Source organism: Apis cerana, linkage group LG12 (assembly GCF_029169275.1).
Source record: "Apis cerana isolate GH-2021 linkage group LG12, AcerK_1.0, whole genome shotgun sequence".
Lineage (NCBI taxonomy): Eukaryota > Metazoa > Arthropoda > Insecta > Hymenoptera > Apidae > Apis > Apis cerana.
In genome coordinates this window covers 9,894,140-10,867,856 of record NC_083863.1, presented here as the reverse complement: position 1 = coordinate 10,867,856, position 973,717 = coordinate 9,894,140, and the positions used below count along the sequence as shown (strand labels likewise).

The following is a 973,717-nucleotide window of genomic DNA, read 5'->3' as shown; positions in this document are numbered from 1 at the left end:
GTTTATCTATAAAAAATTGTATTATATCAAATTAGTTTTCGCATCTTCTCATTGAAATTATATTTGAAATATATTTAGAAGAAAATAATTGAATTGAGAAAATAATTGAGATTTATTTATATAAATGATATATTGTATATATATCATAGTCAAGATTATTACGCAGTAGAAATGAAGGACTTCATTTACATTCTTAACATGATATGGTGAATAAGTATTTATGACTATATGAATTTATTTTATTTTTTTAAATGTTATTGTTACATTTATATATTATCAAATTTATATTATATTACTAAAAATATTAATTTTATTAAATTTAGATTTATCTAAATTTTATTAGATTTTTTATTAGATTTTTATTAAATTTTATATTAGATTTATTTAAATATTTTAATAATTAATACTTTTTAACTTAATCAAAGTTCTTTTAAATTTTTCGACCTTCGATAAACCTTATTAAAATTATGTGCATAATTATCTGTATTAATTTGAATAATGATTAACTTCAGAAATATACTATCATTGTATAAATATGTTATAGTATATTATACTGTACATTATACTATATTATGTTAAATATTTTTATTTATTACAAGAAATGAAATAATAAATTAATAAATATTTAAATATTTATTACATAGTATATCAATTGAAATGTATTAGCGCAAATTAGTTCTTATAATACATATCTCAGATAATATATATCTTGATTTATGTATTTTATTTTCTTGTTTATCATATAACATTATTCTGCAATTTTATATATGATATTTTTATATGTGTGTGTATATATATATATATATATGTATGTTTTATTTTTCTATTTTTTTACATAATATTTGTTTTTCTATAAAGTGTAATTTCATAGTTTTTCATTGTTAAAAAAATTTAATTTATAAAATTTTAAATCGCATAATAATCGCATATATAATGAGAAATAAATAATAGTAATTAAAAAAAATTATGCTAGATTTGCTAAATCATCTAATATATTACAAAATTTCCATTGAATGGTATTGTATCATTACATCAAGACAGAAAATTACTTTATTTCATGATAAATATATGTATGTATGGTTTATATAACTAATTAATAATATAGAATTATAGACATGATAATAACTTATTGTATAAAGATAAAGATAAAATATCTTTATCTTTATCGAAAACATCTAAAATATTTGTTTACACATTAAAAAAAATATATTTTATTAATCATTTTACACACAATGATTTGACACATAATTGAAGCTAATGATGTTAATTTTTTAAACAAACGATATTTTTTTAAACAAACGAAAGCAAAGAATTAATAATTCACGAATTATTTAATATTTTTTCATCACCATGTTTTTAATTTAATTAATCTTAGAATTCTTAGAAATTGAACGTAGATCATGTATCTGTTCGGACATATCGAATGGTTTTTTTGTTACTCGATATATATTGTATTGACAGATTTGATTTAAGGTCAAGAAAACTGTATAATTCTATCTTGCGCATGTTTCGTTAAATTTTAATAAAATTTTAATATTTCATTTCCTTCGATATTTTTTGTTTATCAAAATCCATTGCACAATAAATTTATTTTAGAGTTAGTTTATGATAGCGTCAAGCGGTTTACATCGATTCAAGAGAAAGAAGGAAACGACAGGTATGAAAAGAGCGTCGGTAATAGGAAATGGAGACGGTAGGTAAAGTATGCAACTCATTTCCTGTTTCTCAGATGGTTCTTTTAATACTCCATAGATGGCAGAAAAGAAACGTTTGAAATTAAACTTTATTAACTATATATTTAAATATTAGAACGAACACATACAATAATATGATTTTAATTTTGAAAAAGACGAAACGATAAATAAATAATTGCAAATATCAATATACATATATATATATACATATATATATTTTACCAAGAAATCGAAATATTAATTAATATTTTGATAAATACAGCAATAATTATTTCATTGATAAGGATAATAGGATGATATATTTAAATAACAAACAAAATAATATTTCAATTCTATTCACTATTCACTTATCATTTAATTTGAAAAAAATTTCTCATAGTTTAAAAGTTTATCTAATTAATTTTTTTCCTCTTACGATAGTATTTATAACATTCATATTTATAGAATCGAAAATAGAACCAAGTAATCTTCCATTAAAGATATATCTGCTTGTCCGATCTTCTCCCGAACTCTTCAACCATATATTGGAGAAGAATCGTTTATTAAAAGTAATTTTTTTCTCTTTCTTTCTTTCTTTCTTTCTTTTCTTCCAAATCAAAACCGTTTCCCCGATCGGATACGAATTCTTCTCCATGGACCAAGATGAAGAAAGAGGCAAGGTATCGCGGCCCGGTCTCATGAATTAGGCATCGGACAAGTTAATGAAAGTTTTCCCGGCCCATTACGGCTAATAATAGAGCAGACCGCCGCTGTCTTCTGCTCGACTCTCGGGCACCGTCGATGGAATCCCGAAACCGTGATTCCTCCGTATATCCGCAGGACTCGTCCGTTGATGGACAGAGACGGAGCGAAATAAAATTGCCAACTTAAATAACTCGCGGTTGATTATAATTTTCGACGGTCCCGGGGCCTGTGCGCAAATACTTTACGACCGTACTCGGCATACGGAATAAGGTGATACACGTAAATTATAGTTATTTCGAGTCTCGACCTATTACAAGCATGCGTAATAGGCGCGACCGATGCGTGTAATTATTATGCTAAAGTTTGGTACCGCTGGTGATCGCTTTCTCGCTTTCCTCGCCCGTTTCACGTGCCACATTCGACTCGTTCGTATTTACATGATTCTCGCATAAATAACTATCACCGGGGTAAACGATGCACGGATCGAATCATTTTTTTCGCAAATTCTCGCGGAACGAAATATGGATTCGAAAGTGGATGACTCGTTGAATTTCGAGAGAGAAAAATGATAATATACTATAAATATATTAATTGGATTTTTGTATTTTATCGTTATCTCGATAAAAAAATCTTGATAAAATCATTATATTTTATTAAATTGTTATCGAAATTATGTTTTTATCGGGCGATATTTTGCGATAAAATTCTCATTTGTATCAATGTCGATGTACTTGTTGTACATTTGTAGATTAGATCGTGCATTGTGCGTCTTATATCTCGAATGCATGGCATTTCGCCGTGTACATCGAGAACGTAGAAAATTGAATCGGAATTCGGATCGATACGCGACAGAAAGTTCGCTTATCTTCCATCCGGAGTCGACGATGGACCATTGCATCGGATAGAAGCGGACGATTTAATCGTACGTTCGACGATTTATTTAAAAAAAAAAAAAAAAAGAAATACCTTTATGAACGGGAAACACCGCAAACTAAATATTCCCTTTCTAAAATTTATCATCTTATCTTACAACTCTTTTCGATTTTTACTGCTATAATTATTTGCCGGATATCTCGATAAATTTTCAACGGCAAAAATAATATATCGAAGAAGAATTAACTAGCTTTCGCTATGGAAAGAAAATCTGTAGTAACGCATCAGGCGGAGCGACAAAGTTTTCTCTGCAACTAGATTTTCGTGTAGACGAGATGCTCGGATTGGCTGAACTGTTTCGCAGGAAAGGGGAAAAACGAAACCGGAAGCGGTGAATTCGGAATCCGCTCGAAATTGCCGCCAGCTCATTCGTCTGCGCGCCAGACGAATGGAATTTCCGCCTCGAAGTTTAGTTTTGCTTGTTTTTCAAGGACGAGTCTCGAAGGAAGAAACTGGAGGAAAGAATGCGCTCAAACTCGAGACATCAATTTTGCGAAATCGATATATTTCTCTGCATACTCTCCGCGTAATAAAATAGAAATTCGTTATTCATATGTTCATGCAAAAATCAAAAATTCGATTATTCCGAGAAATCTTCGAAACTTTTAAATTTAAAGATACAAGTGTTGAAAAATAATCGATGAATCCAGAAAGTTTTATAAAAAAAAAAAGATCTATAGCATAATTAATATCATGACGGCTAATATTTTTGATTATGATGGCAAAAACACGTTTAATCCCCAAACCAAAGAAAAAGAGAGTTTTTAGTAATATGAGATTGGTCGGTCGAGTATTAAATTTCAATATTGCTATCCTATAAAAAACGAGTAATATGATTGATCGTGCTTGTCTCCCGTTGTATTAAAATACGAATAATTTTATGGAAATTGATTTTACACGACGAAACTGAACGTTTCGCCGAGATTAAAAATTTTTTTTGAGCAGAATCTAAAAAACTATGGGAACGATCGATTTTAAACTTTGTAAGGGCAAACCTTACATCCCTTTGAACAGAAATCTATAATTTTTCTTTGATACGATCCAACGCTGACCTTTATCCTTTAAATAATAGTAAGTGTCGTATGGATCACTGGTGACCCGCGTTGTCTATTCGAAGTAGAAGTATATTCCAATCACGTTCACGGCAACAACGAAGCGAAGTAATCGCTCGACACTTGGTTGAGAAGCGGCGAAAGGAAAGAGAGAGAGAGAGAGAAAAAATTTACTTAAATTATTCTCCAAAATTTCATGGATCGTCGAAAGCTTTCACGATTCCTCCGCTCGAATTGAAATCAAATTCAAGCGCAAGCGCGGAGCATCAACAGTCCCAACCGATCCTGTTGGGAAAATACACGAGGTCCGAGTCTCGAATTAGCGCGCGCGTTTCTATTCCACGCGAAACGCACGATGCCGTGCAATGCGTACGCAATTTCTCATTGTCCAACTCTGACCCGGTCCCTTCTTTCCCCTTCCTTCCTCTTCTCTTCCATTATTACTCGCGCCACTAAATTCTTTCTATCGCTCTCGTATCTCTCCTTGGATTGTTGGTCATTGTATCAAGGGGTTCACAGCGTCCCTCTCCGATACCCTTTCGAACCTCGACGAGGGTCCTCCGACGGATTTATGATAGAAAATACACGCGATAAAACACCGGTACAAACACAATCACGAAAATACGAGCGCTCAGAAATTATGCGGAAACAGGCCACCGGTCGCCGTTTAAATTAAATGGCTTGTCTCCAATTGCCGAGCTTCTATTCCTATGTCGGCTCTTCGAAAGAGGAATGCAATCGTTATTATATATATATAATATATATATATACTGTGAAATCGATTCCCACGAAAAATATATAATCGTGCGAAATTCGTGAAAAACGAATCAAAGTCGAACATGGAAATCCACGCGTGGATCCTTCCTTTCGTTCCGTTGTCCCCGTTCGTCTCGAGACAGGGGTAAATACGATCGGTGAATTTATAACGTAAAATACACGCAATAAAATCGAGGGTACCAGGCTCGAGAAACACCAATACTCACGCGATAAAACAGCCCCGGGTGGCGTACTTACTCACTTCCATCACGACCACCCTATTTTTTTCAACCGTGCCAGTTCGTCCTTTAACCCATCGCCACGATTTAAATATTATCTTGTAAAGGGGATGGGTTTAATACATTTATAATTGTACACGGGAGTGTCAGGGCGGGGCTGGGTCATTGGTCGGACATCAGTGACCCTTTTGGATGACCTCAGGAAGGGTCATCGTCCATCGCGTCTTGTAACCTTTTTCCTTCTTTCCTTCCTTCTTTCTTTCTTTCTTTCTTTTTTTTTTTTTTTGAAACTAGGGGACCTCGATCACTTCACTTGGAAACTACCGAGTCGATCGAGCGAAATTTAGGGCACGGGCCTTACCGGTTTCTCAGTTCCTTCCCTTCCTCTCTGGAAAGGAAGACGCCAGGCCAAAGGGCTGTTTTGCGCGACGTTCCTCGGGATGGTCATCGGGAGAGAGAGGAGGGGGGGTGATGTGTCAAACGAACTGACGTGTCCTGATGTTATTAGGGATTATTCCGGATGAGTGGCCCGTCCGATGATGATGAACTTTTCCCTTTCGACTAGCCTGACGTTTAACCGATGCGCGCTTTTTTAAAATTTCCTTAACTCGCGATCAAGAGTTAAAGAGAACCGATCTCGCCCCCAACGACGAACAAATCGAAAAACTATCCGACAGATTTTAATCTCTCGGACGGACACGGCCCGATCGTGTGACGAATTCATCCAGTGTCTCGTATCCTAGTCTCCTAGAAATATTCGTTGGTCGAAAGCAGAAAACATCTCGAATTTCATGGGCGCGATTATCTACGCCATAGTTCTCGAACGAATTCACGGGACATTTAAGTGGTGCGGTGGAAGCGTCTCACGAGAAATGTATTCGTATGTATTCCCCCTCCACGCCCCGGCCATTCGCACACGTTGGAAGCAGTCCAAGCGTTTTAATTTCGGAAGACGTTGCAATATAACGGTTCCTAGCGAAATTGAAACGCGCAACCCCTACGTCGCCAGCCCTCGCCGGTGCCCGTTCTCGTACACGGCCATCACGGACCCTTTCTAATTGTTTGGGAGGCCAACGACGACGGCCACGACCACGAGGCTGCCATGCGCTGCCATGCCTCTCTCGCGTATCGCATACATTACGCATGAATTTCGCCTCTGTCCGTTCCTCCTTCTGCGGGACATCGGCCGTGTCAGCCCCGAGTTATTAGCATCCCCTCTTACCACACCCTTCGCCCCTACGTTCCTCCACTTTCACCTCCCTCCGATTCGTCCTTCGACCACCTTTCTCTTTTTCCGTTTCGTCCAGCCTTCGATCCTCCCATTCTCTCGCGACAGTCAGAGAAACGTCCTGCTTCTTCAGAAATTATTGAAAGCGAGCAGGTGATTGGAAAATTTTCAAACAAAAGGGGAAAGTTGGGGAATTTCGAAGCAAGTCGTAAAAAGAAATAAAATGTGCATGAATTGGAAGACTGCGGGAAGGAAGGGGGAGGGAGAAGGAAATGGAAAATGGCCGAGTTCCCGCAAATTTGACCGTTCTTTCGGGTGCAACGCTGCTTATATTATTAGCGTCCTTCGCGTACCCCCGTGTGTCGGTGCCATTACGCTCGTCCACCTTGGACCCCGTGCATTGTTCTTCTAATTTATGCCAAGGTGGGTCTAGCCTCCGCTCTTCCATCTCCGCTCGCCTTCCCTCTCTCCCCTCCCCTCCCCCGTTCCCCGTCCTTTCCATTTCTATTTCACTCGTACGGTGCACCGGTGAATTATGGAGTCCGTGCTACTAAATCTTCGGGGCTAATTGAATTATTGCTTGAATCTCTACAATACTGCGCTTGGCCTTCCAGGATAAAAAAAGAAAGAAGAGGGAGGGGGAGGAGGGGGGAGAGAATAAATGGTAGAGAAGAAATCCTTCCTACTTTTCTACCTTTCGTTTTCTTATTGCCCGATCATCCACCGAGGGACGACCTTGTTTTTTTTTTTTTTTTTTTTTTAAGTTACTTATATAAATTCATATATGAAAGAATACGTGGGGAATACGATGGGAACGAGAAACAAAGTTTTTATCAATCCGTATATCGCATATCGTATACAAGACAAATATAGATATTTTGGCGAAGTAGCAACGAGAAGTAGAAACGGAGACGAGGAGTGTTCGAGGATTGTGCAAAATGCAAATAAATTATTCAATTTTCGAGAATCAAATATTCGGGTGAGGTTGTTGGCCTTTTCAAAAAAGCGAGAATACAAGTGGACTGGTTCCACGAGTCGAAAGGTTTATAAAGTCAAGCTTTCAAGAGTTTTTTTAGGCAGAACAAATTTCAAATCTTTTTATAGCTCCGACGTGGGCGATAATATTCAACTGTTTCTTTTTTTCGTCGATCTTGGTAATAATTTATAATCCACTGTTTACAATTGATTTATAATAATGATGAAGTATTAAAGCAACAAATCATTGGCGAGGAATATTTTTTCTTTTTTTTTTTTTCGATTTATAAACGAATTGCAGAAAAAGAGAAAAAATTCCAATATATGTTTCGTCTCGAAAACTACTCGATTTACGAAAAAAAAAAGAAATCAGAATAAGAAAAGTTCACTCGAGTTTAATCGCATTGATCGAAAATCGCGAAAAGGAGAAGAGACAGGTTTCGGTTTCAGAAAAGTAATTCGAATCGATGGCGAGATTTTACGAAATTGGTCACGATGGTCAACTATAAAGTTTTTAAAATAGAGAAAATAGGATTTTTCTCGAGATAGAAGTTGGAGCAGCGAGTCGATCGAAAGTAACGATGGCGTCTATCGTAATAATAGAGCGATGTAGCGACGGGCCGTTCGATAATTAACGAAGAAGATGGAAGAGCACGGGATTCTTTGTAAATGACTAGCTTCGAATTTTCAAAATCATAGGAAAAGACCGACTTCCACGAAAGCGTATGATTTATAATCGATACCGTAGGATATTCGTCGGGGGCACGCATGAATAATGCGACGATGACACGCCGGTATTAATATGATAATTCGTTTTATTCGAGGCACCCGCTCCCATGATTTCCACGCCGGCGATCGGCGGATTTCAGCCGGCCGAGGAGGACCGTCGGCACCTATTAAAAGCCGATACAACGGCCGAAAGATGAAAGAAAGAGAGAGGAAAAAAAAGAGAAAAAAAAAAGAAAGAAGGAATACACAGAAGAAGAAACGAAAGAGGAATCTAGACGCGGACCGATCAATTCTCGAATATATTCCTCTTTCTCACTGTCGTTCGCGAATCCGTACATTGTAATTACGACATAATAACTCGTTGCTGGACGAAAGCGGAATCGTTAATTTCTCTTTCCAAGAATTTGGGAGAACGTTCAAAAAATCTTTCCTTGAGAATCGACCAACTCCTCGCGTTCCATGTCATTCTCGTAACCATTCGATTATGCCTTCTCGCTTCTATATCTTGGAAATTTATCAATTTTTCCCCCCTTTCTTTATCGTACGATTTAATACGATATTTTTTTCAAAATCCTTTGAGCCGATCCGAATTAGGGAAATGAATGAACGAATCGAGAAAGAGGCAGAGAGAGAAAGAGAGAGAGAGGCTTAAATGCCCGTTACAAATGCTCGTTACGTAATATCTGATCTACAAATCAAGCGAAAGGTGGTGGCTCTTTATTAACAGACTGCAACGTATACCCAGGCGATCCTTCTTTCGGAGCTGCCGCCGGCCCAGGGACGGTCTTAAATTAATATTCAAATCTGTATCAACGAATGCCCGGCTGAATTCTGGCCAACGGCCTAGAACCATTGTCACCATTGTCCAATTTCACGTGTGTCCCCGGCGCTCTCCGCTGTCCTTCCTGGATCGTCCGAGGATTCGACTCCGATTCAATTCCCCCTCGCGCTTTCCTACCCTTCTCTCACAATCTACCGGTCGAACAATCCTTTTCCGTACCATTTTTTCCCTTCTTCGAGCAACGAACACGATTGGTCGAGCCGTACAACTCACCTAATTATTCCGACCTACCTTCGAAGCTAAGAACGATCGCCAAGCACGAGATCTAACTCTTTTCGCTTCTGCTTGCAAATGGCGATGTTGAATCGTAACGTTATGGACATTTTTCTCATTTTTCGTTCATTGGTATGCCACGTTTCTAAACGATTTGAATCTTTTGTCTTTACTCGCGGGATAACGATCACCGTTCATAAAAATCATTTTTATAAGCGTCGTGCAGCGCGAGTCGAACATCGTCGTCGAGATCCTTGAACTCGTGCGCGTTCCATCGTTGACATTTCGCATCGACCTACTTTTATTCCGTAGATCCGTGACGCGATATCGTCCAATCTGAAAATCTTCCAAATTTCCACGCTGCTTGGTCGCGGTTACTGCCGTTTGAACCTACGACGATATATCTCGTTGAAAAAAAAAAGAAAGAAAGAAAAAGGAAAAGAAAAAAGAAGAAAAGAGCAGCGCGAAAAGAAGCAAAAAAGGAAAAGGAAAAAAAAGAATAGAAAGGAGAATGAGAAGAGAATAAAGAAATAGGAGAAAAACTGCTTTTATTGCACTCCAGTAAATATTCCCATGGCTCCATTTATGGTCAAATTGCGGACAAATGACCGCGTGCTGTCGAAAATCGTAGAAAGAAGCGAGGAGGGGAGCGAGAAAACATAAAGAAGAAAACAGATAGAGGGACGAAGAGAAAAAAAAAAGTGTCGTTGCTCCAAGTCAGGTTACGAATTTGGTGAAAACGAGAGCCGCGGATAGAAAGTTTTGGGGTGCAGTGGCGAATAGAAAACGGCGCGTAGACGAGTATTGTCCCCGCGACGAGTGGAATCGTGAAATACGATCGGCTTTTAGTAAAATGAGACGAAAATATAGGGTGTCGGCTCGCCTCTATCTTGCCCCTCGCATTTCCTCCTCCCGTTCCTGCGTCGCTGCGTCGTTTCCACCTCTGCTCCTCCGCGGGACAATGCGGAACAGGCCATGAAATGACCATGACGATTCGCCTTTTCCGCAAATCCATTTTCGTCTCTATCGCGATCGAGTCTTTCATCTCTCCGTTTTCTGTCAGCTTTCTTGCAACACGTTTATCAGGGGATTTATGGGGGAAAGTATTTATTTGCCGATAAACCCTCGGCGTGTACGCCCCATTCTCTCATCTCGTTTTCACGCGCCACCTCGAGTTTTTGATTTTTCCGTATTCCTGGCGTGAAGCGCCATTTCACCGATATAGCGGCGAAACGAATCGTATCACGTCCCCGTTGAATGTCCTGCGAGATCACTGTTCGGATTCCCTGCTTGCTACGAACGAGATTGAAACTTCTTCCCGGGGAACAGATTCTTGCAAAACGTGTTGCACTATTATCCATCTACGAAGGAAAATTTTTTGGAATGATAAATGTATCGAACGAAAGGATGGATCGTTTCGATTCTGATAAAATAATAATTGGAAAAAAGTGTCGATCAATTCGCTCGGAAGTATCTCGATGGACGCACTGGAAAAGAATCTATTTAAGAGGCAAATTGATGGTCGAGAGACGTAGCGATGAATGGATCTGTCTTTTTTTCTTTTTTTTTTTTTTTCTTCAGATATCATTACACTAAAGGGGCAGATGCAGCGGGAATAGAAACAGCAGCATCCCTCTTAACCACCACCCTTCGCGGAACCACCACAAGAAGCGAGAAGACCCTTCGTTTTCAGGCATCCCTCCAAGCAGAATGGAGCCAGAACAATCTTCCCTTTATAAGAGACATACGAGGCCATTCGAATCCTGGGAACCGTTTTTTTTCTCTTCTTTCTTTATTTATTTTCACCTTTCCTTCCTTCCTTCCTTCCTTCTTTCCTTCCTTCCTTCCTTTCTTCCTTCCTTCCTTTCCACCGACTCGTTCCGACGTTTCTGACACGTCTCTGTCTTTCGACGAGCAATTATTTTCGCAGCTTGGCGTCCTCTTACACCAGCCAGGAGACAATGCATCGTCAGCATTCAGCGGAAGAGGAAAACGTGCCAACTAGAAGAGAAGTTTGCAGCTGTCCCCGAACTTTCATCGGGGGAAAAATCATCGAAAAATTGTTCGGATAAAAGTGCACGATAATTCTATTATCTCTTTTACAAAGAGAGAGAGAAAGAGAGACAGAAACAAAATACATAACACCCTCGTTAACTAATTCCGACTGATTCGAATAACGAATTAAAACGTCCACTCATAATCACAGAGTTGCGCGGCATCGAGCGGTATCGCATAAAAAATTCATCCCTTATCGAAGGAGGACGGGGCGGAGGGAGGGTAGTGGCGGGAGCAACAAGTGCACACTCTCCGCGGCCGGTCGTTTCTTTTTATCTCGCGGCTGTTTGGCCGGCGATGCATGGTGGATGCATCGCGGCGCCGAAGCCTCTGGTCCCCGGACGGTCGGGAGGACGAGTCGAACGAAGGCGAGGTATGCTAATGCCTCTCATAAACCTCCGCAACAGGTTCATTTCTCGGAGGCGCGGTGGGCCGGGCGAAAATCCACCAAGAAATGTATCCGCACGTACGGCGATCGTTTGTCACACGGACACCTGAAAAATCTGACGGGGGCCGGCAAGGATTCGTTCGGTTAACGAGCAACAACCTATGCGGGATCGAATTCTGCGCGTGCATTATTCGACGCGTGAAACGTTGCTAATCATCGATCCGAACGTATCTCGTATCTCGAGATTGAAATTTTTCCTTCCTCGAGAAGTATTCGAGTTTGGTCGGAGCGAAGAGTTAATCGAAATCCTTGGGGCCGCTGAGAAGAGGGTAAGCCGATGCGTCCTCCAAGAGTTCACGTATCTCGATCGAGAGGATCGAGAGATCGAGCTCGGTGGAATCGGAAACGGATACCCTCGGAGAACGAACCCTTTCCGCGTTCGAGATACTTGGACTAATCTGGCAATCAATCTTGGTAGGTAGGTAGGTAGGCGCAGCCAGAAGCCAACAGCTGCGTTGGCTGAAAAAGGAGGAAGATCACTCCCTTGCAGCATCCCGTTCCAAGTAAACGTAGCCACGATTTTCCCACCCTGTCGGTTTCGCACATCTGTTTACGTTTAATCGTTTCCTCGCTCTTATCGAAACATTCCTCCTCTCTCGGATTCTTTTCGGAGCCGTAAATCCCGCCGCGTTTGCCATCCCTGATGTTAATCATGCACGAGGAAACTTTGTTACTTGTTTGCGAGCTCGCGGTCGAGGTAATTTACGCGATATTTGCAGTCGTAAGTTCGGTTTTATTACTTGTTTGGAAAGCCGTTTGGACCCCTATCAACCGTGCCCTGCCACGACCCGTGCGGCCAGCGACGGATTACACGCTCGTGTCTCACGGGTCAAGATCATCGTACGACCATTAGCCGCGCTCGTCACCTCGTAATCCGTCGACACATGACCCCGGCTGACCGGAAGGACTTCCTACCGGACTTCCATCGGGAAGAAACACGCCTGTTAAATTCCTGTTCTACCACCTCGTGACAAACTAATTACAATCCCGCGTACAAGGATTATTCCTACGAATAATCCATTCCTCTTATCTTTCCTCTATCTTCACCTCTACTTCGCCGATACGCCCCAACGATTCCAACGATATTTATCGCTTTCCCTCGAACACGATGCGGGATATAACGTTTCCTCGCTACGAAAGAAGAAACCTGCCAAGATTCGTTGTCCACGAGAGGACGGTTCGGTTCCCAGGTTCGGCCTATCTGAAAATTCGATCGAGAACCAGTCGTATTAAAAATCATTTGCCGTACGTACGAGGACAGAATAGCGGAGCTGGGCCTCATTAACCGGACTGATCGTCTCGTAATCCGTTGACACGCGAGCCGGTCGAAGCTCGAGCGAGAGTGCGTGCCGATCCGGCCAACCTTTCACCCTTCCAACGAGTCGTCCACGCGATCGTGGATGACCCTTGCCCGATCCCGACCCGCGAGGAAACGACCGTTGACAAAGTTTCCATCCATCGCCTCATCTTGACGTGGAGTAGACCTGGCCGGGAAACCGGTGAATCAGGAATCACCGCGCGTTCCAGTTTCCTGTTGGACGGCAACCTGCGCGCGGCTCGCGTGCTCGGCCCCCCTCGTATCGTTCATCCTCTCGAAAAACGGGATCGTTGCTGATTTTCTCGTTTCCGGCCCGGCATTCTGACCGACCGGCTCGTCCGATTATTCGCGTCCCTCGACTTCGTTGACCCGTGGCTCCCACGGGGATGACCCCTAACTCCTCCTCTTTCTCGTGCCAACCGCTTCTACATCTTAACCCGCCGACGATTCCATACCATTCGATCGAACGTAAAGATCGCCACGCGATTATGAACAAGGATCAGGATTTGTCAAGGATCGATTAAACGTTGAAAAAATTGAAACGATTTCGTGGAACGATATCTCGATCCTGAAAAATTCCCGCGGATTTTCCCATAAGTATGGATTTGCATAGGTCGCGGCGGATGGATAACCCGTGAAAAAGTGAAACGTTCTTCTTTCGTCCCGGAAGGATTCGATTTGACGAGCGAAGAATTCCAGAAACCAGGTGAGATGGTGACCGCGATGGCGGGGTCCCGTGCGTGGATACCAGTTTGAATTAAGAGGGCTCCTTAAGCCGGTGACACATGAACAGGATCCTCGAGGCAGGACCCTCGTCCTTCGTGTAGATCCATAGATATATATATTACGACTTATGAGAGCCGAATCCTCGATTTTTACCCTACGAGAATTTTGTTTCTCCATTCTCTCTCTATTTGTTATTCTAATGTCCCCCTTATCTATATCGAATAATTTCGAACGTTGTACGCTCTCGTCGTCGTCCTTGGAATTCTAAGAAAAAAAGTTCTAAAAAATGAAACGAAATACGACGAGACCGAACAATTGCGTACAAATTAGAATTACGCGGAACTCTGCTATCTACGATAATAATTGAAATTCAAATTTCGAATGTTCGCAATTTAAAAAGTCTATTGAGCCAGCTACGAAGAAGAAGAAGAAATAAGTATTCTTGCTCGAACAAAAAACGCAATCGGCCTATGATTTCGTGCGGAGAACCGGATGAAAATAATCTTCTTGCGAATCGTTGGATCGGCCGAGTTCCGCGTAAAGGGTTCCATGCTGTCAGAGGACGCAACGTGTTTCGACCGATTCCCGTTTCTTTTCCTGGGAGGTTGGAATCCGTGAAACGATATCCTAATGGGACCGTGACAGGGACCTGTCCCGGTGGTCAGAGGTCCAGATGACGAACCGGAAATCGGGTCACAGGGGTCGGAATGCGATCGAGTGGACGAACCTGGTTTCGAAACGAGTCAATTCTCCTCGACGTTCGACCTTTGCTCCCAGGATATAAAGGATCGATTCTTCGCAACGGGAAGGAAACGCGTTGCCTCCACCTGTTTCGACCTGTGTCGATACCTGTCCGCTTCTTCAACACCGATCTTCTTCCGATCTTCTCAAAATTTTCCTTCTTCCATCTTTCCTATTTATTATTTATTATAACCGAATAAAAACCGGCGCGTTAATATAAACCATTCGATGATTATTATCAAAGCGTAGGATTACGCGGAGGATCGGAACGGAGAACGAAAACCGAGAGAGAAAGTAATCGATCCATCGATACACCGGCCGAAATCCTTTATCTTTCGATGAAAGGGGAAATAATAGAAGTGGTGGAAGAAAGAAAAGAGGAGAGAGAGGGAGACTATTCATGCGTTTGTTTAAAGATCCGGCCCCACCGAGTTTTCACCGATCTCCCTCCTCGTCGAAGGAAAACACGCTGGGAATCGTTCAGGTAAAGATGAGCCGGCGAATCGTTTCTGTTGTCGGTCCTCCTATCTCCGGTACAATGGCGTCCCGTCGTCGTCTCGTATTCTCGTCGGCCTAATATTTCTCTCGAAACACAACGGCGGCGTAACGCGATGAACCAAGAGGAGAGGAGAGAAGGAAAGAAAGAGATGGAGGGAGCAGATACACGACGGCAGGAAAATATCTCGCGACGGTCCCCGGAAGAAATATATCCCTAACCGTCTCCCATTCTGCGATCCTGCACAGTTGAGACGAGGAGGGTTCGACGTTGGTTCGACGACGATCGGCCAAGTTATTTGGACGAAAAGGGGTGCAACGGAGCGAGTGGCACCTTAACCGCGTGGATCGGAAAGAAAGGAAGAAAGAGAGAGAGGGAGAGAGAGAGTCGAAAGGTGCTCGACGAAACACCGGGAAACACGGAGAAGAGGGATCGGAGAAGGAGAAGTAGGCTGCGGTATTGGGCGCACGGAAGGGGTGACACGTCGCACGGATGCTGTGGGAATGTTCTCACAGAAGAGAAGAGATCACCTGTACCCATTACCTCCTTACCCCCCAGCGATCGGTGTCATCTGCCGCGTCCCCTTGCCTCGCGGCGGAAGAATTCTCGCAAAAATGTCGCGTTCGAATTTTTTTCCTCGAAATGAAGCGATGTCGGTCGATCGGTTGGAAGGGAAATGCGGTCGGGGAGGGGGAAGGCCGGACGAAAGTTGGCCGGATCGCGGGGAAATGGCGCGAAATCTATCTCGGAGACGGAGAGATAACCTGGCGCATTTTCTCTCGGGCGAAAGAGCACGGAGGCACCCCTCCGTGCGAGCTTGTATCCCTTTTAATTTTAATTTCCTACCGAAATCCCTTTCCTTATAAGCGCGGCGGGGCCAGTCAATGAGACGGTGAGACGAGAGAAAAAATGCGGACGGACGAGGGAAGAAGAGGGAAGAAGAGGGAAGAAGAGAGAAGCAGCCTCCGCTTTTCCACGCACATCATCCCTTTTACATTTTAATTTCTCCCCTTTCGCGTCGGCCTTTCAAAGCCTTCTGTCCTCCCTCTCCCTCTCTTCCTTTCTCCTCCCTTCCTTCCCTTCTTCGACTAGGTGATGGCATCCCTTTAACATTATAATGCTCCCTCTCTGCTCTCCCATCTTTCTCTGCCTCGCCATCTCTCTTTCTTACGACGGTGTTCCACCCCTTCGTTATGGTGTAACGTACCGATTTATGGGTTACCAAGCGAATTCTAAGGAAATGTTATGCCACCGACCTGGAATCGATGCGGAACCGTTGGAAACGATCCTCCTCGTGGACGTGGAACGGCCGCGTTTACTCAATTTCCTGGCCCTTTCCGGGGCAACCGTTTAACCTAGATTAAATTAACAACGAAAGTAACTGGTCCGTGTTTAAGCGTTGCGTAACGAGCATATTTCTAACGCCCCGAATTACGAAATTCGTGTCTTCCGTTCCGGCGAATTTTGCCCCCTTCGAAACAGCTACCGCTTTCATCCCTAATCCTGCCTACCTCGCATTCCGGTTAATTTTATCCTCTTCTTTTCTCCCCGTAATAATTCCTATTAATTAAATTGCTTTAAAAAAGAAAAAGAACGAAGAAGAAAGAAAAAGATATAGGAAGAAAGGAAAGGAACGTTTCATATTCTGCCGGGCCGAAGCGTTTTTCCAAACCGTTTCCAGCATCCCGTCGACATCGTGGAAGGAAAACAATCGTTCTTAATTTATTGGATCGTTCTTATAGCGAAAAGATAGGTTCTCGAGTCGGTGTCGGATCGGTAATTATAAATTCGTTGGCACGTTTCCCTCTGCGGAGGGAATGGAAGGACACGGTCCCCCGGAAGTCACGAAATCGTAGTTGCATCGGGAACGAAATTCCCGGAAAAGGTGGCGGTGGCGTCGGGCGGAGAGGTGGGGAACGGTTGAAAACGCTTGGAAACGTTTCCTCGGGCCGCATTCGTCCAGGATTATCGAATACCTGAGGGATTTCGTATCGATCAGATGAGAAAGAGTCCGTCCGAGGGAATGTGTGCCGAACGAGGGCCGGCATATATTAACGGCCCTCCCCGGACGGAAATTGGATTAAACCGATGGAATTATCGACGATGGATTTTGCATACTCCTCGGCGCGGCAACGCTTTCGCAACGCGCAATTCCTTTTGTGCCACGCAACACTCGAGTTTTCCTCCTCTTTCAAAGAAAGAAACGGATTCTCCATTGTCGATTCTTTGTCGACCCTTCCAAGCGAGACGAGAGACCGACCGCTGTCGAGGATATTATCCGGTTACACCGTGCCGCGTACATCTTCTCGTCTCTCCCTCGACGCACGCGTATTCGCAGCGCGAAAAGCATGGAAAAGTTGTAATTGAATTTTCGATTCCAAATATATATATATATATATATATATATTGTAGAACGAATCGAATTTAATTTCGATTTCACTTTCGGTCTCGAAGTTAAATTAGAACGGTAAAACTTCTTCCCGGCGAGAAGAATGGCTGTTAAATAATTGGCCGAAAGAAAGTTGGAAGAGGTCGAAATTTAATTCCCTTAATGAGAACTGTAATTTTTAACGCGGTAGAGCGATACGCGTTAAAAAATCAACCATTCGTCTCGCCATTCGTCGCGGAACAATTCTTCTGAAAATTCATTGGTTGAAAAGCAACCAACTTTCCTTCGTAGAACTTTGCTCGCACCGGATACTCTCCTAAATCACCGGTGAAACTTGGAGGCAAACTGCAGCTTGAACTTCGCCCAACGCCTCGAACTTAAACCTCGCCGACTTCGAAAAGGACTTCGATAAACAGATTATACCCCCTTTCGAATCGAGAACGCGCGCGATTTTTCAAAGTTCGAGGTGTGCGTCGTTTCGATACTCGTGTAAATGTTGCGCGTCGACTCGACGTGCAACAGGGGAGGAGGGAGAATAGTTGGGAAGGGTAGAGGAGCGCAAAAAAAGATTCGTGATTAATGCGCCGCTTGACGGACTCCTGTCTCGTCGAGGGTCAGAGAAACGTGCGAAAGACGCAAACACGTCTGCGGTGCGCCGCGCGATTTATTTCCAGCTGGAAAAATACTACTCTTGACCACGTGTCGAATACAAGGAGAGGATACAGCGACAACGGAATTTATTTGCCACGCGTCCCGCGATGATTGATCTGCTCTGCTCGAAACACTGGGAACGTCGTCGCTTCTCTTTCGCATCGAGAGCAATTTTCCACGAATTTTAAATCCTAATTCTTAATTCGAACGGGACGAAGAAGAATTTTTTCCCTTCCCCTGTTCGATTCGTGTACGCTACGTTAGAATTTGAATTAAATATTGAATCTCGAATATCCAAGCGACGATTATCGGATTATTCGAGCATCGACGAGCGTACGAGCGGTGGAGGAAATTTTCAATAACGATCGAAGAATGGTGTGAATAGCGGCGGTACTCGTCATCTTCACCATTCGAGGAACAAGTTGCCTCGTGATATCCGGTTACTTGGCATAAATTGCAAGTTACGAAGAGGGAGGAGGAGGAGGAGAAGGTGGGAAGGACACGTGAGCGGGATTAGCGCAGTGACCACGCGTACGGAAGGGCGAGGAAGGGGAAGAAAGAAGAAGGAAACGATTGAAAGTTCACCCGACGTGTCTCCGTTGCGAATCTTCGGATTAAGACGAGCTGACGAGGCACGTGCTAGATCTCCCGAATGCCGTTGCTGCTCCAACTCGAGTGACCATTGGTCATTGTCGCAGGAGGGAACACAAAAGGAAAAGAACCGGTTACCTCCCGTCAAGAAGAATCGCGGCACGTGCTGGCCACCGTGGTCCAGAGATCGTTTGAAACGAGCTGATTCCGAATAATACCGAGTGGTAATATCGAGCAGCACCTGTTCATTTGGAAAGATCGCGTCGTTGATCATCAAGGAAAAGGAAAGGAGGAGAATAGAGAAGAAAAAGAAAGAGTCCAACTCCGCGTAGAAATAAAAGATCACTTTCAACGACGAGATTCGAAATGGAATCATTTTGGAGCGAACGAAAAGTTCGCGCTCAACTTTCGACGTGGAGAAAAATCCGTTGGTCGGTCACGGCTGGAAATTCCTATAATTTGCATATTATCCGTTACGACGGTTGCTCGCCTTTTCCTCTCGCAACAGCTTTAAAGGCTGCTTCTCTCTCTCTCTCTCTCACCATTTGCTCGGTCATCAGAGTCGACTATAGGTCCGCCGATTCGCTACATATTCTGAAAGGGCATCCAACGTACCCCCGTATCCCTGTCGTTTGACCGCGAGCGTTTGCTGCGAGCACGTGCTGGAATCACGCTTACACGCACCTTCGTACGTGCACGCACATCCACATCCTATGCGTTTTACCTGCAAACAATAGAAAAATTTTGGCCGGCGGCCGGTGCGGCATCGACCTGCCAACCGAAATCGGATAGGATCGGGCAACGCCCAGATCGTGACCCATGGTCCTCGATGTAAAACACCTTCCCGCCGGTGGACGATCGAGGGGAAGGGGTAGCACCGAATTCAATCCCATCGTGGACGACGTCGCTGCCGGATGCGAGCGGTTTCTTTCGTTCCACGCTGCACTCCTTCGCCGTATTTCCCTAACGTCGATTCACGCCTGTCACGCGTCCTGTCGTCCTTCCGCGCGGAGTCCAACAGTTGTCGCGAATTAATTGGACGAGGAGGGGGCGGCGTCGGATGCGAAGAATCGAAAAACGGAGTGGAGATTTTTCGAACGAGTCCAGGCGCGCAATGACGACGAGGCGGAAAGTTGAAAGTTGTTGGACCGTGACCCTCGCGCGTACGCTACGCTCGAGAATGTGAAAAGTACGAGCACACGGGAGGAGCGTTCCACGATTAATCAGGATTAGGCGCAAACAACCGACCCTTAACCTCGCGCTGTCCACCGTTCGCGCGATGACCATCAGTCATCCGTGTCCCTCTCTCGCCGTGCACGATCCTCATCCCTTCCTCCGCGCCAGCCTTCGCGAGGGCCTACAAGCCGGACGATCATTACCGTGTCATTAACTTTGACGACCGTGTAATCGTGACAGGCCACAGGTCAGGGGGTGAACGACGTACCCAAGCCGAGGTCACGTCGGTAAGGTCACGGTACCACGTGGACGCGGTCCTCCACCTCGATCCTTAGTCCTTAGAAATTAATCGACCTCCCCTCGAGGATCCAAGCCGTTTGCTCGGCAAAGTTCCCAAGTCGACTCGAGTAACTCCGAGTTTTCGCCCATCCACGCCCACGCGAATCCCCTTCGATCGGATAAGCGAGGTTCTCCTCCAAAATTTCGACAAATTGATTCGATCGATTCTAACAGCAAGTCCCCCTCTCTGCCCAGTTTCAACCGTTCTTACGTTTCTCGCCCCCTTTCTCGTTTCCAGCGCAAAGCTGAGTCGTGAACGCGAACCCGCTCTCCCCTTCGTTTCCGCGCGACGACACGGTGGAAAAGAATCTCGGTGGAGGATTAAAGCGTAATCCCCTTTTATAAATTCTCGCGCCTGGAGACGCTCGTCTCGTGGTTTATTACGAAAAGTGTTGGCAGGCGGAGAGAGAGAAAGAGAGGCTGTTTAACAATGCAGACACGGCGGTGGTCGCATTCACACGGGGCAGCGCGGACGCGAGATGACGCAGGTCATCATCTCACGGAGGCTTTCCCCCTCTCCCCCTTGAATGAAACACACCGGACCAGAAGACGTAATACGTGGAAGAAGAAAAGAGAGGTATTGTCCTAGAGGGACGTTGGGCGCCAGGTGGCCAGGATCAGGGCCATTACCTCGATGGATTAATTGCCATGCAAAAACTCACGATGGCTAACGGAATGATAGGAGTGTGTCCGTCTTCGACCGGGTCCGTCCGCGTCCAGGTCGCTTTTTGCCCGCTGTCAAGGAGACCAGCATAAGTTATCGGGATGATTAAACAGGGGATCGTCGCCGTGATGCGTCGCGAAACTCGAAGGGGACGCGTACAGTATATATATCTACGATGCGTGGAAAAAGGGTTCCGGTGGAGATGCCGCTACCCTTAAGTTAAGATGCTGACGGAAAATATTCTTCGTGGGATTATTCTTCTCCCTTCGAATCGTTCCGTTTCCATCGGCTACGTTGTCGTAACGATCGTCTCTTTGTTCGAGGTCGAGGATTCGTCCCAGGGGATATAATTAAACTAGATATTAACTTCTGGAATGGGAAGATAAACCGGTTACTTTTGCGTTCAATTACATCTTAGGTGTTCCCTTATCGATACACACACGTAAAATTCAACCTTTCAACGAAAAATTTTCAAGCTTATTCTCCAAAATCCAAGGCTTCTCAAAAATCAAACTTTTACATTTAGTTTCATCACATACCGAAATTCTCGTTTGTGAATAAACGAGCGAACCTGTAAATTTTTCTTTTTTCGCACAGCTCCTTCCAGCAGGCCTATAATACGGATACATCGCTTTAAAGCGGCGAAGGGTGAGAGTGAATGTTCGGAGGGTGGTTGCCACGGCGGTGGCCGTGAGGCAGCAGCGTAGGCGGCTGGGTTTTTGGGGGTTGGTGATTCTAAGAGGTCCGGCTCTCACACGCGTGGGCCTCGTTTCGCCTTCCATCTCCCTCTCTCCCTCTCTCTCTCTCTCTCTCTCTCCCCATCTCCCTCTCCCTCTCTCCCTTTCTCCTTCTCTTCGTTCCGTTCGCTACGAGGGTTGAGGAAGGGGGTGAAAAAGGGGGGGTCGGTGGCGGCTCTGGTCCAGGGGGCGCCAGTATTGATCTCGCAGCCCACTCCTCCGCTTCGACCACCGTTGAAGGAAGGCGGAGGCGGTTGAAAGGGTGGGTAAGATGTCAGCATGCGTACATACAAAGTAGCCCAACGCTCGTCCTGCTAGCCGGCCGTGTACGCGGTATCTCGTACGTTGTCTCCCTTAAATAAGTTATCCGGCGCACGGTGTGGTGCATGGATCACGCCGATGAGGAGGAAGGAGCCAGTCGTTTAAACGTAATCCCCGAATTTATAGGCTCGGGTATGTCGATTCGTAGATCCGTCCCATCGTCTTCTTTGCAAAAGCAAGCGTAATCCTTTCGCGTTTCGACGATCGCGCTGACCGAATCGAGCCAGGTACGGTCGAGAAAAAGGATTCTCTTCCAGGATTCTGACTGTTCGATACCGTAATTTCATTCGCACGGACGACGCACCGTGAGAATAATCAACGGCAATTCTCTCCCATTAATTTCTCTCCTCCTCGACCGACCCGATGACACGGTCCAACATTCGAACGTTCGTCATTCCGATCGGACTCGCCCCCACGATCGAGTTATCGTTTTATCCGTGGAAAGGGATGATTTACACGGTTGCGCGTGCACCTTTCCGTGCGCGATAATTTCGCCGTTAATACGCGATACGCGCGTCGAAGCGGATAGGACGGGAATAGGAACGGTGTGAACGGTGCGAAACGGAGGATAAGGAAGGAGGAAAGGACAAAGGCGGGCGTCAAGGACACGGCCTCGTAATTATCTCGTCGGAGGGACGCGGTCGAGCTCGCGATGTTCATTAGTGTTGGGACGGGGCGCGAGTTTTCCTCGTTACGGCGATGCGGCCACGCACGTACACACGCGCGTGGTACACAAGCGTGAATAATGTAAGGAAAGCCGGGCAAAAGGGATACAGGGCCGGAGAGGAGGGGGGAGAAAAAAGCCAATAAGGGCTTTGTCCAACGGGGTGGCTCGAGTGCACAAGATGTTGTGCCCCTCCGCCGCGCCGCTCGACCACCCCCGCTCGAAAGGGGGGAATGTTTCCCCCAAGAAAAAATTATTTTTTATTCACCCGCTGAAAAGTCTTTATCTTCCTCTCTGTCGCGTTTCTTTCGTACTTTGTTTCTTCTTCTTTTTTCCTTCTTTGTTTCTTTCCTCCTTTTTACTCCTCTTTTAACCTGACAACAGGCAAGCGCGCGGAGAAGCACGCGAGCGTGAATAATGAAAAGGAGAGAGAGAGAGAGAGGGAAAGAAGTTGAGGGATGATGCGAGGTGAAAAACCGATAAGGGCTGCGCGCGTGCGAGTTCTTTGTGGGTTGTCTCTGCGTGCGAAGAACAAGGATCTTTTTTAGTACGTGAAAAGTCTTTCCCTTTTTGTGCTCTGTTCGGCAGTACGCGGTTACGAGCGACGCGAGAATAGAAAAAATAGGCGATCATCCTCTCCACGGATCGATAAAGTCGTTTCCTATTCTCCAACATTTTTGACTCGTTAAGATGATTTTTTTCTTCCTTCGAACGACGAGGAGAAATTTCGACCGACCACGCGAGACAAGGCGAGGCAAACTTGTCGAAACAAAAGATATTATATCCTCGGCGGATAGCTGGATATCAAATAATTAAAGTCGTGGCCAACTGGCGACCGTTTCCCCGCGATCCGTTCAACCGCGTCATTTAAATTACTTTAATTAAACATCTCGCAACTTCTCCTTGCTCGAGGTCAGGCACAACGATCGGGAAACTTCCCCTCCCCCGTGGTTTCTCGCGTTAAACCGAATCCGGTTAAATTCCCCTCCTCCCCCGGCCGAGCGATTCAGCGGCCACGAACGGCCAACGAGCCACACCGATCCAATAATCGTCGTTCCAATCGTATCAATTTGCCGATCCTCTCGCTCAAGATCGATTTCTCGAGTTCTCGAAACTCGCTCGATCGATTTTATATCGCACCCTCCCTTTATTTCACCCCCTTCGCCCGCGAGGCGGCCTACTATCCTGCCTACCCGCAGCTCTGTGCACCTACCAGAGCGGAGGGAGGAAGGGGGCAAGTTGTCGAAAATCACGACACTGCGTGGCCACCACGCGTCCCGTTCACGTATCACGCGAGGCGCGCGTGGACGTAGCAGATAAACGTACGCGTAGCGTTGGCGAGTCGGCCACTTGCGCGCAAACTTGGCTCTGCAAAGCAATTTACGTGGCAGCGTCTCTCCTTCGGAAGGACCAAGGGTGGCGGGATATAGGCGTGTGTCGGGGATGCGAAGGGCGCGAAGGGAGCGTAGTACGAGACGGCACTGGAGCATTGTAATTCAAGTAATGTAAGCTTTATGCAAAATACATGTTAGTTAGGAGTGCAGGAGATAGAGCCACCTCCCAACTCCCCGACCCTTGCCCGTCTTTGCGCCGCTCTCTGTCTTACCTACCACCCTTCCCTGCTCACCCTCCTCTTCCCTCCCTCTCTCTCCATTCCGCGCGCTCGCCTTCCTTCTCCCTCCTCCCTCCTCCTCCGGGATATACCTCGGACGCCGCGGCTACTATCACGCGCGCGCGCACACGCCACCACCTCCAGCCACGTTTCGGTGTAATTTATGTGCGGATATACGACGAGGACGAGGCTCGGTGCACGAAGGACCACCTACGCGTACGCGCGCGTGTGCGCGGATGCGCGCTCGACGCTCGCTTTATGCAAAAGTGTACGTTACCTGGATACGTGTAAGGGTAAGTGCGTAAGGGCGTACGCACACCCTCCGCTCCCTTTTCACCCCCGCCTTCCTTTCGTCTTTTCTCCTCTCCACCCTAAACCATCCTTGACCAAGGGGTGGACGAGACATTGGCGTAGCTCGGCCGTTCGAGGGCTCCATTTCCTTTTTCTCCTCTCTCTCTCTCTCTCTTCCTTTTCTCTTCGCTCTCGAATCTCGATTCGATCTTCGTTCCGTGGGAACAACGTCGTTTGAATAAGGAACGTCCTATTTTAAAGTTAATTCGTCGTGCGGATTGAATTGGAAATCGGGAATAGGGGAGGGGAGGAGGGAGACGATTCGACGGATTCGCTTTTGCGAGTTGTAGGAGCGTCGTAATTATTCGAACGGGCGAGCAATTTGAGGTCTCGGAATTTTTTGGAAACCAAGTCTCCAGTTTTACGCCAATGCGCGCGACGAACGAGTCCAAGGGTGTCGACCGGACGTGGAAGCCAAAGGGGTGGTCCGGTCCTTCGTTCACGTGGCGCACGCGAGAAATCCACGGAGGCTGCCGAAAAAACGGACGCGCACCCTCTCAGAACTTCGTAAATAATCTGGAAGGCGAGCATCCCCACCCGGTCGACAACTCTACGATTCTGGAAAATCGATTCTGGAAACGAGGGGACGAACGAAATAGCTTTCTTTCTTCTTTCTTTCTTTTCGTTATCCGAAAATTTTAAAACCTCAAATTTCTGAAGTCGTCGCGACGTGTCGTTACGTTACGTTTTGCGCGAACAAGCGATTCGAAAGCGCGGCGTAGTGTCGCTTAACGACGCTTTGCACAATCGGGTGTCGCGTCGAACAACGATCGCACGAAATTTGAAAAAGAACGATGCAACAACAACACCGTTATCAGCGCGAGCGTGGACTCGGATCGAATTAATAAGAGGAACGGGACGGTACGGTAATCCATACACGGCTATAAATGATTAACGCGTTGGTCGAGTGACCGGGCGGCAGTCGTTTATCCCCTTTCTATGACGCGGCTCGTATCTATATCAACGGTCTTACGGCTATATCTACATCCATAAGATCCCGCATCTAATTTGCATGGGGCTTAAGCCGAGCTCCGTGGCCCCTAAGATCGTGGAAACGACTTTCGACCATGGGGGCCGGTGGGCCAAGCGGCCACGGGGGTAGTACGTATATACGCCGTAGAGAGCTACGGGCAGTTCTGACCCCCTCGGTGAACAGAAATTACCCCCTTATCTCCCACCGGCAAGGCCGGCACCATATACTGAATCCTAATGCTCAATCTCAAGATAAACGGGGCCAAACCGCTACCGCCACCCCCGTCCCAGACACCCCCCCTGCGAATCGAGAGGGGATAGCTTCGCGTCCCCTTCTCTTATTCGATAAAGCTCGCGATCGAGCTAGAAATTGATAATCCGATTGCTGGAAACGCCACCGTTTCGATTAATCGCTTCTCACCGACAGACGTGAGAGAACGTGATTTCGATCTTTCTCGCGTTAAAAGATGAAAGGCTCGTTCCCTTTGGAGCCTCTGGTCTTCCCGCCCAGCGGACAGGGAGTAAAGATAAGGGAGGAATTTTAACGTTAGGATAGATGGGAAATTAGAGGAGTCGCGATTCCGTGAATTCCGGACGAATCGAGCGCTCGATAACCGGAACGAACGGTGATTTCGAGTGCGGAAACGACGATCGAAGTAGAAATTGATAACGCGAATTACGCGGAACGTTGAATGTTAAATTGGGACGCGGTGATAGACACGCCGCGCGCGATAATGGTGGACGATGTTCGAGTATAATACATTACGGAGATGATAGTGCAATTACGCGAATGTAATATTATGCTCTGAATTATTACATCATAAGTACGTCAAGCTTGTAATATACGCAGTAATAACAGTTACGATGTATACACGGTATACATGCTAACGTTTCCATTAAATTATTCATCGAATAATCAGTAGAACAATATTATCCCGGAATTATAATTTTATTATTAGAGCCAATTAAGTTGTACAAAATCACCAAAGGGTTACAAGCTGTATTACATATTCAATTAAGAATCGAGTTAGGAGAAGATTTATATTATAATTATCAACGGAGATAATTATGTGATCCGTTGCGTTAACTTTTTCCTCTCCTTCTCCTTTCTTTTTTCTTCTAATTTCATTTTTAACGTCATTTAGATAAATTATACGAATCGAATAATTCTATCGCTGCGCGATGAAGCAAAAATGAAATTGACGCGTGATAACGCTCGCTCGATAATTTAAATCACACGATGCGCCACACCGAGATAAAATTAATCTCGAGGAATATTCTCGATAGCGTGGACCGATACGAACCAATTAAAATTCTTGGAAACGTGGAGGAGCATCGGCGAGTTTTCGAATTTTCGAAGGCAAGGGTGATCCGGCCAGGGTTGAACCGTTCTAAACACGTGGAAGACGAAAAAGAGGGGAGGGGAGAGAGAGAGAGAGAGAGAGAAAGGGATCGTTGCCGTCACCCGGAAATTTCGGAGAATCACCGATCGATGCAGGAGAACCATCCCCTGGAAATTTCTGGAACGGACAACGGTCGGATATTCCATAAGATTAAAGCTCGCGTGACGATTCGTCCACATCTCTCGGCGATCGTCTTTCTCCTTCATCTTCCTCGAGTGGAAAGAAAAAAATCAATCGTCCTCCGATCTCCTCTCCTCTCTTCTTCCGTTCCTTCTTCTTCGAGACCGTAGCCGTAGTCGAAATTGTCCTTAAACTAGACTCGCGCGTGAAATCTAGCGTATCCCCTCCCCAACTCGATCCAGCGCAGAGGGCGGCGTAAAATCCAGAAAACCCATATAACGGTGGCATGCAATTACGGAGTGGTGGAGGGGCGCGCTCGCGCGGCCATCAACGGGTCCAGACCGAAGCTCCCTCGCACGCATACGAATCACCCGCGCGCACACATCAGCCGTTCCGTGGCAGCACGTGCACGGACGCGGGCGCACACTCGCTCGCCGGCCGACGCGCGTAGAATGTAATTAAGATAAATTAGCGTTAAGGGGAATTGGGTTGAAGCTGGAGGGTGGCGGGTGGGGGCCGAAAGGGTGGACGAAACGCGGTCGTGTGTTGGTGCGCCTTCTCGTTTGCGCGAACGGCGACGAAGAGACAGGTGGAAGGGGGGCGGAGAGTGGAATAAAGAGGGCGAGAGGGAAGCGTGTGTAGGTCTGTGTACGTGGACGAGGCGTGGGTCGTGTAGGAGGTCCGCGCAAGTAAGCTTCGGTCGGCGTTACGGCACGCTGGAAGCTTAATGATGCATGCCGCCGGCGCCAAACGAGCATTCACTGATAAAGCGATGACCAGGGGCGAGAAGAAGGGGACACGAAACTCTTTCCGTACCGAGCCCGGACCAAGGTTATCGGGTGGGCTATCGATCGGTTGCATCCGGCCAGTTGCATGTTTCGCCGATAACTCTCCTCGAGCTTGCGCGACTTTCTAAATTATGACGCCGCCGAGTCGTTTAGGGATCGTTAAACCGATCGTTTCTTTTTTTTTCGCGCCAACCTCCCGCCCTTCTCCCCCCAGAACAGAGCACGACACCATTTTTTCCCGGCCACGAAATTTCCAAATTCAATCCGCAACGAGATTGCGCGTCGCTCGAATACTCTTCTTGTTCTTCTTCTTCTTCTTCTCATCGGGGGCGAAGCGATGACGCGCAACTTTTTAATCTTCGCGCTGTCGATTCGAAAATATTTCAACGTAGCAGGGATATTTCTCCGTCATAAATCAAACGTGTTTCACGTTGGCAAAAAAGAGCGGGAAAGCGGGGAGGGAAGGGGGTCGGTATATCGCGAGTCGAACGTTCCAACAACCCCTTCGACCCCGTGGAAAATTCGGCGGCTTTTGCTGGAAGACGATGGTGAAAAAGCACAGAGCCGGGGAAACGTAAACACGAGGGAAGGGAGCGTGGGAGGAGAAATGACGCAATTACAGCTGCATACCAAAGCGATATCTAGTAGTGCGTTCTCCACGAGGTTTGGACAGCGAGAAGGAACAACGCCCGGGGGATGCTGCCTCTGATGGACGTTTCCGATACGAGGTTGAGAGGACGAGAGAGAGAGAGAGAGAGAGAAATGGATAGGGACAGTAGCAGACGAAGGAGACCCGACCGAGAGAATGAGAGAAAGCGGTTGTTCCCTAGTTTCTCCGGCTATTATATTATTTAATTAATTAAGTTCGCAAGACCCTCGGTAACCCGTTCGCGTGATTAATAACATTGTACGGGCGTAGTAGCGCTATTAGCCCGACCTTGGTTTGTGGATTTACGTTGTTCCACATCTATATATCACGTTCCTGGCCATCGAATAGATCCGGTCCGCGTCAAACGCAGCATACGAGCTTGCGATCGTCGTAGTTCCTCGCCTCGTAGAGTACTCCGGATCCGATGAGCCGGGATCTCGGGATAATATCGCGCTACGTTAGAGAGATTTGTTGTTGCTCGAATCGACGATTCGTGATTCTTAGCATTCGTGGAGGAGGAACGGAGGAAAGAACGTGCGTGAACGTAGAAACGAAACGATTCATTGTTCGAAACGGGTTCGGTTTATCAGCTCGTAGACGAAATTTTCTTTTATTGATGGGGGACGAGTTAAGTGCTCGTTAAAGACTCGTTTTTATCTCGGTCTCGGGGATAAAACTGTTATCTTCGCGTGAGAAAAAAAAAAAAGGAAGAGCTTACTACTTTCACACCCTTTTTGTTCGAAAAAGATCCGTTAGTTTCGGTCGGACGAAGAAGAAAAAAAAAAAATACTTTTAAAAATTATTTCCTCGCTCGATACCGATTTAAAGTCACTCGTTCGAAACCCCTATATTCGACTCTTTTCGTTTCCATTCCTTCCCTTATTCCCTTATTATTTTTATCCAACTATACGAATCGTCCGATGGATTAATTTCTTTATCTTTCTTTTTTTTTTTTCCGTTGAATTTTGAACGGAAAGAATCGAACTATTACGCGATTATGGAAATCGATGCACGAAACGTCTATTTAACAAGAAGAGAAGAGGCTTCGTCGTAATCGGTTGCTCGAGCAGGGACGACAGGGAACGAGGGGATGGAAGAGAAAATTTGGGAAAAATGCAAATGCGGTCCACACGTCGAATCGTAAAAGAGGGCGCGAAATCCTGGCGGAGTTGTTCTTATCGCGGACAGGTCTGAAGTCCAGCCGGTCGTTTCGCCCGAGATAAGCCACGTCCATTTGCAATATCTAATCTCGTTGTGGACGGCGCCTAAAGAGTCCCAGGACGGTTCTTCTCTCCGTTTCGACTCGCTTCGTTCCTGTTAATATATAACAAGAAAGACCATCGCCGATTCTTTCATTTCCACGTGGGGGAGGGAAACGTGGCTAAGGGGATAAGGGGGAGAGGGGGGAAGGGGAGATGGAAAATCGTGAAAGGTTTTCCGCTACGAAATTGCAAAATGACATTTCATCGTTTATCCCGTTCAAGCATCGTTAAATCCGACGGTTTTTCCGTCTTTCGATAAGCATAATTTTTACAATTACGTAGGTTACGTGAAGAGGGATAGGGAGCGAATTGAAAGAAACCTTCTGCCCTGCGACAAAGGAAAAAGTGGAACATAAGCTGCTCGAGTTTTACCGGTAAATAACCCTCTCCTACAGGTTTCATTCTCCTTTTTCTGGCGTATCTTAAATCAGAAGGCGGCGTTCGTGCGCCGACCTATCCCAAAGTAGCAACGACAGCAGCTCATCACCCCCACCTCTCCTTCCTCGGGAGAGGAGCCCAGTCAGAAAAATGCCGAAACACGGCGGTCGGTCCCCCTTCTACCCATCCCCCGAATCCGAGGCCACCCCCGTACGTCGGCCCTCGTCGACGACAGGCTTGCTTAGGGTCGTTGACATGCACCCTCGTAAAGAGAGGAGATGCACAACCCGCATCCTCGTAAGCGGATACCGGCGAAACGTTTGCATTATTCCGGGATCGGCCCCCTCTTTAAATTAACTCTTCGGCTCGTGCGTTAACTCGATGCCGGTGCTGATTGGCAAAAGTAATCCACCGATACGATTTCTATCGCCGTCTTCGAGTCAACAACTTTTTCCCCTCCGAGGAGATGTCTTTTCGTAAAAGTGCAATTTCTTTTCTTTCTTATTCGTCAATTTCCGAATCTATCCGATCTGAAAATCGTGGAAAGAGAGAGAAAGAGAGTATAACGGAAGAAAGAGACGGATATTCGATCGGGAAGATGATGGAGATAATTTTAATCGCGATGGATATTTGTTCTATTTTTTCGTTCCTAACGTCATCGGCCCGTTAAACGCACGTCCTTTCTGCCCCCGATAACCATTTGGAAAAGTTTCGAAACGGCGAAAAATCGTTTCACCCCGCAGGATCGGTTCACCTGCAAAAATAGCTCGATCATCGCCCATTGTTGGGAGCGCACCCTCCTATGAAAATTTCGTCGTCGGAGCGCTGAACGGTGCGATGCAGCGGATGCATCATTTACTATGCTACGAAAATACAACGACGACGCAACGTTTCGCATTGATGCGCGTCATCGACCACGATGAACCGAAAGAGGAAGAAAGAGTAATTAAAAAGGAGCAACGAGGCGAGAATTTTGAATTTTTCACCTCCGATTCCGTTCCGATTCGTAAACGATTTTTCGAAAACGGAAAACGATTGGAACGCGATCGAAAGGATAAATGAATTATTTCGGAGGAAAAATAAGAATGAGGGAAAATGGTGGACGAGGAAATGGTGAAGGAGGAAGTCACGGATGAGTCGAAGAACGCGTTTAAAATTCGCGAATAGGGCGTCGTTCGGCGGCGATGCAGGAAAGGAAAATGGAAAAGAAAGAAAAAAAGAACGTCATTGCGATAAATCATCTCGCTCGACAGGCATTGAGCATTCCCGCGGAAGATTTTCTCACACTTGGCACGAGCCAATCAGAGGGCCGAATTCCGTCGGCAACCCCGAAACGTCGGCCAATCCCATCACGTTGCACGATGATCGATGACCGATGAAATTACCGATTGTCGCCGACATCACGATCGCTCCTCTTATTTTTTCTTTCTTTCTTTCTTTCTTTCTTTCTTTCTCCCCTTCTCTCTCTCTCTCTTTCGTTTTCTTCCTTCCTCTCCGTGCTTTTCCTCCCCATCGTACTATTATTAATCGAAACGCGTTGAGCATCGAGATTACCAATCGAACGACGGTATGTAGACGGTGAATATCGCGGAAGAAGAGAATCGATGGTTAGATAGCCAGTACTGTAAATTAATTAATCCTCTAAACGCGCTCGCAATTAGTCGGGCCGACGGAACGACGAATATTGGAGGATTCCTGGAAAGCGTGGATCCGTGAATACCGTTTGGCGAATTAATCTGGAAATTGCGGTAATAAAGCAATCGATACCTGGTCGAGGAGGGTTGGAACAAGCGTCCGAGTGGTGGAAATACGAGCGTATACCGTTTTCTACCTGGATTCTGGCACAATGGAGGAACGGCGACGACGACGACGACGACGACGTCGCGATGCACTTGTTCGAGCTTTTCGAGCCGACAGAGGTGTTCGTTCAGTGGCACTGGGTATACAACATTGTTCGTGGAAACAAAGGGACTCACCACCTCCCTGCCGCTTGCTCGCCTTCACCCACGGGGCGTTCGACCACCCCTCTGCAGCGCGCCAACAAGTGCACTTGTCCTTTCTTATCGCCATTGCACCACGGCAAATTATGATTGCCCTAATTTCTTTTCACTCACGGCTGCCACGTCCTTGGCTGCGATACGCGCCGTTCCAACAGCCTGTGCGAGTGAAGGGTGCCGACACACGGGGAGATAAGCCTGTTTCTTTCTTTAGACGAGTAATTTATCTCGCCGATTCGTTTACAATCACATTTCGATTCCAGAGACATGAAAATTTCGCACCGAGCGGAGTATAATATATTTTTCCGGCCGCTCGTTTGTCGTCAGCCATCCGGACGATTTGTCATCATTGTTGTCGTCGCCGACTGAGTACCGTTATACTTTCATTTTCCTATTTTCCTGTTTATTTATTTATTCATTCGCTTTCTCCCTTTCTTTTCGCAAAGTAATTAAGTTTCCCTTCTGCTAAACGGTAAAAACAAACTATTAAGGACATAAGAATTAGTCATAAATCCATTCTTAGCGTCGTTCCATCGTTAGGATTTATAGGTCCGGAAACGGACAAAAGGAGCGCATGTAAATTTACGAGGCTATTAAAGGTAAAATTCCAAACATTTTAGTCACTAAATTTAACTGTCTATTTTCCATCCTCGTTGTTTCTAATTGTTATCGACACGGGGGGACGAGAAAAGTATTGTCAGAAGAGGAAAGAAAAGCACGGGCCTCGATGACCGCGTCACAAGGGCGCGAACAAAGGATTTTTGCGGCTCGTTTCTCGTGGCATTTCGTGTTTCCGAGAGGCGAAACCTCGTGGAAAAGAGAAAAGAGAGAGGCTCGGCGTCTCTCGGCTAGGCAGAAAAAGAAGGAACGAGCGCGACCAAGAAGAAGAAGAAATCGAACAGCGCCCGGCCATGCCGGATCGACGACGCATCGAAAATTAATGTGAATACCACGAAACTGGTCTCCGCGGCATTCGCCCGCGGGAACGGTATTTCTGTATTTACTAATAGTATCGATGATATTTCTTCCTTTTTCTCTCTCTCTCTCTCTCTCTCTCTCTCCTCCTCTCTCCCCCCTCGTTCCTTATCCGTTCCTTTCTTCTTCGACATCGATAAGATCTTCGGCGGAACACGACGAACGAAAATTATAGGTTTTCGCGGTTTGAATTATTTCTCGACGTAGTGACGGCTCGACAAGAAGAATGGCCAGGAATTTTCGTGTTTGTGGAACGGAGAGTTTGACGTCCGTTTCGGGGAACGGACGCTCGTTAATTGGCGAAGAAAATAGTGGATTGATCGTATTGGAAAATACGATCAACGATTGGTTGATTATCGTCGTTGAAAAAAAAAAAAAGAAGAAGAAAAAAAAGAAAAGGTGTAACACGGTGTAAGCGCTATGTAGAAGCGAATCGAAACGGAGGAAGGGGATTAATTGCGTTAATTAACGAGTTACAACAGCAATTATCGATTACGCAATTCTTGCGAAAAAAAAAGTGAAGGAACACCGATCCAGACATCGTTGACAAATTAAAATCGCGGCCGGCGTATCTCGAGGAGCAAAATAATCTCGACCGATTAAAATATTAAACGTTGCAGAACGTCCAGTCGAATTCTCATTAAAACTTTTACGATGTCTTCGTTCCGTTCGATTAAAATTCGATTTAATCGTATCGATCGTGTTGGAAACCGGTATCGCGGAGCGCAATAACGACGACACGTTGCGAGAATAAACGGAATAAATCGTCGTGCATACGTACGCGCATACGTATCCATCCGCCCGCGCGCCGATGCGATCGATTATCAAGGTCACCGACGTGTTCGCCGCCGGATTCGCAATTTTCACGATCGATTCGATACGCCCTCGAAACTCTCGCGGCCCGCGCCTCCTAAATTCCTGGAAAACTCCAAGTTCGTGCGAACGAACTTTAATTGTGCCGTCGAGTTGCTCGAAACAAAAGGACCTCGCCGTTCCTCGCATCCCCGTCATCCGCTCCTCTCCTCCTCGCGTTATCCTGCCTCGCCTCTCTCGCTGCGAAAACGCGAGGGGGCTGAGGGGAGTAGGAGAAAGAGAAAGGGCGAGGGGGAGAGGCGGAGAGGTGGGGGGAGAGAGAGGACGAGACGGGGGAGAAGCGAAAGAGCGTCCAAGGTTAAGGCAAATCACGCCGCGGGATGACGTCACGATGCAGTTAGACTAGTTTTAGTTTTAGTTCGGGGTCCAAGCTGTCTCGCTCCCTCTCCCTCGATGCCCCCCCCCCTCTCTCTCTCTCTCTCGTTCCCCGTCTCCGTTGCACAGCGCCCGAGATCGCGCTTCTCTTTCTCCACCGTTCTGCGGCCAGACTGGACAAAGGATGTTGTGGGAACCGTGGTGCCGGCGAGTCTCTCGCGGCTCTGTATCTCGCGAGGAGGCGAGCTCGAGCCGAGGATGGGGGAGGGGGGAAGATAAAAAAGAAACGCGAGGAAAAAACGTGCGCGCGGAGTAGGTGGGCGAGGGCGGAGGGGGGAGGGAGGGGCGTCGTTTGGATTTTTTCCGGCGGAGGTTTTTTTCGATTCGGTCGGCTTGTTTCTCTTAATTAACTCTCGATCGTTGTTGGAGACGGCGAAAAAACGGATCGCGTTTGACCTTGAGCTGTCAGAGCCGCTTTGATTAACTGGCGCGTTCGTTATTAACCGTGGCGGCATGGCGCGGCCGGCGGCATCGGGCCGGGGGAGATATTTTATGCGCTCGCGGGACGCGCGTGACGTAACAAGCGCCCCGTGTGCGCTTTCAAAACTGCGGTCTCGCGAAAAAAAGGGGGAAACCTCGAGGAGGAGAGGTCTGGAGAGGTGTTGTTCGCCAGCGATCGAAACGAGACGAGGCAAAAATTGGGACGAGGTTCGCTACGTTTGGGGAAGGGAGAAGGACGTGGCGTAACGGAAACGCGGTTCACGCGGATCGCCCATCCGTGCCCTCGGTTAAAAGGAATTCGATTCTTCGAAACGGAGGTTTCCAAGGATTAAACGTATACGGAGAAGAGGGATTAACCAGTTTATCGATCGAATTCCGAACACGAGGGGAGAAAGATTTAAAATAATATGCGCGTAATACCTTTGCGAGGCAAAGGTGAAATAAAGCGGAGATTTCGGAAAAAGAAAAGAAAGAGAGGAAACGACGAGTTTCGAAAGCGTTGGCTATCGTCGCATCACCTTGGTAAAAATGAACTCCCTCGAATTCCAATTCCTGGAAATTCCATTTCTAACGTCGTTTTGAAGCTCGCGCTCTCCGTTTGGAAGGAAAGAAGGAAGGAAGAAGGGAAGAAAAAGGATGAAAAAGGGAAAAAATTGGAATCGTTTGGAAGACACGTGCCTCGAGAGTCCCGGTAGGAGTCGTTGGCCTTCTAATGCAGTAGAAAACTATAAGGTCCGTGCGATCGTCGAATGTAACCCGGCAATCATACGGTGGTCCAATTACCATAAGAAGGGCTCTAATTTCACACAATGCCCCCTTTTTTCCCCTATACCGTTCCCTCTGTCCGCGGGCCACGGTTGCTCCTCCGTGGATGCCGGACGGAGTTGCACGTGGTCGACAATGGCACCCAAGGGTCGAGCGCCGATCGACTTTCACGATTTCTCAATAAGTTTTCAATAGCCACGAGGATCGTCCCCTTCGTCTCCCCCCTTTCTCTCTCGCTCTCTCTCCGCACGAGTCGCGTACCGTGAACGAGAAAAATTTGATACGGACACGGGGTGGGGCGCAGGAAGACCCGAAGGAGTCCTTGGAGCATCGTCTTTGAAGCGATCCGTTTTTCGTCAGGTGTGGTGGTTCAGGTTCCCGCCCGATTCCTCGCTTCGTCTCGCTCCCATTTTTTCCATTTCTCCCCGTTTCTCAGTCTGCGGAATATCGATGTCCGGCCGACCGACCCGATCGTTCGTCGCGTTCGTCCCAGGTACACGTATACGTGCTCTACCGGTTTTTACATCTCGAATAATTTTCAAAAGAAGAACCAGGAGGCAGGGGGGGGGCAACCTAATACCCGAACGAACACGTGAAATACGCGGTGACCAGTTGTCGAGAACCGGTAAATCGGAACGAGTGATCAACGGCGCGAAAGGAAACGCGTATGTGGAAATTAGGCGCAAGAGAAAGTTCAGCAAAGCAAAATGTTACACGATATTGTATATCGAGTTCGATGATATACGGGGGCCGCTAAAATAAACGCTAAGCCGGTAAAAAGAAACGAGGAGAAGGACGACATTGGGGTGCGGGACATAATAGCGAGGCGCGTAAAAGCATTTACCCCGTTCCGAAAAGAAAAAAAGCAGGAGAAGAAAAAAGAAGAAGGAAGGAAAGGAGAGAGAGAGAGAGAGAGGAGGAGGGGGAGAGGAAAGGACGATAAAAGAGGGGAAGAGTGGGAGGCGAGGGGAGAGAGTAGGGTGGAGGATGGCAGGAAGAAGGGATTGTTACGGTGGAAGGACGGGAAAGGTGGGCGCATTTTGTCCGCGGGGGTGGGCGATTAAAATTTCAATTCGTTTTCCGCGCGAACTGAGTCAGCCCTTCCTTCGCCCTTCCTCCCATCTCGCGTCCGTCTTCTCTCCTCTTATAAAGCTTCATCCACGGCGGGCCAACGGCGGCTCGACGGGACTGCAGAGGACCCACTTTGTTATAATTTCCTTTAATGACGAAGGCTCCTGCCACCCTTCCCTCTGTCTACTTCCTCTTTCCGCTCCCGCGTACACCTCCCCCCGTTTGCCGCCGCTGCGGAATATTTTTATCGCTTGCCCCCGTCTAGATGGCCGCGACGCCACGGAATTCGAGGAGGGGCTGGAAAATCTCTGGCCGAGCTCGAATTCGATCTCTCGATCGTTCTACCCGAGCAACTTTCCAACTTCTCTTCGTCTCGGGCATAGGAGAGAGGATAATGCACCGTCCTCGTTGCCTTAATTCCAATAATACAGATTTTGGAGGGAGAAAATGAGTATGCAAACGAACGGATTTTGATAAAAATATCGGAGAGCAGGGTTGTTAATAAAATTTCGGAAATGTCGTGCGCGCGGAATTCAGCGCGGAAGCGAGCTCATCGATATGCATGACGTTGGAGCGAAGGATCCGACATTGCCATGCTCCTCCCCCTTCTTCGTTCGTCCGCCGCGTACTCGCGAGAAAAATGCTCCATCCCGGGGAAAACAATTCCTCGGCCGTGGTATGGGATGGATGGAAAGGTGGAGATGCACGTCGTCGCACGTGTTACGACGAGGAAATCTCCTCCCTCGTCTCGGAGGATCTAGGTGAGGCGAGGCGGGGTACGGGTTGGACAGGGTAGGATTTCCTTAATAAAATGGGGCGCAAACGCCACGCCAGCGAATATCTAGCTGATAGTGATTCGGTCAGCTCGGCGTCCACCTCGAAAATGCCGAGCGGAAGCAAGAGGGGGTTGCTAGGATGAAATTCGTGGGAGGGTTGGTGTTGCTTAGGCCGATTCCATCTATCCCGTTTCCTCGCTCGGTTATGAGCAGCTGGATTTTCAACGGATCCGTTCGCCAATGATCGATACGGATCGTCGATTCGTCGAGGAAACCTGCCCTCTTTCTCTGTCCGCTTCTTTTCTTTCTCCTTCGACCATTCTCGCAATCGATCGAACATCGTACACCCAACCAGAAAAATATTAAGGAAAAAAGGGAAAGAAAACAATCGCAGTTTTGCAGTCGTCGAGGGTGAGAGGTCGCGTGAACGCGATACGAAAGGTAAAAATATCGGGAGGAAGCGAATTTAGTTGGATCGTTTAAAGGACACGGCAAACATGCAGAAAAGTCGAATTTCGAGGGTCGAGGAGATGCGGTTTTCCTGGCAGAAAGGCGAGAAGATTTCCACGAGGGTGACCATCCCCTTCTGTCAAGTTAGCGTTATCCAAATCTAACACGTAGTCCAGAGATGCAGGGGCGCTCGTGATAACGTTAGTATGGAAATTATTGTTCGTGGTTCCACGCGTATGTACCGTGGTGTGTGTTGGTGCGCCTGAGAGCACGGTCGGAGGGTGAGAATGTCTCGAGTCGATAACTCCCAAGCTCTCTGAAAATGCGCGTTAGCTTTAGAACGCTTTAGTACAATTTGTTTCGACGATCCTTGGAAAATTGTTGGACGAAAAATCGAGTCCGTGATTAAGACTTTCTTCCTTCTCTAAAATTATCTTTGCCTTTCTCTACCGTATTCTATTCTATTTTTGCAATTACTCGTATAATAGCTGGAAAGAAAATTCCCCTCGTCTTGGATAATTTGTTTCCACACTCTATTGTTCTTTATTTTGTTTCACTTCTCCATAAAGAATATTTTCCAACGTTGTAAAAGAAAACTTTTGCATCGAGAATGTTAATAAGTTTCCTCAATCGTAAGAAGTTATTGTGGAAAGGAATAAAAACTTTTTCAATGAATAAGTTTCGATAAAAGTTTTTAACAGAGTTAAGAAAATGAAGTAGAACTCTTCTCGGACACGATTGTTGTATTTCGATTGACATTACGGCCGCTTTACGTGTCAAAGGTAGGGGATCGACGATAAGTTTGTTCGAAAATTGACGTCGCTGCTCGTTCTCGGATGCAATCTTTGAGGCGGTGCCGAGCGTTTTGCCACGCGTTTCCAGCCACGTAGATCGCGTTATTTTTGTCCAAGTCCATCTTCCAGAAGCTCTTCTCTTCTCGCGCCGATAGAACGTGCGCGAAATACAAAAGCGAGCAACGACCGAATCGACGAGATCGGTAACGAATATTCGAATAAATTTATAAGTGAAAAAAATTTCGACGAGTAAATAAAATTTATTCCGCGCGTTCGAGCGTGTATCGTTAAAAGATTCGAAATATTTTTCGAACGTTCGAAAGAAAAGATAATATTGTTTCGTAATAAATCACATCGATCCGGCGAAGGAAATAAATCTTCCTCTTATCGAACCAGAGGCAAGCCAAGCCGATGATGGAGAAAAGATCATTCCATCTTCGTTCCGGATAGACCATGTTTACCAAGGCTCAACGATATTTACCTTTCTTTCGACAGCTTCTCGTGTCGCGTGTGATCGAGGGATGTATTATTCAAATCTTGTATACTTGGTCCCATTATGTATAAACACGATAACAAACTCGATGTGCAGCGACTAGGATCCGAATCGGTATATACGGAAAGTGAGGATTTCGAAGCGAGGAAAATGATAAATAATCGCCCAAAAGTAAGGTTGGAACGATCGGAAAAGGATCGCGTGGAACGACAACCGTCGAGATGGTTCGGTATCGCGGCGCTGCTCGTCCGCGCACTCATGAATGATTTCGTTGGAAAAGAAAATTGAAACCCAGAATTAATTACGTTGCACGGTTAAGGCGGCCACAATGGGTCGCAATAAAACATCCAAGTACAAAGTAGAACAATAAGGACCAAGTACAAAGGCGCGTCGTACAATTAGATTTGTGAACAATTTCCACTTTCCGCTTGCGTCACCAACCCCCCTCCCCACCAAATCCTCCACTCGCGGCTTTTACCCTCCTCGTGCGCCGCGACTCGCAACCCCCCACTTACGTCACCTAAACTCCCAGTTTCGCCATTCGTTCGCCTAACCTAACGCTTCCCACCGTGTCTTTCGAGATTATTTCGAAATAGCCTCTCCTCTCGCTTTTAAAAACTCGATTACGCGATTCTCGATAATAATCCAAGTCGATTACCGCCCATATAACTTCCCCTCCCCTATTATCGGTTCGACGCAACGATTCCACGTATTCGTCCCGTTACAAAAACTTATAATTTCCTCGATTCCGAGTTTTCCTGTCGTGTACTTACCTAACAACCGCCGATTTTTATTACCCCTTATTGAGCCCGTGTTAAATTACGATTCGCGCGCGCGCGCGTATAACATTGTTCGTTTATCCGGCCCTCCAGCAATTCCTTTGCCAAGGAAATACGAAATAACCGGCCAATTTAGCTTTGCTTTCCGATACTTGCCGTGTAATTCGACGACGATTGCGGTATCGTAAAATAAAGAAAACGAAAAGAAAACATGGTCGATATTGTTTGGATATATCGGTATTTCAACCGAGAAATAATAAAAGTTTCGGCCATAACGAGTTTCAACGAATAAAACAATTAAAAGAAACTATTTGTTTCAAGTTAACACATTTTTACGACGATTGGATTATCGCAGCTTAAAATATCCGAGTAAACTATAGGCAATTTGTACAGGTATTATTTATAACGTAAATTAACACGCATATCCGCTCTTCGACAAACCAATTATTCACTTTCTTATTACTCGATCGGGATCTCCTCCGCTTCGTCCAAACCCTCTCCTGTTTCCTTTTCGCAACATTTTTCGTATCTGCAAGTATTAAACAACTAACGTTACGTAACAAACAGGGCGAACAGGGCGTTCCGTCCAATTGAATCGAGATGAAAGGAAGCGCGATCGCGATCGACGTTTATCCATCGTGACAGCACGTGGCCACACACACGGCCCGAATTTCTGTCTCGCGTCAGGTGATCGCGGTGCAACGTAATAAACGTATTCATAAATGGAATAAATTGGCGCGATGAAAAAAGGAGAAGAAGAAGAAGAGACGAGAGAGAGAGAGAGAAGGGAGGGGGGAGACGAATCGTGGATCGCATAGACTGTACCAGAGGATAGCGACTGGCAAAGGGTATCGGGGAAGAGGAGGTTGTCGCATTCGGTATGCAAAGTGCACGGGCCACGGGGACCCGCTTCGTCGCGTGGAAAAAAAAAGGAAGAAAAAAAAAAGGTATGATAAAAAAATGCAAGGTTACCCACATTTTTTTTTATTCTCCCGAGCAGCTCCGTGGCCGTGTGCGGGGTACAATCCGATCCAGGGGGATAGGGGAGGTTGCGAGATGGAAGAGAGGAGAGGAGGAGAGCATAGAGTTTGGTTATCGGTGAATAATACCGACGCACTTTTCACGCAGACACCTACGGGCGGCCGACTCGTGCCCGCTTTGAACCTGTTAAGCGGGTAATTCCTTGAGACAAAACGCCCTCCCGTGCCGCCAATTCGACGTGAGCTACGACGCGTACGCGATTTTAACACGAAGGGAACTGGCTGTGATATACGAGCCTAGCTGGATCCTCTTCAAGCGAACGAATAAATAAATCGTTTGCTTGGAAAATTATCGAAGCTTGGCAAATAGAAATTTGTAAATGTCGGGAATAATTATCGGAATCGTTGGTACGCGTTGATGCGTGTTTTCACCTCACGTTGGAGTTTTCAAGTTTCGACGGACACTGTGAGTTTTATTTATAAAATAAAAAATGTTTTCGAACGAGAAACCAAAAGAGTAACTCGTAACGTCTTTTTCGGTTAACAGGTTAATAGGAAGTTAACTGCGTTTACGGTGAATTGGGTCGGTTGACCTTTCTCCGAGGGAATGAATTTTTTTTTTCCTTTCGATGAAAGAAAGAAGTCACGTTACGGGCGTTAGAAGGGCAAAAAAAAAAAAACGCAATCAACATCGATAAAACTTGTAGAAAAAAACTTGTATTACGTATATAGTTGTTGAAAAACGAGACACGAGTTTCAACAACTCGAAAAATATCACGAATATTTTCTAAGAAATTTTCAAAGAAGCGTGGTTCGCATAATAAAGAAGGAATTAAAAAATATTTTTCGACATTTCAAAAACTTACTTTATCTTTTTTTTTTTTCTTTATGATTTTTAATGCTGCACAATTATTTGCCAAGCTCCGTGATAGTTCATAAATTTTCAAAAGATAATTAAAGTGTCCATGCAATGTTTTGAAAAAAACCGACACAAGCAATTAAATTATCCCGCAATATAAAATTCAAATGACTATAAATTACGGACTTATAAGCCCGAATACGTGCTAGGCCATTTTCAACCTTTAGTCACGAGGAATATTTTCTAGAAAGAAAAAAAAAAAGAAATTATTCCAACCGAAGAATTTCAGAACAAAATGAAAGTTCCGTCTAAGTTAGGTTTCGTCTAAAATTTCCCGCTCTAAGGACATCGTCAAGGACACGTCGCGTCGGGGCAAAGGCAAATTTCGGTACGATGAAACCAACTACGACCGAGGTGTAGTTCTCGATCCCGTGGATGCGAGGAAAATTAAAGTAGCGAGAAAAAACGAAGCGCGGGAAAGAGAAAATGATCGTCGACGAAGATTCCATCGAAAAAGAGCGGTAGAGTTCCGAAAAATTTCTTCGGATAAAGTTTCGCGTGTAAGGACAGCGTCGAGGATACGAAACGCGCAAGGATTCTTGTGCCATGCGCAACTCTCTTCGTCCTCTTTCCTCTTCCCTCGATTGGCGAGCAAGAGAATCGAAGAGGAAGAAGAAGAAGAAGAAGAACAACTGGTGAGGTTTGAGTGGGACAGAGGGAAAGAAGAGGAAGAAGAAGAAGAAAAACGGACGGTGTTAGAAGAACGAGGAGAAGAATCGAATGGGAGAAACAAGAGACGAAGAGAAGAAGAAGCATTCGGTATCCCACAGGATTCGTAGTCCTTTTAGACGAAAAGATGAGATGGTCGGATGAAGAGAGTGAGTGAGTGAGAGAGAAAGAGAGAGAGAGAGAGAGAGAGAGAGAGAGAGTGAGAGAGTGAGAGAGGAAAGGAGAACGTGAAGCGTCGGATGGTCACAGAAGAGCGGAGGGGCAAGGAAGATCTGGTGGGGGCAAGAAGCGCTCGACGTCTCAAATTTGGTTGGCTGTCTCGAGTTATTCGCCTCTTCGTCGGATAACTTGTCCTTTTTGCCTTCTTTCTCTCTCGCTCGTCTATGAGCTACATCGTTGCGGGAAGAGGGAGCTTTGGTCGACGGCTAAAAGTGGGAAAGGGAGAATACCGTTAGAGAGACAAGGTGAAGTATAGCGGCGGGATCGTGGAAGGGAAAAGGAAGAGGCGAGATTAGAGAGCGAGAAAAGGAAGGAAGATGAGTGGATCGAACGGAGAAAGGTGTTATTCTCGTAAACCGTAGAAGAGGGAGGTGGGGAGAGCTTGGAATAGACAGAGAGATAGAGAGAGAGAGAGAGAGAGAGAGAGAGAGATGGAAGACGAATCGGAGAGAAAATTGGAAAGAGAGAGTAGGATCGGGCGTAGTAACGTTAAGAAGGAAGAGGGAGGGAAACGGTTGGAGAGCGAGAGAGTACGCAGAGTGTGAGGAATAGAGGGAGAGAATGAGAGAGAGAGAAAGAGCATCATTCGCGGCGTAGAGGCGCAGAAGAAGAGAGGGGAAGAAGTCGGCATCGAGGAGAGAGAGTCGAGATGGTGGAAGAGGTAGTATGCGAGCTAGCACGGTATAGAGGGGATGGCAGAGAAGGCTTGGAAAGCAGGGAGAGAGAGCAGTGCCTTGGCGCGAGCCCGAGGATTCGAACGAAACTCCGAAATTCCAACCGACAGAACAGTACCGACGGTCATACGACGCGGTTCTGGAGAGTGTGTGAATAGATTAGAGTGAAAGAGAGAGAAAGAGGGAGAGGGAGAGAGAAGGAGTGAACGAGTGGCGGAAGGGAGGGGCGAGGAGTAAAAGGAGGGAGATACACGAGGTTGAGGACGATCTCCCAGCTATTTACAATCGCAGTTCGAAGGATAAACCAACCAACCGTTCGTCTCTTGCCCGCGTGTTGCACACACACGAGCGCACACACATACTCGTTTCATCTTTTCCAGATTTCGATGAATTTCGATGATAGTACGAAATTCTCGATGCTCCGTATCTATTTATCGTGACCGTGCGACGTGATCGAACGACCGTGCGGTACTATTACTGCTGCTATTTTAGCATGAACAAAAAAGTGAAACCGTGAAGATAATGGACGTATTATTGTATCAGTGAAGAGAGTGAAAAGTGATCGATCGTGATATGACCAATGATTCGAGGACGAGGAGTTACGATTGTTATCGTTGGACCGTGTGAATTCGATCTTCGAGGAATCATCGATAATTACCGTAGTATCGGGGACGAGTGATCGGGGACGAAATCGAACGATCGCGGACCTAAACGATGTAAATCGTACGCGTACTATTTATTTTTTTTTTTTTCCGTTCTTTTATTTTCCTTCGATCGAAAGTGAATTTCCTGTACGAGTATTTCCTCCGCCGAGAAGATTCTCAACATTCGGAGACGGACAGCGTCGGTGGACGCGCACTGGAACTGAAAGGGGGAAGCCGGTTCGTGATCGCGTCTTGGAACAAGCATCGAAGCTAATACGATTGTCGTAGTGGTGGTGGTGGTGGTGGTGGTGGTTGCGGTGGTGGTCGTCGTCTTTGTCGTCGTCAGCGTATCGTCGAGGCGAGGACGACGATGCCGCACACAGTGATACGATCGGAGTCGCACCAGCTGGAGCGATCGAGATTGATCTCGACCTTCTTCTTACCTGGCGTACGTGTCAACATATGATAAATGTAGAACACGCTGTACTCCGCTTTTTTTCCTTTTTCTTTCTTTTCTTTTCGTTCGGCCTCCCACTCTCGTAAAAAAAAACCGTCCTCCCTGCAAAAGTGCTTTGCTCGCTAGCTCACGTGACTCCTGTTTTCGCGCGTCTTCTTTCTCGAGTCATCATCGTCCATGTGCGGACCGCGAGGAAACCTGTATCGACGCTCGTCGACGGTTGAAAGGAGGGAGACGCGAGACGTCGCGACTTGACGACGCGTTTCTAAGCCACGTTCGACCACCTCGTTCGACCATCTCTTTTCCAGCGTTAATAATAATAAAAGATCGAGAAAGTGAACGACGAGAGAACGAAATACCGCGATATCAGGAGAACAGACTGTTATCAGAACTTGGCGCGCGCGCGAGCGCGTGTACGCGCGCGTGTTGTGCTATATGTATGTGTATATATATTTATGTATATGTTTATATATATATATATATATATACACGGCATTTTCGATTCAGTGAAACACGGTGTGGTACACGGACAGTGCGCGGTCCACCGATAGAGAGAGAGAGAGAGGGGGGAAGAGGGGGGAGGGAAAGAGAGTGAGAGTGAGAGTGAGAGAGAAACAAAGACGAAGCTTTCTTATTCGGAAAACGAAAGAAAGAAAAGCGTCTGAAAGCGACACGAAAGCGCATGGAGTAGAGGAACGAGGGACAATATGAGTGAAATGACGAGTGTCGAACAACAACAGCAACAACAACAACAATACGTAGGTGGCAGTTCTAATCCGGAGCATCATTGCAAGGATTGCGGTCTTTATTTCGAAAGCGACAAAAGTCTGGAAGTGCACCTGCGATACCATCAGGAGAACCTGCTAAGTCAGTGGGCGAACCAGGCGCAGCAAGAGGAGAGTAACAACAACAACAGTAAGGCTGGTAATCATAATAGTCACGTGGGTGTTAAACGCGATAGCGTGACCGCACCGGCGGACTCGAGCGAATCTTCCTCGAGACCGCCCTCCCAAGATCCTACGTCTTCTCAACAACCGACGCAACAACAGCAGCAGCAGCAGCAGCAGCAACAACAGCAGCAGCAGCAGCAGCAGCAACAAACTCACCACCAACAACAACAGACCTCTGGTCCGAGTTATAATCATTTTCAAACGCCGATGTTCGGCGAGACGAATTACTTTATGCAGAACGATCAGGCCTACATCTTGCCCCATCCCCATTACGCATCACCGCCCAGAGAGGATACGCAAAACAGTGGTGGGGGTGGGGGCAGTGGCGGTGGAAGTTATTCGCGTTACCATCCGTACCAACATCAACAACATTTTCAACCGGAACGCACCAGTTCCGTAAGTTCCACCAGCCCGAGGAGCCCCCCTCTGCAATGTGACAAGTGCGGTGCGGTGTACGAGGACGCGAATCAATTGGGTGAACACGTGAGGACAAGCCATTCCAACTCGCCCGCCTCGTATCCCGGACAACATCAACAATATCAACAGTTGGGTAATAGTCCTCAGCAACAAAATCAAGCACAAATGCATCCGTCGCCACCGCAGCCCAACCAACAGCAGCAGCAGCAACAACAATCGGGTTACGATTACAACGGTGGGCAACCAGTGAAATTGGACGTGAAGCAAGAACCGGACGAACAGGCAGAAATTCTCGATTTGGATTCGCACAAGGTGCAGACTCACAGATACGAGGAAGAGTTGATGAGACTTCATCAGCAACAGCAACAGGAGTTGCACATGCAGATGCATCAGCAGCAGGTGATGCATCAACAGCATCAGCAGCAGCAACGCAGCGGATCGCATTCGGTGAGTTCCATGCTGGGTTGGCCAACGGCCGCGCAATCCCACGATTATCACGGGTTGTCGTCGATGGGTCCGATGGAAGGCGTCTCGCCGCTCTCCGATCAGAGTCAATTCATACGGGGGCAACACATGGGCGTGGAACCACCGCGGCATCCGGGGTCCCCCATTATCACGAGCACGCAACCGATGCCGGGCCACCAGATACCCGGCGGTCTATTGCAACAACCGCCCAAACCCCCCCCTTTGGCCAATCAATCGTGGAAAAGTAACGAGGCGCGGCGGCCAAAGACCTACAACTGCACCGCGTGCAACAAGTGGTTCACCAGCTCGGGCCATCTGAAGAGGCACTACAACACCACGTTGCACAAGAACGCGGTGAAACAGAGCAATCAACCGGACCCGGCCAACTTGCCGATCAGCGCTCATCACCACCCTGGTAGGGACACCCATTCCGGTGGCAGGACCGGAGGACCGCCATCTAGATCGCCGGAGTTATCCTCTTCCGGGAGTCCCCCAAACTTGATGGCAGGTCCCTCGGGCGAGGCGGCGAGGGGCCTGCTCCACACGCCCACCAGTCTCTACAGCAACAGCAGCAACAACAACAATTCCAACAACAGCAGCAGCAGCAGCAGCAGCGAATCTGCGGCGGCGGCGGCGGCGGCGGCGGTTCTAACCCAACAATCGGGTTCGGCGGTGCACTTGGGCTCAACAATGGTACCGCCGCTCAATTCTCCGGTCCAATCCCCGTTGGCGGGCCACCATCAGCAACAAATGGGTTCCCCGTCCTCTCAGCTGGGCCATCAGCAGCAGCAGCAACTTCATCACCTGCCAATGGGTTCGCCGTCGGGCCACCAACTTCCGGCCCACCATCCCATGACTTCTCCCATATCGCCCATGCATCCACCGCCGGCACCCCACCTGAATTCCCCTTCGCCAATGGGCTCGTCCCACCCGCACCACCACATGAGTTCTCCATCTCCCATAACGCCGGCCTCGGTCCACCCAGCAATGGCTTCGCCCACAGCGATGGGGGGTACTACGATGCCTCATCAGCCGTACCCAAACGCCTTGCCCCCCCACGTTATAACTACTACCAACATCCCGGGCCTGCTGGAGTCTATCACCATCCAGCTAACTACTACTGGTAATGAGATGGACGAGTTACCGCTCTCCGGCCAGTCTCAACACCAGCACGAGCAACATCACCAGCAGCAACACAACCAACAGTTGCAGCAGCAGCAGCAGCAACAGCAACAGAATCATCATCACCAGCAGCAGCAATCTCAGGATGTTTTACCCGGTTTCGGGACCTTTAGCAATCATCAAAGGCCCCTTCCGAGCTTCACTCAGTTCAACGTGACCGGGTTTCTGATCGGCCAAAATCAAGCGCAGGCCGTTAACGTGGGGGGGCTGAATTCGGAGGAGAACGTGTCTCCTCAGGAACGATCGTTCGAATCGCCCGAATCGAATTTCATCCCGTATAGAACCTCGACGCCTCGATACGAATCCTTGGCCAATATGGATTCGCAAGCGGTGGACATGCAACCGAACACGGACGGTATGATCATCAAACAGTACCAATTTCAAACCCATCATCATTTGCCGCACTCGCTTCACCAGCCCCGGGACCATCACGAGGCGAACAACAATCTGCCGAGCAATAACTCGATGATTCAAGGGAAGGAGGAGTTGAATCCGAACGTCGGCAGACAATTCGAGAAGAGCAGCTCGTACAAAACGAAGGGCGGTACCGTGATCACCAAGGAACATCAGGTGACCAGTACCAACACCGGCTCGCACTACATTTCCCAGGACGGCTTTCACAAGTGCATCGAATGCGACAAGGTATTCAACAAGGCTTGCTACCTGACGCAACACAACAAGAGCTTCCACTCTGGTGACAAGCCGTTCAAATGCAATCAGTGCGGTAAGAGGTTCCCCCTCGAGTACCTGCACGCGGAGCACCTGCAGAAGCACGCCGGTGACAAGCCGTACAAGTGCGAGATATGTCCCAAACAGTTCAACCACAAAACTGACCTTAGGCGGCATTTGTGCCTCCACACCGGCGAAAAGCCGTACGCCTGTGATAATTGCGGCAAGGGATTCATCAGGAAGGACCACATGATGAAGCACCTCGAGACGCACAAAAAGAAAAACAACCACAACGTCCATCTTAGGGCGTGATTCGAGAGCAATTTCAAACGTCGAGCATCGTGGACGGACCCCGTTACCCGATGATCTTCGCCCCCGTCGTCGTCGTCGTCGTCTTCGTCGTCGTCGTCGCTATCGATCGGAAAAAGGTGAGATCATCGAACCACGACAGGCTCCACAATCGTGCGTGATACAACGAGAAACCGTTCCATCGTTGCGATTTCTCCAATCCTTCCATCGTGTTTAAATTCGATCGGAGACACTCGATCCGGGATTCGAGTTCACATCCGTTCGACCGTGATCAAATTTTTTAATTTATCCTCGTAGATTTTTTCGATTCTTTTTTCTTTTTTTTTTTCTTTTATTTTCTTTTCTTTTTTTTTTTTTCCTTTCTTTTTCCCCTTCCGGATATCGACCAAACAATCGTACATACTCGTGCGTTATTTGATTCGACGAGAGAAACGAGATCTGTTCGTTGTGCCGTTGTTCCTCAATCTTACCGTTTTTTCTTTTTTTTTTTTTTTCTTTTTATTTTTTAATATCTTGTTCGTATACACAGATAATGATATCGTCGGGTATACGATAAGATCTTACAGAGTCCCTTTTCGAGTGACAACGGTACTCGTCGAAAGGATATTGATTTTTCTTTTGCTCAATTTATTTCTTCTCGAATCGGGATAGAGATTTACCACGTTTCAACGCATGAACGTTGGTACAATGGATTCGTAAGAAAGATAGATGGCGAAATTTTCGCGTTTTGCATTATCGAGATTAATTGAAAAAAATATCTAAAATTTCAAAAAAAAAAATAAAAGAAAGAATAAAGCATGGAACGTTGCGATACACGGAGTCGATCGTGAAATAATCGACCAGAGATTTGTTCTCTCACCGATTGCTCGACTCGTTGGATCGCTGTTTCCACTCTGACAAAATGGAGTCCGGTAAGCATGTTTTCGAACTTACGATTCTCTCGAGAAAAGTCGAGTATTCTCAAATGATAATTGCGAAAGTGAAAAAAGAAGAAGAAGAAGAAGAAGAAGAAGAAGAAGAAGAAGATAAAAAGAAAAAAAAATAGAAAAGAAACGCGCAATGGAGATTTCTGATGCGACGTCGAACCTTCGAAGCTTATCAATTGTACAAAATATGTTAAATGTATAGGCGTACAATTAATCTATAATTATTATTATCACTGTAATTATTGAATTTAATTGAATATCGTTTAGAAAGTGATTACGAAACTTATACATAATACTCGTATTTTATAGCGCATATAGCATACTTTTATGAAAGGAGAGAAAAAAAGTAAAATGATCGATAAATACATGTTCGCGAAAAGACGCGACGATGAGAAACGTAAGCAATTTTCACGAGTCCACCAGTGAAAATTATTCACCGATCGATATTTTAATCGTTGTTCATTCGATTTGTACTTCTTTTACATTCTTTTATTTTTATTTTTATTTTTTTTTACCGAGAAATTTCTTTATTTAGCTAAAAAGCGATCGAGAGAATGTAAAAGATTTTTTGTTCACCATTCTATGAGAAGTCTCTGCGTTTAACTTTGTTTCTCGCTGCATTTTTTTTTCTTCCGTTTTTTAACATTCCTCTTATTTTCGCATACATTCCAATTTGACGACGTGAACAATTATCATTGGGGATTCGTTTTCGCGACACCATCGCGTCTTTTCAATTTTTCTAAAACGTTAAGATATAATATATCTTATAATAATAAGTTTCAAATTGTACGTTGCCCGGAATGAATCTTGCTCGTGTCGTTCCGTTATAGTGAAATGCAAATTGTTTTACTTGCAATTCTGACTAGATATTTTCGAACAAATCCTTTCGTTATATGTACATGTATTATAATAATATATACATATATATATACACACACACACACACATATATATGTATGTATGTATTATTTATAATATCTTGCGAACAAAAGAGATATTCTCGTTTTTTTTATTTCACAAAATTTTATAGCATCATAGCAAGATTTCTACGAATGACTCGACCACGGTATTTCGTATTTCTTCGATTATTAAATCGTGGCGAAATTTTGTGGAGCGTGCCGCCTCTAATTGCGCGGTACCCGTCGCATACGATCAATTAATCCTCGATTAATTGCTCGTGGAGCGCAAAACGAGCCAATCACCGAGGATAGGATCGAGTCTCTTCTCTCTCGCGACACGAGCGAATTTCCCTTCGAGCTACGCACAGCTCGTTACACTTACACGTACACGTCACACAAATCATACATATGCACGTGTATATGTATATGTATATGTATATATATATATATATATATATATACATATATATACATATATATGTATGTATATACAGATACACGATACGACGAATAAATAACGACCTCGCCATAACGAAATTTACGTCGTGTTTACGCGTAATTATTTCTGTTGATCATCGCTTAATCGATCGCCGGATTCGATCTTAGGCAACTCTAATAGTTGATCGTATACCGTTACGTATTTAAATTTCGTTCTCTTGTTCCCGATTGTTATTGTTACGAGAACGATATTATATTACATTTTCTATTTCCTTTTTCTCTCGTGTTTCTCTAGATCATTGATAGAATCATTTCGGTTCATAATAATTTGTTTCTTCCTCCCATACTGAACTGCTGTATCGTTATTCGTATACAGGATAATTACATACGTATATTATTCGGAGATCGAAGGAGATCGAAAAAGAAAATTAGAAGGATCGAATGGAGAAATGAATATTTTCCTATCATCAGTTAAACATTCGAGAATTTCGTAGCGTTTAAGTATACAGTATTATTTTTATCGTTGTTACTTTAATTCGTCAGAATTCGAGTATCCTCGCGTCGATTCTGTTTCTCGCAGTATACGATTTGTTTCGTATAGAAATTAAATTTTGCTCGCTCGGAGACTCGATCGCTGTCACTTACACGTACATACAATACACGCACACATGAACACAGAATATTCATAAATATACACTATGACGTCCTTTTGCCAGTTTTCATTTTGTAGGTATTTCGTATTTAATGAAAAAGAAAAGAAAAAGAAAAAAAAATTGACGAAGAAATAATAAAGTGGAAGCGAGAGAAAAAAAAGACGATAAATTATATAGCACTCTTGCCATTTTTACTACGTAATATGACACCCAGAACAGACTACCTCAGAGTTCAGGAATTTAACGATGAATGAAAGAAAGAAAGAAAGAAAAGATGAAAGAGCCAATGCAATAATAATAATGTTATTAAAGAAATGAAATGTAGCTGAACGCGCCATCCGTGCGGGCGGAACGACGTACTAACTTCTTAGTTTTCTCCTACGTTTTTCACCTTGAATCTGAAAAATAAGTAATTTCTATTATGTTAAATTAACGTCGATAATAGAAAATTCTTATTCGTGATTTATTATAATTTATATATATATATATACATAATTCTCGAATTGGCCAGTAATAATATCAACAACGACGTAACAAATTGCAGAAGAATCTCTTTCTTCTTTTGCCGCAAAGTTCCTCGAGTCGCCCGCCGATCGTATGAGCGCGTTAATAGAGCATTATACATATAGATTCTAATATAAACGAGATAAAGGGGAGCGAGAAGAGAGATAGGGGCAAAAAATAGGAGACGAAGAGGAAGATTTAGTAGAGATCAATGTACGTTTTTAGAGACATATCAAACAGTATTACTGTACACTCAGTTTTATTATAAATATAAAGTTGAAAGAAAAAGGGAGAAGGAATGGGAAGGGAGGAATGAAGTCGAGAGAGATGGATACGATGAGAACGCGTTGGTGAAATTATTAGATCGTGATCGAGTTATTACTATACATATTTCCGATGTCATATCATTGTATTCGTATTGCGAATGTGTTTCAGCGAAATGATAAATAAATAAATGCGTTTAAGTACAGGCGTGATATAAAGAATAAGAGAGATTAACGATGAGAAGAATAAAGAAAAGAGATGAAACAGTTTTCCAATTTTTGTTTTTTTTCTTTTTTTTTTTTTTTTTGTTTGTCTAATAATAAGCGATAAACGGACAAAAAGCGATAAAGAGAAAGGATAAAATAAATCGTAACGAAATCTAACATAATGGGCATTTATCGATAAAATACGAATATAATATGACGATTTTTTGAGGCGACGACGAAATGATGAAGTAAATTTTTGTAAATTTGTTTTTAAACGACGAAACGCGTTTCTCTTCTTTTTATTATTATTACTATTATATTGTATTACTATTAATATTATTATTATTATTATTATTATTATTATTATTATTATTATTATTATTATTATTATTATTATTAAAAAAGAATGCGCGTCGTTTGTATTTTATATTCGATCCGCGAATTTAGGTACGTTTTATAGATATGTTTGTAATTATAAAATAATTGTTCCGGCACGCAAAGTGCAAAATTATTATATCTATATTATATATATATATATGCATATATATATAAATATAATATATATATATATGTATATACATATACATACAGTACCAAAATGTCGTTGGTTGTGCCAAAAAAAAAAAAATGGAAAAAAGGAAGAAAGACGAAATGTAGATCCTTGTGTGCTTCCCCTCACGTGTGATTCTAATTTTGCGGGCATTTCACTGAAGAAGAAGAAGAGAAAAATAAATTAAAGGAAAGAAAATTTAAAAAAAAAGAAAGAGTTATATGAAATAATAAAGAAAAAAAAAGAGAGAGAAAGAAAGGATTATTAAATAAGAATTCACCAGCGAGAATGGGAGCGCGTATAAGTGATGAACAGCGGGAAAGGTACAGGATGCGTGTGCGTGCGTGAGAGACGATGATCAAATGGAAGAGAGGAAGCGGAGTATAGAGAAAGAAAGAAAGGGAAAGCGAAAAGAATTCTCTTATCCGATAATAACCAGGCATTTCCGTACATACCTATTCCTCGTTTTGTGCCATAATAAACGTACTTCAATAAAAATTGTAAGCGGTGGTTAAAATAGGTGAAAGAAAAAAAAAGGAGAAAGAAAGAGAGAAGAATGTCGCGTACAAGTACGTATCCGTGTGCTTCATGTGTTATACGTGTGTACTCGTGTCTTGCTCGCTCGTATGCAAAGTGTATAAAAGAAAGAGATAGAGAGATAGAGTGAGCGAGCGAGCGAGCGAGCGAGTGAGGTTTATATGCTATATGTATGTATATACACATATATATGTATATATGTATATATCTGTATGTGTATATATATATAGAAATATTACGTGCGATGGATAGAGCGGAAAAGAGAGAGGAAAAACCGAGAATGGGAATAATCGTGCGACGATGCATGGCCGTTCGAAAAGGATTGCGAGCAAAAAGTACGACGTGAAAGCGAAAATGTCGAGGCATAGTAGTAGTAGTAGTAGGCGTACGACGCGCCTCGAACGTGTGACGAAACGCGATTTCTGTTCCTCCTTTTTTTTTCTTTTATTTTCTACACGCTTTTCTTTCTCCTATTTTGCGATAACAACCAATGTCTAAGACGTAAGACGGAATATAGCTAGACAGAAATGTTAGGAATATAAAATACAGAAAGAAAGAAAGAGAGAGAGAGAGAGAAAGAGAGAGAGAGAGAGAGAGAATTTGTGAAAACGAAGAAAAATATAATTAACGACTTGTATTATTTTATACGCGTTTAATTTTGTTTTTATAAATATATTTTATTTCTGAACATATACGCACAAGATTCGTTATTTTTTTTATCTCGTTTCATCAGTTTCCATTTTCGTATCCTAAATTTCTTTTTTCTTTTTACTCGTCGTTCGCGGTACCGAGCCAGCAAAACACATTCCAAACATGCAACGGACCGAGCATTTTTTCGATTCTCGGTACCGAAATTCGCGCTCGCGTAAGGATAATCGTGTCAATTTTGCTTTTTCGATGATCGTTGCGCGTCGATGCACGATGTATCCTCGGTTCCCTTATCGGTCAATTTTCGTTAATGGTAGAGAGTTGCACGGGCGTGCGTGATTCCGCGAAATATGCCGTTCACGCATCATCACTCCGTTTCGCCCGCGCGTCCACGCCCCCAACCCCCTCGTGTAATATTCCTCCCCCGACGCCAGCCTCTCGTCGCGCACTGGTAACCTTGGGCATTCTGTAATTTAGTAAATTGTTGCGGACTCGGCGCAAGGAAACGCTCGATTCGCGAACGCCCGCTCGAGATATCCTCTTCCCCTCGATCGAGACCACGATTTTACCAAATTTCTTCCAGTTCCCCCGAGGCCTCTCTCGAGGGAGAATCGAAAGGGAGGAGAAGTATCACGCGCGCATATCCGGGACAGGCATCGTCCAACTTTGGAACAAGGATAATCGGGAAATGTCGATCGCGAATCGAAAGTTACGCGGAGCTGCGATCGATACAACACGAGCGATTCGATCTCGTGGACGTGTTCCTGTTCCATGCTCTTATCGCAGGGGGAACGGGATTTTAGTTTCGACCGAGAATTTGTTCCGCGTCTACGCGGCGAGTCCCATCATTGTTAGATTTAGGCAACATCTACCTGATGACGAAGCAATATATTGAATGCGATCTATCTACGATTTATTAAGATGGCGGGGATGTAAGTGAGAAAGAGAGAGAGAGAAAGAGAGAGAGAGAGAGCGAGAGAGAACGAGAGAGAGAAGGAAAAGGGGCGAAATGAAGGAGAAAAGAAAGGAAGGAAGTTTTTTTTGATAGGCGAAGGAATAGGTTCGGAAAGGAAGATAAATCGGAAATAAAAAAAAAAATAATGTTAGGTGTAGTCCACTATATTGTACTATGCGTCTCCTAGCTAAATTTTTATGTTTTCTAATTCGTTGTGAACGAATGTTTTTTCGTATAAATATATAAATAAATGAATCTATGACGAATGAATGAAAATATATATATATATATATATATATATATTATATATATATTTAAATTTTAGGATATTTTTAATTGTAAGTGGTAAGCTGATCAACGAGCTGCGTGGCGGCCGCGATTTATTACCTCGCGCCCGCGCACGCATCGATTTACTCGGTTACCTTTTCAACGTTGGCGCGCGATCGATCAGACAATCGAGATCATATTCATGTATCCAGAGAGATGCATCTTCAAAATTCTACGCCAGCACTCCGATCATCGGCGCGTCAAATAAAAAGTCTAAATATTTCTCTTCCGTTTTCTCGATTTTATCGATTTACAAAAATTGCTGATATTTAGAAAGAAAAAGAAGAAAAAGAAAAATAAAAAAAAAGGAACATCGTCTCTTCGCGATAGAGATCTCAAGTTTTTGAGGCGAAATTTTTACACGCTGATAATTGGAGTTTCGCGTGGAATTAACAAAACGTAGAAAGTGATGCGATGCTACGACACCGATAAGATATACATAATAGCTCGTTAACGGAGAACATCACCGAAACCCATCCAATCCCGATTCAAAAAGAAATCGGTCCGTGCGAATGGGAGAGAGAGAGAGAGAGCGCGAGAGCGAGAGCGAGAGAGAGAGAGAGAGAGAGAGAGGAAAAAAGGGAAAGAAGAAAAAAAGAAATTTTAAAAAATAGGCGAAACGAAGTGCTTACCCCGATTCTACCGTCGGTTTATTTATATAATACGTATAATTGTCGTTCCAGTAAGGAGCTCACTGCCGCCACGAAAGAAGGGAAATAATAATAACGATGATACAGAGGAAACGATAGAAAAGAACGAAAAAACGATCGACTTATGTAGCCGCGCGTAAAGATTCGCACACAGACACACGTCTCTGTGTACGTGTCCGATACCGTGTTATTTACGTATTCGACGAATGCCATACACAAGTACCTCATGATACAAAACACATGTACAAATGTTCATACGTTTTCAAAATATTAGCTAATTAATAAATAATTAATATCCGGACTAGGATTATCTCGCTTTCTTCATTATGGAATCTATCTATATCCTATCCTGTTTATTCCGTCAAAATATTCGTATGCGATAATTGCAAGGGATTAGAGAGAGAGAGAGAGAGAGAATTGAAAATTAGTAGGAATAAAATCGGAAGGTTCCAAGACATTCGTTCCAAAATGGTCCGCGTGAGAAAATAATTTCCCCCGACAAATTACGGGAAACGACAATCTCCGCGATTTAATACGGAAACTTTACTCATTGTGCGGTAGGATATGTGCTCCCCACACAGGTTCGCTACATACGGCCGATTGTTCTCTCATGGAAGGATGGTAAAAGCGGCGGTGGTAAGTACGTAATTTACACGAACGAGATCGAGAACGCACCTGTTCTTACGTATCTCCCCACCCCTTCGACTCCTTTTTTCCCCCCTCCGCGACACGTGGAAAATCGCCATCGTTTCCAGCCCTCCCCTTATTACCTGCAAATTGCATAATCACACATAATCGGATGGACGATAAAGAAATCTCGTCCGTTTTCCCGATGCGCGTAACTCTCTCGATGGAGAAGAAAAAGAAACGAAAGAAAGAAAGAAAAAAGAAGAGGAGGAGCGAGGAGAAGAGAGAAAGAAAAGGAAAAAAAAGGAGGAATAAGTTTATCCCCCCTCGCATCCTGTGATAAATAGCAAGATTACGAGTCTACGTGTCGGCCAATGAACGATGCCCTCGCTCCGTGGACCATATGTTCCTCCAAGGCTGTGAGACCCTCGACCTGAACTTGGGCCACGCTTCGCGCGCCTAACCCCGGACTCAGCCTTTAACAATTCGCCTGATTATCCGGTGAAATATATAAAACATATTTTTCACGCGGAACGAGATTAAAGAGTGAAATGGCGAAAGATTGCCGTTCATATTTCGGTATCATTCACGGGAATGTTTCATACATTTGTGTTTATTAACCCGGCGACGCAACGAAGAGAGAGAGAGAGAGAGAGAGTGAGGAAGGGGATAACGATTATGAAAGAATACGAGCATTGTGCGAGCCCGCGCCGCGTAATTTTATTACGGTGTTTCAAGCTCGCGGCGATCCACCCCTTTGCCACGACTACCACGAGACCTCGAGAAGGGGAAATTCACCAAGGTTCCGTGTACCGGTGAGTTATTTTTAAATTACCGCCTTGCGCGCGACCAAAGGGGATAAAATCTTCGTTGGATGGATTAATGAAGAGGTATGATATATTGCGTGCGAATTTTACAGCTAATTTTTCCTAATAAAACGTTTCTCTCGCGCTAGATTTCTCCAGAAATCTCTCCGACATTGGCGAGCGAATTAAAAATACGATAATCTCAATTTTCTATTTTTAAACGACGAAAAGAGGAAGCGATAGAGATAAAAGGATAAATGAACGATGCATCGAAAATATGGAAGCAACGATGAGCGGAGATATGGATGGAAATTGTGGTGCGTCGTCGAGGATTTTTTCCCACAGCGAAGACAGCTGTCGTAATGAGTTGCATCCTCACGTCTGTTTTCCTCGCCATGGTTTTATCTATCCATTCAGCTTCCTCCGCGCAGTCGCTGCATTTTTTCGGAACACGACGCGTATACCCTTACGTGACAATGCACCTTCTCCCTTCCTCCTTTATCTCGAAAAAGGCAAGAGGGAACCCCGACGAAATTTGAGAAACGAGCCGTAGGAAGGCATAAATCGTGCCGATAACGCGGATAATAGGTAGCTCGATCGGCATCCGCGATTTCAACTGCTCGCGACCTTCTCTTTCTCCTTCTTACTCGAATCTTCTTACTTCTTTTCCCTGTGGAAGAATAGGTATTCCTGGTAGTAGGGGCCAACTGATCGCCACGATCCACTAATTTTCCCGCTAATTTCGCGTAGCGCTTCGATCTTTTCCCTTTCCTTTTTTTCTCATTTCAACAGTTTTTTCAACGAAACGTTCGAACAGAACAGGATGCGAAGATATCGAAAAGCTTAGAAGCTCGAAATTCGAAACAAGGTCGGAGAACAACCGTAATGGATTCTAGATGAGATTTCGAAATTTATTTGCTTCCTAATATTTTGAGAAGGTCGTTTTAAAATTGACGATTTCGAGAAATATTCGTCGTCGTTGACATGCCGTTGGACCGTCGAACGTCGAGAAAGTTTTCGATGAATCACTGAGCGATTATAAGTTGACCCAAGGTTGAGGTAGGTCCCGCACAAAGAAACTTTCGGCGCGAACAACTTGGCGAAATTCTTCCGGCGATACTTTCGGAGCAAAGATGAAATTAAGGCACCCCTGCTGCTATTATTGTGTCCCGTCTTCGATCTGATCGCCTTATGCCACTTCATCTCGAGACGACTTATCACGAGAGGAAGGGAAACTTGGTTTGCCCACGATTCCATCCGAAAATTCGATTTCGATCCCTTCAATTTTTTTTTCCTTCTCTCTTAAATAATCGTACACCCAAGAAACAAGCGCCTCGACGAAAGGTGTTCCAGAATTCGAACGCTTTATTTACATTTAAATTTATCGCGCTTTAAATCCAGATAAAAAACATTTTATATCGTTTTTTTCTCGCTATTTACACGGAAATTTATTGTAGTTCAAACACAATAAAATTCCTATTACGATATTATCTACCTCGCTTGGTTATCTATGATAGCGAACCAATTTTACGTTCGAGTCATTTGTTCGACACGATTTATATTCCGTTCGAGTAAAAGAAAAATATATACACGTTAAAAGCGTTAAAATCGAATCCCAGTCGAGGAACGATCGCTATGAGTCAATGGAATACACCGAGAAACTCTCGGTCGACGAATCGTCATCTCGGAGGATAAATGAAAACGTTGAAAAAAAATTCCTTCGAAAGAGGAGGAGGAGGAGGAGGAGGAGACGATGAATTTTTCCACTCGAAAGCCTCGCGGTTCCAAACAAACACCTCGCGAGAAATTTATCTGTTCTATGCGGCCAAGGTCGAGGAACTCTCCCGCAAGAAAAGGCAGCGACGATCGATCGAGCTTATCGCGCCGAGCGTATTTATTATCATCGTTACTTAATCTTATCTCGAGGCGGGGCCGATCGCTCGTAAATCATTCCGTTTTTCGTGATTCGTCATCGTTCCGTTCGGTGCGGAACGGATACGAAACGGCTCGGCCGATGCACATGTCGCTCGATTTTCCAACGAAGCTGGAAGGCCTTTCCAATTTTCACGGCTGGTCGTGAGTCAGATGGTCGGCCCGTGAAAGGATTTTAGCGGCCGTTTGCGTAACGCTTACACAAGTACAAATAATACAGCGATTATCGTTCGATTGTTCGTCGGAGAGAAGGCCGGTGAAAGCGGCGGAGAAAGTTTGAGATAAGTGGCCGTTTGTAACGTTTCGTCGGCCGCTTTTGATTTCTTCGGGGTAAGAGGATCGCCGAGTTTACAAGGTCATCCAATAATAGACACGAAAATTACGTTTTCTTAAATACGATTTTCACGTTTTTTCCGTACGAGAAGAAAAAAAAGTCTTCTCTTCGCGTATTCCGCGGAGTGTTTTCGCAGAGATGTGGAATTTTATCGACGAGATCGTTATAAAATGAGAACATTAAAATGCACCGCTTCGAGAAAAATATCAGATTTTTTTTCGAATTTATTTAATCGAAGTATGGCTAATGAAGCAGTAATTGTAAGATTATACATAAAATACAAAAAGTTAATCTTTGTGTTCGGGATAATATCGTTGAATTAATTATGAATTTATCCTTATGAATGAAACATTAATCGCGTGATTGCGTATATTAGCGAAAGAATTAAATTTAATTGCATCTGATCGAATACATAATTGTAGATCGATCGACGTGAAATTACGAAATGATTAGGAAAACATTTCGACAAACGATGTAACAATTTTACAAAACATACGACCCGATAATATAAATATATCGAGTGCAGTTACATCGTACCGTTTTCTCGTAATCGATTGATATTAAAAACTTTCTCTCGAAATCGTGACAGATAACGAAAATCCTCTTATCGATTGAAATTGCAGACGATTCGTTTGGTGGCGAGAATTTAAGCAAAGCTCGTTAGCAGCCTCTGCTGCACTCTCGTCGAGGAACTGCGCTCCGCAAAGAAATGGCGCAAAGAGATTGCAGCGACTTTCGCAAGGTCCTTGAACAATGCGGGTCCGGCGGTGCATCCGTGGCCCCAGAGATTGGGAGAGAGCGATGGTCGCGCTGTTCGTGAGCAAACAAAGTCTCGGTCGTGGACGTCGGCGTCTGTGCACATAGACGCCGAATACGAAGGGCCCAAGCCGGTAGTAGCATCTGCCTGTCCGCGTAGCTCCGTAGTTTGCGCTTCCCAGGCTCCGTCAGATGCACCTGGTCCTCTCCCTGGTGCCGGTGCATTTGCCTTCTCCCCACTTCTCTAGCCGAACAGAGACATGCTCTCGTGAACCTGAATAGCGCGATCCTGCTACGGCCCTGCTGGCCGGCTCAATGCCGACGAGCCGAGTTCTACAGGCCCTGTCCAAATTTATCTGCTCGCTCGTCAACCGAATGCTTCCACATTTTCTACACGATCGTCCCGAAACGGAACCAACGAATCAAAGTTACGAAGGATCGATACAATTTCCGTCGCTTTTCCGGAGAACGGTTTCTTAATTTCTTTTTCCCCTTCTTTTATTAAAGAACCTATTACCAATATATCGACATACCAAGATGGGTGGAACAACGTAGAGGAGAAAATTATCAGGTAAGTAAATTTTTTTTTTTTTCCTTTAAATCGTAAGATATATATATATAGTGAAATGTGGTCTGCGTCTTCGAAGTTTCGTAACATTTCATTTTCGAAGGAGAAAATGCGAGATATTGTACAAGTACGCGCGGCTGGGCAACACATGGTCGAAAAATGTTAGCGTCGCGAGTTCCTCGAATTCTGACTTTAATGAGCGTTCTTTTGGCAAGAACGGAAGCCGACGAAACACGAGATGTCGAAATTTCACAATGACGTAACGTGATACTCGACTTTCAAAAATCTAGTCGTATTTAAACGTATTATTACACTCTCCTTCGCTACTCGAGATATTTAAATTAAACGCTTCGATCATCGTTTCGATATCGATACGTAATGAAAAGAAAAAAGATCGATCGGATCCACGATGAGTTGTGCGTGTCACTCGGTTACCCCGAAGAATCCAACAAAAGGGAGAGAAATCACCCCGGATCGTCAGATTTATTTAATACAGCGGCGAGTGGAGGTGGCGTGTGGGGTGGCACAGCGGTGCAAGTGTTGGGAGGTGGGGCTTGGGATGGCTGCAACCTGTTGAGTCAGACAATATCGCGTTTTTACTAATGCCACATCGCCGTCCCAGCCCGAGGATTCGAGGGGGTGGCTACATTTTTCCCCGTACGGGGATCCTGAAACGAAATTTTCGTTGTTATCATCAACCTCGAGATCGTTAAATCCACATTCTTGCATTTTTATCCATCCTGTGCTATAGAACGCGAAACCTGGAACGAAAGTCGATTTTGCAGAATTTCACCGGTGACTCTTTGGCAAATCCTCTTTCCGCGTCACCGATGCCCTCTCGAACGAGGTCGAACCGCCCTCAAACAATTCTTTTTTTTTCTTCTTCTTCTTCTTTTTCTTGTCTCTCGCTCGCGCAAATACGACATCGGTGTCGTTACGAAAGCGGCGTGCCATGTGTAATCCACAAGACCTGACGAGAGCGAAAATCCCAATCAGCTGCTCGCCAGATCCTCGAGCAAACAAGGGATACCTTCGACAATGGAATTGTGTGTCGGCCGTGCGTGTGCACGTTGTACATCGTAATGCGACACACGTGTGTTCTTGCCCGTATGGTACACACGCGCGCGCGAGTTTGCCCGTTTCCTCGAATCTCTTATTTTTCGCGCGGTTTCCGGAAATAATTCTTTCCTAGAATTAATATTTTCTTTTTTCTTTCTTTTTTTTTTTTTTCACCTTCATATATTCGTATTTCTTCCCGTGTAAAGCAAACACTTCCGTTGAATTTTTCGATATATCCTTATTTTTAAAATTCGTTACCGTCTCGATAACCGACAACGGTTTTTCCCACTTGATTAGAACCCTCTAAAGTGTCTATTATTACTCGAGAAGAATCTATTTCAACCACGCTAAATTCTATATAAACCCCTTCCTCTAAAAATCTTTCGAGATTACACAGTTAAAAAGCCTATTCCTTTCCTCACCCTTTCCTCGAGAGCACAAATCGTGCGAAAAAGAGGGCCATTTACCGCAAAACTTGCTCTCTTTTCTACGAAAATTTACCCTATCGATCCTCGATTCTCGCGACCCTCGCCGATTTAACCTTCATATTGCGCACCTATCGCTTAAAGAGGGTTTCAACCCTTTCCTAGATTGATCGAAACCCTCTAGCTAGCGATATTTCACGTGTACCTTTTCCACGATAATTCGCCTTCTAAATCATTATTATACCTGTATCAAAAGGTAGTGAAAATTTCACGATTTCCCTTTTTTAACCGAAATCTCGTATCATGACATGGGATTTTTCATTGAAGAACGGGGAGAGAAATAATAATAAGAGAGACTGATTTTGATTGATCGCAATAAATTTTATCAATCTTTTTTAATTATCGAAAAAATTAATAATAATAAGTTTTGAATTTCTCCGCGGAAGATTAAAAAAAGAAAAAAATCGTTTCTTCCTTAATATCCCCTATCCCTCTCGTCTCCCTCGTCCCCCTCCTTACAAATAGCTATACAGAGAAGCGGGAGAAGCGTTTTTCCTCTCCTTTAGGAAATCCAACTCTTGCCTACGTCTCCCAACGAGTTCCCACGGAATCCTTTCTAGCGTTTTCACGTTAAAATACGTTTCGAGCGTGATGTGTCGCGCGCACACGTGTTCCTGGTGCAGGGGCCTGGTCTCGCCCGGTTAAAGGAATCCGTTTCGAGCCACGGAAGCCACGGAAAAAAGGCTTGCACGCATTGTGAGGGGTAGGGGTTGGACAAGAGGAGATCCATTTTGCGGGCAAATCTTGACGGACGTGGAAACGACGGGTTCGTGTTTGACGATTCCTGTTTCCACATCAATTCCAAGGGAATTTTCTGGAAAAACATGGGATACGTTGATCGCGATCATCTTCTTATCCTATTGAATTTTATGAATACATAGAAATATAAAAAATATATTGCAATTGAACGTTTCCATAATTATTTTTTTAAGGATAACTAAAGTTTAACTTTTCTTCCGTTGTAAAACGTAAAATGAAACGAGTTAAATTTTTGGACGATTTCATCGTGATGTTAAGGCGAATTGTTATTTAGGACATGTACGAGTAATTTGTAACTTATCAAGATTTCGAGAGACTTCCTGGATAAGATACGATCATCCCAAGTTCTCGTAATAAAACGTTATTTTGTCAAATTACTCGTAAAATTTGTTTCTCGCATCTGCTACTACTATTTAATTTTTTTTTTCTTTCATAATCTTATCCCTCGTATATTTTTACATTTTACGTTACATTTTTCCTACTATACATTATTCGTGTTTCCATAAGAACACGAACTGGACACGTTGATGGAACATTAAATTCCGTCGAACGAATTTTTTCGTTCTCATTGTAAAAGCTGGGAGCAAAGCGACAAAGGTAAATCTCGCCGCCCTCGAAAATTTAAGGTGACAGTTGCTGCGGCATACGGTGTTCGCAACCCCCTGAAATCATCGAACCGGAAGGGGGTGTCTCCAAGGGCGGAGGCAGGACGCAAGTGCACAGAATCCCGAGGTCAGGTCCTCGGGATTCCTCATTCATAAACGCACTTCATGCTTCTTCCTCCTCTCTTCTGTCCCTTTTGCCGATCTATGGACAGGATATCCTCCGTTCGCTTGAATCGATGACCTACATCCCACGAAAATTCTCTCTTCTATTTCGCTCTCCAGGAGTTCATGGGAACGAGGAACAACTTAATCGAAATTTCTTTTTGATCGATGTTCTTTATTGCTCGATTTAACACACTCGGGAAAGTTTTCGTTTAATCAAATATTTTTAAACGGTTGTGCTTTGTAATTTCGAAAATATTAGATATGTAATATCGATGTTAATATTATGTAGTATTTAAATATTTAAATACTTTTAAGTATTTACGATAAATTTAAATTTTTTAATTTTCTTGAAATGAATATTTGAAACAAGAAATACAATTTACAGTTCAATTTTTTTATCATTTATAATTTACGTAATGATACAATCATTTTTAGAATAAATCAGTTGACATATGAGAATCGACATTAAAAAGAACCATATTTTAAAATTTAAATTATATTTTAATACATATATTAAATATTAAGCATCTTTATATTTATTAAAAATTGTAAAACAATTTTCGAGATCTATTTTACGCTTTGCAATCCTGTTCAAATATGCCGCGTAAAATGAAAGAGTAAGAGATTACGTGAATATGGCCGCGCGAGCGAGGCGTGAATATAGCTGTGTAACGAGATCAAAAATCAGTTGGACAATGCGTAATGAGTGTTGCGTTAAGCAGTGTTTATTAAATATATAGCGTCTAAGATATTTTCGTTGGAAAGTACTATTCTAATAACCTACAGAATGTCAATATTTGCGAACGAGAAACAGTTTTAACCGTCGCGTCTTTCCACGGACAATAATAAATTATACGAAGGCTGACGCAATTCGCGTTGTACGATCGAACGGAGAAGAACGCTTATGGCGAACGCGTCGCGATACAAAGTGTCCATCGACATGACTGGTGCAGTGGCCGTGGTTTATCGACAAGCTGTCGGTCCAACCCCAAGACAACGTCGAAAGTGCAAACCTCCTTTCTGTTCTACGTGGCCTGACGAACTTGTTCTACGCGGTAATACGGGTGAGTAGAAGTTTTGTTCTCAAGTTTGCACGTCGACATCGATAATATCGTTCCATGTTCCATGGCGTCGTATCATATCGTCCACGTGTGTTATTCATTTTGCGCGAGGCAATAGATTAACGATCGAATCGAATAATTATAATACGCGTTTAATCCAACAACTTTTTTGTGCTGTAAAAAAGATTTTATGCGAATTCTCTATGTATTTCACGAGTTGATTCCATCTTACATATATCGAACGTTCGAGACAGCTGTCTTCGACAAACAAAATTTTTTTTATCTCAATGGCGATCAAATAAAATACAAAATATATTTGCTTACTCGTATCCATATACTCGTATCCTATAAAATGCAACTAAAAATTTGAAAGAATAAACATGGCGTAAATAATCTATTACTATATATAAGACTGTTTGTTCTCGAACTTTCGATTCTTTTCGATTCTTACGAATTATATACTATCTATTATACGTATTATTATTATTTTAACAATACATAGTGGTATATATAACGGGATATATAACGGAACTTGCCATAAAACTTGCATTTTCGCAAATATATGAACAAATATAATATTATAATTCGAAATAAATATTTCAAGTTCTGTTAAATGCATTGTACGAATCCAGGTATACTATTCGGCTTGTCTTTGTTCTCGAATGTTCTGGAATGTTCTCGAATGGAACGAGAGAAAGTATTTCGGAACAATACAATACAAATTGTTGACTAATTTTTTTTTAATTGTATTTATGTAAATTTAATTACACAACATTTTTGAAGAAAAATTGTTCACAAATAAAAAATTGTTCGTAAATTATTTCTCGATATATTATAACGAAATTCATATTTACTCGTTTACATTTTGAAATATATCCACGTTTAATTATATCTCGCATATATCGATTATCATTTTTTTTACTTGACTCGAATGAAACAAAAAATGTAAAATATTGGCTAATATTCAAATTCAATCAACGAGAAGATCAAATTTACGCAAACTTGTGCGTTTCTAACAGATCATGCATCATCTTCGTTTTCCGTTCACGCACGAAAAATTTATCTTACGAGAAGCAATCGATTCTACTCTTTCCGTCAAAAGGATAGTGTCGCGACAGCTTTCTCGTTTATTCTCGTCGATTAACCGACGCTGTTCTCGTAACACGCCATGATCCGCGGAATATTTGGGACGTCGTTGCTTATCGACAAGCTGTCTATCCAACACGAGCGACCAGAAGCAAGGAAGTCCTTCCAATTGATCAACATTAACGGAAGGAAGGTCCGAGGTTTATGTTAAGGAGGCGAATCGACCTCGTTCAACCTTACCGACCCAAAAGAGGCGCATACACCGTACGAGCGTGTGTGACGACTAACGTCGACCGACCTTTTTGTCACCGTGCTTCTGGTCGCGTGCCGGACCGGAATTCGTCTCTGTTGCACCACCAGATCTTCCCCCTTTTTTCCTGCAACAAGATGGACAGGTCGAACCTGCGTGCAAAGTAGGGTCAATCGTGGATTAACCTGGTTACCAACCAAGCTGGGGACAATGAAGGAAATGACGACAGGTACAGGTGTTTTCTGGATTTCTGTAAAAACCATCTGGACGATCTTTCAAGCAGATGACATCCATTTTTTTTTTAAATATTCATCATTCAATTCATACTTATTATAATATTTTACGATATACATTTTTGAAAGTTTGTGACTGAAAACATTTTGCATTCAAATTAAGGATATATTCATTCCCATGAATGGAACAAAATCAACTTGATAATCTTGGGATAGATATATTAAATTTCTTCCACCCACATTTTCGTTATATTTTCATCCACTTTATCACTTGATAAATCGTTCAACGGACAAGAGAAAATAAAGTGGGAGAATCAATCATGTCGATCGAGTCGAGGTCCCCGTATTCTCGCAGGTGTCGCGCGAAATTGCGAAGCGGGTAGAATTTCCAGGTGCAAACAGCTCTCCGTTCAGACATTTCTATTTAATTCGAGAAATAACATTCCGAATGCGCGCTCGGTCATCGACGATATCTAAATTACAAGTGTAATTCCTAAAAGATAACGATCTTCGGAGGCCATCTCGTTGCTACCACTCTTGGTAATTGCTCCCGCTTGTCCTCTTTTTCACTGCGAGCAAACCTTGTACACGTAGCGAATATTCATCGGATTATTAAAGAAGAAAAAGAGAAGAGGGATAGTGGGCGATCATTGGGATAAAGGAGACAAAATTCTCCGTTTCTCGTTTCTTGGGAAAATACGAGTCCTTCCAACTTTTGGTGAAAACTTGGCTTGGTTATTCAGTGTAATTTACGCCGTGGCATAAAATTTACGAGGGCCTGGTAAAATCAGTTTTATTGACGCGCTTCTCGAAAATTCTTGGGCAATAAAGCAATTAAAATCCTTGAAACGTCCTCTCTACTGCGTTTATATTTTGCATTGCATTGTGCACTTACCGGAAAATGACAAGGATGCAATTGAACGTTCTATACACACAGATGGTACAATCGGGGCCTAGAGAGGATTGTAAAAGTACACGAATTGATGGCCGTAACTGTCTTGGTTTACCTAACGGAATATTATACGACTAATTGTCATAAGATGATTTATTAAATATACCTTTGAATAAAGAAGAATAAAGTAACATTGGAGCAAATTTGTTTAGAAAGTTTGTCAAGGGGACGAAGACGAAACTTAAGACGATGATTTACGGAACACTGATTTACTGAACACTGATTTACGGATATTGTAAAGCATGACTAAATTTTTATTATCAGAGATATTGGAATTTTAAGAGATTGGTAATTTGTAGGAATATCGAATTTATTGCCGTAAACGTTATTGCGATTTGAATGGGATAATAATAAATTAAACGTCAAGTACGAGTATATTTGAATCTATCCTTTATAAGCTATAAAATAAATGGAAAACAATTACGTTTTAAAATTTTGTTGGGCATAAAGATGAATAATCGCGTTAACGAATGCGACGAGTAATTCGTTGCAGGTGTTATATCATATCATCGGGCAACGTATAAAATTTGAAATAACACGCTGGATGGAATCGAGACGGAAGGAATAATCCCAAAAGAACAGGCATATATTTCGTTCGAACGGAATAAAACCGGTCGTTACCGATTTTCGTGGCATAAAAAGGGAATCTTTAATCCCGGCTCTGCGACCGATTTATTTTCATCGGGAAATCGTATCGTCTCCGCGAACGAATAAGAGAGGGAAACGTTACGCTAACAAACGTTAATTCGTGCCCTCACCGTCGACGTATCGAATTATTGTGGCTTTCAAGAGATTCTCCCTCCCCTCCCCGTGTCCCGTACACTTAGGCCAATCGTGAATCAAATCGCATTAGCCTCGCAGATGCATATTCATGGGAAACGTATGGCAGATTACACAGGTTTCGTTGCACCCCGCCTACCGAAGAGGGGTGTTTTGCATCCCTCGAAAAGGGGTTCCGAGCATATTTATCCGAGGCAAAACGACGTCGTAAACGCTCACGATATTCGTTACTTTCGACCTTCCTCCTCTTTATTCGCCCCGTCTTACGATTTTCACGTTCGCGCCTCTCTCTCTCTCTCTCTCTCGGTTTCCATCCGCCGTACTTTGTCATCGTTCGCGTTCCAACGGATGGAATTTGATCGACTTGCGAGCCCCTCGAGCGTTCCTCGTGACGAGACCAACGAGCTTTTTCGTCTCTTCCCGGGTGAAATCGTTTCTACGGTGATGTAACGGTTTCAAGGGATCCTCGTGAAATTTGACAGCGCGCTAATCGTGCTATCAGCCGAATCAAAGTTGTTCGGAATGATTTGGAGGAAGGAGGTTTTATAATTCAACTTTTCCGATTTTCCATAATTTTTAACTCGTGTCGAGACCATCGCCTCGTGCTTCGGAGATCGTGTTCGCGAACAGTCGCAACGCCGAGCGTAGAATTAGTCACGAAATCCAGTTGGCAGTAGGAAAAAGTTGAATCGTTGCTCGTTTCGAGGGAGAAAAGAATCTCGCGGCTGGAGAAGGAATCTAGCCGAGGGAATAAAAGGGACGGAGGGGGTCGGATGATTATCCGAAGTTCATCGGTCCTCTTCACGAACTCGTGAGCCTGCTAAGCCACGCATTAGAAACATCCAGGCGGAGTTATTCAGGTCGTGCGACTCGTTTTCTCTCGGTTCGCGCGCGCCGATTTCTCCTCCAGCGCACGCGTGCGTATATTTAGACCTGTAGGTGTTCGTAAACCGGGTGTGCGTGTGTGCGACCGCCTCGTCTGATCGTGAATGCCGGCCGAGGATTATAGGGTGCGAGTGTGACGAGTTCCTCGAGGACTATCCTCCTCCTCCTCCGCCTTCTTCTCCTTCTCTTTCTTCTTCTTCTTCTTCGCGCATCGAGTCCTTACGACCGTCGGTTACGCGAACATTGTGTCACCGATGGGATTATCCCTGCTCCCTTTTTCCGGGATGGGGACGTGTTACACGACTTGGAAGGTTAGCAGCGCGAATCATTCACGAGGAGGAAGAGGTTAAAGATCCTGGCGGTCGATGGGAGTTGACGATCGATTTTTTTTTTCTTTTTTCGTATTCTGCAGGAGTCGAGATGTGACGAGATTCGATGAGGATCTTCTCGTGTATTATACTTTACGAATTAGGTCGAAGACTTTTACTTTGTACCGTGGAGAATTTCTTTTCCTGGACAAGGATACGATGTTCGGGGAACTCTAGCGCGAGGCGAATCCATAAAGGGTGAAAAAAGAAAAAACAAAAAGCAAAGAAAAAAAAGAAGGAAAATTTTACGGGGTTCCGGATAGACCGAGTGGAATCTTTGAACAGTGCCTGAAATAATATTTCCGCTAAAACAATAAAGATTTGGAAGGGCCGTACGAACAATGGACTCGGCCGTCTACCTGCGGGATTTTCGTGAGGATTTCTCGCGTCCGAAACGAGGCACGAGCTTTCAGGAAACGGTAATGCGATTAGTCGTGGAGCGCAAAGTGAGGTGTGCCGGACAACCGTTTGTTCTTCGACATAATTGTTAATTCCCTGCGAATGTTATTTGTTCGCTCGAAGGGAAAGAGAAGAGGGAAGCATTTTCCATGTTTTACAGCCACTGTATTAATGCCATTTGTTGGATTAAGTCCAGCCGATCGATCGGACATTTGGGAGTAAACCGTTTTCCCGTTTATCGCGTCCCGTTAATTAGGTGTCTCGAATGCTACAAATTATCGCTCGCGAGATTGTGTCTCAACCCCTCGAGACAAACGATATTTCGATATTTTCGGTATTCTCTATCGATCACGGTCGTTATCGAACAGAGGTAATTGATATTTTTCAAGATTGGAATGCTCTCAATTGAAGGAAAAATTCCGTTACGTGAGCAATTTCGTTCGTAAATTTTGAATAGCTTGCCCGGTACGAAACGAGCGTCCGTGTGTTGTTTCTTTGGGCCAACGTGCACGCGTGTTCGAGCGGACACGTGATATCGGTTGAACAGAATTTCGTAGATTCGAGGCGGAGAGATTCTTTTTGTTTAAAAATTCCGAGCACGTGGTCGAGATGTTGGCCGTTGAGAAACACGAGGAACGTTGCTGGCTCATGGCTGATGGCACACAGCGGTGGACGATCTAGGATAAAACTAGCGAAAAAGGAAACGACTTCCCGCGGTGCGTGGAACAATGGTGCAGAGGTTGGCCGTGAATCGAAGATCTTGAAGTATTTACGATGTCGAGTCCGGACACTGGAGCGCGACACGAGATTATCGATGCTTGCAGCCGAAAGACGGGCGGAGTGCGAGAAACGCGGGAGGATGCGGAGAAATCGCGGACGATGGTTAAAAAACGGGGCGAGAAAGCGTGTCGGAGCGAAGGAAATTTTAAAAATGGAGTGCAACTTGGAAGAGATTGAATTTCCGAGCGAGAAAGATTAATAGTCGGTAGCAAATTTTTCTCTCTCCAAGGATTTGGATGTTTTCGTTTTCTCGGAAAGGAGTATCGTTGGAAAATTTGTAAAGTGAATCGACACTTTGGAAATTTTCGCCGGAGGAATGGGGAAAAATTGGTGGAAATGAGGAGTCGTTGAGAGGAAGGACGAGCGTCGTGAGGATTTAGCGAGGAATTAACGGTGTTGGAAGGACGAGAGAGGGGGGAAGAGGGAAGAAGGAACGGTTGAAAGAAACGCTTATGTACAAAGAATCTCTCTTGGGATACTAATGAAGCCAGCCCTTAATGAATCCATACCACCGGGTTCTTGAAGATTTCGAGATAACGCTGATGGATACTCTCGCGCCAGGAACTCTTGCACAAACGGAGATTACCTTCCTCCCGCCAGGACTTTCTCCGCTGGCGGCGTGTTGGGACAGTGTCGCTTTGAGAGGAGCGCGAACCGGGATTCTCGAAGAACTTTGCGTGCATCTTTTTGCATACCGAAGCACGCGTCGATAGATTTACGACCGACTCTGGTCCGGCAATTATCACTTGTCACGAATTAACGGGGGAAAATCTCTCCCCGGTTCCCCGTAGCGAGAGATCTCTTCTTTCCCGGCGAAACAATTTGACCCCTAATTAAGTCACCATGTACCGACCTTTGAATAAGGAGGGAACAAAAGAACTCGAGGACGGTTAATTATTTCGCGTATTGACTCGTCCCGCCGGAAATTTTGCCGAATTACGTGAATTTTTAGACCACGAAACGTGACCGTTTTATTGCCGCGAGGTTTCCAAGCCAGTATTCTTAAACGTGGAAAAAATTACGAAACGAATGCGAGGAAACAAGTTGGTTAAGATCTCGTTTACCAAGTTCCATTCGTCGCGAAGGTGTTTTAAAAAAATAGATTTCCCCTCCCCCGATTCGAGCGAGAAACAACGATCGAAACTACTCGTCCCGTTTTCTGGAATTAAAAATAAGGAAAAGCGGTTGGAACGGGCGAGCAGCACCGCTTTAATAGATCGATACGAGGGGGAAATTCGCGTAAATTGGACGACGCGGTTCTTACGAAAGGCGAATTCGGCTGCGCTCGGCCCCGCTCGCTACACGACGCGGCCATGGATCCAATTACGCGATCGAGGACGATCGACGTGGAACGATCGACGACCGGGGATGAACGTCAAACGAGGAGGAGGAGGAGGGGGAGGAGAGAAGAAGTCTACCGGCAACTCTTGCCATCCGCCTCGCCGACCGTCTCTCTGTTATTTGCCGAGCTATCATCGGGAGAAGTTTCGCGGAGGCAGCCCTCTCTGCCTGGCTACGAGATTGCTAGCCTTCCGCGCGGCGTAATTACCAAAAATCAAGCAAAACGACCGAAAAGCCATCACCGTGCTTCGACGCTGTTTCTGCAATTTTGGCGCGGGGCCATTGACACGCACGCGGGGCCTCTTCGCCCGTTTGTCTTCGAGGCGCTGCTCTCTCTCTCTCTGTCTCTCTCTGTCTCGATTCCTCCACGGCCACGGAGATCCCGTGAACCGAGCGGAAAATACGTGGGAAGGAAAGGAATTCTCGGTGGTTGGTGGATTCGTTCGTTAACCTGTTGACTGGCCAAATTCTTTCGGATACGGAATTTATAAATTGACAGTATCGATTAAACGTTATTCGATTTTAGGTTAATTCGTTCGGTTCGAGTTTTATTTATTTGATTAATCATTTTTCTTTCTTTCCTTTTTTTTTTTTTTCAATAAAAATTTTACGCAAATACTCGCACGACGTATTTCAACGACTCCCTTTGCAACAATTTTTCCAAAAATTGTGGATGGCTGTGTTTCATCGGGATCGTTCTTGCGACCGTCCGGCTCGCAAAAATTCGCCGCACTCGGTAGAGATCGTGGCCATTCTCCAATCCGAAAGAAATTACCCTGTCACCCTGCGAAGCGCCATAAATCGCCTGGAAGGAGCCAATTAAGCGGGAGAACGAGTCGGGGGGGAACAGGTCTCGCGGAAGGCGAAAGTGAGGCTCGCGCGATCGCCGACCGGCGGAGAAAAACGCGCGGCAGAGTAAACAACGGAAAAGTGGAATGGCCCGAGACAAAGAGGAAGGCGCGAGCGTGCGCCTTCCCTCCCCCCCTGGACCAACCACAAAGCGGCTCACATGGACAAAGAAGAGGTTCGCTACGGAAACGTGCATGTATATACATACGTATACATATAGACGTACACACGACACACTTGTATACCGTTGTTTCTTTCGAGCGAAAGATGGAGAAAGATAGTTGGCCAGCTATGCGAGTGTTGTGGAAGGAAGGAGGGAGGGAGAGAGAGAGAGGAAGGCAAAAAGCAAAAGGGAGAGAAAGAAGCGGAAAGAGCGCGAAGGAAGAGGAACGACAACGGTTTTCATCCTTGAAAAAGGTTTCGGCTTAGCCTTTTGCCACCCCCTCCTGACCTCGGTGCAGCCCTTCTCCGGCAAATTTTCTAACGTTTGCCACCCGCTGCGTCCCTTCTTGCTTCACGGACAATGCTTGTCCGACCGTTCACCACGACAATCGCACGGGAATCGTGACGGTTTTACCGTCGCTGGAAATCCATGCCGAATCTACCGGCTGCATTCATCCGGCTACGTTTTCCTCTATCTGCCTTTTCGCATCTCCTCTGCCCCTCTCCACCGGCTCCAACTGCAACAGGGTGCGCTTTCACGGACAACGGCGTGTACTTCTTCTCTTTCGGCTCTGCTCGCTTCGTGTTACGAAGACATTTTTTCTTTTTTTCTTCTTTCTTTCTTTCTTCTTCTTTTTTTTTTGAAACGAGAAAAGCGAGGTGGAAACTTTTTCATCTCCGACGCTAAACTCGAACGAATAGCCGTAATCCATTTTTGGCTGATTCTCTGGTTGGCCGAATTGGGCGGCGTTACACCGTTCTCGTTTCAAAAATCGCTACGAGCAACTCCTCGGGGTCCGTGCGTCGTTCGTAAATATTAATTCGAATCCTGACCATATTCGGCGGGACACAAAACGCGAATCCTCCGCGTTTCCCCATCGGAATTGACTCCGTTACACGAAAGCACGTTTGTGGGGGTAGGTGGTGGCAAACAAATCCCGGGATCGTGGCACTCTTGGGACACTGTCCCCTATTCTCGTCCGTGTACGCGACGATTCCGGTCCCCTTGATTTTATCCCTTTTTCTTTTTTTTCTTCCTTTTTTTCTTTTTTCCCCTTTCCTCCGGAATACAAGGCTCGTTGATCCTGGACACGGTATAAATAATTCTTCGAACGAGATCCCGATGAATCACCTTCAAAGGAATTTCGTCGTGACAGCGTCGAAATAAATTTCGCGAGCACTCGCAATTTTCGTAATTGTCGGCTAAGTTGAGCATTCGTTCCACGTTATTTCTTTTTTTATTTTTTTTTTTTGTAGAACTATATCGACAAGTTTGCACGATCGATGTAACTGCGTTGAGGACTAATCACTTGTAACTAGTACATACAATAACGCAGCGATGATAACGCTGGAAGGTTCCGCTGGTGGCGAGATAATAAGAATAAATCACGCGGAGGTCGAGCAGCACGTGGTTGCGGGGTTGGTAATCGCGATTTCGGGAAAACCGGGCCACCGCAATTGCGGCCAGTTTTCCCCGCAATAAAAGCGGAGCGGAGAGCGAAAGGGAAAACTAGAAGAAGGGGGATAGAAGAGCGAGGAAGAGAGAGAGAAAGGGAAAGAGTAGGCGCACGGTGAGTGCACGCGTTGAGCGAGCACGTCGTGCAGTGAGCACAATGCACGCGTAGTGAAAAAAACGGGGAGGGTTGGTCGAGGGGTGGGTAAAGGTGGCAGCCGCTATTTTTCTTGGCCGAGAGCAGAAATATGTGTGCATCGTCGCAATTAGTTGCGCCCCACGAAAAAGGAGAAGGTCGAATCGCCGGCGGACGAGCAGGAAGCCGCTGTTAATCTTTGCGCCTCGTAATGGTGGCAAGTAACGCCTCTCCTCGCGGGAAAAGTGCGCTTACTTGCACCGGTTCCCTGCCTCTGCTCGCCTAAAAAATTTCCGTATCGCTCGTATCAGGGTCGAAGATTAATCGTGCTCGCTTTCCTTTTCGATTTCGATCAACCCTGTTTAAATCCTGACAATTTACGGATTGATCGGATCCAACGGAATTCGATCCGCTCGGTGATTCGTGGTGGAAAAAAATTTGTCCGATTTCAGCTTCGACCATAGAAAAATCGCAAATGTCGAGTGATTTCGGAAAAATTCGCAACGGAGAATGGAAAATCTGGATTGGAACTCGATGAACCGAACTCTAATCCCTGCCTACCACCTGAACAAACACCGGTCACCGTGGTTCTCCTCTGTCAAAGAAGATTAATGATTGGGTGGAATTTCTCGGTGGTCGTGGCGACTCGTAAGACTCGAGAGAAAGCGAAGAAACTCGGAGGGTAAAAAGTAATCGTGCGCATTGTCGTTCGTTAAATTAATTCGCGAGAATTAATTCATCTTGATAGGAACTTTTAGGGCGCTCGTTTCATCATATCGAAGCGAAAACGAATCGAAAATTTCAATATAGGATAATAATAGGAAAGACGGTATTTATATTCGACGAGAGTTTTCGAAAATGTAAATTCGGAGTGGAGCGACGCTTTCGTAGATTGGAAGCTCGCCGAGTTATTCGACGTAGAGGAAGAGTCCAGGCTTGGAAGGCGGACGTAGTGTGTGGCTATCGATCACCGGTCCACCCCTGTGGGCGATGGTCTCCTCCTAGCAAATTCTCTCTTCGTCTCTCGTTCTTCTTCCTCCCTCTCGTCCCTCTCGACCTCCTCCTCTCTCTCTCTCTCTCTTATCCTCATCCCCTCGAGTTACACCGAATTTACCTAACATAGGCGCGGTAGATCCCTCTTCCTCTTGTTCCTCTGTCCGTCTCGCCTCGATGCTCGTCTCTTCCGTTCTCTGCCCTTCTCTGCTTCGCTCCCCTGGTGCCAACGTCTCCATAGCCCTGGACCCTTTGAGAGCTCTCCTCGAGGAGGCCTAGAGAGGCTGGGTACGAGGGAACAGAGAGAGAGAGAGAGAGGGAGCTTGTTATGGACGTGATGGACCCTTGGTTGTTCGTCGTACATCTGGGCAAGTAGAACGGGTGGGAAGGGGAAGAGAAGCTTTTAGAGCTTGGAATATTCACGAGGCCATGGCTTGGACAAGCGAAACACATCTCTCGATATCTGCTCCTTCTTTCGTCGTCACGCCCTGAAATCAAATCGGCCGAGGCGAAGACACGGCCAACTCGATCCCCGAATCGTTCCCGTTCCGTGGACGCGTATAATGGAACCCGATGATAGACCGCCGGAATCTATCGGAAGCGACGAAATATTGTTTCTGGTCGTTCAACCTTGGCGTGGATAGTCGTCGGTCAGTTTGGTGAGGGGGGCATGATTCTCGTCAGGGTTGGGAGGATGATTATAGGTTTATCCTAGGCCGGCTTTCGTTCGTCCGTGCCGCATCGAGTCTGGATCGAATTCGATACGATCTCCTTACCGTTTAGAGTTATTGATAATCGTCCACGCTAAATTTAAAAAAACGAACTTCTCCTTCTTCTTCTTCTTCTTCTTCTTCTTCTTCTTCTTCTTCTCTTAGAGCAATGGAGGTAAAAAACGAAGTGCACGATTATCCACGATTTATACATCTATGATGGGATACGTGGGATGAATTGTTAATTCGATCGCCGCGAGATTTAAAGGGCACGTTTAATTATAATTGCGAGATCACCGCTTAAAGTTATATAGTTGAGCCTCGTCGAATCGAATGTTTGAACTTGGAGGAGGGCAGAATTTGCGCGTCCACGGACGCCTTTTGATTTGGTATTCAGGATACGTTGTCCTCCATGGCGCGGAGCATTGCCTACCAGCAGGAATAGCAAGGTCCTGGAAGGACTTCCTCGGCAATCAGCGATGGTCCGACGTCCGTGTTTGTCTTCGCGCGTGATTGGCGCCTTGCTTTGCCGCTTCTGTTTGGTCCAACGTTAAGGTGCCTCGGCATTTCGCTCTACTGTTTATTGACATTTAACTTCGGTAACGAGCGTACGCAGAGCCGACATCGTTACGAGATTACTCGGGGAACTCGCTCGAGACATTTATACGAGCGTCCTCGATCTTCCAGGAAAAAAGAAACGCGTTAACGTTCGCTTAAATATCTCGTGTCTGATAAGCTCGGGATCTCTCTTACGATCAAAGCCGAATCGTCGTTACGCAGGAATTAAACGAAGCAATAATTTCCTCGTTGTTTCAACATTTTCGACTCAGGAATGAATAGTCGAGAAGGAGAATTCCTTCTCCCACGTTTTCGGAAACCGAATTCAAGAATATTCCTCCTTTGCGCGTGTACGTGTCCACTTTTTATCCTCGAGTGTGTTTGCCGCGTGTACACACGCTGATGCGTGAGCTCGTGCGATACGAGGTCCTGTAGGAATTCAGTGGCGGGCGTAAATTCTCTGCCTTCCACCCTGCTCACCCCTGCTCACTCCGTCCACGCGCTGGCTCCCCTTGGATGGACTCTAAAGTCCACCCCCTTAGCTGCCCCCCATATCTCTCGCTCTTTTTCCTCCTCCGTCTCTGCCCTCCCCTGCCTCCGGTCCACGTTTCCTCTGACCATCGTCGCTGCCGCCTCCAGCGACAACATTCTGCAGCCGGACAAGGGGTGGCCGCCATCCCTTGGAGAGAGGACGCGCGAGGACAGTGACGCTCAAGCTCGAGTAATAACCGATCGTTCTCCCGCGATAAGGAACGTTTCTTTTTTTATCGTCCGCTCCTTTTTTTTTTTTTTGCCGCGTTACTACCCTGCACGCGACATTACTTCGGCTTTATCGCTTTTAATCGGTCGGCGAGCGGGGAGAAAGCGCGAGAGGATCGAGGTGCGGTGTCGATGCAGGTCGAAGAAAGCTCGGGCTCGGAGGGATTGCTTTCATGGGGAACTAGGTGGAAGTGTTACTCGGCTATCTTTCCCAATCGATATATATTCACGTTGCTCGAGTAAGCGCGTTATTAATTTTTACGTCGAGGAGGGTGGAATTTATGCGTGACGGCTTGGAACAAAGGAATATTACTTTGAAATTTAACGCGACGTGGAAGGAATATACGATATCTCCGAGGATAGAACACGCGTGTTCTTGGAACGAAAATTCAAATCGCACTGTCGCTCGTATGTGTCCGAAAAAAATATTCACGATTAACATTAATGATAATATCGGTGAAATTAGAGGAACGTATATTCCGATTTCGTACTTCCGTTTCAATTTCCTACCCTTTTTCGCTGGTTCGAGGAAAGATCGGGAAAATTAGAATCTTAATGGGAATAAACGGAGAACGTAATCTCGTCGCCCTATCGGTGCTTACAGATTCGACGCGCGTACGCGCGGAGAACATCCTGAACCCGTGGTAAGTGGCGTATGGAGATATCCAAAGGGGGTTGGAAAGCTCGAATGGTTTGCGAGGGTGGTTGTGAAGGGTGGTACTGTGTCAGAGAAGGGTGAAGCAGGTGGATGGATACGATGGTGAAGGAGGAGGACGGAAGACGACGCGGAAAAACTGGGAAGGAAGGGGGGAGGGGGAAGAAAAGAGGGTCGAGCGAGAGGAGGAAGTAGAAAAGGATCGGAGTCAGGGAAGATAAAAGCAAAGAGTGAGAGTGAAGGACGGGAAAGAGGGAGAGAAAAAGAGGGTAAATTAGATGGGGTTGAGAAACGTGGACTTGGAAGATGCTTCTCCATCCATCCCCCTGTTTTCACTCGCTTCCATTCTCTCGATGCTTTTCCTTTTTCTCACACTCCTCTCTCTCTCTCTCTCTCCCTTTCTCCTTTCTCTCCCCTATTCAAAATACGTCGATATCGCGACGGATTTTTCGAGTCGTGAAAAAAAAAAAAAAACACGCGAACAAAAGTCGTTGGAACAATTGTTAAAGAAAATTAAATGGTCTCACTTTCGATATTTCTTTGAAATATGAATTTCGAATCGGCAATCGATCGGACTCGATCTCAAATCTTCCAAACGATAGATGCCCTCTCTTTCTCCCTCTCCCCCGTTATATTTCTGTTGGAAGAGGAGAACGGGCAGCCGTTCGAAGGACGCCTCTGCTCGCGGGCTAATTCCACGGTTGAGCGACAGCCGGCTAATTTTTGCTCGGGGCCAATTCCGGCCGCGTCCTTGGTCGCGTTGTTGCCGCTTTAATAATGCAGCGCGTCACTGTGTCAGTGTGCCAATCCCTCTGCCCCCTCCCCCGTCCTCCGTTCGTGACAACTGACAGGCCGTCGCGCCTTTCCGCTTTGCAAGATTTTTATTAGGGGGGCGCGGCGCTGCGCGATATTATCCCGGCTGGCCGGTTACTCATTTTCATCATCGACGAAACGAGGTGGGGTGGTCCGGGACCCGAGCGTTGCGGGGAGGGGGATCATTCAGAGGCCTCGCCGCCACCCCGTGAATTATTCCTAAGGTGACTTTGGAACGCCTGCACCCACGTCTTTATCGCGCCGACGTTGGCGATTTTTAATTGCTTCGCCTCTTTTAAAATTCCGTTGCCAAACGTATCGTGGAAACGTAGAAACGCGCGCTTTCGTTCGTATTCGAGTGTGTTACTTCTCTCCCTCTTCTTTTTTTTTTTTTTCTTCACTTGTAAATCTTCTCGCTAGAAGAATTTCGGGAACGGGAATTGACAATTTAAAAAAAATGTGGGGTGGTAAAATTGGGACTTTTTTTTTGAACGCGCCTCGAGTTAATCGTCGGGGCACGTAAATTAAATCTTTTATAATTTTTTCCTTTTCTCCTTTTTGTAGCCACTAACGTATTATAATAGAGCCGCAATTAACACGCTATCCCCGTGCCCCCCTCCTCTCCCGGCTGCCTTCCTAGCTGCGAAAATTCTGAATTTATTTATCTCACGACTAAGCTCCGAAGTAAGACAGGCTGAGCGCTCCGTTGTTTGGTCAAGACAAAGGAAACGTTCATTAAGAAAACGCCATTAGGAGTGAACTTCTTTGTCTTTGTCCTCCTCTTCTTCTTCGTCTCCTTCTAGTTCTTTATCTTTCGTCCCTCCCCCCTTTCGTTCGTCCGTTCGTTCGACTATTCTCCGAGCTAATCTGTCAGATGAAAACGAAAATGCCTCCATACTAATTAAACGAAATTCTACAGTGATTCCCTCGCAAGATATATCGCGCTCTCACCCCTCTTTCTCTCCTCCTAACGAACTTCCTCCTCGATCCGAATTCTTTCCTTTTTTTTGTTCCAACGTGAAAAAAACCATTGTCCGGCTAATCGTGGAGAATAACGGACGAGATAAACGCGGGAAATGATCCGTTTCCGAATAAGCGTTCCGTGGGATGGATGGAAACGAAGAACGGATAGAGAGATACGAAGGCGGATTTGGCGTTGCGACCGCGTTCCCAAGGATGGAAGGAAGGATCCGCAGCAGATATTCACGCTCGAATCCTGAAGAAACCGTGTTGCCGCGGCGAACTCGATCGAGCCATAATTTACAACGTGGACGTACCGGCCGGAACGTTATCGCCCGATTCTGATCAGCGGCCACAGACTTCGACCCCGCGATACAAAAAACCGTTCCGAGATCTCGTCGAACGCGGTCGAGTAATGAGGGCCTATCGAAAGCCAAAGAGCAAAGACGCGAGATCCGAGAGCGCGTTGCACGTGTTTTCTGATCACTCATTAGTTGGCTGCGTGATTTTCGAGAGAGGGAGAGAGACAGAGAGAGAGAGACGTTATTATCCGAAGAGAGAAAGGGGTTGCGATGTTTTGCCCGCTTCTTCTCACCCACGCGTGCTCCCCAACTGTGGGGAACGGGTTTTTGAAACTTACTTCGTAAACTCGCGCCCCCCTCGTTGTTTGTCGCCAACTTCCGCCTCGCCTCTCCTTCTCCTTTTCGATATCAAAAATCGCTTCAACTCGATCGGCCGCTTCGCCGGCAAACTTGCAAAGCTTGCCCCGCGTTTGTTCTTCCCCGAGCAAAAATTTAGAGATCATTCGTTAGCGTTCAGCTCGGTTCTCCCCCCTGTGATGTTGTTGTTCGGTGATCGATCATCCGTCCATCCGGCAAGAGAGGAGAGAAGAGGGAGAGGGGAAAAACAGAGGGGCAGGTGAGAGTTTCCTCCTCGCCGTTTCTACCTGGACGTCGTCGTTTCTACCGTGCTAGTTGAAGCAAGTGCACGAGCCGCGTTTTTCGAAAAATTGTTTGGCGAAACCCCGACGTGGCAATGTTCCCAGCGGGAGAACTACTCTCCTTCTCTGTTCCGGGCTACGGGAGTAACGCGAGAAGCGGACACGCCTCTTTCCCTCTTTAACAGATCTCGCTCCAAGATAGCCCGACCTGGTTAAATTCATTTTCAGGGGACCTCGCGTAATTAACGTCTTCTTCCATTTGTCTTCTCCCCGCTCGTAGCCCCTTAGATACGTTGGAAAAACAGCTTTCCAGCTCGCTGCGATTCCTTTACACTCGGAACCAAGAGGTTTCTTTCTCTCGGTTCGAAACGAAGCAATCGTTAAGTCGTTTATTCCATATCGGGGTGGAACGATAACTGCCCTCGCCTTTGCTAAAAAGATGGTGCTTCGATTAGCATTCTTTCGTTTCGTGGTGATTTCGATTGCACTCGAGTGACGCTAAATAAATAAATTTGTTTTAAACAAGGGAATCGTAGTAAAAGTGTGGACGCGTACGAGCTCGTACGAATTCTTAGAATCGACACAATTTTCGAAGCGAAATAATAAGAATAAGAATGAATGAAAAGAAGGGAAATAATTTGCCGTTCGTGCGCGAAATCGCGAAGCAACTTTGGATCGTGTTTTTTTAATATAATTACAGGCCGAATGAAACTCATATTCGAGGTAAAAAGGTGTTTCGTTATTTATCGACGGGCAACATGTCATCCGACAGCACGGTGTAATTAACGTTCCAGACTAATTCGGATCCCATTGTCGGGAGCCGAGGCAGCGTCGGCCAAAGATAGATAATTTCCGTGTTTTGTTGTTGTGCCTTCTTTTTCTTTTTCTTTTTTTTTCAACCGTCTATGGAACACGGGGGTGGAGCACCGTGGACTGACGTTGACTGACGTTCAACAGACGTTTCCCATTATTTTGAATAGTAGAAAATCGACGAATCTTGGGAGCAACACGTCGCCGATGAATACACACCGCCACTTCCACGAAACGTTTCCAGTCTGTGAAACGTAAGACTCTCGTCATTGTGCGCTAATATTTTCTCGGAAATTCCGTAAGGAGATCGAACGAAACGATCCGAGAAAGTGGCACGGAATTTCGAATCGAAAATAACAGGATCTCTCTCGTTGTGTTATTTTAAATCGAATATTTACGCGACGAACAATACGAAATTGATCGAGATGGATAAATCATTTAACGTCGAAGAAGGGCGGGAGAAGGGCGAAAAGGATGAAAAGAGCCAAAAATATTCGAGCACCTCGTTTCGTCGAGAATATCTTGCTTAAAATCCTTCTGTCCTTAACGACAGCCGAATTTCTTTGAGAGAGTCGGTGGCAAAGAATATCAAGGCTGTCATTTATTTTTCAGCAGTGTTTGACCAACAGTTCGCAATCTCGAGAGCGAATCTAACAGGACACCGTCGCTGACTCTGGCTCTTCCGTCCCGTTTCGCGGGCCGAGGAGGAGAGAAGCAGAAGCAGCAGCAGCGGGCTGAATTGGCCCGCTTCTTTTTCACCCCTTCGGCCCCTGCCAACACCGGCGCCCTCTTTTTTCCCCAAAATAAACTCGAAGCCGCGCTTCCGTCTACCGTGGAACAGGACTCTCTAGGCGGTACATATATTTCTTCTATTGTCTAGCCCCGGAGTTTCCTATTGTTTCTAGAAATTTATCGCTTCACGGGAAGTTTGGCCACGCAGAAGCGGGTGCTTTCATCTTGAGCTAACGACCGAAGGAGAGAGAAAGAGAGAGAGAGAGTGTGCGCGCGCGAATGTATTGGACGATGAAGAGGGGAAGAGATATAGATTCAAAGCGGAGGCGATAATTAGTACTTCTACGAAATTATTTATGCCTGAAATAAATCAAGGGAAAGCTTAATTGCTTCCCTCTTTGCGCGTTCTCTCTCCTTCCACCTCGCCCCTTTTCTTTTTCTTTCTTTGTTCTCACCTTCTCTCTCTTCTTCTTTTCCCCGATTCCATCCAATTCGGATTCAAAACATTTATCGAATCATCCTGCTTCTCGTTACAATTTCTTTCGAAATATCGGCAGCAGAGAAATTTAATCGAAAACTCGATTAATAGTAAATAATTCGTTGTAAGATGAAAAAAATGTTGTCGCGTCTATCGTGAAAATTCATCGAAAGGGGAAGATGAACGGTCAATTTACGTTGGAACGATTTTATTCCGAAAACCGTAGGGAAGATGAGGAGAGTTTCTCGTGGCGCGGTCCATTCGTGGAGCAGTGACGGAAGAGAATTTGAAAAGCGTTGGCCGTGAGCGGAGGAGCGGGGGCTGGGGGCTGGAGGAGGGTGGAGAGTGGATAAGAAGCCGTGGTGGAAGCTTAGAAGGTGGGGCGGCGGGGAGAGAGGATCGAAGGCTTTGGCAACAGGTTTCACCCCCGTGGAAAGCCGCCATCTTTCGCTTCGTACGTGCTTTTCGAAAAACGTTCGCTTTTCTACCGAGAGAAGAGGAGCGTAAGGCCTCGCTCTTTTTCTCCTTCCCCCTCTCCTCCCCTCCATTCCTCCTCTTTTCCTCTCCGCGCGTCTCAACCGTCTTTTTCTCCTCTCCTTCGTCTTCTTCTCCCTCCTCTCCTCCACTCTTCTCCTCTCCCTCTTTCTCTCTCTCTCTCTCTCCCCCCTTGGCTCCGCGTGGATGAACGAGAAGAGGATTCGTTTCTGTGTTTTGCGGGAAACCGGTTTCTTTCCTACGTTAAATTACAAGACGGCTCTTCAACTTTTCTTCCCCGGGGCTCGTTATTTCTCCTTCTTCCGAAGTTTATAGGAGGCAACGTTTTATTTACATTGTAGCCGGGTTACTTCGAAATCGAAAGTCGTCGGTGGAAACGCAGGAGTCGTAAACACGCGCGCGTCTTTTTAATATCGTTCCAGCATTTCTTGAAATGTAATTGTCTTATTCCTCACCACCACCACCACCACCATCCCTTCGTTCACATGGAGGAAGGGATAAGCGCGCGAGACGCAGCTTTTTTCTTTTTTTTTTTTTATTCCCCATTTCGATGGGTAATTCGCCGTGGAGGGATTTCACGGGGCACCGCGACGGAGGAATGTAGCGTTTCGAAGGGGGCGAGAACGATCGTCGAATCGTTTAAGGAACGATTTAAGGAATTCCGCTTCTTTCGTTCCTTCGTTCGTTCCTCGATATCGTTTTCAAATGTAAAAAGCAAAATCGACGATCTTATTATCGACGTCAACAAACCGGTCAAAATGTTACGAAGAGAGATAGAGAGAGAGAGAGAGAGAAAGAGAGACTATCGTTATCGGCTCTATCTTCTTTCTCATTAACGAAAATTGGGAAAGTGTGAATCCGGACGGATAACGTTAACGGCAAGAGGAGATAACAATTTTGTTTTCTTTTCTTTTTTCTTTCTTTTCGCCGTCCAGAATGCTTTTACCAAGTGAGAAGACCACCCGGCCCGCGTCTTTTTTTTCTTTTCGCAGCCAGCAGGATACACCCCTTTAAAGCGAATTTTCGGAAAAACCAGAAGAGAGAGACGAGAAGGGAGGGAAGGTGCGCGAGGGAGAAGGATGGCGAAAAGTGAATCGATGCCGACATGGTGGAAGCCTCGGTTACAAGATCGTAACTCAGCCACTTTAGAGTTTCTCGGTTCCGTGGCACGCCATTAGGCGTCCTCTTCAGAAAAATAAATCTTCCCTTCTAGGAATTCCACGTTCTAGACTCGAGAAACCTAGGTCCGGGGCCGGCGAGGCATACGCATAACGAGTCGACACCCCCGCGTCGAGGAAAATGGACTCGTCCAGTGGGGGTGGTCACCCCTATCCCCTCCTCCTCGCATTTTTCCCTCGCTTTTCGACACCGCTTGCACGCCTCCTCTCCCGTGAGTCCACCTCGTCCCTGAAACCGTTCGAAACGCCGATCAACGCGTTCCAGAATTCGACTCGAATTTCTCGAGGATTGTTCGATTCGGAGAGGGAAAAAGCCACGAAGCGGAATTGACGAAATTTCGATCGGATCGTAACGGACGCGGAGGAAGCAAGGAGATCGCGGGAGAAGAGAAGAAACGCGGCGGAGGAAATCCGGAAGGAGAGGAGCGGGAAGGAAGGGAAAGAGAAGAGTCCGGGTGCGTGGCTGTCATCGAAAGATATCCCGTCACGATTGCGAGTCACGGGAGAACGAATCCGCGTTTTAAAAGGGAGAGATGAGCGGAGCAGATACGAACGGGGACGAAGAAAAGCGATGGTGAATCGTGGTCCTCGAATTCTCCTCGCGGACAAAACGTCTCTCCTCCTTCGATCTCTTCGCCTCGTGGTGGAAAATTTGAAAAATAGCCTGCTCCCCCCCCTCCCTTTGCCCGCCATTTAGAACGCTGTACCGTCGTTCGTTTCACCTTGTACCGTCGGAGCAAATTTTCGACCGACTAGGCCTCCTACCTAGGTGAATGGACGTGGCGGAGTTCGCACAATCGACGCATTGTAGCGTGTTCCTGGGAGAGAGAGAGAGAGAGAGCACGACGCATCCACGGGAATAATATTTACTTCCGGCCGCCAGACATCCGCCCCATGCCTTGCAAAACCTTCTCTCGAAGAGTAACTCGAAACCTGACGATTTTTCCCGCCTCGTTTCGCGACAGGGTGTCTCCGAGGCGGTGAAGGCGGTGAAGGAAGAAGAAGGGAAAAAAAGAAGAAATTGTTGCTTTCGCATCATCGACGCGGCGTTCCTCGAGGAACCGAATAAGGGAAGAAATTACACGTTATGCGTTTAATCGAATTGGAAGAATCGAAAGGGTATGCGACATGTGCCGCAAATTACGGCGGCGATGAGTTCCTTTTTCTTTTTTTCCTCCCCTTCATTTTCTCGGGGAGCGAACGAACCCTTTTCCTCGAACCTGTTGTGCGGCAACGTCGACGGGGCGCGCGCGCCGATTGTCGGCTTTTCCTTTGTGGCTCGGCAACCGTTTTCGTTGGGGAAAACGCGAATCGAATGAATTCGAGTTGCACCGTAATTTAGAGTTGAAATTTAATCGCGGAGAGTTGAACGATGGTGCAGGCGATGGCGAAACGCTCGCCGATTCGTCGCGCGATTCCGAAATTTATTTTCTCGCTTCTCGTTTGAACTCGATGAATAACGCGAGATAGCAGCGCTGCTTCCTCCAGAGGGGAGAGAGAGAAAAGGAATAATCGTTTCGCGGAATCCGTAGAATCTGTAGAAACGTTGGCAAACGTTTTCACGAGAAGCGAAGATATCGATTTCGCAACGGAGTAGGATAATTAGGCGACCTTGATCGAACGGGGGAGGGGTAAAGGAGGGAAGACGGATGGAGAATGGAGGGGAGGAAGAAAGGAGGTGGTAAATACGAGAGACGAAGATACGTTTCAGTAAGGCTCATTTACCGTTGGCCTGTTGCAAAAAGCATTGATGATCCCTCGAGGCACAAGGAGCAATGATAGAGAGCAACGGATAAGTGGAATCCGAGTTGCAAAACGTTGCGGTGCATGAAGAGGCATTACCAACCGCTCGCAAATTACTACGCGGGGGTAATCATAATGCGATCGTAATGCAACGTCGATGACTTGATTTCGAGCGTGAGCCCGCTCCGTTGCGAGATAAACCGTGACCATTACGCGAAATTAACGATTATCGAGGGGTGATTCGTAATTATCGTCCGCGGTAATATTCCAATCCGTGGATAAATTTTTCGAGTCGACGTTGGATACGATGGCCGATGGTTGGTGGTGGGACGCCGGTGGGAATTTGAACGAGGAAACAAGCGAGATTCGAGATTCGCGACGGCATTTATTTCCTTGGATCCGAAAGGGAGCCTGTAATGCGCTCGATACGACGCTTATCGTGCTAACAATTCACCACGAATTCGCGCGCGGATATAAAGAATAACCGTGCTCTTTCTTGGCTGGATTTCTTAGAAATTAGTACTCGCAATTTATCTTCCGCCTCGTCTCCATTCCGAGTCCTCTTTTTTTCTTGGAAATTTGTGCAGGCAGGAAAACTCGATGGTTTCGGGAAGCATGGAAAATAACAATGGCCGGGAAGCTCGAGGAGAACATAAATTGTAGTCACCACGTGTTGTTTGTGGGCGAACGTTTTCAGGATGGTTAGTAAGGTTGGCCGAAGCGAAGAAAAGGAGACGAAAGATCTCGTGGAAGGAAACGAGAGGGCGAAAGAATTGAAAGAAAGAAGCGGAGACCTTGGAAGGCCCGCGTGCACCTATACAAACAGGCCCTGCTGAAAAGCAAATATTTTGTTGTGATGCAAGAATTCACAACATTAATAGAGGGCCCTCGCGATGTGCAGCCTATCGGGCCGATTAGAATCCGTACAGGAAATGAACTTTTTCGCGCGTTTCAAATAATATCGATGGTAATAAATTGAAAGGAAAAATAATAATAATTCTAATCCTTACCGAGAATCTCCCACGTCTTTGATTCTTGTAATTCTGTTCTACGAAAGTATAGAAAAAATAGGAAGGGAATTTACAAGTTTAAAATATTTTTCTTTTTTCTTTCTTCTTTCTTCTCTTTTTTTCTTCTTTATATTCGACCGTTTCGCGTTCGGACGTGTTTGATCATTCTGCTCGATGGAACGAAACGCCTGAAATTCCTCTACCATTATGCCAGAAACGACGACAATGGAGGATTGTTGCAGCGCTTGCAACATTCGACAATAGGTCAACTATCCTAGTCACCCGCGACGAGGCGCCAGAATTCGGCTCAGAATCGTCGAACGTTCCTCGTTGAATGTTCCTTGGAAAATTGTACCTTTCAGGTAGCTACGAGAAACGATAAATTTCTTCTCTCCCAGTCTCTCTTAAACTTTTTTTTTTCTTCGAGGAACGTGCAGAAATCCAAGTTTGTTTGGAAATTTTTCAAGAAAATATCCTCTTATCCATCTTATCGTTGAATAATTCTTCTTCTCTCTCTCTCTCTCTTAGTGGTTTCTGGGGAATTGTAAAAGATGACAAAGCTCGATAGAGGCTAATCAGCTGAGGAATGCATCAGTACGAACAGGTTCCGAATATTCATTAGACGGTCCAACTGATTTGACGGCGATTTAATTACGGCCCTCCGTAGGTTTAATTAATTTAGTCGATGGCTCGACAACGATTATAGCTGCATCGTGTTTCACCACGCATTTCCAAACGATTTATTCCGCAACGTTTCGACGCAATATTTTCTTCTTCTTCTTCTTAACAATGATTCTTTAACCGATGTCGATGTTTTTGAAAAGTTTCACGAAACGGGTACTAATCAAACGTAAACGGATAGAAACAAATAATCCAATACCATTAGCGAAAACGATTCCCTTACATCGGCACGATTTACTTTCACACATTAATACACGATGCTCAAGAAGTTTTTCTAACGAGTCGCGTCCACATCTTAATTAAATAAAACAATAGAAGATAATCTAACATCTACTCTCCAAAAGGTTCGCGAGAGATATATAATAATCAAGCACAACAAAGTAAAGCATCGTTTCAACGAGCGTATCAAATTTTTATAGAATCGACGCGAGCTCTCTCGAAAGCAATCGAACTGGAACGAAGAGGGAGAGAAAGAGGAGAGGAGAGAAAAGAAAAGAAGAGGAAGACGCGATTAAAAAGGAACGTAATAAATTTCTCTGATCCCGAAAGCTCGGTTAACACCGCGCGATGCGTGGTTGGAGGGGAGGGGAAAAAGAGAGGTGGAAAGAGGAAAAGCGAATTATTCCGTGGTATCGCGGAACGCGTAGCACGAGGAGCAGTCTCGCTAATTTCCCCGGCAGCTGTTAATTAAATAAAACGGTGGAGAATAGCGGGCGCGTAGCAAAGCGGAGACTAACTTGCCGAAATGATTCCGTTCCCATGGGGAAGCCGGCTCGTTTAACAAAGCAGGACTTATTCGGTTTACTGCATGCGTAGTAAATGCACCGGGGGTGCCGGTGCAACCTGTTGCGGGCACCGGTGTAAAGATGTCGTAAATGCGCGGTAATAACGCGAAATACGCGTGGTGGAGTGTCGTTAGCAGTTTGGAGCACGGCGCGCTACAGCCTCGCGCGCGCACACCGAGCTACACACATTTTTGTCCCCGCGTTTCACCGGCGTCGATTACGCTTACGAATTGCCGCCGATCTCTCCACCCCGAAATGGAGTTATCAACGCTCCTATCCACTCTTTGTTTTTCTCGTCTCTTCTTCCTCTCTGTTCCTTCTCTCGCGTCCAACTTGATCATCGAAACGGCACCATACCGAAAAATGCCTCGTATTTTTGTCCGATTCTTCTAGAAATTCGTGTAGCCGCGCCAAGATTTTAATCGCCGTCCCCTCACCCGACTGACTCGGCGAGATGGAACGTGAGACTACACGCTCGCGTTCCGAAAATTCGTCGTGGGATATTCCCACAGAGGAGGCCCCCATCGAGATTTCGACAATTAAAACGCGTACATCTTTGACGATTGTTCCACAGAAGATCGAGATAACTCCTTTCTTTTGATTTAAACGCGAGGGGTAAATTTATTTAAACTTTTATACGAGGATTTACGCGAGAGAAGCAAAAAGGAGAAGAGAAATTTAATCGTTGAGCGTTTGATCCGAGAGAGAATGCAATGCGCGCGTACGTAGCGAAGTGATTCGAGATCGGAGGTTTAATTAGTTTCGCAAAACGATCACCACGTGTTTTCCACGATAGTTGAATTCCATCCCGCTTCTCCCATTCCTTCGTTTCCGCTGTTCCAAACGATTTTAAAATTAACCGTGGCCGTGAAAACCGTCGCCGATATTAACGCGCGCACGAGAGGCGATTCCCTTCTTTCTTTCTTTTATTCTTCTTCTTCTTCTTTCACGAGTCATAAAGTAAAATTTAAAGCTTCGATAAAACCCGAGCCAGGAATAATCCAGCGTCACCGAAGGCTGGTGGCCGAGGCCTCGGAAACCCGGCCGGTGGTGGAAGTTGATCGAGGCGGTGATCAATGTACGAATTGTTGTCAATTCTGTCGACTGTGAATAGGCGCGGGGGAGAAGGGGGAGGAGAGTACGCGTAGCTCGAGGAAAAAGATGAAGCAAACGAGGCAGAAGAAGAAGATTTTTTGAAGATAAAACTGTGGGGGAGTAACAAGGGGAACAAGGGAAGAAAAATAAAAAGAGGAGGAAGAATAAGAGAGGGAGGGAGGGAGAGTGAGGGAGAGAGAGAGATCTGAAAAGGGTGCCGCGTGCACGCGGAGAGAACGCATTATATATGCGATCAAAGAGGGCAAGAGACGCGAGTACACGAGAACATGTGGGACAATGGCTGTCACCTCATTCACGTCAAGTGAGCTCGAGGACTACCAACTTCAGCCCCGTCGTTCGTCGTTCCGTAGTAGGCAGAAGAAGAAGAAGAACCTGGCCACGGATCAAATTGCATCTCGATTCGTGCATCGACTTTTCTTTTTTTAACGCTCGCCTTGTCTTCCTCTCCTCCTCCCCCTCCTCCTTCTGTTCCTCCTTCGTCCCTCTTCGACCATCCTCTTTCTCTCTAATCGTGCCTCCTCCTTCCCTCCCCTCCCCTCTCCACACACTGTACATCGCGAGAAGATCCGGTCAGCCGTAGAAATGAAACGGGTTCCGCGAGAGGAAGCAAAAGATCGTGGAGCCGATTCCGTGGCGATTTCGCGCGGAGGCCGCATCTTCGTTTCCGGTAGAACGGGCAGGATCGAGGCGATCACGACGTCCCCTTGGCGAGAACGATCGAGTCCGAGGCGATAGCGAGAAAACGCGAGTCCGCGACGATACGCGGGAAATTAGGTATTAAATCGGTGATATTGCCCTTTCTTTTTTCTCCCCTTACTAATAATTATCCAGTAACGGGATCGGATTCGATTTCGAAGATGATTAGATCGATGGAAGAAAATTGATTTCGTTCCTCGATTTTTATATACGCGATATCCACGTATCGACGTGGATGTTTGTTTCGTTTTTTTCTTTTTGAGAAGGTAAAAAAATGGATGAATAACATTCGTGGATACATTTACGATGTGTGTTAATATCGGGAGGAAATTAATTTTTTGTCGTGCATAGTAGTTTAGAAGTGTAATTAGAACGAATAGATTTTCATGATCGCGATCGCAGGATCGATTAAGTCGATAACCCGTTGTCGGGAAAGGAGTGGCGGTCATCTCGATGCGGTCAATAAATATGCAAAGTGCGGGTTAATTTAAAACCTAGGTACGCTGCATGTTACGGTATAATTAACGACGCAATAAAACTCCATTTATCCAAATTTACGGCGGTGGCTCCATCCTCTCTATCCCATCTATATAATTTCTTGTTCCTGCAAGCCACGATACAAATTGACAAAATTGTAAAATGGGTTTGACATCGTATCCATTTATTTCCAGTTTCTAAACTAAACGTTTTACCCAAGACTTTCGATTTTAATGGTGATTCATCGCGGTGATTAATCTATGATCTTTGAAAATTAGGTAAAAAAAGAAAAAAAAGGAAAAAAGAAGAAGAAGAAGAATTGGAAAGGAATTTGAACGCGATCGACAAGGCTGGCTGCGACGAGAAAGAAAGAAATCTCGCGGCTGCATTAGATTTCGATTATCCGTTGGTCAAGCTCGTTCACCTTGCACTTTTTCTTCTTCTGCGGGCCACGCCGCGAGTCGGAACACGTTCCTGGAACGCCTATTCATCGTGCCGGATTTTTCAACGGTCCAAAAGCAAACAAGAACGCGAATCCCCTCAATCAGTCCCGATTCAGATTTCCAGTTCCAGGCGGCGGCCTTCTTGCTTTTCCATCTTGCTTATTTCTAAACGGTTCGATCCTTAATAAAGACGTATCGATTTAGATGCGATTTAAACGAATGTATCGAGAGTATCGATCCTCCTTTCTTGGTTATTTCATTTTAAAATTGATGAATCGTGGAAGAAATTTGAGAATTTTTTATAACAACGCGATGAAACCGAGCGATAAAACAAAACTCGATCGGGATAAAATCGACTACGAGGAAAGTATGGAGAATTATCCGGTGCAAAAGTTATTTCGTGGGGATAATTGTTGGTGGACGGAGGAATGTGAAAGCTCGTTTTAACCCCTTGACTTATACCGCCATCTTCAGCGTAAGCGTCCTAACTAACGTTTCAAAACTTTCACGGAATAACGAATTTTTATTTTCTCTCTCGAAACATCGAGTTTAATATCGTATTCCTAATTTGTAAAAAAAGAAAAAGAAAGACAGAAGCAAGTATAGACGTAACAGCGTCGTATGTAGACGTAAAATTAGATTGCGACGCGAGCACGAAAAGTTGCGATGAAAGATGTTCAACAACTCGATGATTAGATAAAATTGATTAATTTGATCAAAAAGCGTATTCGTTACTTAATTCCACACTTTTCCAACAATCGGTAATTAAGCATATCTATCCAGGAATTTATTTTCTAGCAAGATATTTTCACTTCGATCGTTGCGCTATATTTTCAATCACCAATTATTCTTAGAGAGTAGTATTATTTCTCGTCCTTCTTGCGATCCTCGTATATCGATAAAATGGCGGCCCGCGAAAGGAATATGGAAAGAAATTTTCACGCGAGGAGAAGAGAAGAGAAGAGAAAGGAGAAGTGGTGGAGGTGGCGTCCGCCGAATTCCATCGGATCTCAGCTGCGATCGGTAACTCTCTGTATAACGTCATATACCGCGTGGCGCAAAAAAGGAAGCGCACAAGCGACGAAAACTGGTTTCGCTCTCTGAGTCACCGTCTATAATGACGAGCCTCCTGAAACTCGCAGGAGATTCACTCGTTGGTCTTCGAAAAGTTTTCGTAGTGGATTAGAAGGGCCGTGGTGGATGTAGGCAACGAGACTGTGAAAAGAAGACACGGGGAAACACGGCTAATAAACGCGGCCACGTTTCCTGTCGTTAACGTGTCGAATCTTGTCAGCCTGTCCCACCGATTCGTATATTTCAATATCGGAAATACCATCTCCGCCGATTTTTTCTTCTCTCTCTCTCTCTTTCTCATGAGATCATTCTCTCATTCTCATGAGAGAACGAATATCTGGGAACGAAGGAATATCGTGACACTGCTCCTTCCATTTGCCTTTTCTCGTTACGGAATATTTCATCATGTAAAGTATATATATATATATATTCGAATAAATTATAGATAATAAAATAAGACTCGCACGAGGCAGCAGCGAATGTATGAAACGATCCTGATAATTATACGTTCGATCGACGATATCTTTTAACGATACTTTAACTGCACACGATTTTTAAGACAATATCAAAGAAGGTAAAGATGATACCTTTCTATACACCGGGTATTATATCATTATTATTATCCTCTCCCAAGGATAAACATCCACAAACGTCCCCTTATTATTAGCAACGAAAGCTTGAAAACTAGCTTTCACATTCCCTTGGAACACGCACGATTCGTTTCAACGCTCCTATTCAACGTTTATTCGACAAATTCTCTATCCCTTCGATATGCCCCGAAGATCGGGGGGTCCGTTTCTTCTAATGTAATGGAGGGTACAAGATCGGGCGGATCCTTGAAAATCTCGATTAGCCGGACGGGGAAATTGCCGCGAGAAATTTCTATTCGGGTGGAATATTCATTTGGAGGTGGGGGAGGGGTAACGGTGAATCATGCCGATGTCAGAGGGAGCACCGGTAACTGGATACCGGACGAGACTCGTTCGAATTACTCTGGGAAATGAGCGACTCGTCGAATGGATAGGATCTTTCCACGAGGCCAGTTCGAATTTCGTGTCTATTGGCCGAGCGCGTTCAACCGCCTCGATCCGTCGACTTTTCTTTTATAAAGCGTTCACCATTCTCCGAATGGCGCCCGTTATGCCTCGGTAACGCGGATCACGGGTCCCACATCGTGCGAGTCCCGAAAGGTCCCGTTATCCCTTTCCACATCATCCCTTTCTTCGTCCCTTTCGAACCATCAGCCTTTCCACCCCCTCCCCCTCCTCCACATTCCTCCACTGTTTTCGAAACATCTCGATCCGATCCTCTCTTCCTTGGACTTCCATGGAATGGACGGATAGATGGATTACCGAGCGAATTTAAATAAACCGAGCCGAGGGAAAATATGTACAAGATACGTAGTTCTGATTTTCTGGAAAGTTCTCGAGTTGGTTAGAAAAATAATGACAACTAAAGGAGAAAAAAAGTTTCTCCGCTTATTTATTTATCCTTTTTTTTTTCCTTTTTTGGAAAATCCGGTTCAATCTCGCGGATATCTTTGAAAGGATCTCGATTTATGTATTAATTTTACGATTGTAAATGCGTGTTCCGAGCCGAGCTGGAAATTGAAATACCTATAAAATTAAGCGCAAGATCGTTTAAAAGCCTGTACACGGCCATTACTACAAACTTTCAGTTGAAATAACGTCGCGGTCTCATTAATGGGATTGCGACTAATTGAAAGGAAAACCAGTTTTAGATTTCAGATCGTCGTTTTAATCACGATTCGGGCTACGTTCAAGTATCGTGTTCCTTTCCCCTTTGCCTCCAGCCTTGTCAAAAATAATTTTCGTTTAAATTAATAAATATTAATAAAGGTACGCGTACGTTCCTTTACGTTCCTTTACGTAAATCAATTACGATCGACCCTTAAATAAAAAAAAAAGAAAAAAAAAAAAAGAAAAGAAAGAAGGAATAAAGAAAGAACGAAGGGAATAAAATAAATCACTTTTTATCAAAAGTCTATTACCGCTATTAACTTGGACGTGGTGGCGGAGCACGCAAAGCGAAACTCGAAACGAAATTTCATATTCAAATAGATTCAAAGTATCGTCGATTATTCATCGTTCATCGAGGATCCATCGATCGTGGCAACGTTGTCGCGTGATCGACGAGGAAACCCCCCCTCCCCCTCCTCGCCAGGCCACCTACGATTTATCCGAGGAAGGAATATATTTAGAAGGATAGCACGCCGCGAGGTTGGCCACGCGATAATTTCATTTTCGAGGCCCTCCGCGCCGGATATTAGAAAATCCCTCCTAAGCAGGGACATTAAGGGTACGATGCACCTGAGAGAAAATTATCGATAATGGGTCGCTCGTTTTCTCTCATTCGTTACATGTTATCGTGAGGATAATAACAGTACCGTGGCTGGTAATAGCAATGGCAGGACGTCAGGATGTTTACCTTATCCTTGGAACTGGCCTCGCAACAGATACGCCATTTGATGTACCAACAATTAATACGTGGATACGTACGCGTGCAACTCCCTTGTCGTTAAGTTGTTACCGAATATTAATCATTGTTATTCTCTCACTTACTTCGTAAACCCGTGCACGTCACTTACCTTGTCACGGTTAATAACGAAATATTGGCCGACACGTGTAATTTCAACGTTCAACAGATGCATCATCGGCGAGGATGCTCGTTAGAAAACTTGGATTCGAAACGCGTATCGACGTGCAGATCTCCAGATTTCCGTTCCGCGTATTCAACTACGTTACGGAGGGGGGACGAACCCCCCTCGATTAGAAGTTTCGTTCCACGTATCGCGTGTAGACGGACAGTTGCTCCACGGTTAATCATTATCATTATACCGTACGGTTAGAAATATTTAAGGAATATCGGAATACGACGATCCACGGCCAACTTTCCTCGCAATTTTGTTCGCTCGATCCGAACGAAACTGCGTAGAAATTCGAGCGGATACGTGGAATTTTAAAACGAAGCATTTTCAAAAAATGCTAGAATCGAAATCGTCCTGTATATACTCTGCAAATTTAAATTCTCGTCCTGTCTCGTGCATCGTGGATAGAGACGAGAGAGAAAGAGGGAGGGGGAGAAAGAAAGATCCTTTGCCGAGAAATCGTGCGAAAGTTTAGCCGGCTACGGCATAAACACGTCGTTACGGATTACAAGGAGGAACCGATTTCACGAGTATCCTGCCTAATCGTGGGGTGTTCCTCGTGATTCATGAATAAAATATACGGGCACCGGCCACTCGAGTACGAGTATCCGGGCTAAGTGCCCTTCTAGGAGAGGACTATTAACTGATACATCATAAACTGTCGTTTATGGCGTCATCGGCGCATTATTCACGAGAGAGGAGCGGAGGCCGAGACAATGGCACGGCGCTTAACAGGTGTAATGAATCGCTTTAATGAATCCTTGGTTGCGATATTTATGAAGGCAAACGTGAGAATCTCGCGCGAGTATAGCTGTAACGTATTATATAGATGACACGATACATGGGGGATACATGGAAAGTTAACGCGGAGCGATAAACTTTGGAATTATTAAATTAATTTGAAAGGAAGTTTCGACGACAACGATGTATCACTCGGATGACGTACCGTATTAAGAGACTATCGATTACCACGAGTCACGATGCGACTCGGCTCTTTTGATTTGCGCAATGACGTTTCGCAAACGTTTATACGAGGAGAGGAGATGGCAGATTGGGATGCATAAGTGTCCGGTTTACGACGTTGCGAGGAAAACGTTGTTACCGTAATGACTGTAATATTATGACACCGAGGTATGGCAAGATCGTGTTTATCAGCGATCTGCGGTTGTACACCGGTAAACGAGCGCGCACAATCTCGCCAACGATCGTGTGCGTGCTACACGGACGATCGCGATTAAATCGCGCACAATGTAAACCATTTAGATCACTTTTTCCCTCGGTGATTAAAAGTAATCAGCAGGTTCGTCGTGACGATAGAATTTTTTTCTTTCTTTCCCTCTACCCCGCGAACGAGTCCATTATCCCCATCTTTTTATCTCGTTTTCCTTTTCTCCCCTATCTTTCCACCTTCTCTCTCTTTTTTCTTTTCTTTTCTTTTTTTTTTTTTATTTGTTTTAGGAATTTGCTCGTCGAGCGAATCTAATCTATCCGTTTGCGGCGACGCGTTGTTGTTTGCATAGATAAACTTGCTCGATAATCGTTTCATTATCGTTGCCTATCGACTCGTTCGTTTGCCAACCGAATTATCATCCCGTACTCGACCACAATTACGCGCTTCCTCCACAAAATTTTGCCGAACAAAAATTCTTTATCTAGTTTTCGATGATCGAACGCGCCCGATAAAAGAAAAGAAAAGCGGATATCACACGGAGAGAAATTGATAAGCCGATAAAAGGAGAAACGGATCCCTCTCCCTCGTGGAAGGTTAGGTAGCATCGTCTCAGGTACCTCGGGCAAAGTCGCATTCCAGCTGTGTGCGCGGCATCCCGATTTTCGCGTGCAGAACACTCCCTCGTCCCTGTGGGTTGCGAAACTGTGTGGTAGGAGAGGAGGAGGCGGTCGCCCCGTGGCACGTGGCGGCGGCGGCGGCCACGTATTTCAATAATAGCAGGAATTAAAGTCGAGTGGGGCTGGTGTTGGTGGGGTTCGTTTGGCCGACCACCCGTTCCGTTTTCTTCCTCCTTTCCATCCTTTACCCACTGCCCTTTTCCCCGTCTTCGTCTCGGAGCCGCCTCCGTCCTTTTTTCTCTCCCCTCCTTTTTCTTCCTCCTCTTCTTCCCTTCTTCCGGGACACAATCGGATTCTAACGCGTGCCCATCGCGACACCTTTTACCTCGCTTTCTTGCGGACATCAGCCGCGTTCCTCTTCCTCCTCCTCCGCTCCTTTCAGCCCCCTGCCATCATCCAGGGGATCCAGGTAACAGTTCTGCTTCCTCCTCCAGCCTCCTGATTATGCCACGGACCATCTCGGACACGATGGTTAAACCGCCACCTACCCCGTGCCGTTTCGTTGCTTCGCTTTACTCTCAGGTAGCCGTGAGATTTTTATTGCGACAGGTTCACCCATTGATCCGCTTCTCCACGACCGTTCCTCTTCTTCTTTTCTTTTTCATTCATTCTTTTTTTCCCCTCTTTCTTTTCCCTTTTTTTCCCTTTTCTTCTTTCCTTTTCGCGAGATTAGTCCTCGTCGATGCGACGGGACAGCGCGATGGGAATCGCGTCCCCTCCACGACTTTATTCCTTATATCGGCCGCACAACTTTCTCGTTCGACCCGAAACGAGGAGCGGAGCGAGTTTATCGCAACAGGTTGCATCGGCCGCCGTCTATTGACCCTGGTAATTCCAACTCCAATCGGCTCGAGAGCAATAACGCGAAACTCGGATCCCAAAACCTTTGTCCGAGTCCGTTTCGAGTATTGTTCGGGCGAGGATCTCCCTTTGAAGATGAGCAGAGGGCTGTGGACGCAGTTGATCAACGTTTCGACGTCGAAAGCAATGATATATTAACGATTCCTCCTCGATCGTCCCGTGAAATATGTACGTACAAACAGTTTTGCTCTTATATATATATTTTGGGAACGAACGGACGGTTGTATCTCGAGCCCCGAATTTCCCGAGAGACGTTGTCGGCGGAGAAAGAAGAAAAATGAGGATTGGCAAGGATCGAGGGATCGATGGAAAGATTTGTCGGGACGGGCGGCGTCATATTCTTATCGCATTCCTGTAATGACTCGGAATCCGACGTGTCGCGATACGCGCAACATTCGGTTGGCGAGTGAAAGGGAGAGCAAGGGGGAGGAGGAGAGGAGGCGGGGTGTGTTCTGTTGGCGGAAGAAAAATTGAACGGGCGCCTCGGAGCTTGTTCCAGGAATTGAATCAAACAAGTGTTACCACCCTCTTCGAGTATAATATATCTTCCAACATTTCTGCGGAGGGACCGAGACGGATAGCTGCTGGCCTGTTCCAGGATATATACCTGATCCCGCCTAGAGATCTACGTTCGTTTCGAGATTTTCTTCTCTCTTCCTTTTTCTCTTTTCGCACGAGAACTCGTGTTCGTGGATGAACCTGGCTCTCGACATCGACACTCTCTACGACGACGTTAAAGACTATGTCACGAAGGGCGAACAACCCCGTCGACTCGCTGGAACGGAATGGTTGCTCGAATCGAGTTTGCGCGACAAACCGCGGCGTGAGACGATGATCATCGCCGCCTCTCTCGCGATCTCTCTCTCGAAGAAGAAGAAGAAAAGAAAGAAAAAGGAAGCAACCGAACGTGTCGCGGTCCCGCTCCGTTGACAAGCATTACCCTTTCACGCGATCATCTTTGACTGACAAACCAATTATTCGCCACTCAACGCTGACGAGGCCAACTATTTTATCAATCACCGCCGCGGGACCTCCTCGTGGGCAGAAGAACGAGACGAGAGATGCGGCGTTGGAGGAGGGGGAGGACGGAGAAAGAGAGAGAGAGAGAAAAGAAGCGCGGGTGTTCCCGGAGAGAGAGCTATAATAGCACGAAACATAATCCCCGGGTGAATCTAACGAGTCCTTCCTCCCCGTCTAAGAGCGAGCCGGGCGAACGAGGAAGGGACGCGTGCAGCGGCGGGCCGGGAGAGAAGGACAGGGCGAGAAAGGGGAATCCGGTAAGGTCGAACGGGGAGAGAGAAAGAGAGAGGGGCGTGGATGGTTTTTCAGGTGTGAGAGATGAGGGGCGCGGGGGAGGAAGGAGGATGGTTGATGGAGCGAAAGATCGAAAGCGAGGGAGGGGAGGGGGAGGGAGAGGGGGAAGCGGTTCGGCGCCTCTCCGATCATTCTTCAGTCTAGCGCAACGACTCATCGGCTTTTTTTGCCGCCGTGGCTCCGAGGAGACGTTCAAATTGCTCTAATGGCGGACCAAAGAGGAAAGTTATGCCCGACAGGTACTTATCTTTTTCCCGAGTTGCTGTGTCTTTCGGTGCTCTCGTGTCGGTCGCTGCGCTTCGTTCGACGACAACTGTCTTATCGATGGAATCGTGGGTGGGTGGGGGGGGGACAAGGCGGATCGTGCGATCCTCGAGAGATACGTCTAGGTTCGAGGGAGAGAACTTTGTTTACCGCTTCCTAGCCCGCTAGGAACGGGGAGGAGAGGAAGTTGTTCCCGCTACGGGAAGGAGAGGAAGAAAGAAAGAAAAATCCCCCGAGACGAGGGGTTAAAACGAGGAATGGAATTTCTGTTATTCCAAATATTTGATTCGTTCGTTCTCGAACGAAGGGTTGGGCGGAGGAACACGTTTAAGATGGATCGTCGTAACTAAATAAAAAGGCGGAGGGATTCGCGACAGTTACCGAATGATTTCGGATCGGGGGATGTTTGGCCGGCTGCGAATCGAAGTTACTGCGCGTAACTGAAAATTGAGAGATAACAAAAGAAGAGAGTGGGCCGGGTTGTGTAATTACGGGCTGGTTGGAGCGCGCGCTTATTATATTTGCCGTAATTGCCGAGGTCCCGATTCAATTTGATCGCAGTCGTAATCTCGCTAGACGGACTAATTGCCTTTGCCGCGTATCTGAATTCGTGTATCTCTGGCAAACGCGCGAAATTGCCCCCAAGGGGGAAACGGGGACCACCGGTTTCAACCTGTGTGTGGAGCGCGCCCCTTCTTTCAAAAAAAAAAAAAAAAAAGAAAAGGAAAGAAAGAGGAAAAAACGTTTCTCCACGATGTTGTCGAACGACGTTGCTCGTGATGTGTGGGTAGAGCGAGAGGGGAGAGGTTGAGAGTTGCTTCCCCCTCCCCCAACTTATAATCCCATACCCCGGCGTCGTCATTATGTCTACATCGTGGGTATGCGAGCGGAGCTCCATTATCTCGTTTACGTCACGAAGACATTGCTCGCGTTCGTGGCCAGCGCAATTCAGAAAATCACTAAGAAATAATAAGTCAGCCTGGTGGATCCCTGCCACGGTGCACGCCCGCTCCGCGATCTTCTTCTTCCTATCCTTCCCGATAGTAATTACCCCGAGACGTGTACGCGGATCCCCATCGTCTTCCACCGTGGATCACGACGAGTCTTCTTCTTCTTCTTCTTCTTCTTCTTCATCTTCTTCGTCTTTTTCTTCTTCTTATTCTTCTTCTTCCACCCCCGATACGTTTCGCTAGTTTCTAGAAATTGGGCGAAATTGAAATAAACTTGTGATAAAGAATGCTCTCCGGTTTGAGCGTTGGAGCGTTACGGTGGTGGCTAGATACGGTAGCGTCAATGGTGGTGCTGGTTCTTATTGCGGTTTCGGAGAAATCGACTCCACTTGTGGTTTTGCTGATCGAAGAGAGAGGAGGAGGAGGAGAGAGAAAGAGAGAGTGGTAAGATTCACAGTTGCGTTTTATCCGAAACTGCGATTCGCAGTTTGCCCGATCCTTCTAATCTGTCCGAGCACAAAAAGAAAACGTTGCGAGTAATTGCAATTAATCGTGGTATTGCATCAGGATGTAAAAAAATTCTAGACTTAACCAGTTTAGAAAACGCTACGACATGGTGTATTGGTTGCAACAGCGATTATTAATTTTTTTATAGGAATTATGAACCAAGGTTTCAAAATTTGGGTTTCCAATTATTCAACGGCCGACCTACTTTTCCATTGCGTCATTCCTCCTCGTTTCGCAAAACGTTTCCCCGTTCCATTTCGATTCTTTTTATGTAGCTTCTGTCAAAATTCGCGATAAGATTCCTCTCGTGAAAAGAAAAATCTTCGAGAGGAGGAATAATGGTCGTTAGATGGACGTTTTCTTTTTTTTTTTTTTTTTCTCTCTCCCCTCTTTCCTTTTACGATCGTCACGTCCGGCATCGCGGGAAGAAAAAGAATCTGTGGCATATAGGTGGGGCACTATAAATGGGTCACTGTCGCTTTCAATTAGCCGCAAAACGTCGCGAGAAGACGATGGCTTCTTCACACGTTTGCCGACGACATCTCAGACGGGCAAAAAGCAAACGACCCTCCGCAAAATCTTGTCTTCTTACTTCCATCTCTTCCTTCCGTCTTTCTCGCTTCTTTCCCATCTCCATTAAAAGACCTTTGCCCTCCTTCCTCAATGGATCTCCAAGTTTGAGAAAGGTCGGTCAAACTCGTGGCTTCGGCTTCCCTCCTTGCTTAACGATATCTCGTTAAGCTGTCGTACTCGTTCGACGATCGATGTTGCTTTCTCGATTGATTTTCATTTTCGGAGATTCGGCACTTTTTTCTTTTCTTTTTTTTTAACTTGTAAAATTTTCGAGAATTTCGAGAACAGAGGTAACGGTGTTGGAAAAACGAAAGAGGACGAATCTTCTTGAAATTCCGCAAAGGCGGAATGATTTTTTTTTTCTCGCGACGTATATTCCTTTCGATCTTCTTCGCGATTCCGTTGACCCGATATGTCGAAACGTGTTTACCCTATGAGAACACGCGAAACACGTATACGGAGGCTGCGAAGAAATTGTTCGATCGTGATCGATCACGACTTTATTGGAAGTCTCGACTATTCCTATTTCTCATTAATAATCTTCAGTTTCTTTCTCCAGGCTTGAATCAATTAAATACAAATTTGAGACGACTTCTCGAGAATATAAATAGTAGTAAAGAAATAAAACGTTGTTTAACGGCAACGTGTATTTTACGATAGGACGAAATAATAACCGTAATTAACTATTCGGATGTGTCTATTCACGAGTAAACGATTCTAATTTATCATTATATGCAAATGTTTCACGAGCCGTTTCGAGAGTAATTCACCGGCTCGTTCCTTTCGAAAGAAACGGATGGATGAACGAATCAAGGACGGGTTAAGATTGACGAAGCGCCACGAATATAATCCCACGACTCGAGGCCTCCGGTAGAAACCGACCTGGGTCAACGGGTTTCAATAGTATCTCGGCCTACGCTCCAATCTTTATCGTTATTTTTCTTCTCGCGCTTGTACCCAACTCCTCCTATCGTAATTTCTTTCCGCGTTTAATCCGTATCTTTCGACCTTCCCTCTTCCGTTTCATTCTCACCAACGTCGATTAACTTATTATACGCTCGTTACTCCATGCTCCGTCGTAAAACTGAGGCAAAAAAATGGTAGAGGAGGCGACGAAGAGCGCAGAAGGAGCAACCACGTAATCCAGCCGTATCCGAGTGAAACTGGAAGAAGAAACTGGAAGAATTTTCTTCGTTTCCTGCCACTTGAAATCGTCGACGAACGATCGAACTAGGAGAATCGGTCTTTTTCTCGAAACAGCCTCAACGAGAGCAACGGACAACTCTCTCTCTCTCTCTCTCTCTCAATCGTTTCCTAAACGTAACGATTTAACAACACCCCAATTACTATCCCCCGTGGGCGTGGGGTGAGTAAAGAGGGCAAAAAGGTGGGTCTCCTCCGCGCCAGCGTATACGCCATCGTTGCTCGAGGAGAGAGATACACTTTTTGTGGGTTTCTAGGCCGGTAAGGAGCGAATGAATGAACACGGCTCTTCGTAATCCATTCATGCTTCAAGAGGGTACACTTCTCCTCTTCCTCCTTCTCCTCCATCTTGAGGGAGATCGGCGAGGGGAGCGGGAACGGGGAGGGGGGGAGAGAGAGAGAAAGAGAGATAGTCGGAGACCCTTCATCTCCTCGGGATCCTTCCTTGTAACTCTCGCTGTTATATTTTGTTTGTCCGCTTCCGAAGAACCCTCCTTCCTCCACCTTCTCTTTCTTACTCCACCTCCGCCTCCATCTCCATCATCCCTCTCCTCCTTCCCCTCCTTTTCTCCCCTCGTGTCAGACCTCACTTAGACCCCGGGATCTGGGTCAGATTACATGTATACAACTTGTTGAGGCATCAACGAGCGAGTGGTGGGCCGTCGTAAGGGTACAGGGGAGAAGAGAAGACGGCGTCGAGAAAACGAGCAATTGGCAAATCGAATTACCCGTTCATCGCCACCCCGAAACCACTTTTTCTTTCCTCGGGATCCCCGAGTCATTCGCATTCCTTCTCGCGAGCCGACTTGGGACGAGGAGTGGGGAGAATTCGTAATCGGACCGGTAAGATCGAATCGAGCTTTTCGATTCGCTCGATCGTGATCCGAGACTATTCTTCTCCCTATGTGTGTATCGTAGGGGAAAATAGTTTTGGAAAATGGTTTCGACACGGCTGTAAGTTTCTTTTTCTCTGATTTTCTGATTAATGAAAGAGATAGGGGGAGGGGTATTTTTGAGTATTTTATTCGACTCGTGTCGTGTCGCGTTTAATGGTTCGTTGATTTTCGGAGTTTGAAAAAAGAATTGGGGCTTATCGCTTCGCTGTAGGATTTCGTATTGTCGAAGAAATCGAAGATATCGAAGATCACACGATATTTTTCCTTCGATCGAGGGGGAAACGAAGGTATAAAAAATTCGAGATTAATTTCGAAATTTCGGAAAAATGAAGCGTTGAGATTTTCGTTATACCGATCTTCCTTTCCTTCGGATTATTATAGAAAAGAGAGAAAGAAAGAAAGAAAGAAAGAAAGAAAGAAAAGAAGAAAGGAAGGAAGAAAAACGATGGCCCGTAAAGTTTCGAAGAATCGTTATTATTATAGCGGCGGCGTGCATTTGTCTCGGTACATTTGTCTTCATATTTCCTCGCGTAAATTTCCTCGAGCTTTCTCGTTCTCGAGCGTTTTAACGAATAACAGTATATCAATGGACGCGACTCGTTTATCAAATCAATTAATTTGGAATATTGCCGAGGGGGCCGCAGTTTCGACCGGTCGTCGTTATCTTATAATAAAACATCTCGCATTTTGCGGTGAAATATTTCCCGGCCCGCGGTGATTAATTTAGTGCGAATAAAAAAAATGACAAAGGTTTATTTTAGCCACCGCGCCGCGACGTGCTTTATCGGTACGTTGATCGGGCTGGGTTACCAGCCGAGTTCTGGTGCAACTTGGAGAACGGCATTCCATCGATTTCGTTGCAGCTGCTCGATCGTGAATGTGTCCCCTAAACCGAATAACCGAGCGATAGATGGATTTGTCGAAAAATTCCCTTCCAACTTTTATCCTTATAATTCTTATTTGTTAATTTAATCGCGTTTCTTATACATGTGCGTATGTATATTTTACAACGCGACGATTATTCGTTGATTATTCTCTTGTTGTTTTTCTTTCTTTCTTTCTTTTTTTTTTTTTTAAACCAAGCGGGATAAAAACAAGTTTACACAAATACTTCATCCCACGAAAATTATAGTATTCGCTTCCATTGGAACACGTTTAAACAAATTTAATTCTGGGACACGCCACGATCAAGATTAAATTATACAGCTGCCGGCTGACTTAACTAACTCTACATCTTACAGATACAATATTCGTAACGGAGTTTCTTAGAAGCGATGACTGTTACTTTACAGCGGACGAGAAGTTGTCCGGGGCTTATGCAACAGGCTGTTTTATTATATATATATATACGTGTGTATCACGCTCTTTAAAACGGTGTAATGGAGAAATGGAAAAATCGAATCACGAATTACACACGCACGAAGCGACAAGATTCTAATGAAATCTAACGTTGCAGTTTAAAAGGCGGAAACGCGCGTGGCACGGTTCCCAGACTCGTCCAATTAATATTCGGCAAAGCGGGCAATTAGCGAAATTATTAATAAAAATCGTAATGAAGCTAAATCAGCGGTGATAGAAGCCTTCCTGTGCGGTCGTCGGTGGGCCATTGTGCGACCGTGATGCACCGTTTAATAATCGGCAACGTCTTTCGAATTGTATGTCAATTGGCTACAATAATAAAATTCGTCGATGGCGTCGAGACGAGGCTGCCACGCCGCGTTCGTTCTCCAAAGTCGATTAAAGTACGTCTTAATTAAAAGACCGTCGATCGACCGTCCATCCGTTTCGAGCAAACTCTCCTCGCCTCGAATCAATTTCCGAACGATCGTCGTCCACGGAACGCGCTTTCTTCCCGCTGGAACTACGAAAGTAGCGATTTTTCTTCGCGTTTGCTTCGGAAAAAAAAAAAGAGGAAGAAAGAAAATGGGAGAATCGGCGAAAGAAAAGGGTGGAAAAGCGTGGTGGTTGGCAGGAGTGGGAGGTGGGCGAAGCGGGAAGGAGGATAATTTCGGGCGACGACGTCGGGACGGAGAGTAATTGGCGGAAGGAAGGACTGGATGCAGAGCAGAGGGAAGAAGGACGCGGAATGCAAAATGGGAAGAGTATTGGGTGCACGGAACGAACGAGACCACGCACAACTAAGATTATATTCTCATTAACTCGATCTCGGCGGGGAAATCATCGGGACGGAATGGAAATTGCTCGTGGGATTGAATATTCGACGCTCTTCTTTCGTATCGAACGAGCAGAAGGATCCTTGGATATTCCCTCGGATGTCGATCCTCTCAATTTCCTCGAATAAGACGGATGAGACTGTTTTTTCTCCACGAGAATTGGCGAAAGCTGGGGGGAGGGGGGGAATCATTTTTATTCCGCGTTCCGGGATAATATTTTCTTCCATATATATATATATACACATCGTTAAAGTATTACAATTATGGAGATAATATTTCCGATGAAGAGATTTTTAATGAATCCTAAGGAAAAAAAAAATTCCATTTAATCAAACGTGTTATAAATATACAAGGTATACAACAGGTTTCGTTCGATTGTTGGAAATATACGAACGCAAAATTTGTAGGAAAAATATTTACCTCGAAACGGATCGATTGATTTTTACCCTGAAAGAAAAAGGAAAGGAGTAGAATTATTTAAAGTTTAACAATTCCAAGTAGGATTCTAAACGATGCAGTTTTTCTATTCGAAGGTATCGAATATAGTTTCGCAGAGAAGAAGTGGGTAGAACTCGTAGAAACGCCTTTTTACCGGGAAGTCATCGAGTTCGTTTTCCACTTGGATGCCACGGTTCCCGAGATTGATGGAACGGGGCTCGGTGACAGGAAAATTGAAATCCCTCTCCTCCCCCTCACCGTCTTAAAAGAATATATATACGTACACGTGTATAAAAACGGCGTCTGGAGTTGCAGAAATTCTTCCAAGCGGTCGGATCTGCTCGAGATAAATGATGGCGCGAGAAGGAGTCATTTCGAGAGCGGATTGCATTTCGCGGAAGCTTCGCGAATCACGCATAGTTAAATACCGGACTCGCCCACGTTTCCTCTTTCCCTTTCTCCTCTCGAGAGAAATTATATTCGATTTCAGCTCGATCGAACAAGAATCCCCCTGTGAAATCGACGACTCCCCCGTACGCATAATGCGTACGATTCTTTGGACGATGTTCCTTCGGAACACGTGCCTCCTCCTCCTCCTCCTCCCGTCGCGTGACATCACGAGCGAGATAAACTGGCGGAAACCAGCTGCGAACTCGGTGAATCGGAATTCCTCTCCAAACAGCGACGCGTGTATATATATATATATATAGCAAAATTAACGAGATTTGGGAGGAGTTAAGAGAAAAATGAAGCGAGTGGAAGAAGAAGAAGAAGAAGAAGAAGAAGAGTGGAAGGCGAACGAGACAAAACTCGATGGACTATGGACGGATGAGAAACGGATATATAGGGGGAAGGGAAGGGAAGAGGGAAGGAGAAGGAGAAGAAGGTGGTAGGGAGAGAGGGAAGGGTGGAGGGGGAGAGGAAGCGAGGAGGCGCCGCGAAATTGGCAGTCTAATAAAAGAAGCCCAGGGACGAATCGACTGCAGTGGATCGATCCCGAGACTGCATTTTCATCGTGATAACGATCGCTCATCAAGGATATACCTCTACTACTTCTTTTATCTCCTCTATTCCACCCCCTCCGCCCATTCTCCGATCCTTTAAAGCGATGATCATTTTAAAGTATCGCGCTACGTCGTTCCATCTTTCCCCTTCCTCCTCTTCTTCGTTTCCTCCTCACCCTCCCTCTTCTCTTCCCCACCAAATACTTTGTACTTTTATTCTCGTTCTCGGGACTCGAGCTCCGTTTTTTTTAACGGTAGACGCGGACTCTTTTTCTTTTTTCCGATTCTATCGAACCGATAATTAAACCTTCGCCAAAAGGATCGGCACGCGAGGATCCGATTTTGTCACGCGATCGCGTCTAAGTTCTTCTCTTCGCTTTGAAGGAAACGAGGAAACGAGGAAGACTCAGCGACGTTATATGAAAAAAAGTAAATGCGCGAGGACAGATACGTGGTATCTGTACGCGTGTCCCGGGATAAATCGTGATTCCTGACTGGATGGGAAAACGGGAGTGGAACGCGGTTGCCGAGCAAAAGGTTGTTCGCGTCGGACAAAGTTTGAAAAGTTCTGAACGAATGGTCCGGAATTGTTGTCCGGTGTCTGTCGTGGGGGTAATCGAGCGAGGGGGGGAAGGGGGGAGGACTGAGGCACTTAAAGGAGCGGGATATGGGCGATATCTTAATTTGGAACTGTGTCGTCGCGTGGTTGGAGCGTTGGGTCGGGTGAGGCGAGATAGATCCACGTTGGAACCGGTTAAAACGCGACACGCTGAAAACTTTGATCTTTAATTTCGTATCGAGGTAATGAACGCCGGAGCGCGAACGTCCGCGGAACCCGTGAGCGAGAGAGCAATCCCGGTCCAGTTTTATCGGAGCTTGGAGCGATTCTAATGGCCCGTAAAGGAAAAAGAGTTCGATACCGAGACGGGGAGAGATCCGGATGGGAGAGGAGGGAGGGGAGAGAAGCGGAGAGAAAGAGATACGAAATCTACGGGAGATACTTTATATACGGTGGTGGAGGAATCGCGGCGATCGGTTGCGGTCGAATTAAAACCGATCGAGAAAACGTCGTTAGTTTTCTAATAACGAGACGGATAAAGTCTCTCGATTTCTCGTTTTATTTAGGGATAAGGAATGGGCGGAACGTGACTTGGATTATTCCTGGGTAGCGAGACTCCCAGCGCACCCAGTTTATGTTAATCCCTCGGTTCGACAACTTTTATCTATTTTTTTTTTTTTCTTTCCTTTTTAGTTGAAGCGAGAACTATGGTAATTCCTTACGTTTCTTACGTGGTTGAAAGGCCGATCATTCAGAATTTAATAAATGGGTCCGATATTACAGTTTAATACGATAAACGGACCATTATTTTCATCCTTATGAAGTTCTTGGAAATATTCACGACCCGTGATACGAGAGAGAGAGAGAGAAAGAGAGAGGAGGAGAGGTTCATCGGATCCAAGAAAGCGAGATAATGGAAGGAAACCGTACTGATAAAAGTGTCAGCGTTTGAATCGAGACTTATCACTTGGCTTTTTTTAATTGGGCCGTTATCTTGGTTAACAGTGTCCTTTGTTGGTCTTCGATTCTTTGGCAACTCGCGCGATACAACTGCTTTCGTTGTCCGCGTGATCGATAGAGACTTAATTTGTCCTCGTAAACTCTTGTTCCCGGATTAAAATATTTCCTGTATTGCCTGTCGCGAACAAAATCATCCGAGATATAATACCTATCGACGCAATTCTTTAAACGAAACTTTAACAATTATTTTCTAAAACGATAATAATTGTAAATTAAAATTAAAATTCGAAAGAGAATATACACTTTCTCTCTCTCTCTCTCTCTCCAATCCGGCAATCGTTAAACAAACAAGCGCTATCGAGTTTTACGAGCAACCACGTGCCCCGCGAGCGACCCATTCGCCATAATGGTGATTCGATTGAACGAACTGGTTCGATAATTTCCAAGGAATCGAACAAATCTGCCGCGCGGTTGCTCGAAACGGCCACGAAACGCAATAACACGCGAAATATCTTTTTTCCCCATTCTCTTTCTCTTTAACGCGCGCGGCATCCGACACGCCGATTTCCTCTCTCCGTTCTTCCTCCTTTTATTCGCTCTTCCGTCTCTTCCACTCTTCTAATCGTAGAACGGACGATGAAGAAGAGTAGGGAGGGGGGAGGGGGAAGAAAAAGAAAAAGAAGAAGAAGAAAAAGAAGACGAAGAAAGGAGGAGGCGTCACGATCTCATCAACGACCAACAAAGTCGTCTTTGTCTTTTCAGACTCGCGCGATTGGACGTGGCCGATGTTCTCGCGTTATCCGGCCGCGTCTCGATCGAGTAAACACGCTAATCGATTTCAAGGATGAGGTAAGGAGAGTGGAAACGGGCTGGAGAAAAAGAGGAAAAAAAATGAAGAAAAGGAAATGTAGATCGGGAGGAAGAAAGGGAATAATCGTTTCTCGAGGAAAGAATTGGAGAATCGAGAGTGGAGGAAAGAAACTCGTTCGAGGAATGAAAGATTTTGTTTTGAATTATCGTTATTATTACGGCTGTGAAAGATGGAAATTTGGGCAGGCGAAAATAATTTTTGGTGTTTGAATTCCTTTGGAAAAAAAAAAAAAAAGAAAGAAATTCACTATCTTCTTAATAGATAATAGGTAGATGGTTTCACATCCATTGAATCGCGGAGAGAAGAAGAATAATGGACACTTTTATACCCTTGTTGTAAGTCCTTTCCCCGGTCGAATCGCGGAAGTAAAAAGACGGTCGAGAACTAGAAATTCGCTTAATCATTGTATTCGCGTAATTACCGTGTCATAAGCGAATGTTCCCCCGCGTCGTTATTTCCCTTTATAGAACGATGTCCCTCCTTTTTCTTGATCCTCGTGTCCGGTTACCTCATCGAGTCATTACTTTTTTTCTTTTTTTCATTTTTTTTTTTTTTTGTTTTCACTCGGTCGCGGTTACCGAACGGAGCAAAGTACTCGCTAAAATACCCACTTAACTCGATCGTTTTTCGTCTTCGAATCGTTACCTATTACAATCCTCCCTCCGTCCTCCCCCGCCCGCCCCGATCTATTCTATCCTACGCACAATGAATTCTCTCCGCTCCGAAATTCTATCTTCTCGAGGGAGAGGAGGGGAGGGATTTCGAGGAGGATACATACACGGCGCAAAATTGTCGTGGTCGAAACGATTGTCGGTGGAAGCAAGGAGAGAAGCAAGGAGAGGTCGATTCCTCTGCGGCGAGGATGTCCGCGACGAAATCGGCGGTTAGGAACGGCCATGAACCATTTTCGCCCTACGAAGGAGCAGCGCACACAGCACAGACAAAATAAAAATGCGAGGAGGAGCAGGGACCAGGCGTTGAAGAGGAAAGGAGGGGGAGGGAAGGAGGAGGAGGAGGAAGGGAAGACACTAGAGGGAAAGGAAGAGAGAAGAGAAGAGGAGGGACGAGAAGAGGAGAGAAGCTGGCCAACTTCTCTCACCCGGTTTGGACTGGCTTGGCCTTCCAAGGGGCCAGCCTAGATTCGAGATTCTCATCTCTTGTGCTCGGTCCACCGCGAGACGAAACTCGTACGCTTCTTCTTCTTCTTCTTCGCCCGCGTGTTTTGGCTCTTCTTCTTTCTTTGGACGAGAGGAGAGGAGGACGATGGGTGAAGCGCTCTCTCTGTCTCGTTGCCGGGGGCCAGTCGCGATTTATTAGGCGAGCTAATTAATAGGCTAACTGGGCGCGGTCGCGAGAGTGTGCGTACACGTTGGTGTGCGTTTCGTGGAAATGAAGGGAACGATTCGCGATTTATTACCGCGCGAGAGATTCATGGTTTCGGCCGGCCCTGGACCCGAAAGCTTTCCTCCGCCGCGATCTTCCCGTCTTTTTTCACCGGAGGAAGAAATGGAGGCTAATGGCATCGACGCGATCGTGGCGCAGGAATTCCTTTAATTCGGATCTTCCCGCGATCGGGGATCGATCCTTCACGGCCCGGATTCCTTTCTGCTTGGTCGCCGCGCTCCTTACCGCCATAATTCCACGTTTCGATACCGCTCGACCGTCACGATCACATTTTTTTCCACCAAAAAGATCGAATTCACAATTTTGGTACATCGAACGTCGTCGAATCGTCGTTGCGTCTTTCCTTTCTTTCCCGCGTGTTTATTTATTTAATTTGCGGTTACATGGAGGAGGGGGGGAGGTATATATTCGAAAATATTTAATATAACATGATTGGTTCGTGGTTCATTTCGAGCACAATGTATCTCGATATAACAAGAAGCCAAGACTTCAAATTGAAATTTCTACGCTCTTTGGAATTATTGAAATATCGTGTTTTCAAATCATTCCGTAAACACAGACTGGACGAATAATCGAATTTCTTTTTTTTCTCTCTTCTTTTTTTCTCAATTAACTTTCCATCCAAGTTCTTCCAACGCCCGTTTTCATTACACCCCCCTCCCCCCCCTTGAAACGGAAACATTTTTCATTCGGAATCGGAAAGAACAATTAACGACCCTCCATTGTTCGAGTACACGAATTTCGAGCGATTCCCGAACAAAGCTCGCGCAGATTAATTCCGCGTTTCCGTTCTCTGTCGCCTTTCACCGTTCCTCTGCCTCGCGTCGCGATACATCAGTCGCACGCTGCTGCAATTCAACGTGAAATCCAAGCCGTCGTTCGCACCTTCGCCATCCTCCTCGGCCACCTCCTTCCTCTCAACGCCGTTTCTCCCACTCCTTTCCGGCCTCGATCTTCCGTTTCCTTCCGTTTCGATCTCGCCGCTCTCGATCCTCCTACACCCCGCGCGCCTCATCGCGATCCGTATGGTGTTGCGAGTCGTTTCCGGGCTGGAACCCTCCTCCGTCCCTTCTCCGATCTCCACCCCAACGTTTCCGGACATCTCGCCACGGACGCATCTCGCCGCGTCGCGGAGATCGAGCCTCGATGATCGTACCTCGCCTCTCGGACCTGGAAAAGAAGAAGAAGAGGGTCGATGAAACGAGGAGAACGAGGAGAACGAAGGAATTTGAACTGGAATAATTAACAACACGCTCTTCGTTTCGACTTCGTTTTACCGGATTAGCGATTATTCGAACGCTTAACGCCTCGACTAATTCTTTCTTTCTCTTTTTCTCGGCCAATCATCGCAACGAGTCGAATTTCCGGTTGCAAATTTTCGAGCGGCGGGATCTCGCGGAAAACGGATTCCTTTTTACGCATTGGCGAATAGCAGGAATGCCGATGAATAAACGTTGGCCGGAACGGCGGACTTTGAATTGACCTTCGACAACGTTCTTGCTGCATTCTTCGAGGGTTGGAGCTGCTCCTTTCGTGCATTCCAACAACTCCTCTCCCCTTGCGCGCCCTCCGCCGCGCTTCCTCCACCGCCTCCTCTTCCTTCCACCGCCTCCTCGTTCCAACTCCTCCACTGTCCCCGTCTCGCCACCGATCGCCGACGAGCCGACCCTCTCCTCGCCATCGTCGTCCCCGATGTTTCCCACACCCCTGGATCGCGCGCTCGCCTGCGATTCGATCAACGGGATCGGCGATTCTGGCAGCTGCAGAGAGACGATCGTCAAGAACGGCGGCCTCTCCTTCCGGATCCTCTCCAACCACGACCTATAACTGTTTCGTTCGACATATATATATATATCTTGGAATGGGAATTAGACGGGTTTCCGGGTTGGAAAATTGAATTTCATTTTCAGGGATCGGGTTGACGATTAACGAACGTCTGATTCGAATCGACGAGGATATCCTTGCGATATCGGGCGCGAGATTCGTACCTTCTTTGGTCGGAAGGAGGGAGGATTAAAAGTTGGATCGATTAAAAATCGGGGGGGAGAGGAGCGAAGTTAACGAGTTTGAAATTATCTCGGAAAATATCCCCGGTTTAATGGAATAACGGAGGAAAAGACGGGAGGAGAAGGAGGGGGAAAGCGAAATATCGGTGATGGCGGTGATGGTGGTGGTGGCGTGCAGGCGTGGTTTGGCGCGTCCGAAAGCGGCCGATAAATGGGGCACGATAACGAGAGCAGCGTTAAGCAGCGACGAGGAAGAAGAAAGAATTCTTTGGTAGAGGCGGTCGCCTGTGGATTCACGGGAAACGAGAGCACGTTCTAAACTCGCAATAAACTCGGGGTAACCTTGCCCGGATCTCGAGCTGGTCCGGGGTCAGCCCTCGAAATATAATACCACGCTGGTTCGTGTTCGTTCTCTCGAAACGAAGCGAAAAAAAGACCGATTCCCGGAGTTGCGAGCGTTTGGAACAATGAGAGGACGCGTCCTTCTAGGGTTATGGGCGAGAGGGAGAACGAGACGAAGGGGGGAGGGGGGAGAGAGACGGAACGTCGAAAGATAATGACGTTCGGATAGACGTTCGTGCTTTCGATGCGATAGCTGGTTTAATAACGTTATAATGCCGGTTGGTGAGGGTACGATCGCCTTCGAGGCTTTATTAAGTCGCGCGGCACCGTCGATCCTTCCTTCCTTCCTTCCTTCCTTCCTTCCTTCCTTCTGTTCCGACAGTTAAATTTTAGTGCGTTTAATTACGGGTTCCTACGTCACGTTAACGGGTTCCCGCGCAGTTCCTCGGGATATATCCTTGAGAGGAGAGGAGCACGGCAGAGGAGCTCGCACTAGGTCGAAATTAATCGCCTAGGAAATCTTGCCCCTCTCCTCCCGCCTTCTCTCTCCGCCCCCTCCAAAATCGTATGTTTCGCGATCGTAGGAACGGGGGAGGAGATCTCGTCTGCCTGGAAAATCGTCGATAATCGTGGACAAAGCAGTGGATTGTTTAGGAAGAGCGTAGGAAAACTTTTTCGAGTGCTCGAGTGACGAGGTGGTTGGTTGTCTGCCGGGGGAGGAAATTGCAGGCGCGTAAGAGAAAATACCTGGAGAATCTTCTGGAGGAGGGCGCGTAACCGGTGGTGGTAGGATGACAGATACGGCGTGGCGGAGACTGCGACCTTGAACTCGAGGCTTCCCTCGCGCTCCTGGGGTCCTCGAGAGTGAGGCGCCGAATGTACAGTCCCGGCACCTCCTCCGCGAGCTGATGTCTTCTCCTGTACGAAGCCACGGTGACTGGTCCGTCCGATTCTCACCATCGATCATCCATCCGACGTCCTTCTCCTCTTTCCCCAACTCTCTCTCTCTCTCTCTCCCTCTCCCTCCCTCTCCTCCCCTCCCACCTTTTCCTTCTCCTCTTTCTACCTCTCCGCGGCGAGAAGCATCGAGGTTGAACTCGAATATCGACCTTGAACCATGATCTCGAGCCGCGTCTCAATACGATCGCAAAGGTGGACGGTGGTGGTGGAACGTCGGTGAGTTTCCTACAGCATTGTTGCAACGAACGGAGCGCTAATGGGGGACGTCGTTGGATCGTTCGTCTGGATCGTGAAACGAGATTTCGTTTACCGACCGTTGGCTGTTGCGTCGGATCCGGCTGTGGCGACGATACGTCCAAGGATTATCGATCGTCGGACGGTGGACGTGTATCCAAGTATCGTTCGGAAATTGAAGGCGATCGGGGGGAGGAACCTATGGGCAGCAATTGCGAGAGCGCGGTTGCGATTAAATTGTCTTAGCGGGTTGCGAAAGGCCGAAGCTAAACCGTTCCAACGCCGGAGATCGGAGATTTCGCGCGCAGCGATCAACGACGGCCGCTTTTGCGCCTCAGATCCGCGATACCGACGCGAGCAGAAATTACAGCAACCGATCGCTACCACCGAATAAGGCAACGCGTGTCGAATCGGAGAGCGTTACGGGTTATTGGCGACGGAGAGGGGTGATTGCTTCACTCGCGAAAGTCAAACGCGGGGTTAAAGATCCCCTCGCGATGTATGCCACCTCGAAATGTAATTCTAGAACTCATCGTCGATCCATCAGCGCGCGGGAATCGTTCGAAATCACGGGCTCGTCGACGAAACGATCGATTTTCGGGTAATTGGGGATCAGCGGGTGGTCCGATTTCGGGCATCGTGGCAACGCATTAAAAGCGTTGTTCAGCGGGCTCCTCCTGCGTTCCTCGGATAAATTAGCTCTCCCGATTGTAACCTGGTGTCAGCTACTTGCCACCAGGGATCCGTCCGACCGGTCGTCTCACTTTTGAACGGATCCCTCCCCTCCTTCTCGCGATTCTCGATCACCGAAATTCGTATCACCGTTGATTCGATAAGGATGCACGCGCGCGCATTAATCGGCGGAGGGACGTTAATGGCGATAAAATTGGTGATTAACGGGAGCGCGGGCAGCTATGTTAATGGGTCCCGGAGGGAATTTCGTTGTTCGGTAGCCGGCGATATCGGAACCGCGTTCAGCTTTTAATTACCGCGCGCTCGGGCTTCGTTGAACGCGATTATCGCCCTGCTCCCGGTTTATTTGCTCCTTCGTCCATCTTCCTCCACTCGCCGCAATTCTTCCTCGCTCGAGTCGAAATTTGAATAATCGTTGGTGGTTGCGATACGATGGCTCTCGTTTCGAGAGGGAAAGAAGAAGAAGAAGAAGAAGAAATTTTTCGAACGATTCTGCCGTGTAATCGCGATTCCCTGTGTACGAGGAATTGGACAGGGAAGCGAAGTACCCGAGGCGTTGCGAGGCTGAAACAATGTATTGCGAAAAGCGAAAGGAACGGTCGGCGATGGAGAAACGTAACGGTTCGGGACCGGGGCCGATGGAGATTAAGAGGCGATTAAAATTCATGGCGTGTCAGCCGGTATAATTCGATTTCGTAGGTGTTGGTGCAGATCGAGTTACCCGACTGATTTCTTTCTCGAGGAGGAGAAACGCGCGAAACATGGACGAGTCGAGAGGAAGAGAGAGAGGAAGGTTCGCGGGGACAAATCCCTGCGCGACGTCGATTAAAATTGAAACGCGGCTCTCATTATCGATTCGTCACGAGCCGAGGAGCAGCGCGGATTCCTTTTGGATCGTGTTACGCGCGATCCGATCGTTTCCTTGGCCCAAGGACGCCCCGCGGACGATGATAATGCGAGATGATCGTTCCGTCGATGCAGACCCCGTGGCTGCTACTTCGCTCGAACGTTTGAAAGCCGATTCCGTGTGCTGATCGCCGCGCCGATGAATCGAACGGAGGCGACCGTGGTAGCCACCGATTTCGTTTCGTCGAACGAAGAAGCGAGGAAATGCTGGAGAAGGGAAACAAAAGAGCCAATCGAAAGAGAGACGCCGAACAACGAGGGATCTCTATTTTCTCGCTCTGCTTGGAAATAAAATTTGCACGTTTTATTCTCGAAAATTTCTCGCAAACCGATAAGAATTAGCTTTTGCAAGGCTTCGTTTCGATCGAAATTGCCACGAGATGCTCCTTCCCTAAGAAGCTCCTCCTCCGCTCTGTTATCTCTCGTCCCGCAGCAAGATCGATAAACGAATCGAATACGAATAATACGTTGGAGAATCGAAGGAGAGCGAGAATCGTGAAAAAAATCGGCCGGTCCGAGAGATCGATCCTAGTGGGTGGACCTTCTAAGGAGCGCCGATTCGCAAAAAGGACGCGTGAAACGAAAAACGCGGCCTCGCGAGTGTGGAGGAACGAGGATCGAGAGGATCGCCGCCACGAATAGAACGGCTGTACACCGGCGGAAAGCAGAGGAACGGGATAGGAAACAGAGGGGGATACTCCCCGATCTCTTCGCGGAATATGTTTACATTAAAGGCGCGGCTCGAGAAAAAAGGCCGGACGAACCGCAAACTGCTTAACGAGTCCTTCCACCTCTCCCCACTTTTTCCCTCCTTGCTACCACGTATACACCAAGTTGCATCCATATACGAGTTCTCGAGATAGCGATAGATTCGAGTCGCGGCAAAAAACGAAGCGAATTTCGCGAAAAATCGATCCACGATTCGTTCTCGAATTTCTCGAATCCACTATGAAAAAAATTGGCGATAGAGGACACGCATAAGCAACCGGTAGTGGCCGGTTTTTTCGCGTGGACGAGTTAAACGGCGCGGCCGTGTGTCCACCAGCCGTGTGGGTGCGATTCACCACCGCTTCGGGGCGAATTTTAATTTTCACGAGCCGGGTGCCCTTCCTTCCTGTGTATTGTCATTAGAGAGAGGCCAACGACGGCCGGCAAGGGGGAAAAGTCAGGCCACGAATTATGGGCGAGTAAGGGTGGGCGAGAGGAAGAGAGAGAGAGAGAGAGACATCCACGGTGTTATTAGATTTCTTGCAAATTACTCGCGCGTCCCATTAACGAGTCCCATCTGTCTGGATTACGAGAGGCGAGCACGGCCGAGCTCTCTCCGCCCTCCTCTCACCCCGCCGACCGATTTAAAGCGTTACTCTCTCGTCGCTGCTCCACTCGTTTCCTTCCTCCTTCTTTCTTCGTCTCCTTTTTCTCCCATCGCCCACTAGATATCGCAAGCTGCTGCGAAACGGTACGAATGGATCGAACCATGTCTACCGGTGTGTCGTTAATTCTTCTCCCATCTTTTTTCCGTTTCTCTTTCTTTCTTTCTTTCTTTCTTTTTAATGCGTGTTCGGGATTCGTCACGGATAAGGATAGATTTGCGCCTCGTACAAATTGGATTTATTCGTACATCATTTCTCGTAATATACGATGACCGATGATACGATAACGAGTTGGATATATCATGGAATTAATGTAACGATAACATCTTTGGCCGATTTTAATTTTAACGGGGGGATGTAAAGAGAAGATTACAAGAGGAATGATTGCGTTGGGCTGCTACGAACTCTGCGAAATTTCCAAAAGATAATATCGATGAAGTGGTCGCGAAAAGAGAGAGGGAGTGAATTGATAAATTAATCGTGCTATCGTGATACACGTAGACCCGAAAGAAAAGAAAAAAGAAGAAAAAGAAGAAGAAGAAGAAGAAAAAAGCACAGCACCGTGTCTCGTTGAGGGGGCGCGAATTAAGGCGGATTCGCAGAGAGCGTGGTCACTCTTAGGGGACCACCCAGAGCGCGACGGTTCAAGGTATCGCGATATCGTATCGATCTTTCCCCCGTGGCCTGAAACACACACACACACACACACACGGCGCGGGGTGTAGAAAAAAACAAGGCAATTTCCGAAAGGAAACACGTGAAATCGATAGCCGCGCCGGGTTCGAGCGTGTGGCCGGGACTTGCCATTCTCTCTCTCTCTCTTTCTCTCTGTCCCTCTCTGTCTCTCCGTATGTGTCGAGGAGAAAAGTCACGAGCGGATCAGGCCGTGGAAGAATTGGAAAAGTGGAAATAGCCTCGATGAAATTGCTAAGTCGAAATGGCCTTCCTTGAAAAAGTTTCGCAGACGGCCGTTGTCGTGGACTCTTCGATTTTATCGGGCCGTGTGGCGAATGGCTGTGGTAACGGCCTCGAGGTGAACGTGGAGGGAAAATTCGGGAAACAAATGTGTTATCGACAGTAGTCCACCGCGTTCAACGTATCGACGTTAACGGGGAAACGATTATTCGAGCGAGAAACGCGCTTCGAACCGAGCTATCTCTCCGTATCTTCGATGTAGAGGAATAGTTTGCTAAACTCTATCCCCGTAATTACGTAACGTAGCGTCGTCGATTCGTTCCGTGATAAATATTTCCCCGGTTTCTCGGATCGGAGATTTTATTCCCGATCCGGGCCGATACTTTCGGGGCCGCCCCGACCATGTAATTTTGATTCGTTATTCCGCGAAACTCGAGGAACTCGACGGTAATTGGCCAAATTGCCAATCCTGCCAATCAATCGTTAAATATCAAAGATAGAGGCCGGCCTCGCTTTTGTCTTTTTCCGTATCTCTCTTTCTCCTTCTCCCTCTTTCTCTTCCTGTCCGTACGCGTGTAGTACGAAAGTACGCGAGCGCGAATGCACGCCACGCTTGTCCACGTATTGTACACGCGCGTATAATGAATTTGGAATAGGACTCTCGCATGCCTTGTACGATTGTGATAAATCGGCTTTGCGATCACAGCTGCCAATTTCGTGGAAACGGATTTCTTCGGGACAGGTGATGAAAGAGGACGGGGAATATCGGCGAATGGAAGCGGTGCAACGGATGCACGTTTGACGGCTCCTGCTAGCTTTTTGAACGATGGTGTTTCTGCGAGATCGGCTGAAAAGAAAAAAAGAAAAAAAAGAAATGATCGATGGCTCGACGCTCATTCTCTCGTGTAGCGCGAGCAATTTGCCGAGTGCACGATAACACGGTGATGGAAGGACAACTGCTCCGGTTTATTTAAATGTTTTTATGGTTTCTTTTTTTTTTTTTTATTATTATCTAACGTGACGCGAGGCGTGATGATTCAATCGTACTTTTTTAATCCTGGCAGGATCTCGAAAAAAAGATAGAATTTCGTGGAACGATATATTTATCGAGGTTTACGCAACGGAGAATAGTAATTGATACTTCTCTTTTTAAATTTGCCCCCCGGTATATTTTGGCCGATTTACAACGCGATATTTTCGCAGCGCAGCTGTAGCGAACGTAAAACGAATGCGAAATTTCAACGCCTCCGATTTGCTCTGCCCGCGCTTCGCTATCTAGACGGCCACACGTAAGGAAACAAAGTTATATCTTTAATAGGTCGAGAGAAAATAGTTTGTGATACGTTATACGAGCCACCTTGCGTACTATGAATTAAACGAGACTCAGAGGAGCGAGGAAAGAGGGATGCGGAAGGAAGGGGGAGGCGTACTAAAATAAAGATTCCGCTAGATTTTCCTCGTGTTTTACGGAACGAATTTTGAAATCACAGCGCTACGTTAAAATGAAATCGTATCCTACGCGATTACGAAGGATATTTTATAGGGAGTAAGAGCATCGGTAAATTTTTCTGAATTGTCATCGAAGGAGAAAAATATGACGAAAATGCTCAAGGAATGGCCACCGGAGTGGTGGTCTGCCCAGTCGAATCGTGTTTCGTTCTCTCGGCCGTAGCTCGGGCGCGACGAATAAATATGCGGACGAAATTTCCGGGAAATAAAAAAGAGGCGGCGGCGGTCGATGCGAAACGCCGACGACGCCAGTCAGCTTACGCAACGCGATTTGTCCCGATATTTCTGCGTCGCTCCGGCTCGGCCCGTTCTTTGTTCCGAGCATCGCGCACACAAACACGCGCGCGCGCGTGCATACGCGTTCGCAATACACGGAACGCGGATGGATGGAGAGAGAGGGAGGCCGACTTCGTCGAGTTTTAATTTATATATATAGTAGAGAGGCCTGACGATTCCTCCTCACGTTCCCGTTTCTCGGTCCGCGGCAACATTTCGCGGTGAAATCGAATCGAATCGGGTTGCGAGATTCCGTCGGTTCTCAATTTCTCGGGAATCCACAGACACTGTTGTTGAAATGATAAATCGCTCGATCGAAAAATCCCTGGCCAGGGACCGAAACGATCGAAAAATTTTGCGCGGCCAGCCACCATTATTATACCCTTTGCCCAGTCTAATTGTCGGTCGCGATCGAAATCTCGTTTCCAAATTTTTCTCGCGCGCTATAATTTTAAAACGATGATGGTTTTTTTTTCTCTTTTCTCCCTTTCTCTCTCTCCTCCCACGAGCTGCCAACGTATTATCCGCAAAACGGGTTGGTCGTAAATAAAATTACATCGGATAGTAGGGGAAGTGTAGTAGGAAGGAAAAATAGGTAACGGGATTTCGAAAATATACAAGAGCGGAGAAGTTTGCGTACCTGACTTTGGGTGTACACCGACGAACCGGGAATTTAGCAAAACGTGATAAGAAACAATCTGTGGAGGAGATAAAAAATAGGGTTGCGTCTCGAGTCACGTCTGAGCACGAACTGGCGTGTTCCACCTTTAGCGCTCGGCCAACCCTCGCGGGGGTTGCTATCGTATAGAATGTTCCTTGTGTGCACACCTCTGAGCATTTCGATATATCCCTACTATATTTTCGCGTGCACGACTACGTACGAACGCGACGCGTTGACGCTATTTATGCCTCTATAATATTGTTGGAAAATAGGGAAACGAACAATATTTTCCCTGAACTTGCCAGAAATATTTTTCTCTCCGTGCTCGTGTTCGATCCAATCCCCTTATCTCTCTACGATAAATATTTTCCAATTAAAATGTTTCTTCCTTATACTTAGGACGAAGGGGGAGAAAGGATCGATCGCGATAAACGCGATTCACCCCCATCGTACTTTTCCAGACGAAGAAATCGTCGCATGGGGCGGTTATGGTTTTACTTTACGAGAACTTTACCGTGTCGTCGACCGTAAAGCCGTCCAGGAGACGTCGCGGAAGTTGAGAGGGAGAGAGAGAGAGACTTTTCCCCACTCCCCCCCAATACCCTGCCGAAACGATAATAATTAGCGCAATTAGGGGTGCACCGAGCGCGCACGCGCGATGCCGTGTCACCCTATAAACTCGCACCAATAATTTACACAGTTCTTACGTAGACCCGTGTTCCATAAAGGATCTCTCGCTGGCTTAACAACATGCTCGAGATCTTGGGCGAGGGAGGGGGGCGAATAGCCGCGAGGAATCGTTAATTGCCTCGCGGAATTATCCGCCTCCTCCTGTGTCGTACGTTTTAAGAGGAGAAGTTTCCCCGCACGTTAAACGCGCACAGAGATGGACGGATTGAATAGAATTTCCTGAATTTCTCTCGTCCCAGATTGCTCGAAATATAACCGCGCGACTTCTCTCGACGAGGATGTTAACGGATTAAAAAGGGGGAAAGAAGGAGAGAAAGAAAGGGAAGGGAGAGAAATTGGGATGGATGAAGCACGGTTTCGCGCACACCCTGCGTTACAACGTTGCGCAAATCCCTGTCTGTGGAAATGCAACTTAATTGCGAGGTATCTTTTTTTTTTTCGGCACGACGACGACGACGACGACGACGAAGAAGAAGGAGAAAGGCGGAAAAAAGCGGGTCCATCGGCGTGGTGGGGTTGGTTGGTTGGTTGGTTGGTTTTCGAAGCGGGCCGCGCCTCTCGTTAAGATTTCATCCGGCGAGTTGGCCAAGTATACGGAGCGGTATTGTGCGAGCGGGGGTGGTTGGCGGGGTCGTGCTCGCCGAGTGAAGGTCCTTGTACGGCTGTCGGCCAGGGTATTATATATGTATGTATACGTATGTATGTATGTACGATATTATGATACCCCGACCGGGTAGACGTTGTAATTTCGAAACTGGAGGGTAACTATTGTCCCGCGCCGTCTGTTTGTAAAGTTAAGATGAACCGGCGGCGGCGAAACGAGAGTCACGTTACGTACTAAAGTACGTTTTTACCTTGAAGCTTATTCGTTAGAAAGGGGTTAATTACGATTATGACGTTGCTGCGCGGGATCCTCCGAATTATTCGCGCAATTTTAAGGATACTCGTCGGGGGACACGGAACCAACGACCCTCCAACGACCGGAGAGGAGGGGATCTGAAAAGAAATGTCGCGAAAAGGTGGATCATCGATAATTTTCTTCTTCGCGTGGGGGAGGGGGGATTGGATAGCGAATAAATTAATTGGAGATTTTCGAAACGTAAAAAAAAAAAGAAAGACGATCGAGAGTAACGATCGTTGATAATCGAGGCGAAGGATCGGTCGTGTGAAAAAAGCGAAATAACGCCATTTTCCCACAAGATCGAACGGATTCGTAGCTCGATCTCCCGCGGCTATTAAATTCGTGGCGAGTTAAAAGGCGGAGGGATGGAGGAGGAGGAGGAGGAGGAAAAGTATATCGGAGACCAGTGTTATCATCGATCGTGGCACGGCGAAGTTTAACTCGGCTTAAATTACCGAACAAGATCGATATAAGCGACGCGAGCCAATTTACGTGGCGGCAAGTGGCGCGATTCGCGCGCGATAATTGCTCGCGAACTGGCAAACGCTCTCTCTCTCTCTCTCTCTTCGTTTTCCATCCTATCTATCTCTCTATCCACGTTTACCGGATACACGTGCTTTCTCTCAGCCGTGCTTGCTCGCGAGCTTTTCCCTCGTCCATCGCTCACGTGCCTTGTTTCACCGATTGCTCATTCTGCTCACAATAACAGGCCTCAAAAACTGGAGCCTGGCACGGAGAAGCTCCGTAACCCGAATTACATTGTTTCGAAAGGTGATTTCTAGGAGGTGGTAGGAATAAATCGGCTGTGATTTCGACGTGCACGTTTCAGAAAATCCTTACGCCCTTTCCAGTGTCCCCGTAATCCCGATAATTGATAAACGGTACGTACGAGGAGGGCGAGGGAAGGGGGAAAAATTTCCAGAAGCGCGTTCTCGAAATACGACCCACCGCGACGATTTCGATAAACCGATAAAACGCTACCGTAATAAATAATACATTCCGCTTTTTTACAATAGCCGGTTTCTTCGGTTCTTTAAAAACGGCGAAGAAAAAAAAAAAAAAGAAAAAGAACGAAAAGAACGGCTGACGAAAAATCACCTGCCATCGAATCGGCGATAAATAAAACGAGTCGTCGGTATATATGGGAAGAGGAATCGTAAATTAAATCCCACCGAACTTTACGGTCTTTACGTCTTTTGTTTATGATAAGATTAATAACAACGGGCCGATTCCCAGTGTGATTCTAAACGGCGTGATTAGAACGTCGGTCGCTTATCTGGCAAACAACCGTTCCGATTGGTCGTAAATCACGCGAAAACGGCGTCTCGCGATCACGGTTGAGAGTGTTGTGTTGGCAACAAATTCGCCCGTGGTTCGAGCTCGAATCGCGTGCCCGAGCACCGCCGTAACGGAAGAGCGAAAAATTCGATCGAGACGCGAGTTCACGAGGCAAGTTTTCGGCCTTGCTTCGATTCGGACGGTCGTTAAAAGCGGATCACGGATGGCGGGAGTGGGTTCGCTTCGCGCGATCGAAAGAGATAAAGGTTTTGGATGCGCGGTTCTCGATCGGTGACAGTGTTTACGAAATGTGGTCGTTTGTTCGATAAACTCGATGATATTGTTCGGCGAGCGTGTAAATACATTGGGGATCGAAAGCGGTCGTCCTTGCTCGATTTGCTCGATCTTAATCTCGCATTAGCTTATCTTTCGTTTCGTTCCGTTTCCTTTCGTTTCTCTCTTATTGCGCGATCGATTTTTTAGTCCTTCTTTTTATTTCTTCTTAATCTCGATCGAAATTTCTTCTATTTGTATTGTATCGGCCTATACTGCTAATTTAAGAAATTATTCCGTGATGCGTGTGTAACCAAAAATAATTTTATACTTATGAAATCGAAAACATTTAAATGCTTCGCGACTAATGCGGCTAATTCGTATGCACGGGCTGACGTTCGCGAGACTCTGAAAAAAAGAAAAGAAGAGGAAAAAGAGAGAGAAAGAGAGAGAGAGAGAGAAAAAACAAAAGATCCCACACAGCGAAGTCGTACAAAACGTTTCGTTTTTCGGCATATCTACCGATGTATAAACTTTATATCGGTTTAAGAATCGATTCGAGATTCAGATTTTGAAAGTGTTGGCTGCGAGGAGGAGAAGGCGAAGAGGAGAAAAAATGGAAGAAGAGGAGAAGCCTGTGTGTGTGTGTGTGTGTGGGAAGGGTGAATTGCGTCACCTGCTACGGGATGGCAACTGATTTACATGTACGCGGCAACATTTGCTGTCACATCAATTTTAATTATTCGGCCGAGTCTCTTAAGCAGTTCGGAACCATTCCTCTTGTTTGTCCCGGTACGGCACCGAAAGGCTCGAACGAGCAGTCGTAAAAATCGTTGTGTTGGCCGGCTGGCCGAGCGTTTCACGTGAAACTACGCGCCTATTAAAATCGGATTCTCGGAACGCGTTCTACTAACGAACGCCTCGACTGATCTCTGTGGCATAAACTGTTTTTAATAACGCCGGCAATTATCGCGTACGAGAGAGAAACGGGCCGATGTGGATATAACCAGAACCGAAAAGAACGTTTCCTTAAGCGGTTGAATTATTCGCCGGAACGAACGTTTCTTTCTTTTACTTTCCACGTATCCTCTTCTTCTTTTTTTTTCTTCTTCTTCCTCCTCTTCCTCCTCTCCTCTTCCTCCTCTTCAGCACGGTGTTGTTCCCTTTATTTTCCTTTCTTTTTCTCTTTCCCTCCTCCTCCTCCCCCCTTCCCTTTCCTTTTCCTTTTCATCTCAGATGTATAAAATAAATAATCGTTTCTCTCGATATAGGTTTGGACGAGTCGCGCGAGAAAGAAACCGGCATTAAGACGTCGAGAGGTTACGTATACTATGCGCGAGTTTGTGTTGGGCGAACGTTGTTTCTCGTTTTATGTTATACGTCCCCCTAGGCTTGTCAATGCGCACCCAGTCGAAAGAGAGAAATACGATTATTAAATATGACGATAATGACGCTCGATGTGGTTCGTTTTTTCTGAGACTGGTTTTCTGAAATGGCATTAAAGATAGAGAAAGATTATGCAGATGTAGCCACGACGGAATCTTTTCGTTTCTTGTATTTGTATTATTGGATGCTACGTATAAATTAGATTGCTTACGCTCTTGAGGAATATTCGTGAAATCGATATTGTCGGTTCGAAGAAGAAAAATAATAATAATAATAATAATAATAAAGTCCGACCACACTCGTTCGCTTCGATACACTTTTATTTATTTATACGCGAAATTAGATATCGATAAAGGAATCGATATATATATATACATATATATTCCAATCGGTTTATAATTAATAAATATAAACGCGTAACATAAAGCGAAACAAATTTTGCGTCGGGAGGCACAACTTTTACGAGCAATCACACGTAAACTTGTAATTAAACTTGGGAGATTTTATCGCGAAATAAAATTTTATTTGCACGTATAACGTGCCGTTACTCGGTTCGGAATTAATTACAGGATTTTTTCTTAAAAGCGATTTCACATGTATGATTCTTCTTCTTTTTCTCTCTCTCTCTCTTTCTCTCTCTTTTATTAGATGAAATTATTTTTACGCGTATTTATCTATCTCGTTTAATATTCCTGTTTCTGATCGAACGAGTTTGAACGGGAACGAGAAAATTATTTTGTTTTCCAGGGAAATAGAAAAAAGGGGAGTGAAAAGAGAACAATTCGAGACGCGTACAACTATTTTCCCGCAATTGAGAAGCGTGCCCGCGTTTCGTGTATCGATACCTTTTCACAGCTCTGTATTGAAGTCACGTGGTGAACGGTCTTGTTATCAGCGAACCACTCCCCTTTTCCCTTCCCTGCGATATTCCTCTTCCAATAACGCAGCCTTCCAATCCCCTGACCTTGTGCACACATTCGCATACAGTCGAGCGCGTGTGCCAAGGCTGGCAACGACACGACGGGGGAAGATTTTTTGGACCCTTCGCAAAACAATTATTCTTGCTTTCACGCTTCGGATTGAAAAATTTTTTCACCGGATCACTTTTATCATCCTTCCTTCCTTCCTTCCCCTGTTTCCTTTTTTCTTTCTTTTCTTTTTCTTTAAATTAACTCCGTAAAACAAATCCATCCACACTCCATCACATTTTTTAACGAAATTGCCCCGGAAACGTTCTACGAATTCGATGGAAGAAAAGAAAAGTTACGGTTAATCGCGCACGATCGGATTAAAATAAACTCGTTGGGGGCGGCACAGTGCGGCGCGTTTCGAAACGAATGGACAAAGATCTCTGTGGTCCAGCGACACAAGAAAGGAAGGGAGGAAGGGAGGTATCGAATGGAATCGCTCGATACAGCGGGGACAATGGCGTAGAAACACGTAGAATTGGATTATATATATATATATATAATCAGGGATGAATTTATACGTAGTAGGGGCGGGGCATTTATTGGATGGTGAGGAGGGTGGCGCGGAATTACGGGCTTCCGGCCGTGGGACGGCTCGCTTTTTCATTTATACGCCGGTAAACGAGCGGCCGTTATCGGCCGACACCTTGGACGCCTCTCAAGAATTTACTGCGTGCCGAAGGGGATGACGCTCGTGTAACGATTACTCGGGATAATTTGGTACACGGCTAAGCGATTCTTTTCTGGATGATGCATTCCCGAACGCTCATCGACGGATTTCCAATTAATTTCAATTTTCTTGCTCAAGGATGCGTGGACAGTGGATGAAAGTTTCCGTGTTTTAATAATCGTCGGAGATGACACTCTCCCCCGGTTTTTCCAACGGACGATAATAATTTTCTTTGGACAAGCGACTCGTCTTTATTCGATTCGTCTCGCGAAAATTCACCACGATAGAAACACGAGGAGTGGTGTTTGGAGAAGAGAAGAGAGAGAGGGAGAGGGAAGAGAGGAAAGAGGAGAAACAAAAGAATAAGGCAATATCGAATACGGCAACGTGACTCCTCCACGTCTCCCTTTAATTTACCTCTGTTCGATCGAGACCGGGGTCTCTCCCTACGAAAGTTAGCCAAGCAAACAGACCTACCCCAATTTATAAAACAAATCAATTCGCTTTGTGGCGCGCGACAAAGCGGGCGCTCGCCGCGTGATTATTAAAACCCTCCGCACGGGAATTTCACGTGCCAGCGAACGAGAGGCTCGCTTCGAAAAAGTTTTCGCGCTAAGCTATACAGAAAACGCCCCGTCCCGAACGGCCAGTCGAACCGCACCACGACGTTCCAGTTGACCACGTGTGGAACGGAAAGAGGAGAGAGAGAGAGAGAGAGCTGGTTGCTCGGTGTCGACGAAGCTCGACAGTGGACGCTTTTGATCTATCGAGAATTCGAAAAGGGCGAAGGGAGAGAGACCCGTTAAAACGTATCACAAAGGCCCTCGCCGCTCCCCCTTTTTCTCTCGCGGGGTATATTATACGTATACCTCCGCGAACCATCCGCAAAAAGAGAAAAGAGCGGAAGCACGAGCCGGCAATATACTCGATCGGATTGGCTCATTGAATTTTAAAATCTCAAATAGAGTTAACGCAGACATCAGAGAGAGCCACTCGGAGGCGGCTGCCTCGAGAGAGAGAGAGAGAAAGGGAGAGCTCGCGTCCTCCGCCATTGCTCGCGCGTTTTTCGAGTCCTTTGAGCGAGGTAAATTCCTCGAACGAGAAATTCGCGGCAGTTAGAAAGCTCCACTCGTGGTGTCGTCCACCACGGTTGGCCGGCGCTCGCGCAAATTACGCCTCCGTTTGATCCGCGGGTGTTTGCCAATTTTCTTCGTTTTTACGCGCAACCACCGACAACGACCCCCCCGCCTACTTTTTCAAAAAAGTAGCGCCGGTTAATTAATTTAGCCGGTCGACCGGTCGCCGATATTAAGCCAGCTACAGGCCATCGTAATTTCCGCGTTCGTAACGGGCTCGTTTCTACCGTTTATCGATTAACCGGCGGCCGCCTGCGATATTATTAGGTCATCTCGACGATCTCGCTTGGATTAAAACGGATCGGTGTAGGAGGTCGAAGACGATCGCTCGATTTTTCTCACTCTTTCTCGTGATTCGATGGATTTAATAATCGGTTAAAAATACGTGGTTCTCTGCTCGTGGATTCCGCGGGTTGTTGTCTCGTTTTCACGCGTTCCACCGCCGTTTACCTCCTCTTCAACAGTTACCAAACTGTGGCGAAAAGTTGATCGCTTTATGGAGATACGACTGGGATTATCCCGCTACCCTTTTTCCGCGGGGGCGGTAAACCGAGGGAGGGTTTAAGTTTCCCGATCCAAAGTTTGCTCGCCGTCTTATCGAGCGGTTAAAAGGAGAATTTCTTCCGATTCGATCGTCCCCCCCATCGTAGCAGGTCCAGTAATCGTGTATTTGTAACTAATTTCTGTTTGCGTTGGTAGAAACTAAGGGAGTCAAAGATTCACACACAACTTTCAACATTTCCTCACGAGATTCTCTCAATGAAATTTATTCTCGTAAATTCATAATGCAAGGAAAAAGAAATTGAATCGAAGTCTCCACCATTTATCTCGACAGCTCAATCGTTCGATAGATGCCACAAATCTTCCTGCACTTCGTTTTGCCCCCACGAATATCGCATCGTCCCCATCGAATTCTCGAGACGCAATTAACAACGATCTAGCATGTAAGATGCGTTAAACACGATCCATCCATCCAAAGATTCTATCGAAACCGTTCAGAATCTCCCGCATACCCTCCTGCATTACCCGATCCGGAAACGCGTTTATCCTTGGGGTAGGTCCTTCCGCAAGTTTCTTCCTTCAAGGACGAACGGGCCTAGGGTTGCCCTAATTCGTCATAACGTTTCTCCCTTTTCTTTCTTTTTTTCCTCTCCGTTATCTGGCGAACGCGAACAGCTTTATCGGCTGTTAAACAGTCGTTTCCTTGAGAGAGCAGCGGGCGACAGAAAGCGAGCCATTCACCGGAGAAAGATAAAAATGGATAAAAAAAGAAGAGGAAGGGAGAGAGAGAGAGAAAGGCTAGACGCGTAAAGAACGCGTACGCCGGATTTTTACGAGGCGATTAAACGCGTCGACCGCTAATTGCTTTTTTTTTTCTTTTTTTTTTTTTTTACGATCGTCTGGCCGATCGTGACGATTTAGCAGGATTTCGTGTGTCACGATCGTAAAAAAAAAATCCGTGACAGAAGCTCTCGACCTGTGTATCGAATATATGGAGGCGTTCCACGATACATGTATATTTTATACGTATGCGGAGATGGAATATAAGAAAGATACAGAGACGAAGGGATCGGTTACTTTGTGGCTAACGTTTGATAGTGAGGGAGGGAAAAAAAAAGGCGATCGCGTAAGTTACGTAAGCGGCACGTTCGAAAAAAAAAAATGACTCGATCGGTTTTTATGCGTTCGTTAGGGACGACGTCGTTAGCCGCCTTTCATTAGGAAATAACGAAAGTAGGAGGAAATGATCGAACACCGGTTCCGAGATTACATTGTACGCTTTTACGATCGACACAGTGGAATATCATTAGACGTTATTCTTTCAGCACGAGCTCTGCCAGGTTTTATCTCCTCGCGAGGGGGGGGATATAATTGGAAATCGGCCTTTGCCCTTCGTCGTTCCTCCTTTCTTCCAAGACTATATACCGGATCTCTTTGTGCGAGCTCGATTCAGTCGGTTTAAGATCGAAGGATGAAACCTCTTTTTTTTTCTTCCTCTCTCTTTTTCCCTTTTTCTGGAAAGTTTTCTTTTCTTCGCCACGTTGCATCGCATTGCATCTCCTTTCCTAATCCGCTGTTTGTTTCCGAGGAGGAACAATGATACGGATTTAACGGGGTTCCCAATAGGTTTCTAGGTTGAAGAGAAAGGGGAGGGGGAAATAATCGAGAAATGTTTGGCGTGGAGGGAAGTAGTAGCGGGTCGGTCCGAAAGTATCGCGGAGAGGAGCATCGTGGAATTTTTGTTGGGATCGTAATCCACTCTGGAAACACGATTCTCCACCGTGTTTCCCGCTAAAAGAATCGCTTCTTTGAAAGTTGCAGGCTTCTCTCGAAGCGTAACAAGCGACTCGAGGCCGGGGACAATGTCCCCGATGTCTTTAACTTCCGTCCTTCGGGGAAAACTTTCTCGGAAAGGGACGACGATGCAACGACGAGCCTCTTTCTTTCGTGGCTATTCACGGTACGATGCGACACTTCAACTTTCTATAAATCGTCCATTCAAACTATCCAACCGGCCAACGAGGAAGAAATTTATTAAAGATGCGCGCAACTTTTACTTTTCCCTCCCGACCCCGTCGTCATCCCCCTTTCGAGTCCCTCGCCGAATATTTCCAAATAATTTTTCCTCGAAATCGTGACCGGGGGAGGGCTCGAGTTGGAAATCGGCAGTGGGTGAAAATTGCGATTTTTCGGGGAAAAAATTTGGCGAGGGGGACAGCAGGTGACAGTGGCGCTCTCTGGCGTGGCTCTCGCCAATCGATACGAGGGTTCGAGGGGGTAGAGAGGTATCTTGGAGATGGGGGATTAGGGTGCGGCGACGTGCAGAGGCCAGAGAAAAGCCCGAGAAACGTGGCGCGACGAGGGAGGGAGGGAGGGAGGGAGAGTGAAGGAAGAAGGTGGAAGAAGGAAGGTTGGATCATTGGAATCGTTGGCGGGGGTTGCACGAGGGGGGGTAGAGAGGAGAGAGGGTTGGACGCAAAGAGGGTCGATTCAGCGCTGCTGGACCAAGGTCCACTCTCACTTGTCAGGAGGGAGAAGACGCGGATACGGGGCGGGGGTGGGGGCGGGTGAAGGGTGCGAGAGATGAAGAGGGCTGCTGCGGAGGACACGAGTGAGAGCGAATCGAGAGCGAGAGTGAGACTGGGTTGACGGGTAGTCGAAGGGGTGAGACGCCAAAGGGTTCTCCCTCTCTCTCTTCTCCTCGGTCCTCCACCCTTGCCTGCTTTCTCTCTCGGTTAGCTCGCGCTCTCCTACACGGAGAAAGTGAACAGTGGTAGCCAACCGGTGGTTCCTGTTGGAGGAAAGGAACGCGGAGGAACGAGGCTCCTTCGACGATTCCTTCCTCGCGTACGCGTGCTTTGCGGATGCTCGTAGACCGCTTTCTTTCCGAGGATAAATTTGTAACCGCGACGAGGGGGGAAGAGAATTGGGACGACTCGCCTTTCGCCTTTCAGGGTGACAACTGACCTAGTTTATTCAGTTTCGAGCTGTCTTTCTCGCCCAGCTTTGTCGCAGCTAAGCGAGTTATCGAGGGGATCTCATTGTTTCGCAAACTCGATGCCACCAAGTTTATCGCTTCGAGGTTTAAGCGGCTGAACATCGATCCGTTAAGGAAGCGTTGAAACGGAATTTTTGCGAGCCTCTCTACGTCGAATATCTGCGCTGTTTTCTCTCGAACGTAAGAAACGTCCGAAAACGCGACAGCAAATTTCCAAGATCAAGGTGATCGGGAGGTGGAATTTTTCCAAATAATTTCGTGATTCGATGAAAAGACGAAGAGTTTTGTTAAAGTGTGTGCCTCGAAAATCTATCCCGAATAATAGGATTCGTAATTCTCTCGAAGCCGTTCCAAGAATCTTGAGGAGCGAGAGGAAAAGAAGTTTCGAGTTTAGAAACGAACGAATTTAACGCGTGGTGGACGCGCGTTAATCTTCGCCATTAATCTTCGTTACACGCCTAGTCGGAAGGTTAAATATCGCGGAACAAGCGGTTGATTAAATTTGTACGTATGACGAGGAATCGCGAGAGATCGCGTGTAATTAAGTTTGCATGCGTTTAAAGGGTTCGTGGCGTTAATTTCGCGCGAGATCTCGATTACGAACGAAATACTATATCATTAACCGATTGTCGATATTTCCCTTCTTTTTTCCCCCTTTCTTTTCTTTTTTCTCCGCCCATTTCCCGCGTCCCGTTTAATTATTTCCAACACGCCAGCGAATTCCGGCTCTCGATCGAGGCCTCGCATATGGAAATCGCCGCAGTTCTTCGTCCACTCGGTTTCCGGCCCGCGTTCCCGCTCGTGTTTTAAAAATTCCACCAACAGGAGAATACGCAATTACCATCCCCGTGTCGGACATGCGAGCGTTCTTATCCAGATTTTCCTTTCTCCTTTCCCCCTCCTTTTTATTCATATATCTTGTAATGGCACATTGTACATCGAAAAACTGGATATTTGCTCGATGAAGAAAATAACGTGTCTCGTCATTTTTCCCCGTAAATAATTACTCGTTCGTATTCATATTTTTATTCGAAGCTCTCCCTTCTCCGGGAGATCGGAACGCGATCGACCGTTCTTTCACGGTATTATCCACGAACGATTTCGGTTCCAGTCTGCGCCGTGGTTAATTGGATATCTCGGCTCGTGATCGGCCGGTAATGCTTGGGTAGCCTGGCCCGGTAGTTTGCAACGGTAATTCTTATTACAATGTGTACACATCGTGTTGCCGCGACGATAATTAGGGCGGCGTTAAATTATTACTTTTCCACGCACGCCTGGAAATACGCTTCCATTTTCTCCTCCTCTCCATCCCCTTCTTTTCTTCCACCGTTCGAATATGGAGGGGAATTAATAATACGATAATGCGGTTTTACTTTCGGTTGCTCCAACTTCCGTAATTCTTATCTTGGAGAATCGATATCTCCGTGAAATCGAATGACATCGTACGTGCGTTTAACATAATAAAAAAGTAGATTGGATTCTTTTTTATTCCACGGATTCGCGTTGAAATCGTGCAAATTCGTAGGGGTCGAATAGCCGGTAAAATTAACGAAACGACTCGAGTATTTTCGTTTCGTTCCGAATATTATCCAGAAAGTGGGCGAGGTAAGTTCGGGATAAAAGGAACGGGGGATGATGGGGGAGAAGACGTTTCCATCGCTGGAATGGCCGGTTGAAATTCCGGAATAGAAGCGGCAACGGAGGGGGGAGGAAGACGATAGATGTAGAGGTTGCGGAGACCCTATATAGAGTTCCAAGAAAAACAAAGTGGACCAGGGTGGGTGTTCTTTAAGGAAGAGGGAACTCGCCCCTTTGGAAGTATCGCGATAGATAAAATGGATCGGACTTGGAATGATAATTAAGCTCGCGACCGGATCAAATTCAATGGAGAATCGAGAACCGAGCAAGACCACCGCCACCCCTCCTTCCTCGCTCGTGTCGAGATGAATTTTAAATCGAAGTCGAGAGTTCGATCCTCGAAGCACCATCGAACGGAGAGGAGGACCGTTATCACTCCACCACGTGGAGACGTACAATCTTTTCCAACTTTCGCTCTCCCCATACTCCGCTACACCCCATATTTCTCCGTCAACCCGCCCCAGAAAGTACTCGAAAATGAAATTCGAATTATTTAAAAAGAAAAAAATTATTAAAAAAAGGAAGCGCCATTTCACAAATTCAAAAGAGGATGGATGGAGCCGGACAAGAAGCCGTTCCTCGTCTCTCGCGTTCCACCGATGGCCGCGATGTGGTGGCGGTTTGGAGGGGAGGAGGACGGGGGTGAACAAAGAAAATTCCTCCCCGGTTATCATAGTAACGCGTCGTTGGTCGTGAATCCGAAAGGAGGGAGCGTTCGAGGGATCGGAAAAAGACGAGCATGCAAATGAACCGACCGGTTGAATTTTCTCGGCGGCCCGCTACTGCTACGTGCCGGCCCCCTCCCCCCGCCTGCGTGTGCTTTCCTGCTACGTGTATTTGTAAATACAGGGTGTGCGAGCACGTTTCTCTTTCTCGGCGTGCTCGTTTACGGCCACGTATCCACCGAGGGATGGAGAGAGAGAGACCACGGGTCCATCCTTCTTCCAGCGCGAGACGAAACTAAGGGGAAATTGACCAGTGCACAGTGGTTCTCCATTCTTTCGCGCGAACTTTCCTTTCCTATCGCTGGAAGCGAGAACGTGGAGTAACAATTTCTTTTTTCTGTTTCTTACGGAGGATGGAGAAGGAAAGGAAAAGGAACCGATCGCAAATTCGTTTTTTCCAAACCGAGTTGGAAAGAATTTCAATTTGTCCTCCATCGGAGAAGGAAGACTCGAGCTTCCTTTTCGACGGATTAAAAAACACGGTCGAAATAACATTCCATGGGTCCCCCTCCCCCCGATTGTAACGAACGGTTTAATTAGGTTGGAGCAACGAGCGTTAATCGCGGCGTGGTTTTTAATTCTCGTTTCAGTGAAAATAGAAATTAACAGGAGCGCGGCACGAGCCCGTTTCATATTTTCCCACCACGAGTCGCGCACCTCCTCGTTACCCCTGTCATCACCGGCCCTCTTTATTGTTCTTCGAAACAAAGGATGAATTGTAAATTAGCACGCACTGCCGCTCGTTTCCTATGTTTTCGCACGCACGGATCGCGACCGGGTGTTGTTCAAATTAATCGAATCAAAATATTTATTTTCCACGACCGATTCCCCCGTCGCTTCAACCGAACGCCGAGTAAAACCGATTTGACCAAGAAAAGAAAGGCGATTACACGAGCTCGTTATTCTAAAAATTGAGCGTCGTTCGTTATGAATCTCGCGTACGATCGGTACGAATGCAAAGAAGAAGAAGAAAAAAGGAAAAGGGAAGCGAGAGAAGAATATTGTACGAAAGCGTCGTTCGCGCCACTTCTACTTTCCAATTAAGGTAATGGAAGCGGGGATATATTTTTATTGTCCTGCGTGCACGCAGGCATTTCCACGCTCATCGAGCAGAGGGATGGTACGATGAAGGGGTGGAAGATGGTTTGGGGTGGATTGAATCGTTCCGTTTACACGGTACTCGCTGCGCCGAAGTCGTAATCGTTATTCTCGCGGATTTGTTGCGGCCAACCGAGCGGAATGCACGTCTTTTTCGTTCCCTTGCTCGCGCCTTTCTAAACGCGTAAAACGAACGGTACCGACTCTTTGCAACGCTAGGTCCTCCTTCTGTCCGTTCGGCGAAGAGATACAAAGATTTATGATATACGTAGAGAGAGATCGGATTCGACTGGGAGGAATCTCGCCTCTCCTCACTTTCGATTTCACGGTCTTTCGCAAAAAAAAAAGAGAGAGATTCGTCTCCAGGAATAGTCGCTTAAAAAAAAAAGGAAAAAAGGAATAACACGTGATCGTGGACGAACCGCCACCGCATTTTGGAAGAATAAACAGCGACGCGCGGAGACACATGGGAGGGGGAAAAAAAATGGTTTTCCAACGAAAAACCTTGGCGTCTCCAGACAAGCGGATGCAAATGGAAGAGAAGGGGAGAGAAGGTGGGACGCTAGCTGGCAGAGTTGGCCGGCCAAGAGGTCGTGGAAGAGGGGTTGAAAGGAGGAGAAAAGAGGTGGAGCAGCGGAGAGGGCGAGGGTGGCAGGAGGAGGGAAAGGGATGCCGTAGGAGGGTTGATATCGGCTAGAAGGTGAGCTTCGGAACGCAATGTCCGGCCTGGTCCAGCCGGCAGAGATGCGAGTATTGATCTAGGCTCAGACCTAACCCACCCTCCTCGGCCACCTCCAACCGCCTCCTTTCGCCTCCACCATCTCCGAGCTCGTCGTGAAGCCAGCCCTGTTCCGTTCCTAGGGGTCGTCGCCGAGAGAAAAAGGGATGGAAACGCGGGGCGAAGTCTGAACGGTGGAGGAGGAGGAGGAGGAGGAGGGTGGCGGAGAGGGTATACGGGGGATGGGGGCTGGAGGCTCGAAGGAGGACCTCGAAGTCCGGCTTGCCGAGCTGCTGCCCCTTCAGCTACGCACGTTCACTCTCACCTCCTCCACCTCCGATCTCCTCTTCCTCTTACATTAGACACGCTGCAGTGGTGCTCAGTTTTTGGGGAAGGATCGAGGGAAATTCGTTCGGCAATTTTGTTCGTGGCGATCGAGGATCGGGACAGATCGATGTGCGGCGGTTTCTAACGCTTTATCGAAGGGAAGGGGGGGAGGGAGAGGATCGAAAATGCGTCGTCGACAGGGAAAAGGGAAGGAGAGAAGAGCAAGTTGGGCGAGTCGTAAAGAGAAATAATACGTTTCGCGTGTATATCGCGTGGAGATTGCGTTGAAACAATAGGAGGAAAGAAATAAAAGGAATAGCGTGTAAAGGGAATGAATAATGGGGATTTGAAATATGGCGTGTTGTGGATTTCCACGCTACACCTGTATGTATGTAGAAGAGCGTATCCGTCTCGACGTATATCTGGTTACGCTCTTTTCGTAATATTGCGCCAGGCGATTGATTAACCGAGGAAAATTTCGACGATGCTTTTCACCCAACCAATCGCCATCGATCGGATAATGAATTTTCTTTCGAACTCGAACAATGATATCCCGAAGCAATGATCGTTTAAAAAAATTTTATAATGAAATTCGTCATCTCTCGAGTCGATGGTAGGAATTTAATTTAAGAAAGGGGGAGGAGAAAAGAGAGAGAGAGGAAAAAGGAATGGAAAAACGGGTCACATCGGGGGAGCGTAGAATTGAAAATCGGAGGTTCTTGGTCGATTCTCACGGCCGTTCGTGCCATTTAATGAATAAATGGCGAGTTTCCTTGGAGGTGGTGGAAAGGGGTGAAAATCGAAGGCAGCCACGCCCTGGCTGGAAGAAAGAGGAACAAAAGGAAAAATCGCGCGGGCTCTCGCCGGCCGATTGCTCCGCGACCCATTGAATCCGGAAGTCGCCACTCGAGAGGGAAGAGAGAGAGAGAGAGAGAGAGGTGCGCGTTTCGAGCGTATCAAGGCCAAGGTTTATTAGCGTCGGATCAGTTTCAGAAGCCAGGCTTAGGTGTCAAGTGGTCGCAAGTGGTCTGAAGTGGTGCTCGTAAAACGCGAATATAAACGACGGACGGCCGGTCGAAAGTGTTGCCGTCTGCTGCGGCGGCGGCTCCGCTTTTGCCTCACTTTGTCCTTTGCTCCTTTGCTCGCGCTGCTCCATTCCCGCCAACTTTTTCCCACCACCACCACCACCGCCACCACCGCTATATTTAGTCTGTCAACACGTAGATAGATCGAAGATGCGAGAGCGAGAACGCGTAACGCGTTTCCCTTCCCTTCCCTTTCCGAATTTTGCCTCGCCACTTAACTACCTAACGTAATGAAACCGCGACAATGAGAATATTTTCGTATTTAGGTCAAACGCGTCAAAGGCTGTGAAATATTGGCCGACGGTAAGGAAATTAATCGATGGTATAGTTTCCGTCACCACCGTCACCAGCAACACTATCTCTTAAATCGATATAACGGAGGAGTGTACGTACGTACTTACGTGCGAGCAGTCCGATAACGCTTGGTCGGATAGCACAGCGGATAGAAAGAACGGCGGACGGCTGGAAGGCGATGGAAAATTCATGGCCGACGCACGGTTTGGAATACCGTTTCCAACGGCCGTTCATTATCGAGGGTGGAAGAGGAAGAGCTCCCCTTCTGCTCGAGCGATTTCGGTAGCCGAGTGGACGCGGCCGATGCCACCACGATTTTCGCAATAATTTCAACAGTTGCGGCGCGGAGAGAACTCGAAACCGGTATCCGAGCGTGGAACTTGAAGAGGTCAGTGGCAAGGGTTGGCGTGGAGGAACGCCGGCACGATAACGTCGCACGGAGTTACTCGAATCCCAATAAATCCAAACGCCCCCCCGTCTACCGAGCCCAACCCCACGCACCCTACCCCCCAGTGCCCGAGGAGGCCTGCACAACGCCTCTCTCCGAGATTAGTATTAATTTATAGCGTTGGAAGATAGGATAGAGCAGTGGCGCGGTGGCCTCGTGTGCCGGTGGTTGGACGGCGGTGGAGGGTGGAAAGTGAAATTTCGTGGCTACGGGAACGTGGTGGATGCCGTGCCATTTCCATTTTCCACGCTGATAATTGGAAACCGGCCGGCCAACTTTCGTCGCTATGTAAATTGTGCGTTGCTCCTATCTATTCCGATCTCGAGAGAGGGAGGCGGGCTAATGAGCCGACCTTTTCCTACCCCTCTTCTCCACCATTTTTCTTACATTTCTCCAAATGCGACAAACTTGGAATTGAACGCGAGGACATCCGTTTACCACCAGTAGTGGAATTTTTGCTAGTTAGGACTGCGATTTAACACTTGTGACGTTGATACCTCTTCTCGATCGAAAGATACGCGAAAAGATTAAGATCCCCCTCGTCGAACCAACTTTATCGTTCTTACGGCGTTATCTTATTATGGGGAGGACGGTTAGTGGTAACGCAGAGTGAGGGTGAAAAATGAAGAAGAGACCTACCCCACGAAGGATCATCGGTCATCGCCCAAAATATCGCTCCCTCTCTCTTCTCTCGCTCGCGATATAGGACTGTAATGAATCCGTCGCCTCTCCAAGGGATTTCATTTCCCGGCTTGTCAGTGATTTTTATGAAATTTAACGACGATTTTTAACGTATATCGAGATAGACGCGTCGATTGAGATGAAGAAAAAGAAGGAAAACTTTCTTTTCTCTTTTTCTTCGCGAGAGACCGATAACGACGAGAGAAAATGATTATCCCGCGAGTTTCGCCAGTCCGCCGGCCAGAAATTATTTATACGCCAACCGTTTCCAACTTTCACCGCGGGAATTATCGAACAATTTACCCCGTTAAATTTTCATCTCCTTTTCCACCCCTTTCCACCCCTCTCCCTCGCCATCTTCTTTTTTTCAATAACGATCTCTCGTAAAAAATCATCCACTCCGAAATTCAGCGGATGCGATAAAATCCCTCACATATACGCTACACGTGGACGAGGTATCTATCGAGTGGGCGACGTTACGGGAATTGAAATCAACCCCGACCTTCTCCACTCCTCTCGTCTCTCGGCGACGACCCGAGAAGAAGCTCGCGAGGGACGGACGGACTGCCTGTTCTCGAGGAAGGAAGGACGGAAGGGCGGAAGGAAGAAAGGAAGGAAGAAAGGAAGGAAGGAAGGAAGGAAGGAAGGAAGGAGGGAAGGAAGGAGTCGAACGCCGCCGTCGACCCAGTCCCAAAGAATTTGACCCACATCATATCGCTCGTTTTTGCCTTCGCCTCCTTCACCTTCCTCCGCTTCCTTCCCTCCCGGGACTATTATCTTAATCCCATACATCCTCTTTAAGAGGCGTTTCGCCTCTCCAGCCAACCCACTCTTACTTCCGTGTTTCCCGACCAACGCCGTCTTTCCTTCTTCCTTTTTCCATCCGATTAATTCCTTCTTCCTCTTTGTCTTAATAGCGGTGAAAGGATAAACCATTTTCTCGCCATTGTTAATTTTTCTTTTTCCCCCCCTCAGGTTGCCGATCATCTCCAGTCCGCCCTTCTCCCGATCGGTCCAAAATCGACGAGGATGACTGCAAAAAGAAAAGAGGAAAGGAAGGAAGATATCGGAATCCCTCGAAATGAAGCGACGATGCGGTGAAGAAAAGAGGAATGGCGGAGAAAAACCCGAGATGTAGAAATCCCGTTACCATAAAGGCTACGAAATTGGAAGCCGTAGCAGCAGTTTGGAAGGGAGAGAATAGCGCGGGAACAAAGATCGTGTTCCAGCCGGGTTGTCCTACTTGAAGAATATTCTTAAACTTGGGTGGGCGCACGTGCTACGAACTCTCATAAATTAGAGATGCTCGATCGGCCAATTAATACGATGTTTCCAGTGGCGTACGATCGGCGGAGGATCTCGGAGGAGAAAGCGTGGAGAGGAAGGAGAGTGTATCGGGCGTCTGGGGATCGAAATCGAGGGAGGACTGAAACGGTTGGCGCGCGGGGCCCGATTGGCAGGAATGGAGAGAGGGACGAAAATTATTGGTCAAATACTGAGAAAGCGGCAGCGCGTACGTACATCAGACGCGTGACGCCGCTGGCATAAATTAAATTAGCATAATTTCGAGTTGTCGAGCAACAAAGTGAAAAATGCCGCGACACGCCGTGGGAACAACCTGGTCTCGATACGATTTCGATTACCTTTCGATTACTCGCGAATTACCCCGGGACACGTGAAATTGATTCGATTAGCGGATTCAACTTGTCTTCGAATCGAGAGAACGATTATAGGTCGTATATGTAGAATGGAGCTGGTCGACGAACCGTGCCTCCTCCACGATCGCTGCTGCATTTTCGTTGCAGGGAAAAAGAGAATTTGCCAGATTGATGAGAACGATAAATGCAAGTGTGCCCGTTGAAGGATATTTGCGATCAGTGGAAAGATTATTATTGTTAATTAAAGAATGTGTGATATGAATTATTATATGTGCAATTTGTAAATCTTTTGCCTTATTTATATACGAATAAATATTATGTAACTTAGTTATGTAACTTCGTAAGTTTACGCATTACGTATATGTCAGGCGTATTCTGATAATGTTAATCTTTTCTGGAAATGTATATGAAGCTTAAATCGTTTTTAAATCGTCACTTTTAAACGGAATTGTATATATCTCGATGCAGCAATGTAATAAAAAATTATTAAATCATTTGTAACGGCAGAGATCAATTTTGGAAGATATTCAAGTATTTTTTGATATCTTCCAAGTTAATTATTTTTCGATATGTATGATTTAATACTTTTTTTTCCTTTTTTTATAGAGAATTTTGAGCTGCATCGAATGATGAATTGAAAAATGTATGGTTCCGCGTGGAAAAACAAATTTGATCGTCACAAATCTTTTTATACGTGTACGTATGAAAAAATTAATTGTATCAAAACATACCTATCTCGAAATCGTGTGATTTCTCTCCAGAATATTTTTGTAATATTGTAAAAATCAATCAAATAAAAACATTCAATAGAAATAATGGAAGCAACGAAGGTAAGTATAGTTAGGAAAAATGTTAAAAAGGAGAAAAATGTTAAAAAAAACATACAATATTGTAAAAAGTAGAAGCTGCAAAGATAAGTATACTTAGAATTAAGGAAAATATTAAAAAAAAATAAAATATTGTAAGAAAGTAGAAACCGTAGAAGGTAAGTATACTTAGAAATAAGGAAACAAGTTAAAACGATGAAATTTCAAACTTCAGAAATTTGACGTTATTTCTAAGAATTTTGAAAATTTTAGGAATTTGACGTCCAAGAATTGTCACGAAAAAAATGTAAATAAACATTGAAAATGTAAATAAACAAAGCAATGTTTGTAAACAAAAGAAAATTCTAAGAATTTGACGTCATTTTCAAAAATTGTCAAATTTTGTTTTTAGATTTAAATCTATTTATCTTTATATACTTTCCTTTTATATCTTGATAGACTTGTTGATAGACTTCCAAAAAAAATATTTTTTCACCACTTTACTTAATACTCATTATATTTACCTGTTTCGTACCTTTACATAGTTGATCCTTAGTTATCATTTTTTAAAAGTACTGAAAAAAGAAGAATAAAAAAAAAATATATGTATATAGTATTTATATAATATTATATAATAAAAATCATAAAGAATAATGTTTATTTTTGCTCTATTATTCCATTTTACTCTATCTTACGTTTCCGCTTTAATAATTTTTATATTATAATTTATTATTTTTCGTTTTCGAATTATATTCGAATTGTCAAATACATATTGCCGATAAGTTAGAGATCGATTAAAAAATTTCCGCGATCAACGCCATCTCGCGTTTGGATCATCGAAGCTTCGACTCGTTACTAGCATAGCAGGACATGCAAGGAGGTATGCGAAGTCGTAGACGAGGAAAGCACTATTGTGCGAGAAGGATAGAGAGCATCCCCCACCATTACGGAAACGATACATGGAATATTAATTAATTACTCGTTTTCTACATATAATTTCTATACTTTTAAGATCGCATTTGGAAGCTAGAACTCCAAACAACTTTCTAATGTCAATTTTAATGTAAAATTCTTTGTCATTAATTAATTATTAATGATTAATACGTCATATGTTCTAATACATTGCGGACGCCATATTGAAAATTGATTAATTACTCGTTTTCTATGCAAAATTTCTATACTTTTAAAATCGTATCTTAAAGGTAGAACTTCAAACAAGTTTTTCGTATCAATTTTAATCTAAAATCCTTTGCATTTATTTATTAACGAATATCCTGCAGATTTTCTCACTCGATAACCAAATTATAAACAATTAATTTATTCAATTAAACAATTGCAAAATTATAAATAAAATATATATACGAATATAAAGGAGAAAGTAACGTTTCAAATATTTATATATTCAGGAATAAACGTTAATAAAAAATTAATGAAAAATCTTACGTATTAATAACGTTGATACGATACAACGCGTTAATCGTTAATAAATAATTTATGGAAACGAATTTTACATTAAAATTGATACGAGAAACTTGTTTGAAGTTCTAGCTTTAAGATACGATTTTAAAAGTATAAAAATTTTGCATAGAAAACGAGTAATTAATAAATTTTCTATATTTCATATTTTCGATGTATTAGAACGCGCGACACACTAATTGTTAATCGTTAATAATTAATTAATGACAAAGAGTTTTATATTATAATTGATATTAGAAACTTGCTTGAAGCTTTAGCTTCAAAATGCAATCTTAAAAGTACAGAAATTTTGATTAAAAAACGAATAATTAATGAATTTTCAATATGGACGCCTTCGATATATTATAACATATGACGCAATAATCGATAACCGTTAATAAATTAAATTAAGATAAAAAATTTATGTTCAAATTGATAAAAGAAAGTTGTCTGAAGCTCTAGCTTCGAGATTCAAGCTTAAAAGTACCGAAATTTTAAATAGAAAACGAGTAATTAATGATTTTTTCATGTATCGTTTTCGTAGTGGTGGGAGACGCTCTCTATCCTTCTCGCGCAATAGTGCTTTCCTTGTCTACGACTTCGCATACCTCCTTGCATGTCCTGCTATGCTAGTAACGAGTCGAAGCTTCGGTGATCCAAACGCGAGATGGCGCTGATCGCGGAAACTATTTAATCGATATCTACCTTATCGGTAATACCTATTTCGTTAACAATTGGTATACAATTCGAAAAAGAAACGCGATACATTAATTATAATTTAAAAATTACTAATATATATGAGTATACAGAAAATGAATAATAAAAAAAAGGTGGAACATTTACAGAATATTTACACGTTTTAAATATATTTACAAAAATATATTTGTAAGAACACGTATTGTTTAAATTACTTTTTAAAATTATTTTCTTTTCGATGTATTGGTTTCTTTAAAAATTTACGTGTTCTCGACGAAGAAAGATTTCGAAACATTATATTTGAAAATTTCAATGCAATCAAATGCGATTATATTTAAATTTCAAATCTGTACCGTACAGATCCACCATTGTTGTCTGTAACACTATATAATTACGATTTAATTAATAATTAAGACAATCAAGATTCTATAAATTTGTATTTATAATTGTATAATTAACACATATAAATTATACTTACAAATTCGAATTTCATGAGAAAAGGAACGTGGGAAAAGGAAAAGAATAACATTTCAACGAAATTCATTACGAATTCGATCTCAATCGCGTATATATATATATATACGCGCAAGGACTTTTTAAAAAATATCTTCGTACCGATTTTTATTCGTGTCCAAGTTAGAAAAATTAAAAAGTTGTTGGCGATCTCACGATTTTCCGTCTCCAAGGTAGAAACATGTCAATTGCTATTATCTACGAGGCACGTATAAAACGCGTATAAAGCGTATAAAATAACCGGTATCCACGAGGATGATCCCTTTAGTACAGACTTGCCTCTGAATCTTAATTTCGAACGTCTGGTATCGAGCGATCGTAAAACCGATCCCGGTCCCAGAAGAGCGCAACGAGCGATTGGCCCGGCAGGAATATCGGGGGCTTCCCTCCACGCAAACTTATGCTTATTTCCCGTCGACGGAACTTTCGACGATCAAACTTAATTGACTGGCCGTCGGATAGACAAACTCGTTGGTGAAGTCAATAAAATGGGCCAAAACGAGAAGAAGAAGAAGAAAAAGAAGCTTGGTGGCCGCATCTTCAAACTTCCTTCTCCTTTCAACTTCGAGTTTTCCTCGCCTTTTAATGGGGACACACGTTTCGAGACGAATTTTTCGAACTCCTCTTTCGGAACATTGGAACAGAATTCGAGGATTATTTAAACGTTTTATGGAAGGATTAATTCTGAATAATTCCGTGAAAAAGATCGGGGAAGGAAAAATTTTTTTTCTTTCTTTCTTTCGTTTGGAGCGATATTCCGAACGATAGTTTCGAGTATATCGAAGCTGTATAATATTTGTGGCTGATGCGAACAGAATTGGCGAAATAATTTATATATGTATAAAACGAAGGAGATTCGCGTGAATTCGCGGAATATTTTCGAGGATGTTCTCACTGGCTAGCAACGTTAATTCTATTCTAATAAACTATCGATGGATTTTTTTTTGTTTATTTTTTCCACAAACGAAAATGTTCGCTGAGTGGAAATCCAGTTCGATACGAATTCGGACGAAACGATAAAAATTCAAGTTCAAGTTGAGAGCTAAAAAAAAAAAATGTCGAACGAAGAAGATGGAAACAGTTGCTCGCTGAAGTAACTTCCTTCTGCCATGCCTCTCCTCCTCGTTCTTCTAATTCGCTAACGATTTCGCGGCCGAGGGCACATCACCGGGACAAGCGATTACGAGTTTAAGGTAGCCGACAACTGGAGGAGCGTTGGCGGCGGCGGCGAGCTCCACTCCTCGTAAAATTATCCGTAATAAAATCGTGATTTACGCCCGTGTTCCTGGAAACCAGACCGCTCGAAACGTTCCACTATCCCGCTCTCGGTTCCTCTAACCGTGTCTCACCCGTTTTATCTGTCCGCGCTCGTGCTCCTGCCTCGGGATACCTTGCACCATCTCCATTCCCCCATTCCACGCTCATCTCGCAACACACTTTGACCTTTCCGTGCTTCGCCTTATTTTCCACCGACCCGAAACCGGACCAATCGAATCCTACGTCTCTTCGACTTTCTTCCTTTCATCGATCCTCCACCAACCTTCCTCCTCTCTCTTTCGTCGCGATACGACGCCTTTACAAAAATTGTAAAAACTCCGTCGACGTGTATGCACGCGAAAGTTTGATAGGAGAAGAAGAAGGTTCGAGTAGGAAATTTTTCCAACGCGCATCAAATTCGAAACGGTTGTGACGCGTAAAAGTCGGGCGACGGTTTCATATCGTGATGCTTGTAAAAGGCGGAGGGGTGCGTGGAATTGGAAGGGGAAGCGCGAGAGGGAGAGAGAGGGAAATTTTCGGGTTGCGATAGAGGGAAAGAAGAAGAGCAGGGTTCTCCCCTAGCGGGAGAAGGCTCGAGGGTCGCGTAAACGCAAAGTAGAACGCACGACTCCCATAAGTCGTAAAAGGAGGCTATAAAATTGTGGCCCCCGCGCCCACGGGCGGCCACTCGCCAATTTCATATATTTACGTCAATCTTCTCTCGAGTTATGAAACGGCATAGGCGAGGGTAACGCGTGCTCCACGCTTGCGAAACCGTGAAACTCTGAAAAAAAGGAGGATCGCTTATCGCGCGCATGCCTGTAATTGCCGCGTAACGTGATTCCTTTATAAACTCGAATTTCCTTCCAAGCGAACGCATCCACTCTTTCTCGATGGCTCGAACGGGTTTTTAAACGACGATGATTACCGTCATCCTGTTTCTTCGACGCGTCGAATTATATTAAGCTATTGATATCATCCCGTGAGAACGCGTACGTATACCGTATATTTATTTATATCGAATCCGTACCGCGACTTTCCAATCTCGTTTCTTCGTACCGATTTCAAAACATTCTTTCTTATATATTTTTGAAACGGCGGTATCGTTATTCGTTGTTATATCGTTCTTCCGTGCAGCTGGATAATTCGCGTAATAACTCGGTATCGCACGGGAAGAGGGGGAGAGGGGGATGGAATTTTTTTCCCTTCAGAAAATTTCCAACCAGATAAGATAAACTGATTTCGCGGGGCGAGATTGAAAATACGAAGCGTCGAAACGTGGAAAATAGGCGTTTAATTTTTTTTTTTTCCTTCTTTTTTATCGGATATCAGGGGACGATATTACGTTATATACGAGCATATACGAGGATCGGCTTTATGCAAAGGAAATTCAATAGGCGAACAGTTTATGCGTACTTGCACGATGTGGTCCCCGCTGTGCACCACGGGAATATTAAAAAGAGAGGCTTTTTTATCGGACCGCTTTATGAACGGCAACGGTTTTATCACTTGCGCTCGCTGGAAACTCTTCAACCCCGCCTCCCCTCCCCCTGATTCGGTATCTCGAAAGCGCAGTGTGAAAATGAGCGGAACAAAACGAGTGTTGTTTCGCTCGTGTCGAGATGAGATACGATTACGGGTATTTGTTCGGCGTGTGAAGGATATGAAAAAGAAGAAGAAGAAGAAAAACAAGTCGACGATCATTGAAATATACCAAAAATTTATTTACATAAAAACATGAATATAATACCTATAATATTTCAACTGCTGCTTGCATTTTCTCCGCTTTTCCACTCGGTGTCAATATATTCAAAAAAACAATCGGCGTCGAGATAGATCTTGTCCAAAATTAATCGGTATTGCCGCATTCTTTTTTAAACAGTCGATTCGACAATTCATCGAACGAAAGTTATAAAGGTTAACGGAGGTGAAGAGAGGGAGGAAGAGAGAAAGAGAGAGAGAAAAAGTAGAAAATAGCGAGAAAAGAGGATTAAACGGGTCTAACCCTTTAAGGATATTGTATCTTAAGAGAAACGCAGTAATCGATGAGATGCAAACAGAATTCCGTTCGTCGGCCGAACGATCAAATCGGATCAAATCGAACGAAACGCAGTGGAGCCCCTGGATTCCCTTTTATTTCCTTTCTCTCCCTTCCCTTTTTCTCCTTCTCTCGCCTCCGTTATTTCCTCCCTTCCATCCCTTCCTTCGATACGATCCATACGTGCGCGCGACAAGAACGAGAAAAAAAGAAAAATCGCTTCCTTCCTGTCGTCATAAATAGCGCGTTTATATTATCAAAATCGGTGGAGCACGGTCGATTCGTCATTTTCATTCCATCATCTTTCGCCATCAACTTTTTCTCGTGTTCGTTACAATATTTACAAAAAAAAAAAAAAAATAGAATATTAGGTAGGATACACGATTAATTGAAACATTTTATCGTTCACTCGTCGATGGATGATACATCGTCGATCGACGTTTCGACAATTTTTCATTTTCAAAAATTCGAAATTAACCATTATCCATCCCTAAGAATTTTCTCTCCAATTGCACTCGACCCTTTCACCTCGAAAGCAAGGGAATTTCGATTTTCCAGTCGATCGTCGATCGTCAGATATTCAAAAATTCTTAATGACCATAGTTTGGTTCCACGTCGCCACGTCGTTGTAGTAATTTTTCGACGCGAAATTATAGAGAAGATAAATCACGTGGATAATCACGTTCACGTAACAACACGGTGACGATCGTTGTCGAGATCGGCGCTCGATCAAATCAGCGTTTATCAGGGGTAAGGAAAGGATCAAGCACGCGATCTAGCACGCTAAAGCTACCTGCCCTCTTTTTCCCACACGCTTCCTCTCTTTCGTTCCATCTCTTTTCTTCTTTCCTTCGCGTTTATTTAGCTCGATTAAGCTGGTTCCTTAAAATGTACGGGTATAAAAAGGAGTTGTTCGCTTCGCCGATTCCTATAAAACGATTCTTACGAAAACTGGGACCACGTGGCGCTCGTTCCTTCTTCGCGGGAATTGTTCCAAGAAATTTTCGTAACGCTAAAACGATAAAAAGAAGAGGCGAAAATTAAATAAACTCTGTAACCCAAACATCTGGCAATTATTTTCTATTCTAATCTTAAGAGTCTTAAGATTTTATATATAGGAAAAAAAAAAAAAAAGAAAAAAGAGATAAACTAAAAATATAAACTTAAAAAAACATGGTTTTCATTTCTACATACTTTTATTAAATATTTGTACTCTACTTTCGAATCACAATTATGTACAAAATTAAAATAAATAAATCAAACCTTACAAATAATACAAATATGTAAAAAACGTGTCGCTTTAATCGTATGGGTTACAGAATATAATTCGTTATTGATAAAAATTCTCTCGTCTTGGGATATTTGCCCAAAAGTGCAAGTAAGTAGTTTCCAAATTATAGATATATTTAAAAAAGTAATGAGAAAAGAAAAATAGCGGTTTGTAGAGTTCCTCTTAAGAATTAAAAAATAATAATAATAATAATAAATCCTTTTCATATAGGTATATCGAACTAAAATTATATCGCTTATTTATTCCTATAGCGGTTTCGAAGAAATATCTTGGAAAATATAAGAAACTAAAAATTTATTCTTTCCTTTTTTCTTCATCTATTTTCAACAATCGATCGATTCCAATCCATCCAATTCGAAACGCGAAAATTCACATTTCAAAATCAATTCTTCGTCCCTTCACGTAATCACAAATAACATCGAAATAAAATATTTTTGATCTACTATTTTTTTTTCTTTTTTTTCCCCCTCTTCCTCAATCTCGAGCAACCGCGTCGAAGAAGAATTCATTCCACGTGGCACTAGTCGAGTGATCGAACATATCGTCTTGGACGCGAAAAAAATCGGCCAAGATATATTCTTATAGAAATCTTTCGTACGTACGTAAGAAAGACACGGACAGTGAATAATCTATCGCCGGTTAATACCGATACAATTACGTCTCAAAAAGAAGACGAATATCGTTACTCGATATTATTGGTTCAGTTCAATTGGACCTTGTTCACGGGATTCTCGAAATCGAGAATCGATATCCTAAATTCTCTCATTCCTTACGAATTATGCGGAAAAATCGAATAATACGATTTGGTTGTGTTGTCGCGTGTCGGTGTTGGAACGATTAGGAAAAAAAGCTCACCAGGAGAGGCACTGGATACACGCGTAAAAAATTCTCCCTTTGTCATCTAGCTCCCGTATCAAAATTGATTAGTAGAAAATATCTTCGTCGCTTCTTTCCGTGATATATATCGTTTAAATGTCTCGTAAAAAGCTTGCAAACTCCTCGACGAAACTCCTTCCCTCTCTATCCTTTGTATACAATTTTATTCCATTGCTTCTTTTTTTTCCTTTTTTCTTTTTTTCTTTTTTTTTTTCCTTTTTTTCTTTTTTTTCTTACTCGAATACGCTTAACTTTCCAAGTTAAAAGATGGAAAAAGGAGTAACGCACTCTGTGAAATTCCGTTTGGAGATGGCTCCGATTGATATAAGTTCGATATAAAAAAGTACGGTCAACGAGAGGCCTTCAGTCGTTGCTGAAAGACTTTGTATCGTCGAAATTCCTCGTATTGCTCTTAATCGATACGAATATAAAATGACGTAATGTCCGCCTGTCTGACACGGTTCATCGATCAGGAGTAGATGAGAACGGTGCGCACTCTGAGTAGAAAAGTCGATAGACGCTCTCTGATATCGAAGATTCGAGTTTGAGATCGAACGTGGATTATTATACCGTGGACTCGCGAGAATAATTGGGTTAAAAATATTCGAGCGAAACTACTATACGTTAAAATCCCAAATGATTACCGATTCGGTACAAATCGATCTATGAATTCTATGAAAGATCACTCTGATACGTGTATCGAATAAAAAGAGGGAAAGGAAAAAACACCATTCGATCGCATACCAAATCACGCTGACAATATTCGTAGATGGGATCACATGGATCTCGCACAGTCGGTACAGAAAATGTTAAACCAAGTGGTACAATTCGGATACAATTTCAAAGTCCACGCGTCTTCCTTCCACGCGTCGATCGAAATTATCGAAAAGCCTTCGGAGAGACTCCGGTTAAACGAGAGTCACGTTTCGATTTTTTTTTTGATCTACGATAATTTAGCTACTAGGATTTCGGAAGCAGCGAAACGGGAACGAAGATGAGAAATGAAAAACGGTAGGAACGAGATATGTCGAGTCGTGGAGTGAAAATTTTGTTTGTAAAGAGTCGAGAATAAGAAAGTCGCGTTTCGTCGAAAAAATTTAGCGTATTCGTAATCGTGTATGCGTGTACGCGTTCGTATAGCAGAGCCTCGACGAAGAGCGAATAGGACTCGCGTCCGTGGCGTCCCCACTGTCGAATGGATTATGCTTTATCGTGCTACACGTCGTACAGAGGATATTATTTCGTAATATCGTACGATATCGATCTAAACATACAGCATCAAAAAGTCGATATATCGATATAAACGCTCATACGTGTTTCCACTTATATACATACACACTTATGTACGAGTACGTTTGAAAAAAAAAAAAAAAAGGAAACGCAATACGTGTCATCTTGCGTGTGTTCTCGTGCGAACGAACGAGGAGTGTGTCTTTCTTCGTGTGTCTGAGAAGCAATCCTCTTCCCCCGAATAAACAAAATCTTCCTTGTCCCGATTTTATTATTCCTTTTTTAGCCGCGTCGCGATACAATTGTTCGTAATTGGAACAACGCAAAGAGGAAAAAGAAAAAAAATCGTCCTTCCATCTTAGTCAACGCGAATTTGCTTTATCTGCGTCAGCGAGCATCAGAGATACTTAGCTAAGCCTTAGTTAACTCTGGATTATAAACTTGCACACAGAGATACGACCACGGTTCTCGTGCATTTTTTTTTTCTTTTTTTTATACTTCTTTCTTTTCTTAGTTTAATCGTTTAAATTCGATTGCCTCGAAACCGAGAGGATCGCATCCCGGATCGACCGGACGGTCGGTAAAGAAATCGGTCGGAATCAATCGTCTCGGTCGTTTCCAAAACGGGAGACAAAACGAAATTAGCAGCTTAAGATTTATTATATCACATCGTCAATATGTGCGGCAGTATTTACTTCTCAAACGCCCTGAATAAATTTGACCGGTCGTCGAGAAGAAGAACTCGGCGCTGAGAATCGATGTCTCACATCGAAAACTCGTTGATAATTTTAACCTGCAGCTCCGATTATATCAAACTTGTCGCTATATATATATATATATATATAAAAAAAAAAAAAGAAAAAGAAGGAAAAAGAAAATTCTCCTATATGTTCGAGCCTCGGGACTCGACGCACGTGATCATCGTGATCATCGGTTTCGATTGGCAGTATCGACCGCGAGACGCTTTCGGCCGCGAGATCTTAAAATGTACACAAACGTATTTTAATCCTAGAGAGACGACGACGGGGTGGCTGCGGGCGTTTAATCGCCGAGCGAGCACCGAGAAAAGGATCGTTTCAAGGCGGTTCCAGAAGCAGCCGATTTCCATGCAAAAACGTGGCGGCGAACAACACGCAAAAGCCGAACCTCCCCTCTCTCAAGGACGAGGATAATCGTGGCCCAACTCCTCCGCTTTTCCCTTCGCCTCGCCTCGTCGCCCTCGTTTCCCTCGGAGGACGCGTCACAGACTCGAACGGTTTAGGACCTCGAAAAGCACAGGTGACCGAAATCACAGAGAGAGAGAGAGAGAAGAAAGCGCCCTTCCCGCCTCACCCTTAGCCCTTCCACCAGCTGCACAAACAGCAAAACCATCGCCTCTCGGGATGGGGCTGGAGTATCTGCTATTGTCAGTGCATCGCCCTGGTGGTGGTCAAGTGGGTGGTCTCCGCCCTTTTGGGCGGCGGGGGTGGCGGCCTTCGTTTACTCGCGATCGCGTTCACGATGTTGATGCTGCGATTCTCGTCGGCGAACCTGACGCTCGACTGGCGGGCGGGGCTCGACGCATATTCGACGGGGGCGTGCGGGTCCGTCGCGTACACGTTCTCGTACAGATTGTCGGCCCCGTAGTGTTCCTGAACCCAGTTCGACACGTTCGTTTCCCTGTAATCGGCGACGGCGGGCGGCGGGTCGCGGAAGCCGAGCACCTCGTGGGGGGTCGTGGTCGAATCGAGCTTGCACTTCTGCGCCACCTGCCACTTCTTCCTCATCACTCTCTGAAGATCCTTGAGGAAATCGCCGGGCGGCGCCTGATCGGACGCGGCCAGCTTCTTGGGGGACGTGAGCCTCGTGCTGTCCGACCTCCTGGGCGGCATCGGTTTCCTCTGCGGCAAAGCGGGGCTCCCCGGCTCCTGTTGAGGGGGAAGGTTGAACGTGATCTTCTTGCCGGTGCCGGTTTTCGACTTGGGCGACGTGGGCGGCTCTTGAATGGTGACCCTGCGTTGAGGCTGGGGGCTGGAGGCAGCTTTCAACTCCGCCAGGTAAGGGGGGGCCGCGTAATGGCCGGCCGACCCCTGCTTCATGGCGCTTCGCCTCACCGTGTCCATGTTCGGATTCGGCCTGATCGGCTGGATCGTGTTGTGCTGCTGGTGGCCGCCGTACATCGACTCTATCTTCGAGTTCTGTCTGCTCAGGCTCGACCCGTTCCCGTGCTGTTGCTGTTGGGAGCCGTAGGCTGGCGGGGGGACGAACGGAGGGGGCGAGGCGAAGTTCGGCGAGGTTGGGGCGTAGGTCGGTGTGCTGGCGCTCGAGCCTGGGTAGGAACTGTGCGGCGACGACACCGAATTCACGGCGTTCTGCAGGTTCTGCGAAGCGTAGCTCTGGCTGTTCTGCATCGTCGAGTTGCCGCTCGGACTCGGATACATCTGTTGCTGGTTGCTCGACGACGGCCTGGACGACGAGGCGTGGGTCGGTGTACCTTCCGGTGTCATCGACGACGAGCTCGAGGACGTGGACTGTTTCGGCCTTGCCCGACGAATCGTCCCCGTCTCGCCGACCAGAGGGCTCGGGGGTGGCGGAAGGGACGCCAAACTCAGCGAGGAACCGGTGAGCTCCGGGGTGTTGCACACCGGCAGTTCGCCAGGCGCCGGAGGAGGTGGCAGAGAATCCAGCGAGAGATTCGATCTGAACATCTCTGGCGGAGGTGGGGGGAGCGGCTCGTTATCGGACTCTGCCTCCTCCGTGACTCTGGACGGTGAGGGCGGCGGTGGTAACGAGGTGATCGAGTCCATCTGGAAAAATGCATCGAAATTACGATCGGGGATCGGTTAAACGCGCTATCCCGTCGATATACCAACCATGCACGATGGTATAGGACTGGTCGGTGTTTTCGATTCCTGATTATCCGATCTGTTGTACCCCATGGGGCTCGCTCTTTCTCTGACCGGTGTGCCGGGTGGTACAGGGCTGACGGGGGTCGCGTTACCGGATCTATGATGTCTCTTCAATGTTCCGGACCCGTCCGAGTCGGTGCCGCTCCTTCTTCGACTGTGCCTTCTTGTCAACGTGCCGGAGCCCGAGCTGGTCGGACTGGGACACGAATCTGGCTCGTCGCGAACCGTCTCGCCCACCTCCTTCAATTGTCTCGTGATCGACGTTAGGGGCAATTTCGGATTCATCGAGGGTTTCCTCTTTATCGTGCCCGTTGGAAACTCGCCACATTCGAAGGCTACCTATACCGCGGGAAAGTGAAACGAAAAGGTAAGGGATCGAGATGGTTAAAGTTCGGGTAAACGAACTTGGTGTTTGTTTTACCTCGCAACTACTGGGTGCTCCGTCCGACAGGCATCCGCTGGAACTCGAGCTACTCGCTCTGCTCAGTCTACCGTCGTTATTATAACTCTGTCGTTGCTCGGAATTGTAACTTTGCCTCTGGCCCTCGTACTGTCTAGCGTTAGCCACTTCCGCGTTGTGCCTCGAATTTTCCGTGAATTGGCGAGCGTTGTCGTTGGTGGTGTTGTACTGAGTTTGATTCTGGGTCGGGGGGGCGATCGAGCTAACCGAACACGACCTCGCGTGGGCCAGCATATCGAGATCCTCCTGAGCGAGCTCGTCGACCAGTGTCCTGTAATTTTCCATCAACTGCCTTCCGTACTTGGCCACTCTGATTCCAACCATCCACCGTTCCAGAGACGCGTTGTCCTCCGCGCAAAGGAATTTGATGTACTTGGTCGATTTCGGCTGCTGCAGCCTCGGATGTTTCACAGCGAAACAAAAATCTGTCGGGGCTTTGTATTTCTTTTTCCACCCGATACCGTAGTAAATTTGGTTCACGTCGAACGTGGCCAGGCAAACGAGGTCGCGAGCGGTACGAGCCTTTTCCTTCGGCCAATAGTAGAGGCCGGATGCTCGAAGAATAAAATGATATCTCTTCCATCCCTTCTTGCTATCAGATTTCAGATACAATGGTCCCTCCACCTAAACGACCAAACATTACTCCGTTATTCCCCTTTTAATTCTCATTTCTTTTCCTTTCTTTATGAACGAATCACTGTAAGATGGATCGCCAGTGCGATCAATCGAAAACATTCCAACTTTTAATTACCTCCGGCACGCCAACGTTACTGCTTGAAAAGAATTCCTCGAGGAGAATATTGCGCGAGTGATCGTCGTATTCGCCGCAACTTCTGTCGGACAGACCCAGAAGAAATCTCTCTGGAGTGAGGAAGAGTTGGGTCTTTTCCGGCCTCTCGACGAAGAGCAGCTTATTTTTCGAGTCTCTGGTCCACAGTAAAAGATTTTCCACCAGCAATTCGTGATCTTCGTATACCCTTTCTAAAAGAAAAAAGAAAGAAAAAAGGAAATCAGAGACTGAAAAATCGTCCGCGAACGATTTCGATTTGTTTTCGATCGAAAAGAAAGATCATATTCACCCATGAAAAGGTCGGGCAAATGCTCGACCACCGTCCACTTCGGATCCATCGGCACGTGATTCTTATCGGCCAGAAGCCTGCACACGTGTGCCACGCTCATTCCTTCGTCCACGAGCAAGCTTTTCCCACTCCCGTCCAAGGTGAACGCTTTGATGAACAGCTTCTGAACGCTGGCTTCGCGCATCTTCTCCAACGCCAACCGGATCTTCTCTGCCTTGACTCGGCTCGCCGCGTCTTTCCATGCGAAAAATTGACAGCGTTAAAACACCACCACATATTTCCTGGTTGAAAAATGTGGAAAACTTACCCATGAGTTGGTGAGATTGCTGCTGGGGACCCGTGTGCATGGCGGTCTGAGGCGGTTTGTGCCCGGAACCGCTGCTGCTCGCGGAACTCTCACTGGACAACATCGACACCGTGTCCGAGAACGCGCTGTCATTGTCGGGACTGTCGGTGCGCATAGCTGAAAACGAATACTCGACATTGGTCGGACGAAGGATCTTACGAAGGAAGAAATAATAGAAAATTCAAGAGAAATTTCTTTCGCTTCGCATCATCTGTGCACACATCGAAAGAGGTTCGTTGAGAGGTTATAAGAGAGGAAACTCGAAGCGTAGATATCAAACAATATTCGACTCGTTCCATTCCATCATTCGGATGCATAATCGAGACAAATTTCTAGAAAGGAAAAAAGAAAGGAAATCGTACGTACCTCCTTCGTTTTTGCCGATATCGGTATTGTCGCCAGCGGTGATTCTAGTGCTGTTAGGTCGGCCCTGTCTCTGCGAGTCGGGTGCAGGCGTGGAAGCGATGTCGCCATCGCAGCGGCGCTCCAGAGCGCACAACTCGCCAAGGATGGCGTCCAGATCGACATCCTGGGAATCTGCAACAAGAGATAGGACGAGTGAGACGGGGATTAATCGCAGCGCGAAAACAAAGCGATAAAACGATGAAAAGAGGAAAGAAGAGAAGTATGGAAAGATATCGAGAGCTAAGAGAAGGAGCGTGTTGGACGATCACGATCGTCGTAATGGGGGAAACTGCTAATGGACACGAATTATCAACGATCCAGCGACGAAACCAGTTCCGCGCTAATTACCCGCACGATTGTACGGTCATCTGGTAACCGCACGCAGAGCTCCTTCGTTCTGTGTTCCACGAATGCGAAACGAGGCCTCCGACCGCGGACTCGTGTACCTGACCTCGTGCAACACCGAGGCGAAAGTCCTTGGCTCGCCAACGAACCAACGGTTTTAATTGCGACCGTAGATCGTTTACTCGTAAACCGGTCGATGCCTGTTTTCGGAATCCCTTCCCCGGTCCTCGGTGTAAATCTATCTTTTCACCCGACTCGCATTCGATCCGAGACGAGTAACGAATTAGATCTCTATCCGTTTCGGATTCTATTTCCACGATAATTTCGAATCGAAATATAATGACGAGACCAAAGTTGCGAGCAATCCTCTTCCGGGGCCGAACATTCCTCTCGCGGCGCGATAATTATCGCGGGATCCTTTCCCGTATACGCGATAATATCGACTTCGTTAAGATAATTAACGAAATTAGTTCGGTTAGTAGAGGGATTTTTCAACCCGGAGAAAATTGTTCGAACGAATTATGCAATCGTTGCTGTTACGAGCTACTATCCTCGTGAGTAAAGAAAGAAGAAGAAAAAAAAAGGAAGAGGAAGAAAAATAATATCGAAGAAACGAAATAACAAATAATTTTGATCGATATCTACGGCGTTGCTTCTAAGAAGAAACGTTCCCCGAGATTATTTTATCGTTCATCGACTGTTGCCCTCCTTTCATAACAGAGCTCGCAATTAGCGAATAACAGTGTTCAGAATGAAATTCTCGCCAAGAGTTACGAAGGCGTGAGACATTCCATCGCGAACCTCCTAAGGGCGGGACGTGCGTAGCATCTCTCTCTCTCCAAAATCCTTTCTAAAACAGTTTTCCTCTTCTAAAAACTGCTACCGGCGATATCCTTAAACTATGGAGACTATAATAGAACATGGTGCGAGATGTAAGATGCGACACGCTTTATCAAGGTGATCAATTACTCGCGAATTAGTGTCAAGATCGTTTCCAATTCGGATCGTACGCGAGTTAATCTTGGAGAGAGAGATGATACGTAGCGGGGATATATATATAAATTGTATTTAATATTCATTCGTTTTACCAACTTGTACGAACGTCTGTCGTTTCCCTCTTTCCTCGAACAAAAGACGAACTTATTCACGGGTGGAACGCGTATCAGAGTTAAGAGAAATGAAAGATGGAGTGAATGAATGACGAAGTCAACGCGGAATGCGACGATATCTCGTTCAGGATTGTCTAGCCACGTCGACGACGATAGGAAACCCAAGAAACTCGGGCCAACGTTATCAATCGGATTCTTCGCTTTGAATTTCCAACCTGCTGACATTTAATTCAGCAGAAAAGGAGCTCGACGTTGGTTACTTCGTTATAATGTGTACGATACGCGTGCAAACTGGACGTTATCCGTCGGGATTCGACTCTATCGAACGAAATATCGTCTCGTATTATCTCGAACTGACTTTTCCTCCTCTCGATCTTTTGGATTTGGAAGGTCGATTAAACGAGATACAGGAAGAAGAAGAAAAAACGGGATAAAAGGAAGCAAATGACGCGGTGAGAAGCGAAACCGTGACAATAGATAAGACACAATAGGGTAATGATAGGAGAAACGACCTTGAGCAGCCAAATCTTCGACCGGCTGGCTATAATTAGAACGAACAATAAGAGCTCGCTAATCACCGATTGTTAGTCCAAGAGCGAAACCATTCAGTAGTTTCGGAACAGTCATCTGCTTAACAATGAGCTCTAATCTGGCCGAGCTTAACTTCTCGATCGGTCAGAGAGAACCGACGCTTTTCAACCCACCGACCGACCGATCATTACAATGAACGGAACGGAAGTCCAGCAAAACGTGAAATTCCCTGGAAATCCAATCTTTTTTCAATGATAATACTTTATCGTCCCGTCTTTCGATAATATTTTTATCCTATCTTTTTTGATCGCGTCGAATTTTTTTTTATTAATTATTATCTCGAACGAGTATCGTTAAAGTCTACGTTCGTTTAGACAACAAGTATATCATTCACGATTACTATGAACGTAGTATTATACGTATTTTTGTAATTGAAAATTAAATAATTTATCAGTAACGAGTTTGGTAATTTAATTGATAATTGAATTTAATTCAACAATTCGAATATTTGCGAGCGAGAGCGTAAACCACCAGGATATCGAATGAATAAAATTAAGCAAATATTTTCAGAAATCTAAATCCTCCGTTGATCGTCAGATTACCGGTAATTTCAGAGATTCGCGAAGCTAAACATATTCGAAATTCTAGTCGATAATATATATATATATATATATCGAATTGCGTGCTCGAAAGCCATCGACAAAACGGGGGTGCATAATTTACCTTTCGATGATTATCGATCGGTATGCGTACACAAATACGAAAGCGAGACACGTATTCGTTGTATATATTTTATCGCAAAACATCTACATCATTATTGTTTGTTCCAATTCGTAATTGCAATTTTTCTTTCTTTCTTTCCTCGATAAATCGCGGGAAAGGCGATCGAGCGGAGATTCAAAGCCGATCGATGCAGCTCGTTTCAAACGAAACCGAAACCGACGACGAGCACGATGCACTTTCCACGTTTACAAACGATGAAATAACCTCGGCTACGCCTCGTGCGCCTCGTAAACTCGCGAATAAGCCAACGGATTACCGTTAGCCACGCGTCTACCACCGCCTCAATGCCGTCCAATGGGACACGAGAAACGTCCAATTTGTATTCCCGATCCACATCCGACACAGAGGTGATGCACGTGCGTTTTCGAGCCGCGTTAATGCCCAACCACGTTCACGCGCGATCCTCCTCCACGATACGACACGTACTATCTGTCCTCGCGATGTTCTCCTCCCCGTCCACCAGACGAGGAAACTATAAAATTTTTAGGGAGTCCGGGGGCGAAACGCGTCACCTATTCAACGTGTGTGAACGAGCCGAGCCGAGTTTAGTCAGTCTGTGCACACTTTCTTCGTTGAATAACGAAGAAGGAGGATGCTCTATTCGTTTTCCAATACGGAAAACACCTTTTTTGGAGAACCTTTTTTTTTACTGAGAGAATTAATTTGATTGGACAAAGAAGAATGGATCTTAAAGATTTGGAGAAGAAAAGATACGAAATATTCACTTGCTGCGTTCATCGTGAAAAAAAGTTTAAACACGTTGGATAAAAGAGTAATAAATAATGGGTCCCGAGTGACGACTACGGGTTTAAATACGAATAACAAATTGGTATTTCTAAGGCGTGGTTACTGTTGATTAAACAACGATGATTAATTGTACCGATAAGTAGTGGTTTTATATTTGTAATATGTATTACGATGAACATTATTCGAATTCCATTCAAGGCAAATAATTTCAATATGATTTCAATATGATCGCAATATAAATACCGATAATCCGGTTGGACGAAAGGTACCCATCCATCGGTCGAATATCGGCAGCGGGGCGTTGAGAAGCGATCTGATCGCGGCAAAATGATGGAATGGACGAGCGAGAGAAAGAGAAGAAAACGCTTATTCTTATCGCAACGAAAGCGATCTCGATGAGAATTCGTTCGAAGCCTACTTTCTATCTGCTTTCTCGCGACACTGCATTATCACGCGGTCGAATCCGAGTCTGCGTACCTAAAAGCTTCCTCTACTCCGGCTGGGACGTTCCTTCTTAGATCTTAGACATCGCTAATTGGATACCTTTGCTGCACGTACCTTTGCTGGCAAGATAACCCAATATACTCTCGTTGCTTCCGAAATTCGCGAGCATGTTCGAGAATATCACGACGGGGATCTCTCGCCAATCGATAATCAATCAGCATCCAACAGCACAACTAACAACGACACATTATTATCCTCGTGAAATTTCGGCAGCAAAATTTCGTATCAACACTTCAGGTGACTCGTAACTCTATGTATACAAACATTCCCCTCCGACGATTTCCGACGATTTGGAAAATTCGGGCGAACGAGATCACACTCACAAAACTCGCGACGTAATATCAAATTCACGAGCCACTCGAATATATTTCGCGTCCGCGTAATTCGATCGGATCGGGAATCGGATCGAGGAAGGAACGATCGAGAGGAGCGATTAATGAATCGCGAGGCGTGGGACAGGTAGGACACGAAAAAGAGGGATCATTGGGCGAGATAACGCGGCAGGAGACGGGGAGATACGCGACACGAACGCATGTTTACCGCGCGTGCGACGGCGCTCGACTAAAGGCCTTAAGGTGAACACACTTGCCTCTTGCCTCGAGAGTTTTCCACGCGGACGCGCTCCACGCTTGCGTGTAGGTGTACCTCGTACGTGGTTATGTCTCCAAAGCGGTAAAGAGGGTTGGACGTGCACGGGGAATTACGCAAACGTCCATTAGACTGGCTATTAGCGTTAAAAATTATTTCACGCGATCATCGGCCTGAGAAGAGCAGAGAGAGAGAGAGAGAGAGAGAGAGAGAGAGAGAGAGAGAGAGAGAAGAAAGGAGAACGGGAGGAGGGATGAGAATGAAATTCGAATGGAAATTCGGGAAATGTGATTTTCAATGGAGGAAATAGAGGAGTTTTTTTTTCTTTTTTTCTTTCGACAACGATCGATATTGTTACGTTTAATTCGAGTGGAGAACGATATCGTTACTTAACCGGTATAAATCTTGCGCTTTAACGCGTTTCATCGTGTCATAATTCGTATTGTATTCGCTGATTAAATGCATAATAATCCACAAATGTGAAAGTGCTAATACGTTTTATAGCCGGCATAAAACGTAACAAGCCGTGAAAGCTTGTTGTAAGATAACCGCCTCATTAAGCGCATTATGTTGTATCGATCACTCCGATTCGAATGAAACCGATCTTGAAAGAGGAGCCGATATCACGCTTAATATATATATATACATATTTGAGAATTGCGAACGAATATTGGAAAATCTTTCCTTCCGAAACGATGAAAAGTATCTTTAAACGAAGTTAGTTCGAATCGGGATGCCTCGTGCTTTCGTAATTAACAAAACTTTCTACATCGAATATATATATATCTTATCTCCGTCCCTTAATATTCTCCACACTCTATACAAACACCACGAGACTCAATTTCCTAATTACTTCAACCGCCACCCACGCCGTTCCTCTTCCAACGTAAACGACAAATCGTGTCAAACGTTAAAGTAGTACTCTGCCAATCCCCAACATCTGCAACATCGAAAGGTTCATCGTTTCATCGATGATCAAGCGAAACATCGATTCGAGAATCGGTTGAGGATTTTCGATCGAACAACGAACAACAACGCGATCGAATCGAATCGAATCGAGTCGAAAAACACTGGGAGGGGAAAAAATACGGTTCGATATGGATCGAATTGCGTTGTGGGACACGAGTGCCTTCCGTTCGTTGGCACGGACAGCCAGACGGGGAGGAGGAGAGAGAGAAAGAGTTCACGGACCGAGGAGAAGATTCGTATTGATCGAAGTGTGGGCGCCAAACGGCCGATTTGATAAATTACAATCGACGCCAGCGCTCGTGGATCGGTCTTCTCCTTTTTGCAACTAATTTGCGTTGTAATTCTTGTCGCCCAAGTACGAGCTGTGTGGAGAGGGGGAGCAACAAGGGATGGACGGGGTGATTAATGCGGTTCGATACGGTTTATCGTCGCGTCGCTTTATGTCCGAGACTGAGCTTCTTCCCCTTTCTCGTCACAACTGAATTCGAAGCGGCGATATCGACGATTTTAACGTTGCGGTTTACGTAACATCCGTCTCTCCTCTCCAATTGAACGAAATTGGAACCGCGCGAGATTCTTTTAAAAGCCGTCTATAATTTTTCACGCGAATCGAATTCGATTCTTTTCTTATTTTTTGTTTTTTTTTTTTATCTCTGACTTGTTTCAAGATCCCCCTGCAAAATTTCGTGGAATTTCTGTTCTCGAATTTTATCACGGATGATAAGATGCCAATCGTTATCGAGACTTTTGTTAACCTTCTTTTCTTTATTTTCCTTTCTTTTTTTTTCTTTTTTGTTTTTTTCGTTCTTCCCCTCGACAACGTACGGCGAGCGGAGGCGCGATTGCGATCGAGGCAAGGTTCGTTAACCCCTGTCGATTATGCGAATACGCAAAGCGAGCGATAAACGCGTAACCCAGATTAATCGAAACCGCATAAATCATTCTTGCCTAGACTTTTGACGATCAATATTTTTCTTCTCCGCGTTCGTTCGTTATCTCTGGCGAAAAGAAAATGGACGCTTTTCCACGGGTGGCGTCAGACTCGACCGATCGCGTCTGACCCCTGAGATCCTTCGTTAATATATTATGGAAACGATACCGCGATATTTTTCACGCAAATTTGTTACATCCTATCAGCCGCCTTTCATTCGAATCTAAATAGTACGAGCTGATTGTATTCGTCTGAATTATGTCTGGCTGATAACGTCCAATTGAAAAAAAAAAAAAAGAAAGCTTGTACGATTCGATAATTTATTAATGGAATTACAAAATTGTAATGGAATTGTAAACTCGAACAACTCGTAATTTTTGATCCGTCGGATTAATCGAAGCGTTCGAAAAATCCCACGTATCGTATTATCTGCTACGTCAGTATTACGAATCGTAAAAGAAGAAAGAAAAATAATACGACTCTTCGTTTCCCGTTAAGTTTACGCAACACCTTATTCGCAAGAATAGAAAAGTATCGACGATTTAACGAATAGATAATTAGTTAAAATTAATCACTCGGCGTAGAGTATAACTGTTCTCCAGAGAGGAGGAAAGAAACGGGCGAAATAAACGCACACACTGGAGTGCACTCCAACGAGCGTAAAATAATTTTTCCATCTTTTTATCGAGCCTGAACGATTGTGAATTTCACGCCGCAGCTGCGTCGTATTTGACCAATTGTGCCGCGGAAAACCGGTCTTTGCAAAACGTTATCTCCCCGAAAGCGATTAATTCGAGCCGAAAGATTCGTTCGATCGAGTTGCGAAATTTCGCAATGACCGTATCTAAGCCTAATTTTTAACTCGAATTTTATCACCCCGCATTTCGCTTCTTGATTCTCTCGTTAAACGTAACTGCTCCACTCTGATTACAAAGAAAAATCACAATATTACAATTACCCTCCGGTTCTCAGAATCACTTTGTCAATACACGAAACTTAAACAGTAAGAAGCATCGTAGAACGATTACGTACATCGTTCGTCGACGTCAATTATACCGCGCGATACAGCGACCACAAAAGAAATCACGATGCGGGATCCAGGAAGCGTAGGACGGAGATTAACGGATCCAACGAACGGATTCTATCAAAATTTCTAATTCGCCGGCTCGTGGAGAAGAATCGTCGACGCGCGTGCGTTCCCACGAATCGCGCGATATTTACACAAGCGTCATAAGCGGTCGAAAAGAGGCTCGCGCGCCACGAATCGAACAATGTCGAGCGTGCTTCAGCCAACAGCGAACAAAGGGACACTTTTCGCATTTACTCTTTCCATCCCTCTTCCCGATTAATTATTCGCCCGATTTCGTTCTCCACAGGAGGGAAATTTCCACCTATATGGATATCCTATATATATATATCCGTTTCATCGCTTTCCTCGCTGCTCCCTCTGCCTTATTACCATTCAAACCATTGAGCCAGACGAGCCACGCGATAATTCGAACAGGTCGATCGTTCCGCATAGATAGGAACGGAAATGTGCTCCGGCTTCCACGTAATTAACGTTTCGATACTGTTATCGGTTTGCGAGCGGGAAGCTTTACCCGGCTGGAAACAGGCAGAAGAGTGGACTTTCCTTCGAAGCAAGGATTTGAGCGTTATCAGATTTTCGTCCGATCTGTGGCCAATGGCTGGCCAGATAAGGAAACGGGGACACGTTGAAACGAGGCGCGCGTAAGGTACGGTTCGATTTGATTCGCAAAGTGACAAAGTGCGCGCTGACGCAGCCATATTTTTCGCCAATGACAATCTCCCTATCGGGCTTAATTGCTAGCTGATACACGTTCGAGGCGAACGACCGAGGAGCCTTGCCTATCGCAATTTGCAGCTTCTGGGATTGATCCTCCCCGTGGCCTTATCGAGGACGCTGCAACTAACGACGAGAAAAAGGTAAGAAAGCCGAGAGAAGAAACGCCTCGACGGGCTTAAAGTTTATTAAGAATGAGATTCAAGAGGAATGTAAAGAGGATAGCTTTCGACATAAATAAATAGTGTTCGATGAATGAAAATCTTACGTGCTATCGCAGGAAAGAAAGTTGAAAAGTTGAAAAAAGGAAGAGCGAATCGACAGCGAAGGTGTTGTGACCTTTGATCGTGTGCACGTGACCGACACTTTTGTTTAATTAACTAATGAGCCCCACCCCGCGTCACGAATGACCCCAAGTTTTTATTAACACTGTCGTGCGAGCACAAATGCACCCTTCCTCGACTAGTAGTACGTTGCGTGTCCACGCATGATCGCCGATCTCGACGAGCCTAACCCCGACTTCCATCGACAACAATAAGCAAGAATAAATCGTGCGTACGCTAGTGTACTTTCCAACAATCGTTTCTTTCGCGATTTTATACGAAATATCGACGCTTTTGAATTTTTACATTTACTCGCCTCTACTCCTTTTTATTCTTTCCTTAAAATTGGAAAGAAATAGAATTTTGCTGCGAATACCAGGCGACAAAATTAGCTCGATTTAGGCGACTTACCTCGAGGAAACGAGGAATTTTTTCGCGCGATTAAACGCCTCGTCAGCACGGGGGATCGTATCTCGCGAGGAAAGTATGTAATTAGGTTAAACGCGACGGTAAGAGAGGCTCAAGTCGCTGTTGTGCGCGAAAACACGGGAGGCTACCGTCAAATAATGATGACAATCGGTTTAATAAAGTCGTTTTCTTTCTTCGTCACCTACCGCATTAACGCGATCGAATAAATTCTTGGGACGATATATCATCCATAAATAAACGAAGGGCTTTAATCGCGAATTAAAGGGAGTAAATTCGCGCGAAAATGTTAATTAATAACGATTAAAACGTGATCTCGACATTCTTCAACTTCTAATGCGTTTTTTCTTCGTTTCGAGTTGGATTATAAATAAACACGCGGGGAAACGTCCCTCTACGTTTTTCATTTCTCAATTTTAAGCATTACTCGATTGTTCATCGCGTGCCAACGGCTTCAACCCCCAAAACTTTGAAGAATAAATTCATTCCCCCTCCCGAGTAAGTAAGTAAGTAAGTAAGAAAACTGCGTTTCAGAATTGTAATAAAATTTAGGGGGGAGAGGAAGGGGTGAATTATACGGTGGAGGGATTGACAGTGAAATAAACTCGCGACGTTATCCGTCAGAAGAGGAGGATGGAACCTAATACGACCGGTTCGGTCTCGTGGCCTCCGGCAATTTCTGCCTCAACCTTTCCCACAGGATGCTCGTTCTCGGCTAAGAAGAAACAATTTGTCAAAGGGAATAAATTAGGAGAGGAGATTTCCCTTCGAGCGCGATCAAGATAGTTTGAAAGTGGCGTAAAAGTGTTTGCCAACCGTTTTCCCCGCGAACGAATTCGATTTTTCGCCCTTTTCAATCCGTATCGTCCGGATGCGTTAAATTTTTCCAATTCTAATTTTCATCGTGCACTCGAGAACTCGTTAAAATTTCATTATTTTCTCCGTTAATCATGTTCCTTGTACACGAACTATAAGAGGGAAGAGAGCAAGTTTCCATGACGGTTAATAAAATTATATTAGGCGAACAAAGGACGACGATCGAATGATTGATCTCCATTTACCTGCTTTATTATCGAATCGTTTTCCATTCGGTCAACGAAACTTGAAATTTGCATCGATATTAGCTCTATATTTTATCCATATTCCTTTTTGTTTTGCGAGTAAATTTTATTAGGGGGAGGGAGAGTATAAAAAGAATTTTCCATCATATTTGCGCATATATACAAATACAGAATGTTGCACGAGTCGATTATTTTGCAAATTTTCGCGCAGGCTATCGAAATTTTATCCCGATTTTACTTGTAAAACGAAATGAAGCTATTATTGCATCGATAAAAGCGAGGAGCAATCGCGACGATTCCTCTCACAAGAGCTAGGTAAACGATAAAGAGCACGCATTACCACGAAGAGAATATCGAATCGCGAAAAAGACAAGAAACGTATCGCGCTTGTTGTAACGAACATCCCTAAAAAAAACTTTCCTAAAAACGATTCGTTAAACCCGTGATCCGTGAACCGTGTCTACCATCCATCAATTGGATTAAACAATAAATTTTCCGGCGTCACGAGGGTGTTCGAACACGTTCCAAGAGAGCAGCGAGAGGAAATAAAATGCCGAAACGATGCGAATTGCGCGTATTTGGCCGGGCGATAACGGCGGTAACGAGCCGTAGAAATTCCACGTAGCCACCGGCCGAGCGTTATATCCGGGAGGAGGAAAATGGCCGCGGATCGAAACGACGCTCTCCCCCACCTCCCCGGAGCTATTTTAATGCGTCGCGAGATGATTGATTAAATTTCTGCGAGGCCGCGTCTCTGTAATTGAATGCGAGCTGCTCCCGATTTTTCCGCCGAGCCAACTCTGCCCTCGAGAGACGCAATCCCCCGTCAAGATACCGGATCGCGGTGGACGACCGAGCGTGCAATTTCGCCGGTGCACGCGTCTCATCGTTCTCTTCGATCGAAGAAGAGAGTTGCTTCTGCGACCGTTCCAAGCCAGCGCAAAGTGCACTACCCGAGCTGAGTTGGCTCGTTCAAATACGCGACGTAACGAAATAAGAAGCGGCTGATTCGCGAGGGGGATCGAGGGGGGCGAGTTTGAAGAAGAAATGAAGAGGGAAATAGAAAAAAGTATTTGTTGCCGAGTTACGCGACCCGTAAATATAAATAGAGAAGGTCGTAACTGCGCCCTATAACGCATCGCATTCCTGGAACGGAGGAACAAATAAGAAGAATTAATTTTTTATATTATACTTCCTTGAATTTCGTCAAGTTGCCAATTTCGTCCCTCCCACTGTCTCGTCTAGAGTTGAACGTAACAGTCATTAGAGTTGTTTGAGCACGCGTTCGGCTTCCTTCGAGCGCGCCTCTTTTGTGTTTTCCCTGCTCTTTCACCGCGCGTTTATTTTGTCGGTGGGGGACAAAGAAGAACGCGGTTGTTTCTTAAATAATTTGAAAAGTTGTATGTATATTTGTCGTTCGCGACAAGGCCGAATTCATCCTTCGATGAAACGTTTCAAAGGTTGTAAAATGAATTCTCTCGTGAATTAATTCAAACGTGTTCCACTCGGGCGTAAAATAATTTTAATTTCAGATAAGTTAGTTGCAAATAATTATACGTTCCAACGATGACATAATATATATATATATATACATATATCTTCACCAGTGTACAACAATTTAATTAGAAATCCACTTTAAAATGTTTTACGGTAATGAAAACGAGTTCAATTTCATCGAGCGTAATTTAAACGATGGTTTAAAAGCGAAACGTTGATCGAATTGGTTCGAGAATGTTTCGTGCGAAATTCGCTTCGTCTTCCCCTTTGACGTGGGCGCGAATGAAAGTCGAAGAAATAATTAACGGAAAAGTGTGGGCGAGAGAGGCGCGGAGAAGCGAAAAGGACGGCAACGAGGATAAAAGGAAGGGATTAAAAGAGATTATTGCATCGTATTAACGACACTACCGTGGTAATTTCGATTTCAACGTTGAACGCGCATTAATTAACAAGCAGAAGCGATTTTTTTTTTATTTCGTTAAATTACTTGATATTTTAACGCTTATTTGCCGATATCCATCGACTTTGTATCACTTTCCAACGCTTTCCCCATAAATTAAACGAACTTTTAACGAGTGATCGCGTTTTCGAAGTTTCGTTTCGATTATACTTTCGATTAACCGTTGCAACGAAGAAACGAAACAACAACTAAAGCGTAGTACGCTTCCTTTCTCGATTGTCTCGATCGAAACTCGAAAATGGATCCGTGAACAAAAATTTTTGAACAAGATTCGCAAAACAGAGAAGAAAGCGTTATTTCACGAAACGACGACAAATTAGCATTAAACGATCGGAAAGAGTTCGAGTCCCCGGGCGAGGGATCGAAGCGAAGTTTTTTCAGATTATCGAGGCGGTCGCGTCGCAGCACCATCGAGCATAAATCCGCTGATACGAGCGGGGATTTTTTTTCTCTCTCGAGCCATCGAGGAGAGAGGTTGTTGGAGCTAGTTCAAAAGATTGGAGATAAAGCATGCGGTGTAGGTGCGAGGAGAGTGTGGGTTGTTGGTGCAGTTGCAGCTGCCGTTGCCGCAGAATCGCCGCAGGGGACGAAGGGGGCTGGACGTGACCGGTGACTCGAGACACGACCCGACCACGGATCACGTTCGACGAGCGTCCAATTTTCTACGCTTGACCCCGCTTCACGGAGGACCATCGCTCGGAAATGGGAATGTTTTCATCGCTTTTCGATTCACCCTGCGTCCTTTCCTTCCCTGTCGCCGTTGGAATAACAACAAAACACAGGGGAAAGGGAGGAATTAATAACGAGCGAGGCGTACGACAGGTTTTGTTCGAAGGAAAGTAATTTACACTTATTCCCCGAATATATCTCCTCGAATTTTTTTTCTCTGCAACTGAGAAGAAGAAACACGATCGAATCCGGATCGCTTCGAGTTCCCCGATAAACGCGACAAAACGCGACGCCTGATCGAATCTTCCACCCACGTTTGTCTCGCCATGAGATGCCGCAAGGCACAAGGTGCGGAAATTTCTCTTTACGCGTTCCCCCGATCGTAGAAAAACTCATTTACCGTCGACTCGATTCCACATCTGAACAATGTGTCGAGCCGCTATTCGATTTAATCAGAGAGGGGGTAAGATCGACGGAACGATCCACATCCTCGTTTCCCTCGTTTCGCCGAGGAAAAACACGCCACGATCTCGCGGGGATGAAACGCCCCTTTTGTCCACGCTGTTCGTTTATTCACGAAGCACAAAATGGAAGAGGGTGAAGAACGTTGGAAAAACTGTCCTACATACGGGGGACACGAATCGGATATAGACGCGGCTGCAACTTTCACGAGGGTGAACAAAATGAGGAGAAAGAACTTTTGACTTTTTTCTTCTTCTTCTTTTTTTTCTTCTTTTCTCGAGGAAGAACGTAAAGTGACGGATACGGAAATTGCGCGATACGTCGCGTGTCTATCACCGTGTATAAGGTTTAGGAAAAAAGATAGCTCACCTTCCAGATTCGCCATGGAGAACCTATAGCTGTCGATCCTCGGCGTGTTGATGTCCGAGTTGAAAGGCCTGAGGGTCGCTGAGCTCACATTGTCCAGACCCTGGAACAACATCAATTCATCGTGACGTTAGCGGGTGAATCGATTTTTATTTGGGCTTGAATGCGGTAGTAGCTCGGCCGATCGATAATTCGGATTTATTCTCGACGCGTGCGAGATTACAATTTTTCCCTTCTTTTCTCGTTCCTCGGCCAGCTCTCAGCTGTTTCCGGTACAGAAATAAATCATTTACCAGAGCGTCGATAATCGAGCACGTTCCACGAAGGAAACAGCACCACTCCCCACCCCTTGCAACTAAACCAGAGAGGCGCGGACGCGAGCTGAATTCGTCGTTTCTCGCACGAACCGCCGATATTTCTCGCCGCAACCCGGTAATCCGCTCGAGATCCTTTTACGGCCAGACTCGGCTGGAAATGCGATTTGCGCGAAACCGTGGTGTGGCTCACTCAATTTCCTACGATGATGCCTTCCCCCCCCTGTCCTTCGATCGATCAATTCCACGCCAAGCTTCTCTGAAATTTCAAGATTTGGGCCACTTCGAGAAAGGATTTTGTTCGAAGCGAAATGGAAAATCGTCGTTGATGTGGAAGATTGCTTGTCCGACTTTCGTTTCGCAGACTGCAACGATAACGTTCCTGTTCTCCGCGAAACTTGCCTCTTAAAGGGACGTGTTTGCGCAGAGGTGAAGTGTGCACGCTTCCGTTATAACGGTGGCGTCGCTTTAACGGTGCTCTCCATTTCGAAAATAACCTTTTCATCGTATCGAATACGAACAAGAGCTGCAACTGATGATCGCACCTCGTCAAAATGTCGCGATCTCTAATAAAAGAATTTTTATCGAATCATCCGATATCGGAATTCTATCGCGGGAAAATAGTTTAAAATCTTCTTCTTCTTCCTCCTCCTCCTCCTCTCTTTGGCGGTGGCGCACAGCCAGCGGACTTCCGCGTTTTCAACCATTAGCCGTAAATAATGCGAGAACCGAGTCGGTCGCTCGGTCGCTCCATGTGTGTGTGCACGTACCCGTTCCACGGCGGTTAATCAAGCAACAGCTCCACACGGTGGACACACAATGCCTTCGGCTTCGACCAACCTAAACATACACGCGTCTATACACATATACGCGCGTACACAGAGCAGAGAGGCGAAACGTTCTAACGGATAGGAGAAAACTGGGCACAGCCGTGTTGTGTGTACTCCGTGTGTACACGTTTCGCTACGCCTGATAGATCGCCTCCTCTCCGTCCCTCGCCCCTGTTCGACCACGTGACCGGAGGGCAGGCACACGGGATCTCACGCGGGACTGTGTGTGTATCGGCGATTCTTCGATGGCTGGCTCAACGGTCGAGGCGGGGTAAGTTGCAAACTGATGGGGTGAAACGGTAGCGTTGCTCGTCCAATGCTTCGTGACGGCTTTACCGAGCGATAACGATACGTGAAAGAGATTTTTTTCGCACCAGGGGATCAGGGGATTTCAGACAGGTCGATGATGCGTAGGTTTTTCTTCTCTCTCTCTCTCTCTCTCGATTATTTGCCCAGCCAACGAACCGATGGTTAAAGCTTTTCTCCATTTTCGCCATCTTCGATTTCGAGTTTGCCGATCGATTAGTTCGTCCGGCGGAAGCAACGTCGATCTTCGCTTCGAATATCGCGAGTAATAAGTGAGAAATTTTAAAAAGAGATTTCTTCAATAAATAAGGAAAAGTGTGAAACGAAATATTGCGTAAAGGGGGGGAGGCGGTGTTGTCGCGCGCGTGTAAAGTGGCGATAAAACGCGAAAAAGCTGTTGCGTTTCACAGGTGGAGAAAAAATTGTTCATTTTCGAGTTCAGCCAAGTGCATCGAGGCCCGATAAATCGCAAGAGCTTAAGCTTACCCGGGGAAAGAGAGGGACGCGCGTTACATCGATGGCTTCTCCAGGCGTGGGTGTGAATGTGGTGAACGACCCGGTAACCACCATTCGGCCAACAGGCACAACAATTAGATCCGACCGGATAACCCGACTCTTCCTGTAACGCGAAACTCGTCCACGGTTATAGCGTTGCTCGTATCTCGCGCGCCATTGTCACGGATATTTAGCGGATGTTATTGAAGTTCGCGCGGCCAGATGACCGCGAGGCGATAGGCCGGGGAGGCCAGCAAATTTCTACGCTCGTTGAGGGGTTAATCGGTCCGCCAACGATCCTCGGAACGAGCGCGTGGGAGTGAAGAAGAATTGGAATCGACTCGATCTTATATCCTCGAGGAATCGAGTTTCTCCGAGTAGGGAGGAGGATACGGAGTTGGTGAGTTTAATTTATACCGATTTCAAGCGCCGATATCCGCGTACACCCAATATCGATCGATTTATTCCTCGAGTGGGACGTATCAAACTGGGTCAAAACCTATGACGATCGTTTCTTATCTTTTCTCTTCCTTTCTTCCCCGAAAATTTCGCGAGCAGGGAGGGGGTAGGCACGTTGACGACGAGATATGAAACCGCATAAACGGTCACGACGAGGAGGAAGACGCTGGAAGCGTTCTCGAGAGGGAAGGCAGAAAAAAACTCCCTCGAGACGTTCTCCACCGATGATGAAATAATTTGTGCGCGCTCGCCCTTACATTTTTCATGGCCACGGGCTCTCTTCCGGGCGGCGGAACGGCCGAGTGAAAAGAGCAGAAAAGCTCGCACTAGCCGAGTGTCGGTTTACCCGTGCAAAGAGCGAGTTTACTCTCGACTCGAGCCGACTACGCTTTCTGGCCCTTTCACGCTGCCCTCTCGAGGACTCGCGCTTTCTCCCCGCGAAAAACCCAAAGGAGAGAGGAAAAAAGGAAGAAAGAAAGAAAGAAAGACCGGCTTGCCGCCAATTTATTCCCCTCTTTATCGCCGAGCGATAAAAACTCGCTTCGAACTTTTCGATTTAACCGAAAGCAATAACCATCCGAGATTAGTTCTCTCTCTCTCTCTCTCTCTCTCTCTCTCTCTCTCTCTCTCTCTCTCTCTCTCTCTCTCTCTCTTTCGACTCGAGCGAGAAACTTTTCACGGTCTTGAGAGGGAAACATTAGGGAAACAGCGTGAAAAAATGGTCGGGAAGAAGGTTTAAAAAAGTTTGAAGGGTATACTTTGCGTAAACTCGCGTTGCCAAGATGGTGGCAAGAATTCTTTTTTTCGTTTTCCAATCCTATCGACTCCCGTAAAGATATCCGATAAAACAAAAATTTTTCATTTTCGAATGAGAATTTCGAAGAAAATCGTGGCGACTTTGACCATTTCCATCGAAGCTTATGAAAAAAGAGGGTTCTTCTCTCCTAAATCTTGGTCGCGTGAAAGATGAAGAAATTCCGAGTTTATTGGCCCGATTTTTTCTTTTTTTAGGCCGGATTAAGGGGTTGGAATGAGGATAAATAGGAGTCACGTTTCGGGGAAAGTCGGGGACGAACTCGATGTCGCTCGAATTCGGGTACAAAGAGGGGGGAAAAAGTAGCACGAGTTCGCTTAATCCTCTTCTTGGCTCCGGATACGAAGAGATTGGCTCCTCTCGCGCGAGAAAGATACGTGATTTGTCTCCGTCCCGAAGAATCGCCGAAGAATCAGCCTTTCCCCTCCGATGGAACGAGCACGTCTCGTGCCAAAACGTTGTTTCCACGAATCACCGAATTTATTACAGCGACGGTATAACGCCGAGTACTTCGACAGGCGATTAAGTTAAAAATATATACGAAAGATATTTTTTAATCGCGATAAAATTTGGATTTGGTGCGTAAGCTTGTTAAAACGTCGTACAACAAAATAACTCGAATCCTTTAAAAACTTTTCAGTTAAGATTCTTAAGATATCGTAGATGGGAAATGGAAGAACAGTGTTAAAAAGATGGATTGGCTAGAAAATTGGAAAAAACTTTGTTGGGAACAGGAATATAACGAGAAAATGTCTCGTTCATTCAGGCCATGTTTCCGCGAGATGGTCACGCGTTACACGTAACGTTGGCGTTTTAAACGCGGAAACCGGTTAGGGAAGTGTATAATCGTACACGCGTTCACGGAGAGCCTATAGAGGAAATCGAGTTACAATTTCTAGGAACCCGTTCCACCTGAGAGAGCTCGCTTAACCCGACTTCTCCTACTAATACATGCATAATTTCGTCTTCCATTCTCTTCGCTATTCCTCTCCTATCGCGCGTATCCCTTTATCCCGGCGCGTTATTGTTCTCGGCTCGGGGCAAGAAGCCGATCCGGCCGACCGAACGGAATACTCACGTCCTCCTGCGCCTTGTTGTGGCTTTTCCATCGGAAAAACCTGTCCATTTGGCGGCCTTTGCCTCGTTCACATCTTCCAACGATAATTGCCTCTTCGTCCTCTTCGGTCGTTCACAAAAATCGGTCGGACGGGCGAATAATAATCCACGACGGTTATTCCCGACATAGCGAGCGAAAGAGATGGAAGAGATCGATCTTGGAAAGTTTCGACGTCGATCGACTTGAGATTACAGAAACGAGAAACGAGATCTTCCCCGCTTCGAGTCGATCTTGGATCCCTCCTCGACCGAGGCTAGGAAGGATAGGAGAGGATGATACGAGGAGGAGGAGGGTAGAACACCGTGTCGCTCTTGAACCTGGCCGAGGGACCGTTTATTAGCAACGATGGTCATCGCGGGGAACGGTCATGGGCCTTCGTTCTCAACAACGTTCAACCTCCTCTCGAGCGAGGACCGGCCTAATGAAATCATCGGTCCGCTCGAATTTCCTCCCGCGCCGCCGGCCTGTGCGATTTCCGGTGATGGGACAGCCCGTACAGGAATCGATCACTCGATTTCACTTCGACGTATAATCCAACCTGATTCCTCCTTCCGAATCTAAGAGAGGGAAACTGCCGACAGCATCGTTTTCGCCGACCGATCCACTCGAGATCGCACAAGTTTTCGTAAGAAAAAAACGTTTTCTACTAGAATTCTTCGTTCGCCAATTTTCTTTTTTTTTTTTTCACCGTCGACGCGAGGAGACGTTCGACGAAATCGGAGAGGAGATCTCGAGAAAGGACATGGGACGATCGAGATTCGAGGTTCGAAGCGGAGGAGCGGCGACTACTGGCGTGGTATTGCGAACACTGGATGGTGATCCGCGAGGGATTCAACGTGGAGCCGGTCGCCTCTTCGTCCCTCGCCCTCTCGATTCCCTCGAACCGACTCGAGAGGAGATGCAGCTATCCATCCCTCTTTCTCTTCCTGCTTTCCCCTTTGCTTCCCTCTGCGTCCAGCACGCGCATGTGCGGCTATCGATTCCGCCTGCTCCCGCAGGAACACAGGACTACGCCGATGCTTTTCCCTGCGCAATGCCGCGAGGAAATCGTCCTGCTCGACTGCCCTGTCGGGGACGGGATAAGAAGAATACGGGAACCGAATGGGGGGGTCGAAACAGGCGAATTTTATATTTTGCATTTGTTTGTCTTCCGTAGTTTACTTTTGCCTTTTTTATTCGTATAATTTCAGTAGCGTAGAATGGTTTTGTACTTAATTTCTTCGCTGCGAGAAAGGATGAAAAACTTTTGCGATTTATCGTTTACGAAGGAAAATGAATATCGAAACGAAGGATCGTTAATCATGTTTTTCAATTCGCCACGCGCGTCCCGAGCCTGCTGATTAAACTGAGCTTAATTAAAAGGATTTAACGAACGCCGCGTTCCGACTTTGGACGAATTTAATTAAAGATGGGGCCGCATCGATGCACCGATGCATCCAGCACACCTCGCTATATAATCTCTCGTGCACGATTTTCCCTGTGGCGAGGGAAAATTTGTCTCTATAAATCCTGTCGCATTCGAAACAAATCGTAATTAAAGGGGACACTTGCGACCTCGTTCGAATTTTAATAGAATTTTGTCGTCCAAAGAGTACAAGGACATCGAAACTCGAGACCAAACTTTTTCACCTCAAAGGATAGTCCAAATTAAAAATTACTTTGCAGATTCTTTGGAAACTCGTCTTAAATTTACCAAACTATTCGACCACATCGTATCATAATTCGAGCGACGAAACGCGGAAGAACGAGACGCGAGCTCGGGACGGAACCGCCTCTTTCGAATTTTCCTTTTGATCGTATTCATCGATTCGACACCGTTCACTCGTTTCTACGACCCCAGCTGCACTCGATGCGAGCAACCCTCGAGGCACCGCCATAACAATTCACGGGGGTCGAATTACCCCCCCGGAGAACGTGGAGGTCGACGGGATTCGGGGATTGGACCGGCAGATGCATTCATTCAGGTGCCGCATTCGAACTCGTTCGTGCGTTCACGCACCTACACACGAACCTGCGTAACCGAGGGGGTGGTTGCGACAACCCTCCGTCATAGATCGCCCGTGTCCAGTCTTTCCCCCTCCCCCGTTTCGAGTGGAAAAATTCCGATCTCGAAACAACTCGATAACTCCTTTCGATCGACCTTTTCCCTTTTCCATTCTTTTCATTCTATCATGCCTGTTGAATCCCTTCCATCCGAAAGGAAATCGGGCAAGAAAAATAGAGGAACCCTCTCGTATCCGAAAATTCGTTAAGATTTTCCAGGAAGGGAACATTGTTTCGCATACATGCGTTGGATAAATACCTGATTCTGTCTCTAAATATTTTTTTCTCGCAAAAGTAAAAGGAATCCGACCGTTTTCCTCCACCGCGTATATATCCTTTCTCTCGCCGTTTTCGCGCGAAAATTTTTTCTCGTCTAGGATATTTTTCAATTAACGCGAGTGGCTGGCTGGTAGGCTCGGAAGGGTTCGAAGAAAAAGAAAGGAAGCGCGAGCAAACACAGGCTTGTTCCTCGGCTAATGCGTCCCGTAGCCTTGACCCGAAGCCGCGTTTACACGAAAAGTCTAAAGTCACAGGCAAATGGATCGATCGGCGGAGCACGCTCAAACATACTCGAGGGGCGCGCTCTTTGCTCCGACTTGCTCTCCTCTCTCTAACAACCGCCTCTTTGGCTTCCATTATCGTCGTAACGCCGGGAACACGATCCAAAGGTACCTATTACCGTGTGTACACACCGGCCACACACGCGCACACCGTATAATCTCACCGCGGTTGTGGTTCAACCCCAATTAGAGTTTTCGAGTAATGGAGACAGTCGGTCGTGGCGAGTGAAACGCGCGGCTAAACGCATCGATCACATCCGTTCCCGGAGATAATCACGCTGCAATGTTCCAGAACAATCTTGATACCGCGTATAAATTACATCGTGGAATAATTCCCTCGTACAAATTTCGATCGATCGGAAAAGGATTAAATAATTGCTTCCTAATCGCCACTTTTTCTACCTCCGATTTTTCTTTTTTTTTTTTTACAATTTCGTCCTATCGAAGATAATTTTTATATTCAATTCAAGCAAGATTTATCGCTCGATCGAGGTCTGGGAAACAGGAATAAACGAAATCGAATTCTACCTTCTCTTTTCGAATAATGAATCCAATCCTTTATTTTTATTTATCGGAATCTATCGAAGAAACTCGTCCCTCTCTCGATATCGTCTCCCCTCGATAATCTGTCGCAATTTATCTTGCAGAGCGCGTATCGCGAAATCGGAAAACTGAAAATCGATTCGTTTATTTCGAAGTCGTCGTCTGCGTATGCACCGCAAAACGTCCACAAGAAATATCAGAAACTGCAAGGAGCGAGATACGGAGGCAAATATAATTATAGACTCGTTGCCGAGGCGGTAGAAATCGCCCGAGGAGGAACACTCGTTGGTTTCTAAGGAGAGGCATAAGTTTAATTCTGACTCGAAAACAAGTAGAGGAGGACTGGCTTGCTTCGATGCTCTCTCCACAGCGAGAAGAGATGTTTTGCAACTTGAACGCATCCACGCTGCGAGAAAAATTGGATCATCTACGTTGAGGAGCGAGTTTCATCTCGTGAATAAAAATGACGAAACGGAAGATGGACCGAGATTAACACCTCTACTGAGATTATTCTTAGTGGGAAAATTCAATTTTTCATTCCATCGGCGGTTTATCCGCCGCGAGGCGGATCCGTCACTCGCAGAAAAGTCGAAAGACGGGAGACGGGACGATATTTCGTACCAATATCCAATACGAAAAGCAAAGAAGATTCGTGTTGGCCGTCGATTCGACGACGAAGAAAAATATTCGGGAGGAATAAACATGGGCTGTCGGCTAAGCTTCCATATCTGGTGCACGAAAATGCATTCGAGAGCGAAGCACTCGAGCGACAATGCACGCGGCACTAGAGACTTGCGCATGTCCGCGCGATGTCATCGCTCCTTTCTGTCGTCAATGACGAGATATCGACTCGTCTCTCTCTCTCTCTCTCTTTGTCTCTCGTGTCTCTTTGCTTTCAGAGAATGAAAGGCACGGCCGGAAATTAATTGGACGTGAAACGAGAGGATTGAACGCGTTGGAAAAGTTCGACTATCTTTTTTTTCTTCTTCTTTTCTCTTTTGGTTAGGAAAAAAGGGCGAAAGAATGGAGGGAACTATGGACAAGCTCGAGACGTGAGTTGGAAAGGTGAGCAAATTTGGTGAACTTGATATAACAACGGCGCTTTATTGCGCGCCATCTCGATTTTCTACTCGAGATTAATTGCTAAAACTTCGTTTCATATTTGATATTCAGCGAGAAACGCGTTTCCTCCAATTTCCATTTGCCACAGTTTGCTCGCAGAAATTTTGCAACCAGCTGTTGTCCCTGCCTATTCTAGATTCTAAGCGCGATAGGACGTATCGCTCAGCGAGGACGCCCGGAAACGAGAACTCCTTTAAAGTTGGCCGCGTATCGTGCGATTCTTCGAGGGAACGAGGAACATCCTGCCGGAGTAAAATGATAAATTAGACCCCGGTGTGTCTAGGTCCCTAAAAACCGCCGCCCTAACGTCCCCCTCCCCTGCACCTTCCTCCTCTCGCCGCGTTTCAACGAGGGCACCCGCACAAATTTTCGACCACGCGCGAACGAAAACGATTTGCTGCCAAGATATAGCCCTCTTCAATGTCGTTCGGATGGAGAAGAATGGCATTAATTTGTTTCAGACGGAGAGTAGTAATTTCGATAAATAGTCGTAGAAATCGAGGAGGAAGTCGAAACGAGAAAACTGACGAGGAATCGTCACACGGTTGACAAATTAGATTGGCGGCTTCTATCCAGAATGGCTCAAACTACCAGCCTAATATTCACCCTGGAATCGACGTTCGCGAGGGTGCTATGATTAATTGTCACCGCCCTTGGACCATTCGTATTCGAGGCGAAACCCTTTGCCGTTGTGCAACCGGCTAAAAGCGCGTGAATGGAGGAACGCTGTTTGCGAAGTCAGGCGCGTGCAAATCTTCTCCGAGAGGGAGAGAGGGAGAGAGGGAGGGAGAGAGGGAGAGAGGGAGGGAGAAGTTGTCAAGATTGGCGGATACAGTTTGTCAGGACGAAAATATCCATCGTTCTTCCGATAAATTATCGGAAGCTTGTTTGCACGGAATTATCTCTGCCTTCCTACGAAAACAACGGCACGTTTGTTTCAGATTTTACGGCATCGGGCCTCGTTCGATAAACCGCAGCCTCCTCCTCTCTTTCGAACCTCTCTCGAGCGTACGTGCCCTATCGTTCGTCCGCGTATTGCCCATTCACACGACTTTCCCCGACTTTTGATAAATCGACGTTGGATAGAAGCGGTGCTCCATGGACGCACGGATGAATTTTAAGAGAGGGGGGAGGGAAGAGTTCGAACACGTGCGCACCCCTTTATCCAAATTCACGAAATATAAGCGTAGAATCATTCCTTTGCGGATTACGCTGCCTCGTTCACCGCATTTCCCACAGCAAAACTGGCTCAAAGGGAATGGCTAAAAGGCGATCCTCCCATTTCCTTCTTCCTTTCCCTCGATATCTCGGTGTCGTTGTTTTTCCAACGTTATGTTTTTTCTTTTCTTTCTTTTCTTTTTCTCTTTTCTTTTCGGGCCCCGCGTCTTGGCATCGGCGCTCGCCCGTCCATTAGCATTATTAAGGGTGGTTTCGACATCCTTCCTCTCCCTGGCGCGGTTGAAAGTATCGCGGACTCGCTTATTGAAATCAGATCCGATATCCGCGAAATCGAAATCGAGAGGAGGAGAAATTATATATAAAGTTATCGCGGAGTGTATATCGATAGAGGACCACGATAGATAGCGAGAATCGAAAAGTTATCGAGGAGAACGCGACAATGCCGAGAAAACTTTTTCTCGCCTTGTAAGAAACCTCTCTCTCTCTCTCTCTCTCTTCCTCCTCGTTCTCTTTTCTGCTTCTTATCGACGCGATACCGCGTTTTATTGATATTTCTCGAGTGGCTGGCATTATCGAGCAGGCATTATCGAAAGGAGGAAATGCAATACTCGGAGAAAATACACCGAATTGGAGCCGCGCGAAACAAGTTCCTCTCTTCTGTTCAGATTTATCGATACAACTGAAAAGTGGAAGAGTTTTACAGAAACACCCTTCTTTATCGATCCAACGATGGTAAATTCGGAGCTGAGAACACGATTAAGATCCATCCGAGCGCGTTCTCTCCGCTCTGCTCGGCGCAGATGTCGGCGTGGCCGCCACGCGGTTACGCAACAACCGGTCGCTTGTATAACAACAATGAGCAGCACGCGTGCACGCGCTTTTCCCGAGGTTAATAATAGCACCGCGCTCTAAAAACCGCGCGCGCTCCACGAGCTAGGCGCTCGACCCGTCCACCTCTACGATCGTCCATTGTCTCGTTGAAAAATTTCTCCTTGCACGAGCCTCGACTAATCGTGCGAGGAGAAGCAGAAACGAGGAGGACGCGTCGTCGAGACGATTACTGACGATTGGTTGAGAGCCAGGGAAAGAAGAAAAGGAAAAAAAGAGGAAGAGAGTTTTTTCTACATCGTCCATTTTCACGGTCGATGACAAATTTCGAGGCGACGACGAGCAAACAGGATGCTGCTTATCTCCACCGTCGCGATAAACGCGATGCGCACGCGAGCCGTGTACGCATCATTTTTCCAACGATCGTTCGATACGGGAATAACCGGTGGTGGTTCGGGACTACTACTTCCTGTCGTCGCTTCCTCTCTCTCTCTCTCTTTCCATCTCTCTCACGATCGATCGATGACGGATCGCAAGGTTTTACGCCGATCGTATCTCCAGGTGTTCTTAATTATCGATCAGCCCCTTCTTACACGCTACAGGTTTCCTATAAAATCGATCTTGGTTACGAGTAACACGAGTCGCTTTACGCTACTTGTAACGTTCGAGGCAATAGGTAAGAACAATTGAATTATCCTCTGACAGATACACTTAATCTTTTTCGCAATGCGTTTTTACCAATTCGGAACAAGGCACGTTGGGAATCGTTTCTGCAAGGAGGCCGGGTGATCGAAGCTTCGGTTCGAACGGGAGAGAAACGGGCCCATTACAGCGCTAATTACGCTGCGGTTAATCGTTTTATAAAATTCGCGAAACCGGTTAACGGCGTTTATACGCTCGTTCGTTACTTATCGTTCGCGAGCAAAAACACTCGCGTTCTGCGCCACGATGCGTCACTTCCTCCTGCATCGAGAGATCCGTTATCTCGGTTGATTAACGCCCGGATTATTCGTTGCGGCGTCCGTCTTCGTGACGACGAGCGACCAGAAATGGATTTCCAACCACCGGGGGAAGGGGACTTCGAACCCAAGGAAAATCCCTCTCTATTTTTCCACGTTTTTTCATCTTCTCCCGCCGTTCCACTTGGCACGGCATCAACGTCGTTCGGAAAAACTGAGGAGAAAATGAACGGGAACAGGCCTGTTTTCCCGATACATCATCACCCGCGACGAGACAACCGAGACGAGTCGACAGGGGTTGGAAATAACGCGCGTACGAGCAGGTTTTCGGTTTTTCCGATTCGGGTTATATTCGGTGCACCAACGGGATGCTCGATAGACTTTTAATCGACCACGCCCTCGTCTCATTGTGCGACCCAGTAATTGGAAACCGTGCTGTTTATTCGCGTTATTGCCAACAGAGGGGGAGGGGAGGGGGCAGAGAGGTGGTATGTCGAGGATTTGGAACAGGATCGATCGGAATATACCTGCTGTGCGCGTTTCACGGGGAGGGGGTTGGTATCGCCGAATCGAATCGAGACTTCGCAGGTTTCAATTTCGATTCAAATCCTAATTTTAGATTGAGGTGGAAGAATTTGGTTGCTCTTCGGGAAGGATGAAATCCTCGAAAAATGCTTCGTTTTAAAAGAGCAAAGGGAAATGATCGAGTGTAGTGGCTCGAGTGAGCGCGTATTTTTTTATGCAAACAGATTTTAATTATTATTACAGACGTCAGAAGTCTGGCAATTAATCTCACGTTGCTCGCGTAACGAGAGATTAATTGCGATGATTCCGTATAATTAACGAACTTTCCTGTGTAATCGACGAGATGACCATCGCTCGGCGAGATTTAATTTCTTCATTATTCGGGGCGAAGGATGATCGTGATTCCCCTCCATCCATCTTGCGAACAAATTTCTCGACGCACGAAAAAAAGAAAATTAAAAGCAACTCCTCTTGACTCGTACGAGTTTAACACGCGAGAATAAAATTGGATTTTTAATCGTTTCGCGTCGAATTCGAAAACGACTGGTTATCGGCTGGTTTGCGAGTTGAACTCGTTGGCCGAAATGAAAACGTTGATAATTGCGAAACGAGCGCGAACACGCGCAGAAAACGGTTCGCCGCAATTTCTCGTCAGGAGGACTGCTAGGACGGCAATTGGACGATATTGGTCCGCCACCGGGGCAAAATTGGATCGTTTCAAGGAAGTGGACACTTCAGCAACGTTCCAATTCGTTGGTAATTGAGCGACGAGAGGGCAAATCTCGTCTTCCCTGGCTCGCGTATTACGCCACCGCGCCGCTTCCGGGTCGAAAGACACGCACCAACGTGCAACTCTGGCAAACGAATGGAAATTTACGATTCCCTGTCGCGGATATCGTGCCGCGCGAAATTCCAACTCTTACATTTTTAGATTCGCAAACTCGTATTATACGTATTTTGAAAAGGAAATGCTTTTCCACTTGGAAGCGTGCGTCGTATCGTACGGCGAATAGTTTCGAATCGATTCGAAAGATAAATCACAGGAGATTGGGAGGCGAAAGTTAAACAAACGGGAGCGTGGACACGCCGATTCGACAAATTCTAATTCCCGTGAAAAGCGCGGGACAAAGCGACTGAATCGAGGCTCAACGCATTCAACCGAATTTCCATTCGACCGCGCCACGCGAATCCACGTATAAATTCGTTCGTATCCGTGTCGTTTCCCCTTCGAGAGACCATTTTTATTTTTCCTCCTCCCCTCTCCTTCCCACCTTTTCCACCGCTAATTTTTCCAAAATTTTTTCTTCTTCTTCTTCTTCCGTTTCCGGTTTTCGGGTTGTGTCGAAGTTGGATCCAAAAGTTGATCCAAAATTTAACGAAAGAGAAAAAAGAAATATTCGTCGCGCGAAAGGATTTCGGGCGATTCGATTTTGCGAAAGGTTTTTCAAGAAGACAAAGAAAGCGAGCAACACAGGAGGAGGATTCCTTTTCGCCTCGACTGCAGCTGCAACGTGCTTCCGCTCGTTAAGCACGTCCCGTGGCATTTCCACGCATCCCAATCGTACATCGTGGCCCGCCAGTTTAAATATAGCCGGCCGCAGCCTTCCTCCAACGGTATCCCCCCCCGGTGTTTCGCCGATTAGAACTTCCCTTAACGGTCTCGAAATGAGAGAGTCGCGACGGGAAGAAGAAAAGGCGTTTCCTTCACGGAATTTTGGAAATCGCCGCTGAGAAATAAAAGGTTTTAGATCAGGGGAGGGGATAAACTCGATGACTCACGATTCGAGTAAAAAATCCACGAGGATACCTTGAAAAGTATCCCAGGTTATTCGCGAATCGATCGCTGCTCGAGGGAAACAAAATCTACTAGAGATTCCCCTCTCCCTTTTTTCGGTGATCGTCGTAACAAAACGAGGATCCACGTGTCCCTCGTCGTTTCCCACGCACGAGTACGCACGAGTCCGTGAGGATAAATCAAAGGTACGAAAATATCGATGGGATCAAGTTTGTTCAGGGGTAGACCTCGCTTTTCTCGTTTCTTTCGAGAAAAATCGATCGCAAATTAACTCCCTTTCGTTTCGTTTTAAAATTTCGTTACGACCCACACTTTGGAAAGCGATCACCGTTTGGAAAGTCGGTTGGTGCGCTCGCCAAGTGGATTATTCGTTTCATCCGTCACTCGGGGCAAAATATTATTTCGATGGTCGATTATTAATAGATCGAACTCGGATTCGGCGGTGAACTGCTCGAGGTTCAAGTATCATCCTCTATTTTCGTCCACTGCGTGTCTCTGCACGCCCACCAACCAGCCAACCAACCAACCAGGCCCTGACCGTCAAAGAAAAGCATCGTCGCATCGCAAAAGCCGCTGGACGTCCGCCGTTTTTTCGCGCGAAACAAGAGAAAATGGAGTGGAAAACCACGACGTTTCCAATAATAGTCGAACGCCGGCCACTATTTATAGATCGCAGTCGGTGCCCCCGGACCTGGCTGCATTCCGCAAACACGACGACCGTCTCGACACCGCACCACCACCACCTTTCCAAGCTCCAACGTATTCTTGGCCACCAATGATTCAAGTATAACGGAATTCGCTCATTCATTCGTGCCCGCACTATTGACACGGCTCTATATAATTTCTGCCAAGATTCTACCTTTTGGGGGATCGTCGAGACGGATTCAAACGTTCCTTCGATTCGTATAATTTCTAAGCAAATATACACACGTATATAAAATATTCATCGTAGTTGAAGTTCAAGGGGAGACTCTTCAAAGAAGATTCCAATGTTTGACGATGTTGACGAATCGACCCTCCTCGGCAGATTTTCGCGAATAACGTTCGATAAACCATCGAAAAAGGCCGACTGTCGTGAACAAAGAAGAGAAGAAACTTTCGAATCTACACACGATTCGAAATCCTATTTGCGAGAGGATCCGTGAAAACGTTGCAAAGTCGGGGAAAAAAAGGAAAAAAAAGAAAAATACAGGAGGAGTTTCAGATGGAGCAATTTCAGCCAGTGGTTGACCATGGGGATTTGGACGAAGAACGGAGAGAAGGCTCTAACTGGAGAGTGGAGGGAACGAAATGACAGAAAAACCGATACACTCTGACAAAGAGAATGGAACAAAAGGTGGCCATGGGGAGGAGTGTATTGGCGGAGGGATCACGAACTTGGCAAGGATCGCGAGAAGGATTTGTCGGGTTTGATTCTCGAGAACAAACTGGTGGAACAAAGAGCATTCAAGAAGGTAGAAAGCGAGAAAGATCTTCTTTCTTTCGAAGGAAATCGTTCCGATAATTCCCTTCGACTTGTTCCTATAAAAGGAACGTCTTTATCGAGCTCTTCTTAACCGTGCAATTCCACGATCGAGGAAGGGGACGAGAACGAGAATAATTTGCCGAGATGAAATTAATTATACGGGAAAATGTTGATCGACGATGTCATCGTATACACGTTTCCAACGAGCAACACGAATTTTTGAAATGTGAACGAAACATGTGCGAACCGCACTGTAAATAGAAACGTTCTCAAGACGTTCGATGCACTCGAGGGCACGAGACGGTTTTTATTGCCTCTTCAAGGGTGAAACCCTCGCTATATATTTTACAGAGGCCAAAAGGACCGCGTGCATAAACGACCCGCCCATCGTGTCCAATCCTTGCTACCCGAAAGACTAATTCCTCTTTCTTTCGAAATGAGATTCCTAAATAGGCAAACGTTCGAAACGAAAGAGCAGCCGTTCGTCGTTGCGTTAGATTGGAAACGGAACCGAAATAAAAAAAAGTTCATCGATGAGTCAAATTACCGAATTAAATAAACCCTCCCTTTTCCTCTCCCCCGGTATACTCGATACAAACGACCCGAATTGCAACGCTTAAATAATCGACTCGTTGAAAAATTGAAGGGAACGACTTTGCAGACGATCGGCACGAACCTACCAATTTAACCAAACATTCGAATCACTTGGCCGCAACACGTCCGATCCAGTCAAACGTGTAATAACAACGAAATAACTGCACGGCGGTACGAGTTTTTTGCTCCATCTCGCGACATTTTTACACGCAACGACGCATGCACGCAGAGCGTAGCATAAAAAGACGCGAAATTTGAGGCGATAATTTTTAGAAGAATACGCGCGATCCGTGTTTTCACGCTACGAGAGCGGTGCTCGATCGCCGTTTATTACGAGTATTCGTGTCGATCGATAAGCATCGATCGGTTATTGGCCCGTGTCGTTGATCGCGTCGTCCTTGCGGCGAATCAGATACAGGAAAAAGGAGGTTCGAGATCGATCGAACGAATATCGGAGAGAAAGCGGGAGTGGCAAAGGTGTTAAAATAATTGCGCGAAACGCGGGCGACACGCTGTTAATCGAGGCGATTCGATCGCGACAAGCCCGATTATTAGCCGGAACGGCAGAGCCCCAACTTTCTCCGCGCCTCGATCGCACGACCGAAATTTCTCATTCCGATGCCGCGTGTGATCGTCGCGCGACAATGAGCTCGCGCCGGAGGAAACGGCCGCCGTCTCGCCGAGCGGAAGTGACTCGAGACCGAGTCGCGTCGCGGCCTTTTGTTTACAAAAACCACCTTCCCATTATCGCCGTCTCACGCCGTCTCCTCTCGCTCCTTATCATTTCTCCACTTATCGTTGCTCTCCTATAAATAAATTATATGCGAGTATAATCGCGATCGATCGTTTATCGAAATATTAACGAAAAAAAGGAAAAGAATAACTTTGACACCCTTCGATACTAGAAAGAATTCCAAAGAATCTAATTCTAATTCTAAAGAAAGTACCGCGAAATAAATGTACGAGGTAATAACAATTAATAATTGCGCGCGTAAAACGATTGATTTACGAGGCGAGGGGCCCTCCGTGCGAGCCCACTAATAATATTATTGCGGGCCGTCGTTCATTTCGGTGGCGGTGGCACTTCTTACGAGCCCCATAAAACCCGATATATCCTCTCGCTGGTCATTTCTCATTCCACGTGGAGACAACCGTCTCTCCTTTTTCCCTGCCCTCGTCTCGTTTTCGAGGACTCGCGTAGACCGTGGCTGCGAGTTTATTTAAACGCCCACCGTCGCCCGATATTTTTATATACCGAGGCGTGGCAGCACCTTCGCCCTCTTTCTTCGTCCTTTCTTCGTGCGCCCTTACGCGAGGGGAGGGGAAGGGAACGGCCGAGGTAGCCATTTGTTGTAACTTATCGTACCGATACGCGTTTCGCTGTTTGCGTTCTTGGCCTACGCCCACGCAACCACCACGTTTCCCTCCTGTTTCCCTCCTTTCGCTCTCTTGCTTTTCCTTCTCCCCTCTCTCTCACTGCTGCGCCTCGACAACCACTCTCCACTCGTGTCAATATTTTTCGTGGCCGAGAGGGATGATGTTCCAGGTTTTTCATGCGATCGCCGCACAATAGCGCTTTAATTGCGCTCCTTTGCCTCGAGGGGGACGAAGGGGAATAACGAAGGCGAATTAGTTTAGGCTGTTTGGGTTTCTGTGGCCTCTCTTTGGATTTCGAGGTAATAATAACAAGCCTCGATTGCGACCGTTTCTTTTCACGCGATTCCACGCGCCATTTATTCATTCATCATATTCCTCCTCTTATTCGATCCGCGTAAACGCGTTCTCCCGTGCAAATGGAACTCGATCGAACCAAAGTTAAAGATCATCTCTCGAAAAAAAACGTAGTCAATCTCCACCCAGAAGTGATGAAAAAAAAGGCGACGAGATAAATTAGATTAATTGTTATCCTATCGACTCGAGGCATCGATCCGTGCAAGGATGGCGGGAAATCTACCCCTCGCATCGGCGAAATTTAAATTCGCCGCTTAATCCGGATGCGGGGATGCAAGGATAACGCTCATTATCCGAATTTATTTTCGAGAGAGCGGAGGGGTGGCGCGAAAGGGGGTTGTGCGTGCAGAGGAAGGCAATTTATGCGGAGGCACGCGCCACGCCGGCGCGCATACAATTTACCAAATTTCCGGAAGCGGCTGTCGTAAACCTTGCGCCTCGTCCCCGCGCGATCGACACGCCGCAAAACCGTCCCGACGATTCGTTCCGCCTCGCGGAAACCAGATGATCGCGATAAACTCGCCCCACCCTTCCCCTCGCCCTAATGCTAACTTTTAATTGGGAGACTTACTTTCAGGTGCGCGTGAACCAACCGGTGCACGTAGTGTTTCGTCAAACTGCAACTTTTTTCTCTCTCCACCCGATTCCGTTGTCGAGCGTGGAAAAGGTTCGGGTGTAATGGGATAAGAAGAATATTTCGATAAAAAAAGGGTGGAAACATAATCGTGGCTGGGCATAATATACTTTTACAAAATTTCGATCGTCGACAAATCGTTTAAAATGTTCACGAGCTGTATCCACGCGTGTGGAGGAACTATATCGGATATCTTTTTTTTTTTAAGGATCGAAAGGCTAGGATCATTCGTAGAAGCGATAAGGATATTGATAAAAAAAGGAAAAAGACGGTAATCAGACACCATCTCGGTTAATAATCTTCTCCGTTTGATTCGGCGGAAATGATTTCTCTCTGTCTCGCCCCCGGGGTTGTTGCTTTTGTTACGAGCCCCTAAAACCGTCTAATCCGAACACAAAGTATTAGATTTTACGAGGCAATCCGGGGGACAATGGCGGCACGGAACCGACGCAACATCGAGCTGTATCGTAGAAGCGGTGGCACGAATGAATCGTGAAATAAAAGCACCGGGATACCTCGCGATATCTTCTCCAACCCTCCATCCCATTCCTCTTTTCCTTCCTTTTTCTTCGAAATAATTGCCGGCAGACTCGATTTTCTCAATCAACCCCACCCCTCGCGGCGAAATCTCGACGAGCAACGAAATTCTCGAAATTATTACCAAACTTTTTCCGCCTGTCCATCGTTAAAACCCAAACTTCTCCCCCACGATAAAATATCGGCCGATAAAATCGCGACGACGAGGGGTGCGAGCGATTAAGCAAAGTTACTCGACCAACTCGACCGTTCCTCGAAGGTAGGCGCAAACGGTGCCTCGTGCAACGAACCGGAATTCCCAAGTTTCCCCTCCGACGTTTCTCTGCCTGGTTCGCTCGATCGAACGAAATTTAATCCCGATCGTGTCGGGATATCGCGTTGGAAGAAATTATCGGGAGGCGAGCGGAAACGTGGAATCGATGATCAAACCCATGCAAATTCGATCGTGGAATGGAAGACGCGATTTCCAAGTCTAGTCGAAGCGGGAGACCACTGTACACCGTTGGAGTTAGGAAATATCATATATACGGGGGCAGAGGACGGTTAAGAGCGTGGTCGAATTGGAAAGTCGATGCCAGCTGTGCTGGCGTCTCGTTCGTCATCGTTGCCTAGAGAAGAAGCTACCAATGCGGGATTAAATGCAAGACACGAAAGCAATTTGCCGCGGCAGCTGCTCGACATCTGCGGATTGCATTCTGCTCGCAACCTTCGCGATCTAAGCACGAATAGTTCTAATGCGGACGATCCCGAGTTCTCCCTCTCTCTCTCCTCTACCTTCCCTGATCACGTTCGCGCAGATTACACGGCTCCGACCTCGTCCACTCGGTTTACCTGTAAATAGAAAGCTCCCCTCGGCGAGGAACCGATTCTCGAAATAGGAGGGACGTTGGTCGTTCACCTAAACACATTTTTAAACGAATCGATTTAATCTTGAATCGTAGAGGATCGTAGACGATCGGAAGATTCGATTTCGATCGATATATTTCGATGATTGTTTTCATTTTTTCTTTTTCTTTTGAAAGAGATAAAAACCAGGGAACGTGAAATAGATCGAATTTGTTCGAGGAATCTAAAGAAACGATCTTGATTATTTATAGATGTTGGAAATAAGTCGATTAAGACAGTTTAAGATAACACGAGAAACATTGGCGAAGTGGTGCAGACTATCTTTTGAAATCTTCCAATTCGAATATTAATTATTCACGAATATATTTGGAAAATGTTAAAAGGAGATTGTTTGTTCATATTGGAATGCTATTAAGAGCTCGCGTAAGGAATGTTTTAATGGAGCGTGAAGAGGAAGTTGGAACGCGTGTAGAAACTCGGAGATTGAGCCGAGAGTGTTCTTAGGAATATAAAGCATTCTAGAACGAGTTTTCTTTGAAAAAAAGAAAGAAAGAAAGAAAGAAAATACTCCATTGGACTTTAATTCTCGCTCGTAATAAAAAAAGAAAAAGAAAAAAACGCTGGAACAGAAGAAAATAGGTGGAGAAACAATTTCAACGTGTCGGAGAGCTCGTGACAAGTCATCCGGAAACCTCGACTTCATCTCGAAGTGATCACTCCATAAAGGGAACGCGGTTCAAACCCTCGAAAAGCGAAGGAAACGGGATACGTCGATGAGACTGTCTCGTCGTCGAAAATAAAAGCGACTGCGCACGATTTAGAACGGTGCGACGATAAAAATAAGTGCAGTCGGAGCATCTCTGAATTACCCATCATCGATAACGGATCGAGTAGCACTGGCTAAATTTACACGCCGTACCGACACTCGTGAATGGAAAATAAAACGTAGCTCAGAGGATTATTCAACTTACTTAATTGGAGAATTATTCCTGAAAAATTGGAGCAGTGAAGTATCCCTATAATCCTTCGCGAAAAGTTGAAACGATCGCGTGAGAAAAAGGAAAAAATTCAGGGAGAGGGAAAGACTTATTCATCGGCGTTGAATAACGAAATACGGGGAACGCTGGTTCGTGGCATTCTACGCGCGAGCGGAATGGAAAGCGAAAGCAGCTGAATCACACCCGTTTCGACCCGTATTCGTTTCTATCTAAGCGCCGAGATCTTCTTGGAAAAGCCACGGAACTATTTCGGATCCGTATTTGCAAACATACGTTTACCACGATCGTTCGTTCGCTCGTACGAAAATCGAAAGAGAAAGGGGCGAACGAGAAAGGACAACGAAACGATTTAAAGGTTTACAAGGTATATCCCGGAGAATATTTCGTGGCTTCGAGTCGTAAATTTCTTCGAAGCTATATCGGGATAATCTTCGTGACACCGAGAAGCCACCTTCGAGAGAGAACTTTCCCATACCTGATTTCCCAAGTGTTCCCCCGACTGAAAGGGAGAGACACTAATTTTTTTAAGTTTCTATGTCGACATCGAAGAGGCGTCGATTGACGAGGAAAAAGAAAAAGGAGAAGAGCTTCCCGGAGCGAGTCGTTGGAAGCTTTAAAATTTCGAAATCCAAGGTGGAAAAGTTTCTAGACCGGCGACACGACCACGTTCGTGAGAGGAAACGAAGGATGAAAAGGCGAAGAAACTGAAAGGAGCTCTAAGGTTACGTGCGGTCACGGTCAGACGATCGTCGCGAACGTGCTTGGTCACGTAAAGCTTTTCGTCCACGGATTTGTGGGGCTTTCGCGTGCCAGCCCACGGTTAATATGCCCCTTATATGCGCGTTGACTTCTTCGTAACTCTCCTCGTGCATCTCCATTTCTTTTCTTTCTTTTAATCCCCGAATAAAAATACACATTTCTGCGACATTCCCGAATTTCTTCTAATTTTCCAAGTTTCTCCCCGCGACGAAAATCACAAAAATATAATTCTAAACAAAAAAAGCCCTGATCCTATAAATATAGGTTTCCAAAGCGAGAAAAAGGACACTTCCTAACTCTCACCCTCTCTCTCTCTCTCTCTCCCTTTTCCACCACCACCTTGCGTGAAAAGAACGAAAAGATCGATCCTCAGCCGTTCGTATCCCCTTCGCAGGGATGCAAAAAAGCGATCGTTCCCCTATCGCGAAACCGGGTAACAGGTTGGCGATAGGGATCCCTTGATCAGCAGTTGGATCAGGGGAGGGGAATAATCGGTTGGCCATTGGTGAGAATCGCAATGAACAATGAGAAACGATCGTGACCGCGTTCCGCTCGATTAATCCGAGTGTCGTGCGTTTCCGTGTGAGAAACCACTCTTTCGAGAAGCGAGCGAATCGCGGGACGAAAGAACGCGACGAGTCTCTAATCCTCGCATTGTCTCTCCATCCGTGTCTTCTCCGCGTTTCCTCCTCTCCTCGCAAATCCCTCCTTCGTCGAGTGCCAAGATTCCGATCCTCTGTCTCTCTCTCTTACGATTGCTATTATTCAGAGAATCGATATCTCTTTCCTCGCTCGCGAAGCATTATTTATAAAAAGGGATCGATGAATTTTTCTCGCTGGATATATATCGCGCGGAAGAAAGGATGTTAGGGAGCTTGGATCGATGGGTTCAGTGATCCAGAGGTTGGGATAGAGAGGAGTTGGGACGAAAGGAGAGCAGAAGGAAAGAGAATAAGTGGCAGCGGTCCGTCCGCGAGCCCATTAGAGACACACGCGGTGAGCAACGAGCCTCGGCTCTCGTTTGCCCCGTTCGCACGAGATACGAAGACGATGGGAAAGGAACTACTTCCGATATATTTCGAAAAGGGAGAAAAGGACACGATGGTTGATTTAAATCGAGCAGCGGAGGGGTCGAGTTGATCCAACTCCTGTCCAATTTGGAGGAGCGGGCGTGTGTCTTAACGTCCGTTCGCAACCGTTACACGCCGGGGCGGTTGAACGCTGCGTGGTGTCGTAATCCAGCGGCGACATTCTGCGGCTACGTCTCGCGTTACGATACCCCCTCGTGTAGCCGGGCCACGACAATAAGAAAGCGGATACCCTCGGTGGTTTCACCTTATCTGCGCGACGCTTCGCGACCCTCCACCACCCCTCCGCAACCTCGAGTACCAAGGCACCTCGTTAGATGCGGGACCTAACACGCAGGGGAAGCGGACACGAAACTTTTTACCGCGACTCCTGTTTACGAGCGTGCCGCGCCTTATCGGAGAATCCACTTAGGAAATATCGCTAGCGTCGACCTACTATTACCCTCCTAAACGTCCCTCCCGAATCCTGTGACGGGTAATCGAACGAGAAGGGAATCGAGAGGAGAAATCACGCGCCGGCGAGCGACAAATGGAACGACTTGGTGGAAGGTTTCCGTCGACGATCGTAAAGGGGATCGTGTCTACGAAGGTGAGTTAAAATGGTGGCGAAAGAAACTCGAGAGGAGTTTTATAGAGAAGAATTCGTGGTTTTGGAAATACGGTTTTTTCAAGGGAAGACTTCCTTCGGTTCTTTCTTCCGCCGCGAGAGAGAATAGGCAAGTTGAAACGCAAGGTTCTTAGCATGGGGACTCCTCCAGTCTGGCGCCAAGCAATAATAACCATTCGCCCACGCCGAGATCCTCCTCTCTGCTCGGCCGAGGTTTTTGCACCGACCCGCTCTTCCACTCGCGCGATCCTCTCCAACTTCGCTCTCTGACAAAAAACTGCACCGGGTCTGGAGAATCGATACCGCGCCGGCTCGCGTTTGGCAAATCGTTCCCAACGGCCGACGTGTCTGCTCGTCGCGTTACGTCCACTTCGATTCGTCCGACATTCCTCCCCGTATGAATTTCAAACGCGAGCCTCTGAACCGAAAATCCAAATCCGAATTGGAAAACTATATACGTACGCGATATTCAACGTTCCGAGCGTCAAATATTTCGAAATCGTTTCCTCCATTCGATTCGCGTGTATTAAAGGCGAAAGATTAAGAATTGTATCTGAAGTGAAACAAGTACAAAGAGAATAAAAATAAAGGAAAAAATAAATCACGAAAGCGAACGAAAGATATTAAATAAGCGCTTTCAGGAAGCTCGTTGTAAATTGACGGGGGCTGGTAATCGAGATAACCAGCCTGAAATAATTTCAACCTGGAAATAATTTCTCCGTGGCGTTCGATCGAATCAACGATGATAAGAGATAACCTGCTGAATTGTGAGAGTGGAAACCCACCCCTCCGTACGCAATAATGATCGTCCGAAAGCGCGTATCGGGCTCGGCACACGCCCCAAAGAGGCGCATAAATCCACGCTATTCCTCCATCTTTGAAGGGACGGTTGATAATCTAGTTTCGACATCGAAACTCGTTCCACGGTGTTGCACGGCAGATGCCAACTTTTCCAGATGCCTCCCCTTCCCTTTCTCGCGACATCGGGGGCAAGACGAACGAAAATAATGGGATTAACTCGCGCTGAGCGATGACGACACCGCGTGATCGACGACCTCCCCCGCACGTGTGAACGGAAACCAAATATCTTTTTTTCTTTTCTATTTATCCCCCCCGTTTCTAATCCGACGATTCGAATTCCAGCCGGACGAAAGAGAAAAAAGAAATGGGATGTAGGATAGTTTTTGCAGCGAATGCTCCGAGAGATATTAGTTCAATATGGCGATAGAGAGACGACGAGTGGAAACTTTTTTACAAGCGATGCTTCTCTGTCGAATCGCTTCGACCCGACTAGCTACGTTCAAGTGGCACTCTTCCTGGTGAAAAGTGAACGCTATTTCGAAATTCTTTCTCCTCTGGGATGGAAAATTATTCCGATACCCGACATTTTATTCCGTTTATTCCAAGAATCGGGAAAACGAATCGCGAAACGTTTCATTCCGCCTTCCTACCGTTCGAATAATACAGATTCAACTAGCTAAATGGATTCGAGGGGATTCGGTTAATGGGGCACTAACTATAACTTTAGCTCGGATAAATGGACCCGGTATAAATGGAATTCTACCGTACTACTCCTCCTCTCTCGCAACGTAACGAGAATTTAACGTTCTACGTTTAACGTTCTGCCGACCTCTCTATCCGTCTATCTGATAGAATCCAACATCGACGTCGATAAGTCCGGAGAACCTTTCCCCAAAACCTAAACCTAAACCGTCGTCGAAAGAAGGAGACAAAAGTTTTCGTCCTCGTACACACGGATTAGCCAAAATTATCTCTCCCTTCACCGTCCTCTCATCTCCGCAAACAGAATTAGACCCGTCGCGTTAACTTTCAAAGCGATCCGCTCGTCCGTGACGATCATCTCCCCGACTCACCACCATGACTCGAATATTATCATCGATAGCAATGGAGGGACAACAATGACGCACCAACGACACCTGAACGCGTCTGTCTGACTCCGACTATACTTTTCTCTTTCTTTTTTCCTGCGCCCTGTCGACGAGGATTATGATAATGCCCGTCCTCTCCTCGTTCCGTTTGATCCGCGAGGGAGAGGTATGGGGTGGGTTGCCGGCACGAGACAGCCGAAAAACAGGGGTGGTGGCACCCGGTGACTCATGCTTCATCCCCCACGAGGCGAGAGAGGGGCGAGGGTGGACGGGCACGGCGACTGGTCGCCAACATCCCCCTCCGTTCCGCTCTGCGCCCGCACCACCCACCCCGCCTATGGATCTCCTCTTTGCGATTGAAATTATATTTCCCTCTATCTCCGGCCATTCGCGTCCCGGGACCTCGATGCTCGTCGCTTTCGCGAAAATCATTTTAACTAACCGACTCTCCTCCGCCACCGTCCCGAGTTGAATACGGATTGCGATTGTATCCCTTCGCGTTTGAAGTTTCGAGGGCCAGATTTTTAGGTAGATACGTCGCGCGCTGATCGATGCATCGACTCGGAAAAATATCCTCTACCAATCTTTCTACGTATTCCACGTATTAATAGATACTCGTTCGAGTACACTCTCGTTTTTCTTTTCTTTTTCTTTTTTTTTTTTTTTTTCGTCTGGAACGTTTCCCCTCCTGGACTAGACACGAAACCACCCGCGACAGACCACGATCGAAAAGTGCGATCGAGAGTAAAAGGAAAACATCGGCAGCGCATGATCAACCGAGACGAGATTCATAAATTATTGTAGCAATTCGACATGATAAAAAAGAAAAAAAAGCAGAGCTATAAATCCCGGACACCAATTTGCGGACGGAAGAGGTGTGGAGAATGAGAGCGTGTATCTTCGAAATCGCGAGAGGATCGATGCGTCCACCTCTCGCTTCGACTTTGACTAACAAATTTCGGGAGCAAGACGGCCCTCGGCCACGCAGCTGTCGCTGAATCATCCTGGCCCTTCGGCCTTCGAGCCACGACGGCGTTGCCAAGGTTTCGGGCCGGCTTCCAACCACTTTTATCGTTTCCTCTTATCGAGCTCGGGTCTAGGAAGAAAAAACGGGGGGGCTCGCGCCGGCCATGATACTGAACAGAGGCTACCGAAGGCTCACGTGACTTCCGTCTTCGCTTGCCGGTACACGGCCCTCCGATAACGGCCGCCGCGTCCATTCTGATCCTCCATACTTATCCGCCGCCTTATGGCCACACAACGCGCACCCACGAAAACACGAGACAGATAACGCGGCTAATAACCGTAATCTCGTAACACGATTTTTTTCCCTTCCCTCCTCCAGTGTCGTTTCGATGTCACGGGCGGAAGTTCCAAGGACGACGTTGCCGATCAATCAGCCCCTGCTCCTCTCCTCTCTTTCTCTCCTTTTTATTCTCGAGCAGGATATCTCGGGAATCATCTTTGGAAAACAATCCGAGGGAAATATTCGAAATAGGAGCGCGTATTGTTTCGTGTTTGGCGTATCAGCTCTCACGCAGATATGCAGATATCCGTTAGATCGAGGCTCCCCCTCCTCTGCGTTTAAACCGTACCCTGCATGTTATATCGATGTTTGGTGGGCCGCGTTTAAAACGTTTAATATCGCGCGTTTGACAACACGGCGGTGCGTGTGCACGGCGCCGATCGAGGCTCGGGGGCTTCAGGGCCGTAATTCAAGCAGCCACTTCAGAGGCAACAAAACGGCCGCAACAATGGCGGTAACTGTAGATTCGAGGTAACTTTACACTCGAGTCCATTTTCTCGTTGCCCGGTTAAGCCCGCTGCAACGTTCGCGCCCTGTCGAGAAGGCCGGGTCGAGAAAAGAGGGGGTCGATCGCGACACGTGTTCGAATTTCCCTTAACGGCCGCCGCTTCTCCACTCTGGCCCACCCCGCGTGCCAATTACCAGGGACTGGTAACTCGAGATACCGGCGAGTCTCGTCGCCCTCGATCAAACCGAATCACGATGCTCTCTCGCGAGTTAAGGAAGTATCGTGGGACGTGAGATTTTGCGCGGAAACGGTCGCGTTATATCCCACCAGCGTGCATTTCCTCCCTAAGTACATATGATGGTGATATATGACGGTAAACGGCTTTATCTCGAGTCGAGAGGTTATTGTACACTCGAGCAGTGTAGAGGAATAAATATCGTGTTTTTTGAGAAAACAGTTTCACAAGAGTGGAGAAATTTAGAGAGCGAATAAACATTTTAACAATAATATTGCACGAGTTCGAGTTAGATCCGTCAAGCGTTTAAAGAGAGAGAGAGAGAAGCATCTTCCGCTGAAAATGATAACAATTACAGGCGCGCCTCGCCGGAAGGAAGCGTCGTAATAACTTCTTACTTGGCGCAGCCTCGTAAAGATTAAAAAGGGGACGGGAGAGGAGGGAGAGGGCGGGGTGGGGGAAGGGTCAAGGTGAGATAAAGCAAAATTAATGGCAGACCTAAATCCCCGTCTGTGGATCTCCTCACGAGCTTGCCTCACGGCCGGAAGAAAGAAGCTCGGTTGAATTTACGTGGCCGTGGGCCAACGTAACACGAGCATCGTTAATTTAAATTATTATCGGACATGGATTCACGACACGAAACCGCCCGCGACGATCACTACGAGCAAATGCGCGTGAAATAGAATCGAGTTAGCCGAGGTATACTACGCGCCGTGTGTATGCGTTTTCTACGCGACGATCTATGGGCGAAAGATTGAAGATCAATGACGCAGCGTATAAAGCGCTGTGTGTAACTTGTACGTTATCGAGAATTAGAATCCGTATTGTAATATCGTGTCTGTGTCGACTTGGAGGAAAGTTTATTACGATAGAGATTAAAAAAGTTAAAATCCAGGTATCGATAAATATTCGTTTACCCAAATATCGTTCAACGTTTTACAAACGAGATATTACGAAGAGGATTAAATTAAATTTTAACGAAGAAGATTAACGTTTAATCTTCGATCTTTCGCGTTATTGTATCGTATTTTCCTACGAAACTCCATTGAAATCGATACGTAACGTCCCCTGTAAATATTTCCCTCGCAAGTTTCTCGAGAGGAACGAGATCGGCGTAAAGATCGGAACAAACTTTCGAAACGTTCTCGGTGCGTGGCGACGCGTTAAATTAACATGCATACTTTTCCATTAATAACATATCCTGGATACGAGAGTCGGTGACACTCGTTTCAAACCATACGCGATTACGCAATCGAAAATTGACGATTTTGCGATTAATCTCGGATTTCCTTCGTGCTCGTCAATCGTTATTATACGAATTAGGAAAAAATTATTGCTAGAAACTTGAACGAATGAATGAATCATCGCGTAATAGTTGGCTGAAACAATGGCAATATTTCCTCGTTGCGAAACTTTTTACTCCTCGAATAAGTTCTCTCGCTGTATGATTTGCAAACATGGAGAATGCCTTTCACGATTTATCAGTGACCTGAACGAGTTACTCGAACTCTAAATTATCCTATCTTCTAATCGCACAAAAAGCGAAAATCTTTTCGAGGATTCTTCTAACGAACTGTATTATAGCGGAGAAATTAGAATTGTAAAAGAGTAATCTCAAGGTTGAAATTTACGAATAAAATGATACGTAATTTGACTCGAAACGAACGGTAATGTAAGTGGCAATAACCACGCGAATCACGTACCATGCCCTCGTCTATCGAGGTGTCTTCCTCGAAGTAGGACTCGTCGGGCTCATCCGGTGTCAGAGCGGTAGGAGTTTCCGGTGACTCCTCCTTAATGTCCTGCCTTCTCATCCAATCCATCTTCAAATCCCTTTCGAGCCTCTGAGCGACCGGTCAAGCTGATGCTTCTTCTCGATCCTATTCCTTACCCGTTTCGACGCGAGATCACATGTCTCCCTTGAAATCGATCGGATATCACAACAGCGAAGGAAACAACCGCAATACTCGTGTGTGCGTGCGTGCGTATCGAAAACAGAGACACTCAACTGTAACCGCTTCTTCTTAACGTTTATCACGAGCCACGATTCGATTATACGGAAGAGACTCCACCAGAGACTACCGCTGACATTTGCCAAATGTCAAAGTTTTTCCGATCGATCGTGTAATATATTCCTGGAATTAACGAGATGTCGAAATTTCGATGTGATACCGGGACCACGAATGCACGTGCACCAATCGCGTATGCTCCGAAGAAATCTTACTTGGAAAAAATTTGTTCACTGGATATCTCACTGGGGATGAAAATGACTTCGTTGGAGAAAAATATCGATACGATTTTTGGAAAAGTTTGAAAGTTTTCCGAAATTTCGTTCACCGACATTGACGACGAATAATCCGATCGATAGTCACGATCTTACACGATAGTCACGAGGAAAACTGGCTCGATCTTGGTACACGACACTCTCCTGTCGAGAGGAAAAACTTACACGCTATACGGTTCGATATCGAGAAGAGAGCGCGTCGTTAATACACACAGCGTACCGGCGAAGAGATGATTGCGAGCGAGAGATGGACGCGCGCGCAGTCTCGCATGTGCACACGAGCGAACCACGGCGGCGGTGCAGCTGCAACTGTGTGTGCAAGCCGGGAATGCTGGAGGTGGTATGGAGGCGGCTCAGTGGGCGCACTCTGTCTCGTCCCTGCTCTTTCCCTTCCACGCTCACACTCTCTCTTTCTCTTGTCCAGACGTGCTTCATCTGCCCTCTCCCTCTCTTTTCCACGGACAGGGAACACTAATACTTTCTCTCTTGTACCCTCGAAAGCTCCGTTTGTCGCTCACTCTCGCTCTTTTCACTGAATCGTCCGCCGCTCTTCCGTCTCTCTCGCACTCTTCACCTTTTCACTACCTCTCTCTCGTCGTTCTTTCCCCGTTACTCACAACCGCATCGTATCTTCCATCCTTCTTCGATGATTCAGTCAGACCTACCGTTTATCTTCCTCTCGTTCAACCTTCTCTCTCCCTTTAATTTCTTCTTTCTCCTCCTCGTAGTTTCGTCATCCCATCTTGGTTCCACTCTAGAACTCTCCCCGCAACTCTCTAGTACCCTCTCAGTTCTCTGTACGTTAGCCTCTATCGCGCTACCTTTACGCCATCTTCCTCCCACCCTTTGTTAGCCTCCTGTTTTCCCTCTTCGTTTCGTTCGCCTCGTTCGTTTCTCTTTCTTTGCCAACTCTATCTCACTCTATCTTTCTTTCGTCGCATATATTATATATGCGCTCTTTATACGTATTTCGTTACAGCTTCTCTCGTCGCTTTAGCTCGACTCTATTTCTCCACCATCCTCGACTTCCTTCTTTCTTCCGCCGCTATTCTCCCAAGCATTTCTCGGCTTGACCTCTCTTTTCTTCGTTCATCGTGACTTTCTTCTTTCCGCAAATTCCGACGAAAAAATGGCCAACTATCATGCGTAATTGGGCAAAGACGAGAAAAAGAGAAACGAGATAGGGTAGAGAAGTATGAGAAAGAAAGAAAAGAAACATAGCCAAGGGTGGCCAGAAATAGTTCTCTCTTTCTGTCTCGCTTCTTAGTCCGTATGCACTGTCTTTGTTCAAGAGCAGCATCCCTGTTCCGTTTCTCTTCCTCCCGCTCTTGTCCTTCATCCGCCCCCACCAGGAACTGTCCATCTCTGTTCAACTCGATCCGTTCCTCCCTCTCTCCAGTTCCATGACCCCTTCCCTTTCGCGTGGAGTCGCTACGAGTTCAGGGACGATCCGTTTTCAGTCGAGACCCTGGATCTAACGCCCCGAGGGATACCAGAAATAGCGACTTTCTTCTAGCGCCAGGGATTTCATCTTTTTATGCTTGCGCGTTACGGGATTCGGGATGTAGATTTGTGGAGCGTTACAAATTGCCGATAAGAAAGAATCATTCAAAGATCTTTTTAACGAGGAACAATCTCGTCGAAGGGATAAGACAACTGAAATTCCATTAGTTTATTAGTATTAAGTAGTATATTAAGTACTTCGTTGATTTGTTGGAAACAAAGTTTTTTCGTTAAGTTGATAAAGGCATTTCTGAATTTAGCGATAAAGCAAAAATGTTATCCGTTATAAAATAGATAAATAGTCTACGATAATAAACGACGATAAGACGATTCGAATAATCGATAATTTGGAACACCCTACAACTTCGTGAAATATTACGTAAGCCACGTCTCTGAAAATTACGCATCGTTGAACCGCAATGAATCACGATACATCCCTGGGCTAGGTACCATCGAGGAAGAAAGAGGAGCGATGAAAATGGCAAGTATGTCACGATAAGAACGACAAGGAGAAGAGGAGCAAACCTCCTGGATGCTAGAGCACTTGAAGAAGCGGAATACTTTAGAAAAAGATGGGCATAACTTATAGGACGAGAAAGAATGACCCTCAGTACCGTAACAAGCAAACGAATGGCAAAAAATTCAACTAAAATATCGCACGTCCGTTACCGCATTACTTACGTGTATCTCCGCTCACTTGTTAAATACAAACGTAATAAACGTAATAAACGTATTGAACAAATGATCTCCTTATACGTTTAAAGAATACTTTTATCAAAATTTCATTTAAGAATGATTTTCTTACTTTGATTTCATAATTATCTATAAACGATATTATACGATCAATCAAATAATTATTTTAAACGATGTTAACTAACCTCTACTTCGTTGCTATATCGTTCCAAACGATATCTTCGAGAAACGATATCTTCTAAACACGGAAATCGAATTCTTAATCAACTGGAATTGGCCGACACTCACAAAAACTTTGTACATTCATTTATATTTTCGTTCGTAAAACATTTCTGTATAAAAAATAACGATACAACGACAAAATTGTTACAAAATTCGATTATAAAATCGAAACTAAATGACAAGAGCGCAGCGCCACCAGTTAAGGCGGCACTGGCGCGAACCACGAGAGAAAGAGACAGACGCAGGAGAGACACGTGATGCTGGAACGTGTGTTAGTCATGGGTTGCCCATGGCAACCCACGCGGCTAATGTACGCGGGTACAGGCCGTACTCGTTCAGGACAACGCTGCCTGTACACGTACGGGAAAAGCGTACGTATAGTATACGTAACTCTGTAGGTTGTACTACGCGTACTACTACCCGCTTGTACAATGGAAAACGGGAGGTCAGGTTCGTGTGCGTCCACACACGTGGCCGAGTTAATTGATTTCGCCTCCGCGTTCGTTGCCACGATGTTGCTATTCGATCGAAGCACGCAATGAAACCGCGTTATCGTCGTCTACGTGCGCCACGTCGCGACATCCTGACCATCGAATGGAGATCTTTCGGTCACAACCCTCTATGTAAAGAGGTCGGCGAATGAAACACATATACAATATCGAGTCTGGCATTGAACTGGAAAACGATGCTCACGTTCTCATGCTTCCCGTGTATTTGCTCGTTTCTTTTTTTTTTTTTTTTCGAATCGTTCGACCGTGATGACGGTATGCCATTGGACGTTGCCAATATCGAAATATCAATCGTGGCATCGATTTCATTATGTATTCCGCCGCTTTTTCCAATATATATTTCGATTTTGTGCATATTTATTTATCCTTCGTGACAAAAGGACGAGAATAATTTCGTCGAATGATTCGAATTATCGCAAATTGTTATCCTCGTGCTCGACTCAAAATTATCAAATCAATCGAGATCCGAAAAAGAATTCTCCTCTTCTCCAATTTGCGCGAATGTTCCATTTTTCCTTTGTCCATCGGCCTTCATACCGTGATGTACGTGATCGCGTACCCAATTAGGAATAATTATCCGTGTCCAAAGAATTCGAACTCTGTTTTAACGCGCGAAGAATTCGGGCTAGCCAGCGAGAATGCAATCGTACCGGCATGGCAGTTGCATCCTGGCACAATCGTATTGTGCGCACCAATTAACAGCGCTCATGCCGTAATCCGGGATATCGTGGTGCATGCAAAACGCATTCTACCAGCCCCGCATTCTCGCCGCTATCTGGACACGAACGATCGTTATCGCTTGATTATCGGTCGATGGTAATAGCGGTTTTTCGAGAACCGCGTCAGGAAGAAGGCCCTCGATAATTCAGCTTACTACGATCGTTTCCAGAAAACGAGGATCGTTTCTCTGATTACGTAATGCGCTTATTAAATCGTTTAATGCCGGGAAGGGAGAAAGGGGGGATGCTCGATTATCGCGTTTCGAAAATCGAGGTCGAGATGGATTTCAAACAATCCTCTTTAATTGCATAATTTCAAGTTTTTATATCTTTATATTTTGGAATAATTCGTCTCGAACAAGAATACGGATAATACTTCGGTTAATTGGAATCTTAATCGTTGCACGAGTATTTTTCATTAAAGCACGTGTGCGAAATAGTCGCAAGATCGCAATCTGGTAAAAACTTTTTATCCTTCGCATTTTCATAATTCTTAACGAACCCGATATTATTAATTATTTAATACGAGGTACACGCAATTAGGGAGAAAAGAATAGAATGCGCTCGATTCGACGATTTTAGATCAGATTAAGCGGAAGAAACGTATCTTCTCAACGTTGTTAAGTTAGATTTCACGCTCAATACGTTACGTTTCCCCGAATCTCATGTATTTTTCATTCCTTTATTCGCCTCTATGTTCCTCTTTCCGTTATACTTATATATAAAAACTGGGATACGAAAAAATTTCACCAAGCTACGCTAAATCTAACTCGCAACATTCGCAACATCATCCCTTCACGCCGCACCATCTATCGCCAAACTGTATAAATTCTCACGATACTCCATCCAATTCCCATCTCTATCAACGTACACCAAATCAATCGTTGTCCAATCATCCGAGCCGATCCAATTCTCACCGATCGCGTCTCTCTCTAAAATCTCGCCTCTCCAAAAAAGAAAAGAAAGAAAAGAAAAAAAAATTATTCCCCTTCTCCGACGAGAGGCGGGGAACGCTATCTCGTCGTTGGAATTATTCTGGAAAGTCCAACAACCAGGCCACAGAGAGGGAAGCGCGCGCATGTGTAAAGGAGGCCCGGCACACCGACGAGGGAGCCGGGCGGATCTCGACGAAGAAAGGAAACGCGGAGCGAGACGCGAGGCGAGCAATTGTGCATTAAATTGAAACAGGCCACGAGCGAAGCGTTCCCGTGGCATTATGCCCGCCGTCCGTCCTATGCGGTTCGCGCGCGTCGATACGCGTAAGTCATGATTGCCGGTGCGCCGTTCACGGTACACGACATGCTTGCCCATTAAACCCCACCAACGCGACGAACCAGGGACGAGTTGAATGCACCTAGAGAAGCCCGAGACCCCTCGCCGTTCCGACCGGAGAGGAACTTCAGCCTTCGCCACGCGCGGGAGTTTGCGAGAAATTCGGACGAGAATTCGGCGGCAACAACGCGTCCAAATATCCTCATCGTTCTCCGTCGCGCGCATCTTTCTCCCCCCTCTTCGTCCCCCTTTTCCAGCGACCACTCTCGTCAGCTTGAATCGCGCTTGTACCACTTCTCAGCCGGGTCGCTTCCTAGCTTCTTCTCGCTTTCGATGCCGAGGGTACCGTTCTCGCGAGCGACCAATGCACACCGTCCTCGCGATCCAGCCAATATGGCGGACTAGCTAGGCGCTGGGAGCGGGAACACGGAGATCGGAATTTTTCGGATCATTTTGGGATCAGGGTTCGAAGGTTATTCGAATCTTGACGGTTACTTCGACCGACGAGGAATATTCCGAATACCGAGCGCGACGAATTTAAACGTTCTACTGGACTGGGGGAGCGGGGGAAAAAAGGAGAAAATTGCAGACATTGATAAATGCCACGAATTCGTGGCGCTGTCGCGAACGAAAAGTTAAGTGGTTAATTTTTAACATGGCCTCGGCGTCTGTTCCGTGGAAGCAGGCAAGCATGGTCAGAGTTTCGGACCTTTGAAGTTGCCTCGGCTGACGCAAGAGGCAAAAGTTCATCTCGGAAGATTTACATCTCCCGGCTGCGGAAAGGGGCAAGGTATGAAGCAAGCGCGAGAGAAAGAGGAAGGTGGTGGAGAGAGAAATATAAACGTCGCACCGAGGCCGAAAGGGTCCCTGAGAAGCGGAGAGACTATCCCACGGCAGGACCTTTTAACTCGTCGTTTTGGGATCTGCTCGCAACTGTCGATTCGTTCATCTGGTTGGATCGAGAAATTGGGGAAAAAAATATGTTTCGCACGAAATGATGTTACGTTCTTCGTCGAGAACACCCGGTTTTTTCTTTTTCGTTATTTTCGTTATCCGTTTAACGGAGATATCGATCCAACCGAACCCGGAATGGTTCGATCGTTTTGGAGAATTCCGCAGCAAAGCGAAGCGCGTTTCGTCGACGTTGTCGTTCGGATTAAGTGGAGTACAGTGGCCGGCCACGCCCAGTGAAATGCGCATGTGGGCCCGATTTAACCTCTCCTAGAATCGTCATATTCGCCCTCCAACCTTTGCACGATCCTAATGGAGTTACACCATTGTTTCTCGCGACCGAGTTTCCTCGTAACAACGTTCTTCCGCCATTTTTAATCACTCTTCTGACTTAAAGAGCGACCAGTTTGTGAAACGAATCTGTTGGAATGCGGATAAATCGTCGCGTGTAACACTTTAAAATAAAAAAAAAAAGTATTAATTATACAAATAGGCGTTTAATTAATGCAAGGAAGAAAAGTTGAAATTGGAAATATATAGGTGTGGAATTAAAAAAGTCCGCAGAGTATCCAATTCGAAAAGGAAGATTAAAATTTTTGATACGCAAAATGTCTAGGCTAACGAGGATGTAACGCAAGAAGAAGCGCCGGTATCGCTTTCAGAGTCTCTGTCCCGTTTCTGGATAAAGTAACGTTCTTGGAAACTAGGCGACGCCAATAGTCGAGGGGAATTCCTTTCAACGATCCGAGAAGAGAACAGCCGCCACTTACTAGCATCGGCTCTAATTAGCGGTAATTAGAAGAAGCTTCGCGGACGGCGCCACAAATTGAAACCGGCGTAAACCAATCCGGAGGAGGCAAAGAACGCTCCAACGGATCGAATCGAGTCAAACGAATCGTATTCTCGCCAATAAAATTGCGCTCTAATGCGACGTCCATCGTCATTTTTACTTTTCTCTTCTTTCTCTTTTTCTTTCTTCTCAAATTTCTCCCTTCTATTCAACTACGTCAACGATGATCGATAAAATAAAGTAAAAGTAAATAATATATATATATATATATATTTATAAAACTAATAAAAGTTATTGCAAATAATAAAGACTCGTATGTAGGAAATTGAACAATACGTTTGATTTCACCAATTGTTAACTGTAAATTGCTTTCTGGTCTTCCGTTAAGAATCACAGTATCAGCAAACTTTCTAATAAAAGAGTAAAGCTCAATAAGTCAGGATGACTTTCTAAAACCTTTCAACCTGTTCCTCCTCTTCCTCAACCGGAGCTGCGCGCAAACGATTCCATCCATCGCGAAGCCACGACCGAGTCTAAAATCAATTTACGTAGCGCTAATTGCCCGAAAAATAACCCTATCCCGAATTCTCCAACAATTTTCTTCACGATCGAACGACAAAAGAATCCTCGTTTTTCCCTCCTTGTTTTCCACACTCGCAAAAAAAAAAAAAGAAAAAAAAAACAAACGAAAGAAGCGTCCGTTCGAGAAGCGTAATCGCGCAATTCTCGACTCGCGCAATCGAGCCACGGTATCGCGTTATCGACCGAGAAGAAAACCGGCGAGTTAAACCGTGGTTTAACGACACCGAGATAACGAAATATAGGGCGCGACGATACAAGTTCTTTGAACCGAGAGAGCTACTCCTTCGGCGTCCTCTCGTCACCACCGCTTATACAACGATTTCGCCGCGATTGCGCAATTTTCGTGGGAATTTTTCATCGTCGAGACCCATCGATGGAAGGTTACGGGAAGGAAAGCGGGTATCTGAAAGGCGGTTCGGATCGACGGCATCTGGTAGCAGTTACGGTAGGATTAGCAAGCTGCCTCCCATCCTTAGATAGATAGAAATAGCATCTAGAAATATTCCTGTTATTAACTTTCCATTAACAAGATGCGCGAGTTAATCCATCATTGATACTCGGTTTTGTATTCGTTGGATAGAAACAACAATTCTTCCTCTTTTCCAGGAAAAATATCAATTAGTCCCCGCTTATCATGGTTCGCGCGTGTTTTAATAACGCGTATATCGGTGTTTTCCCGTCGTGTTAATTTCGAGGAATCGAAGGTGGACGCTTCGACTCGGAACGAGTCGTAACAGGTCCTTAAGACGGACGACAAGAGGGCACAAATCGGACCTGCACGGTGCGCAGGAATGCGTCGAGATATTTCGCGAGTCCTGGAGTGGGGGAGGGAGATGGAATTCCAACGAGAGAAGACCAAGCCGAAGAAGAAGAAGAAGAAGAAGAAGAAGAAGGGACGAGCAAAAAGGGAGGGGAACAAAAGCGCGCAAAAGGGAACGAAGCGGGCTGACCGGGTACACAAATTGCCAACCGAGATGAAATCGCTTCTTCTCTCATCCCCGTTTCATCCCCTCGAGGGGTGAAAAAAATCTGCCCTCTCCTCCTCGATCGGCGTCGCTCGCCAACACGGACTCGAATCTAATTTCCTGCTTCTCGCGCGTTCCCGATCAAACGAGGTATTGAAAACTCGCTCCGAATGAATAGTGAAAGGCCGGTGGTGATTACTCGGCAACGAAGGACGTTGAAAAAGTACCACGGCAATTATAGAAATCGAGTCGAGATCGTTTTTACGCGCGTTACCGGCGTTGTCGAGGAAGAGAGGCAAAGCGCGAGGTGAAACCAACGGCTGTGAACGCGTCGATCCGAGAGAAGGAGATCGCGGACAACTGGAACGACAAATTTTCACGCCGTATTACACTTTGGTGTTTTTACGAACAATCAGAATCTAACGTTTCTCCTAACGATCGATCTCGATATGTGCACAATCTCTATCGCGTTGTTACGCATAAGAAGTAGCGAGAAAAATCGTTCTTCGATCCAGAGTTATTTCATAAAACAGGAAAGAGAAATGGCAATGCGTGGAAACAACGCTCGGATTAATAGCTCGAGCCGGGGGCGAACGATACCTGGACAAAGGGAGCCGAGGTGGTCGGTCCCCGGGAGCGCGGGCAAAGATTTGTTCCAGTAAAAAAGACTCATCCGGCGAAGAATCCCGGTTTTACAGCGTTAGAAAGGCCGATCCAGATCGCGTCCCCTCGACGTCATCCCTTTCTCGGGTAATTCTCTCAAGTGGACAAAGAAAGAGGACGGCTCGCTTTCTCATTATCTTAAAAACTCTTCTCCGCGATGTTCCACGACACAAACCAAACCTTCTCCTAACGATCTCCTCCCCGTTTCGCTATCCGTCCAGATTGGGCCCGCGGATTCTGTCCCGGCGACGAAAAGCCCTCGAGAATCCGTCCGGAAAAAGAGGTCGGGACGACAAAGGATTTCTAATGGAAGACCGAGCAGCACCCGGAGGAGGCCTTATAAGGCCAACATCTCGAGAAGGTGGCTCGCGTGCTTCCTTCTGCTCTCTCTCTTTCCCTCTCACGAGTATCTCGTGGCGACTTCTGCGAGCGGTCGCAGGCGCCTCTGTGGCCGGATTTAGACCGTAAAAGAAAGACCGAGGAGGAGTTTCGGAAAGGCGAGGACAAAGAGGATGATCGTGACCGGCCCCCCTCGATCCACCGATCGATACCATCCAACGTGTCCCCAACGTGATCGGGGGAATTCGTTCTTGGAAGAATGTGTCGAATCTCTGCACGATGCCTCCATTTTCGTTATATGCTCCTAGATAAGTTAATCTCGAGCCTCGAATTTCCTCTTCTGAGGGGCAAATTTTCGTATTAGTTTAATTATTGTACTTTTAGATCGGCTTCAGACGCGGTAATGGAAGAACATGTTGTTGCGATTAAATTGCACAATTAAACAGGTGTCTCCTGTAACTGGCGGCAAAACAGGTGCAACAAGATATTAAAATCGCATCAAGAGGGTATTATCCTAGTCGCGCGATTAGCCGAATCGAGAAATCGATCCTCGCCATCCTGCTTTCGAATCCGCTCCGAGCGCGGACGCTGTTCGGTGTCGTAAATTATGCAACGCCCGCTGGACTGTATCATCGCGTGCATACGGCACGAAGCATTCGGATTCGCGTGTTCGAAAGACGATTGGAGAGTCGTCGAGGAAGAATCGATTGGGCCGGCTCCCCCTCGTTACGGGGCAAAATGTGCCGCACGATCGAATTTTTCGTTTCGCTCTTCGAGAGAATCAGGGGAATCGAGTAAATTTGAAACTTTTTCGCGAGCGACAGAATTATTCTTGAAACACGACGAGCTTTATATTAGACGAGATGTTTTTGAGCGGTGATTTTACTAAATTTATCTAATCTTCTCGGGGATTAGCAGCTGCGTTACATGGTCGAAATCGTTTGTCCGTGTTCAAACAGCTGCTTCGAAACGCGAATACAAATTACATTCGGTAATAACGAAATTATTATCGAAATCGATTTTCTCGATCGATCGATATTCGACGTGAGAAGGAAAGGAGAAGACGGAAAACGAGATAAGGTCGATCTTTCTCGTTCTTTGTTTCGATCTCTCGAGCCGGAAAGGACAACGAAACGGCAATCGGCCATATCTCTTTTCTCGAGAGTCCTTGGCCGATATCGCGATATTTATCGCGAGGACAGGAAAATACGTAAACCGCTGCGAGATCGTTTATGGCTTACCATGTGCAGAAGATCCCTGAGATGAGGGGAACGAGCCGCCACCCTCGAGGACTTTGTTCTCCGGACCGTGACCAGGCTACCTTCCTTCGCCGACAGGATTCTAGGCATCGTGTTCGATCTCACCAATCGATACTCATCCCCTGGATGCCTTCTCTTCTTCCTGAACGTGCCGCACAACATGTTCCTTACGCGTTCGCGTACTCCTTTATATTCGTTTATACAACACGAGAAGAAATGCAGAGAGAGAGAGAGAGAGAAGAAAAGAAAAAAGTAGGTAAAATAATCACTGGTCGAGGACTATCATCGATCCTTTAATTCGTAATAAAATCCGTTTTCACCGAGAAGAATCCTTCGCCTTTCGAGACAATTCTCCCGGGACACGAACCGTTCACCTCCTCCGCCTCTGGCAACTGTCTCAACGGGTTCTTAACGCCTGTGCCGCAGCGAACTGGTCCTCGAACGAATTCACGCTCCCTTCAACCGGTCGCGAACGCGTTGACTGTTACGCTCCTGGGATTCCTACGTTCCATCCGCACGGCCACGTTCACACGGAGAGATACACACCGGGAAACCGAATATTTTTTCTCGCTCGCTACACCAGCATGGCGCCGCGCACGGATTCCTGCATCTATTTAACTCCGGCTCCGCTCCGCGGCTTAACCTCAACCCTCTTCTCGCCTCTTTTACTTCTCTTCCTCTGCTCCTCTGAATCGTCCTCCCTCCGCTTTCGGCATCTCTTTGCACCCACTCTCTCTCTCTCTCTCCCTTCCTCTCTTCTCCTCCGTCAACCTCTCCCACTCTATCACGGCACCCACGTACTAATTAACAGCCAACGACGCGTACGCGACGTGCACGTCCCGCTCCACGAGCGATTGTGACGCGGGATCGAGGTGATCGACCGGTAAAAGGAACTGGTCGGATCGGATCTCCGGGATCGGGCCGTGGCGATCGTTCGCTGGCACGCGCTTTTAAAACGGTAGGCCTCGTCGCGACGCTCGTCCCGACTTCGATCGATTCATCCTCTGGAAAGACGTTGGCCACGGGATCGAGGCTTCCCCCGTTCGCCTCTTCTTCGCTTCTCGAGCTCGGGAGATGTTCTCTTCTTTCCTTTTTTCCTTTACGACAACTCCGGATTCGGCGATTCCCTCCGCGAGCGAACGAGAGGATTCGTATCGAGAGCGGCTGCGACGTGGTTCACCAGCCGCTGTCGCGGATCGGTAGTTGGTTAATTAACGGAAATCTCAGGCAGCTCGAGTCGCAGTGAGAGCCGAGAGTCGACTGAAGGCATAAGGCTCCGGTTGTGGTCGTCGAAGGAACCCCACCACGTTGATTTCAACAACACCCGGCACCCAGCCCGACCGGACGACCTGGTCGCGTGGCGCTCGGCACAGATACGCAGTGTTTCTCAAAATCCTCTCCTTTTCGTTCCTCCCGTACCCTCGATCCCCCAACACCGATCTGTAACCGTATTTCGAAACCGCCTCTTTTTCAACTTTTGTAAACACGTAAGAAACGTCGCTTCTTCTACCAACTTTTTTTCTTCTTCTTCTTCTTCTTCTTCGGCCTATTTTCGAAATACATTTTCGCGCAACGTTAAACGATTCTTTATTCGATTTTATCTTACGGAAAAAAAATTTTAGAAATGATTGATTTTATTTCTTTTTTTTTTTGATTCGTTATGTCAGCCAAGTTCAAAGTTCTTTCTTCTTCTTTCGGTAGAGGATACACGGCTCGTTCCACTTCCTTTGGGAACATGTGTTGCATAACAGAACGGTCCGTAGGAGGCACACCTATAGATGAGATAACTTTGAAGGACTCGTTCTATGCGATACAAGATAAAAAAGACGAGGAAGTATCACGATCCGGGTGACCCAGTTCGAGCTCTTGAATTTCAGAATCGTCGTTCCATCGTCGTTCCAAGGATCTATTGTGGCGACCGTCGCGCACGATTCAATTTTTCAATCATGCATTTTCAACATCACGCACAAATTCAACTTGTAAACTTTTAAATCCTCTCCCTCCCTTCTTCTTTTTCTTTCCAATAACATTTATCGCGAATAAATATTTCCCTCGAAATTAATCATGCCAAACGTCGTACTCGAACGAATGTAGGTTAACGTTGATACAACCGATACCACTGTACATCTGTCAGCCTTGCGTAATCTTGTTGAATATCGTTATTGATTTCAGCGTTCGAGCGTTCGCTTTTTTTTTACACTCCTGAATATCTGTGGTTTCGAAACCGAAGAGACGGCCGTTTCTCGCGTATTATTTCTGTATTTGTACTTCCTACCTCCGAAGATCGCCGGAAATCGACCGTTTCCTCGAAGATTCTTCGAATCGCTTCGTTCGACACGTCATCTCCGCATTAATTTTCTACATACATGACTCTATTCCATCGCACGCTCTCGTTTTTCTTTTGCACGTGAACCAATTAGTCCTCTAGATTTAGTTAAACGAGACTTCTACTCCTCGCAGATAATAAAAAATCTACCGTCGTATAAATAACTTTCGGAATAAACAAAAGGAATCGAGCGAAATTCGAGACTGATATCGTAAATTAAGGAAAGTATCCTTCCAGCACGCGTCGTGTAACCCCGTACCAGGTAACTAGCACCGTTCCTTCCAGCCAAATAACGAGGCAACGAGTGTCGATCGTTCGAACGGTTTACCTCGATTCTTCTCCTGCAATTTTTCAACCGTAAAGGGTTGACCACCATCGCGCCTTGGCGACTCACCATCGCTAATAAAACGACCCAGTGTCCAGTGAATTTGCATCAGAATCGGAATAATAACAACGAAGCGGGACACGCGACGAGGGTGTTTCGCGTCCCTCCGCGTAATTTTCATCGTGAGTCATCGCGACTCCTATTGGAAACAGAAACGGCAGTGGCCGCCATCTTGAATTCAGCAGTGTAAATCTGATCGAACGCGCGGTTAGGGCTAATTGAATTTCAGCCGCTGGAAACCGAAGAGGTGTTCAATTTTAATTATCGGATAGGATTATCGGATCGGAGCTGGCCACTTTCCTGTGTTTCGAGGAGCGTCGTGTTAATTAATCCATTAATCCAGGTCTTGAACAATCGGTCTTGAAGCGACCGGTGGAAACTTCTAAATTGAGTTTTCAGCGTAACGAAGCCGGGGAGGGGGGAGGTGGGTCGAGGAGGTGGTCGTTGCACTTTCTTCGACTCTGCTAAAAGGTAAATCGGGTAGCTATTGGTGAGACGCGATAAAGAGAACAATAGAAGGTCAGCCAGCTTGTTGAAGAATGAAAGTTGAAATATACTTCTGCATTACTTTCCATGCTATGTATCCTTTTTGTTTTATATGCGCACATATATATATTTTTCAACGTTTGAAATGAATTATTACTACTTCTCATTCGACGAATCGCAATTCACTTTCTCGGGGGAACAATCGTGCAAGAGACAGCGTTGGCTCTCCGTTCGTAAGGGAATCGTAAAGATGGATTCGAAAGGATCGAGCATTCCGAATAATCTCTCAGAATAATTAAAATCGGTAGCTTCGAAAATCTGATCTAAGGAGGCTGGTTACCCACTTTTCTAAAATCACAGGGGAGAGGAGGTGCAGCAATTATGAGAAAACGAGGCCGTGATTGTTCGTTCTTAATTGTCATTGGTAATTGCAGCTTCTCTTCTTAACCGTGACGATTGTTACGGCAACGATTGTTAGGATTCGTAATGACGAGTATTGGAACGAGTGCGCGGAACTAATTGCGCCGAGTGATGATTCATCGTAAATTTTAAAAAGTTCGATTCGACTCGATTCCGTGCAACACGGTATTGAAATTAAAGTTTCGAGCGAGATAACGTGTATATACTTTTTCGATGTATACGTCATCGCCAGTGATTAAAGCGATCGCTTTAAAAACATCGCTTTCGAGGATCGAGGTGAGAAATTTGAGAATCTCTGAGTTGGTGCAGGTTTTACCTGAGGGATATACGCATGCGCCGCGACCGACAGATGTTTCCTCCTCGCCAACTGTTGCACACCGCTGCGACGAGAGGCGAGGCTGCATCTGATTTACCAAAGAAAGAAAGAAGGAAAGAAAGAAAAGGAAGGAAGGAAAGAAGAAGAAGAAGACGAGAGAAGAAAGGAGGAAAAATCCATCTTTCTGTCACTCCTTTGCTCCGCTTTATCCACTCCTTGGAGTCCTTGGGAGCAGAGAGAGAAAGAAAGAGCGAGGCTCTCTTCGTCGAATCGATAAAAAAAGGATCCCAACACCCGCGCAGGAGGGTGGACCATCCCTATTTAAAAGAACGCAACCCTTATGTCGTTAAACCTCTCGATCGACCCTGGCGATAAACGAGTTGGTACGGAGACAAGACCTAACCCAACACTGCCGGCCAAAAACTTTCAAGATTTATCACGCGTCCAATTTATCCCCCTACTTTCGATCCTTCGATGCTTTTACCGTCCGTCCATCGTCCATAATTTCTCCCAGACCCCTTTACGAGACGGTTGAGCGTACGTCGAGATTATACAACGTAAGTCGATCTCCTCGATCAAGTGAAAAACAAAAGAAAAAAAAAAAGGTGAGAAACTTCCTTCTCCATCCTTCATCCTTCTTCAAAAACTTCCTACTTTCCCCTTGTTAACCTCGTTCGAAGTCGATAGAAACGATAGACGGATTTAATTAAAATTACGCGTAATCCAGCGCGCCGAAAGTTTGGACCGATCAAAAGCGAGAGATATTGGAGGAGCACTCGGAGGAGACTCGTCTCGAAGTCCCTCGGGACGAAGGAGGAACGGAATGGAGGAGACGAGAGGAGGACAGGTTTGGAGGACTCGTTAGAAGTTGCCACGTCGGCAGACAGCATCATCGGTATCGGAACGAGTCACGAACCACCTGCCTCTGTCCGTCGTCTCTCGCCCTTGCGCGATTCGCGTTACGACCGCTCGTACAGATTTATCGCGCACGGAATATCGAGTGGCGAGGGTATCCGGCGGTCCTTATTACGGCTTATTAAGCGGCAGTAAACCGCATATCCATGATCCAGGAACCGGTCACGAGCGAGAAGCAAATCTCCGGTATCACCTGCCTTCCTCTCCCTCTCTCCTTTCCTCCTTTTCCCCCCTCCCCTTTTCTCCGTCGCGAGTTGGCTACTAGCTATTTCAAGAAAGAAGGAAAAGGAAAAAGACTATTCGTCCCCCTTCATATAGATTTTCTTCCGAGCGGATGGAGAGATGGATTGATCGCTTTCACGAGAAACAAAATATTCAGGTTGTCGACGAGTTTATTGCCGGGCCCGTTATCATAAGGTAACAGAGCTGCTCGATGACCCGTTATGTATGAGAAACACGTAGTAGCAACGTGTACATCGGTATCGTAAAAGTTTCTCCTCTAGATTTTTATTTTTATTTTTTTATTTTTTTTCTAGAACGCGGCGAAAGTAGAAGACATTTTTGAAGAAATCGAGAATTGAATGAAAATATGTATTGTATATTAGAAGGAATTTTTTTTCGATTTAAACGAAAACGAGCGACAATAAGAACCGGATTTAAAACGCATCCTCTTCTCGCGCATTGCCTCTCACTTGCATTACCAATTACGTTACACGATACAACCTACTTCCATTTATAGCGCATACACGTATACGTAATCTCACGAGCAGATCCATGAAACCGATAGTGACAAACGTAAGCGCAAACTCGTCGTATCACCTCCTCGGATCTCACGAAAAAAAAAAAAGAACCTCCTCGTCATAACTCGATCCAATACCTGCCAAAGCATGCACACGCGTCTTATCGATGATCGGATTTTCGCCAAGATTTTGCTAATTCTGGCGTGTAATCCCGTTCGATACGTGCATATATATATATATATATATAGATCATCGACGATGTTCAACTCCCACCTTTTCATCCCGGACACCTTTTCCCTTCCTCCTTGCCTCGTGCTGGACCTTCCATCCCCCTCGGCCGTATTCTTCTCGCTCGTAAAAGATCCTGTTCCTGTTGGTCGACCGTGTGCCACGTCCGAATCTCGGCCTTCGTCGAGGGGGAGGCGATTGCTTAACGACGCCAACCACCTGCCCCGGTGAAGAGGAACACGTGCTGCAGCTACGAGGCAGCTGCAACCCAAACGACGACGTATACGCGCAGGAGACGGGACAGGCTTCCCCTATTCCCGAGGTGTTGAGAGTGTTTGGGCCTCGGGGATACAGATATCCGAGGATGAGCGCGCGCCTCGCTTCTCGAACCTTCCTCCTCGATTGCTCGTTTCTACGTTAGAGGAGGATTGGTAGACAATTGGTTTGACTCGACAAAAATATCGACAACAAGCTTCGAATTCAAAATGTTGCATCCTAATTTAACGGATAATTTAACGTAGTTCTTGGGATTTTTAATAAGGTAGGGAGATAGAGAATTTCGACGGTAGTAATTCCAGTTTGCTTCGGAACAGATCTGGAAAAAGATTAGGAGAGGAGCGCAACAGATGGTGGACGCGTGACTGATGATGCTAGATACGAGTTTTCCTTTCGTTTTCCTTTCCTGTCGATTCGTATTCTTCTTCCATTTGAAAATTTTCGTATCAGGGAAATTGGTTCAGTTACTTTATCCGCGATTAGTAAATTATCACTAGTCTATTTTCGACTTTGTCTTGCACGAGGCCACTGTGCCGTAGACAAAGAATAAGTTCATTCATCGCCTCTTATCCCAAGTTGAAGAAAAATATTCCAAGTGGCATTGATTTCGCGTGATCGAGGCGAAGTGATAACGATTCGGTCGAGGAAAACAGAAGCTTGTTCGAGAGGATCGGTTTACGAGAGGGTACGAGGGAAGCAGAGGAAGAAGCAGCTGCCTCTGGGCACGTGGATCGAACAGCTACCTGACCTATTCCGTTCGCTATTTCGTCTTCTTTTTCCACGATTTTTCTTCCTGTTCCTTTCACGCACGACACGGGACGAAAATTAACAAAGAGAATCTATCGTTTCGAAAACCAGGTGTACACCACCGGCGATGCTCCAACTTGTTCTTTTCAATTTTCGATAATGGACAATCGTGCACCATTTATATTTCGTTAACGAGCTTTTCGAGTTGAGAAGAATCGTTTTTATTCTCACCAACCGATATTGAAAAATTGTAGTTCCTTTTTCCATCAAACATTTTTTTAGCGCGGGCTTCGAAATTTATCCGGTTTCTCGTTTCATGTTCGATATAAATTAAATCAATTCGATTAATTTCCTACTGAGAAATATCCCTTCCCCGAGAGAGAGAGCGGTTCTAAGAAATTTTTCGTTCATCAATGAAATCATAGGGAATTACAACCGGATATAGTAATATCGACGGACAAAGGTTCTCGTCGATTAACAATGCTAAGAAGAGCCGCACGGATGCGGATACAACGAAGCCCGCATACTAATAGCCGCCGGAAGTCCTCCGACATTTGTCTATTTTACGCTGCACGTATATAATACCTCGTCGTTTCGTATAACGCGATTCTTGCCTTTATTATGTCAAGGACTGAACCAACGTCGAAGGACAATTGCGAATGTAATTATTTCTAATTAATGATCCATTACGAGCGCATAAGAATGCATACGACGAGGAACAACAATCGTGTACGTTAATAGGAATAATCCGAGATCTGAGAAATATGATAATTGATTTCTCGAAAATCAATCGAATAAATTTTACTACGTCGAAGGGATGATATTAAACAAATTTAAAATTTTTTAAATAGATCCGTTCAAAATTTAGGATATTGTAAAAAAAAGATATTACTATCGTTTTAAAATTAATTTAAATATCTTTAGTATTTTTTTAGTGACGTCTCTCGCTCAACTCGCTGCATTCGCGCCACGCGTATTTGAATTCCGAAGGTTGTGAACGTAACTTTGAAACTTTACTGGTGATGGATAAAACAGGGAACTGCATCAAGTCGGTAATATACTCGACGAAGATAATTCGATACACGCGAATCAAATTCGAGCTTAAAATATTAGATCGCGCTGAAAGGAAAGGAAAATTGTAAATCGTAAGATAAATTTCCTTCAAAAAAGGAAATGTTTCGTTAAATAATCTTTCTCTATCTTTGTTACGTTTAAAAAATTAAATTAATTAGAAGCAAACATGCGAGGAGATACGTCCCGATATATCTCGCCACGATGCAGATATTAATATTTTCATTGAAAATGTTTATTCAACGTAACGACACGATAAAAGTGAATAATAATGAGAGAGAAAAGTCTAATCTTTTTCTCAACGATAAATGTAACAACAATGTTATCTGGTGTATGCCAATTAAGAATTGTATTCATCATCAAGAGGACAAATTAACATCGTTGCAGTTTCATCTGCATTCTCGGAATTCAATTGTGCAATTCGCCGCTCTAGAGAGAAATCTTATACGTGACGTGTAACAAAACCACGGAGCGAGAGATAGAACCATTGTCCACCGTATATAATTCGGTTTAACCGTCTCTACAATTTCGATTTACCGAGAAGAAACGCGAATGAAAAAAAAAAAAAAGACACGATATTTTCCAAATAATAATCGTTCTCGCAAATTTTAGAATACAATTTTAGTATACAGAAAAGCAAAACGGTTTCAACGATTCGACTATTAATCAAAGAAACGAAGAGAGCAAGCGACAATATCGAGCCGTTGACCGACTCCGTTGATCGATCGAGCTGATATCCGAGGAGAAAAGTATGTTGAAAAAAAAATAAGGAAAAAATCTTTGCCTCGCCGAGATTTCTAACGATAGAATCGCGTGTACTCCAATATTTGCGAATAGGCCCCGTCGAGGTCACCGACCACCACGCTGCAACGTATCCATTCCGCGTTGGCAGGTTATCGATCCGTGCACAGGCGCCTTGACCGACCTCCGATGCATCGCCAAGTGCAAGTGCAAAAGCTCTCTCACCTTTCCGCTCTCGGACAGGAAGGATCCGGCGCGCGCATCGCGCTAGACAGATAATCGAACACCTTCCCGTACGTACGCACGAATTCTCGTCGAGCGTTTGCTGCACGCGCAACGCTATCTTTCCTTAACTTTACGCGATTGATACACGTTCGTTGATATCTCTTCTTTTTTTTTTTTACAAGCTTTCGATATTTTTTTTTTTTTCCACGTTATCTACGTAGAGCAGCACGTAAGAAAGTCGAACCGTCATTATTGCGGATATGCGCACGAAACACGAACGGACTTGATTAAATTGACGCCTCGACATACTTTCCTGCACTTTCGATCGGACTATTTGTTTCGTTCGATAACGTTGCTTTCATTGTCTAAACTTTCACCGATATTAGGTCGTTGATTTTCGACGAAATTGTTACTCCTTGTTTATACATAACAATTGTGGAAATTTTTTTGTATGTAATTTTAATTGTATTTTATAATCGGCCGTTCAAAAAAGTTAACGAATACAATCCCAATTCTGCTAATGCCTTAATCATATTCCGAACAGTTGACGCAGGGTTATAATTAATTAATCTTGTAACATCGAAACCCGAACGGTTAATGCACATGTCACGCTAGACGCACTTTACGCTGCTCCATTACGTTTCATTATCATTTTATCCGCCCCCCCTAATCCCCTAGTCCCTGGTACAACTTATATGCTCGTTTACCCTTACGCGCAAAATCCCGCCACGTTATTTAACCTTCCGATAAGAGGGTAAATTCGGTAAATTCGAAGAATGACCGAGAGTAAAAGCATCATCGATATCGATTTCCCTCCGGCGGCGGTTCCAAGTCCAAGTACAAGCACGGAAATTGTTTCGGTCATTGGCCGCTACTTGAAAACGTTTAATCCATCCTCTGTGTAGCGAACTCTTCCACCGCGCGTCATCGCCTTCGAGACACGGTCGAGCGGTTCTCTCTCTTTCCTACTGCTGATTCTCACGCGTCGTTTACTCCGACCAAATTCCCCCTAATTTCCACGTTAAATTATTTTAATCACGCGCGATGATCTTCGAGCTGCGAATTTTTTTCGAGCACGATGAATTACTTGGAAAAAGGGGTTCCGATCGGAGTTTCCTCCACTTTTTTACGGATTAAACGAATAATTCGAAGAAAATAAGAAGGAAAGAACGATGCAAAGAGCGGGGCGGAGATGGAAATGGTTGGAAAGTCGGGGAACGAAGTTGGTCGGGCAAAGTTCGAGTCGCGATCGCGTCAATTGTCGACAATTTGTCGCTCTGCGGCCTTCGTTGTACTCTCGAGAACTTGGAGCCGCTCGGTCGGTTATCGACCACGCGGTGAAGATCGATTCGTCGCGCTCAAAGAACGAGATTGAAATCTCGTTTTCATTGCGCCTATGAGACTTGTATCCACGCCCGTGTGGATACGTAGTCGAGAGGCCCGTGTAAGCTTCGCTTCGAATTCAAGGGAACGAGCTTCTCCAAGTAGAAACTAGAAAATGGAAAAGTTAGAAACTTGGCCTTTCGTAGAAGTAGAAACGACCACTCGTTTTCTTTTCCCTTCGTCACGACCGGCCCTACCGACGAATTATTTAGATTACACGTCAATTGACACCAATTGACCGGCGTGCTTCGACCACAATGTGAACCAGCCGAGGCGAAGGCAAACTATTCCCCACATCGATCTTCGTGACCATCGACATTTCGTCAAATCTTAATCTTTTCCACGATTGAGTAGCGATCATCGCGCAATTAGCAAGACAAAAACTCACCACGGTCAGGCTGTCCAACTCGCCGAGCCATTCGTTCAAAAGTTGTTCCGGGTCTGTCTCGTTGTCGCTGTCCTCGCCTTCCTCCTCGTACCGCTCCATGATGTCCGTGTCCTTAATCCAGCTTACGACCGTAATCTACGCGACTCTCCTTATCCTCTGCAAACACACAAACCCGATTTAATTCCAAATTTGATCAAACGTTACGGCAAGTTTGAACGAAACGTGTTCCGGAAACCTTCCTCTCCGAAAGCTTCTTACTTTCCTGCGCCGTACACACATACGCTGTGTCCCCTGATAATGGAAACGGATGCATTTCAGCCAATAATTCTCAGCTAAAACCACTCCACTCGCGCGAAAGAAGCCCTTTACACCACCTTCGCTCTCATTGAACGGCGCAACGACACTCGGCGCGATACAATCGAAACCGCTTTGTCGAACGAAAGAAACGGGATTGGACGATTGGGGAGCGGGACTCGAAATGGAATTCGAACCCCTGATTTCGCACCACCCCTCGAAAATCCCCGCTAATGGGCCCTGCTGTGCGCAAATTGCACCGATGAGCGACAGCCGTCCGGACGCGGATACATTATGAAACGCGACTCGTCTCGCAGAAGATACGTCGCATAATGCAGGGGGATACGCTGGAGGAGAGTCGAATTCGAGAGCATCGAGGCGATTTTTTTCAGTTTCACACTTTTGCCAGTTTCGTAATTAAACGGTGAGACGAAATTTTCCAGCGATCGGAGCAGTGTGAATACGGGGAGTGGAAAGTGAAGGTAGACGCGCGGTCGTGTCCCACTTTAGGACGAGGCAGGCATGAAAAATGAAATACGAAGGAAGCGAGCTGGGAAGCCGGTAGCGAAGGCATAAATGCGTGACGCTGACACACGCCTACCAAAGGCAAACATTGAAAAAAACAGGTTGTGGCGCCCAGAAGAGGAGCGTGACGCACTCGTCCCTCGTTAGTCACCGTCTTCCTAGGGGCACGACAACACGAGCTCCACGAGGAAAGAAAACTTGGTAAAGAAAAGTTGTTGAACTCCGGCCAAGTGGTTCATTGCCAAACTTAGCTCGTCGCCAACGTTCGAGGAACACTCTTCCCTTTTACCCTTCCCTTTCACTGGCAGACGAAAATCGCGCGCGAAAATCGACACCTTCGAGAATCGACCCACTTTCGAGCAGGCAGCGAGAAACGGCTTAACACACTTAGATTTTAGAACTGGTGGAAACAACGCGTGCCCGTTTTCACGGCAATCGCAGAGGAAATTGTCCGAGTTTCTTCCTCGTCCTCGAACAAAGAGAAACAAAGAGAAGAATCGAGTTTTAACGCGAATCGATGCAACGAATGAATCAACGTGACGCCGCATCGATGCGACAATTCGACTCTCGTTGAAATCTCGCGCAAATCCTGTCAACAAAATATACCTGTATGCTTCGTTACGTCATGATACGTGCGATCACGATCCACCGTCTCGCGTCGCGCGACACGTGCCACGACGTATTTGCAATAAAAAATACGGCTGATTTTTCTGAATATTTACCATCGAAATTCGTGGGAAAGAATACGTCGTGCGAATTGTCTAAACGATGCGGGGCAAAGTGTCGAAAGAGAAAAAGGGGAAGAAGAAGAGAGAAAAAATCTCTCTCTCTTTCTCTCTGCGTTGAAGAACGGTTGGTGGAAATTTGCGCGCGAAAGGGTTTTCAACGAATTTCCCGGCAGTATTGCAAATAACGCGTTTCACGATGACGAACGAAAGGGAAGAGCGGGGTGTTGGCGCGTCTCGTGACTCGGTGGTTCGCGCGTGATAATAAACACCGGAAGCAGGGAGGAAAAATGCCAGCAGGGAAAAAAACTTTCTTGTGTGGACGAGGATCAAAGTGTAGCTCGTTGCGAACGAGCGTGCAATCTCGGAGGGGAGGGGAGGAGAGGGGGGGAAAACTCAAAGCTTGGTCGTCGACATGTTCGTGGAAACGTGAAACCGGGTAGTACACATATCTCGCAAACCTTATCCATTTCGGCGAAAAATAAGTATAGAAAACGCGGTAGCGTTTTGTTACTCGTTTGCCTCATATTTTTCAACCGTCCAAGTGGCAGAGCTCTGTTCGTTCGAACCGGGAAAGAATTTTAAGCTCGCCAGAGTGGAAAATACAAAGAATTTCTTTAGAATGCGACTCCCCTCTCCTCGAGCTTTGCGCGAATTTCTTCTCGGGACGATGATTTTATCTCCAAGCGAGAAAAAAACATTCGAATTCGAACACAAAAGATTGGAGCGAGAATCGTCGCGTCGAGGATAGGCTTTTAAGAAGGTTTTTTACGATTGTATATATATATATATATATCTCGTAGATTCAATATCAATAATTTTATTTCAATCTGGTGTTTTTTAAAATTTCTTGATAATGCGTGTTATTTGCTGGAGACAAAAGACGAGGAAGAAATCTCATCCTGTTAATACCGTCCAGTTTGAACAGAACAATTTGCAATAAAAAGTCAATGAACAACAACTACTCCATCTTCATTCTTCGAAGAAACGTATCCCCGAGAAATTCACGTCTCGGTTCATCGCTGACTAACTGTACGCCTTTTTTACGAGGTATTATAGCAACAAGGTCAGCGAGTCAGCGTCACGGCAATCAATTTCTTCCGCTTTAAGGAGCTACACGTCCGATGCAAATCGTGTCTTCTTTCGTCAAACATCTTCGATAAACGTCGCTCCAACGAATCTGACGAATCTTTCTAAAAACTCGTCGTCTAAAATTCCCGTTTCTTTCGCTGGAACGGAACTTGATCACGGCCGCGCGCTCGAAAAAAGAATATCTCCAACGGGATATTTCGATCGGATGGACGACAACGGGCCATCTCTCCTCTCCGCCGCGAGCATGGAAACGGACGAGAGTTTGTTTTTTTTCCGCCGTTCTTCACCTTCTAAACGACCACTTCAGACATCGATCGCGAAGGTGGGGCTCGTTAGCCGCGAAGTGACACCAAACTCGAGCCAAGCGAGGCTCCAAACTTCCAAGCCTGTGTTTAATTCTTAATTGGCGGCGCGCAAAATTCCACCGATCTTCATCGATTAAACTAAATTTACTCAAAGTGATAACGTATCCTCCTCGAGTGAAGTTGCAACGGCGTACAAGTTTGGAATGGCAAGGTAAGGTAAAACCGATTGGATTATTTCTAACCACTTCAACTATATATATATATATAAACTAATCCAATTATATCTTATGCGAATTATACAGTAAGAACTGTACCGATTATCTCCAACAATAACAATTACAATTACAAATTCGCACGCGATAAATTCGATCGACAATGAACGTTAAGCGTACCGTTGGTCGGTATAGGGGACAGATATTTCCCGTTCGACGAGACGAACGTAAATCTCGAGCGAATCGAGAGAACGCGTCGTCGTGTACGGATATGCAAAGTTGGCGCGGAATAGCGGCGAATTAACCGCAGAAATCGATTTACTTGGGGCGGGGTTAAGTAACATTTTATGTAGGCTCGTTTCGCGGAGAGGCCGCGTTTAAAAGCTCGATTGTAAATCAAGCGGAAGAGAGCCCACGCCGTGTGCCCTTCCCGCTTCTCTAATTAACGACCGATTAACGGAGTCGTGATAAATTCTTACTCCTTGCGGAGGACGCGCACCGCCAACTGTCGTTTCGTAATCGACGGGAGGCGGTCGATATGGCTGGTTTACTCGCGCAAGTAAGACGCGATTCCGACGACGTACGAAAGGAATCGAGTCTTTCGCCTCGCTTAATCGCGAAAACTCGTCGCTGAATACTCGATTCGACGCACGAGGCAACGACGGAGCAAGAATTTTTGCGCGATATCCGTCCTCTGTTCGTTCGAAAACAGGGGAAAGGAGGGGGAGGAGAAGGGTTTGGGTGAAATTGGCGAAAAACGGGTCGGAATTTATCGGACCTCGTGGCGCAATTACTTGAAATACCACGAACGATCCGAACGATCTACGGAATCCGTTTGCAAAGCGAATGACAAATGGATCTGACGTAATTCACCGAGACGATCGCCGCTCATTGAGATTCCGTCCTGGTCGCCTTCTTCGCTCGCTTTTGTCTCTGAAATTTTCCGCGTTACGTAAACAAAACTGTTAAAAGGGCAATCGTCCGGGAATTTCAATCCGTCCCCGAAATATCGGGCAAATCGACCGATCGAATCCGACGAATTAGTAAAAAAAAAAAAATGTACGCGAAACAATGGAAATCTGCGGCGAGAAATGCGTCACCGTTGCACGCGGATACGAATCCAAGATCAGAGTTCGCCACGAACAGCGACGATCCTGCATTTTTTGATAATTCGATGAATCACGCGATACGGTCAGCGATGCAGACGTATCGCTGTGCACAGCGAAGTAAGTCGATATAACGCTAAATCGTCCACGAGTTAAAACGAGACCTTGCGCGATCCACGGTTTTACGTAACGCGGCTTAGAGAAGAGAAAAGAAAGGAGAAGAGGTGGGATATATTTTCTTCGCGCACAGATGCGCGACTCTGTCATCGATAAATATAAGCGCGTCGTTACGTTACGCGTAAAGAGGGGGGGTGTTTCTCGCGTTCGGTAGCTATGGATATATCGTGCGAGGAATGAAAAATTAATTTCTAGCCTCTTTGTAGCCTGTTTCAATACTTTATACGCGACCTATTAGACCTTACGTTAAATACGAATATTAAACGTGCACGGAAAGAAAACGCGCAGTTTTTCTCCCTCTCTCTCTCTCGACATCGTATTGTTTCGTTATCGAGAATATACCGATGATGGGTCGGATAATTTGCAATAAAGTATCGGCAAAATTGAATTCAACGCGAAACTCTTCGACTTTTCCCTTTCGACCCGTTCGCTTCACGATATTCTTCCCTCGCGCAACGTTCAAACGTTGAAAGCAACGCGTTAATAAAAAAGAAGGAAAAGGAAAAAACTAATAATTGAAGCATACACTCGAGAGCGCGATATTAGAACCGCTTTCCTTTTTTACCGCGAAAAAAGAAAAAGAAAAATAACTCCCACGCGACCTTTCGCTATCGAGTTGTTTTTTCGCGCCACACCGTGTCGCGTTTAATATTCAGAGGGGAGGGGGGTATCCACGTAGATAGCATCGTCGTATTTCAACCGAGGCTTGCTCGCCAATCGTAAATAACCAAAGTCTCGAATAACAAATTGCACGTTGCAACAAAATTTAATTTACAACCGGTGTGCGTCGGCAATAAGCCTCGATTTTCTTCCGTTCGGTTCGAAGCGTATCTCCATTGAAACGAGGATTATCGAGAGGCGGTTCTCTTCACGCGCCTTCCCGTCAGAACGGAACGCTATTGCATTCCACGACGAGTGCGTGCAATCCTGAGTCGCAGGACGTTGGTAATTACAGACACCGGAATGAGAGAAACGAGTTTATCGCAAAGCTGCCGTGGGTGTCCTTGCAAGGTTTTATTATACGACTCGGGTGTCGTAGAACGGCCGATCGCGAGTATTTTATCAACACGCGCGCGTAGTGTAAATTTTCTGCTCGTTACGTTACGGTATCGCGATATCAGAGATACGCGAAAGGGAATGTTAAAACAATCGTTATCGAAGCGAGGCGACGAAGGAATGCGTCATAGCTGCTGCTGCTGCTGCTGTTGCCCTTGTCCTCGAATTAACCCGGTTACGCGCAAGCGGAATTTTCGCAAAAAGTCGATTCGATGAATGCCGTCGAGTCGTATATCGTGTGTGTATATATATATATATATATACGAAGAGGAAGGAAAGAATCGCTCCTTGCAAGGTTTTGTCGCGAAACCATTCGGTGAAATCGTGCGACGCATAGAACGGAACATAGGCCGAGAGATATCGATTGCCCGATTAATAATGTAACGACCTGGCGAGGGAGGCTTACTACTACATCCAGTGGTTCGTTATGTAAGTATTATACTTGGTTTTTCGAAGAAGAAACGGCATCGATTTAAAATCGGCGAAGAAAAAGTGCAGGTGGAAAGAATATTCGAGTTTTTTTTTTAAATTCGAAATGTATCGACGAAACGCACGTCGAGAAGATGTTTCTCCGTTTATTTTTTTAGTTGTGCATATACATGACGTATGGCACGTCAAACGGAATGATGAAACTTCAAAGGAAAAAAAATCGTATTCGAAGGGACTAATTTAATAGGAGGGGTAGAGGCGGCCGATGCGCCTTTCGGGTACACGAAATATGAACGGCTTTCTGGCTCGAACATGCCTCCTAGGCATAACAGTGTTAAAATACGATTTAATAGCCTCCTCTTCTTGTTCCGTGAAATTTAACGCAACACAATATCAATTATGGAAATGCACGTTTCGACTATATAATAATCATTTTACGCTTATGGAACTTAATTTATTTTCCGACGTTTTGCGTCTTCGTGCATACATATATATATATATATTCCGGCAACGCTTCGAATTTTCTAAACGGTCTAAACAAAGATTTTCCAGGACAAAGCAGAAAGCAGCATGCTTGTTGAAAGCCGCGCATCGTTTCATTACGCGGCGCGAAAACACGCGACGTTATCGATTTTCGTGTCTCATCCTCCTGCATCCAAATGCGTTTCGATGAACGGTATTCGCTCGGCGAAACGAGATTTTCGAAAGCTATTTCTGCCAAACCGAAATAAAACTTTAAAAGTGGTCCTCAAAATGTTGAAATACGCGTTTTAAAATTGTTCTGAAAAATCCCGCGTATCCTCTCTCTTATTTTAATGAATGCGACACATACCGCAAAACCCGTCAAAGCGTTTCCACGCGAAAGCAAACACGACGATATCGAGTGCGTGTTGCTTTTTAATTTAATCTCTCTCTCTCTCTCTCTCTGCTCGAAATACGCATCGCAACGCGTAACGATCTAATTTCCACTCTCCTTCAACTTTTCAAACTTTCAAATTATAAAATTTCACGCCAACTCGTTAATTCGCCTAGAAAGTCCGTCCACTTTTGCTCTCCTTTTGTTTTTCAACTCTTCCCACTCCTTTTCTCCACCCCACTTGGGTCGAAAATAGATCGAAATCAAGGATCGAGCGAGGAGGATCGAAGAACCCCATTTGATCGACGTTTCCCTTTCGTAGACGTAAAATCGACTTTCTCCAAATAAGAAGCGGCACCGGTAACGAACGATTACACCGGCGATCGGTAATTACCTCGGTAGCTCGGAATCGTTTGTTCGACATGTGTTCCTGCATCGCTCGTTCGCGCGAAACTTGATCGTGCGTGAAGCCGCCAATTTACACGGTATTCAGTGGCAAGTATCCCGTTTCAACGAAGAGTTACTCGCGAAGAAATCGATCCGCCCAGGGAAGGAAGGAGGCAGAAAATCGCTCGAGACGCATCACGGTCACGGTCGAGACCGGATCATCCCCGGCCGAGAATTCCTCGAGACGCCGCCCTTTTCGAAAATTTCGTTTGGAGCGACAAGAGAAGGAAAGAAACACCTTCGACTATCCGCTTCCAATCGGATCGGTTAAAATCTAATTAAGGACGACGATTCGCGAAAGGAGAACGGAACGAGGATAATCCAATGAATACGGGGAGGGAGGAGAGAAAATCAAAGAGCAATGATTTCTCTCGTGGCCGAGTCTCGAGGCAAGAGTGTAGCGAACCGATCGGTTTCGATCTTCCGGCCCCGTTTCTAACGTGTGTCGTGCACACGCACGCCCGGTGACCGCAAACTCGAAATCCATCGGATCAACGAGACGACAGCATTGATCGCTGTTAACGTCCACTTCGCTTTGACGAGCAATTGGCCGTGATTGACGCAGAGAGAGAGAGATTACGTCCAGATATCTCGCGCCATCTCCCAAGGAAATTTGCTCTTCGTGTCGAAAAATAAGCCTGGCCTGTTTACTCGACAAAACTCGAGAGAGATATCCGGGAGATAATCCTGATGTATGCACGCGATCCGGGAAAAGTTAGGAGAAAGGCAAGGTCCGAATCCTTCCCTCCGTGTTTACCAGGATTCCGCTTCCTTAAATCGCCATATTTGCGATTCGTTCCGCATCCCGGCAAGGTAATCCGAAGCCCGATACCGACGGGAGATCGATGGTTGGAAGGCATCCACCAACGTGTGCGTGCAGCCTCGACGTTTCGACCGGCAAATAAAGTCAACCGATATCGATTCCTATCGATCTCAGCATCCGCGTACGCACACGCTCGCATTTATTATACGCGTAGATTGAATTGCACGCGTGCCCACCTGGCATCGATATTATTATTCCCACACGCTGACAACGGCGCCCTTTCAAATCTCTTGTATCGTGACTTCCCTTCTTCTCTTTTCTTTTTTTTTTTTTTTCTTTCCAGAAGCGTAGAAAAACGAATCATCGATCCGAGCCCCGCGCTTGGATATCTCGTTTTATCGAAACGGCTAGATACGGTTGTTAGATCGATCTAGGTTGGAACGATAAGTCCAAACCGCGTGGAAATTCCCTTCAACAAGGAGCGTTGGCAAACAAGCCTGAATCGCGTCCATTGGGAGAATTTCAAGCTTGTTTGTCCTCGGTTTTCTTGCCTCCCTCTAAGAGGGAGCGGATAACGAGAGACGAATCCATCCTTCACGGAGGATATATATCGACGAGGCGAGGGGGGAGGGACGGATGAAAGCGATACAAGAGCGTTCCAAGCCTTCCCCTCCTGGATTACTTGGACAACTTCCGTGTGAAACATGAAACGAAGACGGAGGTTTAATAATTGCGATCGCGTTGTGCGTGCCGCGATAGCGGGGTTAGAAAAGTGAAAAGAGAAAACGAGGTTCGAAACTAATCTCGCCGTCTCTCGGGGGATGCGACCACCCGATTCTCCGTCGATCCTACGATTTTACCCACAATTTACTCTTCCTTCCTCGCTCCAATCGCTCGCACGCTTTTTCCCTTCGAAGGGCCGCAAAGCTGCGACAAAAGATCGTCCGCGGAGTCGCGTTCCGGGTGAAAGTTTCGCCCGATGAAAAGACGAGGCGAGGTTCACGGTGGGTGGTTATAACGGTAATAAGCTGCGATTTCAAGAGTTAATTTACTTTTCGTAATCCATGTGAACCGTTCTCGCGGGGAATCCGTCGGAGGAGAAGTATTCGGTCGGAAAGTGTCAAGTTTGGAAGCGAGGTTAAAAATCGTTGAAAAATCGGGTAGAAAGATAGTAAAAAAAAGTAGATGGACGAATCGATTCCAGCCATTTTTCGTTCCCAACGATTCCGCAAACGGATTATCACCACTTCTTGTATACCTGTATATATATATATACATATATATATTTATACTTTATAAATTTATCACGCGTTTTCGAATTTAAATCGCGTTTCAAACCACTTTGACGATTCGTTTCATGGATGTTCATAATTTTCCCGGGTCGTTTTACGCCAAAGCCCACGATTCCGTCGTAAATATAAAGCGATACATCGATAAAAACGATTATTCGAGGCATGGCAGGCCTCGAGATTTCGACGGGTTCTCGATCGAGTCGGGCCCCGGAATATATATCGCGATCTCCGATCTGCCCACGTGGCGGACGTCAACGTCTCAATAAGAAGGCACAAGTTGGCGATGCGTGGCCCGACCAGCGTAAGCCGGTAAAAATAAACGAAAGGAAAGGAACCGGGGCCATTCCGCACAACCATTTCTGGCCGAGATGCGACGCGAGAACGCAGCTACTCGTTCGAATAAACGGTCGTGTACGTTGCCCGTGGCGATACTAAATATAATAACACCTCTTCGATTTCGTGCCACGTTCGAACAGCTACCGCCGTACGTGTTTACCAACGAGAATCGGACGATTGCCATTTGCTCGAGACGTCGTCCAATAGTAAATAAACACGAGGGGGGAAGAGACGCGTGACCGAATTTTGCGCGATTCAATTCTAACAGCGGTTAAATCGATTCGAATAATTCTCTCTACGTTGGCGGATCCTTTCGTAATCTCGTTCTTTTCTCCTCTTTTTTCCCCCCTTTCGTTCGAATAAATCGTTCCAATATCCATTCTCTCGGATACACACGATTCGAAACGTGAATTATAACGGATCGAATCGCGGAGAGATAGCTTGCCCGCTGATCGATGTTCCTTCCAAGGAAAAGATAGGATAATTTTATTTTTGAGAATAACGAAATCGACCGGACGGTGTTAAACCGATCCGAGCGCAGCTGTCGTTTATAATTCGAGCGGCCATTGTCGCGCGAAATTCCGCGCGATCGCCTCGTTAAAATATTTGCCTACGCGCCGAACGGAGGAATCGAGTTTTCATCGACAGAGACATCGCGACCCGATCGAGTCATCCGTTAGCGTCACTCGGAATCCTCCGACCGCTCATAATATCCGACATCGAACGATCGTCACGCGATGCACGAGCATCCGTCAACGAAACTCGAGTCGTCGCGAGCCACGGACATCGATCATCGATCTAACGAACCACGGATGTTTCTCGTCCCGTCCTTTTACACGCTCACGAATTTACATCCGCTCGACAAAAATTATCAAAGCGACCAAACACGCAGCTCCATCTCTATTTATACCACTCGAATAGTCCCCCTCCCCTTCCTCCCACGGTCGATCCGTCGATTACGAACCGGATACGCATGTGTCCCGTGTTTCTTCTTCCCCCTTTCTTCTTTTTCTTTTCTTTTTTTCCACCAGACACCAGTTCGAGTACATAAGACTCGAACGTTGTCGGATCCTCCCTTACGCGCGCCGCCTGCTGGGTCGCTGACTCGAGCGCCGAAAACAAGAGGAAAAAGAGGAGCGCGACCGGGTTATGAATGGAAATATGTTTTTAACGGTTCCAAAGTTGGCATCGTCGCTCCGTCTGGCGTTCGAGGGCCATCCCCTGTCTCTCGCGCTCTCTCTGTCTGTACCGAGCCACCCAGTCATTACAAAGGGAAACGAGTAATTTGAATAAATCAAACCACGTTTAATCACGCTCCCGCGTAACCCGTGGTCTCGTTTATTCCGCTCATCTTCCCTTTTTCCACTTACAATCCACCGGGATTATAGGAGGAGATATCACGAGATCTTGTTATCTTCTTCGACAAATTTCGCAACATTCCACCATCCTTGTCGTTCCCTTTGTGTATATATATAAGCCTCCTTTCTCTCTCGAGATCATCCTCCGTGGAGGTTAAACGCATCGACGAAAGGCGTTTCGAGGTCCTTTCTTCGAGGATCGAATCTAACGCGAAATTCTATTCCCAGGAAAACGAGTCTCTCGCTTCCCCCTTTCTATCTACGAAACGAATTCGTGGTACGAAGCGCAACGTTAACAGAATGTCCGAACAGAAGAGGAGTAAACAGGAAGGTGGGGAAATTTTCATTCATCGCGCCTCGTTATTTTGCCGCGTGGTCGAACGGATCGCGTTCCAAAATTCGTTCACGAGGAGGAGGAGATGGACGATCCACGTTTTTCGATGTAGAAGCTAAGGGGAATTTTGCGCGCAATCTCATTCAACTTTCCCTGCTGGGTTGATAAGCCCATGTATCCAGCGAATGAATGCCCCGACTGTTCCACAATAACGCGTGTACACCATGCTCGAGGTGACGTCAAATATCGTCGGCCGTATCGCGTCTCGTATTTTTGTCGCGAATAACGTTTGAAAGAAGACGAGCATCCTGTTTCGCGTATTCGATTTCATATTCCGCGCCATCTTTCTTTCCCTCCTCCTTCGATATAATCGGTTGGGACGAAATCGTTTTATTCACGATTCTCAGCTACCTTTATCCAGTTTTTAATTAAGTTCATATCTCTCCCCTTCCACGCACGTTGCGCCTGCCGATCCATTGTTGTCGTATCGCAAGGAATTAGTTCTCGCTCGTCTATCTTCCAATCTCGAGAATCGCCTCAACGATGACTCATTGGAGGATTGGAGGACATCGATCCACGCCCACGCATCGATTCTTCGCAAAATATCCCGGCTTTTCTATATATCACGCTATAATCAAAATCGAATCGACTCGAGTATTTGGAAAATTATTTTACAAACCGCGGCAGGAAATGGAAATTTTTATTTATTCCGCCACGATAACCAAAGATCGTGACGTTTTTAATCGATACATTTCCAGTCAACTGGTTCGTGCAAAAATTCCAAACGCAACGTTATATATATATGAAACATGTAAAATACGTATATATCCACTACGATGGAATATGAAAGATTTCAAAGTTGCACAATCGAGCTACTCCGTGTCAAAGTTTTCAGAGGGAGGAGTTGGGTGAAGAGAGACGCGAGTATTTTCTCGCGAAACTGAAACGAAGAAACGCACGGACGGGTCGAGAGCGCGAGTGGGTCGTGAATGAACGATTGTGACGATGCGGCTTGTAACCACCGTGCGCACAATCGTGCGTGGCTCGCCCGTAATATCGCGACTCACTGAATTCTTTGTTCGTGCAACTTCGTTCTGATCGATGACGAGGACAAGTTGCGATTGGATCGCGCGAAAAGAGGCGAAGCCGTTCCATTCGAATTCGAATCCGACACGCGAAAAATCATGGATGGACGAGAGGGATCGATTCGGTATTTCGGTCGGCTATCGCAAAAATCCTACGTCTACACTACGTTTCCCCGAGAGGACGTCAAGAGAAAAGGAAAAAAGGAGAGAATCGGCTCGCGAAGGAGGCGAGGACAGCGCGCCAGACGAAAAACGAAGAGGCGAGACAGGCGTGGAGGACAGAATACGGGAATAGCCAACTCGTACGTGGACGACTGCCGCGCTTAAAGTACCGACAGTTTCTCCGCTTCTAAATATAGCACGATTTCGATCGGACTCGACGTCGAGCATCCGCTCTCGCCCTACCCTTTTTCCTTTTTTTCTCTCTCATTCTTACCGATCATTGTATTCAATGGAATACAAAAATGGCCAAGACTCGTTTCAATAAAATTCGTTTTCCAATTCTCTACGTACGTTTTCGAGGAAAATTTGTTCGAATGGATCGAAATCGGTTGCAGAGCGACGAAGAGAACTGGTAAACGCGGCGGTAAGGCGTAAAGTGCATCGACCCTCGGATCGATATTTCTATTAGCCGGTGTATCAACGACTAGTTTCGAATCCTCCTTCCCCTGATAGATGTTTCGCTTTGGGTGCTGCGTTCGCACGAATGGGCTCGTCGCGTGCCGAGTGCTCCAGATCGCCTCTTCCACGCGCGAAAATTAAGGAACAAGAGAAAACCACCTTCCCTCGACATTACCGAATTATCCGCGAGAGTCGTGATCGCGACACTTTGCGGTTTCTTCGACTTTGCTCGAAAGCGGAAAACGCGGAAAGGTCGATTAACCGAGTTCCTGGTTTATCCCGGAATATTGATTTACTTACTTACTTACTTACTTACTTACCCACCACGTGGGAACGTTGGAGAACTCGTTAAGAGAATATTGATTTACTGCGAATTAGAAATTCTCTACCAGATCTACCGGATCGGTGAAAGTTTACGCAAGTTTCCCGAGGTTGACGAGCGAACTTCGTTTCGGCAAAAGGAACAAACTCTCCCTTTTCCGATTCATTTATTAGATCGAAACGTTTAATCGGAACGTTGGATAGGTGTCGAATCGGAGCGGGTTGCAGATGGATTACGCGGTGAATCCTGTTCCATCCCGTATCAGGTGGAAGCCGAGCTCGATGCACGCGTGATACACCTTGTGCGCAGGGGCGCACGGGAAATCTAGATATATAGGTATGCGTATGGAGGAAATGGCGTGGCTCGGTCGATGGGATTACTCGAGGGCACCGATCTCTCTCTCTCTCTCTCTCTCTCCTCTATATACTCGACAAAGCTGGGCGCGCGTGTGTGTACACGTGCACCGTAGCGGAATGGTACACAGTTTGGAGCGCTGTTGCGTCCTCGACGAAGCGAGAAGGATCATCGAGGCGAGTCGATTCCGTTTCACGCGGGTCTGAATAACGCCGATCCAGAGAGATAGATCGATATAAGCGAGGCTCGTTTCGATCGAAAAGGTCACGAGTCCGAGGCGTATTCCCTGTGGATCGTGGAGAAACAAGTCGAGATGGGATCGATTGAGATCTTTTCGAGACGTTTCGAGGGACGATTCGACGGGGAAAGTTGGAGAAATCGTTTCGAATTACGAAACCGCGCGGGTATTATCGAGTCGTAAGCACGGTGAGACAGTTTTAGCTGGATAAAGTTTTTCCTCGGGGTGGTCAAAGTTGAACAACACTCTTCCACGCGTTTATTTTTCCTTTTCTATCGATCGATCTTTTACTCTCGGACGCTCTCATTCCCCGGTTGACTCCCAAAGGAAGTAACGATGATCGTTTGATTCGATGGTTCGTTTGTAATTTCCTTGAAACTATTGCTGTTTATCTGGAATCATCAATTGCCCGTCCAAAGCGATAATTTCGAAGCGATATCTACGATTCTTCTTCGAAATATCGGTCGAAAAAGCAAAAGTTGAGGAGGGAATTCCGATCGGCGTCGAAGCGAATCGGCGACACGAGGCGGAAAGACGCGCACACGTGCTTTCTGCGAGCGGAAGTCGATTGGAACGTGAGCCGCGAACTCTCCCTCGTTGGTATCGAGCTCTGCCTGCTTACAAGGTGCAGAAAACGGCCCCAACGAGCTTCCACGTGTGCGTATGCGAAAGGAATCGCGAGGAGGAGAAACGGAAGAGCGAACTTTGTTTCCGGTTCGATCTGCGAGACGCCGATCACGACGACCACGCGACCATTTTAATACTCGATAAGTATCCCTTTCAACCGTTGCGACAACGAGTTATTTTTCCATCTTTCGATATCTAATCTCTCTCGATTCTATCGCGAGAAACGACGGCTTTTTTCATTCTGTTCGGATCGTCGAGGAGGGCCGTTTCGAATATCCGTAAACCGCGAAACAATTACTCGTTCCTTTCTCTTTAATGCTCCAACATTGTCCCGCGTTATACACATCGTGTTAAGATTGTAAAATTTGATTTGCAACGACAGTCCAGTCACGACGCGGCCAGGAAACAATCGCTATACTTTCGAGCGTTATTGAGCGCTGTGAAACGTGACCGAACGATGATGCAGTCTGTTTAGGCAGCACTCGATAACACGGTCGAACGGAGCAACGATCATAGCTCGAGCCAAGCTAAAAATTACCTTCCAACGAAAATTGCAATTTTATTCCATCGATCGATCGATTTCTTCCATCGAAACGAGCGAAAAGATCACTATTATCAAGTATTTATTTGCTTTTTCTCTACGCTAAGTATCGACAAAAAAAGTACAGTTTAAATCTGATTAATTATTTAACGAATAATTTATCTTCTTTAGAATCGAGCAACGTATGCAGAATTACTCGCTCGTACGAAATTATTCCACGAGATTAAAATATCTTAACTTTGGTGTGGATTCGTGTTAATTTCTCGTCGTGATTTTTGTCCTTTGTTCGATCAGAAGTGGAATGTAAAGAAAAAATATAAGTGGTAAAGCGATGAATTCGAACGATTCCTCGAATTGTTTTGGCTCGATTTGGAAACGAGCGAGATGCCCCCTCTTACACTCGATCAATGTTTGGTAAGATTCCTGGCCATATTTGGCTGCCATACGTGGCCCCTTTACGGGGTCCCGTGACGCAAGAAATCCGGCCGTATCCTCGTCCACGACCCCGTGACCAAGCTTTTTCACTCCAACGTACAATCGAGTCGAGGGGATTATTCCCATACGCGAGGAGCGACGATCCACGGATCGCCTCGATCCGATCAATTAAAAATGGCGAGACGGGCCTCGTATAATAAAACTCGAGACACCCACTTGCCCTCCTCCTTCTTTCCCGTCTCGATCCGCTCGTCCAACGCGATCCTCTCTCAGTAATGGAAATTCAAAGATTTCGCGAGGAATCCTCCGTCATTCCGAAATTTATTATCTCGTCTCGAGCGAGGATTCAGGTTCACCTTTGCTCGAAATTCCACGATTTTTGAAAGAAGAAAGATGAAGCGTATATATATCCTGGATCCATAAAAATTGTATTCAAAGAAGATTATTATTGCTGAATTTATTTGAATTAATTGCAACAGCAACGCGAGTATTCAGATTCTATGGAATCGCGTCTTGGAAAGAAGAAGAAATGGACGAAACGTGTATACATCCTGGATCCATAAAAATTGTATTTAAAGGAGATTATTATTGATGAAAATATCGACAATTTATCCGAATTAATTGCAACAGCAACTTATATTCAGATTTGGTCGAAATTCGAGGATTTTATGGAATCGCGTTTCGAAAGAAAGCTTGTTCGCGTATATCCTATAAAAATTATATTCAAAGATGATTATTATCGACGAAAATTGCGAGGAATATCGGCGAATTCATTTGGATTAATTGCGCGGAGCGAGTGCAAGGCGAGATAGGAGAGGCGAAGATCCCTCACGCGAGGCCGTGCACACGATCGATGCGTGCACGGTATTTCGTACACGGTACATAACGGTTCATCCTTCTCGTCGTTCTCCGTTCCCTCGTCCACCCTTCGCCTTCGTGTCTTCCTTCGTTCTCCGCTCGTTTGTCCAACATCGTTCACCGCTATTGCTCCTACATAACTCGTACACGACGTGAACGGGCGGAGAGAATCGAGAATCCCTCCCGGTGTATATCCCTCGCCAGCCCCTCGCCACCACCAGCCAATGACCCACTTTGCGCTTCGTCCGTTCGTCCTCACACCACTCTTCCTCCACAGGGAAAATCTTCCATGATACGAAGATGTCTGCCCTTTCCGCCTTGAGACGCCTCGTGTCCTCGCCTTTCTTATGGGAATATCGATGGAGCAATTCCGACGGAGAACGACGTCGGGTGTGATAAAAAAGGCGTGGAACACGTCGAAACGTGTGAAACAGCTTGTGCATACAGTCGAGTGGAATTAGAGAGTCGGGTGGAATACCGAGAAAACTTGGCCTTAGAGGAAATCGTTCGAAAATATTGGAATCTTTTTACTTCCCAACATTTCTCCCCGCATAAATACAATCAAATCTCCCGCTTCTCCCATTATTCGCGTGGAATTTGACGCGGCTTCGAGCAGGAGGAAAAAGAATCGCTTCGAATCCATCTTCTGTTATCTCGTTAAAACCAATCCTTTCGAGTAGATTCGCGAAAACGAAGACGCAACGAGGAATTCTCGAAGGACAATTTCTATGGGGACGATCCCGTAAAAATTGGATCACGAAAGTGGAGATCCGTTTCGAAATTCACGGGGAACGTGGTAATTAGAGCTCGTTACGACGCCACGTCGCGGATTGACGCGAGGGAGAAAAGTTGCCCGATACTCGCTTCGGATCGTTTAACGCCAAGGATGAGAGCGCACCAATTCGACTTGCAAATATGTTTCGCGTTTACGCCCCCTCCCTCGATTCTTCCTCCTCCAACGAATTTTTAAAATATTCGAAAAAGAATCTTCTAAAACGCTCGTTTTAACCATCGTTACAACTCGAGTCTCTCTCCGGAGATGATTTATCTTTCGTCGACTTGATCTCGATGGATTTGCGAACAGTCGAAGAGCACCGACTCGAGAAACGACGAAGCGCTATTATTCTCGCGTGGCCGGGGACTGTTTGACGTCAGATCAGTGCAAACAGATCGGGAACAATGGCACGCGCTATCGCGAGACAAGCGCATAATCTCGCCTGCCGAGAAACACGGCCTCTCCAAGTGCAAACTGCAAGTGCAACGCGGACAACGGTTCGCGAAAGAAATTCCGAATAATGGAATAATCGAGGCTCCCGCAAACAGACGGGTTCATCGGGTGCTAATAAAACCGGTACCCGAGACTCCTCCAACCCCGTCCACGACAAAATCACTCGAATAACCGTCGCTTTCAAAAGTTTCCAACGAAGAATTAACATCTTAAATCGAAGGGTATCGAATGGAGAATAGTTTGAAAGATTTACATAGAAGGAAAGATTTTTCATCGAGAGACGAATGAGCCGATCCCACGAGCGACGAAAAACAAACGTTCCGTGATTCTCGAGTATAAAACGCTAATTCTTGAACGCTCTCTTAATCCCAGCCGGCCGAGGATTAATGAAACATTTCGGTGCTCGTTCGAGAAGCGCATTTGTCATGCGAAAAAAAAGGTGGGAGGGGAAGGAAGGACCGGTGGACGTGCAAGAAACATCTCAAGAATTTATACACTTGACGTTGTAAACGAACGGGCTGTTCAACTTTGCGACTTAAGAACTTGAAAAATGAATACTTTGACCCGACGAAATGAACCATCGTGTACGCGATTCGTGGATGAGAGGAAACTTGGAGTAAAATGAAAAAAAAAGAAAAAAAATTGTTACTTATATAGTATAAACTTTCTAAAATCCAAGGCTAATATTTTGTTGAGATTCGAAGATAAATAAATCACGCGCCGTCATCCATTTCCGATACCATTTCCTATCCCCGTCGATATATCACGGTAAAGCATGGGTGAAAGAATTCCCTTTTCATTTTTACGAAACTTTGTCACGAATCTACAAATCACGGGACACGCAACAAGTCCGTGATACAAGGGATCCTCCGGTCACTGTGTGAGAAAGTATCCACGATGCAGGACCACCCTGTTCTCGAAAATTCGAAACGAGTTCCTAGCTTCCCGGCAGGTATCATAAATAACCGTGCCGTGGTCACACCCACGCGAGAAGATTCAAGACCCTCCATGTTTTCTAACCTCCTAAATGTCCAAAGGCCAATTTGGACGCGATTCCACCCGGTGGATTCGTTCCCCCAATTCGTTCTCCAATCTCTAAGAAAATCTTTTCTCTTTCATCCGTCCTCCATTCCATCCAATTTCGCTCCATTTCGAAGGAAAGAGAAGGAACATGGTAGATCGATTCAGTATTTTCCTTCTCCACGTGTACGTAACGGTGGAGGATACGTTACGTAGTCGAATCGTAATATTTTCGAAAACGATGCGAACTTGATTAATTGAACGGATTAAAAAAGAAAAGATATATTCGAAAACGGAAAGAACGTCGTTACCTCGGATAAAACGGGCAATTTAATTGTCGATTTAAGAGGATCACGGATCTGCGTTGTATCGCGAAGTAATCTTTTGCACGCTGGATACGTATCGCGACGAAAGGAGAGGCACAAAGTCTCATTAAGGCGAAGGATCGGTAATGGAACAGGGTCATTGTGCCGAAGAAACACTGGCAACCTGCGTCTAATCGTCGTACACCGACCAACCATTACCAACTGCAAACGTGACTTTCACTAATAATCAGTCACGGAGCTTATTCAAAATATCCTCTCGATTTACATTTCTCCGAGAGCAGATGCAAACCAATTTTTTCCCCATAAGCGGAGACGGAAATTTAACTTTATCCAATTACGATTCGCAACGAGATCGTTTAAAAATTGTAAACGCATTCGCGGGAAAAACTCAACGTCTCGATTTCGCCATGCCAAATAAACGGAAGCCTCGGAGAACAATGCGCGTCTAATACGCACGCGATTAATAAGAAAAACGGTAAAGAAACTCGAGAGGAGCATTGCTGCATCCGCGACACATCGAGTCGGAGAGAGAGATAAGCGGGCCGTGCATTATGCATGCGATTGTAAGGGCGTGAAGGATGGCGAATTACCATCGGCCCAAGGACGAAATAAAACTCGTGTTACCTGTCGTCGATAAGGAGGAAAAGTCCGCGGCGCGAATTTCGATTTTACGAGCGTCGATTACGATTTATGCGAAGGGAATAGCTTCCTTCCGACACCGTGGACCGATTCGACGACGTAGAATTCGCGTACGTTGTTCCAAGCGTGTATACGGATAGATTTATTGTATACGGAGAGAATAAAAGATTTTGGAAATATTCCGTTCGAACGTTTCAATTTCCGAAAATACTTATTTCTCGACTTCGAAAAGGAGATTTATGAAACCTTTATTTCCTTTAAATTTATCGACGCGAATAATTAGCGCATTAGGTTTGAAATGCGGCACGCGTGACCCACTCCTAGCTTCCGGTTAATTTCCCTCACGCGACGCAATTTAATTCCACGCGTATCTTTGCAACGATAAAACGTCGTATTGGACGCGTTGATAAATTTTTCGTACACAATTCGCGATACATCCATTCCAAACATCTAATTTGTGAAAAGTCACGAAACTCGTACAAAGCTCGTATAAGAATTAACCCAAACTTAACGTATAAGATTAACTTTTACCGCTACTTCCAGAATCCGGAAGAGATTGACACGATCGCGAAGATTTATGCGATAAGAAGATCAAGGAAGATCGAATTCCGACACAAGCCACGCATATCGACATCGAGCGAAAATGGCAGGGGATTTAAAGGGGGTCGCGTGCACCGAGTTGATCTCTTTTCTATTCCCGGCAACGTAGGAATCACGTGTCAAAGTGTCGTTAACATCAACTTCTTCCTGAATTCGCAAATTAAGTCGTTGACATCGTAACATCGCTCGTTACGAGCCGAGCTCTTATCGACACGAACCGGCTATAAATCACAAGACGATCCCCGCAATCTAAATAAACCATCGATCGACGACCTGTATATCGCTCGCGATAACACCGGGATCTTTCTCCACCGGGTTTTTAATCTCCGCTTTACTTACATCGCTTGTATCTTTTTAACGAACAAGAAGAAGAAAAAAGGAAAGAAGGATTTAAAAAACGCGGGAAAGGCAAACGGCGCGGGATAAATCGGGAGGAGGCAAAGCGGCGAGGCGTGCAACGAGGCGAAAGAACGGAAAAGTCGGGTTGTTGGCGTTAATTAAAAGCAATCAGGCCCGAATCCAGGAGGTATCCGTACGCTTGTGCAATTATAATTAGTCAATTTGTTTGGAATGGGCAGCGGCGGTGAACACGAGCCGCGTGACGCAACGTAGATGGTAATGAGGACCAAATACCTGGCATACACGTTTATACACGCTCTAGCCAAGGGAGTCATTAGAGGCGTGGGTACACGTAATGTTCAATAACGCGGTTACGGCTGTACATTATATTTCGTATGCAATTTGCATTTTACGATGACGCCTCTCCCACAAAACTTTCAGCCCCCCACTTCTTTCAAATATCGCCGTATGAAAATTCATTCTAACGATCATGCCAACCTTATCTCATCGAGACACGTCGAGCAGTGCGCAAAATGCTCCGTTTAAATATCCTTGTTAAAACACGCGAGATATTTCACGCGTGTTTTCTCAAGATTGCGAGGACACAGGTTTTTCTTTTTCTCGTTGCGCGCACCTATCTCGTTCCCATCATAGAAAGTTAGTATCATCGGTACGATATCGTTTAAAGCAATTTTTTTGAAAATTCGTCCATGCTCGACATATCAAAAGCAATAACGAGAATACTTTAATTATGCATAACATTTGCGCGAACGACAGTTCTCTATATGTGTGCAAAATACGTACCTTTATCTTTAATTAAGCAACCTTGTTCTTGTTATTATTATTATAATACGATAATACTCCGTATCTCGGAATCCCTTTTCAACGAAAATTCTTTGAAAAGTGAGCTCCTCGTGTTTGGCCGTCCTCGACGCGGCTCTCGTTAAACCGGTCGATAGAAATGAGATAAGATATCCCGTTTTCTACGGTCCTGTCGACAATGCAGTTCCGTTGCATCGCGAAAACATAAATAGAGTGCACGCTCGAGCGGGGAAATGAGGCACTTTGGCCAGCCGTACGAAACCAATTTCGTATATACCACCGGTTGAAACGAGACCGCCACTCGAAAACCGGGAAACGTTCTCGTCCGCGCGTGCAATTACGAGGCAAAGGATAGCGAAAAAGGAAAGGGATGAGCGAGAAGAAGGCGAAAATCGCAAGGGAAATTTCGACTCGGCCGAATCGTGGTCGATCGATGCCGATTTTATTTCGTCGAAAACTGTTTAAAAACTGTTTCGGTCGAGAAACGTTCGACGTTCGACTTTATCGTTGCTCCAACTCGACTCGTGATTTTACGATCGCGCATCGATCGGAGAAAGTAAAGGAACGTTCGTTGCTCCGCAGTTTGAAAATTAGATTACTCCTCCTTGCCCCGATATCTACGTTTACGTAACACGCAGTGTGAATTCGAAATAACTTGGATTCGAGTTAAATAGGCGAATCGGGGAAAATGTTTAAACGATAAATCGGTTGAAAAATCTCCAAGTCTGAGGTGAAAAAACGGAGCGTAGGAAAGGTGTCCTCTTGGACGGACAAACGGGGGAATCCTTGGGTCGCCGCGTATCTGAAAATCAATAGCCGCGCTTCGGCGTGACAGGCGGCCGTGTGCAACAATGTGCAACAACTCGAGGCGTTGTACCATTGACCTTTCGCGAATCGAAACGGAATGAACGACTCGACTCGACGCACAGGGTTCGAGAACGCTGTACGAATGATCGCCTCGGCCGACCGCTGATTATCGTGGGACGGTATGCGAACTATCAATTGTAAAACTAGCTCGCAGAGCGGCAGAGAGAGAGAGAGAAAGAGAGAGCGCACGTGTCATCTCCCTTCTACGTTCAGAAAGATCAATCGTGGATCGGTTGGCAAAAAAAGAAGACGTAATGGAAGACAATGGGCGGGCCAAACGAGGCTAATCTGGGAAGAAATCGGTCGACCAACGCCATTAACTCCCTTATCCCTGAGATCAGAGTGTTAGGGCAAGATTGACAAATTGATTTTCGATTTAATGCATCGCCAGATGCTTGCGTGCCTTCCACTCGGCCGTTATACAAATATTGATAGTTTTGGATATTAAAAGAAAGGGGGAGGCTGGACATATCCCATCTTCCCCGCGAAAACACCGTCGAAATTTATTATCGACGTTGAAACGCAGCGCACGGGGATAATATGTTATAATCCACGTGAAGGCGCAGCAAAAAATCTTGCAATTCCGTCCAATGGAATCCAATCATCGACTCCTCGCTAACACGCTCTCGTAAAACTGTGCCCGATGATTAACACGGATCAATGTTAACCGGCTTACGATTTTCGTACGCTTATTAAGACGAGAACGTCTGTTTACCGGTGCCACCGACCGCTACACCGATCACGAGAACAGGATTATTAACTGCGGTCGACTCGGTTTCCCGCACCTCCTCCTCCTACCGTATCTCTCCGGTGCATGTGCGCAAGAAAGCAAACAAACCGCGAGAAGAAGGCTTGCTTCGAGATACACTTCCGTGCTATCTTACGGAATTACGGAGCTTCGAGAACCCGTTCCACCGTAAAGCTCGCGTTCCGAATAAATTCGTAGCCTCCTCGATGAGGCGATATTCCGAGAACCCGACAACGCGGATCAACCGACCAATTATCGACAAACGCGCTGATCTAAAATCCATTTGTACGATTATTAACGTTTCGCGGAATTTGTAAATTAATTTACACGTCGGGTGGGAATTTCCTCGACAATCTGCGATATAAAGAAGAAGGGAAGAGGGAGTTAATTGGATTAATTAAGCGAGAGTGAGCCACGTAACGTTTGTTCGAGCGTGGAACGGACAGATAGCCGTCACGACGCCGCTTGTAAAATGTAAATGGTTTTCGTCAAACGGGCACGGTGTCACGATTCCAATTCTTCGACGCGCACGAGGTTAGGCATTCTCTGGACGCCATTTATCCGACGCAAGCTTCGAAACAGCAACGCTTTCCCACGCGGCGCCGCTTGGCACGAGGTTCGTCGGTGGTGCACTCGATCGTTGCGAACCGAAAACTGTCTACGTGCCTGACCCGCGGTAATTTTAAGTTGACACCACGCGCGTTCCCAAACCCCGTTTACAAATATAGATCGTCCGATAAAACGCACAGCTACAGCCTTTCGCATTTTCAACGTACTCTCGAAACCGTGTTTTCCTCGAAAAGAGAAGGGTTCCATGTCGCCAAGTAATAATAACCAGCTCGGCTGCGCGTTAATGACGATTCCCTTTCGATTCCCAGTGGTGGCTGGCGGTGGTGACGATCGACGAAGCGGCAGCAACGGACAGGAATCAGCGGCGGGGGGTGGAGCTGGGTACGACGAGCTGCTGCTGCATTATCGCGTTAGCGTAACTTCATTAATTATACGAGGCTAAGGGGCAGAGGGGCAAAGGGGCCAAGTTATTTCATCGAGGATACGCGCCTCGCCTCGATCCAATATCCCTCCGATCGCTTTGCCTCCGATCCGGCGGACAGCCAACCCGCTCGATACTTCCGATACCGTTGTAATTCCCTCTCCCCCTCCCTCTCCCTCCCTTGAAATCGCTTCCCTCGTGTTTCTTAGGGACCGGGAGAGAGGAGAGGTGAAACGAGGAAATAAAACTGAAATTCCACAGGAATTCCTTCCATCACGTTCCTCAGTTTTTCAACCAAGGAGGAAGCCAAGGGAGGGGAGAGGATCGATGGGTGGAATGATTCGATCTTTCTCTCCTCCTCCTCCTCCTCCTCTTTCGTCCCACGTACTTTTCATTCATTTGAATTTTAAAGGAAGAATCATCATCGAGCGACACAGAGTGGAGAAGCGGAGAAAGTAGCCTGGTTCGTCAAAAAAGATCTCTCCAAGCGCGAAAAAAGACCCACTCTCATCGTTCACCCTCTCCCTCGCGAAGAGAAGAGAAACGACGGTCGAAAAGCGTGCAAAGTCAGCGTTTAAATACGGATCGCGTCGCGAGAGGGAGACAATCCGTTCGAAACGAAACTCAAATTTCCGCTCAAATGATCGCTCGAGAACGATCGTCCCCTTTCGACCGCTCCAATTATTCGAACGCGCCTTAAACGCGGCTTCTGAGCGTTTCCTCGAGAGGACGGCGAAGCTCCTCGTTGCCCCGCGTATCGCAAACCCCCCTCGCGGCCTTCCCGTCAACGAGACCGCTCCTTCACTCGAAAAGCCTCTCCTCTCCTCTGCCCTCCTCCTCAGACCCACGAAGGGGAAAATGGACGGCGGCGAACGGACAGACGGAGAAACACGCGAGGTCTGAAAAAAAGCCGGGAGAGTCACTTCGTAGACGTAGACGCGCAAATCACGCGCGTACAGTCAACAAACTCTTTCAAACCCTCCGGGGCAGGGACTCTTGCAACCCTTTGACATGCAGATACACGCGCGACACCCAACCGATATTTCACGGGCCCCCGCTTCGATGTGCTCGATCCTGTCCCGGCGAAAATTTCGACCAGGCGATTGATTTCGCGAGGGAACGATCGAGTTCTTTCTTTTTTTTTTTTGAAGATCGGGTAAACGTGCGAACGAAACGTTTGATCCTTTCGATTGGAAATAATATGGGCAATATTTCAACGCATCTCGGCACGAAACACTCGCGCGATTTTCTCGTTCGCACGGTCGCTGCATTATGTAATAGCACGCTTACGCGCGTCGTTGGAATAACTATTCGAGAGAAATTTACCGCTTTTACCCGTGGTCGCGATAAAATTTTGAGAGATCCGCGCGTATGAAGCGTAAAAAAGGGAGAAAAAAAATGGTAAAAACGTGACGGGAATTTCGAAACGATGAAAATGTTTCTTGCGACCTTGTAAATAATAAAGTTATATTCGTTTCGAAAGGATTTCTCTCTCTCTCTCTCTTCGAAACAAAGATTACAACGTTCGCAACAATCGTAAGCGATATCGGAAGGAAAAATTGGCGTAATTTTACTTCCAAGTGGACAGCAACGACTGAAACCCATTTTCTGCAACCGCTCGCACGGAAAGGTAGGTTGGCCGTATTAAAGCGACAGACATACGTGGGCAAACGTGAAATCTTTATGTTAGAACCGTGGGACGTATCGAGCGATAAACGGTAAACGAGGAAACAAAATTTCGCAGCCAGCCGCGATTAAGTCGACTTTTTCTAACGATACACCGACCATTTTTGCATATCGTGGAGAGATACCAATATCGTAGTTGCCTCTTAGACATCTATAATAAATAAGAATTTTACGCGAAAATATATGTTCTAGAAAAAAGAAAAAAGAAACAAGCTCAGACCCGCTCTACTGCTTAATTCTTATTTTTTACGACTGTACGTGAAACTCTCGCGTTATTTTACCACTCGTAAAAGTTGAATCAAATCCTAATAAAATTCTGAAATTGTTCAATATTTTATTCGTTCCATTATTTTATCGCGCGTAAAAACATTCGATTAAATTCTTGATCGATTCCCGCGCGAGAAATTCGCTGGCGACAACAATTTCCAAAAATTTAACCAAATTTTTTTCCTCGCTTCGAACGAAATCGCGAGACCTTCAACCGCCATAATCATTGTTCGCTTTCCAGACGATCTTTCGCGGGAATAACAACGGAGGAAAAAGAAGACGAGGAAACGATCGTAAAATTCAGGTCGTTTTCCGGACCAGGTTCTCCATAAAACGGAGATGAAAATTGCGAGATCCGAAAGAACGATCGACAGAGCTTAAAGCGAGCGAGCCGATTAAGAGGATCGTAATTATAGACGTGCATTTCGAGAACTGCTCTTTGAACGTTACGAGAGAATCGAGATAAATTGGCCGATTACGATCCATAAATTTACGGGCAATCACATTTTTCCGTATTAGTTTTAATCCTTTCCGATCAAAAATTCCCAATTGAAAAAACGTTTGCCCAAGAAGATTAGGATTTCGAAGCCAACGCCTAAGAAACTTCTCTTTCTTCTTCTTCTTCGAAACGAAAACGGAAAGGACGAGAAACGAGCACGGTTGGATCTCGTTCGAAGAGAGTTAATCGCGCTTTCAACGACTTATTAGCATTGATTCGCGGGACATGAGCGGGGTTTTAAACGGCTACGCTCGCGGCATCGAGAAGGGAGAGCAAGTTTTCCTCCTTAGGAGGCGTCTTAGCAGTCATCCTCGGGGTTCGCGTCGTTTCAAAAGCTAACGCGTTTACACCTCTTTGATAGCGGCGACGAAAAAAGGCTGCTCCGAGAGAGAGAGAGAGAGAGAGACTACCCATCTCGAGATAAAACGTCGGCAACCAAATCCCTCCCACTAACCTTCTTTAATTGCCAACCCCCGGCGAAATCCCCGGTTTCTAGCCTCAATTTTCACGTGGAAAGCCTCTCCCCCCAAGCGCCTCTCTGCCTCTATTTACGTCGTTGGCGAATATTTTCGCAGTTGCGTGGCCTCTCGCGATAGAATATCGGGGAACAATGGCGTAAAATAATCGGGGCGATGCGATGCGATACGTGCATCCCTGTTGCGCAGGGAACAGAGGTGGAAAGCATCGAGAGGCGAAAGAGAAAGTAGAGACAGACGAGAGATTAAAGTCTTTCCACGGACAACGTTCCGGTACCGCTTTGGGTCGTCGTAAGTAATTCACGGCGGAGCAGCGTCTGAAAGCACTCCGTTAAAACGTGTACTCCTCCCCCCTACGAGAGAATGAAACTTCAATCGCGTGCACGGGGGCTCTTTCTCTCTCTCTCTTGCTCGACGGCGCTCCCTTCGATTCGAAAGCTCGGCGAAGGTAATTGGTTGAAAGGGAAGAAAGCGCTCGAAAGCCCGCATTCTCGTTGCCGCTCGATTTGTGGGTATAATCGTTTTAATTAAGCTTGATTATCTGCCTCCCCGTGCGCAACGAAAGGAAATCAAAAGGCTTCCTTTGTTGGCCGAAATATTCCCGTTCCCTGGCCTCTCTCAACCAAACGGTGAACTCCGACAAGGACAACACCACGGATGAGTTTCTCTCGAAACAACGCTACGATAAAAATGATTCTAAAACTGTTTTACGTTTCAACGAATCGTTACGGAATCAACTTTCCCGATATCCTTTGATATCCGAATATGCAAAGAGAGAGGGCAAAAAGGCTTTGATAAAGTATTATTTTGTTCCTTCTCCCCTTCGTTCCTATTCACGCGCAATTTTGTTGAAATCTTCTGCCTCGAACTCGATCTCCAACGGTAAACGTATCTCGTAACGTCACTCGTACTTTCGAAAATCCAATTTTCTTCCATTTCATCCTTCGTCCCGACTGAAATCACATATATCGACTTTAAGAATAGGAGGACGGAGCAAAGAGAAATTCACGCTGTCCCGTCTCTTCTCTCTCGAATTTTTCTCAGCGAAACACTTCTCGCTTTCAACAACTTTCAACTTTGAACGCACGCGTCTGCTGTTGCATTAGCGAAACCGCATTAGCGTAACATCGTGGCACGAATATATCCGTGGATCTGAAAAATATGCGGGCACGTTTGCAATTCGTTTGCTCGAAACGCGCGGAAAATCTCGAGAGGAAGGAAAAAGTGAAGATAAAGGTGTCGAAAAACTCGCGGTGGATGCAGCCTCCGTCCATTGATAAGACTTTAAGTACGAAGAATATAAGGCTGGAGAACGAAACGCTACCGTAAACGGAAGCCACGTGGCCAAACAAACCGATGGAAATATTTATTCGCGACGTCGGGTCTTTTGTCGACGCGACAAAGTTTGCACGTGTTCGCTCGGTAACGCAACGCTCGCGGCTTGGAAAATCGGAGAACCGGGTCGAGGAGAGGTTAGATCGCGGCGGATGTTATGAATTTTTTCCATTTCCTTCAACGTGTATATTATCTTGGTATTAACAGGCGAAGAGAACAGTGCTTCCGAGAAGATGTGGTTTACGGTTTCTTTTACCTCCAACGTTGTAAACTTTAATCTTTAAATATAGCCAACTAATAACAAATCGGACGGAGCTTGATGTATTTCAAATAATATGTCGAACATCGAGGAGGGGGAAAGGAGGAAAGGGGGATCGAGTGGAAAAATACAAATGCCGATAATTCCTCGGGTCGCGTTCTTGTCCCTCCTCTCCGTTTCCGCGTGCAGCGATCAAAAGCGTTTTTCGCGTGGTTTCAAGCGGGACGAAAACGCAGGGAAACGAACGAGCTTTCCGCAGCTTTGTTTCCAGTTGCTCCGTTTGAAAAGACGGAGCGCCGCCGGTTCGAGCTCGAGGATCGGCTCAGACGGCAATTACGCGCGTTCGATGTAATCGGTGCGAGAAACGAGACGATACCAGCAACGTTTAATCGTTCCGAAGAAGAGGGACGCCTCCTCCCATCCCAACTTCCATTCCTCTCTCGTGTCGTGTGACGAAACAGAAATCGATCCTCCTAATTTTTTGACTCGGAGATTCGAATAAAAAGACGAAAAGTGGCGTGGAAGAAGGCGCTAACGGATGATCGACTTCTCCCTTTGTCATCTCTTATCGGCGATCCTGGCCGACTTCTCGTCGGTGTGTATACATACCTCGGAGAAAAGGAGCTTCTTGGTTGCGCGTTCTCCCGTTCGAAAAGAAGGGGGGAGGACGTAAAGAGAGAAAGGGTGGGCTCGGCTGTCCTTCTTCCTTTCTCTCCTCTCACAATGGGGGCGTTCCGCCGAGTTATCGATCGTTTTCGCGTTCCTGAGCCGCAGGAACAGGCCTCGAAAGAGGCACGACTTCGATTCGTGACTCCGCCATCGAAATCGATCTTTTCGAGGAGCGACACGTCGATCCGGACCCAACGCCGTTTCTGGAACGGCTATACGCGTACCACCGTACGCGCCCTCTCCTCTAATAATAGATCGGTTTCTACATTAACGAACTTCCGTGAACTCGCCATTAAAGGAAACGAGGAAACCGGAAAGTCGAAGTGTGGCGTAAATATAGACGGCGGCTACCGGAACAGCTGTGAAAACTCTCCGACCACGCTTCGACAGCTCGCGGACGAGTAGTTCTACGGGAAATTCCACGAAATTCGACTTTTTCCTTCTGCTTCTCTTTTCGTCTTTTGCCCACGCAAACGTAAAATAAATGAATTGCCCGATGGATTCGAGCATTGTTATCGGCCTCTCTTTTATTTAAGAGAAAGTATTATGGAAATGAAAGTGTCACGATTGCGCGAAATTGTACGTATAAAGAGGAGAGAGAAAGAGAGAAGGGGCGTGGAGAAAAGAAGTAAATTGAAAGTAAGCGGTCGGAAGAACGCAGAATTTGCAGTGGTTCGAGGCACTCGAGGCAGGTCGCGAGTAGCTGGGAAGAATCACAACGCGTCTATTTAAGGAACATTAAATAAAACGCGCAGCAACGAGGTTCGTAAACGGAACCGTTTCTCATGGTCCGCTCGCTGCGCAGCCGATAACGTAATTTCACACGGCGATATCACGCGTCAATTTCAAGCTTCAATTCCGAGCAATCATTGTGTAACGGTAATTTTGTCTAATGCTCGCCATTACCGGCAGCAGCCAGACAGGAACAAGCCCGGCTACAACTTCGTGTAAACCGTCAAACCGTTAATATCGTCCCTCGAGAGAGAGAGAGCCTGTAAATTATATCCGCGACGAAGACAGGAAAGCGAGGAACATTCGAAACACGTGCTGCGGATTGTAATTTAGAAGAAGGAAGAGATCCTTTCCAACGGAACAACGATCTTGGAGAAAGGATTAGAAGGAGGATTCGAGACGAAGGAGAAAAAAGAAAAAATCATTCCTCCTCTAATCGCACGCGTTACAACGTTCCACTGTATCTCCGTATTGCTTATCGCGATAAGGAAAGTCTCCAAGGTTCGCGACACATTGGAAAGAGCTTCGGTGGAAAGAATCGGATCGTATCTCGCAAGCATCGCAGTGGTGCACCAGCGCGACAATCTGTACGAATTCTCCACGGTCGAGCGTGACGAGCCATTAAGAATCGCGGAGACGGAGCCCGATTCGCTGTTCACGTGCCTCGAGCGGGGCCGTGAAATTTTCACGCCTTGGAGGACCGACTCGGCGTAAAAGGCCGCAGTTCGAATCGTATCTCGTCCGATCCCGGCACAGCGCGAGCACGAAAAGGAGCGGCGAGACGTTGAATCAAATGGAAGAAGAAAGAGGAAGGAAGGAAGGAAGGAAGGAAAAAGCAGAGAAGGAAGGGTATAACGGGACGGGCGAAATGCACGCAGTCGGAAAGGCACGATGGAAGCCGTCGACGAAAAGGGAAGCGGGCGTATATCGCGAAGCAAAGTGCGTGCGTGCGTGCGTGCAGCCTCGGTACAATTAATGAGAGGATCGCGTGTGCGAGTTCTCGAACGTCGGAAGGGCGCAGCTCGAGTGCACCACCTCTGTGGAAAACAGTGGAGGCACGCGTCGCAGTCTACCTGTGTCACGCCTGCGTGCATCGACTGCATAGGTGCACGCATGTTCCACGCCGTGCAGGGGGTTGCGCCGGTGCATGATTTACAAAGTGTTTACCGGATCCGTCCAGACCACCCCCCACGAAAACCGGTGACGTTTGTAATTATTCCAATCTGCCCTGTCACTTCTCCAACTCCCTTGCCCTTCGTTAAACCCTCCTACGTAGAAACGACACAACTTTTTCCAACGACAAATTTCGGTAAAATTTACGGTAAGAGCGTCACTTGTTCTCGCAGAGTTTGCTATCTCGTTTGAACGAGGTGTTTCGAGTTCAGGATTCTCGCCTCATTCTATTACCGAGTTGTAAATAAACGAATAAATGGTGTAACGATTTTTCCGTTTAACGCGAATTAAAATTATCTTACGAAATTGTGAAATTGTTCAGTGGAAAATGCAATTGCGCGATACTCGTCTCTCTCTTTCTCTCTCTCTGGGTTGAACGTTAAAATTCAAAGTCGTTAAAATAATTATAACCGAGCACCGTGGATACCTTCCAGGATTTACGAGCCTACCACCCAACAGCCACGCGAACAAAATTCTCCACGTTTTAATTTACGGTGAGCATTTTGTTTTAATGGAAGGTTGATTAACAGTGGAGGGTTGTAATAACTCCTGCTGTTGAATAAAAAATGGTGCACACACAGATTTTTCTCGCCTTTCAACAAACAACCACCACCCGTGCACAATCGTGAAAATCGCGTCGCGCATCGGGCGACATTGCAATTCGACTCTCACGCGTTTCCCTCCGTCCATACTTTTCACAAAAATTCTTTCAACCTTCCTTTCATTCTCATCCCCCGTGTTATATTTCTTACGCCCGCAACGCGTCTCCGTTTATTAAAATTCCTTTAAAACTTTCTCCCTTATTATTATTCCTCGAAACGAAGAGAATCTCTCCTCCCGCCCGGATTAATAAAATTCGAAAAGAAGAAGAAGAGAAGAGGAGAAAGAAGACGGCGCGAGAATCCTTTCTTCCTTTCTCTCTTTGAAACGAATTATTTATCAATCGCCGATATCCAAGAGCGAGGACACGTCTTGCGACCCCCTCGGGCATCCCTGGTCCGAGCAAGGGTTGGATACGAACAGGGGGACAAGGGGACTAGCGCGTAAGTGAGTACGAACCGCTGTGAAGGGTGCGAAGATAAACCCTGTAAACACTCGCGATAAAGCTCTCTCCCCGAAGAGACCAGCGAGAGAGGAGATCCAAGAAAAGACGAGTCCCCACGATCCATTGTTCCGCGATTAAAAGCCGTCGAAAAAACGGAGGAAAAAGGAAAAGCAAAATGGAAAGGAGAAACTGAATCGCGGAATGAAAAGCTGCTCGTGCTCCTCTCTGCCGAGGAGAGCGTTGGAGAGCGTTCGATCGAATCCAAGATTTGGTAGGAAGAGATCTTGGAAGGTGAACGAGAAGGAGAACAGTAGATTACGGATCTAGTTTGTTATAACTGAGATCATGTTCGAGAACGCGATCGTTATCGACGATAATGCATCGGCTCGGTTCAAACGCGAGGTTTATCGTCGCGATAAAAAAGCAACGTTCTACCGTCGCTAAATATTTGCGTATGACTCGCCCCTTCGTAAATCTGCATTCGCGAAGCGTACGAGATAAAATTGAATTCTATACGCCGTTGTTCGACTCGTTTCGGCTCCTTCTTCTTGGCGACGAACGATAAAAGAAAATCGTCGTTCGCATCGATACGCGTTCAAAATGAAACGTCTCCGCTTTCTTCCTTTCCGACGGCTTATTTGACCGAGTGTGGGGTCTGCCACTCGTTCCAATTTCAGCCTTTCCATACGTAATGCGCACGTTAGACTAATTACAGAGAGAAAGGTATTGTCGCAGGGGTCCGGCTAGTAGTGGACCAAGCCTTTGAATCGCAACACTGTGGACCGAGGGGGAGCTGAAAGGAACGTTTGCGCTTGTATTTTTCTTTTTTTTTCTCGGACCTCTACTCGAACGGCCCGACTCAGCGTCGTTAATTTTTACGATAAAAAGCCGTTGGATACCCGTTTCGTAAAACGGTAAAACGAACCGTGTATAGAAAAACTTCCGTTTATAAAAAAAGAAACCTCGTGTTTTTCTCGTCGCTGGAAATTCTCGTAAATGACGTTCAGTTCGAAGATAATAAAGAGATAACGAGAATAATTCCGTTGTCACGATTCCTAAGAACTTATATCACTTTTTATCTAATTACGTGCGACAGAGGATCAACCGATTAAAATTGTCCGGAATAGTCGAACAATCCAAACAAGAGTTGCTTCGCGCTTTGTGCGCTCGAAATTATGATGGAAGCATCAACATTGGCCCGAATAAAGAGGCCTGGCGCTAGAGTCGATTGGCTGATAACGTCCTCTGATATTCGAAGTCGGCAAATTTGCAGAAAGCGTAAGAGAGGAAGAAACCGGTCGCGGTGTTTTGACAATGCAGTGGAGAGGAGGAAAGGAGGAGACAAGAGGGAGGATAGAAAAGCGGGAACCACTTTACGACTTATTTTTCATTATTTTTATTTTTCTCCGTCTGGAAAAAGGGGTGCTGCGTTGATCCGGCACGCGGGTGCGCGAAGAGGCTGCACGTCCCCTTCTTCGTCTTCTTCGCCGTCTTCGTCCTCGAGAGTATGCCCTTTCTCCAGAATCCACCTGCGTGCGGGAGGAAAGAGGGGAGGGAGAGAGATAAAGGAAGAGAGGAAGCTCTATTAATAGGCGACGCACTTATACTTCGAAAAGCGGCGCGGCTTTATTGAAGCTCGGCGAATATCGGAGTTCCGTTCCGTGGGATGGCTAAGGGGATCGAAATGCGCGAAGAAAAAGAGAGCCGGGGGAAAGAATGAGGGGAGAAGGAGGAAAAGGAAAGAAAAGAATGGAAAAGGAGAGAAGATAAGGGGAGGGAGAAAAAGCGGACCTACGGTTGAAGACCTCATCGATCGACTCGCTGCGCCGGCTCAATATCCTTGAAAAGCGCAACGCGCCAACGTAATTGCGATGGAGGTCATGAACAAGGTCAATAACCACGTACAATCCCCGCTGAAATACTTTCTATCGAATGTGCAAGTTGGCGGAGTCACGGATTCGTGGATGAATTTTAACGAGGCGCGACGATTCCGATCGAACGGGATATCGAATCGTGGAAAACGTTTCTACGGATTCGTACGATGAATATCGCCCGGTCGTGCGAGTTAAAATTTTTTCACCGTTTGATATACGGGCTAAGCCGGTCGATATCTCGTTCCAGACAAATGGAAAATGGTACAAATCCGTGGGAAAATCGGTGAACGGATGGCGCAAACCGTCACGACGAAAAGTTGATCGAGCTTTTTCCTTATTTTCGTTCCTTTCCCGAATATATTTCAAGAACGTAATGGCGGAATGAAAGGGGAGCGCAACACCTCGAGATCAACACCGCTTAAATTGATACGAGACGTTGATGCAGCGATAGTATTCGCGGCGCGAAAAGATCCATCTGCGCTGTCATCGCCGTGGAATAACGTTACGGAATACTAAGAAATCTCGAGCGAGACGATCGACGAAGAGTAAGTGGAAGGAGAAAGGGAAAGAAACGAGTGTCGCTAACTCCACTAATTCACCACTCGAGTGACCGTTCTCGAGACAAGAGTCTACTCTCACTCGGTATACCTCTACATAAATATGCTTCTGTTCGCTCTCGCAGAGCACGAGAGAAACGAAATAAACGAGCGAAAATACGAACAGAGAGAGGATTCGTGCTTCCCTCTCGCTTAACCGGTCACCACTAACCTATTGTTCTCGCCTTCGACGCGTTCCTCGCGACGTACAATTTAACGAGCGTTTTGTAATTCCAACGTCTCTCATCTCGTTTCGCTCTCTATCACTCCGTTTCAGAGCAGGCACACCGACAATGAACAATTACGAAAAGATACGCGAGTGAAATCGCAAAAATCGCGAAGGGATTGTAATTATTGCGAATCGTTGCTCGAGGGAGGGAGGTTCGAACAAGTGATTTCGAAAGATCGGTCGATAACGCAGCACGGAATAAACTCGAATGGTTAAAATATGGAAATGAGAGTAGCGGATATTCGATATTTGAATAAAGAGTATTGACTTGATTCGATAAATTAACGCGCATCGAGGAGTGGAAGGAATATTTTATGGTTTGCGTGAGTTTCGGCAATAATGGAAAAAGAAAGGATTCGAGTAATGACGCGGATGTTAAAGAACGATCAGCGAAACGAAAACAAGTATCGTATCTTTATCGTATGATTTTAAAGCTACATCAAGTTTATATTTATGTCTTAAAATTTTCGATAAACGCGAAATGCTAATATTTAATATACGTATTAAGCCATCGTTAAAGTCTGTTGACGCATAATCTTGTCATTTCTATGCCCATACGTATCTATAATCATCATCATTATTATCGTAATTAAACGCGAATGCGCCAGACATGGAGGAGAAGCTACGACGTATCGTTTCCGCTTCCGGTAAATGCGAACACGACCCAAGTTTACCATCACACGCTAGAAATCTATCTTCAACCGTGAATTGATAAGCAACGGTACTCGACACGGTTCGACTGATAAGACCAGATTACTAGTTGCCGCGATATACGAGCGTCTGGTGTCGTCTACGTTAACCTTGCTCTTCCACGTTAACCTCGTTTGCTTCATGGAAACTGGTTGAACCGAATCCATCTTCGAATCGAGAGAATCTTATTATGCGTAGCAATGTCTATTATGTATACGTAACGAACGCAAGCCGCATTATTTGGCCAATTTTTGCGCGAAATATTATAAATAGAAAATATATTATGGGTAGATTTTTAAATAAATATCGTATAAAATAATAAAGATAATAAAGATAATAAAGATAATAAGTATCGATGTGGATTTCAAAATTAGTGATAATCGAAAAAATTCTTGCGATAATTTTCGATTGGAAACGTAGATGCGAAACGAATTAACGTTAACCTTGCCCGTCCGCGTTAACCTTGTTCGGTTTGCTCGAATCGAGCGTGCCCGCTCGCCCACGTAGCCGGTAAGAGCCGTGAAAGTGATGTTACGAATACTTGCTTATATGCGTTCGTAATTGCCGGCAAAATTTGGAGCGGAATATTTCCGAATCGTCCACGTTATCTTTTCCTTAACACGACCGATTAACAACAAACCTTATGCTCGAAGTCAATGACCACACCTGTAGCGTTTGGCAACGCTGCGGGTGTGGACTCCACACGGATGTCCGTATAACGGAGAATGAAAAGAAAGGAAAAAAAGAAGAAGAGACTCGAAAACCACATATGAGGCACATATGAGGCTCGGAAATAAAGATATCCGCGAGAAATCCGCTCCACCGAGCCTGGGCATCTGTCCCTTCGATATTTTCCACATCATTGAACATACGTCATCCGATGATAGTATTTTACTCATGTCACGTCGCCCTCGTGTTCCGGAATATATGTGCTAATATCTATAGCGGGAGAAATTATACCGATTGTTCTCGCTAATCGTTCCTAATGTTCGAATCGAATCGTGTAAATGGCATTGCGTGACATTCCTGGTAAGAAATTCCAAGAGAAAATAGCGAAATGTCACTTTTTAAAACCGGAATATCGTGTCCCTCCGATTGATCCAACGATAAAAATGCCAAGGATAGCGTGCAACTTTAGGGATAATTGAAAACGCGATTTGAAATATTGCTACGTGTGAGAACTTACCGAAACGATATTTCGTGTTCTCTCTCTGTTGTCTGACGATTCCGGCGAATCCACGAGATTTCGCGAGGACGAAGAATTCTGTCACACAAGCGTCACCCACTCTGTCAATCACGCCGCTAATTTTCTTACGACCGAACGGTCGAAGGAAAAGAGACAAGTTTTCCCGGTTCACTACGAATGCACTCGTATATTCGAACACGTATCTCGAGGGCTGCGCGATACGATGGGCCTCGGGCCGCCATGCACCGACTGTCGAGACTGCGGCCGCTTGTCTCGCGCATGTCTTCATCGAACGCGCGCGCATCTCCCGTTTCGAACGACCCGTGGAATGCTGGGAATTCGTAGCCACTGCCACCTCTCGGTGTAGAGTCAAACTTTTGTACAATCTATATTGCCAAGCTATGATATTGCAGTCTACGTTTCTCAATATCGATTATTGATAATAGAAAATGAATACAAAATTATATCGTTTTATTAAATATTAAATAATTTTAAATAATAAAATTTAAACAATTTTTCGTATAAATCCAATCTATTAAAAATCTGAAGAGTTTTCGTCTCGAAAATTGATAAAAATTAAATACACGATTTACAAATAAATCAATATCAAACAACTCAATTCTACGATATCTAAACATAAAAAGAATTGTCTATAAATCCCATTTATTTGAAAATTATATAACGAAGAAGTAATAGGACAACATAGGAGCAGGATATGAAAATTTCAAGTTGTAATGGTTCGCATCGCGTATTATATTCCTAATTCCTAAAAAGAAATAAGAGTTTTCCTTTTTTTTTTTTTTATAATATAATTTAACGATATAATCTTTTGCTCCTATGAAGAATCCTGAAACAAACTTAAACAACGTTAAAACAACCTACCTATTTAAAAAGCTAATTTCATATCTCTACACATGCACTATAAAGAAAAATTAAATATCGTTTATAAACCTGCTTATCGAAAATCTAAAACATTCTTTTCACAATCCTATATACTAATGACATTGATAATTTTTGATACGACATAAATCATTATAGTAAAAAAATCTAAAGAATGTATCTAGTACTAGAATGTACTAGATAGCTAATAAAATAAAAGCTAAAATCAAGAATTTGGTTATTTAAAACAAAATGCTAGAAAGTTTAGTGAGGATAAGCCTTTCAATAAGAAGAGTAACAAAACATTAAACGCATTTATAAATCCTACCTATCAGAAAGCTAAATGATTTTTGTATGAAAACTGAAAAATATATCTAATGAGGAAAAAAGAATAAAATGTTGTTTCTCTTCCATTTTGTCGAAGAATTCCTGAAACAGATTATACAATGCGATTACTAAAACTCAATAACAGAAAATAATTTTCCTTTCTTCTATCACTTTTCTTCTATTTATTTTCTTCGATTCCTACCTGCAACAAACTCAATTATTAACTGAATTAGTAATAAAAAAAAATAATTTATATTTTAAAAAAAAGAAATTAACAAAATATAATTTGTTAATTTGTTAATTCATAATTTTCATAAAATCATCATAATTTGAAAGACAATTGATCAACAAGGAAAAAATTTATTTTTTTGACAGTATTCAAACACTCTCACATAAGGGGATGCTGAAAAAAAAAAAAAAAGAAAGATAGCCAGAAGGGCTACCGAAATAATTATCCACTCAATGTAAACCCGAACAAACCGTGAGTGGAATATTTTTTTCCGTTTCGCAACAATATACTAACAATATACTGTACAATATACTAACTAAATTCACAAACGAAAACACGAGGAGTGCTTTGTTATGCAATATGCAATTCGGAAGCATACACCTGCAATAAGTTTTAACTATTTACGAAACTCTAATTAAGCTATTTTATGCACTCACATTTTATTATACGCAACACTAATAACGAAAGATTGCAGCCATATCGAAAACTGCCGTCGTACAATCACCCTTGTGCAACTCTTTTAATTGCAATAGGTGATTAGGAACAGAAACATATTTCCACTGTCCAAGTGGAAGAAATATGGGCAATTTGTAAACGTTCCTTTAAAAAACAATTTATAAGTGATTTTAAAGTGGATTTAATGCAAAATTTACTATTATATATTATAAATGAAAAGATACCGTCAATCGCAACACTACAAAATAAATTCAAGTTAAAATAAAAAAATAAATAAATAAAAGACTAATTCTTTTGATCAAAGTAATCAAAAGAATCGCGATATTTCTTATAACGCAACACTAATTCAAAATCGCGATGCCCATGACAATTTGATCCGTGGTGGGCCGGCATGCAAATCGGCCAAACATAGATATAATATTTACTACGTTTATTACTAAAACGAGCACAGTGATAAAATAGTAACAATGACTTCCCGTTCTTTGGAGCCAAAAAAGACCCAAAAAATGAGAAGCCATTCGTTGCAGCCCTCTTCGCGACAGTTTGTCGGGCCTCTTCGGTCTTCCTCCTTCGGGCGCGATGCCCGCTGAAACTTAAATCTAGGCTCGAGATTCACTAATCACGAAAAAAAAATAAAAATAAAAAATTATCTCGAAAGCTAAGCGCAACGTTCGTTTCGAACTTCACTTCGCGAGCGCGACTACGAAACTCGAAAAATCGATCAGCGAAGCCGAGGAAAGCCGACGTGAGGCATCGTTGTTCATTCCTCTCGGCTTTACCCTCGATTTTTCAAATTTGATTTCCTGAAACAGGTTGCCACGCGAGAACGCGCCTACCCGACTTGAGAGACTGTGACAACCTGCCCGGCCCTACCTACTTATAATTAAACAGACGCACCAGAAGTATACTACCTAGCCTACCTAACCCTATATTTAAAAAATGGCAAAACAGGCACACCAACACATTCATTCTACGATTCTCACGCATAACGCTCGGGCGCGAAAAAGCCTACACTAGGGAAAACGTCCCGGGACGCCTCCGACACCCGAGCTTGGCACACAACTCGCACACTCTAACTTTACGTACCATTTTCCTGAAATCGACTGACGAGTGGCTAGCGACCTTTGCGTGATATGCGATAGACGAGCGTTATATATCTTTAATTTTAAGAAAAAAACTTATTTGTTAACGAAAGAATAAAATAATTTTAGGACGATATTTTTGATAATTTGAAAATAAGAATTGTGATACTGAATATAAATCGTATTATGGAATGACATGGAAGGAAACGACGCAAATCCACAGCCTAACCATACGCACACAATGTGGAAAATACGTCGTGCACGATACACTAACGCATCGTCAGTCGCTAAGAAATTGTTATAAACTTATTAACTAAGGTCATCGTGCCCATCGCCTTTCTCTCACTCAAGTAACACCTGGGCACGTGAGTGAGATCCTGACAATGAACACGGAAAGGATTAAACCTGAAAATCCTGGGCTAAAAAGATAAATTAATATAAATATTTTGTGTCTAACGAGCTAATGAATATTCTATATTCTCATCTTATCTGAAACTCTTTGTACTTTATACTTTATTAATGCAATGAATTATTTAAATTTTAAACTTTTATAAAAACAATTAAATGGAACATATCTATCAAAAAAATTAAAATTAAAATGTAATAAAATAATTGACTCAAATTGAAATTTTAATATGAATGAAAATACCCTCAGGTGATTCTTTCATCAAAGCATATTTTCCAAAATATGAAGGAAGTATTCAAAACTTGTAGCTTTGATTTCAAAATCTACCTGTCGCGAAGTGTCTTCTTGTATATGAAATTTAATGTAGTTTCGAATGAGAGGAAAATTATTAATTTTTATTATCTCGAAAATCAAATAAGTAGTCTAAAATATTACTGTAAAAGAAAAAATAACATTAAGAATAATTTATTATAATGTTATTTATTATTTATTCGAATTCCTATCTAATTTGTACATATTCATATATTTAGATATTGTACATTTGTACATATTTATATTGAATAGAATATTACAATAATTTAAATTTATATAATTAATTTTGAAAATTACTAATATTTAAAAACACGATGTACAAGAAGACCTAGCCTGAACTAAAAAAATAAATCATACAAAAAAAATGTTACTATTCATGAGTATGATAAATACCCACGATCACTGTGCTCGTACAAAATTCTACGTATACAACCAGTCACTCGTGTCGATTTGAACTTTTCATTCTACGACATAATTGAGTAACCGGAGGAATCAAAATGCATGCGACTCACCATTAGATGTGATGATATTGTCGTAGATATTATCCCATGTAAACTCATCAAAGTCGTCATCAAATAAAAAAAGACTGTAATAAAAAATGAAATATTATAACTTACAACGAAGTATATGTAATGATTATTTAAATTGAAATAAAAAAAATAATTTACCTCTTCGCGTGATGGATGATTGTTTTATCCTCTTGAAACACTAACTTTAATATATATACAAAACGAATATTTAAATTAAGAAAAAAAAAAATTAAAAAAATATTGTCGAGATCATTTAAATTATAATCGGCGAACAAACACTGATTCTAATTTCACGAGTGATTATTATAATTACATTAGAACAGCTATATTCTAAAAAATACATAAAATTACGAAGCAAAACACTGACTCTATCAACCGCATTGCACGCGATTACAAATATTTTCTGAAAATAAAAAATGAGATGATAAAAAAAGAAGGAAAATTAATATTTTTCTTCTTTAATCAAACGTTTATTTGAAAAGCTATTATTCATAAAAATTACTTTTCATAGAAAAATATATTAAAAATTGACTTTATTTGAGATAAAAAAAATAATTTAATAAAAATAGTTTAATATTTTTTAATATGCAATTTGTTTAATTTCTTGTATTTCCATTCTACTCAATTTTAATGTATTATGATAAATGATTATGAATTACTTAATGATGAATAAAAATAAAATGTACTTATTTCTGATATAACAAAATAAATGTTACCATTTCATTATGAGGATTCACTATTAGACTGATCATTGTGTCAAATGTTCATTCCGGCATCCATATTGGAATCTTTTTCCCGCCTTATTCCATCACACAAAAGATAATCTTTAAAACCTTGAAAAATAAATATATAAAATTAAAACTGATTGTATTAAATCAAAGCCATAACTAAGTTCAAATTTTATTTTCGGATATAATAAATTCGAAATAATACAAATATCTATAACTTTAATAATCATATAGGTTAAAAAAAAAAGAAATTATTTCCCAAAAGATTATTATTTATAATAATATTTAATGAATAATTAAATGATCGCGTAATAGTAATGCAAAAAATAAAAAAATAGTTATGGAAATAATGTATTATACAATAAATTATTCACGTACCTGATCGAATTGTCGATATTTTCAACCGCAAAATGACAGTCTGCGCCTCGATCGCTATAATATTACAAATTGGGGAAGGGATATATTCGGCGACAAGTCGAAACATGTCGAATATAACACGAACACAAACCGCCAATTTTTTCGAAAGCCTGTGATAAGAAATATTTTCAAACTTGAGCATAATATCAAAACAAATACAGAAATATAAGAAATTTTAGCAAAATATAAAAACAAAAACATTGATACACGAACATTAACGTAATATACGCATTAAAGAATATGTAAAAATATATAATATATATAAAATAAAATTAATTATACAATTAATTATAAAATTATTTATACAATTTGACTCCTTGTTCATTTATAAATAGAGATATAAAAGAAATTTACATATTAATAATTTAGTAATTAGAATTTTTTAAATAAGTAAAATCTTACCATTTTCTACGTCGTAAATATTTCTTTATATCCTGTATCATAACCTATAGCTTAGAAGTCAGATCATTAAACGATAATCTGCACAAATAGAAATCAAAATCATAAAAAAATATATAAAATTAAAATAATATTAATATAATAATTGAAATCAAATCTAAAATTTATGATACAAACTACCGATAATAATCGTAATTATTAAATAGACGAAAATTTATAAAACAATAAAAAAAAGTGCAAAAAATTAATTAATTTTACTATAATAATGCTTAATAAAAGGCTAAACGAACTGTTATTAATTAAATAAAAGTAAAAGTTTATAAATCATACCTCAGATATTAATACGCAGAAATTCCACCAGTATAACACATCCTCACTCCATGACTTTTAACAGCAGACTGACGCCATTCACTCTGATTCGTTTAGCCGCTGGGCCTTAGAACGCACTTGATTGGCTAGCACTATATGCTTCCTCATTTTGAAACCGCGCGAAAATTGAAATATTGTATAATATAAATTATGAATCTTATTGAAAAAATATATCAATTAAAAGTATAATAAAAATAAATTATTAAAATTAATGTAATATAAAAATTAAATTTACAAAAAATTAAAACATAATAAAGAAATTTAATAAATATATTTTTATAAATATAGATTTACATTTCTATTAATTTTTGTATTTAATAATTTTAATTCTTATGATTCGCTATTATTACAATTTCTATTATCCTAATAGTATTATTAGTCTTATTCTATTTTAAATATGATTTTAATATAATTTTAAATATTAAATATCGATAATGTCGCATGTGAATGGTAACAGTAACTTACATAATGTAATCTTCGAATTAATTCAAATATATATTGGAGATAAATCTTTTCTATACTTCGTATTATAAATTTATTGTGTTATGGATTTTTTTATAGAATAATTTTTATAGAATAATATTTTTTTAAAGAAAATCAATTACTGATAAGGTAGAAAATTAATAATTCATTAATCTACATTCGGCAATTAATCAATCGACAATGATATTAAAAGAACAAGTACTATAAAATATATAAAAAAAAATTAAATTAACTTTCAGATCCATCTATAATTTGAAGAAAAAGATCTTCATTAATTTTAAAAATAAATTTATGTATTTTTAATTATATTTTTTTTTATATTTTAAATATCTCATTATATGTATTATTCATTCTCCAATGTTTACAATTAAAACAATTTCTTACATTTTTAATGAAAAGATTATATCATAGAAAAAAAATATACATCTAAGATACATATTATCAATCCTAATTAAATAGTCAGAAACATCGTTACCCTCCGTATACCAAGATATTTATAACTGTGTGAGTGTTGAAGAAATATACATCCAAACATCATAAAATATACGATCCGACGAACGACTCTCACCCGAGACAGTCGTGGTTTTACCTTGGTAGATCGCACACGCGTTTCTCTCTGACCATACCAATATCGAAATTTTTTGTGTAAGAAACGAAAAGTTTATAATTATATATGTATAATTTTTCATATTTAATACATTTATATTTTAATTTTAATGTAATTCACACATATTATTAAAAAATTTCTTCAGATAATAATAAAGCAATTCATTCAGTATATTTCTTCTATGACAATTATATTATTTCATTTCTTCATTCGATTTATTAACTGTCAATTGTATTATCAAATAAATTGATTAATCGATACGTGTTTAACTCGTATAGCTATTTTATAACGATAATATCCATGATAATAGCTACAACCGATGAATTTAATATTTTCTGAAACATAAATAACTGATTAATAATTTTCGAGATAAAAAAATAATGATTGTAAAAAAATTAATTTATTATTATCGATTTCGAATAAAATTTCCATCATTATTTATCTTCTTTTTTACATTATGTGAACAGGTAAATACTTATGTTTTAACTATCTTAGACGATTTCTTCGCTCTGTTATGAAATGGCACAATATCGAATTCTAATTTTTTGTTTGTTGAGCTGTATATACTTTTTTGAGCATGTCACGACTGATGAACTAATAGTAAAAATAAAAAATGGTACTTTATCGGGTTTGACTTTGAAAACTAGAAAGGGCAGAGAAATTGCTGCCTTTCGGGGTATACCATATGCGCTTCCACCTCTTGAAAAATTAAGATTTGAGGTAAGTTAAATAATATAGTTATATAATATAATAATATAATATTAATAATATAATAATATAATATTTCCAAAATTAAAAATTTTTATTAATTTTAATAAAATATAGAGAAACATATATATATATATAATATATATATATACACATATATATATATATATATATATATATATATATATATATACATATATATATAATATAAAAACAAAAATAAATTTTTTAGTCAATAATCATCTGATTATTTAAAAATTATTACAAAATGTTTATAGCAGAAAAGTTAGCAGGATAAATTTAAGAAGTTTTCTAGATATGTGTAGTTTTATATATATATTACATTACATTATATTATATAAAATAATTATATAATAATTATATAAAAGATTTCCTAATGTCACGATTTTTTCTTTGTCCATAATTCTGTAAAAATCATGTAAAAAATATAAATTATTCATTTTGTAATTTAAAAAGGCAATTATGGAAACAATTAGAATTAGAATTAGTATTAGTATTTCAAGTTTGGATATTTCAAATTATGTTATAAGAAAATTCATACTTGCTTTTAAATTGTGATTAAGATCTTACAGAATTCTTAAAATTCGACTTCTACATATTAAATGTAAATTAATGCAGGTCAAATAAATTATTCCATTTTTTTTTACCTAGAAATAGAAAACCTGTTTTTATAAATGATACAACTTTATATTAGATTATGAAACATCAGATGAATATATCAAACAACTTCTGGTGAACATATTTCATACGTTCCTAATAACTTCAGTTTTTTTTCTCCAGAGTAATAATTTTTATTGAAAATATTGATTTTTAACTTATTATTTATGTAGTATATATTCATATATCATGATTTATATTGATTAATTATGGATATATTTATAGTTATATCCATTTTTCATTCTTTCAATCACATAATCAGAAAAACTTAATAATCGAAAAATATATTAATTAGTAAACTTAAAACTTATGTTATTTATTTATATAGCCACCGAAACCTGCAGCAGCCTGGAATGATGTGCGATCAGCTAAAGAAGACGCCAACATATGCATACAAAGGAATATTTACATTTATCAAGAAGAGATCGTTGGTGACGAAGATTGCCTCTATTTGAATGTCTATACGCCAAAATTACCTACTGAGAATGATAAATTAAAGGGTCGATATCCGGTTATGATTTGGTTTCATGGTTGTGGATGGATTTGTGGTGCTGGTCATTCGGAATTTTATAATCCCAAATTTTTATTAGATCATGATCTAGTTCTCGTGACAGTAAATTATAGGTTAGAAATTTTCACATTTAATTAAAAAAATAAGACAAAGAAAATTATTTACCATTATTTTTCATAGACTCGGACCTTTGGGATTTTTGAGTACGGAAGATACTGTATGTCCTGGAAATAATGGATTGAAAGATCAATCTTTGTCCATTCGTTGGGTACACGAAAACATCGTCGCTTTTGGTGGTGATCCAAATAGCATAACCATTTTTGGAGAAAGCGCGGGTGGCGCTAGTGTACATTATCATATGATAAGTAATTTGACAAAAGGTAAGTAATTTTTAATTGAATGAATTATGTAAATTTGAAATTTACAAAATTTGTAAAAAATAAGATAGGTAGATTTTCGATACATGTAAATTCGATACATATTATAAATAATTATTTCGTACTATAAAATTTAACGCTATAATAAAAATTACGTTAATAAATCATAAAATGTGCAGTTTAATTATTCAGAAAAAAAAAAATTATTAGAAAAAAAGAAATTAAAACGATCGTTTCCATAAAATTCGAATAGGATATACAAAAGTTTAAAATTGGTTCTAGGTCATTGTTATTACAAACAGATAAAAATAATTGATGTTTTAAAGATACCATTATATGGTAATAATAAAACGCTTTTGACAAGTTTAAAATTATGCAATGAAAAATATACAATAATTGAAAATGACTAAAGTGTTTTTTAACGTTTTTATGACATAATCTGTGTTATTTTTTATATATTATAATTGTTTGAAATTGAACAAAGTTTTATAAAAAATTTCAATCAAGTATAATAAAACGATAAAAATGTTCGCATATTATTCCCAGAAACGTTTTGAATTCAAAATTACTATATCGAGAGAAAACGTAGTCTGTAAATGACACTCAAGGTTGAGAATGAAGAAATGATAGAAAAAAAATCCTAATTATGAATCCTAGAATAATCTCATAATCTATGAAATCTTATAATCGTTGGTTGATTGTGTAATACGTTTCATAATTATGGCATACAAATTAAAACAGGACTTATCCATCGAGCAATCTCTCAAAGTGGTAACGGCCATTGTTTATGGACTTTAACTCGACCAGGTTTAGCAAAAAAAAAGGCCACCAAGGTTGCTGAACTTTTGGGTTGTCCTTCGAAAGATTCAAAACAGCTTGTCGACTGTCTGCGGAAGAAGAAAGCCACTGACATCATCGCGACCGATCGTGCTTTCCAAGTAAGTTCAATTATCCTCTTCCTCGTTATTTTTCATTATAAAATTTCAATAAATAGATATATTATTCTTAACAATATTTTATATAAGTATAAAATTATAGAAGATTAAAAATATTATATTTGAATCTGTTGTTAATACATCTTTGAAAAAGTATTAAAAATTAAAAATATTTAAAATGTTCAATTCATCCTTCCAAAAAAACATTTAAGTTTTTAATTAGATAAGAAGTAAAAAATCACGAAAGAATTCAAGAAAAAAACATAGAGAAATACGATTTATATATAATTATAATTTATCTTTCATGATTAATCACTTTTTAATATTTGATTTGGTTATAATTATCATCTAATCGTATAATAGATATATTATGATATTCGTTTATCTGTATTTGCATTATATTTTTCGGTATGCAGCTCTATCAGTTATCTTATTCACTCGAGATTGCAAATTGTTTATAAATAATTGTTTGATAATCGTTTTTAATAACACTTAATTTGCATTCGTACATATGAATTGATAATATTAACAGATATTTATGCTGTTTCTACTATACTCTTCATTTTTTATTTTATAACTAATAATTATATTTTGTCTAAATGATAAATTTTTAAAAATCAAGAAAAATTAATGAAATATTAATCATTTTTTTCAATTTTTATTTTCACTGTAATCTAATGGAAATATATATCTAATGAAATCTAGATTAATAAGTCTATATTGTATATATTGTTTGCCTGTTACTTAACACACATCTTTGATATTGAATAATCTATTCTATGATCATGTTTATAAATTAATTCTTATATAAGTATCTTGATAATTGGAACGAATAAAAATAATAGTCATAAATAGTATGATTTCATAATGTATAATAGTATTATAGAAATATCTATTGTATAGTATTATAGAATATCATTTTTTTTTTTGTTAGTTGTGCAGATGTTTTCAGAATCTTGAATAAATTTTCTAAAACAAATAAATTTAATAGCTTTAGCTAAGTACAAATTAAACTCGACAGACTCGATTACTGGTATTATTAATAAAAGATTTCTATTAATTTTAAATATCTTTACATTTTTTTATTTTTTTGTAAAATTAAAAATGAAATTATATCATCGATAGTATTATTTGTAAAAGTTAATGTGCCAATATCTCTGAAAAATAATTTTTTTCGATCAGATTTATCAGGAATTTTATTTATCGGGAATTAGAATAACATGTTATTTATGCATAGTTAAGAGGTCCAACTTCTGGAAAAACCTGTTTCGCGCATTCGTGAATATATTATATCTATTCGTGCGTGAACTTCATGATTCCAACGAAAATCAATATTATAGGAAAATCTTATCGATTAAATGTGCGTCTTTAATCAAGGTATAAATGGAAAGTAAAGAATTTCCGTTATAGAATAGAAACAGTTTCAGAGTAAAGAAGTGTGTCATGTAACAGTTGGAAGAGAAAGTAGACAAATAAAACGATAAATCGACTACATTGTACCGAAGAATATTTATCTTTACTTAGATGCAAGTGTTGAGTGTATTTTGAAATATATTTGAAAATTGAATGAATCGAATTCATAATTGAAACTTTGAAATCGAAAAAATATGATTTCTCTTTCCTAAGGAAATATATAATTTTTTTCTTATATACGATGAAAAAACTTAGCTCGAAACTAAATTAAATTTTTTGCTCTGTATATGTTAGATATTTGGTTATTGTCCAATGATACCCTTCAGACCGGTAATTGAACCTGTTCATCCTGGTGCTTTTTTAACCGAAGATCCAGTAATTTCTTCGAAACACGGCCGCGTGTTAGATATACCATGGATGACAGGAATTACATCCCAAGAAGGTTCCCTCGTAGCACCAGGTATCTAAAATTAAAAACAAGATTAATTTCTCAGTTACATGATTCGTCCTTACGTTTATGATTATTATTTGTCTTCGTTTAATTATATCATTATTAATACGAATCATTACATTAATTATAAATCTATCTTTTTTGTCAGCATTATATGGAAGAAACAACGGAGCTTTGATTAAAAAATTGAACGAAGATTTCTTAAACATTGCTCCAATAACGTTATTATACGGGGATACGTGCTCCAAAGATGAACAGAAACGGGTGACTTCCGAAATACGGAAATTCTATTTCGACGATGGCCCAATCGATAATTCAACGCGATTCAAAGTGATCGATGTGAGTACACATTCGTTAAAAAAAATTAGAATTTTATATCTTTCTAATTTATATTGTATTATTGCTATTGCTCTCTTTTAATACATTCGTTACCGGGATCGTTGACACGTGGAAGTAAGTATTTATGTACATTTTTCCTTTGCGTGTCGAAGGACATCGATCGCGTTTCGATTTAAAATAAGATAGAAGAAATAGCGGTGGACTATATAGCCTATTCGATTGGCGCAATTCAATTTTCATTTTAACAGAATTAATGCAATATCTACGAGAAATCGTACATTATTTTATAGATGTACAGTGACGCCTGGTTCAATCACGCAGCTTACACTTCTGTGCGTAATTATCTCGCGAAACAATCTTCTCCCGTGTATTATTATTATCTCGCGTACAAAGGAAGCGCGTCGTTCAGTATGATATTTGGCGATCCTAACAACGATTACGGTGTATCGCACGCGGATGAACTTCAATATTTGTTCCCTGTCGGTGAACAATTGTTCAAGAACATTTCATTGAGCAAGCAAGATCACAAAATGGTGGATATTATCACAAATCTTTGGTACAACTTCGCAAAATTTGGGTGAGTAAAGTTTCATTCTATTCGTTCAAAATTGAATTCGTTCACCAAACGAACGATTCATTTTCAGCAATCCTACACCCGAAGTGTCACAAGATATACCCATTAAATGGAAACCCGTGAGAACTCAGGCCCTAGAATATCTTCATATAGGGCAAGATAACATTAAAATGTCGGAAAATCTTATCTCAGAGAGAATGAAATTTTGGGAAAGTTTGCCGATACGATCGGATTTGGATGATGGCCGGTCAAAATATCAAGGAAAAGACGAATTATAAAAAAAATGTTAAAAAACTGCGTTATGATTGTCATGCGTGAAAATTTAATTCGCACAGAAAAATGGATAAATGGTGTCGTCTCCTCGATTATTATATGTTAACAAATGAACTTCAATTTAAAAGAAAAAAAAAAAAGAAAGAAAAGAAAGTATATGATACGATACGAATCGAATCCACGAAAAACGTGAAATATTCATCGTATGAAATGCTGTTGACAATTCCATTCGAACACATGTATAAATTATATATATTATTTATATGTATAAATGTATATATCTTTACATTCATAATCGCATGATTGCATCATACAAGGTTAAAAAAAAAAAGATATTATTCATTTTTTGCACTGTAATCTTAGTATGTTTATAGTTGAAAGGATTATATTTCTATATCTTCACTGAAGCATTGTTTGCCAGCACGTTCGATCGCGAAATGTAAATGATATCGATAAAAATGTCAAGATAAAAAAGAATTAGTGTTATGTATATTAGACATTTAAATAATATAAATATGCATACCTATGTATATTTTTATTTTTAATATACCACATGTATTCTCTTTTTCTTTTTTTTTGGAGAGTCGATCTTTTGTTTCAAGTCTAACTTAATTTTTTCTTCAGATATCATTCTCGCTTCCAAGACATGAGCCGATATTTTTAAGATTGGTATTATTTTTAACATCATGTGAGCTATGGAATAATTTTCCGGATGACAACTTTCAAAAATTTCGAATCTAATATTCTGCAGGGATAAGTTCTTATACGGTATTTCATCGATAATATCAAAATTCAATCTTTTAGCTGTAAACATCAGAGATATATGGATTATTTATATAAATCGACGACACGAACATCGTCAATTACATCTTAAATGATAAATCTTAATTGATAAATATGAAAGATAAAAAGAAATATACCGATCGTTTGAGCAGCACTCGAAGTGAATTGACCGAAAATAATGGACGTAAAGTTACTCACTCGAGTAATGCAAGAGCGAAGTAACGCGGTACCAACGCCACGCCTCTGATGATCAGGCTTTACGCAAATGATATCAATGTGCACAGATTTATTTATATATATCGATTCTATGAATCGAGATTTGGCAAAAGCGTAATTTTTCAAGCTCATCACGTGACACAGTGTCTCTCCTTGCTATAAATGAGAGATCATCGTTAATTTTTTTCTTTCTTTTTACGAATGTATATTGAAAAATTTTAACAATTTAAACAATCGTAAGTTTCGGAAATAAGATTATAAAAATAATCTTATTCCATGATGTATCTGGTGAAATCTTTGATATTTGATATACGTACCCCTTTCTTAATTATCCAATTAAATTTTTTGAACAGAGAAGCAATGAGCACACCGACGAGTTCGTTGCTTCCTTCCCTAATTGCACAGAAACCAATCATGCCTTCCATCTGTTTGAAGACCATGTTCATGAACGTCTTCATAGACGTTGCATCGTCGCACAATTTGATACATTTGAACAATGGTTCCGAATTAGAGTAGTAAGCCTGAAACATGTTTAATTTCAATATATTTGTCAATTTGAATCATCGTGAATAATACCTTTGAAATGCTCCCTCAAATGTTTTACAATAATTAAACATAATTATTTCTGTCTATGATAACGAATAGAATTTAAATGATAAACGATTGTATGGAAATTTATAGATATTCTAAAAATATCTAAAAAATATCTATCATCTTTTAAACTGTAATAAACTGTATTTCGTTCAGCGATGTACTAGTACAAAATGCAACGCCTGCATAAATTTGTTTAACTGAAGATCAACGATTCTGTAACCGTTCGACATTCTTTCCCACACTATAGGTGCATCTCCATTGATAAAATCGTCCGGTGGTCGTGACTTCTTGATCGCTGCAATACGAAGACTTAAAGCAAAAAAATCGCTATCCTTAATAGAACTCCTTCTGCGAACCCATCTGCTTTTGAACATGTTTCACCAAAATTGTGTTAACGCCGCTTAATATTCTGTAATTTAAAAATGCCCCAGTGATCCAATTTCGATGAATAATTTACGTATAATTTTTAATATAACACTTTTAAAATTTCGACTCGGATCTTAACTTTGAAGTTGTTTTCCGATCAAAAAATCGATTAAGCTCTCGAAATTTTCTGTACAGACATATTCAGAATTTACGTAAGATATTATAAAATTTTTCCGTTATTATAAAAAATATCATGTTTTTAGCATTTTTTAACGTGACTCGTAAATCATTTTTTATGCCTAATCCTTAAAACGTTCGAGATGGATTTCATCGACGAGAAAGATGAATTAGCGTTAGAGGCGGAGACACGACTCAAGGCTCCCCTCGAATGGGAATCAACGGCCAAATGCAAAATAATAGACCTAAAGGAGTCACAGTACGACGAAGCTTTACGTCTGATCAAAGTTTAGCCACGAAATCGCGAAATAACGTCGTGCAAACATTTCGATTAACTTTTTCCAACATTTTTTTTTAACCGCTCGATTATCCATTCCGCGTAACAAAATTGTAGACATTGTAAAATTGTAGATCTAAACTTCCACAGCATCACTTTTTCCGGGAGGAGCCTATGTGCAAAGCGTCCTCGTTGCTCGAGGATTCAACGTCCGTGGACAATTACCTGGAACTTATAAGAACTTGGATGAATGATACAACGAGCATAGTCGCCCTCAGTATTAAATCTGGTCGCGTTATCGGAGTTGCTGTTACGAGAGTCAACAGCAAGACCGAGAAAACGGATACTTATCAACGTGTTCAGGTATTATTGCGATCGATATCGATATTATTAATTTGTTAAACGCGTCACGTCATTGCTTCCACGAGGGTGAAAAATAAATTTATTAGATATTGGGTAAATTGTGAATAAGAATTGTAGATTAACGAATATGTATATAGATTACAACGAGGTCACGTATGAGTTTTGTAGGTGTTAAAGGGAGAAACTCTACGCAAGATCATGCATTTGCAAAACACACTCATGCAGCAAACGAACGCACATGAAAAGTTCAAATATTCGAAATATTTCTGTATATACATTTTATGCGTGCATCCATCTTATCAAGAGAAAAGTGTCGAGGTCGCGCTTTTGAACGCTTGCGTTCATGTAGCATTGAGTTTAAAAATGCCAGCGATCGGTGGTATTTTCACTTGTGGTATAAGCCAAACAAGAGCAAGAAGTGTCGGTTTTCAACTTCTCTCGGAAATTCGTTACAGTTTGTGGCTTGTTAACGAACAAGTTGTATTCGATGATCCAGGAAGAGGAAATTATTCGGCTGCTTTGATGGGCAAGCTGTTAAAAGAAGAGAATTTAAAACATTACAAATTATCGTCCGTCGATACCGATACGAAATAATAAAAAAAAAAAAAATTATTAAAAATAGGTCATTCATACGTAAAATTTTGAATAAGCCATCGATGAAAATTTATATTCCCGTTCTTTTGTTTTATTAACGATAACTATTTTTTTATGTTTTTATTTCAAACAAAATATAGGCTCGTGATATAACGTAGACGTATCGCTCGATACATTTTTCTGGAACAATTTTAACAATAGTCTCAACGTAAGATATAACATTTATGACGATAAATTCACATTAAATTTTGCGAATGATGTTAAAAATCTACGAATCATCTTTTTTATATTTACAAAAGACAGAAGATCTACAATACCGATACATGACATGTCTGTTTACATCGAACAACTATGAACGATGATTCCTAGATGGCGGTGACGGTAAACTCAAACATACTGCTATCATTTTCCGAGAATTTCCCGAGAGTCCTCTTTGGACACCCTTTCTTCATTTACCCCCACCCTTATGTTACTTTCGAATTCAGTACGAGGGATCGAGAGTTCACCCCACGTGAAGGGTGGCTTTGTGGAATGGAGTTTCACCCTATAGGATGGGGGAAACCATAATGCCGCCCAGGCAAAGACGCGCCATTTTGTAAATCAAAGGACCAAAGGGACACGGTGAAAATTCTCGAATTTCCGGAACATTTTCAGTAGCATCTTTTATCCTTTTAACGTTAAACTAATTTAAATTCGTTATAAAAATTAGTTAAAAGATTCAGCTGAATTAACACTACATCGGAGAAAAAAATCAAAATTCTTTCGTATTTTTAAGAGATCACATTATTTCGATATAATATATCATTTTTATAAAATTCAAATATTACAAGTACAAAAACAATCTTATTTTATTTCCAAAAAATCTTCATAATTTTATTAAAGAATGACTATGAAAAAAAAGTTTAAAAACTATATTCATATTTAATTTTTGCAATTAAAACACATATTATTTTTATATAGTTTTTTATGTACTCTCTGATATTTTATTGTTTTAATATTAATATACACATATTTTATACATTTAATAATTAATTTTATAAATATATCGAAACTTTTATCGTTGTATAAAATGAAATAAGAATAATAAATTTGTAACTTTTTTAAAGAATATGCATTGTTACTAAAAGATTATTATTTTAATTTATTTTTAGATTTTTTTAAAGAAGAAATGCGGATTTGTAAAGAGCTATAAATAACAAAGAAAAAAAATATTGTTTTCAGTGAAATCACGAAATAAACGATTTCGGTTTCTGACGAAATATTTATCTTCCTATTTTCAGACGCGCTTATCTAACTATTCTTCGCTATTATACGAATATTTTGTAGCAGATCGCTTACATAATTACGAAGCTTCGATTTACCATTATCATCCACTTTTACAGTGTTTTCTTATCATTAACATTACAATCTTGCTTTATCTGAAATGAAATAATAACCGAATCTATCGAACCAATTTCTCGTGCTTCTTTTCTTCGTTCCGAATCTTTATAAAATAATAGAAACTTGTAATATAAAAATGCAAAAATACAAATATACAATATAAATCTATTAAAGACGAGTTAAAATATAAAGAAACACGATTAACAAATAATATTTCAAAACTATATTTAATATAGATACGATGCACGCGTCTGATATGTGTTTTTTTGTCTTCCTATAATTTAAAATCAAATTAAATACAATCGTAATTAAATATAACGTGATAATTTTATAGTTTTATCAAGTATTTATAATAATCAAACAATTATAAATTGTATTATTCGTATTTCTTCATCCCATCCAGTGGCGCCGTCTACAGTTCGCAACTTTGCGAATCGTGGTTTCGCTACCGCCATTTTCTTTAGCCATACCATTAATCTTTTTCAAAATTTTTTATATCTGAATCAAGCATAAATATCCTATAATTTTTATATTTCATGAATCATATTTTTTAAAATTATTTATTCGCGTGAATTTGCAATTAAAATTCTTAATTCATTAAAAATTCATCATTTTTACAAATTTCTTTTACAATTTAAATTCAATTAGCCTAAAATACATATTTGATATAGTGAATTTTTTAACGAAATATCGATATCTTTTTTTATATATATATATATAAAATAGTATTTTGCAAATATAAATATTTCTCGAAGCTGTAAAAATAATCAAACACTCGAGTTCAAAATATTTCAAAGATTTAACGAATAATCCTAAAATATCATAATATTTTATTATCATGTTTTATTATTTTTTAATAATAACAAATAAAGATCACAAGTTTTGAAACGAAGAAAGAAATACACATTGAAATTTCTCCCATTAAAAGATATTAAATAAATTTAAGATATATTAAATATTATTTATTCTCTAAATCTTATAATTATATGTATATATATTTTTTACAATTTCGTTGTATTCGTGAATAATTGCTAAATATTTTATTTGACTTATTAAAAAATTCCAAAGAGAATCTCACACTTCAATTCGAAGAAAGAACATGATTCCATCGACAATGAAGGTTAACTAAGGGCTCGTAGCCTTCGGTTATTAAGACTCATTTAAGTAACACTCTAAAACTTCTTCGTTGAAACTTTTTCCAATCATAGACGCAGAAAATAAAACTGTTCGATATCGTATCTCGCGTAAAAATTTCACAAAATTGATACTTTATAAAAGTATTCAAACGAAAACGAAAATTAATCGTTTTATATATATACGAATTTTAAAAATAAAAAATTAAAATATAATGTATATAATAAATAATATAATTACCATAAAAAACAAACAAAATTAACGACTATATTTTTTTTTATATATTCTAAAATTTCTTTCGTTTCCGATCTGTCCTATTTTCATAAGATACCAATTTAAAGGAAAGAATAAGAACGTTAAAAAAGGATATTTTATGAAATAAATTTGTATCCACATTTCCATATTTACGTTCATTTTAGATTTCACGTCGCGTAATATTTTTTCTTCTTCTTTTCCTGGCTGAAAAATGTCAGCCTCTCTTCCATCAATAGGAAAGCAGTTCTTTCGCTTTTAAGTCTATCCCACAACGTCTACGTTTTCGTTCTTACTTCGAATCAGTCCTTCTTTAGCGCTTTGAAGAAGCAAACGCGTAAAAATTGGTCTGAACCTACAAAGGCAACTCGAGGCGTTGCCACTGGCAACCGATAAAATTGTAGAAGACCCTCTTGATCCCTTTTCGAAGAAACTTTGCTCGAATTTTTGCCGATCGTACGAATTATTCCTCGTCTTCGACGAGCTTATTAGAAGAAATCGTGAAATCAAAAATATAAATTTAACATCAAACCTTCTTCTGCCGAATACATCTCGTAAATCGTTCTCAACCGTAGGGATCCAAAAGGTTTCGAATATACGGTGTAAATTAAATTTAAAATTTTTTTTTTTTTTACAGCGAACGTTCAATTTTAAAAGTGATCGGAATAAAAGGAGAAACTTTATTAAATTTCTTAGAGAGAAAATGAATTTATGGATAGTGGAAAATTATTCATAAAATTTTATATAAGATAATAATAGAAAAACAATTGGTTGGGATTGAACAGCCATGTAATAATAATGTCTTCTTTCAAAATTATAGCACGTGCTATGTTATAGACTATAATTAATAACTTGAATAACTTTGTCCAAAATATAAATATAAATAAAATACGATAGGAATCATACGCGTAAACGTAGCAGTTTGCTGCAAAACGAGATAAAGAAGGTCACAAACTGCAATGGAAATAAAATCCATTGTTCGTGGCCGCTTTTGAGAGACATGAGCCACGATTTCCGGGAGCGAAAAGGAGGGGGGGCAACGACCCTTCGCATTGGGTCGAGAAAATATAAGCGAGGTCGATATTGAGAACACGAGGAACGAGAAAAGAGGGGAACGACCCCCAAAAAGCCCTAATGCGCTCCATGAGTTTTCCAGGAGGCATGCCGCCATGGAAATCGTGAACGTCGATACGTTAAAGAATTAAAATAACCGTTTCCATAAATCTCTCATTTCCATCCATCTTTTTTCCCCAAAAAGTTAGCTTGATTTGATTTAAAAAAAAAAAAACTCGCGTACTTCACCTTTATTTTCTTTCTTTTTCTTTTAAGCTAAATAAAAATCCATCACAATATCCTCGATCATAAATGTCTTGAAATTGAATAAACAAATAAAAATTATTACACGGTGAACAAGGATATAAAATTTCATAATTTAATTTTCAAAATCTAGAGAGGATAGTAAAAAATACGAATACGATGCTCTAACAGAAGAACGATATCGATCGGTTTTCAATATTTTTTTCTCACGAGGCCGTCTATATATCCGTAGAAGTTAGGACGAAAGTCGAGGACAAACTTCTCTATTGATATAGTCAAATGAATTTTCTCATCGATGCCGAATCAAAGCTCCCTTCGAGCAATGACCCAAATCCGAAAGGGGGTAACGACCCCGAGAAAGCAAGGGAATCGCCCCCTGGTCGAATCCGTTTGTTCGCCGCTCCTACTCTATTTTTTTTTCTCCTCCTTCTTTTTTCCTTTTCTTTTTTTCTTTTCTCCTTTTTCTCTTCTTTTTCTCTCTTTTCTCTTTTTTTTCTCCCTTTTCTCTTTTTTCTTTTTTTTGTTTTTATTTTTTTTTTGTTTTCGATTGCAAATGGCGACCCGCTCTTTGAATTTCGATTCTTATTTGTGTGCGCACGGCCGATGGAAACCGGGCCGTTGTCCTTGCGAAGCCGGGTACCAACCTCGCCCGGTGAACGAAGCACGTGCAACCTTCTCTATTCCATCTTCCGTCCTAGGTTTTTACCTACGATACGTGTGTTTAAGTGTGTATTCAGGGCCGTACGCTAATTATACGAAGGGACTGTCCCATCCTCCCTCTGCTTTCCCCGAAAATACACACGTGCACGCTCGCAACGCACGCGTTTCGAGAGTTTCAGCGGTGTGGATAACGCTGCGCGGACTGCCTAATGGGAAAAAGATATACGACAAAATCGATTTTTCTGCTGGTTGACGGCTCGAATACGGTGGATACGTATTCGGTAAAATGTGGAAAAAAGAAGAAGAAAAAACTCGGGAAGTTATGCGGTTAGACAATGGCATCCGAAGAATTTTTAAAGTGAAAGTTTCAGACCGAAATTTGAACGTAGAGAGAGAAAGAGAGAGTTATTTCTCGTCATATTTCTAATTATTAGAAAATTTCCGATTCGAAAATTTATTCCTACTCCGTGAGATTGAAAGATTCGAGGCATTCAACGGTTGATACGCTCCTGGAAGGAGCAAAAATACGCTTGTATTGGAGCGTTTCTATCGCATGAATGATGGCATACATGTGCAAGTACCTAATGCCTATGAAACGAGAGAAGATCTCGTTAGCCATTCAGCTGTGCCTTACACGTCCATTCAACCCCCTTACCAATACCACAAGGAAAAAAAAAAATTCTTCGTCGCCTATGAAAACTACTTCCGGATGGAAACTAACTTGTCGAACCATTTCGAGCGATGAATAACACTTGGAATGCTTCTTACGTGTATTTCGTTTCCGTAAATGAACCACGGTTATAAATATCGAGAGAGAGAGAGAGAAAGAGAGAGAGAATAAATAGTGCAGCGTAAATAGTTTTCAACGAGTCGGAATTTCCGAGTGAAAATTTGTTAAAATTTCAGGTTTGAATAGGGAACGGAAAAACGGATCGAAGCGGAGGATCGAAGGCTGGAAAATTTTCTAGGAATTGCCTCTCTCGTGAATTTCGTTGGAAAGAGAACAGTTTCCTTGCAACGGAAAGGGACTGGCAGGTATAAAAATTCTTACGGGTGAAAAAAATTTCCCGGGACAAAAGTAAACTTGGGTCAGAAAATTCTTGGCTGACCTGAGGAAGGTTTAAAAATTCTGTACAAGGCCAACGTATATCTACGACACCACCCTAGAGTGCTGTTAGGTCGGATACGCACAAGCGTCTATACACGCCCAATGAGTCCTGAACATGCCGACTTCTAGGAATCCATAGGCGTAGGACTAGCCCGCCTAGCTGAACTTTTGCCTGGTCTATGAATACTATCCGTGAACAGAAGTCGTCAAACAAAATAAACTTTATTTTTCAACATCGTGCAAACATTCGACCAATGATTTTTTTAGAATATCGTTGGTCGATTAGTGACATTACGCGATATTCGACGACAACCGAAAATCTATATTATTTCATAGAAATTGTAACGGATAATAGAAAATTTTACTATCCACAGAATGGACAAATAGAGGAATAATGGTAGAAAATTTTAAATGGAATAATATTTCAAGTGAATATTTATTTTTATTTTTGTAATCGAAACAAATTGAAGTTTATATTATTCGTAAAAATTGTTTTGCATATTTTGCATCGTTGATTACAAGTTTAATAGAATGATACTATATTGTTGAAATTAATACTATTATACGATATACGTTATTTTATTAAATAATATTATTGATAAACAGATGCATCGAATTATATTTTTATATTATAAATTTTAAACAATGTTACTTTCTTTTTATCGAATGCACGCTTATCGAATATTTCGTATTGAAAAATATAGGACAAATAATTCTTTCGATGTTATTATTTGTATAATAAAAAGAATTACATTCCTTTAATTTATCAAACTCTGAAATAATATTCCGTCCATTTGAAAAATATAAATTTTCTCGATGATTTTTAAGAAAACGGGTAAAAATACGAAAGAGTAAAAAGATAAATACGTTATAATCACTGTAAAGAATGCAATATTGAATTATACATTATATTTCTGTCTTTAAAATACTGCAACACTACACGTACAAATAGATAAATTTTTAAATATATTGTAATGAAACGTAACGTTTCGATTTAGAATTAGAAAGGGTGGGTAATTTTTGAAGATAATAATTTTAAATATTTTCAAAGATCCTAAATAATTTACCGAACGATAACGAAAAAGAAGAAGAAATCCACGGAACAAACACAGTAATCTCACGCAAGATGTTGAAAAGAAGATTCTGGAGGTTGGGTTCGCAAGATGCGCGCTACCGGAAGCGGATTATCATTTTCCGGCTGGAATTTTCGTGGCGCAAAAAGAAAAGGGGGAGAGATTGTAAGGGCGCAGAAGAGGGAGCGGTGTACGCGGTGGGGAAAAAATTTTTTTCTCGGTATTGGAAAGGGGGAGAAGGGAGAAAGGAGACATAAATAAAAGCATCCCTCTAGCGAAGCCCTCGTGCGACAGGGTGGCCAGGAGGGTCACGTTTGCCGCGCTTTTTCGACACGGGCCACATCGCGAAATCTAATTGGTCAATCGAGAAACAGCCATCTTTTGAATGGGCGTAGCCGCTCGTTAATACAGGGTGACTCACCCCTGCCTAGCGGAAGGCCTATGCCTCCCGTCCACTAACCTTCTCCCTTAACCTATCCCCTCTCTCTCTCTCTCGCCCTCTCTTCCTCCAACCACCATCCTGCGCTCACCCTTTTCTTTCTCTGCGCACGATTTTCTTTCTCTCCCCAACCCTCGCGCCCTTCTTTCTCCTCCTTCTTCTCCTTTCCCTCCCTACGTCACGTACTTTCTCTTTATCTTCCTCCCTCCACCCCGCCGACTCGTCCCGCTTCCTACCACTTACCCACTTGCAACCACCAGCTTTCCCCTCTTCCCGTCCGTTTCCGTCTATACCTTCGTCCCTTTCTATTTTTACGCCCGATATCTCTCCCCTCTCCACGCTTTCCGAGTTCACCCTCGTGAAACTTTTACGGTGCCACTACTCTTCCCGCGTCGAACCATCGACGCGACCCTGATCGCCCGCAAAGCCTTCCAACCCAGATCGTACCCGGAACAACTTTCCTTTTCCTAGCTTTATACAACGTATATATCTTACACGAGAGAAGGAAAGTTTTTGAAGAGAATACGTCGTGGTCGATTCTCGAGACCGGTATAAGGTCGCTCCAATCGAGCCAGCTTCTTCTTCTTCTTCTTCTTCTTCTTCTTCTACGACGAAGAAAGGAAAGGACAACTTTTACTTTCACCGTTATCCGACCTTTTGTTTCCCCGAGATCTTGAACCGCAGCCTTCAATTATCATCTTATTTCTCCTTCTTAAAGAGGAGAAATTTTTCCTTCCTTACGATTTGAACGGTGAAAAACAATACGAGAAGAATACGCGCTTTGGAAAATGGCATAACGTCGATTTCTTTCTACGAAATTAAATATAGCGCGAATAATACGAACATTTCTTCTATCTCGCGTGATGAGATTATTTAATTTAGAGAATGAATTTCGAATTTACTTCACACGTAGAATTTTGGTATAAATTCTGGAAGGAATAATATTAACGAATACGAATATATCAAAATAACGTGCAAAGTTTCGATATTAACGCGCAAAGCGAATGGCGTACCAATGTCGATTGCAGTTCTCGCTGCATCGTTGCTAAAATGCATTACCCCTCTCTCGTGTGGTATCCCACCATCGCAGTGCAGTGTCTCTCCCACACGGCGTCAAGTATGCGATGCACGATGCAAGACTTGGCGTGCGGCATGCGTAAATGTGCATTGCCAGTGCCCCACCATAAACAGTTCCGCCAATAGACGTCTGCCATGGATCCGTAATGAAGTCCGTCGATCAACCGCGCGTTATTTTCAATTTCATAACGCGTAAACAGGAATCTTTTAACTTTTGCAATGGCAAACGGGAGGAAATTGACAAGATCGAGGGAGAATTAAAATTGTTATATTATACAAGAGAAATTGTTGTTTTCGTTTCAAAATATATTCCGTGAAAAACAAATAAATAAAATAATCGACGTAGCTTTCACGATATGGTAAATTTCAAGGGTTACAATTGTTTCTAAATCTATAAAAAAATAATCCAACTTCGATGTTTAAAACGATAGTTTCTCAATAAATTTCGTTATTACTGCAATAGCTGGTTTGTTGCTCCAAAGATCAGATTTTAAGCTTCAAATAATAAGCTTAAAATATTAATAAAATACTCGACTAAAAATTGAATAGTATTCGGAGAAAATAAAATAATAAAAAGATTGCTTAAAAATATACTTTATATTCAAGAAAGATAAACCTTACGTATTTTTCTCTTTATTATTTCTAATATTTAGGGAGATTTTTTTTTCGAAAATTAGAAAAAATAGAGAAATCCAGCCTTGAAATAGCGTTCTATTCAGTGCTTGAAAATACCGTACGAATGTCTCATGGCGGTTGAAAGCTGCAGTTCTCGACCATGCAAAGTGCATTACCCCCCACTTGAATGCATCACCCCTCCACCAATGTATCTATCCCCTCCAAAAGAGTCCATCACCGTGCGGAGGATGTCTCTTGTTGGCTCCCCTCGTCACTGCGAGTGCATACAATAAAGCGATGCAACGATGCACACCGTGGATTCGACGACAAAAGAGGGGGATGCAACGGCCGTTCCTCCTCTAACTGTTTCTTTCTCAATGAAAATTCGAAAGAAAGAGCAAAAGAGGAGTTACATCTGCGACCGCACCTCCTGTGTTTGCCATTCCATCTTTTTCATCCATTTATAAATATTTATACACAGATTTTTTTATGTTAAAATTAATTTTTGAACTTTTGTCTAAAAAAAAATCTTTTATTCGAATCTTTAACGAGATCGGTATCGAATTGATCGTGATTCAATAGAAATAATAAAATAATCGTCTATGTTGTACGTTATCGAGATTTTCATCCAATATCCATATATATATATAATATTGCTTAGAATCGTGAAAATATTAAAATTCTTTCTCAAAGTGAATTCTCAAATCAATATTGCAAAAATGTAATTTCGAAGAAAAGAAAGAAAAGTTGGAGATTAAAAAAAAATAAAATTCCTATAACGATTGTAAAGATGAAAAAGATATCTAATAAATATAGATATATTTTAATATTGTAAATCGCGAAATGCGTAGATATATTAAATTTCCTCCCTCACTGGCAGCATATTTTAAAGATATTAATTCTTTACTTTATATCTACCGTTTCAAATAAATTTTTAATAAACTCGTATCCTCTGATAATATCCGTTACGCATTCAATATTCCATATAAAAATTTAATTAGTCCAAATATGTTAAAGTTGAAAAGAAGGGAAAATATATCTGCACAAAGTTCGCGAGTTTGCGAATTTTCGACCGCCATTTATACGCTGGGCCCTTTTGCCAAGGTTGGTGCTCGAACCTGCCCCTTCAGCTACCATATGTGCACGTACGTGTCTACATATAGGTACGCGCGTACATGAGCAACATGGTTGGACACGTGTGTTTGTAATCCACGCCATTTTCAACCGAATCCGAAATTTTCTTCGAATAATTGATCATCGTGAGCCAATCCACGAATATTTTTTTATACGAATAGGCGAGGAAATAACCAAAGATTCCCAATAATCGTCGTAATTACCAAATAATTTCTATCGATCTAACGTTTTATACGTGAACGAATTTAACTTAATGTCACGAATGCCTGATAACAAATTATAGAAAATTATAGATGCGGTTGGGAACGTTAAATTATCTTCTGTTGCTGTGTCATTATGTTCCCGGGAACAACGTCCTGGGAAAGGAGTAACATCTTTTGGTGACCGTTAGAATCCTAATTCCAGCACATCAAACGATTGTCCTATTTTAACGCAGCGTAACCGCAAGAGACATCGTTATTATACTTTCCTATTCTCCATCTGCTGGAATAACTATATGCTAATCTAAGGGACAGGTAACCGTCGAAAACAATAGGCACGATCCTAATAAAATCTGCAAACGATTATATATCATGATAATAACATTGATAACTATTGTACGATAAACCTGGCAATAAACGACACCACAAAATCAACGACTCGAAAATAAACGATTATTATTTTCCCACCGTTTAACCATATTGCGCTATGAATGAAAAAGACTGGTGTTTAATTTCATTATTATTAGATTCATTTAATTACCTATTTTTTTATATACTCGAGAATATAACGTAAGAAAAAGAATATCATTATTGCAGTTTATAAAAAATATCTATAAGAAATAAATAATACGATCCTAAGAAGATCGGAAAAACCGGAATTCTCTTAATAATCCATTCTTCGAATGCACCTTCGTGTTTAGGTATAGAGACCTAAGCATAATCAATGGCAAAGATCCTTGAAGCAACGAGCAATATAAGAAAGGATAATCCGTAAGAAAAGTTATGCCGAAGGAAAATGAAAGAGATGTCGGTGAAAAAAACTACTCTCCTGGTTACCCTTGGATATTGTCATCGCAGGATCCATCCGTGAGATCAGTTTTTTTTTGTGGCACGCTAACTTTTTTCCTATTTCACGGCGGGATAATGGATTCCTCGATCCTTTGGATACGCTCGTTACCACGGCATTCGTAACAGCTGCAGCTGCCAGGCCAGAGACCGTGATAACTAGAAAATCTTGCCTGCGACTAGTCTGGAGGAAATCGGTGAAAAAAAAACAGAAACCCAAGAGAGAAGAGGACAGGGATTGGAAAAGGGAAATACGATCCTTACGCCTTCTGGACTAACAGAATTTTCTTGCCGCCGACTAACCTACGAAACGTTACACAAAAACACGAAAGCGGATAAGAAATAAAATGAGAAGAATTGAGAAATAAAGTGTCATTTGTATTCCGCAAACTCTGTTGTTAAATTAATTTTAAGAAAGCGTGAATGTGATTGATGGAAAAATTAGGAATAAAAAAAGAATGGATTAGAAATATATATTTTCATAATATTATTATTCTTTGTTGAAATATATCTCTGAAATAAGCATCGATTCAAATTTTGAATTTGCAAAATTATACGTCGATTTCTCTAATATTATTAACTGGATAGATAATGAAAAGATTCTCTATTTACTCTAAACGTCTCAAATATCTCTCATTCGATTCGACAAAAACATTTTCACATTTATATAAAAGAGAGATGGCGTGCATTGTCCCAATTTTTACCGCGTCGAGTCGAGCCTCTTTTATTTCTCAACCTTAATATATAAATCTTATTCCACGGAACGCTTGTTTTCTGCTGTTCACGGAATAATTCCCTGTATTACGCGACCGACACGATACTTTCGAAAATTTGATTCGGTGAAAGAAATAGGTGAAAGGCGAAAGGAGAAGAGTCTGAATTTTGGCCACGAAACGCATATAATGACCGTGTACAGCTCGTATTTCATCCGATTATTCGTACGTGCAGGGCGATTTACTGCTCGGGGAATAGTTTTCTAGGCCAACAAGCTAGAGTCGCTAGAGAAATAAGAAGGGGCACGAGGATCGTTTCGAAAATGGGGGGGGAAAGGAGAGGGAAACAGGGGGAGGCCATCCGGGGCAATGCCAGCTGCGCTACCGTAACATAACGAGGTCTAAACGCGGGCGCCTTCTACCAATAGGAACCAACTGTTCATTAGGCTGTTGGTACAGGCTGCTCCAAATTGTCTACGAGAAGGACTGACTGCGAGGGTGTAGCGAAACGTCGAGAGATTAGATCTTGGCCAGGACGAAAACTCCAAACTTTCGTCCTCCGAATCGATTGCACGAAACCGATAGAATGATACAACACGAAGAAACATCACCAAGTTGATCTCTTCTTTATAAGAATTACACTTAACTGAATAGATAAAATAATATTAATTTATCGAAGACAGATTTATCTAGGATCTTATCTAGGATGCTAGATAAGATAGAATAGAAAAAAATCGTTTATAATGTGATGGAGTATATTGAATATATTACGGTTTGAAGATGATATACTTGCTTCCTTGAAAATAAATTAAGGTGCGTAAGATTTTATTTCCAATTTGCGAAAACCTGAATATTATTTGATTCTAAAAATATGTGAATAAATTTTTTAACTAGGAAGATGTCTTATTTGACACATCTATTTAAAAATACTAAGATATTTTAATGTATTATGAAATAATATTTAGATAATTTAATTTGCAATTTAAACAAGAAAGAAATGAACGATCATTATTGCAACATAAACAGAATTGTAAATTGTATCCAAATTTTTTTTAGTCACGAAAAAAAACCCTAGCGAAAAATACGGAACTTTCACTTGTAAACTGTTATAGAAACCGCAACTGCTGTGCTGGCAAGTAAGAGATCTCCTAAATCCTAACTTATCGACTGTTATAATGTGATGGTAATTTATTCTAAACTTGATAAAATATATTTATAATATAAATTTAAAATGTATCAATTAATTGTTTTTCTTTGCGATCGCCATACTTATAAGTATAAACTTATTATTTACAAGATAATATAATATTTTATAAATTTATTATAATATTTATAGCTTTTATAATATAATATTTTATAGCTTTTATGTATATTTGTTTTACTTTTATTTGTAATAATCTCCATCACAATTTTTTTAACATAGAATAAAAAATTGTTTTCATATAAATCATAATTCAATATAAACTATATTTAAATTTAGGATACATTGTCAATATTTCTATTGTAAAAATTATATTTTTCAAGAAAAATAATGAAAGAAAATATACAAATAAGAATGTACACCTTATAAATTTGTATTTTTGACATAGATAAAGAAACAACGAGAACATAACGTTGAATATTTTACGTTAAACGTTTCTAACAGCAAAATATAAATTGATTTTATTTCACAGATCTTTCCGAGATTTTTCACAATTTGCAATATTTTTTCCATTAAAAATATCTTCTATTTTTCAATCCATCATATGGAAATATATGACAGGTGACAGATGCAGATTGCATTTTCTCAATCGAAGTGAAATCATATGTACATCCCGTAACAGCTGCAAATCCAAGATAGTATAAAGCAATTTTCCAATTCATTTTTCGTTATTTTCTCTTTACCTTTTTCTCTCGCTTTCATTAATAGGAAATCAAAAACGAAATGAGTATATGCTGTTATAATAAAGAAATGGCAATTAATGGCAACCTGTACTTATACACCGGAGAGACAAGAAACAAATTATGGTCAATCCATTTAGAATAGAACATTACCCAGTACGGTGGAGTCTATGTATTTATTTATTTCATATAATCAAAAAGAGTTCTAATTTTCTAACATTCTAATTTTCACGTAAAAAAAAGGTTTTTACACGAAAAACTATATATTAGATCATATTACAAAAGAAAACCACAAAGGAAGTTTAAAAAAACGTATATCAAGTAAACACCATAAAAAATTGGGTAAAGTTACGAAGTGAGAATAGAAAAAATTATAAGAATTAATACGATGTTTGATGAATCATCTTTGTATATTCAGATTTCAGAAATTTTTCATTTCATTGATTTTTCATAAATTATTTACATTAGTCATATTCGATTAATATGTCTCTTATGAATAATCTAATAATAATTTAAAAACTGCATAATCGAATCATACGGGGAAAGTGCAAAAGTAAAACGATAAAAAGAAATAAACGGTAACTTAAATACCCATCATATGCAAGTATTAAAAACAAAAATAAATATAATTAGAAGGTATTAATAATGATTATGAAAAATCTGACAAATATTTCCCATATATTTGTGTTTTCTACGCAAGTTAGAAGAGCGTTTATAATATCCTGTGGCTAAGTTTTCTTTCCATACGTTTCTAAGGACGCCCCCATTAAACGGTGGACAGGGGTAATCGAATAGTTCTAAGCTACCGGAGGGTCGGAATAGGCGTTCTAAAATTGGGAGGGGTACGTAGGGGAACACGAAAACCGGATGGCACGCCGAAATGTAGTCGACTATATTCTGAATTCATCCTCCATTTCGGAACATAATTTTTATTTCGATAAGAATTTAACATTTCCATTGATTTATTTGTGATCAATTATAACTAAAACTATAACCGAAGTTGTAGCGATTCATCAATTTATTTATCATACCTTCTTATTGTTTCCATTAAATTTTCATTAAATTATCAAAACACGTACATTCATTACGCGTATATTTTTCTTCATATGTAAATAATTTTCGGAAAAATATGTATATATGAAATTTCATTCGGATAAAAAGATCAATGATTGATTTTAATTAAATATATGGATATTTTCATACGTGTTACGTGTACGTCTTTTTCTTACACGTTTTGCATCCAATAATCACAAAAATAGCAGTTCTAGCCAATTAATCGTTACTCGAAGGCAGGTGAATAGAAGCAACATGGACGCAGTTTCTTCCTTTTCCAACCTCTTACCCTGAGCACCCTGACCCTGGGCACATAGGCAGCTGTCTCTCTCCACCCCTTTATGGGCATGGCACTGCTCTAACGTAAGAACGGATTTGTCTATCCCTGCTCGGTGTGCAGTAGTATCGCAAGACCATTGAGAATCATCTTCATAATATTTTTAAATCTACTTTTCTCCGCTATAATAAAATCTTTCAATTACATTCCAATAATAACGAATGTAATTATCATTTGATACGAAATATGAATAAAATATAATGATTCTAAATTTTACATTATTTATTTAAAAGATACGAAAAATTATTTTTTATACTTTTGAAAATGAATAAAAATGTTTCATAATAATTTGACGTAAAATGGGAGAGGAAAATTTAAAATGCCGATCATATCTCACATATATGATGTATTAAAAACATCTGTTTCTTCGTTTGTTACTTAATTTAATTTATATTTCCATACTTTTTAAATCTATTTCCAACGTATTTTATAAATGTCACGATTTTTTTTACTTTACTTTTAACTGTCGCTACATCTTTATACGAACAAGTTTGATGTATACACGATTAAACATTATCGTTCAAATTAAATTTGTATTTGAATTTTAATACCGAATTATTCATCGAAATCTTTGGGATACTAGTATATTAAGCAAGTAAATAACGAAACGTTTGCAACAAGAATAGAGGCAACTGTTACCCAAGTAGTCGAAGGTTACAAATAGTTCCAGAGAAATCAGCTAACCGTCTATATAAATGCAAATTGAACGCGAAGATACGTATCTTCGATTCATTCGGTGGTCTCATCATTCCCAGCGGCGCTTAGCGGGGAAAAAAATACCCGATAGATCGGTACAACAATCTTTCAAGTATGAATACCAACGGCAACGCAGGAGCAAGGAACTCGTTAACCGTGCTACCGTTCGCCGAAAACACCCGGTACATTCTTGCAGGAATCGAACGCACGCTATAGCCAGAAAGAGTAAGGAAACGAAGGCGGGAAGGCGGGAGAAAGAGAAGGCGAGGGCGCGCTAGCGCGCCACGACGCTCACACGCGTGTATATATCTACGCGTACGTGCGTTTTCTACTCGCGTACACGCATGCTCGTGTGCGTGCACGCAACCTGAATGAAGGAGCGTGCGACGAGCGAGCACGCATGCACGTGAAAGCGAGCGTGCACGCAGACAAGCACATTGCCGGCTGCGAAAACCGGCGTGCGAAAATTGACCAATCCGGAGCAGAGGCGGGAGTCGGTGGGGCAGCCACGTGGTGCCGTAGCGGCCAATGAAAGGCAAGGCGCTCGCGAATTTCGAGTCGGTTTCCCGCTTAGCGCTCATGAGCTTCTAGTTGCTAGAGCAAGACAGACGGGAAGAGGGAAAAAAAAAAAAAAAGAGTGAGAAAGTGCACGCACAAGCAAGGAGAGACGGGAAGGTTATACGGTTGGTAAAAAGGAGCGAGGAAGAAGGAGCAAGGAAAAAAAAAGAGAAGAGTGACGAGTTTGCATCGCATTGCCCCCCCAGGACACGCGAAAGAGCGAAGGAGAGAAAAGAGAAAGAGGAAGAGAGAAAGGGCGAAGAGCGGTGAGAAAGAGAGAGAGAAGGAAAATGCCGAATGAGAGTGCCCCTCAGACGTCGCGCCGTAGTCTAGCCAAAGAGACAAGAGCCTGGTAGGAAGGTGCGTCGTCGTCGTCGCAACGAGAGGAGAGGAAAGAAAGAGAAAGAGAGAGAGAAAGAGAGAGAGAGGAGTCGCTTGGCACACGGTGAATCGTCAAGAGAACGGTCAACGCGCGTCCCTTAACCTTAAAAAAGTTGAAGAGTCGTTTCTGAGAAGACACGGTCGTCGTGGTAGTCCGCCTGATCGGTCGTCGCAGTCATCCACGTCGGTTTGAATGATCGAGCTGGCTCGAGAGACATCCATTGCCACCGGAAACACGCCAAGTCTGTATACTACCGGTGCCGAGTCGACGTGACAGAGAGTCGTTGTACCTCGAAGCGAGCGGGAAATAGACAGCGGTTCCAGAGGAAAGGAAGAAAGGAGAAAACAAAAGACAGTACAGCCAAGAACGCTTGGAAGATCGTTCAAGAAGTTACGAAAAACCTCCTGTGTTCCTTTCGTTTTTTGGTGTGCAAGCGCGAAAAATCACGCCGAGTATCACGCGAGAAAGACAATCGTGTTCGCCGAGACGTTAAGATAATAACCAAAAAAATAAGAGTAAAATCAGGCCACGGAAAAGACCCTGACGAAAGCGCGCTCTCGTGTTTCTTCCTGCATGATAACAGGATTCAACGTGTCGTCGTCGTCGTCCTCGTCGTCGTCGTCGTCGTCATCGTCTGCGTCGCATACGTGTATTCGTTCTCTGCCGGGAATAGTTACGATCTTCGACGTGTCGAAAACGTGCGGTGATCGTGTCATTCTCGAGTTTGTCTACGGATTTCATCGGTGTATCTCCTTTCGGGTCTCGTGGTGCGAAATAATCGGTTTTTTTACCGTTTTCGCGTCGTGATCATCCTCGTTGACGTGTTGTGGACAACATCGTCAGCGACCTCTTCGTCTAGCTGCGTGCTACTGGGCTGCAAATTTTTCAAGCCACGTGGCCGAGACGTATCTCGGCATAATTAACATCATTACGTCCAAGAGCGAACCAACCACTATGTCGAAGCTCTACGTGGGCAATCTACCGTCGGATTGTAATGAGAGTGCCCTCCGGCAACTCTTTCAGGATCATAATTTGTCGTGTACAACAATCTTGGTGAAACGAGGCGGATACGCATTCGTTGATTGCACGGATCAGTCTGTGGCCGATCGTGCAATCGACAAACTTAACGGTGAGTTTAGAATCAATAGACGAGATAATATTGGATAGATCGCTTTCCTATGCTTTTACGTTTGAGTTCCTATCGGCTGTTGCTACGCTGATACGGAACGTCTTGTAAAATACGCTGCGTTTTACTATGCCAATACATCGCTACGTTTACTGCGATTGCTATTATCACAGGCTCTGCTGTCACGTTCCACGACTGAACGAAGAAGAACCTTCGCAAGGAGCAATACACGCAACTTGGACACTTCATTACTAATGTAAAAATCGCTTTTATCGCTTTACATAATGTTATAATTTAGGTATGGCCATTACAATCTGCAGACAAGAAAACGAACTTATTTTGTACAAAGTTTTTTTGTATTTACGCGTGCAACAAGTTTTGTTCACCTGTACATTCATATTGTCACGCTTTTACATGCTTTTTCGATTAGTTTGTAAGATTTTACGAGTAGAAATATATATAAACATTTGCACGCTTGTATATATGCTTTACACAATTTGCTGCTTACATTTATTTTCCTATCTCGATCGAATGATCGGTATCCTGTACATAATCAACCCTGTCCAACCTATGCAATTATTTATATTTATGCGCAGACTGTATTTTTATTATAACCTAAATGTATAAATAATGGACAACTTCATTGTGTCATTCAGTGGATCGATCGTCAATTATATTCGCTGACGAAAGGACTATCGCAATGCATTATTGATTGTTTAATATTTTCTATTTACTTTGATCATTTTAATCACAAAATGATATCAAAATTCAAGAAATTTAATCACTTTATTTAATTCTTTTTAAAGAAAGAGAAATATTTATGAATGATCGCTTTAAACGAACAACCACTGTGAATTTGTCTATCAGTTTGAGAACCTCTGGGCGCGACCTCGAAAATGCGTCCGTCGAAAAAATACATATTCCCATTTTGATCGAATACTACATATAGGAATATATTGGTGCAATTTACATTTTTGGATGTTTTCACGTCATACAGAACGAAATGTTATTTTTCTCTGTTTAATTATACGAAGCTTTTCATCTAGCCAATCGTGTTTTTCAAATTCTCCTTGAAAACAGCGCGAGAGATCGGAACTACTCTGCTCGTGTCGTGTGGAAAACTTATCCACGTGGTGGAGAGGCGCACGCATCGGCAAGATGGCGGAGCTTTATACCGGCAAGGTCACGCGTGTGGGTTTCGCCTTTGAGATAAGTTTCTGATAATCGCTTGTGTCGTGGCCAACATACTGTCGTTGATCGATACGATAAACAGCTTCATTTTATACTTGGCAATAGTAATTTGAGTATTCAAAAAGAATTAAGATACAATCGCGCGATTGATAACAAACCGCTTAATCGTGACTGATTAGAATTCAATTATCACCAACGAATATTGAAATTTCATTTCGGCATAGTCGACAATCTGTGACCAAAATTATAAGTACTACGTGTAAATTAAATTTTTTACTCGATCATCGATCTTATTTGTCGTAAAGATGTAATAAAGTTACCAATGATCGATTAAAGCCATTAAGGAATGCATTAGTCAACGCGACTACTCTTTTTTTCGTGCGATTCATTAATAATTTCGAAATAATTAATAAAGGCAAACAAAACAAAATTGTCGATCTTACGTATTTTTCGTAAAACGATTATTCTTTCATAAATCCTGACCCTCCGTACTGAATTTTCACTTTGTCTCGAAAAGTTAGATCGATATTTGACTAGAGACGACTCACGCCTGAACGTTGGTGATTCTCCCGCCCAAAAAACGTGGTCAAGGTCGCGTTTGTACGCGTGACGTATGGTTCCCCACTGGTTATAATGCGAGGTTAAAATCTACATCGTGAAATACCGCCAACTTTATTTCAACGTATCCATAGAAATCGGTTAGTCACACTCATCATGTACGACGACCATGCCAATCGAGTAAATCCAGATCGTAAATTTGGTAGATGATATCGTAAATGACATGCGCATTCGTACATTACGATTCATTTCGACGTTTATCGATCATTGACACTTGTATATCATTTCAATTTTTTCTACAGGTTAATAACATTAAAGAAATAGAAAAATATAAAAGAATCGTGTTATAATATTTTGAAGAATTATTTTAAATCATTCTGTTGCCTATTGACAAGATTATTTGTAATCACACGTAATTTGTTTTTTTGCAATTCATGTAATAAATATCCGTAAGACAATTGTCGCGTTCAAACTCTTTTACGTAATGTTCGTTTTACGTTCGATAAATTGATTTTGACGAGAAGTTATCAATGACAACAAACGAATATTTATTTATATCGTAAAACGATTTGATTCCATCGAATTAAAACAAAAGAGAAGAGAATTGAACGACGAGATAAAAGATTCTTGAGATATTCCACTCTAATTCTCAGGAAGTATGAGATACGAGCAGTTGGGAAAATTTGGAATATAATGGCAGTCAAAAATGTAGCAAAGAATGGTCGGCTTGCTTAGAAGCCGGGTTGCAAGAAAGAGGCGCGACACGAACATTGGAACGATTCATAGGGAATAGTTTCTCCCTCTATTTCGTTAGCAGAAGGTTCAGTCGTTGCTCTGCAACAGAGGTACATATGTATGCGGGGCTGATCCTTGGATACAATACCGTGTGCGGAGAACGTTACCTCTGACTGAGTACAGAACTAGTTTGGTGGGTTGTGTTACGTTTTAGACTAACTAAGGCTAGTCGCGGTTAAACTACATCAGACTATGAACATCGATATTAATTCACCGAGCCACTATAGCTTATTCGCTATTTAATGCCTTCATTTTGTTTGTGAACCATGGGAACCATTGTGCCTTATTATCGCTTTCCAATGAAAAAGCTATTAACTGAATAAAATATCTTAAAGGGTCGTCATGAATATTTTTTTTCTGTTAAAAAATTTTGTCTCGGAACGAGATCTTTGTAAGAAATAATATACTTTTTTTCAAGTATAGAATCAAACGATAAGATGAAGTTTTATTTTTCAAGTTGAAATTTAAAGAATCATTCAGTATTTAATTTACACAAATTAAAAGAGAATAAAGTATTTAAAGTATATTTTTAATCTCGGGTATCCATTCGTTCATGACTCGGTCAGCTTGATTTGTCGCGTGCCTGCTCGAGACCACCTGCCCTCGAAAAAAGTTACCTGTTAACCGGTAACCGACACTGATGGAACTTTACGATTCGGTTTCTCCTCGGGCATGATAAATTTAAGGGTTGATAATAATATCGGTTCAAACTAAAGGAAAATAATTCTACGTTAACATATTCGATTTTATTACGATAAAGAAAATTTTTCTAAATCGTGTCAAAAGTTAAACGCTCTTGTTATCCGTTTTCCGAATCGCGTTTTTATCGTGCAAAAAAAATATGCATACACATAGATAAAAATGTGTTCGAAAAAAATAATTATAACGAATAATACATCGTTATTTGAATTCTTTGCAAGCGAACGTTAAAAATTATTCGAATAACTTAAATTAATCATCCACATTGAAATCCAATATATCTCGGTGATATACAATGAACCTTATGCCAACTATTATCAGTTGGTATCTGTTCCTACTATCAATGACTGCGAAGTCCAAAACTTTATCTCAACCGTAGAGCGGTTGAAATAGAACTAGGTTTTACTCATTTCTCGAAATTTATATACAACGTTATATTTACTTTTCACAAATTTATCCTTTCGATATTATAGAAATTTTTCGCTTTTTTCTTTTTTTTTTCTTCTCTTTTTTGACTATAATTGATAATTAATATAAAAACCGTATATAATTATCTTACAAAGATTTAGAAGTTTTTTTATAATTGTGATTTTACAAGAGACTCTAAATGAACTCCTGTCCCAATGAAACGGAAAATTAAAGATCCTTCTCGTTCCATTTCCTTCATTTTATCGCATAAATTGGAAATTTGATCGTTAACCGTGTATCAAGTTGAGAACAACGGCGAAAAAGAACTGGATTTAACACCGACACAAATGTACGGCTTAAGCGCAAAAAGTGCTTGCGCGTCTGCAAGGAGGAAGTGCTATCTTTAGAGCGGCGAAAAGAGAGTGTGCGATGTCTTCTCGTCTTCTTTTTCGTCTAGCCATCCGCTTTCATTAAATGAATGTGTATGGTCTTCGAACCGGGAGCTAGAAAGCCATTGTGAAATTTCGACATACTCGATACTACCTCGAAATGAATGAAACTTCTGTATCAGTCACGTTTTATTTCGCAAGCCGCAAATCAGTGGCTTGACGACCGATAAAATCCTCCGTTGCATCGCAAAATTATTCGACCGAATTGATCGCAAGTTTTAATTCGCGCTTCGAAGATACGAGTTATTTTAAAGAAGAATTTCGAAGAATTATCGAAACGATTAATTTACATTGTCGGTGGAGGGGGGGATCGGTCAAATTAAAAGCCTTTCGTCGAACAGATTTATTACGTTCCACAATATCGAAAGGAAATTAATGAGATTATACTGGAAAGAATTGATAGCGGCGAGACATCTCTATATGAAATTATCCCTGGACCACAGTCTCTATTTTGAGTGTTTCTATATCGGCTTCGTCGACAATTCTCTATTTCTTTCTTGGCCTCCCACGCGGCAACCTTTTTTCTTTTTTCTATCTATATATTGTCTTCGTCTTTCGTGGCCTCTGTTCGCTCGAGGAACCTTTGAAGACACGTGTTTGTTTTAGATACCCGGCCGTTGACTTCCCGGCAAATAACCGTGTTACCACTGTTACTCCGAACGAAACCGTTCTCAACGAAATCTTTCTTATTATAACACTCACACATTAGATATCTCGTTGGCAGGAACTGTACGTTTCAACGTTTTTCCCTTGTATTTTATCCAGTGGAAAAAATAGGTGTGCTACATTTTATCGCATCCTATCGTTATCAGACACCGAGTTTTTCTATACGATCATCACGTCCCTAATCCGCTTATATAATCTCTGTTTCCAACGAAACACGTTCGTTCGCCTCATTCGAATAAAGTTTTTGAAAAAAGATTCGATATGCATTCGAGAAGATTCGATCGAAAAATTCGGATCGGGAAATTTTTCAAAGGGTGATCGATTATAGAGAATTTTTCGAGATAGCGCACAATTTTGTTCAATGAAAAGATTTAAAAGCAAAAGTTTTTTTAAGAAAAAAAAAAATTGTATTGATTACGGAATGCTCGATAACGAGTAAAGTTCGTTGAACTTAGAAATTTTTTAAGAGTAAGATCCATTAACTTCTCGTAACGAAATGAACTTCGACGTTAAAATTTATCAAGAGAGAAGAAAGTTCATTGATCAGAGAATTCTTGATGATAAAAAAAAAAGGAAAAAAAAAAAATTCATTTAACGAGAAAAATCTGAATAAAAAAGACTTTTTGAGGCATATTTTGTATTCGACAAATTGCCAAGTGATTTTTATCTTTCCCTCGTTCACGTAACTGAAATCTTTATGACGAAATAGGAAAAAAGAAGAGAAAGACGAGCGACGTCTGCCGCCAGTTGCGGTGGCAGTGAATCCTCTTGGCCCCACGTGCGCGTAATTGTCAGGTACGAAGAGAGAAATCCGAATCTTTCGACAGGTGTCAATGAACCGGGCAACGACGTATCCATCGAAGGATAAGCGAGAAAGATAGAAGGGAAGGAGGATGAGCGGGTCGAGAGAGAGAGAGAAGAGGCACGAACAGCTCATTCGCACCTGCCTCCGTATACTATATGGAGGCTCACGGTGATTTCGCATTTCGTCAACGCGATTTGGTGAAACTGATTCTCTTCCACGAATTAAGAACAACCCCAACGCCGAGAAAGTTCTACTTAAAATGATAAAAATATAAAACATCGTTGAACGATTGCAAAAACACGGATTGTCGTTTACATCGTATCGTAAAAAATTCTCCGCGGCGTTTCATAATTTCTAATTCTCTATTTAACAATCGAATCGGTAAGACGAATCGTTCAATATACCGCGCGTATTACGAGGCAGCATATTTACACGGGAATAATAAGGATGAAAAGATAGAGAAACGTGGCAACTCGTGGTAGAAAAATTGCATCGGCATGGCGCCATTAATCTCCAAACGAGCGGATATTATTTTAATTCTCAAGCCTTGGACCGAGTCTCTTCCGAGAAACGCCGCCCTTTGTCCCGGTCGGCTCCACGAAAGAAAAGTGACCGAGTGATTTAATCTACGAACGAAGACGGAGACCCTGGACTCTTTCTGCTTCTCGCTGTTCCCTGTGCCTCTTCTTTTCTTTCCATTCCCGCGTTTCTTTTTTGTCTATCGAACGTCTATGTTCGAATTCAACGATTCCCATCAACGACCATTTGCTGCGAGGAAAATCGAAATCACGACTCGTCCACGAATTTCTATTCTCGCGATGCGGATGAATAAAATTATATGCAAGTATATAGAGATATATCGGCTATTGTGCTACTGCGTTAAAACGAAGGCGCCAACAGATATAGATACGGCGTTCACGCATTCGAAAGTGTGCGTGTGTTGGTTCATCTTACACGGGGATTTATGAAATGCTCTCGACCACTTTATACAAACGTGAAACTCTGAACTTTGTCCATATGTTAGATAAAACTCGTTATCGTGAGTTGGCGCGCTATAACGTTTGCTATTATTGACGTACACTATACAAGTAACCTCGCAATATCCTCAAATTGAAATCTAAAGATACCATTATTCGCGTACGAATATTTAACCAACGGACAGTTAAGTTGATCGAACGATAAATATAAATCGAGATCAAAGATTATCGTCAATCGTCAATTGAGAACGATTAATTACAATTATTTGTTAGTATATTTATAGTATACTTCAAACTTTTTAATTATTTTTTAGCAATAATTCGATGACGCCCGATCAGCCAACCGCAATCGTTATATTTTACGCGTCGATAAGATATTGCAGGATTGACAGTGTACGCATAATTTTTCTCCGATTCGATGTAACAATTATATTTTCGATTCCTGCAAATCTGTATTGATCCGCCTGTCTCGTTTGAGGTTAATTGTGCATTTCCAGGAACAAACTTTCACGATTCATTCATTTATGCATTGTCCGAACGAAATTGTTTTGTACATTGATTAATCGAGACTCACGAGGCAATTATTATTATTTCTTTTTTTTTCAACACAATCGATTATGGCGAGACAAAAATTAATTGAACGAGATGGTTTTTTTTCCCCTCGTTGCACGTATCTTGTCTTCTATGTAATAAAATTTATATGTATTCCTGATAGAAATTTTTAAATAAATTCAAATTAATTTAACGAATATTTCGTAAACTAGCGTTCAAAAAATCAATTGTCCATAATTTAGAAATTCCATATCGTCAAGATTTGCACAATGATTAGATATTTCAAATAGGAATAGGTCTTATAAATTTTTGCAACAGACGATACGTAGGTGATAGATATAGATGAGAATTCGAAAGTATCGATAAAGATATCGCGAACGTGATGACACGAGTAATTCCGAGATACAAAGTGATACGGTGAAAAACGCATTGGGAGTAAGATTTTGCGCGGTTTGGCGCGGTTTCTACGGATTCTCAGTCAGGACCTATCTTAACGTGCGTGGGCCCATTCGCTTCATTCGGCAAACTAACCTACCCGTCTAAGTAATCCATTGTGCTTCTCGTGCTCTCTTTGTGTGGCCGCTCTCACGCTGAGAGCACGGCACAAGGGTGTGCGAGAAAGAGCAAGGAAGGAGAGAGTCGTTGGCGCGAGCAAGAGGCGGCTATGGTGCGAGCGGGATAGAGGGAGGGGGTGGAACAGGGGGCGAAAGAGAGAGAAATATGCCACAAGGCCAACCGAGTCCGAAGCAATTTTTGCTTTACTCTTTACCAGGCCGAAAACGAGCGTGGATTCGACCGACTAACTGCTCCAATTTTATTTACCGCATCGTGTCAAACCTTATCGACATCTTTTCGCGATATCCATATGGTCACGTGTGTGATTACGTTCTGTATTATTTGAAACTACCATCGATCCCGTTCTCCTTTTACGAGGTTAATAAATTTTACGCGAAAATCGTCTCGTCTATATATTATTTATCTTCTATCTTTTATATTTATAAAAAGGAATATCAATCGAGCTATTAGCGCGATATTTCTATGAAGATGAACGTTTGATTGCTTTTTTTCTTTTTTTGCTTCGTCTTCGTTCTTTTTCTCCTTTTTTTTTTTTTTTTTAACACGAAGTTGAGATTAATACGAATCCGGATGTATATCTTACGTTTAATGATGTCATTATGATTAGAAAAGGTTTCGATGCATGTTAAATTTCAAATAATATTCAATAGTATCTTCATCAATGAAAAAACACGTGACTCATATGATCGCTCTATGTAATTCAGTACTGATTCTTCATGATATTCGTCATGAATTCGTATATATCTCGATGGAAGATTTTTTATTTGGAATCATGCAAACTTTATTTTTAAATAATCCACTTTTATCGATGTACAATATTTTTTATCTCCAAAGCAATTGCGATATTTGACTTTCGATGATCGACTGGCGTCAATATCTATGTCAATATTTATCGAAACAAATTAATTTCAACGAATAATATCCAATGATTTATTGGTGTTTTCAAGAAATCGAAAAATATCAATTCGTTGGAAATATTAATCGGCAAATTATCCGATAGATCCGCACGATTTTGAGCCGTGATTCACGAATTCGTAAACGATTTCCGTGGGACTGAACTAGCGAGTTGTAACTCAATAGTAATTTATGTACCTAGCCGTGCCAACCGCCGTGTCCAAGGCATCGGTATTCAGCATCGGCCTGGAATGCGCAACAGGAACCTGTTCTCATTCCCATTCCCATTCCCGCTCTGCGCTACCCAAATATTTTATTACTTCCCCATGGAGCCGATGTTCTCTCTTTCTCTCTCACACCTCTTTTTCTAGCTCTCTTTATCTCTATCTCTCTTCCCTTTTTTTTCCTTTCTCCCTTCCTCTTTAACCGGCGCAAGAAACTCTTCGCTGTTATGTCATCCTGTAAGGTTCGCCTTATCGTTGTAACGATGTTTCTAACATTAAAGTTACTTTTCGAGACTTCAACGTCAAAAATTCATGGCCTGTCTAAAATCGATGATCTCCCTTCCGGCAATTATCGAAGTATTCGTCGAAGGAATATATTCCACAATCAGTCCACGCCGAAGAATCGTTCTGGTGTATCGAGTGCCGAGATATGAAAACGCTGTATTAGCAGCTCAGATATAACGAGATTTACGTTACCTACCTCGATGAAGCTATCGGGTATCGAAGTGAACGCATTCTATTAATAATACGCGAGTTATAAATAAACGTTGATAACCGATAAAATTCGAGACAGTTTAAGATCGTTCTTATTCCACGATTCGTATGTGTATATATATATATATATATTCTCAATCTTCTTTTTCTCAATTTCATTACATCGCGTAAATCGAAAGATTCTCATTCACGAAGATAACACTGACGAAACGTACGTTTTTTTTGAACGCAATCGTTTTTGGAAACCGTTCATCGTGAGGCAGAAATTGACGAGATTTGAGTTAAGAACCGGTAAAGTGTATCAAGAAAGAGGGACAAAGAAGAGAAACGGAATGAGAAGGGAAGGTAAGCGAGAGAAAAAGGGAGAAGGAAGGAGAGAGAGAAAGAATGAATATATATTAGGTGGGTTGCGCGACGACCTCCGGATAGCTCTCCTAAGCTCGCTCTTGCTCGCTTCAGCTTCACCTACCTGGCAGTTTCGTTGTAGGCAACAGCAGTGAAGATGGTGGAACGGGAGGGAGGAGGTAGGAGCACTAAAGAGACCTTGAAGGCTTGCTAGCCGGGTGCCGGCTAGTACTGACCCACTATAAAGGCACTTGCTATCCTGCTCGTTCAACAGGACAATCTACTATTACTCTCTCCCTCGGGAGAGCCTGCTAACCTACTCTCTTACCCACATACACCGACTCGATCCGAAAACTTGCTTCTAGACCCTGGCTACGCTTAGTTCAAACAGCTTGTTTCTCTCTCCCTCCCTCTATTTCGTCTTTTCCCTGTCCTTTTTCACTCGTGCACCGTCTCTATCTCGTATTCTCTCGTTCTTTCTTTCACTTTGTCGTCCCTCGTACGCTGCCTTCTCTATCTCATTTCCACTCCCTCTTTTCTGCTCCCTTCTCGCTGCCGTTCTAATACCACCACGGCTACACCCCTCGTTCTCTCGCTATTTCGCTTCCTCTCGCTCGCTCTCTTTCTCCTTTTTTCTTCTAAGTTGCTCTCTCTACTCCCTCGTGCACCAATGTGTTCGTGCACCACGAACACACGCCCAATCTACGGAGCACGCGGTGTACACGTGGGGCAAACCCCTGAAAAATCTGTGTGTGACTAGGCAAGACGCGCGTATCCTTCTCTATGTATGGGAGTGCTCGTTATGTGTGTCTCTCTTATGCATGAATTTCACCGGTACTTAGAAAGAAAGAGAGAGGTTCGAGCGTGTATCGTGTACAAGTATGCGTGTGTTTGTAGGGAGTACCACCTAGCATAGCAACTGCTGTTTCTGCATTTCTTAGCAGCGCGCCCCATGCGAGATGCCGGTATATTTTAGGCGTATAACGGGTGTCCCGTTTTCGAGACGAATGCCTGTGTTTTCCTGGGCCAATTATCGATCGTTCGATTCAATCACGTATTTGTTAATTCTAAATAATAAGAGCTAATATAGTTGCATCGATCGATAACTCGAAAAGTTTCATTTTATTGAGGTAATTTTTATATTTAGAGCAAAAATATGTTGCAAACGTTTAAAGAAATTAAAGTATAATACAAACGGATATGAATCTTCTTCAAAAATATTAAAGCATTTTTGTAAATTTCGAAATGGTCATAATTATTACAGAGATACGTTAAAGTCATTCGGTAAGATGACGTTGTAATTCATCGTAATAGACTTCTATGTGACAAACAAGTGAAATCATGCGTAAAAGCAACGTCGAATTTAACGCAGCATAAGATTCAAATTAAAACCTCGTCAAACTCTACCTCCCCTCCTTCTTCTTCTCACCTTGTCGCGAATTGGCTTTCGCATGAAACCTGTTGTACTCGGGCCAAACACTCGTCCATGGAAACACTTACGAATATTATTGCTACAGAGTAAGATGAAGGGAGACTTGACACGGGACCATACTAAGTAGCCATTTAAGCGTTACTTCCTTCTTTTCTTTTTTTCCCTATCTGTTTCTGCCTCTTTTCATTTTCAAGTACTCGGAGAAGATACCGTAACGCTATCTTCCTCTCACCGTTTTACGTTTAATACACGCATTTTTAATTCATTCGAATTCCCAAGCTAGTCTACCCGGTAGGTTATGTTATATACCCTCATTGTATATACCAAGCATTCTACTGCATTTAATAGACTCCTCGCGAACACAATTCCGCCACTCGCCACACGCCATTGTACCCCGCAAGAGAGATCTACCCGGTTTTTCTGAAGCAGACTCGGCTCATTCAAAAAAATACCACTCCGCGCACGAAAATGCGAAGCGCCGAGATTGTTATCGATGTCCGTCGACGATCTGTGACGAGCATCAAGAAGCCTGCCAGTACTTTTGACGCAAACCGACTGTAACTAATATGTGAACAGGAGAGAACCTCTCCATTTTCGAACGACTTCTAAATAACTTATCGAATCAAACGTTTTCTCTCTAACCTATAAAGTATGTAAAAAATCCAAAAACCTACTTCAAATACATACGTTTTATTACGTATATGCCATTGTATATACCGTAAACCATAGTTTGGATTTAGTATCAAAAAAGTGTAGAATAACGTGTATTGCTTTTTAAATTATTTTATATTAATCATTACTTGTAAGTTAATTGTAAAAAGAAATATCATTTTTACTTACTTTGTTAGTAATTCCATTTCAAAGGACAATTCCATTCCAAAGGATCATTCCATTAATCATGATTTCGTTTTCTCTATCTCTATATCTTCTTTTTTCATTTTCTATAACAATATAACAATATAAAACACATAATCATTATTTTTTCAACTAAACATACCTTATATAAATAAGAATACGTTTTCATGAAAATATTATACTTATAATAATTTTTCGAATCACTATAATTAATTCTATTTCTAATCATTATCAAAAATAGAAGCAAAAATTATCATTAATGATTCTTTGAATTAAATTCGCATATGTAACTATAATTTAGGTTATGAAATTACACAGTCTCGAAAATAAAACTAAATGAAATATTTCAGTACATTTCTTTTCGAAACAGAAAAACAAAAAAAAGTGTATTGCGTGGATTATATTTAGAAGCCTTGACTCTTACCGACAAACTGTTTACATCCTTACGACGACCTTGCTTTACGAAACAAAGAATATTTTCGCTATCGAATCGAATTGAACACTGAAAACACTTTTTCCTTCACTCACTTCCTTCTGAACACTTTTAACATTGATTAATATTGGAACAATAGGACAAATTATTAATTAAATAAAGTCTATTATCAAATCCAAACGCAAGTAACCTGCAAACACCTCGTCATCGATGCGTTAACCGGCGTAACTGACTATTTTCGAAAGATATGCGCGCGCATCTAGTTATTAGGCAGAGTACGCATAGAAAATTAATTGTCGTCTAAAATTTTAAATCGTGAAAATGATAAAATTTATTTTTTTTATATGATCAACGTTCGATTTTATATAGGGTAAATGAAAACGGTCATTTTGGATAGTGGACAAAAACGGTTTCGTAAATTTTTTGTAATATATACACTTAGAAAGAGGAACTGGTTAGAGAAAATTAGATGGGTCTAACTGGTAGAAGACACCTGGCGCCTAGGAAAGGAAATATTTGTGTATGCATGTATATGTATGTTCAGACCCTCGGACCGTGTCGAAAAATTCGCTAGCACGAGATTCTGACCACGGATACGTTCACATAACCTCTTGATCCTGATTAGAATATGAGTAAGATACGTGATAGTTTTAGATCAGTTGCAGCAATTTTTACATGTGCAAATCAAAACCCGGAAGCAACCGCCAAATTCTACTTTTCGAAACCGGTGCTCCGTATATTTTTCCATGAGAAAATCTCCCATCAGTCGTTGTTAGACCGGAGTTAGATTTTAAATGAACCATAGCTAACAGGTTGTTCGTGTTGACCCAATTCTATTATTTTCATGATGCTATGAGAAAATTCTAACCGTACCATAGATTAGGTTATGTTACCTTTAAGTTTCTATACTTTCTTTATTTCTTTTTTGCAATATGTAAAATATATATATTGCTAAATTTGAAAATATCTTTTGAGAATAACGATATTAATTAACGATCAGTAAACATTTGTTTTTTTTTGTCTGTTTTAGGATATACGTATCTCGGATCAGCCCTTGTTGTGGAGCCATCTGTAGCCAGTGGACCTAAGAAACGGTGAGTTTTGAATTTTTTCACGTAGAATCATGTGTGATGTTTATGCTACGCAATCTTATTAATTACAAATTAAACTCCTGTACAATCCAGTATTCGTTATTTGATTAATCAACAATATTCTCGACTAAATATTTCGGCGATAAGAAGCTTTGCTTTATACACATATTAGACTACTTTGTATGCAAATATATACTTATTAAATAAATTAGCCACGAAGCATCGTACTGCTGTTATAATTAAAACTTACTCGACCGGTGAATATTGTTAACCGCCATTCTTTAAACGATCATAAATTTGCTAAGCATACAGGAAACGCCTGCCGAATTACACTTACTTACACATACATTATGTATCAAATATATATCCAAAAAGTTATTCAACTCGTCAAGTCCCAGCAGTGAGCAAACTTGTTCTTACGTGTTAATAGTCCATTTGTCTTCGAAAAATTTTATGTAATCGCTTACACAAACTTCAGCAGGGGTTATTAACCCTAGGCAATTTCTCGATCAAAAGAGAGATCACGCGTAATGCTGGCATAACGAGGTGCATAATTGGCCGCACGCGAGTAAATGCGCGCGAGCGCGCAAACACGAGAGTTTGAACTCGTGCCGAACGTGTCCAAGCAAAAATCGTCGAGGATTATCCACAGTGGAACTCATTCTTGTCATAGAATTTTGAATAATTTTGTCGGATACAAAGGAATCGCGCTTCACAAAATAAACAAAGATGGCCAATTATTTCGCTCGATAAAAATTTGCCCAAAAAAAATCCGATTCTCAATTGTTGTTTAAATTTCTCGCAAAATTGTTTCAACGCGATTGGCTCGATGGATAGCGATATATAGCATAAACGTTGCAATTTTAGTAATATCGTTTTTTATCTATGCATGCCAATTCGTAGAATACAAATTACATTTGCACTGTTTTTTCGCATGCTGCCGCAACATATCGCACACATATGGATCGCTGGTACGTATTGTCACTATTATATGCAGATTGCATTTTTCGTTATACGCACTACATTTGTTAATAAACAATTTTCTCGATTAAAGTATACATCGATAAATCGTTGTTCAAGAGGATGAACAAAATTAGAATTAAATTGTATATATCTTGTTGGATTTTTGTTTTATACAGGACTTTCATATCGTTGAACGATTACTTTGAAATCAATAAATTTTTATTCATCGACTTCGTTTTATTGTTCGTATCGATGAGCGTCCGAAGTTAACTCGTAATCGTAATATCGTCGTAAAAAGGGTCATTTCGTCTATTATTAATTACCAATAATTAAGATTATGCTTTTTTTGTTCGAAAACTTTTTTGAAATTCTACTAGAAATTTGTTTGGGAGCCTCTGCACATCGAGCCTCGATGGTGAAGCAGGCGTTCGAAAAAAATGTGGCACCTGCCTTCTCCTTACGAGCGCCGAACTGAGCCCAGGCTGCTCGCTCGTGCCACAACTGCAATCTGTTATTTCACCATCCCCCAACCTCGTTCCTTTCTCTGTTTCTCTTCTCGGTTACTCATACCACCGATTTCTCTTGCCACAAGAAACCTTATTGACGATAGGAACGTGCAAAGGTATAAACCGAGAATTTGTTACTGGTCGTAATGATACTCGACATGAGATAAGATCGAATAAATGCAACGTGCAATGTGTAATGAACCGTACGTGCGAGAACTTTTAATTTGGCTGTCTCGTTGCATTGATATCGTTAAAATGAAAAGGAAATTTTCAAGTTTAACAGCGGTAATTATTGGAAATTAAAATTTCTTCGTAGATATATGGAATAAAAATTAACGTATATCGTGTAGATTTACATGTATTAATTCCCAATCGCGGCAGAGGTGAAACAATTTCGAATCGAGTTATTTTTAATTTTAATAACGAAGCAATGATATTTATTATCCTATAAAATATATCTAAAATACGGATCGAAATCGAATATATCTATCATCTACCTGATACCCGTAAAGAATATAAACGGATAATTAAAATATTTCCGATAAAATGTCGATTGTTTGTAGAAAAGATAAAATCTGATGGGAAATTTAACGCTTCTAATACACGTTGACGTAAATACGCGATGCGCCATATGCAACGAGTGGTTTTGTTTTGGGGTTCGTCACAGGTAAAGGGTTAAATTAGGGTGACGAATATAACCGTTGTAATAAACGAAATCTTTTTTCATGATAGTTAGCAAAGAGATTAGGCGGGGAGATGGTTGGCCGACAATAGACAGATCGGGAATTCAGAGGGACGAGTATCACTTCCGAGTTGTCCTCTTTACGCTGCTCGAAAACTCGCGTATCAGCTTCCAGCAGCGAGTGTTGGCCTCCCATTTTTGATGTTTAAGACCGATGCATGGCTAAACATTCATTTCCATATAAGCCGATATGTTTCAAATGTAAAGCACTCTTGTACGATGGATACAGTGACACGAAGAAGAAAGGGCGAGAAAAGATGGAGAAAGAAAAAGGAAGACGGTGAAGAGAAACGAACTGGTACGAGCGGAAACTAGTTTAAGGCCTGAGGGGTCTCACCCCTTAGGAATCCTTACAATAATTCCATGGGATCCACCGCGTTTCTGATTCTATTTCCTTTAACTGGCTCTATCGGCCTCTTTGTGTTAAGCTCGCCAATGTGTGACGTTTCTCTCTAGCTTCGCGAGTGTGAGAACCGAATGGAAAATTCGTAACGAATAATGCCAATTATATCGACCTACGATTCTATCTCTCTTCTATTTTCGCCACTTTTATCTCCACATTTAAAGATACACCGCTCTCTTTGCCATCGTCGTCTACTTATCCTCGAACAAACACGGAGAAACGTAATGTAAAAAGTTTTTTCGCAAAATGCATTTCATTTCGATGCACTCGGGTGAATTATTTTTAGATTGTTTCGTTGTCACATCTGTGGCTTTCAATACTTTTTGTCCTGCGTAGCTGCTCTCAAGATTCGGAATTCATGCACATGCTTAATTCCACGACCGCAAAAGCTATTTTAGATGAAAGGAAATGCACTTTGCGGTGCATCCGCATAATGTTGGCACGTGCATCGTAGCTTGTTCGATTGTCATATGCAAACTTGCGTTGCGGTAAACCGGCTCCAATGCAATCGCGTTCGATTTCGTTGTAAAAATGTACCTTCATTCTTTCTCTTTCTCCTAAGAAGAACGAAAGATCGAGTACCAATATCAATGACGATCTAATCCATTTTGATCCAAAATTCGACGAATGAAAATGATCCTCTCTTTCTCTCTCTCTCTCTATATATATAATTTATTTTACGCTACAAAAGATTCGAGTGTCAAGTGCATTATTACGTAACACGCAGCGCACGTGAACGCACGTTTTTCCACTTGCACTCACGGAACTGCACTTTTCCCATTTGCATAACAAGGCCACTGCACCTCGCACCTCGTATCAAGTCAGTCAGGTTGTACGATAGGAAGGGTGCATAGGGGTAAGTTAGACCCCTGCAGCCGGTGCTGACTCGACCGTGAGTGAATGCACTTTGTTTGCATTTCCTGTATCCCCAAGTGCCGCCGTTTCTCTATATCACTTGTCCCCTCGATTTCATAAACCGCAAACAAATGTTCGCACCGTGGATGCGTGGGGAAAAAAACTGGCACGGGAGTCGGCCGAGGATGCATCATCTTTCCGTTCGATGCGTTGCACTCTTTCCTCTTCTCCTTCCCTCTCTCCTCCTCTCTCTCTCTCTATGCATTTCTCTCTCCCTCCCTGTTCGAGTGAATCGTTGCACTCGGCGCGTGCCAACCTCGTGCCCTTCTCCGGTGGTGTGCCCCCTCCCTCGCCTTGCATTTAATTCCTTCCTCTCCTCGCCCTCCACCCCTTTCATCTCCCCACCTTCCTCCACTCACCACCTCCCACCCAACCCCGTTGCCCTCTCCCCCTCGTAAGCCGACATCCCACCCCACCCCCTCTGGGTCGCGGTGCATCTTGCATGCACTTGTTGCGTCAATGCACAGCCGGCTGCTTCGGCACGCAGGCGCAACTCGAGTTTCTCCATGTCGTTGATACTTTTTTTTTTTTTTATCAGGGCGAAGGGACGGTGCGTGTGCCATGCATTTCAAACGCGATTATTACGAGGGACAGTTACTACGGAGATTAATGCAATGGTATATCCAAATAATACGTTTAATTAATTAAATTACCGAGATCCCTCCGTGGTCAGCTTATTTGCACGAATGCTCGTTCCCTCCGTTAAAGAAATAGAATGCGAATCTACAAATTAGAGTAGAGAGCACGCAATGTAACAATGTGACTAATGTGACGTTTCAAATGCACACAATGTTAATTCTTTCCAAATTATTTCCCTTATTTTTTTTTTTCTTTACATATGTATATATGTTTTTTTTATATAACGTGTTAAATAGAATTTCATAATTACGATTAGGAAATGGATTAATCGTATATTTAATTACATACAAAGTGTTGTGCGTATATATTTTGTAAGATACAATTTAATAAATGTTTTTAATAATGGTTTTTTACATTGTTGCACCGATACTTCAAAACATATGTTATTAGAGTAAGAATTATAGATGAAACAGGGCGAAGCAACGCGGCATGAATGAAAGTAAAAACTCGGTCTGGCGGCGAAAGTGTTAATCCTTGGTTGAATTAGGCTCGTTACGAGTAGTAGGGTGGGTTTGTAATGCCCTTCCTGCACTTGTTGCATCCATGTCGAATGCAATCGGCGCACCACGCAAGCGCCATTCGTCAGGGCAGACTTTACCAACTTTCTTCAACATTCGAAATCGAGCTAATGAATTAAGCTTTATCCAATCCAGATGTTTTTAAACTTTTACATCGCTCGAGTTCCTTTTTTTTACAAATTTCGAAATGCCCCTACGTTTTTTTCCCTATCCTAGAAAATTTCTCGTGCAACGAGATAAACTGGTAGACGAACTCAGAAAACTGGATCATCGCCTTTTTCCCCCCTCTCCTCGCTTCTGCCTTTCTTCGAGTCCAGTTGCAGAGATCTTTCTGTAAGAAGCAACTACTAGTGGCTTCGTACGTCGGAAGAGTAAAAAACAAAACGATGCAACGGACCCGCCCGGTAGGATCCTTCCGATGTTTGCTTAAAGTATCTTCCTACGAGCCTCGAGGGACGATATCCTGATGAGGAGAAGCTCGATACGCGCCCTCGTGCAGCTGCGTTCACACAAGAAACTAACGCGGCTTCCCTCGGCCGGTTATCTTTCTAAAATTATTTTACAAATAGACATCCGGTTGATCCTTAAAACAGATTCCGTGTTCGTTTTCAAGTCGTGCATCGAATGTACGTACATTTTCGAGTCGTATAATTTTTTCTTTCTCTCGAAATGGATCATTTTTTCTTTTTTTTTTTTTTTTTTTGAGAATTCGTAAAATTCGATATTTTCAATCATAGTCACTTCGAGTCTGATATTATATGATTAAATTTAAGTAACGTGCAAATGACGTGATAAATCAGTACGAATTGTAACCGAGAAATTTGCGTGGAAGGATCCTTTAAAGCAAGAAGTTTCAATCGAAATTACCGATCAGCTGCTTCGGGCTGTCAGTCGCGGAAAGTAATTTACCTTCTCAAGTAATATGCCGGAAACGAAAATGTAATTATCACCCTCTTACGAGCCGATTAATCATCCAATTGCTCGTCTAATGAAAATTGCCGACTAATTCGAATATGTCTTTCGACAATGCTCTAAATATTTTAAGACTCGAATTCGTTTCGTGCTCGTATTCACGAATTCAATAAATCGTGATTGCGCATTTCTTTTTTTTTATTTTTAATACTCCAAACGACGAGCGGTTAAAAGTAAAACAGCCGTTTTCGATCTCAATTAATATTCCCAAAGTGGGAAGGGACGGTAATGAAATCTGCAATGCCGCGATTAAAACGAGTGAATTATGTTTTTTTCAGGATATTAAATCTTGCACGGTTTTATCTCGAATGTTGATGCAGGTCGTTCCCCTTGTTAATACCTATTAATCATCGTGAAAGAAAAGGGCACGTTAAGAACATTAAGTCAAGATGCACACGACAGTCTCGCCCGTGACGATAGCTTTCTTTTTCAGCAAAAAAGTGGAGGCGGTTAGGGTTGCTTTTTCTTTTCTTTTTTCTTTTTTTCTTTCTTTTTTTTACGGCCGACCGTTTTCATCGCATGATTCCTTATCATCCGTAGATCCAGAGATGAGCAGAGATCGTCACGGTAAAAAAAAGAAAATTACACGGGTATGCGCGTGTACAGACTTGGCACAATCCGCAGGTGTAAAGGGCCTCGGTTAATTATCTCGAAATTGAGGCACGCTGACGTGCAATAATTGTTATATACCCCTCTCGGTGTATACGCGCCCCGTGTTCCTCCGCTGTTTTCACTTCCCCTTGCGCCCGTCCACTTTCTCGCCGTTCCAACGTCAATGGTTCCGCTTTAAGGCGTTACAAGCAGAACAGCCGATCGTAAAATCTTGGACGATGTTGTGGAAGATGCGATTTTTGTTGCCGAATGCAGCTGCCTACCGAAGACACGCCCAATCCTTAATCTCGAATTGTTCTACCGGAACCGGATTCATTTTCGTGGCCCGTGCATGGATCGCGTCAATTTACGAAACGAATTCGTCGATTTTCCCGATTTTCCATTTCGATCGAAACGCAGTCGAATGTACAATCCAGAATTGATCCTTAGAGTAATTGCTTAGAAGCGACCGACGGGTTATAAAAAAATTGAAGGAATAAAAATCTCTCGATGGACGTGAAACGAAAGCGAGAATACCGTATCGAGGGGATTCGATTCTTGACAAATTGAAAATTGGCACAGTAGCCGGCACGGGGATGGCATAAAGGTGATTTTAACGGCGATGCCTCTTAATTGGCGTGACCGAGGCAAAAGGATGCCGTGAAAAAGAAACCCCCAAGAATATGCACGGATCACGGAAGACACTGCACCTGGCCAACCGACCGGTCAGATCGGTATCTTGGCGACGCGGTTATTATTAATTCTTTTTTCGTCCTCTTACAGATAGACTACGATTAATATGCATGTCGCGAAGGCCTCCAATTATCCGCGGTACCAAACTTTTTTCTTGTTGTCAATGTCGCGAACGCTCCGCCTCTCTTACGTCATAGTTTCATTTTTTCTATATATCTACAAAGAACGGAGAGATGAAAAGACGAATCGAAAGTTCAAAGAGAAAAAAAAATTCCTTATATTTTAGAAACGAGCAATTACTCAGCGAAAAAAAATAATCGATCATCGAATTTCCAAGCTATTTTGATACTTTAAGCGTGTAATATAAGCAATTTATAATTTTTAACTTAATCGTCTGTATGAGGAAAAATATTAATGAAAATAAGATTATCCTTATCCTTAATATGTATCCTAATTATATATCTTATCCTAAATTATATCCTTATTATCCCGTATCCTTACCTATCTTACAGCTTCCCATTTCCTTGTTTTAGGGGTAGCGGCGACGCCCTACCAGAATCTTCAGTTGGCCAAGTTGGCAGTGGTTGGAGGTGAGTCACTTTTCCCAGCCTTTCTACTTTGCTCACTGACCTGTAAGACACATATTTCCTGCCACTAAAAGTTTTACGAAAAGTATTTTCACGAAAAAAAAACGCAACGAGAAATACGTATATATATATACATATTTTTTTTAATTATTTTAATTATTATTTTAACATTTCATTATCGTATAAAATTTTAATTAGTTTAACGAAATAATAACGTAACGAAGAGCTAAATGGAATACCGTTATAAGTTAAAGTAACAACATGCAATTCGTTTCTATGCATTTATGTTAAGCGCGTTAAATTTAATCGTATGTCGTAAGGTTATTGATTTCGGTTCTTTTCCTCTACACCAAACAAAAACTTGTAAATCCAACGATCACGAGTCTCGCGAATAAGACGAAATAATGAAATTATCGGATTACACGTTCATTTGTTAACAATGAAATTTATAATAATCGTAAATTAATAAAATTTTCGCTATTATAATACTACTCGAATAATTAAATCATTAATATTTCATCGTAATATTTTATTATTATACGGAATAACAGTAATTTAATTTATCCTCGGATCACTCGATATTTAAACTAAGTAAACAAATCGCTCTAGCAACTTTTTATCACTAAATAATATTCTTTTTCCATTGGATTTTCTTTACCGTAAAACAGTATTTGATAGCAGCAGCTTTGAAAGCTTTCCCAGCTTGTCCTGAGACATCCGGGCTCCTGGTGCGAAAATTCTTCAAGGGTGCGTGGCCACTATTGATTCCAGGGATCCGCCACCCTTACGCACCCTCGCATTTCTCTTTCCCTCTCTCTTTTCCCCTTTACCCTCTCTGTCCCCACCTAAACTCTCCCTTTCCCCCTTGCACACCCGTCGTCTTCTATACTCCCCTTAGAGGACCCTTTCCTCCTGGCCCGAATTACGTCGCTCCTCCTTGCTTTCCTTCCATCGGGTGATCCACCCTGGAGGGGTAAAAGCCGCTCTCGTTCGTTCCCTTCGTCTCGGATCGCTCGTTTCCACGGCCGTCCCAGTTATTAAACTACCCACTCCACGATTTTATGGAATCACGTGGATGACATTGCCATTCGAAATTACGTTGATAACAGGGGCCAAGTAATTATGTTTGGACATTCGTTTATCATCCCGTTCACGTAATCGTTCAAAAAACCCGATACCCTATATACGATTCACTCGATAGTTTAAACATTTCGATCGACCATTGCAATCGTTCTTCTCTAAAGATTCGAACCTTATTTATTTCTTTATTTTTTTCCAATTATAATCGAGATAGAACGATTCCATAGAAGGACAAAATTCTAATCAAATTTTTACGCGGCCGAAAACTGTTTACTGATCCTACGCCACGCTCTGGCCACGCTTCATTGATACCGATATTTACGAGCCGTGCAACTATTAATTATCTTTAAACACCGCCTTAACCTATCCCAATCATCGTTACGTAGAAGAACAAAGAGCCGCCATAAGGTTCACGATCGAGTCTATATTTTCGTTTCTATATGAACCGAATTCGATGATGGTTCCTTTCTTGTAAGTTCATATTTATTGAATTCTTCTCTACGGTTTAATCAAGAAAATTTATGCACAGTAGTGATTAGTTGAAGTATGTTACGAAAGGCATTATTTCGTTCCTCGTTATTTCAATTTATTATTGTCGTATTGAGTTGACGAACACGTTTTATGTAATATCGAATCTGCAAGTGACAAACTTAGTAGTGCAGGCATAACAATTTGGTAGGACAGTGAAGGAAAAATGAAGTTACGAATCGTATAGGATGGTTCTAAGAAACTGTGATGTGAATTTACGTTTGACGAAGAGGATAATCGATTGATCGATTGATTTTAACGAATTAGTTAATGGAGACTAGGTGAAAAAAAAAGTACACACGCTGGTTTTAAAACGACATCGTTTTTTTCTATCGTCGTGAAACGCGATCGTGAAACTTGAAAACATTAGGTGAATGAATTATTAATATAGAAATACGTATTGTACGATTTCGAAAAATGTGTAAAATTTTATTTATAAATAAAATTGTTTTGGAGAGATGGACAATTGGATTTTTCATGTCGAGAGGAGGAATATTTCTATCACTTGTTAAGTTACCTCGTGTAATAAAAATTCATAGTGAAACCACGCGACCATACAGCGTACTCAAAATTCAAGTTCGATCCGGTATTATAATAATGGTTGTCCACTTGTTTATAATGGATCAACGTTTCTTCGGTTGCGACCACTCCCCTCACGAAGTTCTATTCTTTTTTTTTTTTTTTTATTCTTTAACCCCCTTTGCGTAATTCGGTGATTTGTAATCATCATTTGTTTTCTTCTGGTAGATCATGGCACAAGTTGTACAGGTGTGCCATTTAAATCAAATCCCAGTAGAACTTGTCTCAAAAATTATGATGTTATGCATAACTATTTCGATGCTAGGTCATTGCACGAATAATTATGTTTATATTTCGGGATATGTGAATTTATAAAACACTTGTATTACATCATTTTTTTCGTTTTTACATTTCTATTTCTTATTTTTCAAATATTTCAACATAATTATATCGTATTATTTTATATTCTTATTAATTTTTCGATATATTCGAATGAAGAATTAGAAACGTTATTAGAATACGTTCAAATGCAAAAGATGTTTGCAAAAAATTTAAATGTCATACGATTGATTAGAATCATGTAAGATAAATAATTGATAATTTTCCCATATTTAAAAATATACAGGAAAATTCTTAATGATCAAAGTTTCGTTAGAGTCAAATTCAATTACGAATAGAATTAAAATTGTTGTCAATATGAAATCTTAATTGCTTTATGGTTATGAATTGATGCGTACGATGCATAAAAGGTATATTTTAACAAGGGGCGTATCAGGATTGCTTTCAGTCTTGAAAGGGCATAACGAAACGTAATTATGGCAGGCGTTTGAACGCATCAAAAATTCAAGTGCTATCCAGCTATGATTCTGTGAATGATAAATCTAGTTCAAGGATAACACCCTCGTCATTGCCAAAGATAATGACGATGAAACGTGAGCGCAGAAAAGCCACGAATACCCATGGTCGACCTGCACCCATATACCTGCAGGCATGCACAAAAGAAAGGCGAATCCTTCCTTTCTACCTGGCCGAACAAAGAGACCTCCGTAACGGAATCAATCCTGTAGTTCCACGGAGAACTAGGAATCCGTATTTTGTTGTTCATTGATTTTGCCTTTTTTGTACTTCCAACGTTCGGTAAAACTCTATGCGTAGATTCTTCTGTACTTTACCGATCCGATCGCTAATGAAACGTAAGCCAAACGCACGTGAAATAACGTACAGCTATGTCTTTTAAAAAGTCACGGTGGTTGGGCACTTGTAATCTCCCCCTTTTCAGCTTCACAAGTTGATCAGAGAAGTGCTCTTGATGCCGTAGAGCCTAAGGGTGAAGCGTTACATTTCTTAGTTATTTACCAAGTGATATGAAGCAAATATTGAAAATTAGAATTTTCTAATTCCAAGTTTTATTAGATTATAATTTATTTTTAAATTGCTCTTATTTTGCTATTAAATTATATTTCTATATATCTAATTTAATGTATAATATTAATATTTATTTAAATTGTTTATTTTTCTGATAAATGAAAAAATATATGTACCGTAATATGTATATGAAAAAGCGCATGATAATGTAAAGAAAATTAGAAAAAAATATTAGTTCGACTCGACTTTTATCTCCTCTAATAGCTCTACATTGTTCGCAAAATTGTCATAAATAAAGGAGAATGAGAATGGAGCGACAAGTTTTAGTGGAAAAATAACTTTTAGTATTTACCGGCGTCCATCAGATGGCGCCTCTGTACACGAACAACGTGGTGCACCAATCATGGTATAATACGACAGAATGAATACTCGTTTAATAATTCGATGGAATATATCGGATGTACCTTTAGTCAAACTGAAGAATTCGTCTTAAATATGGCGATAGAAAAAACGATCGAAGCAACATGGTGTTCACGCGAAGAAAATGTTCCGGCTTTGATATACCCACGCAGGATAGTCGAGAACTTTTTCCTATTCACCCTTCTCTCGAGTCTCACACGCCGGTACGATGCTATGTCTTTGGTGGGGACGAACAGCGAAGCTTCCCCTTGAACTGGGGAGGGAGAAACAGTTAGTGGAGGGGAGGGAACCTAGTCGAGGGTGGGGGTATATTGGGCGCGGCCTAGGACGGCCGCGCACCGCGTTGTTATAAAAATAATATCAGTGTTCCCAGCGCGCGTTCTGGATAGATATCCTGGCCGATATAACCGCCGTCAGCGTAGCACGCTGCTCTTAGACGTGTGTGTTTTCTCTTCCGTATTCCCGTTTGCGTTCGCGCTTCCGATAGGTGTACGGAAAACTCGGACGAGAATCTCTCTGTTTCAACGCGCATTTATGCCCCATTGATCGTCGCGCATTCGACGCGATCGCAAGCAACGTTGATCGAAACGCCCGGCAAAAACCGAGAAAGGGGTGGTGGAGAACGAAAGGGAGGAAAAGACAAAGGGAGAAAGAGAAAGAAAGAGGGAAAGAGGAAGAAAGAGTAACTGGAGAACAGAGAGAGGACGCACCCACGTATACGTGCGAAGTTAAGGCCAGTGTCATTTACGAATATATTGAAACGCGGTCGCACGGAACGGAAGCCGGGTATCGTGTCATTTCGTATTCGACAGAGTAAAATAGAGCACCGTTACCTTTATTATACGACCGATTAATCCACGTGCGTTTGAAATATACATATATATATAATATAATATATATATATAAATATATATTATATATATATATATATATATATGTGTTACATACGAAAAAAGGACCAACGTAATTCTGCAGAGACGTATTTTTTTTTTCTACCGGCGTTTCTAACCCGTTGTGTCATCGCGTAAAACGGTGTTCATCATTCTCCGAGAGAGAGCAGTAGCGGGAACCGGATAACGCACGGTCCCGGAATCGTCTTAAACGACCAATCACGTACAAGCTCTCGGCTGTCTCCTCCATTTAGTTAGTAAAAGTGCTCGTGCGTCTTCGATACGTGGAGGGATTTCTTCGTTGGTTAGAGAAAGAGAGGAGAAGTGAAGGCAGCGTGCGAGAGAGAAGGACGAAGTGGTGGAAAGAGCAAGGGGAGGAGGACACTACGGTAGTAGAAAACCGAGGAGCAAGGAGGCAAGGAGGAAAGTACAAAACTGCTCCACCCGCGCGAGTTTCCACGGTGGTTGTTGAGAGAACGAGACGAACGAGACACTTCTTTGAAAGGAAGTTGCAAGCGTTATTACGTGGATTGTTTTTTACTTATTTCGGTTTTTTATTTTTATTTGTCACATCGTCTCGCAAGATCTTTAATAATCGTTACATCGTGTTACGCGTAATCGTGTGTTATTATCGAAAAAAAAGTGAAAGAAGCATCGTGTTCAACGAAAGACACGAGAAGCGTTATTGTAGAAAGAAAAAGAGGGAGAAACCCGCGAAAGAATACGAAATCAAGAAAATAAGAGAGGACGCTATTGTACGGACAACCGAAAAAGAATTTGTATCGGTCTTTGTCACGTACATCGTCGTGTGTCCTATTTTCATCCTTTTTTTTTTGCACTCCTCTCTTTCATTCGTGCTCGTTCGGTCGCACGAAGAAATCAGCCAGTGTTTAGTGCCAGTGTTTGTCTACCTCAGTCGATTAGCGGCAGCTAACGGCGAAAAGCTGCATTAAAAGATATTTAGAAGAAAAGAAATATATATATCTATATATACATATATAATATATAATATATATTATATTGAACAGTGCTAAAAACCACGTCGAGTATTGTTGTAAATAATTCATCAGTTTTTGTGTGAAATTTACAACGAACATTAAGAAAAAAAATCATGTCCCTGGATAAATTTGCGGAAGGTGGAATGTTACAAAAAGAAATGGAGCGATTGGAAATCGAGGAGAAAAACGGCGATGCGACAAGGTAAATTTATCATTCTCTATTTACGAATCTTTGTATCGTGTTTCCAGTGAGGTTAGAAATTCGTTGACACTATTCACCGATCAGGCTCTGCGCTGTAACTTTTCGCGCCTTTTCTTATCGATTCAACTTACCCATTTTTTTCATTTATTTTTCTTTGTTTTATATTCGTGTAATTAGCATAAGGGCTTTAGCCATTACTTACTTTAATATTTTGCGGAAATATATTTAATCAGTGAAAATTATTTTTTATTCTCGATTATTCCTAAAATTTTTAGTATCCATTCTAATGACATTGTTCAACACATATTATTGGAAAAGATCGTTATTTGATATTTTTAAATGTTGGAAACTTCATAGTGCGTTCGTTGTAAACTCGTTTTTGGGAATAGATTAGTAATAACACACATGAACGAATATTAGAATCCTTCTAACGGTTCTTCATGTCAACAGAACATTACCAACACTTATACATGCCACATATACATATATATACGCATATGAACGAAACAAATTTTTGAAAAACAATGAAATATTAACGGTTTTACGTAGGTACTATCTTTTGTGCAATTTATTATATGATACGAGAAAGTTTTTATTTATTTCATTCTCTGTTGTTGTTACATAAGATTTTAAAATCATGTTCAATGGTAATTAAATTACGTAATACTTAATTTTTCCGTAAGCTTCTTCGATCATGTGATTTACGTTATGTTCTTACTGTTTCTATGATCTTTCTTTTTCTAAATATTTTGTTCATTGTAAATATATTTTTTTCATGGCCTTCCTATATCTCTGGTTTCGTGTATTGTAATCCGATTGACTAACTAAGCTTAGAACATTGACTTCCGGTATACATACTTCATTTCGTGCGTGACAAGTATGAAATTACTTTAATTCTTCCTATAAACTTGTTGACCATGGCTACAAAAGATTTAGATTTTTTAGATTTCTATTTATTTCTAAGAAATTAAGATTTTAAAACGAAAATTTGTGGCTGAGCGTGTCATATTAGTTTTATCAAAGTTGAAACTTTCGTAATAGCTGATTCATTTCGTAAAATATCTTCATATTAGTAGTAGTATACAAGTATACAACTTTACAAGTTGAACTATTTTGACTTGTTTTTCTAGAATTTTATATCGATATTAATAAAAATAAAATAAATTTCCAATTGGTTCATAAATAAATGTAAATTAAATATTTTCAATGTTTTTATTGTTACTATTTTTTATATAAATAATATGCTTTTTTTCTTTTCTGATTCAACTTCCTGATTCAACATTGTGCAACTATCGTACCACTTTCATTTTTTCCTATTGTTGAAATATAGCCTTGATATCGCACGTGGCACAGCTTTGCGATCGTCCCTGAAATTCGGCTGGTTTCGGCGTCAACATGGCGGGAAATGAAAATTCAACGTTAACGCTTATTTAACTTCGCCGGGAAGCGTCTCGAGCGTTGTAATTAATTCAGTTGCCTGTCCGCGATATGCCCGCAACGATATGCTAGAACATTTGTCGCATAGTAGTAGTAATTTAATATGTCATTGTTTCGAAATAAAATTCATTGTAAAAATAAAATATTTCTCATCAATTGAAGTTCATTTAGAATGATATATTATTGCTAAAAATTCTCAATCTTCTTTAGAAAAGATAAATAATTTTTACAATAGAAAAAATTTTTTATTTTAAAAATTATTTTAAATACGTGTAATATTAGAACGATGAATCATTAAACTAGAAAAGACGAACAGATTGGTAATTTTTTTAAAAATCACGAGTAAATAGATGCGAAAATATGGATCACCGAACTGTAATATTATAGTAGTGATTCACCCGAAAGAGGCACACGATAAAGGTCGGCCGAAAGAAATGTCCACGTGGACACTCTTTAGACACACTATGTTGTAGATACAATTTACGCGTCACAATAATACCAACATACCGTGGCATAAAAATAGGGTAGCCATCGGAGAAAATATTTTACAGGAAACGAGAAAACATATTGTTACGCTCAATTATACGGGAATTTTTTTTCCGAGACCATAAATAGCTCGGAATAAAGGTATAATCGTTTTGTGGAGAAGTGGCAACTTTTTTCGTTCTATTTTCGTGACTATAATATATGAGCCATGTCAGAAAAACAAATCGAAAATAAAACCGAATAAGGAAATTCGAAAATATTTTAGAACGTTATTACATAATATGATTTAGCTTTTTTTCCTAAGATAAATTTTTATTTTCTTTTAAAATTTCCATTTCGCTAGGAAATACATCGTTACGATGGTGATAATATTACAACATCGATAATATAAATGTATAGGTTAGGTTGTAGAATCATATTCGGTTTATTCGATGTTCGTCGGTAAAGATAATTTATATCCAAATTATGAAGACGATTTATCACAAGCAATAGAATTTAAAGATGAAAAAACGAAATCCGAATTTTGCATCGATACTGTAAAATTAATACAAATACACAGAATATGTGGGCACTTTTTCCCGCTTGATATACTCTTAAAGACACGTGGAATTTCAGTATTCGATTTGAACTTACCTAAAACTTTCCATACACAGAGAGAGGTGCGTGCGTTTCTCCGCCTCCTATATGTTTCCGCCACTTCTCGACCTCGTATAACGATCATAGTTTGTCATTGGTGTATACTTGCATGGTTAAGAATATAATCGCTAGTTAAAATCATTCTATCTTCTATCAATTTGATCATTCGATTAATTCATCTTTGGCTGTTTCTTCTTCTTCAGTAATAAATTGACTTTGTGAAACACGTTAACATTTTTTATTTGAACAATATTTAATACATTATAATCGAATTTTAGTAAAATTTTTCGTAACTTTCAAGCATACGTTAGTTTTAATGTTGGCAGCATTGCTATTATAATACCATAGATACATTATATATCGATATTCGACGTTTATTTTAATTATAACCTAGTCTAACAGCGTTTTTTTATAATAAGATTGTTTTCAAGTGAAAGTGTGTCAACAATAATTACGAATTTTAGTCTTTTTAGTATTATAAGACAACGATTAACATATATTTTTGTTAGATAACGAAACATAAATGAACTATTGCGTCGAATGGTGTATTAGATCGCCACGTTACAAACTAACAAACGTATTATTTCTTTGAAAATATACTTTGGAAAAGATATTTATAATGATAGTTATACGATAAGTGAATATATATATATAATTGAAGAATGTTAAATCAATGATTAAATAGTAAAAAAAAAAGATTTGACATTACGATAAACGATATTACATATCCCACGAAATACGCGCGAGCGTTGTACGTGGCTCTATCTTTTGGTGAAAACGCGCATCAAACTTTTTCCATATCGGTAACGTAGGTGACTGTATACACGAAATTTTAGTGGAAAACTCGATTGGATCAAATGATATGTTACAAAGAGAAATTCATTTAAAATCATTTATATCTCAGTTGATTAATATCTTGAAAAATCAAAAATTTAAAGTAAAATCTTTCCGATAGAATTGTATTTTACTTAATAAATTAATTAAATTTTAATAATTTATAATAAATACTTATTTTTCGTTTTCGAGAAAAATTTCACAAAACTTTCCAATGTATCATTTTTTCTACTAATTTTCATTTCACGTTTCACAAATAGAATTGTAGAATTTTTTTAGAGAAATTTTTAGCAATTTTTAACAATTGCCAATATTCCCGAAAGATTTTCCTTTCCTTTTCAAATATCGACCATAAGCAAGCAAAGATAGGTTGGAGAATAAACTCAGGCCTGTCGGCCATCGATTTCTCAAAAGTTTTCATTTGTCCATGTCAAAAATTTCCGTTCGGGAAATTTCGAACAAAAGGTTCAGGTATATTTTGTCTGCATTGTTAGAACATCTGCGTCAATTTGATTGTATTTTGAAAGGCCTGAGCCGATTTCTAGGAAGATTGGAATTAGTTCCTTAGTACTTTTCTCTACCTGAGTTTCAAATCCCTGAATACGCTCAAAAACATGTCAGCTTTTGATCGAAGTGTTGCAATGCCATTCGTTTCGAAGAAACGTTTTCCTTCTATTCGCATTAATTTTATTATTCATAATTTTTTTGTTCAAATTTTCTTTTTCAAATTTTTGGATATACATCAAAATGTAATAAGATATATTCTAATATCGATATAATATTCGAAAGCAATCTCGAAAGATTACGTTAAAAATTTACGATTTTTTAATATTAAATCAGTTCTCTAAAATGATTATATTAAACTTCATAAATAACACGAAGAATTTATAAAATAGAAGCTTTTCTTTTTCGTTAAAATAAGTAATAAATCAAAGCGTATATTATGCAAACAATTTAAAACGATAAATAAATAGTATATAGCGAAAAAATGAATAAATTTAATTATTTATTTTTTACGCACGAAAAAATACGTCAAATGATTACGCGTAATACGAACTGAAATTTTTTTTAAATGAACTTATTTACGAAATTAAACATCGTTATGTATAAAATTCACGATAAATTGTACGTTCGTTATTTTAAGATGATCGATTAATTTTTAAAAAATGGAAAAAATTTTCAAATTTTGCACGGAAATCGATCGAATTTTATATTTTTATACGAGAAACAAGACACGAAAGGAAGAAATCGTAGCGTAGAAATGGCTGGCGCTTTCTACAGGGTAGACGGCCGCCATTTGCAAACCAGCCTTCACTGCCACGCACATTCATTAGCATACAAGTTGATAATACCAGTCGAACCACCGTAATATTACGACATCTTTCACCACGTTCGGCAACGTTTATTTTCCCCATCAACATCAATTTAACACCATTTTTAACATCAATTCCACCTTGCCATCTTTTTTTAAAGCTCGGTGTTAGATCGAATTTAAAAAAAAATCTCTATAGTTAATTTACAATTAATTTATATTATTTGTATAATTTAAATAAAAAACGAAACGAGTATTACTTCAACAAGTGTACACATTGTTGATTACAATTTTAAATAAAATAATTGAATAACGTACACCGAATGTGTGATAAAAATTGATGCGATGAAATATTATTAAATTTAAAAATATTACATGTTCTTTAAAATTATGGAGAACGTTGTTTTAAAATATTCACGATAATTAAATATATATATATATATATATATATATACATACTCGTGGAATGGAAATACCTCATCGACTGCATAATTTCAAATTGGAGCGTCTTTAAATAGCGTTCTCCAACCGAAGTGATCGATTCGATTATTTTTCAAATTATGTAATAGACACTTATATAATCCAGGTTACGGGCCCGTCCGGCATATTATCGTAAAACGTGCAAAATTTATTTGGTGTCCTCGTTCGCAAACAAGCATTCGCTGACTACGAATCGTAGAGGCGCGTATTAGCCTCGCGATAATTGTGGAATTCTCCCGGGTCAGCTCGTTCCAAGTTCTTTGCACTCTCTCTTTCTCTCTCTGTCCTCGTCTCGTTGGTGGCACCGTTGAGCAGTACACCTCGTGAAAAGAAAAGGCGGGAAGAAAAAATAAAAGGAGGAGGGACAATCGGTAGCTCGTGTCGTTCCTTCGGCCCGTCTTTCGTCATCGCGTTCATTCTTGGAACAGCAAACGAATCCAGTAAAGAAGCTGCCAGAGTCAGCGGTTTCTTCCGGTGTTAACGGTCCCCTTATCTCACCTCGACGAGAATAAACGGACCAAAGTTGCGTTTAATTTCTAGTCCTGTTAAAAACTGTCGTAAAAAATACCGACTTATCGATTCGTAATAAAAAGAATACGCGTTTAATTGCTCGCCAATTAAAATATTTTCATTAGCCGATCGAATCTGTCGGATAAGATGTAACGATTAGTTCAATGCCGAGACCTCTCCCTTTCCCGTTAACGCTATTATTATTTAAATTCATCGCGTGTAATTAAAAGTTGTATCTTTCAATCATTTAGCATATATAATACATCATTTAATTCATGAAAAGTTGAAACGCACGATATCGAGATTTTAAAAATCTGTTTGAAAAGTTAATCGTTTTTACGAGACCAGGCATCGAAGCCCATTGTTGTTAATTAATCTTTTCAAAAGATCGAGGTAAGGGAATAATGTATAATTACTGTATATCCATACGCGTATAACGTGTAATATAACTTTCATTTGCATCTTAAACAAACAACTGATTTAATCATATATAATATACTGAAATTAAGAGATGTTCCGCCATTATTTGTCGTTCATTTACCATAAATAAGTGGCGAACATCGTGTGGCGAAACACGATAGATTCGTGGCAAAAATTAATTAGCAACGATCGATCATTCGAACGAGAATAACTCGTGAAACTCGATTCAATGCTACTTCCCTATTAACAAAATTAACCAAGACATCGATCGGTTAAAACCGCACGCTGTTCTTCACGATTGATCCCTTAATTAATCGGGGAAAAGGAAGGAAGGATTGGAGAGCGCGGTTCAAGCGGTATTTGTCAGCGACGAATACTCGGTGCACGCGACGACAAACCGATCGCAGAGTTCGCATTTTCGATCGTCTTCCTCGTTTCTCGTGGTCGCGAACGAAGGTCACGCGAACTTACGTGAAAAAGGAGCGCGCGTATCTGGCTTTCGGGATCGAGGCGGGAGCATCATTTATTCAACATCGAGTCGAGCCGCTTCTCGTTGGGTTACGTGCACGTTTCGAGACGTCGTAAAGAAAGAAACGCGACGTGGAAGCAATGCGAGAAAAAAGAGGGGAAGAACGACAAGGGAAAACGAGCGAGTTAACCGCCTGCCTTCTACGATGTGCTCGCGTTCCCTCCTTTATTATCCTTCCCTGATTCAGGATTAATGGGATAGATTCCGTGGAAGGAAATCGACATCGCGTGGAAAACCGGTGGGTTGGATTTTTCTTCCTCGAAAACACGGTCGAAGCGATCACCTCGGTTTACGCGGGGACCACGTTTTCCTTGCTAAGCTCGGAAGGAGGCTCGGCCTCTCCATAATTCGGTTATCCCCGATGAAACCACGAACCCTTAAAAGCACTCCCTCGCTTTTAGCGTTCGGCTCCGGGGGGGTATATATACAAATAAGAAAAATCGCCTCTAAATCGGTTAGCCTATCGATTCGCGTAGCCATGTTTTACACTTTGAGACTCGAAATCCGATCAGCCCCCTCCTCCCCCTCCCCGGCAAACGACCACCGGTCAAGATGACGCGTCTCGTGTTTCACGGACAAATATCATCGTCCCTAAAACCGAGTCACGAATACCTGTGCGCAGGCAATAACGAGAGCGAGAAAGGGTCGAAGAGTGGAAACGGAGGGAGGAGGAGGAGGGGTTGGCGGAGGGGAAGCAAATGGAGAGGCACTCGATGAAATAATACGATGGAAAGAAGGGGTTGTTGATGCGCTCGAAGAGCAAGAGGAGAGATAGGCGGAGGAGAATGGCGAGAAACGCCTCGAGTCTCGGGCCCCGTTACGAAATTTTAATTAAATTTCATAATCTGGAGACGACGTTCGTGTCGTCCCATCGCATTGTACCGGCACGGGACTTAAGCTTTTGTCGGTGGAAACGACGAAACGCGGGACCCGTTGTCGTCGTTCTCCGCCTCTCGTCATATCCTCCCCCCTGACGCGGAATATGTTGATGTTGCACTCGCCTCTTCCCGTAGAATCGCGCGATGAATGTACTCGCGTGGTACGTTTAATTAATCCCTGACTGGTGTACCGGCGGCGCCGAGACGCCGTTTTTTCCCACCCCTGCACGCGTCACCTCGAGCCCACCACCACCACCACCACCCTTCCACTCAAAATAGCCGCATTCCCTAAATTCGATTAAAACTATATAATCGACGGCAATGCCGTGGGATAAAAAGAGATTGAAAGGAGAATGGGAGGATCGAGCGAAGAGATCGCGATACAGTTCTCATTTATCTCTCGCGCGAGAGGTTTTTTCCCCCCCTCCTCCCTCCCCCATCGCGCTTATTTTCCACCAAGTGCACGGTTATTATCTTTTTTTCTATGCCTCGGTAGAAATTGAATTTTGCGTTTAATGGATTTTTCCCGATTTTACCACGAGACTGTCGTCGCGTGGTATTCGGGAAATGAAGTCGACGCGGCGAACGTCGATGTTTCGAGCCTGATTCTTCCCTCTCTCCCTTTCTCCCTCATTTTTCATCCAAGATTAAACCGCGTTAATTCACGCGGAGAAATTTTTCCCCATATTTATAAACTCTCGATCGGATCGGAATGTACCGCCAATACGAACTTTTCCGTCGAACTTGCTCCTTCGAAATCGGGATAAATCGGGCGCAGAACATCGATTCTTCTCGATTCCGTTCCGCTGCCGGAACGAAAAGTGTCCTGAGAGCGCGCAAGATATCGGGGATATATCGCAGGTGTTCGGTGGTCGCGATCGTAGCGCAAGGTGCGAGATCCTCTCTTACCTAGTCGTTATGCCGGGAGGCTTTAAACCCGAAAACCTTCGCTTCTCCCTGCCTCTAAGCTCTAAACCGTGCCTTTCTCTCTCCCCTCCCCCTCTGCTTTTCGCTTCTTTGGCCCTTGACGGCAGTTTCGCGTAAAATTTGCGTGAAACTTCGATGATGCCGCGACCTACAGGCGTGTGCTTCGCCCACGCACCTTCCCAAAGTATTGATTACTTTCTGCCTGTGAGAAGGAAGGGTCGGGAACGAGGGGAGATAGAGAGGAGAAGGAAGAGGAAGCGGTAGAGGAGATGGAGAAGGTCGGAGGGAGTAGAACCGGAGTAGAAGGGGTTCTGTCTCTCTCTCTGTCTCTCTCTCGTCCCTCGCTCATTCTCTCTTCCATACACCCACATATATATATATATATATATATTTATCTCGCTCGCTCACACTCCTTTCCTTCTCGCACTCGCGCTCACTCCTCCACTTTTCCCTCCTCTCTCTCTCTTTCTCTCCCTCCCCAACTCGTCACTCGTTCTATCCGAGGGCTGCACCTTCTTCTCCTTTTCACTTCCACTTTCGTAAATCATCTCGCTCCCGCCTTCGCCGGTCCTTTCATTTCGCCAGAAGCTACCTACATACCATCGGACGCGACAATCATCGTCTCCTCGGGTGTAGACAGAAACGCGTGGCCAACTCGTATCCATAACTCGTTAAGAAGAAGGTCGAAAGGATCGCGGGTTGATCGATGGTTTTTCGTTTCGGGGAAATGTCTGCTTCTCCCCCCTCTTAGGGGCGAGAATTCGTTCGCATCGATGCTCGTTTAATCGAGTATCGTTTGGGGACCAACGTTATCCCCATTATTATACCGATCGTCGCACTCGTCGCTGCCTTTTTTGCGTCGATCGATCAAGAAGGATTTTTTTTCCCACGAATATATGATTTTTGATCGCGCGTAGGAGGATACGTTCGGATGGAGAAAGCAGGTGTTCCATCTGTGTGATAGCTCGGTTGTACGATAGCGACGGGATGGTTAGTAGTTGGTCGAGTAGCGGCGGCCAGGATGTAAGGAGAGCCGACCGACTTTCCAAGGACGTAAATCGGAGTGTTTTGGGGCCGGGATCGGCGCGGCGCTACTTCTCAAACGGGGCGAAACTCTTTAATTTCGCATCGCCATAAATAATTTGACCGCAGACCCGTCGCTTTCCTGGAACCGGGCCTCGCTCTTCCCAGACGCCTCCTGCGATCCTCCTGCTTCGATCGCTTAACTCGATCTCCATCGTACCGTGGTGCCATTTTCTTCCACGATGGAACAACCGCGCCGATTCCAGATAAAAAACTCTTCGATCGGACCCGTTACTCGAAAAATATTATTACTCGAAACGCGATTAAATCGTAAAGGAAAGAAACGGTCGTTGGCCGAGCGTGTTCTCTCGAGAATATTTTAAACTCGAATATTAATGGACGGAATGTTCAATCTAATCCGGGGGGGTAAATCGTCCGCCCATATCTAGGTCAAAAGTGAACGTCGATCGACGTGTCACGTTAGAAAACGCCGTTTCCAAAGTGTTTCGTTCTCGATCGCTAAAGATATTACGAATCCGGATCCGAGTGCTCGATCGATTATTAATCGCTCCGACTTTTCCAAATTCCAGTTCACCTGCATAATGAACGAGAATTTTCTCACACGGACACGGAATCGGAATTTTAACCGTGCTCGATAAACGCTCGTTGAATATTTCGAATCGTTCCTCGAAATACGGGAACGGTGATTCGATTAAAATTTATCTCTCTCTTTCTCTCTCTCCCTCTCCCCCTCTCTTCGACTTCGAAAAGAGGATTTCTTCGAAGCGAGAAGAAGGACGAGCGCGTCTCGCTCGATCCAATTTGAGTATCGTTTGCCTTCTATTCTCGATCGAGGAAACTCGTGGGTGGAAAGAAGAAAGGAAAGGCCGGCCTTTTATTATCGATCGGGGAACCGCGCGAAAATATTTTCACAAGCGGGAGAAAGGAAGGAGCGAAAGGCAGACAGAGGCGCGCGGGCTGGCACGAAATGACGGACCCATCTTCGTTATCAGTGTACACGCCGTCAATTTTCGTAGGCGCGAATCGGGCAGCCGTGTAATCACTTTACGTAGTACTAACTTTCGTAGTCTCGCCGAATCGATCCGTGTTCGGTTGCCTCCAACGAACCGGCATCGTTAATCCGACGTTATGCCGCAGCCAAACCCGTGACCCGTTCTCCTTCGACCATGTCCTATCTCGAAACGCGACCCGATCTTTCTTTCTTTCTTTCCTCCTCTCTCTCTTTTCTCACCTTTCCAACCGTCATCCCCCTTTTTTTCCTCCTTGCTTCAGGTAAGACACAGACCGATTCCTCTCGCCTCCCGATTTTTACCATATATCGCGTGACTCCGTTCGATTAACCCATTGACAGATTTCACCTTCACCAGTTATCCACGAGAAATATAAAATACCTGTGTTTAACGTGGAATTTTTTCTCCCTCCCTTCTCGTAAACGCATTCTCGTATCGAAAATTGAATTTGTCGACGGATCGTTATTAGCGAACGAAGTGGATGTATGGTAAGATTTCGAGCAACGATTTCTCAAAGGAATTATACACGCGATGATCTGAAACGTTGCGTTTTATATTCGGTCGAAAGGGGCCGCGCGACCCCCGCTCGATTAGGGTCGATCGAGGTAAGATCGAGCCAGCTGTAAGCGGGGATTATTCCGGGAACAGGGAAAAAGGAAACGGCTCGCGTATTTATTAATCGATCGAATTGGGACACACACGGACCAGGTAGCATTTTACGAAACTGGACGGGACCGATCGCTTCCCACCTGTCGCGCTATCTCCATAGTTGTTCGTCCCTTTCGATCTCTTCTTTAAAAGTAAATTTTCGACGCGATTTCTTCTTTTTCTCTCTCTCTTTCTCTTTTTCAGATCGATCTCTATAGTAGTCGTATCACCGGGAAAGGAATAATTTTTTTCCAATACTAAAGTCAACATGGGATTGGATAGTGGAAGTAAATTCAATTATCGATTTCTACAATCGTTGACAAATAAAAAAATTCCTCTGACGTAGAATTACGTTTTTTTTTCCCCCCTTTTTTTATCGCGAACGTTTGTAAATAGATAAAACATCGATCCGGACACGGTTACACGGCGATAGCTATCCGAGAATGAATCGTGTCGATTCCAATCACGTATCTATCTCGATTACAGATCCGTATCGTCTTGTTATTTCGACATATTTTCGTCATACCGTCCACGTGGCCACTCGTCGAGTTTAAGAGGCACGGATGGATACAACCGGTATTTGCGTGACTGTGACAGGATAAAACGCGGAGGGGGTTATGGAAGGAAGCATCAGGCGTGTCTTTCAAAATGAAGTCTCTCTCTTTTATTATGGCAGAGCAAACAAATTCTTTCAATCGTGGCCTCTTCGCTATCATCTCCCTTTGAGATTAAATGTAGCCATCCAGTTCAGCCCTCCCCCTCGTTCGATTCACTTTTTTTCGAGTATTTAAGTACAGTCCGGGATAAAAAGTTCCCGCGAAAATCTCTCTCTCTCTCTCTCTTTACGACGAGGAATTCCGCCTTACACGCGTCCTCGTCACATTCGTCCTTGTTCTGTGAACGGTGAAAATTTTTATAATCTTGGCCGATCGCGCGAAAAAGTTGAAAGAAGGTTGAAATGGCGGAATATTCGGCGGATTTCCCATCTTGCTCCAACGTATATAAATCCTCTCGATCCGTTATTCAACTGTCTCTCTCTCCCTCTCTCTCTCGTCATTATCCTCGCGCCTCATGTCCTTTCTCGTTCGACCGTCTCCGTCCGACGTGCGCTCATCGATGGTCACGCGAGCTCGAACACGTAAGATTTTTAGCGGTTAAGCGGGGAGAAGGAGCGTGTGTCCGGCATCGATGCCGAAACAACCCGGAGAGAGCGTCGTTCTCCCCGGTTTGTACTCTGGCCTTGAAATTTCCCTCTCGGTCTCCACCCTCCTTGCCTCTCGCGTCGTCTCGTGGAAAATACGCAAGAATGGTGGTGCAAATGGGAGGGGAGGGGAGGGAGAAAGAGGAAGATAGGAGGGAAAGAGGAGACGGAGATAGAGGGAGTTGTGGAAAGCAATGGGCAGCGAGTGCGAGGCTGCTCGCGATAAGTTTGCACAGAGAGCGAGAGTGCGTAGAAAGAGAAAGCAGAGGAGCGATGGTTTCGCTCGTGCGGGGAAAGAGAAAGGAGGAGGAGGAGGTTTGTCTCTCTCTCTCTCTGTTTCTCTCGAGGGGGTAGGGTCGAAGGGCGAAGAAGAGACGAAAGGGAGGTGGTGTGTGGGGTGGATAGAGGGGTGGAGGGAGGGAGGAGATCACCGGCGACGCCGGCTCGAGCGTAGTCGGGCGTAGTGGGAGGATATATAGGGGAAGAGAGGGGGTGGGAGCGGCGTTGGACGAGTAAGAGGGTTGGAATGGAAGTCGTGAAAGTCCAGAATAGGGATGGAGGAGCGACGAAAGGGGCGCCACGTGCTACGGGAGAGGGTCGTTCATCCCCGGGTCAAGGTTACCCTCCTCGCGGACCTCACCCTCGCGACTGCCAGCATCGTGCCATTTACCCTCAGCATCGCGGTTGCAGCTACCATCGATCCTTATTTCGCTTTTTCTTCCCTCCCCCTGCCCACCACCTTTCGCCAACAAACTCTTCCGCGATTGTTTCGCCCGCCTTTCTTACTCTCGATCCCAAACTTTCCTTCCTTCCTTCCTTCCTTCCTTCCTTTTCACGCCCTCTTAGTAGAACATCCCCCCTCCTCCCCCTTTGTATTCCTGGGTCAAGGTTGTTCTCCGGTAGATCTCCGATCGCTTGACCAACTGTCTTTCTCTCTTTTTCTCTCCCTCCCTCTTCCTCCTTCTCCTTCCTCTTACGCGTTCTTGTTTCGAGAAGAGGCATCTGTCGTTCCTCGCGTGGCTACGGTATTCAGAGCGTTTCTCGATCGAGTCGAGGAATATCGATTGAATCGATATTAAAAGGCAGCCGTGGCTAATTCTGACTATAGCTGAGAAACGTTTGCGGTGCGTTGGAGGAGCTCTCGTTTCCCGGGCTTTAAGCTCTTTCTCTCTCTCTCGCTCCCTCTCTCTCTCTCTCCGTCGACGACCGCCCGTCTCGTTAGGCGGCGGGGATTATTAAATTCGCGTGCGCCAGGTCCGGCCGACTTTTATCAACAAATGCATATGACGTGCATGAATGCACTTTGCGATTCATTAATCTGATGGAAGACCACTCGTGATCCTGAATGTACTCCCACTGGCCCTGGGCGTTTACCCCGGGCTCGCCTCGGCTGCAACTCTTTTTATCGATCCTTGTGCACAGACCGATACTTCCGCGCCTTTCATCAGCCAATCAGGCTTCTACTACGCCTCTGACGTCGAAATAAAAATTGCCGATACCGCCGCTGTCGTCAAGACTGCCGGCCCACCGCGAAAATTCATCCGAGAAACTCGTCGAGGTCATCTTCTTGCTTATCGATCCCCTCTCTCTCTCTTTCTCTTTTCCTCTCCTTCGATTTATCGTCCCGTAATTTTCCTTTTTTTATTGGTGGGAAAGGAGAGGGAAAAAAAGGAAAATACGTTGCTATCGATCACGAAACGTGGCACGTGAGTCTCTTGCTGGTAATCGTATTGTGGTTTCCGTGTGAGACGCGTTTCGCGTCGAGCAAACCATGAGTAATTCAGGCGACGTTCGATGCGCCAGCTCCCTGTCGAAAAATATATCGAACATTCTTCCGTCTTATTCCTCCTTCCTTTCTCCAATGTTTCTTATCGAAACAGTATTGTTTGTAATCTTCTTGCTTCTCCTCTTAATGCGTCCACCTTCTTAGAAAATCTAACTGTTCCAACTGTGTGCTCGTTACACGTGCGCTTGATCGTTCGCGCCTGATTATTCGTCTCTCTCTCTCTCGCTCGCTCGAGACATGGCGGTGACGATTATGCGAGAGAAATATAGGTGTATATTCGAGGTTGGCGGAGCTGCCAACAGTGGCGGGGATAATGCTCGATAAGGGTGCAGTGCAAGAATGAAATTTCTTGACGGAAACCATAAAACGACGTTACCCCAGAAATCGCATCGCCGCCACCTCTGTTTCATTCCTGGCCAATAAAACGGAGAGCGTTCTGGCACCGGTGTGTGTTGTATCCCCCTCGTAAAATATCGAAATTTTCTCTCCGTTGCTCCGCTCTTTGACACCGGGCTGGCTCGATTCCTTTCCCTTATCCCCTACACCGATACGCGCGGCCATGCCGTTAAAACAGGAGGAGGAGGAGGATTAAACGTTAATCAAGTCGTAAATATGTATGTACATATACATCAGTTCGAAGAGGAGGAAGAGAGAAAGCGAAATTTTAAAGCGAAAAGAACGCTGTATCACGAAGAAACGTTATCCGAGATACCTTCTCTCTCTCTCTGTTTTTTATTCGTTTTGTTGCGTTATATACTCGAGTAGTTTTCGCGTTTTCGTCGCTGTGTAGATAAATCAGGATGGGAAATCCAGCCGGGGGAGAGGGGCAAAATAGTGACAAAGAATGGTATTGTATCGCTTTGGCAAATTTGTCTTGTGTTCCGTGACGTTAGGGATTCGTCGTCGTCGTCGTCGTCGTCGTCGTGGTCGTCGCAATTCTGCCTTCCTTCCGGTATCGTGTCAATTTGAATGCATTCACTTCGGCATGACGCATAATTCGCGAAAGACCGGGGAAGGAAGAAGGCTGTGCGTAGGGTAGGATCGCCATAAACTCTCGTTCTCTCTTATTTATCACCCTCTGTATGTACCATTCCTTCGCTCATCCGCTCGACAAACCTACCCATTGTGGGGTACGGGGAGGAAAAGGAAAAGAGGGAGGAAGTTAAGAATGCATTTCGCGTTTCGTCTGGCCACAATTCTCCTCGTATACACAGCGATTAAACCCGAACCCAATACAGACTTATTAAAAGAGCAAGACCATCTTTTCCCGCCGGTTTTATAGCGCATTGAAATTCAACGAAACGCGCCCTCCGTCTATCGATCTATACTCTCGCGTAAAATCGGGCCGTGTTATTTTCGCGCGACCGCTTTTTTAACCGATATTCCGGTGTATACGTATATATATATATCTCGCAATTTTAATTTCCCCATAAAAATTTCTATTGGAAATATTTTTAATCGTTGATTAAAAAAATATATATACGCGTATAAAAATCTTCCCAGCGATATACGTTCGTTTCGTTGGGGAAAAATATTTTGCAAATTCTAATAAATTTCCTTTTTTCGTTTATTTTTCTCGAAACGTTGGCAAATTGGAAACGTTAGCGGGGAGGGGAAGAGTCAGTTGGATATTTAACGTAGCATAAGCATAAGCACTTCCGAAAAAGAACGAACGGATCTCTATTCCACCCCTGAATATATATGCACTTGGCATTTGTCTACCCACGCTTGATGCCTTGGCGATGTTTATGCGATTCACCGATGCAAAGGTGGAGAGAAGGAGGAGAGAAGTAAGAGGGAACCGTGGGCGGGGGTGGAAGGGGACGAGGGTGGAAGAATCGTCTCCCTTCTGAAATAATGTCGAGTATACCGAACGCAGGAACGTAACCAAGGGAGTGCGCCCGCTTATTGCCTTAAATTGCTAATTGGGCTTAGGACCGACGCTGCCTTTCCACAGCGACGCTCTCTCTCTTCCTCCGTCTCTCTCCTTCTCTCGAACCCTCCTCCTCCTCCACTTGGCTCGTCGCTCCTTTTCCATTCTCCGCATAGATCCCCGAGTTCGACTTCCTCGATGCCTATTGTCGATGTCAGACCCTTTGCCTCCTCCCTGTTGCAGCGGCTCGAGGGAAGGAGTAAGAAGAAAAAGTCTGGGCGAAGGAACAGGGGCGCCAGTTACGAGAGAGAGATTAACGCACCCCGGTTCTCTTCTCCCCTGTAGAAACAGCATTTACCCCCATTGTTTTCTCATCTCTAAAAATTTAACAGGATCGACGCATGATGCCTTTTCAAATCTGCTCGCGGGACTCCTTTCCTCCCTCCACCTACGCAAATCGGGGTGGCCGGAATTACGACACTTGCGAGTCATTTTTTTTCTTTTCTTCTTCCTCCTCCACCTCGTCCTCCTCCTTTCTTCCTTTTCTTTTCTTTCCTTTTCTTTTCGTTACCATACAGACAGTTTTACCGAAACAATTTCGGAACGTCGGTGTATGGAAATTTCTGAAAGGCATTCACGAATTCTTCGAGGATGCAGAATGAATTCGAGGGCTCGCATTGAGCGCGTGACAATGTTGTACGTTGTATCGCGTCGCGTTTCTATCAAAAGCGCGTCATATGTCATGTGTGGCGTGTCGTTATTTTCCTAAGTCTCGGTCTCGAACCGTGTTGCGGGCCGAATGGAAGCGCGGACCGTTGTGACAGGTAAAAAAAAAAAGGGAAAAAAGGAGGGAGGGGGGAAAAAAGCAAAAAGTAATCGCGTGGTTTCGCCAACCGATTCCTCGACTCACCTGCCGGTTGGATAACGCGATGGACATACTCACCAACAGTTTGTTCTTTATCGTATTATCGTACACCCAACCGTATACGTATCCAACGTAGACTAATCTTGATATTAGTTCTGCCTCGCCACGGAGATACTCGTTTCGTAATGCGTTTCGTTGTGCTTTAAAAACAAATATAAAAGGAGAGAAGGAAGAGAATTAACATTAATGGACCTCATACTCCACACTTGAATAGAGAGAGAGAGAGAGAAGAAAGGAATGCGAGGAGAATGGCAATTTTCGAGAAGCAATAATACAGTCTAATTATAATCTCGGTAAAAATTAAGAATCATGAGCGGTGAGCGCGGCAGAAAGTCTCGATCGTTCCATTTTTGGGAGTAAAAATCGGCGATAATGCATGGAAAGCTGTATCGATTGTAAACAGGAGGAGAAAAAATGTTGAAACGATCCGACAATCATAGGTGTCTGCTGGCCACGTGGCAGCTGCTTCAACAGCTGTTACCACCCCGATGCATCAGAAGGTGCGCCACTTTTTTTTCTTTTCGGTGCTGATTTTTAATGTCGCGATATCACGCGCGGAACGCGGCTCGCTCGCTCGCGTGCACGCTCTTTGCCCCGCTTGCAAAAAGGAAGACGCACCGCCATGAGCCCCACAGCCTTTTGGACTAAATTATCTCCTATTCATCTTCATTCATAATTTTTGCACCGATTGACAGCTACGTAATCGTTAAACCACGATTTCTGTGCGGAGAACCTATCTCTTTCTCTGATGAAATTGTTAATTTCCTCTCACGAGACTATTATTTATTGATCAATCGTTGTTCAATACAGTGTTCTTTGATTCTAATCCTACTTTTGTAATATTATTTACATTTGTGTAGCGTTCCGTTATCTTTCCGTTGTGGAAAATTCTTGTTTGCCTTCAGTTCATCGAATAACGAGGATAATTTTTGTGTAATGCATTTTTTAATATCTATTTTCATTAATTTATTCTGTTCGTTAAGAAGGGAAAATCTGCGATGATATGATCGAAATTGTACATAATAAATGAATGAAAGTAGTTAGCGAAATATCCAATTCACGCGCAAACTTCGTATAACGCGTATTCGATACAATCGGGAAATTAATTATAGAAGAACTCTCAACGAGTGTCCGTGGACGACGCGTGCTCGCCGACCGTTCGTTTTTACGTACAAATAAAATTGTTCGTGCAACGCGTGTTTTTCTGTCCACGTTTTTCCCCTTTTTTCGCCAGGGAGCCGTACGCATGGTCGAGCCGGCATGAGTCCGGGATATTGATTAATTAGGAAAAATTCATGTTGAATGGTTCGCCAACTTGTAAAACGAAAGAAAAAGGGCCGAAAAAAAATTCGTACACGGATGAAGGGTATATTCATATGTTGCCGATTTTTCGATGGATTCATCGAATGTTTACGCACGACAGAATGAAAAAGATATTTCCGTTTCTCTTTCGGCCACCGCCCTTTCGTACGTGCGATATACTTTTGAATCTGTTTAAATCTTTAAAGTATCGCGTTAAATAAATGACGCAAAATAAATATTGATATATTTGTAGCAATTCGTTGAGTATTATATTGTACGAGTATATATCGTGCGAACAAAAAGATATATAACGGAATGAATCACGCGATCTAATTTAATTTCAATTCAATTTCAGCGTGGATTTTTTTATCGTAAAGCGTGTGTTAAAATCCATATGCATTCATAGACTGTAATTTCGTATTATCTAAAAAGAATTGAAAAATCATGACAAAATTGAGGCAAAATCGTTGCATTATTTTTTGCTTCGTTTGGTTCGATCGTGCGCATTTTGTTCCCAGTGGCACGCTTCCAGCTATTGGCTCGGTTCGACCGATTCCTCCCGCGATTTTACTTTCAAATTGACGATTACGCTAGACCTCTTGAAGTTTCGATAACGATGAATTATCGATACAGACCGACGGTGAGACCTCTTTACAGTGTTCTTTCGTTCGTCCACCTCCGCGAAGCGATTAAAACTTATTAAAAATATCATCGTCATTATATCTTCAAATTCGGCTCTTGATAAAACTACTTACATCGATGTATTTACATCAAGGTTCTTCCTAAACGATCGAAAAAAAATCTATTTTTATATCCATTGTCAAAATGTTCAGAAAGTATTAAACTCGAATAGTTTGTTGTTCGATCATTATATGTATCATTTAAATCAATTTTTTGTAATTTTTCTTTTGTCGTTTATTTTAATTGAGAAAATTACGAAAAAAATAATATAACGAAAATGAAAGATTGTCGATATATTCTATCGAATACGATTATTCCGAAACGTAAAATCTTTTTCGATTCGTATATTATCTAGCGTCGAAATTAAGCTGAATTATCGAAAAAGCTAAAAATATACATCTATTACGATCATATAGAGATAATAGTTAGGAAGCAAAAGGAAACAAATTCTGCAAACTCGCCGCGCTATGAATTCGCGTACATTATAATCTTTTGCCTTAACGCGGTTCGTGTTTCTCCGGATATCTTCGTGCAACTTCGATTTCCGCGCTGATTGAGCGTGGCGCTCGGGTCGACCGGCTCGTCTCGCGTTCGCAGTTCGCGGCGGGACGTGAGACGGTGTGTCGTGAAGAATTATTTTTTTCACTCAATCTGTCGCGAATAAGTAACGTTTGTAATTTTCATCTTTGTATTGTTCTTTCGATTTCTGTATGTGATTACGCGTCGATGTCTTTTTCGTTTAACACGCGACAACGTGTCGAAATTTAGCGGAACTGATCGTAAAAGTGATTCCAGAGTTTGCTTCTGGCTTCGTCATATTACGGACACGTGGTATCACTAAAATCATATAATATATATACAGCACAAGTCGGATAGACTTTATTCGTCGTTGATATTTATCTATTTTTCCGGCTGTGTATCTCGATTACGTGTTCGATCGACGTGCTGAGCCATTGTAGAAAATTTCCGTGCGTTCCACTTCCACATGTGTATAACTGGCAGAACGCAAGTAAAACGCCAAATATATTTTCTTTTGTCGTATGGAATCAACTTTTACTACATTGTTCATGATTAATCCATACGTTGAAAATCCATTTGTGAAAAAAAAGTGTGAAAAAGTTCCATTTCGATCTTTGGATGTCATTGATCGATCCTGGTGACTACTTTTACATATATTCTGCCGTATCATTTTTGAACAGTTTGTAATTTTTATGGTGGTAACACGATACCAAAAGCCACGCGGTTTAGACGAAATTCTTCGGATCGCGGACAAAGTTATAACTCGCGTGACCGGCGTGTGTTCTCCATCATCCCGAAACTTAGGTTCAATTTTGCCGATACAAGACGAGCGCAAGAACAATTTCTCAAGCATAATCTTCGTACGTATTTTCGTGTTGTTCACGCACACAGTGCTCCTTAATTACATATAAACTTCGTGATTAGTTTGTTTCTTCTGTACTCGCTCAAACGTTTGCCAACGTGGTTTTGTATAATCTTAACCTTCTCTCGGAGTGTGTGTGTTGTATGTTTTTATGTGAATTGTGTTACGCTGACTTTGTGTATCTATTACGACTATCGTATATGAGCAAAAGAAGGTTAACTATCGAAGGAACAAATATCTGCGAAACAAAAGGGAAAAATTCAGTGTGGTTTTTCGGTATGCTGGTGCCAACGAGTGTCGTTGTTGCGTCGCTAACAAACGGGGACAATGCTATTGGCTGACTACCAATAAGTCAACGACGAACCTCGCCATATCTGCAAATTCACAGCACCGTTGCTCGTGTAAGTGTTCGACTTGTTTACATCCGTTTTCGTTTTCTTTACATATATGACTATAGATATACTGGATCGTTGTATTCCATCATACTCGTTGAAATTAAAAGCGCATTCGTTTTGTTGAAATCACATACATCTGCTAATATAATAACATATATACATATACAATAGCTTTCCAACATTCCTTTCTATATTGCGCGATGTTTTTCAAATATATACGAAAGAAAAATATCGTATAATATATCGTGTCGAAACATTACGAAACTGTGAAAAATATTGCGAATACATATATCTGAAAAATCGATATTGAGTAATATTTTTAAAATCAAATTTAATTTATTTTGATGAAAGAATTATTCTTTCGATTGCGTAACTTTTCATAATTTTAAAGCCGCTTTAATCATGAATAAACTGGAAATCATGTCACCGGTCTTAGCCGCGCCGATGTTAACGGCCAAAGCGAAATGAAATTACGAATCGATGTTCCGGTGACGCCACTGACTATCCGCTGCTATCTTCAAGTCGTTCTAAACGACTCTAAGATATCCGCGCCCTTACCTGGGATTTAGGTCACTTTTGCAAGTTTCGTAATCAACAAGTCGGAAAACTAGGTATTTCTGTATTTAACTATGTGGTTCCATCTTTTGCATAAAATTCACTTTACATTAAAAAATCAAAGACTAAGATAATATGATAATTATATTTTATGTACATTTTAAAGAATTTTTTTTTTCTTTTACCTGTTTTTTCACATTCTGTATACTTGAATTTATTGCATCTATTTATGTAAATTAGAAATTATTTTTTATTTATACACATACAATGTTTTATTTATACACATTAAATAGTTTCATTCAGAATTGCGTCAACATTTCTTTTTACAGATCTTTTATCCTTTCTTCTTAAATGTAATTTTTATTCATTTATCATTCTAGTGCCAATAAATTTTTATACCAGAATTCGTATTAATTACGAATACAGGAAGAATAATACTTTCACTTCAAATTTTGTGCCCTTGAAAGTGTTTCAAAAGATTTCTTTCCACATTTGCATCCCATAAATGTTAAAGTGGTCCGATATATCCATACGAACGAACTTCTCATTGCATTCCTTTTACTATTGACAATTGATTTTAAGGGACACTTGTTGCTGAAGTGAAAGGCATGTTTGCAAAGGTTCCCGTCACGAGATCTAGATTTAGATTTCTTCATTATGACCGAATGTTTAAAGCGCGTTTATTTCACGAAATAATTTCTCAATATAATTTCTTCGAATTGGTAAAAACTGATTCATCTTCCGATATGATTAAGTTCCAATATTTACAGTTTAAAGAGGAATCATCGTAATTATGATCGTTTTATTATTTTTCAATAATTTCTGCATATTTTAATATGATCGTCTGGCGGACGAAAGAAAAAAAACCTGTCGCCAAGTCGAAATGGCTAGATCGCATATACATATGTAGAGCGTGGCTTTGACGGTGAGAGAACTCGAGAACCGTCCTTCGAGTTCGTTCGTCGCTCTCGCTTTCAAATGATTCAGCATAATCTCGAGAGAAATCGGTGCAATCGTGCCTGCCGTGCATCATTCCGCGTCCTTTAGGCAAATACTTCACGTTTCCAAGGAAATTTTCTACCCGATTCAACGACACCGACGCGACGATAGATCATTCTCTCGCTTTGTTATCGCTTGTACGATCTATCCTACTCCTCTTTCTCTTTCTCTTAATCAAGATTCTTTTTCATGTAGGGCTGTTTTCCTTCTACTTGTCCCCTTGGTTTCCTTCCTTCGTCGCCATTTACATCTCGATTCCTCTCGACCCGTCCTTTTTTCGCTCACGCCTTCTCGAACGCCGACTCGACTCATATTCACCCGTTTGTTTCGCATTTTCACGCTCACATTGAACTCTCCTCCTCTCCCGTTGGCGTTCCCCGACGGCTGGTACATGTAAGTTGCAGACCAACTTGCTAATTCGTCGCGCAGAAATATCTCGAGCCCGTCTGCGGCCACGGCACTCCTCACGGATCGTTATTGTGAATTTCGTCGTCCTAGAATAAACTTCTCTCTCGGCTTAGCGCTGGACCGAACGAGGAAAAGAGAGCGTCGCGACGGCGATGTGCGTGTCCTTTGCTCCACCACCACCATCACTACCACTTCTTCCTTCTGCTCCTCCCTTTTTCGACTGTCGGTCTTTCAATGTCCGTATTAGCGTCTCTCTTGCCCGCCGGTTCGGCTCGTTTCGTTCAGAATTATTGAAGCGGCGACTGAATGAATTCGACCAACTAGAATTTTACTACACACGTTCCTCTTACCGGAGATATCGCGGTGGGGTATTTAGGATGTTATAAAATGAGGTAATTACCCGTGAAAAATAATAATTGTTTCTTCTTACATTTTTCTCCAGAGTTTTACTCTCAAACGTATTCAATCTTCTTCATGCTTGAACAATGAACATGTTATGTTTTCTTAACATATTTGAAGGAACAATAACAGAAGAAATGTTATTTAGTTTTTGAAACATTGAAATTTATTTACTAATCGATATTACTTTTTTTCTTTACATAAAGATAGATACGTACATAATATATATATACATATGTCATATATATCATAACATCATAATTCGCGCGAAATTTCAAATTTCATTATAGATAATTTATTTAAGAATTTACAATAGAATATTCATTAAATATTAATATATTCCAAAAATAAATTCAATCCTCTGTTGCATATAAAACGAATCTCATTAAAAAAATACGTATACTTTTTTATTGAGTATGAATATTCAGAAACAAAGCAAAAATTATCTCCCACCTAAAGTTAGAAAAAAATTTACATTTTGCAACATTTTATCATTATACTTATCTATCGTTTAATACTCACGCAATATATACAATAATACTTATACAAATATAATATACATATATCGACATTACGACAATACATATATTGATGGAACAAATCAAATTGGACAATAATTTTGACCAGTCTAAAATCGATTCGTGAATGCGATAGACAGAGCATACAGCAGCAGGGAGCTGGGTTTCTTCCAAGAAACGAAAGACATTGACATACGCGCGTAGAACGTCGGCGGATATGCAAAGAGGAAATTATCACTGGCTACCTGGAAGTGGCAGTGACTCGTTGCGTATGTGGGAAATCCCCCTAAGGATCGTTATTCCTCCCCTTCTTTTGCATTGCAGAAAAGCAGATCGTTCTGGTAACAACGGCACGATAAAAGGGCCAATGGTGCCTCCGTGGTATGATTACGTCAGTGGTCGCCGGTCTGCATAGCTCCGCGGTGAAATTGACGATGATTCGTCGCCGTTCCCGCGCGTTGACTCACCGTACCTTTCCTCTCTTTCTCCTCCACGCCTCTTCTCTCTTCTCTCGTCCCATTTCGTCCTTCTCTCTTCTGTTTCTTTTCCTCACCTCCTCACTCCCGAACCCCTTCTCGCGGCATGTGGTTCTTTGTCCTTTTTTATCGTCTTCTTCTTCCACGAACCGGCCGGAAATCGTTGTCGCGTTCCCGAGCGCGCGCGCGGTTGTCGACGCCGTTAAGAGCGCCACGTGTGCCTAGACGCTCTTGCACTCGGTTAAAAGGTAGCGAACGTAATTCTATACAACTGTAATTGATGCTCTTCCGCGCGACAATTTATCGATACTTCATCTTTCACGGACGATCAGGTAAATAATTATGCACGACGAAACTTCTTCTCCCTCTCTTCTTTCTCGCATAAAGAAGAAAATTCATACGAATCTTATCTGACTTTTTCCTTTTCTACTACTCGCTACTTCCTTCCTTTTCTTGTTCTCTGTTGTGCGTCACTTATGCGTAATATGAATTGCTAAGCGTGTTGTTCGATTCTCGAGTATACACTCGATATACACTTGAATGACAAATACATTGGTTTCAAATTTGTCCGTATAACCTCGTATGCCTTTTTCTTCCATGTTTCTTTTAGAGAGTGTATGCGCGCGCGCATTAATTTCTCGTCGAGCCGTGTAATCGCTGGCGTCGCTTCGACGTCTCGAGAGAACGCCGCCTCGATGGAACCTGGATCGCGTTAACGATTCCCTTCGCTTTTATCGTGTATAACAACCTTTCGAAACGAAAATACCCGAACGGGGCTCGCGTTACAAGATCGCGCCGCTATTTAATCATTGTGGCTCGGCCTGGATATACACCCGTACAACGTATTGCATTGCATCGAGTCGCTTTTCTGCTCTGCTTCCACGATGTTTACGGGGCTCGATATATATCTAACGGCGAGTATCGATGCAGATAACATTGTTGTAAAGAAAAATGCCAACGAGAGTTTGGGGATTGATCGTAATTCTAGAAAGCTCGGCAAATATTTAACGAGGAGAAAATGAAAAACGAGAGAAACGGAGAGAGATGGTACCTGGCCAAGTGTCCATCGGGCTTTGGACAGGTGTTTAAAGAGACTCGAACGTAAGCAAGTTTATGAACGGGCTGGATATTAACGTGTACTAACTCGAGACCAACCTTCGTGACAATTCTCGATATTATTGAGTACAAATAAAAGCCTCCTTTTGTTACAGTCGGTAGTCGCGCGGAGAACTTGAATGTAAAGTTAAAAATAAAATGACCGTTTAGCAGTTTGTATATCGAGGCCAGTCGCTATAATAGCGACACCACGTGCCGGAATAGGGATTCCGGCATTAACCGGGACAAAGTCAATTGAAATTCTGCCGCATAATACTCGAACGGTCGATTCGTTTTTGTTTAATTCCTGGCCCGTTTCACTCGTTCCACACTCTCCCTCGCAGCCGCGAATTTCTATGTCAGTTGTACAACACACGTAGATTTCTCTCCCCCCCCGGAATACGGGAAATTCGTGAAATTCTTTCGTGCAATATGAATATAGAGTAAAAACTTTGAAAAAGGTAACGACAAGATACAAAATATTTAAAAAGTAATCATATAATATCGTTACGATAGATCGGTATAAATTATTCTCATCAAACGAGTGAAAATATTATTTATATAACATTTGTGTATTATTTATAAAATATCTTCATAGAGTTGATAGTTTTGTAAAATATTTGAATTTTTTTTTTTTTTTTTTTTTCTAAGAGAACGGTGTTAAAGTTGACTAATGATTTATATTATTCGTAACACGTTGGATGACATTTTTTCGAACGTGCTTCGTAGCGATAAGGATTTGTATATAGGATGCGAATTAAAAACAAAGAAAAGTAAGAAATATGAGAGGAAAGCTTTTCGTGTCGATAAAATTTACGATATATTACGACTTTTTACGAAAAGTGTTGGTTGAAAATTCGATGAACAGCGAATATATGAATGGAAGTGTGGTAGTAATGCAAGATAACGCGTATAATGTTCTTTGGAAGATTTTCTTGGAAAGCTCTAAATAGAGTACCATGAACGCGATAGTATATACTTTCTTGCGATTAAACGCGAGACGCGAGTGTAATCATCGAAATTGGGACGAGTTGTTGCTCCACGAGATTGGAGGCTGATTTTAACGTTAAGTTTTACAGTTTATAACTGTACATTGAGAAAACGAAGCAAGGCCGAATCGTATAATCACGAGACATTAAACATAATTTCACCGTGATGTTCATCGAGAATCGTATCGCTTTATCGACGATACGTACTTACTCACATATCTACACTCACGAACGCTTCAATCTAACTAGTTCAATCTCTTTGCGTTACGAGGCAAGAGAAAAAATACTTGGAACAATGAAGATATTCCAATGAGTAACGTATATACGTTATAGTACTCGGCTATAAACAGACTTCATAAGCACTATGCACTACTTGCAAAATCTAGATCATATTGTTCATCTATAACGCGTAATCTATTTTACGGTTTACGTATTATATTGAATTAAATGGAATAATTTATAGACATAGCCGCAAAGCATGTCGTAAATGGCGCAAATAGTTACGCGAGCAGGAAGGTGTAACACCGTCTTTATACGCGGCATCGTTCTCAATGGACTCGAATACATTCTCACGCAGTCAGAGTTCGTAGCTCCAGAACCGTGACTCATAATTTCCAATACGCCTACCGACTACCACGTTGCATTTCGAATTACGTACGCGTCGATCGGTGACACGGCGCTATTTTCTCATCGTTCCCTCCTTCCGAATAGCTCTCGCGATAATTGTTCGCAAACAAATATAACGTCGTCGTCGTAAAACGAACAAGCCTTGTTACCAGCTGTTGGAATTCTCACGATACGCCAACACCTTTCCTCGCGGATTTATTTCCAATATGCGGCCGTGTGTTCACGTGGGCTCGCGTGAACGACAGAAAATCGACGGAAGAGTAGATAAGGGTGAAACGTATTACGCGATGAAATTGAAAAGTATCGCACCGATTACGCCGCTTCCGCCCGATAAACTCGGCTCGAGTTAGTTTCTTTATCGAACAGTTTTTCCATCGTTAAGGAACGCGTTATCGGTGGACCTCCTCCATCTTTTTCTACCAACTTGTTGACTCGACGTCGCAGCCACGATTGCGACGACGATGTCGGTGGCTCTGGTCGGCCCACGCGGCTTTGCAGGCGCCAACACAATCGTGCCACTAGCTTTCTCGACTAGTTAGCTCGTACAATTGCACGGGCATCGTTGCAGCCTGCAATTCAGTCTGCCTCGGACTTCGGGCGTCACTGCCGTATCACGCTGTGCGTATTCTTCGCGTTGGATATATATCGGTGTCGACGAATCGTTATTCCTTTTATTAATTCGTGTTCGATAACAGCGAATTGTATGTATTTACAGTGTCGAGTATAGATGTCGTTGGATTTAACAAATTTCTTATTGTTCCGTTTCTTCTTTTTCGATTCATAAATTTTCTCCCGTCGTCTCATTCATTGTAAATAAAGAATAATATCCGTTTAATAACGGGCTGATCGATCGTTTTTGATATTTTATCGCGATAAATGTACGGAAATGTAAATATACGATCTGTAACGTTGGTCGAGAAAACAAGAGTGGTATATAAAATATTGTGCACATTGGTCTTTATCGTGGCTGCATTTGCAATTGCGTGCCGTAACGGTTAAAAAATTACTATCGGAAAAATTTGTCTGCTGACTTGTGACTAGACACAAATTCTTATCGAATGTACCTATTGCTCGCGTGTTATATTCGCATGAATGTCTTGTACAATCGATCTTTGAGTTCATTCTGGCAATAACGTTATTGCAGATTACAGCGATACTAAACGACCTTACCGGAATTATTACCTTATCGTTTCGTTTCTTAGATTAAACATATATATATATATGGCTATAATAAAGATTCCATCAATAATTATAAAACGTAGGAAAATATCAAATTATGTTTTTTCGTTACTTCTCTCTATCATTATATTTTTAATCCTCCTCGTTTCAATTTTATATTCGTATCTCGAATGGAAATATTAAGAATGCAAGATTTTTATTAATTTACTATTTGTGGTTTTTTCTCTCTCCCCCTTCTTTTTTTAATTACATTACATATTTTAATTACATTAATTTTTTATTAAATAACATCAATTCAAAAATAGCATTGCATCTTCAGTTTGAAAAATTGAAGAAAACGTTTTACGAGATATGCAGCGTAATGTATAAACGATGAGCAACGTTCACACCCGCAGTATGTCAATATTAACAAGCTTCCGCGAGAATCTTATCTTCTTCGTCGACAACGAAATGCATCGCTCCTCGTATCGCTTTTCAATACAGCACGATATCTATTTCGCTTCGTATCGTATATTCGAATGCTCGAAAACTTTGGAAAGTATCGTAAATCTTCTCCCCGTTATCGGGGATACTTTTTATTTCCTATATTATGATCGATATCTATCGAATCGTACACGTAAACGGGTAGAGTTTTAAAATAACTGGCGAAGCGAAGCCAGTTAACTCGACGAAAATTAAGTCAACCTTACGCTAATCCTGTCAAAGTACACAACTTACGTTACACCTCGCGGTCCTCTTTTTCTTAAAATTTACCACACTTTTGAGATCGAGGTCGGGTCCGTATGATCGAACGTATAATAGAAAGAAAGAAAGAAAGAAAAAAGAGATAAAAATACTGTTTACGATGCAATTAAGATTATAGCCACGGCGATCGAATACAATAGATCGAATTGATAGGTCTAAAAATCCATTAAGAACTGCCGATGAAATTCTAAAATTGAACGACTATCTCGCTAATTCTCGGTTACATCCGATTTACCAAACCGAATATCCCGTCGAAATACGAAGAGAAAGCGGTACAGTCCCCTCGAAGCCCGGCGAGTTCACTGTTTCCGGCTTAAACACCGCGAAAAATCGGCGAAATTGTCATCATCTGGCGCCATTCACGGAGCCGAGGCATCGTATACACGTGCGTGGCATGCACACGCACGCGTAACAGAGAAGGCGGTACACGTGCCACGCACCCGTACACAGGTACATATGCACGCACGTTACACCGAATCGAGACGCGAACTTCCCTTCTAACGCTCACACATGAATGGGAAAGAGGTACTCGTGGCCAGAAAAAAAGAGGCATCAACCAGACCTCGTGTGTACGTGAATGTTGGCTGGCTTCTCTGCAAGCTTGGCCGGTGTTCGCGTACACGTATACGCGCGTGATACATCGGTGTTGGAATAGGATCGCGCGCGGCGAACGAGCGCGTTTGTGCGGTCGGTCGGCTGTGTGCAACATACGTGGTGTGCTGCAACCTTTATTCGGCGCGGCTGCAGTTTTACCTCCTACACGTTTTTGTCGCGAATCGTGCGCATACTGTATATGTAAAGCCACGCTGCTGGCACGTACATGCCACTTTCCCTTTTCAAAATCGATTTTGGCGCCGTGCGCCCCGCCGGCTCAGTCAACGACGTCGACGCTTCTCCCGCCAGGGCTGTACGTATTCCGCTCTGCGCCACTCTTCTTCTTTCGAGTCTTTTTTTTTTTTTTTTATTTATCCTAGTTTATCCCTTGCGTGCATTAGAATCGAAGCGAGCAACGTTCGATACTCGAATTATCATCGATACTTCGTAGTGTTGGATTTTGTAATTATAGTAATGTGTGCTTTCGATAATTGAAAAATGTTGTGTTACATTTCCATTTTCCATCGTCCAAAAGTCAGAAGCGAGAGTGATGAGAATTAGATTAAATAAGTGGAGAATTTTTATAATGGAGGAAAATTGCACGCGTCATCGATATCGAAAGGCAACCGATAAAAGCGCAGCTATTTGGATATAGATCACACAAGTACAGTCTGGTAAAACGTATAAATACAAGTAATGAACCATAAAACTCGCAAGGGATGATTACTCGGCGTAATTCCCGGTGCATCTGTAAAAATGAGAAAAGAGAGAGAGAAGAGAGAGAGAGAAACGGGCACACGCACCATTCGCGCGCTAATTACCCCCGCGTAAATGTGTTCCATTTTTACGGGACTAGCGGCGCGTAACGAGTCCCAATTCCCTTCACAATTAACTGCACCGCATTACGACCCTCGAACTTTTCGTCAACTACCCCTTCCCTTCGCTTCCACCGACCTTCCACCCCCTCCCTTCACCCCTTGTCCCGTTTTCGGCCTTCCGCTTCCTCCAGAAGACACCGTCCGAGTCTATTGGCTCGTTAAACGAAAAAAAAAAAAAGAAAGAAAAAAAGAAAGAAAGAAAGAGAGAAAAAAGGAAAGAGTAAGGAAAAAGAGAGTTGGAAAAAAAGGTGTCTTAGGCGAGATCAAAAGCTCTTCCACGGGGGTGACCCGTGGTCTGCGGTGGTCGCGCGTCCATCCCTGTCGGTATGTGCCTCGGGCTTAGAAAAGGCCCTCCTCCTCCTCCTCCTCCTCCACTTCCCTCCCCTATCTTCCCCTTTCTCCTCTATCTCTCTCTATCCTTCTGCTCTCCTGCCCTTCTCGCGTGTCTCTTACCCTTTCTCCGTCGCTCCGCTGCCCGTACGAAAATACCGCCTTTCGTTAAAGGTGAACGGACGAAATCGCGAGTTACACGTGCGTGCAAGATCCGACGAGGGTGATGCGTCGGCGGGTGTTCAGGACCTGTGGGGGGAGGGAGGATAGGAGAGACAGGGCAGGCCGGTGGTCAGGAAGGGTGGCGAGGGAAAGAGGAGCAAAAAGGGTTGAGGGTGGTGGAGGAGGTGGTGGCGGTGTGTGCTACTACCCGTAGCCTCGTCGAAGAGAGATAGTAGTGGGGGGAGTGGCGGCGGTGGAGGAGAGACGAGCCGCGGTGGCCAGACGAAAGCAGCGATATCAACGTTTCCCTCGCGCGCATATACGCCGGGTGCCGCCGAAAATCCCCAAAAGCACACGAAACAAAGGCCTACCTCTCCGTTCTAACCCTCCGCTGCCACCCCCGCCCTCTACTCCTCCCTTGCACCCGTAACCTGCACCCGATACACGCGTGCACACCGGCCTTCTATGTACGAACAGAGGAGACGTAACATGGACTTTTCTCGGTCGGACGTGTTGTGCGCTCTCCGTAGGCGCGAGCACGTGCACGGCCCGAGAGCTCGCTTCGACGAGCCTCGATGAGAGAGAGAGAGAGAGAGAGAAGTCTTTATCGGGCGTGCAAGAACGCGTTGTATACTCCACGGTAATTGTTTGGTTAAGGTTCTTCGGGGGCTGAAATTAGTTCCGTCACGTGCGTCACCCTCTCACCTTTTGTGTGGTCGTTCAAACCGGCCATCCAACGGTGTAAGATTTTACGCCGATTCCCGATTTATCCGGTTCCACTATCTTTCTTATATACGTATATACGCGAGTTGCCATACGATTTTTAAACGATTTTTACCTTCGCGTGGAATTTTATACATCTTGTTGCGAAATAATTGGATAGTTTTCTTTTTTTTTTTTATACAGATTATCCTTGAACAGTGTTCGACGGTGAAATTTTTTTCGCGAATCAATCGTAGTGAAATGCGATGGTTATCGACAAACGGCGGCTTGGTTGCTAATGAAATGTAAATGGAACAAATATGAAATTATAGAAACACGAGGATACGTGTAATTACGTAAATCGATTATCTTGGTAAATTACGGACAGGGCGCTTTCGCAATTGTCGATCGAAGAATTCGAATTTCGCAATGTTGCGACAATCTTTTTTTCCCTCCCCGAACGGAGAATAGCAGGTGTTGGAGCGCGTTCAACGGCACGTAAAAATTCCCTCGGCGAGTGTTGCGATTGTTATTTTACGATTCGAGATCCCGATTTACGCGATTATCGGGCATCTTCATCGGGCCGTAATAATTGGCCGAGCGCGAGCTAGGTCGGTCGGTACGTTTTCTTCAAGGTTAGTCGAAAGCCCTGGCGCTGAGTGGGTCGGTGAGCTGAAAAATCGATACGTACGAAAGTGAGAGTCTCAGCCGTTCCACCCTCCTTTTTCTTCTTCACGTTCCACGTCCTCTTCTTACTTGCCATTTGGTTCATTCATGTTGCTTGCGTCGCGCAGTGCCGTGATTCGTCTAATTTCGCCATTTTTTTTCACCCCTTTAAATTCGGCCGGGCGCAGGAATTCGCGGATGCGGATCCTTGAAAAGAGGGGAAACGAAACGAAACGAAACGAAAAGGGGTAAGAATTTATCGCGAGGATACATTACGATGATTTGTGAATTTTGCCGGGAATTACGTTTTAAAAAGAAGACAGACGGATCGAAGAGGCGTATTTGGTATTTAGATAGGGGTACGACGGAGTTTGTTTTTGATTCACGATGCCTTTCATGTCGCGTTCTGTCCCCCCCTCGTGAAGGGAGAAAATAAATTCGACGACGAGATGTTGAACGAAAGAAAGAAAGAAAGAGAGAACGTCAACAGGGACATCCGCACATGTGGGATCTTGGTCGAAAACATCATCCAGAATAAATAATTGTACACTCTTGTTAATATTTCGATATATTTGAATCGTTTCTGAAAAATTCTTCTCTACACGGCGAATTAAAATATCGACGACGATAAAATTATCCTCCCAACAACACTTGACATTTATTTTATGATAATGAAATACCGTTTACATCGATACACTATTAAACGATGAGTTAATATATATCTAGTGTGTTGGTATTCCGTTAAAAAAAAAAAAGCGGAAGATTTCCATAGGTTCTCAGATCTATTTATCAGATATGCGTCGATATTTTGTAAGATTCGTTCGTATAACGATTTCGACGTGTATACGTTCGTGTTGACTCATCGTACGCTTTTTCCTCCTCGAGTTGCTTTTTGTTTAGCAGGCGCCATCCTCTTTGACGTTCTCGAGCCGATACCAAGAAATTCTTGACCCACATCTCGCGTTATACGTTCTGCGTGACCTACGCTGCATCTTTAGAAATCGATGCCGCTTATTTTTCTTTTCTTCCCCTCTCTTGATTTCTTTAAATAACAAAAGAATAGATTATTATTTAAACTTTACTTTAACTTGCTAACCTGATTGTTTCTCGTTCGCGATTCCTCTACGTTTATTGAAATTGCTTTAATTCGCGTCAACTTTTTACTCGTAAATATGAGAGTGAAAAAGAGGAGAGAATTTTTAATGTAAACGTTTGTAATGTAAAATTTACAATTGATCTCGCGCGATTAGTCGCAGTTGGAAGTAACTATTATTAATTCAAGGTTCTAAATTTTGTTTACAGTACTTCATCCTCAAAGGTAATCGTGAACAACTTCCCAGCTCAGGCCAGAATAGAAGATATCGAAGCTTTATTTTCGAACTGTGGACAAGTGCAGTCCGTTGAAAAGTTATCCTCCCGAGACCCGAACACTCAAACCGTCCTAATCAGTTATGAGACGCAGGAACAAGCACAACAGTAAGTTTTACACTCTCAGTTAGTTTTTTTCAAACTTCTCCTTGTTATTACACCTAGAAATTCGTTACACATGCAGTGCAGGTGTCCCGTGTTGCAATCGTATAACGATTCTTTCTCTCCTCCAGGGCTGTGAACCAATTTAATGGCCACGAATACGAAGGTAGCCCACTAAAAGTGGAAATGTCTACGGTGGAGAACCGACGAAGAGGCCGCAGCCAGCGAAGCGGCGTAGCTTATTCCGGAGTTTCGGGTTCTGGGCGGCAAGCAGATTTCCCGCTTCGTATTCTTGTTCAGTCGGAAATGGTAGGAGCCATAATTGGTCGTCAAGGATCAACCATACGTCAGATCACTCAGATGACGCGCGCACGAGTAGATGTTCATCGAAAGGACAGTCTTGGCGCAGCAGAGAAAGCCATCACTATCTACGGTAATCCAGAGAATTGTACCAACGCCTGCAAGAAAATCATGGAAGTGACGCAGCAAGAGGCTTACGGTTTGAGTAAAGGGTAAGCGGGTTGGATTAGCGGCTTTTCTAAAAATAAACTACCTTGTCTCGCACGAGAACAATACGAGATCGGAATATTTCTACATTGGTGTGCATTTTTACGTGTCGACAGTGAGATATCATTAAGGATCCTCGCGCACAACAATTTGATCGGCCGAATCATCGGAAAGGGTGGCACTACCATTAAGAAGATCATGCAAGACACCGACACCAAAATAACCGTAAGCAGTATCAACGATATCAACAATTTCAATCTCGAACGCATCATCACGGTGAAAGGCAGCATCGATAATATGAGCAAAGCCGAATCAATGATCTCCAACAAATTGCGTCAAAGTTACGAGAACGACTTGCAGGCGATGGCTGTAAGTATCGCAAGCGTTAGGATCAGAAATGAAAGATGAAGAGAAGAGGAAAATTTGCGTTTATGTTAAATTTTACGAATAATAACGACGTTAATAACGATGTTATACAGCCCCAGAGTTTGATGTTCCCGGGACTCCATCCTATGGCGATGATGTCCACTGCTGGTATGGGATACAGTTCACGTGGTCCTGGTTTATACGGTTCTGGCCCAGCTCCCTATCCGTATCAGGCTAGTTTGCCGACTCAACAGGGTATTCCGATAGGCGATACCCAAGAAACTGCTTTCCTTTATATTCCAAATACCAGCGTAGGTGCCATCATAGGAAGCAAGGGTTCTCATATCAGGAACATTATCAGATTCTCCGGCGCCAGTGTGAAAATCGCACCTATCGAGCAGGATAAACCTGTGGATCAACAAAACGACAGGAAAGTAACCATCGTCGGGTCTCCTGAATCTCAGTGGAAGGTAAGCTTTACCTAGGCAATAGGTAAACGTAGAAATAATTTATATTCGTCAAAAATCTAAAAACTTTCGAAAAATCGAGGAATATTTAATTAAGAAAAGAAAAAAAAGAGTGAAAAAAGTTTCTCTCATATATGAAAATATCGTGTCTATGATACAGCCACCTCGTGGCTCAATTGGTTAAAGGCCAAGATACAAACGCCAAAGTTCCTCGTTCGAATCCCAGTGTCTCGTACGAGTATTTTTCTTTCGATTTTATCGTCATTTTATGCGAAGAAATAGAAATAGAGAATGGAGATCGGGTTTATACATGTATATATATATGAACCTGCTTTCATTTGGGAAGGTGCCGTCTCTCATAAGCATCCTCTTGAATAAGCAGGAAGATCAAAAAACGAAGGGTTACCCGTACCAATGACATGTTTCCATAAATGCATGTACAAGTTGGTCCCGTTACAACCTTCGACATTTTTTTTCCGTTTAAAAAATAACGTTATTCTTACGTTCGATTCTTGCGTTTAGAGATTATTACGTTATTCGTTCGTTTTCAGGCTCAATACTTAATATTCGAGAAAATGCGCGAGGAAGGATTCGTAGCCGGGACGGAGGACGTCCGATTAACAATCGAAATTCTCGTACCGAGTACTCAAGTTGGCCGAATCATTGGCAAGGGTGGACAAAATGTTAGAGAATTGCAACGTGTAACTGGAAGTATCATAAAGCTATCGGAGCAACAATCTACATCTCCTTCAGCCGACGAAGAGGCCACCGTCCAAATAATTGGCCCCTTCTTCTCTGTTCAGGTATATCAAGCGTTTCCATTAAATATACACGACGTTTCTTTTACCAACGTGAACGCGTGCGATCAGTCGGCGATATAAATAAACGTCAAATTTTTTCACTCGTTCTCTGGTTCACAGTCGGCACAGAGAAGAATTCGCGCCATGGTTCTACAATCCTCTGGTGCACCTGGAGCAGGTGTTGCTGGCTCACGCGCTGGTCGTGGTAGCAGCCAAGAAGCTTCACGTTCTCGAAGAGACGGCAGTGCCACGTCTCAACAAGGCGGTACAACGACGCAACAACATCCAACTCAGCAACAATCGAGCACTTCGCCCTCCAGCCAACAACAGCCACAAAATCAGTAACATCACTGAAACTTACCTGACGCCGACCAAAACGCCTCTCGGAATCCGTTTTAATCGCCGGGGTGGCCTCGTCGCTTTGACATTCTCTCGTCAAGAGGGCTACGTGCGACCTCCTTCTCGCGGGCTATGTATCCTTCGATGTGCATAACACGGGGGGCACATCACGAAAACTATTAGTTCAAAATGTCATACAATATACACGCAATAGGATTCGATAATCTTCAAAATCATATAAGTTTGATTCAGAACGGTAAGAGGGGATACGATCGATGGCGCGTTTCTTTTCTTGTTTTTGGTTTTTTTTTCCCCCTTTTTTTTTCTTTTTATTTAAGTTTGGGTACGCGAGTTCATATATCGTAAGTCTTTTGTCGCTATTTTTCGAGAATGTACGAAACATAGAGCGTCGTTTTTTTTTTTTAGATAGATTTTTGTAACAGAATATGCTATAAATTATTGACTTATTGCCATTGATCGTGACACTCGGCTTACATCGCTATTAATAAAGAGTCGAACGGCTCGGGATACACAGCTCTGAGGTAAAAGCGATGCAGGGTACCGCGTTGAATCAGACGGAAGTGCACGTCAGCTAATGAAACCGCATCACGCGAGACGAGGTGAGAAAACGAAAAATTCCTGCCTATTCGAAGCAGGAATTAAGTTATAATCAATTCTTCCGTCGAAAAGATACACAGGCCGTTCGCTCACTTCTTTCTACGCGAATTGCGACATGTTTCGTTGCGAGTTCGCTTTTATCAAGAGATAAAGCGACGGGTGATACTCAAACGAAGCGATTTCGCAGCATTAACGAAACCACCTCGTCGATGAAATAGGATACGACGATAAGAAAAAAAAAAAATAAGCATACACAACCTTATTACCTCATTCATTACGGTTAAAGATTTAATATGATAATGAAAAGTGAAACGAGAGAAAGGATAAAAATCAACTAATCTAAAAAAAAAAAAAAGAAGTCTACCTAATATTAAAGTTATAATAATATACAGAGAAGTTAAGTAACGATTACACAATTACGTTATACATGTTACTACAACTATTATTATTACTACTACTATTACTACTATTACTACTACTACCACTACTACTACCACTACTACTATTACTACTACTATTACTACTATTACTATTACTACTACTACTACTACTACTACCACCACTACTACTGCTATTAACTACTACTTCTACTACGTATTCTATACAGGAAAGCGATTTTTTTTAAAAGAAAGAAAATAATTACTCTAGGTACAGTTTTTTTTATACCACAACGCAGAGAGACATTAATTAACGAGACTTAATTATTGAAAAAAAAAAAAATGTGAACGAAACGTGACACGTTCTATAGTTAGACATAAGCCGGCAAGTTTTCATGGCAGACGCCCTCATCCCCGGCCCCTCTCGTGCCTGTAATACCAAAGAAGCGATTATGAGTTTTTGCGTATTAGTGAAGTGAAAATGCGTGGCACACACATGGTCGTGTCGAACGCTCAACTCGCCTCAAGTTCCTTGCAAGAGCCAAGAAGAGCGAGAGGGGTCAACAGACTCGACAGAGACAGAGATTCGCGTCTGCGGGGAATCGACGAGTGGTTATTGACGGCAAATGGAAGGACACTGACGAAAAGTGGCATCCTTCGTCATCGAGTCGCTTTTTTCAAAAGTGATTTGGAAAGAAGAATCGTATAAAAAAATCAAACATGTTTCGAGGGAAAATAAACGGGGAGAGAGAACGAAAGAACGGAGAGGAAAATACGTTCGATATTGTGAAACGTGAAACGAACGCTACGTTTCGTGCTACGAGAAGGATGTTCCACACAAAGGGGGGGAAAAAAACTAAGAGAGAGAGAGCGAGAGCGAGAGAGAGAGAGAGAGAGCGAGAGAGAGGAGAGAATGAAAAAGCGACCGTACGAAAAAGCGAGAAAAACCGCGAGCCAAGAGGGAACAGAGAAGAAGAAGTTTTTAAGATGAAGAAGAAAAAAAAAAGAGAGCCACAAAACTTTTTCAGGGATTTTTACTTTACCATGAGTGTAATAATGTGTGAGTGTGCGTGTGTTGAATAATACTATTAATTGATAAGTAATTACTGATTAGGCATATTATGGCAAAAGAGGCGCCAGATAAGGTTAGAAATTGGGAATAATTCGAGAGGAAAATAACATATATATGGAAAAGAAAGACAGAAAAAGTGCTGGGGGTGGAAGAGTGATATTTGACGAGAAAAAGGCATCGTTTTATTATTTCAAGTCGCTCTTCGCCTTGTTGTGCGAGCGTGGATATTGTCCAGCGAGTATTTATCGACACGAACGCATGCTGACTTTATGAAACCCTATCGACGATCTTTCCAAATTTTGTCATTTTTCTTCGTTTCTCTATTTATTGCCCTAATATACAATAGTGTATATATATATATATATTATATATTTTATATATATATGCTATGATTAAAAAAAAATTTTTTTTTAAAGTAGAGAAACGAATAAGAATTACAGAATTTACGAAAGATCGTCGATAGACTTGCATCAAATTCACGTACGTCGCTTACATAACTGCGATATCCATACATAGACACGCGTAAACGTTATTACTTCGTTCGCAGAAACTCGCGGCGATATCACGTTTCTTGCACGGCGCGTACTATCGATCACGATAATTCTGATCATTTTTTTTTTTTTTTTTTTCGAACGGGGATGAACATTTTGCGTATTGCTGAGAAAAAATTTTTTTTTTTTTTAGTAGAAGAATTCAAATTTTTAATACTTTCAACATTTGGGGAAGCGAGAGGCGAGAGAGAAGAAGTACGCTCGCCTTGAGAGCAAAGAATATTCGTGACCGATTGCGCGTGAATCGTAATCCTTAGGTTCTGATTTATGAAGGGCAAAAAAAAAAGAGAGAAAAAAAGAAAAAAAAAGAAAAAGAAAAACCACACGAAAGCGAAGGGAATCTAAAAAATTTCGAGGATACGATAGTTCGCACGTGCAACGTACGGGCGGGAAGCGTTTTCACTCGAAAGGGAGAAAAATCGATCGCGTAGGAGATCTTTTCTAAAAATGGGAAAAATGAGAGGACGGATAATGGTTCAAGACTATTTAGAACGGTGAAGTGAATTTGCACTATTTATCGAAAGAGACTCGAGGAACTGATCGACGAATACGGCTAGCTCCGTTTCGATGATCTGTATAAACATGACCAAAAAAAGGAGTGATAAATTAACGGATTGACGAGATGCACGGTCATGTGCCACGAGGGATATTCACGATATCGGTTCATTTTTCAACTTGTTTTTTAGGTAATTGCATACGCAGGCTCTCTATATTATCGTTCTAAGATTCGATTCGATCTCTTCGAATCGAAGTAATTCATCAAATTCGGCTAACGATAGACTTGGCGCGTTAAATGATCCCTTTTCTCCGAAGCTGGCTTATTTCCTCTCGAAATCTCGTGGCACATCATCGATGCTTCAATTGGTACGTCGAATCTCGGTCGCCAGGTTCGCGTACAGCGACGAAAACGATAATCCCTTCCGGTTGATCGGAATTGATCGGAAGACAAGGGTCATCGACCGTCGGTTCACCTCACGGCATTTGGTATGCGTTTAGTACAAAAATACACGAGTTTAACGTGGGTAGAAAGGGAATACAATTTTACGAAAAGGGGGAAAAAAAAAGAAAAAAGGAAAAAAAAAAAGAAAAAACGTGTATATTGAACGGAAGGGAAATGATATATATAGATATATATATATACACACACAAACACATATATATATATATCGCGTGTTAGGATTTTTGTTTATCGAGTGGAAGGCAAAATACGCGTAACGAACGAAGAAACGAACTTGTGCGCATGGGAATATATCATCGATATAATATGGGTAACGTGAAAAATTGGACGATGGAGGAGAGAGAAAAAAAAAAAGGATTTGTATTTGCAAGGGAAGAACGAAGGGGATGAACACAGGCGGAGGTGGAAGTTTTATATGCCACCGCTGCCGGGCTTCGTTTCCCTTGCCTTTTTCTTTTTCGCTGCATCTCGAGGAGTGCCGGGAAGATTGAATAGAAAAAAAAAAAAAAAAAAAAGAAAAAAGAGGAAGAGAGAAGAGATTAAAAGGAAATAAAAGTAAATAGATAAGAAAGAAAGAAATTGACCGAAGATAGAAGGGAAAAGATTAACGCCGGATTTGAACGGAAGGGGGGGGTAAAAGAAAAAAAGGATGAAGACGAAACGAGAAGAGAAGAAGTGACGCGAGTGAGTATGAAATGAGGGAAATGAAGATAAAAAAGGACGATGAGAAATAAGATGTGAGAAAGAGAAAATGAATCTAAGAGTAATAAGTTTATTTTTGATACATTGTTGGGGAGATCTAAGTGAATCTTTCTTTTTCAATTTTTTTGTTAGATGTTTTTAATAACTTAATGAATTTTAACGATATTAATAAATAAAAAAAAAAAATGCGAGGCGTGAAGAGAGAAGGCGAAGACATTTTTTAAATAGAGATATAAGGAGATATAAGAGAAAGGTGGAGTAAGAAGAGAAGCGGAGTGTTTTTCGTAAAAAAAAAAAAAAGAAGAAAAAAAAAGAAAAAAAAAGTATGTAACTTAACGGATGAAAAGGGAAAGAAAGAGAGAGAGAGAGAGAAAGAGATAGAGTAAGAAATAAAATAAAGATAAGAATGAAAAAAAGTGATGAAAGATTTAAAAAAAAAAAAGGGCACGGCGCGCAGCTTTTTGCGCTGTGCGCGTCTGTCGCTCGAAAGAGGAGTTAAAGGAGATTTTAGTCCGATAAATTGTATAATATATTTAATATATTTGGGAAAAACGGTGGTGCCAGGTCCGCTAGGCGAGTAAACGGATATTTCGATGACGTGCAACAAAGGCGATCGGGCTCGCAGTTTTATGTGACGCGATTTCCGTCTTTGTCGCTTCCTGAAAAGCCTTTTTCGCCCGCAGGCCTACGCTTCCGTATTTATTTATCAAGCGTAAATATTTAAAGACACAAGAGTGAAAATAACGTTTTGTAAAAAAAAAAAAAGAAAAAAAGAAGAATGAAACGAAGAAGAAGAAGAAGAAGAGGAAGAAAAAGATGAAAAGAATGCAGAGAAAAACGACGAAAGTGCCAAGAAACTGAAATACGCAAACAAACAGAAAAAGGAAAAAAATATGTCAATATGCACACAGTAGTAAGAACACCAAGATCACCGAACACCCAGTTTCATTGAAGATATATCATCATTGGAAACCGTAGATGGTAGATTCACCGAATAAAACAATAGGACGAAAAAAGGGAAGATAAGAAAAAGACACAAGTAAGAAGAAACGTTCGACAGCCTCGATTAATAATTATCGAAAATAATAAAAAAAAAAATAAGGATAATTCGAGAGTAGAGATTTGCTTTACTTATCAAGATCATTTACGCTACTTCGAGATCACTTGACGCTCCTTTTTCCTGAAACGATGCACCCTTAGTGAGAAGAGAACACGTTTGGAAATAATTAATTTTTCGGTCGAAACAACGAATCAAAATTTTTTCACGCGAATTTTTCCATGGCCGATCGCACACGGAAAAAACATCAGAGAAAATGAAAATGATATGCAAAAAACGTACAGAGAAGCACGACGCTGACCGAGAGATACAATCGCTCTTTTTACAGGATTTTCGTTGTTGCGCCGCGCGAAACGATCTTCGACCCCAACAACGAAAAACATCGCCCCCCACCCCTTTTTGGAATATCTCTTTGTAAGGAAAAAAGAAGAAAGAAGAAGAAGAGAAAACGAACAAAAAAAAGGAAGAAAACAAGAAAGAATGAAAGTTCGTGATCCGCAATCAGCCCCGCACGTGAATTGTTTTTTTTTTTTTTTTTACACCTTTCACTCGTTCATTGATCTTTGATTCATTTTTTCGTTGCGCAAATTTTCGGAACGAAATTTCAACGAGACTAGAAGACTAAAGAAGAAGAAAACTATACTATATAATAAGAAGAAAAGCGAGAAGATTCGAAGACTCAGTAGTGTAGAAACTGAAAAAAGAAAAAAAAAGAAAGAAAGAAAGAAAGAAGAAAGAAAAGAAAAAGAATACAATTCTTTGACTTCGTTGCTCGTCCATAGTTCTTGCACTCCGTTTCAACGAAATATAAATTCGAGGATTCGAATGGATTTTACGACAAAACGAGCATAAAAACTGGAAAAAATCATCACACGCCAACGGACCAACGATTCAAACACTCGTCACAAGAAAAAGAAGATAGAATGGAGATGAAAGTTCATTTTTCGGCCGATTCCTCAGCATTTAGCACTTCTCAAACGCCGTGAAGGAAGAGAAAGGAAGAGTATGATAGAGAGAAATTTGAAGGATGCGAGATAAAAAAAATAATAATAATAATAAAAAAAAAAGAACCGTTCGCACGCTCGGGAGAATGTACAAATCAAACAAAGTAACAAAATGAAAAAAAAAAAAAGAAAAAAAAAGAAAAAAAAATGAAAATGAAGATTGAATAGAAATTATTAATATAAATAATAACTTAAAGAAGAGAGAAAAGAAGATTTTTAACGTTATAAATTATTATGTGCGTGAATTAAGAGGCGAGAAGTAACTTAATCTACTATTGGTTAAGAATACCAACAAAACAAATGTACAAAATCGATTTATCGCTAAATCTAAATGTTAGTATTCTAGAATATTTTACCGTGAGAAAAAATCGTGCTTATCGATTTAGAATTGAGGAAATTTAAAGTAAGCTCGGCGCTTAAGTTAAGGATTTTTCATATATCCAGCGAGACTAAAAACTAGGAAACGACGATAGAAACGGAACGGGGGAAAAGACAAAAAAATAAGGAATAAAAGAAAAGGCAAATAAGAGATCGTATCAAGCATCGGGTATCTATCAAGTAATTTTGTCGACAAAACAAAGAGAACAAATTTTTTTATCAAAGCGTGAAATGTGCGTAATTTTCAATTATCATATATATATATACAAGCCTCGACGATATAAACGAAGATATAGAAGAAACAAAAATTTAAAAGAAAAAAGGGGGGAAGAAAGAAGAAAAAAAAAAAAAATAAAGTTTCTTTTCTTTTTTTGTACGAACGTCCAATGTCGTTGTCGACGTATCATCGACGACTCTTGTTAAGCTTTATCAACTTTTTATCACTATCTTCATATTGACTATTTATACGACGAAAACAACGGTCTTTTTGTAGTTTTTTACGGAAGATTTTTTGAAAATAAGTGCTCTTCCACGAGGAACTATCTGTAGCACAGGCTCGTGCAGGCACAGAAAGCACGAATCCCCGGGCATAACGCATACAGTACAGTACAGTACGGGAAATACCACGAGACGAAAATTCGGAGAAACCGGCACGACGATGGACAAACGATGAGAACTTTCAGCGAAGCTACATCACTGTAGTAGAAAAGTAAAAAAGCGAAAAAACAAAAGAGAAAAAAGCAAACCGAGAAAGGAAACAGAAGAGGAGAAGAAACGCGTCTAACGCGTAACAGCTACGCGATTCGCGAGCAAACTTTCGATAAAATGGCAAAAGACGTAATGAAAGAGAAAAATGCAAAAAAAAGAGAAGAAGAAGAAGAAGAAAAGAAGAAAAGGAAGGAAGAAGAAAACAAACTCTCCGAAAGAGAAGCGAAGAAAACAGACGATTCACCGCCATCACGCGATCAAATGGCCGTAACTTCATGCAAAAATCTTCCATTTCCGCGCACGTTTAGATCATCATCGCATATTACAGCAAGGACACCTCTCTCATACGATTCGATCTACCCATAGTTGAAGGATCAGCATATCCGCTCGACGCCAAACGAGCCGAAATGCAATACGCATATCCACATAAATACACGTGTACTCTCGACCGATGTAAACAAAAAGAAAGAAAGAAAGAGAGAAAGAAAGAAGAAAAGGGAAAAAAAACGAAAGGCACTCGCGTTTTTTCAGCGATCCACAGTAACGTCGTTGCGATGAAAAAAAAATTTGGAAACAATTTTTGGAGGAGAGGGAAAAAAAAAAAGGAAAAGTGAGAAATTCACTCATGTTTTATATGCATCGGTTATATACAAAAACACAAATACGGACACGATCGTTGGAGAATGCTTGACGGTCGAACACAGAGCGACACACTCGATGACTTTCACAGTCGATCTTCAGAAGACAATCACAGCTCAATCAATCCTTCCAGTTTTTGCTTTTCAATGCTTTACCCCGTCGTCGATGTCTACGCAACGCAACAACATCCGTCGTATATCGCGCATATTCGATTCACTCGCTCGTACACCCGAGAAATCATCCATCTTTTTTCGAACAAGAATTTACGAGACAGTACGACACACCAACCATCGTTCTCTTTTTTGGGCATTGCTCGACTGTCTTCGATCCACACAAACGATAACATTGATATAATCAGGGTGGTTTATACGCCGATACGTCAGCTTAAACGTTATTACATATATTAAGCGTATTACGGGGGAAAGAAGAAGAGGAAGAAGAAGAAGAAAAAGAAAACAATACCGAGAAGAGATCGGGTTCGCCACGCGATTCGATTCGATTCGTCATCGATCTATACACGATCTTATAATACTATATATATATACACAGATACATATATATATATATACATATATATACACCAATATATATTTATATATATTATATGAAATATATATACATATGTACGTACAGGCGAACAACGCGGCTCGCTCCCGCGCAAGAGACCTTCAACAATAGTAACAGATGGATTATATAAAAGCGACTATGGGGTGGGAGAAAAAAAGGAGAAACAGAAAAGAAATATCGAAATATCGCGACATCGTGTCGATTCTTCGCCCCCGTCGTTGCGAACGACTCACATCTCAAGATTACACGGCACTTCATATTTCTTTATAAATAATAATAATAATAATAATAATAATAATAATAATAATAATAATAATAATAATAATAATAATAATAAGGATAATAAGGATAATAATAATAAGAATAAGAGTAATAATAATAAGAATAATAATAAGAATAATAATAATAATAGTGATAAATGAATAGTAATAGCGATAAGGGATATAGAATTATCGAGCGGGAACGACTTGAAGATTAATCGTTGTGCGTTGCACCGATCACAAGCAAAGATTATTATTATTGTCGTTTCGTCGCGAGGGAAGACGAGATCGCGCGCGCGTATAATAGTTAAAAAGAAGTTAGAGAAAATGCATAATCGGGAGAAAAAGCATCGCGAGAGAGAAACAAAAAAAAAAAAGGTGGTAGATTATTTTGGGCTTTAGTATTAATATTTCGAGATAGCCGAAGTTAAGTACGACAGTTGGAAAATTGATTTTAGTAGGATCGCGAATTAGACCGCCGGATGGAGTGATGGAGGAGGAGGAGAGGAGGAGGAGAGGCTGGTTTTATAGGGAAATTTGGTTGTGTCGGTTTTGGTTCTCGTTTCGTCGTCCCGTTTCTCGTTTCGTTTCGCGGGGTTCAAAGTTCACTTCCGCTCGATCGACTGGCATCGATCGATCGATCGCAATTTCGCCCGTGTCGAACGAGAGCCGGGACGAGGAGCGGCGGTCATCCCCGTCGTCGCGTGGAACGCACGCGAGAACTCGAGATTGGAATCAGGATTGGTGAATCGAGAAGCGTATTTTTCTGAAAATACCGAATACGCGGCGGTAAACGAGGGCCTTATTGTATACAGTTGGGCATTGTTGTTAACGTGACAGGTTTCAAGTGATATCGCTAAACAGATAGATATATCGGGTATAGTAAGCTTTCCTTTTTTTTTTAAGGCGTGGTATACGTAAATTGGACGATAAAAAAAATGAGGCATGAGAAAAAAAAATTGGTGAGAAAGTCGAGCGAAAGGGAATTAAATAGTAGAGAGTGAGCGCGTGAATGCGAGAAGAGTATGGTTGATGAATCGAACTGCTTGAATCTTCGATAGACGGAGATGAACATGATCCAACAGAGTGATCTTGAGCAGTGTTCAGAAAGCGAGCGAGAGAGAGGGAGAGAAAGAGAGAGGCAAGTTTTGAGAATACGTGGATACACGTTTTTTTTTCGAACGAGTCTTAATATATTATCTATTATTAATCCTATTGTTGCCAATAATGGGCATTATGAAGAGAGAAAACCGCGCGGGTATGTAACTTATTCTCTATGCATTTACACTCCCCTCAATCCCCCCCAAGAAGACCTTGTATACATATATAGTAACACATATTATACACTATACACTTGTTGTACATAGATATATATTATATGTAAAGCTTAAACTTATTAACGAAACAGATTTAGTCGATGTGTACCGGATAGAAGAAGGATTATACAAACCCGTAAAATATCCGTTTGCCGCGTATGTGTGATAAGAGCGAATGAAGTTTTTTCTTCTTTTTTTTTTCCTATTTTTTTTTTTTCTTTTTCTTTCCTTTCTCAAAATGAGCGCCATCACGATGCCGCAGTTTTTTTTTTCTTTTTAAATACGGAAAAATAAAGGAAAAGAGAGTTTACAAACACATACATACACACACACACACATATACACACGCCGTGTGCCGTATATGGGTAACACGAGACCACGTACAACGTTCACACCGTTTCGTCACTCTCGTCTCGTACCTTTTGCTGCAGAAAGTTCAACGATTATTAATTATCTATGCACACGTACACACGCACGCGAATCGTTATCATCGATCATCGTAGTCGCGAGAACCGATTCGATCTGTTTATTATATATATATATACATATATCGAGGCTTGGTTCGATCGATCTTCATCCCGATGGGATGGAAGCGCACACACTGCCCAATTGATATCGTTACATAAGAGAAAATGCTTACTTTGCCGTTTAAATGGGACGAAAAATTGCGAGACGCCAAGGTGTGTAACGAGGCGTTACGAAGCATGGGAGAGAGAGAGAGAAAAAGAAGAAAAAAGAAAAGAAAAAAAAGTACGATCGAACGACTCGTGTTCGTCGTCTCTATATATCTGATTTGAGTCTCGTTAAAAAAAAAGATAATTGCCGTATTCGGCAATAACGATACTTGCATTACCTCTTATGGATATATATATATCGTCACACTGCCAACGAGACGAGACAGCAGCGGCTCGGCGAAACATACTTTCTCATAATCGTTTAAGTATCCACGCTAAAGAAGAAAAAATAAAAAAGTAAAAAAAAAAAAATAATAATAATAATAAATAATAATAATAATAATAAGCGGAATATATCAATTTATATAGTCGGTGTGCCGTCGTTTATATCGAGATGCTCTCTCCTGCGAAATCGAGGCGACGATCGAGGTTAACATCGAGTTTTGGGGGATACACGATCGGTCGTCGCGAGTGTCGAGACGAGATGAGTAATACTAAAACCCAAAATAGCCGTTTTCGGGAGTTCGACCGATCGGAGAAAGTCACACACGAGAAACGGAGAGAAGAGGCACGTAAGGCGAGAGAGAAACAAAGAGAGATAGATAGAAAGAGAGAGTGAGAAAGAGAGAGAGAGGAAGAAACGATAGAAGATTAATAAAAAGAAGAAGGGAGTTTGTTTTTCATTCATTCGCTACCTCATGAGTTATTTACCGTGTTTTTTTACTTAATCTAGTGGGGAAACAAAGACGAAACGAAGCGGAAGAAATAGAGAAAGATACACAGGAAGAACATTGAAGAGAGAAAAGAAAAAATGCAGGAAAATATGTTTTAAAAAAAAAAAAAAGAAAAAAAAGAAAAAAAAAGAAAAAAAAATTGAGATTGATTCAATATACATAGTTGTTCGCGTTTTCCTTTTTTTTAACATCGAGCAATTTTATATAGACGAAATCGTTTTTTGTGAGGATAAAATTAATAACACGTAACGACAATGCACGCGTCTTTAGAGAATAAGTATTGTTCGCGAATCCTGTAAGAAGATCAATTTTTTTTTTCTCGCTATTATTACATTGATTCTTTCTAATAAATTCTTCTTTATCTCCGTTGACTCGTTTCGCGTTCTTTTGTTAGCGCGATCATTTTTTTTTTATTTTTATTTTTATTTTTTTTTTTTATTATTATTACCATTTATTATTATACCAATTATTTGATTGTACGAAATGTTTATGCACGTTCTTCGTTTTTCTGTTCGGTTCACACGTTTGTTTCGCACGATTGCCACGTTCGTGAATGTTGTTCTGTTTACCCGTTCGCTGATACATTTTATAACATTTTATATACGTATATAGATATATAATAGATATTTAATGCATTTATATGTCTTTTTTTTTTTTTGTTACAAATGGGATAAAAGGAAAGCGTATACACACGTAACACACACATAACACACATACGCACACGCATAGCAGAAGTTTCATAGAATAATACATATTGCAGAACATCAGCCTCTCTCTATATACACGTGTCCGGAGAGAAATTCCAATAAACGCGGAGCACAAAGCCATTAAAATTAGAACGAATTGGTTATCGACGTTATATTGCCGGTTATATTAATTCTTTTTTTTTTTTTTTTTTTTTTTCTCATCATAAAAGATGACGGGAAAAAGGCAACAAACGCTTTTGGGTCAGGTCAACATTCGCGACAAGAAGTCGATACGCACGTTGTACATACATTCTATGCATATATACCTTCTGTATCATACGTATGGAAGCACAATGTGTGTCCGAGCCGAAACAGTTCTGACGACGAGTTTTGAATTAAAGGAGAAAAATTACGAGAACGAATTTTTCTTTCCTTTTTTTTTTTCCTCCGTCACTTTTTGTGCTATCTTTTCGGAAACTAACTCGACGCGTTCGAAAAACAACGTGTTGCAAACACGATCGCGGGACCATACCGATTAGCCAAACGGTTAATTATGGGAAAAGACTATCATTCTTATATATATATATATATATAACGATTTAACGATGTTCCTATCCGGAAATCGTTCTTTCCGGTTCCCCTCATTGATCGATTGGATCAATTTAACGCCCCCTTTATATGCTTTTTTTTAGAACTGTTTCGATTTGGAACCCTGTGCCACGTATTATTCTTTCTTTCTTACGAAATCTTACCCGCGAAGCTCGATGGTAACAAACGATTTATCGAAGACACGTGTAAAAAAAATGCAAAGCAAACTAAGCGCAAATTCAGCATGATGATTGGAAAAATCGATACGGTATCGAGAACACAGGAATCGGCAAGAACACAATTGAAAGAAAGAAGGAAAGGATGATGAGAAGCGCACACGACAACGACGAGGAAAGCGCGGAAGCACGAGTGTTACAATGTCTTTTCGCCGATCGAGAAACAGGCGAGAGATGGAAATTCAGGGATACTCAGGATCGTGCGAACTCGTGGCCCATCGAGCTGAATCGTCGGAAAGTAATACATCCGCACGTATATTTTACACACGTATCGACCCGCAAATGGACTTCCGAATGACATTTTTCACGACAAGAGAAAAGTACAAGTAGTTTGCTTGGAAACGCAACGAGTGACCGGACTCGGAAGGATGAATGAAACGGACGAGTATACACGCTAGTCCGACATGGTTCCCTGCTCATGGAGGAGAAATCAAACGAAATTTTTTGGACACGAAGAAATGAAAAGAAAAAGAAAAAAAAAATGTAAAACTCATTTGGGAAACATTCGTTTCAACACGTGGTGGTAGTGCAGAAAAACACACGCGCGACATAGATAACAATGTGCTGTAACAATGGGCAAAATATATATATATATATATATATATACACGCACACGAGTGACGATCGAACGAGAAGGGCTGACGACAAACTGGACGGGCAAAAAAAAAAAAAAAGAAAAAAAAAGGAAAAAATAGAAAATAGAACCGAAAATAACGAAATCATTATCACTTCAACAGCAAAGAAGAGGACAGCTTTCGTTTTATATACACATATATATTATATATACATATATTCTATATTGTAGAATATAGGGAAGAAAAATGGATTGTATGAAATTACAAAAAATAAATAAAAAAAAAAAAAAAAGAAAAAAATAATAAAAAAAACAAAAGGACTCACAAGATGAAAAAAGAAGGGAAATATAAAATCAGGTCACGACCCTCAGCACGACGCTAGGGATGACCGTGCAGAATAATAATGTTCTACTTCACTTTATCGAAATACACGAAACGCAAAAGGAGAAGAAAACGGACTTACCTATCTTTACGCATACCGCAACACACACACGCATACTATATACGTACATTATATATATATATAGATATATGAATATACGTAAATTATTATACGCACGCCGAGGATGGTACGTGGGATCTTTTGAATGAGAAAGAAGCGAGGAAAATAGAAGAACCTATGAAAGGACGTTGACGAAGGACAAGTGTGGGATATAAAGTGAAAAGTGGGGAAAAAAAAGAAAAAAAAAAAAGAGACATCCATGTAATTTGTGAACAATGATTGCATGTATAACGAACTAAATAATAATCGTAACGGGATTACTTAATCATAATTGAAAATAGAACGGCAACACACGCCGTTTCATTTTTCTGTTTCCTTTTTTTTTTTTTTTTCGTCGCGAAACCGATCGCAAAAGAAAATACGATATAATACGAAGTATCTTCGAATCAACGATATTCAACGGAAGATTGAGAGAACGACGATTTTTTTTTTTTGAAGGGAAGGAAAATATATAATTGCGAAATATTGCTGAATAATAAGGGACAAGTGGAAAAGATGTTACTTGGAAGTTAACACGTGCTTGAAAAGAAAGAAGAAAACACTATTTTCCTGATATAAATGATAAATAATATAGAGGTTGCGCATTGCCGACGGAGACAACCTCCGCGCTTGCATTTTTTTTTTTTTGCTTCGCACTCGCTACTTTGGGTATAATAATGACTTTTTTGTTTTAATTTTTGTGCTACCGCGGGGCTCGTCGATCCACTCGTCGCTCTCGCTCGTTTCGATCTTGCGTTTATCTAGTTCTTTTCACCAGCTTCGAGAACGAAGGGGTAAGGAAAAATGGTGGGGAAAAATATCGAGTGAAAAGAAGAGACACGAAAGAAGAAAAGTGAGAGGAAGATGAAGAGGAGCAAATAAGTTTTACCGTAATTAAGGACGAGAGACGTGACGAAGGCGAGCCCTGTGATTACTATAATTTCACCGTAATTAATTCATTTTTTGTCTACTTTAGTTTACTTTAATTGCTACTATTCTATTATTAAAGAAAAACTTCTATATAATCACTTACACACTATCGAATACTTTACTTATTATCGCTACTATTACTACTACTACTACTATTACTACTACTACTACTACTACTACTACTACTACTACTACGCTACTACTACACACTACTATTATTATTACCTAATATCTACTACAGCCTGTATTTTTGTGTCTTGGATTTGATCATTTTTATTCTTTTTTTTCTTTTTTTTATTTTTTTATTTTCTTTTTTTTTTTTTTTTTACTACTTTCGTGAATTCCGTGTAAAACACAAATGAAAAGGAAAACTCGTTCTTTTTTTCTTGATCCGAGGAACTCGTTCCGATGATGCCTACCAGGATAAAGATTTCATAATTTTTTTCCGTTCATTCTAATTTCTTTCCCCTCACTCCTCTTTTTGCAATAATCAAATAGAATACCGTCGAATCATAGGGTGTTTATTTTTTCGTCGTACATTTTGTTTCTTTTTTTTTTTTTTTTTTAAATTCGATTACGGGAAGGAAATACATTGTTCGGATACGTACGAACGTAAGAACGATTGTTGATAAAACTTTGGTTTGGCGACGGACGAGAGATCTAAAAAGAAGGGAAAAAACGAGGGAATGAATTAATAAGATATGGCGTATAATAATCTTAATGTTTATAATAATAGTAATAATAATGAGGGAAAAAAAAAAGAAAATACTAATTCTAATTATAACGATAAAACGCTGATCGCAATTTTTTTTTTTTTTAAGCAATTAATAATAGAAACTCGCGAATTCGAAGTGAGAAAAATGTATTTGTCGAAAGGACGATAAAACGAAGAAAAAACGGCCTGCGCGATCGAGGAAAAAAAAGTTCATGAAATTAATTAATAGAAGAAAGAGAAAAAGAAAGGAAGGGAAGAATGAAATGGAATGAAGTACCGATTGACAGGCACGAATTTCCTCGATCGAGGGAACAAACGCGTGTTTCTTCTTTCTGGTTTTCGACTATTGTAACGATCAACAAATTTTTTCGTGTGTCGTCACGGTTTCAGTTTTTTTTTTCCTCGGGATGATCTTTACTCTTTTTTTTTTCTTTTTTTTTTTTTTTGGTGTTGTTCGATGTTTTATCATTATTATTATTATTATCGTCTTACTATTTTTTTTAAGCTCCTTTTTCCCCGAATTTTCTTTGATTTTTTTTCTTTTTACTTATTATGGTCTTTGGTAGAATCGATAAATTCTGTTATTCTCTTTTTATGGTTTTTTTGTAACTCGTTGGAAATCGCGAACTCCTTTCGGATTCACCTTTACACGCATACACGTACACACACGCGTGCGCGCGCCATGACGCGCTATCCCCCCCCTCTTCATACATACACACACACACACACATTATACACACATGCGCGCGCGCGCGCGCGTTACACGAACACTTTTACGAAGCGTATTAAGGGAAACATATTTTCGATCTTTCGAAAGAGAAATCTATGGTGTTTTTAGTGGATAATATTTAAAGTTTAACTACATACTATATGGATAATCATTAAGTACACGAAGCATAGAGATAAAATACATAGACATGTAAGGCAGGAAAAAAAAAAGTATATATTTTAGCGGGCCGCTTCCCTCCAGATGCTAAATTTCTGCATTCGGCGGTTGGCCGAGTGGTCATCGTGTGAAGAAAAATGAAGAAGAAAAAAGAAGGAAGAAACGAAATGGTGTGTCTTGTTTTCCGAAAATCGATCGATCCGATTAATTGATTAATTGATAATTAAAAAGAAGAGGGAAATTGTTGAAATGAAATTTTCGGGGCGCTTTTTTGTGTTCGACGAAGAGATCACAAGAGGTTGAAAAGAGAAAAAAAAGGAAATTGAAAATATAGAAGAGGAGAAGATGGATAAAAAAGAAAAAGGAAGGAGGAGCTGCGTTTCTCGTTTTTTTCTGGAGGGGGAGCACCCGCTAGCGAGTTTGGATTAAAATTAGTAGGTGAACGTGAGGAATTGCCCTGTATCATTGAAAACGCAAAGAGAGACGATTCGAAAAATAAAAAACCGGACTAAAAAAAATTTGACGAAACGAAAGAAGCAAAGAACGAACGAAAGAAAGAGTGGAGAAGAGGGAAATCATAAAATGGGAAAAGGGAAAGAAAGAAAGTTTCTTTTTTTTCGACACCAGGATGTAACCAGATGATGAAAAGCCGTGCGTGTAAACAGAATTATATATGAAAGGGAAGCTGAAATTCTGTTTTTGTTTTCCGCACAGATCACAGATTTTTGTAACGAGACGCGTATCTTTATTTCTCGATCGAATCCATCAGCACACGTACTTGCATATATGATTACTTGAAAAATGATACATAGACGCAACAACAACAACAACAACAATAACAACAACATCGTCAGTATACGTATGTACGTACGTAATTATATTGTACACATATGGAAAATAGAACCGTCGCGCATGCAAGAAAAACGGGAAATGGTATATATAAAACAGTAACGAAGGATATGATACGAAAAGAAGAAAGGAAACAAAGAGACCGATTCTCTCCGCCTGTAATAAGTGTTTAAGAGTTTATTAACGAACCAGATTTACCATAGAAAAGCTATATTATATATATCGATATATATATAAATATATATATATAGATTATTCTATATATTTACACCGTAATAACGTCATATATATTTTGTCAGTTTTTTCTTTGTTTTTTAAGCTATATAAAAGAGGAATATCGCAGTGGAAAAAAAAAAAAGAAAGAGAGATAAATAGGTTTAAATACGAGAAAAAGAGAGATTAAAATGTTAAATAGAAAAGAAAGACGCAAGATTAAGTAGCGTGGAGAAAGCTTGCAGTGAGAAGTTGATGAAAAGAGGATAGAAATCGTAAATAATTATAGTAATAATAATGGAAACCGGATGGCATTTAAAGGTACCTATTAATTAAATAACAATTATTATTAATAATAGTAAGGTTTTTAACGTTCTAATGCAAGAGTGTCCATGCATCAAGAGTCTTTCTCCGATCTTTTTTTCTGATCCTTTTATTTTATTTATTTATTTAATTTTTTTTTTTTTTTTCATATTTTCTTTTCCGGCCGAACTGCCGATGTGTGTCCTCTACGTGGATTTTAACGAGATTTTTTTATTCCTAATCTTTCAATCTTTTAACGTACAAATAAAGGGGGAAAGGATTATATAAATTCACTCAAACTGATCTCAACGGAACTGGAAATATAATCGAATACGTCTGTAAAAAATCTGAGGATAGGAACGCATGGGCGGTGGTAATCCATCGAGAAGTCAACTTGCAACCTTTTAATTATTTTTTCCTCGATTACTTGTACGTTAAAAGACGAAACGACGAGGAGATATTTCGTTAAAATCTTTGCAGAAGACTCGTAAATAGTTTCACCTTTATTTTTTCCCCTCTCTTCTCTCTCTCTCTTTCTCTTTCTCTTTCTCTTTCTCTTTCTCTTTCTCTCTCTCCTTATCATCCAAAACAACAGTACTCTTTTTACATTTGACACCTACGCCGCATCTACGAAGCGTGACATTGATATACAAATCATAAGTGCAATAGTTGTTACAATAGAACCCATGGGATTTTTTAACAAGGCGTGGCCGCTGGTTGGCCGACCTCGACGTCACGGGCGTCCAGACAAATCACTGCCGTCGTCAACCCCTTAATAATATTATATTTCCTTTTTCGTCTCGCGATCCTTCTCTCCTCCCTATCTCGTTTTTTTCTTCTTTTTCTTTCTTTTCGTTTCTTTTCTTTCTTTCTTTTTTTTTTTTACTTCTTTATTTTTCTTTTTCTCTTTCCCTCTTTCCCCCCTCCCCCCTCACTCTCTCGTCTCCTCCCACTTTTCTAAGCCACGTTTAGAGGGACGCGAGACTTGGGCCTTATGAACGTTTCGAATCGCGGATGGGGACGATAATAAACGGGACGACGTTCGACGCTCGACGCCCGCGACGAGAGTGGCCGTCGCGGCGCGCCCCAACACAAGACTACCTCGCAAATTTCAGAGCTACAAAGCAGATATTAACCGTACCTCAATTACACGCATATACGATAGAACGCAGAGAAAAAAATAAGAAATAAAACTAAAGCCAGCGACAAGAACATAGAGAATGATTATGAAACAGATTAAAAAAAAAAAAAGAAAAAAAGAGAAAAAAAAATATGAGATAACGAATACGATGAACGAGATAATGAAGGAAACAACAGTCGTGTATAGGAAAGAATATTTATAGATTTATACGAGCCGTGTTTCAGTTACCGGAAAATATATATTTTTCTCTCATCTTTTCTTCCTTTTTTATTTGTGTAAATCGGTATATTATATAGATGATACGATATTTTTGCTATACGTATTAAACGTATACGCACGTTGACAGAGGCACCTATATTTTCTTACTTTCATTTCAAAATCATCATGTAAATTGATCGTTTGCACGACGTATATCGGATGAACGACGCATCGCGTCGTTTGACACGCGCACACAAGAAATTTCGATCGATCGATCGAGAGGTGATCGCCGTCAGCACAACACAATCTTCGAACGATCTCTCTTTATTTATTATATATATATATATATATAAAAAACTTTTCGTTTCATCATCAATTAAATATCAATAGTTATAAAAGTGCATATATGTATACATATATATATATATATAAAATGCGGCGATACAATCGTGATCGATCGATCCGATCGATGGATCACACAAAGTTTACGGTTTTCGTTCGATCTGTTTCGTTTCCTTCACTCGTTTCGGATAAGACGTGGACGAGTTCGAAAGCAACAGTGGAGACACGATATATATAATATTATACATACTCTTCGATGGTTAATAATAATATTAATAATAATATTAATAATAATATTAATAATAATAATAATAGAATGAAAAAGAAGAAGAAGAAGAAGAAGAAGAAAATCGCGCGAGAGAGTAACATCGCAGACAGTTATGATGAATCCAGCAGAAAAAAAAAAGGAATAATGTGTCCCCAAACCCCATCCACAGAACCTCCTCCCCCCTCCCCTTTCATACAATAGGAAATAGTTGAACGTGAAATAGCGATGATAAAAACAATTATGAAATAGAATTATTGTGTTCGCGAGCTCTGTCGAGGCGAGAGCCCTCCAATGTCGAAGAAACAAGCGAGCTCCATTCTTTATTTTTTTTTCGCGACTCTTGCTCGTTCATCTTCGACTGAGCCCTCTCCCTTATGAATGTATATAGTGTGAAGTATAGCTGGAATTCCCCGTTTCTCGACGATCTTTTCCCTTCGTTCGAGTCTTCCGCTTCGAATCGGTGTTCCCCTTTCTCCCCTTTAAACCCCTCCCCCTCCCTCCCTCCTCCCCCCTCCCTTCCCTCCCTCCCACAATATTTTTTTACCGAGAAGTTATTATATATAGAGAATCGAGAATATCTTACACCTGTTGAGAATTGATCCTCGAGTATCTCGTGTCTCGGGAACCTGTCGAGATCCTGTCGGATATTGGATAAGGGCGAACGAGAAAGATACTAAACGTTCTTCGATCGTTCGAAATAACAGAGAGTTATATAAGGAACAAGTGGAAATGTTTGGAAGAGGCGAGAATAGTATTTTACTTCGAAACGGAGATATAGTATTTTTCGTCGTTTGTTCCTATTGTTGATTAACGCGCGTGTCACTGCCACAACCATCGAAAAATCGCTTCGACAGCAATAAAAGAAAAAAAATTAATATCCGTAGACACGACGGGTTCTCGTAATACGATTTACACGAGGTATAAAGATATTATATTGTAATTGTATTGTAAAGCTGCTCGTGACGATGAAGTTGGGATTATTATCGTAGATGCACAATTATACGTTACGAATGTTGAAAAGGAAGCAACGAGAAAATGGGAACGTTGGACGGAGAGGTGGCGGCCTCGAGATTTCTTTTTTCTGTTGTGGTCCATCGTCGAAGCGGAAGAGATCGGCGAGAAATGAGGAACGATGGTCGTCAGAGCCGACAAACCTGTTATATTTCGTCACGTCGAATTGCCCGAGAGCGTCTCGAGGATAGTTGAAATTTAGAAGCGCGAATAATTATATTATTTGCGGCATGTTTTAACGAAACATGAATAAAATTTCGTTTCCCTTCTTTTCGACTCGTGACTCGTCTCGGGCTCGACGGGCGATGATTTGTTATTATACCGAAATCTGTTAGTTTTTTGTCCTACATATTAGCGTTAAAAATAGAATGGGAATAGTAGAAATGCCGTTGTGTTGTTTTTTTGTCTCTTTTCTTTTTTTTTTCTTTTTTCTTTTTTCTTTCTTTTTTTTTCTTTTTTTTTTTTTTCATATGTAATAAAAACGAAGAAGAAAAAGTATACGTAATTAAGAATCATTAGGAATTTCATCATGGATATAAATGCGGATAATTTACGAAAATGGAAGAAAAAACGAAACGATTAAAAAAAAAAAAAGAATAATTAAACAAAGCAAAGAAATCCGATTTTGAATAAAAAGGTAACGAGAAAAGTTGAGAAAACGAAAAAAATGGATAATGTTAATTCGATTCGCGTAAATGGTTGAAAAGATACAGGAAAAATCGGGCGAGACGCCGATGTACGCGCGTCTTTTTCATTTTGTAACGCTCACGCGCCAGCTGACGTCGCTTTTCTTTTTTTTTTTTTTTCGAATAAACGCGCGAGCAAACGTCCTGTTTTGTTCGTGCCATCAAAATTCGGAGGAAAAGAGAGGAGAGAGAAAAATAAATAAACGAGCAAAAAAAAAAAAAGAAAAGGAAAGAAAAGAAAAAATTGCGAGGTGAAAAGTCGCTTTTAGCCTGCTTGCTTTTCGCAAAAGAAGAAAGGAATAGAAATAAAAAAAAAAAAAAGGAAAAGAAAAAATACGTATATCATTCGCTTCCTTCCCTTCGTCTCTGAGCAAAATTGATCGTTCTTTGATTAATATGTTATTCCTATTATTATTAGTACTCTATCTAACTATTATTATATATTGCTTATTATTCGTATTCTTATTATTCTTATGGTATTAATTAATTAAGAAAGTTCAACGGGGAACGAAGAATGGCGAAAAGTGGACGTTAAAGCGCGCGCGTGAGCGAAGATGCACCGTGATCATCAGCGAGCGACACGCTCGACGAGAACAATTCCTCACAGAGAGAAGATAAAATAAGAAAAAAAAAACGTAAATAAAATAAAATAAAGTAATATTATATATATAGAGAGAGAAAGGGAAATAATAATAATAACGATGAATTGAAAGAAAAAGACCGACAAACGATAAACGCAGCGAGATTTACCGATTTACTTAATCGCAAAATTTTATGTAACTTTAAAAATAAAATTCTATTTGAATGTAAGTGCGTTAAACAAGGAGAACGGTATAGGAATATTATTATTATTGTAAAATGAGTGGATTAAAAAAAAAGCTAAAAAAAAAAAAAGGATAATGTCAAAAAGGAAGAAAACGAAAAAGCGAGACACACACTTCACGAATAGATTTTTCAAGAAGGTATAAGGATTTTCTTCATTCGTTTTTTCTTTCTTTTTTTTTCAGTTTGACATATATATAAACATATATATATTTGTGCGTTTTGATGCTGTAAAGAAATCGAAGGCAAACCGAAGAGCATAGAAAACAAAAAAAAAAAAAGAACGAAATATGTTCTTCAAGTTCAGAGAAAATAGCTTAAATGGGTTTCACGAAAGTCAGGAAACAAAAAAAAAAGCAAGGAGATGGAAAAAAAGAGCAAAGAGTAGCTAGTGCAAAGTTTCGCTGAGATCGTATTTCAAATTCGAGAAGAAAATCGTTTTAAAAAAAAAGAAAAAAAGAGAAAAAATAGAAACGATTATCCTTCTTCCAAAATTCTTTCATACTAATTTTTCGATGTATCGATCGAATTGTCAATTTTGAAACATAATTCCTGTGGTCCAAGAACGATAAAAAAAAAATTTCATATTCTTTTCCTACGATCCTCATTCTCATCTTTTTTTCGCACTTTATCGAAATAATTTTCGACGATCGATGATTCATCCGTGATTTTCCATCGATCATTTCCCCTGTTTTCTCCACGTTTTTTTCCATTCACGAAAAATCTTCTATCTTGAATTTCTTGTTTGTCCTCTCCCATTTTTTTTCCACTCCATACCTTTCAATTCCGCTATCCGTCTCTGTCTTTGTTTTAGTTCACGGACGAAAAAGGAAAAAGAAAAAAAAAAGAAAAGAAAAAAAGAGAAAAGAAAAGGAAAGAAACAAAAATAAACAAAATCGCACTCGGAGCTATTTTTTTCCCCTCCGCAACTATGTAAAATAATCGAGACAGTTTTTTTTTTTTTTTTTTTTTTACCATTATACATATTCCGGACAGTGAAACGACAGAAGAAGAAAATGAAAAAAAAAGAAGTGACAGTTGTCTCTTTTGGGTTGAACAATTTTTTACATGCATACACACGCAGAAACACACGAGGACAAGGAAATAATTAGAGATCAATCTATAATGAATTTATGTGTAACGTTCAATTGAGGATTGTATGTAATTGTATATATATATATATATGAGTACAATGCAGTCCATGAGTTAAGATACATTCTCCTTTTTCTACCATGAAAGAATAAATTATTCTAGTTAATAAAAAAAAAAAAATAGTGTGCGTTAGTGTCTCTTTTTTTTCTTTGATGCCAATCTTCCCGATAATCATCCATATAAAGTAATTTTATTTATCGTCGCAGACGCCCATACACTGTGTAAACGAATTTTATTGTTGTGATGTGAGAATAAACGTTTCAGAAATTCAGAGGGTTTTGCTGAAATAAACCGTAAATACGCGTTGCCTATATCGTATAATCTCTATCAATATTCCATAAGTTTCTTATCCACAAAAGTAAATATTTCGAAGATAATATTCTTTCGCATATCTCGAAAATATATATATATATATATTTAGTTTCAGAAAATGCTAACGTTTTAATCTATCGGCAAAGACTCGAAGATTTCTTTTTTAGAAAAAAAAAAAAAAAAAAAAAGAAGAAAGAGAAAATATAATTATTTCGCAATTAGAAAGAGCAACGTTTCGTTCTACTTCTATTATTACTGGAACATTCTTATTTCTATATATATGTACATTGTTTAAGATTGCGATTTAAGACTTAACAGAATTACATCGTAATTTACACAACCGATGCGAAGAATTGACTAGACTTTACGTAAAATTTTCAAACTTTCGTCTGATCGGCATTTTCTCTTTGAACCGAGATTCGAGATTCGAGAAAGAGAGAGAGAGAGAGAGAAGAAGAAAGGACGATCGATCGAAAGTACAATTATCTTTGAAATGATGGTCGGTATAAACTGGTTAGCCGTTTGAGAAGCGTTATATCGACCGAGTCGAATTGGCGTTATGTCGGTCTGAGAGCGCTGACCATGTCGCCCAACAATCGTTCCACGCTAACATCCCCTACTGTCGGTTTGAACAGCAACTCCTGAAGGGTTGATCGGCAGAGTGCTCGCGCAGAGGGTAACAACAGTAAAAGTCGTCCAACTCTTCGCGCATCCCTTTCGCAAAACACGGCTACCGTCTGCTCCTGCAACGCCGTTATTCGTCCCGGTTCGCAGAGCCCTCGCGACTCTTAGGAAAGAAGACATACGACATATTTCATTTCCCGTATAAGAATATCTCCTACGGTTATTAATCAATGCAATCGATTATCTTACCCCCTTTGAAAAGAACTATAGCCTTGAGGCAAGCGTATTCCGAATGATCGACCCTGAGGAGAGCGCATTTTGCCAATAATTCCCTCAATTTCCTCGCTTCGTCGACCAGCGTTTCCTTTCTTTCGGATGATAAATCGTTCGGTACGAGAGTGGCCTCCTCCACGGGGAAGTTCCATTGCGCGGCGGTGAGCACGAAAAGCTCGCTCCAAGATTCTTCCAGTAGGATAGTCTGGTCTCTGTAGGGCAGCTTGAAGAATGAATTATTTGTAACGTAAGTACCGAGAGACGGTAAGGGATCAATGTTAGTTTTTATTTTCTTTATCGATTAATAAAAATTACTTGCAAAAAGGAATGAATACTTCTTGCCCATCTGACAGCAAAGAAGAGCAATTTCGCTGCGAATTCGTAGATATTTTCCGTGGGCAGGATGGAGAAGCTGGAGATATATTCGGTCGATCCGGAATTAGCAATGGACGGTGTTAATCGAGCGCTTGCCAACTCCTCTGCAAGACGAACGCGTTCGGCGATCGATCGGTCAAATGAATCGTGCGTTTAACTAATTGAGAATCGTGCTTACCCTTCGGTTCGATTCTAGCGTCGATCGATCCAGCTTCCTCCGAGCTCGTCACTTCGTCCTCTTTCGCGGCGTTCACTGTCAACGATTCCGTTGTCGGTGAACGGGGTAAAAAGTGTGCTGCGAAATAGGTAAATAATTATATTTCAATAATTTCATTTCGCTTCGAAATTGGTTTCGTTGCTTACCGACCGACGGGGTGAAAGCCGACATGGTCGGCTTGAAAGGGAACAGCGCAGGATACAGAAGAGGATGGTAAGGGTTGCTCGCTGCGTGATAAACGTGTGGAATTCCAGGATATAATCCCGAGGGACCTCTCCTTGCGGCTGCAACCAGGGACGATGTATTTCGTGGAGCTCTTTCGTGTTGCACCGCTGTGAGTATCATAGTTTCTTAATAATTCACAATCGATTATGCAGACGGACGAGTTGCGGTCGAGCGTTTGATGGGAAAGGATGGAATTGTAAAAACTTTCTCCTTTGAAAAGAATTAACCCTCCCTTGCTCGATGTTTCTATATATATATATATATATATATATATATATATATATATCGAAGCAAAATCAGCTCTTCTCCCCTTTCGAATTATTTTATCTTCCTTTTTTTTTCTTTTTTTTTTTTTTTCGTTCGACAAGGATAATCAAACTCGCCAGAAGCGCAGACCACCACTAATGGCACCTTTTCTACCCTCCCTCGCTAATTGATATCTCCGTGCAATCAAGTGTTTGGATTATCGGGTCGGGCTGGAAGTGTTTACAAAACCTGTGAACGTCAGGCTGCTCGTGACACCGCTCGAGGCGAGGCTAACTTTCCGGATTCTGGCGTGAGCAAGCGCGAATATAGAATTTCATGTGGGTGCGAGCACCCCTTTTTTTCTCCCTCTCTCTCTTTCCCCCTTCGAGTACTCTTTCTACTCCTTTTTTTTTCGGGGAACGTCTCCGTGCATTGTAATGTCTGTGTGTTGGCTACGAATACTCGTTTGTTGTGCGCGCGTGTGGGTATGAATAGATACGTAACATCAAAAAATGGGGAACGTATCGAGGTTTCTGTCATCCCCAAGCTTTCTGACAGACGAGACGTTGTCGAACTTGGAGAGTTCAACAATGTCGATGCCGAGTTTGGACAGGGAATATCTCCTCGTTCGACTCGTGTATTTATAAACGATGACGATATTTTTTTTCAAAGTTGCGTCGGTTAATATTGTCGTTGTGCGAAAGATGTGATAAAATTCGCGTTTAAGAATAAAAGCTTAATCACCGTTGAAACGAAGCGTACCATCTCGTTTCATGTTGACCTGAAGGCACTTGGTAAATCGACATGCCTGGCATTGATTACGACGAGAAACGTCCACGATGCAACGTCCGTTCTCCTTACAAACGTAATCGAGGTTTCTGCACAATCGAATCGAATATTAGTTAGAGCTTGATTACAATTTATCTTCTATCAACATCGATTTATAATGAAAAATGGTAGAATAATGCTTCCAAAAAAAAAAAATGATTCTTTCTCTGTTAATAAATTATTCATATATATTCTCGAACGAATTTTTAAATCGACAGCAAATTAATTACCTTGCATACCTGCGGATCGACCGCTTGAAGAAGCCGCGACATCCGTCGCAACTCGGGACTCCATAATGCTTTCCGGACGCTTTATCACCGCAAACTTTGCACAAACTTTCACCCCGGCTGTTGTCTTCCATTTTTTGTCCTGAAACCTGGCCATCAAAATGCAATTATCCAAGGAAATTACTCGAGCCGCGTGAAATTACAAAACCGTTGCTTTCTAATTCTTCTTAACTAATTTCCTTTACCAACCGGATCAAAGGATTATTCTCGCGAAATAATTAACCTAGAGCTTTCGCTATTACCCGTCATTTTCAGTGGCGCAACGCGATACGGTTATCGTGATTCCTCCATTCGGTTCCAAGGAAGTTATAGCCGTCATTGCATATTGCAATATGTAATGAGAAGTTCGACGATTATATTAAACGTCGTTCGATGCTCGCGGCTTATTGACTTCAAGTTCAACCACTATTAAAAACGCTTTAGTTTTTTATTCTTCTCGAACAAGACCTGTTCGAGATCTCCCCTCTCAGAAACAACGGTCTCTGGAAAAACGTGAAACGCGCGCGAACAGAGTTTCGAGGAAAAGGTGGGGAAAGGTGAAATATCCTCCGACACTTCCATTGACTTTTGCAAACCCCTTTTGCCTGTTCTCCACCTCTTCTGGTTCTCCATATCCCTCGATTCGAGGGAGAGAGAGAGAGAGAGAGAAAGAGCGTGCTCCCTCTTGAATCGAGGCCCTCGGCTCTTTCTCGTTGGAACGGAACGGCTGGCCACCTGTAGGGTTCCCAGGCTCAATAATGCATCGGTGACGTGGAGCATTCGCCCAGCCTCGTCGGTGGTAAACCACCTCGAGGAGGAGAGAGTCCTCCTCCTGGTGGATGATGCCACGGTGGATTCGCCGCACCCTCCCGAACCACCAGTCTCACTGGTCATTACCGCCATCAACCCTCGAGGAGAGATCTCTTGCCTGTCGACTGACTTCTTAATGGTGGTGGTCGCGTGTGAGCGTTAACCTGCCATAATATTTTTATTTCACGGGATAACCACCTTCCCGGTGCATACGACGGAAGCGTTATTATCGTTACACGTCAGGGAACGGAGGAGGATCTTTGCTTCCTCCGGTATCGAAATGATAGAGCTGATAGCGAGTCGAATTCTCGAGTTCGTTCAATAAAAGGCGGTATTACACATGGCACGGATTATTCGCCTCTGTTTGCACGAATCTATCTATCGTGTTTACGCACGCGTGTGCAACATATGTCGCACTGTTACGCGGGTGGACACGAGCAATCTGGTAACTCGATGCAAATGCGCCAGGAATTCCAATTACTCTCGTGATTGGGATAAATTTTTAAATATTTTAATAAAGATAGCGAAGATTGTTCGAAGGGGGTTTAAATGTGTAAGAAAAGTGTATATATGGGAAAGTTTAGGACAATTCGGAAGACAGGGTGGCATTATTCTTGAAAGTAGAAACTTATGCGAACCCATCGATCACGAGAAGTTTGATAAGCTTGTCACAGCTTGAGATGCAAACTGTGCCTAATGTCGGCTCAATGACTTTTCGATAGTTCCGTGCGGTGACGAAAGTTTCGTTGCGCGTCCTCCGAAAATTCTATGCAAATTTTTTTCCTCGTCACGTCATGTGCCTTCTTTCGCATAAAAAATGCTGATGGATCGATCAGATACGGATCAGATATTGTCCTCTGACAAAATTTAAATTTAAATAATAGTTTCCTTTTCTTTCCTTTCTTTCCTTATTAACGCGATTTATAATTTAATTGCGAATCGTTCCTCTCAAATTTACATAGGGTATATATACGATTATGAAATATCGAAATTTGCAAGTAAGTATCGTTTTTCAATCTTTCGAAGAATCGAACGATCGAGAGAGCGTAAGAAATTTGGATTCGCAATGATCGATCGAACCGATTCTTCGGAATCATCGCACATCCTTTCGTTCGGTTAATCACGCCGATGTCGTACATTGTTCGAGGAATAATGGAAGGAATGAAAGAGGGTTGATTGAGAAAAAAAGCACGTGACGTTAGCTGAGTAACGTTCATCTCGATCTTCCGTCCGTTGCGTTCAAAATTGTCGAGGATACAATTTTTTCCTATGCACAACACGCTCGAGTTTTCGTCAATCAGATGATTTTCTTCTCGATCGATAAATAATAATCCCAATGTCCACGGTATTTAAACCGTGAGTACTTAATTACAGAGGTTCGTCGATGAATTCTCCTTCGTGGCGGGTCGTTTTTTCTTCCACTTCCCTTGTCGGGGGGCTTTTCATCAATTTTTAAGGAGTATTCCGTGGTATAAACGTGGTCGTTAGCCCGTGCCACCCTTGACGTGACTTTTGTTGTCCGAAAGGGTCGACTGCAATTAGAAGCTTTTGAATAATTAATCTCTGCGCTGCAGTCGTAATGATAGCACAGGTATCGCGTTACGCCACCTCATTTCCCTATTGAGCAACAATTTCGTCAATTTTCAAGTGACTTCGAGGGATATATCCTCTTTGCACGCAACGATATAACAACGATGTTAATAGCGTTTACGAGCTATCTGGAAGCTAAAAATTCAACATCTATCGCTTCGTACTCGTTCAAATATATCTTTGTGAAACGAAACAATTTTCCAAACGTGTTCGCCCCCGATTGAAAAGAATTTCTCTTCTCGAGAAAATCGACGAAACGTCGAATCTGACTCTTAAACCGACTTCAATTTAACTGGTAACCACCACCGTCACAGGATTAGTTTCGGTCGTGCACGTGCGCGTTTCACACGATTGGCAGTGATTGCGTGATTCGGTTGCATATGCCGTGCACGACACTTGGCCAACGTGTAAAGCTTCCAGGAGACCAATGATTTCGCGTAACAGATGCTTTTTCTTTTTTCTCTTTCTTTTTTTCGTTGTGCACGCGCGCCAATTATTTAAATTCTTCTTGTAAATGGAAAGACACATGTATCGTGATAATATTTATATGGATTTACACGAGAGAAACTTGTGCCTTTTTTAATTAAAGGTTAGTGGGAGGGAAAAATAAAGGAACATGAGAAAATTTAAACGGTTCAACCGATTAAGATTAAAAAAGGAGGCGGGCTTATACGGCATCGATATTCGAATTATTACCCGAAAAATAAATAAAGTAAAAAAAAAAAAAAAACGACATCGGTTGTAATTGGCAAAACCTGTAATAATTTTGGCAAAACATGGCTCGCAACGCATATAATTTGTAATATTTTATTACACGGTTTATACGTATATAGAGGAGGGGCAGAGATAAGTGGTACAAGTTGAAGCGGTACGTTAAATTTCCTTCAATGGATATCGATACGTTTTTCAAATGTATTACGCATGAAATATAACGAAATATCGCCAGAAAGTTCGTGCTTCCGACGTCACAGAACTATAAATATATATATATGAAACATGTGCGAATATCTTTTAACATATGTGTGAACGCAACAGCAGCCATTACGCGACAAAGAGGCGATCCGTGAACGAACAATTACACGCCTCAACGCCGGAAAAAGGGGTTTACAGGTGTGTTTACACGCGAATAATCAACTAACTGTCGGGAAAAAAACCCATATGTTTCGATTAATTGTTCTTCGAACGGAATACGTAGAGAGTTGGAAAATTTATTAGAATCTTAATTTTAATAAGATTAAGCGTGGAAAGATTAAAATTTATATCTTTTTACAATAGAATTATTTGAATCGATCTTGAATCGAATAAAGCGAAATAAAATAGAATAATAAATAGCGAAAAATTAAAATTAATTAACCCCTTACCTGTACAGGAAAATAAATTCTTCCAATTTTCACTAACGAATCACAGATTCCTGGGCTGCCGATATTTTAACTTTTATCGATGGATAGATAGTCCTCGATAAATCGGGATTCACAACCGAATCTTCGATAGTTTTCCTTCGCCTTTTGCAATTTCGAAACTAGGAACGGTAGCCATCTTGTTTCGCAAGAAAACAAGACGTTTCATTGAACTGGTACTGCTTCTCTATACCCAATAAATATTCCTCTATTCGATTTTTTAATTTTATCGCAAAAATATAATGCTCGAACAATTTAGAAGAATGAAAAACGAGAAAACGAACCGCAAAATTCTTAAATTACCAATGAATCCATATTACCCCAAAGTTTCCCCTATTAATTCCAAATCTAGCAACAAGGCAACGACTTTTAAACAATTTTTACAAACTTTTAATTACCCATATCGATCAATCGTACCAGTCGTAAACACCACGAAACCAACGAAATATACCGTTTATTGTTTCAGGATGTAAGGCAAACCAAACGACCAAACTTTTTTATCGATCCATCCATCCATCGATCCACGTTCCGAAACAACGATTCTTTTCCGATCGAAAAACGTTGGCTCGGCGATCGCGAATCGACGTTGCCGCGGATAAACGAGAAATCGAAGCGAGCAACTTTTCTTTATCGCGGCGAGGACTTGGTCGTGGTGGGTGCACGAGGTGTACGCGTGATTTATGGCTCGCCGTTCCTGTACCCTGGTGCAGGGGTGGCCAGGACGCGTCGCCTTTGATCGCCTTCGCGTCTGAATACGCCCAATCGAGATATCGCTCGGCCGGGGGTTGCTAAGGGCCGCAGACGATTGGTCGACAGGCGGGGCGTACCTTTCCAAGCTCGCGGTGGTTGTGTGCAGCCCCGGAGGGTCGCAACCCCTTTGGCGGAGGGAAAGCCCCGCCGCCTGAAAGTCAACTCGTCAACCCGTTTTCTCCCCCCGTAATCGGGGGGGAGGGAAAAAACTGCTCGAAGCGGAGGACCAGAGGCTCTTGTGCGCTCCATCGACTTCGTCCTCGATATTCCAGTGTATCCCCGTCCTCCCCCCGGGCTCTGTTTGAGGAATTCGTGTCGCACGGCTAAGGTGTATTTGACGGGAGATGAGATCATGGAGTAGGAGGGGAGGGGAGGGGGAGGGTTCAAATGCCCCTCCAGACGATTTAGAGAGTACTTTCATATTTTCCTGCGGTAGGGGTATTAATGGACGTTGTGATCCGATATTTCGTATCCTCTGTGTTTTATTAAAACGTTAGCCAAGACGGGTATATAAGGGGAAAAAGGGAGAAGAAAGAAATTCGCGTCCTTCGATACCGATCACTCGAGTTGGATATAGGCTCTGACGAGAGGTAATAAATTTCTTAATTAATTAATTTCTGTCTATCTATGAGATTCTACGAGGCTTTGATTCATTTCAGCTTTCAGAAAAAAACGATAGCCGGTAAGATAGTTAGTAACACAGTTGCACGTTTCACACGGTGCCGGGTTGGATTACCTAGAGATGACCGTAATAACCAGCACCCTATCCTTGAATAATTTATTTATTGTTACTTGGAAATCATCTTCATCTCCCGTATCGCATCTACGACTAACGATCGTTAATTCGTGCCGTTTCGTAAGAAAATTTCTGCAATGTTCAAAGATCGTAACGTTACTTTTCCAACGTGTTTTTTTACAAAAAAAAATATATTTTCTCACGAATATATTTTTGCTTCGATCGTAAGATTCGAAAAAAAGCGGAGATGTGTCATTTGATAAGGAATAAAGTTTAAAGTTTAGAGGGGGGGAAAAGGGAGAAAGGGATATTATATGGGAGAAGTTAATTTCTAGCGCGTGTTGGCGCGATTCTGTTGGGGGTAAAGTAAGCGGTCTGCACTTGATAGGTCGAAGGATCCGTAGGATTGTGAAGCACCTCCTCGACGTGGCAGGAGCAGAAAATCGCGTTGAAGTGGTAACGGTCGGGCTAATGGTTCGGAGACGATATTTTGTTAAACAAGGAAACCTTTTATCCCCCATACCATTTCTTGGACGAGCGCTTGGGGACAGGGGCGGCTTCGTTTCGAGAAAGAACTCGCCTTCCATTCACCCTCGTAGTTACCCTCTGGTACACCACGAGTGTCATTAGACGTGTTTACGTACTTTATTTTTTCTCCAAACATCGATTACCAATTAAAGTTCTTATTGAATCAACAAACGGTTTCTATTCATAGAAACTACTAGGTATACGAATTTTCCCCCGACAATCTTTTACCTCGTTAATGGACCGATTAATCCTCCAATTTTATTCAATTTCGAAATAGATTTAATCGATCTGTAAATATGCTGTACACTGGTTAAATTCGAATTTTTCGAAAAGATATCGATACATTTTCCGAGGAGTGCCGACTGATTTATTCACGACACGCAGCAAGGCGAAGCGTTCGATTCGAAGCGAAAAAGAAAAAAGAGAAGAAGGGCCGCGATAAAAGCGGCCCTGCACCGTCACTTTGGTTTTCTTGTCACCAGAAAAGAACGAGCTGAAAGTGTGAACCGCCGACCACCACGACAAGATACCACCTGCCTTTTCCCACGGTTTGCCACGCATATACCGCCATTCTCGCGAATTCCTACGATCCCTTCTACTCCCGAATCATTTCTCACTATCTTCAGCCCTTCTCAGATGCGAATCGATATGGCTCGCGTAACATCCAACCAAACTCCTGTGGAGTTTCGTTCCTAGTAAGCCTCCGCTGACAAGTTAATTCACTCTGTTACGACGAGACGAGCAAATGACGCGTAGGGATTCGATAGGAATCGTGCTGCGAATAAAACGTGTCATTTTTAACCTCTTCGTGAGATGGGATTTTGAGAATGTTATCAATCGCTTTTCTTATACTTCGTTTATACTTTTTTCATTTAAATCTGCGAATTTATCTTTTTTATAATTCTACATAATTTTACAGTATCGCGAACATTACGTTGTAATGACGAGATAATATTTTTAGGAATATGTGCACGCTGAAAAAAAATTTGTGTTTGTTTTAAGTGTTAATTGTTTAAATTGTTCGTGAAAAAGTTGGAAAGTAATGATTTTCACGTGAAAACGGAAAATAAAAAAAATAATGGTTCCGGCCGGGATCGAACCGGCGACCTTCTGCGTGTAAAGCAGACGTGATAACCGCTACACCACGGAACCTGTGTGAATGTATTTTCTATCCTATCGTAAATCAATTACAATATTAATTCATTTCGATGAATATTATTCTATTAGTTATCGATAATATATCGATAATTTCGGAAATATAAAGGAAAATCTTTTTAAAATAACGAGCAAAATCAGATATTATTATATGATTCAAGTAAATATATTAGTCATAATGTGATACACCATTCACTCGTGTGTATAACGCGATTACGTAATATACGCTTAAAATAGAAACTGATAAAAATGATGCGTGAAAGATACGTATCTTCGAATGATTTATATTCATTATTTCAATTCAATTGAAAAGAATCTCATATGTATGTTATTGCGTTTTATTTATAAACATGAGAAAATATACATCACGTACTCATGGCAGTGATTACAGTATTAATAGTACATATCGTATAAATAACAATGTTAAATCTCTTATTTTCTATTTTTTCGAACATTATTCTATATTCGAAAAAGAAATAATGGTACTTGATGTAAGTAAGTACGTGATAAGACGAATAAACGTTCTCAGTATTGTACACCTTAGTAAAAAATACATGCATTAAAAAAATAAATTGAGATGATTAATAAATTATCTGCTAATTATGGCAACGTGTTAGAACATCCGGAAGACAAGATAACGAAAAAACAATTATCGTATAATATACAATCGCGCTTCAGTCTTGCCTATAAAAGTTTGATGATTTGATTTATTTGAAACAAATTGGGCCAACCGTGAAACCGAATGCCTGATGAGGTAATCCATAATCGATAGGATAAAAATCCACCAATGGTAACTGTTGCAATTTTTTACTCTGAATTAAGAGCACCGTTTCACCTTTGTTCTTACGCGTTTTGCAATTGTCCATTACGATTTGTGGCTTGATACCGGTGTATGAAAATTCATCCTCGTTCGCACCCAGCAATCGTATGGAGGAATTATAGTTAAAATTCAAAATATTGTACCAGGCAACACTGTTAATGCAAGTGTAAGTGAAATTTTGATAAGCTTCTTGGCTCAGTAAACGCAGAAAATTTAATTGCACTACTCCAATAGCTTCGTATGTGATCTATAACGACATATTTCCTTTTCTTAAAATTATTTCTTATAACGAATAATATAATACGATTAAATAAATGTAAAACTCACTTTAAATCCCCCGCGTAAATTCGAATACCAATCAGTTTTATTATTTTCCTTTCTCCACGGTATATTTGGCATTTGAGTTGTATGAATATCTGGATACACACACGTTTCGCCCATATTCGTCATATTGCAATAAACGTATACGGAATCGTCGGCCATTCCTAAATTTGGATCGATCCAATACCAACCTATTTTTCACAACACGATTTCGTAAGTTTTCGAACGATCGATACGAACGATAAGAAATCTTCGAGGAAAAAAGTACCAACCATCGTGGAAATGGGGATGACCGTAAAACAAATCTTTACAAGTTCTCGCAGGATTTTCTCTACTTCCAATTGGTTTACGTATTCGATCCAATTCTTGCCTCATAGCGTATATAGAACTGTACATATCCAAGAATTTAGGACCTAATTCCTCTTCAACGTGCTCGTCTTTGTTCGAACTTTCCGAATTTTTCTCCTCTTCATCCTTATTGTCCCTAGAAATATTTATTTATAATATTTACGATATTGCAATAATATTTTTAAACATTTCAGATATTGAAAATAATTTGATTCTGCTTTACGTTTCAGTCGAAATATCGCGTCTCCTGCGCAAAAGTTGTTCTTTCGTGAACAACAATTCCGGAGGAATCATTGGTTGCTCCGCAGGTGGTCCAGGAGGACCTGGAGGACCCGGAGGACCAGTTTCACCTTTTGGTCCATCGTTTCCAGCACTACCTTTGGGTCCTATCAGTCCCTCCATTCCAGGAAGTCCTGGAGGTCCATCGTTTCCCTTGAATCCCATCGAACCTGACGGCCCCTGGTTACCCTTGGGACCTTCGGATCCCGGAACACCTCGTGGTCCTTGTTCCCCCTTTTCCCCCTCTTCTCCTTTCATACCGGCATCTCCTAATTCTCCTCGATGTCCTTTGAGTCCTCGTTTACCTCTGTCACCCTTTGGGCCCTTGGGCCCAATCGGCCCAACTTTTCCTGGGGCGCCAATGGCTCCCGCCATCCCGGGGGGACCATTTTCTCCAGCAAGCCCTGGAAGCCCTCTTACACCTGGCAAACCAAATGGTCCAGGAAGACCTTGAGGCCCTATAGATCCCGGAGTTCCCTGTGCACCAGGAGGACCCATGTCTCCTTTTTCTCCTGGCGGACCCGGACTTCCTTGCACTCCCGCTGGTCCCTCAGATCCCTAAATCATTTACGTGATCACGATTTTGAATATCGATTATTACTTATAGATAATCGTATAATTTTATACTTGTTTTCCAGGAGGGCCAGGTAGTCCCTCTTTTCCTGGAGGCCCAATCTCTCCCGGTGGTCCAGGATCTCCAGGTTTGCCATCCTCACCGTCTTTTCCAGAATCCCCTTTCACACCAATTAAACCGGGTTCTCCTGGTGATCCAGGGAAACCAGGAGGTCCTGCATTGCCCTTTGGTCCCTCTGGACCGTTTATACCGCGTTCACCGGGCGGCCCTGGAGGACCACTCTTTCCTTCTTCTCCTTTCGGACCGGGAGGACCTCTTTCACCTGGTTTTCCTTCTGGACCTATCAAGCCTGGCAATCCTGGCGTTCCAGCTTCTCCCTTTTGTCCTTGAAGACCTTCCGGCCCTGGGGGACCTTGCAAACCTTCGCTTCCCTTTGGACCCCTTGGACCTTGCACACCTGGACTTCCAGCGGGTCCTACGGGGCCAATTAATCCCGCATCCCCCACTTCTCCTTTTAATCCTTGCGAACCGGGCAATCCTTGCGGTCCTACAGGACCAGGAGGCCCTGATGCTCCGACAGGACCATCTTCTCCTTTTGCTCCTTGTCTTCCAATTTCTCCTGGTGGCCCTTTTTCACCTGGCAAACCGATAGCCCCAGGTTCCCCGCGAATTCCTTGTATTCCAACCGGTCCTGAAGGACCCTACGAAGAATGAAAAACAAAAAAGATTAAATTAGTCTTTAGAATCGGAAGTTGTACTCACCGTTTCCCCTTGAGATCCTTTAAATCCTTTTTCCCCGGGTGGTCCAATATCTCCTTTGTCACCGTCTTCTCCTGGAACTCCAACAGGACCGGGAGAACCTGGCAAGCCACGTTGCCCTGGTAAACCATCTCGTCCAATAGGGCCGATCGGTCCAGCTTCACCCTGATCAATTATTTATTAATTTATAAATTGTTTTATTTCAAGTTATCCCGGAGTTTATTCATATTGTGTCATCGTATATATACCCTGTCTCCTTTCAAACCAATTGGTCCTGGAGGTCCTTTTGATCCTTGGCTTCCCTGAGGACCGGGTTCACCATCTTTTCCAGGCTCACCTTGAACACCTTTATCGCCTGATGGACCCGGAAGACCCGGTGGTCCTATCTCTCCTTTTATACCTGGCATTCCCTGTTTCAAAAAACGAATTAAATTTATAAACACGATATTCCATAGTTCAACTTTGATAAAATTTTTTAACAAGGATTAAATCAAAAATGAACCGGTAAACCACTTAGCCCTCGCTCGCCAGGAAATCCTGGTAAACCACCAGAACCGGGTGGACCCTCTTTTCCAGGAAGACCAGGTGGTCCTTGTGGTCCTTCTTTTCCTTGCTGCCCTGGAGGACCCAATTCTCCAGGTAATCCTGGATTTCCTGGACTTCCAGGTTCTCCTGGTTGGCCTGGTTCACCAGCCGGTCCTTGCGGCCCAATAACGCCAGGCGCGCCTGGAGGACCTGGCGGTCCAGAATCTCCCACTGGCCCTCGTTCTCCAGGAGGACCGAGAATACCATCTTTTCCATTAAGACCAATTTGGCCAGGAGCTCCTACAAATCCACGAGGTCCTTCGATGCCTGGTGGGCCAGGTTCTCCTTGTAATCCCGGGGGACCTGGTTGTCCAGTGTCACCCTTCGGCCCTGGCAATCCTTCAGCTCCTCTTCTACCACGAGCACCTCTAAATCCCTTCGCGAACAATAGAAACAATAAATATATAACAATTTATGTACATTTGATCTTTCGTAAATATATTTTCTTACGTACTCTGGGACCTGGTTCACCACGTTCCCCTTGTGCACCATTAGTACCCTAAAATAATAAATTTCGTTGTATTATAATTATTGATTACGTTTCGTATTCTCTTTTTTACCCTTTCTCCTTTATCCCCATTAGGACCTTCTCTTCCAGATTGACCTTTATCACCTTTCTCCCCAGGATTTCCTGGATATCCAACAAAACCTGGGGGACCAGTTTTTCCTTTCTCGCCTGGCGGTCCAATCAGTCCACTTTCACCACGCGGCCCTTCGAAACCTTTAGGCCCTTCCAATCCTTCCAGTCCAGGAATTCCTTGCGGACCTGATAATCCAGGCTCCCCTTTCGCGCCAACGTCACCTTTCTCCCCTTCCACACCCTTTTCACCCTTTTCTCCGCGTTCACCAGGCGATCCACGCTTTCCTTCGTCACCTTTAATACCACGAATCCCTGGAAAACCTATCGGGCCTTGCGAACCTTGCAGACCTTGTTCACCCTTCGTCCCAGGAATACCTGGATTTCCAGGATGACCAGGCGATCCGTCTGCTCCTGACAGGCCAGGAATTCCAGGCTTTCCTTGTGGCCCCTAATAACATATTACAACTTGTGTTAATAGAATTTAAATAATTAAGGGAACGTTCAGAAGAAATTACATCTCCAAAGAGACTTACCACTAAGCCAGTCGGACCGAGAAGACCTTGAGGTCCTGGTGGACCTACAGCTCCCATTGGACCCGGAGAGCCTGGCGAGCCTGGAGGACCAGGTGGTCCAGTATTGCCCTTTGCTCCTGGCGGACCTTCGCTTCCAGGAATACCAGGATTTCCTGGTAATCCGGGAAAACCTCGTGGCCCTATAAATCCTCTTGGACCCTAAAACGATTTCAATTAAAATTAAATCTTGGCGTTTATACGATTGTGCCACTTTACGATATGTTTGATTACCATTTCACCGGGTAAACCTGGCAAACCTGGTGGACCATCGTCACCCTGCATCCCCTCGTGACCTGGCAAACCTTGTTCACCGGTAGCACCCACAGCTCCTCTCTCCCCTTTATCTCCTGGCAATCCAGGCAATCCAGGCACACCTTGCTCTCCTTTCATCCCCGGTGCTCCGCTTAAACCTCGTTCCCCGTCTCTACCAGGTCGACCTCGTCTACCCTCCCTACCAGTGTTTCCAGGAATACCTATATATAATTTTTCAATGAATTCTCTTTTTTCTAAATAATTTATTCTGACCACTTGAGCTGTTTAAACTCACCTCTTTCTCCACGAGGGCCAGGCTCGCCAATTTCGCCGGGTTCTCCTTTCTGGCCTTGAGGTCCTGGAGGTCCTTCCGGTCCAGAAATACCCGTCAGACCCATAGGACCCTCGCTACCTCTCATAGCTATCATATGCTGCGAAAGCATTTGCCTCAAAGCTTCCAACTGAGCATCCGGTCCCTTCTCATTACCTTGCTGATTCAATGTCGGTATTATGAACACGTTTCCTGGTGAACCAGGTACACCGGGTAAACCTGCCAACCCATCTCTTCCCGGCTCCCCCTTTTTACCGGATGGCCCGGCCACACCTGGCGGCCCTGGAAATCCTCGTGGTCCAGGTGGACCCCTGTTGTTATAATAAGTCGAGCCGTAGTACGATCCTTCCGAAGAAGACTCCGTGTATTTCAATCCGTCCCGAATTTTTCCGATTAAATTATTATCGGAAATTTCAGGAATTTGCGGAGGTGTCGTTTCATAACGATCTACCGTTGTTCCGTCAATGTTGTCGGGAAACACCTAGGAAATTAAAGAAAATCTTCAAAATTAATCAATCTTCGTATCATGTGTGTTCATTTTCCATATTATTTTTTCGTTCTTTCTTTCTTTTTTTTCAATTAACAGCAATGATCAACTCACGGCACTTTGATTACGAAGATAGGTGTCCGTGGTTGATCTCGAAGCATGCATTGATGCATTCACAGGCCTGTAATTGTAATCCTCGTTTTCTTCGATCCATACGTTCTCTTCCTCACTTCCGTTCTCATCATCCGTCTTTTTTGGATTCTCATTCTCCTCGTTATACGAAACATTTAGTTTAGATATTGTAGACGACGTTCTGCCATAAGTTTGAGACGAGTTTAAATTATTGTAATTCGTTTCGTAATACGATCTAGTAGTTGAGAATGCTTCACCCGCGTAGCTGGAACTTCGGATCGTTTGACTCGCGCCCTCGTAATAAGTAGAGGAGGTGGTACGAATCATGGGGCTATAATTACGCAAGTTCGTGAATCTATGTCTCGTATGATTCCTACAGTCAGCTGCGAAAATCGTGCAGATTTCGTAAGCCGCATCTGGAATCGGGGCAATCTTCAGCATCTCCAAGCCACCCTATAAACGATTGGAAAAATAATTTACGATAAATTACGAGTTAAACGGTGAGTATTCTTCGTTCACCGACCAAATACATATCGCCATCGACGATCTGTTGGCCAATGATTACGATGCCATTGATGTCGATCCTTTCGTCAAGATTTCTTCGCAGCTCTTTCGAAATTTGCCGAGTACAGTCAAGAATCAGAGTGACCGTGTTCCCTTTAACACTGATTCCTAAACGGTGCCATTTGCCATCGGAAATATCAATCCCGAACGATATTGCTTTGCCTTCGTCATCCTGAGTTGTGCTATAGTAAAGAATGACGTCATTGCCCAATGATAACACCAACTGTTCCTCACCACTGTCGTTGTAGATGGCAAACAGTGTGGCAACTGGATATCCTAATTTTGCGATCGTTGAATAAACGTTATTACTAAGATAAAAATTATTACAATGTATGTGAATTGGTGGGAGGCTACCTTACCGATTTTTGGCTTGGCAACGACTAAAATGGAAAAATCGCGTGGTATGCCAGCGGGGAACAGGGTGTTCGTATCGATCGTGAGGAGCGCGCTTTCCGCGATGTCGTACGCGATCGTGTCATTTCTGTGACAACGGTTTTGGGTTATTGTCACTCCAATGCGCTCCTGTTGCATTCCAATACCATCAACCAGATCCACGATATCTTTTTCTGAAATTATAAGAAATAATTCGTAATTCAGGTGTTTATCGTGATGTGATAAAATACGATAAAAGAAAGAAAAGAATGATTTCTCAAAAATATTTCTTTATAAATATTCTAGGAATATTTCCATAATTAATTGTTCAATCTAACTAAACTTTAACAATTAATTTAATCATAAAAAAAATTTACATCCCGGAAGGCCACAAATCTTTAAAAGCTTACGAAAGATTTTATTAAAAAAAGCGAGATGTAATCAAATAAGCATAAATTTAGAATAGTACAACGAACAACCCAATAACCTCTGGAAACCCAATAACCCTTGAACCCAAAAGACGTAACTCATCGCGTTACGCCGAACGTTTAAACCAGTTTCATTAAGAAGTCCTCTTTTCCAGAGTAGAACACGCAGTTTTGCATGCTATGGACAGTGGCTCAATTAATGTAATAGGGATCACTTAAAAAGACAAACTAGTTGTAAGACAAACGGACATCGTTACGGAATTGTAGAATGCATATCACACACATATATATATATATATGAAACAGTTTAACCCGTACAATTTGGATCTTAAACAATCGAACAATGTAATAAAGTAGAAAACGCGTATGATTATCGAGCTGATTGAATTAAAAGGAAAGAAGAATTAAAAAAGTAATAATGATAGGAATTACCCATATCCTGTAAGATAATATCGGCTATTATCGGGTATAAACCTAGTATTACGAGGAAACAAACTGGCCAAGAAACGGAGTGGATTTTGCGAGGCAATCGCAGTGTTCTCCATTGCTGCTTCACGTGGTCTCGCCGCATGCTACCCTTTCTTCGTCAAATCATGATTTTCACAGGGAACTTCTTCCGATACGGATCACTGTAGAAAAGGAGGCGCACTAAAACCGGTGCAAGATGCACGACCAACCGATAGATCGTACACGAACTCGAGAAGGAGCGAGAAATTTATCCGAATGTAATCGTCGTGCACGATGCAGTCACCCTTTCAGTCGCGTTTCCTCTTCTTCTACTTCGACCCCTCCTTTCTAATACTCGCTCTCCCCGCCTTTCTTTCTCGTAAACGCCGATGCGACGATGCACATGCATTCCACACATGTGACTTTTAACGACGATCCCGCGTCTCCTCTATTGACACTGATTCAGATAACACGTGGCACATTGAGAATATAACACGGAGTGCAGATCTTCATCGAGATAAATGCATTTTCTTTTTTTTTTTTTATGGCAGTGCGAGCGAAATTCTCTCACGCACGCACAAGTAGATCGATACGCGTATACGTGTGATTTTCTATTCATTTCTGGAAAATATTGTATTATGTTACATAATATGTATCTAATGAGCGAGTAGGAAAGAAAAACAGATGGATGCTAAAAAATATAGGGATAAATTCGGACTAAGTATTTTTAATTGTTCCGCGAGCGAATGTGGTCATCGTTTAAGTATGAAAGTTTCAATTAATTACTTCCTCGATACTTTTGATTAATTACTTCCCGACTTTAAATCACTTTGCAAGAGTTCTCTACATTCGCTTCGAATGTAAATCAATATTTATAATATCGAAATATGTGCATAGATTAAGATGAATTTAAACGGAAAAGAAAAAGAGCTTTTTTTTTTTATTTACTAATAATAAGTCTTTTGTTCATTTGTTTCCTAGATCGCATATATTTTTATATATACGACAGAATAACCATTCCTCGACTAATAAGATGATTGAACTTATAACGATATCTAAATAACGTGAGATAAATGGATAATTATTGTAAAAATGTGTTTAATTCAGCTTTGCAATCGAAAGCTAATTTTAATCGTATATTCGTAACAAAAAAACAGTACATTATGTATATATTGATACATTTATTTACATATATAACATGTATCGTATATTTTCCAAGTACATTTATAACTCTAAAAATATCTTTTGCATATTATGCCTCTTCACTATCGTTTCCGTTTAAATTATAATTAAAATTGTTTCGTATTGTTTTCCTTCTTTCTTTCATCTTACAAACATTTAACGAAAATATATTTTGCCGGTAAGTTAGGCGACGAGTGAAAAATTTTGATCAGTGCCATCTCGCGTTTGGATCACCGTAGCTTCGATTTGTTATTAGCATAGCAGAATGTGCAAGGAGGTATGCGAAGTCGTAGACAAGGAGATTAGTATTGTGCAAAAAAGACAGAGAGCATCCCCTACCACTTTAAAAATTTAACATGAAAAATTTATTAATTATTCTTCTTCTAGTTAAAATTTCGATAAGTTCTCATCTTGAAGCTAGAATTCCAGGCAACTTTCTTGTCAATCAATTTTAACATAAAATTTTCTATAATTAATTGTTTATCAATAATTAAAGTATATGTTTCAATATATCGAAGACGCCATTTTGATAAGATGGAAAATTTGTTAATTATTCATATTCTACTCTAAATTTCGACACTTTTAAGCTTGCAAGTAAAAACTAGAATTTCAGGGAAGTTTGTCGTAACAATTTTAATATTAAATTCTCTTTGATTAATTATTTATTAAAGATTAACGCGTTATATCATATTATACGTATTAATCAAAGATGCCATATGCAAAATTTATTAATTTCTCATTTTCTATATAAAATTTCGGCATGTTTAAGATCGCATTCTAAAATTAAATAATTTTTTATATCAATTTTAACGTAAAATTCTTTTCCATTGTTTATTAATCATTTAATATATTAACAATTAATTTCTCACATCGAATATTATTTATATTATTGTTATATTTATATTATATTAATATATATTATATTATTATATCTTAGATTTTTTAATTAATTTTTTATCGAAGGATATAGGATTTATTTCTGAATATGATTATATGCATTTGAAACATAATTTCCTTCTTTATTTTTATATATAAATTTTATTTATAATTTTGTTATTTTTTAAATAGATAATTTAAGTTCTTATTACGTAGTGAGGATTTAAAACTGAGACGTTATTCAAAATAATCTTTAATAAATAATTAATGGAAAAGAATTTTACGTTAAAATTGATATAAGAAACTTATCTAGAATTCTAATTTTAGAATACAATCTTAAACGTGTCGAAATTTTATATAGAAAATGGGAAATTAATAAATTTTCCATATGGCGTCTTTGATTAGAAGGTATGATATGATATAACGTATTAATTTTTAATAAATAATTAGCTAAAGAGAATTTGATATTAAAATTGACACAAGAAACTTTCTTGAAGTTCTAGTTTTTAAATTCAATATTAAAAGTGCCGAAATTTAGAATATGAATAAACAAATTTTCCATCTTATCAATATGGTGTCTTCGATATATTGGAACGTATACGTTGATTATTAATAAACAATTAATTATAAAAAATTTTATGTTAAAATTGGTACGAGAAAGTTGTCTGGAGTTATAGCTTCAAAATGAGAACTTAAAGATATCGAAATTTCAAGTAGAAGAAGAATAATTAATAAATTTTCCATAATTAAATTTTCAAAGTGGTAGGGGATGCTCTCTATCTTTCTCTAGAATAGTCTCTTTGTCTACGACTTTGTATACCTCCTTGCACATTCTGTTATGCTAATAACAAATAGAAACTTCCATGATCCAAACGCGAGATGGCACTGACCAAAATTTTTTATTTATCGCTAATTTATGAAATACATTTCCGTTAAATATTTGTAAAATAAAAAAAAGGAGAAAAACAATACATTAATTATAATTTAAACGAAAATAATACTGTGAAGAGACATAATATGAAAAAAAAATATTCTTGGAATTATAAATGTATTCGAAAAATATATTACACATACAAGTAAATATAAAAATGACAAGTTAAAGATGTAAATACATAAAAGATAAGTATAAAACATATTAAATTTCAAGAAAATTTTAATATAGCATCTCCTCTTTAATTATATTCTTATATTACAAAATTTGAACAAAAATTATTGCTAAAAAATTCGATTTTATGATAAAAAAATATAATGTGAAAATAGATGGCATGTGAAATTTCTCTAAAATTTTAAGAGTTAAAATTTACAAATAAAAAATTAATAATTTAAATAATTATTTTTATTTATTTTGATTTTACATCCTTTTTTAATATTTAATATTTAATATTATTTAATATTAATATTTAAAAAATATAAATCCATATAATGTTATTCATTATATATTATTACCGTTTAAATATTCATGTATTCATCCATATTTCTTATTAATAAGAAATACTAGTAAGTTACTAGTATCTACCAGTTATTGCCACGTGTTTTTACTATACATCACGTATAAACATAACCTCATAAACAGCTTTTATCAAGTATTTTAAGAAAAATTAATATAATGTCAAAGAAAAAGAAAGTCAGAATTTATAGAACAAAAAAGAAACAAGAATCCGAAACACAAATAATTGCAAATCTACAATCAAAATATGATGTTGTAAGTAATTATAATTTTCTCCTTTAATTTTATTATAATAATGTTCTTACATAAAGTTTACATGTTTACAGATTGATGAAACAAAGGTAACAAAATTTACAGATCTTCCACTTTCATCAAAGACCTTAAAAGGATTAGCAGAAAGTAATTATTTTGAAATGACAGATATTCAAAGACAAAGTATTGGTTTAGCATTGCGTGGAAATGATATTTTAGGAGCAGCAAAAACTGGCAGTGGAAAAACTTTGGCATTTCTTATTCCAGTAAAAAATTTAATTAAATTTATGTAACAAAATTAATTTATTATAAAAATATAAATTTTAAATTATTTAAGGTTTTAGAAATATTATATTGCAAACAGTGGACAAGATTAGATGGTCTTGGGGCACTTATTATTACACCAACCAGAGAACTTGCTTATCAAATTTATGAAACTTTACGAAAAGTTGGTCAATATCATGATATTTCAGCTGGCCTTATTATTGGTGGAAAAGATTTAAAATTTGAAAAAAGACGTATGGATCAATGTAATATTATTATATGTACTCCTGGTCGTTTGTTACAACATATGGATGAAAATCCTTTATTTGATTGTATAAATATGCAGGTAAATAAATATAAAAATATAAATATAAAAGTTATAAAATATATAAAAATATATGTTATTTAAATGAATATAATATAAATTAAATATTAATTTATTAATATAAATACATAATAATTAATATTATAATATATATATATTTATTTTTTAATTTTTGAAATTGTAGCTGTTGATATTAGATGAAGCTGATAGATGTTTAGACATGGGTTTTGAGCAAACTATGAATTCTATTATTGAGAACTTACCTCCAAAACGACAAACTCTTTTGTTTTCAGCAACACAAACAAAGTATATATATTTTAAAAGTAAATAAAATATAATCTTTATTCATTTTTATTATATTTATTAATATATATTTGTTTTATTTAATAACAGATCTGTAAGAGATTTAGCCAGGTTAAGTTTAAAAGATCCTTTATATGTGTCAGTACATGAACATTCTAAACATATAACACCTGAAACACTTCAACAAAGTTATGTTGTTTGTGCTTTAGAAGATAAAATATCGATGTTATGGTCATTTATACGGAATCATTTAAAACAAAAAATTATTATATTTTTTTCTAGTTGTAAACAGGTATTGTATAATATAGTATAATATTTAATATATGTGATTTAATTAAAAATTAAGAATAATTGTGAGATTATTTTTTAAGGTAAAATATATAAATGAAATATTTTGTCGATTAAGACCTGGTATAAGTTTATTGGCACTTTATGGTACTTTGCATCAACTTAAAAGAATGGAAATTTATGAAACTTTTTGTAGAAAACAATTTGCAGTTTTATTTGCGACTGATATTGCTGCTCGTGGACTAGGTAAATAAAAAAAATGTTTTTTTATATGAGTATTAAAAAAATGTAAAATTTAATGTTTATAATTTAAATAAATTTTAGATTTTCCTGCTGTAAATTGGGTTATACAAATGGATTGTCCAGAAGATGTAAATGCATATATACATCGTGCTGGTAGAACAGCAAGATTGCAACAAAATGGTGAATGTTTATTAGTTTTGCTACCTTCTGAAGAAAAAATGGTACAGAAACTTAAAGAATGCAAGATACCAATATCTATGATACAGTAAGTTAAAATTTATTTTTTAAATAACTTATATTAATAATATTTTATATATGTATTTAAATATCTAAATAATATTTATTTAGAATCAATCCAAACAAATTACAATCTCCACAACGTAAAATGGAAGCATTATTGGCACGAGATGTTTCATTAAAAGAAAGTGCTCAAAGAGCATTTGTAGCATATGTAAGATCGATCTTTTTAATGAAAGATAAGGAAATTTTTAATGTTCATGCATTAAATACTGATTTATTTTCAAGGTAAAATATAAAAAATATGTAATAATTATTAAAATGCTATCGTTTTTTCATTATTGCAATTAATTTGCATTTTCAGATCTTTGGGTTTAGCTATACCTCCAAGAATTCGATTTCTTCAAAGATTGGAACAAAAACAACAATTAATTAATCAACATACTGAAGAAAATAAACAAATTATTTCTCATAATAAAATAAATTGTAATATAAATGAACAAATAAATATTGAGTATTATAATCACAATGATAAAGAGAAGGAACAAAAAAATATATCTCAAACAATAAATCTAAATGATTTTACACTTGGTATAAAAATGATTATTGATATCTATCGAATTATATTTTTTTTACATACATACACATATATATGTAATTTTTTTTTTCATAGATGACAGTGATGATGATGATATATTAACTGTGAAACGAAAAAATATAAATTTTGATGATATACCAGTTACTATCAATGATAAAGAGGATGAAGCTTCAAATAAAAAAAAAGCAGTTACAAAAGCTGCTGTTGCTAAAAAAATTCTTCGAAAAAAAATATTACCAAATAAGAAAATTATCTTTAATGAAGAGGGAAAGGTTTGATTTTTTCTAGTTTTAAAATCAAGATATAATAATTGTATATATAAAATTATAATATCATTTTTTGTAGGAATTACTAAATCCCTCTAAAGTTAAAATTTCCGAATTAGCAAGGCAATACGAAAATGAAGAAGATTCTGGTATTAATATAGAAATAGCTAAACAAATATTACGTGAAGAAGATAAATTTGATAAACAACGATTCAAAGAAAAAATAAAGGAAAAACATAGAGAAGAAAAACGCAAATTAAAAGCTAACAAGAAAAAAGATGATACAGATGGTGAAAATGAAATCGAAAATACTACAAAGGATTATAGTAGTGAGCACAATGAACCAGATTTGTCCTGGTTACCAGATCCAGATAAAATTTATGGTAAACAACAAGAAAGTTCTAAAGAAATTTTAAATATTTCGAAATCAGAGGAAAGTGAAGAGGAAAGTGAAGAGGAAAGTGAAAAGGAAAGTGAAGAGGAAAGTGAAGAGGAAAGTAAAATACATAGGTACGCATTTCAATAAATAAAATATTAAATACATTAATCTACAAAAATATATTTGTTTTATTTCTAGCATCATTTTAATCTTTGGTAATTTTATACTTACAGACCATTTAAAAGAAAACTCATAGTGCAAAACGAATGCAAAAAGAAAAAGAAAAAACAAAGAACATCTCTTAAAACAGATAATACAGACTTAAAAGCGTATGAGGAACTAGCATTACAACTTCTACAGAATTAATATAATTAACTTATTATATGTAGATCAAGATTTTAATAATTTGTATATATTCTATAATAACAATATTGTTAATAATATTAAATATTGTTAACTATAACATTTTTATTCAATTAAAATAAATTAAATCTACTAATATATTTTATTATAAATCATTTGTTCAATGAATTATCACTAGAACAGAACTATTAAAGATTATATATATATATATATATATATATGAAGTGATAAAAAAAAATTCATAACTTTTAGAATAGATAATACTCATTAAAATTTTAATATTAAAGCGAATGATTTGCTCGCTTTGAAAGATATATATATTTATTTGTGAGATGTTAAAAATCAGAAATATATTCCAGAAAAAAAAAATAATTGATTGATTCGTTTTCGAATAAAACAAATAAATTATTCTTGAATGAATCAGAATGAAAAGTTGTTTATAATTTTGAAAATTATTTTTTGATTATATTTTTTTTAAGATTTTTTTTTTATTTAATAATATTATCTATCCACTAAGTTAAAGTTATGAATTTCTTTTTTTATCATTCTATAATTGCAAAAAAATATTTTTAATGAGATGCAAATAAAAAATTTACATCTCAAACACGTCTTTTAAAAATAATTACAATATTTAATCTGCGATCTTTAAAATGTACTTTACAAACTTTAATTCAATATATATGATATTATTATATTACATAAGATATTACTATGTTACAGGTATCAAATTTGTCACTTTACTTAAAAATTATGTTATATAAGTGTATAACTTACACAATTTAATTGTAATCTTTTTTTAAGCAAAAAATACAGTTACTACTATCAAGTGAAAAGATATTCAAATATTGTATCAGATAATGAAATATCTCTTCTAAAAAGCAAAATTAAACATATATGTATATTTTTATATTATATTAATTTTTAATCTGATACTATCAGTCTTAATTAGATGCTATTTTAATATGATTCATTATCGTATCAACAACTTCTCTACTTGTTGCTTGTCCACCAAGATCAGGTGTATGAACACCTTGATTAATAGTTTTATTAATAGCATTCTGAATTAAAGTAGCATGATCCTTATGTCCAAGATGTCGTAACATGTCAACAGCAGCATTTAACATTGCAATAGGATTAGCAATATTTTTTCCAGCAATACGTTTACCAGTATTACGAGTACCTGGTTCAAATACTGTATAATGATCACCAAAATTTTTACCTGCTAATAATCCTGCACCACCTAATAAGCCACATACTACGTTTGATACAATTGCTCCATATAAATTAGTTGTTAATATAATATCAAATTGATGTGGGTTGGAAACCAATTGCATACAAGTGTTATCAATAATCATGTCATTATGAGTAATATCTGGATAATCTTTTGCAACTTTTCTTGATATTTCTAAAAATAATCCATCAGAGAGTTTCATTATATTTGCTTTATGAACTGTGGTAATTTTTTTTCTTCCATTTCGCTTAGCATATTCAAATGCATATCTTGCAACACGTTCAGAATTAATACTTGTAATAACTTTCATACTTTCTACAACACCTTTAACACTTTCATGTTCTAGCATAGCATATTCCCCCTCTGTATTTTGTCTAACAATAACAATATCAATATTTTTATGTCGTGAATTTACTCCTGGATATGATACACAATGTAAAACATTTACATAAAGATCTAATTCATTTCGAAGAGCAACATTTCTGGAAAGTACATCTGCTTCTGTACTACGAGTTTCAATGTTTCCTTTTAGTGCTACACCATTTCTACGAATTGATGTAATAGCATAATCTAAATCAACATTGTCGTTTGCATTTGGATCAATTTCTACATCTTCAAAATCTACTGGTACACCTGCATATCTGAAAATCTGTAAAAAATATATAAAAAATTATATAAGATTTTCATTAATATACTATTAAAAAATTTAACATTTAATTACAACAGATGAAATCAAAAAATCATTTTTTATTAAAATTACATAAATATTGTTTTTGTACCTCTTTTACATAATTCATCAATTCTGGACCAATTCCAGCACCAGGTAAAAGAGTAACTGTATGTCGTCCTCCATAATGAGCTTTTGGTATAGGCATTACTTTTTTAATAGTTGGAGTTTTATGTTGTATTTCAAATGCAGAAAGTGAAGCACATCTATGAATTTGGGATACAACAGTTTTTGGACGTAAATATTTAATGATAGATCGGGCAGCCATTTTGAGTATTATTCTATAAAATAAAATTTAAAAAAATAAAAAAAATTTTAATATTATACATATAAATTATATTTTATCACATACTATTACTTTGCAAATTCTATTTTAACAATACCTTGAAAGACCTTGCCAACTCCGAATTTTCAGCGCCGTTTAAATTACAATTTTTATAGAACGGAAAATTAATATTAAATTTTAGATAATACTGCCATCTATTAAAATTATTTTTAACATCATATAATATTATAAATATTTTCATAATATTGAAAATAAATATTTTTTAATACAATTCTATAATAGTTTTTTATATAAATAGTATATATTATAATTACTGTGAATATACAAAAAATTTAAAAATACTTCTTATTTAGTTAAATTATCTTTTTATAAAAATTAATTTTAAAAATAATTATTTTACATCATGAAACATTGATAAAAGCACCATTTTAATTAAAAATCAAGTTGTATATTTTATTTTATTGATTTTATTATATAAAAATTATTAAATAAATATTAATTTATAAAAAAAATTTAACGTATAAATATTTCAAATTTATAGGTCATGACGTTCCAAAAAAAACTATCTTTGATAGTAAAAATATATATTTTAATATTATATGATTGCAATAATTATAAAGTTTTCTATATTTAATTACTATTTGTATAATTATAACAACCTCAGGATATCTGTAATAAATTAATTTTTCAATGTCATTTACAATTTCATAAAATCTTTTTTTTGATTTATGTTGGTCCTTCTGTTATTTTTCGCGGCAACGCGGTAATAAGACGCTAAAGTGCTAGAAATCCCGCCGCATTGTTCGTATATTATTTCTTGTATAATTTATAGCTATTGTCTAAGTAAGTACTATAACTAAAAATTATGATTTAGCAGATATAATCATAATAAAACTTAATTCAAATTTGTCTTATTTATTTCTAAATTTTCAAATAAGTTTATAAGAAAAATCTTTGATTACTTCCCGGCTATCGTACCGCCATTTTGCATCATGTTCATCTTTTAGTATTTTCAGAGTTTTTTTCTTATAAAATTATGACGTGTATTATTATTTTACATTGAAATAATTTTTTTTCCAAAGTTATCTTCATTATCAATGGATTGTTTAAATCTGGTCAATTACTTTAATTATAACTTCATTTTTATTTTTGTTTGTTATTTAGTTTATGATTTCAATTTTAATATTTTTTTTTCTGTATCATAAAATATATTTGCAGAATGAGCAAAGGAAAGGATTCATCCCCTGCAGAAACTGCAGGAGGAGAAGAATTTAGTGTTGAAAAAGTTTTAGACAGGAGAGTAGTTAAAGGAAAAGTATGTAATTTCAATTATATATATATATATATACACACATACACATACACACATACAGAGTATCTGAAAATAGTATCCAAATATGCAATATATTTAGTTTATTTAATAATAATAAATTTAGTTTTTTAGATTTTTATATAATTTTCTTTCGATATATGAACAAAATTGATTGAAGTTTAAATTTATCATAGTATATATCTTTTTATCTTTTTTTATACTTTAAAATAATCATTCACTGATTATTATTATTATCATTCAGGTTGAATATTTTTTAAAATGGAAAGGATACTCAAATGAAGAAAATACATGGGAGCCAGAAGAAAACCTTGATTGTCCAGATCTAATTGCACAATTTGAAGAACAACGAAAAAAGAAAGAAGCAGCTACAGCTGGTAAACGATATGAAGACAAAGAACAAAAGAAACGAAAAAGTTCAAGTGGCCCTTTACCTACTCATACTAAGAAAAAAGTAACTGAAGAAAAGAAACCTGAAGGTAATATTTGTTTTTAATGTATTTAAATAATATATATAGTAACATATTTTTAACCACTATACTTTAATTTTATGTAGGTTTTGATAGAAATTTGGAACCTGAACGTATTATTGGTGCAACAGATTCAAGTGGAGAATTAATGTTTTTAATGAAATGGAAAGGAACAGATGATGCAGATTTAGTTCCTGCTCGAATTGCCAATGAAAAATGTCCACAAATCGTAATAAAGTTTTATGAAGAACGATTGACATGGCATAGCCCTGCTCATGATGAAGAAAGTTCAGTAAAAGCTGATGCAGAGTAGCGTCCAGCCTTCCGATATACATACACAGCACGCTTTAGAATCTGTCGCATATAACAAAAAATAGCGTGTACAAAATGAAAAATATGAAGATTTATTGATTATTGCACAGTAATAATGTTATCAATTTTTTTTTTTAATGATTATTGATGAACTACTAAAATTGAAAAAACAAACAAACATTAAATATTTCTGTCATTGTTAGTGAAAAATAATTTACAATATATACTCTTATACTTCCATAAAATATATATTTTCAATTTTTTTTGCAACTGTTAATTTTTATATTAACTAGATGGAAATTGATTCTTTATTGTTAATTTAAGAATTTAAATTCGAAGTGTAAATATAAACAAAAGAATCAAATGTGTATTAATATAAAATAGAATTATTTATATTTCTATGTATGAATATAACTTTTTTAATATTATTTCATTTATACGAAACGATTTAATTTACAATTAATCGTTTCATACTCATAGATAAAAATAATTATATATTAATTGTTCCAGTTGCAAAGAAATTGAAATTCGACTTTTTTTAAAATACAACATGACAATGTACAGTACGTACAGAAATATGAATGAAAAATAATATCTTAACATTTTTTTAATGTATAGAATTCTTTAATGATAAAAATATTTGAAAAAAAAATCTATTTCTACGTTTTTGAAATTAAATCTAGTAAATGATTTAAAATCTCTGTTAATTGTGTCTAATAATAATAAATAATTTAAATTATCTTTTTTTATCAAAAATCATTTAGTATCAATAATTCATATTGTAGATTATAATTCATATTGTAGATTAATGTTTTCTTGGCTAGTAATTATTAAAAAAATATTTTAGTATATAAGTGTATGTGTAGTTTATTTGTAAGAAATCGATTAAAAATTCATTTTTTGTAATTTATAAATGTCTTGATTAAAAAAATTCATATAAAAATATAACAATTTTTAAATATTTTTATTTTTAATTTTATTATAATTATAATTTTTTATAATTTTTTATTATAATTAATGTTTTATTTTTTTTATATTTTTTTTTAAAATTTTAGAATTTTTTCGTTTGTTTTTATTTAAAGAATTTCTAAGTTTCTGATGTCGTTTGATTTCCCATTCTATTTGTTTAAAACTTGCACCATCTATAGTATTAAAAACATCTGTACCACCAGGTTTATTTTTTTGTTTACTATGTTCTTCTAATATTTCTGCAAATTTTTCAGCTGATACAAATATATTGTTATCAATTCCTTTTAAATTTTTATTTTGTTTTTTTATATTTGATTGAGTATTTTCAATGCCATTTAATTGAGTATCTTTTGTATCTTCATTAAAGTCTAAATCACTTATATCATCTAAATCAATATCACTTAAATTTTGTAATTCATTATCAGTTTCATTATTTTCATCTTTTTCTAAATTTTCTTCTGATTGATATATATCATCGGAATCATTACTTGTTTCACTTTTATTACTATCATCAAAATCTTCATCTTCTTCAAAATCTAATAATTTAGAAAATTTATAATTTATATAATAAAATATTTTTAAAATAAAATAATTTTTAAAATAAAAAATAAAATATGAAATTTATATACCTTTCTTTCTCCCAATTTGAATATCAGCAGCAATATCTAAATCTTCAAAATCTTTACCATCTGTTAATTTGTCCAACATATCGTTAAATTCTTCACTATTAACACTTTCTATATCATCATCTTCATCTTTAAATTCATGCTTAAATTCTTTTTTCTTTTTTAAATAGCGATATAAATATAATTCATCAACCGGAATACGTTCCTCTTTTTGATTAAGATATGAAATACTATCAATTGGAATGCATCTAATACCTTTAGGTGTATATCCTGTTCGTTGTGCAAGAGGATCATTTTTTTTCTGAACTTTTTTACTTTCTAATTTTTTTGGATTTTTAAAAACATAACGATCTAAAAAACGCATTAAGGATAAATCTTCCAATGGATCACCCATATAATCAATTAGTTTTCCTGCAAGTAGAAATAACATAATAAATATATTATATATTAATAAATATTATATATTATATAATAATAAATGTAATATAATATTAAAAGATTAAAATAATATATTAAAAATATTATAATATTAAAATAATATACAAATTTAATAATAATTTTATATAATGCAATACCTTCAAGAATAGTATTTGCAAATAATGCAACACTTGGATGATAATGTTTAGATAATGTTACTAATTCGGTATTTGAACTTTTAGTTATTCCAGCATAAAGAGGATTTCGACAAAAAGGATCATATTCTTTGGATGTATTAAAATCAATTTTTATATTATTTTTCAATTCATTTTCAGATTTCATTTCTTTATCTATATTACATATAGATGCAATGTTCATTAATAAAATAGAATTTTCTAAGTTGGATTTATCATTAGATAAATAAGAAATATTTTCTAAATTTAATGAATTATTTTTAGTTTCAGAATCATCATTTTCAATTTTAATACAATCTTGAGGTTTTAATAATAAAGTTTTTAATTCTTTATGTGTATGTAAAACTTTAGATATTATATATAAAGTAGCACATGCCATATTTGCAGGAAAATATAATATAATTTGTAAAGTTCTTTTAATAAAAGCATATGAACGTTGCTTATTATGATCATTTTGAAGAACTCGAAATAATAAATTAAGAAATAATGCACGTTTATTTGCTATTCCAATTTGTAGATCTAATAATTTCCGATAGAAAGCAGAATAAAATCTATTTGATTGAGCTTCATCTTTACCTGTAACCTACATAAATAAAAAAATTAAAAATTGAATATGTTATAATAAAAATATATTAATTTATATACTTACTTGATATAATAAATTGAGCGCATTTAAAGAAACATTAAAAGATCCAATATGTACAACTTTGTATACAGAATCTATATGATCATTCAATATATTTGAATTCATTTTTGCAAATGGATATGCTCTATTTACACCAGTTAAGATTGCTGCCATCATTCTAGAATCTGGTTCTCCTTTTTTTAAACAAGCTTTAAAAAAGGCAAAGTAAACTTCAATAAGTGTTGAAGCAATTTTTTCATCCTTTTTAGTTAAAAGAAATTGTGTTAACAAACAAATTGCATAATATTGTGTGCGATGTGCTACATTTTTTCTAAATAATAATTTTTCTACTTCTCGTAATACAATAAGTTTCATATTGGGATGTTTATATAATAACTTATTTAGACAAAATATCACTTTAGATCCTATTTTACAATTTGGATCTCCTATTTTATTTACAATTAATTCCAATAATTTATATTGACATTCAATATTTCCTATTAATAAATCTGTCATTACTGATATTGCTACTTCACGATTTGCATCTACTGTGTCAGATGCAATATTAGCTAGAGACATTATAAAACGTTCATACAGTTCATGTAATTGATCTTCAAAATACCAATGAGCCATTAATTTTTTTTTTGACATATCTGAGTTAAGTATGTCTCCAGAATTAAATTTATCAAGTTCATTTAAATTTTGTTCTTCAAATTTAAGTAACTTAAATTTAGGATGAAGTAGATCTACCAAAAACAAGTCTCTTAAAGATTTTATTATCATGTTGCATTGATGATGTTTTACAACTCTTACTTGATTTATAAGCATTGTAAGTCTATTTAAATTATATTTTGGATTATCTTGCACTAATACAATAGCAGCTGCTATTTTATCCGAAGTTGTACCCTGTGTTAATGCTGTTTTTAACCATGCTGTTTCTGAATTAGTATGTTTTGATTCTTTTAATTGAAAAACAGAAGTTTCTGCATCTAAGTATCTTTTTGCTTCATTTTTTAAATTTGATACTTCTATTTCAGATTTAGAATGCGTATATGAATCCTCTCCTTTACAATATTCCTTGTACCATTTATCACTCTTTATGTTCATTTTTTTAGATTCTTTCTTCAACTTATTAAAAATTCAAATATTATATAAAAACATGTTTAAAAATATATAAAAACAATATATAAATATATATTTTATAAAAAAAAACACCTCTCACCTCGTGGATAACCTTAGTAGCTTTAATTAGAAATTTTACTTGAAGTGACACAAAAACAAACAGAATTATTTTTTCATAATAAATGAAAAAATACTTATATGAATATCTAATATTATTCAATTCATAATATATAATATATTGATATAATGATAAAATATTTCTAATAAACAAAATTTATGGAATACAATTAAAGTATCTATACAATCTCTACTAATATATATATATATATATATATATATATATAATGTATGTATATATATATACATATATATATATATATATACATACACACATATTATATACATATATATTTTATTTTTAAATTCATTAAAATATACAAAATAGGAATTTATTAGAAATTTAAAATTAAGTTTTTAATACATATATATATTGATTATAAATATATGTTCATAAATTTTATAAATATCTTATAAAAAAATTTTTTTTTGGAAATAAAAAATTTGCGTATTACCTCTTCTTGGATTATATTTTCTTAATACAAAATCAAAATTTCTAGTAGCAAAAAGAATTTTTCTTATTATAAATTATTCAATTACATAATATATTAATAAAATATATAGAATAAAAATTCATAGTATTTAAATTAAAATTTATAACTACAAAAATATATAAGAAATGTATTTATTAATATATTATTAATTAAAAGCGAACGCTAAAACATTGCAATACAAGCATTCGATTCAAGCAATGGATTTAAGTCAATATAATGCTGGAAGTTATAAAAAATGAATGTTTTAGTCTCGTGTATATTAAATTTATTGTTCGAGTCGATTGCAATGTTTCAATATGTTTTTATAGGCTATTTCATTCTCTCTCTCTCTCTCTCTCTCTCTCTCTCTCTCTCCCTTTCTCTCTCTCTCTCTCTCTCTCTCTCTCTCTCTCTCTCTCTCTCTCTCTCTCTCTCTCTCTCTCTCTCTCTGTGTGTGTGTGTGTGTGTGTGTGTGTGTGTGTGTGTGTGTGTGTGTGTGTGTGTGTGTGTGTGTGTGTGTGTGTGTGTGTGTGTGTGTGTGTGTGTGTGCGCGTGTGTGTAAGTGTGTATGTGTTTCGTGCGCACAGAAAATTTATTTACATATTTCAAAGCTATACAAAAAAGATTTTTATATATATATATATTTTTAAAAATATTTATATAAAAATAACAATTCATTTTTATTTCATATGTCAAGCAGTTTGTACACTTTTTCTTCTTTTAATTTTATTGTCATTTGATATATTTTTAAATGTTCTTTTTTTTGAAGAATTAAGACTAGTTTGTTCAATTTGAGAATTTCCATTTTGAAGTGATACATCATAATTTGATTCATTTTGTAAAACAAAAGAGCTAAAATTAAAGGATTCAAAACCTTCAGATATTGTTTTTTGTCGCAACATCTGTGTTTTTTTTTTTAATAATTGTTTATCTCTCTGTTTACTTTTATTTTTTTTCTTTTTCTTAAATTCATTTCTTTTTAACATAATAGTATCTGAATTGGTTTGCATATTTCCATTCTCTTGTTGTTCTTCCTGTGTTCCCTGTGTTCCAATGTTATTTAATTTTTCAATATTATTTATAGTATCTTTTATTTCTCCATTTATTATAGTATTTTGTTTAGTTTTGGTTTTTTTCATTGATCTGTAATAAAAAAAAAATAATTTTTTTTTCAAATAATTTCATATAATACTATGATAATATTTTAATTTATTTTATATTATTTATCTAATTATTTTAATTGATTTTATTATTTGATATTAATTTATTTAATTAATACATACATGTTAAATGGTATTCCAATTTGTATTGCTAATCTATTATATGCTACTTTTGTATCGTTTGCAAGTGATACGTGAGTTCTGTACGTTTTAAGTACATTTCCAATATTATTCCACTTCCATGCTTGTGATAAATGATGAGTATGAATGCTTCGTAATAATGTTAAAAGAAGACAAATATATCTTTGTTTGACTTCTTTTCTTATTTCATTGCCATTAGTCGTAACACTTTGTTCACTTTTAATTTTATATATATTGGATAATTCTTGAAACATACTTATAGTATTTTTACATATTTTTTTTTCTAATTTCATTCTTATATCAAAATGTTTTGTATCTAAATGAACTAATCGACTATTATTATAAAAGATAGTTAGGAATTCAAGTGCATATCCCCGACGAAAAGATCTTATATTATTATCAAAAGCAAAATCCACCTGTAAAAATGATATACTTAGAATTAGAATTAATTAGAATTCATCAAAATTTATTAAGATGAAAAATAAAAATTTACCAATAAAGGAGCTAATTGCCAGTTACCCTCCCATTGTAACTGTAAAATGGTTTTAAATAACAAAGGTGATAATACACAATCTCTTCTTTTAAAAAAGGCTCTTAAATTTTCTTCATAAATTTTAATGATTGTATCTATAGATATATTAGCCTGTTCAGCACATCTCACGAGAAATGTACAACATTCAGCTAATTTATCACTCATTTCATGATAAACTGATGTAGTTCTTTCTCCTTTTTCTATTAAAGCCTTAAAAATATTTTTTTTGTTAAATAATGAATATAAATAATAATAAAATAATTATTAAATTTTAAAATATAATTACTTTTAATATTATTGTTAATAATTCTTCATTAACATTTTCTATATCTTTAAATTTTTTTATCATTGACAATGTTTTTAAACAAGATCGAACTCGATCTTGAAGAGGTTTCTGATGAGGATCTTTTATACAAAATTCTAATAATGTAAAAAGAGGAAGTAACATATCAAGTACAATTGCCATTGATGGAACACATTCTAGATAAGTTTCTAATAAATCTATAACTCGAATTCTAAAATGAGTTAAAGCTTGTGCTGATTTTTCTTGTTTTTTAGATTGGAGCTGACGATTTTCCCGAAGAATCCTAAATGCTGCTGCTAATGATTCATCCAATCGTTTTCCTTCTTCTTCATCAATGTTTTCTACATTTATATCATCATTATCAATTTGAACAGAAGCATCACCGAGTGCTTGACTAACTGCCATTCGTAATCTATCAGTTATTGTTTCATCTTCATTTTCATTTGTCGATTCTTCATTTGAATCAGAGTCACTATCTGATGAAGTTACTATTTCATCATTATTTTCTTCATCACTTTCATCATAATCTGTACTATTAAAACTTGATTCCATATCTGATGAAATTTCATCATTTTCATTATCAAAACCATTTTTTGGTACAAGTGGTGTTTTCTCAGTTCTTACATCTAATACCTAAAAATAAGAATTTCGAAATATAGTGACCAATCTTCTAATTATATTTATAAAATTTACGTACTGCTAAAATTTGATGTATAGCTGTTGGTGTTATATAGGGACAAATATGTGGAAAAACACATCCTACTAATGATCTTAATAAATGACTATTCTTTGAATAGAAGGACAATAATAAATCAACAACTACTTCTACCCATTCTGGTTCATCATCTTGTTCTTTATTAACAGTTTTATATTTTTTAGATTTTTTTAGTATTCTTTCATAACAACTTTGTAGTTCATCTATAGTCACAATTGCCATTTGTGAGTCTGAAAATAATTGTAAACCCATATGCAAATTCATTGTATGAAATAGTGGTATAGCATCTGTTTTTTTTGAATTATTTTCCAAATTTTTAATTAAATGTGTCATTTTTTCCCATGAAATTTTAGCATCATTTACTAATGGATTTCTTAATTTCAAAGTTTGCTCTTTCAAATGAATGTCCAAGAAATGAACTAATTCACTTAATATATTTCGTAAATCACTCAATTTTGGTAATTTATGATCTAATGCATGATAAAATGTTTCCTTAAATTGTGCTACAAACAAACAAAAAATAATTATAATAATTATAAAATATGTGTGATTAATATTATAATATTCAATGTAGAAATAATATTTACAAGCTAGATCTACTCCAACATTTGGCATTTCACATAATCCATAAGTAAATAAAAATTTTAATTGCTCTAATTTCCATTCTATATCCATAAACATTTTAGGATGTCCTATTAACCTAATAATAATAAATTATTATTCATAATTCCATTAAAAATAAAATTTAATATTGTGATATATTATATTTCTTGAAATATAAATTTAATTAATTAATTACCTTGTTAATAAATGAGCAGCATAAATTCTTTCAGCATTTGTCCAAAAAGATTCTGTTTTAACATTTGATTTGTCTCTAGGTACTTTATTTTCAATTATTTCTCTGTATATTTTTGATACTTTTTTTATACCATCTAAGTTCAAATTTCCAGTAAGCATTTGAATTACTTTTGTACCTGTTTTTTTTTCAATCATTAAATCACCTGGATATAATATTAATTTTTTTAATACAGCAATTTGTATTTTTAATTTAGTATCATTACTATTTGTAGCTAATATTAACAAATTTAAAACTTCTTTAAATCCAAGAAGAACTTCATCTTTATTATGGTATTTAGATCCAGAACATTTTTTTAACATATGCTGTATATAATTTGGTGATAATAATGATGGAAGTATAGATTTATCTACAATATTTGATAATATGAGTTTGAGAATCTGTATAACCAAATATTCATCAGTTTTAGATGGTTTTATAAATTTCTGATCTACATGAATCCAAAAATCAGTAATGAGTTCAGCTGATATTAAATTCTCACAAAATAATTTAAATATTGGATGATGACATGATATAATTCTGGGTAAATCCTGGATATTAATAATGCATAAGTTAATATACTTTTTATAAATAATTTAATAAATAAATTTATAATATGTACTTACTAATAATACTTTCACTATGTTATTCATAGATTCTTTGCTGATAATATCTTCTGTACCAAAATGTTTTTTTGAAAATTCATTATTTACAAGTAATGGATATTTATTTCTTATTATTAACAAAGCATACAATGAATCTAATGTTTGTTCTGTCCATGGTTTGCCAAATTCTTTTTCAATAATTGGCCAAACTGATTTTTTAATACACTCAATATCAAGTTGATTTATAAATTCAACAAGAAATGAAACAGAAACAAATGATAAATAACTACGTTGTTTGCCTGCATTAATAAGATCTTGTACAGTTTGTAATTGTATTTCATTAATACTATTTAAAAGTAACTTAGATCTTATTAATGTTCCATATGCTAATATGCGCCCCATATAAATATCACCATTTTCCTAAAATAATGATTAATATTAAATATAAACAATACTTAATAATACTTAATATTGTGATATAATACATATTAATTTTCTTACACTTTTAGCATTACTATTTACTGGATGTAATTCATTGTTTACTATGGATAAAAATTTTTCTATAGACATTTTAGGATTTGTTATTAGAAAAACTGTCAGAGTTGTATAAAAACCTATTCGCGAAGTTGTTTTTGAAGATCCTAAGCTTCGAATAAGTCTTTTTATAGCATATTTAAATTCTTGGGTATCATTATTTTCCTAAAACATATTTATATATAATTTATCAATATAAAAATTATGATTATTTTTCGCGCTATATAAAAATGATTCATTTTGAGGTTATTTTTAAATAAATACTTACCGAATTTTGTTCAATTAAATATTTTAATAGGACAATTCCACCATGTATTCTTTCAGATTCTGTTTCATTTCTAAGTTTAGTAAAATAATCAAGAACTGTACAATCCATTTTATTCATTTTATCTTTCATTTTAAAATTATTTGAAATAGGCTCTAACATGTGCATAGTCTCATCCGCCATCTTGCTTTGTTTTACCTAAAAACTACGCTAATCTAATAAGTACCTACATAACAAATATATAAAAACAATTGAATGAATTAGTATTTTAATACCTGGTCTTATAATAGTAGTTATTTAAATGAAACAAATAATGAATAGAATGTAAAATCAAAAGTGTATATTTCATTTTTGAATTGCATAGACTGTCAATCGTTTTCGTTAAAAATTTCGTACCTTTGTGTAGAACTGTCGAATTACTATAAATAAAAATTTCTAGTAATATTATGCAATTCAACTACATAAATAAATTATTTTTTGAAAAGAGCTTATCATAATCTAATTGTTAACAATTCATAGTAAAAATAAAAGTAATTGTGTTCTTTATTAGAAATTTTTAATCTTTTGATAAATTACTGTCGAAATTCATTAATGCAAGTAACGATCCCTAACTAAGTAAGTTTGCTTAGATTGATGATTTCAAATTCTTTAGTGATTAGAAAAGTGCCATCTTGAACATAGTATTGCACTCGACCCGCGCGGTCCCGGTCAGTTTCGTGCATCCAATATGGCTGGTCGAGGTGGTTACGAAGATTCAAGGCAAGTATAGGTTACAATTTCTTTCATGTATAACAGTTATTGAGATTTTTTAATACAATGTAAGGATAGTATTTAATCGATGTACCGAATTGATAAAAAAACTGCTCTTTTCTTCAATAATTTTACGATTTTAAGGTTAAGTGAGTTTTGATTAGAGTGCAGCGCAGCACCTTACAGATATGGTTCCTTCGACACGCGGCTTTATTTTGGCCGGCCAAACAATAGTGCATTTTAGTCATAATATTATTGATAAAAATATAAACTAAAAATTTATGCAATATATATAATATATTTGGTTAAAAATATTATTTCATATAACACATAAGAGTATTTAATTCCACATTATTCACTAGAATATGTGCTTATAAAAATTAATATTCTAATGAGTGTCACAATTATAAATCTATATATTGTTATTATTATTTCTATATATTATTATTATTTTGTAATTAACTCTTAAAACTGAACATGAAACTTTTTGTAATTCTAACATCAAATGATTATTATATATCAAATTTAAAGTAATGTTATTTTTTTATTAAATCAATAGTTAAAAAATAATTAAATACAAAAATAATACTTACTTTATACATATTAATTATGCAAAATATTTATATATATAAAATGCATATGACTATACATTTTTTTAAACAGAGATTATGGAGGTGGATATAGAAGTGGCAGAAAGCCATTACCAACAGAACCTCCTTATACTGCATTTGTGGGAAATTTACCAAATGGAATTGTACAAGGAGATGTTGATAAAATCTTCAAAAAACTTAATGTTAAAGGAATCAGATTGGTTAAAGATAAAGAAACTGATAGGTTTGTATAAATGGAATTAATTGTAATATGATTGAATTGAATATTTTATAAATAATAATTCCTTTAATATTATATTGTACATTTAATTTTTTTTTTCTATAGGTTTAAGGGTTTTTGTTATGTTGAATTTGAAGATTTAGCAGACTTAGAAGCTGCATTGGAAATGGATGGAGCAGTAGAAGTAGATAAAAGTGTTATTAAAATAGATGTAGCGGAGGGCAAGAGAAATGATCGCGGTGGTTTCGATAGGAGAGGGCGGAGTGGAGGTAGCAGTGGAGGCTTTAGAGGGAGAGATGGAGGCCGTGGAGGATATGGTGATGATTTTGGAAGCAAATCTATGTATTCTAGTAAGCGTTATGCTTTGCATAACGTATATAATATAATAAATATCTTTTAAATTTAACAATATATAAATTAATTGGTACAATAATTTTCATAATATTTAAAAAATATTTATAAGCTTATAAAGTAAAATTTTATATATTTTGTTTTATTAAATTATATATATTGTATATATGATTTCATGTTTTTCATATATATATATATATATATATATATATGCATAAAGATGCATTGTTATTAAAAATTAAAATTTAATATAATGTGCAGGAGGTTATGTAGGTCAAGGTCAGAGTCACGGTGGAAGACAAGGTAGTACATGGGATATGAGAAGTAACCGGGGTAACTACAGTCAATTTAATGATGATACAGGAGGTGGAAGTCGAGAATGGTCGCGTAACGCTTCGTCTAGATCATACGGTAATAGACCAGCTTCACGTGGAACTGGAACTGAACGAAAACCATTTCATGATGAACCATTTCACAAAGATCCACCTCCAGGTTTGTTTGTAATATTTGATAGCGATTTTATCTTTAAAAAATTATAAATGATTTTAATATTGTTATTATAGCTGATACAACTGGAAGGAAACGTCTGGTACTAGCACCAAGAACAATTCAGGATCCCATAAATGCAATTGCAGAATCAAGTAAATCAAGTTCAATTTATGGTGGCGCAAAACCTCGGGAGGAAAAAATTAATACAGATGACAAGTAAACATATTATCATTACTAGTTTCTGATTCCCTAAATTTCAGGGAAAGGAACTTTCCCAACAAAAACATTTGGAAACCAATACAAGATCCCTTAGTTTCCTCAAATGTAGTGGGAAGAATCTCTTCAGAGATGAGAAATTGTAATAATTTTTATTTACCCCTAAGGGGAGTCTTCCCCATAATGATGAAAAGTGATTTAATGAGATTCTTAAGTTCTACGTATTTGGCATTTTTAATTAAGAATAAAATTTTTTCATCTAGTGCCCTATCTATTTACACTAACTCTTTAGTTTAAAAAAATGTAATAATAAATTGGGAACTTAAAGTAAAAATTGTGTGCACCATGCATGCTCGAGTAATATTGGTTATGTGTAATTATATGTATATACATATGACCAATCGTATCATATATGTATATATATATATATGTACACACGTGCGCGCACACACAGACTTGAATTATTTGTGTATATATATATATATATATATATACACGCGATAATGATGTGATACGGAAAAGTACATTTTAATGTTCACGTCAATTTCATGTTGGGTGTTGTATCAGTTTATAATAATATTAATGGTATGTGTACAAACTATTATAAATATATACTATCACCATACATATATTTGATTCCGTAAAAACTGATCTTCTAATAATATAGTACTCAAATAATCTTTGTTTTAAAGAGTACAAAATATTGTCCGTCTTTTCATTTCCTTCCTTATAATTTTTATGTTTCATTTTAATACCAATCATTGTATCTGCTTATTGAGATGATTTATAAATAATTGTTTAATATTGAAACTCGATTTGATTAAAAATATTAAACATTTATTTATGCGCTTGTGAAATAATGACAAATAATTATAAAACATAAAAAATATTTGAGTGATTGAAAAAAATTATACATCACTAAATAATATGAGGATAATGTGCCGATTATTACGCATTAATATTGTGTAATGAATTAATTTACTATGCTAGTAATAAATGTCAATCATTTGAAAAAAATATCGATAATTATGAGATAAATAAAGAAAAACTTATGATAAAACTTAATGATAAATATATTATATAAAACTATGCTTGTATATGATATTATTTCCTGAATAAAGTAGTCGTTTGCCTTGTATTTGTGTAATGTATTTTTAAAAAATTAAATAATAAAATTTTAATATTTTTAATATAAAAATTTTTGTAAATTATTTTTAAATCATTAAATCAAAAAAATTGAATATTCGATTTTAATATAAATAAATGTAATTAATTAAAATTAATTTTAATTCGCACTTAAAACTAAATAATTAATAATTAATCATCAATTTACATCAAAGAAGTTTGAAAGTTTTAAATTAAATTATGATTAAATAGTTCAATATTTTTTATCATAAAAGTTTATACTTTCATCAAAAGTTTATTTCGGCAGCCACGCCTAAATTTCTTTCTTATTAAGGGTTATTCCCCTCCTCCTTCGTAATATAGATATACCGTAACATTTTCCTGTACAGTCAATGCAATATTTTTCTTTTATATCCGATGAATTTACAATAAAATATTAATTTTTTTAAATATAATTTTGCTTTTGTTTAATATATATAATGAGAATATAATGTCGATTAAAACAAAAAATCTTAAATTCAAATAACCTATTCAATTTATTCATGATATATGTATACTTATATATATTTCGAGTATGGCTGTAATCTTGTCTTCTGTCACAATACTGCGCTTGTTAGCTTGAAATTTAGTTTTGGATTGTCCTTAATATCGTTTAAAAATATCGTACTGACTTCTACTTATCGTTTTAAATTGAATTACGACGAAAAAATGTCTAGTGAAAGTGTAAAAACAGTGAGTATCCTTAATAGCAAATAATTTTTTTATAAAATATTTTCATATTTTTTTTTATAAAAAGATATTCGTATTATTTATTTTAAGTATATATATTTTTTTATATCACAAAAATATGATTTTAATTTAATATAATTCTTATTTTCTTTATTAGTTTGCTAGTCTTGAAACACCTGGATATGTAGGATTTGCAAATTTACCTAATCAAGTTCATAGAAAATCAGTAAAAAAAGGTTTTGAATTTACGCTTATGGTTGTTGGAGAATCTGGTCTTGGAAAATCTACATTAGTAAATAGTTTATTTCTTACTGATTTATATCCAGAACGTGTAATTCCTGATGCTATAGGTAAGTTAAATTTTGTTTATATTTTCATTTATATATCTTATAATTATTATATTGGTATAATTTAAATAGAGAAAACTAATCAAACTGTTAAGCTTGATGCTTCAACTGTGGAGATTGAAGAAAGAGGTGTCAAACTTAGATTAACTGTTGTTGACACTCCTGGTTATGGAGATGCAATTGATAATACAGATAGTTTTAGAGCTATCATACAATATATAGATGATCAATTTGAAAGATTTTTACGTGATGAAAGTGGTTTAAATAGAAGAAACATAGTAGATAATAGAATACATTGTTGTTTTTATTTTATCTCACCATTTGGTCATGGGTAAGATATTTTAATTATGATTTTATTTTATTATAACACAATAAAGATAATGATATGTTTATATTTCTTTTTATTTTTATCAGATTAAAACCTTTGGATATAGAATTTATGAAGCAACTTCATAATAAAGTTAATATAGTACCAGTAATTGCAAAAGCTGATGTACTTACAAAAAAAGAAGTATTGCGTTTAAAGAAACGAGTTATGGAAGAAATAGAAGGCAGTGGAATAAAGATTTATCCATTACCAGATTGTGATAGTGATGAAGATGAAGATTATAAAGAACAAGTTAGACAATTGAAAGAAGCAGTTCCATTTGCTGTATGTGGAGCAAACACGTTATTAGAAGTAAAGGGACGAAAAGTACGAGGGCGATTGTATCCATGGGGTGTAGTAGAAGTTGAAAATCCTGATCATTGTGATTTTATAAAACTGAGAACAATGTTAATGTATGTAATATTAGTTTAAATGAATATATTAAAGAATAGAATAGTTTTTATTATTTATTATTTTTATATAATTATAGCACACATATGCAAGATTTACAAGAAGTGACTCAAGAAGTACATTATGAAAATTATCGCAGTGAAAGACTAGCAAAAGGAGCTCCTGTACCACCTCGAAGACAAACGTAAGTATTATAATTTCTAAAAAATATTCGAAATTTTTTTTTTTTCTAATAAAATTCTTTTATTTTTTTTTTTTTTTCAATAGAATTGCAGAATCTGAAAGAAGTAATTCTGTTTCTGAGAAGGACCGAATATTGCAAGAAAAAGAAGCAGAGTTACGACGAATGCAAGAATTAGTAGCAGTAATGCAGGCACAAATGCAACAACAACAACCTTAATTATATATATTTTCTGCACAAATGTGTGAAGAAAAATTAATTCTTTGCATTACAGGTGCCAAAAAATTATATTAAATGATCAATATGTTATTCAAAACATAATTTGAAAAAAAATTTACAATTTTTAAAAATTTATTTATGACAAATATAACTAGAAAATATACATTTTTTATTCAATATTTTTGTTTTAAATATTAAATTATGGACAAAATTCAGTATTTTAAAAACATAGAAAACTAAAATTAAAAATATAGAAAAAATTACATTAAAAAATTATAATTTAATAACCATACAACACAGAAATGCGTAATAAGTGCCTTGCATATTTTTTTTTAATAAAATAATTTATAATTTCCATTAAAATACAAATATCAAAATTAATATAATCCATTTTATAAAAATAAAACTGTTATAAAGAATTTGTATTTCTTAAACAAGATGTAGTACAATTAATATTTGGTAAAATATGTTATAATATTAAAATATATGTAACAAATATGCAGAATCTCTCAAATATTATGCAAAAATTTTATTTCAAAATGAAAAACAAAAATTTATAAGATACAATATAACTCCAATGACAAGAAATTATATAAGTTTATATAAGTTGTATAAATACATATATACAATAACATTTTATAAATATTGATATTTTACACAAATGACAAAGAAATTGGTAGAAATATATGTACAATTTGCATATCTTCCAATATTCCATATATATTTTTTTATGAAAAAAATTTTAAGACTGCCAATATTAAACTATTAATCATTCATAATATTTAGAAATTAAAAGTTTATTTTATGTTGTGATAAACAGTGTTAAATGTAAAGTATAGCTTTACATGTGTTTTATTTTCAATATGTAAAGTATCAAGTATTAAGAATTAACATTTATTTTTACTTAAATATTCTAGTAATATTTAATTACTAGTACCTACTCTTAAATCATTTTTATAATTTTTATTTTAAAAAACATGTATGCAATTTAAGAAAAATATTGTATTAAAAATAGAGAACTTTCAAAATGTAGGTAAAATGAACATCAATATATATTACATGAATTTTATTTTATTTCTTAACTATTGTACTTATATATATGCATTTTTATATTAAGAATATTCTTATGCTTTTATACGTATTGTACAGGTATACTCAGAGTGTGTTTTATATTTTTTTTTTATAAATATATGTCTATAATAATATGTGACATTGTTTAAGATTTATGCATATAATAATCTATTACTGTTGAAAAAGCTGCAAAACCTGCTGCTCCAATTAAACCTGCTTTTATACCAGCTAAATCATAAAATCATATTAAAATTTGCTACTTATATATATTAAATTTATATTTAAATTTAAAATAGTACCTCTTAATCCTATTATTCCACCTGTTAAACCACCAGCATATGTACCATTCTTCCAATCAGTTTTTCCTCTATACTAAAGTAAAATTCTAGAATAATATTATAGTACATCGATAAACATATATTAAATTACAATTTTATATTGAATTTAAGGAATTATTACCGATTCTATTGCACATTCAATAGCTGAATATACACAACCAACTACTGCAAAATTTTTTGCATAACCCAATGTTGTAATTTTCATTTCTCTAAATACTTCACGAACAGTTTGTTGTTTTTCAACAGTGGCCACATTTGAATTCACACTAGATGAAAATAAACCTATAGCAGCTCCCAAGCCATATCCTACAAATCTAATTTTTTTTTAATTATACTTATATATAAAACTAAATATAATTTTTAATATTATATAATATAAACATACCTATAACACAACTTGCGATACTTTTAAAAATACAACTTTCCATTGCACTTTCTACTAATTTTTCTTCATTAGTTTTAATTCGTACCGGACCTACAGTTCTTGGAATTATAATATTTTCTCTAAATCTTTGTTGAGTAATGAGATGAAGAGCTATTTTATCCAAATCCATATCACTTATAACATTATTTTCACTTGTGTCCAATAAAGATGATTTAGATGGATTAATGTTAAACATATTTGATTCAATATTTCCTATATTCAATATTTAATTCAATTTTTAATTCAATATTTCAATTCTTATAAAAAATTAAAATCATATTAGCATATATCTTAATTATTTTAAATAATTAAATTTTATTTTTGAAATAAAAATAAAATAAAAATAAAAAAATCTAATAATAAAAAGTAAAAAGATTTTATATAAAAATAATCAAAAAACAATATATAATTAATAATTAAAATAAACAATTATTGATCTATTTTTTATTCTAACCTTTAGTTTGTAGATAATTTTTTGGAAAATTTTTTTTTAATTTTTAAATTTTCAATTAAAATTTTTTAAAAAATAATATTTTAATATTATTAATATTATCATTTCTTTGTTATTTAATTATATAGCAATATTATTTAGCAAATAATATTATTATATTTATAACAAATATAAATAGAATTACTTTTAATATATCAATTTACTTGATACATTGATATACGTACCGTACATACATTTCACAATTCCAAATATGTATTTTTGAATATATATGTGTATCTAAAATATTAATAGCAGAAAATAGTATTTTATTGAAAATTAGTAACATATTTTATAGTGATAATTAATTTCAAAAATATTTATTAAAATATATATAAAATTATATCAATATTAATGCTTTAATATTTAAAGTATTGATAGAAGTGTGCACATATATATATTTATTTTGAATATTTGAAACGATGTAATTTTCAACAGGTTATCATATATATAATAGTTTGTTTTTTAAACGAAAAGAATGAAATTATTAATTTATCAAAAATAATTTCAAAATAGTGTTTTGATTACCTGATTAAATGTATTAAATCATATACTGAAGCCATTGAAGAAAAAACAGAAATGGAAGAAGATAATGATGATGGTAAAAAATTAAATTTACGAAAATTATTCAAATTATAATAAAAAAATTAAAATTATTATATCATTTCAGAAAATAATATTGTGGTTAAAAATACAGTTCCATTAATAAAAGATTTATTCCATGTGCATGGAAAAGTTGGAGAAGGAACCTTTAGTTCTGTATATTTAGCTACTTTAAAATTATCTGATGGTTCTAAAAAATTTGCATTGAAACATTTAGTTCCTACTAGACATCCTGAAAAAATTGAAAGAGAATTACAATGTATGCAACAAATAGGGTAATTGACATTTTATAAATTTGGTTATTATTTAAATAACAATAAATGTATTTATATATTTAAAATTAATATTTTTATGATATCATTTTTTTTTTAGAGGAAAAGATTATATAGTTGGATTGGAATTATGTTTAAGAAATTTTGAAACAGTAATATTTGTAATGCCATATATGAGACATGATAAATTTTCGGTAAGATTTTTATTTTTTTATTTATGATTCAATTAATTTTATTTTAATATACTTATTTTATTTTATTATTATGCTAAATGTAATAATTTATTGATATTAAATAGGAATATGTACAAGACATGACTGTTCAGGAAACAAAAGATTATATGACAGCATTATTAACTGCATTACGAAGGGTTCATCAATTTAATATTATACATAGAGATATTAAACCTAGTAATTTTTTATATGACAGATGTAACAAAAGGTAAAATAATGTAAATTATTTTAATATAAATTTAATATATTAATTCTTTTATTTTTTAATAGATATTTGCTAGTTGATTTTGGATTAGCACAAGAGTATGTACCAGAAAAAAAATCTAATAACATTAAATTAGCTAATTCTGAAATACAAGTTGTTAAACGGAAAAGATCAGACGAAGTAAAGTATCATTTATCAAATTATTATATGAAAATGCTATAAGTAATATACATATTATTATTTTTTTTTCATATTTTTCAGAATAGTTTAAATCTTTCTCTTAATTCAAAAAAGAAAGATATAGGAGAAAAGTGCTATTGCTTTGGAAAAGCAAGAGTTTGTTCATTATGTATATCAAGATCTGAACAGACAGCTCCCAGAGCTGGCACACCAGGTTTTCGTGCTCCTGAAGTTTTATTAAAATATCCTTCACAAACCCCTGCAATTGATATTTGGGCAAGTGGAGTTATAATGTTATGTATTCTCAGTGGTACTCAACCATTCTTTCATTCACCAGATGACTGTACAGCTTTAGCAGAAATAACAACTATATTTGGATCAAATAAAATGCAACAATGTGCACGTAAATTAGGTATAATATATAATTTTTTTATTCAGTTCATATTGTAAAGCATTTCATGTTTTTTCTTTTATTTTAATTATTTTATGATTTTATTTATTTATATTTTATTTTAAATATTTTTTTTATAATTTAGGAAAAAAAATTATCTTTAGTGAAGATATACCAGCAGTTGATATTGTCTCTTTATGTCAAAAATTGCAAAAAAGAAATAAAGGTTTATTAAGTAGTAAAAATCATAATACATGTGAAAAGGTATTTTTTAATTTATTATTTATTTATAATTATAATTAATTTAAATATAAATATAATTTTATATTTTTTTAATGTACAAAATAATATAGTAAGATTTTACTATTAAAAAATATTCAATATTTTAAGGTATCATCAGACATACAAAAAGAGTATCCAAAAGAAGCTTATCATCTTTTATCAAAATTATTAGATTTAGATTATAAAACACGTTTTACTGCAGATCAAGCTTTAAGTCATCCATTTTTTAAATTATAATGTATACTTTTATATTAAAAATTGTTTTAGTTATTTTGGCAGATTTACAAGAAAACTATTTTATAACAATACTATAAAAATAATTAAATAATATTAAATTTAGTACTAAGGATTGTACATTATGAAACTTGTACATGTACATATGAGTGTATACAAATACATAATACATTATGTTAAATTAAGTAATTTATATTAAATTAAATAATTTAGATTTTTAAACATTTTAAATATTAAATAAATAATTTTGTTATTATGTAACAATATTATATAAGATTATATTAATAAAATTGTTAATAAATGCAATAAATTTATAATTTATAATTTAACTATATCTAAAAAGATATTTAATTATCTTGCAGTTTTATTGCATTATTTTTTAAACAAGATGAATTTTACATTTTTTAGGCACTTGTGGTATTATAACAAATACATAATTTTTAAACATTTTGTTTACAACATAAATCTAAAATAAATTCATATTATACATATATTTATTCAACATTTTCCAAATTGTTTGCATTTTGTGATATCTGTTCCACATTTTCACTTTTCCATTCCCTAATAAGTTTCCATTCTGCTGCAGCTTCTAATGCTTTAGCTGCTAATTCTTTTATTTTTTTGTTTTGTATTGTATCGCTTTTTGTAAGAGCCATTAAAATTTCCATTACATCAGTTTCAATTACTTTGGCTGCAACATCTTTTGTACTTTTTATCATATTTAAAATAATTACAATTCCTCTATGTTGTAAATCAGTATTTGGATTAGCAAGTAAATAATGCAAAGATTCTAACCAATCCTTTGAATCAAATATTTTAAAACAAGATTTTATACTAACTGATGTTAACATTGCTAAGGCTCCTGCAGCTGCCATACTTGTATCTAGATCTTCGTCTTGACAGAGAATAACCAGATATTTAACTCTATCGTTTTCTTGTTCATAATACTTAATAGTATCTTCACACAACATTAAATTATTCATAACTTGTGTAGATGCACGTTTTAACATTTCATGATCTTCATACATATAAATTTCAATTTTTTGAAAACCTCCTTCTTTCAGAATTCGTTTTCTAATACTATCGTTAATTCCAGCTAAGTTGCATAAGGCCATTAAAGCTTCAAAATTTTCAAGAGCAGAACATTCTGCATTTAAGAGATTTATAAATGGTCGAACTACTTCCATTATTCTTTGTCCAGGGAATGCAACTTCTGGATTTATTGTAATTCCTAATCGAGCAAGAGCTTGTGATGCTTGTTTCTTTCCTTTATCTGTACCATCTAAAGCTAATGGTAAAAGAGCTTTTGCACCACCTTGTTGAACAATAATTCCTCGTACTTCCGGTTGACTAGATATTGCATTAAATACACGTGCTATTAATTCTTTACTATTTTGACTTTCTGTTTTAGAAAGTGCAACTAATGCACTTGTTACACCAGCTTTAGCTAATGCATTTAATCTTTTATTTACAAAATCTACATCATCTAATTCATGTTCTTCTGGTATATGATGTTTTGCGAATTTCGCTAATTCAATCATTTCTGGTATAAGTTCTTGTTTATCATAAGCATTACATAAATTTACTAATGTAGTAACAACACCATAAACTACAGATTGGTCTCCAGTTTTAGCAAGTTCTATCATGGCTTGAACTGCTTCAACATCTTCAATTAATTTTTCTTTGACTTCAGCATCAAAAGTAAGATATGATAATCCTTCTACTGCCCATTTTCTCATATCTTTTTGCTTTTTAGGATTAATTAAAAATCTTCTACAAGCTTCAGCTAATTTTTTTGTTGCTCCATCAGCAAATGGTCTTATTGTAGCATCTGTACCACCTGAACTGCCTAATTTACATAATCCTACTAAAGCACGTACTCTAATAGAATCATCTTTAGATTGATATAATTTTTTTAATATATTCACGCCTTGATTGATAATTGCGGTACTTTTGTCTCTTTTGGATGCAGCGGCAATAATACATTCGCAAGCTACTTTTTGTTGCAATACATCATCTGTGCCTGCCATAACAAGTATCATTTCTAAAATACCTTCTTTAGCAATTACTGAATTTCCAACATCTAATGGACCCAATAATAAAGTTGTTATTGAAACTACAACACGAACCTGTTTAAATAAATAAATATGAAATAAAAAAATTTTATAAAAAATTTTACAAAAATATAAATATTATATTTAAATATATTATATTATATATATAATAATTTTATAAGATAATTTTTATTAAAGATTCAAATTATTGATGTATTACCAACCTTAGATTCTAAATCTGGTGTAAGCAATTTATCTTTAATATATTCATCAATAGCATTTTTAAACTTTTCTTTTGCTGCATCATAATACATATTTTCATAAATTCTTGCCAAACATACACTTGTTACAGTTCTAGTAGATGATGTAATATCCATTGAAGATTCATATTTATATTCTTCAAGTTCACTTGCAACTTCCATTAAACGTTGTAAACCATTTAGTTCAACTAATCGTTCTGCCCAATTTAATGTAGTATAATGAATATTACGCATAATAAGTTCTATAATTGCATCCCTAGCTAGTCCAGAAATTGTTCTGCTTGTTACACTACAGAGCAAACATGATAAAATAGTATCTATCTCTTTGTTGTATTTGTCACATAATTCTTTATTTGGTTTTGAATCTGGTTTATTATTCATTCCACTATATGTATTTAGCAATGTCTGTAAAACATAATTTTAAAAATAAGCATATATTTTATAATTAAAAATAATAATTTTTTATATTTGTTAAATTTGCTAACCTGTAAATAATATTGAGCAGCATTTACTCTTTCTGAAATTTTACTATTAATCATTTCTAAACACCAAGGTATACCAATATGTTTCAAAATATCTTTAGTTCTATTAATGTTATCTTTACATAATTCTGTAATAATTCGAATAGCAATTGTTATTATTTCTTCATTTTTCTCAAGTTTAAGTATTTTTGTTATTTTAGAAACGATTCCATCATTAAACATTATTTCTGCTCCTGCTCTCTCTCTAGCAAGAACAAGTAAATTATTCATTGCTGTTTCTCGTTTTTCATTATTTTCTTTCATTTCAAAAGCTATATCCATCATTTGTGATACCTTTAAAAAAACATATTTATTATAGATTGAATTATATTGTAAAAAATTTTTTATCTATTGCAGATTCCAAGGAATATATTATAATTAACTTATTATATAACAATAATATTATATGTTAATATACAAACCTTGGCACTGACACGAGAATTCTGTCTATATCTTTCTTGTACAATCTCATGTAATCTTGCAGCAATAGGCTGGACTGTTTTGTTAGCAGGATCAGCAGAAATAATGTATCTTGCATCACGATATGCTTCTTCAAATCTTTCTAATGCTTCTAATGCTTGACATCTACGAAATAATGCTTTTGGATCATTTGGACATATTTTAAGAGCTTCATCACAATCTTTAATTGCTTTATTGTATTCTTCTTGTTTTAAATATGTTGCAGCACGATTTTTATAATATGTAGCTTTTTCAGAATTATCTTTATCTGCAAGTTTTAATGCACTTGTATAACAACTTAAAGCTTCTGACCAATTTCCTTTATTAAATTCTATATTGCCGTTCTCTTTCCATTCATGTGCAGTTAAATTTTTTATTTTTGTCATATTGAAATATTTTTTAACTGAAAAATTATTAATCACATAAAATTATATAAAAAAAATTATTTATTTCATAAAATATAATATTAAAATTAGATTATAAATTAAATTATATTATAAAATTAAATTATTATTAGATTAATATATTAATTATATTATTATTATTATATATAATATGAATATATGTTTAAACTTCAAGTAAATAAAATTTAATCATGCAAAATTATATTAAAAGATTGTATAAAAGATTAATAAGAAATTTACTTACTAAAAAATAAATATTATATGAATATTTTTAGAATAAGATATATGCACTAAAAAACTACTAATTCCCTTTGAAAGACTTCAATGTAATACTGAAATTCGCATAGCTTTTGCATGATATTATAAAAGACGTAGAATTGTCTAGACGTTACTAGACTGTTGCATACCTATTTTAAACACTGTTCGTTCTATAACTAAATAAAATAAAACTATCAGATTAAAATAGCTTACGAACTTGTTAGTAATATTGTTACCTGTACTTAACCATATTGATTATTTTTATTTTATCTTTGTTATGAAATTTTGAAAAAATATATTTATATATATTAAATTATCAATTTATATTTTTTATTTGTAAAATTTACATTAATTTTGCATTTATAAAAGAAAAATTTTAAAATTCGATAGCTATCCATATGAATAGCCATATAAGTATATGTAAGTAAAGTAAATAGATATAGAATACTGATAAATATTGGCGCGATTTTCAAATGTATTAAATACTAATAATTAATAACATTAAAAATTATCATAATATTTACATTCATTATACATGTTAATAAAATATTTATAATAAAATTAATAGTAATTTTATAAATATAATTAATAATATAATTATGAAAAATTCATTATATAAATAAAGAAAATACACATTATTGAAAAAAGTATTTTATTTATTTTACGTTTTTCATTACATTACATTCTCCACATCGCAATTGTATTGTAGCGACATACAGTGATTTTTAAGTTTTTGTTTCTAATTTCTTTGTTATGATGTATGGTTTATAATTTTCCATTAGATACTTTTCATTTGTGAATTAAGATTACTATTAATTTGGAAGTTATGAGCGAAAAATTTGAAATTTAATTTTATATTATATTCGCTAATGATAACATTATTTGTAATAGAAATGGACATGCAGAAAAAAATATACACATACACATAATTAAGCAATTTTTATGTAATAATTGAACTAATTTATAATATTATTGCATTATCTATGTTATTATTAGAGGACAAAATATTTTTATTAAATAAAATTTAAAATTGCGATGTATATTCAAATATTCTCCTAATTGATAAAAATTAGCAATTGATTGAACTAATATATAATACAAATTATTTGAATAATCACCATACATTAATCCATTTAAGTTGTCGCAAAAATTTTTATGATATGAACTGTTGAAAAGTATATTATCAAAAAAATCTTTACTTTTAATGTGTCAAAATTAGTTAAATAAAAGAAATATGTATATATAAACAAAATTTTTGAAATTTTTGTTTAAAATTTGTTTACTTGATAAAGAAAATATTACTATCTAATGTTTCAAAACAAATTTAATTTTAAAATATTTCATAAATATTACATTGTTTTAATAAGAAGTTTCATATTCTAATGTACATCAATACATATTTATGGTATGTGTAAGAATTATTTTATGTTAGCTAATATGTACCAATGTGTTCTATTGTATTTTAGATATTATTAAACATTGTAATAGCACTTACATACTATACATTGTTATTTGATTTATGATCCTACTTAAGTATTTGTGATTATTAAATATTTTGTGGTAACAGTTATATATATGTTTAAATTTTGTAAACATTTTTATGAAATATATTTAAATATCTTAAGGAATTTTTAATATGTCTATGAATAAATTTACACATAATTTTATAAAGTCTGATTTATAATAAATTAAAACATAAACCATTATGTTTATTAATACCTAAAATATATTAACTTATTACAATTATTAATTTATGAAAATGCAACTCGAAATTATACTAGAAAAATGATACTTCTTTATACAAAATTTTATTAATAAGATAATGTTATTTCTTCTAATTTTTTCATTTTATAATTGAAATTATATTTTATAAATTGCACAAGTAAATCTTATATCAAAATAGATTTATTTTTCTAGATCACAAGAGTTTCTGCGACAAACTCTGGATCAACAATGAATGGTGATAAGTAATTAAAAATGATCTAGCAAATTTCTAACCAGAGTCCGTTTAGAACACAGAATCATATTAAGATAGGCTACTTACATTCTTATTGATTAATAAAAACATAGTACGAATGATGATAACTGAAATGTTGCGAGGTTATGATAGAAACAGAAATTTTCTTATTAACAAAATGTGACAAGACAAATGAGTGTTTTTTTATTTTAGTAGACTATTATTATTGAATGTTTCAGCTGCCTCTAGTTTCTGTTGAAGATGCTTCTTCACCTCGCTGTATTTTTAACCATTCAACAAATTCATCAAGCATTACTGGCCCTGTAAAAAAATGCATATATTACATATATTACATATGTAATTTAAGAAATATTTATTATCATTATAAACACATTTACACACATGCTCCATCTAAATCATAATTAGATAAATCGTGATTGATTGTACGAGAAAATTCTAAAATGTTGCACCACTGATCTTTATTAATCACTTTGTACTTCGATTGATCTAGGAACTGAGCAAATTGGGTGAATAATGGCCAATGTTTTCCCAAAAGTAATTGTAACATAACTCTTGCTGTTTCCATATCCATACTTCTTTGATCTTTGTCCTAACATATAATTCATAATATTATCTGTATATATATATGTATATACGTTTATATACGTTTACAAAAAGTTTAAAGTATTCTTAACATATTACTTACTCTAGCAAAATCATAAGCATATCTGTAAATTCCCTTAAATGTATGTGGATCATTTAATTGATTCCTTAGGTACTCAAGTTTTTGTTGTATTTTACTAATAGAATCACACTGCAAATCTGAAAGGCCTTTTAACCATTCACTGAGTGTGAAGAAACCCATTTGTCGGGCATTCATTTTATATGCAAGAACAAGCATTACTACATTTTCAGGTTCTACACCTATATCCTCACAAAATTTTTCCATTCCTTCAGGTCCAAGAGTATCTGAATCATCAGGTGTTGTGTACTCCCTAAACCATGTGATACAACGTTTTTGGGAAAAAGATGAAGTGGTAGAAACATCTTCTGTTTTTGTATAACGTCTTGCACTAAAAAAAATGAATAACATATATGAAAGAATCTTTTAATATGATTCGAAAAATAAATTATTATTTAAATAATAATGTAGAAATGTATGAAATGAATATGTTATAATATTTAATTTCATGTTACTATTAATATATACATACAGTATAAATTTGAAATGTTGTAGTGCAATTTACCTAGATGTATGTCTAAGTCTTTTTGATGGGTGCCTTGATATACCCTCCTCATGGGCACTAGGTGACATTTCAATAGTCGTATGATGATTTGTGCTAGAGGGCGCTCTACGCTTGCTGCGTGGCATCCCTCTTTTAACTAAAAAAATAATTTAACACAAATATAAAATATTAAATATTTTAAATTATAATCACTATATGATATTTAGAATATAGAATCATTATATTATATATTATATGATGAATGAAAAAAGTTAATTACAAGTATAACTTATTAACTTACAATAAAATATTATTAAAAATGAAATTATTAAGAATATATATTTATAGTTATTTTTAACTATTATAATAATATTTAATAATGACTATTATTATAATATTTATAATCATTTAAACTAATTATAATAATTATAATATATTATACTATATTTATCTATAATTCATATAATTTCTCTTGTCTAAATTATACATATATATATATGTATTAGTTTTAGTTTATATAGATATTTTTTTTTTTATAAAGATACTTTTAATTCTATTTGATTAGAAAAATCAAAAATAAAAATTTACGGAATAATCATAATAGATAATGTAAAAAAAGACAAAAAAAAGATGAAAGTAATTTAGAGATGTAATAAAGTAATAGAAAAAAATGTGAATAAGTTACTTACCACGCAGCAACAACGTAAGTTATATAAAAGATTAAGAAGATTTAAAGAATCCGTAATATAGCTAGTTTATACTGACATAAATGACATTTCCTTTCAGTCTTAAAAGATCAAGTTTGAGGTTAGGTTCGGCAATTAATCGGAGTATATTGCAATTTTTCGATGTTTTTCACTTTAGCTTTAACCGCTTTGTACATGTGATGTCGCAAATAAACACCTAAGAATTATTAATATATTTTTTAAGATGTACTGATTTTGAATTTTGTCCTTAATACAAAAATAGATGAATCAAGTTAAATAATTACACAGCTTATATATGCAAATTATTTTCTGCTGCGATATGAGTCGCATCATAACATTAAATGCTTGTAGAAATGTGAATAAATGATTATCATACTATAATGAAATATACAAATGTATAATAAATTGAAAAGACCCTCCCTACCTTGTTCAACGAACCACTAGAACAATTGTATCAGAAATGTATTTCTCACAGTAAAAAGTCAACATCAATATAAAACTTGCTTTATACTTTAGTCTATAAAAATAATATTAAACATAGTGCCAGCATGTCATTAAATATTTAACTAATTTATTAATTTGGATTTTTTGCACTACCTAAATGCTGTATAGTTAAATAAAATTTTTTTGCACCTCAGTTTTATTTCATTTTATTGCCGTTTTGAGACAGCATGCCTTTTTCGCAGGGATACCAAATGTAGAATTTATATCTCACTATGAACAATTGCAGAAGAAAAACGAATATTGATGTTTCAGTATTAAATTGTATTAATTTAATATGAATGATTTAAAATGATTTAAAATCTAAAGTAAAGAAACAATTAAATAATTTGTTATATATTAATAATTGTAAAAAAAAAAAAAAAATATACAAATATAATTTTTATATTAAGATTAATCTTTTATCAATAAAATAATAAGAATAAATTATAAATTACAAATGAATTAAATAATAGAAATATCACCCAATATATATTTTGTCTTATTATTAGAATGTTTGTAAAGATTCTTTCAAATTTTGTTATATCATTTTTAATATCATAAAGATTTAAAAATTATTCTGTTTCTATACAATTTTAAAATATAAATATAATAGAATAATAAGCATTTTCATTGTTCCGATAGATATATATATTTTCCATCAAACGACCTCGCAACAATTAATTTTTTATTACACTATTTTTTATTATATTGATAAAAATAATAAATTCTTTTATTTAATAATTTTTTAGTTATTTATTTATAATTAAATTTATTTTAAAGTTTATTTAAAATAAATTATTATTTTAATATATTACATATAATATTATGAATCGTTATATTATATCAATAAAAAAAAATATAATTAAAATTATAATTATTAAAATTAAAATTATATTATATTATTAAAATTAAAATTATAAATATCAATAAAAAAAAATTATAAATTATTAATAGAAAATTATAAATATTTTATATTAAAAAAAATTCGTTTAATATCTATAAATAGTTCTGCGCTATTATCGATACATCTGCTGCGTTTGATTTTGATTGCTGAATTAAATGAGAATAGTTTTGTTTCGATCGTCATACTACTTTGATATAAACGTGTCAAAGTTATGCGTACTGGATTATATCGTGTATAATTTAAAACTCCGAATTTTATAAATTTGCGAATTAAATCTTTGGCATTCAAGAGATGGCGCTGAAAGTCAATTTTTATCTTATCTCTATCTTATTATTTTTTTGTCTTTTTTATATGTTTTATATACATTTTATTTGCGGTATTCTAGAAATGGCGCTGATTTCATAATTTTTATCCTATTTCTATCTTTTTTCCATTATTTGTTTTTCTTGCAAAATGTCTTCTAATGTTTTCTTGCAAAATTCATGCGTTCAAGAGAAAACTATCGATTAATTTTATTTTGGAAATTTATTTAATCTATCATAAGACATTTAATAACAATTTTAATCGATTTATGTCTTTTATACAACAGTATGTTTATTCGTATTACTAACAATAAATAAGTTTAACTAAGAAAAATTAAAATATTTTTGTTGTAATACGTTGATAGACATGTCAAAGTTGTAATACAATGTATCCTATATAAAGATATTAAGAATTGGTATTAGTATATACAGAGAAATGTTGTTATAATAATTATTATAGAATTACATCGTATTTTGGTAATATAAATTGATATTAATTTTTTAATATGCAAATATATATTATGATGATAGATATATTTACGATTATTATTAATAATATTCATTTAAAATTGTTTAGTACGTCATTTGAATAATAACTTGAAATTTTATACACAAATACGTATATAATAATATATATTATTTTATTATCTTTAATTAAATATTGCATAATTCCACAAATATATTTATTCACATATATTGTTATAATTTACACATACAACAAAATTGACATATTTTTCGACGATATTTAGACAGTTTGATTTTACGGATGAAATCTTTCGACATGCTCCCGAAAGCCGACATAAAATTGTGACCCATCTTTCGCGATGCGAACAACCGTGAGTGGACGGTCTTTCTCTCGTGCACGTTATTCCCGGAGTAACGTTTCATTCATCATTCTGGGCAGCGTGCAGTTTGCGGATTCTGCATTCGTTTCCGGGCGGCGAGCAGTGGCACTTCATTCTTACAAGTTACGTCGGATGCCGAGAGACAGGTCAAACCAGATGCCGAAGCATTCGAAGCGTGCCAGCTTCCTCCAACGTTCCCTCTTTCCTATTTGTATTTGCCTGAATTTCATGGCCCCGATTTTCCTCGTTAGTCGAGATTCTCCGCTCCCTCCTTCTTTTCCTGTCAGCTCGTCAACGTTGGAATGAAAAAGAAAATATATCTCGCATCTCTTAGTTTTCATGATATTCCTCGCGTAACGAAGCACCGTGCATATGCTTTCATATGCACGGAACACAGAATTCATGGACATTAGGAGAAATCAGTTGGCCGAATGATCAAAAAAATATTTTTAAATCAAACACTATCTTATGTATTTTATTGCTCTTTTGGTAGATATTTTATATTCGTACTGCGAGAAATAGTTGGTACATTGCGTTTCCGAAGGAATAAGCAAAGTTTTAAAGTCTGTAATGAATAATTAAAGTTTTGCCACACGAGAAAACTTTTCTACATCCTGTATTCCGCCAAGGTATTATCCTCTTTTCTCTTAACTCACGATTCTTTTCTATCTGGGGAAACTTTTGCGGCTATTTTATATATATATATATATATAAATGAATGAAAGAATTTGATCGAAAGTTTAGAATCAAAAGAATCAAGAGAAGAAAATAAGTAAAGTTTAATAGTTTTTATCTAATGTAGGAATAATTGTCTCTTGTAATCTAAAAATTTAATCTTATTCGAACGTTAATAGATTAATATTTCAATTCATTCGACTTAGAAGAAATTCCATTATTGGATTACATTTAATTGATCATGCTGACTCTGCTCGTTTGATCGGGTCGTTTCATCACAGAGGAGAAAAATCTCATAGACCGTTGTCATCAATCAAACCTCTACGTTCTTTCCCTCGTTGACGAATTACAAGGAGATTCGTATTGTAGCGGTGTCGGTGTGTATCTCTCTTGAATATCAACGTCAAAGGCTCGACAAGTACGGATGCGAGTTGGGGAAGGGTTGCTTCGCGTCCGCGAAATTTAAAGGTACCGCCATGTCGGATAATTAAATGTCTATTGGAAATTCGTCGAGGATGGTGGCCTCGTCTATCCTATCGAGAATTGATCGAACGTCTTCCCGTTGATTATTTTGAATTACAGCTACCTGCTACCAACAGATCCATTCTATCATCGCAACGAAACTACTTTTCTACAGCATGACAGACTTATCGTAGCGCTACTTAATTAATCAACCGGTATCAGTGCCTACTATCCTTGCAGGACCCGGTTCTGATGTTTTTATGGGCTACATTTCGCCGAACCCGAATCTGCTCCTGACTTGCATTTGTCATCCTGATTGGTATATAGGTATTTGTGAACCGGTATTAATGTTAGACGAAACTTTCGTCGCAGCAACTTTCTGATTAACTCTCTAACTCAAGTTTGATATCTCCGATTTTAGGTCGTGGAAAGGTTCCGATAATTTTCAGGATTAGTGGTGAGTTTTAACAGCTGTCACGGATTTTTTTTTTTTAATTCTATCTCGATCAAGTTGGAGGATAATTAACGGTAAGAAGTTTAAATAGTTTATTTTCCCTCGAAAGAAGAAAGAAGAATTATATATATATATATCTAACATTCAATTTTTCAGTTTTAAGTTTTTAAATATTAGTTGCAAGAGAAACTGGTTGGTGGTCGCGCAACAGGGTGATATTATAGGAGCTAGCGAAACTTGGCAAAATTCACTGGCCAGGATTTGTTCTCTTTTGAGGGAGATTCTTTTCTAGAAATACCCTGTCCGTTTTGGGCAAAACACGTCTTTTATGACGACAGTGAATTATATACCGCCACGCTATCCTGATAATAGCCCATTTCGTGTCCTCACAATCGGTGTCTATTTTTGTTCGTGTAAGGTGTTTCCGTGTGAATTGAAGCTAGTTTCGCAGCCACTTAAGGTTATTGTTCCACATAATTCGCACGTATTGCAACTGTGCTGCGACTTCTTCAACGAAGATGTAAACTTGCTTTAAAAAATAATTAGGGAAATAATTAGAGATTCGTAGAAAGCACGTTTTCATCTATAATATATAACGTGATTTCGAGACGAACTAGGATACAAATTTTTACCATTGAACGGGAAAATTGGCGCGAAAAAATTGCTGGCCATCGGATTTTCGTGAAATTATGAGCAAATAGATCGATTCGTTTTATGATCGACACGTCTGTCATAGATTCTGGCGGGTAGTTGACAGGAAAATCGTAAAATGTCGTGGTAAGGGTTACCGGTAAATCCTGCCGTTGTTGGCATTGATGAATTGTTAAAAGCCTCTCTGAATATTCGACAGCAAAATGGAGAATACATGTTTTGTTCTGGATGTGCAGCTGTGCCTGTCGAAATCGTATCGTGACAACCGACTCTGACTGCCTCTTGCCGCGGTTTAAAATCGTAGCCACCCATCCGCAAGCTAATTTCGAAATCCGACTCTCCCGCATATTGATAAATTCTATATGCGTTTATATGTGTGCTCGCATTTTTACGCGATCTGGAAGCCGTTGTTTATTAACGTAAAACGTAAAGTTCCTTATTCATCATGGCCGAGATCGCGTTTAATATCGACGAGCGATGCTCAACCCTCTGATTTATTTCACTGGATATTCAATTGTATTTGTACGGTGTTTTGATTCTGATAATCAGTTTTATTTTCATAACGTTGTAGTCAGAAACGCGATAATTACGTAAAATCAATTTTCGATATCTGTACCTGAACTTGTATAAACTCGTATTTATATTTATTGTTTTCAAACGAGGAATCAGTTATGTAGCAATTCATATTTTCCCTTCATCTTTTATTAACTTTATCGTTTCCAGAGATTATAAAAAATTTGATAGTTGTAAAAATTTTGTTCGTTGTCATTCCCTGTAAAAGATTTATCTCGAGGAAGACTCTGAGAAATGTTTGAAATTAATAATAGATAATGAACGATATTTATGAGCCGATATCGAATCTTGCAAAAACTGCTTTTTTAAGGATCAATTCTTTTAATTTTTAACGAAAATATTATATTTTCAAATGTTAACGATTAAAACGTATTATTTACCGTTTTATTTTAATTCGCTATATATTTATTTTATATAAAATTTATCCGTAAAAGAAAAGAAAAGGAAATTTTAATCGAATCGTATATTTAATTTGTCTATATTTGTCTATGATAATTTTCAAGTAAAAGATGTGCGAAAGATCGATTAGAAGGACGCATGTTAATTTCCATGTTCATTCACTCGTGGAACCAATAAATCAAGATGAGATTGGATTTACGATCATGGGGAAAGTAGCCACGTATGTATAGGCCTGAAAAGTTTCCGCTCGTCAAAGTCTGACACCGATTTGCCTATAAAATCTCGCAGAAAAAAAAGTGAAAATAGTCTCTTGGAGGGTTTATATGGTTTCGTGCATGCAAAATGGTCTGGTTCGTCGAGGTGTACAATGATTTCTGGAAAAAAACGGAAAAAAAAAAAAGGGAGAGAGACGAATCGATTTCTTGATGTTAAAAAAGCGGGGTATCCCGGAATAGACCGCAATTGTTGAAAATTCCAATTCCGTTTGAAGTATGCCGGATGATCGAGAATATAATGGAACGGAAGACAGAAAATAAATTGACTGTAATTTTCTTTTTTGCAGAATTCGGTGAAATATCACACTGGAAAATGAAGAAATTTGAAGAAATGAAGGATATTTTCGATTCTTAGTCTGGAAAATTCTAACATTGATTTAGAAAATTTTAACATTGAACAACGAGCTGATTTTAATTCTTAATTCATTGGCGTATTTATACTTGTGGTATGTAAATTCGAATGTATACAGAGTATTTCGAATAAACTGATAAAATTTACGGAAAATTTTATTTCAAGAAACATATTTTTTTTTTTTATAATAACGAATCGATTCATTTTTCTTTTGTTTCTAGGCATAGAAGATGGATTGATATATAAATCATAAGTAATTATATAAGTTCAAGTTGTTTAACTCTTGCTAAATTATTTATTTGAAATTATACGAAATGTATTTGACACTGATATATTTCACTGATGTTTGTATCGGTCAAAATAAACATTTTGTATGTACATAAATTAACATGATTTTATTAATCACGTTCATTGAATATCAATAATTTTATTGTTTGTTATATCAACTGTTCAAGCGTATCAAATTTTTCATTTAAATTCACCCTCCATTTCATACAATTGTATAGAAATAAATTTAAAGGGAATAAATCATATCATAAAGCTATAGATTTGATTCCTTTTTAGTCATGGAGCAAAAAAAAGTTCATGGACGATGATATTATGTTTCGATATCATTGACTTGCAGATGAATGTCGTCAACTGGGTCGATGTTTTATTCTTATCTGTATATAATACAATATAAAAATCACATCGCGATGAATAGATTATCTCGAAATAGAAGAATAATCTTTTAACTGGACGTATTGATATTTCGTACTTCGACGATACAATAGCAGTGAATTGTTTATCTAACATTTTTTTTTACTCAGGAATGAAATACGCTGACAAAGTTTGTCGGTTTGCTCACGAAACACATCGTATATTGGAGTCAAAAGTGATGTTCGTTGTATAGGAATACGGGATGGTTGTCAGATCCTTTATTTTTTAACGTTTTATCAGAACTGCATACGAATTCACACCGGCTAGGCAATTTTGACAAACCTTTTATATATAATACGAATGTAATAATATTGATGTTACGGTTATTGAATTCTACTTTTTTTCATTTCGTTAAAAATCAATTCAAGAGTTGAAGGTAACAGGTTAAAAAAAGTCATAGCCATAATTGCAGAACGTGATATTAAGTGGATATTTGTGAAGATGGAGTAACAAGAGGAAAAAATGGTTAAGTGGAACAGTCGTAATAAAAACAGATCATTAAATATGCATCTGAGTAAAAACAAAAATTCTCTGTATTGTTCCATGCAACGTGAGAGATAAGGTTAATCTCTTGAACTGGAAGCAAATTTTTGTTGAGAAATAAACGAGGTAATAAATTGTAGGAATACGAGCTATAATTATGGATAATACCATAATGCTGGTTAAGTGGATGTAGGAAGTAACATATTACAGGTAAATGTTGCACATTCGAAATCGGAATTTATGCTCTGTGAATAGCGTACAAGGCAAACGTGTATCTAATAAATAAATCGATACGGTGTTAATTTCAATATACAATTAAAGTATTATCGATAATACAATTAATATTGAGATAAAAGACACATTGAATTTTTGATTCGAAATACATCCTTGAAACAAAATGAGAAATTACATATATATCGAAGAACGAATATATAATTTTTTCTGAAATTTTGACTTTTGCTTCAAAATTATTTCGATATTATTACCTTGCAAGTTGTCGGCGTTTATAAACGTGCAAGTGAACACGAAATGTTTTACACCGAATATCAGCATGTCAAACTGCAGGAAGTGCCTACTGCTGAATTTAACGCGACTAAATTGCATCCGGTGTACGACATACCTCTTTCTTTTTAAGTTTATAAATATCACGCTCTACACTGCGTCAAATATACGAATTTAAATGCATTCCGATTTGTTCATAAATTGGAAAAATTCCAAAGTTTAAGTAAATTTAAACGAATACTTTTTAACGATCGATATTAAAGAGAATATATTAAGAAAGTATATTAAAACGATTAAAGATTTACCTTGAAAAAATTATTAATTCAATTATTTTAGTAACTCTTGCTATAGAATGAAGAATATTAAATGTTTTATTCATACGGTTTATACAAAAATTTAATCTATATATCCTTTCTTTTATATTCAAGCAGTATTTTAACGCTGTATACTATAAGAATATTAATTCTTGAGAATAAAATTCATTTAGATCAATTTTATTGGATAATATTTCATATTCTGCTTGTGCAATATTTTCTTAAGCATTTGCCATTTTTAACGCGGGGGTTCATTGTAAATTCATGGATTTTATAAAAACTGATAAAAATTACGTGAAAAAAAAAAGAAGGAAAAAAAAACGTTTGTGCGCATACAATTGTAACGATGTTACTAGACAATTCGAAATTTCCGAATTTGCGTATCGTTGATATTTTATTGCATTAATTCTGCGTTACGTCCATGTGTCATAATGCCGGCTATCTGTATTTATCGTATACCCTGTATCGGACTATAATTTCGTCGCATAAATTTTATGTCAAATTTACGATGCGGTGTTCAGATACAGTGAAGAGTACTAAATCGTCTAATAGCGAACACGTATCCGTTACCCGCGCAACTTATTTACCCGCGATGTGTTATTAAAAATTGCGCGAACACATTCCTTCACGATCCTTTTTTACGTTATATTTTCCCGATACGGTTCACTTTTTCTGGTTCAATTACTTTAATTTCCAATGGATTTTCCGGTCCAATTCGCATTCCCGAGGAATACGAAGTCAGTTTAATGCAATAATTTATGAGAAACGATATTTAAAACTTGATACGGTTTTATTAAAAAGTTTATTTCAAAACTTTTTGATAATTCTACTTTTAGTAAATTCTTAATATTTTACAATATTGTAGCAATTAGTAATAACATCGTTAGAGTAAATGTTTACCTTCTCCTGTATAGGTATAGATACTTTAAAATTAAATCAATTTTATTTTAAAAAATTAATAACGGACGTGATTTTATTTTAAAAATCCTAAAGTTTTTATCGTGACCTATTTTAGATAAAAATAATTGTTCGATTAAATAATTTTTATTTTAAATAATTAAAATTAAATATAAAATGCGATTGCCTCTTTTGTTATAAAATATAATAAAATATAAATTATAATAAATTGTAAAACAAGGGATTGAAAAATGTAAAACGCGGAATATCTCTTCAATATTCCAATAAATAAAATTGTAGTTGTTATAAAATAACTTGTAATACGTAGTGATACGAATAGGTTACAAATTAAAACAAATTAGTTAAAAAGACATTGAATTAAATCAGAATACAATTGTAATATTATATTATGTTATTTTATGGTTTTCGGCTTGTATCCATAATCATGTGTTCGGTTCATTGCACTTGGCAATAACAGCTGATGGAGCGTAGCGATCACATGTAGTTTGTTCACTTTGGTTTAATACTGGTACAAATCAAGCTTATAACGGGGGCAGTCCGAATTGTGTTATGCATCAGTACAAACATCGTTCCTGGTTCATTTTGATTTATGACGCTCGTTACTTGGCAAATTCGTCGTTGTTTCCCATGAGAATGAAAAGAATCGCAGCTGTTTGATTACTATTAATATTTATTCGTCGAATACTTTTTTTTCAACTCTTTTCAATTTCATTATAAATATGATACATCAATTATTTCCCTGAAATAAATCAAAACATCTATTATTATTATTATTAGAAATTATTATGTTGTATGATATTTTTTCTACAGAATTAAATCTACGTAAGTATCTCGATATGATCAATTGGTAATTTATTTATATCTTATACAAGTAAATATCATCGAATTTCATCTTGTATCCGAAGAGATATAAATATAATATTTTTAAAAAATTTTTTTCAAATTTTTGATGAATTCCACGTGTAAAATATTTCGATCTGAGTCAATGAACGAGATGAACTGTTGCGAAATGCAATACATAGGATAAGAAGCGTGTATATATGGAGGCGATAGGTGGGAGAAGGGTGTGTGGTAGGGACGTTGGTGTATGGCGGTGCTATCAGTATCAGTGTGCCACGGCGCAACCGGACAGGCGTTTCGTGATGGGGGTGGCTGGATAGAAGCGCCTAACGGTAGCTGAGTCGCATGATCCCTTCATTCGGGTTCGCACGGCTACCGTCGTCTACTCTCGGTTCTCCGTGTTTCGAAGAATTTATCGAAACGGTCGTATCACTGCGCTCGCATTCGTCTACGCGAGCTTTACTCGTTTTCGCGCGTGTAACTGTACCTTTCTTTCTCGAATTTCTTTGTTTCGTCATTTTCAGCATTCCGTTTCCGTGCGTTCCTCATTCTCACGCGCTTTACGATGATGTTCGATTATTATTTAATGTATTTGTTCTCGATAATAATTACGTATCGTTTATTCGAAAATTCTCGAGGAAAATTTATCTTTGTACGTGTATAATTTTGTTTATTCGATATTCGATGTAAAATTAACATAAGTGATTGAATAGTGTTTGTAGTGATTCTGCCAATATTTTTCTGGAACGAAGTGTATTACTGATCACGTGTCAATTTTCGTAATCCTGCAACGAATTTTTAATTAATAAATTCTATATTTTAAAAATGTTTAAAAAATATATATAATTTTTATTTTATATAATAATTTTGATTAATGAAACGAATATATGTAAACGAATCTAATGTAAAATTGAAAAAGGAAAAAGAATTTGGTGTCTAATAGTTCATCAACGATTCCGGTGGTTTGCTTAGTTCCATTAGTTTTCCCGCGATTTTCGTAGCTAGCATCATGGACGCGTCCCTCGTGCATTTTTTAAGAGTGTGAACTGTGAGTGGAAATACATAATTATTAAAACATGAACACGTGAGATACCTTTGGAAATTAAACACTTAATAAAAGCAATTGTATTGACGGCTAGATTTTAAGTAAATAAAGGCTTTGAGTGCATTTATCGAATCAAAGGCTTTGATCTTGTGTCTAAAATACTGTAATCACCAATGATACATCGGAAAAAAATTCAATGTGACTATGTCGTTTCTATTGAATAGAATTCGATTCTATGATAGATGATATCGTAAATCAGTGAATAAATGAAGAATGACATAAATCGTGTGGACTGATCGCGAGTGAATATCGTAAATGTTACCAATGCGAACCAATATTCAATGTAATTGAAGTGACGTAATGTACGTTTAACATAACCTATATATCAACACCGTAACTGAACGTTGTCTTTAAACAAGATACGTGCAATCGATGATACAAAGGTATAATCATCGAATCGGAATTTAATAAAATATTCTTAAATTTCGCGATAAGTGTTCAAAATGTTTGATTCATTAGGACCGACTGGGTCTTTGATCAGACGAGACAATCCCAGCAACTTGAAACCAATTAAGAGTTTGAAATCACTTTCCTGAGCGAATCTACTAATTAAAGCGGGTCATTTAGTATTCTACTATAAAATCGGTTAATGTCGCCTTGCTGGAAAGATCGAAATAGTTACGTTTATACGTTTGAGTGGTGTTTGCGTTCGGATATACGGCTACAGATCGAGGGAACAGCCAGGAATCGACGAGTCGTTTTTTTCACGACTGACGTTTACTTGGCACAAGAATATTCGTCGAAAGAGGGAATGAAGGGCCATCCAGACAGCACGTAGGGACTGGCCCTTCTCGTTTTCGGAGATGTGGCGCTATCTACAATACACTATCTTCGGGCTTACCGTCGTCCTGCTGACGATTCATGAGATAGTCTTCGTGCAAGCTGGTGAACAAGGTAAGGACACTTTATTTTATCGTATTTTATCTTTCGTAAGGAAATTTTAAGGAAATTTTTAATTAGTAAAAAATAGCGATAAAATAGAAAAATAAGCTTCGAAAGCAATTTAGTCGAAAATTTAATAGAAAGAAAATAATCGGACTATGAATACTTATTTTATTCATCGATCGATAATTGAACGCGGAATACTGGAAATTGCACGTTTGTTTTCCGATGCTTGTACATTCATGCGAACTAACAATTACGCTCCATTGAATTCTGCGGTTAACATTTTCTGTTCTGAAATTTTTTTTCATTGTCACCACGATTTTAATTCTATAACGTGTAAAACTATATATAAAAAGATTGACACTGCAATTGAAAGGTACAAAATTTGAATATTGATCTCTCTATTAAAAATTCATTGTGAAATTAGGGAAGAATAATAGAATTGTTATATCAATAAAATAAAATATTTTAGAAAATATATGATAAAACTTTTAAATTTTTATTCAATTAAATTATTAAAAAGTAATAGATTTTAAATTGATTCTGTATATTTTTGATAATTTTGAAGATTAAACGATTATTTTTTTGTAATATTTTCTTTCTATTCCTAATTATCTTTTTCATATATAATAAATTATTTTATTGTTGCATACAAATTTTGCAAGAGATGTACGAAAAAATGAAAAATTATTATTTAAAGTAATCGCATAACGATTTTATAAAAATTATTAAACGCCATTGAAAAATTAATTGACGTGCTTACTAAAATATATTTATACATAACCTAATTATGGAAAGTAGTGCAAATATAGAGCGAACAATTTTACCATTAACTTTTTTAACTTTTTTCTTCGAGAAATATTTTAATTTACTTCGTTTATTTTAATTATTATTATTATTAATTGTGTTGACATCAACAATCAACCGATAAATTTGAATTAGTTCTCGTAATTGCTGGGAAACTTTTGTCATTTGATCGAACGGTTTCCAATATTTCACAGTATTCGTTTCGTATGTATCTATAGTTATCGCGAAGTGTATAAGACATCGACAGTAATGCAATTTCCTTCTGTCAGGAATATTATTTATCAAAAATTTCTTTTTCGTATCATAAATACACGTGTCGATTCTTGATACAGTAGATGATATTGTATCGTTGATTCATTTCTTTTACATTTCTAAATGAAACAGTTTTTACCGAAACGATATTTTTTGTCGATGATAATTTTTTGTGCAAAGTTAAGATTCTCGCGAAATATCTTCTTCCGAAAAAGAAAAATCTGATTTATATTAATTTTCGACGACGTAGAAAAATTCTTTCATATGTTACAATTTATCGATAAATTTATCGAAGAAGAATTTTAAATCGATATATCGATTAAAAATTTTCATTTTTTAGCAATATTTTCTATTATATCTTTATCTCATGATTCTGCTTGGCCAGCATTATAATTTCACTAATAGAATTAGCTATAAATCGTTTTAATGTTTAAACTTGTGACTTCGCAGTAGGTATGGCTGGTTTTGATAAACCACAATGCGTGAACGAGAGTATGCGTGGTTTATATGTACGTTGCCGCGTTTTAGCGCAATGTAAATTGTAATGGCTTTACAGTTTCATAACAAAGTTACACATACAATGTATTCAACTACATGAATTATAAATATTCGCATAGTTTATGCAGCAAATTGAAATCGATATTTCCTTTTATCAATTTCATCGAAGATTTTCGATTCGTCATTTACTTTTTTGTTTTTTGTTTTTTTCCAAGCAAAATTATCTATCTAAATATCAGCGAAAAGATTGATTTTATACAAAACAAAAGATAATATCTCATTTTTTTTGCGAGCTTTAACTTTTTATTTTTAATAGATTTATTTGTCGCAATACAATTCAATTATTTTATATTAAACGATATTATTCAATTCTCGTCAGTTTTTGTTTCATATTATTATTCAGCAAAATGATTTATCCACCCACGAAAGCATCGAATCTTTTTTTTCTACCTCTCAGATTTTCCTGCTAAATATTTTCTAACCCAATGTATCGTAACGAATGTGATTCGTAGCAATTCTTTCGCTGCTGTACACTAAAGTTAAGCGAATGGGATCGCTTTAAGCCGGCGAATTTTTACGAATCGATCAAATCTGCGTTCGGTATCGCTTTGTTCGGATGTGAATGCAATCGAATCGTATTGTGAAGTTCTCATCGCACTATCACGATCGACCGCTAAAAAATGTATTAGCCCTTTGTTCATTTCTATTTTTCTTTCTAGGATAATCCTCGATTCGCTCCTATTTTTTATTTTCTTTATTTTTTTAATCGTTCGCACACGAATATCGATGATGCAAATACGCAGTCGAGAATAATTTGAATTTAATACGTTTGATATCTACAAACCGAGAGTGCATACAACTTTCATCCCGTAAAAGCCATTGTTTTGGCTAAGCAATATTTTTGAGAACAAAATACATAGTTTCCGAGTAGAATGCAATAACTAGAATATTTTGAAATGCACATACCAAGTTACATACTTGTATGTGATCTCATAACCTACATTTTGGATTTGTACAAAATCCTGTAGAAAGCTTTGCAAATAGGTACGCGTCTTACTCGTATAGAATAGAAATTATATTTTACGTACGAGTTTGCCCTAAATACATATTTCGCGTAATAACTTTATAACAGAACTGAATAATAATAATAATAATAATCTAAGATCGTAGATCTTGCAACGACTAAGTTTTTTCATATTTTTATTTTTGCCTCTTTTATACGTGAAATATGAAATACGTTAAATTTAGGAATACATTCTGTTTACGATATTGTTTATTTATGTCCTTTCACGATTTATATTTTTTCGAAAATCCCGTGATAAATGTTATAAAATATTCGCGTAGGATTATTTTGCGTATGAAAGGAATAGAAATTGAAAATATAAAATATAAATCAATTTTTTGAAACGCGAAAAGCTAAAATTGACAAAAAATACGGGGCGAAATCAAAAAGTTAAAATAATACTTACTACTTTGACGTAAATTTTAATCTATTCTCCGTTCGCATCTAACCACGCGATTTTCCCGATATCTAACGTTAATTTAATAATCGATACCGAATTGGATTATTTAAACCAAACATTACGCGCACTCTATTAAGCATAATTGTCGCGTTAAAATGTTAATGGCGATGCGCGAAAATGAATCGATAGCGATCATGACGGGAAAAAGGGAGAAAAGCATTCGGGCAAGCTGAAATTTCACAATGGTGCGTGGCTGACTCTTGGTCAATTAATTTCGCTCCATTACACGGGCCAAGCGGAAGATTAATAAACTTCGCCTCGTCACGCTCGTAACGCGTGCCAGCTTAGTTTACCTTGGAGTTTATCTACCAGTGAGCATAAATGCTCGCAATTTGTTCGCGCTTGTACCAGATACCGGGTATAATAGAAATTTCATCGTACCAACTGATGTTCTAACTCTTGCTTTGCGGCTAAAAATTAACCCCTGCATCTTCTTCCCAGTTCTCCCATTAATTTAATTTCGAATCTTTTCGCACGAATCGGCTACTCTTCCCTAGATATTTACACGCGAATCAACTTGATCACGATCGGTCTGTCGATCAATTAGAACGAATTCGTTCGTGTATACAAACAACGCGTGCACGATTTTGCACAAGTTTTCCCATGATACCCTCTTATCTTTGAAAATTAAGTCGAGTCGAGGCACAGCTAGCTGGAGGGAGGGGGAGTTGCGTCAAATGAAAAAAGTTTTATTCCGTAAAGCTTGGATACGAAACTTTTCCGGGTATATATTTGATTATACGTCACGGTATCTTCTTTCCCACGCAGATATTTCGTCCGAGTAATTCGTAACTTTCCTTTCCGAACTGCGTTTCGGAAGAAACGAGCCTCGCGATGAAATCTCTTCCCCCTTTCGTTCGATGAAAGTGATTCTTCCAAAATTGGATCGGTTTAGTCGTGAAAGACGTCGGCGATTGTTCGTTGGCCAGATTGTCGACGCTATCCAACCGGTGGTTTCCGAGATTCATGAAAGCTTCGTGACGATCTTCACCAGATAACGTGTATCCTTGAAGTAAGTCCAGGGTTCTGGATGGAGAGAGGGCGGAAATTAGACGTTGAACACTTAACCGCCGTTGGACAATGTGTTTCCGCGCATTTGACCGCAATCGAAGCAGAGAATCGAATAATTTGATGGAAATAAAATTTAATTGGAAATTTTCTTCTAGGAATTTCCTCCAATTTCACTCTTTCAAATTTTCTTCTCGCAGTATCCGTTTCCGATATTTAGCGCGAACAAAATCAAATATAATTTTGGAGAGAAATAGATTAGATCCGATATATTCAAAAAAGTTGGGACATAATTTTCTGAGCCTATAAGGAAGCTTGTTATGCGCCAAGCATCGAATACGGGTGAAAGCTTGTTTAACTTTTCCTACGCAATAATAGAGAGAGAGAGAGAGATAGTTTCTCGGGACATTTCTGAAACACGCAACCACAAATTATCCTGGATAATCCAACTTCGACGTCCGATAACTATTTTCTTCTTCCTTGTGTTCCTTTCGAAGCTTACGTATAATAACTTAACAAGTTGGAACATAAGAGCGACTTAAACTTTTTCCTGTATTTCATTTTTTCCCGTTATACGTACCACGATCGAATCAAACTTTTATAATGAAGATTTATACGTATAAATATACATACATACATATACACGTCGACCAACGTTAATATTGTGTTCCACACTTGGATGGAACTCGCGTGAAAATTTGTATCATACCGAGGGGAAAGATGATGAACCCGATCTATTCGTTACATCAACTTTTTCCCGCGGCTTGTAATCGAACGAAACGCGTGCGGGCTCGTCGCACGCGTCAGAGATAAGTGTATCCGAGATTCGCTCCATCTTGGTAGATCCTCGGGTGATTAGAGGCTTATACACGGCCCCACGAAATCTAGATTGTACATCGTTGCTCGTAATCTTGGCCGTAATCTTCTCATGATTCTCTACGCCAATTTTGAGGGGGCGGGGTTATTGCTTGTACTTGACACACGTGCGTGGCATAAGAATCGTTAATTACGGTACCAGATGAAAATAGGCCTATAATTATGAGCTTCCACTAGGAGGCGTTTAATGGTTAGCCGCATGATACAATTAGAAGGTTCGGTACAATCCATCGCATCCGTGATTACAATCTGACCGTTGTTTCAACGATAATGAATATACATGTGATGTATATATATATCTCTCTCTCTATATATATATATATCTGTGTATTCACGTTAGAAGCGTCGACGGTGAAACATTCATTTTTGTAATTACACGTAACCGGTTTGGTTTAACGAAATTTCGTTCAATTACGAACGTTGCTGGATATTCTATCGATTAATCCTAAAATAACAGGTATTTGTTTATACATATGTAATCGTTGGTAATCGCATTAATGTTCGAGCATTAATAATTTTGCGTGTTGTACGAGAAACATGGCGCGAATTCAAGGGATAAAATGGAATTGACGAGAAGGTGGAAGGAAATTTTCGAAAAATTTTGTATCGGTTGCAGTAACACTTTTGATTTGGAAATTCAATGATGGCAGGAAACCGTGAGCTATTGCGATATGGAATTGCACAGAGGCGAGATATTTATCGCGGTAACTGTCCTAGTTTTGAATCGTTTTGAACAGAAAGTAATTATAACTCGCAACAATGATCGCGATTTGAACGAGTACGCGTCCGTTTCTATCTTGCAAACTTATCCCTTTTCAAACTGATTTTTCTTTCGGATCCCCAACTTTCACGCAAAGTCGTAACACGACGAAACGTTTCCAAGATTTTCTCGGTTCCAAGCTATTTCCGGTGATACGGGCTTTATACGGAAAATGCATACGACACCGTTGATATTCACAGAGTTTTACGTTTGGCATAAATCGTCGGAGCTCGGTTTAATAGCGCATATTTTCGCGCTATTATTCTTATTACGAATGTTACATCATCGAAAAAAAAGATTTTATCGGAGAAGCGCGATTCTTCGAGTTGTTAATTCGATGGAAATTAAAAATGCAGAGGGAATTAAATAACGAAAATTCGAAGATATTGGTGGTATCCGTGATGGTTATTTCTTGCTAAACATAAATTCTTCTCTCGTTCGAATGAATAACCAATTTCCCACTCCGTTCTCTCCTTTAATTCTCTAACACACGTTGAATCGTTTAATCGTACAGGTCGATAATTATTCCTTCTTTGACGTCCATCAACGTTTAAAGATTCATCCCGATCCGTTAATACGTATATGATGTTCCTTTCGGTTTTTCATTTAATCTCCATTAGCAGTAATGATCGCGGCCAGTCCATTACAGCCGAGCGGATGCAACGCGCCACATAATTTTCATTTTTCCCCGTCCTCCTCCACCCTCCTTTTTTCTCTTTTCTTTTTTTTTTTTCTTCGCTTCAGCGTTCTCCCTTTTTCTTATACCCGAGCTTCGTACCTCCTCCCCTTCGTACTCCTTCCGTTCGTTTCGAGGACGTAGGTGGTCGTAACCGAGGCAAAAAGATCGTTACGGGTAATGGGGTTGGGCTTAGCTTTTATCTCCTTTACCTTCTCCGCCCCGATATAACCCGATTCAGCTGTCTAAGTCACGACTAGTCACGGGATCCTCTCCAATACACCCTTTCGTGACGTTTACTCGGGATAATTACGCGGGCATTACGCTTCCAATCCAATTCGGGACGAGTATCGTTCGATTCTCTGATGTACCGATGAAACCGAGTAAACATTTCCATTCTATTTTACTTTCTTTGCCTTCGTTTCAGCTCGACCAAAAGCGGGGAAGGGAGGGGGAAAGAGTGGAGAAACGATTAATAATCCGAGTTACGATTAAAGTGGAATCGGATTTAGAAAAGACCTCGGACGAGAAATTTGAATCTTTTACGGGTTCCACAAGTTTTCCACAAGTTCCGATATAACGCCGCTATCGAGTTTTCTTCGCGATACATCGCCCTCACCCTCCTCCACCCTTCCCTCCAAAGTTTTATTCGCGCCCGTAATGTCATCCGCACTTCTTCCTAATCTTTCCCAGAAACTCTTGTTACTTGTTATGAAGTTGACCGTCGATTGTCGTGCTTCTTCCTTTCTGGAACGCTTGTAACTTCCGCAACGGACCGTCAATTTTTCCTCCACTTTTCGCTCCCTTTGCTGGACAAGAGAGATTCCAGAGAACGAAACTCTTCATCCACATTTTCTGCGTACGCGATCCGCGCGATATTTAACGAGCGAGGAAAATTATACACGATTTTTCTCTCTTTTCGTTCGTTCCAACGTATATTACTGTTTTTTCCTCTGCCAACCGATGTGAAAAAGAATGAGAATGGAAGAAAAAAAAAAAAAAAGAAAGAAAAAATTCGAAATACATCAAGATACGCTGAAAGAAGCTTTTTCGAGTCAAAGGGATATCTCGCTCCAGTTGGCTCGATAGAAAGTGTACGAAAACATTTTATACTTCGGTTGTTTCGCTGGGTACTGGGAAAGGTAACATTTTACTTACATGCTTTTTTTCTTCTCTTTTGTATCACCTGGAAAAGCGCAAAAAACACTTGGGGGGAAAAATCGAAAACCGCATTAAATTATACCGTAGAGATTTGGAAGAACGATATTCGCTCGTTCGTTCGTCGATCAAAGTTATCGAAAACTTGTGTATGAAATAATAAGGGAAAAAATAAGGAGAAGTAAATTACGAGGCGTTGGGCCAGCCGTTCGGATCGGTGGCTAATTACCTTCGGTCTTTCGCAGACGAGCTTCTTCTTCCTTTGCGTGACGTAATTACTCACCGTACCTAATCCTGGTCTGTAAATATTTGCGCTATCGCGTAAGCGAATCATTCCGATGGTTCTGCTCTCCTTATTTCGACCCGTTTGTGCTTCCATTCCCGTTGGATTTCTAGATTTCACGATTACACGCGTCACTCGAGATTAATCGGTCACGCGTATTCTCCTTTTACCAAGGATAAGTCGCCACGAGCTTTCGAATATAAACGAAGGAGATATATTCCTCTTTCTTTTCTATTTTCCAATTATCGATTAAATCGTTTTAGGCCACGAATGAATTTTATAAATAGAGGAGAGAGACGAAGATTCGATCGAAATATTGGTCTTAGTCGTTATCGATGATAACCTCTCTCCCTGGTGGGACTTTACGATATTGCCAGATATTGTCTCGTTACGATCGAATGATTTGACATTCATAGAAATGAAGTTCTATTTTTGATTCGTGTACACATTCTCGGTGTCGTATTCGAAATTCGTTTGAAATTATTTACAGGGTCCAAATACGAACGACCCAATTACGGTATTAGCAATCTTGAATTCAATGGAACTCGCGCGGTTCGACGTAAAATACGAAACCAAACCAGAGAACCCAGGGCCGCTGTAATATTCTAATATCATTTCCTATGGATTCAATTTGCGATGCGAATCAATATTCGGATATGCTCGATCGAAATTTCATCTCTGTGATTCCAATTTTTCTTTCGATACTTCTCGAACGAAGATACAATCGAACGAAGAAGAACGAAAAAGGTGCAAAGATCTACGTTTTAACCGAGTCTGGGCGATTCGCATCCTTTTCAAGATTTATAGTCCACTTGATTATAGCATTTATCCTCCTGTTTTCGATATCTCAACTTTTATCTTCACCTCATACGGAAACAAATATATGCGTTCGATAAAAAGGATAGCAGGATGCGTATTCCTCTTTTTATTGGCGCGAGTAGTATATCACGCGATCATGGAGGTTTCGTAGCGGACAGTGACAAAGTTTAATTTATTATTTCGCGATATTGCGTCCCCGTTGTTTTAAGATTCACGTCAATTTATCGGCGCAACTCGCAGTTTCAACGCTGGTATCGCGCTTTTTCTTCCTTTTTTTTCTTTTTTTTACTCCGAGCAGCTAAAGTTCGAAATTGATTGCGAGTTTAAACCGTTTTTTCCTTTTAACAAAATTCCGAGCCCCGAGATATTTCAGTCTAACAGTGCAGGGCAAAGCTATCCAACGGTTTCTATCGTTGTTCGAACGTGCAGTATTAACGTTGTTGAAACACGCTTTTCGATACGATGGTAAAATTTTCGGTGTTTCATTTCGCAAAGAAGCGATCGTAAGATCGCGATCCTCGGGAAATGTATAGAAAGAGAAGAAAAAAGGAAAATTTCCCCGATTAAAAAGAGCATCGAAACGACTCGACTTGATTCACAGTTCGATATTCCACTCGTAAAAGAAATTTTCAAAAGGGAGGAAAAAGACAGGTTTATTTTATACGTTTCATCTAGGAGAAAAGTTATTTAGATCTCAATACCTGCGTTTTTCCCGCGGGATTTAATTTTCCTCGACCGAGGAAAGCGCGTAGAAGATATCGAAGGAGAATTCATTCGGGCCCAACTTCTCGTGCCAACTTTCTTCTCCACCGTATTTTCAGCGCGGCGACGCTTTTTAATTCGCTCGCGTGACGCACGCCATTTTAAATTCACCGAGCTTAATTAACGCGTGCCGGAGTTTGCGTAAGCGCGAAACGGTTGGCTCGATACGAACTGGCTTCGAAACATGCAAATCCCCGCATATTCATCCCGAGAAGAGTTTCCCTCCTCCTGGTTACAGATAATATTAGTTTCGCCCTCCACGCTTACGTCGCTGATATACGACGCCTTGTTCGCGTTAACCCTCCCCCTCCAGCCGCGACGCAATCCGGCCATTTCCAGCGTTGATATCCACGCGCGTGTCGTAATCACGCGACAACTTCTCCACTCGGATTAAAGTCGAGGATTTATTTGGCATTCGTCGTTGCTTTACCTGTTGCAATAACCAGAGTTATTATGGCCTCTATAACTCGAGAGATTCGTACCCGTTTTTTAACTTTCGTCCGATCGCGCTTCCTGGGAATGGTTATTAAAAACTTTGGCCTCTTCGTGAGAACGCTTTTTCTCTTTTCATTTTCGTTGATCGGGCGAAAGGGAAATTGCTTCGTTTCTTTCGTAGGACGATATGCGCGATGAATTTATTTCGTCGAATTATTCGAGTATCCGGAGAAATGGTGTCGGGGAATGACGAACGAGCGTGACATCTTCGGAAGAAAATATTTGCTCCTTACGTTGGCTCCGTGACATTTAATAGCTGCGACTCGTAAATATCCCGGAAATGGTGTTTCCACGGGAGCAGACGCAGTCACGTACTCAATTTACGATTGGACATTCCGTTGGATTTTCCATTTGCCGTTGGGCTTATTGTTAGCCGAACGAGTAGAGTAGATACGCCGCAGAGAAAAGTTTTAAATAAAAATCACGTTAATAAGAAATTATCCCATTTTTCACGGTCTGCAACGCGCAACAATCGCGGTAGTAAGAGGAGAACATTTTCGTAAATGTCAGTACGTTTTAATGGGATGAACTTTGCGTTTCTAGAGCTTAGCCATTCGAGTTTCGAATATTAGATGCTTTTGAAATGCGAAATTAACGTGAAAAAAAGAAGGAAGAAAAAATGGAAATTATATCTCGAAATGACTCGAAACAATAAGTTGTATAAAATCATGTAGGATGGAGATAGGAGAAACAAAAGCGGTGAAAAATCATGTAAAAATAATCGGTGAACCGTGGTTATACTTCAAAAAGCGTAAAAAATTCAGAGTACAAAGCTTGCCGCGGAGTACGCGTAACGCGTACCCTCGGATTCAACAGGTTTGAAAACGCCAAGTGAAACAATGGGAGGGTTGCATAAAAGGGTTTTGTAAAATTTACGAAAGCGAGCGCATCGTTATATTAAAATTACTCTTACTTACGTAAATATTCCGTTACAATCGTATGGTTACGGGTCGAGTCGAGGATGATATTTTATTTCGAAATAATGAATAATATTTTATTTCCACTTATTTCCAACCGCGAAAATCAAAAACGAGCAAACACGTATAATTAACAGCGTAAATAAGTAAATAATTCCTTCCCTTTCGACCGCTTATATTCCCCCCTCGAACGGAGATCCATTCGAAGGATAAAATTAACTCAAACGAGAGAAGACGAGTTTGTTTTTTTCTACTACTCTTCACCAACTCCACAGTTTACGCGCTTTTATCGAGCAAAAAGGAAGCGGCGCTGCGTAAATCGTTCGATCGAGAGCAAGTTAACTTCCACTTGTCCTTCTCTTGGAACCTCCTTTACGGGAGAGAAGAGGAAAGAGAGAGGGGAAAAAAGAGACGGAACGGTCCTCGATCTCGTTCGTTGAAATTCCAAGTCGAGGAATAGGATTCGATACACCGAACGTCTTTTTCCGCCTTTGTTCCCCCCCCAGAACGAGCCACGTCCGTGAGATTATTCCCGCAACGCGTTCTAAGTCACGTCCCTGCTTTATAAACCGACCGCATACCGCGTTTTCCCTAACAATTTATCAACGGCCACGAGAGCGAGAGAGAGATAAAGAAGGGGATGTCGCAACGTGGAAAATAACGAGAGGTAATTATCCGCGCAAGAGGCGCGTCCTTTTCTTTCTCAACCAATCGTGCGTATCCTTTTATTTCTCTTCTCTTTTTCCCGTGAACGATCGCGGGGAGAGATTAAAAGGAGAGAGGAAATGATCGCGCTAAACGAAGCAAGGATTTTCTCGATTTGCATACAAACGATCCGTGTCTGAGGTAAGGCGATAATAACATCATTTTCGCAAAGAGATTTGGAGAACGGATACGTGGACGTATAATGCCGAAATGGGAACATGTGTAATTCGTCCGTGTAAATTAATATCTCGACGGGGCGCAAACCACACTGCGAACAGCGTGATACGGATATTGCGCCTCTCTTCGAGTTCTGGATACGTCTCACTCTCGAGCTATTGCGAGACGCGCTCTCGTGCACCGCGATTATCATCGTTTCTCGTTCATCGATAACTACACCCTTTCGATACGTGTAACCGATTCTTCGACGAGGGTTCCTTTTCTAATCTAAATTGCGAACTTCAACCATATCCCCGAACTGTTAATAAAGAAAGCTCGATCTAAAATCGATTTGGGAAAGTAGCCATTAAAGAGAAGTTTTAGAAACGGAAAAGGCATTGTTGTAGAATCGTCGAACAAGTCTAATTTAGAAACTACCCCGAGCAAACGCGGACTGGATGTATTTCCTTATCGAATTTCCGATCGATGTTTCCGTGTTCGTCAAGTTTTGCCCCGAGAAAAATTATTGAATTCTCCGTAACTTTTTTAATCGCAAAACAAAACAAAACGAGATTCCTTTCGGGAAAATCGTAATCTGGGACGAGGCAGGATTTTTAGAGCGTCCGATATTAATACCGCGAATCGACTCCGTGGAGGTGACGGGGAGCCATATTTTATCGTGGATAAATCGACGCTCCGTTAAATTGAGCGTACGCCGAGTCGGGATACACCGAATTCCGGCAATCTGTGTCGCAGCAACTCGTATCACGAGGGCGGCCTGTATCGACAGGCACTGGGGAAAACTTGCGCATCGTTTAAGTGGAAAATGGTAATGCCGGAGAGGCGCAGTTTTAAAGAGCAAGTTGCCGGCTACTCTGCATTGTAGATCGGAATAGTCGACTGGGAGCGACGCTATCGCTCGAGAGATTTTAAGAAAATTTACACTTCACTCGCGTGCCAATGTCGACTCGCGCATTCCTCGAAAATTTCACACGCGCGTTTTTAATTAAAATACACGTCTCTTTCCGCGACACGGCATCTCATTGTCAGTGGTTCACTCGTAACGAACGGCTGAAATAATCCCCCGTCCGATATCTCTAATTAACGACAACAACCGATTCGGTATGAGCAATACCTGGATTGTTGATATTGGCTTTTATCGCGATAGTACGTTCGTTCGAATTAATAGATACGCTCGTGCTTTACGTACACTTGTGTTTTATTACACGGACCGTGTGAAAAAAAGGAGAAAAATACCGTTGGAAAATCACGTTTAACTCGATACATCCAAAGTTCGTTCGCTTTTTTTTTTAACGAAGCGAAAAGATTAAAACAGGGCACAGGGAAAAAAGGGGGAAAAGAGAGAAGATGGAAATCGAACGTATCCCGTTTCGATCGGTTGAAATTTAAATTTTCCAAACATTGTTGACATTCTCGTGAAATTATTTATCCCGGAGAACGCAGCGAACCGGCATTTCATTTTCTCGAAAGATGAAAGCTTTAGCCTTCGTGTGTACCCAGTTATGAACCCACGTCTATCCTTGGAGAATACGTAATTCGACGGAGGAAGGATATGGTCCCTTTTCACCTCCGTTTACCCCCATCTTTAACGAAATATTGGAAAGGCGAGATACCCGAAAACGTTTATTCGTATTCCTACGTTCGTATGGCGCGTACGTCTCGAATTCCCCGCGGGCCTGCACGGGTATGGGATACTTTACCGATTTTCTAAATATGAGAATATTTAAATTTGGGGGGGAGACCAGGCCCGGAACATCTAGGAATCTTTGGCCGCGTTAGGAATTTCAAATTTTACGATTTTTCCAATCCTTGTACTTGGTTATCGCGCTCGATGCCGCGTATTTAGCTTTCCATCCGGAAGAGAAGAACGATGACATCGGATTTAAGGATTTGAAATCTTGCCCATTGTTGGAAGCGTGCTTTGAATTTCCAATTTCGAGCTTCTTCTTTCCTTCCTCCCTTTCGAACGAAACGGACGAGTAATCGAGAACTTGCCTTTCTCTTTCTCTCGATCTTCTCTTCATTTCGAAACTGTTGCGCGCGACCACCGTTCTCGATTTAGTTCTCGACGATGACGCGATAAATAAACGGGGAGCAGGCCATCATCGTTTCCCCTCGAATTCGAGACGGTATCGCGGCCTATAAATAAACCCTTTTTTTCTTTCTTTCCAATACGATTCATCCCGTGCGATAAATAGAAAAGCGGGGAAAATATATCGGTCGATTGTTCTCGCCGGATATTTTACGTGCCGATGGTCGAGAAATTTTATTCCACCGTTCTTCCGATCGATGCGCGGCGGGGAGAAAAATTTCACCCGCGTACAGATTTATCCGCTCGCTCGAGCATTATTGTTTTCTATCGACCTCGGGAGAGGATCTCTCGCGGGCGAAACCGAGGCGGCCCGTTCTCATTTCGCGCACAGGCTATTCCGCGAGAGGGCAAAGTTTTACGGGGATCCCTTAGGAGTGAAACAGGTTCGTGTCGGAGCAAACTTGGCGGCCGAGTCGGGGCAACTTGATCCCGTTGGCGAATATTCATTAGGACCGTATTAATTATGAGCGGCAAAGTGTTTAACTAATTAGCGTGTGTTCACCGGCGGGAAACTCGAAAGACGGGATTATTTGAGGCCTTTGCCGATGCCAATTATCTTCCACCGAGACGGAATTCTTGATGAGACCATTAGCGCGAGAAACGTTTCTTGCGACCCGCGAAATTAGACCTTTTTAGAAAAAAGAAAAGTAGAGGAAAAGAAACGATACCGATTTCCACTCGAAATTTCAGATTCGATATCAAACTTACCCTCCCTTCCTTTTATCAATTTCCTTTTCATCAATTTCCGAATCGCATTTCGCTTTGAAGGAAAGGAAAAGAGGAAAAAAGAGAGAGAGAGAGGGGGGAAAAGGATCTCGCTTAAACGAAATAGCGAGAGGCAGTAAGGTTGGATTGGTGGCGTAATTAAAATTGCAGGTAGCTAGCTGTACGAGATGGTGAAAAAAAAGTGGCGGCGAAAGAAGGGCGTCGCGTCGATAACGATATTCGCATCCGGTTCCGCCGTCAAAGGAAGTAGGTTACAGAGCTAAGCATCGACAAGAATACACCGCGATCATAAACTACGTGGAACCTGCTTGCCTTGCGACAGCGCTGTAATAATAACTTAGGGCGTGAATTACGGGGACCGGTCGCGGATCCTGGCGCGATCAACCGCAAAGTGGATTTCTTCCTCGTTAATCTCGGGAGGAAGAATTGGAGGAGGAGGAGCATCATCATGCGACGAGATACGGAAATTGTTGTTCGTATTTTTCCTCTTTCAAGGGAGTGGATGGAACAAGGATAAGGTTGTCGTCGCTGCTGCTCCTCCGACGTTTCTTTTCCTCCTCCGCGCGTTCTATTGTGTTCCACCAAGTTTTTCTCTTCTCTCGCTCGGCGTCGATGCGACCAACGAGATTTAAAGCGACGCGTTTAATTTCCAACGGGACGAAAAAAGTACGAGGGGGATATTGGATTAAGCTCGCTCTCTTTCGTATCTCGCGCGTGATCCTCGTTGGTCGAGCAATGTATAAAAAGCATTGGGTTAAGGAAAACTCGATACCGACTTCGACTCGAAATACTCCAACTTGGAATTCTCCGGAGGAGGAGGAACGCGATTAAGAAATTTTTACCGAGGAAGGAACTCGATAGGATTTTTTTTAACTTTCGAAAGGAAAGGATTCGGATTTTTGGAATCGCGAAATTCTCGCGGTTCGAGGAAAATTTATTTCTCCTTTGTTTGTAAGTATTTCGAACGGGCGTGTCAACTGGATCGTTCCGTTCAAACCATTTATCCCTTCCTTTTATCCTTTTATCTTTTCCTCTTAGGGATAAGTATTGCACTGCTTTCTCTTATCCAAAGTTCCGTCGAGTTCTTTTCTTTCCTTCGATAGCTTCTTATCGATATTACAAGTCGCGTTATTAATGCATTCCAAGGTCTCCGCCATCGCTCTTTTGCGGTTACCTTATTCGTGAAATTCACCGGAAGTCTATCCAAGTTTTCGCCATTTTATTCGCGGCCCACCTTCTGCCAACAAACTTTCCGATATTCGTTGCGCGCACAATTCGATCCATTAATTTAACTTTCGCCATTTTTACCTTCGCATTCGTCAGAAGAAGATTTCACCACACGTTTTCCAATTTTCTTTTTTCCCTCGACGAAACGATTCTCGAAATGATACTCGGGAACGCAACGCGTGTCTCACCACGGACGGATACTTTTTTTAATCCAAAAACTTGAAAACACAGTCGCGCATCTCGCCAAGTTTTATCACAATTGAAATTATATCGGATTGAATCCACGTTATATAATACCGGATAGCATCCGATAAACTAGCGTAGCGTAGATCGCCAACCCGGTCAGATCGCATCAATTCGCTGCTTCCTGCTAATTAAATTTCAATTATGCCGAATCTGCTCTGCCTCCAGTTTCTCGCCGTTAATTATTGACACGTGTATTTATTTACGAACGAGTTTAGCTCGCAACGATTCGTGCAAACAAGATCGGATATCGAAATAAATTCCTGGCCGGCTCGCATCGCTCCTCGTGAATAAATCTCCGCCTTCGAAGGGGGATCAAATTTTCACGCCTCGCGGGTTTAACGACACGGCGGCGAGAACAACGGCCGGAATCGCGAAACGAGGGCGGTTAAAATATTCAGAATATCTCTGCCCGATTTTTATCCGCCGGGAAAGCTCGAATATGGTTTCGTACGGCGATGATCGATCGCGCGAGTGTTTTTACGCTCTCGATTATTACAAATTCAACCAGGCGTCTCGAATTCGTTTGGACGTCGGTCCGAGGCAAATTGATCGACCGCGAAACGACTCGTTGCGGAAAAAGAAGAGTTAAAAAGGGGAGGGGGATAATGAAGGACGTATAAACGGTTGGACGTTTGACGGGAAATTTCACCGGTATCCGTGAATTTTGCTCCCTTGTTTTTCGCCGGATTAATCGAAAACGAGGCGAGCCGCAGCGGTTTTGTCGAGATCCGTAGATTTACAAAATTCATATCTCCAACGATTTCTATTCCGAAATAGAAATTAAACTTCGTTACGCGAAATTTCATTCGTTCAATCCTCCACTAAATTTAAATTAATTATCAAAATTTCGCGTGCGATCGATACCTTTCCCTTTAAGAAAGATGCTTGCTCCTTACTCGGCTTCTCCGAGGGGGAGATGCTTAATCGACGAGAGGCGACTCGTATCGGATCTCGGTTTCGTGGAAGTGCGGGTTCGACGCGATATCGTACGCTCCAACTTGGCCATTAGCGGCTACCACTCGGCAACCGTGTTTCAAATCGTAACGACGGAATCTTGGAGCCCGTTTCGTAGGAACGGTCGTTCAGCTCAACGCGCTTCCGGCGATATCTTGCTGCCCACCGACCAAGTCGTCGCGGATTCGCCCAACTTCCCTCCGTAAATCTCCATTCGATCGTTTCCTTCTTCTTGTATACTTCGAAGCCCTGTTTTCGCGCCACTTCTTTCCTCGAAAGCAAACGACTCCAACAGATTCGATTAAGATATCCGAGAGCTGCAGCACGACGACGATCTGCCAACGAAACCGAGCTTGCCTCCCCCTGCAAAATCGCAGAGTCTATCGATCGACACGTCGTTAATTAAGGAATCAAACTTCCCTTTGCGATCTTTCTTTTCCTAGAATAAGGCGTCGAAGAGTTAGGTGGATTAGGGGATGGAGGTGTGGACTGAAGCGAGGAAAAAATTTGTGTTCGCAGAGAGGGTGGCATGGTACGAGGGTGCGACACGCGCGATCGAAGGGCGTATTCGCGCGTCGGCGGCGACTTGGAGCGCGCCAGCGGCGGGCGGCGTGGCGAGGGGCGTCGTTCTCTTCGTCGGCGACGGAATGGGGATGAGCACTCTCACGGCAGCGAGGATCCTCTCGGGTCAACGTCGTGGGAACACGGGCGAGGAAGCGCAACTCGCGTGGGACAGCTTTCCAGCCGTGGCACTGGCAAGGGTGAGTCCTCTCTCTCTCTAGCTTCTCTCAACGCTCGCGTCTCACCCCCTCGACTCGAGCTCGAGGAGCGCGCAATTCCGACCATCGAGCAAATCTTCCCCTCCTTCCACAACACCTCTTCCAACGTTCCTCCATTCCAGATTTCCTTATCACGCGAGGTAAGGGAGTGTCGCTCCAAATCCACCGATCGTCGAGATCGCCTCGTCCTTCGTCGTGTTTGCGCGAGTTGTAATCGTAACAACGTAATTGTCAACCGAGCGCAATTTGTTTCGACGAGTTAACGCTCTCGAGTTTTGAACGTGTACGCATTGCGGCGTTTCCTACGTGTCGTATCGTTATTAACGCCGAGTATTATTCTCCGCGACGCATCGCTGTCCTTTGTTTTCAGCAGGATTTATACGTGTATATATATATATATATATGTATATTTGAAAATAATCGTGTAATTCAGGGGCTATCAAACGCGGGTAGCATCGAATATTTCTTATCCTTTAATTTATTATTTCAAGTATTTCGATCGAAAATGAAATTTCAAGGGGAAAACGGTCCGTTTAATTGACGATCATCCTCGCTTTCCATTTTTATTTCATTCTCTTCTCCTCGAAATAACACGAGAATTTCCTCGAGAAACTCTCCAATAACGTTCCTTTCGGGATCTCGAGAAGGTTGGACGGTGTATTCGAGCGTGGCTTATTACCACGTCGATGTAAACGAGCATCTCATACCTTGGGAGATCCAAGGGAAACACCAATATCCCCTCGACGCCCCCGGCTTATCAACCTTATTTCCCATCCCTTTTCTCCAATTGTGTTCGCATTCCGCCCGACTCGCTCTCAACAACGACAACACCCCACTTCTTCTCCATTCGTTTCCGCAAATCTTTCGAAATCTCTCGGGATCCGATCGTTCGTTTATCATGGATTCGGTCGCGATCGTGGAAGGAAGTAATTAGAAGGAGATTGGCGCGAATATTTGAGCAGAGGCAGGGGATCGGTGACAAATTGCACGTGCACAGGCGCTACGTTTCGCTTCATAATTACGCGGGGCCAAGTTGGAACGAGCGCCCCGGAAATGAGAAAAGGGTTGTGTTGTCCAAATCGATCCGAGAGAGTGCTACGAATTTCGTTTGCGCGTAAATTATCCTCGACGATTGCTTCTCGTGAAAGAGCACAGAAATTTTCAGATCCTTCTCGCGCGATTTCAGAACTTGCGCGTTTTGTCCCCTTTCGATTCGAGTATCTCGGTCGAGGAGACGAGGCTTTGTTCGATCGAGATCAAAAGGAAAAAAAAAAAGGAAAAACGGGAGATTTTTATCTCAGCTTGTCCACGCACAACGGTAATGAATACACGGGGACGAAATTCTGTTTACACGATCTGAATTTTCATTCGTTTGACGAGATGCGCGCTGATTGCAAATTCTTTTGCGAGCCTCTCCTGCGTACGAAACGGAGACACGGGTAATTTCTAGTAAAAGTGGAGCTCGACGAGGGGGCGCCATGCACGCCGTAAGTAAATTTCTCCCCTACGTTCGACACATATTCGCACGCCGCTGCATTTATTTCGCCTCGCGTAATCCAATTTGCATCCGGCTACTCCTTTACGTCTACTTTCCATCCGAAATGCAACCGGGCTCTCGTGCGCCGAACTCTCCGCGAAACTTCGCCCGGCAAACTTTATCGGGGGATTTCCAGCTTTCGTCCCCGACATCGGTTTACGAACTTGCTTATTATCCCACCGACGTAATCGACGTACGCGTGGATCAACTTTCCACCTTGGATCCTCTTTCTCCAACCCTTCGAAATCACCTTGCGAAATTTACGTAATCGCGCGTACCTCGACGCAAACCGTTCTCATATCCGTGTACCGATTTTAAATTCGAGCGAAACCAACCATCAAAAATCGACCCATCCTTTCCTTCTATTTCGTTTTCTCTCCAAAAATTCCCTGCGCAGCGCCATTTCACGCACACGCAAGATCGTCGCCTTCCGTTCAAATCGAGGACGAAGGAGAAAAATAGCATTTTAACGAGATAAAGATTATATCAAGTTCGAGGGGAGAGCGAAAATTTTCGATTCGAAAAATTCGATCGAGCATAATTAATCGTACGAAATATTTTTCCGTCGTTTAATATATAAGAATAGTACCGAATTAACTTTAAATTCGAGCGAAACCAATCATCAAAAATCGATCCACGTATCCTTTCCTTCTATTTCGTTTTCTCTCCAAAAATTCCCTGCGCCATTTCACGCACGCGCAAGATCATCGCCTTCCGTTCAAATCGAGGACGAAGGAGAAAAATAGCATTTTAACGAGATAAAGATTATATCAAGTTCGAGGGGAGAGCGAAAATTTTCGATTCGAAAAATTCGATCGAGCATAATTAATCGTACGAAATATAGTACCGAATTAACTTTAAATTCGAGCGAAACCAATCATCAAAAATCGATCCACGTATCCTTTCCTTCTATTTCGTTTTCTCTCCAAAAATTCCCTGCGCAGCGCCATTTCACGCACACGCAAGATCGTCGCCTTCCGTTCAAATCGAGGACGAAGGAGAAAAATAGCATTTTAACGAGATAAACGATTATACGTTCGAGGGGAGAGCGAAGCGAAAATTTTGCATTCGATCGAGTATAATTAATCGGGTACGAAATATTTTTCCATCGTTTAACGTGTAATTAATATATAGGAATAGTAGAGATTGGCGGTCTCTTAAACTTTCAATCCAAGTCCTACTAGTTTTCACTCCAATAGTTGTTTGTTATCCCGTCGATGCGATCGAATTCCCCTCGTTTCGAAAGGAAACGCGGTTTCCAACAATTAAACTAACTAGTTTTCCCGTGTTTTGTCGAATATTCTTCTTCATTTTTTCGATCCAAGTAAGGTGAAAATGACTCGTCGAATGGAAATATCGCGGGCGATTCGTCTGGATATTCATTTCGTTCGCGTGGAAAGGAAAAAGAAAAAAGGAAGGAAGAAAGAAGAAAATATATTTTACGGTTGAAATAAGCAGTTGTTGTATCGACACTTTTTTAATATAACTCTCTCTCGAGTTCTTTCCCCCTTTCGTGACTTTCTCCTTTTTTATTTCATTCTCGTACTTTCAAAGTGCCTTTCTCTTTTAAAGCTTTGCCCTCCGTGCTCCCTTGTCGCTGCAGTTCGAAAATGGACAAGATCGGAAAAAGTTTTCGTGCAGTCCTTCAGGACTTGCAAGACTTCGATATTGCCTACAGAGTTGCTTATTATTCTTCGAGAGTAACCTAAACTTCTTCGAGCAGCGTGCGATAGAAAACAAGCTTTCTCGTAGATACTTGTCCGACCAAAATCTTCAACCAAACCTTCCAACGTATCCGCGTATAAAATTATATATTCTTTTCGCTAAAATACTCCTTTCCTCCCCTTCTCCCCTTAAAGGAAACTTCTTTCAACGCGGTGATGATTCAATTTCAATTCGTCTTTAATTAAACACCCCCTCCTAATTCGAGGAGAATAACAAAAAGCTTCGGGGGGGAAACCCGTTTATTAATAGATCCAAGCTGAAACCGTTTCTCGAAAAAGCTGCTACCTTCTTTCTTCCTCTACTCTTTTCCCTTCCCCGTTCGTTTTTCTTAAACTTTGCCAGTAAGTCCTTCGAGGTTTCGAGCACTTTTCAAAAGCTGACCAAAAGCCTTCTTATTATCGTATAGATGTAAAAGTTTTCCTTTCTAAGGAAGAAGGAAGTCGAATCGAACTCGATCGTGTAGGGACAGATTTTTATAAAACCTTCCTTCCCTCGCCTACATTTTCAACGAATTTATTTTTTCCCTATCCCTATATTCGTTCGAAAATTATCCCCTTTCTTCCCCTCGTTTGAAATTTCCTAAATAACGTTAAACGTGCTCGATATCCCGTGCTCTGTTCGAGCGTGTAATTTTATAATAATAGGTGAGGATTCGTGTCGGACGTATTTCGCATGAAAAAAAAGGGAAAAAGGGAAAATTTCACGTGAAATTCTTCTTACGAGAGACGTGACCGCTTAATTTGAGGTTGTCACGGCTAATCCTAAATGCGCGGAAAGTTTGTGGCCTTTATTGCACGAATTCGCATAATTCTCTCTGAAAGTGACAACGGCTCGTGTCACGTTCTTCCTCGTCTTTCTCGCTTCGAATAAAATACCTTTCGCCGTTACGAACACTTTTAATAATTACCTATTTTTTTTCCCAACCAATCGACGAGAAATCTCGACGAGAAATCCCTTGATTTTTCAACCAACATACGTGTCCCGTATATATCAATCCATCGATCGGATTAAAACTTTTAATCCGATTTATTTATTAATCGCGATACGATCGAACGATCAATCGTCGTTGATTAAAGAACAAACCGAATCTACAGTTCCTTAAATTCTTCGATACGTGAAAATCGATCGTGTATTCCATCTTCCTTTCCAGAGAAAAAGAGAAAAAAAGAAATCCCCTTTCTGATTCTTTCCTTCGCACGAAAAATGAAAAATCGGTCGATGCTCGCTTCTCTCCCCTTCTCCTCCCAGAATTCAACCCATCGTCGAACTTCGGCCGCATCGATATTCATCCAACGAGGTTCTCGATCCCTCACGCTCGAATCGACCCGTTTTACCAGCCCTCGAAAGAGGGGGGAGGTTACGGTTTTCGAAAACGTTTTCAGCCGGTTCAAAGCTCGGCCGAGCCTCGAACAAAACCCGATGTTTTACGCGCGAAAATCCCTCCGGTTCGCATTAACGTCTCGCATTATTTCCGCGTTAAATCCCGCATTAACAACGATGGCTCGCTTTATCGCGTCGTATCGCGCCTCGATCATTCCCGTTATCGGTGGAGGAGGAAAGGGAGAAGGGGAAAAATAAAAAAAAAAAGATTTCCACCGGTTAGTTACCACGGTGGTTCGGCGGAATCATCGGAATAACGATTTATCGAGCGGGATGTTGATCGGGATAATAATTAATTAATCCAACTATGGCAAATGAGTAATGGGGAGCGGAATTAAAATTAGATAACGCGCTTTCGGTAATTTGGATTGTTTTATGTTAATCACGGCGCGATACTTTTCTTCTCGTTCCGGAAAAACAGCAGGAGATTGAGAACGGATCGTCGAAGGAATCGTAGAAATCTCACTATCAATTTTTCCGATATTAATTATTCGTTCAAGGGAAGGGCAATTGTTAATTTCTAGCCACGTTAGAATCGTTGGAATGGCGAGAGAAGCGGCGATCAATGATGATTCTTAATACTTTATATTAAGAAGGGAAATTGCCAGCATATTTTATCCCGATTTCTGCTCTTTCTTCCCTTTCGTCGCGTATAACATCTCCCTCCGCTAAAATTTAAACACAGAACGAGCGAAGATTTCTTTATTACCTGACTCCGTACAAATCTTCTCCCCTTTCTTTCTCCTTCCAATTTTCTGCCGGATAAAAGCATAAATATAAACCAGCGCGATAAATCAGCACGAGTGATACATTCGGTTAGAAACGTGTCTCGATTATCTTGTTTTTCTGCCGTGCCACGCCATGCGCCACGTTGTATGCATATTTCAATCGTATACGAGTTCCATTTCTGCTGGGGGGGATACGTTGAAACGAAAACGTCTCGCAAGAAGGAAAGGAAAAGAACGATTTACCTGAAGCGTGGACGAGTCGAGACTTCGTCGATGAGTAAAAAGGGGAGAAAAAATTAATAATATTCGATCGATTAAGGTTATTCCGCGGCACAGTTTCTAAGAACGAATGTACGAATGTACGCGAACGTATTTAAATTTGACAGAGCGGATAAAGGAATTGGAAAAGTCGAACGATGAAAATTCAATTTTCAGACGGAGCGATTCGTTTTTAGCGGAGATATTAGCAGGATATTTTTTCTCTATTTGGGAACGACGGCGATAAATTACGGCGCGATCCCGAGCCAAGGAAGAGAAAGAAAGAGGATTAATAAAACGTAACGAATCGGTCACGCGCGCTTTTCCGCGTAGATGCGATTCATCGAAGCAAAGAAGCATTCTCGCGACAATGGATCAAGAAATAATAAATGCACGAGCTGGCCGTGCGTCGTTCACAGGCCATTCCTTTGAATAATCGTTTCGATTGATGCAAGGAACGCTAGGAAAAAGCGTAAATAATTTGTACAAGCGCGAAAACATTTACGCAAACAAGGATGGGAATCGTATAATGCGAGTTCACTCGCTGGATTTACTCGTTTTATTTCTTCAACTGTGATTCCAACATGCAAAATTGATGTCATCAGGATACGTTAAAGCGTAATTATAAGTTTGATTTAATCGTGAAGCGTTAGCGGAACGTGTTTAGAATATCGAGTGAAAAAAGCAGAAGGAAATTAATTTTAATTATAAGTTAGATCGAATTGGAGAGGCGTCCAGTTTTTAACTCGATACCGCTTTTCGAACTACAATATTTGAGGGACGATATAAATTATGTATAACTTTCTTCTAACGAAACAAAGCGAGATAACGCGAGAAATTTCCAATTTAAGTTAATCTCGTCTCTCGATAGTTTGTACAGAGTCTTAAGAATTTTAACTCTCGCGTCGCTGTTCTGTGACGAATAATTCGGACGATCGGTTAATGTTTACAGGATTATTCTCGCGGTATATCTATTGTATATCTTCGTTAATTCTACTTCCCCATTTAATTTTCCTGCCCATTAATTTGACTCGCGGTTTAAGTTCGCTTCTACTTTATGCAAATAGTTATTCAAAGTGGCGCGACAGGCGGGGTAAATTATAATTGCATTTACGTCATATATCCGAAAATGTATTATTTAAGCTCCCTTTCCTATTCAACCCTTCTATATTGGCCGGGTAATTCGCGTTAATATTAGCGAAATCGTGCATTATTTTGAGAATAACGGAAAGGGAGCCGAGTGAAAATGAAAATGAATTTGTGATTTGAGCCACGCACGGAGTTCAATAAGAGAAAATATTTCGTAAATTTCATATATATATATATATATATGTACTCGTTTCAAAGGAAATTTCACGTTACTTTAAAACGATTTTATTGAAAATTATTAACGCGAAGCTAATACATCGTGTTTCGGATCCATTATATTATATCGAATTAATAATTCTCGACAAATTATTTTCCCTGATTCATTTATCATATTTATCGATTAATTTGTTACTCGATTTATCGCGTGAAATGAAAGTGAATTTTATACGCGATAAAATATTTCTCGCAGAAAGCATCATTTTATTTATGATCGAGATATTTTGTTTATTTATCGGAGAATTTTTTTAAAAAAATCAATTTTCCCTCCACGGTAAAAGTTCAAACAAATTTAGAGATCACGGTTCGAATGAAAAGATTGATCGAGGGAGTTGCTCGAGATTCGATTTCATTCGAAGATTTAATTATGCACGATAAACGTTCTTTCTCGCGTGTTTGTTTGCTCGATTAGCATTATACGGCCGAGTAAACGGGAAAAGATATTTCTCGCGGTATAATAATTTGCAGCTATCTTCTCGATCCGATTTCATTAAATTTGAACAGAGCTTTAAACCTTTGCACCGTCGTTTTTCATCTTCCACGCATCAACTTTCCGTTCTTTTGCTTTAAAAATTTCCTTCTTTTCATAAAAAATATATCGTATCTTATAAATAAACCATAATAGAGCGGGACAAACACTCGACGAAATTAATAAGAAATATTTTATAACTTGCACGGAACGCTTGATTCCGCGAGAAAATTTGCAACGTGGACTCGTAAATTTTTTCAGTTTTAACGTTTCGATGCTCCATTCGGTGCATGCCCCTTCCACGCAGTTTTTAACGCGCAACAATTATTCTTTTACGAGAAAAACGAATTGCTCGCGGAGCTTTCGGACGATTGAATCGCACCAGCTAAAGTATATCGAGCTAAAGATGCCTATCGTTATCGTTAATTGCCAAGCTCGCAGCTTCTACATTTTCTTTAAAGCGTAATTTTTCCCGGGTAAAACGGATCGTTCCAAGGGGAAACCGCGTTCCGTTTTCAGAAACGGTGGGTGGATTTTCAAAGCTACGTCTCGTATTAATTACTCGGCTCGTCCTAATTATTCATGCTACATGCTTCCAGCAAGACGAACGAATTGCATATTAGATAGGCACGTTCGATAAATTCCTTCTTTAATTATCTTTAATCTTGCAAAAGCGAGGCGGATCTATCTCGAATAAATGTTATTTGTCTATCACGATATCGTAGCTGACGTTCCCGATAAAAGCAAATCGAAACGTGGAGCGTATTTTCCAAGTTTTCAAACTTGATTTTCTCGGAGAGGAAGCTTTTTGTACAAAAAAAAAAAAAAGAAAATAAAAAAATCGACGTCCTATATTTTTCAATCCATTGCTTTTACAATCCATTTTCAGCTTGTATATCATGTATAAACATATCTATGGATTTTTTTTTGCTCCACCATTTTTTCATAGATCATTTTTCACGGTTAATCCGACAACCATCTTCAATATGTAAACATTGCAAATCCCATTTCCTTTTTTCAACAATAGCAACTTGGACTCAAATATTCAAAAGTCGCGTATAATTCATCCACGAAAAGGCGAGCGCCGCGCGCGTAGTTTTCTCTTTTTCTTGATTCCTTTGCTGGCCTCTCGCTCTCGTGTTTCAACATCGAAGCACCGTTACTCGCTAATGATGTATTAGCATAGTATTTGCTCTTAAAATCTTTAATTGCGCACACCGTTTCCCTTTTCTTTTCTCTCTCCCCTTTCTCCTATTCTCTTTCCATTTTAAATCATCTTTATCCTTCCCCCAACCATCTGCTTTTTCTGTTAATTTCATTCGCCGCTTCTTACGCAGCACGCCCTTTTCCTTCTCGTTCCCCACTCTCCACTTGTTTCCTTTTTACCCCCTACTCCGCTTCTTCCCGCTTTATCCTCACCTGTAATTTTTCATTATTTTGTCTACCGTCCACCTCCGCCCCTGTCGCTCAACTTCTCGCCGCTCTTTTTTTTCCCTTCCCATCCTTTCCGCCGCTCGGTTTAACCACCATCGCTATTCCACCGCCCCTCTGAAATTAATGCAAATTAAACCGACATCGCGAAGTCACTTAAGCGAGTGATTTGTCGCGGTGGTTATAACGATAATCCGCACACTCTAGGGATTGCGGTAAGAAACGCGTTAACAATTTCACGGGTCCGTTTGCGCGTTAACGCGGCCACCGTTTATAATTAACGAGGGGAGAAAATTCCATTGGCGAAGCACAGCCGATGAGCTTCTTCGCTACGTTGTTGCGTTACACCGAGCGCCAAAAAGAGGTTCTTGGTTGTTGGGCGATTAACGGTCGCGATGCTCGTTGGTAAGGAAGGACACGATCTATCGGCCCGAAGAACGCAATTAATATTCGGTAACGACGAGGGGAAGGGAAGTTGGATGAAATTTCGCTCGATCGGGATTTTTACTATTTCCAGTTATTAGATATCGCATATTCTTATTAATATTAGCCAGCAACTGCGAGTGTCTACGATTTACCTTAAAACCGCGCGTATTAAACCGTATTAAAATTCGGAAAACTTTGAACCGCTATAACTCGGAAGATAACGACTTCCAATTAACGAACGAGGGATCGTTGGAAACGCGGAAGCTTCCCCTTTAAAGTGCACTTCGATCCACGTCGATGCGACTTTCCTGTCCCGAGATATCGTCGTGTAAAGAGATGGATAATTTTTAATCGTTTAGCATCTTCGTACTCGTCGCTTATTCGGACCTCTCGCTCGCTTCACCGTTTGACCTATCTCAAATTCCAGACGAGTGGCAGACGCGATTCTTGAAAGTAGTTTACGCACTTTCAGGAAAAATGTAGGTCACCGTGTCGCGTGGGCTTATTCCGCGTTGAGCGCTATAGAAAATTCAACTCCTTGTAGCTCGGCAATGGATCGAGATATCGGGATGAATCGAAAAAATGATTTTAACGGTGTGACTTTCTCTACCTTCTCGCTGGATTTTCACGACAAAGTCTTTAATTAGTTACATAGAAATCTCGTGTTTATTAACAATTAATTTATGCAGATATTATTATTTAGCTCTCTAATTATTCCGTTATTCAAACGTGAACTCGTTGCATCGCTGAATACGCTTTATTTTCTAAAAGTGCTTAGGATTTCTCATCGCGAAATCGAGTTACTTTTTTTCTTTTCTTTTTTTTTTTTTTTTGCGATGCGCTCGTGAAATTCGTTAGATGAAAATACACAAAGCCGTTTCCTTTTTTGGATCGCTCACTCGTACGCGGGGAAGATTCGGATAACGAGCCGGTCTCTACTTCTTTTCTTCTTCTTTTCCTCCTTCTTCCTATTTATTCGTTGAATAATACGCTCTACTAATTACGCGATATTTTGCCGTACACGAGGAAAAGATTGAAAAGATAGGAAAACGAGAAACACGATCGTATTATCCCACGCGATATTTCCTTCATTCTCGGATCGGAGAGCGTTGCGGGATCCGGTGGGATCCGAGAAAATGACTTTAAACGATTTCAGAATATCCGTACGTGGATTCACGTACGTGGTCCGAGGAATCTCGACATTTTCACGGATATCATGTGTTTTAAAAGCGCGCAGGATCGTTTGAGATTCCAATTGCGCGATAACAGCCGTGTTATCGACACTCTGTCCTTGCGAGAAATCCGCCCGAAATCCTCGATTCATTGATTTACGATTATCGATTTATCCTTCTTTTCTCTTACTCGTGCATATTCTCGTACATAGGTACGATCCAAAAGTTAAACCTGCGATATCGTGTATCGCGGAGTGACGTTAGATCGTGGATCAGTTTCCACGAATTCAATATCCCTGACGCTGTCGCATGCAACGCCGATACAAATTCTCACGCGCGTTACATTTTAAGCTTGTTCAAGTCCATCATAGATCTCTCGTTATTTGGTACGGGAAGCTGGTGGTGTGAAGAAACAGCAGGGGAAGGGAGGAGAGCGGGCGAAATATCCTCTCGCGAAATTATACGGTGCGTTGAAGTTGAGCGAAAGGCGAAAGAAAAAACGGGAGTTTGGCGAGTATCAGGAATTCTGTCGACGACGAGGACGGAGGAGAGCGGGGGAGCTGCTTTATATTCATGAATTCGTCACCTCGCCGGGCTATTTGGCGCGGCCCAACTTCCTCCCCTCGCCCCCTTCTTTCGGACATTAAAATGATAACGAGTCGGATAATACGGGGAATAGGGAAATTTACGGTCGGGCCGTTTTCGTTTCGAGCGGTTGGCCCGGTTTCGCCGTTTAACGAACGAGTTTAAAACGTTTAACGTCGTCACGTGCGCCTGGCCCCCGTTTTAACGCGCTGTCGTCACGTGAATCAGCGGCCTGCGGCTGTGCAACCGCGGACGGAGGGTGGGCGAGGGTGTATCCCCTTCCTCGATATCATACTTGGGTGTTAATGCTGCGGCGAGCGTTCCGGATCAGGATTTCGGGCGTTGTTTACCGACTCCTGCCGGATAGAAATGGCCTGGAACCTGCCGCCGATGCTGCTCCGAGGCGCAGTTAACTTTATTTATTCCCCCGTCTGCCAGTCTACCTTCCCTTCCGCCATCCGAATCCGCTACCCGCTTTCCTTCCTTTTATTCGCCTCTTATTTACTCCGTTCGCTCCATTTCGATTCCTATCCTTCTCGAGGAATGGCCGATCCGTATACTCGAATTGGACGCGAATCGAGGTCGATTGCTTCAGCTGTTTTTGTCCAGGAAGTTTTTTTCTTCGCCGTGATGACGGATTAATTAAAAACAGAGTCGTGGCAATAAGAATTCGTGGATTCGCGAACTGGAGGAGCGTACCGTGAAATATGATCCGTAAAACAAGAAAAAGAAATGCGTAAGTTTAAGAGTACAGAGAGGACGGGTCGAGATCGGGTTGATTTATGACGTTCTCACGTGATATATTCTTATGACTTTGTCAAGTTATTTATTCTCGAATGTAGCCAAGTCCGTAATAAATCTGACCCTCAATTTTACGACGTTGTATATCAACATCGATCGTTTCGTATATCGGATGTGTGATGCGAACGATACATCATCCAGGTTTCTTAGAAATTTTCTACGGTTTATCAAGCTAAATATTATCGCACGAATTTCGTAGATTTCGTAGATTCGTAGGCGAAAATTTCTCGACGAGGAAAAGGGGAAGAAAAATTTGATCCGTTTTATTAATTTCGAGAAAAAAAAAAGAAGGAGGAATTCCGTATTCATTGTTATCCGGAGATCGCGTTAGGAAAGGGACGCTGGAGTTTTAAAGTGGGTGAGAGGCTTTATTACACCGACTCGTTCGGGTCAATCTTGCCAATCCTCCATTCGAGTATTCATTATAAATTTCCCGATAGTTCGAGTCCCGATAAGACGAGGTGGAAATCGAGTGTCGTGGAATATTTATAATGCGACGAACCGATCCACTCTCGCTACTCTTACGATTCTTGTGACGTTGGACGAAACTAAGTTATCGTTGCAATTTTACGAATTCGTATGTTTCCAAAAATAAAGTCGAAACGAAAAATTCTCTTCCGCAAACTTGCTTTCTGATGAAAATGACGAATACGACGTTTCTTGCGTGCGAATAAAATTGGAATTCACGAGTATTTCCTTCCAAATATCATATCCCCATTATTATTATCGAAATAAGCGGGAATAAAAGATCGGCCTCTATGCGCGGCGCAATATAATTTGTCACGCGTGCATTTTACCGTGCCGTGACACGAAAATTTATCGATTATCCATTTAACCGGGCTTCCCTCTTTTTGCCCAGGCTTTGCGTTTAAGTACGTAAACAATTCGGGCTTGTTTATGGAGACTTTATACGGTATACATTATGGTTAAATGCCGATAAACTTGTCGATAAAGTTATGTCGAAACTGCGCATTAAAATAATACATCGCGTTAGAAATTCGTTCACGCTCCGCTTTTTAAACGGAACCTCGAAAACGCAGCGCGTCGTTGCGATCCCCTCGCGAGCTTTATAGAACCGTCCGTTCCAAAGTTTCCTAGCATTATGAGCACCTGAATCGATCCTCGGGGGAGACACCTCTTCCTTAAATTGTACCCCTCCCTAGACTCCCTATTTCTTGTTAGAGAAAAAGTGAGCAACTTGGAATTCGTGCAATGTCGAAAAAATGGCTTCGATCGACGATCTTCGATTTCGTGAAAGCGAGTGGTGGAGTTCTCCAAACTTTTCAACTTTTTCAACCCGACTCGGCCCGTTGTCGGTTCGAAATTAATGTTGCGACCTATCGGCTTCCCACGTCGCATGGCCCCTACCCTTCCTTAATGGACGTGTCGTGATTTTTATTAATGATCGAGCAATGAGTATAGCGGATTTGACAGGAAAGTTCGTTTCTCTCCAATGTTTTTTCGCCCGGTATATTTTTCCTTTCGCAAAGTTTCAGTCTTCGAAAGCCCCGTTTTGCGATCATTCGGGGGAAGAAGGGAAGGATGGTCGAGGATAATTTCTTTCTACTCGAAATCATCGGCACGAGAAATGGAAATCCTTGTTTCGTTCATGTTTTATGCATAACCCGTTTTCCCTCGCCTTTTTTTCCCCTCCCCCTCCGTTTCAATTTGCGTTAACAAATCCGCGACCATCTTTCTTCCGCCGGTCTTAATTGAATTTTGCCGTGCACCCAGTAAGAAGCGAGCTCGCTCGTTTAACCAGCCCCTCCCCCTCTGTTCGTACGATTAAATTCTTCTCGATTCGTTAGGCCGGTATCGCCGTGAGAATGAACGCGCGAAAAAGAGACAACGGAACGAAAGATAAATACAATTGATCGATCGTTTTTCGCGCGTCAACGAAATTTGAAAAAGGGGGGCAGATGGCCGGATACTCGACGCCCAGAATCCTCGCTTTCTTTTCGTTGCGCGCCGTTCCAACGATATTTCACGTATGATGTTTCATTCAGAGGAACGAGTTCGGAGGAAGAGGAGGGGATCAAACTTCTCGGTCGAAATCGAAATGGCGCGATAATTATTTGGCCGAGTGTTGGCGCATCGGTTAATGGTCGTTTCTTTTCCTTTTTTCTTTTTATACAAAATTTACTCGATTCTTAATTACCACCGAGCTGTACCGTATTAATTTAATTTCCAACTAATTAGAGACTCGTGTTTCCGCTTCACGTTCGTCCTTAACGAGCCCTTCTGTTATTCCATTCGTTCGAGTCACCAACTTTTTAATTAATCAAGATCGAGAGATCGATTTATCACGGCCGATTTTATACGAGATAATACTCGTTCGAACTCGTAAACCGGATCTCTCTTCCTGGATCCGTAAGAGTTTTTCAGGGAAGCCAGTTAATTTCTACTCGATGCGATTTTATGAAGAAACTTTGATCTTTTTATGGAGAGAACTCTCGCTCCTTTTTTCTTTTTTTATATATATATATCTACGAACGTCCTATAGGACTTCAGTTTGTTTTATATTTATATACTACGAGATAAGGGAAACATACAAAGTTGACGAAATTAAATCTTCTTGTTGAAACACAGATATGTATAGTTGCACGATCATTTTTGTCCCCCTATTTCTCCGTTCGTTTTCCGTTAATACACTAACGGAGATATTTCCCAAATAAATTGGGGGCCAGAAGTTATATATCTTCTTTGATTTCGTTAAAGCAGGGAACGTTATTGCTGCCTCTGATAAAATGTAACTATGTACCAACGTTTCCCCGGATATTTCGCCTTCACTTTATACATTTACTTATAGCGCAATTCCTCCCCGTATTATATTATAACGTTGAACAACCTAATATTATAACTGAGAAAAGAAAAGGAAAAAGAAATCTCCGATTCGATTAATTACACCCGGAAGCTCGGGTAAACCGTATTTATATTTTCCCAAGAAATAATCACGCAATTAATTAAATAAAGGTTCAAGATCTTCGGCGGTTAATCGAGCTAAGCTCGAGGCTATATTTTTGCTACTTTCTCACATATTTTTTTTTTTTTTTTGCTCGTCGAGAAGAGAATAGTCGTAGCAGGTAACTGGCTCGACAAGCCTCTAATTAGATTCTACATCATCGTTTATGTACACTTGCAGTTGTTATTAAGCGGGACGCGTTACGTTGGTGGCTCGTCGACGGTGGTGGTTGATTCTCTTTCATTTCGACCGAGATACGAGCGAGAAGCTTCAGGTTAGCGAGCTCCGTTTTCTTCCTTCTTCTTCTTTTTTTTTTCTTTATCGTCCTGGGTGAAAATCGTTTAAGCTCACCGTAGAAGATTGTGGGCGCAGTTTATGGTCGGTCGTAGCGCGTTAACCGTGTTTTGCCTTCTCTTTTGTCTAATTAAACGTCATCGGATCGCACGGATTTTAGATTTTTCCTGAAACGCGGATCTCGTCGAAAATTTTCCCTCCCCGATATCGATTCTTGAATAATAGGACTGGGATCCCGTTACTTTATCTTAAAATCCAACCTTTATTAACTCGTGACACCTAATATACTCTTTGATAGAAAATTCGTTCCAGCCGATTATATCGGTTTTCGAGATTATTTGTCGCTTTAATTGAATGATTTTACGGATAGTTTATGGATCGTGCTTTATTCATAAAAATCCGAGGAACAATGTTCGACGAAAACGTAGAAGTAAGAATCGTGAAATAAAATCTTTGGTATGTTCTTTAATAGAAAATCGTTCGAAAATTATATCCGTTTTCGAGATCATTTTTCTTTAATTGAATAATTTTTAATTGAATAATTTTTATGGATAGTTTCATTCTTTATTCATAAAAATCCGAGGAACAAACATAGAAATAAGAAATAAAATCTTTGATATATTGTTCAATAGAAAATCGTTGGAGGATTATGTCGGTTTTCGAGATCATTTTTCTTTAATTGAATAATTTTATGGATAGTTTCATTCTTTATTCATAAAAATCAGAGAAACACTGTTCGGCAAAAACATAGAAGTAAGAAATAAAATCTTTGGTATATTCTTTAATAAAAAATCGTTGAAGGATTATATCGATTTTCGACATGGTTCGTCGAATAATTTTTAAATACTTTTTATTTCTATACAGATCACTGTTTATCCATAAAAATCTGGCTTCCCTCGGTTTCACTGTGTAAAGTAAGAATCGTGAAATAAAATGTCTGGTAATTCTGTATCAGCGCGTGGTAAACGTCGCTCCTGGTTGAGCAACGATTATTGCGTGTACGCAGATATATCCTACTATCCAGCGATGTTTAATCGGGTTGTATGCAGGGGTATCTCGCCTCGCGCCCGGTGTAATTGCTTCTTGTCAACGTTTGGAACGGCCGATAAATTTCCACAGATCTCCAGATTATAAACCTTCCACTCTTCTTCCACCACGAATCTTGAGCTTTCGTGGCGTACGTGCAACTTTACCGTCTCTGATTTCTACTCCCTCGTATTCTATATTATCGTTCAGATAAGGGAGGATCGATCGCGAAGCAGGAGGCGTTACTTACATAAGGCAGAGATCAGATAAGCGGCAAGAATTACGATATTACGTCGTTATATATACATTTTTATTACTCGAAAAGATAAAGAAAGGTTAAACTTTTTTTTTTCACGAGTATAATAATTAACGCAAGCGAGGGAATTGAAAACATTTTTATCTTACCATTTTTCGAGAAACGAGAGCGGCGATATTCGGTCATACGTGGAAGGATGTCTTCTAAGCCTCGATATACTTTTAATCGTTTCAAAATCCTCTGGAATCGATGAACGTTATTGTATCGCGAGGGTCGAATAAGCGGTGGACGCGAGACGCGCGCCATTACGAATAATACTTGGTCGACAAGGAGATCGAAGCAAGGGATTCGGATAAAGGCGGAGACGGTTTCACTTACGAATTCAGTGACCGTGTAATCCGTGCTCTGGGACAAGGAGACTGATGATGAGAATGGCTCCCTGGAGATACGAAGGAGGGAGGGAGGGAGGGAGGGTGAGCCGGTCGAGGGAGCATCGCGTTGGAGGGAGAGGATCGAGAACTCCCTCTCTAATGACTAATCGATCTCTGACCGCGATCCCCCTTGTCAGGAAGGGATCGATACAAGGGTCGAAAATCGCTTTCGTATTCAAATCGGGCCGCGACGTTGAGAGTTAGTTTTAGAACGCTGATAAACATTATTCAAACCCGCCTCGTGCTCCACTTGATTCCGACTCTCAAAGGACGTCTCCTCGCCGCGTTCCTATGAGTTATCGACTATTTATCGAGCGTTCCATTTAAGTGTGCACGAGCAGATACGTTAAAGGCAAGCTCGCCTCGAAATTTCCGATTCCACCGGCATCCCCGGCTTTGTTTGAGCATTCGCGTTTCGTCAGCGATTGTTAGCAGCCAGACGTATAAATACCCGAGCTGCGCTCGACATTTACCTCGTCCCGTCGAATAAAAAAAAAAAACGAAACGAAACAAACAAAAAAAAAAACACCGAAAAGATCGGATAATAACGCGGGCTTCTCCAAACTCTCCGTTAATTTCCCCTTCGTTGTTTAAATAACTGTATTTTCGTGGAACGGGTGGTAATATTTGTAAAAAATTGTTCTCGCTCGCCGCTTGGACGATCGCGTGCTCGAAAGACGGGACGCAGACGCGAGTACGAACGAGTACGTCCTGTAACGGATCGCATGAATCAGCCGACAGAGCTGTACATCAGGCCCTGGCAGCCAGGTTAGCCGAGTAACGGTGGAAGGAGACTGTATGGATCAGCCATTTCTCACTCCACGTCGCCACTACGGCCCTTGTATCTACTACGGCGAGTGGGAAGGGGGAAGTAAGGAGTCGGACGTGAGATCTAATCTAGCCAATTTCCTTCCTACTACACTCGCTTTAGAAATTTACTTATTAACTCTATTAATAGCCCTTGTCTAGCCCCGGATTGCACAACACGTTATCTCTATATTGTGTACACGTAACAACAACAACAACACACGTATATTCGTTCCGCGCGAAACGAACGAATTTTTCGAATAACAATTAAATTTGCTAACCGTATTTCACTTTTTTGTTTCGCCGCAAGCCGCGATAACCCCGCGGAATTTTTAACCATACGAAATTTTTCCATCATTGCGCCAAACGTTGCGCATCCGTAATCCTTGATACGGTAGATAAAATATCGCCATCGAACGCGGCTTCGAATCGCGCTACTCTGTCATGCGACGAGCGTCAGTCGCTTGTCGGAATTCGTACCGTACGTTCGCGAGTCGAATAACAATTGTCTGCCGAAACACACGTGACGATTCTAAACTCGCGTTACGAATTTATTCCACTCCCCCCTTTCGACGCGATTTTCTCGACCATTCGTTATTAACGTTTCGTTAACTCCGAATTCGCCTCGTTCTCTCCACTCTTTTTATTGCCGCGATAACGGCGATCTCGCGAGTTTTATCGAGTCGAAGAAAAGTTTAAGATCGGTCGAATGTCGGGGGTATTCAGTGGAAGGGAGAAGGGAGAGGATAAAAAGTCAATTCGAGCCCGATGAAAAATACAAACGACTTCATTGGCTCGCCGCAATTCCACCGAAAGACGGATACTCTTCCGGAAAATTAAGTTTTTCTCGCATTCTCGCCTTTCCTTGCCACCGTAAATCTTTCTCCCTGCGACCCTTTCTCCGCCATCTCTGTATCTCTTTATCTTTGAAAATTCGTCGATTCCCTTATATATATATATATACACACACTCTCGTTTATATCTCCGTTCGAAAAGTAAAATTTCACTTCATTTTTGGAAAGGAAAAATTTATTGTTTACTTTATTCGAGTCGTTCCAACTCTTGGCGGTAACCAACAGTGGGATATAAATTCAGCGATAAAGAGCAATAGATTCACTCGTTGGCGAAAGAGAACACTGTCACAAAACGCTGCGAGTTATTAGGCGAAGAAACTCTTCCGTTTATTCCCGTTCTCCCCTTCTTTGTTCACAGGCCTAAATACGCTCGTTGAAGTAGTAATTAATAGAGGGTACCGGGGACGTAAATAACCAGGACTATATATACAAAAGCAGGTCAGTGTTGGTAATGGTGCACGCGCGAGAGAGAAGAAACACTTGGCACAGGTCCAAAATAACGTTCAATACGAATTTCAGCTGTATATACCGGTTCGTCGTTTCCAGTATTGTGGAATCGACGGGTTGTTAAAAAATGAGCAAACGGGTGGAAAAATAAATATTTCCGGGCGAAAGGTTTTCTTGGAGCAAAAAAAGAATGGGGGAGGGGGAGAAGGAAGAAACGAAGCGAAACGAGATGATCAAACGAATTTAATCCTACAGAATTACTATCGGTCGGATCGGCGGAGAAACGTATCCTTGTACGAACGCTAAAAAAAGGATAATTATTAACTTTACCGCTCTGTTCGTCGCGATAAAGAAACGGTCAGATTCGTTTTACTTTTATTGGATCAGAGGATGAGAGAGAAATTAAATGCACTTGCGTGGAAAAGTGAAACGCATCGCGGATGATTTAGCGCTCGCATTTGCACACCGGTTGTCGTAAATAATAGGACGCCGAGTGATCACGGTGATTTGTGTACTGGCGCCTATCCACGGTATAAGATGGATGGTTGATTATGCAAATTCCGAGATTCCGAATACCAACCGAGAACCGCTCGTGTACGATGAAAAAAACCGAGTTTTCCCACTCTCTTTGAAAGCGGAACCGCTCGGGATCGCGAATCGATTTGCCGAGGATAAAGGAGGACGGATTCATGGGGTGGCGATAATCGAGAAACAAGGTCACGAGGTAACGAACGAGTCTCGAAAAGACCAGCTCGAATTTCCGGTAAAACGTTTTCTCTCACGGATTAATCCTTTAATTTCTTCGATTTTCAAACTCGCGTACGAAGATTACGGATGGTCTCGAATCGGGTTTCGAGTTTTCCATCGAGGACAAACTCTTTCCGGTTGTTCGAGGAGGGGGCCGAGTTAAAAACGCGGTTGCTTTGTGGGAAGGAAGAGGGAAATAATCGTTCGGTCGGAATCGTAAGAGTGGACTTAAATCGCGCTGGGGCGAACTGGGGCGCGAGCCTTTTAAAGTCTCCGTTAATGGTTTTTCGAGACCACGAGAATGGTTCCATTATTTTCAAAAGAGAAACGCTTTTTCGAAAATAAGGGTGCGTCTAATCGACTGGCTGTCCGTGCCGAATTCCTCGCTGCGAGCAATTTTTCCTTTTTCCACGAGAAAGCGCGCTTCGTTGTTGGTGGCGAGTTTTTTTTTCAAAGTGAAAGTGGAGAATCGCGCAATACCACGATGCGATTTTTCTCTGTCGAGACGGAGAAACGCGACATCTAATAATCGGCAGTCGATGTCAAATCGTATTAATTAACCTTCTCCGATAATTATAATATTATTCATGAAATAATTTACGTCCATCAATCTTGTTTATTAATACATTCCACGATACCCACATGTTCGTTATTAATTATAACTATTATTATTATTATTTATCCGTTCAGAAATATTCATAATACAGATTTCGTACACACACGTCGTATCGTGATTTGACGAGTAAAATTGATGGCGAAGCGATCGATTTAATTATTATCCCATCCCGTGTATCGTTCAACTCGTCGATTAAAATCCATCCCTAATAACACTCGTCTCGCACGGTTAATCTTTCTGAGACGAATTTTCAGAAAAATCGAATTTTTTAGAATCTCGGAACGTTCGTAGTGGAACTTTTCGGCGTGGAAAACGGCCCGATCGCGGATAAGGGAGGAGGGAGGAGGATCAAAACCTGTTAACGCAACAATGACACACTCTCTCGACAATAGAGAGGTTTACTTTCCCATCGAGGCCAGGCGGGAGGATTCGCGGGAGGAAAAACTGGGAGACACGTATCCGAGGAGAGCTTACACGATCGAAGGCATTTCCGTGGGTCCCAAGCGGGAAGAACTTGTTCGACCGAAAAGAAACCCGTTTCAGTGCAAACACGTGCAACTGCTTGCTTACGCCTTTTCTCGCCCATTCACGGCGTATCGAAACGGAGGGGGAAATCGATCCATCCTGGGTACATAAACGTCGATCGTTCTCTTCTTTTTCTTTCGCCGCCAACTACCACCTTACGTGAATATTGAACGAATTTTTCTTCTTTTTTCTTTCTCTCTTTTCCTTCGTCGTTTCTTTGATTATCGCGATAAAGATCGAGGGGTCTTTTTTTCGAGCGATGTCATAAAGGAGAGCGAGAGGAATAATTTTTTCCTCTCCCCAGTGGATATTTATTCGCGCAAAACGGGGTTAGGCGATATACAGGCCATCTCGATATGATTTATATTAATAGAGGTGTTTGTAATATGTTTGGAACGTAACTGAGACTACGACGTTTGATTTATGACGTTTGCACGTGGGACGCGTGTGATCGCGCATTCGTTTTGACAAAGTTCTGGTAAATTTACGAATATCCACGTCTATTTTTATATCTCTTGCTATATCTCCAAATTATATCTCGTATCGCGGGAAAATTTAGCGACGTGATATTTTAAACAGTAATTTTTATTCAGCGTTTCAATAATTCATCTTCCCGTAAAGAATTCAACAGAATTATATTTTAAACGAAGGTATTTCGACGAGGTAATGGACAAAGGCGTGTAATTTCGAGAATATTTGGGGGGAAAAACCGTTCGTATATCGAGCGTGAAATTGCGCGTCCCGTAAAAAATACACGAAACGTACTCGATAATTTATTATGCGGTTAAATTTTCGTAACGAGCGACAAACGTAAATGTGTAACAAACGAAACCATCCGTCGGTTCGCGGTCGATCTCTTGGAATTATCCCACGTTCGATACGATTCCTAAAATTCGTTACGCGACAATTCGATATGTAATGGACAAACGAGGGGAGCGAGCGAATTGAATAATGCGGAGAAAGAGCGTGTACAACCTTCTCCGTTGAAAAATCAAACGATTTATTTCGTACTATTTCACGCTCGTCAACAAATCTCGCCGACATGGATGAAGCACGAAAGAGGCGAGGCGGGGCGATAAAAATTAAAATTTGGACTTTTGAAGCGTTGATACGCGACAACGCGATTTAAACCGCTGTTCGCGTTTACATCGAGGGAGGGGGAGATAAAAGAGAAGGATATAATAATTTATCGCCGCTCTTTGCCCGTATTCACTTGGAATGAAACGCAGCGGTAAAATTTTTACGCTTATAAATGGTAGGAAAAAAAAAAGAGAGAGAAAAAACCGAGGACATTTTCTTCCTGTTCCCAATCTTTCTAACTTTGCTGACCGAACGCGGTCGATTCAACCCATCCATATTTCACCATCCAGTTTCTTTCCTATCCTCGGCGAAGGAAACGTAAGGAAATTTGTCGTTATTTCTTCGGTCAGTTTTCGTACGGTGGATTTCACTTCGGTTCGATTCCAAGCATAACCGAGATTATTCTTCCGTTCTTATCGAGATTCGAAAAGGGTAACTCCACGGGATTGAACATCTTTCCCGAATTACAACGAGAATTGTTGATCGAGCTCTGTTCGGGAAGAACGAAGAAGGTCGCGTAGAGGCGATTCGTTCCTCGTGCACATCTCCATCCCGTACGATAATTTTCGGAACTGAATTTGGTTACACGATCGTCTCAAGTTTGAAATATCGCGAAATGTAACGAGATTTAATATTTTTATTTGTCCTCGATTAATCAGTGATTTCGTACAAGTGGCGGGATTGGGAAGCAAGAATTTCTATTATTCTTGCGCGTAACTCTAAATCGAATTAATCTATCTCCCTCTTTAATCGATGCTTCGAAGAAATTCCTGTCTCTCGCGTACTTAAGTGGCGCGACTAATATTTATCGCGTTAAATCAATTTGAAATTTGTAAAATCTCTCGTGCAATTTTTTATTTTTTTTTTTTTTCTTCAAGTTCTCCTTTCACGCGGATAGATCTTCGTTTATTTAAAAAGGGAAACGGGTAATCTCTCCTCTAATCTAAATTTTCATTAAGATGTAATCCCAGATTACTTTACTTCGAAATTGACGAAAGGAGGAGAGATACGAGAAAAGAAAGAGGGAGGGATTAAGTCCTCCGTAATAACGCGGCTCGCGCAACAAATGTGCACGATAATAAAAAGTACCACGCACTTGGTGTTCTAGAATTTGAAAATTGCAATTCCTCTTTTGCGCGAAATTTATTACATTCGCCTTGTAATTTCGAGACTCGAGCCAAGTCGAATGTTGCGTTACGATATTAAATATTTTTCGATGTATTCCGCCCTCGTATCGCGAAAATGAAAAAAAAGTTAGAAGATTTTGTAATTTTCGGCTCGATGGGCGATATTAAAAATTTTCATCAACGCATTTTCGTTGCGTACGTCGAAAATGGCATCGAAAACGGAACAATAACTCGCCTAACCTTTGCACTACTATTTCGACTTGTTTGCACGGCAAATCTGTGGTTGCAAACGTAATATAGCCACGATCGTGTTTGTTTCTTCATTCGGATCCATCTTATTTGCCTCGACAAATTTCATCCCCTATATTGGCACGCATATTCATTGAAATCAAACCAAACGTATTCGTATGTTCGTTCGTTTTTCATTTGCAAAATGAATGTCCGATTAATCGTCCATACCGCGATAATTATACAAATTCACGTCGATCGAAGATAAATTTTAACAATATACCCATTCATATTAAACGAGATATACAATCTGTCCAATTATACGATAATTCTATTATCTTGTTCTAAATCAGATAGACGCGCGTTTAACATTAAATTATCCTCTAATCGTATTATAATACGATATTTTCCAACTATACTTTACTTCAATTTCGACACGTACCGATGCGTATTTCGCACCGCTACGTTGATCGAGAATATCGAAATCCACGATAACAAACTTGTCCAATAAAAGTAAACACGATATTATTATAATTTTCATCGAGCTCGTTCAACCACTTTCATCCTTTCCTCCAACGATTCCTCCTATATATATCCCTCTGCCTTTCATATTCCGCGATCTCTATCTCTATTTTATTTACGTGCCCACAAAAGTTTAAAGCCCGTTTAATTATATTGGCGGGTAAAAAAAAGGAGCGCTTTGCAACCTACGCGTGAAATGAACCTGGTTAAAAATAAATTCCCTCTCGCCCCGTTTTTTTTTTCGATCGTTTCGAAACGTTTCGTGGCGACACGGAGGCCCAGATTAACGATTAAATAAAGCACGCGCGGGGGATGTTGTAATTTTCGCCGTTGTTCCGATAAAACCGCTAATGCATATATTACGATAAAGCCGTGAGTGTTGGTTGTTCGTTGAGCTTGCTTAAGCTTGTCCAACAACAATTCCCCGACCGTCACGCGCCGATGTATGAAAATACCATTATCAATGTTCCTCCCCACCTCCTATACCGCCATTTGATCGCGATTTTTCACGATCGAACGTTGTATCCTTTTAAAAGTGTCTTTGCAAAATTATAGCAAAGTAAATGATCGTTCCAAGGAGAAATGGAAAAATTGCGCAGCGAAAAATGGATCAATTGTTTCTCGCGTAAAGAACGCGTTGTCGAAAGTTGGGGTGAGGTGAAGCGAGATAAAATTCTATGCGTTCGTTTTCTTTCTTTCTTCTCTTTTTCAGCCGGAGAAAAGGAGCGAATTTTATCAATATTTTCCGGATCGAGTGGAAGCACGAACGCGTTGCGCTCATCGCGTTACACGGGACACGGATCGATAAACTTTAACGTGTATTAGAACAGCTTTCCGGCTGCAAGGCTGATTATGTTTGCAGAAGCGTAAGGACAGAGCGCTATTAACACCTTAGAATCCCATTAGAGTGATGCGCTGTATCAAAGAGGCAATCAAACTGATTTAAGCAGTTCGGGTCTTGCTGTTTGCCGATGAAATTACACTCGACGCATTAAGTACCGTAGAACAATGTGCATACCGGCTTTTGGATTATCTTTGAAAACATTTGGTTAATTAATTCCCCCGTCGGAAACAACCCCGACTAGGGAACAATCCCGAAATATTTCCGTTACATTTTCGGGGGTATTTTTTTCACAGGACCACGACGAGTTTTTCTAATTCTTTCCGAAACGAGAAACGTTCGATCACGAAATTGAATCGAGGGGAATGGGATAAAGGAAGAGTGATTTTTCGCGGAAAAGATCGCCGTATGTCGTCGTTCCGATGGCAAGTGGAATAAAAATCGAAGAATTGTGAATTTGTCACGCTTTAACGCCCTCTTGTCTTTGTCGCAAAAGCAATCTTCTCCGTGGAATCGCTCTCTCCACCATTTCTTCTTTTTTTTAAACGCGATGGAAATTCTCCAATATTTAAGATTAAGATTTTCGATCTTTTCGCGCCTCACGTTAATCGTTAATTATTAATTCTTTTTAATTAAACGTAAATTTCATTTCGTTGTAAAAACGTTATTTTCTCTCTGTCTCTCGGTCTCGGTAAACGTTAAATTTTAATCTACTTCAGTTTGCCATAAACGCGGTTGGTTTACGTTCAAATGCCAAAACGAAATAATAAACGGGGCATAAAATATTTTATTGAAAATTTAAACAGGCAAATTTATTATGCAAATGTATAAATAATACAATAGACGAGTTAATTGTAAAAACGATTATATACTTTTTTTACTTCATTTTGCTGCAACGATTCGAAATTTCGATCGAGATACGTTCGAGGAATTTAATTGAAAATATTCTTATTCTGGCGCATTGGTCACCATTTTGGTTGATAATCGGCTCATGTTCCCGGAACGTTAGTGACCACTTTAACACGAGGAACGCATGACGTGCTAGAAATGTCATTTGGTGTCAAGGGGTTAACGAACGATGCAGGGATTCCATGACGACGGAATCAAGATGGAGGAAGCTATTCCATCCACACATCTGCTCGTAGACCCGTTCTATATTAAGATATCAGGTAACGTTGCGCTGGGCGTATTCCACCCTTTTCGAGTGAATTAAACTTAAGGTATACACATTTCGAGATAACTGGTATTATCAATTTGACCCCGGCTCTTGTTCAAAATTTCAACCAGTCTCCCGTATTCTCGACAAATTTCAAAACTCTCCTCCCCCCTCCAAAAAAGAAGGAAAAAAGAAAACAAAAGTTCCTCTTTTTCCCTTTCGATTTATTTTTCCTGCGGAAACATTCCCTTTTGCCACCCTTATTCGGATGGAAGTTAGCCAAGTTGTCCACCGGTGCTCGACAAATTTCCGAAACTCGAAAAAGAAAGAAGGGAAAAGGAGAGCGAAAGAAATCCTTTCTTATTTTTTCTCGCAGAACGTAACACCTCGCGCGATGCAATCCTCGACGACAAATTACACGAGAGACGAAGACCGAGGAGGAAGGGATCTCGGTCAGGGCCAAGCAAGCGGGCTCGCTTTGGTTCACCGCTTATTGGAAAGCGTAAAGAAACGTTGCATGCAGGTTGCATCAATCGATCCCGCTACTCGATGCTTTAATTTAAGACCTCGTTATACGCGGCCCTTAAAAACCGAAAGGGTGGCCTCGTTTTTCACATTTCCGTCAATTCGATTTTCCCCAAGATGCTCGAGTTTCGAACATTTTGACGCTCGACCGATTTCACGAGCACGAATGTATCGCGAACCGGGTTACATGCATCAGGGAGGAGAGGAATGTAAATTACATCGGTGGCCGAGGATTATTTTATGCCACCGCGTCTGTCCCTCTGCTTCCAACGCTCTCTGCGCCGACGAAATTGTATTTTCAGCGTCCTCCTCGCGCATACGTCAAAAGTGTAATTAACGAAGGCGGAGCTTTAAATTTAACACTGAAATTTTTGAAATCTGATCCCCTTTCGTTACGATATTGTACATTGTACGTTTTAGTCTTCGAAATTTCACGCTCGCGTCATAAAGAGTGAAACGATTTCTGTTCTGTAGTTCTCTCCTTCTTCGAGCATTTTCTCATTTTCCCAGACGAACGTGGAAATTTTCACGAGATCGAGATCGTTCTCCTCACGCGAGAGACAGGTTGGAAAGGTAATTCTCGCTTCCCTTCTACTCGCGACATTTTTATTTTTCACGAGTGGAAAAATTTTTACCCTCGCACCAATTATCTTCCTTCTTTCGTGAAATCGCGTGATTTATTCCGAGGCTACGTTCCACGAACGTTTTGACCAACATTTTCCGGCTGTAATTTAGCGAATTTCTGCTCTCTCCTCGCGTTCTACACGAGGTTGGCGTGTAATTAGCGCGTTTCTTCACGATGGAACGATCACGCGAAGTATCGTTTTGTTAAATTTCAACGTCGGCCGAGAGAGATGGCCGAGAGATAGCCGGGCTGGTGTTTGGATTTGGTGAAAGCTGCGCACCCTTTTCGAAAATAACGGCGGAGCTGCAGCGCGGTTTAAATTGGGACGCGACAATTGCGTGACAGGGGTTGCGCTGCAACCACCCTCGCAGCAAACGTCCGAATATAATTTCCCGTAAGAATACTACGAACTTTCTAATTATTTTAACGTTTCTGCTGCAAATTCTATCCGGACAACGCGGTTCTTAGACATCGTTAAGGGGAGGAGATTCCATTTCGCTCGATGCATCGTATCCACGCGCATCCATGGAGAGAGAGAAGAGAAAGGAAAGATGAAAGAGTTAAAAGAAAAGAACGAAACAATCAACATCAACGAACTATGCCGATCTCGAAGCAAAAATCTGATTAACCTCCGGCTTATTTATCTGTCCCCAGTTGCACAGGCAACGTTATTAGTCGCCGCGACTAATTCGTTTTTCAACGTCCCTCAAGAATCCTCCCCTTTTTTTCTCTTTGCCGAGAAACGAGAACCGATTTCCGGCAACGATACTCCCTCTTCTCCTTCCAACGAGATCCTTCTCCCCTCCCTCCGCCACTTGGAACGACCTAACCCAGATTTTTCACAATGCCAATTCGAACGGATATTCGAATCAAAAGAACGATCCCTCTGGTTTCATGAACGATCCCAACTCCATAGATCTCGCGATCCTATAAATTCTATAAATTCTCGTAATAAGAAGCATCTCTGACCAGGTAAATATGTAAAGGGATCCGAGCATCTTCGTTCTTCCGGAAGAAAAATCGAGGGAATCGGATAACGCGGCGGTTTCTTGTATAACGAAATCTGGAAGATGCACGGAGTCAACGCGTAAATTGTTTCGAGGGGAAGGGGAAGGATGGGTCCTCTCGTTGGGTTCATTTAGGGGTGTATGTAGAGGGGGGAGGAAAAGTGCTCTCACCAACAGCGGATATTACTCACGGCTTTTGCATATCGCACGGTGAAATATCGAGCAGCACGCGGAATTTATTGTTTCGCCTGGCCGTCGTGGCACAGATTTGCGGCCTCTTTCACCACACCCCCCCTTTCGTCCTTTCGCCCGATGAAAATTCACTCTCGAAATTTCCTTTCCCTCCTTTCCTTTCTCTGTCTCTCTCTCTCTTTTTTCTTCTCTTTGTTCTCGGTCGACTCGTCGACGGGGGTTGACACACTTTCATTATCCACGGCCGATGATTCCATCGAGGAATCGAGGGCTCGGCAAGTGGGAAAGGAAAGGGTAAGTCGACAATTCCGGCCCTCCTTTATTCGTTTTATCCCGCGTGTTGTTAAATACCCCGCCGCGGGTTGATGAGACTCGAAAGGGAACTCGGTATTTGGAAAATATCTGAATAGGGGATCGGGGGTGGGGGAAGCTTTCTCGAGTTCGCCGCGCCGCGCTCTTCATTATCACGATCTTTAGGATCCTTCGGATCACTCGAATCCCGGAGAATTTCCTCGCTTTTGTGCTCCAAACTTCGACTTTTAGCAAATAATTCACCTTTTTTCTCTCCCTCACTCTTCTTTCCCCCTTCGATTCCCCTTTCAATTTCATTATATTCTATATTTGCTTCGTGTTCCGTTTCAAACTCGAATTAAATAGATTCTAAAAGAAAAATAAGAAACGATTTAAGTGTATCATTTTTCGGATCGACGATACGCGGGACGAAAATGCGAGAGTTTAGAGAAAAGACGGGAAAACAGTAGGATTTTTTCTTTTTTATTCTCGATCCTGATGAAACGACGCTCAACTGACTCCGTTCCAACAACTCGAAATAGAGTTTCTGAACCGAGCGTGTTTTCCCCGTCGCGCTGCAATTTTTATATTCAACCCTGTTAGCACGCGCCCGCCCCTTGCTTCCGCGGTTTCTCCCTTCTTACGAGGCGTGAATGCGATCATAAAGCAGAGAAGTCGACTCGAGCTCGTCTTCTCCTATTCCCCGTCAGTCGTTATCCCATTGGAATAACCCAAGTACCGGGATATATATTCCCCGAACGAAAGGGAACGAATAATATTTTTCACGAATGTAATAACGGACACTTTTCTTCTTCCGTTTTCAATTCGGATTTGAAAGACGCGGCGTTATTGTGCTTTTTTTATTACCCTCATCGTCTTTTTTCAATTTTTCCGTGTTGTTATTATTGTCTCGAATTACCGTCTTGTTGGAGAAATCGCAAGAATTTCGTGGCGATAAACAAGTAGCTCGATCGATCATACTCGCGGATGAACATCTTTCTAATCGTCGGTATATTCCCTGGAACAGAAAAGGAATAATATTTTTCAAGAACGTAATAACTTTTCTTTTTCCGTTTTCAATTCAAATTTGAACGATTCAACGTTATTGTGCTACAATTCTTTTATTATTAGCGCTTGGGATCCTTTTTCTTCGTATTGTTATTATTGTTTCGATGGATGGAGAAATTGCAAGAATTTCGTGGCGATAAACAAGTAGCTCGATCGATCGTCCGTTTCCCATCCCGTGAAAAGAGCCGCGTCTCGATACTCGCGAATGAACATCTCTCTGCCTTCCTTCAATTACCATTATTCCACGGTAATTTTCGACTTGTTCTTCTCTCTGTAATTCCGCACCCCTCGCTCTCTCTCTCTCTCTCTCTCCGTTATCCGCTTCTTTCGAACCTCTCCTCAGGAGTCGTGCCATTTCAATCGAGTTCTCTTTATTAAAAATCCTCTTAATTTTTAAGGGAACGAAAAATTGTAGCGCAAACTTGGAATGAAAAAGAAAAGAACTCCGAATTTCCTTCGATTCGAGAAAGAATTTTCCAAAATTAAAAGTACCCCTCTAATGGAAAATCCATAAGATCGCGTCGTATTAAGGCTGTGGTGGTTGCGCACGGTTCGCCGCGTAAAACACCGTCGAGAAGATACTTCTCGATGTTAGCGGATGATCAGGCAGCAAATAGACGCCGATCTGATTACATCTAAAAGCAGGTAACTCGATGCCCGAGGAGGAGGGGAGGGTGTGGGTTGGGCCGATAGCGAGAAGGTATATCCTAGCACAGGCCACTGGAAAATGGTTGGACGGTATTAGATGGTGTGGAAACTTCGATTAACTCTGACGTTCGAGAACGTGACCGGCCCTCTTTTCCCTTCTTCGAGTAGCGCTGTTAATACACGAGGTGCCTTACGGTTTGGAGAAGTTAATCCGCTATCTTTTCCTCTGCCCACGTACTGTCTCCCTATCTGATTTTACGTTTGTTTCGATGTTCACCTCCCTGCGCCATAGAAATTCGACGCATCGCGATTTCCTTTTTTTTTTCAGCTCGTTAATTAAATCGAATATTCGCGTTATCTTCACGGCTCGCGGCGTAACGTTCGCGCGTAACAATCCGTGAGGGACGAATTCGTGCGACGAAATTCCGATAACGAATTATCTCGACAGAAGAGAAAATTTGGATTAATTTCGAATCGATCGGGGATCAATTTATACATCTTGTATACTGATATTATTTTCTTCACTTTGCGCACTATTCTTCTATTCTATTTCAGAAATATTTCTTCGATAATAATTTTGAAATATTAAGGCTGGGAAGTTGGAAAAAAGATAGTATTAAAATAAACTTATAAAAACTAGCATTTTATCGTTTCAAATGTAAAAGAGAACACGGAACGGAGAAATTTTTTAGTTATGGGCTATCTATATTGTTTCGATTTAAAAAAAAAAATCATATTGAGAGTCTGTAAATGTTTGAATTGGACAAGATATATATATATATATATACACACGTATATAGATTCCAGTATCAATAGTAGCAATACGATACCCTGAAGAGTAATAGAAAATTTGATAGTTATCGGTCGATGAAACAGCTAGTTTCCGCTTCTGCGGGATACAAATTAATCATTTACTAGCAGAATACTAAACAATTTCGTAGCGGTAACACGTGTCATTCGATATTATATTCAATCCCTTTGGAGTAATTGGTGAAGCGCGATTCAATATCTATATTATTGACCAATCCACGATTGTGCTCGTGCTCAATTGATCGTCGAATTAACCTCTCCTTTTCGTTAGATATTTTTTTTTCAAATATATTCATACGTTTTATTTTTCTCAAACATCCATCGCTGAAACAATTATCTCCATGGCTTCCAGGGAGGGGAACCAAAGGACGAAATTAATTCTCCATTATATCCTTTACAACAGTCCGTTTATTATCGTTAAGAATCCAAGCCCGATTGCCGCGGAGAATTTGTCAAATTTTACGCGCTTCTTCCTGCATTTTATGAGCCGTTTCGCTTCCTCGCCGTTTAAATGACTTTCAAGAATACGAAACGCGGTCCACATTCGAACGGGATCTTCTCTCGAGGTAGCGCGACGTATATTATACAATGACCGTTAAATTAAATCTAGTGAAACGGATGGAAATTCCTTCGTTTCGCGAATTGCTCGAAACGTTGTTATCGTCTTTGTCTCGAATGTCCAGTTAAACGGAGATGCATTGTGGTTGTTAACGTTTTGTTAGACGTTGGGCGGTGATCAACAACCAACGATTCTCTTAATTTTTCATCCTACAAATCCGTGTTTCGAATCCATGCTGGCAACCATCGACTTTACGATCGACTTTTACGAGACGAGTTTTAATTTAACGCTTGAGAAAGTAATATAATCGTTGCAACAATTGCGATTAGAAATTATTACAAATTTCGCAAAGCGAATATCTTGACCAATTTCGTTGCGTATTTTTTCTTTTTCCTTTTTAATTAATAACATAATATTTTATTTCGAGCTAAAAACAGAATAAATTGTGAACACGATATCACGCAAATTTTTCTTGGAACAAGGTTGAATTAAAACATAGGGAAACTTGGAATATGTTTTAAAATAATGAATTTTTAATTATAGTGCGTGCCGTAACGAGATTAGTGGACGATATTTTTTTTCTCTTCCACGATCGAAACGAAACAATTTCATTATACAAATTACATTCCGAGAAATACGAAAATAACAACGTTATTGGATATTTAACGCCAATTATAAATTTCCATCCGACCAAGTTGACAAATTTCGATCCCAGATTCTTCTTTCCAGTTCTCTTTTTTCTAAATTTCTTCTTCTTTTTCTATTTTTTTTCTTACGTTCGAATCATTAACTTTTGCCGACCGCGAAATTGAACGGGAAGTTGAACAATTTCAAAAGTTTCATTCTCCAGCGGGGGAGGATGACTTGAACACTTATGAAAAAATTTTAATTACTTTCTACGACGAGACTGTTCTTAGAACTCCATTCTAATTTTCTCGAGAGCGAGTTCACTTTGCCCATATTTGCCAACGATTCTCTTGCCGTGCGTCTAGCTAGAATATTCCGTCCAATCTCTGTTTATTCTCGATCTACGTAATTAATCGGCGGAAAATATTTTTCGCGACGTTGTTTCGACTCGATCGCAAAGCAATTTAATTAAAAGCTCGTCAAACTCGAGTTTCGTCGAGCAAAACGCAAAGAAAGAAGAGAAACTGGAGTAGAGACTGGTAGGAAACTACATGGATGAAACCTCGAAGCGGTGCGCGACGCAAAGGATGGCAAGTATGAACAGCATTCATAATTCACGCTAGCCTACATTCCGATAGGAAAGTTAACGGCCGTTCTAACGCCTGGTCTTACCTGATTTTTCTCTCAATTTGTGTAACACTCGGGGAAAGAAAAGGCTCGATTCCCCAATTCGTAAAATTATTCGCCAAACCGCGAAATCTAGTTCAATCGACAAATTTCTCGTTCATCGTGGAGAGAGAGAGAAAAAAGAAGAACTCGAAGAAATCCTTTTTTAAAGACGTTTCACGGCGCTTTAACGATGCTTGAGGAACGTTTCAGGAATTGCGGAACGGGGGAAACAAGAAGCGAGAATCTTAGTATGCAAAACTGGGAAGTGAGTTCGGTCGATTGAGGGAGGAAGGGAAGAGGTGGTAAACGAGAAGAGACGCGGTTTCTCTGTCCCCGCTCTCCTCTTTTTCTTTTTCCTCTCCTCCTCCCCGCCGTATACGGTTGAGAAAAAAAGAGGAGCGAATTGTACATCGGGGATCGCGGATCGATGGATGTGCTGGGGAGAAAAATGGGGTGTACACGAAAGGAAGGGTGTATGAATTATCGATCGGGTGGGTAAAGTTTGGCCGCGTGGTGATCGTCTTGCATGCACGGGTCGGGGGAATCCATCACGTCGGATTATCCGTTTTCGATGGAACCTGTCCACCCGTTTAAGAAATGAATTGTCGATCGGACCGTGTCAAAGTGATTTACGCGTTGCAAAACATTTGCACGGATACGGATAGAGGTTGGCTCTCGACGTGGAGCGTCCTAGTGATTTACCTTGGGGCCAAATTTCTTCCTCCCGTAAATATAACGGGAAAGGGGACATTTATCAGCGGGGAAGCTTTTCTTCTCTTTTACCTTGAGAGAGGCCACGAGAGATTTTACCGTGGTTTCGTTAACTTGTATCTATGGCGAGATTTCTATGTTGCGTTCGATTCAACGATTCGCGAGATATTAATAAACTTTAGATTAAAAAAAAGGGGGGGGAAGAAAAATGATAGATGATGATTGGAATTGATTGGGGAGGAGGAAGGGAAGGGGGAATATCGCGAATAATTTCACTTAATACGGTGGAAAGATCGTATGTTCGTATGGTGAAGTACGATTGATTGCAGGTGGAATCAATGAATAAATTGACGAAATGATAACATGCAATTTTGCTCGCTTTGAATACTATGTAAATCTGATGAACCATCGCATTCAAGCTAATTTCCCACGGTTCTATCCGGCTGAATTATCCACACGCGGCATACAACCGATCTGGCAAATCGTTGTCCCGAGATTAAACGTTGAATTGTGCTTAAATTTGTGCTCTATTCTGCGGGTATATAGCTGTGGCTCCTACGTTAACAATGGTCAGAAGCTGACACGCCGTTTCGCGCCCCCGTTCCTACCTCTTCGATCTATATATCCTAGCTTTGTTCACTCTGCATTGTTGTAAATATAATTTCATTTCATCTCGTCTCGAAAAGTTTCTCTCTATCCGTTATTTTCTCTCGAAAAGTATTTATTTCGAATGAATATTCTTCGAAACGGGTAACGCCGTTTAAAATTTATTAAATCAAGCGAGAGAGAAAGAGAGAGTTTTACTCGTAACATCTTAAATTATTCATATCTCGGTAACGAGACGATACTTTGAACGTAAAATAATCGAGTAAAGATAAGATAGATGGAATGTGGTCATCGCTCTTGGGAATGGCGTGTGGCATCAATGTTAATCCAAACTGGAAACTCTCTACCGCTTTAAAATGGATGTTGAATTTTGCATTTTCGTACGTTAGCATCGATGCTCCACTCGTCTACCAACTTCTGGCGAACCATCGATGTTAATCGCATAGCCGTTGCGTATCTCTCGCCTCTCGCCGACGTGCTCCTTACCCCCTCTTCCTTCTCCATCTTTCCCCTTCTTTCCTCCCACTCGCCTCTCCTCGTTAGCGTTCCCTCCCCGTGCACCATTTTCCTCTCTCGCGCAACGCGCAACACTTCGGGTTAACGAGACTTCCGACCACCATGAATCAACTAAAGAACTTTTGTTGACTGGTTCAGCTCGATTCTAAACAAGCTTCTAGAGATACACGCCTCTTCCTTCCCTGTATAAAGGAGCGAGAATAATAAACGATGGCGCAAGGAAGGAATGAGTTTATTCGAGGGAAATGTTCCGTGACAAAGTTTTGTTTACGTTGTTACTCGACGCGCCATCTCGGTGTATCTCGAGACAAAGTCGGTCGACTCGACTCGAACGGGCAATCGTTATTAGCGTTCCAATGAAATAATTTCGACGATGTTTTTATAAAAATATTTCTTTCCCTCCTGTTTGGAAACACGGAACGATAAATCGCTAAAAGATTCGTACAAACGTACGCACCGGGAACACGAGATATTATTCCTTTCTCTCTGCGCCGTTTATCCAACCTACAATTCCACGATAATGGCGTAGAGGTAAGAGCCGTTGTTCTTGATACGCGGGATTGCGGTCCGCGCACACGCTCGCTTTTTTCACCGGTGTCGGGTATCGTTGTTGTTTTCTCGCTGAACCAGGGACAATATTTGCGTCTGTCGCCGCTTCCTTCTTCTCGGTTTTATTCTTCCCCGCGAACATGAAACACCGTAACCTCCTCCCTCGCTTTCATATTACGCACGCGGTTTTTATTGGAACCGTGTATACCGTGAGAGTATACATAAGAGAGATCTCGCTCGACTTTCTCCCCCCTTCCCTCTTCCCTTTCTTCTCTCTTATTGTTCCAACCGCGTGAAATTTTAATATTCGCTTGTTTATTCCCTCGCAACGAATGGGTGCATCTGTGCCGTGTCGACGCGTTTCGTTGATTTATCGAATTTTTTGTTTTCTCTAATTCTTCTTACTTTTTTTCCTTTTTCTTTTCTTTTCTTTTTTTTTCGATTCTTCCCTCGTTAATCGAGAATTTGTTATTAAATTGTCGCAAACAAGTTTCGCGCTCTCTCGTCACTTCGATCGCACCGTTTCGAAATCCGTCTGTATATTTTGGGACGGTATTGTTCGTTAAGGAAGAACGAGGATGGGTTCGAAGCAACGGTTATAACCAACAATAGATCCATAATGGGGGAGGGAAGCTGGAATCTCCGGAGCGGACGATATTGTCTCCCTTTGTCCGCGTGCGTCGTTGGTCCACAGTGTATACTTCCTATGCATTTTGAGTTGGAGGGGACGAATTTGCTCGAGAGTGATCGATACGTTGCATCTGGTAAGTGGATCGGAATTTCGTCGAGAATATTACGCGTAAAAAAGTATCGCGAGTTGGTGGATCGATCAGGAAGAATTCCTTCCCGATTTTGAATACCCGTCCCAGATTTTGAAAAATCTTGATCTCGAAACGAATTTATGCGTGCCGAGATAAAGTAGTAGATTTTTATTTCTCCGGTAACTGGTGCATTCTAATAACAATATCCGAATAGTGCCGGTTGTCGCTTGACATACTTTCGTCCCAAGGAATAAAAATTTATATCTGTACACTGTGCTCATTGTTGAACGGAAAATATTAGTTGCTTCCTCTTCTTCTTTTCTTTCTTTAACGAATCACTCTCGCACGGTTCTCTCGACTCGATCAAATTCCAAAACAGAATAATTTGGAATAAAAAGAATAAATAAATAAATAACGTTTGAATCGACGAGTTTAAATTTATCGAAATAAATTCGAGCATAAGGGAAAATCAAAGTATGAAAAATATCGTGGAGAAATAATATTTTCCATGCAAAAATCTGATACTCGTTGTAGATGGCGTGTGCTTTGAAATTTTTCAACTGGATGAATGAATCGAGCTACATTGGTAATACAAGGGGTTTTCTCTCGCGGCGTTCTCTCGTTCAGGGTTCATCGATCGCGAAAAAAATGGCTGTTGATAAAACAGTGGACGAACGGGGGCGTGTTTTTAGCCGTGGCACGGCGGGGACGGACACAAACCTCGAATACGAACCTGTAACTTAACTGCTGCCGGTTCACCATCAATATCCCTCGCTCGAATGGCCCCTCTGCGGAACCGCATCGACATTATTAGCCATCAGATTGGAAAATATCGTTCGATGCCCCGTTATTTTCCTCCTCTTTTTCTTTTATTCCGTGTAATTACGCGATAAATAAATGGCCCATTGCCCCTCCCTTAACCGCAAAATACGTGTCAAAAGAAGAAGAAGAAAAAAAAGAATGTACCAATTTTTTGAAAAAACTCTTTTCCTCGCTACGTTTCCCTTTACTTATGACAAGTTGGCTCTCGTAACACGGTAAAGTTTATCGCGTAGAAGATGCAACACAAGATGAATTGGATTAAACCGTGGATGAAACTGTGTTACGTTTTGAGAAGATAGAAGCCGATGTTCGCGTATATTTCCGCTCAAAGGAATATTTAGTACGCGTATATACGTTGTTGTATCGTTGTTGGTTGGAAATTGGAAAAAAATTGGATAACCATCGATGGATATTAATTTCATACTCTTATGATTTTACGATATACGAGGATGTTATCGATCTCTCTCGGTTGGAGAGATTGAAAGGTAACGAAGGAATCCAACGCGTTACGTGCAATGTATATAAGAAGGATAGAAAATTGATTTCAAGAAATCAACTCGATGACGAGCTTTCGAACGCTCGTTTAACGTGAAAAATCTATCCCATCATTCACCGTATAAGCGTATAAGCGTTTTTTCATACTTTATTTACGCGTTATAAGCGTTAAAGATACGTTTTTAAAACGGCCTTTTAAACGAAGGAGATATAATAAATCGCATATCGCGTTTCATAATTTTCCGCGAATCAAACGAATCCTCATTTTAATCATTTCTCCACGTTTCGATTAATCTCAAATATATATATATATATAACGTTCGGGTGACGAATTAATCCATCGTTTCATCGCAAACATCGCATTTTAATCATTTCCCCACGTTTCGATTAGTCTCTAATAATAACGCTCGGTGACGAATTAATCCACGTTAAAACATATTTTATATTAACGGACTGGTCGCGCCAAGATCGAATCTTTGACATTACGCATTTCGCGTTTAAATATAATAGGATTGAATTCACCGGGTTATCCTAATAAATTGACATCATCGTGTCGTAATTGAACGTTCGGGAAAGAATTTTATCCTCGATAGAATTTCATCGATTCGATATCCATTTTCGAACGATATCTTTTTGCGTGATATTGGGTTTTACGTAAAAAAAAAAAAAAAAAGGAAAAAGGAAAGAGAAATCTTTATAGACTTTATCGTTCAACTTGTGAAATCACGGTGAAAGATTAACCGTTGTGAATCACTCCATCGAAGAATGATTCGGCCAATTTTTCCAATTTTTAAGATTACGTCAGCGTAATAATGTTTCGAAACGTCTCCCGTGAAACGGCGGGAAATATTGAATTCTCTTCGTTCTCTATCCACCCCCCTTTCGGATTCCATCCGAAAGTTTATTGTCACGTTCTTACACCGTTCTCGTAGATGTAACAAGTTTTTCGAATGTCGGAGGGAAATACTCGGTTTTCTATGGTGATTGGATCGAGTTGGACGAACGATTAAAATGGGGAATAAGCAATGAAAATTTATTGTATTTTTAAAAATAATATTTTTACGCGATTGGAAAAATTTCTGTCTCGTTATACGATTTCAATTGGAATTATATTTGAAACGAAACGGTAAGATATCGGTATAAAATTAATTTCACGAAATTGATATACGATCTGTCATTTATATTCGTATTATTTTATTTTCAACGTGTATTTTGTTTCCGCAATGTATCCAATTTTCGTTGATTCGGGATTTCATTGTTCAATTTTCAATTTTCATCTTCCAAATTTCCAATAGAAAAAGATAGATACAGGGATGAAATCACGTTTTCACGCGGGACTTTTTTTTTTAAATAAAAACAACACACTTTTCGATACATTTAATAATAACCGGGTTTCGGAAGATATTTGATCGTTTAATAAATTAATCACATCTCGAAGGAAAAAACAGATCGAAAAGAATTTTAAGGTAAGAAGACGTAAAAACGTTCACAGATTCAAATTCTTTCGAAAGAAATTCGTTAATATTACGCGTTAAAGAGCAAAGTGATGGAAGGATCGATGTATATAGTGATTGTATGAAAGTGATCGATCCGCGTTTAAATACCGCGTCGATTAAGGCGAAGAACAGCCTCGATGCCAACTTGGATGAAGTGCTTCCACTCATTGGTGGGAACAGTCGACGAAACCGGAAATGTAAAGCGTTGGACGATAATTGTCGCCGGAAGGGGGAGGCGGCAGTTTGTATCGCGGATGGAGTCGGATTCGCGATTCTTTTGCTTCGTTAAATCGCGACCAAGGTATGAATTAGAATGATATGCAAATCGAGAACGAGATAAAAGAAGAAAAAAAGTCGCTGCTTCATCCTCCATCCATTGATTTCATTACGCGATACAATCGATCAAAAATTTCATTTAGGAGAAGAGAAATTTGATGAGATTTCGATCTAAAGTAAAAGGAGAAAGATATAGGCTTGTTGAAAATCGTGAGAATTATCTTTGACGCGGAAAGCATTTTATTTTGCAACAGAGTGCAATATTTTTTTATTAGAAAGCTTCTTACTAAGGGAAGAACGTTCAGATTAAAATTAATAAGCTCTCACTAACTCATAATTAATAAAATTCGTTTCACGATAGAATCACGCTTAATTGAAACATCGATGCAATAAATTTAGCGCAAATTCTCAGATATTCAGCAATAAGATCGCATAACAAGAGAAGAATTTCAAGTTATAGTCCATATTTCCATTAATGCAAAATTCAATATTATATTACTCGTAAGAAAATTCCGACGTATTCTCGTTACGGCACGATATAAATTTCAAAGAGAAAAAACATCGTTCTCACACGTGTCATTTTTCTTTCTATGTGTAAAGTAAAGTAAAGAACTTATGATCTCTAATAACGGATCAATCGATATCGCCAAAGTGTCGCAACCCCTTTCGAGTTTTTGTTGTCGTCAACTCTTTCGGTATTTTTCCCGCGTGCGTTTGAAAAAAAAAAATCACGAGGGTGCCGAACAGAGAATCAGTTTGCAGCTTCTGGAATCGAATATTTATCGATAAACGGGGGCCCATCGAAGCGGAAGATAAAAGTGTCAGCGAAACTGTTTACGCGATAAAAAATCCTCGAATAAGGAGAGGGGAAAAAAACAGAGAGATATCGATTTATAGATAAAACGCGGAACGAGGACACGTGATTTTATATATTCGCGCGAAGATAAAACCGAATCTCGGGATGAAATCATTCGCGAAAAAATCTCATTGCGATCCTTTGATCTCGCATTACAGAGCTTTTGTTTTTTTTTTCAAAGTTTTTCGTTGAAATTTTTAGCATTTTCCGAAAATATCCGAACGAGTATTTACCGATTTATTTTATATCGATTCGAATTATTCCGATCCAACTGATTTTTTTTTTTCATTTTGTTTGTTGCATAGCATCAAATTGCAATTTTTATGAAACTCCATAAAAGTTAAGGGATTAAAATTGCGAATCTCGCTCGTAATTACCGCACACTGCAAAAGCTTCGAACGGATCGATTCGAATTATTACACTTTTCGAGCAAACTTTCCATCCCAATGACAAAATTCAGAGCAATCGTTTATCTTTTCCTTGTTCCATTAACTCTCGCTTGTATCGAGGCTCGCTTCGTAAGGCAATTATTATTAAGCGACGAATCGAGGGGAAGTCTTTACATCGTGTAATGGTAACGAGTAAAACGGCAGCCTTTTAAAGATCCGTGAACGCGTTCGTTCTACGAAAAGTAGAACGAACCGACTGTTTAACGGAGTCGCGATTCCAGATTTTAAACTGGCGGAGAGTTTCCAAGAGAACAAGAATTACCCGGGTACGGGCCGGCTTCATTCCCAGCCGGAGTTAAATATACAGGATTCGAAGTGCTGTTACTTCGCCTAGCTATAGTTTTCTTCGCTACGGAATCGGATAATTACTTGTACGGGCAATGATAATTTAAACGCTTAAAAGAAAGAAAGAGAGAAAGAAAGAGAGAGAGGGAAAGGAAGGAGGAAGGAAAAAAAGAGAGGGGGAAGATGTTTTTATGTCTACACCTCGAGCGAACGATTACGTACTAGGTGGAAATTATCGTTGCACGGCAACTGGAATAACCATGCACGTTCAAACGAATTAAAGCTTGCAAATGAAATTTCTCCGATGTTGGAGCCACGTGCTGACTTGGCAAGTATTGCGTCACCGGGATAATTTCCAACCAGGTTGCAACTGCTTTGGCAACAAGTCGACGAAATCGAATTGTGAGTCGGTGTTAATGCTAATTTTCGTCTAAATTCGTTAGCCAGCTTTCGTGGCATTTCTGTTTGCGTCTCAAGCGGTTCTACGGAATATTTAGTTGCTCTTCGCACTAATAGGATTTGACGCAATAATTTCGAAAATTCCGCTTCTTCTTCGCTGCTCTCCACTACTCTCGAGTCGAGTATCGAGCGTAGCGATAAAGTAGCTCGTTTATCGATAAAAATTTCTATGCACGAGAAGACGACTCCCGATTCCGTTCCATTTTCTTTTTTCTTTTTTTCTTACTTTATTTTCCAGGCTTCGTTGAATAAGGATCGAACTCCGTATTAAAAAAAAATTTCCTTGACGAACTTCTCTAGAAAGAAATTTATTAATTAATCTTCTAGGAATTCTTTGCATCGAACATTAACGTTGACCTCCTTTAAACGCTGCCGTGAAATAATTGCGTTAGTACGGCCTGATTAAGCCCGTTTTTTTTTCTTTTTTTTTTTTTTTTGCCTTCAAGCCGGAGCGTTCCTCTCCAGAGAACGACATCCGACTATTTGCCGACGATAGAATCAGAGTAACGAACCTTTATCTTTTTTACATCCTAATTTTAGTCCTTCCCCCATTCTTTTCTCCTCAGGAAAATAATCTCCCAACAATCGTATAAAATTTTCATAGTAAAGATATTAATAATCACTGTTACTACTTTATATGTATATATATATATATATATATATATATATATGTTTCAAGAGTCATTGGACATCGTAGACGTCTGTTTCACGCAAAAGATGCGAGAAGGAAAAGAAAAGAAAGGTATGGAAAGCGCAGCAGTTTGTTCTGCTCAGTTTTTAAATGTCTTTGACCGGTTTCTCGCGATGTTTTTTATCGGGCGAGCACAGAAGAAGGGGAAGGGGGGCGGGGAAGAATATTACAAAGCCGAGATTCGACCGAGTGATCTTGGCGGGTTGCGTCTGGAAATGGCAAGGCGTTCTTCCGCTTTTTACTTTTGACGCTATTTCGCTCGTCCCTTTCGCTCTGCCTACTCTTCCTTCGCCTCAAAGGCACCAGACATTTTCCATAGCTTTGAGACCGTACTACCGTCGCTTTCCCAGCTTTCCAATATTATCCTTCCTTCTATTAACTTTGCATCCGTGTCTGTTTCCGGGCGGTATCGTGTCGATATCGTTGTGACGCGCGAGAATTAGATACAGACAAATAAACGATCGATTAAAATATAATTCATTTACACAGCGAGAAGAACGCGATAATTCGATCGTTTGAAACGTGTCGATCGTATTTGAGAGGATCGCTTCGAGAAAGAATTTATTCACTTTGGTACATTTTTCATGGTATTTTTCAAAGTGAGGAAGTGTTTTTGAAAAAACTTTGTACGGGCCACTTTTGCCGCAAGTACGGTTTTCACGGACGTATTTCTTTTGAAACTTGTCCGTATGAAGAGGCCGTCTTTACATCGTGCAGAAAAGGGACTTTCAAACTCGTTTTAATAAAGCGAATGGTGACATAATTTAAGAACCCTTGACGAAAGTCCTCTTGAACATCCTATCTTCCTTCAAACGTAATTCTCTTAATTCTCCCTACTAATCTTTTCGCGATTTTAACCTCGAGTAATCTCGTTACTCGTACCTCGCGCGATACAATTTTTACTCGCGTGACGATCATAAAGAACGATTACGCAATGATCACGTTTCCTCCCCCTCCCTTGTTCGTCCGATCCCGAGTGATCCACGCCACTCTCGTTATTCGAAAGTCACGAGGATCCGTCCAATTTATCGTCCAATTTCGTGGACAGCTTCTAGCCCGGCCTTTGGTTTCGATGCAGTCCACGGCTGCCTCATTTCCCAGTCTCGGTGTCGTTTATTCGACGAGCCAGGCGGACGAGAGACGCCAGTTTCCGCTCTCCCCTCGCTTGTTTCCTGCGCCATAGACGCGCCACTCGGATCCGCGACGTTTCACCGCGATTTCGAAACGACTTCTTAACGCTTCGACAACTACCTCTTCACCCTCCCAGTCCCCCAACCCAACTCCTCTCCTTTTCACGGACGAGAGGATGGGAACGAGCGTTTAATTCGAGCGAACGGGATCAAGTTTCACGGGATCGAATCTTTCCACGATCCTTTCCCTTTTCCTTCCACGCCACGCTCCGCTACTATCCGCTATTAGAAACTTTTCACTCGTGTCACTCGATATTTCGCATGGTTGGATAACGGATCGAATGGAGATTATATTTCTCGTCGATTTTGATCGCGATACTCGCGAGCGTGTAACTTTCGGCTCGACGATGAAGAATTGTCGAGGTTCGTGGCAATTTTTGCCAGTTTACTGCGGTGTTACGGCAGGCAAGCGACGAAGCGTATATGAAAGGTCGCGTAAGACGCGTTGTGTTTATATACGTTCGTACGCGTCGACTCGTGTCTTGTATGTTTATATCGCCGTTCGGTTTTGTTTTGCTATTTCCCCCTCCAACGGTCGTGCGACGCGACGTTCGTTTAGTATAGTAAAGTCATCGGTACGAGTTACACTTATGTAACGTAGTTTATTCCTATTTCCTTTATATATTCTTTTTTATCGTTTTCACGATCTATTTCCTAATGAGATGGAATCAAAGAGATCTATTTGTGCGATTTGCTTGTTTTAAAAGGCGAGTGCTTCGATATTTTTCGCGATTAAATTATTTGTCGCTTAGAAATGATTAATAATGTCGAGATATAAAAATTTCAGCAAGGAGATTTTAGGAGAAATAACAACCACGAATCGAGTAAATATTTTGACAAATGTTATTGCGTTATTTTACGATACGATGCATACATTCGTCGAAACAAAAATCGAATTAATAATATTTTCAGCGTTTTGCGGGTGAAATAATGTTAGAAATGTAATAATACGATATTGTTAAATGCCCGCATAATCACATCCTATCGATGCCATTTCCCTGAAAGTTTATATGCATCCTTTGCGAGAAATATCCAGGAGGATAATGAGAGTTTCGAAACTTAATGAAAGTGCATAGAAATCTTGGCTCTCGGGAACGTAGAATACTCGGAGAAAGTCTCCAAGATTCGTCTCGAGGGGATATGTTGGTTGCATATCAGATCACCGATCGATGCGAATACCCCATTGAATAATAAAAAAAAGAAGTAGTAAAAGTTGATATTTTTTCCTTTTAAAAATGAATTTTATCTCTTTCCTCGCGTGATATAAAATTTCACGATGAAAAATATAATATCTCGAATCTGCATCGATCCTGTCGGTGTACACGATAATATTTCCTTTCGAATTTCGATGGATTTTAAAAAAGAGGGTAGATTTTAAAAATCATCTCGAATAATACATTCCTGTAACAATCCCGTCGTTCTTCGACTCGAATCAACTCGCGCCATTCGATTTGGAAGCCAATTGGAAATTCAATCGCGTAAAGTTTACGAAGCTTCGTTCAAAATCTCACGCGTTTCCATCATTTGTATAGCGATCGTTTCTTTGATTTGAATAGCGGTCTAACGGATGACACGTCGCGTCATCATCACAACTCGTATACGAAACGAACCGAAATACTCACGAATCGATAACACTCGTTAACACGCGTAATTATTTCTTCGTTCGAAAGGGAATTACAAAGCAACGTGGTAAAACTTTCCAACGGCAACGATCGACGTTGCGTTTAAAAGAAAAAAAAAGAAGGTAGAAAGTACTACTCGAGTCCGTTCTACTCGTGTTTCCCAAACCGCGTACATTTACGTGGGGAAGGAGCACTTTTGTACTTGGGCCGAGAGTTTGGTTGGTGGGTGGAGGGACAAGTCGGCCGGAAACGGCGTCAGGAGGCATTTCTCAAGCGTCGGGGGAATTAATGGCAAGGTATTGCGGCGCCTCCTTATGATCCGATAGGGAGCGTAGGTGCTCGAGCAAATGGCAGGAAACCGAGCCGAGACATCGGTGCCCGTAAAATGTCGAGGATTTAAAAGTTGTTGGAGAGGTCATGCCGTTCTAGAGAGAGGAAAGAAGAAGAAGAAGAAGATTCAAGGCTTCCAGCGGAAAAGAAATACACGCTTCCCCTCTTCTTTCTCGTTCCCCTCGCTCCACCGTGCCTCGGCTTCCACTTCCCCCTCCCTTTTGCCTCGGTGTTGGCAAGATTGGGAACGAATCGCAAACAGTTCGATTTTCGAGCGGGAGGCCGGGACAAAGGGAAACTTGGCGAGAACGAGGCGGTTGTTGACAAAGCCCGAGCGGAAAGAGAAATCTATACACATCGTTATTGACCAATTCCTCGGCCCCGATGCTCTCCTCCGCGTTTCTCTCCTCCCGATTGATTTCCGCCAGAGGAGACGAATCCTCCTCCCCCTCCACGACTATTCGATTATCGCTCGTGCCACACCTCGTGTAAACACCGAAATTTCTTGATTTCGTTCCGCTCGAACGAGAAACGAGTCCCCTTTTTTTTCCTTCCTATTTGCCTTTCTCGCTCTTTCGCCTCTGTCTTCGATATTCCGAGCGTAGAGGTTGATTGGTGGAAGCTATGTTTTTCTCAACGAGCTCTCCTCGAGAAGAAATTTCACGAGATTGTTGAACGAGTCGTAAAGGCTAGCCGCGTCCATATCGATTCTCCTCGAATAACGAGTCCACCTCCCTCCCGTTAAACACCATTTTCTAAAATCCTCGCGGAATTTAAAGCTGCCGAGTTCCGAAGCGAATTGAAATCAAGATAAAGTTTAATCCCTTGTTTTTTCATCTTCGTCTCGATCTGCTGTCGATATTTTATAAAAAAGATAAAAAGGTTGTAGAATTTATCAACAATTTCCACTTTTCTCTTCCCCGAGTTGGGACGCGCGGCTTCTTCTTCTTGGCACCAGGATCCTTCCGTTATCATTTACGATGCATCCTGCATCGAAAGTTCTCGACTGCAACTCGACGCGCCCCGGATCCGGCGACACAGTTTCCCTTCGAACCGTTCCCCCTCCTTTCCTCATACCTCGTACCTCCCAACTTCGCCAATTTTGAATTTACTTCCGCATCCGTGGAAGTCACGGCCAGGAAGGAAGGAAGGAAGGAAGGAAGGAGGAAGGAAAAAAGCGATCTGCGCGAGACAAGCTACGTAGAGAGAGAGAGAGAGGAAGTTCGATCATCCCTGGAGATCTAATCTCTTCCCTCGTTCGACGATTGATTCGAACGCCCCTATTCCGCCGATCGATCCATCCGGGCAGATTTATTACGAGAGAAGGATTCGATCGCTTTTTCTCTAAGATTCGAACGCGACAGGATCGTTTCGCTTAATGGAGCGAATTTAATCGACGACCGGTGATACAAATTTTGGATAGAAAGAGAGACAGAAAGTATAACGTTGAAATTTTTATAATAATCAACTGTCTGAAAAAAGGGATTGAAAAGTCCAAGATTGCGTATTTCGAATCTACTTCTCTCGAGCATCGTTCAAACTTTGAATAGGATTTATGTCGGTCTCGTGCGAGAAGGATGTATTAAAACGGCGAATATACGCGAAGGGCAAGGAAAAAGATTTTTCGCGAGAAATGCGAGGTAGTCGTGGAAGAATATGAGGTTATCAAGACGAACACTGATTAATGTAGAGCGTAGACACGAATGCCGGCGGAAACGTAAAATACGATTAAATAAAGAGAGAGAGAGAGACAGAAAGAGCTCGATTAAAAAAGTGTCACGGAGGATGATGATAGATCGTTAACGAAGAAAGGGAAGAAAGGTGGAGATTAGAAGAAAATTTCGTAACAAACAATTGGCGAGGCGAAGCGAAGAAGGGAGGCACGAATCGCATCGAAATCGGTGCCAACTCGTACGGAAAGGGCGTTAATCGCCCGCTCACCTACTGACCGAGATGTTAAACATTTCCTGGCTCCGTGGAACCCGGTTATAAACTGTTAATCGCGCTTCCTATCCTCCCGAAAGCACGATGCGAATTACGCACGGTATATCGGCAGGGTATTTGACTGCCGTGTGTTGTTACCCCGTGCGCGCGTTACCACTGGGGGTCAAAATTATAGCCGGTAATTTTAGCCCGGAACCGGGCTGCTGCGAACGGGATGCATCGGCCCCCTCCCCCCTCCGTCAAAAAGTGCTCGCCAATTTCCCACTTTCCAACCTCCCTCCCCAACGATTTACCGCCCCTGGGAATTTTTATTCCTCGCGCGACACCCCTCTCCTCCCCCTTTGCCACTTTTATACGCTCGATATCGAAAATTGCTTCACATTTTCCCCTTCGTGTCTCTAATATGGTATATATATATATATTAAACCGTAATTTCATCGGAGTAATTAAACAACGAACGAGAGAGAGAGAGAGAGGAAGCTAATCATCCTCGACAATTCGGGCTTGTTAATCATTCATCGGCTATGAATCCATTACGAGTGTAGGAGGCCGTTTCCCACCATCATCATTTTGCCATCCGTGTTTTAACACGGTCAATCGATAAGCGTTATCGGGATTCCATCCATCCATCCCGATCATTCGCACACGTAACGAATTTACGTATATCGTTTCGACACTCGACACACCAACCGATACCCGAACGAATAGCACGCCAACGGTTAAATAAACCGAGGTTGGGATCCTTCTTGGTGATCGGTCTTATTAATCGGCCTCCCTTTATCTCTCGCTCGAAATCGAGAGCCCACGCTCGTCCGTTTCATCCCCTCCCTTCGCGTGTTTAAACGCGTGTTATCACCGACACGCCGCCGCTGCCAACTTGCGCGAAAGCATCGTGTTAACCTGTTCACGATAAATTTTTTCCCCTGCTTCGTGCGGCCTCCGAATAACTGTATCCTAAAATAACGGTTGGGAACGTCTTCATTGGATAGATGTAAGCTTCGATTATCATAATTCGGGTCTCGGATATATAGGAAGATATACAGATATTGTTATTAGGGGATAAGTTGTTCAAACGATTTGATTTGATAAAATAAGGAATATAGAAAGAATGTGTTTAATAAAGTGGGAATAAAGTATGCCTTTGGTCTGCTAAATTGAACTGTTCCTTTATATCAACTCATATATATATATAAAATGGAGTATCGTATAATGGAAAGAATTAGATATTAATTTATATCCGTTATTTGTTCGAGCGTGAAATTTGTTGTAAATAATATATATATGACAATTTGCCCACGTCTGAAATATTAATCCATTCCTATCGCGGAATAAACAGCGAAGGAACGATCGTTAATTGGACGCTTGTGGAAAAACTTGACTTAAAAATTCGTCGCGAAAAGTATCACTTTCGATAGCGCAAAAAAAAAATGCCTTATGTACATTTTCAATCCCGTGATTCGACGATAAGAGATTCCATTCTGTAATTCTAAATAACGTAGACCCTGGTAGAAGTAAATAGGACGCTTTGTTAGCTGCGAAATATTTCAGGGAACACGTTTAATCGTAATGGGGGAAAAAACGCGAAATGAATATGGATCTAGGGGGAAATAGGGGATCGTTAGAGGCGAGTAACGAGGCAAGTTTTGGACACTTGAGCCGCGAAATACGGAGGGAGGGGGGATGTGGATCGCGGAAAGTTGCTCTACCACGTTAGATCCGATAACATTCTCCTCCACTTTCCAAATTTATTCTCACGTACTAAATATTCTCCCGTGTTATCTTCTCGCATTAAATATTAACTTCGTCCACGCTCACTGTATTTAGACGTAGATCGCTGTATCCATCGTTCCTGCCCGTTTTTTCCTCCGGGTTTTACAAAAGCTGGAAACGGAATATCCGCAAATTTCTAGACAGTTGGACACTCGATGTCCCGTCGGATCAAAAGTGTCGAATCGCGCGCATACGCGAAAATAATCGCGTTTCCCCGCAAAAAAGGAGGGAAAAAAAGAAACAAACAAACAAACGAACGAACGAACGAACGGATGAATGAATGGGGAAAAAAAAGAAGGAAAAAGGAGAGAAAAATACCGTGGCAGTAGCACGAGGCGGGAATTGGGGCCCACGGCAATCGAGAAACGACGCGTCGCTGCGTAAAACCGAACATTCGTATTCCCGACCGGATTATTAACCACGAATTCAACCAGGTGTATTCCGTAACGCGCATTCGTACACGCGTTCCAGATATTATCTCGCTTATTGCACGGACCAATGTACGCACGTACGTACGTTTTCAAATCGACCCGTTAATTACGCATTTATCTTCTCGTATATATTTTATCCGCCACTCGATTATTATCCAACAAATCTGTTACCATGCAAATTTCACGGCTTTTAGCCACGTATATAGTTAAATTTCAAGAAGGGAGAGGGGAAGAGCTTTTTCGTCCTCGATGGACTATCCGGTGACGACGAGGTCTTTGTCGCTTTATATTCGCTCGTCGCTTCGCGTGTGTTTTCGCGATGTTTTTTATTTATTTTTTTTTTTTTAGAGGAAAGAAGAGAGAGAAAGAGAGAGACGGATGTAGATAAAATATGGAAATGGGGAAATATAAAAAAGGGAAAAATATTCTCGATCGTTCGGTTTCGAAGGTTTCGAGGGAAAATGGAGGGATCGCCGAGAGATCGTGTTTCACGAACCGATTCCTGAATTAATGGCGTCTCTTATTTCCAAACATTCGAGCTCTTCCGAATGTTTTAATTTATCGTCGGATATTTAAATCTGGAATTTTCCGAGAAATTTTATTACGAAAGAGACAAGAAGTGTCACGAATTCTTGTCACGCGGAAAATCTCGTGTAAAGTAAGTTGGTCGATTATCTCGTTGTTTTAAATTTCTCGACGTGTTCGTTATTTTTATATCGTCGATTTACTGCAATCCGTTGATATATTTCACGTATTTATTCCATAAATTCGATCTCTCTTTCTGCCGATCGTTATTCCTTACTTTATGTCGTTAAGTATATTTCAAGCGAAGATACGTAACGATACGCGTCATTTTTATATTCTTTGAAACGTAACTCTGGGATAGGAATCGTTTCATAGGATATTTTGTATGTAAAATCGATTTCGAAATAGAATCTTTCCAACTCGTAAAGAATTTATATAGAATTTTAATTCGTCAACGTCATATTTTGTTAGTAATTGTAGAGTAAGAAATTACGTCCCGTTTCCCATCGATGATGTACAATTGAATTTAAATTCGTCCGATTCGAGAGGATTCGATCTTATATCGAGAGAAGGAGGGAAGGAAAAAGGAGAAACTTGTCGAACTCGGGTGAATTTATCGAACGACGCGACCCCATTTTCCAATACCACGCGAGCTCAACTTAATGAGTTAATTCAACCTTTTCCGCCAAGGATCAATCGTTTGAAGATAGTCGTTTGAAGTCACCTTTCGTAAAGGGATTATAGTGCACAGAGAACAGGGTTTCCACGGGAATATGTGACGCAGAACGAGAGTTGCAAAGTGGAACGAGGGGGGGGAACAAAGGCGTATGAGTATGAAAGTAGTTTTATACGAAAAAACCGATGCGAAAGTTTTAACGAAACGAATCCATCCTTGGGAATCTATTCGTTGCGTCTAAATCCGGACGAAACTTGTGCTCTTCTGATATAATATATTGGAAGAAACAACGTGTCCGATATTTTTACGTGGTGTATCGTGGATTTAAGATCGGTATACGTATTTTTTCGGCACGTCTGAATTTTAATTTGAAAATATTTCTGTTGCATCGAGGAATATCGAAAATCCCGGCAAAAATTGATATTTTAATTAAAATCAATGCGTTTAAATTTTGAAACATCGTACGTTACGAATACGTTTCCAAACTCTTGTTTATTTAGCAAAAATTCTGTGAAAGAAATAAAGATAATTATAATAATGATCTTAAAGCATGGGTTTTGTAGGTTTTATTTAATCTATTTGTTTATTTGTTGTTGTTGTTGTTGTTATTATTATTATTATTATTATTTTAATTAATAACACTTGATTCGAAAAGGATGAGTTTTGTTTAATATATTTCGTTAAAATATGAAACAAGATGCTCTTATAATAAATTACGTTTGCTTTCATGAATTATGGATGAATTATAATTACAACTGCATTGTTTTATTTGAAATTGAACGGAATTTACGAACAAAGAATTTAATATCGAGAAAAAATACTCGATAAAAAAAAAAAAATTGCACGTTTCAATCCGCAAAGTTTTAGGAAATTTTTCAAATTTCTCCACTCATTGAAAATCCGTGTAACACAGCCGCATCGAATGCATTATTGGCGAGTGATTTTTTGGCACAGCCCGCCAGAAGAGATATGACGAAATTAGGTTTTTCCATTCCACGCGTGCATTCCAGGTCGACTACCTTTCGACGTCGAAAACGTAAGCAACCTTCTATCGACTTTTGCTTCTTGCCAAACCGCAGATTCGCGTTTCATGTATTGTGTTCCCTCCAATCGAGATCGTCCTAATCCTAAACCAACAGCTGCGCTCGCTGCTGAAATCATCATCGAATAACCGAGGAAACGAACGTATTATCAACTTCTTCCACGTTGAAAAGATTCATGCATAAATAAATGGCAATTCTCAACCTATATTCAATGGCATGCAATTTTTGTTCCAAACGATATAAATATAGACCGATTATATATATATATATATATATACAATTATATATTATATATATATATTTGTATTTTCTTTTTAGAGGACACGAAAAAATAATTTCTCGAGTTCGCAAAAGTTTCGCTATCGAAACTTGTTCAGTGTTCAATGTCGCGTAAAATATGCAGATTGCGAAATTCGTCTACTCGAGGAGGAAAGCGCGATGATAAAAGAACAAGAGAAATATCCGTTCCGCACTTCTTCTCTCGCAATATCGTTGCAAACATTATTCCGTGGAAACATGGCGGACACTTGGAATTCTTTCCCATTTGTTCCTTTAATGACGGCCCTTTGAATCATCTCTAGCCGGTGCTCGTGCGGATTTTCAATTTTCCGGGGACGCAAACGTCCCCGTACTCGAGTTTGTAATAGAGGGGAAAATTTCGACCGATTTTGCCCAGCGTGAAAGCAGGAAAATTGATAAACTATTTTTGTATCGTGGATGTTTCTTTGAAGGATACCGAGTGAAGAGTTGTTGCCCCTCAAAAGTGAGTTTCGAAGAGTTTGAAAGAAGAAAGGAAACGAGAAATTGACGTTTTATATATATAAAACTTTCAGATATTCGAAAGTTGGAAGCAAGAATTTTCGCGTTCCTTCTCTCGTGAAATTAATTATCTTCCATTTCGAGTGAAAAATATCCAATATCATCCCTTATATGTATCCCGTGAATATCCCCGTAAATCCCTACAAATTAAACTTGGCAAGAAAGGTGATAAATACGTGTACCGTTCTACGAAAGATTTGCCTTTCTGTGAAAGCACAGTTACCACCGTTAACACGAGTCATAGCCTCGAGCCATTTGCTCGATCCTCGCTCACAGTTTTTCTTCGATGCGACTTTACGCATGCGCCTTTCTTCCATCCTCTTCCTCGATTATTATTTTCCTTCTTCTTGCTCTCCTACAAACTTGTCAAACTTTCTCCTTCTCGTTCCAATCTTATCCCCCTAATCACTCGATCGAATCCTCCTTCCTTTCTCTCCGTTTGCCCTCTTCTTTCTTGTCGTTTCGCTCTTTTCACTTCCGTTCCTCGCCCCGGGATATATACCCCAACATTTTTGTTCCACGTCCGTTTAATTGGCGCAGTTTTTCCACCGTCCATTGCTCTCGTCGTGTTTTCGTCCTATCCCCGATCGTTTCATATCGAAATAAGTCCGTTAGTTGTCGTTCGCGAGGAGACGATTTTTCTTATTTTTAGTTTAGAACGTTTCCTTCGAAATTCTCGAGATTGGAGATTTCCAAGTTAATATTTTTCCAGATAGAAGAGTCGTTATATAAAAATATAACGTCGCCCCCGGAGTTGGAGATTGAAAAATTTTCGAGATAATATATTTTTCGGATGGGAAAAGTTATCGTAAAAATCGATTATATTCTTAGCTCGACCTTCGTACGGATGGAAGAACGAGCTGTTACAGCGCTTATTTTTCGCCGATCTCTTTCGAGAGCCTCTGATTTTTCAATCAGTCCACCATAGAAAGTTCGTCAATTTGGGATAAACTGTTAGATAAATCCAACGAACGATCCTTTCTATTTCTCAATAAATTCTTCGATCCTCCTTTCAGATATATTTTCCTTTATCACTCGTTACAAATGTTCTCCTTACGTATATCTTAATCCAGACTCGTAATATATTCCTTTCGATTGTTCCCTCTTTTCACCTGTCCCCACAGTCTGATGTGTCTCCTCTTCATCCCTTCACGGTTTTCGCGGAGCGGCGTTTCGTGCCTCGCCCCGCCAGTCCTTGCTCCAGACCAGTCTGGACGAGCCGCTTCTAGACGACACCCTCCTCGCGTGTTTCCACTCAAATTAGAATCTCGAGGGCGTTCCTCCTCGCTCGCATTGTGATATCAACCGAACAAAGATGCGACGGCTAGGCGATACGGAGATGATCCAAAAGAGGGTTTCTCTTCTCGCGAGCTCTTCCCGCTTTATCCCCCCGTCTTAGTCGCGCTAATAGTGCTGTAGTGTCAACGAAAAAACGGAGGGGAGGGGAGAGAGAAACGCGAGAAGAAAAGAGAATTTTCACGGCTCGCGTTTCATTCCCGCACGCGTTGCTTTTTCTTTTTTTTCCCCTCTTTTCTTTTAAAAAGTTTTTCCTGGAAAAACTCGAGAGGATGGGAAAAGCGTGGGATGGCTCGGTCGTTGCGCCTCTCAACCGAGTCGAGGATCTCGGTGCTGTCATTCAAAGATAGCCAAGTCGTAAATAGTTTCCGGGGAATTGCATTGTTTTATGGACAGTACTGCTATGCAGTCTTGCTCGTGGATAATTAAGGAGAGTTCCGCTTTGTTTCTAATTGGGTGTATATAAACGCGTTTAACGAAGAATGTAACGGCCCTTTGACGTAATTCTAATGTCGCATCCGCTGTGGGTAAGTGGTACAATTTAATCAGACCAGTTCGGATACGAACGAAATTGCCTTCGCAACAACCGGTATCCGTTGGAAGAATACGTCAGAAGAATGATGTATTTTCGACGATCCTCGTAACGATAAAAGAAACAGCGTTACATCCAAGTATCGAAAAATCTTCTCTCCCCCTCCCTCCACTTGTTGAAACTTTCCTTCCTTTCTCGTTACGTTCCAATATCGCCACTTTTCCCCAATCTTCCCCGTCCTTAACGCAGATTCGATATCGATTAATCCGAAATTATATTAGGAATTATCGAAAAAGCTGGAGCAAAACGGGCCACGCTTTCGCCAGCGTGGACGAGGATCCTCTCTCCGTAGAAAGGAAATTAAATTTTATTTTCCCACCCCGGAGAATTCCCCGTTATCACCGAATGAAGACGAAAAGTATGGACGCGGTAGATGGATAGACCTGCAATTCTCGAATTCCCTCGCCAAACGCAAATGTCCCGTGAAAAGATCGCTTCTCGTCGCCCCTCCCGAAATTTGGAGCGAAAATTCTATCGCGGTTTCGCTCGCCTCGCCGATCTCTAGAACATCGGCCAAACCCTGACTTCACAGGATTCGACGCGTCAAAATATCATCCCTCCCCCCGATTTCGAAGCTTGTACATCCGAATTTAAAATTCTCGAATCTAAGATTCGCGTAATATTAATCTGGAATTAATATAATCGGAGAGAAGGAGAATTAGAGGGTTGATGAGAAAGTTGGTTTGACCGGCTGTTCGTTCGACGATGTATGACGGCCGTTCCCCGAGGTATATTTAATCTTTCGTTTAATTTCGATAAAAGCTGGCTGGCGAATCTGGCTGACCGACGATATCGAGGCACGCGATGTTTGTTTGCTAATGCGCATCGAGCATTAATGAATCTCGACGAGGAGGCGAGGCAGGAGGCGCGCCGGATCGAAATCCGGCCGGATAGTTCCTATTTTTTTTCCCCTTCTCTTTCCTTTTTTCTTTTCCATCCCTTTCCACTCTCTTTCCATTACTTTCTCCGGGATTGCAGAGAGACGATTCAACCGACGAGCGTGGAAACCGGTGGCCCGATTTTTCTTAAGAGGAGCGAGTCCTCGTTCGAATGCGCTCGAAATGTCCTTCTCTTTGTTGTTGTTTGAATATCCTTCGCGAGAATTGATTTTATCGAGGGAAATTTATTTTTCCTCGAATTAATCGCGGGGCAAGGTTTATCTCGGTTTCGTGTAATTCAAGGGGTAAATAGATTTGTGTAACGGGAGTTCACCGATTCTTCCCTGCGGCCACCTGCGACTTCTCGTTCGAGTAATAGGTTCGGTTCACTTTCAGATAAGTGAATCCAATCGATAGGAGCGGGTTGGAGTTTGATTAATCAGCCACTAACCTCATTTCCCATTGCCCGAACTCGTGCTGTAACGTTCACTATTATTATCGAGATAGAAACTTGAGGATCCGAGTTAGACATCTTATTCTCTACTTCGTGTAAAAAAAACTAAATAAAAGTCTGGATAAAATCGTTTTCCCACGATTGTATACCTTTTGATGATGAACTCTCCGAGTTTTTGAAGATTAAGAATCTAAAAAAGAATGGACAATTTCGAGCAATTCGCGCGGAAATAAAGATTTGCACGTTCCACGGTTATAAAAATGGTTATAACTCGAAAACGAGGTTAAGTAGAATTCACGGTAGTTTATGCGAGTTTCCTTCGTTTCTTTTAATCTTTCGTCGAAATAGTTTCGCTACCTGTGATGAAGCACCCTGCAAATTTGCTATAAATTCGGTGCAAACGGTTCTCGACCCAATTAGCCAATAATTAAATGCAATAAATACAACCGTGATTTCAGATCGTCCAATCTATGAAACATGGTAAGGTTCATTAAAATCGTATTACGAACGGTGAAAACGGTGTAGTATCGGAAAATTGTGATTCATCCGACCAATTTTTCGATACTCTCGTTACTCATCGCGTAAATCGCTCGTTCAATTCGATCGTATATCTTTCTTTTTTTTTTTTTTTCACGACAACGACAACGTAACAACGCGTCGATCGAATTAAAATCTTATTTCGCGGAGAAGAGTGGACGCGAATCTCTTTATCTCGAAATTGAGATGAAAACGTTACTTTCGTTTCGTCGAGCAGATTTTTTTTAAACAACCGTACAAACAAAGTTGTACGAAAATCGTGTCGATTATTATTAGAATTATTATTGATCGAAATTGAAATTTTTAGAAATTGATAGATTATATTGAGAAAAAAAAAAAAGAAATTAAGGCATCGATAATCGCGATGATTGAAAAGCTGGTACGAAATCGGATAACGTTGTTTATTATTGTTTTTTTTTATTTTATTAATTTTTCTATTATACAATTTTATTTTCACGTATGGAAAATATTCGTTTATTGTACGTGACATCTATTTCATTTGGATATAATACTTTCCATTTAATCCACGATAAAAGTTCTTTGTTCACAGCGTTATAAACGTATCACAAACCATATGCAGATCGAATTGCAATAAAATGGATGTCGCCCGTGAAAAATTGAATTCTTCGGTCATCAATTCCATGCGTTTAAAGCGTTTTTTACCATGCACGTTTCGAATGACAAAGATTTGTACATTCGTTCTCGTTGAAATTTTCAAAATCGAAGTCGCTCTAGGATCAGTTAACCGATATCGCATCAAAAGGGAGGAACAAAAAAAAAAAAAACAAAAACAAAATAAAAAAAAAACCAAAAAAATGTACAATGAAAGGAGGGGGGTGAGAAAACAAGAGGGAATTCACGCGCTTACGAAATATCCATTCGAAATCGATACAGTGAATGTGTCGTTGTGAGATAAGATCGACGCGCAAGTTTTGATAAAAGCGTTCTATCCAAAGGTATTTAATTCGCAATCTCGATGTTGATTCCACTTCCATGTGCTGTTGTTCCTTGATGAACAATTTTTCTCTATAAACGCGTTTCTCTCGCGGAAATATCGAATCATTTCTCGTAAACGGAATTTTTATCGCGTTTCCGATAAAAAAAAAGTAAAAATAAAAAAAAAAGTGCTTTTAAATCCAAACCAACGATTTTTAATAATCGTATCCAAAACGAAACGTATCAATTAATCTTATTATTCGATAACGATTAACAAACAGAACTCGTTTCCAGGAAAAATTTCGGCATTTCGTTCAAGCGCCATTGAACACGCAAAAAATATTTGCCCCGCCAACAACAAACGAAATAAATCCCTCGTGACAACCGTCTGTAAACACAGCGTTTAACTCTTTCTGCTCCCCAGAAATTTACGTTCACCGTGATCCTCCATTTTTGAGGATGACCCAGAACTCCGCGTGTCCTCCCTGAAATGTCGGAAGGAAAATAATAATAATAAAAAGAAAAAAACAAAAGACAAAGAAAGCACAAATTTACACCTACGATCAAAAAAGAAAAAAAAAATTTCATCGAGCGATAAATGGACGACAAAATAAAAATTGACCCGTATCTCTTCCGCGATGAAAAACGTGTATTCTGCGGAATTATCGAAAGTCGACGTATCGCAGATAAGAAGATTATGATATACATGTATACGTGAGAAAAATGGAAAAACGGTGACCGATGATTTCCGGAAAATCAATGGCTTTTCTTTATACGTATCGGTCGATAGAGTGATTCCCGTCATCGCGATGTCCCGAAGGATATTGAGGGATCAGAACGGATTATATCGGAGAATAGGGAGGGGACGGAAGAGGCGCGTTTCAGGTTGTTCGATGAAATTTGCACCGTCAAAGTGCAGGTTGATGCGCGAGCATCGTGAACCGGAAACCGGATTCGAATATTTCCTCGGCGGAGCTCGTTCGACAATACGGTTTCCGGATTGGAGTAAAAAAATTCTCTGGAGCGAGAGAAGTGAAACGAGCGAAGGAACGTTCGCGGCGAAAATGAAAATTTGTCGGATATCGAGCGGATAAATTTGTTATTAATAAATATTTGGGGAAATGGCGCACTCTTCTAACCGAGTATCGAGTATTTTAGAGTTAAAAGTAATGATGAAAAATGGCTTTAAATTAATTCTCCCGATACGACGATCTCGTATTTTTCACCGTTTTATTTCCAAATTGTTTTTTTTCCTTTCCGTTGTATATTTCGTGTATGAATTTTTTTTTTAAATAAAATCCGCGAAATATTCGATCCGTTTCACATTTGTCTCCCACAACTTTCCGTTCGAATCTAAAAATCGCGTGCCATTTTTATGATTTGAAACGCTCCTCGTGTGCATAAAAAGGCTTCGAGAGTCTATCTCGAGGAAGATTCTGTTTTACGGACATCGCATAAAAATTTATTAAAACGTATAAAACTTGCGCAAAGCGGTCGTATCGATAATATTGCATTCGATCGACCTATACACGCGTCTTACATTCCGTGGATCGGAATTTTTTTCTCGAGAAGATGTTTCTGAACGATAGCATTTCAATTTTAATAAAGATGGATAAATTCCGCAAAAAGGAGAGAGAGAACACGGCTGATCACCTTGGACGAGCAAGCAACAAGATGTTTCGTTGAATTAAATTTAACGAAAAGTTTGGAAGCTTAAGACGAGCCACCGAGACTCTCGGTTAAATATCTTCGTTAAAAACTTTTCAACCCTTCCTCGCTCCTTTCGCCGTCCACCGCCCCTCTCTCGCGGGGATTAGGACGGATTAAAAAAAATTCAATTACTTAACGAGGAAAAAAGATTGGATTGCGGAAGTTAAGGAAACGCGGGGTTGGGAACGCGTCCCATATTTCACGTCATAGTTCTGAAAAGGGGTTCAAAGTGAAACGAGTGAATATCAGGTCGGCCGGTCATGCGGCACAGTTTTCTCGTCCTTCTTCTTCTCTTCCTCCTCGTTCTCCTCCTCCGGAAACCGAATATTTTCCCTCCCAAGCTGGATCGATGTTTCGAGCGATCCGTCTTTTCCTTCTTCTCGATCTCGACAACTTTAAAAAAAAATGATGCCGTCCGTGGAAAATTCTAAGCCAAGCTTTGTCTCCTCGCGTTTCTTTTTTTTTCTTCCTTTTTTTTCCCCCCTCGCATCCCCTTTCCGCTGCTTGCACGAACTGCAATCATTTTCCCGGTAATGCGAGGATTTAACGTGTTGAGTTCCCTCGCTATTCTATCGCGGCAATTGCTTTCCCTCTTTCTCTCTTTCCCTTTCTCTCCTCCTTCTATTATTCGCCACTCGGAGGAAATTGCACGCGAAAAATTTTTCTTCGATTAAATTTTTGCGGACGTTGATTAATTTTTGCGTTGATTTCTCCCTTATTCGAGTAGAGAAAAAACTGTTGTGGTATTATCAATTAGGGTTTTTTGTTTTTATTAGAGAACGATTCATGAATAAAGGATAAAAAGGGCGTTGAAGTTTTATCGTAATATCCTTTAATGAAATGAAATACTTCCCCGTAACTCTCTCCGTGAACATCCCAAAAATCTGTCCTTTGTTTCAAGATGAAACGTTAACGAAGCTCGTACGCTGATAACTTAATTAGTCGAAGTTAATAGTTTCTTCGAAATTGGTAATTTTCTTTGAAATTCAGACGATCCCCCAGTCGCTTATTCTTCGCACGAGAGCTGAGGAAGCAACTTTGCACGTGAGATTCAGAGACCATACGCATCGATTACCAACTGGATTTTTCTTTGCGAATCAGAGAGAATCGGAAAGAATTTTCGCCGAATCGATTTCAAAGTTTCTTAAAACGTGCTACGCTTTTTACCGAAGAAAGGAAAAGTCGTATCTCGAACAACCTTGATCTAAATTTCCAAGTGACCGTGTTCTCGTTCCTAATTTTCCTAAATCTTTCCATCTACGTTGTTTCGATCGAAAATTTCTCAATTTCACATTTTTAATTTTTTACATGCACGAAATAATTTTTTCCCCCCTTATTGCACGTTTACCTAGTTTCCCCGTATTTCGTTCTCCCTCTGTAATTTCGTAATTAGAACGGCGTACGTACGACTCGTTCGTCGACAAAAAGCAAACAAATTGAAACATAGTTTTTACCAGTATACAGCAACCAGTGTCCTTTAAGCTAAATATTTAGTTGGTTATTTTCACCGTACTCGACTTTTACTTGGCTCGTACTCGTATTTTTCAGATCGAAGTAGTTGAGAGTACGATACTTGAGAACAAATTGCAGATATTTTAAGAGGATTAATAACGTTTCATTAAGTTTAATCCTTTCTCTCTAGATTTGCAGAGAAGTAAATTATTGTCAAGATATTTGATCGTGTTAAACACTTTGGATAATTTATTTCGATAAGCATGTTCACTCACCCACTCTAAGACAAGTGAACAGTCGAAACAATGTTATTCGAGGCCAAGTTTCTCGCGAATGAACGAAGCGAGGAGTTCACGCAAACACTACTTGTCTACCGTCTGTCTTAGTTACGGGTGTTTTCCCGTGTCGAGCTCTCGGCAAGACGATTGTCTCCTCGGCAACGAGGCAAACCCGGTGAGAAAAGATTTTTCTTAAAATTATGCAATTTGTTCGAACGATTCAGTAACTCCCCACGAAGGAATAACACGCGTTTGTTTCACGCGATTCGTTCAGACAGATTTATTATCACGCACATGTCTGACTAACTTTAACTCGAGATTATTATTTACGTCCCACTTGTCTCTTTAGAGAAAATTATAATCTTCCACAGCTATATTCTAAGCATATACCTTTCTCTCTCTCTCTCTCTTTCTCCATGGAGTTATGAACGCGAGGAAACTTTTACTAAGAAAACATAGCGATAATCGATCGACAGACACGATTGGACGAACGAGTCTCTATCGAAACGTGAAACGAGGTTGCAAAGTGTCGCAGGAATCATCGTCGATCCAGAGATATATACGGTGTCGTGACATGGAAAAAGGCTGCTTTCAAGCAAACCGATGTAAATGCACATGACGTCTATATCCCCCGGTTCCCTCTATCCAACGCCGTTTCCGTCATACCGCCCTCCCACTCCAACACTTTCATCCGCGTTCAGCCTCTCTTTCTCTCTTTCTCTTTCTCTTTCTCGCGTGCGCACTCGTCTGCTGCGCATTCGCATACGTCTCCTAGTTCTGGAATGGTAAAAATACGATTTGTCAGGGCGACAGTACGGTAAACGTGCAATGAAATCTGAATTCGCTGCCCTACGGCGACGTTGCACACCTCTCTCTCTCTCTCAAGTTTTTGATGCGGGAATTTTTATCTACCTCGGCATTCGATCGACGATTTCTGTCGACAGGATCGGAGTTGAGCGTAACCTCGCCCTCTCCCTCCTTCTCCCCATTTCCAACGGTGCAAATTCTTCCGATTCTTCGCGAGAAGACGAGACAATCACGGTAATTGGTTTATTAATCTCGCGATTCAAACGTTTGGCAGAGTTTGGAGAACGTTGAAGGAATTTTTTTTTTCTTATCAAGAAGCGATTTAAAAAGGTGAAAAAGGTTATTTCATGTATATCTTGCGTTAAAAGGAGGATTATTTAGTATCTAGTAATAACGAAAGTATTGTTGGATCCATCTTTTTAGGGAATTAATTCCCTTTTTTAGGTAAATGTACTGCGAAGATGAGCGCAGTCACGCCTGAAACTTTCAACTTCTTCTTTTTCTTCTTCATTCTTCTTCTTATCGGTCTCTTAGTGATCTCGAGCACGAAATTTAATAACATAGTTGGAAAGAATAAAAAGAGTAGGAGGTTTATTAACTTGGCAATTTTATTTTTGCTTTTTATTTATCACGATGTTTGCTCAATCGATCGAAAAGAAATATCCAAATCTTTTTAACATCTAAATCTCTTTCTCCACTCTTCGATCTCATAAATTAATCCCACCATCAACGATATTTCTACACTTTGTAGTTAAGAATAATTTTACAATCGCGTTTAATATCACGGATACGCTTTTGCTTAAGCAATTGATCGCCATAATTAGATCGGTGCCTCCAAGTAACGAAGAGAATATAAAATATCCCGATGGAAACACTTGGATGGACTGTCGAGACTTTCTTCGAGCTCGGTTCAATTTAACTTTCCCAACGAATCGATTATCCAGATTCTTCCTGTGTCGAAAATATTATCATTCATCGACTTCTCTCTCTCTTTCTCCTCCCCTTTCTTCGGCGAGCGCGGAAGAGAAACGCAAAAGCAAGATTTTTCTTGGAAACGGGATAATCCGTGTACTCGATCGAAACTGAAAACTCGGAAGAAAGCGTAGCGCGTCAGCTTCAATATCGGGAAGGCGAAGGATAAAACAAAAAATATCCGGTCGGTGAAATTAGAAGCGAAGAAAATGGCGCGTTAAAGGCCCCGAAGGGATGAAACGAATTTATATTATATCTCTCGGCCGCGTTCTTAATTGCTTCCTTATACAACGTGGCGTGTCGAGGAAAGGAAAAAGAAAAAAAGGGAGACAATTATTCGAAGAATACGACTTCCCTCCTTATCCCTCTCCTCCCCTTCCTTCCTTCTCCTTTCTCGTTTCATCTCTCGTATTCGCAATGCGTGAATAATCCGGTAAGCTTCCCTTCCGTTGATGATTTCTCGCACGTTGCCGATTACATAAATTAGGGAAATGAAGATGGATTCCGAAAATTCGAACCTCGAAACCGGCCCCAATCGCGTTAGGCTTGATTACACGTGACGCGAATTTATATCAATTCGATTAATCACTCGAAGCCGTAATTATATTTCTTTTGTCGTTTTCCGCCCTCATCGTCGACCGATTCCCTTCGAAATTCACGGCTCAAAGCGGGGCCCGCCACTCATCGTTGCATTTTTTCCTTTCCCCTCTTTCTTTTTTTTCCCTTTACCCCCTTTTCTCGACGCGGATACTCGTCGAGCACGAGGTTTAATAGAATTTTACGAGTATACAAAGTTAAGTAGGGTGGAAGTGGAGTTTTATTGATCGGGCAGGAGAGCGAACCCGTTCCTTCCTCCGCGTGCTTTTTCCTAGCCGAGCTCGTGATCGTGGCCGATACCATCGCGCCTTTTCCCGTAATTCTTTCCCCGTAAAGAGGTTTAACGCTACTCGATGCAGCTAACTTCATTAGTAACTTTGCTTGTTTTCACCCGAGTTACACGAATTCCTCGTCTTAATAACGCGCGTAGCTACGATTGACGCGTAAGATGATTTTGCATTTCTTAATGAAATTCGTCTCTTTTCTTTCGTATAAAAAGAAATTGAAAAGGTTTCATCCGCGGAAGAAAATTATGCGGAGAATGCAAAGGCGTACTTAGCGGCTCGAATCGTCTTATTTATAAATAATCCGCTCGATGGATATCGTAGCCTGTTTAAAATTCGTTGCTTCGTTTAGAGGCTTCGTTGTTCGTCGAAAGAATCGGAGGAGTCGTTGCCGACGTTGAAATGTTTTATCGATACTCGAGCAGGGAAATACTGTTCTTCGAAGAAACGAAAGCAACCTCGCTCCTTCGACTCTTTTTAACTCTTTCACAATTTGCATTCTATTTGTTTATTTATCCCTCCCTCTCCTTCAATCCGATTAATCGTTCAATTTGCGATCGATCTTTACCCCTTCGAAAAAGGGAAGAATGATCGGTCGAGGAATTAAATTTCTGAATAAACAATCGAGTGTCTTTCGTTTCGATCAATCGGAGAATATTCTTATCTACTCATTTTTTTTCTCGTTTGTCTCTCGAAAGAATCCGCGCAAAACGAAACGAAGTATTTTCGTTTGAATCAACAACGGTCGATACATTTGTAAAATGAGTCGAGAAAATGAAACGAATCGTTGTAAAAATCTTCATTTCACTGAAAGCTTCCGTTGAATTAAGAGATCCATCGACAAATAAGATTTCCACTGTTTTTTCCTAGATATTTTTTGAGAACATGTTATTTTCCTTTCTTCCTTTTTCCCCACCGAACACGGGAATCGCCGTCGAATCTCTATTTTATTATTCACGCGATCCTGATCGCGAGGGGAGGGGGCGATATTGCGGGGAGGACACTCTTCCTCTTTTCGATATCAATATTAGACCATCTGGCATTCCATTAAAATTCGCATCGCTGAGAGCACTCATGCCGTGAATCTGTCCCATATTTTCGCGTTATCGAGGGAGAAGGACAATTCTTGGATCGGCCAGCTTCCAAGATGTAAGACGCATGCGATCGAAAGTCTATATTTTTCTTTTTTTTTTTACATTTTAGTTTCTCACTTTTATATCACGCCCATCCCATAAACGTCCTCCTTTGTTCGTTACGGAATAATAAACGAAACAAATAACGCGACAACGACGCGTTATTACGCACGCGTTACGTCTTTTGATGTAAAATGTAACGATAATGGAAAATGAAATTGGCAACATTTAATATTTGCTGCGTTGTCTCTGGCAGCACAGAATTTCGCATGAAATTACACGCGTAATGTTAACGATTATATTTTTTGCGCCGTTGTATATCGAGCTGATTCAGGGCATGGAAGATGTTATTACAGATAAACAACGGATATACAGATTTGAATCGGTTTAAAATTAAATTGGCGGTTTCTAGATAGTACGTTCGACAATTTGCAAAATTCTGTCAATGTATTTCGATAATATTATACAGCGATAATATTATTGTTTTAATTCGATTATGGGCACGGGTGAAGTTAGATTAAACGGGTATGGAAAGGTAGGAAAATCAGTTTCGGGAAAGTAAGCTGGGATTTTTTTAAATAAGTATAGTTACGAAAGAATATACGAGAGTAACAAAGTTTTAAAGCACAAACTAGATAATGCTTTAGTCCGTTTTATCCCTTCTTTGAAACTTGTTTTAGACTTTATCCATCTTGATCGTTAACATTCATAATCTGAAAATTTTATGAACGGCAAAACTAAAAAAAAGTCAACATTTTAGAAAGATTTTTTACGATTCTTGACGCGTTTCGAGTTTGTTATTAAATTTTTCCCACTCGATCCCACGCTTGCGATATGCTTGCTCCATCATTTCATCCCTAATAATACCTTCGAAATTCGATTTATCGGAATATTTGGGAATTCGTGGTTAAATATATAATAATCTTAAATCACGATGTATTAATTATTATCGATAATATCTTTTTTATTATTTATACAACTCGTCAGGAAATGCGAGATACATCGACGTGTATTATATTCGTTGACTCTCTATCCCCTCTTTTTCAAGAAAAAAAGAAAAAGAAGGAAAGAATGGAAGGCACTAATTTTTCCGATTACAAAGACTGTATTAATTAAAGCTAGAAATAGAAATAGCGTTCTCTTTTTCCGCCAATTAAAGGGATAAACCCATCTCTCCTTTCCACTTGATCTACGCACATTTTTCCCTTAACGAACACAATTGAAACGATTATTTTTCGATATTTCTTTCTTCTTTTTTCAGACTCCTGTTCCCTTCATCAACATCATCCACGGCACTCAACATCCTTCTCCAACATTTTCTTTTCGCCATCCTCACAAAGCACCTTTGAACCGTGTGTGCCCTGCCTTTAAACGGCACGTTTTTGCACACAACCAACTCGGCGAAGAGGCACGTCGGCCTGTCCTGCTCCTTCCATTTGTTCGGGGAAAGCTTTGTACACCTGCCGCTAAAACGCACAGCCGTGTCATCTTCTTGCCTGGGTAATTCGATGAAAAGCTCGACTGGTGTGCGAGGAACCGCCGAGCTTTGCCCTCTCCCTCCCCTCCCTGCGTTGCTCGGATCGAAACAACTTATTTCAACCACGCGTAGCACGGTAGAAAGATTACCAAATTACCATTGGAGAAGGTTCGTTTCGAATTTCCTTTCGATCCAACGAGCTGCCAATCGCGTCTTTGGATAAGCGATAAGTATTGAAATGGACGAGATACGAGTCGATGAAAATTAATTGAAATTCAATTTTCAGGCGGATCCATCTTTTGTGCGAGTTTTGAAAATCCAAAGTGCAAAGTGTCGACGAATTATAAGAATCGAGAAGGATAATTGTGAAATTTTTCTTCCGCATCTTACTCAATCCGCGAGCTGCGTATCCTTTGGAATTTATATCCTATGCGATTCTGTTCGAGGGAAAAATAATTCCCCCCGTATAAAATGGAATCTCGGAGGCGGAGCTCCGTTGTCAACGTATATTATCCGCGATTGACCCCAAGCGAAAATGAAACAATACACACTTTTCGTTTTCCAATATAAATAATATTCTCTTCCGACGTTTGCGCGAGTCTTCTCTTTCTGAAATTCCGCGAGAAGCAAAAAAGCGGGGGAAAAGAAAAGGAAGAAGAAAAAATAGGAGTCGATGGACCGAGTCGCAGATATTTTTTTAAAAAATGTGCGTACATTTAGAATATATACTGGTTCTACATTATATTTGTTACAGATGTGAAAATCCGTCTTAAAATTGTACAAGTATAAAATACAAAATATGGAGAATCCAGGACGGTTCAATTAAATTGCTTCGGAAGATGGGTAATATTTTTGTCCGATTACGTCTGGCTCGTGTCTTGTTCCATCACTACCGTCTTTTTTACTCGCCCGATAATTGGCTGACCCGCACTACTCGTACAAAGTGAATCGCATTAATCACAATTATTCTCCATTTCGAATTTCAAACGCGAAGAGATAGAATAATAATAGTAATAATAGTTGGAAATAATAGAAGAAAAAGAGTTTCAGAGAAACGAACGAAACGTGTTTCGTGGTCGGTAGTTGTTACTGTTATTGGATTATTATTATTACACGATTAATGGATTTTCAAAATATTGGCTTGTCGTGTTTATCATCCAATTACCATGGACTCGAAATTGACCATCCACGAAAATTGAAAACAAATTTGATATTCGATCCGTAATATTCAATTCGATAGTTGTGATGGAATAAAAGATAATACGTTATCGATCCTGTTTTGTATCTCTCTAAGGGAGAACTAAGTGGAACTAAGTGGCCTGCGTTTGACAATTCTCAACGATTGTTGTTAACGGGCAAAAGTGTTTCCGACTGTTGATTTAGTTAGCAAAGTTTACGGGATGTAGCTCGATTGAATAGTAGATTGGAGAAGTGAAAGGGGATAATAGAAGTTTCGAATAACTTGTAATAGAATCGATTGATTTCCATGTAATTGCAATAAGACAAATCACGTGAGGATTTAATCGTTTAAATCGTGAAATGTACACTGGAATTGTATTATCTCTGGAATACGAGAGAAATCGTGCATTGTTATCTCGATATTATCGAGAAAGAAAAATTGAAGCGAAAATTTTGACGGAACGCTCTGTCAGGATTGATCGGAATTTGGATATTTCATACCAGCGGTTTCTGTCGCAGGAAGCGCGGTGTTTTTTTTCTAAAATAAAAGAGACGTACAATTCGCGTATGTAGTGGTAATTATTTTTATAAAGAAAATTAAAAATCGTAATAATAAAAATTTATAGTATTATAATAATCGTAATATGTTTCTCTGCTTTTTTTTTCTATTTGAAGATATAATTGTATCATAAATTCTATTATAAAGTTCAATTTAATTTCTTATTACATTTTTTGCAATAGATATTTTATAAAGATAATTTTTTTTATGTTCAATATTTACGTCAATCTATATATGAAAGATTTTTTAACAAATATTTATACGTACTGTTTATTCATAAAATTATATTATTTGTCTCATCATAATTGGCTTATTTTATTCGTATAAGTCATCTATCAAATATGACATCGAAATTTTCATAGATGAGACTATTAGATTCCACGTATATTAGATTAACAGAATGTAATAGATGTAATGGAAAGTAAGCTGCAAATAATAAATCGATATTAAAAATTACATTCGTTTCTTTTTCTAGCATTCAATGATCAGATTTTGTACAAATTGTTTGAATTTGAGCCTTTACATCTGTTTCTATTTCATTTTCAAGAATATTTATTAATTCCAGAAATTCATTGATAGAATACCTGAATGGTTGCATGAAACATGCTGTAAAGTGAAATTACAAACAATACTTCAGCCATTCAATGGACTATTACACTATGGACGAGAACGAGCACGTACACCATTTGAATTCGAGTTTCCATTTACAATCAGTTCCATGGTTTTCTCGCTCGTAAGTTACACTTTAATATTATCGGCCGAATTTCCAATTTCATCGGCCTAGAAATCGAGATCCACATATATTTAATAAATTTATACTTATTAAATCTATAAATATTTTTAAATTAGAATGATTTGTAATTCTAACGTTTTCCAATATTAATTATATTGTAAATGTTATTAATTAATAGATAATCGATCAAAGCTATCTTACTCCTATCTTATTAAACGTATGTTAAGAACCATTATTTCGATAAAAATCATCAATTTAACAGGAGTTTATTTAAAAACTGGACATTTTACATTTTCCGTCCATCCATTATCTTTATTGTAGCAACTAATCTTCCAAATCTTCATTCCTGCAAATATTATCGGAATATTATTTTCATTAAATTAATATAAATTAAAATTATTTTTATCTATATTATTCATAATATATTATTCGGGAAATCAGGATAATAATATTTTTAATTCCTTTATATAATATGTAATCACATATGATCATTATAAATTATTTCATTACTTAGGAAATCAATAAAATTCTTCGAAAGCGATTTTTACATTAAATAATTCGAAGCGATAAAACATTAAATGAATAATTTATTACAAAAATCATATATCATTTATTTATAATCGAAAGTTTACTTTTAATTATGTGTTTATAACTTAACCAAAAAACAATATACTGTTATGCACTTATACTTACATGTAATTATATTTAACAAATATATCAATATTCGTGAGAATGTCTTTTTGTTTATTATATCTCGTTATGCCATAATACAATCCCATTTAAATAGTTTTTAAATTATAATTAATCCACGTAAGTATATAAGGGTATAATCATTTGATCCTATAAACTTATAACAAATAAAATTGTCGATAAATTAGGAGACGATTGAAAAATTTTAATCAACGCCATCTCGCGTTTGGATCACCGAAGCTCCGACTTGTTATTAGCATAGCAGAACGTACAAGGAGGTATTCGAACTCCTATGACGTCACAGACAAAGAAAGCACTATTGTGTAAGAAGGACAGAGAACATTTTTCGTTACGCCACGTGGAAAATTCATAAATTTCTCATTTTCTACTTAAAATTTCTACACTTTTAAGATCGCATCTTAAAGCTAGAACCTTAAACAAGTTTCTCATAATTTTATTTCAAACTTTATTGTTATTTAAATAAATAAATAAATAAATTATTTTTTACTTGATTCCAAACTGACGCTTTGTAACTAAAACACTCGGCATAATAATCGTTAATAAAAAATTAATGAAAAAGAATTTTGCATTAAAATCGATATGAGAAACTTATTTAAGACTCTAGCTTGAAGATACGATCTTAAAAGTGCCGAAATTTTAAGTAAAAAACGAAAAAATTTAAGTAGAAAATGAAAAGTTCATGAATTTTCAATATGGCGTCTTCGACGCATTAGAACGCACTACGGATTAATCGTTAATAAAAAATTAATCGAAAAGAATTTCCTATTAAAATTGACACAAGAAACTTGTTTAAGATTCTAGCTTCAAGATACGATCTTAAAAGTATAGAAATTTTAAGTAGAAAATGAGAAATTCATGAATTTTCCATGTGGTGTATTCGAAGTAACGAAAAATACTCTCTGTCCTTCTTGCACAATAATGCTTTCTTTGTCTGTGACGTCATAGGAGTTCGAATACCTCTTTGTACGTTCTGCTATGCTAATAACAAGTCGGAGCTTCGGTGATCCAAACGCGAGATGGCGTTGACTAAAATTTTTCAATAGTCTCCTAACTTATCGACAATTTTATTTGTTTATAAGTTTATAGAATCAAATGACGGTACCCTTATATACTTACGTGAATTAATTTATATAATAGTTTAAAAACTATTTAAATGGGATTGTATTATGGCATAAACATATAATAAACAAAAAGATATTCTCACGGAATTTTGATATATTTGTTAAATACAATTACATGTAAGTATAAGTACATAGTAGTATATTGTTTTTTGGTTAGGTTATAAACACATAATTAAAAATAATTTTCTATTATAATTACGCTTTGCGTTTAAAAATCCCTTTCGAAAAAAGACTATTGATGTGCAAAGCAATGCAATAAAATAATTTATATTGTTTATATATGATTGTTATTAAACGTAAGTAAAAATTAAAATTCTTATTCTGGTTCTATTCTTACAATACAATTTTTAAAGTATGAGCAATATAATTATTAAATTAATCTGTTTAAAAATATGAGAATTAAGAGAATGTATATTTATTATATTTTATCAATAAATATTTGCAGGTGTTATTTGTACTGTAAGGAAACATAATAGAATTACTGCAGTAAATAAATAAATAATGATATCTAAAGGTTTAAAAAATAAGTATATATTATATTTTTCATAAATCATGAATACAAATATTTATCATAAATAATTATGCTTTTATGAATCCTTAAATGTTATAAAATGATGGTTTTTTATATTTTAGGTATTTGAAGAATCAAATTCCAACGTTTTTAATCATTTCTTTTTGGTCCATTCTATCGCCGAAATGTGAGTCGATAATTTCTGTATGTTTGTAATCACCGATTTAAATGATTGTCGGTGATATTGAAACACAAGGTTTCTCCAAGTATATATCTCTCTCTCTCTCGTTCGATCGAGAATTGATCGATGAAGGGACAGAAGCACCTGCATCCTTTGACGAAGAGAATCAGTCATCCGCTTAGTCTCGAGTAGTTCAACTTTGAGAACGTACTTGTTATATAGCCACATCTACTAGATAGATTCCACTTCTCGTTGGTTCACCAGATGAATTATTAAATTGAAAATCTTGCTAGTTGTTGATCAAAGCTTATACTTCGACAGCAAGTTCGGAAAATACGATGGAACGTTGAATAGAGAACTCTCGATTGTTTATCGAAACGTGTCGTTCTTTAACGACGAAACTTTTAACGATTCTAACGACGACTTTGATATCAGTAGCAAAGTTTCACCACATCTTGAAGAGATCAGCGCGTTGATCTTGGAACAAATGACACATTGTACTTACATTAACGATAAGGATACCTTTGAAAATTGTACCTGCTGGAAAATATGGAAAAGTTTAACAGAGCGAGAAGGAAACATTGTAGCAAAGGAATTACAATGTCAAGTGAACAGCGTGGAACGCTGCGAATAGTAAAACAAAATTAATAAAGTAACAACTTAGACGTGGAAGAATATTTGACTGCGCAATAATAATAGGTTGGCGAAATGGTAACAGATCTCAAGCAAAAGGAATATTTTAATAAATTTGTAGGATGAAATTAAAAAAAAAAAAATTGAACATTAATAAGTTGTATAATTTTGCGATATGCATAACAGATAGATTATCCGAAAAAAGAATCGTCAGATGCGGATTAAATTTTGCTAAAACAATCGAATCATCTTGCTACGCTTTGTCCATTGTGCTCCTTTACTCATCCGAAGCAGCAGACCGAAGATTGTAACCCGCATAACGAAACCCTTTAACCATCCCTCAAACGAGCCGTAGCTCTATCATGCTCCGTTTGCTCCAAGGATTCACTTAGTCTCGACAGAAGACGGAGATGAAGTGAATGGAATCGAATTGTCATTGCACGGTCAAACAGACGTACTAGTACTTCTCTCTCCAAGTACGAAGGACTTCTTTTCTCTTTGATACGAAAGTAGTTCAAGAACTACTATACGGACTTTTAGCAAATAAGACTTCTGACTCTTCTCAAGTGGTTTGTGAGAAATATGCAAATAATTACGTGTAATTTATTTTACGTCGATTTATTTAATTTATTTGGATTATAATCTTTTATCGAATTACGATAAAGAATTATTTAAATACCTATTCTATATTATTTACTCGAGCGATCATGATTGTTTTATTTTATCCGTTTCATCATAAATGTTTCGTAAATTTTGAAATTATTAAATTATTTATTACAAATCTTGCATCTATATTACTATTAGCGTAAAAACATTCACAATTTTACATATAATAATTTCCTGTTCTGCTGTTAATAATACGGTATTTCAACACAATATTTCAACACAAATTTTGATAAACTTGTACGATAATAATTACGCTGGTAATTACAGCACTAATTACAGTTTTGGTTTAATAACTACGATAAGGAGTAATAAGATACACAGACAACATTATGGTGTTAATCATAATATTGCTTAATAACTTTAAAATATACGAGGAATGTAGGAATTGAATTGAAAATAATATATAATTTAAGAAGATTGAACTGCCACTGTTTATAACGAGTGCAATGATCGATATTTAGCTGATAATAAATGACATGTCGATCGGTACAACAGGTGTATCGAGTTATATTTCATTTCATTTCACGTTCGATACTAATAATATAGTATTAGCAATATTCTCACGTTATTATATTTACTCTGTCATAAAAAAAGAATTTTTTAAAAATTTATCAACCATTCAATATAACTATTTTTCACGTTTTAGGGAATAATAAATTTGATCTGCAAATATTAAAATGTACAAGAAAAATGTTATATAACGTAGTTTGAAATTAAAATATTGTACAATTATTGTTTTCAAAATTTTTATTTTAAATATAATAAATATTTTTTTCAAGTAATTTTCAGCATAATTCATATAAGAAAAATCAGTTTATTCATAGGAAAAGCTAACTCTTGTCACATTGCTCGGTAAACATACTTGACGACAAACTGCTTCTTTCCTTACTTGCGTTTTGTAACATATGTCTAGAATAATATTACGAAACGTGTCAACAGTTCCATTAAGTCTGTTGAAAGTAAATCCCTATTGTTTATTCTGTCGAGAAATGGGAAAAATTTTTTTTCTGATAGAAGAAAATATGAGAGAGAATAATACTACAAAAATTAGACTTTGATATAATTATATATTAAAAAATATATTTTTTTGGTTACATACATTTGGTTTAATACATTAATATATTAAATAAATAAAAGTACATCTTTATAACATTTATACGTAGATTATATATCAATAATAAAAAGAAAGAATTAAAACATTCGCTACTAATTTGAAAAAAATTCTATTCATCATATTTCATAATTTTATTACAATCTAAAATAATGGAGAAATGAGATCGTTTCGTAGCACCTAGCGTGAAATTTTTAAGTGCGTTTAAACAAATTTTCGTTTATTGTCATAAAAAAAAAAATTAATTTTTTCTACACGGAGAGAAATATTCATCTTTGCACAATAGTGGTTGCTTATAATAAATCATAACTTGCACAAAGTAACCAAATTAAAAGTACACGCGGTTGAGTAATAAAAATATAGCCAGAGGTTTCTCCGCCATCTTTTGTCTAGACGGTGACTTTTAATTTGTTTAAAAAGGGAATGAATTTTCTGCGTATTTTCGTATTTTCACGACCAAGTTATTTATAGCGTTCATTAAACTCTGCGAACAGCTGCTAATGAAGTAATGCGCGCATTTCGTTATCCATTCCTTATATAATATCGGACAAAGGATCGAGGTCTTCTTTAAAACTCGTTCAACGAAAATCTACGAGTGTGATAATTAAAAATATATCGATACTCGTTGCAAAGATTGAATGTACAATTTTTCTCTTCGATGAAAATTCGTTTAGTCTTTAGATAGCAAATTTCGTCGAATTAACGCAAAATATCTCTTAAGCTCAAGTACATATAAGAAATATAAATATTTAAAAGGAGGCATTATACATATTCACATATTTTGTTAAATGCGTAATACTTATAAATAATATCGTCAATTATTAAATATTGAAATTTGTTTCAAAATATTATATTTATTAATAAATGATCAATTAATAATCGCGATAATTTAATTATTTATTTTATGAAATAAATTTATTTATATATTTTATTCTTCGAAAGTAAGAGATAATAAATAAATATTCTCGGTGGTATTGAATTTATCATATCGAAACATTTCTTCTCTTTTATCCGATGGGTTTAATCCATGCTTTACATTTTCCTCGTTGAACGATATCAATTATCGTCACGTATTAATTAAACACTCGTCCGAAAATTTCCTATTTTTTTTTTATAGTCGCCGCCGATTCGTTGTATAATTGAATCTTATATTTAGCGTCGATATATTGGAATCTTGTTCGATTCCATGAAAGAATATAGAAAAAGAATAATTAATTAAAGCTAACTATAGATTGCTCTATATTATAACAGAATAATTCTATTATTTATTCTTGATCCGAGCGTTGAACATCCATTTTATCCATTTTAGGGATAAAACAAATAATTTGCAAAACATTTTTTATTATTTATTATATATATATATATATATTTTTTTATTTAGTAAAATTAGTATGATATAATATAATGTAACCTTTACTTCTCTATAAATTTTCAGTCTATTTCATTTCGAAATATTAAATTTCATGCTTTGAAGAAAAAGCAAAAAATTAAAAAACATTGACAAAAATGCGATTAAAATATGTGTTTTCTTTGTCATGATCGTTATTTACAATAACAATGATAAATGGACAATTAACAAATTAATCCAAAGGATCGGAATCTGTCCTTTCATTTTTCGACAATTCAACCAAATATTTCGTTTTATCGAAATATACCAATCGCGTTAACGTAGAGACTATAGTTGGGGCTTGGAGTTTATTTTCCTTGCTAAATGTCCGATTGTAATTAACTACGTGCCTCACGATGGAAGTCATCATTCTGAGTAGATCATGGGTCCTCCAATGTTCGTTCAACTCTTGGGTAATTTTATTCATTAAACAAGAACTTGTATTTTGCCAAGAAGCTGAAAGTCATAATCGAACGATGTTCAATGTTATCTATTCTTGTGTGTATGCATGTATGTGCGCTTACGCAGCAGACGAATGAAAGTAGAAGCTATTTCACATCTCAACTTCTCAAAGGACATAGCCTTTCGATTCGAATATAACGAGTGATTCGGACGTGTAATATAATAATAAATACAGATGTACGATTATGCGTGAAATGTCTCGTGTCGGTTTAATTTTGAACCAGAAGTTTAGAATTACGAATAATCCAAGGAATCAGAAATTTTGCAAATCGACTCGGCCATTAAGAGCGATCTTTAGCCTCCGATTATTCGGATTAGATTCGCAACAACTAATGACCTCATCGAGGACCGTTTATCAGAGAATACAGTTTCTTTGCAAACGCAATTGGACGAACAACAACACGAAAAGAGGATCAAGGGAGGGATTGGCGCTCGTGCAAACTCGTTTACAACTGTTTAATCCAGCGGTTTCTCTTCCGGGTGTTTTTTTTTTTTTTTTTTGCGCGCGCGTTCACAAGTTGCCACGAAAATGGCGCCACAGCATCGAAACGGTAGAAGCGAATTATCGTTAGTTGCGGAACGGAGTATGAGGTTTTGGGAATGTATGCAAGTATTTAAATGGTCCAATATGGAGGATAATATGTAATTAATGAGGGAATGTGGGAAATGCAAACGAGCAAAGTAATATAAATAGATATTTTATCTTCCCAAACGTTCGATAAAAATGGACGATTTAAGGATATCGTGAAATATAACGAAAAATAAATTTTTGCAATTAATTCTCTTGCATAAATCGAAGAAATTCTTTGAGAAAAATTTCAGGTTAAGGAAAAACCGTTTTATAGTGTCAGTTATAATATTATAGACGGATAAGGAAAAGGAAAAATCGTGGAAGAGAAGCGCGAATGTTCCTATATCCCTGACAGTCATGGATGGATCCTAACACTGGATGAAAATATATTTTCCACGGGAAAATAATCGAGACGTCCAACAATAGAGGTGGAAATAGAGGCAGACATTATCGTCGAAACGTTAATGGAACGCGAAGAACGCAAATACGGCAACGTTATCGCTTCGGGTAATCGTCCCGTAAGAAACGTTTTCGTTGTCAACGCGATAATCGTGATAATCATTCGTCTGTTTCGACAGATGTATTCTCGAACGCTTAATTTTGCCGTAAATAATTCTCTCATACTTTTATTTCGAGCATTATACGATAAAGTTTACGGAAGCCCAATTTTTGAAATACGATACGATACGATGTAATTCGTTCCACTCGAGGATAATCCGCAATAAATCCAATACGATTCGAGGAAAATTACGAATAAACCTTTCCAAGTCGTCTGTTTACCATCCAAAAAGGACAAAACATCTGGGAAAAAAAGCTCTCGATACTAGCCTTCTCCGAAAGCGAATCAATCCATCGGAGAATAATCGTCTCCTCTCGCGCCACTTTTCCTTCAACAACCACTTCGTCCCTCGTATTATTATCGATTACAACGCGTACAACAGAAAGCGCGAATTTTTTCTTCCTGATCGAAACCCCGAAACGAGTCTCGATCCGATTATTCTCGATATCATAATTCCACGAAATTCAAATTGGGGAACATTATAATAACATTCCCAATTAACCGGCCTTCGAATTACAATCGCTTATCAACCACGTAACGACTAATTATGAAACACGAGGGACGGTCTAACTATATCCCCGATATCGATCACTCTGGACAACTCTGTTCGGGTATAATTTCCTTCTTCCTTTCCAACCAACGATTCTCCACGATTCGGATTATCCGTGGACTCGAAATCATTCCGCGGGAAAAGATTTTTCTGCGCCGAAATCACAAAGGTGTTTTCGCCTCATTCGATACATCGCACGGAACAATCGGGGTTCTTTGTCACCGGAAACTTCGACAATGTTATCGAATAATTTCGTCAACGATTCGATTACCCGTTATCCTGTTCACGCGTGGTGGAAAACACGGTTACTCGTGCGTTATACGCGTGATGATTCGAATTAAATATCACGTTGCTTTTTAAATGGATAAAAATATATTTTGTCTATTGTTGGGATATTACTTTTTCGATCGTAGGGAATATCTTTCGCTATAAAATCGTACATACTTGGATGAATAGACGCGAACGATAGTTGATCCGTGTTTGATTGAATTTAATTCAGTGCTGCTTAATGCGTACCTCGATTTATGAGGATCGCTTGATCGACGTCAACATTAACATCGCGTATCACTGTATTATCGACGGTGTTTCGCCGTCAACCGAAATTTCTCCCATTAATCTCGATAACGAAACGTTCGTCCCTTTACACGCATCTATCTAACGATTCGTAAGATAATTTTCCACAATGATTTTTCATGATTTTTACTATTCCAATTTTTTCTGCAAACAAAGTTTTACGAGTAAATTGCAAAAATTGATAAAAATCCTTCGTTTTTAATAATTTCTACCATCGAAATTTTCTTTGAACGATCCGAAATGATATGCGTATCGATGTCACGCATATGGAAGAAACGAAAACATTTCTTGTGTTTTATCTTAATTGTGAAAATCTACCAATAATTATTACGCAATAAATAGAGCAATTTTCAATCCATCATCCCTCATAAAATTTCGCCACAAGATAATTCCCGATCACATTGCCGTCCGTTTATTTAACGCATGACGCAAATCAACCGATTAACGATCCGAAATGACGCGCGACTCAATATTTTACTCTGTCAATTCGATGACGCGCCGAGGGAGATCAATGGCGTCGGAAGTGACGCGAGTCAATGATATCTGCCACGGCCCTGCCGAGACAATAAATCCTGTCTGTATCGCTTCGCGTCCACTAACAATCGCCGCGCTATCTCTTCCGTTATAGATTGTCCATTCTCTCCGTCCTCTCTCCGCCATCAAGAAACTTGTTCTCGACTCTGTGTGCGTGTGTTCTCGAACGACAAACCGGATATCGTAACTTTTCATCGAAAATTTTAATCCGACCGACTATTCGATTACTCCCCGACCGATAATTAGCCGACACTGTCGAACGCGTCGAGCTTTCAATTAATTTCCACGCAACAAATTTTCCGGGATTAATTAAATTACGTTCCGCAGTTATTCGCCATATCCATATTTTTGGATAATTAATTCGGATGGGATGAGAGATTTTTTCCACCTGCGATTGTATCGACAATTTTCACACGTTTCTCTTAGGAGAAAAGGACGGAGAAAAATTCGAGCAAAGTCATTTCTTCTTTACAACACCGGTCGAAAATAGGTTGGAAAGTAGAGGCGGCTTAACGCGAGGGCAAATGATTGCGGACGTTGAACGAGAATTATTTACGCGACACGGTGACGGGTGAAACAGGGGAACAAAGATGCCGTGTAACGGGCGAAATATCGCGTGTATGTATATTTATCACGGGTTACGCACGATTAACGTGATAATTCGTGCATGCAATTTGTGTCCGGCAGCTTATTATTACATTCTCCCTCGATAAATTAGCGCGGACCAAGAACACGGGACCTAGCAACGGCGTGAAATATTCCTTTTGTCCTTCTCGTTCCCGAATATTCACCGGAAATTACCGACTATGATTATACGTTTAATCGTCAAGATATCGTAAGATTTTCCAGAGGAGAAAAATTATAAATATCTCCTAAAGTGGACGAATAACTTTTCTTGTTTTTCTTTTTCTCAAAGTGGATCCGATTGATTCCGAATGAAACTATTTTTCAAACTTACCTTTCATCTCGATAGGACGATTGGCCTGATCAATTGAGCTAGCCGAAACGTCGATAGATCCCTCCATCCCAAATCTAATATTCCAACTGATCGGCTGGTAATAAGGATTGCAGGTTTAAATTCTAGGTAAGAATGAATTGGATATTATTGGAGTTAAAGATAGGAGAAATTTTCGCATTCGATTTCAGATCCCCCTATTACACGAATTTTCGAAGGTACTCGTCCCTCTCTCGAATAATCGAATACATTCTCGTTCCGACGATGGAACACCGCGTGTGCAAATACTCACCAACATAACAACGAAATTTATAGTCCTCCTATTCTTTCCGCCTATTGACTTGCAAATGAATGCTCGACAGGGATGCACAGGGGGAGGGCGTGAATTGCACACGCACGTGTTGTCGCGCCTATTCAGGGACCGAACACTCGTTGAAAGAATCCGCGAGAGCACAATCTTCTCTCCGACGATCTACCGAGGAAACGACCCCTTCGAGCACGTACCTGCGTCAACTTCCCGCGAGATAAAGAATTTTTTTCTTCTCACGCGAAATAAAGATGCAAACATTCTCGCGTTTGCATAGAAATATTCGTACATTCATATGTATATATACGTACATACATACATACATACACGTGTGTTTTTAAAAGGCGCATGAGCCTCAAAACAATGTATTCGTCTACTTACAATTATAAAATAAGTGTATGACCATAATGTCGGAGAAAGAGAAATTGATGGATTGGTCAAGACCGTGTATTCCGTTGTACGATGAATCATAGTAAGTCTGGAAGAAAAGAAAAATATAATTTGTGAATGTAATTTCGACTTCGCTTTTGAAAATGAATGTTGAAAAAGAAAAAAGAAAGATCTAATAAGCAGTTTTTAATTCGTTTTATATATATCCGACGATGTCGAAGAGATATATCGATTTTTAATAATTTTAACAATTTTAATATTCGGATAAAATTATATGTATTCATCTTTGCTTCTCGATTTTCTCTTTAAACTCGGTCAAGTTTCGATACGCTCCATTAGGAATCTTTCGATCCACAGATAAATCACGTACGTATTTTCGTCCAATTTTATTTTTTTATTTTATTTATTTTCTTTCTTTTTTTCCAATCCTTTAACTGACATTCCCCCAGGAGAGAAAATCGCTCTTCTCCCTATGCATCACGCGGAAAGTCGCGACGTTATCGTGAAAAAGATTGGCGAGGATCGCGATTAAATACTGGAACGCGACATGACGAGGCGAAAAAAAAAACAGAGGCAGAGTTGAATTCGCCACGATACGAAGAACGATCGATACAGCGATAATTTTTCCACGCTCTTCGTTAATCGTCTAATAATAAACAGTATTTTCGAAACGAATCCTCCGTTCTCGATTCTATCGTGAAATTTTATTCGACTCCGTTTCAAAAAGAAAGAAAAAAGATACTCGATCCCGCTCTACGCGATTGTTGGCAAATTTCCTTTCCTTTTTTATCCTCGTATGTTTATCGCGTAAACACGTAATCGCGTTTGCGCAGAAAACTTTCTACGGTTCAACGTCACGCGTGCCCGTATCCACATCCACGCCGTTGACACGTATTCAAGAGCTCGTTAAACGAGTTGCGAAGCAAGCTCGCCAACTATAAAACTCTTTCGCGCGCCTTTGAAACGTCGCACGGATAATTAACTATGTCGTCTTTTCCACTTCCGTTAGCGCCGCGCCACCTCTCACTCGTCGCGAACAACCGGAAACACCGAGAGCGTCAGAGCCACTTTCCTCCCCGCGAGAACGAGCTCGTTCCCTCGATTTTCACGTGTCCCCTATCGTCGAACCCTTAACCCTTCGTGGCAAGAATTCGTTTCTTGTAAGCGTGAAACTTGCCTTCGTCGAGGAAACGTCGAGGAGAAATGTAAAAAAAAGGAAAAAGAAAACGCGAAACCAACGCTCAATGTCGTAGCGAAGACGCGGTTCGTAGTTAACGAGGGGGAGAAATTTGATCGTCGAGGATTTTTATTTCCTTTTCCCGCGCTCCCGTGTAATCGCGTCTCAAATATTTTTCCAGCATCGACGTTCGCTTGGTGCTTTCTTTTTTTTTTTTTTATCACGGGATATTTTCAAATTCCGCGCTATTCCATCACGTAACAACGATGAACCGCATCAATCGCGTATCTAAATAATTCCTTAATTATACGCTGCATAATTGCATAAAAATTTCGAAGGGAGGGATAACGTTTTTAGCTGAAGGCGTTTCCGAGAGTTTCCAGGCTTTATTTATTTAATTTTTTAACGAAATATATCATATTATATCCGGTATAAAAATTAATTATCGCGCGCGTATCTCAAATTCGTTAGCAATCGTTGTATTCCCCTTCGATTATTCAAAATTTTTCGCTCAATAACACGAAGCATTTATCCAAGCTATTACCGTTGAATTTTTAAAATGATGTTATAGAAAAAAAAAAAAATTCCCGATAAACGAGAGAAGCGAGTCGTTATATCTCGTTCAACCCTATTAAATCTATTTAACGAAGAATGGTTAATAATCTCGAACACGCATCGATCCCAAAAACAAACTGGTTTATCATACCAGCGCTAACAACGAATTCGAATTTAAAAAAGAAAATCCTCTGTCCAGCTTCTCTAATTACGATAAAAAAAAAAATAAATAAATAAAAATAATTTCAAACGCTTACCAACTATTTTCTATCCATCTTGTCTCCACTCGTCTCCTCTCGCGCCCGTAAAACGAGCAATATATTTATACACGCCATCGTAAGTAAGTTCATCGCGTTAAATTTCGTTTCACGATTTAAAATTTGCCTCGAAATATTCGGAGTATGCTGGATGGGAGGGATGCGACGTTTCTGTTTGCACGAGCGTCGAGTGTTTCTACTTCTCCGCGTTTTCGAGTTTATTTTGTAGATCCCACGAAGCAAAAACATCCGTTTCTATCGCGTTTCCGATAACCGGGGAATGAACGGTGTTAATACGCGGTTGCAGATGTGTAATACGTTGGTGTTGGTGTTAACGACAAATTGATTCACGCGGAACAGCTTGTTTTCCAAGTTTCATTATATCGAACAAAACACGGTCTTATTGCTTTTTGAGGGAGGAGGAGGGAGGGGAGGGGGAGACTCGATTCGAACTTGGTTTCGATCGAACGAAAAAAAGTTAAACAAAATGGTTTCGTATGAAAATTTATCGGAATAAAAAAAATCGTGCGAAGCGGATGACAGCTTTTTTCTCGAATAAATAAATTTTTTTTTTTAGTTACGATTCTCGCTTCGAACGATCTCGATGCGATCTTTTCGAGAAATAACGCAGACTTGTCCGACTTGAATGGAAACACGGAGATCGAAGTGAATTTGTCAAATGCAGCGTGCTTTAAAATTTATTTTCAAATGATGTTTCAAATGCACGTTTTCTTGAATACGATCAATCGTATCGATATTTTTCCCTATTTAAATATTTTTTTCAGAGAATTTTTCTTTGATTCATTTCCAGTCGAAATTGAGATCGCAAAAGAACAAAAAAAAAAAATAACATTTCCGCGGTAATGCGCTTCGTGTTGCAAATCCTTGAGAGATCATCCCGTAGCAGATAAATGGAAAAAGATCAGGCAAGGATTACATCGCGAACGAAATCAAGATTTACGTTATCATCGTGTGAAATATTCACATTATCCCGTTTTATACTCTTCCTACTTTCGGTCTCGAGATCAATTTCTTACGATTTTCTCGATTATATCGCGATTCTATTTTATCAAACAACTTCGCGAGCGATTGAAAACCTTTTGAAAATCGAAGATCAACATTATCGCGAATCAAGGCATAAAGATATCTTTATTTATTTTATCTTAAAAATTAATTTACAATTTTAAATTCGCATCGTACATACAAATCCTTTCATTTTTATTTTAATTTCCGTTTGAATAAACGGTAAAAAAATATTATAAAAAAAAACTCGAGTTAATATATTCCAAAATATAGAAGAAAGATATAAGCGAGTTAATTAAATCTTTCCTAACAATTTTTTCACCAATAGATTCATCGGGATGCAAAGATAGATAGAACTAGAACAAGATCGATGTATTTATGTATTTCGCACCGACTCTCGCTATCTCACTATCGAGATTTTTTCCAATTACGATGAAGCGTTAATTTTATTTGCGATCCAAACAGGTGCGCGGCCAAAAGCGTAAAGGAGGAGGAGAAATTATTGATAAAAAGAGAGCAACACAGTAGTCTCTCCACGGATTAAAGATCACCAGGGAAAATTTGTTTCGCGGATGTCGATGTCGAAGAACAAATATATCCGAGAAAGAAAAAAAAAAAAGAATAACTCACCTGGAGGAAGAATATCTTTGGCTTGTCGATCAAGCCTGGACAAGAATCGGACAGAAAAGGCATCCAGAGCATTTGGGCTGGATAAAACATATTATCTGCTTTCAGGTAACCCGATGTTCCGGTGGACAAAACGGCTACGGCCAGACAGTCGTTGTTCGTATGATCCTGGGAAGCAACTTTAACGAAAGGATTAATTAATTTAACGGCCGTGACAATAATCTCGGCCTCTGTTTACCCGAAATAGCTTATAACAATACCGAGGAGAAGAGGAAAGTTTTATCACCGCTCTATTTCACCCGAAAAATCATCCACCTTGTATTCGCGAAATTGGTATTTCTCTACATTTAGATTATCCCATCCAATTCGCTCATGATTATTATGGTAAAATGGCGAGGGGAAAGTTAGCTCTACAGGTGTTTGGATTATCGAAGGCGTGGAGATAATCAAATCTTCGCGTATAAAATAAAATAAAAAGTGCGAAAGGGAAATTGATAAATATTTATTTAATTTTATTATCATTAATCTAGCAATTCTATCAAACCGTTTATTAAATTCGCGCGAATGTTGGCTTATCTTGTTTATTTCGCTCCACTTGATATTATATCATCTCGTCCAGGTATAAATTATGCTATTGTATATACGGATTGTAACACGGATCCCGCTACTATGTACAACGATTAAAATTGCAATAACGAAAGTGGTTTCGCGTTAAAATCTGGTAACCGCGCGCGTAACAAGTGCGAGCCGCGTTATAGATTCGAGTGGCGCACGAGTTGCCGCATTAGATTTAATGAAAGGATTAATTAATTCAGTGCGGTTCACAATAGTGATGACCGACCTGTTTACAATGATGGGTCATACGCAAGCAAATCGAGAGGTTAACGACGGCACGTATCGTTCGTTTAACCTCTCGCCACCTTTCCGATTTCACTGTTGTGTTGCCACAGCAAACAACGATCCGACTTGAAAATCACTTTTCCAAACAATTCCGAACCGCGTTCATTCCGAATCCGCCTTTCTCCAATTTCCACCAATTTCCCCTACCTTTCCATTTTTCCTTCCAATTTATACGAAAAGAAAGCAATCTTACGATTTTTTTCACTCGAGAGAAGAAAGAGCGAAATTTAATTCGAACAAAAAGTCTCGTCGTTTGGATAGGTAAAAATTGGGCAGATTCTCTGCAAAAAGTTTTATATTTTTAAGATTAAATTTTTGTATTTTTCCATTTTTTTTTTTAACACGAGGCGATACATTCGACCGCGAATATGTATAAAAAAACAAGGTATCTCGAAAATTCGGGAAAAATTTAATTTCGAACGAAAATTTCGTTACTCGGTTAGAAATTAAAAATTCTGAATAACTCGAAAAACTGATATTAGATTATCGGACGTATTATTTTGTATGTTAAACGCTTTCTTTTAGGGAGGCAATCAGTCCGAATCTTCGAGCAGAACTAAGCGGATTTCGTTTTCCTTCGAGAGTTCTGTTTTTTCCGGATCGATTCTATTGGCTTTTCGCTAGCTTCAATTTCTCATTCTACAATTTCTTTCTTTATAAAATTATATAAAATAAACGTAATCTGCGTAATTTTCTATAGAGGTTTCGTAATATCAGAAAGCTCATTCTTTTTATTATACGCGAAATTTTTAATAATTTTCTCGCGTTATCGATACATTACAAATTTTTAGATTATATTTGATATTTTGTTCTTTTTTTTTCCCTGTGAAAGGATTTCTCATTTCCGTAAGTATATCTCGTTTTTCGAAACTTCTGTTCCTTTTTTTTAATTTCACCAACACCAGGATAACCCGACTCTGACGCGCACAAACTAAAGCGCGCAAACCTATCCACGTAGTTAACTTTTTTTTGGTCAAGCTCCGTGAGAAGCCATCCGAAATGAATTTTAGATAATGCGGGATTAAAGTATAAAAGGAAGGGAAAAAAGAAAAGTACAATCGTTCTTCATACCGTATCTTCAAAACGTTGCCTAAAGAATATTTACCATGATTTTATTCGATTTTATTCATGTTAATAGTCAACATTAAAAGTCGTATTATTTTTCTACAAATTAAATCGTTCCGTGATCATCATGAATTTTCTCTCTCTCTCTTTTTCCACGTTTTTCTTCCGCTAATTTTCACCACGCTATCTCTTTTCGTATGATAATTTCGCTCGTATTTAAAACAAGCTCGCAAGAGTGACGCGTCGAGAAGGAATGTTCGAGAAAAGTTTCAGCGACCGAGGTTGAAAGCGTTCCTTTCCTTTCTCGGTGTGAAATGTTTTGAATACACCCCCGTTCTCTCGTGTACGATGCATCCCACTTTTGTTAGAATATCAAAAAAAATATTTAAGATTGCAACCGACGTAACAATCGGCTGTTGTACACGAACACAATAATTGTAACAAAATTTCTCAAACTTTCGAATCTTTCTCACAATCCTCGAATCCCTCGAGAAAATTGTAAAATTGTAAAATTTCCATCGGATCTTCATATTTCCAACTGAAATTCGAGGAGAGGGAGAGAGAGAGAGTTCGAAAGAGGCACGGTTCATAAGCACGAATAAATAATTCCTGTATCGAATGGCTCGCAATTTTCCCGACTGCCTGCCAGCTAAACAAATAAGCGCCACCGACGGAGAAGAATTAGAAGAGGGGGGATAGATGGGAGTCGAGTAAAAATCTCCGGATAATTCCTTCTCGAACAGGGGCGGCGATTTCACGCGCTATTTGCTCCGCCACGATGTGTACAGCGGTCGAAGAGAGAGAGAGAGACTTCTTTACCTCGCCACTTTTCCTCCACCGTTAATTAATTCCAACGGGATCACCTTCGAATCGATTACAGAAACGGACAATCGAATTTTGGGAGTAGCTCTAATTATCCGTTATCCGATAATATTCGGATACTCGAGAAACAGGAATTCGTCTTTCTCCTCTTTTTTCCTTTTTCGTGCGATCGAACGTATCGAATCGTGGTACAAATGCGTAAGTTTGTTACCTGTGTCGACCATCGATGCTTTCCCCTAGGTGAACGCGTTAGAGGCGTGAAAGGATATGCATGCGCATATCCGGCCAATATTTATAGAGGGTGTGTCGTGATCGATACGGTGAATATGTAACCGATGTCCGGAATATCTAAAATATTAGATTAAAGTTCTACGAACATAATTTTGAATTAGATCGTAGAATTTGTGTATAAGAAATCGAAATTATCCTTGGAAATTTTTGTATTTCGAGAATGGAAGATACGTATCGTAACAAATGGCTTCTCCTCCAGAATTTTTGCCTTTCCAATTATTACAGGTTATCATTACGTGTTATCTGCGTTACGCGCATATTTCGCGAAATCGGGTGAAACAGGGTTGTTGAACGAACGAGCCACTCTTGACGCCATTCGAGATGCACGAAAGCGGACAAATAACGGAATAGAGCGACAAAGGGAGGATGGAATTCAGTTATAGGAATTCAAATAATTATCCTCTCGTCGTGTCAATCACGTTTTTCCGCGTGCACGGTTTACGTAATTCGTTCCCGACTCGATCAAACGCGAAGGTGGAATTACATTGGCTTCTGTGAAATTCTTATAATTATATCCCCAGCCAACGAGGATCGCTTTAATAACTCGCGTTCCGTTCGCGTGATATTTCCTATTTTACGTTATCAACTCGAACTTGCTTCTCTCCACACCAATTATCACGCGTTTCACTTGTATACTCGCGTTCGTTGAAAAATTGCCAAGGAGATGCGCAATATAATATTTAAGCGCGCGATATAAAGCGAATCCTGACGCGATGGAACGAACGAATATTTTGTATATTTTATACAGACGTCGGAAAGGCACTTTAGGGATCGAAAGAGGAGTCTATTTGGTTTAAGTAAAATCAGAGATTGGCCGAACGTTGGTTCAACGTTGCGCAGGAATTCGAGCAAGTTTGGTCGAAGAATCAAAGGAGAGGTTTGCCGAGATGGAACAATGAGTTCGTCTAATCGTGAATTTGAACGGAGGATTTCGAGGGGGGTAAAAAAGATTAAGCGAAGTGAAACTAGATAGATTGAAATTTGTGAAAAGAACGAGGGATTAAAGATGACGATGGAGGGGGAGAAAGAAGCGAATAAAATGAAATGGATATTTAGAAAAATGTGGAGCGCGCGCCGTCAGAAAACTATAAACCGGATAAAACCGGTGAATTTCGTTCTCGTGCGTTCGTAGAATCGATTTCGCCTACAACGATTTTACCATTCTTGCAACAGGAAATTGAAACATTTATCACACTTCGCATTCGCGATCACCTCGACTCAAATTCCCTCGTTGGAAAAATTCTACGTGACTTACGACTCGACGAAAATTATAAATGAAATCGAAGGTGAATTATAAAATCGCCCGAGACGAGGGAAGAGATCGGGACGATATCTTTATTTCCGTCGGGGGATGGGAACGAAAAGTCTGGCCGATGGAACGAACGTTCCCCTTTCGTGGCGAGTCTTTTCAGATCGTCGAATGAGAGCTCGGCACGCGATACGCGCATTGAACGGGTGCACTCGATGTTTCGAAGTCGGCTGAAATCGGCGTGACGAACGAAAAATAAGAGAGAGGGAGAGAAAGATAGAAAGAAAAAGAAAAATTAACAGCCATCTCTGGCAAAATGCTGTTGGCAAATTAGAGGATTTATCGGATCGAACGATTTAGAAAGGATCCAGTGGGATATAAACGATTTAACTTTTTTTTCAACGTTTTCTGGGGGTGAATTAAAATCGAACGTGCGCGTTCATATCGTTAGAATATACGTGAGATAATTACGATTAAGATGCATGGAAATCTACGCGAATAATTAACGAATGTTATTAATATGTTCTCTATTTGTCTAAGAGAATCGTTTCACTTCGGCGTGCATTGATGATTCATTGATGGGCGGGCTGGAAAGCCGGCGTTATTCGCACGACTCGAGCGTATAATTAAGTTTAATCGGATAAATAAATCGACGATAGAGAAGCTTTCGAAGGCTTATACGGCATATTGTTAGAGAGAATATTGAGAAAGACGCAAGGAGTTGGAAAATGGAACGGGCTCGAGTTTACATTTAGTAAGTCGAACGTAGAAGAGGATAGTCCTTACGAGGGAGAGATGCGATTCTTACATCGCCTGGATTATTATGATCGTAGAATCTCGAGGCTCTCCTTCGTTCGAATCGGTGATATCATAGTTAAATTAACCGAAATTCGATGTTGGCGTTCTTACGAAAATAATCATTGCGATGAACTTTATCTTTAATATATTTTTAATTTTGTTTCGTAAAAGAGAACATCATCCGATCTACGCGAAATCTAATTTCGCAGCAAAACAACTCGCAACATTTTGCATAATTTTATAGCATTCTTCACAACGTTGATTCCATTACGCTTTTGATAATATTACTCGCCTTGGTTTACAAAGCGCTCGGCATTTATGGGAGGAACTCGTTTACTCTTTTTCTACCGATGATAATTATTTCACGTCGCAGCTATCGCTTAACTCGAGATTTGTTCAAAAAAAAAGAAGAAGAAAAAAAAGGAACCAGCGATGGAAATTTCAATATTAACGCGATTCGTTTAACAATTCTACTTTAATAACTACTTTTTCATCGTTCATCGTTTTTCAAGATAGAGAAAGAATTTGGAAAAAAATATTTGATTAAAAAAAAAAAAAATTGTCCTCCAATTTTTCCGCTTCGAATTCTCCATTGGTAAGAGTAAAGTTTATTTGAACGTGGACAGTAAAAATTATGCTACGAACAGCGGAAATTGTGGCACGATCGTCTTGTTAAATCCACAAGAGAGGAATGAAACCGCAAAAGCTACGTTTTTCCCGTACCTCTGCCAATACAGTTTTCAAAGTAAACGAATAGAATAAGGAACGTATCGATCTCTCCTCTATTTTTCGAATTATATTTCTTCAAAATTTTACGCTTCTTCTTTTTTTTTTCTTTTTCGAAGAAACGAATATATATTCCCCCCTCCATGCTTTTATTTTTCCCGTAATGCGATAGGGGAACGTCAGTTATCAATTACAATTGTGGTAATTCAACGGGATTTAATTATGCGCGTGAAACTTTCAACGATTAACCCGTACGAAACAACGCGCGTTGCTCGTGTGTCGGGAGTTTAAATAACGGATACCAACGCTCCTATTCAATCAACCATCCATTGTTCCTTCATCAATATTATTCAACTCGTTAAAATTGCAGCTGAAAACTATATATAATCACGAGAAGGGGTAAAATTATAATTGTTCACAACGTTGTTCAATACGTTGTTCACCGCTCTCCACTTTATATTTTATATCATGGATAATTAACGGTATATTAATTACGCCACCATCATCCATGTTTTCGTTTAATGTAATTATTAATTCTTTTCCGTATTTATACGAGGATTAATAATTTTGTTTGATTATACGAATAGAAATCGTATAAATCTAATAAATCCATGAACGAAATGGAGGAAAAAGGGGACAGTATTACATTTGCGATTCAAATTTCGATTCGAACTTTATTGTTTCACCGGTGATTTTCGATTTTATTTGAAAAAAAAGCTAGAAATCATTCGCAAATCATAAAACTTTATCATTATTTGATATTAAAATTTATCGAATATCGTTTAAAACGTACATATATATATAGAGAGAGCCAATACATTCATCGATTAAATCATAAAAAGATACAAATTTATCCGTCAAAAACCACTTAAACTTCCTATCCGTCTCACTGTTATACATTATCCTCAACTGGTGGATTAAAATAATCTCTACTAACTTTTCAACTTAAAAAAGTTCGTAAGTGATGACGAACGCCGCTGCATTTTAAAAACTGATCTTGCTGTACTCGTCGCAACGAGAGGGATATTGGTTTTTTCTCGGGAAGGATGAGAATCGGTGTGAAAACTCGATAATCTCGCGGTATCGTACAACACTGGGCCATCCTTAACCGAAAGTGTCGTGGCTAAAATCAAACTCGATATAACTCGATCTTCCACACCTCTGTTAAACATCCCTTGGCACGGATCCAGTATGGACAAACGCTTAACGCGTGCCGAGCCATGAAACAGCCAGTCATCCGTGAACTGAATTATTAAATCGCGCCGCGTATTGTTACGCGAGCCGCGAGTAATTGCTTCGAACGTTTTCACCTCGTTCCACGGATCGATGCGCGTCCGTGTTTATCCTTAAACCGTTTTAAACCATCCTGTACACACCTCGTACATCATCGACGCGTCTACGTGGATCCACGTCGCCCCTTTTCCAATCAAAGTGGGGCTGGTTTACTTTCGTGAGACTTTCGTAAAGCGATCATCGCGAATTGAAAAGGAAAAAAGAAACAAATCGTATCCGTGGGAATATTTAACTATTTACGAGGCTGGCTGGCCCTGTTTTCATCGTTTCATCCCACGTTGTCCGACGAGGAGTGGCGCAACTGCTATTTGTTCAGCAAATAAAAGTCGCGTACACGCTTGTTTTTTGCTTTCTATATCGGATCCAGACACGAGATACGAGCGCTTTAGCCGACTAAACGGTCAAAGGGGAGAGGGAAGGGAAAAAATAAAACTATTTGTTCATCCCTGAGTTTCACTCACTTGAGGAAAGAACGGATTAAAAACAACAACAACAACAAAAAAAATAACGGATTTAACTCCGGTCAAGTGTTTTAGAAGTAAACGTAAGATAATATCGTTGATCTCTGATCGAATAAACAGCAATGCGTGTTTACATTTTCCCGACTCTTCCTAGGATCTCGAGTAGAATATTTTTTTTTTCTTCTTTCCCAAATCGAAACTTTGTAATTAATGGGAACAGTTTATTTCGAAATATTTCGAACTAGAACTATCCTGAAGAGTAGCCAAATCGATATATCGAACTATTGGTATTAATCCCCCGAAAACTCTCTATGAGAAACTATCGCGAACGCGTAGCTGCGTAACTTATCGCATTATCAAACTTGCCGTCGCTATTTTTAATGCCTCAATTTCTGGAACCGTGCCACGTTAGTTGACCTATCTACGTTCCGTAAATTCGACTCTGAAATTTCGATTCAACAATTTTTCCCATCTCTCGATTATAATTTTCTTTCGAGTCGGCTCGGGTGAGAGATACTCGATGATAAATCGAATAAAATGATTTATATCGATGTATTATTATTATTATTATTATTATTATTATTACGATAAATACGTTTCGCGAGCATTTGTAAAACGCTTTGGGGTCGATAAATGCTTCTCTCTGTTCTCGAATTATGACGAAATAAATGGTTAATATATAATACGCGTAGATAGAATATCACGTTTTGATATTTCGGTCTCATTGAAGAAATTTGATAACTTTGTTTACTTGTGTGAAAATTGGAAAGTTAATTGATATTTATTTATAATAAGGATGATTATTTAAGCCTCTGTTTTCAGTTGCGTAAACAAGAAAAAAAAAAAAAAGAATAGAAAAGTTGTGAAATGTTTCACGAATGTTTCGAGGACACTCGTTTCCTTAAGTACACTCTCCACCCTCATTGAAGCTACGCAAACAGCATTTTTCTCGAGTATAAAAGTCGGATAAAAGTAGGTTTAATATTTCATGTGGAATTTCATAATAATATCTATACATTGTAATAGATAGCTGTGGTAAAAAAATAATTGTTGTTTTTCAAGGGAAATTAAAAAAAAAAAAATAACATCGAAATATAAGAAACGCGTAAAGTTGTTCAAATATAACGATATCGATAAAATTTCCATTTTAATTTAATATTACCTTCAATTTCGTATTATTATATTTATTATATTCTGCGTGAAATAAAGTTCTAGCAGATAATATTAAAATAATTCGATAGGGAGATACGTTATTAAAAAAAAATATATTTTAAAATATTATTCATTACTTCGTTATTTAAATACAAATTTTAAATTTATTAAAATAGATACTAATAAATGGAGGGGAAAAAAAGAACGAATACAAAATTGAATGAAATATAATCGTGATTAAAGATAATGATCTCGATACATTTCCCCATTGTTTCGTCTTAAAATTTTATCTCATTAACCATAGAAATTATAAAATTTCAACATCGTACGAGATACATTTTCGAAACCCTCTTTTTTTATCGGATTTCGATATACAGGAATTTAAACATTTTTTTCCCCTTATAAAGCGAGAATAACCTGCTCGAATTGTTGAATCAGATGCGTTACAAATGAATTCAATAGTTAGCATTGAAAATATATGTTTGAAAAAGTGGAAAAATTTTTTACCGGTTTTTTAATTTTAAACCGGGCTATTTTACGGATCTAGATTACATTTTTCTAATATATTTCAAAAAGTTCTTTTACATTTAAAAAAGAAAAAACTTTTCCTGCATCCACTATCTGATAAATAAAAACATATATATTTTTCTTTACGAAATGTTGAATCAACGTTACGGGGATACGTAATATCTTTGGTAATTGCGTGCCCTTTCAACGTTGACGTTTCAATCGAGGTATCAACTATGCTAAACTCATGAGCCAATGTCACGCCTAAATCATCATGACTAAATGACAATATACCCGCTTCTATATATACACCCTCATCATCCCCACGATTCCCTTTATGAAAGTTATCATCTTATAATGGATATGAATAGAGCTCCTAAACACAATTTATCAAGAAAAATTGAAACCCCTCTAACTGTCTCTTAAAGTATTTGAAACAAGTTATATTTAAACAATTATTTAATATTTAAATTAAATATCAATACTTGAAGTTAGTTTAAGTTTCGTTATCGAGATTAGATAGAATCAGGAATCCTTTATTCCTATAACGCATAAAAGAAAAAAGAAAATGAACCTGGACGCGGATTCTCGATCATTTTCATTTAACTAGGGATCAAGCCGGGAATGGATTAATATCCCGAAATGTGCCGGTATTTATCCGGCAGTTGGCATTTCGCGCGACATCGTGTAAACGGTTGGAATGTTTCATTCCCCTCCTGTAACGCGCGATCGAATAAAACAACGATCATTAAAGCCGTTTAATTACATGCCGTTTACAAAACACCTGTCGACCCCCCGGCCGAAAAATTTCCCGATAACTGGAATCACGCAACTGGAATAATTGAAAGTCCGCTCTCGTCTCGTGGAAATGGAACTTTCAGTCGTCGATGAAATGGCGCGAAAAAAAAAGTCCGCGTTTCGAGATAGTTTTTTTTTTCAACAACCTCCACGAATTTCCCGTTCGTTCTCTGCGGACAAACGCCAAGTGGGTCGAATTACAACACGATACGTCGCAATTATCCCCCTCTCCGCCTTGAAACTCGAAAATTGGAAAAGAAAGGAAGGGAATTTCTTCTTGTAAAAGAGAAAAATGAGAAAGGAGGAGATGGAGGACGAAGGAAGAATAAGAACGCGATGTTATGAAAAGTCTTTTGTTACAAAATTCCGCGATCATCCGACTTCGAGTCGCGTGTATATTTGTCGGCGAGGGGAAGCTGGCCGGCAGAAGGACGCTTAATGAGCTCGTTGTAAAATGTTTGTGCAACTTCTCGCAACGTCCATCGACTTCGTCATTGTCCATAGAACGACAGGGAGGGGCGCCCTTTTCTTCTCTCCCTCGCGATACTCTTTCGACGAAGAGTCACGGGCGGGAATCATTGATGGGGCGTTTGCTGGTATTGCAGCCTTTGTACAACAATTTTTCCGGACAAAGAGGTCTCGAATCGAGATGTTTGACCACCGACTAGTCTATCGATTTGTGGGGGAAGTTTGTCGAAGAGGAGTTGAAGAGGAAATGATCGAATCGGTGAACAAAACTTGAATATGGTCCCGGATCGAAGATACGTTTCAGAGATTCTTCTTCACTCGTCAGCTTTATACGTATAAAAGAGAGAGACAAGTCGATAAGTTTTTGAATATAAAATATAGGATAGGAGAATAGGAGAGTTGGTAAGGAATTAAGAAATGCAAACGGAATTCATTTAAACGCGCGGTTTCCCTTAATGGAAAGAAATAGTTATTCGAGAATAGTCGGAGAATGCAAATTTTATTTGAAATTCGTGGATTCTGATAGAGGGAAAAATCGAGGGATACTTTTTACGCGTAAAGTACATGTGAATTGGAATGTAAGGGAAGGCTTTACGAGTGGAAAACGACGCGAAAGTCGTGTAAACAGACTGTTTCACCATTCTCTTTGCGCGCGGCACGAATTTTATTTGAAATTTGTGCGTTGTAAGGGAGACAAAAATTCCTTTTTTTTGGTAAAGATTCGAGTTTAAGCAAAAAAGCTGATTTTATTTTCTGCTTTCAATTCTTTCGTATTATTTTATTTACGGTATACATCTGTGTCCGAAAACTTTTTAATTATCATTTCGTCTGTATTTTTTTTTCAACCAATACAAATCGACTCGAACAACAAGTTCGAAAACGGTGTCAAAACATCATTCGATCAAATATCAATATTATCCGTCAAACGCGATTGTACTCGCGAAAAATGTCGATTCGAATTCGTTTAATTCGTTATCTATCCGTTATTAACAGTATTGCTTCCCTATTATCATTTAAACGACGCTCCCTTCTCCCGTTGACTTTGCACAAAGAGTCAAAAAAGAAATTATGAATGCGATGCCAATTATAATATATTGGGAAAATACGATTTCGGAATTTATTTTCACAGCCGAGTTCCCGCGGACATTTTTGCGACCATAATAAACTTAATTCCATTTTTCAACCGCATTTTCGATAATAAATACGCAAACAAATATCCGGGAATATCGAGAATAACGAGAATCGATACGAACGCTTGATTTAAAAGAGGGTGCTTGGGGTAAAAATTTATACCGAATTGCCGTGTTAATCACGATCCGGTATCGAATCTAACTATAAGAATTTATTCGTATCACACTTTTCGACTTCAAATTTCCCTCCGAATTCTATATACGCGAGAAATTGAATCTTCCTTTACAAATTTCTTCCAAACTTCTTTCCAAACATCTTTATTATCCGAAATTAATGAGAGCGTCTCTCTTTGAATTTTTCTCCCTTCCTTCTTTTTTTCATAAGCCGCTCATTGTTCGACGAGCGCAATTTAAGACTCTTCTCCGAAAGCAAACGCGTCGATACTCCCCTTCGCGATTAATTAACAATTATATTCGAAGCAGGGGAAGTTATCGCCGATTTATCCACCGCCTCCCTCGATTCCGGCCAACAGAAAGCTGGATTCATTGAAATTGAGCAGGCGGCGATAATAATCCGGAAAGGTGTTTTTAAACGAAAAACGGTGGCGAGAGACGGTTGTTGCGGATGATTCGGAAGAAGGCGGACGATTTACGGAGCTTCACGCTTGCCCGACGATGCAAGAACATCTTTGTTCGAGGTCGACAAAAGCTTTTTGATAAATGCACGTCGAACGCGATGGTGACGGCTATTGTGTCAATATTTGAATGGATCAACGATAAATAGAGGAAAGAATGGATCGAACGAGAGAATATGGTTTTCGCGATGATGCTGACTTTTCACGGACAGCCACGGTTCCTCGCTTTCATCCTACTTTTCGCCCACCGACGGTTTACCGACCATTTGTCGGCCAAAAATGTTTTCAAAACGTTTGCCAAAACCCCACTCTTTGCCAAAAACCGCACCGCGGCAATTTTTACGCGCGAATTTAAGGATATAATCGGCGACGAGTTTCGAATTCTCGCGAATTCCAGGCCCCGTTTATTCCAGGTCCGGCTTACAATTGGAATCGCGTGCAGCTCTCTGTTCGGGGGTCTTTTCTCGTTTAAAATAATTCCGAGACAAAATTATTCGCAAACGGAACGGGAGATTAAAGGTGAATCAAATTATCTTGCGAATTCGATAAGACGATTCGATTACGTTACGGGTTGAAAACGGTTCGTATTTGGAATCGAAGCGAAATCACTGGTTTTCTCGATACCAGAATCCATCACGCCATCACGGATATAAAAGTGACGCGTGTACTCAAATAATAGATTTGTTAACGAGTCACGCTCGAAATAAATTATTTCGCGTATTATCCGTCTTTGGCCGCTATCTGTGGACCGGGCGCCGTTTAACGAGCGGAAAAATGATTAAAATCCGCCCCCCGCGTTGTGTATAACGCAGTTTGTAGCCGAAATCGCGTTATTTCGTCCAGCGTTGCGTTACTTCAAATTGAAAAAAAAAAAAAAAAAAAATTCGAAGCGGAAACAATTGGTGGAATTTATCGTAATTTTGCGAATGATTTTCACGCAATTTCACGGGGCCACGATGCGCGGCCAATTGCTAATTGCCCGTCCAATTTTTCGTTTTCATTTTTAAAACCCGTCACGCGTTTGTTATCCCCCCCGAGGGAACGGAGAAAAGCCGAACGCTATAATCGAAATTTCGAGCGATTCGTTATTTTTACACTTACGCTTATCTTATCGCGGATATTACACGGAAACAGAGATTTGGAGAACGATTTAATTCGTGAACATTCGGGTTAAGAACGTACGTAATATTGTGCTCGCTCATTTTTCATCTTACGCGATTACGAGGAAAGAAATTTGTTTGATTAATTTATTAATTTTAGATTGTAAATACTTACCATCCTTCAATTTTTCTATTAACACTTGTAACGTTGCGTTGACGATAAGTTCCACGTCGAAGCCCATCATCTGTAACGTTTGCGACAGATTCCTTGAACATTCCTCCGCATTATTTCTTCCTTGATATATCTTTACGTTATTGAAAATTAACGCTTTACCTCTTCGTTTGTGATTCATCTTATACACCTCTATATGTGGATCCACGTATTTTGTCTTTTTCTGTCTATATCAAAACATCGAGTTAAATTAATCAATGAAAGCTATTAAATAACAACAATATGATTATAACCGGGATGATAAATTTTTAAAATGAAAAGTTTCTATATAAAGAAGACATTACGTAACTTTAACCGATCCTTTTTCAATCCTCCTCCGGCATATCGAATTCGCATCGCGTTTCCCAATCATTCATCTTTTCAAATTTCCCTCCGGCGCGGTTGCGCGGTACACTCGATATTTCAACGTGGAGAATCCTCGTTCGTATTCCGCGCGAAAACAATTTATCCACCCGATTATCGAGCTTCGACGCAGCTTCGTGCTCGAACCGGCCATATTTATAATCGGGAGGATTCATATCTCCGATGCAAACTCGATATCCCGCGATACGTTCTTTTCGTACTCGATTCCAATCTATCTAATGCAGGATCAATTACACGCCGAATTACGCGCCACTCTCGAAACCCCCTTTTTCCCTGTTTTACGATTCCATTGTACACTGGTGAATTCGCAGCAACCTTTCGCAATACACTCGAACGATATATTTTTCGGCCCGCTGCCCAAATTTCCCTCCGTTTCCGGACACGGCCGATCGATACGCGGCGCGATCGATACGCGCGATGGCGATAAAGATGGGAGAGGGCGAAAAAAGGGGGCAGAGAAAACAGGGGAAAATAAACAACGAAGACGAAAGCCGTAACGAAAACCGCGTATCCGCAGTGTCGACGACGGTGTTCACCGTTTTTTTATGCCCCCTCGTAAAATTTTGAATCCCGGGAAGAGGGAATTGCCACGCCGTGCGGACAAATTAAACGATTAAAATATCTCGCTACGATTGTTTCTCCTACTTCGTTCCTTGTTCGACGTATTTATTACCAGTGATTTAATTAGTTCAATAAATTCACCGTGGAGTCGACTGTGTTATATAATAATTACTCGAAGTAAGTTCGATTTTTAAATCTGAATTTAATCCAAACTTGACACCACGAACGCGTTTCTCCGAGAAACGTTTGGGGAGCGAACTTTTAGAACGCACATGATCGTGGGGCGAAAGCGTTCGAGCTTCTAATTCTCGGTCTCGAATGGCAAGTTTTGCGCGCCTCTCCGAAACGAAAAGGCACGATCGCGTATAATCCGTCGCCGAGGGTCTCGCCCTCCCTCTCTCCCCTCTCCCCAACTGCATTACACTGTTTCGCAGTTTCCGCTCACGTACGCGGTGCGAGCGCACGCCGCGAACGGAAAATCTTGGGAACGGCGTCTTGGGAATCGAAGAGTCGCGGTGGGGAGCGAGACGGATCCATCCGACGCTCGATTTAATTTCAACTTGGATCGCGATCCCGGGTTAAAGAACTCGTAGTAACGGCTCCCCTCCCCTCTTCTCGTTTCACCGCGTCACTCTTCGTAGCTCCTTCCTTCTCGCGTGCACGTGAGAACGGTCGATCGACCGAGGCCGACTGCTTCCAGGAGTGGGGGAAGGCACTTTCGCGCCAACAACGCCGAATAACACGCCGTGATGGGACACACGGATCCAGTGTACGGAGAATACGGTGTTGTTGGAGCGAAACTTTTGATCGGTTCAAAGGATGCAGTTTTTTTGCGCGAAATACAAGTCTTTCGATACGTAATTCGGGCAGAAGAAATTTTTCATGAGAATTCTTGTTCTCCGAATTGTTGTTGTCGTTGCTTTTATCGCTTTATATATGGTATCGATTTTTAAATCGGTAATTATGATCGTGACTCGCAGCGTGAGTTTATAATTTAGACGGGCAATAGCGTAGCTTAAGAGAGGAGTTGCGGTATTTGGAACTTAGAACTCTGTGAATGCGTGCGTGCGTGCGTGCGTTAAAGGCTTTGTTTGAATTGAGTGCGTATATGTGTGTGTGCGTTAGTGTGGCTGATCGTCTGTGTCTACGGTTGAATCCTCTTAAAGGAGTGCAACGTGTACTTGAGATAAAGTTCTGGCAAGCGTAACTAGCAATTCGAACGTGCATGCGAATTTGGAGAATGGTTCTAAAAAGGAATGGTTATTATTGTAGTTTATACATATATATATAGGTCTTATTAGTTTTTTCCATTTAATACGCATTATGCTGTCAATCTTATGAAAATTGAATTATCTTATGAATTTGCATATATTCAATATGCTAGCTTTATACTTGGCTGATTTATTAATAATTTCTGACCTATCTTCTGTCTATATAAAGTCATTCGTATTTTTAATTTTAGAACGTATAGATTTTTTTCGAAATAGCTCCACCATGTACAAATTCAGTTATACGAGGAAAGAAGGGTGATGCGGGAATTTCCTCGATAATTTACTTAATTCTTGCTATGTTTAATATTCTATCGTATCATAAACTACTTACGTATAATATATCAAACTTTACAAGTATAAAGTACTTGTCACAACAATTAAGGAGCTCTTATAACGCACACGTATTGGGATCAAAGAGTTATGGTAAACTCGTTATAAATTACGTTATTACGTATTAACTAACTCGAACCTAACAACTCTCTTAATTTACAAAGCTCGATGATGAATCGAAACGTCATCGAATTTATGAATCAACACTTTCCCCAAATTTTCCCTTAAACGTCACTGTTAAAATTAGAAAAATTAATTCGTTCGAGGGATTATCCAGTGACAAACATTTCACGGAATTGTAAATTATCTTCCAAATATCAGATTCGATCGCGTATTCACGATTCCGATGACATATGCACATATTAACAGGATAAACGTTATCGTCGAATGAAAATCTAATGAAAAGATTCCAAGAAGGTGTACAACTTATATCTTATTTGATATGAATCATTCGTTTTTCCTTGATCTCTTGTATCGTGTTTGCCAAGTAATTTACTTTCGTAATATTATTCACATTTAGAGGAACAGAATCTATATAAATTGTTAAGCATTGCAAATAATCCCCACGATTTTCATCAACGATCAAGCACTCGTCGATTTCCGGGCGTAAAAGCGATCTGCGCATCCGCGAAACAGCGAGCAAAGCGGATGTAAAAAGCGGCGCGACGAAACGACAAAAGAACGATGAAGAGGAAAGCGGAAAACGCGACGCGACGATGCCGGATCGTGCTTTTTAAACAGTTCGAGATTTCTCTTTCTGTCGAAAGAAAGCTCCTTTTTCCCAATGGTGAATGTAGACGCGGCGCTTTTACGACGGGCACACGCACAAAGCTTGCCGCTTACAAACTAGTCATAAATGCGGATCTACCCCGCCCATTATCAAACAAATGTTCAACCGGCCATTATAGCGGTTCGTCGCGTTTCCTTTGAATTTGAAAACAATTTGCACCGACTACTAATCCTCCGCTTTATCCTCTCTTATTTCTCTCCGCTGACACGCCGGATATAAATCCCCGAACAACGATTATAACGATCCTGACCAATTGGAATATAAGAGGAGCAAGAGTGCAAATTGCGGCTGGGAACGAGGGACGACGTCGATTTCGTTTTGGCCGAAACTTTTTTCTTCTCCATCGCGATTCCGGTTTTGAAGGGGTACGTTGGTTAATTTAACGAGAGGCTCGTCCGATTTAAAGAGCTTTATACCTCTTTGCGAATTTTAAATGCGGTTCCCGTCCGTTCGGGCGAACAAAATTTTAAAACCCCTATCTCTGTTTGTACCGAGATTTTTTTCTACGAAATGAATATCGAAGGAAAAAGAAGAAGAAGAAGAAGAGGAAGAGAGAGCGAAATTTCATTTCTAATTGCGTTCCCTATTATAATCGATTGATAAAATGTATATTTAAAAACGAAAATCGATACGCTGCAAGTGTTTTCCTAGTCTTTTTTTTCGAGTCTGCTGATAAACCGTTATCTTCAATATTTGCAAAAAACATATATACTCGCGTAAATCCACTCTCTGATATATTCCGTCGAACGTCTGCCGATCAAAATTGTAAAAATTAAATTCAAGAGGCAAATTACGCGCTCGCTCAATATGGAACGCGATCTTCAACGTTTCAGAGCGCAATAAGCAGACAGCCGCGCTCGTAAAATTTAATTTCACCATAGAAATGTTAATTCTCGTAAATATGCATATTTCGTGCTCGCTTATTTCGTTTTCATACGGGAGAGATGTAACGTAAGAGAGTTGGATCATCACGAGATATTACGTCCCTTCGTTTATCGCGCCATTGACGACTCGCTACTCCCTCGCTTCGAGTCACTTTTCATCAAAGGTTATCGATATTTCAACTCCTCCTATGCGTAGATATATATATATATATATATACGTTCCTGCTCGTGCGTGTCCACTGGAAGAGAGTTTTTTCTTTACTTTTCAACCGTTATACAGAGAGTTTCCCTCGCGCAAATAGAAAATGGAACGAAATTGAAAATTGACCGACCATTTCAATGCTGATCGCGATGAAAATCAAAGGGAAAGGCCGAACACGATATCATATCACCAACGATTATAATTAATATAGAAAATATTTACTCACTTCAGTTTATTACCGATTATCACACTGTCCACTTCGTCGTATTCTTCCTTTTTAAACGATTCTACACCGTTAAGAGACGAGCATATTGCTTCGACGTTTATACTCGATCTTCCTAAAAGTATATTCTGCGTAATTTGAGTTATTTTGTTCATTTTTTTTTTTTTTTTCAATCAGTTTTTCGTCGTCGGATGTAGTCACAGTCGGATGAAACTCACAGCGAAACTGATAATCACGCTTATATACAATATATATCAGCTTTAAAAGATAAGAGATAAGATACCGAGAATTTTAAACGAAATATATAGATAAATTTAATTTTAAATAAGAAAGATATTTACAATAAAAGGAAATACCAACTTTTATTTTATTTAAATTCGGGCTTTCTACAGTTAAACGATGATCAGAATGTAAAATATATATATACGTATCACAATATTTGAAGTGGAAATTGAAACGCGAAGATATTTTCCGAACTGATAATCTTGTTGATCCAACTATTGTGTCACGCTCTAATCGTAATCGTTCAGTTCAGACGGAACTTTCTATCGAAAGAATAGGATCTCCTCCTTGGTTTCGTTTCATTTTACGAAAGCGATAATCCTCTCGTTCGTAGCGAATCTCTGGAACAGTGATTAAACTACATCTTCCATTTTCGTTCGTTTCCAGACTTACAACATGGATGCCCAAGTCGGAGAGTCGTCAGCATGCGCGACGGCATTACTCTGCGGGGTTAAAGCCAATTACGAGACTGTTGGCCTGGACTCCTCTGCACGCTTCGAGAACTGCTATTCCAGTTTTGATGCCCGTGTACCGTCCCTTATCAATTGGGCGCAGGAGCAGGGTAAATATTCCAACGTCAACAACTAATGCAAAGGATTACATAATCGATCCCTATCTCCCGGCCAATTCGAACTTAATTGCTCGCGTCGATTCGTTGCCAATTCATCCTTTTTGTCTCCTCTTTTTTCCTTTTTTTTTTTTTTTTTTTACCTTTACTTTGTTTTTTTCTTCTTTTTCGTTTACATTCTCCCTCCACGTTTTTCCAATTTCTCCTTTTTATTTTATTTTACTTTCCATCCCGCTTCGTCGTTAATTTATCGCGAAATGGTTATCGTTGGGAATATTAATTTTTAAATTGGGTTTTTTTTTTCTTCATATTCCATTCGCGTATAATCCTTGAGATATGAATGAACATTTATCGAGAAATAAAATTATAACAATAGATTTTTATCATCGATTTTCGATATAAAATTTTCTTTATCTATTGTATATATATAATTCTTTCTTTTTTTTAAATAATAAACAAATAAATAAATACGAAAAAAATTATATCCTTCGTTTTATTACAATTTGTATTCTATCGATAAGAAATTAAGATTAAGATTAGAGAGATCTAGAAATCTGGAAGAAAAATTTTTGCTCTCCATCTGCAAAAAACGTATAAATACTTTTTTCTAAACTAAATAATATATTCTTTATCTGGAATCTATGCTCTTGAAATAAACGATTGAACGTTATTTACGAAACGAGCACGACGCTCTAATTATTGTTTACGTTACGTAAAATTTCCACGCTGAAAGTGCTCCATTTTCAAACCGTTTTCTCTGCAAAATATACAAAAATTACGCGCGAAATTATACCGTTAATGCGATATATCGAGCCGCGACAATGTAATCGCGACAGCGGCACGATCATAAGATCCGTACGTTATTTTTTCCACGTTCCATTCCGTGTCGAATATCCCGGGACGAAAAGCGAATTTTCGAGCATAAATTCTAGCCGTGTGCAATTCGGACCGCTCGTAGAACAGACTTCAGGTAACAATGAAACGAGCTCGAATTTGAACGTTACAAGCACCGGCTGTTTCGAATTAAAAAAAAAAGAAAAAAACAAAAAAAAAAAGTTGAACCGCTTTCGCAATTCGTTACGATATATGTTTGAAATCGCAAATAAAATAAAACAAAATAAAATACCGACCGCATTCATTAATGAAATAACAAAAATTTGATCGAGAGCGCAGTTTGATAGGGAGATGGCCTAAATAAAAATTCAGGAATCGCGTTTTATCGAGTTTCCGATAATTCTCTTGATAAATAATCGTTACTGTAATTTCTAAAGAATGGAGAAGTTTCGAAAGAAATTTCTCATAGTGATATTTCGGTCGGATTCGAGTGGCGGAAAGGATAGGGCTACGATGCTTCCCTGTGGACCATCCGGTATATAATCTGGTCTCATTAGAATGGTATCGAGCAATTAACAGAATTTCTCTGGCGCGCATGCACGGACTATTAAGGGATATACTGGGGGGGATGCTGGAATCGGGAGATCGTCATATTGCGCTACGATCAAGTTTCGTTGTCAACGATACAGAATAGTGCTTTTAGCCGATCTCGATTTTCCATTTTCCCCGGGTTAGACATTACGGTGGCTCGAAAATCCAGTTTTATCGCACGATTGGGAGGAGGAAGAGAGAAATAGTATTTTTGGGAAATGCCTTCAAAAACGAACGACGAGTATCCGCGCTAGTGGATTAGAATTGAAAGATACCGACTTTCGAAAAGATAATTTATAATTTATAACTCGAACTTGGAACAGCTATAATAATTCGAATATTCGAAATGGTAAAAATTATCTTGATTAAAATTCGAAACTATTAATTATTTTGATACAATATCAATATATCTATGGTACAGCTTATACGAAATTACATTTATAGATTAAACTATACGAATCGTAATTAACGCATATTACGAGAAGAAACGAAATTTTTATATTGTATCACGTTACAATTCTATGCCTACGTTGATGCATCGAGGTTTATAGGTTTTAGAGACTAGGCGCGTGAAAATAGGCGTTTCCTTCCGAATTAACCAATCAGAGCATTCCTTTCCGCGAGACTCGTTTCCAGCACAGTGAACGACACTGCTTTCCATTAGATTCTCCTCCAAGCGCGTGTCGTCGAATCATTTTCGAAAATGGACGAATTAAGTAATTAATTCGATTCGACAACAAGCACCGTGTTTGTTTACTCGAATGTCGCTCGTAAATAAGGTTCTTTCATCGGTTGGTTTATTGCTACTCGTATCGATAAGGATTCGCTCCGGGTTCGATAATTTCAATTTCCCGTAGAGACACGTTCGGTTTCATCACGGTTCTTTGACTAGTCTCGCGATGAATACTAATGGTATCGATGTCGTGTTTTTAACGATGATAATGAAACCTGTCGATCGGTCTCATCGTTTAAACATGCCAGCTATTTTCAGAATTTAGAATTTCCGATATATACGGAGGAAAAATGTTATAACTTTTTAGAGCGGCTACGTGTATTTTATTTTTATAATACTTGATTATAATTTTCTGTGGATATTAATGTATATTAGAAAAAATAAAAATAAAGCTTAATTTAATAATATGCAAAGAATTTTTTCCATATGTTCTTTTATATAATACGAGTTTATATAATTCGAGTTGTATAATTGTTATTTACCATCGAACAGTTTGAAATATTCAATCTCTAACATTTCGAAATATTCAAAAATATGCAATCTATTTTCTCTCTGTTTCACGATACTGCACACACACTGAAATTTTTCATCTCTATAATCCATATAAAATTCCAAACAATAACGTTACAACGTTTCTATAATTTTTACGTTGTGCGAACAAATCTTCTCTATATACATTTCACTATTCGGAAGATACTTCGTTTAATATTCTTAAAACATACATACAAATTGAAATTCTTCGATGAAAAGCTATTTGTAAAAATACACAATTCGATATTAATATTTTTAATTTTCGCATTTTCACCTGGATACATCATCTACATTCGTTATCACGTTTTATCATCTTAATATAATACGATTTAATTCGTACGATAAGATAAATTTCACAATATAATTTGGAAATACAAAGTCTAGAGAGATGATTCAATCTACACAAGTATCAAAATCATACACGATATAATATAATCGAATCACGTATTCTTATAATCGGCTGAATTTGTCGTATCATTACCGATTCTATTATCATCGAAACGTTTGGTGGAACTATGTATTCTTCAGGTATTAACTTATCAACAATTATTTCAATGATAAACGCTTACCGAATATCCGCAAAAACGAGACGTCAACAAGATCGTTAAGTTACTTTTAGTTTTTTAACCGGTTCGCAATATTCTTCGTGCGACGTTGCGTACGACTGTAACGCTATAAACGAGATTTTTACTTTCCACTTGGAACGCGAAAGTGAAACGTATCTTCGTTAATGCGATTTTTATTGAATCGTCGAAATGACAAGGCTCGTTGAAACGTTCTAGCTTATATATGATCGAAGAACCGAGAGATATCCAAGCCCAAAATATATATGTCGCGATACATATATATATATATCGCGTGACGATGAGATATTAAGATAACGCGAGTCGACCGAAAACGAGTCGGCCGGTTATATATATATATATCCATGTAACAACATGGGTGCACACGGCTCATGTACATCGAGATCAGTAATAAACACGTCGCGCGTATAGCCGAAACCTCGTACGTCTGACTGCGCCTACGTTGCGAGCATGAAAGCTGCAAGCTGCCTTAGCTCGATCATTAAGATGAATTGCCTCGTTGATTAATCGCGCGCCGTTTGCCGTTGACACGCCTCTTCCCCCTCCCCGTAACCAACACGATCCCGCTTTCTGCCCTCTTTACCGCCGCAATTTGTCAATTTACAATTATTGTCTGCGCATTGTCGACCGTGCCTCCACGTCGCGGCCGCGTAACATCGATTGTTGGCGCGTTGTTCGAGAAATAAAAAAGAGATTTTTTTTTAATTTTTTTAATTCAGAAGATGTACGTGAGAAGATAACGGAGAGAAGGGCATCTATCTTTCGTAGAAGAAAAGATAGGTCGAGATAAATAAATACTTGAAGTTATAAATATTTGAGTTATCGTGTATGCACATAATTGCAAATAAAATTGACACCAATCTTTCGATGAATTGTTTCATCACAATTAAGATTAGATAATTATATTACGCTCTATAAATTATAGAAAATTAACAGGCGATGGTGTCAAAGTTATTAAAGCTATTAACGCTGTATTCATCCCCCGATATTACGGCGGTAAGTTTTCCAGATAAACGATAATTTGATGTATAATGTAATCACGAAAATAAATAGTAGTAATAATCGAAGCGCTGACGAGGATATTTCGTTCGCTGTATTTATATATATTTTACATTTGAATTCCCAATCGTGTTTATTCTAATTACAAACGCGATTCAGCAAATGTAATAATCGTAATATAATCGCAAACTTGCAAATATTTATTTTCCTCTTGATTACAAAATATTCACCATCGATCAATAAAAAAAGAAGATTTTATCGAAGTTAATTTCCATACAATACTTGTATTCAAGTATAACAATAACGCGATAACGATAACTTTTTTTTTTCTTTCTTCTAATCTTCTGTTTTAAAAATCACTCTCACTTTTCGATCATTTATCATATTTTGCAAATAGCATCGAAACGATAAATTTTTATTCGCGATGCACGAATACCGCGAATACAAATTTCTCGTCTGCCTCTTTCTCTCCTAAAAAAAAAAAAAAAAAAAAAGGGGGAAAAAAAAAAAAAAAATGAATTCCCGATGATATCGATATCTCGTTAATTAACGCGTATTCGGCCACTATCCGCGACACGGGAGAATAACAAGGGTGGAATAGCTTTATCGGATCGAAGTCTCGACAAATAATTAGCGCGAGACTAATTGAATCGATTATGCATTCCGTTAAACGGAATATCGATTTTGGTGCTGGTGCCACTTTTGTTCGTAACGGGACGAATTTTCGAGCAGAAGTTGTGCGCTGTTCAAACGAGGGATTTACCGTGTTTCCTAACACGATCTAAAATTTGCAAATTCATCCGAGTCGAATTTCCGGTTTCCGACGAGGGAGAGTCGACAAATGAACTTTATCACGACGGCTGACTAATTTCTCTACGATTCTCTGATAATCCAAGGCGACGAGTATCGATCAATTAACGATTTACAAGCCGCGACGAAACGATGAAGAGGACAACGATACAATCATTGATTATCTCGAGAAATGGAAAATTTGTTCGAGATTTTATTTTTTTCTTTATCTTCGTTTATCGATTTTATTTTATCGATTCTCTTCTTCCTTCACGCGACCACGTTAAACACGTTACACGAGGATTCCAGCCGCGGCAAAATCTCGTTTGGAATCACACGACGTATCTAGGCCCTTGCCGCTCCTCATGTTTTTCCCCTTTCACGTCCCCTTCTTCGACCATCTCTTTTTTTTTTCGGCACCCATAAAAGACAATTTCGCAGATGGAACGACACACTTTCGCCGCGAGAGATAATGTCGCTAGAAAACCCGTTTGATAAGATGAAAAGTCGCGAAGAGGGAGAGAGAGAGAGAGAGGAGTCTTTTCTCGAGAAAGTCGAATCACGGACGACACGCTTTGAACGATCTTGAGAAGAGATCTTCGCTAAATCTGGACTAAAATTTCTAGATACGCGAATATTAAATTCATCGAAACTTTGAAGATTAATATCTTTCCGAAAATGATTATGATCGAGTTAAATTTCGAATCTTTGTTTTCCCCCATTCTTAGGTATTTAAAGAGAAGCATAATTCTTCATCCTTGTCAATGATTTCTCTTATTGCATACTGAATTTTGCTTTTTTCTTTTCTCTTCTATTATTACGCGTAACTGGTTTTCCGTAAAAATTATACAAATCACGAGAATCTTCGATTTTTTTCTCCTTAACGTTAATTAACATTATTTAAGTAGTTAGCATGTTATCTTTAAGAGAACAGATAGACTTATCAAACAATGCGAATGAGACAAAGTGCGTTTTCAGAAGAAAAGTTTCCTTTATTATCATTTTCATTATTATTATCATTGAATTGCCGTTATTATTGCTTTCTTTATCATATAATAATTTTTATCGTATAAAGAATAAATATATAATAAAGAAATATGAGATTGATAATGTCTCTTGTTTTAATAAATTTATATAAAAATATTTTAATAACAGATAAACGTTTCTTATATTTTTCCTATACTTTCGTCGATTAATTCGACATTTTGTTTCGACATTTCGCTCTATTAAATTATAATAATAGAATCACGCTGAAAATTTGAGATATGTTCCCAGATCGAGGTAGCTCAAAGAGGAGCGGCTCATTTCCGGAAGTCCAAGTATGCCCGACAAAAGCCTTTTCACCTTTTCCGCGGTACACCGAGCTTTCGTTTTCCGTTAACCATTTTGCAAATCTCTGAAATGTCTCTCGTTTCAAGTATTCGAGACGCGTCTCGTGTCGCGAAATTGTTTCTTACCCGAGCGGTTGAACGGGAAACGTTGAGAATTGTTTTCGCTTAAAAGAGGAAAAGTGAAATCCGCTCGCTCTACACCGTGCGTCGTCGTTCCTCCACGACAATTTCCACCTCGAGGGATTCAATCGTAGCTTTATTTTAATTTGCATGCGAACGTCTCGCTGCCACTGTTTATATGTAAATCATGCCTCATCTTATCGCCATCGAGGCGCGGATCCCACGCCTTAAATCCCACGGTTGATGCCTCCTTTTACGGGGTAAACGATGCACGCGGAAAAACGACGCCTGTTTACGCTGCTCACTGACCTTCTTCTTCTTCTTCTTCTTGTTTTCTTTTCTTTTTTTTCTTCTTCCTTTATCGAGATCTACGTCGCGAATTTAAAAGATGGAATTTCTTCATCTTACCTTTTCCAGTGATTTAACGGAGGATGTATTTTGTCTATGAGATAGAAACGAAATATCTTTTTGATAGAAAGAACGATTCCCTTAAACGATCCGTTTTCTATCCCCGATAATTGTCGACTCGACAATGATCAAGAATGAGAGTCGGCACAAAGGCGTTTCAATTTTCGCCCGAGTTTCGGCTTCGTACATTTCTCTATTTTCGGCCAGCTACGTCACGCCAACGTTTACTACGGTAATGGAACGAGAGGCGAGCGGAAATTGCTTAAGTGAAAGAAACGAACATAGGGTTTTCGGGAAAGTTCAAATTACAGGGGGCGAAAAAAAGAGGAGAAAACCGGAAGTATCGTCCAGGTTGAACAAATTAAGTTGGCGGTCAAAAACAATCTCCAAACTTAATATCCTAGCGCGCGTTTAAACTTTCCTTCCTCGATTTTCTTCCGCGATCTAAAAAAATTTGGAAGAAAAAAAAAGAAAAATGAAATTCTTCCGTTTAGAACGAATGAAAGAAGAAGAAGAAGAAAAGAAAAACCTTTAAAAACTTAAAAATCGGCCGAAGGCAGTGCATGGATTCTTAAAATAATCCGCTCTACAAGAGAAATTGCTTTTTTCCAAGGACAATTGAAGAGCTATATGCACACATCTTGCGTGTATGCCGCTCAATTCCCGAAGTGGGTATCCGTTAACAATTTCCCTATCTGCGCGGATCCACGGAGAGGTCATAGTTAAATCATAATTGAAGACCGAGATGCCAAGATCAAAGGGTCAAGAGCGAGATTTGATGAAGGGGCGGTGTATCGACGGATCGAGACGCTGCTCGAGCCGATTAAACGTCCCGTGATTGCCAATTCCCGATGGAACATTGATCCCCGCGTGGCAAACTCGATCCGTTAACTTTCATCCAACGGATGGAAGAAACGCGAACAAGCTTCTCGGGGAATATCCGCTTAATTAAAATAATCTCTCGTTCTCGGGCGACAGGTATGGTCCACCGATGAAAGTTGCTCGAATTCCTTTTGGAAAATCCTGTCCCCCCCGCTGGAAACGAAAAACTCGTCGATCCGAACGTTTTTATCCAACCCATCTCTTTCCTCCCGTATCGATTATTATTTTCGTTTTTCTATGGACGAGGAGGAAACGGGCGAAGAATTTTTATATTTTTCTTTTTTTCTTTACATCTCACTTTTAACGTTAAATTCATTTTTAATTATACAGAACGAGCGTGTGGTTCCGCGAAGAGAACGGTAATTATACGGATGAAACGCTTATTAGGGCTTAATGGCGAGGAAGCAGGCCGCGGATGCTCGTTCAATTCGTCCCCCTCCTCCTCGATTATTCCCAAGGCTGCGAAAGAATTTTGAAAAGAATTTTTTTCAACGAATCCTTCTCTTTCCTTTTTCCAGGCAAATCGACGGGATTGGTCACGACGACGAGGGTGACGCACGCGACACCGGCCGCCCTTTACGCCCACGCAGCCAGCCGTTACTGGGAGGACGACGGCAAAGTGCCACCTGCTGCACGAACATCGTGCAAGGACATCGCGCGTCAGCTGCTCGAGGATGAGCCAGGCCGTAACATCAACGTACGGGGATTACGTATATTCCGCTCGAACCCTCCAAACTTTTCTTATCCCCGTTAATCCATCGGTCCCCTCCCCTTTTCTACGTCCTTTTTATCGACCACGCTCCTGGATACGTGCAAAGATTTCCTCGAGTCGCGATTCCTGGGTAACTCCAAGGATCGAACGGTTTTCCGAGAAAACCTTTCCTCGGGAATTTCTAACGATCGTGCTCTTTCCCTTTAAGCTTTCGATACGACGGGGACGAAGAGGGGCGAATGGAACGTGAAATCGTTTCCAATTTGTACACCAAAGCTTCAAGTTTCTTCCTCTTCTTTTTTTTTTTCTCTCTCTTTTAGGGAGAAAATGGATTAAGGTTGAGGGATATTTTGATTTTCGGTTCGGGAAAGCAATTCTGTGCAAGTTTGATGATATAAATTATGATTTAATCATAATTCAATAATCGACGAACCGTAAACCGTCCGATATTGAAAGTTGGCCAAACATGTACTTGCCATGAATAATTCAACGTGCGCGCTTAATAAGGTATTTAATGTATCCTTGCATCCCGGGTAAAAGTGTCCGTTTATTTAGAAAAATATAATCGGATCGAACTTTTCCCTTGATCGAAAGATACAAATTATCGGATCGTTATATATTTATTTAAACTATCGATCCACGATTATTTCATTTTTTCTCGTTGATACGATTTTTCTTCTTCTTCTTCTTCGTAAACAAGTTACATAATCAAGATTACGAATTGAATCGTCGTTGAAAAATTAAATTATAATCTCTTGTCATTTTTCGAAAGAAGTAAATGATATAGATAAAATACGGAAGGTTACATTATATCGAGTAACTCGATTTAAAATTCATGATATCTCTGGTCGAATCGTACGAATCGTCCCGATTTCGCGTATTCGTTTGTCGGCGCGCGAAAATATTCGACGGAGGGAGAAGAAACGTTAAAAATGCCGGGGATTAAAGAGAGGAGGAAAGAGATTTAGGGAAAGCAACAACCCGACCCTTCCATTCCGCGATTTATCGGCGACGTTTTACACGCCGCATCGATCCCATGGAACGAACGAGTCGAATTGCGTTCAAATTCATCTCTCTACTGGAAAAATAGGTTTCGTAAATCGTGAAATGCACCACTCGTATAATTTGTATCACGTTGGAATACGATGACGAAAAGATCTTTAATCTGTCCGTTCGAATTTGAAAATAATATGACAAAGTAACGATTCCAAGGAACGTACGCTCTGCGCCGTTGAATTTCGCGAAGACGAGCGGGGATATTTAATTGTTCAAGATTTCAGAAGTCTCCAGAAGGTTTCCAACAACTGCGAGCTTAATCCCATTGCGAGGAATATATGATTCGTGTGCAAATTATGCCAGTTCTCAAATCAAGTAGTTTTATACTCGGACTATGTTTATCGCGTTAAGAATTTACCTTCTTCTCTTCTCTAATCGCATTTCCACAAGCTGCACATCGAGTTTCTAATCCCATTTCGAGGATTTCACGCGCGTCCATGTAAACTCGAGGATCTCGAGAATTTGAGAAAATTTAGTTTTCCTCGTCACGCAATCATTATCACGTTTTCGCAAGATTGTACAGAGACGCTTCGAAGCGTCGCTTCTCCAGTCGAGAATCGAACAAAACTTTGTTCATCGAAACGATCTTAAATAAGACGGCTCCCTTTTCTTTATGCAAAATCAATTTCTAAAAATCTTTTTCGTATCCTTCTTCGAATCCCCGAAATCCTCTCGAACGAGAGACGATCTTCACTTGGAATCGAACTGAATACGAACTTGACTCTCTCTCCTGGCGAAACTTCGTCTTGAAATCGTGATAACGTGTCCCGCGAATCTGAGCTTTCGATCGAAAGAGGAAGGAGAAGATGGCGAGAAAATGGCGACGATCGAAAGAATCGGCGGTTCGATCGACGGGAAGTAAGGATAGGCGAATCGTGGACGATGTTTTTGTGGCGACGTAAATGGTTGAAAAAAGTTGGTTCGAGAGATCAGAGCTTTTATACGGAACTTCTATGCAAAACTTTCCGTTCTCGTTGAAGTCTGCTTAGTCGGAGAGCTCTCGAGAGAGTTTGTTCTGGTCGGACAGAAGGGGAATTAAAAGACCGCGGGGATGACTTTTCCAATGAATTCCACGAATTATTAGGAAAATCGGAAGTAAAATTTACCTCGCGCGAAATATTTCGAACGCGATATTTTTGGTGACGAGCAAAATTTTGAAAATTCAATATTTATTCCGTGTTAATTAAACAGTTTCGAAATGATATATTATAATAAAGTTAAATTTCGATGTTCCATCGGGTTAATTAACATCCGCGTAATTTTAATTGTTTATCCGGGAAAATAGAATTTCGATCAACCTTTTAGTTTTCCAAATCATACCGGGAGTAATTAACATTTCAAATCGTTCACGGAAAACGAAACGCAACAATTTCTTGTTAATTATTTATTTGAATTTAACGTATATACCTTGCGTCGAAATATGTGCATTTTAATTTAATTATAAAAATAAACTTGAACGAGTCGTAAAAAGTGGGGAAAGCACGGTAAATTATGAATATAAATCGAAATTCTTAGGAAAATACGAAATCATCTCGGTTCGATCGGCCAAAAGATAAGAATATTTTACAACGAACGAGAAATATTTTTATTCGATTGAATTCATTTTCAATATCGATAAATAATACGAGGAACTATTCAATTCAAAACAATATGATGTTCTGAAAAAAAAAAAACAAAAAAAAAAAACAAAAATATCGCATAACATACGTGTCTTTCATTGGCGATATTAAAATATAAAAAGCGTGCAATGTAGGTCGCGTGCTCGTAATCCTTTTTATATGTGACTTTCTGTTCCAAGCTATCCGTGAAACAAAAATAAAAAATAAAGGAAGAAAAAAAAAAAAAAGAGCCGTAATCACCGAAATGGAAAATTTTACGGATGAACGAGAAGACTATTCCTTTTCGGTTGACTTTGAAATTCTACAAAATTGCTTTTGGGATCACGTTCTCTGATGGAACACAAACACGCGCGTCCAAAGATACGGAACGTACGAAAATAAAAGGTTCGAAAATGAAAATCGTGGTTCGACCGATGTTAATCTCGTTAAATTTAAATTCAAATCCGATTATTGAAGGAAATCCGACGCGAGTTGTAACGCAAGCGATCACGACGATTAGACCGCTGATTTTTGCGAAACGTGTTCCAATATTCATGCGCTAATATACTCGACACGTTATAATTACATCACCCCGTATATCACGGTGATTGTTAATAATCATTCAAAATCTCAAAAGATTTTATTTTCCTAATCTATTAACGAATAAAAAAAACTAAATATCGTTGAAATTATTTTTTATTTTATACTTATAATAATAATTCAATCGACTTGTAAAGATATTGTTAAAAAAGTAGAATAGGATAAGTGGTCACAATGTTTAAGATGCGGAAGATATGAATGAGAAGTGAATCAATGATCTGTACCTTTGAAGAATCTTTTTTCAAGAGAAAGGATGGAAATAATAAACGTATCGAAATAAATGCGTTTTAAAGAGTAAGATGAATTATGAGATACGTTTATTTTTGAAAGAATATTGCCAGCGATCATCGCATTAATTATATATCGAAAGCTTTAAATTAGCTTAAATAAATAATATTCGTTTAATTTAAATTAATTACAAATTGACAAGTTTTCACAAGTGATATCTTAATAAAAAAAAAGAGAAATATTTGGGATAAAGTATATGCTAATGACTCATGATCGATCGTAGGTGATACTCGGCGGAGGTAGACGTCATTTCGTGCCGAAAGTGACCCAGGATCCGGAAGAGCCGGATAAGGAAGGAAGACGATTGGACGGAAGGAACCTGATCGAAGAATGGTCGAGGAACCATCGGTTGCGGAACGTGGCCGCGAAATACGTGGCTAACAAGGAGCAGTTCGAGAGCGTCGATCCACGAAAAGTGAACCATCTGTTGGGTAACGAATGAAAATATGTTTCTACGTTTTCTACATTTCCTACAGAAGGAGAGGAAAAAGCGATTTATCAAATCGAAAAATCGTTTTATTCTCAATATTGAAAAGTGATAGTTTTCGTTACGATGAAACGGTTCGTTTTAAAAAAATACAATTCGATTAAAGTTTCCTTCTTCCAATATTTGATATTACTCATTTCATATCGTTCAGCCACAGAAAGTTGTGTACGATGAAAGTTTTTACCATCCAATTACGAATTGAAATACGAAAAAAAAAAAAAAACAATAGAGATTGTTCAGGAATAATTAAGACTATCGTGCATTGTATCTTTAGATAATTATCGATGTTGCACGATTAATGGTTCGATGTAGTTAGCTGTTAGTTAGTCCGCCCTAATTATGAACGGCGTAACGTTTGAATACGAGATTACACTTGGCCTATTGATCAGAACTGTTGATTCCCTCCCAAGATTGTCTACTAAGCAAATTATGGGCCGACGATTAATAATCGCGCGAAACGCGTTTTTGTTGAGAAATGAAAATAGAGAAAAACATTTCGCTTGCATTCACCTTATTAAAACTGACTTATAATAATTATTCCAAATAAGAAATTAACATAAAGCGAAATAGGAATTGTATTAAATTTCGAAATTCGTTCACGAAGGGGGACGAATCGAGAAAAATTTTAGTGCAATAGGAAATCGGTGATTTCATATTGTTCAATCATTCCAGGGTTGTTCTCCTATTCCCATATGGACTTCGACGTTGATCGAAACACGAACGGAAGCGGTGACCCGTCACTGGCCGAAATGACGATAAAGGCGCTTCGTATACTGGCCAAAAATCCCGAAGGATATTTCCTTTTCGTGGAAGGTACGTAGGTACGAACAAAAGGGACCTCGAACTTCACGGAGATGTATTATTCCAATGTTTCACCGAATAGTTCCTTTGTGGAACCGTGCGTTTATAGGACAAAGAAAAAGAAATTGTTCTCTTTATTCCGAACATTGAGTTCGGAAGACGATGAATTGAAAAGAATGAAAGCGTAATGGCACGATATAATTCCTTTCCATTAGGAATCTCGTTTGTTTTACGATACTTTTTTCAAATAGTTCGTTTTCTTTTTTTTTCTACAATTAAAGGGAAATATGTTACGTGCCCGTTGTTTCCAATGGAATTAAAATTACTAAAAATTCCAAGAATTCGCGTACGACTTATCTCGTTAGAATTCAATAATCGGCGCAACATAATTGAAATTCCTCGATGGCGAAATACGATTGAGCTAATACTCTCTCTCTCTTGAGAGAGAGAGGGAGGAGAGATAAAGAGAGAGAGAGAGAGAGAGGAGTATTCCTTTTGAGAATAGGGAAACGCGAGTTCCCTGCACGAAGATTGAGTCAGCGTTCTATACTTTATCGAGTTTATAGGTTTCCGCCCCTGGTAACCGGTATGTACATCTCACGTTCTTTCGTAGTTGGGAAAAACGTTTTCTCGACTTGTACGAAGATACACTTTTTTTCTTCCACCCCTCTCCGCCCCACCCGAGTCCCGAAGAGACCGCTGAGCCAGCCATTTTCGTGACCGTGGACTCTTTCGCCGTGTATTTTCGTCGTTCGCAGATGGAATAATAATTGCCTCTTTACCAGTTCTCACCGGTTCTACGTTAAAATAAAATTATAATTTCCTTCCGAAAGCAGGAAAATGTAGATAAGGGAAAGAAAGAAAAAAAAATGGGAAGAAAATTTGCGAGCGGAGTGGGATTTTCAGCGAAACTGTATTTGAAAGAAAGAAATATGAATATCTGAAAGTTGAAAGAGTAATCTTGAAATAATAAGTTGTGCATTTAAAAATTCGTCTCAATGATTTTCATTGTTTCTTTATTCATAGCGTGGCGATTGAACATAATGATAATAATCGATTCTTGATCTTAAATGTGATTCACTCATATGGTATTAAACGATTGATCCTATTGTATTTAGAAATGTAAATTAAGCGCGGGATTAAAATTATCTATTTTTAGATAATACATTTTATCGCGATTCATCATGAAATTGCACTATCGTGCACGATAGTGTTCCTCCTTCAAACTTCATTCGAGAATTGCTTCCGTTTCTGGAATTCAACATCGGTTGCCTTGTAGTAGATACCGAAATCTGGATCCAAAGTTTCCTATCGTGACAACTGTTGCTGCCTGTTGGCAGTTGTGGACGAGTTTTGGCACGATATTATGGAATTAGACAGTGGTTCGGAAATAATAACAAATACAAAAAGTATATAAATATTGGCAAAATTCTATACAAAAATTCTACTCGTCGATCATAAAAATATTCCTCTTCTCCAATTGTTTACAAAAATATATGTAAAAATATTTTTATAATAATTATCGAGTCAAACAAACAAAAATCATGATCGTTTATCAAACAAAAGTGATTCGTAACGTTTTTCGAATTGTTGTTACGTATTTTGAAATTCCAGCCATTCGTCATCCGTCCTGAGCTTTCATACTATGATAGATAAGAACAACTCTGCAGATTTATATTCGTAAATAACCAAAGAAATGCGAATATTTCACCTTATAACATTTTCGACAATAATTTATTCATTAAATAATAATTATAAATTAAACACTAGGTATAAAATATAATTCTGTATTATTTAATTTCATCGGTAAATAATTGATAAAACAGTTTTGTTATTGTCAAAACTGTTTCGTCAGATTTTTACCATTTTTTTCGTCCCCTTTTTTTATTTTTTGCCCAAATTGCAGCCATCGAGCTTCTAGAGCCAACTTTTATTTCGCGATTACGGCGGAGTCCACATGGAAATTCTGAACAATCCGTATAAACGAGAAAAGGGGAGAAATTTAGTTTTTTCTCGTTGAGAATTTGTCTAATTTTATGTTGGATAAAAATAAGCATCTCCGGGAAAATTGTGCCAGCTTGGACAACCGGTATTCAAGCGAGTGGTCAGTTCGTACAAAAAGAAAAAAAAGAAGAAGAAGAAGAAGAAGAAAATAAGAAAAATCTAATTTAGAATTAATTTCGTTTATTCTGTTATTTCTGTCGTGTTAAGAGTCTATTTTCGTCAATATATTTAAAAAAGTCGAGAGGAAATTATTCGGTGGATAAAGAATCACAAGCATGGAAATTAAGGAGAAACGATTAAAAAGAATGTTCATTTGCATCTGCATATTTTTTCGATTTTAATTAGATTGGACGATTTCTAGAAGAAATCTTTTTTAATTATCTTATTTTTCGAAACGCGTGAAATAATTATATTTTTCAAAAAATAAAATATTCAGATGGACGAGGATTAATGGATACGATCGTCGATATAAATCGATGTATTAGAACGAGTTGTCGGTCACATTGGTCATAGATTGCTCAGATTAAAATTCTAAAATTCGCACAGGAAGGAAGGAAGGAGCAGCGACATTAGTTCGAATAAGCACGTTCATTACGGAGCATTCTGCGAATCTCTTCTCGAGATCTTAATTCTATAGGGTTCTTAAATACTGGAATTTAATTCAAATGCAAATTAGGTCGTTTCTTTATTCTTTGACTAATTGCAAATAATGCTATTTCGAATTTATCAGTCAGTGAAATCATATCTATTTGAAACGAAAGATTAATTCAATATCTGTTTTATTCTCTATTCACGAATTTTCATGTATAATATAATTTTAATCCAATCGGATTTTGAAATTTTTTGATATAAATTTTCTCGTGAAAAATATTAATCTACTTTGAAGGATTTTCATAACGTAGATGTGTATATACGTATATATAAAGTAATTTAATTGCTAATAAAATATCGAATAAAAAGTATTCGGTAAGATTTTAGTAAAATAACTTTTTCAAATAGCTTTGTTCTATTCAATAACAGTATTGGTGACCAATAGTAGAATTTCACGTTGCTGTCGTGTTTCAAATACCAGCGAAAACCAATTAAAAGTACCGAATCTCTATTTCTAAACAAAAGCGCAATAATACTTTTTATACAATGAAAAAAATTCTGTTATCCAATGTATTTATGAAAACAAAACGAGAAAATTCATACATGTTTTTGTAAATTGCTAGAAATCAAATAAATGAAAAATAATGCGATATTATTTCGAATTTATCCTTGTTGCACCTTAAATTTTCATTTTTCCGATTATTACAAACAACGAATTTCATTTGCTACAAAATGCGCACTACTATCATTTAATTTCATTATGAGCGTATTAAAACTTTTCATCACGGGCTGTGCACGTATAATCGATGAAATTAAATTCGCAGTGGAATGCTGTGGAAATGAAAAATAAAAATTTTTCGCGTTTTTTTAATCTCTCGAAATAATTTTTGTTGGCAGTTGGATATTATATTATAATATAAGTTTCAATCCCAAAAGAATCGTTAACGTAATATTTTCAAAATCAGTTTTTCCGGTCCATTAATTTTTTTTTTATTTCAAATCAATAATACCGTAAAGCGTTTCATTCTATAGAAATGTTTAATAATAAATTTGTTATATAAATTACAATTCGTGCCTTAATACGCATATTCGTTGTACGCGCATACATATATTATCTATCTAATATTTTATATCTTAGACGAAAACAGAAATGATGTATAATTTTATGAAATATATTAAAAAATATACATATATAGATATCTTTTTTTTACGAAACATTTTCATTTTTAAGACGATTCATTTAATGTATTTTGCAATCTTGGATTGCAGAGAATACGTTCAAAATAATACGAAACATTGAAACGGTGAGATCAACGATTGAATATTTGTGGAAATATCCAGGTAGAAATATCGTTTTACTCGGTGGAGTTATTCGGTAGACGTAGTTGTTCGTGTTTTATTGCAACTGGTGATTTATTGGAACAACGTTTGCTGCAATAAACAGAAGCAAAAATATTTCACGGATAACAATCGATGTAGTTATATAATTATTCATTGATACGAAACGATATTCTTTCAACGTACAGTTATACGTACAGTTATATAATATTGTTAATTGAAGAAATTATAGTGAAAATTACTAAGAAATGAATATATTCTCTAATTAAAATACAATATAAATATATCTTTTATTACTTTTTGTATTATTTTGAATATAATTATTCAACGTAAAAATAATACGAATAGATTAAATTAATATTCAATACTGTATCGAATGATATATTAGTAATTAACACATATATTAGTAATTAACTCCGATCCTGCAATTATTTCCACTAACGTAGAGAAAAGCTGAATCACATGATGCATACTATGCAGAGACACGATGTAGTGTGAATACTCATATTGAAATTCTATGATTCTATTATAACGCATGGATTGCTAAATTTGATACAATTTCGATAGTAATGTGCAACTGTAATAATGTCACACTGAAATAAGGCTAAATTTGACGCAATAGTTTCCGAAATAATTATATCTAAATCGTAAATGTTCGTAGAACATAAGATATGCATCATCGATTTATATATATATAATAAATGTTATATATAGACTGTGTAATTATCAAAATCTTTAAACATCAAGTATTTCATAGACAAGAAAAATTCACAGACAATTATCAAATATATGCATAAAAATTCTCTTTCGAATGTAATTTCATTGATTATCTCAATTGTTTTTAATCGAAAAATAAGCTTACCTCAATTCCTGCTACGAAATACATGCCATCGATATATTAATTTTCTTCGCTGCGTCACTCACACGATCTTCTTTATTTCGTTCGATCTTTTTCATATCGTAAATGTTCTTCATCGTTCGAAACAGTATATATTTACAATATATTATATCACACATTTATATCACACAATATTTATATTGCACAAACAACACGTTTATTCACAACTTCCGCGTAATGTGATCGAGACAGAATTAATGTTCGACCGTAAAACCGGATCATTGCAGTTAGCCACGGCGCCGTCTGGCTGAGCCAAGTGATACCGAATACTACTAAACCTTTTAGCGTGATACTCTAAGGTCGAATTCCTGTTCCGTTTCATCCCCAATTGCTTCGATTCGTCCTGAAACTGACTCGATTCCACGCTTTCGATCCAATTTCCGCCATCTTGCATATATGCTCACCTTCACTATTCACTATAGCGCCACCACGTATATCGAATATCGATTCGGCCATTTTGGATCGTTTCTAAGTGACGCGTTCAACTTCAAGTTGAACTTTCAGTAATCTATTCCAGAGTCAGCGTCGTGTCGTTTGCTAGCTCGATAATTGAATCTGGAATTCTTGTGGATCCTTCTGAATAATTAGCGTTAACTACAATGGCCATGGTGTTTTACCAAACGCGAATTCGACGGTAATGCTGATGATGCTCGTTTCCTGCCTCTGTAATTTCATCGTCGTTTTCGTTTCTTTTCTCGGTTTTCATTATAAAGTGGTGACAAAGTGAATAAAAGAAAACAAATGAATTTTCTGGAATTATTAAACGTGAATTTCATAATAATCCAACGACATAGAAAATTTTTAAAGTGATTTTTCTCAACTCGCTATCATTTAAAATTTGAATCATTATAAATCATTAAATATTTGAACATTTTTCTTATATTTTCAAAATGTGATATTTCAAAAAATAAAGGAATACGTATTTAATAATAAGATTAGATAAGATATGCTTTCATTTTATAACTTCATATAGTATTTGTGATATTCATAATTTTTATTAAATGTAGCAAGAGAAATAAATTATAAATATATTTATAATTATATACGAAAAATAACATAATCCTCGTTTGGATTAAAATTTACTTTTTATGATATCTTTAATATTCTTTAGTATAATATATTCTTTAGTATATATCAAAGTGTTTAATATTAGGAATATATATTTATCTTTCTATTTATAACACCTGCACCTAGATGCTTTTAGAAAGTTAAAAGTTTATTCAAAAGTATACTTAAAAAATATTAAAGTCGTTAATACGATTACAGGATAGCTTCCTACGAAGTGACAATATTGGTTTTAAAGTTACTCGCGTCGAGAGTTTTTCAAAGTGCATCTAAAGTTGATTCTGAACTGAATAAAACTTGTTGGTTAGGTACTTCAGTGAAAAGGTGTTTTATATCATATGGTTGAGTATTTCTTTAATTCGAGAATCTTTTTCAATCAAAATTTACGCTTTAAATAATATTTACAAGTTATGAAATTCATATCAGTGATATTGCGTACGATAAACAATTTCGTGACGATGTTTTTATCAACAAGATAAATGTTTCGAGATAAATATACAAAATTCTTCGTGACGAAAAGAATCAACAATTTTCATTTTCACAAAATTTTATTCCAATCATTTTCAAATTATTCCATGTATCTTTTTCGACGATATCTTTCTTTTATCGACATTACAAAATAAAATTTCTCGTTTACATCTGTCAATTTGTTTATTACAATCGGCCTCTGTACTAATTTCTCTCTGTCAGACGTATGATTAAACGGGAAAGGTCCATTTGTCTATCTCCAGGTGGCAGAATCGATCACGCGCATCACTATAACAATGCTTATCGAGCGTTGGACGAAACATTGGCTCTGGAGGAAGCTGTGAGGGCGGTGATGAAGGAAGTGGACTTGTCAGAGACGCTTCTCGTCGTGACGGCGGATCACTCGCATGTACTCACGCTTGGTGGTTTAGCAACGCATCGTGGGAATCCTATATTTGGTAAGTGAAACGTGATAAGTCATTGTCCAATAATTCCATGATCCATAGAGGCAACTAAAATGATTCATCACCCGCCTTAATTCCGATAATTCCGAACAAAATTTCTAACATTGGAAAATTACTTTTCGAAATTAATTTATTGCCTCGAATAATTATTAAAATTCACTTATTACTATATTTAATTTTACCTCTGTATAAAATACGGCGATGGAACGGATTTATTATTTCCTCGAGATTCCGTGCAGAAAAGATAATATGGGTTTTCATATTCACCGATACGATGCAATTTCTATGAACAATTCCATAGGTTCGGAGTATCATCCTTGGAAATATCTGAATGAAACGTAAGGATCGTGCCTAGCACGAATAACCTTACCATCCCTTCGATATTACGCTCCCTTATTAACCTCGTTATTTCTTTGATTTCGTTCCATCGGTGCAACAGAGTACGCGAAGGAGGGAAAAACGGAAGCAAGCATGATTCGTGCTAGCCGGAGACACAAAGTTCGCGAACTTTTCGACCAAAAACCGTCAATGTAATTGACATTTTTCCCATATTTCCGTCTACTTTTTTACCTCAACGTCGACGAAAACGAGCAACAAAAATTCTGGTTCCCGATATTAAATTCAAGAGAAGAGGCTTTACGTTTCCCGATAAAATTCCCTCGACATCATCCACAATAATCCATACGACTAAATGTCATCTGGTTATATTAAAAATCGTCTGACTGTGATTCCATTTGTTCATTCGAATAGACAGTTGAAATATCGAAAATATTGATTCCTGTTTCCCGTATCGTATGATCATCGTACGAATCAACGGAATATCGTATTGTTTCGTTGATTAGCATCCGAAGAAGGTAAATAAAATTCAATTTGATCGAAGGATCCGGCAACAAAAAGTACAAATGTTCAATCTGTGATTAAGTTAAATTGCGAAATGCAGAGAGCATTACTCCGGTTGAATTTCTTATACGACTTCATCAACCTCATTCACGGATCGACTTATGATCCAGAATCGAATCAGAAAGATGGAAATTATTATCGGTGATTCCGTCGACGATTTAATTTTCCTTCCAACCTGCTTCTCCGATTCGAGAATGAACATCCCGCATTCATTTTCCTTATTTTTCTTCCTTGTTAGTCTCTTGATCGTTAAACGACCCGATATAAAGACCCTTCGCAAACTCTTAATTTTACGATAAATCTTCTTACTTGCTTTTGTAATCCCGTAGTCAGAGAGTCAAATTTCGAGCAGATCGTTTCGCGTAATTCGAAAATTTTATCGGCACAAAATTTTACACGAACCCATCGAGCGCTCTCAATTTTTTCAAACGCCATTCTCGAATATTCTTTCGATCACACGGATCGAGGCAATAATTCAATTACGAATCGATTGAACGAATATCTTGTAAAAATTAAATTGTTACACAATTATACAATTTCACGAATGATGTAGTTAATACTGGTATATATTTTTAATCATAGATTGTCGAAACGAATTTTTCTATTTTGGAAAATTTTCTTCGAGTGAAATTTCGATCTTTCGATCTTGAATGGATAATCTCGCGAAAAGTAAAGTAAAAGAATGATAAATGATTTTCCGACGGTGCGCCGATGAACGAATCTCCGAATAAAACCCCGATCACGACGCTAAATCACTCGATCGAAAGATAAAGATCGGATCGATAGATGAGAAGAATTTCGTTGCAGAGGAGACAATCGGTCGCCAATAATGCTATTCAAAACTGCGCGTTTCTAGTCGGGAAGAAAAGGATCGGACGAGATGAGAAAAGGAGAAAAAAAGAGAGAAGATACGGAGCGTTATATATAACCGGCGTGTGGATTGAAAGGGCAGAGGAGATGCGAGTGGAAAAGGACATTGGAAGGGTGTGAACGGCGGATGGGCTGCATCGATGGTCGTCCGCGTTGCATTTTTCGACTATTGATCATTCGAAACTTTTCGACGCGATGCGATTCGGAAAAGTCGAGCGGGGAAAAGTCAGAGAAACAAGAGACTGTCGTTCATCAATGTCCCCTCTGAATGCATAATACAAGCACGTTGGATTTACAACCATTCCCATTTCGAATGGGAACGCTCGGGAAAAAGTGTATTTAACGGTGAGTGACGAGTTTCTGTTTCATCCCTCTGATCCCGCTCCTCTCCGGATCAGAATTCGTGCGCGCATTCGGTATTCAAGCCGCGAAAAGGCGGGGAGATCGGGAGGTCAATAATTTACCCGGCTTCGTCTCTGTCGATCGCGTTCGGCCGGGCGGAATGAGCAGAAAGGGTCGCATGGCGATCCAATACCAGGTAAGTGATTCGGTACACCGTTTTATATACCCTCCAGACACTTCTTCATCACGCGTGGAAGGGATGGAAGGGCCTTCCAATTCCAAGATCCCCGTTTCAATACGATCCAATCTTCTTGGACAAGCCCGCGCGAGGGGTATCGAGCCGTTTGTCCGATGCTTAAATCGAATCGCGGCGAGAAATGCAAAGGATAGTTTTTTCTTTCTTTCCTTCTTTCTTTTTTTGTGGCTGCTGCGTGAGTCGTTCCAATCCCCCGTCGATCTCATTTCGATCCTCACGATCCGTCCACGGCTGGTGCGGGTTCTGTTGTTCGAAATAAAACGCGAAACGATTTTGACCCTTTTCTCGGAAATTTGTATACGGCCACGAGGATGGCCACTTTTCGTTATTCCCTCGCGGTGCGTTCGTATATTACATCCAACGTCGTAGTTTCGTTTTTCCTTCCTTCGAAGAAAAATACGGGAAAATTGTAAATCGTTACGTGGCAGACTTATATAACTGTATAATATTTTCAACCCTATGGTTTTCAAATATCTATACGGATTATATTCTTGGTGGTTTTGCTCGAAAGTATATATATATATATATATATCAAGAAGCCCGTTGTTACGCATCATTTCTCCAAGGAAGCGTTATTTATCAAGAATCCACGTTATATGATATGCGCATATTATTCGGAAAATTTAAAATTCAATTCCGTAATTACATCTCTTCCAACCAACTGCTACCGATACGGGCCACGGGCGTAAAGTATTACGAGAAAAATTCAGTAAAAACGTAGCAAGGAGCAAAATACGCAGTCATTAAGAGGGTTTATTCCCGTAAGGCGGTGCGTGTAATTGACAAATGAATTAAAACGTTGGAGAAAATGCTGGAAACATTCCAGAAAGAACTCTTGGATCTTTTCCAACCTACATACACGTACACGAAAAACACGCTGTAAAACGACCGCCTCGCGTATTCTACATCCCACCTCGCATTCGAACTTGCAAAATAGGTGACGTGAGTCATCCCTTCCACCGTTTCTTTTTATATCCTCGTTAAACCATATCTCTCTCTCTCTCTCCCTCGTGGGATCAATCTCCACCAACCAATCGCTGTACGTACTTACGCCCCCCCCGCATTAATTATTAATTTCACGCGGCCCTCGCGACAATTCGAAACCTCGACGAGATTTCAGACAAGTCAAAAAAGTGTATCCGCGGGCCTTGCTCAGCGCAAGAATCGAGCGGGAATTGGAGCGGTCGAGGCGGGACGCGCGGAACGTGCGAGGAATGTTGGATAGAACGTTGCGGGATTTTGCATTTAGAAGTGGGGACGATAGGGCGCGGTTAAAAATATGAAAGTGGGGGGAGGTGGGAGGAATTTCGAGGAATTGGTGTAAACACCGCGTGATTCCTGCGTTATTTCATTCGCCGAGGAAACTCCATATACCAGCACGGCGTTATCGGTTTTATTCCTCGTTCGAGTCGCGTTCTCTGCGCCCTGAATTCTCCTCTATCGGAATTTCAGATAGAACGAAGGGAACGGTCAGCTTATTGTAATTAATCACAAGGGAAGATTTATCACAACCGCTAATTTTCCAATTTTCTAATTTCCTTTTTCGCCTTATTCCGGGCGGATGACACGGTTCTGCCGAGAGAAATTCGTAAGCGCGCGTTTCTTCGATACGAGAATGCAAGAAATGATCGTTTGTCAGCGGGAAGAAGCGCGTTCATCAAAGAAATCCGGCGAATCCCATTTACATCCCGAAACCAGTCGCGTTACCGAATCCATTAAGCCGCCACTTTATCCCGGAAACCGTATCCCGAACCTCGCCACCTATTTCTCGAAACCGTCGTCACCGCGGTAAACGGCCCGTGTGTGCGCGTGCACGTGTTTGGGCGTAACCAGCAACGATATTTCATTGCGAAACCGAAGATCATTATTGGAATTCGACGACGTGTTCGCCGACCGAGCCCTCGATGTTGGATATTGCTTTGTTTCTGGATCTCGTGTCGAAATTCCTCGTGGCGGAAGGAGATGGAAGGAGAATAATGGATAGAATTACACCACGGTCGATACTTTTTCGAAGTAGTGTCCGATGAATTTTCTTTTTTTCTGTTTCTTTTTCTGTTTCGGGACGGGAAAGAGGTTTCCCCTGTAACGATCGTATGAATATGGAAAATCGCCATTTGCTTGGCGCAACGGCCAAGTGACGTTAAAAGGGGATACACGCGGAATCTCGTTAACGTTCGATGCGATGTCAGAAAATATGAAACACACGGAGGAAAAATAAAATCGATAACGCGGCTAGAACGAATTTTCTCGTGTCGCGAGCATACACGTGTGGGAATGATGGAGCCGGTAAAGCTCGGGTCGTCGATAATGGAAGGTGGAGAAAGGGAGGTATGTGGCGTGGAGGAGGAAATTTAAGAAATTGATTAAGACGGGATGGGTGAAAAAGGGAAGGGTAATTCTTTTTACGGGAACGGAGAAATATCGATCAATAATGAATAGAGAAATTCGTATATTCGCGAGCTCTGAATGAATTCTGAAAATAAAAAAAAATCTCCGAGTGAAAATTTCAACTTTATCTTTTAAATGAAAAAAGTTTGTTACATTTTGAATCTAATTTTACCAGTTTAACTGCCGCTTAAGCTAGCAAAATATATATGATGCGCGTTGGAATTTTATCGACGAATAATCGGACGATATATACTCGAAGTTTCTCGTAGACAATTTCATAACTGCATTTTATCGCGCAGATGCTTTCGTCTCTATAAATATTCCATCAGCGATATATTCGAGGGCTTTCCAGGCTACGCTACTTACTTTCACAAATTTATTGCTAACAGCGCTTAATAAACTTCACGAGGTGCTAAAACTAAACTCGCCGTATCACACTTCGTTACCTTAACCGCGTATCGTGCGAAACGCGCTATAAATATCCGTTAAAGATAATACTTGGCTACTATTTCTTACGGTTTTTCTATATATACGTATCCTAAAGAATCATTCCACTTTCAAACTCTCCGTTCGATAGATCTGTTATAATCCATACGCGAATGATATTATTCAAAGTTGAAAAAGTTTATGAAAATAGTGGAAGACATTTGCTCGAACCGTTGGAGAGAAGCGGGAAAAGTGATCCAAATGGATTTCTCGTCAGTTGCGTTAATACGAACAAGCCCGTTTATTGGAATTTAACTCTCGAGTTCCGGGCGAAACGCCAAACGCGATTCGATCCATCGAAATTCAGCAGAAAGACGATACAAGTGCGAAAGAGGATTGAGTTAACCAAGCTGTATCGAAATACTGGAACGGTTTCTCTTATCACTGAAACGTATAACCCATCTTCCTAATTTCCTTCTTTCCACTTGATTTTTCCAAGAAGACGAGGTTCACATTTACGAGGCAATTTTTACAACAAAGGAGAACTATTATTAACGAAATATCTAATTTCCTTCGCACATGTAAGACGAAGTTGGCATTTACGAGGTAATTTTTATAAGAAAGGAGACAATAATATACAGGAATCGTTGGACGTTATGAGAGAATCGTTAATGAAACCCATCTTTCTAATTTTCTCCGATTCTTTGCACTTGATTATGCAACGTGGAAGACGAAGTTGACATTTACGAGGCAATTTTTATAACGAAGGAGAACTATCAATGAAATATCTAATTTCCTTCGATTCTTTCCCCTCGATTTTTCCAACGTAGAAGACGAAGTTGACATTTACGAGGCAATTTTTATAACAAAGGAGAACCGTTGTTAACGAAATATCTAATTTCCTTCGATTCGTTCCACTTGATTATGCAACGCACATATAAGATGAAGTTGGCATTTACGAGGTAATTTTTATAAGAAAAGAGATATATATACAGGAAGCTTGAACGTTATAGAGAGGTTATTAATGATGGGTTTGAGTAAGTCGATTCCCTTAAATCTTATTATTACGGCGAAAACAATCGTTACGACGTGGCCGATGTACAAAATCCATTGGACCATTGAAACTCCCTTAAAACTCGAAACTAGTTTCTTCCGCCAATCCGCCTGTCCGATCAACTAACAGCGGAACTTTCGTTTGTTTCGAAGAAACTACTTATGATCGTGATGCGTCTTCGAGATCTTTGATTACGCTTTAAGAAAAGGAGAAAATAGAGATCTATCTTTAAGCCGGTCGAAAACCTTTTATTCATCTTCGATGAAAAGAAATACGAAATCCCGAGATCGCATCGTTCTTTTACACGCCGAGAGAAAATTTTCTTATGGGACGTTCGTTGGTTAGCTAAAGAGGCCGTTTCTCACGTTTTACAAGATTTAAAGCTTTCCCCGCGGAATCCGCATGGACCACTCCGTGAAAGGCTTGGTGTGTTACCGCCTCCTTATGGTCCCGAGGGTGAGCAGCTCGTCAGCGGGGATTCAGCGTAATTGATCTCCCAACGCTAATAATTGACCACGCCAGGGACTCGTTACTCAGGAATCTGGAAATGGGAAAAATTTCTTATTGAATAATTTCGACAAAAGTGTGTGGAAGAAATGCGTAGACCGAAGAGAATCCGATAATAAAGATCTCGCATAAAGAAAGATCGTTCCACATTTTCACCTTTGCCTTTTGCGTCGACCGATCGGTACCGGTATCATCCTCGCCACCGGCTCTCTGTGCGTTTACTTTATGGCCTTCTTTCCAAAACCGCACACTGGCTTGGCTTTTCAAAGGACCGAATGGCACGGCGTGCATCCGAGCCCAGAAGCCCGATTTTCAAAGGAATTGGAACAACGCTGGAAAGGAGAAGCGGATGCCTTTTTCTTCTTTTTATCACGTTAACGAGATTCAAAGCTTCGAGATGGCAACAACAGTTGGTATTGTTTTCCACGAGGAACGAGTTACCGCGATTTCGGATCCGTGGTAATTTTAATAAACTCTGCGAGTCGAGTCGGTTGTCCTTCGATGCTCGTCGCGAATAATGTCTCAACGAGAGCCGTCTTTCACCGTTATTATCGCTTCGTTCTTTCTCGAAGAACGGAATTCGACTGGTGGGTGTCGAGTGGAAAGAGAGGAGAGAGAGAGGAGGAGAAACTAAGGGGATGAAAAAAGTCGCTCGTTTCTCAGGATCGCGAGGAAGAAAATAGTATCGACATCCACGAGACTGGAATAACGAAATCGGGAAGGTAATAGATGGATTCGATGGAAGGGGGCACGTGGGGAGGACTGGAAATCGAAATGTTTTTACCTCTGGCCGTTCATTAAACGGGATCACTTTGTACCTGTTTGCTGCGTTCGCTGAGTAATTAAGTCGATCCCTCGTATCATTTTCTTCGCTTTCACGAATCTCTCGCAGAAATACGCGGAGAATAATACTGGGAAGGAATCGTAGTTATCGAGTGTTCGTTGTCGAAACAAGGGAGAGAACAAGGGGAAATGGAAATTTGGAAGGTGATGGATAATCGTACGAGGTTAATCGTGATTTTCGCTGCATTAACTCCTTGGCATTTGGTGGGAACAGATTAAGCACATCAAACCGGCCGATTGAGCACACTGGTTCTGGCCAGTTGCGTATCGTATCACGGATTTAATCCCTCCTCACGGTTCAATGTGCTTTTTAATCATCGATTAATCAGATGAGTCTTTGAGCGTAAAATCCTCGACGCTCTTCCCAATTCTTTCTTATCCGACGATCAAATTTCGAAGCTAGATTCTCCTTCTAGGCGCAGGCAGGAATTAAAAATAATTAAGCGCTGAGAAAATGGGCGCTAAAAAAACGGTTAATTGTTTCTCCGTCTAAATAGTCTAAATGGTCCAACAATGAATCCACGGCTGGTTTATACAGTCTTCTTAATCCTAATTCTAGTCTGAGCTCGCCATGGTCGAGGAACTATCGGATTAAGGTTAAGCCTTCGGCTGTTACCCGAGTCATCAAAATCCTCGACCAACTATTCCTTGCTTTCGCGAAAAGGAATTTAATATTTTCCCAAGCTTTTAGAAAAATTAATTAATTAATTAATAAAAACGTATTAACACGCTCGAAATTTATAAGAATAATAAATCGTGTTTTACTTGTTCAAAGATTTATTTTTCTTTTCTCGCAAAATTATAAAGAAATCACGAAAACGTTTATACGCCTATCGTTTCCGTACGTTGATTTCTTCAAATCTCCACCTCCCCTCCCCCGATCCATCTCTCTTATCCCTGATTTCTCATCTCCGCCCGGCCGATTCGACGCGTAACGATCGAAACGAACGATAACCGCATGTGAAATGATCCGAGGAATACGATTTTCTAGGATTAAACTTTCCACGATCCAGGAATTTTAGATTTTCTCGAAGAGAAGAGGAGGTAAACCGCCCTCTTCGAGTTCCTCCCTCCGTCTATAGATATCGTTTCTTCCTCTCGACTACAACTTTGGTTTTCCCTCGCTACTTTCCTCCCCTCATTGTCTCCGCGAAACAATACCCGCGATTGTCAATTCGAGTTGTTTCTTCGGTAACACGGCCAAATATATATATATTTCTTCCATCCGCTTCGAGCGTAAAGGTTGCTTATTGTTCCGCCACTCGAGGAACAATTGAAATGAACAATTTTACCGGGGGATTCATCAAACGCAGCCGTGAAACTTTCCTTCACGGTTTCCAAACGCGTACCATTTCCCTCGCCTTGACTAACAGCGGATACGCCTTTGAATTTAATAATGGGACGGGGAAAGTGTCATCGTGGTTGATAGATTTGTTCTCAGATGGAACAATCGTGGAAATTTTCTTCGGTTCGATGTGAGACACGCGATAGAAATGTTCGCCCGAAAATTCAAAATCGTGATCGTGGAAAAACGAAGGCGAGGTTCGTTCGAGTATTAACGAAAAAGTGGTCGAAAGTAGGTAGCGTAATCGAGGTAGTTTCTCAATCCGGTTCATCAAGTTTATTTATGCGAGAACTTTATACCGAAAATTCTTGACGGTTTATTAAAGCCCTTTTCGAAAGAAAATCGCGGAAACTTAATCGAATCGGCAGTCTTGTAGGAGGTGAAATTGAGGTCCAATTTCTTACTTCCTTTCCGTATGTATAATCCATCCACAGGCGAAAACTTTGAAACAAAATGAAAAGGAAGCTCGTTAAAGGGAAATTTTCACTTTGAAGATCGGAATTCCAATCGTACATACATCTGTCAAAACCTTCCGTTTAATCCACAAAAATTTTACCGTCCTTGCAAAGGTACAAAAATCCAAAGAAAAAGAAAGAAAAGAAAAGAAAAAGACTGTACAAACTAAGAGCATTGGAAAATCTCCGTTCCGATCCGTGCCAATCCGTCGGATAAATATTCTCGAAAAAAGAGATTCGATCCCTCGAATCGGATCGAATCGATTTTTCTCCTGTTTTTTCAAAGTGACCGCAACTTTTCAACCAGACCGGCCTTCTCTCCTTGATCCGATTCGCTTCTCCACACCATATATATATATATATATATATATACACATCTGATTCATCTGAATGCTATCTCGATTTTTCCTCGAATCGAATTATTCGGCATGTCGCGAGACCGGTGGGCGAGAGAAGAATGCTCTTTACGTCTCGATTACACCGCGGATGGAAAATGAAATCGTGGAACGCGTGTCGGATCGGAGATATCGAGATCGCAAATGAAACGTGTGACCGGTCACGCCGTGCGATTCGAATCTCCGCTTCCGTTCGAACCGATTTATATTACCAGCGGACGACGCTTTCGTTCCATGTTTCGAAACGATTCGTAAAATATTATCCGTGCAATAGCTGCTTCGACGTTTCCTAACGGTTGCGACGTTGCCAATATTTCTCCAAAAGTTTGCGCGTTATTGGAAATAGTTGAGTATAATGGTTGATATCGTATAACGAGTAATAATATCGTAGCGACCGTTCCGTTGCGTGTATAACTGCGCCGATGTTTAACTAATCGAATTTGTAGAACGAGGCTACGAATAACATTGTACAAATGTAACAGCGGGCGAACAACGTTGTTTCGCGTGACAAATGCGTAATTGTTTGTCGCGTATTCAGTATTCCGTATCGCAGTCGATAAGCGTGGAATTTATTTTCGCAAAAAGATCAGTGGATAAATCTGTCAAAAGAAAGATGGAGTGTTTCTCTAAAATCCTTTCTCGGCAACGAATGAACCGAAAATCTCGGTCGTTATTTTACCGCGATACACAATTCTATACGTTATCATGGTTGACTGGATACATTCTCGAAAGTGTCGAGATCGATGTATACGATCTCCCGAATTTAGAAAATTTCGGGATTCGTAACGTAAATAAATTTGTCCCTCCTTCTTTTATAAATATAATCTTGAAATTTCGGTCGATCTCGCGTATAATCCTCTGGTTGATTATGGAATCGGGAATACATTTCAATTTGGTGCGCGTGACACTTTAATTACGCGATTTCTGAAATCCCAAGACACCGGAAGATCCGACAATCCGGCCTCTTCGTGACCCCGGATTCGATCCGAATCTCATCATCCTAAAGAGAATCCCGTCTTGAATTAATGTACGGGAGCCACGATTAACGCGAGCGAGGCTCCGGTTCCGGTGTGCGTTTAAAAATCTCGAGGAATAATGATAATAATATTTTATTATTAAATTATTAAATTTTGTCAAAGAAATGCAAAAGTTGATACAGTTGAATAATTGAATAAAGAGAGCGCGGTCTTACGCAAAAACTTGGACGCAGAAAAGAAAAAAAATGATCCTTACGATCCACAAAGGAGAAGTATCGAGAGGAAGAGTAAGGGAAAAATAAGAAGCTGGGGAATAACTTTGACGATGTAAGGAGCTTAAACTCCATCAAATATTATAAGAATACAGGCTATAGTTGCTGTGAGAGTAATAAGCCGACACACTTTTTTTTTTCTTTTTAAATTAATAAGCTTCTTAAAATCTTTTTTTTTTTATACCTTCGTCCATGTTTGAAGACTGGACGTAAAAAAAAAGATTGCAAGTAATATCGTAATAAACTATATCGCCGTGTTTCTTGTATATATATATTTTTATATATTCGTAGTTTTTTTCTTATATATTCGTAAACGACGAGTAAAATTTTAAATTACGATTTTTCGCGTTTAAGTATATATACATATATATCGATCGGATTTCAGAATTTGCATAGTGATTGAATTCTCATGAAAGTTAAGGAATGTATAATTTGATATTACACAAGAATTTAAGATCATGTAAAAAAGTGAATAGTTCACAATAAAGCCACGTTTTTCTATTTAATCAAGGATCGAAGGATAGAAATCTTTTAGGATATTTGGACAATGGGCTTTCAGCAATTGAGAAGAAATTTTGAAGTATATATATTTGATGAAACGGAATAGTTGATGGAATTATATTCCCGTGAGGACATGAGAGTTCTAAGAAAAAACTATAAAAATTGGTAAATCTTCGATTACTTTGACTTTTTAGACGAAAGAGAATTAGTCTCATCGAAGATGATTGAAAAATTTTGAGAAGGATCGAAGAATTAATTTGAAGGAAGCACGATGCTGTAAAGATTTGTCGAGATATTTAGGTTGGGAGAAGAATTTCGAAAATTAATTCGGGATAAAGAAGAGAAGATAATATTTTGAAAATTCGCGCAACTTCGATAATACGTTGAGGTTTTTAAAGTTACAAAGTTTGGAAAGAATTTATCTTTGCGAACTAAAGTAATTTAAAATTTATGCTTTCCCAGTTTTCATTGCTTTTGTAAAATATGCGGTGGTTCAACCGTTATATATCCTCGAAATTGAAATATGCAGAGCCTAATGTTTCCACGGTTATCCATAACTTGAACGATATCGGAATTGTCGAAATTATATTCTACAGTTATACGGCCATCTTTCATTCAGAATCAGCCAAGTTTCAAACGCCTGTCGGTTACAAATTACCGTAAGAATTTGCGAATATATCTCATTGATTCTCGTGAATTCAGGATGAGGATTGTAAACCGTTTAATGTTTCGCAATAATTTTAAAATAACGAAACATTTAAATCGATCGATAACGAGTATTTTAATTATTTACAATTCATTACCGTTACGTTCAACTGCTATCGATGCAAGGTATTCTGCCTCGACGCAAAGTAAGATATTCGATGTAAGAATATGGCGGAGGCTAAATTTAATTACGTTATCAACATGTCAAGAGCGGTGATGCTATTGACATGCTTTACGTAAAATTCGAGTTGCATATTCAGAGTTCGTAAGATACTCTCAACACTCGCGAGGCGAAACATATGCTTAATAAACATTCTCGATCAAAGTATACGTATCCATTAATATAAAAATCCTACTCTTAACTCTTTAACTCGAATATCCTCTTGAAAAAAAATTAGATTTAAATATTTTCCACGAAAATTCCCTCCTATCAATTTTCATCCAGCTACTCCGCTACTTTTTTTTTTTTTTTTTTTCATTAAAACCTTTGATGTTTTTTCGACCATCGCCGAATAATTTCCCGTTTATTTTTGTCGCGTTAATTGAACGATGAAAATTCGCTCGATATCCAAAGCGGCCGAGAAAATGGGGCGCGATCGCCATTTATTAACGGAATATTTTAACAGATCCGAGCAAAGGGAAGTTTCCGTCCGTTGCAACGTAGTTACGTCGAGCCGTCAACTTATAAATCAGCGGTTTCGCGTCACCGTGTAATTCGATTACTCCATTTCAACGCAAAACTCTATTACAACGAACGTATTATCTCGATTAACCGCGCGCTCATTATTCCACCGTTTGATTATTGAAACGTGGCGTCGTTCCAACGTCTGTGCACATCCATACGTGATCCCCGTTAATCGGACGTTAATTAATTAATCGAAATACCGACAAGCAATGCGCGCGATACGCGGCACGGTTCGAGAAATTGGCGTCGCATCGAAATAACGCGTCAAATCGCAAACGTGCTCGTATTCTCGCATCGTTCGCTCGACAACAATTCGATCGATGCAGGAGGATACGCGAAAAAACATTGATTCATTCAAGAGATCGCGAACGAGTTGGGATCGCAGTTTGGAAATGTTACGTATTACGGAAATGCGGAAAGTTGGAAACGCGATTCGAGCGAAGGAAATAAACGGGAGTTGGTTCGAACACGGACGACTACGTATGGAAGGCGATTATAAACTTGGACTGGAAGCGAAACAACCGAAACGTGTCCATTCTACTCGCCAATGTATACATATATATGTACGTACATAGGACTCGGCAATGCTCGCCACTTATTGCCCAAACATCCGTCATTCGTTTCGCGTTCTAAAAGTCACGGTTTCCACGTGTTGGAAATGACTCGCAATCGCCATTTACGCGGTCCACCGTAAAGTTTGCCAATATTTTCAAAATGGTGGCGAGAAATATCTAGGTCGTTCGCGATATACCCGGCCACCAATGGATTGTAAACAATTGTGACCGATAACCGGGGAAAGGAATTTAGCTCACTTACCAGTAAATGGAAATGGGTGACCAATAATTGGAGAGAAAGGTTGATTCAACGTTATCCCTGCTATTATTTTATCTTTCACTCTTCTCCCTTCGATTCCTACGACTCTTTCCCTTCCAACTTCCCAAATTTCCCTCTCTCTCTCTTTCTCTCGTTCACTTGCGCGACATCTTCCCCCAATATTATCGAAAGCCAACGTGGCATCCCTTCCAGGCGAAAGGAAAAACGAGCTTCGGGATCCTTGGAAACCGTATCTCGCAAAGGTAATGACCGAGGTTCGCGTAGACGACGCGTTTCACGCGTTTCGGAAGCGTTGGAAGTGGCGGCCGTTATCCGCCGTGGCAATAAACACTGGGTGGCGTGGCGTGGCAGGTTCACGGGATGGGAAACGTCGGCTTTCCTTTGTGCGCCGCTTCGTAGACGACAATATCGGACGACGATTAAACTTTGACGGGCGCTCCTCATTGATTCTCCTCTATGGTTTCGCGATTCGTCTCACGGGAACGAAATAGGGTCGAATGTTCGCCCGTTTGACCGATGATGGCCGCGTTTGTGCCGCGCTTCCATCCATCCGATAGCCGAGTCGAATCGAATCGAATCGAACGTGGACAAGTTGGCTTCCACGACGGACGGACCTTTGATTTCTGGTCGAAATCGAAACGAGTGTCGTTCACGCAAAAGCGATTCCGTCGCGTAGAAAATTGATACGTTCCTCCGTGGAGGAATTTCTGAACGTACCCTTCGAAATCCAAAATTTTTCGAAGCAAGCTTTTTTAATCAGATATACGCGTGGGATATATTTACGAGAAGAAAGGAGGAAACTCGATTCACCTGGAGCGGTTAAAAAATCGAAAATAATGAAACAGGGATGAAAAGTGGGACGCGATATCGGGTGATCCGTGTCCCGGCATAAAGAGCAGCGACCCTTTCCTCTCTCGTCCAACCTCGTTCTCTAATTTGTAAACTTGTAAGAAAGGGGTGGCGGCCTCGGCCGGGCGCAGTTATCCATCCACTTTCGTGAGCCGCTGCCATCGCATAACTTTCGTGACGCGGATAATGGGGCCACTGAGTCGGACGTGCATGCGACCGACAGGGAAAACCGAATCCAACGGCCGATTTATATCGATCCAAGGACGAGCCTAGCGTTACAACCAGCCTGGCCTGGTTGGTTGGTTAGTTAGTCGCTGGAATTCGACGAACTTCTGCGGATCGACTCGCCACCGCATTTCGCTCGAGAGTGCCTCGAGAAGCTTATTGCCGTCTCGAGTGACGCGTGCGATAACGATCGCAAGATTTACGCCCTCGTGAACTTATCAACGTGAACGCTTTAAATTGGCGAACATCGGAGCGGTCGATTCGCGTGCGCCAAGTGTTCCCAGCTGTTGGTGGACGCGCGTGTAAGAAGAGGAAATTTGTTGTTATTCATTTTGGGAACGCGGAGAGGAATCGTAAGATTTTTAAGGTTTATACGAGTGAGGGAGGTTTTGAGATTGGAGCACGAAGGTGCATGCCATCCGTGGGATATTGCGGGATATAGCATCCCTTTGATGTTTAACTTGGAAGCCCGCAACCATCGAGTATTATCATCGAAGTATTATTGCTGGGTCGATAGACCGCGACATCTAAAATTATGGAATCGTTTGACCAGTATATGTCTCATCTTCGCGACTTTGCAATCCAGAAATATCAAATTCGTATGTTATTATTAAGTGGTGTTAATATATGAGAAACGAGCGTTCAATTTCTCTGTGAACGTATGAAATATTGAAAACGTTCGAGTGTATCGATTCGTGAATATTAGCTCGTTCTTTTATTAGACGTCGATGATGGTCTAGAAGTAATTTCAAATGTAGGTTAATGAGATCGATGTTCCTCCTCGTTATATAATTAATTCTTAATTCTTACGCTTCTTATGAAATTTTAAACCTTTTATCCGTCTCAGACTTTCGCAGACTCCGTGTCTCCCGCGAAAAGGAATTCTTTAAACGGTGTAATTTATTCGAGGCTATCGTTCCTTCGTGGACGAGACGAAGGAAAAGTCGTAAAATTGTATATTTCTCGGTACTCGGGGCTGAAAGCCACTTTACGGCTCTTTGTTTTTCCCTTCCTTTCGACGTGCTTTCATACGTGTCCCTCTAAATTCACGATCCATCGATTCCTACGTACACCTTCGTTTCCGTCGTGAAAAATCCCTTCCAATCCCGATGAAACTTTATCCGTCTAGAAGATAAAATCGCCCCGTTGACTTTTCGCAATTCGCGATAATTGTAGCAGATATTCACGCTCCTTGAATAAATAATTAGAGAGGGAACGATAATAATCTCGAAACTCTGATTCTCGATTCTTTTGCGAAATTCCTACGAAATTCTAGAAACTCCTTTGTCGAGATATAACGTCTACGCTCCTATTACCGTCTTGTATATTCCGCTTTACTCTTTATATGTATAGTGCAAACATAGCGAGCTGGCTTCTCCAATCACTTGACCATTCTCTCTTAATACGAAATGATTCAACGTGGTAATTAATCAACGATTAATCAACGATTAAAGGCGATAAAAATGCTTGCAACGACGAACGAAAACGACATCGGACGTTTCTTTAACGAGGATATGGAAAATTTTTGAGTCTCTCCCCGGATTTATTAATTCGACGGTCAAAAGGAAGAATCGCGCGAAGCGAAAAGGAACGAATAGAAGAGAAATTCTCGTTTTTAGAGAAAAAGAAAAACGAAACGTCGGAGCCTTTGAATCGCAATCGAGAGCGATTACAAGTTTAAAAATTAGTTTTCTCGAACGAGAAATGAAACGCGTTCCCAAGTATGTAAAACTTGGAAGATTTAACTTCGGCCTTTGTTAAACTTTTGTCCAACGTTAATGGACGATCGAAATCGAGCCACGAAGCTGTTCTCTCTTTCTCTCTCTCACGCTTAATACGCAATTTTCATTTACCTTCTTGCCATTAACCAACGAAATTTCTAATTATCCTTGAAGAAACTCGAGTAATTTAAAATACGAAGAAGAACTCGAGTAAACGGCAATCGATCTAATTAATTAGGAACCGAGAGGAACCGAGGAGCGTTCATCCTCGAGAGGAATCCTGTTCGATTCGCGAGGAAATACTGTTTTCATTCGTGGAAGAATATCCGAGAGAGCGACTAGCTCCAATCCATCCGGGATATCAGTTCTTTGATTTACAAAATGTCGACGTGACATCGAGAATTGGCGTTGAGCCTCTTCAAAACTCCGAACACGATTCTACCGTTTAATTTGCCCGAGCAAGCGATTTCTCTTCCCTTCGATCACTTTCGAGTGGTACAACAAATACGAGTATCGAAATTTACTCGATCTCTTCTCTTCGTCGACAAGTTCGACCGTCTTGGAAAAAAGAAAAAGAAGAAAAGAACGCAACTCGTACGACTCGATCGCGATTATATACCTCGCCTCGCCAATTCATCATGGTTTCCGATAAACTTTTAACGAAACATCGATTCAAAGTATAATCGAATCTGAATATTTAAACAACTTTAATGGACGTTTATTTTCGATATAATTTTCTCATCTAATTTAATGCGTGCCGATATTCCATTATTATAAAACGCATCTTCGTTCGTCACAAGCAAGCGCGTTTGCGCGTAGGAAAATGCAACGTTTCCTTTTTAACGAGACCTTCCCCCCTCCCCGTCTCTTGCCGTTTCATCGCGACGCGAGAATGTGCATCGTATCTATCCGACGAGGGATAATGCGTGGCGACACATCGTATTAACGCGTCAAACCTTTTACACCACGTCGGATTTACAAGGCAGGAGGTGTAATGGTTTTTCAATATTCACCGAAACGAGCCACGCGAAAGGAGGATCGTGCTCAAAGGGAAACACCTCGGGCGTTTTAAACTCAATTTTATTTCGACTGAATAGGGGCGTCTATAACCCGCCCGCCCGAGGTAAACGGACTTAATTGCGTATAATTAAATAACGACCACGGTTGAAACTAACCACGGACCATTTAGTTCCGTGGGGAGGGGTTGGCGGAGGACTATAAAGAAGAATTCAGAACGGAATCAAGAGCGTTCCATCCGCTTAGAATCGCCGCTTAGAATTTCTTTCCAACAATCGGTCTCTGATGGCGTTGTTATTTAAAGGATTAATAGAGAGTGGCTGTAACGCGTGCGGAATAAAAATCAACTTTCAATTTTCCAACCGCTTTTCCAACGTCCCCTCCTTCTACCTTTCGAAAGAAAGCCAACATTTGAATAGACGCGCTTTAATTCGAAACGGTATTTCGAATTGAAATTTCACCAATGCCGCACCGGCGATTAATATTGGCAACGTTGTTATGCGGAGAAATGAAATTGTTAGGTGAACGAGTATTGGTATACGCTGAAAGTATAAATACACACGGAACGCTTTAACTTTGTCCGGATCTTTAACTCTTTGATCGACGTTTTTTTTTAACCGTTATAATACCGTGGTTGAAACTCGCGAGAACAATTTCGGTCCGGCATTGTAGGCACGAAATTCTACGAAGTGAGCGCACGATCAAACATCCGAAACATTCCCACTCGCGATTTCACAAAGCAAGATTCTGCGAATACTTGGAGCCCGGCCAGGATAACACTTTTAAACTTGATCGCTTAATTTCAAGCGTCTTAATATCAAAAAAATCGCCCAGGCGAAAATTATTCGAGCGTAGTAAATATACGAGGGGAGGAGAGGCAGAAAGGGAGCGAATCGATGAAAAATATATATATATATAGATGTGTAAAACGATGGAACAAAGGGCTGGAGTGGAGAAAGGTGGCGCGAAGGAGGGTGAAGAGAAGGGAAGAACCGCCGACAGCGGAACAACGCTTCGTGGCGCTTAGCTTGAAAGCTTGGATGTTAAAACATTCCGAGCGCATTCCCGGCGTCGAATCCTCTTAAACACGATCCCGACATCAAACACTTTAATTATTGGACGATGCAAACCGCGGCCAACGATGAAAAGAATTCCATCGCGAATTCCGCGGACGCGATCAACCGCTGAATTAAGGGGGGCGAAACTCAGCCGCTGTGAAACATTAATTGTCGGAATGAACCGAGGCGCTCGTTTCATGAATAAGTGGTTGTCTAACTGCGGACAAAAGAGAGAAGAGGGAGAGAGAGAGGGGAATCGGGAGGGAAAAAGATGCGGAAGATCTGGAAGAATAGGCTCCAGGACGTAGCCCCGGTGGTGAATATGTTTTATTCAAAACCGTTCTTCCCCATCCCCTCTTTCTCCTCTCTCTCTCTGCGCAAGAATTTAAGGGGGGAGGGAAAAAAGGGAGAGAAAAAGGAAAAGGGAAATACAGATCGCGCCACTGCCATTTCACGCTATCTGTCGTTTAACGATGTATAATTTGATCGTTTATTTACCATGGAAATGTATATTATTAAATACCATTGCACTGTTTCCCTTTTAGAGGATCCTCCGAATAAGCTGGCAAGCTCGGCTGCGTGCATACAAGGCGTGCATACCGGAATTATAAACGTCGAGTTTAGCCGGGTAATGCTACTTGGCGAGATGGGAACAAATTGCCAGTGTATTTATACAAATTTTATCACCTCGAATTCTCGTTTGTTACTCGTTAATGTTGCACCATCCCGACCTATCGCGAAAAGTTGGCCTGGTTCCGACCTTCGAAGAAACATTTTCCAATTTTACGAATCCGGAAAAACTTTATATGAACGCGATGAAATAACGCAATCGAAATGAAATTATTCCTGATTGTACAAAACGCACGAACTTCCTCGATGCCACGCTCATCATTCGTGAAATTAAAATTGCACTTTATCCATCACTCGAGTAAACAAGATCGTTAAAACGAGATCCCTTTTCCCCTCTCGAACAAAAACTCAGGATATCCCATTGTTCTCGGCCACCCTTAGCCACGGTAATTCCCATTTTCCAGAAAAATAACGATCATCCCTAACGACGAACCCTCCCCAGAATTCCCTTTTCGAAATCGTACGTTGCACAACACGTACACAATCGTAATATACTTGTGATTGATGAGCCGATCGCGTGCCCCCTTCCCTCCCTTCCTCCCTCTTTTTTGTGCTTCAGGTTCCGACAGCAAGATGTCCGATGTTGATGGACAACCGTATACAACGTTATTGTACAGCAACGGACCCGGATACACGCAGCCAAGGAATATTTTACGAGAGGCTGGCAAGGATTCCATTCAGGTAAAAAAAAGAAAAAAGAAAAAGAAAAAAAAAACGGGACAAGCCTCATATTCTCGCGTATAGCAAGATATACGCGGCCATGTTTATTGGATCGGAAAATGATCGGGGTGAAATATCGGGGGCACGTTTAAAAATCCATCACGCTTTGTCGAGGGGTTCATTCGCGAAATATTCGATGGAACTCTTTCCAACTTCATATATTCCATCCTCCTTCGTATATTCGATCCTCTCCAACCTCCCCCTCTCCTTCGCACCCTCCCTCTTGACTCGCGTTTCCGTTTCGAGATCATCGCTCGCTCTTCCGACCTGATAACTTTTAATCCGACCGCGAGTCACTGATCTTTTTCTCGTTCAAATACGCTTGAAATATAGTCGGCAGAGGAGGGGAATATTGTATCTCCACTCTTTTCTTACCGGAATTTCGTAATTTCGAGCGTGGAAAGAACGTGGAAAGAACGTGGAGAATTTTAGACACTTGTACTTTCGAAAGGATTGACAAACATACCGTTAGAAACAATTTATATTTATTTATATTCGTTGAAATAGATTCTCGTGGTCGATATTTATTTAATATATAGCGAGCGAGATAAAATATATATTTTTTTTAACAACGTTCTTATACGTTAACTTATAAACGCGTATCCTCTCCGATACAAGTATATCGTTCAATTTTTTTTTTTTTCAAACGTCAAGTTCGCAACGAGACACAAAGAGGCTGGAAATATTAAAAATCTCGCAAATAGCCAGCAATAGCAGGCCCATTCTCCCTCCGCGTTCGTTTCGATCAATGGAATTTTTCTCAACGTGCAACCTATCGTAATATTAGTAATCGTGTTCGAAAGGGTCGATTGATCGAGCGTGGAAGGAAATTTCGCCCGGTTGTGTGTTAATTAATGTGGGAACCGTTCTCCCGCAATGGAATTCTCTGCGTTTCTCTTTTCCTGTTTCTGGCCAAAAAAGAGAGAAAGAGAGAGAGAGAGGGAAACGCGATTCACTTCTGATAAAATAAATGGTAACCTAGTTTCGCAAAAATAAAGCGCGTTTTCATAAGACTTATGCAAAAGAGGAGGAAGAGAAATTGGAACAAGTGGGCGAGGTTGGGGGAAAAACGAATGGAACAATAAGAGTTTCGCGTTCATTAAAGTGACCGGTTCTCTTTGTGATCATAAACGCGATTTTTCGCCATTCTTCACGTTGCATCCACGGAAATTTTCATCGATTCGAAACGTGACAGACGTTTGGGGAGAGCCCTCTGTTTTCTTTCGCGCGAAAATCGAGAGATGATCGCGAACGAGATAAGTAATAATCGTTGACACCTCGTCTCGGAATTTGTAACATTGTACTTGTGAACTTTCTTCCCTTGCCTCGAGATAGAAAATCGATATTTACTGCTCTTGAGGCTTCTACGATGTGCATGTACGTCGTATAAAATGGTTGGAGAATTGTTCGATCGAATAACTTTCCCCTGAATTGGCTATGATATCCTTGAAACACGCGTAACAACGTTGTACAAGTTTTTTTTTTTTTTTTTGATTCAATAAAAATATTCTTTCCATCCTGGGATTATATTATTTTTAATAATTCAAGAGCGGCGTTTTACGTTTTATTTAAAAAGTTTGAAAATATTTTACCAGCGTGTTCTGGTTCGGTACTGAATTAAATTTCGCTTATTTTACAACGATTTTATCGACGCAACATTATTTCATGCAAATCATGGAATGTTATCAAAGTAAACTTATTCAAACGATTATTTTAAACAAATTTTTTTAATCAACTTGTTCACCATTCTCTTCAATTCTTTGCTTTTGTATTACATACTTGTTTCTCGAGAACAATAAATACCTTTTCAAATTCTGCGATCATATTTCTCGTATTTTCGCTCTCCTCGCATCCGTCCCCCGATCGGACGCAATTCGATAGAAAAAAGCAATTCGTTTCTAGGAAAATCTGCACAGAATCTTCTCGAACTCTCAACCAAAGAATCGTTTCGATTAAAATCATTTAAAACTCTTGTTTTTAAATGATTCGATCGATCGGATTAATCAATTGGCTAATTTCGTACGTTGCTTATCCAACTCGAGACACGGTTTCTGTAACATCATCGTCGAGATTCTCGAGAACACGTCGCCTCGAGAATGGTTCGACTCTATGATGAACGACGATTGCACTGCTCCGCGATATTTAAGCTTCCCTCCCTGGTGGATAATAATTCGAGCAGATATCGTAACAGAGTAGATTTCGGTCACAATCGTGGAAGGGATCGTAAGAGAACTACTTCTCCCCTGGGATTGCCACCGCTTTCCCTTCGATCCACCGCTTCACGACGGCTTTTTAACCTTTCCCTCTGACCCTCGTACCGCGCCACGGTGCAATTGTAACTGCCTCGTTTGTATAATTTATCGAAAAGAAATTCTTTTTTTCTTTTTTCTTTTTCTTTCTTTTTTTCTTTTTTTTTTTTTTTCTTAGTTCGTATTAGAAAACCGAAGCGTTCATTTATTATTCATTTCACTGGAATTTCATCGTTACTGGAAGAAGAGTTTCAGTTAGTTTCCTCGACGAGGGATGATTTTTAATACAGGCTTGTTAGACTTGTTAGTAATTTTGTTGACTTACGAAAGAAGAAACTGTAAGAAATTTTTTTTTCTTTTTTTTTTTTTTTTTTTTACTGCATTTTTTGCGTGTGTCTACATTTCGTTCATTTAATTACATGAATAATTCGTTGCCTTCAAATTGGAGACGGAATGGGATGAAGCTGCATAAAAATGAAGAGACACATTTTTCGTGCGAACCTTTATTTCGAGATAAATCGATGTTGGAAATTCCGACGAGTATATTCGCGATAACCCGTGATGCTCGTTCCTGTGTTCGAAATTATTACTGCGTTCGTTGGAGAAATGTGAACGCCAAAATTTTTCTTGGATAACACATTTTCAATACTTTTATCGATAATACTATTAGTTTTACGTGTAGATATCGCAACGTAGTGAAATATAGCGCATTTCGTTATCGATTCATCTCATAAATGAAGTTTCGAACTTTGAAAAGAATGCTGGTATAATTTTTTTTTTCATTTCTTTTCAATAATAAAGACAGGTGTATGAAAAATTGAACATAAAATTAAATTATATATATATATATATAAAGAGAGAGAGAGAGAGAGATTCCATTTTAAAAGTACAAAAATTTTTCGGTTTTTCCGTAAAATAAAATGGCTACAGATTCCAATGAACGCAGCTAAGCCATAGTAATGGAATTTTTTACAAGATATATATATGCGCGTAGTCATAGGTGAGAGAAATGGATTTTGCTTTTTTCGTATCTTGAAAATCAAAGTAAAGGATAACGTTTCACAGTCGATCGAACTGATAAATTTCAACAAGTACAATTATGAAAAATTTAATAAGATGCAATATTTGTCGATCGGTAAAAATAATAAATAATCGGATAAAATTAAATCACACGACTTTGTCCTAGATTTTACGAATAATCCTAGCGAAGCGTACGTTTAATTAAATGCTCGTATTTGATTAGTGTGTGTGTGTACTTGGTAAATTCGATTCACGAAGCGCTAAATGCTTTGGATTTACCTGTTTGTACGGCTGTTCGTTACACATAATTGATTCCCGATAAATAATCTAACCAATTAGGTAATGCTAATATCTAATTCAACCCGAAATCGATCCGTATTTTCAAAGCGAGTAAAAACGTAAAAGAAGAAGAAACGTAGAAACTTTTTATTGTCCATTATTAAAATCGAGTAATAGAGTTTCACGTTCTGATGGAAAAGGATTTAATTGATCGAGAACTGGTCGAAGAAATCGGTATTCTTATCCGTTATACTTCGGCTATAATATATTCGGCTATAAGTCGAAAATCGTGTATTTCATCGTTGCCAAATTCATAGTTCTTATTTTGTAATTCTTGGCTCACAGGTTGGCGACCGATTTGAGCCAATGACACGGATAATAAAGCGAAGCTGTTGCACGGAAAATCGTGCGAGTTACGAAAATAGCTCGTGGAATTCAACTTCCTTCGATTCCTCCCTCGCGAAGAAACACCGAAAATTTTCCTGCTGCTTGCGACGAGAGAATGTTTCGTATCTAAAATAGCTCTAGTCTCGATACCTTTAACGAGCGATCTCTCGTAACACAGCGATCAAAAGATAAATCGTACCAAGTGTACACACGCGACGACTCCTGGTATTTTTAACGAACCCGTTCCATCCGTTCGATTCCCGAAAACAAGGTCCGGCATCGCATTCTAGATCATCTTTACATCCCTCTCTCCATAATCCTGCCGAGCTTACAAAGGAAAATTAATCCGCTCCACGCGTTCTTCCCCTACGGTCGAATTGCTCCTCCCTTCTCCACCATTCTCTTACACATTGGCGCACACTCGATCGGAGAGTGGAAAGTTGGAAACGCGTAAATAGCGCTTCCTCGAACGCCCGCGGATCCAGATGGAAGAAGAGGATGCATCCTTTCCCCCCGACTTGGAAAAGTTTGGCGCGTGTCGATTTCAATTCTCAACGAGGCGTAACGGGCCTTCGGGCTCGATGAAACTTTCGACGCGGCGAGCCCCAGCCGGCTGCTCCTTTCCTAAGAAACGGGGCGAAAGATTTTCAACAGCGATGCTTCACGGGATCTTCACCCTCTTCATCCCGATCGCGGGGGTTCGTCGACCGTTTCGACCACCCCAACTTTTCCTTCCTCCCCTTTGCTCCATCTCCTCTCTCGTCGCTCCAGAGGATCGTAAACAGGGCGGAACCGCGCGAGGCGGGACGAATCAAAGGAGGCGAATCTCCTCGAGCGTGGAGCGCGTCGCGATGATCTTCGTCGGCGGGGAAGGTCGGTCGTAATTGCGAAGAGGATCGAAATTTCCGCTCTGCGAATTTACCCCTCCTCGGCCGTCCTTTCGACTCGAGATAGGAGGCTTTGCCCTCGATTGCCACGCGTTTCGCCCGATCTGGACGATACGTATTTGTGTATGCATGCTCGTTTTGGGTTGCAGACCGCGGGAGTTCCCCGTGCATGGGCGACGCACGGCGGCGAGGACGTGCCAGTGTTCGCGATCGGCCCCCTGGCCAGCGTCTTGTTCTCCGGTAGCATCGACCAGAGCTACATACCTCATGCGATCTCGTACGCCTCCTGCCTGGGCCACCACGCGAGCCGTTGCTCCCGGGACCCGACATCGAGCAACGACACGATCAGCGTCCCGATAAGCTGTCCCTCGGCGGAGCCGAACAGCGCCGCGATATCCAGCGACGTGATGAACGACCAGGCCAGAAATCCACCCACCAAATCCGCCGCGTCTCTCCTCGCGCCGCCCGCTCTCCTCCTTGTCCTCGCTCTTCTACCCTCCCCCTCGCTCCAGGGGACGAGTTAATGCCCGTCGGATCCTCTTCCGGTCAATAGTTCCAACCTACATTCCTCCCCCCCTTTAATCCGCTCGGAGGACGAGACAACAGGTGATCCAACGACTTCGTTATTCGGGATTAACAGGGTATCGACGAGGGAGATTCCAGGGAACGTGGCTCGGAATCGAGTCATCCGGACGAGGGCTAATAAACCGAGGCTCCGCTAATTCTTCGCCCTTGGAAGAGGGAAACGGTGTACAAAACGGGGCTTCCCGCCAGAGGATATACCAAGAAATTCGAATGATCCGCAACCGCGTGAATAATTGATCGCCTCCTCCGATATATCCGGCGCCTCCTTCTCTCCTCCTCGATCCAGAGCATTCTCCCCTGTTTCGTAAAATCCGGGGATATACACGTACGGATGTACGATTAATGCACGACAAGGGGGAGGTGTCTCTTATCGAGGCGTCGCCTTGGATCAATCCTTTATTCACGGTGCAGAAACGGGTAGAGAGAGAGAGAGAGATGGGTATCGGATGCTGGGACGAAGGATGGAAAGATCGAAGCGAAGTAATTTGCCAGTGGAGCGAGGCATGTCGAAAAAGTTCTTTCTCGGAATCTATGGAGTCCATCCACTTGGACCGAGAGAGAGAGAGAGAGAGAGAGTTAATGACGGTTCTTGCCTAATTTCGCGAAGAATTTTAGGCGCAAGAGGGTGGAAAGCGGTTGACGAGGGACAATTTGCGACGATAATGACTATCCCAAGGCGGCTCGGTGAACTTTTACCGACTTTCAAAGCTTTGGCAGAATCTAAATGGGGTTTACAAGTGCTACGTGACGAGGATACTTGATCCGGGACCCACCAACGATTATCCGATAGACTCGGCTCGATTCGAGGGAGGAAGAGAGAGAGAATCGTGCAAGCGTTTCTCCTCCTTCGAATATTTGTAAAAATTTGTAGTTTCGTTGTCGTTTACTCGGGTAAGTTTGAAATATGGAAAGGGATCTTTTCGAAGATTGGTGAAATTATGGCGATCGTTCCTTCGAACATCGAACTTACCACGATTTTAATTTGAACAACGATGAAGATGAATAGAATGGGTTGGAAAACGGATTTGTTTCCATAGGGAAATAAATTCTTCCCTTAGTTTTCCATTATTCCTCCTTTTCCTTTTTTTGTTTTCTAATTTCAATTCGTCCCATCGAATATCCGCCTCTATTTACGTTCTCGTGGCGATTTGCTCGAGAACGAGTCGATTGTAAATTTGTATGATAAAAATAAAAGTATTTGATCGGCAACGATATCCACGCGATGTGCAATTCCATCGAATATATCGCCTATCGAGATTGTTGTTGTATTACGACTTGTAAGCCCGTTTCCATTTCATCGAAACTCGAGCAACGTTTCAACATTCTTGATTAACCGGTTCCGTTTGACTTTTCGAAATAAATTTCGACCGCGAATTAGCGTATTATATTAAGGGATGAGTTACGGTGGAATAGGATAAAATGCAAATAACGTCAGAAGCGTTATACGACCATTTCCATTAGTACTCGAAGGGAAATTTTGAGATTCGAAAACGAGCGAGAACCGGGGCAGGGCTCTTAAGAAAAATCAGCGTTTAATTCAAATTTATGATAATTGGGCCCGCGATATCGAGTTTAATAGCGATCCCTCGACCCCTAGGAATTTTCAAGGAAACATCTGGATTTCCTTTTATTTTTTTCTATTCTCGAGAAGGATGGGGAATGTCGATCAAGGTAGTGATTAGAAGGATCGCGATAAAAGTGGGGATCAAGGGAGTCCGGGTAAAGATTCCCGATCGATCAGAGGTGACACAAACGACCTTTTTACGAGCGAACGAAATCAGATTCACTTTGATCCTGGATTACTATCCGCATTGAAAAGGAGATTCTCGAGGCGTTCGAGGAGCATCTTGATTTCGAGATCGAGCCTTTTTAAAACTGCCTTTGCCGATAACTCGCGCTTATTCTCTCTTTAATAAGCTATCGTTTAAGCTGTGAAATTAAAAAAAAAAAAAAAAAGAAAAAAAACTAGTTACATTTGTAACTCGTTTCTCAACAGAGAATCGTTCACGATACGTGAGAAGAAAATTTACACCCGGATACAATGTATCCACTACGTGCGTTATTTCGAAATAAAATAGATGGAATGGGGAAATTTTTCGAAATACCATCATCGTATTTCTGCCTTACGGAATCGTCCCGTTGAAAATTTTAAAGCGTGCAAGGCGGGGAATTTGATATCGTTTTCGCACGTGCTCATCGGAAACGTTCCAATTTCAGCCACGTTGCCAATTCGTACTGCCAATATCGTACTGCCAATTCGTCGATTTCCCGTATTCGAAAAAATTTAATTTTCCAAGAAATTAAATTGGTCGCAGTTTCCGGTTTATAAATGTAAATAAAACGTATCGCTATATCGATTTAGTAATGGAATAGTAGCCTGTCGAGGATCAATTCGCGAGAAATATATATTTATATATATTTATTGTTACTTTTTAGCCTTCCACCGTTACTGCCGTTTTAACAGGATCTTTATAAATTGCACGAAGATTATTTTCCCTCGTGCACGTTTCACGAGTATCGCGACGAGAAGAGCATTGCTCACGGAACTAATCAATTTTCGATTAGCAAACACTGGGATCGGAGTAAAAAGTTGATTCGATATTTCTTGTTGCTCCGTGTACAACGTATTTTTCTGTACACAGCATGGTCTGAAAACGGAACGAGATAATCGATGCTACGATTTTCTCACGGATTATCTCTCTTGCAAATGCGATCGTTATGATCGCTCGTTACTCGAGATTAAAATGGATATAATCGGAATTTCTTGTTGTCGAATTTAATTTCTTTTTAACGTACATTTTTCTTTTTTCGAACGACATATCAAAACGAGATTTGGAATAAAGTTTGGGAAGTGAAACATCAATCTACCGTAAAATTGTTCTTTCTTCTTGGATCGTTGCCGTGAAGCGGAGTTAAATTTGTCCGAGGAAAAAAGCGCGACAGACTTTGCACAAACGTCAAATGGCAAGATTTATGCGCAGCTGCAAGGGAAGACAATGATCAAACAATAGACAGGGCAAAACAAACTTAGTCGTAAAGTTTTAAGAAAGATTTCACTTCGAGTTAACAATCGAGGAGGGGAAAAAAAAAGGAAAAGAAAAGAGACATTGGTCGAGGTTAACTATAGAGTTTGAAAAACGATCGTTTCAGCTTTTTACCGAACTTTAAAAGAAGGAAAATTCCGTGAATCATCGTTTCCTTTGATATTCTTTTAAAAATCGCTCCTTTTTACGTTTCTAATCGTCTTTTTTCCTTTCGTTTACAGTAAATATAATTGATATTTTAATCAACGAACCATCCAAATTCATTTTTATGATAAGTCGAAAAGTTTCTTATTTAACGATCGGATAAAAAAAGTTAAAGGAAAAGATATAAAGGCGTTCAATTTTTTCTTTTCTAAATTTGAATATTTTTGCAAATGATCATTTATATAGATTTTTAATGCGAATCTCATGATAAATTACATGCACGAATTTATATTTCGTTCCTGAAAAAGAATATTGGACGAAGGCGATACTTACGTACGTAAAGTAAAATTCAAAAATGTAAAAGTAAAATGGATAATGCAGGATTTTTCCAGGGATGAAATAAGCTTCAGCTTTGAACTGTAAATCCTCGATTGCTTTCTCCCCTTTCTCTAGAATTTTCATTATTATATTCGCGTATTACCACGAGAAAACGAAGATGAAAGTAACGTCAAAGTTAGATACGAGAGATGCAGATCTAACGTTGTATCGATCGTTGAAAAGTTAATAATCAACTTTCAGTTATTGATAAAATTTATTGGTTTATTGGTTTCACAATTATAAAATTAAAAAGCCAAATATTACCAATAATCCATTCGAATATGGGATGAATTTACGTAATCCATCGAACGCATTCCCAAATTATTTACTTGAATACCAGCACAGGAAATTTATATAACTTTGTCGAACAATAATCAAAAAACAATTATAGTAAAATTATTTTTACGAATCGAGTCAACTAGAGCAACCAGTTCCCGTTTGCGTAAAATAGTTCAAGAATCGTTTCGAAAAAGCATCGTTTTAATAATTTTTTCGAAAGTATTTCGATTTCTAGTGAAATATAAAAGTCGGAATTAACTGATGAGATTGAAGACGGCCTATATCTCGACGGAAAGATAGCAAATGCCTTATCGATGTATCGAGTCAAAGATCATCTGTAAAAGGATAAAGGGATAATAATTTCAGGGAAGAAAAATCTTCAAGACGATTTGCGTGAGAAAAGAATATACCTCGATGGTTATTGAAACGGAATAACGGAGAAAATTTTTTTTGATACTTTGTCTCTTGGACTTTTTCTTTATCTTTTTATTCTTTTTATTTTTTTTCTTTTGACGCGTCTGGTTTGCACAGTTCGTTTAGCAGCTTTTCTATAAACATCTTGGACAGTTTCTTTGGGGATATCTTCTTTCATGAGCTTCTTTCTCTTCCTTTTTTTGGCTTTTTTGATAGAGATTCAATGTCTGCTTCTAAATTATTAGCCACGTTAATTAAAGATCAAACATGAAAAAGCCGTGTTTATTAACTTCCTCCGGAGATTAACTCCTGAATTGGGATACCGAAAGATAAATAATTTTCACATTTCACGAAGAATCGAAAAATTCATAAAAAAATTTAACGGAACAGCGATATAAAGAATTTTTTCGAAATTTCATCGAGAGAAAAGGTATTACGTGCCTCCCCTGTCTTTAAAAGCAATCACGCGGAACCAATATCTTGAAACCGAGGAAAAATGGTAAAAAAATTCGAACGATAGGGATCCACGCAATTTGTCGAACGATCCTTGTACACCCGATAAAAGCGTATCTTTCACCGCGTAAATGAACCAATCTGGGTGGGTCAACGAAATATCCCATTTCTCCAGCCAAGAAGATACGCGGGATGCAGATACGTCCCAACTTCTTTCCGTTACGATCCATGTTTTACGCTTCCATATTTCCAGCTGATCGTCCATTCCGATGGAGAAAAGATTTTCGAGGGCCAATAAAACCAGGGCGATAAACGTTGTATTCATTCGCGTTCCCGCGTTGGAGGACGCGACGTAAATAGCGGTGTAAACAATTTTTGCGATTCACGTCGAAGAACTGTCGTGTCGTCGAGGACGCAACCCTTAACAAGATGTTCCAAACTGAACCAACTCGTAACTTTGACGATTCGAAATTTAATCGGAACGACGATATAAAAGACAATTTATACCTTCCCTGATCCCTTCCCCTCCGATATCAATCTTTTCAAAAACACCCGCACGCTTTTCACATCCTCCAAGATGCCCTCGATTCGAGTTAAAACCCCAGCTCGAACCTTCCCCTTTCCTCGTATATCGTATATCGATAACAATTCCACCCAGGCCCGAACCAATCGCTCCGCCCGAACGCGGATCGGCCCGACTCGAGGATTAATCCGAGGTGGAATAGGGAAAAACTGGAGCGGCTCCTCTCCACGCTAGATTTCGAGACGACGAAATCGAGCGAGCCGAGCCGCTCGTGATTGAATCGTGCGAGACAGATATATCGTGACCCTCCTCTCTCTGTCCTCTTCTCCCTTTATCTCGGATAAAGGTTTGTCGTTCTTCTCGGTTAAAAATCCGAGAAGAAAAAAATTAATTTCAAATCGCGCGAGAATCGACGAGCCGCGATTTGCATTTTGGCCGAAAGATGCGACGAATTGATCGAGAATATCGATACGAGAGAAAGAGAGAGAGGAGGGATTAAAGAGCAGTTGGAAGACAGAAAAAGACGGACGCGCAATATCGTTCCTCGGCATCTTTCTTTCGGGATCGATCAACGCGAAATCATAGCGAGGGTTCCAGGGTTAATTAACTTCTCGTGGACGTGACTATCATCGATCTTCGTTATCGACCGGTTCGGCTTCCAATTGGCCCGCTTCAACAGTTCGGGGTTTTTATGCTATTATTGATCGCTCGATAGCTTTGATTTTCACTCGTGTTTAAAATCGAAGCGAGAAAACGTAATTATGGATAATTAAATATCGAGTCCCGGAATATCGTTCGATATTCGAACCATCGGAGAATAATATCGGAGACGGGTAGAATTAATAATGAGGGAGGAGCGGTTTGCGGGCCGGAGATGGAAGGAAGCGAGAACGTCTCGAAAGGATAATTCATTTTTATTGTAAATTTATTGTAATTGTTCTCGATTAGCGATATTTCGTTGTTATCGGTATATATGTGTGCGATTGTGATGTAACGAGAGCGGCGTGGCTTGATTTCACAATTGTGTAATGCGTGATTTAGCAGGTAGATATATGTATATATATATATATTATTAATTATTTACGGACGAGATATTTATTACCTTTTATATTTTCAATTTGCTCACTGACACAACGAAGTCACGAGGTGTACGACCGACGAATCCGACCTATGCTCACTATGGTGTTCTCGCGTTTAATCGTAAATTTAAAAAATTTGATCAACCATTACAGGGTCCCTTGCGAAAATCGTTCAGAAAACGAAGCGAATCGCCTAGTTAATACACATATTTTAACATCGATATTAAATTCTTTGCATCCATTTCGTTTGTTCAAACGGATAGATCTCGATCGTCGGATTACAAAACCTAAAGCGTCACGCGATCGTTAAATCGCAAGCGACAATAATATTCGAAACCGATAAAGACAAAGACACGGTGGAGCACGATTAGTCGATGGAATCTAAAGTTCGATCCAAGATTCCGCGCGATTAGAAAAGCAACTTTATCAATTAAGACGAGCTTCGAAACAGGAAAATGTCGTTTCGCGTGAGTGAGCCAGGTTGAGGAGGAATAGCGTCCTCGTTTCCGGCTCGCTTCCCCGACGATACGATTGTTTCGAAACGATCGTTTCAACGAATCCGTACTTTACACGTACCACTTTATCGAGCGTATTAAAGACGCCCATCCATCGTGGATCGAAAAGTAACGCGGTTGCTGAGAAGCGAGGAAAAAGAAATCTCGATCGGCCGATAAATAAAAGAGGAAGAGAAGGGGACGGAGGCTTTAAATGTTGATCACGTTTCATTGAAATTGTCCGTCATACGTCACGTTTATCCGATGCGTGCGTGCGAGTATGTTGTGTGCGTGTTGTATACGTGCGTGTAAAGAGATGTACAATGATCGTCGTCGTGCAAGCTTAACGTCTCTCGACGAAACTCGGGTCGACGAGTTTTAATCGTCGTCGATTCTCAAAGCACGATATTTCGTGAGACCAAAATTGCAGCGTAGGGAAACGAGCTCACCGATACACATATATACATATAAGGGAGTAAATATATAAATATAAATATAAATATATTTCTGTAAATAATGTGGACACGAATTATTACAAATGGGATTTACTATAGATATCTGTATATTATTGTTTCATAAAAAAGAGATTACAGAAATGTGCACACACGTTTCATTTATTTCCCCTTGAAATTCTCGCCCCTTTGCCGGCTAATCTTGGAGGAGAAAGGAGTCGATCTTAAAAAGGTACGTATTAATCGAGTGGAGAGAAAAATTCAACAAAATATTTTAAATAGGCGAGATGTTGGTATAGATACCGCAGTAAATTATCATCGGCACGTTTTTAATAACGCGATATTATCGAGAACGAGTTATTCGATGCCCGGGTCCCAGAATTTCCCGGCTGGTGGGAAACGTTGGCCATTAGGTAAGGGGATCCATCATCCGAGCTTTCACCATCGACCCCCCATCGAGCAGGGGGAGGGTTCCTCGTGTAACGAAGTGCAACAGGGAAGAGCGTGATTAACTTAACGAGCAAACGTATTATAGGAGAAGCTAAATACCAGTAAATTATATCGGGCGCGGACCCATTATGAACCGGCGTTACTCGCAGCGCCCGTTTCCAAAACGGTGCATAATTCACCCGACCCACGATATTCCAGCGCGCACTCGTACATCTCCCGTGGTTTTCCACTAATGTACTTTAGGCAAGGCGCGTAGATACCGATCTCTCAAGTTTCCACTAGTGCGGACTACTACTGTACCACCGCCAAAATGCGGCTTTGCACCGGGTTCACGATCTCTTCGATGATTGAATAATTTAAGGCAAATATCGTGGAACGAGTCTGCTACCGTGCATTCGGCTAAAAATCGCTTCTCTCGATCGAGACGATCCTGGTTTTAACCAGGCAGGGGAGGGTTCGTTTCAAATTTCAAGCATTTTATTTATTTCCATCGCGAGCTGCGGGGAGAGGATTATTGGAAAGATAGACTAAAGCTTGGATCGCAGCCTCGGGATCACCTGGATTGCGATCATTCCCGAGACTATCCACGGATCTAAGGAGACAATTTTCCATGAGATAATCCGAACTTGGGATGTTTAGTTCGGAAAGGATGTATGAGGAGGAAGGGGTGGTTCTACTTTGTGATTCGACAGTTGTTCTGTAATTGGAAAATTAAGACAATTGTTTTATATCGGAGATCTTGGTAGAGCTGGAGTTGGGAGCACTCAGAGTATTGTTGATCGTTCTATTCTCGATCTATGATCCATTTATAGCATTTCTGGTTTATAATTCAACGAGTATACACGCGTGTTCTTCGTAACAGTGTGGGAATAATCGCAATAAGTTCGTTTTAAATTGGCGAAACGAAGCGAGTAAGGAAGGACCCACTCCAACGTCTTCATGCATGGGTACATAAGCATTCGTACCAACTGACGTCGTGTTCTAATTAAGCTTCTCCGCCTTCCTACAAGTTTGGCGCAGGGATTGTGCCAGAACCCAATGATCCTAGGAAAATTGTAAATTAAATCTGGGCAGCTAATTTGAATTTTAGAAAGAGAAAGATTAAAAATTTAGATTCGAATCGGCAATTTTTTGCGCGTCAACTTTTCCATCGGTTATTAAATATTCATGACTCTTTAATGCGATCCTCGAAGAAATAAAATTGAAAAAAATACGAAAGCGAGGAGAAAAGAAGGCGCGAGGGGAATGGTAACGAGGCTACATCGTTCGTCCAACAGTTCCTCTGGCAATGAAAAATACAAACTCCCTAAAAAAGAAAAAAATAAAAACAGCAAACGTTTCTCTCCCACATCATAAATTTCAACTTGTGCAAACTCAACTTCAAAATTATCCTCCCTATCCCCGCGATTTATCTTCAAAGTAGCCAATTGCGAATTTACTCGTCCTTGCTCTCGTTACAAACAACGAAATAACAACCGATCAACTGTCTCTGCCACAGCTATCTCCGTGCCCCCCTTTTTAACCAAGTTTCTCACCAGATAGAGCCTATTCGTGCCCCCGTTTCCTTCATCCGCCAAACTATCCAGCCACCCAAATTCTAAGCGAACTGCTCGGCCTCGATTACTCGCCTCGCCGCGAATCGAGCTGTATGCACAGTTTGTCAACTCGTTAATTAGCGACACGGCGTTTCGAGAAAGACAACGTAAATGATATTCCATTCACCGGTCCGTTCCATTCGGAATTTAAACGCGGAAACCCTGGTTATCCTAATTAAGTCCGCGTGCAATCGCGAAGACTTGCCTGGAATAATAATACCCAATAATAATAATAATAATAGCCTAGGAATAACACTAGGGGCTAAATTTACCGTAGATTAGGAAACTGTAGAACGGTCGCGGCACTCGTGTTACTTCCAAACCCTCCAAGGGTTTCGTAAACTTCGTAAACTACTCGTTTCGAAGTTTCCTCTCTCTCCCCCTGCCGCGTGAGGCGGCAACCGATGATAAATTCGCGACAGCCGTGGCCAGAAAACCGTGAAATGACGGATCGCTCACGAGGCGCAGGATGACGTGGCGCGTGGTCGTTTCAGCATTTGTTACCACTCGGATTGGGCGGCGTCGAGTTTAACGATTCCCGTGGAAAACACGCGTTTCGAAATTGTTGATATCGAATATTGGCCGATTGGATACGGATTATAAATTATTCCCCCGGTGAAAAGATCCTTTCTTCCGCTCATCGACTCGACGAATTTATTAAACGGTTAATAAATTATTACGTACTCCGGATCAAACGCGATGCTTTATAATACGATTGTGATCGAGCGAAGTGAGTGAGCATAAACGAAGATAATAAATGTAATTAACGAAATAAACGAGAAAAATTCGAAAATGCTCCGTTTAATTTTCATCGTATTTATCTCGACAACGTGGATTATATGCGAACAATATTATCGAAAACGCGAGCAAAAACCCCTTAGAGAAGTTAAAAAGTTCACGCGAAAAATTAAACAATTAACAGTTTCATTTATTCCGTTGTCGATATACTCTCATCCTCCCCGAATTTCCGCGAATAAAATCGCGTTCTCGCGAATCGTTTGTCATTCCAAGTTGCGCGAAACTCAATCAAAGTTTCGAGCAAAGCGAAATCGTCCTAATTCGTTCTCAGACGGTCTCGTCGGTCGGCAATCTGATGCTCGCGCGAGTATCGACGCGACGAGCCGTGTCGGAAGATTATATCTCGGAGAAAATCGCTGGATGGCGATTCCTCCCTTCGAAAGAAGGGAGGAGGAAACCAGGTTTGGAAACTTTCCCCGATTGAAACGAGCGAGCGAGTTAACTAGGCGGCCGGAACAATTATACTTACACGTTTTCACAATCGAGTTCACAAACGTCGGTTGATTTACAATTTCGATAAGGAAGGTATGGAAGGAAGGAACGTATTGAATTCCGGCTTCCTTTCGGCGAATAAATTGCCTCGAGGTGAATTGGCTGGATTTCTGTTCGACTGGTACGAAACGGGGTACGTTAATCGGGTTGCGATAAATATGGCTAAAAAAAAGAAAATTGGAACGTCACGATCGAGGTAAGTAGAGGCTAATTCGAGGCTAATTCGAGATCCTAGCTAAGTTTAAAAGTGTTTCACGAGGTGGTCGAGATAAGCGATCTACTTGAGGGAGGAAGGGAGGAGTTATTTAAAGTCGGTTGGTTAAGAATTCCTGAGTCGAGAGATCGTGTTATTTCTTGAATTTTATACCATTTTGTCATTCGAAAAAGTGGACAAACGTGTGCCATTCGGATCATTTCGTTTCTTCGATTTAAGGGAAGAGAATATTTTTCATTGCTACTACGTTCAGGGATAACAATATAAAAACTATAAATCTGACTAGTTGCTAGAGTTGGAATAAAATTTGAAGATGATATCGTCTTTTCGGAGAAATAAATTTTTACGAAAGTAGAGTAAACGTGTCGAAATTTTATGCGCATAATAATAAGAATAATATGGGGACAGAAATCGTAATAACGAAGACAATTTTGAAAGTTTTATGTTCGAGGTATGGAACGAACGCGTGGAACAAAGACAATCCGTAGCGAATGTTTTCAACTTTTTGCATATCAACTTTTTGTATTTCATGATTATTGGTTTTAAAATTATCCTTAAATCGCACTTGAACGCAAATGAACAATGATATAAAAATAATATAAATTAACAATGAAAATTTAAAAATTGATAAATCATCGATTATTATTTCTATTTATAGAAAAATATTATGGAAAACTAAATAAGTTTTATTACTTTTTAAAATTATATAAAATTAATCTTCGAAAAATATCATTTTTCTCTATATATTTCGTTCGTCTAGAACGGAGTGCAGGCTATCGCTTTATCAACACCAGCCACGAGACTTGAAGCAAAATCACCTGTTGGTCATTACGATCATTCGATATCAATCTTCCTTCTCTTCTCTCCTACAAAAACGATTTACGCGATTTTTCGAATCATCCTCGATAGCGAACAATAACGAGTCAAATGGATCGATCCCTCTATCGATCCCGAGCGAGATGACGATATCGATCGAATCGAACCACGCTCTGAACGACATTCACAGCGATCTTAACCTTTGTTTAACCGTTGTCTCGCAACCTTTTTCCGAAATATGCCGAAACTGAACAAGCTCCTGGTCACGTCGATCATCGCGGATATCAGGGAGTGTGTACATGTCTCGAACGAGATATATTCCTGGCTAGGCGATATCGAACATCTGTCATGGAAATTCCCGACGAAAACCGCCAAGGACATAAATGCTATGGAAATCGTGAAGGAGCACGAAGGAACCGCGGGGGAATTCTATATTCTTCTTCTGGAGTTGGCTTATGACAGGTTGTTTAACACGTTTTTTCTCCCCTCCCTCGTTTTATATTTTCTTTTCGTTCGTTCGGTATCGTTTCGCATCTGCACAAACTTGAGCCACGACGAGCTCGAGGATAGGGAGGAAGAGTTTCGCCCACGCGAAGGTTCACGCGGCTCAATTAGGCATGCAAATGTTTCGTGATCGTTGCATCGTCAAAGGGGGCGAAATACTTTTCGGACGGACGAAATGCAAACGTTGGCTCGATGCGCTTGGTCGCTTCGCTAGAATATTTCCAGTTGAACGATCCATTGCTCGCGTTTTATCGTCGGGGAACGGACCCGGGGCAAAGATGATTCACGTATTCTTTTGTGGGGAAACTCGTTCGGTTATATCATTCAATTTGTACGTCTCATTGGATAATTGGCAGTCGTGGGAGATTAAAGGACGGCTAACGAATCGTATCGAAAGAATTCGATACGGTTGACTCGCAAGATGATGGCGATTTTTACCTCTTTATCGTCGAATTGTCTCGATCTCGGGAGAAGATTTCATTTCTATTTTTCGTTGCAGAATTCATTTCGTTCTACGGTTGATCGTGGAATTCATGGACAAGTTCCGCTTGGCGGATGAGTTTTTCAAAGAAGTGAGCTGCGTCAGTCGATCGAAACAAATTTCGTTAGCCAGCTTATTGCGACTTGTTTGGGATCGGATGAAAACAATGCCTGATTCGATATCGCGTCATATGGTTAGTCAAATAAATAAACTTGATTCTTCGTGGAAAACAGGGGAAATTCGATCGAGCAAATAAAAGTCCTATTCTTAACTCTTTGCGATACGAACGAAACGTTTCTCGCTCGATCGAAAAAACAACGAAAAGAAATATTTTCGGATACAAAGTTTTAAATACGAATGATTAATGTATCGCTTCTCGTATGAAAAAAAAAAAAGAAAAAACACCCGAAAACTACAAATATTTTTATCCAAACTGAAAAAAAGAAAAGAAAAGAAAATCTCTTTTTGATTTATCCCGATATCTCGATCGATCGCCGAGGACTCAAAGTTTCCACAGCTGTTGAGCCGGGGCAGCAGTTATGAATGGATCCCCGTTGGCCTACATTTTTTTCTTGGAAGCGCGTGCCGTTTCCAAGAATCGCGTCTGCCGCTCGTCTGGAATTTGAGATAGGTCAGTGAGAGGCGGGGCGCGAACGGAGAGGACGAACGATTAAAAATTACCATTCTCTTCGCACGATGATATCTCGCCAACCGAAAGTCGTATCGGGATAAATCGAAACGCGTTTCGAAGGGGAAGATTTCCTGATTTTTAATTGGACCGAGTTTTAAGACAAAGACTGCGCGATAGATGTGCTTATTTCTCTGCGATGAACGAAATAAGGAAGGGGAGGGGCGAAGAGCGGAGAACGTAAGAATTTTCGCATACTACGAAGGGGATCGTTAAGATTTCCTTACTTTTTCCTCACTTTCCGATACTATTCGATCGGAGGAAGTTCCCTCCGAAAAATAGCAGCAGCACATCAACAGGTGAAGAGTAGCACGAAGGACGACTCCTTGAGAATCAGTAAAGTATCGCAGAGCTGTCAGGCGGGCAGCTGCGTGGATTATTGCGAGAGTTGCACGCTAGCCGGGGAAGCTATACTTCACGCGATAAATTCAATCGAACAAGTCTTCGTCGAGAATAAATTAATTTCCGTCTCCACGACCGAAAGGTGAGCGAAATTTACATGTATCGAGATTCTTGAAAAAAAAAATTTGAAAACGACCTCGTGAATATTATTTATATTTTATATCATTTTATCCCTCCTCGTATCGCGTTTCCTTTTCGAGCTGATAATAAATCTTTGTCCAAGAAGAACAAAATGCGTACGCCGGTGCTCCCACAATTAAAATATATAATTTTAACAAAAACCTGCACGTTACGCGCATTTTATATCGCTCTTAACAAGAAAAATTTAAAACCGTCATTTCGCCAGAGCTAACTTTTAATAGCATCTATTTTCATATTTACTCGAGGAAAGGTACAAGAAAAAAAAAAAGAGAAAAATATACGATATTCGGGCCCTGAAACGCGAAGAACACCAAGAAATTTCCTCTCTGGATAGCGATAAATAATCTACTTACAAGTCTCCCGTATTAAGCTCGGCCTCGGCAAAAACGGGGGGCAAAAGCATTTGGCGTTCTAAAGTAATAAAACAAAGACTCGGAGTAAACATAGGTGGTGTTCTCGGTCGATTGTTCCAGAGACGAATGCAGGAACGACATTTACGAGAAGACTCAATGGGCCGTGATGAGCAGGCTGACGAAGGGAATAGGGACGGACGTCGAAACGGCGCTCAGGATTGCTAGGGAGAGCAATTTGAGAAGCCAGGCGGCCAGAGAAGATCACGAGCACAAGATTCGAGATCTACGAGCCAGTTTGACGATGCGAGAAAAACGAACGGAGGAGTTGCAGGCGGATAACTCGGGCCTGAAAGATCTACTGAGAAATGGCAGGTTTCTTAGGTTAGGTACTCGTTGTACAACGCAGATTTTCAAACGTTTGCGAGTTAATGAAATTAGCGGTGGTATCGAAAGTGGTACAGAGTTGGTTCTTTCGTTAATAAAAGCTTGCTTACACTTTCAATAGTGCAGTAATTTTCTCACCAATCGCAAGTTAAGTTTTCCGAGCAAAGGTTTCTCATCTTTTTTCCTTTCTCCTCGACAAGTTTCGAATTTGTCGGAAGTTGATCGATTTAATTCCAAATAACCGTGAGAGTTGATGAAAAATGCAGTGGAATTTTTGGAATGTTCGCAAGTTAATGAAATTAATAATGGATGTCGAACGAGAATTGGTTCTTTCATAAAAAATGAACTCATAAAACAACAATGGCCAAATTTACTTATACTTTCAATAGTATATTTCTCCATTCTTCCGTTCTTTTCTATCCTTTTTCTTTTCTTGCCTCCTCCTCGACAAGTTTCGAATTTCCGAAACTCCATCGATTTAATTACGTATCAAATAGCCGCGAAAGTTGATGCAATGGTTGGAATTTTTGGAATATTTAATGGAGTCGAATGTGATGAGATTAATATGGATATCGAACGAGAATTGGTTCTTTCATAAAAAGTACAATGACCAAATTTGCTTATCCTTTCAATAATATTTTTCTCGCCAATTCAAAATTAAATTTTACGAGCAAAAGTTCCTCCATTCTTCCGTTTCTCATCGCGCCACTCCTTTGGAACCATCGCAGTAGAATTTGTAGTAATCGATTTGATTCCAAACAACTGTGAGAATGCAACGATTGTCAGCCACCGTAGCGAAACAAATCGAAATATATCGATCGCTCTCGAACAACCCGCGGGAAGTTCGATCGAGAAATCTTTCTTTCGTAAATGAATACTATTTAATTGAATGTTCTTTTTTTCATTCCTCGATCACGAACATCTGTTATTATCGCAGGAAGCGAGTAATAAAGTCGTGTGCAGGCTGACTTTTCTTTTTTGCAAGCTTGTTTGGTATCAGAAATAAAAGGACGCTGTTCATTATCATGTAAAGAGATTTTAATTTCAAACTCACACCTATCCCTCCTTCGATGCAAACGAGATCGCAAAAAATTTTAACGAACACACAAATTTCATCGAATTAAATCTTCGAATCTTCGAATGTACTTGCACGACCGTTTCGACTGTAATCCAATTAAAATAATAATAATAATAATAATAATAATATATAAGAACGTAAGAACGTCCCTTTTTATCGAGGCGTTGATTTTCACAGCTCGAGAAGAGCTCGAAGAGGAAAGACGAGGGAACGACGTATTGAAGCGACAAAACGAGACGTTGAAAGAGACCCTAGGAGATATTCGTAGACAGATGTCGATGCTCGGTAAGTATATATATATAAAAAAAGAAAAAAAAAAGAAAAAGAAAAGAAAGAAAGAAAAAGCGGGAGAGAAAGTCTGCGCGTTGTTCACCGAGAGAGAGAGAAAGAGGGGGGGACGCGCCACGGGGATTTTCCAAGGAAATTTGACAAGCGAGCGCGGCGAAAGAAGGGAGGGATAGAAGAGTCGGGAATAGTCTTATTTTCGAGCAACGTTTCATTGCAGCTGGCGAAAATAAGATTTTGCAAAGTCAGGCGGTTGCGCTGGCCGAGAGCAAATTCGAGTTGGAGAAGACCGTGATCGGACTTGGAAAGGAAATCGACGACATCCGTGATGCGCGTCTCGAGAGTGAACGAAACACGCGAACTCTTCTCGACGAATCGAGAAAGGAGAACGATTGTGTAAGTGCGATTACGTTTCGATTACGATTTTCCCGTTCGAATCGAATCGAAAAAGTGGAACGATAATGCGGCCAGATATGGTTGTGACGAAAGTGGAGGAAAGGAAAATTCGAGATGTCGTTTCTTTCTTCTCGTCCATACGAAATTATTGATTTTTTTATCGGCGCGATACGAAATTCCTTTTCATTTTCGGGTTCAAAATTCTCAAAGTCGGATTAGTAGATTTTGCATACGCGATGTTCGTACATTTTGACAAAAGCGCGTGGGATGTACGGAGAGAGAGATATATATAGCGGTCGTCAAAGGTAAAGTTTGATGGGTGAAATTTAATACTGGAAGTTACTTGGATAATTTATCGTTAAAAACGTAATAATAATCGCGGATAATTGCACCGTCGAACGATCGAGGTTATGCGAATAATACGTTATTCGAGCATTTTAATAAGCAAATTGCTCCAAGTAACTTTAATCGAAATTTTTAATTACCTTTCCAACCGGTTGACGCCCGACTCTGCTTCGCGCTCGGAAACATATATTTTCGGTCAAATTATTTATCAGTCCCCGCGATAAAATTCCACTGTTCGATGATTATAAAAATTACGTGCAAAACAAGGTGGAAAAAGAAGTTCACCTCGAGGAAAATTTGATAGATTCGACTCGTGTCTTTCTATCACTTAATATAGGGGCAAGATTGATCCGTTTCGGCTATTTGTACCAGCTGCTTGATTATTAATTAACGGTGTTATCTAGCTCACTATGCACGATGCGTTAATGATACAGCAGACGATAGAAATTGCTCGCTGTTTAAGCCGCTGTCAGCTCGCTATACACCGTCTACATAGACGACCAAACTCCCGTGAATTAATTTGCTGCTCGCTTAAATCAACTTATACTAGTTGGGTAGAATTTACGACCTCGGTTAATTGCCAATTTCGTCCTATCACGTCTCATTGAAAATATATATATATATCTTTTAAATAATTTCCCAATGATTTCGTTAAAAACTATATACGTATGTATGAATACTCGCAAGAGGATAAATGCAATTTCCCCTCGTATCTAATTCTTGACGCGTGTAATTTGAAAAAGGAAAAAAGAAAAAACGTATCAACTTTATATAATTCAAAAACAAAAACAAAAAAGAAAAGAAAAACAAGGAAAAACGAACTTCAAAATCTTATAAATATTATAATTCCCTTGATGACTTATTCACGCTCTACTCGTTAAAATAAAATAATAAAACGAAATTACTTGATTAAAATAACAAGTTTTATAAATAAAGTGATAAACTTGGTCATAAATCTATCCTATAAAATACAAACTTTTACTCGTTAAATATTTCTTCTTCTTCTTTCTCTTCTTCTCCTTTTTTTTTTTTTTTTTCTTTTTCTTTAGTTAAAGGAGGAATACGAGGGAAAAGTGGAGAAACTTCGACAAGAGGTGGCATTTTTGTCGGAGAAGAAGCGGGAAGACGAAAAGGACGCAAACGGGGATTCGATGGTTGGAACGATCGAGGATGCGATCGTTTTAAAACCGGAGGACGATCCTGTTGCGGATATGACGCAGCAATTGATCTCGAATCGCGAGAAGATCGAGATGTTGACGCGGCAGAACGAACGATTGACGAAAACCCTGTCTCGATTGCGGAAATATCGATTAACCAGTCAATCGTAACCGAATCAAAAACCGAGTTCCAACAAATCGCACAAATCGCAATTGCGCCACTTTTTGCGTGAGTTTTTCTTTTTTTTATTCTGAATTTTAAACCAACCAATTATTTTCTTTTCTCTCCCGATCCCGCGGAATCCCGATACAAATTTGCAGAAGAAATCCATCCATTATCGCTATTGGTTCAACTCTCTTTGGACAGAGTTTATTTGTAAAATCATCGTAAGATTTACAGGGAATTCGAACTCATTAAAAACGGTCGTTTTATAAATAACCGCGCAATTGTTTTTATTAAAATTAATAACGCATCGTCATGATATAATATTTATTTATAAATATTGATATGAGATATCGTCGATAATGTAGACAGAAGGAAGTAATAATATATGCATAATTCAGTTATGTAACGAATGTTTAAAGTATATATTATAAATGTTAATACGTAATTTAATATTAAAAAGACGACGTAATATAAAACTGAACTCTGGTATATATTGTAATTCGTAGATGTGTTACTTTTGCATATATAATTAGAAACATACGATAATATTTATCTCTAATGCATGAATGCATTTACATTAAACTACAACAAAACCAGTTAGAATGGTATCAATGGTAGCGACATATATTCGGCCTGAAGTAGTGCACGTTTCACAGTTTTTATTCGTTGGGCTTACGAGCATGAAGCTCTTCAGATCGTTTCTACGAACGATTCGGCCTTCCCACCGTACCAAGTTAAAAATTGACTTTATTTCCGAACTTCCATTGGAGATATCGCAGTTAATATTGCGAAAACTCGACCCTGAATCGCTTCTGCGCGCTGCACAGGTGTCGCGCTACTGGTTGAGAGTTTGTCGTTCCGATCCTCGTTTAAAGATCACCGCGAGAAAGTACAAAAATGTAAGATCGGGAAGTATAAGAGGGAATAAAAACGATTTCGTTGAACTGCAGGCAACGTCGATTACGTTATCGCAAATGCACGATATGAGATACAGTATGAGAAACATGGTCAACTTTTATAACTTTTTCGAATATTGCAATAACGCGACTATGAATATGAGCGTGTACAAAATGAATGGATTGTGATGATTCCATCTGTAATTTATATCATGGTTGAAGTAAAATGAAAGAAAGTTTGTACGTTTGTGAGAGGTCATGGACGATAATAATTGTTTATATGGTTGTGCGGTAGAAGTAAGTTTTATGTTTAAATAAAGTCTTTTGCTTTACAAAACAATAATGTAGTTTTAAATATTTTTCTCGATTGTAATCGCAATAGATAATACACGAGATAACGATATATGTAATATTTAAGAAACAACTAATATTACGTTCTTTTTTTTCTTTTCCTAATTCCTATATAATATGATATAAATTTAAACAAATTATTTTTCGTATATTATCTATAAAGAATAAAATAAGAATAAAGAATAATTCTAATCGATACGTATACAATGCACTCTTTTATTCCATATCTCGGGAACACAAGTACATCTTATCGTTTGACTAATTGAATATCCCGCACCTCGTCCGTATTGCGCAGGAACAAATATAGAACAAGGACAACAAATATTAAGAGAAAGACAGATAGATTTAAAAAATATTGTTTTCAGCGCCATCTTCAGTGTGCCGCAAATGAAACTCACGGAGGAAGGACAGAAAATAATAGAATAAGGATAGAGATAGAACAAGAACTGATCGAGAGCGCCATCTCTCGAATACCGAAGACACTTCGAAGCCAAAGCGCACAGGATAAAACGAGAATCGACCGTCAGCGCTATCTCTCGTGTTCTCTTCAAACTTGTTTCTCAAAAAGTTGTCTTTGGTATCGGAAAGATGGCGCTGACGGTCAGTTCTCATCCTATCTCTGTCCTTCTCCCACTATTTTCTGTCCTTCCTTCGTGAGTTTCATTTGCGGCACTCTGAAGATGGCGCTGAAAGCAGTATTTTTGTCCTATCTCTGTCCTTCTCTTCATATCTACCGTCCTTGTCCATACCGTATACATTGCGTAATTCGGACAAGCTACGGGATCGTCAGATGCAACGTATCGTTTAAGGAATCGTATAAAGAAAAGTAATCGATTAATGACAACAAAAAGGATATACGGAAGAGAGAGAAAAAGATTATACGCTCAATATAATCGCATAATTTATATTTGTATATACAGTCACTTTACAACGCGTACTCTTTGTTATACAGTATAGCTCACAAATACTTTAGGTCAGCGAACGGCGAATGGTCGCAGTAAAGACGGTATCAAAGTAAAAAAAACTAATTAAGACGATCGCCCTGTCGCGATGGGTGTTCTCAGTGAGAAATAAACGACTCTGAACGTTTTGAACGCATTTACAATCGGGATAGAAATCAATTTATTCTCTCTTATCGATCCTCGTGAGGATATCTTTCGCTTTGTAAAGATTTTATAATGATAATAATTTTCTCGGGAATAAAGGGAAGCTTTAGAGGGAAAAACATCGATCCTGTGATCTCTATTTATATAGGTTGGCAGTTAATTCTCAGGCATATGGATTGAAATTTTTCCTCGCTACTCTGCTTTGCGCAACGATTCCCTTTCGTTTAAAAAACACACAAGCGTCGTGAAATTTCGACTAACGATTTTTCAAAGCGATTCAAGTATGATATCTTTATTTTTGTACCGTTTCGTCGATTACACATTGTACATCCCAGTTCTTTTTTTTTTATTTATTTATTTATTTTTTTTTTTTTTTACGATAACATATTTAAATTTCAATATTCGGGACACATTCGGGTTCCAGGTAGACAATTTATATTAACCGCAAAGAAAACTGGTTTAACAATTGCGATCGACAATGAGAATATTTAATATAAAATTAAGATTTTAAAATTTTAGAATCTCTTCTTTTCGCCTTCCTCTTCGATGTAGCAAAAAACTTAATATAGTCGAAAATTTAATAATTAACTTACATATACGTGTAATATATAAACGAAACCTACGAATTTTTTTTTTTCTTAACCCTTACAAATTGAAATACATTCGATAGAAATATAATTATAATAATAAGTTTCAAATCTAATTTTTTCTTCTTCTTCTCCTTCTCCTTCTTCTTCTTCTTCTTTTTTAAATATATGTATATATAAAAACGCAGTATATTCGTGAAAGCAACGTCGACGATCGAAATAGATTTCTCTTCATTCTCGATACGAGCAAAAATCGTATAATACAAGCTGAACCTATCCTTTACAATGAAACGTATTTCTTCTTCTTCTTCTTCTTCTTTCTTTTTTTTCTTTTTCTTTTCCATTCTCTCGGAGGAGATATTACGTTACTGGCCACAAATTCGTTTCGATATGTTAAACAGCGATATTCATTGGAAGAATACAAAGAATCACATTTTCGAGAGAGGTGAGGGAGGGGGTAGCGGGGGAGGGGGAGGGGGATATGTGACGATATTGCTCGCGATCAATTCAATTCTCGTTAACGAGGAACAATTTGCCCGATAGTCAAAGGCTTAATTATACCGAGAACGAATACCGCTTTTCATTTTCGAATTTTTCTTTTTTCCCGCGCAATAGATCGACATATATGAAAATGGCATGATTGCTTTCAGAGACGTTCACAATGATTATTATTATTTCGGAAAAAGCGGTCCGTTTTATAAAAATTGTATAAGCGTCTTTATATTATTGAACGAACGAACACAATAAAATAGATATGTTTAAAATCACCCAACGATTCGTTACGCAACCGTGTCGAAAACGAGTCTTTGATAAATGATTAAGCAAAAAAGTTTTGGTCGATCGAACGCTCTTAGAACGTTAGTACCGTACGTCGATTAATTTTAACGTCGAACATTCCCAGACAGAAACAGTGATTATTATTAATATTAATATTAATATTATTATTATTATTATTATTATTATTATTATTATTATTACTATTATTATTGTTGTTGTTGTTGTTATTATCATTATCATTATCATTATTTACACGTCGATCAACGTCGAGATTGGTACGCGACGAATATTATAAATGTATAAACTTATCCACGTCTCAAAGATATGTATTTTATATATCTCGCGCTTAAATTCTAAAAATTACATATCTCGCGTAAAACGTGTGCATTCGAAAAAAGAAGAAGAGAAAGAGAGAGAGAAAGAAAGAGAAAGAAAAAAAGAATCTTAAAAGTTAGAATATACATATATATATATATATATATATCTCATCCTCGACGTTCTCGTAATTTCGATAATCGTTTCCCCATTGACGAAATGAAACTTTCGATTATTCGATTCGATGGTTAAACAAAGGCTGGAAACGTTCGACGAGACGAGCGAAAGAATCTTCGATAGCGTCTCTTTCCGCGACAGATCGGCAGTCGCCATTAACGATTAAACAAACAAAAAAAAAAAAAAAGAAAAAAAAAGAACTTAGGCTCCTCTGTTCGACGTCGTTCGGCGTCGAGATCGTTAATTAAGGGGAGGGGGAAGAACACGTTAAATTAATAGACGGTAAATAGACCGATGATTTCGTTTTCATTCGAGCGACGAAATTCGAGAAAGAAACGAAGGAAAAGAAAGGGGGGGGGGAGGGAGAAAGGGAAAGAAGGAAAATTCTTCTTCGTAAAAGGCTGATTCGATGAATCGTTACGACTATTATTTACTATTATTAATATTTAGGTCGCCCTCGTTAGATTTGTTTTCATTTAGGTCCGACTTTACTCGCGCGAGCGCTTCTTCCGCTACGCGCGAGAGTGAAACGTGTATAATCAACTCGTACGTATCGGCGTATATTAATTATATTTACAAGTAGTGACAGATACCGATCTGTAATCATCGGCCAGTCATACGTCGCGCTTTCATTCAGACACCCCTTCTCGTTGATCGTTCTTCGATCACACACGCATACACACACACACACACACACACACACACGCGTTATCGCACGTATATCATCCTTCAGTTTTATCGAGGAGTTGGAATCGTTTTCCATGGTTTTAATCAATCGTTGGAATCGGTTGGGGAATCATTTCGAGGATAACGTAAACTGTCGATCGTTCACGTTCGAATCGTGGACGAAGGAGCTCGACTCGAAGATTCGACCGTTGATATGATGCGCGGATAATCGATCCTAGGCGATTTATTACGTTTTTATCGCGATTTTACCGCACGGTTTTCGTCGACCCTGCGCAACATCGAGAACAAACTTATCGCGTGGTCACGGTTTGTAAGCATTTTAGAAACTTGCTCGGGGAGAGGAAGGGGGAGAAACTATTTTCTCGTGCGTGTGTGTCGATGATTGTCGAACGGAAATGGAGTGTCTTGAGCTCGATTCATTCTTCAATATCCAGGATTTAACCAGACATTGATCATGATCCGCATATTCATTCCGTGGTATCTATCTAAAATTTTCGTCGCATTGGTGTCCATTAAATGGAATGTAATTTGCAATAGTATTATATATATATATATATATATATAATAATCATAATAATATATATATATATCTATTCTTTTGCGCATTTGTAAAAAGCCTTGCCTGCCTAGAAACAACGTTGTACGGCGTTCGTATAATTTAATGCGTGTTACGTGTGTTTCCGTGTACGCAAGTGTGTGTACATGTGAATATATATATATATATTATATTCGTTCATCTTCTTCTTTTTCTTCGTTTTTCATTTGTTTTTTTTCTTTTTTTTTTTCTTATTTATTTTCCTCGTTTTTTTCTCTACACTGGCGTAAATCAACAAATCCTTTAAAATACATTCTTCTATATTCTGATAATGCACGATCATTTAAATCTCTCTACCGAAACACTCAAACATAACACCAATTTATCGCTTTGTTTTTTCTTTTTTTTTCTTTGTCTTTTTTTTGTTCTCTTTTAACTATATTTTTTTTTCTCCTTTAACTCCCGCTATTTAGTCCTCGTTTTCTTCTTTTTCTTCTTTTAATTTTTTTCATTTATCAGTCTTGGCATCGTAAAACATTTATAGGTGCTCCGATATATTTCAACTTACAGAATAAAACGTCTAAACGAACAACTTTCATCCCTTTCACGCCCGAAAATCTATCGATCCCTTTACCTCACTGTTCTTCTTCCATCGCCCGAGTCAACCGAGTTCAACAAGCATTCTTCTCTTCCCCACCCCGTTTATATACGTATACGCGTTAAATTTTATACATACACATGTACATACACATATATAATTTTATACACACACATATATATATGTGTATGTATATATATATATATATCCATATGTATATTTTTAATCTCGTCACCTTAAAAATATATTATTGTCCTTAGATGAGAACCTCTTTTTTTTTTCTTCTTTACGATACTCCTCTTTATATTCTTTCGTTTCTTCTCTGGTCGTTCCTCCTAATTCTTGTCTAGCTTCATCGACTAACGTCGAAACTCGGGATAATCTCCTGTTTCTACAACTATAACGAAACGAAAAATAAATAATTATTATTAACTCGCTACGTTATTGGATCCACGTGGATAGGTAAGATCGGCCTTTTCCTCGAAGGAAATTCACTTCCTTCCTTCCTTCCTTCCTTCCTTCCTTGCACTTCATCGTTCAATCCTCGTCCCTCTCGTTTACCCAGAAACGAACACCACCAACGCTCACTCCGTCTTTGTCTCGTGTTTTTTAGGTGTTAACTCGTCGAGGACAAGAGGGTCGTCCACTCGACAAGCGTGGCCAGAGGCGACGTCACGTTGACAATCGTCGTTTCCGGGATTCGTTATCATACATCGTTGTCGTGACAGTACTCGATCTTCCGCCTGCCAAGTTGAAGACGACGTTTGTCCACGACGAAGTCCGACACGCAGCCCTTGATGCCGCGATGGCCCGGCTTCCCGCCCACGAAAAGCTTGCCGTTCGTCGTTAGCAAGGTTATCTCTGTGGACACCTTGACAGGAGCGGAGTCGTCCACCTGTATCATCGACGTTCTTCGCCTTCTCGACGCTCTGATTTGATGGAACACGCCATCGTCCACCCGTTCCTGAATCGAATCGAGAGTCTTCACATTTCTTGAAGAAAGAGAAAAAGAAAGAAAAAAGGTAAAATCGAAATAGAAATACGAACCCTGCTTCTCAACGATATCTGTTCGTTTTTGCTTTTGTACGTGAGAAGCACTTGGCCCCCGTGCAACGACAAGATCAGATGCTCCACTTTCCCTCTTCCGATCCAGGCAATCAGACCATCCGGGTGCGTGGTTCTCAGTCTCAGCTCAAATTTATTCGACTGTTGACCCTTGCGCCTAAAATATCGTTCAATAATTTGATCTCTGTTTCAAGGTGTACGTTCGTGGAGCGAACATCGAGCTACGGTGTGCCGAAGAGCAAGGAACGGAACGCATACGTAGCAAGCAGTGTACAAAGGGACGAAAAAAAAAAAAATGGATAAAAAGTATCACATAACCCTTCCCCCTCTCTGTCAAGCCTGCCTCAAGTTTCGAGTCAAGGTTGGAAAAGGTGCGATGTATCGATGCATTCGTCTACTTTATCGAATAAAAAAGAAAAAGGAAGAAAGATGGATAGCAGACGGTGGTCGGATACTACAGGCACACAGAGCAAGGTATACATGTATCCCTCAAACGAGTACATCACAGCTAATTCTTCGTAGAAACTTACTCCGTGTAATCGTAACTCTCGTAATCGTAGTCGACATCCTCCTCCAAGTCGTAGTCGGAGTAGGACTCCTCAAAGTACTCGCCGAGGGTAGTATTAGTCGAGTTAGTTACACTAGCCGGTGTTACACAATCAAAAGGTTAGTGATAATTTGATCGAAGAAAGGATCTAATTAATTCTACCGTTTAAGAGCTAATCTTAATGATCGAACAGCCTAACTTTGGTGCTCCTAATCTCGGAACAATACCTTAAGACGAGGTGTGATGCAAGTGTGACGTGACTTTTTGTATAGGAAATATTATGCGAGATAGAAAAACTTTGATGGAAACAATTACGTAACGATTTCGATCGATTCGATTTACCTTCTTCCGTTTCGGTGTCTGAATTGCAGGAAATTGTCGCCCTTGAAACGGACCGGCCTCTCCGACAATTCCGTGGACACGTCGTAGCCCATGACTGTTGGAAAAATTGGAATTAAGAGAAGAGAAAGGAATTTTTACGATGATTTCGCGGAGAAAATTGTTGGCGCGCTCACAAAATTCGCAGTGAAGGCCATTGTAACCGCTAGCACACTTGCACAGGTAACTGTTCAACAGAGGTAGACACACTCCACCGTTGTGGCAAGGATTTTCGTTGCTGGGACACGGTAGGCCGTCGTAGATTTCCGTGTTATGCTGAGTAACATTGACAGCTAGATTCTGATAAGTTTTTCCATTAACCATCAATCTTTGTATCGCCCCTACCAAACCGGTCCTTGCGCCAGCCAATCGATGAATCTCTCGCCAATGTCTACGACAATTTAAAATAAAAAAAAAAGAAGCATATATATATTTTCTTCAAATTTCAAAAAGAAAAACGAAAAGAAAAGAGAACGAGATTCAACGACTCACTTAAGACCGCCGACGTAAAGAGGCATTTCCAAGTTCAGCTCCGTTAATGGACTTCCCGATAAACCTCTCGCCACCGTTCCATCATCCAATTGGAGAACACCCTCTCTTCCTAGCCTGCTGATTCGAACACAATGCCACGTGTCGAGAGTAACCGGGTCCGGGGAAGTAATATTGGCGATACCACTTCCAAGATTGAATCTGAACTCGAGTTTCGCTTGGACCAAGTTTAGACTAATGAAATCACCCCGCCCGTTGTTCAACTGGCCATTGTAAAGTAGCAAACCGTCGCTGGCGTGCGTGAGGAACCATAATTCGATAGAGAACGCTTTCGCCACGCCCTCCAAACACGGTAGCTCGAGGAAACCATCCCCGGACATTTCGGGTATCAATAGTTCCGTCAACTCGGCATCCACTGTACCACCCGATCGACCGATTTTCGATCGTTCATAACGAGGAGATATGGAACAGAAAGCGAGGAAAATTAGCAATTAACAACAGCAATTCAATTATCGATTTCACTTACGTATTTCGCAATGTTCGCCGGTCCTCCCGGGCGGGCACTTGCAAACGTAGCCACCCTGGGGGAGAATGTCGCAAGTGGCCCCGTGCTGGCAAGGCTCTCCTATGCAAGGGTCCAACGACTCCTCGCAATTTCTACCCGTGAACTGAGGGGGGCAGATGCATCTGTAATTGGGCGGCTCGTACTTCTCGACCGCGTAATTTCCGTGCTCGTAACCGTTCTCGTAATCGACGTCGTAGTCGTAATCGCACTTGGACGTGGCGCAACGTTTCCTCGCGTTCTTCTTCGATCTACGTTCGCGATCGACCAGGGTGCAATGAGTCCCCTTGCACCTCACGATGTTCATCCCGTTCTTGCCCTTCCCCTTCCCCCGTTTCTGGATCCTCCTGCACTCGTGGCCGTTGCACAGATCCTCCTCGAAAATCGGCTGGCAAGTGGCGCCGTTCTGGCAAGGAAGATTGGCGCACGCGTTCTCCCCGCACTCCTTCACGCGATACGTCTCCAAGATCTCTTTGTCGCGGCCCACGTGGAGATCCACGTGGATTCGATTGATCTTCAATTTCCGTATGCAACCGAGGAAACCGTGGTTGGTGCCGATATTCTCGTAAACCCTGTCCGAACATTTTTTAAGAAGATATTATAATCCTGAGAATCTACTTTATTACAGAGATCCCTTACTTGGAGTAATTGGTGGGCATGTTCCCAACGAACGTGTCTTGATTCAGATCCAACGATTTTAACATTCCTTGACTCTGCCCGACCACGTCCTCCCCGTCGTTGAAGATCAAAACACCGTCCTTGTGGTACCGTTTCGCCGCCACGCTGTGGAACGTCTTCATCGTCACCCTTTCGGGGGAAGTCAGAATCACGGGGCCGTTCCCCAAATTGTATCTGAACTGCACGTGTCTGTAGAAAGAATAGGAAAATTTTTCATCCCCGAAATAGGCATCGTGCGTGTTTGAAATTGAAGTTAATCGCGTTGGGGTGAACTCTAGTTGTGCTACACGGTGTGTACTAATTCGTAAGATAACAAGTACGGTACCCGTCGACGATAGCTAACGAGACGAAATCCCCCGTGCCGTCGCTCTTCTGCTGGTTGTAAAGTATAATCCCGTTGTCGGCATACGTCTTGAACTCGACCTCGACGCTGAACTTGTGGTAAGCCTTCAATCTGTTCATCCTGACGTAGCTCTTACCGTCGAACGACGCCACCTCGTAATCCCTTTTGTTCATCTCCTCGCAGAATCGGCCGGTGTAATTTGGACGACAGATGCAAACGAACGTCGCGCTCGGCAGATCGATGCAGGTCGATGTCGCGTGACACGGATACGACAGGCAGGCACGGAATTCCTCGGTCGGTGTAACGGGCACGTAATTAGCTGGAAATAGGGTCAATTAGATTCTTTTCTTGGTTTGAAAGGGGCCGCAAGAAAAGGAGAGTCGTTTTCGCCCGAGAGAAGAAGAAGAAGAAGAAGAAGGAAAAAAGAAAAACCCTCCCTTTTCCTTCTCTTTCTTCTCCCGTTTCAACGACACTTTGTTCTCGTTTTTCGAAAGTTGATACGGAAGAACGGTTTTTTGTTCGAGGAAAATTGCTACTGCTCAGTTTCTCCCGTTTCGTACTTCTCTACTTAAGTGAGAGAGCGTGAGAGAATCGAGCCACGAGAGGGATTGATATATATATATATATAATAAATGAAAAGAGAGAAAAAAGAGTAGGGAAGATGGAATCGAAGAATTTACCGAAACATTCCTGTCTGTCGCTGGTCTCCGCGTATCCCTCGGAGCAAATGCAGCCCCCGTTCGAGCATTCGCTGTTGGGAATAGTGCAATCCTTGTCGTCGGTACACAGGTCTCCTAGCAAAGCGGTGACCACGCGGATCGTTGCCGGGGTGGGTCTGTACGCGGCTGCCACTCCTGGAAAATAGAATTATCCGATGAATCGATGTCTACGGATTGCCGCTGCTTCTCTCGAGGAGAGGGGAAAAAAGGAAAGGAAACAAAAAATATATTTCTCTTACGAACGTCGTTCGATATCGATCCGATTACCGATCCGTCGAGCGGATTCGGAGTTAACCGCCAAGAGGATTTAGAGACGTACGCATGTACACACGTAGCCAGAGTACGTGTACACGCGTGTAACGTATATAAATTCAGTAACATTTATCCGATCCTATTTCGAACTGTTAATTGCGTCGCGGTGAAAGCATTATTTCGCAACGAAAATTACGAAGCCGTGTTACGTGTTACGCAAAAGGTTAGAACGGAACATTGATGTTTGACGGATAATAATAATAATAATAATAATAATAATAAAAGATATAGAAATTCGTCGATACTCGGCCATTGACTCTACGTTACAAATAATTTTTACGATCATAAGTTTATATTATATAGATGCCAATAGGGAAAATGGGCGAATAAAATGGAAATGGTCTCGAGTTTTACCGTGCTTTAAATTATCCCTGTCGATCGTGATGGTTTCTTGATGCGCCCTGTGAGTGTAAAAATAGCGCGGATCCGGTTCCGGCACCAACAGATGCCTGGTAGATTTCGATAAAGGTGAAATGGCGGCCGCCGGTTGGGTGTACTGCACCGCCGTGTACCTTTTAACGGGGAAGTCCGTGTTCACCATTGGATCGTCTGAAAATTTCACGTATTTTCCACGTAATTTCTCTGTTGCTGGAGGATGCAATACGTAATTTCGCGAGAAATGCGAAATCGTAATACGTTATGGTATGTACACTTTCATGAGAGACGTAATATTTTCTCACTTTCTCGAATTTTTCTCTTTATTCGTTCCTCGAATATTTTTGCCAACGCAACGTACACGTCGTTGATTGAAAGGCGTGAAACACACCATACAGTAATTTAAACTTCCATCCTAAATTCTCTTCCGAATCAATAACTGCAGATTAATTAAAAACCGCAACAACTGTCCTCGCTACGTTTCGACCTAATTAATTACCATGCTCCGACGACACGACATAGTCCTCTCGACCGCTAAATTCCGTAATAAATTTCGAATCCTATCGAAGCGTCGAGCCGATCAAATCGCACACCGATGCGAATACACAACCGGTATCAAGGGGGGAAAAGTGGAGAAAATTGCGAATCTTGTGAAAATGATGAAAATCGAAAAGCTAATTTCATCGACCATGACAAATCCCTACAAACGAAGGAATCGAAGACAGATTGATAGGATTTTAATTACTTTCCAATCGCATCGTTGCTTCCTGTTATTCCATTGTGTGCATTTTCCATTCCACTCTCCCCCCTTTCGACTTTTCTACGCGCCGCCCTATACACCCCTCCCCCCGTATTCCTCTCGATAAAATCAACTCCTTTATCGACTGCGAGACAAACTTTTCCTCTCTCTCTCTCTCTATCTATCTATCCCCTTTGGTCCCCGATAAAAATATATTCCACTCGAGGGATACGAGGGAGGAAACGATCGAGGAGGGGGCTGAGAACTGCGAGAGGGGGATGGATTTAGTCAATTTAAGAGTTGGACGATTGGCGGGGAAGAGAATCTGACGGGGGAATGCGAGTTGACGTTTACGAACTCTTGGTGAGAATTTCTTTCCCGATCCGGTTTCCGACGGTCCTTCTCGGAACCTTTTCATCGGACCGAGGGAGGCTTTATCGACATTTCCCTGTTCCATTATTTCATTCCATTCCCGTTTATTTTACAAAGAGTAGCAGCGAAGAACTGGGAGTGGGATTAGCCTCGTATTTATCCGTTCGAAGCGTGGAATTTTGATGAAGTTGGAAGTTGGAATAAGGGATAGAGGGGGGAAGTGGAAGCGGAGAGGAGGATGCGTCGAACGATGTCGTCGAGTCACCGGTCTAGTTTTTATTCCTCGTTCTCCCCCACCCCAATATTTTTTTCTTTCTTTTTTATCGAATCCACCACGACTCGATGTTGATCGACGAAAAATAAGCATCGGCGACGAGTTCAAAGGTGAACGACCTCGCTACGCGTAATTGAATATCGAAGACGAGGAGGAGATTGCCTCGGCGCGAAAATATTTTCTCTCTTATTCTTAATAATATAATTGACGCGAGACAACTTATCTTCTCGAATCGATAGAGGAAACGAATCGCGGATAATATCGACTCACCGTCCTTGTCGATGAGAGTAATCGATTCGTGTAAGACAACCAAAATCGTGACGTACCAATTCACTTTCTCGATCCATCCTCCACAACGACTAATCGTCTCGTGGCCGTCCTCCTCGATCGCCCTCACGGAACGTGAAACGAAATGTCCATTCTTCTTTCGTCTCCTCTCTTTCCTCGAAGAAATCGCGGTATATTTACCAAATCGACGTCGACCACGCGCGGTTTCATCCCCCATTCGCGGAATACCCGCGCTTCCTCCCTTCCTTCTCGAGCAGAGGGTTTAGAAAGACGCGTTGCCTCGTTGCCCGTGAAACGGAGGAAGAAGAGGAGGAGGAGGTAGGAAAGGGGGATTGGTTCGCGTGCACCAAGTAATCTGATTTATGTTTGACTCTCCGTAGGAGACGAGGAGTCCTGGGAAAGAAGAACTTTTTAAGAGATTGACTTTCAGCGAAGAGGAGGACCGAGGAGGACTACGAGGGGGGAGAGCTGAGCAATCGAAAATAAGGGGCGAGAGGTTACGGGGGACTAGGGGGAGGGGATTCTTTAATAGATTCCGACGTTTCGCGAACTTTGTCAGTGTGGAAACGCGGAATAGTCCGGAGAAGCGACAGCTGGAGACGACGGTTTTTTCCTTCTCCTCGTTGCTGCCTCGTCCCGAGAATTTATCGACTTTGAGTCGCCAACTTCGAGACGATTTCGAATTCCGCTATACGCTTTTTCGTTCGACTATGATGGTTTTGCCTTTAGGAGCGAAAGAAAAAAAAAAGAAGCTTCTCGCGTTGATTTCGATTGATTTATCGGTTTTGAAATCGCGAACACGGCTTGTTCTATTTAAAGAAAGAAGGACGAGGACAGGGTTTATTTTAAAAGTTAAAAAAACGAAATGAACGTGGAAGAAGATGTACGAGTTGTGCGACGAGTTATAAGAGTCATATTTACTATTTTAGTTGGGTCGTTTGTTATAAATGTGCGTAAACTTTTTAAAGACGTTTCTCTGGAAAGAAAGAAGGAAAGAAAGAAAAAAAAGGATACAAAGGCAAAGTAAAATAAAGTTTCGTGCTAATCCAAGATTTAAGAAGTCGAAGTCCGGAACTTTCTTCCCAATTACTTGGTCCGCGTGAAGTTGGCGGAATTCGTGGCTAGAGGGATGCAAAAGAGAATTGTTCCCGGGACAGATTTATCGGGGAAGCGCGACACCGGAGCGAAATCCTTCCACGGTGAATTTATGGCGAACAACGGTATCAAAAAGCAGTCGATACTGCATTCGTTCCAAGTTCCTTCGAGAGGGGGGAGGGAGGAAGCTTTAGATCTCTCGCGGGCTAATTTATTTTGATGGCGGAACTGCGCTTAACGGCCGGTTCAAGACGTTTCGTTACAGTTCCTTTACGTTCCTTGCGATGCTAAGTTCCAGGCACGGGCATATCTCACACAGGGACCACTTAAGACGGGAGGAGAGTTCGCTTCGAGCTCGACGGTGATTTAGTTAAATCCACCTTTGGCGCTTAGTTTCACGAGTTAACGTCACCAACTTTCTTACAATTTACCTACGAACGGGGATACCGTGCTCCTGGGTTAAAGAGGAATTCCGCGGATTCTGTATCAAGCCTCGATCTTTCGTACCTTTCAATTCCGTGATTTCGTTCGAGCCAGCCCCGCGTTTCGAATATAATTCCACTCCACCACTAAGGTTCTAAGAGTGAAATTTAAACTCGCTTTGCTTTGCTTTCTTCTTACCGATCCGGTATGCTTCCGGTTTCTTTTATCTTTTCCTCTTTCTTCTTCTTCTTCTTCTTTTTTTCGCTTTGAAAAAAAGCCGATACGATTGTCCGCGGAGGATTAATCACGCAACAAAAATTTAGGAAAAAGAAAGCAAGCAAAGAAAGCAAACGGCGAACGTTTCGGGTGTAAAGGGATTATAAACATATATGTATACATGTTAGTAGAAAGTTGATAAGTTTATTATCACGTAATGGATACACAAAGTTAGATGTTAGTTCTCCTAGTTCTCCTACTTGAAGCTCCAGTTTCTACGTATAATACGCTTATCCCTAATTAAGCTATTCTAAAATTTCTGCGAACCCTCGAAATCGTTACGACGTATATTTAAACTCTTTCTTATTTATCATCTAACTTCTTAAATATTACACATATATACGTATATTTGCCGCTCGTCGTCTAATCTAATCGCAAACAGACAGACACATTTATCCTTACTTACTGTTACACATTTACTACAACTTGTACACGACGCATCGAGATCGATGTACAAAAAAATTCGAGAACAATTTCGAAAAAAGAAAGGGAAAAAGAATCCTTCTTACTTATTCCACGCTACGAGCGGAGGAAAGGAAATATTCATAGACGAGACGATCGAATCCGTGTTTGAAGACGGTTGAATCCAATTATATCGTCCGAGAATATTCTCGGCCGTTGCACGAGGTTTAGTAATGCAGAATATAAGGCGGCCTGTACGGCGTACGTTCAGTGAACCCACCTCTGCAGTGGCCAAAGGCCTGCGTGACCACGTCCGCCTGGTGGCGACAAGCGTACAGCCTGAGCTCGCACTCGTTGTCGTATGTCTGTCCGTCACTACCGCAAACCGGCACGGACGGTATGTCCGATGGACAAGACGACGGACAAACGCAGTGCGGGCCACCGATCTCCGAACATTGGCCGCCAGAATAGCATTCCAGCTCGTTGCAAGACGCCGGTATCGGCGGTATCGTGTCGGCTGCAAGCACATTGAACGAACCCCATTAAACCGATCGATGCGAATTATTGGATCCCGCATTATCGTGATTTATACGAGGTGATTTTGGCAGATGGAACGAGAGGAGGATACGTATACGTCGAGGGTCTTTGGAGAGGAAGAAGAGACGCGCGATTATTAATAAAAGAGTTGGGCTTGTTCCTCGTAATACCTGAGTAGCAACCGGTAAGCGTTAATATCTTGTTGTGATCGGTACAAATGGTACATTTTTGACCCTGGATGTCCGGTTTGCAGACGCAACGGCCAGTCATTTGCTCGCAATCCTCTCTGACGGAGCCGAAAAGAGAGCAGCCGCATGCTGAAGCGATCGAGTGGAAAAAATTTATTTCGAATAATGGATCAATGTCTCTCTCTCTCTCGAATATGCAGTAATAACCCGTTAATTCATCGAATTTCAAACGTGCTTACGTATGCATCCTTGATGGCCCTCGCTGATTTTAGGCAAACCCCAGTAACCGGGCATGCATCTATCGCATTTCAGGCCGCCTACGCCCGGTTTGCACTCGCACTGTCCGGTCTCTGGATTGCAGGTGTCAGAAACACTGCCTAACCTGTTGCAATTGCACAAACTCGGGCAACCTGCACCATTGGGTCCTCGCGCTGCTGTCTTGCCATCCGGACAGCAGCCATGCCAGGAATCCGAGCACTTGACGACTTGGGTTCCTTGGGCTAAATAATCGGTAATGTTCCATTCGCGTATTATCTTACTCTGTACATTTATCTATCTGTCTATAATATAGTTAAGATAACATCTTACAATAAATCGAAAGATACTATCAATCGTAAGATATTTTTAAAGATTAGATCCCAATCGACGATGATATCCTAAGAATTTTCCTCTACCTTTTCTACAGCATCGTGCCAATCGCGTCGTCTGATGGCAGTAACTGTTGCTGGGGCAGTCTCGTCGCTCTGGACCGTTACCGCAATCGTACTCCTTTCCATCCGCGTCGACCAATGGGGGATCGCCATTGCAAGGTTTCACTTCCATACCTGTGTGAACGAACACGCGTAAATTTGTTGCCATATTTTCTCAATCGTCCCGTCCCAAAGTTAATCCAAAGTTAAACGTTACTTTAGTATCAACGGCGTAAAATGCACGGAAACGAAATAATGAGAATTTTCTCTACGGAGAGGAAAGAAAAGGGGATGGGGATACATCGAGGGCGAATTATAAAACGGCGAATCGATCGAAGCTGTTCAAGTTTCTGCGAACCTTGGCAAAGATCTAAGGGTCTGGGTCTTAGCTCTTGTTGCCTCTGGCAAGCTTCCATTTTCATGGCGCAGAGGGACGAATAGGTCCTGAGATCGCTGCCGCAAACAGGGCGCATATTTTCCTGGGATATCGAGGCGCAATCGAACTTGCAGCTGCACCTTGGATAATCGTCCGGGCCGAGCTCGCAGGTCGCCTCGAAGTCGCAGTTAATGTTCTTGCAAGCTTCGCGTACCTGGGTGCTGGTCACGTCGACCGCGGTGGTGGCCAATCGAACGACCGCAGGCGTCGACATCGTGGCTATTAGTAGAAGCGGTTAAGGGGATGGTTAAAGTAGTTAAAGCTGTTAGACGCAAGATGTCGTTAGATAGTTAGTTTCGTTAGAGAGTTTGTTACCGGAGAGCGGTACGGTTAATGTCGTGGACGAGCTCGACAACAGGCTCGACATTGATACGACACGGAGTAGAGATCGCGAAATTTCCAGATCGAATCTTTACTCGCGATTGAAAATTGAAAAGAAAAGAAAAGGAAGGAGGATCTTACTGAGCGCCGCGACGGCGAATCGTTCGCCGCAGTCGCCGTAGAATATCACGTGCAAGACTGGCAATTTGGGATCCCTCCCGCAGGCCGCCCTCTGCAACTCGCACTCCGACGGGTACGTTTTGGCATCGCTGCCGCACACTGGCTCCCCGCTGCTCTCGGGACACTCGTCGGGGCACACGCACACGCCGGCCATGCAGTGAGCCCCGTGATCGCACTCAACCCTCGCGCAAAGCTCTGGAAAGAAAACGTGTCCGCGTTCCTCTCGTTTCATCTTTACCACATTTCATCCTGTTTCGATCCGATTAAATGGACCTTTAACTTACCGCAGTCGCCCACGTAGTTGACGGTGATCAACGCTTGAGAAGTGCAAGAGGCCACTTTCATCGCGCATTCGTTGGCGTAGGTTACCCCGTCGGATCCACAGATCTTCTCCGCGGGTGGAGCGGTGTCTTTCGTCTAAAATTGTGAATATGGAGAACGATATATTAGAGGGAAGAAAATTCGTTGACCGAATACGAAACTCGGTTGCGCGATACGCGATACTTTGGCGGACCGGATACAGAAGGAGGGATGGGAAAATAGGGGAAAAACGAGCAAGTTTGCACGCGTATCGCACTTGTTGCACGGGGCCAAGGCGGCGGCGGAGTGTTCCGACACACGTTGGCGTCGCGACGCCGCCGGGGGGATGAGAAATAATACGCGAAAGAGCGAAACTTAATTAGCTCGGCTGCGGCTGCTATCCAGCCACGCCGTTGTTTGCTTATTACGCGCGGTGTCAGCCACCCCTGCCCTTTTTTCCTCCGTTTTTCCTCGCGTTGTTTCATCGCAACCGCGCCTTTTCTTTCTCAATGAAACGTCACGGCGGCGATCGTCTAACGAAAGATTCTTTTTCATTTTTTTCTCCCCCCCTTTTTTCTCCCCTCGTCGACGAATAAAATATCAAATTCACCATTCGCGAGCGGTGAAACGGTTAAACGGTTACCATTAACCTTTTCCAAGAAACATAGGGTCTCTCGTGGAAACGTATTACCGGATAGCGAATAATTAAACTCGAGTAATTACTTTCACGGAAAGAAAGAAACTGCATAATATTCCGTTAAAAGAATTTATATTTCTATTATATTACATTTTTATATGAAATTTAACAGAATGTTAGCCACAATAAACGGGGCAATATAATTGATTTAGAAAAGCAATTACGGGACGACGAGAGAGCAAAGAGAGAGGGAGAGTCTTTAACCTTCGAATCCTTTTCTCCGTTTACCCTTTCTCTCCTTTTTCTTTAATCCGTTTCGGCGGTTTAATAAATATTACGATTTTATTTTCCCCCTCTCCATGATAAAGAGGGGGGCAGAGAGATACAATAACGAAGCTGTGCCCGTTGGAAAATGTTCGTAGCTCGGGTCGATACGTTTTAATTAGTTTTCGCGACAAGTTGTTACGCGTCTTGCTCTCCATCTTATTGTAATTTACGGGACAATTACGGGCGGGGGGAGGGGTTCTGGGGCTGTATAGCTGGGACGTGCCGATATTCCTCGTTTGCAGTTCAAACAATGCCTCCAACCCCCGCCTCTCCTTCTCTTTCTACCTCTGATTCGGTCCCTTTCATCCCACCTTCTTTCCCTTCAAAGTCCTCCCCTCGCTCCCGTTTCCGGCGGAAACGCTGACGCGTCAAATTCGTGGGAACGTTTGTGCGCCCATGCGAGCAAGACGTGATTTCACGTTTTAAAACGGAAAAACCCGGGAAGATCCCATCCAGGTCCTGTACCAGGAATTATGCTGATGCATCGCGATCGGTTTGCAACGAATTCCCTTTTCCGATTTTCTTTTTTCTTGCTTGTTATAAAGATAAAAATAGTTGAGCGTTTTTACCCGAGAACGGGTAAATACGCGTATCGATTTTTAACGCTAGAATGACCAAACTTGTCCAAATAAGAAGGCGATTTCATTATTTCGCGATTCTAAATATACATGTACGTATACATATATTCACTTTAATTACAATCGTTTATACGTAAAACAGATATTCAGATACCACAGATACCGAAAACAACCAATAGAAAAATATATATATATATATGTATCTCGTAGAGTCGATAGAACATTGGACGGTTCGAGGAATCCATTCCAGTCGATGGCTGCTCTGCCATAAGCGCCTTCTAACGTGGACCTCGTTGAATTTCAGATAGCTCGAGGGGGCGAGCTCGTGTAGCCAACCAGCCAGCCAGCCAGCCAGCCAGCCATCCAGCCTCTCTGTTCGACCACCTTCCACCGATCCTTTTTGGAAAAAGAAGCATGCGCCCGCGGCAGTTACCTGAACGACTACGAGTCCGCCACCACGAGTCCTCCTCCAGTTCCAAAGGGATAAAGCGGGAGGATAGATGGGCAGACGGGGAGGGAGGGGAAAGAGAGTTGAGAATTGTTCGTGGTTTTGTCAGCAGGACGTTTCACGAATCCGTGAATTTCGGAGAACCGGCGTGTGTCCTGGACCGGATCGACCGAGAGAGAGAGAGAGAGAAGAGGGGGAAGAAAGGAGAGGAAGAGAAAAGCCCATTCACCCCCTCCCGCCACCCGGCCGCTATCTCAGGGTGCCCTGACGTGCTATCCATTCCCAACGAATATTTCTGCTCCAGGAAATTTCGGTGAGAACCGAATCGCGGATTACCAGCGATAAAGCCGCCTTCTCCTTCGTGCTCCTCCATTTTTCTCCCTTTCTCTCTCTCTCTCTTCCTTCTGTCGTAGGGAGTCAACCTCGACTCGATCCATCCCCGCGCCGATAGATTGATTGTTACGAGCCGGATATGGGGAAAAGCGAGGAATTTACCGCAATGTGGTATTGCGGGTTTGTTAAATTTTCCGGAAGGAGGGGACAAATGATGGAGAGAGCAATTTTGCGAATACGTAAATTGGAGTTTCGAAAGCGTATAAATGTTGGAAATTTTCAATTATCGTAGTAAATTCGTCATGCGAAGAGAACGATTTGAATGATGGTGAAAAATCGAAGGCGAACTCCTCGCGGGGAAGATATACCGACGAAATTAGAATCGAGAAGGAAGGGAATCGCAAAGAGAGGAAGGAAGAGAGAGAGAGAGAGAGAGCGGAGGGTAAAATTGATAGAAAGGCTTTAATGAAAATGGCGTGCACGTCGGTTGATCTGAAAAGGTATCGATGAAACGAGCCGGTTCATTACACGGTTGCGTAACGGTTCAGTAAAGGAAACGAGAAATATCGTGCGCTACTAATGTATTCTCTGCTTTCCTGTGTATACAGGGTGAAGGAAGAAGGGATTCGTAACTATCGAGATAGACTTGCTAAGCAAACTTTTGATAAATCGAAAAGTTTTTTCGAATATTCGTTGGAATATTTTTTATTTTAAAAATTATCGACACTTTCTTTTCAATTATCTTATCTATTGTGAATATTTTACTTAATAGCATGGAATGATCGTTGTTTCGATTAATAGAATATTCTCTTTCGTACAATTAGAGTATTAGCTTAACAATCGTGAACAAGGATTCGATAGAGATAAATTTATCATCTTTGATATATATATATTTGAAAAATCTCGTAAATATGATAACTGCTGTTTTATTGTCGAGAATAATTTATAGTATGGAAGATGGAGATTTTAGGAAGGGAAAGGGAAGAGTGGTAAATAAGCACCGTTATCTGAAATAACCCCTTCCCACGTTGCAGTGTGAGCAGTCGTTTAGATAACAGCTTTCGCTATTTTTCAACTTTGAAGCAACGATACTCTTCTTCTCTTCTCTACGTTTCTCTCGATTAAAAGCAATATTATTATCTAGTAAATTTTTATACGACGCGCATGTGTTTTCATAACATCGTAACTACGATTACGATACGAAAAATTCGAGAAGAAAGAGATTTTAAATTTTTTAAATCCACACCGAAGCGAAACTTTATTTTATTTTATCAAAATCATCTTTAATCCTTCAATTACAGCGTTTCAGAGTTTTTATTTTCTTTCCAAGCGGCCGGTTCCAGCTTCATCTCTATTTCATTAAAGGAACGAAAGTGGCTACCGTGGAAACGGGATGAAAATTATCATTTCACGAACGGATTTGCGCGTCTGAAAATTGGAATCGGCTAACCTAAGCCTCTGACGATGCGTTCCAATTCACTTTGATAAGGATTAATTCAATTACTTCAATACGATTTAAGGATTAATTTCCACTGGTGTACTCGAGTTTCAGCGCAAAGGTTAAGTAGATTTCGAGCACCGGTATTCTCTTCCGAGAATTATCACTTAATTCGATTCATCGATATTTCGAGTGCCTCGTAAATTATCATCCACACAATTATCATCGCAAACAATTTTAAATATATATTATATTATAATCGATACGAAACGACTCGACTTTTCTTCGTATAGGATATCGTTTATCCAATTATCAACTTATCACTTATGAAAAATACATTCGTACAACTTATCATCATTACCAAAATAAACTCAAGATTAAACGAACATCTACGTAGTAATTAAAAAACATGGGATGAAATTACGCGTAGACGAGACGAAAATAAAACATAATAATGATAATAAAGGAAGAAGAATGAAAATACAAAAAATTACTTACCGAAATCTCGCATTTGCTCGGGCAAACGCACTTGGCTTCCCCACCATTGTCGGTCTTGCACTCGGCGTAAAACTCGCACTTCTTATTCTCGCACTCGTCTGCGAACAAACGGCGAAACATTTCCAATTAACAAGCAAAACCTTCATCGAGTAACCCCCCATCCCTCTATCCCCGAACGCATCCATCTTCCTCCGTAATTGCCCTTGAGCAAAAACCTCCCCCCTTGCAAGACAGACCCATTCGTCACCGCGAACGTACGTTCGTTCGTTCGAGCGAGCACAGCCTCGAAATCTCAGATTCCTTGATATTCTCTCCTCACGGGCCTCCTAATTCACCACTCGAGTCCGTGACTGAATTGTTTAAGGCGGCGCCCCTTCCGTTTCCGCGATATTCGACGCGGTACCCTGTTGCGAAACCTTCTGCCCGCCTTCCACTCGACCCGACATCGATAAAGATTCCTCCCCTATTTGCATAACTGCATCCCCTTCCCACCCGTTGCGTACGACTGGGGATCAGGAGAGAAGGAAAACAGTGGAACGGATTATGCACCTTTATAAATTTCGTGCTTCTCCCCTCCTCCTCCCCCTTATTTCCACTGCTCGGTTTGATCGATCCAATCCATTCCGAAATTGCGAAAAGCAAGCTAACTTAAGGTAAGGAAGGTAACAGTTTTCTTTCGATTTCACTTAAGCTAGCTTATGAGGAGGTGGAAATATGCATGCACAAGTTGATTCTCTTATCGATAGAACAGTGTTTTAGAAAGAGAGAGAGAGAGACGCAAGCGTCGTGGAAACGGGGAGAAGCGTGCGAGGATGTGTGTGTGTGTGTGCGTGGAGAGCGACTGCATGCATATGCATCGTGCATGCCGCGGGGTAACAACTCATACGAAGTATCTCCAGTGAACCGTGATGTGCACGGAACCGAATCCCGAATGCCACTACGTTTCGCAAGTTTCACGCGATTTTAAAGCATGCAAATTATGCCGCGCGGCCGGCCCGGCGAGGGAAATTCGGATCTCGGCCACGAGATTTCTTTCCCCGGATCCGAGCCAGGAACGAGTGGTTATTCGCGTCACGGGTCGGCTTATGAGAAAAGTTTGCCTCGATCTCTCTTTGCGGCCAACCTATTTTCGCCCCGAAGATCTCGTCGGAAATTTGACGTTTCATCGTGGCTCGATGGAAGGAGGGGGAAGATACATTTTCGTTCGAGGTGGCGCTTCTCGTTTCCAATTTGGATCTTTAAATTTGGGAAAAAAATTTCAATCGCAAATTTATTTCCATTATCATTTTCTTCTTCTTTCTTTTTTTTTTTTTTCGATAAAAACCGTTGACAAAATATTCTTAAGACAAAAGCAAAACGGTTCACGGTTGATCGATATGCAAATACTTTTATGATAACGTGGAAGAGGATAGATCAAAAGGTTCCATGTATGCAAATTATATCTCTCGTGGTCGAGCGAATATTTATAAAAAAAATTCTCAATCTCCCTTGTTGATTTTCTAAAGGAAAAAAAAAAGGAAAAAAAAGAGGATGATCGTCGCGGGTCAAATCTAATTGCGCGAATCCTCGATATAACGAGCTCGATGTAACGAGTTCGCCCGGAGTCGGAATCGATCTTCGTTCGATTTTTCTCCCGGCAACCGCCCCGTTTCATAATAAAGTTTTCTTAATTATTTACCCGCTACCTTCCTTCTAATTGTTCCGCTTTCCCGCTCGATCAATACTCGGCGAATTTCGCGTGGAAAAATCTCAGTCGGTTAATATTTCCAGGAAAAAAAAAGAAAAAGAAAAACGAAGTTACGAGTTTCCTCTTTTTCGTAATTATACTTCGGAACTGCCGATTATTTATTTCCGAGTTTTGTGTCCGTTCGTTTCTATTACATTAGATATTTAACGCGGAACGAACGAACGCGTTTCATTTGCATAATTCTAAACTCATTTTCCCGACGATCAATTATACCGAAGTTAAATTTCAAATTCAACCGTACTACCGACCAATCGATATTGGCAATGAGCTGACGCGTTGATAAAATTGTTATCGATCGATAATAAAATATCGACGAATGAACGTTAAACGCGATGAAACGCGAGAAGAGGAATGTACATTTCCGTTTTTCATGTTTTTTAACGTTAAATTCTACGGGGCTAGAAAATTGGACGGAATTAAACGTTCTGGGTACTCACTGCACAATCCCTGGTAAAGCACACGTATCTCTCGTCGATGTTTGCAACCCTCCAGGCGAAGTTGACACTCGTTTCCGTAGCTGATTCCATCGTCTCCGCAAACCGGCTGAAATTCCGCCGGACAGGTCGGACACTCGCAAATCGCCGTCCCACCGATTTCCGCGCAAATCGCGCCCCACTGGCAGATCTGCGACAGAATTCAAATTCCAATTTCCCCATTTCCCCCTCTCCCTTTTCACGGTCGACAGAAAAACGCGAGATTAATCGCGGTGGATCGCGCCGTTGCCTTTTCTTCTTCTTCTCTTCCTTTTCCACCCCTCGGCGACAGCGGCTCCTTTGTCGTAAGTTTCCTCCGCCTCGCAAACCCGATAATTTATCGTCCGCGATATTTTATCGCCACGCGCGCCACTTTAATTCGCGGGATTCAACGTCGCTTTGCTCCGATTTTCCACCCTATTCCTCCCTTCCTCGGCCAGCAAATCGGCTTTCCAACGGATTAAGAAACTGACAAGTCGCGAGAACGAGTTTATATATTATGTAAATCGTTTAGATTCTTTCCCTCTTCGAACAAAGGCATCGACACGATCCATGTAAGCGCACAGTTTACTCCTATTTCCTTTATTGAACGTATTACTTTTGTCGTTCAATGACCCATTACGAGATTTTCAAATTATCGTTCGAGCAATTATTTTGATTCTCTCTCGTCGCGTATATTCAAATATTTGACGTGTCCCTTCTACCCTCCACTCAGCACCTCTCCGACTGACCTTCTCGGAGCAGGGACCCCTTGAGCCGCATGTACCCGTGTACGCGACCTCGATGTTGGTCCTCGTCAAACAGGCCTGCCTCTTCAGCTCGCACAACGAGGTGTAAGTCTTGCCACCTCTCGCGCATACAGGCCTCATCACCGGCTCGCATTCCGCTCCGCACTCGCAGCTCGCGATCCCCTGTCGGTTGATCACGCACTGCTCGTAGGGGCCGCACTTGGCCTCGTCGCACGGATTGATTCCTGCTCGCACAATAGGGATCGAGATTAAAAGAGAGAAGGAAAAAACGGGATCGCGTTTTCAACGCGTGTTCAAGCCCCCTCTACAACAGCAACAACAACAGCGGGTATTATTGGGGGCGTTTACTCGAACGTTTGCCGAATTGGGACGAGGATTCGAGAAGAATTAGATGGGATTCTGATATTATTCCTACTGAATTACCTGAGCTGCACGCGCCATTGTAGACTTTCCTCAGGGATAATCTGGATCTGCAGGCTTCCTGCCTGAGGCTGCATTCGTTCGAGTATGTTTTACCATCGCTTCCGCAAACCGGTGCGAACTCGAGGCCGCACTGCTCGCCGCAACGACAGCCAGGTTGCCTTGACTCGTCCAGCTGACAGATTTCCGGCTCCACGCACTCCACGTTGCCGCAAGGATCTGGAAAATTAAATTGCGGCAAGTGCTCGAGTCACGTTCCAACACGGCGGTGGATGAAGACGGCGCGTTGTTAATCAAACCCTCTACACGCTTGATCGTAAATTCTTCGGTGGTCGGGATAACGACGCGAGCTCATCGTCCCAGAAATAATAAATCCTTCCCTTAACTTCATTTACCGGAGTTAATTCGTCGATCGTTTTCACGATAATTGAGAAACAGAAATGGAAAATTTCGTTCTCTTCTCGATCTTCTTGCGCGAATCGAACGAACTCACGCGCTTGGCGATTAAAAACAAACGTTTCTTCGTTGTTGAAAAATCGCTACTTTCGTTGTCCCGTCCTCGTTAAGGACGTCGAGTTGGATTGATAAAGGCGGATGGAACTAGGCCGAGGAGTGGAGGTGCGCTTGTGAGGGGAAGAAGGAGAGGAGGCAAGCGGCACAGGTGGAAGAAGCATGGCCGCGGCGAGATTAATCTTCGCCCTCGGAGGAAGGAAGTTGGATTCCGTTTCCTGTCCGTGGGCGGTAGGTAGGGTAGGTGGTTGGAGGTCAGAGAGGGGCCTTGGTGGTGTTTCTCGGGGGTTGGCTCGAGTTACAGCCCAGCGGAGCGGCTAACCTTCCGCAACCACCCTCGTTTCTTCCTCCTTTCGTCCGCCGCCGGCTTAGCGGACTCGTTCGAGAGTTGTAATCCAAGTCCCCCGACCACGCAATATTCCCCTCTCGCACACCTCGTCAAAGTTTTGTTTTCCCTCCACTGAATCGTTCAATCCTATCCTCCTCTGTCCTCCATAATTTATGCCCGCCCGAATTGTGCGATTCCTTTGTTTCGTTACCGTTGTCGCGCGGACGAAGAGGGTGTTTCGTTACGAGTTGTGGCGAGAGGAAGGAAAGTAGTCTCCTTCCTTCGAACGTTTACATCGAAGTCTTAGTTAGAAACTTCCCCTATCTTCTTAGGATAACTTCTTCCCTTCCCACGGAACGGACCTCCTCTCAAAGACACCGAGGGATCCTCTAAGCTGCCGGCTCTAACTTTCCGCGACATTACCCTGATGCGAATTTCTTTGTATCGTCATCAAAGCATCTCCGAGGATACCCCAGGTATCGGCGTCTGTTCGTCGTTATCCGAGAAAAGTACGGGTGCCGCGAGTGCGCGTAACGATGCCGCCGCATCGCGTGCACGAAACGTTTCATCCCTTCGACTAAATAACTCTTCTCGAACGTAAAGACAGAGAGACAGAGACAGGGTGGAAGAGAGAGGGACCTTCTCCTAACTTCACACGGAAATTTTTGAAAATAATTTCCGAGACAGTTCGAATTTCTGGCAATAATTTCTCCCGCTCTCGTGAATGCAATTCGAGAAGGTAGGAGGGGAAAAAAAAAAAAGAAAAAGAAAGAGAAAGAGGAGAAAAAAAGATCTCGCGAGAAACGGCCGACATTAAAACAACGTTGAATATAAAGCGGCGTGAAAGAAGAAGAGAGTGGGAGGAGGATGGAAGAAGGTGAACGGATGAAAGGAAGGGGAGAAAATGGAAAAAAAGATGGGGACAGGTTGGCGTCACTTGAAACCGTAAAACCCCTCGTAAATTGCCTTAAAGCTCTTCGATCGTGGACAGAGTGCGTCGAGTCGCTCGATTCGCACCCCCCCTCCCCCGTTCCACACCCCCACGGGCGATTTCGTCGAACAAAAGCCATCCGGCCCGTCGATAAAACTGTGTTTAAAATTCCCGCGTCGCCGCGAGCCAATTGTTTTTAAGTCCGTCGCTAAGAGCCATCTCGCCACCTCTCATTTTCTCACCCCTTCCCCCTTTTCTCCTCTCTCGAACTCTCTCGTTCACTCTCTGCCTCTCCAAACTCAACCCCCTCTCGACGGCTGTCTCCAACGGCAACACGTCCCCCCTCCCCTCCTGTCTAATCTTCCGAGTTACGCGAAACTTTCTACGTGGCCCGTAGACTACTTTTTTCACACCCCCTCCCTCCCTTCTCTCTGCACCACTTCGACGAACTCTTCCACCTCTCTAAACCTCTCTCTCTCTCTCTGTCTTTCCCCATCCCGTTCTGTATCCGTGACCTCCTCTCGTTGCAGCGCGCCGTATTTTGCATTCCCGCGGAATAACTTTCAGAAAGGAATAATAAGCGGACGGGGTGGAATAAGAAAGAAGTTGTCGCGGGAATAAAGTGGTAAGTGGCGGATAAAGGGAATTGAATTGAGTTTGGTCAACGAATTGAAAGATCGCTAACTTCTTTCTCTCCTTCTCTCTCCCTTTCTTTCCTACGTTCCGCATTCTTATTTCGTGCTTGGTTATTGTTCCGGTCGGTTTATCCTTTTTAGCACCTTCGCCTCTTCCCTGATATTTACGCCTTGTCCGGTTCGAGCAGAATACGTGCAATTTTCATCTCCGTATAAACGACGTATAAATGACGTTTAAATATTTTCTTATAAGCGAAATGGGAGGGAGAGAATAGTAATTCGTGGAAAAACAATTTTCTTTATATTATTTCGTATGTATATATTAAATAAGATTATCGAGTGATTCAGAATCGCGATTTTTATTTTATTTTATTCCATTTTCGAGCAAACACGCGAGGCGCTCTCGAAACTGGGATCAGATTTCAAAATTTCGTTTGTAGCTTTGTGTACCACTATCCGTTTCAATAGAATTGCTAGTTTTGCGTAGCTTTCAACGTTCAATAGCTGCAGCGGTTTCGCGTAGCTTCGCTGCGGTTTCGAAAATTTCGCAACTTCATGTAAAACTGAAAATTCGTCGAAGGCCTGTTAAAACCGGAAAGTTGGAACGAGTTGAAAAGAGTCGAAACGCATTCGTAGTATTAGAACGAAATTGTAGCGGAAAAAAAAAAAAAAAAAGAATATACACTCCTCCTCCTCCACCACCGATCTTTCGAAATTCCAATCGAACAATTAACGAACATAAACGCGTCAAATTCGGAACAAATCCAAATCCGTTTCTATTTGAAATCCATTTTCGAAGCAAGACGCTTTAACCGCGTTCAATCGTAGCGAAATCGAATTCACCGAAAGGAGAGGAGGAGAAGCGTTATGGAGCATCGTCTAAGCAAATTACGCGCAATGAGTGAGTTTACGTTAACAGAAGCTTGGCGGTTTTCTCTCGGGCGCAACGCAGGCAGGCAGCAAGCCATTCCTGTTCGATCCGCGGCATCCCTCGAGTGTACCGTAAACCCTTGCAATAGCATTCCCTGCGATGCCAGTCACTTAGGCTCGAGACGCGTAAACACAAGCGGCGTAACAGCATCCGGCCAAGGAGCAAAGATCATAATTTACGAGGCACGGATCCCACGGAGCGAGAATGGAGTTGGGATTGGTTCGGATAGGGGGAAACCACGTACGTTGCACCGTGCACGTTGCGTCGGAAACGGGCTACTTTGCCAGGCGAAATAGCTGCGCAAAGAGACACGCGCAGCCCGGTTAGACGCGTGCCGTTGAATTATGAGCGATTACACGCGGGTGAACGCAGACGTATTCGAACCTCGTTCCTATTCGCGTGCATCGAGATTTGATTTCATTACGACGCGATTACCGTTTGAAGATAATTTATGGATCTCGCCTCTTTTGAGGGGGGTGTACACATCAGCATCTTGGGAGTTTCCCAAGATATACTTTTGAAAAATGTACTCTCCAACGACTTTAACGATAAGTTTCCCGTATTCTTTATTTTCTAGGCAACATAAAAATAGCGAGGTTGAAAGTCACTACCGATCCCCTTCCTCCTTCGATTCGCTATTTTCCACTCCAGCACGACGATCCCTTCGTTCCGACACGCGCGCCCTCTCCAGATCGGATCGGATCGAAGCTCGATGCGTGCCGCGGCCCTCGAATCCCTCGAATATCGACTAGAGCGTGAGAATTTAGCCGAGCCCATCCCGGACGAGCCATGTTCGCTCTGGAAGCTAACGTTTCCCGACCATCTCCCCCTTTCCCTTACGAAGACCCTTATTTCGACACGCTCGAGCGTGAAGAAAACGTTCTCCCTCTCCTATTCCCCTATTCTGATATCTAGATATCTCTGGATATTCACGGGGAAACGGGCTAAAGCGAATTTCTTCTCGTCGAGATGAAAGAAGGAGAGAGAGAGAGAATAAGAGAAAAAGAAGAACGTTCGCTTATCTTTCAAAGACCTCCACTTGGAGGAGGTTACTTAACGATCGGTACTCTGCACGGTGACTGGATAATCGTGGAATTAAACGGGAGGGAGATCGTGAGGGAGATTGTCTCTCATTGCGAACGATCGGGATGTAATTGGACGGCAATTATAATGCCACGATTTTTCTTTTTCTTTTTTCCTTTACAAATTGATACTCCACAGGGGACGGAAGAGTGAAGCGGTGAAAAAAGAAGGAAAATACGATCGATCGATGGCTCGTTACTTGCGTTCGAATCTCCTTGGCGCCGTTTTGTCTCGCAAAAATATTAAACGAGATATTAAGCGACAGTTACGATTCACCGTTCGGAAGGAAACGAGGTAATTTCGTCCCCATCCGTTTCGAGTTTCCTCCTCTCCAATCACTCGCGCACACCCAGGAAAGATTAATCCCTCTCAATTGCGTCACTTTCCCCAAGTTTTCCTTTCACGGTTCACCCGGCTACTCGATAATACCGATATCCACCTCCGCCTTCGATCAACATTAACAAGAATATACCGGCATATCCTCGATCGTAACACCCAATTCATCGCGCTTATCTCCCTCTCCCCTCTCCCCTCCCCTGGTCGCTGCTACTTTCAATCATTGAAAAAGTTCGTTCGCCTCGAAAACTCATTTCCTCCATCTTTTCTTTCCTTTCTTCTTTTTTTTCTTCCTTCCTTTTTTCCTTTTTTTTTTCAATTTACCCTCGGGCCAATCGTCCCCGACAGAGAGACTCGGAGTGGACCAGGGGGCGAGGGGAGGCGAGAGGGGGCGGTGACGATCGAAAAGTCTCGAAAGTTTCGAGCTAATTTGATTTATCGTCGCAGCCACTTGAGATTCGCGACCCAGCTCTCGTTCCACCCCTTGACTCGGCGCCCTCGTTGCCGAGAAGGAATTAGGGGGGGTCAGGGATGGGATCCTTTGGATCCTTGCTCCTTTTTCCGCGCTCGAATTTATTATTGATTTCACCGCCGCCACGCCGGGGGGACCGCCGGCTGAATACGATTGATAAAGAACACCCTTGACTCTCCCCTCCCCCTCCATTCCACTCTTCGTGACTTTCACCTCGATGAGAATCGAGCCGAGAAAAATTGAAGGATCTTTTGTCGAATCTTCCACGAGTATCTTCGTCCCCCTTCGATTATTACCTTTCATTGTTCTCGGATTCGTCCTTCGTCCTTCCCGTGAAATTTCTCTCCCCTACACCCGTTTTCCTCGCAGATAATTCTATAGAAATTTTTAAATATCGTTTTCCATCATTTTTTTCTTCTATTTTTTCATTCACACGCTTTCCAACGACGCGATAAATCGCGAAAGGTTAAAAGAAGGGAGACGAGGCCGTTTTTCGAGGGTTGCTCGCGATTCGAATCGCCGTTATCCGAGGAATGGAAGGAGGCAAGGAGAAGGCGTAGGTGGATCCTGGCCGATTCCGAGTAAACATCGTCACCTTTACTCGCAGCTACGACCTGTCCGATCAAACATTTGTCTTTACTGTTCGGTTGATTAAAACGCTCGCCGAGTTTACACCGCGTTCGAGTCGCTTCCGGCCGAGTGGATCCGGGGCGTGCAGGGTTGGACGGGGGGATAAACAGACGGGAAGAAATCTGAAGGGATCTGAGGGGAGAGTCGATCGCGCGGATTCTGACAGGGAGATATAGGGAGGAGGGGTAAGAGGAGAGCGAAGTGGAAAGGAGAAGAGGTTAATAAAAGAGAAGGCGGGAAGGGGGAAAAATCGAAGGTTGGAAATTTAGAAAAGAGGAAAGAGAAAGAGAAAGAAAAAGGAGAGAAAAAAGAAATGAAAAAATTTAAGGGAGAATAATAATGTTGATTCGGGAAATTGTGAAAGGAAAATTCAATCAAACGGGCGTACGAATAATACGTTAAGAATTAAAAAAGGAGGAAATTCGATCAGAGGGAGGAGTGGGAGAAATTACTCGATCGAGTAAAAAGCTGCAAAGAGAAAGATGCTTTGAGAAAAAGATACGGTAGGGAAGAAATGCGTATGGTTGAAGGTAAAGCGTGTCTAACGTAAATGAAAGGAGGGAAACTCTTGCGAGCTGTATCAAAGAAGAAACCACGGTCAGCAGAGAATTAGATAGAAAAAAAATTACGGTTATAAAGAGACGAACATTGGAAACGAGCGAAAGGAACGAAAGAAAAGAAAAAGGGGGTACGAAGAGGATTCCTCTTTCTTCTCTTCCGGTTAGTCATTTTTAATTTCGAAACAACGAAGGAAAAAGGAAGCATTCTTCCTCTTCTAGGTTCTGAGCATCTCGCAGAACATTGTATTGCATAATAGTTGCATCGATCCGATATTAACATGTACGGGCAAAATTTAATAATTGAAGTTTAAGGATAAAGTTACGATCGTATCATTCGAAATAATCGAATAAATAATTAATATAATAAGGTTACGAATAAATGTGTGAAGGAATAATTACTCAAAGTGACTCTGTTCTGTAAATTTTTAACTGATTACTTCTTCGATCGATTAATGCTCAACAATACCGGCGTATAGTCAACTGTGTACGTTATCATCAGTAGAAAAGGATCGGTTTAATCGGACGGTAATTACTACTCAATGCGCGTTTCACTCGACTGCAAACCGATTGCTCTACAATTTACTCGCACGGTTCCTTCCCTGATACTGCGTTTGTACGTGTGCATGTGTGCGTGCAACAATTTAACTTGCATTTGAACAAATTCTCGTGGAAAACGTTGCTCGCATGCCGCTAATTTATCACTGTCTTTCGCTTCCTCTCGGCCGTTGTGCGCGGCTCCCTCCAATTTCACGTCACACCCTTTTCGCTTTCTTCCGCAGAATCGTTCGCGATTTTTCAACTTTAACTTCTTCTTATCATTCGATGCGCTATTGTCGATTATCGCGCAAAGCAAATTTTTCCTTTTTCTTTATTTCAATAAAGTAAGCGTACGCGAGAAAATTAAGGGATTGTTTTTGCTTCCTGGCTGAATAGCGCTTTCTTTTGCGTTTAATCAACGATCCCCGTCGGGATATTCCTCGAACAATCGCGTATTGTGCCTGCGAAACGATGTTTATCGGTGGACGAACGAATTAACTCTTAATATTGCGAAGAGAAGACCCGTTTCGCAGAAAGATCTTTCGTGGTATTAAACCAGAAACGTGAAACGACATATACGCACTCTTATGCAGGGTCAAGGCAATATTTCTTTCGAAGTAGATTCCCTTATATTCATAAGCTGGAAGAAGCAATTTAAGAGATCGGTTTCCCAGGGATTCGTTTCGAGCTTACCGGCTCGGCATAGAAGAATTCCAGCGATATCATCGTGCCGCGCATACACGAGTGTGTAAACCCGTGCCATCTGCCCGGAAGTAATCTTGATCGCGTGCATAAAGACGCGAGTAAATACGTACCGACAAACACCGGTATTTAAGCCCCCTCCTCCCCCCTTCGCTTCGATTCGACAAATATTTGTTTCCACGTCGAGGATCGCCGGATTATCCGGCCACGTTCTCCCTCTCGATAAATACGATCGCGAGGAAACGCGAGTTTCTTAAAAAAGAATCCGTTTCTTAAGTCTCTTAAGCGTTCGTTTCTCATTCGACCCCAACATACGGATCGATAATCGTTGTCACGTACTTTAATAATAACAAGATTACCAAGATTATCTTGGAAAGCGGATTCCAGAGGGAGGAAAACGCGTAATCGAGAGTCGAGGAAATATTTTTTTCGGAATTTTTCCAATACTCACCGCATTTCCCCTGGAACGCCATGGTGATATTGGCACCCTTGGCGCAGGCGGCCCTGTTCATCTCGCAGAGAGACGGATAGTCGGCCCCATCTGTGCCGCAAACGGGGCTCGATCCTTCGTGATCCCCTAAACTCGGACAGGATTCCAGGCACTCGCAGGATGCCTCGCTTCCGTCCCTGCTTCGCACGCATTGCGAGCCCTGGCTACAATTCAGTTTCGTGCACGGATCCTTGATCTCTGTAACAGAGAAACACGTCCCATCCAGTCATTTTTTTCTTCAATTTTTCCACTGTTGGCAGTGAAAACAATAAATATAAACGTGCGAGTTTTGCTGAAGGAATACATTTCCATTATACGCGATTGCGCGTAACTGTTTACAAAACGACTGATCTACACGTACCTAAGAAAAACAAATAGGTGCCAACTATGAAATAATGGCATTGAATAATAAAACCATAAATAAAATTTCAGTGAACTTTAAATCTTCTTTAACATCCACCATCCCTTTCTTTATCCCCCCATTCTTCCCGATGGGAAACGTTTCTTCGTCCATAACGATTTGAACAAGCGAGCTGAAATATCTTTCGGAAAACCCTTAACGTTCAAACTTTCACTTTTATTTCTCGCCTCGGTCTAAAATCTGAAAGTTACGTGTACAGCGAGTCGAACACAATCGTGCGGATGGAAACGATGGATCGAAGAGAAGGAGCGGCCACGTGTTTCTTTTTTTTTTCTTTTCCCCTAAACGGAGGGGGAGGTCACGCTCGTTTTCCGGCATCAAATGTAATTACGAACCGTAAACACGGGAGCGTGTCGTAAAACGGTGTGAAATTAAATCCGCGCGATTCACGATGAATAAAGTATCGTCTACTATCGTGGGGAGGATTTAGACTACCGCGGTGCCGCGATAAAATACGGCGTACGAACCGTGACCGCCGCCCCTCCCTGGTCCTCGCCACTCCTTTCTTCCCCGGGATTTGAACAGATAAAAGCCGCCCGCAATATATTAAGCCGCGGTTAAGCCGGTGAAAATTTTTAATGGAACCTCCTGATAAAGGGAAACGGAAGGGAAGGAGGGTGAGTTCAATTAAAATATCCTTTTCGTTTCGAAAAGACCTCGATGATATCGTGACCCTTCCCTTCCCTCCCTTCCCTTTTATGGGGAAACACGAATGAAAGAAAGGAGAAGGAAAATGGAAAAAAGGAAAATGGTTTCTCGCAATGCAGAGAAGGTTAAAGTGAATCATCGTGGGGTAATTTGTGGGTAAAATAAAGAATTTTTTTGGCGAGGTATTCTCACGAAAATTCTTTTCCGATCTTCGTCGCGATCTTCGTCACGATCTTCGCGCGTATTCTCGGAGATTTTACAATTTCCACCGTTCTTCTTTTTAGAATATACGCGTGCACGGGGAGGCGTCCTCATTTCGCTCGTTACTTGTTCAAGTACCTTTTGGAAAAATGTAGCAGCAGTCGGATATCGTCAACACGCCGCAAAGTGCCAACACGGCTTTCCCTATCATTGTTCGCCACTTCCGTCGCTCCTTCTGCAAATCAAACCGACCACCATTCACCTCTCCTCGTTATACCACCTGCACGTTTCAACATCCTTCGTCTTTTCACCTTTCGAGGAACGAAAGGGTAACAGTGTTACACGCGTGAAATAACGAAGAAGAAGAATTATCATCGTTACTCCTCGTGTCGCCATATTGAGCGGGAACATTAATTCCATCGTTGAACCGTCACGTTATTTTCTCTGATTTCAAAACGCTCATAAAATTAAAACATAAGTAATTTTTATTCGTCACCTATATACATATATATATATATATATATATATATATATATACACATTAATCGAATATTTGCGATTATTCGATACGATTAACGATAAATTATGTAAGTAATTTTTATTCTCCCCCCTTCTTTCACCCCCCATTTCTCTCCACCGAGATACGTTCATCGATAGTAGTCAAATAGTGGGGCGCTAAACGTTTGTATCGAAAGCCAGTACAGTTCAAACCCGCGATGATGGATCGCAGCAGCCTCGTTTTGTATTCAATAACTGCCGTACCGGTGTATTTTCCATTTACCATTCACCGCAACCCGATTATCCTCGTTAACGCATTTAATTCGCCGGCCACTCATCGTCGCCCCTCCCTCTCCTCCTCCGTGACGATCGATGCATTATTAATTATCGGTATGACAAAAGCAATTAGCGATCGGTTATCCGACGCCAAACGGGGGGAGGAGGGGAGGGGGCTTGGAGAACGCCGTTCGATTTGTACCTTTCCGTCCAATCGTGCAATCTTCCTAATGGAACGAATTTTCCTAATGTAACACACGGGACACAGTCTCCTAATAAATCGTACGCTCCCTCCTCCAGATATTCGAATCGAGTTTTTCCCAAAACTGCCACCGGACGGATGGAATTTTGGTCCACCATTTTCACGAAAACGCATTCGTGGTTGCACGAATTTCAAAAACGAATTTTCAACGGAGGAGAGGAGATTACATCGCGTTTTTTATCTTCTTCTTTTCTTTCTGAGAAGGAAATCAATCGAAATTGATCGTAGTTTAGATAAGATTGTTAAGCGAGCGAGCAATTATATATAAATATTCTCTCTATTTGGCGAACGTTCGAAATGTTTTTGTTTTCTTTCGACAACTTTGTATTACGGGAATTTATCCTTGGGCTCGAAACGATCGATTTGTTTATATTTCGAAATACGTCTCGGCGTAATATCAGTCGACTTGTGGCAGTCACGCGGGCAAGCAGTGAATGAAAGCGCTCTATAAAAGTGTTATTTGTGCGGGAAACATCTTTGGAATAAGCATGGAGCAAGTTCTCGGCCCATTCGCTCGAACGAGGTTTGCAAGAAATTTTGATAGGATCAATTTGAAAGTTAAATTAACTCGAAGTTAAAAATTTTCCACGGCGTTTATTGCTTCTCGTGAGGGGACGGGGGGCAAACTTTTCTTATATTTTCAAACTTAATTATTCACTCGATGGAATAAATTGTACGAAAAAGGAAAAGAAGAAAGGAAAAAGCGTTTAATAATCTAATTATCGCTCGATATAAACGCGACATTAAACAGAACGATAATACATTCACTTGCTTCGAAACTGATAATATCGGAGGATAAACGGCGACATTTAAATGCTAAAACCATCGCGAAACTTTTATCGCGTGTCGACAAGTAGAAACGATCGATCAGCGTTTAAATTTTCATTTTTTTTTTTCAGGGAGGATACACGGGTCGAACGTTTAATCCGCGGCATACGTTCATTGAACGGATGGAAGATTAACATTCTGTATATAAAACTATCGCGCGGCCAACGAAATAACATCGGATATCAGTTAGTCACATACGGAATAGAATTGAAAAAGCCAGCTTAATCGAGCTGGCGAACCAATCTTGTACCGAACGATGCTTACGCCCCGCGCTCGCTCATGGAAAATGGGATTCGACGTGGTATCACATATCGTGAAACTTGTGATTTCCGATTTTCTTTATACTCGTGGTGTTAAGAATCGACACGGAATATGTATCACGAAGATATAAATACGAATCTCGTTTGAATTTACGATGATGCCGCATCGATCGATCGATTTCGTAATTTTATCTCGGGTAAAAGTATGGAATAATTTGAAAGTGTAGGCCGCAGATTCCGCGTGGATCGAATTTCGAGGCTCGTGGAGGAAAAAAAAGGCGGGCAAAGTTTCTCCCTCTGGTTTCGTTCATCCGCAAAGGGCGACGTGATATCGTAATTAATAATCCATTTTGCCAGTTTTTGCCTGGTGCACCTGACCGTCGCAGCTTGCCGCTACGGATAATTTATTATCGGTGAGCACCGCATTACTCCCGTGTACACCACAACCCGGCCTCGTCGAAACGTCTGTCAAATGTCGATGGCCATCGCCGCAGTTTCCCTATTTTCTTTCGATAATCGTTTAACCCGTTACTCGACCGTAATTTAGTTTAGCGTGACAGATAGGTCGTTTGCCGATCAACCGTTGAAAACCTTTAGCTGCTTATTTTTGGACGTTTATTTGAAAGTCGATCTCGAGTTCGAATTATTTCCAGCGAATAATTCTTGAGCGAATAATTATTCGGGTAGTTTCGATTTCCAAATATTTTGAGAATATTTTTTTTTCATTCTAATTTTTCCTTTCGAGCGTTTTTGTACTTCGTTACGAGCAATTTTTCCAACGTATTATTATTATTTTCAAGGTAAATTACTCGTGACTTGATATCGTTGCGTAATGTGTTCCCTTAATTATACAATTTCGAACGGAATTTTCGAACGGAAGATTATTAATTAACGACGCGATGTTAATTTTTCTTATATTGAGACGGTCTTTATACATTTTTATTTACGAAATATTTTTTTTTTATGTTCGTATATTAAATACTCATTTAAAATTTTTCGATGAAATATCGGAGAATTTGTACGTAATCAAATTTGTGTTACTTTCACCTTTTGCATTTTTCGTGAAAAATATAAATTTTAGTAAATGAAAAAACGGGAGTAATATTGAAATTACAAAGAGAGAGAGAGAGAGAGAGAGAGAAAACATTAAATTTTTCAATCATCACCGTTTCATTAATAAAAACAAAAAAAAAATATATTTTTAGAGATGCATTTCGCATTATTCTATCCGTATATTTATTCGAAAATTAATAACCGAAAGGAAAAATCTTCCTTTCATCTTTTCTTTTTCCTGTTATATCTCGCCAACCGATATAAATAGTATTTCGATAATTCAGTTTTTGCGTCTATTTTATTCCCATTTCAATCCTGGCAATTTCTCTTTGAGAGAGAAGCTCGATAAAATAAGCAACGGCGAAATTACTTCGCCATTAATTTTCCGCCGTAGTTTTATCAACCCTCCGCCACCGCAGCCACTGATCTATTCAGTTCCTTAAAAAAGAATTCACTCCGCAAAAGTCTCGCGGTAAAAACTTCATAAAGAATAATCCCCCGTTATTTCGAACGCATTTCTTATTATAAACGTCCACTTCTTCTTCGGACCATATTGAAAAATTCAAGAAGTAAATCACGCCGATTCAACCACCTTTATTTAAAATTTAGAACAAATTTTTCGGAACAAATTATACTTATTATCCTTTTCGAGAAACCTTTTCCAAATCTCTGTAGACGACGATATGGACGACGATTGTATCATAGGAATCGATGATCACCGATTAGTGGGCGACCATAATGAAAATTGAAGAAGTAAATCACGTGGATTGCCACCTTTATTTAAAATTAAGAAGAAATTTTTCGGAACAGATTATACCCGTTACGATCCCTTTCGAGAAACCTTTTCCAAATCTGTACAGACGACAAGGGACGACGATATGGACGACGATTGTATCGCCTTATCGGCTTAGGTAGCGATGATCGCCAATTAGTGGGTGATTATCGAAATGGCCGATATATAGGTGAACATTTCGATAGATAAGGGGAAGATGAAGGGGGAGAAGGATCAAGAGGAGCGAGTAATGGGATCGGAGGGTCGGTCTGTGTGTGGCCGGTACACTCGGACCGTGTCAAATGAGCCTCGTTAGGCAAACTTTGAGAACGTCCAGGATATTGTTCGACACGAGGGGGAGGGGGAGGGAGACGTACAAGTGGACTCGATCCGTGAAGCGATGACGAGGGTCGTTCCGGATAAGAATTTCCTCCTTCTCCTCCTCCTTCGCCTCCCTCTTATTCAATAATTTGGCCCATCGTAATGTATAAGTGGCCATTAATCCACTTTAATGGGCCGCTACTTAAGGCGAAGGCGGACCGTTACCGCCTTTTTATCGGTTACTTGTGACTGGCGCCTTTTCACCGGAGGGAAAGTTTTATTTGTTCCATTTATTTACCACCTCGTTTGGGGATCGGGTCGGGTCGGATCGGGTCGGGTCGAGTCGAGTCGAGCGATCGCAAGAAACGCTAAATCAGAAGAGAAACGAGGAAGATAGCGTTTGAGGGATTACGGTTGACCTTTGTGGTTGCGAGCGGTATAAAGTGGAGCAAATGAGTGGACGAGTCGAGGCTTTCTTTTTTCACCGAAACAGAATATCGAAATAAAAGTAACGAGTTTGAAACTTGTCTAAAATAACGTAAATTTCCAAACGGTTGGCCGAACCAAACAGGACCACCGGTAATAATAATTCTCTGAACAGCCGCAACATCGGGCGGCGATGAACTCGGAGAGACCGTTACAAATTTTCAACCAAAAAAAAAAAGGGAAACCGATGTTTTTCCATTTCGATCCGGCTGTTAATCAATCCCGAGTCGATGCGTGTCGTTAATCTCGCGGACGCCGTAAATTCACCTCGTCCCTTTGAACGCGTTTCAAGACGAGCTGGAAAACAAATTATCTTTCTTCTCTCTGCCAGAGAACGAGAAAGAGAGAGAGAGAGAATTTACATGCACGTGCGAGAGAGAAACACCTGTGGACCCGACACACAACACTGTAGAGCATCAAATCCGCATAAACGAGATCGAAGGAGGGAGGAGAATCCAACTGTCGTGATTAACGAGCGAGTTTCGCCTGTCAGGCGGACGTTTCTATGGTCGTAAGCGGATATGGGCTGTTCGGTCAGAGCGCGTAGTAAAGGCATCAGATTGAATTTGGGATTGAGAGGAGCGAAAGGATCGAGAGGATGACGTGCCGCGCCGATAAGACCGCGTTGCGAAATTATGTGTGTGTACGTGTCCCATCGAGATTTACACTACTCGCTCTTTCGTCTCTGTTGTTGTCCCACGGAAAAATGGAACATTGGTTGGTTTACAAAAACGGGGCTGTGAAAAAAAAGATTTCGAACTCTCTCGAGATATTTGGAGGGGAATGGAGATAATTCGAAATTTTCTATTCTCTTTTCGATAAACGTTCTCTCTCCCTCTTTCTTTTTTTATTATTGCGAGAAAAGCCAAAAATTCGTTTTACACCTATTATCCTGGAAACGAGTTTATATACGCGTTTCCCTATTAGATATTCAATACAATATTCGTTTCATTCAGTTTCAAAACCGTTTCATTGTGATTCCTTCCGCTACGCTTCAATTTCGCTTCCATTTGTTTAGAATCACTCTTCCCAACGATTTTCTCTATTTTCTCCATTATGTTATGTTTTCGATCCGATTCGTATCATTCCATTAATATTCAAAATGATGTACCCGTAAAAAAAGGAGAGAGAGAGAAACGAAAAAAAAAAAAGAAATTACCTTTAAAAAGTTCCAATTAGCCTGTTTTATCGATTAAAAAACGAAGAGGAGGCGCGTCGAACAGAATTTTTACAGATCGATCGAGCGGCGCCCGTTCTTTTGTCACGGTGTCATTAAATCAAATCACTAATCAATTCTCGCCTCGTTCAACGGAAACAATAGACTTTGTTCCCTCTCTATTCGGCTATTTCCTAACATTGTCGCAGAAAAAGAGAGAGAGAGAGAGATTGAAGTCGGAGGAAGAGGTATTAAAAGCGCAATTATCGCGAGGCTTAATTACGAGGCTCTCGTAACATCACAGTGGCTTCTCTTCGCTTTTTTCTTTCTTTCTTTCTTCCTGCACGTTATTCCACGAAAATCCTCTCTCTTCATCCCATCCCCCCTGAACGTCGTGACATCGCTTGGCTTTTCAAACGTGATAATCTTAACCTGTCGCTCGCTCGACTGTTAAGACAAACGAGAAAGGATTTATTTTACGATGTCAATAAAATCCTCGGAGATTGCGCCCTCTCACGCTCGCACGAGGGCGTGGAAAATACTTATCGATCGCGATATTATTACTACAGGAATTTTCTATTAAAAATTATCTATCTATCTATCTATATATATACACTTTTCACAAGATTTTAAACGAGATCGTTTATGAGGGAATGAAAAATTGCGAAAACGAAAAGTTACCGTTATCCTACTTCATTTTTCCTTTTTTAGACTTTTCTCGCTTCTATTTCTTTCATTTCTATCTATTTACAACGCCCCTCTGCTCTTAAACTATCCTGCCAATGAATCCAACGCTTGGTATATTCCCTCGGAAACGATGTGACTCGTTAAAAACTCTTTGTTATCGCTGCAATCCCATCGAGTAATATAATAAGACTTTAAGATATCTCAGGAGGATCTGATTGTAACGGTAAGTTGGAGATGAGGTTTCTCCAGCCTGGCTCGTATTCCCATTCCATTTCCTATCCACGTTCGATACCGAGAGGCTTTCGAAAAATAGGAATACCATGAGAGGCAAGAGAGAGAGAGAGAATCCTCTTTCTTCTCGTGTCATCTGGAAATTCAAGCTTGGCCGATGTAATGACGTAACAACGCACCGTGGATCGAACGAGTCCACCGCCTCCGGGCAAACGCTGTCGGCTCTAGGTCGGGCTCGTTCCTCCACTTTTTTTATACAACCAGTACTTTTCCTTCCTAGCGACACGTGGCTCGCTTCACCGTCCGATATATCAACATTCCGAGGAATTTCCTTCCCTGGAAAATGCACGACAAGCGTGTAAATCTGGGTCGGAGGATTGTTTGTTTCGCGGTAGAGAGCGGATGATTTTTACAATAGGGGAAGAAAATTTTTAATTTCGCAGAGAGGAAGAAATACTGCGATTATATCGAATCTCTCTCTCTCTCTCCCTCTCTCTCTCTCGTGAAATTTTTACTCGACGAGTCGAATTCGTTATACGTCCTCGCTTTCCGCCAGGCCAAATGGAAATCAATTATTTTAAATCGCATATCGACGAATTTCCAACGATTTCTCGGATTTCTCCCATTTCCCCATTTGGAAAATGGGCTTCCTTCCGATTTCGTCGCCGATTAATCGCCGGGATTAACTGGAAAATGTCGCGAAATGCGAGATGATTGTTGTTAAGGGAATTAACAACGCGTCATTTGCCCGATTAAAACGTAACAAAGAGAATTAACACAGGAAAGTAATTATATACCCGTATCCCGTATTCATTCGGGACTATCGGCTCGATGTTACTATGCAACATCTCGTCCGAGCTGTTTGCGAATCGGCCGCACAGTCAGTTTCGCGCAGCCCCAATGAAAAACACCATTCGTTCCATTTACCTTCCCCCCCCCCCCTCCCCCGTCGTTATAATATTAAACGTACATAATGATAATTTGATTCGATCAACAAGCGCGCGTCCACCATTATGAACGATAATCTCGTTTCGCCCCGACGCGATTCGTGTATTTTGCATCCCCGCGTTAAAATTAATTCTTTAGAATATTTAATCGATAATTTTATTATTTAATCGTATCCGTTCCCCTCTCTCTCTCTCTCTCTCTCCTCCGTTTTTATAATAAAAATTACCCTCCCTCGATTCGAAAAATCTTGCTGTTTTCGATAATCGGCTCGATTTTCGCGAGCATAATTATTCGCGTCCCTTTGTTGAAACGACAAAAGGGTCACGCTTGGTTAAGTTTAGATGTACAATCGATTCTCGACTGTCCCGCTCGCTTATCTGCTCGGCTGACCACCGCTGTCCTCGTTCTACTTATCTGCGCCCGGTTTCAAAAGCGAGGGCAGCGGCAGGGAGAGAGTAGTAACCTCAATTCGAACACAAAACAACGCCGCGCTATGCCCTCCCCCCCCTCGTAATATGGCGTGGAAAGGTTAATTAACATCGGTCAAAATATTTTGTTCGAACCGCCGCCCGTAATTTTACACAGAGATTAGCGAGTTTGTTCATTGTTAATGATTCGGGCCGCGTTTTCACAGTCGATTACGATACGCGGATTGTGGCGTGGATTATCGTGTGTTTCGCGGTGTGTGAACGGCACAGTGGCGCGAACGCGACAAATAAACATACAACACATACATACGCGCCGGTAAATTTTGCAATGCCGTAAAACATTTCGAAAATTAATTACTTTACTCCCGTTCTATAATTTGCAATATTGTAATTGAGTTCCAGCTGGCGCAACAAATATAATTAAACGTAACCATGCGAAACCAGTAATGGGTTTAATACCGTCCCATAATCGGGCATGGACCGGATTGAATATTATCCAGTCCATGGCTCCGCTTGTAACCAGATTTGACGCGAATCGTTGCGCCGCTGAATAGATGCAAATTTGTTTTTCTTTCTTAATTGCCCCGGCCAATTACGCGCGAAGTTATGAAAATTTCCCGGGGAACGATTGGATCGAATGGAAAGTTTTTACAGGATTATGCGTCCAATACGATACGCGTAACAACCATCGTGATTTCGTTTGCATTTTCTCAGAAATAATACTGAAGAATAATAATATTAATTTATTTTTTCATGGCTTTTTTCAATGTATCGAATTAATGTGCGTTAAAACCGTTAAGGGAACACGTGAAGAATTTCATTAAAGTTAATGGTCCTGAAGGGGAAAGATGAAATACAGGATTTTTTTTTCCACCGACCGAAAATGAAAATATAGCGAGGACAAAAAAGTATATATATATACACACATACATATATAGGAGGCAAATTAAAAAGCTTTTATCCTCCATCTTGATAAGTCGGATATATAATCTTCTTTTTCTTTTCTAGTTTTTCACAGATTATTGTCAAACAGGAAGGAGGAATCTCTCTGTACACACACCATACAAACAACAACTTTTATTCTAATTAAAAGCGAAAGATTCTCTTCTCGAACTTCTTCTTCTCCCCTTGGAACATCAAGTATCGAAATCCCTTTCTTTCGAAAGGAACGAACGAAAGATCGATCAATCAACCCATTTCCAGCAACCTTGAAAAGACGGACGATTCGATCTTGCTCGATGACCATCCTCCTCTTATCGGCCGACTATATCGCAGACTCGTTCCACCAGCTTTGGTTCGAGAGCGTATGGGGCGGTTCACGCGTGCACGCGTCAAGGCCGCTCCATTATCTATGCTAATTAAGGTGACGGGGATCTGGAACACGGTGCACACAGCAAAGGTGTTGCGTAAGAGAGCAGAAAGGGTTAAAGAGGATAAGCTCGATACGCAGGACGAGGCTCGATAAAGGCCCAATTACGCCGTTATCTGATTCAGACACGGCAGCGTGCACGAGCCATCCCTTCGATTTTTCGAGGGGGTCGAGATTCGGATCTCGACTCGTACCGCTTATCTCTTCCTGAATCTGGTTCTCGAGTGGATTTTGCGGGGCGATTAATATTTCGCGAACACCGATCAACGGGATCAGATCTCGTTGAGAACGTGCTTTTAACAGCTTGCGTCGCTTCGAGGAAGAAAGAAGAAGAAGAAGAAGAAGAAGAAAAATGCAAGATCGTTGGATGGTGTTGGTTGGTGAAATATTTTTTTTCCTCTTCAATTTATTATATCTCTCCTCGAGTTTCGTGCTCGTGGGAAAATGAAAATGTGTTTGGGTGAATTTCAGTTGTATAATACCGAAGGTTAAGCTATTTTGGAAATGGTTGAAACGTAGCGTGGAAGCCGGAGCAAGCAGGCCGGAGTAAGACTTTATGGGATTTCATAGGGTAAGTTGTTGAACTTTGAGACACCCCCGAGTGTAAGGTGTATTTTCCTGGAGAAGTGTCTCGGGTTTCGGCAGTATTACAAGTACATGCTACAGCTTTATGAGAGTTCTAATGGCGGCTCGATACCTGTACGTAACTTATAGCTATTGCCTGTATTTTCGTGCGCCTAACTTTACATCGCGATATCGCGAAAACCCGCACAGATCATCTGCGTGTATCGGAATATTACGCATCGTTTATTTGAGATTCGCCGAGAAACGAGTTTTTTAGATTATTCTGAATTATCCGTATTCTCGCTCCACGTTAAAAAGAATCCAATTAATATCTATTAATTGTATTAAACCGAAGAGACGGAAGTTATTGGAAAAATCGTCACTTTAAATGTTTTTCCATTTTTTAGAATTTACTCGGCCATTAAATTGGCCGAGAACTTTCCCCCTTTAAAACAATGGTGGTAATTATTCTAGTTTCTAAGATACCATTTTCTGTTTCAAAACAAATTTTCTCAATTTCTTTTTCCTTGCGCACACATTTCGCCAATACCTGAAACACGCGATTTCTCTTGGACTGTTACGCACTTGCTCGTAAAAAGAAAGAAAAAAATGTGCCAGTTCCAAGAATTTTAACTATTCATCGCCGTTTGCGTTTTACGTTCCTCTTTACAAGCTTGTTTCTCAGGAACCAATAGAGATATCGATTCGAGGCAAAGCGCATTATCGTTGCTACGCTTCGCAATATCAACGAGAGATGTTATTTTTTTTTTTTTTAAAAAGGAACGTATTGGCTGTTTCAATATCATCCGATATCGGAGGGAAGGGCAGCGTAGAAAGCGTAATGTTATTTCATTAAAAAAAAAAAAAAAGAGAAAGAGAAAGAAAAAACGTGGCATTATTATTGATTATAATTAGCGGAGAGGAGGAACTGGAAGGAAATTGCACGCCATCCTCGAAGCCACCTCTTACTTTTCCGATACAAAGTAACGATATCGTGGAACGGGTTCCACGGAAACGTCTGAAAAGTTTTAATTCGTGACATTGTCCCGGAAATCATGGGGAGAATTTCAGAAATTCGCGACATTCCGCGCCATTGCCGGCGCTATTTCGTTTTCTAACGCGGGCACACACCTCCCTGATTTCGATGAAAGCTCACGTTGAAACTGGCAGGTTTTAATTTGCGGCATTCCTTGCCGCGTGAAATTCGAAGAATCCGTAAAATTTACAAAATTCGACGCCACCTCTGTCGCTTTCGCTATCATACCGTCGAAACGGTACGATTTTCCGCGAATTTTCAACGTCACCTCGAAAACATCCAGCCAGTTTCCCGCCGGAAAATTATTCCATAACGAAAGAATTCAGGGGACGGAAGAATTCTTTCTTCTATCCGAATTAAAAAAAGGAGAAAAATTAAAATTGAAAGAGAAGCTAGAAAAATTCTTGAAAGTATATAAAAATCGAAGATCAATTTGCTCAACCTTGAGACTCATTTTTCTTTCTTCCTCCTCTCCCCTCTCTCTCGAAAAGATTTAAAAAAAGACGAAACTCGAAGCGAGCCTATTTCAATTACTCCGCGCGCAAAAGCCAGACTACACTCGACTACTCCTCTTCTTGGCCGCGCCAAGAGCGATACGACTCGTATTACCTCGCTCCCTCCATTCACCAACTTTCCTTCCCCAACTCGCGGCCGTTCAAACTCTTTCAGGAAGGCGTATATTAAACGCGATTTACCGGCGCTCCAGCCAGCGACAATAGTTTTGGAACATCTTGCGCGAGCTCCTGTTCCTCGTCGCTATCTCGTACGGTAAAACGCGATACCGTTTCGTAATTGCGTTAAGGTAAACGTATACGAGAATTAGAGACGTGTTTGTCGTTGTTACGTTTACCGTTGCGCGTACACGGTTTTACACGGCCTACCGAATATTACCGAACTTCTTCTTCTCTCGAATACATTGGAATCCTCTTAAAACCGGAATGAACGTTTTTCTTGCCGGATTAAGTTGCGAGGAGAAAGAACCGTTCCGCGCTCGACAACTTTAAACCCCTCCTCTCGTTCGAGGAGGCTGGTTAACTTCATCCCCACCGCCTGACTTTTATCGCCGTTTCATCGATTTATCGCGGCTCGCAAAACATTGTAGCGGATGGGATAGGATAACTAGTGGTGGGAAAAAGTTCGTATCAAGCATGCACGATTGTTCGATTGTAACGTATTGCAACGAGCTTCTGTTCTGGAATGGTATGGAACGGATAGATAAATTGGCGAACATGAAATGCCGAACGTGCGTAAAGAGAGAAAGGGAAAACGTGTAATTATCGATAATAGACGATTCATCCTGTACAAACGGTCTTCCTTTAAATATATATATATATATTTCTTTGCTGGTTCTTGAACGTTATTCTCTACAATGGAGAGAACGAGAAGCGGAGATACAAAGAGAAGCCGTACAAATGGGTCGAACAAGTGAAAATAAGAAAGAGAAGATTCTTAGCTCGTTCCATAGACTCGGTCATCCACGGAACAGAAATGGAACTCGGCGTACAGTTAAACATGTTCCTTTCCTTGAAATCTTTGCCTTTGCTCTTCCGTTTCTATTATTTTGTTTTCTTTTTTTTTTTCTCTCTTGTTTTTTTTCCTTATCCAGCAAATTCCTGAGGGAGAAAGGAAGGAAGTTTTTACCTCGAACCCGCCCCGCAACGTAACACTAACTATGCAGATGAAAAATTCACCACTTTTCACCGGCCCTCGCCATTTTCTCACCGTCCCCCTGACCTCAACCAGACGAATCACTGTCCGACAAGTAACAAACGAGTCCTGCATTATTTTCACGGCCCGGTCCCGTATTTCCCGCAAGATGTCGAGGGGCCATTATCCTCGCCATTTCTTTCTTTTCTTTTTCTTTTCTTCACCCTCGCGGTTTTTTTCGCTGCAGGCTACCCACGCCTGGGATTTCCACTGGTTTTAGATCTTTCGTACGTTGCGTTTCGTTCCCGCGCAGCCGAAAATTCTAATAAAACTTCTCTCCAGAGAGAATCGATCCCACGATCCTCACGGAGGGAAGGGAATTAAATTAAAAGTAATAATCAATCTTGGAAGAAATAAACTTTCGTTCTTGTTTAAATTTTGTCTTTTGTTCTTGAAATTTATTTAATCCAACAATTTCGTTTTCTAATCAAACTTTGTTTTAAATGGTTTCAAGATTATTTTCGAAAAGTAACGGTCGATTACACGAAGGAGGAGGAAGATCCCGTCGATCTGATTAAACTTGGTTAACTTCGAGACGTTTAACGCGAGAAAGAGAGAGAGATAGGTGAGTTGCACATCTCAATTTTATGCACACAGCTACTAATAAGGAGAGAGGGCACACAGGATGCCGTTGGACAAGTTTCAACGGGGAGGGAAAAGGAAGGTGAATTATTTCGAGGACAAAGAAACACGGACCGACGACTGCGTACGATGAGCGACTACTTCCTTTTAATTCCGCGCAACTTTTCGAGTAACAAGGTCGAAAGATGGCCACGGAACGTGAATAATAAAAGCGCGAGGAGGTGAACAAAGAGAACGCGCCGTTCTCTGTTCTCGCCGCTCCTTTCATCGCGAGCAACGTGTATGTATACATATATATACATATTATAAAACGATAAAGTGAGATTAAAATGGGGATAAAAAATGGAGGACAGGAAAGGCGAAGAAAAAAGTTCGATCGTTTCTTCGGGAGAAGATAAGATCGTTCGTTTGGGGAGAAGAGAGAATCGAATGGATGTACAATTTCAATGCGCAACGTGTATAATTATCGTCGTTGCACACGGATCATCGCATCTGGTGCGCAATTTTCTAATGATAATTATTCCATCCTCCTACATCCTTCGCGTAATAATTATCCTGTCCTTTTCCCCGGGAAAAACAAACAGCGCTCGTTGCAACGCAGCTGTGTACGCGGATGGCAATGAAACATCGGTGCCGCGGAAAGAAGACCCGTTGAAAAGCAATAAAGTTTATGCGCACGAGCAATTTAACGATGGAAAATTATACCGAACCGAGTAAGGTAAACCGAATGTATAATTCATGAAAGCATCGTGCCTCGTGCTCGGCGTGTCGTTAAAAAGGTGCTCGATGTAGTTTCAAGGAAAAGGGAGGGGGAGGGCAGGGAAGAGAGAAGAGGAAGTAGAGTAGGGAAGAAAGGAAAGAAACAGACGAAAGATAGGATTGTAGCGCGATGGCTTTAAAAATAACACACTTACACACACACGTACACACATTTACGGGAGGATTAAGCGAAAAGTACCCGCCACTTTTTCCAAACCTCGTTGCCGCTTCTGAAAACATTTATCGAGCGAAGTAATTACAACTGGTAGAATCGACGTAAGGGCGCGAGCTCGAATTTTAAAAACTCCATTGTTCAGCTCGATTCGAATGTTCGTACAAAAGAATCGTTCGGCCTTCGATAATGAATGGATTCCGACCGGGTCACGGGCCGGTAATTATCTCGTTACTTTTCAATGGAACATCTCGGATCATCCGCAAATATTATTGAAAAACTTGAGCTCAAATTGCGAAATGCGATTTCCATACCGGGCGAATTTTAATGAATCCAATTTCGAAATTTTCCTCTCCACTTTGATGCTCGCTCTTATTCTCACAACTTCGATATAACAGAATCGTTACGATAAACGATACTTCTTCAAAAGTAAACACACCTGTCGCGTGTGCCATACTTTAAAATTCGATTCATTTCCCATTAAAATTAGGAAAACTTGGAATCGCTCTAATTTCGAAAATAATAATTTCCGGACTTATCTCGATACGACTTTCCGAGATATCATCGTGTAAAGAGAATGGTAATTTTTAATCGTTTCTCTTTTTCTCTCGAGCATCGTTTCACTGTCTCAAACTGCAGACAAGTGGCAGACGCGATCCCTGGAAAAACATAGAGTAATACACGATTCTTAGTACGATTCGTAGTACGCGCTTCCAGGAAGAAATACAAATGGCGCGCTCATTCATAACTTCTTCTAAGCGTTACGAAACGTTTGAATGGTTATATCTCGACAACCGTTCGAGATATCGGGATAAAACAAGAAGCAATTTCAATGGCAAGGTCTCCTCCATTGTTTCCTTCCATTTTAAAAAGTTTCTTTCCACGTAACGTTTTTTACGCGCAAAAAATTGACAGAATTTACGGTCTGTTGATGAAACCAGAGACATTTTTATCTCGAAATCACGTTCGTACGTCGTAAATCACGTCGAGCCGGCGGCTCGAATCGTCCCACTCGTTATCGCGATTAAGATTCGCCGCGATCTCCATAAAATCTTTTATCTCGTTGCGTTTCAATGGCGTCGTTTACGAGCCACGGTGGCAACCGATGACGGGCAAAGTAGGGGGGAGAGAAAAAGGGGCGGGCAATGGAAGAATCGAAGCGCATTTATCGGTCATGCAAATGGCGGATCGTTAACTTTCTCGAATCGCCGATGTTTATTTAATATCGATCGAGCGAAACGGATCCGTGGTTCTCGTCTATCATCTCGCGCTCGGTTTCTTTCGCTGTTATTATTACAAAGGAAAGGAAAGATAAGAGTGAGGAGGGCAGGGGGATGGGGGAGGATAAGGCGAGAGAAAGAGAGAGAGAGAGAGAAAGAGGCTGGTACTCGAAAGTGCAGACCGGTTATTACATCATTACGCGTGATATATAGCGGCCGCGAGGGCAACGGTATTAATCACGCCCGATGGAGATAAATTTCGATGCAATCGGGACGCGAGTGCACGCGTATACGGCATGTACACCGTGACGATAACGACTGAAAATACGTGGCTGCGTTTCGTTAATTTATTTCCACCGCCGCATTAAGATGGTTGGAGGCGGCGCGAGAACCGGACGCTTGTACACCGTGTTGAAGGGCGTTGCGACGCGATCCAACGAAATAATCGTGACGGCTCTTTTCGCCCGCGACACTGTTGTCCATTTCGTTCGTATTTCCCCTCCTTCTTCCCCTTTTTCTTTGAAATACAATTTCCCTGATAAATTAAATATCATCATTATATTATAAGCAGTAAAGCAGTCCACTCGAAATAAAATAGCGTCTCGTATACGCGTAATCGCTATTATGAATCATACTCGCTCATTATTTCAACGTAGCAGAGTTGGTTCCTCGCGTATATATATATATATATATATCAGTTTCTCCGCCAATTAACGCGGAACAAAAACGATCTAATTGAATCCCTTTTCCGTGTGGCAGGTCCAGTTCTCGGCCCGCTTTGTATTAAATTGGCGCGGTTATTTCCTCGCGTTGCATTTAACGTCGCTGCTGTCGCTGATGAACGCGCACCGTTGGTGCCATCGCGCTTTATCCGCGCTTTAACACGTTCTTGCGTTAATTAACGGTGTGTTGATACCGATATTGTTTTGCGCCAGGGATTGAAACATTTCGTAAGTATGTTTAATTCATCGGGTACTTATGCAATTAATTTCTACGGTAATTGGCGAGTATCGCCGCTACACACGGTTCTTCGGATTACCGACCGATCAATTTAAACAATTAACTTGACCCAGTTCCGAGCATTATCGCGATGATTAAAACGAGGAGGAAAACAACAGGAGCAATTTTATCGAAGGAAAAGTAATTTCGGGAATTATTTTCGCGCGGGCTCATCATCAAGTTTTCGTAATCGCGTGTGTATATTCAAGAAAATATTAATTTCACCGGGCATTAATATTTATTACGGAATAATATAATCGGGAAATATTTCAAATATTTATCACATTTGTCTCGTTCACACGCGCGCATATCCAATATTTGTCGACCTGGTCGTATTGATCATTTTTATCCGCGAGAAAAAAGAAGAAAGTCGCGCGATGATAAAAAACCCTCCCCCGAAAAATCACTTCTTCCCTCGATCTCCTCGTCAAATCTCGAGAAAGTAACGGATTTCCTATCCCTGTTTCGTCCAACTTTTCACCTTCCAGCCTTTCCCCCCGCCCACGACCGAACCGAAAAATTATTCTCAACCCGAAACTTGGCGAAACTCCCCCTTTCGCACAACTTCGTCCAACGTATGCGCAAACGTATCCTATATACGCAGAAAGTTTCGTTTCATAATTCAACTTTACAACCCTCGTATGCTCCTCGAACAAACGCGAGCAGCGACAGCGAGGGGGGGAGGAAGATGGCCGACAACGAAGTAGCACACGCAATCGAACGTATTCGAAACGAATCGGTGTTTCTCCATCAACCGTTCGTCCGCCGTTTTCGTTAATCCCTTCGTCGATATCCCAACACACGCGCGCGCGTACAGTGGTGCATCCTCGACCATCAACAGTCGATAATGGCTGCTGAATTTCTTACACGCGCTAGCGCGCCAGCCACGAGTGCAAAGACAAGCGGCGATCGATACGTACGGCACAACGTATTACAACGCCCGCTGCTCGAGAACCAGTCACGTAACGCCCGATTAATATCGCATTAATCGTTTCGCTATTACACCGCCGGAATCATCGCCGATCCGCCACGATTTCGATCTCCGACCGCCGGAATCCTATCACTTCCGCGCAACACTCCCCTCCCAACCGGGGATAAATTTATTTTAGGGAGGCAGGAGCAGCTTTAATTCAACGATTTGTCCTCCTCCCATTCTCGGGATAGTAACCAGAAGGAGGAGAGAGACGAGCCATTTCCCCGTATAAAGTATTATTCGGAATAGATCGGTGAGTTTTAAAGAAATGGTTTAATGAAAATCGGTCTCTAAGAGAATTGCGCCGTGTTAATTAAACTTTCAATAATGAAGTGTCGCGAAGTTTCGATAAAGGGTTAGTTGGAGGGAAGGGAGGAATTAATGAACTTGTCGTTCGGATCGATATATCGAATTCGAATAATCCTCGATCTTTGGAAAACGGAAAGGAAAGAAGGAGAAGGGGAAAGAGAATAAACTTCGTCTCGAAAAAACTTTCTTCCTTCTCTGCGTGTGATTCTCCCGATGAAATGAACAGGTTTCCCTATCGATCAGCGGGTGGAGGCCGGTAATAATAAATCAAAAGGGAAATCGCGGAAGAGGAAAATAGATCGGAGACGCGAGTCACATTTACAATTAACATCTGTTCTCATTCCCGTCACGCGATTTCCCGTCATTTTTCCTCGTCCTTCGGGGGAGGAGAAGGAGGAAGGTTCGCCACGGTTCCCGGTTTAATTCGATAACGCGAGGCCCCCGAGGCGCGCAATATCGCGACACGAGAAGGCGAACGAGTCGCGTGAGCTTAATTTTAACCGATCCACGCCTCGAGAAAAAGCCTTCGATCACGGCTCGACGAACAAAGAAACCAGGGTGATGATTATTTTTTTTCCCCGTTTCTCCTTAACCTGCTCGTTCGCCATTCCCCGTTTCCTCCTCCTTTCCTTCCCCTTCCTGTACGTGCCACCCTCTCCCTCTCCCCGCTTCTCTTTCAAACAGATCGATATTATCGCGACACGTAAGAAATCTTGGCCGGTTAAGGCCGAGTGCGTGCCTACTCGGTTAAATCCGATAATCCGTCGAGTTTTTACAACCCCGTTGAAGGAGAAAATCGTCGTTCTACCCCGTGTTTCTGTTCTTCCTGGAAGTAGTAATTAAAATTGATTTCGTTTCGCGGATCGTTGAAGCAGGGACTTCTCGAACCAGACTTTACTCTACTGTTTTCGCGGGCCAGTCTCAGTTTCGAGCACGCCAACCATCCTCGATATCCCCGTACAAGGATACCGACGGTGATAAATGGACGATTTCACGGCGAGCTTCAACGTTATCGCGTTAAACTACTCGAGAAACTTTTTCAATTATCCTGGAATTAAATAACGGTTAAAATGTCGGATGGAAATATTTTAATCAGGAAGAATAATAAGGGAAGGCTTCTCCTTCGCGAGAGAAATCGTTCCGGATCCTTGTCAACAACAACAACAACAACAACAATAACAACAACAACGGGAGTAATCGTCTCTCGTTGAACGTCGCTCGATTTACCAATTAAGAAGGTCCGCGTGGAAATCAGTGGGCGCAGTTTCGCTCCTGGAAGCAGCGGTGGAAGGAAGTGGCTCTCGAGGCTTCCTCTCGAGGAAGTGAGGGATCGAGCAGAGTTAGGAAAAAGCTTTCCATAGCTTCCAATCCTCCTCCTCCGCGCTAACGAGGAAACGAGTAGGAATAGGGGAGGAGTGTTGCTCTTTCCGTGACGCGAAACAGGCGAGAGTTTCATCCGAGTTTCGCGATCAGGAGAAATTGTGCACGATAAGTTTAACGTTTTTCCCCGTGTCGCTTGCCTCCCCCTCCTCCTTCTCCTCCGCGTTTAAAAAAGGTGAACGAAAGGTGTGGCAGAAATCGCAGAAACGGAATCGGGGAGAATTCATAAAGGGTTGTTGGCGTGCCATGGATACGTCCATGGATATTTCCGCGATAAAAGTCGAGAGCGAATGTAAACGATGAAAGTTTTCGTTTCATCCCGGATTCAGACGCAACTTCGTCGTTTCGAATTATTTTCCAACCCCTCTCTCTCTCTCTCTCCCTCTACTTTCCCTCCACAATTTGTCCACACCACATCCCTCTTCTTCTCCCCCTCTCTCTTCTTTCGACCGATGTCGTTTGTCGAAGCTCGATATCATCGCCTTATTTGTCCAATAATAGAAACGGCGATATAATGGGACGAGGGGAAAGAAGGAAAGGATAGGGGAGTTTTTAAAAATTCAATTCAATCGCGCGCCGCAAGAAATTGTTATTATCGAATATGAATGGGAAACATTGTCTGTCGGTGGATAAAAGCGAAACGAGTGAACGAGTTCCGCAGAAATTTCATTCGGGCTTTACCCCACCCGCTTAACCCGTGTTCAATAATAACGGAAACGATATTGCGGGTTTCAAATCGTCGGGTTGTAGAATATGAAACGCGGCGAAGCGAAAAATTAGCCGGTTTGTTATCGTCCGGATAACAAACGTGGAATCGTTTTTCGGCCTTCGACCAGCGTGGAAATCTGTCGGGTTGAATTTTACAGGCGTTTAAGAACGAATATTTTCCTACGAACGATCGAATATTAACGAGGATATCGCAACAACGATATTGATTCCGAAATATTTCGATTTCGAACAGGAATAAACTGAATCGACTTTATTCCCGATCAAACTTTGGACCACGTGACAAACTCCATCGATTTTCCAATACCTAAACTTCGAAACCTAATCTATTCGGTCGCTCGATCAATCCCATCACCAGCCCTCCCGACACCGAGCTCCTCTCTTCGCGCACAATTTTTAATTTTGCTCATACTTCCCTCTAATTCACTTTTAATTCAACGCTCGAATCATTGGGATTGGATGTTTCTCGAGTCACAGTGTTGCGCGACGTTGAAATCGCTCACGTAACATGATTACTTATCGTATAAACGATTCATCGTGTTGGAGACGAAGCCTTATTATTTACGTAATCCTCTTATCGCCCCGATGTTATTCTTAACATCCCACGTAATATATTTCTCCGTCCCAACCTTCGTCTGTTAAATCGCAATTCCACCGATCCGTCCGTTAATCGACACGTTGAATATTTAATTGCCCGAGAATTCGTTCTCGCGCGAGGGATAAATAATAATTAACGAGAGAAAGAAGAAAGGAAGAAGAAAAAGAAAACGCGAAAAGATGAATGCAGCGCGCCCCTCTTATATCTGGCGGATCGTGCAACTTTAAAGCACCTTTCCTGGACTAGGCCTAGGAAACTACTAGGCGTGTATGCGGCAGCCATAAACGTTCCTCGCTTATACCGGCTGCGCTCGCTTATTTATGGCATATCCCAGGCAGCCAACGACTCTCTCTCCCCTCCCCTCCCCTCCTCCCCTTCTTCGTCCAAAGTGAACCATCCCGAGTGCATCCCGATTTATTGTATCGCCGCAATCTTGCCTCTCCACTTCCGCCTTCGTCTCAATCGCACGGTTTTCCTCCTCTTCTTTACACGACTTACACGCGAGCCTACCTTTTGTCGAGGATGAGTCGAGATTTAGCGTGAGAGGAATCGAGAAGGAGAGTCTTAATTTTCGTCCCTCTTCGTCTCGGTTCTAAGTTGAATTTCGAACGATGTCTCGGGTTCAGGGGAATGGAGGGACGATGACGGAGCGAGCATGGAGGTTTACGCAGGGAAAAGGCGGAAATTATTCGCGGCCGGCCTCGAAAAGTCTCCTCCCCTCCGGGCGAACGTTTCCACGAAGCTCGGCGTTGAAAGCTCACGTTCGGTCTCACTCATTAGAAATCTCACGTATTTGACTAAGAGTTTCGAGCTCGGTGGACGGGGAGGAGGCTCAAAGCTTTGACCATTCGCACGTGGCGGGACTCGGATGACTGTCTTCAAACGGGATGCCTCGTTGGAGATTGTTTCTCAAACGCGTTTCGAACGAGTTAAACTCTCCCTCTTCCAAGAGTTTTCTTTCTTCCTTTTTTCTTTTTTTTTTTCTTCTTCTTTTTTTATACTCGAATCGCATCGCCCATTCCCTCTGTTCGACGTTTCCTCAGTGGAGAATGTTTCACGAGGAATCGAGAATCCTTCGCTCTTGAATTTTGTCAACGGAAGAATTCAGGATTCGCTTCGATTCTCGAGCGAACGAGCTTCGATTTCATCACGGCGCGAGGATGATGAAAAGGACCGCGTTTAATTGCAATCCTTTTTTTCAGAAGCAGAGGGCTGAGTGATATTCGTTTCTACGAGGAATTTAACGGAGCGCGTTAATTTCGATACTGGTATTTCTTTCTTTTTTCTATTCCCACCAGTTTTTAGGGTAAATAAGATTCCAATTATTCCTTGTTCAACTGTTGTTGATTTTGGAAACTGGAATGAAACATCCAGGAAACAAGGAATGAAAATTCTCGATGTAAGATGAGACGAGTAAAATGGAATAAAGTTGGAAAGATTATTACAACGATGTAAACGAAGAAACTTATCGTTAGTAAATAAAGTAATTCTATGGAGGAACAAGAAGGATTGAATCCGAACTCCTTCGAATCGAATCTCTTCGCTTGTTTCCTCTCGCCTAGGCGAATCGAGTCCCCGAACCCAAACTTTGTGAATAGAGTTCCATGTACGCAGGGACTACCCGCCCCCCTCCTCTCTCCCTTCTAAGTTTCACCCGCTTAAATTAGATTTTGAATACAATTTATAAACAGCGTGACTAGATTCACACGAACCGGGCCGAACTCTGCTTTCCAGTTAAATCGATTCCTAATTTTACAAAATTAATTACTCGGACAGGTGTCGAAATCGTTGTTCCTTAAAAAAAAAAGAAAAAGAAAAAAGCTCCTCAAGATTCCATAAATTCACGCATCCTCTCGACGCATCTCATCGATCTGTTCCACCCTCGTTCGTCCCTCGCTAAAGAAAAAAAAAAAAAAGAAAAGGAGAGGAAAAGAAAGCCGATTACGCGAAGTCAAACGTTCCCAATGATTAATTATTAACGTTTGAACGGGTGTTTGAACGTTTGTCCGGCGTTGGGTCGCATCTCATTTATAATTCTCGCTCATTTCAAGCTCATTTATTTGTCCGTGCTTTCCATGCCGCCCCGACATTTCCCGCTCGCTCCCTAATTGGATTTCGCTGGCGCCGCTAGAAAATGACAATGCCGTCGTCATAAAACAATGTCGAATGATTTCCATCGGGGATCCATTAATGAGATTTGTGCGAATTCCCTTATTTGTATAAATCGTGTCCCGAACGACCGACCGACCGACCGACGCCTCGAAAACGGCCGGAAACGTTTAAACGCTGCCATCGCGCGGAACCCAACACCGAGATACACCGAATTACATTACTCGTCAAATTTAACCAAAATTACAGAAACTTTCAACTGGCAGGGAATCGATAATCCCGAAAGATATTTACGCGATCGAATAAGGGAGTAATTGACATAATAAATTTGTGGGAAAGCGATTCCCTAGAAAAAATTGGTGGAATATATCGCTGTGTATGCACGACACTATATGCAGTGGAAAGAAATTAGGGATCGTTGCGACCCCTATGGACGAGGATCAGAGAGCAGATTTATGGGGGAATAAATTAGAGGTGTATCGGATCTCGGATGAAAATTCTGGCGTGCACGTTCGATTAAAATTACCCGTCCACTCGCGTATCGTACCAATTATCCCGTGTAGAGGAATGAAGTCTTTCTCTCTCTCTCTCTCTCTCTCTCTCTCTGGGTTTTTATCCGTCCACTATATCTCAGGTATAATGGCCGGCCGAAATTTGTGGCCAGAGCGTGTCGTTTTCGACGGACGTAGGGAAATTTGGCCCGAGACAAGCGTTATTTTGAAATTAACCCGAAAGATTAAGCTTGTACGTCGTGGCGACCTGTTACAGCCGCTGTTTCTCGTCACGTGCTATAATTAAATTCTTGTTCCACGGTAGATCGAATCTCGTTAATTTCGGATAGAAGGGAAGGATTTACCGTGTATCGCGTTAAACGGGGGGATGAAAGGTTTAGTAGGAGGTTGTAAGTTTGTAAGGGAAACGGAAGAAATTCTTGTATCGAAAAAAAAAGAACGATTGAGATAATATTGGATACGGATTTTACGAATGGAAGGAAATTATAAGAAAATTTGTTTGGATATACAATTTTCGAATGCGTAATAAATGCATTTTGAATCTTTTCGAGCGGTTTAAATATCCTATAAACGTGCCGGTGTAGTCAATAAATGTTTGTTTCTCCCCTTTTAAACGTTTTACTTCGTTTCGAATATTTCGCACAATTATCACATGTTATCGCTTCGTATCCTGTTGCACAATTAACATTCTCATTAATGTATAAATATACACGTAAATAAGTTAAGGCAGTAATTGTCGGTGAAACTTTCTAAAAATTTCAAAGATTCGTTTATAATTTTCATTCTAAGGCCACGATCGAAATCGTTATCGCGTATATAAAGATCCGGCTTACAAGCAAGAAGATTACACGATTGAAATATAAGAGAAAAAGAGCAATACATACCGTATACTTTGCAAAAATATCTAATTAATTTCTAAAAAAAATTGATTTCACCTGTTTACTCCCGTTTCGCGAGAGAATGAACGAATTCTCTAAATTCACGAGCGAAAAGCGTGCAACCGCTACACACGTGCACACACACACACGCGCACACACGCAGGTAAAGAGGATTAAGTTTTGATTTTAGCGCGCTTCAACGGTTCAAAAATTTCAAAGCCCCGTTTGGAAAAAGGGGCACAGCCTTTTGGTCAAAAAGTAGTTTGGCGAAAAAGGAAGAGTAGCGGAGAGAAAGGGAAAGAGAGAGAGAAAGAGAAGAGGTTGGTTACATGGTCTTCTGTGTTCCCATAATCTAAATACAGATACAAAGACGGGGTCAGGCAAAGAAGATGGAAAAGGCTTTAGAACATCAAAGGGACACGGAACGGCCGCGGTTGCGTCAGAAGAACGAAGAAGGAGATTCTTGCTCGGCCGAGTCGCGAACGCAATTTATCGTCAATATTTTATTGCTCAGCGATTCACCGACTACACCCAATTAACAAAGTCAATATTGGGCCGGTGGCTTTGTACCGTAATTAAAGGCAGGATGATCGATTAATTAAACACGCCGCGTGCACAAAGGAAGAAATTGCCGAGCCGAATCTCGGACGGGTTATCCCATTTGCAAATATACATTTGTATATATATATATATATGTTAAATAATCGTATACCGTCGTTGTTTAAGAAATATCGAGGCTCTAATTCGCGAACGGCGAATATATTAATTTCAGCACGCGAGCACGTGTTGCGGTTCTGTTCCGCGGATTACAGAAAACAGACACGTGTCCCGTACACGCGGCGGTGGAGAACGCTCGATAACCAACGACCTGATATTATACTCGTAATTTCCGGTTCAAACAATGAAACGATGCCGTGTAATCCGCAAACGATGGAAAAAAAAGAGCCACGGATATAACGCTTCCGCTCGCGAGCAGTTCAATCCAGGTAGCGCAAGGTTAACACGATTAGCGAATAAATTCCAGATTCCTGCCCCCTCTCCCTTACCCATATCCCTTGATCCCTCCAACCTTCACCTGTATTCGATGCAACAATCCTCTTCGTCTCACACCGATTTACTCGAGGAAAAAGGGAAAGAAGAACGAAAGAAAGAAGAGAAAAAAAGGGAGGAAAGTTTGGAAAAAATTTCCACTCGGACTCGATTGAAATATGGCGCGAAACGCGTCGTCGCGGTGTCGCGGCGGTGCTGCTGGTGGCGCTCAATATGGCGGCCGCACTGTCCCCCCTCCCCTTCTCCGCCGTGCACACGAGAGTGAAACGCACAGGTACACACCGAACTCGGTCGCACGAGGGGTTACCACGATAGGTTAGTCAGCGCTCCTTCCTCCTCTTCCTCGGAAGAGAGCAGACGTTGGACGTTGCGTTCTGCCCGCAACCTTCGTCGCTGATCCGTGTGACCGAGTCTCTTCTCGAATACCGCGTTCACGTAACATAAGAATCCCCCCTCCTTTCGTTGGACGGATGGAACGGAACGGAACGGAACGGAACGATCGGTCGGGTCCACTTTCAGGAGGCGGAATTTCGCGACGATTCGGTTGGCGCCAGCCACGGATTTTCCGGACACTGAGATTTGTCTCTCCGGCGAGAGAGCCACCCCCGGGAGGCGCTGCCGACCTCCGATATTGATTTTCCGGGGGAAAACAGAATAGAGGTGTGCCTATGATATGCTACCGACCGGGCCACTCACTCGTTATCGGGGGATATAACGTGTTCGTTCTAGTTAAACGATTGTAGAGCGGAAGAAACAGTCTTTCTGCTCTTTATTCCTTATCTTTTCTTGGAAATTGTATTTCTAAGAACCAAGGATGAGGTACGGACTCACGTTTTCTCGTCCGATTTTTTATATTTTTTTCTTTATATACACGTATCGACGTTGGTATGTAATGAGATATTGGGCGAGTAAGCGTAGATCAACGATCGAGTCTACTAATCCCCGGAGAGAGAAATAATTGTATTATTTAAGAGGAGTAACTCTCGTAGCGCAAAAAGCATCTCGCAGTTGAACGATAATCATTATAAATCTGCACGTACGCGAGATCCGAGTTTCCTCTCACGTTCACTCGGCTTTGTAATTTTTGTGGCTCGATTTTCTGGCCGCACCTCGCGCAGAAAATGCTCGAAAACTGGAAGGTGGAACGGGATGAAACCACGCAAAGCTCCCCCCTTCCTTTTTTCTTCCTCCGCTCTGCCTTGTTTTCTTTTCGCCTCTTTTCCCTCCGCTCCTTTCCGACTTTTCCCGTCGAGCAGCGAGCGCAAGAGCCAACTTCTTTCCCGATGCATCAGGAAGACGTTCGCACGGCGTGACCTGGTTCTTTTCATCCGTCCCGGTTCAGACACCGTATACCAGAGATTTCTCCTCGTGTATATATTCACAAACGGGAATGAATAAAGAGAGAGAGAGAGCAACGACACGTGGAGAACCAACGTCCGTTCCTTCTTTCTATCTTAAATATTTATCGTCTCTCGCATTGTTTCCCCATTTCTCCAAACTCCGTATTCCAGCGTTTCGAAATTATTAACGACTGTGCACGTTAAAATCACTCTATCTTTATCTCAATTATATACGTATTATCCGAGACAATAGCCTCTCTCTCTCTCTCTCTCTCTTGAGGAATCAATTTCGATTCTTCCTGGCAATTTTTTCTCGCGATTAATCGGCCAGCACGGTGAATACATTTATTTCTTATCCCCTTCCTCCCTATCAATCGAAATTGATTTATCCCTGCCGTTTGATATTTAAACGAATAAAATGGGGGGAGGACAAGGACCGATCTCGTTTCGTTTTCTCTCGGTTAGTTTTATTTATTCCGGACAGATGTTAATCCCACGGACCATTTCAACCTCTATCTCGCCCCTTATTATCGAGCAAAGGGATAAATGGGCAAAACGTTTCCCTCCGGCGTGTTCGTTAGAGTGGTAAAAGATGCGAGCCGACGCGAAAAGCCACGGCCTCTTGACCTTTCGCCGCTCCGAGGCAAAAAGTAATTTTACTCGTCTTAACGAGCTCTATGTATTTATCTTTTTTTCCTTTTCTTTTTTTTTCCTTTTTCTTTTTTACCCTCCTTTTTTCACTCGCAAATATCCTGAATATCCACGAGGCCTGGTACCAGAGGAATAAAACTCGAGGACTGACCTTCGACGAAGGATCTCTCCTTTCCGACGATTTTGTTTCCGAAAGGAGAAAACGAGGGGGAGGAGGGCGCATCTCTCTTGCGAGGAGAGAAGGATTAATAAGAAGAGGGCAAGTTTTCGATGGAAAATAGATCGAGATTGAAGGACGAGGGCTTTGCAAGAGAGAGAAAGAGAGAGGGGGGACTGCCGCTTTTGTGTCGGGCTTAGCTTTGACAAGTTGGTGGAAATGTAACTAAGCGAAAGCTCGATTTAACGAATCTCGTTACACAAAGTGGTCGCGTGTAATAGAAATGTTATTTCTTTGTTGGCCGGAGTCAAAGACATGCCTCCATTGATTGTGCCGTTCCTCAAAGGATTCGACTATTCTTTTGCGTAATTGGAAACGCGCTATTCCACCGTTCATCGCCATTTTTCGCCATCTTTTTTCTTTTTTGTTATCGCGACGACAAGCTCGTTTATTCGTCGCACGGCCAAGATTCACATTCAATTTCTCCGTCGGGGGATTTTTTCGAAACAAAGTTTTGCTACGTCTCTGCACTAGAGAAAGGTGCGAATAAAATGAAAATGAAAAATTTCTAATTTTTCATTACGACGAGATGTAATAAAAGATAAACAAACGTTGAAAACCGTTCGACGCATCGCGCGCCCTCTGCCTCCCTTCTCGATTCAATATTAATCGACGCGAAGGCGATAGCGAATTCCGTTTGTCAAATCGACGAGCAATAGCGCATCTCACCGTCATAGAAATGCAAACTAGATCTCTCAAGGTCGGCGATATTCCGGCTTAAGTCAACCATAGAGGAAAACCCTTCGTATTTCCTTCGTGTTTCCTCCCTCGTTCGAGAATCAGTTTCTACTCTCTTTGATACGCGACCTATCCGTCTCTGCTCTTTATTCCCGTTACTCAATTCCTGTATCCTACCATCCGATAGACGCAGGCGGGATTCGGTTAAATATTCAGAGTGCAGCGGAAGTGGCGAGTTATAAAAGGTCTCGAACAGGGCAAAGGGATATTCCGATGACATTTATTTATCCCAGAATTTGCGCGTACGCAAAAATATTAAATAAGGAAATTTCTGATTCTGACGTTGCAAGAAAAACTTATATCTTTGGAAGAATAAAAGAGTTCGTTCGACGAAAAACTATATATATATATATATATATATATATATATATATATATATATATATATATCGTGACTTTCGAAGATGATGCAATGAAGTTTTCCCGTGCGCAAAGAAGAGCACATCGGAATCTAATTAAACTACTTCTACCGCGAAAAGTGCTACGCACCTTTTTCTTTTTTTTCCTTTCTTTCTTCTTTGCAGCTGCATCGAAAATTTCTCGATAACGAAACAACGACTTATTTTTGCGATACACAGCACCCGATCTGGGACACTGTGCACATAGAAAGAATACCGCGAAACGATCGGAATTTTCGATTTGGGAATTTTCATCCGTCACGTAGGTTCCCTACGGCGATCCCTTGCAGCCACGATTTGCAGAATGCTCGTGGGATGCCTTTGCAAATGTTGTTGAAAGTACATAGACCGCGGAATTGTGTCTCGTTCGTTTGCTCTCGCTTCTCTTCATTGATCGACAACCCACCTCTCTCTTTTCCTCTCTCGCAAAATGTTATTCCCCACGGAGAGAATGGTTAATTCGACGAATATTTTCTAATTCACGGAGGGAGGGAAAAGTTGCGCGCCAGGTTTTAGCGAAGCGGACACAATTTTTTCATATTTCATACGGATAGAGAGACGTTTATACGATTAAGTCTGGCCGGAAGATTTATTTCGCGGGTAGATGCGAGAAACAACGTCATCAAAATTTCTCAAGGGAGGAAACGAGAATACGTTCTCGTATCGCGCCAAAGCCGCAAATTTTTCAAATTCCCGTCCGCGGTTCGTACCGACCCAGTATGAATTACAACTCTTTATCCTTATTCGCCATCGTCACGGAGAATTCTCATAAACGCGAATTTACAGTCGATTCATAAATATTCAATGCGAGGCGGAGGAGAAGGAGAGGAAAAAAAAGAAGGAAGGCGGTGGAAAAAAGAACTGAGTAAAAGAAAGAAAAAGAAGGAAAGAAAGTAGGAGGAGGGTAGTCCATGACGATTTAAACTTTCACCCCCGCGGAGTTTAAACGTGGGAAATTCGACGAGAAAGTTTTTCGGTCGTCTTGTTCAAATCATGCAGATGGCACAGGGATTACAAGTTCGCCAGATTGTTGCTGACTGAATTTGACGGCTGATAAATCGACTTCCTTTTTTCTTTCCTTTTTTTCTTCTTCTTTGAAACGTAAACTTTTCCCTTTCTTTTTTTAATGCTCGTAGGAATCGAATCGAAGAAGCGTTTCTTCTATTTATAAGCGCTCTCGTTCGTTCGATTTTTACTTGGAGATGATTGTAACGGTGTAATGCGACGTAACTTAGGAATAAGCGGGAATGAATATATATATATATATAATATCGAGAAAATAGCGAGGGTTCAAGTTGCGACAGTTCAAGTAGTTGACAACGTACGACAACTCCACGCGGTTCTAATTGCTTTGGTTACCGAGTTCTAATGAGTTTGAAATTGTTCTAATCTTAATGCTAATCGTAATTTCTAGAGCGTATCAAAGTTTCCCTTCTAAGCGTGCTCGCGGATGGTTAAACAGCAGATACACTCGAATCGGATCTAAATTTGGATAATTCGCCAGCATCCAGATACGATTATTAAATTTTAAACTCTCTTAGTCGGAGAATTGCCCGAAGAGAGGGGAACTTTTCCAATACTTTTATTGGCAACTTTATTTATTAACCTAGTTTTATTTTGTTTCCTTTTCTTTTTTCTCGAATCGAGCCAATTTCCACGAAAACCACTTTTCGCCACGAAACGGTAACCCTAGAATGATAACAAGAGCGAACAGGATCGGTAGCGTCCAGCAAACCGAGAGTGGCGCAACCGAGTTTTCAACGTACGACCGCTTAATCGCCCCGCGCACGAATCGCTCGATGGATGCGTGAACCGCCGCTATAAATACGCGGGAAACGAATCGAACCGGCAATCCAAAAGTTGGAACTTCGGTAACACGAGCCTAGCCTGACTGCTTCTAATTTCGGTGTCGATCACGCTTCCCCATCATTTTTCCATCGAGCCACCCCTTTTCGCATCCATCATACTGTCCAGAAGGAATAGGATTTATTTCTGTTATTATTATTAACGAACAAATGCAGCCAAAGATTCGCGAATTACGTCGCGAGGAAAAAAAGAAAATTTTCTTTTCGTCGAAGAAACGAAGACACGAGCCCGGAAGCGAAGTGAAACTTTCCGCCAACGAAACGCTCGAAAACTAATTATTCACGGCGATATATTCACGGTCATTATTGTTGATTACATGCGCGGTGGTTGCCCCGTAAATTAAGAGGCATGGGCGAACACGATCGGTATTAACCACGGATTTAACCTGTAATACCGATGTAGCGTGTCAATCTGCATTAGACTATCTCTCTCTCCCTCTCTCGCGCGCGCGCGTAACATGAAGCTCATCGAAGAAGTTAATATCGTTGCTCGGCTCGATTTCTAATTACCGGCGGTTGTTTCAGAAAGGGTTATCGCGATTCCTCGAGTGGGCCACGCGAGCCACGATAATTTCTTCGTTCAGTCTCTTCATTTGGAGAGTCAAATCGAACGTTTCGAGGCTTTAAAAGCGTTCCCTTCCACTCTCTTGTTATTTTTAGTTCGAAGTCGAGATACTTTTCAGAGAGAAAGATTTCGTTGGGAGGGGAAGAATGCGTGTCGTTGAAAGAATCGGGGAAAGTTTAGGGGGACGATGTTAAAAATTCACGCGTTTCGTGCTCAATTACGTTGGAACGTAATACGTTTCACCTTAACAACACAACACAACATTAATTATGCGCATCTTTTAAGCGAGGAACGGAGAGAAAAAAGGAAAAGAGAAGAGTGGAAAGTAGGAGGAATTGGAATCCTCACTGTACACTGTGTTAAAGTTGAAGACTAACGGTATGAAAAAAATAAATCATGGAAAAGTACGGGTAATTGGAATGCTAATAAAGATCAATGCTCGGCCAATACGAGTGGATACGAGTCGAATAAATGCACTTTATTCCCCTTCTTCCGTGTCCCGTCCAATTCGTGTATTTGAATAATATATAACGAGAAAAAAAATTGTATACGACGGAAAATTACAGATTAAGGGGCTCGCGATAAACGGGAACCAATCTGAAGAACCGAGATCCCCCGAGTGGAACGAGTAGCTGTCACATAAATGGAGCGTCATTAGTATCGAGAAAACGGAGCGATAAGAGGGGCGTGGAATGTCGGGGATAAAAGGATAGCTTTACTGGTTGAATAAAATTTGCGACACGTCCCCGCGACGTCTCGAAAATTAAAACCGTTCCGCGGAAGTCGAGTAACGAAAGGGAGCCATATTTTCCATCCTCTCTCTTCCCCTCCCTGGTCGGTTTTATCTCGCAGTTTTTCCCTGTTGTCCACCGACACGAAAACACTCGTTCATACGTAGAATTAGCGTGGGGCTGTGGGCGAATTAGCGAGCAACGAGGTTTACGACTGGAAGACACGACAGTTGCCGTTTCACGAATGGCCGTCTGGAAAGACGTTTATACTATTACGGGTTCCGTGTCATTCTTCCGTAAGAAGAAAAAGAATAAGAAGGCCTCGCGCGAAGGCGGTTTCAATTTGCACGGACGCATCCACCGTGCATCGCTCGTGGAAACAAGTTTCGCGTGATCCGTGTATATTATTCGTATATACCCGATGATTAACACACCGGTGTCGGCTCCAGTTTACCAGATATATCTTCGCGGTGACGATAATGAGGGCCTCCGTTCGAAACGCGCCTTTTCCCTATGGAATGAAAATGGAAAGATGTTGGAAGGTTTCTTCTCTTTTTATTTTTCCTTCTCGATGTATCGATCCAAGTTTAAGGAAGGTAGGTAAGCGATATGGTAAGCAGGATGGAGAACGGTTTGCCCGGTGTAAATTATTCGAATCGCGAATCTAATAGAGATTACGGTGAATTTTAAACGCGGAAAGGTCCCACGATACTTGCAATTTCCCACGAATTATCCTTTTCCACGGGTTGGAGCCGCGATTGCTCGCGTTAACGCTGCGTTTGTGGCATTCGGCCGAGCAATGAATTAGCATTATTAGACACTCGCTGATATACATACCTAATGCTTTGTCATCCGCAACAGGTGGTTACATCGAAATACGCGCGGAACGCGTCTCACGTAAAAGAAAATCCCACCCCATGCGCATCCCTTGCAACGCGTTATCTTTATCTCTAATTTCATCGAACACATCTATATTTCATTCCTACTTTGAAAAGACCAAGTCTTCTCATTTATTCCCAATCCAATATTTCACAGCCTGATTGAATCGTATGAAAATTACATCGATACATTTGAACGTACGAGTTAATAAATTTCATCGATTTTTCTCCACAACAATTTGACCATTTCCTTCAATCTAATCGAAAAATCGATACGTAATAGAAAAATTCCTCCCATTTATCTGATCGAATAATTATCCGTTGAAGCGAATCTTTACGAATGTAACGGGATTTAGAGGAATCGGATTAATAGGCAACTAGGGGCATAGATCGCTTGCATATTTGCCGCAATTCCGCCGGCTTTCGTTAGCTTTGAGACCCTCCGTATCCGGCTTCCATCCTCGTATCACCGGCATATCAAGGGGACCAGCGTTTGCGGTTTCGTCCGTTCGCTCGGTCAGTTAACGGCCACGATCGATTTGCCTCATGAAGATTCTCTATCGCCTATCGTCCTCCCTTTGCGTGGTTAATCGCCGGGAACGTTGACGACCCGAAATGAAATTGGCCGATATTTCGACGATAATTGATCATTGAAAAAGTTGTTGGAAACCTCGAAAAGTATTCCGCCGTCTTTGTGCGCGAAATGGAAGAGATTGCGAATAATGATACACCTATTGACATGAACAAAAAGTACAGAATGTCTGGAAGAATAATTGTTTGGCACTTTACGAAAGAAGAAAAAAACTTGGATGAGCAATTACGTCAAGGATATCGGGGCAAATCGATTTATTAAATTTGATCGGAAGGAAGGCGAACAAAAAGTTCTGCATCCGGTCGAATTATATATATATATATATATATATATATATATATATATATATATATATATATATATATATATATATATATATATGTCTGGAAATAGAGGGAAATGCGGTCGAATGCGGTTCGAGGGCGAGTTGAGATTAAAGGTGGAATAGACATAGGTTACAGATGTGCTGGACGTTGATTAAGTTGGCTATGATATAAAGTTACATGTGGTTAGCCATCGGTTCGGGCCAGATTCAGCGTAGCTTGATTGTGAATTGGTATCGTAGGTGCAGATTGCGGCCGACTCTGGTTTCTGGTCTATTGATTTCTTCTCGCGGCCGAAATTTCGTATTCAAAGCCTTGCGCTTTGAAATTGGACTACGATCATATACTACCACCACTACTGCTACTATTACTATTACTACTACTAGGCCCTGATCCAGTTTGGTTCGCGAAGAAACGGGTATTTGAAAATATGGGAAGGACGACGTATTTTTTGGAACAGAGAGAGGAATACATTTGCCGCGCGAGTAAAAATAATTGCTCGCCAGGTATTTGAACGCATAGCGAAATCGACTTGCACGCTTCTGGCAGCCATCGAGGGACGCGATCAGATATTCATTGGTCTCTCAATTGATCTGCAAACGCAAGCTTCCACCCATGTGTTTACACCGACACCTGTCCCGTAATACCCGTTTATGTTTCAAACTGGGTGTGCGTGCATATATATATATATCTAAAGGAACCTGATATGCGGGTTTATGGATTTGCATGCGTCCAATCCGTCCTGGTTATACCTAAATCCTGCAGGATTTTCTGTCCGATTAATCTTTTAAGAAGCGCTCGCCATTTTCGGTAATCTACATACAATATACCGAACACTGGATAGTGTCGCGGAGTCTCGAATTAGAGGATCGAATTTTCGCGAATCACTAATAATTTCGATCCTCTTCATCGAACGGCTTCTTACGTAGGAGATATAAATATAATTATATTTATCGAGTAGCTGTAGTATCTGAGTAGTCGAACAACGTCGTTTCCTCGAAGGATCGAATTCCACGATTCCCATTAATCCGAAAATGACTAATCGGCAATTACGCGAATCCCTACCTCTGTTTTGCCTCGTTTCGAACGATTCGAACATTATAGCATGGTAATGTCTGGCGGGGAGGAAAAGAGGAAAAAGAAATCCCTGGAAACAGATAACGACGCCCTCGATGTCCCGTCGATGCACGGGATGGAATCCGTATCAACGATTCGGTCGGAGAAATGGGAATCACGGGCGCCGGTTACGTCGGACGCGTTTACAAGCGTGGATGTTTATGGGGCCAGGAATTGAACGGTGGCCGTGCGCGCATAAGGACCCGGATATGCGGGTTCACGGAACGACACCGCGGGCTCGATCGGCCGTGCACACAAGCCTGATCCATGCCGGTGTAAAGCCGTTGTACGCGGAACCGGGCAGAAACGCGGGGCACAACAGCGCACGAATCGTGTACACCGAAATTGGACGGGAAATTTAGTGGCCTGTCCTACGAATCTCGTCCCTACCCCACCGCCTCCAACATCGCCCGCCGTATTTCCAGCCCTCCCCTCCCCTCCAGCGCATTACTCCATCCACTGCTCCTCCGTCCTTTCCCGCGCCCGATCTATCGGGTTCAAAGGTCCGCCCAGTATCCAGCAGGAAATAGAAAAATCCGCATCGGGATATCGCATCTCGGTCTCTTCCTACCCTCCCCCTTGTCGTGCTTTCGTCAGGAATTTCGTTGATAAAACGATGCCAGCCTCTGTTTCCCCGCCAGCCATACACGGTCCCTCTCCCTCTCGCAGTGGTTGGCTGCGATCCGTCCAATTTGCCAATTTCGTTCTTTCGACAGGGTGCACCGATATCGATCGTACGCGCCACTGTCGCCGCGGTAAGACCCGTAAATAAAACTGTCCGCCAAAGCTGCACCAGCCACACTGCTAGGCCGAAATTAAGCCTCGATATTGTCGGCCGCTGGTTCGCCGAATCGTTGAACGGAATGAACCGTATTTCCAATTCTTTTTAAATCGATACTTTGCGACAACGACGTCGAGTCCGATCATTATTTCGGATATATAAGTGTTGGTAGCCGGAACGTATCCGCAGAATTCAGCTCTCCTTAATGGAAGATGGTTAGAAAACGATATAAATTCCACCTCCCCCGTCGATATTTCGCAAGAGGAGCAATTGAAACGAATTTCGCAATAGGTAAACGGTACCCTTCGAGATCCGAGCTCCAGATACCAATCTATCTCTCCTCGCACGCGCGGAAGAGACACTTTTACTACAGCGACAAGATCGACGAAATCTCTCCTATACGAAAAACAAACGAACCGAGGCGGAATATAAAGTTGAATCGACGAGGTGGTAACGAAGTTTTCGAACGGGACGTATAACGTCGTTTCGTCGTGGCGATCGGATGTCAACGAGCCCGCCGTCTGCCCATCCGTCTGCCCCGCCCTCTTCAACGAGATTATCGCCGTGTAACCGGAGGGGGTGGAGAAGGGCGCTGAGAAGGAGAGGGAAACGCGCACGGTTTGGGCCGTGCCCTGCCTTTCCATCGATGGAAGAGCCTTCGAGCCACCATCGTTTGCAACGATGATTAAATCGCGCCGGTGTAAAACCGCGAGCGAACGGCGCGGGAAAACCATCGGCGGCGTGATTTTACGGGCGTGACAGTGCGGTCTCCACCGTTCCCCCGTAAGCACGGACGAGCAAAATGAATTTTGAGCTCGGTGTTTGCGCCCGTGTAACCACTTTTGATGAAACCGATTTTCACGGGGGAAATTTCAGGGGGAGGGGAGGGGAGAAAGGTTGGTTTGGCACGCTCCCTTTGCCTCCTACTTTTCGCGCGGATCCATTGTTTTTTTTTTTTTTTTTTAGTTTTAGGAGGACTTTTCGATGAATCGACGACCTGGAAGTTTTAATTTTAATGAAAAAGAAGTTTTATTGATCGATTTTATTGATACGATTATATATACATGAGTTTGTTAATTTTAAGAAATTGTTATTTAATTTTGCAAAATTTTCAAATGGAAAATCGAATTTTAAATTTTTGGAAATTTTAAAGGATTTTTTTTAAAAGAGAATGGTTATTTTTTTTTTTTTTTTTGAAACGAACTGATATGAAATTGTTGAAAACTCTCCAAAAGTTGTCGTATTCGTTCGCGGCGAATAGTAGGAAAACGTGTTCGTGGTCGATTAAAACTCTCCCTCCATTGTCCGGACATATCCACATCAGACTGGAAAACCCTTTAATCCGTATTGTGACCACTTACAGTAGCTATTAAACCCTACCTTAATATCCCCGGAGGGCCCTGCTGTAAAAGCTTGAATTAGAGATACTGCGTGTACACCATGATCCTTATTCGCATTTTACTTGCATAAATTTTCGAAAAATCATTAATTCCATTTATCCTTAAATTTCGAACGATTTTTCCGTTTCTAATTTTTTATCCAAATTTAAACGATAATTTTTACTAGAAAATTTAGAAAAATTCAAATACGATTAACCACTCTTCAATGATTCGTCACGCCCCTGCTCGATGCGTCAATTTTTTCTCCAAACTTTTCTCTCGCAAGGATACGGGAAAAATCGAGTGGATTAACGCGCGACACGGATTTGAAAATCCATGGAAAATTTTTATTACATCTCTGAAGAGACGTTCGAGCATTTTCCAACTGCGCGAAAAGTGGCCCCTTCGTGCGATTTTACGCGCGAAAGTACCCTCGGTTCACTCGTCGAACACGCGAGAAGTAACTCAATTTCCTTTGTCTCTGATTCTTTGAGGGGACGTCGAACGATCGGTGTTTCGAAATAACGATCGAAACTCTAAATTGTCCGACACGTTTTAAATTATTCAACTTCGATACTTTCCTACTATCTATTTGCAATGCAATGTGTTCCTCTCTCGTTCTCAATTATTTCAAAACATTTCATCGATTCTTATGAAATTTTAATAAGCACGTGTATCTCGAGATTATCGTTAAATTGGATTCACCGACCGATCGAATTTATATATATATATATATTCGATCAACGATACAGCGAGCGAACAAATTAAAGAAATTTTTCTGCGCGGATTTTCATATCGGCAAAAATTAAATAATTCAATTCCCTATAATTTAATTTTAGAATCGGAATAAGATACGTGACCCGCATACAAATTCATTGAAAAATCTGGATCACGTTCCTCCGAACGAAAAATCTTCGAACGTATGCCTTAAAATTCCTTTCAAAAAAAAAACTCGAGCACTCGAGTCTTTCGATGAAAAATGAAAAAACGAACAGCCGCGTGATAATCGCGCTCTTTCTTCCCTAAACTTTCCAACCAACTCGACGCACAGCGCAATACCCGTCCAATAAACGAAGCCACGGGACGCGAAGCAGAAGCTGAACGTAAACACCCACCGCCATTACACGAGCCCACGTGATCCTGTCGTCCGCCATTATCGGGGCGCGAAAGTTTTAATCGTCGTTGAAACGACGATCGTCGAATCGAACGCAGGGAGGGACGCGTCACATATTCGTCGGTTAACGATGCCGCAAAGTTTCGCCAAAGCTATTTTCCACGGTTTCGATTCCCATTCACTCCGTCTCTCTCTCTCTTCCTTTCGGTCAGTCCGATTAACCAATCAGCACAGGAGGTAGATCCGTCAGATCGGAAACTCCAGCCTGGATCATCGTAAATTTACACGAGTTGTGCTTTGCTGGCTTCTATCCGCTCGATTTGACGACTCGACCTGATTATGCAGGAATTGAACAAAGCTACGCGCGCTCGAGTTTCGAGCGTACAATGGGGGGAGGCGAAGTTGGAGGCAAAGCGTTGGAGGGAAGCTCGTTTGGATCATTTGGGTTGGACGAAACGAAACGTTCCATCGTTTCGTTTATTTTTTTATCGATTCCGTCTATCTCTTTCTCTTTCTCTCTTTCTCTTGAACGGTTCGGTAAGCAGGATCAAAGATGAACCGGTGCATTTTGTTGTTTCGAAATTTTACACGGGAGAACGCCTCGTAAGCATTGAGAATTTTTGGCAGAAAATTCCGGTAAATTCTTGATAAAATATTTTCCTCTTAAACGTCTTCGATTTCGCATCTTTGATGCGAGTGGGAAAACTGTAGCAATTTTTTCTCGAACTCTTCCACTTTACGCAGATTCTTGGAAACGTTTCGATCCGTTTCGTTTCTGTTTCAGCGAAAATCGACGCGGGGGGCGTCCTCGATCGTTCAATATCCGTACACATATTCCTGCCCCGGTAAATTCGAGATGGAAGGGGGAGGAATATTTGGTCGCGAGTTCTGTTTCTCTGCGGCACAGCGGGTCTGGCGGAATCGGTGTCGGCGGAAGTGCATCCCGGATCGCATCCTGCCGCGCTGCGTTCGCGTTTCCGTGTACGTTCGTGGTCCTTGCTCAGCAAGAAAGTCGAACGAAGGACGGGGTCCTGATGCGAAATCGTTTCGCCGAACCGTGCAAAAAAAAGCAGCCTCGACGATAACGAAGCCCATTCTCTCTCCCCGACTCGCTCCAATATTATCGAATCAAAGAGGTTGATTATCGAGCGGAGGGAGAGAATGGCTCGATTAACTTTCATTCGCGCACGAAACCTCGGTTTCGAACGAGGCCAAATTTTTCAAAAATCTGTTCAAAAAGAGAGAAAGGGAGAAATAATGTGATTATCCTCGAATCGGATTGACGTTCCCGTTCGAAGAGTAAAAAAACCCTGGACGTTCCCTGCGATTTTAAAAATTCTCCCAGAGAAAACCAATTCGAAAGTGCGTCATCTTGGAATCGAGTCGTGGAATAAAAGGGGGAAGAAAAAAGAGGGATAAGATTGCGGATGAGAGTAGATCCGAACGAAAACGAGGGAGATAGGAACACGACATCCGCGTTATCATCCCTCGAACGCCGCCATCGCCGGTTTAATACGGCCCCCTCGTTGTCACCGCATTACGAACGTCACGCCACGATCGGAGCAGACCGGTTATACGCGTGGAAACAGACGGTATCGCGGGGAGGGGCGGATAGCCTTTCGGGACATTGAGCGCGTCCCGTCCGATCGAACATCCGCCTCGTGTCCTCGGCCGCCGCCAAATTCTATTTGCCGTCCGTGGGCGAGTATACCGTGTTGTATCCGTTTGCAGCCCCCACGTAAGGCCGAGCCGGATTTAATTAGCCGACTGTAGCCGACGACGATAGAGATTTTGACGCTGACGATACCGGAAGGATGCCTCGTCCTCGTGATTCGTGGACGAACGAACGTTAATCCGGACGTAAAACCCGAATTGTGCGATGATCGCCCCGGAACGGATTCTGGGTAAATGTTTCCCAATTTCCTCGACTCGTACTCGATCGTTGATAGATATTTAGCTTTAATTATCGTTAGTTACAAGAACGATTTACGACGGTCGGCGATGTCGTTTCCGCGCGGATTTTGTATAGAATAATCCCGCGAGACGAAAAAGTTTAACGTTCGTTTTTTTTTTCCCCCTCGATCGATTAACCAGATTTGTTTATCGCTTTTACAACAGACCTACATCGCGTACTCTTTCAAAGGTGCATCGATTCGCGTTTAAATGCAAATTCCGAAGCATTCCCCTGTAATCAACCGTTTACCTACATACCGCCTCCATTACCGCATACCGAACGGAATGAATGTTACGCGCACCTTTCCTAACCTTATCGTTACGCCCGATCCGTGAAAACTTATCGCGTGAAATCTCGAAAGATCCGTGGTTATATCCTGCGTGCTCTCTAATTACACGGAATACACGGAAAGGGAAGAAGACGGTATCAGAATCCTTTCCATTTAAGCAAATTATTTTGCTAAAAAGAGATTTCTCGAGCTTCCTTCGTGATATTAATCTCGATGTATATATATATACACGCTCTCCGACGTTGAATAATATACCGATGCGAATCGATGCAAACGTTGATGCCGCGTTTCGTGCATGGCTCCTCTATTCGTCGTATTATTTTTTTCCATTCCCTTTTTTCGAATCGAAGAGAGTGCGTCAGTCGACAACATCGGTTTTTTAATATCGTATTTATTCAAGAACCTCGAGGGCTTGGTGCACGCACGCATCCAACCAGGATAAATGGACTCCTCGTGTAAATCGAACGAGGCCATCCCCTTCCTCTTCGTTATTTTTTTTTTTTCGTCTCCTCTCCTTTTTCGATATTCACGACGTCGAATTACATCGATATTAATGGGATAGTCGATCATCCTCACAGGAGATCAATTCGTACATTCAAGGGAACGTTGGTTCAAAGGCGTTTTCGTTTATTGGTTGGATGTTTAAACGTGTAATTAATGCGATCGTAATTTCGGATTGTTCGAAGAATTGTTTTAGTAAGTGTTGCTCTTTAAATTTTCTATCGTTTTTTTCAAATTGTCATCGACAAGTAGCGAAATATGGATCTCGATAGGATTCGATTTAAAAATATAAAATGGAAAGAAGTTATGAAGTAATTTATCCTTTCTGTCTGAAGTCTAATTATTGAATTTTTATTTCGAAGGAGTCGTATCGTTCTCCGATATTTTATCTTCTTTATTCGTATTTTTCTCGATTCTAAAAAAAAAAAAAATCAATTCATCGTATAAAACTGGCAATTGAATCTTTTTAATGAACTTTGAAATTGCTTTTTAGAAAATTCTTTTCTAATTGTACACCGAATTTCTAAACCATTAAATATCATATCGGATAATAAAAGAAAGTATAAAAAAAAAAAAGGAAAGAAATTAAGAAATACCAAATTCGACGAATCCTTTTTATCCGTGTATATGTATCTTTATAATATATTCCGGATTAAAAATACAAATGAAGAATTAAAGTTTCTTCTTCGGAGGATTAAGTGCCTAAATAAACGTCTCACGTATTCGCACGAATTTTATTCAACGGTACATTCAACGCCGGGATACGACCTCTTTATCGCATTATTATTGCTTTATCCTGTGGGACTATAATTTTCGGTATTCGCGTATCGTTCGTTCGCAAAAAAAAAAAAAAAAAAAAAAAGACGTTTCGGTTGCAATATTTTTTCCTTTAACGAAATTTATTGCTTTTTAAGTGGAAGTTAACAGGCGTCCATGGCCATATATCACGATCGACCTTTTCACGTTGCTCATTCCTCCGAACCGTTGATTAAAAACGACAAATATTCGCGTAATATTCGCTGACACGCAAGTCAAAATTCATATCCCTGTCCCCCGATTGTTATTATTCCAGCAAAAAACACTATAACGCGTTTTATACGTAACGTTTCCCATTAAATTGCGATTGAGCGCCATATCCATTGCTTTTTTCTCTCATCGTCAAAAAAAAAAAAAAAAAAGAAAAAAAGAAAAAAACGAAATGAAAAAAAAATATCGAGAAACTTCTCACGCAAAGCTCCGAGCTTAATTCGCGGATCTCACCTTTCGTCCATCCCGTTCCCTCGACGAAACGTGGAAGAAGAAGCGACAATAATTTACACTTTTTGTCGCGCAACGATACAACGCAACGATAAAAAACATGGGCAATTTACACGTTTTTATACACATCTTCAATATCACGCACAACGAACGAGAAAATGAAACGACATATTTACGTACGTAGCTGTTATTTACTTACACGTAATCTACCGAGAGTCTCGGTTATATTAACTTATCCCCTGTTGCGACATTAGCATAATTGAATCTTGGACCGAGGGAAAAACGAAGGGGGCTCATCTTTTATTCCGATAGATAATCGCGACAGTTTACCGGAAAGATGGAATAAAACTTTGTTAATCATCTACCCCTTTTCAACATTTCAGATTCGATTCGTTCCGTCCCCGAACGGAAAGGGTAATTTCATTTTTCCTTCGGATCCATCGAATCCATCGCGCGCGATGCAAAACTTGGTCCCGCATCCGCGACCATCCCCGCCCATTTCCATAATTTTCCGAGGCGAGAAGATCATTTTTGCGCCGCGTCCGAAAGAGCTACGAGAACAGGGCGGGGGAAATTTAATAAACCGTTAAGTGATCGCACGGTCGAACCGGTCGTGCGCCGATAATCGAGTGGCCGTTACTTTATAACGCGTTAACGCCGTTAAATAGCAAATATTTCTACGATCATTGGCCGCGTTATATAAAATTAACCGGCCGGTTGGAATATGGAAATCGGGTTAGCGATTCGGCCGATCGGCCAATTTTCGCCCGGTGATTTTATCAAAATATTAACGCCATTCGCATCGGCGCTGTGCACGCGCCATCCCTTCCATTCTCCTCGCGAATGGACTCGGTCGAGCGTATAATGACGCGTGCGCAATTTGTATCCCGCTTACGAAAAATTATCGCTGGAAGACTGGTAGAGAATATCCGAGCGGAATATGACCAACCTCCCCCGAACAATTAAACGATGAAACTGTTATCTTTGATAATCCGTTGCGCAAAGCAAGCTCTCCCTCTCGACACTCGAGGAAACCTTGAACCGGGGATAAAACGAAGGAAAAACTGCGCTGCGCCCGTGGCTACGTGTGCTCAATCGGGGAAATACATTTCTCCTCTCCTCAGATTATATTCTCGCTTTCGGATCAATTTCGTAATCGAAATTTATTTCTCTTCTAGACGAGAAACCAATCATTTTTCTCCTATTCCACCGGATTTGAAATGTTAAGCGATGAAACTGATCTACCTCGCCAGAAATAATTCTTCCTCCTAATTTATGGAAATGTTCTATTTCGAAAGAATCTTTTCGAAAGAATTGTGCGCGGAAGACGGTACGTCGATTACAAGCCACGCGTTTCCCCTGAAAATACCTTGGGAGAGGAGCGCGTGTGTCCTCGCAGGGCAATCGACACAAGGACAAGGCGTCGTCGGTTCCGCGGTTATAAATTCGTGAATACGTAACCACGGGGACGAGGCTGTTACACGCGTCCGTTCCGCGTCATACATATTCATGCCGCGGTGTCACGATGCTGTCTACGATGTATAATACGCTGTCTCGTTGGTCGCCTTTTAATTTCGATACCCGTTCCAAGTCGTGAACCGAGGTTACCGCGTTAGAGAGAGCTAATCACAGAGCGAGAATTCAACGACGAGCATCCTTAATAGAGGCTCGTCGACTCGGTTCTTATTTCACACGAGCATCTCCGCTCCAAATTGTAAGCAATTTCACGTATATGGAAATAATAATAATAATTTTCGCCTTTCACTCGGAATTATCGAAACGCGTTTGATAAACGTGTTTGCGAGCACAGTGGTTGGATCGAACTTTCGAATTCGTGCGAATTTGGAATGGAAGGAAAGAAAAAGAAAATGATTATTCTCGTACGGGATTTAATCGGGATTCAATGGGCCTCGATGGAACGACCAAAGCTCCGAACGAAGATTAACCGAGGAGCACGCTCGAATAATATCGGCAGGCGACCCAGTTTCCCAGTTTCAATCCGCTTTTCTTTTTCACCAAGGTCCACGCGATTTGTATCTGACCGGGGCAAATCAGGCTAACAAGGCGAGCAACACCATCGTGGCGTTGCCGTGTCGTGAATATTTCATCGGTCGACGGACGTAAAGACGAATCCTTGTGTATGCACGGGTAATTAATCTCCGCCCGTACCGATTCAGGGATGGAGATAGAGATGCGCCGCGGATGGAGAACGAGGGACGGAGGAATCGAGAGAGAGAGAAGAGACGCAAGGAGTATACGTGTAACGATAATGGCGCGTTCTCGTGCGATAATTTATCGTTCGTTGCGATCGCCACGCTGCAGGCGGAATGTACACGAGGGTGGTAAAGATAACATTGAACGCGAAAAGCGCGGTTGTAAAAGACCGTGCGTCGAGGGGATCGAGGCTGAGAGATCGAGGGGGTCGAGTGAAGGAGAGAGGTGAGAAAAAAGCGTGGAAGGGGCGAGAAAGGCGAGGTTTTCGAGGTTGCAGCATACACGAGAGGGGAAAATTAATTTCCCGTCGCTCGTAAAATCGTGGTAAAAAGTCGAAATCACGCGCGCGATGGGCAAGAATGGGGGAAATTTAGGGTGGGCGGAGGGAACGAGTGAATTATCAATAGGTAGAAAATCGAGGGGATCTTGTTTAATGTCTTGCACGTCACTTGCAGTTCGAACTTTCGCTATTTCTTTTTCTCCCTCTTTCAACTTTGTTTCCCCTCTCCGCCTCTCTCCGCTTTCCGCGGTTTCTCTCAACAGGGAGAGGAATTTTTAAAATTTTTCCATGGGAGTTCTCCGCGTTTCTCTCCACCTCCCATCTTTTCTTCTCTTTTTTTCCTCCTTTCTCCATCCCCCGTTCTTTGGTTTCCCCGCTCGACGGATGAAGAAGCTTGATGTCGAAACGACTCTTTTAATATTAAATTCGCGGAGACCTGCCATTGGGAAGATCACATCTTGATTTTCTAACGTTCGTTTGATAATTCGATAACATACGTTTCTATAAATATCAATCTCTCTATATAGGATAAAAAGATGAACGTAATAAATTTATAAGAAACGTACAAATCGATGATCGAAAATCCAAATTTATAACTCACAACGAATCGAAAAGATTTCAAAAAGTTTTTAAGTTTAAAGTTTAAGTTTCTTTCAGAAAGTTTGAAATTAATTTAATATAACCCATCCTGAACGTGATCTACTTCCAGATACGTATTCGATAAATTGAATTTAATAATTCGAATTATTAAAAAAAAAAAAAACCGATAGAGGCATACATACTTTTAATTCTTCGATTTCGTGATTCAATCTATTCCCTGATCTGAACTCGCGGATACCTTGGATGGTTGGAAAGAAAACATTTCCAATTCCAATTCCATCTCTTACCCCATTCACCTCGCGTTTCTTCGTAAACACGCGTTACTTCGTAAATCGTAACGGCGGGGATCGTAAGCTCGGAGCTCGGAGCGTATTTCACGGTTGTTTTACAACACGGAGGGGGGCCGTGAAACGAGGTAACGGCTCGATTTTCCCCGGGAAACAAGCGGGATCGGCGCCTCGTAAAACCGGAAGTAAAGAGGGTCGCGGGGTTCATTGTTCGCCGGTGGTCGGGGCAGAAAGCGGAAACGGGGCGAAACTTTGGAATTGGCGGTGACGCGGCCGAGCGGAATGTCGAAAATTTCACGACGCGGCCGGACGCCCCGCCTGTCCAAACGAAGCCAAGTATTCCAATAGTTGCACCCGTTGCGTCCTCGGCAGGGTGCAAATTTTGTTTCGCCCAACTTTTCACTCGCCTCGAAAATCCAACTCCTCGTTTCTCTACTCGTCCGAGCCTCCGCTTTAACGAATCAACGGCTCGGTTATTCTCTCGTCCGTTGCCTTGATCGAAGACCGATTTCTCTCTAATCGTGATAAAGGATCCACGAGAAAGGTTTGCAGGAATGAATACTCGTTTTAAAAAAGCGAATGATACGTCATACGTTCAGAAATCGGAATTCCTTGCGATCCTTTCACCGAGGAAGCCTGCACACGTGCAAGGATATATATTTTTGGTCGGTTGCTAAAACTGTATACGGATTTTCTTTTTCCCGGGATGTGACGCGGGAAGAAAGGAAGAGAAAGAGCATAATTGCATCGACTCGATATTCCCGTCGCGTGGAACGTTATTTTTCCGCCTCGAATTTTCCCTTCTCGAAATTCGTCCCGCCCGACCCTCGTAAATTATCCCCGCCTCTCCCGCGACTAATCACGTCGTCGAACGTTCGCGGCTGGTCGCGAAACTTTGCCGGAAATGTTGCGGACGGGGTGCAACGTGGCGAAGTGGCGAAACGACAGGGAGAGAGGAGGGGAAGGGAGGCTGAATCCACCCCCTGCGGTGCAACTTTTTCGACCCGGAACGAACGTCCAGATGCTAAACGACCACCGAATTCCCTTCCCTTCCCCCTCCCCGCAACCTTTTTTCCCTTTTTTTTTACGAACGACCAGCTCCGTATAATAATTTTTCCCGCGAAGCGAGGTATCTCGAGGAGGCGACTGAAAACTTTTTCGATCGTCCGTCCAATTCGTGTCGAGGGATGAAATATTTATCCTCGTAATTTTAATTTAATCGGGGAAGGGAAGAAACGTTTCTGATTTGTCGAAAGGGGAGGAGAGGAAATCGATGTATTCCGATTCGTCACCCTCTCGAGGCTCAATTTCGATGGTCGTGCGACGAACGAGTCCCCTCTGCAACACTCTCGCCTCATCGAACGAGTTATCCGTCGTTTTGACGTCTATAAATATCTGTCACCCCTTCCTCGAAGCGGGTGGGGGAAGGAACGCGAGAAACTTTTTCGGGACGGACTTACGGTTGGGAACTTTTCATCACCGCAGCCGAACGCGTGAAGAGAGGGAAAATACGCGACGATTCAACGGCGCATCCTCGAAACTTGGACGGATTCGGTTGTCCTGAACTGTTATTGGTCACGGAGGACGTGGTCGAGATAAGTTACTCCTCCTTTCAATTCCAAGTAATCAAATTTGTTTCGATTCCCCTCCTTTCTCGAGAAAGGAAAGATTTAAATTTGGATTTTAGAAATTTTCGACTTTGGAGAATCGAGCGATCTAAAATTAGCTTTAGACACGCAAATAATCAGGGAGAGGAGGGGATCGTAAACTGCATTTTCGTCGAACGACGATGAACGACGATGGCTCGAATACTCGCCGTCGTTTTGCGTATTAATTAGCCGTTATTGCGGTGGATATTTTTCGAGTTCATCGAATACTCGATGATCCGACCATTTTTAATCGGAGAGGAGGGGGAAGAGCTATAAATTTGTCGAACATCGGTTATACAACGGTAAACAGGGGCGGCCTTTTTAATTACACCCGCGCCGCTTGACGCTTCCGCAGGTGCAAGTTTTTTCCCTCCCCTCCCTTCTATTTATTTTAACCACCCCTCAGTGTCAACGAATTTCGGTAATTTATTATAACTCCCGGCAAATTCCCCGGTTAACTGCATTGGCCCCCGAAATTACATTCCGCTCAAAATTTGCCCCGCGCTCCACCGTCAACCTGTTTAACATCAAACAAAATTTGAAATGAATTTCAACGGCCGTTTCGACCCTTCCTCCTCTCTCTGCCGCCCTGTTTATCCCGCCCGAACAATTGCCTCAAAACTGCGCGTATTTACGCGCGAATAGTGCCGCTTATTCAAACTCTCTCTGTCCCTGATGGGGATGGATTTGGAAACGACGAAGGGCCGGCGAAGAGGAGGGGAGAACGAAAGAGAATTAATTGTTATTAACTCGCTGCTAACGGTACTTCTACTGTACACTGTGATCATTTTCGCGAACGATAAACTGGGAAACCTGGGAGTAATATCGCGAGTGGACAACAGACCAATCAAACGAACGAAACGAGTGGAACAGGCGAATAACATTCTTTTTACTTTGAATTACTTCCTTCACCTTTCACCCTGTAGATTCAGCCGAGAGAGAGTGACGATCTTGGAAATGTTCCGAGAACCGTTCGTCTCCGCGAATTCGCAATCGAATCGCCGATCAAACACCGGCACGTGTCATCGGAATAACGGTAAATTATCAATTAAACTCGTAACAAATCGCGGACAACCCGGATAATTTCGATTCGGGAGAATCGCACGCGTCGAAAGCCGGGATATCAAGTGCGGAGTGTAATTAACGAGCCAATAAAACCGCGGCCGTTTATCAGAAATTATTTTAATCCTCGATTACGAGGGGAGAGAGAGAGATAGAGAAAGAGAGCGCTCTTTCTGCAATCCGATATTACGCGGGGACTGGATTATTTCGCGCTTATTCGCCGTCCATTTACACGCGCGGCGTATCCGCTCCGATCTTTCAACGGCACGTGGATAGTCGAGATGACTCTCACGTTTCGTCTGACGGAAAGTTTGGATACGTATATTAGAGCCTTTGAATTTCGATACACGGTGAGGGGAAGATTTGAGAATTTGTGGATTTTATGGAGAAACGAGCGGAGAATGCGATTTTAAGAAAATCAAGGTCGCTCGATGGTCGGCATCAAACTCTGCATCAAAGTGGAGCAGAATTTTAATCAGAACCTCGAATTGATTCAGATATCAAAACAGACAAATTCAATTTGCAGATAGTGCATCAAAAAACGTACGATCATTTTTAATTGTAAGTTTCGTCGATTTTGATGCGCAGTAATTGAAAGCAGAAACTTCTCGATCACCTGGTACGACTGTTGGCGAAAATGGCGTTGAAACGACGACGATGTATCTCCCGTCGAGGTACGAAATATCGCTGCGCGTTACAGAGAAAGGAAGGAAGGAAGCGAGAAGTTAATAACTCAAATTTCATCTGTCATCCCACTTGTCTTACCGTTTCGTCCTTATAGTCCCGAGAAACTCTTCGAAAAAAGTCGGCCAGGCCTCTTTGGTCATTGAACGGTTCGAGAATAAATTTCGCGATAGATTTGAACGAGTTTTGAGCGATGAATTTCGATTCCTTCGATCAAACAAATTATAAAGTAATATATTCCGCTCGAAACACGAAGAAATTTCGCTCGATCGTTCTCCAAGGTTCAAGGACGAGAAGTAATCGCCAACCGTTCTCGAAAGCTCGTTTGAGGGCATCGTGGTTCACCTCCCAGTTTATTTCAATTATTTAAATCCGTAACCAACGTATCTCTCTAGATCCCCCTTTAATTCGCTTCGATTCGCGCCGAGGGTGAATTGAAATTCGGATGTTCCGCGGTCGCGCCGAGGATTTGGCGAGCGCGCGCGTACGTTCGTGTTTTTAACGTCCTTCCAATATCCTCTTCCGACGGATCATTTTTGAATTCGCACTCGCCGGCTTATCGAAATTCCTGCCCTCGTTCCCGGCCGCCTTCGATCGCGCGAGTCGACCAACGCCCGAGGAATTCGCAGCCACCGACGCGGCGAATTCTGGATCCGAGTCTCGTTTGTCGCGAATTTTTTTCGAAAAACTTCCGTACCCGACGAAAAACTTGGGAAAATTTTTCTTTTCTTTCGCGAAGGAAAGCAGGAAATGTTTGGAATTTCAGTAGTTGTAATTGGAGGGAGGGCAGATCGGAGAGGTTGGGATAAATGGATTAATTTAATTACCCGGCAAGACGAGTAAGGAAAGTAGACGACGTTGCTCCAACTGGAGGACATTATACCGGGCCACCGGTGGTTGCGGCCCCATGAAATTACATTCGTAACGCATCCCCTATGCCCGGGTGCATCGTGAATCGCATGCAAGCGGAAGGCACGAAGGCCATTGCGACGATGCATCCGAGCGGAAACGCGGTATGATCGAGGTGGAGCTAATGAGACAGCCAATGCGCGCAATCACACGTGACGTTCCATCGTTTTTTAATCGTTCTTTCCTTCTTATTCTTCCCATCTCGCAACGATATTCGGGAAAAAATGTTGATCGATCGAGCAACATCCCGAAGGTGGGAAGGAGGAATTTAAATTAGCCGATGCTGAGAAATTCCGGGAGGTGTGCCAATAATTGTTCAAGCTGGTGGCTGCCACTCGCGTGGAGTCACGATAGAGGATAACCTAGATTCGGGACACGCGTGAGCAACATACCTATTATTTCGGTCCAAGGAGTCATCGGGTTGGCAACAGTTGCAACTTGCGTCTACAACGTGGACGAGAGTTGTCGATTCGAAAGCGAGAGAAAGGAAGAAGACTTTCCTCCTCGAAACGCTTGGCAATCTCGAAACGAACGAAATTCGTCGATTCGAATTTTCAGAGGGAGGTTTCGCGCGAATTAATACGAAATATAATTCATTATATATATATTTTTAACGGAGAATTTAGTTACATTATTTACGGGAAATTCTCGAAATAATTTTATTGGACGCGTCGCGATGAATATTGCGATATAATATATGAAACGTGTGCATATGTTATTCCGAGTCGTGTAACGGGTATAGCGTTACATTTGTATTTAACGTAAAACGACTGAAAGTTAAGTTGAAGGGGAGGGCTTTTTTTTGTCGAACTTCGCAAGGAATATTTAATTAAATTTACGATACGAGAGTAGCGGAAAGTTCAAATATCATAAATATCACGAGATGATGGAAGTGTTGTTCGATTAAAAATTGATTAAATTTTGCTTTCCATGCTTTGTAGAATCAATCGTTTATTTTAACTTTTCTTTTTCTTTTTGCAAAGTTTTCAATATCACGAGAACAAGCAATCTAATCTGTTATGAATCGACCCCCGAATTATACTTGAATTATCTTTTTATTTATTCTTTTCTCTCTCTCTCTTTCAAAAAAGCCATGAATAATTCGAACGAATCCGCGAATAGATCGTCCCGCGGAAATAAATTAATGCGGTGTAAATTGATGCTCGTACCGCTGAATTGATAAATAATCAATCGTGGAGTATCATATTGGCAGATCGACGCAAATCGTCGTGTCAAAAACACGAGGCGCCAGAGACTGGTTGCACCGGCAATGGCGACAGCTGCCAGCAGCACGGTCGATTTTACATTTCGAAGACGCATCGTCGAACGATGGATGGCATTTCTGTGTTTTTCGGTGTGTATCGAAATAAAATAAAATAAAAAAAAAAAAAAAAGAAAGAAAGAAAAGAAAAGAGAGAGATAGAGGAAGGAAAGAACGATTAGAAAAGAAAGGAAAAAAAAACTGATGTATCGCTGGAAATATTTCCCGCGCGGCGAAAGTTTCGAAAATTGTAAATATTCTCGGTCCATCGTATCGCAAATACGACAGATTTTTCATTTTTTTTTTTTTTTTGTTTCCCCTCTGTGAAAATCGAGCAAGCGACACGCATAGACAGAAAGGGACGGAGATACACCGAATTCCAGTGTAAAATTTCGCATGAAACCTACGCGTGACTTCCCTCCAACACGGGCGCAATTTCTACAAAATGGATAACGAAACATTGGAATTTTTTCTTTTTTTTTTTTCTCTCCCTCCCCCCATATAGAAACAGCCGGTAACGTTTCAGCGCTTCAATCCAACCCCGAAATTGTCCCTTTCGGGGACGATACCCATGGACACCGGTCGGTTTCCATTCCGCCATAAAATTTAAATTTTAAAAGGCCGTTCGAGATCGACGCGTGAGATCCCGATCCGAGATCCAACTCTCCGCGGAGCGATCCTCAGTCTGTCTGACTGCAGCGGAAATGCTCGCTCCACCAAGAATGCGTGTCGATTTCCCTACAGTTTCTACTTTCAAAACTGTCCACACACTAAAGGCGAAAAACCCATTTTCCATTCGACTCGTCCTAGCATCTGTACTCGACCGTTTAAAGGGGATAGTAACTATCCCCTGGCCATGCCGCCATCTTGAAAACGGCCGGGGATGAAACATAAGAGGCGGTGGACAGTTAGGTGGTAAATACACGAATGCGGGATGAGTTGACTTCCGCGTGGCACGAGGTTACGCCAGACGCTCGTTCAATCTTTATGAAAATGGAACCCTCTCCTCCTCCCCGTGTTTGCCAATATCACGCGAGTGTGCGCGTCCAGTGGAAAGTGGGTCGAGTTTATTCCATAGGAGAGTCGATAACCGGGTCCGCTTGCTAGACGGTCAATTTGAAATTGATATTTTTCGTGCGCGCTCTCTCTCTATCTTTTTTTTTACCTCGTTCTTTCTATCTCTTCGCCTCTCCTCTTCGTATCTAGAAATAAACGAGAAAAAGAGAGAGAGGGAGGGAGGGAGAAGGATATTAAAAATCGGTGAACACGCATTCGGGTATTCGAATTGGAAAGATAAAAATTTCATTCGGAACGAGGGATAATAGAAGGGACGATGGTACATTAACAAACAGACTATGAGATTGTGGTTGAGCGCGCAAAATGGGCGAGAACTCGAATTTTTAACGGAAACTGCAGCCGAAAATCGTCGATTTATTTCGCTCGATATTGATTTTTATATATCCAACCTGCCTACAACGGGGCAGGGAAATTATTCCTGGGAGAGAATGATAAATCGTTATATCCATAACGGCACTTGGTTATTGGAAATATTTTCGAAATACGATCTTCTATTTTTTTTCGTTCGGGGAAATAGTAAATTTAGAGGGAGCTCTGTCATCCATTCCCCGGTTCTCCATCCAGAACTAATACCAGGGCAACTTTTAACAATCTGGAAGAGCAACATTACCTCGTTACACCGGCCCTGGTTGCGCAATTAACCCGAGGAAACGAACTTTTTCTCCCAGCCTTTTCGAGGGAAATCTTTCCCTCCCTTGTCGTGGTCGTACACGAAGAGACAAGGCCGTTCGAAATTTAATGGGCGGGACAAAGTGACGGGGCATGAAAAAAACTTTTATTCGAAAAAGCATCAAATCCCTCCCGGCGCTTCTTCGTTAAGGGCTTCGTAAAAACTTTTCTACCTCCTTAAACTGGCCTACCACCACCATCGCCCTCGCTCTAATTAGTTCTCCCCCTGCCTTAAAATGGTGCTGCTCGAAATCGTCTGCCGTCTATGATTTAACGTAAAAGAAAAAAAAAAAAAAGAAGAAGAAGAATTCAGGTTGCTAAAGATAAAACGTCTTGCCTATCTCCTCACCCCTATCTCTCCCTCCCTCTTGACCCTCTTTTCCGCTCGCCTTGTGGCTGCGTCCAAGTTTTTCCAGGGAGAGGGGAAGATCTCGCGAAATCTTTGCGTACGGCTGACTCTCTGTCTGCCGCGAGGTGTGTCAAGGGGGAAGTTTTGCGAGAATTTCGAAACACGAAAGGGGGGAGGAAGGAAAGATAGGAGAGCAGCGGTACATACGAAAAAGGGAATCGTCGATGCTTCGGCTCTAAATAATTCACCTTTGTTTGACGAACGGTTTGAAAGTAGCGGCGTATAGTCAAACGTACTTAATTTCGCTGAATTATTAATTGATCGAGAAAGAGAAAAGGGGGAAGAAATATTCAATCGGTTTCATTTCACAATTTCGAACGAGGGTTAACTTTCCTTTTCCAGAATTCGTTGTTTTCGCCCCGTGGTCAAATTTCTTTTGCCCACGATTGCTCGAAAAAGCCGCAATGATTGGTTAAAAGGAAAGAAATTAATATTGGACGGGAAATCGCAATGGACGCGAGAATAATTTTTAACACGTTGTTGACATCACCGGGTGACAAATAACCAGTTTCGAAATAGCGTTTGTCCCAAAAAGGAAATACACGTCGCAGTGTCAAACAAGAAGAAAGGTCGGCGTGAACGCGACGAGAATAGGACTGCGACTGGAATAAGACCTATGCTGCGAAACAAATGAATGGCTGCCGCGCGTCCAGATAAGTGGAATCGGCCGCACAGGTCAGCCAGACAAATGGAACGAGTTCGTATGTTCGTTCGAGTGTATATGCAACCACCGTGGTACGTGGCCAGCCACGTAGAAAGAAATTCTACTCGACGTGGTGGCCGAGTAATGTAAAAGCATTATTGCGCGCAGGAACGCGGGGAATAGAAATTGCTCGATCATCGACCGAATCCCTATTATCCATATTAGAAACCACGAAACGCAGTTTCGATATCAAATAGATATTCGATCTCGATGCTCCTCTTCTGCGGGTTACTCGCAACTTGGAAAGTGTCCACCTTCGATCGACAGTTTAATCGTTCTCGAAATCCGGAGCGCGCGCGAAATTTCAATAAAACTGAAGCTGAAAAGATCGTGGAAAGAGTACACGCGAACAAAGGAAATTTTGTTGCGTAACGGGAGTAGTTTTGCGTAGTTGTAGAGAGGAGGGGGAGGGACTAAAACGGCCCTGCCTTTACAGAGACGGCAAAGGGGAGCGGAGGCGCAAAGAGAGAGAGATTGCAATTTCACGCGACCCGGAAATTGTGCGGCGAGTTTGTTTGGAATGCACGAGGCCGTCTCGAATGGACGTCGTCGCGTGTCCGTCCGTCGTGATTTCGTCAACTACTCGCGTTTTCAATTCCTATTCCTCGTTCGTGAAACGTACACCCTTATTCGAGGCTTGCTCGTCGTAATCGGGAAATCGATGACGAGGCGCGATTACGACTTACACCTGTTCTTACCATCCCCTTTTCTCGAGCCAACTTGACAATAACTTTGACGAATCGAACTTGAAATTTCTCGGTTCTTCAGATCCTCCCTCGAGAACGTATCTTTTGACACAGAATTACGAGGTTTCGTTTTCCTCCTGTTCGAAAGAGCGAATTCGATAAGGTGGAAGGTGGGGCGCGGTAAAGGTGGTCGAGTATTGGCGATGGCAGGTATTAAAGCATTTGTCAGCCGGGGTGAATATTAGGGGGGGGCGAAGCTGCTACACTTATTAGCGTGCGCCTCTATGCATGGCTCGGTGCCAACTAGTTACGAACCGGAGGTGAAGTCCGAACGCGTACTCGAGACCAGGAACCGGGCTATGCATACTTAGTGTCCCGCTTGCATTCGTCCCGGGTGGTCGGAGCAGGGAGGCACACCGCAGGAAAAACTGCGAAGTAGAATGAAAATGGGAAAAGGGGATAGGCACGTGGGTGCGCAATAGCGTGTATAAATAATGTTCGACGGAATTATATTCGCTCTTTTATTTTCGTTCCACGCATCGGTGGAAAAGATGTTCAAAAACTTGAAACGAGGATGAACGATATTTCGAACGATGTTAAAAATTTCAGCTCGATCGAATTGGTTATCGTGGAGGAACGATCGTTGATTTTGAACGTGATAAATCGATTGGAGAGAAGTAGATGGTAGCGATGAATTTTTCCTTTTATTTTTACACCCCCCTTATACTCCCCATAAATATATTAAAGTTTTTTGTTCAACGTATATTAAGGTTCTTATGTGCGTGATGAATATTGCCAAGATGGATTTGGGGATGTTTTTGTTCTTGAGGGGCTCCACACGAGAAAATTCTCGTGCTCGTGATTTATGTATTGTGAAATTAGATTTTTTGATTTATTCGGCAGTGAGTAACGTTGCGATAAGCTTGTAAAAATTCTCTTCGACGACGAATATGAAATTAAATCTCTCTTTCTCCCTCTCTCTCTCTCTCTTCTTAAACAGTTGGGTTGAAAGTAAATTTGCACGTTTCGCTAGCTCGAATTCGAAGCTGTACTACAGTTGTAAGACATTGACCGTTACCTGGAAACGAGAAGGAGCCCGGTATCCACGGCTTCTCCGTTACAGATTGTTACTTCGAATCCCGTGAAAAATGCCGCGCGCTATTTTTCAGGATTAGCTCTGGAGCTGGGGAACGGATAGGAGGTGAGAGCAAAAGGATGGGGAAGAAACGAGGAGGGGTTTGGAGAGAAGACGGGTCGGACAAAAGATGAAATACGAGATAGATAAATAAAGAGACAGACGAGGTATGTTATTGTTAAGAGGGGGAATTTATCTTGCCATTTAATAATTTTATTATACCCTCGTACAAATGGATGAAGTTTTTTCGAGGTTACGAAATCTTCGAGATACGTCATACTCGTTCTTTCCAAAGGAATCGTACTGCGTTATTTTATCGTTGTTCGCGGCGCGAGTCGCGGTGTTTTTCGAATCGAATCAAAGCAGAGTGAATTGGACGAAGAAACGAGGAGTGAAAGTTTATTTACCGAGTTGTCGGACAAATCGAGAAGTTAACCAGAACGGTGAATTATCGATTAACAAACAACCTTTGTAGCCTTTGTCCAATCTCTATTTACCCTCTCCTATCCTTTGAAATTTAGATAAAAATTTCATCGATAAAATTTAATAAAATCATGCGCAGAGTTTCCGAAACGATCGGATACGTTAAACGATATTGAAACTTTAATCAACATGCTATTCTTTAATTTCGTGTTCTTCGTTTTATTTAGTAACTGGGTAAATATTATAATTTTTAGATCGATCACGGGTTTAATAACGGGCACAAATAATGAGCTGAATAACGAATTCACGATATTCTTTAATACTTAATATATGCACCTCTCAATAATGTATCACTTTAATATTACCCCAATTTTACGTACATAAATTATGAGATTACGAATCTGATATAATATAATGCCATTTTGGAAGCTGTACGCGTTAATTTATAAAAATTAATCTTCCCTCGTTCGACGCGATAATATTAAAAAATTAAACTTCCCCGTAAAAAAAGGAAAACAACTATGGAGCAAAAATTGATGGTGAAGTATAATAACACGTTAACGCTCGATCGAATACGTCGAGTGTAGAAAAAGAAAAGAAAAGAAAAGAAAAAAGGAAACAAGAGGGGCATGTGTCACGGTAACGGGGGAAGAGGGTGGAAGATTTACAGAAAGGTAGGTTGGGACGAAAATAGAGAAGTCTTTATGGCGAGGTATAACTCATGGGTCTTATTGAAACTTCCTCTCGAGAATGGATTAAGACGGCTCCCCTACGAAATTTGTCGAAATTTCCAGCTCGCGTAATTTATTCCCAGTCCCACAGACTCCGGAAAACTTACATCCCTTTCATCACTTTTCCCCTTCATCCCCATTCTCTTTCGAAATGCTCCCGTTGCGAGACAACGTTTCACAATCCCACCGAATTTTTCGAAAATAAAACGATCACCGATTCGCACCGTTTGCTCCTCGATTGTCGAGAAAGGATCGAAAGATTTGTCTTTACTTTCGTGAACGCTGTTATATATCAAAAAAAAAAAAAAAGAAAGAAAGGATCGAATTCTATCCCATTTCTGTCCCAAAATCCTATTCCCGATTCAACTGCGCAGCTTCTTCTTCCAATTACGAACATATCATCGTAGAATCCAGAGTGGAATTTGAACGCGCTAGGATCATAAAGCGCGCACAGTCTGTTTTCTAATCCATACGCGACAATGAATACTCGCAGCTCTATGAGCCCGCGGCTGTATCGCCTGCATGCAATCATAGCGGATGTTGTTATTTACTTTACATCCAGTTTGCGCAATCTCTATCGCGTAAACATGCGTAGATGTAGGGAGAGGAGGGGAGAGGATGAAGAGAAGAGAAGAGAAGGAGGAACGCGTGTTTCATGCATATTCCGCGACTCCAACGAGATACGTAAATGGAACGCGAGAAACAGTCGCGAAGCTATCAAGTAAACGATTCTACGATTTATCCTACCTTATCCACGGAGTCGTTGTTTCGATCGTAACGCGTGGACAGATGGAAGAAGAGGGGATCTGGAAAGTCGAGAGATTTTTCCATCGAGGTACGTAAATTTTTCCTCGTGTTTCGTAGGATTTTAGGAATTTTAAGGGATAAAATAATAACAGTCTCCTTTCTCTTTCTGCGATTATTAAAAGTATCTCATGCTAATTCGTTTGGAAGAGGTACGAGGAGAAATTCAATATGTCTCGATGATAAATCCTTCGTCTACGTACGTTTCCTTTCTTGATTATGCATGTACGTCGCACACGTACCGCCATTCGTCTGTCTACCATCTAATATCGTCGAGGATTTGCACCCGTATCGCGTGTCACGTTTTTCGAGCGAGCACATCTGCACTCTCATCTTAGATTCGAACGATATTATAATATTTGCGCATAGCGGCCCGGGGAACGTTTGCCATATTTCTATACGTGGACACGGTCTCGAATGAATCATGTTGAAAATTCATGCCACATATTACAAATGGGAATAAATACATCTAATAATATATATATATACACATAAAATTGAAAATAGCGGCATCTAATTAAATTCCGGGAAACTGCAGCGAATTTTTTAATTCCAAACGTGCATTCTAAGTGTAAAACGGAGAATAAAGATAACTCGTAAAACGCGGTACGCCAAAAAATAATTCAAGAGCAGTAGAATGAACCAGTATGCGGTCGGGCAACCGCGCAAGAAAACTAATACGCGGGAGTGAGTAACGTTAAAATTATTCCCCGGGAATAAAAATAAAGATATACTCGGACGGCCAAGTGTCACGGGATTCCGAGAAATAGTAGAGGCGGAAATTTAGAGTGGAATCGAAACACGTATTTCCACGGAATAATAAAAATTCGTTCGAATTGATTAAGCAGCATCGAAACGCCATAAGAAAGCGAGTTCTTTCGTTCTCGTAGCGACGAACGAACGAGAACGAAGAGAAGAGAAAAAAGAAGAGAGAGAGAGGTGCATTTCGACCGGATATGAAATTGCGTGACGGCGAACGACATGCTTGTCGTGTTTCCGCCACGTGACACCCATACCGCCCTTCCTCTCCTCTCCTCCTCCTCTCGCCGTGTGCAGAAAGCCTCGAAAACCAAGAGCCATCGAATTCCCTCGCGTGCGATTCTGCTTGCTTACATCCCCCCGTAAGGGTCGCGCGGGATGCTCGCCTCCTATCTCTGTTTACAACGGGTCCGCGGCTCCTATTCCCCACTTTCCTCGCTTCTCGCGTGTAAACGCGTGTAAAGATGGGACCGGCGGGGAATTTCATATTCCAAGCATGGATCGAGGAGGAACGGGGGAATTTTCTTTGAGCATTTTCGCCCTTCTCACGAGGGCGCCGAGTCGAACGAGCTCGGGGCGAGTAGGAAATTATCGTTGCTACGCTTGTATTCGAGAAAGGGAATTGGTAGAAAAATTCGAAAATATACTTGGTGCATAATATTTGACTGTTCGTCGGTAAGAAAAGGAATCTGATTAATTTGTATCGTGATATTTGTTTGTATCGATCCAAAACGATCTGTATCTATATAAACCTCGATGCATCAGCGTAGCAATATTTAGAATATTTTAACGTATAAGCCATTGGAAAGAATCTGTGGATCTGATCAATTTAAAAGGAAACGAGGATTTTTATTTCTATATGTGGTATTTATACACATGCACTGATCCAAAACGACGATCTGTATAAACCTCGATCGAGTAGGATCCGGATTATTTTAACGCGTCGATGTAATGTAAAAATTGTTCGTTTCTCGTAAAATAATAACTGTATACGAATAAAATAATTTATATTTTCAAAAACATAATTTTATGAATAATTTTTACGATTTTAAAAACTCAAATTATATGATACTCTTCCACTACTGTGTATCGCATATCTGAAGACGGCTAACGAAAGATCCGTGTGACCTCTTTCGAAGCGTGTGCCTACGACATCTCGCGTTAACGATATCAGCAACAACAGCGAAACGCACGTTATAAACGAATCTACCGATTCAACGTCGTTATCAATCCCGGTGGTCGCGGAATAAGAGAATTAAATTTGGCGCGCGTGAATGGAGCCGTACAGATAAGGGCGAAGACAGAGGAAGAAAAATGGCGTTGAGTCGGCAAGAAAGCGGCTGGATAAACAATACTGTTGCCTTGATTATCCGCTTGTACCCCGCCCGTATACACCGTTGGACGGACGAACAACGCAATTTCTTACTTTTAATTCCGTTTTCCCGCTGCCTTCGCTTCCACCGCTATCCCATTATCCAGCTTCATTTTTATTCCCACTGCCCCGAAAGATTCGCGGAATCATCTCCGAAAATTAATGGAAACCCCCGTTCGATCAGGAAAACCGCGATTACTCCGCGAAAGCGGAGGTAGAAAAAAGTTGGCGAACGGGAGAAACAGAATGAATTTGGCGAGAAATTACAAATCACGTGTTCGGGGGAGTGTCACCTCGTAAACGAGTTGATTCGGGAGAAAGTGGAGGAACGCGGAAGGAGATGTAGCGGCGATATTTCACCGCGCGGGTATCAGGGGAGCTTATAACACGCGTAACCGTGCATTCTGTATACGTTGTTGCGCCGGTTCAATGTCATTATAAATCATAGCGCGGGGTAAGAATGCCGGTGGCGGAATTAAATTTCGCGGGGGAATGTTACCATTGCGGAGGGGGCGCGGGGAAGGGTGGCGGTGGCGGAAAACAATGTTGCGCGGGCGTGCGCGTGTGCGTACGTAGCCGCGTGTCGGTGTGCGCGCCGAGGTGTGTATAAACGTCTGGGGCGATAGCTCGAACCCCGCCGCTGTCCCATCAGTTATCGTCAAAACACCCTGAAAATACCGCAGGCTTCGCTCTCTGTAATAATTGAGAAGCGGGACGGGAGGATGCTCGTGCAGCAAGGAGGAGGGGGGAGGGAGAGGAGGTTAGCACGAAATTGAGAGAGGTAAAATGGAAAACGGGCGGGTGATATTAAGTGGAAGTTTTACGATCTCGACGCGAGGCAAATTTATCTCGATTTTAGAAACGAGTCGTAAGTGCGATTTTTAAGAGCCGAGATCAGATTCGGAGAGTCGGAGTAGAGCTTCGATATTCCCGAAGTAGAATAAGTAAACGCGCGGTCGGACGAGAAGGAACGTTGTTCTCTGTGATGATGACGATGACGATAATAATAATAATAATAATAATAATACGATCTCTACGTGGTCAACGTGCAAATAGTGTGGGTTACACGTTCGTGGTAGAATGGCAACGTAATGAAACGCGTACACGTAGAACGCGTGTGTAAAGCAGGAAGTAGAGGGAATATTCGGTTTATCTCGAACTGTCTGGAAAGTAATAGAGACACGGGTGTATTTAGAAAATGATAATAATAGCGATAACCACCGTTGACGAGATGAAAGTTTATGCTGCAGAAACGTGATTGCGTAATTAATCACGTTTCTTTCTTTCTTTCTTTCTTCTCGTAATACATATTGCTGACTGTACGTATTAGCGTAGTAGGTATCATTCATCTTGGGCTAAAGAACGGAAACAACGGTAGCAACGTCTAGATAAAATTTGCGCTCTCCACAGAGAATAAATGACCCTCGAGGGAACGGGATGGTGATGAACTTGAACGTTGCTTGTGTCCGCCTTTTCAATTTCTCGAATGGAGAGAAAAAGGGAAGAAGGATATACCAAGTTTAATTATTTTAAACGGGGCGTATGGAAAATTGGAAAATTATTATTATGTATGGCTTATAACTCGAAAGCTGATGTTATTGAAATTCCTCCTCGTCGAGGCGAGTTAAATACTGGTACGTATTTCCTGACAATTAATATTAATTGTTATTTAATAACACCGATATTGGCATAACAATTTCTCATAAATGATATACGAGCCGATCATTAATCGCGCAACCGTCCGAGTTAAAATATTGTTCGACCCCGCACAAATAACGCGGATACGTTCTGTCGATGACACGATATCACAAACACTCTTATTACATTTCTCTTTCTATATACGAGAAATACTAAGAAGAGGAAGAGGTAAAAAAAAAAAAAGGGAAGAACGACCATTTCTCGGCGACTCGGTTTTTCTTAAAACAATGGAGGAAAAGGAAATACCTCGATTTTACATTCGACCACATTCCCTAAAGGTGCTGCGAACGATCCATCCCGTTCGTGAAAAATACGCGAAACGCGCGTCCTGTATCATAACGACGCTCCCCGGAACGCATTAGTCGTTCACCCTTCATCGGATTCGCCTAAATCACGATCGAGGGATTCCCTCGAGGACTTGGAACGAATTTATATCCCTCCTCCTGGATATTTTCCCCGCGAATACGCCACACTCCCTCTCCGTCTCTCGAGAGGCGTGAAATGGTACGTGAAGCGTCACCAGGATCAGTCAAGAACTCGAGAACGGGGAGAAAGGAAGTCGGCGAGACGCCATTCCGCGAAATAAAGATGTATGCCGGGGATTAAGTGCCCTTTCATACGAGGACAAGCTTAGTAGAGAATCATACGTAGGGGGGAAATTTTTTGAAACGGAGGAACTGGGCTGAAAAACAGGATATCAATGAAGATGAATCGTAAAGTATCACAAAGATATTCCCTCGTGGCTACGAAGGGCCACATTATACAGTTTCATAAGCTTTCGCTAAAATAATTTAATTACACGCCATTCGCGTCGAGGAACGAACGTTCAATCACCGTTTTAATTGAAACTTTAGACAGAATGTTATATACATACGCATGAAGATTTTATTGGATCTCGTATTTGCGATTTCGTTAATACGCCGCATAAACGTCAGCAACCAGACAAAACGATCGATGAAGGAATTCCCAATACTTTTTCCCAATCGATTAGCACGTTCGATCTTTTCTTTTCTTTCTTTTTTTCTTTAAATTCGCGAGAGGTCAATACTCTCGCCTCGTTCTGTCGAGACGACGCTGGAAAATGAGCAGATAAGAAGGACTCGTGATATCGACGATTTATCGCCGCGGTAAATTCGATAAAAGTTGACCGAGCTGACTAGTAGCTTCAAGATGTAATGAAGTGTACCGAAGAGATAGTCCCCGATTAACTTAATTACATCCCATTGGCTTCGAGAGCCTTTCTCCACGACGTTGGAAAAATCGCCGCTCGAATTATTCCGGATAACGATACCGACCCCCTCCTCCCCTCCACGCGAAATTCGATTTCCTTATTGATTAATTCGACGCTTGTTCGCTAATTTACATCCCAGTATACAAATACTCGTTAGAGCCGGACAAAGAAAAAATTCCTCCCCCAAAGTGGGCGGGAAAGTGGAGGAAATGGGAAGTAAAATTTTTCGAATTAATTCTTCTGTACACTATACTCGATATAATGATGCTCGATGACTTTTAATCTGCCTGTTTTATTAAATTTCTCGTTAGGGAAATTTAATAACTGGATACGATATACTGGTCGGTTATGGGTGCGTGGCAAGTGGCCGCTGCTACAACCACGGAAGAAACGGGAACGGTAGCATTTCCGTCGGTGCGACGTGAACCGGAAACGAAAGGATCGGGGTTGGTATCCGGCTCGGAAAGGACCTCCCTTAAGCCGATAAGATTAATTTAATTTTCTCACGTTCTCTCTTTCTCTCTTTCTCTTCCTCGCTTCCGTATACACGTACACGATTACCGGGTTAAAAATAGCGAGAGGAATAATCTTCGTTAATCGCGAGAGATCTACACGGGGAAATTGTGAGCGGAATAAATTTTATCATTTTCAATTCCCCCTTCTGATTTCACCTCGATCGATGAAATTCAATTTTCTTATGCAACCCGATTCCCATTTAAGAAGCTCCATCCCCATAATGAGATTTCTATTTCGTTTCGCGAGATAAATTCGACCAACGAATTTTCTGATTCTCTAGATTCTTCGAGTGCGAACAATTCATTTGCTTATCGAGGGTGGTGTTTGGAGATCGGCGAGTTCGGCGAGGTCAGTTTCTCGCTATTGCTATTCCTCTTCGTCGAGGCTCGAGATTCATTCATCGTGGGAAGGTCGCGCGATGAAAACTGCTAACAGATATAATAAGAAGGGGCGAAATCATCGAAACGTGGAGATAAATTCGCGGGGAATCTCGGGCGAGGATCGTGCGGGCGTGAAAATAAATTAAACAATCGGGAAATTTATGGTACGGCGTCTGAAGAAGTCTGATAACGGCGTTTCGTAGTCGGTTGAAACAACGGGGCGGAGAGAACGCGCGAGAAAGCTGGAGCTTAAGACCACGCGCTTATCATCCATTCCCTCTTTTTCATTCTCTTATCTGTTCTACCTGTTTATCCGTTTTATCCTCGCCAGCTCGCTGGAATTTCATGCGAAATTGTCGCCAATCGTCCGAAGATAGTGCCGACATTGCTGGTAGGAGGGGAGGGAGGGAGGAGGCTTCGTTTCAACGAACGTTTGAGGCGAACGAATCGTAGAAAAGGATTAAACGAGGAGGAATAAAAAAGAAACCTCACTCACATATGAACGCTCGCATATTATAAATTGTTCGTTGATTTCGTAGATAGCCGACACTTCCATCCCCGAACGTATCCGCTTCTCTGAAGGAAAACGCACGAGAGCGAAATACTTGGTTCGCGTGAAACGAACGCAAAAATTGAAAGTATGCAGCCGAGAATAAGAATGAGGGATAACGGGGACCGAGCTTGAATATGTACGTGGCGTAGAGATACTTTAAACAACACGAGGAGCGCGTAAACGAGAAACTCTGGATGGAGGATGGAGAGAAGGAGAAAGGGAGAGAGGGAGAGAGAGGGAGAAGATCAGAAGGAAAACTCGTCCGGAGAAACCGCTAGGGACACTCGGCTATTTTACACGATGCTGTTACGCCAGTACCGCATTGTTTGCTCGCATAATAATTTACGTGCACATGGGAAAGCTGTTAGAAAGATGCTGGCCGAATGAGAATTCCATGCGCGCTTTCGAAAAAAAGGAGAAAAAGAAAACGATAAAATTTCACGAGCTCTCTCTTTCTCTTTCTCTCTCTCTCTCCGTGATATCTCTAATTTAAATATCGCTTTAATAATCGCAGTTAGCGAGGATTGCGAGGAAAAAGGTTCGAAAATTTTCCTTCTCTCTCTCTCTCTCGATAGGATACGATGTAATATAGAAATTTAAAAAAGCTGGTTACTTCAACAGGAGACAGAGGCTGATGTTAAGTATCATTGCTATTACGGGTCTTGTTTAATAACACGGACCATCTTACCGGCTCGGAGAGCGAGCTCACAATGAACCAGAACTACGCCCGATAAGATAAGAAGGAGGAAAGTAGGTGGATAAAAAGAGGGAATAAGGGAAACGGGTGGCGTGATAATACGTGTACCCCAGAGTCTGAATTCGATTTTAGAGAAGAAGTTACGAATCGAGAATACTCTTTTTTCTTCCTTTTCCTTCGATATCCTTCGTTTTCTTCTCTCTTTCTCTCTCTTTCTCTTTTCTTTTCTCTCTCTAGACTTTTTTCCATCGTTGTTCTCTGAACTATCGCTTCATCGATAGCTTCATCCACGAGAGAGAGAGAGAGAGAATCAACATTTCGAACTTTTAAATTTCGTAAAAAGTAAAATATTAAATTCGGTAAATGAGAATGTTAGAAGCTTTATTTTAAAATGAACAATTCTTTATGAATATTTAAATGTGAGATAAAATAAAAGATGAAAATATAAAAGTTAAGAAAAAAAAACGATCGTAATAAAAAGTAATTTTTTCATTCGTTCGATAGATAATTATTTGAAATTCTGTTCCCCCCTCCCCAAACTTCCCAGTGATTTTAAAGTATTAAAACTAACATTGGAGATGAGGAGGGGAGGGGGAGGGAAGGGCGGAATGTTCTCTCAAAAATCCACATCGTTAAAAATGAACAATACCGTACCTTGTCCATACCTCATATTTGTTTCAGGTATACACACTTGTTACTCATGCTCTGGAATTTTTAATAGCAATTTTTAATATCTGTTTGATTTATCGGGCGGTGTTTGTGCTTTTCGGGCTCTCGATTTCGAAACAAATTTGAACGAACACGTGTATCGATCCGTGAACAAAATATAAATGTTCGAAACACACTCTTTCTCTCTCTCTCTCTCTCTCTCTCTCTCCCTCCCCCTCTCTTCTGTCCTCTCCGCATTGTATCTACGTTGCAACGAATAAATTGATAAAAGGTTGACGAGAGGTTCGTGTGACGACGAAGCGTTTTTACTTAAACTGGAGCAAAAAGTTTTCCAACGATTGTGATCTTGCGCGTCATTTCCAGACTTTTCAGGATCTTTGGCTTGTCTCTGGGAGTAATTGAAAGTGGAAGAGGACGAGGAGGACGGAATAGATGCAAGCAAGGCCGTAAGTTTGTCGAAAGTCTTCGATAGACTTTGAACGAGCGCCACGGTGAAAATTATGCGTCGGAGCTGGTTGCGCATAATATTAAATTTCATGGCACGCGAGCGAAATTAATTCTCGCCGTAAAAGGGTCCAACGATCCATGAAGAATCGAAAGGGGAGGGAGGGGGGGAATTTTCGAGATAAACGCGTTACGTTCCAATTTCGAATTTTCCGGATTCCCGAAATATTTTCGAGCTTGATGAAAAATTTCTTCCGCCGCGTCAAAGATCTCGCTCGTTCGATTTATCTTTTTCGAATCTTCCCCCTCCCCTCTCCATCCGAATCCCACCGATCTTGCTCGATATTATTTCATCATCGAGGGAGAACAGTGTGCCTCGATACTTTGCCTAATAATACTTTGCTTATAATTGCAACTATAATACCATGGACGATAACGAAGTGTTCCGTAGTTACTTTGTGTATTCGTGAAGTACAAAGGATGAGTTGTGTAACGAAGAACTTGTGCAACGTAACTAGATTAAACTTGATTAAACTTGGTGGGTTCGGCTGTGAAAACTGGATGGGAAATTTCGGGCTAATAAATTTCCCCCTTTATTTACGTTCTTACCTTAAACGATCCCCGCTTGTTCATCAATGTATTTCTTTCCATCCAGAAAATTATCCCTCCATCCCTCTCGTCAATCTTTCATTCCGATCGAATGGAACAAACACTCCTCCCCACGCGCACGGTTCCAAACGTTATTCCGCAAAATTTCAAATCATCGACTCCTTCCCCTTAACCAATTGCAGAAACTCGAAAGAATTCCAAGTGATTTCCACGCAATTCGGCTCTCGTCCAGCTGTTCCCCTCTCGATCCATCGGTGGATACACCCGATGGGCAAGAATAGAGCAGCCCCTAAGATTTTCGAGACGCCGAGGGGAGGAGAAAAGGTGCACACATCGATACAAGCGCGCGTAGGCTGCTCGCTTTGAATAAAAGATCGTTTTCGAGAATCGGCGCGGGACGACCTGAGGGAGGGCGCGCGAGGTTTCGGGGCAAAAATCGGGTATCGGGTAATGGTTAATTCATGGTGGCGAGATCGTGGCCGGACGGGGCGAGGTAAAAAGAGATCCGATAGTGATAAAATAGGTTTTTTTCGAGGAGCTCTGTTCTCCACGCTGCCTACTGCACCCTGCATTTTCGAATTTCCTCCCCTCCCCCGATCATTTTCTCTGACACGCATTATATGGATACAACGTGAAAATTCCATCGATCCCACGCGGGCTTTTTTTCGCAATTTCGAAGTGTGAATAAATGGATGTCGAATAAAAGGGGGAGGGGAGGAGGACGTTTAAACGCTTGGAACAATTAAATGTAAATAACCGTCGTCTCGTAATCGCGGGATATATAGCGCGTTGTTTTCGACGTTCAAAGAGGATGCATCGCGCGCGCGTCATCTTTTTTTATTGACAAAGTTCTGGAAACTTTATCCCCTCCCCTGCTCGGCTCGAAGATAAGATTAATATTGAATTTGGAAAAATTGTAACGAGTTTTTGAATATTGCACACCGTGGGCAGAGGGGGAGAGGGGGTAACTCGAAGGACACGGGAAACTTATTTTCCAGAAGCCAAAACTAGTCCACTCCCACCCCAAACTGGATGTAATTTTTTTTTCAGTGGCTTAACTTTCCTTCTCCTGGGAGGGAGAGAAATTCTAAAACTAATACAAAGTACCTAAGGAAGATCTTATTCGGTGATCTCAGCCGTTCTTTCAACTTTCTTTCCACCCTGACCGGAAATTTTAAAACTAATACGGTGCAACTCGGAGGACTTTTGTTCCTTCCTTCCTTCCTTCCTTCCTTCCTTCCTTCCTTTCTCTTCTTTTTTTCTTTCTTTTTTTTTACACGCTCGGCCCATTTTCCCGGAGAGAAGAGAACGACAAAAGTGGCTTTGTCTTTCGACAAGATTGACGATCAACGGAATCGTAACGGCGGTTTGTTTTTTTTCTTTTCGCGAAAATGTTGGCGCAATCTAGCCGAACGGTCGCGTTGAAAAGATCGTCGCTCACCACTCCGACGTCGAAATAAAAAATAATGACGCGAGATTAACTCGAAAGCTCTGCAGAGAATAAGCAGAGTTAAAATCAGAAGCGGTTTCTTCCGGAATTACTAACAACGGGACAAATGGATACACGTCAATCCTGATTCCAGAAAGCCAGACGTTCTCCTCCTCCTCCTCCGTCATATCCTCGCCGCGTTTTAGAAGCGTGACACGTGTCGATGCAGCCGGATCCAACGATATCGAGAGGCTGAGTCTCTATTTTTGCGGGTTGACGATATCCAAACCCGAATAATAGGACGTGACGGGGGGAGATGGTTGCCTCGATATCGGGGCATTATCATTATTGCAGGATATCGCGGAATAAGTTTCCGTTTTGCATCGACAGATCTCCGCGCGGTTGGAAATTTCGCGCGGAAGTGGCACGAACGCCATTAGGGAATCGAAACCGCCTCGAATAAACCCGTCGCGGCAAATATATTTGCGAATCCCCCGCCATTTTGCCTCTCCGATCCGCATAAGAGAGAGAGAGAGAGAGAGAGAGAGAGGAAAAGAGATAAGAGAGAGAACTTGTTTTAGTTGGAGTTTCTGTCGCCCGCGGGAGGAGAATCGGTCGGATTTCTCTTCGTAATCTTTCACGTCTCCCTTTCGAAACGAGAACTTGTTTGCTATGGTCAATACGTTCGATTTCATAAATATTTGAAGTCGTTCGTTCCTCTATCGTGCTACATGTACTGTGAAACGCTCAAACTATGTAGCATCTTCCATTTTACGTGGAAAAAGAAACGATCGCAGACACTTTCTCCTCCCTCGCAATTTTCTTTACGGGTTTTTTTACGAGCTATACCGAGCTATTCCTTGTGTTTTTCTTTTCTTTTTTTTTTTTTTTCGAAAGCAATTGATTGGCCACCACGTTAAAGAAGAGAGTTTACAAATAACTTTGGAAAGGAGATGTTTCGAGATTTTTAAAAAAAGATCCCTCCAAGTTTATACCGCGTGGAAAAACAGGTTGCGAAGCTTGAAAAACATGGCGTTTGTTAAACGAAACGTTTCAGAGATTCCGCTCAAAAATAGATAAAACCCTCGCATAAATGCGGTGCAACGGCAAAACGACGTGCTGTCCGCGAAGCAATAAACCTATTTTGTTATCGACTCGGGAAAGAATATTTTCCCAACAACAAGAAAGGATGCTTTTCCTCGCTTCTCGAGTGTAGTACAATGGCGTTATCCGAATAATACTCGTTTGTTATCTCTGTTTATCACGGAGAAACGACGCGATACCGGCTGCCTCCTCCTCCTCCCTCGAGTCGAACTTTTACCAATATCCTGTCTGTTCATTTGGAAAGTTGAAAGGCGATCGGGACGAAAAGGCGGAATGGTATATACTCACCACAAGCGCCCTGATTCTTCACCCGCGTGCTTTTTCTCTCGAGGCAGCTGCTCTTCCGTAGATGGCAATAGTTGGTGTAGGTCACGTTGTCGGAGCCGCAGACAGGCTCGGAAGTCGAAGGACAATCCGTGGGACACTGGCACAAAGGTTTTCCGTTCTCCGACACGACGCACGTCGCCCCCCAAGAACAGTACGTTTTCTCGCAAGGTTCTGAAAAGAAGATGCGATTTACTCGTAGAGCGGGGTGCAGGGGGGACGGAGAAAGGGGTGATTCGTATCGTTCCATTTTCATTCTGATACAATACATACGAAATACTACGGTAGAGAAGAAAGTGGTAGGCGAAAATGGAAGGGAAATAAAATTCATTCAAGATTATTTCATGCAGTTTGTTTCGTACAATTTTATTAACCGATTGATAAAGTCCGATAACGGGCGAAATATCGAACCTCGATGAAATATATAATAGAATCATAAAAAAAAATATGGCAAAAATTCAAATTGCGAGGATAAAGGGATTCGTTCTAATTTTTGTTGCTATTGTTATTTTCTTTTTTTTGAAGCGCGTTGATCGCTTCAACGATTCGATAAATATAAGGATTAATGCAAAGGTGTATCGGAGCGAGGAGTGATATAAGTAACGTTCGTAGATATAAGGGATCGCTCGAACGAGATCGAATGACGGGATTGGAATAAATTCTGATGGCAATCTCGTGTTACGTCTAGTCGCAGTAAATACGTAAAACAAAGTGGAACGAAATTCTATTTTTCAATCGAATCTCGATCCGTATCACCGACTCATCTTTCCCGGTTCGGTTTTCGGTATTTTCCTCCGAATATTCGAAAGGACTTTCTATAATTGTCCACCCTTCGGATTTTCGATTTCTTTTCATGGCAATCGTTCATAATGCAAAGTGTGTTTCGATATATCGAAATATAAAACGTTGCGTTTCTTTGCTCGCAATGTTATTGCGTTTCAACGTGCACACGCACGGTTATCACGGTAACACGTTCGAAACGGCTACACGTTTCAGGAATTTAAACCGGATGAAATTTGATTCTCGATCGGATTCTATTTTATTTCATTGAAATACGAATAACCTCCGTTGAATTACGGTTTTTATTCGACTTGAAAACATATTAATATTTTATTTCCATCCTTTCGATCAAGAATTTAAGAATTTATAAGAGATTACTAAAAATTCTATTCGTTCTATTCGATTCCATCACTCGGACAAATAAATTGTACGACGATGGGAGAAGAAACGATTTCAACCTCGAAAATAAGCTGATTTCGATCCCTTTGTTTACCCCGACGAAATTCGACACAATACCGAGAAAGCCGATTCACGAGTTGGTCGAGAATTAATTCGATAGACAAGAACTCAACCCCGCGACTCTCGCAACACAATAAGAGAAAGAGAGAGAGAGAGAGAGAAAAGAGAGAGAGAGAGAGAGATTCATCCACCGTCAATTTACGCTCCAAACGTAAGCAGTTTTTCGCTTAGTAATCGTTACATCAAAGCAACTACATCTCCGCAATTTCTTTTTTCCATTCCCCTCCTCCTCTCCTCTCGTTTCGTAACCATAGATCTCGATGGTATCCGATAAACCCGACCTCTGCCACGCGTTTAACGAGTTCTCGAGGGGGAGGGGGAGGACAAACAGAGATACGTTCACAGGCAAGTTGGGAGCGCGAAAGAAACTTGCCAAACTGAATTACTGCAGCGCGAAATTCGCGTCTCGAAGGCTTTTGTCGTTCTTGCGCCGGATGGGGAGGGACAGTCGATAAGAAAACACCAATTAAAGGTACTCGTCTCGGAGAAAATAATTAGCCTCGATCGTGGCAGAAGAGGAAAGGAATTCCCGTTTGTCAACCACGTCATCGTTTCTCCTCCTTGGGGACTCTCTCCTCCTCCTCTCGCCGTTTCCTTTTTCGGAGCGAGGAACGGACGGAAAGACACGAAGAGAAGGAGAGAGAACGAGAGAGAAGATTCGTGGAAGCGCAATCAATTTTCCAAGAAAGTTGGCTTCAGCCAACAAGGAAGGGAGAGCGGTGGGTAACCTCGACGGATAATCCGGAGCACCGTGGTCATTAATATGGCGGACAAGTTGATCCCTCCGTGAAAAAATCGCCCGACTCCAACCTCTCGAGTCAATCGCTCTGCCCTATCCACCACGAGGGAACGGGGGAAGTTTTCCTTCCCTGCCCCGCCAGATGACCTTCGAATTCCTCGAAACGAGGGGTGTGGTCGAAAATGGACGACGTCCCCGGCGAGCGGGGATAAAGGGCCGTTTTTACCTCTCCATTTCCCCCTTCGGCCGAGAATTCGCGCGGATCAGAGATTTCGAGATTTTGCGCCGTGGTTTTTCGCCGTCATCGAGATACCTTCGAGCTCTCGTTTCAAAAATCCAACGTTGCCCTCGTTTTCTCTCGCCCCGATTTCTTTAATATTTCGGCTGGTTGGAAAGGGATGTCCAAATGGGCGAATCATTTTGTTTCTTGGATCGTGGGTCTTCGGGGCGGAAGATTGGACGAATCGTGTCGGGGACTTTGACGAAGGGAGTAATTGTGGAGACGTGAGTTTTCTTTTTCTCTTTTGTCGTGCTCCCTTCGTCGTTCCTGTTTTCGCGAGGGATTCAGGAATCGATGGAAATGTTGTGCAATCCGATGCTCGATTCTATCTACTGTGGTGATTTATCGTGACACGATGAATTTCACTCAACTTTCAACATATAATTTTCCATTGTTGCGATTTAATTTATATTTTCGAATTATTATACGTATACACGAATGGTGGATATAAAGCAAAATAATAACAGGAGTTTCACGGATATAACGTACAATTTTTTTGTATGATATGCCGAATGGCGGGCAGACATCCGCTGGATGATCAATTATACATTAAAATTTCAATGGATTCAACAATTCTGTATCCTTCCATGAAAATTTTTTCATGAAATTCACGGGGAATATTTTACTAGACGGTATGAATATTTATTTTAAATGTTAATGTCCCTTCTGTTTCACTTTTCCCCCCCGTCCTCGTTTCGTAATTTTTAATTATTTGTTAGAAAGAAAAATCGTCGATTCAGAAATATTCCATATTTTCATAGAAGATATTACTAAATAAAATCCGTGCATAGCCAATTCCTCTGAAATTTCGTTCAAAAAGCTGGAAAATATTTGATCTGGAAAACAAAACAGAAAAAAAAAAAAAGAGGAAGAAATTTTTCATCACACAGAAAAATCCAACAGGCAAAATGGACGCAAGTTTAATTGGTTGCTCGCAGTTACTCTTGTCGATCTAAATTGTCAGTGTAACGAAATTATTCTCGTTTTTTTTTTTCGATTAGCGCCGCGAATATGTCATCGCCGTAATAAACGCGTTTCACTTTCATCTGTCGTCACAAGAATTCTCTCAAGTGTGAATCATTTTCCAGTTAATCGTTTACGCCAAGCCATTTAATTATTCCTGAAAAAGAAAAAAAAAAATAAAGAAAAAGAAAAACGAGGCTAAAAAACCAATTTTGTATTCCAACAATCTACCTTGCAGCGAAATTTCTCTTGAAATTCATCGTACGCTTTGTCGTTCGTTTATTCTTATCGCGTATACAAATTACACACGCTTCTTACAATACTTCTTACACGAAATTACCATTAATCATTCTCAGATGGATCAAGCATATAGAAAATTCGCGTGTAATTATCATCGATCGAGCAGCCAGTGATTCATTAAACGATCTCTGCAAGATCCATAAACTCATTTTTCTTATTCACCGTGACGTCTTGATAGAAGTTCATCGCATTGGAAGGTGATCGTTCGTGTAACTCGCCTTAAAGAGGCGAGGAAAAGGAGGTAATTAGCGTGGATCGGATTTCGCGGAAATTCATTTTCAGCTTCATGACGTGTTACATCATGGAACGCTAAATATCGCAAAAGATCTATCCTGTTCAATAGATATTTCGTGAATGCACCCCTTTCCTACCGTAGACTGCAATCCATATTTCACGTAGTTTATAACAAGGAAGAACAGTGCTCTAACGTTGAGTAGTAGCACGCTTAGTAATCAGCCAGTAGTAAGAGTCAACGCTTCAACATCCATTCTACATCGAGCCAACTTTTCACGTTACGTTTCGTTCTCCATTAATGGAGATACTTGTTAAAGAGTTGAAGAGAAAATAGGAAGATCAAAAAAAAAAAATCATGTACAAAAATAGTTTCACAGTATCGGTTAGTAGTCAACCATTCTTTCCATATCGAGCTAACTTTTTTAAGATACGTTTCGTTCTCCAAGAGGAGATAATTGTTAAAGAGAAAGTCGTTAAAGAGAAAACATAAAAATCGAAAAATCATCTACGATGTAAATCTTGGTCTACTAATTTTTTTTTTTGAAACTATACTCATTAATAATCTCGTTACGTGCAATAAATATTTAAATTAAATATTTTTTTAACAATAAATATTCAATAAATATTTATTAATGGAGATAATTGTTGAAGAGTTGAAGAGAAAATAGGAAGATCAAAAAAAAAAAAAAAATCATGTACAAAAATAGTTTCACGGTATCGGTTAGTCAACCAGTAGTAAGAATCGACGCTCTAGCATCCTTTCCATAACTTTTTTAAGATACGTTTCGTTCTCCAAGAGGAGATAATTGTTAAAGAAAAGGTCGTTAAAGAGAAAACACAAAAATCGAAAAATCATCTACGAAGTAAATCTTGGTCTACTAATTTTTTTTTTGAAACTATACTCATTAATAATCTCGCTACGTGCTTTGAATATTTATTTCGCATTTTCTCTTTATCCCGTTTGAATAATTGAGCATTACCGTAAACAAAAAAAAACGGTATCCGATAAACGCTTCAACAAACGAATAAATCGTCATAAATGACGTTCAAAGCTTGCTGCGTATATACGAACGAAATTTCGCGCGGGCAACGTGTATTAAACACGTATTAAACGTGTATATCGACGCGTGATGCTCATCATCATCAAAAAAGTTAACGCAGGAAGGACGCGTCAACATGTTTGATTGGCACAATGTTTTTTTCCTGGCCATTCGAAACTCGCGCCGAATAATGGCCGGGCGCAAAGTTATGCACGCGTCCGCGCATTGCTCGGTATTTTAACGCGTTCATGAGCTGCGAACATCAAGCTGGACGTGCCGATGAAGTTAATCAATACGAAATACCAAACGCCACCACCTCATCAATTTTTCGCCAGTGGTCGCTTTGATGTCATCGCGGCCGACGTTTCGTTTCGCGATATCGAGAGGCGGGGTGAATGGAACGGGAGAGGAAGAGGGAGGAGGGAAGGGGGAGGGTGTGTGTGCGTGTGTGCAGAGATCCGGTTCGCGTGGACCACCATTCATCCGAGGGCCATTTACGAGGGCGAGCTGTATCGGCCGATTCAAAAACAGTTTCCCGTGAAACTGCGTTGAAAATTGCAACCCCCGACTTATAACATTCCACTCGATATTTCGATTAAAACGACGAATTAATGCGAACAGAATGCGCTCGTTACATCACCGGAACGAGGGGAGAGACTTGTTTCTAATAAAATAATAAATTAATTTTCGATTTTTGGAGTTGAAATATCGTTGCGGTTGAAATCGTAGGTGAATCGAATCGACCATCTTTTAACAACACGGCCGTTTCATCCATACGGAACAGCCGTATATCGCCGTTTACGATCGTTTTAAACTGCCGTTATGTTGGTGGAGCGTCGACAGTGCATAACTGGCCACTCGTATCGCGATAAGGACGTGGTAGATAACGGTGTGTAAGGGTAGTTCCGTGGCGCCCTTACAGCTGAGATTTTACCGGCCGATAACGTGCTAATTTCCTCCAAGGTTGGATATATTTCGTGTACACGCCATTAACGGAGGCGTTTAATTAAATAACATTTTCGCGAGGAATTAATAAGTGGCGGGATACATCACGCGGCGCTAATGGCGTAAATAAACCTTCTTGTCAAAATGTTCCGTTTATTGCTTCGTCGTTAACAATTCGGACGGACCACCTTATCCTACGATACATCTCGTCTCTCTCGTTAATTAAACTTTCAACTTTATAGTCGAACAACTCGAAAGAGAACTCGTCGATGGAGGAAAATAATTTTCAAGTCTGATCGCGTATCAAGAAATAATCCGATTATTATATTCGCAAAGAAACGATTACACGCACGGCCGTCACGCTCATGTTTGGAACGATTGATAATGTAATAACAACGATTTACAAGCTCGATTCGCGATGCAAGGGATGCAAATTATATTCGGTTTTCTCGAAAACAAAATATAGTCGTCATATGTAAATGAAATTTGGGAATTAATACGCGGCGAACAAGATCGCGGCTCGGTGTCATGTTTAAACGGTGCATCGTGAAATTTCGATTAATCTCCCGCTGACGTACACACTCGATCTAACGTTCGAATATCACGTTCGAATATCGATTCGCTCGTATCTTAATAAAATTGTGCAACCTGTAGGAGATCGACCTGTATACCCTGTAGATCGAACAATTAAACGGAGTACAGGCACAATTTGTTCGTTTGTAGATCTAATTAGAATTCTTTTTTTTTTTATCCTATCCATATTAATCGAATCTTGACACACGTTGATGCTCGATTTTTTGCATCAATCGTTGTCAAGTGTCCGTAAAAAGAAAATACGACGAGGAAAGACGATCGCGTGAAAAGAAGCATCCCCTTCCGGTTGTTCGATTCGCAGCCGTACCGGTCTCTCGCGCGGGTGGCTCGTATTTTCTCGGCCAACCGGATCATCCGTCATGATCCATCTTGCTCGACTATCGAGCGAGACACTTCCCCCCCCCCCTCCCTCCCTCGTCCTCCTCGTTCTGAAATTCTTCGGTGAAAGTCGTCGGATCGTGCACGCGCGCCCGTGTTCAGGAAGAATAATATGGCCATCGAGCCGGACGAGAGTATGCCACGGGCATTAGTAACCGCTAATCCGTTACGGCGCGTTACGGGCTTGGAATTAACACGCAGAAATTCACGGGTGGGATTATGGGGCAGCGTGAACGGTGAAAGTATAAACCGATGTCAACGCGATTGCATCGCGCGAATAATCAATTTTCAGTCGGTAACGAAACGAGGCGAGCAAGGCTTGTGTTTTAGTTTAATTGATGCGAAATTGCGTTATGAAATTAATTTGGAATAGAGATAAAAATGCGAACGCGAGGATAATTGGACGTAATAATAATAATAATAATAATAATAATAGCAATGGTAATACTAACAATAATAGTGATATCGTGGAAATTAAAATCGATTTTCGTCGATTTGGATTAAGAGGAAGGGGAGGGTAGCAAGATTATTTTTAATTCCGTGCAACTGGATAAAATGTTATCTCTGGGAAAATCGCAAGAATCGGCAAACGTAATTTCGAACCGCGGATAATCTTGAAACGTCATCGCCAACTCGGGACGAAACTCCGTGGCTTCTTTGGGCACAAGAAGCGCCGCGGCGGTCCAGGAAATCCAATAACACCGGCATTCCACCACGGTTCATTAACCGGAACAATTATTATCCGATTGTTGAAAGGGCAAACTCGATCCTGGGGCGCGGATTTCCCAGGTTGCGCGAGCAAGCGTAATTATTCCGCATGCCACTTGATTAGTCCCTAGTCTAGGCAACGAACTTGTGCATCCCCGTGTATGGCGTACAACACTCACTCCCGTTTTCAACTTTTCAACTTGAGCCTCGAGAATACAAAATTATTCGAATAAACTTGGATAATTACAAGATTCGCTCCTGTTTTTCCCGTCTTGTCTGCGTGGATTAGGATCAGCATTGTCCGGGGGAAGTTAATTAGATAATAGATAAAAAAAAAAAAAAAAAATCGGATGTTTGGAAATTGGAGGGTAATTTTCTAAAATTGGACGGATCGACGGAACAAAGAATAGAAAATAGAAATAAATATAGATGGAAGTAATTTAAAAGAATTCGACAAGTGAATTTCGTTCGAACATGACACGAATATTTTAAGATAAACCAAGTTTAATTGATGAAGGATAAATGTAGTTTTCTTAAATAAATTAAAGGGAATTGTTTCGCCGATAATAAACAGATAATTGACAAATAATTATAAGTATCTGATAAGTTAGAAATAAAGGAAGAATTATTTCGCCCTCGTTATTCTCTTTTCCCTTTTTACACCATTTAAATAAATATATAACGAATAATTGAATTTTAATTGGTATTCGATTTGGAACACTTTTCGTCCTGAATTAATAAATAAATTAACAAAAATCCGATAGGAAATTAATTCTAGAAAGTTAATTCTAGATTTTCGTGTAAATAGCGTGAGGTAATTTCATCTGATTAAACACATGTCACATGCAAATACTCGGAATCCACGATTAATAGGTCAAATTACAAATTAATCATTTTTCTCAAGAAACGATAGCAACGAGAAAAAATTTAATTGAATCGCATTTTTTTTTGTTTTTTTTTTTTCCTCCTCCATCAATTCCCTCTTCGAGCTTGCTCTCAATGTTCGAGAAATACGCGAGAATCATAAAGTGTATAATTATGTTCTAGGAACGATTAGATATGCTAAAATAAACTTTTTTTGCGTCGAACGAAAGAGAAATCTTGAGCGTGGAACTACAATTACGATTTTTACATTTTGTTCCGCGTGTGCCATTACCACCCGTTCCCAGCCGCGAGATCTCGATTTTACGAAATTACACGGTTTCGCGCGGTGAAACGCGATTATTAAAAAATCGAACGACTCGATCCGCCTCTGAATTTTTAATACGATCAAATTAACGCCAACTTCAAGAATGTTATCAAACTTATCAACCCATCCTTCCCCGTGGTGTTAAAAATTCCAGTCTCCAGCGGTAATTAGCATTAAATATTTCAAAGTGTTCTCGCATCCTTAATTACAAACGCTGGCCTGATACTTGAGTAACGACTCGCAACTTGCTCGTTTAAATGGATTTTAACCGGAGTTTAAATTTGGATGGGAAAATTTACGTATAACACGATGGTCTGAATGGTTTCGTCGCTTCTTACATCGATTTTTTACGGAGTAAAAAAAAATCCAAAGAAAAAGTATGCAAAATCGAAAGAAAGGAAACGGAATAAAAGATAAACGAAGTTCGAACACACCAAACGTCACATCTCTTCCTTCCATCACAGAGAACACAACGCTGAAACCCTCTCAGAGACTCCGTCAAGGGAAACCCCCTCCCTCTCCAGCTAATTATCTCTCTGATCTGACTCTTCTCATCATCTGCACGTCTCCATCATCCTTCCACCTCACGGTTCCTTTCGAATCTTCGTCCAGACCCATTTCTTCTCCTCCACCCGAGGGAGTTCGATCCCTTTGATCAGGCAACTATCAACCGGCGAGATGATCCCTCGACTCGAGACGTCCCCTTTCTCTTTCCAATCGATCAAATCATTTTCGTTCGATCGATCTCTCGGTTCCGTATCCGCGACCTATTATTGTTATCCAGGTCGAGTGGATATCATTTTTTCTTTTTTCCTTTTTTCCTCCTCGAGCTTCCTAAACGATTCGATTTAAATACGAGGAGGGGGGGCCAGGCTCACCTAATTATAGAAAGCGGAATCAATTCGATGCACGAACTCGATCCATTCCTGTGTTTCTGTATCCTTGTGTATCTATGTCATACCATCGATGCTCGTTTTAACCTGGAGCTCGAATTAGAACGTTAGCCTACATTTCGTCAAAATGTCATCCCGAAACGTTTCTCTCGACCAGTTCCAGAATTCGGTCCGTATGCGATGACCGTGGATTCGTCTTATTTTAAGACAGGCCGTTCGACTCTCCCGGAATGTCTCAGCCGGATCTGTTCAGGCTTCGAATTCCAATTTCAGATAGAGGGCAAATGGATCGAAGGTGGGAGGGATTTAATCGAATCGTGATAATTCTGGCTGGAAATCGCGCATCTTTGTTTTCCATCCCCAACACGATACTTCTCGACGTCGAGAAGTATCGACGCTTCTTCGACGATCGACGAAGCAACTTCCATTTACTTATTTACGGATACCCTAGTACCCTGCCTTTCCAAGAACACTTTCGATCGACGAGCAAAGCAAACTGATGGATTCTCGGTAATTACTCGGGCGGAAAGAAACTCTTTTTTTTTTGGCCTTCGAAGAAAATGCCCAGGCTTGCCGCCTAATTACACCGACGATCCACGAATCTCCACGGTTATGACGTTCTAGAACAAAAGGCGAGTTTAAAGAGAAACATCGAACATGAGACGAAGCGAATTAATAGGAAGAATCGGGCAAAGTCTCTCGACAATTTCCTTCTTCGCATTTCACACGGCAGTAATCCTTCGTTCGAGTATAAGAAAAAATTTCTCTCTCCTTCTGCTGCCAAGTTGACCAAAAAAAGAAAGAAAGGATAAAGTTCGAGTTTAATCGTTTTTTAAAGAGGGGGAAGAGAGATGTGTCCATAAGTCGATCTTCGAACTCGGTCGAATAATTCACACTCGATGGAATATCTCCATAAAAATCGATATTTTAACGGAAAAATTTATGGAAGAGTCGTTAAGAAATTTTATTATTCTTTTTTTCGAACTAACGATGAGATCGAGAACTTTGAACTTCCGGTAGTTGAATTACAGGTTAAATTTAGATCGATGAGTATCATCATTGGTAATGGTCGTCGATAGGTAGCGGAGTGTCGAGATTACGTTTAGGCAATATATATAGAGGGGATTAATGTTGGGTTATCTCGTGATACCATAAATGAAGTTATGATCCTCTTATTGAGTATAAATACAAGGATAATTGGCCCAAATCGAAATGGATACGTACGATGGGGTGATTCTATTGGCCCCCCTCGAAGATCACTTTCAAGTAGAAAACTCGACTGCTAGAGAAACAGACCGTCTTCGAAGGTCACGTCAAATATTTACAGCGCGACCTCCACTTTCCTGATTTTTTTTTCTCCTTCTTTATAAAATATCTCGTGCTCGTACAACAAGATGCACTTAAAACTGTCTGAAAAAATGTTTGAGTTCTTCGAGTTTACGTTAATTTCGTTTCGCTCTGCTGTTTAATATTTACATTTGTTCGAGATCTTTGCACGCGAACAATAGTTGGAAAAGTTACGAATTACGTTTGAGGTTAAGTTTGGCAAACGCAATTCGAATTTCACAGCGATATATTTGTATATATACATATATATATAGTTAATTATCGTGGACAGTTCTATTTACGCTAATTACTTTAGAAGAGCAGAGAGGTGGAACAGTGATCGATGCGGATTGTCTCGTAATTAGTTTACGTTTACATATTTACAGGATGGTGATACTTTCGCGGTCCAGCCTTTTGCGCCGATTGTTTCAGAGAACGAAATTCGAACGTATGATAATAACGTCAGAAATAATTCTGGAATATCTGGGAAACGCGACGACACAGACGGTGATAAAATTCGGCGATACCATGTTTATATCCGTCAACGTTTATAGATTCGAATCACCCGACCCGTCATATCAATGGCAAATATTCTATCTAGGTAGAAAATGGTTGATGGGAAAAATATGGAAGTTAAAAGGTTTCAAAAATTTCAAGAATCAAAAAGAATAGCGTCAAAAAAAGCGCGATTTTCTCACGCGTTGTAAATTATTCGAAAACGAATTTTTGAACGATATATCCTCAAGGGGAATTTTCGAGAGTATGAAAAAAAAAAAATAAAGAATCAAATATTCCACATCCATAGTTTCATTCTTGACAATCACACGAGTAATAATATTAAATCCTTTTGAGGGAATTTTCGATCCGAAATGAAATTCAGCGAAATCGGGATGCCTCGTTCCATTCTTCGAAACAACCTTTATCTTTTCTTGGAAAACACGCGGTTCTTGTACACGCGTGGCATTCGTGTCTCTTCTATGCGTCTCGACACACTTCGGATAAACAACCTTTCGAAAACTCGGCACGCCGGTGGATACACGAACGATGGATCCGAAAGTTGCACGGATCGAGTTCGCGGAGAAGAAAATAACCAAGCGAAAGGAGTAACCTACATATTTGCGGAAAGAAGAAAGGCCGGATGTGGTACGGTTCACCGCGATGCTCGCGAGGCATCTTCCACTTTATGCGGGTACACGGCCCGAAAGGGAGGAAGAATTCCGATAGCACGCTACTTTCAAAGCGGTTTATAAAGCTGTACAAACACAGAGAGGGAGAGGGGGAGGAGGCGAATAGAAAGAGGCCGAATGCATCGTGCATACGTACGAATACGTACGTGCGCCTTGCACGATCAACGCGGCCGTTAATTTATATCGCAGAAACGAGCATTGCGTGCTCGTAAAATCAATAAGAGAAGCGAAGTTGACCAGTTTTTTCTTCTTCTTCCCTTTTCTTTTTTTTTTTTTCAAATTCAACGCCAAGAATTTAATTCGAAGGAGTAAGGAATAAGAGGGTTAATGGCGTGACCTTCTTGAACTGTTACAAAAAAAACGTGTCAAGGAATCAGATATCGAGAGATATAAAATCGTAATTCGAAATGGTTTACCGCCAGTTGTTTCAACTTCGCGACGTTAGACTCCGTCCGAGCACGTCTAATCGCTAATGCATTTTAAATGAGACTTTCCACGTTGGATCGATATTTATTCTCGGCTACCATACCAAAACCCAATAGCGCACTCTCTCTCGCGAGCGAACGACTTGTTAATTCGCGATCATCGCGATTAGATCTCGTGGAAAACTGAAGTCAAAAGAACCGAAAAAAAAAAAAAAAGAAAGAAAAGAAAGAAAAAAAAGAAATCGAAGCTCGAACCAAACTTATACCCTAACCTCGAACCATGTACCTCGTAAAACGCCAACGGTGCCGTATTATACCTATCCTGTTGGAGGATCGATGATGGCGGTCGCCAGTAAACGTCGCCTGCCACTCGAAAATGTCCGAAGTTATCGATCGAGTAGGGTAACGATGAAAATCGCGATACCAGACTCAAGCATCCACGGACCACGTTCGGCCATCGAGCTCGCTCCCCCTGCTCTCCCCTTCGCAAAGGAAGGTTAGGTCGGGCCGCAGACCGAGGTTAGGTCAGGTTAGAGCGCAGGTCGATCCGCGTACGGCAGCCTGCGTTTTACGATGGCGGCGCGACAGCGGTTACTGGCCACGGGTTAGCGGAATGAGGAGGAGCGGGGGGAGAGGTCGGGCGAGGAGGGTGAAGGTGGGACTGGTCGAACCGCAACCTCACTCTCCGCAATTACGATGCTAATTCCGCGTACACGTACACACACACGCACGCGCGCCTCTCCTACGGTTAATCGTCGAGCGATTTTCTTTGTCCTTAAGCCACCGGCCATCGCGGGGTCCGCGCGATTATCGCGTGCCGTGGGACGCGTACACACGCAATCCGTAAAATTCCGCGACAAGTGCCCCTAACGAGCGTAAAACTCGCTCTCCTTCCTCTCTCTCCTGCCGGCATAGCGATACGGTCTCCGATGTGGCGGTAACGATGGCGTAGGGGGAGGGGTCCCTTTGCGTGGTCACAACAGAACGAGCGATGGTTAGCGGTTTAGCCGAGTGCGGCTCTCCGAAAGTAGTTTCGCCTATGATAAATTCGGTGATCGTAGATATTTGCGAAATTCGTAGGTATTTTATTCGTGGTTTAGCACGTATCTTTATTGCCGGCTGGGCGGGTTGACTGGGTCGGCAATGAGCAGCGTTTCACAGATTTACACCTGTTATCGGCTCGTGTTTTCGAACGTTTCGATATTATTTTATTACGCGTCGTGCTTTCGCGTATGGGGAAAAATTAAACATAAATAATTCGCGATAAATTTTTCACCTCGTAAGAAACTCTCTCGTGAAGATATAAATCTCTGTACTTTTACAATACGCTGGTTATAATATTGTGGAACAATATGGAGAGGTAAGAACGAGGTAACAACGAGGGATTATGATTACCACATAGGGAAGTTTGCGCTCTTATTATTCGTCTTACTTTTCCCAGCATTACCGTAATACTTCTTAACGAATCTTATTACGGTTTAAGAAGGAATCATATATATTTAAAAGAAAGAAACTAGACGCGTGGCAATTAGTGAAAACAAAAATTACAAAAAATGGGATCAAGAATGTTTTTTTCTGTAAAATTCTGTTAAAATTCCACGTAGCTGTCTCAAATTCGTTACCCTCTTAACCGGGCCCGTTTTAAACCCGAGCCTGTGACGAAACAACGAGCGAGATAAAATTAAACGACCCCACTCTCTCTTTATTTCGCGCCAACATTAGCGTAACTGTCGCTAAAAAGCTTCGTCCTGCAGCTTTCTTTCGCCTACACCAAATGCTCGCTATTAATATTTCGTTACAACAATGAGACCTGACGTCTCGAGTTACGTAACGTCGCGTCCGAGGCGCCGTCCGCGACCTCATATCATATTCCTTTTTAGGGACGCGCAACGGGCCGAGTGTCACGTTGCATTACGCAACAACGCGCGCAAGCATTCGAATCAACATCTCTACCTTTCCTTCTCCCTCTTTCCATCCACCTATAACTCTCTCTCTCTCTCAGCGTGCAGCGAAAAGTGTGCGGCGATCATCGAGTGCGCGACTTGGACGCCCCGCTGTTCTAACAGAGACACCAAAACCCCTGATTAATTAGTCGGAGAGGGAGGAAGCCAGGGTGTAACCCAACGATTACGTAACGGCTGACAACGGGGAACGGATATAGTAATTACACCGGCGTGGAATATTCAATTGGATATCTAACTCGCTAATAATCGACACGGTGGTATTATAACGGAGCGTGGAACATCGATAGCCTAGTACTAATTTCGCGCGGTAAGATCTTGGAGACGGTTCGTGGAAAATTAACGCTTCGATCGCTTCCATCCGGTCCAGGAGGTTCACTTATTCATTTATAGTCGTTCCAAACGATGCATCTTCGATACAAAGATTCGCGGATAAAAAAAAGAAAAGAAGAAGAGACGACCCTCGATCCCATTCGTCGGCTATTTCGAGGCGCGTGCTCATCGACGATTCGTATAAATAAGGAATAAGGTTATAAGTTATTTGGGGGGTCCTACGAGCAATCGACGTTGACCTCGAAGAAGGAACGGTTATAGAAAGGAGAAATAATTATACGAGATGAAGATTGAACGCGACACCTCTAATATCTCGATCCTCGAGGAAGAGAGAAACGCTGGCCGCTTTGTCGGTCGCGCAACGTGTTAACCTCAAAGAGGAGAGGGGAGAGTTACGACACTCGAGACCTCGAGATTGACGACACCTGATATTGACGATGATCGTCGCGTGGCGGTGTGAACGGTGGCAAGTTTGTTGTCACATCGCGGCGCCGTGGCTATCGGATCTCTTGCGATCGTAGGGTTATCGATTAACCATCCCCGTTGTAAGATTGTCGTTAACGCATCGTCAGGTCCGATCTCGAGGACGTTCGCCATTGATTGCCCACGATCCATTCCGATAATTGGTACACATCTCTGAAACTGTCGCTCGACTTAAGGGAACGGTTATCGATTCGGCTCGAGTTTCGCGTTTCGCCCCTGGGGGAATTGATCGCAAATTCGAAGTTGATGGAGCAGCGGACTCGATGACTAGCGATATCTATATCAGATATCTCGCGAACGAGATCCCTCGAATATCCTGCAATTGATGGCGCCTATCCTCGAAAAACCGCGATACAACCGATAGAGGCAGCGATATGATCCTATTATCGTAGGTATCGTGTCTCGTGACACTCGGCTCGATGGTATCAGCTTTCAAGACCTCGGGGTCGGCTTGCACGCGGCCCCGTGGCCGTCGGATTATCGAGTTCCGGGATACGGGTCCGGCAGGTGGCCACGTCTCATCGCGCCACGTCCATCGATATTTCCTAGAGTTGGAAATTATCATTCGCGCGCGTCACGCACGTGTCGTGCTTTTTACATTCGCCAGCCCGATTTATTCGCTTATTTTGCGCATCGCCGATCTCCCTCTCTCTCTTTCTGCCAAAATACGACGCGTTGGGAATAAAGGAGGATATTTAATCGTTTTAATCGCAATAACGTTGGAACGAATTTTTGCGAACGATCCCGCGTGTAGGATATGGTAAAAAGTTAGAATTGGCGAGATGTAAAGTTAGAAGTAGAAAAATTCGCGTATATCTGGCAGTGACGATGCGACGCGTCTCGACACACGACACATCCACTCGAGATATCGAGGTCTAGCATCTAGGATTCGGGTGCATCGACGGAATCGAGCTTCTCAGAGTTCCAACCACTCGACCAAATCCAACTCCTCCCTCGCTCCGGAATCCCCGATCCCTCTTCACGCGCCTCCTATAAAGGATGCGCACAGAAGGAAGCGGAGGGGAGGCGGAGGGGAGGCCACTTGCGGAATACCGTCAGGAGGCAGACAGCTATCCACTAATCAGACTGTTTCCACTTAATTTGCCGGGGTAATTAACCGTCTCATTCACCTCCGCCGACCCTAAACCCGTTGCGCTCGATCTAAACCTGGCCACTCTATTATGCAAGGGGGAGGGGCCTATTGTGTCCGAGGTGCGCCTTTGAGGAACCCCGGACCGGGGAAACGTACGATTTCCATCGCACCCTTGTTTCGAAAGTCATCGTCGATTCACAGGGGGTACGAAACTTTTCACGCGACCCTCTTGCACCCCATAATTTTACGGCGACTGAAATTCGATTCGTGGAATAATTTCCTCCCTTTTTTTTGATTCGACGTTGATTCAGGTGGTTAAGAGGATCTTTTAATGAACGCAAATGTGTCGGTAAGATGGTAGAGAAAAGAAAGAAAATGAAACGTGTAATTGTAGCATAAGCTAGTGGGAAGAGAGGGATCCAAGAAAGAAGGAAAACGTATGGACTCGCGCGCGTTATTATTTTCTACACGAACGCTTTAGAAACTCGATGAAGAATTCAATGTAGATTTGGCATCTACTCGTTTGTCCCGCTTTGTACATTGAAAAACGAAGCTGCATTTGATCGATTTTTCGACAAAGTGAACGAAACGTTTCGTCGTCAAACAGAATCTGTTCGAGGGAGAAGTAGGAATTTCACGAAACGTAGAATGAATTATATCTTTTCCTTTTTTTTTTTCTGAATCATATCCATGCAACTACTTTGCGTAATGACGCGGATTAGTCTTTCGCCTCGCGACTGAACTCTGTTTTGTGTCTGCGACGATCACCGCCGAAATTTTAACAAAATAACTCGTGTACGCTCCGCGGACGAAATTCCAATTCCGGATCAAGAGAAGAGATCTCATTCACTGTTTCCATTTCTCTGTTCCACGATCGTACGTCGACGGTTTAATAATTGATTTTGACAATATTTTCGTCCGCCAATTTCCTCCCTATTTCTAAAATTGATAGAATTTTTATGTAATTTACGTTCTCATTGTCTTCGCTCCATTAGTCGATTTTAAACATGAATGAATGGAAATGAAATAGAAATTCTTTCACCATTAATATTAACAAGCGTGATTATTTATTTAAATTTATACTTTTACAACAGGGAAAAAGGAATAAGACTTGACTATGCTCCACCAATTAAATAATACAACAAGTAGATTTTACTTGATATATTTTTTTATAATTTCATATATTACGTATATTTTTGTAACTCGAAATTTAAATGCATAAACATTCCGAGTTCCGTTAATAAGCTTTTTTTCGATTTTTGTAACGAGCGTTATCGAAAATTAATTCGTAGGAGAAAATATCGCTTTTTAGCTTTTTTTTTTTCTCTTTTTCCCCCCCTCACACTTCTGCTCCCATCTCGCGAGGCGGAAGCATCGTTAATGTTCCCGTTTGAATATTTGCACGTGAAAAATTACATAAATTAAAGCGCAGAGATTTCGTGGAACAATGATTAAAATCGCTCGAGACAAAATAAAATTCCAAAGTAACGAGCTCGCCTCGGAACGAGTGACGTCACTCGCGTGTAAAAAAAAACGTCCCAACGTTCCGTTATCCGTTATGCTTTCATACGGCATAATGAAGTGGCTCGTCAAATACTGCGAAATAATTACTGCTGCGCCTCGAACAACGATGGTCCGTCGATCGAATTTTTATCTCCATCTTTTTTTGACCGAGCTTTTTCTTTTCGCGAGAGCGCTCGAAACTGAGTCCGATAAAAAAAAACCTAATAAATGGTCGTTGCGGCCGTTCTCCCCCTCCCCGATGATGAAAATTCTCTTTTACTTGGGCGGCTAATGCTTACGTGACTTCGAACTACTAGTCATCCTTAGACGGTTGCTCATTCTCGCACGATCACTCTTCTCCCGTATGCAGACTAAGTCCCCGTCATAAATTCTCCAAGATACACCGTTTCCAGCGAGCATTACACATGCCATCGTTAACGATTGTAAATTATCTCGTGGAACGAAATAATCGATGAAGAAACCTTTGGAAAACCTTTGAATTCTTCGAATTCCTCGGGATACTCGGATGGATCGTTAATATCGATAACTTGGACTCGAGGATCGCGATATATAAACGGCGTGGACTAACTAAAGTTGTTGAACTGAAACCTATTGCAAACTATTTGTACATTCGTGGTTCGGTATCCGGTTATATCATTGCTTTATTAGGAATTCTGGGACCACGGAGTTTCCACGATCACGAGTATCCCAAATCGTCCCTCACGGTTTTTCATGGTTTGGCGAGTTTTGAAAATTACGATGGTCACGAGAACTCGAGGTCCCGAAGTTATCAAGTTTTCGACGCATCCACGCGATCGAAGATGAATCGAGGAGCGTCTAGAATATCGAACCATTCGATCGACGGAATATATTCTTTTCTACGTTGAAACGGCGGATATGTCGTGAACGTAGATACTGAGTATCGAAACTTTGACATTCGACAAAAAATTGAACTCTTCTCTCGGATCTTTCGTCGTCCGATTTAAGATTAAACAAAATTGATGTCGAGGTTATTTTCAGAAATTCATCAAATAATGTTACGTATTAGCCGTAGCTCATTATCAACACCAGACGCCCAGGGTCTAGGAATCACTTTATGGACGGCGGAGGGTCTGCATTTCTGAGAGCATTTCGCGAACACCTGGGTCCTCCTCAAATTTAGTAGCGATAGACGTGTCGTAAATCCACAACCAACCCTTTCTCTTGGCTGCGATCCCTTCGTTCATCATCTCCATCGCTACCTCGTTGATCCCCGACTTATCGAGAAAAAGATCAGAGAGAGAGAGAGAGAGAGTACGAAGTAAATCGCAAAGTTATCCCGTGGATTAAAGAAACCGTAGAAAAAGAACGTACAACCACTACGTAAGCGACTTACAAGCGATGCAGTATCATCGTTAAGGGGTACACGTTCGATAAAATCTCTCGAAGCAAATTCGAGGCGAAGCACCATCCTCGAGTATCGAGACTAGATATCATAGAGATAGTTCCGTACTATACGTGGTATTAGCCAGAACGAGGGGGGGGGGCGAATTGTAATGCAACGTACGGATCCGGATCCAGAGCTCCGAGAATACGCGATAGGCGATAGGAAACAATGATTCAACCCGATTCAGCGCGGCGAAGCTGGAAAGAGAAGGGAATGGGGAAAAGAAGGAAGGGAGGGAAAAAGGTTGGAGAAGTGTAAGTACCCTGCATCGATGCAGGTATGTACGGAGGTCACGTAGTTGATAAAACGTAGCAACCTACTCCCCTCCCAGACAATCCGATAGCGGCGCAGGGAGAAGGAAGAAAACGACGAAGATGGTGGATAAAAACGATCGTATTTGCCGTGGCAAAAGAGCGGAGAGCAGAGCCACCGGAACATATGGTCTCCCGGTGCAATATGGTGGGAAGAGGTACTTTTACTCGATAAACGCCACGAAAATGAGCTTTTTTCAGCTCCACCCACACCCGCTGCCTCTTCAACCTTCAATCTATCCTCCGCTCTTTTGTCTCAGCTAGCGCAAACCACCGCGATTTTTCGATTCCATCCCCCTCCCCTTTCCCTCCCCGCCTCTACCGCTAACAAACGATCCGCTCAATGAGATCCCGCATTTTTGCGTTTTCCCAGTTTTCTCTTTTTTTCCTTTTTTCTTTCTTTTTTTTCCCCCTTCCCTTCTTCGTTCGTTCCTCCCTTCTTTTCTCCTTTTTTCCTCCACCACTTTGTATTATACCCGTTTGCCGTACAAATTGATTTTCTTTTTCTTCGAATTCTCTTCGTACGCGAACGATTAGAAAACGCGATCCAAACAATACATATGTGTGTGTGTGTGTGTGTGTGTGTGTGTGTGTGTGTGTGTGTGTAAAAAAGAAAAAAGGGTAGAACGAGGATGAGAATAGCAGGGGATTCAGGACGTACGCATGGAAAATATGAAACGCGTAGAACGCAACCTCGTAAAAATTCGCATGAGGACCGTATATTTGAATACATTAAATATCGTATTATTCCAGGAATGAGAAGAAGAAGAAGAAGAAAAAGAAGAAGAAGAAGAAGAAGAAATACCTTTTCAGCTCGTTTATCTCCGAGTAATTTCAACGTCCCTGTACTGGGAGATTATGCATCGTTCTCCTCGATAAATCGTCTCTCGAGATTATCTCGATCATCCCCCTCCTTCCTTCCCCCTCCACCCTCCGCGAATGAGAGTCGCGCAACAATTATTTCACGAATAACGATCGAGTACTTCACCGCCGATGCCTTATGAATGTTACATTAAATTCGAATCAACTCGTTCGAATTTAATGTACAGTGGCGACAGTTTGCTTCGTGCGGATCTTCTCCCTTCTTCTAATTCCGTTTCGACGGCGGGGGGAGGAAACGATCGCTGCTCTGCTTCAACTCGAAATTATTTTAACAAGCGACGCTGTCGATAAATATTATCGGTATAGCGCGTTTCTTCCGCGTAATTTCTCTTCTCCTCCCCTTTTCCTTTTTCTCTTTTCTCTTTTCTTTTTCTTTTCCCTAATTCGCACAACAAGATATCTTGTCGTTGCTCGGATTCGTTTTTCTTTTTTTTTTCCTCCCCTCCGCGCATAATACCCGGAGGAATAGCGAGATAGATGCATTTAGCGCGTGAATGTATTCCGCGCACGATTCCACATAAATTCCCCGCTTCCGGCCTCTCTACATAAAACCTTTCGTCTTTATATACGATGTTATTTTTCTGTTATACGAGTGTGCACGAGGGCTGACATGTTATACTCTGTTTACGAGCACAGGGCCTCGAAATACAACGTAAATACAACGGGCCTCTCTATACAATTCCTCCCTCCCTCCCCTTCGGAAAATCTGTAGAAATCTGTAGAAGTAGTAAGGACGCCGCATCCTTGCACCCGACCATGCAATTTTCTCCGCTAATGCAAAGAGAATTTCCGCATTGACTGCAGAGACTGCTCCCCCCGGTAGCTCGATGAACATTTTATTAACAATCTTGGCTAAATATTTGTCGGTAAATCATGGAAACGGAGTGTGTATTCATCTTTCAGGAAGTCGTCCTCCTCCTCCTACTCTTCTTCTCTCGGGGTTCGCCAGGAATAATCATAGTTGGAAGCAATTCCGTTGTTAATTTGTTATTGTTCAAACGAAAACTTTGTTTTTCCGGGATAATATTTGAAGAAAGAAATATGAAATTGTAAAAATGTTTCGACCCGCCGGTATCTTTACCAACCGAGCGATACACTCCTCCGTAATGGAAGAAAACGTGGAAATCGAGTTCTTCGGTCGGAAGGGAGGAATCGTATTCTTTTTTTCCTTTTTTTTTTTTTCTTCAAAGTTATTCGCGTCACTTGAAATAGAAATACGGAAAAAAAAAATTAAGCTAGTGAGCGTATAATCTGAACGGAAGCATCGTTCCCTGGTATAACTCGTGGCCTCATCAATCAAGCGACCGTCGACAATGTGTGCGAAAAAAAAAAAAGAAAAAAGAAAAAGAGAAAAAAAAGAAGCGCAAAGGAGTAGAATAGAAATCGACGAACAAAAATAATTGTTCGATTAACGCGGACGATAGTCGCGGTTTAATCTGTCCGATCGTTTCGTTGCTAGACAGTTGCAAATGAACAATTCATGCGCCCCTACTCGATTTCCTCCCTGTACGAGTAAATCGAAATCGAAATAGCGGCGAGATATTCCTTAGTAGACGAGCGTATTTGCGACGATTAATTTGGATCTCTGAATTGATCCTTTGAATAATATATGCATATAGGCGCCAGAATTAAAAACGAGAAAAAGATATTCCTTGGTAGACGAGTGTAGTTGATTCTTCGAATAAGATATGTATATATACGCGCCAGAATTAAAAGAGAAGGGAAAAAAAGGAACGGAATCTCGATTTCCGTTCGGTATAAAAATAACAAATGGAAAAATAAAGAGGAATTACGGGAAAATATAGCGATTTCAGATATCCACGGATAGGTTTTTTTATTAATTCCGATGCACGTCAGAATACGGGGGAACGCATTAAGGAACTGTCTATTCTTGTTTCCCTCGCAACCCTTCGGGCATGTTACCGTGTAAGCCGTGGCGGATGTATCGATAGGCGGTGAATTGTCTCTCCGTTGTGCGTTTGCACGCTAAACGCGATTCCATCGTTTATTCCCACGGCGGATCGAACGGAAGGAGGAGATGGAAAAGACATTTTCTCGCAATCCGTCAGCTGATCGGGAATGATGGAATTTTTTTCTTTCTTTCCATTAAAGAGAACGATGATTTTCGTATTATTTCGCGTAGAAAACTCCAAGGCTCCGTGTCCTCGTCTCCCCGCGATCGATCAACAAAATTTATCCGACGATCATCCGACGTTGGAAGTTTGTCGTTCGGTTTGAAAATCGCGATGAGAACACGCGGTGGATCTTCGCTCGGAACGATTGATGGAAAAGCGAAATTGCCGATTTATCGAAGATGGTGTGTTCTACCTTCTCTACTTTCGCCACATTTCACTTTTCGAATCTTTTATCCCTCTTTTTCTTCGATCCGACGTGAGAACACGTCGCGGAGCCACAGAATTTTAGAGCACGCGAACCGCGACGTTATCGTTAACGCATTCGTAGAAATACGTGGGTATCGCGTCAAATCGGAAGAGAGAAAGTAAAACGAGGGAAGAAAAAAAAAGAAAGAAATAAATAAATAGGGCAACGGTACGCGGGGTTGGAGTAAATAGCTTCTTTTTCACGCGTCGTCCGACAGATTTATCAGACGCCAATAATTGCGGAACGCCGATAGATTTTCAGATAGTCACGCAGCGCCACTGAAATGAAATCTACACCCTCCTACAACCGATGGTAAAACGGGGTCGCTTCGATTCCGACTTTAACTCGGTATATTACACAGTCAAATACGAGAAATCGTAGAAATCAATTGCATATACGTATATACGCGACATTCTTATCGATGCACGGAGAGAAAGGAAAAACGAGTTTGTAAAAATGCGGAGAGAAACGACAACAGAGGAGATATCGATATTTTCCTGAGACGCTACGCTCAGCAAGGAAAGATGAGAGCAAATGGTGTTTCGTGCGATATATATTTTTATCGGGTACAATTATTTTCGAAACGAAAAATACCGAGGGGGCGAGTTTTTTGAAAAGATTGGTCTCGAACGGAAGGGAAGGCGAAATTCGTCTTTTATCGGTCGATTATTTCTGTGCGAGTGGGCGTACGATATTCGCTAGGAATGGACGAGCTTCGCCGCGTATTGCCTATTGCGCACCGGCTCGCGTGCATGGAACGGAGAACGGAATCCTTGGAAGCGCGGACGAATATTGAAAAACACAGAGGGAGCACAAAGGGGGCGGCCGGTATTTCAAAGCGTGGCTCCGAGCATCAATTACCGGGCCGAATACCCGACGATCGTATTTTGAGGGATTCGCCGACCAGTTCTCGCCGTGGAGAAATTGTCTCCTTCTCCCTGTTATGCAGGGAGGCCGGCTCTGAATTAATCGAGCCCGATATTAATCCGCCCTTTGTTTATCCGCACTCCACCAGCCTTCTGATACCTGTTTTTGATATTTATCAAGAATCAAGGTAATAAGAAAATTTTCCAGGAAAACTCTTTGCCTCTGGTTTAAATTGAAATTGATTTTCCAATTTCGAATTAGAGAGGGAAGGGAGAATTATTTTGGCTTTCGAGGATCTTAGAGGGAAAGAAATTTGTAGAAATTTTATTACTTCTTTTTTATTCTCTATTTAGATGATTAATCCGCGAAAAATCGGCCGCGATAGGACGTAAATGGAGTGGCGAGGATATATTCAAAAGCGAATGAATTTCGTTAACGGCGTGGAACGCGCTTAATGCAGGATAGCCCCTCCGGTAACCAGAGTCTGGATGGTCTGGCTCAGCACTTTGATATTTCTTTGAATAGAGATCTGTGTCGCGCGATAGCCCTCCGCGTATAAAAGCAGCGAACCAGGAAGAGGGAAAATCATTCTATCTTTCTAGCTTGCGCACTATTTGACACGATCGCTGACAGCACACGCCTGCCCGCCCGCCGTCCCCCTTTTTTTCCCTCGTCCCTCAAAGAAGTCAAAAGAAATCGGCGACTCGAATAATGAGACGCGTTCGAGAAATGAAGCGCTCTCGATTCGAGGCCGGAGAGAAAGAAGAATCTCGAGAATACTGTGGAGAATACGTTCGATCGAGTTATTCCTCCTTCGTGCCAGATTAATTATAGCATTCGATCCGAAACGGAAAATAACTCGAGAGATGAACATAATCAAAATCGTTTCCGGTTTCCGAAATTATCCTTCGAAAAAGCAGAGAAAATTATATAAAATCATAAATGTTTCCGTCGAATAATTCCCTCTCGAAACCATCGTGAATTCGTTTCAACTGCAACGACGAGATAATTATCGTTGAGCAGATCGATCGAATTAAAATGTATCGAGAGAAGGATATCTGAAAATTACAAATGCGATTTCATATATATATAGCATATTAACATGGAAGACTAGAAATCTCAGATACTTTCCACTTCGAGTCGTATTATCAATCTAATATTCAAAGCATAATTCAATTTATTCAAATAGAAAACGTTTGAAAATCGAAACGAGTAATTATCTTTCCATCAGTTAAAAGCCTTTCCCCCTCTGTCTCGCATTCCATTCACCGTCCTAAATTTTGTTTACTTTGCGTTATATAACGTATCGGCATTTTTTCATCTATTACGTTCGTTATTACGAATTGCGAAAGTTAGCAATTCCAATTTATGATCACGATCGTTTATTTAATTTTCCTCCTCCGAATCTACAATCCTAAAGGACGATTCGGACAAGTTTATCACGGGTCATCAACGATCCCCATGACACTCGGACCGGTTAACTTGCTGTTCGAAAAAATTCACGAGAACGTTCCATTCCACGAGTGAAAAATGCGACACGAGTTGCGACTAGCTCTGCCGTAGAGATACGTCTATGTAAATCGTACAAAAGGAACAAAAAAAAAAAAAAGAAAAAAAAAGGGAGGAGAAAAGCGATCGAAGTTTCAAGGGGGTTGGCGCAACAATAGCCGACAATACGGGGGAGATGAAAATCCGGGGGTGAACTCAATTTTCCACGTTAACTCGACCGACAAGCAAGTCGTAACAAGAGGCCAAAGCCTCTGATCGCTTAATATTCATAGAAGCGCGACAGGGAAGGTGTATCGTTTCCTCTCCTTTCCTGATACGCAGCTTTATGGCTGTTTTTGCCTCGGAATGGGCCACCGTGGATCGTCGGCCTCGATACGATACGGGAGAACCCCCTCCCCCGCTGATACATAGTAACGAGGATTGCATCACAAAGAATTTCATCAGTATCGCAGCATTTATTAGCATGATAATGGTGTTTCTAGAACATCGTGAGTATAGGTAGTAGGGCGAGAAGGTGGCCATTAGAACGTCGGTGTCGTTCGTGGAGGAGCGGGAAGATCGATGGTTATAGGGAGGGAAAGGAGGAGGGGAGGAGGAGTGAAATCGGTTATAGCTCTCGTTGAAAGATTTAGACTGGAATTTTTATTTGTTATTTATGGGATCGTTCCGAAAATCGTGGTTCGTCATATCGATTCCGATATGAATTTTATTATTAAATATTGATGGTGTTTGAATATATGGAAAATGAAATTTTAATAGTGATTATAATATGCATAAGTGTTAAATTATTATTCGCGATAATAATTAAAATCTCGTTTCGTCCGTTTATTATTGATCCAACACCGGAATCGTAATGATGGATATAATAATTTCGTTTAAGCATCTTCGGACGAGAAAGGGAAGATTCTCTTTGTTTCCCCGCTACCTTTATGCAACCTCGACTTGAGATGTAAAACGATTACGTCACTCGAGATCCGTATTTGCATCCGATCTCAACTTCGATCGCCTTTTGGGAATTTCGTTAAGATCGTAACCATCGAGGATTCCAAGTATCCAGTCTGTTTGGCGGACTATTTGCCGGCAAAGGAAGTGGAGAAATTCATCGACAATACGACGTTCCTCCTCCTAAGGAAAACACTTCTGTTCGAGAGTCAAATAATTGAACATGAAAATGTTTGAGATCTAAACGGATTAAATAGAGATCTTTGATTGTTTCGTAATAAATATATCCTATTGCATTTTGATCAGAGAACATTCCCCTCGTTGTTTCGCTCTCGATCTTCTTTACGATGGATCTTTTGTTCCTACGATGTTAAAATTCATCGATACGAATGAACGACAAAAGCATAAATCTTCTCGGACATTGGCAGAAACTGCTTTCACGATATTACAACGGGATAGTTCGTTTAACTTTGGGATCTTTCCGTTTATTGCGTTTCGAAAAGAATGACGGAAAGTGGATTTCTTTAAGAGAAGAGCAGACAATTTTCTGACAAAGACACAGATATGAAAAGTAAAAAAAAAGGAAAATGCAGAAATTTCGGTGTAATTCATTTTCCTAAATTTTCTTAAATAAAATGATGATTTTTTTCTTACTAAGACTTGGCTCTTAGCTTTATAAAAATTTTTAATAACGATTTGATGTACAAAAAAAAATTGATTGAAGATGCATCCTCGAATGATGAAAAATTTTACAAGTTTGCCTGTTGTTCGAATATTACATAGTTGGCGTAACCAACGTGGACGAAAATAGAAATAAAACGATGAATTCAACAGTGTAATCTGAATGCGAATCGTCGAATAACAATAAGCCTCGTACATTTACATTAAAGTTTCCGGTGGCAAGTTAATTTTACAATATCAATTACGACTCGATGCGCCTCGACGGAGTAATAAACATGTTCCCTTCAAATGTTTTCTTAATGACGCCTAAAACGTGCTCGACGATGTCTAAATGTGTCCGCATGAAACTCGAATGTGTCTCCCCTTCAGGGTAAATATATTACCCCGTTTTATGCGCCGAAAATAATTAAAACGTAACGTATCACGAATTAGAAAATTCCTTCTCGCTCAAATTTAACGGAAAACGAATGTATAAGAGAGAACGGATGGCAAAAATACATTTTCAAATAATTTTTCTTCTTCGAATCACGTAGATATATCATGGATATACGTATAAAAACGTGGAAACGTATAAATTAATAAAAAATGCCGATCGAAGTTGCAATTAAATCGGTCTCGAATGTCCGATATTAATTACCGTTTATCCGGCTGTTCTTTTGTCAACGATGAAGCTTTATCTCGTTGCCTGTTAGAGGACGGAAAATTTTCTTTTTTTTCTTTCTTTCTTTTTTTTTTTTTTTTTCTCTCCCTTCTATTAACTTCGAACTTTTCGGATTTGTTCGGTGAATCTACAACTCTGAAACAGACGTATGACATTTTCCAATTTTATTCATTCCACGGATAGAAATTCTACTCTTAGTTTTAATCGAATTTCGCCGCGTTACTTTTTCCTCTCTCTCTCTCTCTCTCTCCTTCTTCTTTCATCCTCGTCGAGCGCGCGAAACGAATTAATTCTAATTATCCGACGAAAAGAAAATAATTGACGATAATGCAAATCTTTATTAGAATAAAATTTTTTTTACCGAACCGGGATAACATCATTTCAGGATTCGGTTTCTGCGAACAAATCCACGTACGAGACTCGTGGGGGATCGGCTTGCAATTCACCAGATTTCAAACAGTCCAATTAATGTTTACCGATCCGTAGCCGGCGTAATAAGCTCCTCGGCGATCGTGCCATTAAAATCTTGCATTCATGGCGGTGACTAACCCTCCCCAGATTTGTTTGGCGATGTTGATGCGAGCCGATGGAAGCGGCTCGACGCGGCTTGAATGCGGATTTTATGCGGGAAAGTTTAAACGGAACGGATTTAATGGGACGCGGCCCCCTTTCGTAAGCCGTCCGTGGAAACCGGAAGAACATTCGAGCGGGCATTATGAAAGCTGGGTATGGATCGTCTGGATCCAGGGACGAGAAAATTGCCGACGAATCGTTTTCCACCGGGAAACTTGGAAAACGGCCGTGCTTTTTTTCATTTAGGCCAAGTTGCAGGATACGGCCCAAGTTGCGCGATACCAGACGTCTCGCAATTCCAAATTATGATCTTTCTATTTCTCCGCTCTGGTACAATAATGATACCCGTTTGAGAATCGTTTCCACCCGAAACGGTTGTTCATAGACGAAGAAAATGTTTTTTAAAGAAAGCTCGGAGTTCCCTGGAAGAAACAGAACGGGTGGAAGAGAAGAGAAATGGGAAGAGAGTTTCGACGATACCCGTATATAGATTACAATACGTATATGTATAATTGTCACGTGCAGGATCCCAGCACGTCACGTTCCCACATTGTTCAACTTCGATAATAAGCAGCTGTCATAGGCAACGGCCGAATAACGAAATAATTAATCCGAGGCGTTTAATTTTACTACGACCAGGCGAACAAATGGCGTAAATCCCGGACCCAATGAAAAACTCCATTGGACCTCCATAAAGGCAGGCAGTTGGATCTAGCGCGGCGGCCGATAACGATCCCCTCCCCTCCCCTGTTGTGGAACGATATTTCGGCATAAATTGAAGCCCGTGGCCGGGTCCAGCCGAAACAGACGTCAACTCGTCGAAATCCGAATCCGTATTTTTAAGGGGGGCGATCGCATAAATATTTAGCCCCGCGCGGAGCATCGCGCGTGACCGTGCCGCGATCGTTCTAATTAAGATCGTTTCGGGAACAGGGGAAAAACGATTTAATCGTTGTCGCGGCCGCTCTCCCCGCGTAATAACCACGTTTCACGTTCCGCCACGGCCCGATATTCGATCGGCTCGTTCTGATAATTCCTCCAACGACATTCGCTGTCACTGCGTTATCCGACTAACCCTCTCTCTCTCCCCGCCCCGCCCACTACGAATTCACGAATTCTTTATGATCCCGCGTTTCGACAATCCGATTTATCGCTATCGATGAACGCGTTATCGCGAAATTTTTTCGATCGAATTAATCGAATGATTGGCAGATATCGACGATATTTCTTTCCTTCTTTTTTTATTTTTTTAATCGATAGGGAAATTCGACCGGTAGAGATTAAACCTCGCGTCTCCCCTCCTGCCCCAATTCCAAATCGGACGATTAACAATCGAATCGTAAGGCGAAATAATTTTCACAGAGAAGTGTACACTTGTGACACAGGTCGGTCGGACGGACTATGGCGATTCCCTGGACGGGAGGGATCAACGAGGGCCATAAATCAAGAAACGAACAATGGTATAGAGGCGTCCAATCAATTAGATGCGTTGGCGAGAAAAATGGGTTCGCCAATTCGAAACGCTCGTTACGAGGAGGGGAGGTGGAAGGAGAGGAGGAGGGGAGGCAAGTAACGAGCGAACCGACGTCCCCAAGTCCCGGGACGCGAAAATGGGCGCGTTGCTCGCTGTCAAAAACGAATCGCCCGTAAAATCCTTCGCGGGGCCATAAATTTCCAATTAAGTCCGACGATGCGACACGTTCATACTACGTTTGACGAGCGCGAATCTCGATCGGAGCGCATTAACTCGTTATCAATACGAGGAAGGGGGGAGAAAAAAAAGTCATTGAGAGTTTACAACATTTGTTTTTAATATCGACCGATTGCGAATAAAGATTGGTTGCGTTTGATTAATCGGGGTATCCTTCGATGAGGGGTATTCGATTTCAAGGATGGAAGGAATATTCGTTATAATTTCCTAAATACGTTTCCAAGCACGGAGTCATGAATATTGTAACGATGTAAGCAATATGCTAGGTGTTGCGCTACGTCTAATCTACATGTAAATTTTACAAGAATAAGTTTGGAATCAAGGATCGTTGAAGCGAAACTCGAGAATAGGTTATCGTTCCTCGCTCAAACTTGTTACAACAGAATGTTAACATCGGGAAGAATAATCGTGAAACTTGTTACGTACGAGAAGAAATCAATCTTTATTTGAGAGAAGTTTTAATACACGATACAAATTGTTAAAAAATGGCGGTCGATCCTCGTTGAAAATTTTGCGCCAACGCTTCAGTTTGAAATTTCATTGGCGCAACTTTGTTGAAACTTGGACGAACGAGTTATGACACCGTAGTTGGATCGAAAGCGGCAACGGTGATAAACAACCTGACGAAAATCAGGTCGTCATGGGTCTCTCGGATCAATTGGCAATTAACCTTCTCGCCAGGGACGGGACTTTATGAAATCTCGATTCGATTAAACCGAAGTATGTGGCGGGAACGTCGGAGATTGGACGTCACCGTTCCTAACAGCGGAAAATTGGAAATTTACCTAAGCAATTTGCCAGCCGCCCGATTCTCGGCGACGCTCGTGCCCTGGCAATTCTTCATTATCCGTAAGTGGGTCGTTATCCTAATGCGCCAAATTCTAAATGTCGTCCAAGATGTTGGCCCACCATCTCGCGTCTTGCTCCATTTCTTCGTTAAACGAATACATTTATTCCGTTCGAATAATATTAAAATTATCCCGTATCTTTTCGAATTGAAAAATCGTAGAAACGTGGAACCTCTATCTGTCTATCGTCATCACGTAAGAAAGAAAAAAGAAATACGTACGTCGTAACACACCCCTATCTCCAAGAATTAATTATTGACCGTACCCGTAAGCGTTAAATTTTCCTTCAATTTCCTCTCCATCATCCCCCTACTGACGTGGCCTCGAGTTCCAGCCAGGGAAGACGCTTCGATATTAATAAAGGCGGCGAGAAAGAAGGTCGGTGAAAAATGTAGGGTTTCGATCTTGCAGGGACGGACGAATAGGACGCAACGTCCAAAGGAAGGAAGGTGGAGAAGGAAGGGGATGGGTTTGGAAGGAAGGAAGAGGTGTAAAATGGGCAGGCATCAGTCAAGCATTGAGGACACGAGATAGAGACGTATCGAGGGAGCGGGACAAAAAGCCATTGTCGAGGGCAGGCACCGTGGGTTGGGCTCTGTCACCCACGACCTTCTTCCACGCTGGTGTCGAGGGGTCTCTCACACGCGAATCGTCAACACATCGGCCAGACAGAATGGATTTCATCGTTGCACGGAATTGCGGCCACCGCTTGAAATCGCCGTCAATTATTCCGCACAATCGGCCGATCCGTCAAGCACCACTCTGGATCGCGAGCCAATGGTTTTGCGCACGATCGTTTTGTCGCGCACGAGTCCCACTATTTCAACCTGAAAGAGGCTGATTTATACGAGATCTCGTAGCGAGACGAGATTAAAGTAGGTTATTACCGGTCGATCGATGCTCGCCGGGAGACTCGTTCGACAATTTGCCGGGGCAAAGTTTGGAGGTAATTGGGAAATTCTTTCCAATTGATATTTCGCGTATTATTAAGCCATATTGTATCATGGAAAATATTTACACTCGTAGATTTTGCAAAGATAATATTTTCCTTTTCGCAAAATATTTGAATATTAACGCGAGATAATTAAAACGTAATAACATTATTATTACGAAAAATATTATCTTCAGTAGCAATAAATATTTATTTTAGAGATGATACGTATCGTAAGAATTCGAAATAATTATTTCGCGAAATAATTCGATTGAAAAATATTATATATAATGGTTCGAATATTGATACGATCTTTTTTTGTACACACATACTTTATATACATAAGGAACAAAAATAATAATTGGACCAAGGTATCCGCGATCTTGTTTTATGCGGGACAAAAAGTCGCAACCCCCGACCACCGGTTTTCTATTTTCAGTTTAACATCTGGAACAGCGTGATATTAGAAATCGGGTCAGTGCTGGTCCAGATTCCGCGGTATTGTTGCAGCTTTTCCTCCGAAACGTTTAATAGACTGAAAAAAAAAAAAAAAAAAAAAAGAAGAAAGAGTATCGTTGCGTATCTCGACGGCCTTTCTTTGTCTGCAAGTATCATCGAAACACGAAGCGGCGAGCGGTGCCGCGCTCATTTCCCCCGTTTATCATGCCCACCCTCTTTTCTTCTTTTTCCTTTTTTTATCCTGTTTACCAAACTTGGAACATTTACTCGGCCAACTTTCAAAGAGTTTGCGGTTCCTCCCCGACACGACGACGTACGTGTTCCAAGTCGAACTATTAAGATCGGCATCCATCACTGTCGAACCAATCGATACGAAAGACCGTGCAGTCTACTCTCCGGTTAATCGACTAGGGAAAAAGTATCTCTTGCGAACAGTTTTCAGCGAGGGAAAGTTTTCCAACTATCATAAATTTCTGCAACGAGATAAACCTCGGCAAACACCCTTTTCCCCGTTTCTACGAAATAATTCTTTGGTCTTTCGAGGGTCCGAGAAGGAGGGTGATAGAAAAAAATAATATTATCTTCGAGTTTTCCTTTCCGTTTCTTTTTTATCTAATACAAGAGCTTTCGATTCCGGTATTTCTTTCGGGAATCCCAAGTATATATTATCGAAGCATCGTGAGAAATCTTGACATTAGCAATTTCGATCATCCCGTTTCAAATTCCACCCCCTCTACCTCCTCCTATACTTTTTCCATTCGAACGCGAGACTGCATCGAGCTGGTGGTGGTACAAAACACATTTTTCCTTCACGGTTGAAATATAGAACGAACAATTTCCATTACCATTGAAACTGTTAAGTAAAGAGGGATAGCACTTGGCGCACGCTTCGTTTCCACGAAGAACGAGGAGATTTTCATTTAATCCTTTCCACCGCCGTGATACGTGAAGAAGGGGCAAGCCGATTCCCTCCACGTTTCCTCGCGGGCACGTGTTACGCGAAAAATTTATAACAATCTCTCAAAAACTGTGCTAATAAAGTTCATCGCCATGTTCCTCTTCTTTTCTCCTCCTTGATGCACGTTGGAAGCGAAATTTTCGATCGCGCTCGTTCGTGCTTCGTACATCTCGAAACCGTAATACTGTTTATGTTACGTGTTATTACCAGGCCCAGGTTCGCCCGTTCAATGGCGGCCTACTACCGTGGAAGTAATTACAAACGGGGAGGGAAGTAACAAATTGTTCCGCGGGACAGCCGCAATAAACTGGCAGGCGGTATTTTAAGTAGTCGAGTCATTTCATTGTCAGACCACGGCACCGTTGCTCCAGAAAACGATTTCCTTCGGAAAACGACGTCTACCTTTACGTCTCTCCCCCTTTCTATTTTATCACCGACGATTTCGTAACTAGTCTAGACGATCCACCCTTTCGTGTAAAACCCTTTTTCTCTCTTTATCGTCCTTGTCCCCTCTTTCTTTCTTTCTTTATTCCGTATTTTCTTTCGGAATCTGGGCAAATAGTTACGCAAGGTAACGCCTTTTAACGAGTTTCTTTTCTCCTTTCTTTTTTCCCACCTCTTCGAAATTAACGCATCGCGACGCGCCTACTCGGCGAGAAGATAGTATAAAAGTTGAAAGTTTTTTCCCGTCGAACTGGAACTCGCTCCTCTTTCGCGTTTCGGCAAAGAACGCTTTAACACGCTACTCGAAGCAACGAACCCTCTACTGTTTCGGTTAATGTCTTTATTTTTTTGCGTGTAAAACGATGTTGGTGAAAAACTTTTTCATCCGAGGGAAAGGAAAAGACAAATTTTTCATCTTTTTTGAATTGAACGAATACTATATATACAGGGGGAAAATTTTTCTTGAAAAATGCATTAAACCTGATCAAATCGAATCGTTCGTATCCTCTGGAAAACGAAGTTAATCCAACGTTTTCGATATCCTTCCCCGAATAATTTAAACTTTCTCCGATACTTTTATTACGCCCACCAACTCGCGCCTCGATCATCTTGGAGAGAAAAATTTGTTGAAAATTTCGACTAATATCAGAATAATATTCGAGATACGGAGTGGAGCCGAAGGAATGTGACCGAAACGAAATCCGAGCGTGTGCGGCGATTTGTACAACCGCAGGATTCTCTTCCCCTCGCGTGTCCTCGGGCTAATTTCCTTAAAAATCCGATAAACATCGGGGATATTGATGGGGGATAAAAGGAGAGGATAACGAAATTACTTCTTGAAAATTCCCCTCCCCTCCCCCGTGGAAACGCGAGCAAGAGGTAAGGGAAACTGGAGGAAGCGATTTTCAGGAAATGGCGGGGGAAATCAATAGCCATCCGTGCCTCGGCCGGTGAACAACGAGCCGGTGAACGAGACTCTTTGTGCTTTTTCGAGACTTCGACCCGGAACCATGCTCGATAATTGAAAATATTGATTCACGACCGCACGCGTTTCCCTCGGCTACGTTCTCCCTCGTTGCGTCGTTCCACGCGGAGAGAGGAGACATTCTCATACGTATTACATCCCAACTCGAATCAACATCGTCCCGAGACTCTGACCCCGACTCGTGCTTTCATCGCGAACAAAAATGCCAAAGTAATCGCTTTACGGTTATGCTTAAAATCAACTTTTCCGTTTGAATTCTTCGTTCTACGTACCCGTTTATTAAGTTACGAGATATGTTAACGCGCAGATATCAGAGGATAGGGGAAAATTAGTTTTTTCCAAAAGCTTCTCTTCATCTTATCTTATCTGTCCTTTACAAGTGCTCTTCGAATTCAATTTTCCCTCCTCAATTTCCGTCAATTAATCCCATCAAACGCTTTGTCCCACAACTGATAATAGTTCTCTAACGTTTTACCGAAATAATCTCTCCACTCTCGTATCGATATCACGAACGACATCGGCACATCCAACAGCTTTCGAAAATTCGCCGCGAATCGAATCAATCGGGCGCGAACGTGTCGGCGACAGATCTGTCTATCGCGTTGAAATTTCTCCCTCCTCTCGTGGCATCGTGGAGTGCGATTGTGTGAAAAGAAAAGAAGGGGGAGAAAGAGAGAGAGAGAGAAAAAAACAATTCGCATATGCATGCTACTTGACGTGTCAACGGCATCGCGAACGTGTCATATATTAACAGGAATTCAGCGCGTGAAAACTCTTGAAACGCTCGAAGCAGGAGGGAGGGAGGGAGCCACGTGCGACTGAATTGTCAGACCGCTGACAATCTTTCGAGCCGAGTGACGTGGAGGGCTTTTCCATCGAGCGACCCTGCTAATTGTGGATATATATCCTCCTAAACAGCGCGCATCCTCATCTTCCCCGCCTCTTCATACCGTCCTGTCAATAATTTCGACAGCCTCGATGTCAACGGGGGACCGATCCTATCGATTTCACTCTCGTTCTCCGTGTCTTTTTCTCTCTCTCTCTCTCTCTCTCTCTCTGTCCACCCCTTAACGCGTTATTGGATAAAATTGTCGAGTATCTCTCGCGGTAATCTCGGTCGAGCAGGGATCGTATTTATCTTTATACCTTTTTTTTTTGGTCGTGGTTCAACAAAATTCTGATTGATAAGTGTGTGACGTGTCATCGGGATCTGGATTTCGTAATCCGATCACTAAGAATACGTTTACCAATATACTTTCCACGATATGATAATTTATTTAATCGGCTTGCTCGTTAATATAAAGGTACGACATTCCTTTTATATTATTCGTCACGAGTTAACCTAAACAACTGCTCCGGAAAAACCATTCTCTGGTTCGATCCTCGCGAAACAACGAACGTTTCCCTTGACCGGATCCAGAATTTAATTGGTGGAAGCCAATTAATCGAGTACGATAACAGAGTGCGTGCTCGAGTTTCAATCCGATCGGGCGATCGGGCAGCGTTTCGGATTGGATCATGAACCAAGCGACCGGATGAAAAACAAGCGAGAGGTCCATGATCGCGGACATCGATTGCCGCGTTCAATACCAATGGACATATTCGTTCGGCTCTCGATGTCGCGTGGAGGATGACGCCCGTTGACAGACAGAATCGCGGGAGGGGACGATTTCTGCGCGTGACATCCGGTCACGCGGCGCGTATACGAATTTCGAGTGGGTTCGAAACCGAGTTGGAACGGCCGGCCAACCCCCGTGGCGGCCGATCGAAATGGAATTCGACAGGGCCTCTCTTCCCTTCGCCCCGTTTCCTCCTTTTACCCCTCGCCTGTCCCCTTTTATCCATCTCCCTATCCGGAGAACCGCCGCGGCGGCCATTAAACGTCAACGACAGGTCCCCGAATGACGAAGTGCCGCCGATGCACAATGCGACCCTCCCCCTCGAGTGCAATCGAAACGAGCACGCCAGCAATCCGGAACCTTTGACGAAGCGCGTGCGTTCTACCTCCGTTTATTTATTTATTTATTTGCCCTCCGAATCTTCGCCATTCCTCTCGAGCACGTTGTATCCAACGAAATTTGTCCTCGAAATTTCTTTGTCGTTGGATCATTGTTGGAAGAAGGGGGGAGAACTGTAATTGGAGAACTTTATTCGTTTCATCTCCAAAGGATAAAACTTCGAAAAATATCTCTGCTAGTCTTGCTTTGACGAGAAGCGTGCAATTATTCCGCGAATTTCGTTGCAGGCAAATTTATTCGACTTGGCGTATACGCGACACTCCTGTGAGACAACTTCCTTCTCGAGTTCGACAATAAAGTTTCCAATTTTTCTCTTGGTAAGTTCTCTTTATCTCGAAATATCGATATTTGACTCGACGTCGCAGCGTTCTTTGCATCGTTGACGCGATGAAATCTCTGATTCTTAATTTATTTTTTTCTTTAAATAATAATCTCGTATTAAGAATAACAGGAGAAGATGGCCGATCGAGATGCTATTCTTCCTCCTATCAACGTGATTTATTATATCTATGAAATCGACGTATCTCCGCGCCTCGACGCCCATCGTAGTCGACCGTGAGCCCATCTAATTAGCGTCGAGCCACGAGTACCCCTACAGTCTGTCCCGACGTCAGCGTCGAGGGACTCGAATCAAAGCATCCCCTCGTTTCACCCGCCCTACACCCGTCACTACTTAATTCCAGCGGCGAGCGTTGCCGTCCGTGATTTCAGATAGCGATCCTCCTCCTCTCCTCGAAACGGACCACGCATTGTCACACGCTAATTTTCGAGCACCGCCATATTTTGCCGTCATATATCGTGCTATACAGCGAAACGGAGAAATTTAAGAAAACGTGAAAAACGTTCGATTCGTTTCAACTTTTGTCGATGAAACGATTTCGATTTAACAACGCGTACAGTTTGAGAGAAAAAAAAAGAAAAAAGAAGAAGAAACGATAATCCGAAGGAACTTGATCGCACACGAGGAAGAACACACACCAGAGGGGAAATATATAAAGAGATATCGAAGTTTAAAGAGAAGCAAAGAAACTTACAAAGACATCCTACCGAACTCTCTATGCGATACAAGCAAAATATCTCCGACTCGAGTTACCCGTCTCGAAACTGCTGGAAATTTTTCAACATCCCCATAGTCTACCCCATCCCACCAATTCCGGATTCCATCAGATTACACCACAGTCAAGAAGGAAGTGCAAACCGAACAAGGCTGGAACTTATTACATTCATCCCCTCGAATCGAAAGAATCGCGTTCCCTCATAATCGCGGAATATCCGCGTGCCACGTTGATTTGCATTCTTTTCGGGGGATGATCCGACAATGGAGCAGAAGGGTTGAAATACGAGCCGCCCATGCCGTAGCCCAATTCCCTGTGTAGACATAGGCTTGGACCGAAGTCTAGAAATTAAATTTCAAACTGTCCGCCCCGAATACCAAGCAGCCTGTCCGTACAAGAGCCAAACTAACCCTTACTTCCCCTTTCTATCCTTTTCCTTTCCTCCCCTCTGACGCGAGCACGGTGTTCCAAACGAAGGGAGAAAGTGGTCGAACGATGGTGATAAAAGATAGAAGTAGAAAAAGAAGAAGAGAAGCTGGAATGAGGATAAGGAAGGAAGCAATATGGCCGACCGAATGTCCTGTCAGAACAAGATATAAAGGATTCCTCTACCTTTTTTACTCCGGATTCCGCCTTTTTCACTCATCGATCCTCCGAGACTCGTTTCCCATACGCTCTCGACTCTCGAACCCCCTCGACGTTTTCCGACTAAGATCTTCCCTCGACTGTGAATCATACGTGTTGGAAAGTGTCGGATACGTGACACGGCGGAAGAGAAAACTTGATTTTCTCGGCCGGAACCTGGTGTGCCGCCTCGTCTCGATGATCCGCGCTATTCCAGTTACCAATTCGACGGAGACACGATTCCAGGGACGGGGAGAGATTCTTCTTTCGTCGTGAAACTGCTTCGTGCGCTGATAGGGGGCGAATGCTATTGTTGAAGGAACGGGAAGATTCGAATAAATAAAGACTGGGGGATCCGGTTATTTCGTTTCAACGATTTTCGCGAATGATTGGCTCGAGGAAGGCTGAATTTTTAAAAATTTCATCGAAATCGCGGATATTTGCAGCTGCGGATAATCGCAATGAAATTCACCCTCTGCAAAAAATTCCACTTCCCTCTCGGGCACTCGCGTGGGCGCGGCGCCTGCTTTGATCTGCGAGCAACAGAGTGTCTGCACAGAGCTTCTCACCTACAAAGTCAATTTAATTGAGCCCGCTGCACCGATAGTTTACGTCCCCCTCTTTGAGCCACGCCCGATATAACGCACGCATAAAAGGATCAATTCTCGAGAAGTTATGCGAGGCTAATTACGCGAGGAACCCGAAGAAACGGCTATCTCGTTGCTGAACTTTCTCTGTTGAAAATGGTATTCGTTGCAGATGAAAAGCGTTCGAAAAAAACTTTCTCTACCTCTCTCTCTTCATTTGCCTCGCAAGAATTTCCTCTTCTCGTAAGTGGAATTCTCTTCTTTTTAACCCATTGAGGTTTAAATGTCGTAATTACGAAAGAGAATCCCAAGAACTTGCTTTCGATTTTTCTCTCTCTCTTAATCATCGACGTTTCATCTTTCACCCAGAATTAACGATGTTACAAAGTTTTATAAATTGGAACGATATTTACAAAAGTAGTGCGATGGAAAAAGTAAAAGTAGATCTCGATAAAATGGTGTGGATGTTTAAAAAAAAAAAAAACTCTTTCGTATCAGGAGATAAAATATCGAGGCAATCTTTCGAGAAGATAATTTCTCGGTCAAGAATCTTCGATGTTTCCGACAGATGCTTCTGACGTTACATTCCGGTCATCTTGTTTTGAACGGTGTCGTGAAATATCTGTCTTCGCCTCCACTCCATGGAAATATGCAAAACTTTCAAGCTGTCTGCAATGCAATTTTCCAGCCGAAGATATCTTCCAGACGTTGCCGTTACGTATCCTTCCTCCACTCTTCACGATCGGTTGTTATTTTTATCCCTCGGACTTCTTGCCGTTCGCATAATCGATTCCGTTTGTTATCGAGTAATCATTTACAAAAGTTGTCCCCTGGTTGTCTCTCGATTTAATTCTTGATTAGATTCTCCTCGCCTCGGATATTCCTCCAATTATTCTGATTGATCCGAGTTACGATCAACAGTTACTGAACTTCGACACGATCGTCCATAACTCATTGCCACAAATGCATTATTAAGCACAGTTATTATTATTTAATCTCACTTCCGTTCCACTTCCTTTCTATGCGAGGTCATTATTAGATCGAGCCAGTCCAGATCCCTTATTGCTTGCCGGTCGTAATAACATCAAGCAAATTCACCAACCTAATAAGCTAATGAATTCTGAATTCCAGAGTTAATGTTAGGCAAGCTTTAAAGCGCAACTCCGCCGTTACTGATAGCAACGATACTAAAATTTACTTCTCGTCCATCTCCATCTCCAGTGTCCCCTTTAAATCAAAAGAGATGTTACGTTTCATCATCTTAATCAGTTTACCGACTAATAAACCGCGAGAATCGAATCGAATCCTTCCACCGATAAAATACATCACCGTGGAAATTAATTGTCGTAAAGTGGGCCAAGCGTTCTAACGTCTAACGTTAGAGGCGAAGAAAGGGTAGTCGAAACAGCCGGCTAAGTGGCATAATAACGAAGTTAATTCGAAGATGCTCCGCGTACACCGAACAAAGAGGGTCGCTCGGGGACCATTTCTCGCTCGGTTATAGATCGATCCTCGATATCGTAATTGCTGCCGGGAGAAAATGGGATTCATGATTTCCTTTGACGGTCGAGCTACATTAACCTCTGATGAACGCCACTCGCTCGAGAGATATCCAACTAATGGGAGAACGATTGATACGTTCCGGGAAGAAGACCGTTAACGCTCGATACTTGCGAAAAAATTTACATAAAGCTGTAAAAAAAGGAAAGAGAAACATTTCTCGATTGAAATTGAATCGATAAAAATCCTTGCTAGCCGAACGAGGAAATACGAATATCGATGAAAATTTTTTCCTCCATCGAAATTAAACCACGTGCTCCTCTCAGAAGCGGAACACGCGTGTAATGGAAAGCGAGGGTGTAATTAAATCAGTCAGTTAACGAGAAGAAGGCGGGCGGGACGCAGTCGCGAGGCGATAGGAAAGATGCGAGTCCGCTTGCTTGGAACAAGGGACAAAGAGGCCGCTCTCGAGAACGTTTCTCCCTCGATTATGGATCGAGCCGTAATGGATGGCAATTACTGTTGAGTGGGGACTATAATGCAGCTCGATAATCATACCGCCACTTACGCTCCTCGTAAATGAGATGAAGCTGTGCAATCGGTATCGGCCAGTCTGAAATACATTATCACGGGGGAGGACGAATTCAGATATTCTTTCTGAAAAAAAAAACCGAGACGTGGACAAAGAGACGGCGTTTGTAGATAAATGACCGTACTTATGAGTTATTAGCCCGATTATACTGATTATCGTACAGGCGCAACGTAATTATTCGCGAAAGCGTGTCCTCCTATAATCTGCACCCGAGCATAGAAAATTCTTGGAATCGATATTCCGATCGAGATCCTGATCGATTGATATAGTTTGTGGAGAATATGCGACGACGTGAGTAGATGCGGCGAGATTGAAGCTCGAAATGATTGGATTATTGGGGGCTTAATATTTATACGTCATAAAGCGTATTTACAGGTAAAAGTCGCGCGTTAATTTATCCTCCGAAACGGCGGAATATTATTTATTCGAACGTGTTTAAAGAATGATGAAAGTATATTTGAAAATGACAGGCCGACTCTCACAATTCCGACAAAGAAAGCTTGGGTTACACAAACGAATCACCGAGTCAAAGGAATAGTCTGCCTTCTGTCTCAAGCCTGATGAGAATGTCTTTCACTCTTCACTGAAGCTTCTCTTTTCCTGCATTTGACACTTTCCATTTGTTCTCCAAAATCCCTCCCATTTCTCTCGGTACCCCTTTGTCTCATGCATGCAGACTGCGCTGTTATATTCCTTGCAATTTTTCAGACAATTCTCGCTCGCTCGTTATTAGTTTCAAAATTCCTGCAACGCAAATTTTAATTCGTTTTTCATCTTTTCGGTTTTATCTTCAAAATTCGCCCTTCCATGCTCGTCGTCGATACAAAAATACGCATCTTCTGACGACTCATTTTTCGTGTCTCCTCCCCGCAACGTTCTCTTTTACCCTCCCCCAATATTCTACCTCCAACTATTTAACTTTCCTCGCCAAACATTCCACGCGAAACTCTTGATACGACCTAGAACCAACGTCATCTCGCGTGTTCACAATTTGTTTTTGGTCCTCAGAAGGATCGAAATTGCCTCTCCTACGACATCGCGCGAGTTTTCTTCTGCAGGAACGTTATCTCATTAATTTCCAAATACTTTCAACCGAGCCTTGAAATATGCGACGTGCACGTAACTCTTTCTCCACGCCTGTTCGTCTATCATCCAAATTGAGTAATAAAACTCGCCTTCTTGAATCTTGGTTGCCTAAACCACTTTAAAAGTTAATCTTTGTAAGTGTATCAAGATCACGAGGCTCGAAGAAGAACTTACGAACCTGACGGCCTTTCCTGTCGCTGCATCCCTTTACTAACCTTTATCAATGGCTCGTCCTTTCTTCCAGCGTCCTTTTATCAAGTTTCATTCTCGCGTTGGAACGCGACACATATCTTCGTGCAGGAAATTCTGCAGGCCGAAGCGACAGGTGCCGTCTTCCTGTGAATATTTCGCTCCCTCTAACCCTCTACAGCTCGTCGTCTACGACGTTTCGACGTAATTACGACCAGACGATGCCGTATTTCTCGCGCTGCGAACGCAAACACTTCTCAGGAAAAAGCTACCCTTCTGCCTCCTCTAAGATGGAGTCGAAGGAGACAATCTCTCGCGACTGTCTCAAGTGATCCGGTGCGAATGAGTGGAAGGACGAGGAAGATTAAAAATGAGAAGGCTAAAAAAGAATTAATAATTATAAAGGGAGTATGATAAATGAAGATAAATGCGAAGATGAAGAAGAAAATAGTGAAAGTGAATAGTGAATGGATTAAATTTAATAAATCTTGTTTTTTTTTTTTTTTGAGAATCATTTTAACGATAGTTTATCGCTTCTTTTCAAAATTTTAAATTTTAAATAAATAATTAATTAGATAAATCTTATTTTTCAATAAAATATTAAGCTATTCGAGTATAAGTTGAAGAAAAAACTGATAAAGATTATGCAAAGCGAAATAACGTTATTGTCATTAGTTAAAAACTCTGAGCGTAACACTTGAAATTGATGTCAAACGGAAGCTGAAGTTGTAGGTAGAAGAAGAGAGAAAGGGAGAAAGGGAAATAGGAAATAAAATACCTCGGTTGCTGCATTAACAACGAGAGAACAGTTCAGAAATCGTGTCAAGTGTTTCAGTATCGTTCCAAGGGAAATGAAATGAATTGTTAAACGGAACGACGAACGACAGTCAACAATGAAACGTGCAATCCAGTCTCTGATATTTCGATGTACGATCTTTCTGATTCCAATCTTTTTGCTTTGTTTTCTTTCTGTCTATCGCCACGCGAAACCTTTTTCTCACGGGAGAGTAAGAAATTTTTCGAGATTTCGAGAATCTATCTCGAAACTTAAGAGATGAATAATAAACAACAGCTGAATCATTGTCTGTGTAAAAGAATCAATTGTTAATTTACATACTGATATGATTATATATAATCATATATATAAATATCTATTAGATTTCAGATTACACTATTCCTCCAAATAAAAATTTTCAATTTGATAAAAAATATAAGGAATATTAATAAAGAAAGCTTCATGATCTTTCTATCTTACCTTATTTCATTATTATTAGATTACAGTAAACGATACCTACAAAAAATTTATTGTTAAAATATTATCTTTATATTTTTAAACAAATTAATTTAACAATTAAAATTGTATTACCTTCGTTACAATTGCATTGTCAAAATCCATTTGTTTTTAATTCCTCTTCTATTTAGTTAACATTAATCATATGATCAACATTACAAATTATTCTATTCCTTTATTTACTTCTTAATTAACAATCCTTCATCAATTTGAAACGTTTTAATGCAAAATAATATACTATTTATTTATAAATCAAAACTATTTTAATCATTTATAACCTAACCAAAAAATAAAATACAATGTATATATTGATACATGTACTTACTTACAAGTCATTATATTTAACGAATAAAATCAAATTTTGTGAGAATATCTTTTTTTTGTTATTTAGCTTTATAACATTATACGTTTCCAATTAAATAGCTTCTAAATTATAATTAACCTATGTAAGTACTGGATCTCATCACTTGATTCTATAAACTTATAAACAAATAAATTTTGTCGATAAGTTAGGCGACTATTGAAAAATTTTAATCAACGCCATCTCGCGTTTGGATCACCGAAGCTCCGACTTATTACTAGCATAGCAGGATGTGCAAGGAGGTATTTTAATTCCTATGACGTCACAGACAAGGAAAGCATCATTGTGCGAAAAGGATAAAAAAGGATTTTCGAGGACATCACACGGAAAATTCATTAATTACTCGTTTTCTACGCAAAATTTCTGCACTTTTAAGGTTGCATCTTAAAGCTGGAACTTCAGAGAAGTTTCTCATATCAATTTTAATTCGAAATTTTGTTTAATTAACTTTTAATTAACGAATTATGCCTTACACGTTCTAATACATCGAAGACGCCATGTTGACAATTCATTAATTACTCGTTTTCTATATAAAATTTCCATACTTTTAAGATTTCATCTTGAAGTTAGAAACGCAGAAAGGTTTCTCATATCAGTTTTAATTCAAAATTCTTTTTGATTAATTTTTTTTATTAACGATTAATTAAATGAAACGTTATGCGTATTCTAATACATCGAAGACGCTATTGAAAATTCACAAATTATTCGTTTTCTATTTAAAATTTCTACACTTTTAAAATTCCACGTTGAAGCTAGAATCCCAGACAAGTTTCTCATATCAATTTTAATGTAAAATTCATTTCCACTAATTATTTATTAATGATTAACATGATATATTAAACTGACGTAACTGTTACGCAATAAATTTTTCATTAATTTCTCATTAATATTGGATCTATTTTTAAATATAATTATGTGCTTTTAAAACCTTGTTCCTTTCCCTACATTCATGTATAAAATTTATTTTAAATCTTATTACTATTTAAATAATAAAATTAATTATTTACTTCTCAGTTACGAAGTGACAGTTTATAACCGAAACATTTTCTGCATAATAATTGTTAATAAATAATTAATAGAAACGAATTTCGCGTTATATTGATATGAGAAACTTGTTTAGAATTTTAATTTTAAGATGCGATCTTAAAAATGTAGAAATTTTATGTAGAAAACAAGTAATTAATGAATTGTCAATATGGCGTCTTCGATGTATTACAACGTATAAGGCATAATTCGTTAATTAAAAATTAACTAAACAAAATTTCGAATTAAAATTGATATGAGAAACTTCTCTGAAGTTCCAGCTTTAAGATGTAACCTTAAAAGTGTAGAAACTTTGAACAGAAAACGGGTAATTAATGAATTTTCCATGTGGTGTCCTCGAAAACCTTTTCTATCCTTTTCGCACAATGATGCTTTCCTTGTCTGTGACGTCATAGGAATTAAAATACCTCCTTGCACATCCTGCTATGCTAGTAATAAGTCGGAGCTTCGGTGATCCAAACGCGAGATGGCGTTGATTAAAATTTTTCAATAGTCGCCTAACTTATCGACAAAATTTATTTGTTTATAAGTTTATAGAATCAAATGACGGGATCAAGTATATAGGTTAATTATAATTTAGAAGCTATTTAAATGAAAATGTTATAATATTATAAAATTGTATAACAAACAAAAGATATTCTCACAAAATTTGATTTTATTCGTTAAATATAATAACTTGTAAGTAAGTACATGTATCAATATATATATATTATATTTTATTTTTTGGTTAGGTTATAAATGATTAAAATAGTTTTGATTTATAAATAAATAGTATATTATTTTGCATTAATTATTCATTTATTATTTAAAAATCACGTTTCAAATTGATGAAGAATGTTAATTAAGAAGTGTACAAAGGAATAGAATAATTTGTAATGTTGATCATATGTAACATAATGTAAACTGAAGAGAAATTAAACAAATTATGGATTTTGACAATACAATCGTAACGAAGGTAATGTAATTTTGATTATTAATTATATAATTTTGATTATAATTATAAATTAATTTGTTTAAAGACATAAAGATAACATTCTAATAATAAATTTTTTGTAGGTATTGGCTTGCTGTAAATCTAGCAATAATGAAATAAAGTAAGATTTATTTAAGATAAAGAAAGATTTTCTTTTTACTATATTTTTTACATTTCTGTTAGATTAGCAATTTTTTAAAATTTGCAGTGAAATGAATACAATAAATTTATAGAATTTATGTTCTAAAAAGTTTTAAATATGATAAATTGTATAATAAATTATTTTTAGGAGTCGAGAAAGAAAGAGAAAGAAAGAAAGAGTTCAAACATTTGACTTGATGGTTTCACGATAGTTTGCTAGAATAAATGATTCATCGGAAAAATTCACGTCGATACACCAGTCACGAGTAGATGGCTCATGTCGACGAACGGATCCTGAATTAACCACGAAAACGAGAGGTTAAATAAGCTGCCCAGTCACGTTTCGACTCTTTAACGCGACCGCAACCTCTACAGATGCTACATTATAGCAACCTTTCGTAGCTGACATGTAATTATCGAACCAATCGAGGCTGACTACACCTCTGGCTAATTCGTTAACGCCGACGACCGGTCGATACCAGGTGTTTCGAGTATCGGCCAGCTTTATAGAGAATGAGGTAACGACCTCATCGACGATCCTTTTCGTTTCGCGTGTAATTGACATCCGGAATCGTCAGCTAATATACGAATAGATATATTGTTAATTCCATAGAAATTGAATAGAACGAAATGTTTTTTTACACTTTTGAATATCTCGAACTGTCTTTCAAAGTAATATTTTTACTTCGTTTTTTGTACAGAATTCTTTTGTAATTATATTGATGATGTAACGCGAGGAAAAATAGAAAGAAGAAAAAAAGAGGAAAAAGAGAATCCAAAGGTGAAGTCAACTGTAAATTTTTTTTAGCTGTCTATACAATTTTCTAAATAGAAATATAAAAAATAATATAATTTCTCGATAAACGAGAAATATTTTGAAAAAGAAACTTAATGCAATCAAGAAATAAGTAACACACCAAGTTCGCGGAAATTAAATCAGTGAATGTGATGAAAGAGATGATTAGATGAACACACTTTCAAGAACTTTTTGCTAACTTAATCGGAAAGAATTCAAAATTCTTCTAAATAATTGAAGTCTTTTATATTTATATATTAGAATAATATAATTAGAATTTAAAATATACTCTAGAATATTAGAGTATTGCTAAATTTTGAACACTTGTTTCAAAATATCTAATTCTAATTTCTTTCTTTTTTAAATTTAAATTACAAAAATTTTAATACATTCAATTGTTCTTTACGCTCAATTAGAAATCCTCGATACAAAATTATATAATCATTGGACGAATTCCTTTGCGATATTCATCAATCTTGATCTCTATCAATCTTTGAAACAAATTTAATAATGGGAACAGTTCACAATTATGCGTTTAATACAATTCTGTTTATTGTAAAAATTATAACAATAATTATATAAAAATTCATTTGTTCTCTGTCAAGTTTTATCAATAATGTTACATTAATTGCCTTGGACGATCGAACGAAGCCGGCTTTCTAAAATCATCTTTACCAGTAAACCATATTACGACAATCATCCAGACAACTGTGGGACAGGAGTGGCTCGTTTTCGAAGCAAGATGAGACAGAGTTAAGCAAATGGATGTAATTCCTAATGGATAGAGCGTTAGACAACGTTCCCCGGTCGGGATGAATGTTAATATCTGCTCGGGGACGGAATCGCAAAGTTTTCAATTAACGGTGAGGTAAGCGGGAATTAGAGTGGCCGAGGGAAAGCTGCAGACCCAATGACTCGCCTCTTGTGGGATTACGTCCCTTCTCTCGGCCATTGGACGACCATGTGGTCACCATAACCCATTAATCAGAGATAACACTTTTCAACTTGATAACGAAAATAACGAGCTCGAGAATACGATATCGACAAATTTCTTTTCCTTTTTCCAGGTCAATTTTTAAATCACGTCACGTTGAAGAGGATGAAGAGGATCGTTCTCTACGCGTTCTAATTTGCGAGCATCGCGAATAGATAATTAAAAGAAGGAATCGTGCACGCGTTTCTCTTAATAATAGCCGTGGATTCGTCGAATATTCCTTCGACTGACGACGCGGCACGTATAGACTAAACTCGTAAGACGTGACATCAGATGTTGCGCCATTAGGATTCCAAAGGACACTTTGGAACTCCGCCGAGAGTTTCCGGGATGCATGCAACAATCGGATTGGATTACTCGCTCGAATACTCGAGATGTACATCCGTGAGTGACGAGAGGATATTGTGATCGAGTTTGAAGGATTTGACGAGAGGGGCGAACGATATTTAGCGGCGGAGTTGCCTATTAAATACAGCTACCTCTAATCCTTAATACCTCTATGAATCCAATCCCCCGTTTAAACTCGGGAGTATGTGATATGAAAATGGGGTTAAATACCAAGTGTCTGTATAATGCATTGAAACGATTCATTCAAATTTCTCTAATTATAAGATAAAATTCAAATGTCTCAACTGAATCATACTCTTGAGCGTAGTTGGACTCATCTCGGTCAGATTTCAAATCGTACATTTCCGGCATGATAAATTTTGCTACGTGACCCGAGCAGTCTCACCGATATCATGGAGTACGACTACAATCCGGAATCTTGGATATTTTCGATACACATATTAGGGCAAATGCTACTTCCATACAAAATCATATCGAACCAACACCGATTCCATCGATCCAACGATTTTCATGTCAAAGACGAAAATCTTGAGGGAAATGATAGGAGAAAGATACGTATCTCGTATCTCCTCCTCCTCTCTCTCTCTCTCTCTCTCTCTTTCTCCTCCTCCTCTCCCCTGATCCTTCCCTTTGAACGCAATTTCAGTCTCCTTAATGGTATTGCGGAAAGATAGGGCGATATTTCACGACGCGGACAGACCGGCGGCTGGTTGCTTGGCTCTGGCCTGGCCTGGCATCGCATCCCTCCAACGTTTATGACACGGTTTTACAGAATCCACGGCGATAAGATCCAGGCGAGAATTGTGAGAATCAACTGACAGCGGATAAACTCGGGGAAGAGGAGGTGGAGGAGGGTGGCGGATGCGCAAGTGGATGAAGGCGCGGGAACCTTCAAGTTTATTAAGATTAAGAAGTTCATTCGTGGTAATTCCGAGTGGAGGAGGGTATATAGCTCGGCCGGCTTTTCCTATCTTCGAGGAGAAGAGACGGGGAACTGGGATGGGGATGGAAGCAGGGGGAGGAGAGGGAAGGAAGGGAAGAAGATAGCTGTAGAAGTACGTTTCCCCTGCTCTGCCCATCCCCCCGAAACGGGCCGAAAAGGTATTATAATTATTTCACGAGGACTGGGATTATTAAAACGGAAACAGACGCCTCTCCCGGGGAAAAACAGGCTCGGTTGGAATGTATTACCCTCACGGTGAAAACTTTATCCCATGCCCGCCTCGTTTCCCTGATTTTTGGCGGAAATTTCGCGTCCCTTTTATCTTACCCGCCCGACCAAGTTTCTCCGTGGGAACGAAGAAAGAGAATTCTAATAGAAATGGAAAATGAGAAACGGGAAGTGGAGATTGAACATCGCATATTTTATGAGTATCCTCGCGGAGATTCGTGTAACTTTTGATTGTCTGATTCGAGGATTGATTCGCGTTTGAGCAAGGCCGAAGGGATTCTCGGATTACAACGCGTTGGAAGTTGTACGAGGACGAAGTAGAGGCGAAATGGATCCCTCTATCTTGATCCGCCATTTGTTGCCTCGATTTCTCGATTTGCCAATCGTTTACAGGATCGTGTGCGTAATTTAAAATGAAAAAGAATTTGAAACATTAACGAATCCGTGACAGCCAGCAGAAATCTCGATCTATCCACCGGTAACGATCGTAATTCCACCCATTTCCTTGTTCCTTCTCAAACAGGAGGTACATAAACATTTCCGCGATTGAAAATAACGGCTCGACCCGTGTTACCGTGTTATATTCTTGCCGTGGTTTAAAATCGAAGACGCTAGCAGGGCTGGCTTCCTCGCTGCACGATTAATAACACTTAGGTCGCTCACGAAGGGACCAGGCTCGCCCGTGTCTACCGATATTTATTAGAATTTAGTGGGTGGCCATTACTCGGTTACCCGGGACCGCTTCTAAAAGGTGCAGCTACGCGATCGTAACCGCAAGAGTTCCAACGAGCTTGTTCCCGACCATTTTCAAAGTAATTGTGATGTACGAGCCGTGATGTTCCTCGCGCGAATTATTGTGTCGTAGAATTGTCGTTTTTAGGGATAGGGCAAACGTTTATATCCTCGTCTCAACTTCGAACACTGGAGCGCACCGTGGGACGTGACGTTGAATCGTTGTTAGACCATCTTGCCTTCATTTCAGGATGATTCCAAAGAACCTTGTCTCAGAGGATCTCGATCTCGTCCCTTAAATCTGAAGGTTAGTTTGGAATCGCGCGATACGCGATAAACAGGAACATCTTAGAGCGTAGTTCTGTACGCATATACACAGAAACGGCGATTCTTGCAATCACAATTGCTTCATCCGTTCCTATTCTTTGCCGCTTTCGAGCTTTCACGTTTGGAATAAGGCGGGGCCGAAGCCGGCAAAAGGATCTGACAATATTCCTGGAGAAAAGCGGGATGGAAGACTTGAAAAGTGTTCCAAACAATTCGCTCTACACGGCCGGTAGTATTTTTCAAGAGACGGGGGTGGAAGGGGGTATCGTTACAATGGCACAAAGGGCAACGGTATTCCGTAAAAACGCGCAAACAAAAATTTGCGTTCCGCCGAAACAATGAAATACACGCAAGTTCATTCTTTACGGCAGGTTTCTAGAAGATGGAGCCCCCTCCTCGTAGTTTTATTTCACCGCTCTATTATTTGCTCGTGTTTTATTCGCAAACTCTGTACAACGCGTGTGCAACGCTTGTTATCGATTGGTATCTCGTTCCTGAAATATACGAATCGAAAGAAATTGCAGTGTTTCCAATGTCAACTATGGATAGTATGTAGATAGACGGCACATATACATAGTGGAAATAGTAGTCGAGGGCAGACGTCGTCTACTTGCACGTACACAGATATACGAAACGCTTTAACGTATTATAATTGTTTCGCCGGTGGAATTTTTAATTGGTCCTCGTGGGTGCTCATTAGAGCCAACGCGAGAGCCAACGTGAACGTCGTTGGAATTAATTAGACAAGCCAACCTTATCTGCCTGTATCAGTGGAAAAGCATAATTTGGCCTGGTGCGGCGCCGGTATCGAAATTGTTCGAAGACACGGAAGTTTGCCGATCTTTCGAGACGGCTACTTTGCAATTTCGTTAAGTGGAACACTTTTAACCGTGTGTACCAACTTTTTCGATGGAATTACTTGGCTCGTCTGGGCCAACTCTTTAATTTTCATCCATAAACTTCGACGTTTCCCACATTTTAGCTTTCAGTCTCGAAGGCCGGCAAACCTGCAACTTTCTGACAACTTCGACTCGTGATGCAAAACCACCATCTGTTTTGCAAGTAAAGAAGAAACGGTCGATTTTTCTTATTATAGGGTTCGAGGGGGATCGTTCATCGATAACGTTTGCCTTCGCTTGTTTCGCTGCGTCCAAGCACAATCTCGGAGCAATATACAACTTTGAGATTAATTTTTTTAATATCGGTTTTTCTCCGTCGGTTAAGAAATCAAATTGATCGCCGAGCGACGTTACAAACATTTTAACTTGTAAAAAAAAAAGAAAGGAAAAAAAAAAGCAGTAAAAGTGCGTTTTACCAGTTACTAAAGGGCCATTAAATATCCATGAAATTGAACGTCGGAACGATAACGCGGTACATTTCTGGAAGACTGAAGTTCGAACGGCTGTTAATTAACTCATACCGCTTGCTAACCTGCCAGTAATCCACTTTGCTGCTACTAGTTACGCCGTCCGGGGCCCTGTAATGCGCCTTTTATTGCGCGTCCGCGTGGAATTTCATGTGGTAAAATTATAAATTAAATTTTCAACTGAGAATTTTCATTCTCGGCAACATAATTTTTGTCAACATTATGCATGCTCCGAATTAGATTTTAAAATATGGTTGGATTCAGTAACAGAAACGTGCATATCGCGTATAATTTTTTTCATTTCGTTATATTTTCATTCCGTTGCACCATAAATATGCACTACAAATACAATAATATTTATCGATCTTAAATCGAACGTCGATTTAATCCCTGGATCGATAATTCTTCGATCTTCGTTGAAATTCAAACTTGCACGATGTATCGGATGCATTAGCAAATTCCCATTAAGGAAAAATTAAATATAAAGGTACACTTTGTATTCGAACGATTCATTTGCTCATTGTAAAAGAGAGAAAGAGAGAGGGAGAGAGAGGAAGGCCCGCCATTTCCCAGTTTTCATAATTGATAAATTCGTCCGATCGATAATGCCGTTGTTAATTTTAAAGCGGGCACGAATTGGTTTAACCGTGGAAAAAGCGAGCGGGATTCACGGGGGGAGCGCATTGACAAACGATTTCGATCGAAGGGTCGCGAAGTCGTAATATTGTCTCGTTTTCGGGATGATGAAGCATTCGCGGTAAATGGCCTCGCCGCAATTTTGGTTAATGGTGAACATGACAACGCGATAAAGTACAGGTAAACTCTCTATATTTCAAGGAACCGTAACCTCCCCCGGTTACAATAATAACGTGGTATCAGGAGGATGGTTATGGCGAGTAATATAACCGACGTGTCATCGTTATTAAGGAAATTCCGATTTTCATATCTAACCTCGTTGGAAAATTTGGAGAATCAACGAAGGAAAAAATGTTCGAACGGGGGAAAAATTTATTTATAATATTGCAAACGTTAAAAACTCTTGCGCTAAACACGATATGGCCTCGATGGTATCCAGATGGTTCGGTTCTTAGCTGCTCGGTGCAATTAATACCGTCCCGTCTAATTAATATAATATATTACCATCGTTCCGTTATAATCTCGTTTAAATTACTCAAGGCTTAGTAGGCACGTGAACAAAGGAACCGCTCCCCGATAATTTATAATTACCCGAATCCAGCCTCTTCCCCCTTCTTCTTCGCTGCGGTTACTCCGTTTTATTCGCATTTAATGGATGCGCCAGCAAACTTCCGGGGTTAACTTTTCTTTTAACGCGCACCCCACCCATCCTTGCTCTAATCTCGCCGACATTGCAAGGTTCAGGAGCAGCGTGCCTGGTGTCCTGTAGGCGAGCCCAACTTTAATGCATCCGAAAAGGGTCAAACTTGGCCCTACTACTTCGCAGACCACTTTGCGCCTGTCCGCGAAACGCCACAGGACATTACCACTCTCCCCCTCCCCTCTTCATTCCCCTTCATTACGTCACACAGACCCAATTCCCCGTTGTACCGGTTTACCCTATCCCCCAAGTCTTGGAATTCGAAACTCGAGCGGGCGTCTCGCGATTCTCGATCGAGGGGTGAAAGTTTCGAACGGTCGATGGGGGAATGGTTGCAGTTGCGCCACCGTTGCTGAAACAGTTCGTGTTTTGGGGGGAACGTTTCGTCGAGAACGAGGCGGTGTTTTCGACGCCACTCTATTTGTTAGTTGGCAATGATTTTTATTCGAAAATTATCGGAAAATTCGTGGAAACTATATATATATACACTTCTATAATCGAACGATTTCAGGAAACGTCGTGGATTCGATCGTTAAATAAAAATTGAATTCAATTCTAATTAATTTAAGGTATCTCGTACTCTTTACGAGAGGGCAAAAATTTACGTCGTAAAATCCTGTATCACAACAAATCAGCACGTAAAATTTACCACGTGCAAATGTCTCGCGATAACGTATTTTTTGCTCGTGACACTCGGTAAGAAATGTCCACATACATCGTCTCTGCTATCCCGGAAAATGACGGGCCGACGAAGCATCTTTTTACGACAATCCACACGACAACCCTCCCTCCCCGCAAGGATTTGTCGCTAGATTGGATATATGCGGTTATATGTACGTTATATTTTTCGCTGTTGGGGTGGGGAGGGCCGACATCCAGCCGAAGAGGAAGGAGATGAAGAAGTCGAGGGATCGCGGAGATAACAATGTGCGGTTCGACCGGAAGGACGTGCGTCGTACACACACACACAGCTATCGTGATTTTCTGCTCGTTACGCGCGTCTATTCCCACCACTACTCGCGCGATCCCTCCCTTTTGTCGACCCTCCCATTTATTCCGCGACACACTCGTTACCGGTGCGCCCCCCTAGTGCGAACCCCTGGCGACCTTCAGTCACGCGGATAAGTAACATGATTCTTCGTTAGCACCGTGCCCCACCCATCCTTCCTCGCGTTCCTCTCGAGAAGGGATTTCGAAACAAATAAGAAGAAACTTATCTTTTGGGATAAGTCTTTAAATTACGACTACGTATCTCCCTATTTTTGCATTATTAAAATTAATAAAAGAATAGGAAAATTAAACTCGTGTCAAATTAAATTCACTGTACCTGTTCGCACGTACTTTCTTACTCCCTATTATTCCTCATTTTTCTCCCAGCGAAGAAAGAATAATAGTTTCACGAGACGCGAATGACTCCTTCCAACCGAATAATACCACTCGATGCGATCGCGTATTTACCCTCGAGGCTGGCACAGCCTCCTCATCGAGATGTTTCCCAGATGATCCCAGTTGGAAAGCTCTCATTGCCGTGGACCGAGAAATAATTATCCGGCGCGCACCGTCATCAGAAAATCAGAGTCGGGGAGGGTGGGGGTTTAGTCTCGCTGGGTTAGTCTCGATTCGTTGCTAGGGGTTTTAAACGGGGGAGGGGTAGAATCTTACGAGATGCAACTCTGCGGCTTCGGCAAGAGAAGGGCCCTCGACGGGCCGGCCCTCGACTGCACTCGTGCGGAGGGGAGGGCGAGTCCAAGCCGGAAAAGAGTGGTTGGCCAGGCACGAGGTTCTTGTCTCCGTCGTTGGAGTACACTTCCGGCCGCCTCGCGGCATGCAAATATTGACTACGTGCTGCCATACCCCACCCCATATATATTATATATATGTATATATATATTTCCTTTTATCTTTCTCATCCGTGCACTCGAAATTGCACTTGGCTCAGGGAAAAGTCATAATCGTAATGGCACGGTGCTTGCGAGCGATCTTTCGCCTCGAGACCGTGGAAAATTTCATGGACGAATGGCGTGACGCCGTTGAATCGCGTTGACCAACGTCGAGGTGACTTTTTTCACCCGTTTCTCGATCTGATTTCGAGGGAAATTGCGGTTTTGAATTGAAAGATCGATGAAGATTATTTTATTCGAGACTGAGAATGTCTTTAGGATGTTGATCGTAACGCGCATCGTGGGAAAAAGTACGAAAAGAGGTTCCAGAAATAATTGGAGATGCGAGAGATTGTTGTCTCGCGTTTAATGAACCGGACAAAAAATATAATTCTATTTGTTAGCAGCGGCGGGACGAAATGAAATGAAATGCGACGCCGGACTAATACGCGTCGCACAATAGAAATTGTACGTTCGATCGATCGATTCGAGGCGCGGTTGTCTCGTCGCTGCTCGAGATGGAAAAGAAAAAAATGATTCAAAAATCGCGCCTCGGCAACAATCGAATTAAAAATAATTAGATTATAGTCGCGTATCAGGGGGGTATTATATATAAAATCAATAGAGATAATGATAAACTGAAACAGTGCGTAACTAAATAATACGTGCGCAAATGGAACCAATTATCGTGCCGTTTTCACGATTATTAATATCGATTGGAACAATATCCCGTCGTTGTATGGATATTTATTATTGCCCCAGTCGTAATAACGCGTATAGATGCATTTTCACGCACGGAAAATATCAATCGATAGTTAAAAATGGCATGGTGTAAAACGCGTCGCAATCATCATAATTAGCGAAGCGGGGGTTACAGTGGAAGTAGAATTACAGGTATCTCCGAGGTGAAACGTGTATGGATTCCAATTAAACGGGGTATGAAACGGGGCCGAGTGCATTTAAGCTCGACGGAACAGAAACGAAATCGAGCCGCGTTAACATAAATCGATATTTGAGTTCAGTCACGGTGAGGCCGCGTCACCGGAGATTTCGCATTTAAATTCAACCCCTATCAACCCCTCTCGCGAGACGCGCACACGTTTTGCTCGGGAGATTTAGGGAGGAGTAGGGAGGGGCGGTATTCGAAAACCGCGAATATTATTCCGAAAGTTGGCGAAGGAAGAACGTGGCGCGGCTGATCGGCGCACAATAAGGCTTGTATTCTAACTCGATTCGACGCCACACGTGCCATTACGATATTCGAAACGACCCAAGTCTGCGCCCCTCCCCGCAGACTTTGCAAGAGCAGAAGTTGGCGCAACAGCACGGGCTTAAGTAAGTTTTCGCGGCAGAAATGACTGGAAATGTTGTGTAGAGCGTATCGAAAATTCTTCTTCTTCTTTGCTCCGGCTTCGTCCGGTATATAATGTTATAGTACAGCGGTATAGTTAGGAAGATAAAAAGTGGAGAATAGATGGAAGAAATAAAGAGAAACGCGAGATGGAAAATCCTGGACACTCGTTCCAAGAATGCAAATTTCAGGGATCAAGGTTCGATTTCGCTGTTGAAAAGAGAGGGATAGAGAGAAAGTTTCGATTTTACGCGGTAGTATCAACGAGATACGGACTATCAGCGAAACGCTACCAGCTGAGATACGAGAATTATAAAATAAACCGACGGCCCTGCGATGAAAGGCAGCGAAATATTCGAGCCACGTGGCTCGGAAATTTATCTTGAAATACGGCCGGTTCATAAGCGTCTCGTAAAATACAAACGGACCAAACGACTGCGAAATTTCCCCCCCGTCGTTGGTAATGGGGTGTACAGAGAGGTTATAATGTTCCGCGTATAGCGTCCTGTGTTCAGCACAGGTTTAACAACGGAATAAAAGGGAGGTGAATTTAAGGAGAGGGATGTATTCTCCCGAAACGTAACCGATATTCCTTTCCATCCCCGTTCGATTGGAAGAAATAATCGGGACTGGAGAATAAACCTCGTAACCTTGGAATTAACGAGCCCTCCCCCGTGCAATTAAAGGAATTCCGCCAGCATCCCTTGCAAAAAATTTCGCGCCGCGAAACGAATAACAATAAGAGGATAGCATAAATATTTAACGGGGATGAAATTCATAGAATCCCCCTTGCCGAACAACGACCCGGTCGCGAATTCGAATATAAATCTGCCGCGTGGAAAGGGAGATCTTCCGGTCAGGGAGTTGCTCGAGATAAATCAAACGGTCGCGTCATTATTCGCCCCGGCGAAAGGCTCCCCTTTCTCTCTCTTTCTCTCTCTCCGCGGAGACATTGTCTCGTGTACCGTCTGCCTCCTCGGTTGGAAAGAGAAAGGAGGAGGGTAGGGGGGCATCCGGTTTCGGAAACAAAGGAAAGTTAGCGGCCATCACGACGAGTTGGCTCGCGCTAAGAGTATTTCGACCGAGTTAACCCTTTTTCCCCGTTCGACCTGCACCCACCTCGACCCTCGCCTCTCAAGGCCGAACACTCACCATCCGGAGAGGTACGAGTTACCTCTTTATTTCCGGCCAACCTTGTCCAACAAGGCGTTCGCCACAATAGGGCCAACTTCTCATTGTGCTTGTCGAGACTCGCACACACCCTCGCATCTCCACGTGCACACGCGCGGTTTCGTGGAATTTCTCGTCAGTGGTTGGAGCACACAGGAAGAGGAGAGGGGAGGGGAAAGAATGACGAGGGTGTGTTGAACGGAAGCCAATTTCTCCTCCGTATCGTTATTTTCGTTCTTCGGTGGTTGCACGGTCTTGCATAAGGGATCCCGTTGGGAGAGAGGAGGGGGAACTTTCACTCGGGGATCTTCGAATTGTTCGATCATCGAGACGAGTTACGAGTTTACCTGTATAATAACGTTGTTCGACACAACGGTCGTGGAAATTCCTGCATTTATTTCCATACAGGTGATTTGTTATTCAAAAGCGACGCTGCAAGATCTAATCTGTGGCGAGTACGCGCTCAACCGTTCGAATTTATTGATAAATAACAGACATATCTCGAACGTTGTGTGATACGTACAATTCCCTCTCACGGCAGTTCGAAGATCGATATATAAACATCTGAATTACAAATGTTCGACTGTTTAAAAAAATAGTCGAGTTTCTCTTTCGAAATTTTCGAAGAGGATTCGATTAAAAAAAATTCGCGAGCACCTAAAATATCGAAACCTGTGAATTCCCGTCACGTGTGTCACGGAACACGTAGATCACGTAACGAGACTTTAGAACTGCGCGTCGCGACTCAATCCCCCGCTCTTATACCTGGTTAAACGTGGAGTGTTTGGCCGAGATGATGTCGACGGCTGACGAAATCATAGAGATCGGCCACGAAATCGTAAAACTGGCGTTAAAACTTGCTCGGTAAAATCTCTGAAGCGACCATAAATTGCCCCCGTGGTTCAAGAATCGTGGAAATGGGCCGCGATTTTATTCGTTTCCTTCTTATGAAAATTTCATTCAGGTAGTAGTTCCCCATTCCGTAGGGGAATCGGGAGAAATTTTGCCAGAAATATCGCCGAGAAATTAAACGAGAAAATTAGGGAATTATGGGAGAAGGTCGAGCATCGATCATCCATTTGTTGGTAATTCGAGTGATGCGAAAAAGAAATGGGGACATCGCGAGATTTTTTTTTCTGATTAAAGTGAAAAAGGATTTCTTTTTTTTTTGTCCGAGTAAGCTGGTTCAGAGTAGAGTACAGCACAGTAGTTTCGATCTCTGTGGAATGGACCTATAAACGTTAAGTCCTGCGTGCTCGTTTATGCACGACAAGAAACGTATCTGTTCGTCACGAGATCGTTTCCAATTAGAGATAGTCCTGACCTAGTTGTTACGGAAGGATCAGTTGACGCGTTTACATTTGTGTGCACGGAGGAACGCTTTTCCACGTCAAACGTGGAATTCGATCTAGAGATGATTAACAAACACATAGATACATTTCGTTAAAATTAAATAAATCTATAAATTCTTCCCGTGTACGTTGAATCGATAATTATTTCAAAGAAGTAAAATATTCTTTTTTTTTTTTTTATCCCTTTGAACATTGTTGTCGAACAATCGCGCAGATACAGAAGCTAATTAAACTCATTATCCTTGAAAGGATTTAATGAAACGTAATCCATCTCGGAAATGTCGCGAGTGGTGGGATCGCATTGCTGCACGTAGTTGTCGTTGGAAGTTACGAAGCAACTTTAGGCAGCCTTGATCTTCCGCCACGTCTCATTTCCGCTTTGTCTTTACCTGCGACGCGTTTGGATGGTATGCCAAGAACGGTAAGCGGTAGTGATAGTTTGCTTTAGTTTGCTAAACCTCAGACGTCTCGGGTTCAAACGTCGCCTCCACAACTTAGTCGACCCTAAAACCACAAGTGCACCTATGAACCGCTTTGCCCGTCGGACGATCAACGGTAAGTGGGATCCTTCCACCAAGAATAACTTTCACACTTGAAAACACACGTAAGAATCCTTTCGCTCGTCTCGAAAGATCGCCTCGAGTTTTCCACACCTCTCCGCTTTCGGTATTGCCGACGAGAAAGGGAGAAAGAGAGGGAGAACTACCTTCGCTTTTCGGAATATCGCGAATCCTAGATTTACACCTCGTCCATATTGGGTCAAGGATCGTTCCATAACCCTTCGACCTATCGCATTTCCCTATCATCCCCTCTTCCAATTTCCCTCGTACTTCCTTCCCAATCTCTCTTTTATCTTCAATTTTTCACGTCAATAATTCAACGCAACAACGAAATTAGATACATATACGTGTTCATCGATTAATCCTTTCCTTGTAATCGCGATCCCCAGCCCGATACGAAATTTTTATCACGCTCGAGGACGAATCGTCCGATCGTCGATGCTCATTTACACATTACTCGGTCGCTACTAATTAACCACCAGCAACGGAAGGAAGGTTAATCATTAACTGATTACCACCGGTAACGCAGATGGAATTCTATCTGACCGGGTATCAAATATCGGCTCCGTTTTCGAGTAACCTAATATTCACTGTCACACAATAACCCGAGCAACAGGGGCCAGGAGGGGTTACTATTTACCCCGATAAAGCATCGCGCGCTATATAATTAAGTTCCCCTGGAAATGCTCCGTGCACCGGTGCGGCATTCACCGTGCTGCTAGTATCGTCACGACACCCGGGACAGCCGGTGTACTCAAGCGAGATAATTGAATAGGGTTTTCGGCCTGGTGGCTGCACCTCCTGACCCTGGAGGAATGGACTGGCACAGCTATGGATGTATTGTCCGGGCTCAGCCACAGGAACGCTCTCGGATGTCGATATAGTCCGAGCCCGCTTTTGGACGGCCGATTCTGGACTCGGCTTAATTAAGGTCGGCCAGATTCCATCGAAATAATTATGTTACCCTTCCTCCACCTTTCTTTCGCGATCTCGATGAATCCTGCCCGCCCCCGATGATATCAGCATCGTTCATATCGGTGCACGTTCGTTCCGATTTCCGCACGGGACTATTCGAATAGTTGGAATTTTTCTTCGGTTTCGTTGCGACGATTTTTTTTTCTTTTTTCTTTTTTTTTTTGGTGAAACTTGGGATTGAAAACAAAATGGAGAGAGAGAAAGAGAGAGATTCGATTGATTTATAAGCCGATGGTTTTTCACGCGCGTGAACCGTGGCCCGTTCGCGGTCCTTCGGCTCGCAACAATCGTACGTGACGGTTTTAATTAAGGTGAAATTCGCACGCGACATAGTTGGTCGAAACAAAATGCTCGAACGTAGCGGGGTAGATCGATCGACGCGAGCGTATGTGCATCGTGCATCGTTCCAATTTCGTATGTAAATGGGTAGAAAATCATGCGGCGTCGCGTATATTTAGACGATAATTTGCGGCGACGAAATGCTTGATTACGAGGCCTGTGTGTGTCGTTTCGATTTTAATGATCACGGTTTAAATCACGGGGGATTAGGGGAAGAAATGTCGAGATTTCCTGAATTACGGATAACGATACGAATCTCGACATCCGACTTTAATCGATCCTCCAATTTGCTCCAGATCAAATGCACCCTAATTTTATCCCGAATCTTTATTTTCTAAATTAACCAAAGATCTCGTATAAGATCGTTCGTATATATATATATATATATTTTTCTCGATAAATTCGTTCACCTCTCAAAAACCGTCCCAATTAATACAAGAATCAGCATTAGAGGGGTAGAACTGATACAAGTTCGCGAACCCGCGACTAACGAGATTCAAAATGGTTCGAACCGGCCTATTTCCGATCCCTTGACTGGACAAGTGCGCAGCCATTCAAACAAACAGAGGCGAACAAGGGAGTCTCTGCGCCCGGCTACAAATGCCTGTTACAGTCTCCCCTCCTCCTCCCCCGGTCGCGGTGTCTGTTTCCGGTGTATGCGTGAATCCACGCCGTGTACGTGGCCAATTATGAGCGGGCCTTAATTAACAAGGGGCGCACAAAGCCGTGCACTCCGCGTACGCGAAGGGCCAGACCGTGCATTGCCGAGTTGATACTCCACCAACTGGATTCCCTCTCTCCCTCTCCCTCTCTTCGCCGAGAGACGACGCTGATTGCCGCTGGTATCCAGGGTTACCAGGGGCCGACTATCCCCGCGTCGCGAGGAATCCTCTGCCTCCTACGTACGTATGGACGATCGACACTTCTTCTGTTCGAACCGATAATCGGATGAGCGTCATTGTGCTTGAATCGACTCTTTCCCGAAACGGAATCTCGAGAGAGGGAAAAGTGGCGCGGAAATTTTGAACTCTCCAGCGGAAGAAAATAAATGGACCCTGGGGTGGTTACACACAGGAGGATAAGATTCGATTCGTTCATTAAATCCAGCTTATTCGAGGCCCGTATTTTAACGCGAGTTTCCCGTATTCGGCGAATACCTATTTCCGCCCCTACGATACACAATTTCCGTTACACGTTATCGCGTCAGGTGATAAATCATCATCGATGCGTCGTTGAACTAATCGAGGATCGAATTTCCTTCATCGCGAATTAAGATGAAAAGGAAAGAAAAGCACAGGCACACGTTTTGCGCCTCGTTTCGTCGAATCGCGTGTCGCGCATTCCCCTCCAACGACAATTTTCGCCAAGGTGCGAAGATATAAATTAGAGCGGCCGCGGTGCAGCCTCTTATCGTAATCGCGCGCGTGCAATTGCAGCGACGGCACGGAATCCAAAGTGGAGCAGCGCGTGGACGTGAAGGGGTAAATCGAGATTCACGTTCTGGAATTAGAATTGCGTACCTCGCTCGTTCGTTCGTCACCGTGGCGGAAAGTCGAACAAAAAGCCGGGGAAGCGGAATCCGACGCGGTCCTCCTCGCTCCTTGTCAAAAAGCTGGTCGCGGGGAGAGACGTCCCCTATTTATTATGTCGTTGCCGCGTGGCGATAAATTGGGCTGAATTTACAGCGGTGGAAAAGCGGCACACCGCGAATATTATTCACCGCACGCGGCCTGTTATTTGGTGTCGTTTCGCCACGGAAAACCGTATTCCGAGGCGCGATTCGAGAAAGATATCGCGCGAACCGAATGAGTTTCCACAGTTCGATTCGTTTTCCCAAAAACATTTGCCGAAAAATTCTTTCGTCCGTGTCGATTTTCCAACTCACCGAAAGAAATACCGTTTTCTTCTGGATCAGAATCGTGCGTACTTTCTCATGTTCGTCGAATCTAAATTCTATTTGGAAAGAGAGAGAAACGGTAAGTTCGTGTTTGGCAAATTCGACGGGGGGAAGACGAATTAGTTTACTTTCGACCTCGGTCGCGATAACATGTACAAATCTCGTGCGATTTCTCCATGTAAAACGCGCGTTATTTCGTCGAACGCGATTTTCCGACGCATTTCCGGTGGAGTGAAGGGAAAGAGGCACGAAGGAACAGAGGAGAGCCGGTATTTTTTCTTCCGAATTCTTACCGAGAGGAGAGAATCGCGCGATAAATATTGCGAACGTGAAAGTCGTGGCGAGGACGAAGCGAGGAAATGGAATTAGTTTACTTTCGACCGCGGTCGCGATAACACGTGCAAATTCGTATCGTCGTGCGATTTAAACAGTGCGCAATATTTCGTCGAACGCGATTTTTGCGTCGCATCCGGCATTTCCGGTGCAGGGAGACGGGATCACGGATCGAGAGGTAAGAATTAAAAGTCTTTTTTTCTGTTTTTTAAATTCGAAGAGCGAGTAGAAAATGCTTATACGCGCATTCCCAACAACAATAATATTCGTTAATTTTCCTATCGAAATACGGGGATATTACTTTATAATTGAATCGTTCCATTGGATAGAACGAACGTTCCGTGTATAGTATTACCTAATTTTAAATATTAAATTTCAATTTGTATTCTACGTATCCCCCTCCCCCCTCCCCTGATAATCGGTATCGATTGACACGATACCATTGAAAAATTAATTAATCCAACTCGAACACTTCTCGATGACGCACGGGAATCGTGACATCCATTCTTGAATAATTCCCTCCGTTCCGTTAGAGATTAAATTGCCATCCACCCGATGATGAAATTATCATTAAAACTTATCAACTGACCGTTCGAGTCAACCGCGCGAAGTTAACGCTCGTCGTGACGAGGAACACCAGTTAGCCACGGAATCTCGTCCTGTCTAATCGAATCCGGTTTCAAGCGGACGAAACCGAATTGCCTCCGAATTCGGTAACGACGATTGCGTTCCACGCGTGACGCGGCAACGATTGATCCCGTCATTTTCCCGTTCGCGCGATCGCGAAACGGTTGAACCGTTCTCGTCGCGGGGATCGACTATGAGAAAAGCAAACGCCCTGGTAAATGGAAAGAGCCACCGTTGTAGAATCTATATGGAAATGATGCGTCGACTTTAGCTACCAGGATTTACGGTGAGCTTCCGGTTCGTGGATATAGAGCTCCGGTGTACGTGAGCGCATATAAAACCGCTCTCTCGGTTCCGCGAAAGGCGGGGGGGGAAGGGAGGAAAGGTGAAGGATAGCCGAGATTTCACGCGAAGGAAACGAAAATTTTTATATCCGTATTGCATGGTGAATATAAGAAGAGAAATACGCCTTGGATCGAATCGAAAGGCGGAGAAAAACCGAGGAAAAGAGTGCAACAACCCGATCCTATCCCCTTGTTGTTGCTGTTATTGCTTGTTTCGCGTTAGACTTCCGCGTGTAACAGATTTTGATCGCGAAATCGTTGGACGTTCGATCCTCACGTTCCAAATCCTTGAAGATTTGGAATGGAACGATCGAGAGCGTTGCGCAGAAACACGGAGAAGAACGATCTTTTACCATGATCGGTTATCGGGGTGCCAAGTGAAATTTTTATTCGTATTCGTATTTGGGAAAGGGAACGCACGGCGGTTGAAGCGGAACGGAGCGGAGATCAGAGCGAGGGGGAAGAGGGATCTCGTAGGGCGAATAAAAGTTCCGTGTCCCATGCAAATTCGATCGGCAAGAGTTGGATTCGACGGGACGTGGCGTGATTGTGGCCACCGCCTACCTACCGCGCGACTAATATCCTCGAGGTACGTGGTGGTCGCCGTAACGCAGGCGAGAAATTCTAGGGAGCTGCTTGAAATTCATCGAACGAGCCGACCGGCCACCAGAGACCCTCTGTACACGACCGTCTCTGTACAAAGTCGCTGGACCTTCGTTTCGACCAAATTGAAAACTCGATTTCGACTTAGATTTCGCGAGATACAAGCCCGACTAAATCATTCCGGGGCGGGGAGAAAGTTTCTTACGAGACGTTGGAGAAATCGGCAGAGTTCGACATCATCCGGATAGAACCAACCACGTTCTTTGCCCAAATCTTCATAGTAATTTCCAAGTTGCTCGGCAAATTTCGCGAATACGATTCCCCGATAAACCACCAGATTTCGCGACTGTCTCGAATCTATAGATCTACGTAAATTCTCCACATACGTGTGTTCATCTCGAAGGAAGTTTGATCCTGCGAACCGCGAAGAAAATAATCAAATTTCAGTCGTTTCACGAGTCGAATAATTCAATAATTTCACGAAATATTCGATTGCAGTTGACGACTATGAGACGGAATTAAGAATTTTTCTCGAGATGACAATCGTTATAATTTTTCAACTCGTGAAAGAAAAATTCCTTCTGTTGATTCTTCTTCTTCTTCTTCGAAGGAGGAGAGAGAAATTTTCACCGCTTCCTTTTTTCGGGGAGGGGAATAATATATTTTTTCAAGTTCCGGGACGAAAGTCGTCCGACACACGAAGGAAGTAAAGGAAAAGAGGAAGCGTAAATCTCGGAAAGTGAATTCAGCGAGTGGTGCACTTGAGTTGCCGGCCAAGGAAAACGGAAGGCCAAGGTGTACGTATAAATCGAGCAACTTAAGTCGGAATAATAGACTATCGATTCTCGCGATACCGCTCCTCCTCTTTGTTTTTATACTCGCCTTTATTTATCGTCGAGATTAAACGCGATTCGAAAAAAAAGCATAAACTTGGATTCTTTGGCGTATCCCATACAATTCGATTGCTTTAATTTATAAATGCTGTTTACGTGTCGCGATTAATCTCTTTGATCTCGTCGTATAAATCGCTTCCTTTCGAAGGAAAATGTTATTCCCATTCCTGCGAATGGAGAAAAATATACTTTATAGATCGCGAAAATATTTACTTGTACCATTTATTGATCACGACGTAGAAAATATTCGCTGATGTTACATTAGACAATGAATTCTATCCGTGTCTATAATTTACGATTATCCAGTATATGAAAACAAAATAGATACAAATAATTCTTAACATAATTCCTACTCCCCTCTGACCAACTTAGAATTTAACGAACAGTTCGTAATACGAGTATTAAACGCTTTTTAAACATGAAACCATTTTTCATCGTGACCGTTAAAAGGAATTAAAATTAGAGGAGGAATAAATTGGGGAAACAGGGAAGAGTTTCATACGACAAGGGATGAGGCTAATTAGGGTGAAGGAAGCGGTTGAACGGAGGGCAATTAAACTAATCAAGCAGCGAACGAGAGAAATTCGATTAGGAGCGGCGCCATTTCCCGCGTTAGGCCATGCCCGTTCATAACGAAAGGAAAATTGGAAGTCGGCTCTCTCTCTCTCTCTCTCTCTCTCTCTCTCTCTCTCTCTCAATTACAACCGTAGCTGATACACCGAGTCTTGGTCGTTTACTGAACAAACGGAGGCAAAGCGCGGCATTAGTTACGAGTAAAGTTTGCAATATACGATCGAGCGTGTATCGCGACGCCGAGGCGTAATAGAACCGCAAGGCTTAAGTAGAAACTTGTTGAGAAAGCAAACCCGCGTTGTTACGTTTAACGTAACAAAGCGGTGACAGTTGAGCGTAGTGGAAATGGTTCGCAATCTCGGTGTCAAAGAAACTCGGTGTCCTCCCTGTCGCTCTGATTTCTCCGAAGTGCAATTATGTGCCACGCCAAGACAACGAGGAGCAATAATAATTCAGCTTGTTGGAGTTCAAGGTTACGTTAAGTTGCGATGTAAAATCTCTTCGCAATCTCTCTCTCTCTCTCTTTCCTTTTTTCATCGAAAAAATCCTCCTCTCCCCCTGTTCTCGTGTATTAATATTTATCCCTGGAAACGGTGCATCTCGCAACGGTTCGAAGAACACGTCTCCCCATCAAATCCATGCCCCGCAAAGAGGGAACGCTCCTTTCGGGGGCGCGCAGCCAAAGTTTCGAGTTTCTTTTTCCAGGGTTAGCTGGAAAATCCCTTTGAACGTCTACTCCCGTTTGAGGATCGTTTCGCGGTGGTTCTAAAACGGTGAGAAAGGTGTCGATCGCCGGTGTTTGGCCGTTTTTAAGAGGAGGGAGAGAATCGGAAGGGAGACGCGTAGAGAAGTCGCGCGTTATTTCTCTTGGAAAGAAGAAAAACCCGAGAAAACTCTTTGCCACCGCATTTCTCATTTCTCAAACCCGTTCTCCCTTTGCCGTTTATTTTCACGTCTCGCGATTTCTCCATCTTTGGTTTCGCGATACGAAATGGAAGGAACGAGAGAAAGGATAGATCGAAAGACGTTAAATCGTTAGAATCGAAGACTTTGCCAGGGTGACTTCTCCCGATGAGGGAGAGAAACAGAGAGAGATTTTCTTCTTTCTTTTTTCTTTTTTTTTAGAGGAAGTACAGGCTACGACGAATCATTACGTATATCCGATGCTCGTGGCCTGATAACTGTCAGGTAACGATCTCGTTGCATTTTTAAGCTTAATCGATATCGAGCGGATATTTATCGAGAAAAAAGAAATTGTTAGAGAACTGTTACGTTGACCTATTTGTTTTCTTTTTTCCTTTTTTACTCTTCTCTCTCTCTCTCTCTCTCTCTCTCTCTCTCTCTCTCTCTCTCTCTCTCTCTTTTTTGCGATCATATTACGTTATCTCGTTTGAATTTTTCTTCCAGCCATATTCAATGTACTTTTATTGTCGAACAACAATTAGTAATATTATTTTAAATCTCTGGAATAATTTTTGAATAAGTTATACCGATTTGTACGATGAAAATTTTTTATTACGTGTGTATAATACATTTTTCCCTTCTTTATATTTATTTATTTATTTATTTTTTTTTTTTGTAAATTTTTTTTCCTTTTATATCCCAAACGTAATTATAAAATGCGAGAAAGTGGCCGCGTAAAAAGGAAAATGTTGAAAAATTTCGCACACCCGTCGGGAAAAATTGCGCTTGCAGGAATAGTAATACGTTATGATACTTGCCGCGAAAATTTTTATTTACATTGCCGTTGCGTTTTAGCATATCAAAAATTATATCGCGAAACGTATATGTGCGTAAATGAATGTTGAATTCTCTTTTGAAATCTCTTAATGACGTTGAGGCGCGTTACAAAGAGATTAAGATTAAAGGGAAAAAAAAAGGGAGGGGGGAGGGAAATGGAAGTTAAACAAAGTATTTTACCACATTTATCCCGCGCAAAATTCGCAGGGAGGGGGGGGAATCAATTTTTTTATCACCGCGCGCCGCACAAAAAAATTTATCCAAAAAATAAAACCATCTTGCCAGGATAATATTTTCATCGTGCGTCTAAATTTAACTGGCATAAAACTTTCGAGCTTTGAAAGCACCGCAAGTGCTATACCAAACGATACAACACTGAACCCAGCGCATAATCCTCTAATTATTTTCAACGACGGATGGAATTAACGTTGCACTGGCCGCGTTAAATAAACCAGAAGCGATTTCTGGTTGCACTGGCCACGAGACTACGAGCAGAAAATTTAGGTTATTCAATTTCATTTACATACGAGCACCAGAGAGTTCGTGTATATCCGAACTTTATATCGTATACGTCGTTTACTCCTCCAACGCGTTTATCATCGAGGGAATCATTTTCGTAGAAATTCGTAGACTTTAATGGGAATCACTTTGCAATTGTTTTCTTCTTCTTCTTCTTCTTCTTCTTTTTTTTTTTTCTTACGAATCTTTCAATTCCGAAGGAATTATCGAAGATACGTTATAAACGAGAGGGAAATACAGATATATCAAGATCAAAGATTTTCTAATCCGAAGAGGAAATTCCATGTCACTTAGGCGAAATATCGACAAAAGTTACGCTTACATTCGGTCTCTCATTAAACGCGATCGAAAACCGATAAATTCCGGAAATCACGTAGCGACGTGTGTCACCGTTTCCGTTCCAGTCACTTCGCGTCATCGACGTCGTCGCGACGAGCGTCGTCTCTCGTGTGTGAACCCTGTAATCCCTGGCAACGGGGACGGCCGAGTTCAAAACAGCCGTTTGCACGAGTAACGCGAGGCCGTGGCAGAAAAATTAATTTCATCAGGAAGGGAAGTGGATAAAATTGCCACGATATCTGTCTCCCCTCTCCACCCCTTTCCACCGTTTCCATTTTTTTTTTACAAGAGAAACATTAAAAAATTTTTTTTCTTTTTGGTTAATATTCCCCGGTCGGATGAACGTTCTGAAAGTTCTGTTTGATGGCAGTCCTCCCCAGTTGAAAACGTTGACGATGTGTTTCGTTAGAAAAAAAAAAAAAAAAAAAGTGGAAAAAGACGTAATATGTGTCGATTTATTCCATTTCCGTTTATTTCAAACGATTTCTGTACTGATAATTATCCTCAACTTGTACGATGAAAACGTTAATGGATGATAAATTATTGATCTATACTATTTCTCCAATCACGCACTCTGATTACACGTGTATGTAAACCGATCAAATTCTGGAAAAATAAAGCAACACGAAAGATTGTATCGAAAGTCGTCCTACAATTTTTTTTTAAAATTATACCGAAAGGATAATGTTTTCTCCCCCACATCGAGACGACGAACACCGCGAACATTGATATCACGGAATAAGTCATAATCCGGACAAATGCAGCCGCTTTAATTCAAAGCAGGCGTTACAAGGGGATGTACACATGTAGCTACCACATCGAGCATCGTCGACCTGGCCTGAAGCGAGCAGATAAAGGGAGGTTGACACATCATAGGTGCGCGTGTTCTCGAGCTCGTTAAAGCGGGGTCGATATATCCCTCCCCCCTCCCGAAAGAGGGAAGGCGAGGCTGTGCCTTAACGAAAGCGTTAAAACGACGTGCGATTAAAAAAGCGTGAAAAGGAACGATCGACGTTAAGAGATGTAACCGGCAATTAAACGAGATCTTTCTTACAGATCCGCCCGACTTTTATTTCTCTGCCGCTGGAGTAGTTGGCGGGGATCATATTTCAAGTGAAATACATTCGAGTCAGGTTCCAGACTCGTGACTTATGAGGTCACGTTTAGTGTTGTTTAGTGTCGCCTTTCCACTTCTCTCCTATTTTTCCTCCTCCTCCTCCTCCTCTTCTTCTTCCACCACTTTTCTTTTCGACTTTTCCCGTTATCGATACTGCTAATGTCTCGAACGATATTTTACATACCTATCGATGCGTCGTTACCCTCCTCCCCCTCCGTATTCCAGTTTAAAATGTTTCAAATTTTATCGATCGTTATTTGGAAAATGGTATTACGGTGCGATGAGTATATTGAACGGTATAAAACTTTGAAAATAAACGTGCTTATTAATTAATATAGGAAATTGCAGCTTTTCATATATACTTTTTTTTTCTAATAAGAGAAAGGATTGAAAACAAAAAATAGAAAAATAGAAAGAGGAATTAGAATATGAAAAATTTTTCATTACGACTACACGTCAAACGATTCTTTGTTAAGAACAAGTCGAACCGTGGCGATGATCACGTTCCGTGGAAATCTCTCGTTACTTTTACGGAGATTCGTTGCGAAACGCGTTATTGTTCTTGCCGAAAGGGAAACGAGAGATTCGTTTCGACGAAACGAACGATTCACCGGATAAATTCGTGAACAGTGGTATGAATCGAGCCGTTGCAATTTTTAATTGTAGAAAAATTCTCTTCTCCAAGTTTTAACAATTCTCAATAATCGCATCAAGATAAAAAAAAAGTAGATCAATTAGAAAATTGGAATGATTCGATCGACCAGTTATCGACCAGTAGTTTCCACGAGTCTCCTCCAACTAACTGGAAACTGGATTTACGTTAGAAGATCGAGCAAGTAATCTTATTGGTCATCTTTAGACTTTGTCCATTTCGTCGCTCCCGTTCCTCGCTTTCGACGAACAGCCAATCAACCAACTTCCCACCCGTCTCTCTTCCTCCACCGTCTCTCCTTTCTCCCATCCCTCTCTACCTGTTTCCTTTTTCGCTTTTATTTGTCATTTCCTCCCCTCGTGCCCTCGAGTCACGTTAAATTCGAGAAACTAGGATGGCGGATACTGATGGAGGGAAGGGGAGGGGAGAGGCAGAATTGCCGACAAAAAGAATCGTTTCTTGGCATTGAAAACTCGCTGTTTCCGTGGCCGCCGGCGAACCCGCGACGAGCTTCCATATCGCATCCGCGGAATCGATCGATATTTCCAGACCACGTTGCGTTACATGATTTTTCCGCGGCGCGGAACAGTGTTGAGCGAAGAAGCGCGGTGTACAAATGTTGGACGAGAGAAGTTTGTTGTTCGAAGGGGGGAAGGTCGAAGTTTGAAGGATCGGATTCGGATCGAGAAAATAAAAAATTGCGGGAGGGGAGGAGAGGAAGATTTTATCGATTTTATCACGGCGTGATTCGACGGGACGGTTAATAATCGTTATCGTCTAGCTACAGGAAATTCGCTAATTTATGGACGGATCGGTAACAGGGGAGGACAAACACAGAGATTGACATTAAAATATTTCATACAGGGTAGTTAATGTCGCTCGCGTCGAAATGGCTAAAGGAATGGCCATTAAAAGATTACACGCGTCTGGAAATATGTGTTTGCAGTAAACATGTTGCCGATCTAACATAACTGGCCGTTATTTATTTCCAAAAATCGGGTTATTGGATGCCGTAGATTTACGAGATTCAAAATACGATAAAAACGAGCACTATTGTTTTTCATTTCTGTATCACTTAGAATCCGGAAGAAACAATAATGGAAAAGGGGGGGAAGGAGGGAAAGAATATAAAAATAATAAAGGTAATGAAAGATATGGATATATATATATCTTCCGTTTCGATTAAATAAAAATGAGGAAAATATAAATGATTACGCAAATAAATTCGAAATCTAATAATAATAATAATAAAAAAAAAAAAAGAAGAAGAAGAATTTACGGGAAGAACATACCGGAAGCCCGATTTTATTTTTTCATTCGTAGCCATTTTCCCATTGCGGCTGGCATATTAGCCTCCGTTTCAAATGAAAAAAATCATAAATCTGAAATCCCTTCCGGTTCGAGGAACGAGACTAAACTTTACGAGACTTTAAAAACGTTACCCATGAATTATTAATCAGTCCACCGTTAGTTAAACCCCTTGTATCGAAAAAAACGTAACTAATGGTGACCCGGATTACGCGAATGCAAAAGAAAGAAAAAAAAAAAAGGAAAAAATCCACGCGATTTCCATCGATTTCGCGTCCCAGATCCCAATCCGGAACAGTTCACACCGGTTCCGATACACACTGGTTCGATATTGAAATTCAATCCCTACGAAATTTTTCCTTTGGAAAAAGATGGCGTGGGCGTGGTTGATCGCGATCTCCCCCGATTTCCCCTGATTTTTCTGGAGCACGCCTCCGCGTTTTTTTTCTTTCTTGCCAGTTTTATTCAAAACGAGGAAGAAGTCGAAAGGGGACGATCTCCCGTCGTCGCGAGATTCTTGGAACTTGGAGAGAAATCGAACGGAAGAGAAGCGGAGAGGAGGAAAGGCCAAGAATCGTGAGACCGGGCCGGGTTCATCGGATATCCAGCTAGATTTAAGGCTCCATAAGTTGAGGATTCGCGTGTGTTCCTGGATACCTTATATACGTCACTAGCTCCAATCTCGATCCTCGAGCCGAGTTCCGTCTCTCTGGAATAGATGCGTAATACGGTGTGGGCGGGATCCGGTTAGCGACGAAATCGAAGGAGGAGGAATACGAACTCTTCTCTCGTCGCTACGTGTTTTCATTTTCCGCGCCGTCCCGATATTTCGCGATCCCGTCCCGCGTTATTTATCAATTTCTATCGAATTTCCACGTCCCCGATATATCGAAAATTTCTCCGTTCTTCGAAAAGCAAAGTGGGAACAACGTGAAAGAGGTGAGACGGAAATCAGGGCGGGTTCAGCACGGGCAGGAGATGCGATAATTCGACAGACGCGGTGCATACCACCAACGGTTGGTATTACGGCCAGGCATACCAACTCTACTCGTCGACCCGGTTGTCGTCGTCCGCTACTGGAAACGCTGTAACTGGAAACTGTGCGATTAACGCGCCTCGGGCGCGGATACAGATTACGCGAAAGAGGGATGGAAAGCAAGATATCATTGGAGAATTGGAGCGAGCGCAGGGAGGAAGGCGTTGGAGAAATTCGGGGGTGAAGGCGGAGGTGAGACGAAGGAAACGAGTCGAGACAACCGATCGAAATTAAGTCCTGCGGAGGGGCGATGGAAGGAATTAATTCGAATTCGCGGGCGATTAGCGTGGATCAAGTTTCGTATTCGTCGCGAATCAATCGATCGGGTACCGTTGTACCGCGATTCGATAACATTCGCGTCGGGTTTTCGCTTCGTTTTTTTCCTCGCGTATCTTTCTCGCATGCGTGTTCTACCAACGAAATCCCGCCAGGTACACGTAACTATCGCGGAGACAAGATTTTTCAGGGATAACATCTCGTGACAGAAAGATAACATTTTCCTGAAACCTCTCCCAGCGTGTCACGGGCGTTCGAGGTATTTATATGTATACGCGGCGGAGCACGGTAAAATTGCGTGGATCGAATACGAATTTGAGGATGAATTTCTTTATAAAAATGTATACACAATTATTCCTAATAAATTTTTTCTCTCTCATTCGCGGGTAAAATTCGAGTACAACGTTTCGAGATATATCCTGTTCGAGACAAATGATTTCACTGCGTATTTTCGAAATCGTCGAAATACGTACGAGATATTTGGGATTCTAGTGTCGGCGTGAGCATACGTGAGAAATCTGGAGATGTATATACGTGTATACGTGATATACAGATAACAAAGCTAGAGATATTGGACCATGGCTAGGCGATGGCAACGCCGTGACTACACGTGCCAACGTTTCGTATAGCCATTCCACCATCGGATTTATATTATACGTGTACGGGTGGATGAAGACGTATGCGAGATCGCACACCATCATCCTGCGAATCTATGTGTTCTTGTCAAAGTTTCCACGTACGCGTACGACGTGTGTCCATGTACACGTTAAAGGGTAGAATGTGCAAAAAGGGAACATGGAAATTCCTCTCCCCCTGTGTTTCGCGCGCACAAAAACGACGTGGAAAATTTTGACTTAACAAATACTCTCCTTCCTTTTTTTTCTTGCCAAATTTATTTTCATCGTACTCTCGAAATAAATCTTCTCGTCAAGATAAGGAAACCAGTCGGACGAGACTCTTTTTTAAAGCGTATACCACTTTTCCGATCACGTATTTCTCTATGACTTCGTGTCTCGCTGCTTGTTCGCTTAAATACACATCGATCAAATTCCTAGTGTATTACAAATTTCTATTATGTCTGATCGAACTCCTATCTATACTACTTAAATCAGGAGCAAACCACGTAAACGTAACCAACCGCCCACGGCGAACTAAATTTTTTAGACGTCATCAAACACACACACACACTACATTCTTCGACTCTGCCCGTCTCCGCTTACAATCTCGAGCCAAAGGCGGCGGTCCACTCGATACCGTTCCCCTCGACAAAGTCCTATTTATACAACTTGTCCGCAAACACGATCGCTCGTAAGCTTGTACACACGGGCGCATACACACATCGGCGAACATCGGGTGGTGGGATTGGACGTTTTGTTGTGCCCGGGGGTACGATAATTCAGTAGAAAAACCGCGAGACATTTGTCCGGCCGACATTAATTCCGAAACCGGTACCCGTTCCTCCCTTTCGAATCTGCATAAAACGTTAACGTACCACTCGATAATTCGAGCCCGATACGAGCCAACATCTCTTCCCTCCAACATACGTCCAGAGTGATGCATCCTCTCTTATTTCGACTTTTTCCCTCCCTTCCTCTTCTCGTCCCTCTGCCTCTCGTAACGACGAGAGAATTTGACCGTGTCGCAATTGGACGAAAGGGAAACGGGGGATATGGGGAGGCGGAAGGGAGGAAAAGGGGTAGTTTTGGTAGAGACGAAAACCGGGCGACGGCCGCTTATTGAAAGTCACATTTGTTCCGGCCCCGTTCGCGCGTTGTCTCCTACGTTGTTACCTTCCTCTTCCACATCCCTCCCCTCTCCCTTTTTTCCCCTTTTATTCTCAGGTGCACGTGCATTTTCTTCGGTATTTTCGTACCGCTTGGTGGGGTACGAAACAGGGGGAGGGAGGAAGAAACTGGTTGACGCGTACAGGAATCGTGGCCTAGAACTAAAATATTCGGGAAATATACGTTTGGAAACACGCGGAGGAGGAGGCACCGCGGTCCTTCGATGTCGAACGATAAAAAAATATTATATTTTATATTTTTGCTAATACGCGATATCATTACTTTCCTTTCCGATTAATCCTAGGAAAATCGGAGAGGAAATTCGGGAAATGGAAAAATTCACCCATCCTGTCCCATTGGAGACAACACATATATTAAATTAAATCTTTGCGCAGATGAAACGCGGTGGCAGAAACGCGTTGAAGAAACGTTCTTTGCGAATTTGCCGGATCCGTGGAAGCGATGCTCGATGCTCGTGAGGCCGAAGGGAGGAAACAGCGGGGGCACGACAAGCGCCCCGTGCGTTCGTTTGTTTTAATTTCTCGGCTTCTAATTAAACCACAACCACAACCGAAAAACAAAGCGAGAAAGGGGAAAGGAGAAAACGGAATAGAGGGAGAAGGGAAGGGGAAAGGACGGGTAGGCATTTTTCTGTACTACAGAGAACGGCGACAGAGATGGGGAAAGACTGGACTGGGGAGAGGAGACTATGGAGAGGGATGATGGCCGACCAACGAAACGAGGAGTGGGGGGAAAGGGCAGTGGAATTGGAAGGAATAAAACGACGGGTGAAGGAACAGGGGGAGAGGAGAGGGAAAGAGAGAGGACCGGTACTAATTCAAACGAATCGGAATAATTACGGGGACGCACGCAGGATCCGGAACGATTTTTATCGGGCCACCCTCTTTCCCTCTCCCCTCGAAGAAATATCCGTCATCAAAAGCCACTCGATATCTCGCAGCTTCACGACAATTTTCGCAAATAATTATTGTATGGAGGGACACAAAGCGGCTTTCGAGTGCCTCTTGCGTTTCCCCCAGAATCCAATTCCATGCCGCCTCTTTCAAATCCCTTTGTCACCCACGATAATCCCTCGGTAGACGTGGTCGAGTTGACGATGTTTCTCCTCCTACCGTCCTCTCTAAAACTATCACTATATATCTCTCTCTCTCTCTCTCTCTCTCCACTCTATCCGGTTCTCCGTTTTGTTCTCTGTTTTTATCCTTCGTCCCCCGCCACCGGGTTTACCCGTTTCGAAATTCTATTACTACTTCCGCTTATGGATCGCCATACAGTCGCCCTTTTTGCCCTGTTTCTCCTCTTTCTTTTTTTTCTCTTTTTTCTTTCTTTCCTCCTTTCCTCCTTTTTTTCTTTTAAACGAAAAGAAAAATGCAAGTAGAGCTGGAATGGAAGATTATGGCCAACTTTAATCCCAATTATACTCCCTCCCCAGATATAAATAAACCGGCGGGAAGCGACGATTTTTCCCCTTGCGATTTATTACGATTCGCCAAGCTTCCGGTTTTGCTTTTAAATACACGTATCGCATCGAATGTCGGCTAACGATACGGGCAAACGAATTGGTACAAATGTAAAATGAAAAATATTCTCCCCTCTCCGAAATAAATAATTCATTGGTTTCGTTGGTTGATTTAATTGCGAAACGCGTCGGCCCACTATTATCGGATATTATTTCTAAATAAGTATTCTTCGTATCGTAAACGCGGGAGTATTTCCGTTCTCGACTTGTCATCGCTCGCGTTAACAATAATTAAACTTGGTTCCGCGATTCTTAAAATTTTGTCAAAAAAGATTAATCCCGTTTGGAATGCAATGGAAACGTTTAACGTTTTCTATTTCTGCGTTATTGTAATGCGCTCGCTTGCATAAGATGAGACGCGTTCTTTTGTGCGAGGGAAATTACGGAGAGAGGGGAGGAAACGTTAATTTTTCACGTCGAGGAACAGAACAGAAAGCCAACGTTTAATTCTCTGATGCCGGCAAAGCAAATAAATCGGAGAACTTCAAGATCCGTGAATAAAACCAACGTTCGAACCAACGATTCGATTATTCTTTGTATCTTATACAATCATATACCCATCGTTCGTTTTTTCGCCCCTCGACAAAGATATTAACGCACCTGGCTAAAATAAAAATAGGAAAAAGAAAAAGAGAAGAAATGGCGCTGAATAACGATTCACCTTCCGACATTCCGACAAAATACCGCGGGTCAACATCGTAACACCGACAATCGCGCGTATATTGTGTAAACTTTTATTTATTTACCCCCTGACAATTTTTTCCCGGGCGGAAAACGCCAGGCGGGATTTGAAACTCTGAAAATTTTGTCACGCGTCGATTTCACGCACACGCGTCCCTCTTTTCCTCCGTCGCCCCGTATTCCACTCGCTCTTTTCGGCTCGTTATCGAGTGCCAGTTCCAATCCGCTGCTCTGCTCGCGACACTCGGGAAATGCTAATTCCATGATCGAGTCTTCGTCGCGTTTAAAATAAATTGAAGCGGAAAAAAAAACAAGGAAAGAGAGAGAGAAAGAGAGAGAAAAAAAGAAATAACGAGAGATTCGAGGAAAATATATATACGATGTTGAACAGTGGAACAGCTTTTTCGAAGCTTTCCACGTTCGAAGTTTCCACGAATGAAATTATCTTTCAACTGTGCTTCGTGATTTTCGAAAGATATTTTATAAATAGAGTAATCCGTGGATTATAAATGGATAAAAAGTGTGTTGGAGTGAGTTGAAGTTTGATTGTAGTTGTTTGATATAAAGTGGAGAGGCTCGAGGAGGCAGCCTCGCTGAAAGATAAGGCTGATGAAGGTGGAACGAAAACGAAAACGAGTCTCGAGATAAGTAACATTTTATGCAGGCGTTACATGGAAATGAGGGGCGAGGAGAGGAGGTTAGGTTTTGAAAGAGGATTTTAAACGTGTTTCAATCTTGGTTGAATCTCCGCCTTGCTTCGACTAAACTCCGACCATCGGGAAGGGAAAATATTTGATTTAGTTTTTATCTTTAATTCTCTAACGATTTTTTATAAATATTTATTTGGGATACGATTGTACGAATAGGAAATGCGCGTGATTTGGAAAATTAAATTGAATATTTTGCGTATCGAAGCAAAGGTAACGAAAGATATTCCTTAATGCGAAGTGAAGCGAAACTGATATATACCGGTTAATTAAATTTAATTAGAATTGATAATTCGCGAGAGAGTAATTTATCAAATTGAAGTTGAAAAGACGAAGATTAAAATATATCGAAATACAAGAAAGACCATTTCTGGAAACAAACTTATTCGCAACAAAATTTAATATACACGGTCGAATTATTTTCATTTCGAACTTGTCGATTCGTATAAAAATCTCTGGGAAATAAAAACGTGCGAAACGAAGAGAGGAAAAAGAGGAGAAGAAAAGAAAAAAAGAGAGGAGGGGAGAGAACGATATTGCTCGAAGTAGAAAAAAAAAAAACTCGAGCTCCTCCGAATTCGTCAGCCTTCCATTCAACGATCCCCTAATCTCCAGGAACCTTGCGGATATAGCGTAGCTAGCCGTGTTAGCGGTCGTTTCCTCCACGTCCTATCCTTTTCCCGTTTCTTCGGCTAATACACGTCGAAGAGGGTTGAAGGCTGTTATAGGTCGTGGCCCAGGCTCCCTCGTGAAACCTAGTAGGATTACCAGCGTGCAGCCTAATCAGCCAGATTGCCTGCAATTTGCCGATCTTATCTCGCTACTACCTCCCTCGCAACTCTCCTTCCTCCTATTCTCCCGCATCCACGTCCACCAACCCCTCACGTGCCCCTTTCGTGTCACCGCTATCCTTGGATCTTGCTCATTCTCCAATTTCGGATCACGAGGAATTGGGGAATTTTGCCAAAGAAGGAAGGAAGGAAGGAAGTGTCTCGAATCTTCGAAGCTGTTCGGTAATCATCGTCGATAAATTCATCATTGGTTATTCGACTAATCATCCAGACATGTTGTCTGGATGCAATTTGTCCCCCTTATCTCGCTACATTTCGCGATCTCGATCTATTTCCACCGGTTGCGACTCGGCGCATTACTGAAAATGGGCTTTTCGAAAGAATACCTCTCCCGTTTCTTCTCCTTCCACTCCTCCCCCTCCGTAATGCACGTAAATCTTCCCCCTCGCGCTCGTGTCCTTTTGTCCCCGTTTGTGTGCGTTCGCGTGAAATCTTCGGGGGTGAAATTGCAGTCGCGAGACACGGAGGAGGGGGAGGGAAAAAAGAAGAAATAGATTCGAATAGATTCGACCTTATCGTTCTCGTGTCTGTTCCCGTCTCGCGCGAAGAGAAATATATCCCGCTCGCCGGATAATCTCACGTTCAAATTACGATCCTGATAAATAGAAATTTCTCGTCCCCGCCTCTCGCGGGTAAAAATTAAATTCGTAATAATTTCACGTCGGTTAATCTACTTCCATAAATCCTCTCACCTTTGGGAATTGATATATCGAAAGAGAGAAAGGGAGAGAGATATTACGATTATTTAACCGTACGAGTAATTCCCGCGACCGTGTACGAAGTAATAACGAGTGCTTTATGTTGCTAACATTATCTAATCTCATATCTATTATATATTTTGCCTATTAATTTGCATATTATCAATTATCATAAATTGCTAAATATACTATTATTACTATTATTATTATTATTATTATTATTATTATTAAAATATTAGCTACAGCTCGTATTAATTAATGTATAATTCCAGAGGTATCTACGATCTGAATATATTTTCAGTCTCGTCGCGGCACCGTTTTAATAATTGTTGTTGGGATGTCAAACGAAAAGTTTAATAAATATTAATCGACGAATTGAATCGGGGAAGGATGGGGAGAGATAAAGATAAAGGAACGTGGGAGAAAGAGAGAAGCGCATGCTAACAGTTATAATGTTATATTGTTAGATGAACACTCACCGGCGTTATTACTGGCGAAATTTAGATCCTTACCTGAAACATAGGAAGCAGACATGTTGTTAGTATGATCGAGTGTCGTCAAGGATCGTATACAACATAATACCGACCATCGATTCTGAACCACGTGCTAGACTAGACGCAACATATTACATTGGGGAGGGGAGGGAGAGAGGGAAAGAGGGAGGGTACCGTTGTTCCACGCAACTAATTAATTCTCCTCGCGGCATATATAAATTAACCGACGATGAAGTTTATCCTGATAGAAACCTGAAAAACGCTTTCACCCGTATCTCGCGAGAATCCGCGATGCATTTTTATCTCGTGATCGCAATCTTCCTTTATTATTTCGTTAATTAAACTGGGATACATTTCCTCTTAGAAAAAATATTCAAAGATACACGAAGATGGAGTTGATGAAGAGAGAGAGAGAGAGAAAAGAAAGAAAAGAAAAATCTTGCCACGGTCCTCGATCTTCGATGAGACGAGCGATTTAAAAGAGGAGAGGATTCGAAACGGGCAATTGGATCGACAGATCATCGGATCTTTTGAAATTCATTTATTATTATCGAGGGAGGTTTCAATATTTATAGTATGATGAACGCTCCCCCCCTCTCCTCTTCCTTTCAGCCTTAATGGAGCGATTGACGTACTGTAAATCCCCGAGATAGAGAGACGATCGTGGTAATGGATTTACGATATTCGGGTCAAGCCTTCGTTCCAACGTAAAAAGTATGCAGATCGGTTTTACAAATTAAACGTAGTTCTAGTATCATGCCGTCAACGTTCTATCTTTATACATATATATATATATATGTATACGTATATTTTAATTCCCTTGATTAAATTTCCCGGAAAAGAAAATAGAGTGAAGATAAGACGCTTACGAGACGTTTTTATTATCGATCTTTCGTTCCAAACCCTGAATTATGCACTCTGTGTTCCAGGCCGAGCACGAACGCGAATTAAAAACCGCACCCGGTTGTCCCGCGGGGACGCGAAATCGTCGAAGAAGCCGTCATTTCCGGATCCAACGCTCGCCGGTGGTGGTTCTAGCGATTTCCACGGAACACGTCTCTAACGAGTAACAGCGGAATCACTTTACGTGCAACGGCCAGGCACGCATATAAATGCAGCTACGGAAAGTTTTGTCAGTTACGATGCCGCGGTTATACTCTCGATGGAGTTGGCAGAGCGGCGGAATACGGCTTCCAGGGGAAAGAAGAATCCCGGCGGAGGATCTCGCGAGAGCGAATCCACGTAAATACGTGGGATAACTCGCTACGATTCAGATGTACGTATTACGTGCACGTGTAATACAGCGCGTGGAAGGTATTGCGAGGAGTAAATAGCGGGGGGTCCGACTTATCTTCTCGCAATTGATTTAAAAGTTTCATCCCTTTATTGCAGGGGGAGACACTTTGTAAAAAATTTTACTCTCTTGTCTCGCTTTTTCACCTACGTTGGTAACGTTTATCCCGATGATGTTTTCGCGCGATTTCTCGTTTCCATTTGGATATACGTATATATGTGTATAATATATATATGTATTCTCGATAAATCGATGATGCTGCTTTATTTATTTAATACAAAATTTATTTAACACGGTTCGTGTCACGCAACGAATAAACAATACGAGACGTGTCCGGTGGCTCGTGATTTATTCGGCCGACCGTTTACACGCACGAAAATTTTTAAATTAGCACCTCGGGGAGTAGGTAAAATAAATTTGTGACGCGCGAATAATTTCCGGGGAACGGGATGAAAATTCGAATTCGAATGTAGAAAGATCGAAGGACGGACGGATGGGTGGATCGAACGCGATGGGAAGGCGTGTATAAATTGAACGGTTCCACGTTCCTTTTTTCTTCCTCTCCCCCTCTCCTTCCTTCCGTTATTGCGCAGATATGGATTGCCGCGTGATTAAGCTCGAGTTATTTAGGGATTAAAAGCTGAGAGGGAATAACGGCATAAAATATCGCGTAATGGCACGATTCACTCCCGAATGATCGAGCGTGAAATTCTTTTTCCCGATTTTTCTCCGGAATTATAATTATCGCCAGTCAGACGGGAATTATATATGAACTGATATAATAAATGTATCAATAGCAATCTTTTATAGCGTACGAAAATAATTATTGGATTATTGGATTATTCGAAATCGTAGGATGGCGTAAAAGTATCATACATTTTGCGAATTCTTTTTCCCCGTCTTTCTTAAAGAAGAAACATCGAAATTCTTTTCGAAGAGTATCTCGCGATCCCTTGCGGATGGATGGATCTCCGTAAATGGATCTCGTGTGTCCGTTCGAGATTTATCGTTGTATTACACTGGAAAATGGAGGATGATCGCGGGAACATCTTTATTCCGTCGGACCGGTCCACTTATCGTTAGAAGGAGTCCTTTGTCACCGAGGACGAAGGCGGCATAGGGATCGAAAAGGGCGAGAAGGGATGTGAAACAGGAGGGAAGGGAGGAGAAATGCAAATTGAGGGGGCGGCGGTAGTTATATTCCGGTCTCGTCGCGCGGAAGGGATGAAAAAAAATCGCGCAGGGGTGCAAGGTCGGCATTTTTTACGGATAAAAAGGACTCGGAAGGAAGGAAGAAAAAAGAGACGTGGAAAAGGAAACGAGGGTATCTCTCACGCGCTCACGCGTCTAATAAGAAAAATGTCGGATCGGATGGTGTTTCGGCGCTATTAAAGTTTCTAGAGGCTGTTCCGTCACGGATGAATATTTTTCATGGATCGATTCATCATTCATCATCGATACTTTTTTATTTTTTACACTTTGCGAGAAGGAAAAATGAAAAAAAATCTTTGCTCGACGGGTAGGGAATTTATTAAAAATTTTTGAATATTACGTATGCGCGAAACAACATTTTTTCCCCTTTCCTTTTCCTCCTACTTCTCTCGGTTTATCACCGTGACATTCGAATAACACGGAACCATGCAGCGCGCGTTATTTGTACATTGGGAAATTAATTTTCAGAGTGCTCCGCTTTATTAAAAATCGCATTAAAATGAAATAAAGCCGACGTTTATGATTAGTAGGGAAAATTGTTTGCGGCGCCGAAGCAATATCGTTGATTAAAAGAGCAGGTTCGATTAATTATACGTATATCTGGCAGCATTTTCGTTATTATTAAAAGCATTCTTGTCAAAATATCTCTCGTTGTATCGATGACACGAACTGCCGGCAATTTTACACGGGGCGGATATTTTAATGCGGAGAAACAAGGACGACGGGTGTCCGAATAATTGGCTATCGGAGCAAATTACTCGGAAGGGATCGTGGAGGGACGATATTGGAGGAGGGATGGTTAAACACTCGAAAGGAAAAGAGGGAAGCGAGAAAAAAAAGGAAAGAAGGAAGGAGAGTAGGAAACGAAGGCTGGAAGAGAGACGACGGCGTAAACAGCACTCTGTATCGACGTCCGCCTTCTCTTCTTTCACCGTGTAACCCTCTTGAGGAGTTTAAGTTCACTTTGGCCTTCTCTCCCCAACACCTTTTTTTCTACACTCCTTTCAATCGCTCTGGATCTACCACTTAACGCCATCCCTCTTACCATCGAGTGTCAACCTTTTCAGGACGAATTCGACTCGACGTCGATGAAAGCGCGCCAAGAAAGATCATTCTTTCGCGAGCAACGATTCGATGACAAATCCGAAGGAACGAGATTACAAAATTTTCGAAATTGGAAATTGATCTTGAAGATGGAGGGACGACAAATGAAAGAATACAATGGGAAAAAGTGACGCGCGATTCTTTCACGTTCGCTCGGAGTGAATACAGGATCGACTGCGAAAGAGAACATTCAGAGCCTCGATCAAGCAGCGTCTGTGTTTAACAACGGGCGAGAGAAGAGAATCGTATTATTCAGTGTTGGGCGAATGGCTGTCGCGTGTGTACCACAAAGGGGGTTGGCGTTCCAGAAAGGATTCTACAAAGGGGAAGAAATGTAGCTCCCCTCCTCCCTGTCGAAAGGAATCCAGGCCGAAGGTCGAGAAAAAGAGGGAGAGAGAGTGAGAGAAAAAGGGAGGAGGAAGTTGGACGACGCTCGCAAGGGCGGAAAACTGAAAAATAGTTGGCACCCGTTGCCATGGCCACTAAGTACTCGAAGTCGCGACGACAACGTACCAACCGATACACCATCCCGCTTCCTTTTTCGTATCTCTTTTCCATACGGCTCGAATGGATGGATTTTTTTTTTTTCTTCTTATTACTTCTTCCGAACGATCGTTCTCCTCGCCCGGCAAAGAGTGAAAGGACGACGTCTCTGCTTACGCGCAAATATAAGTATAATGGAATGGAATAAATATGGGAATAATAATAATGATAAAAAGAAAATGATAAAAAGAAAAAGGAACAAATATTGGGGAAAGGAGAGAAGAAATGTAAAAATAAAAATATTCCATCTGACAACAGCATCGCATTCTTCCCCGGTTGACACAAGTTGACGAGCGTTTTTTTCTATTTAAAGATTTATACATCGCGGTCGGATATTTTCGTAGTGGTCGGTTATTTTTCCATTCGCATTCGAAATTCGAAAACGCGCATTTTGCAGGTATTTAATATTCTCATCCATTTTTCCCGTGTAATTCCGATGCCTCGGATTACGGATATTTAATTTCCACCGATTTTTGATTTCCCTCTCTCTCTCTCTCTTCCTCTCTCCCTTTTTTCTTTTTTTTTTTTTTTTACATTTTTTCGCTATTGAAATTATTCAAAATGCTGCACGCGTTTCGACGAATATTGGTTTACCCGGTGAAAAAAAACTGGGACAATAGTTTTTGCACGACACAATCGTAACGGGTGCCGTTTCTCTTTGCAATTCAAATCTCATTGTTCGCGTAATTAAGTCTAAATATCTGCGAAATTTCAAGCTAGAAATTTTATACGGATAAACGGCTCGTCTTGTTCCCGCGTAATCGCTCCGTTTCTTCCACGCGTCTTTTGTGGAACGAGAGAAACGTTATTCGTAATGTATACATAAATGCGGTGTGCGCGGGGAAGAAAGAAAAAAAAAATAAAAAAAAAAAAGGAACACACGTTCCCAGCCAGCTGCTCGCCGCTTTAATACGAATGACGCCGCCATGAAAAATTGAACATCTTCGCCGCCCATTGTTCCCATTGACAAGAGGGAAGAAAAATTGGTACCGCGTTTTCATTTCGCCTTCCCCCTAAAGTCAAATTTCAACGAAAACACCGCGATTCTCCGTCCGGTGCCATCGAAATTTCTATATTTTTCTCCCCCCCCGATTAAGATCAACTTTTCATCGTCGATCGATATTTCATCGTACCCGATCGGTGAATACATCTCGTCCTTGGAGGAGGGGGGTCAAAGTGGAGGAGGAAAGGCTTGGAATACCTGGAATTTCTCAACTTCGATTATTACATCGAGCACTCATTGCGCCTGGGAATTTTCCAACGGGGTTCACCGCACTATTTTCTCCCGTTGCGTTGGAATGTACCCTTTCTCCAAAGGGAAAACGCGAGCTACGAACGAATACGCTCTCTCTCAAGAGAGAGAAAGAGATATATATATATAGGACAGAGAAGAAGGATGAAATCGCAGTTGGTGACGCCAGTGTTCCTCGTCTAATTCTCGACCTCGTTAAACCGCCCCCGTTGTTGAATTTTGCACTCTGGTTGGCGAGAAGATGGTGACAAATAACTTCATCGAAGTAACTCCCTTAGACCATCATTTTACACGAACCCTCTTCCAAGAACGCGCACCAACCATCCTCCACGACGTCTGTGCTCGTCCGTTTGTTTACGGCAAATCCCTCCGTTGAAGGCGGGGGCGGGGGGGATTACAATCCGAATTGTCGTTCGAACAGGGATCTCGACACGGAGAAATCGTTGCCCGGGATGAGGATGGGCGAGGATAGAAACGACGTCGAAGTCGTTCGATTAATACACCGACGATTGTGCAACATGTGGACCGAGCGGAGAGAACGACGGCCGTGAAATCGCGTGTGCCGCGGTACACGTCGTCGCGTTTCTTTATGGTATCGTAAAGGGAAACGAAGTGGATCGAGACGACGTAGCGATGGCGAGCGACAACGGTTCGAATTTAATTCTTGTATATCTCAGGAACGAGCTCCCGTTCGAATTGGTTTAGTTAAACCAAGGAGGGTTTCGTTTGAATTCAAGGAAGGAAATTCAAAAATTCGGAACGATGCGCGATTGCAATTGCAACATCGTATTTTATATACTTTTATTTCTGAAAATTTATACGGCTAGAGGAATCGACGCCATCTCGTGTTACGACGAAAATTAAAAATTTCGCATGAAATAAATTTCTCGCTCGAGAGATTTTACGCGAGTCTGAAGAAGAATTTTCGGATGGAAACACAATATTCGACAATATCGTATTCTTACGTCGCGCATAAAAAACACGAATAACACGGAAAGGTATAAATTTCATTGTTGTTCTCGCTGAACGTATCGAAACGCAACGATCGACGGAGAAAAGAAAAAAGAGAGAGAGAGGAGGGGAAAAGAAGGAAAGGAGACCGAGGAGCGCAAAAATCCTTCCCCCCCGCTAATCTATTCCGGGGTGGAAGTTTACGGTATCGCAAATTTGCAGCGGATCGGCACCGACACACGGGCGGCGGGATCATATTCGCCGTAGAAATAAATCACGGGTCCGCGGAGCCATTCTTAGATGCACGCAATTGGCTGTCTGCAGGCGTTGCCAAAGTGTAATAAATAGCGGAGCGCGGCGCGCCGTATGGAAATGAGACGGATATTAAGTTATGACCGATCGTTTGTCTTATCGCGCCGGCGAAATTAAACCTCGGAAACTTGCAAGTTCGAAGGCGGCTCAGCGAAACCGGATACAAATACACGGAAGGAGGGGAAAAAATATTGCGCCCCCTCTCCCTTCGTTTCCCTCCTACACGCAAAGTGGGGGGTTAATGCGTTACGTGACGATCGTGCAATTTTTTTTTTCCTTCTTTCTTTCTTTTTTCCCCTCGCAGCGTAAACGTTTCGCTGAGATTTCGGAACGATTGCGATCACCGAACTCTAACAAATTGAACGAAACTTGTAGGAATCGCCGCTCTCCCGGCTTCTACGATTTATCATTAATGAAATTCGATCTCGTTACGCGTATACTCGTTGATTTTTTTCGAGGGAAAAAAGAAACGTCCTATCGTTTCGATTTATTAGGGAGCACGATTCACGAAGAGCCGTGTTTATCGTCATCAGATTCGATCTGAGATTATCATCGGTATCAACGAAGTTGACGAAAAGATAGGTTGAAGGGTCGAATCCGTCCTCGCTGGATGGAAATATCGTTCCAACGCGATAGATCGGATAGCCTGGCTGCGAAAATTTTCTTCCTTGGCCAGCGCAGGCCGTTGTCGAGGATTTATCGGGCTGGATAAAAGGAACGACGAAAGATTCGCAAGCGGGTCGTCTTTTTTGGGCGGAGCGTGGACCTGAAGCGTGGACCTGAAGCGTGGAGCCAAGTCGACCAAGAGAGGACGGAAAGGAGGAAGGAAGAAAAAAGAAGCAAGGAAAGTGTGCGTGTATGTGTATGTGTGTGAAAGAAAAGTAGAGGGTGGGAATATAATTTTTAAGAAGAAAATACATTTTTCCAACCCTTAGCTCGCGACGAGATATTCGTTCTCCGCGCCATATACCCGATGCACGATGGTGGTTGGCGTTGGAGGAAGGATAAAGCGCCTCCTCCTCTTCTTGCCCGCAATTTTTTATCTAAATGCTTTCGCCTCCGAGGGTTACTCGTTTCGAGGGTGACAATGGCCCGTATCGTCTCTCGGTTGCATCCAGAAACGCGGCAGAGAGGTGCTTCCCAGAATTATTCCCCATTTCCGTGGTCAACGACGCGTTTCTGTCGCCTTCTCCCCCGAAAGTTGAATCGTTGCACGATTTCTTGAAACGGTGGCGGGTTGAAACGAGAGTATGGATTTCCCGTTTCGAAAAAAATTGTGTTATCTCGGTTTACATTCGCGAAATCGTTGTTTGTACACGCAACCGTGTGATTAAGTTTATCCGCTCGATATTGATTTTGAAGGGTAATTTTTATAGTTTCGAAAATATTTACTGTATTTTTTTTTTAGCGGGAGTTTGCCGCGTATTTCAAAACAAAGCGATATTTTAATTGCTATGAACGAAAAAAAAAATATATATATATATATATATATACATATATAAAATTTTATCACGTTGTATTACTTCACACGTTACTCTGATATTTCGATGTATCACTTGCGTTTTCAAAAAACAAAAAAACAAAAAAATAACTCGCACGAAACACATTTCAATCTCGGCTCTTTTTCTCTCGACGTAACCGTATATCACGTCAACTTCCATCGTCCTAACTCCAAGCCTAACTTTTTCTAGAACGGTTCCCCCTAACCCCGGATCCCGCAACCAGACGACTGGCGATCGTAGAGATGGTAGCCGAGATTTCGGAAAGACCACAGACTTCCTTAATCCCACGCGCCGTTGGCCGGCTAGATTATTCGCCCTCATCCCCCTCCCTCTTCCCTCCTCCCATCCACTGCTCCATCGCCCTCCCCAACCCCCCAAGGTCCCCGCTCGACCGCATGGACCGACGTTTCCGCGGCTGATTTAGAGCCACTAATCTCGGGATGGGAGCATCCCTTTCCGTCTCCTCCCCTCTCTCCTTCTCACGTAGCAGAGAGAAGCATCACGATCCATTGGAAGGTGTGGAAGGAGGAGCGAGAGAGGAGATATGGAATAAAACGAGCGTGGCTTACGTGGCGTGGAGGCCATTGGAGGCAACAAGGAGAGATCCACGGAGGGGAGGAATAGTTGACCGTCGTCCGACCGTTTCGAATCAATTCTTGCCCCTCCTTTCCCTGCCCATCTCGGTATACGGCGCACGTATAGGGATGCCGCGGCTCCATTTTCCAATAATATGCCCGCTCCGAGACTGGGCTTTAATCTTGTCAGTCTTGAACCATGATGTAAAACTACGCGCTCTCCTATCCCTCGTGGAAGTACGCGCGCGACCGTGGGAAGGGAAGGAGGAGGAGGAGGAGGAGGAGGAGAGGGGCGATAAAAAGCGGCCAAAGCGAGGTTGGGTAAAGTAATCGAATAATCTGGACTGGAGGATAGGAGGGGAGAGTGGGGGGATGTTCCATTGAAGCGACAACGATGAGAGATTTTTCCTTTGTGCTCGAACCGAAAATGGCTATTAAGTTGGGGAGGGAGAGAGGGAGGAAATTATTGACGTGATATTGGAAACCAATAAGGACACAAATGACAATTGGTCGAAATGACCGTTATTAGATATACGTTAGGCGGATGGTACGGCCGGTTAAATGCGAATTTTCGTCCCGCGCACATGGCGGATTTCGATAAAGCGGCGGGATACAAGAGTTATATCGCGCATTAAAACGACTCTAACGACCGATTCTCTCCCTCTCTCGCGCGGATCGATTTCTGAGGGATCTGTTTGGTTTTCGATTGGACCGAATCGCCGCGAACGAGAAAGAATGAGTAGGAAAATTGAATTTGAATGATATTCGTTCCGTATATAATAGTACCATTATTATCGCGCGATATGGGATATATAATCGCGCGTGTCTCGTAATAATTTTATTCTCCCGAAGAAAGTTTTCCTCGAGAGAGAAGGATATTTAAATTTTCCCCTCACAACGAGCCTCGAAGGCTTCTTGCCCTCACCGCCTCGTCACTACCATAATCGTAGAGAGGACGAGCACAACAAACAGTTGCCATGAACTTCAAATATTCTCAGTTGCTGCACGCCGTGGCCCGTAACGAAGTATTCGTGGCTGCTATTCCAAGACCCGAGCATATCGTAGCACGGCTTTAAGATTACAACAACGGCCGGCATTTGCGCTGGTTAAATATAATAACAGCAGGGATTCTCAGTTATCCTTTCCTGGCGGGGAAAAAAAGTGGCGAAAACTGGGTAAAATGGGCGGCAACCGGTTTGCGAACCACGCGAGAAATGGCAAAGGGAAAAAGAGGAGAGGGGGCGAGGAAGGGGGGTTTTAGGTCGAGGGAAAATGCGATTGCGCTGTATCCACTTTTCCCAGATCTTTCGCGGATGACACTTTATTAAAATGAAAGAGAGAGTGAAAAGATGAGGAAGAGGAGGAGGAGGAGGACGAATAATATATGGAAGAGGAAGAAAGTGACGGAGAAGGGAGGGAATAATATGGAAAAGAGAATGAGAAAGAATCATCAGAAAGAAAAAAAAGAAAAAATTGTAAAAGAGAAAAATGGAGAAGAAGGCAAAGATGAGGAGGGCGAAGAAGAGATATTAAATTGGCAGGATATTAAAGTATGTTTCGTACGAGCGAAGCGAGAGTCAGGTCCCGCTTGACCTGCTTTCACCCCGGAAATGTTGCGTGCCGTTAGTTCGTTAAAACTTGTGGAACCAAAAAAAACGACGAGGGAACGTGTCCTTTCACAATTATCGTGTCGATCTTGAATTAAAATTCAACGATAGCAGTACAGCGAGTACTTGACGCTGATGCCTTTGAATCAACCGTAACGCTCGCTCCAAACTTTATCGAAATTTTCCAGACTTTATCCGTTTCGATGTTAAATTACGACGGATATATGACAGAGAAATGCGAAATAACTTTAAGAAAAAAATCTTTTCCCGATAATCATCGTCATCAAACTCTCCTTACAGAAGTTATAACGCACGATATATCGGTGTTGAAAATTTCGTATAAGGCGACATCATTATCCTCCATTGAGGTCGCCTGTATTAATCCCCCTCCCCTCTCGAATAATCTGCTCTTCGTTTCCCGCAAGCTTTCACCATTATCCTTCCTCCATAATTATTCGGAAAAATAGAATATACCACGTCTCGAGGGTAAAAATCTTCCCTCTTCCCCTCCTCTTCCTCGTTTTTTCGCGACAAAATGAAAACAAATTCGTCCGGATTTCGAAACCGCGAAGGCAGGTGCGTTCAACAGTTACGCGGTCGAACGGTTGACGAAGGCGGAGGGCAAAGAGGGAAAGAGGAGAGCGGGAGAGGAAGGGAGGAAGGAAAGAGTCCAAGTTCTCAAGTAGTAACGGGCAAGCTGCGGTCAGACGCAGCTGCGGGACGAGCCGAGACACTGGAAGACCGCATTGTTCCTGCGGAAACAAAAGGATCAGGCTCATGGCCAGACGATTATTCGCCGTTTAGCGAGGGCGAGCAGCGAAAAAGGGGTGACGAGGGACACTCGACCGGCGAATGAAAAGAAACCGCTAAAGGGGAGGGGAGGAGGGAGGGGCAGAGCAAACGCAAACGGGGACAAAGAGCGTTAAACGAAAAAACGGAGTCGGATTCCAGCGGATCTGGAAACGGTGGGTGGAAACGAATACTGTTAACGCGGGAGGAAGCGATCCAGTTAATCAATAATGCATCATCGGCTCGTACGATTTAATAATATGGAAAATCGGATGCGCCACCTGATGATATTTATCCTGGAAAATTTATTCCGCCTATCTAATATATCGAATCACGGACGGAGGGGAATTTCCAAATTTAACTTTATCCTTCCACCAATTAATCGAACTCGTCTTCTGGGTTAATATTATTTAGTATCGCCTTGAAAACTTTGTTCCCTTTGAGAACTTTGTTCACTTTGAGTCTTGGTTAAATTATCGATAACAGAAAAAATAAAATGACTTCTCTTTTTTAAGGGTCTTTTAGTCTCGTAATCTGACATGTCAGGACATTTGATACGATAGGACGGATCATTCGGTCGGTCGGAGGATTTTTTTTTTTTTTTTTTTTCTTTTTTTTTTTCTGAAAAAATTCTGGCGCCGATGTTGGCGTGCGTCCGTTGCGTTGTACCGTTCTCGCTTTGTACCCCCCCCCTGGTCCGGAATAATGTTTCTGTCCCTTCGTCTTCTCTGTCCTCGAGCTACGTACGATTTACGACGCGTTAAAAAAGTTACTGTAATTCTTTCAGTCCCAAAAAGGAAACTTGGAAATTAGATGGAGACAGATTGCGGATAAGAATAAGTCTCGTCTATTGCACCAAATTGTAGTGTACAAATTGTATGAATAACGTGCTTGTTCTTGCTATGGCCTTGATCAACCGTCTCTCGACGATTATTCCCCGGCGGGTGACCACGTTTTATCACTTTACGTTTGAAAATCATTTCTAAACATTTGGATCTAAAGATTCCAAAGTTATAAAAGTATCGCCTTTTGACTGGTAACTGGGGATTCATTAAATAACTAACATAATCAGAAAACAATCATCGATAAAGAAAACATCGTTTTCTTCTTTTTTTTTTCGTAATCGTAGTCTCTCAATCTGATCTGATACGTCGGAGGATGGCACGGCTGCATATTTTCTTTTTTCTTTTTTTTTTTTTCTTTTGGAAAATTCTGCGACAAAGTTCGATGTTGGCGTGGTGTGCGTAGTGTCTCCTGACCAGCTTCGACCCCCCCGGGCCTTGAAGCGTCGTAATGTTTCTGTCCCTTCGTCTTCTCTGTCCTCCTCGACTGTAATACGATACGACGTAAAAAAAAGTTACTGTAATTCTTTCAGTCCCAAAAAGGAAACTTGGAAATTAGATGGAGACAGATTGCGGATAAGAATAAGTCTCGTCTATTGCACCAGTGCAAATTGTACAAATTGTATCCGAACGTTTCTTTGTTCTTGATCAACCGTCTCGAACGATTATTCCCGGCACGGTGACCACGTTTATCCACTTACGTTTGAAAATCATTTCTAAACATTTGGATCTAAAGATTCCAAAGTTATTATCCGAGCAAGTTACCTTACAAATTTCCAAGTTTCAAATCTACGAGTTCGTTTCCTTAACCAAGATCCACGAGATCCACGTCACAGAGCACCTATAACCATCATCGCCTAATCCAATTTCCGTTTACACACATCCCCGAACGAGATGGAAGGTTGGCGCTAAACACACCGGCAACCAAGAGTCGGTTCATTATGCGAATTACGAGCGCAAACCGTGCGACGAGTCACGTTCCTCTGACGCGGTCCCAACTGAAAATTCCGGTTATCTTGGGCCATCGTTTCCCCGACGACCAACAACAGCCAAGTGGCGCGACGACCGGTGGTCGACGCGACAAAATTCACCGTCACAGGCACGATTCGAAAAAACAAAACCCTTTACTTTCAACCGCAGCGAGAGAATATCGCGAATCTGAGAACCTCTGGTCTTATTATATTTAGCGAGTGCAAACAGTCGTTGCTGCAATCTACGAAGCCAACGTGGTAGAGCAAGCAGGTAATGCTACTTCCAAAGTGACTCTATTATTGCAGTCGAATATATTATACAAACATGGCTGCCGTCGGTTAAACCCCCTTACCACCTAGCTTCACCCTCTCTCCATCCGCGACGCGCCGCTCCTCTCGCCCCCTTCTGCGCGCAATCTCCCTCTCCCTCTCTCTCTCTCTATCTCCCTCTTTCTCTCCCACGGCTTTATGCATTAGTGATGAAGTGCTTCCTAACCTGAAATTGTCTTTCTCAGCGGGACAAGCGCCGGCACGCCCGCCGGATCTACGTGGAACGAGCGGCGTATATACCTACCCTCGTTGGATCTCTTCTCTTTCTTCGCTATTTTCAGCCGCTCGGCCGAGAATTATTCAACGAGATGTTTTAATATTCAGCCACGCTCGAAGCTGACTTTTACACCGGGAACTCGCTCTTCCCCCTTGCTCGTTCCCCCACTGGAACACGGTGGAATTGTGCCCGATTAGTTTGGACGATAAGGGTGGAACACGAGGGAGAGAGATGTTACCCGATGATCTCGCCGATAACAAGGGGGTCGGTATCGCCAATTTTCCTCCAACGGAGGTGAGGCGAGATTAAATTTTAATTGGAAAGAAGAGAAGCGTTTTCGAAGGTTGCTTTCGAATCTCTTCTTAGATTCTTAGGGAGGCGGTGGACAATTTGTGTATTGGAATAACAAGAATCTTCGATTCTTTTCGTTTTTATATTTTTTTTTTTGTTTAAATTTTTAATCTATTTCGACAACAGTTGCCAACGTTCGCAATTATATAAAGTAAGTCCGTCTGTCTATATACTTTCTGGCTCTTAGCTACTCGATTCACAAGCTAGCACACTTTAACGCTAATACCCGGAATATCCCCTTATTCCTAATGCTTTTTCGCTGTACCTTTCTATATCTCGCAAATCCAAATCTCCAAACACGTATGCGATTATCATTTTAAAATCACCGATATAGAAAAAAGTAATAATAATTCGATTGGAGAATTTTGAAATTCGTTCACGAACGAATCTTTTAAAATCTTGCAAGAAATCTTCGTATTCAAATCCCATTGAAATTTACAAAACTTTTTAACCGCTTCAAAAATAATAACCTTCGAACGATGAATAATAGAGATTGTTGGAAACCTTTAAAACGCATTTCGTTTTATCTCGAAAGAAGGATAATTTTTAATTTGTCGTTTATTCAGATTTATCGCACTGACCTATTCCAGACAAGAACATCTGCACCACATTCAAGGTATAGATACTTTCCTTATATCTTAGCAATGATCGGGATATCGATTATTCGCGATAAAACGAAATAGTTTTTTTTTTATATTATATTTTCTTGTAGCATTAGCTCGTTTATCCGATTGAAAAGGAAATACATTCGATGGAGGTTGGAATGAAATCAATGAAGAACCAGTCGTATTATTTTCAATATCGGAGGATGAAGATCAAGGACTTGTTCACCAAGAGTTCTAATTTCTAAAGATGAAACGACACGGCGGGGGAGGAAGAGGAGTAGGGGGAAAGAAACGAGTCGGATCAATTCGCCTTAGAGTGAAATTAATTTCAGAAAAAGAAAACATCCCTGAACCGATTCGTTGGAATATCAACGGCGTAGAGTGTGCAGAGGCCTCGATATCTGCGGGATATCGATAATACCCTTTCAGACAGAATAATTTTATCTCTGTCTGGCAGAATATATTAGTTCTTTCGCGGTTCCGGGCAACTCTTATATAGCTCCTCCTAGTGTTTGAGCTTCCCGTTTCCGGCTTCTACTTTCGAACAGTTGCCCTGGCCAACCTCTTATCGTAAAGAAACTTTTACGAGGTATGCACTGTAAGAATTTTTTTTATTAAATTTTATACGCGTACACGTGTCTCGAACGTGTTACGACCGGTGTGTTACCTATTTTGTCCCATTCCTCTTTGTTTCTCACTCCTCCCCTTTTTCTTTTCGTTTTTTTGTTTTCCTTTTTTCTTCTCCTTGAACATTTTCCCTCGGTTTCAACAAGGATCGTCAACCCCCGTTGTAAACTCACGAAGCTAGTACTATCCTGGCTTCCCATCGTTCGAGCCTTGAAGTACCACTATGAAATCGAGCCACGCGATCGATCTTATTGAATAATTCTGACTCTAAGCTTCCGAGAAACTTGTTCTCTTCGAGTATACAGCAAGTATACAACAGGATATCGTTTGAATTATTCCACCTTGGTTAATTATTTGCAATAATTTTCGGCGTGTATAATTTTGAATAGATTATATATATATATATATGTAATAAAAATCTTATTACAACTCTGGTTCGCGAAACGGTAGTGTCTCGATTGGTCCGAGTTGCACAATATGGCAGACATCGGTAATATCGGCCGATCGATGGAACGTGAATTTATCATTCGTTGCGACGAACAATAGGCTTTTCAACTCGGCCGGCAATTTACATCGATGTGTAATTTTATCAAGCCGCTCGATCTAGCGGGCGGTGGAAAGGGTCGAAAGGCTTCGGAAAGCCTCGGTTCAAAGCGGGCATCGTATAAGGCGTTTTCACCGTCGTGAAACGGCGACGATATCATACGTACGTGGGCAAAGCGGCCTCCGCATAATGAATACAGAATGCTCTTGTTCCCGGCGTTAATTACTTTTTACGCGCTGATTCACGGTTAAAGGTGGGAAAGAAATCAAAGGGAGAAGGGCACAAAAGGTTTCTCTCCGAGAGAACGCGAAACGCTCGTCTGTATATGATAACGATTTTCGTGGTGGTACGATTTTTTCTTTTCTTTTCTTATTTTTCCATTCGTGGCCAAGAAACGATAAAAGCGAGCGTTTAACCGTTTGTCGATCGGCCGATGGATCGGCCAGAGTTGTAAATAGAGGCGAAATTTTCAACTCCTCTTTTCATCTCCTCACTTTTTCCCCCTCGCTCGGTTTATTTTGTTTCATTTCGTTTTCACATTTTTTTATTTCTTCCGCAGCACTCTGGTAATAAAAAATTCCGTTTTCGAGAGCGAGAAAATAGCGGCGTCGTTTAACTTCGCGTCACAAGCCTCACGGATTGTCAATTTTAATGGCGAGGCGAGAGCCGGCGAGTAATTTTCAGGATTCCATTTGAGTTTGTAAATTTGGGTTCGCCCACGCCTCGTTTACAACGAGACGCGAACCTGGTTGAGAACAGAGGCTGGCTACTGCTGTTTCAGTTGAGCGAAGTAGATTGATGAAGCGGGAAGTAATAGAAATGCGAACGTGGGTAAAAGATGATTGAACGAACTTTACGATCGAATAATCTAATCGAAAAAGAAGAAGTATTGTTATTGGTTTACGCGTCTTGGACAAATTTTGTCTTCTGTCGAGTGTTAAACCAAAATATTTGATCACGGCTAATATAATATAATACCGTCTCCTTTAATTAAACTTCTCCGTCTATTCGAATCGTACGAGAAGACTCGAGTTTTATCTTCTTTGAAGTAACATCTTCCCCTTTTTCTTTTTATCTCGTCCACTTCTTTGCACTCTTCTTGTTCCAGAACGCGCGATCCGACTTCACTCGAAAGGCAAAAGGCGCGTGGAACTTGAAATATTTGCACGGAAATATGATGAAGTGGCGGATGGAACATTTTAACTTGAGGGAAGTTGCAGTGCATTAATTAATTAAAATTACGATCGGAATAAAGCAATTTGTACAAAGGGCGGGGGTCAAATAATTAATGAAAGGAAACCAACATTTACTAAATTAAAATACACGCGGTATAAATTTACGTGCAAACACCGTCGATCGTGAATCATTGCCGGAAATTCAACGAGCGCCGAGCGTACGTATATAATCATAAATGTATTTTCGAAATTACTCTTGGTCAAACAGGCGGGATTAACGAAAATCAGAAAATTGACGTAATAATATCGAGACCTAATGAGCGAGACAACGAAATTACAAGATGGACAAATGAAATTCCGCGTGGCAACAATTTGACGCGATCAAATCCGCGGATAAACGTGTAATCTGATGATAAAATCGAGGAGAGCCAAGTTGGAAAATTGGACGAAACCTATTTTCAATACCCTCGCCAGTATGTCGTTCCAAACGATTTTCGACACCGTGTTTCCACGATTTCGTCCATTCGTTCGTTGCCGCGACGAAACATAATCCAGATTTTTTCCCCCATCGCTGGCCGCCAAATTTTTCCTCGGCAAAACGCGATTTCCCTTTCAAATGACCGCGCGGCGAGCTCCACACACCGCTCGCGTATTATTTGCCCGCGTGAATGGATGAAAATTGCCAAAAATAGCCGGAAACGGACGTGCAGGCGTGGCTCCACCCGATGAACACCACGAGGGAAGGGTGGGGAGGGGGACGAGATGAGCGGACGGACGGGCGCAATAGTTCCATTTACGGCATTTTCGAAGGGATTCCAGTCCCAAATTATACCGACATCGTACAATGCGTCAACGCGACGCCACGTCCTTTCCACCGTGCACGACACAAAATCGAAGAATCGTCTTGCGAATCCGAATCTGCCAAACGATCGTGGATGAATCGATTCCCAATCGAGAAGGGGAGCGATTCCAATTATAATGTAATTAATCTTTCTCGTTGCTCAAATTACGACGATAAATTCGAAATATCCCGTAACTATCCCGATAACAAGGGGAAACGAGCAGATCGTGGCCTGCGTGGAACGTGATCGAAACACGCATCAAATTGAGGAACGTATCCGTCGCAGAGATGTAACCGGCGGTACAACCAGATACCTGGGATCGACACAGCGACACAGGAGTGAAAACTTTTTAAATAATTACAGGGAGCCGCGTCCTGGCGGAAAGGGGCGCGATCGAGTCGGTGGCGCCGCCAACAACCCGACGCCATCAACTCTCCACACTCCGGGAGGGCTGCGGGGGCATTAATGGGAAAAGTTTGCTTTTATCTTTTAAACGGCCGGCAACGCTACTAATTTCTAACTTGAAGCGTTACTTCTACCCCTTGGACGGATTTCGAGTGGGTGGTGGCTCGAAACGGGGGAGGAGAGAGAGCTCCACCGCCACCTCGTAATGTCGCCGTTCACCCGCTAGATAGAGGATCGTCGTAATTTGTTCTTTCCTCGGGAGATATAAAGAAACGGGAGATATCCTAATTCTCTCGTTTTCCTTCCCCCCGGCTTTCCCTTCAAGAATTTCTCCAAGATCAGATCTAGACGCTGTTAAGCTTCCGGCCGAGAGAGAGAGAGAGGACGATTTAGCGGAATGGAATCTTTTTTCGTTTCAAATTATCTTCAAACCTAGCTCCGTCCACGAGTACATGTGCGTACTCGTTAAAATTACGATATTCCAACCGATTGAACACCCGTTTCGATTCTTTTTCAACTTTTTCAAAATTTTTAGAACCTACAATTGTTAAATTCCAGATTATACTCTGTATTCTAGAATTGTATACTTGTTTTTTCAAGGATCACACAAATATTTCAATTCTAAAATTTTCCTTTCTTAAAAAAAAAATTATCATTCTTTTATTTCATCCAAGCTTTCACAACTTTCTTTACTCCAACATCTCTATTTCTACAATTCCTAGAACTCACATTATTCTACAGACGTTATTCTAAGATATTTAATTCTTCCAGGAACCACGTCTCATGATTCCATTCCTTCCATCTCACGTTCTCTTGCCAAAGTCAAAAAATCGTCTCGTCCAAGAATTGTTTCGGGACGAATCAAGACCGATCAGCAATTATTATTATTATCATTACTCGATCCGGGTCACGGTTCGGCCCAGATTGCCCCCTACTCCACCTCATTCTACTCCAATGGTGCGGCGCGTGAAAGTTAACGAGTGGCGGCCGCTTGATTTATAATCGTCATCATCCGGGACGATCTCGACGATAACAAGGGAAGCCGAGGCTCGACGTTAAGTCCTTAAGTCTTAGCCTGGCCGGCTTAAAAGTGTCACGGTTCGTTGCCCCTCCCCCCCTCCGTTAGAATTTTCCTTTCCCAAGTTGTCCTAGACGTTGCTAGGAGCGTTGAGATGAGAGCGAAGAAGTTGGAGGGAGGGGTGGAAACGGTCGAATAAGACGGGCCACGATTCCTCTATTAAGCTGATTTCACGTCGCATTTAAAATAAGCCGTGAGAACGGCCGCGAAGGGGCAACTCTCCACTCGCGCCAATTACGATGAAGAAGATCGTTGCCCGTTGTACGACGGAGGCAACCGGCGCGTTAATTAATCCTCCTCCTCCTCCTGCTCCTCCTTATATAAGCGGAAGGGGGAAGAGAGGCGAGAAAAGAGCGAGATCCGGATTTCCTTCTCCCGCGATTATCGGTCTCCTTTACGAATGATTAATTGAAACACGAATCGTCGGAGGAGGAGAAATCGTACCAACGATACGTGTCGTATCTCCTGTCCCCTCTTTCGCTTGCTTCTTTCGCTCGGGGATGTTGGAAGGGTGATTAAAAATGGAATGAAAATGGAATTAGCGGTTGAGACGAGCGGTTCAATTGGCTTCAGACGAGTCGTGTTTTCGTAGACGCGGTTAATGGATAACGGGGGTCGCGAAACCGGAGTCTCTCGACTCGGAATAAGACGCGAGTAAAGGGAATTGTTTAATTCTTACGCGGTTTAGGACGGCAACCGATACGGGGGATGTGTACTCGAGCGATCCACAGTTGTTGGAGTGGAACGTGATCACTCGAGAAAACGGTTTTTGCGTCAAAACTCCCGTTTAATTGTCACGACCATTAAGTTTCGGGAGACGGTCCCGTACTAATCTGTCTTACGACTCGCGCCGAGTTTAATGAAAGCCGCTTAAATCCTGCACGGAGGAGGAAAGAGGAGGATATCGTAAAAGTTGCAAGAGTCGGAAGGAAACCCTCCATCGCGGTGAAAAAACTCTGGAAAATTCGTTCCAACTTCTCCTACCCTGCCACGTAACGAGGACGTTGTTCGTTAACGCGAGCAATTAGTCCAAGTGCCATTGACCAGCGAGAAATCAACTCGACGAAGAGGGAGGCGTTTGATTCTTGGGAAAAAATCACAGACCCTTCCCTCCCCCCCCCTTCCTTGCGATGCTGGAACGTAAAAATCTGACGGACTGGTCATGGAGGACGAGGAGGAAGTGTAATTTCGTTGATACGTATCGGCCGGTATAATACACCGGTATAAAGCGTAATTAGACCGTTGGCCCGGGTTCGTCGTACAACATTGTTAATCCGAGTGGAAGGCGGTACGATTGGTCGGCCGTTTCGTGTCGCGGTGAGTCGACGGGATAAAGCTGTCCAGAAGTAGTTTAAGCCGTCCCCGGACGTAACAACATCTGCACCCATTAAGGCCGAGATGGAGAGAGACCTTTATTACGGGGGTTTCGCTCTCTGACTCGCTCGTTGCTCCTTCCAACTTGCGGCGATGATCGAGATGGAGAAGGAAGGATCGATTATCTTCTTCTCCTTACTTGAGAGAAGAAGCATATGCCGGCGATACATCGGGCTTAACAGCGCGAGTCAACCTACGTAAGACCGTGTTGTAAAGCGTAATAATAAGGAAAGCGAGGCGGCGCGTGCCGCGACTCGTGAAACCGACTTACGCCGGCTCTCGAAAATTATTGCTCGTAATCCGGGCCGGGAGGAAACGTGGCTTCTCTGGGAGACGTAGCGTGCGCCGAGCCAGTTTCGGCCGCCATTCGAGGTCTCCTCGCTGCTTGTAAACAGAGTTAGGGCCGAGCGAAGGCCCTCCACTCGCGGTGGCCGCCATTATTGCAAACGTTCCCGAAATTCCGTTTCCCGGGGTAATTCTCGGCTGTCGCGAAAGTAACCGTGATTCTGAAATTCAATATCGTCGCGCGATGAATTTCATTACGGCATACCTGCACCGCCGTCTCATCGCGTCCCTCTCCCTCTCCTCCTCCTCCTCCTCCTCCTCGAGTTTCATTTCGTCGTCGTAAAGTATCGCGGCTTCGTATCCTCTTTAACAGGTCCCGCACGCGCAATGCGCACGAGAGTACATCGATAGATCGATCGATGGAGAGCGCGATGATAAAACGTTGGATGAAAGAAACGTTCGCGCACGTAACATTCCTCGAAAGCGTTTCGCTCGAAATCTGTTAAGCTAACTGGAATAAAGGAGGAACTGCTCCACGCCCATGATTACCGGGTCGGAGTTATAAATTTCGCCGCGTTATTCGAAATAATAGTTCTCGGCTTGTGGGATCTGGATGAATCGGCGAGGAGGGAGGAGCTAAACCGTGCAAAAAAGGAAGATTAACCTTTCGCCCAGGGCCCGTTACCGTGTTCCTTTGTCCGAGTCGAGCGCTCTGTCGCGACACCCTGTTTTTGTCCACCGGTCCACCCTCTTCCTCCGTCCCTCGTCCTTTCGATCCCCCCTTCCTGCCGCCCCTCTCTTACGGCGTGCCGTAACGGCACTCGATCCAGCCCCTCGCGAGGCTGCAACCCTCCCCAGCCCTCTCGGTTGGAAAGTTAAATAATCCTAGGGCTACGTGAAAGCAGCCCTTTGCCTCCCTCGCAGCCTTTGCGCCCAGAGACGCGCGCAAAGCCTTCAAATACACGGATTCATCCGGTGAAACATGACCGGTATACGAGCTTCGTCGCGGTCCGCCTTTTCATACCCTTTCACAGCCGATCCACCGCGTACCTTTTCCCTTTCACAGGAGGAGGAACTTCGGGAAACGAACTTTTACTTTTTACTGGGCTAATTTTGATCGCTCGCCCACTTTCGATCGGTGGATTCTTGAGGAATTAAGGATGAGAGCTTGAGGAGAGAGTTATTTCGTTTATTTTTTTTTTTTTTTTTTTGCGACGATATTTAAATACGACGAATAAATATGTATTTTAATGGGAAGGAAAGATTAGTAGTTGCGATGTTGAACGTGCGCGATACCTAACCGTCTGCATCGACGGTATTCCATAAATTAGGAGTAAAGTCGGAATTACACGAAAATACGCATAAATGTAGCGAACAAATACTTATTGTTCGCAGTGGGAGTATAATTTGTATCGCGGATATAACTCGATATTACGAGAGTTTAATGAAACGCGAAATAATTAAATCCCGAATGTAATTTTGTGTAATTATTAACAAAATTACAAGTCAAAAGTTTTAAAATCCCATTACCGATACGCGAACAACTCTCGTGCGTTGCAGAATCGCGTTTAATAACAAATTATTCGACGACATTTTCGTTGGAAAAGAGAAAAGAAGGGGAAAAAGAAGCGAGGAGGGACGCTATTTCCTTTTATTCAATTCTATACTATGTGTATATTATAACTCGAACGCGGTCAACGATCGAATCGGCGAGAATTATATTAGAAAGCTCGGTTAAAATTCTCTTTATTAATCATACCGTAAAAATTCGTACACGATCCGATCGAACTTCTTCTCCGATCTTTTACAAAGTTTGCGCTCGCCTTCGATATTCGTTCATTCCTTAACGACAACAAGATCGAGCGAACAAGCGAGTCGAGGTGTTTTCGTTTTGTTGAAACAATATCACTCCCGAATCCTCGATCGAAGAATCGAGGAAAGTTATGATGTAAGGGACACCATATGAGAGAAAGAAAAACGGGGGTAGAAAAATCGAAGCCAAGCGGTCGAGAAAAGTCGAGGGAATCTGGAAAAAGGTTTGGGGAAAAAATAGAGAGGGCCTGGTGCATAGGTGAAATACTAGCCAGAAAACCGAACGGTCTTCATAAATCGTGCGCGTAAATCAGTCTTTATGGAGTTCTCCCCTGGGCGGTGCGAGCTATTTGGGCCGCGTATATACGTGGCGGCACACGTACGGGGGCGTCGCGACGCTGAGACACCGTTTCACACCTGTGCACGATCCTCGCGACGAGTCTCGTACGCTCGGCCTGCTGGTGGAAGATTGTTTAGGGCTCGAGTTAATCGAGAGAGCCGAGCAATATCGTTAGAAGTTAACGCAGCACGCTTCTTCTCTTCTCCCTTCTCTTTCCCCCCTCAACGTGTCTTGTTTCTTTCTCCCTTTATTTTCTCCCTTCGACGCTAATAGCTGTTTGCTAAACTCTAACGCGGAGTGTACATCTCTTGGGCTTGTTTTTCCCGGGGAATTCGTGTAGTTTGGAATTGAGAAAACTTGGGATTTATGGATCCTGAATTTTACACGCGGACTACTGTTTCCGTATTCTTCTCCCGCGCGCCAATGGGATATTTGCATAAACGCGATTTTTGGATACGCTTCTCGAAGATTTCGCGTTACATCCCACCGTGTTGTTCGGAAAAGTTTTTTTTCACCCTCCCCGGGTTTTTGTTATCGTTTGCGTTTGAACAATACAATGAAATTGCTCGAATTGTGACTTTTATCGCGTTGAATACGGATTTTCCAAATTGTTTCGAAAACTTCGGAAGGAAAAGGATAATGAAATAGAAAGATATAATCGAATTGATCGCGTCGGAGTGGTGGGTTGAACAAATGGAGATTACGAAAAAATTATAAAAATTCGTCGTAAAGAGATACGATACGAGAGATAAGATAGAATGAAAAATTGCAATCGCGACGGAATGAAAATGGCCGATTTTAATCTACGATATTACCGGTTATTCGTTATAAATAACATTTTGGCATAAGATAATTCTCTTGATGTACGATTTTATTTAGAAAAAAGAGAGCTAGAGAGAGAGAGAGAGAGAGAGAGAAAAGGAAACGGTCAAAGGAGATATAATGTTATCTAACGCGTTTTAATCGCGATCGTACATCATTTCGGGCGATAAATATTTCTCTCAACGGTGAATCTCGAAAAGCGGAGATATCGGTCACGGATATCGCGGTGTGATTTATCATCGATTAAACCGACGTAATGCGCCATTGTTACTGAAACGTGCAGTCAGATAGATACATATATGAGGTTATACCAGGATGAGCGAGAGATCCTGGTATTGAGTAGCAATCAGCCGTGCAACTACAACTGGATATAGGTGGGCGAAGGGCGTGCCAAAATGAGCTATAATACGTGTATTATCATTCCAATCGAGAAACTCGATTCGTCGTTTCCCTTCTTTACCGACGATCCGAAGGGCCGTCGTAATTCTTAGTCGAAACGAGTTTAAATAATCCCAAAATATTCTTGGCGAACGACCGATTTATCAAACTTTTCACGTATTATCGCTCGATATTACTCCCGTCAATAAAATTACTCCCGTAAAAATTCAATCTTTATTTACTTTTCCAACGCGTAGCTCTATCTCGTCTGCGATTTAATCCGTTCTCCGCCGTACTTTCTTTTCTTTCTTTCTCTTTTTTTTTTCCTTTAATAATTCATACCTCGAGTCTTTCTCCTCATTCACCACAAATCTGTTGAGCGCCAGTATACTCTCTCTTTCCCTCTCCCGTCCCTACACGAACACACACGTCAGTTTTCACCCTCAAAAGAGAGACCCTTCCTCCGGATTCGGTTTTTAAAAGTCGTCGAGATTTACTCTCTCTCCCGTGAAAAGGAACGGGGGGGAAAAAAAAAAAAGAAAAGAAAGAGGTAACCCTACCCTTTCTCGATGGTACACTCGGCTCACCTGTGTTGGGACCTTGCACGAATAAGCGCTCACAGGGTGAGATTCGCAAGCTCACAACCTGCCGGTCTGCGTACGTGAGCAGCAACGATACAGGGAGAATCGAGTCCGTAAATCTCGGTTCCTCGTCTCCCCGGAGGACCATGTCTCAGTCACAGTACCGACCCCATTGCCTGAGTTAAAGGGTTTCGTTCAAGGACTGCGTGTATTCGCTACAACAGACAATTAATCGTTCTACGAAAACGATTCGGTTCAATCCTTTCTTGTTGTTATCAGTCATAATTTCCCTGGTACTCGGTTTCGAGAAATCGGATTCGCGAGAGAAGAGCCGAAAGAACGCTCGAAGGAAGCGATTTGATTTTTATACGAAGTGGGGGGTATACACGCGGCGAGTCGATTCACGTTGCAGAATAAACTGGATGGATGAAACGGCGCCGCTCGATATCACGGTTGGAGAGCGCGGCGGTGATATAAACAGGCGGAACGGCTCCGCACGGTTTCGACCGGTTTCATTGTGCTTTTGAATGAGCCGAGGGTGGGCGATTTTGCCCGATAAATAAGGGCGAGGTATTAAAAGGCAGTCGGATGGTACTACGATCGAGAAATAATAGGATATACGCGCGTCAAGTACCATCGGTGCGTCGCTTGAATCGGGTCAATATTTAAAAAAAACGGCCCTGTAAAACGTTCGATACAGTTTAGTTATCTGTAGGTATGCGACTCGTTCCCGTTCTTTCTTCTTTCTTTTGTTTTTTCTTTTTTTTTTTTTGCATTCTTTTCCTGCATTGTACCAAAGTTCAATCCCATTCTTTTCGAAATCAGTTGAAACAAAATCTATCTTTTCGCGAGTGGAATAAAAATAAAATAAAAGGGAGCGCGTGTGAGAGAGAGAACGAGAGAAAGGGGACGGAACAAAGAGATAAAGGGAGCGAACAAGGGGAGAAAAATAATAAAAGCAGAATTTGGAGAGGAGAAAAGCGGAGGGGGAGGGAGGGCGAAGGGATGAATCTCGATAAACGACAGGCCACGAGAGCCGACGCAGTTGATTAATTCATACCGGCCATTTTCGGTGACTGCCTGTTTCGCGGATACAGACGCTTTTGTCTCTATTTTTTTTTTTTTTTTTTTTTCTACGTCCCGGAGCGGCGTGCTGGAATTTTTGCACCGCTTGATATCGAATCCATTGGCCGGTGGATACGGGGCCATCGATTATCGTGTTTCCAACCAACGAAAGGGATCGTTTCTTCTTCCGTGGCCATCTGCGCCAGTGCAACCCAGAAACCGTATTACGCCCGCACTAATTCCATCCCCTTTTCTCGATTCTCTGTCATTTCAGAGACGGCCACCGCTGGATCTTACTTTTCGTGGGATTCGGAAGTGGATTCGTCCTTCAACTCATATTCCCTCTCTTTGTTTCTTTCTTTTAACGCGAATAAAAAGAATACTCGAAAAGCTAATTGAAAAAAGGATCGACGATTAGTAGATCTGATTCGTACAATTAATTAATAATTCGCGAATTATAATTAAAAAAAAAAGGAAGAATAATTAATCCGAAAGCACTGGAAACGCGTTAAAATTTCACGAGATCTTTCCGCGATTTATTCGCGTCGCTTTTAATTCCATCCAGATATTTGAATTCGATTGAATCGACTATAATCGGGATTCGATGTATAACTAATAACGAATTGATATCCATTGAATTAGCTCGACTAACGAGGGCGACTAACGACTGGCAAAAACTTTTCAACAACCGCGGAGGGAGGGGGGACGGATTTAATGGTGGCGCGAAAACAAAAACCGACTATCGTTTTTCACGCGATTGTCCAACTCTCGTTCCCAAATGAATTAATAATAATAACGGGATACGTGACACGATCGACGGATAAACCGGTTTCACCTCCGCTTAATAAGCGGTAAAACGCTTCCGTTAATTAATCTCCCCCTCGCTTGATAATCGTCGTATGACCTCTCTATTATACGCTAAACGTAAAATACGCGCGCAACGTGCGTTTGAACGTGATAGATTCGTCGTGAAAATTTTATCAAACGCATGAAATATCGAGAGGCAAGCGCCTTCTTAGTTTACGAATAATACTCGATTGGTTAAACGTTTCCATCGAACAGTTCGAATATCGCCTTTTTTCCAGATACAGTATCGAATCGATTACGATTCCGTACGATTACATTAATCGTCTTATTATAATATTAACCTGACGAACGAAATACGAACGAAACGATTCGATCAACCGCGAGATATTTCGCGTGCAATTATTGTATGTAAATTTGTTACACAATAGACAGATTATGCATATTCATCGAAATCGAGGAAACGCTCCTTTTTTTTTCTTTTTTTCTTCTTTTTCGAAATATCTCAACCGAAGAATCGGGCTTGAGAAAACACGAGATTTTCCCCATTTCGTTAAGCAATCTTTTCTCATCCATTTCTAATTTAACGTCTCGACAAAGTCTCGACGCGTATTCCGTATTTCAAATTCCTCGGGGAGAGAGAGAAAGAAAGAGAATTCTTCCCTCTCTCCTCGACCGTCCCGATTAATTCCCCATTCTCCCCTCGTGTCAATTTTAACCAGACGAATAAAATGGAAACGGGGGGAAAAAAAAGAAAGAAGGAAAGAGAAGGAAAAGAGAAAGAAAGGAGAGGGCGGTTTCGATTTCTCGAAGAACGCGATAAGCGTGCCGTCCCTAAACAACGAGTCGAGTCGAGTTTGCTTTTCATTATAACTTATGTATGAGATTAACTTGGCCGACCGATTATTTGCTGAAAACGGGCTTAAATAATACGGTAAATTGGCCTCCGCTGTTGTTAATATCGACGGACTAATTTTAATCCTCCTCCTCCTCCCTCCTATAATACCAACTACACACCGCGCATCGACTTTTCCCTCGTCGAGCAATGCGACCGGTGTTGCTGACCGGTTTTGTAAAATATAATAAAGCGTTATCGGTCGTTGTTATGCAGCGCATTACGCGGTTCCCGGGTGCAACGATGGGATACATCGAATGTACACAGGATTGCCGACTAACAGCCAGATATTTCACCGAGTCAATTTACCGTGGCAAATTAATCGTTCTCGGCGTGTGCATGATGGCGCCGTGTTACGGGGAAAAAAAAAAAAAAGAAGGAAAGGAGGAAATTAACGCGATATACGGAGTAATCGTCCGTGTTATTGCTTTACTTTTCAGCTTCAACTTTTTGCCTCGACTTTTTCCAACTCGTCCCGATCGAACCACGATCGAATTCTTTCCACCGAAGGAAGAGAAAGAGAGAGATTCTTCCACGATCGCGAGAGAGAGAGAGAAGGGAGAGGCAGGAAAAATGCGATCGTGACGAAATAATCTGTGAATTTGGACTGTGTAGGTGGTGACGATGCACGGATTCTTTCGCCCTTTGAGGAGCCGTCGCCCTTTGTCGGCGTGCATCTCGACGGAAGGAAGTGGACAGGAACGAAGGGTGAAGTGGTACAAGCGAGGGAAACGGCGGACGCTACGCGGGCGTGGGTGGTGGTGGTGGGTTGGAGAAAAGGGAAACGCGAAACGGGAGGGGTGGGGAGGTCGGGGCTGGAGCGAAAGGGGAAAGATTGGGGGGGAGAAAAGATTGCGCTTCGTGAGAGCGAGTTTGGCTTCGTCCCACGGAAAGCAATTTCTTAACGTAACCTTATCTTTGGCCGCGGGTATAGGTTGCACGCCACGTACAGCTTTGTGCAAAGGCGCGTATGCGGCGGGGCGCACAAAGCGCACGGTTCGCAACTCACGTGACGAGAGACAAGAAATATCCGAACCGCGAGAAGGAAAATAGCAAAGGATTCTTCTCCTCTCCTTTCTTTCCTTTCTCTTCCTCCTTTCTTCTCGTCCCGAGTCATCTCGGACTAAATCTCACGCGTTGTCGCGCCCGACTTCACTACTCTTCGAACGATAACGTAGTAGTACGTTATCTCGTTGTAACACCCGTCTTTCTTTTCTTCTTCTTCTTCTCGATTTTTAAAACCTGGGATTTAAATTTCATTTCATTTCGGTTGATCACAATCGAAAACCGAATGGCGATATTTTTACAAGGAGCCTCTTACAAAGGGAGCTCCGTATATTCCTCATATTTTTCCAGGCTAAAAAACATAGGAGCGGACAAATCCCTGGATAGTACACCTCTCTCGAGCTCTCCCTTTGTTCCGGGAATGGAGAGGTGTTCGGTGAAATTTCGTGATATTAGCGACCAGCTCGATAATGCCGGCCAGTGTAAGGTGGTGGTTTCGAAGAGGGGGTCAGAAAAACCCGTAAAAAGCGAGCCTCCGCGCACCCTCCTCTATTTATATGGCGTGAACCGACGATTCTCCCCTCTTCGCTCTTTCCTTCTCTCTCTCTCTCTCTCTCTTTCTCTCCATTCCTCCTCCCTTTTCACGGTTGCGGTGCCACGGTTTTTTCTACGCGTGTAATTTATCGGCCGGACTCTTCCTTTTTTCCCCCAACCGCTGCGTACCTTTGCCCTCCCCCTCCGTTCCTCTCGACTCGGCTTACTCGCATTCGCACCACCGACGGGGCGTGTAAGCGGTGGGGTGGGGCGCAGGGGGGTGCAGCGATTTATAGTAACTGCACCCGCTGTCGTAGAATATTTTTGGTGGAATTTCTCTACTCTTTTTCGTCCAGTGATCTCTATGGATCTCTCGCGGCTCTTTCCCCCTTCCATCCAAAGGAAAAGGCCCTTTTTTCGGCCATAAAGCATAAATGGAACTTTTCCCTACCCTTATTTCCCTTCCCCCAGTTTGAAGTCAATCGTTGGGTATGGGTTGGGATCACGCGGATCACAATTTCCGGTACAGACGAAAGGTTTATCGATTGTATTTTTACGATCGAGATTTCAAGATTGAGAAGCTGTAAAGAGAGTTTCGTACAATTCGTATAAAAGTTTGCTTTAAATTGATAACGAGCAACGATATCGAATCGGTTCTTGGTATCATTTCACATCGAATCTTCGATCAAAATTTAACAATCGATAGGATTATCTTGGCCTCTCTATCCGATCTCTGATCTCGTCTCGAACTCGGTGAAATTTCAATAATCTCCAATCCCAAATAAATAAAACGCATCCTCAACTCGAGTTAAGAAATCGTCATCCGTTTGAGTGTTCGCAAAAGAAGAAGAAACGATATTTCCATTGCACGTTCGATCGAAAGAATGGCGAAGAATAACGCGAACAATGATTACTAATATAATTGCCTTTTCGAATTGCAACTTGTTCGAGGTTTTCGAGTCTAACCGCGAGAACGCACGCGATTCGTGCAACGCGACTGATGCGTATCTGATGTCGTGAGAGATAACGAATTGGCATATCGGTGGCCGTTCGTGGGCGTGCATCGTTTCGTTCCCGTGGACAAAAACGCGGAGAGCAAGTGTTGAGAGGGTTGAACGATGAAATTCACTGGAAACGTTTACGATTTTCGAAAGAAAATCGGGAGATTTCGAAGGAAAAGTACAAGCGAGCGAAACGTTGAAACGTTGATGAAATGGAAATTGGTTCTTCTTTGGAAATATCGGGTGAATATTTCGCGAATAGAAAATCGAAGGGTAATATTTTGAAGTTTGAAAAAAATATATACACACATATATGTTTCGGATGAAAAGTGAATACCGAAGCGATAAACCTTTAATTAAGCCGAGTGGCTGGAAACATTTTTCGATATATCGCGTGCACGTAGAAAGTTAAGGGAGGAAATCGAAAGTTCACGAGTGTCTGGCGGCCCGCGCTGCTCGCATAATTACTCCACGCTCGTACTTTCTCATTAGATGCAAATATTAGCTCGAAAATTACGGTGAACGAGATACATCAAGCTCCCCCTCCCCCTTCCTTCCTCGTTAAGCTCGAATAATATCAAAGAATGGAGGAAAGAAAGGATGCAAATTCCACGGAAGAGACAAGCAATACGGAAAGAGAAGAAGAAGAGTTTAATCCGACCTACTTAATGAGTAAAAACATCCGAGTTGAAATCTCGGTACCTTCGCCGATTCGATCTTCTTTCTAGAGAGAGAGAGAGAGAGAGAGAGAGAGAGATTGGCCTACTCCTACATAAAAACTTTTTAAAAGTATAACGCCACTTCGCCAACGATCCTCCTCATCGCAACCTCTTAACCCCTTGCTTCCATTCGGCATATTTTTTTCGCGGTCCCCCTAAGAATTCCTTTGTTCAATTAAGTTTCGAGAGTTGGACCCGATACCGTGAATACATTTGCAAAACGGCGCAGTAACTCGTAACCGAGTTAGGACGAAAACGGTTTCTATGTATACATACACGTATAATGGTACGTGTGCCGTGAATAAAGTCGGAGAGCTGAATATTGTTTCAAGAGGGAGGGGAAAGCGAAGAGGTACGGTATCTCGTTAGCGTGCTGTATTATTTATTCGAATTATGCGGAATCCCTCTCCTCATCCTTTCCGCGAAGGATGGAAAACGGTCGGTCTGGCTGAGATGAGAACCGATAAAAATTACATTCGCTGGAAAGCTATTCGTAAATGGAATAAATTTGCCGATTCTCGAGGAGTCTGAGGAGTACAAAATAGCCGGGGATATTCCCGAGCCTTTTTCCCGGGGAAACGCCGACTCGAAAACGCGAAGCCTTCTTAGAACGTTTGTACGATTCCGAATGCAAATACTCGAGGCACGATGGCTGGCTGGCTGGCTGGTTGGCGAGTGTTAGCTCGACGCTCTATCGGGCTATCGTTACGCGCACACACGCTTTCCTGTTTAAATAATGCATTCGACAGGGTGTCGAGCAGCCTGGAAAGAGGAAAAAAAAAAAAGGAACCGTGTTCGAATAAATAAATAAATAAATGATCAGATCTTTAAGAAATATTATATCGTAAGCTGATAATAATCAGTATCAGGCGCGAGTGCGCGAATGAATTTGACAGAGAGATCGGGGATCAATTCCCAATTAAATCGAACGCGAGTCACGCTGATTTACGCGGAATTCAAAACTAATTGGCCGGGAGCTGGCGGTTGTCATCGAAACATCTAACGTTTGCCCGAAGTAACAGCCATCCCAAGTATCCGGAATATTCCCAATTTCCCGCCTAACCATATTCAATATCCGGATGTTGAAAGTTGGGGGGCAGGAGGGGAGGGGGGATATCCGCAGTGCGCATTGCCGAAACCGATCGTATCGTTCCAACTATTCGAATAATAGTGTAACTCGTCCTTCGCAATCTTCGGTTCCCCAAAACCTCCAAAACTTCTCTAATAATTGATAATCGACGTTTCACGAAAGTTACGAATTTCACCTCCCCTCCCACGATAAAGTAAATTTCTACTTATACGCTTGTTAAGGGGATACGATGCAACGTTTCAACGCCTTTCCCTTCCATCTCATTATCCCCCTTTTCCAGGCCGAATTCCGAGAATAATGCAACGTCACAGGAGAAGAGGGATCGGTTTGATTAATGAACCCGTGATCGCGGGTTTAAAGATCGATCATTGGTTGTTCGCGGTGGAGGCGATTTATACATAATTGCCAATTATCGCGTATACACGCGAATAGGCGACAAAGAAGGAGGAGAGTTTAAAGTTATTTCCTCGCGGGGATATTTCTTTAAAGTTTAGCAATTAAGGAAAACTCTCTTGGCTCGGGATGATCGAGAAAATTTTAATCTCGCGACAGTATAGAGTTTCGGGCCTGTAATTTTTCCGAGCCTCGTAAAAATATCGAAATATATATATATCGAGGGGAGGGGACTTTATTCCAAACTCTAAATTTTGTCGGTATTACATTTTTTACGAGTAAAATTAATTCATCGTGGAGAGAAAAAAATTACGAAAAAAAATACTCCCTTCCCAATTTTCTATTCGTTAAATCTAAAAATTTCGATTAATCTGAACAATGAAACGGAAATGGTGGTGGATCCGCGCGTTACAATGACCACAAAATGCAAATATTTCGAACGAAAATTCACATGGAGAAATGCGCCGATAATATACGCGCAAATACACGGAACCGGTATAACAATAGAGGGATTGCGTGAGGGGGAGGGGTTGAAAAAGGGCGCCTCGCATAACGCGTTTGACAGGATGATTTGTGGACGATGTTTCATAAAAGTGTGTACCTTTTCACCACTTCGAGGGATAATGATCGAGAATAAGAACGATAAATACACCCTGCTGTGTTTAAAAAAAGAAGAAAAAAGAAAGAAAGAGAGAAACCTCTCGAACGAATTATCTATCTCGAATTTCGAACGCGCCGTCAAACATCCGTCTCCCCTCGTAAAATATTCAAACGGATAATCGAGATGATAATTATTCTTGGGGGCAGTTTTTATTTATAGCGTTATGTATCGTTCCAATCGATAGAGGAAATCCAACGAACGGAAAGAGAGAGAGGGAACGATCGAACTGCGCCACGGGGCAAATTCACGCGATAATTTCGCGTATTTATGCCCGACCATCGGTCGGGCTCGACTACTGAAAAATTGCCAGCCTCGCGACATCGGCTGCCGAGGATGGCCGCACGGAACGCAATATAATCGCGATCGCGAGTCGAGAAAAATAAGTTGGAAGAACACGAGCGTCCGTTTAACTCGAAGGGAGATTGTCGGCCGCGATGGCGGTTGGCGTGATGGTTGTTGGAATTCGAAATGGTGTCATCTCGAAATTCACCGTTCGCTGGCCGCGATCCCGACGTAATTGAGTCGTGAGCTAGATCGAAAGACGAACGAGTTATCCTCCTGTCCGTCAAACAGGAACGAGGATAACCCTCCCCCCGCGTCAAAATATCGCGTGCCGGCTAATTTAAATCGTGCTGTGGAAAGCTGTTATGAAGCAGCGATTGCTACGCCGTTCGCGATTCTTCTTTATTTCTCTTCTTTTTTTCTACGAAACGATCTACGTGACGATTTGAATATCGTATATTCGTTCCACCGTTGCTGGGTAATTTCTCGAGACGCGAAACGCGAGAACTTTATTACTTTAGGCCGCTTTCGTAAGGAAGCATCGCATGGCAATTTAATGTCAATATCAAAATCAAATGCGATAAAAAGCGTGAAAACGATTTTTGTTCGAAAGAGAGGGAAAAAAGTGAGAAACAACTTACCCTCGATAGTGGGCCGCTGCGGTTTATAGGACATATCTGAAAGAGAGAAAAAGTTGATTAATCGGTTGATCGCGTAATATGTCGTATCGTGCAAGATTAATCGTCATGATTTTCACGATAAGCATCCGCGATGTTGAAGCGATATTCGAGAATTCGATTAAATTTACGGGGCTGTTTTTCGGGGGGGAAAAAGTCGAAACTCCGATATCAGAAGCCTGTCAAAGAGGATCGTATATGCGAACACGGTTCTGCCTTAATTGCGTGCGTAACGAATGCACGTGTTGACAAAATCAAAGTGCCTTCCCCCGGGGATCCCGCTGGCAAACTTTCGCCGACTTTGTCGCGGCCTCAGACAACCGTAATTAACGTTTCAGAGCTGGGATCAGCTCGATCCAAGGTTCTCCCTCCCCTCGCCGAACAACGAAATTCATGGAAGGAAGGAAGGAAGGAAGGAAGGAAGGAAGGAAGACTCGCGTGGATCGAGGGCAAAGCAGATAGACGGGGCAATTTCGAGGAGCAAATAACAGGGAAATTCAGGGTGGCCGAGTCGCGCAACATCCCTTCTCTCCGCTTCGAGCTTCGTTCTCCGAGTTTCACAGTCAAACTTTTAATTATCCTTTCCCGCTCCTTTCCTTTAATGAAGATGCTACCAGCCGAGATGCGAGACCACGCATGTCGCCGTTTCAAATCATCACGAATTGCTTACACCGCTCGAGGGATAAAGACGTTTTTGCGTTTCAAGGAATTGAGCGCGAATTTGAAAATTATAATGTCAGTGTGACGATTTAATTTTCCATCCTCTCAAGGAATGGAAGAACACGAAGATATTTACAATTATAAAATTCAATATATATGTTCATATATATATATATATTTTTTTTTTAAGAGATCGGAATTTCAACTAACGAGTCGATCGCGATTTAAATCTCGCAATTAAACGTACGTCGTGAAGGATTTTTGTGAAACAGCGCGCGCGCACGTTTTCCCTTCTCGCGCTCAAACATCCGTGTATGCGGAGTACCTTGTGCATATATTAACGCGGAAATATCGCCCGTTCGTCGTCCGTCCAGTGATTCATCACGCGTATACATTTACGGTAATCTAGACTACTACGGTGCTTCGACAACACCGTATGAGAAGGGGGGGAAAAAAAACAAAAATGGTTTTCGAGAGCGGAACAAATGTGTTTTAAATCTGTGGCTTTCGTGGACGAGCAACGTGCGTGTACGCATGTGTGTATATGTGTATGTGGGGAAACGACGAAAGGGGAAAGGTGAAAATGCTTGGCGATATGGGGAGGGGGTTAATGCAAAAATCAATGAAACGGAAATATCGTTTTTAATTCATTTCTCTATTTCTCCCTTTTGTTTCCCCTATTCCCCCCCTTTATGCGCGAATTTCGGTCGGTTTGCGAACGAGCGCCGCGTTTCGGGAATTACTTGTTGCAACGGCGACGTAATTACGTCGCGTCGGCGGATTCATAAAGATTGCGAGCACAATTTCGCCTCGTTGCGCCGTGTTGACCGTCGAATTTTTATCCGACAACCGGAAAACGAGCTTTCGTTACCTTGCGCGAAAATTGTTCCTTAATTATAACCGGTTCGTATAATCGAAACGATTTTCTGATACTTGGACTTTTTCTAACCGTGGACGAATATTTGAATCGGGCCACGAATATTTCGTTCGTTCGAAATTTTTAATAATTTTTTTTTTTTTTTACTTTCGCGACACGACAACGAGCAATTACCAGTATTTTCCAGACTTCGATCAATGGGAACAATAACGCTATGCTTCGCACCATCGTGACCATAAATGGGAAAATTCTTCGTCGGACAACTTTTTTAATGAAAATATTTTCGCGAAAATACGGTCAACGAGGATAAATCGTTACCCCTCGAGGGGAGGATTTTCCCTTCGAGGATGTCTCTTTGAACGAACAATGAAAAAATAAATCGACCATCATTCGACAAGAGAAATCCATCGATAAATTCCCTCGTGTTATCCGTTTCCTTGCCAAAAATTCGATAAATTCCCCCTTCTTTCCGTTTCTTTCCTTACGAGAGGCAATCGTTCCGTCCACAATTACGCCACCATTTCTCATTTCGATCAACGGTATTTTAATAGAAGCGAAAAGTCAAAGGAATACCGCGTAACAGCTAACTTCCTTCCACAAAAGCCATTCACCGTCGCTTATGAAAAATTACCCGGGGATGCAAAGAAGCCTTCCGCCATGCAAGTAGTACACGTACACACGCGTACACCCCTCCCCCCGCCTCCCCTCCAGCTTTCTAGGGATTTCGCTCACTTCGTGCCACGCGGCGCTAGCAAACCGGCGATATGTATGCAGCACGCCTCTATGAGAACTCGTACAGCCCCGATATCGCCCCGATATCCCCCTTTCTCCTCGACTACCTACGACTGCGGGTTGACACACATGGGAAACACGTGTTGCCACTCCCACAAACCGAGCACATAGCGCACGACGATACCCGTGCGTGCACCCGATTACTTTCGATTTTTTTTCTCATCCAAAGAGAAAGACGCTGGATATCGATTCTTCGATCGGTGAGACGAGAGGTCGAATTATCGGCGAGGAAAATGACAAGAGAGGCTGCTTTTTTATTTGAACGCGTTTCGCTTCGCCTCGTCCAATCCATCGATCTTTGCCATCTAGAATCTCGTGAGATCACGTTGGATTTCTGATCGTACGAGAGAAAGACGTTGCTGGAATTATCGTTGCAACCAAGGAAAATGTAAGAAAGAATCGAGATTATTCGTTTTTTTGGACGCCTAGAATGTGCGCGATTATGTTGAATCCTTTTTCTAAGAGAAAGATACTAAATATCGATTCTTGAATGGAATTATTCGAGGAAAATGCAAGAAAGAGCCACCGAAATTATTCGCCTCTGCTCGAGAACGTCGATCTTCTAGAATCCCGTCGATTCTGTTTCTCGATTGAATACAGAAAGGAACATGGATGGAGCAGTTATTTCAAAATTTCCGAAAATTTTCCCAACGCCTCGATTCTGAAGAAGAAAAACTTATCAAACGGAATGGGAGCGTGCACGGACCGGTAAAGTAAAGCGTGGATGGAAACTGGATGAACGAGTGAAAAATTGGCAGCGTCTGCTAAGCCGTCTGATTTCGCCCCCCTGTATATTGTCTCCGTCCGTGACAAGGCTGAAAGTGTGTGAAAAGTCGTGGAACAATCGGGGGGGATAAACGATGTTTCCCTTTATTCACCGGAATCAAGCTTGGTTAGGGAGGGTGTAATTTCAGAGATGATTTCTCCCCTCGACTCTCGTCGTTTGTGTCCCCGGCCTGGGATACAAGCTTTACGATCTTCCACGAGCGAAAATTGATGAGAAAATGAAAGGAGAGAGAGAGGCCGTGGAAAACATTGTTATTGTTTTGGAGTGGCGCCTAAATCGAACGGACTTACAGCAGCCGTGTAAACGTCCAACTCGTAACGTAACGAAGCCCTCGAATTTTCGAAAGGGGAAATTTCAAATATCCTGCTCGATACTTTACCGAGATTTTCTTTTTCTCCTTCTTTGCATTCGACGCTTGAGAAAGAGGGGAAATAGGTGATTTTCCACTTCCCCGAAACACGAAACCGTATAAACTTAGGGTCTCCTTTTCTTACATTCTCCTTCTTCTTCTTCTTCTTCTTCTTCTTTTCCAATAGAATTATCGTCGAAGATGATATCGGCAGAGAAGACACGATAATCCACTGTTTCTACTGTTATTGATCGGTATCGTTAGAGAGGATTAATTTACCCTACATACGGTAACCGAATCGATAATGCTGATGTAAAGTAAGCCGTACACGCGAGAAATCGGAACGATGATGTAGTTTGAGCCGGCTAAATCTAAAGTTCATCGAAATCATCTCTATCCCTATTGCGTTTCAACGCCGCCCGAGCAAACCAAAATCGCCCGCATCTATCGGTTACCCGCTTAAGAACCGGCCTTAAATTGCCTGATTAGCTTTCGCTGTTTCTCTACGAGCGATACGGATTGCCGTTTGATCAATTGGTCGACGGAAATAATACGATTTATTAACCTAACACGTTCGATCGAAGAGCGAGCGAAAAATATGGCACGGATGTGGATAACACCTGGACGAAAGGGCCGTGGCTGACGATCCACGAAAGAGAGAAAGAAATAAAGAAAGGAAGGAAGGAAGGAAGGAAGGATTTGCTCGTTCCATCCGAGGTCAAACTCGGTCGAAAAGTAGGAGAGGTTGGAGGACAAAGCGTTGGAACGGGCGGGAGCTGACTCGTTACTCCTCTCAAACTCGAACGACAGCGTGGAAAGGACGGTTGGATCGGGACCATTCGTGTCGGCGATTGATTCGCGCGATATTTCATGGAAAACTTTCCACCGATCAACGGCGAAAAATGAAGAAAGTTTTCTTCCTAACTGCGCTCACGTGCGCGAATATACCTCCGATTCCTCCCTCCTTCGTCGCGCTCTCGAAATTATTCTCGAAAAGGAAACGCGTCGATCGCAATCCTTTCAATCTTCTCCCCTCATCGTTGGGCAAAATTGGAGAAAGATCTTTTCGATGCGTTTCGTTTTAAAATTCGTCGACAAGTTTACATCGGCCAACATTCGTCATCGTCGAGTTTACACGATTCCCGTCTACTCGGAAATTCCATTAACCAGGCCGCAATTAGCCGTGACAACAATTGACACTGATTGTATTAGGCTCGTGTCGCTAATAATTGAAACTGTATCTGGTTGACACCGTGTTCCGCGGATCGGGGGAGGGGGGGGAGCCGAGCCACGGTTATTCCGTTAACATCCGAGTTTTGCTTACCCAACACAATTGGAAAATGTATCGTCTCGATCAAATGGACGCGTGAAATGATAAAACAACACCCCTCGTACGACAGATTAATTTGCCTGTTTACACCCCTCTGTTTACGAGAATTTTCGTTTCAACTTATTTCGAGCAGAAAAGATTTGTCGTTTTCGGATTTCATTGATCGAGAGTTGAAAAAGCGCAAAGATTTAATAGAAAAAAGAGAAAAGAAGGAAGAAGGGGAAGCTGAAAGGATAATTTACGATGTCGGACAAAATACCGATGATCATTCCGACAAAGTACAAACCAAGAATGGGCAAACTTGCGAGAAACTTGCCGCCTAACGCGACGTGTTCGACCCTTTTATTAAGCCTCTTCGCCTCGGCCGGATTCTCGCTAGTTTTCACCGAGGAGAAATTTTACAACGGCAACGGGATGGCAGTTAGCAGCGGCAGGGAGGAAATGGCGCGGAAACGCGCCCCTCCCCAGAACAGTGGCGAAGGAAAGAGGAGAGGGAGAGAGGGAGGGAAAGAAAGAGCACGACATCGCGGCATTTATTAAATTAAACGTCAGCTTCCCTGACAGGGCTTTTCCAGAGGGGACTCTCCTTAGCGACCAACTTCCTCCCCATTCCTTCCTTCCTTCCTTCGTGGAAACGCGAAAGCTGACCGTGTTGGATCGCCTCTCTTCCTATACAATTTTATTCCCCCCCCAAACCTTCGTTCTCTTAACTCCTTTTCGCTCCCTTAACTGTATTTTCGTGTAATAAAATTACGCGGAACAATCCCTAAGATAATTCTCGTACACAAAAAACTCCTCGATGAAACGATCATTGGTGATTTCCTACGGACGAAGCGCATCCTTCTCCATCTTTTCCTTTTCTTACACCGAAGGGAAATCGATTATCAATCCACGGAGAAGAAGAAGAAGAAAGCTCGACGCGTCGAAAAATAATACAAAACGCGAATAAATACGTAAAAACGACGCATCGGCACGAATAATAATGGAAACTGGTTACGGTCGTGGTCGCGACAAGAACGATCCGGGATTGCCGAGGGAAAGGAAGCCGAAGCTTCTTTGCCGGCTTTTTCTTTGCCGAGTTCAAAGTTTTCGAGTTTCTCAAAGCTCTGCGACCGAGGTTCGGATACCGTGCGAAAGCGGAGGGAGAGGGGGCTGCGGGCGAACGAGAGGAGCCGTAATGGAGGGAGGAGGGGAGGAGAAGAATGAGAGAGGAGAGGAGAGGAAAGAAGGAGAGACGAGGAGTTAGCGGGATTTATCGGTCTCGGGACTTATTAACTCCTACGGCGAAGTTAACATTAATCTTGACTCGAACTCGGTAACTTGCGAACAATCCCGATCGCCGCCGATTGCCGCGACCTTTTTCCCTATTGGCTCTCTCATTTCTCCTCCCCCCTCTTCCTTGTCGGGATCGAAATCACTGATCCTCGCCCCCTAGTCTCCCCTCCTCCGACCGACCGAGGAAAGCTAGTTTTGGCCACGTTCCTAGAATATCTTATACCTAGCGAAACGAAAAATTTTCTCGACTCGATCGAGGGGATCGATTCGATGTGAAATAAGGAAGAATAAGGAAGAAAGAAATTTCGAGAGGACGAGGATTAAAGTTTATACTATCACGCAGGAGAACAAATTCAAACACCCGATAGAAAAATCGTAACGATAATCCCCAGTTGGCAACAAGTTCTCCATCGTCCTTCCTTCCTTATACGCTGCAACAACCGCGTACACGACTCGCGCACTCCACATCCACCCACTGTTTCGCTTCCATGGATTTAATTGGGCGTGAACCGTCACGGAAATATTATATATTCGTTTCGAATCGTTTCCCCAATTTAACATCGTTCCAGGGATGGAACTTCGCACGTGATATCGCAAGAACTAAGAAACTCAGCCAAACCGGTTGCCTTTTCTTGCGCGGCCAAACGAGAAGAGAAGAATACATCTGCACATAGGTTTTCCTCCCGAGAATTGTCAACCGAATGTCCGAATGTTCCAACGTTTTCGCTCGAGTGCGAGCGGAAAAATTCCCTTTTTTTCGGCCGATTCCGCATTCCGAAGAATTTTATTGGACGGAGGGCAAACGAAAGGGTTGAATTTGATCGTTCCGTCGATCCTCGCGCAGGGAAATTCAACGAAACCGTTATCGTCCGCTACGCTGATCCTCCCTCGTTTCCCGCCCGCGTGAAGCTTGAATTTCGCGCCACTTTGAACAGTCACGACTTTTCCCCTTTTACCACGAGAACACTTCATGCCCGTGCAATTACGAGCGGTTGGGGAAACGTTTATCGCGAGGAGAGTGAAATTTCACGATGGGCTTCTTCCCCGGCCACAAGGCGCGAAACAGCCCCAATTTACCCGCGGCCAGCAGGAGGATATCCAATTTCGTCCCGTTTCTCCCCCACGGTATTCTCCATCGGTATTTTCCTCGGTTGCGTCGCAGCGAATAACAAATATACTCTCTCGAAAGGGCGACACGAGCAGGGTGAGAGAATCGACGGCTGCATCCTGCGATTTTTTTGGAAATTTGATTTCGAAGTATCGAGATGTGTCCATCTGTGTGTATGAATTTAGATATAAGCTATCGGTACGGAATCGAATTTGGGAGACTTGGGAAACTGTGTATCGTTTCAGAAGCCATGCTTCAGAAAGGGGACTCGATCGATCGAGCTATAACAGCTTCGCTTAATAAATTCTATTCTATTATTATTTTCCTGAGAAAACTGAGTTTGCATCTCGTCTCCAACTGTCATTCCTCGGACGCACATCTCCAAGATACGCAAATTTCACTTGACAAATTACTATTAACTGGATCTTCGTGGAAGGCCTTGAAAATTGATCGATTAGAAGGAAAAAAGAGAAAAAAAAAAGGAAGGAAAGAACTAAGAGGAAGTGATTAGAACGCGGTTGGAGCAAGCTTGCGATCCCCGGTTAAAACCGGTCCCCTCGGTGAACCGTTCCGGCGACGCAGCAAGTTTGACGATCACTTGGCCGCATTAAGGCCGCATTGGCGCACAACATGCACGTTCACCCGGGCAAATTTCACGTAATTTACGTGGAACAAACGCAGCCGGGTTCGAGCATCCCGCCGGATAACGAGCAGATGAGATATCTCCGGCCTTAATACGATCGGCGACGCCCTTAATCCCACGAAAACCCATGAGCCCACCAAGCCTCGAGCAACCCTTGGCGCGCGCCGAGCTCGAGGCCGAGAACGAGGGCGAAATCGCGGGAAACGCTCGTAAAGGAGGATGCGAACACGTGCCTTACATACTGAATCCTCGTCCTGCGCCAAAGCTCCCCAAACCTGCTCGTGTCGTCGCATATATACGTATATATATATATATATATACCGAGTGTCTCTAATTTCATCGCGCTCTATCCACGAGTAGAGAGAGATGGAACTTTTCTTCATCGAAACGAACTCGAATTTAGGATGTTCCTAAACGTTACAAGCACCTTGTTGATCGACGCTCGCGAGTCGAGATCCTCTTAAGATGGATAAGATATTTTCTCAGAGGATAGAGGTCCTTTTCCTCGATCGAGCAAGAAGGACGGAGTATCGACGGAGTTGGATGGGATAGGTGTGTCTTTTGGATAAATGGTCGGCGAGTTGGAAATTGATTGACCGAGTAAAGAGAAATTTATCGCGTATCGTGCGGATCGATTAATTCTCGAACGTGAAATCAAAATTGACGCGTTGAAACGCGACAACTCTGTCCCGAAGCTCGTAGAGCTTGTCGTAGGAGGGGGAAGAAGAGGAGGAGGGTCGCAAAAGGAGGGGTGCGATAAAATTTATATCGCGTCATATAACGGTATCGGCTATCCGCGCCCGGGCTATCGGGCTCGTAACACAAATCTTCCTCGCGTTCAACCACGCATGATACATCTCCCTTGCGATTCGTCAATGTCCGTGCAACGTCCTCCTCCACCGGCGAATCGATTCCTCGTCGAGCATCGTCCCCCATCGAGCAACACCGATTCCAAAAATAGCACGATTTTCGCCGCCATCCGTCCAACCGAAATGATTTCCAGCCAATCGATATCACGATTATTCCCGATTATCGCGGAATCTACCCGGGAATCCGGGGAATCGCTCCATGTTAATAACGCGCGCGAAAAGGAAAAAAAACGATCGGCTCGAATTTTGGAAAATTTCGAGGGAGGAGGGGGTGGGTGGTCGGAGGAATGGGTAGGCCGTTCCTCGCGGTAAATGTATTGTCCCCGGGGACAATGGAGGGGCTGATTGCGAGCCGGTCGGGCGAAAAGTCGAGCCGAAAATAAAGCGAATCGGTGAAACGGGCCTTTCGCCGCTGCCAAACGCAGCCACTCGGAACAGTCGGGGAGATCCGCCACCGAGCCCACCTCTCTTGCTCTCTCTGTCTCTCTTCGACTTTGCTATTTCATCCCTTGTTTGTTCGTAGCCCCCGTCGTTTCGAGCAAAGTACGAGCCGCGCTGCCGATACGGAAATCGGAGGGGAAACGTTGGGGATGGCGCAACTCGCGAAACTCTGCTGACGCTCTTTTCCAACTCTGCGCCATCCTTTGTTCGCGATCGGCGCTCGTGGTCGAATCGAGTCGAGATGGAGAGGGGGTGGCCGGTCTCGAAAACAGGGAGGAAGAAGAGATTTTTTAACGAGTGGCCGCGCGCGGAGTGCGACGCGTGACGAATGGATCGAGAGGGTTTCCACGATTTTTTTTCCCATCGCTAGTCTCCGTAAGGGGAAGATTTTAACGAGTATCGATTTTTTTTCGATTGAAAAGAAAAAAACGAATGTGGTAACAAGCTGCATAGGATCGTGCGCGGATTGAGCGATCGGAAAACAGCGTTAAATTTTAATCTGTAATAGGGAGGCGGAATAGGGATAGCGTTTTCGTCGATTAATTCTCGTCGAGAATACAATTTAGACGTAATTAATAATCGAAATTGAATTTTGTTACGCGCGTATACGTTTATTTTCACGGGTAACCAAGAAGTTATTAATTATTGATTTCACTAATTGGTCGATGATAAATTATATATTATCGGCACCGTATTGTCCTCTACACGCTTTTAATCGAATGCTTCCAAAATTGGTCAGCTTATATTTCCCCAGGGAAGAGCGACGAATTGCCTCGATTTTTTAACGATTAAACGCTAAAAACGAAAATATATATATATATACGCACACACAAATGATATCCACGAGGATAATAAGCGAAACGTTGGAAAGAAAGTGTTCAAAAAGCGTTTCAAAGGCCGACAAGATCCGCGCCCGGAGGAAAATTAAATACGTTTCGTCCTCGTACGGTTTCCCGTGAAGCGCGCGTCCGAGCGTTCATCGTGGAACAAAATGGATTCCCAAGGTGTACGTCACTCTTGTATGTCCACCTCTATTCTTTAAACCCTCTTCTTCCATTTACCGTTCACATTGTAATTCCGTCCGAACGGTTTCGCTAGTGGCAAGTCGCTACGTGCCGGGCATGTCAGATCCGAATATATAAAACTGGCTGGGAGAACCGGTCCACGGGCTTAACGTATCGTCGGCACGTGTCGTCGGCCTTGACGTCGCCGTCGTCGTGGTCGTCCTTGCCATTGTTATGGCGGTCGCGTGGCCGACCGTAAATAATTTGTATCGGATGCTCATTAAGTAAACGGGCCATTCGTATCTGTACGGGGCGAGGAAGGAACGAGAAGAGGAAAAGAGAGAGGGGGAATCGCGCGATCCGTATCTTTAAACCGATTTCGGCCAAGGAATTGGGGAGCAAGGAACGAATGGGGACGAATAACGCGTTCGATTCGTCCGCTCGGCTAATTAGTATTAATTAATCTCGAGAGGTTAGCGAGAAAATGACGGAGCCGCGCGTAAAAGGGAGTAAAAGACTCACAGTTCAGGTAGAGGACGATTCCAGCGACGAATACGAAGATAACGATAAGGAGTACCAACAAGAGCAGCACTATGGTAAACCTGCACCAAGAATTGGCCACGACGTCGGTCTGCCTTCCGTCTTTCGCCCGTTTCTGATCGATCACGCTCGATTCCCCGCTGACGTTCACCACTACGCCCTTGTACGGATACTGGGGAGTCTTTTTCTCGGCCAGGAACCCGTGATCGTCCTCGGGATCCGAATAAACGCCGTACGCCTCGAAATTGTTCTTCCTGTAACCGTTCATCTTCTCCGCGGCGGTCTCCTCCTGATCATGCGCCCCCTTCCTCCCGTAACCACCGGCCGAGGAGGTGGTCCCCAGCTCGCCGATCTTCAACGTCTGGTCGTACGATTTGTCCTGGTAAGTCCTCGAGGACGAGGAGCCCTCGTACTTGCCCCTCTCGTAGCTCTTGGAGCTGGTCAACTCGTACTTGGAGTCGTAGGGCGTCGTCCCTTGTTTGTCGTACGCCTGCTCCTCCTCGTACTCGTACGATCTCGCCCCACCCTCGTACGCCTTGCCGGTCTCGTACCTCGGCAACGTCCCGTACATTTTGCTCACCGAGTGGTACTTGCCCTCGTACTTCCTCCCCGGCAAATCCTGCTGCGAGGCGCACGACAACTCGTAAGCGGAGTCGTGCGTCTTCACCCCCGACTCGTAGCCCTTGGACGGGGTCGGGTCCGCGTACGCCTTGCCCGAGTGGTGATGATGGTGGTGGTGATGGTGGTGGTGATGATCCTTCTTCGCCTCGAGCTTCAACGTCTCCTCCGCGTATCTGGACGCGTACTCGTAATCGGTCAAGTCTCTCGAGTACCGCCTGCCGCCACCCCCCGCCTCCTCAGCCCCGGGGTAAGTTCTGCTCAGCTTCTGGGCATCGCCCCTCTCGTAAGCCGCGTCCAAGTCCGACTCCTGGTACGCCGCCCTCTGATCGCCCCTGCGATCGTACCTCAGGCTATCCTCGGGATAAAGTCTCTCCTCGTATCGGTCGAGCTCCTCCCTGCCGTACCCCCCCCTGCCGTACCCCCTACTCGACTGGTCGGAGTGGTAGGTCTGCTGCTCGTAGGGGGGCAGGCCGGAGGAGGCCGACTGGCCGTCCTGGTACGACGATTTCGGGGTGGTGGTTGGTGCGTCTTGGTGGTACTCGAGGTACCGGGACGATCTACGCTCGCTACCATAGTCCATCGAGCCTTCGACCACGTTCGGCAGTTTGCTGCTTAAATTCTCACCGGTTCCGGTGGACAGCGCTTGGCAGGTCTCCGCATGCTCGACCAAGTTGGGCAGCCTCGACAACGAGCTACCTGGCGTGTTCTCCGTCAGGTCGAGCTTCAAACCGTTGCTGCTCGTCCTGCGCATTTTCAGGAATTCGCATGATTCGCCCCCGAGCGAGCACCATGCGACCACCCGCCGCTCGCCTCGACGACGATCTCTTCCCTTCGATGGTGGTTCAGGGGGAGGAGGGACGATAGTTTCCTTCGCTTTCCTAGACCGATCGCATTTCGATGCTTGTTAGTTGCTTGGGCGAAGCAGTGTTAGTCTTTTTTTGGGGGGGGAGGGATGATAGTTTACAGAGAATCTGGAAAGAAGAGAAAAGAAGAGGGTTAGTAACGGTTAGTTAGTTAGTAGTTTAATCGGAGGGGGAGACATCGCTCGGATAATTCGTTCGGAAAATTTGTTTCCTTCAATTTGTTGACAGTTGTTTGAATTCGATTCGTGTCAGATCGCACGTAAAAGTACAAAGAGCCGTGTATATATATATATATAAATCAGTCTCGCGATAATCCGTGATCGAAAAGGATGGAGAATCTTTAATTGGATTCGCGACGTATCGTAGAAACGCGATCGTTTGGGCGGATCAAGGGTTCCCTTAGAGCGTGCTTATCCCTTATCGACACGATCCCGACACACAGCGATATTCCGTAAGCGGTGTTCCAGATTACGATTACAGCCGTATGCTGCTCCTCTACGGTCGATACACACGACGACAATGACGACGATAATACTCGATCGTGCGTGACCGAAATGCGGCGTTCGCTGCGGCGGGGGATAAATACGTTGGCCTGGCTGCATTCGCTGCCCAAATTTCGAACGATCCACCATGTCGAATTCGAGTCGACCGGTCGATCGACGAAAAAAGAAAAGAATCTGATTCGAATCGAACAGAACTCGGCCGTCCCTCGATTTGCCAATCGAAATTCGAGATAAGAAGAGGCGTTTATCAAGTGGCGGAGGAGGCGGCGATCGATAATTAATTAAGCATGATTGCGGAGGAACGACAAAATGTCACGTTTCATCGAAAGTTCCCCCGGCAAGAATATCGTTTCGGCGGTAGTTGCGGAAACTTCTCAAGTAACGTACAATGAGTGCTCTGCAAACAGTGTCTCGGGAAGAGATGGCGTTTATCTTTCATTCGTACGTATCTTGTGCACGGAAGGACCGCTCTCATTAATGTGTAATAGCGTAATCCCGTGTCGTGAAGGCGCGACTCGCGAGGACCACCACCATCGATAAAACGAAACTTTGTTCCTTCCCTTAATTGAAAATCTTTCGATCGAGCCGCGATTCCGTGGATTCCAATCTGAATTATTTGATCGCCTCGCGCTCGAACGTGACGAATCGAGTCGTGTATCTCTCCCCTTCCTCCCCCTCCTTCTCCTCGAAAGTTTCGCACGTTCTAGGAAATCTGGGGCGAAATTTCTCGTGAAAATTCGAAAAGTTTCGAGAATTTTTTTTTTTTTTTCTATATTAAACTCCTTTCGAGATATCATCGCATCGTAAATCGTCGTGTCGAAAATCGCGAGTGGTATAGATGAACGCGTGGTCGAGCCATATCGAAAACAAAACGATACGCTTCGATCGATCGAGCATTTACCATGCCGCTCGTCTTTCCGCCGTAAAACGTTTCTTCGTCGACTTAACCGTGGTAATAAGTGCGACAAGGGCTCAAAGGAGATCGGCCGTTCCGCATGCAAATATGATTAGTTCCGGAGCGTAACTTCATTTGCGTATATTAAAAGCGCGGATAGTTCACTTTATGCAAACGACGACAGGATGGGCGTGGTGAGAGGGAGAAGCGAAAAGAGAACGGTGGGGAACGAGGGCGGGGGAAGAAGAGAAAGAAGAGAAAAAGAAACGTTGCCGAGGAGCGATAAAAAAGTCAACTGGAGGAGAGATAAAGCGCGTTTGCTGCGCGGATGCGGACCACGAAGGCGAGCCACGTTGATTTCTCTGGTTGGGCCTCTCCACGACCGAGCGGAAAAAAGTTACGAGGAGCGTCGTTGCGCGTGGATCGCGGATAAAAATGGGATATTTCGTATCGATCGATAGTCCGTTTAATCCGATCCGTGCAAAGATTCCACGTCGATCTTTGAAAAAGAGGGAAGCCACAGTGTATGTCACTTACGCCAGAGCTGTCCACGGAAGCCAGAGCTCCTTACGCGGCTTCGTCCTCTTCTACGCGCCGCAACTAGAAGCAGACAGATCAGATCCACTTTCAGCACAAGTTCCGAAGTTGATCGACGCGTTTCTTAGGAGTAACATTGGGAAGAATTTCGAATTTCGCGCGGCAACCGAATTTCTCTGCTTCCCTATACATCACCGCGTTGATCAGCCAGTTAGCCACGTTATTATTGTCACGAAAGAACAGCTGCAACTATTCCACGACCGCCGGCTTCGAATTAGCAACGTCTCGCCGTTCCGTTGAATACCATCGCCCCGAAACTATTTTCGCTAATGAAGGACCGTTAAAACTTTCTCGATATTCCGACTTGCCGATTCCTGCCCGAATCGATATGTATATACGGCCGTTCGATCGTCGGATATTCCAAAACCTGGGCGGCCGATATTCCCCGCTAATAATTACCCGTTCCAGGATTATGTACCACGATCTTCCGTCCGGCCACGCAACGACTTTTGAAACCGACATTATCCTCGCCTCTTCTCCGCCTCCTCTTCCATCCTCGATGGACCTACTCGAACGGTTATCGTATAAGACGAGATTATTAATAAGATGTATTCCACAGGTGTGGACGTTAATTAAAACGTCGTCAATAATTATTCGCTCGTAGCTACTTGCTTACAGCTAACAACTGTCGGTGCGACCTCGGTGTTAACCGGTTAAACCGCACGATAAATTGTTCAAGCGAACAGCGACTAACTTTATTCTCAACCTGGTGTCGAGAAAATTTGAAAACCCTTCCCACGACACGAAGATTCTTCATTATCAATCTCGAATCGTTCGGCTATTCCCAAAGCCGGGTAGATTTCATCGCTGATACTCGATGTTCGAATTTGAGAAAAGGAAAATAATAATAATACTCGAAAGAATAGAAAAAAAAGTTTAAAGTTATTCTTGTATCCTATTATCGATTATAGACACGTATAAACACTAGATGCATATCCCGGAGAAAAGATTAAAATTCGAGAACGTTTTTCGAAATCGAAAGAAAATTCGGGAGATATCGTGTCCCCACTCCCCTTCCCTTTCCCTCCTCGGGGAAAATTTGCATAGAAAACAGAAGGAGGGGGGCTTCCCTTCTTCGCGCTTTTCTCCTATTCGAATGCGCTCGCGGTATCCAGCTTTTATCCCGCTAACGTTATCCACATCGGTCGCCTTTCAATTTCGGACGTGCCGAGCAGTTTCTCTCAATAATTTCAGACGGTCGCAAGAGCGCCGTTCTCGATGGAAATTTCATAGGTGGGGCGAAAGTTCCGGTTTCAAAATTCCACCTTCCTCGCGCCTTCCCTATTTTTCATACGTTTATTCGACAATTTGGCAAGCTTCGATCGACCCTCTCCCTCCTCCCCCGAATGCTTGACCCGAATCGACTCCTTCCGCCCAACGGATGAGAGAAAAACCGTTGAATTATTTACATTTTTCCAGTGGGGGAGGTTCAAAAGTTAATCTTCGGGGTTAATTTCACGGGTGATATTTAAACTTTGTTTCAGATGGAAGGCAAAGGTTGGCGAACAAGTATTTCGGGATATCCGATTTAATCTCGAAATGCAACGCGTCTAAACAGATTCGATATATATTCGTATATGATGTGTACGAATATAGTCACATTTAACATACATGCGGTGTATGTTTGTTCGGGCGAAACTGTTCCGCTACCGCTTCATATCTGAGCAAACAGCATAAACCGAGGTGAAATCTAAAACATATATGCCGATGATGAAAGCGTATTTAAAGCGTTTGTACGTGGAATATCTTTTTTTTCTTCTTTCTTTCTTCCTTTCTTTTTACGCGACAACGATCGAACAACCGAATGATCAAGCTGAAAATTCTAACTCGTTACGTTACATAAAGGGATAAATAGAATTCACGTAAGAGATGAATAGAAATTCGTATCGGGAGGAATATCACAGGGATGAAAATTCGCTACGGCGACGAAGCGAAATCTCTGCAATTTCCACGAATATAAAGAAGAGACAAGTGAGGGGGGGAAAAAAAATACTGGAACAGTACGGCTAATTCTCGGACACCAGTGATTCCAGTTGCACCTTTTCAGAACACGGTGTTGCAGCAACAACGCCGTTCCGTAGGATACGCTGCGACCATATACCTTCATCAAGTCTCTGATGACACACTGATACCAAACTACTGATACTGATACTAATGCATCACCCTGTCGTCAGAAGCTGATGAAGCTGCACCGTTGATGAAACATCGTCACACTTGGAAACAGGAGTGGAGGGGGATGCTTTTCACGGGAAAAGCCTCCGAGATACAGGATTAACTTCCGCGCCGTTGAAAGCCTCAAAAATCTAAATTTCGAGCGGAATACGAGCGCGACGTGGGTTGGGGGAATGTTTCGATGTTCGATAAAACATTCGGCCAACTTTTATGAAAACGCATCGACGGCATTTTTTAGACAGACAATAACGAACAGAGTTTGCCGACCGGATATGGATCGATAGAAATGGGATAAAAAAAAAGGAGAAGAAGAAGAAAGAAAAAAATAAAGAAACGAAATAAAAATTAAAAAGAGGGAAAAATGTGGATTATACCGACGCGTAATTAGGAAGATGAGAAGGGGATGGAATCGTGCGTTGATTGCTTCGATAACCAATAATAATAATAAAGAAAAGAAAAATACGTTTCGTCGATCGAGAATGATACTACTTTATCCCACCGATTTCTACCGATTCGTAAACGCGATCGTTTGTGAGATTCCTCGTATTTCCGGGATGAGTGGTTGCGTAACACGTAATTAAACTGATGAACGAGATAACCGTGATCAGTGTGCAAAAGTTAATCGAAACTGGCAGACGTTGCACGAAATTGATGAACACGGTGAGGTTCGACGAGATGCGCAAAGCATAGAAAGAAGGAGCGGAGACTTGGACAAACATGTTTTGAACACGCGGTCGAGCAATTGGAGAACATCGCGTGTACGAATCTGTCCTCTCTAAATTTCAGAATTAATCGTTCGAAATTGGGTTTGGAATGAACTTGAAAACCCAATTCTTTTGGGGAGAAGAATGCAGAGAAGGCAATAGGAGGGAATTGGCGGGTAATCAGCATCGATGGGGTGGAGGTCGATGATCGAATAACAACGTGACGAAGAACAAAAGAGAGAAAGGTCGTGGTGCAACCCGATCTCGTTTCGTAATTGAGACGGGGAGGGGGACGAAGGTGAAGCGCAGGTGGGATCGATTTTACCCGACCGGTGCGCCAAGTCTTCGAAACTTACGTATTAGGTGCTTCAACTGTAATAGATGCGATCAAACGTTAGGATTACGAGTGGTGCAAGTTTCAACCGCGCGTAAACGAGCGGTGCAACTGCATAAAAGACCCCTTGCCTCTCCTCCATCTGCTAAACAAAATTAACACAGCCGGATACAAAGTACAAAGCGAAGTAAGAGTACAATGTGAAGTGGAATCGAGTAGGACGTTTAAAATTAAAACGTCAATGGTTAAAGCTAATATTTTGCCTGAATTTTTTTTTTTTTCCTGTTTAAAAAACGACTCGAAGTAACAAATTTCTGTTACATCGTCCAGAGACCAAATATTGCTTCCGTAAATGCAACCATAGTGTGAAGCGTAAAATTTAATTCAAATATAGTATTCTCTTATTTTTTACATTTCGTATCTACGTTTATTCAATTTTACGATTACTCGCATCCGTCTAAATTTTTTATTACGTATAAAAATCCCAGATTGTTATTCAATTTTATCGATGAAATATTTTTTTATTTATTTTTATTTCTTTTTTTTTTTTTTTTTTGAATTTATCCGCGAAATACACGCAGATCTATCGTTTCCAAACTCGTATTTAATTTTACCCGTGAAATTTCTCTTTATTTTTATATTTGTCCCGACATATTTGTTCAATTATTCCATCCACGTCATTTGAACCTTCCATTCCAAGTTTCATTCATCTAATTTATCCAAACAAAATCGAATCTTCCCTATAGCTATAAAACCATTCCCTCCTCTCTCCAGCGACAATTATTTCTCCCTTCCACGCCCATCTTCATCCATTGCTGATGAAGATTCTTCACTTTCATTCGATGCCTGGAAAAACCTCTTCCATTCCACTGCATCCATATAATGCATGTACATATACGTGGCGAAGAGAGAAGAAGAAGCGAGGAGAGGGAAGAGACAGAGAGAGAAAGCGAGAGCACGAGGGGTTGCGCGCTACGTGTCCCCAATATGGCACTTGTGCGTCCGGCAAAAGTCCTCACTGCCCCCTGGGGCATTTTCGTCCCTGTACAACGTCTCGGAAGAAGTTTGGCGCGATCAACCCCTTTCCTTCCGCCACGTTCTCCGTTAAATAAATACTTGAACAGGACGACGACGACGACACCGCCTCTCGTCGCTGCTCGTTCCGCCTCGAGATCGCGCTATTACGCCTTTCCCGTCCCTCCACCTGCCGCACGCACGCACGCACGCCGATACTACACGTGTATGTACGTGTGGAACAACACGGAGGAGCGAATTTTCTCGGAATTGCACAACACGAGGCTTTGAGGGTGCCGCCCACGCGTTTCATAAAACGAGATCCCTTGATAACGAAATTTATGCAAGGGCGCGATCGTTAGCAGCCTCGACGTTGGATCGTTGGACGCTCTCTTTGGTGGATGCACGCGTAGATCCATACGCTACGTAATTATTTTCTAGCGTGCTCCCGGTTTGTTTTATATTAAAATCGAGTTTAGCTTCTTGCTGTAGGGGAGAGTAATGGAATAGTTTGGCGCGATTTTTACGTGAATCCGTCCGATGGAAATTAGTTATTGGGATGTATTCTCGGGAAATTGTTTCTTCCTTCTTCTGGAAAATTTCGCAAGAAAGAAGAAGGGAAGAAGGAAGATTTTTAAAAGCGTCGGTTGTTGAGAGAGACTCGAGTCCGAGAAAGATAGATAGGGGGAGAGCAAACGGACGTGGAGAATTACGGGAAGAAACGCTCTTCTTCGATTCGCCCCTGCGTAATTAATTAGTTTCGCTGGGCCGCAATTACGCTGTGTTTTCTGTCAGAACGATTTTCTGTTGGAGGAAAAACGTTGGACGGCAACGCAACGTCCCCCTCCGATTTGTCGTAATCCCTTGTGAAAGAGAGCAGAGGAGAGGGAAGAGAGAGGGAAGAGAGAGAGAACGTTTTTCATTCTCGGTCAACAAGCCAAGTGTGTAAATAAAGTCCGGCATTACGCCGACGCTCATCAAATTAGCGACTCGCCAACCGCGGACTCGTTAATGCGACGATTGCGCGATTTTGGGGAACTGAAACTTTACCTCGTGAAAGTGGAACTTTTGAAGAAGTGAGGTTGGTCGGTTGGGACGACGAACGTGTCATTACCGAAATTAAACGTTCATCCCAAAATGAAACGGCGAAATAATAAGCGTCAGAATTTGAAACGAAGCCCGGCGATAATGGCCCGCGCGTATTATAAAATTTGAATTAACACGAACGAAAATAATTTTCAAAGCGTTTGCGCGTATGTAACGGTGGGATTGTGCCGGGAGTGGCGTGGCTAAAACGGGTGTCGAGAGATTCGAACATGGATAAAACGAGGCGAAGGAAGTGTAGTAAGTGGAAATGGTCCGTCTATGGTCAGACGCGTTTCGTAAAAGCGGTTTCAAAGGAAGCGCGTATTTTCCAGCAATTTCCATTTTCTATTTAACGACGGACCAATCCTTCCTCCGACAACCCGATAATTGATACTAATCACCATAGATTACGTAATTAACGCGTACTCCTCGAAAGAAAATTGAACCAATTCGTTGGAACAAATCCTACATTTTTTCCGTTTCTATCTCTATAATACATATAAATTCTATCGTCAACGAAATTACACATCTTCTCGCGCGTTATAATTACCACCTTGCTTATCTAAATGAATCCACCACTTTATTGTATTAATCTCGGCGCGCAATGATCATCGCGCTATTCTAATAGAATGGTATTCGGTTTATCGCGAATTCCCATGAATTATTATTTACGGAGTATGGGTCGGCGTCGATATCGATTTCAAAAGGAATAAAAGGAAAACGGGCGAGGACAGAGAAGCGATCGACGCGGATCATTTCCTACGCGATTTCACCGGTCGAAATTCGTCCGGTCATCGATCCTCGACTGCGGAAAGGGCCGGTTATCGAAAGGATTGATATCGAATGGGCGCGCAACCCTGATAAGCTTCGCCGCGCTCGACCAATGCCCTCGATCACGTACAACCTGCATCGATGGTTACGAGCTTTATTAATTTTTCTTCCCACCGACCCATCTATTATTTAGTTAGGTCTATTTATCCTTTATCTCCCCCTCCTCCTCCTCGTTCGGCGGACGTGTTTCATCGCAATGAGATCCTATATGGCGTAGGAGGAGGGGGAAATCGATATAACGTTGCTTCCAAGAATCGGAATCGGAGAAATTGCAATACTTTTTTGAAAATTATCTCAAATTTTTTCCAAGGCTTATTTCGATGACGGGAAATTGGAGACGCGTCGATTAACACGACGAGGAGGGTGAAAAAGTAAGCTGCTTATCAGAAAGCTGGGCTGGATTGTATATGGCGGCAAGGATATGGCGGCAAACTTTGGCGAGAGAACCATAATTCTCGATATATTAATCGAACTTGAGCATTATTAGCTGTACGGGCCACTGCTACCTCCGATAACACCATAATCTCCGATCTCCTTCGTCCGACCAACTTACTTCCCCCCTCTCTCTCTCTCTCTCTCTCTGCCAGCTCGTATTTCCTTCGAGATCCACGAGAAATCCACTTCGATACAACCTGGATTCTCTACATTAATAATCGTAACATCGATTTAAAAAAAAAATGGATGACAGTAATCGCTTCCGGTTCAGAGATTAAACGGATGAGAGATCGGTGACGTTGCTCGCGTCATAAAACCGAAGGGGTTTGTTAAATCGTTCCTGCGATCCGGTTTATTTCTTCGGGAATGAAACGTTCCGTCCGGGATTCTTTCTTTTTTTTTTTTGCGAGCGCGGTGCAACGATAATTTACAACTTTAACATTCGTTAGAGCGTAATTAAAAGAACGGATGATAAACGTCCCGCTGAAACACGAGCGGCGTGTTACAAGTTTCGTGCCGCGAGCGCAATTTTTAACCGTACCGTACTTGAAAATTCACAAAATTTTCTCACACTATGATATTTCAATTCCGTTTCCCGCGCTTCTTTCTTTCCCTTTCCACCGTGTCCCACCTCGAGCGCTTCGATATTTCATCCAAGTTGTTTCCCGTTCACTTTAACCAACGAGCACACTCGTTCAAACTCCTTTTCGAATCTCTTCTTTCCTTCTAATTTTCAAGATTTTCCTTCTTTCTTCGCACGAATTATCGTAATCGCGCTAAATCGAGAAACATCGAAGAATCGCAAAAATGGATAATACAAAGATAGATAATATCTGCCGAGGACGGGGGAGGACGATTTCGATTCCCGTTGCTTAGGTATGCGCGCATCGGTGCATCGGCTCGCAGAAAGCCGATGATATTAAGCATTTAGCTCGAATAATAGCGAGGGAACAATACCTCGTCGTCGCCTCGTCTACGCCACGTTCCCTCGAGCAACCTTGCCAGATACCTCGCCGTATTTCCGGTTGTGCGCGCATTGTTCCAACGATTTCCGCCCCGCGTAACGTGGAAACGCCGGTTTTCGGTCGGGATTTCGAAGGTTGGGGCCGAAGCCGCCGGTAACGAAATTACCGGCGGTGGGTGATATTAACGCGCGCGGTATTCTCGTCGTTAATTCCGCAGCCCAGGTTAAAGACGAAGCAGGGAGAGGTGGGGTCGACGATAAGACGCGAGACCAGGTCGCGTAAATTGCCAATAAAGATCCGATCGTGGCAACCCGTTATCCTCCCCTGGATGGAGACGTGTCGTCGCGGACGACCCTGTTTCAACCACGGCTCCCTATTCCATGATGTAATTCCGGATATACTTCCCCAGAGGTGAAGCTCCTTCGTTCCTTCGTTCCTTCGTTCTTTAGTTCCTTCGTTCTTTCTATTCTTTCATTCCTTTTTTCTTTCATTCCTTTTTTCTTTCATTCTTTTGTTCTTTCATTCCTTCGTTTCTTCGTTCTTTCCTTCCATCATTGCTTCGTTCTTTCGTTCCTTTGTTCTTTCATTTCTTTCATTCCTTCTTTCTTTCATTCTTTCGTTCTTTCATTCCTTCGTTTCTTCGTTCTTTCCTTCCTTCGTTCTTTAGTTCCTTCGTTCTTTCTATTCTTCGTTCTTTCATTTCTTTCATTCCTTTTTTCTTTCATTCTTTTGTTCTTTCATTCCTTCGTTTCTTCGTTCTTTCATTCCTTCGTTTCTTCGTTCTTTCCTTCCTTCATTCCTTCGTTCTTTCGTTCCTTCGTTCTTTCGTTCCTTCGTTCTTTCGTTCTTTCGTTCCTTCGTTCTTTCGTTCTTTCGTTCTTTCGTTCCTTCGTTCTTTCGTTCCTTCGTTCTTTCGTTCTTTCGTTTGTTGGTTGGTTGATTGATGAATAAGTCGGTCGCGAGACGATGAAATAAAGCGTGAAAGATGGGCACGGAAGTTGCCGAGGTTGCCGATTACCTCTTCTTCTTCCCTTTTGCCTCTCTTTGTGGCTGAAATCGGAATCGTTGTAATCCCGATTATTCCGCGCCGTTGCGATCCACCTTCCGGCGTTCCTCCTCGCGTTATTCACCCCCGAAACGTGCTGAATCTTGGCGCGAAACAAAGGGAAAAGGGGAAAGGGGAGGGAAGGGGAGGAATAGCGGGCGAAAGAGCGGGAGACGTTGGAGAAGCGTAGCAACGATCCCCAAAGGAGGAGGATGAAAGAGGGTTGGGGGAGGGAAAAAAGGGTGGCTTTGCATCGGGAGGTCGAAAGGGCGAAAGACGACACCAGACGCGCGTAAAAGGGTCGACGAAGATTATTTCCCCTCCCTCGAAATGGCCCTGCGAGCCAAGTTCGTGCATTCTGAAATGGAACCCCCGAGTTGTGTTACATACCGTTCCTTCTAATTCTCACCCCCCTTCCCTGCAACGTCTCTTTCTTTCTCCCTTCTTTCCTTCCTTCCTTTCTTTCCCTCTTTCTCTCTTTCTTCCTTGGTTTCTCCTCTTTTTCTCCTCCCACTCCTTTCTCTTCTTTTCTTTTCGCAACTACTACACCTTCCTCTCCCTTTGCGACTCTCCCTTCCGGCCCATGCGCCGCTGTTTTTCACGTAGCAAGTGAACGACCAGACGTGGGAAAAGTGGAGGGGTCGGCCGACTCTTTGACGATCACTTCGCGGCGGACAAAGAGTAGGAAAGAGAATGAAAGGAATATGAACGGAGCGAGAGAGAGTAGAGTACGTACGGTATCTCGTCTCCAACGGGGCGGAAAATTTCCAGACCAGCTCCCTTCTCCCAATTACGCGATAACCTCCCCCCTCCTCCGTTGGAAATTTCGCGGGATTAATCGATCTCTCCGTTTCTCCCCCCTTCCTCCGATCCGATCGAGAGAAAGAAAGGCGCGAGCAGCGACTTCTTCTTAAACCCGGTTGACGTTAAAAACGGATTATTATGAGTTTTCTATCGTCTCGGTCAAAGTGACTGTGGGATCAGAGGCAAGATCGATCGAATTTCGATGGAAAAAACGAGTGTTATTAGCGGTAAGTACCCCCTCCCCCCGGAAAGACCTTTGCGCTTATCCCGGATAATCTTCCATCATGTCAAAGTGATGCGAGAAAAGAAGTCGAGGAACGCATCTTCGATCATCCGGTAAATTAAGAAGATACGATACCACGGATTATTATCGTTTATCATTTACGAAAGGTTAATAAACCCGTCAAACCCGTTAATCGTTCCCCCCTCCCCTTCCCTCCCCACGCTTTTCATCTCGGTGAAGATAAAAAATTACTAAAAAATAATAAAAGAGGAAAAAGAGAAAGAGAAAAGTAAAGAGAAGGAGAAAAAGAGGACGAGGGAAGATGAACCGATCGCGAGTTGAATCTCGCAACCTTGAAAATAACTAAGAAGGGAAAGTTGTGCGCGGAATTTCGTTGCGCGTTTATAAAGTTAGCCGCGTCTGAATTCTAATAGACGGATTTAAAATATCCCCCGACGTATATCCCCCTCCCTCCACCTTCCCTCTCCCCCCACCCCCTCCTATTATGAGCCGGCGAAAAAGGTGGAAAAATCTGGTCCACCGCCCGGTGGAGCGGGATGCTGCGTCAGCGGCCTTGAAAAACTCGGCAATCTCTTAACTTCTTAACTTTTACGAGCGTTTTGTCGGTTCTGTTTGTATCGCGGTAAAAGTTCGTTTTGCGCCGCATTGTTACGCCCCGCCCGACTTCCGCTAAACCGAGTCTCGAGCGAGGAGAAACCGTAGAAAAAGAAGAAAAAAAAAGAAAAAAAAAAGAAAGGAAAAAAAGGAGAAAAGGAGAAAAAAGAATATCCACGCTGGATTGAATACCGAGGATATAAGACGAAGATAAAAATCCGTGAGTATCTTTATCCTCGCTTCGAATAATAATAACAATTTATCACGATTTGTCGCGTGTCTCGATCTCTCGAAACTTGCTCGCTCGATTATAAAATAACGAAATCGCGGTTATATTACGTTAGAAGCAAGTATATAAGAAGCAATTAGCCAAGTACCTCGCATCGTCCAGTGCACCTTCTTCAATTTGCGAAAGTTCAAGCTTTTGAAAAAAGCTGTTGAAACTAAGTTTTTTCATAACGGGAAGAAGTTTGGAACGTAGCTTCTTCTTTTGTTAACCATGCTATCTACGAACCGCGCTATCAAGAAACTGGAGCAAGGAAAATTCGATGAATAAAGGTGTTTCCACGGCTCCTTCCGCCTCGAAAGCTTGACCCGACTCCGTTTTCCTCGCGTTTAACGTTTCCAAAGTCGAAATTCGACAACCGAAAATAATAATAACTTAGAAAATCTCCACGGCCCGAGCAGAATAAATCGAGTTATTATTTCTTTTTTTTTTTCTTATTGGAATAAACATTTCGATTAATATTTCCAATTCTTTTTCGATCGAATAATCGGCTCCCACAGATGGAAATTCGCGATAGAAATAACGCGCTCCATTCGCTCTCGAGTCACGTTCCATGGAAGTAAATAAAGTAACAAAAAGGAGCGATGAAAGGTACGGCGATGCAAGAATGTAGAGGAAAAGGACTCGGAAAGAGAAAAAAAAAAAAAAGACATCCCGTTGGAGGAGACACGGCGTTACGTTCAATTACGTAAGAGGAACACAATGGTGTAAAAGTCCGGGCTTCGTATAAATACTTTGAATCTACACGCGAGAGCGTAAATAGAGAGCCACAGCAGCCATTACCCCGGAACAACGGGAGTACCTTCTTGGAGAAAGTCTCGGTCTTTTCGGCGCGTACAAATCACTTCTCGCCTCTCCTCTCTTCTCTTCTTTTTCTCTTCATTGTTCCTCCGTCGGCGGCGTCCCTTTGTCTCGTTCCCTCGCTCGTCCACTCCCCGCCGAATCGCCTCTCGCATACAAATCAGACCGTCTTCCGCTTCGAAATTAGCCTTATCTTAGCCCCCGCCAATGTTTCACGAGGACAAGGTGTAAATTTCCACTTTTTTTTTCTCCGTTTAAATCACCAGCCGGGAGGAACGCGTCACGCTCTCAACGCTTCGAGGACAGCGTTGAACGGGTTCGAGGGGAGAGGAGAGGAGAGTATGTGAGCACATTCTCACGCGAGGAGGGAATATCGAAGATTCGTGAAAATGATTCTCTTAATAAGATATACTTTCTTCAAAGTGTATCAGAGGAGGAAACGGCGTCACGCGGAAACACGTAACGTTTTATCAGTTGGGGATAAAGTGTAAAGTTTTGGATGGCGGATATTAATCGGTGTTGAAACAAGAGAGGCAGCCAGTTAATGGGGCCGAATCGACGCGTTAGTTTAGGAAACAAGAATCGTTAAGCGGCGCCATCCTTATCTCTTCCGCTTGGCCAAGCCTCTCTCTCTCTCTCTCTCTCCTCCTCCAGAAGACAACAAGATTCCGTTGATTTATTCAAGATATGCCTTAAATACTCGAGGAATTAATAGATTTACGATAATTTACCTCCATCTTATTTTTAAGAATATCAAAAGAGAACGATGATTCGTTGTTAATTTATCAAAGTACAGCGAGAGAAGGAAGGGAGCTTCGGATTTACATAGGGAAATCTATAGTTGGAGTTATTTACAGATGCGAGGATTTATCGCGCGGTCGTCGCGAGGAACGTTACGTGTAGCTCGTACTCGCGATTCGTGTTTGGAGCATAAAAAATGGATCTCCAGACACGGGGCGAAACACAGGAGAGCGAGGCATTGATAACAACGGAACAACGGTAGCGACATCAGTTTTCCAGGGATTTATACCGAGGTGATAGATTCCGCGGTGAGGTGGAAAAGGAAAAAAAGGAAAGGAAAAAAGGTAAAGAGAGGTAAAAAAGATCGCACCCTCGGGAGAAATTGCAGACGAAACGGCGCGTGCAACTTTTCGTAAAATTTAAAAATCCTGGATCGCTGGAGAACCAGGGCCGAGATTCGGACGGAGGATATCGACCGGGTTCGTGGCCAACTCGAGCAGAAGAGAAGGTGTTGTGAACCCTTTCTATAATCTACGATCCCTATTTTTATCGGGAATCAACCGCTTTTCGTCGAACAAAAACGTGTCCTCGAGCACGGTTGGAAATTGATCGCAAGGATCGGGTGCGACGAAAAATTTCGATGCGATAAGAATCGAATGGTAGAATTTCTAATTTCGTAAATTTGCGAATATAAAGAGACTTTGCTCTTCTTTCGAAAAGAAAGAAAAATATCTCTCTTTTTTAATTAGAAAGTGAAAGAATAATTTAAAGAAGAAATCATCATTCGCAGTCAGCTGATGGAATATTGTCTATAAATAAAATATTCGATCTCCTTCTAAATCCCTATCTACTATCTATCGACTATCTAATCGCGCGCGATATCGTTCGTCGCGTGTCAATTTTCCATCGCTGCTGAACCCTGTTTGAAAATGCCCCATCAAGATTCTGCAACGCTGTCGTCAAAGCGTTCAACGACGGAACGCGTATATTCGAAATGCGGACGATCTAACCTCCGCGCGGAACGTGCAAATCGCAAACTCGATTCGAACGATCGTTTTGATAATTCGCGTAAATGCAGATATGGGCGGAGATTTGCGGCGGCGGTCCATTCCCGAAAATAAATTGGGATGGCGTTCGTTCAGCGAAACGAAGTTGCTGGGAGCGTAAGCGAAATGGCGTCGAAATTTTTAAAGAGAAATAAATCAACGGAGGAAGATATCAAAAGGAGAGGGAGGAAACGAGAAGAATATTTACAAATATGTCTCTCAGTTTTCGCGTCCTTTTGTATCTATGTTTTTTGGCAAAAAGGTTGGGTTTTTTTCTCGTACACGTGTGTTTCTGACTGAAAAATCTGGGGGAAAAAAACATGTTGGTCGTTTTATCATGCGGGGCGAATAATATATTAACCGTATTCTCCATTTTTTTATACAGTTAAGTTAGCTATGTAAACGAAAAGGAAAAAAGAAAAAAGAGAGGAACAACGTTTGCAGGAGCAAACAAGGCAGCCAAATTTTTGCAAGAAATTCATGCAACGTATATGACTTAGTTGAACTCGATTCGTATTTCTTTTTTTCTCTTCTTCTCCCTTCTCTGAAATGTGCATTTTTAAAATATCCATTCGAGGAAAATTGGATAACCTCGCGATATTTTTTCGCGACGTGTATAGATATATATATATATTTAAATTTACGCACTCGTTCGACACAATAACTTAGGATCGCAAAGGAAAATTTCTTTCTTTCCCACTCTTTCGAACTTGCCATTTTCCTGTACTTTTCTTACTTCATCTTCCGTTTTCAATCACCCCTTATGGGCCGAAACTCAGAACTTGTTCCTCCTCCCAACAATAATCCCCCGACCGTTTCTATCATCTCGAAACTTTGACAATTTCTCTTTTACTTTATTCTTCAATCCCTGCCCTCCGATCGTAAAAATATACAGCCACTTCCATTCTCTTCCGGAATTAAAACAATGCCAACTTCTATTCTCTCCTCCTCTTCTCTTTCTTTTCCTTTCTTTCCTCTTCTTTTACTTCTCCATCCGTTCCATCCATCTTTCACGAGCATCCCAAAAAACATATATGTACTTTCCAAAAAATCCTTCCGCGAGATATACTTGACGAAATGTTGCAAAAGCTATGTCATGGATGAAAGATCCGCGTGTGTAAAGGCAGATCCGAAACGGATCCGCGAGGTGTTTAAACGCGGCGAGAGGATTAAAGGGATATCGAGGAGCATCGAAATACGAAATCGAACAAGGCTCGCTCGCCTGTTGCATGCGAAGATAGAGGGGAAACAGCGGAGGAAAGTAGGGGGAGGGGAAGAGAAAAATGAAAATAGCACGCGCGACAAAGTTTCTCTGCAAAAATCCTCCCCACCTCTGTGTAATCACGATCGCGCAAATATACACAGGGATCGGTGGATTCGGATCGAAATGGAAATTCTCGCGCGTTTTTTTCGAATTAGCCGGTGGGTAATGGAGGGCAGCAGGGAGGGGACGGGCGGTCGTCGTGGAAAATCGGACGATTCAATTTTCGCCAACGTCACGCCTCGCCGTTTCAATTTTCATACTCGTAAACGGTGGGGGAGAGAGGGGTGGGGGCACGGGTATTTACGATCGAATCCTAGCTCGATGGCTCGACGCTTCCATCGACTGGGTCGCCATCGAGTTAAACACGGGCGCGGGTGGAAATGGGCAATCGTTTCTCGACCGGGTATACGAAATACACGGTTGTTAAACAGGAAGGGAGAGGGGACAATGAAACGTAGGAAATGGAATAAATTCTCGCAAAGTTTTCGCGAGCGAATCGTGGCGAAAATGTTTATGGAGATTCGAGTGAATATAAATAGTCGACGAGTTGGAATCGTCTCCCCTCCCTTTCTTTCAATTTTCGGAACAATCCCCAATTTTCGTGGCTGATGAGCGATTTAAAAACACGGGACAGAGAGAGGGAGAGAAGTTGGGGAAAAAAGAGAGAGCGTTGTTCAACCAGATTCGAACACGGGGATACTCGTGAAAGAAGGACGAATTTTGCGAAACACGAGCGAGACGGACGTGATTAAAGCGATTCCGACCAGCTTATTATTAGATAGCGTTTCTTTCTCTCTTATCGATGAGATAAAGCGATATCTAGGAACGAACAGTTGCTTTGTCCTCGGATTCTATTTATTTATTATTTTTCTATCTACGAAAGAACGCCGATACGAGTTGCAATTTTACTTTATTCGAAATCAGTGACATCAAAGAAGCGAAGGAAAAATGCATTAGATGTGTCTCGTCTACGATATAAACTGTGTTGTCGGTGATATTGTAGCCTGAAAGCTATTACGTTCGATAAAACGTACACACAATGGAACACGTATCGACGATGACGGAATTGGGGAAATCAGAAAATCCTTGGAATCGAGACGATTGGAAAAAGAGAGGGACGTTACCTCGAGATACGTATTGGTAATTCCGTATTGAACCGGCTAATTCGAAAAGAGCTCTATATCGTATATATTTGAACAGACTTTTTCGATAAGTAAAGCACATAATTTAAAGCACGATACCATCTATTCATTTCTCCGTAAAATATCGACGGATCGTTCGATTGCTCGTTAAAAAAAACGCGGTCTTTCGAAATTTGCGCGTGCGAGGGACGCGGGATAATGTTCATTTCGTCGTTGAACTGGAGAAGACAGCAAAGTTTCGTGGAACTTTCAGTGGAAGTTATAATTATACCAGATAGTTGGACATTTCGGTCCAATTAAAGCAGCGATCTTTCCAGTTATTCCAACTCGATTCTTAAAATTATCTCTACTCATCTTTACTCTCCACTAAGTTCCTCGAACTTACAAGTTACAATTAGCCGACGGGTTGACAGAGAAGGTTCCACGAATCGACTTCTTTCTTCCCCGCGAGAAAGGATATATCGCGTGTTCGATTGCGATTCAGAAGATCGTAACCTATTTTTAGAATGAATTTCGAATGAAAATATCGCCTCCCCTCATTCGAGGGGGAACCCGAATCGAAAGAAAAAGAATCGAATTACGCAAACGTGATGGTGGCAAATTTCGATATCATCGATTTTCGCATTCCCTCCCCTCCTCCACGCCGCGAATCATCCCATCCAGATCCCAATTGAAAAACGACGCGAGGGGGTATGTTTCGCCGGGGGTGGGGCTAATATCGCGGACCAAAACTCGACGTAGTCATCGTTGGATCGTTTAAAACGGGCCTCCTCTCTCCACAATTTTTCGTGCCAACGACCATGTGAAAAATAGGTGGTGAACGCTCTCTTCCTCCTTTGCCCCTTTCCTTCCTTTCTTCCGCTACTCCTCTATTCATTTCATCCGGAATTCAAACGTTTCTCGCTCTCTCTCTCTCTTCCTTTCTTTCTCTCTGTACGTGGTTTAGCTAATTGGGGGAGCGTTCGATCGTTAGAGAGCTACTCCCTTCCTCTAAAACGGGGTAAATAAATGGTTTCGATTCGAAGGAATAGTTCATACAGGAATAGCTTTCGAGCGTGTTCCACGCTCTATCGATTCGATGTAAATACCCGACGATTGAAACGGGCCGATTGATCTTTCCCTTAAATTTAGCACAATCGTGGACCAAGAGATTAACAAACTACGCGCGACTGTGTTTGAGAGGGGAGAGGGAAGAAAGCGAACTCGATAACTTTAAAAAAAGAAGAAAAGGAGAAGAAGAAGAAGAAGAAGGGAAAAAGGATCGTCCAATTAGTCGTCGTTTGAACGTCGAGGATGGAAGCGCGATCGCGGTTGGACCGAGGCCCAACCCGATCACAGCCAGTGAAAACTTCTTTCTCCCTTCGAACGTGGGAGAGAGATTCGCGTGGATAGCAGTGGCGGTATTTTTTCGAGCGGCCAACTGCCATAATTCGTTGCCAACTTCATAGACAAGAGGGAGGAGCGAGAGAGGCGACAGGGGGGAAAAGAGAAAATTGGAAAACGGAGAGAGAGAGAGAGAGAGTGAGAGATTCGAAGTTCTCCGGGAAAAAAACGCATCTCCGAGCGCAATATATCAAAGAGATACGCGTGTCCGACCGAATCACTGCTGGCCAACGTCGTCCATCCTCCGCAACCCTCCACCGACACACCCCACCCCTCGAAAAGATAACCTAATGCTCGCCCCTATTAACGCCGAGACCACAACTTTCCCCGCTCTTCTCCCCCGCTGTCCCACATCCGAAATTCGAACAAATTTACGAATTTCGCGAATTATGCTGGAAGGAAGAGAAGAAAGAAAAGAAAGAGGAACGGGATCCGGCGTGTTTTCTGTCGATGCCCGGCAGGAGAAACGTGCTAAAGAAACGAAACGCGTATCTAAATTCTTCGATTCCTAGGATTGCTCTCGGAAGAAGAGGAAATCCTCGGATTCGAAGTGTTTGAGGGTTAATTTCCTCGTTTCCCGCGCTTGTTAATTAACCGGAGTTAATCAAAGGCCTGGGATAAAGCAGGGGCGATTCAAAGGAATTTACGATCTCCCGTTTGGATCGGGAAAGGGGAAGAAGGGTGGTGGAAAAAGGGAAGGATCGAAGTATCGAAACGAGTCGAAGCGAAATTGCGAGGGAATCGACGCCGGGAATCAGCGTTTCGCGTTAGATTTACACGGGAGCTTTGTACGTGCTCGCGAGCCAAGCTCAAACGCGAGCTAAATTCCCGATTCCCCAGTTTCGTTTTAATTGCCGACTTAATGCGCCCCTCCTCTCTTTTTCCTCCGCCTTCCCTTTGACGCGTTATACGCGCGTCTCGTCTTCTTCATTTTCACATCCTCCTCTCCAACTCTCGGCCACACAATCGCGAGTCTTCGCGGCCGTTCGACGGCAAAGGATTCGGATATTTTCGCGATAATTCGATTCCCCGCGACACGATCGATTCCGCCATCTTGTGCTCGTCGAATCGCAAAATCCTTCAGCGACGAAGAACGATCGATCGACGCGAGAAAACAGTTATGAAATTATGTATATTCGAAAGGAGAACTCGACAAAAATTCGTCCAAATTTATTTCTCTAATCCCGATTCTTAGGGGAATAATACGCGAATAAAAATAGCACATTTATTCGAGATTTCCAAGTATTTTACCAAGCTGAATCTTTTTTATATACTCGATTCACAAAGAAAGCTTTTTATCAAGGAACGGCTACTGCACTTTCGAACGATAACCGAAATTAAACCCCGTTCATTTCGTTCGAAAGTTCGTACTCGATCGATAATCAAACCCCTTAATTTTATCCCCCCGTCGAGCGAATTACAAAGCCTCCGATCGAATCGTTTGGATTGATATTAAAACCCGTATTACAGATCGCCGCAAATTGATAGACGCGCGAGCCACCCCTTTCGCCGTTCCAAAGGCAAAAAGAAGAAACCGTGCCGCTTTTGCACGACAGGAAGAGACTTGCACACCGTTTCTCCCTTTGTTCCGTCGTTATTACAGGCGCATTAGTAAAATTCGACCCTTTCGTCGCTTCTCTCACTCTCTCCTCCACTTCGGTCAGCAAGCGGCTGATGAGATTAGCGATCGTCATAAATCACGGTTAAGTATGACGCATCCGCGAGAAAATGGCCGGAATCCGTTGTTTGGACGGTGGAAACAATCGGAATATTCGAGTTGGAACGAAACTCTGGCAATTCCATCCTAGAGACAATCCTACGGGCGAAATCTAATTGGCAAAACCTTTTGCAAACTCTTGCGTAGATATTGCGAAGTATTAATCGCTCGTAGATCGGAAATGTGAGGTCTCTCCTTCGTGATTTTCGTTCGTTCACCCCATTCCAGTGACGAAGTATCGGTCGAAATCGTCTAATATCCTTAATTTCCTAAGGGAGTTGCAAGAGTACATTAGACCGTTAAACGTTTTAATTTCCATCTCGATATCGGGTTATAGGGGGTCGATCCGGGGTTAATCTACAATTTACATGCCCTTCTGATTGCGTGCCCGGACGAAACTGCTGTTCCTCCCGGGATAACGGTTGACAACCACTGCTTCCTTCCTTCGTAACTCCGGATTAGCGTCACTATCGAGGCTACTAAATGTCCGATCGCTATCGTATACCTGACTCTGATAACAGAGGAGAGCACGCACGGCCAACACGCCCGATTCTCGTGCTAATCACTGTTTTAATCCAATCCGTGATAGCGACGAGGGTTAGTCGTGACGATAAATTGCCCGATAAACTCTCTCGCTTTCTCTACTCTTTCCTCCTTTTTTCCTCCTCTTTTTTCTCCCTTCTCCAACGTTTCTCCCTCAGCGAGAGAAGCTTGCGGAGATACTCTCTCCGCGGACCAGTTTTACACGAATCTCGACCGAGCTTAAACCGAGATCAACCGAGGGAGGTAATTATTTCGAGATCCATCTTGTTCGAATCTTTTTCATTCTTTAGACGAATTAAAAACGGGGAGAGAAGAGAAGAAATGCTTTCGATTAAAAATATCGCGAATGCAACGCGAATATTTAAAGAATATGTTCATTGTAGATAGATGGAAGGGGCGAAAAAGCGTTGCTACGAGGACGAAAGTTCTCGTTCTTCTTCGATCACGAGAAGCATAAATTGCGTTTCAATTACAGGAGGAGGAGGTCGTATGGTTGGTTTGCGTTAGAGAGGTCGAGTTCGACTACGTTGTTGAAAATTTTGGGTAAATTTGAAATTAAACGAAAAGTGACGCGTCGACCCGCTTTCCGTAACTATATTAGCCAAGTTCTGAAATTTTGCACACCATATTGTAATGCTCCGCGATAAAGTGGAATTCCTAATTTCATGGCCCGAGACGTGTACTTCGGGACACGAATTTTAAGCGCCCTACATTATTCAGTTTAAAGTGTCTGTAACCCTACCGACCCTACCCCCTCGAACGCCTTCAAATTATACCGGCAACTTCAAAGAACCCTAAATATTCAACTGTCGAGGAGGTTAACCTATTATTACCTATTTATAAGCATACACACGAGCCAAAACGTGTCGTATTCTCGTCTTCGAATTTCTCGGAATAAAATTTCACCTCGAAATCGCCTCGATAAAATTATCGAGGATTGGAAAAACTACGAAAATGCACGATTCGATCCAAAAATAAACGGTTGGAAAAGCTTAACAGCGTGCCAGAATTATTCCTGGATCGATCGATTTCATTTTCGCGGTTGATTCTCTAGAAATAGGGGGAGAGGCCGATATTTTCTCCAGGTTCGACTCGAACGGTTTACGTTATAATTTATCGACGATCCACGGCATTTCCATATTACGTAGCAGAGACGACGGGGACTCTGGCGCGAATCAGTCATCGTTACGCAGTCACCGGCAACGAGCCGTAATTATAATTAACAGTTTATCCGGTTTATGCACTGTGATTTGCAATAAGCTATAAAAGAAACGGGCGCCTCGCATGATGAACATCCATCTCCATCGCGACGAGTCTCTTTCGTCGCGTCGAGAAAATTCGAGACGGTTAAAATTGGTCACGTTCCATCGTTTATATCGTCATCCATTCTTTTTTCGTGCACCGCCAATCGAGCGATCTTGGGATAATTTAATAGGGCGAGCGCCAATTAGAGGGTAGTGATTAACTACTAACGACACTGTATGAAGCGAGTCGGATCGAGAATATGAAGTTGCCTGCTTAGACGTGTTTACCGTTAACGCGAAGAAAATAACCGCTTTTTCGAGTAACTTGACACGATGTTATTATATCGCTTCGACATTTGGCGAGTTTGAACGAGGCGAAAGCCGATATGCGTCGGCTTAATCTTGATCCAAGAAATTTCATTGCTGCTTGTAAATGTATCTACATTGTCAAACGGACGATCTGTGCATACGAATAAAGACACTTTCTCAGGAAAGTTGGCCAAATGTAACGTAATTACTCTAACGTTTCGAACGTTGAGAACGTCGTTTATTCGCTAATAAACGACGCGAATATTAACGCGTATTACGATCGTAATTTAAAATGATTTTCATAATGAATCACTCGAAACGCGTCACTGAATTTATAACATTAATCCGCGCGAAAATGTAACGCGTATCGTATTTTACACGCGTTTTAATTATAATTAAAAAACAAAAAAACGAAAAAAGAAAAAAAGAAAGAAAGAAAAATATTCGCAACAAAATGAAATATTTCCTATACCTAACATTTAAAAAAGAGCTAAAACAAAAAAAAAACAAAAATCCTCCACCCGAGTAAACAAAAATATAAATTCGCATCCGCGATTTATTAATCGTCGCGCTTCGCAATTAACCATTGCATTAGCTCGTGATGTATAATAGTAATAAATAACCGTCTCTAAGAGAGAACGTACTCGATTAACGGAATTCGCATTTACATCCCATTCGAGGAGACGTATTTACCTAGCCGCGTTGTGTACAGAAACGTACGTACGCGGCCACGTGTCGCACGAGAACGTTCAGCGAACAGTGACGAGCAGCTCGTGTACGTGCGCGTGGCGCAGTTTCGCCAACAGAGTAGAGTGTACCGATCCGTAATGTATACCCGCGTGCACTCGTTTCCTATTCGTCTCCATCCGTCTCGTTTTCCAAACCGTTCCTAATACACGAATTCCACCTCGCCTTCGAGCACAACGGATACCACTCCCCACCACCAGTGAACCACTGACCCGATAGAATATAGAGAGTATACGTTTCGTTTGCTACAACGTTCCGCAACGTTCCACCGATCAATCCCGAAGATACTTCGCTTTTACCTTCTACGTGATTTCAAAAGAGAGAGAGAGAGAAGCCAATTTACGCATCGTATCGAGTATGTTCAACGGATTCTGTCGGATCTCTTTCGAGAAGGATCGAGTCGTGGACGAGGGAAGTGGAAAGGAAGGAGAAGGAGCGGTCCCCCCTCCCTTCGTTTTGCTATTCCCAGCTATTTTGAAGCGACACGGGAGAGGCAAGGAGGAGTAAAGTTGTTTCACCGAGGCGGCGAAGGATAAACGGTTTTAGAAACGGTTCTCGCGGACTGGGAACTCGGCGGGCGCGCGGGCGGGCGAGGCGCGTTAAAGCCTCAAAGGAAGATAACGTCGGGTAAAAAGCGTCATTTTAAACGTCACGGCCACGTTTAATTGCCGTAGGAAAATTCGTTCTTTCTTTCTTTTCCGAGTGTACGAGCGAGTGGTCTCTCGCCGCGTGGTAAAAAACGGGAGAGACGGGGTGGAGAGATTTTCAAAGGCATCGCCGCTAGACGTAACTCCGAAGCTGTGCGTCGAGTATATAAATTTCAATTAAAGTTTCGCTTAATTTCGGCCGTGCCAAAGCGGGCTCTATTACCCCCGCATTATCGTTAACCCGCCACCGTGCGCACCGTTTATAAAGCGACCCCCCCGGAAATATTAACAAACCCACCGACCAACGGCCAATCGATTTTCGGCCATTCGTTAATCGCACGTTTGCGATTCCGATCGATTCCCTCCCCGACTTCGTTCGGATTCCATCTTTTCTCTTTCGAGGTGGGTAACGTTCCAGTTATTTCGAAGACATTTTTCTCAATTATTATCGAAGATTGATCGCAGTGAAAGGTAAACGGCGGAGAAATATTTGTTTTCCTCTCTTCTTCTTTGAAGACGAAAGATCGGAGGACGAGGATCGGGTTCTTGAATACGTGCATACATACAGTGTTGCATGCGCGGCCGAGTTTTGCATACAAATTGGCCGCCGGAAACCGGGACGAGGATGGAAGTTGTTTACGATGACGAGTGGCGGTCCAAGTAGCGAGGGCCCGGCTCGCGTCACCGTCGCATAAAGCGACCGGGAACCGTGAAGAATTTTAATTGAAATTACTTAATTAACGCGAGCAGCGTATCTGGGTAAGCGTGATTATGGGGCGCGCATCCTTGGCATAACTGTCAAAGTAGCTGCCGCGATCGACAAACAGCTTGCCGCGTTACGGCCGCGCGTTATTCCCGTGAACGATGCGTCGCGCTTGCCAATTTCCAAGGTATTTAGATGTCGTACATTATAATCTCAAATTTCCAAGCATCCATCCGCCGGATAATCGATACCGGTGATTAAACGGAATTTATAGGCGCGAGCCGCGCTCCCCGCCCATCAACGCTTTTTAATCCGATAGTCGTGTAAATTGTCTACAGTGGTGCGCGTGAAACGTGCGTGCACGAGCACGAGCTCGTTGTGGGTCGGATTACCTTCCACTTCGGATTACGCAAGAAACAATGTACACGAACTATGCGAACTCTTTTCTCGTGCCTCGCGGTTTATCTTATCGCAATCCTTTCGAAAAAAGGGAAAAGGAAAAGAGGAGAAAGGTAAGGGTTACGAGAGATAAAACACGGTGGATAAAATCGGATCGATTTTTCGGGACAAGGGCGGGATACGCGCTCGACAAACTTCTTTCCCGTCGATCGAAGTGCGCAATTCCGGCGCAAACACCGTTTCATGAACGGCACCCGGCCGCTGAATATTCATACGGGTGCATAACAATCGCGAGTCTGACGCGACAAAACCAGAGAATTGATTACGCGTCGATCGAATTTCATTTCGTCGTCGCGTCCGTCAACGGGATCGAATTTTTTTAACCTTATCGGTCGGTTTATAAAAATTTCCATCGTCCCCGGATGTTGGCGAAATAACGACGATGACGAGGCGACGGCTACGAGGACGAGGACGTTCCGCGGGACGTGGACCGTGCGGCGTGAAAACCGCGCATGGAGGGGCGAGGGAAGGGGATGCATTTTTCCACGGGCGAGAAGAGCTCGACCGATAAAAAATACATGCGACGGTGAAACGAGAGCATCGAATGATGTTTTATGTAGCTGTTGCTGCGTCCCCTCCCTTCTCCCCCTTGCCGGAATTATGCAGCAGACGGGCAATTTTATTTTCCGTTTGCGATGCCAAGCGAAAGGATGATTGGAAATATATACGTATACGTGCAAGTCGATCGGATACAGGGATTTGTCGGCCGTGTCTTTGAAACGGGCGAGCAAATTAAATTTGCCAACCGCATAGAGGGCCGGATTCTTCCGCCGAATGCGCTCTCTCTCTCTCTCTCTTTCCGACGAATTATCGGTCGATGAAAATTCTTCTATCGATAAATATTAAAAAAGTTCTCGGTTGTAGACTCGAAGGTATACGATATCGACGGAACTGGATCATCGAGCAGAGCTCGATTCAATGGATCGAACCACGTACACCTTTTTCCAACTTTCTCGTAACAAGTTCGAATTAAATTTCTCGAATGAAGATCGGGACCAACTTCTAACTACCATCCGAAAGAAAAAAAGAGGAATGAATTTCGTTAATCGAATCCCCCCTCCACCTCCCTCGTCACAAAGAACTCGAATACTCGACTAATCGGTGAAAAAAGGTCGTATTCGTGTAAGAAAAAGAGTCCAACTTAAAGCTAGCCTTATTCGTAACGAGTCGACGTTCGAAAAGACGGGAAGAGGAGTAATCGTGATCGAGCGAGACGACTACGACGAGTGGTTGGGTCCAAGTTTATCCTCCAGATATATACACAGGAAATCGTGGTTGAAGGTAATCCAGCCACGAAACCAGCCACCTTCTGTACAGGATTACGAAACGGCCGATAAGTTTCCGGTCTTCTGGAACAATTGACACGTCGTGGTAATACGTGCCTCTTCCCTCCCCCTCCCTCGCGTCGCCAACCCACCCCTTTTGTTCCGGATAGCCCTGAGCCGCGACATATCCCGGCCACGAGCTCCCAAACTGTCGTACCAAGTCCTGACTTTGTCGTGCAGTATCTGGTTCGAGTCTCCCTCCCTCTCTCTCTCTCTCTCTCTCTCTCTCCACCCATCTCCAACGGCGTGATAGTTCAGCAGCGAGAATGGAGTGAAGTTGTTCACCAGTTTCCTCCCCTCCCCTCTCCGGTGACATCGGCCGCACACCTTCCACGTCGTCGACGAGCAATTTCCAGGCGTCCGGCCGGAGAAAAGGTCGGGCAAAGAGAGGGAAAGAGGGAGGGAGGTTTCGCGCGCGCGGAATTACGGGGAAAACAGGAAATTGAAAGTTCGTTCCGTTTCCTCGCGACTGCGACGATTTATAATCCAGAATGTTCTTCTCCTTCGTCATTTTTCCTTCCTATCGCTCCGATCCCTTTTGTAACAGGATCGACCCGTTCTTGTTTCCCTTTTTCTTCCCCCCTCCTCCCTTTTTCGAATCGAAGATACCGCGAAGGAAATTCGAGGTAATCTCGGGATCCCAAGTGAGTGAAACGGGACGAGGAAAACGGGGAGAAGGATCGGATGGCCGCGCAATTAAGAACGCTGAGATTAGAAGCAGGTTGGAACAAAGTTGATACGATTATAATGGGAAGAACGGAAACCAATCACGAGTAACGAGCGTCCGGGGCGATAATAATGGAGCGGGAGATTCTTCGTTACGTCTCGTTGGAACAAATGCCACTTTCGACGAGTTACTTATGCGGACGTCCCGTTCTCCCTGCCGAATCACTCTTGGCGGCCCCGTTGTTAACCTCCTCCCTGGAAGTCGGTGTAAATCCATTTCGGTGTGAACGATTCATCAATGTGATGGATCGCGGCGAAAGTCGAACGTTTACGAGGATGAATGTGCCCTTAAGTTATATTCGCCCCCACGAGCGAACGCCATTATTTAAGTTCTAAGGAAGCCACGAGTCGCCCGACCCGATATTATCGAACACCGGACGTCGATTGGAAAGTTAAATGCGCTCATCGATCCGAGATCACCGCTTTTCCTTAATCTAACCTCTCAGGATCCGCTCGTGGCTGTCCACGGGCGAATCGTCCATCGATTAAATACGTATCTCCTACGCCCAACTTCTTCTTCGACAACAACGCGTCGCGAACGATCTTTACCGATCACCATCGATCTAATCATCGAATGCATCCCCTCGAAAATGTCGCGGTTATACACTCAATTCTTCGAGTGCAACAAGAGAGTATTTATAAAGATGTATAATCCTCGGATTATAGACGCGAAACATAAGATATCCGATCTCTCAGATATCTTGGAACGATACACGGGGCAAGTACGATAATCGAATCGAAGTTTGGAGGATTGGGGCGGAGGAGGATTAATTCGATTCACAAACGTCGTCCTCGTCGTGAGACGAGATTGTACGAGGATCGGAAGAGGCGTTGCGGATGAGTCAGCGCGTGTAGGCGCAAGAGTGATATTTGCGAAACGTGCGATTTAAATAAATAATCGGATTAAATCCCTGCCCCCTCCCTCGGTTCGTGCGCGGGCGGGGCCGAGGGCTGCGGTCCTTCCTACGGGCGGAAAACTTGATAATTTAATTTCGCGCGGCAAAGGAAGTTAATCCAGCGCCGTGGAGGGGTGGCGCCAAGTAAAAGAGCTTCCGGTGGATGCAACAAGGAGGTCGAGGGGTGGATCCGCCACGAACCAACCTACGGCAAGTAACTTCTGTTTGTTTTGTTCCGTTGTACAGTTGACAGGAGTTATGTTTAACTCGCCTTACGCGGGTTCCCAAGACGAGGAGGGAAACGGGTCGGTGGAGAGAAATTAATGAGAAGAAGGCGATCCTCTTCGATCTCCACGGCGCGGATTCGACGAGGTTCGCGTGTATTGTATCGTTGAACGTTCAACGAGTCTTGACCTGCTTAAATTGGAAAGAAAGATGTTAACGAGAAAGTATCGAGCACAATCGAGCACATCGGTATATGTATGCATACATAAGGGGGTAATTAGCTTTCTGACAGCGTATAGCGAGCGATACTTGGACCAATATTCGAGCGATACACGCGTTAGGCATGGGACGTTTCGTCGAAACGTGACCGCTTTGGGCCGCGCCGAAGCGTGGGATTAAATTATACCAGCCTTCGGTTTCCGGTTTGATAGAAGTAACGCGCAACTCTCGAAAGTGACACGCCAGAAACCGAATTCCTCGCGCTTCTCCACGTTCAGAGAGTAATCCTGCGATTTAGAAAAAAATTACGATTCTAAATTCTTATCGGGATCTTATTTTAATTCGGGAGCTGTTCCCGTTGATAAGAGAACCGTGGATGCAAAAAGAAAAGAAAGGAAACGGGGAATCACGAATGAAACGAAATGGAGAATATGGACGATCGTGGGGCGTATGTATTCATATGTATGTATATAGAGGAAACGGACGAGTAGAAGATTTAATTAAAAAGATAAAATATGATTAGCGGGGTAAGGAATAGGATCAGCGATAAAAATCGGTGAATCGCGTGCGGTGGACCAGGTGTTTCGAACCAGGTTATATTCAAATAAGAGGGGAGCGGGAACCAAACGAGGCGAAAAAAAGAAAGGAAAGCTTGAAAAGCAAGAAGAACGAAAAAATATCGCTTCGCGTAGCGAAACAAACTGTTCGTTTATTGGAAGAGCCGAGGCTGACGTCGAGGGAGGACAGGAAAAAGGAAAAGCGGGTTGAATGCCATTTCGACGCACCGAGTTACACAGGATGAGATAATTAAGGGAATCTAAAGAAACGAAAGAAAGAAAAAAGGGAGGAGTAAGGGGGATATTCAATCGAGGGAAAAAAAACGTACAAACGTAACGATTGAAAAAGAAAAGGGAATTTGCAAGTTGCAAGTCGTGGATCAGTGTCTCGCGAAAACGAATAACGGATGAGAGAAATGGACGATCGATCTATAAGCCAGCCTATAATCGTACGGAGGAAGTGAGGCGGAGGCTTGCACGGAAACGGCAACGAAACTTTATTTTATCGAGCTCCAGATTGTCGCGCATAAGTCACGCATCCGATCGAAAGCCGCGTTTCCATTGAATTCCAAGAGTTCGCTCCTTTCAACGAATCGGGATTACGAGCGGAAACGTATCAAGGATCATATTGTTGCTTTAGGAAATTAGGCGGCCCCTATCCGTTCTGCGATACACTCGAGAACCATTTCCGGTTTTAAGCGAAAATTTATTTCCAATGCAAAAGAAAAAAGTAGAAAAGAAAGTGCAAGACGTGGTGATTATTGAATTTCCCGAACAAAACTATTAAGAGCTCTGAATATTTTTACCTTCGATTGGTTCATAAATTTTGAGACCATATTGAGAGTAATATTTCTGGATTCGACTGTTTTTATTATTAAATTTTCAAGCCCAATTCATTTCGAAAATTTGAAATACGATACTTTGATGAAAATTTTTTTATTTTCTGTGAAATTTGAAACTTCGAAAACAGAGACTTTCGACCTGATTTAATAATTAATTCCGTCGATCTATCGGCGTATGAATGAACAACGAAAATATAATTTTTGAATGGCTGGCTGTCGAGTGAAAAATTGAATTTGGTATTAGTAAATGACGCGATCGATCACGAATCTCAAAAAAACTCAAGATCCACGACAATCCTTGCCGATACTGATCCAACCTACCGCCAACGAGAATCGAGAAATTCAATTTCCCAACCATGACCGTTTTACCGAATAAATGAGAAACACGCGTTTTAAAAACGAATCTCCAATAATAACAATAACATGATATAACGCGAGAAGAATAATATACGAGACGTAATCTCGAAATGGTGGGAATAAAGCCGGCGTCGAATCTCGCGCCGTATAAAAAGGAACGAATGTCGGTGTCACTTCATTAAGACTCTTTCCTCTCCCCTCTTCATCCTCCCCTTTTGTTCGTCAAACCGTTCCCTTCAGTTTCTCTTATCCAATTTCACCACTCTCGAAACGTCTACCCCCTAGCTCTAACCCTGACTCGGAGCATATCTCCCTCACCCTCTTCCCCTCAACGCCCTTCCATTCCTTTCCTCCCCTCGTTCGACCCCTCCTTCTCGACCCGTCTCAATTTTAACCGTGACTCCTTTCGTCGAACCCTTCGCGATCGGGCGTACAATCTGAAGAACCCTTCTTCCAGCTTCAACTGGATGGGTTGGTGGAAATGCACGAAGCGGTCGGATATACGGCCACCTACCACTCTGAGGGGAGTAATGAAGTCGGCGAATCAAGACAGAAATTGAATCCATTCGATTTTACGCCCCGATTCCCAGTATACCGTATATACACTGCGCGTGTATCCGTGCGAATACGTCTTGCGCGTGCACACGTCGAGCCGTGTAATTCGCGTGTACGAAGAATGGGATCAGGGAAATTGTACGGCTCGAAAATTCTATTTTTCCTTATCCGCCTTCCATTCTTCTTCTGTTTTCGACGGAGAAGATCATTATCATCGAGATAGGTGGAAGGGTTACGTTAGAAAGTCGTACAATTTCCAAGCTTATGCGAGTAAATTACCGGTCTCGTACGAGTGCGATATAATTACGCGTTCCAATAAGTGGAGACAAAGTAAGGCTGGTTTAGAAGGAATTTTTATCTGCCTAAATTGAGACCAATGAGAAAATGCCTAGATTAAAAATTTTAGAGAAGAAAAAAGGAGGATCGATCCGTGGACGAGGCTGATACGCTATTCGCTGCTCGAAGGCAAACATAGTTTAAAATTGGTGGAAGGATTTGTTCGAGAATAGCGCGATACCAAGCGCGATACTTTCTCCGCCGTCGTTCACGGACGGAGTTTGGCAATCTTACATTCCTGCAGACAAGAGTAGGCAGACCAACCAGGTCTCGCGTTCCAAAAGACAAACACGGGGAACCACGGGGATTGTTCTTACCTCGAATTCGAATAAACAACACACCGGCACCGGTATCTCCACACTCCCCGGAAGGATCGTCGAATCTTGGCACGATTCCTGTTCGCAGTTTGGCTCGCTTAACATCCTCTCCGAACCACAGATATCTCGCGCGCGCAGAGACGTCTCGTTTATTTCTTTCTTCTTCCCTTTTTCCCCGATGAAAAATTAGGATACACCATCATTGCCAGAATTTCACGATCGTTCGTTAAAAACGATTCAAAATCTGGATTAAAACGGATTGAAAAAAGAAAAATAGAAATTTGTAATTGTTCGTTCGAGAGTAGTAATAATATCGATTTGGAAGAAAAAGAAAAAAAAGCTTACTCGACATTGTCAACAAAAAATCGACGATCGTATTTTCCAAATGGAAAAGAATAAAAGAAAAAAAAGCAGCGACCAACTATTTCACAAATATCGCTAACATTTTTCTTCCCTTCCTTTTTCTTCCTTTTTTCTTTTTTTTTTCTTTTTTCTTTTTAATATCGCAACGGTCGATACTCGATGAATTTAATTTCGTAATTAGCGGCGCGCGGAATGTTAACCGGAACCGGTTGAGTTCGATGTATATAGGAATAGGTAACCATGAGGGAACAATACCATAAATATTAATACGTGGCATTAAATGTTCGGGAAAACAGACCGCACAGCGGCGAGCCATTGTTCCGGGGCACTAATATTAAATAACAGTCGTTGGACGATACGACCGGTTCGGAGCAACGGTGTAGGAACAACAACACAATGGTAGAAATTGGGAGGGGGTTGGAAGGTTGGAAACGCGAAACTCGGGCCGGTGTCGGTGGTTTTACAAAGAATTTAAAACGATCCTAAATCTTTCCATTTTGCCATGGACCGATCCACGCTCGCCCCGCCGTATACCGATTCTGCGGCCCACTATTTTCTCATAGGGAAGTGACCGAACAAAAGCCGGCGGGGTGGGGGAGGGGGAGTCGAATGTACGGGAAAAGAGCGGAAGGCCGAATAGCGTCAAATCACCTGGGCAACAGTCCAGCGCCGTAACCAAGCCGATAAATCGATAGAAACGGAGAGCGGGTGACGGTGGATTGGTGATTCATCGATACCCGACCATACCCATTCCCGAATTTCCATTCGGCACGAGACACCCGCCCCCTCCCTCCCCTTAATCCACATCCTTCCGTCGCTGCAACTATCGGCCGTGACCTCGAGCCCGACCGCTGCCCAAAATAAATTATTTTCGCTTCTCTCTTTATGTAAACTCGAAAACCTGCCCCCTTTAAAGGGGATAGAGAACGAGGAAGCACGGGAAACCCGTCCTTTCGACCAAATCGCTCGATCCTCCTCCCGTCCACGGGAGGAGAAAATTTCTTCTTCCTCGCGTTTTAGAGAAAAATGGATCTTAATCCGGCCAGGCGTCCTCTTCTTAATTAGAATTAAAACATTCCCGACACGTGTCCTCGGCAAAGAAGCGGGAACGAGGATGAAAGAGGGGAAGGGTTGAACGAGAGAGGGTTGAAATTCGCCTCGTAGTAAATTATTTCGAAGCAGTTTGTATCCCGAAATAAGGAGCTTACGTTAACTTCCGGGGCATCGTTTCGCTGAGAGTGACAGATTTAATTAGGCACGCAGCGTTACTCGAAAAATTGCGACGCTTGCGAATCGAGGCGGAGAGAGAGAGAGGGGGGGAGGAGAGAGAGAGAGAATTAAGAAGATAAGGGGATGGCAGAGAGGAGAAGAAAAGGGAAAAGAGAGAGGGGTGAAAGGTAGCATCTAGGAGATGCTGACGACAAGCCCCGGACGAATCGCTGGCGGCGAAGACGCGTCTACACCAGCAGGTATCTTCGTACCTTGGCTGTAGCCAAGTTTAATGAGACAGGCGAGGACGTCGTGTGTAACAACTGGGATCTAAGTACTCTAAGAAAAGAGGGATCTCGCTACGCGATCCCCCAGGCCTCGCCAGAGATCCAGAGATAAACAGGTTTTCGCCGGCTTTCACGAATCCCCTTTCTTCCTCGTTCCAAGATTCGTCGAAAGCGAAACGAGACGGGATGAAAGTAATTCTCGCTAATCCAAACACTTCGGAAATCGAATATCCAATTTAACGCGGTAGAAATCTATGATTTCGATAACGATCGCGTGGATCGATTTACAATCTCGCGATAATGAATTCGTACGTACGGTTAACGCCGACGATTAACGAACCGATCAGATTTTCGTTCGAATAGAATCGATCGCCACGATTCTCGATACCGGACCGAATCCAATTCGAGGATATACACGTGCGAGGAAACTTTTATATTTTACCTCCTCCCTCGATTGATTGTTATTCAATATCGATCGAAACAACGTGACCGCAAACGATGAATCGATTCTCGATCGAAGGAAGGAAAAGTACGTAGAGAAAGCAGGGTTAAAGAGTTCCGAGGAGAAAGCAAGAAGCTTTACGCGTTTCGATAATTCGACGCGATTGAATATTTTAAGAGGCGCCTCGGCTACTCGGAAGGAAAAATCAATCCGCTCCCAAGCGGAATACACGTCAACTTTCCTCCCCCTAACGCGCTGTGTGGCCGGCTATACAGCATTTCTCGATGGTAAGTCGTGGCCGCGATTAATTTACTTCGGGTGACGTTTGAAACGGCTCGAAAGGGATCGACTCGATCGATAATACCTCCTTACCTCGTTCCCCCGCTAATTCCCCGGAGGAGGAGGGACGAGAGATCGGTCGAAATCGCAGAGATTCGAAACGAGCGGCGATCAATCGGGGGAAACGAGGCAATTTCTTAAGAAGACAAACAGTTGACCGTCGAGTTTTCGTCGTTATTCCCAAAACAAGCACGCTCGATCGATCCTCTCGTTCGTTTCGAGACGAGATTCATCCCACGATCGAGAACGAGCCCGCTCCGTGTCGCCAAGTTTTCGCGCAACTTTGTACGCACGATATCCGAAACAGCTTCCTCCTCGACGCGGCTGCACGTAGATGCACGACGCGATCGATTCTGTGCAAACTCGAAGATTCGTAGGATCGGACGCGAAACTGTGACGCGAAACGGAATCGAAGGTCGACGACAAACGACGACAAGTAAGGGGTCTTAGCTTTCGCAACTTGGCGAATGCGAACTCTCGAATGCAACGGCTGCGAAGTTTCCCCGGGGAAGGAAGGAAGGAAGGAAGGAAGGAAGGAAGGAAGGAAGGATAGTTTCCGATCCGGTGGCATGGAGCATCGGATCGCCGTCATCGGAACATCTGGAGGATGTAAAAGAACACGAAGATCGACGAATGGAGTCGGGAGATCCTCCATCCGCGAGGAGAGGAACGAGGGCGATCGATGGTACGTCTACGTGGAAATGGATGGAAAAGGATGAGTCGTGAGAATCTCTTCTTGTTTGGAAGAAAACCGTAAGCTGAACTCTCGATCGACGAGAGAAGGAGAGAGAGAAAGAAATAAAAGGAAATAAAAGAGAAGGAGGGAAAGAAAAGAAAGAAAAAAAGAGCGTGACGAAAGACGACAAGGAAGACTTCTGATAGATTTCCCTTTTACCCAACTTTTGTCTTTCGGTCCTCCTCCACGAGGCAGACACGAGGCTTTCCAGTTGCCGCTATCGTACTGACGGAGCGGCTCTGCATACAAGACATCTCCATTTAGATGCCACCATCCCCTTCATCCCCTCCTCCTCTTTTTCCCAGTGGTCCACCAAGGGTTCAACCTCCCCCTCCTTTCCTTACCTTTTCTCCCGACCCCCGCCAATCCTCTCGCCCACCTATGCTCTTTAACGTCCACGCCGTGGCGAACGTTTCTCACCTTCCCCTCCCCCGCTCTTCCTCCTTCTCGCTCATCCATTCTCCTCGCTCACCCTTTCAACGCTTCCGCGATGCCCACCGTCGTCGTCGTTCGAACATCGTCTTTTTTCTCCCCACCCTCCATTTCTCCATTCTTCCCTTCCTTTCTTTCCCTAGTTTTCCCCCAACGGTAAAGCGGTTCTGGAGGTGGCGCGTGCGAGACCATCGCTGTTCGATCCGTCGTCGAGCAGACGAGAAAAATTGTGGACGAATTGTGAACGGGAAAGGAACGCAACCGGCTCGTGTCCTTCGAATACACGAACTTACAAGGAAAGAGAATCTGTTTCAAAGTGAACGCATAATCGCGTTAAAAAAATGTTTAACTCGAGTCGGTTAAAAATCTCGCGAGAGAAAAATTGGAATCGCGACGAGCGAGAAGAAGAAGAAGGGTTGATGAAAGAGAAGAAAGAGAAACGCGGATAGAAGGGGGATATCGAATTCCCTTTTAAGAGGGAAACGGAGAGGAGAGACAAAAGTCGACGTTCGATTATTTCCTGGAAAAACCACTCTCGCTTACGTGTCGCGGCTATATCCGAAACTCACGGTACGATGAACCGTTTCGACAAAGCCGGGGATGTGAGTACGGCAAGAGGATATCAGAGTTCGATATCCTCGGGCCGAGTATCGATTTCCGTGAGGATAGGTCACGGTGTTTCGATGCAATCGTGACGCACTGGGACAACGAGCTCCGTGAGTGGGAGGAGGAAGGAAACAGGGAGAGAGGGAGAGGGAGTCCGGGATCAAAGTTCGCGCGCAAGAAGTGTAAAAACTGGAGGAACGAAGGGGAGAAGCGTACGCACGCGTCCGACACCTGATCGATCTCTCGAGCGACACGCACAGACGCACAGAAATAGAAAGATGGAGGACGATGACGCTCGAACGCGATTTTGAGGATCGTAATGGAGAAGGTGGATAAGTGCGAGCAGGTAGAATCGAAACGGAACGTGCGTCGACGAGGTCGATTTCAGAGTCTGTTGAATATTTAAAACAGTTCTTTTTAGAAAACTTGTGCGAATTGTTGGAATTAATTTCTGGATTAGCTCGGGAGAACGAGATCTCAGAATCTACGAGCCTATAGATCTCTCGTCGAATTTTTAAAACTGTTCTTTTTAGAACAGTAGTAGGAAGCGGTTGAGAATATCGTGTTGGAGTTAATCCATTTCTGGATTAGCTCGGGGGAACGGTAGGCCGCGATCAACGCCCGATTGAAAATCCTCGCGGGACCGACTCGGGATATGACGGGTTGACAAAGGTCGCGAAATTGCCGAGGCAGAAAACTCCAAGCCTCGTTAAGAAGCCATTTACTTATTGGACTCTGTTCGACCCTGGCGTATTGTTTATGGAAACGGGGTCGGCCGTTTTTCAATCCAACGAAATTTGCCGAGAGAGTTGCGTTCAACTCGCGTACACTCGCGTGTGTATACGTAAAAGTAATTACGGATTATTCTATTCGAAGAAAAGGAAATAGCAGAGGGGGAGAGAAAAAAATTCAGCATTGCTTAGCTTCTCTAAATCCTCTTTTCGCCTACCGGCTGGTGAAATTCGTTCGTTTCGAAATATGCCTGGAAGATGTAAAAATGACCAACTGCGTCTCGCTTCGTAATCGTAATGTGAGAGTGGCAAGAAATGTTGGTCCCCGCGCGTGTTGGTTGGTGGACGCCTAGATTATAAAATAAAGAAAAAAGGGAGGAGAAAAAGTAGAGAAGGTGGAAGAGATGAAAGGAGGGGGGAATTGCTCCGCGCACAGGTTCGCGAACTTTGCACGAAGGGATCGAAGGGACCACGTGCCACGGAGGGAACTTTTTTACTTCTGCAAACATTCCTTCCGCGTTCTGCTGGAAATTGATTCGTGTCTATCGCGCAACTATCTCTGCAAATTCAAATAACCGGGATCACGGAATTGCTTTGATTATCTCCCTCGTGCTTTTTGTCAATTTTTTAATCTCTCTTCCCTCCCGTATTTCTTCTCTTTTCATACGCTACTGCGTGTGCCATTATACAAGCAAGAATCGAGCAAAGTCGGTTGGCGAGGAGACAACCGAGGTTTCGAAAAAAAAATCACGTTTAATCGAGTTCAACTCCTCTCCTCTCCAAGTTTTCAAAGCCAACTTTCCCTTTAACACGGATCGATTTTAATGAAAACACACGCCTCTCGTGGTGTTGGTACGTAAACAAAGAAAGAGAGAGAGAGAGAGAGAGGAAAAGTCGAAAAGCGGCGAATATGAGAAAAGTCGGGCGTGCTTCAAAGTTACGCGCGACCCGGAATGCACATTTTAGGCCGAGATTTAAACACTTTTTGCCGGGAACCATTCTTTCGTGAACGTTGAAAAGCGGCCGTCAACCGACGAAAAGCCAGATTGAAATAAATGGGCGAGGCCTGGCCCATGCTAACTGGCCAAAAGCAACCAGCTATCTTCCTCTCCTCTTTTCCTTTTCTCTTTCTTTCATCCTTTGCTCCTTGTTTTCTCGTCCGTCTCCTAGATGTTACTTCGCTGCTGATACGCAGTTCGATCGAGTATCGAATATCGCACGAGGGATCTCGGCCACGAGAGCGGGTAAACTGATCCGTTCGATTGTGGAATTCTTCCCCTCCAGGGTGAGGTCGAGAATGAGGTAGAGCACACTCGTTACGTAATTCAGAGTTTCGAATGGAATCGCGCGCACGATCGCGTGGCGAAAGTCACGCTTTAGAAATCGAAAGGCAGTAATGGACAGCGGTGAACGTACATGTGTATATATATATATATATGCTCGTGATGTGAAAGGTGTCGACAAATTTCAGAAACGTTCAAAGAGAAATTTTTTTTCTCGTTCGCTTTTCAACGCGATCCATTCCTCCGCTCCATCGAGTCAAAGGTATTTCGAGGAAATATTACCCGTGTTTTCGTTTCTTTCTTTCTTTCTTTCTTTTTTTTAATCTAGAACCGGGGTAACTATTATTCCATAAAATATGCGAGCACGGATGAAACGAAATAAAATGTCAGAGTTCGTTCGTTCGTTCGGACCGATGTAACGAATGAGTGTAATTCGATAAAAATTTTAATAGTGCGCCGAAAAGGGTGGGTTAAATTCGCAAGCGGAAATTAAATTGCAGGGATGATAGCGCTTTTAGGCTTCATTCGTAAATGCACATTGTACATTATCTTAATGCCACTCGATTCGATTAGGAAAATTTATTAATCGAGTTTGCGTTTTGCAGGCAATTGATGGTATAAATAAATTATAGGCCGAATAGCGCATGAATAATCGATACCTAATCGTGCTAACGCGTGGAACAACAAATTATAGAATACGACGAACCAAAGATTCACTCTCGTAAAGGTAAACGGAATTAAACAAGTATTAACAAATTCACGAAAAAAAAGCCGCAAAGCCGCAAAAACGAATATTCATCCCTCTCCGCGTGAATCGCAAAAGAATCAGCGATTAAATAATAATAAAAGCCGGGCGTATAAGCAGTTCTCGCGCGAATCTTGTGAATAAAATATCTCCTCGTGTCGTTTCCCAAGCTCGGTTTGCAATAGCGACAGAGAGCTGGGCGGAGATGAGAGAAACTCTGATGAAACTTTCCCGCATCATTTTCTTCTTCTTCTTCTTCTTCTTCCTCCTCCTCTCCTTCTCTTTCTCTTCTTTTCCTCTGCCCTATCCTCGCAACCCACTCGAGCCAACTTTCCCCTTTCGCGCTCTTCCCCTCTCGCTCGCTCTCGAGATTAGAAAAACGCCGTAGCTCCTCGAGACGTCTTTGCATCTCGAGGACCAATAGACAACCGAGAAATGTATTCCGACGACTCTCGACTTCTCCGCTTTCTTACTCCGTTTTCTCTGCTCTCCCTCTATTCCTCCTCCTCCTCCTCCTCTCGCTGCCTTCGATTTGTCCCTTTCAGTTTTCAAAAGCGAATACGCGCGAAACTTTGCCTACGAGAGAAACGAGGACACTGACTTCGCTACTGACTTGCTGCAAAACGAACTACTTTACGCGGGAGTTCGAGTCTCGGGGAAAAAATTCAAGATTATCCTAATAATGCTTCGTATTCTCCTTTCGATCATCTCGTTTTATCGACTTTTTTCCAACGATCTTTGCGTTATCGCCTTCCCTCCAGAATCTGCAGCGAGACGATATTTTTTCTGCCATTTCTCCGACGGCGTTCCGTTTGTAAGCGCGACAATGAGACAAATACGCACGAGAAAGTTTCCCGAGGGAACATCCATCGCTTCCCGTATCTCCGCGATACGCTCTCGTCGCTGCACGATAAATCTGCCATTCAGAAATTATCGACGCTCGAGGAAACGTAATCTTCCGGCTCACGATTGCCGATTCATTTTTATCGGCGCCGCGATTGGACGAGTAGTCGAGCATACACTGTCGATTCCCGTTATCCGCGTTTTCCAACTGACGTCCGAAACGTTACGCACGTATATCGGTAATAAACTGCTAATTCCAGCATCATCTCCGGCCCGGATGGAACGTTTCAAATATTGAAACGGTCGTGATCAAAGCCAGGTTTCGAACGACGCGGCCCCGCGACGAGAATAGAATTTCGTTAGAAGAAATTAGAATTCGCCCGAAAGCGAAGCGAAACGAAAACGAAAACGATCGACCATTTGCCTCTGGCGAGTTCCAAAAAGAAGAGAAACAGAAATAAAAAAGGGAGAATGGAAAAAACGAGTGGAAAAAGTACAAAGGTAGAGGAAGAGGGAGGGATGAAATCGAAACCCGAGCGGACAAAACTCGTGGAAAAGCTCACCGCGGGCGGAAAATCGAATTCGCACGCTCGCTTGGGACGAGAGAAATCATTCCCCCGCAATTGGCGGGGACGCGAACTTGTCACGGCCGTTCCACGATGGAGAATGGGGGGTGAGGAGGCTATTTCGACTCCTCGGTTCGGGTTGAGAACCTCATTCGCCGATAACGCGAGGGGGAAGGGGTAAAAGCTCGGACAGGATCTCGCATCAAGCTGATTTCTAATTACATCGAAAGCCAGAAAATCGTCGGGGGGGAACTCAATTCCCCCGCGATGATGGACGAGCACGCGTTTCCATCCAAAGTTGAAGACTTAATAACAAACCGTTTCTCCCCTTCGCAAGCGCGAGGGAACGCGATGGATAGAACTTCTCCCCTTCTTCTCCCTTCCGATGTGTACACGCGCGGTGATGGCCTCGAGACACAATTCCGCGAAATGCTTTCCGCAGAATTTTAACGAGATAACCGGTGGTATTAGCCCCGCCTCCTCCCCCACCCTTAAAGCGTCTCTAATTCTCCATCGTGCGTCAGCCGCATTCGCATCGCGGCTCGTTTCCCCCATTCGTCCGATTTCCTGCCTCGGCGATCTCCTCGACTTTGCTCCGCGCCGTTATCGAGCGTTCTCCACGTCGCTCTAATCGAGAGGATTTTAGGTGTTGAAGCGATCGCGAGATGGAATCGCGCAGAAATATCGCGATAAAAAGTGGCGTGAAGGTAAATAAAGGGAGGTTGATGCCTGGTTCACGAGCTCGTTCGAGTAGAAACGTGAATTCACGCTCCATGTACGAATCAATTTGATCCTCCATTACGGATAACGTACGTACGTTACGAGAACTTTCCAACAGCTGTTTCTGCGAAGACAAATGGTCAGCCATAATCAACACTCTGAATTCATTCCTACGAAGTTACGAACGCCACCATACCTCCGACAATTTGTCCTTGATATTCGATCCGTGCCATGTTACTCGAGTGAACGAATAGCTTCCGTCGTCGTTCGTACACGTTGACCCGTTACGCAACTCTTTTATCGTTCCCAAAACGATTATTAACGAGAGAGAGAGAGAGAGGGTAAAAATAGAAATCCTCGTTCCCTATTTTCCCCGCAACGACTCCAACGGCTGATGACGATCAATCAAGCGGACGAGATTGATGGACGGCAGCCCGTTCCCTCCAAGACTCAATAAAGCTTTTCCCTGTAATGGGGGAGAGGCAGAGGTATAAAAGAAACGTGGAGTGGAGGCGAAGGAGGTCAGATACGCGTTACGTACGCGTCACCGTTCACCACGTGAAAACACGTCGACGTGGGACGCGTTTCAACCGATGCAAAAAGCCCATGTTTGGATACTGTCTTCTTTTTTCAAAAACTTTCCATCCTCTAAATCACCTTTTTGCATCGTGAATATCGTGAACTGCCGCTGCTGCTGCTGTCTGGTAAAACATCGCGCGCCAGAAATGTTCCAGAATGATTATTGCCTCGATACGGAACCGATTACGAAACGAAGGAATGGAAGGAAGGAGACGACGTAATAAGTAAGACGCTCTAATTCGCCGCCCTCGGATACGAGCAATACAAAATTCCATATAAGTTTCCTCGTAAGCCATAATAATTCATCACCGACAAGCTACGATGCTTTAATCCGCTGGCGAGCCAAACTTTCCCGCATAAATTTTGAATGGTCGCCCGGAGAGTCAAAAATTTTTCGAAAATTCCTTCGATCTTAATCGACGAGATTAATTGGCACCTTGGAAAAATATAGGAAAGCTTTAAATTTAAATCTCGTATTAGAGATCGCGATTCGTTACAAACCTAGAAAACAATTTCTCCCAAAAAAGAATCTCCTCCTCGAATCAAACTCGATCGACTCGCATAAATTCAACATAAATCCCTGTTACACCATTGGGAACCGCGATTCAATTATTCTTACACCTACCATCGATCTATTTACCCGGGCACCGTTCATCTGAAGGGAATACGCGTAATCCCGCCCGCGCAGATTGCACCGCAATTTTATTTGCAAATTCATCATCGTTACACGCGGTGTATCGATCGATCGATGCTCATCAGTCCGAATCTCAGCCCGATTCACGTGCATTTCAATAGATTCTCGCCAAGAATGATCCCCGCGGTTTAATCTTCGATCAAAATTCGATTCAAATTTTCGAACTACTTCTTATAAACAACAATTATAAACATCAAGTTTTCCATGATATTTCATACATATATATTTTACCGGAAGACGGTGCACACGCGAAGAATTCGCGGCGGAGAGAGGATACGTTTCTCCCAGACTGTCTCTCGCCATTACCCTCCGTCCCCGCCATTTGTATCCAGTGACGTAGAAACGCTTCGCGTTCGCCCGCGGCGGGACTACAAAATTGCTTTACCGCCCCCTCGCGAGATCTTTAATTTGGTTTACTATCGGCCTGCGACCCTCCCCTCCCCGCCGCCGCAAACTTTGTCTCCACTCTTCCGCCCCGCGAAAATTGCTTGACGAATCTCCAACGTTGCAGCCAAACGTCCCACCCCCGAGCGAGGAAAGAAGAATTTACCGTCCCTGCGCAGTGTCCGAGGATGTGCAAGGAAATCTGGCCGCGAGATCTTCGAGGTTTTATGCGTCCTCCGATCCTCGGGGAGAGAAGGATCGGAGGAACGAAGGGGAGGAGTTGTTACGAGAGAAGGAGTTCGATTCGAGAGAATATTTTTTTATTTCCGCAACGAATAATCGCGATTATTGAAATTGCAACGTCTTCCAAGATTTCTTCGTTACGGATGATTTATCGATTAAAAGGTATAAAATGGCAGGAAATCGACGCGAGGTTTTGGAACAACTGTTCTTTTTTGTTGAGAAAGAGGAAACGTGGATAAGGCGATCGGTGTAAATTCTTGTTGGATCGGAGAGGAAAGAGCTCGTTCAGCTTTCGGCTGTCGCGAGGATCGCGTGCGCTTCCTATTTGGGGTGGAGGATGAACGTGTTAGTGGAGGAGAATCCGGTGCTGGGCGGCGGCTGACTCCTTTGTCTGTCAGGACCAGTAGTTTATACGACGGAATTCAACGGACGGTGAAAAGAGAGGGAAGAAAGGAAGGAAGGAAGGAAGGAAGGAAGGAACTCGTCGACGCGACGACTGTCTCGCGAACGTCGAAAAGTCGCTTCTTCCTGATTTTAAGCGAGGTAATCTCTTTCCTTTCTCTCGCTTCGCTTTTCCACTCTCTCCCTCCCCCCTGTTTTTCCATCGTTGGCTGTCGGCGAGATGGCCGAAGATTGGTTCTACTATAACACGAGAGTTTGCAGTACGGCTCGATCGTCCCTTCTCCAGAGGTTCGTGTCTTTCGACTCGGGATATAAAAGGGTCTCTCCAGTGACCAACGCGGTCGTTCCAACGACAATACCTTTTACTAGCGGGCTATTTTCGAGATGTCGATGCGCCATGAACCGAAAGCCACTAGCCACGAGCCTAAGTAAAATCATTCCTTCTATATGCCGTATCTATCGCTCCGATATTTTCCCGTGCAATACGTTTCATCGCGATTTAAACGCGTCAGAGATATATCGATCCTCTCTCTTTCTCCGTCACTTCTCCTTTATACGTTCGATTCCTATGGATTCGTCTCGCTTTTCTTCTTCTTCTTCTTCTTTCAGTTACGTAATTTAAACACGACGATAGAGACGAAACGAGGAAATATTCTCGAATTTTCCTCTTTCCAACTTTTCCATCCTATAGATCGAGTTATACATTTATTGCATTTCTTTTTTTTTTTCCTTCTCAACGAGAGAAGTCGAGGAGGAGAAAAAAAAGAACCGAGACGTTATTCCTTCGTTCACCTTTAACGTTTCATTCGAATTCTTCGGTCTGATTTAAACCGACGTTTAATACAATCGCGCGGTCGAAGCGTATCTTATCGAGAATTATACCGCGATTGCGGTTGGTTACGGCGGAGGAGAGAGAGAGAGAGACGCTGACCGGTACGTTTATTACATCCTTTACCAGTTGCTCGGCCACCAAACGTGGCAGAACCAGACGAGAGCGCGACTCTATTTCGCGGGAGGGGAGGATAATTAATGCAAATGGACCGGCGCGCGTAATCGCGAGATAATAAAGCGATCATAGCTCAAGGAGGGTAGTGCTTCGCGGTGACACCGGTGAATTATGCACGATCTTTCTCCCCTTCCCCTCTCCCTCCTCCGCCGCTAATTCGAGACGATATTACCCCGCGCGGTTATAAATTTCTCTCTTCCCTAGGCCTGCGAAATTTCTTCCATCCGAAAGTGTTTCCGCTTCGTGAAAAAAAAAAAAAGAATTATTGGCGCGATTTAACGCGACCTCCTCCATCCTGCGCGACTACGAAACGATGAGATCTCAACTCTCGATTAACGTGTTTATCCCTGTGCTTGTTCTCTCGTTGGAAAAACGTGGAGAAAATCGTTATCCCGGGACGATGATAAATACATCGCGTGTGTTACGAGGGTGTTACGAGGGAATTTTCGTGCGGTTGGGGGGAAAAAAAAAAAATGTGGCGACGTGGTCAACTGCATGCATTCATCCCCATCCACCACCGCGAGCTTTGCATAACCGCAGGGGAAGGAGAGCGTGATCCAATGTGTACGGGAAGCTCGTACTCCCACGAAATATCGGTTGCACCCTCGAAGAATGTCGGGTCACCATGCCGAAATCTTGCCCCCTTGGAAGGTTAATACTCCTGTTCCTAATCGTGTCGCATCGTTTAAACCGTGAATTAAACGATTGGAACGATTTTTTTAACGAAACCCATTGATATCCTTGTACGAGCTCCTTAACGCGAGATCGATTCGATTTTCCACGTGGAAAAGGAATTCAAAACTGGACGAATCGTGGAACGCGAAAGGGGCCAGCCCGCCGTAAAAGTGTTGGGATCACTCGTTGGGATCGTTGTTGGCGTGATCGAGCGGAGAGGCAGCCGGTCGTGGCGCATTTGCATGCGAGGGATCGTAAACCCCGAGCACGGAAAAGAAGAGGGGCGGAGGATAGGCGAACGCGATACACACGCTATTTGATCAGGCATAGTAAACACGATATTTTCTCACGTGCGGGGATACACACAGGCCGCAAATCCAGACGGGGTCTCGATGTCTGTCGGTTTACTCCGGCGCGTCATTATTTGCGGCCCGTGCAAGCGCGGCCGAATTAAAGGGAGCAGCGCGGGAGGAAAATAAAAAAGAGAGAAAGGGAGAGGGAGAAGGAAAAGAGGAAAAAATGGTCGAGCAAGGGAGGAGGGAGGGATTATCCGGATCAATCGGGCCACGAGCTATAATAACCGCGTTTAATCCTGTCCCTCTTCCCTCGCTTTGAATTCAGTGCGCGGCTACGATCGACAAATACGTCTCGAATAATTCGTCTCGATTGGCGCACGCTTTTCTCCGCTATCTGTGCGAAAGTCTCGACGGAGAAGCGCAATCGATGGAAGAGGAGGAAGGTACGTGTATATACTACGTGTATATATATATATATACATAGAAGGATGCGACGATATCTAAAGCTCGGAGAAAATAGGCGTACGCGTTGGACGAAACGAGAGATGGAAGGCAGAAGGGAATCATTAATCTGGAGAAGGAACGAGTCGACCGGGTTACCCGGGGACGATTTGTGTTTCTTGCGATTTCGTAATCCCGTGCAGTTTCTCATAAAAGATCGTAGCGGTAGTCGCGGACTAAATTGATTCTCGTGCTCTTTCTTCCTCCCCTTGATCCCTGCTCCTCTTTCGCCATCCGCCTTTCGCCGTGCCGTGTCTTTGTCGTGAAAAGCGCCGAGTGCTTTCGGCGCTCGGGTCGCGAGAAATCCCGCGGCACTGCTCGAGAAAGGGCGAAATGAGAAGGGGTGCGATCTTCCTTCGACTCTCTCTCTCTCCTCTTGCCGCGGAGTTCACGGTGTCCCCCAACAGGCGAGACGGTAATTGGATAAGTTAATTAGCTTTTTAAACGAAACTTTGTCGGGCTTTTAAATACTCGGATCGTCCTTTTTTCAGTCTTGCGGTCGCCTCATACCTCGATCCCCTTCTTGAACGCGAATGGCGGATGCTAGCCTCCTTTCGAGGAGCCTTTCCGAGGAGTAAATGCCAGAGAAGACCGACCATCGTCACTCCCTCGCATCCCCCGACCCTTAATTGAAGCCATAACGCCGTACAGCCTCGAGCGCCCTTAATGCAGTCGAGGCTGGCGCGTCACTTTAATTGAAAGTGCACGGATTCCTGTGCGATAGCTGCGGCTGCGGTTGAACGTCGCGAAAGAACGAGGGAAGAAAAGGAGAAGGGGGAAGGGAGAGATGGAAACGGAGAGGTGGATGGAAGTAACCGTTTACCTCGAATGCATCTTGCTTCGCTCGACGCACGCGGGGCTTCGTCCCTTGACTTTTTAACGAGGAACAATAACGAGAAGTAGGGAAAATTCGACGAGTTTTTTTTGTTCGGATTATTCCCTCTGTGATCGAAGAAGATCAGAGCCAAGAATTTCGTTTCTCTCACTTTTCCTTTCGTCGACGATTTGTCGAGGGAAAAGGATTTTCCGCCCACGATCTCCGTTTCAGCGAGCAAACCGCATAGACGGTTTCCTCGAGGCACAGTTATAAGTAAATGCAAGTGTGTTCCGCAAACAGAGGATGGGGAGAAGAAAAAGAAGACTAGGGAAACGTGAACGCGGGAAATGAAATTCCTTTGGACGTGCTCGTTTTATATGCTTATTAACTTCGGTTTCACCGAGTGAATATCGAAGCGAGTTAGTCGAGCGTAATAAATAAGATCAAAGGGAAGTTTTAACGAGAACTTAATCAACGACCATGCCAATGTTTTCGAACATCGGCAACTCGCGAGAAAAGTAGCGTCCCAACTTTCGATTAATCGTTATTTACGATACAAAGTGTGTATCCCGTCTCTTTCCCCCCTTTCTTCTTCTTCTTCTTCATTTTCGAAGAAGAGGGAAAGTTTTAACGAGAGAGAATTTATTCGGACATTCACTTCCCTCCTCGAAACGAACAATACATATATAGCCTTTCAACGCCACGATATACAGAAGTTGACGTTAATAATTGTGTATCCAGGATAATCCAGGGAACGCGTGATAGAATTATTATCGGTCACAGATGTATACGGATGTATACCCGGAGATTATATCGACAGGTTCGAAATATCGATTAAACGTTTACATCGCCCTACTTTTGAGATACACACTAGTCATTCTTGAATATCCTCCCTTCATTGATCACCCATCCGAGGGAAATCGAGACTGTCGGACAAACTGTGATTAATGGAGATAATTTCAATTCAACCGCGCATACACGGTTCCCCGTGTAAAATATCGACAAACCGAAATCTGATTACATCGGATGAATTAAACATAATATACACCCGAGTATAACGCTTGTGTACATATACGTGTACATATACCGTTGTTTTAAACTTATTCGGCTGCGAACGAAAGAAGAGTAACGCCGCGAAAAGTACAAAATTGGATATTTAGGAAACGATATTTATTCGACGAATAATAGACGCGGAGAGAGAAAGAAGCTTGCGTGGAAAGGAAGCAAAGCGTGTGCATAAATATATATAATTATTTCGTCGGGAGAGGAAAAAATGTGAAAAGTTTCGAAATGATCGCGTGCATCCGGGCGGGCGATGCAGGCCTCTCGTTAAGTTTATTTATTATTATTTTCGCAATTTTGAAAGCTCGTTTGTTTGCTCTTTCATAAATAAATAAAAAGTAAAGATTTGAAAGGGACGCGGAAACGTAGGTACGTTTGGAACGAGGGCGGAAAGCGGAGGAACGAATGGGAACGAAGGCGGACGAAAATTATTTTCTTCTCCCGGTGGCGAGTCAAAGGGCGCGCGAGCCGCGGATTTCGGATGGTCCAATTATATCCGTTGAATATAATTGTTAACGAGTACCAGCGGATAACTACCCAGTCACTTCTGTTTCTTGGACTGAATAATTCAAGAACGTAAACGGGACGAGGCCGCGCGAACATATCGAGAAATAAATTTGGGATTGGTCATCGACGATCAACAGGGATCGTGTCGCGAGAAATCGGGTGAGAACGAGGTTGAAAAATTAAGCGAATACGATTTCGTTCTCGCGAAATGATTGCAACGCAGAGAACGGAATTTCGATGAAATAAAGAGCCGGGGTATGGGTAAATAATAATAAAATCTGGAACACGGTACCGATTCGAGCGAGTTGTATATTTTACAACCAGCGCCGAGTTCGTTAATTTGCAAGATTGATATTTTTGCGAAGAACGGAGGAACAATAAAGTAGCATATTCGTCCGGTTTATACGATCCTGTTCGTTAAGAATTTAATTCCCCACTTAATATTTTTTTAATTAGCGAGAAAAAAATAATACCGGTGCGCAAATGATATTACGTGTTTTATATTAATCCTAACTTGGTATGAAATCGGGAAAAATAATATAGAGAGCTTCTAAAGCCTCGCGACAGAGAGCAAACAACAATTTCACCGTTTCTATTCGCGGTATTTCGCTTCTTTCTTTATGAAATGAATGTTCGTTTGAAACAAGTATAACCGCATTCAAAATATAATTAATTAAATCTCAATATTCCGACATTCACCGCAGCGCTTATGTTGTGTGTGTACATATATATATATATATTTTTCTTTCTCTCTCTCTCTCTCTCCCCCTCCTTTTTTCTTTCCGTGAAACGGTAAACATAATTTCGTTTAATTAATCCAGATACAATTATACGAATCCAAATCTAATCGATTACGATAAACTGACGTAATGATTTGAAAAAGAAAATATTAGTAACCGTAAAATTGAATGGATTTTTTACAAATTTAATTTCGAAATGGAAATCAAATCTTTACGGTGAAAGAAGGCGTGCTTGATAAGATCGAAATTTTCACCGCAAATAATTAATTGGATAAAAAAATCCATGTCCACCGAGTCGTTGATATTTACTACTGGTTGCAGGAATATAGTTCTATATTCACTTCATCCTTTCGTTTCTCTCATTAATCACCACGTTATCATAATTTTGCCACTCCTCTTGGACACGGGTGAAAATAAAAAGAAGGGAGAGGGGAAAAAGGGAAAGAAAATTTGTCTTTCATCACGGACGTATTCATTCGTCCTACATCAAACGATATTGAAACGATCTGGCATCGCGATTCTATATATCCCTTTCGTTAATCTCGTAAACAACATATAATAATTGTATCCATTAATTGTATCCCGACTCGATCGAAAACAACGGGAATACCGCCATTCGTTTCGTCGCGATCGTTTATACATTTTTAAAAAAATACACTTTCTTCCTCGAAGGATCGCTCCCTAAAATTCTCCTAAAATTTCCATACCGGATATCCTACGCAAATCATAACCACGGTTACGATAGAGGCTCGAGCGACGATCAGTTGACTCCAAGTTGCCCCGATCAGAATTTTATCTTGGGGCGTCATCGTTGAAACGGGCACGGCGTGGCAATCGATTCGCGGCGATACAACGCCAACTTATACACCGAACGGGGGTAAAGTTTCGCGCGATTAACACGGTTAATGTTTCCGCAATTATATCGCGAGATGCAGCTCATCCTTTCGTCGTCGACGCCACGGATGGAAACCACGTGCACAATTATTATTATTATCGATCGACCGCGAACAAACTCGAACGCGCGAGTTGAAACCGATGCTGTTTCTTTAATCTCGTTCGAGACTCGGGTGAGTCTCGAGACGCGAATAAATAGGCAAACCCTAATGGGATAGAACGAGGGGCGAGATCGAAAAGTTTTATTTGCAAGTTAATAATATCGATCTCGTTTAATACGCTTCTCTCGAATCGATGATGAATGATATCGGTGCGGATATCACGTGTGAAAGAATCGTGATTTTTCACGATACGAGCGTTGCACGAAAGAGAGAGAGAGAGAGAGAGATTATCGCGAGCAGCCGATAAAATACCGATCACGTTTATTACGTTCGTGACCGGCAGCCAAATGTTACACCGGTCAGTCAATCGCTATAAAATATGTGAGTGGACCGTATTAACGAGGCATTAAATTGGCGCGTATAAAACATCGATGAGCGTGGGGTGGATTGGACGAGACGCGATTTAATCTCGTCCTCGTGTCGAAACGCGGGCGGAAAAATTTCAAATTTGATTTACCGTAGGGGGTGGACGAGCGGAGGGGAGTTTGTTTCGAAGGGAAAACATTAATTTGTCGAAGATACGTGGATATTTGGGAATACGAACGCGTGTTAACGATTCGCTCGAAGGGAAGAAAAGGAAGGGGAGGAAGAGGAGGAAGGGGAATGGCGAAGTGGGCAAGAATTATGGCAACTGGGCAGATCGATTACGCTCGCCTGTAACGCGTCCGGTCACGTGACTTCCCGTGATTCTAATTCATTACGAGTTTAAACGTCGAACTACGTAACTACGTTTCTCTTGCCAGTCTTTTTCCCTTCCTACCCTTCGTGTAACCGGCGAACAACGAAGAAAGAAAAACGAAGAACGCACGTCAAATGGAAAACTCGCGTGTGAACCGATCGCGCTGAAAATCGCTCGTTCGTTCTTTCTCTCCTTCGCGAAACGCTTCTTCTTCCTTTCGATCGCCATTCGTGGCCGAGGACTCGACCGGTCGACGAAAGGTATCATACACGCCGGACTCTAGACAGATACTCATAGACAGGACAACAACAGAGCAGAAGGAGAACACAGAGAGAAAGAAAAACACGCGGCCTGAAATTGCGATTTTACTGTGCCGCGATGTCGGTAAATATTTACCTGTCAGGCTGGCTCTGTTCGTTTCCCTCCGGTCTTTCCCGCTCTTTAATTAACACGCGTTGTCCCTTCTTCCTTTGTAATCCTCTCTTTCTCTCTTCCTCTTTCCCGTTTCCACGACACTTCACTCTCCAAGGACGAAGCCGAGAAAAATAAAAGACACGCTACTGGCGGCGTATCCTCTCTCACTGACAAACACGTTTCACAGATCTCTAGGATACTCTTCTTACATCCTTCTCCTTCTCGTTAACGTTGGATTAATTCCGCACCGCAAGCAGTCGATTCGATTTCCCCTTCTTTTCCTTTCCTTCTCTCTCTCTCTCTCTCCCCCTTTTCGATCTCCTCCACGTTCGGCCACGCTCCAACGCGATATTCAACGCCGAGACGAACGCGATAAGGACCACCGGTTAAACGATAGATGGTATCGCGAGTTCCCCTATCGACCCATCCCACCTCGTAAACCTCACCCGACTCTTCCACGGGATGATATTTCTTCTCCTCGCGCGTGCATGTTGCGACGATGCTCGGTCGCCGACACAGAGGGATATCCTACGTACACGCAACGACTTTCCTCGTTGAATGAAGAAACACACGCTTCCTCGCGCTTCCTCTTGATGGACTTAATGAATCGCGCATAAATGCTTGGTGTGCGCAAACGAACACACGATAATTAATTAATAACGAAAGAAAATGGAGGGGATCTCGAACGACGAACACGAACGAACGCGAATCGAAGAAGCGGATCTTCGATCTTCTTTCCTCAACGTGGCGAGTCAGCTGTAACGATTTCGAGGGTTCTTCTTCTACTTAAGTTCTACGCACTATCACATACACACTCGATGTACACTGTACACTGATCCAGTCTCCCCGTGGATAATCATATTACCACGTATAAACTATACAACCACTAATTCTGTTGCCGCTCCTCTCTCGGCCATCCTCGGCGACGCTTCGTTCTACCGCCACTTTCCAATTGGGTTTCCAACCGGATCGTGGTCGAGTCAAGAAACGCGAGCAGACAGGCGAGTGAACTTCAACGCGGTACGCGGCGAGGATGGGAGAACGTGGCTCCTCGGCGTCGAGGGGGCCTGGGTTGCATGGTGTCGGTTGGACCGATCCGAGGTGACGAGCGAAGTGGGATCCGCGGACGACGACGACGAGGAACGCGAGCGGGACGAAGGCTCGGCACGCGAGTTCGCCGGCCGACTGAAGCACGGTTCGGCTGTCGGCCGACCCCAAACCCCGAAACTCGCCTCGCTTCCTCTTCGTTCAACGTTTCCGCGGCCTCCGTCGGCCCCTCGTACCGATAAGGGGTGGCAAGGGGCGCAGAGGGCATAAACAGAGAAGGGAGGAGGGATGGGGCGCCTACGCGCCTGCGCCAGGTGCACACCAGCCGACCGACAGTCTTCCTTCTTGCTTTACGCTTGCCACTCGCTACTCCTGCGCCGCTTGTGCAGGTGGAATAGATAACCGGTATGGAGAAATCCTCTATACTTTCCACTTTCTTTCGCCGACCTATCTCCAACGGTATCTCGCGCCGGAGGGAGGAGGAAGGCAAGCTTCCTTCGAAGCGTCGAAAGTCGATAAATTTCCGATTCCTACCGAGTTAATACCGAGAGGAACGTTCTACTAATCGATCGAGGGGGAGGGAATTAACCCTCTCGTCTTACATCTTTTATTCCCCTCTCCTTTTTTCCTTCTTCTTTCTTTCTTTCTTTCTTTTTTTCCAATTGTAGCCCATGGATTTGTACGCTCGAGTCAACGAAGATATTTCTCGCGTATTATACTCGGGGATGAACGAACGTTCTCTAGGGCGGAACGGAGGAGGACTAAAGGGAGGGGAATCGATGGTATTGTCGCGAAATCAGTCGATGTAATGTAACCACGCGCAACAACGAGGAGCGAAGTTGTGATTCACGAGGGTCGGTCTCCAATTAATTAACGTAAACCGCGATAAATCAATCGAATTGTTGTTCTCGGCGCGGTGAACGCTTTTCCGTGGCTAACCCAACGAAAATCTCAGTCTCTCCCTTTCTCTCTCTCTCTCTCTCTCTCTCCGTCCCTTTTTCCTTCACGATGTCAAGACGACTCGACATGAGAAATCAATCAATCGTGAAACCAGTTTACTCGATTCGAGAGTCCAGTCCTCTTTGATTCCTCGAAGGCGGTTTGAAAAAAGGTGCTCTCAGATTAAGCCTTGCTTCGAGTTTTACTTTGATTTCTAGGATGCGAGAGAAATTTGGGTCGGAAGATAGAGGATTAATCGCGGAGAGGAAAGAGAGTGCGAAGTAAGCTCTCCTCCGCGAGTTCGACAACAATAACAATAATACCGAGATAACGTTACGCCGTGAGATCCGTTTAGCTACACAAGCAAATTGCCAATATTATCAGTTATCGGATTATTACGGCAAATTGTTCGGGTTTGCCTTTACCGACCGGCCCGCAGAGCTACCCCTCCGGCGACCCCTCTCGTTCGTCACACACCTCCGTCTCGCTCCATCCTCTCGACCTCTCTCGCGGCCAGCTGCGCCACGTTGCGTACGCTAAATTCCGACTTGCGATCCCGCCTGCGAAACGCGGCGCGGGGGAGAAGCGAGTGGAACAAGTTGGAAGAAAATCCCCTTTTATTTCTCCTCGAAATTACGAGCCGCGTGGATTACCGTCTAATAAATTCGAAACGAGTTAGCGTAATCGTCGATAAATCGATATGGATCCTGGCACGAGAAGTATCGTTAGGAGAATTATCGAGTTACTAGGCTCGGGTCGAAATGAAAGATCGGTTCGACCGCCTCGTTTAATACGCCGTTTAATCACACCCGTGAATACGCACAGGTAGAGATGGATGGCAGCGGTTGTAAGCGTAATAGGCCGACAATAGACGCTAAGTCTGAAACACGGTTATGGACAATGGCGGTTGAATAGGGGACCGTGATCTTACGCGATAACCGCCCTACTTGCGAAAACTGCAAACTGCCGAGGTTCGTCGCCTCGCGACGGTTGTCCGTTTTCGCGCCGTTTTCCGCCTCCACCGAGTTGAACTTGGGAACGCGAATCTCGCAACGTCGCATAAATTTCCCACCGACTCTCGATATCGCGGAAAAACGTGTATCATTCGGTATCTTTCTGGGTCACTGCGGATATCACTGCCGCATAAAAACGTCCGCATTGTTACATACGGAAAACGATCGAATATCGAACGGTAAACGCGTGCCGTTACGCAAATATTTTCTTTCCTTCCCTTTTCTTTCTTCTCTGAAATGCTCGCAAAGTGAGGATTATTCTCCAAGGTCTTGAGAATAATCGCAATTGTGGCAAAGTGATTCGATCGCGCGGGAAGCTATTCCGATTTCCCTATTTACCGCCTCGTCAGGAATGTCAACGCGTATATTCTTAACCGTATCATCGAAATCGTTTCCTTCGTCTAACTCCGCGGAGACGCTTCCGGAGATGAATATACAACGATAGGGACATCAGAGGGGTAATCATCAATAAACCGTCTTAGGGAACCGTGTTCCCGATCGAACAAGTACGCGCCACAAATCCATTAGCGTAATTTATTCGTCGTGACGTGTAATTATTTACTATCTACATCTGGTGGAGGTGGGAAGAGGAGGAGAGGGAGAGAAGTTCACCGGTTCTCGAAACGATAGGCTCGAGTATAAAATCGCCGAGAGAGTGAGTCGTTACGCTGAAAAATCGTCTCGACGATCCTCCACCCTAACGAGATCCTGTTCCACCGGATGCTTTGATCGATCTCGTTGAAAGCGTCTACCCCCTCTCTCTCTCTTCCTTCTTCCTTCATCCTATCCTTGCCCCGTCTAACCGGCGGTGACTTATGAAACTTTGAAACGCTTCGAAACCGGATGTCTCTTCTTTTAATCTTAGAACCCGTATATACTCGGAATATCTTTGCCATTCCTGAATAGCGTTATCGAACGAGCATCGGAAGCCCCGGGGTCCAAAGGTGATTCCGCGACCGTTGACACGCGAATCGTGGAGAAACCTCTCCCTCCCCTCGCGCGATCGATCCGCGATCGTGGAAAAATGGGTTCGTCGTGATCGAGGAAAAGTGACTTGGAGGAGACAAGGCCTTCCTTGGTTGTGGTAGAAGCGTCTCGGTTCGAGAAGGGATGCGAGAGTTTGGTTTCAGTCGCCGTTTCCGAATCTCGGCGGGGTTAATAGTCGAACGTGCCCTGGAGGGATTCTCGAACGCCGCCATCTCCCTGCCACCCTTCCCTCCCCCCATTATTGTTCGTTTCTGAAAGGCTGAATCTCGGCATTCGGCCCCCTTACCCTCCCCCACCCCTCGCAGGAAAACGCAATCTCACCGCTTCCGCGGGTCGGCTTTGCTTCCGACACCGGCGGCTGTCTTGCCGCGATAATATGTTAATCAGCCAGCCGGTGATGTTAATTAATGGCCGTGGGCGACGGCGAGACGTCGATCTCGCCCCCCTTTGGAATCGAGGATGAATCTTGGATGGAGGACCGGTTTATCTCCGGGGAAACCGTTATTACTGATACATAAAAACGCGATTAATTACGATCGAATTCGTGATCGAACCGACGTTCCAGCGGCCGATCGAGATCTGGCAGTTATGCGCGAATATCGCTCGATTCCCGAGATTTCAAATTCCGTTTCGCAGCCTCGTTGATTTTTCAGGATCCTCGCTTCATACCGGGTGTAAATCGATCACTCTCTCTTTATGGCGGTGATTATTATCGATTTGGAGGATCCCAAATGGAATTCGATGGGGCAAGATCGTCGAATTATTAACAAGTAAGACAATTTCATCTTTCGTTTAACGGGAGAAGGGGTCCGCGGCTGTACATGAGAAAATTTATACGAAGAGAGATGATACATCGATTTTTAATTACCAAGTTGTCGAAGAAGAAGGAAGTTATTACAAGATGAGACGTTTTAATATTTATCCTCGTTATAAAAGTAAATAAGTTTTCGTTGAGGCGTTGAAGAGGTTTCCAAGTTCGATAATCGAATGGCCTCGAGGGGTCTCCATTTCGGGGAATTTTCGTGCCAACCTGTCCAAAAGTCAAATTTCCCTTGCCCTTGCCAAGTCGATCCCTTGTTCAGGGAAGCTCGACCGACTGGTCAAAAGCGTACGAGTCAGCGTTCGCGAAATATACGTGGGAGAGAAACAGCCTTCCATAGAAGCTAAGAAAAGATTGGCTCGATGGACGCGCTCTACCTTCACCTCTTCGCTTTTCTCATCCGCGTTTATTTTCCGCGGAAACGCTGGATTAATTATTTTAATTGATTATTTTACACCCCTCAGATCGTAACGCGACCACTTCTTTTTGCCGCGAAATTCACTTCGATGCACCGTTTGCCAAAACTCTTGGTTTTCGAGAAAAAATACAAATTCGAAAATCTCTTTCTTATCAAATTATTATTTTCCGCGAAAACGGATTATATTTTGCAACCTCAGATTATAACGCGACTGCTCATCCATTGTCGCGAAATTCACTTCGATCCAGTCTTCGGTTTTCGAGAAAAAATTCTCGGTCGAAAAAGAAAATTCAAATTCGAAAATTTCTCTTCGATCTCGGCCTCCTTATCAAACAGAGCCAAAGAGATTCGCTCGAATATTACGTACGCGAAACAAAGCATTACATATTTATATAACGCGCGACCTTTATTTATATACGAACGTTGGTTTAATAATATACACGTAACGAGCGCGTCCTCGTCGCGTGTAAACATAAGGGGACGACGCGTCGATCCGATTCAGTTCGCGACGTAAATTCGACGAAGATTGTCGGTGTACTTTCGTTCCGTGGTTAACGTGGGAAAATTTTAAGCGGGGAAAGGCAATCTCTTTATACGGGTCCCCGCTCGTGTTCTCGCCGCGAAATTGCGTTGTCACTCTGCATCTTTTCCCCTCCTTCGAGTCTCCTCCCCCTCTCGAGCGAAAAAACCTTGGAAACGAGGGACGATACAAAAGAGAACGGACAATTTTGACGAGATTTTCGCGTGGATATACATTACACTTGCCAGATATATCGTTATTTCGAGAGATGGAGTTACGTGGGTGGGATGGCGCGCCTTTGTAAAGCGTCGAACGTGTTTGGAGAGCTTCTTGGGATGAGAAGGTTTTCGAGGAGAAGAAAAGTGAGGCCGAAATTAGCGATGAGAAACAGGATTACGACGATTTCTTCTAATCCGAGCGCGGAAGAGGAGACGTGGCTCGAGGTAAATCAAGTTTCGTTAAACGACGAATAAATCGAGCTCTTTTTTTTATTTCGCCGAGTCACGGCACGCTGTTTAAAAATGTACGCTTAAAGCCTGGAGCGCGCGACCTGTGTACGTGTACACGATTCTATCCGGGTTTATGCGCGCGGGGTTACTTAATCCATACGGAATTCCAGCCCCGACTATCCTCGCCCTGCATGCCAAGTAACTTGCCCACTTTGCGCTTTTCCACCGTTTCTTCCCACTCCTCTTTTAAAAAATTCCCCTTTCGACCAGGGTGAATAAAAAAAGGCCAAGGAATGATCGATTCGAACAGGAAACTTATTCTTTTCCTTTTGTTTTTTGATTCGACTTTTCAAACGCGAAAAAATATCGTGAAACGATGCGTCGAGAATAAAGTCTTCCGAGAGTAATTTTCCAACAACGTTTCAACAACGGAACTTGCAACCACTGGATTCGATCTATTCCACGTCACGGATTATACGCGAAACAGTGGACACCCATAGCCGTGAAACCCGTCACTCGCAACCCTTGCTCACAATGCCGCGTCACGATGCTAAGGGATATTGCGATTCTATGGGACGTCATGGAATTTCAAGATGGCCGTCGCGGGCAGACCGATGGGCCAAGAGCAAAAGGAATTCAATTTCGCTTGCTGATCGCCTTTTACGCCCTCGTGCTCGTGCTCCTCCATTTATACCCGAGATATCGATTCGGAAACACGTCGATATCGAAAAGACGGGATGCTCGTCACGATGTCCGCTCGACGTTTCGATCATTATTACCGATACCTGCCCCTCTCGTTTCGAACGCGAATCAATTAATATTCCAGAAACGGGACGCTCGTTCCCCGGCGATCTTTGATCGCCTTCTGCCCGAATAATCCGCGCGCAATTTCACTCGAGACGCGGGAATCTTACCGTTCAATCAATATTTAACCAATTAATTAGCGGTCGGTTTACCGAACGTCGTTCCCCGCGTTCAAAGAGAGGGGCGAAAGAGCTCGAGCCGAGAGTTCGCAGCCAAACGGTGTTTGCCGTGACCGTGCCGCTCCATAACGTTTCGCAACTTCGATAACGATCCGTTTCAATTATCCGTTCAATTACGATCCGTAATCGCGAAAGGAAACGGGCGAATCTCGAGGCAAGATTCCTCTCATCCACTCGTTTCCATCGATGCGCATCAATTTTTGCGTGCCCCCCGGAATATCACCTCCCCGATTCGATCAAAGCTCCCATTGTGATCGAATTACGCGACGCGAAATTTCATGCGAGCGGAGCGGATGGGGCACGGAAAAGGCGGCAGCGCTCATGATCGATCATTTTTCGCCCGGCGTTAACGAATTTTCTAACGTCGTTAAAAGCGTTGTTCCGCCCAATTTTCGCGCGATATCGTCAATTAACGCCTTTTCACCGAGCGCGCCCTCCCTGTTAACCGGCAGGGCTGCCACACGCGACCACCGTCCGTGAATACATCCACGGCGTGCGTGCGTGGGTGGGCGAGACGCAGAGGACGAGGAGAAGCGTATCGATGAGGAAGGGGGTAAGAGGAAGAGAGCGGATGCGGTCGGGCTCGGCGTGAAAGGGAGCGGTGGAGCAAGGGTGGAGGGATTGTATGCGATGCGGTCTCGAGGCGGAGGTTTACCTGGTCGCGCCGCTGTGCAGAGGGATGCTTTGCGCGTGTACCATACCAAGCCGAGCCGATGATGGACCATAGTCCAGCACAGACCATGGACCATCCCATGGATCGTTTCTCTATGGTACACGCGCATAGTTGGAGGCGTCGCCTCACCTCCAGGCCACCTCCGTGTCATCCTGTCCGCAGTACAGTGGCGCGTTGCGGGGAGGGGAGGTGAGAGTAAGGCTCGACAGAGGGAAAAGAGACGGAAGACAATTGGAAAGCGAGGGAGAAGGGAGTGTTTGCGCGTAACACGGGCTTGTTCGCCCTCGCAATTAGCCTTTGACGCGAATGCTCCTACGCGAAATCACTTGCTATCGTTGTCCCGTTAATGTCCTTTGATTCGATATATTCCGATTTTTTCCCTCATCGATCCATACTTTCCTTCCCTTTCTGAAATACGGGGAGAATCGTCGCGACGAAATTTAAAAGCCAACTATCACTTTCGTCGGATATCAAGTATCGTCAGATTAGTTTTGAATAGCGCGCGATTCGTGCTCGAATGCGAGAACGCGTGAGGAGGGCAGGGCAGGGGAGCATAATGGGGAGAGATTGGTATTGAGATCCGAGTACGCTTTCAACCTTCCGAATCGATTCCGTGTAATAAAACCGCGAATTCATGGGTGCACTGACCTTTCCTATCGTCGCGTATCATCTACGGGGCACATATTATACCTCTCTCGCGTACGAAAACGTAATTTTCTTCCTTTCAATGCTCCCCGAAGGAAGCGGGTTTTATTCCATCGAAATATTCAACGTCATCCTCGATATTATAATTCCTCGAAACCTTTACGAACGAAATACGAAGATTGGCGTAATATCTTTGATTCGAAACACGAAAAATGTTTCAGGGGAGAGAGATAAGGAGGGAGGGAAACGGAGTGGAAAAAGATAATGGATCGCGCGCGAAAGCGAAGACTAAGCACGCAGGATGATTATTGCATGAATCTACAGTATCCGCACGCCCTCGAGTTTACCTCCTTCCTTCCCTCCCTCCCTCCCTCCCTTCTTCCTTCCTTCCTTCCTTCCTTCCTTCCTTCCTTCCTTCCACCCTCTCGGGATTCCGTCGTAGCTTGAACGAAAGTGGAATTCAAATTGTTATTTTAATATTTATCATCCGGCTCTTAAATCCCTCGAAAGCTCGACCTCCGCCAGTGGGATCAACGATTCACCTCCGCCCATAATCTTCCATGAAAGATGCTAAACGTTCCACTTGCCGCCTCAATATTTCAAATATTATACCTTCGACCATCGCGTGCACCGAACAACCACGTTCGCTAACCTCATTAACGACCTTTAATCCCCCTCGCCGAATCCCCTTCCCCCCTGATAAATACACGATAAATACTCGATTCGTTGTACCAATTACATCCCATTAACAACACCGTGCCCTACTAACCTCGATCGTCGCTCCCCCCTCCCCGTTTTTTCAGAATTCCATCTTGACAAACGGAAGAAAAGAAGATGGATGTTGCGTGGAGAAAAGACGTAGAGGACGTAGTAGGTCTGATGCGGCAGGTCGTTGATCGGGAGACCGTTAAACGCGGTGGCTGGGGGTTGATTTCAATCGAAGGTTATGCCGGCGGCAATAATCGGCAGTTAGCCGAGCGCCGGTCCTCCGATGAGGCTGGGGTTCGCTGATAACAGACTTAGCGGGGGTGGCAAGTGGCGCAGCGGGAGGCGAGGAGGGTTAAAAGCCCCTCCGGTAACGGGCCAACTATATTACGAATCCCTGGTCGGCGTCACGGGTACATTGCTAGAAGAGCGGATCAGGAGAGGCTAGGTGGAACGAGTAAACGCGTATCGATGCCGGCTCGGGATAATCGATTGATCGCCTTCTTAATTAGCGGCCGGGGTATTTAGAGTGGCCATTCAATTACACAGTTGCGTAATCTGCTTACGCAGCCTCCATCACCGAGCTTTCCCTCTGCCCATCTCCCGTTTCGTGTCACGTGGACTGTGCATCGACGGCCACTTGCTCGTCGCCACTCCCAACTTCGATACGATTCGATACGACTCGATTCGAGACCGGTTCCCGTTTAACCCGAGGACGAGGCAAAGGAGAAAGTTTTCCAGATTTCGTCTTCGCAAATGTTCGTTGCGCCCGCGAACAAGCTGAAAATCGCCGATTCTCCTTGGTTAAGTCCAATATCTCGAATTAATTCCGACCAGTCCTTTCGTCTCGTCCACCCATCCCATCCCCTTTCGAAGCCCGACCGTGTACATCTCGAAAGTGGATACGAGGTTGCCACCTACTCCCTGTTCCTCCAGCCTTTCCGCCCATCCTCCGCTCTCTCCAAGATGTGTCACCGGCTTATGAGACCCTCCTCGCCTCTCGGAACTAAATGTTTTTAATTTCGCCAGACCTTCCTTTACAAACGAACGAAGAAACGACGCGTGAAAATGAGAAAGGAACTCGCAACAAGTTCCAAGGATTAGTCATAAGGGTTGGAGCTAGAGTTTCGACCCTTCTTTTCGCTCTAACGTAAGGAGATTTGCAAACGAAGAACAAACTTTACCATTTTTCTACCGTGAAAAATCGAGATTTGCTTCGAAATCGTACCTCCTCTTTACTTTTTCAACCAAAATCGTTGGCTCGTTCGTCTCTCGTGAAGGACGAGCGCAACTAAAAGACGAAATTCTCGAATTCTTTGCTCGACCACCGCCGATGAATCTCCTTTCATGCCCCCGTGCACGAGGACCGCGGATACGTCCGACCAGGTGGAATTTCTCCACTTTATTTTCCCGCCCCTGCGTCAAATTCCATTCCCCGCTTTCCCCTCCACCGCCATCCCTCTCTACCTACGTCTCGCCTAGACGTTCGTCCTCCCCCTCCACCTCCTCCTCTCCCCTCGCTAACAGCCGGGATATTCACCCGTCCGTCCGCTTGGCTCCCTTTTGTGAGCAGAGCGGAAGACAAGACAAATACGGAAAACGAGGAGCCGGGAGGAGCGCACCACCACCACGACGACGCGGCTTCCGGAATAACACGATTATATCGAGGAACCCGCCACCAGCCGTGCCAGCCAGAAATCGATACCTATCGAGGATACCTATGAAGCGCGTTTAAATTTGTCGGAAGTCGTAAGTCGCGAGCGAAATATATTATCCCGCGATAAGGCGGCCAGCTTTCCGGATAGCGGTCGCATCCTTTTAACGTGGAGTAGCACCGAGATTTTATTTTTCCCTTCTCCTCCTTGGGGAAAGGAAGAAAAAGGAGAAGAGCGCGAATGGATTTGGACGAGACGGAGACGTGAATCGAAAAGGGGGAGGAATAATAAGTTTAATCCGAGGTTACCTCGTGGGATTCGGTGGTTGTCCGGTTGATAAAGCGGAGCGACTGGTGGCAGAGAGCTTTATCCGTAATCAGAGAGCCTTCCGTCAAGTTCGTTCCGCGTACTTGATTACGCAGAATGTGAGACGGTAACGTTGTTACCGGCTCTCTGAATCGGTCGTGTATCGGGCTACGACTTTAATTAAGTCAGATTTATGGAGTAAATATCGCAGGGATGGGTTGCACGCATCGATGTCGGCGACGGGGAAGGAAACCCATATTCGACTCGCTATAATTTCCCGTTCAACTTCGTAACGACCGAACCGAAACCCGAATGGGGATTAATTGCGCCACTTGTGATCGAAACTATCGATTTCTCGCCGAGAAAGGGAAAAAAAAGGAAAGTCTATCTAGGAAGATCCATCTGTTTGAGGAGAAAAAAAAAAGAAGATCTGGAGAAAACAATCTTCCATCCGAGGAAAAATCCATTGTTCGCCAAATCGCTTAACATCGAATCGAAAAATCCACTCGCCTCGAGATTCCAAATCCACCGCGATTATTAGTCGGACAAGTAGTTTCCAACATCTCTGGGGAGCGGGAGGGGGGAGGGTCTCTAAAGCGAGGCTTGATTAGGCGCGGCAACTTGTTTCCATCCCGACTCCTTGCGCGAACTTAAACCACATTAAATTGCGCTTAAGTGAAGCACGTGGTGGAAGGTCACAGTTCAACTCGGGAAGGGATGTCGGGGAATCGAGGTGAACGAGAGAAGGAGAAAGAGAAAGAGAGACAAAGAGAGAAAGGAGGGTGGTGTAAAATGCGGGTTCCGTGGGAAACGCAGTTACGAGGCGTAGAAAGATACGAGGCGGTATTGTGTCAAATGAGAAGAAAGTTGGAGGAATTTAATAAGTGCTCGTGCCGCACGCCCAACGTCCAAGTGATTCCACCGGCGTGGAAGATGGAAGGTGAGAGGAGGCTAACCGAATGAACGAATAAGGGGACACGCGGGAAGATGGGGCGAGATATGGGTGAGTTAATTCTGTTACGAAGTTACGCGACTTTCTGGAACTGTCCTCCCAGGACCTAATTATGCGGCTGCCTCCGAAGAGAACTCCGCAAATCTACCTCGTTCAACGTAAATATTGTACCGACCAGAGGGAGATTTACGCGTATCACGGCCTGTTTTCTTTTGTACGCGCGCGTGGGATGTCAGCGTATCCAATATTCCAGAAATTTTTAACTAAAATCGGGTCGATAAGATTATTACCGGTATTATTATTATCGTAATAATTCGTAAACGATGGATAATTGATCTTGGAAATTGGAACGGATGTACGACAGGGGAGGATATTTAACGATCGTCGCCCAGCGTGCTACCAGCGATGAAGTTTAGAACGGAAACGTAGGAATGTAGTATTTGACCGTATTAGATGGATCGGTGTGTTTGTCGCGGGCAAACGGGCGAAACCTGTAATTATGTTTGGCGTCGATTCCTTAAGTACACACGGCAGGATTCGCTACAGGATCCTGCGTCCGTCAAACGGGCGTTATGTACTCTTGAAGGCAAGCGGAGTGGATCGTGCAACACATCGGACGGCAAGACGAACAAGCGGACGAGTGAAAATTAATCGCGATGCGGCCGAATCGTGATCACCCGTTACGAGCTAATAAACGATTAAACAATCGACAATTTCCCTCATGAATATCGCAACGGCTCGTTTCGAATTAATATCCGTTTGAAATTACTCAAAATGGTGCCCTCAAACGAAACGTGACCGGGCAAATATTGTCCCCAATTATGATATATCTTCCTTCGAATTCTATTTAAAAGAAAAAAAAAACTAATTTTTACCCTTTGGAACAAAAACAATATTCTTAGAAACAATTTCAGAGGGATCCAAGACGAAGAAATATTTAAACAGAGACTTGTATCTTTAACCCAATATTAATATCGATCGTTCCGTAATCCGTTCGAATGAAATTTAGAAATGCCCGCTTCGATCCCCGTGCGAAACGCAGACAAACGCAGACGAAGAAAATTCTAACGAAACGAGCGTTCTAAAGAAAAGCAGAAATAAAAATAGGTAAAAAAATGGGGGAAGAGGGAAAACGCAGCGCGTCGAACGAAAGTTTTCGCGTGTCTTTGTCTCGCCGCGTATAAAGCGCAGCTAGCGGAAAGGTACGGTTATGTCGAGGACCGTGTCGGTAAAGACGGCGCGCAAGTGAACAAGTGCACGGTCCGTCGGTCTAATCTAAGGTTAAGTTAGGTTGGCTCAAAGTAGACGAAACCTAACCTAGTATTAGTCGAACCGGGTCACCCTCCCTCCCCTCAAACTTTCCTATCTCCTACTCTCTCCTCCCTTCCCCTCCTTCCACGCTCCTTTTACAACTAACGCGACCGCAACTCGAACGACCGAGGCCGACCGACTCGAAAACCTGCAGGGTTATTTCTCCTGCGTCTCGCCACCCACCGACAATTAAAGATAAACATTTGCACGTTCCCGTCGTCGAGCTAACCTCGACCCCGGGTGTCGACAATACGGGGGATAATTAGGGGAGGGGAAGGGGCGAGTTAAACGCACGATTAAATTATGACTGGCATTAGGCAGGAGAGCCATCCGGGGAGAACTGCGGAGAGGATATAGGGAGGAAGGGAGGGGTTCGAAATTAATTTCGCCGTTAAATTTAGCGAGGAGAGTAGAAGATACGATTTAATTTGTCCACCCGAAGCAGGAAGATATTCGATTCGCGCTGCAAGGTGACTGGAACTGAACAGCCAAGTATATCGCGCGTTGCAAAACTTGGCGCGTTTAATCGAAACCGATTACGATATCTGGGATTATAAATAATCGGTTAAGGATATGGAATCGAGTTTAGATTTTCCGGTTGGTTACTCGTTCGATTCGGGATACGAAGGATGGACGGATTATGGAAAGATTCGAGATCGATGGACGTGTTGGGCCGATGCAAAGAAAGATGCATCCTTACGTACGAAAAAAAAATACACCGTAAGATATAAACTGTTTAACGAGTAAGTAAACACGGATAAGGTTTAATTTCGCGAGGGGGAGTCGATCCTTCCCATTAGTCGAAATTTACTCGATATCCGTCGAAGCCTTAGTTTTTAAAATCCCTTAATGCTAATATAAATCACGACTTTGGGAGAAGGGCGAGATTCAGCAGCGCTGAAAACTTGGCCCCTTTGTCAATTTAATCCAAAGTTTCCGCGAAAACATATTTTTCAGCTAATAACTCATACCCGACACTCTCTCGCACCCACACATTCATATCCCCGGGCTCGTAAATCAGAGGAAGGTCTTACCGCAAGAGTTTCCATTAGTCCCGGAAAAATTCATAGATGACAAATACGATTGTTTTACCAACTCACCTGAAACAGAAAAGAACGGCCGTTTAATAATTTTTCATCTCGCATTAATCATGGCGGCGAACGGGAGTTCATCTCCTTTCTAATTAATCGTAATTCGTAAGCGTGAATGTCGAGCAAGTTTGGTTATAAATCGATATCGTATCGAAACTCTTAAGTAAGCAAGTTTTCTTTACTTTCAATTTTTCAAGGCGAAGATCTTTCCTCACGTTTCCATTTCAGAAATATCCACGATCGTTATAACGTTCCTTCTCTCGAGAGACGGAAGTTTAAATTCCCGATATTAACGTTTCAAACGTTTCGATTTAGCAACGTTCATCTTTGAACGGTAATATTTGTTCGAACACGCGGTAGCGAAAAATATTCCTATTTGCTAAATGGAAATTTTTTTCTTTATCGATCCTCGCCATTAACCTACGCGTTGGCACAACATCAAAATTGATATTAAGATTAAAAAAGCACGTAAAGGCAAGGCAAATATAAAAATTCGACAAATTTCCAATACAAGGAAAACACGTTCCAATCATTCTTTTTTCCACATTTACTTAGCGCACCAATCAGCCAAGGAACATTCAAATTCGTAGACTCAATCGTCGTCTACGATCCCTACACACACATATATACGTATATATTCATCAACCATGAACCACGAACACGGAGGATTCAATAAACGGGTTCCATTTTCTCGCAGGATGATTTGAAAAATATCGCGTGGAGGCGATATCGTGGAAAAAGAAGGTGGAATTCAACGGATACGTCTTACTATTTCGTAACCAATATTGGTGTCTGGGACAGAACGATACAATGGCATCGTGGGCCCGATAATGGAACAAACGGAAGCTACAGAAATGGAAGAGGGAGAAAAAGAAGAAGAAGAAGGGTAAACAGAGCACGGTATCGTCGAGGAAACGAGAGAATCGACGCGAATCAATCATATGCAAAACAGCGTGTCGATAAATCTTACCTAGCCAATAAAATCGTATCAATCAGGCAGAAGTAAATGCAGCCTCCTTTTTTCCTTCTTCTTCTTCTTCTTCTTCCTCTTTGGCGATAGTTGACCGAGAAACGACGAGAACGAGACCGAACGGATGAAAACGAAACGAACGCACGAGGCGAGGCGTGAACAAATTTTTAGCCGTGATCCTCGTTTCTCGAACGTATGGATAGGGAAATGACAAGAAGAAGAAGAAAAAAATAAAGAATATAAGAAAGAGAGATAAACCGAAGATGGAAAAGGCTTACTTTACCGAAAGTAAAGAGAGTTGGTAAAGGATCGAAGGGGAAAATATATCGAAAGGCGACCGCCTCGATTTCCTCTTGGGTGGGGAGAAAGATTTCTCGAGCGAGTCGCTGTCTAACGCGAGGAAATGGTGATCGACGTGTCGAGGGAGGGGTGGGTAAAAACCGATGCTCTCCAGTGTAAGGATTCCTCCCCAGAAATCCTTCCGAGATTTCTTCCGAGATCTTTTTTTTCTAAATTTAACGAAACACCGATCTCGTCTGCAAGGGGGCGAGGAGAGAGGAAGGGGGGGCAAATGAAACAAGGGGCCGTTGCGCCCCTCTCGGAGGTTTTTCCTCGCGATACGCGGCGCAAGGCGTGGAGCAGTAACTTTTAATTCGCGTGCCCGACGCCGACCAATCTGTGTCGTGCGCGCTCCTATTACTCCTGATAAGGTCGAAGCAATTTATTTACCGAGCGTAGGGGATGCCATCACGCGACTTCGTCCTTCCTCGACCGAGGGAGAGAAAAGAACGAAGCGAGGAACGGTGACGGGGACAAGGGTGGCGGAGGTGAGAAGAGAGTGGGTGGAAGTTATATACGCAACCGGCGAGGGAGAGCATACCTTTGGAAGGAAATAAAAACTTAATGGGTGTGTAGCGGTACGGACGATGTTATTTCTGGGATTGGAAGGGAGACTACGTGTGCCAGAGACTGACGACTTTTTTTCTTTCTTTCTTTCTTTCTTTTTTTTCAGCTTGTATGTATGTACCGTGATCAATCGAAACCGAGGAAAATAAGCAGGTTATCCGGTTTAGAGACTTTATATCGTTCCACCTTATAAATCTTATTTCCTATCTGCTGTTTGTTTCGTGAAATACATCGAGGAAAGTGGAGAGAGAGAGAGAGAGATATCGGGATTGGGGAAAGCGAGGGGTAAGAATAAAGAGAGGGGGGCGGGGGATAGAAGCGTGATGAAACTCGATAAAATTCGATGCGAGAGGTGTACTTTGCAGTACACCGCGAGGTTGTACACGATTCACGATCGATTCTATCAGTATTTGGTTCAGCTCGATAATTGAAATTTATGTGGGGGGCGCGAGAAATTATGAAAGGTTCTCCGTATCGGATTTTCCACGATGCGTGTCCAATGATTTGCCACGTTCGAATTGCGCGAACGTGTTAAGATCTTTATCGTTGCAAACAACAGTTACAAGAAACGTGATTTCTTTCTTTTTTCTATCATCGGACAGTTAAATCGTGGGTAAACGATGTGATACAACGAAAGGAGTATCGTTGAATCAGTGTTGAATAAACTATGCGATAGATTCGTAGCATCTACAATGTTTCTACAGTATTGTGTACACGCGAATATTATGAAATAGGCAATAAAAAACAGGAAAATACGTAAATTAGAAAAAGCTGTTATATTTACATTTAAAATTGTAATATGTATTCACATACGTGACTGCAATACGATAAAAAATTAGCAACGAATAAACCATGTCCAACTGTTTCGCCACATAAATATTTCGCAAAAAATGAAAATTCACGTATTGCGATTAAATACATGATATTTGGGGAAAAACTGAAATTTCGTTACGGACAAAATAATATTTTTTCTCTAAAAAAAAAAAAAAAAAAAAAATCTATACAGTTGATCATGATCGAGTTATCCGTTCCGAGCGTCAACCTTGTCTAGAATCAGCTACGGGGAAAAGAAGAAGAGAAGGGGTAGAAAAATTGTCTGACAATGAGCGAGAGGGTGGTGTACGAGACCAGAAAGGGTTTCTGAGCGTCGTGATCGATGATCCAACGCAAGACATTGGACCTCTTTTCCTCGCAAGATACTTGATTCCGCCAGAAATTTTATTCCTCGTCGGTGGTGTAAGCCACGCTGCTCCGTCGAAGAATATTGCCTTCTCTTTGAATAGGATATGCCATAAAAGCTTGATGGATTAAGGTTGACGCGTTCAGATTAAACATCTTCTTTCCGTCTCAGAGCCCACGCACAATAATATGGAAATTGTGAAACGTTGTGATTTCGCGAGAAAAAAAATTATAATTGGAATTTGAACGGTTGAAATCTTTTTATTAAAAGATGATGAAAGATAATGAGAGATATTATCGTATCCTCGATTATAATTCATTCGTGGATGAAAGATTCGTAGAGAAATCGTGGGAAAAGATAGACTTTAAAGAAGAAATGTACGTGTATATAAAGTGATTTAGTTCGTTAAAATTTCACTACGCGATATTAGAATTGCTAAAACTTTGCTGAAAGTTATTTGAAATATATATATATATATATATATATATATATATATATATAGATACAATACGTATAAATTAATTCTTTTGTATCATCTTTAACGATATCGTGACAAAATTGTATCGTTACATAAGATAAATAAATATTAACGATTCTAAAAAAATAATTTTAAAAATTAGTTGTATTTTATAATGTAAATAAATAAAAATACGAACGTGAATATGATCGACTGAAACTCTCTATGTATGAATAATACGCATAAACGTGGAACATTGGTTTAATAAAAATCTTTATATAATAAAAATAATGGAGATACGAACGTGAATAAGCTAATTGAAACAATTCGTATACGAATAACAGACATAAACATAGAATATTCGTTCAATAAAACATTTCAATATCGAAATTCATTCAATTCGCTTAAAATATTGATAAATATCGAAGTAAATTTGATTTATCGAAAATATAGCAAAAAATTAAACGTCTTAACCTTACCTCGAAAAAAGTTCTCGAAGCATCAGAATATCTTAATCCATCCATAGTATCATAACCCATCAGCTAAATTACAAATAAACACTTAACACATTTGAAAATATACATGCACTATTATTTTTTCGATAAATCATTAGCAAAAAAAGTATTATTCGTAATGAAATTTCAACGACTATACAACGACTCGACGATACAAATCATACACGACGCGACATGATGACGCGATACGTTTTAACGACAATTCGATGTTATTTCACCGAAGCACAAGATATCTTACTTAAATATCGTCACTTATTTACGCGTTTCAAAGTTATATCTCACTTTAACTACGCATAAAACAAATTGAACCGCGATGTTCTTTTATTTGAAAAGATTCGAACGAAAGACAAACGGCCATGCGTCACAAGTTCCGAAGTACTATTGAAGTTTCGATTATCGAAATTAAATCGCACGTGATACTGGTCACGTGACGCGCAACTATCGATAATATCGATAGTATCGACCAGTTGATGCATGTTCATCGAAAATACATCATCGTGCATAATATATACTCGTTTGTTGTTAAAAAAATTTTAAATTAAATCGAATAAGTGAGAATAAAACGAAGAATAATCATTTAATTTATTTTATTTTATTTTATTTTATCTTTTTTTATATTTCTTTTTCTTTAGTGGTAATTATTATTTATAATTTGTTATTTAACGAATTTGAGGTTAGAAAATAAAAGTGTTAATTGTTTTTCTATAAATCTGTTTTCTTAAATTTTCTGAAATGTATCATCTTTTTAAAAAGATGATCTTTTTCGTAAGGATAAAAAACAGAATAAAAATTCGCGTGAGATTCTCGTTATCCCATTGGTGGCAAAGAGGCCAACTGCATTACCGCCTGAAGACCGCTACGTTACGGACAGTGGATACTTACGAAAGTCCACGAAGAGAATCGCGTCTTGCGAGAAATTCAACATCCGAAGATAATCGAGTTCTCCATTTCATAATAACGAATCAACGAGTCGCTTCCCAACCGATAATACTTCAACTATTTCAGATAAACTCTCGTCAAGGCTCGTAAAGATTAAACGAGAAATAAATGAACATCGAACGGCAATGTGATTCATTTATTAAGCGGTTTTCAGAAACCAGTATGGTCAGATTTACTCGTTAAAAACGTTTATCCAGGTTACGACCAGATCTGCAACTTCAAATTTACGGTTGCCGTTGTGGGCGACATAATTAAAGGATAATAAACTTCAACCAGTAATACGGTTATAAGCCGTCGAATAACGGTTCGCAAATATTTGATGAAATGGACTGAAGATCTGTGAGTATGATTCATTAAACGCATTAGATTTTAATGACCATCGACAACCATCGAAAAAAAATGATTGTAAGTATAAAAAACTTGAAGAACGATGCATAAAATTATGATTATAAAAAATAAAATTTTATTTGCATTTTATTAAAATTGTCAATCTGTCAAAAATCGTATTCAATCTGTTTTTCGATACATATCCGTTTCCAAACGAAATCAATCGTCCTCGTAAATTTAGTATTGGAAAAACGATCTTATGACGATTATTAATGAAAGCTTTTACACGTAATGCTTCGCGTATTTCACCGAACGGAATCTAAATCGAAAATTATCGTTCTTTATATCGAATCCGTAAGCCTTATATTTTACGACCGATCTGCCCGTAAATTTGTCGCAAACCACGAACAAATCCAGCGTACATTTTATTACCATTTTCACCGTCAACCGTTCTAACGAACACGATATCGTGGGACCATCCTTTACGCCGCCTTAGACTTTTGTTTCCACGGATAAAAAAAAGGGAGGAGGAGACGAAAGAAGAAGAGTAAGGAAAAAGGAAGAAGAAATGGCGAAAGAAGGGAAGAACGATGAAAATTGGACGAAAGGGGCCGATAATGTAATCGGTTGTTATTTTTATTCCTCTGCTTATTTTACAATAATCCTTTCGAGCACCGCGAGCATCCTCGGCCAAGATCGGTCTCCTATAAACCCGATGCGCTTATTTACGGCGGCTAAAATAGTAAATTATCGAATCGACTGCGCGTTGACGATCCCAAAACTCTTTCAAGGGAACATTTATTAGGCGCGAAACGACGGTGCCTCGGAAATTAATGGTGGATCCGCTACGGGAAGGTATCTCGGATATAAAATATTTCGGACGGTGGGGGCCCATCGTTAACGCGCCACTACCTAGAACTGGCCTATCTCGTTAGCGACTCGATCGTTAAGATCTCCGGGACATCGCGTGATCTTTCCACTCGCGTTTAACTTTTACCCAATTAGGTAATCGATGCTGTATATACGCCCCGCCGTATCGGATACATCCCCGATATCGATCTAACCGGTGATTCTAGAAGTAGAAGAAATATCCGACCGATCGATTTCGACGCCTGATTCACGCATGTTTTGCGCAATGCTTTAAACGATGAAAAAACTTCCACCGATGAAAATCTGACGCGATATTTGAAAAAAAGAGAGAAAAAAGTAATTAACTCGAAGACAAACAGCGCGACAGGCGTGAATTATGGCGTGTTTCGTGTCTTAGGATTTATTAGAGGTCGTTAAATATGCGCGATTTCGAATCGATAAATTTACAACGTGACCTTTATGCGAAAGATCTTAGCCATACGTAATCTCTCGCTCAATATTCGAAACGATCTTCGGTCGTTATACATGAAAAAAACTTACCGGCTCCAAATCGCTCTATCATTGGCACACTTAGTGTTTACTTTATTCCTTACATAACTACTATATCGAAAGCCAAGGTATAAAAGCAACGAATATAGAAATCCCCTGCGGGTATTACGTACGCGATAACGAAAGATATCGCGAGTATTTATTAAAGTTCTTCTAGAACGTTGGCATTCTGGTTGGTGAAAATCTATCCGTAAGACGTGTTCGTGCATAGCACGCGTGGGTCTAAAATCTATTCCCATATGATTGTTAAACGGAACGTCATAATCCTCGTATACGCGCACATCGGGTTGGCGACGGGTTAGCTGGCGCGCGTGTACGGATCCCACGTCGATCCCCGGCGCCGATCGAGCAGTAACGATCCGTACAATACCGGAGCCCTTATTTATAGGGTAGTAAAAATTTAAATAAATTTCTTCCCTTATGCTCGGCGTGGCGGGGTTCTATCGGCGTTTCGGTTTGGCACCGCGAACGATTATTTATTCACTTAATACGGACCGGGCTGTTTCTCGGCCGCATCGCAGTGGACCGTCATTATTCGATTTTCGGCGAAGTTTTACCGTCCGTTGCTCGGCTCGCGGCCCCCGTAGACGTGGACCATTCCACGACCAGTAGTAAATTTTCACCCTTCCCACCCGAGCTGTAAATTTACCTTCGCCTTTCAATAGGACCACGCCAAACTGGAAGGAGCGCTCGTCCCTCGCCTCCCTCCTCTTCCCCCTCCCCGATTTTTGTCTTTCGCCTCCGAGAGAAAACCACCTTTCTCTTTTCCCCCCTGTCATCTTGGACGTTCACGTTCACGTCGCTCCATCGAGGCGTTATCGTTTCCCTCTCGTTTCATTTCAGTTCTCGCAGCGATGGCGATCGCTCTGGTCGGGCGGCGATGGTGGCGATCACGATCTCGCGGGAGATGGGCCAACCGGTGACACGTGTGGTGGTGGTCGACGGTTCTTCTGCCGGTTGAAAGGAAGAATCGCCGATGGAAGGGGAGAATTGCAGAGGAAAAGGCTGCGAATTCGAACGGTTGGGCGTGGACGATATTTATGCCTACCGTTCTTACCACCGTCTATTCTGTGCACTCCTCTTCCTCCTCCCGATTTTCTTCCCCGCCTCGTCTTCTTCCTATCCCCTCATCTTTCCACGAATCTTGCACGCGCTCGCCTCGCGCATACTCCTCGCTTCGCGTGCAAATGCGTCGCCAAATTTGGTTCCAAGTTGCTCGGCCAGGATACGAACCCTCCCTCTCCACAAGGATCAATCTGACGGAGAACCAGTTACGGAATAACTTTATCGATCGGCCGAGCAAATCTCCCGTAAACGAGCCTCGCCTAAAAGCAAATCCGCGATCATCCGTCTCGTACAATCGACGAAGACATCCGTTCTTAATAGAATAGAAACCGAACAGAATGCATCGAGTCCGTTGAAAATTCCTAATTTCCAAAGATTTCTAAATCGCATCCTATCGCACGAGATAGAAAGAAATTATTCTATCCTAGGTGAGTAGCAACAAGTAGTTTTCGGGGAAGGAAAGGGGGAAGGAAGGTGTCAGGTGATAAATTTGTAAAAAACCAATTTAAGCCTGAACGGGGGTTCGTCCCAGGTCCCTTTTATCTCCCGTCCCCCCTCGTCGAGCGGAGCGTATACATATCAACTTTTTATCTCTGACCGGAGACAATTCGACAACGACCACGCGTGCTTATGAACGCGCCATGCGCCGTAAGTATCGCCGCGGCAACCCACATTTTCGACCGCCTCCCAAACACGGCAACCCGGCCGGTGTGGAATCTTTATACCGGGAAAAACCCCCTCCACCCCTTTATCTTTCCCGCCCGTTGTCCCGTGAAACCTGGATAACCTGGGCAGAGATAAGGCGAGAGGAATCCACGAAATATTTTGATAAACCCGCGTGTCCCCCGCGTGTAGCTACAAGCCACGGATGACAGGATCGAGGGTAAGGGTGAGGCGAGCCAAATTTATGGGGTAGATTGTGGAAATTTTTGCCGTCAATACGATCTAACTTCTGGCGAAATTATGTTATCTGGCGAGAGGGAGAGAAAAGGAGAGAGAGAGAGAGAGAGAAGAAACGATACGAGTTTTCTCTTTTTCTTTTTCTTTTTTTAGATAACGACACAGGGGGAGAGGAACCACGTTTCGCGAACAAACATTTTCGCCACGGGTATAAAGACACGTTCGCTAAGAAACGTTACGTTATCGAGGAGTGGTGAAACTCGATAACTCGTTCTCGAAATTAAGCATTTCGGATAGCGGAATTCGAATTTAAATTTCTCCTTCTTCTTATTCTTCTCCTTCTTTTTCTCAGGCAAGAGTGAAAAATCATTTAAAGGCTGGTCATTGCTGAAGATTCGTGAAGCGGACGAACCACTGGGACTTTGAGCGCGGTATGATATATTTCGCCGCAGGCCGCAAACGGAAAGCAATTACGGAACATTAAAAGCGGCAAGGTAGGAGGCGTACGAGCCGCAGAAGATGAGAGACTGCACGAGAGCGTAGTTATAACACGCCATGAAAAATGTCTCGAAATTTCATTCCGACTCCCGCTCGTCCCAACCGTCCAATTGCCCATTGTCACATTGAAACAGAGGACCCCGTTGAGGTTTCCTCGCACCCCGTTCTTCAAATGCGTTAACGGATCGTCAAAGATTCGATCCGTAACTAGCGTGCAATTGAGGAAGAGAAGGATGATGATAATCGTGAGAACAACCGTCTGAGAACCGGGAGAGAATTGTTACGATGAGTGGTTTACGATATGTATGTAAATATTTGTCGTATATTAAATGGAAACTGCGATTAATTAAACGGCGAACGCCTCGGGGCCGGGGAGGGGGAAAAAAAAGAAAGGAGGATTGGAAGCGTCTCGAATTACCACGGCAAACGTTGCGTTGCCCTCGTAAATATGTGACGACACAGGGTGTAACACGTGTTGCCCGGTCGGGCCGCACATGCATTACATCGCCGAAGCGCGTCTTAACTAATCGGAGTTATGGTAGCTGGGCGGTCTGCACCATTTCGCATTTCAATGCGTACACCGGTGTGATTTGCGAGGGCGAGCCGCGCACGGTCGGTAGATAGCCTTCTCCGCTCGCCTTTTTCTCCCCCTCCCCCTCTCCTTCCGACCACATACCAACTTCGCTACCCGTTCCACTCTTTCTTCCCCCTCCTTTGCCTTCTCTTTCTCGCTTTCGTTCGTACGAACGATCACATCGCACGGCTCTGATTTCGCGCGAAAAATTCTTCAATGCCATCAATTTCGATCCGTTCCGAAAAATCGAAAGGAAAGAAAGGGAGATGGAGTGGGGAACCGATTCGAACGATGCTTGAATAGTTGGCCAATTCTACCGCGAGATGTCGGTGAAGTAGTCGGGATCGAGACAAAATTTGAAACCGAGGGTTATCTTCTCTCTTTCGTTCCACGAAGGATACGTCGGGCTGGATTTCGCGCGAAAAATTCATCCCGAGGCGAAAAGAAAGAAAGAAGAAAGGGCGGAGAGTGGGAAACCGATTCGAACGATACTTGGTACGGAATAGTTGGTTAATTTTACCGCGAGATGTCGGTGAAGTAGTTAGAAGACAAAATTTAAGACAGAATTTGAAACAAGCCGCGGCGTTCCTTTTAAGGTCAACAGGGATTCGTATTCGCCGTTATGTCAATAGGCTTTCGAAACCTTAAACGTCGGAACGAGTATCGCTGGCCAGCTTTTACGAACCGCCTTATATAGAAAGTTACAGCAGTGTTCGGGGCAACGCGCGTATAATAAATGCAAAGTTATACTCCCGATGCGTTACTCGCTATTGATCATAAACCGGGGACCACCGCGCGGCGAATCGATAAACGGAATCGGCTTTACGAGAAAATCTAGTAGCTTAAAGGATTCCGATAACAAGAGAAGCTCGTAAGTTCTCGATACGATCGTCAAATTGACACAAAGTCGATTACCCCGCGCTCTTCCTCTCCTTCTTATTAATATTTCGACGATTCAATCATTCCCTCCTCTCCTTCCGACCGATTTTTCTTCTTCGACCTACGAAACAAGACGAATCTATTAAGAACAATCGGATGAAACGAATCACGTCCGGAGATGTATCATCGATATATCACGAGAGGATATTTTACGATCCCGCTCGATCGCCCGTGCAACGGATGAGGAAACGATCGAAGCTAAGAGACAAAGAGAGAGGGAAGGATGTTTCGATCTACCGCATCGAAGCGTGGAGCGCGTTAATGGCGGGCGCGAGGAAGACATTGGTTGGAACGGTGGCACGTAGGAGGACAGTGGCTCGGTCACAAATATCCCGGTGTCCGTTTCCGCGCTTCGAGGTGAGCCGATCGTAATTCCTTCTCGCACGCCCTGAACCAGGAGGAGGTCGTAATTTTTCCCAACGATGCGTGGAATCCCCCTCGACTACTCGCGTACCACCACGAAATCAAATTCTATTCACCGGCTCCCGTCCTCCTATCTCGCGCGTTTGTGCCGCGCCGCGGGACACTCCCGAATTCCCGCCCCTCACGAACTGCACCCGCGCAATAACAAGATTTAGGGAGGATTTCCAAATAATAACGTCCACGAAATTCCTTTCCACCGATTACGACATCTACGTATATTTACGGAAACGTATATATATATATATATGGTAATGCGCGATAAATCGTGTAATTCTTGCGTCGCGTTGTAAAGTTAACGATCGGTGGAATCGGGTAGCGTAGAGGGGCAGCGATAATATACTCGTTCCTAATTTCGTTTTATTACTCCCGCTATCTGGCTGTATTCCACACGCCATTAATTAAGTCGTAAACGCGCGTAACGCGGTGGAGACGCGGTCAGCGCGTGCCCATCTCCTTTCGTTCTTCCTTCGAGATATATATATACATATGGAACAATCCGTGTGAGGATTAAAAGGCGAGGCTCAACCTCGATCTTGGTGAACTCGTCGCCTTTAACTCCGTCGATCGATCTTCCCTATCTATCCATCCATCTATCCATCCCTTACCCCCCGGAAACCCCTCGAGATAAGGAGAAATTATTACGGCGGTGCGTGAAGGAAAGGAGAGCGTCGCGGCCGAGTTCTCGAAGCGCGGATAATCCGGATGATAAAGGGAGGGGAAATTAAATGGAGACGCGTTGGGAAACGGAATCGGCTCGTTAAATTATCGGGGGCGCGAATGGGAATAGAGGAGATAAGCGGCGAGCTCGGCGGGCACGAAATAATTAGAGGAGACGAGCGTTAACTCGATCAAGGTTGACGCGGGTCCGGTGATAGGGAATCGGCCGCGGATGCTCAGCGGACAGATTCGTATCGCGTATGCGCGCCTTGGAAGCGCGCGCTTCTCTCGCCGCCCCGACATAATAAGGATATTTTGCATATATTAACGACTAATGGAGGCAATAATAGCGATAGCAACCGCTTTTGTCGGCTTCCGACCAGCCGATCCCTTCCAAGGATGCACCTGCTTCTCCCCTCCCAGCTTAAGTTTCCAGTTTATCATTACGAAAAAGAATAATCATCTTCCTCTTCGCGATAATCGCCGTTTTTCCGTTCGCACCGGCCACTCACTATCGTCGAAACGATTGCAAACAGGTACGGCAGCCGCATGCGTTTAGATGGAGGGCGAACACGGCGTATACGCAATTTCGTTATTGGGAATGCGCTCTTATTAGCTCGCGCGTTCATTTCTGGTAATGAATTTTACATATAAAAGCTGATTGAGCGGAATCGCGGATCAGCGGCGAGATCAACGGCGATCCCCCTGTTTAATATGTTAATACAGGAGGAGATGGCCGGGGTTTAAGATCCTACTGAAATTAACAGATCGTAAAAGATATACCCATTAATACCAGATCGCCGGCCCGCACGTTTTCTAAAACGTGTTTCTCACCGGGATCTTCCCCGACTTTGCCACTCGGTTAACTCCGGAGTCTCTTCGTTCGAATTAGAAGGCGCGAGAAGAATTCTTAAGGATACCGTTTCACTTTGCTGATTAACAAGCTCGAAACCTCGTGTTTGTACGAATCGTTATACGGAAGAACATTCGTTCGTGGAACACCCAATTCTCCTCTTCTGACATTTCTAATCTAACGAGAGGAGCCGATGCAAACGTAAACCGATGATCGAGAGATACCCGGACGAGACGAATGGGAGACGAGAGGAATCATCCATTAATAATATCTTGGGATCGTTTTCTCTGAAAGAAATTTCGCGTTTCTCGGCGTTTCGAGAAGTAATGGTCCCTTCGCGTGTTAACACGGCCGGAGGCAAATTTCACAGAGACAGAGCCTCCTTTCGAGAGCGTATCTCTCGAGTGGTCGAATGAATGATACGCCAGTGAAGAACGGCCAGTGACTCACAACTCTCGGGAACACGCTCGTTTCCCCGATCACGTTTCACGGTCGGGAAAGAAGTTGACGAATTCGAAGCTTTCGATCCGTCGCTCCTTCCTCTCTCTCTCTCTCTCCCCCTCTCCCGCGTAAATCTCGAAAGTGATAACGATCGATTCATAAATCAGAATGAACGGTGGGCTTTGAGCGCACGGTGGCGGCAAGATTTATTCGCGGAATCATTCTTCGCTTCTTCCTCCCTCCGTCCGCTTCCCCTGGCCGCAACGAGCGAATTGATTTACTGCTCGTCAAATTAACGGCAACTTATAATCAGGAGATTAAACGCAACGATCGGTGGCCGCCATCGATAGAGTTTAATCCTCTCTCTCTCTCTCTTCATCCTTCGATTTTCTTCATTTACATATATATCTCGCCTTTCCCTCGCCTCCGATTCCCGGCTCGAACGAACGTTATTTCGGAAAAGGAGGGAATCAGGAGGGAAGGACGCCTCGCCGCGTCGCGTTACGCCGCATAAAGATGTCGAGTAAGAATCTTCCCTACCACGTAGACCCCTTTCAATTACGGGCTATTAGGGCACGTAAGGACCTTTAATCCCCGGCGGGTACACGATTTTTTACTCCGGCTTTTCGCCGTAAAAGGATAAAAGCAACCCCCGGATCCCCCGCCATTAGTCACCGATCCCGGGCCCAACGTGGATATATTTTTATGACACGCGTGTGGAAACCTGTTCCATTGCCCGACTACCACGTATTATATTTTCCGTCCCTCTTCTTCTCCTTCTCCTTCTCCTTCTTCTTCTTCTTCTTCTTCTTCTTCTTCTTCCTCTTCTGACGCGAAATTTGCACCTCTCCTCCCTCTTCCTCCCCCCGGTGGAAGAAAGAATCTTTGAATTACAATGTTTCGGCCGGATCGCGGCGAGTTTTGTTCGCGGCGAGTCGTTACGGGTGGAAAAAAACCGCGACAGCCGCTCTTTTAGTAGGTACGACAGTCGCTCGTTCGTCGGGATATAACGTTCCTTACGAGACTGTAAACTCTTCCAGCTCCTCGAAATCTCTTTACGATCGAGTTTTCGGGAATGAATTAATTTCTTTTATAAATCCTCGCATCCATCGGTTATTTTTAGAATCCGCGCTTAACGGACTCGGGTTTATTATCGAGACGATAAACGCGAAATCTTTGAATCGTTGGGCCGAATAAAATTCGGCGGACGTTGCTTGCTCGGAATAGAGACGTCCCTATTGAGACATCATCGGTTGGATGGAAAAGATGGGCGATTGTTGAGTATTGTTCGCGGGTCGACACGGTCGATAGGCGGCGGGATTGAAATTTATGGAAGTGGGATTACGTCTTCCTCCCATCGCGAGGCGTTGAACGGACATCTGCCGGGTAAAGCGCGCGTTAATGCTCCGCCATTGGTCGAGTGTTTAACCACGAACTCGCCTCCTGAGTAAACAGCCACTCGGTCACGAAACGATAGTCTACTTCAGTGTCGCGAGGCGGATAGAAGATTTTCCCCTTCACCGACCGTCCGTATTTGCATTCCGCCGCGTTCCATCGAAATAAATATAATTCGCGCCTTTCCGAGATCCCCGCTGCGCCGAGGAAAGGTGCGTCGAGGATTTTCCATCGAGGCCCCTCGTGTTTTCTTACCCTCGGCTTTGTTGAATTCGATTGGAGGGGAACGGAATTCGATGGAAGGAGCGCGACAGATCGATAGGCTCGTCCTCGCAAGATCGACGCGCAATCTTTCCTACTCTACGCGCGAATCCACTCGAGCGATTTTTCCTGCCGCGCCGCTCGAGCACCCATTCGGGGCCGTGCGTCAATATTTGCACACTCGGCATTCGGATCAAGCGGCCGCCGTGCTCGAGCACCGTTCACGGTCGACAACCGATCGCGATGTCACGCCGTGACTCTGCGCCACGTGAAATCGAGGGGGCGCGCCACCACCTTTAACCCGCCGCCTCCGCGCTCTCGCCTCCGCACCGCAGCTTCCATTTCCATCCGATCTGTTACAGATACCGGCCCCTGCCCGCGATCCTTCCCGTTTTAACGCTCTCGTGCGCGATCGAGCACGAGTCGAGCCATAAAAACGCGTAAGGGGGACACGTTCCATTGTTTAAAGTATTATTATACACGCTGCTTTATCCACGCGAGGAATCCAGAGGGGAGAGATGGGGCGAGAACCGTAATCGTGAGCGAAGTCTTAATTACGCGAGAGCATCTGCGACTTGTCCGCGAACAGTTCGCAATTACCGGCGCGATAACGACATTTGACGTGTGCGTGTAAAGACAATCGTGCGGTAATTGGCCTATTCACGAGTTGGCTACGCCAACGTCTCTGTATTCCCCGTGTTTATTCGCGATTATTTCGATTGAAGTAGCCCTACGATCTCGAGCGCGTGTCTCGAATAGAGAGGGTTATCCCGGGAGAACGTTCGATTCGTTGTTTCGTGCGATGACCAACGCGGACGATGTTGAAACGCGGCTTCTTTTAGCAGGATTTTAATCGCTTCGAGCGCAGAATGCGGAACCTTTTCTTTTCTTCTCGATCGAAGGAGATGGAAGCATTTCGCTCGATGTTTAGAATAGGCGGGTTATTCACGAAGCATCCGAAACACCGCAGATCTCCGCGATAAGCAGATTGGAGAAGAAAAAGAAAGGAGGAATCGGAGATGTTCAAAAAACCGTGTCCAAAAAATGGCGTTCCTCTCACCTTGTCCCCTCTCCCCGGTTAATTGCGCGCCCCCTCATTTACATAGAGGCACCACGGATATCGGTTATCGCCGAATTGGATTCACCGGAGGAATTGACGGCGTTCTCGATACACATTTTACTCATAGAATTCATAAGATGTTAAGAAGCGTGGGTGGGTCGAGCTAACGAGTAGATAAATGGGCCCCGAAGAGAAGAGGAATCGTAAACCCAACGATTTCTGTCCCCGTCTCCCAAGATTTATTACCCGGCGCGCAAGCGCGATACGCGTGGCCCGGAATTTTTCGGCCGATTTTTCTGCCCCGAACAAACACGAGCGGTGGGGAGGGAGAAGGATCTGGTGGATACGCATCCGTTAATTGCGAGACGGCCAATTTCGAACGGCGGTAGCATCCCGCCGGTTTGCCGATTACGTTGTCGCCTCGCCGCGACGAGATCGCGCGCGATAATCTCGCCGATGGGAATTTTTAAGAGCGATTCTGAACCGAGCCGAGGAGGAGGGGGTTAACGACGATCGTCCTCGCGGAGGGATTAAACGAAACGCGTCCTGGTGTCGCGTTATCTTTATGCCTTTCCCCTGCTCCGTCCTTCCCCGCCCCCCTGGTCTTTTTATACAATTAATCGAGAGGAGAACGAAATTCGAGGCAACTCTATATTCGCTCGAAGCCGAGCGTCTTCTCCTTTATCGCGTGTTGCCTTTTCCGTGGAACGTGCAGTGGAATTGTGGGGCGGAGAAAGATAGAATGAATCGGAACGAGCAGTTGAACAGGGACGAATATAAAGGATAATTGATGGACGGATGCGATATTAGGGGAGTTTTTTTCTCCGAGGATCCCCGTCGCGCTAATTGCGGGAGCAATGACGAGCTGTCGAAACGGAGTAAGTCGAAACCGAGAAGCGCTATTATTGGTGGTCGCAAGAGGGGCCGTGTAGCAGCCGTGATCGTAACGGAGCTCGGTATCGTTGTTAAGCGGAAACGGAGAGTGGAGGGGAAGAGTGGAAGACGCGAACCCTTTGGGTATAAGACCGGTCGATAATTAGCGAACGTTCGTGTAATTGAATTCTTTCCAAGGATCGAACATATTCCGATACTCGGGATCCCTCTCTTAATTACTTCTATTAAAAACACACAATCGAGACCACTCGACAACGTCATCCAACGGACGAAGGAGTGGAAGCAATGGCCGATCCTGGCAATATTTCCCGAACCGGTCACCATCCAACAACATGGCGATATGGTTAATTAAATATCGTTACATTTTCCGTTACGAAAATGCTATTTTCCGCGCCCGTTTTATCGCCTACGATATAAATACTTTTAATAACCATAATTTTCAACCATTGACGACTTTCCAACGGAAAAAAAAAGTGGAAAAAATCGATCCCTCGCTCATTCCACGCTCGCTGCCGCGGATGGACGGCACTTTTCGGATCCCGTATTCGATTACCGACGTCGAGCCACCTTTAACAGCGAACCCCTTTTTTCAACCGATGGTGTTGAAAGAATCGACACCATCCGATAAAGCGGCGCGTGAAATTCCATTTCGCCCATTTCCAGGCTTTCACGTTAAAGGCGTTAAAGGCGTAAATCTCGACGGGGGATTAGAAGCAACAAAACGAATTCCACCACGGCGGTTTGACGCCTGCCGTGGATATAATCGCATCCCTCCTCCTCCGCCTCTTTTAATCGCGCATCCGCTCGGACTCCTTCTCATCAATTACCCGCGGAAACCGCGGACGCTGATCCTCGCGGACGCAACGAGGCGTGCGAAAGTTGCGCGTGATTCGTGAAATGGCGCGGGGGAAAGGACGAAAGAGCCGGGTTACGCGATCGCTTCTTTATAGTTACGTGGAAGCGCGTAATAACGCACGACGCGATACGTAATGAAAGAGGCGCGGGTTCTAAAACGTGGCCAACAGCAAGAAAGAACGGGGCTCCCCCTCCCTTAGCTGGATGCCGCTTGTACAAGTTGTAATAGCCGGCTGGCGCCGACATCGGTTCCTCATACGCGGACCCTCCATTTATGGCGCGGCGCGCGATCGCATTCAGATACCCCCGTTGCGATACCTGCGCCTATTCCCCCTATTACGAATACGGGGGAATTTATCGGCGACGCTTCGGCCACAGATCGAGGCCAACGGGATAGGCTAACTAGCCGCTCCCGGCTGACGTACGACGAGAGAGGGAAGACGAAGCGAATCGGAGGCTCGGTTCACCTTTTCGAGTAACATTTTACCTACTTGGAAGCGTGCAGGACATTTTGTACACGAGCTTATTGTTGAGAAGCACGGGAGAGAAGAGGAGGAGAGGTTTTGAGTTTAAAAGAGGCGACGATGATCGAACGTTACGTTGTGTTTCGCGTGGAATGCGCGAGGTCGCGTTGCTTCATCGGCGTGCTTTCGCTTAACGCCTTCGTTTTCCTTCGACACGAGGCGACGATCGACTCGACTGGATTTATTCCAGCCGACTTATATTCGAGGGTATTTCGAGTATTCGTACCGCGGCCGAATAAAGCCTTCGACTTTCGATGAATTTATAATACGATCGCGAGGCGTGATGGCGTTGGGACCGTGGTCTTTTTTCGATCCTCCCCGCGAGTGAAATTTTCGAACGAGGTGGCGGTTAGAGGAAGAGGTTATGCAGATGAGATAAGTTAAATACAGGTCCGTGGCTGTGAGACAGGACATGAATAATACGGTCATCGACCCATAATTGTGTTGCCACTTTCTGGTCGAGCAAGATCGTTGAAATCCTACCTCCTGCGTCCCAGATTCCGCAGTAATCGAGGAGAAAACGAAGGAGAAAAATTTTCCACCGACATCGATAAACGACTAAACCTAAGCCCGTCCTCGGAATACATCTCGGCGTTTTCTTTTCTTTTCTTTCCTTTTTTCTTTCACTTTTCCCCAATTTCACGGATCAATCTTGAAACCGACTTGGCAGCTTAAGGAAGTCTTGCCTCGCAACTCTGTTGTTGTTCCGTCGAGTCCCAATCTATTCCCCTCGAGGGGAATAGGTAGGCACAAGTTACCCCATAAAGTTGATTTACAACTGATTTAAGGTTAACAAGCGGTTTAGCCCATTATTAAGCCCGCGTTTAAAGAGCCCGAGAAGTATAAATTACGGGACGTTGCGGAACAGGGTGGGTCGGATGGGGTACAGCGTGCGTGGAAGCACAGCCACCCCCCTCTGGGACCTCTAATCGCTCGACATATTTCCAAATTAAGCGAGCGGGTCGCAACGGGTCGTTCACGCTGTGATTTTAAATGGCGAATCTACCGGTCCACCGTTTGTTTCGAGATTTGTTACGGCCTCCCCTCGAGAAACCTCGGCCCGAAGGGAAGCATCATCGCCACGAATCCCTGGATCGAAGTTGATCGACGCCTGGTCGGAGGTCGGAGGTCCTTCAACGACAGTTCAACTGACAAATGAACGTCGCAATAACCGAACGGACGACCGCCGCCAATTTCGTCCGATCGATCGAAGAAGAATATTTTTAATACTCCCCGAAACTCGGTGCGAGTTGGCTGCGCTTAGGCTATCGCATCACTCACGATCGCAGCACGCAACCCCGTAATCGCGTTACGATATCGATGGAGCATTAGGGCGGCAGCTCGATCGAAATTGACAGGAGAGATTTCGATCCCGTTCGTCAGAGAGCGGAAAGAAATCGAACTGAAAGTACAAACGATCCGTCGATAGCGATCGAACGCAGAGGAGGAGCGCCGCTCCGACTGCCATTATATCCGTGATCTATATCCGTTGCTAAGCCGGCTACCGATCCCTCAGAGATCTTATCTCGCGGATCACCGCTCCTCTTTTACACCGCTCCCCCGAACGGAGAGGAGAGGAGAGAAGGATCTCTTCTCCGCGTTATAGTTTCTTGCCTCCGCTTACTTACATATAGATTGCCTCTCATTTCTTACACCCGAAATATTGCCAATCGCAAGGGAGGAGGGCGCGCGCGCGAAATTGCATTTGCATACGGGGCAGATTGTCCCGTTCCACGTGTAAAGGACCTCGCTCGTCCTTGGTGGCTCCTCCTTTGTCCCTCCTTTCTCCTTCTTTCGCGTGCATCGTCCCGGCGAAATGAGTCGTCGAAAGGCACGTCATTATCGAGCCAGAAGGGAAAGAGGAGGAGGCACGCGAATGGAACGAAATGGAAGATGGCTACCATTGAACTTTAACTGCGTTCCTTTCTTTCTTTCTTTCTTTTTTTCCTTTTCTTTTCTCCGACTCAACCTTGGTCGTGATTAATTATTCAAAAATTCGTGGCGAGCACGAAATCTCCCTTATCTCGAAAGTTCTCGGCCTTGGAGCGTTAAACGACCGCCTTACGCGTCCTATTAGAACGATAAGGCTTTAAAAGCGAGCGTTTTAAAAGTGTCCCCCGTCTTTAAAATATTCCCGTCGCGGTTTTTCTGCTCGTCCCTCTCTCTCTCGCGCCCGATAGATCCTCCATTTCCACGTTGAAATTCACTTAGTTCGATTTGGACGACGAGATCCGTGCGCTCGTTTTTTCCATTATTATTCGATGAAAATAAAAAAGTAGTCACGGCGAGAGTCATCTCTTCACTCTTGCGTTATCGTCGTTAATCAACGCTCCTCGAACGCGCCACGGAGAGAGAGAGAGAGGGAGGGAGGCTACTTGAAAATAAATCGAACGGACATATTGGTAAACACGTGTGCAGAGAGGAGAAAGATAGAGAGAGAGGGGAAGAGGAAAAGGAAGAAGAAATGGTAGCGATTCGGCTCGGTCGACTGGTTTCTTCGCGTGATCTCTTCATGAAAGGGAGGTGGGCCCTCTTGTCGATGGTTTTCGCCGATACCGTTGGCCACCGTGGACGTCGGATTCGTCGATAATTTCGTTGCGGACTATTTGCAATCCGTTTATTCACCTGTCGATCCATCAGCCCAGGAAATCGAGATACCAAGCGTTCCGTTTCTCGCCCGACCCGTACGTGAATACGGAGGTGTATTCGAATGTGGCTGGCTGACCGACAGCTCGATGCCAGTATCATCGAGGCAACCTCTATCGATGACACTGGCAGGGAATTGTCGTCTTCCTGCCCTTGTACGATGCAGGAAATTGAACGACACGACGAGAAGAAACACCGATCAACATTCTTCGGCGATCCTAATAAGCAGCCTCTTCCTGGTGAGGAGAGGAGAGGAATCGGAGATAATAAGATCCACGACACCGCGTGTGTCAAAATATCAATCTCGGATATATTTGCATTGTTGAAACATCCCGCAGGAAAGAGAGGGTCGAAAGAAAAAGAAAGAAAGAAAGAAACCATGCTGTTGTGGATCCCGTGAAACGTTTAATTATTTTCCAACGGTTCCAAATCTCTTGATCGAAACGTGTCGCCTCGATTGCACGCTCGTCCATCCCAACCCGGTAAAAATCTTGGAAGGCGAGCTCTTCAAAGGGATCCAATGCCTAAATCTGTCCTCGCATATTTTTACGGTCGTCCGTTAACATCCGCTCTTGGTTATTTATTTATCTTTTTTTTTTTCCGTTTCTATTCACCTCCCTCGCCGCCAGTTCTCTTTTTCTCCACCCACTCCTACTTCTGCCGCGCCTCCCCTTCTTCCTCCTCTGTCCGGTATAATAATTAATGACCGCTCCTACGAAGAAGAGGAAGAAAAAGAAGAACGGAGAAGAAGGCACCGCCACCCAACCACCTCGATTCGAGCCTCTCCTCGACCGCAGAAAATAATTATTCGAATTCGAAAACGGTCGTGTTATTAATTCGCGATTCGAGCGATGGAACGGTTGAGAAGAAAAGATGGCCAGGATCGTGGGAACGCCGAGATCGAATAAAGGATCGAAAATGGGTAGCCGAATGGTTTTTCTTCTCTCGACACGGCTCCGCCATTTTAATGACGCCGTCCCGGCACACAAACTCGAGGGCCGAGTCGCGGGCAAACAGCTGGAGACTCGGGGGGGAATAAAGGATCGAGGAGGAGGAGAAAGGAGAGCGTGAACGTGGCAAAAGAAAGAGCCGTTATTATTATACCTGTGTGGCGTGGACAGAGAAAATTGGCGGACGATCAAACGAGGGAGGAAAGAGGTTAAACAAGCACGCGGGGAGGCGTGGTGGGGTGTGGTTAAATTTGTCGGGGAAGGGGGAGAGTTGGTTCCTTGGATTATATATTCCGTATAACGATAAATCAGTCGCGACGACCACTCGCGCGGTCGACGAATTCCAACGAAAGGAATGTCTCGGCTACCAGACGACTACCATCGGCTGGCTGGCTCGTCGTAAGTGAGCACTTATTCCTAATTGCCTTTAATCGCGAGGAAACGACCACGTTTCGAGAGAAGGAACGAGCGAGGAATCGAAGTTGATCGTCGAACATTCGAAAATTTGTTCAAATATTGGTAATGGTTGCTCAACCGTTCGCCTCGTCCACGCCTCTCCGACTCTCCAACGCGCGCTTTCGCGCAGTTTTCTAAATTCCAATTCCCCTTTCCACGTTGCGCAACATCCTCTTGCAACGTTTCGCGAAATCGTGGCGAAATGTTTTCTGAAATTCGAGTACGAATGAAACGAGGGAACTAAGCTGATTTTTCGTCGGACAAATTTGCTCCGACGAAACGTATCGCGTAATGACGTTAGAAACGCGTGAACGAATCGGTGGCGGCCAGTTCGTTGCGTGTCGACACTTGGCTATATAAGTCGCGACAACCGGTATATCGGTGGGAAGGGTCTCGGACAGAGGAAACGTTTAGCCGGAGTAAAAGGACCGCCGATTACCTTATCTCGAGATATAGGCAAAGCTGATTGGTAAAGGCCACCTTATCAGCGAGCCACTTAATCGTCCATCGAGCGAGCCGTGACTCGTGAATCCGATTAGTTAGTTACGTGTGTATATATATATATATATATATATATATATATACGTTTTGTGTCCGATTCGGGATCGGAGAGGCGCGAGTCCTCGAAAGGAGGAGTAACTCTCGGCTTACCTTTCTCGAGGAGGCGAGCTTTCGGATTGGAATCTGTAACGCGTGGCCGGATGGCCTTGTATGGAAAACGATTTATCAGCGGATTATCGGTAGGATTCTTTTATTCCGCCGCGCGCCCTTCCACAATCAGATAAACCGAAACATCGTCGAAACGACTCGGGTTTCCCGTATCCCCTCTCGATCAGCTGCATTTCGCGTTGCATCAGATTTCACCCGGTGGAGTCGTCAAGTCGAGTTTCGTGCACCGCCATTTGATCGAGAAATTTATAACAGCCCGTTCAGAAGGAGGGACCAGCCTCGATAAATCTTTCCGCGCGAATCTTCCTTCGTTCTTTGCATCTATGATCCATCCAGAGAATCCGCCTACTTGGGTTTCGTTCGTCGCCAAGTCGAAGAGAGCCGCTTCAACACTGCTGGCAATCGCACAGGTGTGCGCATACGCCAACATCTCGGCCGACTCGGTGCTTCTCGTTGCTTCCACCTCTCTCGGACGAAACAAAGAGGAGTGGAAACGTCACATCTTGATCGTACGAGATGAAAACCGCCGCTTTTTTATATTCAAGCGGGAGGAATTTTAATTTTCTCGAGAAAACAAAAACTGGTTCTTCCAGCTATACAGGAACCGCCGAAAGAGAGAAAGAGGGAAGGGGGGACGGTGTGGGAGAGAGTTGGGTGCATCCACGGCATTCCACCCACTCGAAGTTGGGCCGAGGAAGGGAGACCTCGAACGCGTCTATGACATTCCACCCACTGTTTGGTTTGTTCCTGGCCACGAGAGAAAGAAAGGAAGGAAGAAACGTACGTGTCGAAAGCAAACAGGGGGGGAAGAGAAAGGTCGAGGAAATCTGGAGGTTTCGTTCGAGACTTTTCCCGAGTTGGACACGATCGATCGGCCCGTGCGCGCGTGACACGATCCCGATCATTTCTAGTCACGTTCCACAATTTGTATAATAAATGTAAAATACACTGCCTCGACTCCACCCCGATATCCGTTGAAAAACTCAACGAATGAATTTTCGGACGGGGGAACATGATTTATTATCACTCGACGGAATGACGCCCGCCGCCTCTGTGTACATCTCTGTTTTCACCCGTAATTCCACGCTTCCCTCCGCTCTCTCCTCCCCTCTGCCCCGCATAATGAACGTGTAATTACGAAATAATTACGATGTTGGGGAGGGAAAAAAGGAACGAGCGACGGAGGGGGAGGGGCGAGCCGTGTCCCTCGGCCGGGTAAACACGGGCCGCGAAGAGGAAGAAGAAAAAAAAGACGATCCGAGCGACAAGAATCGCGGCACGCGATTCCTTTTTCGCCGTTTTTATCTTCGTCAAACGTTTTCAGCGTCGTCTCCCCCCTTCCCCAACGAGCGAGGGCCAACTTCTGCGGTGAGCAGAACCGCGGCCGGCTTGTCGCCGCCGTGATGAATCGCCAATTACCATACATACGTACCTCCGCCGCTCGCTCGCCGCTCCATCCCCCCTTTTTTTCCTTTTCTTCCCCCTTTTTTCCCCAACCACCGCGCGGTGACGCCAATCAACCGACGCCGCACGCCGGCGTAATATCTTCGTCTATTCTTCGAAAAATATACGATACCCCCGGGCGACAATTCATCACCCCGGTAATCGCGAACCAGCCGCTTCCAACCGTATATACGACCGGTCGTTTTCGTCCGCCGCGTGATTATTGCTTCGCGAAATTCCTCCTCGAAAACCAACTTCCCTTGGAGGGTACGTCCTGTCCTCTTCTCCTTGATTTCCACTTTTCGCAACTCGATTTCGTTCCTCTTCACCAGGCAGTATCGTCGGCTCGATACGTTCTCCCCTCCTCGTGATAATGGAAGAAGGGACAGGTAGATCCGCGGTTGAACAGGTATCGAAATGGCAAAGGACGAAGCTACTGAGGGGACGTAACAATTGGAAGGGGAGCCGCGGAATTCCTGGTCCCTCTTTTTGCTCTTTCTCCCCCCCTCCCTCCCCCCCTGGACGAGGGGCGAGGTATAATACGCGCGGCTCATACGCGGGCGCGCGGGGACCTGTAATTGAAAGCTGTTACGCTCGGTATTTTATGGCTTTGTCCTCGGGGGCATGCAAAACTCGATTCTTTAAGCTCCTCCGAGCCGGGGCTCCGGGGCCGAGGGTTTAAGTAACGCGGGGCACGAAAATACGCGCCTCCTAATTAAATCCGACTTGAAATTCATCAAAATCGTTGTTATAGCCAGCCACCCGCCTCGGGCGGTGGCCGAGATTCATCCGTGGCTAACGATCGCCGTTGCCGCGAGAAGAATAGATTCCGATTCCATCGATTCCCCGCGGAATTGGGACGGAGAACGCGGAGGTGGGACGGTGGAAAGAGAGAAGGGTCGTCGGTGCGCTAGAGCTCGTAAATAAGGAGGAAGGGATCGTTGTTGCCGATCGACAGAAGCGAAACGAAATCCGGTTATATTTTTCTCCGCTCCTCGATATTCCTTCCTCGACGCGCGAACGAAGGAATATCGTTTACGAGGGGAGGAGAATTAAATTGCCTCTCTCCGTGGACGAGAGCGCTCCAGGGATTACTGGTACGCTGTGCTTCGATAATTAGATCGGCTAGCGAGCTCGATGTTCGATCCTGGAAAGGGAGGATGGAGAGGATGGAGATAAGGGATAACGGATCCAGGAGGAATCGTGCTGCACGAGGTGAGACAAATAGCATCGATACGCGATAGCGGCGATAACGTGTTGTTATGAGTTACGGCTCGTTGACCTTGGGCAATCGAGGAACGGTCGTCGATGGAAGGTGAAAAATCGAATGTTCGCCGTCACTTTCGGTGAGCGAGCAACGCTATGCGGAAAGAAGCAAGCTCGAAATAAAACACGAGCCTCTCCGAAGCCTGGAACAAGAAGAAGAAGAAGAAGAAGAAGAAGAAGAAGAAGAAGAAAAATAAGAAGGAGCCGAGGCGGAGTGTGTGGAGGTAAGGGGAGAAGGAGAGGAGGGAAGAGGAGGCGAGAAAGCGAAAGAGATTGGTCAGATCGAGAGAGACTAATTGACGCGATGTTTGGGAAAAGAATTGGGAATTCGTGTCGCTGGAACCGCTAAATATCGTGACACGAGCGCAAATTAATAGATGGATGTTGTATTTTAAAAGGAAAGGAAAGAAGGAGGAGGGGGATTGAATTTTTCTACCACGTCTCGTGTAGGGAATCGTGTCGAGGTGCAAGATGGAAAATGTAAAAGAAATATTCTTGGAGGGGGAATACTTTCGGTGCTTATGAAGCGCGTATCGCAGGAAGTAACAAATTAAACCGCCATAATTCTAGGAAAGGAGGCTGCGCGAACCTTATCGTAGAAATACGTACACGCACGTAGCCGACTCCAGCAACAGGGGAGTCTCAAGAGGTTTTTTTTCACGGGGGTACTGGCGCCTGACCGTTTCTGGGAGGAACGTGTGAACAAGTTATCCGTGAGAAAGCGTTCGAACGCGTCGAGTTAAATCTTTTAATTAGGACCGATTCGAGGGTGCGTGGCTCCAGTCCTTAGCGAAGCGGAGACGGAAAGAGATCCGAGGAAAATTCCGAATCCCACGAACGCCCTCGCCTTCGTCGTCACGGTTCAACGGGGCAGGAAACGACGCGTATCTTTTTTCCACTTATCGTCGCCTAGTCGATCCTCGTACCGAAAATTTGGCGTCCGATCTGTCGTTCGTTTAAAAGAAAAAGAAAAGGAGGGGGAAAAAGAGAGAACCTCCTCGACGACGCACGACGCTTTCCACGATCGTAAATAAGACGAAGGGAAAGGGGAGGGGGCGACACAGTTCCAAAGGTTGCGCGGCAAGGAAATCGAAAGCGAGATTCCAGATTTATTGTCCGCGCGATTCGAAATCGGGCGCAAAGACAGCTCCGCGCGCATGGGCGTGGAGAGATTCTTTCCTCGGAGCTCGTTTGTTGTTCAACGAGCATGGCTCGAGTCGATCTGGTCGGGCAAAGGTGGGGAAGCATCGTTAAAAGCTTTTATCGCTGGGTTGAGCGAAGTGACATCCGGAAGCGCGTGCCGCGCTTTTTATTCCCTCGAGGACGGAAAGAAACGGGAATCGTCGCGTTTCCACGGCCCGCCCAAGCGTCGCTGCTGAGAAAATAATCGTGAAAATAAGCGGAAAGAGAAGAGGACGGCGAGACTTTAACGGCGTTAAAGGTAACGAGCAACGGTCAGTTGAATCAAACATGGGCCACGGGATAAAACCAGAAAAGGAATATCTTCTTCCTCCTCCTCCTCCTCCTCTTCTTCTTCTTCTTCTCGTACATTCTTATGCAAATGAGTTGTATAAAGACGTCCGTTCGGACATCTTTAAATATTGTTCCTCGAACGAAATTACCCTAATTTTGTCCCGATACCGAGCGGGCCTTCCTATTTCTTATCTTTTTTCCCCTCTTTTTCTTTTCTTTTCTTTTTTTTTTCCTCTTTCAATTTCTTCGGGAACACGGTAAGCGACTCGGTATTAAGTTACCCGAATGGACAAGCCGGCCAAACGGAGCTGGGCCGCGACTAATTTTTCAGCGGCTCGCCTTACAAAGCGTGCATAATACGCGGCCTCGTGGTGCACACTCGTGGCTCTGGCAATCAACCGCCTACCACAGCCACGAGCAACACGAAGATACTTGGTAAATCGTGCCACGCCACGGCGGAGCAACAACACCCGGCGGGACTAATCCCACGGAATCAGCCTCTGTACGCACACGCGCGCGCGCCTCTCCACCTCTGCTCGTTGGCGGGGACGGGGGACGGTGACAGATGCATCAAGCCGCGCATTACACGTCGCAATCTGCTTAAGAAATTATTAGAGAAGTTTGAAGCGATCATTCGGCTCTAATAACGTTGTTAACCGCCGCCGCGTCTCCCCTTTTCACGCGTCAACACCGCGTTACGTTAATCGCGCTAGAGTGATTTCCTTTTCTTTTCCTTTTCCTCTCTCTCTCTCTCTCGCGAAAACCATTCCAATTATCCGCCGTGTCCGCTTCGCTGGTAATCGTCCGCCAACTTCGTTCCAAAATTTCACGCGGAATTATCGAAATTAAATCCGCTTTTACTCGTATCGTTAACGCGCTATTGCGTTACCTTGCTTTCCATAACAAATATTTTTCGAACCCGATACGTCTCTATAATTCCAAGACTTTTCATCGACCGTTAACTCTTCGAGATCCTAATAATACGTGCAACTCTACAGATATATATTACACACGAATTACGCTCCACTTTGAAAATTTACACGCTCGAGAAAGGGAGAGGCTCCGCTCCCTCGAGATCGAGCGGAATAAATTCGAATCACAATATTTATACGTGGAAAGATGGCCGACTATTTCATCCAGGTGAAAGTAATACGTTTATCCCCCGCCACGGGTGATTGTTCGATTATAGGATTAGCAACGGATCCCGATTTTTCACCCACGGCGGTCTTTGATCTCCGAACGCGCACCACCGAACGACGAATAACACGCGCCATTAAAAACCGTGGTTATAAATTGCAATTACCGATCTTACCGTGCGATCCCCTTCGATCACTCGCTCCAATACGCTTCCCCTCCCTTCGCTTCCCTCCCCGTCGTCGCGCTTGTCAAACGAAATTCAGCCTTGCGAGCATCTCCGTACACCTTTCGCAACCGGATTATCACAGAGAGAGAGAGAGGGAGAGCCAACGAGTATCGATCGAGTATTCAAAATTTATCGATCGTGTTGGAGGTAAATTGAACGGGAGAAGCGTGTCGCGAAGGGATGGACGTTTAACGCGTGTACGTACACGAGCTGCGCGAAACTCGAGGCCCGCTCGAGTTACGAGCAAAAACGATACGTCTGGCGAATCTATCTCTTTCTCTGTGATATTTTCGCCAGTCGATATACGTATATATATATATACATTCATATATAATTAGGACAATTAGTCGTTTCGCAGGCAACAAGGAGGAGGAACGTGTAACGAAATACTCAGAATTGGAAAAAAGAAGGAAACGAATGGTTGCTTGAGAACGTCTCAAAAATTTGTTGCATCTCGGGAACGAGTTTGATTCATTGTCTTCGGGTAATACGATCAACTCCAGAAGCAAAGTCCACGGTATTGTGTTACACCTACCTATGTGTATATCATAATCTACGTGGCAATTTCATGGTGCGTTTGCGAGGTAACAGCTCGACGGAACGCGGCCACGGAAGCAGGCCGGCTACGACTCATCTCGCTTCCGTCCACTCTCACCGGAGAGAAAGAAAGAGATACATATATATATATATATATATATATATCGATCGAGGAAATCATCAACCGCCGCGGCCATTTTACGCGTATACATATATGTGTATACGTATATGGAAGCGTGGCGCGTGGGCGCCAAGATAATTACCGTTTTGAAATCGTATACGCAGGGACATTGATAGAGCCGCGGCGTCTTAACAATAGTCGCAGACGCGATTCATCGTCGAGTTTCTTTTCAATCGTAGAGACAGCGCGTCGGGGCGAGGGAAGAGAGAGAAAGAAAAAAACTATTGTTCCCTTTTACCCCCTCTCTCCCCGTGCAAGGATGACTGTGCACGAAACCACGTGTACTCGCGGTGGGTAACACACGGTATTCAAAGGCAGCTGCGGGGATTCGGAACACGTTTCTTCGATCTATCTCTCTTTACAACTTAATTAATATCGTTTCGCAAGCGTTTATTACCCTCCTTTTTTCTTCTCATTCCTTCGAAGGAAAACAGAAAAATAGAAATCGATTCTAGCGGAACGAGGAGGTGAAAAAAAAGAGATCCGCGCCACTTTCGCGAAACGACGCGATCTCTCCCCTCGCTTTCTCGATCGCGACTCTTATTTACCATTCTCTTCCACCAACGTATCTCGATCGATCCCCGTTAAGTTCGTCGAAATCCCTCGCTCTAAATTTCAATCGAACGCCGTCCACTTTCTATCCACGGCGTGCGTGGAATAAACGACAAGTCCTTGGCGCGCGTTACGCGGCTGCGAAATTACATTTCGGAGAGGCAGTTGCGCGGCGGAAAAGCAGGGGAGGGAGGAAAAATGGGACGAAATCGGGCGCACACCTGGGCCTCGCGTTATATAGGCAGGGCGTGTTCGATGTTGGCGAAACGCGTAGGCCGCGTCCCGCAGCGTATTATGCCGATCCCCCATAAGAGAGCAGCGCGAGCCTCGGCTCGAGTCGACTTTCAGGCCGCGCGCGCGGCCGAGTCCACGCAGAAATACCGTGGCCTGTCGCATTGAAAACGCGCGTCAAGTGACGGTGTGGAATACGTGGCCGCTTACACGGGTACGTGGGCGAGCGGCTGTAGAGCACCGGGGGAAGGACCAGGTGTCGCAGGTAGCAGCCAGCGGTTCCCATTTTCCGCGCGAGCGCCTTCTCGCGCGATAAAAAAAGGAAAGGAAGGAGAGCGCAGCCGTCGTTTCCCACGCCGAGGATCGAGGAACGCGTGCCTCCCTCCCGAAAGAGAACGCTCCAGCGACAATTGGAGCAGCACCTTGCCAGTAACGCTGGAAAAAGTGTGCACGACGAATATATTCGTTCCAGGAGGAGATGAAGATAAGAGACAGGAAATGGTGGAAGCGTAACGCAGATAACGGCGAGTTCGAGGAACATTGGAACGGGACGGTTCCCGGTATTAAAAACTGTACAATAAGCATCTGTCTCCTTTTCTTTTAATCGATATCCGCGTAACATCTTGACACGACCTCGACGTTTCTCTCAACGTTTGGCGTGAGAATCGGTAATAATTAAAAAGCGTTCGTGTAAATTCACCCCTGGCTGGAATAATCATTTTTATGGCGACTCGCGCGCCACGAACGAGAACGACACAGCGATTAGCGAAGGCGCCGGATCGACGGTTGCGGAGAGAAAAACGGACAGAGTTGGGGAGGGAGGGGAAAAAAGGAGGAGGAAAGGAGCAGTCGCGTTAATCAATCCTGTCCGCTGCTCTGCATTCCACGCGTACGCGGAGAGAACGATTTTCCTAGCGGCTCGCCAAACCCTTTCATTATTTCCACCGAACGCTTCCGTATTATCGCTTCGGCGCGAACTAAACCCCGGACCCAATTTGAATTTTGCGCCCCGCGGCGCTCCCGAGAAAATCGCCTAATTGCACGCGACGCCTTTCGAAGAAATATCGACGACACATTTCATAACGGTCCGGCCTGCGAGGATCGACTCGCAAATGACGGTGGAGAAGAGGAAGGCGAACCGAGGCCCCTACGATTACATCCCTAGGGCCCGCCACTTTTCCCCATCGAATTCCCTAGGGACATTCCCCAACCCTTTCGGTAAACCGATATTCGAGAAGGAGCAAAAATCGCCGCCTCTTTCAAATCCCTTCTTGTTAAATAAATCATCGGACCCTTTCTCTCAGCCTCTCGTAATTGCAACGTTAATCCCTCTAATGTCTGGCCACCAGTTTTGTCTTCCGTTCCGGGGCGCGAGACCTGCGTTCAACTTCTCCGATCGATGAACCGACCGAGGTGGAAGCGCGACGAATTATGGTGGAAAACGATGCGTTGTTATATCTTTGTTTTTTTTTGCGCGGAGCGGGCAGGACGGACTAGTTGGCTGCGAGACGAGCACCGTCCTCCGGCAGACCTTGAGAGCGCGCGGTGATACTTGTCGCTCGACAACGCGCATTGTGTTACCACGGTTGCCCTTCGCTTGCTCGACAATCTCGAACGAGACAGGGAACAGGTATAAACGTTCGCGGCCAGTTTACAAATATTTCACGCGCGCTGAAACGCGAAATGGTAGAGTCGCAGATCTTCCATCGGACCTTATCCCCGTTTCAGAAAAATTCAACGAATCGTAAAATTGCTTGCTTTTTCAACGTTTCAAACGGCTGGCCGTTATTCAAATACACGCGTGAACTTTTACTATTTGCTCGCGCGCATACACGCGTTCACGTTTTCCGTTCGACGAAGGAAGAGGCGGCAAAGGGGGACGTGACTTACCTCTAACAGCTGCGTTCAATCTGTCCAGGTTGGCGAGAGTGAGCGGGACCGGGCCAAAGTGCATCACGATCCTGTCTCGGCGATCGGCGGAATCGGTGGTCTCTCGCCGCGCCATGAAGATGCCCGTGTAACTCGGGCGTATGTATCGGGCGCAGGTGTCGTTCAACGTTAGATCGAGAGTGGCGTTCAACTCTCCCTTGATCGCCCTCTTGACGCGCACGTGCACGTGCCCGTTCCTCAGATCCTTTATCTTCCCCGTGAAGATGTAGTCCGCCTGGCGGACCTTGCCCACGAACGTGCTATCGTTTCGAATCGCAGCGGACAGATTCGCACGACAGTCCAAAAGCTCCTTGGTCGACGAGACGGCGAGCGGGAGCAGGGTGACGCTCGCCCACAGGATCAAGAAACCGATCTTCAAATTGGCATCCATCCTTCCTTTCCTTTCCTTTTCCGTCGCACCTCCGTTTCGATGGATTATTCGCGCACCATCGCGCACTTTCCAACTCCGTTCGATCGATCCGCGTTAAAATTACCAGGTCCTCGATCGTAATCGGGGGAGAAGTGATGGATGACGCGCTCGGCAAATCGCCTCGACACGTGGAAACCGATAGATACACGCACGTATCCCGAAAAACGGGTGGGACGCGACGAACGAGCAACACGAGTCTCTCGGTTCGATCAGTCGACGGCTGTCGATCGGGGCATTTCTCCTAAGAGAGCTACTCCTCCCGCCTCTCCCTCCGCTCCCTCTTAAATGGAAACGAGTCCGATCTCACGAGGCGGCGTGATCTTGAGCAACAGGTTGGCGCCGTGTGTCGACCCACGCTCGCTCGCCGATTTCCAATCCGCGCCACTAGTAGTTCCTGCCGGCAAGTGTCGCGAGATTCGATTCGACGAATCGCCCCCTCCCCCACTTGGACGGATTCCACGCGATTCCACCTTGCCCGTCGTCGAACGAGAACGACCGCTTACCGTCCATCCGTCAGAAGCGGAGGAAAATCGGGGAAAAATCGTTAACGCACGGCGGAACTTTCACTCGACGGTTTCTCCGACTCGTTCCCCCCTTCGTCCTCTTGGAAACGCAGCACACTCGCGGGATTCTCACCAATCGAGCGACGCACGAGTTCGGTGGCACTCCGCTGGACACCGATCGCCGCCGATCATCGTCGCGCGCCCGTTCAACCGTCGTGGCCGAGCCGTTGGACCGAGATGGTTGGATCGCGCGATCCTCGGCGTGGACGCGGCGCGACAGGCGTAGATTAACCGCTACCAAACGCACTGTCAACGAGGCGCGAGTTGCTCGGCGCGGCCGACATCTCAGCCTGCCTACCTACGGCGACTGCTATCCGCGATCCTGCGCGAGAGTGAGAGAGCGCGGTGGTTCAAGGTGGTGGTTGGTCGCGTGGAGGCACGCGCTGGACTGAGGAGGGCTAAGTGTGGATGCTGCAACTACAACGTGTAGGCGTAAGTCGCCTTAGACGAAGGGACCAAGAGGGAGGGAGAGAGGGAGAGAGAGAGAGACGACGGGCTCGGTGTGTGGGGGCACACGCCGCTCCAACACACGCGCCCATGTACGCTCCCGCCTCTTTCCGAGCGGCGCGCACGGCCGAGTGTTGGTGCGGCCAACGCGGGGGGGAGGGGGGAGGCGAGGGAGAGGGAGACGGAGAGGAGAGAAATCTCCTCGGAGTCAAAGACGAGCCGAGCGTCCCGAGATTCGCGCTGCACGTGGGTGCTATTGACACACTTATACGCGCCACGCCATTTTCACAGGTAATCCTCCCCCAACTACCTCCTCCGCGCTGAGATATATATATATATATATACGTCTGTGTGTACGAAGGGTAGCGTTCTCAGAGGAAACTCGGCCGAATGTGGAGTCGAGCTGTACGTCGAGTAGCGCGCGCTTTATCCGAAAGAAATATTTGGGGAGGTTGCGTGCGAGCCACGTTTCGAGCGCCTGGGATTTGGGGGAAAAAAATAAAGGTCGAGGACGAGACGAGGATCCGTATCGACTTAACGAGCTACGATCTCGAGCCGTTTCGTAATTGATGGCGATCGATAATGGCGAGAGACAGACCCACTCGTCGCGTCAACCCTACGAGAAACGGTGAGAATCTTTCCTTTTTTCTTCTTCTAACGAGTCCACGAGGAAGGTTGAGTCGAAGGTTAATCGAGTTGGACTCTCGATTTTCCCCTGGCGCGGGGAAGATCGATCTACGGGTGTTCCTCGGTTACGCTACATCGTAATTTCCACGGACATTTACACGCTCGTCCATCGTTGATCTGGGACGCAACGAGAGATTGGGCCACGAATTTTAAAAAACAAACGATTCCTCGTTCGTCTCGCGCCGCGGATAAGTCGCGTAGGAGGAGTGAAATTCCGCGTTTCGGACGCGCGATAGAAACGTGGGCATTCGGATAGGTCAGGAATGCAGGAGACCAGTTATCGCGATAATGAAACGGAGATCCGTATCTGACCGCGTACTTCGCCCACGTTCGGGGACACGGAGGAGGAATGCGGGCCCGGCATTGTTGCGCAGGATATGCGTATGTCGATACGGTGATAGAGGCAGGCCGGTGACGTTAATGAACGGCTCGATGAAACGAGCTTTCTCGAAAGAGATCCACCGGCGCGGTCGTTTCCGAGAGAAATAACACCTTCTACGGGGAGCCTCCCTCCGCGGGCCGGTGCCCACGCGTGTTTCTTCCATTCCTCGCGTCCTTGCCCCCCTCTCCATCCGAATCGCCGCTTTCGGACGCCAGTAATATCCTGGCGAACGTCGACGCCTGAGGAGGGTTGTCGTTCGTTACGATTATGGATTTACAGTTAGCGGCGGCATTTTCTCGGGTCGGTATCTCGAATCGGATGCGGCGGTGTCGAGGAAAGGATGAGATATATGTGATGGATATCGGGGAGGGGGGGACGTAAACGACGAGAGGCATCTTGGAGAGATAAAAATATAAATATGGAATAAGCGTGGGGATGGACCTCGAAGGGAGGACTCGTATCTCGATCGATCTCGTTAAACGATCTCGTCCACTTCTTTTTCTTTTCCTCTTCTCGAGAGGCTGGTGTTTATAGACAGGCAAGAATAAGACGAGGGCCTCGGGTAGACAAATCGTCGGCCGATGGGAGTAAAATATGGCGATGGAAAGGCGAGACAAGCTACCGCGCCGACCGATCCCTTCCTCCTTCCCCCTCTTAGCTAACGAATGGATCGATTTGCGTGGCTCGTTAACAATACACGTAAGGAACGCTAATGCGCCACTTTGTTTCGTGCGGCCTCGACGCGAGCCTGTCCGTCCGGACGATAATAAAAATAGAGAAACCAGATCTCTCCCGCCATCCGTTCCAACGTAGATCCTTGTCGCCCCGGAGAACGCCGTCCTCCATTTCATCCTCGTTTCATCCATCCGCTAAGTACGTGTACGCTTGATTAAACTGATCTCATAAGCTCTCTCGACCTGGCAATCGTCGCAACACCGGTGGCGATCCAAAGTCACCGCGCGGATCCGTCTCTTCGCTTCGCCTCCTTGTTTATTCACCGTCCAACTCGAGCCGGAGGATACACGGATATCCCGACGACGGCCACGGATGAGTTATGACGACCGTCGCCTTCGGCCTCCCCCTGGCCTCGCAACACCGCCACCCTCGACCGACGCCCGCGTCATTCCAACGGGAAACTTATAAATGCTCGCGTGCCCGCTCGCCGTAACGCCCGCGTCGTTAGCCCTTTGTACGTTTGTCAGCTGTCCGATGTTGAGCGATACCCGTGTTTGAAAAAGAAACGAATTGATGATCGAACCGAATTTAGAACCGGGCGGTTCCATTATTAAGGTCGAGTCAAGAAACGTCTCAAGCACGTGGCATCGTAATATCGAGTCGTAAAACATTCCGATCGTTGCGACGTTCGAAGTCGAACGAAGATTCCTGATGATTTCCGCAGTTTTATTATTAGGATGCAAAAGTTTCGATGTGGATAAATCGAGTCAGTTCAAACACTGTGACTTCGTAATATCGAATCGTAAAACGTTCGAGCGAAGATTGGCGGTGATGATCGATCCCAATTTCCGCAATTCCATTATTGGACAGTGTCGATGCAAAAGTTTCCGATCGTTGCAATGTTTCAGATCGAATTTCCCCAGTTCTATTATTATCGATACAAAAGTTTCGGTACAGATAAATCGAATCAGTCAAGTGTCTCAAACACCGTGATACCGCAAAACATTCGGTATCCGATCGTTGCAATATTTAAGATAGAACCGAATTTCCGCAGTTCCATTATTAGACATCGATACAAAAGTTTCGATATAAATAAATCATCGATTCGAGCGTCTGAAATACCGTGATATCGAATCGTAAAACGTTGCAACGTTCGAGCGAAGATTGGCAGTGACGAATTTCGAATTTCCGAATTTCATTGTTAGACCGATACAAAAATTTCGATATAGATAAATCGAGTCAGTTCAAGCGTTTCAAACACCGTGATATCGTGAAACGTTCAGTATCCGATCATTACGATGTTCGAGATCGAACCGAATTTCTACAGTTCCATTATTAGACAGTATCGGTACAAAAGTTTCGATATAAATGAATCATCGATTCAACACCGTAATATCGAATCGTAAAACGTTCGGATGGTTGCAGTGATCCATAGTGCAGGCTGCGACCGTATGAAGGCCGAGCTCGAGGTGGAGCGCGGAAACGTGGGATACCTAGCTGAGGCGGGAGAGGGACGAGGAAGGTGGACCGTGGCACGAGCGCATCGGATACTTGCACTTAGCATAAGTCTCGCACCGGAGCCACTCTCTCATCGTATTTCATGCTCGCTAAGAAACGCGCGCCGTCTCGTTCCGCTTCCAAACTGCCTCCTATCTCTTCCCCGTCATTTTCATTTTCCTTGCTTCGTGTTCCAGGAACCTTACCAGTCGAGCCTCCTTTCTCTCTCTCTCTCTCTCTCTCGAATTATCTCCGACGTTTGTTTCTTTAAAAACGTTCGCTCACCGCGAATCCGTAATGCAACCGATCGAGTGTATCCCCTTCCGTTCGAATTACTCGAAAGGATACACAGGAAATAGAAGAGGAATTATCAATTATCGTCTCGATGGGTAATGCACGTCGCGCCGATCGCTTCTACCTTATTACGGAATTAACGGGCTATTCGCCACGTAGATATTCGCGTGCCGTGGATAGTAGACTCCTGTTACGAACCGCGAAACACGAGCGTAAATAAGGAAACTTCTTCTCCTTTCTCGAATTCTCTCCTTCTTGAACAGCTCTTTCATGCAGCTCCACGCGACCAATCGTGGCCCGTACGGAACGTAATACCAGTTGTGACGTAAGCACTGCCACGTTTGGACGTGGCAAACCGCAAAGGGAAGATTTATGCGTGTCTTGGAGAGCGTTTTTTTTAAGCTGGATTAATGTTGGACGCAGTTGGTGAGAAACGGTTTCCTGCTTAAACGTCTATTCGGCCACCGGTTATTCGAAACGGTTTATCACGAAACGCAATGATTCGTGTCCGGTCGTCGTAATAGCTTAAATTAAGTCCGCGATTCTCCCCGTCGCGTCGACGGGACGCGCGCCACTTCCTCCATCGTTTTGTACCGTTATCGAGTGGATAATAATGCTCGTGCTCGAGGCCTCCTTCTTTTCTTTTTTCTCAAATTAACGCTTGCGTAAATCGAGGGGACAGAATAGGCCGCAAACGAAGCTCGATTCGCTTCCAACGCTGCAACAGATACGTAAATAACGAACGAATCCTTTCTCGGTCACCTCGTAAAGGATCTCCCCCTTCGTAAATCCCGATCCCATTCCACGACTCAATGCTGATGCGACTATCCGCGACTATTCTCCGCGTTATCGAACCCGTCCAACGACGAATCTCTTCCCTTTCGTTTTACGAGGTTCCCTCGCATAAACAGGGAGGGAATCCCCTGGACGATCGAAACCGAAAACGATCACCCAAACCTATCCTCGTCGTTCGTTTTAGAGAAGCCAATTACAGATTTCGAGGATTCGCGCGTCGTATTTCCCCTCGTATACGCCGTGGTCCAGAGACCTCTCCTTTAACGGCGTGGTTTAATCTCGAATCCTCGAAGACGAGAGGAAGACGCGCGCATGGGAATGAAATACGGACGAGGAATACGAAGGCGCGGACTTAATTTAGGTTGTTACAACGCACATAACCCGCTATTCCATCCAAAAGGTTCCCTGGCCAAAAGGTTGCCGTTCGAGCATAAGTCATCCGAGCCGATAAGCGAGCCGAGAATAAACTTTCTTTCGCCGAGAGAAATGTACAGAAGTACATTTCGCACGGACGTTTATAGTATCGTGGATGAAGGTACGAGCGAGGAACGTAGATGTGGAGGGGATTCGACTTTTCTCGAGAGGGAGGGAATAACGCGTGTATAATTACGCGGCGTTTCCCTCGGCTTTCCAACCACCGCCAATTACATATTACGCTATTACTACTCCTTATTATTACTCTTTCGCCCGCTTTTCGCGTCGAAAGCGACCCTGGAAAAATCCATTCGGCCGAGAAGAATGGAAGAAAATGGGGAAGGTGTGGTCATTGACGGACGAAGATGGAGAGTCGTGTCCCTGCGTTTGGTCGAAGGATGAAGAACGCTTCGAATGTGAAACAGGGAGAGAGAGAGACAGATTCTTATCTCGCGTGTTTATCGGGTTGCGCTCGTTAAGCCGAAAAAAACGGGATAACAGCGATCGAGGCGCTGCGAAAGCTGACAAGTTTCACGGAACGTAAACGATCGTAAATTGTTTCGCGTAACAGTTTCGAGTAATAATAATACGGGATTACGAATGTTACGTATATTTCAACTGTCTATCGAATGTTTCTCCAACTTGTCTCGATAAAAAATTTGCGAAATTATCCGGGTTGAAGAGGCCCGCTCCCGAAGTCGAAGCGATTCCAATCCCTCCTCTGCGCGCCCGTGTGCGTATATTCGTCGCAAAGAAGGGTGTAATTTTCAGGAACGTCGTTTTCGCGTACGTTGACCAACAAAAAACGGTATTTCTCTGGGACGAAATTCGAGGAATGATCGTCTAAAGCTAACAATTACGAGAGCTGGGTGGAGGTGGGGGAAGGCGAGGAATTCGTGTTTCCTCGGAGGGAAGGGGCGAGGAGGCGACGTCGCGAAAGAAGAATCGAAGGGCAGAAGCGTTGGTGGAACGAAACGTGGTGGAGCTACGTGGACGAAACTGGAATATAGGGGGAGGGGGAGGGGGAGGAGGGAGTTATACCCGGGGGCACGGCATAAATCGCTATGGACAGACAGCATGTTCGACTAATTACAGATCCCTGATTACCGGTGGGCGCGACTTGTCCGGCTAATAAAGAAAAAATAAATTAATAAACCTCCTAATATCGCGGCCGGGCGATCTTCGTCGAGCAGAGAGGAGGAAGAAAAGAAAAAAAGGGAGAGAGAGAGAGAGAGAGAGAAAAGGAAACGTTTTATTAATTTATTGTGATCGGAATGCGATAAAGCAGGGACCGCGCACCTCGAAGGATTCGAATATGTTATTTCACGCCGCGTTGTCGGACGTGGAATCAAAATGTTTCGGAACCGATGTTCGAAAAGGGCGTTATTAATTTAAATCGCTCGACGTTTCTACCACCATCGAAAATTCTACGATACATCCGTTTCCACCGCGATCACCCGCTTCTTCCCTCTCGAAGGGGGGCGAGGAGAAGAGGAGAAAGCGGTCGGCCACGTGGCGAGAAACTTCCGCGTCGAGGATGGTGGGAGAAGGGGCGTCGATGGATGGATTTATTTTTCATCGCGGAGCTGGATCGGGTCGAAACGCCGTTAATGAACCAGTGGTGGCGAAACGCGGAGGCGTTTTCACGGGCAATTAATGCGGCCTTAAACAGAGCGAAGGAAAACGCCCCCGCGAAACGAGCCGCCATCCCGATTTAATCGGCCCCGACGCTTCGACACGGCTAATTAATAGGATAGCGTTACCCTCGGAGGTCCGTGTCAGCCCTGAGCGACGAACCAATCCTCGCGTCCTCGACGCCTTCCTTTCGCTTAGCCGGGGATTAGATCTTCATTAGAGGTAACAATACGCGCTGCCGAGCAGGGCTGCAGGGATCAATAAATCCTTCCAACACGGCAAACGGATACATTCGACCAATGATTTAATGGGAAACGACGGGCTACTGTATTTACCATACAGAGGGAGATCTCACCGCACGAAGCCTAATTTTCGCAAATTTCCATCCTTTTATCATTTAGAAACGGAAACAAAAATATCGTGCATTTAAAAGAAAATATGTTTCCTCTCCTGGCTGTATAATAAACCAACAACAAGTTCGTAGCGATCGTCCACCTGGTCGAAAGTTACGAACGGTTGAACCAATAACGAAATCCGGGCAGCAAATGCGGCTGCAAACCGTCTTAAGTAGCCCGATATTATTGGAAAACTAATAAACAGGTCTTGTACAGGGAACGAGATTACGGCGAAACGAGGTGAGAGAAAGGGGGGAGGGGGTGGTGGCGGCTGCTGGTCGGGCGGGGAGGGGGGAGCCTCGTTCAAAGGAGCCGATGTCGTTAGCGGGGAGCGAGAACGTGTTCGTTTAACGATTGACGTATCGAGCTCGAACCAATAGTTTAGTTATCGCGCGCCGAAAGGTGTCCTCCCGTTTTTCGCGCCGCCGCATATTTCTATTAAAGTAATAGCGTGACATTACGGCACCAGACAGGGAGAAAGAGTAGGGGCAACAAATTTCTTATGACCGATGTAAATCGATCTGTATAAGCCGGGATAGTTATTTACATTTGTTTGGCCAATTAGCGGGATGCGACCGGTTTTCAACCGCGCATCGCACCATTTCCTTCGCTTGTAACGCATATCTGCGCGTCGTTTCGAGAATGATTCGAGACGTTGGTCTTTTTTTCTTCTCCTTCTTCTTCTTCTTCTTTAATAAATGTAATATAGATGGAACGTAAACCTCGAGAAACGATTCGTATCGCACGCGCGCGCACTCTTGAACGATGAAAAATATTTTTCACGATCCCATAAAATATAAAATATCCCCGCGTCGCTTCAGGAAGGAAGGAGAAGGACAAGTGCGTTATTTTCGTAAAATTATTACTCGGCGAAGGGAAGAGTAGTCTAGGTCGAATAAATTTGCTCCAAGACTTTAACATTTATTTAATTAAATCGTATACTCGAACTTGTCGGATGTGAACGATATGAAATTTCGCATATCCCTTCCGATTGCCAATCCGTTTCTTTCCTTCTCGTTTGTTTCAAAGAAGAGTTCGCTAAGAAAACTATGTAATTCGAGATTGGAAATGGAAATGCGGAATACGAAAAATCGACGGGACGACGTTGGCCGGGCACGGCTTTCGCGTGTCGCGTGATCGTTTTTCCCAATCGTCCCGGCCGAGCGAAAACAAGCATGGAGAACATCGGGCGCTTGGTTGTGAACCGAGCCTAGGACGAGGACGAGGCTAAGAAACCGGTATGCTCAGACGATGACGAATCGAGGCGTGCCCTCGAATCTGATCGAAACACGACGCGACACGATTCAACGATAACGAGGTCGTTTTCAAATGGCCGCTGATTATGCACTTGTCACGGACAGTAAGCGGCATTCATAAGAAGATCGTTCGTAGGTGAAGTGGAGCGAGCACGGTTCGCTCCGGTTCGCGCGCCCCGCATCTCGAGAATATCGAGAAGGGACGAGTTTGAACTCGTGCTGGCCAGACGCGCCGGTTTTCACGCTGCAAAACAAAATCAATCGGCCCTCGAATCATCGTAAATCGAGCAGATATCGTCGCCCAAACATCTTCTCCAATACTCGAAGGGAGTGAATGCGTAAAAAATGCCGATCGAATATCGAAAATTTCATATTCGTTGCATAAATAACCCGTTTCGAATAAAATTCCACGTCTATTGTAACGAGAGTATTCATCGTGCGTGAGATTGGAAAAGGAGGACACGTTTGAAGATTATTACCATGGTTCTTTCGGCCACTCGAAGAAATCGCACGCGTGAGGAACGCGCCGTGGCCGGGATTAGAAATGCATTTCCGGTTTAACCGACAACTATACAGCCACGGGGAAATTATGATGATCCTTCTTTGCCCGGTTTAGATCCATTAAGAAAGATGCATGGCGGCGAGTTTTTTCCTTGTTCTTCCGCCTTTCTTTTTTCCCCCCTTCCCTTCCCTTCTCGACTTCGATTCACGCGGATTTACGTTTTCAGAATGGTTCGTCACGGGTTTCACTCGTCGAGACGAATGCACAGCTTCGACGGAAAAATAAATGGGGGGATCGTTGACGGGTGGAAATAATGGTAGGGGAATCGAATTGGCAAGGGGTAAAGGGACGTGGTTGGAGGCGAACGGCTGGCTGTAAACAAGAGATTTCTCGGTGTTCCTCGCGAAATGAGCGCGCGGCCCGCCCACGCATCCTAAAATCCTATTGTCGCGAAGGCGTCGCGTGCTGCGTGGCAAATGTAAACGCTGCCACCTTTATCCCCTACGAGGAATTCCTCGCGAGCTGGTTACCAAACGGGACAATCGGACTTGGTCGAGTTTCGGTAGTAACTCGGCGTACGAGTGTTCCAACGTTGACAAACCGTGACGTATGCAACATGGAATACGTACAACTTATCTTTACTACCTTTCCTCCTTTTTCGAGATTTGCATCTTATGGAAAAAGTTGAGTAGGAGTATTGTATCGCTCGCAAACAGTGACGGTACGCAATGGAACTTTAACTTTTTTTCTTTTCCGAGATTTGCATCTTATGGAAAACTTAACTAAATATACGACGATGCTACAAGTGTAAAGGATCGAAATTCGTGAAACTACGAGATAGGCAATAAGATTTGGATAAGGGGCGGTACGAAGAGGATCCCTCCGTCTCGCTCTCGCCGACTGGTACTCACGTAAATCACCCACCTTGACTTCGGCTTAACGCGAAATTTACTGCCGCGTCGTGGATACCGTCGGCCATGCTCGATTCGCAAACGTTTACGTACGTAGACAGGCACAGTTTGGAGCCTGAACCAATATTTATAGTGACTCGCGCATATGACACTCCTTCATCGCCACTCTCAAATTCGCATCCATCGATCGTGAGAAGGGTTCGATGATAAAAGCTGCGAGAACGCGGTTCGAAGGAAGAGGAGGAAGAAGAAAAGAGTCGAAAGGAAGGATTTCATCGAGTTAATGTACACGTCGGGGAATACGTTTACCGCCGATCGTGTCTAAAATTACACGGTATTAATTCGACCGATACGATCGATGATCCATCCACGTGATCCCCTTATACCTCGAGCATGATACGACGTGTCCCAGCTTCGGTCACAGGATTACATTCCGGGGGAAAAATGGGATGAAATCCAGCGCGAAGGTGACAGCGATTCAGCGCGAAGGTGAAATCGATTCCGGCTCGATGCCCGCCTACTTTTACCCGCACGTGGGGAGAAGCGGGCTTAACGCGGCTTAACGCGTTTATCGAGACTCGTGATCGACTCGGCTACCCCGTTCGTCACTCGTTGCGTTACCAAAGAGCGGCCAAAGACGCCTCTCGTTTATCCCACGGGAGATCCAACCGCGCGCTCCCCCAAGGGACCGAGGAATGCGCGCACGACCTACGCTCCTCCGTCGCCCCGTGTATGCTCCCGTATACCACGCGTGCACGAACGCGGTAAAATCGTTGGAGGTTGTTGGAGGCGAGCGGGAAGAGACGAAAGAGACCGAGAGGTTGAAAAAGACGAATGGTAGACAAATATGGGCAGGACGGTTTCTATGTGCACTTCCCATTACCGGGCACCCACGCACCGTGGGGTAACGCGGGCCCCCGAGAACTGCGTCGTGCTTAATGGATTCTCGAGATTGAATTTATCTGCGAGTATTCACCCAGGGATATATGTGTGTATATATATATATGTATATGTACGAAGTATATTGAGCGGCCTCTAATCCCAACTTAACGAGTATGAATATTACGCGGTATCGGTGATATTAATAACGTGGAAACCGTAACCGACCCGATCCCGCCGAATAATGGAGCGAATCGTGGTGGGACGATAACGAAAGATAAGAAGGATAATCTCACGTCTCTAACGACCACGCGAATTTCTTCCGATATCGGGTATCGATTAACGAATCTCCCGAGGGTGGTAATAATCGGAACATCGATGGTATTTTTCGGTCGAGTGCCCTTCCTCCTGCGTTCGAGGCGTGTGTAGCGAGGAGGAGAGAGGATGTGTTAAACAATGCAAAGTACCCACGCCAAGGGAGGGAAGTAAAGGGAATAAAAGGAGCGCACACGGGCGGGTAAACGAGAGAAATAATATTCGACCCTCCGCGAATATCCTGTACCCACGTGTGAATTATGCAAACGTGGCCTCTACGATCTGTCCCTTTTTTTTTTTCGACTCGTTCGAAGGGAAGGATAAGAGAAAGAGAGGGATACAATGGGGGCCGGTGCAAAAGTCGTACGTATTTTAACCGGACGTCCCACGTGTCGAACCGACGTAATAACGCGCACCATGCGAATGCATAACTCGCGCGTATATATTTCGCGTCCCTTTCTCCATCCGATCGTAATGATCGTCCACCCGTGTACGTATCTCCGCTTCTCCAAACATCAGATCGAATCCACACAGTTGGCGTTGTCCATGCGAGTCGAAGCTGCCACGCGCACAACGTACAGCTTACAATTTGTCCTTTCACTCGGCCGTTGTCGCTACCGCCATCTCCGCGTGGCGATCCTCGAGATAAGAGGCGTTGAAAAAAGTAGTGCTCTGATATCGCGATCAACGACACGATAGGCGATGGAAAACGGTGGCGAGATCGTCCATTCGTAAAACGCGAAACGTGAAACGACGTCGATCGATTCGAGATACGCACTATGCGAGTTGCTGCTACCTGAATTACTGGTCCGATTTCGCATAGGTTAGGTTGTCGCGTCGCTAATCTCGCCACTGCATCATCCGCGCTGGCCGTGAACGACGCTACCAAGCAAGCGAGTCGAAAACAGTGGACGACTTGACGAGATGGGGGAACTACTCGCATATTTATACTAGAAAGTGCGGATCGAGAACCGAGAGTAGGAAAATTAATCGATACCAGGCGCCGTCGCGGCAACGCACGAAACACGTGTAGATACCGTATCGTACGCGACTCGAACGATATTTTTCGCGCAGCCCAACGCGTTACACAACTCGTTCCCTCGCGCCAGTGATGGGCAAAATTTAACGGTTGAGGTTAATCTATTGCTCGAAACGTAATAACAATCGGCAAATAATTATTACGGACGAGATTATACGAAAAGCGGATCGACTACAACAAGTACGAACAAGTTATTATTTTAACAAAAGAAATTTAACAAGAGGCGCTGTATTACTTTTATTCGCTTCTCGAGTAAACATTTCCGTTTCACGGATCGAATGAATCGACAGCCAGGCGCTCTAATCGCTCGATACCAAGGATACGAAGAATTCGACTACCAAATCCTATGTGGAGCAGCTATGTTGGGTGGAATTACACGCTTTCCCCCACTCCTTACTTCCCACGTGACCGAGACAGGCCGGTATATCGATAGCAGTCGGATTTTTCGATCCCACCGAGACTAACGAGCTCGAAACTCTCGAGTTGGAAACTCGTGCGCCGTGGTGGCTACGTAGCCGTCGGGCGGAAAGATCGAGAGGGACGAAAAGCCAAGTGCCGAGCCGGCGTCGTAACGTAACTCAGCGCCGGGACCGTTTCCTCCCAGCACGTTGTAGCCACGTATCAAATATGCAAATGCGAGTACATAATTTGTCGTTTGCGCGGCCGCGCTTGGAAAAAGTATAGTACAATGTCGGCGTGTTCCGCGCGGTATCCCACTCGCGAACAACGAAACGAAACGAAACGAGCCTCGTTGTCGGTCGGGCAAAATCCTCGAGTTCCGGTCGAATCGAGAGGATTCGAATCCGGTCGTCTCGGCTCATCCAGCGGTGGGTATTTATAGCGAGAGAGATAGCGGGAGAGGATGCAAATTACCATCAGATAATGTCCTCGACCGGTGCACGGCTCTATTACTCTCGTTTGATTTTTCTCCCCTCCCCCTTCCCCGCCAATGAAGCTTTTTAACCTTCTCCTCCTACTTTTATCCGATCCCTTGCTTCACTCCCTTTTCTCGTCCACTTTTTTCTTTGTTTTTTAACATAACGAAATTATCCAATTAAATATCGGTAGACTCGCGTAACTTCGATAAACTCGATTGGCTGCGAGGGGTGTTCTCGACGATCGAAATTTATGAAAACGCGATATTATTTTTCTCCTCTTTCGACTCGTTTCTTTTGTCATCTTTTCTCTCCCCCTCTTTTCGCGTTCGACTCGAAACGACGGAAAAGAACGACGGAGGGCAGGCGGTATTCGAAGAAACGAGAAAAAAAACTTAAAAACCGAGCATCGAAACGAATGCTTCCTGCTCGCTTCAAACCAGTATCGAAGCGATATTCGACAACCACCTACGCGTACCCCCGCGGAGAAAGTTGCCCTTCGGTGAATTCAATTTATTGCAATCGTTGCGCTCGCACGAGTATCCGGTAGGAATCTCGCCGCCCTTAATTCCCTCGGGCATATAAGGAGGACGTAAAATTAAAACGATCGGCCGAGTAAACAAGAAGGAACTTTTTTTTCCGCCGTAACCACAAACTTCGCAAAGAAAAGAAAAAAGGACACACGTATAAACACGTCTAAATATTCGCGTCCGAAGAAAGTTTTTTTAAGAGGAGGAGAAGGAGAAGAAGGCTCGGCTGGCCGCGTGGCGAGATCCGCCTCTCGGGAGCGTCTCTCGAAATTGCATCGCGGGGAAACGACGCGTGTCTACCCGATATGGAGAGCAGCTAGGGAACTAACCGTCGCATTTGGACCAACCGTCTCGTTTATCAACGCGTCCTACGGATACTACCGGCCGTTTATTCCCCCGTATGCGAGAGAACGAGAAACGGGGAGAGGGAGAGACCCGAGTATCGTCTCACGCCGCGCGCCGATGAAGACATTCAAGCTCAGGCCAACACTCGAGCCGATCGTCCCGTAAATTTCCCACGAGCG

General features: G+C 42.0%; 23 protein-coding genes, 4 long non-coding RNA genes and 1 other non-coding gene across 70 annotated transcripts; 12 read left to right on the top strand and 16 right to left on the bottom strand.

The window, feature by feature from the left end:
* Positions 1-43,278: 43,278 nt before the first annotated feature.
* On the top strand, positions 43,279-54,207 carry LOC107998413 (myb-like protein Q). Its single transcript, XM_017057675.3, has one exon. The coding sequence runs from the start codon at positions 45,254-45,256 to the stop codon at positions 48,539-48,541; it is 3,288 nt and encodes a 1,095-aa protein (XP_016913164.2). The 5' UTR covers positions 43,279-45,253; the 3' UTR covers positions 48,542-54,207.
* A 47,593-nt stretch (positions 54,208-101,800) lies between these two features.
* Positions 101,801-114,993, bottom strand: LOC108003708 (uncharacterized). The gene is made up of 4 exons (XM_028669658.2): positions 114,984-114,993; positions 114,622-114,826; positions 113,010-113,353; positions 101,801-112,696 (listed from the first exon to the last, which is right to left on the bottom strand). The coding sequence occupies exons 1-4, from the start codon at positions 114,991-114,993 to the stop codon at positions 112,299-112,301; spliced, it is 957 nt and encodes a 318-aa protein (XP_028525459.2). The 3' UTR covers positions 101,801-112,298.
* Positions 114,994-124,978: 9,985 nt separating this feature from the next.
* On the top strand, positions 124,979-141,380 carry LOC133667082 (uncharacterized). Of its 2 annotated transcripts, none has more exons than XR_009832223.1 (2): positions 124,979-125,247; positions 140,192-141,380. It is a non-coding gene; the product is annotated as an uncharacterized LOC133667082 (long non-coding RNA). The 2 variants fall into 2 exon arrangements; XR_009832222.1 differs by lacking the exon at positions 124,979-125,247 and adding an exon at positions 137,605-138,475.
* A 5,924-nt stretch (positions 141,381-147,304) lies between these two features.
* On the bottom strand, positions 147,305-261,477 carry LOC108003717 (amyloid beta A4 precursor protein-binding family B member 1-interacting protein). 3 transcript variants are annotated; one of them, XM_062083161.1, is made up of 11 exons: positions 261,257-261,477; positions 256,898-261,174; positions 209,549-220,369; positions 169,793-169,892; positions 156,176-156,346; positions 155,771-155,926; positions 155,464-155,697; positions 155,136-155,365; positions 154,346-155,008; positions 153,889-154,263; positions 147,305-153,822 (listed from the first exon to the last, which is right to left on the bottom strand). In XM_062083161.1, exons 3-11 carry the CDS (start codon positions 209,726-209,728, stop codon positions 152,443-152,445), a joined length of 3,489 nt encoding a protein of 1,162 aa, XP_061939145.1. In that variant the 5' UTR covers positions 209,729-220,369; positions 256,898-261,174; positions 261,257-261,477; the 3' UTR covers positions 147,305-152,442. The 3 variants fall into 3 exon arrangements, with proteins under 3 accessions (XP_061939145.1, XP_061939146.1, XP_016921653.2); XM_062083162.1 differs by having other exon boundaries at positions 220,214-220,369; positions 261,257-261,460; XM_017066164.3 differs by lacking the exons at positions 209,549-220,369; positions 256,898-261,174; positions 261,257-261,477 and adding an exon at positions 198,519-199,428.
* Positions 261,478-264,006: 2,529 nt separating this feature from the next.
* Positions 264,007-270,910, top strand: LOC107993965 (carboxylic ester hydrolase). 4 transcript variants are annotated; one of them, XM_017050655.3, is made up of 9 exons: positions 264,007-264,159; positions 264,589-264,841; positions 265,836-266,131; positions 266,199-266,398; positions 267,137-267,333; positions 269,038-269,203; positions 269,343-269,533; positions 269,824-270,110; positions 270,178-270,910. In XM_017050655.3, exons 2-9 carry the CDS (start codon positions 264,641-264,643, stop codon positions 270,383-270,385), a joined length of 1,746 nt encoding a protein of 581 aa, XP_016906144.1. In that variant the 5' UTR covers positions 264,007-264,159; positions 264,589-264,640; the 3' UTR covers positions 270,386-270,910. The 4 variants fall into 4 exon arrangements, with proteins under 4 accessions (XP_016906144.1, XP_016906143.1, XP_061939142.1 ...); XM_017050654.3 differs by having other exon boundaries at positions 264,053-264,159; positions 264,576-264,841; XM_062083159.1 differs by having other exon boundaries at positions 264,097-264,232.
* On the bottom strand, positions 270,688-304,432 carry LOC107993966 (uncharacterized). 3 transcript variants are annotated; one of them, XM_017050659.3, is made up of 5 exons: positions 304,077-304,432; positions 303,638-303,738; positions 271,697-271,900; positions 271,301-271,535; positions 270,688-271,184 (listed from the first exon to the last, which is right to left on the bottom strand). In XM_017050659.3, the coding sequence occupies exons 3-5, from the start codon at positions 271,835-271,837 to the stop codon at positions 270,922-270,924; spliced, it is 639 nt and encodes a 212-aa protein (XP_016906148.1). In that variant the 5' UTR covers positions 271,838-271,900; positions 303,638-303,738; positions 304,077-304,432; the 3' UTR covers positions 270,688-270,921. The 3 variants fall into 3 exon arrangements, with proteins under 3 accessions (XP_016906148.1, XP_028520681.1, XP_028520682.1); XM_028664880.2 differs by lacking the exons at positions 303,638-303,738; positions 304,077-304,432 and having other exon boundaries at positions 271,697-272,604; XM_028664881.2 differs by lacking the exons at positions 303,638-303,738; positions 304,077-304,432 and having other exon boundaries at positions 271,362-271,535; positions 271,697-272,604.
* On the top strand, positions 272,660-274,255 carry LOC114576999 (uncharacterized). Its single transcript, XM_062082750.1, has 2 exons — positions 272,660-272,808; positions 272,922-274,255. The coding sequence occupies exons 1-2, from the start codon at positions 272,660-272,662 to the stop codon at positions 273,193-273,195; spliced, it is 423 nt and encodes a 140-aa protein (XP_061938734.1). The 3' UTR covers positions 273,196-274,255.
* LOC107993964 (insulin-like growth factor 2 mRNA-binding protein 1) lies at positions 290,271-361,165 on the top strand. Of its 5 annotated transcripts, none has more exons than XM_017050652.3 (8): positions 290,271-291,734; positions 305,116-305,179; positions 352,026-352,199; positions 352,325-352,705; positions 352,817-353,069; positions 353,180-353,536; positions 354,085-354,336; positions 354,454-361,165. In XM_017050652.3, exons 1-8 carry the CDS (start codon positions 291,560-291,562, stop codon positions 354,676-354,678), a joined length of 1,881 nt encoding a protein of 626 aa, XP_016906141.1. In that variant the 5' UTR covers positions 290,271-291,559; the 3' UTR covers positions 354,679-361,165. The 5 variants fall into 5 exon arrangements, with proteins under 5 accessions (XP_016906141.1, XP_028520677.1, XP_061939141.1 ...); XM_028664876.2 differs by lacking the exon at positions 290,271-291,734 and adding an exon at positions 301,338-301,365; XM_062083157.1 differs by lacking the exon at positions 290,271-291,734 and adding an exon at positions 304,699-304,717.
* LOC133667081 (uncharacterized) lies at positions 319,906-322,413 on the bottom strand. The gene is made up of 2 exons (XR_009832220.1): positions 321,264-322,413; positions 319,906-320,212 (listed from the first exon to the last, which is right to left on the bottom strand). It is a non-coding gene; the product is annotated as an uncharacterized LOC133667081 (long non-coding RNA).
* Positions 361,166-366,689: 5,524 nt separating the features above from the next.
* LOC107993961 (protein dissatisfaction-like) lies at positions 366,690-382,056 on the bottom strand. The gene is made up of 7 exons (XM_062083160.1): positions 381,700-382,056; positions 381,404-381,519; positions 380,317-380,502; positions 380,132-380,248; positions 379,894-380,057; positions 379,555-379,801; positions 366,690-379,468 (listed from the first exon to the last, which is right to left on the bottom strand). Exons 1-7 carry the CDS (start codon positions 381,828-381,830, stop codon positions 379,239-379,241), a joined length of 1,191 nt encoding a protein of 396 aa, XP_061939144.1. The 5' UTR covers positions 381,831-382,056; the 3' UTR covers positions 366,690-379,238.
* A 6,569-nt stretch (positions 382,057-388,625) lies between these two features.
* Positions 388,626-388,698, bottom strand: Trnav-uac (transfer RNA valine (anticodon UAC)). Its single transcript has one exon. It is a non-coding gene; the product is annotated as a tRNA-Val (tRNA).
* A 323-nt stretch (positions 388,699-389,021) lies between these two features.
* LOC107993978 (collagen alpha-1(I) chain) lies at positions 389,022-397,038 on the bottom strand. 2 transcript variants are annotated; one of them, XM_017050679.3, is made up of 17 exons: positions 396,538-397,038; positions 395,665-395,871; positions 395,265-395,581; positions 394,724-395,194; positions 394,087-394,603; positions 393,771-394,012; positions 393,501-393,698; positions 392,948-393,415; positions 392,842-392,886; positions 392,305-392,763; positions 392,051-392,212; positions 391,806-391,967; positions 391,097-391,744; positions 390,414-391,027; positions 390,115-390,326; positions 389,849-390,033; positions 389,022-389,768 (listed from the first exon to the last, which is right to left on the bottom strand). In XM_017050679.3, the coding sequence occupies exons 1-17, from the start codon at positions 396,674-396,676 to the stop codon at positions 389,409-389,411; spliced, it is 5,406 nt and encodes a 1,801-aa protein (XP_016906168.1). In that variant the 5' UTR covers positions 396,677-397,038; the 3' UTR covers positions 389,022-389,408. The 2 variants fall into 2 exon arrangements, with proteins under 2 accessions (XP_016906168.1, XP_061939139.1); XM_062083155.1 differs by lacking the exon at positions 396,538-397,038 and adding an exon at positions 396,165-396,241.
* Positions 397,039-400,115: 3,077 nt separating this feature from the next.
* On the top strand, positions 400,116-403,713 carry LOC107993973 (probable ATP-dependent RNA helicase DDX10). The gene is made up of 12 exons (XM_017050671.3): positions 400,116-400,312; positions 400,384-400,575; positions 400,647-400,919; positions 401,083-401,204; positions 401,292-401,493; positions 401,573-401,735; positions 401,814-401,997; positions 402,081-402,257; positions 402,334-402,560; positions 402,643-402,839; positions 402,913-403,343; positions 403,446-403,713. Exons 1-12 carry the CDS (start codon positions 400,217-400,219, stop codon positions 403,576-403,578), a joined length of 2,397 nt encoding a protein of 798 aa, XP_016906160.2. The 5' UTR covers positions 400,116-400,216; the 3' UTR covers positions 403,579-403,713.
* Positions 403,373-406,129, bottom strand: LOC107993975 (isocitrate dehydrogenase [NAD] subunit gamma, mitochondrial). Of its 3 annotated transcripts, none has more exons than XM_017050673.3 (3): positions 405,917-406,129; positions 405,586-405,814; positions 403,373-405,455 (listed from the first exon to the last, which is right to left on the bottom strand). In XM_017050673.3, the coding sequence occupies exons 2-3, from the start codon at positions 405,799-405,801 to the stop codon at positions 404,517-404,519; spliced, it is 1,155 nt and encodes a 384-aa protein (XP_016906162.1). In that variant the 5' UTR covers positions 405,802-405,814; positions 405,917-406,129; the 3' UTR covers positions 403,373-404,516. The 3 variants fall into 3 exon arrangements, with proteins under 3 accessions (XP_016906162.1, XP_016906163.1, XP_061939138.1); XM_017050674.3 differs by having other exon boundaries at positions 405,886-405,949; XM_062083154.1 differs by having other exon boundaries at positions 405,892-405,927.
* A 256-nt stretch (positions 406,130-406,385) lies between these two features.
* Positions 406,386-408,892, top strand: LOC107993977 (chromobox protein homolog 1). 2 transcript variants are annotated; one of them, XM_017050677.3, is made up of 4 exons: positions 406,386-406,662; positions 407,038-407,134; positions 407,394-407,628; positions 407,706-408,892. In XM_017050677.3, exons 2-4 carry the CDS (start codon positions 407,039-407,041, stop codon positions 407,930-407,932), a joined length of 558 nt encoding a protein of 185 aa, XP_016906166.1. In that variant the 5' UTR covers positions 406,386-406,662; position 407,038; the 3' UTR covers positions 407,933-408,892. The 2 variants fall into 2 exon arrangements, with proteins under 2 accessions (XP_016906166.1, XP_016906167.1); XM_017050678.3 differs by lacking the exon at positions 406,386-406,662 and adding an exon at positions 406,781-406,934.
* On the bottom strand, positions 408,877-412,157 carry LOC107993976 (CCAAT/enhancer-binding protein zeta). 2 transcript variants are annotated; one of them, XM_017050675.2, is made up of 5 exons: positions 411,985-412,157; positions 410,787-411,890; positions 410,102-410,720; positions 409,530-409,937; positions 408,877-409,436 (listed from the first exon to the last, which is right to left on the bottom strand). In XM_017050675.2, exons 2-5 carry the CDS (start codon positions 411,867-411,869, stop codon positions 408,946-408,948), a joined length of 2,601 nt encoding a protein of 866 aa, XP_016906164.1. In that variant the 5' UTR covers positions 411,870-411,890; positions 411,985-412,157; the 3' UTR covers positions 408,877-408,945. The 2 variants fall into 2 exon arrangements, with proteins under 2 accessions (XP_016906164.1, XP_061939137.1); XM_062083153.1 differs by having other exon boundaries at positions 410,787-411,884.
* A 694-nt stretch (positions 412,158-412,851) lies between these two features.
* On the bottom strand, positions 412,852-417,978 carry LOC107993968 (myb-binding protein 1A). The gene is made up of 11 exons (XM_017050661.3): positions 417,841-417,978; positions 417,569-417,770; positions 417,268-417,465; positions 416,788-417,186; positions 416,126-416,712; positions 415,914-416,026; positions 415,309-415,829; positions 414,594-415,244; positions 414,269-414,517; positions 413,758-414,191; positions 412,852-413,617 (listed from the first exon to the last, which is right to left on the bottom strand). Exons 2-11 carry the CDS (start codon positions 417,746-417,748, stop codon positions 413,167-413,169), a joined length of 3,783 nt encoding a protein of 1,260 aa, XP_016906150.2. The 5' UTR covers positions 417,749-417,770; positions 417,841-417,978; the 3' UTR covers positions 412,852-413,166.
* Positions 417,979-418,181: 203 nt separating this feature from the next.
* LOC107993970 (eukaryotic translation initiation factor 4H) lies at positions 418,182-421,340 on the top strand. Of its 2 annotated transcripts, none has more exons than XM_017050666.3 (5): positions 418,182-418,324; positions 418,979-419,149; positions 419,252-419,463; positions 419,759-419,989; positions 420,061-421,340. In XM_017050666.3, the coding sequence occupies exons 1-5, from the start codon at positions 418,293-418,295 to the stop codon at positions 420,204-420,206; spliced, it is 792 nt and encodes a 263-aa protein (XP_016906155.1). In that variant the 5' UTR covers positions 418,182-418,292; the 3' UTR covers positions 420,207-421,340. The 2 variants fall into 2 exon arrangements, with proteins under 2 accessions (XP_016906155.1, XP_016906154.1); XM_017050665.3 differs by having other exon boundaries at positions 419,252-419,496.
* Positions 420,685-424,945, top strand: LOC107993969 (septin-1). 2 transcript variants are annotated; one of them, XM_017050664.3, is made up of 6 exons: positions 420,685-420,787; positions 422,214-422,406; positions 422,476-422,734; positions 422,818-423,183; positions 423,261-423,365; positions 423,449-424,945. In XM_017050664.3, exons 1-6 carry the CDS (start codon positions 420,734-420,736, stop codon positions 423,579-423,581), a joined length of 1,110 nt encoding a protein of 369 aa, XP_016906153.1. In that variant the 5' UTR covers positions 420,685-420,733; the 3' UTR covers positions 423,582-424,945. The 2 variants fall into 2 exon arrangements, with proteins under 2 accessions (XP_016906153.1, XP_016906151.1); XM_017050662.3 differs by lacking the exon at positions 420,685-420,787 and adding an exon at positions 421,871-422,059.
* On the bottom strand, positions 424,633-426,577 carry LOC107993972 (mitochondrial import inner membrane translocase subunit Tim22). Its single transcript, XM_017050669.3, has 6 exons — positions 426,430-426,577; positions 426,090-426,141; positions 425,376-425,627; positions 425,112-425,296; positions 424,952-425,024; positions 424,633-424,880 (listed from the first exon to the last, which is right to left on the bottom strand). Exons 2-6 carry the CDS (start codon positions 426,094-426,096, stop codon positions 424,798-424,800), a joined length of 600 nt encoding a protein of 199 aa, XP_016906158.1. The 5' UTR covers positions 426,097-426,141; positions 426,430-426,577; the 3' UTR covers positions 424,633-424,797.
* LOC107993971 (cell division cycle 7-related protein kinase) lies at positions 425,948-429,178 on the top strand. Its single transcript, XM_017050667.3, has 8 exons — positions 425,948-426,502; positions 426,572-426,779; positions 426,877-426,970; positions 427,075-427,217; positions 427,280-427,394; positions 427,476-427,806; positions 427,931-428,049; positions 428,176-429,178. The coding sequence occupies exons 1-8, from the start codon at positions 426,481-426,483 to the stop codon at positions 428,302-428,304; spliced, it is 1,161 nt and encodes a 386-aa protein (XP_016906156.1). The 5' UTR covers positions 425,948-426,480; the 3' UTR covers positions 428,305-429,178.
* LOC107993955 (protein unc-45 homolog B) lies at positions 428,051-432,701 on the bottom strand. Of its 3 annotated transcripts, none has more exons than XM_062083150.1 (6): positions 432,494-432,701; positions 432,244-432,433; positions 431,559-431,998; positions 431,101-431,430; positions 430,580-431,020; positions 428,051-430,430 (listed from the first exon to the last, which is right to left on the bottom strand). In XM_062083150.1, exons 3-6 carry the CDS (start codon positions 431,979-431,981, stop codon positions 428,796-428,798), a joined length of 2,829 nt encoding a protein of 942 aa, XP_061939134.1. In that variant the 5' UTR covers positions 431,982-431,998; positions 432,244-432,433; positions 432,494-432,701; the 3' UTR covers positions 428,051-428,795. The 3 variants fall into 3 exon arrangements, with proteins under 3 accessions (XP_061939134.1, XP_061939136.1, XP_061939135.1); XM_062083152.1 differs by having other exon boundaries at positions 432,244-432,448; positions 432,494-432,673; XM_062083151.1 differs by having other exon boundaries at positions 432,505-432,673.
* Positions 432,702-432,892: 191 nt separating this feature from the next.
* LOC107993957 (DCN1-like protein 5) lies at positions 432,893-436,823 on the bottom strand. Of its 2 annotated transcripts, none has more exons than XM_017050647.3 (6): positions 436,572-436,823; positions 436,130-436,343; positions 435,462-435,597; positions 434,921-435,287; positions 434,617-434,824; positions 432,893-434,535 (listed from the first exon to the last, which is right to left on the bottom strand). In XM_017050647.3, the coding sequence occupies exons 3-6, from the start codon at positions 435,584-435,586 to the stop codon at positions 434,450-434,452; spliced, it is 786 nt and encodes a 261-aa protein (XP_016906136.1). In that variant the 5' UTR covers positions 435,587-435,597; positions 436,130-436,343; positions 436,572-436,823; the 3' UTR covers positions 432,893-434,449. The 2 variants fall into 2 exon arrangements, with proteins under 2 accessions (XP_016906136.1, XP_016906137.1); XM_017050648.3 differs by lacking the exon at positions 436,572-436,823 and adding an exon at positions 436,432-436,565.
* A 10,236-nt stretch (positions 436,824-447,059) lies between these two features.
* LOC107995720 (alkaline phosphatase-like) lies at positions 447,060-632,777 on the top strand. 6 transcript variants are annotated; one of them, XM_062083143.1, is made up of 10 exons: positions 447,060-448,276; positions 465,748-465,989; positions 567,802-567,976; positions 576,303-576,481; positions 580,262-580,469; positions 581,198-581,338; positions 587,954-588,148; positions 629,370-629,477; positions 629,698-629,873; positions 631,268-632,777. In XM_062083143.1, exons 1-10 carry the CDS (start codon positions 448,186-448,188, stop codon positions 631,544-631,546), a joined length of 1,794 nt encoding a protein of 597 aa, XP_061939127.1. In that variant the 5' UTR covers positions 447,060-448,185; the 3' UTR covers positions 631,547-632,777. The 6 variants fall into 6 exon arrangements, with proteins under 6 accessions (XP_061939127.1, XP_061939129.1, XP_061939131.1 ...); XM_062083145.1 differs by lacking the exon at positions 629,698-629,873; XM_062083147.1 differs by lacking the exons at positions 629,370-629,477; positions 629,698-629,873; positions 631,268-632,777 and adding exons at positions 607,969-608,090; positions 627,851-628,209.
* On the bottom strand, positions 533,289-534,936 carry LOC133667079 (uncharacterized). The gene is made up of 2 exons (XR_009832217.1): positions 534,714-534,936; positions 533,289-534,366 (listed from the first exon to the last, which is right to left on the bottom strand). It is a non-coding gene; the product is annotated as an uncharacterized LOC133667079 (long non-coding RNA).
* On the top strand, positions 535,791-538,625 carry LOC107993259 (uncharacterized). Its single transcript, XR_001765065.3, has 3 exons — positions 535,791-535,969; positions 536,298-536,379; positions 536,486-538,625. It is a non-coding gene; the product is annotated as an uncharacterized LOC107993259 (long non-coding RNA).
* LOC107995721 (caspase-1-like) lies at positions 540,399-567,805 on the bottom strand. Its single transcript, XM_062083149.1, has 5 exons — positions 567,136-567,805; positions 562,452-562,675; positions 548,885-549,060; positions 545,234-545,330; positions 540,399-540,797 (listed from the first exon to the last, which is right to left on the bottom strand). The coding sequence occupies exons 1-5, from the start codon at positions 567,285-567,287 to the stop codon at positions 540,535-540,537; spliced, it is 912 nt and encodes a 303-aa protein (XP_061939133.1). The 5' UTR covers positions 567,288-567,805; the 3' UTR covers positions 540,399-540,534.
* A 901-nt stretch (positions 632,778-633,678) lies between the features above and the next one.
* On the bottom strand, positions 633,679-960,070 carry LOC107998399 (agrin). 16 transcript variants are annotated; one of them, XM_062083426.1, is made up of 29 exons: positions 930,917-931,335; positions 863,380-863,442; positions 859,943-861,552; positions 849,250-849,285; positions 815,425-815,457; positions 735,791-736,000; positions 665,313-665,549; positions 657,210-657,425; positions 656,769-657,010; positions 656,002-656,188; positions 653,818-653,915; positions 649,543-649,675; positions 649,220-649,453; positions 648,680-648,976; positions 648,307-648,456; positions 647,872-648,132; positions 647,615-647,761; positions 647,188-647,424; positions 643,018-643,212; positions 642,313-642,486; positions 641,615-641,951; positions 641,251-641,478; positions 640,576-641,183; positions 640,053-640,464; positions 639,698-639,951; positions 639,525-639,618; positions 639,166-639,276; positions 638,618-638,792; positions 633,679-638,534 (listed from the first exon to the last, which is right to left on the bottom strand). In XM_062083426.1, exons 3-29 carry the CDS (start codon positions 861,330-861,332, stop codon positions 638,277-638,279), a joined length of 6,954 nt encoding a protein of 2,317 aa, XP_061939410.1. In that variant the 5' UTR covers positions 861,333-861,552; positions 863,380-863,442; positions 930,917-931,335; the 3' UTR covers positions 633,679-638,276. The 16 variants fall into 16 exon arrangements, with proteins under 16 accessions (XP_061939410.1, XP_061939409.1, XP_061939419.1 ...); XM_062083425.1 differs by lacking the exon at positions 930,917-931,335 and adding an exon at positions 912,393-913,673; XM_062083435.1 differs by lacking the exons at positions 859,943-861,552; positions 930,917-931,335 and adding an exon at positions 958,634-960,070.
* Between the last annotated feature and the right edge of the window lie 13,647 nt (positions 960,071-973,717).

What these genes read in the sequence shown, in the direction of transcription:
- LOC107998413 (XM_017057675.3), top strand. Translation starts at nt 45,254, where the DNA reads ATGAGTGAAATGACGAGTGTCGAACAACAACAGCAACAACAACAACAA.
- LOC108003708 (XM_028669658.2), bottom strand. An exon ending in TCCTCCAGAAGATTCTCCAG is followed by an intron (nt 113,354 to 114,621) that starts GTATTTTCTCTT and finishes CGAACGAAACAG; the next exon opens with TTATAGGTCGTGGTTGGAGA. An exon ending in CAGCAAGAACGTTGTCGAAG is followed by an intron (nt 112,697 to 113,009) that starts GTCAATTCAAAG and finishes CTTCTTTTCCAG; the next exon opens with GTCCGAGAGGCGAGGTACGA.
- LOC108003717 (XM_062083161.1), bottom strand. Translation starts at nt 209,728, where the DNA reads ATGTTGTGCGGCACGTTCAGGAAGAAGAGAAGGCATCCAGGGGATGAG. An exon ending in GTAACGTTGGCGTGCCGGAG is followed by an intron (nt 155,009 to 155,135) that starts GTAATTAAAAGT and finishes TTGGTCGTTTAG; the next exon opens with GTGGAGGGACCATTGTATCT. An exon ending in GAGCACCCAGTAGTTGCGAG is followed by an intron (nt 154,264 to 154,345) that starts GTAAAACAAACA and finishes CCCGCGGTATAG; the next exon opens with GTAGCCTTCGAATGTGGCGA.
- LOC107993965 (XM_017050655.3), top strand. Translation starts at nt 264,641, where the DNA reads ATGGCACAATATCGAATTCTAATTTTTTGTTTGTTGAGCTGTATATAC. An exon ending in TTGAAAAATTAAGATTTGAG is followed by an intron (nt 264,842 to 265,835) that starts GTAAGTTAAATA and finishes TTATTTATATAG; the next exon opens with CCACCGAAACCTGCAGCAGC. An exon ending in CGACCGATCGTGCTTTCCAA is followed by an intron (nt 267,334 to 269,037) that starts GTAAGTTCAATT and finishes TGTATATGTTAG; the next exon opens with ATATTTGGTTATTGTCCAAT.
- LOC107993966 (XM_028664880.2), bottom strand. Translation starts at nt 271,909, where the DNA reads ATGTTTCAGGCTTACTACTCTAATTCGGAACCATTGTTCAAATGTATC. An exon ending in ATTGGATAATTAAGAAAGGG is followed by an intron (nt 271,536 to 271,696) that starts GTACGTATATCA and finishes TCTCATTTATAG; the next exon opens with CAAGGAGAGACACTGTGTCA. An exon ending in GAGTGCTGCTCAAACGATCG is followed by an intron (nt 271,185 to 271,300) that starts GTATATTTCTTT and finishes TGATGTTTACAG; the next exon opens with CTAAAAGATTGAATTTTGAT.
- LOC114576999 (XM_062082750.1), top strand. Translation starts at nt 272,660, where the DNA reads ATGGATTTCATCGACGAGAAAGATGAATTAGCGTTAGAGGCGGAGACA. An exon ending in TTACGTCTGATCAAAGTTTA is followed by an intron (nt 272,809 to 272,921) that starts GCCACGAAATCG and finishes GACATTGTAAAA; the next exon opens with TTGTAGATCTAAACTTCCAC.
- LOC107993964 (XM_017050652.3), top strand. Translation starts at nt 291,560, where the DNA reads ATGTCGAAGCTCTACGTGGGCAATCTACCGTCGGATTGTAATGAGAGT. An exon ending in GCTTACGGTTTGAGTAAAGG is followed by an intron (nt 352,706 to 352,816) that starts GTAAGCGGGTTG and finishes ACGTGTCGACAG; the next exon opens with TGAGATATCATTAAGGATCC. An exon ending in CTCCTGAATCTCAGTGGAAG is followed by an intron (nt 353,537 to 354,084) that starts GTAAGCTTTACC and finishes GTTCGTTTTCAG; the next exon opens with GCTCAATACTTAATATTCGA.
- LOC107993961 (XM_062083160.1), bottom strand. Translation starts at nt 381,830, where the DNA reads ATGGAAGACAACAGCCGGGGTGAAAGTTTGTGCAAAGTTTGCGGTGAT. An exon ending in TCGATCCGCAGGTATGCAAG is followed by an intron (nt 381,520 to 381,699) that starts GTAATTAATTTG and finishes TCGATTGTGCAG; the next exon opens with AAACCTCGATTACGTTTGTA. An exon ending in GGCTTTCACCCCGTCGGTCG is followed by an intron (nt 380,249 to 380,316) that starts GTAAGCAACGAA and finishes CCTATTTCGCAG; the next exon opens with CACACTTTTTACCCCGTTCA.
- LOC107993978 (XM_017050679.3), bottom strand. Translation starts at nt 396,676, where the DNA reads ATGCGGCGAGACCACGTGAAGCAGCAATGGAGAACACTGCGATTGCCT. An exon ending in CGTTGCCAAGCCAAAAATCG is followed by an intron (nt 395,582 to 395,664) that starts GTAAGGTAGCCT and finishes TCGCAAAATTAG; the next exon opens with GATATCCAGTTGCCACACTG. An exon ending in ATGGGGATAAAGGAGAAAGG is followed by an intron (nt 392,887 to 392,947) that starts GTAAAAAAGAGA and finishes TTATTATTTTAG; the next exon opens with GGTACTAATGGTGCACAAGG.
- LOC107993973 (XM_017050671.3), top strand. Translation starts at nt 400,217, where the DNA reads ATGTCAAAGAAAAAGAAAGTCAGAATTTATAGAACAAAAAAGAAACAA. An exon ending in ATACCAATATCTATGATACA is followed by an intron (nt 401,998 to 402,080) that starts GTAAGTTAAAAT and finishes ATATTTATTTAG; the next exon opens with AATCAATCCAAACAAATTAC. An exon ending in GAGGAAAGTAAAATACATAG is followed by an intron (nt 403,344 to 403,445) that starts GTACGCATTTCA and finishes TTATACTTACAG; the next exon opens with ACCATTTAAAAGAAAACTCA.
- LOC107993975 (XM_017050673.3), bottom strand. Translation starts at nt 405,801, where the DNA reads ATGGCTGCCCGATCTATCATTAAATATTTACGTCCAAAAACTGTTGTA. An exon ending in TGATGAATTATGTAAAAGAG is followed by an intron (nt 405,456 to 405,585) that starts GTACAAAAACAA and finishes TATTTTTTACAG; the next exon opens with ATTTTCAGATATGCAGGTGT.
- LOC107993977 (XM_017050677.3), top strand. Translation starts at nt 407,039, where the DNA reads ATGAGCAAAGGAAAGGATTCATCCCCTGCAGAAACTGCAGGAGGAGAA. An exon ending in GGAGAGTAGTTAAAGGAAAA is followed by an intron (nt 407,135 to 407,393) that starts GTATGTAATTTC and finishes ATTATCATTCAG; the next exon opens with GTTGAATATTTTTTAAAATG. An exon ending in TGAAGAAAAGAAACCTGAAG is followed by an intron (nt 407,629 to 407,705) that starts GTAATATTTGTT and finishes AATTTTATGTAG; the next exon opens with GTTTTGATAGAAATTTGGAA.
- LOC107993976 (XM_017050675.2), bottom strand. Translation starts at nt 411,869, where the DNA reads ATGAACATAAAGAGTGATAAATGGTACAAGGAATATTGTAAAGGAGAG. An exon ending in CGCTCAATTTATTATATCAA is followed by an intron (nt 410,721 to 410,786) that starts GTAAGTATATAA and finishes TTATTTATGTAG; the next exon opens with GTTACAGGTAAAGATGAAGC. An exon ending in TCAAATTGGGAGAAAGAAAG is followed by an intron (nt 409,437 to 409,529) that starts GTATATAAATTT and finishes CTAAATTATTAG; the next exon opens with ATTTTGAAGAAGATGAAGAT.
- LOC107993968 (XM_017050661.3), bottom strand. Translation starts at nt 417,748, where the DNA reads ATGGCGGATGAGACTATGCACATGTTAGAGCCTATTTCAAATAATTTT. An exon ending in ACATAGTGAAAGTATTATTA is followed by an intron (nt 416,713 to 416,787) that starts GTAAGTACATAT and finishes ATTAATATCCAG; the next exon opens with GATTTACCCAGAATTATATC. An exon ending in TGTTGGAGTAGATCTAGCTT is followed by an intron (nt 415,830 to 415,913) that starts GTAAATATTATT and finishes GTTTGTTTGTAG; the next exon opens with CACAATTTAAGGAAACATTT.
- LOC107993970 (XM_017050665.3), top strand. Translation starts at nt 418,293, where the DNA reads ATGGCTGGTCGAGGTGGTTACGAAGATTCAAG. An exon ending in AAAGATAAAGAAACTGATAG is followed by an intron (nt 419,150 to 419,251) that starts GTTTGTATAAAT and finishes TTTTTTCTATAG; the next exon opens with GTTTAAGGGTTTTTGTTATG. An exon ending in AAGCAAATCTATGTATTCTA is followed by an intron (nt 419,497 to 419,758) that starts GTAAGCGTTATG and finishes TATAATGTGCAG; the next exon opens with GAGGTTATGTAGGTCAAGGT.
- LOC107993969 (XM_017050662.3), top strand. Translation starts at nt 421,877, where the DNA reads ATGTATACTTATATATATTTCGAGTATGGCTGTAATCTTGTCTTCTGT. An exon ending in CTAGTGAAAGTGTAAAAACA is followed by an intron (nt 422,060 to 422,213) that starts GTGAGTATCCTT and finishes TTTCTTTATTAG; the next exon opens with TTTGCTAGTCTTGAAACACC. An exon ending in ATCTCACCATTTGGTCATGG is followed by an intron (nt 422,735 to 422,817) that starts GTAAGATATTTT and finishes TATTTTTATCAG; the next exon opens with ATTAAAACCTTTGGATATAG.
- LOC107993972 (XM_017050669.3), bottom strand. An exon ending in TTGAATGTGCAATAGAATCG is followed by an intron (nt 425,025 to 425,111) that starts GTAATAATTCCT and finishes ATTTTACTTTAG; the next exon opens with TATAGAGGAAAAACTGATTG. An exon ending in TGGAATAATAGGATTAAGAG is followed by an intron (nt 424,881 to 424,951) that starts GTACTATTTTAA and finishes TTTATGATTTAG; the next exon opens with CTGGTATAAAAGCAGGTTTA.
- LOC107993971 (XM_017050667.3), top strand. Translation starts at nt 426,481, where the DNA reads ATGGAAGAAGATAATGATGATG. An exon ending in TGAGACATGATAAATTTTCG is followed by an intron (nt 426,971 to 427,074) that starts GTAAGATTTTTA and finishes GATATTAAATAG; the next exon opens with GAATATGTACAAGACATGAC. An exon ending in TATGACAGATGTAACAAAAG is followed by an intron (nt 427,218 to 427,279) that starts GTAAAATAATGT and finishes ATTTTTTAATAG; the next exon opens with ATATTTGCTAGTTGATTTTG.
- LOC107993955 (XM_062083150.1), bottom strand. Translation starts at nt 431,981, where the DNA reads ATGACAAAAATAAAAAATTTAACTGCACATGAATGGAAAGAGAACGGC. An exon ending in ATTCTCGTGTCAGTGCCAAG is followed by an intron (nt 431,431 to 431,558) that starts GTTTGTATATTA and finishes GTTTTTTTAAAG; the next exon opens with GTATCACAAATGATGGATAT. An exon ending in CTGCTCAATATTATTTACAG is followed by an intron (nt 431,021 to 431,100) that starts GTTAGCAAATTT and finishes TATGTTTTACAG; the next exon opens with ACATTGCTAAATACATATAG.
- LOC107993957 (XM_017050647.3), bottom strand. Translation starts at nt 435,586, where the DNA reads ATGCCACGCAGCAAGCGTAGAGCGCCCTCTAGCACAAATCATCATACG. An exon ending in AGACTTAGACATACATCTAG is followed by an intron (nt 435,288 to 435,461) that starts GTAAATTGCACT and finishes CATTTTTTTTAG; the next exon opens with TGCAAGACGTTATACAAAAA. An exon ending in ATGCTTATGATTTTGCTAGA is followed by an intron (nt 434,825 to 434,920) that starts GTAAGTAATATG and finishes ATTATATGTTAG; the next exon opens with GACAAAGATCAAAGAAGTAT.
- LOC107995720 (XM_062083143.1), top strand. Translation starts at nt 448,186, where the DNA reads ATGTGGCGCTATCTACAATACACTATCTTCGGGCTTACCGTCGTCCTG. An exon ending in CGTGCAAGCTGGTGAACAAG is followed by an intron (nt 448,277 to 465,747) that starts GTAAGGACACTT and finishes TTGTGTTCGCAG; the next exon opens with AGAGGGTGGCATGGTACGAG. An exon ending in CGAGAAAGGAGAACGATTGT is followed by an intron (nt 629,874 to 631,267) that starts GTAAGTGCGATT and finishes CTTTTTCTTTAG; the next exon opens with TTAAAGGAGGAATACGAGGG.
- LOC107995721 (XM_062083149.1), bottom strand. Translation starts at nt 567,287, where the DNA reads ATGAACAAAATAACTCAAATTACGCAGAATATACTTTTAGGAAGATCG. An exon ending in AATAGAAAAATTGAAGGATG is followed by an intron (nt 549,061 to 562,451) that starts GTAAGTATTTAC and finishes CTTTCGTTAAAG; the next exon opens with TTGCTTCCCAGGATCATACG. An exon ending in CAAAGATATTCTTCCTCCAG is followed by an intron (nt 545,331 to 548,884) that starts GTGAGTTATTCT and finishes CTTTTCTTCCAG; the next exon opens with ACTTACTATGATTCATCGTA.
- LOC107998399 (XM_062083427.1), bottom strand. Translation starts at nt 861,332, where the DNA reads ATGCGCAGGACGAGCAGCAACGGTTTGAAGCTCGACCTGACGGAGAAC. An exon ending in TGGCCTTCACTGCGAATTTT is followed by an intron (nt 639,619 to 639,697) that starts GTGAGCGCGCCA and finishes TTTTTCCAACAG; the next exon opens with TCATGGGCTACGACGTGTCC. An exon ending in AGACACCGAAACGGAAGAAG is followed by an intron (nt 639,277 to 639,524) that starts GTAAATCGAATC and finishes AACACCGGCTAG; the next exon opens with TGTAACTAACTCGACTAATA.